The following is a 1,153,433-nucleotide window of genomic DNA, read 5'->3' on the forward strand; positions in this document are numbered from 1 at the left end:
TGCTGGGGCTCCTCAGCCGCCGGTCCCCGGGCGGTGGGGGCCCCGGGGCCAGGGGAAGAGCCGCACCCTCACGGCCTGCTGCGGGAGGAAGGCTCTGGCTTGCGTGTGGGTTTCCAGCAGTTGCGGTGCCAGAGCACGTCTCAGAGGAACGCAAGCCCAGCCCGTGACTGGAAGAGAAACGGGAGCTTCAACGAAGCTGTTCTCACATGACGTTCCCTCGAGCGCCAACAGGGCTCCTCTCAGACCGGCAGTCGGGGCCTGTGTCGCATTATTTTTGTGAAGACTGCTGGCTGGTGAGGGAAGGTGTTGTTTTAAATTTAGTAACGCGGGCTCTCGCGTCTGCCAGCGGGCGTGGCGGCTACCGCGGCTTCAGAAAACCCAGGCCATGTCGGATTTTAAGCGGCTCTAGTCCTCCCGCCCGAGCTGAGCCGAGCCGAGTCGAGTCGAGTCGAGCCGAGCCAAGCCGAGTAGAGCCAAGCAGAGCCGAGCGGAGTCGAGCCGAGTCAAGCCGAGCCGAGCCGAGCCGAGTCGAGTCGAGCTCAGCCCAGCCGAACCGAGTCGAGCCGAGCTGAGCCGAGCCGAGCCGAGTCGAGCCGAGCCGAGCTGAGCCGAGCCCAGTCGAGCCGAGCCGAGCCGAGTCGCGCCGAGCCCAGCCGAACCGAGCCTAGCCCAGCCGCTCCCTCCCGAGCAAGAGCCCCTGAAGCGGATGCAGGCGTGAGGCCGCCACAGGCACGCGTCCCCTCCTCCCGCGGGCGGCGAGCCCGCCCCATTGGCTGCGCCTCGTTGCCAGGACTCCGTTGCTAGGATCTCGCTGCCTCCAGCCCTGGCAGGAAACATGCCATGAATTATGGATGCTTGATTTTCTCGGAGAGGCCTGATCTGTGATGCAGATGAGCTCCGAGTTACCCCCTTTCTTCTGGCTTCTTAAGGGGGAAAAAAAAATCAGAGTTTTAAATCAGAAGCTGGCATTTACGAAGTCCCAGTTGCCACTAGAGGGGCTGGGCCGCCGGCGTTAATTCTTATGCAAAGAGAGGGCCAGGGGTCAGTGCCTGTTATTTGTTCTGGAAAAGCTTGTAGGATTTTTCACTGAACCCTGTGACCCTTTGGGGGCATCCTTTTTGTGTGTGTGTGATCAGAGACAAAATGGGATAGAAACACTAGAAGTGGCATTTTCTGCATTTGAGACACTCTTCCTCCGGGCCCGCGGGGCCGGGAGCCGGGCGGGGTCGTGTCCTTAGCTGGCGGATCAGCGAGGACCCGTCTCCCACCTGCCGCTTCGGCTCCCTCAGCCTCCACCCCAGAGGCAAAGAAACGATTACCGACAGCCTCCCTCGCCTTTCTTCCGTCCCTGGAGCGTGGACCACCGAGGCCGCGGTCATGGCGCCCTCCCTCCCTGATGCGGGAGAGCGGCCTGGCCCCGTTTCCGGGGCCCTCCCGCCCATGGCGGCTTGTGTTTCTGGGCCGGCCTCCACACGGTGGTGTCTGCTGCCCTCTGGGCGCAGCGGGGACAGAGGGCCAGGCACCCCGGCCCCACCTTGTCGCCGCCCCCGCACTGGGCTCAGAGCAGGCCAGCTGGGCAGCGTCTGAGGGCCCAGAGCTCGGTTAGCAGCGCAGGAGCTCGTTCCGCAGGGAAGGCCTGGGGATTAGAGCCCCCCTTGAGGGCCCGTCCTGCCCGCGGAGGGGAGTTGGCTGTGCGCCCTGGCTTTGGGCTCCCCCGTTCCACCCACGTCCCCGCAGCTCCCCTAACCCCAGACCTTGCCCTGGAGGCAGGACTTGAGGCTCCTGAGGACAGACGGGACTCACAGACGTGGCCTCCGCGAGAGAGGAGGTGACCTATGCCCAGCACTCAACACAAGAAGCCTGTTCTCTGGAAAAGCCGCGAAAATACCTGTCATTACCTGCCCAGACCAGCAGGCCGTCTCTCACCACCCGGAGCCCCACGACTCCTACGCGGAAGAAAGAGGAGAGAGAGAACTTTATTTCAAAGAGGCAGAGGCTTTATTCCAGAGGGACGGAGAAGTGGTTTAGGTGAAAATTACATTTGTCACCCCCGCATCACAGCATTTATTGAGCGATGCCCGGTTCAGCCCAGGAATTTCTAAGCATCACAAGACCCCAAAGATGAGAGGAACAATCAACCGAACTTCCTTCCAGGACATTGAGTCTGCGTCTGAAGTCTGAGCCTTTCCATCTTTTTGTTGCAGGGATGGTGGGGGTGTGTTGTTTTCAGAATCGCAGGGACAGTTTTCATGAAGAGCCATGGGTTACCCACTCTTTCCAGGGTCACCGGGAGACAGTCACTGTCTAAGAATCATCGATTGTGTAAGAATTTAAAAGCAGCGAAACAGAAGAGCTGGGAGTCCCTGGCTTTCTCCCGCATCCACCCGCAGAGGTGGCGGGCAGACAAAGGTGGTCAGTTGGAAGAAGGCGGCAGAGTCCGGGTGCTGGATGCAAGCGTGCAAGTGGCTCGGTCCTTCCTGCCCGAGGCCTCCGGTCTCGTCACTTCCCGTGGCGTATGCGGCCGGCCTGGGCACCCTGCGGGGAGGTGAAGACGGGGCACCCGGACAGTCACCAGGGCTCCTGTAGCTGGTGGAACTCGGGTGACGGGCTGACGGCACCCACGCTGGAGGCCCATGAAGGGCTCCTTTTGGGAGCGTCTGAGGCAGGGTCACAAAGGGTCAGACACGCCTAGGGCAGCCGAGCACGGACGCTGTGCAGACAGGCTCGGAGGAAAATGGTGTCTGAAAGGGATGTTTGGTTTTATCCAGTTTCTTGTCATGAAAACAGTGAGACAAACCAACACCGAGGAGAATCCATCCAGGATTCAGTCTGCGAGCCAAGAGGTGACACCTCAGCTGAAATAGAACAAAACCAGGCGTCCCTCCGTTTCTGTGCTAGGCAAAATCTACGCCAGTTCCAGGACTAGTGACTGTTATTGAAACACGGCCTGTCTGGTTGAACAGCTCGGAGTGACTGTTGGCGCACGGTTAGTTCTGTGGGCCCTCCGACATGTCAGGCGCAAGCAGCAGGGTAACTGCTGGGAGGACAGATGGGTCAGGATGAGCATCGCATCCCACGTCACCGCCCACGGGAGACGCACGGAGTGCGAGGACAGGCTGGGAACGGCGGGCTTGGGCCGTGGACCAGACGGCTGAGTGTGGCTTTAGCAGAGTGGATGAGACGCAGGTCAGAAAGGGAGGCGATGCTGGCCGGCCCAGGGGAGCCTGTGTCCGGGCCACTCCTGGTTGAACTGAGGAAGCTAAACCTCCCGGTGACGATCAGGGGCCGGCCAGCTACCCCCACGGGGTTCACGGGGACCCCTGCCCAGCTGGGGATGCGCGGTGCCTGAGCCTGTTCGGGTGTTTCACGTCGAGGAAGTAAGGTTTCTGAGGGTGGAGGGTGTGGGGGGAGGTCACGGTGCCTGGGTCTTGTCCAGGGAGACCAGGTGGAGGCCTGTGTGGTTGGCACCTGTGCTTTGCACCTGGAGAAGAAGCTCACCTGGCCGCCTCTGGCCGCACAGAGCATGGGCTCTTGGCCGGAGGTGAGGCGTGGACGCCACGGAGAGTGGGGAGGACGGTTCCTGCCCGAGTGCCCACAGGGGGCCGATGCCTCTCCACGGAGCTTCAGGAGCCTGCATCGGACCCAGTGGGTGAAGGTCCCGAGATGCTGTGGGCGTCTTACAGGATGTGGGCTGCTGTCTGACTGCGGTGGGTCCAGCCCAGTGCCCTGGGGGTATGGCCCCGAGACACGGGTCAGGATCACAGGAGCCGTGGGGGTCCACACAAGGGGCCACATGGGCCAGTCCTGTGAGTCTGAAGACAGGCCCCTACTGATGGCGCGGGGGGCACCCCGCTGGGGGCAGGGGCGGCCCTGCTGCTGGAGCAGGCGAGGGCACCCAGCCTGCGGTCCCCACGCTGGACAAGCCAGTGGAGGGGTGCGGTTCGGACGGAGGGGTGAAAGCGCGTGTCTGGGCAGACAGGGTCCCTCCTGTGTCCTTCTCCCCAGTGGAGAGTGGATGTGGTCGGCCTCTCCTGCCTCTTTAAGACCCGCTCCCCGTCTCTGGTCTCATGTGTGTCACTATCTTACTGTCTCCTGGGAACTTCCCTGCTCCCCCTCTGCTTCTGCACTTTTTGGGGGACTGGAAAACACGTGTCCTAAACTTGGGGTTCTTATGCTGGTCTTCGCTGCTCGGCACGCGCCTGGTTTAGTTTTTGCATTTCTTTTGTTTTTTTCAAACCATTTCATTTTAGACATGTTCTTCTCAACTGTATATATTTTTCAAGCTCCAATTGGAGATTCTATTTTAACCGATAATTAAATTCAGTTGCATTTCTTGTGAAAGTGGATGACTTGGGATTTCTCGCTACAAACCCATTTTGTGTTATTTCTCAGTTTCCTGTCATTGCTCCTCCCCCTCCTGCATGGTTTGCTGTTGGATCCATCAGGTTCCCTTCTTCTCTTCATCCCTGCAGGATCCCGTTCTCGTGGGACGACCTTCACGGAAATAGGACGCCCGATCCCCACATGAGCAGGTGTCCTCTGAACACACTGACCTTGGGTGGCTTCACCTGATGGCTCCACCCTTCTCCCGTGTGATTTCCATCTGGCATTTTAATTCCATTTTGTTTACAATCCTACCCTAACATTAGCTATTTTTTAAAAAATGTATCATTTATTTATTTTTGGCCGTGGGGTTTATTTTGGCCAGGTCTTCGTAGCTGCGCGCGGGCTTTCTCTAGTTGGGGCAGGGGACTGCTTTCTAGCTGCGGTCTGCGGGCTTCTCACTGGCTTCTCTTTGCCGTGGTGCACGGGCTTCATTACCCTGAGGCATGTGGAATCTTCCTGGACCAGGAATTGAGCCATGTTTCCTGCCTTGGCAGGCGATTCTCAGCCACTGGACCACCAGAGAAGTCCCCCAGACGAGTTACCCTGATCATCGCTTCTTATAGCCAAGTCTTTCTGAGATACACTCAGGCCTTTACGACGGTTCCCATGGCTTTGGCTTCGGCTTTTCACCATCTTCCACCAACATGCGTCTTTCCTTTGTGTTTTTCCCCCACGTTAGATTGTGCTTATTTGCTTGTCTTCTTTCTTCCCGTTTTTAAATCTGGAAACACTGCAACCCCCCCGGGATGGTGCCCAGTAGCACCGCGACCACCTGCGTGACCGCCCCCTGACCCACTCCTTCAGGTTCACATCTCTCTGTTCTCTCTCTTCTTAGTGTGTGTGTTGACTGACAGGGGCACAGTTTTTTAAACATTGTAAATGATGCACTTTATTATTTTTATGCTCAACTCTCATTTATCTTTATTTTAAAAAATTTTTATTGAAGTATAGTTGATTTAAAATGTGTTAGTTTCTGCTGTATGGCAAAGTGAACCAGTTATTAGTCACCCAGTCGTGTCCGACTCTGTGTGACCCCACGGACTGTAGCCCACCAGGTTCCTCTGTCCGTGGGATTCTCCAGGCCAGAATACTGGAGTGGGTTGCCATGCTTTCCTCCAGGGGATCTTTCCAACCCAGGGATCATACCCATATCTCCTGCATCTCCTGCATTGCAGGCAGATTCTTTACCCCAAGCGCCACCTGGGAAGCAGGGAAGCCCTCACATGTTGGAAAGAAACAGCTACTCTTGGTTCCTGCCCAACAGCCGTCAGTTACCAGCGTGGGGGATCTGGCAGTTCACATGCAGTAGGTCCAGAGCTCTACACATGCCAAGCTGAGAGTGACGTGAATTGATGTCACATGCGTCCTCAGCGGCTACGCACAACCACTGCATACACCAGCTCAGGGTTCATACGTCATGCCCTCTGCAACTGCAGACTGGAGCAGAGAGGGCAAGAGCAAGACTGTGGGTCTGCTGGAAACCTCCTCCGAGACTAGCACACCCCTGCTGTCTTGAAGGGAAGCTCTGGCAGGAAATAGTCCCGGGTCGTGCTCAGGGCCCCCATCCCTTCCCTTGCCAGGCGGTACCCGGTGCAGCTGGAGTTAGCCCCGTGGGGGGCAGTGTGGGACCCGCATGGGCCCAGTGGCCTCCCCGTCCTCGCTGTCTGCAGCCCTTCCCACCTCATGCCAGGCCCCCGGATGGAGATAGTGCTCCGCATACCCTTTCCCCTTGGTTCAGCCTTAGTTTCACTTTTAGGGCCCTTCCCTCAGCTGTTTCTTCCAAACATTCTATTAAAATTTTTATTTCTCCTGTCACAGGAGTTCTTTTAGATTCTTTGTTCTGTTCTGTTTTAAATAGCATCTTGCTTTCCCCCCCGTGGCTGCAATATCTTCTCTCATCTCTCTGAACATTCTAATTATATTTTCTATGAAGTTTTCCTCTCCCTGTAGCTTTTGTTCCATAAATAAAGCCCTTGGGCGTGGGCGTCTCCGGGTGTGCAGGGATCTGAGTCAGGCTCTCGCAGCTGGCTCAGTGGCCTGCGGCCCTCTCCCCATGGGGCCCGTCCACCGCTGCCTCCTCAGGAGGCCACAGCCTTGCTCAGCGTGTGAGCCTTGCTGCTGGTGTCTATGTGTCCCCGTGTGCCCACTGTCCGGGTGTCCCCATGTGCCCACCGTCCGGGTGTCCCTGTGTACCCAGTGTTAGGATAGCCCCGTGTGCCCACTGTCTGGGTGTCCCCATGTGCCCACCGTCCGGGTGTCCCTGTGTACCCAGTGTTAGGATATCCCCGTGTGCCCACTGTCTGGGTGTCTCTGTGTACCCAGTATTAGGATATCCCCATGTGCCCACTGTCTGGATGTCCCCATGTGCCCACCGTCCGGGTGTCCCTGTGTACCCAGTGTTAGGATAGCCCCGTGTGCCCACTGTCTGGGTGTCCCCATGTACCCACCGTCCAGGTGTCCCTGTGTACCCAGTGTTAGCATATCCCCGTGTGCCCGCTGTCCGGGTGTCCCTGTGTACCCAGTGTTAGGATATCCCCGTGTGCCCACTGTCCGGGTGTCCCCGTGTGCCCACTGTCTGGGTGTCCCTGTGTACCCAGTGTTAGGATATCCCCGTGTGCCCGCTGTCCGGGTGTCCTCGTGTGCCCGCTGTCTGGGTGTCCCCATGTGCCCACCGTCCGGGTGTCCCTGTGTACCCAGTGTTAGGATATCCCCGTGTGCCCGCTGTCCGGGTGTCCTCGTGTGCCCGCTGTCTGGGTGTCCCCGTGTGCCCACTGTCTGGGTGTCCCTGTGTACCCAGTGTTAGGATATCCCCGTGTGCCCGCTGTCCGGGTGTCCCCGTGTGCCCACCGTCCGGGTGTCCCTGAGTACTCAGTGTTAGGATATCCCCGTGTGCCCGCTGTCCGGGTGTCCCCGTGTGCCCACCGTCCGGGTGTCCCTGAGTACCCAGTGTTAGGATATCCCCGTGTGCCCGCTGTCCGGGTGTCCCCGTGTGCCCACTGTCCGGGTGTCCCTGTGTACCCAGTGTTAGGATATCCCCGTGTGCCCACTGTCCGGGTGTCCCCGTGTGCCCGCTGTCTGGGTGTCCCTGTGTACCCAGTGTTAGGATATCCCCGTGTGCCCGCTGTCCGGGTGTCCCCGTGTGCCCACCGTCCGGGTGTCCCTGTGTAACCAGTGTTAGGATATCCCCGTGTGCCCACTGTCCGGGTGTCCCCGTGTGCCCGCTGTCTGGGTGTCCCTGTGTACCCAGTGTTAGGATATCCCCGTGTGCCCACTGTCCGGGTGTCCCCGTGTGCCCGCTGTCTGGGTGTCCCCGTGTGCCCACCGTCCGGGTGTCCCTGTGTACCCAGTGTTAGGATATCCCCGTGTGCCCGCTGTCTGGGTGTCCCCGTGTGCCCGCTGTCTATGTGTCCCCATGTGCCCACTGTCCGGGTGTCCCCGTGTGCCCGCTGTCTGGGTGTCCCTGTGTACCCAGTGTTAGGATATCCCCGTGTGCCCGCTGTCTGGGTGTCCCTGTGTACCCAGTGTTAGGATATCCCCATGTGCCCGCTGTCTGGGTGTCTCTGTGTGCCCGCTGTCTGGGTGTCCCCGTGTGCCTGCTGTCCGGGTGTCCCTGTGTACCCAGTGTTAGGATATCCCCGTGTGCCCGCTGTCTGGGTGTCCCCGTGTGCCCGCTGTCTATGTGTCCCCATGTGCCCGCTGTCTGGGTGTCTCTGTGTGCCCGCTGTCTGGGTGTCCCCGTGTGCCCGCTGTCTGGGTGTCCCCGTGTACCCAGTGTTAGGATATCCCCGTGTGCCCACTGTCCGGGTGTCCCCGTGTGCCCGCTGTCTGGGTGTCCCTGTGTACCCAGTGTTAGGATATCCCCGTGTGCCCACTGTCCGGGTGTCCCCGTGTGCCCGCTGTCTGGGTGTCCCCGTGTGCCCGCTGTCTGGGTGTCCCTGTGTACCCAGTGTTAGGATATCTCCGTGTGCCCACTGTCCGGGTGCCCCGTGTGCCCGCTGTCTGGGTGTCCCTGTGTACCCAGTGTTAGGATATCCCCATGTGCCCGCTGTCTGGGTGTCCCCGTGTGCCCGCTGTCCGGGTGTCCCTGTGTACCCAGTGTTAGGATATCCCCGTGTGCCCACTGTCCGGGTGTCCCCCTGTGCCTGCTGTCTGGGTGTCCCTGTGTACCCAGTGTTAGGATATCCCCGTGTGCCCGCTGTCTGGGTGTCCCCGTGTGCCCGCTGTCTGGGTGTCCCTGTGTACCCAGTGTTAGGATATCCCCGTGTGCCCGCTGTCTGGGTGTCCCCGTGTGCCCGCTGTCTGTGTGTCCCCGTGTGCCCGCCGTCTGGGTGTCTCCGTGTGCCTGCCGTCTGGGTGTCCCCGTGTGCCCGCTGTCTGGGTGTCCCCGTGTGCCCGCTGTCTATGTGTCCCTGTGTGCCCGCTGTCTGGGTGTCTCCGTGTGCCCGCTGTCTGGGTGTCCCCGTGTGCCCGCTGTCCGGGTGTCCCCGTGTGCCCGCTGTCTATGTGTCCCCGTGTGCCCGCTGTCTGGGTGTCCCCGTGTGCCCGCTGTCTATGTGTCCCCGTGTGCCCGCTGTCTGGGTGTCCCCGTGTGCCCGCTGTCTATGTGTCCCCGTGTGCCCGCTGTCTGGGTGTCTCTGTGTGCCTGCTGTCTGGGTGTCCCCGTGTGCCCGCTGTCTATGTGTCCCCGTGTGCCCGCTGTCTGGGTGTCTCTGTGTGCCCGCTGTCTGGGTGTCCCCGTGTGCCCGCTGTCTGGGTGTCCCCATGTGCCCGCTGTCTGGGTGTCTCTGTGTGCCCGCTGTCTATGTGTCCCCGTGTGCCCGCTGTCTATGTGTCCCCATGTGCCCGCTGTCTGGGTGTCTCTGTGTGCCCGCTGTCTATGTGTCCCCGTGTGCCCGCTGTCTATGTGTCCCCATGTGCCCGCTGTCTGGGTGTCTCTGTGTGCCCGCTGTCTGGGTGTCCCCGTGTGCCTGCCCTCTGGGTGTCTCCGTGTGCCCGCTGTCTGGGTGTCCCCGTGTGCCCGCTGTCTATGTGTCCCCGTGTGCCCGCTGTCCGGGTGTCTCCGTGTGCCCGCTCTCTGGGTGTCCCCGTGTGCCTGCTGTCTATGTGTCCCCGTGTGCCCGCTGTCTGGGTGTCTCCGTGTGCCCGCTGTCTGGGTGTCTGCATGTGCAGACTTTGGCATATGGCCCCCTTCAGTGTGGCTGGCCTCTGCCCTCAGTTGGTCCTGGGGTCTCGGTCCAGAGACCTCCCCTGTTGCCCTCCCTAGGGTGAGGCTGTCTTGAGCTGGGTTGGGCAGGGTGGCCTCTTAGCTGGGCAGCAGGGGTGGGGGGTGCAGGGACCCCCTCCCGAGTGGAGGGCCTGCTGCAAGTGGTTGGAAGGGCTGGGGGAGGCAGGCCTCTACCAGCCCTTCTGGAACAGTCCCAGCTGAGACGGAGGCTCCTCGGGGCCACATCTGTGCGTGTGCATGTGTGCGTGTGCACATGTGTGAGCACGTGCATGTGTGTGTCTGTGTACATGCGTGAGCATGTGAGCATGTGAGCATGTGTGTATGTGTATGCGCATGTGTGAGCACGTGAGCATGTGCACGTGTCTCTCTGTGCACATGTGTGAGCATGCTACGTGTATGCATGCGTGTGAGCATGTGCACGTGTGTCTGTTTGAGCATGTGTGCACGTGTGTCCATGTGTGTGAGCATGTGCACATGTGCGTGCGCGTGTGCGCACGTGTGTGAGCATGTGTGCACGTGTGTTTGTGTGTGCACGTGTGTGTACATGGGTATGCAGCCCCATCCTTGGGCTCAGCCTGTCAGTTCTGAAGGGCGCTTCAGTTCCACTGTGCACTGCTGGGCTGGCAGGGGCTCCAGTGAGACCACATGCGACCACCCCCTTGCCCCCAGAGCCTCTGGTCCCACGGTCACCCCAATGCATGTCCTGCTGGCTCAGCTCGATCTCGGAGTTGGCTCCCCGGGTAATCCAGTGGGCAGCTCTCCCACACTCCCACCCCACTATCCAGCCCTTCCCCCAGCCTTCCATCTCGAGATGTCCAGGGTCTGTGGTTTGAAAACAACCACAGTACACCCATGCACCCACTGTAGACCTTGGCACCCCAGTATAGACCATATGTCCCCATACAGACCACAGCACCCCTTGTAGACCACAACACCTCACTATAGACAACACCCACTATCGACCACAGTACCCCACTAAAAACCATGACACCCCACTATAGACCATGACACCCCACTATAGATCATGACACCCCACTATAGACCATGGCACCCCATTAAAGAACCATGGCACCCCACTATAGACCATGGCACCCCACTATAGACCATGGCACCCCACTAAAGACCATGGCACCCCACTATAGACCATGGCACCCCACTATAGACCATGGCACCCCACTATAGACCATGGCACCCCACTGCAGACCGTGACACTGTACCCTGAGCTGTGAGTTCAGATGGTTTCAGCGTGAGCCGCCGGTGGATGTCGGGGTTGGTGCACGAGTGTGGGCCCGGCACAGGGGGTTTGACACGGGGCCCCTTTGGTTCTGAACATGGGCAGTGTGCTCGGAAGTCGCCCCGCGGGGCTCATCTCCCCTGCTCCTGCTTGTCCTGTCAGCTCCCGCCGCCCTGCTGAGAGGGAAGGGCGGCCCTGGTCACCTCCTCGGGGCTTCCTCTACTTAAGCCGAACGTCTGGAGGCTTGTATGCAGCACTGGACACCTTTCCTGGGCACCCGACACCCGGCCTCCAGCGCCCAGGCCAGTCCCCTTGTGGTCGTCTGGGGTGGGGTGAGGATTAGGGTCATCTCAGCCTCTCTGCTGCGCCTTGCACTCCACTGATGAGTCTGATTTAACAGGCATCATTGCAACGATAGCTCAGCTGGTAAAGAATCGCCTGCAATACAGGAGACCCTGGTTTCATTCCTGGGTCGGGAAGATCCGCTGGAGAAGGGATAGGGTACCCACTGCAGTATTGGGCTTCACTGGTGACTCAGCTGGTAAAGAATTCACCTGCAATGCGGGAGACCTGAGTTTGATCCCTGGGTCGGGAAGACCTCCTGGAGGAGTGGATGGCAACCTATTCCAGTATCCTGGCCTGGAGAATCCCATGGACAGAGCAACCTGGCCAGATACAGTCTTTGAGGTCACAGCTAGCTGGACACGACTGAGCAACTGAGCTCTGCACAGCACGGTTGAACGTGGACAGGAGAGGAATGGTGGCTTCTGCCCCGAGACGCAGCGTGGATCCGGGCTCATGCCCGAGGGGCGCCTGGGGAGGGGGCCGCGTGAGGGGCTCGAGGGGAAGGAGTCACACGGGGTCAGGGAGGAGTCCCAGGGAGGGGCTTACACGGGTCATGAGGGGTCACGGGGGGCACAGCGGAGTCCAGCGTCTCTGGATGGCCCACCCCGGGCTGGAACCTGGACTCACCTGGACCCTCTGCCGCCCAGCAGTGGAGGCAGGCCTGCCCTTCCCCAGGCTGGCATGCGTGTGGGCGGGACGGCTGCTGCTGCAGGACCACGTCAGCCCGGGGTTGAGGTGTGGGGGGCGTGACCGCTTCCTCGGGCCAGGCCAGACCCGAGCTGCCACGTGTGCACCGCCCCACCCTGTCACGCGCTCTTGGACTTAGCGGTCAGCTTTTAAGAAGGCGTCCACATTTCCACTAAATTCTGTCCTGTTCTTTAGGGTTTAAATGGCAGTGTTTTCTTTTTCATGAATCGAGAGCCAAGTCCGGGAGGCTGGTGTGTCCCCCTGCCCCCTTCTTTGGGCAGATTTTCAGATCAGATGAGTCTGATGACAGATGATTGGCCCACATCCTAGGAGATGCGGGTGGACCTGACTTCACCCCCTTTTAAGCCAAGGTTGCAGGTGTCCCAGGTGGGCGCCCTTCGGGACGGAGCCCCCTGTGTGCCCGGGCAGCAGAGTCACCATCCGGGCCAGCTCAGGGGCCTTCTCTCCTCGGCTTCTCATCTCCTACTTCCTTCCTCGGAGAGTGACTGTGGCCACCACTCCACACTGGGTCTGGGAGGAGTCAGGAGGGCAGGCGCCAAACACGGAGCCCGGAGCGCACAGCCCCTCCGATGGGGGTGGGGGTTGAGGTCACGCACCGTGTGGACCCCAGTACTCTCTGTAACATCACGGCTGAGAAAGCCCCACACAGTTTCAGGGGCTGCAATGGGCAGACACACAACGGAAAAAAAAATAGGAATTTTTTAGGTGAGAATGTACAACTCAGTTTTGCAGACAACACACCTTGGGCTTCCCTGGTGGTTCAGATGGTGAAAAATCTGCCTGCAATGTGGGAGACCTGGGTTCGATCCCTGGGTCAGGAAGATCCCCTGCAGGAGGAAATGGCAACCTACTCCAGTATTCTTCCCTGGGGAATTTCACGGACAGAGGAGCCTGGTGGGCTACAGTCCATGGGATCAAGGAGAGTCAGAACGGAAGCGACGGAGCACGCATACGCACACATTCAAAAGCAGGGAGAGCTTGGGCTTGTATGGATTCGCTCGTTAATCACAGGTGAAGTCAGGGTTCCCCAAAGCACTCTCTGAACAACAGCTGTGGGTGTCATGCGTGCCCCGGGGGCCGAGCGACTGGCAGGCGGTCGCCCGCGGGCAGGATGGGAGCCTCCCGCAGCCGTGTTCATGTCTCAGCCTGACGTGGTCTGAGCGGGTGCAGAGCAGCAGGCGGACAGCGGATGTGATAACGGGGTTAGAACACGGGGGACACATCTGCCTAATGAAGCAAATTTCAGCCCTGGCCTGAAACGGGTGCGATCGGACGTAAAATCACACTTCCGTCTGCGCACAACCTTGTCCTGGTGGGAGGGCGGCTGCCGGCAGAAAAGCCCAGAGCAAGCTCTGCTCCCTCTTCTCTGCTGTGATGGTCGCACACCCGAGGCACTCGGGGCGTTCTGGGTGGCTCTGTCGGCAGGTGATGGCAGCCTTTTGTGTTTTGTGCAAGGCTGGCTGTGGTGTGTGTGCGTGCGTGTGTGTCCCCCTGTAAGATTTTTTTGAGGCAGGCTGCTGTTTCTCTGAATTCAAATAATAGCCTAATTAATTTTAATATTCGCCTGACTGTGCATCTAAGTCAGTTGCAGGATGTGTCACAGGAGGAAAATACTAATAGGAATGTGCCAATTTGCAGCTGAAGTAGGGCCGCCTCTAATAGGAGCTGAAGGGCTTTGTATTAACCCCCGACAATGGGGCGAATCAGCCCACACGCTGATTACTTAGGCAACCCCCAGACGCAGTCACGGGCCTATTGAAATTCCAATCACTCCCTCCCACTCTTCCCACCTATGTAATTGTCAACTGGCCCTTATCATCATTTATTATGCAAAATTGAATTTTTTTGAAGCGTGGAGAATGAAGTAATTTCGTATGCAAACAGTTAAAACTCTCATGTGTATTCTGATTCCATACATGTTGATAAATTCACTTATGATGAGTGACAGTGTGAGATTTTGGGGTCGGGCCGGTCAATCCGTGGAAGACACTGATGAAAATGATAAAGTAAATGCCAGAAGTGTCCCCGACGCGTCTTGGGATGAAATGTGCAAAATGTCAGTCTCGCCGACGTCTATTAATAACTAAATATGATTGTGCGTGATGAGCAGAGATTTCCATGGTGATTGAAGGAGAGTGTCTTCTGCTCCTTCCAGCTGTCGTTGTTAGAAATTCCTATTGCTTTTCTACTGATAAATGCATAATGACCTTTAAAACCCTTTCACCGTTAAAGCCCCTGTTGTTCGTGATTCTGGAGTTGAGCTGGGGTCTGTCTTCCCCTCGCGTTTGGGGCAACATCCAGCCTTTGTTACGAGTCCCTCTTCCCCATTTTCCCCGCCGCACTCTCCTGGCTGGGCTCCAGGGTGGATGGCCTCGGCGGCCGGCTCCTCCTGTCCCCTGGGACCAGCTGCTCTCAGGGCGCCTTGGGATGCCACGGGAGGGAGGCCCAAGCTGGACTCTCCCGGGGGCAACCCCAAGGTGACCGCCCAGAGGGCTGGGGCTGAAGAAGCACCGGTCCTGGGGGAGGGAAGCCGGTGGGAGCTGTCAATCAGAGCATCTCCGTGGTTACAGGCCAGGCGCTCTGTTATCATCACTCCATGCTTGTGAGCTTTTAGTCCACAGATGTCCTCATGGAGCCTCTAAAAATGTTCCCAGTGTGTGCTGGGGGCGCAAGGGTGAAGATGAGTCAGACAGCCCCCGCCCCCGCCCCCCTCCAGGACAGCACAGGAGGAGAACAAAGGAGGGCTCGGGGGAGGCGCCGCCTCTACTGAAGCCCTTCCCAGAGGGTTGGTGGAGCAGGGCCGGGCGGGGGCTGCCTCTCTTTGTTCTGACCTGCAAGTCCGGGCAGCACCGCTCCTGTCCAAACGGCGGAGATCCTGATGTCATGCGGCTCTGGCCGCTGCGGGAGGGACAGAGTCTTCCCTCCACATTTGTTGTTGGTCAGTTGCTCAGTCATGTCTGACTCTTTGTGACCCCATGGACTGCAGCACGCCAGGCCTCCCTGTCCTTCACCATCTCCCGGAGCTTGCTCAAACTCATGTCTATCGAATCAGTGATGCCATCCAACCATCTCAGCCTCCGTCTTCCCCTTCTCCTCCTGCCTTCAATCTTTCCCAGCATCAGGGTCTTTTCCAGTGATGCTCTTTTTTCCTGATACTCTTTGCATCAGGTGGCCAAAGTGTTGGGGCTTCAGCTTCAGCATCAGTCCTTCCAATGAATATTCAGGATTGATTTCCTTTAGGATGGACTGGTTGGATCTTAGGATGGTGCTTAACTCTTGAAACACCTTTCCTAGGGTGCATTCCCAGTCCAAGTTCTGATGACAGAAAGTAGGGAGTAGATCCGTCAAGACTGTGGGTGATGCTCGATGCTTTTACAGTGAACATTGTTTAACAAAAAAAGAAAAACTCAAAAAGTCAAACACAAAGAAATCCACGCAGGCAAAGCGAATGAGCCAGGACACGGCAGGACCGCAGGCCGGTGGATGGACGGGTGCTTCTTGGTGACACGACCTCCTGCCCTCTGGTGTCCCCCAGGCCCAAGGAAGAGAGGTCAGTAAAGCATGTGCTAGAGGCAAGTCCCTGTGGCTGGTTGAGGGTAGGATGTTGGCTTCCCTCTCACTAAGCTATATTAAGTATTGACCCCGTACTTGGAGCTGGGTCTCTGCAGTTATCATTGAGAGGAGGGCACCCTGGAGGAGGTGGCCAGCCCAGCACAGGCGTCCAGAGGGGAGAGGGAGGTGCAGACACGCAGGGAAGGCCCTGGCAATGGAGTTGGGGGCTGGGCTGATGCTCTGAGAGCCTGGGAGACCCGCGGTGCCATAGGTACATGGGCTGGAGGTGTGAGAGCCTCCCCTCCGGGGGCCACAGAGGGAGCCCAGCCCGCCCACCCGGAGGCAGACTTCTGGGCTCCAGAGCCGTGTGGGGTTCAGCGTGCCCCAATACGACCCTTGTTACAGCAGCTTCTTAACTTCTACGAGGAAGAGGGCTGGTATTCTGATGTGAAACGGGGTGATCTGCCCTCAGCCTGGGGAATGCTCCATCTTCCATGAACATGGGATGTCCTTCCATTCTTTCAGATCTTCATTTCTCACAACAACACTTTGTAGTTTTCAGAGTGTACATTTTATGTTTCACTTGTTAAGTTTATTCCTAAACAGTTCATTCTTTCAGATATTATCTTGAATGTAACTGTTTCCATAATTTCACATTTTAGTTTGTTCATTGCAAGAGGATAGAAATATAATTGCTTTTATATCCTGACCTGATCATACTATTTTGCTGAACTGGTTTATTAGTTGTGAGAGTTTTTCAGCGGCTCCCTTAGGATTTGGCACACACTGCATCATGTCGCCTGTAACTGAGGACAGTTCTGCTTATTCCTTTCCCACTTGGATGTCTTTTATTTCCTGTTCCTGCTTCGCTGCCCAGGGGGGAGCCCACAGCAGGTTTATGGATGGCTGGGTGAGACTGGACATCTGTCTTCATGATCCTACAGGGAAATAAGCCATCAGCCTTTCACAGTGAAGTGTGACATTGGCTGTGGGTTTTCCTTCAGCTGCCCTTTGTCAGGTTGAGAAATTTCCCTTCTTTTCCTAGTTTGCTGAGTGTTGTTACCACGAAAAGATCATGGATTTGTCAAAGGCTGCTTCTGCATGTGTTGAAATGGTCATGTGGTTTTTTTGTTTTTTATTATATCGATTTGATATATCCCTTTATTGATCTTCAGATTTAAATGATTTGTGTTCCTGCGATAAATCCCACCCAGTCCTCATGTATCACTCTTGCACGTTGCTGGATTCAGTATGCTGGGGTTTGTTCAGGGTTTCAGTTCAGTTCAGTCGCTCAGTCGTGTCTGAGTCTTTGCGACCCCATGGACTGCAGCACGCCAGGCCTCCCTGTCCATCACCAACTCCCAGAGCTTGCTCAAACTCATGTCCATTGAGCTGGTGATGCCATCCAACCATCTCATCCTCTGTCGTCCCCTTCTCCTCCAGGCTTCAATCTTTCCCCGCATCAGGGTCTTTTCTAATGAGTCAGCTTTTTGCATCAGGTAGCTGAGGTACAAAGTGCTTTAGGATTTTGCTAATGGTCGACTTGAAATTTGCTGGTATTGCTATTGCTAAATCTCCAGTCCTGGGACCAGGGGCAGGAGATGTGCCAAAACGTGCCCTTGAGTTGTGTTAGACACCACTCAGCTGGCATCTCATTGGACCATGGGCCCCCCAGCCTCTGCTCTCGAGGTGGCCCTGGGCCCGCGGGGGCGGGTGCTGTCCCGCACGGCGCTCGTGTCCACAGCTCCCCTGTTTCTGTCCTGTCACGGCTGGTCCCACGTGGGTTCCCTTCCAGAGGCCAGCACTTCACTGTTCAGAGGAGGCAGAGTGACTGCAGGGGCACTTGGGGTCAGAGCCTCAGGGGTCCTGATGGCAGATGAGGAGGAGCTATCGGAGTGGGGACAAAGCCGACTGGTCCCCCCGACCTCAAATGGGGGCAGGAGGGCCCGACTGGTCCCTCCTGACCTCGGATGGGGGTGGGAAGGAAAAACTTGTCCCCTCCGACCTTGGATGGGGGCAGGCAGGACTGGCCAGCTGGTCCCCCCGACCTCAGATGGGGGACAGGAAGGACTGGCTGGCTGGTCCCCGCTGACCTTGGTGTCTCGTCTGCTGTCCCCCGTGCTCTGCTCACTGGCCTCAGTGGGAGGATGTGGCCACCCAGCACCACTGTTGCCTGATTTCTTCTCCAGGGCAGGTCCTGCAGAGAGCGGAGAAATGGGGAACATGGGCCGAGCAGATTGCAGTGGGAGAAAGAGCCTGGGAGGCCCTCCGCCTCTGAGAAGAGTGGCCTCTCGGCTGCTCTGGGCCAGCCTCGGGCCAGCACCCCCTGCCTGCCCGCCGGCAGCTCCTCGGTCAGGGTAGTCCCAGGTCCCAGCTCCCACGCCGTGCCCTCTGGGGCCGCCCCCTGCTCCCAGCCCCATTGCAGCACTGGGTGTGAGCACGCGTGCGTCCTCGGTCTGCACGGCTGTCCATCTCCCAGGTGGGCTGGACCTCAGCCTTCCTCGCCCTCCGTGGCTCCGACCTCCCCGCGGGCTTTGTGCCCCCTCGGCCTCGCTGGAGCTGCACTGTGACTGTCCACTGCCCGCCCCCGAGTGTGACATGGCGGGGCTTTGCGCGCCATGCTCACCCCCGGTGCAGACGGCATCTTGCGGGTGAGTATCCAGTACGTGCTGGATGAGTGGACGGAGCAAAGTCTGCCTGCAGTTTGCCTCAGCCCCCGCCCTGGAGTCCCCCGCATGCGGATCTCTTTGCAGAGGCCATGTCCCTCTCTCTCAGTGGGTTTTCCTTCAGAGAGACCCCCTCCGGTGGAGCAGAGAATCAAAACCTCCTAGTTCCCGACACGGAAGGGCTCTGAGGGACCCCGTCTAGCCCCCCTTTACGGGGGTGAACCTGAGACTGGATGCAGCTGGGGATGGTTCCCAGGACCCTGCATCCCTCCTGCCCAGCTGGTGTTCCTGACCCCTCTGTGGGAGCCAGCCGCCTGGGTGGACCAGCTCCTCAGAAACGTGCTCACGTTCGAGGTGGGGGGCCCAGAACTAGTGTCTTCTGCAGCTCTTTTTCAAAGAATGGATTAGCGACTTCTCACTGCCTTCCCCAGGATCATGTACAAACCACAGGCAGATTTGGTTTCTATCCAAACCTCCAGAATCAAGAGGAAAATCTGGCTTCCGAGAACGTCCAGGGTGGACTTGGACCTGGGACTGAATCACTGCTGCACTTTGAGCTGAACACGTACTTCTGGGTCGAATGAATAGATTTATCATTAGGATCCCAGGAAACCAGTCTTTGTGAAATTTTGATCAAAGCATCCTTCAATCCCTTTGGAATGAGGCAGAACAGAAATAATACCTGTGAAGATGGTGGATGTCAGCGCTGGGGGAGGGAAGGAGTTCGTGGTTTCCATGTCCAGCAGACGTCCACTGGCTGCCTGACCTGTGCAAGGCTCGGAGGGTGCCAGGAAGAAAAGAGAACCCTTCCAGGAGAGGGCTCATGGGGTGGGCAGCATAAGGAGACTCCGGGACAGCGCTGTGGTGAGGGAGGCATGAGTGGTCTGCTGGGGAGTGTCACAGCCCCTCTGCTGCGATGTCCCAAACCTGGCCCATCTTTAAGGACTAGCAAGGGTTTCCTGGAGGGACCAGAGAGGATGCTGCTGTCATGGGAACAGCCCTGGAAGAAGGTGGGACCCTGGGCTGCAGGAGTGGAGCGTGACCAGAGTGCAGTGTGCACTGGGGGGTGGGGGCAGGTGGGAGGTTGTGAAGGGCCTTGAAAGCATCTTATCCTGGGATGGAGAGCTGCTGACGTCTGGAGTGATGCCATCAGATTTGCTGTCGGAAGGATGGAGCCCTGGAGGTGGGCGTGGATTAGGGGCCAGCCTAGAGGGAGACAGTGGCGGGGAGGGGTCTGGCAAGCACAGGAAAAGCTGCGCAAAGGTGGCCCCTGGGGACGGTGCAGACAGAGGGAGGGGTCTGGAGGAATAGAGGAGGAGGGACGGAGAGGAAGCTTCAGGAAGCCCCTCCCTGGGCTTGGGGGTGCTTTGGAGGCACGCAGGGCGGAGGCCTGGGGGGAGGTGCTCAGTTTTGCCACTCAGATCCGGGGTGTTCCCGGTGGAGAAGCCACGTGTAGCTGCAGGTCGGGGGGGGGGACAGACTCGGACCTCGTGTGTGCAGGGTCGGCGGCTGACGAGGACTCCTTCCTGGGAAACATGGCCGATTTGGAAATGGGGCTGCGGGGGATGCCTGCCGCCGTTCCCAGACCCTCCATCCGTGTCCCAGCACCCCGCAGATGCAGGTACCCCTGTTCAGCTTCATGGGTTCCCGCACACGGTGTTTTATTTGTCCTGGTGACACGGGCAGCAGATGTTAGATGTCTTTCCCAGAGTGGGACCCGCCCACCTTCCACCAGCCTGTGCTGTGAAAGGGCCATGCTCGACAGGACTCCTCATGAGAAAGAGCAAGGTGGGTCTCCCTGCCTGACCCCTGGGAGCTTTCCCGAGACGGGACCACTCTTCTGGGAGCCAGGGGTGGACACTGCTGTGAGTCTGGGAGCAGCGTTTGTCAGTGAAGTAATTTAATCTGTGCCGGCCCGGCCAATACTGCAGCGGAGGGGCTGACTCGGTTGCCATCAAGGGGGTCCCAGGCGGGGCGGAACATGCCATGGCCTTGGGGCATCGGTGGCTCAGAAGGAAGACAGCGAGGAGGGAACCGCCCTTCCTGGGTGGGGGGCTCCGGCTCTCGGGAGGGACACACCAGCCCTGCTGCTGTGGCCACCCATGTCGCCTCTTCTTTGCAGGATGGCTCAGCCCAGTGAGGCCTCTTTGCTGCGTCGGTGGTCTCTGGCTAGACCCCTTAACAGCTCCCGATAGCTCCAGGAGAATTTCTAAGTTGTCAGCCTGACGCCAACCCTGGGAAAGGGTTCAAGCTCCCATCCTGGCCTGCCGCCTGTTGGAGCTGGCGCCCTGCCCTGACCTGCGGGTCTGCCCATGTTCCCGGGGTCCGCGCTGCTGGAACAGCGGCACAGGTCTCTCTGTCCAGGGGCCACCCCTGCGACTGGCCTCCTGTGCCTCTGGCCGTTTCCTGCCCACCCCCTGCCTTGGTTTTCAGGGCACCTTTGGTCTCTGCTGTAAGCTGCTGAAGGGCAGTTGCCGTGTTCTCACGCCACTCAGACAGGCTCCTTGGAGCCTCTCGCCTGCCGTGAGTGGAAAAGGAAAGACACTTTCGTTGCCTGGACGCTTTTCTCTGCTGGAATGAGATGTGTCTTAAGGGGAACCGGCCTGAGGGTGGGCTTGCTGCTACAGACGGTCTCACCGGGAGGAACGCGGACGGTCACCAGCAGCGGGGCCGCTGGCGCGTCCTCAGTGGGCTGTGGTCACTGGAGAGTGGCCGGCAGGTTTGTCCCGGGGCAGCCTCAGCGGGTTCCCCTGCTGCTGGGCCATTGCGGTGATGGGTGCGCCTCCTGTGGCTCCCAGAGGGGAGGAAAATGGAGAGAGACCCCCAGATGGAGGCAGATGGGCTGAGCTCGAGGGTGACGTGTGAGGGGCTGGTGCACCCTCTCCTTGGGTTTAGCGAGGTGTGAGTGTCTGAGGGGCCATGGGAGGAGAGGAGGGTGGAAGGAGAAGGACCCAGTCTGGCAAGGCAGGCCTGTACCACCCCGGGAGACACAGGGTGTGCTCAGCACACCTGCCTGGCTGGGGAGGGAGCCCAGGGGGCGAGCCCCGCTGGGCGGGGGCGGGAACTCCCGGCTGAAGGCTTATTAGCAGCATCAATCACTGAGGTGTCATTTCCAAACGCCCTCTCCTCACCTAATTTGCTAAACCTAATTCTTGATCACACCCAGAAGCTGGATGAGAGATGGGAAGGCTAATGAGTGCTGGCTGGAGGCTCCCGGCGGGCGGGGGCGGGGCTGGGGAGGGGGGTCCTCCAGCTGGGAGAGCCCCACCCCCGCCGTCTGCACCCCTCAGTGCAGCCTGAGCAAGCCAGGGGTTCCTGCCTCTCCAGGGACCTGGCTTCCAGGCTCCTGCTTGGAAAGCAGCTTTGCAGCTCGGGACACGCCGGCATCCGGTCCCTGCTCACTCTTAATCCCACCACCAAGGCTCTCTTTACCCTCTTGCAGAAGTCCAGGGGTTGGGGGTGACTGGAGTGGAAGGGGGAGCCCTCGTCCACTATCGACTCACCATCTTGACCTGTGAGTGGTCAGCGCCCATGTGGCCCTGAGACATCCCGTGAGATGGGCAGACCAGTGAGATGGGACAGACCATGGAGATGGGACAGACCAGCCATCCCTGAACCCCATCCCCTGTGGTTCCCCTGCGGGGGACCGAGACCCAGGGAGCGTACAGGCCCCCCTTGCAGCCTTGCCCACCCCGGCTCGGCCCCAGCCCTGCCCTGCCCAACATCCGAGCAGAGCTGCAGCAGGAACGAAACAACCGGCCTGGAGCATGAGCAGTCGTGGGGGTCCTGGGCTCAGCTGGAGGGACCCCCAGAGTCCACGGGGGCGCCTGGCAGCGGTGAGGCTCAGCAGGTCGGAGTCTGTGCCAGGCAGAGGGAAGACACGGCCTTGGTGCGCCTGGAAACAGAGGTGCAGCTCGTGGTGCTGGGGTCCCTAGCTTTCTTTTCAGCAGAGGAGCAGGTGTGGTCAGCCTGCCGGTCAGACTCCCTGTGTCCCAGGACAGCAGAAGCCTCAGGCCCTCGCAAGTTTGATTCTGCACAAGAGCAGGCCGGGCCCTGTGAGGACAGGAGCATGTGTGAGCTTCCCTGGGAGGTGGGCTGGGGCCACAGCCTGCCCAGGTCGGCCTATGCAGCTGTCGTCTCCGGCTCTGTCTGCAAAGCCTGGGAGTGCGCTGAGTAAGACCGCTTCTGCCGCGCCAGCACGCATGTGTGGGGCCAGCTGTTAGTGTGGCTCGTGCAGACGTGCTGGGGTGGCCGGTGAGCCACCGGATCTCTGCCCTCCTTGGTGCCCACGCCTCCGGCATCAGGGCACCCAAGGGCGGCCGGCTCAGTCTCTGGCGTGGACGCATCTGGGCCCGGCTTGAGGGCCGGGCTTGGCCGCCTCCGTGACGCGGCACGTGTGCGCCTGCCTGTCTGAGCCCCCACCCGGTGCAGCCTGGGAGAAGCTCAGGGCCTCCTGCATGGCGGGCCCCATGCGTGCGGACTAGGGCGGCCTCTTAGCATCTGGTGGACGGCTTGGACTCTCCTGAGCACGGCCGGCCCCCGGGGCCGTGGGGGACCGCGGACGGGGAAGCCGTGGGGCCGGGTTCCCCCTGCCGGCTCGCCCACGTGGCTGCTCTTGCTGCGGGGTCGGCAGTTGACTCTTCTCTGCGGCCACTTTGACGGCAGGCAAGCCCTGCCCCCGGGGAGCCTCTGCTCTGGGAAAGGGCTCCAGGACAAGTAGGAAGTCGTCACACGTGGTCCCCGCGTACAGGTTCTAATGTGTTTCTAGAAACTCCCTCCCTCTCTGCCCAGATGCTGCCTGTGTTCTGACTCAGGAAGTCAGGCCGTGGCTTTGGGCCCTGCGTCCTCGGGTATGTGACGTGTGTGCACAGGCATCGTGGTGTGTGTGTGTGTGTGTGTGTGTGTGTGTGCGCCTGTGCGTGCTCACTGCTCAGTTGCTCAGTCATGTCCAACTCTTTGTGACCTCACGGAGTGTACATGCCCGGCTCCTCTGTCCATGGGATTCTCCAGGCAAGAATACTGCAGTGGGTTGCCATTCCCTTCTCCAGGGATTGTCCTGACTCAGGGATTGAACCGGCATCTCCTGCATTGCAGGTAGGTTCTTTACCCCTCAGTCACCAGGGAAGCCCTAAATCAACTATACAATTTAAAAAACCACAATAATAGTGAACTATTGTTCCTACAGTGTCTGTGGGTGAGCAGTTTACCCCGGGCATGCGGGGAAGCCTTGTCTGTCTCGTGGTGTCTGGCGCTTCACCAGGAGGACGGCGTCCGTTTGCACCTGAGATGCCTTCCCCACAGTCTGGCCGGCAGTGAGGGCTGCGGGCCGGGGCCCAGGGGGCGATTGGCAGGTCACGCACATACGGGCTCCCGCAGCCTGCACACGGCGGCTGGGTCTGTGGGTGACCACGTGAGGCAGAGGAGCAGGATCGTGCAGTGTGACCCCCGCTGCCTCCTCTTGGTGGAGGACCCGCCAGTCCAGACAAGACTCTGGAGGGAGTGTCCCTGTGCGTTTGTTTCCGTAGCAGCCCAGGGCCGAGCTCAGACTGCAAACCGTCCTCGAGGGATGGGCCAGCCCCAGTTCAGGTTTATCCTCGGGGAGCGAGGCTCCGCTCCAGTTCAGGTGGTCGTCCTTGGAGCCTGCTCGGAACCCTGTGCCTGCTTCTGGAGGGCTGGCGGGGGTTGGGGCGGTGGTCAAAGGCCCCCCGTTGGGATTCCTCCCATGCTTCTCAGAGGCTGTGGGTGCCCTGGATGCCGGGGCCTGCCCTTCGGTAGCGCCGGCTGCGCTGCGGCCCCAGCTCCAGGCTGCCTGAGGGTGACACCAGGCGCTCCCCCGTGCTGCGCTCCTGCTCAGGGTCGGCCTCTCCAGAGTTCTGCCTGCTGAGCTTCACTCTCCCTGCCGTGGGGTAGATCTGATCGCCCCCAGCGTCTGCAGTCACGTCTAGGGAAGCGTCCATGTGGTGGGGACTCACGTGGCCTCAACAGAGGCAGAGTCCAGCGTCTTTGTCTGAAGACGAGGCCCCTGGAGCCCTGGCTCCCTCCCCAGGCTCCCTCGCAGTCACGCCTCCCTGCAGGCTCCCTGCCATCCCGAGTCCCGAGGCCTGGTCACACGCAGGGCCGCCCAGTCGCCCAGCTCAGGGATTGTGCAGTGCACGACCCGCACCGCCGTCTGGGCGGCCCTGCCCTGTGTTGCCGGCCTCCTGAAACTCCCTCCTGCCTCCTTTCCCCCTGAGGCCGACACCGACTTCTGGCCAGTTGGGGGTGTCATCCGTCTCCACTTCTGGGCTGGGGCCTTTCACACGGCTTTAAGCCCCCCACCCCGTCCTTACTCCTCTGGAAGTGCTCACTGTCTGACCGCCGAGCAGCAGCACCGTGTGTCCTGAGCCCGGCGGCCTGCATACCTGTCCCACCAGCTGGCCGTGTGCCCTCAGGCAGGCCCCCTGTCTGGGGGTCCCCATCCGTGACCTGCCTGGAGGCCGGTCCGGCAGAGCCCCCTGCACAGCGGCCCCCCGCCACCTGTGCCCGGCGTCCACGGCTCCTGTTCCCGCCAGTCCTCCTCGCCTGACCCCCACCCCAGCCGTCATCCCCCTGAGAGACAGGCCTCCTCCCACGCAGCATCCGTGTCTCCAGGGCCTGCAGCTGCCCTGGCCCAGCCGAGGAGGATGTGAGCTGGGGGCACTGCCCAGGGCCCCGGGCCGCTCGCTGTCCATGCCCTTGAGGGGCCTGGGGCCGGGACGGAGCTGGGCCTCCCGCTGCTGTCTGAGGGCCCAGCCTGGACACACAGAGGCCCTTCCCACGTGTCCCAGAGAGCCGGCGACACACGGGCAAAGCCTCATGGAGCCTGTGCACAAGCAGGACGAGTGTTTTCTTCTAATAAAGCGGAATACCTACCGCATAGCCCGCATGGAAAACTACGGAGTCCAAAAATGTCTGCTGAGCAGGGTGTAATTTTAGCCGACAGTTCTAAACCACTTACGAAAGGCAACTTGTTCCCAAGCCAAGAGGACACCTTCTCTTTCAGATAAAAAGAGAGATTGCCCTGGACTGATGGGTCCAGAGCCGACCACCTCCTGGTTGGAGGTTCTCCAGCGGTGTCCCCGCGCGTCCCCAGACCAGGCAGGGAGCCAGGGCCCTTCACCGTTCGGGCCACCGATGCTTCAGCTTGCTGCCCGTGGGGCCCTGGGGCACACGGGCCACTGGGAGTTCTGGGGAGAAAACCAGAAGTGCACATGCGTGTGTGTGTGTGTGTGCGTGCATGCGTGTGTGTGTGTGAGACAGAGACACTCACAGGGGCCCTGGTCTGTCCCCCCCTGGGGCCCTGGCGGGTGACAGAGGCATCCTGGGCATCCCAGCACAGCAGTCACCTGACCACGGCCCCACGAGAGACCCCAGTGATTCCTGTAGTTGAGTCTGCTCAGCGCCAGAATCATGACAAATAATCAAGTGGCAGTCGTCTGAAGCCAGGGAGCCGGGGACGCTTGTTACACAGTGATGCCTGACGGGTGCAGAGGTGCTGGTGGGAAGAAGCCCGCGGGCAGGTCTGGGAGGTGGGGCTTGGCCCGTGGCCCGGAGCTTGGCCACTCCACCTTCCTCTGCTCACTGTCCCTCCCAGCCCTCCCGGCCCAGCTGGGGAGCCCTCTTGCTTCTCTGTCTGGACCCCAGACTCCGGGACCACCCGCAGGGCCCCTCTCCCTCCTGGCGAGGCCAGGGCAAGCCTCAGGGTAGGGGCTGCAGACCACAGACCCGAGCGTCTTCACACACACGGGCCCTCCCTCCATCCCCGTCACCCCCACACCCTCCTCGGCCGTCTCCAGGCCCAGGGCTCTGGTGCAGGCTGCACACGCTGCGTTGTAGCCACACGCGTGTTCTGTGTGTGTCCCGGCGCCCGGCCGAGCGTGCCCAGGACCCGCTGGTCATCCTGGGGCTGGCAGGGACGAAGGGAGGAGGGCGGGGTGGGGCTGGTCGCTGTCTCGGTCCAGCAAGGCTCCGACCACAGGTGCAGCTTCTGACCAAACGTTAAAATAAAAGCCAGTCCACCCTGGGACAGAAGCCAAATGTCCCCCTCACAGGAAGTGCTTCGGACCAGTAATTGCACAGACACAATTTTATTATTAGAAAGCAAATTAAATTTAAGGAGTTTGTGTAGCAAAGCTCGTACTTCTAAGCACGCCAGCGGCTGGCCCTGCGTTCCGCGTTGCGTCTGTGATGAGAGGACGCCTCTGACGCGGTCGGTGGGACGCAGGACACATTCGGTCCCTTACATACTCTTCTTGTCCTCATACACGCTCTGTTTTCACACTTGAATCAAAGTGACGTGTCCACAGATGAACTTTTTCCTACCTGGAAATAAGTGGATGTCCATGTGGACTTTTTTCCTATTTGTGAAATTTGTGAATTTCCTATTTGTGAAGTTAACATTCAGCTTTTCATTCATTCTCAAAAGCGGAAAAGTATTCTCAAGTCAGAATTGTTCTTGACTTTCTAAATATAGGCAAATCACTGAAAATTCTCAAGCATGATTTAGTTTCATTTTTTGCTTGTACACCAAATGATTTTATAAAGCTTGTAAACATGACATAACGTGGTCTCAAGTTTTCTGCCTCATGCTACCAGTCACATTGGTATATGTATTTTTTTGACGCCCCAAAGTGTAACACCTCGGTGAAGTTCCCCTGCCTCTCTGACCGTCCACAGTGTCGGCAGTGCTGGCCCGTGTTGGCGGGAGCTGCAGCCCCCTGTGGGACGGTCTGTGTGGCCCTGGGTCCCCGCCGGCTCCTCCCCGCTGGTGGCTGAGCTGCGACCCGCATCTCCCTGGGCGGGACGGGTGTGCGGACCGGGAGGCGGGGCGGCCAGCGGAAGACGGGCGTCTCCCAACCTTGCTAAAGTTTATGGACTCAGCCTTTACTTCAGATCAAAGAATATGGTTTTGATTTCATATTTTTGGTAAAACTAAATCTGAAGCTACTTCTGTCTCCTACTGCAAATATGCTGTGGCTGAAATCGAAGTTTAGTAAGCCGTGAGGAAGGACACAATCGTTTCTGGCTTTGGCCGAACACTCACTAGGCAGGCAAAGCTTCTCTTACCGCCCAATTTGATTTCCCTTTGCTTGGTTTCTGAGTCTTTCAGAGCCCATGATAATGGCTTCCCTATGCTTACGGGAGCCTGGAAACCTTACTTTGGCCACCTGATGCAAAAAACTGACTCACTGGAAAAAACCCTGATGCTGGGAAGTTGAGGGCAGGAGGAGAAGGGGACGGCAGAGGATGAGATGGTTGGATGGCATCACCGACTCAATGGACATGAGTTTGGGCAAGCTCCAGGAGCTGGTGACGGACAGGGGGAAACCTGGCATACTGCAGTCCATGGGGTCGCAGAGTCGGACACTAGTGAGCGACTGAACTGAACTGAATTTAAAAGGACCTGCGTCTGTCTGACATTTACCCTCCACTTCTTGCCCTGGTTTGGGGACAGGACTGGGATGCAGGGTCAACTCTGGGCAAAGAAGCCACTTAGGACGACTGGCGGACTTGGCGTGGGGCGGGCAGACCAGGTGGCCTCTGGGCAGAAGCTCTCCAGGTGACGGGGGTTGCCGCTAAGTGTCGTTTCTGTCTTCTGTCTTGTTCCACAATAGAACCGGCAGTGGTTTGCAAAGATGAACAGGTGGAGGGGATGACGGGGAGCAGAGTGCAGCCCAGGGGTGTGCCCTGTCTCTGTCGCTGTCTGCCCCATGTTCCTGCCAAGCCTGAGGTTGGGTGTCTCTCTGGACGTGGACCCTGATGCTCCTGCAACGCTTGTTACAAACCCAGGTGCCCAGCTTCTCTCAGTGAGCTGGGCCCTGGACTCTGCCCTTGGCTTCCCCACGGCCCCCATGGCTAGATGGGACCCCATGTCCTGAGCCTGGGCAGCTGGCGGGACTTGGCGCCACCAGCTCGTGGCCGCCTTCCTGCGCCCATCCACCTGCTGCTCAGCCTCGTGTGCAGCAGGCCAGCTACCCTGGCTTTCCACCACCCGAGTGCAGTTGGGTATGTTGTGCACTGCACAAAGACCCTCAGCTGAGGGGACCAGCTGGGGCTGAAACCCAGCCCTGGCCTGTGGGCCAAGGCAGCACACATGGACGCAGGGCCAGCAGCTGCTCTGGTGCCCACCGGCCGTCTGGGCCTCAGTGACACCTCCTCCCAGGTGACCACGCCGCCGGGGACTGACTGACCACGCAGCCTTGCCAGCCCTGAGCACAGGCAGCCCCAGCTGCGGTCCACAGGGCCAATTCCACCTGCTCTGTGACTCACCCCTCAGCTCTGCGCCCCGACTTTCTCTGGCGCCTCCCCCACCCTCCCCATCACTGCCCCACGGCCTCGCCACCCGCCTCTCCTGCTGCTTCTCCACCTCCTCATGCTGACACACGGGCACACACACGAGCACACACGCTCATGTATACGAGCACACACATGAGGAATGTGTACACGGGCACACATGCACACATGAGCACACCCACGGGCACACACACATGAGCACACACGCACACACACGTGCACCCCCTCTGCTGACCGCACGCCCGCCCCCTCCCACCTGCCAGCACTGTCTCTCTGTGTCCCCCTGTCCACAGCAGAAGGTCTTCTGTGAGGTCAGCCTCTTAACAGGGGTCTTGCAGCCCCTCCGGCAGCCCTCGTTGGGGTGTCCTCACCTCTGCAGAGCCAGCCTCCAGTCCTGGGCCTTCCAGATGCTAAGCCCCCCAAGTCTGGAGGGGCCAGGATCCTCGGGCTTCCACTGGGTCCCATTTGCTATGAGACTGGGAATTCTCTGTAAATCTTGACTTTAGGATTTTGGAGTTGACCAAAACAGCCTTGTTTCTCGGTATTCTGAAAATTTTCATTGCTTTTTAGTGAGAATGTGTTCCGATAATAAATATACACTTGAACATACAAAACTAATTATCAAATGAGATTATACAAGGCATTGGCTGCCGACATGGCGAGAGGGAGGGGACCACGCCCGCCACCCGCCCTCCTGGCTGCGGCTCCCGCTCGGGGCCCGGCACACGGTGGGCATGGTGGGGCACCGTCTGCCTGCAGGAGGCGGGCGCAGGGGAGCCCTGGCAAGGCCCCGGGGACCCTGCTCAGGGGTGGCCTGTTCCTCCTCTGCAGGGGCTGACCAGTCTGACTGCTCCTGGATCGATTTTTCTAATTTCCATGAAAAGGGAAAGAAAATGAGTGTGTGAAGCCCTCAGAGCACCACAGGGAAGCAGGCTGGCCGCAGACAAGCAGAGGGGGGCTTCTCCAGGTGGCTGCATGGCAGGCAGGGCCCAGTGGCCCCGGAGGAAGCAGCCGGGGCTGATCCCAAGCTCGTGTGGCCGAGGCGGGTGAGGGCTGGCCTGCCCGGGGCTGGGCAGGAGACGCGGCTGGGCCCCCTTCCATGCTGGTGGGGACTGTGTCCCTCTTCTTCTAAACCTGGGGACAAACCGAGGGCTCAGGGCTCAGGGCAGAGGCCGGGCGTGAGCACACCAGAGGCTGTGGCCTCGCGAGGGTGCTTCCTCTCCTGGGATCGTTTACAGGAGTCAAGAGAAAGAACCCCAAACATCCCGCCACCAGGCATATGGCAAAGTCGGTCTGACGGACTCGGGCCTGATGAAACAGTGTCTGTGGACGAGAGAAGCTATCTTCAATGACCTGATAAATTATCACTATATTGTAACTATGATTGTGTCAGGAAATGAAGTAGAGACGGGAGAAAATGTTCAAGAAAGATGGGTTTTAATTAGACGTTGAGCTAGTCCGAATCCCGAGACATGTGTGTCAGCTGCTCTTTCAAAGCAGACGCCCCAGCAGGGAGGAGAGAGACAGACAGACAGGCAGAGGACAGACTAGCCGAGAGAGAGTCGGCAGCGGGGCTGGACACGAGGCAGGGTGAGCAGAGGAGGGCGAGCCCAGGGCGGCGTGGAAGTCAGGTTCGGCCGCGGAGGCGCCTGTCGCCTCCTTCCATCCTGAGAAGCGGCCCCCTCGCAGGCGGCCTCTCTGGGGACTCGGGTTCTCTCAGAGGCGGAAGCAAACCCGCCAGCCCGCGGCGCCCCGGTGTGTGCGGGACGGACTCTGGAAGCCCGGGTTCCGGACAAGAGCGGCCCGCGGGGCGCGGCGGTCACGGCCCGGAGGAAGCGCACAGCCCCGGCTTCCGAGAGCGCTGTCCCCGGCCGCGGCATCCATCGGCGGCGCTCAGCCAGACAGACAGACGACACGCGCCGGGTGGTTCCTCTAAGAAACGAGCGGCCTAGACGGCGAAGACCAGTCTCTGAACAAATACCCCGAACAACATGAAAACCAGCCACTGTCGAGGAACAAAGGTGTAATCAAATTCTAATTTTCTATTCCAATAAACATCTTTGAATTACTGCCTGTTCCGCTAATTATGAAGGTTTTCTATTAGCGCTCTACTTGATTAATAAACACACAACACAGCCGACACAGAATACCGCTGTCACTCCCCCGCGGGATGAGAGCGGGGAGGCGCGGGGAGCAGAGGTGAGCAGACCGGCTCTGAAAGGCGCGGGTGTCACTTTTGTAAGAAAAAAGTAAAGCTTCCTGAACGTGCCCTCTCTGCGTGCACTACCCAATAAATCAGATCAACAGCACCGACTCTCGGGCCAGTCCTGGCCAGGGTTGGGCAGAGGTTTGTGGGGACCATTTTCAGCCACGACCCTGCAGAGGAAGCGCTGCTCCCAGCCACGGAGACGAGCAGCCTGGACATGGGGTGGACCTGGGTGACCCAGCTGCAGGACCTCGGCGGTGCCAGGCCGAGGTGGCCAATGGGCTTGGTGTGGGTGGAGAGGGGGATGCTGACCCCCGTGACCTGGGTGTCTCAGGGGAGGATGGAGAATTATGTACAAGCACTGACCTCGAGGGCAGGTTGGGGTGCCTGAAGACACTGTGGTTAGTTTTGGGGGTGGGGCTTGAGAGTGACACCGGGGGAGGGGCGTCAGGCTGTGGGCTGCTCCAGGGACCCCACGTCCTCACGTGAGGGCTCAGGGCTCCCAGGGGAGGCGGGCATTTTTAACAAGGCTGGATCTGCCAGCTGGTGTGTGGCTGTCCCCCCCCGCCCCCTCACATCTTCCGGGAATTCCAGCGAGCCCGCCCCCGCCCCTGACACAGACCCCGGGGCCGCTGTCTGGAGAAGCGCTGGGCACGCCGTGGATGGCCTAGTTTATGGCCCTCGATAGGCGGGCTGTTCGCTTTCTCTTTGCCAGATCGCATCTAATAGCTTGTGAAAGGCACCATCATCTCAGGCAGCAGTGACGGTTCAGCCCCAAGGTATCGCAGAGGTGAGCAGTGAGACGCCCGCTGTGGCATGCTCTGTGCCCAGGGAGACGTGGGGGCGTTGGCAAGTGTCAGGACGAATTCAGAGCCTGTGTTGTCCCAGGTGTGCTCTGAGAGCTGCCGAGCCCGTGAAGGGGGCTGGCTCACCCCCCAAGCCCCTCCTCATGGGGCCCTGGGGAGCACTGGGGTCCAAGGCAGCATCGCATGCTGCTCTGTGGCCCCCCCAGGTGCCCGTGTTTCCTGGTGGATCTTGAAGACCAGGGACTGAACCTCCCACCGCATGGCCCACCCCCAGCAGGGTATGCATGTGGCACACACTAATTGCTGGGTATTGTCGGGGAAGAGCGCCCTCCTCGTGGTTGGGAGACTCATAACCTGGGTCCCTGGCGCCAATAAAGAAGGAAGGCTCAGTTCAGTTCAGTCGCTCAGTCGTGTCCAGCTTTTTGTGACCCCATGGACTGCAGCACGCCAGGCCTCCCTGTCCATCACCAACTCCAGGAGCTTGCTCAAACTCATGTCCATTGAGTTGGTGATGCCATCCAACCACCTCATCCTCTTTCGTCCCCTTCTCTTGTCTTCAATCTTTCCCAGCATCAGGGTCTTTCCAAATGAGTCAGTTCTTTGCATCAGGTGGCCAAAGTATTGGAGCTTCAGGTTTAGCATCAGTCCTTCCAATGAATATTCAGGACTGATTTTCTTTAGGATGGACTGGTTGGATCTCCTTGCAGTCCAAGGGACTCTCAAGAGTCTTCTCCACCTTGATAATAAAACTTCACACATTGCCGCTACCGGCTCTGAGCTGGAGCCGGGCGTGGGCAGGGTGCTGAGGGCCCGGCTCTCCCAGCTGAGACGGGGAACGGAATGTGGGCTCTGATGCAGCCTCGGCGTCTGCCCTGGAGGAGGCCGCCACTCCTGCAAGCCTCGGCACCCTCTTCCGGCCCTGGTTCAGGGCATGCATCCTGCCCGCTGCGACCTGCATGCGGTCACGTTGTCGCACACTCACTGTGTGTTTCCAGCTCCATCCTCTAGTCCACAGCTCTGGCTTTAGCTGCTGCCTCCCTTCTCTCTCGTCTGGACTGCCTGTAAAATGAGAGCTGGCCCTCTCTGGTTTCTGAACAACTGCTCCCCTTGGGTTTCCTTCCAGAGCTTGGTTGGGTTCTTTTCCTTTCTCCTTCCAGTCTCATAAGCTATAATTTACATACACACGGGGTAAGTAAGGCATGTAGCAGAATGACCGGACACATACATCATGAAATGATGACCACAGTAATTATGGTGAACACCTGCCATTTCAAACAGATGCAAAATTAAAGAAACAGAATTTTTTCCTTGTGATGAGAACTCTTAGAATTTACTCTAACAACTTTCTTATATAACACAGTGTTGATTATATCAATCACGCTGTAAATCACATCACTGGTACTTACTTATCTTACAACTGGAAGCTTGTACCTTTGACGGCCTTCATCCACTTCCGCTTCCTCCCACCTCCCGCCTCTGGTAACCACAAACCTCATCTCTTTTTCCACAAGCTTGTTGGTTTTTGAAGTAGCATTTACCTTCAACGCTATGTAAGATCTTGTCACACAACATAGTGGTTCAATATTTCTGCACATTTCAGAACCGTCGCCGGGATGTCTGGCTACCACGTGGCACCGCGCGAAGATGGTAGGTAGTTGCTGACTTCACTTCATCCCGAGACTCATCCTTCGTGCCTGGCAGCCGCCCCTCCCAGCCTCCCGCACGCATCTCTGCCTCCCCCTCTGGCAGCCTGTCCTGTTTCTCGGATGCTGCTTCTGCCTCGTTGGTTTGTTGGTTCTTTCTCAGAGCCCCTTGCTCTTTGCTTTGTTCTGGTCTTCCTCACTGCCGTTTATGGTGTTTCAACCTACGATTGTCTTCCCGGGTCGCGTCACCGCGCGTCATCACAGCGGTGACCTTGGCCTCCCGGGCTCGGTGACGGTTCATCCGGAGCTGAGCGCCACGGGGACGTCTCCTCTGGGGCTTGCATGTGGTCCATCTGAGTCGTTGTCCCTCCATGAGCTGGAGACCTCAGGGCTTCTTCTGTGTCTCATTGGATTTTCATCCTGTTTATGTCAAGGACTCCCTGAGCCCTGTGGGCGTGGGGAACAAGCTCCAGCCTCTCAGACAGGGTGCCCACCTTCTTCGGGCTGAATGGTGGGGCCGGCCTTTCTCCAGACTTCTCCATGGTCTCGAGGCAGAGGCGTACCACAGCCGGCGCGTGTGGACTTGCAGTAGCAGACTGTTAAATTTTGGGGAGTGCTACAAGCTGGTTGTTAAATATAGCCACGATTAAAATCAAATTATGTTAACTGACACATTAGATGAAGACATAGGTAATAAACACTCAAAACGTGTCCCTTCCTGTTTGGAAGGCAGTTCCCTCTTGCGACTCCAGGAACTGTCTTCGCAGCTTACCAAGTGAGCCGGCATTAACACCATTCCTGGCGGGTGTGTTTGTGGCCCAGAAATCAGCAAGTCTGGCCAATCAAAGCTTTACTGTTGTCTGGGGGATTGCCTAGACCTTAACCACGGGCAGGGAAGACACTGCTAACGCGGATTAAATGTAAACGCGTGTGGCGTCTGCAAGTGAGAATCTGAAGAGCACGTAGACACGTGGACATGGCCGTCCAGGCCCCGAGACCATGACCCAGCTCCACAGAGGAGTCGCCAGCAAGTGGATGAGCATGTTCCCGCTGCCCTGCCGGGCCGGGTGAGTGGCCGCCAGTGTGCACGGGGTCGCCGCCGACGTGGGACTCCCCGGGCACAGAAGTCAGCTCCTGCGAGTCCATCAGCTAGGGGGCGACGACGGCAGGAGGCTGGCTGTGTGCAGCCCCAGCCCCTCCTGTGCTGGTCCTGCGTGGACTCGTGGACGCGGCCCCCCAGCCCGAGGGTCCGCCCTCCCTCCGCATCCCGTCTGTCTTCAGAGCTGGCTCCGCAGGACACTTTCAAAGTTCATTTTGTGCAAATCAAAACCACAATGAGGTACCATTACACGCCAGTCAGGATGGCTGCTATCCAAAAGTATACAAGCAGTAAATGCTGGAGAGGGTGTGGAGAAAAGGGAACCCTCTTACACTGTTGGTGAGAGTGCAAACTAGTACAGCTGCTATGGAGAACAGTGTGGAGATTTCTTAAAAAACTGGAAATAGAACTGCCATATGACCCAGCAATCCCACTCCTGGGCATACACACCGAGAAAACAAGATCTGAAAGAGACACGTGCACCCCAATGCTCATCGCAGCACTGTTTATAATAGCCAGGACATGGAAGCAGCCTAGATGCCCATCAGCAGACGAAAGGATAAGGAAGCTGTGGTACATATACACCATGGAATATTACTCAGCCGTTAAAAAGAATTCATTTGAATCAGCTCTAATGAGATGGATGAAACTGGAGCCCATTATACAGAGTGAAGTAAGCCAGAAAGATAAAGACCATTACAGCATACCAACGCATATATATGGGATTTAGAAAGATGGTAACGATAACCCTATATGCAAAACAGAAAAAGAGACACGGAAGTACAGAACAGACTTTTGGAGTCTGTGGGAGAAGGTGAGGGTGGGATGATCTGAGAGAACAGCATCGAAACATGTGTATTATCAAGGGTGAAACAGATCACCAGCCCAGGCTGGATGCATGAGACAAGTGCTCGGGCCTGGTGCACTGGGAAGACCCAGAGGAATCGGGTGGAGAGGGAGGTGGCGGGGGGGGATCGGGATGGGGAATACCTGTAAATCCATGGCTGATTCATGTCAATGTATGACAAAACCCACTGCAATATTGTAAAGTAATTAGCCTCCTACTAATAAAAATAAATGAAAAAACAAAAAAAAACAAAAACAAAGCTCATTTTGCTCAGCACCCCTGAGCGCCCTGGTCGGAGGGGCCTCTTGAGGCCCACGCAGACTCTCACACGCGTGTGTCTCGAGACGTGTCACCCGTTGTCAAGTGCGCGGGTATGAATGACAGCAACTCCCAGCACACGGACAGCAGAAGTGAGCTGGACCCCGGGCGGGACCCTGATGAGAAGCAAGCTCTGGGAAGGAGGGCCCGCAGGGGTGGAGCCAAGACGCAGCGCAGGTGAAACGGGGCGGGGCTGGGGCTGACTTCCCAGAAGCAAACCCCCGCGTCTGCTCTGGACCCCCGCGTCTCACCACCGCCCGCGGACACAGACCGCACAGGGGAGAGCGGGGCAGCGGGTCACGGCGGCAGGGCCCCCGGGCTGAGAGGCTGCTGGGGCGGCTCATGTCTCTGTGAGATGCGGGAGACCCCCACCCCTGTGGGCGGCAGGACGGGCCACCGCTCCCGGGCGCTCCCTGGGCAGACGCGCGCAGCCAAGCGGTGGCAGGGACACCGGGGCGCACCGCGCCCCAACGCTCGCCCGGGGCTGTTCCATCACTTTTTAGTGAATGGACGCAGCCACACTTGGCACTCTGGCGCCCTGTACACACCCCGCTCTTTAAATAAAACTGGAGCTCAGTATGGAGCTCCATGGATGTACACACTTTGTTCTGGCATCTAGAGGCCCACACCTTCAGGAAACAGGATGGATGGGACAAACAAACAAAACAAAACTGCTCTCTCATCCAAATAAAGACCATTCAAATGTGAAATCAGAAGTTTAATCAGACACAATTAAATATATTTGTATATCTCACACTGAAGAAACATACAATGTTAGAAATTACAAGTAGGTATATGATCCTATGTTCAGATAAACTCGTTTCCATTAATTGTTTGGATTCCAGGTAGAGAGAAACAGCTTTGGGAAGGAAATGATAGGTATGTTAAAGCAGATACACACAACAACACCGTTTAAGGACACAAAGAGTATTTTGGCATCTTTCTCCCCATTCGGTCGGCCACCTTCCCTATTCCCTTTTTTTGAGACGTGGAATCTATTTAAGATGAAAGAACGGTGTCCCACACGGGAAGCAGAGGGCCCAGGGTCGCTGGGAGCATTTTACTCCCTAAAGCGAGGCCAAGGACACACAGAACAGTCTGCACACCTCCCTAGGCATTTAACTGTCCTCGGTTCAGTGAAGTGCATTCTTGTGTTTTGGGGTGTGGGTGGTAACTTTGGTGCCCAAGTGCCATTTTGGCAAATGTGAAGGATCGCTAGATGCGTGTCTGTGTGACATCAGACGGGATCCGCCCGAGAGGCCAGGAACCTGAGCCCCGGGAGGGGCCTGGCTGCCACTGTGCCCCAGATGCCTGGATCCCACGCAGGCAAGAAGCAAGAAGCCGCGGGTCTCCTGGCACATCCCCCATGGTGAGGGCACTCCTGGTCCTCTCTGGAGGCCAGCAGGCCCCAAGCCTTCCTGGGGAGGGGACCACACAGGCCTGCCCCCCATTTTTGTTACCCCTCAGGGAAGTGTTTAGCTGCATCTGGGTGAACTCCCGTATTCTTGCCTGGGCAATCCCATGGACAGAGGAGCCTGGCCGGCTACAGTCAACGGGATCATAAAGTCAGACCCAACTGAAGTGATTAGCACACACGTATAAGACCCTCTTTGTAGTTAAAAGCCATGTCTGGAGGTTGGGGCTCCGCCAGAGCCTTGCCAAGTGTCCCTGGGCTGCTGGCCTGGAAGGAGGCACTCTGGGTGGGGAAAGCGTTTGCCCCTGGGCCCCTGGCTGTCCTGGGGGAGTGGAAGTTTGGGAGGGGCTGTCACTGTCCCCTAACAGTGCTTGGGGGAGGGTGTGCAGCAGCCTAGATCGGACGAGGAGTTGCACAATCGTCTTTTATGATCCACCCCAAAACTGCAGAATGTCACCATCACGTCCACCTAACTCCTGAAGAAGCCGGCGGTTTCTCCCGGTGGTACACAGCCAAATGTGTCTTCTACTGGGGGTGGCCCGGTGGCCCCTCTGGGCTCCACCCCACATGGCTGACCCTCCTTCAGAAAGTGACAGATCACACACCAATCCTCTTCTGGGGACCTCACTGACGGTACCGTCCACACCACATGATTGGCAATTAAGAACATGGATGTGCGTGTTAAGGAAAAATAAAGTTTTTTCAAGAAATCGAAAATAGAAGAACTGATTGCCCCTCATCATTGCATCTGCCCATAGATCTCCCTTTATCATTATTCGGCTGAACAAAAACACACATTTCCACTGCTGAGCTGCACCGACTGCAGGAGAGTCCTAAGGACTAGATCATCAGGCATTTGCACTAGAGATGCAGTCATGTCGTCGTGGTCGCCGACGGGGCCCCCGGCCACGGGCGCCTCCGGCTTCACTGGGGAAAGGCTTTGAGGATGGCGTTCACCTCCTCGGCCACGGCTGTCAGGGCAAACTCGAACTGCTCCTGGAGGGACAGAGGAGGCAGACGTGAGCGGGGCCCCTTCTGCTCCAGCCGTGGGCTCCCGTGTGCCACCCTGCTGAGAGACGCTCTTTAGGGAGGAAAGGGACGAGCTGCGGACTTCCGAGGGAGGCGGGCAGGGTGCGGGTTTGCGGGACGAGACCCGGTGCAGACAGGCTGCGCGTCTCGTGTTCATCTCCGCTTCTGTCGCTGGAGAAGCTGGGGTGGATGTGTGCGTGGGACAGCAGCTGCCACAGGCTCCGTGTGCCCCCTCCCCCAGCTCCTTCTGACCGCAGCCCCAGCGGGGCCCCCGAGGGGCGGGGCTGGACTCAGCCTCCCGTCCTTCTGAGACTCACTGGAAACGGTCACAGTCACGACCCCTCGGGGTTCCCTGGCCTCAGAATGGAAAGGATGGTACTCACGCTCTGAAAATCCCACCCACCATCCGGCTCAATCCGACTCACTTGTTTGCCAAGAAACCTCGTCTCACCCTCAACCGTGCCAGCTTAAGCACACGTGTGCCCACAGACACCAGTGCACTCGGGATGGGACATGCTTCTCGTGCAGGCGGAACCTGCAGGACTGCCGAGTAGTAACTGGGGCCGAGTCCCGGGTGTCGGAACCGTCTGCTCCTCCAGAAATGGGCCTCAGCAGACAGGGGACAAGTCCACCTGGCCTGCAGGCTCCCCGGGTCCACAACCTGCTCCCAGCTTGGCATGAAACACTCAGAGCAGTGTACCCAGTACTTCCCCATCACACCAGAGAAATGACAAAAGAATAAACTATGCAAACGCTCCCTGAACAGCAGTTAAGGATTTTTGATGGAGGAGAGCCCTATCAATGGCTTAGATACTTGATAACTCCAGTCATCGACAGACTTGAGTCCAATGCCAAAAAGAATGATAAGTTTCCACTTCGAACGACCAGCGTATGATAGAAACGTATGTGCTGTTCTGTGCTTTGTCGCTCAGTCGTGTCCAACTCTTTGCGGCCCCAGGGACTGTAGCCCGCCAGGCTCCTCTGTCCATGGGATTCTCCAGGGAAGGATACTGGAGTGGGTAAACATTCCCTTCTCCAGGGGATCTTCCTGATCCAGGAATCAAACCTGAACTGCCAGACCCAGGGAAGCTGCCTCCCGCCACCGTCTCTCAAGCCAGCGGTCAGCCAGAGGGCATGGTGTGTGCAGGACACCGCCCCAGACACGGGCGCAGCCTCCCTGGACGCCTCCTCCGGCACGGCGGCCTGCTGACGGCAGGCTGCAGTCTTGCGAAGACACAGAAACGGGACAGGACGCAGGGCAGCTCTTTGGGCCCTGCTGCTTAGTAAAGTGACAAAAGCGGGGCAGACCTGCCCTGTGCCCCGACCGCGATCATTAAACCCTCTCTGCTCATTGACCATGTGGTGGACGGGGCCTGGGGCCAAGCAGGGCCATTCACAGCGCTGCCGAGGTGCCGGCCGGCCGGGAGGGCAGGCCGCAGGCCTCAGAGCCCGGGGCTCGCGGGACCAGGAGGCGGTGCACGAGCCAGAGACAACCTGCTTCTCCCTCCTGGGCAAGAGCTGTCCCTGCCCTCAGCCCCGGTTCTGGGCCGCGTGGAGCTGTGAGGCTGCTGGTGCACGCGGGGCCAGACCCTCCCGGACAGTGAGCCGACCCTGGATTTCTGGATGAGCAGGCCACCACCCGTGGCACGGGCAGTCCTGCAGGACGGCCCCGCCAGGGGCACTGGACCCATGGGCTGCCTGTCACTGGGATGGCAGACGGCGTGGGCAGGGTCCAGCTCTCCCCAGGGCCCCGCCAACCGCCAGCGGAGAATGGTGGCGGCCGCAGAGATCCGACTGCCAGGCGAGCCCTCTGGTTCTGCCTGGAACAGTTTCCTGGCTCTACATGGAGGAACTGAGTTGGTTTTGCCTCCATGCTTGGGACTGACTTTGACAACGTGGAGCCAGCCAAAGGGGCCCTCGAAGGTGTTCTGAGAAATGACCTTTGGGGGTCAAAGTGTGCTCGCCCAAGCTTATGGGGCTCTGGGCTCCTTCCCTCCCAACAGAGCAGGCGGAGTGAGGACTGTGCTTCCTCCCCCAAGGCTCAGATGCTGCCCGTCCCGTCTGTGGCACGGAGCAGGGCCCAGGAGCTGCTTATGCCCTGTGGGGATAGTAAGACCCTGAGCTGGGACAACGGGGGTCCCAGAGCCTCACTACTCAGCTCTGGAGCACAACGCGGCCTGGTCTCCCGGGAGAGCTTTTATAACTTTTATGACTGAAGTCCTTTGCAAGGGCGGCTTTAGTGGAGGCGCTGACAGCACCCGGAGAGTCCGGGCCACACCAGAAGGAGAGGGTCCTGTGTTTATGACTGCAGGACGTGCGTGCGGGGTGTCTGTGGCTAGACACGGACACTTCTCCAACACTAAGGGGACGGGCCATCACGTGGACCTTGGTTCCAGCTCCAGTGAACCCAAGGCTATCCAGGGATCTTTCGTCTCTGCTCCTTTTGCTGCAAACTTAGCCTTTTCAATAAGCTACTCAGGGTGCTCAGGGGCCCAGCACGGCCCGGGGACACTCTGGTGACCGCTGTCCTGATAACCTCAGAGCAGAGCTGTGGCTGTGGGCTTGGGTGGGCAGAACATTCTAGCCACGTTGCTGGCCTCTGACGGGGAGAGCGCGCTGCTCTCCCGCTCCCCTGTCTGGCACATGGGGGTCCCGGGCCCTGAGGTCTGACCGCATCTGCTCAGGCTGGAACATGGGGGCTGCGGCTGGAGCCGCCCCAACCTCCTGGGATGGACAGCCCACGTCCAGTCCTGAGCGGAGCTGGCGTGGGAGGCAGCTGGCCAGCCTGCCCCGCGCTCCTCTTGAGAAAACCGCCCCCCACGAGCCCCGAGCCCCAGGCCCGGCCGCGTGTACCTTGGTCTGGACCATGCCCGGCCGCTGGTCCCTCAGGTGCTCCAGGGTGGCGGCGATGTCGATCTCCTTGGCGCCTGCAACAGACACACACCCGGCTCAGACAGGCGCAGTGCACGCTGGTGCGCCTCACCCGCTGCCAGGGCCTCCGGGCTCAGCGGCCAGATGACGGTGACCGTCATCCTGCGGCCGCCTGGCCGGGAGGGGCATTTCCGGTTCACACAGGAACACAGGGCAAGGCGGCTTTCGTTTGTGTTGGCTCAGGAAAGCTGGGCTGAAGCTTGCTACCAGAGGCAGATACACACACCCACGGCGAGCCGTGGCCAGGACAGACTAGGGCTTTGCTCGGCTTTATCTGGTGGCATCTTAAGACTTTCGTGTTTTTTTGGCTGTGACACCTGCAAGATCTCTGTTCCCTGATCAGGGACTGAACCCTGGCCAGGGTGGTGAATGCTCTGAGCCCCAACCACGAGGCCAGCAGGAAGGCCCCAGGAGGTTTTCCGTCAGAGAACGGAGCACATAAGCTCTACCTTCTCTTGCATAGGATTTTCACTTAGAGAAATGGAAAGGTAGACTAACCTTGTCCACCTTATACCCCTAACGCTGGCTTCTAAAGAGCTGCCTCAAGGAGCGAGTGTTCTGAACACTAAGGAAGGCTGAGGCGCCCGTGTGCTCACAGGGGGGTTGGCGCTGTGGCCCAGCGCCCCTCAGACGTGCCCGCACCCCACCCCCCCACCGGCTCCAGGTGCCTCGGGGGCCGCAGAAACAATACTATTCTAGTTAAAAATGCAATCTCATGAATTATGAATCCCACATATACTCTCACCTTCCTGTCTTGCCAGGACCTCTGGGAGGTGAACAGTGAACTGGGCTGGGTCCCCAGCGCCCGAGCCTCCTACAGGTCAGAGGTGAGCGTTTGCAGTGCGATCTTGCCAGATGCGGGGGCTGGGCGGACGGCACAGTGGGGTTGGCTGGGGCCCATCCACCAGCCCCCCAGTGGGTAGGTGTCCTGTCAACACTTCCTCTCATGCATCAGGCCGGTTACCACCCCCCATTCAGAGGAAATCAAGGTGGACCCAGACGTGGAAGAGACCCCGGGCCGGGTGCCCCCCGGGGCAGCCCAGCCCCACATCCGTCACACCTGTGTGCGTGCGGTGTGGATTCGTCAAAGGGAGACGAGCCTAGTCCTTTACAATGAATGCCTCGGGGGCCCAGGAGGTCCAGACCTAACCCCTCTCTTCTCTCTTAAGTTTGCTTAGGTGCATCTTTGCGCCTTGAAACTGGTTTGAAATACTCTTCCAACAGCTGTTTGTCCCCGAAAGGCTAGTCTGAGCAGGAGACCCGGCATGCAGTCTCGGACCCCCGTCAGTCGGTCGCCCTGAGACGACTCCCTGCAAGGCTCCACGTGGGGCCACGGGAGGTCCCCTCCCCAGGCAGCGTCTGCATGACCCTCCGATCAGCTGCCATGGACAAAATCTCTCTGAATTTACTGCAGTGATGCCGGGCGAGGAAGCGACAAAGCGGACAGAGAAAGTGTCATTAGGTTTTCCCTGGACAGGGTCTTTAAAATGTGAAACGCCAGGGCATGATGTCTCAGAATCATGCTTAGACTGAACCCAAAACTCAGCAGTGGAGGAAATAAAAGGAATGCTTAGAAATGTGCAGCTGGAAACAGAGATGGAATGGATTTATCAGGTGGGTCAGCGCTGTCTCCCTGCACATTAGGACTGGAGTGATTAGTCACCTGAGGCGTGCAGGGAGACGTTTTAAGAGCACACCCATGCAGGACCTCTTCTGAGGGGTAGGGAGGCGTGGCCCTGAGCATCCTGGTGATCTGTGGTGCGGGAGTGGCACAGGCTGCCTCGGGGCAGGCAGGGTGGGCGGTGTGTGTCCTTCTAGCAGGCTTCACCGAAGGTGAGAGTATTTACTTAAATCCCTCAAGCACATAGGAAGCTCCCTTGAGTGCATTTAGATGGAGTTCTCTCTACGAATCCCATTCTACCGACCACACATTAGAGTCCAGGCGAACGGATACACGCGGTGCGCTGCCCAGGTCGAAAGGCAGGTGAAGAGTGACTCTGTGACCCCACAGACTGCAGCACGCCAGCCTCCTCTGTCCTTCACCATCTCCTGGAGCTTGCTCAAACTCATGTCCATTGACTCAGTGATGCCGTCCAACCATCTCATCCTCCGTCGTCCCCTTCTCCTCCTGCCTTCAATCTTTCCCAGCAGCAGGATATTTTCCAATGAGTTGGCTCTTTGCATCAGGTGGCCAAATTATTAGAGCTTCAGCATCAGTCCTTCTGATGAATATCCAGGTTGATTTCCTTTAGTATTCACTGGTGTGACCTCCTTGCAGTCCAAGGGACTCTCAAGAGTCTTCTCCAGCACCACAGTTTGAAAGCATCAACTCTCCAGGGTTCAGCCTTCACAGATGCAAATAAAACTCCGACAGAAGATGGGCTAACAACCAATACAGGGGAGCGTCGGTGTGGTTCGGGGGACAGGCTTCCAGTATCTTCTACTGGAGAGGCGTCACCACTGTTCAGACGCGAGAGGAATGTATGTAAGTCGTTCTGTGGTCAGTTTAAGCTGCTGACTCCACGAATGTGCAACCGAGGCGGAGGCAGCCTGTGGGCGTGGACGCAGCAACATAGGAGGTGGTTGTCCAGCCTGACCCATCTCTCCCGGTGCCCACGATCCCACGGGCTCGCTGCAGGCTCCAGGCACACGGGCTGGCAGGCTGGGTCCTGAGAGAGGCTGGCCTGCTGCCATTCCGGCACCGCTCCGTACAACAGCTGGGGCTTCGGCTTCCTAACACCAGGGGCCGTCGGCTCTGGAGCTCATACATGGTTAAATGCGCTTTTGGGACAACAGAGGGTTTTTGAGCTTTAGCTAGAAGTAGCAGCCATTATACGAGGGGCATTAAAAGAGCAGTAGTATTAAAGATATTAAAGCCGCTGTTTTTTATGACGAGAGAATCAATTCCAAGTGGGGGAAAGCCGCGCACAGAGGCCACCGGCGCCTCGTTCCCAGGCCCGCGCTGACTTCTCCCGGAGCTGGCCGCGGCGCGGGGAGGCGTGGGACTCGCGATCCTGGCCGCGCCACCTCCTCCCACGGGACCGGGGCCGCGGCGCGCGGTCTGCAGGCACCCTCGTCTCTCCCTTCGGCAGCGCGTCCGCGCGTCCTCGGCGACGTCACGTCAGACACAGAAATACCTTTTGGTCCGGCTTCTACCCAGAAGGCTCTGCGAACCGCACTGCAGGGCTGCGATGCATCCTTCCCTCTTCAGCATAAAAGACATTACGTGGCGAGTGCGCAAGAGAGAACGCTCTGAATTTTGCAAGGAGCAAACTGTCTCAACCCCACCCTCTGGGAGGGCCCAGGAAACGCCAGATACGCCTGAAGGGACCAGGGCCAGGGCGGAGCTGTCCGTGCGCTGAGCTGGGCCCCAGGGTCTGTGCTCGCTGGCTGACCTCCGTTTTGGAAGGAAGGGCTCCCATACGCTCCCCGGGGTGCGCGCATACACATATGCACACGCGCGCGTGCGCACACACAGGAGCGCATGCTCTGTCCTGAGGCTTCCGTGCCAAGCAGTTTCTACTTCATGTTTCCGGATGCTCTGAATCGATGGAAGATTTGTTAAAATTACAACTAGGACGATTTTTTGCAGGCTCTCTAGATTAACTGTAATCTCCCTTTCATGAGGTTTCGCTGGGATGAAGGAGACAAATAAGCATCTTGTTCACTGATAATCAGGGACCTCAGAACCAAACAGCCCAGGTACTTCTCAAGCTTTTAGAAACTAACTCGAAAACACCTTTTTCAGGAGAAACTGGGATGCCTCCAAGTCTTCATAAAAAACACAAGTAGGACTGTGTGTGTATCGCCCCAGTAAGGTCACCACCACGTAACACGCCGGGAGGCACTGGAACCACGCGACGTGTCCGGCGATGCTCCGTCAGGGCCGCCTGTGAGCGGTACCACCCCCGGGATCAACACCCAGACCTGGAGCCCGCGGGCCCGCGAGCACTCGGCGGCTGCAGACGCAGGGCATCAGGAAGGGGAGACGGTTCAACTGGTAGAGGAAGGGTGGGCGGGAAGGCCAGGAGAAGCTGAGAGGCCCGAGTCGTCAGACGCTCGCTCCCTGCTTGCATCACCCCAACCCTGTCCCCTGATCACATCCCTAACCCCATCCCCTGATCACCCCTAGCCCGCCCCAAACACCCTAACCCCGCCCCCTGACCACTCCAACTCCGCCCCCTGATCACTCTAGCCCCGCCCTCTGATCACCCTAACCCGCCCCAAACACAACCCTAACCCCGCCCCCTGACCACTCCAACTCCGCCCCCTGATCACTCTAGCCCTGCCCCCTGATCACACCCCCAACCCTGCCCCCTGGTCGCACCTCAATCCTGCCCCCTGAGAAGCCCCCTAACCCCACCCTCTGATCACCCTAGCCCCGCCCCAATCACAACCCTAACCTCCCCCCCTGACCACTCCAACTCCGCCCCCTGATCACTCTAGCCCCGCCCCCTGATCACCCCAACCCCGCCCTCTGATCACCCTAGCCCCGCTCCCTGATCACACCCCCAACCCTGCCCCCTGATCACAACCCTAACCCTGCCCCCTGACCACTCCAACTCCGCCCCCGATCACTCTAGCCCCGCCCCCGATCACCCTAATCCGCCCCAATCACAACCCTAACCCCGCCCCCTGACCACTCCAACTCCGCCCCCGATCACTCTAGCCCCGCCCCCGATCACCCTAATCCGCCCCAAACACAACCCTAACCCCGCCCCATGACCACCCCAACCCCGCCCTCTGATCACCCTAGCCCCGCTCCCTGATCACACCCCCAACCCTGCCCCCTGATCACACCTCAACCCTGCCCCGATAAGTCCCCTAACCCCATCCCCTGATCACCCCTAACCCCGCCCCTGACCACCTTCTAACCCCGCCCCTGACCACCCTAGCCCCACCCCCTGACAAGCCCCCTAACCCCACCTCCAGATCACCCCTAACCCCGCCCCTGACCACCCTAACCCTGGCGCCTGCCTCCTCTCCTGGTGAAAGGAGACGCAGGGGCCCAGGGAGGCCCCAGGGACACTGTGAGCTCGTGAGGGCAGCACGGACGTCAGCACTTTTCACAGAATGTTCTACAGGAGTTTTTTTGGGGGGTCGCTAATGCAAAGTGACAGAGGCCTGGTCCCTGACCCCACTGCCTGCCCAAAGCACAGGCCTCAGAGTCCTTCCTAACAGAGCGTTTGGACCACCTCTCTCCAGTGACTGGGTGGTTGTGCTCTGGGGTTTCCTATCACCCGCACGGGACAAGAGGTCCTCGGCAGGAGCAGGGACAGACTCTCACCGCCTGGTGAGGCGTTGTGAACTACTGCTGAAAGGGGCTGGGGCGTGGCAGCCTTCCTGGGCCTCAGAGGCCTCCAGAGAGACGGTGCATGGGGTGGGGGAGGCAGCCGGGAGCAGAGTGGCCACACGGCTCTGCGGGGCACCTGTGCGGCAGGAGGGCTCTCGCGGCCTCTGAGCTGAAGTGATGCCACTAAGCGTGGAGAGCCAGGCCTGCCAGGGCCAGCAGGACAGGCAGGGATGACACTCTCGGGGACGGGGACAGTCTGGGTTTGGGGACGACTGAGAGGAGGACCCAGAGGACAGGCTGGCTGCTGCCTGTCCAGGAGAAGGGGGTGCTCCGGGAGGGACGGCCCTGAACCGGCGGCAGAGGGGGTCCAGCCAGGTCTCCTGGTTTCTCTTTGGGTGAGTGAGGAGGGAGGAGAAGCCTGGGGGCTGCATGAGCGGGTCTGACCCCCGAGAGTCATGGGGCGGGGGTGGCCACTCTGGTCAGGAGCCCCTGCTGTGGTCCGAGGGGCACAGGGCCCCTGTCCACTTGTTGGCAGGTGGGAGAGAGGGAAGAACCGTCAGTTGTACCTGCCCAGGCGTGATCCACAGGTTGGAGACCATTTAGGAGGCAAATTGTGGGATACAGTTCACAAAACTATCCAGATCAGATGATGGGCTTGTCAGGAACTTTTCCAGGAACATTTGGTTCCATTTGTCTCATTTCTGTCCAATTAATTCACATTGTGTATCATGTCACCCAGACCTGGGTCACACCCCCAGCCATGCAGCTCCTGGACCCCTACCCCCACCTGAGTCTCAGCTCCAAATGGAGAGAAGGACAAAGGAAGAGGTGGGCACGTGTCACCTCCCGGGACACAAGTTCTCCAAGCAAAAGGAAGACTCTCTTCTCCCCGGTTCTGAACACTCCTCTCAGACTGAAACTCCAACGAGCTGAAGACAGGGCGTTACCACCTTGAAGCCACGCAGAAGGCAGACCGGTCTATAGAATCCGTTTTCTGCTGGGTCTTTGTGCTTCAGCCAAACATAAAAGTGAGCCGTTTCCCCCGACGTACCCTGTTCTTTGCAGCCTGCCTCTCCCAATCAGTCCTGCCCGTGAAAGGGTCATCCGTGTGTGCATCCACAGCCGAGGTCAGCTCAGCCCTCCCTGCAGAGCCCCGTGGGTACAGACCCTGGGGTCCTTCCCCCTCAGCCCTCTTGGCCAGTGGCGCCAAGTCAGTCCTGCCGGGACCAGCTCTATGTGCTCCTTATCCGTGGAGTCAGGCGGACCTGAATCAGCGAGCTGGCAGTTCCAGGGCTCCATCGTCCGATCTCCATCTCTCCTCCCTGGCAGAGTTTCTGCTGTGGCTGTAACGGACCAGCTGCCCGCTCCACCCTGTCCCTGGCCCACGCAGCCTGGCGGCATCTCTGCTGTGCTGACCACACCCGCCTCAGTCGCTGGGGTTTGACCAGTTTGCAGCAAGGCCGGGGCTCAGCATTGCCCGGCCAGCTGGGTGCTTCCTAGCAAGCCCCCAAACCTTGGAGATATACTTTCTCAGTTTGCAACCAGGCGTCAGAATCGGTGAGCCCTCAGGGTCCTCGGTGCTGTGAGGATGGGCTACAGACGCACGCAGGGCTCTGTGATGAGGGCGGGGGGCAAAGGAGACCCCAGCCCTGCGCCCCGGGGCCTCGACGGCGCTCAGCAGCCCGCTGAGCTGCGGACACAGCCCGTTTCTCTCTGCCGAGTGCAGACCCAGGAGGATGGGCTCGCCTCCCGTCTTGCTCGCCGTGGAGTCCTGGGGCTCAGGTAAGAGCAGGTAGGAAGGCACTTCCGTGGTCCAGCCTAATATCTGCCGGGATGGTATGGAATAGGATGGTAGTGGTGGCCGAGAGGAGCAGAAGGACCCATGAGAGGGCAAAGGGGCTGGGGAGGGCGCCTACCCCACAGTCCGGGGCCGGGACCTGGGTCCTGCAGGAAAGAGTCGGCATGGCCCCAGAAGACCCCTCTCTTGGGGTCTTACATCCCACCGACCACCATGAGCAGAAGAGACCAGTCAAGGGGGTCACAGAAGGGGAGACGCAGGGCCAGGGACCCAGGGAGACAGAGAGATGGCGGTCTGGACACGTGTGCACACACGACTACCCTCGGCACGTTCCCTGGAGCAGAGCCACCGCACGGGGCTTCCTGCCTAGGAGGCCTTCTCTGCACCGTCCGTGTGGCAGGCCCTGGGCACCTGTGCTATTGGGGCGCTCAGCACGTGGTCCGTGTTTTAATCTCACCACGTAAGCTGCCACATGTAGCTGGCGGCTGCTGACTCAGCAGTGCAGCTCTGGAGGAGTGCTGGGTTTTAAAGTTCAAGGAGAAATGATATTTCTCCCAGAATGGGAGGAAGTATTTGCACCACCACATTTCTGATAAGGGGTTGATATCCTCAATATATAAAGAACACCCACAACACAATAACAACCAAACAACCCAGTTAAAAGATGGAAAAAAAGAATTTGAATGTCATTTCCCCAAAGAAAATATCCAAAGGGTCGACAGACACATGAAAAGATGCTTGACATTTCTCATCTTCAGGAAAATGCAAAGCAAAACCGCAGTGAGACCTCTCGGCCACGAGGATGGCTATTGTCAAAACCCCGGAAAACGACAGTGTTCACGCGGGTGTGGGGAAGCCAACCACAGTCCTTCCTTGTGCGCTGCTGCTGGGACTGGAAAACGGTGCAGCTGCTGCGGAAAACAGAAATGGAGCTCCTCGGGAAATCAAGTAACAAGGCCACATGACCCAGCAATTGCACTCTGGGTATTTAACCCCAAAGAACTGAGAGCAGAAGCCAAACAGATATTTGCACACCATGATTGGAGTAGTATTGACCCAACAGCTGAAAGGTGCAGGGAACCCGTGTCCCCGGATGGATGGTGAACAAGGTAAGTGTAGTCCATCCCGGGAGGGGATGCTGCTCCGCCTCAACCAGGGAGGTGATCCCGACACCTGCTGCAGCCCACCTGAACCCCAGGGCGTGATGCTCAGAGGGAAGGCAGACTCAGAGGGACACGCCCTGTGTGCTTCCACCACTCGAGGTCCCTGGAGACGTCGGAGCCACAGAGACAGGAGGCACAGGGGAGGTGATACACCCCCCTTGGACGAGGAGATGTTCACCGAAGCCACAGTGTGACAGGGAAACAGGAAATAGGTGAGCTTGCTGAGGACGGAGACCGGGGGCTGGACAGATGGCCACGCAGGCGCTGGACATCGCCATTCACGTTCCATGCTGAGACCATCTAGAACCAACTCCCAGCCGACGCGAGCTTCCAGGGCGTCTCCGGGCGCACCTGTGGACTTGGGCCCACGCTCCGCATCGTGCGATGAAATCCCAGTCCTGCAGCTCCCGCCAAACAAAAGGGACGGGCTCCCAGGCTGGCCCGGGCCCGCGGACACCCCAGTGGTTGGGGCTCAGGCGGCACGGCCGGCTTCCCAGAGGCGGGGCTCCTGCTTAGCGGCCCCCAGCCAGCGAGGCTGCCGCCTCCCGGCAACCCAGTCAATGCGATCCTTGGGAAGCCCCTCCATCTGTCTGGTGCTCTCCATTTATTTAAGAAATTGTGGTGAAATATGAAAAACCCTGGGCAAAGAGAAGTCTCGGACGAAAATGTAAAAGGCACGGCCTGGAAAGCACTTTAGCAGCAAAACCAGTGTTGCTGCATTTTCGTCCATGAGAGAGGAACATCACCAAACCCTGATTCTACCGAAAATGTTAACCCCGAGTTAGAAATTTGCGGCCTGTATTTGCGGCCACAGGAGAAACATGCAGAAGGATTTCCCAGGGTCTCCTGCTTTCCCACCACCTGGCGGAGCAGCAGCTCCCCATTCAGATGCCGAATCGCCCCCCCAGTCCACGCACTAACAGCCCAGGCCCCGGGTGGTGGCCCAGTCCGGCCGTTGAGCGTCCCCCGCGGGCCTTGGGGCCCAGGGCTGTCGCAGGGGCCCGGCTGCAGGAGAGGCCTTCTCTGGTCCTCGTGCAATTCATCCCTTTTAAGAAAAGGAGACGGGAAGAAAGCCTTCATGTCCAGGCCTGCGGCCTTTGATCATTTGATGAACACAGGCGGGCAGTTGGGCCTCCGGCTTCTCAGGCCAGACAAAGGCGCCCCCACCGCCCGGGCCCCGCAGCCGGGCCCAGGACAAAACCCTGGTGGCCGCTCGCTGGGGCGGCCCGGGAAAGGGCCCCTCGCCGGCTGAGGGGCCGGCCTGCCCTTTGATCTGCCTGGGACCGCGGCCGGGCCCCGGGTCAGGGGATGGCTCAGCGTGGGCCCCTAGGGCAGAGGGGAGCAGGTCAGGAGCAGAGTGAGGGGTGACTGATCTCAGAAAGGGCCCAGCGCCCGCCCTCCCGGGCCAGTTCCACACGGCTGGGCTCACATTGTTGCCGCCAGTCTGCACTTCCAGTGAAATCTGACAGGACGCGGCAGGCAGGACTGGCCGGTGAATGCGGGGTCGGGGGTCGGGGCCAGCTGGGAAGGGGAGTCGCTGCCCCTGCCCTGGGCTGTGGTTCTGCTCAGTGCCCGGTGACATCACACCAGCGAACCGGACACCGACCCCCTCCAACGCTGCTGGGGCCCGCTCCTTGGGGGGAGCCGGACTCCACGTGGCGGTGTGTGCCCGTGAGGCCACGTGCCACCTGCCTGCTCACACAGACGTCTCCTCAAATGTTCGAGATGACCCACATTCCCAAAAGGTGTTTGGTTTAGCAGGTGGAAGCACTCTGGGCCTGACGGTGGGGGGTGGGGGGGCAAGGGTGGAGAGGAGGCAGGAGTCCCGTGGAGACTCTGGGTTTGCAGAAACCATGTGCTTGCAAATAAAGAGCCAGACCCTGTCGATGAGATACAGAGGCACAAACGACCTTCCCACTAGAGTTAGCTTTGTGGATCTAAGACCAAGTCACGTAATTAAGAGCATCATCTGAACGGTGTGTTTGCATCGGGCCTGCTGCTGCTTTGTCTGCATGTCTCAGCACCGCGCTGCCTCGGGTGTGAGAGACGGCCTCTGGTGTGCGTGCTGGCCCGCTGTCCCCGCCCCCCCGCAACCGGCAGGAAGCTTGTGGCACCCACGGGGTGGGGGGCTGCCTGGGCCCCGGCTGGTCCTCTGGTTCCCAGGGTAGGGCTCGGAACCTGCCCATGCTCTCTACTCCTGCGTGTAACATGATGGCCATCCTTTCATCTTCACGCAACCATATCCTTGGGCTAGAGGTGTGTTCTGCTTTTCTGCTTTTCTTTTAACCGGGAGAAGATGGAGTAAGAAAGACGCCTATTTCAGAGTTGCTGGCACTTGTCTGACGATGTATAGAAACCCACTTCTGCAACAGGTGTCTGCGCTTATTGCCAGGCACAGGGTGACAGGTGGGCTCCTGGAAGCTAGGCACCCTAGCTAAAGACACACGTGTGCGTGTGTGCACAGGTGTGTGTCCATGTAGAGGAGACAGTGTTTCCTCTGGAGGGAAGGAGACCATGAGACGGCACCATCCCAGGGCTTCCTTCCCAAGTCCCCAGAGGCTGAGGACAAGGAGGGACCTCCGCAGGTCAGGCTGGGGTCTCCCCGCTGACATGTGCCTGGTTCCCCTAGAGGTGGGTCCGAGGGAATCTCCCACTTGGCTCTGGAGAGCACCGGCCTCTCAGGGGACGCCTCACAGGTCTGGCAGGTGAAGCACACTGGGGAGCCGCCAGCCCCCTCAGTCCCTGCGCTCTCAGGGACTAAACCCCACCCAAGCCACGAGCTCACCCAGGGTCCGTGCTCAGATCACAGTCCTCCGAGCCCAAGTGCCCAGACGCTGTTACACGCGGGGCGTCTGAAGGGGGCTACTGCAGAGACAGTCTCCGCCAGAGAGTCTAGGCTCTGAATTTTGCAAATACAGCTCTAACAACAGGGAGGGTTTGTTTAAGGCTCTTCTGAGCCACCGCAGCCCTGGAAGATCAAGATGGCCTTCTCCCCACTTGTGATGTTAACACAGGACGCGGATCGCCCACTGCGCCCTAAGCCCGCCGTGCGACCCCGGGTGGAGGTAGCGACAAAGAAGGACCCTCAGAAATGAACGTGCTTGCTGCAAACAGCTTCCCTGCGATTCAGAAAAGGGACAACAGGCTAATTTCCCCACGGCTCTCTGTGACTGCGGCACCGAGGTTGCCATGGCAACACCATCGGCTGGCGCCTCGCAGAGCAGCCGGCTCCGAGTCTTACCTTTGGCCATCTTATTGAGAACCATGTCGATCAGGACGTAGGTGCCACTCCTGCCCGCACCGTCGCTGCCAACAGAAGGAGAGAGATGAGGACGCGACAGGCTGTGCTGCCCCTGCTCCCCAAGTGCCCACGACAGCCTGCGCCCTCTGCGATCAGGGGGCCCACGGGAGGAGGGGAGGGTGGGGGACCGGAGAGGAAGAGACACAGAGTGGGGCATGGGGGGGTGGGAGGGGAGGAGGAGGGAGGAGGAGGGAGGAGATGGGGAGGAAGAGGAGGGGGAGGGGAGGAAGGTGAGGGGGGAGGGGGAGGAAGGGGAGGGGAGGGAGGTGAGGGGGGAGGGGGAGGGAGGGGAGAAAGGGGAAAGGGAGGGGGAGGGGGGAAGAGGAGGGAGGGGGTCGGAGGAAGGTGAGTGGGAGGGGAGGGAGGAGGGGGAGGAGGGGGAGGGAGAGGGGAGGGGGAGGGGAGGGAAGAGGGGGAGGAGGGGGAGGGAGAGGGGAGGAGGAGGGGAGGGGGAGGGGAGGAAGAGGAGGGAGGGGAGGGGGAGGGAGGAGGGGGAGGGGAGGGAGGGGAGGGGAGAAGGGGGAGGAGGAAGGTGGGGGAGGGGAGGAGGAGGAGGGGGAGGGGAGGAAGGAGAGGAGGAGGCGGCGCAGCTTCTTTGGCCATGCTAGATGCAGCTCGGATCGGCCATTGTGCCTGTGTTGGTTTGTTCCTTTCTTCCCCTTTTCTCCCCTCTTTGGTCAAAGATTCAGCAAATTTTGTCAGGGAAAAAGGAAATAAAGAACTGGCTGGCAGTGTCAGAGCTGATGGCACTTGTATTCAGAGTCTGCAGGGGGCTGGCTGCAGGGGAGGAAGGCTGGGTGCAGGCCTCGGCAGGCCCACCCCGTGGAGGCCGGTCCTCCGTCCCGTCTGCCCCCATCTCCTCCTCCAGCCTCCTTGCAGCCTCCCTCGGCCCCAGTGGAACGTCCTCCTCAGGACAAGGGTTGTGAGAGTGTTCCAAGCCGTGGCTCGGCAGCAGGTGGCAAGGGGAAAGGAAGGTGGCCTTTTGGGGGGCGGCCCGGCGTCTCTGCTCCCCCGTGCAGTGCCCTGAGCAGGCTGTCGGTCAGCAGGCAGACCCCAGCCCACCGGCGCCTGCAGCGGGCGGAGGCGCCAATACGCTCGCTCCTGGCAGAACCCGCTGACTTGGGAGGGAAGCGTCTCTGTTTCAGGCCCCGGGGACCTGCGTGGCCACCGTGTCTGCTCTGTCTCAGACCTGCCGGCTGGCTGCTAACCCGGAAGTCTGTCGGTTGTCCTTTCACAGCAAAGAGTCACTGGTTTTGGTGTCAACGTATTTCTCAAAGAGCAGAAAAAGCCTCAGGTGGAAAGAGAACCACCCTGCATAGCGCAGTGGGGTGGGGACACAGCCACGCTGAGGTCTCTGGGGCTCCGGTGACGCGCCAGCCCCCGAAGGCTCCTCCCAGACCTGCCTTGGAACCAATGCCGACTGGAGCTGCTCCTCGGGTGGGTCAAGGGTGTTCTGGTCCACTTCCCGGGGACCCAAACCATACTCTGTACTCCTCCTCCCTCAGGGACACACACGACACACACACCGATGCAAATGTAGACACACGACACTCATGTTCGGACACATGCAGTCTCACACACATGCACACAGACAGGTGCATGCACTCACACATACTCAGACACACACTCACATACACACCCACACAGATGCACACTCAGGTGTGTGTATGCACTTACATACACAGACACATTCTCACACACATGCAGATGCACACACACACTGAGACACACGCTCAGATGGGTGCACACACTCAGAAATGCACAGACACATGCAGACACACACTGCATGCATGGGTGCATGCACTCACACGCACACTCAGACACACACACACACACACTCAGACACACACACTCAAACACACACACACACACTCAGACACACACACTCAGACACACACACACATACACACTCAGACACACACACACTCACATACACACTCACACACACACAGACACACACACATACACACTCAGACACACACACACACTCACATACACACTCACATACCCACACACTCACACACACACTCAGACACATGCAGTCTCACACACATGCACACAGACAGGTGCATGCACACACACTCAGACACACACACTCAGATACACACTCACACACACACTCAGACACACACACACTCACACACACACTCAGACACACACCCACACGCTCAGACACACGCACACTCACATACACACACAGATGCACATTCAGGTGTGTGTATGCACTTACATACACACTCAGACACATTCTCACACACATGCAGATGCACACACACACTGAGACACACACTCAGATGGGTGCACACACTCAGAAATGCACACCCAGACACATGCAGACGCACACTGTCTGCATGCATGGGTGTGTGCACTCACATGCACACTCATGCAGATGCATACACAGACACACACTTGGGTGCATGCACTCACACACACACTCAGGCACACACAGAACACATGTAGACTTGTGCATGCAGACACACACTCACATACACTCACGCAGGTGCATACACAGACACACCCCCAGACACATGCACACCCAGACACACACACTTAGAACACACCCAGCCTAGTGCACGCACACACACACATGCACACACTCTTGACGGAATGGGCAGACTTGGTGTTTGGTCTTTGGAGGCCTAGTTCTTCTTTGTCCCAGACAGAGGGAACAGTCTGTGATACGTTCTGGAAGACAGAGCACACTTCGTCACTGATGCAGGCAGGTGTGGAGCCCACCCTTGGAGATAGCTCTCTTCCAGGGAATCTCTCTTCCACGCTGGGTGTAACCTTCTCAAGGACATGAGCCACTGAACCTTCACCCAGAGGCCACTCCTTTGATTGCAGGTTCTGTCCCGTCCACCGGTAGCCCCGAGTGCTTGGCACAGTCCCACATGTCTGCAAAGGGTGTGGGGCTGGGACCCAACCACACAACACACACACCATCTCACGGTGCTCGCGTAGCGGCCCCAGGAGGTTTAACACAAAATAAGCTATTATCCTGTTTCCTTAAGAAGCAGCAGTGAGATATGTTACTAAGCAATTAGGAAGCTGAGCCCCTATGCTTAGCAGTGTTTACTTTCGAGGCAGCGGACGCGTGTTACCCAGGGTGGAGCTGTACTTGCCTGCAGTGGACAGTTATTGGACAAGAACGGCCCCTGTAGCACTTGTTTACTTTTCTGAAACAGAGAGAGACACAGGAGTTACGACTGCGTGCCAGGCTCCGCCCCACAGAAGAGCTCTATGCCAGGCGCCGTGGCAGCCACCAAGCAGCCCGCAGCCAGAGCAAGCAGGCCGTCTCGTGGACATCGTTCTGTAATGGCCTGTTTTGACAAAGAAAATCAAAATTACACACACATTTTCCAAGGTTTATTTTTCTTTCCAATATTACATTATTAGACAGAGCTTTGAAAACAATTCTTACATTTGTGCACTTTGCTTTATCCCTTAATAAGCATGAACTCTGGCCTCGGGTCAGCCGGTCCATTGACCTGGGCCACCCCTCTGGTCCCCCTGCCCTTTCCTCCTGTTGCTCTAGTTAATTTGACTTTTGCTGTGGCATGTCTAGACTCCTCACTGAAATTTTTGAGTTTCGCACTTTACGCTCTAAATTTCTTACAGTCTAGACATCATACTAGAATGTATTATTACCGTGACATCTCAAAACAGCATCTTAAAGATATTTCTTGATCTGTCAGTTTTGTAAGGACATGTAAATTTTGGAGAAACCTCAACTATGTCCAAGACAAATTTTTCCATTTTTGTAAACCTGATTTTATGTAAAACAACTCTGTTGTGCAGACTTTAGATCAGAGTTTACGAAAATTAACAAGAAGCATAGATTAGGATTTTGTACCCAAGTCCTAAATCAAAACAGAGTATGGTTTAAAATTCACTGTGTAAGCTCGAAATTTTTTGTAATTCAATGAAAGAAGTAAACATGTTTACAAAGTACATCCAAGTTCTCAGGAAAATCTTCCTAAATGAAGAAAAGCAAACACAGTTTTGGTTAATTGGAAGGAAAAGTGTGTGAGTGGGTGTGTAAGATGGGCTGTGAGTGTGAATCTACACAATTTAAGGCGGAAAATAAAATTTTGAAAAGGATGACAGTGGAGAAAAACCTCTTACTTCATGCCGGAAATGGGAAAATGTCACGTTTCTCTGCTAAGGTTTGCCCGCTCAGCGCGGAGATAGCTGAACGTGGACATTCAATCAGCGGGTCCTTTTGCCAGGAAAGCCTGAGAGGGTGTGGGGCTGGGAGGAAGCCCAGGGTGGAGTCTGACGGAGGAGCTGAGGGGTATTCCAGCATCATGTACAATGACGCTAATGCCCAGATATTGGAGCCGGGCTGAGCTCCCACTTCCACTGTGGACCGAATAGAACAGGTGCCTCTAAGGGAGACTCCACCCTGCTGACCAGCATGAGGGCGGCGGGCCTGGCCGTGCAGTCCCACTAAGACGGGCCCGGGGTGGCCACGCCTGGGCCCAGCCCTCCCGCTTGGGGTGAGGACCTGGTCCCATAGGCTGCTCCCCGAGGCCGTGTCATCACCGCTCGGGCTGGCAGCTGGGCCAAGGCTTGGGGCAGAGGGAATGCGGATGGCTCAGAGCTGAGGGTGCAGGGGCGTGGGGTCCCTGGAAAGTGCTCTGCCTTCTGAGGATGAAAGAGATTGGAAAATAGACCCGCCCGCTCCTCCTTCTAAACCTCCCTTTCCCGACTCAGGTTGTCAAGGCAACGGGAGCTTCAGCTCCGACAAAACAGATGCCAGACCCTGAGGACGTGCCTCAAGTGTGAGTGGTGGGGAGCCCGCCAGGCCCATACAGGTCGTGTGCACAGGCGTGCGTCCAGGCGTGATGCACGCACTGTGTGTGTGTGTGCAGAGCCGGGAGCTGGGGCGGCTTGCTGCTACAGGCCCGGCGCCTTCAGAGGGCAAGTCATGCTGGACACTTGTCCGTCTCTGCACCTTTAATGTGTGGACCACCTCGGCGTGGCCCCTCCAGTTCTATTTCCTGCCTGAAGGTCCTGCCCATGTTTCTAAAGGCTAAAGCCAACTTTTGGTCAGTCACCCAGTTTTGCTCATTTTTTTTTCTGATGGGACCAAGCACAAACGGGTCCATTGAAAAAGAAATAAATGTAACAACCACAGGGTGTTCTCTAAACTGTGTGGGTCCGGCCAAGGACACTGTAAGGGATCGGCAGACCAGCGGAGCCCCCTGTACGGCTGGTCAGGCTGCCCTTTGGCAGAACGCAGTGAGCATCACCTCCCTGGCTAAGAAACGTCACTGAGAAGCGGGTTCCTGCCTGCACGGACTTCCCCGTGCCGGTCTCCCCTGTGGGACCTGTCTAAAGTGTTACTCTTGCACGCGCGTCGTGACCAGCTGCCTGGGGGCGGTGGGTGCCCAGGGAGGTCTCGCTGCAATTTGACATCCACGCCAGCCCCGCCCTGTGCTAACCCTACTTGTTGACAGCCGTGAGCAACTGAGGAGGTGGGCAGTGAGGTCCGGGGTGCTGCTGCGGTGGAGAAGTTTATCACAGAGAACCGGGCACTTGTGTTGTTACCACACAGAACATCACAAGGGGCAAAGCAGAAGCAGCACAGAGTCCACACAGCATCCATCTGGTCGACCCGAGACAGAGACGCGGGTTATTCATGGAGAGGAGCAAGTTTACTGGAACAAATTGTCAGTCAGCAAGAGGCCAAACATTGAGAAAAGTGGCTACCGCGCATACTGCAACAGGAGGAATTCGCCGAGAGAGAACGGTTAGTGATACAAACCAACCGCCATGCAACCAGCAGCAAGCAAAGGTCAGAGTCGTGAGAGGCTCGGAAAGGGGGCTCCCACACTGTCCCTGCAGTACAGTCACAGTTTCCAATGATCACTTTTGTGACTATGCAACTGGGCTCATATTACTAGCTGCAACATCACAAAAATGACACTGGCCACCGCTAATTAGCTGGCAGAGTAAGGGCTGTCCGTGTTTACAGAGAGCGGCGTCAGTGTATGGCACTGCACACGGCCACGAGAGAGAGACAGACAGAGACAGAGTTCCTCTAGAGCACGCCCTCCATGTGATGCTAATTATCTCTTAGCTTAGCAGTTTCTCTTAGAAGTGTAAATGTGCTCCCTCTGGGCGCCAGAAATATTTAATTACACATCTCGGTCTCTGACGAACGCGCTGGGCCAGAGAGGGAAGGAGCTGGGTCTATTGTTCAGAGGGGGCCGCGCGGCCCGCTGCCCTGCAGTGACCAGCGTCTTCCCAGCCGTCAGGGTCACAGAGCAGCGACTGGCCACGTCTGAGCACCATGCGCCCTGAGGATGTGACGGGACCAAGGCCCGGGGCCGCATGAGCAGCCCCGACCGTCGCTGAGGGCGGGATGGCCTTCTCCAGCGAGATGGGCCCTCGGGCCGTGGGCCTCTCACTTCCCGAAACCTCCTCGGGCCCTGTCTCCTGGGACTCTGGAGAGAGGGAAGCGGGGAATCGGATCTGTCTTCCTGACGGACTGCACACACAGAGGGTGGGTTATGGACTGTCTGATCCCATACACGGATGTGGAGCTAGAAGCACGCCTGTGTGCACACATGAGCAAGAACGCCGGCCGGAGTGCGGGGATGGCCGTCTGGCAGCTGCACCGTGCTGCCAGTGATGACTGCTTGTTGAAGATTCTATGAGGAAACAGGCCCTAAGCAAGGCTTTTAGAAATAAATTTGTATTAAGAAAATGTGAAAAATGACCAGGCAGTTGGGATGGGTGGGGGCGGGGGGCTCGTCGGGGTGTGTCTGCGCCGCCGGCCTCTCTGGGGACAGTGAGGGTGACGGGTGTGACGCCAAGCAAGTGTCTCTCCTGGAGCTGTTTCACCTGCTATTTGATACAAAGGATTATCCAGTAAAAATAGAAAACAAACCCGGATTTGCTTTTCCAAAGTGGACTAAAAGGAAAAGAAGTAGTATCAAAATAACCTTCAGAATCTGGACCCCAAATTCAAGAAACCCAGCTTTATGCTCGAAACCCCGCCTTTATGACAACAACGCTTGCCATTCTGACTTCCCAGGAGTTACGTGTCTGTGAACTGTTCAGACACAAGTTGGTTTCTGATCACGTGCAATTCAAGTGGGTTAAAGCCTGTTTTGTCTTAACTCTCCAATTCCTTGTTTTGAAGATTTACTGGACTTCCAATCAGTTACATGTAAGGGAGGTTCTCGGGAGTGTAGAGTATGGTTCTGGGTAGCCCTCAACACCTTCATTTTCTTTCTAGATGTTTAAAACAGTCAGTTTTGAAGTTGTACCACAGATAGAGGGTTATGTGTGACCCCCAAGCCAGGCGTTTTTCCAAGGTCACCCATTAGCTAGTCATCTGGGCCTCATTCTCACCACCATCTCTAACCAGCTGAGTAGCCAAAACTCTGGGCTGTATTCATCCATACCCGTGAAACACGAACCCCAGGAATTCTCCCCCACGTGAAGAATCTTACTGATAACCATGACCACATTTCCACAATTCTAAGATACACAGCCCCCCTCACGTCCAACACCTCTAAAGCTAAAGACGTCTTACAACCAACATGTGAGTTACCACAATCTCCCGCCTTTCCACTGTAGCTAACACGGGTATACCTGTGGCGTACAAGCATAAGACAGACGGCACGTCTTACAGCAAACAGCCCCTGGGACCCAGATGTCCCCTCTCTCTGATGGCAACCGGAGTGCGGTTACCCCGCTGGCGGGCCGTGGGTCTTACCTGCGGAAGTCCAGGAGGGACCTGGTGGAGGAAGGCACGCCCTGGTCATACCAGCTCAGGAAGTGGAACTGTGTCACCGTGCGCGTCTCGTTGGTCTGCAGGTTCTTCAGGTAGAAGCTCCTCACGAGGAAATCCTCGCACCAGATGTGCTCAGAGACCAGATGTACCTGGCGGGGGGAGTGCACAGGGCGGGGCAGGGCAGAGAGAGCGTCGGCTGGGGGCCCGGCCCCCCAAACGTGGAGCCACTTTGTCAGAGACGGCTGGGCACCCTGAGGGCCGACCGTGCGTGGCAGGCGGGTGGCCTGTCCAGCTTTCCAAGTTCAACACGGTTTTCATAAAAGGTTACTTCGTGCTTTTTTTTTTACATGTCACTCAGGGGCAAAATAGTCAAATTATTGTAAAAAATGTGTCACAATCCAAACGAGTCCTGTTTCTGTCTTTTCTAAGCCATATAAACCTCCAAGAAAAATCACCAGAAAAAAATTATACTTTTGGACAAAAACTCAAACGGGGTTCTATTCTCACTGGCATTTCATAAGAGAGGCCCCACCCAGTTGCAGAAAGATGAAACTGAAAGGTTTGTATAGACGCTGCCAGGCCCTGAGCACTGGAAGCCCAGGGCGGGGACCCCAAAACCATGACCAGCTTAGAGGGGAACATCCAGGCATCTGAGGTGAGCCCTCCTGAGGGCCTCTGGTGTTCTGACGAATTTTAATGGGAAATAAAGTCAAAGGGTACACTCTGGTATTGGGATAATTGCCCAAGGTTATTTACTTCCTTCTTGATGTGGGCAAAAGTCCAGCCAAGGAAATGAGTTTGCCAGTAGGGGACCCCGGAGTCAAAAGGCTGAGTGGGTGCTACGGACGCAGAGCCCAGAAAGCAGCGGGAGCCGGGTGCAGGTGAGCCCTGAAGAATTAGGGTCAACGGGGGCTTCTTCCTGAAAACAGACCACCCAGTGAGGTCCTTTCTTGGGTGCTTTCTGTCCAAATTTGGATTCATAGAATTTAAAAATGGAAACCACGCCATTTCTGGCAGAGTTCCTGTGGCACGGCTGTCTGGAGGGCCTGCTGACCGCAGGGCTGGGCAAACCTCCTGTGGACTTGCAGGGACAGCGGCCCAGTGTCTGCCCAGGACGGGCCCTCACCCGCAGCTGCCACGGCCCCCTGCCCACGGCCCAGCGGGCGCCCTGGAAGTACCTCGTAGATGTGGTAGAGGTTGGAGCCCTCATCGGGCCAGTAGTGGTAGCACTGCCGGACGCCGTTCTCCGAGAGGGGGGTCAGCATGACGATGACCACGCAGCCGCTCTCCCACACCATCTGCGGACCGAGAGGCGGGTGAGGCGCTGAGCCCCGCGACGTGCGGAGTCAGCGCCCCAGGCACACGGCTCATGTGTGCTCCGTCCCCAGGAAACTGGTTCCTTAGGCGGCGAGCTCTGCCTTTGCAGCTGAGAACTCGGGCCCACAGTCTGCACGTTCCAGGAGACATTACAAACAGAATCCAGTAAACCCATTCCACGCCTTGACACCCACTGGGTTCTCTGCTCCGCTCAGCCACGGCTCCTCACTGCTGGTCTCCGACGCGCCACAAACAGGTGACTGGGTGTTGGGTGCTTGGCCCCAGGTAGGCAGCCTGCCAGCTCGGATACACCACTGTTCCGAGGGACATGGGCGGAAATCACGGGCACGTTTGTGTTCCAGGGCTCGTCACCATCGTGGGACCAGAGAAGCAGTCTCCTTTGCGGAGCTGCCATCCCACCCGAAGCCGACTCTGGAAGGTTCCTCCCCATGTGCATTACAGAGAGTGAGTGCCCACTTCTACCAAAATACAGCAACTCTGCCCACAGGAGAGGGCACCCTGAACGGACAGTCATCGACCGCAGCCCCTAAACCCGCTCCGGGACATGCAAGCAAATGGACCCACACTTGAACCCCAGACCCGGCGAAGACACAAAGGCACTCGGACTTGACTCTTCAGACACGTGTCACAGCCAGCGGCCGTGGACTTGGAGCCCAGTCGCTCAACTCACTGATTCTAAGGGACTGCTGAGTGGCCTGGACACTCGCTGGCACGGTAAATACACTGACGACGTCTCCGCATTCCTTGCACTGGGTTATGTTAACTCCTCAGAAGTCTTTACAAACAACTGCATCTAGATGTGAAGTTTGTATCACAGCTTCTGTTTCTTTAAAACGTAGATTTAACAATCTGATTAAGATCTTGTAGTTTATAAAATCCTCATAACTCAGATAGAAAATGCTTTCTCTTCATGTTCTTGTTACTAAATTCCCCTTTAAATTATATTCTGAAAATCACATGTGTGCACAGTATTTTCTCTTTTAATGTTGGTTCACCCCCCACCCCTGTGATAGAAACAGCTAATATTCTTAAGGCCCCTCATGGTGTATCATTTGCGGTGGAATTTAATGGGACTTGCTACAATGTTTACAAAAAAGCCCACACAAATATGAATTACACTCAAGCCCACACGCTTCCCTCTTCTTCAGTGCAAATGCAACAATTCAAGGCGGGCGCCCTGCTCTAAGCTTTGCTGGCTCCCAGGCTGGCCCTAATCCGTCCTTCTCGCACGCAGTGGTTTAATGTGCCTGGAGAAGGTGCAGAAGCTCATTGAAGCCATTAGGAAAATGAGGAGAAACACAGGTTTTATGAGTGTAATAAAAATACAATGATCCGGGCCATAAACTAATCACCGAGGCTCTGCCGAACCCCCGAGTGTGGCATCCGGAAGCCCTCCCCACCGAGGTTCCTTCCGCCCGGGGACCCTCCGGGCTCTCTGAAGGTGTGGTTGAGAGTGAATCCAAATGAAACAATTTAGACCAACAACTCCAAAAGCACCCCAGGGGATAATACTTCTTTTCAGGTCACCGTGTGGAAGCAGAGAGGGGCTGACTAAATTGAAGCTGTCTCACCCGCTTGGGCACCCACTCCCTGCCCACCTCCCACCGCGGTGCCCTGCTCACAGGGCTGGGCTCGAGCGCGCACCAGGGAATCCACGGTGGGTCTTGGAGGGAACACAGGGTCTGGTGAAAGTCCCGGTCAAGTCGGGTCTGTTTCTGAACGGGAGAGCGCACTCTTTCCTGGCTGAGATTCACAGGGTCGTGCCCGGCACAAGAAGGGCACCACTTCTATGCCCAGCCTTTGAGATACCTCTGGCGCTCTCTCCAAGGACGCAGACAGCAGCCTGGAGTCCTCCCTGATCCTGCTGTGGTCCCCTGCAGCGGCGGCTTTGCTGAGCCCAAGAGTGGATGGTTGATACCAGAAACGGCACCTTCTACACTTCCCGTTTGGCTGGGGCTCAGAGAGCAGCGTCGTGTCCCGGAGCACGCGGCACGTTTACTGGGCGCCTAACGCAGGTCAGGACACCAGAGGCCGCGATGGGGGAGAGGGTCGGGCCGGAACGTCTCTCACTGGCAAAAAGTGGGCTCCTTCTCCCCAACAGGAGGCAGGCGCTGCCGGTCCTGGGTCGGACGGAACATGATCTCGGGTGGGGATCCCAAGGACAGGTCCCGGCGCTGCGCTTGGAGAGCAACCAGAAATGCCCCCTTCTCCTGAGTGTGTCTTCAGATGCACAGCACCAACCGTGGAAGGCCACCCTGAATGCACGCCATCACCTGGCACACAGAGGCGGGGCGCGACGGGGCCCCGGTGGTGACAGTCACTGCTTCACCCGTGGGTATGTCGTGGGAGTCGGGGTGGCAGCTCAGGGGTCCTGGGCTGCGCTCAGGTGCTCGGTCGGGTCCGACTCTGTGCGACTCCATGGGCTGTAGCCCGCCGGGCTCCTCTGTCCATGGGATTCTCCAGGCAAGAATACTGGAGTGGGCTGCCATGCCCTCCTCCGGGGGATCTTCCTGACCCAGGGATTGAACCCACAGCTCTTAGGTCTCCTGCACTTGCAGGCAGATTCTTAACCTCAGGGGTCCTGGGCTGTCATAAAGCATACCAGCGACAACCTACAGCCCCAGCCCCTCTGCGGCACTCAGAGGCCACCCAGAGAAGGGACACGTGAGGGCAACACAGCGGACACAGCTGAGCATGGGGGCCTGTTCACGGTCATCAGACCTGGGCGAGTGGAAAGGCTAACACGCAGCAGTTCACACCGTGGGCTCGAGTGACGCGGAATACATACTTTGGTGACTGTTTGAGCCAAAGGAGTAAGTTTCCCAGGTGGGTCAGTGGTAAAGAGTCTGCCGGCACTGCAGGAGACGCAGGACAGGTGGGTGCAATTCCTGGGTTGGGAAGGCCCCCTGAAGGAGGAAATGGTGACCCACTCCAGGATTCTTGCCTGGAGACTCCCATGGACAGAGGGGCCTGGTGAGCCACAGTCCATGGGGTCACAGAGTCAGACTCGACTGAGCAACTAAACAATAACAGCAAGTTTACCAACTGCTTAAAAAAGAAACACCATGCTGGTCTGGGCTATGGGCTGGACTTTGTCCCTGAAATGACATGCTGACGTCTTAACCCCCGCCACCGGTGACTGCCGCCTGATTTGCAAAGAGGGTCTCTGCAGATGTCGCCGAGACAAGACGAGGTTCCGATGCATCAGGGTGGGGCCTAATTGAACACAAAGAAGGGAGATGCCAGGTGAATGCAAGGACGGTGCTACGGAGATGCTGCCGTAACACGGGGACCCTGCGGGCAGGAAGGAGCCTCATCTCGGTGCTTTGGGGGCGGGGGAGTGGCCCTGCCAGCAGCAGGGCTGGACTCGGCCTCTGGAACTGAGAGGGAGCACGCTTCTGCAGCTTTCGGCTGCCCCGTTTGTGCAAATCTGTCACAGCAGCGCAGGAAACGAACACACTCACCAAGGCCCAGCCTCTGTGCCAGCCCCCGAATCATCCACAGGAGTTGGTACATGTCCATTCGAGGCTTCTTTTATTCATCGAACTAAACCAAATGGAAGGAAACTGTAGAGTCTCTTCACCCGAAGTCGTTCTTGAGTACTAAGTGTTCAGTGAAAAAACTTCGGAGTGCACTGAGGCCTGATTAAAGGCAGATGGTCCACGTGGACAGGTCAAGTCCGGGCCTCCTGCTCGGTAAGGTGCTCTGGTCCCTCCGGGGGGGCGCATCCCCTCTCCTTCCCCGCATCTGCTGTGAAGCCCCCCTCCACCTTGTTCTGCTCTCGTCTGTGTGGGCACGGCTTTCTTCCACCAGACTGTCAGCTCCTTGAAGACGGCAGACCGTCTGGCTGCCAGCTCTACCTCCAAGGCATCTGGCGCCAGGCTTTATTATAGTTGATGCTTAGTTGAAAACAATACCTATTTTAAAAAGAGACCATTTGACTGCCTCTCTGAAAACAGAACTCAAAGAAAACGCTATCAAAGGCTCGCCTGGCAGAAGTCCTCCCAGGACCTGTTCGGTGCAGAGACACGTGCCTCTTGAAAGCCCATGTGCTGCTGCACGCCCACTGCAGCAGTCGCTACGTGAAGTGGAGACAGCTTTTCTCCAGAGCAGGCCGAGCGCGCCCCTCCATCCCTGATGCATGATTCATTTCCGCTGCCAATTCCTCTTCATAGGTGGAGGAGAGATCAGCTTAAGCCTGGCAGTGAGGATGCTGACAAAGAGGTGTGAGAACACATTTTATGTCAATCAGCTGGAACCACGCACTCTGAAGTCGATGAAAGAAGAGCAAACAGCAGTGTCTGAGCACCTTCTGCAGAGCAGCCCCAGCCCCGTTTCTGCCCCGTCCAGAGGGCGGTCCTTAGGAGCGCGCCCTGAGGTCTCCCCACCTTCTTGTCTGTTTTGGCCTAGTCACTGGCCCTGAGTCAAGCTGTGAGTGAGGTGGGTGGCGATCTGGCTAAATGTGGACGAAGGTGATGAAATCTTCATTACGTCTTAATGCAGGACTCATAACACAAACCCACCTGGTTTGTTTCTCTGTAAACAAAGCCGTCAGCATGGGCCTACTTCGCAGATAAAACCCCGAAGTAACGGGAGCAAAGCCAATACTTAATCCTGACCCCCAGGAAGGGCTGAGCAGGGAGGAAGGAGTCTTGCAGATAATAAGATTGGACCCAGGGCCTCCCTGGTGGTCCAGGGGTTAACAGTCGGCCTGCCAATCCAGGGGACGCGGGTTCAACCCCTGGTCCAGAGGCTCCCACATACCACGGAGCCAGTAAGCTCGGGCACTACAGCTAATGAGTCTGTGCTCTGCGACAAGGGAGGTCTCCACGGTGACGAGCCCGCGCACCGGAACTAGAGGAGTCCTTGCTCGTCTGAACCAGAGAAGGCCTGAGTGAGGCAACGAAGACCCGGAGCATCCAGAAACAGATAAGCAAATGAATCTCAAAAAAGAATCTGACCTGAGCTCGAGTCAGCCCCGATGCTGACAAACTGCAGTAGGCCCCTCTGGGTGTTTTCCCACCAGCAGGGTTTGTGCCCAGGCAGGAAGGAGAGCCATCTACACAGAAACACTTGCCCACTCACTGGACTCCAGCAAGCGTCCTCTTGCAAAGACAGAACAGCCTGCTTCCCTTTGAGCAGAGGCGAGGTGGCTCGTGTGTGCCATTCAGGCACTTCCACGGCGAGGCCACACGCAAACCAAGCTGCCTGTTCGTCCGAACGACATGCAGCTGCCGCGGAGGTATTTCTGTCAGGTACTTGACTGTGTGGGAAGTCCCTGAGCCGCGGTGTGTTGTCACTTAGAAGCACTTACAGCTCCTGGGCTGTGTTCACGTTTCACATTTAACACACACGTCGACTTCTTTAGGTAAAAGCGCCACTCAGGCTGTCATCGTTTCAAAACCAGGCCTGACGTAGATGCATCAGACCCACTTGTGACCCAAGAGAAGAAGGAGGAGAAAAAAGAAGAAAAAGTCAAAGAATGAATGAAAAAAGAGTGAAAGAAAGAAGAAAGGAAAGGCAGACGAGGGAACCGATATCACACATGAGAGCAGGGTGTTTTCGGCTGAGGGCCATAAAAATCAGTTAAGAAGGAAACCTGTGTTTCTGTGTTTCTCGCCCTGAGCCTGAGCTCTGACCCGCGTGCCTGGTGGCAGACACACACATATCCGGGTGCCAGGCTCGCCACGCCCGACCACACACAGGGCACGTCCCAAATCCCACCTTGACGTAAGATGATCTGACAAAAGTTTCCTTTTATCTGTAAAGATTTGTGAATTCATGTGCAGAAAATTCAATCAGAATAAATGTTTGAAGAAAAATGTCCTGGAAAATCAAGGGCCTGCGGTTAAAATGCTTCTGAACTCACAGAAACAAAAGATCAGGTTTTTCTTAGGAAACTCACTGTCCTCAATTCCTGTATTCCTTTAATTTAATTAGATAATCCTGCTTGTTTAACTTATATGCAGAGAACATCATTTGAAATGCCGGGCTGGATGAAGCACAAGCTGGAATCAAGATAGCTGGGAGAAATATCAATAATCTTGGATACACAGATGACATCACCCTTATGGCAGAAAGTGAAGAAGAATTAAAGAGCCTCTCAATGAAACTGAAAGAGGAGAGTGAAAAATTTGGCTTAAAGTTCAACATTCAGAAAACAAAGATCATGGCATCCGGTACCATCACTTCATGGCAAATAGATGGGGAAACAATGGAAACAGTGACAGATTTTCTGTTCTTGGGCTCCAAAATCACTGCAGATGGTGACTACAGCCATGAAATTAAAAGATGCTTGCTCCTTGGAAGAAAACCTATAACAAACCTAAACAGCATATTAAAGAACAGAGACATTACTTTGCTGACAAAAGTCTGTATAGTCAAAGCTGTGGTTTTTGTGTCTGGATGTGAGACCTGGACCATAAAGAAGGTTGGGACTCAAAGAATGGATGCTTTCAAACTGTGGTGCTCGAGAAGACTCTTGAGAGTCCCTTGGACTACAAGGAGATCCAACCAGTCAATCCTAAAGGAGATCAGTCCTGAATATTCATTGGACGGACTGAGGTTAAAGCTGAAGCTCCAATACTTTGGCCACCTGATGCGAAGAGCTGACTCATTGGAAAAGACCCTGATGCTGGGAAAGACTGAAGGCAGGAGGAGAAGGGGATGACAGAGGATGAGACGGTTGGATGGCATCACCGACTCAACGGATATGAGTTTGAACAAACTCTGGGAGATGGTGAAGGACAGGCAAGCCTGCCGTGCTGTAGTCCATGGGGTCGCAGAGATTTGGACACGACTGAGCAACTGGACAACCAATCAGATAATGTGCTCTAGAAACAACCAATCTGTAAGTTAACAGGGCCCCTGAGTACACTGTTCCATCCGCAGCCTCTTAACATTCCAGAGCCAGTACCTCTCCAAGCCCTCCTCTCCCATCACTAGCTGCCCAGAGCTTGTGTAGGATGAACAGTGGAAGTGACTGTGGGCATCACGGGGGGACTGGGGACCTCCTCCTACTCTGTGTCCTGCCTCTTAGGACCTCCAGAAATCGCGAGCCCTGATGTGACGTGGCCTCTGAGCCAGTGGGTATGACTTGACTGGGTGTCCTGCAGACTGGGGGGTGCTGGGTGTCTGCAAGGGTCACCTCTGGCTTCTCCAGGCTCAGCTCCTTGGGCCTTGGTGGTCCTAGCTATAAAGGGGTCGCCCTTAGCTGACCTGCCAGAGGTGGGGGTGGGGGCTGCCGCCTTCCGGCTCCACGTCTGCTGGACCCACCACCGCCTGGGTGCACCGCTCAATCGTGGAGCTCATCACTGCTGTTCTCATCATAAGTTCCTGGAGGAAAACCCTTAGGTTCCTTGGACCTCCTACAGCCCTCCACTTGCGTCTCTCCTTGTCCATCCTAAGAGTGGTGACTGATGGGTGCTGAGGAGCTTAAGCTCTTTAGTAAACCAAGCCCCACTGCTCGGAAAAGAAAGTACATTGCCCCAGTGAAGACTTCATAGCAGAATATACTTTCAGAAAGTGGGAAATAGAAAGCAACATAGGCTTTTTTCTCGGTAAGATGTTAATAATAAGTGTCCGTACTAATTGGGCATCAGCTGAATTCCAGCTGCCTTCAGCGCCTCGACCTGGGGGTCGGCCCAGCTCCCCAGCCTCTGATTGCATCATCTGAAAATTACCAAAAAGTCTGTCAAGCAGAGAGCGCAAGGCTGGAAATTCTAGAGTGTCTTCCCTGCCCCTCAGCTCCCATTGAGCAGGGCCGGCCACCAGTCCCGGCGCCGGAGAGGCCCCGGGCTGAGCTCAGGTACTGCTCGACCGACTGCAGGGGCCACGTCCGCAGAGAGTACTCAAATGCTGAACCAGCTGACTGCGCTGCCTGCACTTCTGCTTGGTCCGAAAATACAGGGGGGACGGCAGACAGCCCCTGCCCATGCAGAGAGGGCTCCTTGGATGGTGGCGAGGGGGCTGGTGGACTGGGGGCCGGAGCAGCACTAGTTGGATGGGTGAAGCCTGACCGGGCGGCTCAGCACCAGCAGCCTGTGCCCGGGACTCGTCTTCCCTGCTCACAGCCCCGCTGTTCTCTGAGAAAGCTGTCCCCGTGCCCCCGAGTTGCCTGGTGCTCACGTGTGAGCCTGGCCCCTGGCAGGTGACAGACCTGCCCCCCGCCCTGTGTGGAAACCACGGCCTCCTGAGAAGCCTTCACCCCGATCTAGCCTGGCTCTAGCCTTGCACACGTGCACACACATGCACACCTGGAGAGGAGGCACCCCGAGGTCCTCACAGCAGGGGGCTGGCCCTGAACACAATGTCCCCATCGCCGATGGCCTCTCTCTCCTCTTTGCAGAGACACGCCTGCCCACTCACCGCCCCCTCACTTCACAGCCTGTGGGCGGCAAGAAGCGCTGTGGGCCACACGGTGGGGTCTGATCACGCGGTCAAGTCTGATCACAGGCTCAAGTCTGATCACAGGATCAGGCCTGATCATGGGGGTGGGGTCTGATCTCAGGGTCGGGTCTGATCACGGGATCAAGTCTGATCACAGGGTCAGAACTGATCATGGGGGTGGGGTCTGATCTCAGGGTCGGGTCTGATCACGGGGTCAAGTCTGATCACAGGGTCAGGTCTGATCATGGGGGTGGGGTCTGATCATGGGGTCAAGTCTGATCACAGGGTCAGAACTGATCATGGGGGTGGGGTCTGATCTCAGGGTCGGGTCTGATCACGGGGTCAAGTCTGATCACAGGGTCAGGCCTGATCATGGGGGTGGGGTCTGATCTCGGGGGTTGGGTCTGATTACGGGGTCAGGTCTGACACCTGTGCAGCTGCTGTGGGGATCGGGGGTGTCGTGTGGAGCCCTGGGCCTCAGTGATCTGCTGGATCGGGATCCTGACTTTCTTTTATTATAGTAAAGTATACGTAACGTAAAAATACCTTCCTAATGGGTTTTGATGCTGTGAAAGTGCTGCACTCAATATGTCAGCAAATTTGGAAAACTCAGCAGTGGCTACAGGACTGAAAAAGGTCAGTTTTCATTCCAATCCCAAAGAAAGGAAATGCCAAAGAATGCTCAAACTACCGGACAGTTGTACTCATGTCACACACTAGTAAAGTAATGCTCAAAATTCTCCAAGCCAGGCTTCAACAGTACCTGAACCATGAACTTCCAGATGTTCAATCTGGTTTTAGAAAAGGCAGAGGAACCAGAGATCAAACCAACATCTGCTGGATCATCAAGAAAGCAAGAGAGTTCCAGAAAAACATCTATTTCTGCTTTATTGACTAGCCAAAGCCTTTGACTGTGTGGATCACAATAAATTGTGGGAACTTCTGAAGGAGATGGGAATACCAGACCACTTGACCTGCCTCTTGAGAAACCTGTGTGCAGGTCAGGAAGCAACAGTTAGAACTGGACATGGAACAACAGACTGGTTCCAAATAGGAAAAGGAGTACATCAAGGCTGTATATTGTCACCCTGCTTATTTAACTTATATGCAGAGTACATCCTGAGAAACGCTGGGCTGGAAGAAGCACAAGCTGGAATCAAGATTGCCGGGAGAAATATCAATAACCTCAGATATGCAGATGATACCACCCTTATAGCAGAAAGTGAAGAAGAACTAAAGAGCCTCTTGATGAAAGTGAAAGAGGAAAGTGAAAAAGTTGGCTTAAAGCTCAACATTCAGAAAACTAAGGTCATGGCATTTGGTCCCATCACTTCATGGCAAATAGATGGAGAAACCGTGGAAATAGTGGCTGACTTTATTTTTTGGGGCTCCACAATCACTGCAGATGGTGATTGCAGCCATGAAATTAAAAGATGCTTACTCCTTGGAATGAAAGTTATGACCAATCTAGACAGCATATTAAAAAGCAGAGACATTACTTTGTCCACAAAGGTCTGTCTAGTTAAGGCTATGGTTTTTCCAGTAGTCATGTATGGCTGTGAGAGTTGGACTATAAAGAAAGCTGAGCACCGAAGAATTGATGCTTTTGAACTGTGGTGTTGGAGAAGACTCTTGAGAGTCCCTTGGACTGCAAGATCCAACCAGTCCATCCTAAAGGAGATCAGCCCTGGGTGTTCACTGGAAGGACTGATGCTGAAGCTGAAACTCCAATACTTTGGTCACCTGATGGGAAGAGCTGATTCATTGGAAAAGACCCCGATGCTGGGGAAGATTGAAGGCAGGAGGAGAAGGGGACGACAGAGGATAAGATGGTTGGATGGCATCAGTGACTCGGTGGACATGAGTTTGGGTGGACTTCAGGAGTTGGTGATGGATAGGGAGGCCTGGTGTGCTGCAATTCATGGGGTTGCAAAGAACCGGACATGACTGAGTGACTGAACTGAACTTCATGGGTTTTGAGTTCAGGGGCATTGAGGACATTCACCAACCCCCCCAGAGCCTTCGCATCTCGCCAGACTGAGCCTCTGCACCATCAAACACCGCTCCCTGACCCCCCCCCCCCCGACCCCCAGCCACCTCCTCTCTGGCAGGACTGCGTCTGGGGATCACGCACTCGTGATAGCTTCACCCCAGGTCATCAGGTGAGGTCACGTCCCCTGTGCCTGCCCAGGGTCCAGCATACAGTAAGTGCTCAATAACTGTTGCCTCCCCTCTGTGGACTTGGATGCTGGCTGACTTCTCTCAGAGCAGGCACGTCAGGCCCAGGAATACCTGAGTGGCCATCACAGGTCAGAATACATTTCTATAGGAAGGTTGTGGGTCTTATGTGCATTTGGTTTTGGAATCACATTCTTAGAACATGAGGTGTGAATTCAGAGAAAGAATTCTAATCGCAGAGCCCGAGGGGGTGCAGGGTCGGGAGGGAGGGCCTGGCTGGGGCAGGAGACACCAGCTTGAGGTGACCGCGGTGCAGACTGCCGCTGCGTCACACCCACGATGGAATGTTCTGGAAGCGCCAGGCTTGCGTGGAGACAGAGCCTCCCCCAACCTTGCCTCTGAGCGTCGCCCCTCACCCTGAGCCCGTGGGGCCCACCTCGTGCGCCCCCTGCCAACGGCTCGGGCGTCTCTGCTCCGCCGGCCTCCTCCATCCGCCCGCCCACTCTGCCGTCTGTGTCCAGTCTCCTGGTCACGACGGTGCCACCCTGGGGCTCCGGGTCTGTCTTCCTCCTTGGCATCCTATTGTGTGGAATAATGTCCCCCAGGTTCAGGTCCACGGCGCCTGTGAACGCGGCCTCGTTTGGAAGCCGGTGGAGGAGCTCCCCGCTGTGCTCCACTCCTGGCCTGGGCTCTGTGCTGCCCACACCACCCACTCGCCAGGGCCTCTCCTGAGGGACCCTGCTCACACGGACAAGCCCCATGAGCTCCTCGGGGGAGGCGCCCAGGGCAGCCCCCAGGGCTCAAGTGAAAGGAAGATGCTTCGATATTTTCTGTTATGTGTGCTGGGTTCCTGTGTCCAAACTTGTCAGAGGCTGTGTGTACTGTGCTTAGGTGCTCAGTCATGTCCGATAATTGGCAACACACTGGACTCTAGCCCACCAGGCTCCTCTGTCCCTGGGATTCTCCAGGCAAGAATCCCGGACTGGGTGCTACTTCCTCCTCCACGGGATCTTCCCGACCACAGCTCAAACCACGTCTCCTGTGTCTCATGCGTTGTAGGCAGACTCTTTACCTGCTGAACTATTGGGGAAGCCATAAATCCAGACGTGAACTCTCACTCAGAACGTATTGTCTTTCCAACAGAAAACTTCTTATGCTTCAAAGCAGGTTTTATTCTTAAAGGAACTTCCACTTCACCGTGGTTTTTGAGAGGCTCTGTCTTCTGCAAGAAGTTTAAAGGCAGGCATTGTCTCCCCCACGCACTTTTTGTAGAGCCCAAGGCAGTGAAGGGAACCTGGAATTTTGAGCCTGTGACCTTGGGTGGTTAATAAGGAGCCGTACTTGCTAGATGCCATTTCTAGAATATATAATCTAGAGGCCAATCCAGCCAGTGTGACTGTGCTAAGAAGCAGATGCTAAGATACCCTCTGTCCAAGGCCAGCACCCCTCCACTGTGTTCTTCCTGCCACTGGACCCTGAGGCTTGGTGTGGAGACCACGCATCTGGCTCAAGGGCACCTGGGGAGACACAGTCAGGCAAGTCTTTTTGCTGCAGGGGGTCTCAGAGGCTGTGATGAGCTGACGAGCCTGAGATGGCCTGGGAGGGCGGCCTACTGGCCAGAGTGTCCACTCCCGCCTCGAGGGATGCCAGTGTGTCCCGGAGGTTTGGTAAGTGCTGACAGAGGTGTCTCTCAAAGTATCTCGCACTTCAGCTCACTTGAATATTTTTCTCTAGTGGTGTCATTTAGAGATGTTTTTCCATTTCAAGAATGCTCCTTGATATCAGACCTCCATAAATGCTCTAGGACATCCTGTGGTTTACAAACGCTGGCACAAAGAATTGCCCCCAACAATGGCAATTACTCAGAACAAGCAGTAAGAAAAATATACCAGCGGCCCCGTGTACTAACCACGTGAACCGGGGCAGAGTATGAACCACGAGTCTCGTAGAACACAAAGTCTAGGGGTCAAAATATACAGACCCCAACACAGGGCCGGCCACAGGGTATGCGGTCCATGGATGCAAGCGATGACTGTGTGTGTCGACACGACCTCAGGAACTTGTGCTTCTGTTGGCAAGAGATGCTTTGCCCACAAGCAGTTACGAGCGGGACCTGAAGCTGGTAAAAATGAAACCACCCCTCTTTGAGGCACTCCGACATAAACGTGCACGTTGGTATGACGGGTTGAGGCTGACCGGAAGACGTGGTGACGGTGGAATTCTGCTGGTCCCTTATTCCGCCACACGACTCGGGGTTTTCTGTATTCTTTCTGTCTGACCACGAGGAGCCTGGGGGGCAGCAGGCAGGTGACCGAGCAAACCCTCCATGGAATTCCAGCAGCCTCCGTAGGCAAGCCGGGATGGGTGGGCTCACGGCTCAGGGGGACAGCTCTGCATGGGGTGCCTGGTCCTCCCAGGCTGCACGACCTCTCGGCAGGTGTAACGAGGAGGAGAGTCAGCCCTCGGGGCGGCGGGACCCGCTGGTCCAGCCTGACGGCTCGAGGCCGCGATCACGGGGCTCAGCCTGGTCTTTCCTGCCCAGAGTGTGAAGCAGCACGCAAGGGCAGGGCCACGTGGACGTGTCCCATCTGGGCTCCTGCCTGCAGGTCCGGGTGAGTCGCGTGGTTTCACTGACGCGTGCCCATCTTGCCCGTGAAGAACCGAGGTGCTGATGCCGGTGCATGAACACGCTTACAAGGCAAGAGCGGATCCCAGGTCCCTTCCTGACTCCCGGAAGCCCGCAGAGACTCAGGGTTGGTAGGAGTGCGGGCCTCCTGGGGCGGAGCCAGGACAGGGCTGTCTGGAGAGTTGGAGATGGGGCACAGGGAGCAGGGAATGTGGACTCTGCCAACTTCAGCGGGTCCCTCTGGGTTAGAGATGGCGTGGCCACCGGACCCCGACAGCTTGGCCCTGTGGCCCACACGCTGCTCCCGCCTACCACCTGCGGACCCAGAGGCCGCGTCTCCCTCATCACGTCCTCAGGGCGCACTCTGCCAGTCCTGGGACGCCCGGGGCCCGACACACAGGAGGGCTTTGCTTCAACTGCCAAGCAGTGGCGTGACAGCGTGTGCACACCCCTCGGTGCCGCCTTCCCAAGGCCAGGCCCCCGGAGCTCTGCCACTTGGTGGACAGTGGGCAGGGAGACGGGGCGGGGAGGGGAGGCCTCGCTGGCCTCCTGGCTCTCCTCTTACTGGCCAGTGTCCCCAGCGCCTGAGCCTGATCTGAGTGTGCAGTATTTGCTGGATGAAAAGAGACCAGCCTGGCTTCTCAAATGCATTATTACAGAGAATCCACAAGGAGAGAGGCTATAATCTGAGCACAATTTTTAACCTTCTAACCTTTTAACCATTTCTAACCTTCATAAGATTAAAACTATCTATAAGAGACACATCTGACTAAAACACAATAATTTACGCATGTGTTATTTCATTATATTTCATAAGATAAAGTGACTGAAACAGCTTAAAAAGTAAAAGTCTTTAAAGGTTTAGTATCTCAAAGGGAATTTTTCATACTCAAGTTTTGGGAAAGATGGTTGATCATAAAAAATATGAACAAGCTCATGCAAATTCTGAAATCAAGGAACATGTGATGAACACCTGTAAACAAACCTGAATTGACTTAATTGAATCCAAGGCATTACTCAGGATCAATTTATTAAGCTGTTAGACTCAGAACAAAATTTAATTTAAAAAGAGTCACCTGCCAGAAGTCAGCCACGGTCGAGGGCAGGGGTCCTTGGGTGGCGATGTACGCGGGCTTCCTGGGGTCGTGGTCCATCTGCGGAGACAAGACCAGGGGAGGAAGATGAGCTCGGGAAGGGCACGGCGGTTGAGGGCCTGGGGCCGTGAGTCCCGTGCTGACCGCCCCCAGGCCCGACACGCAGCACCTCTGTGGCGGTGGAAACCCGGCGCCCCTGCCTGACCTAACCCCCTAGATTTTAGGAGGGCCTGGGGGCCTGGTGCCTGGATTTTAGGGGGGCCTGGGGGCCTGGTGTCTGGATTTTAGGGGGCCTGGGGACCCCGTGCCTGGAGCCTGGCGATGGGGCTCAATGTTCTTCTGACACCTGGAATGGCGGTAACTGAGCAGCATCAGTAGAAATGGAGGTGAGTGAGCCAGAGACCGGATGCCAGAGCACCAACCACATAGGGGACGTGTGAAGCGGGGCCGTGGGGAGGGAGGGAAGGCGCCCGGGTCACCCACATGGTGACAGGTCCATGGACGAGCGGGACCGCGGAGCTGTTCAGCTGGTGTGCGTGGCCTCCACGGCTGCCATTGGCCACACACAGGGCTCAAGAGTAATGCGGCTAAGGTTGGCACTGCGGGCGCTGGGCTGGGCAGAGGGCGGGCAGCGCGCGGACCTGGAGGGGCCCAGCAACAGTGCCTCCTGCCTCCCAGGATGCGGTAAATCCCCTCCCGGGCTGCTGCACCCCGAAAGGGCCCAGCCGAGCCACTGGGGTCCGAGATCCAGCCCAGGCTTCCAGCAGCTCATTTCATATTCTCTTTCCACCTCACCAGACAAGGACTGAAAACAAACAAACAAAGGAGAATGCAGCGCTGAGCTTCCTGGCTGTCGGTTTGCCTGAACGCGGCCTGCTGGCTCCGAGAGAGGAAGTCTGGCTTAAAAGACCTTCATTAGAACAGCTAATTCCAAGACTGACTAAGCAGAAAAAAACCATGAGAACAAAGCCTGGAGCAGCAAATCGGATTAAATCAGACGGTGTTCTGCCTCTCACGCTGGTGTCCCAAGAGGGCACGGGAGGGACCAGGCGAGGTGTCAGCTGGACGTCCTCACTGTCCCCCCCTGGGGACCAGAGACCCCCCCCTCCAGAAGAGATCAGGCGGGTCTCCCCTGGGTGTCAGGCGACCGCTCACTTATCAGACATACAGTCTCCTTTACTCTTTCCATCCAGCACTGGTTTCTACTCTTTTGACACCAGGGTTTGACGAAAGATTTAAAACGCTCCGAATTTAAAGGTACTTGTTAAGGACTCATTTCCCAACATGGTGAAAAACAAGAAAGGTGTAACCATGCACGATTCAATGGTGACACGTGAGGATGTCGGCTGGAAGCCCCCGGGTCACCTGAAGGCCCCCGCTGAGTCTGGGTTTGAGAAGGGCTCGTGTCCTCTTTAACGTGAATCCGGTGTCGCCTGCCCATCAGCACTTTCAGAGCTCACGGCTGTCAGCCTGAAAGGACGCCCCCAGTGCACCTTATAATTATGTGCACTGAGAGAGCGGGAAAGAGCGCAGGAGAGCAGATGTAAGTCACTCCATCAGCGCAGCAATGTGACGCTAGCTAACGGGTGGGGGGGGGCAGGAAAAAACGCTTTCTGTGCATCTAATTTAGTGATTCGTAATTAAAACTGGAAATTCACAACAACACACAATACAGGTAAAATTACGTTACTCTTGCTGAAAGCCCCAATTAAAATGTTTCAGTGGGAACGTGCTTGGCAGAAATAAGGAGTTTTGATGTTTAAAATATGCATTTGTTGGGGGTGACAGCTATTTACAGGGACTCTGTCTCATTCTTGCAAATAGTTCTGCATGAAAAGTATAACCCCACCTCCTTTTCAAATGTGCTTTTTTGCCCAAAGCAATTCGGAGAGCAACGCATTTTAAAATCCTTCGTATGTACAACCCAGCACATTTAGCTGCTTTCACAGTGAGAAATATGTGATTGAAAGCAAAAACTGGATCAGGGTTTCGGGAGGTAAATAAGGCCCCCTGAGGGGAGAGGGCTCCATGTCACTGCGTTTCCGTCAACCTGAGTTGGAGATGGGAGGACGTGGGGTTCGGGGTAGGGGGTGTGTGATGGCCCGTGTCACTCCCCTCCCCCTTGACTGTATCACGTGGCTGCTGCTTGGAAGGCAGTAAATGATCACAGAGCGGCGACCTGTGCCACCAGCTTAACAGTCGCTCGGAAGACAAGCACCATCACCTCACCCGCTCACGTTCTGTGCGTGTAGCAAAGATGAGGCCTTGCTCATACACGGCAGCCTCTGCCCAGTTTTGTGCATCTGTGACTGAACCAAAGTAAAGCAAACGTTTAACTGAACAACAGTAGTCTCAGCACACTTGAGACTTGCAGGCCGGGATAGGCGTGGTTATTAGAGGAAATTGTCAGTTTCTGCGAACACGACTCCTCGTGCAGCCATGTTGGCTGCCGCCCCAGCGGGTGGGTGAGGATGTCTCCGCTGGCACTCCTGGTGAGATGATCGTCGGCTTCTGCTGATGTCAAGGCTGATCGTCCCCCTCTTCCTCACTTCTTTATAGTGCACTTTCATCTGTATGTCTGTTGTGGTCACACAAAGCTCCAGGATCGTGGGCAAAGTCAGGCTCTCTGGCTTCCGTCTCAGTGTCTGTGAAACGCGGTGGGAGGGGCTGGAGAAGAGGGACGTGGTCTCTACAGGTCATTTAGCTTTGGGATTCTGGGATTTTTTTCAGAAAAAGTAGACTCCCAAAGTTTGTGTTGAGTCTACTGTCCATGTGGCTTACTGACTCTCATGAAGACGCCGCTTGGATAACCAACAAGGACCTACTGTGTAGCACAAGGAACTCTGCTCAGTACTCTGTAATAACCTAAATGGGAAAAGAATTTGAAAAAGAATAGATAGAGACATTACTTTGCTGACAAAGGTCCATCTAGTCAAAGCTATGGTTTTTCCAGTGGTCATGTATGGATGTGAAAGTTGGACCATAAAGATAGCTGAGCACCGAAGAATTGATGATTTGAACTGTGGTGTCGGAGAAGACTCTTGAGAGTCCCTTGGACTGCAAGGAGATCCAACCAGTCCATCCTAAAGGAGATCAGTCCTGAATATTCATTGGAAGGACTGATGCTGAAGCTGAAACTCCAATACTTTGGCCACCTTTACTTCTTCTTTGCAAAGAACTGACTCACTGGAAAAGACCCTCATGCTGGGAAAGATTGAAGGCGAGAGGAGAAGTGGACGACAGAGGATGAGATAGCTGGATGTCATCACCAATGCGATGGACATGAGTTTCAGTAAGCTCCAGGAGCTGGTGATGGACAGGGAGGCCTGGTGTGCTGCAGTTCATGGGGTTGCAAAGAGTCGGACACGACTGCGTGACTGAACTGAACTGAGATACATGTATATGCTTAACTGAATCACTTTGCCATACACCTTAAGCTGTCACAGCATTATTAATCAACTATTGGCCAATGTGAAAAAAAGACACAACCTGAACCAGGGTGCCTGCAAGGTGTATCCCTAGGGATTTGGTTCAAGCTGTAGAAGGAGAGTTAGAATAGAGTGACTAGCTCTAATCTGCATCAGAAAATGTACCAATACTTCCCCGATGTTCCAAACAAAACTCATCTTAAAAGTTAAGACTTCTGCATATTAAGACCAGGGCGCCCATGTTCTGAAGCCTTGAAGAGTGACTTGGGGGAGGCTGCGGGCTGGTGTGCAGGTGAAGGCAAGGTTGGTTCTGCCCCTGGACCACTTACACTTGCTTTTCAAATATGCAAAACAAATTTCACACATGGTTTTTAAAAACAAGACCCTATCAAGCAGAGTTTTCAAGTCACTTTTCCAGACACAAAGTCTTACTGTGCGACTTTGCTGGAAAACTGTAGTAAAATCAGTGGGAGAGAGTGTGGCTTATGAACTTATTTTCATATTCTTATGAGTTGAGATTTAAGAAAAATATTGGATATAAACTATAATTGGGCTTCCTAGGTGGCGCTAGTGGTGAAGAACCCACCTGCCAATGCAGGAGATGTAAGAGATGTGGGTTTGATCCCTGGGTCGGGAGGGCATGGCAACCTGCTCCAGTATTCTTGCCTGGAGAATCCCATGGACGGAGGAGTCTGCTGGGCTATAGTCCATAGGGTCGCAAAGAGTTGGACACGACTGAAGTAACTTAGCATGTACGCATCCCGACTATAAATACATGGATATTCGCTTATAAATCTGAAAACCAAGGAATTGTTCCCCCTATTTGGAAAATTTCTTGTGATGTTCAGTGCATCTGAGCAGTTATCATTTTCTGAAGAGTCAATTTGTACTACTTAAATTTGTTAAATGCACTGAGTTTAAAAATTAAACAATTCTCCCCCTTTATTAATAAATAAAGTGAAGAGTAAGTTTAATTTCAAGTGTCACTGAGATGTTCAGACCTGCCCCTGGGGGGGAACTTGTGTGCTGTTGTGGTAACACCACCCCTAGTCCACGCCCAATAGTGACCAAGCTCCAGTGTGACTGACGGTTTCTCTCACAGAATTCCCATAGACTCTGGTGACCAAGCTCCCGCATGGCTGACGGGTTTCTCTCACAGAATTCCCATAGACTCTGGCGACCAAGCTTCCATGTGGCTGGCAGGTTTCTCTCACAGAATTCCCATAGACTTCGGTGACCAAGCTCCCGCATGGCTGACGGGTTTTTTCTCACAGAATTCCCATAGACTCTGGCGACCAAGCTCCCGCGTGGCTGACGGTTTCTCTCACAGAATTCCCATAGACTTTGGTGACCAAGCTCCTGCATGGCTGATGGTTTCTCTCACAGAATTCCCATAGACTCTGGTGACCAAACTCCCGCGTGGCTGACGGATTTCTCTCACAGAATTCCCATAGACTCTGGCGACCAAGCTTCCATGTGGCTGGCAGGTTTCTCTCACAGAATTCCCATAGACTTCGGTGACCAAGCTCCCGCATGGCTGACGGGTTTTTTCTCACAGAATTCCCATAGACTCTGGTGACCAAGCTCCCGCGTGACTGATGGTTTCTCTCACAGAATTCCCATAGACTCTGGTGACCAAACTCCCGCGTGGCTGACGGGTTTCTCTCACAGAATTCCCATAGACTTTGGTGACCAAGCTCCTGCATGGCTGACGGTTTCTCTCACAGAATTCCCATAGACTCTGGCGACCAAGCTTCCATGTGGCTGGCAGGTTTCTCTCACAGAATTCCCATAGACTCTGGCGACCAAGCTCCCGCATAGCTGACGGGTTTCTCTCACAGAATTCCCATAGACTCTGGCGACCAAGCTTCCATGTGGCTGGCAGGTTTCTCTCACAGAATTCCCATAGACTTCGGTGACCAAGCTCCCGCATGGCTGACGGGTTTTTTCTCACAGAATTCCCATAGACTCTGGCGACCAAGCTCCCGCGTGGCTGACGGTTTCTCTCACAGAATTCCCATAGACTTTGGTGACCAAGCTCCTGCATGGCTGATGGTTTCTCTCACAGAATTCCCATAGACTCTGGTGACCAAACTCCCGCGTGGCTGACGGATTTCTCTCACAGAATTCCCATAGACTCTGGCGACCAAGCTTCCATGTGGCTGGCAGGTTTCTCTCACAGAATTCCCATAGACTTCGGTGACCAAGCTCCCGCATGGCTGACGGGTTTTTTCTCACAGAATTCCCATAGACTCTGGTGACCAAGCTCCCGCGTGACTGATGGTTTCTCTCACAGAATTCCCATAGACTCTGGTGACCAAACTCCCGCGTGGCTGACGGGTTTCTCTCACAGAATTCCCATAGACTTTGGTGACCAAGCTCCTGCATGGCTGACGGTTTCTCTCACAGAATTCCCATAGACTCTGGTGACCAAGCTCCAGTGTGGCTGACGGGTTTCTCTCACAGAATTCCCATAGACTCTGGCGACCAAGTTCCCGCGTGGCTGACGGTTTCTCTCACAGAATTCCCATAGACTCTGGTGACCAAGCTCCTGCGTGGCTGACGGGTTTTTTCTCACAGAATTCCCATAGACTCTGGTGACCAAGCTCCCGCATGGCTGACGGGTTTTTTCTCACAGAATTCCCATAGACTCTGGTGACCAAGCTTCTGCGTGACTGATGGTTTCTCTCACAGAATTCCCATAGACTCTGGCGACCAAGCTCCCGCATGGCTGATGGTTTCTCTCTCAGAATTCCCGTAGACTTTGGTCACCTCTGATTTCAAAGCAGAGATGGCACATTATTAAGGACTGATGGCTTCCCTGAACTTTAATGAGGACTAAGTACAAATATGATGGGTGTAATTACTGTAGTATTGTTCTGCACAGCTGGGGCTTCTTGGGCTCTAATCGTAAGCTTCTCATTCAGCTCTGCCAGGAAGCTTGTTGTCACAGGACCGTCAGTCATTTCAGGGAGAAGAGGAGTTGAGGAGTTCTTCTAATTCATATGTACACCCCAAATTTGAACAAAAAGAATTGTGGGGTGAAATAAAAGGAAAACATAAAAAGAGTGAAAAATCATGTCTCTCTCCTGGCCTCACCTTCTGACCCAGGCCCCTGCCCTGTCGTTGGGTCTGGGAGGCTGTTCTAAATCTCTGCCAACAGGAGAAAGACGGGGAGGGTGCAGGAGTGGGGAGTTGGGCAGCTCGGAGAGGAGGGGGCGGCGATGTGGCCTCCAGCCCCTTGTCCTCCCCTGGTCCTAACTAGCCTGAAGTGGCCCAGACGTCGGGAAGCTGGAAGCCATTCAAAGGGGAGAGTCGGGCACCCCCTACACAACTCCCGTCCCTCAGACTTGAAGGGATTTCTCTGGTGTGTCACGTGTTCATTCCAGGAAAGGAGCCCAATAGGACAAAGGCTGCTCCCCGCTTCTGCAGCCCACCATCAAGACCTGGCGGGCACAAACCCCAGCCTCACCCGAGGAGACGCGGGGAAATCAGACGAGATCGGGCGCGTTCAGGGTGGTATGGCCGTAGACGGCGCGGGGAAATCAATGGGGCTTTCGCTTGGCTTTTTGGATTAGAATTGATGGAGAAATACCAAACTCACCAAGACTGTTTACCGGGAAGACTGACTGAAGGGCTCAATGAGGCCTCTGCCCACATGGAGCCAGCATTTGACGCCTACGCTGCCGGAAACAAAGGGGTGACTCCTTAAAAACATCCGCAGAAACGCGGGCCTGGGCCTGGGCTTGGGCAGGTGAGGGGGTGCTCACTGCAAGTCCCCTTCTCACAGCGACTGCGTTACACGGAGCTCCCGCCATATGGTTGTGAAGTGTCAGGAAGTGGGACTGACCCGCGCTGCACCGGCGTCATGATGATAAGGTTTATACAACAGCTGCACTGAAATAAACCACCATGAGGACAGTGGTTTATGGTCGGCGGTCCTGCTCGTGGCAGATGGTGAGCTGTCCCACCAGGTTCACCACCGAGGACAGCGGGGACTGTGGCTTGTGGCTCGCATAAGGCTCCGTCAGGAATCAGAGACAATCCCGCCCCCTCGGCCACCGACACTCCCATAACCTCAGTCATCAGAGCCCCAGAACGTGCTGCATCTGGCACGCCTGTCTTTAGCCAACTTGAGAACTTAGTGAGGTGGCCGGACCCTCCCCGACCAGCGCCGAGACCAAGGGGACACTGCCCACACCCACTCCCCATGCTCTGCTGCGGGTCCAGGTGGTGCCAACCCGGCGCTCTGAGTGTGGATAGCAGGTTCATCTTACCACTTGCCAGCTACACTCACTCCAGCCCTCTGGCCCACCTTCCAGCCCCTCATCCCCCTGTGTTGGGGGGCCGCTCCAGGGTTTCCTCCTAAGCCCCTCCCCATCGGGTGCAGGGCAGGAAGCAGTGGGAATAGTGGCTGTGGCCAGGGCCAGGGGGGCTCTCCAGAAGCCAGGAATGCCTGCTGGCCACAGGGTCTCCAGGACAGAGACCCTCCCCCAGCCCCCCATCTGATACCAGCTGCCCAGGGAGGCATGGCTGCGGCCCCTCCACCCAAGGAAGTGAAGACCCTGCCCGCTGGAAAAACCAGAAGAAACCAACCTAGCTTCCACCCACCTCCAGGCCATCCATCACTTCAACACGCACCAGGTTTGGGTCTGTTTTTTCCCGTTTCCCCCAAGTAGGGAATAAAGACTTCCCCAAAGCCATGGGTTCCAGCAGCAGCTTCTCAGGACGCTGTTGCTATGGGGTGACCAGGCCCTGCGCCCTGCACTGTGATCCCTCTGCCCTGGACGCTGGGGACAAGGGCCATGGAGAGCAGGCAGGGGCAGTGCACCAGCCTTGGTACCTGATAGGGACCAGTAACCTGGTGGAGGTTGGTTACAGGGTGGAGGCTAGTTATCAGGTGGGGACTAGTCACCAGCGGAGGCTAGTTATCAGGTAGAGACTAATTTCAGGGTGGATGCTAGTTACCAGGTGGATGCTAGTTACAGGGTGGATGCTAGTCACTGAGTGGAGGCTAGGTATAGTGTGGAGTCTGGTAACTTGGTGGAGGCATTACTGGGGGGAGACTAGTAACAAGATGGAGGCTAGTTACCAGGTGGAGACTAGTTACAGTGTGGAGGTTGGTAACCTGGTGGAGGCTAGTTGCAGGGTGGAGGCTAGTTACAAGGTGGATGTTTACCAGGTGGAGGTTAGTTACCTGGTGGAGGTTAGTTACCTCATGGAGACTAGTTATCAGGTGGAGACTAGTTACCAGGCAGAGGGTAGTTATCAGGTAGAGACTAGTTTCAGGGTGGATGCTACTTACCAGGTGGAGGCTAGTTACCTGGTAGAGGCTAGTTACCAGGTAGAGACTAGTTACAGGGTGGATGCTAGTTACTGAGTGGAGGCTATAGTGTGGAGTCTGGTAACTTGGTGGAGGCTAATTACCAGGGGAGACTAGTTACAAGGTGGAGGCTAGTTACCAGGCAGAGACTAGTTAACAGTGTGGAGGCTAGTTGCAAGGAGGACGCTAGTTACAAGGTGGATGTTAGTTACCAGGTGGAGGTTAGTTACCTGGTGGAGGCCAGTTACCTGGTGGAGGCTAGTTACCAGGTGGAGACTAGTTACAGACTGGAGGCTATTTAAAGAGGGGAGACTAGTTACCAGGTGGAGGTTAGTTATCAGGTAGAGGCTAGTTTCAGGGTGAATGCTAGTTACCAGGTGGAGGCTAGTTACCAGGTAGAGACTACTTACAGGGTGGATGCTAGTTCTTGGGTGGAGGCTAGTTACAGCATGGAGACTAGTTACCTGGTGGAGGCTAGTTATGGGGTGGAGGCTAGTTACCAGCTAGAGACTAGTTACAGAGTAGATGTTAGTTACCAGGTGGAGACTAGTTACAGGGTGGATGTTAGTTATCAGGTGGAGATTAGTTACAGAGTGGGGGCTGGTAACCTGGAGGAGGCTAGTTACAAGGTGGATGTTAGTTACCAGGTGGAGGTTAGTTACCTGGTGGAGGCCAGTTACCTGGTGGAGGCTAGTTACCAGGTGGAGACTAGTTACAGACTGGAGGCTATTTAATGAGGGGAGACTAGTTACCAGGTGGAGGTTAGTTATCAGGTAGAGGCTAGTTTCAGGGTGAATGCTAGTTACCAGGTGGAGGCTAGTTACCAGGTAGAGACTACTTACAGGGTGGATGCTAGTTCTTGGGTGGAGGCTAGTTACAGTGTGGAGACTAGTTACCTGGTGGAGGCTAGTTATGGGGTGGAGGCTAGTAACCAGGTAGAGACTAGTTACAGAGTAGATGTTAGTTACCAGGTGGAGACTAGTTACAGAGTGGGGGCTGGTAACCTGGAGGAGGCTAGTTACAAGGTGGATGGTAGTTACCAGGTATAAACTAGTTACAGAGTGGATGTTACCAGGTGGAGGCTAGTTATATTGTGGAGGCTAGTAACCTGGAGGAGGTTAGTTACCAGGTGGAAACTAGTTTCAGACTGGAGGCTACTTACCCGGGGGGAGACTAGTTCCTGTGTGGAGGCTAGTTACCTGGTAGAGAAGAGTTACTGGGTGGAGGCTAGTTACTGGGTGGAGAGTTACCTGGTGGAGACTAATTACCAGATGGAAGTAGTTACCTGGTGGAGACTAGTTACCTTGTCGAGATTGGCTATCAGCTCGTGACCCAGGGCCGGGCTGGCCTACTCCTCCCCCCAGTCTTGGCAGATGGCAGGGTTGGTACTCACGATGGGGCTGGCGTTGATGTAGTCAGAGCTGCTGTGGCTGTTCTCTGATTTCAGCCGGATCCGGGAGTGGTCATCTGCAAACCCAAGAGCAGAGCGTTAACCCATGTGGTGCATCTCCAGGGCCACCGCTCGCCACCCCCCGGCTGCTCCCAGTCTTGCCTCCTCCCATCATCCCCCACTGGGGTCCTTCAGTCCACCAGCAGAGCATCAGGGTGTATGGGCACCCAGCGTTGCTCTTGGGTCAAGGTCAATGTCAAAGCTGGCTATCACTCAGTTGTGTCTGACTCTTTGCGACCCCATGGATTGTAGCCCACCAGGATCCTCTGTTCATGGAATTTTCCAGGCAAGAATATGGGAATGGGTTGCCATTTCCTTCTCTACGGAGTCTTCCAGGCCCAGGGTTTGAACCTGGGTCTCTTGCATTGCAGGCAGATTCTTTACCTTCTAAGCTAAAGATAATCAATTCCCCGGCAATAGCTCATGCAGTGTTTGCTTTTAAATGACACATATTCAGTAACATAGAGAAAATAAATACCAACATAGATATTAAGCTATTAGCCCACCATTCAATACACCCAGTTTTGTGGTCTAGAAATGACAAGATACTCGTGTTTAGAAGAACGTAGATTTAAAAGGGGAAGAAGGGCAAAAGAAAATGAGGTTGAAGAGGGAGCCAGGAGCCACATGGGGACTCATTGACATGAAAATGTGCTTTCAATGGGCACAATACCTTGACCGATGCTGAAATCAGACACTTGGGTGGGGAGTAAGGACATGCTCCATCATAGCTTGATGTGTCTGATCCGTGAATCATCCCTAATTTTGGTTCTGGAACAAGCACTCCCCTGCTTTCAGTGATGACTCTTTGCCCATTTGCAGAGACTTTGCAGCGAGCAGGGCACCCTGAGGGGCCCCGAGGCTCCCACCTTCCTCCTCTCCCTCAGCAAGGCGCGACTGTGAAAGCGGAAAGCGCTGAGCTCTGCTGTCAGCCCGTGCTACAGCGGGGCCCGAGGGCCCCACCCTGCTTCTTCTGCCAAGAAGACAGAGCCCCACTGCAGCCCCAGAGGCCTGCATTTCCATGGCGGCGAGCAAGTCACCCCAAGTCCGAGGCCGGATTCCTGGCCCTTCAGTCTCTCCCCACTTCCTGCCCCCAGCCCTGGGAGCAGCTTGGGCAGTGGGGGCAGCAGAGCTCGGGAGCTTTGCTGTGGTGACGTCTTTCATTTCTCTGGGAGACTTTATTCACTTATTTCTTGTTTTAGACAGTTCTGGGGGTCAGGAAACTTGGCGAGGCCTATAGCTGACTGAACTTGGAAGGTACCGTCTACTGGAGACCGGATACCCTCCAGTGCATCTTATTGAGGTATTAATGGTGGCCGTCTCCCAGCAGAAATAAGACAGGTAAGAACCATCTAGATATCAGAAAGGAGTTCACACTTGGTATGTTTACCTGAGCACACCCTGCGGAATGTTCTGAAGGTGTTTACGACGGCAGCTGCCAAGCCTCCTGCTAAGACGCCACCAATTCTAAAGTCCCCTGGACCCAATGACTTTGGGTCCTGCACAGACTTTTCTTGAGAGACTGTGAAACGGCTGCAGCAGAAAGTTGAAATAAAACTTACAAGAAAAGTCTGTCAACTCTGACATTCCAATGCGCTACAAACACCAACCCTTAAATGCACATCAACAGCCCAGTGTCTCGGTGTGCTGGGGGAGGGGGGCGTTCAGACACCTCAAAGCCAGAGATTGGGCGAGCCGCTCAGAAGCCGGGCCGCTCTCTGAATGGAGGCTGTGCTTGCTGCAGCCACACAGGGGTCTGGACGCGCAGGGTAGGGCTGCCAGCACCTTCCAGAGGGTTCCTGAGGGTCTCACTGCATGCATTATCCACGAGTCACTGTGGGCTCTGCTGATAGTGGCAGTCAGCCGCTCCCAGGGTCTGAGAACCCAGGACCCAGGGCAGGGCTGCTGCCGATCGCAAGGGAGTGGGGCCCGGAGCTTCAGAGGGCGCCCATCCCACCCGGAGCAGAGTGGCCCCCATGCAGCACTGAACTGGCACAGCCTTGGGGGGCTCTTGGGCCCCCTTCATCTCCACGGAGCCCCACGAGCAACCAGGCACAGTGAACAAGCACCAGCTGGTTTTTCTAGCAGGAGGATGTAGAAAGCGCATCCTAAGTTCTGGCGTCCCGGTGAGCTTGGCTCTTTGATGGCTGACGGGACAGAATGAGCAGGGCCGGAGCCCGAGCGTGTCTGTGAGGACAGCTTGCAGCCTCCGCACCTGCACCAGCCTCCTGCGGGCACTGGCCCGGCCACCTCTGTCCCTGCAAGGCGCCCTTTCCGAGACGCCCCTGAGTCTGGGGCAAAGGCTTCCAAAGCTCAGAGTTCCGCTTCCTTCCCATCACGTATCTGACTCGGCGGCAACATGCTCATTTTAAAATTGAGAGTGAACTTGACTTTTTTAGCGTGGCACCATCTTGACCTCCCTCGGAGACACTGAGGGCCACCCCGGAAGGGCCAGAGTCCAGTGAAGGGCGGTTGCGTGTAGCAGGGATGGTCCAGGGGACATTTCACTCGGCTGGGTACGCCTTATATTTTGTGGCTCGCAGTTCCTGTTTTGAGGGCGGCTGCAAGTTTTCTTCATGATGTGAAAGGCAGAGAGAGTGCCTGGAGGATCACCAGCTTGCTCCCGGTTGGCAGGGGCGGTGGAGCTGACGCCAGGGCCGGGGTGAGCAAGCCCCTGCCCCTCCCCCGGATGATTCCTTCGTCTTCCTCGGATGAACACACACGCCTTTCTTGGAAGCAAACTCAACACAACGACACCAACCACAGAGCAAGACATTTCACAGCCGCAGCGCTGGTGTCTGAATGAAGAGGTGGGTGTGTCCTCAAGGTGTTCGTCTGAGACGCCCTCGGAAGCCAGGACACGAGGAAATTTGGGTCGCATCTCCCTGCTGCACCTGGCTCCATCACTGGGCCATTCTCCTCTCATGAGATCCGCAGTGGTAACTTCAGCCAAGAAGGGAAGGAGGAGAACCCCTCTCAAGAAGTTGGCTGAACTAGTCCTCTGTGAATGTCCCTTTCCTGAATCCCTGAAGAATTATTGGTGCTACTCCCGTGTTCAAGAGCAGTGCTTGAATTCCTCTCGTGTTCTATCCACTACCTGTCCTAGTGTTTCACACTCATCACCTTCTTCTTCCTGGAACACTGTGCAGGGGCCATTTTCCAATTTCAGGTTGAAGGCTAAAGAAACTAAAGACCTTTAGACTGAAGAAACTAAGGCTCTAAAAGATCAAGTAACTGACATGGCCAAGGCCACAGAGCTAAGGGCTCGACCCAGTCCGGCCTCCTGCTAGCCACAAGATATCCGATAAACGGTTCAGCATCTTTAAGTGTCAGATTTATCAGTTGAAGTGTAAGGCGATGATGTCCAACTCACAGGGCCATTGTGCTGAATGGCTTCCGTAAGGTGCCACGTGAGGCCTGGCAGACGGAAGGGATTCAGAAACAAGGTCAGGATGACAGACGAACACACACCTGATGGATGAAGGGTCGGCTGGGCTGGCGAAGCTCTCTGTGTGGCTGTGACGAGTCATCAGTGACCTCAGGAAGGTTTTCAGAAACGCCAGGGAGGAACAGGTTCTCGAACTGCTTGGCTACGAGGGCAGAGGAACCTTGAAGCGGCAGACTCTGGAGGTCACTGAGCTTCGCCATCCAGGCTTCCTTCCAGCCTGGACCACGGTGTAGACCCTCACCCGCATGGTGGGACCCAGCTACGGACAGTGTGGAGGCCCCCGCCACTGTGATCTCCTCACATGGATCCCTCAGGATGCGGCTTTCCTGGGCTCCCCAGTCATGTCACTGACACTGCCGAGTGTGTGGATACGTGGGTGGGTCAACGGTCTTCAGTTCCCTCGAGGCTGTGAATCATCGACGCTGCTGAGGTAACGTGAGCCGGGGGTCTGTAGAACCCGCTGGTTGACAGGGGCTCCAGCCGAGCGGACTGCTGCCTCTGGATGGTCTGCCAGTGTTGCTTCAGGGCCCTTGAGCTTCTCAATTTGTTGTTAAGACCGAGAGGGGACCATCACGCTGGCTGACAGCAGTTTCTCCACTTGGAGGGCGTGGCAGGGCTGTCTGAGATGGGCCAGCACTGTCCAGAGGGCTCCGAGTCCTCCACAGAGACCCCGCATCGGGCCAAGCTGGGGAGTGACCCGGCGGTCACCAGTTCCTTCCTGAACTTTGTGGGTTTCCCGATGGGTGAGCAAACCGCCAGCATCACCGGGGCTTCCTGCAGGAGGGCTGCCCAGCTCGGCAGATGAGTGGCCAGGAAGGTGGGTCACAGGGGCTGGAGCGTGGGGACCCCCTTTTCTAACTAGGCATGGACCTCGCACTCAGCGTCCATGAGGGGAAGGCCCCTCAGGGCTCGGCCTGTGTGCCGGGCAGGAACGGACTCCACAGGCTTCAGGTTGTGGCCCAGGCTGTCCTGGGGCTCCTGGGGTCAAAGGTTAAATGTCCCCCAGGACCTTGGGCTGTGGCCTTGATGGGGAGCTGGGTCTGTGCAGAGGGGGTGGGCACAGCGAGCTCACAGGCACGGGTGGGCCTCACCCCACACGTCTGGGGCCCGGAGAGAAGCAGGGGGTCCGGACTCAGACCCAGGCAGACAGAAACAGGCATGCAGACGTGAAGACCGAGGAGACGGCCTGGGACGGACGCCCTCCAGAGCCCCGAGCGGGCAGCGTCACCCTGGGCCCGGCCTGCAGCCCGTGAGGACACAGCTCCGCGGCCCGGGCACGCCCGCCCCCGGGGCTGGCCTGTGTCTGGGCCTGGCTTCCTTAGGACGCACCCACCTGTGTGTCCTGCTCCTACGTCTCAGCTCTTCCGGGTCCCACACCTTCAGTGACCGACAGCGGGAGTTTCCTACCAGCTGAAAAAAGTGAGTTTCCTCTGAGGAAAGCAGGGGGCAGGTGCGAGGTGGGCCCTCAGGAGCCTGCAGGAAGGGGACGGGAGCTCTGCCTAGGGGTCCCAGCGGCCCCGGGACCGCGGGAGGCTGCGGGCCCGGCCCTGGGCGGGCGCAGTGCAGACACCAGGGCCCCCTCCTCGTGCTCGGAGGCAGGGTGGCGGGGAGCACGGTGTGTGCGTTTGCTGCAGCAATCGTGTGGCACACACACAAGAACAACTGCGGAAACAGGAGCACAGGCCCCGACCAAGGAAACCGCGCCGTCCGCGCCGTCTGCGCCGCCCACGCCATCCGTGCCGCCCCACCCGGAGACCGTCACTCGGCGCGCCCCGGTCACCCGCTTCTCCGAGCGAGGCACCCCGCCCCGGCTGAGTGGAGACTCCGGTCAGACGGCGAGGGGCGCGGCCTCCAAGGGCCTGGGTGGGGGGCAGCTCAGCCATGCTTACACGAAGTGGGAAACCCTGGTCTGCTGAGCACAGGGCGGTCAGCAGGAAGCAAGCGGCCTCCTCTGGGCTGACTGAGGGTCGCCGGACGGTGACCCCGGGGTCACCTTTAGCTGACAGCCTCAGCATCAACAGGGACCCAGGCGGAGGTGTGACCCGAGCCTTTGGGACGGGGTCTGAGAACAAGATGAAACCCCTCCACTCCCAGGCCTTGCCAACAAGGATGCCTGGGGAAGGAAGGGGAGCAAGTCTGGCAGGAACTCAGTTACCTTAACCAGAGAAGGCAATGGCAACCCACTGCAGTGTTCTTGCCTGGAGAATCCCAGGGACGCGGGAGCCTGGTGGGCCGTCTGTGGGGTCGCACAGAGTCGGACACGACTGAAGCGACTTAGCAGCAGCAGAAGTCACCTTAACAGAGACGCACCTGCGACGGCAGGTGGGGAGAGGGGCCCAGAGGACACTCAGGACCGAGGCTGATGTGGCAGGAAGGGGGCCGGGGCGGGGGAGGCCCGCGGGGTCTGCGGACGGAGTCACAGGGACACGGGGTGGAGCAGCACGTCTGGCTCCGCTGCACCTGTGACCCGGCAGGGGAGTGGCCGCCCGCAGCCCCGCCCCGCACGGAAGCCTGGCCTCTGTGTGTGGCGCAGGAGAGGACAGCATGGGAGGGTGGATCTTACAGGAAAGAAGAGCCCTCGGGAGGGGCGGGGGCCAGGGCCCAGGGAAGCCGGGGGAGCGCGGGGCTGGGGTTTAGGTCGAGACTTGAAGGAGCTCGGGCATGGGGGGGACATGGCCCAGAAGCCCCCGAGGCCCCCAGCGCTTGATGCTGCTGCCGCAGATAATCTGTCCTCCTGGGTGTGCGAGTCGCTCAGTCGTATCCGTCTCTTTGTGATCCCATGGACGGCAGCACGCCAGGCCTCCCTGTCCATCACCAACTCCCAGAGTTTACTCAAACTCATGTCCATGGAGTCAGTGATGCCATCCAACCATCCCATCCTCTGTTGTCCCCTTCTCTTCCCGCCTTCAATCTTTCCCAGCATCAGGGTCTTTTCCAATGAGTCAGTTCTTCGCATCAGGTGGCCAAAGTATTGGAGTTTCAGCTTCAGCATCAGTCCTCCCAATGAACACCCAGGACTGATCTCCTTTAGGATGGACTGGTTGGATCTCCTTGCAGTCCAAGGGACTCTCAAGAGTCTTCTCCAACACCACAGTTCAAATGCATCAATTCTTCAGCACTCAGCTTTCTTTATGGCCCAACTCTCACATCCATACATGACCACTGGAAAAACCATAGCCTTAACTAGACGGACCTTTGTTGGCAAAGTAATGTCTCTGCTTTTTAATGTGTTGTCTAGGTTGGTCATAACTTTCCTTCCAAGGAGTAAGTGTCTTTTAATTTCATGGCTGCCGTTACCATCTGCAGGTAACCACTACTGCCAGTTATAATGATGGGGTCATAGTTACATAGGAGAAGGTCTTTACTTTTAAGAGACACAGGCTAAGCCATTTAGACACATAAAACCCACTTTGAAATAGTTCAGCCAACAATGAAGTAAAGCAGATGGATCACACAAAAAAGGCAAAATAGTGAGTGGCAGCCATGTGGAGTCTGGCCCGTGTGGATGCAGGCAATCGTCAATTTATCACTTCAACCTGAGGGTCTGAAAACTTGTGCAATAAAAAGTGTGGGAGAAATGGTGCCCAGCCGGCTTTCTTTGCCAAGCACCCCTGGGACTGGGCGGCCAGGAGGCCCCGGGGTCAGGAGGACGGGGGACGACCCTCGTCACCCCCTGACGCCCTGGCTCGCCTCTGGCTCCAGGTTCTCGGGTGGACGTTGCACACGTGGCCTTTCCTCTGTGCAGGCGTGTCCGGGCTGCAGGGGCCGCAGCAGGCGGGCCGGGGTCAGGCAGGGAGCAGCCGCGGGCATGCCCCTCTGGGTCCGTGCCTTGGGAGGCAGCGCCCTGCGTTCATCTCCTTGAATACGATCTCATCAGTGACTCGAAAGCCTCTGAAACACGTTTATAAACTGTGCGGACGGCAAAGGCTGCCAAGGAGGCCCTGTGGTGAGCAGGTGTCAAACTCCCCTAGACTTTGAACAAGGATGCGTCTGTCGCAGGTGAATGCACAGTCCAGTGCCAAGTTAGGATGGATGGGGGCTGGGTCCTGTGAGGAGCCCATCACGTAATGAACGGACACTGGGAACATCTGGACGGGGCAAACACAGCCCGGCGAGGCCCTCTGAAGCCTGTGAGCGGCTGCTCGGGGCACAGGAGCCAGCACGGGTCCAGGAGAGGGGCCCAGCCCTGGCCCCCACCCCCGAGTCCCCCCAAAGCTGAGGCCCTGTGCACCCTCGGCTGTGAGGTGAGACGCACGGACCCCAGGTCACAGGAGGTCGGACATCTTACGTGTCCAGTGGTCCAGCTTCCAGGAAGGGAGGGAACTGGAGGCAGAAGCTGGACCCCAGTGGCTGAACTGTGTAGACAGCCGGCGCAGCCCCCAGCCCACCAGGCAGCCCCTCCGCTCTGGGGGGCTCTGGGGTGTTGTGCCCACAGCCTCGGGCTCTGATCCCAGAGGCTCTGGACCTGCAGGGCTCAGCCCCATGAGGAGGCCTGGGAGTATCTGGAACACGGCCTTTGCCTCTTCTCTGCTTCCCTTAGAAACTCTTCAGCCCCAGGCAGCCCAGCCTCTGCGAAGGAAGAAGCCCGCATGCATGCGGCTGTAGGATTTCCTTTTTGGCACCAACATGTCCACGGCCTCCGCCGTCTGGAGGCAGTCACTCAACTCGTTCTGAGGCTGTGCAAGGTGGGTGAGGAAAAGATAGCGGATCAGGAACTTCTCTGGACATGTCGCTTTCTGGGGCAGCTGCCTCACACGAGATGAGAAGAAATCCGGCTCGCTGTCAGATTCAGGAGAATTTCCCACGCCTGATCGCTACAGGCAAAGCCAGTCACTCAGATGTGACCACAACAGGATGTTCACTGCGGAGATTCTGCTCAGAGTGGGGAAAAGCGTCAACCAAAGGTTTGCTTGGAAAGAAATTTCCTGTGTGTTTTGAGGGAAGTGGGGCTTTGTCAAGGACGGCGGCTGTGGGTGTGTTTTAGACGTTCAGTCCATGGAAGTGTGAAGTCTTTGCTCACTTTCCTGACACGAGAGTCTCAGGTGAGTCCACAGAAACGCGCTGGGTGTTCTGTCATCACAGGGGATACAGACAGACTCGAATCCCAGCCCCTTCATCTGTCAGGTGGAGGAGGCCCGGGAGGGGCGGGGGCAGGCCCGGGAGCTTGGGGGTGGCACGCGACATGCTCAGCCAGCCACTGTCCTTTTCGTCACACGCGGCAGAAGCTGGGGCCGTGGGTGATGCGGCTCCCGGGAAGAGCCGGGCGGGAGTCGCTCAGAGCTTCCCCAACCCTGTCTGCCAGGTAAGGCCGTGGACGCGGCTGTGAGGTGTCAGCAGCAACACCCTAAGGGCCACACCTCGAGACCCGGCTTCAAGGATCCTTCTCTCCGTCCTCTGTGTCTGCGTCCTCAACTTGACCTTCTCTCCAGTTTCATCGCTAAGTACCCTGTACCTCCGTGTCTCTCTCTTGCTATTGTAAGTCAGAATCACAGACTTTGTTTAAGATGGCACACCACCATAGCATCATATTCCTGTCCTTAGCTTGTAAAGAACAGGAATATGAGGGAATATTCTTTTAAAAATGCAAAAAAAAAAAATTAGAAAGCATTTTAAATTCTTTAAACTTCTGAGCTATATAACTAGACCCGGCACAGCACCAGCCAACATCTTGTAAATCTGCCTTCTTCTTTGAAAGACAATTTGTTTGCAGCTAGAACCTCCGGACTGTCAGGGATGGGAAAATCGCTGGTCCGGCCACTTTGAACCTCCCACCAACCTGCTGATGGGGACACAGGGGGTGTCCCTGCCTCAGCTGAACCGGCCCCAGTGTGGGCGGGGCGTGGGGCGTGGGGAGATGTTTCAGGCAGGTGGCGGACCAGCAGAGATGTGGACGGGTGGAGGGGCGGAGCCGGCACGCTGCCCGGGGGGTCCAGGTGGGTGTCCTGGCCGTGCCCATCAGGGAGCATGGCGGATGTCCAGCAGCACTCCTGTCTCTGGGGCATAGGGCCGACGTGGGCGCTGGGGGAGCCTGTCTGACACATGACGCTGTAGTGAGCGCCCCGACACCCATGTGGCGTCAACATTGACTTCAGGGACCAGGGTGCGTGGAGGCCCACCCTGTCTACATGCTCTGCTCCATCACGGACATCGCTGCATGTGCAGAGGGAACAGTCGGACAACATGAAGCAGGTCTCGGGAAGCGGCCGTTCTTCCTGGTGGAATCTGGTGAGACCACCTGGAGTTAGGGCCACGCCACCTAGGGTCCTGCACTAGGACCTGATCACAGGGTCTCTTTCTGCAAGCTGAGAAGGCGGGAGCGTGGAGGACCAAGCCAGAGATGTACGTGCAGGACCAGACCCACGCACCCGGGGACGCTCCGTCCGCCCGCCTGTCTCTGCAGGCTGGGCTCTGTGACGGCCACACGGTCAGAAATGGCAGCTTCTGTCTCGTGCCCCGTGCCAGAGTCTGGCCGAGAAAGCACTTCCGTGTGGAGCCCTGGCTCCAGGCCACGAGCGGGCGATAGGCCCAAGGCTCTGGTCCGAGGGCTCCCAGGGCCCTGGTCCCCTCGGGGCTGGACCCCCGCCCCCGCTGGAGGCGGAAGACAGGCTGTCCTACGTCCCTGAGGCCCTGGGCTGTGGACCCACTGGCTGCAGGGCGTGTGGCCTGGAACGTGTCGCATTCTGGTTGGCGCTGCAGGACGGCACTTGAGGAAGAGCCTTTGAACTTGAGTGTTTATCGTGCCCGACAACCAAGCAAACCAGAGGTTCCCACATAGGCTGACCATCTGCCCCATACGGCTACTCATCTGGGGTGCAATTGGAATCCCTCACTCAGATCCTCTCTGAGGACACGGGCTGAGCTTGTTGACTGGACGCCCCCGTGTCAGTCAGCAGTCCTTGGTGCTCAGTTCAGTTCAGTTGCTCAGTTGTGTCTGACTCTTTGTGACCCCACGTACTTCAGCATGCCAGGCCTCCCTGTCCATCACCAACTCCCAGAGTAATGTCTCTGCTATTTAATATGCTGTCTGGGTTGGTTGTAACTTCTCTTCCAAGGAGCAAGCATCTTTTAATTTCATGGCTGCAGTCACTATCTGCAGTGGTTTTGGAGCCCCAAAAGATAATGTCTGTCACTGTTTCCACTATTTCCCCATCTGTTTGCCATGAAGTGATAGGACCGGATGCCGTGATCTTAGTTTTCTGAATGTTGAGCTTTAAGCCAACTTTCTCACTCTCCTCTTTCACTTCCATCAAGAGGCTCTCTAGTTCCTCTTCGCTTTCTGCCATTAGGGTGGTGTCATCTGCATGTCTGAGGTTACTGATATATTGATATTTCTTGGCGCACAGCAGGCACTTAAATTTTTATCTGTTTGTGATTGGCTTTCCTTCTAAATATAAAACATAAATTGCAACGGCTCCTATTTTTGGAGCTCTTTAGGGACAAGCCCTTCAGACATCACAGAATTGGTCTGAACACCAACTAAACTGTTAGAAAAAGCTGACACCTAGAAGCGTGTTCAGATTTTACAGCAGCGTGTCATTCCTGGGCTCGGGTCCAAAGCCACACGGGCGTGTGTCTTGGCTCTTCCTGTCCTGTGAGCAGGGAGTGAGTCGCTGCCATTGCCCAGGAGCCAGAGTGTTGGCCACTGCTTCCTCCGGCAGACGGGCAGCAGGGGCTGGGCTCCTGCCTTTGGGTGGCACCGTCTGGCCCCCTGGCTCCCAGCGCAGGATGGAGGCTGTGTCCCCGCGAGGGTGCCGGCCTTCCCTCTGAGACCTGAGTAGCTTTGCTGAGCTCTTGGACACGGCAGCCCACAAAATATGTGTTGTCACGTCTGAAGTCTGCCTGAATCCCTCCCGCCCTCTGCCACAAACTCACTCCATGTGCACAAGTCACTCATCACGTGAAGCTGGCGCTTACATCAGACACTGTGCTCACAAACACACGTCAGACTCCCGCCCCCACAGGGGGTGTGTATTAATCACAGACACCCCCCCCCCCCCAGCCTGGAATCTGCTGGAACATGGGAGGCTGGAGTATCTCCAGACACTGACGGAAGGCAGGAACGGCCGCGTGGGAAGACACACATTCAGCCCGCGCATCCCTTCACGCCCCCAGGGGCCTCTGCCCCTGCAGTCTCCTGTCGGCTCACACGACGTCAGGGAGACGGAGGGCTGGCATCTCCCCGTGTCCCCTCTCTTGGCAGCGACTCCTGGCCAGGCAGCAGGTGCCCAGCGATGCTGGGGACACTCGTCTGCTCCTCCCATAGCCTGCCCGGCCTGCAGGACTGCCTCACTGACCCCACAGCTCTGAGAGTCCAAGGGCGACGGTGTGACCCCCAGGACAGGGGGAGGACGAGGCTCCAGGCGTTCAAACCTGAGTCCAGAGCAATAGCAGCGGCAGAGCCTGAGCCCACCCCCACCGCCGCGCCACCAGGACCGGTGCGGCTTGCAGGGCTCGGAATCTAAAATCGACACAAGTGAACTTATTTACAAAACAGGGAGGGACACAGAGACACAGAAAACAAACTGACGGTTCACAAAGGGGAGGCGGGGAAGGGGTGACAGGAGTTTGGGACCCACACACACGCTTCTGCAGCAAGCTCCTGCGCGCTGCACGGGGAACTATGCTCGGTATTCTGCAATCACCGCAAGTGGAAAGAATCTGAAAGAGAACCTGTGTGTGTCACGGAACCACTGCGCCGTACACCCCGAAGTAACACAACAATGTAAATCATTCTGCGTCAGAAAAGGAAACCAAGAGACATGGCCGTTTGCCGGCAGAGGGGTAGATGCGGGGGAGGGAGGGCTCTGCAGCCGCTGAGCCAGAGGAGACCCCGGAGCCGGGCGGGCGCGGCCCCTCCCCGGCCCCGCCACCCCACCCCGGCGCCGGGCGGTACCTACAGGTGAGCACCGCCGGGCAGCGGTTCTTCGGCAGGTTCTCCTCCCTCTGGGCCACGAGCGAGCTGTTGGGCTCGGCCTGGTAGGCACACAGCGCCTCCCACTCCTTCTCCAGGCGGTTCTTGTTCTTCAGATGGTCCTCCATGTAGGCCTGGAACAGAGAGCGAGCGTCGGCAGGGCCGCCTCGGGGGCGTGGGCCCGGGGCGGCCCCAGGCGGAGCCCCGCTTCACCTGCGCGCACGGGCGCGCACGGGCTGGCACCGCGGCCGGGAGGGGCGCTGAGCACGAAGCAGACGTGGGGGCGTGTGTCCCACGTCCCAGCGCAGGGAGCCCGCGCGAGCCCGCGCTGGGGCTGCTGACCCTGCCCCCACCTCTGTTTGCCCAGGAGTCGTTTTCCTTAGAACTGGCCGGCGTCTCTGAACCCACCAGGGGGATGCAGTCTGCTCTGATGCGCGCAGTGTTAAAAAACAAAACCCCAAACACAAACCAAATATCTGACCCTCTTCTGCCCTGATCTTAATTTTTCCAGGCGCCTGCCTCTGGGCAGTGACACAGGAGAGGTGGACGGGGAAACTGGCCTCAGGAACATTCCCTCCACAGACTCTGGAGCCAGTCTTGTTCACTTGCCTTGCTGATCTGTTTAGCCCAGAGATGACCGCGGTTTTAAGGAAAAGAATTTCAAAGGACCGACCCAGGTGGTGTTATTGGGCCCAAAGGAAGTAGTCTCATCTTCTAACGTCTTGCTTGTGGGTTTCCTCAAATATGTCCACACAGCAAAATGAAACACACACGCGCGTACATTCACATGTGCACACACAGACCCAGGTCTCCAGCGGTCAGGCACTCCAGTCTCCGGCCAAGGTTTACACCTCTTCCACGCCCACCCCGACCCCTCTGTCGGCCCCTTCCTCTGCTCAGTCCAGCGACCACCACTGCCCTTGGCTGCCCTGGCTCTTTGGCACCCACCCCCAGGGGGCAGATGGGCGCGTGAAGAGGAAGGAAGCCCACCAGATGGTCGTGCTGATCTCACATCTCCCAGTAAAACGCGGAGCACAGCTGATCTGAACAAACACCGACTCCGTCCACGTCGGGCCACCGGCGTGTGTATGAGTGTGCACGCGCTGAACCAGGGCGTGGAGGCCGGGTGCCTGAGGGCGCTGCTCCAGGGGAGGGGTCACGCTCCAGGTTGCCCGGCCCAGCCGAGGTGCCCCTGACCTGTGGCCCCGGGAGGGCCATTGAGAAGGCCCCGGGGGATTATCACATGTCCCTTGATCCCGTGCTACAGCCGCTTAGGGGACCAGCAGATGGCCTTGCGTGCCGATGACTGAGAACTGTGCCTATGAGCCCCTTTTCAGGGACAGACCGTGAACCTCAGTAGCTCACCCTCATGAGGAAGAGAACCATCACAGCAGTTCTAAGCCCACCCCCCGACACAGCCCTTGGGTTTCAGGAAAAGAATTTCAAAGGACCAACCCAGGTGGTTTTATTGGGCCCAAAGTAAACAGTCTCATCTTCCAACATCTTGCTTGTGGGTTTTCAAATATGACCACACAGCAAAATGAAGCATCTTTAAAGAAGGAACTTTAGGGAACAGTCCAGGAAATGTAAGCCACAGACTGCTTTCTTTTGGGACAATCGCCATGGAGCATCACATACATATTTTTTGTACCAAAGTTACTCTAATAAGGATGACATTTTTGCATGATACAGCACTTAAATCTGTGGAAATACTGACCAGCTTATCATCTAGCCTAAATATGGTGTGTACAGAGGTCCCAGGAAGGAGGGGTGGTTCTGGGTAAGTGTATACTCTCAGTTCTTCTGGGGTTACTTTTCCCAAGACCGGTTAATGTACAGCCTTACACATGGACATAAAACGGTTCCTGGCAAAATGATTCGGGATCCTCAGTTTTCTTGGGAAAATGCTCTGTTCACAAAATCCATCAAGGAAGAATGAGCTTCTTTCTGAGAACTGTTGTTTTCTAGAAGTAAGCTATATGGAGAACTGTTGGATCTCTCCTGTAACAGTAAGTCTCAGTTGTGTCTGACTCTGTGTGACCCCATGGACTGTACGTAGCCCACCAGGCTCCTCTGTCCATGGGATTCTCCAGGCAACAATAGTGGAATGGGCTGCCATTTCCTTCTCTGGGGGATCTTCCTGACCCCGGGATCCAACCAGACTCTCCTGCATTGCAGGCAGATTCTTCACTGCTTGAGCAATCGGGGAAGCCCCGGTTGCTTTCAATAAAACATGATGGATTCTAAAATGATGAGCCTTGGAAGGTTTAATCCAATTTAAATGTTGTCTGCAAAAGGGGCATCGTACTCTAGAGCCTGCGAGCTGCAACCACTGCGCCGTGGGCCCTCGAGCCTGTGCTCTGCCAGAGAAGCCACCGTGGTGAGGGGCCCCGACTCCTGCAACTGGAGAGAGCCTGAAAATAAATATTTTTGGTGCAGCCAAAAATAAAAATAAGCAAAAGAAAAGCAAACACCGGGGTAAAGTGTCCACCCTCTCGGCGCGCACTGCCGCAGTCCTCTGTGTCTGTCCTGCTCCGGTCATCTCAGTGTGAGCTGTTCTGTGCTTCTCTGTTAGCGTCTTTACAAAGCGTCGTTCGCCGTAATAAACGCATATAATTCCCATCCACATCTGAGGAGCCTTTCCTCCTTACACTTGTGGATTACCTGCTGTTCTAAGAGACATGGGAGTGGGTTTCACATTGTCTGTGGGGAAGCTAGGCTTTGGTCGTAAAAGAAAGTTTTATACAAAACCAAAACCTGCTACCATGACTTAATACCACGAGGCCCCTTCTTTTCAAGGAAGTGAGGACAGGTGGAGGGGTCCTCCCCAGACACAGTTGCCTCCTGGAATAACTAGGTAAGTGAACATGAAATTTAAACACTCTGCGTGCTCCTCCCCCAGACCGTAGGTGTTCTAAAAGCTGACGCTTAAAATACGTTCATTTCATGTACGTGTCTGCGTGTGTGTGCAGGCATGTGTGTGTGTGTGGGGGGGTAGTGGGAATGGCAGGAGGGCTTAGTTTAAAAAAAGGTACCTATTTATTCCATCAACAGCACAAGTAGAAGAGGATAGACAATGAAGGGAAGCAGAGTGAAAACAGAAGCCGCTGATAACTCCCCCACCCGGAGCGAAGCCGCAAGACTGCGGTAAACACCACCGTTCTTGGCACATGCATGAGCTGCTTTCTGTTGTTGCTATTGTTTTTCCGTCCTGACAGCTGTTGCCCAGGCCTTGGATGACATCAATACTACAGGGTTTTCTCACTTAAGCCGAAAAGATGCTAAGACAAGGGTCTTCCAGATGCACCATCCTGCTGCCTCCTCTCTGCTTCCTCCCTCAGGCCCCCTCCGGTTCCTTCACAGGCTGGGGCTGTGGTCACAATACCACCTGCTCCAAACGCCGCCACTGGTACCCCGACAGCGTGTGCTTTGTCCAGACTTCATGTCACCAGCCTGCCAGGCTGGCCCAGTAACACTTCCCCGTTTGAACTCTTCCCCCATCACCATCATTCTCAACACTTCACGCCGATTCTTCTGCCATGGATCCACCCAGACGCCCAGGTCAGTGCAGATGCCACCTCCTCCTTCAGGCCCGTCCCCGCCCTGACCTTCCTTTCCCACAACCCACTCCCCACATCAGATACTCACTATTGTAAAACCTGTGTCTCTGTGACATGAATCCCTTTTTGCTTTGTGGGCGCCAGGCCCTCCATCCTCTCGTGAGGTCACCTGTTCCAGGCTGGAGCTAATGTTGCCTGCACTTAGCACAGAGTCGATATTTGTTGAATGACGGACATAACTTGGAAACCCTGTATGTTGTTTTCCAGTTGCTAAGTCACGTCCAAGTTTTTGTGACCCCGTGGACTGCAGCATGTCAGGCTTCCCTGTGCCTCACCATCTCCCAGAGTTTGCTCACTCATGTCCATTGAGTCAGTGATACTATCTAACTGTCTCATCTTCTGCCTCCCTCTTCTCCTCCCGCCTTCAACCTTTCCCCAAATCAGAGTCTTTTCCAACGAGTCAGCTCTTTGCATCAGGTGGCCAAAGTATTGGAGCTTTAGGTTCAGCATAAGTCCTTCCAATGAATATGCAGGGTTGCCTTCCTTTAGGATTGATTGGTTTGATCTCTCTGCACCGATCCATGGACTGGTGCAAGTGACCCTCAAGAGTCGTCTCCAGCACCACAAATTGAAGTAATTTGTATTACCTCAATTGTCTATTGTTTATTGACAACTGGCATTCCAAAATTTTTGCCATCAAATCTAAAACTTGGAAGAACTGCCCCCAAAAGTACCATAAGGACTTTGGAATGTTCCATCGAGTATTTCCTGCTGCCTTCTTCCTTTCTGAGTTACCCAAGGAATATCCATACAATTCATGTCGAATGTTCCTATGACAATCTCAAGGTCTCACAGGTTTGAAGGCGCGGCCAGAGTTCAAGAAGCTCTTCTGCCAGTCTCCCCCACTGTTTGATCTTAACGCCCTTCAGCGTCCAGGTCTGTGTTGTCTCTGCGGGTCACTTCTGTGGACCCTGTGCCCTGGGTGAGCAGCCGCGTTCGGGATATGCTGTGCGCTGTCCCAGTGTAAGGAGCCTGTCTTCCCCACGGGTTGTGAGCTCCCGGGGCGTAGGGACCTGTCCTACACCAGCACCATCACCCGCACAGGGGAAGCGCTGGGTACACAGGACAGAGCTGAGTCACCAGCACTGCAGGGGGGCTGGCCAAGTGAGGGAGACCCCCGCATCACCTGGAAGACCCCAGTCAAGCGCAGTCAGGGCTCCACTTGAAGAGCTTAGATAGTTGAGTTAAGACAGCTACCGTAGTTCATAAGGGACCTTTGGAAGCAAGTCTTTAATCCTGAAGAGTTGCTCAGTACGCTCCCCTGGACATGGGTTATGGTGGGCTCTGGGCTTACGGGCATTGTGTTTCTGTAAGCCTGGGGTCCATCAGAGGAACTTCACTTGGGCTGATTTTAGGTAAGTCCTGAGTGTGAATGTTTCGAAAATCTTCTTGAATTGCAGTACTTTCCAAGAGCTTAGGTTTGATGTACTTGCATAGAAGATAATCCCCAGACCAAACCATTCATGGAAAAAAGTTTTGAGCTTTCAGAATATGGGTTTTCTACATTTGCAGTCAACCTGGCTGACACTAACCTTGAGCCTTGACCACATGACGTTACCATGAGGATGGCATCAGCTTTCACAGGACCTAGTACATGAGATACTGACTCAGTCTAAGGTGTTCCTCTTTAATCTTTCTCGTATTTCTGACTTTTAACCTTCCAGTTCCTGAGCTCGCATGCCCTTTTCTGGCCCACATGATTAGACTGTTTGGGTAGGAAAATGACCAACAGTTTCTGGGCCACAAGGACCACATGCCACAAGATGACTTTTCAGGAAATGTTCTCCATATGTTGGGCAAACCAACTGGCTTCCACATTTAATAGAATCAATCTACACAGAATCCTGAATCTTTGGGACAAAAGTGTTACTGCATTATAACATGGAGACATATGTCCACAATTTGTTAATATTGCCCCAGTATTTTTTGCATAGTTTCCTGATCAAATTGTCAACACCTTCAGGTCAAGAAAGTGATTCCTAGGAATATCGAGTGTTTGGGATGCTCTGGAGTATAAAAGAGTTTTGTTAATAATCACAGACACATATTAAAAAAATAATCACAGGCACAATTTTGTATCTTTGGGAAGTTAATTTTACATCACTCTCAGAGCCTTTGTGAATGCCTAAGGGAGTTTTTCAATAGGAAGGCAACTTTAATAAAATGGAGAAGGCACTGAGCTTGATTTCAAAAAACTTCTTAATGATGTAAGAATAAACAAAAAGGTTTGGTCCCTACACAGAGACTTTTTGGGCAAACCATCTAATTTTACTTACCCTTAATATACTACACAAAAACGGGAATTCTAGTACATATTTCTAAGGTAGTTCTGGGGCTTGACCGAGTTAATATATGAATTATACTCTGTGACTATAAACTATATACAGATGGAGAAGATGGTGTCTCTCATTAGAGAATCTCTTAATGTCTCTTCCATATTCTGTGATTACAGTGTTCTGGGGACAGTACCAACATCTAATGAAATACAATATGTTAAGTCTCCACAGACAGCAGCTGCCAGCTGTGGCCTGAGCATAGGAGTGGGGATCACAGTAGAGCTGTTACTATGAACCCGCCTTGTCTGTGGCCAACCCTCCCTGACAGCATTAAAGAGATGAGAAGCAGCATCACTGAGTACATTGTTCATGGTTTCAACGCTGCTTCCCATTCACCAGGGACGGTGGTCCTTCTAACAACCCCACCGCCTCCGCACAGCATGGATCAGGGTGGATCCTGGACTCCTCCCCACTGTGTGCTTCTCATCACTGGTTCCAGACGGAGGTGTTGTGGGCCAGTCTCGAGGTGCCACTGGAAATGCCAGATTAGAGGCATGAAGATGAGCTGCCGATTTCTGGGTGGAAAGATCTGGTGATGCCCTGTGGGGCTGTGACCTGGCACCTCAGATCATGTCAGGAACTGAACTGTTTCACCGGCCCTGTTTTACCAGCATCGACATCAAGGATCAGTGTCCAGGGTCACAAGGAAAGAATCCCAGTTACTAAAATCATCTACTTCACCACATGCAACAAGCCAGCACTTTCCTCATGAAACAGAATATCCATTGGAAGGACTGATGCTGAAACTGAAGCTGCAATATTTTGGCCACCTGATGCAAAGAGCCAACTCACTGGAAAAGACCCTGATGCTGGGAAAGGTTGAAGGGAGGAGGAGAAGGGGACGACAGAGGACGAGATGGTTGGATGGCATCACTGACTCAATGGACATGATTTTGAGCAAGCTCTGGGAGAGTGAAGGACAGGGAAGCCTGGTGTGCTTCTGTCCATGGGTCACACAAACAGTTGGTCATGGCTTAGCAACTGAACAACAGTAGAACAAGCCGGCACCTGTGGTCTCAAGGGCTTTGGGCTGTGGCTGCTCCCGGGAGAGCCGAGGGCACCCGGGTCCCTGGACCCCAGGTCGTCCTCTCTGCTGCAGCAGTGGTGCTGCCCACCTGTGAATGCTGGGAGGACGGGTCTGGAGACCTGTGGAGCTGGTCTGAATCCAGCCCACAGAGCTGGGGTCCTGGCAGATCCCGCCTGCCAAAGCGCTCGGCCAGACTCACGTGGAGTGGCCACAAGAGCCTGGGCGAACAGTGCAGTTTCAGTTCTGTTAAAAGTCACAGAAATGATGTTATATTGGCGTTTCTTACCACTAGCAATGGGGCTTCCCAGGTGGTCCAGAGGTAAAGAATCCATTTGCCAATGCAGAGGTTGCAGGAGACATGGCTTTGATCCTGGGGTTGATTCTTTACCATCTGAGCTGCCAGGGAAGCACTGATCCTGGGGTTGAGAAGATCTCCTGGAGAAGGGAATGGCTACCCACTCCAGTATTCTTGCCTGGAGAATCCCACGGACAGGGGAACCTGGCAGGCGACAGTCCATGGGGTCGCAAAGAGTCAGACATGACTGAGCAACTGGGCATGCATGCTTGCACCACTAGCAACAAGAGGGTAACATCCTAAGAGGGGCAAGATGACTTAATAAAGGGAATAATGAAAATAAGCTTTTAACACAAAATTTGGAAGCTTTTAACACAAAAACTAGAACTCATAAGGAGGGCAGACCATTGCTAAAACCTAGCAAACTCTAAGATCCGGTTGGCTTTATGTCACAATGACCAGTACAGATGGAAACCACTCATGTCGGCATAGAACCATGTCTGCACAGATCTCTGGAGACTTCTGTGGCTCTGTGGGTCTTCAGACACAAAACCAGTACAGACTGTCCCAGTGAATGTCCAATTCACAGTGACATTGCCAGAAACAAGCTTCTGTCACAGGAGAGGGTGTCATAAAGGAGGCTGGCTTTTGGAAGATCCAGTTATTACTAGGAAAGCTTTGTCTCTATCCTCTACTCTATATGGGCACTTAAGCTGTTCTGCATGCATGCACGCTCGGTCATGCCCGACTTTCTGTGACCCCCGGGACTGTAGCCCACCAGGCTCCTCTGTCCTTGGGATTCTCCAGGCAAGAATACTGGAGTGGGTTGCCATCTCCTTCCTCAGGGTATCTTCCTGATCCAGGGATTGAACCCACATCTCCTGCATTGGCAGGCGGACTCTTTACCACGGGGCCACCTGGGAAGCTGGTATGGGTGCCCATGACAGCAATCAGACCGTTTGTTAATAAGAATACATTCTTTACGTTTTCTTTCCTTGTGAGAGGGCCCGAAGTTTGGTGCTTTAAAATCAGATGGAATCAGATACAGGCTTTTAACAGCAAGAAGGGAGCTGCTTCTGCTGCCATTTGGGGAGATGATGACCTTTCTCCCTTAAAAATAAACATGGTCACCTGTCTTTATTAATGCATTAAGGGAAGATGTGTATGCTAAACGTTTGAATTCCAAAAGTAAGACATTTAAGTTATGAACAAAGATACATGGAAAGATGAAAGGAGAAACGAGGTGGGGTCAATTGTCTGGGCTCAGCCCATATGGACACAGATGCGGGCACAGTAAACTGCTGGACTAGGAGGGTATTTTGTCTGTCATAGATTGATGCATCTGGTATATTTTAAATGGTATTTGTTAATATTATGCATCAGGCAGGCTAAGATAATTGGAATTAGAAATTCAAAGTAGTCTGTTCAAACTCAAGGAAGGGCAGATATGGTTAGGTGATCAGAGGGTAGTTTTGTTGTTTCTTAACTTAGGAAAGATTTGCTTGAAATGGGAATCACAAACCGTACAATCAAGCGTATTCACATTGTCATCTGACTCCAGTGACAATAACCACTGGAACCTCCGGACACGGCCGGCACCCTCCTCCCAGCAAGTTCACACCTGCCCCGCCCGCCCAGCCTCACCTGCCGAGGGACGGAGGGTCCCACCCGATAGTTAAACATGTGCTGTCTTACCTCCTTCATGCCGGAAACTTAAAGTGCAGAGTAGCTACACACGCATCACGTTAGAGAAAAGGAACACGCGGGGCCAGACCAGGCGGCTCAGTGCGTGGCCCTGTGTTGGCAGCGGGCACTCGCTTGGGAAAAGTCAGCCTGCCTTGGAATCCAGCCCCCGGGCTGCGTGTGCAAGGCCTGAGGGAGCCCAATCGGGAGAGAGGAATTAGGAAGAAGGAACAAAAGCCCGTTCACGCGGCCTTTCCTCTTTCTATTACACTTTCAGCATCGCCGCCGAGGAAACCCGTTTTTGAGGAGGGGACGTTCGCACATGAACTCGCAGAGGGTAGTTCGGCTCCCTTATCCTGGCGAATTGGGAAGAGGACGAGAGCCTGACACGGACCAGCGAAAGCATCGGGCATGCTCAGCAGAGGTGGCCTCACCAACACGTGTGAATCAAGGCCGTTTCCCCCCGTCACCCCCTGGAAGCTCTGTTTCTCAGGCCGAGCTGTTCTGAAGATGGAATGGAATCTCGGCAGGCCCAGTGACCCCTGAAAGCTGTTCTCAGGCTGTGTCAGCGAGAGTTAGGATCGAGCCCCCCTTTCTGGTGTGGTGACCGACCTGACTGTGTGGTGGTAGAGACGCTAAGCTGTTAAAAGAGTGCTGAGAAGCTCACATGCCTCCAAATGCAAACCCTTTAAGAGGGAGTCCCAGCTGACGCTCACACAGGCGGAGACGGCGAGTAAGTGGCAGTCCCGGGCAGAGAGGCAGCAAGGGAGAAACGGAAGACGCTGCGCTGGGCTGCGGGCCGTGAGCCCTGGACTCTCTGTTTGGTCTAAAGTTCTTTTTGTACTTGAAAAAACAAACTACATGGAAGAACAAGAAAACAAAGAAACAAAAGCTTTAAAGAAAACCACGTGCTTTTTCGAAGTCCTGCTGGGAAAGCCTCCCCGGGATGAGTTCTTTGCCCCTACGTGGCCCCGAGAAGGGCCGTGCTTTTGGAAGAGAAGGAAAAGGCAACCGGTCGCAAAGCAGGGGGTTGAGAGCACACGAAAACTAGTTAAACCTCAATTTTGCAGAGCTTAACTGATTGGAGGCTTTAATTAATATATTTTTATTACAATTCTGAGTTTTGGTATTCTAACTCTAGAAGAGTCCTTAATTGCGGGGAGGTTTACTGATAACATAGGATTCCCTCATAGCTCAGCTGGTAAAGACTCCGCCTGCAATGTGGGAGACCTGGGTTCAATCCCTGGGTGGGGAAGATCCCCTGGAGAAGGCTACCCACTCCAGTATTCTGACCTGGAGAATTCCATGGACTGTATAGTTTATGGGGTCGCAAAGAGTCGGACACGACTGAGCGACCTTCACTGTTACTTACTGATAACAGGAATTTCCTGAATTCTGCAGGGTCAGGCTCAGGAAGCCTCCAGCTTCATAGCCGGGTCGTCCCCCTGGAGGGCTGAGGGGGTGGGAGATGCCCTCAGAGACCCTCCCACGCTAACTGATGTGCCCATCAAACCTGCAGTGACCTGAGCTCACCTCGCTTTATAGATTCACGGAAAAGGAAAATCACAATTTTATGAAGACTTAAACTGAAACCCTGGTGGAAAATGTTAATAAGGGACACACTCTGTTCCAGAAGTGTTCTAATCAGTAAACTTTAAAAAATAAATATTTTGTCCTCACCACTTCCTCTTAATAAACAGCAGAAAGTCTTGCTCTTTTCCACAACCGAGTTTGTTACATGCTGGGCACTTTAGTGACATGTAATTTTGGGTGTATGCGTAGGAGAGAGTGACAAAGGTCTTCTGCAGTGAGGCTTAGGGAGGACCATGTGGTAACAGTAACAACAACAATAACTTCACCTGCATTTCAGGGCTTGACATGTTCAAGAAGCTCAAAGAATTTTAAATGAACAATTGTTTGAACCTTATTATCTTATTTAACATCTTAACAATTAAGGTTATATGAACATAGGCAAAATACAAAGGTGAATACTTATAAGCAGTGGAAAATAATTAAGAGAATTACACCATATTTCCATAAATGTACAGCTATTTATATCTAAACTGAAGGCAAAAAAGCTTTGCCTGGCGTTATGAGTGAAACATGGATTCTGCCTCTAATTGTGGAAGAGGAAGCTAAGAATTGCAGTATTATTTCAGATTCTTGCTCATGTGTTGGTGGGTTCAGCCATTTATTTGTTCATTCAACTAGCTTTATTAAAAGCATTGTAGGAGCTGGGGTGTCGTATTCTGGGGACCCAGCAGGTCAAACACTCTGTCCTCAGGGTGCTGGGGTTTTAGCTGGAGAAAGACCACACACAGTAGGTCAGCACCGTCTAGAAGATAGCTTCAGACAACAGCGGAGGGTGAGGGGACTAAAACGGGCGACTGGGCGGTGAGGAGCCCGGGGGGGAGGCCCCTCCTGAGAGATGGCGAGGCTGCAGAGGATGGCGGGGTGTCACTGGAGGGAGGGCATCCCGGGCGGGAATGGGCCCCGCAGTTCCAGAACCAGGGAGGAGGCTGGGGCAGGGCCCAGGAGGGGGGCATCAGGGGCCAGGGCTGGGGGCTTGAAAACTGCAGGTGGGGGGCGGGAGACGAGGCTTACTTGAGAGCGACGAGGGCCAGCCGGGAGCCTTACGCAGAGAGGCGCAAGATGACAAAGATGCCCCGCTCTGTGCCAGCCCCGGGCAGGGCCGAGGACACCAGCCAGGCGTCCCGAGAGGAGTCAGGGACTGGACTAGCAGCGGCAGTGCAGGCAGAGCTGCCAGGATTTGCTGACAGAACTAAGCAAGGCTTTCGGTCGAGTTAATACAGATTCTGCTCATTTCATTCTCCTGTCTGCTCTTCCTCACCCTCCTAAATGTCTGCAAATCCTGACCCCTCACACGACTGGTGAAGACAGGTCTGGTCTCAGAATCAAAGCTGCGGCCTAGATCCACTTGAAGTCAAAAACCTGGGTAGAAATCTGAACAACAACAATCTCAACAACCCTGACACTTCTCACAACCCTCATGCTTTGTTACCCAGACAGAATCTTCAGATAGTTGATGACACTAATTTTTATCTTAGCTTTGTTCTACAACATCTCATTGAAGATCAGTTCCCCCAACAGAAAACAAACAGTCAATACTTAACCCCAACTTAATATGCAAAGTCAATCTAATAACTAAACCAACTTGATACACTTGGATGTGCCGTGCTAAGCTGCTTCAGTTGGGTCCAGCTCTGTGGGACCCTAGGAACTGTAGCCTGCCAGGCTCCTCTGTCCATGGGATACCTTCATATACTTCCACAAACAAGGCAACTCCTGAAATACAGACAAGGGTGTGTGGGCATGCATGCATCTCCAAACACAAGAACAGCCCTGAGGAAGCACGTGGTAGCCGGTCACGGCCCCAGGGAGCAAATTCTCCTGGTGGCACAGAAATACTGATAGGCTCTTCAGGTCACCTGGGTCCAGGAGTTCAATCACCAAGCTGATTGTGATTGGTCCCCAGATAACACGAAAACATCCTGAGAGATTTGCACCCTGGAGTAGCCAACAGGCCCAGCGTGCTCGAATACACTTGAGTGAAACCAAGGTGACCCCAGGCTTTGAGAGAGCGAGAGCTTCTAAGAAAGGACCAGAGCACACACCAGTACCAGGTGTCCTTGCCGGGTCACCATTTTCGGGCCCCACGTGGGAAGGGGGCCAGGACTCCTAGGGAACCACTCAGAGCCCGGGCCCAGCTGCCTCCTCCAGCCCGTGGGGCTTCAGGACCATCCCAGAGCGCCCAGAACGCTCGTGGGGTCTGCCACAGGCCCTAGAAGCCACGGCCCCCGCCCAGACCAACCTTCCCACGCTTCAGGAAATCCCAGCGAGGCCTTCCTCCTGTTCTCAGGACACCAGGCTCTAACCAGGTGATGCCATAAACTGGCTATCGATTCAGTGGGAGAAACCAGTGCAGAGAAATGAAAAGTGCGTTTTCAGGCTGGTCGCTTTACTCCTCACCGCCCCAGTGCCTGGCGTGGAGCCCAGCACGGCCTAGGTGGTCAGTAAACACTTGATGAACGAGGGGGGTGCACCCACCCGCCGAGCCCCATCTGGAGAAGGGGCCCCAGCTCCATGGCCTCCGATGCAGCCTCGGCCCCAAGGCCAGAGCCGCACAGTGGACACGGGGGTCCCCCTGAGAGACAGTGAGCTGTGCCGGCCTCAACAATGAAAGCCCTTTGGAAGAATGGGTCTCAGTGCTTCATTCTGCAGTTTTCTCCACAATATTTACTGTCTTAAATGAGCACTCAGCTGAGGGAAGGACAGACTTCTATGCTATGAAACAAATTTTAATTTCTTGCAGAATATTCTCATACATTTTATTTTTTTACATCTCGCTTTTTTTCTCTGCCTAGCTTACCAACGCTCTCACCTTCGTTGGGATATTTGGGAATATTGCATAATCTATTCCTGGGATGCATGAGCAGCTCTGGAGCTTATAAAATATTCATTCACTTTCAAAAGTATTTGCACCCTGCTGTCAAACGTGGACAGATTCATACAGAGTATCGGAAAATGGCTATTTTAATGGCAAATGCTTTCCTCAAACCTCTCTTTCCACTAAAACATTTTCTTCAAAATTATTTTCATAAGATGAACAATTTCAACATTAGCAGCTAATCCCCTTTCATTTAAAACTCTGCTGATAAAATTCTTTGCTTGTCATTCAAATAGTAAGTAATAATTATAGACTGGAGGCTCCCATCTCTGGATTCATTAATGGTAAATTGCATGGAAGTCTGAAGCATAAGGCGGCTTTGATACATCTCAAAATGCAATTTCCATAGCTTCCCTTGGCTATGTACAATTAATTATACAGTTAATAAGGGAAATATGTTAATGAAAGAAACATTATTCATCCGGACCACCTGCCTTCACCAAATATCTTTTGTGAGCTTCTCTTCTTTTTGTACTTTTGGTCTACAGACAGTAAAAAAAAAAAAAAAGACCTCACAATTGACAATGTGGTGATTTTAAACATCAGTCTCCCAGGCTGCAGCTACTTCCATTAACACAAGTCTAAAGAAAAATTAATTCAACTTTATTATATTTCTACTAATTTCTGCCTTTTAAAAGCTTAAGATGTCTACCCATGGCATTTTAAATGCCTGAAACAGCTGTTTAGCAAACAAAAAATTACTATTTAGCTGTCTTATTTCTACCAACGATACACTCATCTTCACAGATAAATGGAAAGCCCTGGAAAACTGAGCAGAAACTGCAAGAAAGATGAAGACAGAAGCCCCAACCATTCTGAACAGATTAAACTCTCCTAAGTCGTTCTTATCCATGGCAAACCCCCGTGTTTAACAATAATTAAACCCTCTCATTCTTTGGATATCCAGAGTTTGTCTGTAGATGGTTTAGTGCAGAAGTCAATGTTAACCTTTACGAAGACAGGTAATGTTTCTGAGGCTTTGATGTGGAAGAGAAATCAGAATGGCTTAATTAAAAAGTAAACTGTCTAGCTGTAGCTACCTCTCTGATTACTTTTTATAAATTACTTGGACAATAGGAAAGAATGCATTTGCAAATATTAGTCTTAAACAAATTTTTATTGATTTAGATTAATAAAGTCTTTGTTAAATGAGATAATAAGCATTTGATTTCAGCCTCAATCATGTCTTTTAGATATATGAAAAACACTTTCAACCATGAGTTATTCAGAAATTCCATTAATGTTCAAGATGCAGTTGGAAACCAACCTTGGATTCCAGAGCTGATAGGCAATAAGAGGAAAAAAAAGAATCATGACAATGCAGTTTTAAGATAACCAACCTTCAGAGATCTTCTAATGAAGAAACTAATTCTGGGAGACAACACTCTCCCAAAGAACACCCCTGCCATCTCCAGCATGGGGTGGGGGTGGGGCCTGACGGGCGACGTCATACAAGAAGGTGAGCGATGAAGAAATCTCTGCGTTTTCACTGTCATTCGGCGACTCAGGCAGTGCTGCCTTAAGATCGTCTTGAAAAGCAGTTGCGAATAATGTTTCTATGTGTGCACCAGCAGGTCCATATGTTTAAAGGGCCATCCAGCCACACCTCCCCAAGCAGATGGCCACCTACAAAATCAAGTGGCCAATCTCAAATCACAATGGTAAGAGAAGATTCTAAGACCCAACACCTTCACCATCACCTAGCTGACACGAAAAAGCTGAGAGGAGGCAATTTTCACTCGAAAGATGACGGCAACCGCTTAACAGGGAAACCTCTCAGGAAGAGGAAGGGGGGGGGATGGTTGCCTAGCAACACACAGACAGTATCCCGCGCATCATCAAGCAGCAGGGCTTTTCTTAGCAGCAGTCTTTTCTGTTCTGTACCAGTGATGTACTCATTACAATTTTTCTGATGAAGTTTTTAGGAATAATAAAGAATTCCAGCGGGTGCAGTAAAGGTTAGCTAGGAAAGCAACATACACATGAATGTCCTCTCCCATATCCAGATGGGAAAGGCTGGACTCTACAGAATATTATTAGGGGATATTTGCAGATGATCTAAAAGTGCTATTTGGAAGTACAGTGTCTGGTTTTTAATTTTCTGAAATCAACAGGCCACACGCTCGTTGGCAATAATATGAGAACAGGGGAACAGAAGTGACACCAAGACAGGAAAAGCTAATATAAGACACAAATATTTATCCTCATCTTTTCACCAACCAAACTTGCTGAGAGGGAATGAAGCCTAGACATCTGTCTCCTGTCTTCCCCAAGACCTTCCAACCAGCAGCGAAACTGCTAAAATACAGCAAAGAAAAAAGGAAAAATGAAGATTTAATCGTCAGCCACAATAACCAAGAGTTGCTTGACAAGTGTTCATTGTTCAGTTGCTTTCAAATGGGGAGTTCAAGGTGGAAGAGAGAAGAGAGCTGATCTATCAAAACCCATTTTCACTTTTTAGGGTGAAAAGTTGGAGAGAGGACTACCCCATGCGTTGTGCATCTCTCCCCAGCTCAGCGGCCATCACACCATGTGCTGCCTGAATGACACGCCCATGCGCTCTCGAGGTTTGGTGGGTGAAGCGGAGGACTATCAGGTGTCAGTCTTCCTGCTCCTCCTGCACAACCCGACTGCGAACCAGCCCAGGCCCCACCCAACAGCACCCTCGACTGTCATGGCAACACACGCATCACTGGCATTTCCCCGTGGCCACCAGACGGGAGCACCCAGGGTCCACTCACCTGCCCAGCTGCCTGCTGACCAAGGCATCTGTCCACGCACGTTGACAGCCAGCCTACGCTGCACACACAGCTATGAAGGCACTTCCTGAAGTGAGGTGATCCCTTTCAGTTCAGTCCCTCAGTTGTGTCCGACTCTGCGACCCCATGGACTGCAGCACGCCAGGCCTCTCTGTCCATCACCAACTCCCAGAGCTTGCTCAAACTCATGTCCATCATGTCAGTGATGCCATCCAACCATCTCGTCCTCTGTCGTCCCCTTCTCCTCCTGCCCTCAGTCTTTCCCAGCATCAAGGTCTTTTCCAGTGAGTCAGTTCTTTGAATCAGGTGGCCAAAGTGTTGGAGTTTCAGCTTCAGCATCAGTCCTTCCAATGAATATTCAGGACTGATCTCCTTTAGGATGGACTGGTTGGATCTCCCTGTAGTCCTAGGGACTCTCAAGAGTCTTCTCCAACACCACAGTTCAAAAGCATCAATTCTTCGGTGCTCAGCTTTCTTTATAGTGCAACTCTCACATTCATACCTGACTACTGCAAAAATCATAGCTTTGACTAGACAGATCTTTGTCAGCAAAGTAATGTCTCTGCTTTTTAAAATGCTGTTTAGGTTGGTCATAGCTTTTCTTTCAAGGAGCAAGCATCTTTTAACTTCATGGCTGCAGCACCATCTGCAGTGATTTTGGAGCCCAAGAAAAGAAAGTCTGTCACTCTTTCCAATGTTTCCCCATCTATTTGCCATGAAGTGATGGGACCGAATGCCATGATCTTAGTTTTATGAATGTTGAGTTTTAAGTCAGCTTTTTCACTCTCCTCTTTCCCTTTTATCAAGAGGCTCTTCATTGTCTCTTCACTTTCTGCCATAAGGGTGGTGTCCTCTGTGTATCTGAGGTTATTGATGTTTCTCCCAGAGATCTTGATTCCAGCTTGTGCTTCATCCAGCCTGGCATTTCGCGTGATGTACACTGTATATAAGTTAAATAAGCAGGGTGACAATATACAGCCTTGATGTACTCCTTTCCCAATTTGAACCCAGCCTGTTGTTCCATGTCTGGTTCTAACTGTTGCTTCTTACCTGCATACGGATTTCTCAGGAGGCAGGTAAGGTGGTTTGGTATTCCCATCTCTTGAAGAATTTTCCACAGTTTATTGTGATCTAGACAGTCAAAGGCTTTGGCATAATCAATAAAGCAGAAGGAGATGTTTTTCTGGAATTCTCTTGCTTTTTCTATGATCCAACAGATGTTGGCAATTTGATCTCTGGTTCTTCTGCCTTTTCTAAATCCGGCTTGAATATCTGGAAGTTCACAGTTCACATACTGTTGAAACCTGGCTTGGAGAATTGTGAGCATTACTTTGCTAGGGTGTGAGATGAGTGCACTGTGCTGTAGTTTGAACATTCTTTGGCATTGCCCCTCTTTGGGACTGGTGACCCCTTTGCCCGTGTACAAAAAGGCAGTGTGGGAACTGGCCTGAATGAGGTGTCTCGTCAATCTTTAGAATATGGGAGCACCTTGCGGTGTCTCATTTACTATGTAGAACATAAAGTTGGGCCTTAGATGTGATTCTGAAAGTGACATGAAATCAACTGGAAGCGGCCATCTACACTGTGTTTAACTTGCAATGAGTCTCATGTTCCTGAAGACGAGAACAAATAACCTGAAAGGCCTCCTCTATGAGAACCTGGAGATGCTGGGTGGACGGCACAGTCTGCCTTTCACAACATAAAGGGAAGTTCCAGGTGCTGGGCTTCCACTGTCCACATGAGACCTTTGGGCACCCAGACATGTAGGAGGCAGGGTGCTGGGTGTGACACCTCCTCCCCCAAACCAGGACGCTCAGAGACCACACTGTCAGTGAAAGCATTTGCTCAGGCCACAAGGAGTTTACCTGTCTCCCTACAGACTCAAAATGGGAAAACATTTGGACCTGGGGCCTCATCTAGGATTGAGGGTCAAATTCACAACACGTACTTCACCTGGGAATCTCTGGGTAGGGAGCTGATGTAAAGATGGTCCTGGTTTCATGAAAGCCAGGAGTGGCTGGTATATCAATCTCAAAACCTGTCCTTTGACGTCAACACTGTCAGCATGGGCTACATAAAATTCTGAGAGATAAAGCCCCACTGATGAGGAGCTTATAATCTGAAATTCCAGAATCCAACAGATGGCAAACATACCCAAGAGTGAGTTTAGTTCATAGGAACCTAGATAATAGAAGTATTAATATTACATGGAACCAGTCAAATGCTACATTTAAAATAACTGTCAAAGGAGGTTCAACAATATAGGACAAGTACAATACAGCAGGCAGACTTGGAAAAGAGTATCAGAACAACTGCAAATGAAAAATACACTCCTGGAGACTACAGACACAAAGGATGTGTTACATGGTGAACCAGACCCTGCTGAAGGCGCATCCAAGGCACACTGGATGGGAGGGTGGGGGAAATTCCCTGGAATGAAAGGCCGAGGGACAAAGAGAGAAAACACGGACGAGGGTGTGAGAACACCCTACAGTCAAGATGTAAACTGGAAATGGCTTTTCATCTTCTAAAATCGGTTGCAGATAGGAATTCTGATTTCAGGAATCGTAGTAAGTCTGGAGCAAAAGAAAAATATATAATAAAGTAGGTCCACACAAAGACAGGGCACAAGGAAGATCCTGACACAGAGCTGTAGACTTCAGGAAGAAAGTGAGATACATCACGAAAATACAGCCTCCGCACCCGCAACAGACAGCCTGGCAACAGCATCGAAGGCAAGAAAATAGTGCTGCTAAAGTAACGGGGGAAAAGTAACTAGGATTTGATCCTTGTCTCATCTATCATGCAAGTGGGAGGATTCAATAAAGACATTTTCAGACAAAAATGGGAAGGCTTTCCTACTAGAGGACTGAAAGAAGAGTATGTTTTAGGACAAGAGGAGATTTTACCCAAAACAAAGAACTGAGAAAGAGTGATGTTGATGGGGAAAAAAATGAGTCAATCTGAATAAGGACTATGAAAATCAGTAACTAAAAAACGGTTAGTTTAAGGGTATAAACATACAGTGAGACTAAAATACTGGATAATGACAATACATGTCTCAGAGGGAGATATCAGGGTCAGAGTCAGCGTCCCCGAGGTTATCGGGGAGGGGGCAGAGATGTGCCTGGTAAAATCACCCGGACAGTAATTAAATTACAACTGCTGAGCCTGCGGGCGGTGGGGAGAGGGCCTCACGGCAGCCAGGCCTCGCAGAGGGAGCGAGGGGACGACGCCCCGGCACGCGGGCGCGGGCGGCCCGCCCCACACCTGTGTGCACGGAGGCCTGGGCAGCCCGCACAGGCGGAGCGGCGCGGCCCCTCACGGGGCTCCGTGAGCCGCCCTGTTCCGCGGGTGCGGAGACCGAGCCGATATTCCTGAGCGGCCCCACGGGTCACCCTGGGAGGCAGCCTCTGGATTTGGGACCACCTTCCTTCAGCGCGTCTGCCCTCTGACTCCGGAAGAGAAACCGTCAGAGGGCAGAGGTCGCGACCCCTCGGGTCCCGCTGGTTGGTCACGCCCTCACCTCCGGCAGACGCGCTGAAGGAGCAACGGGAGAGCTGGACTTCCCCTGCTCAGGGAGCCGCAGGGGCTGCGTGCGGACGGAGCGCAGCCCCCCACGCTGGCCAGGGCCACGGCCGTTCACGGCTGTGTGCACGCCCGCCTCTCCCGAGCACGCTCACCCTGGGCGCGGGAGCGGGGTTCCCGGGGGAGCTGCGGCCTCTCCTGCCGTCTCCGGCCCACCGGGACAGTGGCCCCTCCCTGCCCAGGCTCCCAGGACAGAGGGTCTCCCAGCACTCGGCTGCATCCAACCTGCCCAGCCGCACCCGTCTCACCGCAAGCGGACTGGAGCCTCCTCGGGGCAACACTGGCCGACTGCTTCACTCAGGCACTCAGGAGCGCTGCTCTGCCCTGGACCGTGCCACATGCAGGGATGGAGGATGAGCACACGTGCTTCACCGATGGACTACTGGCGGGGTGCAATTTCAGAAAGTACATGCTATACAGAGAAGCGGCGGCAAGCCTGGACTGCACGTTCAGAAGCAGAGACATTACTTCCCCACAGAAGTCTGCACAGTCAAAGCCACGGCTTGTCCAGCAGTCACGTATGGATGTGAGCGTTGGACTGTGAAGAAAGCTGAGCGCCGAAGACTTGATGCATTTGAACTGTGGTGTTGGAGAAGACTCTTGAGGGTCTCTTGGACTGCAAGGAGATCCAACCAGTCCATCCTAAAGGAGATCAGTCCTGGGTGTTCATTGGAAGGACTGATGCTGAAGCTTAAGCTCCAATAATTTGGTCACCTTATGTGAAGAGCTGACTCACTGGAAAAGATCTGGATGCTGGGAAAGATTGAAGGCAGGAGGAGAAACGGATGACAGAGGATGAGATGGCTGGATGGCATCACTGACATGATGGACATGAGTTTGAGCAAGCTCCAGGAGATAGTGAAGGACAGGAAGCCTGGTGTGCTGCAGCCCATGGGGTCACAAAGTCAGACACAACTAGGAGACTTAATAACAACACGTTATATCTTCTGATTTTACACATAGTTCCGCCCTGGGCCTGGACTCACACTGCCGTGACTCAGTTTGCTGAACGTTTCTAAACCTGCCAGACTCCAGAGGCGCTCTTTGGGCTGGAAGAACATGGCCTCTTTTCTGGGCAACACGTCAGGTTTCGCTGAGGGAGGTGGTCAGGCTCACGGGATCGTTTCGTGTCTGTTCATGTGAACAGACACTTTCCAAGTGCTATCTGGACACCAGTTTCCATTTTTACCCCTCGGAAACGTTAACTCACGGACTTACTACCAGATTGTGTTTGAGCATTCAATCTAATTCAATAAATACTAACTGAGCGCTTGATCCCACTCTATCTTACACAACTCACTCTCAATAGAAGTATGACAAGCAAGGAAGTCATTCTGGCATCATACTAGCACTTTAAACGATAAATCAGATGTTTAATAATCACAAGACGAGTTGCACCCCACCAAACATGTAGCGTTAGTTCAGTGCCCCCTAGCACTGGGCAGGGGAGACGGCACCCTGCCGTCAAACGGCACGAGCACTGAACGGTGAGGAGCCATCAACATCACAGGACCTCCCCGGCGGTACAGTGGTTAAGACTTCGTGCTTCCAGTGCAGGGGGTGCAGCTTCAACTCCTGGTTGGGGAACTAAGATTCCACATGCTTCGAGGCGCGGCCAAAAAAAGAAGGCACTGACCTCGAAGCGCCAGAGAAGCCCTGTGCAGAGGGCTGGCCGAGTGGGTGGCACGGCCAGCAGGGGCCGCAGGTCGGCTCTACAGAAGCCCAGGGCCCAGGCCCGTGTGTCTGAGTGCTGGCCCCACCTTCCCGCACCTTCAATGCCCCACTGAGAGGTGGTCCCCGCCCCAGCTCCTGGTGAGAAGCTGACTGCCCAAAATGGTTCCTGCCACATGCTGTTGTTTCCTGGGCTAACACCTTCCTTTCCTGAGGACCCTCCTGGAGGTGCGCCTTCTCCCAGAGGAAGGGGAGGGGTGGGGTCACTGCGCCCGGGGGGGAGGGGTGGGGTCACTGCGCCAAGGGGGGCAGGGGTGGGGTCACTGCACTCGGGGGGTTCACTGTGCCCCGGGGGGGTCCACTGCACCCAGAGGTGGGGAGACAGCCTCCATCCACCAGCCTCCCCCCCAGCCCCCTCACCGTAGGTTGGGGCTGCAGAGCAGACGCCCCCGGAGCCTGGGCAGCTGGCTGCCTTCCGGCAGCGTCAGCCCATCGCCTCCAGCACAGTGCGTGCCAGAGGGCTGGGGCAGAAAGGAGTCGGGCCTCTCCCGGCCTTCACATGAGCAGCAGACAAGCGCGGTTCAGGCCTCAGGCCTCATCACGTGCTAACCGTGTGTCCCAAACCCACAGGAGGACGTCCAGCTCCCGAGACCTCGGGTGTGAGTTTGTCTGGAGGTGGAGCCTCGAAAGAGGTGATTACATGGTGGGTGGGCCGTGGTCCACCGTGACTGGGGTCCTTATAAGAAGAGATCAGGACCCACAAACAGAGGGATGGACGTGTGAGGACGCAGGGGGAAGACCGCGTCCACGTGGCAGAGAGAGACCCAATAAATGAAAACTTTCCACACCCTGACCTCGGGCTTCCAGCCTCCAGGACTAGAGACAGTCCCGGAGGCAGATTCCATTGAGAATCTGAGGCAGATTCTGTTGTCTGAGCTACCCCGTCTAGGGTGCTGACCACTGAGCTGACTAAGGCCACGTGAGGGCCACAGACCCACAGCAGCTGGACACTCATGCCTCCGGGGCTAGGAACACAGGTGCCAAATTTAAAGACCAAGAAGCTGGGGCTGCCCACCCCCTCCTCCGACAGACCAGGCCTTGGGGAAGAGACCCAGCTTCCGGCTTGAGCCTCTGACTTCTGCCATCGGGGCGCACAGAAGTGTGAACACAAGCTGAGGAGCCTGGGGGGCAGGAGACCACACCAGCACTTGCAGGCCCTGCAGTCAGGTGCAAAGGAGGTCCGGAGAGCCCCGCCACATGGCCGGCCGTGAGGGCCGAGCGGCTGACCTCTCTGTGGACACAGCACGTCCTCCGCCCGTGTAGCCCGTCACCAAACACCCCGGCTCCGTCCGTAAGGGTCCTCCCTTCGCCGATGAGGGGCGGCCTTGGTCACCGTCTGTAGTGTGGTAGCCTCCCAGTTTCCAGGGGCTTACTTTACTGCCCTCGGTTTTACGGTCTTCATCTGTGAAACGGGCTCAACCCAGGTCCTACCTCACGGTTTCTCGGGACAGCGCTGCTGCTCACACGCTCAGGGGTGCTCACACCTGCTGTATTTTCCAGGAGTGAAGGGGATGCAAAGATCCAGTCCAGACCCCGACCTTCAACTTGAAGATGTGGCCACTCTGTCTACACGGCCCCGGGTGTGAGCTCCTCCGACGCCAGGCCCTGGGGACCCCCACCTGCTCTCAGCACCGCCCCAAAGCCACATGCTGACAAGTCAGCCTCTGAAGACGAGCGTGGTCTACAAACAGGCCTTTTGGAAGGGTAAATTCAAAGGTGACCCTTTAGCTTTCCAAAGGGTGGATGGCGGTCTGAAGAAGCCGTGCCCGTCACGTGTGTAAACGACGGCGCTGATGGCAGCCCCATGCAGTCCCTGGCCCGAGGCTTCCGTCTCCAGAGCGCTGTCCTGAGCTGGATCAGATCTGGTCACGTTGCCTTGGAAACGCGTCTTCAGAAGCCAGCTCGGTTCACCGCCGAGGGCGTTTCCTCCCCATCTCCCCTCGTGGTGACGTTGGGGCCCCCACCTCGGCCCAGGCCTGTGTGCCGTGTGGTCAGGCCCCCCTTCCTGGGCTCGCAAAGGCCCCCAAAGCACCATCACCTGCACCCAGGGCTGTGGTGTCCCGGGTACCGGACATCTCCCTGTGGAGAAGGCCCTTGTTTCCTCAGCTTCATCGGAGGAACATCGTTCCCATTTTGGCCTTAATCCTTCCCGGCTTACTCGTCACAGCTGCAGGCCCACAGGCCCGGCGTCTCTCCCTCCCTGGTTTAACCCTCACGGGGAACTCGTAGGGGGTGCTACCCCTGAGCCCGTGTTGGGTATGGGGAAGCAGAGGTCAGCGGGTTCATCAGGGACTCGGGGCCAGAAGCTTCCTAGGTTCTCCCACTTTTGGGGGCCTGGCGCCCTCGCCGCCCTCAGGGTGTCCGTCTTCAGGTTGAGCCCCGGGCTCGGCAGCCCTGAGGCTGTGCCTGGCCCTGTGGGGGAGGTGACTCTGGGGGCAGCAGGCTCCTGATGGCCGGCCTGCCCTGCCCACGTGCCCACGGGGCGGCCGCCAGGACTCCCCTTCCGTTCCTGGCTGCCTGGGACCTCGCCCTCTGAGCCTGCACCAACAGCCGCCTCCCTGGCCCACTTCTCTGGGTCTTGTCCCCCTGCCCGGGAGCCCCGGCACACTGGGAAGGCCGTCCCTGCAGATGAGCTGGCTTGGCCTCCTCCATCACGGAGATCGCCCAGGTCACGAGGGCCGCCGGCAGTGGCTGTGTCATTGGCACGGCAGCCTGTGACCGCGTGCACTTCTCCCGTGGAGCCGCCTGCCTCCTCTGGGGGAAGGGCTGATGGCTCCTTCTCACGCCCAGGAGGACTGGTGCTGAGGGCTCGGTACGGCAGCCCCCAGCCTGGGGCCTCGGTGCAGAACCGACGACATGCCGCATGGACGGGGTGGCCGCGGTGTGGGGCTCAGGGCAGAGGGCTCCCCCCAGGTCAGCCCCCGGCCGCCCTCCGGCGACAGCAAGCTGGCTCAGCTGCGGCATGCTCCTCAGTCCTTCAGAGGCTCGGCCTCTGCCGATGGGTACGTTCCGTCCTGCACCCTGGGGGCGAGGGCGCCTCCCAGCAGGTTCCCAGCTGGCTCCTGGGGTCTGCTTGGACTTCGGCACGGCCGTCCTCGTGACCCCTGCACCGTCAGCCTGTGGTCCCTGGGGCCGGCTGTCTGATACTGGGAGCGGTCCTGATGGAGGGCCAGGAGGCCCAGGCACCACACGCGCGTCTCCCAGCGGCCTTGATGGGTCAGCAGGTCGGCGGGTCAGGTCCTGAGGTTCAGCTGCTCCGCAGCCCATGAGGATGCGGGGTCAGCGTCTATGCACCGCTGACAAGACCACCCAGCCCGGGGTGGCCCTGTGAGACAGGGCCGCAGTTCCAGAGCGTAAGAGACGAGCCGTGTCACCTGCCTTCGTGGGTGAGAAGGTGTAAAAGGCCACGGGGACTTGCTTCTGCCCGTCTCCACGTCTTGATGCCCTGTGCGGGGGATGACGACCACGGCGGGCTGGGAGAACCCTCTGTGCGGTGGCTCGGGCCGTGCCCAGTGGGGTCCTCGTGGCCCCATCAGCCCCTCTCCATGGGGTTCGTTCTCCGCTCCGAGTTGGGAAGAGCAGCTGGTGACCCCCATTCAAACAAAGGCAGTTAATGAGAGGGAGCCTTGAGTCTGGGGCCGGCCCAGGGCACGCAGGTGTCTGGATTGCATGGTGGTGGATGGGGGTCGCTGCCGTTACTGGGGGTCACCCCATGTTAGGGGGGCCGCAGGCGGCCAGGGGATGGCAGGTCAGCTCTCTGGGGTAGGGACTCACCCAGAGACTACTACCAGGCTTGCTCTCACACCTGCCGCCACACACGGGAACCGAGAGACACAATTTTCTATGGAAAACACAATACACTCACCTCCCATTTGGAGGTGAGATACATCAAGTTGTAACTTGAAGGTCCTGAAATATGGAAACATCACAACGTGATGAAGACTCTCAACACACGTTTCCCAGGGGGCACTTGCCAGAGAGACACCCCTTGCTGGCATGCCGGCCCCAATACTGAATCTCATTAGAAATCTGGACTTTCGAATAAATTTCCTTTTCTAAAAGGGACATGTTCTCTAAAAAATCAGCTCTGAAGTAATATAACCACAGTTATTTATCCACAGAGAACTTCCTGGTGGCTCCGTCTGTAAAGAATCCACCTGCAATGCAGGGGACCCGGGTTCGATCCCTGGGTGGGGACGATCCCCTGGAGAAGCAAATGGTACCCCACTCCAGTATCCTTGCCTGGGGGATCCCATGGACAGAGGAGCCTGGGGGCTGCAGTCCACGGGGTCGCAGAGTCAGAGACGACGGAGCGCCTGAGCCGCAATGCACAGGAGAGGCGCTCCCCAGGTGCTGGCAGTGGGCGCAGCAGGGCGGCACGTCTGAGACCCGAGGGTGAACCGTCTCCCCCGGAAACTGCAGACCTGGGACTCAGGATGCCCCACAACCACACGGAGCCCAGGGAGTGTCGTGCGGCCTGAGCCCCGGGCGGAGCCGGAGCAGAGCTGAGCTCCCGGACTTCGGCTTCCTCCTATCCCGTGGCCTCAGCTGTGTCCATCAGCCCGTGAGGCACCCGTGTCTCCTGCCCTGGGACCCGCACGTCTGGGAGGGAGGCCTCTGCCCACCAAGGTCACCGGGGGCGACCCCAGGCCTCTCCTTCAGCTGCCCACCGAAGCTCTTTAGCGAACACGTGGTCTCTGGGCTGCTCTGGGGCGAACGTCTGTGTCCCCCACATTCCCTGGAATCCTGGCCCCCAAGGTGACGAGGTCAGAGGTGGGGCCCTTGCGCTGGGATCAGGGCCCTCACGAGACCCCAGAGCTCCCTGCCCCCTCCCCACGGAGGACACACCAGAGGCTGCCATCTGAGAGACAGGATGCGCACTCCCACCAAACCCCACGTCTGCCGGCCTTGTCTCAGCTCCTGCCTCCAGACTGAGGGACTCCAGTATCTGCTAAGCCACCCATCTGTGCTGGTCTCCATACCCAGGCTCTACCCAGGGTCCTCTGAAGCCCGTCCCCAGAAGGAGGGGCCGGCCAGCGAGACGGTACTGATCAGGGAACGCCCCGGAGGGCAGGGGCCACGGCCGTCAGGACCCATCCACACGGTGCAAGGGGCTGAGCTATGAACGGGCGCCTCTTATAAACCCTGGACAGCAATTATGCATCAGGTACCATGGGCTCCAGGACAGGCGGGGGGCTTCCTATGGGGAGGCTTCTCTGCTGGGCAGGCAGCTGACCCTTCCCACGAGAAGCAGCACGGGGTGGGGGGGACATTTATTCACCCAGACGCTGCTGCTCGGAAAGCCTCGCGTACAGTCGGCACTCAACTGTACGCATTCAGTTGGCGCTCACCTGTGCGCATTCCCAGGGCAAACCCCACAGCTGCTCAGTGGGGTCAGCGTTCTGTGTAGAGTGGGGACAACCCTCCCTTGGGGAGGCCTCGAGGGGAGGCTGGACGTCGGGGTGCCCTCCCCTCGCCGCCTTGCCAGTGTGCTGGGCAGTTGGGGATCCTCCCCCACCAAGCCCACCTCTCCCAGGCGCTCCCCTGGAGGGCGGGGCGCAGGCTGGGCAGTTGGGGACCCTCCCCCACCAAGCCCACCTCTCCCAGGCGCTCCCCTGGAGGGCGGGCTGTAGCTGGGCAGTCTGGGACCGCCCCCCAGCCTCTCCCGGCCACTCCACGGGGCAGGGCCCGGGCCTTACCAGGACCATGTGGCCGGTGGAGATGTCCATGTTGGGCTGCACGGGCTCTTCCGACCAGGATGAGGTGCTGCTCCGCGCGGAGGGGCTTGGCATGGGCCCGTCACTGAACTGGGAGGACACACTGCTGACGCGGGATGTGTGCGTGGCCTCGGGGCGCTCCGTCGTGCGCACGGCCATGCGCTGACGGCACAGCTCCTGCAAGACAGCGGGCCGGTCAGCGCCTCCCACCTGCGTCCCGGGCCGGGGGGGTGGGGGCTGGGGGGACAGGGCTCACCCGTGACCATGCACACCCTACAGGTATGCACACAGACACGCACAGACACGCACAGGGTAGACACGCTACAGAGAGACAGGCATACTGACACAGACACAGACAGACAGACAGACAGACAGACAAGGAGAGGCTCTAGCGGGGCCGCCCTGGGCCCGGTGTGGACAGACTTCAGGCGCCCCCCCCCCCCCTCAGAACGTGGGCTCTGGTGGGGGCGGGGGTGACCCTGTGAGCTGAAATACAGACACTTGTAGCGCCGTCACGGTATTTACAGGAAAAAACCCTCTTTTTGGTTATTGTTCCCAAAGCATCACTCACGGGGGGAAGCGCCCGCGGGACAGAGTCAGCAGAAGCGCGCGTGGGGGAACATGCAGGGTGGATGGGATGGGCCTGCCAGGTGACACAGACGCGCTCTCTGGGCCCGGCAGAGCCCGGTTCGGTCACCGTGGAGCCTCAGGGCCCCGGCACAGGGGTGTGTGACCAGCCTGGCGGGGGAGGCCCGGCCGTGCCCGCAGCCGCCAGACTCAGGGCTCGGTGGTCACGCGGCCCTCAGGAGACCCAGCCAGATGCTCCCCCCTTCTGACCCACAGAAGTGCCTTTGGGGGGATCCCATCAGCCAGGCTACGGTGACTCCCAGCCCTGCCCGGCGAACACTGTCAGCAGAGCCGTCCAGCAAAAGGACGTGAAGAGAGAGTTTACAAGAGGATCCAGGCCCACACTGAGAACTGCTCGGGGCAAAGGGGCAGTGTGGAGACCCCAGAGCCCTCCCCTTCACTGGTGCGCACGGGGGCAGCTCCCCAAACGCCCGACTCCGGGCAAGGAGGTCCCCGCGCCGTGTCCTCTCGCCCGGCCGCCCGTCTCTGGGACTGAAGCTCGTCCTGAGCTGCTGAGGACTCGCTTTCCCCGGGGACGCTGTGCTGACCCTTCCCTGGGTCAGAGGATGGCTCAGGGGCGCTGTGAGGGGGACTGCCTGGCCGAGAGCCCCCAGCCCTGTCAGAGCATCTGTGGGGAGCGGGCTGGGCCCTGCAGAAGCCGGCGGAAGGGACCACCAGGAAGGAAGGGCGGTGGTGAGGGGCGGGGGCCCTGCCGCTCTCCCCCAAGGTCAGGAGTTGCCCATGGCTCCCAGACACCGAATCTGCTCGAAACCCCCCCTCGTCTTTTCACGGAATCTTAGAAGCAACGAGGAGCCCAGGCACGGCGGGTGGGCTCAGTCGTGTCCACAGGCTGCCTGTGGGCCGCCGGCCAGGCCCCTCTGTCCTCGGGAGTCTCCAGGCACGCATACCGGAGGGGGTTGCCACGCCCTCCTCCAGGGCATCTTCCCGAGTCAGGGACTGAACCCGCACCTGCGGCGTCTCCTGCACTGCGGGTGCGTCCTTTACCACCGTGCCACCGGGGAAGCCTGCGCGGCAGGCGGCTGCCGATGCTGAGGAAGATGGCCCCAGGTGCCGAGTCCACGTCCCACTGGTTCCCACCGCGGCATGGGAAGGCTTTTCTGATTTTGAGAAAAGCACCCCAAGAACTTTCTGCGGCAGCTTCTGAGGTTTCACATCATTCACCCAGAAGAACAAAAAACGTCCTCCAAGAATAGTTCCTCTCGGGAAGAGGATCTGAGAAGCTGGCGGTTCACCCCCCGAACAGTAGAACATCAGGGCAGCTCCTGTCTGCCCTGGAGGCGCCGGCATGAAGGGCGACGGCCACTCTGGGTTCCATCCCGCCTCGTCCCCGTGGAGAGGGCGCGCCCTGGGAGGGCCCCTGCCTGGCCAGACTCCGAGAGACCTCGGGTGAGGCATTCAGGCCCCCGGTCCAAGTGCTTTCATCCTGGGCCGGAAGGAACAGGAGAGCACAGAAGACTGAAGCGTTCCAGTGTGCGAAATGCCAGTGTGGCCCCGGCCACGAGGTCCCATCACAGACCAGTGGTCAGTGCAGGCGGTCAGGTCACTGTGGGTGCAGGAGTGGAAGGCGTCCCGTCATTCTGGGTGCAGGAGTGGAGGGCGTCCCGTCACTGTGGGTGCAGGAGCGGAGGGCGGCCCGTCACTGTGGGTGCAGGAGTGGAGGGGGTCCCATCACTGTGGGTGCAGGAGCGGAGGGCGTCCCGTCACTGTCAGGCAGGAGCGGAGGACGTCCCGTCACTGTGGGTGCAGGAGTGGAGGGCGGCCCGTCACTGTGGGTGCAGGAGCGGAGGGCGGCCCGTCATTCTGGGTGCAGGAGCGGAGGGCGTCCCGTCACTGTCAGGCAGGAGTGGAGGGCATCCCGTCACTGTGGGTGCAGGAGCGGAGGGCGTCCCGTCACTGTCAGGCAGGAGTGGAGGGCATCCCGTCACTGTGGGTGCAGGAGCGGAGGGCTTCCCATCAGTGTGGGTGCAGGAGCGGAGGGCATCCCGTCACTGTGGGTGCAGGAGCGGAGGGCATCCCGTCACTGTGGGTGCAGGAGCGGAGGGCGGCCCGTCACTGTGGGTGCAGGAGTGGAGGGCGGCCCGTCACTGTGGGTGCAGGAGTGGAGGGCGGCCCGTCACCAGTGCAGGAGCGGAGGGCGGCCCGTCACAATGGGTGCAGGAGTGGAGGGCGTCCTGTCACTGTGGGTGCAGGAGTGGAGGGCGGCCCGTCACACTGGGTGCAGGAGTGGAGGACATCCCATCACTGACAGTGCAGGAGTGGGTGTTGGTACAATGAAGACAGAACCGTTCTCTAAACCAGATCAGTTCTTGGTGGTCTGGCGAGTCAGAAACTTCTCAGGGAAGCAGGAATTTTAGAAGTAGGGGTGCCCCAGATCACCCCATGGCCTCCTCATGAGTCACTGGTGATCAGGACTGACTTGGAGAACCGGCCAAGCTCACACAGGTGCCTGTGGCTCCCCGGGACTGGCCCTGCGTCTCAGGCCCAGCACTTGCCAGGCTGCTACTGAGAGTAGATTCTCCTTGTGGGTTTTGTGTTTTAAATAAAAGCTGCGGCAAAGATCCAAGAAAAGGCATCACCCCACATCCAAGAGCACCAACACTGACCACGGAGGCCCTAGACTGGAGAGGAGGCCCCTCACCTGCACAGGCCTCTTTCACCTGCAGATAAAAGTGGGTGCACCCGCTAAGGGGGGACGCTTGACCTCAAACTGATCATAGTCCAGCTTCTATGTGATAAATGACGAGGCAGGAGGACCTGAGAAGTGGAGCCAGGGAAGGGTCAGGCAGAGATGAGATGCCCGGGAGCCGGAGCCACTGCTCCTGGGGCCCTGGGAGGGCCTGGCCTGGAGCCAATGGACAGGTTGGGGGGAGGTGAAACGCCCAGGGCCCAGCAGCTGCCTCGCCCCAGCTCCGGCAAGTCACCAGAGGAGGCAAGTCCCGAGGGCCCCGAGCAGACACTGGGCCCCGCCTCTGCAGAGCCGCCCCTCCAGACAGCAGGCCTGGCTGCCCTGGCTGAGCACAGACCCCCTGGAGCCTGGGCACCTGCACCTGCTGCTCTAGGGGCTGCGACGGCACCGGCAGCATCCCCCACGCTGACTCTCTCCTGGCTCCGGGAAGCGCCCAGCCACTTGCATTTGGAGTTGTGGTGCTGACGCTGAGTCCCAGGGGCGGCAGTCGCTGGCTGTGTGACCTTGAGCAAATCGGTGAGCCTCTCTGCGCCCCCACCTCCTCCTCTGAAACGGGGACACGGGCAAAGCTCCCTGGAGGCCCGCGTGGGAGACCGGACTCAGGCGGAGTGTTTGGGAACAGGCCTGGGCTCCTGGGTGACCATCAGCGTAGTCACGAACCTCCCCAGCAAGCTGCCCACCTGACACTGGACGCCGGGAACCCCGGGGGGGGGGGTGTGTGCAGCCAGGCCCCCGTCCTGGCTGGCAGGCCGGCAGAGTTGAGCAGCGACAAGGGGCCTCGAGGGGTCAGGATGGGAGCCCCACGGGCGGACGACGCAGATGTGGAGGCCAGGAGGCGGGCAGCGAGGGCGAGGGCGGGAGGCCCATGTGGCTGGAAGAGCCCCCCAGGAGGGGGCCTTAAGGTGGGGGAGCAGGGGTCCAGGACTGCCGCGTCACCACCGGGGAGAGCAATGCTGGGCTCCCATCACACACCCTTGCTTGGCCCCCGTGGGGGGACCTGGGTCCAGAAGCAAGAAGTGGGGAGGTCTCTGCACCCGGCATGGCTGGGGCAGTGAGGGTCAGGGCCAAGCTCTCCGGGTCCCCCCAACCTGCAGCTCGGTTCCCCTGGGGGTCTGCCTGCTGCAGTCCTCAAGGCTGGGGTCCCAGCCTCGCTCTCTGGACCTGAGACATGTGGACGAGCCGGGTCCGGCTCAGATTAGCAGGCCGTGGCACCGTCAGAAGCTGTGGGGCCAGAGCCGCGCTTGCTGCAGGACGACAGAGCTGAGCGCCACGCCGCGCACACACCAGGCCTGCAAGCAGGCGAGTCCCACCGCCGCCGCGGCTCCTGACCTGACCCGAGAGGGCCAGACTGGTCCATCCACAGAAAAAAGGGGGGCTCACCCCAAAGTGGTTCAGTCTGACGGTGACCACACCCCCTGCAGGGGACACGCGGGTCCCGGTGTCCGAGGAAGGGGACCCAGCGAACCTTCAGTCCTGGGTCCTTCCACCCGGTGCCAGGCAGAATCCCGCACAGTCACTGCGGCCACCTCCCCGACCGGCAGCCACATCACCCCCCACACTGTCGCAGGACGCTCCGGGTGAACCCAGAGAGGCAGACGGTCACAGAAAGATGCAGAAATCCCTGGGGATCATCGTGCAGTCTTTACGTAACGTAAGTTAGTCCTTTACGTTGATTATAACTTGTAAGTTAATAACAGGATCTCTATATTTTGTCCATGCTCTGAGCTATTGCTTGAAAATTAAGCATTTCTAAGGAAAAATGAACTTTTTAGAACATTACTACCCGCCTTAGTCATGGTCTGGCCAGGAGACTAACTGGGTGGCATTTTCATTGCCCGGGTGTGTGGTTTTGTGGGAAGGTCCCAGTCTTTGCTCTGTGGGTCTCGCAGCAAGGCCGCCTGGTGTGGTGAGTTCACCAGGCTGCCTGCCCCCGACAGACGGGGACCCTGCAGATAGAGCCTCATTCTTCATTTAAAAGGACCACGTCTCCCTAAAAAGGCATCCGCAGTCCACACGGCAACAGTGAAGGCGTGAACCCGCTGACTCCTCAGGCAACAACAGAGCGCACCAGCTGGGCTTAACCACGGGTTTTAAATGTAACGTGAGCTCCCATCACAAGGAGCTGCGACCAGGCCAGCGCGCGTCCCCGAGTTCACTGCCTGCGTTTACGACCAGGAAGGGCCACGCGGCATCATCCAGGCCACTCGCGCCATCGAGTGAGCAGCCCTGCAGTTGCCGAGACCAATCTCCTGTAGGTAGCAGCCTGTGATGGGGGTGAGCCTGCAGAGCTACGAGCTACGGTCAGCCGGGGAAGGCGCCCCACTTGAGCGAATGGAAACTGACCACGCTGAACGAACTCCACAGCCGGCTCTGAAAGAAACCCAGAGACAAGCCCACTCACGTTCGAAACTTTTCCTCATTCATAACCCCGGCAGCCAGCAGACAGGGCAGAGTCCACACTGAGCGCTGAGTCCCTGGCTGAGGTCACGGAAACCCCAGGATGAAAACTGTGGGGCGCAGCCCATCGAGGTACGAAGTACCGCGTGTATATCAGTCACTCGGTCGCGTCCAACTCTCGCGACCCCGTGGACTGTAGCCCGCCCGGCTCCTCTGCCCGTGGCATTTCCCAGGCAGGAATACTGCAGTGGGTTCCATTTTCTTCCCCAGGGGATCTTCCCGACCCAGGGAACTCGCATCTCCTGCGCTGGCGTTCTTCGCCCCTGAGCCACAGGGAAGCCCGCGGACTTGTAGCAAATCACAGTCCTCTTCAGCTTCACAGATGTGGCCACGTCCTGAGCGCAGACGAGGCTCTGGCAAATAGCCTGTGCTCGGCTGACGGCACCTTCCCGCCCCTCCACTGAACAAGAGATCTTTAAGGAGTTTAAGATCCAGACTAACTCTCTTTTGATTAAAAACGGACTCTGCTCATGATCTAGGACATGCTACTCTCATAAGAATGATCCTGAGCATTTAGCAGGATGCCCTTGAGTGGATAAAGGCAATTACCATCCTCGGGTCCCGATTCACGTGACTCAACAACCAAGAGGCAATCCATTACGAAGAGAAAGATGGGCAGATTCAGCCACAGGCGCCTCTTGGTCGCAGACCTACACACGGGGTCTACCAGCCATCCGCAGGCTCCCTCCAAACGGCTCTGGGCTCGGGGCGCCCCTTGTCCATCCCTGCAGAGGGGGCGCCTGCACAGAGCCGGAGCCCCCAGGACTGCACCCTCAGACGGGGGGCTCCCTTCTCCACGAGCGCTCTCTGCGGCTGTGACCAGAGCCCCGACTCAGGGGACACTCTCACTAGGAGTCTGGCTGGATCTGTTTCTCCTCACAGTGCCTGCGCTCTAGCTGGAGAAAAGACGGTGCGTGTGAAGGAAAAGACAGACTTTTCCGACAGCGAAGAGGAGACCGCCTGTTTGGGGCCCTCTGCTGTAGTTTCCAGGACGCTGTCTGGGGAGCGGACGCTTCTCTGCGCGGCTGTGTGTCTTCGGTTTCCAGACCCTGGCAGATCTGGGGACAGTCACGGAGAGGCCAGGTGCAGTGTCCCGAGCTCCTGGGGGGCGGTGGCACACACAGCCACGCGGCAATGGGGCCGTTGGGCCGGCGAGCCCGCAGCAGCACCGCTGGCGTCAAGGGGCCTCGCCTCTTGGGAAGGAGGGGCTCCCGAGCCATCAGCACCTCAGGAGCCAGCCCGGGGAGAAGACGGACCCAGCAGGGCAGAGCGCTCGCCCGAGACAGACCCCCTCCTTGGGTCAAGGGGGTCGGGGGACAGGGCTCGGCCCGAGACAGACCCCCTCCTTGGGTCAAGGGGGTCGGGGGACAGGGCTCGACCCGAGACAGACCCCCTCCTTGGGTCAAGGGGGTCGGGGGACAGGGCTCGGCCCGAGACAGACCCCCTCCTTGGGTCAAGGGGGACGGGGGACGGGGCTCGGCCCGAGACAGACCCCCTCCTTGGGTCAAGGGGGACGGGGGACGGGGCTCGGCCCGAGACAGACCCCCTCCTTGGGTCAAGGGGGACGGGGCTCGGCCCAAGACAGACCCCATCCTTGGGTCAAGGGGGACGGGGCTCGGCCCGAGACAGACCCCATCCTTGGGTCAAGGGGGTCGGGGGACAGGGCTCGGCCCGAGACAGACCCCCTCCTTGGGTCAAGGGGGTCGGGGGACAGGGCTCGGCCCGAGACAGACCCCCTCCTTGGGTCAAGGGGGTCGGGGGACGGGGCTCGGCCCGAGACAGACCCCATCCTTGGGTCAAGGGGGACGGGGCTCGGCCCAAGACAGACCCCATCCTTGGGTCAAGGGGGACGGGGCTCGGCCCGAGACAGACCCCATCCTTGGGTCAAGGGGGTCGGGGGACAGGGCTCGGCCCGAGACAGACCCCCTCCTTGGGTCAAGGGGGACGGGGCTCGGCCCGAGACAGACCCCATCCTTGGGTCAAGGGGGTCGGGGGACAGGGCTCGGCCCGAGACAGACCCCATCCTTGGGTCAAGGGGGACAGGGCTCGGCCCGAGACAGACCCCCTCCTTGGGTCAAGGGGGTCGGGGGACAGGGCTCGGCCCGAGACAGACTCCATCCACGCCAGGCATTTCGGGTTGAGGGTGTCCAGGCAACGACTCCCACCCAGAAACCCCGGGCCTGAGTCCCAGCTCAGCCGCTCAGCAGCTGTGAGGCTTTGGACAAGCGGCCTGTGTCTGGACGTCAGCCCCCTGGCCTGTGGAGGTGGGGATGGTGGTAGGAGGGCTGCACGGGGCTGCAGGGGGCATTCCAAGAGCGAAGAGGTAAAGAGCTAACACAGGGCTGGGGCGTGAGGCGAGTGTGCAGCCGCCATCCATGCCTTCCTTCTGCCGGACACGGGCGCCCCGACCAGCTTCCTGGATCACGCACGGGTGTGCGGGAGGGGGTCAGGACGCCCGGTCAGGTCCTGCTCCCAGGACACCGCAACTGAGAGGCGGGGTTCCACGCGCACTGTGCCCCTGCTGGGGAGGGCACGGGCCGTGTGGAACCCAGTTTGCCGACCGACCACTGTCTGCAGCGGGAAGGTTCTCTCCCCTCCCTTCCTGGGGAAACCAGAGTTCAGAAGTTTCTAAAGAGGAAAGAACAGCATTTTCAGTCCCCCTAAAATCAAATACTCCATCACAGAATCATCAAACATGTGACGCACGTGTCCCAACACTTTAAAATGTCCGAACGCGTCCTCGTTGGTCAAGAGAGGCGAGATGGGGCATGAACTTCCCATCGAGCCAACACAGGCCCCCCCTGTTGGCGCCATGCAGGGCGCCCCTCAGTCCATCCAGCCCTGCTGGCCGCCTGAGTGGGCAGGTCCAGAGAAGAGTCAGCACAGCATCCGCTGAAGCTCTGAAGCCTCCCACTCCAGGGGTCCTCAGGGTGCAGGGTGTGGGTGTGCGGGGGTGCAGGGATGAAGGCTCAGAAGCCAGGCGCACACAGAATGTTCGGGTCGTTGTCTGTGAAGCCACCTGCTTCCCTGCGACCTACGGCCGCAGCCCTGGGATGCATTTGCAGAGTGTCCAGCGTCCCTGTGCTGTAGCACAATCTGCAAAGTGAGTCGAACAGGACTCTGGCGGCGAAGGCCACCCTCACACGTAACCGCCTCCTCTCTGGAATCTTATCTCATGGGGAACCTGGGCCGAGTGGGGCTTGCTCTGAGAGAAAAGGCCTCATCCCCAGGTTCTGCCCCAGGAAAGACAGGACTCCCCGGGCTTGAGAACAGCCTCTTTGTACCGCTCACGGGGCAGCGGGAACAAAGCCGCGGACGCTGAGTGTGCACACAAAGGCGCCGGGTCTGTGGGGCTCTTTGGGATCGTAATTAGTGTAGCAGGGCAGAGCTGAGGAGGGATGCACAAAGCTGGGAGAAAGCAAAAGGGGTTCATTAGGTGCCTGGTGGGGGGGGGGTGGGGGGCAATTACTCTCCGGGAGGATGAAAACGCTGAAAAGGAGCGGCTGCCCTGGGAGGGCCTCAGCCCAGCTCGGAAGGCACTGCGGACCCCACCACACGGTGACAACAAGCGGCACAGGGGACCCCAGAGTGGCATTCGGGGGGGAGGCCATGGAGACGTGATGACAGGGAGGGCGCCACAAACACGCTCGGAGGTGGCGTGACCGCAAGCCCCACGGCACACAGCCCGTGGGCAGTAGGGGAGCCCTGGGTCGGGCCCTCAGGGTGAGGCCCACGCAGGTCTTCTCTTCCCGCTTACTTTGCTCATTCGTAGTTGACTGATCAGGCTTCACTTTTCTAATAAAAACCCACACAAGGTATGTCTAACACACAGCAACTTCTACATTCAAAATGAATAAACGAGTGAGATGTCTGACCTGGACACTCCGGGTCCAGGAATGTCTCATCGAGAAGGAGCACAGGAAGAAAAGTGAAGCCTCGCCTGGGAGCCAGGCTGTCCCCCAGCAGCTGTGATGCGTGACTAGTGTGACCTGGGAGGAACGGCCTCGAGGCCGGGGGTGGCCGTGAGCACAGACTCACGCTGAGTGAGGGTGGGGTTTGACGGGAGCCCTCTCACTGAGAGTAGCTCATCTGCTCAGCATTGCCCTGGGACGGGGACACAGGTGCGTGCTCCGTGCACAGCAGGACGGCTCTCCCCAGCGTCTTCGTAAGGCATCGGGTGCCCCAGCTGTATCCGGGTAGGAAGCAGAGGACCCCAGGGAGGTTAGAGCCGCAGCAGGTGCACTGGGCGGGGTCCCCGATCCAGGCTGCCTCCTACTTCCTGCACAAGAGCTGGGGCTCGGCCTGTCTCTCCAGCCCTGGCGTATGTCACGGGGTCCCCACCACTCATCCTGGACCCTCTTCACTGCATCCACCAGCTGCTCGGTGATGCCCAGATCACGTTTACACTCCCTTGGCAGAATAGCATGCTCACACGTTCACACACCATGTGCACGCACGTGTACACGCATGCACGCACACATGCACACAGCGCACACACTGTGTACACACTCGTGCATACATGCATGCACACGCGAATGTGCACACACAGGAATGCACACATGTACACACCATGCACACATGTGTACACACACACGCGTGCACACACATGGATGCACACACATGCACACACAATCCACGCACATGCCCATGCAGGGGAGAAGCACGTCTCCGAGTGAATCCTGAGCTGGCCTGAGAGTCTCCACAAGGCAGTGCTCATTCTGACCTTTAACTCGTGCCCCACCAGCACCCCAATACCCTGAGGACAGCTGTGACCACAGACCCGGGCTCCTCTGGCCAGACTGCAGCCGCCTTAAGTGCCGGCTCCCGTGGCATCAGTCAACTGTCCAGGACAGCCCCCGGTCAGCAGTGTTTACGGAGCAATACTGAGTCACGGCTCCCATTTTGTAAATGTTTTCTCTAAGTGAAAGGTAAAGACACAGACACATTTCAGCCGACAGAGGCGAGAAGGGTGCTCCACTCGCTTCTCCGTCTGGAGCAGCCTGCAGTCAGAGACGCGCGGCCGGGACAGTGACCCTGTCTGCTGTCCAGTCACTGCCACACGGATGGTCCTCGCCTGCCAAACTGAAGGCAGCGGTCACTTTCCTGCTCTCTGTCTCCCTCGGTGTCCAGCACAGATCAACGAGGCTCTCTGGATGCCTGCTCATCAGGAGTACCGCCTGCAGCCAGCAGCCCCTAGGGCCCAGGCCCCCCACCCTGGGCAGTGGCCGAGACGCTGGGGGAAGGGCCACCCCCACGAGAGGCTGTGGGGGGCGGGGCTGCCTGGAGGCTGGACTCAGACCCTCGGGTGGGGCTGGTGAGCCCCGCAGGTGACAGCTCAAGACCGTTCTCATTTTCCATGGGTCTATGGTGCAGGAGATGAAATCACAAAATTACGGCTGGCCTGATGCTTAAAGGGCCCAGAAGACACATTACTAAGCTCCTCCCTGGTGTGTCTGACTTGTCTACTGTCTACAAGGTCCTGCCCCAAGCCTGAGTGTCCTTTCAGACCTGGGACACACTCCACCTGCTCTGTTTCCGATCACCATCAGGGTGAAATCACGGAAGAGCCATGACAAGGAAAACATAGGAAGGAAACACGTAATGCCATGGAGCATCTTCTTTCTCTCCTAACCCACAGTTACCATGGTTTCCGCTATGATCTCTGATGCTTCGACTGAAAGCTGGAATTCATCGAGATGCAGGAGAGAGTGTGTCTGACCCACAACCCTGGCAAGACCCAGAAGCCCTCACAGGAGGGTTCCAGTCCAGTTAGAAGCCCCCCAGCGGGGCCACCATCGTCAAGACAAATAAAATAGTAAACACACACCCTGAACCTCTTGGACTCCTGTAGCTGACAGCTCACTGGGTCCTGAATGTCAGACACCTCACCGCTCACGTTCACCTTGGCCTCTGTGAGTGAAGGTGGTCTGGGGTGGCCCCACCTGTGTGCACGGGCGTTTCAGCTTCATATTTCATATTCGGACAATGAAAAACAGCCAAGTCAAGTGGAAACAAACTGCCCACCTCTTCAGGGAACCCTGGTCCTAACGTGGATGGGGACGAGCAGCCGTTTCCTACCAGAAACTTTTGCGCCTTCCTAATTTTCTCTTTGCTCAGCAGATACTGAATCCCCATGGTCTGTCACCACCGCCATCACGTCCGTCCACATGTGGAGCTCAACACGCACCTGGCGCTGTGTGTTGGGCGCTGCTCTGGACACTGGAGGTCAAGGGTGATGTCCTTGCAAGAGTTCTAAACACACCCCCCGACCAGCTCCTCTCACAATGATACCTTAGACCCACCTACCGATCAGGTTTTACTGGCACTGAGAGGTCCCTGCTGGGGCTGAGCGTTCATTGCACGGATCCTCACCTTCTTTTCAGAGGACACACCGGGGAAGGAACAAGCTGAGTTCTGGTCTGGCTCAGCCTGGGGCCAAAGCCCCTCCGGAAGTGAAGGGCATTCCAAGGTGCTGGGAAGGGTCCTCAGAGGGGGCTGCGCTGGGTGGGCGAGGGGTATGTGATCCGGCTGGGGGACAGATGGGATGCTCGGGGTGGGGTACAGCTGGGGGAGGTCTTTCAGAGTGAACGTCGCAGCCCGCACAAAGGTTCCAGGACAGAGGAGCGCGAGGGAGGGTCCAAGGCCAACACGGAGCCAAGCAGGGGCACAAAAGGCCTGCAGGCTCCCCATCCCGCCCGCAGCCTCATTAAGGCAGAGGGCAGGGCCACGGGTGGGGACAGGCAGCTGCCTCAGCCTCAGAGACAAACTCACAGCATCCTTCGGGGACCCAGTTAGGCCGCCGAAGCTGCTGTGAACGGCGACGTGGCCCCCCAACGCTGACGAGCGGGGTGATGGGGGCACGTCACCATCAGTCCGTTTGGTCTCTCTCAGCTGTGAGATGAGGGTGCTGACCTCCGAGGCCAGCAGGAACGTCTCAGGCTGTCAGCGCCAGGAAGGCACAGGTGCCCAGCTTCCACAGCAGGTTCGAGCTGGCCGCGGCCCTGGAGGAAAGCCCCAGGAGGGGCGGCTGGGAGAGGGCCCGAGAGCAAGCAGACGCGTGGGGCCCTGCTGGCCTGGGCATGGGGCCGTGAGTTGCAGGGTGCTGGAGCCAGCGTGAGGTCTGCGCGCCCCAGACCCGCCCCAGGGGTCTGTCTCTGGAAGCGGGGGGCCACAAGGACGGGGGGATCAGAGTTAAAACGCACCACTTCACAGCTATCACCCAGGAAACACAGGGTCTGAAGCCAGAAGAGAAAGTTCGAAAGCAAACAACAGGAGAACTAAGATTTTTTTTTTCCCTTGGTTTTCCCCTTCACGTTTCAATGTCAAATTCTGTGGTCGCTGAACTGAGTATTTCCCTTCTCCTCGGATGTGGGAGAGGAAGGGGAAGCCGGGGTGGGGATGACTGGGGGCAGGTAAACCAGCTGAAACCGCCCTCCCAGCTGACGGCTGCTGTGCACAAACAGCTTTCCTCCCACCCAAGACCACCGTGGGCTCTACCTAAAGAGCATGGTGTTCAGGATTATGAAGGATGTAATCTAAAGAACATTGCTTTCACTGGTTATTCTTCTGCTTCACTGCCTATAAAACATGAAAATGATAAAATGCTTACATATAAAAGAAATCCAAAAATTTTAACTTTAGAGGATATACATCTAGTTCCATATTGACACTAACACCCTGGGCAGTGTTAATAACCCCAGCGTCTGTCACACAGACTCTTCTAGTTTATTTGCGATGAAACATCACAAACCTGTGCTTCCTATCCGTCACTCTCACACACTGTACACAACCGAGCATCTTAAAGCATCTGGCCTTCCTTGCTGATACAACCATTTGTGAGTTTTCCTTTTTTTCGTTCTCCAAATAGTCAGACACATGCAAACACACACCCAGACACCTAACTTTGCTGGTTGCATTATTTTTTATATTAAAGAACCTTGAAACAATACTTTCTCCTGACTGTAGCCTTCCTAATCAGAAGTCACCTTTATGAATACCTTGCCCTTGCTAATAAATAACCCACCACAATTCCATTCTTAATTATCAGCAAGTCTTCTAAAGCAGGAAGGCTATCCCTCATAGCTCAGTTGGTAAAGAATCCATCTGCAGTGCATACCCTGGTTTGATTCCTGGGTGGGGAAGGGATAGGCTACCCACTCCAGTATTCTTGGGCTTCCCTTGTGGCTCAGCTGGTAAAGATCCACCCACAATGTGGGAGACCTGGGTTCAATCCCTGGGTTGGGAAGATCCCCTGGAGAAGGGAAAGGCTACCCACTCCAGTATTCTGGCCTGGAGAATTCTATCCATAGGGTCGCAAAGAGTCAGACATGACTGAGCAACTTTCACTTCCAAAGCAGAAAACCCCAATGGAGACTCAAATATTTTGAGCCACAAAGTTTAAGAGCAGTTGATTAGATGGAGAAGAGAAACACTGTTATGGAGCTTCTCCCCCGTCACAGGCATCCCTCCGGCGACGTCTCCCGAGGAAGGGATTCAGGTGCAGCACAGACACACCCTTCCTGGCTCCTGGAACTCCCGCCTCCGACTGTCCAAGACTCTCTCAGATCTAGGCTCGACCGCCTCCAAAGGCCTCTCTCTCCTCAGTGTAAGCGTCAGCTCCAAGGAGACGCCTCTGTCCACTGCCCAGACTTCGGCTCCCTCTTCTCCCGGCTACCTTGCCTCTTGTCTATCCTTCCAAGCCCCCTCGCTCACCTCCTCTGGGAAGCCCCCCGACCACCCCAGGCTCCCAGGGGCCCCTCTCAGAGCTCCTTGTCTCAGGCACGTGCCTAACGCAGCGTGAACAGGTCCTCCCCGTAAACTCTGCTTCGGAACAGAGTTCTCTTCTGCTCCTGCCACTTTAGAAATTGTGACGTCATCATTGGAAGAAGTGGATTCTGGAAAAAACTTTCTGGAAGAGTCCTATTTTGCTCGAGGCACGCGGTCTTCTCAAGGCTCCCTGAGGCGTCCCTCCCCCAGGGTGACCCGCAGGCCTGCAGGGACCCAGACACACAGGCCGTGCAGCCGCTGGCCAGGGGTGGGGGCAGGGCCCAGCACCGAGGCACGCAGACTCCAAGCCAAAGGGGCCTCAGGAGGCAGTGGTGTGGAAGTTCAGCTGCCCCGGCGGGTCAGCGGGCCGCCGTGCGTCGGGGCCCGCACAGGGCGTCTTCCCTGCACGGGCCTCTGACGTTTGGAAACCGCTGTGCCCTGCCCGAGACCCCGGGATGGGTTGTGCAGCTGCTCTTTCAGAAACATTTTCCCCTCGTAAACACACACTCTGGCCTCCGACGGTCTGAGCGACAGCCCTCGGCTTTCCCCTACGTGAGTTCTGCCCTCTGTTTTGCTGGGCCTGTGTCGAATTAAAAGCTGGGCTTGGCCGCCTCTGACGGGCAGGCACATGTCACCGTGCATGGCACGGGGGGTCCCCGGGGGCACAGTGCCCATCGGGCCGGCAGGGGCTCGGGAGCGGGCCGGGCAGTGCTAAGGGGCTCTGCCCACGGCTGCCTGTGCCAGGCCGTCCCTGCAGATCCGGGGGACAGACAGCAAGCCCTGCTTATAGCCGCCTGTGCGAGGCCGTCCCTGCAGATCCGGAGGACAGACAGCAGGCTCTGCTTACGGCCGCCCGTGCCAGGCCGTCCCTGCAGATCCGGGGGACAGACAGCGGGCTCTGCTTATGGCCGCCCGTGCTAGGCCATCCCTGCAGATCCGGAGGACAGACAGCGGGCTCTGCTTACGGCCGCCCGTGCCAGGCCGTCCCTGCAGATCCGGAGGACAGACAGCTGGCTCTGCGGGCACAGGCCTGTGTGGAGCCCCCCGTACCTTCACAGGGACGCAGGCCCCCCCTGGGGCTGGGCCAGCAGGAGCCGGAGAGCGGGTGACAGGCCCTGGAAGGGGAGGCGGGTCGCGGGCCTGTTGCTGGGCTTCGCGGGACCGCCTTGCTCACTCACGAGGACCCTCGGACTCTAATTACCTGCCTTTTGGCATTCCCTCCCGCCCTCCTGCCGTGTGGGTCTAAATCCCCGTTGAATCCATTTTCACACTTCCCTGCACTCTCGCAGGTTTCTCCTCCCAGCGCCCACCTTTCAGGAGAGCTCGGCATCGCCTGAGAAGCCCACGGGGGTCTCCCGGGACACCGGGCCGCACATGGGCTCTGCCGCCTGCTGAGGGGTACCCGCGGCCGGGCAGGGGGTCCCTCCAGCAGGGCCGGGGAGCAGACCCACTCGACTGCGGGTGCCCCTGACCCACGCACACAAGTCCACCTCCCTCCAGATGGTGGAGGACGGCTGCGCTGACTTCTCGCCCTGGACAGACGGGGAGCAGCGCCCCACGGACGCCGCGACCGCTGTCCCCACAGCTCGCCCCACTCAGCGCCCTCCCCACAGCGTCCTGGACTCCCCAGGACACTCAGGCCTCGGGTTTCTCTCTGGCTTCTCCCAGAAGCACACTGCTATCCATGCAGACCGTATGTGCTAGGCTGTGGTCCAGGAAATGTGCCGGCATCTCTGGATCAGGGTCTAAAGGAGAGAGAACAGCCCTCGCAGGGTGAGAAGTCAGAAACGTTCACCTGGGCTGGGGGGGGCTCGAGCTGCGCCTCCAGAGGAACCGACACCCAACAGCAGCCAAGCACCACGGTCCGCACACACGCGCGGTCGGCACACACACACGCCGCGGTCGGCACACACACACGCCGCAGTCAGCACACGTACACGCCGCAGTCAGCACACACACGCCACGGTCAGCACACACACACGCGCGGTCGGCACACACACACGCGCGGTCAGCACACACACACACGCCGCGGTCAGCACACACACGCCGCGGTCAGCACACACACACACACGCGCGGTCGGCACACACACACGCGCGCGGTCGGCACACACACACGCGCGCGGTCGGCACACACACACACGCGGTCGGCACACACACACGCCGCGGTCGGCACACACACACGCGCGGTCGGCACACACACACGCCGCGGTCGGCACACACACACGCCGCGGTCGGCACACACACACGAGCGGTCAACACACGCCGCGGTCAGCACACACACGCCACGGTCAGCACACACACACGCGCGCGGTCGGCACACACACACGCGCGCGGTCGGCACACACACACGCGCGCGGTCGGCACACACACACGCGCGGTCGGCACACACACACGCCGCGGTCGGCACACACACACGCGCGCGGTCGGCACACACACACGCGCGCGGTCGGCACACACACACACGCGGTCGGCACACACACACGCCGCGGTCGGCACACACACACGCGCGGTCGGCACACACACACGCCGCGGTCGGCACACACACACACGCCGCGGTCCGCACACACACACGCCGCGGTCGGCACACACACACGCCGCGGTCGGCACACACACACGCCGCGGTCGGCACACACACACGCCGCGGTCGGCACACACACACACGCCGCGGTCGGCACACACACACACGCGGTCGGCACACACACACGCCGCGGTCGGCACACACACACGCCGCGGTCGGCACACACACACACGCCGCGGTCGGCACACACACACGCCGCGGTCGGCACACACACACACGCCGCGGTCGGCACACACACGCCGCGGTCAGCACACACACGCCGCGGTCAGCACACACACACACGCCACGGTCAGCACACACACGCCGCGGTCAGCACACACACACGCCACGGTCGGCACACACACACGCCGCGGTCGGCACACACACACGCCGCGGTCGGCACACACACGCCGCGGTCGGCACACACACACACGCCGCGGTCGGCACACACACACACACGCGGTCGGCACACACACACACGCGGTCGGCACACACACACGCCGCGGTCGGCACACACACACGCCGCGGTCGGCACACACACACGCCGCGGTCGGCACACACACACACGCCGCGGTCGGCACACACACACGCCGCGGTCGGCACACACACACACGCCGCGGTCGGCACACACACACGCGCGGTCGGCACACACACACACGCGGTCGGCACACACACACGCGTGGTCGGCACACACACACGCCACGGTCGGCACACACACACGCGCGGTCGGCACACACACACACGCCGCGGTCGGCACACACACACGCCGCGGTCGGCACACACACACACGCGCGGTCGGCACACACACACACACGCGGTCGGCACACACACACGCGTGGTCGGCACACACACACGCGCGGTCGGCACACACACACACGCCGCGGTCAGCACACACACGCCGCGGTCAGCACACACACACACGCCGCGGTCAGCACACACACACACACGCGGTCGGCACACACACACGCGTGGTCAGCACACACACACGCCGCGGTCAGCACACACACACACGCCGCGGTCAGCACACACACGCCGCGGTCAGCACACACACACACGCCGCGGTCAGCACACACACACACACGCCGCGGTCGGCACACACACACGCCGCGGTCAGCACACACACACACACGCCGCAGTCAGCACACACACGCCGCGGTCAGCACACACACACACGCCGCGGTCAGCACACACACACACACGCCGCGGTCGGCACACACACACGCCGCGGTCAGCACACACACACACACGCCGCAGTCAGCACACACACGCCGCGGTCAGCACACACACACACGCCGCGGTCAGCACACACACGCCGCGGTCAGCACACACACACACGCCGCGGTCAGCACACACACACACACGCCGCGGTCGGCACACACACACGCGCGGTCAGCACACACACACACGCCGCGGTCAGCACACACACACACGCCGCGGTCGGCACACACACACACGCCGCGGTCGGCACACACACACACACCGCGGTCGGCACACACACGCCGCGGTCAGCACACACACACACGCCGCGGTCAGCACACACACACACGCCGCGGTCAGCACACACACGCCGCGGTCAGCACACACACACACGCCGGGGTCAGCACACACACACGCCGCGGTCAGCACACACACGCCGCGGTCAGCACACACACACACGCCGCGGTCAGCACACACACACACGCCGCGGTCGGCACACACACACACGCCGCGGTCAGCACACACACGCCGCGGTCAGCACACACACACACGCCGCGGTCAGCACACACACACACGCCGCGGTCGGCACACACACACACGCCGCGGTCAGCACACACACGCCGCGGTCAGCACACACACACGCCGGGGTCAGCACACACACACGCCGCGGTCAGCACACACACGCCGCGGTCAGCACACACACACACGCCGCGGTCAGCACACACACACACGCCGCGGTCAGCACACACACACACGCCGCGGTCACCACACACACACTGCGGTCAGCACACACAGCTGCTCCCTGGACAGAACACAGAGGCAAGGTGCCCGGGCACCTCTGTGACCTTCCTGGACCTTCCAGAGCCCAGGGGCCAGCTCGACGCGCGCCCCTTTGCATGCTGTGGGTGAGGAACGCGACGCCCACCTCCCCGGTGTCCCCCGGGCGTCCCCACCTCGCGGAGGAAGGCGGCGCAGGGGCCGTCAGGCCTGGGGGTGGGAGCCCTGTCCAGCGCGCGTCCCTGCCGCCTGCCTGCCCCCTGTGGCCAGTTCAGCTCTGCTGCCCGCCACCTGGGGTCCGGGACCAGTCACGCCCACCCCATGCCTGCTTCCTGCATGCATACGCTGGGCTCTGCCGCCTGGAGTGGCCTCGCGGCATGGACCAGGGCCAGAGCACGCTTTCCCAGCGTGTCTACGGGCACCGCTCACGGGAGCCAGAGGCTGGGGGCAGAGGGTGGGGCTCTCGGAGGGTCTTCCAGGCCCTGAGCTCCGATGGGGGCACTGCTCGGGCCTCTGGGAGGTGGAAGTGAGCACCCTTGCTAACAGAGGGGCAGGCGGTCGCGAACACCCCCGCCAGAATCAGAGTCAATTAAAGTGACGCACTTTCCCTCTCCGCCTGCCCCAAACCGTGCCGCCTGGACCTCCCTCTCACGGGACAACCCGAGACCCGGGAAAGCAGCCTGACCCAGAGGAGGTACAGTGAGTCCCCTTCCGCTCCCATGCCCCGGGCCGCCTGGGGTAAACCCCAGGTCCACAGACACACCGCCAAGAGAACTGACCACAGTTGTAACACGGGATCCCGGGGGAGCCACAGCGGCCAGGCCCCAGCATCCTTCGTATTAGACGGCCCGATCGGCCACTTCCCAGATGCCTCACTGACGGCTCTTCGCTGTTTAATACGTCTGGTCTAACGGTCACTGTCTGATCAGGGCAGCGGCTGCTATATCGGGACGGCAGCACGCTTTCCAGGCATGCGTAGCTGTCTCTTTGGCCATCTTTCCAGACTCCAGCCTCCCCAAGAAGACATTTCCAAATCTCAGGGGCTATTTCCGAGGGAATGCGTTACACAGGAACCAGGGAATGCGCGTGCAGTCGCTGCTTTTGGAAATGGCACGTTTGAAAATTTAAGATTTATGAGAAAAATACGCTACCAACTCAGGTCTTCCAGAGACACGTTCAGACCCGTAGTGGAGAGGTATCAGGAAGGTCTGACGGAGCATGCAGGTCAGAGCTGGTCAGCCCTGAGCCGGATCCCCTGACACCAAAAACACAGGCAAAAACCAGGTCCTGGAAACGGGCCCCTTTGCTCTCGCAAAAAGTGAGCACGTTTTCCTGGGGTTCTCACAAGGCTGCAGGCAGGGAAGCTGCGCTGACTCATAGCGGGGCCCAGGCCTGCCTGGGGGTCACCGGCCTTGCCCTCAGCATCCTGGTTGCTGCCTGACAACCCACGCCCTTGCCATATGACCAGAATTTGGGAAGTTTTGACAGAATTCTGCCTGCGGTGGTTGGTACTGACGGCCACTTCTGCAGAGGCAAAGCCTGAAAGACTCCAGTCCTCAGGCCTGACTAGGTCATCACAGAAAGAAATGTTCTTTTAATAGTATTTCAGGGCACCCTTCCAGTTTTAAAGCAGAATAGATTTTGCTTATTGGAATTTGCACACAGAGTTATTTCAACCTGAGAATTTAAACATAAAGCCACGCCAAGCTGCTAAAAGATACGCAGTGGACTGAAGTGGGAAGGGCTAGTTTAGAAGCTGGATCAGGTAAACCCCAGGAATTCACTGTTTTCCACCTCGAGGGGGGACGGTTTCTGTTTTGAGAGCTATAGCAAGTGAGAAGGGGAGACCCATCGGGGAGAAGGCCCCTGAGTCAAAGGTCAGGAGAAGAGCCAGCTGGGGCCTCCCTCTCCCTGAGCCAGGCTCTCCTCATTCCAGGGCGGAGGTCAGGGGGCCTCTGGGCTCCTGGAGCCGCTGTTACCCCCAGCCCGACCCCGCCTCTCCTCTGAGTCTGGCTCCAAGGCCCCAAACACCCTGGGGCCCGTGGGCACTGGGAGACAGACCATCAGAGGAGGCCTCCTCGCCGGAGAGTCTGCAGAGCTGCGCCTCGCAAGGGGAAGGGGAGCGGCCGCTGCTCTGAGATGATCAAAGCCTGGAAGACGCAGAGCAGCGTTCAAAGAGACTCAGGGCGGGGGGGCGGGGAGAGCTCTGATCATCCAGCCGCTTGTTTCTGCCCAGTCTTGCCCAATCCCCTTCCACGGAAGTAGGACACCGACGTGACAAAACTCATTGATGGGCTGTGACTTCGTCCCACACCCGGGGGTTGCCCTCAGTGAGCACGTGCGTGCAAATACACGCTCGCGTATGCATACAATGTGCGTGTCATGTGATGTGCCAATCGGGGGAAAATAGGAATAAAAGCAAAGAAATTGGCCTTTTAGATCAAAAATACAGATTTAATCCAAGTATCTTATGCTTATCTACTTAGAGGACAAAAATAACATTTACGAAAACAATGGAGAAAGTTTAATTGCAGAATCCCATTAAAACATGACCTTTAAAGATGGATTTCAGTTCTTTTAAAAGTTAATACACCCAATTCTTTCAAGTCCAAGCAAATTAAACTTCAACAGATTACCTGGTGAAATTGATATCTTGTTACGTGTTAGAATGTGAGTCTATCGAGAAAGACGTGAGTTTTTCAATAGGAAAAGCAAAAGAAAATACCACACTCTGACACATACGTAAGAGTCTTTAAAATGCTGACTCTTGCCTATAAAATAGTTCTATTTTAAGAGACAAGAGAAACAAATGTTTAAACGTACTTGCACTGGAAGCTAATAATGCAAATTACTCGCTGTTTGGAAGCAAGTTTTAAAAAAAAAACCCACTCAGAACTCAGGGACATTCTGGAACCCGGAATCCCGAACCCCAAAGCATGGATTACGAGCAGGCGGGGCCTGGCATAGAGCACCAGGGAGGCCCAGGGACAGACTTTAGCAGACGAAGAGCAGGGCTTCATGAAGGGTCAGCCACACGAGGGCCGTCCCGCGAGAAGGGTCTGACCGCGGCGCCCTTGCCGCGTGGCCTCTCTGCCCGGGAAGGAGGCAGACGCCCAGGTGCCCCGGGCCCTCCTCAGAGCCTCCACTCCCCACCCCCAAGGCCTGCAGGAGACTCTCAGCCTCTCCTTTGCAGGGTGACCTCCTCCTACTCTGAGCCCAGTAAAACTGACCACACTGCCGCCTACCACTCCCTCACTCCCAGGTCACCCGCTTCGCCCCGAACGTGCACACTGCTCATTTTCTCCTGCAGAAACTTCATAAAAGGAATGGGACATTCCCTGATGACCCATGAAAGAAAGCTCCATATTAAGTCATTCCGTCTTCTCTGTAACCCCAGGATAAGGGTTACCTGGACGGTACCCGTAACCTCGAGTGTAGGGTAGAACTAGCAAAGTGCGCAAGTCCAGTGATTTGAAAACGAAGCACGGAAGCCAACAAGATACCGTCTGAAAATGACTGTATTGGGTTAGAAACACTTTAAAAAACTTTTTCAGGTGGATTTTTAAACTCGAACGGGTCTCCATGGCAGTTACAGAAAACCCTAATGAAGTATGGGTCCATGAATGGATGAATACCAGCCCCGTTTACAGATACAAACTCCTCCATGTATAACTGCCCCCCCCCCCCCAGTCCTTAATACATGACTCAGCAAATGCAGAGCTAAGAATCAGGACAGCCTCACCCCACTTGCTGAGTGTGCTCTGCTAAAAACAAGCCCAAACAAGACGACAGCCCAGTGCCAGCATATTCTGAGCAGTGAACAGGCCACTTCGAGGGAGCAAACCTCCACATTTAATCAAAGTAACTCCCACAAGGGTGTTCTGTAGCAATCTCAAAACCAAGCCCACCAGAAAATCTCCACAATACTTTCATTTCCAAATTTTCCTAGACCCTATTTTTAAAGTTTTTTCTGTGTTCTTTCCTTTTTTTTTTTTTTTTATTAATCTGGATTGAAGAAAAGCACACATTTCATTTATTGTCTGGATTACAGATTCTTATTAAACAAACCAGAGCTCATTATAAAATCAATATCAACTTAACCACCATGCCCCCAGGAGGAACCACATAAAGGTCACTCCAAGAAATTCAAACAATTTTCCTGCTGGAAGGGCATGATTTTAATTACAGATACTATTAATTAGAGCTGTCACTGGGAAGCTTTTTTTTCCTGTTAATTATCACAAACTCGGTCCTAAGTATGCATTTGCAACCTGCACTTTTGTCAGAATGAGTCACTTCTGCATGCAAGCCCAACCTTTCCATTCTATCAATATTTCATATTCGAATTTCAAAGCGTATCAAAGGATGCCATGCTTTCTAAAACCCTCCGCCCGTGTGATCTCCCGTCTCTCACACACGGAACAGAACCGGTGTGATAATTTATTTATGTCCTGGCACAGGCCTGGCCCAGCAGACCCGGCTGCCTATACTGGCCTTGCTCAATAGAATTTCTGGATAAAGTCTTACTAGTTGGTGTGACATTTTCCCCCAAGCTTCTCCTTCAAACGTGCTTTTTCTTTTGCTTTGAAGCAAAGCTAGCTCTGCTCTTGAAATGCCATCTCCCACACATCTGAAGTTGCTGCTTCTTTAATAAGAAAAGACTGCACCGACCGGGCTTTTGACCCCCTCCAGAAAACCAGAGGTTCTCTTCATTCAACAACACCACCAAGAGTTTTGAAATGGGGAAGAAGGCTGTCTTCTGGTCTCTTTTAAGCAGAGCGATTTTATAAACTCATCCCAGTGCCTTATGTGAGATAGGGTCAGGGTGTCTCTCAGACAAGTTCCTGGGGGCGGGTGGTTCTGGAAAGAGCTTGAGCAGACTCCAACAGTGCAACTGTGATGACAGAATGATAATATTTATAGATGTGACTGTAAAATAGGATGCATTATTTACATGACATATTCCATATCACAGTCATGTGACCTGAGAAAACAAAGACTCTGCTCCAATCCAATGGGAGAAAGTCTTTTACAAAATAGACTGATTGAATTTTAAAGAAGATGACTGAGTAAATTACTTTCCCAGGTGGAAAAAATACTTAGAGTTACATTATATTTTCTGTTAAAAGCAATCAAGTACCCTGACTGGCATATATTCCGGGCTTGCACGGCTGTTAAAACTGGAGGTGTGTTTTCCTTACAGAGCACTATTAAATCTGGAGTGTGTGCTCCAGAACCCCCAAACATTCTGTGAAATTTTTTCCTGGCCAATTTGGTCTAGACCTGCCTCCCCTCACTCCCATTGGCCCCCATTTGTTTCCAGGTATGTTGGGGCTGTTTCAGTAAACCCCTCCCCACGTACACCCCGCCCCGCATGGCTCTCCTAAAGATGGCTTGCTGTGCTTTCCAGCCATCAGCCTGAGATTCCACGTCACATCCAAGTCACAGCAAAGGTGGCAACAGGCAGGGTCAGAGAGTCTTTTCATCTGAGACCCCGAGGAAGTCAATGATTTAAGAGACATCTTCATACATCTATACAACCAATTTATCTTGCAACTCTGGTGTTTTTCTTTTTATTACTAGTGGCCAAACTAAGAAAGATAACAGATAATACATAATTCATGTATTGTACATTCTCCACATTTCTAATTAGCAGCCTGCTTTCACAGCTAACGTGAGACCATCCCAGAACAGCGTAAGATTAATTTAGAGCAGGAAAACCAGGGTTGCAAGGTATTTACATGAATGCTAATGAGAAGTTTCAAATCGTCATCACAGAAGAACCCAAACTACGAACAACTGCTGGGCATGGGGAGGGCCTGTTCTAAGGGTGAGCGGAACGGACACGGCACCGAGAAGAGTGTCTCTTTACCTGGTAGGCGTTGGTGGCGTCTGGGCCCGGGTCGCCCACCAGTCCCGAGAGCTTCTCCTTCAGCCTGTAGTGAGAGCTGTGTCGCAGGCAGTAGATGACGCCGGACGCCAGCAAGACCCCCACGATGGCCACGACGGAGACCAGGGTGAGCACCACGAACTTGGTGGAGTCTTCCCGCGCTGCCTGGTGAGGCAGAGGCCTGACTCTGCTTCTCTGCAAACAGGAGAGGGGGCAGGTGAGTACCCAGCTCCCGAAGACCGTCCTTTCCACACACACCCTCAAGTGTAAAGCTCCGGGCTGGCACCGGACCGACCCAAGGGCGTCCAGCAGTGCAGTCCCAGCCCAGCGGCCAGGGTTCTCTGGACACAGCGCACCTGGGTCAGCAGGGTTTTCAACAGGAAGGTCAGCAGCAGCATCGCTCAGACTCAACAACAGAAAGTATCTGGCAGTTAACTCACTGCCTTAAGTAAAACAAAGCCTTTCTCCCTTCTCAACGGGTAAGAGGCATTTAGGGCCACCGCCGAGGTATCCGGTGGGGCTGGGCGGGTAGAAGCCGCAGCAGAGGTCAGACCAGTGGCTGAGCTGTGAAGGCACGCGGCTACCCCTGGCTCCACTGCAGGCGGAGGCCAGTGCAGAAGCCCTTCTGCTCTCCTTCCCAGGCGCACCCCCAGGTGCAGACCTCCGAGGGGTGGGGTGGGGCGCTTGCACCCGCGCAGACCCCCACGTCGCGCACGTGGGCGCTTTTCCTTGAAAGCGGCTGCAAGACAGGGTCTCGCCGTGGTCGAGGAGTTCAGTTCTCGGCGGTGAAAGGTAAGAGGGCCCAGGTCCACCAGCGTCTCAGGCGTGATGGGGGTGGGTGGTGGGGGGCGGAGCGCCCAAAGCTGTACAGTGCTCGCCCTCATTAGCTTCATTATAAGGAATATTAGCAACAATTAAAAACGCCAGGGGGACGATGCACCGGCTCCGGCCAGCACGCCGTCCACAATTACCCGGGAAATGAATAGAGACGCGCCCGCCTCAGTGCGGGTCGCTACGGGATGAGCACAATTAGCAAACTCCTTTCCACCACCTAATTTCGCGTGGTAACAAAATGGATTTTTCCCCATGAATGCCTGGCCGGCCTATTCATTATCTCCCTTCTATTAGTGATTTTCCGCGCCGCGCTCGGCCTCCAGCTCCTCACTTCCTCCGGCGCCCCGTGTACACAGGGCCTCTTATGTCAGGCCGGGCCGTTTTTATCTTGTAATCATAAAGGCCACCAAAGCAATTATCGCCAGTCTTGACTGGAAAAGCTGGTCATTAATTAGCCTCCTTTGCCTTCCGTGCGGCGGATTAGCTGATGCCAGGACTGGGTTAATGGAAACGCGGGCGAAATGAGAAAAGACGCCGGATTTTCTTGCCTGGATGCTCGGCTCCGAGGAGAGCGGCAGGTCCGCCCGCGGCGGGAGGAACGGAGGCGCGAGGACGCGGCGGGGGGAGGCGCGGAGGGAGGGGTCGGGGGAGGGACCCGGGCGCCCGGCGGCGCGAGGAGTCCGCGCCGGGGCGGCGGGCCAGCCGGGCCCTCCGCGTGGACCGAGCGCCGGGCGGGAGACCCTCCCCGCCTCTCCCGCCCCTCCCCTCGCTCCTCCCCCGGCCCACCCCGCTGCTTCCAGAACAGGCACCCCCGAGGCTGTGGGCTGCCTCCCCCTCTCCCCCCGCCCCGCGCCCAGAAACAGATCGGGGTGAGGGTGCCCATCCGCGGCGCCGGACCCCCGGGCTGGCCCGGAGGGCGCCCGACACCCCTGCGCCTCCCACGTGAGCCCAGTTCCTCGCCCGCGCGCGGTGCCCGTGGTTGGCGCCCGTCGGGCCGCGGCCGGTTAACTGGGAGGTGCGCCCCTTTCCACGCTCTCCGGCCTGGGACGCTCCTCTGAGAGGCCGGCGAGGCTCGGCCGCGCAGGTTCCCGCTCCGCCGCTGCCCCCGATCCCCGCAAGTGCCGTCCCCCTGCTCCCGGATAGGCCCGGGTCCTCCACACCCGGCGACGCGCCGCGCCGAGTCTTCGCAGACCAGCCGGGACAACAACAAAGAAGGGGGCGCGGCCGGAGGAGGGGGCGTCCCGCTGCCCCCCACCCCGGCCCTCCCGGCATCACGGCGCCCGCACCCCGCCCAGGCACAGACGACCGGCGGCCCCCGCGCCCCGCCTAGGGGCTCCTGCCCGGCCTCGGAAGACCCCGCGCCCACGTGACCGCGCCCCGCACCGGGGCTTCCCGAAGCTTCTCGGCCCGCGACGGGACGCGCACACGCGCGCAGTGACCAGCCTGGCTCCGAGGGGACGCGCGGCGCCTCGGCGGGTGGCCCACAGCGACGGGCGGTCGCAGCGCGCTGGGGACAGAGGCCTGCGCGGGGCTGCTCCGGGGCGGCGCACGCCTGACGGCCGGACGTAAGGGGCGCAAACGCTGCTCGCTGGCCTCTCGGTTCCAGGCGGGAGGCCGTGAGCGCGCAGGAGCCCCGGGAGGAGGCTGGCGGCGGCCTACACGTTACCCTGGCCCAGGTCTGGGGCGGCAGGAGCGGTCCCGGCGGGGCGCGCCCCCTACCCCCGGAGGCCCAGGCGGCCTAAGCATCCTTGATCCCAGAACCCGACAGTCGCCGGGACCGGCGATGCACTTGGCCCGGGGAGCGGAAAGGAGACTGCCTGCTGCCCCTGGCGCCGCGCTTGGAATTGGCTCAGAGGTCAAAGAACAGCGCCCAGGAGCGGGATTGCGGGTCCCTCTTCCTGGGCCCGCTGCCCAGTCCCCGCGGGGGCCCAGGTGCCTCCGAACGGTGTAGGACCGGACCCACGCCCACGGAGTCCCCTCTTCTACGTTCCTGCCCGGCTCCCCGCTTCCCCGGGCCGGAGCTGCCCCCCTCCCGCCACCCCGGGGAAGGGATGGCCGGGTCGGCAGGCTGGGCGGACCGGGAGAGGTGTGGTGAGGCTGAGGATCCGACGCGGCTGCCGGGATGCGGGGCTCGGAGAGGCGGGAGACCCGGTTCCGACCACTGTGGTGTGAGGCCGCAGGAGCTTAGCGGCCTACTGGGCAGCCTGCCTCCCGCTGGCGCCGGGCACCTCAGCCGGAACCTAGCAAGTCCCGCTTCTGGAGGGCCCCTCAGTGACTCCACGGCCTACAGAGTCCCGCCGGGAGGGTGCGGAGGCGGGGACTGTAGACTGCAAGTCCGGTCTTAGGAATCTTGGAAGAAACAAAAATTTATATTCATTTAAAAAAAAATTAAAGAGCATAAACTCACTCCTTGTCACAGTGATTGTGTTGAAATAATTTAGGATTATTTTATCTCCTTTCCTTTTTGTAGAGTTAAAAAAAATCTCAGGAGCCCTGCTAACCAAGAGAGGTGAGAGAAGGACACGTGTGCTTTCGCTTAGAGGCGAGTCTGACCCTCCCTCCTTCCGGGAGTAACCGGGGACCCGGGTCCCCCTGCGGAGCGCCTGCGACTACAGGTGCTTTCCTGCCATCTCAACCTGGGGCTGAGCCCTGCCGAGAGCCCTCCACTAATTAGAGGCATCTTGTCAGTCTTGACTTGGAATTGAAAGAAAATAATGTTTAAATATTTATGACTTTGACATTTACAGTCAGGCGTCTTTTAAAAGCGGACCGCCTCCTTCTGTACAGTGGCAGCTCTCTTCCCTCCCCGAAAGTTTGGAGCAGGAAGGAGGGGGGTTGGCGGAAGCAGTCCCCAGCAGCCTGGGCACACAGGGAGCGTGGGGTGTCGGGTTCCCTAGGATGTAGGGGACACATATACAACTAGCACTCATTACTGAGTTTCAGAAGTAGAAAAAGTGTGCTATTTAAAAATATTCAGGAAGAGTTAAGTCAACTTTATATCAGGTTAGATGCATCTTGAGAGTACTGTACTGAAGTACAGTAGTTCATATTTTTCCCACTCAGCCATCTCCACCTGCAGCTCCTTGAGTTTATAATATACAATATTTCAGAAGCCGTGATTTGAGATACACATGTGACCACAGAGGCAATCAGCGGAACTGCCCTCAGCACCCACAGACCTGGTCCTGACCCAGTTAAACTATTTTGATCTGTGCTTACAAGTGGAGGTGCATGGGGCTTCCTTTATGTTGTCTTCTGAGCCATTTCTGGCAAAATATCTTCAGAACTTTTTTTTTAGCAGTCCATGTGGTAATCTTAAAAGAAGAGAGGAGAAAAAAGAACACTCTATACCCAAACTTGGTTGGGAATAGAGGCAGGCACACAAATATAAAACTTTATGGTAAAAATATTTGTTGACAGGTAGAAAAATTTAGTTTTCTAAGACTGTGCTCTGTAACCAGTTAGACTAATTCATTACCTAAGTCATTGACTTCAGTTTTAAAACACACTTGTACCCAAAAACTTAAGGCACTGGCATGTAGCAGCTTCATTGATACTAAAGTTCTAATACTGTGTTTTCATTTGTATCATTTCTAAAGAATTTGATTTGCAAGCCCAGCCTTATCCTGTGTTCCTCTGTACTTTTATGTTACTAAAATGGTAAAGATTTTTCTCTGTAAAATTTAGAAATTAATTTTGGGGACTACTAATGAGCTGCTAAAACAAGTCTGTCTTTGGTTTCCCAGATGAGTCATCTTAGAATTACTTGGGAATTTCATGCTAAGTTTACTAAAACATATTTGCTAAGATACAGTAACTATCACCTTCAAGCTGATCAAAAAATTTTTAACATTTTTCAGGTCATGGAAATGACCAAACTTAAAAATATAGGAGGGAGGTGTCTTAAAATATTTCAAAAGTATTTTTAAAAGCTGTTAACTGAACTATTTTTAATTTGGACCCCGCCACAGAATTCTAATAAATGAGAGAAGTCAGGCGGAAATAATCATGTATTAATTCTCTGCATTACAAAATCTTTTCAGAAGCTATTATCAGAGCAAGAGGCATTGCGGTCTGAATTCAGGGTGGGAGAAATCCTTTGTGCAGCTGAAGGCTATTGTTCGTCTGTGCAGATGAAATTGTACTTGCAAATCTGCCATTCAAGTAGCCAAAAAAAAAAAAAAAAAGCCTATAAGGGCAAAAGAAAACAATCTCCAAGAAACAATTATTGTTAAATATAAACTTTAATGAAAATAAAATGGGGATACGCTGTTTTAAAATCGGCTATTTGTGAGGTGTTTTTCAGGAATAGGCATAAAAATAAATACATAAAAGATGATAAATTGTCTATTTGCATCTTTAAGCACTCCTGGAAGATCAGTTTTGGGGAAACACTTTGTTTTCAGGTGTCAGGGAAGATTTACGACATTTATGTTTAAAGTGGGAGAAACACTCCCCTGTGAACTAATTTTTAGCAGAGCTTCATAAGCACCAAATTGTCTGGGGTGGGGGGAGTGGGGCCGGGGCGGGGGTGGGGGGCGGACCGCAGCGCTCGGCCGCGGGACGGGCGCGCCTCGGCCGGGCCAGCGCTCAGACTCCGCGGCGGGTTTGCTGCACTCGAACTCCGGCTCCGCCAATCAACTCGGAGCGCGGCCGGGGGCCCGCGCGGCCGGCGCGCACCGTCTGCCCGCCGCCTGCCTGGACCCGGGCGCGCCCCCGGGGTCGGCGGTCCGCTGGCTCGCCCCTGATCTCCAAGGAGCTTTCCCTCGGCAAGGACCCAGCCCTTCTCAGCGCTGGTCTTTCCGCTTCGGCTCCTTCGCGGAGTCTGAGAAGCCGCCGCCTGGAGACTCGCCTGGAATCGCGCGGGTCAGGCCCGGCTGCGGCGCCGCTCGGAGCGGGGTTCCCGGGGGCGCACGGCCGCTTTCGGCCCCTCCCCTTTCGACAGGCCCGGGCTTTCTCCCTCCTCCTTCCCAGTCCCTCCCCCCTTCCTATTTAGGCGATCCGCACCGAGGTCAGAAAGATCTGACCGCGGCGCTGGACACAAAGGGTTCAGGGTTCCTGGGCGCCGCCGGTATTCACGGCATCGAGGGGTCCCCAGGCGGCCTCAGCACGTTTCCCGGGGACAATGGGGGGGGGCCTAACCTCCCCCTCCACAAAGCGCGCGGCCCGCGGAGCACGGATTGATGCCCACCCGCCTCACCTCGCCACCCCTCTCGAGAGCCAAGCAGGGGACCCTTGGCTGCGTGGGGTGCGAGGGAGGGATAAAGAGAGGTTCCGATGCCTCCTGCATACAGACCTCCACCTTCTCACAGTTCGGTTCGAGTTAAATTCAGAGAAGGTGGGTTTGCCCTGCAGCGCGCTTGACCCCAGGCGGGGAGGCTCCCTGGTGCAGGCCCGGGGCCGCTGTCTGCGCACTTCGCTCAGCCACCGGGTCGCAGGGCCGAAGCGCGCGGGGCCAGGGCGGGCCCGTGACGCTGGGCAGCCGGCCGGAGCGCGGTGAGCATTGCGGCCCAAGCGGTGGGGGCTCCCGGCCCCTCACTCCCTGGCTGTGCGTTTGGGGGGTGCATGGGCAGTAGTGACGGTGACGACAGCCACAGCCGTCCAACGTGGAGCAACCTCCGAGCAGTGATAACGCCAAAGAGCGGGAGTCCATCTCCGGCTCAGAAAGGCCTCTTCGGCTGAGGTTCCCACCCCTCGGTCGGGGTCTGCCCGATTGCCCCGAGCGACGCTGCTGGAAAACCCGAAGCAAGTCCCAGCTCAGAACCACACCGGGAGTGCTGAAGGAAGGAAATTAAGTCCCTCATTCAAACAGCTCCGCGTCAGAAGTTTCTCTGGCTAGCGCGCGCCCGCCCCGCCGGGGAGGGGGCCGAGAAGGCGCAGGTTCCTTTCGGGGGAGGGGAGGCGGCCGCGCCGAGGCGTTTCTCCACCCGGCGGGGAGGTCCAGGGGCCACTGCCCTCTCTCAGGCCGCCCTCCCCCGCGGCCCCCGCGCTCTCCCCTCCGGCGCAGGACGGCTCAGAGGCGCGCTCCGGCCCCAAGGAGGAGAGCGAAGAGCGCCCCAAAATGGGCTGGGAGGAAAATGCCCGCACACTGGTTCCTTCCAACCTGGCTGCGCATCATGTCCTTCACCTTTTCCCACCGCCCTGCCTGTCTGCGCCCCGCGCCCCTTCCTTCCCCCCCTCACCCCCCCCCCGCTCCCCCCGCTCCCCCAGCTCCCCCGCTCTCCTGCGGGTCTGAACTGCCCGGAGGGGCCGGCGATGCGAACAGAGAGTCCGAGAAGCAGCGGCCACAGCCCGGCCCGGGGGTCTCCGCCGGTGCCGTGCGGCGGGACGGCGGTCACCCCCTCTCAGTCTTCCCGCTCAGGACGAGCTGCCACCAGGCGGGTCACCAGGGGATGTCCACCCCTGAACCACTCGGGGGATGACCTCAGAAGCAGACCTCCTCAGCCAAACAGAGCCTTTGGCAGGCAGCCTGCTGCGAGTCAGAGTTAGCCCCTGGACTGGGCTCTCCAAAGCCCGGGTCGCCCCCCCCCCCCGACCCCCTTCTCCCCCGCCCCATGCAGTCTCCATCCTTCCCCAGCTCGGGTTCCTCTCCGCACCACCTACACGCCTGGCAGGTGCCTCCTCCAGTGGGTCTCGCCCGATCCGTCTCGCCCCCGACCCAGCCCCTGTCCCTTCTCCGATGGCCCCACCAGAGCCCACGCCCCGGCCCGGCGTCCCTGGTTACCTGCAGCGGGGCGGGCGCGGGCGCCCAAGCCGGAGGAGAAGGGGGACGTGTGACCGGCCAAACGGCCTCGGGGCGCGGCGGCCGCGGGTAGCGGCGGCGCCATCACCACTGCCAGCCTTTTCCCGGCGCCGGAGCCACAGACAAGCGGGGCCATCCTGTTCCTGACCACAAACTTCTCGGGCAGCCGGCGGAGACAAAGGTGCCGCGCGCCGCAGCTCCCCCGGCCGTGGCAGCGGCGGTACCAGCTCAGAGCCCGCGGGAGCCCGCTGCTCCGCTCGGTCGCTCAGCCGGGCTCTGTGGGCTCCGCCAGGGACCGGGCCCGAGGCCAGGCGCTCGGGTCACGGTGCGACGAGGGCTGGCGCCCGGCTGGGCGCGGGACGGTCCCCGCAGGGCCCCCGGCCGCGCGCGCAGCTCCATCCAGCGCGGCCGCCGCGCCCCGCCTTATATCCGGCCCGGCGCGCACCCGGCCGGCGGCGGCGCGGCTCGCGGCCCAGCCACCGGTTGCTATAGCGATGTCCCCCCCACCCCCCACATGTTGCTGACAGCAATTGGCTAAGGGGCCGCGGCTCTCCGCGCACCCTCTCCCGCCCGAGACCATGAATGGACATCGGCTTTGTCAGTCATTCGCACAGCGCAGCACCCGGGCCCTCGCCTTTTCTTTCTTTTCAGGCTTTCTCCCTTTCATCGGCCGAGTCGCACTTCAGACTGGGCAAGTTCAGGGTGGCACCCGGGGGAGCGGGCACTCGGCAAGAAATGTCAACCTGCGCGGCTCTACTGTGACCTCTGCCAAGGGGGGGGGGGGGGGTGAGGGGGAGGGGGCGGGCGTCCAAGCTCTTGGCAGGAGAAAATCTCAGGACAAATCCTTCTTCCGAGGTAGTTTGAACACTTTTGCCCCGGGGGCCTTCCACTCCCTTTCCGAATAGAAGCCGGCTCAGGACCACCTGCCAGTCGGCGCGTAAATACCGCCCCCGCCCCCGCCCCGACTCCCGCCTTCGCCTGGGCGGACGCAGGAACTACCGAGAACTTTTGCCATCTTTTGGTCCAGGCCGGCCGCGGGGCCGTCTGCCCAAGACGTCGGGCCGAGATGGCGGGGAGACGAAGGCGTCGAGCCGCCCGGGTCACAGGCTCGCCCTGGCCCGCCAGCCGGCGGGAGGCGCAGAGCGGGTCATAGGGCCCAGGGCGCGAGGCAGCGGCGCCCCGGATCAAACAGGGGCCTGGGGGGAGGCCAGATCCGCTCGGGCCCGCGTGCGGCCTCTCCAGGGCTCCCCAGGCCCCTCTCCCACATTCTCCGCCTCCGCGCCCTGAACGCGTGGTCGCAGCCACAGGTCGGGGCCGCCCGGTGCGCGGCGCCCCCGCCGAGCAGCCGGGAGCGAGAGAAGAAACCCAACATCTGTGTGTACAATGCGCTCTCGGGCCCACAGCTGCAGGCACAGGGGGAAGAAAGGCAGGAAGGAGGGGGAGACCTTGTCACAGGCGATGACAGTCTGCGGAGGGCTCTTTCGTGTCTCCTTTTCTGGAGACCCCGGCGCCCTCCTCCCCGGCCCCCTCTCCCGCCGCCTCCCCATTGTTCCCGCGCTCAGGACAGCTGGAGACAGCGGCCCGCGCTAGCAGGGCGGCCCCTCCTCACCGACGCCCCTCCTGCCCGCTCCCGGCGGCCCGGCCGAGGCCCCTATGCTCCTCGCTGGCCAGCGCCCCCTCCCCCCCTCCCCTCTGGCGCGCTGTCCCCAGACCCGGCCCGCGCCGAGGGCCCCCTCAGGGACACAGAAATGCCTCAACCCTCTGCCCAGGGCTCAGGGCTCGAGGGCCTGCGAAGGGCCTGCCTCCGGCTAAAGTGTCCCAAGGACGCCTTCCTCTGACCGAAGGCTTAAGCAGAGAACTACCTGTGTTTGGAGCTTCCCTGATGGCTTAGATAGTGAAGACTCTGCCTGCAGTGTAGGAGACCCAGGTTCGAACCCTGGGTCGGGAAGATTCCCTGGAGAACCGGAATAGCAACCCGCTCCAGTATTCTCGCCTGGAGAGTTTTGTGGACAGAGGAGCCTGGTGGGCTACAGTCCACGGGGTCGCAAAGCGTCGGAGAGAACTGAGCGACTAACACTGGAGGGGTCGAGAGTGGAGCGCTTCAGCGAACCCGGGCTCGCTAGGCCTGGGAAGGCCCCAGCTCGTAGGGGCTGGAGGTCTGCGGGCCGCTTCGCCCAGATGCCAGAAGCTCGAGCGGAAACTCGGTTCGGGGTGGGGGGCAAAGGGGAACCAGGCCCCGCTCCAGCGGCGCACCCCAGCCCCAGACAGCCGGCAGGACAGGAGGGGGGCCATCCCGAACCTCGCGTCCTCGCGCGGGGGTACGGCGTGCAGACCCCCTCCCGGCCGCCCTCCGCGGGGCCCGGGTACCTCCTGGAAAGAGGAGGGGAAAAGGAGGAGGCGGGAGGGCCCCAGAGAGCCGGGGAGGCCTGCTGGAGGGGACCTGCGGCCCTCAGCCTGGCTGGGAACCGGCCTCTCCATAGCAACCGCCTGTGCGCGCGCGCGCGCGCGTGTCTGTGTGCGCGCTCGTTTGTGTGCGGGGGAGTGGGCTCGCGGGCCTCCTTGGCCGGGTGCGGGGATCTCCGAGCCCTGGGGGCGGGGCACAGGGAAGTTCTCTCCGGAACAGGACCGGCCTTTTCGGAGGTGCTGGGGACTCTGGGATCTGGGCACGCGGCGGAGGCACCGGCCGAGCAGCGGGGATGAGCCCGGGCCCCGCACTGGGCCGTAGGGGCACCGAGGCGCCCGGCCCCGGCCGTCCGGCCGCCTGCCGCGGTCACGGGGACCTGGGGCTTGGCGGGCTGAGCGCAGGCGGTGGTCTTCACCTAGACCCAGCGAGGTGCCGCGCGGGGCTGCGGCGGGGAGGGCGGAGGCCCCGCGGTCGCGGTGGCCGCGCCCGCCTCCCGGCCCGCGAGGGGTCCGCTGGGCGCACCTGCGGTCGGCGCTCGGGGCGGAGGGGCTCGCGTGGCTGAGAAGCGCACGGAGGGGACCCTGCCCCGGCCCCCAGCGATGCGCGAGGGGTTCGGCTGCACCCTCCCCGCCGGCGCAGCGGCTCATCCCTATGGCTTTCCTCGCGCTCCACTCGATGGCGGGGAGCCACCACCAGGTGTGAGGACCCCCTCGGGCGGGCTGGGGAGTGGCCCGGGGGAGGCCCGATCCTGTGCCTCGGTCACCAAGGTGGCGCGGCCCCCACGCGGCCCCCGGCCCTACGGATGCGCGAGCAGGACCGTGGCGGCGTGGTCCAGGGCCCCTGGGGTGGGGGTCAGAGGCGACCCCGGAGAGGACGTGCAGCTCAGAGCCAGATACTGTCCTGCTTTCCACAGACACCATACAAAATGTTAAATAAGTAAATAATACATTCATTTTATTCTGCTAGTTCTCCCATTGTCCCAAAGGGTTTCAGTGCCGACATCAAAGCCGCTCATACCGTTTCCTCTGAATTGAAAGCCGCGTCTTTTCAGTGCTTTCAGAAAGGGCGGGAGGCGCCCTGGAGGCGCAGTTGGTTTGCCCGTGGTCACTTTACCGTATAGTTAGAGGGCCTTAAACGCTGAATGCAGGTTTTCACAAGCAGAAAAGTCTTTTCTCACCCCACACCACATGGTATGTTCTTTGTGGAGTCCTGACTTGCCAAGTTCTCCTACCCCTTCCTCTCCGACATTCTCCTATCCCCCCCTCTTGGACATCCCCCCCACACCCCCCACCCACCCCAGGACACCACCCCTGACTCCAGCACTCCCTCTCAGAGCTTAAAGATAAACGGATTGCCTAGGAAATTCATTAAAGAAGGTATTTGTATTTTAGGTTCTGATCCTTTTAGTCTGTTTCAGAAGCTGATAAATTAATCCACCAGATTTTCATTCTATTTCCCTTTATTTTAAAATCCTTTCTTATATCCAGGGCAAGGAAAAATGTATCTATCTTTTAATTCTTGAAAATACTTCAGTAGGAAAGTGTTTTGACAATAATGTAAGACTAGGTTCAGCTTATAAGTTGGAGAATGTTAGGATTTTGGGTTTTGTCCTGAGAGCTTAGACTTCATTTAATAATAAATTCCAATTTACAGTTTCAATGACACTTTCAGAGAAAGGCTTAAAACATGATGCAGAGTGTTTTTGAGAGGCATGTTGACTGAAATTATTTATATATGATGAGTATATTATTCATAAAAGTTAGGATTGTTTAGGTAATGAATAAAAAGACTAGCATATGTGAAATTCTACTAAGTATCTAAACCATATAAATAGTTTAAAATGACATGTTGATTTTGCTAAGACTTCTTTTAAAGTGAAGCTCACATTTGTTATGTGTAAAACCTAATGTTCTGTGTTAAAAACCTCATTTTCAATTTAGGGAACACCAAACTGTTATAGATCACATATTTAGCTGATTAGAATAAAGTCCCAATGAACCAAATTATCAAAGAAAATGTATTTTAAAACAATATAGAGAAAGACAATCATGGGAAACATTATTATAAAGCAAAACAATACCTATTTCAGAAAATTTCAATATTATGATAAGATAGAAAATGGCAAAAACACCCTCTGAAATACTTACCTGATTTCACAAAATCTGACTCAGTTTTGTTTAAAATATAGAATAATGGCACATGAATTATATTTAAAATACTTTTGATTTATAAATCTATACAGATGACTTTAAATTATAAAAATGAAATTTGATTCTTTTGAATGTTGTAGCTATGTATATATTGTATTTTCATACATATAGAATGTTACATAATGTAACATTTTATATCAGTGAATGAATTTTGGAAAGTAGGATGCTTTAATTGGTCAGCCTTCTAGTGAAACAGTAACTGGCACAGATAATTTTCTAAAAAGGATGCTTGTACAGGTCAGTACAGACGACTCAAAATTGAACTGCATTAGTTGTAAATGGCAGTATTTTCAAGGACGACATTTGGAAGAGCTTTAGACGCTAATGACAAATCCGTCCTCGTGGAGACAGGACAAGTCCATTGCAATGTCTGAGTACAGTTCTCATCAGTCTCCTTTGCATACCAGAGCAGGACTATCAAATTTACAAACAGGGGCGATTCTTCAGCAACTTTAACACATTGCTGCAAAACCTTTAAAACTGAGAGGAATGGGAAAACAATAAAATTATTGGTTCAGGTATTTTACTTTATTTCAAGAAAAATGTAAATTCTTTACTCAAAGAAAGTGTTTTGTTTTGGTTTTTTAAAAATTACCAACATAATTCAGCTTTTATTATTAATTCTCATTTGGCTCATATTCAGATTGATCTAGAGTTTCCCTGGGGGCTCAGTGGTAAAGAAGCTGCGTGCCAAGGCAGGAGACTTGGGTTTGATCCCTGGGCCGGGAAGATCCCCTGGAGGAGAAAACGGAAACCCGCTGCAGTATCCTCGCCTGGAGAATCCCATGGACAGAGGCGCCAGGTGGGCTACAGTCCATGGGGTCGCAAAGAGTCAGATATGACTGAGTGCACACTCACACACACACACACGCACAGATTGATCTAGAATTTTTGAAATACGAAAATAGGAACTCTATTATGAAGCAAAGTCACTATTCCCTCCAATGGCTTAACGTGAGCACACAAAAGGATCATATTAAAACCAAAAACTGTATTTCAGCGAGAATCTGTGCTTGAAGGACTGATTAACAAATATGTAGGAATTTTAGACTTTTTCAAACTTTGAAATTACAGTTCCTGTAAGGACAGGAAAAGTTTCAAAGCCTGATGATTATTATTATCAGTCTGTCCATTGAAAGTAGCATTCTGAAAAACTTCCTAGGGACAGAGGTTTATAAATAGAGCAGTCTCGCTACAGGTTGATTTGGTGTTTATTCGCTAGCTGCTAGCCTAGAAATATATTGTTTTCAAGTTACCTCTTTGTAGAGATCTTTATTATTTACAAAACAATGCTGTAAAATACATATTTAACAATCGACGTCCAGTATAGTAAATATACTGTATGCTCATACTAGATTTCATTCTTCTTCATAAAACTGACCTGACATTCTGTACAGTGCAACGAATACTGGCAAGAAAGACTCATTACCATTGACTGAGCACCTGAGATTTTTGAGTGTGTGCGTCAGGTCGCTGGGTTCGGATGAAGCACAGAAGTGCTGTGAAGACTGTGTGGCTTCTCTCTCCTTTGAGGCCAGAGGCGCCTCCACATGCTTTCTCATACATGTCACTCGTACATTACATGTGCACGTCCACTACAGTTGTTTGCAAGTAGTTTTCTTTTTTTCCTGAAATTGCTTTGGAATTAAAGGAAGAGCGATAATTCACGTAAATGTTTATTTCATAATTATGCATTTCAGCTTCCTACTGTCCGCATATACTTTTTTAGGAAGGCACGGATGGGTGCATGGAGTTACAGTCCCGTTAACTGTAAAACCGTCACAGCCTGACAAGCGGGCTTAGTACCTGGAGTCCGCAGACGAGGACTCAGTATAAAGTGGTCTTTTCTGCTTTTACGTGGCAAACATGTGTACAAGTGTTGAGACCTAATGGGCACGGAGCTACTGGAAGCAGCCAGTGGCTTGTCATTCTGACACAACATGCAGCAGTCCCAGGGGACTCAGGGCTAGCTGTCACTCCGAGAAATCCAGTAATGGCCCTCCAGGATTCCGTACGAATCCACCCGGAGCTGCCAGATAGCCGAGTGAATAAAGAACAGCGGAGTCTTCTCTGTGGATGTGCACAATGCACGTTCACATTTAGTGAGTCGGAGACCAGGTCAACCAGCGTGCGGGCGTGCACAGGGGCTGCGGTGGACGGAGGCACCCACCCCATGTATGCACGTACTTACGATCCCCTGAGGTCTTTCGATCCAAACACTTTAGGAAATTACATACTTCCTTCGACCTTTCTCCGTCACGTTTGAAATTCCCGTTCAGAATTACCTGGGGATGTGCTCAAACAAAACTCGGAATCTGGTTTTATCTTTTCTAAACATTTTGGATTTCTCATTCCCCCAAGACCCTATAATTTACCCTGATCACTGTCTAGTTCACTCTCCTTATCGCCAAATGGCTTCTTGAGTATTTTCAAAAATAAAATAAACCTTTAAGGAAAGATTCCTTTTGACCGCTAAGAATACTTTTTAAAAGGCCATTTACACGGGCAGTACCCCAATGTGGCAGCCACTGGTGTGCTGGGGCGTGGGGCTTCGCGGGTGAGGCCCCTGAGGGCTCAGTGTGGCCAGAGCAGGTGCGCGTCCTTCTCTTCTGTTGGGTGTCCCGGTTTCCATGACAACGGCCTCTCTGTCCTCAACGTCCTTCTGAGGGTGAGACTTGAAGCTTTCTCATCCTCCACCCCCCTGAGGTCAGGTGTGTTCCTTCCTGCAGACCACGGCGGGCTCTGACCTCCTACCGTGGTCCCCGCCCGAGCCAGCGCAGGGCGGCCGCGTCCCGTGTCTGCAGGCAGTGCCCTCGGGCCTCAGGGTCCTCCCCCTCCATCTGACCCCTTCCCTTCTCGTTGTGACCTGCGCCAGCTCGTCCCCTGGTCATGGGACCCTCTCCTCCCACCACCCAAGCTACAGGCACACACTCCACCTCACCAGGTCACACACCCTCTACAGCATGCGTCAGCCATGTCACACACGTACAACCCTCTCACACGCATGTGCACACGTCACTCACCTACAGGCACACACACAGTCTCACCAGGTCACACACCGTCTACAACATGCATCAGCCATGTCACACGTACAACCCTCTCACACGCATGTGCACACGTCACTCACCTACAGGCACACACACTGCTTCACCAGGTCACACACCCTCTACAACATGCGTCAGCCATGTCACACGTGTAGAACCCTCTCACACGCATGTGCACACGTCACTCACCTACAGGCACACACACTGCTTCACCAGGTCACACACCATCTACAACATGCGTCAGCCATGTCACACGTGTAGAACCCTCTCACACGCATGTGCACATGACACTCACCTACAGGCACACACACAGTCTCACCAGGTCACACACCCTCTACAACATGCGTCAGCCATGTCACACGTGTAGAACCCTCTCACACGCATGTGCACACGTCACTCACCTACAGGCACACACACTGCTTCACCAGGTCACACACCCTCTACAACATGCGTCAGCCATGTCACACGTGTAGAACCCTCTCACACGCATGTGCACATGACACTCACCTACAGGCACACACACAGTCTCACCAGGTCACACACCCTCTACAACATGCGTCAGCCATGTCACACGTGTAGAACCCTCTCACACGCATGTGCACACGTCACTCACCTACAGGCACACACACAGTCTCACCAGGTCACACACCCTCTACAACATGCGTCAGCCATGTCACACACGTACAACCCTCTCACACGCATGTGCACACGTCACTCACCTACAGGCACACACACTGCTTCACCAGGTCACACACCGTCTACAACATGCATCAGCCATGTCACACGTGTAGAACCCTCTCACACGCATGTGCACATGACACTCACCTACAGGCACACACACAGTCTCACCAGGTCACACACCATCTACAACATGCGTCAGCCATGTCACACACGTACAACCCTCTCACACGCATGTGCACACGTCACTCACCTACAGGCACACACACTGCTTCACCAGGTCACACACCAGCTACAACATGCGTCAGCCATGTCACACGTGTAGAACCCTCTCACACGCATGTGCACACGTCACCTACAGGCACACACACTGCTTCACCAGGTCACACACCATCTACAACATGCGTCAGCCATGTCACACGTGTAGAACCCTCTCACACGCATGTGCACACGTCACTCACCTACAGGCACACACACTGCTTCACCAGGTCACACACCATCTACAACATGCGTCTGCCATGTCACACGTGTAGAACCCTCTCACACGCATGTGCACATGTCACTCACCTACAGGCACACACACTGCTTCACCAGGTCACACACCATCTACAACATGCGTCAGCCATGTCACACACGTACAACCCTCTCACACGCATGTGCACACGTCACTCACCTACAGGCACACACTCCGCCTCACCAGGTCACACACCATCTACAACATGCGTCAGCCATGTCACACATGTAGAACCCTCTCACACGCATGTGCACACGTCACTCACCTACAGGCACACACACAGTCTCACCAGGTGACACACCATCTACAACATGCGTCAGCCATGTCACACGTGTAGAACCCTCTCACACGCATGTGCACACGTCACTCACCTACAGGCACACACACAGTCTCACCAGGTCACACACCAGCTACAACATGCGTCAGCCATGTCACACACATACAACCCTCTCACACGCATGTGCACATGTCACTCACCTACAGGCACACACACTGCTTCACCAGGTCACACACCATCTACAACATGCGTCTGCCATGTCACACACGTACAACCCTCTCACACGCATGTGCACACGTCACCTCTCATGTGAACATGCATCCTCTCATACACTCTGTAATATTGGTGCAGTCGAGTGCAGCAACCATTCCCGACTCAGCATCACAATGGGGCCAGGTTCCTCTGAAGCTCTCAAACCTGGTGTCCAGCTAAATAGCTGCGATTACTTTCCAACCAGACTTCCTGCTTGGGATTAAGATGCCTACTGAGAAACTCCTGTTCTGCTCACATTACTGGGGGCCCCGGGGCCACCCAGACTTCCCAGGTGGCGCTAGTGGTAAAGAATCCACCTGCCAACGCAGGAGACATAAGAGATCCAGGCTCAATCCCTGGGTTGGGAAGACCCCCTGGAGAAGGGAATGGCACCCTCCCCAGCAGTCTCGCCTGGAGAATCCTATGGACAGAGGCGCCTGGAGGCTTACGTCCACGGGGTCGGAGAGAGTCAGACATGTCTGAAGTGACTTAGCACGCCCACACAGGGGCAACCTAGTGAGGGGGTTTAGAGAAAGGATGCCCACCCGGCTTCTGCCACTTCCTGACTCTGGCCTGAGCGAGCCGCTCCACTCTGTGCCTCTGGAAATGGAGATGAGGGGGGATGGCCTGGTGGGCGTGTTGGAAGGGTCACAACAGAGGTCCGGCCTCGGAGGAGGGTGGAGGGCAGTGCTGGGGGCTCTTGCTGCCCGTTGATAGCGTTTTCTCCGCCTGGTGGGCACCACCATCATTTCCATGGAGGCACACGGAGATCCTGTGTCCAGACAAATGCTGACGCTGTGACTTAAGGTGACACAGCTCAGCAGTGGAAGTGCAAAGAGGAAGAAGTGTTTGCAACCGAGGCAGGAGGCCCCGAGCGTCTGAGAGCAAGCCCCCAGTCCTGACCCCTCATGGACTGCAGCTTCTCTGCAGGGCCATCAGAGGGAGGGTGGGGGTCTCAGGTCGGTCCACTTGCTCCTCCTGGGAGAGCACGTGGATGGCAGACCCTGGAGGCTCGGGCCCAGAGATGGGTGCATCTATGCATGCTCGTCGCCCTCGTCACATTCAGACCTAAATACCTGCCACCTAAGGGCAGCCCTCTCCCTCCAGCACTGCCTGGGCAACGCTTGTGAGCCACGAGATCTGTGCTGATGTCCCAGCTCGTGGGAGTCACTCAAGGCACCTTCCCTAAAACCGACGACGATCCTGTGGGGTTGGAACCGTTACCACCTCTGTTTTCCAGACGAGGACAGGGAAGGGCCCCTCGGCCTCACAGAAGTGCCGCGAGCAGGATCCAGGGGAGGGCTTGGGCGCTAGTGCTTCTCGGGGTCACTTGTGGCTGGAGACGGGACCCTGAGCAGAAATTCGGGTCTCCCCAGATCTGGGGCCGGGCTGCAGGCCCAGGGCAGGTCACGGTGGGAGCACGTCTGACCCGCCCCGATGGCCCCCTGCGGTGGCAGCGATGATGGTTAACAATCGTGCTTGAATAGAATCCCTGAGGTGCCAGCCCCTCCATGTCGGTGAAGGCTGAAGGGATCTTCCTTCCGACATCATCCGACCCAGCGCTCCTCACGCGACTTCAGGACAGAGTGCCCTGAGAGATCTGGTGCTTCTGGTTTTCATCCTCAAAGGAAAATCCCCGCGGTTATCCTGTTATCCGATTTCAGCAAACAGCACCAAACCGCGGGGGTTCGACGGTCCCGAGCACTCTGACGTTCACGCTGTAGACGCCAAGGGGAAAGTGGGTGAGCGGTCCTGGGTCTCTGCGGCCGGAGTTGGGGGGGCCGTGGTCGTCCACAGGCGCTCGTCCCCGAGAGCCAGGCCTTCCTCCCTGGGGCCGTGCTCCGTCATCTCCGTGGCTTCCCTTCCGCTCACGCCTCCCTTCTCCGTCGTGCAGGACTCCCTGCCCTTCCCATTGAGAGCGCCGTCTAGGTGTTGAGCACCCTGTCCACCCTAGCCGTGCCCCTCCTGCCTGCCCATGAGGGTCATTGGGACGGCTCATCAGGGCCAGCCCTCAAGCCCCGGGGGGCGCTCCCAGCGGGGCCTGGGCTGTCGCTGTCTCTGGTTCCATCTGAAATGCCCATCCTTGGGGGGCCTCTCCCGCGAGACTGCGGCAGCGCGCCCAGAAATGAGCGCCCTGCCTGTAGAAGCTCTAAAGCCACGCACGACTTGACGCCTCACGTTAGCCACGAAGGTGCCTTGTCATGGGGAATTCTCTCTGTGGGACTGAGAGGTTCATAAGCCAACGAATGCAATGTAATCACCCAGAGGTACATAATATCTTTAACCTTTCTATCAGACATATGATGGGTCATAGGCACAATTTAATAACAAATCAAGTGGGGCTCAATAAAGATTATCACGAAGAACTGGAAACATTCTTCCATTAATTTTCTCTGCCGAATCTGACTCTCGCACAGGGTCCTGAGCAGAGATCAATCGTCACCTGAGAGCGGGCACCGGTTCCGGGATGATGAGAGGCTGCCCAGGGCCGATGCTGAGTGAGCCTGGGAGGGTCCCTGCAGCCCCCATCCTCTGATGGAGGGAGGCCACGAGCCACAGGGAGACGCTGCCCGGGGCAGAGTTGGGCTGCGGACGGAGCCAGGCCTGTTTGCTGGGGCTGCCTGATGTGACCCGGCACTCTGCGTGGGAGAAGTGGGCACACATCTGTACAAAAGCTCCTAACCACTCAGGTCCGGACGGAGCTGCTGAATTTTATTTCCCAGAAGATGACGATGATGATTTTGACCTCTGACTGCTGTTTTAGCTCCTCCCTTCTTCAAGGAACTGAAAGAGTGTGTGAGGCATGGAAGGCACGTGTGCTGGGTGTGAAAACCCTCGCACAGACTTGCCGGCTGAATTTCCTAGGTCTAGGAGACATGGGGGGCCTGGACCCTCTCTCCCAGTGTCCAGCCTCTGCGTCCTTCGGGGCCTCACCCACAGTGGGGCAGCCACAAGGATATGGCGCTTAGGGGTTCACAGCCTGCTCCCGGAGCTCAGAGGCCCCTCCTCTGTGCAGATGCCCCCTGATTGCTCGGGCTCCAGAGGTCCCAGTTGGCAGAACACAGGCCGGTCCCTGATTAGGCGGGGGCCTCCTGGGAGTTAGAGTTCAAGCAGGGGCCATGAAAACCCAGAAGAGAAAACCTCGCGAAGTGAACAGAAAGACGCCCGGAGGGGCCCGCTCACCGGGAGGTGAGGCCATGGGCCAGGGCTCCAGGCGACCTCTCCAGCGGGGAGCCCAGGTTGAACCCCTGGCAAAGGAGGCTGGGCGAGGTGCCCTCCCTCTGACCTCCCCAGACATCGGTTCTAGCCGTGCTTTCTGGAATGTTCGGAACAAACATAACCCCCGTCTCTCCCTGTCTGGCCTTACAAACATGTGAAGACGTGGTTATGTGCTCATCAAAACTTAGTTTTCCCCAAAATTCTGATGCCAGATTAGCACCTGAATTAAGGCAGTGGCCAAAGGGACAGTGAGGAAGAGAAGAAACAGATTTAGGCACCCAAATGGACCTGTTACAGAAATGATATATCAGAGGTGGGGCGTTTCCAGTTTCCGGCTTGAGAGAGACTAGTGAAAGGAGATGAACGTGCAGCACCGTTGGACCTCTGCCCTTGGCCCAGGAAGACCTGCTGCCTCCCGGCGGCGTCAGGGGCACGCAGGCGGTGGGGGGACGGGTGTCCCTGCCCGCACGGCCGCTCCCCCAGGAGGCTTCCTTCCGTTTCTTGACCCCACAGCCCCAGAGGACCTCAGGGTCCTCCTCCAGGCCCTTTCTAGCCACTGGCCAAACCCTGAGGAGACCTTCGGGGTCCCTCACGGGACAACAAGCTCATTTCTTTGGGGCTTCCCTGGTGGTTCAGATGGTAAAGAATCCGCCTGCAGTGTGGAAGACCCAAGTTCGATCCCTGGGTCAGGAAGATCCCCTGGAGAAGGGGATGGCAACCCACTCCAGTATTCTTACGTGGAGAATCCCATGGACAGAGGAGCCTGGCGGGCTACAGTCCACGGGCTCGCAAAGAGTCGGACACGACTGAGCGACTCACACACACCCAGACACACACACACACACACACACACACACACACACACACACACACACACACACGGCGTTGGGAAGCGGGTCATGGACCCTGGGAGGTGTAGGCTCTAGGGGCCAAGAGGAGGGGAGGGTAGACTGGGCGTAAGACACACAAGTGCATGAGGAGGAGGCCTGGGGTGAGCACGGAGTCCAGCTCTGGGAGGAGCCCACGTCAGGCCCAGTCGGGCCCAGAGCCTGAGCCTCCAGCAGACACGCCCAAGTCTCTGGGAAGTCAGGTTCCCAGCAAAGAGGAGAAGACCGCTGACCCCCCTAGGAGAACCGAGCCCTGCCCTGTGGCTGAACCTCTTAGCCTGGGGGCAGGGAGGGGCTCCCATTTCTAAGCGGGGGGCAGGGAGGGGCTCCCATTTCCAGCAGCATGATGCAGCTGGCAAGATGGGGTTCAAGGTGAAGCCTGCTTCAGGAGCGGCGAGGCGGTCCGTCCACAGCCCCTAGAAGGCAGACCCGGGGTGCTCTATGCTGCTCGGTCTCATCTTGAGTCCGAGCTGTGCGCTGACACTTTCTTCAGCGTTTGTCTCGGGCAAAAAAATGCGCAGGCATGTTGGGCATAGCCAGCAGCTCCAGCGCTGACCGCTTTCTGTCTGTCTCCCTCCGGATGAAAGGCGGGGGCCCCGGGTCAGACACCCCAGTGAGGCCACGTCGCAGGCAGGGCCTGGGGTCCGAACATGGCCGGGCTTGACCCCTGAGTCCCCGAGTCCTTTCATCCGGATCCCAGCACTGCACTTACCCGGGAGGGCCGGGTCCTCTCAAGCCAGCACGGGCAGAGCCGTGGGTCGTGTGTGCGCACGTGTGATGGCGTGATTTGCGCACCTCCGTCCTGTCCAGCGACCTGGCATCTGCCGCCTGAATGCAGTTTCGGCTGCACAGCGGGAGGGGAGGTGTCCCCGGCTCGCTGGAGGGAGGGGGTCCCCACCTCAGATGCCAGCGTGAGATGGACTCCCACTCACCTTCTTTCTTCCTACTGCCTTCCTGCCCCGGGTCATTCACACCTTTAATAAACCCAACTGGACATCTTTATCAGGCTTCTCAGGCGGTGCAGTGGTAAAGAACCCGCCTGCCAATGCAGGAGACGTAAGAGGTGTGGGTTTGGTCCTCGGGTCGGGAGGATCCCCTGGAGGAGGGCAGCAGCCCACTCCAGTCTTCTTGCCTGGAGAATCCCATGGACAGAGGCGTCGGGCGGGCTGCAGTCCATGGGGTCGCAGAGTCGACACGGCGAGCGACGGAGTGTGCACGCACGCACAGATGTCCTTCAGCGAGGCTCCTGACGAAGCTCTGAAGGAGGTCAGGGACACCCCGCGCGGCCCCCCCGGGGCCCCCTCTCGCGTACTCGGCTTTCCTCACTGTGTTTACCCAACAGCCCGTGAGAAGAGGCTGCTTTACTCAGCGAGACGTTTATCTGAAGGCGCTTTCATTCTCCCTCCCTAGGTTTGCTTTTGAAGATTCTGTTTAAAAGAAATCCCTGGAATCTATATTCTTGGTCAACAGCAGTTCCTTGACTCCCCAGAGAGACACCTTCAAGGAAGAGACCAGCAACCCCTGACCCCCCGAAGTGCCGGGAGCCACGGGTTCGAGGTAGGTCCAGGATTTTACAAGACCAGGTGGGCGCCTTGGCCAGTGTTCCCTGCGCCTGCCCTGAGCCCTCATGACCTCGCACCCGATTCTGCCACCCGCCGGCCCCGCTCCCTACGGACCTGTCACGGTCGACTTGGAGCCTGACCCAGCTCCCTCTGATCTCCGAGACAGGACTCGCTGAGTGAGACGCAGACCAGACTCGCAAACCAGTGAGTCCCCCCGGCCACGGGGCTCTGTCCCCCGTGAAGGAGCTGCCAAGCACTCATCACTCAAAGACGCATCGTCACCCCTGGCTACCGACATGACTGTGTCTTAGAGAGATTCCGTGAGTGATTATGACCAACCTAGAGAGCATATTAAAAAGCAGAGACACTACTTTGCCAACAAAGGTCCGTCTAGTCAAAGCTATGGCTTTTCCAGTGGTCATGTATGGATGTGAGAGTTGGAACATATGAAAGCTGAGTGCCAAAGAATTGATGCTTTTGAACTGTGATGTTGGAGAAGACTTTTGAGAGTCCCTTGGACTGCAAGGAGATCCAACCAGTCCATCCTAAAGGAGATCAATCCTGAATATTCATTGGAAGGATTGATGCTGAATCTGAAACTCCAATCCTTTGGCCACCTGATACGAAGAGCTGACTCATTGAAAAAGATGCTAGGAAAGATTGAAGGCGGGAGGAGAAGGGGACGACAGAGGACGAGATGATTGGATGGCATCACGGACTCGATGGACATGGGTTTGAGCAAACTCTGGGAGTTGGTGTTGGACAGAGAGGCCTGGCATGCTGCGGTTCATGGGGACGCAAAGAGTCGGACACAACTGAACTGACTGACTGCTACTGTGTAGAGTGTTCAAACTAATTTTCTCCCCAGAAAATCAACATGCTGACACCTCAGAAAAGCCAGCATTGGCCGTCATGGGGTCAGGTGGGGTGGGGGGGTGGACACGGAAAGTGCGTCCCATGGGAACACACCACCCGGCCTGGGACACACCACAGGTCCCGCTTCCAAATGCCTGTTCGGGGCCTTTTGTGTCACCTTCATCCTGATGAGTGAGCCTGCTCACGAGGGTCTCTCTTAAGAGCCGTCTTGTGCAGGCTGGGAGACACGTCTGGTGACGCCGGAGGCGGGGTGGCGGGCCTGCGGGGGTGCTCTCTTGGGGACGCGGATGCCTGTGGGTGCTGGGGTGGGTCAGGGTCGGAGCCTGGTGAGGACAGGGCTGCACAGGCCGGCACCCAGATGAGCCTCGAGGCCCTCGGGACATGGGTCCTCCTCCTGCGGTGTGGCCCCAGACAGGCCGAGGAGGGGTCAGGTTGGGAGAAGGGATGGGGCGGGGGCCCAGGATCCGGTGATACGCAACCTTGTACTCATTGGCTCTGGGCTCTGCTGACCCCGGCTGTGACCCGAATGCTGACCCACCCTTCCTCTTGGCTGTCCTGACTTTCGGCCACTCTAGGAACCATCAGCCCAGGACACTGACAACAGAGACTCCAGTAAATCCGCCCGGAGCTGGAACCACCGAGGGGAGCATGGGCTTGGAGGACGTGGCCCTGCCGTCCTGGGCGGGGGTCCTACCTTCCCAGCAGCTCCTGGACCAAGGGGGCCTTGTGTAAGACCCCCGTGGGTGAAGCAGCGAGTGACCCATGGTGACACGCAGAGGCTTTGAGGACTCTGGGGTCAAATCTCAGATTAGCTAAGTTTTTTGGTTCAACCCAAACCTAACTGAGACCCCAACTGCCTGCAAAACAAGGGACGAAGACCACAACCCCAGGAGCCAGAAGAGACTGAACAGCCCAGTAAAGGTGGGTTCCCTGGGCTAGGGTGACCGGCAGAGACCCCAGGGGGAACCTGAGACCCCTCACGAGGAAGCAGTTGATGGAGGAGGCGTGGGTCACCCCGCCCAGCTCTCAACACCACTCACCTACCCGAATGCAGCCCAGGTCCTCCTCGGCGTCGGCAGAAATGGCGTGTGTGTGCAAGGGCATGCATACCTGCATATTCGGGTGTGCACACGTGTGTGTGGGAGCACAGCGTCAGGGTCCCCGCCCATCAGCAGTGCTAAGCCGCTCCTGGGGAGCCACCCGCGTGGGCACAGCCGCGCCCCTGTCCTGGCCTCGTGGGCTGCGGAGCAGTGGTGGCCTGGCCCAGGTTCTCGGCCTTGTGTCCATGGGGACTGGCAACTGGCCTCTCTGCTCAGCCCTGGAGGACCCGGTCACTGCATGTGGTCAGAGCAGCCCGGCCTTCCTGTGGGCACCGCCCCGGCCCCTCACCTGGACCCGAATCTCTCGCTGTGACGCCGGCAAGGAGCCCCCGGGAGCCAGAGTGGCCGGAGGAGAACCAGGGGCTCTGACCCCCGTGTGGCTTCCAGGAGCTGACGGAATGCATCCATCAGTGACTGAGACACACACGCCAGGCCCTTCCCTCTCCACGTCCTCACTCGCCTCCCCCAAGCCCACGCCCGCCTCTGGCGAGAGGCCTCCCTGCCTGACCTTGTGGGGTGACTGCTCTTTCTTAACCCCTAATAAATGACCTTTGTAATCACTTCTGGGCCGTCACACAGAGGGAGCTGGCAGCCAAGAGGAAACAAACCTGCAATAAACATGGGGGGTGGGACCAACGGTAAAGATCAGAACCATTTGAATGAACGCATCAAACAACTGTAGGGTTTTGAGCTATCGGCTCATTAGGAAAGGAGATTGTTTTTACAAACAACGTGTTGTCTCCACCTTCACGTGCGCTGCGGACAGAAGGGCTGAGAGCACCCCTCCTGCGCTGACCTCCCCGAGCGAGGGGACAGGCCGGGCCGGAAACCTTACGGTCACTCAAAGCACTGTGCAGGGCGCGAGCTTTCTCCGCACCTCGGGGCCTCCTCAGGGCTCTGTTGCTCCACCCTGGGCGCCTCCTGGGCGGCAGAACACCGTCGCGGTCCTCGGGGACAGTGAAACGTGGTCTGCCCTGTCTCAGCGTGGTCAGCGGTCCCCGATGCGGGCTCTCTGCGCCCACCCGGCCCTCCAGCTTCCTCCTCCAGGCAGGCAACCCTCCTTCCTCTGCTGGCTCTGACCCCTGGTGGGGCTCGCTGGGCCTCCCGTGGGATATCCTAAGTCTCGGGGTCCCAAGGAGGGGTCCCCAGCACGCTTACGTGGTTCCTCTCCCCTGATGGCCGTCCACCTCTAAACCCACCCGCTTGGTTCTGCAGCCAAGTCCAAGCCCCAAATCCTTTCTGATGGAGGTGCCTTCAAGCAGGAACCCCGCCACCAAGTGGACTCCTGTAGATCTGGGTCCTGGGTCCCCTGGGTTTGCGGGAGTGCTCTGACCCCTTGCCCACCGGCTCCATGCGGTCCAGGCCAGTTCTCTGCAGGCCCATGTATCCCAGTCTCCACTCCAGCCTGGGGGGCAGGCCCTCCGGGGGACCCCAGGGCCCCCTTTAGTTTTGGGGATGGGGGCCTCACCAACGGAGTGGGAGGAAAACTCCGGCCCCTCCCTCCCGGGGCCCCAGAAAGGGGCTTCCCTCTCTCCTGCAGCCCCCATGCCCCGACCACCCCCCGGAAGCCCCTGGGCGCCGACCTGCCCCGGCCCCGGAGGTGGGCTCACGGCTCCCTTCCCGTGGGCTTCTCAGTGCTGGGGAGCCTCAGGGAAACGATGCGGAACCCAGAGCACACGGAAGCCTGGGGGCCACAGGGATGAGTCTCCCCAGGAGAGCAGGGTGAGACCCCGGGCCGGGCCGGGCAGAGAGGGAGCTGGCCATCTGCATGGGACCAGGGCCGGCAGGGTTCCCGGAGGGTCAGTGAGGGCGTCTTCAGAATGAGAATTTAGGACACTCATCAACTATTCAGGCTTATTCTCTATTTTTGTCCCTCTCTCTCATGCTGGACAGCGGTGGGACCGCCGGCACGAACCTCTCCTCCAGTCTGAGAGGCAGACGCGCCGAGGTGTGAGTGCACCCTGACACGGGAGGCAGCCTCCTCCCGGCTCCTCTGCTGACGGGGCTTTGCGTGTTGGTGCCTTGGGCAGGGAGCCGGGGATCCTGCTCCAGAACCTCCTCTCCTGAGGAATTCTTCTTCAACCTCTGGCCTCCTGGAACCTCCCACCCGTCCCCGCACGTCTCAGACGCCTCGCTAATCTACTGTCTACCTGGACCAAGAGATACGTTAGACCTACTCCCAAGGAGGCCGCCCGTCAGGCTGTTAACCCACTCATGTCTGTTCATCAAGTGTCTTTGTGTCCTTGTGAGTCCAGCGCGCTCCATCGAGCCATCGGGCCGTGAACACGAGAGACGCGGTTCCCTTTTTAAGGGAGGCGGGCAGGCAGCCGTCCACACGAATGACCGCGGCAGGGGAACACGCAGGCAGCGCTGTAACAGGTGAGCTGGGTTCCGGGCGCTTAGCGGCGAGGACGGGGTCTGCCTGGGCTCAGACTCATCCACAGCACTCATCGCTCACCAGCCCCTCGCCGCTGCAGGCGCTTCTCCTGTCACAGGCAGCTCCAGACACGGACGCCGTCCAGTGGGCCACGCACGTCACCTTCCTGTGTCCTTGGCTACCTCCCAGCTGGGTCTCCTTAGACCAGAGTGAGGTTGGGGGTGTGGGGAGGGCAGGGCTGGTGAGTGGCTGGCGGCTTCCCTTCCCGCCCGTCTGAGAACAATGCACAAACACCAGCGTGCCCGAGCGAAGGTCTGTCTCATGGGGAAGCACACGGCACCCCAGGCAGAGTCAGGGCTCAGCTCTGTCGCCTCCAGAGCAAGAAATGCTGGCGCCCCAGCCCCAAGTCTGTGTCCCCCCACACGCGTCTTGTGAAATCCCCACTCCTGCGAAGGTGTTTGCAGGTGGTGCCTTTGGGAGGTGATGGGGTCAGTGCCCTGAAGGAGGAGACCCCGAGAGTTCCCTCACTCTTCCCCACTGAGGAGATAGCGAGAAGACAGCCAGCTGTGAACCATGAAGCCAGCCCCGGCCAGCCATCAAATCTGCTAGCAACTAGATCTCAGACTTCTGGCCTCCAGAACTGTGAGAAATGAACGTTTGATGTTTAAACCACGTAGTCTATTTTGTCATTGTTGTTGCAGCAACCGGGATGGAGCAAGACCTACCAGCGCCTTAGAATGTGGCCTTTTAGGAATGGAGATTGTTGCAAATGTACCCAGTTAGGGTCAGGTCAAACAGTGGCCCTAATCCAATATGACTGCTGTTCTTACAAGAAGGTGCATGTTTGAAGACAGACACAGTGTTGACGGAGGCAGAGGACAGAGGGGCTCACCAAGGATGGTCAGGAGCACCTAAAACCGCAGAGATGAGCAAGGAGCCTGCTGAACAGACACGGCTCCAAAGGAAACGCATAGATGGCCCATAGGATCCTCCCCACCGCCAGTCACCAGGGAAATTCAGATCAAACCGCCAGGAGGAAGCACCTCCACCTGCCAGAATGGCTGTTATCCTAATGATATGAAGTAGCAAGTGCCGGCGAGGATGTGGGGAAAACGGAGCCTCCTGCTTGGCTGTGGGGACGTGAGGAGGCGCAGCCTCTACGGAGGACAGGATAGATTCCTTAAGGAGCGAGAAATAGGGCCACACGTGAACCAGCAACTCCACTCACGGGTACACATTCGAGGGAAAGAAAAAAGCTAATTTGAAAAGATACACACACCCCTGGGCTTCCCTGGGGCCTCAGTGGTAAAGAACGTGCCTGCAATACAGGAGAGTCATGTTCAATCTCTGGGTCGGGAAGATGCCCTGAAGGAGGGCATGAGAACCCACTCCAGCGGTCTTGCCTGGAGACCTCATGGATCAAGGAACCTGGTCCATAGGGTCACACAGTCGGGCACACGCACACACACACACACATCCCTATGTTCCTTGTAGTACTATTCACCATAGCCGCGATGTGGAGGCAACTTAAGTGTCCATCCACAGAGGAATGAATCAAGAAGATGCACACACACACACACACACACACACACAAAGTGGAATATTACTCAGCCATAAAAAAGAAGGAAATTATGCCATTTGCAACAACACAGATAGACTTTGAGGGCATTACTGGAAGTGAAATAAGTCAAAGACAGCTACCATAGGATCACTTTTATGTGCAGAATCTAAAAAATAAAGAAAAAACCTCAGAGAAACAGTACCGTGGCTGTTGAAGGTGGGGGTGGGGAGTGGCAGCTGCCTGTCGATAGGGATGAATTTGAGTTACCAGATGATTAAGTTCTGAGAACTAATGTACAGCCTGGTAAAGTTAATAACACAATTAAAAACCTGAAATTTGCCAAGAGAGTAGGCCTTAAGTGTTCTCACCATGAAAACACACAAACACACAAACAGCCCCAGACAGTCATCTTCTAGAGCTTTTAGCGCCAGCCTGGCCCGGCTGACACCTGCCCCCCGCCCCCAGGACTGTGAGAGAAGCAGGATCTGCTTTTGTTTAAGTCACCTGGCCTGTGCACTTTGTTACAGGATCTCTGGGAAACAGACAGAGAAAGAAAACTCTCCAGCACGTGGCTGTTTACTGAGTGATTTTGTGATGCACACAGCCAGCTGAAAATCCACAGTCAGAGTCAACCAGAATTCCTAAAGTGACATTAGTGCTGGGATTCCTAAATGAAAATGGTTTACTTAGTTATTTAAAATTTAAACCTTCTAATATGCAGCTCCCTCTCACCCCAAGAAATGTCCTTGGTTTGAAAAGCCCACAGAAGAAAATTAAGTAAGAAAAGATGACCAAAACCAGGAACTATTCTGTTAGACTTTTCAGAATACCAACTCCCATGACTCATGGTGCATGAACCCAGTGTGACCCTCAGGGGCAAGGTTTGGGATCAGAGAACATGGGTGAAGGTGGCCAAGACTCAGCTTTGCGGGGTGATGCACCAGGATCCCCTGAGGCCCTCGGGGCACAGACGTCCACTGGGGTCTGGGTCCCACCCAGGACCCCTCCCCAGGGCTGCATCCCAGGTGAGGACAAGCTTTCTGGAGCAGATGCCTGGGACCATGGCCATCTGCACCATCCTGAGTCTGGCCGATCCCCATGGCTCTATGTCTCTCAAGAGGCCGGCCCGTGCTGGGGGCTCGTATCACAGGCCCCCCACTTCTGCCAGGGCCCCCCATGGGCTGGTCTCCAACGGCCACAGCTCCTGGGCCCACGTCTTGGGCCCCATGGGCGCAGGGAGCTCTCTCTGGGGGGGCCCTCACTCCCGTCAGGTCCATGCACACGTAGAACAGCTCAGCCCCAAGGCCCAGGAGAGCAGGGGGAGACCCCGGGCAGGCGGACCCCACTGCAGGGTCAGCCTCACCCCCAGCTTCGCGCCGGCTGCGGAGGGCGCCGTCTGCCCGCGGGCCCGAGGGCCCCAGAGGACCCGCCTGCGGCTACTCCTCCTGCCCCTCCTGGGTCACGCGCACGCACACCAACTCCCTTCTTCTTGAAGTCCAGGGAGTTTTGGCTCAAGGAGGCCGTGAGGTGAGGGCTCTGGGCACCAGGGCCCCGCTCTGCCTGTCCTTGGAGGGCTGCCAGCATGGGGTCCTCAAGGAGGCTGAGACGGGCAGCGTCTGTGGCCTCCGAGCTTGGAGTGACCCCCAGCCGGGCCCTCAGCAGAGGAACGGGAAGGCATCCCTCACCAGGGGGGTCCGGGGAGCTAATGTGCAGAGCCCCCCCAGCTGCTGGCATCTGGGGCCTCAGGACACAGCCGTGGGAAGGGACGGGTCGGACTGGACGAGATGTGGGAGCAGAGACATGGATGCTGGCTCTGCAGGAGAGGGCGCAGGGGGACCCATGGCCCTCCCATCGCACACAGAGGGGCAGCCCGGGGACCCCGGGCGCTGAGAGAGGAAGCCGGGGGCAGGTCAGCTCCAATGACTGGTCATGCGGATTACTGGTCCGGCTTTTTGCAGGATGTACGCCTGCGACCCTGTGAGGGGGCCTTTGGGGTCAGCTGCTTCTGATGGGGGTCACCCCCAGGAGTCCGTGTGCTTGTCCCACGAGGAGAGGCAGGAACCGGCAGTGGGCAGGGGCGCCTGTGTGGGGCCAGTGCTCGGGGAGCAGCCGCAAACACGCACGCCCTCTGCTTCCACCTGTCAGCCGCATCGCCGGACACGGGGAGTGACACTGTCTACGCTGCAGGGAGCGCCGCCTCGAGCTGCCGTGTGAGGCAGACGGTCCCTGAGTCGTGTTAACGGGGGAAGAAGCTCAGGAGGGAGTGGGCAGGGCTCAGGGAGGCTCCCTGACGGAGGGTTCACTGGATCCGGCTGGGGAGGGGGCGCCGCGCGGTGCCTGGACTGGGCCCCCGTCAGCGGGCAGAGCCCTGGCTCCGTCCCTGACCTCCAGCAGCTGAGCGCCCGGAGCCCTGCCTCCAGCTCTGGCCTCGGTCTACGCTGGTCAACGTCTCCCCTGGAGTCCTGGGCCGGGCCCAAGGAGCTCAGGCGCCCCCACCCAGGCCCTGGGTCCACGGCACGAGTCCCAGACGGCACCCTGACTCTGCCCTCCTAGCCCGCATCCATCCTGCCACTCACGTGCCCAAGCCCTCCGTCCGTCCGCTGCTGCCGCCTGGCTCCCTGGCCCTGGCCCCAGCAGACGCCATCCTGCCCCGGGCATCCTGGCTCGGACAGCCCACCTCAGCCTTGACCGCTGCAGCAGCATGGAAGGTCCACGTGGTGTGCGCTCTAAGCTTTCGGCTTGTCTGCTGAGGGGCCTGCAGGGCTGGCGGGGGCAGGCCCTGGGGAGACAGTTCTGAGCCAGCCAGGGGATGGCCAACTCCTGAGGGCCCCCCTCCCGTCGCACCCCGAACTCCAGAGTCAGGGTCAGAGCTGAGGCTCCCGGGGAGGGAAAGAATTTAGACCACTCACAACTGAAATGTGTTTATTTACAAAGGCTTGCTTACCAATAGTGGCCTGAAACTTCATTTTAAAAACTGAAGTTATAAAAATAAACCATTTTTAACTGAAAAAGAATGGTCAAATGTCAGGTCATTAAAGTATTATTTTGTCTATTATCATCATAACACCTATTTAAATTTTAATTTACATTTTAAGTATGTATTTGGTTCCCAAACTAAGCATGATATATTATTGTTAAGTTTACTTTCACAAATTGTGCATTTTTACATAATTAATTTAAAGCCAATTGAAAAGTATGCAGCATGTGTTAAGTAGGGTAGTCAAAGTTTAGTTTCATATATATTATCAATATTTAAAGGATAATAGTAAATAAATCTTCTAATTTTTTAAACATGTACCAACCTGAACTGTATCAAACTCTTTTACCTAAAAGTTACTTGTTTTTTCCATATATTATACAGAAACAAACTGACTTTTCAAAACCCTTTTTTCTTTTTCTTTTAGGATTCCAAACAAAACAATGTTTTACTGCTGTTTAGTCACTAAGTGATGTCTGACTCTTTGCGACCCCATGGATTGTAGCCAGCCAGGTTCCTCTGTCCATGAAATTTCCCAGGCAATGATACTGGAGTGGGTTGCCATTTCCTTCTCCAGGAGATCTTCCTGACGTAGGGATGGAACCTGAGTCCATCCTGCATTGCAGTCAGATTCTTTACCGCTGACCTACCAGGGAAGCCCAATCAGAGTGACGATTCCAGAGAAAATCAGGTTTTACTGCTGTTGCTGTTGTTCCATTGCTCAATCATGTCCATTCTTTGCAGCCCTGTGGACTGTGGCCCACCAGGCTCTGTCCATGGGATTTTCCCGGCAACAATACTGAAGTGGGTTGCCATTTCCTTCTCCATAAAAATCCTCTGAGGGAATTTTCTCTAGAAAATTTCTCTAGAAAATAGAGAAGAAAATTTCTTCTCTAGAAAGTGTGTTGGAAAGCTGGACACCTACATGCAAAAGAACCAGGCTGGACCCTCATGTTGTACCAGATACAACAGTTAACTAAGGTAAGAGGAAAAACTACAAAACAGAAGAAAACATGAGGAAGACTCTTCATGACACCGGATTTCCTGCATATGACACCAAAAGCCGAGGATAAAACACAGGATACAACCAAGGATAAAAACAGATAAATCTGACTTCATCAAACAAAAACTTTAGTGCGTCAAAGAACACCCTTACAAGAGTGAAGACACCCCAGGGAACGGGTGAACATAACTGCAAGTCACGTTTCTAACAGGGGTTAGTATCCAGAATGAAGAACTACAACTCAACTACAATGTTAAATAGAGAACTCTGCTCCAGAGTAGACAGAACTGAAGGGGCCTTTCTCCAGAAGGATGCACGGACGGCCAATGAACACATGCAAAGGTGCACTGAGGTCAATGATCCTCAGGAAAATGCAAACCAAAGCCACAAGGAGACACCATCTCACCTGTTAGAACGGCTACTAGAAAGCAAAACAAAACATAATAAAATGCAGGGAGGATGCGGAGAAATTAGAATCTCCATGCATTGCTAGTAGAAATGCAAACTGGTGCAACCACTGTGGAAAACAGTTTGGTGATTCTCCAGAAAGCCAAACATGGAATTACCGTGTTTGTGTGTTAGTCGCTCAGTCGTGCCTGACTCTTTGCAACCCCGCGGACTGTGGCCCACCAGGCTCCTCTGTCCATGGGATTCTCCAGGCAAGAATACTGGGGTGGGTAGCCATTCCCTTATCCAGGGGAACTTTCTGACCCAGGGATCGAAACCGAGTCTCCTGCATTGCAGGCAAATTCTTTACCATCTGAGCCACCAGGGAAGCCGTGGAATTACCATATGTTCCAGCGATTCCACCCCCATTATATACCGTGGACAACTGAAACAAGGGCCCAGACAGACCCAAGGACCTGTGTTCACAGCAATGGGAAGATGGAAGCAGGTCAAGGGTCCATCTGCAGAGGATGGAGACACAGACCACAGCATATTTGCTGTCACTGCGGTTCAGTCACTAAGTCGTGTCTGACTATTTTTGACCCCATGGACCACAGCACACCAGGCTTCCCTGTCCTTCACCACCTCTTGGAGTTTGCTCAGATTCATGTCCACTGAGTCGGTGATGCCATCCAACCATCTCACCCTCTGCTGCCCTCTTCTCCTCCCACCTTCAATCTTTCCCAGCATCAGGGTCTTTTCCAGTGAGTCAGCTTCATGGAATACTACTGAGTCTTAAAAATGAAGGCAATTCTGTCACCTGCCACACCATGGATGAACCTTGAGGACATTATGCTCAGTGAAATGAGCCCATCACAAAAGGACAAATATTGAATGATTCTATTCATAGGCGGAGCTTTGGAAGGGTGGGGGCCAGGGGCTGGGGAGGTCATGGAGAGTCAGTGATCCATGGAACAGAGCTACAGTTCTGAAAGGCGGAGAATTCTGGAGGTGATGCCGGCAATGCCCAGCAATGTGAATGTCCTTGACACCACTGAGCTGTAGCTGAAAATGGTAAAAATGGTAACTTTTAGGTTATATATATTTTGTTACAATTTAGAGAAAAAGGACATGATCAGTTCAGTTCAGTTCAGTTCAGTCACTCAGTCCTGTCTGACTCTTTGCGACCCCATGAATTGAAGCACGCCAGGCCTCCCTGCCCATCACCAACTCCTGGAGTTACTCAAACTCATGTCCATTGAGTCGGTGATGCCATCCAGCCATCTCATTCTCTGTTATCCCCTTCTCCTCCTGCCTTCAATCTTTCCCGCATCAGGCTCTTTTCTAATGAGTCAGCTCTTCCCATCAGGTGGCCAAATATTGGAGCTTCAACTTCAGCATCAGTCCTTCTAATGAACACTCAGGACTGATCTCCTTTAGGATGGACTGGTTGGATCTCCTTGCAGTCCAAGGGACTCTCAAGAGTCTTCTCCAACACCACAGTTCAAAGGCATCAATTCTTCAGCGCTCAGCTTTCTTTATAGTCCAACTCTCACACCCACATGACCACTGGAAAAGCCATAGCCTTGACCAGACGGACCTTTGTTGGCAAAGTAATGTCTCTGCTTTTTAATATGCTGTCTAAGTTTGTCATAACTTTCCTTGATAGTGGGAAACAAAATCTAACCTATTGAGCTTCTAGGAATGCTACACTCCTGAAGATGTCTTGAGGGGCGGGTGAACAAGCGTGAAGCTGGGGTGCTGTGCTGGGGCTGCCAGGGTGGGCTCAGTGCCTGGCCTCTGCCTCGTCCAGCCCAGCAAAGCCCTGGATCAGACCCCGCACCCTCGGGGCTGCATCCTGGGTTTCTGGGATCGGCTGTGCCTGCAGGACTGTCTTGCTGCCAGAGCTGGGGCCTCTGCCCAGCTGAGCTCTGACCTGTCTTGCCCCATGGGCCTCACTCTCTACACATGAGCCTCACACCAGCTCCTGCAAGGTGCCCGGGAGTGAACCCTGGTGAAGTTCTGTGAGGTACCGGTGGCCGGGGCCCCCGGGGGCCAGGCGAGGATGCACAGAGCCAACCTCCCTGAGGAGCGAGGGTGCAGGTCTGCACCCGCCTGTCTGTGTCTAGTGACCTTCTGACGATGCCAAGGTCGGCCTAGGCGTGTCTGAGAGCCGGGCGGCTATGATGTTGTCAGAGTCCTCAAGCCCCAGGGAGGGACGCTTAGCGGAGTCTCTGCTGAAAAGAGACAAGGGCTGCCACTTTCTGAAGTCGTGACACTTGCCTCTGGTTGGTCTTCCTGGTGTGTCCTGGCGGGGTCAGCGGGGGACGGAGGCCGTGCTGTGCCGTCACAAGGGGTCTCTCGGTTCAGCCGGCAAAACGACTTTAAGGTTCAAGGCTAACTCAAATTGGATTTTAGAAACACAGAGTCTTAAACATTTGTACCAAACTAAGGGATTACACTCTTATCTTATCCTCAGAGAAGCCTTTGAAGACGTCGTGGGGGAAGGGAGCTCAGATTTTAAACTGGGCCCCAAAATGTTCTGGTCTGCGGTCCCCCCTCGGGCGGGCTGCCTGTTATCAAAAGGTAAAAAGCCTAACACTATTGAAAAGAGGATTTGCATAAATTGCTTTCACCTGCTTCTCATATGCGGTTAATGAAATGCGAACAAAGGGGGATGAATTCCCACAGCCCGGGACCCCAGCCCAGAGACCTCCTTCCCCTGGAGCTGGGAGCTGTGCAGTCTGGGTCGCTGCTCTGCCCCGGGGACTTTCTCAGGAGGTCAGCTCGGCCTGGCGGGGCCTGGGCAGCCAGCATAGCCGCCACGGGAGTCCGGGCTCCGACGCGCAGAGCTGCCCTGGCACGCGGATGTAGACTCTTGGCTAGCCTCAGCCTTGGAGATCCAGGCAGAAATGCCGGGAAATGAAAATAAAGAACGAGGAGACGACGTCAAAGGTGGGAGGTCATAGTCACCGGGATTCTCAGGGCTTTCGGTGTAGAAGCTTCATTAAACATAATACTTGTTGTTGCTCAGTCGCTCAGTTGTGTCCGACTCTTTGCGACCCCATGGACTGCAGCACGCCAGGCCTCCTTGTCCATCACCAAATCCCAGAGTTTACCCAAACTCATGTCCACTGAGTCAGTGATGCCATCCAACCATCTCATCCTCTGTCGTCCCCTTCTTCTCCTGCCTTCAATCTTTCCCAGTATCAGGGTCTTTTCCAATGAGTTTTAAGTAGAATGGGTTCCTAATTTACCTGCATTATCAAAATGATTTAAAAGTAATATAAAAAGTCATTGCTCCAACTTCAGATATATAATATAGAGTACTGTATTTTTCATCTTCCCCTCTATCCATCTTTGAATTTCCATGCATTGCAGAAGCTGAAGGTGCTAGGCTCCTGGTGCAGACTGGTTTAGGTGCACCGTCTTCTGGATCCATGGCTGCAGAGGGCATGCTGCCCAGGGCTCGGGGCTGGACGCCTGCCTGGACCCTCACTCCACCGTGCACTGGAATTCCTAGAAAACGTCTCTCTGAAGAAAGGTTTCCGCTGCTGAAACTTGTGTGAACACTGCTGTTGGCTCTAGGGGCAGGCGTGGGAGACACGAGAGCAGACATGACCGCGTCACCTGGGTCCCCAGGGACCACGATGGGTGAGGATGGACGTGGCGTCTTCTTTGGCCCATGGGCTGCAACAGCAGGGTGGGACCACCCCAGGAGGGCGGGCCAGGGCTTCCCTGTGCTCAGCCGGGCCCAAGGGGGTCCAGGGGCCCCGGGGGATGTGCCGGAAGGGCTGAGGGCTCAGGGGTCCCAGGCTCCCTCCTCTCTGTCTCCATCTCTCCCCCTTTGTCTTTCAGGAGAAAACAAAATATCCGCATTACAGGGACTGTGTGTCTCCCAGACGCATTTGCAGCTTCAAGACACGCATGTGCATCCCCTTCGAGGGTCGTCTTCCTGGAATATTGGGGGAAGTTATCTTCACAGGACAAGCCAGAGAGGCCCCAGCGTGCAGGGAGCGCGCAGTGCACACGGCACCCCTGCCAGGCCGGGGCAGCGTCCTGCAGCCCTGGGTCCTTGTCCACAGCCTCCTCGGGACCGAGCCCTGCCCTGCGCCCCTGCCTTCCAGCCATGATCAGGGGCTGTGGCCCCCGCGGAGGCCTCACCCCAGGCCCCGGTCACCCATGTCGTCGCTGCAGCAGGGCTGACCTCCTCTCACAGAACCAGCTCAGGACAGCTCCCGTGAAGTATCAGGACTGTCACGGATGGCGAACTGAACTGGCTGCATGCGGAGCGTGTGACCGGGCCAGACTGAGCTCGGCCGAGGCCACAGCCGTGTTCAGGGGACAGCGAGCTGAAGACAACATCCACCCCCCACCCCACCCACAGCGACCCCCTTCCTGGGGCTTCAGCCCCTCGCTGCCTCCTCTGAGACACTGAGGTCCCTCCGGGGTGAAGGGTGCGCCCGTGTGGGGTGGGGACGTGATCGGGGGTCTCTGAGTCCGAGCGTGTGTGCACCACCTGGCCTGGAAGCCAGCACTGCCCAGAGGCGGACGCCCGCCCGCCAGGCCCAGGTCGGGGCCCCTAGGCTTTTCCGCACCGTGAGCCGAGCAGCTGCGGGCAGCATCTGGCATGGAACAGAAGCCCAAGAGGACTCCCTGGGGAGCAGTGAGCTAGCTCCTTGGGCACAGGGGCGCCGCCGCTCACCTCTATGTCTGAGGCACTCGGTGCGGTATGCCACGGGTGTGCGGGGAAGGCGCCGTAAACACAGCACAGTCCTTAACGAGGATCCACAGCCAGCCTGAGTAAGGGGTGCGCTGCAGGGAGAGTGGTTCCCCTTGCAGCGACTCTCGGGTCCTTGGGTTTGCAGCAGAGAGGAAGGCAGAGATGACATTTCAGCATCTTCCAGGCCGAGACGTATAAATATTTTAGCAACATCCGATGACTAAGCTGTGACTCAGCCAACACGGCCTGAGTAAACAGCTCTCCACTCTCATCTGCACCATCTCCCCGACAGTCACCGGGCTTACGCCTGGGACACGGCCGCTCTCATGTAGCTTGGCAATGACACGGCCAAGGCCTCACGATCGCCGGGAAGCACCAGGGCCACCCCCACCAGTCGCTCAGTCCCACCCACGCGTCACGGACGGAGATGCAGGAGGTGGGGTCGGCCAGGGCGAGGCAAAGCCACGTCGGGTCCCCCGGGCTCTGACCAGGACTGCCCTCACGGCAGGAGATGAGTGTGTGAGACCCGGGATCAGCCCCTGGCAGCCACCGTGGGGGCTCCTGCGCCGACCAGCCGTGGTCCCGACACGTGTGGGTGGGCCCGCCTGTCTCAGGCGAGTCTCAGGTGAGTCGGCCTCACTGGGCTGGGATGGGGCTGAGTGCACAGAACACATTCCCATATCACAGAATCTCCCACCAACCGCCATTCACCCGCATGCCTGGATGGGCAGGTTTGACCAAACAGACAAGCTGGATGAGCCTTGAGTGGTTTGGCCGAGCCCCGCCCCGAGCCGCGGCTACTGGGTGGCTGAGTCGGTGGGAAAGAGCATCCCTTTGGCCATTGGGCAGGGGGCAGGCAGGCTCTCTGTGCTGCCGGTCCAGGGCCTCGTGTATCCAAGAGGTTGGAGTGCATCCACCTTTGCTGGCAACCTGCCTCCTACCAGGGCCCCTCCCACCCGAGGCACGGGGCCTGTGGATTGGCTCTGAGAAGCAGTTCGAACCCGCCCCTCGGAAGTGAGCTCAAAGTGCAAAAGCGGCGGGGGCTCGAATACAGAGGCGTGTACCCCGGGACCTGGGACATCCAGCCTCAGGACGGCACGACGGCCACGCCTGTGGCAGTCGTTACTCAGCAGCCTGGGCTGAGGCAGGCCGAGGGCGCGAGGCCTCGGGCAGCCCTGGGAAGGCAGGGCCCGTCTCTGGGTGAAACGGGCATCTGGCAGCCTCCTGGGGGCCACCGGAGCCTCGCGCCGCAGCACCCCGTTCCCCGCTTTCACGCAGAGCGTGCTGTTCACCCACGTTCCGTGCAGCTGCCGCCACTTAGAGGGACAAAGATAAAAACGGGCACCGTTGCTCCCAGCCAGGCTGGACACACGCCGGCCTTGGAGCCGAGGGCCAGCTCTGCCCTCCCCTGCTCCGTGCTGGCGGTGTGTGTGTGTGTGTGCGTGCGGGTGACATTTCTAAAGGGGAGAATAAATCTGCTCCAGCTTTGGCTGCCCTTTCCAGAGGCGCCGGCGCCCCTGGGGGAGGCATGTCCTCGCGAGGGGGAGCCTGGCAGATGCCCACAGGCCCGTGGAGAGACACGCATGGCGGGGCCTGGGTGTGCGCGAGCCACTCTCGTTACAGGGTGGCTGCGCAGGCACCTCGTGCAGCCGTGGCACTCTCTGAAGCGGCCCGTGGCTTCTCCGTGGCCTGTCTGCCCTTCACCGGATGCCGGGCAAGGCTTCTCCCAGCTGCAGCGGGGCCAGGGTCCCCGCGGGACCAGCCCGTGAGCTGGTGGCCGCAGCTCCTGCACTCGGCGCGCACGCCGGCACCAGCTCACAGAGGATGCTCCCGTCCCCAAGCCCTGTCCCCGAGAGGCTCTGGCTCCAGGGGCCCTGGGCCGCCAGCTCCTGTGAAGCAGGAGCCCCAGGGGGAGGTTCCAGGCCCCTGGCCCCCTCCCAGGGTTGGTATTCCCATTCCGGTTCCATGGTCCCAGGTCAGAGACGACGGGAAGGAGCCAGGGCTTCCCCAGCAAGACCGGAGTGCTCGTCGACATCAACACATCGATGTCCCGGCTGAAGGAGTGCCCGCAGTCTCCAGAACAGAACACATGGGCCCTGCGTCGCCTGCTGCAAAGTCTGGAGAGATCCGCTCATGACTCAGGACACCGCATGTCAGACCACATGCACCCCCCACTGACGGGGCGCGTCCGCGTCCAGGGCTAGTGACGCGGAGGCTCCCGCTGGCCCGGCGGACTCGGGGCTGGGGCACAAGTGGACTCGCCAGCCAGAGGAGAGGCTCCACCACCACCGTCTTCCCCCGGGCCCACGGGCCGGCTCACAGGGGCCTCTGGGAGGCAGCTGCAGAGGCCTCGTCTCTGCCTCTCCTCCCCAAGTTCCCGAAGGGCCTCTCTGCTCGGGACTGCCATCTAAAGCTTTTACTTTGTCCCGAGCACTTTCACTTGTAAACAATATTAAGTCCTCCTGGGGGCTTCCCGGGTGGCGCTAGTGGCAAAGAACCCGCCTAACAGTGAAGGAGACCCGGGTTTGATCCCTGGGTGGGGAAGATCCCCTGGAGGAGGGCATGGCAACCCACTCCAGTGTTCTTGCCTGGAGAGTCCCAAGGACAGGGGAGACTGACGGGCTACAGTCCATGGGGTCAAGAGGCAGGTAGAGGATGAGAGGGCTGAAGGGCATCACTGACTCAATGGACATGAGTTTGAGTAGGCTCCAGGAGCTGGTGATGGACAGGGAGGCCTGGCGTGCTGCGGTCCATGGGGTCGCAGAGAGTCAGACACGGCTGAGCGACTGAACAGCGACAACAAGTCCTCTCGGTACTATATTTCTTTAAAATATCCATTTATTGATTGTTTATTGATTAGAATAAGTCTGTCACATGCAGCTAGTTAGGAACCAGTAACCCACACATCAGCCACGGACAGCCCCTGCCTGGCCTTGGGGGGCAAATGCCGCGCGGTCACCGCCTGCGGCCCCTCAGATGGGAAGGGACCACCTGGAGCAGGAGGGGGTCGGGGCTGCAGCTTTGCCAGCAGAGGCCACGCAGACGTGGGTCTGGGGGCCCAGACGTCCTGTGGTCTGGAAGCCCTCGGGGCCCCGGGGGCACGGCCTCTGCTGAGTCCAACCCAGGTGGACCGGCTCCAGCCGCAGCCCCCAGCTTGTCCCCACTCTGGCCGCCCCCTCCCTGCAGGCAGCCCCAGCGCGCCTGGAGCGCACGTGGTTATTTTAAGTGAGGTCACCCGGGGGCCGATGCTTTAAGAGTCAGAGTCATCCTCACAGGAAGAACTCTTTCCCGCCTCTAGACCCTGTTTCATGGTTTTGTGCTGTCATTCTAACAACACGAAGAGGAAGGGGGACCAGATTTTTAGGTGTTCCCAAGTCACAACAGGCTGGTCCAGCCGCCGGCCACCAATAGCACTGGAGGAAGGTCACAAGGAGTTACGAGCAGAGGAAAGGATGCCCTTCAACCGTTTGAGCATGACATTAATTCTGTATCAAGTTATCTCTCATCGGTACCTCCAACTAAGACAGAGTCCTCCTTCCAGGGAGCGCTGAGCACTTTGAACGCCAGAGTTCACTTCTTGCCCCCAGGTCCCTGTGACGTGGGGGAATGTCTCCCTTTATAGAGCATGGTGGAGAAGAAGCCGTGAAACCCAGTGAGGGATGCGACCTGCTGGGGTCACAGGGGACCTGCGATCTTGGGCTCAGCCTGGCCTCCCTCCTCTCCCTCGCCAGAATCACAGTGGCCGGGAAGCCGCCTGCGGCCCCAGGGGCAGTCACAGCGTGGGGCCAGGGACGGTCACAGCCTGTGTGCGTGGCGTTGCGCCCCGCCTCCTGGCCCGTCCCGACTTCCTTCCTGCCTCCCGAGACCTGGAGGCCTCTGGGGAGGGGTCTGAGTTGAGTCCTTCATCGGGGGAGGGGGGTGGTCCTCACGTCACCCCCAGGAGGCCTGCACCCCGCCCTCCTCTCTCCGTAGAGGGGAAGACACTAGCTCCTGCTAAAGGGCCACACCAGCAGCTGGAAGCTTCGGGGCACATTCAAAGCGGGGACGGACCCTCCGCGTCCCACCGCCGCCGCAGTGGGCTCAGTGCCCACCCCGGGCCTCGGCCGGCGCAGCCTCTCCCCCGCGTGCCCACCCACACGGCCGCTGTCGAGTCTGACAGCGATCAGTGAGGAGGCTCACTCCAGTCTCTGCCGGCCCTCCCCGGAGGCACCCTGGCCTGTGTGTGCCCAGCTCTCTCACTGGAGGGCGGGGGCAGCTCAGAGGTGCTGACGCGGGGCCGAGCTCATTCACACACGCCCGTCTCTGCACAGCGGTCTGGGGCGGTGCCCCCTGGGGAGGGGTGCCCGCCGGCGGACTCCAGCCAGAGACCGCAGAGCTCCCGGCGGCACCTTCCTCCTCTCGAGCGGGGTGGAGCTGGGCCCTGTGCCCACCTGCGTGCACGCCTGCGTCTTGCACAGCTGGGGTTTCCTCTGTCGGCTTCTTAGCTCCGAGTTTGTTCAGACACATGTGCTTTTCTGTTGGCCCACAGCGCCCCCCTTCTTCCACAGACATTCCAGCCCTAACCCTTCAGGTTAACCACGTTGCACCCAGACTCGCTTTTCTTCCCATGGTGAGCTACCCTAGTGCCCCTCCTGGGAGGGGTCTACTGCAGCTGACACATGTCCTCACTGACATCTGTGCTGAGAGAGCGGGTTCTCTTGGTGCACGAGACACAGACCTACAGGCTCACCGTCAGGGACCCGGCCACAAGCAGGCCGCCGGGCGGCCCTCAGAGCCACTCCTGCAGCCGGGGCGCCAGGCGTTTCTAAACCCACCCCACTGCCCACGACGTGGTGAGGGTCTCAGCCCAGCAATCTGCCCCGTGGCCACCAGGTGGGGGGTGGCTAGGCACCCAGGTGGGTGCCTGGGGAAAACGAAAAATGCAAGTCAACGAAAACCTCACCCTCCTTCTACTCTGCTGAGGAGGTGCTGTGTCCAGAGAGGCTGATGGGGCCTGGAGCGTGACTGAGGGCTGTGCCTCCCACCCCCCGGGCATCGGGAGGGGACGGTCCACACTGCTCTGCCTCCATCACCTGCCCTTCTCACGCTGAGATGAAATGACTGTTTCTGGTTGGCCGAGTGAGTTTCCAGCAAGGCCCCGGCAAGGATGCTAAGGAGATGCTAACCCGCTTTCCTGCACCCGCAGGGGCCGTGAGCTCTGGCCACACTGCGTGTCCATGTGCCCCTGGAGGAGCATCGATGGGCAAGTCAGGCAGCGGCTCCGCGTGGCTGTTTTCTGTGCTATGACTCAACCGCTGGGAGAGCTGGTATCTGACACTGTCCGGACACTTTCTGTTTTCTATTTTGAGCAGAATCTTTAATTCAGCACGTGTTCACCGCACAGCTGCTGCGTGTCAGTGAGAGTGTGGTGGAGGCACGAACACCCACGAGTGACTGGGAGACGGACGGCCCAGGTGGACGGGCAGACAGACGGCGAGGTGACGGAGGCTGGCTGGGGCGTCCCCTGGCGTGGGGGCTCATGAACCCCCCTAGCACGGGGGCTCCTAGACACTGAGTTGAATCAAAAAGTTTAGAATTCAAAGAAATGGAAGATACGGAAGCATCCACCTACATGCAGGTGACTGGGGCCCCCGGTCTGGTGTTCCATGGCACCTGACCCCCACTCTTACATCCAGGCCCTGAGGAGGGGCTACGGCAGCAGCAGGGCCCACCCTGGGATAGTGAAAGGTGCTTCTGCAAACACGCCCAGAATCCCGTTTAGTATTAAAATATTACAAGGCACTCTCTATTTAAAACAAGTGGGCCTGTGATACTGCAGCCATCTCAGTTAGGATGTGAGGCTGGACTGCTTTTGAACTTCAGGAAATACTGACGTCTGCTCTCTGCAAGTGCCAATGTGTGAGGCAGCTGAGAACGTGGTCCAGGGGAGAGGAGATGCGGCTGGCTGGCCCAGCCTGCACGGACTCTGCGGGGGCGTCCTGGGACGAGCCTGGCTGAGCTCCGCCCTCACTAAGGCCATGCCATCCCTGTGGGGACTCCCCATGTGTCTGGTCCCCAAGGACGCACCGTGAGCCATGGTGCCCCCAGCCTCTTGTCCAGGCAATCCCGGGCTTGCCTCGGGAGCCCAGCTCCCAGGTGTGGGCCCCTCCCAGCTGCTGACCACGGTCTCCTCGAGCCCTGCCGCCCACCAGCAAGGGGAGGGCGAGGGGCCAAGAGGAAGCGGGGGCAGGCCCTGGGCCCCGTCCCCTCCCCGGCAATGATTGGGGCCTGTCTCCAGTTCTTTGAAAACAGGTCTTGGCAGCCAAACAAATGTCTCTGGCCTCGAGCGTGTCCCCTCCCAGGCTCTGTGGCCAAGACACGCCCTAACTGCTAAGAGGGGCCTGCATAACTGTGCCGGGGGGTGGGAGACTCCTCAGTCAGCTTAGAAGCGGCCAGGATGCCGGGATCCTGAGACCACCAGAGCGAGCGGGAGCTGACCTGCAGAGACTCTGCTTGCTGGTGGCCCAGGCATGGCCTCTGGGGGTGCAGGCATCGGCTTGTCGTGCTGAGCAGGAGCCCTGGACCTCAGCGTCTGCATGGAACGGGTTACTGGACCGGAGCTCCCCGCAGACACGGCTACCAGTGAGCGCCCTCCCTGTCCTGTGTCAGCCCGGCAGCGGCCGTCTGATCGTGAAGGTGCGAGGGGGAAGGTCTTCCAGACGCCCACTAATGGCCCGGGGGCTACACGCAGGGGCCATCTGGGGAATTGATTTCTTTCTCGGTTACAAATTGCAAATGGAGACATCCTGCCAGGCGAAGGGAAGCCCGGGGTGGGGGGTGCGGGGGCCACGTCTGGAGTAGAGGCTGCTGACTGCGGTGTGTGTGCCCGACACGGTGAGGCCGGGTCAGCGAGGAGGGCGGCGGAGAGAAAGGGATCCATCCCGGGAGCAGCCCGGCTGCGGCAGCGGGCTTTACTTCTGAATGAGAGCTCCGTGCATTTAAATTAAATGTCAGATATAATTTCGCAGGGAGGCATCACCGGCCGTGGGCGTGCGCGGGCCGACAGCTCTCCTGAGTGGTTAATTGCCGCACCTCCTCTTGCGCCCTCTCCGAGACCTCGGGTGGGGGCGAGCTTTCCCTCTCCTTTCGGGGGGAGGGCCTCTGCCGAGGTGCAGAGGAGCCGCAGCCGCTGGAGCGGGTGAGGCCGGGTCTGGAGGGCCCTGCCCTCTTTCTGCCCCATCGCCCTGGGGGCGCGGCTGTCAAGGCGGGTGGAGCTGAGTCTCATGGTAACAACCCTCTGCTCTCTGTACACCCCCAAAACAAGGGGACCCCTTCCTTTGGGGAAAGCGCCCCTCCAACAGCTTCCTGCCCCTGAAGGAGGTGGGAGGAGGGGAAGGGAGAGAGAACCAGAAGGAGCAGGGAGGAGGGGGCTGGGGGTCCAGGTGAAAGGAGCACCCCCCACACACGCCTCTGCTTCTTGACGTGGACGGCCTCGGCCTGGGCAGCCACGGGGCCTGAACCTGCCTTGGAGAACGTGGCCTGGGAGGTTTCCTGACCCTCGAGGGTCAGAGGTGCTAGGACTACATCCGGCTTCCAGGGCCTGAGCCTCAGAGCCTGGGTCCCTGCACGGCTTCTGTGTAGCACCTGCTCTGCGAGGCCACCTCATTTCTGGGGCAGACACCCCAAAACGGCAGGTCCAGAGGGACAAGGAGAAGCTGGGTGTCCCCAGCGAGGGGGCGGTGCTGGAGGGACCCCAGGCCCTGCTGCAGCACCGCGGGTGCTCCAGTAAATCTAACCCTGCAGCCGGCTGTTCCTGCCCCTCCAGGCCCGGCCGGGGAGACGGCTGGCTACCACTCAGGAGCCCTGGGCCTCGGCTTGTGCCCTGACCATCGTGGAGGAAGTCCAGCTAGGGACACGGCCCCAGACGGCTTCCGAGGGGTCGGCGGGTCTGGAAACAGAGGCGGCCCGGGCGGGGTGCCAGCCGCGGTGTGGTTCTCTGGTTCCAGGAGGAGACGGCCCGGTCAGGGCGAGGCTGACCCTAACCCCGCAGAGGCCCAGCCGTGCCGGCGGGGACACGCGGGGCCCTCGGGACACAGGCTCCCTGGGGCGCTACCACGGGAGCTGCAGCCACGACCTTCAAGTGAGCTGATGCTGCGTGGACCCTCGTGATAAGAGCGCTGCAGACGCGTCTTCAGAGGCCCTTTGCTCAGGGACGCTTCCGCAGACGACTGAAGCACTGCTCACTGCAGAGCCGTTTGTTTCTCGGCCCGTGTCTCCCCGGCCGTCAGCACACGGCCCCAGAAGACGCCCCTGCAGACGTGACCAGCGCCCCAGCTCTCCCTGCTCCACAGAAGTCAGGTGGATGCCACGTGGCTCTGCCCTCCCTGCCCTCCCCGTCCCCGCACTCACACGTCCACTGGCTGAGCACTTGCTCCAGCCAGCTGGGTCCCCAGCCGAGGGCTCAGCACCAGTGGACCCCAACCCTTGGACAGTCCCGTCCTGCAGGCCCCATGCCCACCACGTCTGTGAGCGGGTGCTGGGCGAGGGGACGATGGCCACGCCAGGGGAGCTGACATCCGGGGGTCGGGCAGACGGGGAGGACCACACAGGCCCACTCAGTCGACACCCTCCAGGCGGGAAGAGTGAAGCCTGGTGGGCGGCCCGTTCTCCAGCCCCCCGAGGTCAGGCCTGTCCCGGACGCACTGCTGCCGTCTGCCAAGGACCCCTGCCCGGGTTGTGGGGGGCGGAAAACAGCCGTACAACGTGGACCACTGCAGATAGAAACTGGAGGGAACACTGAGGCTGTGCTGAAATTAAGGTCTGTGACGGAAAGACTGTGGTACGGTCTGCCTCAGTGAAAATTAGGTTTAATATGTTGCTTTACTTTAAATTACTCTTTGTGGAAAACACAAACATGGAAACTTTAGATTAAGCATGCTGGAAAGACACCCAAGAAACGGATACCTTCTAAATGTTCAGAAAACCAGAGACATTGTAATTTAAAGCATGGACTTCTAATGAATTTTGTTATTTTTAAAAGATCATGTGGTACTAGGGTGCCAATGAGGATTACAGAGGATATTTCTTTCAAAGGTTCATCAAACTTGAGAGCTTTGTATTTACGTCTTTGGGCTCGTGGGTGAGTTTTGTACAGTTGAATCATCTCCATCTGGCATAAAAATGGGACAATTTTCTATTGTCAAATGTTCTTCCCACAGTCGTGTCCTGGACCCCAGGACAGTACAGGCGTGAACTTCATGGGCAGAAAACTGAGTGGCACTTGGTGGCTGACGGTTCTGACAGTTTATGGGCAGGATTTGTGCAACCACAGGAGAATAGTTTTAAGCAAAATACACACATGAAAATGGTACAGAGTGTAGTGACAGGATAGGTCTTAATTATAAAGTAGCAGTGTGTGTGTGTGTGCAGGTACATGCGTGTGTATATGTATGTGTGTATGTGCATGGATGTGTTATGTTTGTGTGCAGGTATAAGTGCATGCATGCGTATATATATACCTGTGTATCTGTGTATCTGTATGCACGTGTGGTTGTGTTTGTGTGTGTGCATATATGTGTATATGTGTTTTTTGTGCGTGTCTCTATGTACGTGTGTGCATGTGTGTGCGTGTATGTGGTTTTTGGTGTGTTATCTCTGTGTGCATGTGTGTGTGGGTATGTGTGTTGTATGTTTCTGTGCATGTATATGCATGTGCGTATACGTGTGTATATGTACACACGTTTATGTGTGTGCATATGCGTGCATATATGCGGGTTTTGTGTATGTGTGTCTGTGTGCACGTGTGTATGCATGTGTACATGTATGTGCATGTATGCGCACACATGTGTATGTATATGCATGTGCGTGTGTGCGCATATGTGGTTTCTTGTGTGTGTATGTATGTGTGTGTGCATGTATGTGATGTATGTGGGTGCATGTGTGGAGGTGGAATTCCCTGAAAAAGTGGTATATCCAGAAAGGATTTTTTGTCGACAGGTACGATGTTGGCCTCGGTGGTTGGCTGGGCTCTGGTTAGGGTCTCAGTTCTGTCCTGTTTGCGGCGAAGGCAGGAACAGTGACAACATCGCTGTCACGTGAGGACCGCAAAGCCCTCTCAGCAAGGAGTCCAGAAAAGCCTGGGAAGTGGTGAGCACAGCTGGCCACGCTTCGGTTTACAGCAGGCTCGGGGGGGTCAGGAGAAGGGAGGGAGGCTGGCCTGCTCCTGACGGATGAGAACCCACTCAAGAGAAAGAAGAAATAGCTTTTCCACTCCATTATTCTCCTGCCAATGTGGAATGGATTGAGCCGCCAGTCGATAATCCGGGAGGAGGAGGCAGCCTCTGAGAGGCCTGGGAGCCCGCGTGGGCGACGCCGCTCCAAGGCCGTCAGACAGTCCAGGGAGGGACGGGGAGGAACTGCGCGGGACCCCAGCAGGCAGGCGGGCTGCGGGCTCCTGGCAGGAAGTGGGGAGATGCCAGGGAGCGCAGGCAAGAGACCCCAAGGGCGGCTAGATACAAGCTCCCCCTCCCGGGGCTGTGCGGGCACCCACGGCAGAAGCAGCCTTGCTACGAGGGACCCGTGCTCCCCCAGGCCCCAGGCAGGAGCGCTCAGCATCCCCAGGTGACTGCTGGCACCCACGAGGGGCAGGCTATTTGGGGGCAGGCTGAGCTCCCCACAAGCTCCAGGCCAACTGGCAACCAGGAGAGGGATGGGCAGACACAAAGCTGCGACTTCCGGGTGCTGGCCGGTTCTGGGACCGTCCTGCTTCAGGGCAGGTGTCGTCCACGTCTTCTTAAAGTGAAATCGCTCAGTCACGTCTGACTCTTTGCAACCCCGTGGACTGTAGCCCACCAGGCTCCTCCATCCGTGGGATTCTCCAGGCAAGAGTACTGGAGTGGGTTGCCATTTCCTTCTCCAACGTCTTCTTAAGCTGGTTTCATTTGTCCACTAGTTAGCAGTAAAGAACCCGCCTGCCAATGCAGGAGATGTAAGAGATGTGGGTTCCATCCCTGGGTCGGGAAGATCCCCTGGAGAAGGGAATGGCAGCCCACTCCAGTGTTCTTGCCTGGGGAATCTCATGAAGGAGCCTGGCGGGCTATGGTTCATGGGGTCACAAAGAGTCGGACACGACTGAGCTACTTAGCCTGCCTTTGTCCACCAAGGAAAGTCCAGACACTGGGTATTTCACTCATTCATTACATTGTTTTCTAAATAAATGTGTGTTTTTTTTCAAAGAACCTCCCTCATCTCTATATTATGTTACATAAAAAAACTAAACTGTCACTGTCCTCAGGTCAGACAGGGAGAGGAGGCAGGCCACTCCTGCCTCCAGCACTTCCTGCTGGCCGCCTGCCCCGTGGACCTGCAGGGGCTTGAGACCCCCGGGCCGCAGCTGTTGCCCACCCTGCCTGGACCCTGACGACCGGTCAGTGGCTCTGCTCCAACCGCTGAACTTCCTGCTTCCCGCCAGGCTCCCCTGAGTCACAGAGAGAGGCCCTGGTGGAGAAAGTGAAGGAAGGAACCGTTCTGGAATTTCTACACTTAGAATTCACGTCGCACGTTCAAAGTTACCCAAGTCACACCTGGACTGATTTTGACGATCCCCTTGGGTCTGAAAAATCAGGCACCCGGAAGCCTTTGAGAACAACTGGAGTGGACACTGCATGTTCTCTGCTGCACTTCGGTGAGGCCTGCCTTCTCCCGTCCACCTCTCAGAGACGGGTGCAGCGCCTGTTCTGGGTGAATCTAGGTCAGAGGGAACTTCCTTCTGCAGCTGTCTCTTTAATTCGTGGACAAATTCAGCTCTTGGTGGAGAACCAATTCCAGCCCTTCAAGAAAGCAGCCCAGACACAACAGACCCCCAAACCTGGCCACGCCTGCCCGATGCAGGGAGCAGACTCGTGATGCTGGCGAGAACCACACCACAGCTGTGGGCGCAGGGGGCCCCTGCCTGGCCCACACGGAGCAGGCGGTCAGTGTCTGCACGGAACGGACTCTGCACGGTCAGGGGGCGGCCTTACCAGCTGCAATCCCTGGGCCTTACATTCTACTCGACACACACCACCCCAAACTTCCCTTTGCTCAGGATGTAGACAAAGTCACCGCAAGACTGGCTCTGAACTGACCGTCATCTGGCCCCAGGCAGACGCGTGACACAGCTGTGAAGGGGAAAACGAGTGATGACTGGCCCGCCGCGTCCTCCTTGGACCGTGGACAGCCTCCCCCTGTGGCCGCTCTGGCGGGCAGTCGGGTCCCGGGGCATCCTGGGATACCAGCTTTTTATCAAGGCGTCTGGAACTAGGGAAAATACTTAAGAGCCAAAGTGAGGGGTGAGGGCCAGGAAGTGGACAGAAGGGACAGGATGGAGCCCCTCTGAGAGGGGACCCTATGCTGTCATGTTGCTCTGGGGCCGGCCCTTCTCGGGGCCCAGGGCCCGGGGCACAGTGGGTGGGGTGCCCACCCCTCCTCGGGGCCTGGGGCACAGTGGGTGGGGTGCCCGCCCCTCCTTGGGGCTTGGTGCAGTGGACAGCATGCCAGGGGAGAAGCTGAAGGGGCCGTCCCCCCTCATCTGTCCCTCCCTCAGGTTTCCCAGCAATGGGCACCCGCCGCGGGCACAGGGCCGCCGTGACGCCCAGAGCTGGGCTCTCGTGGCTGGAGAGGAGGTGAGCAGCAGCCAGTCTTCGTGGCGGTGGCCCCGGAGCACACGGGTCGGCTGGGCCGGCGGCCTGGGTGGCAGCCCTTCCCGCGGCCCCAGGCCTCCCTGCAGGACTGGCGGGCTGCCCTGAGCGGGGGCAGAGGCCCCGCGGCCTGGCCCTCAGACCAGCACCCGCCCCTCGGCGAAGACACTGTGCTACAGATGAAAGTCCACTTCAGGGCTGAGCGCTTCACCGGCCGATTCCTCCCTCGTTAGGAGCTAATTTCTCTCTCACTCGGATGGCGCTGGCTGGGGGCGTGTCCTCTCCTGACACGTGGAGCCACGGAGGGCGGAGAGGTGGGGCACCCCCGGGGGACAGACAGACCGGCCTTGGGACACACCGCCTGCTGGGCAGGGCCTCGCCCTGGGCGGCCAGCCCGGGTGGGCGTTCGGTCTCCTTGGGGCAGGACAGAGGCGCTGCTTAGTGGGGACTGTGGGGGCGCAGGGCGGGCTGCACCCTGGCTCCCTGCTCCCAGAACAGGGTCCCGACAGTCCCCTCCTCACCAAGGAGTGGACACAGGCCTCCAGGGTTCCCTCAACCACGGGGGAGAAGGTGGGCTGCTCTGAACCAACCAGTGTAGTATGGGAGGCCGTCCACACGCTCCTGGCTGTGGAAAGCCCACCCCAGTCTGCAGTCCAGGGAGCCGGGCAACGCCCCAGAGGCAGCGCCATTTGGCACAGACGGGCTACTTATCCTCCGTGTACCCATCCATCCATCCATCCATCCAGTCAGCAAACATCCACCGCACATACAAGAGCAGAATAAGGCCCGTGCTCAGGGGAGCGTCTGCTGGGGGGGACTTGTTGTCCCTCAGAACTTGTGGGCTGGACCCTGTGCTGTCCCCACCCCAGTCCACAGCACAGGTGGAGCTGAGAGCTGCGTGCTTGGGGCCCAGCGACACACAGGGCTTTGCCTCTGGACCCCCAACGCCCCCGGGCCCCCCAGCCGCCTCCGCCTCTTCACCAAGACCCTCCCGGCCGCCACAGTGATGCAGCAGTCGCTCCGTGCCTCCGACTCACCTCTCAACCTGCGCAGGGGCTCGCGGCATGAGAGCTGCCCTTCCGGGTTCTTGGGGCTCCCCCCAGCAGCAGCCCTGAAGTGAGTGCAGACGTGTGGTTCTGGGGGGGTGCAGTGAGGCGCAGGGAGATGTAGGTGGTGAGAACCCCACCTCCCTGGGAGACGAGTGTTTCGGGTCAGGGGTGCACCTCCCTTGTCTACAGAACAGGAACGCGGGGCTCTGTCTGCTCGGCGGTTCCAACGCCAGGAGCCCGAGGTGGCGCGGTGAGCATCCCCACCGTCAGCTTACACATCGCTGGCACACACACTCACCCTCTGACCTCACACCCACAACAGGGACGCCGAGGGTGGGGCAAGCAGGGAGCGCCCCCCGCCTTCCTGGAGTTCTCTTTGTATCGTTAGCCTGACCGTCCACGGCACCCAGGCCGGACATGCAGGCCTGGAGTCCACGGCGGTTCTCACACATTTATAAACACAGCCGGGAAGCGACCGGCGGTCAGGACTTGGCACCGCCAGGCGCAGTGAGGGCCGCAGGAGGAGAGGCAGGAGGACCTGATGGGGCTCGGCTTGGGCATCCAGGACTCGAGGGCGCCGTGATGGGAGCGTGGTCTCCCTGCAGCCCCGCTGCTCAAGGTAAGCCGTGGACAGAGAGGCGCTCCAGCCAGTCACAGAGGCCAGTGTGGGCCAGGCATCGTGCTCCCAGATCCTCCCACTGCAGATGCCTCCCGCCACCCTGGGGGCCCCCAGATACTCTCACAGCAGATGCCACCCCCCACCCCCGGGGGCTCCCAGACACTCCCAGAGCAGACGCCACTCCCCCACGAGCCCAGCTACAAGCCACAAGCAGAGGACGTGGTGAAGGAGGCACAGCCTCTGGTTGTGCATCTCTGGGAAATCCCTACACGGGCAGGACTTCAGGTCCTCCCAGGAGACGCTCAGAGCACCGTCCTGCAGGTCCACCTCGCAGTGGGTGAATGACGCTCCGCTCCTGTGAGCGGCTCTTCTGCACGCGTTGGTGCCCTCTGAGCCCATCTAGGAAGCAGGCAGCGCAGCGCAGGGAATGAGCCCCGCCCAGGCGCAGCATGGCCCACCGGATGCGGGGCTGAGAATGGAGGCCGACAAGGCGGCCCCAGCCTGCAGCAGTCCAGCCGAAAGGTTTCCGTCCAGAGAACAGTACTTCAATAAAAAACAAAAAAACGTCACCCCACAGGAAAAGTAATTTGAAAATAATACTGGTTTCCATAGAATTTTTAAAAAACATTTTAATTTATCCTGGCCTCCTAGGTTCTGCTGAGGGGAGCAGTTTTCGCTTTAATCACTCTGCCTTTTCTTTCGTAAACAACGGAAAGTGATTAGAGGCGTATTTCGGAAGCCGAGGCCACGGGGAGGGTCGGGGAAGAAGGGCTCCGGGGGAGGGCGCTCAGCGCCTCCGGCCGCGCTGCTGGCCCGACTGCCCGCCCGCTCCCCCAGGCCTGCGAGCGGGGGCCGCCGCCATCGTCATGGCAACGCCTGGCGACCCCGCGCGGGTCCGCTCGAGGGGAGCCGCTCGGGTCCGCATTAGGCCGCCCCGCCCGAGCCGGGACGCGGCGCGCGCCGCTGATTTACTCCCGCGGCCGCCCCTGACAGCCTGGCATGGAGTCTGGGCTCGCGGCCGGCTGATTTCACAGTTTAATTACTGCTAATCTGAGGGGGGCGTGCTAACGAGCCGCCGGCGGCCCGCGCGCCGCCCCTGTGCGCCTGGGAGCCAGCGGCACACCCCTGGGGGCGAGGGGGAGGTCCCTGCCCGGCCCGGGCTCGTGGACGCGGGCTCGCGGCGCCCCGGCCTCCCCGGGGCCCAGTGCTCACCCCGACGCTCCACGGGGGCCTCGGACTCCGGCCAGCAGAGCGGACCCCAGGGCCACCTCCACGCGGGGCCCCCCAGGATCTCCCAGACGCCCGCCTTCCGTCCTAAACTCGGAGCCCCGAGCCAGCCCAGCCGCCCGCGGGACCGCCACAGCTCCCCTTCCGCCCCAGTCTGTTCTTCCCCGACCCGCCCCAGATTGCGCTGCCCACCCCTCCGGCTAAGCTTTCGGAGGCTCACCGCTGCTTTTAGGTGCAGGCCCCCAGCCCTCCGCTCGCCCCGCAGAGTCCACACTGGGCCTGCGAGGGCTCTCGCGGCTCCGCGCCCCACGGTGTGGGGGCTACGACCCGGCCCTGCACCGGGAAGGGCGTGTGTCCCTCCGCCGGGGCCTCTGCCATCTCGCGCCCCGCGCCCCTTCCCCACTCTTCCTTCCCCCTGCTTTCCATGCGTCTAGGCCGGGGCGCCTGGTCCGACAGTGAAGACTGTCCCCTCCGCTAGATGCAGGGCATCGTCACCCACGTGGCGTCGACACACAGTAATTATTCGTTGAATGAGTAAGCAGAAAGTATGCTCTGCACACCGCATTCATTTCACCTCCACATACCAGAATATTAAAGGTATAATGTATATCTGGGCTTCCCTCATAGCTCAGTTGGTAAAGAATCCCCCTGCAATGCAGGAGACCCCAGTTCGATTCCTGGGTGGGGAGGATCCTCTAGAGAAGGGATAGGCTAACCTACTCCAGTGATCTTGGGCTTCCCTTGTGGCTCAGCCGGTAAAGAATCCACCTGCAATGCAGGAGACCTGGGTTTGATCCCTGGGTTGGGAAGATCCCCTGGAAAAAGGAAAGGCTACCCACTCCAGTGTTCTGGCCTGGAGAATTCCATGGACTGTATAGTCCATGGGGTCAAAATGAGTCAGACATGAATCTTGACTTCACTAAAATGTGTATCTAATATACCAGCATTTTATATTTTAACTTATTTATCTATTTGCACATTAAAATTTATTTATATCTCTTCTATTCCACAGGAGACAAAAATACATACAATAAAATGGAAAATATGTGAATAAAAACAATCAGATGGTCCAGTGTTTTAGACTCTGCACTTCTGAAACAAGGGACCTGGGTTCCATCCCTGATCAGGGAACTCGATCCCACCTGCTGCAACTCAGAGTTCACATGCCTCAACTAAGACCTCACGCAGCCAAATAAACAAACAAATACCAAAAGAAAAAAAAAAAAGAAAAAAAGAAACCAGGTCCAGGGTAAACACTAACAGAGACAAGAAAAGAGCAAATCCCGGTATGAAGCTGGGTGTCAGGCCTGCAGGCGGCACGCCTACTCTGAGCCACGGAGTCGACCCCTGAGTTTCTCAGAGGCCAGCGCGAAACCTGAGTCAGCCCGGTGCTCCAGTGTCTGCAAGGACAACCCCCGTGAGGCGAGGCGGTTCCACGCGAAGGCCGGCGCTGGTGACGCAGGCCGGTTCTGTAGGTTGATCCCGAAGGTCCCTCAATAAACGTCAAGGAAGGCTGGGGGAGGTTCACGTGCCATCTGACCCGACGCCCCGGCCAGGGGCCTGGCTCCCCTCAGAGCTCCCCAGCGAAGACACTGCTGCCAGCGACGTGCCATGCAGCTCACGGCTTCATTTGGGGCGGGGGCGGGTGCAGCCACCCAGGAGCGAGGCCTCTCATTAGCTTCCGTGCACGAGGTGCGGCTGAGACACAAAATCCTGCTGCCCTCACTTCCGTTCTTTAATCCAGTGATTTAATTTCGGCAACGTGTCAGGATGGAGCTCAGCTCCAGAGCAGGGTTCATGGAGACAGAGTAACTGGTTTACACGCGTCTGTCACAGAGCCCGTGATGTCACCGCGACAAACGACCCTGCTTCATGATGACGCTAATTAAGTATTCCTAACAGGACCCGGAGAGGAACCGCGTTTTCAACGAGGCGCTTCCGTGCGGGAGGCCGGGGCGGCCTTCCTGTCTTCACGCTTCGTGTGGGGGCTCCCGTGGCCACCGGGCTGGTTGTTCGCTTCCCTTCGGGGGTCTGTGCACCCCCCCAGGCACTTGCCCCTGGGGGAGGGGTGATCCAGGAGCGCTCTGCAGCCGCGGGGGTGGGAGGCGGGGGGGACGGACCCAGGAGAGCCTGCATTCTCGCAGACACTGGTCACCCGACCTGCTCCTCAGGGCAGAGGCGCAGGGCCATCTCAGCCCGGGCACAGCCACGGGCACTCGCTGGGGGACGAAGGCGGCCGAACCTTGACACCCGAGCCAGCAGAGGGGCCTCTGTGTCCCCCGAGCGGCCCCGCACCTGCAGGGTCAGCAGACGCGGCAGCAGTGACACCCCAGTGCCTGGCCTCCCCGCCCAGGCTCGAGGCCCGTCCCCCGGGACCCTCCCCACCACGCTGGGGGGAAGCCCAGGCCCCCTGGGGAGGATCTGAGACCACTGGGCGGCGGCCTGGTACCGCTCCTGGCTGACCGTCAGCCCCCACCTGCCAGCCGTGTGATCACAGCGTCTCGGGAGTGACCCCTCCATCCCTGGCTGAGGGCACCCGGGAGGAGGGTGGGGCTGGGGGGCATGGTGCCCAGGGGGCGTCCCCGTAGTGCCCGGTGTCCCCAGCACGGAGCAGAGCCTGTGGGTCCTGGGCTGGGCCGGCGCACCGGCCCCCAGGCTGTACTTCCCCGAGGCGCTCCGGTCCCTGGCACCACCTGAGGTTACTGAGCTGCACCTCCTGGATCGTTCGAGCAGTTCCAGTTTATAACCTGTCGCAGCTGCTGCCTTCCATGGCCTGCCCCGCGGAGGCGAGGCGACCACCCTGATGAACCAGAGGCGCAGGGGCCGGGGCGCCCGGGGCAGGAGGGGGCGAGGCTGGGGACAAAGACCGCGGCCACGGATGGGTGGCTTCCTGGTTCCTGGCCCTCGTAGGGCGGCCGAGCCGTGGACTGAAGGGGACCCGAGGCCAGGGCATGACCCCAGAGGAAGGCTCCCCAGAGGCCAGGCCAGGCACCCTCCGCTCCTCCCGGAGGGTGGCGATGCCTCCTTGTGTTTAAGCAGAATTCTCACAGACCCGATGGCTGGGGAGGCTGAGGCCGGACTCTCTCTGCAGTCCTGAGCCCCCAGATCCCCCTCCCCCAGGGACAGCCATCAGGACTCGCCCCTGCGCGGCTCTCAGCTGGGGGACGTCTCTCCCACAAGCTAGAACGTGGGCCATGCAAGGCCTCCGGTCCTCCCACGGGGCCCGTCCCACACGGCCACCAGGGCCTGATTCACCCTCGCCTGTAGAAAGGAATTGCAGGGGAGAATGCCGACGCCACTTCCCAGGGGTGAAACCAAAGGTCGGGGTGGGTCCCAGGGCCACTGGGCCTGATGCCCTGAGAGTCCGGCCGGGCCAAGCCTCGGACCTGGGCTCCCAGCTGTCAGGTGGGGTGGCCACTGCCCATCCTCTGCCCGTCTCCTGCTGCTGTGGTCCTTAACAAAAGTTTGTTCTGCTTCCTTAGCCGACAGCTAGGTTTCCAATTCCAGGCCTAGTCTGCAACGAAGTCTGCTCATCGGGCTAAACAGACTTTTCTACAGTGAAGAGAGACTGGTGTTCTTGGCGGGTGTTTCCTGGGTCCAGCCCCCTCTCTGCAGAGCTGAGGCCCCTCTCGCTCTGGGCTCCCCCATGGGACCTCCATCTCTTGTCCCAAACCAGCCCTTTCCGCCCAAGCCCCCCGCCGTCTCGGTCAGGACACTGTCCCCGCAGCCTCAGTCGGGAGGCGCTGTGGTCAGCGGAGCCTGCTTCCAGGGCTTCGAGGGGAATGCTGCTCGCGTGTACTGAGAAGGCCTTTCTGTCGGGGTCGGCAGGTCAGGCCAATGTGACGCTAACCACGGGAGAACCTCCCCACATTTAAACTGCACGCTCACAAAAACTCCCCACAGAAGAAGGCAGACGGAAGTGGGGACAGTGGTCGGGGAGGGTCACGGCTTCAGAGCATGAGCCCTGCTTTTGCAAGTCTGCCCAGGGTCGAGGCTCGCTCCTGAAGTGCTTTGGGAAATGGCCCCCTGGCACGCAGTGACCAGCCTGCTGGCCCCACAATGCCCGGGAGGGAGCCCTGGAGGCCGGGCCGCCTGGTCTATCCGGCTCGACCCCGTCCCTGGCACACCCTCCATGGGGGCGGGGTGAGGGGGGCAATGAGATGCCTTGTCTCTGAGCCCCCGGGGACCTGGCCCCTGAGAGGGGGCCCCTTCACACACAGGGTCCTGCACCAGGGCAGCCTCAAGGCCCAGAATTCTGAGTTTCCTGGCATCAGCTCCCTTTACTGAAGTGAGACAGAGGCCGCCTGCCTCCCGGGATCTAAGTGCAGGACGGCAGGCAGGAGGCTGGCCGCACCCCCAAACCACCTGCCTGCGGATCCGCCCTGGTCGAGGCGCTTCTCCAGCGTCACCGAGGACGCCCACCGGCATCAGCACCCCTGCCCTCTGCACACTGTGGGCTGAAGGGGACTGACTGATTACAAGCAAGGGGGGAGGGGGTTCGTCTTATTACTATTTCTCCAGGCCCACGAGGGCGCCTCCGGGACTGTTGACAGAGCAGCTCCTGGTTGGGGGGGCAGCCTGGGCTTGGGGCCACACAGCAAGCTGTCTTCCTGGGCACCTCCCACCCCGAGAGGGCCCGACCCCCCACGTGGAGCTGGAGACAGACCCCTGTGCAGCAGTGGCGGGTGGAGTTCTCAGAGATGAGTGGGGGGCAGTGTGGGAGACCCCGACCATAGGTGAGCAGGCGTCTGCGTAGTTTGGCTCGAGCTTTATTTCAGCCAAAGCCCATTTCCTTCACTTCTCACCACGGAGCATCCTTCCCCGTCTAGGTCAGCCGGGCTACCATTTAGCAACCACTCCTGGGCATGTCAGTGGCAGCTCCCGCCCGTCTCCGCCCCTTCAGGACACAGGACCGACCTGGTCAACGCCCAGAGCGAGTATGCTTGCACGTTCGCTCTAGCAGTGTGTAAGCAGAGACGCCTCTCCACGAGCCGAGTGCTGACTGCTTGCTGAGGCTTGGAGGGCCGGAGGGCTTGGGGATGGTTTTGCTGGAAGAGCCTGAACAAAGGCAGCGCTTTCCCAGGAAGGGGCAACCGCGCGGGGAGGAGGTGGGATGCGGGAGGACCCGCCCAGGGCTCAGCAGGTGAGACCTACGCTTGCCCAGCTGCTGGGATCCACACACAAGGAAGGAAAAACTGAACACGGCTCTAAAAACCAGCTCTTTCTTTCTGATTGAAAAAGAAAAACTGAAAAGATACAGAAAGATATAAGGAAAATAAACTAATTGTGATCACTGTGGATATTTTTGTGTATTTCTTTCTAGGTATTTTTTTCTATTTACACACACATACATCCCCCCTGAATGGAGGGGGACCACTTCAAGGATGTTTGTGAAGATTGTTAGCGGTCATTTGGAGTCTTCACTCTCCTGCTTCTGGAATTTTCTATGAGCTTCCTGAGCTGGTCCTTCTTGTCCTGTGGAAAGCAGGCCGGAAGGGGCCCAGGACCCCCACCCCACCTCTGCCGTCCGCCCCAGGGCACCTAGGAAAGTCTCCATATACTGTCCTGTGAGATCAGTCACTAGGGTTTGCCTACGAGTTTCCTCACCACCAAAAACGTTCAAGAGAAAGGGGGGAGAGGGGCTGTGTGGTCAGACTTTGAGGGGACTCTCAGGCCCAGGGCAGAAGTGGGGGAGGGTGCGTGGCTCCCCGGGGATCTGACAGTCTGCTCCTTGGACGCAGAGGAAGGGACGAGGGCCACCTCCCTCCTGGCACCCGGAGGACCCGCCGTCTGCCTTCTTTCAAGAGCAAGCAGATACATGGGTCCTCTTTGCAGACGGCAGGAAGCGCGGGATTTCCTTCTCAAGGCTCCCAGGGAAGTCACACCCCAAACAGATGCTTCGGGACAGTGAGGCTGGACGCCCAGCTGGCCCTGTCCCCCAGAAAGCCCTGGCAGGCGCCTCCCTCAGTGACCAGGCCACGGCCCACACCTCCGGAGTGAAAACAGCATCCTTCCCTGCGTTCCCGCCCCAGCGAGTGGTGAGTCTGCCTCTTCCCAGGACACGACTGCCTGCGCTTCCCACCCAGTGTGGACGGAGCCTCACTTACAAGGGACGGTAATCTCTGATAATCTGGACATGACACCCAGAATCAGACCTTGAAACATATGTGGAAATATGCTTATTGTTGTTTACTTTCCCTTTAACCATGGATGTAAAGGAGAAACAGAACAGTATGTCTACCTGAAAGTTAGTTCTTCTCAACCACCGAGGAAGCGCTCTGATCAATAATACTGAAACACGATTGGTGACAGTGTTAAAGCACCTTTAGACGAATCAGCACAGCACAAAATGCCCAAATTCAAAGCAAATTAGTGTAAAAATCAGCTCAGACAAGAACCTCCAAAGGAATGAAGTCACAGAACAGAAGCTTAAAGGGAACAGAGCAAACTCTGGTGAAAACCGGAGCGTCCAGGGGTGACCATGTCCTGAGGACCCTGTGGAGGACGTGGCTCAAGGATGGCAGTCAGGACCTGGGCTGGAAGATGGGCTCAGATGCCCCCCAGGAGCCAGGGCTCAGGCCTGCTTCCTGGGCTGGAACGTGGGCTCAGACACCCCCCAGAGCCAGGGCTCAGGCCTGCTTCCTGGGCTGGAACGTGGGCTCAGACTCCCCCCAGGACCCTGTACTCAGGCCTCCATTCTTCTACCGCTGCTTGTCTCTAAACCATCATCACAAAAACAGCCACTGACCAGCTTCCATTCCGCCTGCTCCGCACAACTCGCACCTCACCAGAAACAGAATCTCTCACACAAAGCTCCGGCTTAAGTGACGCTCAAGGAAAACCTCCATCTGCCTCACCAGGACCTCGGACGATCCCTCCCTGGGGTCTGGGGCCCCTCAAGCAAACGGCACTTGAATGGAACACTTTTCCCAGTCACCAGGATGCAAGCCTTAAATGTAATCATGGCTCCAACTTGAGTAGGACACCTCTTGAGTTTAGGTGGCAACACTATGTTGAAAATGCCAGAATACTGTTCTCAGGAGATTGGTGATGTGGGAAGTCGAGCCCTGGGGCCTAGCTCCTGCTGACCAGGGCCCGCGGGGCATTCAGTGGGCCCGTGCGCTCAGCGGCAGCCCTAGTGTCCACACAAGGCGCTGGTCCTCATTGGCCCAGGCCAGGGGGACCAGTTTTCCTCGGGGGCCTGCAGGCTGCCCGAATAACCCTCCTCACTGCCCTGCCATGTGCCAGGCATGGCCCCCCCGACCAGGCAGGGGGACCACCCTGACGAGGACCCGCCTTCACTGCCATTAGGCTGGGGTTGGGGGCACAAGATGTCCCAAGGGTTTGCTCCCCCAGGCCGGGGGTGTGGGGTGGGCAGGAGACTGTCCCGGGGTCTTCTCCCCCAGGCCCGTGGATGGGGTGGGCAGGAGACTGTCCTGCGGGTCTTCTCCCCCAGGCCCGCGGATGGGGTGGGCAGAAGACTGTTCCGGGGGTCAGTTCCCTCAGGCCCAGGAGGTGGGGGTGGGCAGGAGACTGTCCCGGGGTCTTCTCCCCCGCACCCGCGGATGGGGTGGGCAGGAGACTGTCTGGAAGCCTGCTCCTCCAACAGCCCTCACGTGCTCGCAGCTCCGCTCCTGGGTCTCAGGGTCCAAAGACGAGCCTTTGACGCTGAACAGGAGGTGGGGGTCAGGAAGCTGGCCAGGTGTATGTCCTGATGCTCAGTATTTCCTGGATCGCAGCAGTTGACGGCCTTGGCCTCACCGTCCGAGCCACTGGGCCACCTGAATGCACGACTGAGATGGACCTGCCTATGGTCGTTAACTTGCTGCTCTAATTCTCCATGGCTGTTAGAAGTGAGCAGTGTACCTCTTAAGCGAGGCTCTTGAAGGTTACTGGTATGCATCCTGATGTGGTCACTCTGACTCGCCCCAGCGAAGGGCCTGGGGGTGAGAGCAGGAGTGTGCACCCAGGTGATGGGGGTCTGGCTCTGGTCACTCTGGTCCCCGCCCGGCACGGTGGCCGGGGTGCTGAGTCGGGGGCTGGGCTCTGCGTCTGCTTCCTGAGCTTCGCAGTGAGAGGAGAGGTGTGGGGCAGAGGCAGCAGATGGATCCGGGTTCCTTGGTCCCAGAAATTCTCCTCGGGCAAAAGCTATTAATAGTCACCATGCCTCTTGCCCGCTGAGAACAGAGGGAGACCGGGTGATTAGTGAAGAGCAGCTTTGCTGAAATTATTATTAATTAAAATGATCAATATCATGCCTAATGGTAGCTTTCAAGGGACAAAGTCACTCTCTGGCTGCTATGTGCGTCAGGGGCCAGCGGCTCACGATGCCCGCAGGGAGTGGGGTTTGTAGGCTCATTGGTGAGCTGCTGAGCGCAGGACGCACCCCTGGGCGTGTCTGGAGCCTGGACTGGGAAAGATGGAGTGAATCAGGAGGAAGCGGAAACAGCCGCAGCACCTGCTCTGCGGGAATGCGGATGCCCATGCACGGGTCTGCCAGGGGTGCCCCATCCAGGGGTGTTGTCTGTGGTCTCGACAGACCCAGCAAAGACCAGCTACACACTCGTGTGTGTGCAAGGACCTCCTGCTCCGGGGTCCCTCCCAGAGGAAGCCAGCATGTGCCCTTGAAGATGAAATGGACAATGATGATCACACGACTTCCCCTCACAAGTGTCCGGTGCAGAGCGAGGAATCAGGAGAGCAGACGACAGAGGCTTGTCTCCTGTCCTTAAAGAGAAGAGGCATCAGGTGGGGGAACCGGTTGGCTCTAGCCCTGAGGTACAGCTCTGTGCCCAGCGCTGTCCGCCTGCGATGGAGCCATGGGAGCATGTGGTTCCCTGAATAGGTTGCTATGATGAGCAGCGACAGGAGCTCCCAAGACCCGGGAAACCCTCCCAGCACCCTCCATGAGGAGGATCGTCACATGCCTGGCAGCTGGGTGTTTCACCTCTGAATACCTCACCGTGTTCACATAACAGAGTAGTCTTGTGAGCAGGAAATGCACTCATCCAGAGCTTACAGGATCCACCAGGTCCACAGTGGAGCCGACTGGCCCGACCTGTGACGAGTCACCGTCCTCAGTGAGATTCCAGGACAAGCAGGACGACCTCGCGGCTTGATGCTCACACTGCGCGTGCAGCCTTGGCTCAGACTGCAGCTTCCACCCCACTTCCCACCTGGACCAGCTTTCTTGCGGTTATCGGACGACGCTGGGAGGTTCTGCTTTTGGGCAATGGTCCTTGGGGTCTGCTGACATCTGGTCCTGGCTCCAGGCCCAGCAGGAAGTGGAGGCAAGGAGAGAAGCATCTCCCAGGGTGGGGGGTGCCGCGGGCAGACGTGATGTCAGGCAGCTGGGGCAGCTACTCCCTCACTCTCTGGGCCCCCCACCTCACCGGCACCCCACTCATGACGGTGCCCACCCCCATGGCTAATGCTTGCCCTAGTCCCCGGGCCTGAACGGTCCTGCCGCTCATTATTAAAGGGGAACATCGCCCAGGGGTGACGGCTAACCGGAGGGCTGGAGTGGCTGCCGGTTTCCCTAGGAACTGCCGTCAGCTGCCCCGAGGAGCTGAGGTGGCTGCCACCTCTTGCCTGCCGTCTGCCGTCCACTGCGTGGGGCTGGGGGAGGCGGTGTCACTCCTGGACACCTGGCCCCTGACGTGTGGGCTGCTCTGTCCAGCAGCCCGCCAGGGTCCCTGCTGGTGGGTCCTTTCATGAGTCTCAAGGCAACAGCAGGGCGCGCAGGCTCGCAGGGAGCTGCCGTCGGGCAGAGCTGCGGGCGCGTCCGTCCCTCCGTCCCTGCCCCGGGCGCATCCTCGGTGTGGGGGAGCCCTCCCCGAGCAGAGGTGAAGCTTCAGAGCCTCCGTGGGGGAGTCCCGCCTCTGGAGGGAAAAGAATCCTCCATATTGCTATGGATGAGAGAGGCGTCCTGCGGCCAGCTTCCCAGCAGGCGTGGACGGAGCAGCCCCTGGAGTCCGGGGCCAGGGGGCCAGGTCCAGAGATGTGAGAACCCTCTCCTTCCTCGGAGCCTAAGAGATACACGCCCAGGTGCCCGCTGGGTTTCTCCTTTTGTTGGTTTTTAATAGGACAATATAACTTTAATAAGGAAGCTCAACTAGGGTGGGAGAGCTCTGGGGACAGCGGTGACCCCACGTGAGGGTCTGCTTCTCCTCTGGGAGCCAAACCCTGCACCCTGGAGGTGGGAGCGGGCTGAGACCCAGCACCCCCACCGCCCGAGGAGCGGGAGCGGAACGTGAGCGGCTCAGAGAGCAGGTCGCGGGGCCGGGTCTGGGCTCCTGGAGGGCCACGTCCCACTCCAGACCCTGTGGTCAGTGGGTGGGCCCCGGTGTGCGCCTCCCTCCCTCAGGCCCGGCTCCAGCCCGCGAGGCCAAGACTGGAGCCCCGGGAGGGCCTGACGGGCGAGGCTGGCTGAGACCGCAGGACACAACTCACGGCCCAGAGACACCAGCACCCGGGGGCTGGCGTGGGGGGCACTGGTGTGGGGGGAGCCGGCCTGGGGGGGACGCTGACGTGGGGGCACTGGGGTGGGGGGGAGCCGGCGTGGGGGGACGCTGACGTGGGGGCACTGGGGTGGGGGGAGCCGGCCTGGGGGGAACGCTGACATGGGGGCACTGGGGTGGGGGGGACGCCGGCCTGGGGGGAACGCTGACGTCGGGGGGGGATGCCGGCCTGGGGGGAACGCTGACGTGGGGGGGGGGATGCCGGCCTGGGGGGAACGCTGACGTGGGGGCACTGAGGTGGGGGGGACGCCGGCCTGGGGGGAACGCTGAAGTGGGGGGGGATGCCGGCCTGGGGGGAACGCTGACGTCGGGGGGGATGCCGGCCTGGGGGGAACGCTGACGTGGGGGGGGGGATGCCGGCCTGGGGGGAACGCTGACGTGGGGGCACTGAGGTGGGGGGGACGCCGGCCTGGGGGGAACGCTGAAGTGGGGGGGGATGCCGGCCTGGGGGGAACGCTGACGTGGGGGCACTGGTGTGGGGGGGGACGCCGGCCTGGGGGGAACGCTGACGTGGGGGGGGATGCTGGCCTGGGGGGAACGCTGACGTGGGGGGGGGGGATGCCGGCCTGGGGGGAACGCTGACGTGGGGGCACTGAGGTGGGGGGGACGCCGGCCTGGGGGGAACGCTGAAGTGGGGGGGGATGCCGGCCTGGGGGGGACGCTGACGTGGGGGCACTGGGGTGGGGGGGACGCCAGCCTGGGGGTGACGCTGACGTGGGGAGGGGTGATGCCGGCCTGGGGGGGACGCTGACGTGGGGGCACTGGGGTGGGGGGGACGCCGGCCTGGGGGGGACGCTGACGTGGGGGCACTGGTGTGGGGGGGACGCTGGCCTGGGGGGACGCTGACGTGGGGGCACTGGTGTGGGGGGGACGCCGGCCTGGGGGGGACGCTGACGTGGGGGCACTGGTGTGGGGGGGACGCCGGCCTGGGGGGGACGCTGACGTGTGGGCACTGGGGTGGGGGTACGCCGGCCTGGGGGGAACGCTGACATGGGGGCACTGGGGTGGGGGGGACGCCAGCCTGGGGGGGACGCTGACGTGTGGGCACTGGGGTGGGGGGGACGCCGGCCTGGGGGGAACGCTGACATGGGGGCACTGGGGTGGGGGGGACGCCAGCCTGGGGGGGACGCTGACGTGGGGGCACTGGGATGGGGGGACGCCGGCCTGGGGGGGACGCTGACGTGGGGCACTGGGGTGGGGGGGACGCTGGCCTGGGGGGGACGCTGACGTGGGGAGGGGTGATGCCGGCCTGGGGGGGACGCTGATGTGGGGGGGGGGGACGCCGGCCTGGGGGGGACGCTGACGTGGGGGGGGGGGACGCCGGCCTGGGCAGAACGCTGATGTGGGGGGGGGGACGCCGGCCTGGGGGGACGCTGACGTGGGGGGGGGGATGCCGGCCTGGGGGAACGCTGACGTGGGGGGGGACGCCGGCCTGGGGGGACGCTGACGTGGGGGCACTGGTGTGGGGGGGAGCCGGCCTGGGGGGACGCTGACGTGGGGGGGGGACGCCGGCCTGGGGGAACGCTGACGTGGGGGGGGGGGACGCCGGCCTGGGGGTCGCTGACGTGGGGGGGGGATGACGGCCTGGGGGAACGCTGACGTGGGGGGGGGGATGCCGGCCTGGGGGAACGCTGACGTGGGGGCACTGTTGGGGGGGACGCCGGCCTGGGGGGGACGCTGACGTGGGGGGGGGATGACGGCCTGGGGGAACGCTGACGTGGGGGGGGGGACGCCGGCCTGGGGGTCGCTGACGTGGGGGGGGGATGACGGCCTGGGGGAACGCTGACGTGGGGGGGGGGATGCCGGCCTGGGGGAACGCTGACGTGCGGGCACTGTTGGGGGGGACGCCGGCCTGGGGGGGACGCTGACGTGGGGGGGGGACGCCGGCCTGGGGGAACGCTGACGTGGGGGCACTGGTGTGGGGGGGATGCCGGCCTGGGGGGACGTTGACGTGGGGGGGGAGCCGGCCTGGGGAGACGCTGACGTGGGGGGGGATGCCGGCCTGGGGGGACGCTGACGTGGGGGGGAGCCGGCCTGGGGGCGACGCTGACGTGGGCACACTGGCGTGGGAGCCCTGTCGGGGTGATGCTGGCCACCTCGGAGCACGACCCAGGCGCAGGGGAGCACTTAACACCTGGGACACCGCTGGTTCCGTGTTGTTACCGCGATTCTGCGCACAGCCCCGGTCAGAAGGCTGTGACGTCAGTTGCGTCCGCGCCCCGTCCCGCCCCACGTCTCAGCCCCGCTTCCAGCGCCCGAGTCGTTTCCTCCGGACTCAGGCGTCTGATCGATACGAAATCCGGCCGAGTTGTGATGGGTTCCTCCTCACCGCCAGTTTTCAATTACCTCCCGACCCCTCCCGCCCTGCACCCTGACCTGTCTGTCCACCCTTTTGGACCCACAGCAGGTGCGGAGGCAGAGCAGGGGCGGCACACCCCAGGGGGACGCACCTCTCTCCGAGGGAGCTGCGCTGGGGTCCTGAGGTCCTGGGGGCAGCCCCTGCCTGTTCCGGCGGTGGACACAGGAGGCGCCCAGGTTTCTCTAATGGGCCCCGGGACGGTACCGCGGGGAGCACCCCGAGCCCCTTCCTCTCTACCAAATGCAAACCACGTTCAGGCAGGAGCAGAAGGGCGACGCAGAGGCGGGCTGGCGCTGTAACCTCCCAGCACCAGGCCTGGAGGAGGGCTCCATCCTCTCCGTCCTCCAGAACTGGTGTGGTTCAGAAAGGAGCCTAGCGGGCCTGGCCCCGGAGCTGCTGAAGCTCTGAAGGTCCTGCCATGGACCTTCACACAGGGGCTGCTGCTGCACCTGCCCTCACTCAACAAGAGAAGAACCCTCTCCCTTCTCAGAGATGCACAGCCGATGGCGGCATGTCATGTGAGGCCCTCTGCGTTCCCGCCTGTTTCCCCAGCTTTCTCACCCAAAGGAGTCACAGCAAGAGCCAACACATGTGTGGAAATCATGGGATTTAGGGAAATTGTTGAACCTGCCAAGTGTGATAAAAATTCTAGGTCAGCACCATTTTCTGACTAACTGATCCTTTTTGGTGAGATCATTAAGTCAGATGTCCTGGGACTAATTTTATCACCTCCAAATGACCCCTTTACAATGACAGGAGCGGCCACGAGGCCTAGCTGTCCACAGCTCCAGGCACGGCTGCCCTCCTGGGAGGCGAGCCACCGAAGTTCCCCCAAGCCCACAGCCACCAGGCTCCACTGGCAGTGGGGAGGGAGGTCGGTGGACGGCGCTGAGGCAGGAGGGTCTGCTTCTCTGGTCCTCGCCTTGGCCCAAGGAGGCTGGACAAGGCGATCGTGCCATCTGGGTTGCCTTCTGCCGTCAGGACGGCTGGCGCACTGGTGGCAGAATTCAGGACCCGGACACTCTGGGATGACAGGCTGAAGCGGAGATCACGGAACCAGCAGGACCGGGCCACTCACTGGTTGGGCCCTTGCTGCATGGTGACACTCACGTGAACATCGAAAGCTACGAAGTGACTACCTGGGGAGACTGTGCATCCCAGGCAAGAATACTGGAGGGGGTTGCCATGTCCCCCTCCAGGGGATCTTTCCCACCCAGGGAGGGAACCCGCATCTCCTGTGCATCTCCTGCTTTGCAGGTGGATGCTTTAGCATGAAGCCACTAGGGGAGACCCACTGTGCATCCAGGGAGCCCCAAAGGCTCCACCAGCCATGCCGGTGCTGGCGGGAACCAGCAGGGCAGGCGCGCGGTGGGACGTGCCGTCCAGGGCATCTCTGCTCTGCTCTGCTCCGGAGGCCTCGGAGCAGGGACAGCCGTGAGCGCACTCGATTGGAGAGGTGGGGGGTCTGTGGAGGAGACACAGAGCGCCACCTAAACACTTGAAGCAAGTCCTTCAGAAACAAATTAATTACACTTCTGGCGGAAAGGCTCGCAGAAGTGTGGAGCCAGTTGTTACAAAGTAACGTGTGATCTGCACATTCCTGATGAGAACTCGACCAGGTGAGTCTCCTGGGTTGAGTGTGACTTGATGACCTGGCTCTGAAGGTCACTGGGGTTCAGGTCCCAGAAGAATAAATATTCAGGAGCAGCTAAGAAACTGGGGCAGAGAACAAATAACTGGCTTTGCAGACATTAAGATACATCATCAAACACCGAGGAGGCGTCGTGTGGGCACGGAAGCCAGCATCTGGAACAAAATGGATCATCTGGAAGCACAGCAGGTGACACCTGGGACTCTAGTGATGAAAGTAGCATTTCGCACCACGGGTAATGAAGGAGCTTTCCAAGAAACACATATCTGTTCGTAAGAAAATCAAATGAGATTCCTACCACATTCCACACGGAAGATTAGATGGCTTAAATCCACACATTAAACAAAACAATGAACTACAAAGCAATTAGAAACAAAGTGTAAAATACTTGATTGTCACAAAACCTAAGCTGTTCTTAAAAATCCGTGCATCTTAAAAGATTAATATTTCCAATGTGTAAATGGCTCCTACCAACCAGTATAGAAAACAATAAGAGAAAAAACAAGCATAGACTATGATCAGGTAAGTTGCCGAGGACGTGAAGGGGATGTTCACCTTTGTAATAATTACAAAATAAAAACTAAACCATATTTTGCCTATTGCACTGGCAAAAGTTAAAAAGCTTGATAATATCTTTTCCCTGTATACTTCTATTATATGTATAAATTGGTAAAGCCCTTTTGGAGGGTAATTTGGCAATAAAAATGCACATACTCTATGAGCAAAAAAAATTCCATTTCTTGTAATCTGATTTACAAAAATTATAGCATAAATGCATATACTTGTACAAGAATAGTAACTCCAGCATTGCCTGCAATAGCAAATAAACAAATAGGAGACGAGCCATCAGTGAGGATCTTTAACTATTTTGTTCTTAAAAAGAATGTACCTCTAGGTTCTCCCTGGGAAAGATATCCATAGCTGGCTGTTACATCTTTTAAGCAAATCATGCAACAATAGTCAACATCCAGTTTTACTTCTGAAAATAAAACAATAGAAAGCTAACAAGAAACAGTAACCCTGGCCTGCGTGTCTGAGTGCTGCGTGCCTGGGGAACCCAGGCGCCTCACGGGCTCGTTCCTGGGGCCGCTGGGTGGGCCGTGAGCTGAGGCCCGCAGTGCTCACACTCTCCTCAGACGTCACCCTGGGGCAGGTGGAGGCTGTGTTTGTCTTCTGCTGCTGCTTGTGCTTTTTGGTATTTTTTGGGCAAGGGAAAGGCTTACAAGGACGACTGCCCACCCAGCCCAGGCACATGGGTGGCTGGGACGGTGTTGACGGCGGGTCCCTCTGTGGGGGTGACAGTGTGTGGAGGGACACCGCCTGTCTTCACGGGAGACCCAGGTGGCACCGAGCGTGGCTTTAAGGCCAGGTTTCACGTGGATGGACGCGGTGGTCTGCGGGACGCTGGCCCCAAGTGCGTGCTGGGTCCCTCCTGTGGCAGACAGCCTCGGGCCCCAGGCGTCCACCTGGGCTCAGGGCCTGAGTCTCTACCGACGCCACTTTCTCCTCCCTCCAAACCTGAGTCTCACACTGGCCCCAACCCACAGCCCCCGGGCTTTATTTACTTTCCTACAACAGCCTTTCAGCCAAGACCTTCTGGCTTTTAGGTTATTTTGGCCACAGAGTCCCAGCTGTATCCCTGCTCAGAACCTCAAGGATCCCCGCTTTTGCTGAACACCCAGATTGTTAGTCTGGGAGCTTTCTGTTGCCAGGTTGTCTTTCTCAGAGACCTGACCTTTGAACACGCTGGGCACCCAAGAGTCCCCATCCCCGGCCAACCCCCGCCTCACTCCATGCTCTATGGTCAAAGCAGGCAAGTGCCCCCCACCGCCCCACACCAGGCCCCGGAGGGAGGGGTTCCTGCAGGCCGCCCGCCTGACACCATGGCCCCCGCCTCCACTGCGCCCCCCACCGCCGCCCGATGTCATGGGGCCCCCTCCCCCCACCGCGCCCCCCTCCCCCCACCGCGCCCGGCGCCACAACCAGCAGAAGACCCACATCCGCTGTTTTCCTGAGGTTCATGGTAGAGCACAAGTGTGGAGCGAGAGGCTCCAGGGTACTTCGCGGGGGGACTGGGTCACCGTCCCAGGCCAACCCCCAACCAGTCCCCTGACCTCCCCTATAGGGTGTCCCCTGACCTGCTATAGACTGTCCCCCGACCCCCCTATAGACTGTCCCCGACCCCCCTATAGACTGTCCCCTGACCCCTCATAGACTGTCCCCCGACGCCCCATAGGCTGTTCCCCGACCCCCCATAGGCTGTCCCCCGACCCCCCACAGATTGTCCCCTGACCTCCCCTGTAGAGTGTCCCCTGACCTCCCCTGCAGAGTGTCCCCTGACCCCCTGTAGATTGCCCCCTGACCTCCCCTGCAGAGTGTCCCCTGACCCCCTGCAGAGTGTCCCCTGACCCCCTGTAGAGTGTCCCCTGACCCCCTGCATATTGTCCCCTGACCTCCCCTGTAGAGTGTCCCCTGACCTCCCCTGCAGAGTGTCCCCTGACCTCCCTGCAGAGTGTCCCCTGACCCCCTGCAGAGTGTCCCCTGACCCCCTGCAGAGTGTCCCCTGACCTCCCTGCAGAGTGTCCCCTGACCCCCTGCAGAGTGTCCCCTGACCTCCCTGTAGATTGTCCCCTGACCTCCCTGCAGAGTGTCCCCTGACCTCCCTGTAGAGTGTCCCCTGACCCCCTGCAGAGTGTCCCCTGACGCCCTGCAGAGTGTCCCCTGACCTCCCTGTAGAGTGTCCCCTGACCCCCTGTAGAGTGTCCCCTGACCCCCTGCAGAGTGTCCCCTGACCTCCCTGTAGATTGTCCCCTGACCTCCCTGCAGAGTGTCCCCTGACCTCCCTGCAGAGTGTCCCCTGACCCCCTGCAGAGTGTCCCCTGACCTCCCCTGCAGAGTGTCCCCTGACCCCCTGCAGAGTGTCCCCTGACCCCCTGTAGAGTGTCCCCTGACCTCCCTGCAGAGTGTCCCCTGACCTCCCTGCAGAGTGTCCCCTGACCCCCTGCAGAGTGTCCCCTGACCCCCTGTAGAGTGTCCCCTGACCCCCTGTAGAGTGTCCCCTGACCCCCTGCAGAGTGTCCCCTGACCCCCTGTAGAGTGTCCCCTGACCTCCCCTGCAGAGTGTCCCCTGACCTCCCTGCAGTGTCCCCTGACCCCCTGCAGAGTGTCCCCTGACCTCCCTGTAGAGTGTCCCCTGACCTCCCCTGCAGAGTGTCCCCTGACCTCCCTGCAGTGTCCCCTGACCCCCTGCAGAGTGTCCCCTGACCTCCCTGTAAGAGTGTCCCCTGACCTCCCTGCAGAGTGTCCCCTGACCTCCCTGTAGAGTGTCCCCTGACCCCCTGCAGAGTGTCCCCTGACGCCCTGCAGAGTGTCCCCTGACCTCCCTGTAGAGTGTCCCCTGACCCCCTGTAGAGTGTCCCCTGACCCCCTGCAGAGTGTCCCCTGACCTCCCTGTAGATTGTCCCCTGACCTCCCTGCAGAGTGTCCCCTGACCTCCCTGCAGAGTGTCCCCTGACCCCCTGCAGAGTGTCCCCTGACCCCCTGCAGAGTGTCCCCTGACCTCCCCTGCAGAGTGTCCCCTGACCCCCTGCAGAGTGTCCCCTGACCCCCTGTAGAGTGTCCCCTGACCTCCCTGCAGAGTGTCCCCTGACCTCCCTGCAGAGTGTCCCCTGACCCCCTGCAGAGTGTCCCCTGACCCCCTGTAGAGTGTCCCCTGACCTCCTGTAGAGTGTCCCCTGACCCCCTGCAGAGTGTCCCCTGACCCCCTGTAGAGTGTCCCCTGACCTCCCCTGCAGAGTGTCCCCTGACCTCCCTGCAGTGTCCCCTGACCCCCTGCAGAGTGTCCCCTGACCCCCTGTAGAGTGTCCCCTGACCTCCCCTGCAGAGTGTCCCCTGACCTCCCTGCAGTGTCCCCTGACCCCCTGCAGAGTGTCCCCTGACCTCCCTGTAGAGTGTCCCCTGACCCCCTGCAGAGTGTCCCCTGACCTCCCTGTAGAGTGTCCCCTGACCTCCCCTGCAGAGTGTCCCCTGACCCCCTGCAGAGTGTCCCCTGACTCCCTGCAGAGTGTCCCCTGACCCCCTGTAGAGTGTCCCCTGACCTCCCTGCAGAGTGTCCCCTGACCCCCTGCAGAGTGTCCCCTGACTCCCTGTAGAGTGTCCCCTGACCCCCTGCAGACTGTCCCCTGACCTCCCTGTAGATTGCCCCCTGACCTCCCTGTAGAGTGCCCCCTGACCCCCTGTAGAGTGTCCCCTGACCTCCCTGTAGAGTGTCCCCTGACCCCCTGTAGAGTGTCCCCTGACCCCCTGCAGACTGTCCCCTGACCTCCCTGTAGATTGCCCCCTGACCTCCCTGTAGAGTGCCCCCTGACCCCCTGTAGAGTGTCCCCTGACCTCCCTGTAGAGTGTCCCCTGACCCCCTGTAGAGTGCCCCCGACCCCCTGTAGAGTGTCCCCTGACCTCCCTGCAGAGTGTCCCCTGACCCCCTGTAGAGTGTCCCCTGACCTCCCTGTAGAGTGTCCCCTGACCCCCTGTAGAGTGCCCCCTGACCTCCCTGCAGAGTGTCCCCTGACCTCCCTGCAGAGTGTCCCCTGACCCCCTGCAGAGTGTCCCCTGACCTCCCTGTAGACTGTCCCCTGACCTCCCTGTAGATTGCCCCCTGACCTCCCTGTAGAGTGCCCCCTGACCCCCTGTAGAGTGTCCCCTGACCCCCTGCAGAGTGTCCCCTGACCTCCCTGTAGACTGTCCCCTGACCTCCCTGTAGATTGCCCCCTGACCTCCCTGTAGAGTGCCCCCTGACCCCCTGTAGAGTGTCCCCTGACCCCCTGTAGAGTGTCCCCTGACCTCCCTGTAGAGTGTCCCCTGACCTCCCTGTAGAGTGCCCCCTGACCTCCCTGCAGAGTGTCCCCTGACCTCCCTGTAGACTGTCCCCTGACCTCCCTGTAGATTGCCCCCTGACCTCCCTGTAGAGTGCCCCCTGACCCCCTGTAGAGTGTCCCCTGACCTCCCTGTAGATTGCCCCCTGACCTCCCTGCAGAGTGTCCCCTGACCTCCCTGCAGAGTGTCCCCTGACCTCCCTGCAGTGTCCCCTGACCTCCCCAGAGGCCGTCCCCTCTCCTGGGTGTCTGTGGCTGGGGAGGGACAGAGGGCTGCAGGCTGACCAGGGGCAGACCTCCAGCTCGGTGCAAGTCAGGCCTGAACTTCAGCCCAGGGTTTCCCGGGTCTGGAGAAAGGTCTGGCCGGGGCACAGCCCCCAGCACATGCAGAGGGTCTGTGCGGTTACTGCGCTCCTGCGGACACCCCAGCCCGCTGGGAGGACCCGGGAATGCCAGGTGCTGGCAGAGCCGGGTTTCAGTGACCAGAGAACCCGCTCCTCTGCCCGCCGGGCCACCAGGCTCCCTCGCTGCTCCGGCCCAGGGACGCGAGGCCTCCGATGCGCGGGCCCCGGGGGGTGCGACATCCCAGGACGTGGGGAGCAGGGGTCAGACTCTCACCCTGGCCGGGGCCTGGGGAACCCGCGCTTCTCAATGACTGCAGGAGCTCGGGCACTTCTTATCCTCGGGCTTTACATTTGAAAGCGGCGCTGGTGATTTAACACAAGAAATCAATGCGCACTCCGCTTTGACCGCACAGCTCGCCGGGCGGATCAATTTCTCTGTCATGCTCGCGCGGCCACCGACGCGGGTTTAAAGCCCATTGCTTCTCTCTAAAGCGGAGCCTCGGGACTTCGGTTTGGGATTAATCAACAGTGATGAGCTTAAATAAACGAGATGAATTTTCTATATATCTTGCAGGGTTTCTTTTGCCCAAATTCATGGAGCCCCTGTGTGCCGCGAGGGTGGGGGTGGGGTGCCCGGGAGCATCCTCCAAGGCCGGGGATGGCGCCCAGCTGCACACCCGCCGTTACATTTGCACAGCAAAGCGCTGTGTTTACTGAAAGTGAATGTCACACATTAATAAAACGCAAGGCTTGCTGGAGTCGTTTAATTGGTGCCTTATGTGACATTACAGACCTCAGCGTCCACATCAGAGGCGATGGGGTGAAGCTTTAATGCAGGGGCTCCCTGTCGCACTGTCCCTGCAGACACTTGTGTGTCCAGGGGTAGAATTTCACTCTCGAATCGTTCAGATGGGTGAATATCACAAAATCACAGTAACTGGGGCAGGAGGGGCTTAGGGTCCAGTCTGCCACCCCAGTGTTGTGTTTCTCCTCGGGGATGAGGGGTGCGCATGGAGTTGGGTCCACGTGAGAGTCCCTTGAGCCCCCCGTCCAGCTGAGAGGGGCAAGGGACCGCTGTCCTGCTCGGAGCCTGAACTGGGGCTCCCGAGGGGCGACACGTGCCATCAGCCGCCCCAGCCTGGAGGATGTGCCCACACCAAGGAGTTGAAAGGCCCTGGTGTCTGAACCCAGCCTGGATGGCAGGTGGGCCTCCCACTGCCCTATGGAGGCCAGAGGCCCACCGCCCTGTGAGGCGGCCTCCATGGGACACCTGAGCCCACCCAGGTGTCTGAGGACACAGGAGCACAGACGCTGTTGCCCAATGCCCTATGCTGGGCGTGCTCAGCCCCGCTGACTTCTCTGGGCTCTTTGTGAATTTGCGTGCTGTTCATTCCAGACCCCTGAGGGGCCCCGGTGGGCCAGGAGCACCGTGGGGGCAGGGACGAGTGTGGTACCCTGGCCTCCATCTGAGCTGGGCTGTGGAGGGCAGGGCTTTGGCAATGGCTTGGTCCCCGAAGGCCCGTGAAGGCCTTGGGCAGAGGGGCTGGTGGCTGACGTCGGGGTCGGGCAGACCTGGTGTCAGCACGTCTCCCTGTCTAATCTTTAGACACCTACGTAATCTCTGGGGCCTGGGCGTCCTCACCTGGACCTGAGGGTGGCTGGACCTATTCGCAGAGTGGCGTGGAGGGCAGAGGGTACCACCGTGAAGCCTCTGCCATGGGGGGGGGGGGGTTCCAGTCCCTCATCCCCCCTCCCCTCCCTGCTTGGGGAGGACGCAGGCCCTCCGCCCCCGCTGCAGAGGGGACAGTTGGCCTGCCTCTGTTGGTCGGTCATCCGCACCCTTGCTGCACGGAACCAGGCCCACAGCCAAGGCTCTGGGTTTTCCCTGATGTCCTCCAGGCCCGGGGTCCCCACAGCTGGCAGGACAGAGCCAGGCAGGGGGGCATAGGCTGCAACAGGCCCACGGGTGCAGCGCCCCCACACCCGGGGCCAGGACTTGGTTGTGGGGAGCTCGGGCGGCGTCTCAGGACTGTCCTGGGTCTCTGGGTCCCGGCTTCCATGAAGAAAGCAGCTTGAACCACCCTGCTCTCAGACCCCTCTCCTTCTGTCCCGGCCCTGCCCGGCACCAGCTTCTCAGGCTGCACACAGGGCCTGGGCATTAGTGTGGTGAGCTGTGTCCCCGCGGAGCTGGCTCGCCTTGGGGTGATGAGGCACCCAGGGTCCTGCCCCCCTCCCCGCCATGAGGGACAGAGTGGGGGCGGACACCCCAGGACCCTTGTCCAGCTCTCTCTGCTCCATCCAGGTGCTGGGATTCCGTTTCTCCATGGCTGGTATTCATGTGAACCCACAGGGAAACCAGTAAAGGGGAGATTGGCCCCGGATGCATTTCGGCATCTTTTATTGCCATTTCCTGCCAAGGAGCCCAGGAAACCTGGAACACGCCTGCTGAGGGTGTGCGAGCGGCTCGCCGGCAGAGAGCACCTGCTTTCTTCCCAGGAGCCTCCCAGCGAAACCCCTCTGAGACACATGCACAGAGCCTGCCTCACCAGCACTCGTCGGCTCTGCCTGTCCGATCTCTGTCCTGCCAAGACCTAGGCCCACCATCTCCCTGAAGGTCTGCAGGCTGGACACGCCAGTGCATCCTTGACTGAGGGGCTGAGTTTCACCAGGCCACCCCTGGCCGCCCAGGCACCCATCAGGGCGGGGCCAGGTTCCCTGCAAACCGCTTGGTGACCGTCCAGGGGCCAGGGCTGGACACGGTCCCCCCTTCTCCTGAGCCGCATGGCCCCTCCTGCCTCTGCCCTGGTGCCCGGCCGGCACCCGGGCTCACCTCCCAGCTCCTCCTGCATCATGCCCAACTGAGAGGAGTTTCCAAAAGAAGTGTGGGGCGTCCCTGCGGGGGCTTGTAGGCAGGTGAAGGGGCTCACCTGATTCGGGTGAGGCCCACCTGCCCGGCTCCCAAGACTGACGACAGAAGACGGGACCCAAAGTGGGTCCACCTCCTGGTTCAGGGAGACGAGCCCGCCCGACCGCGCGGGACGCCACACGGAGCGGGTGTCGGGGGCCGACGCGTGAGTGAAAAGGCCCGGATTTAGACGACACTGCATTCAACCGCCCGAGCCTGCAGGCCTGACGACTTGGCTGTGTTCCGGCTGCTGAGGCCACGGCCGAGGGGCTGCGCCGACCAGCCTGGCTCATCAAGCCCTGCCTAGAGCTTTCTACTGCCCCCGCGTCTTCCTCCGGCCCCGCTTGCTCCCCGCTGCACTGACATCCTGTTCAGGACACGGCTCTGAGACCAGCTGGACCTGCAGGGCCGCCTCGGCGTCCACACTGGGGGCCCGAAGCCTGCCCCCTGCCCTGCTCTCAAGAGCGGCCTTGCCTCCCGGGTGGGACACGGCCTCCGAGACAGACCCGGGGACTGTCACCTCCCGAGCTGCCAGGGCGCCTTCCTGTCGTCCCCGGGCCTGGATGCCTCGTCACCAGGCTGGGCCCCTCGTCCCCACGGGGAGCAGGGCAGCCGCCGCTTCCGTGTGCCCGTGCGGTCCTGGCGGTGTCTCCTGCACACACGTGCACACTCATGCACGCACATGCACACACACGCATGCACGCACTTGCCCACACGCCTGCACATGCATGTGCACACACAGAGACGCACACACACTCATCAATTGCATTTGAGGATCTCTTTCCCCTTTCTACTCCTTGAATAGGTTACTTCCTTCTGCTTATCACAAGCCCATCTCTCCTCTTAATGATGCTGATGGGAGAAATTTACACCCTGTAATTAGGACTTCATGTTCGTTTTATTAATTACCTCTTCTCTGCCTGTTGATACGAAGAACTCTGAGGCTGTGAGGTATGACAGACGCTTGTCTGCTTGGCTCTCGCAGTCCCCGTGAGGGGGTGGGGGCGGCCTGGGCTCCACACAGCCAAGTGAACACCTTTCAATTTCAGTGCCAGCCTCCGAGACGGTCACTGCCGCTCCCTCCTGCTGCGTGGTCACCTGGCCACCCACCGTGCCGCTCCTGCCCTCTAGGCTGGTCACAGGGTCAGCCTGCGACCCTGCATATCCTACATTCCGTCCCCAAGGGGGAATCGCACTGATCTCCTGAAACTGTAAGATTTAAACCACATCCCTCTGCTAACTGACCTCCTCCTGGCTCTGGTCCTGTTGGGACAGAGTCCAAACAGGGTGCCCATCAGTGCCGGGCAAGCCTGGCGACTGCAGCTGCCCCTCCCCCAGCTGCCTGCCTCCGGGTCCCCGCTGCGTCTGGTCAGAGACACGTGGTCTCCACAGGTGTCATCCTCACTCTCCTCTGGATCTGGGGGCCACTTCTCACCCCGCTCAGGGTCTCCTGCTGCCGGCAGCATCATCTCCTCCCTGGTCTGTCATCTTTGAATTGCTCAGCATCTGAGATAACCCCGTGCACCTGCTGGTTTAGAACCTGGGCTCCAGGACCCGGCGGCCTCTCCAGGGGTATCTCTATTGACCCGTGAAGGTGTCGGTGCCTGGCGGGCGGGACGGTCCTCCCTGAAGCAGAACCACGTCCCTGCTTCCCTGGGCTCACTTTCAATTGAATCAAGGCCCTGTTAGAGAGAGGACCTGTAAAAACTTTAAAATGTGAATATCTGAGTCACAGTTCACCCTGAACCATGTCTGGTGCAGGCAGTGGTGACTCCGAACCAGGGACTGAAGGATGCCCGGAGCATCACGGTTCCGCCAGGACCCCCCTGCCCCCCAGAACCCTCCTGGCATCAGCCTCCTGGGTCTTCCATTTGGAGCAAAAATAGTAAATCAGAATAAATGCCGCCACTGAGTCAGCATTGCTTCCTTGTGTCCAGAAAGGGCTGCGGTGACTCACTCATCAGGCTCCGGGGGATGAGCGGGTCAAGAGCGTGACTCATGAACCCACTGGAGGGTGAGGCTAGCCTGCCGGGGCAGGGGCGTCGGGGGGGGGCAGCCGCACAGAGTTTTCATGTCAGACCCCACACGCACATGGCAAACAGCACAGATCCCCATTTCTGCCCCACCGGGCTGAGAGGGCTGTGGGTGACAGGCTGGAATAAAAAGCGCATATTTTTCAGTCTGCTTGAAAGCAAATATTATCTTGGAAGAAGGAAGGAGTCAATGCTCTGAGGGTACTCTAGGGAGGATGGGTGGCCGTGATGCTCTGACTGCAAACGGTTTCTTGAGGAAGACGCACGGGGGAGGAAGGGCTGGTGATGCCTCGGGGCAGGGTGGGCATCACTGTCACCCGGACAGAAAGGCACAGAGACTGCAGCCTCACCCTCGGCTCCACGGTTCTCCTCCAGAGCCCCAAGCCTTCGGGGAGACTCGCATGCTTTCTCACTCTCTGCCCGCACCTGCCTTGGAGGCCAGATGTCCCAAACAGCTTCAGGGGTTTGGGATCATGGACTGGTCTCACTGTATCAGTTTCCATGTTCCCTGCCCCTCAGCCCCTCAAAGCCGGCACCTGGCTGTCCTCTGACCCTGCCCCCTTCCGGAGCCTCTCCCAGGCCGGCCTCTGTCTGCTGGGCACCTCTCAAGGGCTGCTGGCCACAGGTGCAGGTGGGCAGCAGGCCTCCACAACTGGGGTTTCACGGCGCGGACTGGGAACTGCAGTGTCTCCTCCAGCTCCAGCACGGCCAGTCCGCCCTCTGCTCCCGGGAGTCTGGCCCGCTCGGCTTTTTCACGGGAGCAGATCAGGGGTGTCTGTCCCACGACTGCCTCGCTCACTCAGCATCTCGCCTGCCAGGTCCACCCTGGGGTCGCCCATCCCAGGACGGCCTGCTTGCAAAGGCTGAATCACAGTCACTGAGGGCAAACCAGGTTCTCTTTCCTGTTCATCTGCGAGGAACACTTGGATTGTTCCCACAGTTGGGCTTTTGTGAACATGATGCACTGGGGTGCAGATGTCTCTACAAGGTCCAGATTTCACTTCTTTTGGATAAATACCCAGATGTGAATAAATACCCAGACAAAGACTGCTCAATCTTATGGCAGTTCTCTTTTGTGGCTTTCTGAAGAAGCTACACATTTCACAACATTTTACACCATTTTGCGTTCCCACCAACAGTGCATAAGAGTTCCAGTTCCTCCATATTCTTGCCAACACTTGTCATCTCTTGTTATTTTGAAGAGAGCCACCCTAATAGGTGATTTTAATTGCATTTCCTAATTATTGGTAATGTTGACCATCTTTTCACATTCCTGTTGGCCATTACTATGTTTTCTTTGGAGAAAGATCTATTCAAGTCCTTTGCTCACCTCAGAATCAGATTAATGTTACTATTTTTCCACTGAATTATAGGAGCTCCTTACGTATTTTGGATATTAACCCCTTATCAGAGAAATAATAATATTCACTCCCACTCAGTAGGTTGCCTTTTCACTCTGCTGACTGTTTCCTTTGCTGTGCAGATGCGTTTTAGTTTGATGCAGTCCCATCTATTGTTTGCTTTTGTTACTTCAGCTTTTGGTGTCATATGCAGGACATCACTGTCAAGCCAAATATCACGAAGCTCTTCTCTGCTTTTTTTCTAGGAGTTTCACAGTTTTATGTCTTATGCTGAAATCTTTAACCCATCCTGAGTTGTTGTTTATGTAAGGGTCCAGTTTCATTATTTTGTATGTGGTTGTTCAGTTTTCCCGACAGCATTTATTGAAGAGCCTGTCCTTTCCCCTTGGTGGAGTCTTAGCGGTCTTGTAGCAGCTGAGTCACCCATACACGTGTGGGTTCATCGTCAGGCTCTCTTCTCTGCTCCACGGACCCACATTGTTGTCGTCCAGTCGTCTCCGACTCTTTGTGACCCCATGGACCGCAGCACGCCAGGCTTCCCTGGCCTTCACCATCTGCCAGAGTTTGGTCAAATTCATGCCCATTGAGTCAGTGATGCCATCCAACCACCTCATCCTCTGTCATCCCCTTCTCCTCCCGCCTTCCATCTTTCCCAGCATCAGGGTCTTTTCTAACCAGTCGGCTCTTTGCATCCTGTGGCCAAAGTACCCGAGCTTCAGCTTCAGCACCAGTCCTCCCATGAATATTCAGGATTGATTTCCTTTAGGATTGCCTGGTTTGATCTCTTTGCAGTCCAAGGGACTCTCAAGAGTCTTCTTCAACACCACAGTTGAAAAGCATCAGTTCTTTGGTGCTCTCAGCCTTCTTTATAGTCGAGCTCTCACATCATACATGACTACTGTACTGTCAAACTATAGCTTTGACTAGATGGACCTCTGTCGGCAAAGTAATGGCTCTGCTTTTTGAATACACTGGCTAGGTTTGTCACAGCTTTCCTTCCAAGGAGCAGGTGTCTTGTAATTTCATGGCCCATTGACCTATGGGTCTGTTTTGGTGCCAGTGCTACACTGTTCAAACGGCCAGAGCTCCGTGATGTGTTCTGAGATCAGGAGCTGTTGCAGGATCTCTGATTGCCCTCTGGGCAGGTTTATCACGACAGCACAGCATGCCAACTACTCCATTTGGCATGATTTTTTCATTGCCAACTCACATTTTCCTTTGACAGTGAAATAAACATTTTCTAAGAGCCCCTTCAGAGGAGCTAGTGAAAATATCTGGAATAAATAGGTGAAGAGTGGGTAATAGTGATGTACCCTTAACTGACCAAGAGTTGAAATAAAAGACCTCATTCTGTGGAATTTAGAAATTGTACCATCCAGGATTCCCTAAGAAACAGGCGCAAACCCTCTGTTTCCAGCAGCACACGGATCTCGGTTGTGTACGGAACGGTTCCACTAGAAGGTTCTACAATGTCATCACTCAATCGTGCCCAGCTACCCAGGTTGGGGAGAAGAATTTCCTAGTTCAGGAAACAAGCTGACTCGCTTGGGAGTTGCTCTGAGAGGGAGTTTCTGTTTCCAGCTACACAGCTCTTGACAAGACCACGGCACGTACAGGTGAGAACCCAGGTGTGTACACAAGCGTGCGCGTGCACACACACACACACACCTCCCTGCACCTCCCTCTGGCCCTCCTGACCCTAGCAAGTGACCAGCAGGTGATTAAGGAGACCACCAGCCTGTCTTCCAGACAGAACTTGGGACCAGACCCTTGCGGTGGTGATTTTGTCAAGAGCTCTGAAGTCACCTCCCTCCCCAGTCACACCTGCAGCCCCAAGTGGGCGCCTCATCCAGGTGAGGGTTCGTGTCCTCCTGCTGCTGTTACTGTGGTTCATGCAGCCTGTCCTCATTTTACCGCAGTGCAAGGGGCTCGTGCAGCGCTGTCGACAAAGACCCCTCCCTTCAGCTCTTGAAAACAAACACAAAACCACAGGCTCCTGACACCAACATGCCAACACGCTCAGATGCCTTCTCTAGAAAGCCAGAAAACTGCAAATTCCAGTAAGAATTCAGGACCAGCTCTCTCCTCTAATGATGATTATTAACTTCCTTCCCACTTGTGGATGATCTTTTAAAGACTAGTTGTTTTCTTGAGAAAGAGAGAGAAAATATATAAAATAGCAGCAATTGAAGGCTTAAAGAAAAGGAAAAGGATGTCAGCTTATTAAGAAGGAAAGCTGACTTCTGCTCCTACATCCTAGTTAAAAGTTCAAAGCACATTTTTCTTATAAATTAGGCAAGTGTAAAATTCCGGGAGATGGCAAAAGAAGAAATAAGATTTTAAAACATGTGAAGAATTTCAATGGGTAGCAGGAAGGAAAATTGGAGGCAGGCGACGTGCATCCAACACACGACTAACATGGCCAACGGACGGTTCCTGGCATCACTCACGGGGCAGGGGGCAGGCCAGGATTTGGCTAATATTTAAGGCTAATATTTGGCTAATATTAAATATTAATATTTAATTAATTAGCTTGACAATGTAACTTTAGTAAAAAAAGCATATTTTGCAAAATGGAACAGAAGCAATGAAACCAGAAGGGAAACAGCAACGGTTAGAGGCGATCCCAGGGAGTGAGTGCACTTGGAGGTGGGTCTTTAAAGAGGTGATTAAGGTAAAATAAGGTCACGGGTGGGCCTGGATCCAGTGTAACCCGTGTCCTTATAGGAAGAGGTGACCAGGACACAGGCCCAGAAGAACGGCATGAGGACAGGATGCTATTACCGCGATGCTGTCGCTACCCTGTAGAGTGCAGATTCAGAGAACCGCCCTCGTCAGGCACCAGCAAACCCGCCCTGAGACCTCGTCCCCCGCCCTCAGCCCAGGCTTCAGCACCCTCAGATCCTGGGTCTCGGGTCTCAGAGCCTGCTCTTCCCCTCAGGGCTCTGTCTCCTCGTCGGCCTGTCCCCAGGCCTCCCGCCGGCACTCTGCCTGGACACCAGGTCCCCGTGGACGCTGACACATGTCTCAGGGTGAGCCTGGCTGAGCCTCTGCTCCTGGCCCGCCCCGTTCCCGCTCTTGGTCCCCTGACCCTCCCTCTGCTCATCCAGGCCCCATCGCGCAGGGCCGGGGGAGCAGGGGCAGTTCCCGGTTACCATGGAGACCAGTGGCCTCCATCCCCACACCGCTCTGGGACCCTGACAGGTGGGCTGTCCGTCCCCTCAATTTGCTGGGAACAGAGCTTCTTTGCGGGTGGACGAGCATGTCTGGCTAAGCTTGGCGCCTGTGCTCAGAAGCACCCACGCCGGGGGGGTGGGGGGGGTGGGGGGAGGGGCTCCAGGGCGGCGGTTCTACAGCCCGAAGCGGCGGGGATTTTCAAAAGCAGTTCATCTAGAGGGGCGGCTGGCCGCGGTGCCCTCGGGCATCCAGAGGGGCCGGGCGAGACCCCTGGGCTGGTGACCAGGTGCTCTGGGCGCAGCATCTGTCAGAGCCGAGCCGCGCTTTGCTCAAGAGCCCAGATGGGCCGGCCGTGGGCCCCAAATGTGGGGGTAGAGCCCGGATGAGGGCCCCCGGGGGCCCAGGTGCGGGAGGCGGACACTTGGGGGTCTCTGCTGAAGGATGTGGACTGACACTCCCCCCAGCCTCCCCGACCCCTGCCCCTGGCAGACGCAGGCGGCTTCACTGCGCTTCTCTGTGAAGGAGGAAGACCCCGGCACCTCCCCTGGCTCCTGGAGCAGCAGCACGCGCCCCCAGGGGTCCGTCCACACAAGGCAGCCGTGTGTGGGGAGCAGATGCCCCCAAGACGGGAGCCCCGGTCCAGGGGACTCGCGCACCCCGAGCAGTGGGAAGAGCGCTTTCCTTGCGCTTGCGCACACTGCACTGACGCTCTGCCGACGGAAATGAAGGGCATTTTCGCAATTCTAAGGGGAGAAAAGGCCAGAGCAAACGGGGCTGTGTTTTGGTGGGAAACTGGCCCAAGAAGAGATGAGAGATGCCTGCAGTCCTCCACGGTCACCCCACGGTGACCAGGTATTCAGCCAATTTCCATTTAATTTATAGCCAGAGAGGCCTGTAATCTCATCCATCTGACCTACAACCGGAGAGAGACAGGGGTGCGTGGGAACAGAGATTGAGTTCGTGGAGAAGGGACCCAAGGCTTTTTACCGTCATCTTCTCCCTGTGTTGAGACTCCAGTCAGGGACCAATATTGTGCAAATTGGCAGCAAAATGTGGATGATTTTCCCCCAGCCCCTATCCAGGAGACCTTCGCCTTTCACTTAGAAGTCGCACATTCCTGTTCACAGTCCAGCCTCCTCTCAGCTGACCATGTGAATCAGGCTCGCCTCTAAACAGGTGTCTGTGGTTTCAGAGAGAACTGGGACCCGAAGGGGAGGTGAGGGATTTCAGCAGCATCTCTGGCACCACCGTGTGCCGGGCACATGTCAAGAGCCTTGTTTACATGGGTGACACACCACATACATGATCTAACACATATGTGATACACACACATATAGATAACATACATGATATTAACCTTCCACCTAGGCAACAACCCTGTAAACACATGCTTCGGTCCGAGGGGGCTCCTACAAGGCGGGATGGGCCCTGGTCACTCGCTGGCTGTAAAAGGTGGGGCTCCTGCCAGGGCGACCAATGTGGGGGGGGGTGGCCTGGGCCCAGAAGAGGGGACAATCTGAGGGTCTGAGAGCAGGTCCACGTAACAGCTTGGGACGTGGGAATGGTCTGCTACATCTAAAAGCTCAGGACACAAAACCTGCCGGTCCCACTTCTGCACAAAAGGAAGTTCAGTCTTGTAGAAAAAAGTCCAGTGAAATGCCCTGGGAAGGAGGCAGGGTACAGGGGACTTTCCTTGTCCTCTGTGGTCCGCAGGACTTTCCGAACATCCCATGGGTGTCCTGCATTACTTAGTGGTCAGACAGGGTTAGATGGCAGCTCCAGGGGCAGGTGGGTATAGGTGGGGGGCAGGTGGGGCATGTGGGGCACCCAGGAGTGAGGAGGCAGAGGAGGGGTCTGCATTCTTCATGCGTCTGCACCCCGTCTCAGCACCAGCTTTGGGGCCCCCCCCGGGAGCGGTCAGCTCAGCACAGCCCACCCAGCACTCCTGCACGGATATCTGTTTTATTTCCTTCTTCGGGAAAAGCTCAGCCCGGGCAAGCAGCCTCTGCAGGACACTCTCTGCAGGAGCCTGGAGATGGCGGCTTCCCACTCAGGGGCCCTGAACACAGGCCTGGGAGAAAGTGGACGGGGTCCGGACCCGGCACACATCAGCGCGGGGGCTCCGCTCTCACCTGAGGACCGCACGGCCTTTCCGAGGTGCCCGCTTGCGATGGTGCCTGTGGCTCGGCCCACTCCCCCACCCACACCGCATGCCGTCCGTCCCCCAGCCACACCGCACGCTGTCCGTCCCCCCAGGCCCGCCGCCCACACCGCACCCCCGGGACCCCGCCCACACCACACGCTGTCTGTCCCCTGGCCAGAGTGGTAGGCACTTCGGGATGGACTGGGAACGGCACCTTAGTAAATACTGAGTAGTCTTGTGAAAATTCCAACCGAAGGCCTCTGAATTTCTAGGGGCCCCTGCGTCATGGGGGTGTAGGAGCAGAACTTGTGGTAGCAACTCTGGAGCAACTACAATCAACACATGCAAATCAGCGGCCAGCAAGTCAGACTAGGCTTTAAAGGCGCTGGTCCTCGCTCTCGGAACAAGTCCACTGTGCTCGTTTGCAAAGAGAGGAGCCCCCACAGCGAGCTCAGCACCGTTTGTTTTGGTTCACTCCAGTGAAGAAGGGACGAGGCAGCGAGGAGCCGCGGCTCGGAATCAGGGTGTGCGGGGCCCTGAGGCCAGGCTCTGGGCCAGGCCGTGGTCTCCCGACACAGGGAGCAGTTGATGGGACGCGTCTCGGGGCTGTGGGTGCGACATCACACACTCAGGGTGCAGAGCAGGACGGAGCGTGTGGCTCAGGCCCGGCTCCCCTCTCAAGGAGAGAGCTGACCCTGCGCAGAGCCAAGGGCATTCCTACCGTACCCACTGTGACAGTGAAACCACCCCGGGGGGCTGGAGGCTAAGCCAGGAGACTCCGCAGAGGCGGCTCCTGGGGGCAGGACAGCTGAGGGGGTCTGCTGGAAGTCGGGGGGCACCTGGGTGGGCACAGGAAAGGGGAGATGGCTGTGGGGGGACGGGTCGGCAGGTGGGAGGGGGCAGAACTTGGCTCCCTCGCAGGGGGGCCAGTCCCCAGGGGCCACCCGGGGCTCGGCATCTCGCAGTCCTCTCGAGCCCCTCCCGCGCTCCCTGCTGGCCACCCCCTGCCCTGGAGCTGTCTCCTGGGGGGCTGTCTACACGGCGGGCACCCCTTACCCGGCGGTTCTCAAACCTGATCACGCGTCAGAATCACTGGGGACCTGCCCCGCTCCTGCCCTCAGAGGTGCTGAGCCCTGGGTCTGGCGTGGGCCTGACACTCAGCGTTTCCCAGGTTCCTGCTTCTCCGAGGACCTACTTGGAGATCCACTGCCGTGGACCACAGCGTCCAGAGGCCGCTGCTCTGTGTGGGTGAGGCCCTTGGTTCTGTCCTGCCTAACGAGGTGGGCTGACCACCAGCCACACCTGTGTCCCCAGATGAGGCCCAGCACACAGCCGGCGGGCCCCCAGGGGTGGCTTGGCCCACAAAGCTGTGGCTGGAGAGCTCCCTGCCCGGCGACCTTCTTAGGAACCCCCCCCACCAGGCTTCCCCTCCTTCCGGCAGGGCCCTATTCCTCCCCTCGCCCTCTGCTTACTCCCAGAGCAACTCCTCATGCAGCTCAGGTTGCATTCGTCCAAGGGAAGGCAGTTGGGGTGCTGATGGCCCTGAATTAATACCAAGCTTACAGGATGTGCTGTGGCAACCTCCTGAGGGTTTGATGGGAGGATGGAGGGGTGATGGTGCAGACGGTACCCCGGCAGGGAGGTGAGGGTCAGGGACTCGGACCAAGTCCGGGTCTCAGTCCAGAGGCCCTGCCTCCATCACCATTGTCACCCCAGGACCCCCAGCCCCACACCAGCAGGAATTCCATTATTCAAAAACTGAAGAATGAAAAGAGTGCAAACGTCTTTCAGTCTCTGAACTGGCTTTGGTCATAAAACAGTGCGAGGCGGCACTTGATTCCCTGAAGAATTGGCAGAAAGAAAGCTCTTTCCTGAACTTTAAACATCTCTTTCACTCAGCCCGAATGCTCACATGCAAATCAATGATCACACGCAAATCCTCACTATTAGCATCTATACTTGGCGTGCCCTCAGGCCCTGGAGAACCGGGGAGATGAGCCCCTCTTCCTGATTTGGAAGGTGGAGATGAGCCCCCCAGCTCTGGCCCCTGTGCGTCTGGCAGCCTGGTTTCACCCCCAGCCCCTCTGCTCTGAGGTCGTCCACAGGCATGTTCGGTGTGAGGCTGGGCTCTGAGGTCCCGGATGCAGGGTGGGTCCGGGCCTGGCCCTTTCCACCATCAGGCTGCGATTCTCCTGGCCCATCGCCCGCCGTGACCTGGGCAGGGACGTGAGCTCTGTCCATGGAAATCGAAGGGCACAGCGATGGCGCCATTGCTGTCTTAGTGTTTGTGGAACAACTTGGAGAAGAACTGTCAGCAAGGTGCAGAGGCCATCACCAGTGGGTGTCATGGGCTACACTGTGTCCCCTCGAGAGATGTGGCCGTTGTAACCCGCAGTGACTGTGGGAGGTGGGCCTCTGCAGATGATGGGGTCACGACGGGCTCGCCCGGGGGGCCCCATCGAGCGTCACTAGGGTCCTTGTTACGAGGGAGTCTGGAGAGAGACGGCCACACCAAGGGACTTGGTGTGATACAGGGAGGCGGCATCGCCCAACGTGCACATGTATGACACACACGTGTTCTTTCACAACCCTGCTCACCGTGAGGCTCCCCCACCCACCATGAGCTCCTAGGGGCCAGCTGCCTGCATGGCGGCCACCTCCTTCCAGGGCTGCGGCTGCCAGGGTGGACTCCAGCCCCTGGCTAGTCAGCCCCTGACCCCCTCCTCCACTGCATACCTCACCCCTTCCCACTTGTCCTTCCGTATTTCTTCTACTTGGGAAAACCACACCAGGGGCCCTCATCCCCTCTATCTCATGCACCCGCCAACCTAGTTATCCATGTGCCTCTTCATCTGTCCATCTGTCCATCATCCACCCAGCTTACATCTGTCCTTCCATCCATCCTTCCCTCCATCCACCTTCCCATGCATGCACACCTCTGAACTACTGTGAGCACATGTTGCACAAAAGATAGCTAATATCTATATCAGTTCAGTCAGTTCAGTCTCTCAGTAGTATCTGACTCTTTGCGACCCCAGGGACTGCAGCATGCCAGCCTTTCTGGTCCATCATCAACCTCCGGAGCTTATTCAGACTCATGTCCATCGAGTCGGTGATGCCATCCAACTATCTCATCCTCTGTCGTCCCATTCTCCTCCTGCCTTCAATCTTTCCCAGCATCAGGGTCTTTTCAAATGAGTCAGCTCTTCACATCAGGCAGCCAAAGTATTGGAGCTTCAGCATCAATCCTTCCAATGAATATTTAGGACTAATTTCCTTTAGGATGGACTGGTTGGATCTCCTTGCTGTCCAAGGGTCTCTCAAGAACCTTCTCCAGCACCACAGTTTGAAAGCATCAGTTTTCTGGCACTCAGCTTTCCTTATAGTCCAACTCTCACATCCATACTTGACTACTGGAAAAATCATAACTTTGACTATATGGACCTTTCTCGACAAAGTAATGTCTCTGCTTTTAAATATTTATATAAAATACTTAATAAAACCTAAAATATTATGACTACTTAGAATATAAAACCCTGGAAAAATAAATTATTAGCAGAATGAAATGGAGAACTCTTAATTAACATTTACAAGGTTATCGTCGGTCTCGAGAGACTCCCCGTCTCAGGCGCAGAGTCCGGTCTCCTGACATCGAGCGTGGGTCCCGGCGCTGGGCCCGCCAGCCGCTGCTGCAGGTCAGGCGCTCCCTTGTGCCGGGGGCCGCACCCACTTTCGCTCCTGATGGGAGACCCATCTGGAGCTGGACCCCCGGCACCCTGGCGTCTGCGTCCTCTGGGGCACGGTTTGGAAGCTGGGTCTCCGAGGCGCCGTCAGCCAAGGTCACCGGGTGGGTGGTCAGGCTCCCTTTCAGTCACTGGCGGGCTTCCTGTAAAGCCTGCTGTCCAGTCCCCTTAAAAGGCGGAGCTCAGGTCCTGCAGCTTGATTCCCATCGTGTCAGACTCGTCCTTGACGATGAAGATGCCCCAATAACACAGAAACCTGGTGGGCGTGGCTCCTAGTGGGTCTGGGTGCAGGCTGTGTGCCTCAGCTGCTCTGGGGCGGGGCCTGTGGCCTGGGCGGGGCCTCGGCAGAGCCTGGGCGGGGCCTGGGACCTGGGCGGGGCCTCGGCGGAGCCTGGGTGGGGCCTGGGGCCTGGGCGGGGCCTCGGCAGAGCCTGGGCGGGGCCTGGGGCCTGGGCGGGCCTTAGCAGAGCCTGGGCGGGGCCTCAGCAGAGCCTGGGCGGGGCCTGGAGCCAGGAGGAGGCCCTGGGCCGGCAGCTCGCTGGCCCCAGGGAGAAACCAGTGCATTTCCTGTCTCCCCAGGGGTGGGAGGGTGGACTGGCTGAAAAGTTTTCTCCTGAGTGAGCAGATTCCAGGCCTCAGAAAAGCAGCAGGTGAGCCGCCGTAGGTAGCATGGCCTGGGACCTTGAGGGCCTGGGCAGGGTCACCAGAGCACCACTGAAGCCAGGTTTTCATGCTCTGCCTGTTACTCCTCCTTGATTTCCTGGAGCCCCGGGCCTCTAAGGCTGGACCCACGCCTGCCAGAACAAAGCTACCTGCTGGCCACTCTCGCGGTGAGGCCACTGCTTCCTCCGGGTGGTGTCCCCTGGCATGTGCTTTCCGCAGGCACTGATGTTGGGATGTGGGCTGATGGCAGGAGGTGGGCAGCCACCTTGGGCCGTGAGGAGGGAGCCACAGAGGGGAAGCGCCTCTGTCACCTCAGACATCAGGTGGTTCCTGGATTGCCTGACTCTGGACTTCTTCTTCTCCAAGAAATGAAAATAAGTTTCTAGTTGTTTAAGCTGCTATTATTTTGGATTTTCTGTCACAGTCAGTCACACTAATCCTGAATAATGCACATGCGTTTGCCAGTAAACGGATTATCCTCTCAAACGTGCGAGAACACCAAGTCAGCCTCTGAATCACGCTTTTGGATGAGGGAGGCTTCACATCCAGCCTGGGAGGCCAAGGGAAGGCTGCGAGGGCAGGCGGACAGGGCACGGGGGGGCCCCATGTGCCCCACAACTCCCCTGGGCTGGGGCCCAGGCCGTGGGGGCAGCGCTGGGGAGGCAAGGCTGTCCCCGGGCCTTCTGCCCTCCTGCTCCTGGGTGCAGGGCTCCCGGCCGAGGCTGGGCAGGGGTGGACGCCGGCAGCCGGGGCTCGTCTGCGCACTCGGCACACAGCTTTCCCTGGAGGAGCTCAGCGCCCCTTGCTGCGCACTTTCCGCTTCCTCGCCTGTGTGTTCAAGGGTGAACGTGGCCCAGCCTTGGGGACGCAGGCTGGGGACGAGGACACCCTGGCTGGTGAGGGGGACGGGCCTGGAGCCGGGCACCTTTCACAAGGCGAGGCCTCGCTTGTCCCCTCTTCCAAGTGAGGACCCCAGGCGGAAGGCCCTGCGGGGAGCCAGGAGCCGTGGGGATGGAGCCTGATCTCAGCCAGGCAGTGATGGGGTATCCAGCCTGGTGGGAGCACCTGGAGGTGGACCTCGGAGCAAAGCCAGTGCTCAGGGAGCCAGGCAGCCCCGGCGCCCTGCAGATGAGTCACTGCACCTGATCTAGAACCTGCGTTACCCCAGGCAGCTCCGGGCATGGGAGCCACCAGTGTCTGAGAGAGACGTGCGTGTCTCAGTGATTCTGCCAACCGGCATCTCCCCAGATGGACGGCGTGGTCTGAAAGCGGCGCTGCCCTTGGTCTGAGGGTGCCGTCTGAGCAGGCAGGCTGGCTCTGAGTTTTTATCTGTAAGCATCATCCCTGCACCACTGTGTTTAAAATATGAACCTCCCTCCCCTCAGCAGCGTTCAGGGAGCCCACGGGTTTCTGGAATCACCTTTCCCAGGAGACTGTCAGGAATGCCTCCGTGTGCTCGCCTAGACCTGATTCTGCCTTGCAGTGCCGAGGGACTGGGCCTCCCCTTGGATGAAGCAGAAGAAGCCGGGCTCACTTTCAACAGGACCAGGAAGGAGCTCAGATCTGGGCCGAGCCCAGGGTGGGCCGGGGGCCCTGACAAGGCCTGGGGTTGAGTCTTTCCCACAGAGGTCAGGTTGTCCTTGGGACTTGTAGGGCGGGAATGATGCTGCATCCCAGGGCAACCTTCCCCCTGGCATGGGGGCTCAGATGGTAAAGAATCTGCCTGCAATGCAGGAGATGTGGGTTCAATTCTTGGGTCGGGAAGATCTCCTGGAGAAGGGCAAGGCAACCCACTCCAGTGTTCTTGCCTGGAGAATTCCATGGACAGAGGAGCCTGGCGGGCTAGTCCGTGGGAGAGCAAGCGTGGGACATGGCTGAACGACCAGCACTCTCACTTTCATTGGTCTTCCTCCTGACTCGTGGGACCTGGGCCAAGGCCACACAGCCTGCCACTGTGGTCTGGTTAACTGCTTCCTCAGGATGACTTCAGAAGAACCCCATGTTCAGACGGCCCTGGGGGAGACACTCCATGTTTGGATGGCTCAGGAACCCACTTAGCGTGATACCAACAGCCCCAGGGATAAGAAGTGCGGTAAGACATTCTGGGAGGAAGCGGCAGAGACTGTCTGGGTTGAGCTGACAGTTGCTGTTTGGGCCAGGAAGCATCTAGACCTTGTTTCTTCTCCTGCTGAGCCCATTTCAGGGTGAGACTTGGGACCACAGCAGGACCCTGTTCGTATTATTCAGACAGGAAGCGAGAAAAGAAACCACCACGGAAGTAAAATCAGATCGGGTGATTCCTCGCAGCCAGGCGCCCCCTCCAAGCACGTGGGGCTGGTCTTTCCTTCCCTGGATTAATTTCCCCAAGATTCAGACAAGAGCTGGGACCAGCCTGGTTTTCTGAGTCAGAAAAAAACTCAGCAACTAATCACAGCGTCTCACACACACCGAGGCGGCGGCCGTCCTTCCTGTGCGCAGTGCTGTCGAGCTCCAGGCCCAGCAGGATCGGGCAGGGGGAGGAGAGAAGGGGCCTCCCGCCCCAGACGTGGTCCTGCAGCCTCACTCAGGGCTGATGGGAGAGACGGGCAGGCTCACAGGGGTGTAATCCAGCTGAAGAAAACCAGGTCCGGTCTGCTCCTGCCACTAGGAGCCCCCGGGTGAAGGTGGCGGAAGCGTTCCCCTGCTGAGGGACCTGAAGTGGCAGCCGGCTTCTCTAAGCCTCAGGCTCCACCCCCGAGAGGCGGGCACAGGCTCACGGGCTTCGCTGTCTACTCCAGCGCTGCCAAGGGTTCCCCGGGTGAGCTGCCCAGAGCGCGGCAGCTGGTCGGAGCCAGAGACCTTGGTGTCAGAGGCGGGGGTGGAGGACCAGGGGTCAGCTGCCTCACCCAGAAGATTTTGGCAAGTTTCCTGAACCATCAGCCAGACGTTCGGACCCTGAGCAGTGTGAACGGCAGACTCTGCGGGGGAGAGTCGTGGAGAATTCCAGCAGAGGGAGGGCAGGACGCGGCTCCAGAGAGCCTGCTGCTCCCCTCGGCTTCGGGGCCGACGGCGCACCTTTGGACGAGTCGATAACCTGTTTAGGGCTTTCCCCACACATAAAGCCGTTGTGAAGAGCCTGCGCATCCATCCTCCTCACTCTCCTTCCTCAGCCGTAGTTCAAGCTCTGATCTCAGGGCCCCCTGTGCAGACCAGGCGGCCGGGCCCTGACCCGGGCAGTTGCCGTCTAGGGGACATGCCGTGAGCCCTGGGTAGGCTGTGGGCACCATCGCCGCTCCCCTGGACCCCCAGTGCTGACTCCCCCGGGATGAGGCCTCTTAACAGACCCCTCCCCATGCCAGCCTCCCTTCGTGACCTGTCTGGATCCTGGGGGGTCTTCTCTCTGCCTCAGAGTGCATCTGCATGTGGACGCATCCGTGTCCCAGGGGTGCACAGCAGAGGTTGAGCGGCTCAAGGAGCCGGTGCATGAAGCAAGGGAGCCGTCGGGTAGGAGATGTCTGTGCCCGCCGCCCCCCACCTGGCAGCCCCAGCAGCGCCCAGAGGGTGAAGCGGAGGGAAGTGGGCAGACACGGGCCAGTCGGGGGAGGCTGGACGGGGCCTCTGATCACTGTAGACGTGAAACCTGAGTCAACACTGTGCCGACGGGAACTTAAAACCAGGCAAACTCCAATCGACGGCCAGTACCGCTTCCTGCAGAACAGCCGGCAGGGGATGGGGGAAGCTCCCGGGCCGCTGACGCAGCTCTCGAGGCCGCTGTGAACGTCACTTCCGGGGCAGGTGTCCGGAGTCGTGAATTCAAGCAAGACAGCGTCATCGTGTCTTCAAACCACGTTTCTCTCTGCATCTCAGTTTCCGTAATTTTCTAAGGAAAATTGATTATGTCCCCACCTTAAAAGTAAACACTATTTTAATTTCACACCCGCCTGGAGCACTTCCTCTCCTGCTCTGCTGATGCGTGAGGCACAACCAACCCGGCATCCCAGTGAGCTGCTTAGTTTTGAAACAATGTAAGAGATTTTTAGAGAGGACAGCTAGATTTGTCACCTTACAAGCGCATTTTAAACTGCCCTCTCTAAAGAGAAACTATTTAAAGTCAAAAACAGACATGCAAAGCCTCCTTCCCAAAGCAATTGTCTGGAGAGGTGCTACCCACATGCCAAATTTGTGGACACAGTAAAGAGTCACCAGATTTTATGGCGATTTGCAAAGTTGGTTGGTTAGCAGATGTCTGTGAAAATGACTAACAGAGGTTTTCTGTATCAATCAGGCCTTGATCTGGGGGCCCTTCTGGGGTCGCCCTGCTCTAAGGCCACACGTGACCACGAGTGCCTTTGCAGACCTCACGTGACGGGGAGCGAGGACCACCCGAGGTTGGGGCTGTGCCCCCTGGGGGCGTCCCCACAGGAGGTCTGGAGCTCCATTGTTCTTCGGAAAGGTTGAAGGCAAGAGGAGAAGAGGAAGACAGAGGATGAGATGGCTGGATGGCATCACCGCCTCAAGGGACAGGAGTCTGAGCAAGCTCCGGGAGACGGTGATGGACAGGGAGGCCTGGCGTGCTGCAGTCCATGGGGTCGCAAAGAGTCGGACACGACTGAGCGACTGAACAACAGCCAGGAGAAAGGGTCCCTTCCTAGAGGAGTCACGTGCTGGGCCCCACCCTCGGGGGGGCCCACCCTCAGCGGGGGCCCCACTCTCAGCACGGGTCCTCACCCTCAGCGGGGGGCCCCACCCTCAGCGGGGGGGCCTCACCCTCAGCGGGGGGCCCCACCCTCAGCGGGGGCCCACCCTCAGCGGGGCCCCACCCTCAGTGGGGGGGCCCCACCCTCAGCGGGGGGGCCCACTCTCAGTGGGGGGGCCTCACCCTCAGCGGGGGCCCACCCTCAGCGGGGCCCCACCCTCAGTGGGGGCCCCACCCTCAGCGGGGGCCCCACCCTCAGCGGGGGGGCCTCACCCTCAGCGGGGGACCATCCACCTCCTGAGGTGACGCCCAGGAGTTGTACACAGACCCGTGTGTGCGGTATTCCTCCCCAGACCTTTCGTCTGAACCTGGCCCAGGGGGAACAACAGACAAACCCCAATCAAGACGTACTCCATGGGACGACTGGCCCAGTGTCTTTTAAAACTGCAATATTAGGGAAGGCCAATAATAAACTAGAATCAAAAGGCAGGAAGAGAGTTCCAGCATAAAGACAGTTAAGGAGACGTGACCACAAGGGCAGTAGCGCTCCCTGACTGCAGTCTGGATCAAAAATGAGATAGCAGCTGTGAAGAGCGTTCCTGGGACAAGGGGGAGATCTGAGCACAAGTTGTGATAAATGACATCCAAGCTGTGCTCGGGGCATGCTGTCAGAGAACACACACGTTTAAAAACACACTTCACGTGGAGTTTCCTGTCTGCAGCTTACTTTCAGCGGCTTCATCAGGTGGTGGATGAGTGACAGGGGACACTGCTGGCCACTGCTGAATCCAGAGGAAGGGTCGTGGGCATTGACTGTTCTTTCAGCTTGCTTGCAAGTTTGAAATTTGCAAAAGAAAATCGAGGGTAAGAGGAGACATGAAGAAAGTCTCCTTTCTGCCACAAGCTCGGCCATGGGGCGAGGAGGCGCTGGGCATGGCCTTGCAACCTATGACCACGGGGAGAAGCTTGGGACAGAAGCCACCACGGGGAGCACGGCTGGATTCACTCGCCTCAGACCCCCTGCCTCCTGCTCCGGCCTCCTCTGCAGGCCCAGCCTTCTCTCCCTGGGGCCCCAAGGGTTGGAGCCGCCGTCATCAGCCAGACGTGGGCGGACACTCGACCCTCCGGAAGCCGACGCACAGACATGTTCTCCTGAGTTCCTCTGGGCTTTGGGGCTGGGACGAGACCCAGGAGGCCTTGTGGGCAGCCCCCGGGTTAGAGTCCCCATAAGGGTGTCCCCCAAGGCAGCTGCTGACGCTCCTTGAAGGGAGCAGTTTGCAGAGCAGGCATCGAACCTGAAACACAGCGTGGGCTGGAGATTCGATGCCGCGGAGCCCTGAAGGAGTGTGGATGCGTGCCCTCTGGATGGCTGGGCCTGCTCACCAGGGGGAGAAGTTCCCCATCCTGCTCCCATCTGCGGGGACTCGTGGGCCAGCGGGACGCCAGTGGTGTGCAGTGTCTGGTGCTGCTGCTGACTCCTGAGCATGGAAACCGCTCCCACGGCCACGGGATTAACTCTCCAGTCACCCCAGAAAGGGAACAGCCGAGGCTGCCAGGCGACTCGATGCCTGGCCGGCCCCCAGGCGCCCAGGCTTGGGCGCCACTTGAAAACCATGTTACCAGTGTAATTGGCGTCGGGCTCAGCGCCGCATCCTATGTTCTGTTTTATAAACAGGAGGATTATTTCAGATTGATCAGAGGCGACTGCCTTTTGCAAATTACCTTGTGCGGTGACTGTCTCACACTTTGCTAAGTGCCTCCGCCGAGGCAGCGGCTCTAATCCATTTGGGCTGTTAAGGATGGCTGCGTTTGTGTAAACTGGAGATGGGAGACTTTTGCTTTTGCTTTAAATATGAATCTGAGGAGCAGGTGGGAGGCAGGACAGCTCAGCGGCTCAGCTGAGGGGACAGACACGCCCCACGACAGTCTGACCCTGAGCTGTGCCCAGCGGGTGGAGCACCCGAGCTCCCCCGAGACCCAGAGTCATCACTGAAAAAGGAACAAAGAAGCCGCCAAACTCGAAGGAGAGGAGCAGTGTGGAGGATGGAGGCGGGAGAAGGAAGCACGCGCCATCTCCTGCAGTTTTTCAGAAGCGTGTCCTGAGCAGGAATCTGGGCTGTTTAGGAGGCTCTTCCATCGCTGGAGGCCCGGCTCAGTATTTCTGCTCTTCCAACCTCTCCCCTCCTTCTTGCGGTGAAAGCAGCCAAGGAGAGCAGGATGTCTGGGTTGAATCCAGACGCGGCAGCGAGCAAATTTACCGAAGTGCTCCCAGAGTCCCCAGGAGGAACGCTGTCCTGAGGCTGAACGTGGTGGTGCCCGGGATCCAGGTGCAGGCTGAAGCCCGCCAGCTGTGGGCACTCTTAGCTGACACACCCGGACCTCCTTCCAGAGAGAAACTAGCACTTTGCATTTTCCTGGTCAAACTCTTCCTTAAGGAAATGGCAGGACTAAGGAGTCGCCAGCCCCATCAAGCAGTGGGCCATCACGAGCCACGTCAGGACCGCGGGTCCCCCTGTCGCTGTCCCTGGGGACGCCTGGGGCCGTGACGGGGACACGGCCGCCCCGCCCGGAGCCCTAGTGGCGGAGGTCCGCTCCCGCCCGGGTCCTTGGCCTCCCGGTCCTCCACACGCACTGGACTGATGGTGGGCCGGGCCCTGCACTGAGCTCCTTGAGGGCAGGCAGGTGCGGAGGGATGGGGTTGAGGATGTAGATGCTCTGGAGGATGGAGACCCCGCTGTGGGGAAGCTGCAGACGAGACCCTTGCTAACGGCGAGGACCCATCTGGGAGGGAAGAGCCACTGAGACGAGCCCGGCCCGTCCTCCTGATCCAGGGTGACTTGTAAACATGTCACGAACCTGGTTAACAGCCCAGAAGGGGTGCTGACACTGAGTCCTGTGTAGATAAGGTCTCGTGGCCTCGCTGGCCGCCCCCAGCCAAGGGCTGGCTGGCCCCCGGGGATTCAGGGTCTCGTCTCCCTGGGCTGGGGGAGCTGGGGCCTTGGGGTGTTGTGTGGAAGCGGGGGGAGGTTCCTGCATATTCCTCTGGCCTAGACTCGGAAGCCCAGCCTGGGAGCGGGTCTGTTGGCCCCACGGGGAGAGGCTGCTCTTAGAAGACCCGGGTGGGTGGCCCTGCCCCCTCACCCCCTTCTCCCCGCTGGCCTGAAGAGCTTAGGAGAGTGGCCAGCACCGGCCCCATGAAAACCCCAGAAACAAAGATCGGATCCGCACTCTCCCACCTTTACGAAATTCTAGAACAGGCAGGGCCAGAGTGAAAGAAAGCAAATGGGTGTTGGCCAGAGTCGGGGTGAGCGGGGTAGGGCGGGATGGGCCCAGGGTTATGGGGAGGGTGGGGAGAGCCTGGGGAGGGGGGGAATAGGGTGAGGGGCGAGAAGGGTCCTGGGGTGGGGGAGGGAACCGGAGGGGCTGGGGGAGGTTCTGGGCTGGGGTCAGGGTGGCTGCAAAGCTGTACCGCTGTCAGAACTCATCAGGCTGGTGGGCTTTAACGTAAGTAAATCACGCCCAGGAGAGCTGACCAGACCTGCCTTGGAAGCGGGGGACTTCCTGCTGGACGTGACCAGAGGGCAGCCAGGATCGCTGGCAGGACTCGCGCTGGAGGTAGAGTCTCCAGGACTGAGATGAGAGGACGCTGGGGTGAGGACAGAAGGACTCACAGGGGGATTCAACACAGATCTGTCCACCTGCAGCCTTGTTTCAGGTGCAGCTGATGACACAGCTGAAGGAAACACTGCCCGTGATGCTACCCAACAAACGAGGGTGGTACCTGGGGCGAGTCCACATTCATGCCTCGATGCACAGCACAAGACAACAGTAGCCCAGAATGGGCCAGGTAAATTAAAAGCGTAAGCGGGACAACATGAACCAAAGAAAAACTAAAGAGAAAAACTGCTATTGAACTGACCACAGAATGATCAGGGGCCCTCTGAGTGTGAGAGCAATGGTGAAATCTGAAAGGAAGTGACGATGTGCTTGACGCACCAAATACACCCTGAATCCAAACTCTTCTGGCAGGGACACTGAGGTGCAGAGACCGCAGGACAGGAGACGAGAGACCAGGAGCAGAGAAGACAAAAGTTCTTGAGCAGGGCACTCCCAGAAGCGGAGCGATTCACAACCACACCTTAGGGAGTACCTACGCTTCACAAGACTTCAAACCCACAGAGTGACGCAATGAAAAGATGCCGTGATTTGCCTTAACGAATGCCCCAAACAGGGCTTCCCTAGTGGCTCAGAGGTAAAGAGCTTGCCTGCCAAAGACAAGGCATGGGTTCAATCCCTGGTCTGGGAAGATTCCACATGCCGAGGGCAACTAAGCGCCCATGCCGCAGTTACTGAGCCTGTGCTCTGGAGCCCAGGATCCACAACGACGGAGTCTGCGTGCTCTAGGGCCCGTGGGTCACAGTGAGAGAAGCCACCGCAGCCAGAAGTCTGTGCACCTCAACTGGAGAGTAGCCCCTGCTCCCCACAACCAGAGCAAGCTCACACAGCAAGGAAGACCCAGCACAGCCATAAATAAATTAATAAAACTGCATATTTAAAAAGAATGCTGAAACACAAGCTGAATGGACATCTCCTTGTTGCCAAGAGCCTGTCAGGCACCCTCCTTCCCAAACCCTCTGGGACCTGGGGAGACAGTGGCTTCCCTGGGTAATAAGAACCAAGAGACCAAGAAGAGTCTGCACCTTTTGACATAGGAGTTATACTTCTAGGGATGTGATCTAGAGAAGAAAGTCACAAAGACCAAACCTACATATAATTGCAGCAAGATTTGTAAAAGTGAAGACCTTGAAACAGCCTAAATGTTCAGCACTAGCAGATTGCTTATTTAATAATAGACAAATTATGGTTCCTTAAAGTGACACTGGATGCAAAGAGCCTCATTGGAAGATACCTTAATTCTGGGAAAGACTGAGGGCAGGAAGAGAAGGGGACAACGGAGGATAAGATGGTTAGAAAGCATCCCTAACTCAATGGACATGAATCTGAGCAAACTCTGGGAGATGGTGAAGGACAGGGAAGCCTGGGGTGCTGCAGTCCATGGGGTCACAAGGAGTCAGACAAGACTTAGCAACTGAACAACAACCACAATAGAGTAACATTCTAAAGACCATCTGGCAAGGCCAATCACACAAAGTAAAAAGCTAGATGAAACTCCGTGTACTGTGTATTATATACGTAGCCTGTATAGTGTGTACCATGCACATAGTCTAAAAGAAATACCAATGAATGAGAAAATTTGAGTTTAAATATGCAGAATTACTAGTGATTTTATTGTTTTATTGTAACTTTATTGTTTTATTGCATTTTCTGGCTCAAAATTGGGAAAGGAGTATGTCAAGGCTGTTTATTGTAACCCTGCTTATTTAACTTATAGGCAGAGTACATCATGCAAAATGCCAGGCTGGATGACTCACAAGCTAGAATTAAGATTGCCAGGAGAAATATCAACAACCTCAGATATGCAGATGACACCACTCTAATGGCAGAAAGCAAAGAGGAACTGAAGAGCCTCTTGATGAAAGTGAAAGAGGAGAGTGAAAAAGTTGACTTAAAACTCAACATTCAGAAAAATAAGATCATGGCATCTGGTCCCATCCCTTCATGGGAAATAGACGGGGAAACAACGGAAACAGTGACTGACTTTATTTTCTTGGGCTCCAAAATCACTGCAGATGGTGACTGCAGCCATGAAATTAAAAGATGCTTGCTCCTTGGAAGAAAAGCTATGACCGACCTAAAGTAAAGTCGCTCAATCATGTCTGACTCTTTGTGACCCCATGGACTGTAGCCTACCAGGCTCCTCTGTCCATGGGATTTTTCAGGCAAGAGTACTGGAGTGGGCTGCCATTTCCTTCTCCAACCTAGACAGCATGTTAAAAAGCAGAGACATTACTTTGCCAACAAAGGTCCATACAGCCAAAGCTATGATTTTTTCCAGCAGTCATGTATGGATATGAGAGTTGGACCATAAAGAAGGCTGAGTGCTGGAGAACTGATGCTTTTGAGTTGTGGTGCTGGAGAAGACTCTTGAGAGTCCCCTGGACTGTGAGAAGATCAGAACAGTTAATCCTAAAGGAAATCAATCCTGAATATTCATTGGAAGAACCAATGCTGAAGCTGAAGCTTCAATAATTTGGTCATCTGATGCGAAGAGCTGACTGATTGGAAAAGACCCTGATGCTGGGAAAGATTGAAGGCGGGAGGAGAAGGGGGCGACAGAGGATGTGATGGTGGATGGCATCACCGACTCAATGGACATGAGTTTGAGCAAGCTACAGGAGATGGTGAAGGACAGTGAAACCTGTCATGCTGAAGTCCATGGGGTCACAAAGAGTCAGACACGACTGAGTGACTGAACAACAAATTGCATTTTTTAAAATTTTCCATCAAGTGGTGGTGGTGGTTTTAGTTGCTAAATCGTGTCCAACTCTTGGGATCCTACAGACTCTAGCCTGCTACTCTCCTCTGTCCATGGGATTCTCCAGGCAAGAATACTGGAGTGGGTTGCCATTTCCTTCTCCAGGGAATCTTCCCAACTCAGGAATCGAACCCAGGTCTCCTGCACTGCAGGCAGATTCTTTACTGACTGAGCTACAAGGGAAGTAGTCATCAAGTAGTCAATAAAATAAAACAAGTGTTTTAACAAGCACATGCATTTCCTGTCTTTGAAAAGGAAGAACACTGCCTATGAGCCACGTTCTGACACGATGTACTGGTCTGGACCATTTTTATCTTGCCACATTCACCCTCCTCACGCTCCCCATGGCCTGGGGGAGCTGGGCAGACAGCTGCCGACTCAGGACAAAGCCCAGCCAGGTGCCACCACGGGACACGGCCCTGCGCATGGCCAGCTGACAGGACGGTCCTCTTTCCTGGTAGGTTTTCCTCGACTTATAATACTGTACATAACTGTGTAATGTAATATTGTATTTGTGTTTCAATGAAACCTGGGGGAAGGCTCCCCCTTCCCATGACACTCCACACAGAGGCTTTTTCAAGCCCTAAAGAAACCCCGAATTATCCTGAGAGAGAGTCGGAGATACGGGGGAGTGACCGGGGAGGGGGCCTGTGCCATGAACCCCGCGCCCAGGGGACCTTTGTGGCTTGGGGCTGACCGAGTCTGGCTCATACATTATTCAGGGCCGTACATGAAGCTGGCGTTCAAAAGAGAGAAAGTTTGGTTTAAAAGGGAAGCGGGAAGTAAATAAAGATTACTCAAGAAATCGAACTATTTCCCCTACATTTGAGGACATACTGCAGCCTGGAGGCTCGGGCGCCTCCCTCTCCGACAGGCATCTTCCATCCCGCACTCTCTTGGCGGGCTTGAGGCCCTGGTGGGGGTCCCTCCCTTCCCCCACCGCAGTGCAGGGCTTTGTCAGCTAATGCTTCAAGGATCAACATCAAAATTGGAACTTTCTCTCTCTGCAGCCGCATCCAATTAAAAGTCCCTGGACCTCCAGCAGCCTCCCTGCCGGGCGGCCTGGCTGTCAGAGGCGGGAACCACACAGACACTCTCAACCGAGGCGCCGGCCCCCAGCCCACACACGGCATTGTAAAGGGCGTGATTCATCGGCCCTTTGTGCTGGGCTGTGAATCGATGCTGCTCAATCACAGGGCCGGTCTCCCTCCCGCACGCCCGCTCGCGGAGTCATTTCAGTGCGTCCAATTAGGCGGCTCTTCCCGTGACCGGCTGTTGATTACAGATCTATTTGCACTTATTTTCCTGTGGGAAGGGGGAGAGTTTGGAGCGGAATGGATGGTCGAAGGCCACCTTGCAAGCAGCTGCAGGAGCCTGGCTGGTCCGCTTTCTCCTTGACCTCGTGGGAGCGCGCTCGTGGGTGCCTCTGCTAGGCCCCTGCTGGGTGTGGCCCCCTGGGCCTGCCCGGGGCGGGGCGGGCACCCAGTGCCGACAGGGGCGGCCCACCACGTGGCTCTGGGGCCTTCGGGAGCAGCAGAGCCAGCCCATGCGGGTGCAAGAGGCAGGGGAACAGTGACCGAAGCCTCGGTCAGGGAAGGGGCGTAGCGGCAGACGTGGGAGCCTCGTACTGGCCCTGAATCACGCTCTGTGAACATCGTTGTGACAGTGAAAAACAAGATTTCTCCCCTGTAAAATTAAATGTCACTCCCGATAGCATAATACCTGAAACATCATCTTTCCAAGTCCGCACCAATACTTTGTACAGAAAATTAAACTCTCCCTGTTTATTGAGTGGATAATGTAGCCTTCCAACGTGTGAGATCCCCCGCTAGGTGAGAAATTAAAAAAGCTGCACTATAAACCCTAATGGCATGTATGAAATACAAAAAAAAGGTAACTTAATTGGTAATCAGAAGAAATCATAAAACTAATCATGCAATTAATGTCTTCAAAAGCAAGCGTGTGAGGTGGGTGTAATTACAAGGAAACAATGCAGGCTGGCTCGGGCGCTAATGAATTAATCATCCCTAGGGGTCGGTGTGCCGCCCCGGTTCACGCACCGCTTCCTGGGTTTGCGTCCACCTGCCTCTACCTGGGTCACCTTCCTGCAGCACCACCTTCCCCCGGCACTGGAGGCTGAGTCCCTGTGGGTGGGAGAGGCCAGGCTGAGAAGAAGGAGGTGTTGGAGGCTGCTCGCTGGGTGAGTTATTAACACAGTGGGCGCCCTCAGGCTCGTCTCTAAATGCGCCCCAACAGGCTTGCACCCAGCTCCTCACTTCCTTCCTCCGTGCTGCTCACCCACTGCTAGGTCTGCACATGAATGCGGGTTTTCTGATGAGGAGGAGAAGTGCCGGAGAGGCGGGCAGTGCAGCACCCCCCAGATCCGGGTCACAGCATCTCCGTGTTGGGTCCCTTTGATGCCGTGGGCAGGGCTGCCAGTCAAAGGGTGAAGGGACGGGGGTAGGGGGTGAGGGGAGAGCCTTGACCCCCAAGTGCAGACGCTGAGCTCAGGCCCCCAGGGTGGGGAGCAGGGCTGGGCCAGGATGGGTCACCCCAAACTCCTGCTGGTGGCCATGCCCCCCTCAGAACATGTTCCTTCTGTTTCACTACTGTTATCATGTTCCGTTTCACTACTGTTACCGTGTTCTCGTGGGCTCCGACTGAGGCCCAGTGGGAGGTCTGGCAGCCTGCTTTCCTGACCAGAGAGCGACACTGGGTGCCCTTCAGGGGTCTGGAGCCCACGGGATCAGACAGACAGGCAAGAGGCGGGGCCCAGAGCCCAGGGCATCTCCATCAAGAAAGACAGAGAAGGACCAAGAAATTCGCTCTCCGCTTTCACAAGCGGACGCTGCTCCACCTGGAGAGCATGCTCAGCCAGCAGGGTGAGGAGGCAGACGCGCGGAGCCCGGCCTGCGGCTCCCATGGCCCACACCACACAGACGGCTGATCTGGTATGGATACTGCTGAAATCCCTGTGTTTTTGAGGCTTCTCTCCCCAGACACATGCAACTATATGTCACATGTGCTCACAGTCACAGGCCACGGACACGGAGACAACCCGATGGCCAAGACAGGGACCCGCCCTCCTGCCCGGGACTCGGTGTCCAGCAATAGGACCGCACGTGGGCGCCGCAGAGAGGGGTGGAGGGGGGCCCAGGCATGCGAGGATGCCGCGGTGGCGTCAGGGCCACTTGGGAAGGAAGGAGGATCGGCTGGACCCATGTTCCTCAACACGTGCGAGCCAGCCCTGGGCAGGTGAACACGGAATTGTAAACGCTTCGAAAGAAAATATCCAAACACCATTCTGAATGCAGGGGGTGCGAATCACCAAGGGAAAGAGGATAAAATGTGGTCAGAGTCAAAGGAGAGTCTCCTGGGCCTTTCAGGACTTTCTGGATGGCAGGGACAGGGCAGCTAGGAACCTGAGGCACCGAAGCAGAACGAGCAGCCCTGTCACCTGTGCCTGGGCAGCCAGGGCCCGGAGAGGAGGGCCTGCTGGTATCTTCAGAAGACCAAGCTGAAATCACAGAATTGGGTCTTTAGAAGCTCCTGGCTGTGACTCCAGTTTGCATCCGAGGAAATTAGAAAAGTGGGCACTGACCTAGGGACTTCCTGGTTGTCCAGGGGTTAAGAGAGTTGGACCATAAAGAAAGCTGAGCACCGAAGAATTGATGCTTTTGAACTGTGATGTTGGAGAAGTCTCTTGAGAGTCCCTTGGACTGCAAGGAGATCCAACCAGTCCATCCTAAAGGAGATCAGTCCTGAGTGTTCATTGGAAGGATTGATGCTGAAGCTGAAACTCCAATACTTTGGCCACCTGATGCGAAGAGCTGACTCATTGGAAAAGACCCTGATGCTGGGAGAGGTTGAGGGCAGGAGGGGAGGGAGATGACAGAGGATGAGATGGTTGGATGGCATCACCAACTGGATGGATGTAAGTTTGAGTAAACTCCAGGAGTTGGTGATGCACAAGGAAGCCTGGCATCCATGGGGTCACAAAGAGTCGGACACGACTGAGTGACTGAAGGGTTAAGGATTGCCTTGTAATGCAGGGGGCACAGGTTCGATCCCTGACCGGGGAACCAAGATCCCAAATGATGCTGCAACTCCTGGGCCCACGCACAACTAGAGCCCGCATGTTGCACAGAAGAATCCCGTGTGCCACAACTAAGCCCCGACACAGGAGATAAATGGAAACACAAACCAGGATACTGACCCTGAAAACCAAGAGCCGCTTAATTTGACTGTGAGGACAGTTGGGTTCTTATGGACCCTAAACTCCCATGTCTCCTTCGGCGGGGGCACAGAAGGTAGTCTGGGGGCCTTGAAGAGAAAGCTGAAGGGCAGAGAGCAGGGGGCTCCCAAGACACAAGGCCCTCGCCTTTTCTGGTGGCAGAGTGAGCAGGTGGGGCCCCAACAGTGGGGGAGCCCCTCCCCTGGTCAGTGAGATGCATGAGCCAGCCTGGGGCCAGCAGTGCCAAGATGGTCACCATAACAACACCAGGGGTCAGCCCCCAGGACCGAGGGGACGTTCATGCGGCTCCCGTGAGTGGGGCCCTGCCCTGAGGGTGAGACCCGATCACCCACGTCCGGGTGAGGAGACAGTCCTGACCCTCCAGGAGCTCCAAACAGCAGGAGATGGCAGTTCTCAGGTCCCCATGCAGTCCCCCTCCCACGGCCACCCCCAGGCCACCAGCCCCCTGCTGATGGCGGAGCACAGGCTGGCCCAGGAGGCAGGGGTGCGTGCCTGTGGCTGTGGTGCTGGGCTGGGACCAGGGTCTCTCATGGGGGGAGGACAGAATGTGGGGGGCTCCCCTGCACCTTGGACTGCCCTCCAGGAACTGACGCATTTAAACCCTCTTGTTTGTTTACACCGGCTTCTACTCAAACGCCCTTGTCATCGCCCTTGTTGTTTAGTTGCTAAGTCATGTCTTTGCGACCCCATGGACTGCAGCACGCCAGGCCTCCCTGTCCTTCACCATCTCAAGGAGCTTGCTCAAACCCACGTCCATCAAGTCAGTGATGCCATCCAACCATCTCATCCTCTGTCGTCCCCTGCTCCTGCCTTCAGTCTTTCCCAGGATTAAGGGCTTCTCCAGTGAGTCAGCTCTTCACATCAGGTGGCCAAAATATTGGAGCTTCAGCTTCAGCATTGGTCCTTCCAATGAATATTCAGGACTGATTTCCTTTAGGATGGACTGGTTGGATCTCTTTGCAGTCCAAGGGACTCTCAAGAGTTTTCTCCAGCACCACAGCTTGGATAAAATAGGCTTGGAAATATTTTGTGCGGGTGATGCAGCAGGGGCTAGGTTTCCTGTGTCGGGGCCTGCATCCGGCCTCGGGGGTCCTGGTGTTCCACAGGAGCTGTGCTTCTGGAGGAAGTTGGGAGAAGGAGAGGGAGAGGGAGAGACACAGAGGCAGGGAGGGAAGGATGGAGAGAGGACGACAGGCCGCCCTGCTCGGCTTCCAGAGCCTCCTGCTCAAACCGCCTGCTCTGCCTTCAGTCCCCTCAGGGGGGCCACGGTGGGGACGGGGAGGCCCAGACCCCCAGTGTCTCCAGAGACAACAAGGTCTAGACGCCAGTCTGGGGGTGGTGGGACGTCTCTGTACCTGCAGGTGGAGACTGAGTGCAATTCCGCATCGTGTCCAAGTGGAAAATGCTTCTCTTTCAGCAAAATGAATGACAGTCTCCGAAATGCTTTAGGAATGCGGGTTTTCAGAGCTTCACTCTTCCTGATTTGCCCAAAGCACAGTGCCTTCACGCGGGATGAGGGGGGTTGGACCCCAGAGCCGAGGACGAGGACCAACTGAGGGCGCAGGTGCCCTTCTGCCTCAGCGATCACGGCCATGACCCCAGCAGAGGCGTCTTTACCAGGGCCTTGGAATCCTCCCTCTAACAGGGCCATTTTGGACCTCGCCCCCACAGGGTAGCAGGTGACGCTCAATAAGCACGTGTGCTGGTTAAGTCTTAGTGTCAGCCGAGGACCTAAACTGTCCCTTAACTTCTCAGATTGATCGTAACACCCATTCGAAAATTCACGTAAATGCAGCTTGTGAATAAAAATGTGCTTCTGTTTTCTGACCACAAATCTGCACGAACAGGAGTTTCCAGACCCCACCTCTGGGCGTCCTTGGCCCTGATCCGGGCCCTGAGAGCAGCTCTTCTAGTTCCTCTGTCCAGGGGCGTCCTGTCCAGGGTCGCTCCGGCTAGGCTGGGCCAAGAACACGAGCCCGTCCTGGGGACAGGCTGGCCCGCGGGGTCACACCGGGCGGCACGCACCTCCCTGCCAGCTGTGGGCAGCAGCGGAAACTGCCACCCTGCAGGCCGGGGTGCCGGCCACCATAGCCACTCTCCACAAGGACCAGACCAGAACCGGGGGCAGTCAGGCCCCGGGGACGCACGGGACCTCTCGGGAAGCACCCACGTGTCCACGGATCCTCTGACGCACGGGGTTCTCTTTCATACGAGAAGCAAGACACGCGTGTGCAAGCCCCATGGCCTGCGTGTGTGTTTGAGCAAAGTCTTTTCCCCTGGAGCTGCGGCAGCACACACTTGCCCCTGACTCGCTCGAGACAGCTCACACCTGCCCACAGCCTCAGCCACAGCACACATTCCCCCAGAGACGGGAAGAGGACGCACAGTCAGAATTACATTCTACACGTGATGCTTCCCTGCCTGGTGAAGACAAACATGAAAACAAGACAAGAACAATAACCTCCATGTGGAGTTTTTTTCTGCTAAAAACGCTACCACAGTGTTACCAGGCTCTAGGGTCAAGTTTGCTTAAAATGGTGCCCACCTTTTTATCTAGCTTTTTAAAATATGTTAAAAACAACCCAGTGTCACAGTGATAGAACCAAGGAAAATTGTATTTCTATAGAGATTATTTTGTTTTAAAAGTCCAAATATTAGCACATTCTTTGCCCAATTAAACATGCTTTCAGTAAGAGACACCAATGCATTTCTTTAAAAAGTTAATTTGTACATCTCTGTTGAAAACAATTAGGAAAACAAGTATTAAGCAACTCATTACTTTACAAAGTGCAGGGAGGTCCGCTCACACTGAGACGAATTTATTAACAACGTTCAGGTGACGAGGCCATAACAAGACATGTTAATCTTATGACTGCCACAACAGGTCGCCTTCCCTCCAAAATGGTTGTTTTAAAGTTAGGTGCCTAAATAACTTCATCTTAGAAAACCTAGCCTGCCTGCGGGGTGGGTCAGAGCTCACGAAGGATGGGCGAATTTTTCAGATCTCGGGGAGGGATGTGGATCTTGTTAGTGACCCAGCAAACCATCCGAGCGTGAGGCTCAGAGTGGCTCCTGCTAGCCCACAGCTCTGGAGGGCGCTCACTGTCCGGGCCATGGGAACGGTCCTTACATTGGAAGGAAGGGGTCCCCCTGGTTGGGGGCCTCAGGGGCGGGCAGCAGGCTTCCTGCCCAGGGTCCACCCACTGCCCGTCGCCCACCTGCCGGGCGCTCACAGAGGGGCTTGTCCAAAAGATCGAGACGAGGGCTGACCGGGGCAGGGGGCCCGGCTCTCATGGGGGTAGTTAATTCCCCAGCAAGCGGCAGGGTGGGCACAGACCCGGGCCCAGCGGCCCTGGTGCCGAGCACGGGCGGGAAGGAGGCACGTTTTCTGTAAGATCCGCGAGGAAGGAAGGAGCGTGGGGACCCCCTAATCCAGGGCCGGCGCTTTGTCTGTGCCCCCCCACCCGGCACCTCGCTCAGCTCCTTTGTGTCTGACTCTGTGTAAATGTGAAGTGGAAATCCTCCCGGTCAACACCCTAAGCCCTTCCTCCCGGGGGCAGGCGGCCCTTTGTCACGGCCCCGTCTCCTTGGTGACGCCTCAGCAGAAAGGCCTGGAAGATCAGACAGAGGAGGCGGAGCTGGACCTCTGCCAGGGAGTTCTTCCCGAGGGGACCAGCGGGCGTTTCTATCGACAGGGAGAGGGTTCCATCCTCTGGTGTGTGCGGGAAGTTGGACTGGGAGAGGAGACACCACTTCCCTCAGGTTAGGGCTGAGCTGTGCCCCCAACTCACATGCCGAATGCCAACCCCAGGTCCCCCAGACCTGGGGCAGGTCTGTACAGAGGCAAGGGGGTGGCCCTAACCCTGACCCCACAGGACTGTGTCCTGTAAGAAGGGATCAGGACACAGACACGCACGCAGGGATGGCCGTGTGAGAACTCGGGGGGCGACAGCCTCTGCACCTGAGGAGACAGGCCTCAGGAGGACCTGGCCCTGGGAACCCTGGACCTGGGGTTCTAGCCTCCGGATGCGAGGCATGTCTGAGCCGGAGAGAACCGGGATCCCATGCCCCATGCCCCATGCCCGCCTTAGCCAGACCACGGCCACAGCCACATCTCCTGCTTCATGTCCTGAGCTTCGGGCCCCGCAGGAGGACGGGGGGGTCTCCTGAGCACGAGGGAAGGGGGCTCCAGCGTCCAGGCCTGGCTGCTTCCAGGTCTGAGCCGGGGGCCTGTGGGCCAGGGCTCTGTGGTGCAAGTGCACTTGACCTGAGGCCCCTCCACCTGGACTGAGCGATACGGTCTGTCCAGGGTCCAAGCGTGGCCGCCCCGGGCTGGGGGACAGGAGAGGCCCTGCTGGGGACACAGGACGCCATGCAGATGGCCCCTGGGCTGCGCTGAGGAGAGAGGGCGCCTGGCCTGGGGAGCTTGGGCGGAGGGACAGGCCAGCGGGACCACAGCAGAAGCCGACCTTTGTCCTTGGGGATCTAGGTCGGAGGTCAGGATCACAAAGGTCAGCATTTTGGGAGAAACAGCAGAGATACAGACATGAATGAGAAAAAAAAGTCAATGTCCAAATCAGCATCAGTCATCGGGCTCCACCCTAAAATGTTCTCGTTCTGTAGCTTTTGAGCACCAGCTGGTAGTCACTGATTTATGGTGATGTACCTGTCTCCTGCGGTCCCGACACACAGGGGATTCTGTAGTGAGTGCTGAGTCGCTGCAGTCCTGCCCGACTCTGTGTGATCCGATGGACTGCAGCCCGTCAGGCCCTTCTGTGCGTGAGGCTCCAGGCAACAACACTAGAGTCGTGGCCGTTTCCTTCTGCAGGGGATCTTCCCGACCCAGGGATTGAACGTAGGTCTCTTACGTCTACCTGCATTGGCAGGTGGGTTATTTACCACTAGTACCGCCTGGGAAGCCGTATTTTGTAGAGCATCTATGAAATAACTTTTAAAGCACGAGAAAAAGATGAAATAAACAGCATTTAAAAGTAACTCCCTATATTACATGATCACACGAAGATCATTTTGCTCTCAAATATACTTCAGTGATAACCACTTTCAAACATATGGTTGCATCAGTTCAGTTCAGTTCAGTTCAGTAGCTCAGTCATGTCCGACTCTTTGCGACTCTATAGACTAGGCTTCATTATTTTTGCTGAGATTGGATTTATACCTTGTCCTAAAGACATCTGAAGGTCTGAATCTAAGCCGTGTGTTATTTTGATCCTTGTTCTAATGGTCTTGAAGCTGTAAGGTCTCACACTATCCAGCTATTCAGTTCAGTCGCTCAGTCGTGTCTGACTCTGTGACCCCATGGACCGCAGCACGCCAGGCCTCCCCGTCCATCACCACCTCCCTGAGCTTACTCAGACTCATGTCCACTGAGTCGGTGATGCCATCCAACCATCTCATCCTCTGTCGTCCCCTTCTCCTCCTGCCTTCAGTCTTTCCCAACTTTGGGGTCTTTTCAAATGAGTTGGCTCTTCACATCAGGTGGCCAAAGTATTGGAGCTTCAGCTTCAACATCAGTCCTTCCAATGAACACCCAGGACTGAGCTCCTTCAGGATGGACTGGTTGGACCGCTTTGCAGTTCAAGGGACTCTCAAGAGTCTTCTCCAACACCACAGTTCAAAAGCATCAATTCTTCAGCGCTCAGCCTTCTTTATGGTCCAACTCTCACATCCATACATGAATACTGGAAAAACTATAGCTTTGTGTTGGCAAAGTAATATCTCTGCTTTTTAATATGCTGTCTGGGTTGGTCATAGCTTTTCTTCCAAGGAGCAAGTGTCTTTTAATTTCACGGCTGCAGTCAGCACATGCAGTGATTTTGGAGCCCAAGAAAATAAAATCTGTCATTGTTCCCATTGTTTCCCCATCTATTTGCCATGAAGAGATGGGACCGGATGCCATGATCTTTGTTTTTGAATGTTGAGTTATAAGCAAGTCTTTTCACTCTCCTCTTTCACTTTCATCAAGAGGCTCTTTAGTTCCTCTTCACTTTCTGCCATAAGGGTGGTGTCATCTTCATATCTGAAGTTATTGATATTTCTCCCGGAAATCTTGATTCCGGCTTATGCTTCCTCCAGCCCAGCGTTTCTCATAATGTACTCTGCATATAAGTTAAATAAGCAGGGTGACAATATACAGCCTTGACATACTCCTTTCTCAATTTGGAACCAGTCAGTTGCTCCATTTCCGGTTTTAACTGTTGCTTCTTGACCTGCATACAGATTTCTCAGGAGGTAGATAAGGTGGTCTAGTATTCCCATCTCAAAGGCTTTAGCATAGTTAGTGAAGCAGAAGTAGATGTTTTCTGAAATTCTGTTGCTTTTTCTATGATCCAATGGATGTTAGCAATTTGATATCTGGTTCCTCCGCCTTTTCTAATTCCAGCCTGAGTATCTGGAAGTTCTTGGTTCACGTACTATTGGAATCTAGCTTGGAGAATTTTGAGCATTACTTTACTAGCGTGGAGATGAGTGCAATTGTGCGGTAGTTTAAGCATTCTTTGGGATTGCCTTTCTTTGGGATTGGAATGAAAACTGACCTCTTCCAGTCCTGTGGCCACCGCTGAGTTTTCCAAATTTGCTGGCATATTGAGTGCAGCACTTTCACTGAGGTATTTCAAATCCTAAAAGGTCTCACACAGAAAGAGAAATATCTCCAAATGTCTCCTTTGCTCTGAAGGTTCATTTTATCTGCAAACATTTTCTGGGAAGTCTCCAATCCATCTGTCTGTCCATCCATCTGGACGCTGTTAACACGGGTCCACACAGCCCTTCAGTTCTTTTGAAATATTTCACCACATAATCAGCCAACCCCTGTGTGAAACACATTTTCTGGTTTGTCCCTATTTTAGTACAAAATTTATGACAAAGGTTGTATGACAGTCTTGTATTAATAAAATAAAAATAAAAGAATAAAAAAAATTTTTAAGAATGGCAGAGATCAATGGTTTGGATGCAGTCATGAATTTTAATCTGTTCTCCCGTGTGGATTTTCCAGGATGGGGCTGCATCCCCAGCAAATGCATTTCTGGTTTGGAATTAGACATCTATGCAAATCTCATTTCTGTGTTTTAACGATGCTTTTAATATCTAATCTTCTGTTTTAATATCTTGGTCACTAACCGTGTGGAGATAATTAAGTGATAGAGCCAGACAATTACTCAGTAGGCAGAGAGGAGACCGTCCCTTACGTTTATATAAATGCACCAGCTTTAAATAAAACAACTGAATGCATTCGGAGCCCCATCTAAAGCAGGCGACTTGAGAAACCGTTTGATCGCACGGTCGATTCAATCAGCAACTGGCTGGCTGGGTTCATTTTTATTTTTATTTTTTCATGGGACTGACCAGGCAATTCAGTCAATAGTTGTCAAAATTGGAGTCCAGAACAGGCACAGCTGGACCAGCCTAAAGTTAATTAAAAATCAAGAGGAGGATAAATGAAACGCAGCTCCTTCGAGGGAGCCTGGAGGTGGAGGGGGGTATCTTTTCTCTCTTAAAGGGGCCCGAGAGCAGCCACCACAGGAAGCAGGCGGTTTTCCTGATGGACAGTTCGCCCCTGTGAGGCCCGAGTGCTGAGTTCCGGTGTTCTTTAGGTGGGAAATGTGTAAAACTAGCCTACGGTCTGGATCCCGTCGTCGGGTGTGGTGGGGGTCTGCAGGCGGCCAGGAGCCCAGCATTCTGCCTGGAGCGGCGTGGGTATGCTGGTGGCCATCGGGGGCCCAGGCCTCCCCACCCATGTGCATCCATTGGTCGGGCCAGCGATCAGTCTGGAGCCCGGCACCACCCCGTCAGAGCGGCCACACCCCCACCGCCCCCCTGGACCAGCGCGTGGCTCCTGCCTGGCTTCCCCACCGGGGACCTCATCCGCTCTGAGCCCCGGCCGCTGTCCGCCCCGTCTCTGCCCAGACGGCTCACATCGTACTGACGTCCAGCTGCTCCAGGCCCCCGGGTGGCCACCACTAGTCACCGCACCCCAAGTGCCCAGAGCAGCGGACACTTAGTCTCCCAGAGTCCGGAGGCCGAGGCCTGAGGTCAGGCGTGGGGGCCCCCACGCAGGTCCCGGGGACGGGCGCCCTGCCCTTGGCACCCAGGCCCCGCGGCCTCTGCCCTGTCCCACGCTGTGCCCTCGCTAAGGGCACGGCTGCAAGGGGTTACGGGCCCACCTGCCCCAGCAAGCCCTCATCTCAACTATAGTGACATGAGCCACCCTGGCTCCAAAGAAGGGGACATGCAGGGCCCTGGACGGGACCGGACGTCCACAGCAGCCTAAGCACTTTCTCTGTCCCACGCTCCCTGGGGACTGGAGCCCTCGGCCACCAGAGTCTTTTCTGAATACAGGGAGTTTCTTGTTTATTTCCATACGCTAACTGATCATCCACTGCTGACCTGTCTTCACATTTCTCTCACTAGATTATAAGGCAATGGAGGGCAGGATCTGTGAATTTTCATCTTTAAATTCACCTTGATTTCAGCCCAGAAATTAGCACCCTGATGCCTTGGAAAGCCTTGAGAATGAAGCCTCCGGAGTGCGTGGTTCCAGAGCCGAGTGTGGACCCTGAGGTTAACAAAATGCTTCTGGAATGAAACAAGGAAACTTTAATACACACACACATACACACACACACACACACACACACACAGTCAGGGCCTCTTATCCAACATGAGATGCTGTGTGAGAAGGACCCACACAGCTGGTATTTGGCATGTACACTGTTGACACGCAGAGGGACAGCTGGATCGTCCTCGGGGTGGACGGATAAACTGAGACTAGGGTTTAAATTGAAGCCTGATGCCGGGGCCAGAAGGCGGGATGGATACCCGTCCATCAGCCTTGGTGGACCTCAGAGACAAGCAGAGGAAAGGCTGGCCAGGCCTGTACACTGCCTGGGGCTCGAGAAGACGGGCCAGGGGAGCCGGCCCCACAGACCCCCGGGAGCCCTGTCCCCTTCTTCACGCTTGCGCCCGAGGGCTGGTGCATGTCTCAGCTTGAAGCTCAGTGGCCAGAGCCAAGGGCCATGAGGGACAGAGCCGACTGGTGCCCAGTCTCTGAGGATGCAGAGTTCAAGGACACCAAGGCCACCGGCTCCTGGGACCAGCTGGGACAATAGCCGGGAGCCGCTGGGAGGGAGCTGAGGGCTGGTACAGCGGCCCGGGAGACGGACGGGCCACCCCCGTGGGCCGGGCACAGAGCTGGTCCACCGGCTGGCGGCCTCTCCAAGGCCGTCCCCCCACTTCCTGCCTCTGTGGCCAGGCAGTGGCTGGGGGTCCACAACTCCCGGGTTCTGGGAAGCAAGGGGAGACCCAGCCAGCAAGGTCGCCACCACCTGGCCACTTTCAGGGCAGGCTCTGGGAGGACTCAGGATTCACACAGGCTTTGAAGTCAAGGTCACGGACTTCCCAGCACCCTCGAAGCCTTACCACATGCAGGATGAGAGCTTCAGGACGAGGGTAAAGAGGTCAGCATGGTGATTCCCACCTCGATGCCAAAATATTCAGATGTTTTACTGAAATACCAGGTTGTTTCTACAAACGTTTCCAGGGGCCTCCAGTTTGCCAGGGCCAGAATGAGCACTTGGTGGGCCTGCTGGGCACCGAGGCGGCCCGTGGACGCCCAGGAGGTCTGCAAAGGTCACGCGATGGGGACAGCTCACCTGGGCTCCACGGTGCCCAGAACGTCCCCCACCGGGCCCTCCCAGCACGAATGGAGTCGGGGGGCTCTTACATGCCACTTGGCTGCACAGGATGTGCCTCGGGAGGAAGCTGGGCTTCCTAGCCCTGAGGGTCACTGTGAGGGGCCCGATGCCCCTCTCGCCTCGCCTGCTGAGACCTGGGCCTCTGGGGAGCCCTGCTTCCCGACCTTCGGCCTTCGGAGGAGCACACTCCCGGGGGCCTGGCCCCGACCCCTGAACCCCAGGCGGATGTGAGCGTGCTGAGCCAGCGCCCCTGACAGTGAGCACCACCTCTGGGGGCCCCGGGGCGCTCAGCCGGGAGGCGCCCGGAGTGTCTGCTCCAGCCCGCGGCCAGCAGCCCTGCTTCACCCGCAGGCCTGCCTACCCGTCCCGGCTACGAAGTCCTCCGCTCCTCTGTTATTTACCGAGGGAAGGTTTCCTAGGGAGTGAGGATGTCACGGTTAAAGTTCCTGCAAACACACGCCTGCACCCGTGTACATGCACGCACACACACACGTGAGGACCGCGCTGTCCTGTCTGCGGTGTGTCCTGGGCTGGACCGGGGTGACACACGTCCCACCGCCAGGCTGACTGTCGGCTTGAGGATGGGACGAGTGCCCCCAGCGAACTGCCACCAGGCGCGCGTCCTGCCGGCTCCCCGTGAGTGGCCGGGAGCGGGGAAGGCGGCGGGGGGGTGGGAGGCGCTGCCGGCCCTTTCCTGCGCCCAGGCGCTCAGTCAGCCCCGGGAGGGCCACGTGCTCCCAGCCGCGACCTTCTCTGTGATTCTGGTCTGTAGAGGAGGCTCAGATGGAGCCGGAAACCCACTGAGGGGGAGGCCCTTCCGGCCACAGGGCTGCCCGCCCGCCTCTTCTCCTCGGCTCCTAGATTCTTCCCTGATTCACACCTGGTCACCCACCCACCTCAAAGTCCAGACTTCCACAGAACCTGAGAGTCCCTGGCAGCCTGGGTCCAGTCCTGGGGTGCTGGGGGCAGAACTAGGCCCTCCCACCACCAACCCACCACATGCGCGTCTGGCCAGGTGGGGTAGGGCCGCCCTGCACCGCACCCCCCAGTCCCCGAGATACCCCCGGGCTTCCTGTTCCTCCGCCCCCTCCAGGCCCAACTGGACAGGCAGCTGCCCACCCAGTGCCCGCCACCCTCCCCGTTGTTGCCGACACAGCAGCCCCTCGCCTGGAGCCAAGGCCCCTGCCTTCCAGCCCGCTTCTGACAACCACAGCCCTTCCATCCAGATGCCAACCCGAGGGCTGAGTCCCACAGCCCTGCCCCCACAGACTGGACCGCAGGGATTCCTGGACACTGGTCTTTCCCCAAGAACAGAGTGTGGACGGGTCCTCCTGCCTGTCCCTGCTGCCCCCCTCGACCGCCGCCTGCCCGCTCCGAGATCCTGCGGTGTCAGCTCGGCGCCTGGAGCCGCCCTCCCCTCAGGCCCATGACTCTGAGACACAAGGGGAGGCCAGGAGACGCCAGTCCTGCTTCTCCCGAGGACGGGGCCTTGGCCACGGCTGCAGGGAAGGAAGCTGGTCCTCGTCTGGGGAGATGTCTGCGAGGGCTGCTTCCCACAAGGTCAGGGTCGAGACCCGACTTCCGTGTGCTCACCCACTTCCCTCCTGCGTGCGCCTCGTGGCTGGGCCTGCTTCCTTCACGGGGAAGTGTGGATGACGGAGCCAGTGAGCAAGTGCCATGACTTCACCAGGAAGTCCTGTGGCCCCTCCTGTCGCGGGGGACACTCGCTAACTATTCTGCACCCCCTCCCACCCTGGCTCCGGGACCGACTCTGACGCAAGTGTCCTCTGGGCCATAATCCTGCAGACATCCCAGCACCGCGGAGACCGAACCGAGGAGCAGCAGTCTCGGGTGAGCTGGGTCACCAGAGTGCGTCTAAATCCTAACACTGTGTTTATAATTCTTGCTGCGGCAAATTATCCCTCGCACACACCATACACACCCACACACATGCACACAGGCACACACATGCACACACATGCACACGTGCACACATGCACAGACATGTACACACATGCACACCACGTGTGTACACAATGCTCACACACATGCACACACATGTACACAAGAGTACACACACGTGTGTACACACATACCCACACATCACACATGTAACACATCACAGTTCACATAATGCTTACACATGCACACACATGCACACACACCACACATGCTCACACATACTCAAACATACACATAAACCCACACATCACACATATACATATGCTCACACACATGCACACTCACATGTACACACATCACACATGCACACACATGTACACACATCACACGTACTAGGTAAACGCACTCCCTTGAAAGAACAGACTCGACACTGGCACCACCACAAAGGATCCCAGTTATGGACAAGCCCCCTTTGGAGGACCACGGTCATCGGAGCTTCCCCTTCTCCCCCAGCCCCATCCTGCTGCTGCTCCTCCTGGCCCAGGCCCCTGGGCTGTGTGGATCCGCTCGGCCCACCAGGAGCAGGGACATGGGGCAGCTGCGACGGTGAGTCTTCACCTCCGGGGAAGGATGAGCCTGGAAGTCACAGGACACTGTCCCCCCTAATCCATGAGGATGACACTCCAGGTCACACGGCAGCGAAACCCACCTGGAGGAAGCTCAGCGTGAGACGCGATACTAACCCCGCCCCCCGAGCCCCAAGCCCTCAGGAGAAGCAAGCGGGCGGAGGAAGGAGGCTTTGCCGGCTGCCTGGGTGGAGACCACTTTCTCCCTTCCATGGACACTGGTGATCCGGGGTCTTGGCTCAGACGTGGGTTGGGATGTGCCCCGTGGATCCCCCAGGTCCCAGGCCCTCGGGATCAACCGGAACTTACAGCACTGACTGCCCTGGGCCTCCGGCCGGCAGGCAGCGGACTGCAGCCTCAGGACGGCCGTGCAGGTGCTCGTCACAAGGTGTCTCTCTTTACCCCTGGGGGCTGGCCTGGCTGACACAGGGTTGCGACTGCTGGCCCAGCACTGGGGGGTGCTGCTCGCCACTCACCCATTGCATGCACAGACCACACCACGTGGCTCTGACCGCCGCGCTGGCGGCAGCTCCCGCCGGCAGGTGGGGGCAGGTCGGGGTGCACGGCGCAGGGCCGCCCGTGGAGACGTGTCAGGAGGAGTTGGGTGAGGCTGTGGGGGCCCCGAGGGCCCCAGAGGAGGCTCATGGCCTGGAGGGGCACACCCAAACCTGACCTAGGAGGAGGGTCTCCTGAAAACACGAGACGGCCGACTCCATCTGCACAGGAAGGGGACTCGGGCGCCAGGCGGGGGTGGGGCGCGGCCCAGCTGAGAGACCTCAGCCCGTGGGAGCCCCGTCCTGGGTCACGTGCCTCTCCTCAGCATGCAGCCCCCCCCAGGCTGGGGACTGAGACGTCCCGGGACAGGCCCTGAGGGTGTGTGGCGGGCGCGGGGGACAGGCGGGGACAGGACGGGAAGATAGACAGGGTGTCAGAGTCAGACAGTCTGAGCGCAGAAACCGCAGCCCCCTGCCCGCCCCTGCGGGGAGCACCGGGGGGCCCCTGCAGGGGCCACATGTCCACGTGTCTCCAGATGACCAGACCACCCCGAGACCGCTCCACTTGAGTCAGGGGGTAAAGTGAACGGGAAGGGCACGTCGGGTCATAATTTAGCATACACATCCGTGTCAACATCCTGCTTCGACTGAGATCGGTCGTGACGCTGAGCGAGTCCTGTCCAGCTGGGTGGGGGCCGCCCTGACGGGCGCGAGGCTCCGGGCCGTCCCATTGCCGGCTGAGGGCCGTGCCTGCTGCTTGGCTGAGGCTGAAGCCACCAGCTCTATCCTGACTGCTTGGGTTTAGGAGTGTGAGCTAGCAAAGGCTCTGCTTTCCTGGTGGCCCGAGTCTGCGGGGCCCAAGCACGGGGGTCCACCCTTAGAGGCCTGGACGCCCCTATGTGGGAAGGCCGGGCACGTCGAGGGGCCAGCGCCCCCGTGTGGCCCGCCGTGCCGGCGCTCACTGACCAGAGGCTGGCCCACGCGGCGTTCTCACAGCTGCTGACGGGTCGGGACGGTCACGGGACACACACGCACAGGGTCCTGCGGTCACCATCTTTTCTCTTTAAAATCATACATATTTCATTAAGCTTCATGCACAGTGTCTTCTGATTTATGTTAATTGTCAACGAAAGCAAAGACACAATTTTAACCCTGCAGAAGCTGAGAGTTAACTGGCACGAGATTATGTAGTTTCTCCTTAAAAAAAAAAGGAGGGAGGGCCCAGCGTGCCCCCCCCACAATGCAGAGGATGCCGGGTCAGTGAGCCGTCCCATTGCTGAGGCCCGCCGCGCAGGGAGAGCTGTTCTCCAGGGGCCACACCTGACCCGGCAGACACCCCATCCCTGAGCCCCGAGTGCTCAGGCCTGGGAGACTCCAGTGAGAGGAATTTCCATATCAAACCCAATTTAGATGAAAAGTCTTGGTTTAAAAAAAAAACCCAGTGCATCAATAGTCCCTTGATTAGATTTTCATCTCCTGAGCAGACAAATATGAATATTTATTACCATGGATGCAGACTTTCCTCCTTCCATTGCTCTGTTCTTGAATATTATCCACCACTAATTTTTATGAAAATTTGGGCAACATAATGTTTTCACATAAACTGACAGTTCTTGAGATAATCCCGTTATCGTCTGGTTGAAAATGACAGCTTCTGCTTATTCATGTGTTAACGAGGGATTAAATATTGTTTTTAGTCCTATAATCTAAGATGGACTGGAAATTAAAAATTGAACATTGTACATTAGCAGGGCTTTGTTTGCATTTACTTAGAGAAGATCCATAAATTAGCAGTTTAACAAGCAGGCCGTTTAATGTTGCTGCCGAAGGCAACATCACGGATATTTCTAAGTAAATCCTAAAATAAATGGTCGTCTACCTGCTGTACACCCAGAGGAAAGCAAGTCAAAGAAAGACGCCCTTCACCAGAGAAATAAAATGGCAACACAGCAGAAACCGTCTCAGTGTCAGGGATCACTCCGCCTCCCTCCTCTCCCCAGGAAGGGAATGTTGTGTCTTCCTCACTCCCGGGTCCTCACATCCTGAGACATGCTTGCCCTGCAAAATTGGGGGGGGAAGGGACCCGGTCAGTGGTGAGCATGGCCAGTCCTCCCCACTGAACACCCGTGGATGGTCGTTTATTTGCACCAGAGGGTTCAGTCAGTTCAGTCACTCAGTCGTGTCCGACTCTTTGTGACCCCGTGGACTCCAGCACACCAGGCCTCCCAGTTCATCACCAACTCCCGGAGCTTGCTCAAACTCATGTCCATTGAGTCGGTGATGCCATCCAACCATTTCATCCTCTGTCAACCCCTTCTCCTCCTGCCCTCAATCCTTCCCAGCATCAGGGTCTTTTTTAATGAGCCAGTTTTTTTCCATCAGGTGGCCAAAGTATTGGAGTTTCAGCTTCAGCATCAGTCCTTCCAACGAACATTCAGGACCAATTTTCTTTAGGATTGACTGGTTGGATCTCCTTGCAATCCAAGGGACTCTCAAGAGTCTTCTCCAACACCACAGTTCAAAAGCATCAATTCTTCAGCACTCACCTTTCTTTATAGTCCAACTCTCACATTCATACATGACCACTGGAAAAATCATAGCTCTGACTATTTGAAACTTTGCCAGTAATATAATGTCTCTGCTTTTAAATATGCTGTCTAGGTTTGTCATAAATTTTCTTTCAAGGAGCAAGCATCTTTTTAATTTCATGGCTACAGTCAGAATGTGCAGTGATTTTGGAGCCCAAGAAAATAAAGTTTGTCACTGTTCCCATTGTTTCCCCATCTATTTGCCATGAAGTGATGGGACCGATGCCATGATCTTCATTTTTTGAATGCTGAGTTATAAGCCAGCTATTTCACTCTCTTCTTTCACTTTCATCAAGAGGCTTTTCAGTTCCTTCCTCTTCGCTTTCTGTCATAAGAGTGGTGTCATCTGCATATCTGAGGTTATTGTTCTTCCTCCCAGCAATCTTGATTCCAGCTTGTGCTTCATCCAGCCCAGCATTCTGCATGATGTACTCTGGATATAAGTTAAATAAGCAGGGTGACAATACACAACCTTGATGTACTCCTTTCCCAATTTGGAACCAATCCGTTGTTCCATGTCTGGTTCTAACTGTTTCTTCTTGACCTGCATACAGATTTCTCAGGAGGCAGGTTAGGTGGTCTGGTATTCCCATCTCTTTAAGAATTTTCCCAAGTTTGTTGTGATCCACACAGGCTTTGGTGCAGTCAATAAAGCAGAAGCAGATGTTTTCCTGGAATTTTCTTGCTTTTTCTATGATTCAACAGATGTTGGCAATTTGATCTCTGGTTCCTCTGCCTTTTCTAAATCCAGCTTGAATATCTGGAAGTTTTCAGTTCACATACTGTTGAAGCCTGGCTTGGAGAATTGTGAGCATTACTTTGCTAGAATGTGAGATGAGAGCAACTGTGAGGTAGTTTGAGCATTCTTTGGCATTGCTCTTCTCTGGGACTGGAATGAAAACTGACCTTTTCCAGTCCTGTGGCCACTGCTGTTTTCAAAATTTGCTGGCATATTGAGTGCAGCACTTTCACAGCATCATCTTTTAGGATTTGAAATAGCTCAACTGGAATTCCATCACGTCCACTACCTTTATTCATAGCAGTGCTTCTTAAGGCTCACTTGACTTTGGACTCCAGGATGTCTGACTCTAGGTGAGTGATCACACTATCATGGTTATCCAGGTCATTAAGATCTTTTTTGTATAGTTCTTCTGTGTATTGTTGCCACCTCTTCTTAATATCTTCTGCTTCTGTTAGGTCCATACCATTTCTGCCCTTTATTGAGCCCATCTTTGCATGAGATGTTCCCTTGGTATCTCTAACTTTCTTGAAGAGATCTCTAATATTTCCCATTCTATTGTTTTCCTCTATTTCTTTGCATTGATCACTGAGGAAGGCTTTCTTATCTCTCCTGGCTATTCTTTGGAACTCTGCATTCAGATGGATATCTTTTCTTTTCTCCTTTGCCTTTAGCTTCTCTTCTTAGCTATTTGTAAGGCCTCATCAGACAACCATTTTGCCTTTTTGCATTTCTTTTTCTTGGGGATGGTTTTGATCACCGCCTCCTGTACAATGTTACAAACTTCCTTCCATAGTTCTTCAGATCTAATCCCTTGAATCTATTTGTCACTTCCACTGTATAATTGTAACGGATTTGATTTAAGTCATGCCTGAATGGTCTAGTGCTTTTCCCCACTTTCTCAATTTAAGTCTGAATTTTGCAATATGGAGTTCATGATCTGATTCACCGTCAACTCCTGGTCTTGTTTTTGCTGACTGTACTAGCTTCTCCATTTGCGGCTGCAAAGAATATAATCAATCTGATTTTGGTATTGACTATGTGGTGATGTCCAAGTGTGAAGTCAACTCTTGTGCTGTTGGAAGAGGGTGTTTGCTATGATCAGTGAGGTCTCTTGGCAAAACTCTGTCAGTCTTTGCTCTTCTTCATTTTTGTACTCCAATAAGGCAGCTGTTGGGCTTCCCTGGTGGCTCAGGAGGTAAAAAATCTGCCTACAATGCAGGAGACCCAGGCTCAATCCCTGGGCCAGGAAGATCCCCTGGAGAAGGTAATGGCAACCCACTCCAGGATTTTTGCCTGGAGAATCTGATGGACAGAGGAGCCTGGTGGATCCGCTCCATGGGGTCGCAAAGAGTTGTACAGGGCTGAGTAACTAAAGCTTGCAAGCTGCCTTGTTGTGACGACTGGGGTCCCAGATCAAACCACGGATCTGGAGGAGCTCTGGGCAAGACCGTCCCACGTGCTTCTCGCCACCCACAGTGCATTGTATTGGTCTGTGCTTGTCTCCGTGACTGGCACGTAGACGTCTTCACCTTCTCATTTACTGTCTGGCGTGGTGTAGGGCATCAGACAGGGACATTTCTTAGAAGCCGACTCGTCCGGACAATACTGAGCCTAATGAGACGCCCGTAGGACAGAGTTGGCTACGGGTCAGTGTCGGGGGCTGAGTCCTGACCCCCGGACCCGAGGGTCTGACTGCATTTGGAGATGAGACTTTAAGGAGAGAACTAAGGTAAAATGAGGGCCTATGGGTGGGTTACGATCTAGTGTGACTGGGGTCCTTATAAGAGGAAGCGATTATGACACAGCCACGCATGGGGCATGACCGTGTGAGGACATGGGGGCAGCAGTGTCCACGTGTCAAGGAGGGAGACCGTGGGAAGGACGACTGGGCGTCAGACCCCAGCTCCCGGGACCCCTCGAGGCAGCCCCAGGAAACCAGTGCGTCAGCGTGGAGACACTCACCCCGGCCACCCTTCCCCTCTGCAGGCAGTGTCGCCCCAGGGACAGAAGAGTTAGAAGTGTTTACTGCTGGGTGAAGCCGAGTGCTTGTCAAGGGAAGGAGACCTCTTATAATAAAATTTCTCTTTGCTTTATGCCTCGTTCAAAACCAGAGCTGTGGCTGAGTTTACAGTCGCAGAAGCCTGACTCACCTCTGAAAACATCCTTCCTTCCTCATGAACAAGAGGTGAGGTCTGTGCAGACAACTGATTGAGAGTCTGGTGCCCCCCCCCAAGTGACTGGGTGCCATTACCCCAGGGAGGGGCTCTCTCAACACCTGCTGTCCTGGGGACTCCCAAAGAGTGACCATGAGTAAGAGGCAGACAGGAAGGGCCGTCCCGGTGTCAGCAGGACGGCCCCGAGGCTCTGGTCCAGGTGCATCCGGGGGGCCCTGTGGGTGGCAAGACCAGCGCCTCATTCTAGGAGCCAAGCTCGGTCCCTGCCCACCCCCACCCCCACCCCATAGCTTATCCTGAAGTTGGGAAGTTCAGGTTTTACACTTTTCTCCCTTGGACAGCAAGGAGATCAAACCCGTCACTCCTAAAGGAAATCAACCCTGAATGTTCACTGGAAGGACTGATCCTGAAGCTGAAACTCCAATACTTAAGCCCCTGATGCGAAGAGCCAACTCACTGGAAAAGACCCTGATGCCGGGAAAGACTGAAGGCAAGAGGAGAAGGGGAGCACAGAGGATGGGATGGTTGGATGGCATCACCGACTCGATGGACATGAGTCAGAGCACATTCCGGGAGATGGTGAAGGACAGGGAAGTCTGGTGTGCTGCAGCCCATGGGGTCACAGACTCAGACATGACTTAGCAACTGAACAACAACAACAACTTGTCTCATGACCTCTGCAGCTAAAAATTTTATATGTGCAGTTAACCTCGCTTTAAAATACATCCTATTTATGGAGTGCAGCGGGTGTCCTGTGCCTCAAGAAGTACGTCAGGGATTTCAACTTTCAAGAATCTTGAGAAAAAGATACCATGACAAGACAGCGAGAATTAACTAATTTAATGACAAGTAACAAATGAGACTCTTTGCGTTTCATGTTTTCTCTGAAGCGTGCAATTATCAGAAAGGTCTATAAGTGAACATTTCCATGCGCTTCTCAGGACAGGTGAGATCAATCACAGCTCCAACCCTGGGGATAGACAGCCGTCCAGTCCAGTTCTCCAGCCCTGGTTCATCCACCATAGTTCACACCGGTCAGACGGGGCAGTGGGGGGCGGGGAGCTGGGGAGCATGAGTGTGCATGTGTGTGCATGTGTGCACATGCGTGTGCTTGTGTGTGAGTGCACAGGGCCTGGGGAGCAGGGGACCCAGTGTAGCCCGAGGTCCATTCACTCACACTTGACCCTGAATCGGCTGGAGAGGTGAACTCCATCTACCAGCCAGGTGAGCAAGGCACCTTAACCCTGAAAGGAGAGAGATTCAGTTGTGGGGTCAGCGGACAGTCACTCCCGGTGCTTGGATGATGTCTGTGATTTTCGGGTGTTGAGGGCAAACTGTCTCCCTGAAAGCTGTGTGCATCTCCTCTGCCCCGGTCCTGGGAGGGAGCCTCCCAGGCCATGGGGTCTTTGTGGGGGTGATCCAGGGAAGCGCGGGCACTCGGGGACAGGGTGGCCCTAGTCCTCCTAAGAGGAGACCCCCGGGGAGGCCATGAGGCGGTGGGGCAGAGGCTGGAGGAGGCAGCCGAGGACTGGACAGCCCCAGGCGCGGGACAAGGCGGGAAGCAGCCTCTCTGGGAGCCCCCAGGGCGTGCAGCCCCGCACGGTCTGGGCTCAGCCCTGGGCTCAGAGCCGGGAGAGGACAGTGTCTGCAGCCCCGGCCTGCAGAGCTTTGTTACCACTTCAGCCCTGGGACCCGACGCCGGGTCAGAGGTGCCCACGGTCTGGGAGAGAGACTGCGGGCAGCAGGAGGTGCCCACCAGCCGGGGAGGCCCCGGATGGGGCAGGTCGGGAGGCCGGTCCCGCAGAGGGACGAGACGGGATCTGGGCACTGGGGCCTGTTGACAGGGCCCCCCGTGGGGGTGCAGGGGCGTCAGAGCACCTGTGGCCCCGGCGAGGGCGGGTTTGTGGGTGAGCTCGGGGCCTGGGTGGAGGCGCGCGGGGAGCGGCCCTGTGCCTGGGGCTCTGGGGCCAGGTAAAGGGAGGGGGGTCCCCCTGGGCCCACAGGACCTCTGGCCTCCCTGGATGCTTTCGGGACCGCGCCCTGGCCTGGGGCTGTGGCTCCAGCAGCAGCTGCCCTTCTGCTCAGACGTGGGTCCACACGTGATGGCTGGGAAACAGCCTTCTGGGCCCGGACACACCGAGGAAGGGGCCCGGTCCCGGCGGACGCCCGCGTGGGGGTCCCTCCCTCACTGCAGGGGCGCCGCGGGCCACCTCGACAGAGCAGGCCCACGCGGTGGTCGCCAGCGTGGCGCTGGCTGCATTTCTGTTTTGACGTGAGATTGTTTTAAATTTGGTGTTTGATTATATTTAGTGTTCCATTGGTTACTAATTACTTCATATGGGTGAACACAGCCTTTTTTTTTGAACTCACGGATAAAGCAGAGGGGAAGTATTCAAATCAGCAATTAAGGGCTGCACGTCCGTCGCCATGGAGACGCGGCCTGGGATGTTCACAGTTAAAGACCGAATGTGCCCAGGCGGGCGTCCACCTGCTGCCCGGAGCTCGCGGTCACTCTGCCCTGACCAGGGGTGACTGAGCTGCCGCGGAGGATCAGACCACAAGCTGGAGGCACTGGGCAGTGAGCTCGCAGAAGATGGGGGACCGGCTTGAGCTCACGTGACCCAGCACAGCCTGGGGAGCGCCCTGGAGGGGGCGGGTCCCCCAGGGCGGAGCAGCCATCCACTCAGAGCAGCTCCCCGCCACCCCCAACCCTGGGGTCCCTGGGGAGGGAGGCTGTGAAAGCACTGATCTGGGGTGGGGGCAGCAGAAGGCAAGCACCACCAGCCCGCCTCGGGGGGAACCTGCCCGCCCAGGATGGACAGAGCGGGGTCCGGACTCCCAGGACTTCGGGACGCAACCTTTACCGAGGAGTGCAGTTCAGGGAGGTCATCAGGGTCGGCCTGAGCCCAGGTTCCCCACCGAGTGATGCCCTCAGGACTCGTCTCCCCCACGGCGTTTCGGGTGGGGACTCTGGGGGCAGCGGGAGTGGGGGCCCCCGGAGGACCCGCGTCTGTGGGCGGGAGACTGGAAGCCAGCCCTGGGGCTGACCCTTCAGCGGACACATTTCCAAGCCATGGGAGCCTCAGAGGCCCTTCACCTAAAAGGCGGAGCTCAGGACATTTCTAATTTCAAGGCAAGGCTGGATTCAGGGACCAAGGCTCGGCCTCTGGAGGTGATGCCTGGAGGGGCGCTTCCGACCTCAATCCCCCACGCCAGGCTCCCCACCTGGGGGTTGCCTGCCTCTGCCCAGCAGGGTGGGTGTCTGGGCACCAGGGACACTCGTCTCCTGGGGGCTGAGCCCGGCCACATGGCCGCTGGCCCGAACGAGGCTGGGGTGCTCTGCGAGGCCCCCTTCAGTGGTCTTCACTCTCTCAGCAACTCCAAGTCCTGGGGCTGAGGATCGAAAGCGGGCTTCTGGAATACTGAGTTCCGGGGGCTCTTCCGAGTGTCTGCAGAGCTCAGCTTGACATGAACACTGCCTTCTGACCCAGGCTGCCCGGCTCCAGGGAGGGGGACCGGAAGCAGCTCACAGACCGCCGAGACACGCCTGCTCCCGCGTCCCAGGGGGACGGCCGCCCGGCCCCAGCTGGACCACAGCGCGGCCCGGCAGGGAGACATGCGCCAGGCACTTTCTATAGCAACGCGGCTGACATGTCGGACCAGGATGGTGGGGGTGCCACAGGCAGACCCTACGCACTCCATCTCACGTGACTGCTCACCCTGACGCTGCATCAAAACTGAATGTGTTACCATGGCAACTGCCTCATCACCAGCACCTCGCCTGCTTTAAACCCCGGAAAGTACTGAAAAGACCCTGTGGGCCCATGTGACGGCGACTTCATACAGCACCTCGGAGGGAAAGGATGCCGTTTCACACGAAACTCATATTTGCCACCATGTCAACTGCAGTTAATCACATTGAACATATTTTAGTCTGATTCTCGTCACTTTTGAGAAATAAGAAATTAGTGTGAGGAGCCCTGGTTAAGGCTGCGTGTGGGACGCTGTGCTGAGCTCCGAGGGGCCCAGCCAGCAGAGCTGGGGACCCGTCATCGTGGAGGGGACCACGCAGCCGCCCCTGAGCTCTGACCTCTGACACCGACCCCTCAGCCCAGCACGGGAGTTCTCAGGGCAGCCTGGACAGACCGTGGCAAATGTTTTGATGCAATTTTATGCAGATTTTCTTTTTCAAACATAAATAGGAATATTTACAAATCTAAAGAAGCCTTTCTTGGGATAATGCACATTCTATACTTTGAGGAAAAAAAATCAACTTTCTCCGCTCAGAAACACAGATTAGAATAAAAAATGAGTGACAGGCACAAGAATATAATCTGAGGAACCAGAGCCCACAAGGACGGGCACAGGGCAGGGACCCTAGCAGCCCAGGACGCCCGAGCCCCCGGGTGGCTGCCAGGGTCCACCTTCCAGTCTCTGGTTGCAGCCGGACAGGGTGGGGGAGCCGTGGGGGTGAGAGCGGCCCCGCCAAACAGCCCTGAAGTCTTCAGGGTCAAGTGGCAGCCTTCCAACACCCAGCATCGCCTCAAACTCAGCTCACAGTCTTTACCCAAGGCAGCCTGCCGGCTCCAAGCATCCGTCTGATTTATCGTGTCACCAGTCATCCTCAAATGTGACCAGCTTCTGCTGCATGCACTCTGGAGCCGGCAGCTCCTCCTGTCTCACAAGACCCACCCCCCAGTGCCTATCACGGCTCCCCACCTGCCTGGGCCCAGGTGCGGTCCCTGCAGGCCGCTCCGCCCTCTGCCGTCCACACACACGGTGCTTCCCCTTGAATTTGCAAACAGGGGCCTCAGTCTAAACCCGGGGCATTTGTGACCACTTACCACGTCCTGCCTGGGCGTCTGTGTTAACACACGGCACCACAGATACGAGTGTGCGAGGACTCGAGTTACCTGGAATGCCCTCCTCAGCAACCTGGGAGCCACGCCCAGCGCACACGCGGTATTTCCTCTTGCGTCCTCGCTTATTTAAAAGCGAACATGTACTCAGTTCCTTCCGTCGTGAGCTTTTTCTTTACTAGAACTTTAAGAAATGGTATCAAAGACAAAACGACAAACACCGACACACACATTGCACCGATGCCCATCTCCTGGTTCGACTCTCATCCTGTAATGACGTGGGTGCAGCCACCGCGGTGTGGGGACCCGGGAAGTATACACGGTATCTCTGTGCCCTCAGCGCAACCTACCTCCTGTGAATCTACAATGATGGTAAAATAAGAATAAAACCCATGAATGGTGCTGACGGAGGTTTTGGAAAAGGAGAGATTGACGTGTGATCCCACCATTCCAGGGGTGACGTCATGCCTGCACGCGCTCCCCCAGCCCAAGTCCACGGGCACAGTTTCCACAGCCGCACTGAGGTTCAGAGCTGCCGCGACAGTTTTCATGAAATAATATGACATAATTAATGACCTTCCTGGGGTTTTATACTTAGGTCAGTTTTGGTATTTCCAAAGCTCTGCGTTTTCATTTTTCTTAGTGAAAGTCGCTCAGTTGTGTCTGATTCTTTGCGACCCCGTGGACTATACAGTCCATGGAATTCTCCAGGCCAGAATACTGGAGTGGGTAGCCTTTCCCTTCTCCAGGGGACCTTCCCGACTGAGGGACTGAACCCAGGTCTCCCATGTTGCCGGCGGATCCTTTACCAGCTGAGCCACCAGGGAAGCCCTTCATGGTCTTGCCTGGTGCATTATCCCCGTAAGACAAGTTTCTGGGGGTGTGATGCCCTGAGAGTGAGGACCTTCTTAAAGTGTCAGGTCCCCACGTCCTGCAGCTTCCTGAGTCGAGTGGGACTCTTAGTGCTTCTGATCTCTATTAGAGATCTGAGACTAGGGCCCACCAGCTACCTCTGTAACCACGCCCAAGGAGGAGGCTTCAGATCAGCGCTGGGACGGCCCCAGCGCGTCTGCAGGCTCCGCACTCCAGGGTCCTCTGCCGTGTCCCCCACTCCTCCTGCTGCCACGGGGTTTCCTGCATCACCACGAAGTTACTCCTGTGGAGAGCTGGTCCCCGGGCAGCACAGCCACGAGGCATGTCTGTGATGAGCACCTTGCAACTGTGAGTACCGAGCATGCACCTGTGGGTACTGCCAGCACACCGTGGGTACTGACTGCACACCTCTGGGTACTGACTGCACACTGTGGCTACTGACTGCACCCCTGTGGGTACTGACTGTACAAGTGTGGGTACTGACTGCACACTGTGGGTACTGACTGCACACCATGGGTACTGACTCCACACCGTGGGTACTGACTGCACCCTTGTGGGTACTGACTGCACACCGTGGGTACTGACTGCACACTGTGGGTACTGACTGCACGCCCGAGGGTACTGACTGCACACCGCGGGTACTGACTGCACACTGTGGGTACTGACTGCACACCCGTGGGTACTGACTGCACACCGTGGGTACTGACTGCACCCCTGTGGGTACTGACTGCACACTGTGGGTACTGACTGCACGCCTGAGGGTACTGACTCTACACCTGTGGGTACTGACTGCACACTGTGGGTACTGACTGCACCCCTGTGGGTACTGACTGCATACCGTGGGTACTGACTGCACACCGCGGGTACTGACTGCACACCGTGGGTACTGACTGCACCCCTGTGGGTACTGACTGCACCCCTGTGGGTACTGACTGCACACCTGAGGGTACTGACTCCACACCCATGGGTACTGACTGCACACCGTGGGTACTGACTGCACCCCTGTGGGTACTGACTGCACACCGTGGGTACTGACTGCACCCCTGTGGGTACTGACTGCACACTGTGGGTACTGACTGCACACTGTGGGTACTGACTGCACGCCCGAGGGTACTGACTGCACACCGCGGGTACTGACTGCACACCGTGGGTACTGACTGCACACCGTGGGTACTGACTGCACACCGTGGGTACTGACTGCACCCCTGTGGGTACTGACTGCACGCCTGAGGGTACTGACTCCACACCCGTGGGTACTGACTGCACACTGTGGGTACTGACTGCACCCCTGTGGGTACTGACTGCACACCGCGGGTACTGACTGCACACCGTGGGTACTGACTGCACCCCTGTGGGTACTGACTGCACACTGTGGGTACTGACTGCACACCTGTGGGTACTGACTGCACACCGTGGGTACTGACTGCACACCGTGGGTACTGACTGCACACTGTGGGTACTGACTGCACCCTGTGGGTACTGATTGCACACCATGCCTGTGGGTACCGCCTGCACACTGTGGGTACTGACTGAACACGTGTGGGTACTGACTGCAAGCCCGAGGGTACTGACTGCAAGGGTGTTTACTAAGCATGATGAAGGCGGGCGCCACCCCATCCACACGTGAAAAGTGACCCCTGGGGGTGACAGCTTCCCCGTGGCCTGAGGCCCATACGTGGCTCTGCCCCATCGTCTTCTCAGGGCAGGGGGTTGGTACCACGTGCCTTCTTCGCACCTTGGCAAAGGGCCTCAACATCAATCCATCCCCAAGTCCAAGCGGACTGGCCACAGGGTCCCTGGGGACTTGGCTCAACACTACCCTCCCCCCCCCCCCCCCCGAGGATCCCCGTGACCTGGGCTGGCCCGGCTGCAATTCTCTGGCCGCTGAGCGATACCAGTCCAGGCCGTGAGACCTGCCCAGTTCCTCTCAGGGGTCCCCTGAACCCTGGGCTTTCATAACAGCTGCTGAAACAGCCACATCCTTCCACAGATGGCAACGCTGGGGGCGCTTCTGGGGGAAACTACGCTGTTTCCTCAAAGGACCGTGGAGTGTCCCCCTGCTGCCCGCTCGGTCTCCCATGATGATGGTGGGCAGCCGCACACAGCTGAGTCACGGTAAGGCATCGGGGAGGAGCAGACCACAGGCTCACAGCCTCTCAGGGACTGTGCGGACCCACACGAGTTTGGCCGCAAAGACCTTTCTCTGGACAAAAATCGTACCCAGGAGCCGGAATGGTGACTGACGGGAGGGAAGTGCAACTGGGCTGAACCGGGGGGTGGACGGCCACCTGCCCGCCCCGCAGAGCTCCCCGAGCCCAGGGACCAGGGCATGCTCCCCGACACACCCCCGGGGCCGAGGGCGGCTCCAGTCCTGCCCACCCTTCTCCCTGAGGCGGGCCCAGCCCCTCCTGGAGAGACGCCCTCGGCGGAGACCCCCCAACCCCCCATGCCCCCGCCCCCCTCTGCCCCAGAAGGCAGCTGGTCTCCCCATGAATGTGCGCTTCTCTCCCTAGGCCCTGGGAGGCTCAGATCAGTGAACCTCCAGCTTAGCTCCTGCATGCCTGTCTTTGCCAGTTTAACTTTCAGGGCGGGGGGCCCTCAGGGGGTGCAGGAGAACCCCTCCTCCTTTCCCCACAACCTGCGAGAAGGCAACTCTCCCTCCTGTCTGGCTCGGCTGTGAGGCCGCCGTCCGAGGCTACGCCAGGGCGCCTGTGCCGGGGCCCCACTGAAATACAGGCAGGTACATGCTAATCGTATTGCATTTACAACACTCTAGAGAACTAGGAGGCCGCGGTTTATTTCAGATACACCACGGAAGCCACTCTCACGGAAGTGATGATCTGGGGACAATCATCTACATGATTTTTCTTCCAAATGTTTGAGTTTTTTTCTTGATAATATCATAATTTTCCCTTGGGAAAAAAAAAACATGACTTTATTCACTTGAAAAAATGTGAAGACGTTCAAGACATCAGAAACTAGATTTTGAAAAATGTCAAAATACCACCAATCTATCAGGAATGTGTGCATCCCCTCTAATCTGTTCATTGCCTTTAAATTTTGTTTTGAGATATTTCCATTTGGCTTAAAAGGCTTTAATTCCGCTATCTGTCATCGCACGTTGAGTCAGCATCGCTGGGGAGACATCCCGTAAATGCTGGCAGATTTCTAGGAATCAAGACTCTGCTCCACTTTCCAGAGTCAGGAATTAGCAGAGACATTCATATCAAATACATTTCAAGGAAAATCAGAAGCGTCAAAATCAGGCTCAACACTGCATGAGGCAATTAAAATTAGAAAAAGAAACGCTAGCTTCTTACACGTATCTCCACTTGCCCCTCCTGCGCCCGTTTCCACGATCCAGGGCCCACCCCACGTACGCACACGCCCCTCCCTCTATCGGGCAGAGCTACATGGGACCTGGGTTCTGGGCCTGAGAACCCATCAGAGCGACCTCAGACAGCCGCAAAGGCGACAGCAGCACTGACTCTGCAGATGAAACAGGACGGGGCCTGGGAGAGCTTTAGGTCCTTGTTTCACCCAGGCGTGGAGACCCCTTGCTGGTTTCCAAGGACAGAAAGTTAGGGCTGGTGTCTGGGCGCGCCTGGAGTGTGGAGAACGGGCCAGTGGGGTCATCGTCACTGGATGACGTAGAGGTCGTGACCCCCGGGGACTCACAGACCCCACACAAAGACCCCTCGGCGCAGCTGGCTCCAGAAGGAGGCCAGGAGGACCAGAGGCCACGCTCAGGACAGTGACCACTGCCGTGACCGCTGAGCTCCCGGGGCCGTGGCCGGGGACCACCCAGGGGACGCTGGGGGCTGGGCCGGGCTGGGTGTCAGGAGTGAGCAGGTGCTGACCTGCTGGTGCGAGGTGTCCAGACGCCTCTGCACATTTGGGGGTGGTTTCGGGAAGGAGGAGGCAGCGAGCGGCAGGGAGGCGAGAGGGCCAGTGTGCTGAGAGACTGGTGTCCGGGGGCTTTCATTGTACGAGCTGGACAGGCCGGTGCACGTGCTTGTGCCGACAGGAGGAGCCAGGGAGCAATGACCATGCGGGGGAGCGCGAGGGCAGGACGGGGCATGGGGTCCCGGTGCTCACGGGCGCCAGGCGCCAGGGGGCAGGGCGGGTCTCCGAGCTGTAACACGGGCGTCAGATCACAGACAGGTGGCCCTGCGTGCAAGCTGGGTGTGTGCCCGGCCAGACCAGGAGTAGGGGGCGATGGTCAGCACCCTCCTCCGAGACCTGTCCCTGCGACCTCTACTCAGGAGTCTGCAAAGTCGCAACACCCCCACCCCCGGCCCTGTGCCGGGAACCACAGCGGCCCGGCTCCACACCCCCACCTGGACCCTGCTTCCCCCGTCCATTCCAGGGCAGTCTGCCACCTCCAAGGAACACGCTCCGCCCACCACACAGGACGGAGGGGCCCAGCGCCTGAGCGCCCTCTGACAGCCGACGCCCAGGGCCCTCGCCCGAGTCGGTCTGGGTCCGCCCACCACCGGGCACCAGGCATGTCCTGCAGGAAGGACATCCTGCAGAAGCTGGGAGCCGCGGATCAGAACCGTCCATCTGGGCTCGGATCCTCCGAACCCTCTGCCTTCCCGCCAGTGGTCACTGCACCCCCGAGGGTTACGGGTGGTGTGGGGGCCAACAGACCCCCGGCATCCCCTCCCCGTCACTGATCGCCAAGGTTGGGGACGCAGGGACTTCGAGGCAGGCCCCCAGTCTGTGGAGCACAGAGCCTGCCTCTGTGCCGAAGCAGCCGCTAAATACGTTCTTATTTCAAGAGCCAGGGCTCCGACCGGCCTTGGAGTGGCCACGTGGAGGCATCTTGCCCTGAGCCAGGAGCGCGTAAGTAAGCGCCCTTAACGGTTAATTACTGTCGCTGCGGGCGTGAAATCAGGGATTTCAGATGCGAGCGCACAGACTGGCTCCGCGCCCGCTGACTCACGAGCAGGACAGCTACCCCAGGGCGGTGCGTCCGCGGTGCACAGCGCACGTTTCATTAATTGCCGGCGACCGGCCCTGCCGGCGCCAGGGCCGTGGGGCTGAGTGCCCGATGGAGGGCTCGGTCGAGTGCCTGCTTCTGAGGCCGGCGCGGCGACGGACGGCAGGCGTTACATCAACCCGCAGGCCCCTTGCTCTCTCCGCCCCGCCCCACGGGGCCTGCAATTAGGGAGACGGAAGGGCCCCTCCCACGGGAAGAGAACACCCTTCCCGCGGCAGGCCTCACACCTGAGCCCCTGGAGGAAGGGAGGTCGCACTCCCAGAGGCTCTGGTGTTTTCTCAGCAAGACATCGAGCACAATTTCGAAGGCAACCCAACAGCGTCACACAAGCCGGGCACCACGCGTGAGCACCCCGCCCCCACCGGAGGGCCAGCCCACCGGCCCGCCGGCCTCTGCTGCGCCCCGCACGGCGGGCTGACCCGCCCGAGCCTGCCAGGTGCCCGGCCACGCAATCACTCACCGAGCCGACTCCGGCCTGAAGAACTCTCAGCCCAGACATGGTCTGCAGTTTGTCTTTGTTGTCAGCTGCGGGAGAGATGGAGAGGTGAGAGGTCAGTGAGGAGAGGAGAGCGCTCTCCAGACACCTGAGCACCACCCCCCGCCGCCCAGGTGAGCTGTGGACGAGCCTGGGGTGGAGACCGGGCCGGGGGCTCCCCACCGAGGGCAGGCTGTGGGTCCCTCCCATAAAACGTCGTGGTAGGAAATTCACAGCATCCTTATGGAGCCTGGACCAGAGATGGGAGGCAGGCCTGCCGCCCGGAGTCTTGGTTTGAACGACAGGCTGGTTGCAGGTGTGTAATGACTGGGAAGTAGGTTCTGGTCACGCGGCTTGTGTTCACAGACAGACTCGCCAGCTGGGGGGCCTGGCTCTGCCTTCCTCACCTGCTCCGGGAGCTGTCCACCCCCTCCGGCTCCTGCCCCTGGCAGATCCTCCTGTAAGGAGCCACCTCCAGCACTGCCCTCGTCCTAGTTTGCTGGTGACTCAGAGTGAGCAAGACTCTCAGAGAATGAATTACCCTCCGTATCAGACCAAGTGGAGTGGGCCCTGGAAACAATTAGCCGCCAGAGACGAAGCCCAGTTAATCCCGCGGCAGGCGCGCGGTCCCCACCTCCTGGAGAGGAAGTATGTCACAAGGCAATTGACCTTGGCTTACGATTCTGCGGGAATGTTCTTTCGGATAAAGCCCATGTCATTTTGGAAATGAAAACCAGAAGAAATAGAATTTTACTGCAAGCCCTAAGAAGGGAGAGTGCATTGCAATTGTGATTAATGCAGAATGAGATAGCAAGAAAACAGCAATTACTTTCAGTCTTATTGTGAAACACATCATAGGTGATGGAATTCTATCTTTCCGAGGGATACACACAGTGCCTGCCACAGCCACCTCCCCAGCCTCCGGGGCCCTCCCCTTGTCTGGCAGAAAGTTTTCCTTTGAACAAATGAATGTTATTTCTTACATTTAGGTAATTAAGAGGCGCTGGGGGAGGCAGATGCAAACCCGGGGGTTACTGCACCAGCACTTTAAGAGGCTTTCAGCTGGGGAGGGGGCGGCAGGGCAGGGAGGGGGCAGCGGCTCAAAGGTAAGCCGTGAATGGAGGATATTCTTTAAGAGACAGGGTATAAAGCAATTGATTTTAATGTTCTCTTGCGAACAAAGGAGGCATTTTACTGAATGACAGGCTACTTTGGGGGGATAATAGTGAGTCTTCAATAGGCTGAGGACACAAAGCACTAAAGATGGAATTAAACGTGCGCCACTGTCGCTGCAGAGAAGGGACAGGCATTCCAGGCACAGGGCGAAAAGCCAGTCGGGCAGGAAGGCTGCAAGTAGTACCCAGCCAGGGGTCCGCACACCTGCCAGGAAGGGCTAGGCGGAGACACCTGAGGCTCAGCTGCCAAGGATCGCTTGCCATCCTCAAGTGTGCCCACAGAGGGCTCCCCCAGCTGACCGCCTCTCCGGGGTCCAGCCAGGGAGCCTGGGGACTCAGCCTCGTGCTGACAAGGGGCTGCTTCTGCTAAAGGATTTTCACTGGGAACTGACACAGCACTCAGGGGGGCTGTCCCTGAAAAACCAAACAGGCGGGACAGACAAAATGCTGGGGCTGGTGCGTCCTGCAGGCCGTTGGAGCATCCAGGGTCTGCTGGGAGGGGCTGAACGTGGCCTGGTCCCACCAGCATCGGCTGGAGGGATCCCTGTCTCCCCAGACATTCCATTACCACCCACAGAAGCCCCAGGCGCATCCCCTGCTCTGCAGGGGTGATGGGTCAGCAGGGCAGGGGGCTGGTCCCTGCCTCCCAGGTCAGGACGCACATCTGCCCCTGTTCTCTTCCGATTTGCATAGTCTGCCCCATCCTTTGATCCTACTGTGGTCCTCAGATGCTGCAGGGTGTTAACACCCCTCCGTAAGTGGGCCTTGTCCAAATAACCGCATGTGCGCACACACACACACACACACACTCACGTGCACACAGGACCAGGGCATATCCTGGAGCGGCACCCTGCGGGGAGGACCAGCCACCTTCGCTCAGCTTCACATTAACCCACAGACTCTGTTCTATGGTCGCCATGGCTCAGCAAGTGCTGAGTCTGCCCCAAACACCCCGCACTGTCCACTTTTGTCGTGTTGCCAAGAACAGCACGAGCTGCCAGTGTCCCCTGAAGGCTGCCCGCCCACCCAGACAGGCTCTTTCTCGACAGACATGTAGCGCCTTTGCCGGGATGCTCACGGGGGCCTCCGGAGGCCACGGACACCTTCTCCTAACAACTTGAGTTAGAGTCACAAATCATGCTGCCTTGCGTTCGACTTCGGGTCCACCTCCCGTCCACCTCCATCCTCAGTCAGAGAGCAACAGTGCCCCGAGGCGCCGCCTGGAGCGGGGGTCCTCCGAGAGCCCCCCAGGGCCGCTGTCTTCCCGCTTTCAGCCGAGAAGCCTCCCAGGAGACAGTCAGTGCGGCTTCCGGCCACAAGCGTGTGCCCGCGGCGGTGGAACGTGTGTGTCTGTGGGACCTAAACGCTCCTCTCCAAGTCTCAGGCTCTTCTGTGACCTTCTCGGTCTTGGGCATCAAGTCCTTTTCAACAAAGCCCGTCTCCCTTTTGAAATTTCTCACCGGTGGGGATGGCAGCTGCACACACACTCCGGGATGGTACCTGTCTTCCAGCCCGTGTGCACGGTACAGTTTTTATTTAGCTGGGCCCTTTTGTGGTTGTTTATTTACAACCACTTATTTTAGCTCACATTGACCTAAAAGGACGAGCAGCCTGCGAGTCTTCAGCATGCTCTGTAAGTCTCAGCCATTCTGAATCCTCCCCATGTTGTTCTTAGACAGTCAGCACTGTGTCCATTTGCTCAGAGGCTTCCTGGCCCAGCTGCATGGACTTCGTCTCATGCATCCCTTCTGCCGAGTGGAGGGGATCTCGCGTGTTCATACATCGTGTCCCTCACCCGGACGTGTGCACTGAGCTCCGTCAGGCGTCCAAACCTGGCTCCCATGCACCGACCCCTGTGTGCCCCCCGCCCACCACCCCCTGGAGACACAAGGGAGACGAGCTTCACCCTCCACGGGGCGTGGAGCTCACTGCCACTCCCAAGCATGGCTGAAGCCTTTCGAGGGGACAGAGGAGCCTTGCTGGGCCTGGATGTTCTGCTGGACGTCAGCTCCCAGTTACTTTTATGGCCAAATGTGCACCCTGATCTGGTGGGCATGCGTGAGCGCCAGCAGGCCAGGACGCAGAGACTCTGAGAGAAGCTGCTTTAATAAAGGCGAGAACAATGCATAAAGCCCATTCTTATCTTCACAGGAGACAAAAAGGGTTTCCAAACACAAAAAGAAGTCCTTTAAAATTAAATTCGCTAGATGAAGGATATGCAAATTACCTGGAGGAGCAGAACCGCACAATGTTCTCAAAACTCCGCAATAGCCTATTTAATTAGTATTTTAATTTATCAGAATAATTCTTCGCACTTGACAATTTATGCAGCATTCCATATAATTAAGCACGTAGCTACAGTGGAATAATTTTGCCTCCTTCTTTATCCTCGTGATTTTAATCTGAAAGGATGTGCAGAAGTCTCTTCTGTGATCTAAATTGCTACAGGGACAACTTAATGGCCGTGCCCATTAGAAAGCGGAAGGGCGGGAGCGGGGCTGGGCGGCGGGCGGACACCGGGGACCCGCCGCTTCAGGAAGGCGTGGAGCCGGCTTCTGGCAGAGACAGAGGGGCTGCTCCTGTCCGCACCCCTGTGCTCGTCCGCCTGAGGAGACATGCGTCCACTCTGCGCCGGCTCCCACCAGTGACCTCTGCAGAAGTGAACGGCCCAGAGCATCTGTGACACGGACCGGACCCATTGGTCTGGGACCAGCCTTGCTGAAGTCGGCAGGGCCTCTGGTCAGCAGCCCAGGGAGGGGCCAGACCTTTCCTCAGAGATGCCGGCTGCTCAGAACTTACCGGGTGAAGCTAGGCCTGGGAAGGGAAGCGGGTTGGAAGGAAAGTTGATGCCAAAGTTCTGGGAGCCTGGCCCCCCCCAGCTCTGAGCAGGGGGCTCAGGTGAGTAGTGGTCCCCCCAGGACCCAGGGAAGCTGTGAGTCTCCTGCCCGAGGCCGCGCGGAGGCCCGGCCCTGGGGGGGCCCCTCCTCGGTCGGCAGCGAGACCACCTGCAGACCCCAGGGCGAGGGGCGGGGCCCCGCAGGGCCCGAGCACAGGTGCCGGCGTCCGCCCAAGCCTCAGGCCCGGGGGGAGCCACACTCTGCTCGTCCTGTCTGCTCACCCTTATCCCACGAGCCTTTGAGCTGGGGAGGGTCTGCACGTCAAGAGAGAGAGCCGGGGGGAGAAGACACCAATTAATTAACTTGTCCAGCCTGCCTCTCAGCCAGAAGGCAAAGGGTTCCCGCCTGTGTGTCTGAGCCCGCTCTCCCGTTTCCCAGCATCTTGGTCTGTGGTTCTGCAAGTTCTGCAGGTCCCGAGACCATCAGGCAGTCTGCGCGGCTGAGCAGCGTTTTGCAACCAGAAGGACACTTATCAGTTTCTCTGTTGGTCAGTCTGGGTGGAATGTCACACATCATGCCCCTGGCTCATCATTCTGGCAACTAGATGAATACTGAAGCTGAACTGCACACACTTTATTTTTATAAAAATGACTACAATTCGATTACAGTTTCAAAAACAGGATAAACATTTAGCTTTATTTAAACATTTTAGATTTAAAGCTTTGTTACTTATTAATTTTATTTTATAACTAATAGTTCATTTTAACTATTTAATATATCTTTGAAGGGATATAATTTTAATTTGCAATTTTACATGTAACATATTTTTCATGAAAATAGTTTCACATTTTACACTTGATCTTAGCCTAAAGGCCGAGAAGCGATAGTTTCACATTTTATACAGTGTGTGCAATTAGAGCTGGATTATTTCTGTCGAAATGCACAGATTTTTTAAAAATGAGTTTTGCCATTTCTCACTTATTTGGCTGCAACAGGTCTTAGTTGTGACATGGGAACTCTTTAGTTGTGGCACGTGAGATCTGGTTCCCCAGCAGGGACTGAACCCAGGGCCCCTGCACTGGGAGCATGGAGTCTTAGTCGCTGGACCACTTGGGAAGTGCATAGATTTTGTGAAAGTCTTTTTAAAACAATGGTATCAGTGATTTTGTGAAACAAAGGTAAGAAAGTACATTCATAAATAAATATGATATAATTTAGGAAGTGTGTGTCTTTAAATCATCACACAAAGTTATGTATAGTTGAAGCTATGACTTTTCCAGTAGCCAAGTACAGATGTGAGAGTTGGCCCATAAAGAAGGCTGAGCACCAAAGAATTGATGTTTTTGAATTGTGGTGCTGGAGAAGACTCTTGAGAGTCCCTTGGACAGCAGGAAGATCAAACCAGTCAACTCTAAATGAAATCAACCCTGAATATTCATTGGAAGGACTGATGCTGAAGCTGAAGCACCAATACTTTGGCCACCTGATGGGAAGAGCTGACTCACTGGAAAAGACCCTGATGCTGGGAAAGATTGAAGGCAGGAGGAGAAGGGGACAACAGAGGGTGAGATGGTTAGAAAGCATAACTGACTCAATGGACATGAGTTTGAGCAAACTCCAGGAGACAGTGGAAGGACAGAGGAATCAAGATTGCTGGGAGAAACGTCAGCCTCAGATATGCAGATGACACCACCCTAATGGCAGAAATCGAAGAGGAACTAAAGAGTTTCTTGATGAGGGTGAAAGAGGAGAGTGGAAAAGCAGGCTTGAAACTCAACATTCAAAAAATGAGATCATGGCATACAATCCCATCACCTCATGGCAAATGGAAAGGGAAAAACTGGTTACAGATTTTCTTTTCTTGGGCTCCAAAATTACTGTGGATGGTGACTGCAGTCATGAAATTAAGACTCCTTGGAAGGAAAGCTATGACAAACCTAGATAGCATATTAAAAAGCAGAGACATCACATTGCCAACAAAGGTCTGTCTAGTCAAAGCTGTGGTTTTTCCAGTAGTCATGTATCTATGTGAGATTTTAACCATAAAGAAGGCTGAGCACCAAAGAATTGATGCTTTTGAATTGTGCTGCAGAAGACTCTTGAGAGTCCCTTGGACTGCAAGGAGATCAAACCAGTCCATCCTAAAGGAAATCAACCCTGAATATTCACTGGAAGGACTGATGCTGATGCTGAAGCTCTAATACTTTGGCCACGTGATGTGAAGAACTGACTCATTGGAAAAGACCCTGATGCTGGGAAAGGTTGAAAGCAAACGGAGAAAGGGACGGCAGAGGATGAGATGGTTAGACAGCATCAGTGACTCAACGAACATGAATTTGAGCAAACTTCAGGACATAGTGGAGGACAGAGGAGCCTGGTGTGCTGCTGTCCACAGGGTCGCTAAGAGTCAGACATGCCTTAGCAACTGAACAAGAACAATCCTGTAACCAAAGAAGAGGTTAAGTTAGTAGGTAAACATCTTGATTCCAACTTGTGATTCATCCAGACGGGCATTTTGCATGGTGTACTCTGCATATTAAGTTAAATACGCAGGGTGACAATACACAGCCTTTCTATTTATTCATTTTGGTCATGGTATCTAAATTTTTGAATAAACAGTCACAACACTGTTCACCCTCTTGCTAACCTTTTATACAGTAAAGCATCTGTAGTTACATTCCATTTTTGACTCCCAATATGAAGTTGAATGCTGAAAGTGAAAATCGCTCAGTCGTGTCTGACTCTTCGTGACCCTATGGACCATACAGTCCATGGAATGCTCCAGGCCAGAATACTGGAGTGGGTAGCCTATCCCTTCTCCAGGGAATCTTCCCCACCCAGGGATCGAACCCAGGTCTCCCGCACTGCAGGCGGATTCTTCACCAGCTGAGCCACCAGGGAAGCCTCCCAATATAGTTTTTGCTTGCTTTCTTTTATCTTGACCATCTACAATAGAGATTTTATCAGTTTTTTTCCCAAAAAGAAATACTTCTGCTTTTTATAATTTTTTTTTATATTTTATATCCCCGTTTATATATTTGTTCTCTGTTTCAGTCATTTCTGCTTCTATCTTTGCTATTTCCTTCCTTCCACTTTACTTGGGTTTATTCTGTTCTTTTTTCTCACTTCTTAAATTAAAAATTCAGTTATTTAATTCTTCTTTCTTTTCTAACACAGTTAAAACAATAAACTTCCCTCAGCTTGCAGATTTAAATGCAAACTCCCAGGTATTAAAATATACTTTGGTATTTCTATTATGCATTATTAAGAATTATAGCTTTAAAATTTTTATTTTGATATATATTATTTCTCTCTCTTTCTTGCTGTATTTATTATTGTTGTTGTTATTTAGTTGCTAAGACGTGTCTGACTCTTTGTCACCCCATGGCTCACCAAGCTCCTCTGTCCATGGAATTCTCCAGGCCAGAATACTGGAGTGGGTAGCCTATCCCTTCTCCAGGGGATCTTCCCCACCCAGGGATCGAACCCAGGTCTCCTGCGTTGCAGGTGGATTCTTTACTGTCTGAGCCACCAGGGAAGCCTGTTATCGGTAAAGAAAGTGAAAAGTGAAAGTCCCTCAGTTGTGTACGACTCTTTGCAACCCCATGGAATATATAGTTCATGGAATTCTCCAGGCCAGAATACTGGAGTGGGTAGCCTTTCCGTTCTCCAGGGGATCTTCCCAACCCAGGGATTGAATCCAGGTCTCCCACCTTGCAGGCGGATTCTTTACCAACTGAGCCACCAGGGAAGCCCCGTACAATTCTAGGTGGACAGCAATTTCCCTTCGGCAATATGAAGACATTACACTTTTGTCATGCGGTTTCCTTTCAGCTGCTGAGAAATTAGCCACAAACTGAATTCTCTTTCCTCCCTGCATGGCTTGCCTTTCTCCTTGACTACTGATCAGACTTTCTCTTTGTCTCAGATGTCCTGCAGTTTCTCTGTTATGAATCTGCACGTGGAATTGTTTTTCACTCCAATAGACTTCTTGAATCTGAGGACTGGTGTTTTCCATCAGTGATGAGATTCTTTAGCCATTATATCTTCAAACACTGAAGCTTGATCACTTTCTCCTCTCTCTGCTACTCCTGGTAAGTATATAAAAGAGTTTCTTCTAAGAAGACTTACCTTTTTCTTTTCTTTAGATGTTTTCCATTTCTTTCCCTCTCTCTAGGCTGCATTCTGAATAATTCAGTCAGTTCTATCTTTTAGTTTACTAATCCCCTCTTCAATTAGATTTAATCTGTCATTAAACTCACCTCCTGTGTTTAAAATTTCTGTAATTGTATTTTTCATTTAAAAAAGTATCGTTGGTCATTGTTAAGACTCTTGATCTTCAGGTTGTATTAACTTCCTTTTGCATTCCTCTAAACGGACTAAGATCCATGGGTTCACTAAAAATTCTCCTAGTCAGCGTCCGAGGTTTCATTCTGACTGTGCTTGCAGGCAACCTTTCTCGTGGAGTCTTATTCTCCAGCATGTTCTGAAGTTCCTATTTCTGGGGGCTTTAAATATGGGACTGCTTTGAGGACAGAGAAAAAGCAGTGTTCCTCCAGAGGATTTGCACTTCCTTCTTCCAGGCTTCTGGAAGCCCATCCAGTTGGGGCCCCAGTGTAAACCGAGATGCCTGCTTTGGGTGTGGGGCCAGCAGGGGGCATGCAGGCGGACGGCTGGGCGTGGGCCGTGCTGTCCTCACACCTGGTGACGACACGGGGAACAGGCAGCGCCCACCCTTCGGCTCAAACGAAGCGGACGGGGGCACCGTCGTCCGTGTGGCTGAGGTGGTCCCGGCTGCCTGCGTAGGTCCTCGCCACCCTTCTCGGTTCGTCCCACCCTGGGTCTTCCTCCTGCCCGCCACAGTCTCCAGGGTCATGAAGGCTGAAGTTCAAGCGCATCCTGGCCTGGAAACTCTTCTCAAGATGAAGGTCAGCATCGCTGTCCCTCACACCGCAGGTTCCTGTTCTCACTCAGTTTGGGATCTATAAGAATTTCAATGCTGTCAGATCGCTAATGTGTTTACAATCGTCCTTGTGTGTTGATATGTTGGAATTTTTGGTTGCTTTCTGAACGAGGATTAGTCCCAGGACCTGGTTCTCCTGGTGCAACAATGAAGCAGAGAAACTCGGGAGGCCGCCACCCCGTCACTGACAGCTCCAGGTGAACGGGCTTTGAGCAAAGTGGCGGGAACGAGAGATACGAGGTGTGTCACTGCAGGTAACGAGCAACGCTGGGCCCGCCAGACTCCTCTGTCCAAGGAATTTTCCAGGCAAGAATACCGGAGCAGCTTGCCTTCTCATCCTCCAGGGATCTTCCCGACCCAGGTTATGTTATACTAAGCGTAATTACAGGTAAACGTGTATATGGTCGGATTCTTCAACGTCTGGTGTGGCCTGCAGCAGGAATGCCTGTGTGGATTGCGAGGCGGGACCTCAGTAGCCGCTGGGCTCCATGTCGTGTGCAGAGTCTGGACAAGGTCCTGCCACCCAACCGGCGGGTTCCCGAGTCTCTGCCTTCTACACCTCAGGGAGCAGCCTGGGCCTGAGCCACCCCGGAGCAGCCTGCGCAGAGACAGGCGGAGTCATCCCAGGCTCTCAGTGAGGCCGCGGGCACTCAGCCAGGCCGTCCTGACCCCTGAACATCACTTCCTGCCTTTCCCTCAGTGAGGCCGAGGGCACTCAGCCAGGCCATCCTGACCCCTGGACGTCACCCCCTCCATTTCTCTCACTAAGACTGCGGGCACCCAGCCAGGCCGTCCTGACCCCTGGACGTCACCCCCTCCGTTTCTCTCACTAAGGCCGTGGGCACTCAGCCAGGCCGTCCTGACCCCTGGACGTCACCCCCTCCGTTTCTCTCACTAAGGCCGTGGGCACTCAGCCAGGCCGTCCTGACCCCTGGACATCACCCCCTCTGTTTCTCTCACTAAGGCCGCGGGCGCTCAGCCAGGCCGTCCTGACCCCTGGACGTCACCCCCTCCATTTCCCTCAGTGAGGCCGTGGGCACTCAGCCAGGCCGTCCTGACCCCTGGATGTCACCTCCTCCTTTTCCCTCAGTGAGGCCGTGGGCACTCAGCAAGGCCGTCCTGACCCCTGGACGTCACCCCCTCCCTTTCCCTCAGTGAGGCCGAGGGCACCCAGCCAGGCCGTCCTGACCCCTGGACATCACCCCCTCCATTTCTCTCACTAAGGCCGAGGGCACTCAGCCAGGCCATCCTGACCGCTGGACGTCACCCCCTCCTTTTCCCTCAGTGAGGCCGTGGGCACTCAGCCAGGCCGTCCTGACCCCTGGACGTCACCCCCTCCTTTTCCCTCAGTGAGGCCGTGGGCACTCAGCCAGGCCGTCCTGACCCCTGGACGTCACCCCCTCCTTTTCCCTCAGTGAGGCCGTGGGCACCCAGCCAGGCCGTCCTGACCCCTGGACGTCACCCCCTCCTTTTCCCTCAGTGAGGCCGTGGGCACTCAGCCAGGCCGTCCTGACCCCTGGACGTCACCCCCTCCATTTCTCTCACTAAGGCCATGGGCACCCAGCCAGGCCATCCTGACCCCTGGACGTCACCCCTTCCATTTCTCTCACTAAGGCCGTGGGCACCCAGCCAGGCCGTCCTGACCCCTGGACGTCACTCCCTCCATTTCTCTCACTAAGGCGGTGGGCACTCAGCCAGGCCGTCCTGACCCCTGGACGTCACCCCCTCCATTTCTCTCACTAAGGCCGTGGGCACTCAGCTAGGCCGTCCTGACCGCTGGACGTCACCCCCTCCATTTCTCTCACTAAGGCCGTGGGCACCCAGCCAGGCCGTCCTGACCCCTGGACGTCACCCCCTCCCTTTCCCTCAGTGAGGCCGAGGGCACCCAGCCAGGCCGTCCTGATCCCTGGGTTCACCCCCTCCATTTCTCTCACTAAGGCCGCGGGCGCTCAGCCAGGCCGTCCTGACCCCTGGACGTCACCCCCTCCATTTCTCTCACTACGGCTGTGGGCACCCAGCCAGGCCGTCCTGACCCCTGGACGTCTCTGGCCTCAGCACGACTGAGACCAGGAAGAAGCGCGTGCTCCAGCACAGCAAACGGCTCCCATGCCGTCACCTTTTTCTCACAAGTGGACATGCAGACAGTTCCCAAGCAGCTGTTCGAGGGGCATGAATATCACCAGGTGCTGCCCTGTCCTCATGCAGGCAGCGGCCGTGGCAGCCTGCCCACGGGACGCCCCCAGCTCCTGGAGAGTGCCGGGCGCCCCTGAGCCTGCTCGCAGGGTCCCTGTGTCTCAGAGCTCAGGCTCGAGTCCGCAGTCCAGACCTGCCCTCCTCTGCCTGCCGCCCCGCGGGAAGCAGAGCGCTGAGCACATTCAGTCTCAAGTGCAAAGTGCGCCTCCGAGAGCCCTCCTCCCTTGGAGACGAGAGGCTGATGTCAGGCCCTGCCGTGGGGTCCCATGGAAGGTCCTCCTGGCCTGCCTTCCAGCCCCGACTGTGTAAGTAAAAAGGCTCTTATCTGCTGGGTGTCCCAGGAGGTCTCCCAGGAGAAGCTGGGCTTCGGTGGACGGAGCTTCATCGCACGGTGACAACAATGACAAGCTGGTAAAAGCTATGTCAGCTTCAATTTCCAACTCATTTTTCAAATTATTTTAATTAGATATTGTTTCAATCTCACTTACATTAATTTAATATCTGATATCAACATTTCAGTTTTCAATTTGTTCAAATGATTTTTTCCAGTCTGCCTGGTTGCCTGGAGTAATTTAAAATACAATGTTTATCTTCAGCAATTTTCCATGCGTGGGTTCTGGCAAACTGCGAGTTCAATAAAAGTGACGAGGGAGGAGGGACCTGGTGTTCAGGAGAGATGGAGGCTTGCCTTCTTACCGTTCATCTCTAGACATTAAAGCAGGTAGAGCAAGGGCTATGAGCTCATAATAATAAGATTTTCCACCAATTTCACTGTGTAATTGGCTTTCCCAAAGCAAATTTCAGTGAAATCTGACAAAGGTGTTTTTATTAAAAGGTATCTAAACAGCCACATTCCCTCATCAGCACATCTTTCTGATCGATTCTCAGCCATCAGGCCTTTAACCTGCCCCCACAAGAGCCTTCCCCCCAGAGACACCGTTGGAGCTTTCTTGTACTTTTCACTGTATTTTTGTTTGCTGGTGCCCAGACACTAGTAAAGACACGCTTTTGATAAGGTGAACATGAAGTTAAATCAGGCACATCGTAAAATGTGGGAGTCAGAGGTCCTCAAGTGCCTTCCTAAGAGGAGAGAATTAGCTAAATTCCTGAAGTTGATAATTAGAAACATGCAGATCAAAATGGTTTTTGAGAAGTCTAGAAAACATAAGAGTGACTATCATCTCCAACTCACTTGAGAACAATATGAAACCAATACAGTCTACATGGAAGAAGACAATAAAAGAGACGGGAAGGAAGCGTAGAAAGTAGAAAGCGCAAAACAAAATTATATATATATATATAATTATGACAATCAATGTAAATAGGTTAAATTACACAAGGACAAATTCTGTCACTCAGGCCTAACTATATGTTATCTACAGAAAACCCATATACAACACAGCAGTTCAGAAACAGTAAGAAAAATGAGGTAAATATAAACAAATGAAGGAGTGGTCATGGCATTAACATCAAGGTCATGTATAATTTTTTACATGAAATAAATAAGGTTATCTCCTGTTAATGTTCCAACAAGTCCAGAATGAAGGTAGAGTATTCATGAACCAGCATGTGCCAAGAAATACAACAAAGCGCTGAAATAATAAAGAACAGACTCGCCGCTCAGACTCAGAGACGGAAGCTCCGACTGATGGCTCTCGAGGCCCCGGATGCTGAGTCCAGAGCTCTGGTCACACAGCCCCTGGGGCGGGCACCATCCGCTGGCCCTGGGCAAAGAGCGGCCAGACTCGAAAGTGGTCTCCCTAGCCCACGGCGGGCACGGAGAGTCTTAATAACCCAGTGAATAAAGATAGCTCAGGAGCAGTTGGCAGACTCCCTGGAATAAAAACAAAAGTCATAACTGATCAGATATTGGGCCTCAGAGGAGGCCTTCATGGTACCAAAGAGTAAAAATTATACAACTTGCATCTCTAACCATAACCTAATAAAATTAGAAATTAACAACAACAGGAAATAATCTCTCTCATCAGCTGGGCACTGAAAAGTACACTCCTCAATAACTCTTAGGTTAGAGAATAAATCGAAGCTGTGATGACTGGACACACATAAAACAGTGATGGTGAGACCCCTACAAATCTGAACTGCGGAGGTGCCACAGTGGGTGTGGACCGCCCACGCCTTCATTGTCACGTAAGAAATAAAGAGCAGAACAAACTGGGCATCCGAATTAAGGAGTCAAAAGTGAGATGACTGAAACTTGAGGCAGAAACAGAAATAAGCAAAAAATTACAGATGAATAAATTATACAAGGGAAACAGCACTGATGAATGAATCCAAGAACTTGATTTTAGGGGGGAAAACACAAAAACTCTCACTAGAAGTCTAATATGGCAGTGTAAGATATCCCTAACCCCAAAATTACTAAAAATTGATAATGAAAATAAAACATAACCACAGATACAGTGGAAATTTGAGAGTTGTAAGCTAATGATATTACTTAGTGTATAAAAAAATCAGAATTCATAAGGAATCGAACTATGAAGAAAGAAAATATAAATTACTAAACTGGTAAAGTGTGAAGACAGAAACTATGAAGAAATAGAAAAGACTGTCAAGGAAATTCCTCCAGGATAAGCATGAGGCCCAGACTGAGGAAGCAGAGCGGCTCTGAAGCTGAGCAGGACCCTATCTATGGGGTCTCCCGGGACGGACGACCCACCCCGAGTCCTCCATCCGCCTTGTCTGCAGGAAAACCTCAGTCAACGAATAAACCTAAGGGAAGTGGGAAACTGCAGAAAGAAAGGAAAACAGTCAAACAAGACAAAATACGAGTAGCTTAGCCACCGAGCAAAGCCAAGGACCTTGAGTTCCTCCTCAAGGGCTGTAGACAATATTCCCAGCCGTGTCCTCTGAGCTATTTTGCAGCTACCAACATCCCCACCAGGTGGAAGAAGTTAACGACGTGCTGCCCGTAAGCACTAGACCCCAGGCGGGGTGGAAGCAGAGGTCTGGGAGCGCTGACCCCCGGTTACGTCACCACCAGTCAGAAGGATGCCCACAACCCTCTCCCACACCTTGTGTTAAAGAATCTTTCCCGGAGGCCTTCAGGCCTTTTAAGCACAAGCTGCCCGTTCTCCTTGCCGGGCCCTGCAACCGCGCCGCCCTTTCCTTCACCATCGCCCGGGGGGGTGGGTTGGCTTCACTGGGCTGGGTGAGCAGACCCAGGTCTGGGTCAGTAACAGCTCTGGACACTGGAGTGAAGGACCCTGCTCAGCTCCCTTCAGGGCTGCAGCCGGCGTGGGAGCCCGCAGAGCGAGCGGTCGGGGCTGGAGCCTCTGCCGGCCGAGGGCAGCCTGGGGACTGGCCCCATGGCCCCATGGCCCGTGGGCTGACGGCCCGGCTGACCTCTGCTGGTTTCAGCGTGACACTGCGGACAGACAGGGCCTGTGGGGACACTCCAGGACTGTCCCTCCCATCTCTGCACGGATAGGTCCGAGCTGCAAAGGAGGGGATGACTGACCTCAGACAAAGGGGGCAGGGCAGCTCATGGGGGAGGGCTGACCCCTGGCTGGGGGTGCAGGGGCCCCACACCTCTTACAAAAGTTAATCCAGTGATAGACGAAAATATAAATTGTAAAACTAAATAACTCCTAGCAGATAACAGAGGGAAGACCTAGGTGACCTGGGGCTCAGTGATGACTTCTTAGACACAACACGAATGGCATAATCTATAAGTGGGACTTCGTTACAATAAGAAACTTCTGCAAGAGACACTGAAGAGAATGGAAAGAAAAGCTAGAAAACATTTCAAAAGTCATATCTGACAAAGGATGTATGTATATACAAAATACATACAAGTACCTTAAAAATGTATGCAGAGAATTCTTAAAACTCAATAGTAAGGAGACAACCTAATTAAAAGTGTACAAATGACCTGAACAGACACCTCAACAAAGCAGATAGATGGTAAATAAGCACCTATGAAAAGATGCTCCATGTCACATGTCATCAGGTAAATGCAAAATAAAACCGTGAGACACCACCACACACCCATCAGAAAGGCCAAATGTGAACCTGGCAACAGCAAACGCTGACAAGGACGTGGAGTAACAGGAGCTCTCACTGCTGGTGGAAATGCAAAACGGCACAGCCACTTCTGAAGAAGATGGCAACCCACTCCAGTATTCTTGCCTGGACAATCCATGGACAGAGGAGCCTTGCGGGCTACAGTCCGTGGTTTTGCAAAGAGTCGGACATGCCTGAAGTGACTCGGCACAAACGCACAGCCAATTTGGAAGACAGTTTTTCAGTCAATTACAAAACTGAATGTAATCTTATCAGACAATCCGGCAATCCCACTCCTTGATATCCACCCAAAGGAGCTGAACACTATATCCACGCAGGGACTGCTCTGGATGTTGATGGTGGCTTTATTCACAACTGATGCTAAAACTTGGAAGCAACCAAGATGTGCTTCAGAAGGTGAAGGAACGAATAAACTGTGGTCCATCCAGACAACAGAACATTATTCAGCACTAAAATCTAATGAGCTATCAAGCCATGAAAAGATATGGAGGAAACTTAAATGCCTATTATTAAGTAAAAGAAACCAGTCTGAAAAAGCTACACACTGTATGATCCCAACTATATGACATTCTGGAAAAAACAAAACTATGGAGACAAAAGACAAAACTATGGAGCAAAAAGACCAGTGGTTGTCGGGTTGGGGTGGGGGATGAACCGCAGAGCACAGAGCTCCACAGGGCAGTGAACCTACCCCACAGGACCCCAGAATGCGGGAGACATGGCATCGGACACTTCTCAAACACACAGGACGTTTGGCACGAGGAGTGACCCCTGCTGCAAACTGGCTTCAATCAATAATCAGGTGTCAGTAGCGGCTCCTCGGGGGCGACCGCGTACCAGCCAGAGCCGGGTGTTCACAACGGGGATGCTGACGGAGCGGGGACAACCAGCCTGAAAGCACAATGTGGGGTCAGCTGTTGGTGTGTGAAGTGCAGACAGCCCTGGGCAGATGCTCCAAGGTCTGAAGGACTTTAGGAAAAGGGCGTCCTCTCAGAAAAAGATGATCAACGCAGAGGAACATTTGGGGGAATCTTGAAGAGTGGTTATTATTTTTCCACCCCAACTGACTGCTGTTTGGTGTCTAACATCTCAAATACAAGATTGTTAATTTTTTAAAACCAGGTGATGGGGCAGCGGGGAGGCTCCCTGCAGAGGCTGAGCTCCCCTGACTCTTTGCCCCATGCCCCGGGGCCCTTGCACATTCTGACCTGCAGCAAAGATGAAAACAGACCTCTGGGCCACGGTCCTGCCACATGAGAGGCCAGGGGTGGGCGGCGTCCAGTCGCCCCTGGGAAATGGAGGTTGCAGAGGAAATTACCAGCAGAGCCCAAGAAGACCCTCGCGCACGGCCAGGTGCTGACTTCAATGTGACCCTCTTCTGCTGGAGATGGTTGCCCAGATGCCCACTCGGGCACCCCCCTCTCTGGGCAGGGAGCAGCATCAGCATTAGGGCTACATCCTTCCCTCCAAACCTCGGAGGCTGTGCAAGGGGACCGATGTCCTGTGTGTGCCATGCTGGCATCAGCTGAGTGGGGAAACATTTTCAATATTTCAGCTGACTGCTTCCCCAAGTCCAAACAACATGGCTCATCTGCAGGTCCCTCGCTCACAAACATCTGTCTGCTCTGCTTCAGAGCAGAGTGAAAACACCCGTTATAAGTGATGCCACCAGAACTGGTGCTCTGGGCCCAGCCGACCCGCGATCTCCCATCACTGGCAGTTAAAACCCCTCTCCACAAAGCGATGCTAATAAAGACCCCGGAGACTGTTGACTCAGATGGACACGCGTATTTGTCACCAGGGCCTCACGTGAAATGTAGCCTAAACGGTGTGTGTTTCAATGCGGGTCTATAAATAAAACATCACTCTGGGTTTTTCATCTTTATTCCAACACGCTGCAGAGCTCAATATTAGAGCAGTTCCACTGGGAAATTCTTTAACCCCAAGCTATAAAAATCAGATAAGCCACTGGGAACCTTCCTATGAGCTGGCGTGGGTGTAGCGGGAGCAGCTGGCGCTTCGATACTGCCTGAGACCAAGGAAAGAGCAGCAGGGTGTGTCCAGGCTGGGAGCTGGCGAGGTTGGGGGGGCGGGCAAGGCAAGATGCGGGCTGGACCTGGGGGAGGCCCGCGGTTCTGCGGAGGGCCGGGGGTGCAGGACCTGCCCCCGACCCAGCTGGAACCACCGAGAACATCACATCTTCCCTGTGGTCTGAGGGCCAGACTGAGGCCACGACCCAGCTCCGAAGCATCTGAGCCCAGTGTTTGGGGCAGAGCCAGACCTCGGAGGGCCTGACTCTCAGCCCCTCAATCACGGACAAAACGCAGAAACTTGGAGAGGCGGTCACTCCTGCACAGGGCCCTGACACGTGGACGTGCTGGGCTCCTGGCCAGTGAGAAGGGAAGTCAGAGGACAGGCGAGGCCACCGCCTCTCAGTTAAGGCGAATCATCTGAATATGGATCTGGTTCCAACGGCATATCTTAAGGCCCCCGTGGCCCGTGGGGGGAAACCCTGTCATAAAGGTCACGCTGGAAAGAGGGGGTGGGGGGCTCAGAGCACCCCCAGTCTCGGCAGGGACCCTCCTCACCAGGGGCAGGACCAGAGCGCACAGAGGGTCGGGGAAGCTGGGGGTCACCCTCCCATCGCTCCTTTTCCCCGACAGGAGGAGCTCTCAAACGAAGCATCGTAAGGATGAATCCCGGGTTCGGAGCAGAGGTGTGCTCCTCGATTGAAGCTGTGAGGTGAGCGGCCCCGCAGCGGCAGCGGCTCCACCACGACCGTGGCTCTGATCCCGGGACCCCCATCCCAGGAGGGCTCCCCCAGCCCCACTCAGGGACCTGCTTGTGGAGGCCCCGGGTGTGGTCCCGAGTCGCAGCCGACAGAGGCGTCCCTGCCCCATGACGGCCATTTCCGTTCCTGAGCCCAAAAGAAGACCAGTGTGGCTCTCCCAGGCTTGGAGAGGGGCCCTGGCTGTCCTGGGATGGCACCAGGGTGAGAAGCCCCGCGTCAGGACGCCGAGCTGCACTCCCCGCCCTCCGGCTAGTCCAGCTGCAATGAACGAGGATCCATGGGCCTCACCCCCTCCAGGTGACAAGAACACCGCAGCTGAGGCTCGAAAGGGCATGCGCCGACGTTCATGAGCCATCGGGGGCCAGACCTCACTGCAGTGGTTAGACCTCCTCCAGAACCTTCTGGACCCGGCATGTCTAGATGCCTGTGTCTGCTGTCAGAGCTCCGTGACTGGCTCTGCTCCCCATGGTCCCTGCACATCCTGGCCCGTCTGGGCTTGGCTCAGAGCTGCTGGACGGACCCGGCTCTGTGCTGCCCCCTGGGGGGCGTGTGGGGACGGCGGGTCGCCCTGGACGGGCTTCTTGAGCTGTGGGCTGCAGAGGTCAGCTGTGATCTGCTCAGAACGCAGACTCTGACGCAGGAGAGCCTGCATTCCTGGCAGCTCCAGGTCGAGGCCTCAAGAAAGGAGCGCCTAATCGCCCCACCCGAACCTAAAAAAGTCAGGGCAAAATGAAGTGATGTTTTTAAAAAGGGGAAGGAAAATGGGCAGCTATTCGAAGCGTTCTTCATCAGATTTCCCATATTCTGAGTAATTATAAACCCCTCCTCCCAGAGATGAGAGAGTTATTTCCCTACAAAATGTACTTTGCACTTTTGTCATAATTTTCAATATATGCCCAATAATTAAGGCATACAAGATAGGCTTTGCTAAGCTCTTGAGTACTTCTGTGACACACGAGTGGATTTGATACATATTTATTTACTGTATCTGTCTTTGCATTTACGTGACTACCGTTATCATCTACGGGCCCATTTACCGGGCACCTCTCCATCCATCGGCCTGTCGGTCCTCATGGTCAGAGGAAGACACAGCTAGGTGTTCTCAGGTCAGTCTCCCCAGAGCATCCCAGCATGTGAAGCAGGAGGAAGTGATGCACCACGGCCACTTAGAGACAGGAGAACTGAGACTCGGGACGCAGTGACCAGTTGGAGACCCCCAGCGAGGAAGAGCCTTCTTCAGCCCAGGCCTCCTCCGGCACCCCGACAGCCCACAGCCAGGCGCCTCGGCTCCACTCACTCCTGCTTCTCTGACAGGGACCTCCTCATGGGGGGACCCTGGATGGGTTCAGGAGACCCAAAGGCCAAGCCGAGGGGACCCCCGATCCCTGAGGACAAATGTCCTAATGGCTCTGGGCCTCACCAGCTCCTCTGATGTCGAGGGCCTGGAGGGTTTCCTAAGCTCAAATGCAAGGAGCTGCCGCTGCTGGAACCCAGGCCCGTCTCTTTTCCCCTGGAACGCCCCTTCCCCCATCCCCCACTTGTAGTCACCCACCCTCATTAAACACATTTATTCACAACCCTTGGACCTCTCTTCCCAAGGAGCTGTCCTTGCCCCCACACATGTAGAAACAAACCAGACACAAGCTTCCTCAGAGGGTCTGGATGCAGGCATCCCCCGGACCTGTATCCTAGGGGCCCACCATCACCCTCATGTCCACCTGGGCCAGGGAAGAGCACCCCACCCCCACCCAAGCGGCCAGGCCCGAGTCCAGGCTCAGAGGCTCAGCCCAGGGGCCGCGGCCACAAACAAGGGCTAATGCACACGGCTCCCATGCCCCGCGCCTCCAGGAGCCTCGGGGAGAACCAAGGACTCACTCTAGAGTTGCAGCCCCTGGCTCAGCCCGGATGAATCCAGACGGCCCCGCGGAGGGAGCCGCGGGGGCCAGAGAGGGATGCGCGGCCTGGCCCGTGGCCCACATGGTGGGGTCTGCATTTCCTCAAAAACACTTCCACAAGCCCCACTTGACCACAATTCTAAAATATTCATGGTGTACAGGGTGGCAAATGGCAGCAGTTAAAGCGGGCCTGATGTATTAGTATTTGATCACGAAGGCAGCAGTACCCAGGGCCGTAGAGGCTCTCAGGGTGTCGTTGCTTTCCCGCAGGGGCCCTGCTCGGCCGCCCCCTCACGGCCAGACCTCCCCGGGGCGGAGCGTCCACTGGGAGGCCACATCCACGGAAGTGAGCGAGATGGAGAAGGAGCATGTGTCTCCTGGGACTGCACGCCGACTGGGCTCCTTGTAGATGAGATGTCTGTGCTTGTGGGAACGTGAGGGCTCTGTCATCCACATCTCTGCTGCCTCCCTGTGTCTGGAGACTTCTTCCGGCAAAAGGCAGACCAGCTCCCTGCACATGAGTCGGGATGCTAACCCTGACCTCGGCTTCCTCCCCCTCTCCATGGCCCCGCCCTCTGTCCTGCTGGACCAGGGCCGGGAGCGGAGGAACCAGGACCTCGTGTGGCTGAGGGGCCTGCAAGAGGGGGTCTCTAGATCCTCAGGTGCGAACGTCAGCGCCCATGGCACCAGAACACGGCCCCAGTGCCTCCAGGCGGTGGGGCCTGGTTCCAGCTCTCCAGGTGGGTCTCTGGGCTGACCGACACCTTTCAGAGTGGACTCGGCAGCTCACACCAGGCTCTTGTGCTGACTGCAAGAATTCTGATCGCTGCAAGATGCTGGGGGCCAGCAAAGGACTGGGTCTCCAGAGGCTTGTTGTCGTTTCATTGCTGTCATGTCCGACCCTTCATGATCCCACGGACTGCAGCCCACCCTGCTCCCCTGCCCTCCACGATCTCCCAGAGTTCTCCAGTGGGTGAAAAAGGCAGGTCCAGGAGAGAAACCGTGATGCTGAGGAGGGCGTACAAGCTTGGGGCCTGAGCAGAAGCACCAGGGATCAGGTGACTCTTCTCTGCTCCCAGATACACGTGGAACAGACAGTTAGAGAAACGCAGTTAAACAGGGGCTGCACTGCACTTCCCCCTGTTCACAGGGGCCTAGGCATCTGCTTGGGGTGAAAGCGCTTATTCTAACACTGAACCCACCGCCCCAGGGGCAGCTTCATGGGCATCTCAATGGGTCATGAATGAACCAAAAACTGCAAATAACTTTCAAAATGTGTATGACTAATTCCACATAATCTCACTTTTACATATGACTAAGGGCTCTTTACAGTCCATTGTTAGGTTAGCCTTGGTGAACCAACCTCAGTGAATGACTGGACTTTTATCACTGACTCTGACTCTGTGCTTCGCAACCCGCCAGGGCTTCTACTGTATACAGTCTGCCCTCTGTACCTGTGGGCTCCACATCTGCAGATTTAACCAACCGAGGATCAAAAATGCTTGAAAAAAAATTCCAGAAATATCCAAAAAGCTAACTTGAATTTGTCATGCATGAGCAGCTAGAGACCTAGGGCTTACACTGTATTAGGTGTTACAAGTGACCTGGGGGGGATTTCAGGTGTGTGTGAGGACATGCCCAGGCTGTACACAAACACCACCCCATCTATACCAGGGACGGGAGACCGGTGGATTGTGGAATCAGCCAGGGGTGGAACCAGCCTCCTGGGGATGCCGATGGCCACCTGTAGAAGCAGTGCCTAAATCACCGGTGGATACTGGTAAGGGCGGCCCTGGTTTTCTGTTGCTTCTTGTTATTTGACAGGTGTCAGATATTCACAGAAAAGTTGTAAGAATATCATGCTAGAATGCTGAAAGTCCTTCACCCAGATTCCTCCAATATTTTATCCCACTGTACCCCTCTTGCCAACTCTAAATTTATATTTTAATATCCTTAACCAATTGAGAGACAGACACGATATCCCTTTAGCCCTAAAAGCATAGGTGTGTATTTTCCAAAAGCAAAGGCATTCTCCCACATACTCATAGTACAATTATCAAGATCAGTACCATGTGCCCGTTAGCTGTTTTACCCTGCGTCCCTCTATTCAAGTCTGTGTGAGACGCAGGCCTTGCATTTCAGCAAGAGCACCGTGGAAGGGCATGTGTCAAGGGGCAGGGGTGTTGCCGCCCCCAGCACTTTGGCTGCCGTGCTAGCGTCTTGTCAGCCGGATGTCTCCATGGAAACGTCACCACATTCCCGCTGGAGTTAATGCCTGTGATGAGGTCCACCCTGTTATCCCTCAGAATGGCACCCAGTCATCTTCACAGGCATTCATGATACCGGTCAGAATCAAATACTATCAAGATGTATTTGATTTTACTGTAAAGAGTATCCATTTTTAAGCACTAAAGGAGGAGGTTTTAAGCATTAATGCTATTGAGGGTGAATGTGGGAATCATTCCTTCCATGGAATGACGAGGGAGGAGGGTCTGAGCAGACAAGCCCTCTGCACCTCCTGTTGTCTGCACAGGACAGATGGACAGACGGCTGCCTGCCATCTCCTGTCCTCCGCCCCACCGCACAGCCTCCCTTGGCCCATGGCCTCTTCCCGGGAAAGCAGACGAGTGTGGGACCCCTCTGGCTCCACTGTAGGCTCATATCGCTCTCCTGCCCCCTCGTCCCGAGCCCCGCTCTGCCCCTGGGTCCCTGAGAACCACCACTTCCTGCGGTGGTGAGTCTCCACCTGCTGACTCCTCCCTTGGTGGAAGAGTGTCCCTCGACATTTGGAGAGTCACAGTCCATGCCTGCAGATTCTCTCATGCTGAGCTGATGCGAAAATGCCTTACTTCACCCTATTTGGGAGGATGTTTTTGATGGATGTATAACTCTAGGCTGACTTTTTACCCCCCTCGCAGAACTTTTAAGATGCTAAGTTGTCTCCTGGCGTCTATTGTTTCCAGTGTGAAGTGAAGTCACCTGTCAGCCTTGTCACCCCTCTTCAGAGAGCAACGTTGCTCTCTTCCCGGGGTTTCTAAGATTTCCTGGCTTTGACGTCTGAGCAGTTGGAGTGTGCTGTTCTTAGGCTGCTTCTGTTTCTGCTCATTCTACGTGGAGCTCACTGAGCTGCTTTTTCACAGATCTGGGGGGAGTGTACGCTGCTCTTCTTTCGCGTGCCGTTCTGGCTCTTCTTCTGGGATTCCGCTTCGGTGTCTGTTAGACGACTTGATGTTGTCCTACATATCACCTAGGCTCTGTGTATTGTTTTCACTGTGTCTCTCTGTCTTCAGATTGAATATTTTCTACTGGTCTTTCTTCATGTTTGCCAATCCTTTATTCTGCAGTCTCAAATCTGCAGTTCAGCCCACCCAGTGACTTTTAAAATTTTTTCACGTACTTTTCTGAAATTTCTGTGTGGTGTTCTGTATGGTCCTCATTTTTCTGCTGAGTTTCTCCATGTCTCCAATCACCATAAGCATATTTTGGTTTAAGTTTTTGTACGTATTTGTGATGGTTGTTTTAAAGTCCCCACCTGGTTCACCTTGGGTTTGGGTCTACTGACTGCTTTCTTCTTTCATTACTGGTCCTGCTGTCCTGCTTTGCCACAGTTTAGTAATTACTGATTGTATGCTAGATATTGTGAATGGACATCACGGGAATCTAGTTACACCTCATTAACTGCTTCAGAAATAAATGTGAGTTACTAGTATCACATCTGTTAGTATATGTTTTCCTCTCTGTAGAGCTGTTTAGTGATCCCTGGAACGTGCACCAGCGGTATTCTGACATGTACACTTGGTAATCCCGAAGTGAACTAATCATGTATCTATACAGAATTGATGCTTTGAACTGTGGTGTTGGAGAAGACTCTTGAGAGTCCCTTGGACTGCAAGGAGATCCAACCAGTCCATTCTAAAGATCAGTCCTGGGTGTTCATTGGAAGGACTGATGCTGAAGCTGAAACTCCAGTACTTTGGCTTCCTCATTCGAAGAGTTGACTCATTGGAAAAGACCTGCTGGGAGGGATTGGGGGCAGGAGGAGAAGGGGACGACAGAGGATGAGATGGCTGGATTGCATCATTGACTCGATGGACATGAGTTTGAGGAAGCTCCGGGAGTTGGTGATGGACAGGGAGGCCTGGCGTGCTGCGATTCATGGGGTCGCAAAGAGTCGGACACGACTGAGCGACTGAACTGCACTGGACTGATTACTACAGTGAATACAAACATGTTAGCTTTAACTTATTACCCCAATGTCTTGCATGAGGATGCTTAACTACCACTGAATTTTACTACTACCATGACACTATTATGTGGAAGTCTGAAAAGGTGTTTTGCCTCAAGTTATTTAAAAAAAGAGAGCCTGCGATTCACTGGGCTGAGCTCTCTAGTGCTCCTGGGGAGATAACACCGAGATCCTCGGCTCCGTGGGCACAGCCGCCTCCACATGTTGACCCAGCTGCAGCCTCTGGAGCTGGTCCCTGGCCCTGCTCTGCACACCGGCTCACTCTACCAGATCCTGTGGAGCTTCTGCTAATCGCTCTCTGGTGGACCCTGTCTCCTCCCCGCCTTCTGGTCACCAGGAAGGTGACTCTGCCTTCCTGGATCATCACGCAGACTCCTTACTGCTCCAACACCAGCAGTTCTAACTCCCAACACCTCTTCTGCTCTGAAGTCAGAGTGGGAGCTCTAAGTTGCAAGTCTGATCACAAAAGACCCGGCACAGGGCTCATCAAAGGCCTCTCGCTCCCTTCTGAGAATTCCCGAGTCCTTGGGTAGCATCAGAAGCACCTTCCTGCTGGACAAGTCTCTCAGGCTCATCCCCGCCATGATCCTGCCCTCCCATAGCCCACCACGAGCCAGGGCTGCCTCTTCCCAATGGACCGGGAGGAGGGGGGACTCAGGAGGCTGCTCGCCACACACTGTGCCAAGGCATGACCCGGACCCCGCCTGGCCCGCACCACACATCAGCGTGGCCAGTATGAGGCCTCCCACGGCGGCACATGAAGCGGTACATATCTAGGTGGTGTCAAAGTCAAATGCTAAAGATCTATTCCATGTCAGAGACACATCATCTTCCCGATCCACTGAACATGGTCACCTTTTCATGAAAACAACCACGCCTTGGGGGCCTCAGCACTTATGCAGGACAATCTAACGTCTAATAGTGAGACAGAGAGTTTTAAAATCTACTGGTTTGGCCCACAAGGAGCAACGTCACTGTCACAATGGGCACGTGGGCACTACAGCAAATGAGCTGGGTCCTCAGGCCCATGAGAGCCCCCCGCCCCGACCCCGCACAACCAGGAGCCACAGGCTGCAATCACCTGGGACCAAATGAGATGCAGAGTTAAAGTCCTCAGTCACACCAGCAGCACCCCACGTGCTCATCCGCCTCGCCAGCACCGCCTCCCCGACAGCAAATCCATATCCCCGGCATCCTGGGACTTCCAGGCCAGCACTGCCCTGGGACTGGCCACTGCACCCTGCAAGTGCGTGTGTCTGGGCGGAGCTCACCAACAGGTAGATGCTTCTCTGCGGGGAGGGCACGCCAGCAGAACCAGCCCCCGGCCTGGCCTTGGTGCCCATCGTCAGAAGGTTGAGCTCACGGCCTCACGGGTCCTGCTGCCCGGCTCCCTCTGAACCCACAGGATGGCCTGAGCAAGGCCTGAGGGGGGCCCGAAGCCCTGGGGCTCTGTGGGTCAGCCTCCTGCCTTCCTTCTTTCCCAGCGTCAAAGAAGTCAGTTCTTCCCATCAGGTGGCCAAAGTATTGGAGCTCCAGCTTCAGCATCAGTCCTTCCAATGAACACTCAGGACTGATTTCCTTTAGGATGGACTGGTTGGATCTCCTTGCAGTCCAAGGGACTCTCAAGAGTCTTCTCCAACACCACAGTTCAAAAGCATCAATTCTTCAGTGCTCAGCTTTCTTCACAGTCCAACTCTCACATCCATACATGACCACCGGAAAAACCATAGCCTTCACTAGATGGACCTTTGTCAGCAAAGTAACGTCTCTGCTTTTTAAGACCCTGTCCAGGTTTGCCATAGCTTTTCTTCCAAGGAGCAAGTGTCTTTTAATTTCATGGCTGCACTCACCATCTGCAGTGATTTTGGAGCCCTAGAAAATAACAGTCTGTCACTGTTTCCATTGTTTCCCCATCTATTTGCCATGAAGTGATGGGACCGGATGCCATAATTTTAGTTTTTTGAATGTTGAGTTTTAAGCCAACTTTTTCACTCTCCTCTTTCACTTTCATCAAGAGGCTCTTTAGTTCCTCTTCACTTTCTGCCATTAGGGTGGTGTTATCTGCATATCTGAGGTTGTTGATATTTCTCCCAGTAATCTTAATTCCAGCTTGTGCTTCATTCAGCCCAGCATTTCGCATGATGTACTCTGCATATAAGTTAAATAAACAGGGTGACAATATACAGAATTGATATATTCCTTTCCCTATTTAGAATCAGTCTGTTGTTCCATGTCTGGTTCTAACTGTTCTTCCTGACCTGCATACAGATTTCTCAGGAGGCAGGTAAGGTGGTCTGGTAGTCTCATCTCTTTAAGAATTTTCCACAGTTTGTTGTGATCCACACAAAGGCTTTGGCATAGTTAATGAAGCAGAAGTAGATGTTTTTCTGGAATTCTCTTATTTTCTCTATGATCCAGTGGATGTTGGCAATTTGATCTCTTGTTCCTCTGCCTTTTCTAAATCCAGCTTGTATATCTGAAAGTTCTTGGTTCACGTACTGTTGAAGCCTCAGTTGAAGGATTCTGAGCATTACCTTGCTAGCGTGTGAGGGGAATGGAACTGTATAGTACTTTGAACATCCTTGGCATGGCCTTTCTTTGGGATTGGAATGAAAACTGACCTTTTCCAGTCCTGTAGCCACTGCTGAGTTTTCCAAAATTGCTGACATGTTGAGCACAGCACTCTGGAGGGCCGCTTTATTGAGAGTAACCTTCCTAAACTGCTTCCTGCGAATCGAGCCGCTCCTGATGTCAGCCTGCTCCGCCCACCTCGCCTGTGGCCCCAGACGGCCGAGCGCGGGCTGGAGGACGACTGGCTGGAGGAGCCCTAGCACCCCCAGCAACCCTGCCTCCTGCCTGGACCCCGCGTGGACAGGGCTTTCAGGGGCTGCCCAGCGACCTCCACGCTCTTGGAGGCGCCACAGTGATCTCTGAGCTCTTGGGTGCTCCCATCGAGAAGATACATCACAAGCCACCGGCCTCTGTCAGATGACGGCTGAGCTGCCCACGGCCCGAGCTGCTGGGGGAGAACCAGCCAGAACCAGCCTTCAGAGGGCCCCCCGCAGCCCAGGGCTCTGACTGGGGCTGTGGCGGGCGTGGCGCGGGACGCCTGTCAGCAGAGCAGAGCGCAAGGTGGGGGCCGCGCCCTGGGGCCCCTGAGTGGGTTAAGCCCCCTGTTCTGCCCCAGGTCAACCTGGCACATCACCAGGCACCGTTCCGTTTGGCCCGCGTGTTGCGGCTACTGTGTCCGCAGTTGGGAAGAGCACCAGAAAAGGGTATGACTGCAGACAGGCTGTGTCCCCTCCTGACCTCGGCCCTGACCACGCCCGCCGTCCCCCGCTCCCGGGGCGCAAGCTAACAGTGCCCAGGGCGGGCTGCAGCCCCAGGGCGACAGGAGAACCAGGACACGCTCCCCGCTGGAGCTGGCCACCGCCTTCCGAGCAAGGGGATGGAGCCAGGGGAACATGAGAGAGAAATCGCTCAGCTGTTTCTCAGAACCAGAGACTGAACAGTTAGCTCGTCCCAACCTCAGTCGAGGAAAAGTGGAGAAAAAATCACCAACTTTTGGCTCTTGTAAAATAACCAAACCAGCTTTCTGAACCCTCATCTGCCAGCTCATGCCTCATGAGAGCTTTTATAGATCTTTCTGCTAAGAAGACACTAAAAAAAAAAAAAAAAAGGTAGGATCCTGTTAGTCCTTAGAGAGAAGGGTTTCCATGTCTGGGAAATTCAGCTGGGACACCTCGCTCATGCGCTGAGTGAGTTCACAGGGACCAGAAACGCTGCAAACCACTTTTTCCACACTGTTTCCCACGTGCCTATTCTTGTCCCAAGGCAAGGGTGCTGCACTCCACCACGGTGACACGTCTGTACACAAATGAGGAGCTTCTCAGTACTCACGTGTGACCCAGATGGTCAGCCAGCAGCGGGGGTCATGCCCGTGAGCGGTGGACATGGCCCCGGGCACAGTACCCCTGCCCCCGCCGGTTCCTGCTGCTGAGCGGGCGCTAAGGCTGACCCCGAGCTGCGGGCACGGCCATGGCGTGAAACACTTGAGAGGCTGTTGCTTTCACAACAACAGACCCTGAATAAGGATGCGGGAACATGTAACCGCCGGGCTGGTGATCCCAGGAGACAGCTGAGGTGGCGAGACCAGGAGGGGAGGAGGGCGGTGAAGGCGGGTCAGCGCCCCGGAGGGGCGGGTCTGGGGGCCGTGGGATGCGCCCCAGCATCTCTGCGGGGCTGAGAAGCGGGTGTGGGCCCATCAGCTCCACCCTCAGCCCCTGACGGTCTCCGAGGAATAGCCCCCTCACAGCCCTGACCCACCTCGGACCTGGACCAAACGTGCTTGTCCCGCTGGAGGGAGGCAGGGCTTAGGGCCCCACACTGCCCGCAGACAGGGGCTGCCCCGCAGGGCTGCAGGGGGGCTTGGCTGACGCACACGCCATGCCCAGCGGTGTGTGGCTGAGAGAGAGGAGAGAGGACCCCTGGCACCACTCAGCTGTCCACTCTGAGGGGGGCCGACTTACGCCGTGTGAAATTAAGCTCAGATTTTAGGGCGCCATCAGTTTGGCAGTCTTGTCCTCATTTGCTTCCCATTTATTCACTCTGTGAGTGCCGGGTGTGTTAGGAGCGTGGACGGGGCCGGCTTCTCATCTATGATGTCACCAGCTCCAGGCCTTTTGGCAGCATTAGTGAGCATGGTGACCTCACAGAGTGACCTCAGGGTGACCACAAGGAGTGACCTCACAGAGCGACCTCAGGGTGACCACAGGAGTGACCTCACAGAGTGATCTCACAGAGTGACCTCACAAAGCGACCTCAGGGTGACCACGAGGAGTGACCTCACAGAGCGACCTCAGGGTGACCACAGGAGTGACCCCACAGAGTGACCTCACAGAGTGACCTCAGGAGTGACCTCACAGAGTGACCTCAGGGTGACCACAGGAGTGACCCCACAGAGCGACCTCACAGAGCGACCTCAGGTGACCACGAGGAGTGACCCCACAGAGTGACCTCAGGGTGACCACAGGAGTGACCCCACAGAGCGACCTCACAGAGTGACCTCACAGAAAGACCTCAGGGTGACCACAGGAGTGACCTCACAGAGTGACCTCAGGGTGACCACAGGAGTGACCTCACTGAGTGACCTCAGGGTGACCACAGGAGTGACCTCACAGAGTGACCTCAGGGTGACCACAGGAGTGACCCCACAGAGTGACCTCAGGGTGACCACAAGGAGTGACCTCACAGAGTGACCTCAGGGTGACTATGAGGAGTGACCCCACAGAGTGACCTCACAGAGCGACCTCACAGAGTGACCTCAGGGTGACCACAGGAATGACCTCACAGAGCGACCTCACAGAGTGACCTCAGGGTGACCACAGGAGTGACCTCACAGAGTGACCTCAGGGTGACCACGAGGAGTGACCTCACAGAGCGACCTCAGGGTGACCACAGGAATGACCTCACAGAGCGACCTCACAGAGTGACCTCAGGGTGACCACAGGAGTGACCTCACAGAGTGACCTCAGGTGACCACAGGAGGGACGCCACAGAGCGACCTCACTGAGTGACCTCAGGGTAACCACAGGAGTGACCTCACAGAGTGACCCCAGGGTGACCACAGGAGTGACCTCACAGAGCGACCTCACAGAGTGACCTCAGGGTGACCACAGGAGTGACCTCACAGAGCGACCTCACAGAGTGACCTCAGGGTGACCACAGGAGTGACCTCACAGAGTGACCTCAGGGTGACCACAGGAGTGACCTCACAGAGCGACCTCAGGGTGGCCACAGGAGTGACCTCACTGAGTGACCACAGGAGTGACCTCACAGAGCGAACTCACAGAGCGACCTAAGGGTCACCACAGAAGTGACCTCACAGAGCGACCTCAGGGTGGCCACAGGAGTGACCTCACAGAGCGACCTCAGGGTGGCCACAGGAGTGACCTCACAGAGCGACCTCAGGGTGACCACAGGAGTGACCTCACAGAGCGACCCCACAGAGTGACCATGAGCAGTGATCTCCCTGAGTGGCCATGCAGAGTGACCTCACTGGTGGCCCAGGCAGGCCCACGTCATGCCCTCCAGCGGCACCTCCAGCTGCAGGAGGGGTGGTGGCCCCCGCCCGCCCCTCCAGCTCAGAGAGTATCGGCCCCGCCTCGTCTCTGTGCAGATTCATTCACTGTGTGAGGAGTTTCTGGAAGGGCTGCCCTCACACACCCCTGCCCCGACAAGCTTTGCCGCCTGCACCGTCCGAAGACGGGCCAGGCCGCAGGCCCCCGGTAACGCCTGTGGCAGGGCCGAGGGACAGAGGTGCTGGGAGCCCCATTCACACACCCGTCCCTGAGCAGCAGCCGCTGGATCTCCCGCCCTGGGGACCGATACTGCTGGTGAAAGATCAGCGGCTCTGCCATCCCTGAAGGCAGGCAGGCCCTTCTCAGAAACGCATCCTCACGCCAGGGAGGGCTCGGGAAACCTGGAGGCCAAGTCCTATTTGTCCAGTTCCTGCAAATCATGTTCCTTTGATGGTTTCCTTCCCTAGAAGTCAACATGCTTGGAAGCTACAGAGACGGAGGAAGAGGGTTATATTCAAAACGTTCAGTTTCTCTCCTAAAGACATTTCCTTACAGATACCTAAGACGCAGCACAGCCTGTGAAGTCCTACATGTGAGCATAAGATGATGACCGGCCCGGTTCCTACAGCTACACGGGGCGTGGGGCATGTTCGATGGGTTTCTGACGAGACGGGGGCCCATGTCCACCCTCCCCAAGCCCCCTGCCCAAGGTCCACGCCCCTCAGCACCCTCAGCCGCCGGCTTCACAGGAGAAATGGGCAAAAGCTCTGATCTCACAGTGGTGCCATCCTAGCAGGGGAGGCCGAGAATAACAACAAACTCGCGATGGAGGTGAGGGAGGCGGTCAGGGGAGGGGGCGCCACCCCGGGTCGGGCGTCCGGGGAGGCTGGCTGAGACCATGAGACACGGGCCCATGGGCCCTGGGGTGGGGGGAGCCCACAAACACACAGTTGCCAGAGGAGGGGCCAGCAAGCGAGCGTAAGGCGGGTGCTGGGCTGGCTGTTTCCACTGCAGCTGGGGAGGCAGAGGGGGTCCAAGAGGATGCACGGAGGGTCTGCACGGAAGTGAAGGACGTGTGGCAGGCCCCTCTCCCCTCAGGCGGCAACCTCAGAGGTGCAGTGCCCGGGGCAGACCCGCTCTCGCGGTCCAGGCCTGCTGAGCAGCCAGGCAGACAGGCGCCTCAGTCCATGAGCCAGGGGCCCCTGCCCCTGCTCGGCCGGCCACTCCATCCTGCCACGAGCTCCTCTCTCCGCAGCCCGGGAAGCCGCTGGCATTTGCAGGAGGAGAGGGGGCGTGACGTGTGCTTTTCTGCTCGTCCACGTCGGACACTGGATCGCGAGTCTGCTACAGGGGGTGACCGTCCAGTTTAAATAAGGCTCTGTGAGTCCATGGTCAGCAGCCCCTCGAGGCTTTCCTCCTTCCCAGCTGGCCACCCACTCCCGCGCACAGGGAGGCAGTGTGGGGACCTCGGGCGCCAGCGTGGGGACCCCGGGCACCAGTGTGGGGCGCATACCTGCTGGCCCAGCTGGAGAGCCGGCCTGGGGGCTCAGGGGGCCCGTCTACCTTTGTGCTCCCAGACCCCCGAGGTGAGTGTCTCTCCCTGCACCTGGGCTCCTGTGGGGTCTGCCATCACTGCCTTCCATTGGCCCTTCAGGGTGCCCCAGGCCCTGCTGTGGGGCCCAGGGTCCAGCCTGGGCCGCCCCCTGTGGGGCCCAGGGTCCAGCCTGGGCCGCCCCCTCGGCGGGGCGCAGGCACGAGCAGAAGGAGCGTCTGAGTGTCTGAAGACGCAGCTCCCCCGTGACACCACCCGCCACAGCCACGTCTTCTCATGGGTGGGACTTGTCCGGCTGCACCAGAGCTTCGGCTCTCCCCAACCAGCCCTGATCCATTCTTGCAGGAGCGAGTGGTCCGTCTCCCGTTCACAGCCGGCCCTCGGGAGGTCTGCGGGCTGCACGCCGCGCCGTGGTTGGCCGCCAGGCGGGAATGGGGCTCGCGGACACAGGGCCGCCCCAGAGAGGACGCCTGCAGAGGGACAGAGGGAGAGGGGTCTGGGTGCACCGTGAGGGGGTGACCGGCAGCAACGCTGGGAAACAGCATCAGCATAGGAAGGAGAAGGTGCAGTGCGGATGTCCCCTCCTCTTTCTGAGCCAAAGACGCTCCCCTTTGAAGATGCCTGCTCGCGGGAGCAGCTTGGCCCAGAGGACGAGCTTAAAAGGCAGTTCAAAGAGCTCGTAGTTTTTCAAAATGTCACATTAGTGGAGGTTCCAGCAATAGCGAACCAGTTTCAGGTTCTGCACTAAAAAGTGAATGCTACGCATTTGATCTTAAATTGTTATTTCGCTCCTAATTGCCTGAAGGACCTTTAGATGGTGGGGGGCAGGGGGAGGCCAGTGATGCTAGACTCAGAAGTGAGGAGCCCTGGGGAGGGCAGGGGGGCTCTCGGTGTCCCTGGGGTCTGGCAGGTCACCCCCCGGGGGTGAGGGTCACTCTCTGAGTCTCCGCGGAGACTTGGCCACTTCCTCCTGAATCTCTGGAACCAAGTTAGGTGATGCGGTTAAGTATCCCACATGCTTCACAGTAATCATGTCTATTCCCAATAATCCGTCTTTTAAAATAAATAAGAATAATACATCAAAATAATAGATGTAAAATATTAAAACTGGGGTGCTTCTGACATTCTCCTTGAACTTGACAAAGCTCTGCTTCTTTTGTTCATTTCACACTCTGCCCAGGGATAGAGCAGAGTGCCGCTGGGTGGGCGTAAATAAATCTCTTTTTTCTGCGAGAGGAACACCCCTCCAACCCATATTCCAGGAGTATCGATTCTCTGAGGCCACTCCTGGGCCTTGGAACAGCACACCCATACGTGAGTTTTGAGTGAAGCCTGGAATTTTCTGTTTCAGCGTAGGCCTTCTCTGCCGATTAGGTAGCCTTCTTTGGGGCAATAAATATCTTGAATTTATGCCAGATCATAAGTACTTTGGGGGAGAAAAGCAATTCTAAGTGCTGTAGCCAAAAGAACCGTCATGTTTGTGATAGTTGAAATTCCCTGCAGCTGGAAACCCATCACGGAGAGGAGACAGGCTCTCACGCCCTCCCTGCGGGGGGCTATTTCTAGATCTAATCAGTGGACAGGGAGGCCCTGACAGCAATCTTCAAACCACATCAACTTCTCTGAAGGCAAAGCCCGGAAAGCATCACCTTCTCTGGTCCCTCAGGAAGGCAGCTCCCGCCCCTGACTGCCCCCCAGTTTTGCACCGGCGTCTGCGTCTTGGCACCCCGGGAGGGGAGACAGGGTCCCCGGTTCGCATCCCTGCTTCGGACACTTCCCGTCCTGCTTTTCAGGGTCAGGGTGCAACTTAGGGGAGGAGACAGGAAGCGTAAGGTCCACCTGGCGGCGCGGCGCAGGGGCTGACCGAGGCCCGAGGGAGGCGCCGCCCCGGCCCCCGCGCGTCCGGGGCGCGGTCAGCACCAGCATGTGGCTGGCTCTCGGCTCCCGAGACACTGGCCAGAGGCTCCCAAACATCACCTCCGAGAAAGCCCCCGAACCAGTACCGTTGTCGGCAATGAAAAGCGGCCTCTGCGTATTTCCAAGGAGAGTCGGGTCAGCAGGGACCCGGGAAGACAGGAAGGAAACACGCAAACGGTGCCGGGCGCGTCCTCGGTCTCATCCCAGGCTCAGCCGCGTGCACGCCGCGCGCCCGGCGCCTCGAAGCGCTGGTGCGGTTTGTCGGACGCCGTATCCCTCCCGCACCCTGGCAGCTGGCACGCGGCCGCGGACGCCGGATTTGTGAGTCGCGAGGGAACCGCGGGGTTTTACGCTTTCCCGGGGCGCCTCTGCACCTCGGTGCGGGACAGCGAGGGGTCAGAGCAACGGCGGCCCCCGCCCGTGGACACACGTGACCTGGAAGAGGCGCGGCGGGGTCTGCGGGCGGCGGCGGGGGCAGCGATGGCTCCGACCACAGCCTGGCTCACAGGAGGTCAGCGCGGTGCCCATGAGAGAGTCTGCGTGAGCCGCAGGGACACGCTGATCCTCCGTGTCGGTCAGCGAGGCTAGGACAGGCGGGGCCCTGGCTTGAGAAGCACCGGGCAATCCTCGGGCACCGCTGAGCTGCGGAGCTGTGAGACGGGCACCCGTGTGAACACTGGGCCCTCGGGGCTCAGCCCGTCCTGGGCGCCGGCCTTCAGCCTTCAGGAAACGAAGGAATAAAGTAGGAGATGGTGCAGCTCTTCGGAGCCCCGGGGGGTGAGGAACGCCCACAAGGGTCGGAGACCACGGACGGGGGACCACAGAGGTGGCCTGGGGCCTCGGTCACTCCTTCAGTTCTTCATAAGAAGCTTACCTTCCCAGAGGATGCATTCTTACTACAGAGCCTGCTGTGTCTTGGGGGCTAGGTCTGAGAGTTGGAGTTAATCCGAGTGACTTATTCACTAGAAATTCACAAGAAGCGTTTGTTCATTGCCACAGAGAAAAGGGAGGACTTCAATGTGCATCCTGGCTAGAACTCCTGAGCGGAGCCATTAACACCTGCGCCTGAGTGCCTTCTGGTTTTCACCAAGGCCCCTCGAGAGGAACAGGGTGGACGATGACAGGGGGCACCCGACCCGAGGGGAGAGGAGGGCAGCCCCCCAGAACACGCGTGTCTACCCTGACTGCAGGGAGGCAGGAAGGCTGGCCGAGGTGGCCAACAGTCCGGGCTTGCGCTCTCTCCCTCCCAGCACGCTCGGCCGCAGGGGCCCACGCTCACTGCTGTGCCCTCCCGGGGGGCGGGGCCGCGCTCACTGCTGTGCCCTCCTGGGGGTGGGGCCCTCGCTCACTGCTCTCCCCTTCCGGGGGCGGGGCCCACGCTCACTGCTCTCCCCTCCCGGGGGCGGGGCCCGCGCTCACTGCTCTCCCCTTCCGGGGGGCGGGGCCGCGCTCACTGCTGTGCCCTCCTGGGGGTGGGGCCCTCGCTCACTGCTCTCCCCTCCCGGGGGGCGGGGCCCGCGCTCACTGCTCTCCCCTCCCGGGGGGCGGGGCCCGCGCTCACTGCTCTCCCCTCCCGGGGGGCGGGGCCCGCGCTCACTGCTCTCCCCTCCCGGGGGGCGGTGCCCTCACTCACAGCTCTCCCCTCCCGGGGGGCGGGGCCCTCACTCACAGCTCTCCCCTCCCGGGGGGCGGGGCCCTCACTCACAGCTCTCCCCTCCCGGGGGGCGGGGCCCTCACTCACTGCTGTGCCCTCCCGGGGGCGGGGCCCTCACTCACAGCTCTCCCCTCCCGGGGGGCGGGGCCCTCACTCACTGCTCTCCCCTCCCGGGGGGCGGGGACCACACTCACTGCTCTCCCCTCCCGGGGGGGCGGGGACCACGCTCACTGCTCTCCCCTCCCGGGGGCGGGGCCCTCACTCACTGCTCTCCCCTCCTGGGGGCGGGGCCCTCGCTCACTGCTCTCCCCTCCCGGGGGCGGGGCCCTCACTCACTGCTCTCCCCTCCCGGGGGCGGGGCCCGCGCTCACTGCTCTCCCCTCCCGGGGGCGGGGCCCTCACTCACTGCTCTCCCCTCCCGGGGGCGGTGCCCTCACTCACTGCTCTCCCCTCCCGGGGGCGGGGCCCTCACTCACTGCTCTCCCCTCCTGGGGGCGGGGCCCTCGCTCACTGCTCTCCCCTCCCGGGGGGCGGGGACCACGCTCACTGCTCTCCCCTCCCGGGGGGGCGGGGACCACGCTCACTGCTCTCCCCTCCCGGGGGCGGGGCCCTCACTCACTGCTCTCCCCTCCCGGGGGCCGGGGCCCTCACTCACTGCTCTCCCCTCCCGGGGGCGGGGCCCTCACTCACAGCTCTCCCCTCCCGGGGGGCGGGGCCCTCACTCACTGCTCTCCCCTCCCGGGGGCGGGGCCCTCACTCACTGCTCTCCCCTCCTGGGGGCGGGGCCCTCGCTCACTGCTCTCCCCTCCCGGGGGGCGGGGACCTCGCTCACTGCTCTCCCCTCCCGGGGGCGGGGCCCTCACTCACAGCTCTCCCCTCCCGGGGGGCGGGGCCCTCACTCACTGCTCTCCCCTCCCGGGGGGCGGGGCCCTCGCTCACTGCTCTCCCCTCCCGGGGGGCGGGGACCTCGCTCACTGCTCTCCCCTCCCGGGGGCGGGGCCCTCACTCACTGCTCTCCCCTCCCGGGGGCGGGGCCCTCACTCACTGCTGTGCCCTCCCGGGGGGCGGGGACCTCGCTCACTGCTCTCCCCTCCCGGGGGGCGGGGCCCTCGCTCACTGCTCTCCCCTCCCGGGGGGCGGGGACCTCGCTCACTGCTCTCCCCTCCCGGGGGGCGGGGCCCTCACTCACTGCTCTCCCCTCCCGGGGGCGGTGCCCTCACTCCAGCGCCTGCTCCCTCCACGCAGCATAACAGCATCCCAGCTTGCACACGTGGCATGTCCGTGTCCCCTTTTGGGGCTTGAGCATTAGGCCATATGAAGGAATCCCACACCCTAAAGACTCATCAGGGTAAGTGACCATAACAGAAGTATGTTTATAGAACTAAGTAAGAATCAGAGCGTGGTGAAACAACCTCTACAGAAAAATATTTGTAATACAAATGGATAAAAGATGAAAACGTCAAGTCATGCTTTTATACAGTAACATTTGACGCTTCCAAAGTATGCTCTGCAATATAAAGTATTACAAGAGACAACTACAAACAAGTATTTGCCAACAGATTGGATAATGAAGTCACAAATTCCTGGGCAAACAACCTACCAAGACTAAATCATGAAGAGACAGAAAATATGAACAGATACACAGCTAGAAAAAATACTAACTCAGTCATCTGAAACCTCTCAACAAATAAAAGCCTTGGATCAGATTTAAACATCCAAAGAAGAATTAATGGCAAAGTCTTCCAAACTCTTCCAAAAAACTAGAAAGGAAGGAACACTCTCTTAACTCATTCTATGAGATCAACATTATCCTCATACCAAAGCCAAATAATGACACTGCAAGAAAAAAACACAGACCCTTAAAAATATTGATGTACAAATCCTCAACAACATGCTAGCAAACATAATTCAGCAGGATATTAAAAGAATTATACACTATGACCAAGAGGGATTTATTCCTGGAATGCAAGGATGATTCTACATACAAAAATAGAGTAATGTTATACACTTTGAGAAAATGAAGAGGAAAAAAAATCACATGATTGTCTCAGTTACTGCAAAAAAATAAAAACATTTGACAAAATTCAACATCTTTCCGTGATTAACAAACACTCAACAAACTAGAAGTAAACTACAACAACAAAATAAATGGTAAACATGAAAACCCACAGCAAACATCATATTCAACGATAAAAGACTGAAAGCTTCTCCCTAGGACCAAGAAAAAAATACGAACACTTTTTTTTTTTTTTTTTTTACCACTTCTATTCAATATAGTACTGGATATTCTGGCCAGAGCAATCAGCTAAGAAAAAGAAGTCAAAGGCATATAAATCCACAAGCATTAAGTAAGATTAGCTGTGTTTGCAGGTGATAGGATCCTCTATATAGAGAAACCTTAAAATGCCACAAAGGTTGTTAGAACTAATACACGAACTTGACAAAGTTGAAGTATACAAAATCAACATACAAAAGTCAGTTGTGTTTCTACACACTAAAAAGAAAAAAAACTGAAAAGTTAATTTAAAAAATGATTCCAATGATTGTACAACAGCAACAAAAAATAAAATACTTAAGAATAAGCTTAATTAAAGAGGTGAAAGATTGTACAGTGAAAACTATAAAACATTGCTGAAAGAAATTTTAAAAGACACAAATAAACGGAAAGCCATTCAATGTTCATGGGCTGTGATACTTATGGTGTTAAGATGTCAGTACTCCCCAAAGCAAGAGTCAACACACGCCCTGTTGAAATCCCAATCTTTCCAGTGCCCCCATGTTTTGCAGTGTTTCATTTAGGAAAAATCCACCCCAAGGTTTATATGGACTTTCAGAACTCTCAGATAGCCAAAACTAACCTGGACAAGAATAACAAACTGGAGGACTCAGACTTCCTGGCTTCAAAAGCCAGTAATCAAAGCAACGTGATCCTGAAGTAAAGACAGAAACACAGAACAATGGAATAAAATAGAGAGCCCAGAATTAAACTCTCTCATGTAGGATCAGACAACTTTTGACAAGTGTGCCAAGACCATCATTCATCGGAGAAAGAACAGTCTTTTCAACAAATGGTGCTGGGACAACTTGATATCCACCATGCAACAGGATAAAGCTGAACCTGTTTCTCACATAATCTACAAAGTGGGATCAAAATGGGCCAAAGACCCAGCTACAAGAGGAAAATCCGCAAAGCTCTTGAAAGGAAACACAGGAGGAGATCTTCTTGACACTGGACTTTGCAATGGTTTCTTGGATATGCATCAAAAAGCACAGGTAACAAGAGAATAAAAGAGTAAACTGGACTTCACCAAAATTACAATTTTTGTGCATCAAAGGACATCATCAAGAAAGTGAAAAGGCAACCCACAGAATGGGAGAAATATTCCAAATCACCTATTTTGTAAGGGATTAATCCATATGGAATATATAAAGAACTCTCAGCCTCAATATAGAATAATTAAAAACAAGTAATCTCTATATACCAACATGAATCGTCCACAGGCGCACAACGTTCCCTCCCTCTAGAACCTCCCTCCCGTCTCCCACCCCATCCCACCCCTCTAGGTGTCACACTGCACCAGAACTTAGTGCCCCCGAATCAAGCAGAAAGCCCCCACTGGCCACTTAGTCTGCACGTGGCAACTGTATGTGCTCCAATGCTGCTCTCTCCGTTGGCACACCCGCTCCTCCTCCCGTGTCCACAAGGCTGTTCTCCATCGTCTGCATCTGCACGGCTGCCCTGCAGACAGATCCATCAGCACCACCTTTCTAGACTCCACATATATGCGTTAATGTATGGTACATGTTTTTCTCTTCCTGTCTTCCTTCACTCTGTATAATAGGCTCTAGGTTCATCCACCTCATTAGAACTGAGTCACATGTGTTCCTTTTTATAGCTGAGTAATATTCCATTGTGCATGTGTATCCTACCTTCTTATCCATTCATCTGTAGATGGACATCTAGGGTACACTGTATACTGTACACTGGGCTTCATGTGTCTTTCCAATTCTGCTTTTCTCAGGGTATGTGCCCAGTAGTGGGATTGTTTGGTCATATGGTGGTTTTATTCATAGTTTCTTTTTTTTTTTTTTTTTAAGGAATCTCCATGTGTTCTCCCTAGTGGCTGTATCAATTTCCATTCCCACCAACAGTGCAAGCAGTTTCCCTTTTCTCCACATCCTCTCCAGTAGAAACCAACACAATATTATAAACCAATTATCCTTCAATTAAAAGTAAACTAGATAATTTAAAAATGGAAAAAAGATTTGAATAGATATTTCTCCCAAGAAAATATAAAAAATGGTCATCGCTTCCACTGCAAGGGGAGTGGTTTCGAGCCTTGGTCAGGGAAATTAGATTCCGCATGCCTCATGGTGTTGCCAAAAAGAAAAAAGGCCATTAAACATGAAGAGAAGCTCAGCATCACCAGTCATTGAAAGTGAAAGTGGTATTTGCTCTTTACAACCCCATGAACTTCTGTCGCTCACCAGGCTCCTCTGTCCATGGAACTCTGCAGGCAAGAATACTGGAAAGTGAAAGTGAAAGTCACTCAGTTGTGTCCAACTCTTTGTGACCCCATGGACTGTATAGTCCCTGGGATTCTCCAAGCCAGAATACTGGAGTGGGTAGCATTTCCCTTCTCCAGGGGATCTTCCCAACCCAGGGATCGAACCTGGGTCTCCTGCATGGCAGGTGAATTCTCTACCATCTGAGCCACCAGGAAAGCCCAATCACCAATCATTAGGAAAATGCAAACCAGAACCACAACGCGCTATCACCTTACACCCCCTCACAATTACTATTATCCAAAAAGCCCAGAAAATAATGAGTTGGGAAAGTGAAAGTGTTAGTCACTCAGTTGTGTCTGACTTTGTGGTCCCATGGGTTGTAGCCCACCAGGTTCCTCTGTCCACGGGGTTATCCAGACAAGAATACTGGAGTGGGTGGCCATTTCCTTCTCCAGGGGATCTTCCTAACCCAGGGATCAAACCTGGATCTCCCAGATGGCAGGTGGATTCTTTACCATCTGAGCCACCTGGGAAGCCCAGAGTGGGGAAAGCTGTGGAAAAATGAAAGCCCTTGCTCATGGGAACATAAACACATGCAGCCACGATGTAAAATAGTTCCTCAAAAAGTACTGAAATAGTTGAAATTACTGAATCACCACTTGAACACTGTTAGTGAATCACCGTAAGACCCAGTGTTCAAGGTTCTGAAGAACTGAAAGCCCTCTGTCATCTGTGCTGTCTGGAGTCCTGCCCAGGGCGGGAGCTCGATGACATCCGTGATGGGAAGAGGACCCTCCGGGAGGAGATGCGAATCAACCTCCGGAGGAGCATGGTTCCTGACCTCTGCTCCTGCAACAGCTGTTTAGTTGCTCAGTCGTGTCCGACTCTTTTCGACCCCGTGGACTGCAGCACGCCAGGCTTCCCTGTCCATCACCAACTCCCAGAGCTTGCTCAAACTGATGTCCATGAGTCGGTGATGCCGTCCAACCATCTCACCCTCTGTCGTTCCCTTCTCCTCCTGCCCTCAATCTTTCCCAGCATCAGGGGCTTTTCAAATGAGTCAGCTCTTCACATCAGGTGGCCAAAGTACTGGAGCTTCATATTCAGCGTCAGTCCTTCCAGTGAATGAATGCTACAGAGCCAAGGTTGGAAAGTTCAGCTGTCCCAGCTTCGGCCTCTGGGGACTCATGGAGGTCATCTGAGGCTCCCTGTTTCAGGAGAGTTGTAGTTGTCCGGCCTGGGGACCGTCTGCTGCATGGACCATGGGGGCGGTGAACCATGCGTGATGGTGACCCAACACCAGCAGGCAGTGTGAGGTGGACGGGCAGGCAGGTTCCAGCCTCTGTCTGCAAAGTGAGGGTGATGCGCCCTCCCAGGATGACAGACAGGAGCATGGTCTCCACCGCGGCTGGGGGCCTGGGGCAGTGGATAGAGCAGAAGCGGGCAGGTCTACACCCAGAAAAGTGAACGTGAGACCCAGAACCCACCTCCCTCAGACACAAGGCTCTGAGCGACCTGTGTACCTCGCTTATTGAAAGCATCTTCCTGTTCTCAGGCTAAAACAATTGAGAATTGATTCAGCTTTATTATTGCTCTTTAAGCACTGTGGCTGTGGTTAAGATTCAGTTCTTAAAAAGAATTACACGGGATGCATGTTAAAGACATCAGTTCAGCTGCTAAATAGCCCATTAGCTTGGATTTAATTACTTCACATTTTCTCTGGGAATGCGCTCCATAAACATAAAGAATCTCCTCACCACCTCGCCTGCGAACAGCTCCGTCCTGGGGCACAAGTCCTGGTGCCTGATCTTTGATCAGCTTCTCATGCTCACAACCGAAGCCTTTGACAGCTGAGCTCACTCAGCACCAGCAGAGAAAGTCCACGAAGAAGAGGACAAATGGGTATTAATTCTAGTCACTCAGGGATTCCGTGTACCTTTCCAGCTTGACAGCAGGGGCAGCTACATCGATGAAATGTGATTTCTATGATTGAATCCTATTTATATGCTGTTTGTCCTGGTTAAGTTCAAACAATATATACGTTTTAACGAGGACTATGCTTAAGAGATTTTGCAATTAAGACCAATACAGTATACTAACACATATATATGGAATTTAGAAAGATGGTAACGATAACCCTATATGCAAAACAGAAAAAGAGACACAGATGTACAGAACAGACTTTTGGACTCTGTGGGAGAAGGCGAGGGTGGGATGTTTCGAGAGAACAGCATCGAAACATGTATATTGTCTAGGGTGAAACAGATCACCAGCCCAGGCTGGATGCATGAGACAAGTGCTCCAGCCTGGTGCACTGGGAAGACCCAGAGGGATCGGGTGGAGAGGGAGGTGGGAGGGGAGATCGGGATGGGGAATACATGTAAATCCATGGCTGATTCATGTCAATGTATGGCAAAAACCACTACAATATTGTAAAGTAATTAGCGTCCAACTAATAAAAATGAATGGAAAAAAATAGAAATAAAAATATTAAAAAAAAAAAGAGAGAGAGAGATTTTGCTCCTTGCCTGTAAGGTGCAGTTAGGGAACCGTCATTTGCGGGCAATCCACCCTCGCCTGGCCTTCCCTCGCCTGCCCCCTAGCACAGGGTGGGGAGCGCCCAGTGCTGTGCTGGGACCCCCCCCCAGACTCAGGGCCAGTGTCCTCTGCACCCTCGTTCCGTGAGGACACAGACCAGCCCGGGTCCTGGCCTGTGTGCACAGGGGATCTCATGAGGGATCTGGGTGCAGAAGTTGGGCCCCACTGCCTGCAGCTGATTCACGAGTCTGGGGTCTGGACATCAGTGTTTAAACAACCTTCCCCAGCTGGACAGCATGTGTAAGTCCATGAAGTTAGAATACCCCCTGACACCAGACAAGAAAACAAAGTCCAACTGGCTTAAAGACCCAAATATGAGACGCAACAGCGTAAAACGCCCAAAAGAGGACATAGGCAAAGCGCTCTTTGACATTAACTGTACCAGCGTCTTCTTAGCTCAGTCTCCCAGTGTGGTCAGAATAAAAGTAAAAATAAACAAACGGGACCGGATCACTTATAAGCTTTTGCACAGCAGAGGAAACCATAAACAAAACGAAACGACAACCTATAGACTGGGAGAAAGTATCTGCAAAAGATGTGGCCAACAAGGGGTTAATGTCCAAAATATACAAACAGCTCATACAACTAAAAAACAAATCAACAACAACAAAAACCCCAATCCCACAAAAAGGCAGAAGACCTAGAGAGACACTTCTCCAAAGAAAGCATGCAGATGGCCAATACGGACATGAAAAGATGTTGAATATCACTCATCATCAGAGAAACGCAATCAAAAATCACAATGAGGTATCACTTCACATCAGGCAGAATGGTCATCATTTTTTAAAAAGACAACAAATAATAAATGCTGGAGAGGGTGTGGACAAGAGGGAACCTCTTGCATTGTTGGGAATGTAAATTGGTGCAGCCACTATAGAGAACAGTATGGGGGTTCCTTAAAATACTGAAAACAAAACTGCGATAAGATCCTGCATCCCCGCTCCTCAGCATATATCCAGAGAAAGCTCTAACTTGAAGAAATATGTACACCCCTATGTTCACGCACTATTCACAATAGGCAAGACACGGAAGCAACTTGCATGTCTATGAACAGATGAATGGATAAGGCTGTGGCTTATACACACAATGGGGCATTACTCAGCCATGAAAAAGAACGAAATAAGGCCACTGCAGCAACATAGGTGGGCCTAGAGATGATCAGACCAAGTGAGGGAAGTCAGGCAGACACAGACAAATAGCATTACAGTATCTCTTACATGTGAAATCTGAAAAAAAGATATAAATGAACTTATTTACAAAATAAAAACAGGCTCACAGACATAGAAAACAAATGTACGGTTACCAAAGGTGAAGGGAAAGGGGTTGGGATGAATCAGGAGTTTGGGACTAAGATAAACACACTACTATATGTGAAACAGACAACCAACAAACAGCACAAAGAACTATATTCAATATTCTGTAAAAACCTATAATAGAAAATAACATGAAAAAGAATATATTTGTGCATAGATGAATCACTTTCTGTATAGCAGAAATTAACACAGCATTGTAAGTCAACTATACTCCAATTAAGTAAATAAATAAAAAGAAACAAATGAAAAAATTATAAATCTTCCGAGATGATTCCTAAGGGCAGCAAGAAGTGGGACTCTGGATCGGACAGCCATTGAGACGATTGCTTGTTCTGGCCACTACAAAAACGAAAGGGTCACTTGAACTACTCAGGACAGGAAAGCTTGAGGACAGCTTGGATTTGAGAGGAATTAATTGAGTTACTTTGCCGACAAAGGTCCTTCTAGTCAAAACTATGGCTTTTCCAGTAGTCATGTGTGGATGTGAGAGTTGGTCTATAAAGAAAACTGAGAGCTGAAGAATTGATGCTTTTGAACTGTGGTGTTAGAGAAGACTCTTGAGACTGAGTTCCTTGGGCTGCAAGGAGATCCAACCAGTCCATCCTAAAGGAAACCAGTCCTGAATATTCATTGGATGGACTGATGCTGAAGCTGAAACTCCAATACTTTGGCCACCTGATGCAAAGAACTGACTCATTTGAAAAGACCCTGATGCTGGGAAAGACTGAAGGCGGAGGAGAAGGGGACACAGAGGATGAGATGGCTGGATGGCATCACCGACTTGATGGACATGAGTTTGAGCAAGCTCCGGGAATTGGTGATGGACAGGGAGGCCTGGTGTGCTGCAGTCCATGGGGTCGCAAAGAGTTGGACACGACTGAGCGACTGATCAGAACAGAATTCAGAGTTAAGCCGACTGCATTTGAAGTGTTCCACTCTGGTGATCAGCTAGCTGGTCAAATGGTCCAGTCAGTGACCCTGGGCAGGTCAGTGGTGTTGGGGACATCTCGCACCCTCCAAGTCCAGAGCTGACCACCTTCCCCATGGGAATCTGCTTCAGTTCTGACCAGCCTGAGTCTTGGTCACCAGGCTGGCTGAACCCCACAGCCCTTTCCTCCGCAGGACCCATGTCCCACCCCCCTTCAGCTGCCCAACCCCACCAGCCCCTGGTGGCCTGTCACCATACGCGGGGCTTGCTACTGCGTGGACGGTGGCTCCTCCAGCTGTGAGACAGTCCGGGGTTAGGCTCACAGTACGGGGGTGACGACCCCCAGGAGCCTGCGCACTCTCCCCCATGATCTCCAAACGCACCGCGCACCTTCAGGGCCATGGGGGGCATGGCAGCCACCCCAGACAGGGGGCAGGGGAACCCCTTCTCGGGACTGCCCCCATCCCTGTAGCGGGAACTGCAGTGTGTCTGAGTCTCTCCTGTCGCTTGGACCCTTACAGGGCGGAGGAGCGGCTGGAACTGGCCACTGGGCAGTGGGGCCGAGGCACCGGAGTGGACAGGGGGCAGGGTGCCGGCCGCCCCCAGCTGAGCAGATGGGCCAGGGGACACCCGCCTCGTACTGAGTCGGTTACGGCCTCAAAGCTGCTGGGCGCAGAGAGGAAGCAAGCAGAAAGGAAAGGGGACAGAAGCGGAGAACAGCAGCAGGCAGCCTCCTGTGCGGAAGACAAGTTCCCCTTGGGCTGAATTCTCAGGAGAGATGAAGGCAAACGTAAACAGGAATGGGCGCACACCGCCTTCTCCACGGAAGCACTGAACTTCAGACTCGCCCCTTCTCCAAGTTCCCACAGATGACGCGGAGCTGCGGAGTGAGATTGAACAGGAGGGGGGGGGGACTCGGACGCCGGGGTCCAGGCCTGAGCTGCCGGCTGGGCCGTTCGGTGCCATCCAGGGCGGATGGACACCAATTGCCTGACCGGCCGTGGTTCCCCAAGTACCTCTCCCTTCTCCAGAGAATCTTCCCGACCCAGGGATCTGACCCCAGTCTCCTGCACTGCAGGCAGATTCTTCACCATCAGAGCCTCCGGGAAGCCGCTCACTCACACCACTGATTTCAAATTAGCCACGAGAGGCCGGCATTCCAGCCCCAGCCCTCATCTTCACGGCCCCTAACACTGGGACTCAGAAGGTCCCGAGAGGCACGGTTCTGCTCATGATCAGGCCGGCTGGCCGGCCGGGGTCTCAGCCACACCCCAGAGGCTGGCGCCCACTGTCCTGCAGGGAAACAGACCCAGCTGGGGGCTGTGGTCAGCACGGAACTCACACCAGTTCAGGGCGCATGCTGCCAGGCGGGCCCTGAGGAAACGTGTGGCTTCCTGGGGCTTCTGGGGTGGACGAGCAGGGGGGCAGCTGCACGGGAGGGCTGGGGCGGGGCCAGCTCATCGCATTTCTGGGGGTGTCCCCGGGCCGCGAGCCAGGGCTTATCCAAGCTGACCGTGATTTGGGGGTCAGGCAATCAGCGCCCCGGGAGGCATCCCATGCTCAGAAAATGGGGTCAACTTTCGACCTCCGTTTCTCCTTTCCTGGAGGATGGAGGCTGGCCCAGGCCCCACGGTGGGCTCTCAGCTCTGGGAGCAGTATGGAGGACCTGGGCCGCGCAGTATAGTCAGGAATTGCTTTGTTTGTGAAAGGGAATTTCTGATGTGACCTTGCTCATTTTGTTTCCACGCCCGTTGTGAAGAAGGAGCATGCGAAGTGGGGGGAGGGCCCCCAGCGCACGCCCGTCACACCCCACGGGGCTGCCCTCCCGGGCTTGAGGAAGCTGCAGAGAGGAGCGAGAGGCCGCCCGCTCCCGCAAACCACACAGGAGTGTTTCCCTTTTAAATCTGCTCCTGTTTAATCTTTTAATCCAGCCTAAATGACGAGCCTCCCCCCTCCCCCAAGAAGAGGTGCGTGGGGGGTGCACGCCCCCAACTCCGCCAGGTCCCACTCTGCAGCCTGGGCCTGTCTGGGGCCCGAAGTGGAGTCGCAGCAGGAAGGCCTGCCTGAGCAGGACCGCGGCTTCATCGGAGGGACCCCAGGGACCCGGCGGTCACCATGGAAACGAGGGAGCCTGAACAGAGGCGAGAGGCCTGGAAGGAGCTTTGAGAATGTGGGTTGAGTCTTGGGCGCGGAAGGGAGGGGTGGGGCGGGGTCGGGAGCGGCCCCCGGTGGTCTGGGTCCAGGTTGGTGGAGCAGACGGCAAGGCGGCCCCGAGGGCATGGGTCACAAACGGCCCAGAGCTCGAAGGCAGCGAGGGGCTGGAGGCCCAGGTCTGGAGGGCAGTGACTGCGGCCCTGGGAGGGGCGGGGGCCGGAGGGAGCGGGCCGGGGAGGGACACAGGAGAGGCCGAGGAGGAGGACGCGGGCGGGGCGGGAACGCAGGACCGCTCAGTGGGGATCCGGTCTCCAAGCAAGCTCCAGTGTGCTCACCGGCTCCGCCCTCCGCCTCCGAGGGCTGAACACACTCGGGAACGGCAGAGCAGGGACACCCGTCAGGCCAGCTCCGGACCCCCGGGCCAGGGTCCCATCCAACCACCCGGAGGAGAAGGGCACCCGGGCTTGGGGCGGGGGGGGGGGGGGGGGGGGGGGTCCCGTCTCCAGTTCCGTCCAAGGCCGCGATGTCAGGAGGAGGAGGAGGAGGAGGGCCAAGCTCCGGGAGGGCTGGGCCAGCAAGCGGGTGGGGTCACCGTCCTGCAGCCCCCCAGTTCCTGGCAGAGCCCTGTCACCCAGGCCGGGGCCGGGCTGCCCCTGCCTCCGCCCACCCAGCGGGTTCAGACGCTGCTCACATCCCAGGCCAGCCTCCTCGGAGCCCTCTGGCCGAGGCAGCGCACAGTGGGGCAGCCCTCAGTGCTCCTAGTACCCGCCCCGCGGTTTCTGCCCCGACTCACAGGGCCTATGGCTCGGTGCCTGCGGCGGCCACACCGCCTCCGCACACCAGGACCCTGTGTCCGCCCGGCCGCTCTGCTGTGCTGGGTCCTTCCCAGGCCTCACCCAGTCCTCCTTCCGGAAGGCACCAGACTGCAGGCCCCGGGGCTCCTCCACCTGGTGACCCCGCCACCTGGGGTCCGGAGGAGTTCCTTCTGTCCTGGAGGCCTGGAGACGGCGCCGGGGATACCCCGGCTCCGTCCCCGGGGGTCACCCCAGCACCCCTTCCCCGGGATCACCCCGGCCCCCCTCCCGGGGGTCACCCCCGCCCCCTCCCTGAGGATCACCCCGGCCCCCTCCCAGGGGTCAGTGTGGCCCCCCTCCCCGGGGGTCACCCCAGCCCCCCTCCCTGGGTGCATCCATCTCGGCCTCTGCACCACGCAGTCCTCCATTATCTGTGTGTGCAGCGTTTCCTCCCTGGTCCCCAGGAAAAGGGGCCACGTCACGTTCAATTCTGCCTCCCCCGAATACCTAACGCGGGGCCTCGTGCGCAGTAAATGCTTATATTGGTACTTCATATGTTTGGAAATGAGTAAGCGAATTTTTGAAGCATTAACCCCTCAAAACACTTCAGGTCCTTCTTCTGACCCATCACGGCCTCCAATCTGAATCCTTCTGGAAGAAACAGGAACAGCGAGCGCCGGCGGGCAGGTCTGGGGGCTGGCTGCTCTCGAGCTCCGCGCTCAGCGAGGACACTCAGCAGACACTCAGGCTGGTGGGTCTTCCGGAAGCGCTTGTGGTAATGAGTGAAGATCTCTGAGTTTCCAGCACCACTTGGAAGTAATGGCCTAATCATTATTAATTTTGGTATTTCCTACGATAACACTAATCACAGCAGACTCGCCTGCTGTAAATGGAGCCCACAGGCACTCCCGCCACGCCCCGCACCACCCCGCGTCAACTAACCGGAGCGGCTGGTCACTGTCCTCGCGCCTCCAGAGCGAGCGCGCCTCCCGCACACACTGAGACGCAGATCTGAGCCGGTGGAGGAGGACATCGGGGAGCAGAGCAGCGCAGGCCTCCCCCCGCCTTCACCGCGGCGGCCACGCTGACCGCTGGACCGAACCCCCGGGGGCGGCGGCTGCAGACGGAAAGACCTCCTCCTGGACTCTAACGTATTAACTGCCTACGAGGCACAGAAGCGGTTTTAAAATGTGCATTAAATACTCCAGTGAAATACAAGAGTCTGATTCGCAAAGAGCCAGTATACGTGCATGACATATGGGAAGGCAGAGATTTACATGCAGACTTAGATTGAGGTACAGAAAAAAACCTTCTTTGCCACTTCAGGTTAAGTTTTCAATTTCCAGGGGATAAAGTGAGGCCGCCGCATGCGGGAGCACAGCGTTCGCTGTGATGGGCGTCTGGCCGTCGGGTGGTGGGAGGGGCGCGGCGGGTGCAGAGGTGTGGTTAGCGGAGGGTCCCGCAAACGGATACCACCGGCCTCGGGAGAGCCGCGTCGGAAGTCAGGCCCGTCTGCCACTCTCCCTGCGGGTTCACACGCCTGTCTCTCTAGGGCCCACAGGTACGCTCGGAGGCTCCAGGCCGAGCCAAGCATGCCTCAGCTCTTAGAGGCTGAGCCCAGAGCCCACGGGCAGAGCCGCAGGCCAGCGCGTGCCCAGGCTCTTCCCCCACACCCCCGCCCCGCCCTGGCGGGAGGCCTGCAGTCCCTGAGCCTGCCGCCTCCTCCCTCGTCCCGTGTCTCCCAGCGGCTTCCTTCTCTGCTCCCAGGTCGGACAGTCCCGGCCGGGAGTCTGTGTCCAGTGCTGGGGGCCCCTCCCCGAGCCGCTACACACCCTGCCCTCTCCCGGCTCCACCATGCACGGCCACCTACAGAGCCCAAGGAGCCCTGTCCCCGGCAGCTTCCTCCTCTCCGAGTCTTCCAGACCATCTGGTAAAGCCCTGTACACGTCCCTGCGGGTTCTTTACACTAGCGCCACCCGGGAGCCCATATGTGACTCAAGTCCCTCATAAAAGTGTATTGAGTTGAACTAAATACCCTTACACCAGACAATTAAGACAGTATGTTTAAGACGTAATTCATAATAACTCTTAATATTTTGTTTTAGAGGTATCTAAACCCATTTTGGAGAAGGAAATGGTAACCCACTCCAGTGTCCTTGCCTGCAGAATCCCAGGGACGGGGGAGCCTGGTGGGCTGCCGTCTGTGGGGTCGCACAGAGTCGGGACACGACTGAAGTGACTTAGTGGCAGCAGCAGCAAACCCATCTTACCTGGTTTATATTAAGTTGCGTGGTGTTGGGGAGCGTTTTGCAAAGTCACTAGACAACATAAATGCCTTTGTTGAAGCCCCAGAATCACCTGAACCAGATTTCAGATAAGTGAGTTGACGTGTATTAGAGGTCATTGACAAAGGTCACCGACACATCATAAACTGTTACAGCTTTCGCCAAATTTCAAAGGTATATGTGATGACTAACAGTAACGGTTTCAATCAAAACTATTAGTGGTTATGGAAAACGAAATGGACTCCAGGACATGAGCCAGAGGCAGCAGCCCTGGTGTCTAATTAATCAGTGAACTAATTAATGCAGCCGCATGGATTAAGCACAGCCCAGGAGGGATGCTGCTCTGGGTGCCGGGTCCCAGCGTGGACCCTGCGGCAGGTGGCACGGAGCTCCTCACAGCAGCGTCTCCGGTCGTCAGAGCAGTAACTCTGCAATAACGGAACAAGATTATTTCTGACGGTGACATGGTTCTGGGATGAGTAAGAGTGTAGATGAGCAGGTGTGTCTGAGACACACGAACCAGGACAGGCCGGCCGAGGGGCGCTGCGGCTGAGCCATCAGTGGCCGGGTTCGGGGCCCTGGGGGCAGCGAGAGGGCGGAGGGGAGGGTGCAGGCAGGAGTGGGGTGTTGGGGGTGGGGCCAGGCCGCGTCTTGGGGGGACACGGTGGCCACGGGAGCAGCGGAAACACCCAACCGCTGATGCAGCTGTGATGAGCAGGTGGCCAGCAGGGCAACTCAGACACAGGGAGGCCCACGCGGTCACCCACAGGTTCAATTCCAGACAGATTTTTACACAGAGGTGACGATGGTCGGGTGAGTCTTTGCTGCTCACACTTTTGGGGATGATGGGGCGGGCGGGCTGCCCGGAGCCTCCCTGCCAAGGGCTCCATGCCTCTCCCTCCTGCTCCTCAAACATCTCAGCTGGGACAGGCTGGCGGGGTCGGTCCGTGTCAGGGGTGCACGATACAGTGACTAGTCATACTCATTGCGTTTGCTTGATCCTCCTGTTCAGGGCCAAGCCTCTCCCCCCAGACAATGCAGATCAAAATGCCACCCCCCAGCAAAGGGGAGTCAGGCCCGTGGGAATGCTGACTGCACCCCCGAGAAGGCTCCGAGCGCCAGCACGTCTATTTTGGGCCAGGCAGTCGTCCCTTTGGGCCCACAGTGATAACGTTTGTGGGACTAACAGAAAGGTATCAATTTTGGCAACTTGAACCAACCCCTGAAAGTCACAAATCCAGGAAGAAAGAAACCAGAGCTAAACTTCTCTCAAGGCTGAGAACTGACTGCACTAGCCACATTTTCAAGGACTGACACTTTACAGGGCCAGAGAGGGTTCTTCAGCCTCCCCAGATCCCCTTTGGAACCAGACATGCCTTGATTCTTTTCTCAGATGTGCCCTCCTGCTTCTCTTGGGGTGTGAGGCAGCGTTTCATCCTCGGGGAGGTCGGCGCTCACGTCACTGGATGCCTGCATGCTTCCTTCTGGCCCCTGCCGCCTGGCCACCACGGACAGAGCCCAGCACGGGCCTGACCCTGTGCCCTGAGCCATGGCCCGATCTTCACGAGTGCCCTGTGAAGCTGGAAGCTTCGGCTGTTACAGGCAGGGGGCCTGGTCGTTGGGGAGGCACAGTGGCTTGCTCAAGCTTATTCAGCCAGGATGCTGCTACAGCCAGAAAATGGACCACGTGTGCCTGGGGCCACCCCACCCGGACACCCTAGTGCAGCCCCACTGCCAGGCTTACGTGTTTATCACCCCATGGCCCTGGGAGTACCCAGGCAGAAGAAACCATTTCTCTTTCTTTGTACACTCAGAATCAACCAGAGGACTCCGTACACAGTAGGTGGTTAATGAATATGTGTTGAATGGATAACAAAAAGAAAAAAATTTAAATATTTGAAATACTCAGAGGAGATGAAGGGCTATTGTTTTAACATGTCTTTCTATTGGGAATTTAGCAGGGAAAAAATTCCCAATAGAAAGATATGTTAACTATATAGTATAGTTTAAAAAATACTATCCTTATTCCATGGATTTCTCTGGAAAAACCACCACTCTAGAATTTTAAACATCAGAGAAAACACTTTGCATGACTGTGGCTGAAGCAGTAATAACAAAGGATATAGTACTGCTGATGCTGGCGAGAGTGGTGGGGGTGATGATGTTGATTATGATGGTGATATAGGTGATTATGACAGTGATGATGGTGATGATGACTGATGGCGATGATGAAAGTGATTGATGACGGTGATGGTGGTGATGATAATCATGGTGATGATGATGGTAGTGATGACGGTGATGATGACTGTGATGGTGATGGTGACAGTGATTGATGATGGTGATGGTGACGATGGTGATGATGACTGTGATGGTGATGGTGACAGTGATTGATGATGGTGATGGTGACGATGGTGATGATGACTGTGATAGTGATGGTGACAGTGATTGATGATGGTGATGGTGGTGATGATAATCATGGTGATGATGATAATAGTGATGATGGTGATGATGACTGTGATGGTGATGGTGACAGTGATTGATGATGGTGATGGTGGTGATGATAATCATGGTGATGATGATAATAGTGATGATGGTGATAATGACTGTGATGGTGATGGTGACAGTGATTGGTGATGGTGATGGTGATGATGACTGTGATGGTGATGGTGATGATGACTGTGATGGTGACGGTGACAGTGATTGATGATGGTGATGGTGGTGATGATAATCATGGTGATGATAATAGTGATGATGGTGATGATGACTGTGATGGTGATGGTGACAGTGATTGGTGATGGTGATGATGACTGTGATGGTGATGGTGATGATGACTGTGATGGTGACAGTGACAGTGACTAATGATAGTGATGATGGTGATGATGGTGATGATGGCTGTGATGGTGATGATGACAGTGACTGATGATGGTGATGGTGGTGATGATGACTGTGATGGTGATGGTGACAGTGATTGGTGATGGCGATGATGATGATGACTGTGATGGTGATGGTGACAGTGATTGGTGATGGTGGTGATGATGACTGTGATGGTGATGGTGATAGTGATTGGTGATGATGGTGATGATGACTGTGATGGTGATGGTGACAGTGATTGGTGATGGTGATGATGACTGTGATGGTGATGGTGACAGTGATTGGTGATGGTGATGATGACTGTGATGGTGATGGTGACAGTGATTGGTGATGGTGATGATGACTGTGATGGTGATGGTGACAGTGACTGATGATGGTGATGATGGTGATGATGACTGTGATGGTGATGGTGGTGATAGTGTGATGATCATGGTGAAGATGGCAGTGATGGTGATGATGACAGTGATGTGATCATGGATGGTAGTGATGACGATGTCAGTAGCAACACTGTCCTGTGGACTGTTTGCTATGTACTAATCATTACCTTTTTGCATCATATTTCACTCATCAGAATCCTGTGAAGGAGGTACTATTATAACTGCGTTCTGTAGGTGGAGAAACTGAGGAAGCCTGTCTAAGGTTACTCACTCACCACATAGAAAAGCTGGCATCCTCTCCCAGGTAGCTGCCTGCAGAGGAGTGCTATGTTTTCAGTTCCTGGATTTATTATCAGTATGTGTGGTGTTTCTATGATGTCCACAGATTGCTCAATGCTGCTCCCTTCAAGAGGAGGAGCCAAACTCCCCTCTTGTGGAATGTGACCTGGGCCTAAAATCCATGTCCAGTGAATAGAATAAAATGGACAAGACGAGGTCTCCAAGGTGCTGTGGCTTCCTGCTGGCTCTTTATGCCCGGGATCACTTGCTCTGGGGGCAGCCAGCGTCCTGCCATGGACATCCCTCTGAGAGGTTTGTGCAGTAAGGAACTGAGGCCTTCAGCCAACAGGTGTGTGAAGGTGTCACTTCAGAAGTAGCCCTAGTCAAGCCCTCGGGCGCAGCTTGACTCCTAAGCAACTCTGAGCTAGAACCATCCGGCTTAGCAGATCTTTGGTTCCACTCAGGGTCAGCACTGAGCCCGCAGTGGCCCCAGGAGTTGGGTAGGTTCCCTTCTATGGAGGAGCTGAGAGCAAGGCAATGACACGACCAGCCAGAATCTGCTCTCCTGAGATCAACAAATTAGCTAAGACGTTTTAAACACGCAAAATTCTGACTCCAGTCATAGATAAAATAGCAGATGTTTTTAAAAACAGTAATTTCTACCCTGGGCTTTTGGGTTGAAATGAGAGAGTGAAGGTGTTCTCTTCTCTCTGAGTTTGTACAAATAACACAGACGAAGACGTTCTAATGACTAGAGTTGACCCAAGAGTCAGGAAAAGATATGCTGAGGTCCTCGGGGTCACAGAGGGCCACTCAGCCCCAGGTCCCATGCACGCCCCTGACCCCCAGCCTCCCCACGCCACAGTCCTCAGGCAAAATGTCTGGATTATGAACATGCAGAAAACACGTGCCAGGGTCCACTGTATAAACAGACTTTACCCAAGGGGTGGCCTCATGTCCTGCAAGAGCCCCACGGAGATTCCAAGGAGGCCCTGCAAACAGAGATGTGACGGGCGCCTCTGAGGCCACCCTGTGCTGGTGGAAAGTGGGTGGTAGAACTCTATTCCATTATAGATGGAACTCACTGGAATAAACTCAGCTTGCAAACTTTAACACAGAAAGAAATCTGACTCCAATCATGGATAAAAGAGAAGATTTTTAAAAAACATAATTACTTTCTAAAAAATAATCATTTTCTTTGTTTTTAAAGGAGTTTTTCCCTTTGACTTACCCAGGAAGTCCTTCTATTTCTTTATTTTTTAATAATTCAGTTTTAAAATTAGACAAAATCAGTACACCAAAGGACTTAACAATCCAGTGTTCTGAAGTCCTTCTGGTGCGTAACTTCTCAGCACCTATATCCGTTGCATCAGCAGGGTTTGCTCCAGAACTGCCTTGGGTATCACAGGTGGCCCGAGGCCAAGCTGATTAAAGGACAACACTTTCAGAACGGCACAGTTATGACATGAAGACCTCAAGTTAAGGTGATTGTTGCTCCCTGATCAAGTGAAGCAGTTCTTTATAGGTTTCTTAAAGCAGAGGTATTCCGAGTATGGCCTCTAAACAGGCATCACCTGGGAACAGTTAGAAACGCAAACTGGGGCCTCACCCAGACCTGCAAGTCACACTCAGGAGACAGGAGCGCAAGCAGAGTTCTCACGAACTTGACACAGGAGAGCCTGAAACGTGGTTTCAAAGGATGTGCCCGTTCACGCACGCGCCACCTTCCACCTAGCAGACGGCCTTCAGTCACGGCCACGCAGGCCCCCGTGGGCCTGCGTCCAGCAAGGGCAGCAGCCAGTGTGTGTGCATGTGCACGTGTACATGGGCATATGTGTGTCCGTGCACGTGTGTGCACATGTGTGTGTGCAGGGGCGAGAAGGCCACGTTTGTGAGTGTCTGCAGACAGACCTGGCTGGCCGCTGCCCTGATCACCTCCGTGTGGCTCTGGCCCCTGACAGGGGCTGTTTACACGGTGAGGATGAGACGTGTCCCGGGTTGTGAGAGTGGCCGGGAGCTCAGCAGGTGCTGCCTGGCCCTGGGGATTAGACCTCAGCTCTGGTTTACAGGCACCTGCGTGCCGAGCACAAACAAGGGGGCCCGCGGAGCCGGCGTCCGCAGCGGCGTCCGAGGACAGCCCGTGCTCCCTCGTCACCCTGCACGTGGCGTCCAGGTGAGGGAGGAAGCAGAGGGGTCCCCCTGACACCTTCTCCGTGACTCTGGCCTCCGAGCAGCCCCTCCAGAGGCCGGTGCCCCCACCCTCGAGTGGTGTCACGCGTCCCACACGCCTGCCGCAGAGTGTGGCAGGTACAGCACTCGTGTCTGCCGGGGCAACTCTCACGCCTGGGCAACGCTCGGCCCCAGGCACACCCCACCTTCCCAGCTCGAGCCCCTGGGACCTGCCGTGGCTCCTCACGGTCCCCACCCCCGGCCCTGCGTCCTGCTCGGTCCTGGCCCACAGCACCCTCTGCCCTGCGCCCTGGTGGAAGGCCCGCACTGCTCCCTCCCCAAATCCTGCCCACCTCCCAGGTCCCCACGGCGTCCTTCTGTCCCTCCCAGACCCCCATGCCGACTACAGTTCTTGCCAGAATTCTGGAAGCATGGTATATGCTCCTAAAAACTCCCTCTTAAAAAATTAATAAGATGTTCTGGGCCCAATTGACATTTAAACCACTCAGTACATCTTGCCTAAGAAGCCTGCGTCTAAAGGACACTAAATAACTTCATCACAACCAATCACTCTTTCCTTTCGATGAAAGCAGAAGCTGTCTCATTACAGACCAATTTACACTCTAAACTGGAGAGGCCAAAGCAAGCCATTTGTATCTTGCGAGTTTTACCATATCTGCCTGTCGACACCCACACTTATGTAGAGGAAGTTATTCTGAGCACGTGGGGTGCTTCACAAATAATTTCTATGGAAAACAGCAGTCAGACAGTAATACAGGCCCAAGGTGACCTCATTACCAGAATTTGTTCTAGTTGTCATTAGACATATCACACTGTGTCACTCAAAATGGGAAAGAAATAAAAGATACTGACATATAGCACTAGTGATTAGAGACGAGAAATGCCGTGATGCTATGGAAGGCCTTGGCCGGAGAGGAATATGCATAGTATTGAAGACTCAATCACCGTCAGAGCCATCACTGTGGTCTCGAAGGCTCCATCCTTCTTCTGCTCTTTTTAATCATTCCTTCTGTGTGGGACACAGCAAGTATGTCTTCTACTTGTTGCAAGCCAGCTTCCCTCCTGAGCAAAGTCCCGGGAGACATGTAAGTAACAGGCCCTGAGCCTAGATACTGGGAGCAGAAGCTCCAGCCGGCCGTCCCACCGGGTCCCTCAGTGAGGGCGACTCCTGAGCCCCCGTGGATGAGGCCCCTCCCGGAAATGTGGCCATGGACTCCAGCACTCACAAGAGAGGCGAACATACCTGCGTGTGAGAGGCGCATATGAGGAGCTATGAGATGACCTCACCCACAGCCAGGAGCCATCGTGCTGGGGCGGCTGAACCACTTGACTCGTTATCACCTGTTGAGCAGCTTCTACCACGAGGCCTCGGGCAGAACTGGAACATCGCTAGCTTTAGAGTCTTTAAAATCATGGGACTCTGGAGCAGATAAAGACCCAAGCGGCCAGCATCCAATCCCTTCATTCTACGAACGCAGAGACTGAAGCCCACAGAGGTGCCTGTGGTCACAGCACACTGACCCGGCACGCGGGAGACTCCAGGTGGGGGTTTAGAATAAACAGAATAAACCTGTGGGTCCTGCTCCCCCGGTCTCTCGCCCACCCGCGAGCTACTCTGCCCATGATGTCTTCTAAGTCTCTTTTTCATTGAATAAATTAGTACTATAGGAAAAGTACATACCACTATTCATGAAAACCAGCATCACTGCTGCAAGAAAGCAATCCTAAAGATGAGAACAATGAAAATAAAACACAGTGTTAGGTTACATTAAAGAAAAACAGTAAAGTCCTGGGGAAGGACCCTCCTTCAACACGAAGAGAGCGGGTTGTGCTAAGGAGTAAGCAGGGTCTGGAGCTGATCCTGAATGTTGGCCCACGTGGGCTGTGGAGGCAGGAATTGCAGGGGCAGTTTGGGTGGGATGCTGAGTTGTCCAGCAGAGGCAGGATGCGGGTCCACCAGGACAACCTCACAGCCCGGTGTCCACTCAGTCCTGGTGAAGTCATGGTTCACACTGTGAGGTTCTCCACACACATTAAATAACACACAGAAGCTAAAATAAAAGCCAGACTCGACTTCCCCTGGAAGACACCTGTGGAGGCAGGCTCAGCTCTCATCCCAGCCGTGCTCAGGGGAGGGGGAGGGGGAGGGGGAGGGGGAGGGGGAGGGTGGGCCCAGGGCAGAGGCCAGAGACGGAGGCCAAGCTACACCAGGGGCCCACGGGGTCACGGCAGATCGGTGTCCTGTGGCTTCCAAACAATCGTGCAGGTATCTCCAGAGTCTAGACTTGATGACTGCAAACACCTAAGTGTTAGGAATGAACACCAAATAAAACGACCCCAGGACGTCTTCATTTAGGAGGCACTGGAAAGCCGTTTCTGTATCTGCCACACAGGCTCCTTGAAGGAGATAAACAGACAAGGAGTCGGCAGCTCCCGGTGGAGAAGCCACAGCGCCCAGGAGGGCAGGGCGCCCTCCCACGAGCTGCGGGGCCGGATCTCGGCCCCTCCTCACCCAGCTCCCCGCTCTGACCCCGATCACTGATCGTCGCGATGCGCTTCCAGCGGGCCGTGTTTATCACAGGGACCATTTTCCGACGGCCAACGCACTCATTTTCCCACAATGTATTACAGGCGGCTCGCAAGATTTTCCATCACACTTGAATAGATTCAGATTTCTCTGAAGAGCAGGTTTCCCATATCAGTGCAGCAGTCCAGGTTAAGTCCAAGGACGCAGAGGAAAATAGATTTTTTTCTAGGTGGTACGACTTGACATTAAAAAATATTAGCATCTGAGCAGCCACCAGACCCACAAGGCGGCCCGGCGCTCGCGTAGAGCTGACATGCTCACTGCGGGTGTCAATTTTCTTTTCCTTTCAGAAAAGTAATTTCCATGTTGTACCCACCCAGGACTCAGGACTGCGAAAGAGACAGCGCAGCAGGAAACCTCCAGGCTCCGGAAATGCTCAACAAAGAGGGCCGATGCCATTTCAATCACCTGCCCGCCTAGAGGCTCACAGCTTCCAGCCAAGAAGAGCGGTCCCTTCCCAATCCGACCGGCACACATGAGGGGGCGGGGCCAGGGAGTCCTGGGGGAGGGGCCAGGGAGCCCCCGGGGAGCCCTGGGGGCAGGGCCTGGGGAGACCCCGGGGAGTCCTGGGGGCAGGGCCTGGGGAGGGCCAGGGCGTTCTGGAGGCGGGGCCTGAGGAGACCCCGTGGAGTTATGGGAGGCGGGGCCTGAGGAGACCCCGGGAAGTCCTGGGAGGCGGGGCCTGAGGAGACCCCGGGGAGTCCTGGGAGGTGGGGCCTGAGGAGGCGCCAGGGAGTCCTGGGAGGCGGGGCCTGAGGAGACCCCGGGGAGTCATGGGAGGCGGGGCCTGAGGAGACCCCGGGGAGTCCTGGGAGGCGGGGCCTGAGGAGGCGCCAGGGAGTCCTGGGAGGCGGGGCCTGAGGAGACCCCGGGGAGTCCTGGGAGGCGGGGCCTGAGGAGGCGCCAGGGCGTCCTGGGAGGCCGACCCACCACCAGCCCAGGCCCCGGGGGTTGGTCAACCCTGACTGAAATCCCATTTCCAGGGCAGACGAACGCTGTCCATTAAGGGAATGGAAGGACGTGGGAGTGGGCATGGCTTTCTAGAGCCAGAGTACCATTCCCCAAGGTACCTAGGGCCATCAGGGAACGAAAATAAGGTGGTCTTGGTGACGTGCCACGCATCACCACACGCAGAAGTGGTGACTGCCCCACGTCCACGTTGTTGCCAATCGCTCAGTCGTGTCCGACTCAGCGCCCCCACGGACTGCAGCACCAGGCTTCACTCTCTGCAGGAGCTTGCTCAAACTCCTGTCCCCTGAGCTGGTGATGCCGTCTTCACGTTCCCTTGCACAGCTGCAATCCACACAAGAAACACGACCTGAATGTTCATTGTCAGGGTCATAGTACTGCTGGAGGCACCTCAGGTGTTCCTCAGAAACCAGCTGGGCAGCCCTCCTGCCCCTCAGACACAATCCTCTGTAAGCGTTTTCAGCACAGCAGCGCCCTGCTGGCCACCAACGGCCTTCTGCTCCTGGAGGCCAAGTGGTCACACAGCTTCGGGCAGCAGCCCCTCTGACCACACAGCCAGCGTCACTGGGGGCAGTGCCATCCTCCCCAGCTTTTCCTTCTCATTCACTCCAGTAAGAATCATGGAGTTGTCTAAGATGTCTGTCCTTAAAACTGACGAAACATAAACAAACCAACAGAAGACAACATGCAGGCCCAGGAGGGGGATGGGGCACGGGAGCCAGCCCGGCCTCTGCCCACAGCGGTCACGAGCCCCAAAGATCAGGCTCCCCTCTGAGAAACGCCTAGTCATGCTCTACGGTTTCGGTCCCGTTTTATTCCCGTCCGACTGTCCTGGGGCCTGCCTGTCACTTGGAGGCTATTTGGCCAATACGGCCTCATGTGGAAGATAAAGACACAAATCTGCAAAGTGATAATTGTCCATCTCAACTCAACTAGCACTCATTAAACACACCCAACGGCCTGGAACCATGACCCCTGTAGGGCAAGGACTCCAAAGTTCCAGGAGTCCAGAAGCATGATCTGACCCTGACCCTGACCCGCGGGCTCTGGGCCCACCCTGCGCACAGGGCTCCGCACCTGAGAGGAGGAGGGGGTCTGCCTGCTCCACCCTCGCTGCCCAAAGTCTCCCTTTATGGTTAAGATTAATAACGACCTCATCAGATGGCTCTGGTGAGGGTCCCCATTGCTGACGCATATACTGCTGTGTGTGCACAGATGTGTGTTCTCACTGTCTGGGTCCTCCCCTCCCCCGGCCACCCTGAACCCCAGACAGAACCACAGGAGAGGCCTGACCTTCCAGTGCCCGCCACGCCCTCGGGCTCCACGCCAGGTCCCCAGTGCCTGCGGCAGCCCCGATGCCCCACTCACTCCCGTGTCCCTGGGCAGGACCTGCCCCTCGACTCAGCCCGCTCCCCGGGGCTCGCCCTGCTCTCCTGAAGGGTCTGGCAGCTCAGGCCCAAGGGCCAGCAGAGGCCCCCGCAGCCCCTCCTGCTCTGAGGAAGGACCGCCGTGGCCCAGACCGGGCTCTTTCCTCACAAAACACACTCTCACAGTTTGGGGGGCGGGGGTGATTCCAAACATCCACGCCTTCCAGCCCCTCTTTCTAGGCGAGCGGCTCTGCCTGGCTGTCAGCCACAGTCAGTTCCATCAGAGTCAAGGGGAAAGGCCATCAGTGGAGCGTCCCGCCCCAGACTAGAACCTCAGCCTCTCCACAGGGACCTGCCGTCTGTGTGAGGACCCCCACCGTGATCTTCTCAGCCCCAGCGTCCCAGGGACTGGCCTCAGCAGTCATGGCTTTTGTCCTCACTACGAGGATCGGCCGGTGGCCCTGCGAAGCGTCCACATGTCTCCCTCTCACTCTTGACTGTCCTGCCTCAATAATTAGTGACCAGTGGGGGGAGACTCCCCCTACTGTTTAGAGGGGAGATGGGTGGTCAGGAGCTGTCTGGAGCTGGGGCCCCCTCAAGGAAGGCTGGAAGGAGGGCCAGGCGGTCTTCGGGGTGGGGGTGGTGGTGAGTGGATGTGAGAGGCCCTTGCCTCCCTGGCCAAAGGCAGGGCCGGCAGGCCCGTGGGCTCCCCTCTCCACGTCACAGCTTCCCAGAGCCCAGCCTGGAATCCCCGTGATCCTGGGCCAGCCTGGGTGTTGGTGCGCTGAGGCTCTGGTCACAAACTCCAAGTGGCTTCGCAGCCTGAGCAGAGCCCTCCAGTGAAGCGAGGGCATCAGAGACGACAGCACTCACATGGCTCTGGTCGGTCAGAGCATGCCACGGGCCCCTTATCCGAGGGAGCCGGGTCTCCAGCTCGCAGAGCTGTCCCATGGCTTGGTGCTCTGCCTTGCGCGTGGGGAGGCAAGGCGCTCAGCCTCCATCCGCATGTGAGGCGGCCAGCGTTTCCACCAGACGCTTTGTCCTTGGTCTCAGGTGAAGCTGAGCACTGCTGAGGGAAGGGGTCACCTGGGTGCCCAACAGGGACTGACTAGACAACATTATTAAAGTATGGGCCACTGGGAGAGAAAAATGATTACATCTTTTCTCTCAAAAGTCGCTGACCTGCTTCAACAATGTGCCCGACCCCAAGGACCCAGCATCTTCAAGGCTCCACTCCCATGAGGGGATGAGGGGTTCTGACGGAAACCATCCAAGTCTGTGCTGCTTGGAGTGGTGAATGACCCGTGGGGACTGGGGAGTGGCTACTTCAGCTTCTGTTTTGATTCATCATTTGTTCATCTGATTGAGAGCCTGGTGATGAATCCACCAAAAAGGATCCCAGCAGGACTGGAAAAGGTCAGTTTTCATTCCAATCCCAAAGAAAGGCAATCCCAAAGAATGCTTAAACTACTGCACAATTGCACTCATCTCCCACGCTAGCAAAGTAATGCTCAAAATTCTCCAAGCCAGGCTTTAGCAATACGTGAACCATGAACTTCCAGATGTTCAAGCTACTTTTAGAAAAGGCAGAGGAACCAGAGATCAAATTGCCAACATCCACTGGATCATCGAAAAAGCAAGAGAGTTCCAGAAAAACATCTATTTCTGCTTTATTGACTATGCCAAAGCCTTTGACTGTGTGGATCACAATAAACTATGGAAAATTCTTAAAGAGATGGGAATACCAGACCACCTCACCTGCCTCCTGAGAAATCTGTATGCAGGTCAGGAAGCAACAGTTAGAACTAGACATGGACCAACAGACTGGTTCCATATAGAAAAAGGAGTATGTCAAGGCTGTATATTGTCACCCTACTTATTTAACTTATATGCAGAGTACATCATGAGTAATGCTGGGCTGGATAAAGCACAAGCTGGAATCAAGATTGCCGGGAGAAATATCAATAACCTCAGATATGCAGATGACACCACCCTTATGGCAGAAAGTGAAGAAGAACTAAAGAGCCTCTCGGTGAAAGTGAAAGAGGAGAGTGAAAAAGTTGGCTTAAAGCTCAACATTCAGAAAACTAAGATCATGGCAATTGGTCCCATCACTTCATGGGAAATAGATAGGGAAACAGTGGAAGCAGTGGCTGACTTTATTTTTTTGGGCTCCAAAATCACTGCAGATGGTGATTGCAACCATGAAATTAAAAGACGCTTACTCCTTGGAAGGAAAGTTATGACCAACCTAGACAGCATATTAAAAAGCAGAGACATTACTTTGCCAACAAAGGTCCATCTAGTCAAGGCTATGATTTTTCCAGTGATCATGTATGGATGTGAGAGTTGGACTATAAAGAAAGCTGAGTGCTGAAGAATTGGTGCTTTTGAACTGTGGTGTTGGAGAAGACTCTTGAGAGTCCCTGGGACTGCAAGGAGATCCAACCAGTCCATCCTAAAGGAGATCAGTCCTGGGTGTTCATTGGAAGGACTGATGTTGAAGCTGAAACTCCAATACTTTGGCCACCTTATGTGAAGAGTTGACTCATTGGAAAATACCCTGATGTTGGGAGGGATTGGGGGCAGGAGGAGAAGGGGACGACAGAGGATGAGATGGTTGGATGGCATCACCGACTCGATGGACTTATGAGTTTGAGTAAACTCCAAGAGTTGGTGATGGACAGGGAGGCCTGGCGTGCTGTGCTTCATGGGGTTGCAAAGAGTCAGACACGACTGAGCAACTGAACTGAACTGAACTGAATTCAGAAAACCCGTCTTCTTCTTGGGTGAAACTGCTTCCAGTTCTGAGATGAGGGTTTTCCCCTTGGACCTCGGAAGACATGCAGGCTTCACCATCAAACATCAGAACAGCAACAACAGTGGAGACAAGGAGGCCCTGGGGAGTCCTGGGCCCTGCACGCCGTCTGTGGGCCACTCACTCCCTGGGTGTAGGTCGTGTGTGGAGCGCCTGGCGTGACGCCCACACTGCACAGGGCCTGGCGCAGGGCCCCTCCTCCCCTCACCCCTTCCGCAGGACAGGGAGAGCAAACGGGGAAGTCGACGGCCCGTGGCTGCAGGGTGGTGGACGGTGAAGCTCTAACGCTTTCTGTCCATGGTCTTGGCTCCAAACACTGCACTCTATTAAACTGAGCCCATGGGGCCAGAGATGCAGGGCCTGTGCTATTCGATCGGGAGCGACAACCCCCATGTGGCTATTTAAATGTAAAGTGAAAATTCAGTCCCTTGACTCGACCACCCACATGGCCAGGGCCTCGGACAACCTGTGTCGAGAAGCGTCCACTGGGGGTGCAGCCCGCCAGAAGTTCTCCTGGACAGCGCCAAGGACGCCCAGCAGCTCCCTGGGCAGTGGGAAGCTCGGCTTTTCAGGTGGTGGGGTGATGAGACGCAGGCACGGTTAGACGACTGGAGTAGAAAGTGGGGCAGATGAGGAGGAAGTGCGTGATGCGTGCACGGAGCACTGCGTGTCCGCTGAGGGGGCCAGGCTCCTCCCACCCCGTCTCCTCCATTCTCCCTGTTGGCCCAGCAGTCCATCTGTGCTCCTCTTAAGGACGGAAAAAGGACCTCGGGGTTGTCTCAGAATGGGAGCACCCGCTCTGTGGGTCAGATCGCCCAGGCTCCAGCCGCTGGCAGAGGTCTCCGTCTGCCCGAGTCAACGTCACTCCAGCCTTTGGGGTTTAGTCTGTCTGTCCATCTTCATCCTCCTTCAGATAAACAGCAAACCATTTTCACAGCTTGTCTCCCAAATGGAACTGGGTCCATGTCAAGTGCTGGCTCCCTGGTCTCTCAACAACTCCAAGGCCACCAAGCGCAGAGGAGCCGCAGTGGAGACTCTGGAGCAGCCTCCGCCGCCACAGGGACGATGGCAGGGGTGGGCTGGAAGGGGGTCTGCGCTCAGCCGGTGATGCGTGAGGGTCTGAAGCTCAGACACCTTCAGGACTTGCCTCAGCTCTTGCTACAACCAGAGCCAGAACTTGGAATCCTGGCAGCAGAAGCCAGGACTTTTCCTAGGGAACAGAGGGTGGCAGGGCTGACCCCCACGCCTACTGGGAGCTGGATGATGCAAAGAGACGTAGGCGGTGCTGTAACAGGTGGAACACGAGCTGTGAAAGCATGGATGTGAGTTCGGCCACTTCCGTGATGCAATACTCAAGCGATTCTAAAGGTGCACCACTGCCGTAAAACACAGGTAAGACTGTTCACGTGTCTAGAGATCTGGTCTGTCTTGTTCACTGCGGGGTCTCACCCAGAACCAGATCTGTCTGAAGGAGACCACTGGGTTATGGCAACACTTCTGAGACAGTCCGAACACAAACGTCCTGGCCCCTCAGAGTCAGAAAACAGAGGAGCACTATAAACGAGATAAACTATCTCCACTACCAGGATGGGGTTTATAAATAAAGACATGGCTGTCTTGAGATTTACACCAAGAAACATCCAATGCCGTTTCTCTCTGAGTAAGATCGGCAGCCACAGAGCACACGCGGCAGCCCCACCAGCACCGCGGGGTGAGGTGGAGCCTCGGCCTCCTCACATGCCCCTGTGAGGAGCAGCCTGGAAACTGCCAGGCTGCCGGCCACCCAAACAGGAGTGGTCCCGGCCAGCACTGACCACAGGGGGACCCCATTCAGGGATGCAGCGTCGGGCTCCTGCAAGCTCCCTGCTGGTGCCGTCACGCATTCACTCACTCACTCATCACTCACTCACTCATTAACTCATCCACTCATTCATCACTCACTCACTCATCCACTCACTCATCACTCACTCACTCATTCACTTACTCACTCATCACTCACTCACTCATCACTCACACACTCATCACTCATCCACTCACTCATCACTCACTCACTCACTCACCACTCACTCACTCATCCACTCACTCTCATCGACTCACTCACTCATCACTCACTCACTCATTCACTTACTCATCCACTCACTCATCACTCACTCACTCATTCACTCATCCACTCATTCACTCATCACTCACTCACGCACTCACTCATCACTCACTCACTCATCACTCATCCACTCACTCATCACTCACTCACTCACTCACTCATCCACTCACTCTCATCGACTCACTCACTCATCCACTCACTCTCATCGACTCACTCATTCACTCATCACTCACCCACTCATTCACTCATCCACTCACTCATCACTCACTCACTCATCCACTCACTCACTCATCACTCATTCATTCATCACTCACTCTCATTCACTCATCCACTCACTCATCACTCATTCACTCATCCACTCATTCATCACTCACTTACTCAGTCACTCACTCACTCATTCATCACTCACACACTCACTCATCACTCACTCACTCATCACTCACTCACTCACTCGTCACTCACTCACTCATCACTCACTCATCCACTCACTCATCACTCATTCACTCACTCACTCATCCACTCACTCACTCATCACTCACTCATCACTCACTCACTCATCACTCACTCATCACTCACTCACTCATCACTCATCCACTCACTCATCACTCACTCACTCACCACTCACTCACTCACTCATCCACTCACTCTCATCTACTCACTCATTCACTCATCACTCACCCACTCATTCACTCATCCACTCACTCATCACTCACTCACTCATCCACTCACTCACTCATCACTCATTCATTCATCACTCACTCTCATTCACTCATCCACTCATTCATCACTCACTTAGTCACTCACTCACTCATTCATCACTCACACACTCACTCATCACTCACTCACTCATCCACTCATCACTCACTCATCACTCACTCATTAACTCATCCACTCATTCATCACTCACTCACTCACCACTCACTCACTCATCCACTCATCACTCACTCATCACTCATTCATCCACTTACTCATCACTCACTCACTCATCACTTACTCATTCATCACTCACTTACTCACTCACTCACTCATTCATCACTCACTCATTCATTACTCACTCACTCTCACTTGCTCACTCATTCATTACTCACTCTTTCACTTGCTCACTCATTTACTCATTCATTCATCCATTACTCATTCACTCACTCTTTCACTTGCTCACTCACTTATTCACTCACTCACTCATTCATTATTCATTCATTCACTCACTCATTCATTACTCATTCATTCACTCACTCATTACTCATTCTTTCATTCACTCATTCATTCATTCATTCTTCATTCACTCACTTTCACTTGCTCACTCATTTACTCACTCATTCAGTCATTCACTACTCATTCATGCATGCATTCATTCATTCAGTTACTCATTACTGATTCATTCACTGATTGCTCACTCAGCATTCATTCATTCATTCATTCACTCATTCATTACTCACTCACTTTCACTTGCTCACTTATTCATTCACTCTTTCATTACTCATTCATTCACTCATCCATGCATGCATTCATTCATTCACTTACCCATTACTCATTTATTCAGATTGCTCACTCATCACTCATTCACTCACTCACTCATTCACTTATTCACTACTCATTCACTCATTTTCACTTGCTCACTCATTCATGCATTCATTCATACTCATTCATGCATGCATGCATTCATTCACTTATTCATTCATTCACTCACTCGGGGGCAGCTGTCCTCAGTGCTGGCTCACTTGAGGATAGAAGGTGCAGGACTCAGCCCCTGGGGAGGGCGAGGGCACCAGGGTCCGTGTGCCTGGTTAAGAGGCTGTGTTAGATGGTGAGGAGGAGAATGCTGGACGCTGCAGCCTCTTGCTGGATGACCACTCTGGGCCCTGATGCTTCGCACAGCAGGCAGCACCCAGAAAGCTTAAGGGTGCCAAAGGAACGAGGTGGATGAAGAGCCGCTGAAGTCCCCACACAGTGAGTGAGGCCTAGACAAAGCGCACAGCCGAGGAGGATGTAGGAAGGGGATCTCCTTGCCCAGCCCCTCCAGGAGCACAAGTCTATTGAGGAGCAGAGGGCCAGGCGCTCAAGGCCTGGTGGTCATTCACAGAAACGCCTCTGGGCCGTGGGGTCTGGCCTGTAGGGAGTGAGAGGAAGGGGTGGGGAGGGACAGCGCTGGCTGGGGCGGGGCCCGGAAGGCCTCTGACAGATGCTGGGCCGCAGCGATGATCCCACCCAGGTATGGGGCCGGGTCGGGGCGCCCTCCCTTCACTGGTCATGGATGGGGGCAGAGGTCTGAAGGTGCCTGGGGACCAGCAGGCTGCCCTCTTGGGACCGTGGGCTCCATCGGGGCAGCTGACCAACACAGGATGCATTCCTCGGTCTTTGCGACCAAGCATGGCTTGGAACCCTTGCAGGAGGCAGCGGCCTCCCCTCTGGGCTCATCAGCCCTTCCCTCCCCCGGTGTCTGAGGTCACTGACAAAACAGAATAAAGTTTTCCAGGCTATCTCCTGTTTAAAGAATTGCCTGCTTGCCTAATTACTTCAAGTGTATCTATTAATTTCATCACTGCTGCTGACTTAATCAGAACTTCATTTACAATTTTATAAACTGCAAAACTCATTTGCTACCTACTGTCACGTATTATGGCAAACTTGTCAGCACCTTGTTCCCCATCTGATGTTTCTCATTTCCCTGAGTTCCGGAAAATTTATACTGAGCTAAAATAAACTGGTCCAAATAGAAGCTGTGTTTTAGCTCCTCATTTAAAATGCTTTGTGTCCCAGAGATGTGGAAAAGGCACACAATCGCTCTGTTAATGCTTCCAGTATCCAATTTTGGGGAAAAGAATGAATATTATCACCTGAAAGAGACTAATGTGATGTCAGCCTGGGAAAAGCATGCAGGGTTTCGGCCATCTCTGTGTGTCTCCTGGACACGTCCGCTCGCCCCATCCCACCCCAGGAGAACTCCCACGCCCTTGAGACAAGCTCTGATCGCAACCAAGAGACCTCCATCCCACCCCACACTGACCCGCCTCAGCCTCCACCAGCGGGCTGCTGCTCGTACCAGCAAATGTCACTTTAACCAAGGTGCTCTTAAAGGACTGGACGCGTTCCTCTGCTGTCATCAATGCCTCACCTTTCACACAGGAAGGGATTAAAAATAAAGCCTGAGTTTTACCACGGTTTTGCTGCTTGTTTACATTATATTTCTCTGGGGTAATAGAATCGGGCAAATTGTATCATCTGCCAACAGTTTAATTTCAGGACTGTGTAACATGACATGTGTGTGTGAGAATGTTTATCCCCTTGCTTTCAACGCTCCCTAAATTTTGTTTCCATTTTTAAAAATTTGTGACAATATATTATTCCTGAAGGTTTTATAAACCATGTCCTTCAAGCAAATAAATGTAAATTTCACTCTGACTCTGAGTTCATTTTCAAAGAATGGCTTGAAAAGTGCTACATCCACTTCACCAAATTTTATGTCTAAAATGCTTATTTCCGTTTTTCACTCAACAATAGAGATACCCACGATGAAGATTTTAGAGCCTCTAGGAGCGTAAGACATGCTGCAGAAATGCTAATAGCCTCGTAAACAAGATGTGAGACAATCAATTTCCCTTCTGCCTGGAAGCTGCAGGATCACCTGCTCGAGAGGCGAGGAGAGGCGTCCAGCGTCCAGGCCGCCACGAGTGCCAGGCCTCTTCTTAAGGTCACTACAGCTTATGGTAATGAGCACAGAAAGGTTACTATAGTTGTCTTTGTTGATTTCTTCTAGAAAATGCAGAGGAGAGAAAGGTCACCAAACCTTGTCTGGAATCCACTGATCCATCCAACACTGACAGAAACATGGAGCCGCTAACAGGGCCACTTCAGTGGCATCATTTGCAAATCCAATCAGTTATACACACATCTTTTCTGAACTTGAAAAAGTAAGAATCCCAAGATCAGTGGTTACAGTGGGGAATGAAGCCAATTCCATTTCACAGTGACCCCATGCATGCAGTTAACAAGCAATGGGAGAATCTTGCAAATACTGACAACTAGAGATAAGTTCTAGCTCTGGTGGCTCAGCTGGTAAAGAATCCACCTGCAATGCGGGAGACCCTGGTTCAATTCCTAGGTCAGGAAGATCCCCTGGAGAAGGGACAGGCTACCCACTCCAGTATTCTGGCCTGTAGAATTCCATGGACTGTATAGTCTATGGGGTTGCAAAGAGTCAGACATGACTGAGCAATTTTCACTTTCAGAGGAAAGTTCAGTTTTAGAGATGGTACAGTAGCATCTCATTCATTTAGCATAAATTAGGTAAAAGTTATTCCAAAAAATGTATTTCCAGGGTAACTTAAGCATACATACATAGTTTAAGAGACCTTAAATTAAAGTCTTTTGTGAAAGGACTGCTTATCTCTCTGATGCCTTGAGCCTGCAGAATGAATAGACACTCATTCACGCTTGACAACTCAGAGGCCTCATTTCACATACCAGCACAGGGCTTTTGGTCACACCCAAGGCCTGAGATGCGGTGGGACAGGAGGCTGCTGCCTCCATTCCAATGGTCCCGTTTGGCTGTGGAAGGGAAGGAACATCCCCACTTTAACAGCATCTTTCTGCTTTGAATAAAACCCACTTCTACACACAGAAGATTTTAGAAGTTCACCAGTTTATGAACACAGATGGGCTCATGGAACGTGACAGTCAAGTCATCTTTGAGAATGACTGAAGATGTTCATCATGGAATCTCCATGGTGTCTTCACCAACACAAGATCCTGTCTGCATGCCATTGCTAAAGAAGATGGAATGGCCTCTGTGACACTGAAAATGACTCACAGTGGCCTCTGCTTCCTCGTGATGCCTACAGATGGGTTTTACAAAAAGAACAGAACCGTAGTCTCTATCTCGCAATTAACATTAAGAGCTGGTAGAAGCTCTTCTCTGTTATCTTCATTTTTGAAACCCCTTATTGAACAGCTTTTAAAAGTACCAACACCCTCAATCACAGGTGCACATGTGCTTGGCTCCCCTCCAATTCAAAGGTTCCACCCAGCCAGAAGAGGGAGCACGTGCTTAAACGAGCCCAGAGCAATCAGTCATCATCACAAGCAGAATAACAGCCATCTGGTAATACAGAACTACAGACTGGGCTACGCACATATGATGATGCCTGGGTTCATAAGAAGATGCGGCCCAGAGAAATAAGATAAGAACACAGCACAAACGCACAGAATCTACAGGATGCAGCAAAAGCAGTTTTTAGAGGAAAGTTCATAGGAATACAGGTCTTCTTCAAAAAAATTAAGAAAAATCTGAAATAAACAACCTAACATAACACCTAAAAGAATTAGCAGAAAAAAAGAACAAACAAAACGTAAAGTCAGAAGAAGAAAGGAAGTAAGAAAGATCAGAGATGAAATAAATAAAACAGAGATTAAGAAACAAAAGTAAAAATCAATAAAACCAAGAGCTAGTTCACTGAAAAGGTAAACAAAATCGACAAACTTCTGGCCAGGCTCCCTAAAAAGCAAAGAGAGACCATCAAAATAAATAAGATAAAAGCTGAAAGAGGAGAAGGGACATTTCTGTACTGCAGAAATACACCCCCCCCAAAAAAAAAGAACCATAAGAAAATACTATGGACAATTATATGCCAACAAACTGCACAACCTAGAAGAAATATAAAAGTTTCTAGAAACATATAGCCCACCAAAACTGAATCAAGAAAAAAATAGATAATTTGAACAGACTGGTCACTAGAAGTGAAACACAACCTGTAATTTAAAAAAAAGCCAAAACTCTCTGAACACAGAAGTCCAGAACGAGATGGCTTCACAGATTAACTCTACAAAATATACGAATAATTCATACAAATCCTTTTCAGAATCTTCCAAAAGACTGAAGAGGAAGGAACACTCCCAGAGTCGTTCAATAAAGCCACCATCACGCTGATACCAAAAGCAGACAAAGACACTACCAATAAAGAAAATTATGGGCCAGTATCTTTGATGAATATAGATGCAAAAATTCTCAACAAAATATTAGCCAACCAAATCCAGTAAAAGATCATACACCACGATCAAGTTGGATTCATTCCATAGTCACAAGGATGGTCCAACATACACAAATCAATCAATGTGATACACCACATGAACAAGAGAAAACACAAAAATCACATGATCATTTCAATAAATGCAGAAGAAGACATTTGATAAAATTCAACGTCCAGTCATGATAAAAAACTCTGACCAAAGTGGGTATAAAAGACAGATTTCAACATAATAAAAGCTATTTATGACAAACCCATAGACAATATAATACATAATAGTGAAAAGCAGAAAGATTTGTCACTAAAATCTGAAACAAGACAAGGATGCCCACTCTTACCATTTCTATTCACCATGCTATTGGAAATCCTAGTCACAGCAATCAGGTAAGAAAAAGAAATAAACACTGTCCAAATTGGAAGAGAAGAGGTAAAACTGTCATTATTTGTAGACAACATGATACTATATATAGAAAACCTTAAAGGCTTCACAAAAAAACTACTAGAACTAATAAAAGAATTCTGCAAGGTAGCAGGATACAAGATTAACATGCAGAAATTGGTTGCATTTCTTTACAGTAAAAAAGAAATATAAAAAAGGGAAAGTAAAAGAACCATCCCTTTTAAAATTGCATCAAAAAAAATAATAAAATACTTAGGAATAAACTTGACCAAGGAGGTAAAGGACTTAAATGCTGAGAAATAAAAAACACTGATAAAGGAAATTGAAGATGTTTCAAAGAATGGAAAAGTATCCAAAGCTCTTGGAGTAGAAGAATTAATATTGTCAAAATGGCCATACTACTCAAAGCAATACACAGATTTAACGTTATCCTTACCATATAGGGTTTCCCTGGTGGTTCGGGAGTAAAGAACCCGTCTGCCAAGGCAGCAGATGTGGATTCCGTCTCTAAGTCGGGAATATCCCCTGGATAGAGAAATGGCAACCCACTCCTGTCTTTTGCCTGGAGAATTCCATGGACAGAGGAGCCTGGGGGGCTACAGTCCACGGGGTCACAAAAAAGATATGACTTGGCAACAATAACAACAAACAACAACTACCCAATTACCCATGACATTTTCCACCAATGGAACAAATAACCCTAAAATTCATATGTAACCACAAAAGACTCAGAACTGCCAAAGCAATCCTTAAGGAAAAGAACAAAGCTAGAGGCATACCCGTCCCAGACTTCAGACAATATTACCAAGCTACAGTGATCAAGACAGCCTGATACTGGCACAAAAACAGACATATGGATCAACGAAACAGAATGGACAGCCTAGAAATAACCCCACACGACTATGGTCAACTCATCTTCAGCAAAGGAGACAAGAATACACAACAGAAAACACAGTCTCTTCAGCAAGTGGTTCTGGGAAAACTGGACGGCTGCACAGAAACTAATGAAGCTAGAACACTGTCTCACACTATACGCAAGAATAAACTCAAAATGGCTTAAGTACCTAAATATAAGACAGGACACTAGGAAACTCCTAGAAGAGAACACAGGCAAAACATTCTCGGATGGAAATCATACCAATGTTTTCTTAGGTCAGTTTATCAAGGCAACAGAAATAAAAGCAAAGATAAACAAGGGGTAACTAATCAAACTAATAAGCTTTTGCACAGGGAAGGAAACCATAAACAAAACCAACAGTCAGCCTACAGACTAGGAGAAAATATTTGCAAATCATGTGACCAACAAGTGCTTAATTTCCAAAATATACAAACAGGATATGCACCTCAGTAACAGTGAAACAGACAACCCAACTTTAAAAATGGGCAGAAGACCTAAACAGCTATTTCTCCAGAGAAGTCACACAGATGGTCAACAGACACATGAAAAGATGCTCACCATCACTAATTTCTGTCATTATTGCTCAGTTGCTAAGACATGTCTGACTCTTTGTGACCCCTGTGGACTGCAGCATGCCAGGCTTCTGTCCTCCACTACCTCCCAGAGTTTGCTCAAACTCACATACATGGAGCTGGTGAAGCCATCCAACCATCTCATCCTCTGTTGTCCCCTTCTCCTCCTGCCTTCTTTCTTTTTCAGCATCAGGGTTTTTTTCTCAATAAGTCAACTCCTCACATCAGGTGGCCAAAGTACTGGAGCTTCACCATCAGTCCTTCCAATGAATGTGCCGTCCTTAGTTGCTCAGTCGTGTCTGACTCTTTGCAACCCCATAAACTGTAGTCTGCCAGGATCCTCTGTCCATGGGGATTCTCTTGGCAAGAATACTGGAGTGGGTTGCCATGCCCTCCTTCAGGGCATCTTTCCAACCTAGCGATCAAACCCAGGTTTTTCCCGCATTGCAGGCTGTTTCTTTATCATCTGAGTCACCAGGGAAGCCCAAGAATGCTGGAAAAGGTGGCCTATCCCTTCTCCAGGGGATCTTCCCAACTCAGTAATCAAACCAGGGTATTCTGCGTTACAGGCAGATTCTTTACCAGCTGAGTTACCATTCAGGGTTGATTTCCTTTAGGACTGACTGGTTTGATCTCCTTGAAGTCCAAGGGACTCTCAAGAGTCTTCTCCAGCCTCACAGTTTGACAGCATCAATTCTTCAGCACTCAGCTTTCTTTATAGTCCAACTCTCACATCCATACAAGACTAATGAAAAAACCACAGCTTTGACTATATGGACCTTTGTCGGCAAAGTGATGTCTCTGCTTGTTAATATGCTGTCTAGATTTGTCATAGCTTTTCTTCCAAGGAGCAAGCATCTTTTAATATCATGGCTGAAGTCACTATCCTCAGTGATTTTGAAGCCCAAGAAAATAAAGTCTGTCACTGTTTTGTTTCCCCACCTATTTGCCATGAAATGATGGGACCAGATGCCATGATCTTCGTTTTCTGAATGTTGAGATTTAAGCCAGCCTTTTCACTCTTCTCTTTCACTTTTATCAAGAGGCTCTTTAGTTCCTCTTTACCTTCTGCCATTAGAGTGGTCTGCATAGAAGTTAAATAATCAGAGTGACAATACACAGCCTTGTTGTACTCCTTTCCCAATTTTGAAGCAGTTGTTCTATATTCAGTTCTGTTGCTTCTTGACCTGCATACAGGTTTCTCAGGAGAGAGGTAAGGTGGTCTGGTATTCCCATCTCTTTACAAATTTTCCAATCTGTTGTAATCCACAGAGTCAAATGCTTTAGCATAGTCAACGAAGCAGAAGCAGATGTTTTCCTGAAATTCCTTTGCTTTCTCCATGATCCAATGAATGTTGGCAATTTGACCTCTGAGGTTCCTCTCCTTTTTCTAAACCCAGCTTGTTCATCTGGAAATTCTCAGTTCACAGGCTGCTGAAGCTGAGCCTGAAGGATTTTGAGCATTGCCTTGCTAGCATCTGAAATGAGCATCACTGTACAGCAGTTTGAACATTCTTGGGCATTGCCCTTATTTGGGGTTGGAAGGAAAACTGACCTTTTCCAGTCCGTGGCCGCTACTGAGTTTTCCAAATTTGCTGACACATTGAGTGCAGCACTTTAATAGCATCAACTTTTAGGATTTGAAATAGCTCAGCTGGAATTCTGTCACCCCCACTAGCACTGTTTGTACTAATGCTTCCTAAGGCCCACTTGACTTCACACTTCAGGATGTCTGTCTCTAGGTGAGTGACCACACCACTGCAGTTATCTGGGTCATTAGGACTTTTTTTGTACAGTTCTTCTGTGTGTCCTTATCACCTCTTCTTTTTTTTTAAGCTTTAAATGTTTTATTTTGTATTGGAGCATAACTGATTAACAATGTTTTGGTAGTTTAAGGTGAACAGTGAAGGGAGTCAGCTATGCATGTGTCCGTTCCCCCAAGCCCCACTCCCATCGAGGCTGGCACGCTACACTGAGCAGAGTCCCCTGCGCTATACGACAGGTCCTTGTTAGTGTCCAGGTTAGGTTCAGCAGTTCGTACATGACCTTCCCGAACTCCCTCACTGTCCCGTCCCCCGGCAACCATATATTTGTTTTCTAAGTATGCCTTTCTGTTTTGCAAGTAAGTTCGATTGTATCGTTTCCTTGCAGATTCCTCATTTAAGGGATGTCATACAATACTTTACCTTCTCTGACTTACTTCACTCAGTCTGACCCTCTCCAGGCCCATCCATGTCTTGCCGCCTCTTCTTAATCTCTTCTGCTCCTGTTAGGTCCTTACAGCTTCTGACCTTTATTGTGCTCACCCCTGCATGAAATGTTCCCTTGATCTCACCAATCTTTCTTGAGATCTCTAGTCTTTCCCATTCTACTGTTTTCCTCTATTTCATTGTTCATTGAAGAAGGCCTTCTCTCCTTGCTATTCTTTGGAACTCTGTCAGATTTTTCTTTCCCTTTCTCCTTTTCCTTTCACTTCTTCTCTCAGCTTTTTGTAAAGCCTCCTCAGGCAACCATTTGGCCTTCCTGCATTTCTTTTTCTTCGGGATGGTTTTGGTCAATGCCTCATGTGCAATGTTATGAATTTCTGTCCATAGTTCTTCAGTCACTCTGTCTATCAGATCTAATTCCTTGAATCTATTTGTCACCTCCATAAGGGTGACATCAAATCATAAGGGATTTGATTTAGGTCATACCTGAATGGCCTAGTGGTTTTCCCTGCTTCCTTCAATTTAAGCTTGAATTTTCAATAAGGAGCTGATGATCTGAGCCACAGTCAGCTACAGTTTGTTCTTGCAAACTGTATAGAACGTCTCCAGCTTTGACTGCAAAGAACATAACCAATCTGCTTTCAGTATTGACCATCTGGCGATTTCCATGTGCAGAGTCACCTCTTATGCTGCTGGAAAAGGGTGCTTGCTGTGACCAGCGCATTCTCTTGACAAAACTCTGTCAGCCTTTGCCCTGATCCCTTTCGCACTCCAAGGTCAAACTTGCCTGTTATCCTGGGTATCCCTTGACTTCCTACTTTTGCATTCCAATCTCCTATGATGAAAAGGACATCTTTTTTTGGTGCTAGTTCTAGAACGTCTTGTAGGTCTTCTTACAGCTGATCAACCTCAGCTTTTTTGGCATCAGCGATTGCAGTATAGACTTGGATTACTGTGATGTTGAGTGGTTTGCCTTGAAAACGAACTGAGATCATTGTCATTTATGAGACTGCACCCAAGTACTGCATTTCAGCAAATTCCAGGAGATAGTGAAGGACAGGGAAGCCTGGCGTGCTGGAGTCCACAGAGTCGCAAAGAGTGAGACCGAACTTAGTGACTGAACAACAGCAACTGCATTTCAGACTCTTGTTGACTGAGGCCTACTCCTTTTCGTCTAAGGGATTCTTGCCTGCAGCAGTAGATATAATGGTCATCTGAGTTAAGTTGCCCCTTCCCGTCCATCTTAGTCCACTGATTCCTAAGATGCTCATGTTCAACCTTGCCATCTCCTGCTTAACCACATCCAATTTCCCTTGATCCACGGACCTGACGTTCCAGGTTCCTACGCAGTGCTGCTCCTCACAGCATCGGACTGTCCTTTCACCACGAGACACACCCACAACAGCGTCACTCCCGCTTCGGCCCGGCTGCTTCTTTCCTCCTGGCGCTGTTAACAACCGCTCTCTGCTCTTCCCTGGGAGCACAGTGGACACCGTCCGACGCGGGGGCTCGTCGTCCAGTGTCGCTTTCTGCCTTCTCATGCTTGCTTGGGGTTCTCAAGCAACGCTGGAGTGGTTTGCTGTTTCCTCCTCCAGGGGACAACGTTGTCAGAGCTCTTCACTACGACCTGTCTGTCTTGGGTGGCCCAGCACAGCACGGCTCACAGCTCCATCGAGTCACACAAGTCCTCTTGCCCAGACAGAGCTGTCGTCCATGAAGGGGCGCTAATCAGTAGAGAAAGCAAATCAAAACTACAACTTCACATGGTCCAGAATGGCCATTATCAAAAAATCTATAAATACCAGATACTACAGAGGGTGTGGAGAAAGGAGAATGCTCCTGTACTATTGGTGGGGATGTAAACTGGTGCAAGTAATATGAAGAATCATATGGAGGTTTCTTAAAAAGCTAAAAATAGAATTCTCATAGGATCCAGCAGTCCCACTCCTGGGCATAAATCCAGAGAAAACTCTAATTTGAAAAGATACATGCAGTCCTGTGTTCACTGCCGCACTGTTTACAATAGCCAGGAACTGGAAACGACCTTAATGTCCACGGACAGAGGAACAGATAAGGAAGATGTGATCCGTTTATATAGTGGAATCCTACTTAGCCATGAAAAAGAATGAAAAATGCCATTTACAGAAACAGATGGATCTAGAAATTATCATACCAAGTGAAGTAAGCCAGACAGAGAAAGGCAAGTATCATATGATATTTATATGTGGAATCTAAAATTTGACTTTAGTGAACTTACTATACAAAACAGACTCACAGACATAGAAAACAAGCTATGGCTACCAGCGGGGGCTGGGGGTGGGGGGAGCAACTGGGCCCACACGCAGACGACGAGGCCCTGCTCCCGGGCGCAGGGGCAGACGCAGCAGGCGGAAGTGAGCCGCCGTGGGGAGGGCACGAGAAAGAATGCATACACGAACCACTGAGCCGCTTCACTATGCAGCAGCACCTACGCACCATTGTAAGCCAACCGTATTCCATAAAAATAGAACGCAAAGCAAGATGGAAGGAGGAGCGCAGCCCTGCGTTCTGCCCGCCCTGCTGCTCGCAGACGCTGGGGTCCAGACCAGAGGCCGCGACTCGAGGCGGCCGGGGACGGCGGCGCGAGCCGGCCAGCGCACCGCGAGACGCGCCGGCCAGCGACGAGCGGAAAGACGCGGTGTGCAGACCGCTCTCACTTCTTAGCAAGAGCGCAAGGGCGATCTGCTTCCGGTTTTACCGTGAGAAGGACGTGGAGAGAAGGGAACCGCTGCGCGCCAGTGAAAGGGACGGAAGCTGGTGCGGCCCCGTGGAAACAGTACGAGGGTTCCGCAGACAATTAAACACGGACTGCCAGCAGCTGTCCTTCCGGGTGAACGTCCTAAGGAAACAGTCACATCTGCAGGGGCCTCTGCTCGCCCTGCTCATCACAGAAGCTCACAGCAGCTAAGATGTGGAAGCCACCCAACTGTGTGTCAGTGGACGAACAGATAAAGGAGTTACGTGTATCCGTACGGTCGAATGTTATTCAGCCTAGAAAAGAAAGAGATCCTGACACTGTGGGAACACAGATGAGCTTGGGGGACACAACACTAGGTGAAAGAATAATGTCATTAGTTTTTCAGTCCAGCCGGCTTGGTCGGTCATAGGAAATTATTAATATTTTATAACAAGGCACCTTTTCCAGCTCTTTCTCAGTCCACTCATAGTGTAGAGTTCTTTTCCTTTCCTTTTCCTCCTTTCTTTCATTTTTTCAGAAAACTATAACAATAAGATATCAAAATAACCATTTCATAACTTGGCAAGAATTTCAGGCTCAACCCAGGACAAAGAATAGAAGCCGTTTACTGCATGTGGGTGACTTCAAGGCTGTTTTGAAAGTTACTCCAATTTCTGCTTTGTAGAAGTCATTTATTGTATAATTATTAGATATCTGTTTCCTTTAGAATCTTTCCTAACAGGTTGTAGGAGCCCAGAGGGCAGGGCCTGTGGCTCATCCATTTGTGTGTTTTTCACTGTGCTTGATACACACTGTTTACCGAGAGGATGTTTGAAAACATCTGCCTGGTGTGAGTGGATGAGTGGTGGGAGACGAGAGAAAGGCCTGGACTGAGTGTCACAGCCAGAGGACGTAAAGTGAGGCACGGTGAAGCAGACGCAAGCAAGCCGCAGAGCTTAGGCCACAACATCTCAAAGAAGAAGCCCTATGGTGTTTAGTAAACCAGAGTGGAAAAGTTCTGAAGTGAGGGATAACAAATCTCCATGGAAGAAAAACCAGAATTCACAAGGAGTAGAAGGGAGACTTTTAAAGATGGATCACGCTATCAGCGTGGGGCGGGGTGGGTGGGTTCCACGTGCAGTCAGGGTCTGCCGCTGTTGACTTTGGCTGTGTGTGACAGGGATGGCCCAGATCTGTCTCTTATGTAAACTGGGGACTTGGCAATTCAGGGCTAAGACAGGGACTGGACCTCGTGAGTCCTCCTTTCCTCTCTCGCTCTCTGCTATGCGGCCTCAACTCCCAAGTCACCTCATGGACCACGGTGTGGCGGCAGTTCCAGCCATCACATCTATACTCTGGAAGCAGGAATGAGACAGAGGAAGTGAGGGAGGAGCGAGAATGTGGGCAGGACTTAGTCAAGCAGCCCGCCTGCAATGACCTGAAGGGAACGCCCGTCTGGAGGGCGTACCGCTCACAACCACCTGCACGTTCAGCCCACGTTGCTCACAGTGGAGACCTGGGTTTGTCCTCACTCGATGGAGAGCTGCTCTGCTGGACGGGAGGAAATGCACGGGGCTGCCAGAAACTTAACCAAAAAGAAAAATTCACATCACCACTCATGCTCCAGCTCACTAAGGTTCCCATCGCCTTAATGGCATGCTTCTAGAAGAAAAAGTCTTCCCTGAATTCCACTTCAGAGTCACAGCCCAGTGTCTTCTCTCTCAGCCTGGCAGCTCCTGAGCAGATTAGGCAAGTTGCCAAGTTACCAATCCATTAGGCACAGTTTCCAGGGGGATTAGCCCCTGTTGAATACTCTCATTCCTTCTGCCATCTTCCATCCATTCATCTATCCGCCTAGCATCCATTCACTCATCCATCCATCCACCATCCATCCATCATTCATCCATCCATCCATCACCCATCCATCCACCCACCCAACCATTCATCATCCATCCACCCATCCACTATCCATCCATCTATTCATCATCCATCCACCCATCCACAATCCATCATCCATCCACCCATCGATCATCCATCCATCATCTATCCATCCACCTACCCATCCATCCATCATCTATCCATTCATCAATCCATCCATCCATCTACCCATCCATCCACCTACCTATCCATCCATCAATGCATCCACCCACCCACTCATCCATTCACCCATCATCCATCTATCCATCCATCCATCCATTGTATACTTCTATGATATTCATCTATCTTTCCCTTTGTTCTGAAAAAGATAAGCTAAGGGTACTGTTTTTCATGAAAACTCTTTTTTAAATTAAAAAACTTATTTTCATTTCCTAATTTTTAATATAATAAAACTTTTCAAATTTTTCCTCTTCTACTCTTTTTTTCATCTCTTTTATCTTGCAAATTCCACAGAGAAAAGTGGATAGCTGAAATTGGAGGTTGGGACAGAGCAAAAGAAAATATTCTAGCTCCAAATGCCCAGGGAGCCTGGCACATAGCTGGACTGTTTGTACAAGCAGGGCCTAGTACCAGTGTGGCCCCATCTGTCTTGGTGTTGGATCCAGTGACTGGACTGTCTTATCTTCGAGCTTCTCTAAACCATAACAGCTTCAGTTACCTTTTCTCCATTTGTCCTCATTTGCTCATTTGGCTTGTAACCTAAAATACTAAAATGAGTGAATTCCTAGTCTACTAATAAAGAAGCAAAGTATTTTAGAAAAGTTGTGACAAATGAGAGAGAGGACAGGCTGGGAGCATGAGCTGCGTCTCTGGAAGAGATGGGGTGAGGCACGACCTTCAACCGTTGATGGGGAGCATGGGCGCTGGAGACCCTGTGTGCTCGGTCTGGATCCTTCCTGGTTCTGCCTCCTTGCACTGTGACCCCATCTCACACTTCCTTCCACTCTCACCTGCCCACAGCAGGGACAGCATCGGCTTCCACCGCCCATCCCCCCCCTCACTCCCCATCCACATGTTAGAATCCACTTCCAAAGGAAGCTGAATATATGGGGTCTTTCTTCCTTGTTTTCTGCGATGAAGCAAAAAAGGTATTTATATGAATTCAAAGCAAACAACAAATATGTCTATTACAATTGTCTGACAGTCCTCAGGGTAAACCGTCAGGGAAAACATCTCTTCCTTAGATCCTGGCAATTAAGACAGAGCAGCACAGAGTCTAGGGTCTACAAGGGGGGAGGGGGAGGAGCCACAGCAAGGCATGGGGCGGGAAGGAGGGCAGGACAGCAGAGAAGACAAGAGTCTAACTTTAAGGCCAGCGGATTCTCCCATCACCAGGCACTGCTGAATGCCTCGGGGCTGCAGGGAATGACCCTGAGTGCACATTCGCCACAGCCGCTCAGGCCCCATGAACCTCCGCGGAAGACACAGCACACATGTCCCACAGGCTGGCCTCCACTCGAGGAATTAAGAACTGCTTTCAAGACCTGGCCCATTCTGGCCAACCATCGGCATTTCTCTGCGAGAAGGAAAACACACACGTATCTCCACGGCGCCATCTGACGCCGTGAAAGCTCACAGGAGGGACATGGAGAGGAGGGGACAGCAGGCGACGGTCCTGCAGAGGGAACCACGTCTCTGTGTGGATGGATGTGTCTCCACTGCAGCGCTGCTGCCTGGGGTCATGCGTGGGCAGACTGGCCGTGCACTCCCGGGCTGAGCTGGGGCAGAGAGGACGCCTCTGGGAGACACACAGGGGTCCCGGGTCCTCCCTCAGCGGCCAAGGGCAGGGGGCCCTCAGAGCCAACTTCCTCTCTGAAGGTCATTGGGGACCAATCCCAGTAAACACACACACCCCCATCAGATTAGCAGACAAAATGGTCTCCATGGCAACGGCTGGACAAGTGTTGCCTGTATTCGGCATTAATTTAAAATACTTTCCCCCAGTCTCCTTGGAGTCGGTTCTGTGAAACACAAGTGCTCGCGAGCTCTCTCATCTGCAGCAGCCTTTGAAATTCCATCCAGTGTGTGTTGAAGCTGAGCCAATTAACGTGAAGAGAATTGGGTGGATTGCAGAGAAGCTGGCAAGACTGTGTTTACCAATTAGTTTTTTTTATGATGCAAATGTTGCACAGCACGCAGCAGAAATAAAAGCTGGCTAAGCTGAATATGAAACTGTTAATTGCATTTTCGGAGACACAGCTACAAGGTGAAACTAATCATACAAATGATAAGTGAGTTTCACCACCTACAGAGCTTTGCTATTGCACTTGGACTAATCTGTGTTAAAACAGCCCCGTACATCGTTGCGGGAAAGGAAAACATAGCATTTGGTATAACCTCCCAATTTTAAAGGGAAAAATGTGCATATGTGGGAAGCAATATAAAGGATAATTTTCACTTAAATCAGATTAATAATGTTAACAAACACCAAGGCAAAGGGCGGGATGGTGTCTCTTGAAATGCATTTTCCGTCTCAGAATTACAGAAAGGTGCATTTGCAGATGAACGCCAGAGTCTCCTGACAAGTCTGGCTTAAACTTGTTAGAGAAGAAAGGTCGTGATAATTATCCACTGTTGATTTTCCCAACAAGGAACATCAGACAGAGAGGCCATCCTCGAGTTAGGGAGAGGGAAGGTCCTGAGAGCCAGCTAAGTCAGCGCCCAGCAGCCAGGCTGGGGATGGGGTGGACGTCTGGCTGGGTAAAGACCCAGACCCGGGACACAGAGAGGTCTCCTGGCCGCACTGGCACTGCTCCAGGGCTTTCAAACGGCGAGTCCAGGTCCGAGGAGAAGCCATCCTGGAGGGGTGGCCACGTCTGGGTTAGGTCTGGTTTTGAAGTGCCTCAGAAGGATTTACGCTCTTTTTCTCATTTCTCAAATTACTGGCCCCAATGCTGCCCAAGTTCATGTTACAGTGTATGGGCGGTGATTGAGGAGCCAGTCAGGAACCAAGAAAGGGGCAGGGTGGGGGCAGTTACCCTCGCTTCTGGATCTGGACAGCAGGTCCTTGTGGAAGCCCTCCCGGGGGTCAGCGGGGCCCCATCCTAGGAGTGAGTGGCTGGGTGTTCTGCAGATGCAGTGCAGACTGGTTAACCACACTGAGTCATGACCTTGAAAAGGGCTAACAAGAGAGTAGCCTGCCAAGCATTCTCACCAAGAAAAGTGTGGGAGGTAACGATGTGAGGTGATGGAAGTGCTAATTAACTTCATTTGGAAAACAGTTTCACAATGCATACATATGTCAAACCATCATATATTTTAATGCTGTTTGTCAATGATTTCCTAATAAAGCCAAGAAAAAAGCAGGGCATGGAGGTGGATGGGGAAGCAAGGTGGGAGGGACAGAGCCCCATGGTCCCTCCCACTCGAGTGCCAGCAATCTGACCTCACACAGAAGGTCCCTGAGGCACACATGCACCATGTCCGCCCCATGTACGAACATACCATCTTTCCTAACTGAAACGCAAGCAGCCGATTGGCCAGGCAACCCGACTCAGAGACGGCAGACAAACGTGACGCATTTGTGCCAACAAACGATCTCTCAGTAAGTTGCTTTCCTCTCTGTTTCCTCTCATTGCAGAAGCAGCACTGTGAAGACAGGAGTCAAGTGGATTCAAGCCCAAGCGATGGCACATCCTCCCCAGCATCCCTGCAATGTGGGCTCTTGGGTGCCCATGGAAGGTGTGGCCATCACTGGCCCAGAGTCCTTGGAGGGTTCCTGCAAAGTTCCGATTATCTGGTCAAGACAGAGACTTTCACACCAGACTTTCACAGCAGGCGGTGAAGACAGGAGGTCAGAAACAGAAATAATGCCATATACACAGAGGAAAGGACCAGCTGAAGTGGAGACAGGCCTCCCACCTGATAAAGAGCTCAGGGTAAAATCGAGATTACCAAGGAACTCGGGAGAAGAATAGATGCACAAAGTGAGAAGTCAGATGTTCTTAACAAAGAGTTAGAAAATATAAAGCACAGAGATGAAGAATACAATAACCGAAATGAAAAATACACTAGAAGGAGTCAGTAGTAGACTAAGTTATTTAGAAGAAGGGATTAGTGAACTGGAAGACAGAGTAGTGGAAATCACTGCTGCTGAAGAGACAAAAAGATAAAGAATGAGAAGAAATGAGGACAATTTAAGAGACTTTGGGGCAACATCATGCATATTAATATTCACATTATAGAGGTCCCAGAAGGAGAAGACAGAGAGAAAAGGGCTGCGAACATATTAGGAGACATAACAGCTGGAAAACTTCCCCAACCTGGGAAAGGAAACAGTCATCCAAGTCCAGGAAGCAGAGAGAGTCCCAAACAGGATTAGGCCAAACAGGAATACACCGAGAAACACAGTATTTTAAATGACAAAAGCTAAAGATAAAAAGGAGCAAGAGAAAAGCTACCGATAACATACAAGGGAACTGCCTTGTAGTCAACGGACTATCGGCTGACTATGAAGCAGAAACTCTGCAGACCAGAAGCGTGTGGCACATATATTTAAAATGATGAAAAGGAAAAATCTACAATCAACAATACTCTACTTGGCAAGGTTCTCATTCAGATTTGATGGAGAGATTAAAAATTTTACAGACAAGAAAAAGCTAAAATATTCAGCATCACTAAACCAGCTTTATAATAAATGATAAAGGGACTTCTCTAAATGAAAAAGAAAAGGTCACAATTAGAAATACAATAATTATGAAAGGAAAAGTTCATTGATTAGGACAAATATACAGTAAAGGTAATAAATCATCCACACAAAGAGCTACTAGGAAGGTTAATGACAAAAGTAGTAAGATCATTTATATCCACAACAAGTAGTTAAGGGGTAAACAAAATAAATAGATGAAAAATATGACATAAAAAACAGTCCCTATGAGGGGAAGAGAGCAGAAATGCAGGATTGGTAAACGTATTTGAAATTAAGAAGTGGCAACTTGAGACAATCACATATGTAAATAGCTGGCTATATATAAACCTCGTGATAACCACAAACCAAAAATCTGTAATAGGTACATATATGTTCAAAATAGGTACAAAAAGAGAAAGGAATCCAAACATAATACTAAAAATCATCATCAAATCACAAGAGAACTGAAGAAGAAAGGAACAAAAACGAACTACAACAACACCCCAAAACAATTATCAACATGGCGATAAAAACATACATATTAACAATTACTTTAAATGAGACTGGACTAAATGCTCCAACCAAAAGCGCAGACTGGCTGAATGGCTATAAAAGCAAGGCCCATATATAAGCTGTCAACAAGAGACCACTTCAAACTTAAAGACACACAGGGACTGAAAGTGAGGGGATGGGAAAGGTATTCCATGCAAACAGAAATAAAAAGAAAACCAGGTTGACAACATTTATATCTGACAAAATGGTCTTTAAACCAGACTGTTCCAAGTGACAAAGGAGGACACTACAAAATGATCAAATGACCAAAATCCAAGAAGATAAAACAGCTGCAAATATATAAGCAACCAACATAGGAGTGCCCAAATACATAAAGGGAAAGTTAACTGACATAAAGGCAAAAATGGAGAGTAGCACAATAGTAGCAGGGGACTTCAGCATCCACTTACATCCAAAGACAGAACATCCAGACAGAAAATCAATGAGGACACACAGCCCTTAAACGACATGTTAGACCAAATGAGATTAACTGATACATAAAGAACATTATATCCCAAAGCAGCCAACCCATATCCTTTTCAATGGCATATGAAACATTCTCTAGGACAGATAACATGCTAGGCCATAAAACAAGTCTCCATGAATTTAAAAAGATTAAAATCATATCTGACATCTTTTCTGACAATGCTGTGAGACTAGAAATCAACCATAAGAAAAAAACTTCAAAAAACTCAAACACATGGGGACTAAATAATGTGCTACAAAACAACCAATGAATCACTGAAGGAATCATAGAGAAAATAAAAAATACCTAGAGACAAATGAAAACAAAAACATAATGATCCAAAATCTATGAGATATAGTAAAAGCAATTCTAAAAGGGAAGTCTAGAGTGATAAAGCTGGTCTCAGGAAACAAGAAAAATCTCAAATAAACAACACAGCATTATACCTAAAAGAACTAGAAAAAGAAGAATGAATAATTAAATCAGAAATAGAAAAGCAGAAGTTACAATCTACACCATAGATACACAGAGGATCATAAGAGACTACTACAAACAACTATATGCTAATAAAAGGAACAGTCTAGAAGAAATGGAAAAATTCTGAGAAATGTACAATCTTCCAAAACTGAACCAGGAAGAATAGAAAGTATGAACAGACCAATTACCAGTAATGAAACTGAATCAGTTCTTTTAAAAACTCCAAACAAACAAAAATCCAGGACCAGATAGTTTCATAGGTGAATTCTACCCAACAGATGAGTTAGTGCCTCTCCTTAAACTATTCTACAAAATTACAGAGGGAAGAATGTTTCCAAACTCATTCTGGGATAAGCATCAACCTGATATCAAAACCAGACAAAGATATACAAAAAAGAAAATTACAGGCCCATATCAATGATGAATTCAGATGCAAATATCATCAACAAAATCTTAGCAAACCAAATCCAACAATACATTTAAAAAATCATATACCATCGTCAAGTGGGATTTATACTAGAAATATGAGGATTTTTCAGTAGCTCCAAATCAATCCATGTTAACAAACTGAAGATTAAAAGCCATACGATAATCTCAATAGATGCAGATAAAGCTTCTGGCAAAATTCAATATTTACATCTATTTATGATTAAAAAAAAAAAAACTTTCCCAAATGTGAGCATAAGGGGAATATATCTCACATAATCAAGGCCATTTAAGATAATCACTAATATCATACTGAAGGATGAAAAACTAAGCATTTCCTCTAAGATCAGGAACAAGACAAGGATACCCACTCTCACCACTTTTATTCAACACAGTTTTGGAAGTCCTAGCCATAGCAATCAGACAACACTAACAATTTTAAAAAATCCAAATTGGCAAGGAAGATGTAAAACTGTCAGTGTTTGCAGATAACATGATACTGTACACAGACAATTCTAACGATGCCACCAAAAAAAAAAAAAAAAAAAAATACTAGGGCTCATCAGTGAATTCAGTAAAGTTGCAGATACAAAATTAATATACAGAAATCGGCTCCATTTCTGTCTACAATGAACTAACAGAAAGAGAAATCAAGGAAACATCCCATTTACAACCACATCCAAAAAATAAATTACCTGGGGAAAAGCTTACCTAAGGATATACAAGATCTTACTCAGGAAACTTTTAAGACATTGACGAAAGAAGCTGAAGACAACAGAAGCAGATGGAAAGATACACTGTGCTCATGAATTGGAAGAATTAATATTGTCTAAATGACCACAATACCCAAGACAATCTACAGATTCAATGTAATCCCTAACAAAATACCAATAGTATTTTTCACAAAACTAGTACAAAAAATTCCAAAATTTATATAGAAACACAAAAGACCCTGAATAGCCAGAGCAACCTTGATAAGGAAGAACAGAGTTGGTAGTACCATGCTCCCTAACTCCAGACTACACCACAAAGCTACAGTAATCAAAGCAGCGTGGTACCGGCCCAACCCAGACACACAGGTCAGTGGGACAGGACAGAAAGCCCAGAAATAAACTCAGATACTTTGGTCAATTAATCTGTGACCCAGGAGGCAAGAATCCACCATGGACAAACGACAGTCTCTTCTGCAAGTGGGGTCGGGAACACTGGACAGCTTCATGTAAAAGAAGGAAATTAGAACACTGTCTAATACCATTTGCAAAAGAAACTCAAAATGGGTCAAATACTTAGGTGTGAGACCAGAAGCCATAAAACTTCAGAAGAAAATAGGCACAACACTCTTTGACATAAACCATGGCAGTATTTTTTGGATCTGTCTCCTAAGGCAAAGGAAATAAAAGCAAAAATAAACAAATGGGGTCTAATTAAACTTAAAAGCTTCTGTTAAAGTAAATCATTAACAAAACAAAAAGAAAACCTACTTAATGGGAGAAAACATTTGCAAATGATATAAACAATAACGGGTTAATATCCCAAATATATAAGCAAATCACATAACTTAGTGTCAAAATAGCAAGCAACTCAATTAAAAAGTGAGCAGAAGATCTGAATAGCCATTTTTCCAAAGAAGCCACACAGATGGACAGCAAGCACAGGAAAGATGCCCAACATATTCAGAGAAAAACAATTCAAAACCACAATGAGATACAACCTCATCCGTGTCAGAATGGCAGTCTGAAAAAAAAAAGCCAACAAGTATCAAATGTGGGAGAGAGTGTGGAGAAGGAGCCCTCCTACACGCTGTGGGAACAGATGTTGGCTCAGCCACTGTGGAAAACAGTACAGAGGTTCCTCAAACAAATAAAAATAGAGTAATATATGATTCAGCAATTCTGCTTCTGGGTATCTGCCTGAAGAAAATGAAAACTACTTAGAAAAGACACACGCACCCCAGCATTCACTGCAACGTTCTTTACAGTCGCCAAGACGCAGGAGTGTACTAACTGTCACAGACAGGTAAACGGATAAAGTGTGGGGTGTGTACGGTATAAGGCATGGAATATTACCCAGGTATTGGAAGGATAAAACTGTGCCATGTACAGCATGGATGGACGTGGAGAACGTGATGCCCAGTGAAATAAATCAGAAAAGAGAAGCACTGCACGGAACCCCTTACATGTGAAATCTAAAAAACAAAACAGACCTGTGGGAGACGGAGCCAAAGCGAAAACAATGCCCAGCTGTGGACGTGACTGATGACGGAGGGAAAGTCCGATGCGGTAAAGAACAACATTGCCTAGGAACCTGGGACGTTAGGTCCATGAAACAAGGTAAATTGGAAGTGGTCAAACAGGAGATGAACAGAGTGAACACTGACATTTAGGAATGAACATTTAGGAATCAGTGAACTAGAATGGACTGAAATGGGCAAATTTAATTCAGATGACCATTATATCTACTACTGTGGGCAAGAATCCCTTAGAAGAAATGGAGTAGCTCTCACAGTCAACAAAAGAGTCTGAAATGCAGTTCTTGGGTGCAATCTCAAACATGACAGAATGATCTCTGTTCATTTCCAAGGCAAACCATTTAATATCACAATAATCTAAGTCTATGCCCCAATCATTAATGTCAAGGAAGCTGAAGTTAAACGGTTCTATGATGACCTACAAGACCTTCTAGAACTAACTTCAAAAAAAAGATGTCCTTTCATCACAGGGGATTGGAATGCAAAAGTAGAAATTCAAGAGATACCTGGAGTAAAGTTTCCCTTGGAGTACAAAATGAAGCAGGGCAAAGGCTAACAGAGTTTTGCCAAGAGAACGCACTGCTCATAGCAAACACCCTCTTCCAAAAACACAAGAGAAGACTCTACACATGGACATCACCAGATTGTCAATACTGAAATTAGACTGATTATATTCTTTGCAGACAAAGATGGAAAAGCTCTATACAGTCAGCAAAAACAAGACCAGGAGCTGACTATGGCTCAGATCATGAATTCCTTATTGCAAACTTCAGACTTAAATTGAAGAAAGTAGGGAAAACCACTAGACCATTCAGGTATGACCTAAATCAAATCCCTTACAATTATACTGTGGAAGTAACAAATAGATTCAAGGGATTAGATCTGATAGACAGAGTGCCTGAAGAAGTATGAACAGATGTTCATGACACCATACAGGAGGCGGTGGTCAAGAACATCCCCAAGAAAAAGAAATGCAAAAGGGCAAATGGTTGTCTCAGGAGGTCTTACAAATATCTGAGAAAAGAAGAGACATGAAAGGCAAAGGAGAAAAGGAAAGATATACCTATCTGAAGAATGCAGAGTTCCAAAGAACAGCAAGGAGAGAGAAGAAAGCCTTCCTCAGTGATCAATGCAAAGAAATAGAGGAAAACAATAGAATGGGAAAGACTAGAGATCTCTTCAAGGATATTAGAGATACCAAGGGAACATTTCACGCAACGATGGGCACAATAAAGGACAGAAATGGTATGGACCTAACAGAAGCAGAAAATATTAAGAAGAGGTGGCAAGAATACACAGAAGAACTAAACAAAAAAGACCTTAACTACGCAGATAACCATGATGCTGTGATCACTCACCTACAGCCAGACATCCTGGAGTCCAAAGTCAAGGGGGCCTTAGCAAGCGTCACTATGAACAAAGCTAGTGGAGGTGGTGGAATTCCAGCTGAGCGATTTCAGGTCCTACAAGATGATGCTGTGAAAGTGCTGCACTCAATATACCAGCAAATCTGGAAAACTCAGCAGTGGCCACAGGACTGGAAAAGGTCAGGCTTCATCCCAATCCCAAAGAAAGGCAATGCCAAAGAATGCTCTAACTACCACACACTTGTACTCATCTCATATGCTAGCAAAGTAATGCTCAAAATTCTCCAAGCCAGGCTTTAACACTGCGTGAACTGTGAACTTCCAGATGTTCAAGCTGGATTGAGAAAAGGCAGAAGAACCAGAGATCAAATTGCCAACATACACTGAATCATAGAAAAAGTAAGAGAGTTCAAGAAAAGCAGCTACTTCTGCTTTATTGACTATGCCAAAGCCTTTGACTGTGTGGATCACAACAAACTGTGGAAAATTCTTAAAGAAATGGGAATACCAGACCACCTGATCTGCCTCTTGAGAAACCTGTATGCAGGTCAGGAAGCAACAGTTAGAACTGGACATGAAACAACAGACTGGTTCCAAATAGGAAAAGGAGTGCATCAAGGCTGTATATTGTCACCCTGCTTATTTAACTTATATGCAGAGCACATCATGCAAAATGCCAGGCTGGAGGATGCACAAGCTGGAATCAAGATTGCCGGGAGAAATATCAATAACCTCAGATAATGCAGATGACACCAGCCTTATGGCAGAAAGTGAAAAACTAAAGAGCCTCTTGATGAAAGTGAAAAGAAGAGATGAAAAAGTTGGCTTAAAGCTCAACATTCAAAAAACTAAGATCATGGCATCCAGTCCCAGCACTTCATGGCAAACAGATGGGGAAACAGTGGAAACAGTGAGAGACTTTCTCTTCTTGGGCTCCAAAATCACTGCAGATGGTGACTACAGCCATGAAATCATAAGACACTTCCTCCTTGGAAAAAAAAAACTATGACCAACCTAGACAGCATATTAAAAAACAAAGACATTACTTTACCCACCAATGTCCATCCAGTCAATGCTACAGTTTTTCCAATAGTTCCATATGGATGTGAGAGTTGGATCGTAAAGAAAGTTGAGTGCCAAAGAAATGATGCTTTTGAACTGTGGTGTTAAGAGAAGACTCTTGAGAGCCCCCTGGACTGCAAGGAGATCCAACCAGTCCATCCGAAAGGAAATCAGTTCTGAATGTTTATTGGAAGGACTGATGCTGAAGCTGAAATTCCAATACTCCGGCCACGTGATGCGAAGAACTGACTCACTGGAAGATACCCTGATGCTGGGAAAGGTTGAAGGCGGGAGGAGAAGGGGACAACAGAGGATGAGATGGTTGGATGGCATCACTGACATGATGGACATGAGTTTGAGTAAACTCCGGGAGTTGGTGATGGACAGGGAGGCCTGGCGTGCTGCAGTCCATGGGTCACAAAGAGTCGGACACGACTGAGTGACTGAACTGAACTGAACTGACTATCACAAGGCAGAAGCAGACTCACAGACATAGAGAACAAACTAGTGGGTAACAGTCGGGGTGGGAAGGAGGAGGGACCAGACAGGAGTAGGAAATAAGAGGCACAAACTACTATGTATAAAATAAATAAGCTATGCGGATATATCATATAGGATAGGGAATATAGCCTATATTTGATAATAACTATAAATGGAGTGTAATCTTTAAAAATTGTGAAATGCTATGCTGTACATCTGAAACATTGTACATCAACTATACCTCAATTCATAAAGTTACATAAATTTTTAAAAATGTTTTAAAGAATATAAGAAATGTATAAATCCAGTTAAATTACTTCACTAAAATTGGGAAGTATAACATGTTACAACCTGAGTGTGATCACCTGCAACAGGGTGATGGAAGTGGTTCTGGATCCTTCTGAGCTGCGGGGAGAAACACCGAGAGGGCCTCGGGCCACTGTCCACCCACCGAGTGGTTCCCAGGAAGGACCTCGAGGGCAAAGGTCATCCTGACCTGCAGACAAGATGCCATATGCATCCCAGACTCAGGGCATGCCTTCCTGATTTCAGTGCCATCTGTGGTCTAACAACGGTTATTTTGTGTCGAGTATTCTCCGTGTACAAATATTTATAAATTAGCAAGCACTGTAAATAAACAGCATAGGGACTGGACACAGCTAAGGGAAGCAGGGAGACGGTGAGTGTTTGAAGCCCCGCTCCTCTGGGAGTGGGCACAGGAAGATGGGTGAAGACACACGGGAGGGTGGGACGGTCCCTGCGGACGGGCCCTGCTTACGGGCAGGATGCCAGAGAGCAGTGAGCCTGCAGGATCTACTGGCTGAGTGATTGCATTTATGAGGCTTCTTTCCTTCCTTGCTCTCTTTTCGCTGAAGAATTCCAAGGATGAGATGGGGAGCTTACATAACATTAGCAGAGAAACTAGAGTCTCCTGAGAGCAGCGCATGCAAAAGACTCGTAGGCCGCGGACCACCTGGCGAGTGCATGACACACATTTGACGGGAAGGCGGTCTCATCGGCTCCCCCCACAGTCCCATTAAACACCTTCGCCGGCCGGGTCAGCGGAGGCTGACCGCGGACGAGGAGCCCCCAGGAGTCAGGCCGGTCCGGTGCAGGACCTCCGCTGCTCCCGCCCTCCCCTCGGCCTCCCCAGACCCTCCTGTGCAGGTCGGACCCTGACCCTCCTGCCCAGGCCATGGCCCAGGGTCGCTAGGAATTCCAGCGCTGTGCTGACCGGGGACTGCTGTGTCACAGCCCTCCTCCCAGAGGGCCCAGGCTGGGCCCACGCTTGCTCGGGGCTATGTGGACCGAGTGGCGTCCCTGAGAGCCCAGCACCGCCCTCTCCTGCCCGTGACATCCTGCTGTTACTACCACGGGCCAGTGCGACCCTGTTTCCACATCCTGACTCCTCCCTGGGGGTAATGCCGCAGAGCGAGGGGCCCACGGCGGCCACCTCTGACGTGCCCCGGGGTCTGGGGAGGCCTTCCTGCCCTGCCCACACTGAGCTTCCGACACCCTCACGGGCTCCCCCGGGGGTGGGCGAGGGTAGGGGGTGGATTCCAGGCAGGAGACGAGTCGAAGCCTGGAGGAGCGACGTAGCACGTGGGGCTGTTGGAGCTTGGGAAGGGACGCGGGAGGCAGCGGGGACCCTGGGGCTCCATCTGCGTCCAGCGGCCCCCGGGGGCTCTGCGCTGCTGCGAGCTGGCCAAAACTGGGTGGTGCACGCGGTATTGGGTCGGGCGCTAAGAGGCTTGCACAGGGTCCTCCTGCAGGGGAATGCCGGCGTGGCCGTGCTGACGCCGGCGTGGCCGTGCTGACGCCGGCGTGGCCGTGCTGACGCCGGCGTGGCCGTGCTGACGCCGGCGTGGCCGTGCTGACGCCGGCGTGGCCGTGCTGACGCCGGCGTGGCCGTGCTGACGCCGGCGTGGCCGTGCTGACGCCGGCGTGGCCGTGCTGACGGCACCAACCACGCCTTGACAGCGCTCCCAGGACCATGGCAAAAATGGTCCTCACAGGGAACGAGGGCAGAGCGGGGAGAAGCCACGTCCGGGGGGCGGGTGAGGCCCAAGGCACGTGCTCTGCTGGAGGCGAAGGCACAGGACCCCTCTGACCTGAGGAGCCGGGCGGGTGGGCACACTCACTAAGGCCGTCACCCCTGACCCGACTTCACTTCCCGCTGCTCCGGGCTCACCCCACGCCCCCTGCCCTCCGCCGGGCCCACCTTCACAGAAGACCTCCCTCCACGCACCCCTCCTCTCTCGGTCACGAAAAGCCCTCTGCAGCCCCAAGAGCCGTCTCTCTCTGCGTCGTCACACTCAGCACTCCCCGCGGCATTTCTGCTGCCAAGGCAGACACAGTCGACTCCTTTACAGCTTCCTCACAGGTCAACCTTCCAGCCTCTTAACCATTTCTGTGTTTTACTCTGGATTCCCTCCACTTCGCCGACATCCTTTTCGGCTTCTCTGGTTTTAAATGGTTGTATTTACTTGTTAGGACACAGCAGGTGTTAGCAAGAAGCTGGATGAGATTCAAGCCACAGTAATCATAGGAAACCAAGTTCAAAAGCTTTGAATGAAACCAAGTAAAAGGGAGAGAAGAAGAAATAACAATAATGACCAACAGACAACACCTTTGCTAATTCAGGACAGGCTTCCCTGTTCTGTGTTCAAACACTGGTCCTAGGCAGTGACAGGTTCCACATCCTCTTACCAGGGAGGTGGCTAAGTTTTCATGTGAACTTTAAAAGGAATTGGGGTTGGCTTCAACCAAAGTTTTGGAAAAAATAGTTTTGAACTGCAAGCTTAGGAAGAAGGCCCTGCATTTTTTTTTTTTTTTGGAAACACTGACCCACGGGCTGTTCTCCCCCCAGACCTATGCGTCCTGCCCCAGGGTCACCACCTTCGAGGGGCGGGTGGGCAGCGGGGATCGGGGACTAAACCAGCACTCTCGGGAAGGAATCACGATCCCTGGAAGGGGAGCAGCTCACAGCAGCATGGAGGGAGCCAGACCCCCTTCCCGAGCAGGAGAAAGGACCCTGAAGCAAGTGAGGACCACCTGGGTGAAGATCCATCAACCCCGTGAAACCAGCTGTCTTAACACCCGATCAGAACATCCTGCTCAGGCCAGTCATCCACTGGGAGCTCAGACTGGGCTCAGACCAGTCATCCACTGGGAGCAAAGTGCCCCAGCAACTGGGTGGAAAGGCCAGACTGTTCCAGACCAGCCACAGACGTCTTGTCTGTCCATCCTGCCTGCAGCCCTCCCTCCACCTCTAGGAGGGCAAGTCCTTGGCCCCCTTGTCTTGTCTGGCCAGTGCCTCCCTCAACAGAGAGGCGGTCCCGTGACCTTCCTCCCCCAGCACCACCCCCGACCCCGGGGGAAGCAGCCTTGCGTGCATCTCAGCACCAGCCCTCCTGAAACCCGAAGCTGCCTGAGGGGAGGATACTGGTCCATGCCCCCATCTCCAGACACAAGCTCCTAACACCCCCACGTTTCCTGAGGGACAAGGATGACGGCACCTCTGCTCTAACGCGGCGACTCTTGAGGCCCCGGGGGGCTTCAGGACAGGCTGGTCACCAGAGAGAGCAAAACTTGATGGGAAGCCTGAGCTCTCAGCTACGGTCTCCGCGTCCGGGGGTGGGGGAGAGGGTGGACAGCGAGCTCAGCGCCAACAGCCAGGGGCCCGGCCGTCACGCAGCCGGTCAACCACAGGCCCTGCACGGGAGCCCGCGACGCCCCAACCGCAGGGCTGGTGAGCTTCCGAGCTGGTGGGCGGTGGGGATGGGGGCTGGAGCCCCGTCCCTGCCCCAGCCCCTGCCCCTCCTTCTGCATTTCCCTGAGTTGTGTCCTTTAGAGCATGGGATATAATGGGGACGAAGCTCGGTTGGTCTGAGAAGAGGAGGGGGCCAAGCACACGGCCTGTGTGAGCCACCCGCACCCGCCTCCAGCACAGCCCAGCCGGCCGTGAGCTCCAACCACACCTGTGGGGAGCGCTGGGCACCTCGGCCCCCAGGTCAACAGTCAGGCACCTGACAGAACTGGGAGGACGTGATGCGCGTACACCATCCTTCACGAACCAATTTCAGATATAACCAAAGACACAGAGGCGGGAGGACCGACGCGGCTCCCCGACCACCCCACCTATACCCAGGGCCTCCTCCCGGCCCACAGCTGCTCCCTTCCAGGGTCTCGCTTTACTTTCCACCCTGTGGTTGTCAGGGATTTCCCCGTGGCTCAGCAGGTGAAGAATCGGCCTGCAATGCAGAAGACCCCCTGAAATGCAGGAGACCCAGGTTCAGTCCCTGGGTAGGCTCAGGAAGATTCCCTTGGAGAAGGAAATGGTAACCCACTCCAGTATTCTTGCCTATGAAATTCCAAGTTGGAAGCAGAATTACATTAAATAATGTCATTGAGTATTTTGCAATATATGCCCAAGATCCGAGGTAATGCGTTTAATCAGCGAGCCGTGGGTGGAGAATGGAAAACAACAGGGCTTGCTTACTGAACCACTGCTTTCTTTAATATTTCCCTGTCTGCCCGGCTTTACTAAAATTCAGAAGCAAAACCAAACATCTGTTCTAGAAGACTCTGTGATCTGACAGCTGCCTTGATCCTGCAATGACACAAACATCAACGCCAGCACAATAAATCTTATATCACACCTTCCTGAGTTTTCTTGCATTTCTGCACTCAGAGGTTCCCATGTCTGACATCTGAGGTCTATTAAATATTTTGTTTTCAAGGAAGGATGGGTCTTGCCAAGGGTACAACAGCAGACAGCAAAGCCACAGAAATGTCCTTAATTATAATAAGAAACTCACCTTTAAGCAGTGTGTTTGCATGAAATACCACTGGTTTGAGATAAAATGTTGTCCACAAATGAAAGTGTGAAAAAGCTGCTTTATGTTTTAAATGAAAAGTTAGACTAGCAAGGCACATTCAGGAATTGGGAAATTAATGCTGCTTCTGACTTGAGAGAAAATAAGGGAAGGGGAGGCAGAGGCTATTTGTAGGAACAGCATCCTCACACCTTCAAAAGGCGCTTGAGTCCTCCATGGTTGTTACTATTCACGTTTTTTAAAAAAGGGAAAGGAAGCAAGGTCAGGAGTCACCAAATAACACAACAGGAGCTCCGTAAACCGTGCAGAGACGGGGGCTGGCTCGTGTGGGCCGGGCTGTCTTCACGCAGCAGGACGCCGACCCTGTTAAGCACTGTCACGGCCCCAAGAGCTGGGGGCACCGCCCACAGACACCCTTCATGTTCCTCGGTTTCCTCTGCTTCATGATCTGGAGCATCTGAGCTGGCGGGTATCTCCGTTTTCTGTAATCACTGCCTCTCCTGGGGCGTGAGATGCTCTTGGATCGGGAGGGCGGAGCCAGTGGTGGGGGGCTCCGATATAGGTCCACGGCCCCTGAGAGCATCCTGCCAGGAGTGTGGGGTGATGTCCAAGAGGACACGTCCTCCTTGGGCTGAGAGGGGCCCGGAGGGAGCCCAGGACACGCGTGCGGCCACCACCCTGCTCTCCGCCAGCTGCACTAGACACGCCCCAAACTCAGGCATGAAGTCCCAGCTTACCTACAATTAAATGATGAGGCCACGGAACATGCAGCTAGCTTGGCCCCAGGAGGACACAGTGCCAGGCGGAAGCTTGAGCTTACCATTAACTTAATGCACACAAAATACAGCTCTACGAATCAATCACCCCAAAGTGTGCTTTTTAAACAAGTCCTTGAGTGTCTGTGGCTTAAATATTTATCACAATAATCACAGAGCAAGACACAAGGGTCTCGGACAAGCAGGGCCTGTGCTGCCCTTCACGACGGTGCCAAACTTGTGGCCCTGCTCCCCGGAAGCACCAGAAACGCAGCCAAACACTGGAGCAACTTACGAGTCAGCACGAGGGGCTCCGGGCGCCGACGGCGGGGCTCTGACAGCAGGGGATGCAGATGTGGGTCCTTGCACCTACACAAAGCTGGGTGATGATCTCGGGGGCACCAGGCAAGGGCGGAACCAGACCTCCACACAAGTGGGTCAGAACAGCCTGCCCTTGCCAGGCTGGGGGCAGCTTGTCTTCAGGCTCTGGATAGAAGCAGGAATCTTTTAGGCGGGAAAGAGCCCCAGAGTGTGCACCACACAGCTATCTCGTCCTAACACAGTAGGACTCTCGTGTACGTAACACTCCAGCTGGAATCACTCTCCTTAAAACAACTTGGAGGAACATTTCCAACAGTGAGGGGTTTGGGGGCTACCAAACGATTCTCCCAAGAAGGGAAACATCAAAGGTAAGTTCACAGTGAAAATTATAAGCCACATAGAACATGAACCATAAAGAGATATCAGCCAAATTCAAAAGAAACGGCAAACAGGACAATTAACACCGTAAACCTGAGACAACGCCATCATCTGAAAGAGACTCTAACAGTAGAAATTAACGAAAAGGTAAACAATAGAGAACACTGACAGAAACCCAGAAGCTGGTCGACTGAAAAGTCTGGGAAACTCAGAAGACATCCAGTCAAGATTGTCAGGAGAGAAGAGAAAGCAAAAACAAGCACCATCAGGAACAAAGAAAGGCGTGGCAGCAGACACCGCAGAGACCCACAAAGTCACAAGAGGACACTGGAAATAACGCAAAAGAAACATAAAGGGAATGAATCGTTTTCAGGAAAAAATACAAAGTTCCAACGAAGTGAGGAGACCAGAACCTGACCGCTGTCACACCGAACAGCTCCCGGGGCCCGGCACCCCAGCACCGGCTGTTCCCTGCCTGTCTCGGGTCTTCCCACAGTCAGGAGACACCTTGACAGTAAAACTGGACAACAAAAACATGAGAAAGAAAAATAAGTGAACCTCACTCCTCAAAAAATACTAGCAACTGAATCCAACAAAAGTTCATAACCAAAGCGTCTGACCCAGAATTGCAAAAATGCTCCTAGAGCACGAAGTCTGTCGATGTCATTCATTTTATTAAGAGATGAAGAGAGGAAAGATCCAATAACGTTTCAGAGATCAAGAATATGCATTTCATCCATTCAAAATTTTAAAAATTTTAAGAAACTAGGAATACGACTTCCTTAATTCAATAAAGGTTTTCAGCAAACCTCATTCCTTTGTAAAACAAAACACTGAAAAAGTAATGGGTGAGTAGAGTCCTTTTATTTAACAGAGGATCCTACAAGACTTAAAGTAAGAAAAATTACAAGACCAAACCAGTTGATCCTAAAGGAAATCAATCTTGAATATTCATTGGAAGGGCTGATGCTGAAGCTGAAGCTCCAGTACTTTGGCCACCTGATGTGAAGAGCTGACTCCCTGGGAAAGACCCTGATGCTGGTAAAGATTGAAGGCAGGAGGAGAAGGGGACCACAGAAGATGAGATGGCTGGATGGCATCACCAACTCGAAGGACATGAGTTTCAGTAAGCTCCGGGGGTCGGTGATAGACAGGGAGGCCTGGCGTGCTGCGGTCCATGGGGCCACAAAGAGTCAGACACAACTGAGCGACTAAACTGAACTGAATGTTTACTATTTTCCCAGCTTTATTAAGATATAATTGACAAGTAACATTGTGTAAGTTTGAGGTGTACAATGTGGGGATGTGATGCACAATCACACTGTGAAATGGTGACCACAATAAGATTAGTTAACATGCCATCACCTCACGTTGTCACTGTGCGTGTGTGTGTGTGTGTGAGCGTGTGTGTGTGGTGGAGCACGTGAGGCCTGCTGTCGGCACACTCATGTCTGTAACACGACCCTGCAGCTATGCTCACCAGGCTGACTCAAGGTCTCCAGCACTTACTGATCTTCCAGATGAAACCGTGAGCCTCTGACTGTCTCCCTGCTCTGCCCCCCTGCCCTGGTAAACACCAGTCTACACTTGGTTTATAGACAGATAGTCTGATGAACTATGGACGGAGGTTCGTGACATTGTACAGGAGACAGGGATCAAGACCATCCCCGTGGAAAAGAAATGCAAAAAGGCAAAATGGCTCTCTGAGAAGGCCTTACAAATAGCTGTGAAAAGAAGAGAAGCGAAAAGCGAAGGAGAAAAGGAAAGATATTCCCATCTGAATGCAGAGTTCCAAAGAATAGCAAGGAGAGATAAGAAAGCCTTCCTCGGTGATCAGTGCAAAGAAATAGAGAAAAACAATAGAATGGGAAAGACTAGAGATCTCTTCAAGAAAATTAAAGATACCAAGGGAACATTTCATGCAAAGATGGGTTTGATAAAGGACAGAAATGGTATGGACCTAACAGAGCAGAAGATATTAAGAAGAGATGGCAAGAATACACAGAAGAACTGTACAGAAAAGATTTTCATGACCCAGATAATCAAGATGGTGCAATCACTCACCTAGAGCCAGACATCCTGGAATGTGAAGTCAAGTGGGCCTTAGAAAGCAACACTATGAACAAAGCTAGTGGAGGTGATGGAATTTCAGTTGAGCTGTTTCAAATCCTGAAAGATGATGCTGTGAAAGTGCTGCACTCAATATGCCAGCAAATTTGGAAAACTCAGCAGTGGCCACAGGACTGGAAAAGGTCAGTTTTCATTCCAATCCCAAAGAATGTTCAAACTACCACACAATTGCACTCATCTCACATGCTAGTAAAGTAATGCTCAAAATTCTCCAAGCCAGGCTTCAGCAATACATGAACCGTAAACTTTCAGATGTTCAAGCTGGTTTTAGAAAAGGCAGAGGAACCAGAGATAAACTGCCAAGATCCGCTGGATCATCGAAAAAGCAAGAGAGTTCCAGAAAAACATCTATTTCTACTTTATTGACTATGCCAAAGCCTTTGTGTGGATCACAATAAACTGTGGAAAATTCTGAAAGAGATGGGAATACCAGACCACCTGACCTGCCTCTTGAGAAACCTATATGCAGATCAGGAAGCAATAGTTAGAAATGGACATGGACGAACAGACTGGTTCCAAATAGGAAAAGGAGTATGTCAAGGCTGTATATTGTCACCCTGCTTATTTAACTTATATGCAGAGTACATCATGAGAAACGCTGGGCTGGAAGAAGCACAAGCTGGAATCAAGATTGCTGGGAGAAATATCAATAACCTCAGATATGCAGATGACACCAGCCTTATGGCAGAAAGTGAAGAGGAACTAAAAAGCCTCTTGATGAAAGTGAAAGAGGAGAGTGAAAAAGTTGGCTTAAAGCTCAACATTCAGAAAACTAAGATCATGGCATCTGGTCCCATCACTTCATGGGAAATAGATGGGGAAACAGTGGAAACAGTGGCAGATTTTATTTTTTTGGGCTCCAAAATCACTGCAGGTGGTGACTGCAGCCATGAAATTAAAAGACGCTCACTCCTTGGAAGGAAAGTGATGACCAACCTAGATAGCATATTAAAAAGCAGAGACATTACTTTGCCAACAAAGGTCCCTCTGGTCAAGGCTATGGTTTTTCCAGTGGTCATGTATGGATGTGAGAGTTGAACTGTGAAGAAAGTTGAGTGCTGAATAATCAATGCTTTTGAACTGTGGTACTGGAGAAGACTCTTGAGAGTCCCTTGGACTGCAAGGAGATCCAACCAGTCCATCCTAAAGGAGATCAGTCCTGGGTGTTCATTGGAAGGACTGATGTTGAAGTTGAAAATCCAGTACTTTGGCCACCTGATATGAAGAGTTGACTCAGTGGAAAAGACCCTGATGCTGGGAGGGGTTGGGGGCAGGAGGAGAAGGGGACAACAGAGGATGAGATGGCTGGATGGCATCACCGACTCGATGGACATGGGTGTGAGTGAACTCCAGGAGTTGGTGATGGACAGGGAGGCCTGGCTGCTGAGATTCATGGGGTCGCAAAGAGTCAGACACGACTGAGCGACTGAACTGAATGCTCGGTTTCTGCAGGTTTGGTGTTCTGGAAATGACAAGGAGGAGCTTTAGTTGTATTTTTTCTGCCTGACTATTTCACTTACAGTAATACCCTCAAACTTCATTATATTGTTGCCAATGGCAGGGTTTCCTTATTTTTATGGCTGAATAATATTCCATGTATATACCTAAAGTAAAACATCATAAAGAAAAATACTGATAGACTTGATGAGATTAACTTTCAAATTCTATCCAGTAAGAAGATACCATATAAATAGATAAAAATTAAGCTGTATCTTTATCTTTGTAACATATATAATGAACTGCAAACAATTAGTATTCATATATGACAGTTCTTTATGGTTATATAACAAAGTATTATACTATATACAATATATAGTATATGTAAAAGTACATAACATTTGTATATAAGTCCTTGTATTTACATATTTTAATAAAATACAGCTGACCCTTGAACAACACAGGCTTGAACTGCATGGGTTTTCGGTAGTGACTGCCACAGGACGGTGGCTGGCTCAGCCATAGAAGGGGACCTGCAGATACGATGGACTAACTGTAAAGCCACCTGCGGAGCTTCCCCCGTGGGAGCACTGGCACCATGGCTCCCACACTATTCAAGGGTGAGCTGCATGTGTTCATGTAAAACGTATATAGTATTTATAATGCATACATCGTATAATATGCAGTACACTGCAAATACTACGTGTGCACCACGTATAAGACATCGAGTGTGCCTACGTGCTCCACTTCCAGCCCCTCCAGCCTCCGTGCCTCCCTGCAGGGGCAGAAGCAGTGAGCAGCGTGCGTGAGGCGCACAGCCCAGGCTCACTGAAGGCTGAGACTCACCCTCAGACCAGCGCCTGGGCTCCGCCCGCCCACATCACAGGGAATTAAGGTAAGGAAGTGTGCATGTCTGGCTCCGTTAAAGAAGAATCCCCTACGGAAACCCAAAGAAAACAGAGGAAGCAAAACGAAGACACTAGAAAACGATCAGCCTCTGACACCCGTGGCCACATCGATAGTAAACTCAGCCTAACGTGCATACAGAGAGACACAGCCTCCCGCAGAAGGCGTATTTACCCTGGTATATTTTGCCCCATAGTGTGGCTTCCAGGGCTTCCTCGGTGGCTCCAGTGGTGAAGAACCTGGCTGCCAATGCAGGAGACGTAAGGGACACAGGGTCAATCCCTGGGGCTAGAAGATCCCCTGGAGGAGGGCGTGGCGATCCACTCCGGTACTCTTGCCTGGAGAATCCCATGGACAGAGGAGCCTGGCGGGCTACAGTCCATGGGGTTGCACAGAGTCAGTCACGACTGAAGGGACTTAGCATGCACACACGCATGCACACCTGGCTTCCAACAACAACAAATAAATTACAAAGCATATCAAATGGCAAACAAAACAAAACAGAAACAAAAAAATCCCAGTCTGAAAACACAAAGTGAGATCAGAACCGGACTCAGACAGGACAGAGACTGGGATGATCAGGTCAGATATTTCAAATCACTATCATCAATTTGTTGAGGTTGCTAATGGAGAAAGTGATAGCACGTAACAACCGCTGGACAAAGCAGAGAAAGGCAGATGCTCAAGAAGAACCAAAAAGAAATGCTAGAAACTCGAGCACTGTAGTAGAGACGGCGAACGCCTGGGCTGGACAGGGCTGCGTGAAGACATCGTGAAGCTGCTCTGCAGAGAGAGAGAAAGACAGTGAGGAACCCAGGACCTGGGGGCGGCTGCAAGAGGTGCACCTCAGAGGGGGAGAGGACGCCACAGCAGACAGGACGGCTGCAGAGGTTCACAGTGAGCGAGCCTGCCGAACCACACCCAGGGGCTCAGGAACACCCAGCAGGACACGATCCCTCAAAGTCGCATGTCACGTTCAAACTGCACAGCATCCAAGACAGAAAAAAGCAGCTATCAGGGGAACAGGGAGAGACCTGCACCACGTGAGCGAGAGGAGAACGGAGTTAAGCATTAAATGAACTAAAGAAAAAGCACCCGCACCATCCGAGCAATTCTGTACCCTTCAGAAACAAAGGAGAAACGAAGACTCAGACATGAGAAATGAGCAAACTTGTCAACAGCTGAGCCGCCTCGAAAGAAACGCTGAATGAAGCTCCTTAGAGAGAAGGGAAGCGATGTAGGTGAGAAACTTAAAGTGAAAGTCAAGTCAAGTCACTCAGTCATGTCCGACTCTTTGCAACCCCATGGACTGTGGCCCACCAGACTCCTCTGTCCGTGGGATTCTCCAGACGAGGATCCTGGAGTGGGTTGCCATTTCCTTTTCCAGGAATCTTCCTGACCCAGGGAGTGAACTCAGGTCTTCCCTGCTGAGCCACCAGGGAAGCCCATTTCTCTACCAAGTAGGTGAGAAACTTGAAACTCCGCAAAGAAATGCAAGTATCAGGGAGGTACCTGCAGGGGCCCAGGGAGCCTGCCGGGACCATCCAAGGAGAACCTGGAAGCTGAAATGCACCTACTCATTATTAAGGGACGAGGAAAGTAAGGATAAAAATACATTACCCGCCTAAAATTTGTTGACTGCTTTTTCCTTAAGTAGTTCTTAATACCATTAATATGAAGAGACAATCGAAAGCTACAAATAGTCAATACTTATTCTCTGGGACAGCCTCTGGCCAGACAGAGACCTGAGTACTTGGGTCCGAAAAAAGGAATCAAGTTTCTGTGGATTTGGCTCCTGTAAGGCCAGCTCTCAGCCCTTCCTGAGTCTTTCTCACGAGGCTTTTCCCAATGACGCCCTTTCCTGACGATGACTAAGCTCGTGTTTGAGAAGGTGGCTCAGACAGTAAGAATATGCCTGCAGTGCAGGAGACAGGTGTTCAACCCCCGGGTCAGGAAGATCCCCCGGAGAAGGAAATGGCTACCCACGCCAGCATCCTTGCCTGGAGAATCCCATGGACAGAGGAGCCTGGTGGGCTACAGGCCACGGGGTCACAAAGAGTCGGACACGACTGAGTGACTGACAGACTCCTACTAGCTCCTTTATTAATGCTTCCATCTTGCAAAGCTCTCACTCATCACACGGTTTGGGGGCTTCCTGTATAGATAGCACTTGTTAGAAGCCTCCTGGAAAGTCAAGTCAACAGAAGCAAGTCTAAAGGAAATCAGTCCTGAATATTCATTGGAAGGACTGATTCTGAAGCCGAAACTCCAATACTGTGGCCACCTGATGGGATAGATGACTCATTGGAAAAGACCCTGATGCAGGGAAAGGTTGAAGACGGGAGGAGAAGGGGACGACAGAGGATGAGATGGTTGGATGGCATCACTGACTCGATGGACATGAGTTTGAGTAAACTCTAGGAGTTGGCGAAGGACAGGGAAGCCTGGCGTGCTGCAGTCCATGGAGTTACACAGAGTCAGACACAACTGAGAGATTAAACTGAACGGAAAGAAAGATGCAATTAAAGACGCCAAGAGATCCTGAAGCTGGGCACGTGAGCTGAGAAGACCCGTGCCCCCAGCAGAACGCACGGCAGGCCAGCGCAGCCTCCGTGGAACCTACGAGGTTAACTTACTTCTTTCACTGGAAGGTTCGCCAAGCACCTGGGGGAGAGGGAACGGGGCAGGGCTGGGCAGGGGGGGAGGACTCGGGACGGGGACAGACCGGCCACCAGCACCGCGCCTGCACTGCTGTCCTGCACCACCACGCACACAGTTTCCATGCAGTTAACTAACCCCCAAAGCACCCTACGGGATCCTTAAAATCAGAAAATGTTCAAAACACTTTATCTCTGTTACAAGGTTTTATAAACCAACAGCTCGTGAAATGTCCAAAGCAGTCTTCGGTTAAATAAAAAGTGATTGAGTGGCACAGGAAACAGGAGAGGAGTGATGAAGCTGATGCATCTAGGGAGCACTTTGCAGGATGAAGCATGAAGCACAGAATGGGGGGCGGGGCTGGGAGCTCCCGTGACCCTTTCATCCGTGTCTGCCCTCAGCCCGCCCCCAGACACCGCACCTCTGCAGACACTGGAAAACAGAAAGCAAAGAGGTCTCCAACTCTGGGTCTCTCCAGTTCCCGCTAACCAGGGGCCGGGTTTAAATCACTCGCAGCCCCAAGGGGAGAACAGACACCAGGGGCCGGGAGGAGGGCTCAGCCAGCGCCGAGGATGACCCTGTGTGAGGACTCGGGGCTGAGTGAGTGGCAGCCGCTCGGTCACGTCTGACTCTTTGCGACCCCACGGACTACACAGTCCAGGGAATTCTCCAGCCCAGAATACTGCGGTGGGTAGCCTAACCCTTCTCCAGCGGATCTTCCTGACCCAGGAATGAAACCAGGGTCTCCTGTATTGCAGGCGATTCTTTACCAGTTGAGCTATCGTTGCAATGATGCCTGTTAAATCAGACTCATCAGTGGAGTGCAAGGCGCAGCAGAGAGGCTGAGATGACCCTAATCCTCACCCCACCCCAGACGACCACAAGGGGACTGGCCTGGGCGCTGGAGGCCGGGTGTCGGGTGCCCAGGAAAGGTGTCCAGTGCTGCATACAAGCCTCCAGACGTTCGGCTTAAGTAGAGGAAGCCCTGAGGAGGTGACCGGGGCCGCACTTCCCTCTCAGCAGGGCGGCGGGAGCTGACAGGACAAGCAGGAGCAGGGGAGATGAGCCCCGCGGGGCGACTTCCGAGCACACCGCCCATGTTCAGAACCAAAGGGGCCCCGTGTCAAACCCCCTGTGCCGGGCCCACACTCGTGCACCAACCCCGACATCCACCGGCGGCTCACGCTGAAACCATCTGAACTCACAGCTCGGGGTGCAGACCCGCCCAGGCAAGAGGCTTTCTGGAAGCCTGGACTGCAGCACCAGTGTCTAATTCTGGTGAAGACGCGGAGAAAAAGGGAAGCTGAGCCAGCCTCCGTGTCAGGCGGCTCCAAGTGGCTGCAGAAATAATTGCTCTTATCTTTAAAAAAAGGAAACTGGAAAGATGTTTACATTCTTCAGATTTCCACTCTTCCACCTTCCAATGGTAAAGGCCGTGGCTGTGCAGACAAACGCTGGGGAGGCACCCCGAACCCCAGTGGGGCCGGCCTGGGTCAGCCGTGCGGACACTCACGAGAGAGAGAGAGAGAGAGAGAGAGAGAGAGAGAGAGAGAGAGGCCCGAGGCGCGCGGACCGCCAGGGAGGCCAGGGAGGCAGAGCAGACTGCGGACGTGCCTGGGAGGCGAGCCTCCTCCCGTCGGAAGGGGTTCCAGGGGTTGCCTAGCAGAGCCCCCCAATTCTGTCACTCGGGGCTGGAGGGACCTGTGGGGCGAGCAGTCCTGATCACTGCACAACTAGTTGGCGATGCTGACAGGGCCAGTTAAGCTCAGACCCGGGGCAGAACCCAACCCCACGGTCCTGACGCTGCCTCTCCTCCTGACCGCCCTTCTGGTCGCTGAGTCCACCTGGAACTCCCCGGGAGGCGCACTCCCCCACTGTCCCTGCGGTAACGACAGCACGCCCGCCGACACCGCGCACCCGGACGCGGCGGGGAGCGGCAGCGCCCACCTCGACGGCCCCTGCGCCTGGGCTCCTCGCCGCGTCCCGGTGCACCCTGTCCTCCTCGGGCGTGGGAGAAGACGGTCTCCACCCAGCGAGGCGTGGTTCTACCTTAACCTCAACCCTCCTGAGTCAGCAGAGGGGCGGGCGATCCGCCTGCATCCAGGCTGGTGCCGGCCGGGGTGGGACCCCCAGACACATCGCTGACAACACAGAACAAGGGCTCTGCACCCGCTCCATGCTCCAGACACCCACCAAGCTCTCTGCGCAGTGTCAGAAGGACCCCGGGGCCGCGCTCCCCAGAACCTGCACGGTGAACTGCGGCAGATGGGTGGCTTCCTTCCCTCCCAGGAGGCCTTCCATCTGGGAGGAGGACCAGGGATACAGGTGATGACCAGACACGTCGCCGCAGCCTCGGGGAAGGGGCTGGAGCGTCCCGCCTGCCAGCGCCCAGCATGGGGACTCCAGCCCACTGTGAGGGCAGTATTGGGAAGCCCTGGGGATGGAGGCAGAGCCAGAAGGGGAGCCGGGATGAGGGGCGAAGCTACGGACAGCGGGACTCCGCAGGACACCAGGCGCCTAGACACCCCTGAGCCACAGCGAACAAGGGAGGCTGCGCTGGGGGTCGGGGTGGATGAAGCAGGCAGGGCGGGTGCCCAGCCACCATGCCCTCTTTCCAGGGCCCCAACATCCTGCTGGCCCACCACCAGGCCCCCCTCCACCGCCCTACCCGGGGCCCGGCCGCTCCCAGGACTGGTGCCGCCTGCCCACCTCTTCATCCTCAGCCTGCCGCCCCCGCCGCCTCCCGGCCACTGTCTCAGCTGCCGTGGCCCTCGGCCTCCCTGGTGGACACTGGCCCATCTCCGTGCCTGCTCACGGAGGCCCTCAGACAGCTGCACCGGCAGGCCTGGTGCTCAACCTGCAGCTGAGCCCTGAGCGCCCGGGCTCAGGCTTCCCCGCACAGCCCGGCGGCTCCTGGCTTCCGGGCAGACTCTTGGTGCTCAGGCACCGCTGGGGCCCAGGAGTTAGCGCGCCGAGGACACGGGCCCCTGTGAATGCCCCAGCAAATGCCCAGACCTGGAGCAAGAGCGTCCCTGGGAAGAGTGTCCACGCAAACCACGGCTTAAATGGCCTGAGAAGAGTCACACTGAAAGCTGCACAGGATCACTGAAGAGCAGAACCGCCCAGAAGGCAGGTTTTCATGAGTCACGCACATTTTGCAGCAACCATGCTTCTATGTCTATCGTCTTCGAATGAAAGAAAAACCACAAGTCATGGAGCAGAGCCCTGCTCCACACCCCACGGTCACCGCCCGGGGCACCACTGCACACACGTGTCCTCCCGCTCAACCAGCGAAAGGAATCGGGCAGCAGCCCCGACCTGCCTGCACGACTCACCCCGTGGGGCCCGGAGCCGACCACTCTGGAAGCTCCTGCCGCTCTGCGTCCTCTGGGGACGGTGAACTGGCCCCCAGGCCTTCTCCCCGGGTGCCCACAGCCCCAGCGCCCACAGGCCTTTTCCCCAGGCGCCCCGAGGCCTTCTCCCCGGGCGCCCCCAGGCCTTCTCCCCGGGCGCCCACAGCGCCCCCAGGCCAGGCATCTGCATCCTGGCCTCCTGCTCTCCCCCCCGCACACCCCGCTGGTCTCTGCAGCCAGGCTGGGCTCCCTCCCTCACAGAGTTCAGCGCATCCCCGGTGGGGGAATGGCCGGGGCCCCATCCCACCCTGACCCCCCACCGTCCTGCCTGCCTGTTCCTGGCTTGGTGAGTCTGTGTGATAAGTCCCTGCCCGCCAAAGAGGAAAGGCCTACTCATCGCTCACGCACCCCTGCTCCTGCAAAAAGACACTCAACACAGCGGAGGCCCCGCTGACCCGGCTCCACCCAGCCACGCCGTGTGCCGCGGCTTCGCAGGGTAGGTTTCACCCTGCCTGCTGCTGCAGGGGACAGCGCGGGAAGCCCCCACCTGTGATCGTGTGCGGGGGGCTAGTGAGGACGGGAGGGTGGGACCCGGAGACGCTGCCCCTGCGGGGCACCCAGGCCTAGGGGCTGCAGCCTCCCTCTGCCCGTGCTAAGGGTCGCGAGCCAGATGTGATGGCAAGCAGGGTGCCCCTGGTGGTCCGGGAGGGCGTGCTGGGAGAGGAAGGGCGGCCACCGTCACCCCCGAGCTGGATTCAAGAGGACCACCGCGGCCCCTGTGCCGGGCCCCCTGAGCATGCTACGTGCGTGGCGGGCGGGAGGCCCGTGTGAGCCAGGGGGACGCTGGGACAGGCGGGGACACCCCTCCCGCCCACTTCTGCGGGCCTGCACCCTGCTCGCACGCTCGCACACGCCTGCACTTGTGTTTGCACGCTCATGCCCACGCTCCGCACGGTGTCTCAGGCTGTGCTCACACACGCACTCCATCATGGACTCCTGGGTCTCCGGGGTGTCAGGCGCCCCGGGGCTCCTAGACTCAGCACCGCGGACAGCAGCACGGCCCCCGGGATGGCCCGCCGCGTGTTCGCCTTGAGGCAGGAACAGGCCTGAACCGGCGGCTGAGGCCCCACACGGGCCTGGCGCCTTGGCCTTCTCGCACTTCGATGACGCACTGCACTGGTTACAAAGTGTCTCAGCTGGCGATGCGTTCCCTTCATTTTTCTTCAAATGCATGTCTCATTCAGTCCACAGATGAATCCAATTAGCATGTCACTGTGACTGATTAAATATGCCTCGCGTGAATTTACATGTCAAAGCACACACTGAACTTGGACACGGCTTCCAGGCCTCCCTAAACAGCTCCGGGGCACAGCCAGCTCCAAACACAAAGGCTGAAGTTTGCTTCTGCTGGGAGTGCCTGGCCCGGAGCTGGCATCCCTCGTGCAAAGGGGAGCCGTGAACACACACGCAAGTCTCTCTCCATCTCTGACAGGAGGGTCCCCACCTGCATCAGAGGCTGTCGCCTCGGACAGGCCCGGCGGGGGTGGACGCTCGGCCTCTGATCCGAGGGTCCTGGGCAGAGAAGTCGAGGGGCTGGTTCACAGGAGGGACATTCTCGCAGACAGCGGCATTAACACAGGAATGACGCCGAGGAGCAGATCTCCTTGCCGGGCAGGTGCTAACGCTTTTCATGGGCAGCGTCTTCTAATGTAAGTGATCTCTGACCTCCTGGTCACTTGTCCCCTGGTTTCTGACTTTCTTTTCAGAAGGGAGAAAAAACGGAGTCTGGAAATTGGGTTTTGAAAGTTAAGGACGAACAGACAGCCCTCACTAGATTCCTCCAAAATCAGTGACCAAGGGGTCTGTGAGTGATTTAGGGGGAGATTCTTAAAAGTATGAAATGGTTCAGCCATTCCTTCACCACACAGACCTGGGGGAAAACTGGTCCTGTCCTCCTGGGAGCGGCTGTCCTCACCCCCCAGGGGCTCTGTCCTCCTGAGAGTGGCTGTCCTCACCCCCCAGGGGCTCTGTCCTCCTGGGAGCGGCTGTCCTCACCCCCCAGGGGCTCTGTCCTCCTGGGAGCGGCTGTCCTCACCCCCCAGGGGCTCTGTCCTCCTGGGAGCGGCTGTCCTCACCCCCCAGGGGCTCTGTCCTCCTGGGAGCGGCTGTCCTCACCCCCCAGGGGCTCTGCCCACCTGGGAGCGGCTGTCCTCACCCCCCAGGGGCTCCAATCTCTGTCGGGGACCTGCCGCAGAAGAACACCCAGCCGGTGGCCTGGTCTTCCCCCCAAGTCCAGGGTCCCGGCTATTGCTGGATGGGGAGCGAGGTGTGGGGGGCTGTTAACCCCGCTCCGCTCCTACCCACTCAGGACCTGACAGAGCCGTGCCCATGGGCTCAGGGCCAGCACTGTGGCGGCTCTGAGGGTCCCCACAGGAGAGGGGGCAGCAGGGGGCCTGTGACGCTGCATGGCTTCTGGGGGAAGGTCGCTAGAGAGTGGGACAGAGGAAAAGAGAGCATTCGAAAGGGAGAGGAAAGAACGAATCTTCTACCCAAGTGGGCTTTCAGAGGGCGAGGGGCACTGTGCCCAGGTGGACACACTGCCCCGTGTGCTGTCTCACAAACAGCCAAAGGGGCTTCCCTGGCGGCTCAGTGGTGAAGAGTCTGCCTGCAGTGCAGGAGACCCGGGCTCCATTCCTGGGTGGGGAAGACCCCCTGGAGGAGGGCATGGCAACCCGCTCCAGTATTCTTGCCTGGAGAATCCCAAGGACAGAGAAGCCTGCAAGAGTTGGACACGACTTAGTGACTAAACTGCCACCAAAGGGGTTAAATCTGTTTAATGTGGTCAAAGAAAAACACTCATATGGAACGGAGGTGTGATCCGGAGGCCGCCGTAAGGAAGGTTTTCTTCATGTAAAGCGTGTGTGAGCCCAGCAGAGGATTTAAGGAACCCCCATTGCGAGTGTGCGGCCCTAGGGGGGACGCCGGCTGGAAGGGGGCTTCGATGGGGGTCCTTGGATGGGGAGTGCCTGGGGAGAAGCCCCTGCCCCACGGGCACCCGTGCCCCACGGGGACCCCCGCCTCACGGGGACCCCTGCCCCACAGGCCCCCTGCCCCACGGGGACCCCGCCCCATGGGGACCCCCGCCTCACGGGGACCCCCGCCCCACGGGGACCCCCGCCCCACGGGGCCCGCCTGCCCCACGGGGATCCCCGCCCCACGGGGACCCCTGCCCCACGGGGACCCCTGACCCTCGGGGCCCGCCTGCTCGGTGCCACTGCGGCCAGTCCACACCCTGAGAACCAGGAGGAAACCTGCGACCCGAGCAGGGACGGCTCGGGGGAGCGGACCTGCCATGGGGCCGTGGGGGCTCGCATCTGCTCCTCCCACTGCATCCCGTCTTATAGACGCGAAATCACTGAGACGCAGTCGTGAGCTGATAGACGTTTCTGAACACCACCGCCTCCTGCGGTTGGCGGGAGAGGCCCGTCGGGCAGCCCAGCTTTCCACAGCCAGAGACCGCGGGGGCCCACGGTGGGCGGCACCCCGGACTGACACCCCGCCCCAGATGCACCCGCAGACAAAGCTGGGAGCCTGCGGGCCGTTCGCCCTGACGTTTCTGCCCCTCCGTCCAGCCCGCCAGGCCCCCCGGGCTCACCAACTGCCCATGTCTGTGCTCTGTGTCCCGGGTGCCGGTCCAGGCAGAGGCCTGAGGTCCACACCTGTGTCTGCTCAGCGGGCCCACGGTGGTCAGCGGTCAGGGGGACGCTTCCAACTGACCCAAGGAGGGAGGCCCCGTCCAGCTCTGCCTCCCCGGCAGCCTCGTTTCGGCCACCTGCCTCCGCGGGCCCCTGCGGCCGGGGCCACGTCTCTGCACAGGCCTGCTCCGCGCTGCCTACCCTCTGTCCGGCTGCCCCGGGGAGAACAGGCCGCAGACGTGGTCGAGTGGCTCCGGGGGAGCAGGGAGGGCTGGCAGGGGTGTCCCAGTGAACGGGGGCAGGACAGTGGGCGCCTGCCCAGGCAGAGCCCACGAGCAGGTGGCCCCCTGGCAGGGGCGCTGGGCCCCACCCTTTCACCCCGGGACGTTCAGGGGAAGGAAACAAGGAGGCCGGGGAACAGCGGCTGTGCGTGTCAGCCGCAGCCTGCTCCCTCGCCGAGGGCCCTAAGGCCACGGAGGGCCCGCACCGGTGCCCTGCTCCAGGCTCTCCGGCCAAGAGAGGGAGCCAGCGCCCCCTGGAAGGCTCGCAGACGGCGCCGCTGCCCACGTCCAGGCCCAGGGTCCAGGGGGTCAGCACGCCTGGGCGAGCCCCTGCAGGACGAGGCTGGCCAGTGGCGGGGACAGCCACACTTCTCACCACCACTGGGCTTCCTCCGACAAGGGGCAGCTTGAGCTACCTCCCCGAGGACAAGGATCGGGTGGCGACATTGGCAAGAGCTTACCTATACTGTGTCATCCTGTGGGAGGAAACCCTATCACTGCTTTTGCTGAAGACTTTTCATTTTGAATTGATTTTTTCTGACTCTGCAATTGTAATAAGATGAGGTGTTGACAGACAGCAAACCGTCTTTGAAGTAGAAAGTATCAGCGTACAAGCACCTGGATCAGCACCAGGTCTCCAACTCCGCAGGACTGCTTCCTGGCGCTTCCGCGGGCGGCCGCCCTCACCCTGCGGGCCACGGGCGACTCGTGAAATCTGCGTCTCATGCCGTCACCCCACGAGTGTGGCCCCATCACCCAAATGCCTTGCAAGTGTTTCCCGTCCCCCTGCCAGGCCACCCCACCGAATGTCCCTCGTGCGGAAGCCGGGAGCTCCCTGAAGTCTTGGGTACCGCAGTTAACACCACAGGTCCCACCCCACCACTCCCCGTGAAGCCCCAGCACTCCCTCCTCGGGCTGCCTTCTCCAGGAAGCCCTCCCTGCCTCATCAGGATGTCTGGGCCCAAACGTGTCTTTGCAGGCCCAGTGAGGACAAGAGCGGTTCTGCCTGGTTCTCTGTGGCCCATGGCACTCAGCACGGAGCCAGAAAGAGAAGGAAGGTGAGGGGCCGATAAAGACGAGACTACAAAACCCACCTGGACACCACAGATGGCTCCGGGAGGGGCTGGGTGCCACGCTGCTGGCTCCCAGACCCAGGCCCGGCCACCGATGCAGACGCCCGGTCGCGCGTCCCTGGAGGCCCAACCCCCGGCACGGTGAGACCCCGGCCCGCCCGACCTGGCCTCCCCGAGCAGCGCAGCCCCAGCCTCTGTCCCACGGCCACACCGCCTCGTCTGGCCACCGTCTGTTCAGGTCCCACTGTGCCCTGCTTTCTTTCCAGAACCCTCTCTGTTTCCTGACATGATGCGATGAACGCCTCGGGAGAGTGCAGGGTACCGCGCCTCACTACAGTATACTGCCACGCCCCGCGCCACGCAGTGCCCCGGGCCGCGCTTTGCACGGGTCACAGCATGTCGGGCGGCGCCGTGCGTCACGGAGCAGCGTTACCGCGTACTACGGTACTGCCGCGCCCCGCGCCGCGCCGTGCCCCGGGCCGCGCTTTGCACGGGTCACAGCATGTCGGGCGGCGCCGTGCGTCACGGAGCAGCGTTACCGCGTACTACGGTACTGCCGCGCCCCGCGCCACGCCGTGCCCCGGGCCGCGCTTTGCACGGGTCACAGCATGTCGGGCGGCGCCGTGCGTCACGGAGCAGCGTTACCGCGTACTACGGTACTGCCGCGCCCCGCGCCGCGCCGTGCCCCGGGCCGCGCTTTGCACGGTCACCGCATGTCGGGCAGCGCCGTGCGTCACGGAGCAATGTTCCTACATTACGTGATGTTACACGCGATGCTCCCTTGCATACCTGATACCCGCCGATCACACGCAGCGCACGTTGCGTCACCAGCCACACCACGCCGCATTATGCGCCATATTGCCCCTCCTCGCGTCCCGCGGGGCTGCACCTTCACCAGAGCTGAGCCTCTGTTTGGTCAGACCGCAGCACACCCCGGTCCACACAGGGCCTGGGGCGGCCGAACCACACTGGTACCGACCAATGACCACTAAGGGTGGCTGGCCTTGACTGAAAGCATCTCCAGGAGACGCCTGGGCCCTCAGAGACACAGGCTCAGCGTCCTCACTGTGGACACCCTGAAGCTCAGGCAGCCCCTCTCTACGCCCTGGTTCTGCACTCACACATGACTGGGGCTGGGGCGGGCCAGCCGGGGTCCGAGTGCTGGTGGCGCTGTAGCTCCTAGGACCTGCGTGGGCCTGGCCTCCAGGACCTCAGGCTCTGGTCTCCATTGCTGTCCCCGACTCGATCTCCCCCTCCACAGCGTCACCTGTGTCGGCATCTGCTCCAGAGCGATGGGGCCCATGAACAGCCCTCAGCCCTGACAGCATCCAACACCTGACCAGGATTCCAGGAGGAAAGTGTGGCCCCAGCCATGAACGCCCCCCGTCCCCCTCACACCCGCTCTGGGGGGGCTCCTGCAGGGGCCCCCGTCCCCCTCCCACCCGCTCTGTGGAGGCTCCTGCAGGGACGAAGACACGAACAAGAAGTCCCAAATACCTTCCTGGGGCCAAGGATGAGACAGGAGGTTTGTTATAGAAACATCTTCAAGTATTTCAAAACAGAAGCAAATTTCTTCATCGTGTAAGTATGAACAGGGAGCAGCCCCACACATCATCACGGGAGGCCTCCTCTGCCCGGGACAACAGGCATGCCCGCAGGGCGGAGGGGGCCAAACTGACTCTGCAGTTTGGTATTTCAGTAACTGTAGTCACAGACTCATTCTCTGTAGTCCTCTCTCTTACAGCATCACGTACATTGAAAACATCATGAAAGTACTTATAAAAGGAACTATGTTTTTAAATGGTGGGCGCACGCTGCCCATTCCGCAGAAGCACAACCTGCAGCAGGCACGGCGGCTGGCGCCCCCACGCTGGTTCCCGGACACGCCGGGGCAACCTGGAAACCTGAGCGTAGGGGCTGTGACTTGACGCTCAGGCTGCGGGCGCCGTTCCCCCTCCACGCATGACACGGACACATGAGCCAAAAACCAAGACACCAGGTTTCAAGTAATCAACCTCACTTCCCCCAGAGAGCAACAAAATAAATGAAAGACCACTGTCACAAGTATGTGGTCACAAATCTAAAAAGATAAGGCTTCATTTCATTTCATTCCATTCATATTGTCCTCAAGTTCCAACAAATCAAGTCCTGAAAGTGTTATTTCCCAGCACTGGGACAAGTTGCCGCTGACGGAACGATTAGTGCATATCTGGGTGAAACACCGGTACCTGTTTTGGTCTTAAGTATATTCAGTAACCTCTTGTACTGAGGAAGGAGGAGCATGAAACCAGTCCATGCAGTGAGGGGGCCCGTGCCACTCGGGCACAGAGAGTTCAGACCGGCGTCTGTTGCCTCCTTCCCCAGGACCCACTCTGCCGGACGGGGAGACTGCCTGGCCGGGTCGGCTCCACCCCGAGCCCCAGCCCTGCAGTGGAATGAAGCCTGGGAGCAGGCTCAGTCTCCACAGGCAGATCTGTCAGATTTTTACAGGAACTGGTACAACTGTGCAAGGCATTCTTCTTTAACCAACAGTTCTTGTCCTCAAAATCATTGTGCTAATAAGTTGCTTCAGTCGTGTCCGACTCTTTGCAACTCTGTGGATTGTAGCCCGCCAGGCTCCTCTGTCCGTGGGATTCTCCAGGCAAGAGTACTGGAGTGGGCTACCATTTCCTTCTCCAGGGATCATCCTGACCCAGGGATCGAACCCACATCTCTTATGTCTCCTGCATTGGCAGGTGGGATGTGTACCACTAACGCCAACTGGGAGGCCCCAACATCATTACTTTGAACAAATAAGCATCAGTAAGGGCACCAAAATCCACTGCAAGTAAAAGCCAACAGCAACCAAGACCAAGAAGACCTAGGTTTGTTCCACTAAAGGGGGCGTTACCACTATTTCTGTGCCCGCTTACTGTCAGTGGATAAAGAAACTTTAAGTTAACAGACACAATACGACGACGCCTCAGCTGCCAAGAACTGTCTCTCAGGCACCCAGACACGCGCTGCACTGCGCCCCGGGAGGAAGTCTCAATCCTGTTACAGCAGTTCATATGCTTAGCGACGTGCAGGACTGGCTAAGGCTGGCTGAGGCGGTCACTCTGTGCTACGTCTGGGCATCTGCGCCCAGCACGGCGCTTGCAGAAACAGCCTTACCTGCCGCCTTCGCCGCGGCCGCCGCTGTCACATTCCGGGCGTTGGCACGTACCCTGAAGGTCACCGCTGGCCCCTCGACCCTGGAAGAGACCGTTTAGGAGGCATCAGGACTGCTCAGGGTGCCCCACACACCCCAGGGCCACCATGGGTCCCAGGGACTGCCCACCGGCTCAGCTACCCTAAAAATACACGTGGCAGGGCTCTTACAAAAAAATTCAAATCAAACCCAATAAACCGACAGTAACCAGCAGACACTCCTGCATGGAAAAAGAAAATTGTTATGGAAACAGGTTTTAGTAGTCAGTTCCCCAGGGAGCCACAGGAGCCAAGCACAGACGGGAAAGAGACAAGTATTTTTAAAATTCTCTTGAAAACTTATTGAAATCTTTAAGAACTACTCAGTATAAAAATAACTGGCAGGGGACTGCTTGCCAGGAGTTATCAAAACTGTTCAAAGCATTTTAAATACTTTGTTGAACATGACTTTGAAAATCGCATCCATTTTTAAACAACTGATCTGTCTGAGGGGGACGGGGAGCTGTTTCCATCAGGACTCCCCAAGCTCTGCATCTCCTGGCCCGTCACCCCCTGGACACCCCACTGGGGCTGGTGTCCCAAGAGTGGGAATGGCGCAGGTGGCCTTTCCCACCAGGAGAGCCCGCTGGACAGCGCTCTTCCTGGTGACCAGTGAGGTGACATCTCTACTCTAATTACATCTGGAGAGTCCTGGTAAGTAGGGCCCCCCAAACCTAACCTTCCCTTGGGTGCTGAGAGTGTTCTCTGAAGATCACGTGGATGCTCCTCGTTTCCGAAAGACAGAGCACGCGGTTCACTCACGTGTCCCCACCTGCAGCACCATGGCCCGCCCTCCTTCCTTCCTTCCAGGACACCACGTGCAATTCCCGGGACGTGCACACACGTAACCCTGGGATGCTGCACACGCGACCTTAGTGAGCCTGGGATGGCCCAGTGTGGAAAGCACTCTGTGAACGGAGGTTCCGTGTCTCTGACCACCCAGCCTCATGTGGCCAAGCTCTGCCCTGGCGCCAGGAAGAAAGGGTCCCCAGCCGCGCGAGGCGGATCTGACCTCCCGGCTGACCTCAGCGTGAGTTCGGGGCTGTCTCCCCAGCACCTGCTCTTTCAGGCGGGCACGCGGAGTCTCTGCAGAGATCTCTGCATGTCTGTGTCCCAGGTCACCACCTGTCACCCTGCTGAGCCTTTTAAGCTCTGAGGCCTCCGGCGGGCTCAGCTATAAAATGGGAGATGGTTCAAGTCGCCAGGGAGACAAGAAGGGGCAAATAAGAACAAACTCCACTGGGGGAAACTTAAACACTACTTCGGGGGCACCCTGCTGGCCTGCTGCGGACTGGAGGAGGGGGTTCAGGCTGAGGCAGCACCGGCTGCCCGGGCTGGCCTTGGGCTCAGCTGAAGGCCCGGGCTGGGGGCCCAGAGCGCCGGCGGCCTCCTGTCTGCCCGCCCGGCGAGAGCCCGGAGCAGCGCATGCATCAGTGCCGCCGACAGCCGGGACTCGATTATAAAATCATAACCGCGCTGGCCGGGCGTCTGTCGGCGCAATTACAGCGGCACGCCAATGCCGTCTTAATGGCCTCTAATGATGTAGTAAGAAATAATGGAATTTACTTGACAGCTACAGAGCCATTAACAAAACATATTAAGCATAGCTAGTCCCTCCACAGAAACACACACCGCCCTGGAAGAGCGCTCCGAGCGGCGGCCTCCGCGCCTCTCCAGGAGCGACGATCTGCCGCGCCAGCACCGCGACGCGCAGACCCCCTGCGGCCATGCGGTCGTCCCCTCCAGACCCCTGCCCGGGTCACCCCGCAGGCGCTGTGGACCCGCACCTGCCGGGGTCTGGGGGCGACACACAGGACTCGTATGTACCGCCTGGGACGCCACACGCACCCCACACGGGTGCAGCATTAAAGACCCAGAGCTGCCAGCCCCGCATCGACTGGGCAGCACCCGGGCTCCCGAGGCACAGACGTGCGGGCTGGTTCGAGGCTCCAGGGCCGGCCGAGGCCTTGGGGTGGGACTCGGTCACGAGAGCCATGGCCAAGACTGACAGAGGCTGAAAGAGGGCGGTGGCGTCGTTGTGGCCCCCAGGGGAGGCAGGAGGCCCCGCGCACCAAGCAGGAAAGAGATTGCAGCAAGTGATATTTACAAAAGAGCTGGTCTCACGATCAGCCCACCTCTGGAGGCGGGAAAGCCCCCAGGACCCCCAGACCTGGAGATGGTGTGTCTGGGAGGGACTGAGCCAAGGAGTGAGGAGCAGAACGAGGTGACGGGCAGAGAGGGGTCACCAGGTCAGGACCGCATCTCCTTAAGCCCCGGGACCCCGCCCCTCCCTCTGGAAACCCCCAGACCCCGCCCCCTCTCCCTGGAGACCCCCGGGACTCCGCCCCTCCTCTCCCACCAGAGCCCCGGGCCCCGCCCCTCCCACTGGAGACCCCGGGGACCCCGCCCCTCCCCTCCCACCAGAGCCCCCGGGCCCCGCCCCTCCCACCGGAAGCCCGGGTGGTAGCGTTTCCGACTGCCCCGCACGCTCTTCCCAGCCTCAGGGTTCCATCAGAAAACAAGGGTGGGTCCCGGACCCACGCACCTGCCGCGTGTCAGCCCTGGACTCCGTGTCACCAGCTCTCTCTAAAACCCAGCCCACTGAGGACGAGACGGGCTGGGGCACTCGGGGACCTCAGGCCTCTCCTCGGGGCGTGCACACTGCGGGCCCCAGCCCCAGGCCCTTGCTCACCTGCGGCGGGGCCGCCCGGCTGTCCAGAGCCCCCGGGGGTTCCGGGTCAGCGGGGCCCTCTCGGGGTCACCGTCCTGCTGACACTCGGGTTTCTGCTGCGCTTACAGAGCTAACCGGACCCCCTGGATGCTCCCCCTCTTCCTCCCGCACCAGCCTCTGTGACACAGTGAACACGCCCCACGGGGAACCTGCTGGAGGGACGCTCAGAAGGAGGAGCCGCCCGAGCCCCACCCGCACTCACTCGACGTCCGTGAAGACGCCCGCCGGCACCTCCAGGAGCCGCGCCACGTCCTCCAGCGCCTGCGTGCCCTTGTCCAGGCTCAGGGAGCTGTGGGGAGACGGCAGGGTTACCGGGCAGGCTTCTCGCTGCGAGGAATGGGGCCCGTGACCCCTACGCCCCATCACTGCAAGGAACGGGGACCCCGGACCCCACCTCCTCACTGCAAGGAACGGCGTCCCGCAGCCCCCTCCGCCCCTCACCATGAGGACCGAGGCCCCGCGCCCCCTGGGACCCCGCACCCCCACCCCGCCCTGATCCAAGAGCTGCTCTGCCTGTATTTCCATTATGCGGCCTGGGTAGGGGGCGGGGGCGGCTGGGAGCAGGTGTCTCCCCAGCCGTGATGAATCACCCCACTTTAAACCAGTAAGAGGAGCAACACGGTGCGAATGGGGGTGCTGGGGAGCGAGATGGGCCCAGGGAGCAGCAGGCTGGCCCCTGCTCTGCAATGGGGGCTGCCCCCCACCCCCACCATCCCGCTTCCTGAGACAGTGAGAAGCCCTCGGGGCTGGGAACCCACGCCTCAGGGATGGATGAGACCCCAAACCTCCCGGACGCTCTCCACAGACTTTTATGTCATCAGGTTTTAAAATAAAGTTTTTGAAGTGGTGCATCTGCATGTGCAGCTACCCCGGAGTCCTCCCACCTGCTGCCCTGGGGACAGAACCACAGCTGCAGCCCTGGGCTGAGCCCAGAAGGCAACTGAGGAGAGCCACGCACGCACCCGGTGTGCACACAGCCCCCAGACACGGACACGCCCCAGGAGTGCACACACACACCCCTGAGGACACAGACACTCCCTGGTGTGCACACACACCCCGGCAGACACAGACACTCCCTGGTGTGCACACACACACCCCGGCAGACACAGACATTCCCTGGGTGTACACAGACATTCCCTGGGTGTGCACACACACACCCCGGCAGACACAGACATGCCCCAGGAGTGCACACACACCCCTGCGGACACAGACACTCCCTAGGAACACACACACACACACACACACACACACCCCTGCAGACACAGACATGCCCCAGGAGTGCACACACACCCCTGCGGACACAGACACTCCCTAGGAACACACACACACACACACACACACACCCCTGCAGACACAGACATGCCCCAGGAGTGCACACACACCCCTAAGGACACAGACACTCCCTGGTGTGCACACACACACACCCCTGAGGACACAGACACTCCCTGGTGTGCACACACACACACCCCGGCAGACACAGACACTCCCTGGTGTGCACACACACACCCCAGCAGACACAGACATGCCCCAGGAGTGCACACACACCCCTGAGGACACAGACACTCCCTGGGTGTGCACACACACACACCGGCAGACACAGACACTCCCCAGCTGTGCACACACACCCCTGCGGACACAGACATTCCCTGGGTGTGCACACACACACCCCGGCAGACACAGATACTCCCCAGCTGTGCACACACACCCCTGTGGACACAGACATTCCCTGGGTGTGCACACACACACCCCGGCAGACACAGACACTCCCTGGTGTGCACACACACACCCCAGCAGACACAGACATGCCCCAGGAGTGCACACACACCCCTGCGGACACAGACACTCCCCAGCCTTGCACACACACCCCTGCGGACACAGACACTCCCTAGGAACACACACACACACACACACACACCCCTGCAGACACAGACATGCCCCAGGAGTGCACACACACCCCTGAGGACACAGACACTCCCTGGTGTGCACACACACCCCTGAGGACACAGACACTCCCTGGTGTGCACACACATACCCCGGCAGACACAGACACTCCCTAGGAACACACACACACACACACACACCCCTGCAGACACAGACATGCCCCAGGAGTGCACACACACCCCTGAGGACACAGACACTCCCCAGCTGTGCACACACACCCCTGCGGACACAGACACTCCCTAGGAACACACACACACACACACACACACACACACACACCTGCAGACACAGACATGCCCCAGGAGTGCACACACACCCCTGAGGACACAGACACTTCCCAGCTGTGCACACACACACACACACACACACACCCCTGCGGACACAGACACTCCCCAGGAATACACACACACCCCTGCAGACAAACACGCCCCAGGAGTGCACACACACGCCTGTGGGCACAGACACTCCCCAGGAGCCTCAGGGGGACACCTCAGCCCCTCCTGCTGCACTGTCAGGGCAGGCAGGGCAAATGGCTCGTAACAACAGTGGCCCCATTCTAGCTCAAGTCAGACAAATGAGAGGCTGTCGACTGTACTCAAACCCAGCACGCAATTATTTCTCTTTTGTTTTTAAACTACGTGGCCATCAGCTGTCATTTCATGGTCTGAACTTCCTTAGAAAGCAGTTGGAGTTAATCTCAAAAATCACTGGACGCACATAGCACTTGCAATTTCACGGGCCGACTGTGACACCTGCCTCTGGGTCTCCCGGATACCCGCCGCCAGGAAGAGAGATGGCGTGCTTCTAGCAGCCAGAGGTCAGAGCGGGAGTGGCGGCGGGTGCTCTGCCTGCCTCGCCGTCAGGGCAGGAAGGGTCACCGTCAAGAGCTGGCAGGGCCTCCCCTCTGAGGCACTTACTTCCTGAGACAGAGTGCTCGTTAAGCGAGGTGTGTGCTGGGGAGTCTGTAAATCAGCAAAACGGGAAAAGGGCCCCGTGATCCAGGTCAGGAAGCTTGCCGAGAGGGGCCACACCCCAATCTCAAGGCAGCCGCCCCACCCACGCACAGCCTAGGTTCACCACTGGGTCAAAATGAGAAAATCTAAGTCTGTCAGGGGAGCGTTGAGGCCACTCTCAAAACAAAGACTAGGGACAAGCTGAGGGTCAGAAACATTCAATTCAGTCGCTCAGTGGTGTCCGACTCTGTGACCCCATGGACCGCAGCACGCCATGCCTCCCTGTCCATCACCACCTCCCGGAGCGTGCTCAGACTCATGTCCACTGAGTCGGTGATGCCATCCAGCCATCTCATCCTCTATCGTCCCCTTCTGCTTTCAGTCTTTCCCAGCATCAGGGTCTTTTCAGAAACATTGAGACCAGTGAGATCTTAAAGGCAAACTCTTCGCCCTCAACCACAAGAGATTCTATGGAAATTATCTCGTTAACTGCTCACAACAAACCTGGAGGTTTTAACCTCCAGAAAGAGGTGGAAACTGAAACTCCAGAAATTAAATTCAGTGCCGAAGATCACACTACCAGTAAATCCGCAAAGAAAGACAAACGGAAAGGTTTCTGTGCACCCTGGGGTGGCAGCTTCACGACTGTGCGGCAAGCCCTCACCCTGACGGCACGCCCTCACCCGACCATGCCCTCACCCTGACCACGTCCTCACCCGACCACGCCCTCACCCTGACCACGCCCCCATCCGACCACGCCCTCACCCTGACCACGCCCTCACCCTGACGGCAAGCCCTCACCCTGATGGCACATGCCCTCACCCGACCACGCCCTCACCCTGACCACGTCCTCCTCTGACCACGCCCCCACCCGACCACGCCCCCACCCTGACCACGTCCTCCTCTGACCACGCCCCCACCCGACCATGCCCCCACCCTGACCACGCCCTCACCCTGATGGCACACGCCCTCACCCGACCACGCCCTCACCCTAACCACGTCCTCCTCTGACCACGCCCCCACCCGACCATGCCCCCACCCTGACCACGCCCTCACCCTGACGGCACACGCCGTCACCCGACCACGCCCTCACCTGACCACGCCCTCACCCTGACCACGCCCTCACCTGACCACGTCCTCCTCTGACCACGCCCCCACCCGACCACGCCCTCACCCTGACCACGCCCTCACCTTGACCACGCCCTCACCTGACCACGCCCTCACCCGACCACGCCCTCACCCTGACCACGCCCCCACCCGACCACGCCCTCACCCTGACCACGCCCTCACCCTGATGGCACACGCCCCCACCCGACCACGCCCTCACCCTGATGGCACACGCCCTCACCCTGACCACGCCCTCACCCTGATGGCACATGCCCTCACCCGACCACGCCCTCACCCTGACCACGCCCTCACCCTGATGGCACATGCCCTCACCCGACCACGCCCTCACCCTGACCGCAGGCCCTCACCTGACCACGCCCCCACCTCCATGGCTCCCCCATCCCAACCGCTGCACCTCTGCCCGAGTTTAACCCCAAGCAGACAGAACGCTGTCTGCTCCCACGGTCCCTAAGGTCTTCTTTTCCTAGTGTCACCGCCTCTTCTGAGACAGACGAGATCCAGCGCCAAGCGGGCTGTCACTCCTGCCCGCAGACGTCCACCTCAGGGGCGCTGCATCCCAGAGCTGGCGGGGCTTCGGGTACCTCACCTCCCAGTTGTGAACATGTCACTGCTTATTAAAAAATTCTCCAAAGGTCGGGAACCAACTGAGTGATGGCTCACAAAATGAAAACGGGTCAACCTTGATACCAACGTTTTTGCTGAGATACTTGAAATCAGTCAATAAAATGAGACTTTCATGGGATTCACGAATTGTTCTATAAAAATCATGATGTTTAGCTTTTAAAATAATCTTCCAAGGTAGTTAACATCTTTGCTAACCCACAGGAATTCTCCCTAGTGCAGACGAGTGATGCTTCTGACGAGGACAGGGACGCAGGCGGAGGCCACTGATAATTCAGAATTCCAGCTCCAGGGTGCACCATCTCCTTCCCTGCAGAAGTCTAACAAAGACCCCACTTCTCAGAGCGGGGGTGAGTGAGCCCATGATAAACTGTGAGCTGAACTGAACTCCTGTGAGGACTGGACACAGGCAGATCCACCTGAGTCTCTAACAGTCCTGAATAACTCAGTAAACTAGCCTTAAAAGACTGCTAACAACCACCAACTCTTCAGAGATTTAGAAAAAAAAAAATGGAAAAAAAAAAAACCTGCTGTTTTCCAACATCATTTTTTAACATCAAGATGAGACTGTGCTTCTTAACATAAATTTATTCAAAATTTTAGTAAATATGTTCTCCATAGGACATTTGAATAAACATATTCTCCACAAACATAGTCTCCATAACAATTTTACTCTCCAGGGGAAAAAAATCTGCCAAAAGCTTAATACAAATATAAGTACAAAATGTCTTAGAGTCACCTTTATAAAAAGTGCATGGAAAGGGAGTAATGCAAAAATGTAAGGCTTTTGCATGCATTCAGAGTTAAGTTGCTATCCACCTAAACAGACCTGTAACTATAAGATGCTTTATGTAAGCCTCACGGTAAGCACAGAGCCAACGTCAACAGCACAATCTCAGAAAGCTTTCGGCCCTTCCCCACTGGGCGTGGTCCTTCCTGCGGGCTTGTCGTATGCAGCCATTACTGTGTTGAGGATGTTCCCTCTACACCTGCTCTGTTAGGAGTTTGTGTCACGAAAGGAAGTTGAACTTTTTCTTATTGAGAGGGTCACTCTCACCTGCTTCCATGACACGATGCGATCCAGACACGCCGTGTGTCCCAGACTATGGACCACGTCAGGGAACACCTGACGCCCCTCCCCAGCCTTCTCCTGACCAGAGAGGGTCAGGGTCACATGGGGCCTTTGTACGCTTCTCCACCCATCTGTGTCTCCCGACCCCAAGGGGGCCCGTCCAGCATTGGAAGCTTGAACTGATCCTGATGTGATCATCGGCCAGCACATCCAGTGGAACACTTGCCACCTCAGTTCAGTTCAGTTCAGTTCAGTGCAGTCGCTCAGTCGTGTCCAACTCTTTGTGACCCCATGAATCACAGCACACCAGGCCTCCCTGTCCATCACCAACTCCCGGAGTTTACTCAAACTCATGCCCATTGAGTTGGTGATGCCATCCAGCTATCTCATCCTCTGTCGTCCCCTTCTCCTCCTACCCCCAATCCCTCCCAGCATCAGGGTCTTTTCTAATGAGTCAACTCTTCACATGAGGTGGCCAAAGTACTAGAGATTCAGCTTCAGCATCAGTCCTTCCAATGAACACCCAGGACTGATCTCCTTCAGGATGGACTGGTTGGATCTCCTTGCAGTCCAAGGGACTCTCAAGAGTCTTCTCCAACACCACAGTTCAAAAGAATCAATTCTTCAGCACTCAGCTTTCTTTATAGTCCAACTCTCACATCCATACATGACCACTGGAAAAACCATAGCCTTGACCAGACAGACCTTGGCAAAGTAATGTCTCTGCTTTTTAATATGCCACCTCAGGACACAGTTTTTTCCATTTTTCCTTTTCCTTCTGGCTTCATTATTCATTTGCAGACTTACTACTATTTTGACAGCAAAGAAAATCTCATCTTTTCATATTTCCTCCCTCTTTCCTACTCCTTTGTATGTAGAAGTGAAATTTAAACTTCTTAACTTTGACAGATTTAGTCTCAGTCCATTTATAATGCAGACGACACTTTGCAAAAAATCAGTTGCAGGGGTGAGGGGTGAGGGTCTGTGAGGATTACTGTGGACTCTCAGGGCACCGCTGAAGATGAAAAGCTAAATTTCCCCGATGATTATGGAAATCCAACAGCAAAGCCAATGGCTGGGTAGATAGATGTGGATGTGGATGTAGATGACACAGAGGTTGGTGTATATATATGCAAGTGTGGATGCAGAGATGATACAGATGTGTGTGCAGACATAACAGGTGTGTGTGTAGACATAACAGATGTGTGTGTAGACATACAGATGTGCGTGTAGACAAACAGACTGAGGTGCAGGTGTATATGCAGATAGAGATGATACAGATGTGCGTGTAGACATACAGATGTGTATAAACATACAGATGTGTGTGCAGACTTACAGATGTGCATGTAGACATACAGATGTGTGTGCAGTCATACAAGTATACATGTAGACATACAGATGTGCGTATAGACAAACAGACTGAGGTGCAGGTGTATATGCAGATAGAGATGATACAGATGTGTATAAACATACAGATGTGTGTGCAGACTTACAGATGTGCATGTAGACATACAGATGTGTATACAGACATACAGGTGTGTGTGTAGACATACAGATATGTATAAACATACAGATGTGCATGTAGACTTACAGATGTGTGTAAACATACAGGAGTGCGTGTAGACATACAGATGTGTATGCAGACATACAGGTGTTCGTGTAGACAGACAGATGTGTGTGTAGACATACAGATATGTATTAACATACAGATGTGCGTGCAGACATACAGATGTGCATGCAGACATACAGGTGTGCGTGTAGACATACAGATGTGTGTGCAGACATATAGATATGTACAAATATACAGATATGCATGTAGGCTTACAGATGTGCATGCAGACATACAGGTGTGTGTGTAGACAGATGTGTGTGTAGACATACAGGTGTGTGTGTAGATAGACAAATGTGTGTGCAGACATACAGATGTGCATGCAGACATACAGGTGTGTGTGTAGACATACAGGTGTGTGTGTAGACAGACAGATGTGTGTGCAGACATACAGATATGCATGCAGACAAACAGGCTGAGGTGCAGGTGTATATGCAGATAGGGATGATACAAATGCATGTGCAGACATACACATGTGTGTGTAGATATAACAGATGTGTGTGTAGACATACAGATGTGCATGTAGACAAACAAGTGTGTGTGGACATATAGATGTGCATGTAGATATACAGATGTGCATGGAGACATACAGATATGTATAAACATACAGATGTGCATGTAGACATACAGATGTGTATGCAGACATACAGGTGTGCGTGTAGACATACCGATGTGTATGCATACAGACGTGCATGTAGACTTACAGATGTGTGTGTAAACATACAAGTGTGTGTGGACATACAGGTGTGTGTGTAGACAAACTGAGGTGCAGGTGTATATGCAGATAGACATAGATGACACATATGTGTGTATAGACATACAGATATGTATGCAGACATACAGGTGTGTGTGTAGACATACAGGTGTGCATGTAGACTTACAGGTGTGTGTGAACATACACGTGTGTGTGGGCATACAGGTGTGTGTGGGCATACAGGTGTGCATGTAGACACACAGGTGTGGTGTAGACGCAGCTACAGGCATGAGTGGAGGTGCAGATGTAGACGCAGACATGTAGGCACCTCCAGACAGATCAGTGATGTGGACACATAGGTCAGACGATACAGGCTAAGCAGACGACACAGATGCGGATGTACAGACATGGGTACCAGTGCATGTACCCTGGAGACAACAGATAGAGGTACAAGGATCTACTGTGACCTCCTTTCTTCCACCACACGTCAGCACAGCTCTAAGAGAACAGGGTTTCCACTTTGCCAGAAACTTCTAAGAGCCTGCTCCGTCTCGCACTCCCAGGCTGAGCTGCAGAGCCGCTGGCGGAGTCAGCCTGGGGACCACGCACAGAGAGAGGGTGAGGCCAGGCTCAGGCCTGGTTGGCGGGTCAGGCCAGGCTTCCTTCCCCTCCCCACCCCACCCCAATGACAGACCTTTGCTGCAGTAGAAGGATCCCAGGGGGTGGGGGCCCACGGTCAGAGACCATAAGAGCCCCTGATACCACCATTCCTTCTGGCAGCCAGACGTGACCAAGCTGACCTGGGAAGCTTTCATCCCAAGGGACACTGTCATATCTGCACTTTAATGGCATTTTCTCACTTTCCCGACCACAATGGTTAGAGCCTAGACAACGTGAAATATCCTCCAGTTGTTTCTAGAATTCCAGCTGACGGCAGGCTGCAAAGCCCAGCCTGGCTCTAGAACCCCGCGAACATCACCCTGCAGCTCCTGGGCCACCGCAGAGCAAAGAGCCACCGACAAGGGGCCCCTCCTCTGCCTCCCAGGCCACCCAGCAGACACACAAGTTCTGGACACAGACATGGGAACCGGGTATACATGTGATAATAGAATGGGATCTGGGCTCCTTTCCAGGTGTGATGTGGCATCACGGCATGCTGGGAAGAAAGAATCCTGCTATTTTAGAGATACTTCGTGACACGCTCCTAAGACACCGTAGCTGGGATTTCTGTCAGAGCAGCAGGGGAGCGGGGAGTGGGTGGGGTGACTGGCCGGGTCGCTGGGCCTAGGTCAACATCCTCCTCATGTACATGTTTCAAGTCTGCATGAGGAAGAGGAACGCAAAACTGCTGCCCCTTCTAGTCTGTCGGACAGGGACCCGTGACTCTGTCCCGTTACACGGGGCCCCCGAGTCCTTGAGCCCAGGCTGTGGGGATGCCTCCCGGGCCCCCGAAGTGCAGCCACAGGAGGGCTGCTGGGCTCACAGGGTCCACACCCCGGTTTCCTCGTCCACAAACCACTCCAGGTGGGCAGGACCTCTGCACACGCTCCCGGCCGTGGGTTCACTTCCCCAAACTCAGGCTCCACAGCTGGGACGACCCCTGTGCAGGATCGGGGGTCCCTGCAGGACTCGACCCGGCCGGCACCCCCGGCACCTGCTTACCTGCTATAAAGGTGGGCTCTGCTCTGTCTTACACACACTGTCCACATGGTCTTCTGCTGTCAATCTGACTTGAAATAACTTTTAAATCATCCTGGGAAGACCAGGGATGACTACCCTGCCCTTGACACATCTTGAATCCATCCAGTTTGTGAAAAGTATGAAAACGTAAATGGTGAAGGATCAGACTCCTGCCTGCCCATCAGCAAATGTACGAGTGAGGCAGTGTGAGGTCAGCTGCGTGGTCCCTGCAAACCTCAGGGAGAACGCCAAGCTGCCGCCACGTTCCTTCTCCTTTTGTGAAAACCAAACTTACAAAGTTCTTTTCTACTTAAAAAAATAAAAAAGAATGGTGTCGGATTCTTGTCAGTTAATAGCCGATCCATTAAGGCTTAAGCTGAGACCTGGTGAAATCCTGCCCCAGAGAACCTCGAATCCCCAGTAATCTGACAACAGAGGGGAGACTCCATGTGTCTGTGAGCATCCCACTCGGGGCAGACAGAATTACGGACACAGAGCTCTTGTTTGCACCACAGACCTTCCAGCTGGCGGAAGAAGTCAAGATAAAACAATGGTCTTTCTCTTTAGCCTGTGCTCAGAGCAGGTACGTGCTCAGGTCCAGAGGTGCAGTCAAGGAAAGCCCTCCAGGAAATGGGCTCGGGATGCAGAGAAGAGACCCTCTGACAGCGGCTCCCTCTTACAGGAAAGTCAGCGAGAGCAAGAGGCGAGCCCGATGCGAGGGTCTCCCTGTGTCCTGGTGCCAGCTGCTCACGCTGGACGTCCTGTGATGTGGAGGACACTCGGCCTGGAGGGTCCCACCCTGAAGTCCACCGTCCTCTGTGCTCTACGGTTCACAGAGACTCAGAGTCTTCCCGAGGTTGGAACCCTCTCCAGCACTTTCACGAGTCACACTTGTGCCTGAGACAGGAGCAACCCCGCACCCATGGTGGAGACCAGTCCTCCAGCATCAGGACATCCCCGGGGGAGGAAAGGCGCTCAGAGCAGCGGAGGGTGGTCCCCCAGTGACCATGCACACACACAACACACGACACACAGGGACACGTACACACGCACACACGCACCCACGTACACAAACGCACGTACTCACATACACATAGAAACATGCACACAAACAGGGACACACACAGCGCACACACCCATGTGCCCAGGTACAAATGCTCACACGCACAAATACAGACCTGGAAACACGCATGTGACACAGAGACACGGGGACACACACACAGCACACACACATGTAATCACACACACACACACAGAAATACAGACATGGAAACATGCATGTGACAGACACACGGGGACACACACACAGCACACACACATGTAATCACACACACAGACACAGAAATATAGACATGGAAATACGCATGTGATAGACACATGGGGACACACACACAGCACACACACATGTAATCACACACACAGCCACAGAAATATAGACATGGAAACACGCATGTGACACAGACACACGGGGACACACACACAGCACACACACATGTAATCACACACACACACTCAGAAATATAGACCTGGAAACATGCATGTGACGGACACACGGGGACACACACACAGCACACACACATGTAACCACACACACACACACACACGCACAAATGCAGACCTGGAAACATGCATGTGACACAGACACACGGGGACACACACACATGTAACCACACACACAGAAATATAGACATGGAGACACGCATGTGATAGACACACAGGGACACACACACAGGACACACACATGTAACCACACAGAGAGAAATATAGACATGGAGACATGCATGTGACACACACAGGGACACACACACAGCACACACACACATGTAACCACACACACAAACACACAGAGAAATATCGACATGGAAGCACGCATGTGATAGACACACAGGGACACACACACTACACACACATATGTACCCATGTACACAAATACATAAACACATACAAGATACAGACATGGAAACACGCATATGACAGGCACACAGGGACACATACACAGCACACATGCACACACATGCACCCATGTACACAAATACATACTCACATACACAAACACAGACATGGAGACGTGCACACGACCAGGGACACGGACAGATATGCACCACACACACACGGCAGCGGTGTTTGCCATGAAGCGGAAAACCCCCAGCACAGGTCCGACCGGGCAGCAGGAAGGGTCTGACCCAACAGCCAGAGCTGCACCCTCGGCAGAACCACCATCCAGGCCCCGTGTGTCTGGGTCACACAAGATTCTGACACACTCAGCAGGAGCTAACGGTTCTGAGCAGAGAAACTGGAGGCAGAGAGCGCGACCTCGGTCTGGAGGTGACGAGACCAGGATGGGCAGGCGGGTCTTCAAAAAAAGCCTGGAGAGATGCCAGCCTGAGGATGCCTCCAAACCTGGGTGAGACCAGCACCTTCAGTTCCGTTTGGCTCTGACATGGGCTGGGTTTGCTGCGTGTGGTGCAGTGAGAGGAGACACGTATGGGGGCAAGAGCGCAGAGGCCATGGCGGAATCAGGAGAGGGTGGCAGCTCCAACACAGCCCCTTCCACAGGGGTCAGCACGGAAGGATGCTCGACCCCTGACCCAATGCACACTATGGTGCAAAATCAAAACTGTGAGGTGGGGCTGTGTGCACACTTGCACACACATCTGTATACACACCTGCACGCACACCTGTACACACACCTACATGCACACCTGTATACACACACCTGTATACATACCTACACACACCTGTATACACACCTGTACACACACCTGTACACACACCTACACACACCTGTATACACACCTACACACACATCTGTATACACATCTGCATGCACACCTGTATACACACCTACATGCACACCTGTATACACACACCTGTATACACACCTACACACATCTGTATACACACCTACACACACCTGTATACATGCACACCTGTATATACACCTTCACACACCTGCATGCACACCTGTATACACACACCTGTATACACACACCTGTATACACACCTACACACACATCTGTATACACACCTACACACACCTATATACATGCACACCTGTATATACACCTTCACACACCTGCATGCACACCTGTATACACACACCTGTATACACACCTGCACGCATACCTGTATACACACCTACATGCACACCTGTATACACACACCTGTACACATACCTACACACACCTGTATACACACCTGCACACACACCTGTACACACACCTACACACACCTATATACATGCACACCTGTATACACACCTACATGCACACCTGTATACACACACCTGTACACACACCTACACACATCTGTATACACACCTACACACACCTGTATACATGCACACCTGTATACACACCTTCACACACCTGCATGCACACCTGCACACACACCTGCACATGTAACTGCACACACCTGTACACACACCTCAACACGTACCTGCACACACACACGCCTGTGCACGCAGACAGACATGCTTCCCCTTGGACACACTGCCTCTGTTCCTTAAAGAAAACACTCAGTTACAAAGCGCAGTGTCCACGTCAGACTCCTCAGCGACCCCTGCTGCTCACTGGGCACGCGATGCTGCACCCTGTCCCGCGGCAGGCTCCCGTCAGAACTCAGGTGAGGACAGGACATCAATGCCGTGAGGCACGTCTTTCCCCTGAAGGGCGCCGCATACCCTGGGATGTGGTCAGTGTAAAGCTTCTGGAGCTTCCTGGGTGTGGAGTCAGCGTTTGCACAGCCCCCACCCTGCCCGCTGCCCTGGCACTCCAGGCCCACCCACCCTGCTGGGCTTCCGGCCCCAAGGGCGCCCCGTGCTCTGAGCCTTGGGGGTGGGGGGCGGGCAGGACCAGGGAGCCGCAGGGCTTTGTCTGGGCTGGTTAGTGGAGGACTGACCTCAAGTTCGGGGTCCCCTCCCAGAACACGGGTCCGGGGGATGGGCTGACTGCCGATTGTTCTCCCGCACTGCAGGAGCGGGGTCGCCTCCAGGTGAGGACAGAAAAGCGAAGGCATGTCCCTGGCCTGCAGCGCCAGATCGTGCCCACGAGATGGAACTGCCCACTCACTCATTTTCCATCACGATGTAGCCATACTCCTCCTCGGGGGGCTGGACTTGCAGCCGTAGGCCTGGGCTGGGGGGTCCCTGTGCGCCGGCCCCGAGATGCAGGTCCTCCTGCGGGGCAGCAGGAGTCCAGAGCGGCATGGCCCCTGGCCCGCCCTGCCCGGGCCTCGCGTGTGGCGGCCTCTGCAGCAGCTCCTTGGAGTAGGTCTGGCTCCGCACGTTCTCCACGCCCGCATGCTCCTCCTCGGAAGACAGCGAGGCCTCAGCATCATCCCCCTTCTTGCTCTCTGTCTTGAAGGGCTCGGTGAGACGGGGGCCTCCAGGCAGGAACGGAGACCCAGGGTCCTGCAGGAGGTCCCCCAGTTGGACGCCCAGACGGTTCACCTGGCAGAAAGGAAACCAGCTTGAGGACGTGCCCTAAGGCACAGAGAGACCGTCCGTCTTGGATGCTCGGGAATGGGGCACCGGTGTATGTGGGCCTGGGGGCCATGGGGGCAGAATTAGGGTCTGGCCATGTGTATCTCGTCTGGAGACTCCAAGCTCCGCTGGCCTGGTCCCCTGCATCTGGAATTAGGAACTGTGTCCCCCGAACCCACGCCTCCCTCCACAGCTCTGACAGCTGACCCCCCACGTTGTATTTCTGATGGACATTTAGAACAATCATCGGTGTTTTCTTCTCCCTTGCGCTCAGGCCCTGAGCTGGGAACCACTAACATGACCTGCAGAGAAGCTAACCAGACGGCCTTCTTTCCCACCCACAGAACAGAGTGTCTAGAACCGCAGCACTGCCCTTGCTTATCCACAGCTTTACTGCGTCCTTAAGATGCCGACAGGCCAGCAAAGGCTCTCAGCAGGAGGACAGGCCCCTCAGGGGGTCGGTGCCCTCCACGTCCAGCCTTTCCCAGACCCTCCTGACCAGCACTGTCGTGGAAACCTGGACACGATGGAAGCCCCCCCCACCCCGCCTACCAGGAGCTGCACTGCTGGGAACTGAGTTTTTATTTACTTAATTTTAATGGATTCGGGTCCAGGCAGCCCCGTGTGCCTGGTGGCGGCCACCAGGGGGACAGGACAGGTCTGAAGGACCCAGAGGCTGCTGACGTCCACTAGCGGGGCCTCGGTGACCGGCACCTGCGGGACGGCCTTGCCGACACAAAGCCGGCATGCGGAGCTATCACGAGACGCGACCACCCCGTTTCCTGCCTGGGGAAGTTCTAAGGGATGCTCACGTGTTCCCTGTATTGACCATTTTTCATGCTCTTACCATGGACACATATCAGGATCTAATCTGAAAGCAGACAACAGTGTATATTGAAATACATAATTTTGTGTGTACTCTTCATGATTTTTCTCAATTTTGAGATGATGAGGGTTTTTCTATCTTTTTCCTAAAAGTTGTTATATTTCACCTCTGTTCCTAAAGCACGGACGAGATGACAGGCGACACAGCTCACGCTGCACGGGGCCTGAACACACGCTCACCTCCTGGTGAAGTCCCCCGTCGCGGTCTCGCACTCTGCTCTCTGTGGGAGACATAAGCACAAAGTCACCGTACGCCCGGGCGGACGCCAGAGCCCTTCTGTGGCGTGAGGACCCCCGCCTGATGCCGCCGACAGGCCAGGGACGGCGCGCCCTCCGAGAGCGCCACGGCACAGGTGTGGCCGCTGAGGGGCCGGGACCCCAGGTCCAGGGAAACCGCGTTTCTCCTTCACGGCCGCTCAGGGTGGGGAGAGCCGCCGGGCCGGGGCACAGAGCAGTCACAGGAGGGAGGCGGAGGGGCTCAGTCGTGTCAGCTCGAGGCAGCTTCAGTCGGGCTACTTTTCTGCGGTGGCCGTTTCTCTAAGGACACAGCAGCGGGGAGACCCCAGCCCAGCACAGGGATGTTGCCCAAGACCCCCTCCTCCAGATGGTGAGGGGCACCCTCTCCTGCGCCAGCCGAGCCCGCCCCCACGGGAGGGGGCCCGTGCGCTCCCCGGCTCCTCCCGGGGCCCACTGTGGGCAGGGTCCTGCCCAGGCGTCAGGGCCGCTGCCTGACCCCGGGAACAGACCAGACAGGCAGGCGAGCCTGCCCGGCTCAGCCCTCCTCCCCAAGGGCCCGGCCGCTGTGTGTGAGTGAGTGTGAGTGAGCGTGAGCGCGGGAGTGTGTGTGTGCATGTGCGTGAGCTGCCCGTGTGTATGCGTCTGTGTGTGTGAGTGTGTGAGACTGTGTGTGTGAGACTGTGGGTGAGTGTGTGCGTCTGTGTGTGCATGTGGCTGTGTGTGCGTATACCTGTATATGAGTGTGTGTGACGTGGGCTCTGTGAGTGTGTGTATGGTGGGTGTGTCTGTGTGAGTCTGTGACTGTATGTGGCTGAGTGTGTCCGTGTGTGGGGGTGAGTTTCTGTGTGTGTGACATGGGATATGTGAGCGTGGGAGGAGAGTGTGTGCGCGCTGGGGTGTGAGGGTCTCTGCGCTCTCGCTGGAGCCCCCTGGAGGCGGTGTGAGCCTCGCACGAACCCTCTCCCTTGACCACTGGAGTATCTGACTCTCACTCACTCACAAACCCCACACAAAGCGCTTCCATCAGCCCTGCCCCTGCACCGGGGCGCCTCCTCTCCGTGCTCAGAGCGCAGCCCACCCTCCAACACGCTCAGCCCGTAGGAGAGCGTCCAGAGGCAGAGTCACGCGGACCACGTCGTCACTGCAGACCCATCTCCCGGCAGCGAGCGGGCAGCATCCTGCGGCGAGCCTGCGGCCGCGTGCCCGGCTGCACGCGCGTGTGAGCTCACCTGGCCCGCGGTCTCCGTCCGCCTCCGCTCCGCGTCCGCCGCCCCTCCCGGCCGCGCCCCCGCCCGGCACTGCGCTCGCCAGGGCGCGCGCCACCTCGTCCACGTCCAGGGCACTCAGACCCTCCACGCCGGCCGGGCGCTTCCGAAGGTCCTTCAGCAGCGTCTGAACACGAGCTTCTAGGCAGACACGCAAAAGGGACAGACACACGGAGGCAAGCGCAGCATTAGGGCGAGGAGGCGAGGGCGGCCGAGGAGCTGCCCGCGCCGGGCAGGCGGAGGACAGCGCGCGCGGCCTGGAGCGGGAGCCCCGGAGCGGGAGCTCTGCGGGGGCGGAGCAGGGCGGCGGGACCCCAGAGCTCCCCGGACAGGCCCGCCCGCAGACTGGTGGGGAACAAGGGCGGTGGGTCTGTGGGCAGACCCCGGGATGGACTGGGATCGGCAGGACAGACAGGTCCCTGGAGCCCGGGCACGGCGTCGGGTAGCAGAGGTGAGACAGGACCTGAGAGGGAGGGGCAGAGGAAGGGAAACCCCACAGACCCCCAGGACCAGCGACCAGCGTCAACCCCACAGACCCCCGGGACCAGCGTCAACCCCACAGACCACCAGGACCAGCAACCAGCATCAACCCCACAGACCCCCGGGACCAGCGTCAACCCCACAGACCCCCGGGACCAGAAACCAGCGTCAACCCCACAGACCCCCAGGACCAGCGTCAACCCCACAGACCCCTGGGATCAGCGACCAGCGTCAACCCCACAGACCCCCAGGACCAGCGACCAGCGTCAATCCCACAGACCCCCGGGATCAGCGACCAGCGTCAACCCCACAGACCCCCAGGACCAGCGACCAGCGTCAATCCCACAGAGCCCCAGGACCAGCGTCAACCCCACAGACCCCTGGGACCAGCGTCAACCCCACAGACCACCAGGACCAGCAACCAGCATCAACCCCACAGACCCCCGGGACCAGCGTCAACCCCACAGACCCCCGGGACCAGAAACCAGCGTCAACCCCACAGACCCCCAGGACCAGCGTCAACCCCACAGACCCCTGGGATCAGCGACCAGCGTCAACCCCACAGACCCCCAGGACCAGCGACCAGCGTCAACCCCACAGAACCCCGGGACCAGCGTCAACCCCACAGACCACCAGGACCAGCAACCAGCATCAACCCCACAGACCCCCGGGACCAGCGTCAACCCCACAGACCCCCGGGACCAGAAACCAGCGTCAACCCCACAGACCCCCAGGACCAGCGTCAACCCCACAGACCCCTGGGATCAGCGACCAGCGTCAACCCCACAGACCCCCAGGACCAGCGACCAGCGTCAATCCCACAGACCCCCGGGATCAGCGACCAGCGTCAACCCCACAGACCCCCAGGACCAGCGACCAGCGTCAATCCCACAGAGCCCCAGGACCAGCGTCAACCCCACAGACCCCTGGGACCAGCGTCAACCCCACAGACCACCAGGACCAGCAACCAGCATCAACCCCACAGACCCCCGGGACCAGCGTCAACCCCACAGACCCCCGGGACCAGAAACCAGCGTCAACCCCACAGACCCCCAGGACCAGCGTCAACCCCACAGACCCCTGGGATCAGCGACCAGCGTCAACCCCACAGACCCCCAGGACCAGCGACCAGCGTCAACCCCACAGACCCCCGGGATCAGCGACCAGCGTCAACCCCACAGACCCCCAGGACCAGCGACCAGCGTCAACCCCACAGACCCCCAGGACCAGCGACCAGCGTCAATCCCACAGAGCCCCAGGACCAGCGGCCAGCATTGAGTCCGAGGCTCACAGCACTCGCTCAGCTCCAGGAAGAGAAACAAATAGCAGCACACGGCCAGGCTACCTCACAGAAAACCAGGAGGATGAGACGTGACACCGCCCAGCCCGGGGCCAGGACACGCCGCTGCCCTGGAAGTGATGCGATGCATAATCACACACTGGGCCTTTTACTCATGAGGGACGCATCTGAAGCACTGAAAGGAAAGGTGTCTAAATTCAGAAGTCTAGATTACCCAGGGAAAATATTAACGCAAGAGTGGAAGAAAGACATTCGCTTTCACAATATTGAAAAAGAGACTTGGGCCCCACCCACCCTGGGCTGCCGGCCCTTCTGATCGCCCAGCCCAGGTCCCGGCAGCCGGGGCCGCCCTCTGCCCCAGAGCCCCGGCCTCACTCTCACCTGCCGGACCTGCGCCCCCGACCCTGCCTGCCTCACCCACTTCCTGCGAAACCACCGCGGGGCCCCGCCCCAGGTCCCTGCCTCCACCCGCCAGCACCTGCCTCTAGGAAAACGATCTTTCCATCAAAACCCTCTCCCGACCTGCTGGTCTCACCACGCCTGAACAGTAATAAAACCTGCGCTTCGAGACAGCTGCCCCTGGAGGGCAGTGAGTCGGACGCCTTCCGGGTGCTGCTGCCCCAGGGTCCAGGCCCCAGACCCTGGGGAGGCACCGCCCCCGCAGCCCCACAGATGCCCCCGAACGTTCAGGGACCAAACGCTTGCTCAGAAATAACTTCCAGCGGTGAACTCGGGAAAACACTTCTCACTTCCTCACAAACACAAACTCTGCAAAAATACAGAGAAGCGTGCCTGACACACCAGCGCAGCAGGCTCAGGCTTGCACTACCCCGCGCACCGCACACAACAGTGTCAGGATTCCTGCTCTTCTGGACTGACGAAGGGCCCATGTGGTTGTATAGAAAAGAGAAAAACTAAGGCAGAGTGAAAAGCAAGAACACCACTCAGCAGTTTCTAAAGCCTCCTACCGTACAAACATGTCAACCTTCACTGGTCACAGTCAGCGTGAAGAGGGGAGGAGACACACGGCCTGGGGTCGGCGCCGTCCCCACCAGGGGCCAGAGTGCGCCGGACCCACCACGGCATCCTGGACACTGACCCCGGCAGGAAATGGATCAGTCCACGTGCAAGAGGTCTTGACAAGTATTGGATCCAACGTGTGTTTCTGCTGAGCACAAACTTAACCAGGAAAGGCGGCCCAGGATGATGCTCTATTCCTGAGCCCCGGGGCTCACCGGGGATCTGCTCCGGGTCTCCACGGGGCCACCCGAGGCACAGGGATGGGTCCATCCTAGTGAGGGTACAAAAGGCGGACCCCTGCCTCAGCTGTGCCCCGGGAGGACGTCTCCCGGCCAAGTTAAGCCCCTGAGCCGTGCTGATGGCTGCTTTCAAGGCGTCTAGAACAATTCCTTCTCAGCTTTCTCTCAGCCTCCCCACCCTCAGCGGTCCTCAACCTTCTTGGCACCAGCGGCCAGTTTCATGCAGAGAGTTTTTCCACGGACGGGGTGGGGGCACGGCTCAGGCGGTGATGTGAGTGATGGGGAGCGATGGGGAGCAGCAGATGGAGCTGGGCCCACTGCCCGCCGCTCCCCTCCTGACAGACTGTGGACCAGCCCCCATCCACGGCCCGGGGACTGGGGACCCCCGCCCCACCTCCACACCTGGGGCACGGGCGGGTGGGGTGACCGTGCTAGAACCGTAAGGAGAACGGAGCACACGAGGTCAGGGCAACAGCTCAGACTCTGGGCTGCAGTGAACTGGCCACGGAGGAAACCGCAGCTGAGGCATCGCAGTCTCGCGGGCACGTCCGGCGGGCGGGTGGCAACGCCCACGTCCCCTGTCCCCCTGGTGCCCACCTCCGTGGAGGCGGCCGGGGTCTGCCAGCTCCCCGTGCAGCAGACCCTCCATCCCTTCTGCCCGCACGTGCCCCTCCACCAGGCTCTCAGGGTGCCAGAGGCCAGGTCACAAGGGAGGCTGGCGACCACGAGCCCCAGGCCTCCCAGGGGTCTCAACCTAAGCCGTGGCGCTCAGGAGCAGGGCCCCATCCGCCCTCCCCTCTCCTTCCCTCCACGAATGCCTGTGTGCATTTTCTGTGCCCAGCAGGCTGTCAAGAAGCAGGAGCAGTCAGCAAAGCCCCTGCTTCCATGGAGCGTTCGTCCATCGTAGGAGAGAGAAGCAAACACCAGCACGCACGTCTCGTGGTGCTGCGCCGCGCTGCGCTCAGTCGCTCAGGCGTGTCTGACTCCCTGAGCCCCCACAGACTGCAGACCGCCAGGCTCCTCTGTCCATGGGATTCTCCAGGTGAGAATAGTAGAGTGGGTTGCCATGCCCTCCTCCAGGGGACCTTTCCAACCCAGGGATCAAACCCAGGTCTCCCACACTGCAGGCGGATTCTTCACCGTCTGAGCCACCAGGGAAGCCCGAGAATACTGAAGTGGGTAGCCTATCCCTTCTCTAGGGAATCTTTTCAACCCAGGAATCGAACCAGGGTCTCCGGCATTGCAGGGGGATTCTTTACCAGCTGAGACTCCAGGGAGGCCCAGGTGGTGATGGGGCTGTGGAAATGATGAGCCAGAGCTGGAGGCCGGGGCGATGGGAAGGGCAGATGCTCTGTCGACAGGACTGTCGGAGAAAAGCTCACAGAGACCCGGGGAGGGGGTCCTGAGCCCAGGGACCACCCGGGGGGCATGTTCTGTGGGCAGAGGAGATGAGCGCAAAGCCCTGGGCAGAGGGGCTGGAAGGACGGGGGACGGCCAGAGGGTGACCTGGAGCAGCGGAGGGGCAGCACAGGGGGCTCACAGGCTCTCAGACCGTGACAAGCACCCGGGATTCTGCTGAGCGGGACGAGAAGCCCCTGCTGGGTTTGAGCAGTGAGCCGTCAACTGATTTACAACGTCACGAGGCCCGCAGGCTTGAGGCAGGGCAGAGCAGCGCGGCCGCACGGGGCTCCCACAGGAACCCGCAGGATGGCGTGGGGCAGGCGGAGCTGCTGGGGGTCTGCGTGTGCTTCTATGGCAGGGCTGGGCACGCCGGACGTGGGCACAGGGGTTGGCGACAAGCCCAGCAGGCAGTGACCGACGGCGAGGCTGGGGCTTATGAGGTCAGCTCCCAGCGTCCGGGAACCTGGGGCCCTCGACAGCCCCTCAAAGCGTCCCACCGGGTGGTGGTACGTCTTATGCAGTCCACGCAGGGCAAGTGAGACCAGAAGCCCTAGAAGACCCACCACAGACGAGGGCCACGATCGCGTAAGGAGACAGTCCTCTGCAGAGAGCCCCTCCAGTCTCGGGGCCTGCCTGCACAGACGAGGCAGGGGTTTCCGCTGGAAGGGGTTACTGGGAACACAGAATCAAATGTGCAGACTGTCGACCATATCCAACAAGCAGAGCGAAGAGGGAAGGGTGCCCTCCTCCAACGACCTGTCCTGATGGCTAATAGCTCGGGAAACCCTCCCTAAGGTCACCACATGTCTTCCCTTTGACGTCCCTCAGCTCTTGTCTCCTCATCTAGAGGGAAGCGCAGCATGAAAAAGCTCGTGCTCTTTAAGTTAAAGGCTCGCGAACGGGAGGGACTTTCCACGGGCCTCTATGACTACAGTAAGCCTGGTGGAGGGGCACGTTCGGGCAGAAGGGATGGAGGGTCTGCTGCACAGGGAGCTGTGACTACCACCTTCAAAGTAGAATAATAAAATAAATCCCTAACACTGTCTCTTCTCATGCAAAAGGGAGGCTTTTCAGATTGCCTTGAGTGAAAAACAGCCATGAAACCCTTAGGTATACAATGCGAGATGCTGAGCGGCGGACCGTTAGGAGGAGCATGATCAACGCGTCAGTGATCACCCACCATGAGAGTGCCGTCAACCGCACTGAGTCAGCACAAAGGTGTCTGCTGTCAGCCTCTGAAGATGAGCAGCGGCGAGGAGACCCTCTTTAAAGAGTCCAGCCGGTCCTGTGGACTGAGGAGGAACCGCAGTGCAATCAAATGCCACACGCATCAAAGTGGAACACTCTGTTCCGTCAGCCACACCATGTAGTTCCGGGATCCGGCCGGCTTATAATGACATTTTAAGTAGCTTTCAACGTGCCAAGTGGGCTCTAGCAGAGCAATTACACGAAGTGTCAGGGCATCAAGTATGGGAGGCCTGGAGTAGGAGATCAGCTCCCTGCACAACTGCTACAGGCCTGACCCCCGGGAGTTATGTCTGAATAGGGCCCCCTGACACACGCCACAGCTCCAGAGGATAAGCAGCAGTGAGCAGTTAACCTCACCACAAAACACTGTCACAGAGGGTGTGACTCAGGCACGAGAAATTCTACTCCTGAGCGCCTTTGTCACCAAGTGAACACGAGAGTTTACCATTTAGGCAGGTCCACACATACATCATCATCATCACCACCATCACCATCATCACCTTCATCACCAGTCACCATCACCATCATCACCGTCACCTTCATCACCAGTCACCATCACCATCACCTTCATCACTATCACCTTCATCACCAGTCACCATCACCATCATCACCATCACCTTCATCACCAGTCACCATCACCATCATCACCATCACCTTCATCACCAGTCACCATCACCATCATCACCATCATCACCAGTCACCATCACCATCATCACCATCACCTTCATCACCAGTCACCATCACCATCATCACCATCATCACCTTCATCACCAGTCACCATCACCATCATCACCATCACCTTCATCACCAGTCACCATCACCATCATCACCATCATCACCTTCATCACCAGTCACCATCACCATCACCTTCATCACCATCACCTTCATCACCAGTCACCATCACCATCATCACCATCACCTTCATCACCAATCACCATCACCATCATCACCATCACCTTCATCACCATGACCATCACCTTCATCATCAATCACCTTCACCACGATTATCATCATCACCATCACCTTCATCACCAGTCACCTTCACCATCATCACCATCACCATCATCACAATCACCTTCACCATCATTGTCACCACCAGCACCATCATTGTCATCATTATTAACACCATCATCACCACCATCACCCACATTATCACCATCATTACACAACCACCATCACCATGATTATCACCAGCACCACCATCGCCATCATTATTAACACCATCATCACCACCACCACCACCATCACCACCACCACTATCACCGTAAAGACCATCACCCTCATAATCACCATCACTACCACCATCATCATCAGGAGGAATTTCCTGGACTCCTTTTAGTTAGAAAGTATACAATTCATTTAATTGCTAGAGTCCATCTCTGGTATTTTGCAAAGGATTTAGACAGATTCCGTGAGAGGTTATTATTTTATTCTGATCTCACTTGGGCCTCCACCCAGGAGATTCGGGCATAATCGTCATGCGTTGGCTGCCTATCTATTTTCACTGAAAGCAGTACAAGTGAATTGCATTTCCTCCCAACCTGGGGCCTGTGGCTTCCCAGCCCCGTGGCACGCATCACTCAAGCTGAATGAAAACCCCGGCCTATAGCCGGGATAAAGCACCCAGCACCCACGCAGGCCATGGCGTTCACACTCACAGACTGCAGACACCGATCTCTCTCTATTACACATAATAGTGAGTCAAAGCACAAAAAATCAAATCAGCTTTGGCCTTACTCACGTGATTCAGTTGGTAGTGGGGCTGGAAGTCTAAGTGTTGTTAAGGGATGGTTCCTTTAGATTCACATGAGGCTGAGCCCTCAGGGGAACAGTCTAGACACGTGCTGGGTAGCAAACACAGCCTGGAGCAGAAAACGCCGCGGGAAGGGCCGGTCGGGACCAGGCCCTGAAACCTGTCTGTCAGCTCAGTGGGCTGAGCCCACGAGGCACCTGGATCCCACTCACAGGATCCGCTCTGGGTGTGAGAGCTGTGAACTCTCTCCCAGCGAAGGCTGGATGGCAGGCGCCCAGGCGTGCCGCTCCACACGGCCGTTCTGCAGCTGAGAGCCGCATCTGCGACCAGAGCCGGTGTGCGCTCGCTCACCTAGGCTTTTACAGACAGAGAGTGGACGGGTGGTTTTCATCATCTAAGGGTGCCCGAGGTCTGTGAGCCTCGCCTGAATTTTCACCTAGAGCTGGAGGAAGCGGGGAGCAGCGGGCCGTGCCGCCCCGGGTGGGGAGTGAGGCCTCGCAAACACGCCCGGGCACCAGCGCGGACACCCAGCACGCGCGGCGCTGACCCAGGGCGGCGAGCTCAGAGGCGACCTGCTCTCTGCCCTCTGCACACGGATGACTCTGGGTCTGTCCCTAACCATTCACTGCTTTCACAGCTGGTTAAAAGCACAGCAAACAGTCTTCACAGGCTCTGGTTCCCGTGCAGAGCCGAGGACAGAATCCGAGAACAGCGCTCGGTGAGGTGCGTTCCCAGCTGCCCAACCGGGGCTCAGTCCTGACAGCAGAGGCGGGGCCGGTGGCTGAACCCCACCCCGCGCCCCAGCAGACGCCCTTCCCGGGGTCCTACTGCGCGCAGGGCTTTTAATGTTATGTGAATTAAAGCTTTTTCACAGGGACAAGGTGTAAATAGTGAATAACCAAAGGAAGAGGGTCTCTTTTCTAAGTTTTTACCAAACGCACACTCCCCACACACCTGAAGTCTGCAGTCAGACTGACGTATTTGGGAGCGGGGATGGGTTCTCCTGAGCCATGACGGCCACGAATCGGACTCGACCGTCCTGCAGGGGGGCCTGCCCTGAGTGCCTCTCATCTGTGCTCCAGCCCTCTGGGTGCCCAGCACAGCCGCAGAGGGAGGGCATCCACTCACTGAGCTTGAAGCACCTGCTGGAGGACCAAGACCACTTGGGCTGCTCCCCAGGGACTGAGACCCTGCGGGCGCCAGCGCAGAAATCTGCCACCAAAACCCTTAGCCCCGTGCCGAGAGGAGGGCCACCCGAGCATCTCACGGGGGTCTCAGCCACTCAGGCGGCAATGCTGCCCACCAGCGTCCCGCCACAACCCTGACCCCAGCATGACACCCCTTGAGCCCTGGCTCTGGGAGCAAGTAGGATTGTACCTCTGAGCCCCCAAGACGCCTCTTACAAAGAGCCTCTCCTTCAAGACTGGGGAGGTGGCTGATACACCTAACAACACAGAAACAGGCACAGAGAAATTAGGTCAAAAAAATGAGGAGACAGAGGAATATGGTCCAATGAAAAGAACAAGAGAAAATCTCTGAAGAAGAACTCAGTAAGACAGAGATAAGCAACCCACCTGGAAGAGTGTGAAATAATAAAGACGCTCACTGAATCCAGGAGAAGAACGGATGAACACAACCAGAAATTAACAAAGGGGGAGAAATTATAAGAAAGTACCAAATAGAAGCTATAATTGAACAGAAAAATGTCCTAGAAGGGTTCATCGGCAGACTGGATGAGGCAGAACAGGAATCAGCAGCTGGAAGACAAAGCAGTGGAACTCACCCAGACAGAGCAGCAAAATGAAAGAGAACCTAAAAAGTGAAGATACCCCAAAGGGTCTTTAGGACAACATCCAGTGAAAGAATGTCTGCTTTATGGGGACTTCAGGAGGCAATGAGAGGAGAGAGAGAAAGGGCCAGAAAAATTACTAGAAGAAATGGTGATAAAAACTTCCCTGGGGAAGGAAACAGATATCAAGGAAACAATGCAGGAGGCTCAGGAGTTATCAGTTTGATCCCTGGGTCAGGAAGATCCCCTGGAGGAGGAAATGGCAACCCACTCTAGGACTCTTGCCTGGAGAATTCCATGGACAGAGGAGCCTGGAGGTCACCAGTCCACAGGGATCCCAAAGAGTTGGACACGATATGCAGGTCCTGGAAGCCCCTAGAGTTCTGAAGAAGATGAACCCAAAGAGACACACCAAGACATCAGTTCAGTTGTTCAGTCGTGTCCAACTCTTGGCGACCCCATGGACTGCAGCACACCAGGCCTCCCTGTCCATCATCAGCTCCCAGGGCTTACTCAAACTCATGTCCATTGAGTCGCTGATGCCATCCAACAATCTCATTCTCTGTTGTCCCCTTCTCCTCCTGCCTTCAATCTTTCCCAGCATCAGGGTCTTTTCCAATGAGTCAGTTCTTCCCATCAAATGACCAAAGTATTGGAGTTTCAGCTTCAGCATCAGTTCTTCCAATGAATATTCAGAAATGATGGACTGATTTCCTTTAGGATTGACTGGTTTGATCTCCTTGCAGTCCAAGGGACTCTCAAGAGTCTTCTCCAACACCACAGTTCAAAAGCATCAATTCTTCGGTGCCCAGCTTTCTTTATAGTCCCACTCTTAATATCTATACGTGATCACTGGAAAAACCATAGCCTTGACTAGACGGACGTTTGTTGGCAAAGTAATGTCTGTGCTTTTTAATATGCTGTCTAGGCTGATCATAACTTTTCTTCCAAGGAGTAAGCATCTTTTAATTTTATGGCTGCAGTCACCATCTGCAGTGATTTTGGAGCCCAAAAAAATAAAGTCTGCCACTGTTTCCACTGTTTCCCCATCTGTTTGCCATGAAGTGATGGGACCGGATGCCATGATCTTAGTTTTCTGAATGCTGAGCTTTAAACCAACTTTTTCACTCTCCTCTTTCACTTTCACCAAGAGGCTCTTTAGTTCTTCACTTTCTGCCATAGAGTGGTGTCATCTGCATATCTGAGGTTGTTGATATTTCTCCCAGCTATCTTGATTCCAGCTTGTGCTTCATCCAGCCCTGCATTTCGCAAGATGTACTCTGCATATAAGTTAAACAAGCAGGGTGACAATATACAGCCTTGTACTCCTTTCCTAATTTAGAACCAGTCCATGGTTCCATCACCTCCACTAACACCAATGCATATTATAACTAAAACAGTAAAAGTTAAGGATAAAGAGAAAATCCTAAAAGCAGCAAGAGAAAAACAATTTTTTATATGCAAGGGAACCCCCATGAGGTTGTCAGCAGGTTTTTTAGCAGAAACTTTGCAGGCCAGAATGGAATGGCATGACATATTCAAAGTGCTGAAAGGAAACAACGTCCAACCAAGAATTCTCTAGCAGGCAAGGTGATCATTCCTTGTGCATGCATCAGAAGAATTAATCTTGTTAAAATGTTCATACCACCCCAAGGGGTTTTCAAGGTGGCTTAGTGGTTAAAGAAACTGCCTGCCAATGCAGGAGGCTCAGGAGATGTCAGTTTGATCCCTGGGATGGGAAGATCCCCGGAAGGAGGAAATTGCAACCCACTCCAGGATTCTTGCCTAGAGAATTCCATCGGCAGAGGAGCCCCAGTCCCCAGACACGACTGACCACACATGCAGGCACAGTTATAAAACGGCGTGGTATTGGCGCAAAAACAGACACACAGATCAATGGACAAAACTGAGAGTTTCTACGGTCAATTAATCTACAGTAAAGGAGCTAAAAATACATAATGGAGAAAAGACAGTCTCTCCAGTAAATGGTGTCAGGAAAACTGAACAGCCACATGTAAAAGAATACTACAGCCTTACACCACACACAAAAATGAACTTCAAATGGATTAAAGACTTGAATGTGAGACCTGAAACCCTGCAAGTCCTAGAAGAAAACATGCACAGTAACTTCAAGACATCCTAGAGATATTTTCGTGGATCTGACACCAAAGGCAAGGGAAACAAATGCAAAAAAATAAACGGAACAATGTCAAACTAAAAATCTTCTGCACAACAAAGAATACCATTATGAAAATGCAAATGCACCCTCCTGAAAGGGAAAAGAGATCTGAAAATCATATGACAATAAAGGGTTAATACCCAAAATATAAAAAGAACTCATACAACTCAACAGCAACAACAAGAAACTCCAAACAACCTGATTTTTAAAAATGGGTTGAGGATCTGAATAGTCATTTTTCCAAGGAAGATGTACAGATGACCAACAAGCAGATGAAAAGAAGCTTGGCATCACCAATCATCAGAGAAATGGAAATCAAAGCCAGACTGGGGTGGCACCTCATGCCTGTTAGAATAGCTGTTATTGAAAAGAAAAGAAAAATAAAGATTGGGCAGAATGTGGAGAGCAGGAAACCCTCGTGGGCTACTGGTGGGAATGTCAATCAATGCAGCCACTTTAGTAAAGAGTATGGAGGCTCCTCAAGAAACTAAAGAAAGAGACTACCATATAACCCAGCAATCCCACACTTAGGTATTTATCCCACAGCAAGCAAAAACACTAAATCAAAAACCATATATAACATGCAGCCCATGTTCAGCATTGCTTACAACAGCCGAGATGTGGAAGCAACGAAAGTATCTATCAACAGATGAATGGATAAAGATAAGACGAGGTGTGTGTATGCCACAGCACATCTTTATCCATTATCTATATAATGGAATATTACTCAGTCACAAAAAAAGAATGAAATCCTGCCATTTGCTGCAACATGGATGGACCTAGAGGGTGTTAAGGTGGTAAAACAAGTTGGGCAGAAATAGGATTTCACTCATATGTGTAACCCAAAACAAACAAAATTAAACAAAAACTCGTAGGTACACCGAACAGACCAGTGACTACCAGAGGAGAAGGGGTGGGGGGCACGAAATGAGTCCAGAGGTGAGCTGCATGCCGATGGATGGCAATTAGGCCTCTGGGGGCGATGACTCTGCCGTGCACACAGGTTTCAAGCTAAAATGTTGTGCGCCTGAAACTTTCAGATATTTAAAAAAAAAAAAAAATGATGGAAGGGGAGAAAGGAGGGAGGAGGAAGCTTCTGTAGTTTAAAAGTGGCTTAACAGGTACATCCACCTATTCAATGAGCCTTCTTCAGATCTGACTTCAAAGAACCAACTGTAAAGAAAATTTTCAACTGAAACATTTACGCACGGATTAGCTGTTTGGTGATATGAAGACAGAGCATCAACTTTAGCACGAGATAAAGCTACTCGGGAGGTCTATTCGAGGGCCGCGTCTCTGGGCAATGCAGTGCGGAGCGTGGCAGCCGAGCCCGAGGCGGGCGTGCGCGGGAGGGGGTCACAGCAGCAGCAGAGGAGCCGGAGCGGCTCGTCGGGCCCAGCGGCGCGTGCGGGGCCGCCCGTCCTGCAAGGCGCTCTGCTTGCTCGGTGACTGACAGGTTAGTGACGCACGGGGCGGCCGGGGAGACGACAGATAGCCGACACTGCAGCTTAGCACGGGAAAAACCACAACCCACGGACGCCGTCAGCAAGGGTCGCGGGAGAGAGGAGAAGCACCTCCGCGGGTGCTCCGCAAGCCCCGCACCTCGCGGCGTGCGGAGCGGGGAGGGGCCGGGGATCGGGGACGGAGCTGGCCCGGGGCGGGGGCGCTACAGACTCGGGGCCGGCCACCTGCCGCGAGGCGCTGTTTCCCTCTTCCCGGTTCCCACATGGGGCAGACGCAGCCGGCACGCCGGATTTGCGTTAAGCTGGGGGCGGTGAGGGAGGAGCCAGAGAAGGGGCGCCCAGACGCCACCCGCGGCGGCGGGTGGGCACACGCGGCAGGGACGTGGCAGCGGCACCACGGAGAGGGGCAGGGCTCCGCACACAGGCCTCCGCCTGCCCGTCGCGGGGCCGGGCGGGCGTCGGCAGCGGGCGGACGGCGGTGATGGGTGCAGAGCGGGCCGGGTCAGGAAGCACAGCGGCCGCGGGGACCGCCGACGGCTGGGTAACGACGGGCAGCGGGAGGCAGCAAGGCCGGCCAGAGGGGCTCTGGGGGAGTCTGTGGTTTAGAGCGGGCGCAGCCCCGGGGAGCGGACGCGCAGGCCGCCCGCCGGGGCCACCTGAGCCCGGTGCGCCTTCCTCCCCAAGACGGGAGCAGCGCAAGGCCACCCACCCTTCCCCGCAGTCACAGCTCTGCACCCCCTCCGGCTGCAGCCCCACAGCGGCCGTCTGGACAAAGCGGGGCTGAGGAGCGAGCCACCAGCTGGAGGGCACAACGTGGGCAACGGGGGAAGCACCGCGGCTTCGGTCACGGCGCTGCTCACAGGCGGAGCGCTAACCGGAACAGGTTGGCAGTCCCTGTTTTTTTTAATCTGCTACCTGCTTGATGTTGTGATTTGCATATCTTCAAAGGAGAAGTCAGATTGATCACAATCTCACTTTACATTTTACAGTCTCAGGGTAAGGCTGCTAGAAGAGATGAGGGCCCTGGGCCTGGCCAGCGGGCATCCGACCCCCGAGCGATGACCACCGCAGGGCTGATCACACCAGGGAGCTGGGGTGTGGCTTGGGGGCCAGCCACTTCACAGGCCCAAGTTCCCTCACAGCAACTGGGAGGACACTCATTTTAGGCTGGGGTCTCCTGGGGACCCGCAGTTCTCACAGACGAAGGAGCTGGACGTGAGCTTGCCCACGGGAGTGGGGATGCGTGTGGAACTGTGAAGCCCCTTCATAGTCAACTCTGCAGACTCCAAGTGGGCCCGATGGGCCTGTGACCCGCCCCCAGCATCTTCATCAACAAGGCCAGGAAACAGTGAGGCTGTCCCGGCAGGGGAGCTAAACACAGAGCCCGCCCCCCAGTCCGACACCCCTTCCCCACAGGACCAGCCTGGCCACTTCCCCACACCCGACCCCTCTCTAAGGGGGAGCCGGGGGAAGGGGAAGAGACCCTCGAAGGTCCAGCCCAGGCAGGTGCCAGAGAAAGACTGGAGCCTCTGAAAAGAACCAGGGTGCTTACCATCATCTGTGACCGGGGCGTCCCTGGGGTCCGCAGGCGAAGGCCATCTCTGGGGGGCCGCCGGCGCCGACAGGACCCGCGCCGCTCTCCAAGGTGCGCGCACAAAGCCGCGGGGCTCGGGGTCGCCGTCCCTGGCGGGCGCGGCGGCCTTCCGGGCTGCGTAGGCGCCCAGTGCAGCTACCAGACGCTGCCTGTCCACCCCGCCGGCCACTTTGGGGCTAAGCTCGTCGGGCTGGAGCCGGTGGAGCGTGCGCAGGGGGCGGCCCCCCGCGAAGTCGGCGCGCGCCGCGGGAGCGTAGGTCAGAGCGGACGTCTGGGCCACGAAGGTCAGCACGCTGTCGGCCAGGGGGTCCTCACCCTGCAGGGGCGGGGGACAAACAGCGAGTGAGCGCCCATCGCCAGCCACGCCCCGAAGTGGCCCCCGGGTCTGGGTCGCAGGCACGTCCCAACACCAGGCACCCCAAGGCCCAGCCGGAGCACGCCCAGGTTCGCCTCCACCGACGGGCGGGCGCCTCCGCGTTCCTCCCGCAGTCTTTCCACGGCAGGTTTACTGAAGCGCAGCCCGCACGCCGCGAGCCTCGGCCATCTGTGCTCAGTGCCCCCACCGAGCGCGCGGACACACCCGTCTGCCGCCGGACACCTGCACCCGTCCCGGTTCCCCTCCCGCGGGAGCGGCTCATCCGCGTCCTTCTCCCGCTGTGCCTGTTCCTTCCGACGCTTCCTGCAGGGCAGCCCCGCGCAGCACTGGGTGTCTGCCTCTTGCAAGGAGCGGGGTTCCCTGGTGGCTCAGCTGGTAAAGAATCCGCCTGAAATGCGGGAGACCTGGGTTCCATCCCTGGGTTGGGAAGATCCCCTGGAGAAGGCAAGGGCCACCCTCTCCAGTACTCTGGCCTGGAGAATTTCATGAACTGTGTAGTCCGTGGGGTTGCAGAGAGCCGGACACGACTGAGCGACTGTCACTTCACTTCACTTCTCGCCCCGAGCATGCCGACACCAAGGTGTGTCACCAGGCAGCGGTAGGGGCCGCGCTCCCTTGTACCCCTGAAGTCGCTCTAAGGACAGAGGACGCGCTTGTGTTTTTGTTCATCAGCTGGGGAACCTTTGGGTTCTTTCCGCTTTGGGGCCGCTGTGAGGAACGCTGCTGTGAACAGCCGTGGACAAGCCTCTGTGGGCTTTCCTTCCTCCTGGCTGGGAGTGGGGCTAGCCGGTGGGCGGCCCTGTGCTAACCGTGCGTGTCCCCATGGCGGGGGCACTCACCGCCTTCTACTCCAGTGACCGCTGTCTGCTTCGGTGCCGCTCTGAGCGGTGAGGAGGCTCCTGCCGGTTGGGTCTGCGTTTCCCGCCGCGGAGCGATGCTGACCCCTTCTCCGGCGCCGTGTTCCTCGGGGAAGGTCTGCCTTCACCTACCCCTGCCCCGGCGTTTGCTGTGGCTCTGCAGAGGGGCTCCCCAGGGCTGCAGCGCCCCGGGTCTGCCGTCTGTTTGCCCGCAGCTCCCTTCACTGGTCACTGAAACCCTGTTTGAATCTGATCCTGTTGACAGTGCTGTCCAGCCGGCGACGCTGCTGGGCCCCTGGTTTCACACACAGCGTGGACCCAGGCCTTTCCCTGGCCTCCCCGCCTTCCCTCCTATCTCAGGACACTCTCCCAGGGGGATGTGGTCTTGTCACACTCTGATTTGCCCACAAAACAAGGCCCAGTTTCCTCACCTTGAGGACGCCTGTAAAAACGTTAGAAGTCTGTTTCTGCCTCTGACACGGCGCCATCAAAATTTCATGGACAAACAGTAATTTCCCACCAGGACCTGACTCGGAGCTGCCTTCACGGTGTGCTCTGGGTGGGGTGCCGGGGCCGAAAGCTCTCAGAATCTCGGGGTTCCCATTTTCTTTTTTGGGGGGTTCCCATTTTTTACGTGCCTCTCTCTCAGGTCACAGTATCGGGCCAGGGGTACATGCCTGGGGACCTAGCTGAGACGTGCAGCCACCACTGAACTTACGACGGTGGTTCAGACTCCCAAGGCTGCTGTCTGTTCCTATTAATGACAGGGGTTCAGCCTGCAGCACAGATTGGGGTGGCGAGCCTGGATCAGGAGCCTGGGAGCTCTGCATGCTGCTTTCCTTTCTCACACATGAACTTGGGCCAGTCGCTTGATCTTCTGACGCTCGGTTCTGCTCTGCTACAGGAGATTGACCATTATCTGTAACATTGCTTTTATGTCTAAAATGATGTAACTGTGCTGTCCTTAGTCACTCAGTCATGTCTGACTCTTTGTGAGTCCGTGGACTGTAGCCCGCAAGGCTCCTCTGTCCATGGGGATTCTCCAGGCAAGAATACTGGAGGGGGTTGCCCTCCTCCAGGGGATCTTCCTGACTCAGGGATCGAGCCCAGGTCTCCCGCATTGCAGGCGGATTCTTTACTGTCTGAGCCACTGGGGATATAATTGTAGTTATCATCAAAATGTTTAATTTCGTCCAAGCACTGGCTGAAATCAACTGCTTTCCCTTTAGAAGAAGATTCACAAGGGAGAGGAGGAAGGGAGGAAACAAGAGGCCTCCACAGCAAACAGCCCTCCAGCACTTCTGCACAATCTGGGTGCAAGGCTCAATCTCAAGTTCAGCTAAACTCCCGCTGAGCAAGGCTGCCTAGGGGCACCTGGGGTCCCAGCGCGGGGTTGGACAGCCTCTGAGAGGCTCATCAACCTGCCAGAAGCACCGGCCCTCTATGTACAAAGGCAGCTTCTGCTCGAAGGGCTTCCGTTACGGTCAGTGGAGAGGGGGGTGGAGGCCCCGCAGGCCCTCCGTGAGTGACCGTCGGCCCTGAGAGCTCTGGACGGATGGACCAGGATGAACAGCCTGTGGGGTCCCTGTGTGCTCTGAGCCAAGTTAAGGTGAAGAGGGAGAGGCTTTCACAGAAACGTCAGCTCTCCCAAGTCAGGCCGGGTCCCGTGAGAGACGGCAGGGGCCCTGGTGCTGGGGATCGTGCACCCCGCCCCCCGGGTGCCCAGGCCAGTGTCGTCACGGTCACCCCGTCTGCAGCTTCACGTCCTGACGAGCGAGCAGAGGGTGCTGGCCCCTGGCTCGGACCCCGCTTCTGCTCTCGGTGACCTTTGCCCTAATGGGCCAACTAAGTCCAAGTGCAGTGGGGGTGGCCACGGCACCCCGCACAGACGTGGAGGGGCTCCCGCTTCCTCACGGCTCGTTCACGCCAGTGATGCAGCTGTTCACCACCTCACACCTGCGCCTCCTGTAAGACTCGGACCCGGGCGCAGCCCTGGGGCAGCCACCGTGGACTCTGTCCACTTGCAGCTCTGCGTCAATAAGATCCTGGGACCATTCTCAAAGCCCTGATTTGAAGGTGTTTTATGACCTCAGATTTCCTAAGATAACACTGACGACTTGCTAAGACGGCAGTTGCCCAAATCTGGAGATTAGTGACGGAAAATCGTGAGAGCTGGCCAGCTTCCAGCACCTGGCACTTAACCCTTCACACCACGAGTCAGGTCAGTCTGACCTGGGCCTCGCGGGTGCGGTGCAGGCCGTGTGTGTGCTACAGCCGGGAACGGCAGTCAGCACGGCTGAAATGGACTCTTGAGACGCTACTCAGCCCACCGTGGTCCACACGAGACACGCAGACAGCTCCCCACACACCCCTCAAGGGTCTGCGGAGTGACCCGGGGACAGAGGCGTGCTGGGGAAGCCAGCCCAGTCCTGTCAGCACGGTTCTGCGTGGTCTGCATAACTTCCTAGCCTCTGTGAGCCCTGCTTTTACCACTTGCAAAATTGTGGGGAGGGGAGGCCCAGAATCCTTTTTTTCTTAAAGCAGTGTATTAGGGAGAGTGTAGGTGCCCAGCTCAGCATATGGCTCAGAGGAGGCAGTAGGTAGATGGTGGCCGCCAGCAGCATCTCCACCGTCACCCGCATCACGGCCCCACCGTTGCTGTGCGCTAAGCTCCGGACCACGTTCTCCATTCTGGGCGAAGAATGCCTCAAACACGGGCCTGCTTTCAAACAGCTGGCTGACTGCAGCGGGAGTCAAATCACAGACCTTAGTAACTATAGTGGAAAGAGTATCAAAGCGGTTTGGTGACAGGCAGTTTGGAAGGCAGTAGTCATCCTGAGCTGGGGAAACCAGGGCTGCTTCCTGCAGCCACAGTGCGCATCGCAGCCCTGCCTGGCCATCTACCCTTGGCCCGAGCCGTGCTGGGGCTGGGGTCCTGGACCCGAAAGTCGGGCGCCTTCCTCCCACGGAAGTCCGCCGGCCCCAGTCCCAGATCGCTCAATTACGAGTTCAGCCTGCCAGAGCCTGCAGGCTCTGAGATGCCACATGCCAGCAGACGCTGAGCGAAGGAGATTTTTGTGTATACGCTGGTCACTCACGCTCGTCAGATATTCTCTTGTGCCAAGCATCCAAAACAAATTAGGAAGCCCAAATTGGGCCATCTTTTGACCACATAACAAACATTTCCTCCAGTTTGTCTCACAGCCTGAAGGCAGCGTTGACAAGCACGCTGATCAAGACACACTTGCTGCAGGCGTGACAAAGCGCGGAGCGGCGGGCTGTCCACAGGCTGACTAACGAGGCGGCCCCACAGAGCCACGGGCGGCGGCCTCGGAAACCCCACTTCCAGAGCACTCGTGACAGCTGGGGTGCGTCGTGCTTGTGCTGCGGCCCTAGGGGGCGGTGCTGGCCAGGCGTTCCCAGCCTCTTTCTTACACAGCGGGAGGGCTGTCACTGCTCCATGCGCTTCAGGCTCCAAGTGCCCCGGCCACTTCCCGCGCTGGTAGCTTGCAGGTGTCATTCTTACTGACAGCGCTGTCACCAGGACGGGCGTCCCTACGTTCGGAGCAGCCTCATGCTGGCCTGTGACCTCTGCTGCGGTCTGTGCTATCCGTCTCTAGAGCTCACGAAGTCTGAGGTTGAAGGGGTGTTAATTCCAAACCACAGGGGCGATGATTTCTGCAGGACGTTTACGGCAATGCAAAGCCTGGGTGTTCAAGTCTGGACGTCTGCCCGTGATGCTCCATTAGGTAGCTTGGAACTGGTCTCGGAGACCACGGAGGACAGGAAGCGTGTGCGGTCTCCCGCCCCTGCCCTCCCTCACCTCCACTGTAGCGCACCCTCCTCCCGCTCCATCCTCCACCGCGGCGGCACCCACAGCCTCACGCCTGCGGTCAGAAGGCCCAGGGGGTGCTCTGAGGCAGGGAGCGTGCGAGGCAGGCGGCAGGCGCGCTGCCTGCAGGGTCCGCCCGGAGGACTCGGGACGACAGTCACAGCGTGGATGGCATTTTCCGAGCGCCAGGGCCAGGCTGGGCTTTGACTTGACGTGTTTCCCTTCTTTCTGACCCTCTCAGCCACCCTTGCGTAGAGACACGACTACCTTCATTTCCTGGATTAGGAGACAAGCTCTCCAGGGAGGAGGGCCCGAGCTGGGATCCGGCCCCAGGCCTGACTTCGGGCAGAGCCCCAGGGAAGCGGGCGCGACCTGCAGGCTGCCTGGTGGAAAATGCAGAACTGCCCTCAGCTGGGTCTAGAGGAGGCTACTTGGGGACTTTGCTTTGGCTTAAAAAATAAACATGTGAAAGCGGAACAATACCTTCAGGGCCCCGAGTTTCTGCACTTTCCACCTAATTACAGTCCTCCTCCCGACGCTTGGTGCTCTTGCCATCATGTATTTTTCTTCCACATAAGCTAAAAACATCACAGTACGTTTTAATTGTTTTGCCTTAAATATCCAATTGTTTTTCTCCAGACACTACATATGTTATGTGGGCTTCTCATTTGTGGTTACTTGCCAATTTACCATTTCTGGCTCTTTTCTTCCCCTTAGTAGATATTGGCGTCTCCACATCAATTTCCTTTAAGCTAAAGAATGTCTTTTAGCATGTCTGAGGCATGAGTCTTCCAGACACCCATCCTTCCTGCTCGCCCTGCAGTTGTGAACAGTGTAGAATTCAAGCTGACAGGGGTTCGTCCCCTTTCTAGTGGTTCCACTGCTTTCTCGTCTGCTAACGAGACGGGAACATCGTCCTTATAAGCAGCCCCCCAGATGCAAGGCAGCTTTGTACCTGAGGATGCCTTTCAGATTTTCTCTTTATCTTAAGTTTTCCCCCAATATGATATGCCTAGATTTTGTTTTCTCTGTATTTATCCTGCTTGAGGCTCAGTAAGTTTCCTGCATCTATGTTTTGATTAGTTTTATCAATTTTTGGGAAAACACCAGCCACCATTTCTTTAAATACTTCTGCTTCCTTCTCTTGCTCTCTTTCCCATCTAGGATTCCGATCACACATGTCAGAGCGCATGACATCGCGCCCTGTGTCTCGCGTGCTGTGTTCCATTCTGTGCTCTTTCTCTGTACTTTTTCTTTTACTTTTGACCATGTCTACTGGCCTGACTTGAGATTCACTGATTCTTCTCTCTACTGGGGCCAGTCTATCATTAAGCTCCTCCAATGAGTTCTTCACTTCTGATCTTCTTTTAATTTCTAGCATTTCCACTGGGTTCTTTTTTACTGTTTCCATCTCTCTGCTGCAATTTTCCATTTGTTCATTTATGCTTTTTCACCTTTCCCACTCAATCCTTTAACATACTTACCTTACTTATGAAGATGTCCTTTTCTAGTAATTCCAACACCTGAGTCATATCTGGGTCTCTTCCTATCAACTCTTTACTCTCTTGACCAGAGTAACGTTTTGTTGTTCCTTCACGCATCTCCCAACTTTTGATTGTATGTTGGATCAGTCATACATAATTGGGATTGTATGTTTGATTGTTGCATGAATGAGCAATGGAGACCAAAGCAAATGATATTTAACCCTTCTTCTCTCCGTCCGAGTCCATGGAATCTGTCACTGAAATGGGCATGGATTTTGTTGCAGAGTCAGTCAGATTCAGTCAGACACTGAGGGCAGGCTCAGGGCTCAGGCCAAGCGGGAGTCAGCCTGGAGTGTTCCCTCATGCTTTGCAGACAGCCGCCAGCTTTGTGAACCTGGAGCTCTCTCTGATTCACAGCCCCACACGACATGTGCAAGAAACTTCTTTTCCTGAATTTCTGCACCCTACACATCAATCTTTCTCCACCACGCTGCCTCATCCCAAGCCTTCAAGGGCTGAGGTGTGCTCAGCAAGTCTTGGCGCTTCTTGGAAGGACGTCTCTCAGCGCCTGCCCCTTCTCCCAGCTCCCAGCTCCTGTCTCGGGCACCCGGTGTTCCGTGCAGCCTGACTCCGGACTCTCCCCTCATGCTATAGTCTCCACTGCAAACGGCTCCTTAAAAACCTCGGCTGCATTCTGCCCCGCTTCCCGCCATGGTCCCTGCCTCCAGGGAAGTCTCTGCATCTCTTCTCCCCTGGAAGGATCGTCTCCCTTTCTGAATGTAGTTCACTCAGGGCTCTTTGTATTCTCAGTTCCCTGGGTTTTTTCCTTTAAGGCTATGGTTCAGTAGCTCACCTGACTTGTTCCTATTGTCAGTGTGGACTGGGGTGGTCTCTTGACATTCTGCCCTTTGAGATAATCCAAACATCTTCAACTGCTGACTTCCAGTTGTTCGTCCAGCACCCATCCTCTGGGAAGCCCCTGACCCCACGTGCCCATCCGGCTCAAGTTCAGCCAGTCATTAGTACTAAACAACACAATAAAACACAATAAATTCACAGCACTTCTCTGACGATCATGACAGCTAGATGTCTGATGACACATACACAGAAAAGATGATTCACAAAGTAATCCGCTGGGCATTGGTTGCATCATCAGTGTAGAAGGCTAACGCTTCCAACTGAGATACATCATCAGCTGACGGGGGAGGGGAGATCGGCCCGCGCTTGCCCAAAGCCCTGGCCGGGTCTGCATGAACGCTTCTCACACCCGAGTCCACGGCAGCTCATCAGAGATGACGAGGGCTTTCTCCTCAGTTAAGCCTTGGACAGAGAGGGTAATTTCTAGACTTTTGGGCCTTTTTTACATATTGAGAAGCCTCCATCTCAGACAGAATAAAAATTCCTGAGTCATAAACCAGTGTTGAGAAGCATCTGTCTCACACAGAAAAAAAATTCCTGAGCCCTGAGCCCTGAGTGCTCATCCTCTGAGCCATCCTTGCGACCATCGTGCTCAAACAGCCGTGTGGTGAGAAGACCACGGAATCCGTCACTCACACTGGGCGTTTCTGAGAGGGGAAGGGCTCGCTGGTCACTGCGAGGAGCAGCAGCAGGACCCCAGGAGCAGGACCCCAGGAACAGTCATCCCTGCGTGGGAGTTTCAAAGACCGCAGAAGCCAGACCTGCTGGCTGGTGGCAGCTGCTGAAGGCGGCTGGACAGGACCGCGGTGTGTCCGCACCCCGTGTCCTGAGACGGAGAGCGGCCTGGGGCACAGGCATCCTCTCACGGGCAGCCCAGGGCGCAGCCTCAGGAGGAACAACCGGGCCCAGCAGAGAGCGGCGGCTCCCCCTCGATGGGGCAGGTGCCGGAGTGTGCCTGGGGCTGGGCCGCCGTGTGTGGGGCGGGCGCTGAGGCTCTGCGGGAATCCCAGGGTCAGAGCCTGGGCCCCACAGGCAGGCAGAGCTGAGCCCGCCCGCGCTCCTGGGCGTTGCCACGACCCCTTGCAGAGGACCAAGGCCCCACCTCCCATAGCCCGCCGTGGCCGCCGTCACCCCAACCCCCGGACTCCCAGGCGCCCACGGCTCAGTGCCCTCCAGGTGATGGCCAGCCACCCGGGGCCCAGGGGGCAAGGCTGCCCACGTGTGTCTCTAGTTCTGCTGCCAGAGCTCATGCCATAGAGCGGCCAAAACCGAACGAGAAATGGGCCAACGGGCTCGGGACTGACCGCCACGGACCGCCGTCACCGCCCAGCTGAGCGGGCCGCCGCGCCCACCCGGGACCTGGGCTGAAGACTTCATTCAGCGCCACCGCCACCTCAGCAGGAAGGCCCGTCCAACTGCTTCGGGGGAAACTTCACTGTAACGCCTTCCGCTCAGACTTCTCCGGCGCCTATCGCCGATGGAGCACCGCGTCCCCGCCCTCCCGTTGTGGGAGCTCCACGTGGGTCGCTCATTACTGACGGCTCGCGCCCACAGCCCAGGCACCCGCCCCGGGGGTCCCCACGACGGAGTCCGGACACCCATGGCCGGAGCCGAGGCCGGGTTGGTAGCCTCGCCAGGCCACTGGAGGGAGCCCCAAACGATTTCTGTTTTATGTCCTCAAATCCCCCACATTGAGAGCGCGAGGAGTGAGGCTGGCTTTCTGCTGTGACAGGAGACAGGGTCCGTCCCGGGCCGGCGGTGTGGCCTCGCCCCTGGGTGCTGGGCAGGCACAGACCAGATTTTCTTCGTGAGCAGGCTGCGCCCCTGTGAGCCTCTCATGGAATCAGGCACGCCTCTGAGCACCCAGCAGATGGCTTTCAGACTTGACCTGGCTTCCGTTTTGCCTCTGAAGCAGGGATGACTACTTCTAGACGCTACGGTGAACTGAGCCCTGGGCTGAGAGCTTCCTGTCTCCGTGCTTCATCCTCCCGCTGACGTCCCGACCATCACTGCCCAGCGTCACGGCAGGACCCTGGAGGGCTGAGAGGGGAGCGGCCTCCAAAAGCCGCACAGTGCCGGCGGAGGAGCCACGGCGTCGAAACCTCGGCCACCTCGTGGGCTGCCCTCCGCCAGCCCCCAGGACAGGGTCGTGCGTCGATGCAGCCCCTCATCGACGGGCGTCTGCTTCACAGAAAATGCAGGATGGACGGCCTGAGTTTACCACTAAAGCGCACAGTGTGGCGCCTGCTTCAGCAGCACGTACGCCGAGACAGACAGTGTCAGGGCAGCCGGGTCCGCGGGGCTCACGGCCTGCGCCTGCACCCAGGAGCCTGCAGACGGCCGCGGGAGAGCCTTTAAGCCCCGCTCAGGTGGCTCCCCCAGGAGCAGCGGCCGCGGGCTGGAGTGGGGGTGCTGCCTTCCCTCGTCATGTGATTCCCCTCCCGCCCAGCGCACGGCCGCCCTGCACCCTACAGGCCGCCCTGCTCTCCCCCCACACAGCCACCCCACACGGGCCTGATGCAGGGGTCTGAGAACCGGGCTATTGCAGGCCGCTTGGGCTGCGGTACCCAGGGGAACCGAGGCAGCGCCCCTCCTCTGGAGCTACCAACAGGGAAGAGCCATGATCCTGAGGCTGCGGAAGGGGCGTGTTTGCCACCAACACCCAGCAGAGCTGGTCAGAGGGTCACAGCATGGGGGGAGCGGCCCAACCCACCCCCATGTCCCGGGTGCGAGGCCTGGGGAGGGGTCGGGGGAGTGATGGGACCAAAGCTCGGGGTGTTCACCCGCTCTCTGGGCGGCCCTGGGTGAGATCCAAGGCCAAGTTCTGCAGGCGGAGGGAGTGCGGCTGTCACACACCCCACCCTCCCGAGCACGCGGACCTGGGTGCTCCCCCGAGTCCCTCCTCCGGACGCCACCTCTAGGCCCTGCTCCCCCAGGCAAGTCAACAGCTAGCAATGCCTCTTTTCCCGTCTAGAAGGTTACGAGACTGCTCGTTGCTTCTGTAAACTGTTCTTTTCCGTGGGCTTCGAGTCCCGGAGGGCTCCGGAGCAGAGTGGCCCCGCTGCAGGAGGAACTCCCAACCAAGGCCCTGACAGCTGGTGCAGACGGACAGTTGTCAGGGGACGCGGGAGGATGGGGTGCACACAGGTCCTCCGGGGGCGGGGAGGCGCCCTGTTCCCCCACCCCGCCCCCCACTCGCCCGGGACACAGCGGGAGAGCCCAGAGGGTCCACAGGCATGGGAAACGTCCCCTGTGTGCGCCCGGAGGACGAAACACCCGACCACAGGGCAGTGAGGGTCACCGCCCCGCCCGGGGGCCGCGAGGGTCACCGCCCCACCTGAGGGCTGAGAGGCTCACCTGGGCGGGCGGCCTGTCCGGCTCTGGCACCGGGAGCGCGTCGGCGGCGGCGGCCTGGGACAGGGCCTCCAGGTAGGGCAGGTAGCGCTGCAGGGCCTCGGCCAGCACGCCGCCCTCCAGGCTGAGGCTCCGCTCGTCTGGGACGCTCTGCTTCGAGCTCCTGTGAAGGAGAGGGAGGCGTCAGCCGGTCCTCGGGCATGGCGCCGGCTCTGACCACGGGGCCCATGGTAGGTAGGGGGGCAGCAGGCTCAGTGTGGGCACGCAGGCGCCAGGCGAGGCGGCGAGGGCCCGACCTGCCGCTCACACTGCCCACAGCGGGGCCCTCTCTGCACCCCGAGCCTGGTGCCGGGACACGGGGGGACCTGGTGAGTGAATCCCAACTTAACATTCTCAACAGCCGCCCCAGCACTGCGGACAGAGACAAGCCAGAATGTGGGAGTCAGCCAGGACTTACTAAGTCCAAAGACAACCTCAGCGGCAGAGAGGTTTCCCGGGCGGGAAGGGGAGACTGGCGAGCCCTGGGTCCGCTGCCCACCTACTCTGGAAGCCCGTCTCAGTCAGCGGCCTCCCCTCCCCTCCCCTCCCCGCTGGGTGCCGAGGAGCAGGCACACGGGGTGAGAGGGTTGTGCTCGGACCGCACGTCCCGTCTCCCGGAAGCTGTGACCACAGCAGTCCTGGGCATCGGCTTGCTAGTCAGCTGAGCCTAAAGTGGGGACATGACCCTGGGCCCTCCTGGCGCCCCAGTGTGACCACAAAAGGCAGGCAGCAGTCCCGGGAGGCTGGCTGGAGGAAGGGACCTTGTTCTTGTGGGGATTTTTTGCTCATCGCTCTCCCTAGAATCTGCATGGGGCCTCGGCCGCAGTCAGCACTGAAAACAACATCCTCTGAACGAATGAGGCTGGAAACACACAGCAGACTCAGGTAATGCTGAGTGAGCGCAGAACCCGTGTCCCCACCGCCGACCTCGCAGACGGCACCTCTCCAACGTCAGGAAGGGCGGCCCTGTGACCAGACTCCGCTGTCACTGGGGGTGAGTTAGGACAACCACTGCCTGCGGTGATTGGCAGTGATGCAGGTCATGAACTTACTTGGAAAACAGAATGCCCTGTTTGCTTTTTCTTTAATGAAAATGCATTTTAAAATCATGTAAAACACAGTTTTCAGTCCCTGTTGGACTCGGACAACTGCAGAGGCCGTCTGTGGGCAAAGGAGTGGACAGGCCCCCGAGGTGACCGCACACGGCTCACCGCATGCTCTGCAGGCGCTCGGCAGGCGGGTGGCGATCGCGAGCCACAAACTGCAGACGGTGGCCCTGGCGGTCTCTCTCAGCTCCTGAGTGCGCTTGACACTCACACAACCAAACACTGGGTTTCACCTGTGCCTGCTTTCACATGAGTTGTCGGAAGTGCCCTAGACGCTGGAGGAGGCTAGCTCGGCCCCCAGCAGAGGCAGCGCTCCCAGCCGGGCCGAGGGTGAGTGTGCGTCCACTGGCTGCCTTGTTGCTCCCGTCCTTCCGCTGGTGTCTGTGTTTGTAGAGACGCAACTTTTCAGGAATAGCTGGATTTTCACGTTTACTTACAAATGCATCAAGTATGGTAAAACTCATGATGCCTGCAGGGAAGGGCGGGCAGAAACGGGACTTCTGCACTCCCAGCCAGGCAGGGAGGGAGGTGAGGCATGTGGGAAGGCCATGGGCACAGCCAGGGACAGAGAATGGGCTGCCTCTGTGCGCCTCGCTCTGCGGCCGGAAGGCGGCCTATAGCCTGTGTGCAGAGGGGACTGCCCACCTGCCTTGGTCTCCTGCAGGAGACCCACGCCAGCCCCAGAGGGTCAGGGCTCTGGAGCCTATTATCACCGCCGCCCCCTTCTCCGAGCTCCCTGGAACCAGAGCCTGCACAGCTCAGACCCGACCGAAGGGAGGTCCCTGGGCGCCTGGGGCAGGATCTCGCTGGGCTCGAGGGCCCAGCCCCCTCCCCCACGGCCTGGTGTCTTCTCAGACAACGACCCGAAGAGGAGGGGTCCTCTAGCCATCACCCAGGTGAGAGGGCAAGGCCTCGCGCATCACTGGGTCTCGCGATGATGCTGGCTCTGGTTGAGCCTGGAAGCCGCAGTCAAAGCCGAGCTTCCTCTAAGGGTGCATCTCCGACGTGTGTATCTAGACGCCTGTGTCTCTGTGAGTCTGTGTGTGCCCGAGTATGTACCGTATGTATGTGCGTGTCTGTGTGTCCCTAAGTGTGCATGTGTGTGTATCTAAGTGTGTGTCTGTGTGTTTTGTAGGTGTTGGGTAAGGCTGTGTTACTAAAAACCATATCCACTTTCAGTGACCAGGGAACAATGTTTTAAGTACTTTACTCCAAACACGTCTGTTACCTATATGTGGTAACAGTCATATCTGTTACCGACATGTGGGTCTTTACTGTGGTTTAGACACACTCTAGGAATGTTCCCTGGTGGCTGAGATGATAAAGAATCTGCCTGAAGTGCAGGAGACCTGGGTTCCATCCCTGGATCGGGAAGATCCCCTGGAGAAAGGAATGGCTACCCACTCCAGTATTCTTGGCTTGAAAATCCCATGCACAGAGGGGCCTGGCGGGCTGCAGTCCATGGGGTCACAAGAGTCGCACACGACTGAGTGACTAACCCTTTAGCATGGGGTGCAGGTGGGTGTGGACCTCACTGTTGATTTACCACTCGGGGTAACGGAGAACAGGCTCCCGGCCGGTGTTTTCACACGGAAAGCTGATTCTCAAGGACACGTCACTAATGTTAGGGGTTTGATGCCTGTATGTATTTCATGCAAGCTGGACTTACAGAAAATCTTCACATTCGAGCTTAATTATCACAATTGATAAAACTGTCCTGTTATTATTTCTGAAGCCTTTTCAAGTTCCATTGGCTCACACTTAATAGGATGTAAGTGATCAGGAGCCACATGGTTCTTTGCATCTCAAATCATGGCTATAGCTTACCTGACCATTTTTTAATGGATGAAATTTCATGTTCTGCATTGTCAGAGTAATTTAACTGAAGTCAATTTACGTTTCTGGTACTTTGTCTATTTTTCTCAGTAATTGCTAATCAATGCAAATGGAACCACCTCATAAATGTGCCTTTAAATTGTCTTATTCGTCTTCCCAGTGTCTGCTGGAGGACTGTTTGCGACTGCAACATGTAACGGCAGCGGGCACGGCCATCACCTGCTGTGAGAGGCTGCCGGAACCAGCCTGCAGCCCGACTTCTGCCCTGCCCTTCCCTTGAAGCGGGTCGGAACTTTGCAAGAGTCCGTCTTCTGCCCTGGAAGACCCAGCGTGCCGTCTCCACTGCTCACTTTCCCACTCCCTGCACTGACCTTCGGGCTGCTGATACGGGCTGCTTTATGTTGTCCCCCAGTTTGCTGGAGGAAAAACCCCAAATTATAAGTCGAATCATTGCAAAGAGCACACAGCGGCCTGGTTCTCACTCCTTGTCCACAATCCTAACCCCATTTAACCATCACTGACTTTTGGAAACGGTTATTTCTAACCATTTCGTTTTTCACGGAGGCAGAGTTCACAGCTCAGTCACGTCCTCCGTGGAACGAAGGGCAAGCGGGAGCCCCGGTCACTGCGGCGGCTCCTTAGGAACCACGAGGCCTTTCAGCTGCTCCTTCCTTCTCGAGCCCACAGCTCTGGGCGCCCACACAGCCCACGCCGGGTGCCAGGGGTGCGCCGGGAAGGAGGCGGGGGACCCAAAGGTGGATTCCTCCGTCAAAGTGACTCAGACCTGTCCTTCAAAAACTACCTGGAGGGCCTAAAGGTGACGGCCACAGACTGAATGTGAAGTAAAAGACCCGGTCACTGACACTAAAGGTGATGGGGGCAGGGTCATGGTCACGGGGGGAGAAGGGGCAGAGAAGCTAGGGGCCTCACGGAGATGCCCCAGGGGCTCTGCACTGTTTATAAAAGCCACCGCAAATCAGAGCATCCAAAGGGCAGGATTTCAGAGGATTAACTAGGCAGCAGAACCCAGAGGGCACAGGAGTGGCAATACCAATGGTAGAAAAGCAGGATCAAGACAAAGAGCAATAAAGACGACAGAGGCTCCATCTAAGCCAGCAGGTGTGATGTCCACAGTGAGCAGGAGATGCCAGGAGCCGGACTGGAGGTCAGAACCCCGAGTGTGTGAGGAAAAAGACACTAAAAACGGAAAGCAATCTACGGAAACAAGGTTTTTGCCTGAGACATTTCAATAAATCAAAATATAAATAAAGACTTTTATTCTGAATAATTTATACATAATTATAAATTTTATGTCTAATTTAACCATATATAAAAAAGTGTACTCTTAAATAGTGGATAGAAGATTTTTAAGTATCCGCTGAAAATTAATAAATATGTGGTATACACTAGGCCACAAAGAAATCCCAAATTTCTAAAAAGAGAAAGCTGAACATGTCACATTCTCTGATGAAAATGCAGTAAAAGTAGACACTAATTTAAAGTATAAAGAATACATGAGTAGGATGAATGAAAGCCTACACTTACTGCTCCCAAAGGATATACAACTACAATGACAGATAATTGACACAAAAGCAAATGGGCCTGTCGACATTACAGGATGAGGCCAAAACCATGCTCACAGGCGGATGCATAGCCTTAAGTGACGAAAAAATAACAAAACTTTCAGCTCAAGGAGTTTCATTAAAAAAAAACAAAACAGTAAATCTAATGATAGTAGAAAGACGAAAATCCAAGAGATCATTCTCTTTATAAACTGTGTTAAAGGGTAAAGACAGACGTCAATGGCAAGGTGTAATAACCACACATGCAATGAGCAAGTTTTAAGTGATAACACAGTACTGCAATCACACTAAGTCAACACATTTGGGAATCCCCATGAAAAGGATGAGAGTGCTCTGCAGAAATGTGAACGCTCCAAATTCACACTGTAAGAACTGTGAGCATATTTCATCAATAATCTGAGAAGACAAAGGAAGTGCTATGGGATTTAACCACATAGAAAGATCATTTAAAATATATACTGGGCAGCAGACAATTCAACACTAAAGAAAATTTTGCAGAAGGTTTTTGAAAAGAAGGAACATTATTCCATGTGTATTCGTGTGCATTTTTCCGTGGGTATGTTTGTTTCCTGACAAACATCAAGGAAGAAGAGTGTGGGCAGCCAGGATTCCCGTTCCGGCTGCTGAGTCACCAGCAGACGCCCGACACGGCATCTCCAACAAGGAAGCTGCTTGCAAAGACACAGCAGGACCAGAAGAACCACAAGCTTACGGCAGAGAACAGCCAGGTCTAGGGAGAGAGGGCTTGAAGAGGCAGAGTGGGGTCCCAGTGGCCGTGGTCTTGGCAGAAAGGTGGGTGTGCTGTCAGCCCTGCCCCCGAGCCAGGGGTGAGTCTGCCCAAACTGGGGCCAATGGCCTGCTGCTGCTGCCAGGAAGCCCGTCTCCTGGGGTGGAACACGGTGGGGCGGCTACTGGGGAGCAACCCGGCGTGCCCCCCGAACAAGGCTCTCCCTTTAGAGCCAGATGATCGGTTTATTCGAGTTCAACACCCTCGAGAAAGACATGACCCATCCAGCCCAGGAGGCTGTAAGCCCAGTTCCACTAGCGACCACACCTCGTTCACACGCAGAACAGACCACAAATCTGCTTCTCCAGAACGGGGCACGTGAAGAGCTACCAGCCTTACACGGAAGATTCTATGCGGAGAGAAACGGCACAGGAACATAAACACTCCCATACGGACAAAGATCGCGCACAGGACGTTCATATAGAAAACTCCAACCTCTTCATATGTGTATTTTTAAACTTTTCATCTCACTTGTAATCTAAAAAAGCCGCATTATTTTTCATAGCAAACGGGCAGTTGTTTTAAATGACAGCATCAGCCCTGGTGAGAATGTGGCGACCTGGGTGTTGTCCTGTCTGACTTCTCAGGCCATTCTCTCTGGAAACACTTTCTGTGATGGCGGCCTGGCCTTCCCCACGCTCAGCGCCTGTCCAGCCAGGGAAGCTGGCCCTGCTCTGCGTCCCGGTGCTCCCGACCCCCTGCCCGTGGCCTCCTCGGTGGAGTCTGAGGTTGCCTGGGACAGCGCACCCCGCTCAGGAGCCTCGTCACCCCGCAGGAAGGCGCCGTGGGCTGTGTGAAGCGCCCACGTGTTGCTGAAAGACCAGCGCCAAGAGTGTGAGCGCGCCCGGATGAAAACGGACAGCCTGACTGGTTTCTGAGTGTTATTTTCACAGAACAGACTCCAGAGGCAGGTTCTCGCTGATGAAGCTCACCAGGCCGGCAGGGATGGCAAGGCGGAGCTCCTACCCTCAAGACGCGCATGGCCTGGCCAGGGAGGGCCGCTCGGTGAGCGTGCTCTCACGTCTGGGCGTTTACTCCGCGGGACCCGGCGGCCTGGCTGCCCCTTTGCTGGACGGACTGAGCAGGAAGGCGGAGGCCGGATGTTTCTGCACTGGGATGACTCTACCCGAGGCTGCGGACGGTCAGCGGCTTGAGGAAAACTAGGCTTCCCAGCTAAGCCGAGGGGGCGGCCCCTTCCCTGCTGTCTGACCTTGAGGAGTGGCTGCCAGTCAGCTCTGGGACGGCAGCCGGCTGCCGAACGCTGCCCGTGGGCCACGCCCCCCCTCCCCAGGCCTGGGTCCTCCCGCACGCCGCGTGTGGGCGTGCACGCCTCCCCTCCCCGGGCCTGGGTCCTCCCGCAAGCCGCCTGTGGGCGTGCACGCCCCCCCTCCCCGGGCCTGGGTCCTCCCGCAAGCCGCCTGTGGGCGTGCACGCCTCCCCTCCCTGGGCCTGGGTTCTCTTGCACGAGTGGGCAAAGCGTCCACACCCCCCGCACGTGCGCGGAGACGACGAGGTGGGACAAATCCAGCTCTCACAGGCTGCTGTGCTGGGGGCCCGACGTGGCTTCTGTGGTTTAATTTGCTTTTTGTACTAAACTGAACATTTCTTACTGGGAAATGAGAATTCTGGACTTTCCTGCTTTAACCAAGGCTCTGGAGACACAGACTCTCCAAGGGTCCTGGGAAAGGAGGGGGACCCTTGGGCATGTCCATCGGTGAGATCAGCCCCTTGTGGGAGGGTCCCCCTCACACCCTCCCCAGGACCAGGACCCCGTGGTGGGGGGTGGGACGGAGTCCCGTCTGCCCCTTCCCCACATCCCAACTTCCCGGAGCATCTGCACCAGGAAGAGGGGGCTCTTCGCTCCCTGAAGCAAGGAGCGGGCTGGAGGGTACTGGCCAGTGACGAGACACGCACAGGTCCGCTTTACCTGGCGGGGCTGGACGCCTCGGGGTGGCGCGGGTAGGTCTGGGGAAGGCTGGCGAGTTCCTGGGCCATCACGCGCTGGGTGTAGTCATCCTGCCACGTGAGACCTGGAGAGAGAGTGGTGGGTACCGCATTAGCATGGAGGCCGAGCCAGAGACCCTGCTTGAGTCCCCGAGTCCCTGCTGCTATTCTGGGTGCTTTCCCGCAACCTCACCAATCAGCCAAGTCCCTCTCTGAGGTTTCTTACGAGCTCTTCTCCTGATCAAACCCCAGTCCCCCGCCCTAGACCAGGAACGTGGTGGGCGCTTTGCTATACGAAGAACACAGGCGGGGCAGGGCCGGGCTGGACAGGTGGTACGCCGGTGGTCTGCAGACAGACTCTGGCCACGGGGAAGGCGCGGCCCTTCCGCCTGGGGAGGCATGGCCACAGGAGGTGCTCCTCACCCAACAGCGCGCCAGTGGCCAGCGCTCAGCGCCACTCTGCCTGCTCACGGCCGCCACGTCCTGGCCGCGTGCTCCTCACAACCCTGACCTGCTTAAGAGCCACACGTTGGAAATGAAATAAAGGTTATTGTTACTATGAAAGCAATTATCATGGGGCTTAATGTACTGTATCTGGGAGCCAATTACATTATATTTAACACTCAAATGTTATGACAAAGAGCTTTATAACAAGGGCGAAGTAGTTATGAAGGCAAAATCCATGTGCTTATGCATTAATTACATGCACTGCAGATCACATGATAATTATGCTCAGAATTACCAAATAACTCCCAAGAATAATTATTATGCAATTTGTACATTTTAGATCTTATGGTAACACTTTAGCACTTAGAACTACCCCATGCAATTATCCATAATTATCTAATCACTAAATATCATGTAATTACAGAGATATATTTTTATGCCCTGTACAAAAACACATTACCAAAAGTCTTCGCATCAGGACGCCTGTGCCTGTTTGCGTGTGTGCGTGAGCGCGGAGCAAGGCCCACAGCTCGCTGAGAACACTTATTCTGGGCAGAATTAGAACGTTTTGCACAGAAGCTGCCTCATGAACACACTTCAGTATTTTTCAAATGCAGATCTAATATTTTTTAAAATTTACAAACGGCGAGATTCAAACAGCTGGATCACGTCTATGTCTCAGAAGCCTGAGGCCTTATCCTGAGCGGGAGCTGCAGGAAGTGCAGCCGCAGGCAGCTCGGCTTCTACCCTGACAACTCGGGGGAGGCCGCTGCAGGGAGACCAGCAGCCCCGCAGGCACCACCGCCCTTGCTCCAGTTACACTTACTGTCGGCACGCATGCTCCACGTGACAGGCACGGCGAGAAAGCACCCACATGCAATGTGCTGGTGTGGCTGTCACTAGCCCATTCCCAGAAGACCCACAATCAGAGCACACTTGCAACATGAGCGTCATACCTAGCACCTCGGACCCAGAAAACAGGCCTGGTTTTATTCCCCAGAGTCTGGTCTTCGTGTTAATATCCACCAGGAAACAGAAAGAGTCAAGAGCACAAACAGAACTTTCAGTGGAAAAAAAGTTCATTTTTAAAATTTAAATAACAGAACTTCAACAATATTTTTATCTGAAGAGCACAAAAGCCTGAGTCATGCCAACTCTGGGGTCTGTATGGGCCGTGAGAAGAATGCTCAACCCCTAGCCCAGCCGCTCAGCTGTCCTGGGAGTGGGCAGAAATGGCACTTGGGTAGAAAGTCAGAGGAAGGCGCAGCTCCAGGGGCTGGGTGTCCCGGGAAAGGAGGTGAGTCCCCAGGAGAGACGGCCCCCGTCTGGAAGACGGTGAGGCACGCGGGCCGCGCTCGCCCCTGCAGGACAGCCGGTCCCTGGAAAGCACACGTGGGCGGCTGAGAGCACGGAAGGCAGACGGACAGGGCCAAGAGACAGGTGCTGGGCCCCCGGGGCCTCCCTGGCTTGTGATCTCAGACTTGGAGCTGAGTCACCAGCAGCCCAGGTGCCGGCCAGGCCCCAGCGAAGCTGCCTCGCTCCAGTGAGAGGGTCAGGAGGGGAGCCCCTGAGCAGCTGCAGACAGAAGAGCTCCACTCCCGCCAAGCACCGCAGAGGCCCACAGGGGGCCTGGGGTCCTCCTCCTGAGGCCACAGGGACCCTGCCGGTGTCAGCAGAGCAGCTGACGGGGAGGGGTCTTCCCTCCCCCTGGGGGTCGCACCTCCGCGGGCCCCAGCGGAGACCAAGCGGGGACTCAGACTCCCACCGACCCCACTGCCCAGCAGTGAGGACAGGAGCCATCCCTCAGGGGTCCGCAGAGCTCCGGGGGGCACCTGGGCTTCTACCTCCACCGTCAGCAACAGAGCCCCCACCCACCTTGGCAGAGCAGTGCCAGGAAAGGCAGCCAGGCACAAGTTTAAATGAAATCTGGAGTCTCAGAATATAATACCAAAACGCCCAGGTTTCCACAGAAAACCACGCTTGTCAAAACCAAGGAAACCTCAAACTGAAAAAAAGACATTCCGCCGACACCAACACTGAGATGTTGGCCTCATCTGACAAAGATCTAACACAGCCGTGATGCAAATGCTTCAGGGAACAGTCACGAGCATTCTAGGAAACAAGTGAAAAGTGGGAACTCTCAGTAAAGAAATAAATACAAAAAGGGCCAAGTGAAAATGTTACAATAACCAAACTATACAGCTCACTGGATTTACTTCGTAGAAGGATGGAGGGGACAGAGACGAATCAGGGACCTGGAAGAGAGGACTATAAAAAGTCACCCAATTCCAGCAACAGAGAGAAGACAGTCTGGAAAAAAAGGACAGAGCCTCTGCTTGTGGGCAGAGCACCCCCTGAGCAGGCCCCCACCCGACTCCCCCAGAGAGCCCACCTGGGAAACCCGATCTCAGCCTCGCCAAGGTCCAGCGACAGAGGCAGGAGATGGTCGGGATGCCGCCTCCCCACGCCCCAAGTCTGCAGGACGCTGCCTCTGCGGTGCGCAGACCGTGCAGGGTCAGGACGCGGCGCAAGTGGACAGCGCGGGCGAGGCTCAGGCGCAGATGGACGGCTTTATGTATTAGCCGTGTTTAAAACCACTCATCCTGCCTCTGGTACCTGGAGTGAGCAAAAGTCGCTCAGTCGTGTCCGACTCTTTGTGACCCCATGGACTGTAGCCCACTCTTCTGTCCATGTGATTCTCCAGGCCAGAACACTGGAGTGGGTTGCCATTTCCTTCTCCAGGGTGTCTTCCTGATGCAGGGATCGAACCCAGGGCTCCCGCACTGGTACATGGAGCACAATACAGATACCCACAGAAGTTAAAGTCCGCACTTACGGGAAGGGGCTCGGGCACCAGCGTGCGGAGACGACAGTGTGCCTGGGCTCTGGGGATGGCCGCGTGGAGGCCCAGTGCAGCGGGGGTCTCCTTAGGGTGAGCGATGAAGTGAAACAGGAGGAGTCGTGGGCTGCGGGCTTGTGACCCCAAGTCCGCGTGCTAAAGCCCAGCCCTGGGGGAGGGGCTGAGGGTTCCGCCAGGCCTCGCGGAGGCCGCCTGGTGGGACCAGTGCCCGTAGCAGCAGAGGACCACGCCCCCTGCCGGCTTATCAGGACGGAGGGAAGGCGCGGTCTGCAAAACAAAACTTGGCTCCGCGTGAAGGATGAAGCGGGGCGCCCTGACCTTGGACCTCTGGCCCCCAGAATGTGAGCAGCTTCCGCCCCATCTGGGGCCCCACTCAGAGTGAAATGAGGCAGAATATGGTCAGTGAGCAAGGTGAGCATGTGGGGCCCGGGCCTGATCACACTCCCGAGGATGGTGTGAGCTGCGGGCACTGGTCCGGGGCAGGTGGCCGAGGATCACATCCACCCCAGGGCCACGACTCCGTGGTCTGGGTTCCCGGGCACCTCGCAGGACCCCTGTGCCCCATATGAGAGGAGGCTTGAGTCCAAGGTCCTGTCACCTGCCTGAGCCGGCGTCTCTGTTGCCATGACAACCCCAGCAGTCTAGCCCCTAGGCGGGGCTCTGCAGCCTGGACCCCACAGCCCACCAGCTCCAGCACATCCACCTCACGGCCGTGTCCACTGCAGAGTCTGGGCCAGGGCAGGGGTCGGGCTGGCCCCCTGGCACCAATGACAGCCCTTCCCCCACATCTCTGGGTGGGCCAGTCGGTGGGAACAGACAGCTCCGCGCAGGTGGACTGGCCTTTGTTGCTCCTCACTTACTTGCGCACAGTTCCTGGAGCCCCGCAGGGCAGAGCTGCCCCCCACCCTCACCTCCACACGGGTTACAGCAGCAAACGACGCTTCCGCCCCCAACCATCTCGAGGGACGCAAGCCCTGCGCCCAGCCCCAGCCATGGGCCCTGGGCAGGCTACAGAGGACAGGAGGGATCAGGGTGTGGTCACAGCTGAGCCTGAAATCCAGGGATGCTGGGCAGTTGATCCAGGGAAGCGTTGGCCGGGAAACAGCACAAACTCCCTAAACAAGGTGGGTGATGCAGACCCAAGATGGGCTTCTGCCTGCCCCAAACCTGCCCTCCCATGGCGCTGCCCAGACAGGAGACAGACAAACCCGCTGGCTGGATGGACGCCGTACCCTCAGGGAGGCCTGCCCTTCTTCCCCGAACTGAGGTGCTCTGGGTAGGGGTCCGTTTGACCCAGCATCCCTCACCTCCCCCTCACGACCCAAGAACCAGAGAGAAGGTGAGGGCACAGCTCCCCTGCACGGAATGAACTTGTGCAGAAGCGTCCTTTGCTTTATTCCAAGCCCTTCAAATACACATCGAGCGCTAATGCCGGTAGAATTTAACAGAACTTATGATCTTTGCTCCCATCAACTGCCCTCCTCGGTCAGGCCTGTCACGTCTAGGCATCTGAACCCGGGCGAACACAGGCGCCCAGGCTGAGCCAGTACCCAGAGCGGGCCTGGTCATCGGCCACCAGTGAGCTCGCTAGCTGCTCAGCTGTGAGGCTGTCGCTCCACAGGACTCTTAAAAAGGGGGGCGGGAGGAGTCGCACACAGCGCCCGCCCCGCTCCCTGGCGGCTCCCACGATCCCAGGCACACCTGTTGCTTCTACAAAGAGCCCTGCACAGACCAGGACGTCCTGAGACTGCCCCTGGGGCAGGCTGACCCCCGCGCGTGGCGCCCGGCCCGGTCCGCACAGCACGGCTTGCCTGCTGGCCCTGCTCCCGCCCGCGGCGGCTGACGGGTCCAAGGCTAGGATCTGCGAATACCCCTGGTCAGTGCTGAAGATGCTTCGAAAGGAGGCGGACACCGAGAAAACGGCTCAAGGGGGCTGGGCCAGCTGCAAACACGTCACCGCAGGTTCACACCCCACCCCCACCCCCGCCGGGGAGGACTCGTCCCAAGGCCGAGCACCACAGGGGGCTTCAGAGGAGCACAGACTCGCCGCTTCCCGAAGGCACGGACGCCCCCGAACCCCACGTTAGGGACGGAGAGGGTGTGGGTTTAGCTCCCCAAAGGGCAGAGGGGGCGACCTCAGTCACCGTTGCTCCTGGAAAACCAAGTACTTCAACTTCATTGAGCCCCGACACTTATTTCACAGACAAACCTACTTTGTCTAGGAAAACAGACCCCAAAACAAGTAAGAAGCAGGAACTGTTGAATGAGAGGGAAACCCCTGAGGTGTGGGCTCCTGCCAGGAAAACCTGAGGAGGACTAAACCCAGTGCTCAGGCTGTTTCCTGCGTGTCCCTGCTCACCACCCTGCAGCCTCCTTCCTCGGGGCCCTGTCCATTCCCGACGCCCAGTGTCGGAGTATCCAGCTCCTCACACGGGAGCCCAGGCAGGCCTGATGTGACACACATGTGCACACGCATGTACACACGGCACACGTGCATGACACGTGAACCGCATGTACATGCACACGTGCATATACACGGCACGCATGCACACACAGCACACACAAACACGCGGCACGTGCACACGCATGCACACACAGAGAGCTCGCGCAAGGCTGTGACCCCCCACCAGAAGAACACCAAGAGCGGGGTCCGCCGGAGCACGTGTGGGAGAAACACTGGGGCCTGTGTGACCCTCCCCCCAGCGTCCCGCAGGTCCGAGCACAGAAGAAGCGCAGACACGCGGACCTGCGCTGTCTGAATGTGCTCAGCGCCCGGGGAGCCGAGCTCCGGGAGAAAAAGAGGGTCCACACTCAGGGCAGCCTCGAGAGGAGCCCACCTCAGGACAGGGAGGTCCTCCCGGATCAGAAGCTCATCAACCAGCACCACAAGGGGCTGCAGACAGGCGAATTCAGCTGGCTCCACCCGGGGCAGCAGAGGGGAGAGCGCGCAGGGCCTGGCGAGCCGCCGCTGCCTGTGGGCCCACGTCCCTCGCCGCCTGGACATCCAGCCCGTCCTCCCGATGGCCCCGGGCCTGCCCGGCCCCCGCCCTGGTCTCCTCCTCAGGCAGTCCTCAGAGTCACCGCCTCAGGTCACCGCCTGGACCCAGACGCTCTGGACCAGCCACGGCAGGGCCGTCCTGGGCGGCCCATCGGCGGCGTCTCCTCTCACCCAGGGGCCTGGGCCCTGAGCCGCTCTGGGGGGGTGGTGAGGGCAGGGTGAGGGGGCAGGGGCTACTGGGGAGCCCGGCAGAGGAGGGGCGGGCAGGGGGGCACGGGGGGCCCTGCCAGCCTGCTGGGGGCAGGAGGGACGAGTAGCCTGCTGCGGGGCGCAGCGGTCCTCTGAACAGCACCCTGGCAGGAGCGCCAGCTGCCACAAACCCTTGGGTCGTCTCAGCTCTGGCCACAAGCGCACCCAGAACCGCATGCTCACGGGCCCACTGCAGGACATGCAGGGACACTGGTCCAAAGGCACGTGAGCTTGTAAAGAAGTGACAATGACAGCCTCTCCTCCCAGAAAGCGTGAGATTTAAATTCCCACCAGCCTCGTGTGAGGTCACGTCTCTCCACCTCTCCCGGCACTGGGCCCCAGCGAGAGCCTCACTGAGTGGGGGTCTGGGCGTCGATTTGCCCATTTCTCTAAACGCGCTGAGGCTGGGGGCTCACGGCTGCGGCCGGCTCGCACGCCTGCTTCTGCAGGTCTCCTGCTCAGGCCTGGGCCATTCTGTCCGCTGGTTTGCTCCCTTTGCACCCACGTATATGAGGTGTAACATACACAGAAGCTTAGCTCTTGCCAGTCACATGTCTTAAGACTTTTCTTATGATATTTTTTCCATCCAATTTTTTAAAGTTTTATAAAGTTAAATTTATTACTCCTTCTATTTATGGCTGCTTAAGATTTGCATCCAGAGAAGGCAATGGCAACCCTCTAGTGCTCTTGCCTGGGAAATCGCATGGATGGAGGAGCCTGGTGGGCTACAGTCCATGGGGTTGCTAACAGTCGGACTGAGCGACTTCACTTTCACTTTTCACTTTCCTGCACTGGAGAAGGAAATGGCAGCCCACTCCAGTGTTCTTGCCTGGAGAACCCCAGGGACGGGAGCCTGGTGGGCTGGCATCTATGGGGTCGCACAGAGTCGGACACGACTGAGCGACTTAGCAGCAGCAGCTGCAAGATTTGCATGACAATTTAAAAGGGGCTTCATGATACAAATGAAGTTCACCACACTTTCTTCTACAGCAATTTTTATCACTTTCATTTAAGTTATTGATCCTTTCCAAATTTGTTTTTATTGAAAGAAATAAGAATTCAAATACTTTTTCCCAAAAAATTAGAACACAGTTTATTGAACAATTTGTCTTCTTCTTGTTGATTTAAAAACCTATCTTTATCCAATACTTTGGCTACCTGATGTGAAGAACCAAGTCATTGGGAAAGACCCTGAAGCTGGGAAAGACTGAGGGCAGGAGGAGAAGGGGACAACAGAGGATGAGACAGTTGGATGGCACCACCGACTCAGTGGATATGAGTTTGAGCAAGCTCCGGGAGTTGGCGATGGACCGGGAGGCCTGGCGTGCTGCAGTCTATGGGGTCGAAAAGAGCTAGACACGACTGAGTGAACTGAACTGACTTGTTTTAAAAACCTATCTTCATCAGACTCAAAGTCCATACATATTTTAGTCTATTTCTGGACTCTGCTCTGTTTCTCTAAGAAGTTACTCTGGAATAGTTCACATAGCCCTGAAACTGTCCATTTCTTGAAGATCTGAAGTGATGTGCCTGTGAAACCACCTAGCCTGGCCCTTGGTGAGGGGGTGGGGCTGGCTGTGTAACTGGCTGGTCTCCCACTAGCAGTGACCTGTTCAGGTAGCCCCCACCTTCTGTGATCAGATTTAATAGCGTTTTTATTTTGCTCAGCTGTTAAATGTGTCTGTATGCTTCTACAAAGCACTCACTTTCTGTTGTAATCATCTATCTTTTTGCACCTAATTCTGTATATCTCTGTTCTCTCTCTTTTTTCCTGATCAGCCAGCACTTATTTTCTTGTTCTTCTTTTTTCCCAAAGAACTGACTCTTAACGTTATTCGTCAATTTTTACTGGCTTTCTGTATTTAACCCATTGATTTCTGCTTTGTCCTCTTTGTCTTTGTTTACCTCTTATCTTTCCTGAGCGTGTCTCCTTTCTCTAACTTCTTAACAAATGCTTCCCTCATTTTCCCAGCCTTTCTGCTTCAGGCATCGTGAGGACACTTGTGCAGTCGACCTGGGCCTCGCTTACTACTCCCATCAAGGCTAGAAGAACTGACCACGCACCTGGGGGTCAGAGGTGACCAGTTCTGACCACTGGAAAAGATGGGAGTCCACCCAGGGATGGTGTGCTGGGCTGGGGTGGAAATTAGTTCCTTGGCTGTGAAAGGAAGGAGCCACTCAAGGAAAATTCCTTTTGTCTCTGGTCCTCCCTCTTTCGTTACAGATGTGATGCCTGGACTGCAGGAGGCATCTGGGGTCTTTAGGTAACAAGGATAGGGTGAGAAGGTGGAGAAAGAAGAACTGACATGCTGAGAACTCTGGAGGAGTTCTGAATGAGGAGTCTGGGTCGGAACCAATATCATGGCCTGGTTAACAGACGTTTACTCCCAGCCTCCTTGTGAGGGGAGACCAGAACTTCCTGCACTGCAGCCCAGCACTGGATTTCCTTCCACTCGCCTGGAAGCGCTCCTGCCTGCAGAGCAACGTGGGCGGTGAGGGCTACGCCTCTTCCTCTGAGCGCGGCCTTAGCCAGACCCCAGCGGTGCTGAACATCATGCATTTTTATTATGGCTACTTTCCACTCGCTCTTTCCCACCTGAGTCATTTATGTGGAAACTTTTACTTTCCAAGTGGAGCACTAACCCTGCTTCCAGAAACCAGCCACTTGTTGAGAGACCCCACACATAATTCGCCTTAAAGTAGGTTTATCAAGAATCAAGGCCCTGATTCTTTCTCATTTGATGTTCCTTGTGCGACTTTGCCAGATGTCCCACTCAGCATCTTCTCCACTCTCTCTGCCTTAGTGCCTGATCCCAAACCCACCCGAGCCCAAAGTTTCAGAAATGCCACCCAGCGGCTCCCTCCCCCACCGTTATGGCCCACACCTCCCCGCAGCCCCTCCTCTAAATGCAGACGGTGGGGGATCCTCACTGGGAGGAGCGTGATGCACCCCTTCAACCTCTGCCAGGGAGCAGACACAGCTGTGTGGGAGTGTCTGCATGCGTGTATGTGCATGTGTGTATGTGTGTGTTTGCATGTGTATGTGCATGTGTGTTTGCATGTGTGTGTGCGTGTGTTTGCACGTGTGTGTATGTGTGTGTTTGCACGTGTGTATGCGTGTGTTTGCACGTGTGTGTATGTGTGTGTTTGCATGTGTGTATGTGTGTTTGCACGTGTGTGTATGCGTGTGTTTGCACGTGTGTTTGCACGTGTGTATGCGTGTGTTTGCACATGTGTGTATGTGTGTTTGCACGTGTGTGTATGCGTGTGTTTGCACGTGTGTGTATGCGTGTGTTTGCATGTGTATGTGCATGTGTGTTTGCATGTGTGTGTGTGTGCGTTTGCACGTGTGTGTATGCGTGTGTTTGCATGTGTATGTGCATGTGTGTTTGCATGTGTGTGTGCGTGTGTTTGCACGTGTGTGTATGCGTGTGTTTGCACGTGTGTGTATGTGTGTGTTTGCACGTGTGCATGTGTGTTTGCACGTGTGTGTATGCGTGTGTTTGCACGTGTGTGTATGCGTGTGTTTGCATGTGTATGTGCATGTGTGTTTGCATGTGTGTGTGCGTGTGTTTGCACGTGTGTGTATGCGTGTGTTTGCATGTGTATGTGCATGTGTGTTTGCATGTGTGTGCGTGTGTTTGCACGTGTGTGTATGCGTGTGTTTGCACGTGTGTGTATGCGTGTGTTTGCATGTGTATGTGCATGTGTGTTTGCATGTGTGTGTGCGTGTGTTTGCACGTGTGTGTATGCGTGTGTTTGCACGTGTGTGTATGTGTGTGTTTGCACGTGTGCATGTGTGTTTGCACGTGTGTGTATGCGTGTGTTTGCACGTGTGTGTATGCGTGTGTTTGCATGTGTATGTGCATGTGTGTTTGCATGTGTGTGTGCGTGTGTTTGCACGTGTGTGTATGCGTGTGTTTGCATGTGTATGTGCATGTGTGTTTGCATGTGTGTGTGCGTGTGTTTGCACGTGTGTGTATGCGTGTGTTTGCACGTGTGTGTATGCGTGTGTTTGCATGTGTATGTGCATGTGTGTTTGCATGTGTGTGTGCGTGTGTTTGCACGTGTGTGTATGCGTGTGTTTGCATGTGTATGTGCATGTGTGTTTGCATGTGTGTGTGCGTGTGTTTGCACGTGTGTGTATGCGTGTGTTTGCATGTGTATGTGCATGTGTGTTTGCATGTGTGTGTGCGTGTGTTTGCACGTGTGTGTATGCGTGTGTTTGCACGTGTGTGTATGCGTGTGTTTGCATGTGTATGTGCATGTGTGTTTGCACGTGTGTGTATGTGTGTTTGCACGTGTGTGTATGCGTGTGTTTGCACGTGTGTTTGCACGTGTGTATGTGTGTTTGCACGTGTGTGTATGCGTGTGTTTGCACGTGTGTGTATGTGTGTGTGCACGTGTGTGTATGCGTGTGTTTGCACGTGTGTTTGCACGTGTGTGTATGCGTGTGTTTGCACGTGTTTGCACGTGTGTATGCGTGTGTTTGCACGTGTGTGTATGTGTGTGTTTGCACGTGTGTATGTGTGCTTGCACGTGTGTATGTGTGTGTTTGCATGTGTGTATGTGTGTGTGCACGTGTGTGTATGCGTGTGTTTGCACGTGTTTGCACGTGTGTATGCGTGTGTTTGCACGTGTGTATGTGTGTGTTTGCACGTGTGTATGTGTGCTTGCACGTGTGTATGTGTGTGTTTGCATGTGTGTATGTGTGTGTGCACGTGTGTGTATGCATGTGTTTGCACGTGTGTGTATGCGTGTGTTTGCATGTGTATGTGCATGTGTGTTTGCATGTGTGTGTGCGTGTGTTTGCACGTGTGTGTATGCGTGTGTTTGCACGTGTGTGTATGCGTGTGTTTGCATGTGTATGTGCATGTGTGTTTGCACGTGTGTGTATGTGTGTTTGCACGTGTGTGTATGCGTGTGTTTGCACGTGTGTTTGCACGTGTGTATGTGTGTTTGCACGTGTGTGTATGCGTGTGTTTGCACGTGTGTGTATGTGTGTGTGCACGTGTGTGTATGCGTGTGTTTGCACGTGTGTTTGCACGTGTGTGTATGCGTGTGTTTGCACGTGTTTGCACGTGTGTATGCGTGTGTTTGCACGTGTGTGTATGTGTGTGTTTGCACGTGTGTATGTGTGCTTGCACGTGTGTATGTGTGTGTTTGCATGTGTGTATGTGTGTGTGCACGTGTGTGTATGCGTGTGTTTGCATGTGTGTGTATATGCATGTGTGCCTGCGTGTGTCTGTGTGCACTTTTGTCTGTGTGTGCACACATTTGTGTTTGTGTGTGTGCATGTGCACACACGTGTTGGGGATTAGAGTCTGCAGGTGGAAACAGAACACCTATATGCCTGATGGACAGGATGCCTGTCTGTCCATCCATGAGGCTTGGAGGCGCACATGTGTGCACCCACCAGACATTCTAAGCCCAGCAAAGTCGAGCGAATACCAACAGGGCCAGGATGCTGCCTTCCCCTGTCCACCGTACCACTGCCTGAAGACTGCCTCCTCAGCACTGCTCAAATTTTATTAGATAATTCCACAGGGAAATAAGATTTTATACACAAAATTTTGCTTTATAAGTATTTTGTCAGTAACACAGAGTGATGCGAGCACTCGTACATTGTGGTAGAGAAACCATGCGTCCAGCCGGGTATGACTTCTCCTGAGGACCAGAGAGACCAGCGTCTGGATGGACAGAGCCCAGAGGGGGGCAACTCCAGAGGGTGGCTCCCACAGGCCCCGGAAAACACCACGACCGAGCGGCCTGTGGCCCAGAAGCACTCTCACCCGCAGGCACAGCAGCTGCTGCCATGCCGCTGGCGGGCCTGTCGACAGCAAGGCCTCCGACCGGCCACCCCTGCGCTCCTCGGCAGAGGAGGAGCAGGAGAAGCAGCCGGGGAAGTCCTCGGGCCAGCATGCCCGGGCAGGGGACAGGGAGCCAGGAACACAGTTCCGCCCGCATGAGCCGGGACCGCAGCTCCTCCGGGTCAGCTGGGCGGTCCAGCGCCCTCGGGGTGAACGGGAGTAAGTCCTCTGAGCCGCTTCCTTCCAGCGGGAACCTGGGCATCTGGGCAGGGAGCCACCAGTCAAGCTAGACAGCTCACGCTTCTGTAAGCTGCAGAGGGGGTGGCCCAGAGGGACAGGTGGGCCCCTCCTGGAGGACGCAGCGCAAGGGGCGGAGCAGCCCGGAGGACAGGAGCGATCTGGGCTGGTGAGCAAGCCGCAGAGGGAGGCTGGCTGCAGGGGGGCCCATGTAGGGCCTGAGGGAGCCCCCGCGACTAGGGAGACGTCATGCAGCAAAGAGGAGCAGCGTGCAGAACGGAGAGACACTTCCCACCCCGCAGTGAGTCCCTGTGGAGGCCCGGGCACACTCGCGGAGCGCTGGGCCAAGCCCAGGGACGAGGGGCGGAAGGCAGAGAGGCTGGGGCCCCGCAGCCTGGCCGAGCGGAGCCTGAAGTGGGACAGACAGAGCGGCGGAACGGGCCGGACTCGGGCCGTTCCCCAGCGCTCCCGCGGACCAGGACCCAGGAAAGGTTTCAGATCCGGCCCCAGGCTGTCCTCTGCCTTTTGAATATTCTGTGGGTTTTCCACTGTTTAAGGAAAACCCTGTTCCACATAAAGCACTCAGGACTTTTGCAGCACACACCACCTCAAACTCAAACCCACCGCAGTTCACCCCCGACCCCCAGGAGTCCCGGGCTCCCTGCTCCCAGGCATGCGGCACTGAGGGCCCAGCATCTCAGAGCCCGAGCCCTGCAGGCTGACGGCGGGGGCGGGGGCTGTCTCCTCAGGCCCAACAGCTGACGTGACCACCACAGGGCCCCCGGGCTCCCACCTCCCCACCCTGCTCTCCTGACCGACAGACACACTCGCAGGCGTGCACACACCCCTGTGCACACACAAAGGTGCACATACAGATGCACACACAAACACACAGATGCACACAGCTGTATACACACAGGTGCACAGACACACCAGTGCACACACACAGATGCACACACTGGTACACACAGCCATAGCACACGTGGCTCCCCTTCCCTGGCTGGGACCCTGCCGTCCAGCTGGGAGCCTCTCCCACACCAGGTGTGGTCACACTGATTCCACAAATGCTCAGAAACATGTGAGTACAGCTGACCCGATGCCAAGGTTCCCCAGCAGGTCCTACAGCTGTTCACTCGGCTAACAGGGACTGGCAACCCACTGACCAGCTGACCGATGCTGGCTTCCCTCCCTGGAGTCAGACCAGGTCTGGCCTCTGCACACTCACCCTCCGACCCTCACGTTTTACATCCTGGGGAGGGAGAAGCGGAAGGAGGCTAGACGCTGCAGAGGTGACTCTGTCCCAATTTCTGGCCCCCTGCCATCGCTGCCCCCATCAATAACGTGTCACCATGTACAGGCACAGTCATCTTCTCAGAGGGCACCACCTCCCACGCGGGGAATAAAATCACCCAACTCAGCAGAGGAAGTAAAGCACACATCGCATTTTATGATCATTTCGATGGGAATGAATAAACGGTGCAGAAGCCAGATGTGCAGAGCTCCTGCGCGAGCTGCTGACACTCGCGTGTGAAGTCGCGTTGCGCTCCAGGAGTGCCCGCTTGTTGGGCTCTTACTGCACACGGTGCACGCAGAGGCCACACCTGGCACTGGATGCTCATGATCCCCGGGACACCAGGGCCTCCCTGGGCCCGCTCAGGGCAGGAAGGCTGCCCAGCGCGTCCTGTGCAGACTCGGCAGGCGAGGGCGGCAGGAGGTGACTTCAGGGGCAACTGTAACAGTCCAGATGAGAGGCCGCCTCCGGATGGGGTCGGGACAGGTTGGGGGTGGGGGGAAGTCCTCTCCCCAGGACTCCTGCCCGCGCCAGAGCTCCAATCCCTTCTTCAACTGCAGACTGCCAATTTCTGAAGGCGGCTTGTGCCACGTGCCTTCCAGGTAGGCAGCCCTTGAACGGTGCCCAGCACACCCTCCGCAGCCTGACCTCCACCCGACCAGGGCCCCGGCCACTCTGGGCGCTTCCCTCACAGCACTGGGGGGCTGGTGGGTCCCACACCTGCTTCTCTCCTGCTTCTCCCTGTGTGGACAGCCCCGTCCCCCACCCTCTCACCGCGGGCAGACGAGAAGCTGCCTCCACTTCAGCTCCCCTGGCAAACCTCGGGCTCTCTGCCCGGCACACCCCTGGGCCAAGGCCACTCCTCCCAGCGGAGCAGCCTTCTGTCCCCGGAGCGCTGCCTCTGACAGCAGGGGCCACTATGTGGCGGCTCCTCAGAGGCCAGTGGGTGGTGGTCTCGGCTGTGACCCGGGGCCCTGGCTCCAGGCCCCACTGGCTGTTCTGCAGGGGAAGCTCCCTGCAGCCCCGGGGCCGGCATGGAGCACTGTCTTCTGGCCTTGGCTGAGGCTTCCCACCCTCCGGGCGGCCCGGGGTCCTGCCAGGCATGCGGGGTGGGGGGGGTCACATGGGCACACGTGGCCTTGGACAGGCGGCACGGGCAGCATCGGGCAGGCACTCCCACACGGCGGGTGCCAGGAGCTCTGGCGGTCAGGGGTATGGACAGCGGGTGGTGGTTCAGACGCGTCTCCAGGAGGCACGCAGCCGGCGCGTCCTGGGCCTCGGGCACCTTCCCGGCTCAGCGGCGTTTGGCAGGAGGGAACCGGCTGTCGGGGTAAGCGTGGTCAGCGCCTAACTCTGCGTAGTGAAGGGCTCCGAGGGGCCCTCGCAGGTTCGGCCAGGGACGGCGCACTCGCGTCAGAGCGGCGGTGACGCTGTTACCTGCGAAGGCTGAACTCACAGCGCAGGGGCTCTAAGCGTCACCATAAACAGCAACATTCAAAGGTGGAGCCGAAGATGTCAGATTTTAAAAGATCTCATTCATCAGCCACACCAAAGGGAAGGAGAACAGGCCCCAACTGTCACAGGGAGTGGTGGCCGTAACCCGCTGTGAACCAGGAGAGGGCCTGCCCTCGCCGCCGCTGGCCTGCCCGCCCGCACCCCACGTCCTCCCATCTCCCCGGCTGCTGAGGGTGGAAGCGCCGCAGCAAAGCTGCCTTGCTCGCTCCCATGCTTCCTTCTGACGGTTCACACGGGACACACCCCACCCGCCGCAGTCTCCGCCTGCCCTCACCCAGGAAGCCCCTTCACTGACAAGCTTCAGAAATGCCGGCGTCTCGCCTAGAGCTCGCCACACACTCCGCCCGCCGGCAGGAGCCACGGGGACCTAGGAGGGCGGCGCCGGCCTCTGGCTGGGCTCACACTGCAGAGCTCCGGGACCTGCGGCAGAGGCACTTGGAAGCAGGACCTCAGTCCCGCCCAACACCCCAGAAGGGCTCACGCGCCCCCATGTCTTCAGGCAGGCCGGCGAGTGTGTGCACAGAGGCCACGGCCTCCAGGCCACAGAGCTCCAGGTGCCAGGAGCGCCCCACCCTCTGACGCAGAGAGTCTAAGAGGAGGTGGGGAGTCCATCGGGACCGCTCAGGCTGTACGCGTGAGGCTGGATCCCCAAGGGCAGCCCATCTCAGAGCGGACAACGGCGCACTGGGGGCAGCTCTGGGCAGAGCGCGGCCCTAACTGCCCTCCCTGGACGCAGACACCCGGTCCCACAGTCCTTTCCCCCTTCCCTTGCTCTGTCCTGCCAAAAGTTAAGGTCGCACCGACGCCGTTGCTCTAACGACTTCATCACATGCATTTCTCAGTGCTCAGCACTGCACACGACCCGGGGCAGCAAGGGAAGCCCGGCGAGGTACCCACCATCTCTGCAGCAAACCTTGGGCTCTGGTTCATGCTGTTGGCGGGGCCCCTGCTGCAGAATTACTTCCTGCTCCTGACCGCCGCCTCCTCTGCGGAAAAGTCACAGGAAAGCTGGTGCAACGGACTCCACCAGCAGGACCCTTAAACATCTATGGGGCAGGACATCAAGTGCATCCAATCTGACTGACTTTGGAAGTGTCACTCGGCAGAAGTGGGGAGGGACCCCAAGTCACAGATCCTGCGTGCGGGCCTGGTCACCAAGACACTCAGCAGGTTTGCTGGAAGACAGAGCCCCGCTCCCCAGGTCAGGCCATCCTTCCCCACCCCCACCATGGCCCCCACTCCGGCACGCAGTCACACCTCCATGGCACAATCCAGGGGACGTGACACACGGTGCACGAGGCTTGCATAGCCACACCAGGGGTGAAACCCGAGCTCTGACTGCCGGGCGCTGGGAACCTGAAGTCGCTGCTGTGGGCCAGGGGGCCCTTTGCAATGAGACCTGCCTTCATGAGCTGCGACGTGATGCTCACAAGTGCCCAGAAGGCCGTCCTGGGCACTGGTGGGTGTGATGGTGCGTGCTAACTGGAAAAGCGTGGAGCAGAGTCAGGACGAGTGACAGAGGACCCGATGCATCACCGCTGGTCACTCTGCTGGCCACCCCGCTGTCACCTCACTTGTCAGCCTGCTGGTCACCCCCGAGGACCCCCTGCTGTCACCTGCAGCCCTCCCCTCCCTCTAGTCATGTCTGCAGGGAGGGGATCCCACCACCCTTGCTTCCCTCACGCCAGCTGCTCTGCCTGAGGCGATGCCAGCAGGTGTCCCCTGGGAAAGACCAGCTGACATGAGCTGAAAACACGGCTGACACGGCTCTCAGTGACCCAGGAAACGGGCGGGCGCCAGGGCCTCTCCGTGTCCTGGAGGCCTCGTGCTGGTGTGAACACGATGCCCTCGCTGGTAAACCCGGCCTCTGCCAGCCTCCAGGGAACAGCCCATGCTGCCGGGCACTGCGTCTCCGGCATCAGGCCCGAGGGCAGACGGCCAGTGGGAGAAGACCTGGGGGCCGGCCTCCACCCACAGGAAGCTCGGCCTCCCCGAGGCCCTCCCAGGACACCCTGCCTCAGCTCTCAGGCGTCCCTGAGTTGCCAGGAGGCAGACCCACCCTGTCTGCTCCCTGGGGTCCTGGTCGCCCTCTGCAGATTCGGGCAGGACTGCGACCTGCAGAACGCAGTGTCGGTCTCTCCTCCTCACTCTGGGGCCCCGTCACAACTCAGACTCCGGGCTGCACCCCCGGCCCCCAGAGGAGCACGCTGGCCCAGAGGTCAGTACCAGGCGCCCTCCCCCACCCCTGGCCCCGCTGGGTGCAGGCACGCACAGATCCAAGCCCGTGTTGCTTCACCGTCACTCGGTTTTCCCCTGCCTGTCCTCTATATCACAGTAGTTCACTGTTTTAAATTCTTGTGTGATGGGGTGCTATTATTAATTTTATTTCAGGGTAGTAAAGGGAGTATTACAAAATACTTGTTACAAAGAGGGCCGGGATCTGGTTGAAGCTTGAACCCCACTGCTTGAGCCAGGCAAGACCCACCGTGACTTCCTGCAGCGGCTGTGAACTTGGACTTGAGGGTCTCCAGGGAGCGGGGGCTTGTGGGTTCGGCAAAGGAATCTGAATGACCAGAGGAAGACGTGGTGGGAAGCCTGGACATGCTGGGGTGGCGGGGGCGCCAGCATCTGCGTGGGGGGGCAGTGGCCCTGAGCCCAGGGCGCTGCTGGTCCCGTGAACAGGGTGGCTGTACAGGAGAGCAGGGGTCACCCTGGCCCCGGGTTTGCTTGGGAGAAAGAAACATGTGTAACCATGGGTGCCCTTCATCTCTGGTCTCTGGAGGCTGGTCCCACCCATCTACAGAAAATAAACCCGGGTGGGCAGGAACCACACTCACGTTTCAACCTCCACCCGGGACACAGGCATCATCTCGGTTAAAATGATCAGATCGCAAGGTTTCCAGAGGAACCCAAGTCATTTCATTTCCGAAGACTTTACTCGGAATGTTTATCTGCCACATGTCAAAGGAGGGGCAGAGTTCACTGGGGACAAGGTCCCCTCTCGGTCGACAGAGGTGGTCTCCTGCCTGCCATCCACATGCAGACCACCTCAAGGAGGCTGACTTGGTGAGACTGGAGTCTCCTGCCCTCACTGGCCCAGCTCTCCCCACACCACAGAGCAGGGGGTTCGGTTCGGAAAGTGAAGGCAGAAGATGGCAAGGAGACCTGGCCCCTTGGGTTGCCCAGCTCCAGTCTGCCATCCAGAGGGCCAGAGGCCACCCTGGCCTGCATCCTGGGACCCAGTGAGCGGGTGCTCCAAGGGCCACTCTGGGCTCCTCAGTAGACCAAGCTCCATAAGTGACTCTGCACAAACCAAGAGGGGGTCTCCATGGGGGACCCTGTGTTCAGTTCAGTTCCATCGCTCAGTCGTGTCTGACTCTGCAAACCCATGAACCTCAGCACGCGAGGTCTCCCCATCCATCACCAGCTCCCAGAGTTCACCCAAACCCATGTCCATTGAGTTGGTGATGCCATCCAACCATCTCATCCTCTGTCTTCCCTTCTCCTCCTGCCTTCAATCTTTCCCAGCCATCAGGGTCTTTCCAATGAGTCAGCTCTTTGCATCAGGTGGCCAAAGTATTGTAGCTTCAGCTTCAGCATCAGTCCTTCTAATGAATATTTAGGACTAATATCCTATAGGATGGGCTGGTTGGATCTCCTTGCAGTCCAAGGGAGTCTCAAGAGTCTTCTCCAGCACCACAGTTCAAAAGCATCAATTCTTCAGCACTCAATTTTCTTTATAGCCCAACTCTCACATTCATACGAAAAACCATAGCTTTGACAAGATGGACCTTTGTTGTCCTGTGTTGGCCAGGGTCAACCCTTTGTTCCTACTTCCTCTCCCAGACCACGGTTACTTAGTTCCCCCAAATACCCAACCCGGCAAATTTACTGAACAAAGTGCCTAGAGAAAAGACCCAGCAATGCAACTCAGAGGCACCCCTGGAAAAAAGCATCACCCAAAAATGCACTAAATTAGGACTTAATTGCTAGAAACCACTTTCAATTACTAAAAATTACCACAAATTACTTGTTGAATAGACACATTCTTTCACCACCATTAATAATTTAAAATAGCTAATTACATGTAATTGGGAGTAATTTTTATTCTTCGGGGAGAGGCAAGGTGCTGTGTTCTGCTTCCTGGCCAGGCTGGGCCTCCCTCAAGGCACCTCTGTGTGTGGTGCCCCCACGCCGGATCTCCCAGGAGAGAAGGCAGCCAGCAGGGCCAGGTGGCCACCGCCTCCCCCTCCATGAGGGTGTTGTCTGTCCAGAGAAACGTGTGGGATTCAGAGCTCCCGGGGCAGCCAGCCTGCTCCTCCAGCCTCACCATGGATGCCTCCAGCAGGACAGGGCTCCTTCCCACATTCAACTGTTCACCGATGAAGCCGTAGGAACCAGATGCCTCCCACAGGTTGCCTCCCCCCAGAAGAAAGGGGTTCAAGGTCAAGGGTCACCACTGAATCAGTGGCTGTGATTGAGGAGACCACCACCTCCCGCTCTGACTAAACCCAAGCCAGCGGGACCACCCTGTGTACATGAAGCTGGGGGGCGCTGGTGGAATTCCAGTCCCACGGAACATCAGGCTCTGATGTGTCTGTGCAGACGTGGCCTCTGGGTTCTTCCACTCCTGATTCACAGTCCTGGGTCCACAGCCCTGGTTCACAGCCTCCCCAACCAGCGGCCTGAGCAGAAGCTGAAGCTCAGAGAAGCCGTGCTTTCTCCTCAATGTGCCAAGTGGCAGCTGAAGACGCCCTGCCCACCCGGGGAGGCCCTGTGAGGGACAGGACAGGTCCCACGGGCCTGCAGGGCTCCACCACGCTGCTGGGGGAGGCAGGGGGTTGGGGAGTCTCCCCGGCTTCCATGCTTCACCTGCAAATTCCAGACACTCTCATGACCCCAAAGACTCCAGCCTCCACCACAAACCATTTTCATGTATTTAATTGGCTCTCTCTGGGGGATGTTTTTGAAACTAGCTCTTTGAAGACGTTTCATTGTGGTGCTGAGATAAAGCTCGAAAGAGCAGGGGTTTATCGAGAGAGGAAAGAGCAGATAAAATGAGAAGCAGGAGATGAAAGGAGGAACAGATGACAAAAGCAGGCACGTGAGGACGTGGCGCGGGCCAGACGCGGCCCCGGGCTCTCCAGCCCCGATCTCAGAGCCACTTCGTTAACTCAACCAGAGGACAGTGTAGCCCTCTTTCCTTCAAGGGCTGTATTATCAATTTTAAATTTTCCCAAACGCGGAACAATGGGCGTGTTTTCTGCAGAGAGCATTTAAGAAATGAAAAGCCAAGCCTAAGAGGAGGGGCATGAAGTGGGGGGCAGCGGCAGGAGGAGCCCCAGAACCGCTGGCCGCGTGGGGTCCCGACGCTGGAGCAGCACGCGGCTCCCACCTGAGGGCACGTGCTCCAGCTCACTGTCCTCCCCGGGAAATGGGGTCACCAGCCAACCCCGAGGCTGGGCAGGAACCATCACCACAAAGCACCATCCTGCCAACCGAGATGGGAGCCCGAGCCCCTGATCTGACACACGCGGGTGGCATGGGGGGAGCCGGCCTGGAGCCGGGTGCTGACCCCAGAGGACTGGCTCTCCTCCACACACACCCCCGAAGGTCACAGGAATCTGCCTGGGAATCCAAGCCCTTCGGGGCCACCGCCGAGGGCAAACACAGCCCTCCTTGCAAGCTGGTGAGTCAGTAACAGATAAACCAGGAGAAATCCTGATCGTTCGAGGGTCTGAGGTGCCTGACCCCACACAGTGCATCTCAGTTAACGGGACACAACGCCTGGCCACTGCCTCCGAGCTGCTGCCTCCCAGGCTCTGTAGCCTGGTGGACACGCTCAGCCGTCCAGAGTGAGCAGATGCTGCCGTCTGCAGGCGGGCCCCGGCCTCGGGCTAGTGAGGGCCCCAGAGCCTGCCCTGAAAGGTCTTCATGTGGTCAGGTCGTGCCTGTTGACAGAGGGCCTGCGGTTCACGATCTGGCTGCCCCCGCACGGCTCCTTCTTGCAGCAACGAATCAGAGGGCGCTAGGTGCCTGCCCAGGAAAGCCTCCAGACACCTTTCCGCTGTTTCTGCAGATTCCTACCAGCGCAGCCGCACATGACCGGAAAAACGACACCTGAGGCCCCTGCCTTTTCCTGTCATCTGGGAAAGTGACTGAGCAACAGCAGACGGAGGAGCACATTTTGCTTCTGAAACCTACCGTGAGGCAGATGGCCTGGGAACGCAGCGTGCCTCTTCAGTGTGAACACGACGCAGTGATTACCCTGCACAGAGCACGGGGCGGCGGAGCCGGGGTTCGTGGCCCCAGCCTGGCCAGGGAGGGGTCTCCACTGTCCCCACAGGGCCTCCCCCGCCCTGTGCTCCCCCAGGGACTCGCACCCACTCCCACCCGGGGGTCTTCACGACTCTCTGCTGGGGGTCCCACCATGTTACTCAGGCTATTGACCACATCTGACCATCCAGACGCTTTTGATGGTTCTGGACAGAGTCGTGGGACAGACTGGACACATCTGTAGGTCTGGGAGAGAATGGAGATTTCATTCATGTGGGTGTTTATTGTCATTTTATTTTGTTTTTCAGTCTAAGGCCCGGGACCCTCCAGCTCTCCCACTTTCAGTTCAGTTCAGTCGCTCAGTCATGTCCGACTCTTTGTGACCCCATGAATCGCAGCACGCCAGGCCTCCCTGTCCATCACCAACTCCCGGAGTCTACCCAAACCCACGTCCATTGAGTCTGTGATGCCATCCAGCCATCTCATCCTCTGCCGTCCCCTTCTCCTCCTGCCCTCAATCTTTCCCAGCATCAGGGTCTTCTCCAGTGAGTCAGCTCTTCGCATGAGGTGGCCAAAGTACTGGAGTTTCATCTTCAGCATCAGTCCTTCCAATGAACACCCAGGACTGATCCCATTTTGCTTTGGTGAATAAACTAGATTTTGGTTGGTTTCTAGTGCTTTACAAAAGGAGTTTGTCCACCTCTTTCTGTCTTGAAACTTGAGATCTGACAGGGTGACTAAGAGAGTCCTGTGTCAGGAACTCAGCCCGGAGCCACCGTGACGGGCCCTGCCAGCACCTCTGCAGCTGGGCTTACTGCTTCCGGCCTGTAAGGAGCCTTCAGAGGCTGAACCCAGGGTTAGAAGGAAGTCTCTGCCTGCACCCCTGTTCCTGCGCTTTGGAGTTCCGTTCCCGCGTTCAAATAAAAGTGACTTCATACGGCTTTGGAATCCACTCATGTGGCCGGCTAACACCCCCAGAACCCTACGAGACCACAGTGTTCAACTGGAGAAGAGAGATGAGAGGGAGAGGAAGAAGAGGAGGGCAAATGAGAGGTGCAGAAATCAATTTGTAATCATCTGCCCACGCAAGTCTAAAGGGTTTCATTTGATAAGGCAAGTAACACACAAGCCTGTAATGTAAATTATTTCAAAGAATAAAAGCCTGATTGTCTCCATGACTCATACTGCTTTTAGTGAGGCTTAAGACAAAATTACATTCCATACAGCCCATAGATGGGTCACCGCTCTCAGAAATGCAGGGTTTTCGGCACCATCTGGGAAGCGTCCAGGTTTCCGGGGGTCTCCGCTGCCACCTCTGCTGTGACATCCAGTTCTCTCGAGGGTGAAGACTCTGTTATGTCGGGCAGAAAGACCCCACTCCAGGGTGTTCAAAGGTAGATGGCTGCCTGCCTGCCTCCTCATTTGTCACTTCCATTAATCCTCAGCCACACCCTGAACCAAGCCTTCACTCAGCTTGTTAAATTTTAGTGCAGATGAAGTCTACCTGACCTCATACGACAAAATTAAAAGCAAAAAATCCCTAACTTGCCTCAGAAGAAAATGCAAGCTTTTACAGTGTTCAAAGTTAAGAAATCTAGCTTTAATCATAACAACAGTATAGTTTGTCAATATTTCTTGAACCTATTGGGATACCTAGGCATCTCCTAAGAGACAAAAATTTGCCTCTCAAATATGTATATTAATAAATAAGAATGACTTTGGTTTGCCCCCAGAGTGGTGACACTTCTGGGAGGCTTTCGTCTGCATTTCCGGGTCTTTCGTGTGACCTCAAGCTTCGCCTAGGGGTCACCTCTGGTGACAAGGCACCTTTCCAGCCATGAAGGTACATCATGTGATCACGGCCGTCCGCCCTGGAGAGACCTCAGAAATGTGTCCGCGTCACCTCCGATGGTTGGAGGGATCCCCGGGCCCGTGGCAGGACAGGACGGGGGGTGAGCCAGAGCAGAGAGCCTGGTGAGGACGGGTGATGGAGGAAGATCCTGGGGGGGACCCCAGGGCACACGCCTGCGGGGCGCCCTCTCTGGCTGAGACCTGAGGTGCGGTGTCCACGACTGGCCTTGTCGGCACCTTCCTGTATTGCCATGGCAACCGGCCTGTTCGCAGGCAGCTGGCGCCAATTACAAGTCACACTGTCGACTCCCAGATACAGGACCAGGGGGCGGAGGGTGAGTCTGTGCTGATGACCCCGAGCCCCCTCGGCCCCTCCCCTCACGATCCATGTCCATCTTTCTGCGGCATCTGATGGGGCAGAACCCGGGTCTGTGGCCCCTGTGCCCCAGCCTGGTGGCCCCCCGACAGACGTGCTGCTGAATCCCCCAGAGGCCAGGCCGGGGGCCTGGAGAAGCCCATGCAGACGGCAACACACTGGGAGTCCTCAAATGTCACAGAAAACTCGCGCTCCCCACCAGAGACACACGGCCTCCTGGTTACCCTGCTCCTTCGGGGGAAACGCTGAGAATGCAACGTGCAAAGCAAGCTGACTCTCAGAACCACGCCCCGGAGGAGCAGGGGCGCGACGTGCACCGTTTCTGGAATCATGGCTCTAAGGGGCGGGAGAGGGAGCTTCAGAAACCAGTCATGTTTCTGTTCTAACCACAGGGCTGCTCTCTCTCCTTTTCAGGCCGGTAACATTTAGCTGCGAGCTCTCTGGTGTTCACATGTCTGCCCTGGGGTCAGGATCTGAAATGTTCCAAGGGTGCGTCGCTCAAAGGGAAGCTGCAGAGAATACTTTGAGAAGCCCCCTTTGCAACGTCGATGAGGTCACCAAGGTGTTCGGTTGGGACACTGCCTTGCCTTTCGGTTCAGCAAACCTCCGCCCAGGACACAGCGAGCTCCTTCGACCATTCTTTCTACTTCTTTAGAGACAGAGAGCTGTTTGTCTTGGAAGGGTCTTCACTGAATTAAGGCTCTCGTTGCAAAACCCGCCAACAAGCAGGGGTTCTTTAGAGCCAATAAGGAAATGTTACAAGTAAATACGGACCTAGAAAAATATGAGATTCAGGGCTTTCTTGCCAAACAGGAGACGATGGCCATTGCTCAGTATCACAAAGGCTTCTGCAGAGTTCAGCTTTCCACGTGCGTGCCCCATGGCTAGGCTGGAATGACCTGCAGCGGCCGCGCATCACCTCCGGGAGCCGGGCCCAGGTTTCGGGAGTCACTACAACAGCGCAGTTTGGGGACTGCATGCATTTCCCACTGCGAGTGCAGACAGCGCTCACGGAATCCTCAAAAACAACTTTCTGAAAATTTAGGTTTGTGAGTTTTTAACAATTATAAGCTTATTCAAAAGTGACCTTTTTGAATCACTTTTATTGGTTTACAGTTTTTTAAATCACTTTTTCACATTTCTCAGAACAACTCTTCATAGTTTCCTCTTGAGATTTTTTTTTTCCTCTTGCGATTTTTAAACTCAGCTCACCTAGAGTGATGCCCCCTTTCCCCCAATAATTGCGTATGTATGCCCTTTAGTTACTATTGTTGGTCGAGCAGAGGTCTGTTTTATGTGTTTCTTCAAAGAACTAGGTTTTCTGTTTGTCTGTTTCCTTGATGTTTGCCTTTCCATCTATTTCTTATTTTCTGCTCTTTTCTTCTTTATGTCCCTCTTTCTAAAGTCTTTTCCGTGCTCTTTTGACCTTTTTCTCTTTATTATGAAATGCTTCAGGGGGTCACAGAGGAATAATGTGACCTATGAAAGAGCCCAGCACATCACTGACTTGTGGAAGAAATGAAACATTGCTGAGGATGCCTGTCTCTTCTCCTCCCCTGGAGCTGACGCTGTCCGGCTTCCACACTCCACGTCCCCCACGCTGGTGACTGCCTGTGTGGGCGAGCTCTCCTAAACAGCACCCGGAGCGGCAGCCCTTGACCTCATACACACCCGCTCTGTGCTAGCGTCTCCCCAGCCCTGAGACGAGTCGAGCGGGCAGCAGGGCCTCCCGGCGGCACTGGTGCTGAATTCCTCTCTGCTTGAGGGGCGTCGAGGGCACTCCCGTTTGGCTGCTGTTGGACGGACGTGGCACTGACCGTTACGGACAGGCTTTTCCTAGGGCCCAGAACACAGCTGGGAACACCTGCGCATGGAGAGCTTGAGGGCGGACTTGCACACAATCACTGCTTTTGTTGTTGCCAAAACAGCATCCAAACGGTTTTATCAGCGGCGTCTAAGAACTTCCAACTTGCCCTGGATTCTGGCCCACACTTGCGGGTCTGAACACTAACCCTAACCTTGTGATTTCAGCCTCACCTTCCGGGACCTCCGGCGAGCCTGCGCGGCCTCCATTTCCTCCTGGCTGGTGTGTTCTTCAGGGCTGGGCGCCGACGTTGGAGGGGCGCACGTCAAGGGGTGCGCGTCCGCCCACACCCTCCTCCATGCTGCCCTCCTGCGGCGCCCCCACAAACGTGCTGTCTCGATGCTCCGGTCTCTTCCAGCCCTACTCCTCCTGGTTTGAACCTCAGCATCTTCTCTGGGGCCCGCGCCACTCCTGAGATAAATGCTTTAGACGCGCCTCTGGTTTGTTAGTGGGGAATTCAGTTTCCATCTGTCATTTCCCCCTTTGCTCTTTGCTACATCTTCAGGGGACATACAGTTCCCGGCGAGAGTCAGCTCTCGGAGTCTGGAGGGACTCCGCGCTGCTCCCGCCGTCCTTGCTGCTGGTATTGAGGCGCGGCCTGAATGTCATCCTTTCCCACACGGTCTCTCTTCTCTTGGACCTTGGTCTCCTGCTGGCCCACTACGACATCTCCAACCTTGACTGGAACAACCTGCTGGGAACCCATGACTTCCAGCAACACAGCCTGGCACCTCCTTGCCCGTCTGGGGTCTCTGCCGCCACTCCTACCTCCCCCGCACCCTCCACCCCTTCTGCAACTCACACATGACGCCACCTGGACCGTCCATCCTTCCCCAGCCCCGCACGTGGAGAAGGACGAGCATCCTTCTCCACTGTTGCTCTGGATGCCGCACTTGGGATCATCTCTCCAGACCCACCCTGCACCTCGATAACCCCCTCTTTATGGGCATCTGAGCAGCTGTCTGATCCATCCACACAGTTTCTAGCTTCCAGGCCCACATTTTCTGTTTCCGTAAGTTCTGGTAATTTTGTTTTAAACTCTCATTCCATGTTCATTCTACTGCATTTTTAATTACTGCTTGCATTTTCCTTAATTATTTCAAACACTGAATAGCCAGTCTCTTTCAGCCTACTGCATGATTTCTGTTCTATCTGATTCTTTTATCTGCTGCTGCTTCTGACTCATCCTATTGGGTTATTTCTTCCTGTGATCTTTACTTTCTGATAATTTAAATCAGGATTTCCAGCTCATCCCAGATCCAAGGTCAGGAAGGGTGGCCTCCACTTGCCTCTGAGACCTCAGCAGTTTGAAAACTGTCCAATAAACAGAGTCGTCTGAGAAGGACCACACAAACACGTAGGCAGACATACCAACCTTCAGAGCAACCTCAGAGGCTTTCTTCAGGAATTGTCTTCATAATTACGTGTAAATAGTCCATATTCTTTATTGTATAATGTTGTTTCTCACCGAAAGGCTTCCTGATTATTTTACTTAACTCCAAGGCACATTTAGAGGTCTTAAAATCACCATATATTTTTCCACACATAAACTGTTCTGCCTTCAATGAACATTTAAGTAGGCACACTGATCTCTGCACACATATTCAAGCGCAGCCTCCACAGTGCCATGAGCAGAGGTAGCTCAGCTGGGAATAAGCATGAGATAGCCTCTCAGGAACCGCCCCGGAGTTGACCATTCTCCAGTGTTCAACATCTGGATCACTCCGAGGGCATCACTAGTTTTGAAACCAAAGTGAGAAGGCTCGTTAATAGAGGAAACTAATGTTCACCACCATCTCCAGAAGAAGCCAGACTAAAACACGGAATTGTTCTGCTCTGTCTTGACTCATTTAATGGAAAGTTAAGTTTTCAAGAGAACTCACATTGATCTAGAGTGAGCCATGTAACCTAAGGACACCTGATAGACCGCTGGCTAATTTCTGAAATGCTTCCCTGGCCTCTGTGATTTCAGGCCATGCACAGTGGCTCTGGGCCAAGCTCTCAGCCATGCCGGAGAGCGTCAGGGGCAGGTGGACCACCAACCCCTCTGACAGGGCCCCATCGCCTACACGTGGGGGCCTTCTGCGGTGGCCGCCCACTCCTGCTGGCCACATGTGTGAAACTCACAAAGCCAGGGACCTCTTTCCAGCTCAGAGGGCCTAAGGCCTGTGCCCACTCCCGTCCTCTGGCAGTGGCCTTGACCCGGCACTTAGCCTCCTCCCCACATGCTTCAGACCAGGGTGCTCTTATAGGCAAGGGGCAAAGCCCTGAAAAGAAGGCCCTTCTGGCCCACGGCCACGCCCCCCCGTGCGCCGCACCAGACACCCTCAGCCCCGCGTCCTGCCCCCCACCCCCAACCTGTGCCCCAGGCTGCCCGGGCTCAGCCCCAGCGGTGCACCCCGCCCCCACGCCGCCCGCATGGAGCTCGTGGTGAGCGCACCAGGGGATGCGCATCCCCTCCCACGCTCACGGCCTCCCCCACCTCACGCCCCCTCCTCCAGTTAGAACCGCGCGAGTTCTGCAGACGCCGCTCCCAGAGTCAGCCCCAAGGGGCTGGTGCGGTCAGGTGAACGGCACAAGGCCCCATTCCTCCGGGAAGTACATCTTCCCACCGGCAGGGAGTCAAGGGCTCTGTTCTAAGAGAAACCTGGGCCGCTTTCGCAGCAAGCAACTGATGTCCCTCTGAGCTACAGAGGCTGCCTCTGAAATCAGGAGATGGGCCCGGGCAGAAGCAAGCGTTCCTAGGGACGCACGCTCAGTGACTTTTCTTGGGGGGTGGGGGGATACCCCATCTGTGTGCCCACTGTCCTTCTTGGTCCGCTCACACTGTGGACTCGAAGACACCCCCAACTCAGAACCCAGGGGGCTCCCAGAGACCAGCTCTCTACCGCCCATAATCGCTTCCCACGCGTAAAGCAAGCAGCGGTGTTCTGAGAAACACAGACCACCCAGGGCTCCATCTCTGATTCCTGCTACTTCCCTGATTCCCGCCCTTGATGCTGAGTGAGGACCTGGAAGGAGGGGCCGGAGGGGCCCACAGTCCCGCCGCCCTCGCGCCCATCGGGTGCCCAGAGTGAGCCTGGTGGGGATGTAGGCAAATCAGGAAGTGATACAGAACAGCGTCTTCACCATCTAACGTCTCGGAGCATGCACGCACATCGGAGCCGTAAATTGGAGTTAGATCATTGTGGTGATTTTGCGTGTGGATTATATGCTCTTATGTTTGTACTCATTCGCTCAATCGCGTCCGACTCTTTGCATCCCCATGGACGGTAACCCGCCAGGCTCCTCTGTCCATGGGACTCTCCAGGCAAGAATACTGGAGTGGGTTGCCATGCCCTCCTCCAGGAGGTCTTCGGACTCAGGGATCAAACCTGTGTCTCCTGCACTGCAGGCAGATTCTTAACCAGTGTGCCCCCCACTTGCATTTAAAACCAGAATTGCACAATATGAAGATGAATGATGAAAATCTATGTTAATAAATTTTGACTCAGAATGACGCTGAAGAGCAAGTATTAACAGCAGAGCAGGTGGAGGGGACACATGACGCCTCGGTTCCTGCGGGGCCCCTCCTCTGCTTTCCCCGACTGCTCGCCCCAGCGCTAGGCCCTCGGAGCTGGCGCCGACCGAGCATGCGCAGACTCCCCCGCCCTTCCCCGGCGCGGGGCTTTCGGAGGCGCAGACCGAGCATGCGCAGACTGCCCTGCTTGCCCTAGCGCTAGGCCCTCGGAGCTGGCGCCGGCCGAGCATGCGCAGACTCCGCTGCTCTTCCCCGGCGCGGGGCCTTCGGAGGCGCAGACCGAGCATGCGCAGACTGCCCCGCTTGCTCTGGGCGCGGGGCTTTCGGAGGCGCAGACCGAGCATGCGCAGACTCCGCTGCCCTTCCCCGGCGCGGGGCCTTCGGAGGCGCCAAGTTTGCGCAGACTCCCCTGCCCGTCCCCGGCCGAGCATGCGCAGACTCCCCTGCCCTTCCCCGGCGCGGGGCCCTCGGAGGCGCAGACCGAGCATGCGCAGACTCCCCTGCCCGTCCCCGGCCGAGCATGCGCAGACTCCCCTGCCCGTCCCCGGCCGAGCATGCGCAGACGTTAGTGCTGCCCCGCGCTGCTTCTGGGCTGGGTGTTGAGATGGTCTGCGCTGAGATCCTCTGCGCGGAGACGCCCCGCACGCCTACCTTCCTTTAACGACCTGCTTGTGCTAGTTTGCGCCCAGTTATAAAAAAGTGAACAAATGTATTCATTCAGAATCACAAGCAGCTAACCAGAGTTCCCAATTCTGGATTATCGTTTTAGCTCCTGAGACACTGAGCAGAACGCCCTAGACTCATTAACTGGCCCACGAAATGGTCACGCCAGCCAGCAGTCTTGGGCTGAGGACAGGCAGTGTTGCCCAGGCCGCCCGCTCACGCCCGCGCGGAAGGGCGCTTCCTGAGTGTGTAGAGAATAGCACCGCCTGACTAAGGAGCAACTCCCTGAGACGCCATCACTGCATTTCATCCAAGATAAGCAACCGTCGGTTTTGAGACAGTCCATCGTTCCAGTCTTACTATGAAAAAGCCAAAATGCTGCAAGTTAAACGACGGCGCGCTGTTGATGTAAGATGCACGCTGATTTCAGGGGTGTTATCGTGGGGACACGAAGTGCATCTGAGAAAGGCGGGATCACCCTGTGGTGGCTGTCGGGTTCGTGCTGCACAGGACCCCCTCCCCCCAAACCCAGCTCGGACCCTAGCGGCCCGCAGCTCTCAGCCCCGGCTCGGAACTGCCCCTCCCCAAGGCCCAGCCCGCGCCTCCTCCTGGGCAGAGCCCCCTGGGGCACAGAGGCCCAGCCGCCTGCCTTCCCGGGGGCGCCTCCAGACCTGGCGCTCTCGCTGGGCGCGCCCTCTCTCTCCCCTCTGCCCAGGCTGACTCCTGCCGCCTGCGCAGGCGTGATGCCCCGAGCACGCCCAGTGGCCCGCCCTCCGTGCGCTCCATCTTAGCCTCGGCCCGGGTCAGACCACAGGGGTGCGGGGCCGCCCCTGTTTCACGGGCAGAGGAACCAGGAGAGCTCGCGCCCTGCCAGGACGTGTGTGCCGAGCGGACAGGGCCCACTGTGGGCACAGCTGGAGCGGACGCTTCCTCCTGACTCCAGACCCACACACTTTGATCTACAGCGGTTCTCAAAGTGCGACCTGAGGGCCTCCGTGGGTCCCTCGGGCTCTAATGCGGGAAACAGGTCAAAATTATTGTCATAAAATACTAAGGCTCTACTTCCTCCTCGCTGCATTTTCAGTTACACTTGAGCTTTCCAGGGCTGTGTGGGTGGGACTGCCTGGCATGAGCGCAGAAGCAGACAGGCGGACCCAGCTGTTTCCTCTTAAGACAAACCATAAGGAAATATGCAAAAATGAGTAACAAAGCATCGCACCACTTTAATATTTTGGAAGACAGAGCTATTGTGGTTATTATGTATCACGTTTATTATGACTATTTTAATTTTTAAATGGATTAAAATGTAGCTTTTTAATTTTTTTCAGTTTTTAAATTTCTAAGACAGTAAATGTAGATAACACTAACCCACAAAAAGCAGAAGCTCTTTAGGGTCTTCAATAATTTTTAATAGTATGAAGGAGTCCTGAGGTCAGAATTCTGAAAATTATTGTTCTACACCCTGCTGTTGGGAGTTCTAGCCCCAACAATGCTCCAACTATATGGCATTGGGAACATCCTTTAATCACTTTGCACCTGTTTTTTTTTTTTTTTTTAATCTTCTAAATAAAAAGGTATATTCTTCTTACAGCAAAAAGGAAGCTTGCGCTGAATACTGAAGTTGTAACTATCTAAAAATTATACTCTACTAAGTATTGCTCTTCTCCATTATTCTATGAAAATTATAATAAAATATACCATATTAATGTACCTTATAGGATTAAAATGTCATTAAACGTGCAACTTGAAAATCTTACAACATTCAGATAAAAAAATGTAAGATACGAATAGGTAAAAAGTGATTTGTAGGTTTGTATTTAAATAAGTTCTAGGTAATTCAGAGACTGTTAGTCCCATTTTATATGAAAAAAGAGATATTAAGACATCAGAATCACCAGGGGAATTTTTAAGAGCTGCTGAAGATAGGCCCGTTAGGAAAGTATTCAGGTTAGGCTCTTTGGGGTAAGGCCCAGACATTCTCTTTTTTGAGGCCTCCTGAGTTATGCTGTGTGAGGCCTGGGCTGAGACATGCTCTGGAGACAGAATGGATCAGTTCCTGCATGCAGAGTGATGCAGTGGGTACTCCCACCAAGAAAAGGGCCATGGATTAAACATGCATTCGTGTCCATGTTGGGCAACTGAGAGAGGACACATATTCTCTCATATACATGGGGGGAGGGGGAGATAGAAATCAGTTCAGTGATCAATTAATTCTGGGAAGATGAATGTGGCCATGGCAGCAATGTTTTAGATAATCCCCAATTGCCACATAGAAGTAGAGACAGGGACTAGGTAGTGAGCAAAATCTAGGAGCATAGTTAAATCAAATCTAAGTGAAGTCATCTCCAAGGGCAGGTAACCCCAAGACAATGTCCAGAAAAAGGGCTGGAGATGAGAAACCTCAAGAAGCCGGTTCTGGGCATAGTAAAAATGGCAGTCTTTCATAAAATAAAACGATGAGAAAACCATCAAAGATGGTCAGAATCAACCTTTTCAAAACTCTAGAAATCAAAGGCTGGCAGGAATCAGTAGGGGGGCAGCATTTACTCAAGAAATAGGCTGATTCTCAGTACAAGTCGTCAACTGACTGGCTTTGTAACCTGTTTCCACCACCCTCCCCAGCTCCACCGTGGCAGGGCAGTGAACAGCCACCACCACGGCAGAGGCAGGAGGCTGGCGGCCGAGGGACAGGGCAGGCTGGGCTGGAGCTCCTTCCCAGCCGCGCTGCCGGGACACTGTCACTGCTCGACCTGCCCGTGGTCCCCTAGATGGCCGGTGTGTCTTTATTAAGTCTGACTCACAGCTCACCACGCGTGAAAGCCTCATCCTCAGGGCAGCTGCTGAAAACACGTGGAGGTGTCCTGCGCTGCTCAGCAGCTGAGGGCAGGGGTGACAGTTGGGGCAAAGAACAGACTAAGCAGACGCTGTAAAGAGAGACTCAGGAGCGAGACACCCAAGGGGTTTGTGGCGGTCTCCCACAGTCCTGGGGATCAGCATGGCCACAAGCATGCGCAGGGCTGACCGCATGCGCAGGACCGGGCATGCGCTCAGGAAAGACGTGAGACAGTCACCTCTGCATGACCTTCAGGCTCTGAGCCAGTAGGAAGTGAAGGCCAAGGCAGAGTTCTCCACTACCTGGCTGAGTAATGAGGGCTTCCCCAGAACACACAGAACTGCAAGGCCTAGAGACTTAGTGGTTTCAGGTGTTCAAGGGAACTGGTCCCATCATTGCTGATCACTAAGCTAGCTGGGCAGAGACTTCAGTGGCCACACACGACACAGAGTACAGGCTTTATGGCACTGGTTTACCAGAGTCACTAAACAAATGGTAACACCAACAACAAACCTTAAGTAGGGGAAAAAGCTGATTTCAAGGGTTACCAGGCTGTATCATTTAAAATATCCAGTTTTTAATGAAAATTTGGGGGGCATGCAAAGAAATAAGAAAGTACACTTCACACATAGAGGGGAAAAACAATAATAAAAACTGTCCCTAAGGAACTGGATGTTGAGCTTACTAGACCTCAGAGAGCTTAAAGGAGTTATTTTAAATATGTCCAAAAAGACAAAAGATACCATGTCTAAAGAATTCATGAAAAGAATGAGTCATCAAATAGAAAATATCAATAAAGAGACAAAAATAATACTAAAAAACAATAAAATTCTTCAGTTAAAAATTATAAAAAATGAAAAGTTCTCCAGAAGAGCTGAACAGTGGATCAGAGCAGGCAGAGTAAGAATCAGTAATCCTGAGGATAGTCATTGGAAGGACTGATGTTGAAGCTGAAACTCCAATACTTTGGCCACCTGATGCACCTGATGCAAAGAGCTGACTCATTTGAAAAGACCCTGATGCTGGGAAAGATTGAAGGCAGGAGAAGAAGGGGACGACAGAGGATGAGATAGTTGGATGGCATCACCAACTCGATGGACATGAGTTTGGGAAGCTCCAGGATTTGGTGATGGACAGGGAAGCCTGGCGTGCTGCAGTCCATAGGGTTGGAAAGAGTTGGACATGACTGAGTGACTGAACTGAACTGAACTGTGGATAGTCAGTTGAGATTATCCAGCTTAAGGAGCAGAAAGAAAATGAGAATGATGAAAAATGAACAGAGCCGGTGAGGCATCATCCAACGTACCAATATACACACAACAGCAGTATCGGAGGAGAGAGAGAGGGGGAAGAAAGAATATTTAAACAAATAATGACCCAAACTCCCCAAATTTGATAAGAACTATAAATCCAGACATCCATAAGCTTGAGAAATTCCAAGTAGGACAAACTCAAAGAGAGCCTCATCAGTATCAAACTGACAAGAGCCAAGGTGAGAATCCTGGAAGCACAAGAGAGAAGCAATTTATCCCATATAATATTAACAACTAATTTTCATCAAACTGGAGACCACAGGCAGCGAGATGACATATTCAAAGTCCTGAAAGAAAGACTGTCAATCAAGAATTCTGCACCCAGCAAAACTATCTTTCAAAATTAAGACAAACAAAAACAGAGACTCCACTGCTTTTAGATGTTCCCTAAAGTAAATATTAAAGGGAGAGCTTCAGACAAAAACACAAGGAGACCAGACACCAAATCATCCCAGTGAAGAAGTCACGAGCACAGTAAAAGCGATGCAAATGACAGAATATGTATATTTTCTGTATCTAACGTCTTTTGCTCCCAAATTAAAAGCAACTATACAAGACAATAATTATGAACCTGTTTTGAAAGATAGATATTGTATAAAAATATAATTTGTGTGACAACAGCAGCACAAAGGACGGGAAACGGGAGGAACCAACATGTGAATGAAGTTGCTGTGTACCACTGAAATCAAGCTGGTATTAATATAAACTAGATGTTATAAATTAAGATGCTAATTTTAATCCCTAGGGCAGGCACTATAAAACTTGCAAAAAAATTAATATAATGACAAAGAATTTTAAATGACACACTACAAAATGCCTACTAAAAAATGAAGAAAGTAATGGCTATAAAAACCAAATGAAAAAAAGGTAGAGAACAAATAGCAAAACAGAAGACATTGCTGTTCACTCATTCAGTCCTGTCCAACTCTTTGTGACCCCCTGGACTGCAGCACACCAGGCTTCCCTGTCCTTCACCATCTCCCAGGGGTTGCTCAAACTCATGTCCATTGAGTTGGTGATGCCATCCAACCATCTCATCCTCAGTCACCCCCTTCTCCTCCTGCCTTCAATCTTTCCCAGCATCAGGGTCTTTTCCAATGAGTCAGTTCTTCACATCAGGTGGTCAAAGTATTGAAGCTTCACCTTCAACATCAGTCCTTCCAAAGAATATTTAGGATTGATTTCCTTTAGAATTGACTGGTTTGATCTCCTTGCAGTCCAAGGGACTCTCAAGAGTCTTCTCAAACACCACAGTTCAAAAGCATCAATTCTTTGGTGCTCAGTTTTCTTTATGGTCCAACTCTCATATCCATACATGACTACTGGAAAAACCAAAGCTTTAATTAGATGTACCTTTGTTGGCAAAGTAATGTCTCTGCTTTTCAATATGCTGTCTAGGTTGGTTATAGCTTTTTTCCCAAGCAGCAAGAGTCTTTTAATTTCATGGCTGCAGTCACCATCTGCAGTGATTTTGGAGCCCAAGAAGATAAAGTCTGTCACTGTTTCCATTGTTTCCTCATTTATTTACGATGAAGTGATGGGACTGGATGTCATAATCTTAGTTTTTTGAATGTTGAGCTTTAAGCCAGCTTTTTCACTCTCATCTTTCAAATTCATCAAGAGGCTCTTTAGTTCCTCTTCACTTTCTGCCAGATAGGGTGGTATCATCTGCATATCTGAAGCTATTGATATTTCTCCTGGCAATCTCGATTTCAGCTTGTGCTTCATCTAGCTTGGCATTTCATACAATGTACTGTGCATGTAACTTAGATAAGCAGGCTGACAATATAGAGACTTGAAGTACTCCTTTCCTAGTTTGGAAGCAGTCTGTTGTTCCATGTCCAGTTCTAACTGTTGCTTCTTGATTAGCATACAGATTTCTTAGGAGGCAGGTAAGGTGTCTAGTATTCCCATCTCTTTAAGAATTGTCCATGGTTTGTTGTGATCCACACAGTCAAAGGCTTTAGCGTCATCAATGAAGCAGAAGTAGATGTTTTTTTCTGGAATTCTCTTGCTTTTTCTATGATCCAATGGATGTTGGCAATTTGATCTCTAGTTCCTCTGCATTTTAAAATCCAGCTTGAACATCTGTGAGTTCTTGGTTCACATACTGTTAAAGCCTAGCCTGGAGAACTTTGAGCATTACTTTGCTAGCATGTGAAATAAGTGCAGTTGTGTGACAGTTTGAACATTCTTGGACATTGCCCTTCTTTGGAACTGGAGATAGAAGACATATATCCTATCTAATCAGTAATTGCATTAATGTAAATGAGCTAAAAATTCCAAGTAGAAGTCAGAGCTTCTTAGAATAGACTTAAAAAGCATGATTCAAAAATATGCTATGGGAAACATATTTTATCTTTAAAGGCAAAAACAGCTGAAATTAAAAGGATTTAAAAGAGAAATGTCATTAAATAGTAACCAATAATAAAAAAAAAGAACAGGAATGTGTAACTAACATTAGATGCAATCAACTTTAAGATGACAGCTATTACTAGAGACCAGTGGGCAATCTACCAAAAATGTGCAACAGTTATAAATATATATGCACCTAAAAATGAAACACCTGTATACAAAAAAGAAGACCTATCAGAATTGAAAGGAAGAATAGACAATGATAGTTGGAGATTTCAATACATACTTTCAGTAATGGATAGAAAAACTGAAGAAAAGATGAACAAGAAAACAGAGGACTTGGACAATATTGCAACCCAACTAGACTTAACAGACATTACAGAACATGCCACACAACACAGCAGATTACACTTTCTTTACAAATGCCCAGGAAGATTCTCACAGACAGACTAACTTTTAGGCCATAAAACAAGTATAAAGCTACTATATATGACCCAGAAGTCCCACGCCAGGTATACACAAAAGAATTGAAAACTTATGTTGCCACAAAGACGTGTACTGAGGATTCACAACAATATTGTTCATCATGGCCAAAAGTGGAACAATCAAAAGTCTGCCAAATGATATATCAGTTCTGTTCAGTTCAGTTGCTTAGTCATGTCTGACTCTTTGCGAAAGCATGGACTGCAGCATTCAAGGCTTCCCTGTCCATCACCAGCTCCCAAATCTTGCTCAAACTCGTCCATGGAGTCGGTGATGCCATCCAACTATCTCATCCTCGGTCACCCCTTCTCTTCCTGCCTTCAATCTTTCCCATCATCAGAGTCTTTTCCAATGAGTCAGTTCTTTGCATCAAGTGGCCAAAGTATTGGGGTTTCAGCTTCAGCATCCATGCTTCCAATAATGAATATTCAGGACTGATTTCCTTTAGGATTGACTGGTTGGATCTCCTTGCAGTCCAAGGGAGTCTCAAGAGTCTTCTCCAACACCACAGTTCAAAAGCATCAATTCTTTGGTGCTCAGCTTTCTTTATAGTCCAACTCTCACATCTGTACATGACTACTGGAAAAACTAGCTTTGTCTAGACAGACCTTTGTTGGCCAAGTAATGTCTCTGCTTTTTAATATGCTGTCTAGGTTGGTCATAGTTTTTCTTCCAAGGAGCAAATGTCTTTTAATTTCATGGCTGCAGTTACCATCTTCCGTGATTTTGGAGCCCAAGAAAATAAAGTCTGTCACTGTTTCCATTGTTTCCCCATCTATTTGCCATGAAGTGATAGGACTGGATGCCATGATTTTAGTTTTCTGAATGCTGAGTTTTAAGCCAAATTTTTCACTCTCATCTTTCACTTTCATCAAGAGGCTCTTTAGTTCTTCTTTGTTTCTGCCATAAGGGTAGTGTTATCTGCATATCTGAAATTATTGTTATTTCTCCCGGCAATCTTGATTCCAGCTTGTGCTTCATCCAACCCAGCATTTTCACATGATGTACTCTGCATGTAAGTTAAATAATCAGGGTGACAATATGCAGCCTTAATGTACTCCTTTCTCAGTTAGGAACCAGTCCGTCGTTCCATCTCCGGTTCTAACTGTTGCTTCTTGATTAGCATACAGATTTCTGAGGAGGCAGGTAAGGTGGTGTAGTATTCCTGTCTATTTAAGAATTTTCCATGGTTTGCTGTGATCCACACAGTCAAAGGCTTTGGTGTAATCAATAAAGCAGAAGTAGATGTTTTCCTGGAATTTTCTTGCTTTTTCTATGATCCAAAGGATGTTGGCAAATTGATCTTTGGTTCCTCTGCCTTTTCTAAATCCAACCTGTACATTTGGAAGTTCTCAGTTCACATACTGTTGAAGCCTCATTTGGAGAATTTTGAGCATTACTTTGCTAGCGTGAGATGAGTGCAATTGTGTGGTAGTTTGAATCTTCTTTGGCATTGCCGTTCTTTGGTATTGGAATGAAAACTGACCTTTTCCAGTCCTGTGGCCACTGCTGAGTTTTCCAAATTTGCTGGCATATTGAGTGCAGCACTTTAACAGCTGATGAATGGATAAACAAAATACAGTATATCCAGGCAACAGAATATTATTCGGACTTAAAAGTGAGTGCAGAACTGATACATACCACAGAATGCACACAGCCTGAAGACATGATGCGAGGGGAAGAAGCCAGGCACGAAACGGTCATGTTTGTATGGATTCATCTGCATGAAATGTCAAAATAGTCAAGGCCATTAAGCGAGAAGCTAGGTCAGGGTGGACAGGCGCACCGGGGCAGGGAGATGGAGTGAGGACTGAGTCATCACTGAGGTTCAGTTTCTGATACTGGACAGTGGTGTGATCATCTGAACACACTAAAAACTACTAAACTATACGCCTCCAAAGGGTTCATTGTGGCATGTCAAGTCTATCATGATAATAAAAAGAAGTAACCTGCCACGTGCACAAAAAAAAGAAAAAAGAAAAAAAACGCAGAAAGGACAGCTCCCCAGAGTTAGAAACGCTTTAGGAGTCCAGCCTCTTTCTACATGTTCAGGGAAACTATGTTCACATTCTTTAAAAGGGCAATAAAAGAGGCGGTAGGCATCAAATCCCATAAAAAGTTGCCAGGAGGCAAGAAAAAGAAGAAACAGTGACGTCACTGCCAGGGCCGGGAAAGCAGGCCGCAGCGGAGCGACCGTGAGCAGCGCCGAGGCTGCTGCGGGCTCGGCGTTCAGCCAGGGTCCTGGGGAGACTGCAGCTCAGACGCACCGGGAGGCCGGGCAGGCGGGTGACAGACACAACCGTGCGCGCAAGTGGGACGCCAGGCGCGCCAGTGCAGAGCGCGGGACCCAGGCTGCGGGGGCTGTTCTCGGCTGCAGCAGCGGGGAGCTGCCAATCAGGGGTCACAGCTCAGCCCGGCCGCGCAGGACCGCCTCTGCCGCCCATGCTGCCTTCCTGCGTTCCGCTGCCGTTCATTAGGGGATTTCTTCTCATTCTCTTTTAAGGAAATGTGACATTGTGTTAGATTTTTTATTTTTGCGTTTTTGTTTCTTGCTTTCGACATACAGCTCAATATATCAGGAGATTCTTGCCAGGAAGTAAATCCAAAGTTGTTTTTATGACAGCAAATTACGTGCCAACGAGTGACATTTACATGCTGAATTCTAATGAAGTGTCAGAAGTGAAATGCATTTTTAAAAAATTTAATACATGAGAGAACAATGTATCCACTCATGAAACAATGTTGCCAGCAGGAGACAAGAATAGTAAATAAAAGTGAACATCTTCTGTTCTTTAATGCATGTATTTATGTTACACAATTAAACCCCGTTTTCCCTTCTTCAAAAGGAGGCTCCTGACAGCCCTGACAGCCGCCACCCTCGCCGGGACCGGCCTGTGCTTCTGGGCGCGGCCGTGAAGCGGCGGGGCAGGGGAGACGCACCGCCCACGCTGCCCGCCGCGGCCGAGCCCACCGATGGCAGGGAGGTTGGATCCTGAGGTTTCCCACGCAAGAGGCTGAAAACACGACACCACCAACCCCCGGCAGAGAGAAGGATGACTTTCCCCGGGAACCAGCACGCACAGTGCAAGAACTGCAGGTCTGACCTGCAGCAGCCGAGCCTCACACCCAAGGGCGATGGGAGTCTGGACGGGAATCTGCCCCTAAGGCCTGGGGCGGCCGCCTCCAGCGGGCTGGCCCGGGAGGGGAGAGGCAGGGAGGGCGCAGAGAGCTGCAGCCTTAGCGGGCAGACCGGTCCAGGAAGAAACACAAGATCATTTCCAGAACGTGCTAGGATATGCAGTTTAGGAGCCCACAAGTATCCCCACGATGTTGCTTTTCAACTGAGCCTATAAAATTTTATTTCACGTCTACACCGCCGGGCTCACCGTGTCTCCAGTGCCTTGGAGACACGAGGAAACGCGATTTGCCGCCAGGTACTGCAGCTGGGCCCATCCAGGCACTCCAGCACGCCCTCTGGTGGCCCAGCAGCAGAAGCCGAAATGCTGTCCCCGCCAGGACCCCAAGCCCAGAACTGCTCCCTTCTGTGGGAGGCGCCCACGTGGCACCCAGGGCACTGAACGCGACCTGCTCAGGACTGGCAGGTGGGAGCTAACTTAGAAACAGGGTGCTCTCTGCTTTACTGAAAATGCATAACCAACCAGGGCCTACCGTGAAGCACAGGGAACTCTGCTCAGTGTTACGTGTCAGTCTGGATGGAAGGAGGTTTCATGGAGGATGGATCATGTATATGTCTGGCTGAGTCCCTTTGCCATTTACCTGAAATTGTTACAACATTGGTAATCGGCTATACCTCAACACAAAATTGTTGCTTAGTCGTTCAGTCGTGTCTGACTCTTTGTGACCCCACTGACTGCAGCACGCCAGGCTTCCCTGTCCTTCATTATCTCCCAGGGATTGCTCAGACTCATGTCCATTGAGCCAGTGATACCATCCAACCATCTCGGCCTCTGTCGTCCCCTTCTTCTCCCGCCTTCAATCTTTCCCAGGGTCTTTTCCAATGAGTCGGCTCTTCGCATCAGATGGCCAAAGTATTGGAGCTTCAGCTTCAATATCAGTCCTTCCAAAGACTATTCAGGATTGATTTCCTTTAGGACTGACTGGTTGGATCACCATGCAGTCCAAGGGACTCTCAAGAGTCTTCTCCAACACCACAGTTCAAAAGCACCAATTCTTCACTGCTCAACTTTCTTTGTAGTCCAACTCTCACATCCATGCATGACCACTGGAAAAACCATAGCTTTGACTAGACAGACCTTTGTCGGCAAAGTAATGTCTCTGCTTTTTAATATGCTGCCTAGGTTTGTCATAGCTTTTCTTCCAAGGAGCAAGCGTCTTTTAATTTCATGGCTGCAATCACCATCTGCAGTGATTTTGGAGCCCAAGAAACTGGAAAGTTTAAAAAAAAACAGGTATGTTCTTGGGGAGAGAGAGGAGTTCCACAGAAGGAATGGGTGTCCAAGGAGGGCTGAGTTGGGCTCAGGGAAGAAGGTGGATTCTGTTCCAGGCCCCGAGGGTGCATCCTGTCTGTCCCGTCACTGGTGGTCACAGGGAGCCTCTAGACAGGCTCCTTTGAGGCACGGCCATCCTCATCTGTCAGTGAGTCGACCTGCATCATCATCGTCACCACCACTGATGTAAGGAAAGAACTAGAACATACCTGTATCCTGTGAGAAATGGTTGCTCTTCTGGCATTAGAGTTGATGTACAGAGCTAACCAACTTAGCAGAAACTTTGTAATAGTTCCCACTAGAAAAAAAAAGGTGGGTATGAACTGGTTGATTCATGCATGCTAAGTCACTTCAGCCGTGTCCAACTCTTTGTGACAGTATGGACTGTAGCCCACCAGGCTCCTCTGTCCTTGGAATTTTCCAGGCAAGAATACTGGAGTGAGTTGGCATGCCCTCCTCCAGGCTATCTTCCTGACCTAGGGATCGAACCTGCGTCTCCTACATTGGCAGTGGGGATCCCCTGGAGAAGGGACAGGCTACCCACTCCAGTATTCTTAGGCTTCCCTGGTGATGGTAAAGAATCTGCCTGCAATGCAGAGACCTGGGTTTGATCCGTAGGTGGGGAGGATCCCCTGGAGAAAGGAATAGACCCACTCCAGTATTCTTAGGCTTCCCTGGTGATGGTAAAGCATCTGCCTGCAATGTGGAGACCTGGGTTTGATCCCTAGGTTGGGAGGATCCCCTGGAGAAGGGAACAGACGCACTCCAGTGTTCCTGCCTGGAGAATCCCATGGACAGAGGGGCCTGGCAGGTTAGTCCACTGGGTCACAGCCGGGCACAGCTGGGCGACTGCCACTCACCCTGCCACTCACTCCCTCTTTGCCACTAGTGCCACCTGGGAGGCCTGTGAACTGGGTAAGAGCTCCATAAATTGGAAAGTGAAGTGAAGTCGCTCAGTCGTGTCTGACTCTTCACGACCCCAAGGACAGTAGCCTGCACCAGGCTCCTCTGTCCATGGGATTTTCTAGGCAAGAGTACTGGAGTGGGTTGCCATTTCCTTCTCCAGCAGAGTATCAAATAAATAATAGTTAACATTTGGAAATACTTTTACATTTATAAACTGGTTTAAAATATTTTACTTGATGTCATGGTGTGACCATCACGATGGCCCTGTTTGATGTCCACATTCACCCGATGAAGAAACTGCACCTCTAGGAGCTTTAGTAACTCCCCACCGACCCTAGCCTCACCAGCCACACCTGCTGCTCGGGGACAGTCAATTACAAAGCTAAATGTCCTCTTACTGTAAGATCTGATATTTATCCAAAGGAGTTGAAAAGTGTTGTCCGCACAAAACCCTGCGCACAGACGTTTATAGCAGCTTTATTCACCATTGCCAGTGGTTGGGAGCAGTCAAGATGTCTTTCAGTGGGTCAGCTGAAAAACTGGTCCATTCAGACAACTGAATGTCATTCAGTGCTAAAAATAAGTGAGCTATCAAGCCATGAAAAGTAATTGGAGGAACTTCAGAGCACAGGCCTAGGTGAAGGAAGCCAGTCTGAAAAGGTTACATACTGCTTGATCCCAGCTATGTGACGTTCTGGAAGCAGCAGAGGGGGGAGTGTCTTCCAGGATGGGGGGGTGGGGGGATGGGTGCAGGGGAGTGATGACCAGGTGGGCACGGGGCCCCTTACGGCAGCGAGCTTTCCCCACCCAGACCCGTAGGGCGCTGCATGACATCACACGTCCTGCACACAACACGCAGGACAAAGTTAAGCCTAAAGTGAGCTGCGGGTGCTCACGGATCTTAACACAGCAATACCAATCCAGATGCCGCCCCACGGCCAGAGGACCTTTCCAGGGGGGGCAGGTATGCAAACTCCACGCATTCTGCCCAACCTTTCTGTAAATCTAAAACTGCTCTCAACAAGGACAGCAGGCATTTAAACACGTACGTCCCTGCCTGTCTGCCTCCTCCATGAAGCACCCTCCGTGTGCCTCAGATTCCCTCTGGGAGGAGTCCAGAGTGTGAGCCCGCGATCAGACTGCTTGCACACCGGGCCCTGGGTTAGTGCTCGGGAGGTGCTGGACGCGGGTGTGGACACACCCTGACCCGGCCAAGGCACGGAGCCCTCCAGCCTGCTCTGCAGGGAAGGCACCCGTCCTCTCCTGAGGAACCTTGACCCCAGGTGGTGGTCCTGGGACCCTCCCTGCCGGGGACACAGCGTCTCGCCCGCGTCTGGACGGTCGCGACGGCCCTGAGAGCGGAGCGGGCGGAAGAACTGTGTGTGGGCCCCTCTGCGGCAGCAGGAACACCGGTGGGCGTGCAGCTGGGGCCAGAGAGAAGCAGGACAAATGGAACGGGGCCAGGCTGGGCCTACCAACCGGGCCCAGAGCGCGGCCGGCAGCCGGCAGCCCCGACACTCTGCGCCGCTGGCCCACAGAGTCAGGGACACCGAGCCTCCATGAAGTGAGGTGGACACGCCGCACCTCCTCATGCGACAGGCTCACAGTAGGCCTGCCAAGGACCCCGGGGGCCAGGGTCACGAGCAGCCTCCCACGAGAGCTCAGCGAGGCTCTGCAGGTCAGGGAGGCACTGGGCGCGGTGTGCCCCATCCGGGCCCCGGGTGCGCTTGGGGGAGGCGTGGCCAGGGGGGTCACTCAGCACTGAGGGGAAGCATGTGGCCGCCTCGGAGTGCTGGCCACGAGAGGGGGTACGCAGACCTGGGGCTTCGTAGCCGCTGCAGTGTTCCCCGAGTGGGCAGGACGGCCTTCCGCCAGCGCCCAGGGCCTGCCCGGCAGGAGAGCCCTGCGTCCACCAAGTCAGCAGAACAGTCACGGCCCCTTCTGCACTTTCCAGATGGAGGAATTCCACCTCATGCATCAGAGCCCGGGAATGGCGGGGCGGGGACTGGGGAATAGCAGGTCAGTGTGGGTGATGGGGGCCCTGGAGGAAAGGCCCTGCTACACAAGCCGATCCCATCCTTCCGTCTGCCCCCAGGCCCCCCGGAGGACCTGAGGCCTCTGACCAGGAAAGGACATCAGCAGACTCCAGTGACCACTGCTCCGGCCCTCAGCTGACACTAACGCCGGGGCACCCCGGACGTCACAGCGTCCACCAGACGCCCTGGGGCTTACGGGGCCATGGTCAGGGTCGTCCTGGGCTTGCTCCCGGTCCAGAACGCTCGCGCTCAGCGGCTGCCAGGGCGCCCCCTGTTCCCTGACCTGTGGGGTGAGGGTCGTCGAGGTGGAAGGGCACCCAAACTGCCCCACTCAACACCACCCGCCACGACGTCCACGGACAAACTCGCTGACCAGAGGCAGCACCTATCCGAAGGGGGTTGGCAGGGGTGGGTGCTGCCACCACGGAGGGCTGATGATCCCCCAGCACAACGCCGTCTGCAGACGGCGGGCCCTGGAGGTCAGCGGCTGGAGCTCCAGGACGGGACCCACCTGAGGCCCGGCTGCTGCCGCCTGGAGGTTTCTCTGCCGAGAGGAGCGATGACCAGAGGCGACCCGCTCTCCCCTCGCCAGGCCAGTGACTAACTCCTACCAGCACTCCAGCCCCTGGCATCCTCTGGGGCTCAGGGGCTCTCACCCCGTTTCCTCCCTCGAGACTCATGCAGGGGACATGGGGACACCGAGGACATGGGGCTGGAGGCAGCCACGGGCGCATCTCCACAGATCTACACGGGTACACGGGCACAGTCCACAGCCCTGGGCCCACACCCACAAGTAAGGCGCCTGTGTCCAGAGGGTCAGCAGCAGATAGGACAGCCTGGGCGGCCACGGCAGGTGAACCCATGGTGCAGACCCTTGCGGTCTGCGCGTGGACGCACGACACCTTCTGGAGAAGACTCCCCTCCGCTGTAGGAGCTGCTCTCGGCCTGCTCCTGGGCCTCAGCTGAGACCACGCGCGCCTGACCACTGGCTCTGAGGAGCCAGGCGCCTGGGCTGGGACACAGGGACTGGGGTTTCGGCAGTGCGGTCATCTTCTGGGGCACATGGCCAGCCGTCCACCCTCACTGACCCGCAGCACCGGCCACAGCTGCCAGGACGGCCCCCAGCCCAGGAGGGACCCAGGCCGCCTGCCCCTTGCCCGTCCCTGGCTGGCGGACCCGCCCTTTTCCTCCCGCCTCAGCACCCGGGAGGACGCGGATGGCCGGGCCCGCCCACCTGTGCGGGAGAGCTTCTGCAGGGTGGCCGTCAGGTGCTGCAGAACCCCCGGCGACACTTCATAGCGGAGCACATCCACGGCCGGAAACTCCTGACACCGTCCGAACACTCCGTCTGCGAGAAGGGAGGCAGAGAAGAGAGACTGTGAGGGGGGAGACGGGACAGACGGGCGGACAGCCCCGGCCGAGCCCGAGGCACAGCTCCGAGCAGCTGCCAGGATCAGAAGCCCTTGGAATGGAATGAGTGTGTGGTGTGTTAGCCGCTCAGTCATGTCCAACTCTTTGTGACCCCATGGGATGTTTCCCACCAGGCCCCTCCATCCGTGTGATTTTCTGGGCAAGGATGCTGGAGTGCATTGCTATTCCCTCCTCCAGGGGATCTTCCTGACCCAGGGATCAAACCTGGGTCTCCTGCATTGCAGGCGGATTCTTTACCATCTGGGCCACGAGGGAAGCCTAATGGAAAGGATGGCTTTAAACAAAAAGCAGCTCATCATGAAAACCACAAACACAAAGGTGAGTCCAGTGTGGCGTGGCTTCCAGGCTGCCTTCCAGCTCTCCCTCCCACCCCTACCCCCCGCCTTCCTGTCATCTTGCGCCTGAGACCGTCACACTTGTGATGTGAAGCTTTGCTTCTCACTGTCCGGTGACCACAAAGTCGACATCACTCAGGGCTGGTTTCCAGGGGAGAAACAGGACCCCCAGGGGCAGAAGCACTGGTTTGCAGGAGGTGCTGGCGGTGGGGCCACTAGGCAGTGGGGCTACTTCAGGGGCCTCCTGAGAACGCGGAGGGGAAGGGTGGCTTCGGGAAGAGTGAGATGTTAGTGGGGCCCCATTTATCCTGCTCTGTCCCGTTTGTCTCAAATGGCAGACTCTGCTCCTCAACATCTTTTCAAACCGCACCTTCTAATTAATTTAGGCCCTAATTAGCCCTTATTTGGGAATTGTTCACTTTGAGACGAGCTTCCTGTGGGGGTTCAAACGTTCAAATCGCGGCCTCGGGTGCGAAAGGCTGATTCAGGGCCCAGGCCTCACACGGGGTGCGTCTGCGCCGGCTGCGGGCCAAGGCCCCCCCATTGTTCGCAGTCTCACTGCGGAGCGCAGCAGAGGACAGCCTTTCACATGCAGCCCGTCTAATTACCAGGAGCACGCTGCCAGGCCGGACTGGCGCGTGAGTGCTGGCCGGGCGCTACGTGTGCTTACGCCGAGATGCCCCACAGGAGCGGCAGAACGTCAACTGAAGTATTGCAAGCGTCCCCTGGATTTCTGGGGCCTCTGCGAAGCCCGGAGGATCCAGGCGGCAACCTGCCCAGCTGCCCGACAGGCCGCGGAGCTCAACCTTCTGCCTCCACCCTGGGACCGGGGGCACTGCCCCTCTTCTGAGCACTGCTAAAAGCAGCCCGCCTGCCACCAGTGGCTGGGGGCCCTGCTGTCCCTGAGGGAGGGCCTCGCCCCCACTGTCGCCCAGCGGCATGGACAGTCTGTGCGGCTGGACCTCAGCACGTGTCCACGTTCTCTGCTCTGTTCCCTGCAAAGAACCCCACTCGGTGCCTGGGGTGGCGCTGGGGAGAAGTGAGAACTCCAGAACACACACAACTTCATTTCACTCTCTGAACCCAAATACCCTGAAGCAGGGAGTGGAAGGAGCGTTAGGATGCATCTGCCCCACTCCTTACAGAGGAGAAAGGCAACTGTTGGCCTGAAGCGCGGGGAGGGGTCGGCAGTCAGCCGCCAGCAGCTAAGACCCTGGGTTGCCATGCCTCCAAGGCCCGCCTGAGGCCCACAGGAAGCACCCCACCACTCAGGCTGGCAAGGAGGAAAACACGCAAAGACATTTCCCATATGCTTTGGAACAACCCTTGTAAGTCACTTCCGGTCTGCAGTGTAATGGAACCATTCTTTAAATTTGGTCTGTGGCAGACAGTGTTGTAAACATATCCTAAGAAAAACATTAATTAGATTTCCTTGAAACGTTTCTTTTAAATTTATATTTAGAATCGAGAGCCAGACATCCTGGAATGTGTAGTCAAGTGGGCCTTAGGAAGCATCACTACGAACAAACCTAGTGGAGGTGATGGAATTCCGGTTGAGCTATTTCAAATCCTGAAACATGATGCTGTGAAAGTGCTGCACTCAATATGCCAGCAAATTTGGAAAACTCAGCAGTGGCCACAGGACTGGAAAAGGTCAATTTTCATTCCAGTCCCTAAGAAAGGCAGTGCCAAAGAATGCTCAAACTACCGCACAATTGCACTCATCTCACACGCTAGCAAAGTAATGCTCAAAATTATCCAAGCCAGGCTTCAGCAATACATGAACCGTGAACTTCCAGATGTTCAAGCTAGTTTTAGAAAAGGCAGAGGAACCAGAGACCAAATTGCCAACATCTGCTGGATCATCGAAAAAGCAAGAGAGTTCCAGAAAAACATCTATTTCCGCTTTATTGACCACACCAAAGCCTTCGACTGTATGGATCACAATAAACTGTGGGAAATTCTTAAAGAGATGGGAATACCAGACCACCTGACCTGCCTCTTGAGAAATCTATATGCAGGTCAGGAAGCAACAGTTAGAACTGGACATGGAACAACAGACTGGTTCCAAATAGGAAAAGGAGTACGTCAAGGCTGTATATTATCACCCTGCTTATTTAACTTATATGCAGAGAACATCAAGAGAAACACTGGACTGGAAGAAGCACAAGCTGGAATCAAGATTGCTGGGAGAAACATCAATAACCTCAGACATGCAGACGACACCACCCTTATGGCAGAAAGTGAAGAGGAACTAAAAAGCCTCTTGATGAAAGTGAAAGAGGAGAGTGAAAAAGTTGGCTTAAAGCTCAACATTCAGAAAACTAAGATCATGGCATCTGGTCCCATCACCTCATGGGAAATAGATGGGGAGACAGTGGAAACAGTGTCAGACTTTATTTTTGGGGGGTTCCAAAATCACTGCAGATGGTGACTGCAGCCATGAGATTAAAAGACGCTTACTCCTTGGAAGGAAAGTTATGAACCTAGACAGCATATTAAAGAGCAGAGACATTACTTTGCTGACAAAGGTCCATCTGGTCAAGGCTGTGGTTTTTCCAGTGCTCAAGTATGGATATGAGAGTTGGACTGTGAGGAAAGCTGAGTGCTGAAGATTTGATGCTTTTGAACTGTGGTGTTGAAGAAGACTCTTGAGAGTCCCTTGGACTGCAAGGAGATCCAACCAGTCCATCCTAAAGATCAGTTCTGAGTGTTCACTGGAAGGACTGATGCTGAAGCTGAAACTCCAATACTTTGGTCACCTGATGTGAAGAGCTGACTCATTGGAAAAGACCCTGATGCTGGGAGGGATTGGGGGCAGGAGGAGAAGGGGACGACAGAGGATGAGATGGCTGGATGGCATCACTGATTCGATGAACTTGAGTTTGAGTAAACTCCGGGTGTTGGTGATGGACAGGGAGGCCTGGCATGCTGTGATTCATGGGGTCAGACACGACTGAGCGACTGAACTGAACAGAACATAATATGTAATACGGTTTGTGCTTTTAGAATTACTTTTAGCTAAAAACTGAATTGTTTGAAAGTCAACCGTAGATTCTCTTTGCCGCTAGACTATAGCCATGCTGATGAGGTAGAGACACTGTCCCCCAGTGGATCGTCTTAATCAGTGAACTTTATTTCTCAGAGCAGTCTGGGTTCTCAGCAAAATTAGGAGGAGGGTACACAGCTTTCCCGTCAACCTCCTGCCCCCATGCAGGCACAGCCTACTCCCTTTCAGCCTTCCTATCAAACAGAACCTTTGTTATGACCGATGAACCCCCACACGTCGCTGTGTACAGAGCCACGGGGTGTGTGAGGGTTTGCTCTCGGCACTGACCAGGCCTCGGGCCTGGACACAGGTGGAGTGGCGTGTGACTGCACAGCTCCACACAGTAGCCCCGCTGCCTTCTGCGTCCTCTGATTCCCACTATTCACCCCCGCGCTTCCCTCGCCCCGGCAACCAGTGATTTTCCACTGTCTCTGTAAGCTTGCCTTTCCCAGAGCGTCACGTGGCTGGGATCACACAGTGCTTGGTCTTTCCGGGCTGGCTCCTCCCACTCAGTAATATTCACGTGCGTTTCCTCCACGTCTGCTCGAGGACTGACAGCTCGTTTCTCATTAGCGCTGAACAATATCGCATCATCTGGATGGACCAGCGCCTGTTCCCTCCGTCACCTACCAGAGGGCCTCTCGGTTGTGGCACAGCCTGGGTGGTTATGAACACAGCTGCCTGAAGCGTCCGTGTGCAGGTTTCGTGTGGACACGCCGTCAGGCCCTTGGGGTGAGTGCCAAGGCGCGCAGCTGCTGACCACGCCATACGAGCATCTTTGGTTCCGTAATCAGTCACCAAACCTTCGCGCAAAGTGGCCTTGCCACTTTGCACCTCCGCCAGCAAGCCTGAGCAGTCCCGTGGCTCCGCACCCCTCAGCGTTCCGAGTCGTCACTGTCTGGCTTCGGGCTGTCCTACTAGGCGCGCAGCGCTGCGTCATTGCTGTCTCACCCGGTGCATTTTCAATGACGAAATCCATCTTTATCACCATATTTAAAGGTAAATGTGTATGTGCATGTGTATGCGTGTTGTATGTCTACATGTGTGTTTATGCATATATGTGTATATGCATACGTGTGTAGGTGTATGTATGTGAGTTTGTGTATATGTATATACGTATTGTGTGTGTGTATATGTCTACCTAATGTATGTATGTGTATATACGTGTCTACTGTGTGTGCATATTTTATGAGTATGTGTATAATGTGTGTCATCAATATAAATATCAATAACATCAATAACCTCAGATGTGCAGATGTGCAGATGACACCACCCTTATGGCAGAAAATGAAGTACTAAAGAACCTCTTGATGAAAGTGAAAGACGAGGTGAAAAAGCTGACTTAAAACTCAACATTCAAAAAACTAAGATCATGGCATCCAGTCCCATCACTTCATGGCAAATAGTTGGGGAAACAATGGAAACAGCGACAGACTTTATTTTCTTGGGCTCCAAAATCACTGTAGATGGTGACTGTAGCCATGAAATTTAAAAATGCTTGTTCCTTGGAAGAAAAGTTATGACAAAGCTAGACAGCACATTAAAAAGCAGAGACATTACTTTGCCAACAAAGGTCTGTCTAGTCAAGGCTATGGTTTTTCCAGTGGTCATGTATGGATGTGAGAGTTGGACTATAAAGAAAGTTGAGCACCAAAGAATTGATGCTTTTGAACTGTGTAAAATTGTAAAAATTGAACTGTGGTGTTGGAGAAGACTCTTGAGAGTCCCTTGAACTGCAAGGAGGCCAAACAGGTCAATCCTAAAGAAATCGACACTGAAAATCCACTGGAAGCACTGATGATGTAGCTGAACGTCCAATACTCTGGCCTCCTGATATGAAGAGCTGACTCGTTGGAAAAGACCCTGGTGCTGGGAAGGACTGAGGGCCAGAGAAGGGGACGACAGAGGGTGCGATCAGCGGCATCACAGAGTCAGTGGACACTAACTTGCACAAACTCTGGGAGATGGTGAGGGACAGGGAAGCCTGGCGTGCTGCAGTCCACGGGGTCACGGAGTCAGACTTGACTTGGTGACTGAACTACATCATGTGCGTGCACGTGTCTCCATGTGAATGTGTGTGTACATATATACACACACACAGCCTCCATCTTTTTATCTGCCAGAATCAGCAATAGAACAAGGAAGCTGCTTTTCCAACCTCTACACTCATCCCAGAAACAGAAGGCATGAACACGTCCGTCCCAGACACCTGGCCGCCCCCCACTCACTCCTCAACAAAGAGCCTCGGCACGCTCTTGCCCAGCTCCGCGGACGTGCGGGCTGCGCTCTCTGCAGCACGGCCGGCCTGTGTCCACGGCGAGTCTGTGAGGCCCTCCTGCTCTCACAGCGGACTCGTCCCATTCACACTGCCCTGCACTGCCCTGACCCCGGGATACAGCCTCGCCCTAATGCCCCGCTGGACAAACAGGCAGAAGAGCCACAGGACCGGCGCTCGGGGCAAAAGGACGGCACAGGCTCTCCTCTCGGGGCCTCTGGACTCAGGGGCACCCCTCCCACGAGAAGCACCCACCTCTAACTGGGATGTGGGAGACGGAGGATGAGCCTCGAGGACAGCACAGAGGGGCATCAGCTCCTCCACCCACAGGAGGCGGAGGGCCGGGGGATGGCACCCTCCACCCACGGGAGGCAGAGGGCCGGGGGATGGCACCCTCCACCCACGGGAGGCGGAGGGCCGGGGGATGGCACCCTCCACCCACGGGAGGCGGAGGACCGGGGGATGGCAGCTACAGAACAGGGCTGCCGGGGCCATGCAGGCTGGGGAGCGGGATGGACGGTCACTGGGGCCTGGGGCCAAGAGGGCAGAGCTCCGAGGGCAGAGTGAGCGGCGGGTCAGGTGGACGCGAGGGTGTGCGTGGAGTCTGGGGGGGGAGTTGGCTGTCCTCCAGGGGCGCAGGAGGCCCTGAGCTGGGGCCGCTTCATGCCAGGAGCCATGGGGCCGAAGGGAGCTGCCCGTGGGGGGTGGGGGGCTCAGCCGGGGTGGGGCAGTGGAGACGGAAGAGCTGGACAGACCCACCGCCTCTTCAGAGGTGAGCCCGCATCTACAGGGTGGGGGGCGTGCGGCCCAGAGAGGCTCTGGGGTCCAGCGCGTCTTCTGGGAGGAGGGGTCGCAGAGCACAGAGCGCGGGCACTGCCCAGGGGCTCCAGGGGAGCAAGGCTGCACCCCTCCAATGGGACCTCCCTGCAGAGTGACCACAACAACCACAGGTGCGGGCAAGGACTGCAGACCCCAAAGCTTGGGGAGCTCAGCGGAATTCTGAGGCCCTGCCCCCAGTCCGCTTTCCCTGCAGAGCAGCAGACTGGGCGCTGAGAGCAGGCGGGTCTACAGACAGGACCGGGAGGGACACTGAGGCCCCAGGGGCGAGGCGGCTGCCTCCCAGCTGGCCATGCACGCTGCCAGCGGTTCTCAGTGGCCAGGGCTCGTTTGGAGAGTCTGTCTAGCACTTGTCTAGAATGGGAGGCTGATCTCTTCCTCTGGAAAGGGAAGCATTGATAATTTTTTGCTGAATTTTTGACTGGAGCTGCGGGCCCCCTCACCGGGTGGCACAACTGTGTCTGTGCCCCCCACGCCGTGTCCTGAGCCCCACTAAAGGGCGAGGAGACAACGGCAGGAGCCAGGCCCCCACCTGGCCTTTCCGCCAGCCTGCTGGACAGCCCTGGGTGCATGGCCTCCCTTCTCTGTGCGCCAGTTCCTGAAACACAACTGCCAGATCAGACCTTTCGTAAGGTCTCTTCAGCTTGAGGGCTCTGGGCCCCAGTGCACACCCCGGGGCATGGGTGAGCCTCCAGCTGTTCTGAGAGCAGGACCTGCCCTGCTTCACCCCTTCCGAGTGGCAGCTCGCCCTGCCAGCACCCACTCATCCTGCACCGGGCCTTTCGCCCCACAGAGAGCCCAAGGCGGCACAGCAAGGCCTGTACGGGGCCGCCTTCCAGCAGCTGGCAGCCGCCTGCTTCCCCCCGCTCTGCAGGGAGGACGTCACATTTCAGCTCGGATGCACCAGGCTCCCGCAGCTCCGTGCTGCCCCTTCACTGTTGTCATTAGAGCAAAGCAGAACATAATCAAACACCATCACAGGAAACTCCCATCTGAAAGGCGACCAGAGTTCCAGTTCCCGCAGGCAGGCCTCGGAGGAAGCAGAGTCAGAAGTCAGACTCTGGACCTGCACCAGCCGTGCAGAGCAGTAAATGCAGCGATGGAGGCGGAGTTCCCCTCGTGTCTGAGCAGCCGGGTATCATACTAAGAAAGCTAAAGAACGGTTTCTCGCGGCCAAATTGCCTTTGCCTTTCCTACGTGGAATCCGATGGAATGACCAGGACAGAACGTTCCCGTGGACCAGCGGAAACACGCGGTGGTCATTCATGCTTGCAGTGCCGGCCAGGGGCCTGGCCTGGAGGAGCATCGCCGGTCCTCGGGGGTCTGGGGTTTGGATTTTGTTTGTTTCTGAAAATAACAGAAGAGAACCAAATGATGTGAACCTCTCCCACTCCTAAAATTCCACGATCTTGTACAAATGACCAGCAGACAAAAGGCAAGATTCAAGGGCAGAGGAGAGTGGAATGGACATGGGCCCCGTGGGCAGGGAGGCAGCTTCCTGATGCAGCAGCCAGCAGGTCTCATCCACACGAAAGGTGTTTACTGGAAGAAAGACAATGAAGAAGCGGGAACCAAACCACCGACCGCACCGGATCATCAAGCCTGGCTGCCCGCTCTCAGGGTCCTGATGGGGCCGAGTCTGTCCCCGGCCCGCCCTGCCGCTGTCTCTACCCGGCCTGGCTGACGTGTGGCCAGGCTGTGGGGTGTCAATGGTGCTCCCCCTGCAGGTCCCAGGAAGCCAGGCTCCTCCTGGCGGGGGCACCTGCCAAAGGCTGGCTCAAGGGCACGCAGCAAGCTTCCTTTGGGAGCTCAGGCCCCACCCAAGGCTCTGGGGCTGCCGGGTTTGTGGGTGTGCCGCGGGCCACAGAGAAGCAGCGGGGAAGGGAGGCGGTTTATCGCAGCAGCTGATCTTCCCATCAGCAGCCCTCCGCTCCAGCCCGTTGCCAGGTAACCAGGGCTCCTCTTATCAGCCTGGACCCTTCCATTGACTATTCCGACGAGAATAGAAAGGCCTGGTGCGGCGGGCCGTCAGCAGCGCCAAGCTGAAGGAGAACGGCACGTTGTGTGGGATCCCGGGAGCAGCAGCTGTCAGCTTCATCTTATCGGGACGCTGACAGTCACTCAGAAGCAGCCGTCCATCACCTGCTCTGCACCCACTCTTATTCCACCTCCCAGGGAGGGGGGAGGGAGGGGAGAGGGGTGATGGGAGGGGTAAGGGGACCTGTTCACACCAGCCTTATCGTCAGGGCCCCTCAGCTGGAGAGGGGGAGGGGAGGAGAGGGGTACGGGGGAGGGGAGGGGGAGGGGAGGGGAGAGTGGGGAGGGGGAGGGGAGAGTGGGGAGGGGGAGTGGAGGGGGAGGGTATGGGGGTGGGGGGGTGGGAGGGGGTGGGGACTTGTCCACAACCAGGCTTGTTGTCAGGCCCCTCAGCTGGGGGGGAGCGGGAGGAGAGGAAGGGGAGAGGAGGGGGGAGGGGGAGGCGAGGGGCCGAAACCCATCCACACCAGCCTTGTCGTCAGGGCCCTCCTCTCTTCTCTCCTCCCCCTCCCCTCTCCCCCCTCCCGGCCCCTCCATTCTCACAGGATGAGCGCAGCTCCTCAGAATGGCGGGCCCCGCCCGCTGAGTCACCCACAGCTGTGCCTTCGAGCCCAGGTGGGCCAGCTGAGCGCCGAGCAGCAGCCACGCGTGCTGACGATGACCGACTCCGAGCCTCCTGCCATGAAGTGCAGGGTCGGGGCCCCGCGGCCCTCTGCTCTGGCCCTCCATCGCTCGGCGAGCTCAGCGGGCGGCCGTGTGGGGGGCCCCACCCCTGCTCACTCACGTCCACCCAGCAGTCCAGGGCCTCTCTGCCCCGGAGCCCAGTCTGGGCCCCCGGATCTCTCTCCCAGGACCCCCTCTCCTGCCGCTCCCGGTGCCCAGTGAGTCCTACATTCCGGAACCATCCTTACCCATCTGTCCCCCTGCAGTACGGAAGGTGCGTCCTGCTCACCAGGATGCTTGGCCCGTGAAAGCTACTTAAGGAGAGCGCACCAACGTCTAACGCACGGCCTCAAGGAGATATCCGTACCTCCGTGGTCACCGCAGCCAGGAGGCCACTCAAGGGCCCACTGATGGCTGGGCATGTAAACGAAATGTCCACTCACGACCCAGCCTGAAAAAGGAAGGACACCCGACCCCTGCTACAACACGACTGAACCCCGAGGCCGTCAGGCTGAGCGACGTGAGCCGCACGCAGCGGGCGAGCACCGCGAGATGCCCCTTCCGCCAGCACCTTGCTGCGGCTCAGTCGCTGAGTCGTGTCTCAGTCTCTGTGACCCCTCGGCCTGCAGCACGCAGGCTCCTCTGCCCCCCACTACTTCCCGGAGTTTGCTCAGACTCATGTCCCCACGTCTCCTGCATCTCCTGCGTTGGCAGGCGGATTCTTTACCACTGTGCCATCTGAGAAGCACCTACAATGATCAAACTCACACAAGCCGAGCGGAGATGTGGTTCCCAGCGGCTGGGGTGGATGTCTCTGTGATGAGGAGAAAGGCTCTGTTTGGGAAGGTGAAGTGCTCTGGAGACCACGGTGGTGAAGGCTGCACAATAGTGCGAACGTGCTGAGGGCCACAGAACCATGCACCCAGGTTAAAACAAATGTAAGTTGTAAGTGCGCGTGCTATTTATGCGCGTGGATTTTTGCTATGTTAATGATACTGTACTGTGCATCTCATTTTTGTCACTAAACATCCTGCTTTCTTTTTTAATCTCTCGGCCGTGCTGTACGGCACGCGGGATCTTAGTTCCCAACCAGAGAACTGAACACATGCCCCCCACACTGGAAGCCCTGGAAATGCAGCGTCTTAACCACTGGGCTAAGAGGGAATCCTGGTAAATTTATGTCATGTATGTTTTACAATGATTTTTAAAGAGTGATAAATACTTGGCCAAAGAATGAGGAATGATGGACAGAGACGCTCTCCACGTGGAGACAGGCGATGCGGATGGGCCTGGAGACTCACCAGGCTGTGAACTGCAGATGGCAAGAAGTGACGGCGGGAGAGCTGCCCGGAGATCAGGAAGAAGCCTCGCTGGCCCAAGGCCGACAAGCCAGAGCCCAGGGCCCAGCGCCGTCCACGTGTGGGTCGGAACTTGTCAACTAAGCCCAAGAGCTCATAGAGACAAGGAAACAGCGCAGGACCCCAGGACTCAACTCGAAGCTGTCTTGGTTTCAATTTGGACAAAATGAGCTTTGGGGAGGGGGAGGGGTGCGTTTTTTTAAACTGTAGATTTTTAAAAACAACTTCATTTGGTTTCCTGTTGGCAAAGAGATGTCCAGTGAGGCTGACTGCTGGTCTGGCCCCTGCCAGCCCCTGGATGAACCTGATGGAGAGCCAGCGAGACGCAGGGGCCTCATCCTGACACAGTCAATAACAGTCACTGTCCTCACACGGCCTTCACGGTTTCCATCAGAAGGACCGGTTTCAGCAACTCTCTATGATGTTTTCTCAAAGAGTAAAAATAATAATCCCTGTAAGCCAACAAGCATGGTCCTTACTGACTGCACCGCCGCCATGGCCACTGAGAATCGAGCGCTCAGAGGAGCTGACAAACGCTAATAGGCAGGGGCGCACACATGTACGGCAAATGGAAGGATAATGAAAGTAATTTATCTGAAAATTAAAATATGATTAAGAATGGCAGTCCCTGCAAGAGCCCAGGTGCCTGAGGAGAGGGGTGTGCAGCCAGCCTCATTAGCTCAGGTCTGGAGGAAACCACCTTCCTCTCTGACAGCTTCAATGCCAAGGCCCGCACTCACAGACGTCCTCTGGAAACCGACACGTGGGGCAGACGCAGAGGCGGGGCCTCACTAACAGAGTCGCCCAGACGGGGGCCCGGGCCCCAGCGTCCACCACACCCAGGACGCCCTGGGCACCGCTGACCGAGCCTTCACCAAGTGTGGGCTTAGTTTTCAGCCTCTGAGACCACGGGAGCCACGGGGGACACACAGCAGGCTCTTGAGACGCTGCAACGTGGAGCCGCGGGATCTCAGCACCGGCTCTGCAGCCAGCCGGAGCCGGCCGGGGGAGTCGACCAGCTGACCTTCCGGGTGGGCCCCACGGTGGGCGTGGATGTGAAGGACCCTGTGTCCCCAGTGGCCCCACGGATGAGCCCACACGGGCCTTGGGAAGGTGGCGCCCAGGCCTGCCCTGCCCACGGCCACTCACCCGGGGCTCTGGGCAGGCTCGGGCCTCCCGGGTGTCTTGACGGCTGTGCCCGGCGTGGCGGAGGCGGAGGTGCAGAGCACTCCCGGCTGGTCTGTGCGGCCGCCTGGCCTCCTGAGCGTCGCCCCGCAGGAATGCCGATCTCACTCCCGGCTCCCCCTCGCCCACGGCTGCTTTCTCTCCTCGCGCGTCCTGTGCGCCGTCTGAGCCTGACCTTTCCTCTGATGCAACCAAGACCCAGCCTCAGAGTGGAGAGCTGACAACATCTCCACCTGCCATCACCAAGCGTCAGAGCACCGTGCGGCCAGGCCGCGGGGCCAGACGGCCAGAGGAGGACTGGCACGGAGAGCACACACACACACACACTCAACTAACACACACTCGCATATACACTCACATATACACACACACATGCACGCACACACATATACATACACTCACGTAGAATCACACACACTCACAGATACATACACACATGCACACACACTCAGCTCACACACTCACATATACATACACACATGTGCGCACACACACAAACTCACACTCACATATACATACACACATGCACACACACATACACCCCCACACACATATATACTCACATATACATACACACATGTACATGCACACACTCAACTCACACTCTCATATACACTCACATATACATATACACATGCACACACACATATACACACATATACACTCACACATAGAATCACATGCACTCACATATACATACACACATGTGCACACACACTCACATATACATACACATATACACTGACACACATATACACTCACACATACACACACAACTCACACACACTCATGTATACACTCACATATACATACACACATGCACACACACACACATACACTCACACACACTCACATATACACTCATATATGTGCACACACACATATGCACTCACATACATACCCACACACACTCACACATGTACACACGCGCATGCACACATATACACCCACACACACATACACACACATATACACTCACATGTGGACTCATACACTCACACATATACATACACACATGCACACATACACACACATATACACCCACACACACATACATACATATACACTCACACAGACACATATACACATAACACACTCACACACACACACACACATATACATACACACATACACACACACTCACACATATACACCCACACTCATACACTCACTCACATGCACACTCACACACATTCACACATACACATACACACACAGACACATATACACATAACACACACTCACACACATACACACACACATACACTCACACACATACCCACACACTCAGACATGTACACACATGTACACACATACTCTCACACATATACACACATACACTCACAGTTACCCATACATACAGATATACTGACACATACACACACACACTCACATGTACACACAGACACAGAAACTTTTTTCTTGGCCTGTAATGAAGGAGGCACAAATGACAGCAAAGACAGGCTTTGCCCAAAGGGCTGGCAAAGGCTTTGAGGGCTGACAGTCTGGCTCCTGGCATGTGGTAAGTGTGACAGGTTTGTCAAGTTCAAAACTAATGTGGGAAGCGTGTAGATGGGACACACCCGTTTTGAATTACAATTTTGTCAAAAAGTTATAAACTGCTGACAGCGCTCTCTAAGGTGCCCGGCGTCCTCAGAGAGCTGATCTTGCCAAACACCCGCAGGCACGTGCTGTGTCTGGGGGGCCCCTGCTGACTCCAGGGCAGCGCGGCCACAACCAGGCTCCGCAGTTAACCCGCGGGTGAGTTGGGAACAGAACCCCAGCTTCTCCCCTGCTTGTCACTACGTCATGGCCAAAGCAACAGGGCAAGAACCGGTACTTCTGATCAATTTTTCTAAACTCCTGAAGTCTAAAAGAATATTTAAATTATCATATTGTGACTGCATGAGATATTCAGGGGCTCAGTGCGTAGAGAATATTCAGTTAGTTAAGAAAAAATCCTTTTAATTCTATAGAAAAATAATACACATTTGCAAAATGCGAGACGTTGTTTTTGCATTCCTGCCCTAATTTTCTACAGAAAGTATTTGTATTTTTTTTAATGTTCACAGAAATGAAAGGAATAAATTTCCATAGCCTGGGTCTACACAGTTTTTTGTGCGTGAAAAAGCCGTGGACTGTCTTCCTCCGACCACAAGCGGCGTGGTATTTACTCTCCAGGGTAGTGGTGCGGAGTGAAGCGTGCAGTGGGGGGAGGGGGGCCGCCAGAAGCCCGTGCCCGTCCAGGGCCCCGGCGTGGACCCCGGCGTGCGGCCTGGCGTGCGGCCCCGGCGTGCGCCCCGGCGTGGGCCCCGGCGTGCGCCCTGGCGTGGGCCACACATGCCCACGAGCACAAGCACGACAGGAAGCGGCAGGACACACGTGAACCACCGCGCGCGCAGCTCTCCCGGCGGGTCGGCGGTAATGGGAGGTCGCCATGGCAACCTGAACAGGAGCAGCACCTCCGGCGTTCCCCGCGCAGCACCAGAGCCAGAGCAGAGGCTTGGCGACTGGCACTCAATGCTGTTTGAAGGACGGGAGGCCACACGGTTACGGGCAGCTCTCTTGCCCCGTTTGGGGGCCTGGCTCAAGGAATGCTACCGCTAAATCAATCATCACTCCCAGCTGGGCGGCGGCCGGCTCCGAGGTTTGTCCCATTACCTCCCCATAGATCCGAACCTGCTGCTGCCTAACTAATTTCTGCCTTCAGGGTTTGCGGGTGGAAAAAACCCTGAAGATAACTAAGGACTTGCAAAGAGAGGAGGGTGAAGTCATCCCTCTCCCAGCCTCTGGTGGATGGTCCTGCTGCAGCGGTGCAAACCCACCAAGGCTGCAAAGACCTGTCCTCTTCCCTCGGACTTGAAAAGGTTCACACAGGGGTCGGGGAACCGACTCCGCTCAGAAAGGCAAGTTCATCCAGAAGGTGGGGAGGAGCCCGTGCAGAGGCCGTGGGGAACTCAGGTCTGGTTTCTCTGCCCCAGGGTCCATGTGAGAATGATGATTTTAGAACAAAAACGCATGGGACAAAGGTGAAGAAAGGGGAGGTGGGTTGTGAGCGCTACTTTACAACCCAGCATCCGAGAACCAAGCCCTCAACACCTGGCCAGCAGGCAGGGGGCAGGAGCAGGATGGAAGAGTTTCCTAAACCCCACATTACAGTCCTTACATGCAACTTTTTTGAATTACAAAGAATCAAATGAACTATTAAAATTAAAGAGTCTTGATAAAGCATGCCATTGTAAGACAAAAGTTAAAAATATACACTATATGTAACTATGCTTAAAAACTGAAAATCTGGGCAAATCATTATTTTCTTGGTAAACAAATACCGGATTTGACTCAGAAAGCAGTTGAAAAATTCCTGAAACATATTCCTTATAAATTCCTTAAAAATTCCTGAAAAATTCCTTATAAACATATAAGCATGGAAGAAAATTTTTTTAAGTTAAAAATATATAAGGAATTGCCATTTCAGAAATGTCATGGGAAAAATGTACAGCTGGATTTACAAAAGGCAGAGCGACCAGAGATCAAACTGCCAACATCTGTTGGATCACAGAAAAAAAGCAAGGGAACTCCAGAAAAACATCTACTTCTGATTCCTTCACCCTGGTGGCTCAGATGGAAAAGAATCCGCCTGCAATGCAGGAGAACTGGGGTTCAATCCCTGAGTTGGGAAGATCTCAGGAGGAAGGAATGGCTACTCACCCCAGCATTCTTGCCTGGAGAATTCCATGGACAGAGGAGCCTGGCGGGCTGCAGTCCATGGGGTCGCAAACAGTCACACCCTACTGAATGAGTAACACACACCAAAGCCTTTGGCTGTGTGGATCAAAAGGAACTGGAAAATTCCTCAAGATATGGAAATACTGTACCTGTCTCTGAGAAACCTGTATGCAGGTCAAGAAGCAACAGTTAGAACCAGACATGGAACAACCATCTGGTTCAAAACTGGGAAAGGAGTATGTCAAGGCTGCTTGTTTATTTAACTTCTATGCAGAGTACATCATGTGAAATGCTGGACTCGGTGAATCACAAGCTGGAATCAAGATTGCCGGGAAAAATATCAACAACCTCAGATATGCAGATGATACCACTTTATTGGCAGAAAGTGAAGAGGAACTAAAGAGCCTCTTGATGAAGGTGAAAGAGAAGAGTGAAAAAGTGGGGTTAAAACTCAACATTCAGAAAACTAAGATCATGGCATCTGATCCCATCACTTCATGCAAATAGATGGGGGAAAAGTGGAAACAGTGACAGACTTTATTTTTTTGGGCTCCACAATCACTGTGGATGGTGACTGCAGCCATGAAATTAAAAGACACTTGCTTTTTGGAAGAAAAGTTATGACACAGCAGGCATATAAATAACATCACTCCTACCAACAAAACAGAAACCTGAGGTTTAAATACAAGCATCTTGCGAAGCCCACTCCCAGCCGTGCAGAGCGCCCAGGATGACACAGGGAGGCTGGGCCCAGTGCGTGCTCTAGTTCTTCTTAATTACACAGACTTAGAGACACTGACCATCCTGCAGGAGATTCAAGAGACGACTTTAAACCTGTCAGAGTGTCAGAACGTTAAGTTGAAGTTCAAAAGCCAAGGTAACACTCCAGAGTCATCAAGGCAGAAGGCAGGGGAAGACGGAATCGACAGCCAGAAGCCAGAGCCTGAGCCCGGGGAAGGGGCAGTGAGGGGCCCGGGCGGCAGGCCAGGCCGAGGCGGGCACAGGGCTCACCAGCCCGGGTCCCCGCTGCCGGGAACGTGCAGAGGCCCTGACAAGAGTGGGCAGTAACGCTTCCTCAGTGCTTTGACGTAGGAGAGATACCGTGACCCAGAAGGGCTGAGCACAAAGACGGAACCGTCCTGGCCAGAAGCCCTCATCTGCAAAGGCTCCCTACTTTGCGCTGTGCCTTTTCACTAAGGACTTTGAACACTTTGGGAGAAAGAACGTTTTGAATTGAGAATGTCTGTGCTCTTACAATAACAGACCTCGCAGACACTGCGCTCTGAGCACTCCCTCGCGGGACCCTGTGTCCCCAGCACTGACCAGCCTCAAATGTCCCACACGGTGGCCAGGGGCGCCGCCTGCCTCGCCGCCTGCTCTCCTCACCCACCCCCGTGGGACACGCCTGTGTGCACTGACAGCCCCCAGGGCGGCGTGGCAGGCGGAGGAGGAAGACCACGAAGGTCTGCATCATCACGCCTTCCACAGCGAGCAGTCCGCGGCTTCGGAGGGCCCCAGGCCACCGGGAGCAGGAAGGGCCTCCCGGCCGCACGCACTGGAGATGGTGCTGGGAGGGGCCCGGCTGCAGGGCCCCTCAGACACCATCAGGGCCCCACAGACACCATCAGGGCCCCTCAGACACCATCAGGGCCCCTCAGACACCATCAGGGTCCGCTGCCCGGGGTCCGCTGCCCAGGGTCCGCTGCCCAGGGTCCGCTCAGATGTGTCCTTGAGATGGCGCTGGGAGGGGCCCGACTGCAGGACCCGCGGGCAGCAGAGACCGCGACTCCGGAAGCAGCAGCAGCGGTGCCACCTCAAGGCTGCCCCCAAGCTGTAGTCTGCGGGGCGGGGGGGCTCCGGCATGCGGAGGTTTCTCCCCTGAGACCGAGAAGCTCACCCACAGGCTCTGGGTCTCAGAGGCCGCCCCCGAGGGGCCGTCAGCCCCCGAGGGCTCCTGGGCAAAGAGAACAACCTCCACCTCGTCCAAAATCACCGCAAACTCTGTAGGTTTAAAAGACGTTTCACTTAAAGAAAAATGATGATATTCAACTCAGGCACGTGCCTGCATGCACGAGGCATCAAAGGCACAGCCCTGAAGCGACGGTCCTCGGGGGACAAGCGACGAGCCGTTCAGGCCCGAGCAGAGCTCACGGGAAGGCCCCACCGGACTCGGGCGCCCGCATGGGCGAACCTCCTCCGAGCTTCCTGTCCGTAGTCCCAGTGCCCTGGGGACGCTGAGTGGTAACGAGCAGATGACTCGTCCCTTCTGGCAGCACGGACCGGAACCTGAACCCCCTCTTGGAGGCCTCCACTCTTCGAGTCCCGTGTAACAAAAGTCACTTTGATGTCAGGTCCTGGGAGCAACTCAGGAGACTAGAACTCCAGCCAGTTCTGTTTCATCCGTTATAATTAAAACAAGAGGCCCAGGGAAATCTTCTTAATTGTGGTCATGAAAATTTGCTCTGATGGAAGTTCAGCTTTGAAGGGATTTAAAAGTTAACACAAAACTACCACAGTAGCATTGACTTTGTTTTTATTTCTTGTGGCGTCACAGCCAACAAGAGCTGTTTGCAGTAATCAAATTCAAAGACCCAAATTCACCTGGGCAAACATACAGCATTCTAGTTAGCTGAAAGTCAGATAACTGAGACCATAACATCATTTTTCTCAGTGATTAGAATGCCAATCACTTCCTCTTTAGATTCCAAGTTTGGGAAAACATTCTTTTTGATTCAGGCCACGCTGAGCAAACCGAGAGTGGTCCCCACGGTGCTGGGGTGACGCCGAGATCCCCAGCTCCCCTGGAGGCCTGTCAGCCTGCCCCCCTTCCTCGTGCTTGTGCCCAAGACAGGCAGGCGCGGGGTTATGGCTCCTCTTAATTGAAGAAAACTTGAGGCCGTTCTCCTGAAAACCCAAATCACTTGTTCCTGTCAAAGTCTGTTCCCAAAGTCCAGTGCACTTTGAGCGGTCCAGGTCGTGAGCCTCTGCCCCCGGACTGGACGGAGGCTCTGCCTGCACTTGCCGGGTGGGGCGGCGGGCCCTGCTCCGAGGGGTCTGGGCCTGCATGGCTCTCTGTTCCCAGGGCAACCCCTCCTTCCAGCTCATCCTTTCCCATCTGGTGGGACAACCACCCAGGGCCCCTCAGACACCATCAGGGTCCACTGCCGAGGATCCACTGCCCAGAGTCTGCTCAGATGTGTCCTTGAGATGCAGTCTAGCCTGGGCCCTGGAGCAAACGCTCCCTCGGGCTCAGGACTTACCGTCACCTCCTGCCCAGGATCCAGGAGGTGGTGCCCGTCCACCCCGGGGGCTGAGCCTCAGGCGGTGGGAACCACACGTGCAGCCGCTGCCAGGTCTCCACAGCAGGATGTGCTTCAGGGGGGTGTGCTTCAGGGGGTGTGTTTCACGGGGATTACACACACGCGACTGGTAGAGCCAGAGGCCAGCCTGGAGACCAGATGCTCCAGGTCTCCACAGCAGGATGTGCTTCAGGGGGGTGTGCTTCAGGGGGACTACACACACGCGACTGGTAGAGCCAGAGGCCAGCCTGGAGACCAGATGCTCGCAACGTGCTGTTCTGGGCTCCCTCATCTGCAGCCCCTACGTCCCCCCAGCTGGCTGACACTTCATTACGGTTTTACGAGTGTGTTTTATTCCCCCCCAACAATATCCAGTACTAAACCGATCACAAAAATCCCATAATGGGTTCTTCCGGGACGGCCACCTCCACCCTGGCCCTGCCCTCCTCCCGGGTGTTGGTGTCGGCCTGCGTGCACAGAGAACGCGGCTCCCACGTGTTCGTCATGCTCCCCCAAGCCAAGCAGGTGGGGATCGTGTCCATCGGTGAGCAGTCTGCGCTTCACACACACAAGCAAGTCCACGTCTTCATTCCTGGCAAGAAGCACGGCCTGAGGCTCCCCCGACGCCTGGTCCCCCGACACTCGACACAGACCGGCTGGCCTAGGACGTAACCCACATCTGACACTCACTCTGGAGTCAGGGCAGACCCCCAGGTCACAGCTCTGCCCCACGAGGCCGCGCGGCTTCAGGTGCCAGCCCCAGTCCCAGCTACAAAGCAGGGTCCCCACAACCCCCTCTGACCCCCACCCCTGCCACAGGGTTGGTAACTTGCCCACACGGCCCATGGACTCAGGAGCACTCTGCTCACGGTCGTTAGTGGTTTTATCATAAAGGACACAACTCGGAGACCACTGGGGGAGGGGGGCGCAGCAGGTGTGGGGAGGGGCGGGGGTCCGCGCCCTCCGTGCCCAGCTCCCAGCCCTGCTCGTGGCCTAAAGGTCTCTGAGTCGCAGTCCTTTGTGTGGTTTATGGAGGTTCCATCACAGAGGTGTGACTGTGATCAACTCACCGGCCATCGGCAGCCCCTCTGCTCCCTGGGGGCCCCGGCGGGTGGGGGGCACTGAGTCCCAGCCCTCAGTCCATGCCTGGTCTTTCTGGGGAGCAGCCCCACCCTGCCCCCATCCCGGGCCCCAGACATCAGCGCACAAGAGCTCTTACTGGTCCCTTGGAGACTCCCGGGTTTCAGGAGCCGCGAGCTGGGGACCAGGGGTAAGACAGACACCCTGCAGCCCGGGGCCCACATGGGGTCTCACCCTGATCTTCACTCCGGTTCTGACAAACCACGATGCGCGTCCGCACAGACGCGCTTGGTAACACTTGCTTTGGTAAAAGCAGACTACAGCTCGCAAGATCCTGCCAAACTCAGCATCACTCCAACCCCGGCGCTGGGCTCGGCCGCGGTGGGTCCCCACGGAGAGGTGGCCCAGGGGACACAGAGCCTGAGGGCAGGGCCTCAATCCAACAGGAGAAGAAACAGCTGACGGTGACGCCGCCCACACACGGGCCAGAAACTGCCGGAACACAAAGGGACTGCAGGCAATGCCGGCCTGGCCCACGCTCAGTTAGCGACGCCTAACGAGTAAAACCCAGCAGACGACTTTTCATGAGGTTGTTTCTAGAATCAGTGCACACACGAGGAGACTTGTGGATGACACATGGCTGCATTCATTGACCACGAGAAGTGAAACCTGAGCCCTTGGCTACAGAACTCCGCTTCTTGGACTTGAAGCTCCTCGGCGCAAGTCCGTCAGGAGAGAGACTGGGGGGCGGTCTCTGTCACTGAGCGGGGAAGGGCGGCCCGCGGCCCCACCAGACGCGGGAGCAAACGTGAACAACCGCAGCGCTGCTTCTGAACCGGTGAACAAACACTCCGCTCGGCGAGTAAGTTCAAAATAACAGGCCCTGTGACACGGATACTGGGGAAAACCCACTGAAAATGAAGAGACGCTGTCTTCACAAACCCAGCTGGTCTGGCTGCAGAGCAGGGCCCTGGCCTCCCCGTGGGCCTGAAGGACGTGCTGGTCTGTCTCTCCATCAGATGCCTTACAGCCCCTGAGGCAGAGACCGCCGGGTGGAAACCCATCCTTCCCACTTTCTCCCCTGCCTCCTCACCACGTCCTCTTCATTTTCACAAACGGGGGCCACCAGGGAGAAAACAGGTACAAATCAGGGGTCTTCAGGCAAGGTTCAAGTTTTCACAGATACAGCCCAAACACAGGAAGACCTGTGCCGGACTTTGGTCAAAGCAGCGCAGCCTGGAGACCAGCCCACCTCCCGCAGGAGTGGAGCGCGGCTTGCCATTCCAGGGGCTGGGAAACGAAGCTACATATTTACACTCATGGTCTCTTCCCAAGACCAGATGGCGCCTAAGAGGGTCGTAACTCTCAAACCATTCAAGTCTCAGCCACTTCCACTCAGACCCATCGTCATCACAGCCCTGGCAGCCAACTGGCACCCACCTGCCAGACGCACTGAGACGTGTGCAAACACAGCTCCACCTGGGGACCAGGGCATCGCTCACCCCAAGCCTCTCCCCGCTCCTCTGACGGGCCCCACAGCTCAGCTCAGCCCGCTGAGGGCTCGCAGCTCTGCAGAAACAGGAACGTGTCCTCCCTGAGAAGCTACTCGGAGGCAGGGAACAAGGAAAAGTCAAATCAAACTAATCTGCTTTATGGAAAATGGACTCTCCTTCAAAAAAAAGTGCAAAGTGGAACCAACAGCTGGACGGGCTGGAGGGTGAAAGCAAGGAGGAACTCCTCCCCGTGGAGTGGGATGGGGACCCTGGACTGCTGGGCCTTCCTCCCTGGCCCTGCGCAACATGACTCAGATGAACTGAGACTCCGTGCTCGGAGTCGCGGCCCAGCCGCCCCATCTGAGGCAGGACTCTGCCGAGCAGGAGCGTCCTCGGGGCCGGCACGCCCTTGGCCGGGTGCAGCCGGCGGCCTCTGCAGCTGCGGACGCGCCCTGCTTCTTTCCACGGGAGGGCCTGTCCCCCTCGCCACCCCATACCTGCTGTGTCCCAGACACCCTCACGGCGGCCCCGGGGCCAACAGGGAACATGCACGAGGAAGGCGAGACTGCAGAACAGCAGAGGAAGGCAGCCGGAAAGCCGTGGTGTCGCCTCGCTGCCTACATCACACACTTCCCCAGGCCTCCACGCACGTGGTGCAGAGCACTGATCACAAGCACGAAGTGCGAGGGGGTGAAATGCTCCAACAGCAGACTAGCTGCCACTCCCACGTTAGAAGGCTTTGAGCGCGGCCACGGTTCTCTAAAGCTCAGATGCAACACCGCCAGTTACAAGCTGAAACAAACACTTCTTATTCCAAGGGCCTGACCCATCGCTGCTGCTCCTCGAAGAACAGAGGCACACCCAGGTGTCAACTCCTGCTCCTGAGAAGCTCCTGGGCGGGGTGCCGCTGCAGGAAAGCCAGGTGTGCCCCCATGTCAGAGCTGTCGCGCTGACTTGCCTTTCGTAGCTTCCGTTACCACAATCACACCGAATGGCCTGCCTCAGAGAATCCTGCCCTCGGCCTGACTGCACCTCTGTTCAGAACCCTGTCCCCCTGTCGATGGCGCGAAGGAAGAAATTAACACAGCCCCTGCCTGCGCCTTGCCATCCCAGCAGATGCTTGCAAGATTAGCGGTGCTTTCACTGTTTCCTCAGCTCCCCGCATCTCTGATCTATGAAAGATCCTGGCATCCAGGCCCCAGTAAGACGGTCATTTTGAGACATCAGTCTGCCGTCTCCCCAGTCGGCCGGCGCGTGTGCATCGCCTAAGGCCCTCATCTCTCAGGCTCGCCGACCCACTGGGTACGGGACAGACCAGCTGGGACTGGTGCACCAGGGCCTGCGGTTTCTGAGACGCCCCTCCCCTGGCTGTTCTCGCTGCTCCTGGAAACCAGGTCCTGCTCCCATCTCTGAGCCAAAGGCCCCCCTTCCAGGACGCTGGCTGTCAGGGCCCCACCAGGGGGTGGCCCAGCTCTGCGAAGGGCCCCCACCCAAGCAGGACACCCCCTGCTCTTCCTGTAACAGAGGTCACCAAACTAGGGCACAAGTTGGCTCACCATATGACCAGAAGCCCGTAGCCCCCACAGGACACGGGCCTTCTGACATGCACGCTTGGTGCCGATGCTCCTGAGGCCCCCCACGAGGGCAGAGAGTCCCCGGGATGCGTGGGTGGACGAGAGGGGTGGGTGGAGGGGAGGCCTCTCTGAGGGGGTGCCTGCCCCGGGCTGTCCAGGAGCCCCAGCGGTCAGCGAGGGCGCGGAGCTGCAGCCCAGGCGAAGCCAGCCTCGTGAACAGGGACATCTTGAGACAGTGCCCTCACGCCAGCCTGGACGCACAGACAGACGGCAATCCCCACTTGGGCAGTTAACGAGGGTTTCAGAGGATGACATCCCAGGGCCACGTGGGTGTGGGATAGCGTCTCGGGGACAATGCCCCACCAGAGGGCGGTGAGGGGCCAGGGAGGGGACAAGCCCCGGGAGGCTTGGTGTGGAGGGGCTTCTGACCAAGGGCGGCAGCCTGGCTGGTGCACCCACGGGGGTCAGAACTGGAGGACAGACACTGGGGGCTACGTGGGGGCACCCTGAGGGCACCACCGAGGGCGCTGGACCTGGGAGGCTGAGGCAGGAAGGAACCAAGGCTCGCCCTGGGAAGAGCAGACGAGAACTGGGCAAATGACCGACTCTGCCTGCACATTAGCCCGGCAGACGCGGGCGGCAGGAAGCGGCCCCTCGCCACCCCACCCCCAGTGTCCCGCCCCACTGGACTCGCTCCTGACGTGAGGAGGGCCTTCCACTGCTGGGCCCGGCTGTCGGGTCAGGGACCCAGGGCGCAGCCTACGTGGGGTGGGGCGGGGCTGCCCCAACGCCCACCGAGCGGCCCAGGAGCACGTGCCCCTGCGGTCAAGCCAGCTCAGGCGCCAGACGCCACCACGGGGCGAGGACGTGTAAATGGAGGATTCCTGCAGGATGTGAAGCTGAGCCCTGAGCCCCACCTCATCCCCGATCCCGACCCTCCCCGCCCTCCCCCACCACCGCCTCCAGCAGGAACCCACACACTGGCCTCCACACCCATCTCCCACCAAGTTCCCAGGCCTCGTCTCAGGCCCAGGTCGCCCCCATGCAGCCCCTGGGGGCAACTGGGAAGTAACTCCTTTGTTGGGGTGGGGCGGGGGCGGTGATCAGGGCACAGAGGGCAGCCTGTCCACCTTTCTGACCGTCCCATGTCCCCTGACGTGGGGCAGAAGCCCCCGCCCTCCAGGAGGGAGGGGTCACCAGACAGCGTCCACAGTACTGCCTCCCTCTCTCCACCCCTGAAAAGATGGGGGGACCACTCCTGGCAGGGCCCCTGTACGCAGCAGGAGCCATGGTCCGACTCTGATTTTGGCCAGAAAGCAGAGGGGCAGGCGGGCGCAGGGCCGGGGTGCGGCAGAGACTAAACGCGAGGCTGACCGCAGCCACGCCCGCCTCCCTCTCACGGTCTGCTTTCAGCCCAAACGCCCAACTTCGAAAACCCTGCAGACACTCGAGACACCTAACTGGCTATAAATTCAGAACGATGCAGGTGCCCCAACTCCCACCTGGGAGACCGCAGGGCAGCCCGGCCTCTCAGACACGCCCACCGGGGCACCCGGGGCAACCCGCCCACGAGCACTACCGCGCTAGGTCCGCGCTCAGCCCTGGGGGCGGCAAGGCGGGAAACAGTCAGGGCTGAAGCAGGGGCTGAAGCATTTCTCTAGACAACACGAGGGCGCCCCATTTGGGGCCTGCTGGGGTAAACGTCACTCTGGATTTCTTTCTTTGGCGAATTGGCATCTTAGAATAGAAATTCTTCAAAGGTAATTTTCATCAGATAAAGTTTCTTGTTTTTCAAAGCAATTTCTCATGGCTTACTGGGTGAGCCTTCCAAACGGTGTAATTACTCTAATGGTGTTCATTATAACCTAATTACCTAATACTGAAAAAGGTGGAATTATGAAGTGTAATTGCAACGTGCAGCAGTGAAGCTCCTCATGACGGAATATCATTTACCGGCTTCTTGGAAAAGGCATGAGGTGCCTTCCACGGCCTGCCTGCTCCCCTGCCCACCACACAGCACTGGCAGACACCGGCTGTGGCCTGTGCCCGGGGCCTGGGTGGTGCCAGCTCTGGGAGGGCTGGCCCGGGGCGGGCGTGTCCCACCCTGCTGGGCAGAGACGCAGTCGCTTCAGTGAGGGAGCCCCGGGGACACAGGATTCAGAAGAGGGAGACAGGAGCAGGTGAGAGAAGGCCTGGAGCAATCTTCCAGGATTCCAGAATCTTCCCGGTGCAGGGGGCAGGAGAGCCCCGCAGGCAGAGGCGCTTGTGTGCGGGCTGACGTGGCGGCCGCTCCCCACAGGACGGGCTGGGCTGGGAGCACGGCTGCCCAGGACCTGTTGGCCCCCTGAGCCCCCACCGAGGCACCGCTGAGCACCCACCGCGGGGCCCCCAGAGCAAGGGAGGAGGTAAGTCACAGGGTGAGCTGAGCGGACAGAGAACTTCCCTTCTGGCGGGAGAAAAATAAACATCAGAGCTTCTAATTCTCTGGGCTGGGCAGCAAAGGCTGTAGCTTGCAGACACAGCCGGAAGGCGCTGGGGGAGCGTCGGCAGCAAGCGCAGCCCCCGGGCGGGTGCACAGACCTGGGGACGCAGCCGGGACCCCGGGGCAGCCCTGACGCCCCTAACGGCACAGCAGACGCCTGCCTGCAGCCGCCTGCCACCTCCCCCAGCCACCAGGGCTCCCACACCGCGGGCCTGTTCTTTACCATCTGAGCGCCAGGGAGGCCGCTAGCGTGGAATTAATTCCACCCACCTGTGCGGTTCTGGCTTGCTCAGGTGGTGCTAGTGGTAAGGAACCCGCCTGCCAGTGCAGGAGACATGAGAGCCTCGGGTTCAGTCCCGGGGTCGGGCAGATCCCCTGGAGGAGGGCACGGCAACCCACTGCGGTGTCCATGCCTGGGGAATCCCACGGACAGGGGAGCCTGGCGGGCGGCAAGTCAGACGTGACTGAGCGACAGCACGGGCGCCCGGCTGGGGTAAGAGGGTTGCAATACCGGGAAGCGGCCACAAGATGGCCCCCAGAAGGGGCCTTCCCCGAATCCCAGGCAGGCCGCCTACCTGCTACCGGAGGCGCTGGGGGGCCTCGCGGGCCCGGGGGAGCCTGCCCGTCAGGGCCCTGCCTCCGGAGGCAGGAGCTGCTTCCCCGGGCTGCAGGGAGACGGGGATTCAGCTCCTCCCTCACGGCTTTCACAGGGTGAAGGCAGGGCCCGCGGACCACGCAGACCCCCTGGAGGAGGGCCCAGGAGAGGGCGGTTTCAAGCTACCCCGGCGGGTCCAGCGAGTCCAAGGTGGGCAAGGGGGTGGGTCACTCCCTCCCAAGCGGCTTTCATGCTCAGGCTGGCCCCAGCCTCCCTGCACCGCGACCAAGCTCCCAAGTTCTCAGGCCGAAGAGGAGGCTGGATTCGGATCCCGGACTGCTCTGGGACAGCTCAGGGCCACGGGACATAGAACCGAGGGCCCCTCTTCCAGTGTAGACACTGTTCCCCACTAAGGCTGCTGCTTCCACTTTCAGTATCAAATAACTTCTGAGCATTTTTACTAAAAAAAAAACAAAAAACAACAACAACAAAAAACAAGCAGCAGCTATTTGAAACAGGATAAAAGTATTGTGTGGGGGTAATGTGAGTGCATGTGTGCTAAGCTGCTTCACGCGCGTCCGACCCTTTGGGCCCCCGTGGAGGTGGGCAGCACAGCCTGCTCTGACGGGCCCTGGGCGCCCCCGCGGACCTGCGCTTGCAGCGCGGCCGGGGCAGCCGGGCGAAGGCGAGGGCCGCTGCCCAGGTCTCTCACGTCCTGGGACCCCGCCTGCCCTTCCAGGGAAACAGCTCCCGCTGCCCCGCCTCTGACGGGACGCAAGCAGGCCGGGGAGCTGGGGGCCGGGGGCCCCGCACCGAGCCCCTCACGTCCTAGCGGTTTGCTGGGCCTCCCAGGAGGAGGCTCCGGGAAGAGAAGGATGGATATCCCATGCTGGTCCCGGGCTGCCCGTGGGCCCAGTCCTCGCGCTAACGGGCCAGTCGCCGCCCCTCTGAGGCTCTGCTCGGGCTGCTCCCCGAGGCCTTGTGAGGTATTTGCAACCAAAAAGAAACAAGAAACAAACAGAATAAAAGCACAACCACAGAGTAAAAGCAGCTACTGGAATATATAGACACGCGCGCAAAGCAGACGGCACGAAGCGCCCCCGGAGACTCGCGGCAGCCTGTGCCATCCGGACCGGAGCGGCGCGTGCCCGCGAGCGTGACGCGGCTGCTCGCGGCGCGCGCGGGGCGGGGGAGCCGTCTCGTGCGCTGTCCACCGTGGAGCCCGCCTGCAGGGAAGCCGAGACACTTGGAAAGGAGAAGCTGGTCGCTGTGCACCAGGGCCTGGGGAAGCACCGCGCTGGGGACAGAGGCGCTGGGAAGGCGGCACAGCCTCAGTCCGCACGCGATCGGGGAACCGGGCGCGTGCAGGAACCCGAGTCCCGCGGCGGGGCGGTCATGATGACGGTGCCCACCTCGGGGCCATGACCGCAGGCTCAAGGCCTGGCTCCCGTTTTCTGTGCGGGGAGCCACATAGCTCAGTGCCGCCGCGCACGTCTGTTCAGCTGGGAGGGTGGCCCCCACAGTCAGAGGGCTCCGGGGCGCTCGGGAGCAGGCAGCGGTGCCGTGGGTCTGTGCCAACACAGCCCTGTCCTTCATGCAGGCGAGCGCATGCCAGACAGAACCCCGTCCCGGCGGGCACACACGTGACGCCACAGCACTGCTCCTCCTGACCGGCGTGCAGGGCTCAGCCCACGGCTGCGGGAGGGACGTGGACCCGCCCCCACTGCATGGGATCGATCCGTCTGCGCCCCTCCTAAGGCTGACGCCCTGGGCAGCCTTGCTGCTCCTCCCGGGAAAGGGAGGGGGTCTTGGCTGAGGATCTGCTATCGTCCCCACATGACCACCCATGCGTGGGTTCAGGGTGACCACACTGTCGTGCAGCCTCACCACCATCATCTCCAGAACTTCTTCACCTTCAGAAACTGAAATTATCCCCATTGAGCACTAAATGCCGCCCCCCCCCTCCCCCCCGCCCCCGGCCCAGACCCTGGCCCCCACCATCCTGCTTTCCATGTCTGAATGGGGGTCCTCCAGGGACCCCTCCGCGTCTGTCCTTTGGGACTGGTTTAGCTCACTGAGCACAGTGTCCTCAAGGTTCACCCGTGTTGCATCACATCATGGAATTTCCTTCCTTTTTAAGGTTGAGTAACAGGCCGCTGTATCGGTGCCCCCACAGTTAGCTATCGTAAGTCAGAGCTGCATGAACGTAGGGATGCAGAGAACTTCTGGGTCACTGGTAGCTCTACGTTAGCTTTTTGAGAACCTCAAGACTGTGCCCCACGATGGCAGCACAGTTTACGTCCCCACCACGAGTGCACCAGGGCCCCAGGCTCCTCACATCCTCACCAGCACTTGCTGTTTCCTGTTTTCTATAGCAGCTTTCGGCCTTGTGCCTTTTCATTCTCTCATCTCTTTGGGTCTCTGGATCTCAAGTGAGTCTCTTGATGACAGCACACAGTGGGACGGTGCACTTTTATCCATTCAGTCCACCTCTGTCTTTCGGAACATTTAGTCCGTTTACATTTAAAGGACAGACTTACTTCTATCTTTTTGCTCTTTGCTTTCTATGCACCCCACAGCTCTTGTCCCTCATTTCCTGCATCCCCGTCTTCTTCTGTGTTTAACTGATTTTTTGCAGTGAAATGTTGCAGTGTCTTCCTGATTTCCTTTTGTGTGCATTCATAGAGATTCTTTTGCGTTTACTATGTGGATTATATTTAGCATCCTACAGTTTTAACACTGTAATTTGAACGTATAGCAACGTAACTTGAACAACGTACAAAAACTCTGCTCCTTTACAGCTCCATCTCCACACCTTTCATTGTCGCAAAATTACATCTTTATATACTGTGTGCCCCCAAACACAAACTAATAATTACTTTAAATGCATCAATCCACTAAACTATGTAGGAAGTAGATTTAGATTTACAAACCAAAGTTACAGTAATACTGGCTTTGGCACTACCTTTTTTTCCCTTTAAATGCACTAGTCTCTTAAGTCATGGACAAAATGAAGAGTGCAGATACACCCCAGGTTACAGTAGCCTGCTTCTGTAACAGCCCGTGTCTCTGCCTCAGCTGAGACCCTCACTCTGCACCCGGCTTAGAGGTACCGCGGGTGCTGCTTGGCTCCCCTGCAGGGCTCTCCTCAGCATTTCTTGAAGAGCAGGTCTAGTGGTCATGAGATCCCTCAGCCTTTGTTTATCTGGGAATGTCTTGATGTATTCTTCACTTTTTAAGCACATTTTTGCAGATACAGAATTCTTGGTTAATACTTTTTCTTTGAGCACTTCTAATATGTCAGCTCCCTGCTTTCAGACCTCCAGAATTTCTGATGAGAAATCTGCTGATGATATTATTCAGACCATTATATGTGATGATTCACATCTCACTTGCTGCTTTTAGGTTTTAATCTTTGTCTTTGGCTTCTGAAAGCCTGATTATAGTGAGTCTGGATGTGGGACTCTTTGAGTTGACCTTATTGGAGTCCACTGAACTCCGTGGACACATGTCTTTCCATACACTGGGGACATTTTCAGCCACTGTTTCTTCACATATCCTCCCCAACCCCCTCTCTCTCCTCCTGGGAACCCCACACCATGCATCTTCCTCTAACAACTGACAGTATCCCCGGGACACAGGCTCTGTCCACTTCTTCTCAACTTTTCTTTTTGTTCCTCAGACCCAGTCTCCATTGTCCTTTCTCCAAATTCACTGATCCTCTTTTCTGCCCACTCAAATCTTCATTTGGATCCCTCTACTTATTTTTCACTTGAGTTACTGTACTTTTCAGCTCTGGAATTTATTTTTTAACTGAGGTAGCGGCAGTTTATAACATTATATAGGCTCCGTGGACAGCGTTGCATTTCTGCTTCTGCATGCTCACCCACACGTCTGACGCATACAGCTCGCCCCCTTTACAGTTCCCGTCCCGTCACCACCCCTTCCCCTCTGGTGCCCTCTACTCTGTCCTTTGGGTCCACACGTTCATTCCTGTTTGATCTGGTTTGTTCATTCACTTCTGCATTTTTTATCCCACTTATGGCTGAGAGCACGTGGTGCTAGTCCTTCTCCTTCTGACGCCTCACTTAGCAGAACACCCTTAAAGCCCTCATGCTGGTGCAAACAGCAAGTCATGTTCTTCCTAGAATTCCTTTTTGATTTCTTTTTAGGTTTCTATCTCTTTATCAATATTCCCATTTTGTTCATATATTATTTCCTTGACTTTCCCCACATCATTCCTTAGTTCGGTAACCATCTCTGAGACAGCTGTTTCACAGCCTTTGCTATTAGGTTTGCTTTCAGGAAAGATTCTGTGGGTCTGTCCCTCAACTAGGCCGTGTTTCCTGCTTCTCTGAATGCCCTGTGACTTGCTGGTGTCTAGTAACGTGCTACGTCTGGAAACCAGATTCTCCCCTTCCCAGGTTTGCGTTCCTGGGACTGGCAGGCTGGCTCTGCGCCGAGGGTCAGTCTGAGCTGTGACCTTAATGTCTCCTGCAGCCTTTCTTTGGGTGTACACAGTCACTTCCTAATTTTCCCATATATGTGGGTGTTTTTAATGCCCTAGTCTTCAACATCTAGCTCCCAAAGGGGGGAATGAAAAACGAATAAAAGGATGCTGACTCTTTAAATGCCCGGGAAGTCACTTCAGCCAGAGGGCACGGGCCGTGTGACAGCAGGGGAGGTGCACCCATGTGGGCACCTGTGCGGAGAGCAGAGCTCAGGCCCTGCACCTGGAGGATGGGCCCCCGTTTCCCTGCCACAGTCCATGCAGGCGGCTCCGGGAGCACACACAGGGAGCACCACGCGGCCGGGGGGTGGGTTGGCGTGGGGAGCAGGTAACTGCTACTGTGCCATTCATCCAGGGCTTCTCCCGGAGGTCGCCAGCCTTCCCGAGACTGCCGAGTCCCCAGACAGCGCCATCCGGGAGGTTCCGCCGGCTCAGCGTGGTCCAGTGAAGACAGACTCCGCTGCCTCCTGCTTCACCACTTCCTCGGAATCCTCCTGCTTTGTTTCTTGTTCTCAGTGAAACGTATCCCTCAGTTGCACTTGCAGCTCTGCACGGATCCTGGACCTGAGTTACTGCCCTAGACAGTCTGTATGTGATTAAGTAGCCTCCAGCTGGGTCTTCTGGGCAGAAACATCACATTAGCACCTCTCAGTCAGTCCTGTAATAACTCTAATCTATCTACTCTGACTGAACCACGGCTCCCTCGGCATGACCAATGGGCTCCCAGGAAATAACAACGTGCCTGAGCTTTCCTGAGCTTGTGCCTTTGCATCAACATTTTGCAAACAGGTCCACAAACATTATCAGAATTTTCACATCTCATAATTGCAGATATAACTAAAGCACAGGGTGCTTCCTGAGAGAGCAAGTAGTCGCCCTTCACAAAAGCCTGCTGCCATCAGCACCATTCCCTATAACACACCTTGGTCCCTGAGGCCAAAGTCAGGGTAGCTGGTAACCTGTGCAAAACAGAAGAGAAGCTTCCCTCCTGAAGCCTGTCCTGAGGCGCAGTCAGCTGATGGCCTCCACCCGACGCCTGGCCAGCATCCCGGAGGCTGTCTGTGTGGACGGGCGCTGAGTCCCTGTCTTCCTCCCTCCACTCCACGCACGGGAGCAGGTCTACACCTCCACATCCTTTCCCATCACAAGCAGGGACCAGGTCCTCCGCCACAGCCTGGTCACCGAGCCATGGCCTCCACCCCACTGGCCCTCCCGGGGGGTTATGTGACGGTGTCTGTTCATTTCAGTCCACCTCAGCCCTCCAAATGCCACGTGCATAGCTGGCACGAGGCACCGTCCAATGCAGAAAGACAGCTCCAGGGAACTTGGAACTCTGTCGCAACCGCCACCTGCACCCCAGGCCCCTGGACATGTGAAGCTAGAAGTGCTCTCTCATGAATTACGGTGGGCCACTGGCATCTCCTCTTAATGGCGGCACATCCTGGGCTAATTTCAGGGTTTGCAGCAATTGAGCAGAAGAGAGACTTGGGAATCTGCAGCAGGCAGGAAGCAGTCACAGGGAGGGAGCGCTTCCCAAGGCCCGGCCTTGCAGGGGTCGTCCTTGGCCTTCTCCCTGGCACCCGTAGTGGGGGCTTCAGTGCTTCACCGGACAGACCTGAGGGTGAGTGAGGACACAGGTGGTGGCCGCTCGTCCTGGCATCTCCTGAGATACAAGCCAGCCTTCCCCACCCCGCTTCTCGAGACCACGAGACCTCAGCCACAGAGAGTCCAGGGCCAGTCAGCTGGCTCATCTGCTGCATGCCTTCCTCCCAAAGCACGTGACTCTATCTGCATGTGTTTAAAAATACTCTGAGGTTGGACTGAAAACCAGCTCCCATCAAACCAGAATGGATATGGCAACCTTGTCAAGACATTATTTTTACTCCCAAGAAAAGTTCACAGGCTCTCCCTGTTCCTGTCACTCAAGAGAGGCTGAACTGACTTTCAGGAGAAAAAAAGAGGCTACTTTTGGGCAAAGACCAAATGAGCTTTTTTTTTCCATCTGGCGCACAAATGGGAAGTTGAGATTTTTGGTTTTAGGGGCAGGAAGGCTGAGAACTGAGTGAGAGGAAAAGATGCGCGTCCAGAGTCAGAGACGTGAAGGCCGCCGAGGCGGCTTATGCACCCTGGAGAAGCTAGATGACACCCCAGAACAGGACGGACCTGAGTCCCAGCTGAGGGGGCGGGGAGCGGCCGTAGCTGAGGCCAAAGACCAGGGGGCTCAGAGAGCAGAGTCGCACGTCCCAACTCCTGGAGACCGGCCCTCAGGGGCCTCTCCCCTTGGTCGTCTCTTCCCCGTGTGCTCAGATGGCCGGCCCTCCTCTCTCACACCCTGTCACACGGGAGGAGGGCCACTCCAACGACTCACCTCAACGCATCACACTTGCCACAAGCCTCCTTCCAAGTAGCAGTCACGTTCTGCAGGTCCCGGGGTTAGGGCATCAACAGGGAACTCGGGGCACAGCTCAGCTGGGACGGGACGAGCAGCAGGTGCGTCTTCAATGTCTCCAGACCTCACGCGTCCCTCCAAGCTTGGGGGGCCTTGGAGACCTCCAGCCCTCTGTCCCCACACAGCCCACCTCACGGGATGGACGTGCTGCCTCTTCCTGGTAAGATGGCTCAGGAGTTTCGGTGAGATGCCCAGGAAGACGTCACGGTGCATTTCTCCATGTGCCCACAGGAGGCGAAGCATGTTCATTCAGCCACGTGATGGGACAGACCTGCCCCAGCAAAGGCTCAAATGGCAGAACTGGGGGTCACGGGGCTCCATTAACAGAAATCCACCAAAGGGCCTCTAAGCTAAAGAAGCCAATGACACCAAACCAGGGATTTCCTTTCTTGTATAATTAAAAAAAAAATAATCACGGGCTGTGACCTAGAGCAGTCCTCCTCCATCCTGACGGGATGTGGGAATCCACCAAGAATATCCGTAGGGGTGTGCAGGCTGGTTAGACCAGGCCCTGGGCGTTGAACCCAGGCTGCCAGCCGGTTCCCCAGGGCAGCAGGTTTGAGAACCAGGGGCCAATAGTAAAATCTGTGCACGTGAGGCCCCGACTCCAGAACGGGCATCCATGTGCCACCAAGAGTCCACTTATATGGACCAGCTGGGTGGGGGTGCCATGGCAGGCTGGGGTCAGGCTGGCCGCCACTGCTCAGAGGAGGCCCTCCCACCAGTCCTGAGATCCGACTCCATTGGATTCCCTGGAGTTCTGAAGCTCGTTATAGGATAACACACTTTGGAAAAATCAACAGCTGTGGAAAGGGAGGAAATGGATATTTGCTGTACCTCTTAGGTTAATGTAAAAGTTCACCCAATCAAGGTAATAAAATGTACAGTGGTCAGTGAAAGTGGCTCAGTCGTGTCCGACTCTTTGCGACCCCACAGACTATGCAGTCCATAGAATTATCCAGGCCAGAATATTGCAGCAGGTTGCCTTTCCCTTCTCCAGGGGATCTTCCCAACACAGGGATCAAGCCCAGGTCTCCCGCAATGCAGGCAGATTCTTTACCAACCGAGCTAGGAGGGAAGCCAATTTCCAGTGCAGATTAACAGACACAAATTACACGATGACCTCATCTCTAGGAACACTCAGGCACGTCCCACAGAGAAGACAGGACACACAGATGCAGGGACAGAACACTGCAGCGACCCAGACCTTCTTGTTGATCACTTGTGCCCTCCAAACTTTCTAGGCTAAAAGGCATCACCATGACAATAAGAAAAACTAACTCTATAAAAATTACTCAGAATGCACTGACACCCCCCAGTTTTAACGTCAGCTTTAGTGACTCCAAATGTGGTGCCCGATGCTTGGCAAGGAGGGCGGTGGGCATCAAGCGCTGGATGCCAGAGCCAAGGCTGCGTGTGGCCGTGGAGGTTTCGCAGGCTCTGGCTGTGAAGCACGGCTTGGTCCCAACTCTGAAGTCCTAATTAAAACCTGCGCAGAGCTGGCCTGTCCAGCACAGGGCTCTGGAGGAAACGCTTGCTCAGCACGTGCTCCACAGGGACACAACAGGAGCTGCAGGCAGCTGGCTGTGGGAATCGGCAGGTAACAAGCCGCACGCTGCAGGAGTCCCTAATGCACAGCTTGCCCTGCACAGCTCTCCCGGCCGCAGAACTCGACTTGCCCCAGTCTTCTCCTGGGCGTGCAGAGTTCACTTCTCTGAACTCCACCGAGTCTGTACTCTGTCCATGCTTGAAAAAGTGACCTCCTCTGTGGGGCCTCGCCATGGAGAGCCTGGAAACCTTTCCAATAGCAAAGCAGGGAGGCCGTGTCCCGCGGTCGAAGATGCCAAGGCTCCTGAGACGTTCGGCTGACGGAGATGGGAGGGCGGCCTCTGACGGGGGGAGGCTGGTACCCTGAGGGCTGGACCCCCCCCGTGGCCCCAGGGCAGCCCCCATGGAGGCTGGGCTGCCACCCCCGTCTGTACCCCTCAGTTGCCTGATGGCCTCCCGCGGGAGCCTGGACTCATCGCCCAGCTCCCGTCCTGCCCCAGCGTCACGAGCCCACTGTCTCACCCGCCGTCCTGCTGAACGAGCAGCCACCATCTTCCACACTCAGCCTCCGTGAAAACCTTCTGGACTCAAACGCCCCTGCCCTGGGGTGTCTTTGAAGTCTGCGCTTCAGCTAGTTTTGTTTCTCTCCCTGACATCAAACAGAGCCAAGGCTCCGAACCAGACAGACCAGTGCCTTCAGGCAAATCACTTCACTCCCTCAACTGTGGAACGTGGACAGAAAGTCATAAACGTGCAGTGGGCAGAGCACACCCCACACAGGGCCTGGCCCGTGGGACACACCTCCCACAGCGGAGCACCCTCTGGCTGTAAGCGAGGGCCCTGGAGCCATAACTCCTGGGGGGTCTGCCTCTGAGGAGGTCAGAGCTCAGACAAAGACCTCCAGACCCAGACGGAACCAGCTCTCGTGGCCTGGGAAGCCGTGCAGCTGAGACAGAGCAGCCCAACTGGAAACTCATCGGGGGCAACAGCAACACTTCACGACTCAAGCCGTCCTTGCGGGGCTGCAGGCAGGTTCCTCAAAGCCCCCCGATTTCAGGTCAGGGGAGACCCCTGACAGAAGCCCCAGGGCCGCCCTGAGACTCTGCCCGTTAAGTTACGCTGACAACTGACGGTGTCTCACTCTGTAACCTAAACGTGTCCATAATCAAAGCGCACCTTCACGCCTTCTCTGTGATTGAAAACAAGCACCACCAGAGGCAGCAGAAAATGTTCATAAAATAAAGAAGAAATTGTTAGGAACACATCCGTATATCATTTTTATTTGAATAAACCTGTTCCTGGGCCGCAGCTTAACAGCCTAACTGGAACGGCTCTGCGCTCAGTGGGACTTTTTAAACAGAATTAAACAAGAAGATGCGGAGGAGGAAATCTGTCCCGTGGGCGCCAGCCAGGAGGCCTGTCTCCTCTGGGAGAGCTGCGAACACAGACGCTGAACACCCAGGAGCATCTCACAGAAGTTCCTGACAGTCTTCTGTTGTAAAATTAGGAGAAAGTGAACATTCACCACTTATCTCTGCAAAGGTGACCTTGACTATCGCGTGTGTCAAGAGCAAACTAATAAAATGGGTAATGCAAAGGACCCAGGAAAGTCCCAATCATGGGAAGAGGTACTTTCATGGTATACGTGTTTCCCCTGAGTTTGTGGAAATGCATTCAAACAGTCACGCACCCTCTCAGTCTGACTGTGGTGGTGACTGTGAACCATGGAGAAGATGGGAGTTTGGATCAAAATTCCAACTTTGACCAAAGGCCAAGCGCGTCTCTGTAAAATACTGCTAACACAGACACCGGGCGCCCCGGTGGTGTCTGTCTGTCTGCTTGTCTGCACTGAAAATGTTACTTTAAAAGATACAAAGTTAATCCCCACACTTGCCACCCATTCTAGCAATCACTTTATCCTCTTTAATTAAAAAAAAAAAGCATCAAAGGCTGACCATCCATGCCGCCCTCACCAAGCCGGGTCTCATCTAATGTTCGTTGCACCCAGGAGTGACACCTTCTCATGAACGACTCCTGTCTCACAGATGAACCAGCGGCATCTCCAGGTGTGGACGGCACCCACCGCGGGCTTGCATTCCAGCCTGGGACATTCTCGGCTCCCAGATGTGGGGGGGTGGCTGGGGTCTGGCCCACGTGTCTCCCGCCCACACTCCAAATGCTCCTCCCCCCAGGCAACACCCACTCCCACAGGGAGGAGCCCCAGCGGGCCCTTCTCCCGCCCACCCGAACCCCTGGGTGCAGCCAGGCCCTGGATGTTTGCGCTGCGGCGGCTTCTGAAGAGACGAGCAGGCCACACGGTGAGAAGGGAAAGCCCGTGACCTGGACAGCCATGAGGTCTGAGGAGGGGCCCGGGCCTGCCCCTCGTGGGTGGTCAGGACACTGCTGTCGCAGGTCTGCAGCGGGGTCCTGCCTGCCCCCCCGCAAGTGGGGCTCTGCTTCTGAGCTGGCTCCACCAAGACTCAGCCGCAGGCGGGCAGCCACATCCCTCTGAGGAGGAGGGGCCGGTGGGGGGGGCCGGGGCGAGGCCGGTCAGCGCGTCCCCTCGGCCTCTGCACTGCAGCCGCCGCCGGCACGCTGACCGGACAGGGACCCCCTTCCTCGGGACCCAGGCTCGTCCGCCAGCGAGTGGACCACCATCACACGCGGGACACGCCCGGGGCGGACAGCGGCTCTGGCCCCGAGGAGGCTCGGGGAGCGAACCCTGAGCAGCTGACGATGGCAAGGGCGTCCCTGGAGGTCCCGAGGGCACGGAGCTGCTGGCTGGCTCCAGCCTCAGCCGCTGAGGCTGGGGAGGGCAGTTCTTGCAAAGGTGCCAACATTCTGGACACTTCCTGCAGGAGCTGAGGAGCCTTCCAGGACCAAGGTGCGGAGCTCAGACATGTGCGCGGACATCGCCCACGCAGAGACACAGCAGCAGAGAGCAAGCCGGTGCCTCCCGGAGCGGACACCCCATGCAGCTGCTTAAGAAACAGGCAGGCCACATCCACAGGGCCCACCTCCCGGCACACACCCATGTCCCAGCACACACCCACGTCCTGGCACACGCCCACTTCCGGCACACGCCCACGTCCCGGCACACGCCCACCTCCGGGCACAGACCCACGTCCCGGAACATGCCCACCTCTGGGCACACGCCCATCTCCGGGCACAGACCCACGTCCCAGCACACGCCCACTTCCGGCACACGCCCACCTCCGGCACACGCCCACCTCCGGGCACACGCTCACCTGAGCTGTTCTTTCTGCAGCCCCGCCCCCCCACAGAGCAGCAGCCTCATCAGGGGCACCGGGGACACGCGTGTCTCTCCCTGGGGCAGGCAGCTTGGGAGGAGAGCTGATGGCCAGGACGGCAGGGACCGCTGCTGTCCTGCCAGGCTACAGCTGACCCCAAACTTCTCCAGGAGGAAGGACATGAAGTGGGCACTCTCTGAGTTGACCTCCAGCTCCCACCAATGTCCTTCCTGCTAAAGCCAGTGACTCTGAGGCCCTCTGGGCACCAGACGGCAGAGGCTCCCAGGTGTCCCAAACCAGCTGAAGCCTTTGAGCAAGACCAGCCTCTCGGAGCATCCGTTTCCTGGGCCCGAAAGAGCAAAGATGTCCGTGGCTCTCCACCCCTTTGAGAATAGGGTCCTGCAAAGGGCTGAAGAGTCCTCACAAGATTCACGTCCACCTGGAATGCAACCATACTTGGAAATGGGGTCTCTGCAGGATTGAGGATCTCCAGATGAGGCCGTCCTAGTTTAGGCTGGGACGGGAACCCACTGACTGGGTCCTTCCAAAAGAAGTCACGGGGAGCATGGGGAGGCCAGGGTGGGGCATCTCCGGACACCGTCTCCCCCTCGGGGCGGGCTCCCCAAGACAAGAGAGTCCCCACCTGGGGCTCACCCTCCCACAAAGCAGGCACCTGGCGGGCGCACAGCAGGTCCCGGGGATCGATCCCCTGCGTCTGTGAGCATGCCCGGGGGCCTGGCCCTTCTCACCCCTCGGGTGGGTGTGCACAGCCCTGGGCCTCCGCCCCAAGGCACCGACTGCCTCTCCCTGAAGAGGCTCTTCCTTCCACCCGACTCATCCCACAGGGGTCCCTACACCCTCCCACACAGCGCACGGGGCCACAGGAAGTCCTGCGTCCCAGCAGCTGGTCCTGCCATCAGGGGGTCGGGGCAGACTTCACGCCACAGTCCTCAGCATCTGCAGAAACTAGCTCAGTTGGGGTCCCTCAGAGCCCCTCCAGGCTTGGGTTTGAAGGTCACATGTCCTCGGTCTCCCCAAGCGGGGAGGGACGCAGCTCAGCGACAGCCTTGAAGGAAGTGGCTCCCTGCCCCCTCGGCCTCGGCCTCAGCCTGCGCATCTGTCGGCACTTCCCGGCAGACCTGCCCCAGGAGGCGGGACAGTCCCGTCCCTGATCTCTGACCTGTGCCGAGCCTCAGGGAGGCGCCAGCAGGAGAGGTGCCCAGCCCGAAGCCTGCTCTGCGGCCGCACAGCACCTCTGAGATCAGGTCCAGCCTTCAGGCCGAGAGCTCGGCGCCCACCAGTGTCCACCCGTCAGCAAGGTCTCCTGTGCAGGCGGGAAGCTCACTGCTTTGCCGACTGCAGAGTCTGTTTCTCTCCCAGGCTGGTGGGCGGTGGGCGGAGGCAGCCCCACGTTGGCAGGGCTCAGCGCCTGGGAGCTTCCCACTGTCCCCGTCAGGCACCAGGAGCCCCCACCATCACCCCAGTCTGTCCCGGGATGCGCCCCTCTGGTCCCTGGGCGGCAAGCCCCCTGCACACGGCAGAGGCCGGCAGGACCACCGGCACTGAGGCCCCTCCCCACTCTATTCAAGGCATCTTCTGTTCGGCTGGGATGTGTGGCCACCAGTGGACCCACTGCAGTCCACGGGGCAGGGACTGCCCCACCCAGGCTCACGTTGCCCACTTGGGTTCTCAGCCAGGAGCCCCCCATGGAAGTCAGGGCTGCCCGGAGTTCCAGCCCCCAACCCGTAGTAGGCGGACGTCACCCGAGGTGAGACCCCCCACTGGAGGGCTGTGGACCCTGGGCAGCAGGGAGCTGCCCCCTCGGGCTCTGTCTGTGACCAGGGTGGACCCCATCCCCATCCCGTGAGCACGAGGAGGGGGGGCCCGGCTGGCCGACGCCCCACACGCCTCCCCTCCATGACCCCCCAGTTTCTCTCTCCACAGTGCAGACCTCAGCCTTTCAATTCCAACCTAACAGAGGTCAACTGGCTAAAGGCCCACGACGACAAAATCTGAACTCAGGTTCAGTTCAGGAGCAAAGTAATCCTCTGTATTGGATTTGTAACCAGCTGAAGGGAGTTATGAAAAAAACCAATTTCTAGCAAATGTGCAAATTTCCTGTACGGTTCACTTGGTGCCTGAACCCAAACGGAGGCCCAGATAGGACACCGTCAGACACTCCCTTTAGCAAGCACCATGCTGACCTCTGCCGTCGGCCGCCGCCGCCCCTCCCACCCACCTTCTCAACTGGAAGCTGGCAGGCAGCAGGGCCCGGCCCGGACACAGCACAGTGGGCGGCTCCCAGCTGCCCCGCAGTGATGGCCGTCTTCTCAGAGAAAGCACCCGGGAGACAGACCTCCGGTCAGGGACGGGTCACAGCCCAGGCACCGCCTGCAGTCCCTGAGCCTGAGTCTCAGCCCCCGTGAGCCCGGGGTCTTCCTGTGTGGCTGGCAGGCTCTGGGGGGGCACCCAGCACATGGGGACAGCCACTCCTGACCCGTCCAGCCTGAATGAGGTCGGGCCCGCCGGCGGGTCTAGTCAGGCAGGGGGGAGCCAGGGACCCACGAGTCCAGCAGACTGGACCAGAGAGCTCCCAGACGCCCGGGCCAGTGTGGAGTGAGCACCCCTCATCCCACCCCTGAGGACGGCGGGCTCCCAGCCCACCCAAGGAGGGTGCGCTGAAGCAGGGACTGAGACGGGGTGCTGTCCAGAGCGGCCGCCAGGCGGCTGAGGGCAGACTCAGGAGCTGGGGCACTGGGCCCCGAGGGCAGGCCGGGAGGGCAGCGGGTGTCAGCCACGGCTGAGAGGCTTCCCTCTGGAGGGAAGGCACCCCCCAGACCGAAGTTCACCACGTCCCCCCGAGGCGTGTCTCCCTGCAGCAGGTGCGTCTGTGAGAGTGGGGCACGGGGGAGTGGGCGTCTTGGGCTCAGGGGGGAGCAGGCATCTCGGGCTCAGGGGGGAGTGGGCGTCTCCTCTCGGGCTCAGGGGGAAGTGGGCATCTCGTCTGGGGCTCAGGGGGAAGCGGGCGTCTCAGGCTCAGGGGGGAGCGGGCGTCTCGGGCTCAGGGGGGAGCGGGCATCTCAGGCTCAGGGGGGAGCAGGCATCTCAGGCTCAAGGGGGAGCGGGCGTCTCGTCTCGGGCTCAGGGGGAAGTGGGCGTCTCAGGCTCAGGGGGGAGCAGGCGTCTCGTCTCGGGCTCAGGGGGGAGCAGGCATCTCAGGCTCAGGGGGAAGTGGGCGTCTCAGGCTCAGGGGGGAGCGGGTGTCCTGACTGACGGGGGGCCACAGGCTGCAGCTGCGGCTTCTCGCCTCCGGACTCGCTTCTCCTCTCCAGCCTCTGCTCTGAGATCGCTCGTCTGTGCGAAGCGGCCCCTCCACCAGCTGCTCGAGCCAGAGGCCGGCCCCTCCCGGCCCGCGGCCCCTGGGCCTGCCCGCTGCCCCACCAACCTCCGCGCCCAGGCGGCACCCAGCAGGCACCGGGGCCCTGGGGATTCAGGGCCTGGGTCCGGCTCTGCTGGGACTGGGGGGCGGGGGGCAGCCTCGCTGACTCCAGCACAGATGCCCCGGGGACTCTACAAGCCTTAGAACCGCGCGCTGAGTCCACAGCCACCAACCAGACTACGGCGCCCTCCTCAGAATGGGGTCTGCCGACTTCCTCCCTGCCCCCGGCCGCCCTCCTGCCGTGACTCATCACGCACACACGGAGACCATCAGCAGAGACCCCTTCAAGGCTCCTCGGCCAAGCCGCGTCAGCCTGTGTGATAAATGAGAAGCATCTTAAGGCAGAGTCGATGACTCGGTGACGCAGCCGAGTCTCAGTCACCAGCACGGCCTCCAGAGCCCTTCCTGAAGCCACGGCTGCCAGCATCTTCCGTGGGAGCACACCAGGGGCCTGCATGGTCCCCTCGGAAGCCCTGCAGCTGTGAGGCGGGGCCCCGGGGCTGCCCCAGGCCTCCCCTACACCCTGTCCCTGCCCCGTCTGTGAGGTCGCCCCGCGGCACCCCCAGAGCGCGCCTGGCCTGTGTCTGGCCACGCCTGGCTGCGGACAGCGACCCCATCTGCGAGCATCCCACCCGGCACTATGTCGGCGCTGCCCTGACAGCGTCTACACGCTGCACAGACTCTACACCTGGAGTCCATTGTCACTCAGGTCTCAGGTCCAGCCCTGCTGTCCGCGATGACGGTGGCGGCCCGGCCCCGCCTGCCCCAGGCAGGCAGCTAGGTTACACGGCGCTGCCCACACACATTTGCATCTGGTTTCCGTGACGATGACGGTGCCCGAAGGACAGAGTGCTGCCAGGTCCTCCACCCACAAATCACCGCGTCTGTAGCGGATCTCACGGTGCTGGGCACCACGAGCAGTTCCTCTCCAGGGCCCGCCAGAGAAGCGGGGTGTGTGCTGACACCCGGCTGCCCAGGACAAACCGCAGAACAGCTCCCAGAAGCGGGTCATCGGAACAGAGGCTAACCCCGCAGGACGGGAGCGCAGCACAGAGATGAACGGTGTTAAGGCCGCAGGGAAGCTTGAGTGGTGGAGCAGACTGCTGACCAGGGTAGCGTGCCCACGGCCGCCCTCCGAGACACTCTAGACACTCGGCCCCAGGAGGGCCGTGAGGATGACTCACCACGTCAACAAGGGACGCGGTTTCGAGGAAAAACTGAAGTAGAGGAGGTGATGTCAGCAGAAATACTCGCGCCGGGAACTCTGGACACGGATCGCGCAGAGGATAGCACGGTGGAAGCTGGCCAGAGGCAGAAAGGTGCAGGATGACGCCCCGAATCACAGGGAGGGGCTCCTCCTCGCAGGCTGTGACCCAAGGGGGTGGGCGTCGCTGGGGCTGGACTTTAGACGACTGGCCCTCAGGGCGTCTCATGCTTTAAGTTACAGGCACTAAATCAATATCGGGGTTTCTGTTTCCACTTGTACACACAGAACCAGCATTAAGAGACTTTTAATTTTTTTACAAACTGTTTTAAAGGCCCTGGGATTACCGCAATTTCCCCACGGATGGTTGAGGCTCACGGAGTCTCGGGGTGGCCGGGCCAGGCCTCAGGGTGAGGGCCTCAGGCACTGGCCCCGTGAAGGCCCTCCGTGCGCAGACGCCTTGTTTGGCACACAGCCGCGCGCCAAGCATTGGGGGAGACGTGCAGCCTGCAGGCCCGTGGCTGGCCGCACGAGCACCCCCACCTCCCCAGGATGCTCTGGGAGGGTGGCACGGGCCTGCTAGGCTGTTCTGAACAGGATGTCCTTTTGGCTCAGAAGGCCCCGCTTTAGGAAACGGCTGTTTTGCCAGACATTACACACAGTACAACAGGATCCCTTTGCTGCTTTAACTACTAATCACAGACTTAGGAAGTCTATGTCAAGTGCACTGGGGAGCCTTTGAGACTCGCGAAAATGCACAGCTTCACAAAAACACTGTTAAAGTGGAAAGTCAGACGAGCGTCAGCTCTTCGCATCCCAATCATGAGTCCTCCAGGGTTGATGCCAATCTGTGCAGACCCTCTTCCACTTCACGCCAGCAGGCCAGTCAGCAGTGTGCCGCCGGCTGGAACTAAAATGATGCATGCAGGTAAAGAGCCCAGTTAACAAGCCCAGGTTCCCTTCCCACGCCAGCACTCACCACCAAGAGATCTCCAAGCTGCTGAGAAGGATGCTTCAGTGTCTTCAGATCTCCAAGCTACTGAGAAGTATGCTTCAACGTCTTCAGATCTCCAAGCTGCTGGGAAGGAATTCTTCAATGTCTTCAGATCCCCAGGCTGCTGAGAAGTAATGCTTCAATGTCTTCAGATCTGTCAGCTGCTTAGAAGGAATGCTTCAGTGTCTTCAGATCTCCAAGCTGCTGAGAAGGAATGCTTCACCGTCTCAGGATGCTCAGCATTCCATCCTTCCCCACCTCTAAGTGCAGAGGCAAGTGGAGGTCTCTGTCCTGAAGGTGCGCCTGGGGGAGGCCACCAGCGCTGAGCCAGAAGCCGCCAGGCAGAGCCTGCCTGGTGGTGAGACGTCGCCCACCTCCGTCCTTCATTTGGGAAGCAGGGTCTGTCTGTGCACACGATTTCACCCATCCCGGCCAAGCCCAAGTTGGAACAAGCCACACAGCAGTGATTTCTGCCAGGTGGGGTCCTGCACTTGGTAAGAGAGCAGAGGACATGGAGAGCCACCTCTCTCCCAACAAGCTACTGTCCACCTTCCTTCCCAGAGCAGGCCCGCGGCGCACACCATAGCCATGGCCTGGCTGGGGCTCAGGCGCAGACACCAAAGGAGCCAAGGCTGACTGAGGCCTCCAGGAGGGTTTCGAGCAGGACCATGCCTCCCACGGCGCCCCGGACCTTCCCGCCTCCTTTCTGAGCACAGCCCTCAGGCCGCCCTCCCGAGGGTGCAGCCCAGGACCACCCCCAGCAGAGGGGCCCGCAACCCCTGCACGGCAAAGGAGAGCAGCACAGCTGCAAAGCGGCTTCTGCTCCCAACTCAGGAGGCGTTTCCGGGAAGTAGAGGCATCGTCAGTGGTACACAATCATCCACACGCGGAGGTGTTACTTCTGAGTTCTCCTTCCCCCAAAGATGGGGCTGTCACGGATGTAGATCAGGAAAGCAGTGTCTTCACTCTAAACCAAACAGCTTCCAGAAAAACCTATTCTGTCGCTTGTCCCGCTTCCTGTTCTAAAACCTGTCACACCGCATGGACGCTGTGGCCAAAGACTCGCGTCCTCCCCGTCCGTGTTAGCAAGTCACAGAGCGGGAAACCGCGGGGGCTGCAGCCGGGGAACAGAGAGCCCACCCTCACCCTCCTGCGGTTTCTGAAGCCGGTGCGCTTTTCAGAAAGCAGCCCTGGGCCCCGTTTCACCATGGTCGTGTGATGGCACGAATGAGTCTCACGCTAATTTCTGGAGAGATGACTCCCACACTTCCTGAAGCCCCTGGGACCCAGATCTTCATTTCAGGCTTCAGAATAAACATAGTCCAGTTCTACCTGCTTACTGGGTACATGACCAATTACAGATACATTAGCTTAGACGTTACACACTAACTCCCATGTAGCCTCAAGTCTTCAAATAGAAATTTCAACAGAACCACATTTAAAAGGAAGAACTGAACCTGTTGCACATTATTGAGACCCACCCCATTTTGAAACATAAATATAAGATTTGCTGGTTTTATTGAGACTTCAAATTTATTTTTAAGTTGAGGTAATAGCACTGAGGTTTTGAATCCTAACTAGACTATAGCTGAATTATTTATGCAAAAATGCATTGATAAAATGATACCTAAAGTTTCTGACATATTTTCCTTTTTGTAACTTTTCCAAGTGAGATATGTCGAGAAGCAGCTTTCCTGCGATGTGCCTCAAAAATAAATGCAGAGAAAGAAGCATACCAGATGGCTTGGATTAAATCTGAACAGCGACGAGTAATGACTTCTAGGACAGCTGGGTAATGTACTCTTTGCTCAACAACATGTTTGATCTGAAACACAGAAACAATCTATGGTTTCCATGAAAGTGAAAGAAAAATGAAGCTGAATGTGGAGCAAGGCGCTGCTTTTCTCTCCAATATGCTCCGTGCTGCTTTGAGAGCCATATGGTCTGTTTGATATAAATGGGCTATAGCTGAAATTTAAACCTTTTACATTTAGAAGTAGTGATCAAACATTTATGTCACATATTCAGCAGCGGCTGTGAGGGAATAAAGAATTACTATTGGGGATAAAAAATAAAGTTTGTCTTCACTCTAAACAGCTAGGTCTCTCCTTCACTGTGAGATCTGTGCAGTCTCTCCAGAGGGGCTGAGACGGAGGCCACACTGCTGCTAAAGCGGAGGTTTGTCATTAGCAGTCGAGCTTCATCACCGAGAAACTTCAGTAAAAAGCCACTGTTCAAAGAATACCTACAAAAACCTGTCATGAAAACGCAAATTTGCTGCAATCCCTACTTCACAAGTTACTGAATCTCACCTCCGAGATGGAAACCGTGTCAGAGCCGGCAGGGTTGAGGTTAAGGTTCCACGGAGACCCAGTCACGACACTGAAACATGAAGGGGCCCAGGGCCAGGCGGGCTCTGGGCTGCACAGACACCCCCGGCAGTGGAGATGGGCCCCGGGCTCAGGGAGACTCAGGGCACAGGCGGGCCCCCCCCCCCCCCCCGCCCCGATTCCTGAGACACAGATCTGGACGCGGGCTCAAGCAGGACCGCTCCCAGTGCCAGCAGGTCCCAAGTCACAGACACACACGTACTCTTGCACATCTCAAAGAGGATAAAACAGAGGTAGGATGGAAATAGGAAAAAAGAAGAAAAACAACTGCCCGCTGCACCCGGAGCAGCAGACACCCCATGAAAGGCCATGACCGATGGAGACTCCGGCTCCAGGTGACACTTTCGGGCTGGTCGCTGGGCTCCAGAGATCGGCGGGGCTGACCAGTCCCCCAACGCCCACTGCGCGGGGAAACAGAGACAGGACAGGTCCTGACGGTCCCCAAAGAAAACTGAGCGAGACGGGGAAGCACAGACCATCCCCCACCCCATGCGGGTGTGGTCGGATCCCGCCTGAATCTGAGGCCACAGGCTCCAGCTCTGCTCATCCACCCAAAGCAACAAGGAGCGGAGACAGGAGGCAAGGGCCCCTCGCCTGAAAACGTGTCTCAAAACCGTCCGTTTTCAAGGTAACAAAGGACAGGCTGGGCGGTGTCGGATGGATGGCATAAGCCTTTGGGGAAACACTCAGGTGAGAGGCCCAGGGCTGAGGGCAGGGGAGCCTCGGCCACCCTCCTCGTCTGGGCTTCAGGCTGGCAGGACCTCAGCAAAGCGCAGGTGGCCGGCATCAGGCAGCCCGGTCCTGGGGGCCTCCCTGCAGCCTCAAGGCCCGGCTGTCCAGCTGTGGCCCCACACAGCCTGTCTTCACTGAGACCAGGACTTCCCAGGGCTCCTATGACGGGCCTGACCGGTTCCTCCTATTCCAGATGCAGACAAAGGGAAGCAGAGAGCCGGCGGAAGAGCAGGGCCAACCGGACCTTCAGCAGACGGCAGCTGGGGGCATGGAGCCTGCGCCCTGTATCCGGCTAGCGTTGCGCAGCCCTCCCAGCCCACCGGTCCAGCATGTTCCCTGGGGAGGTGCGCACACACATGTGGTCCACGGCCGAGCGTGTTCCCGGGGGAGGCGTGCACACGCACGTGGCCCATGGCCAATTGTGTTTCCAGGGGAGGTGCACACACAACACGCACGTGGTCCACGACCGAGCGCGTTCCGGGGCCGGGGCGGGGCCGGAGGAGCACATCCGCAGGTGGCCCGCGGGGCCCAGCGCCCCACAGGGGCCCCCCGCACACAAGAAGCCTGCAGCCTGGGCAGCAGGGTGAGCAGCCCCGCACCCCTCCTCACGGGGGCCACTCTCTGCTCGGCTAGATGAAGCCGAAGGAACAGGGGTGAACCCCGCCGCACTAACCCCGCTCGGCTGTAAAGGCTGCGGTCCGGGGTGAGGGGGGCACCCCTGTCAGGAACCCCCCCGCAAAGCACGTGCTGCCCGAGTCTGTGATGAGAACTCGGCTCCGAGCGCCCGGGGACGCTCCCTTCACGGGAGCGGGGACGTGGTGACCCTCCCGGCTCCCTTCCGGACAGGCCTCTGGCCAAGTTTAAGCACATTCTGAGCACAGGGCAGATGCACGCGTCCTCCAGCGCGGCTGACGCCAGGGGCGCCCTCCAGCCGGAGCCGTCCTCGGAGCAGGCCGGGCGCCCGGCCTGTTCGTCGGGAAGGGCGGGGCGCCAGCGGGGCTCCATGCTGCCCTGTGGGTGGGCAGGCGGTTTCCCGGCTGTGACGGTGCCCTGTGGCGGGACTGCCAGCCGTCATCAGTGACTGCAGGTAAAGCGCGCGCCCTCCACGGGCTCGCCTCAGCCACTCACCCAAAGGCCAGAGGAGCAAAGACTGGGGCTCCCCTCGGAGGAGGAGCTCTGCCCAGGGCGGCAGCCGCATCTCCTGCCGGAGTTTGCAACCTCAGGCCGACAATATAGCAGGCGGGGAGGGGGGTGAGGAGGGAGAAAAACGTGTGAATCCGTCCTTACAACAGCATGTCATGAGACAGGCATTGACCTAGAGGTTTACACAAGCACGCAGGGTGCAGAGGAGACGCACCAGGCTTGGTCAGTGTGAACCTGGGGTCAGAGAGATGCTCGTGGGAGGTGGGCTGGACCGCCACCTGGAGAGGTAGCCACGTGCAGACAGCGGGGCGCGGGGGGTGCAGGCAGAGCCGGTGCCCCGGAGGGGGCCGGGGCGTGGTGGGGGCGTGCTGCCCTGCTGCTGGAGGCAGAGGGGAGAGCACTGTGGAGGGCAGCTGCCACCCGCGGAGCCTGCAGCCAAGAGCCGGGACTGATACGCCGGAGGCGCTGCCTGATTGGCTACCAGGAGCGAGGCTGATGCCTCATGTCTAATTCTGCCCAGACCCAAAATTCTGCTGAGTCTCCAAATTGAGTGGTTCTCTTAACCTATAACCAAGTGTTCAAAGAAGGTGTCACGAAACCCAACAAACCCATCTCCAACCTGGGCTGCACATGAAACTGACTCCTGCAAGAGGAACGCAGCACTGGGCACTTTGCTTCCGGCCAAAAGGAAAGAAACTCATCTTTCCAACAGGCAGCGTGCCTGGTGAGTGCATGTAAGATTCAGGGTGATTCAGAGAGCATCTGAAATCCCTGTGGCTCAGAAACAGGCGGGTGACGAGAGCCTTCAGGAAGACTTCTCTAAAAGTCCTGTCAAAGGCTGCCTTTTTAAAGAATTTTTGTTCACACACAGAAAACTGTACAGAAGGAAACCAAAAGCACTCACAACCCCGCCAATCTGAGGGACTGCTGTTAACATCTGGGACAGTTCCCTCCCTTTCCATTCAGGCTCCCTTCACATAGTGGAGGTGATGCTATTTGCACAACCGTGGTTTCCTTTTTCACTTAACGTTGTGCCTCAAGAAGCGTTTTTGTCCTTAGAAAACGTTCATTTTGTTTTTCATTGAATGGCAGTAGCAGCCATCACCTGCCACGCCGCTCTGCCGTGCTTCTCTTCTGCATGTGTGTGTGCTGTGGGTGCTCAGTCGCGTCCGACTCTGTGACCCTGTAGACCGTAGCCCACCAGGCTCCTCTGTCCGTGGGTTTCTCCAGGCAGGAATACTGGAGCAGGTGGCCATGCCCTCCTCCAGAGGGTCTTCCCGACCCAGGGACCTAACCTGCATCTCTTGGGTCTCCTGCAGTGGCAGGCGGGTTCTCACCACTAGTACCCTCTTCTGCATAGGAAGGTCATTTCCAATCAGCAAATGTCCTCTGAGTGGACTGCGGCAGATTCTCAGGGCTGAGCAACAAACAAAATCCAACGGGGAGGGAGTTACAATTTGATTACAGCTATCACCCCAGATTTTGCTCAGAAAGTTCCACCCATGTATTTATATTTTATTTAGTCACTTCTTCCAGAATTATTTCCAATAAAGACAGTCATTTTTTATAGCAATGGGAATTTACAGTAAAAAATAAACTATTATGGGAAACCATAATCAATTTGATAAATTAGGATTGATTAAACAAGTCAGTCCCAAAAGAAATCAGTCCTGAACATTCACTGGAAGGACTGATGCTGAAGCTGAAGCTCCAATACTTTGGCCACCAGATGGGAAGAGCTGACTCATTGGGAAAGACCCTGATGCTGGGAGGAATTGGGGGCAAAGGAGAAGGGGGCGACAGAGGATGAGAGGGCTGGATGGCATCACCAACTCGATGGACATGAGTCTGAGTGAGCTCAGGAGTTGGTGACGCACAGGGAGGCCTGCTGTGCTGCGGTCCGTGGGGTCACAATCCGACACGCCTGAGCGACTGAACAGATTACGGGAAAACAAGCTGGCCTGCTCTCATCGCCCCCTGGTGTCAGCACCCCCTCACTGCAGGCCGGGAGTGAGCGCGCGAACAAACCCTAGGCCTCCAGCTCCCTCCCGGCACTCAGGGCGTTGGCAACAAAGCCTGGGTCTGGCTCCCAGCGGCGGCCACTTCAGCTGCTAACTCACAGCAGTCTCCTCACTGCTCTGCTCCGGAGAACACCGTCTGTGGGTAATGGACGCCTGAGTGGCTGTCCCTGGTCCCAGGCACCCGGGACCGTGAGCCCCCAGAGCACCCAGATCTGGGTTTCACACTCCTCTCCACAGCAGGGCTCCTCGGAGTCGCCCAGGAGAGCACGTTTCCGTCAGAACCATGGCACCCTAGCCGATCCATGAAGACCAGAAACCCCAGGGGCGGCCGAGCAGCAGCGGGTGAACCCGGCACGGAGACCGAGGACGCCCCCAACCAGCCCTGGTGGGCGCACTCATTAAGACCACACGGGGCACAAGCCCTACTGTGCAGCCTGGGGTTTTCACAAACAACACTTTGTAAGGGCTCCGTCAGGGCAAGAGAATCCACCTGAATCGTACTTCCCCAGGAGCCAGCTCCTCAGCCTTGCTACGGCGCAGCGGGGCCCCCACGGCAGGAGGGGCAGTGTCTGGGCCTGCGCTCCTGGTGGGATGGCTGCAGCAAGCAGGCCCGCGGGGGCCACACTGTCCGCACACCGCTCCACACACCGAGACCCCCGCACTGGAGGGCCTGCGCCTCGAGCCTCAGCGGCGGGCACCGTGCAGGGGAAAGGGGCCTTGGGCCGGGGAAAACACAAGCTCAGATTCTGGTCTCTGCTGTGTTAGCAGAGGCGTTAGGCTCTTGAGAGTCCTGTGGACTGCAAGGAGATCCAACCAGTCCATCCTAAAGGAAATCAATCCCCAATATCCATTGGAAGGACTGGTGTTGAAGCTGAAAGTCCAGTACTTTGGCCACCTAATGCGAAGAGTTGACTCATTTGAAAAGACCCTGATGCTGGGAAAGATTGAGGGCAGGAGGAGAAGGGGACGACAGAGGATGAGATGGTTGGATGGCATCACCAACTCGATGGACATGAGTTTGTGCAAACTCCAGGAAATGGTGAAGGACAGGGAGGCCTGGCGTGCTGCAGTCCATGGGGTCACAGAGAGTCAGACATGACTGACAGACTCAACAACAACAATTTGTTAGCAAAACAAATTTTGAACAAATCAGAAGCAATGAAAACTTCCGTCTCTGTATCAATTAAGACACTTTCATTGTGAACCAGAGAAAATATAACTGAAACTGGTTAAAATCAGGGAATGTGTTGGTTCACGTGACTAACGCACCCAGAAGACAGTGCCGATCTTGGGGAGTGGCAGACCTGGTCGCTCTGTGCCCCTCTCTGATCGCCCCCCGGCTCAGGCTCACCTGCGGGTTCCCGCCTCTGGGTGAGGACGGCTGCACGCCCACACCTGCGGTCTGTCCCCCTGAGCACCCGCGGGGAGTCCTAGGGTTCACCCCGATTGGGTAGTGGGGTCACGCGGCCCCTCCTGCCCCATCACTGCGGCCAGGACCATGGAGAGCTCCCCAGACTCCCAGCCAGGTGAGACCCTCACAAAACGTGAGGGAGAGGAGAAAGGTACCGTGCCTGCAGCAATAAGGGGAGGGCCTGCCGGTGCAGGGTGCGGTGTGCACGCCGGTGACGCGGACTGGCGAGACGCAATAGGGGCAGGGCAGACAGCAGCCTGCGGAACGGGCTCCCCCGCCCCGCCTGGCAGAGGGCCTGGGTACCGAGGCCGGGGACGCCGTGCAGGGGGCCTGCAGCCAAGCTTCACACCAGCTCTGCCGGACGTGCTGGGCCTCTCCTGCCCCTCTAACCGACCGTCCCTTCCCTAGAGAGACCCAGGCTGTGGTTGCCCCCCGTCCACCCGAGCCGGCCCCGCTGGAGGTCTGACTGCTGCACGGGACCTCCTCTGAGCCTGACTGCGACCGCTTGACAGCCACACGCCCTGGACGGACGTCAGCATGCCTGCTGACCGCTGCCGCCTGCACCTCGGACAGAAAGCCGCCCCCAGCTTCCCCGGCCCTGGGAACGGGAGGCTGCCTCGATCATGAAGCAGGGACGCACATATAGAGCTGGTGGCCACCGACAGAGGCTGGCAGGGGCACCGCCCGTCGAGCAGGACTGAACCGAGGGGTTTCAGGTGGCGGCGGTGAAAGCACTGAGGGCTTAGACTTTTGCTCGCTCCGACCTGAGGTCACACACATCCCCGGCTCCATGGTAAAGGGGACCAGGATGGAGCTGAAAGCTTTGTCCCCTGCGTTCAGCAGCCTGAGGACTGCAGCTGGAGCATCTTAATGAAACTGTTAACAAGTCACGCTGTTTTCAGCAGTCATCTAACTGGTTGTGGCCTTTCACTCATTTCTGTAATCAAGTAACCCTTTCTGATTTTCCCAGTGAACAGAAATATCAATCCTAAACCTCTTTTTATTCCTAAAGTAGTTGCTTCTCACAATCACATTATACTTGGTATTAAAATGAAGCCAGCGGAGCCAGATCCAACCTCAAACCTCGCCTTAATAGACACAGGAAATTGGGCGCAGACACTGTGCTCACATGCACACCCCGCACCCTCGCTGCCCCTACAGACGCACAGACAGATGGACGCTCTCCCTGCGCCTCCACGGAGACCCGGGCCAGCGTCTGCACTTCCTCCTGCGCTCACTCACTGCAGGCCCATCCATCAGCTTCGTCCAAGCCACTCTGTACAAACTCAGCATTTGTTAGGCTAAATCGCTGCTCACACAGCAGGGAGGATCCGACCTGTCCTTACCCGGGAAAGAGCTCACCCGGTGGGCCTGCTGCTGGTCCGAGGGAGCGGCCCAACCCCCAGGACTGCAGTCTCCCCTCCCTGTCTCCCCCATCCAGCACTGGACCCGCACGTCTTGCTACAGGAAAGACACCGTGTGATGAAGTGATGCTGGCTGCCATGTCCTCTGGTCTTAAACACACTCACACGTCTAGGTGGAGGCAGGGAGGCGGCAGAAGGCACAGGGTGCCCCAGCCTGGGAGACATCCTCGGGTGGCTGTGCCCCGTGGAGAGTCCTGGAGCTGGGCTCTGGGGGGATTGTTCCTGGATGCACATCTGTCATGAGTCAGACTCGGGTGGGGGTGGAGGGGGTGCGCTGTCCACATAATCACCTGAAAAAAGGCAGTTCACACCTGAGCACGTTTTCTCTAGGGGGTTGAAGAGACAGTGGCACCAGGAAGCCAGCCTTGGGGTTCACTTGCAATAGACTTCAGGGGCGTGAGAGGAAAACTTGAGCCAATTCATTCACGTTGCACCTGCTTCCGGAGCACCTACCCTTCCTGGTCTTCTGTTGTTCTTGTTATTGCTATTCACTCTGTCCTGTCCAACTCTTGCGACCCCATGGACTGCAGCACACCAGGCTTCCCTGTCCTTCATCACCTCCCAGACTTTGCTCAAACTCATGTCCATCGAGTCAGTGATGCCATTCAACCATCTCATCCTCTGTCGTCCCCTTCTCCTCCTGCCCTCAATCTTTCCCAGCATCAGGGTCTTTTCTAATGAATTAGTGCTTCACATCAGGTGGCCAAAATATTGGAGTTTCAGCTTCAGCATCAGTCCTTCCAATGAATATTTAGGACTGATTTCCTTTAGGATGGACTGGTTGGATCTCCTTGCAGTCCAAGGGACTTTCAAGTCTTCTCTGGCAGCAGAGTTCAAAAGCATCAATTCTTTGATGCTCAGCTTTCTTTATAGTCCAACTCTCACATCTATACATGACTATTGAAAAAGCATAGTTTTGAATAGATGGGCCTTTGTCAGCAAAGTCATGTCTCTGCTTTTTAATATGTTGTCTAGGTTGGTCATAGCTTTTCTTCCAAGGAGCAAGTGTCTTTTAATTTCATGGCTTCAGTCACCATCTGCAGTGATTTTGGAGCCCAGGAAAATAAAGTCTGTTGCTGTTTCCATTGTTTCCCATCTATTTGCCATGAAGTGATGGGACCAGATACCATGATCTTAGTTTTCTGAATCTTGAGATTTAAGCCAACTTTTTCACTCTCCTCTTTCACTTTCATCAAGAGGCTCTTTAGTTCTTCTTCACTTTCTGCCATAAGGGTGGTGTCATCTGCATATCTGAGGTTATTGATATTTCTGCTGGCAATCTTGATTCCAGCTTGTGTTTCATCCAGCCCAGCATCTCGAATGATGAACTCTGCATATGAGTAAAATAAGCAGGGTGACAATATACAGCCTTGATGTACTCCTTTCCCAATTTGGAACCAGTCCATTGTTCCATGTCCGGTTCTAACTGTTGCTTCCTGACCTGCATACAGATTTCTCAGGAGGGAGGTCCGGTGGTCTGGTATTCCCATCTCTTTCAGAATTTTCCACAGTTCGTTCTGATCCACACAGTCAAAGGCTTTGGCGTAGTCAATCAAGCAGAAGTAGCTGTTTTTCTGGAACTCTCTTGCTTTCTCTTTCTATGATCCAACAGATGTTGGCAATTTGATCTCTGGTTCCTCCACCTTTTCTAAATCCAGCTTGAACATCTGAAAGTTCTCAGTTCATGGACTGTTGAAGCCTGGCTTGGAGAATTTTGAGCATTACTTTGCTAGTGTGTGAGATGAGTGCAATTGTGCGGTAGTTTGAGCATTCTTTGGCATTGCCTTTCTTAGGAATTGAAATGAAAACTGACCTTTTCCAGTCCTGTGGCCACTGCTGAGTTTTCCAAATTTGCTGGCATATTGAGTGCAGCACTTTCACAGCACCATCTTTAGGATTTGAAATAGCTCAACTGGAATTCCATCACCTCCACTAGTTTCGTTTGTAGTGATGCTTCCTAAGACCCTCTTGACTTCACACTCCAGGATGTCTGGCTCTAGGTGAGTGATCACACCATCGTGGTTATCTGGGTCAATAGATCTTTTTTGTATAGTTCTTCTGTGTATTCTTGCCACTTCTTAATATCTTCTGCTCCTCTAGGTCCAAACTGTTTCTCTCCTTTATTAAGCCCATCTTTGCATGAAGAGTTCCCTTGGTATCTCTAATGTTCTTGAAGAGATCTCTAGTCTCTCCCAGTCTGTTGTTTTCCTCTATTTCTTTGCATTGATCACTGAGGAAGGCTTTCTTAGCTCTCCTTGCTATTCTTTGGAACTCTGCATTCAGATGGGTACATCTTTCCTTTTCTCCTTTGTCTTTCACTTCTTTTCTCAGTTATTTGTAAGGCCTCCTAAGACAACCATTTTGCCTTTTTGCATTGCTTTTTCTTGGGGATGGTCTTGCTCACTGCCTCCTGTACAATGTCACAAACCTCCATCCATAGTTCTTCAGGCACTATATCAGATCTAATCCCTTGAATTTATTTGACACTTCCACTGTATAATTGTAAGGGATTTGATTTAGGTCATACCTGAAAGGTCGAGTGAATTTCCCTACTTTTTTCAATTTAAGTCTGAATTTGGCAATAAGGAATTCATGATCTGAGCCACAGTCCACTCCTGGTCTTGTTTTTACTGACTGTATAGAACTGCATTGGTTAAACTCAATAGGTTTTCATTCTTGCATTCTTTGAGTCTTCTTGTGAAAGGTAACGAACACAGAGAAGTGTGCACAAAACTTCATAGTATAACACACAATTATCAAGTATAACACACAATTATCAAGTATAACACACAACTGTGCATAGACTCACTCCCCCAGTCAAGAAATATCATGCAGCCGGAAGCCTCCAGGCCAAGCACACCTGTCGCGCAGGCCACCGCTGTGTCTAGTTCTCCAGCCTTCCCCTCGTAGGACTAGACGCATGTGGCCTGGACTCCCATGTGCCTCCTTTCCTTCACTCGGCTTTATACGTGATCCGAGTCACCATGGTTTGTTCAGTCTCACCACTGTGGAATGTTTTTACTGTGTGAATGTAAGGAATGCACAATATATTCAGTTTATACTCATAAACGTGAAGAACATTCATACAATATACAAAATGCATAAATTCCATCATATGAAATATTCATTTTGTGTCTCCTGCCCCTTAAGTGCATTTGGGGATTACCTGACTGGCAAGCTTAGGAACAAGGCTACTTGTGAGCGTCGTCTGGGGGTGTCCGTGGTGCGCGGGGCGCTGCAGCTGCCGTCCACAGGGCGCCTGGGTTCGGGCAGACTTTACTCCACCACCAGCCCACACTCCCCTGCTCTGCATTCTCAGCAGCACCCGGAACTGGCGGACTTGTAGTTTCCACCCATCCAGTGGGTGATCCGCCACGTGTCATGTGGCTTCCGTTTCACTTCCCTGATTCAACAACTAGGTTGAACACCATCTTATTCATTTCAGTCATTTGCACTTCCACCTCAGAAATTCCCGTGCCAGTGTTTAACCGATTTCTTCTTGGGTGTCTGTCTTTTCCTTAAAGATTTACGGGGAGTCTCTATGTCACTGACCATTAGGCCTTTCCTGGGTGCACATACTTCACCTTCTCCCACGACTGCCCCTTGTCTTAAGACTGTTTTTATTAAGAGACGTTCTTGATTTTAACATAGCTGAAATTCCCAGTCTTTTACTTCATGGACACGACTAAGCGACTGAACAGCAACTCCGTGATTAGTGTGTTTTTAGTCCTTTTTCACACATCTCTGTCTACTCTGAGGTCATGAAAATGTATGTTCTCATCTAAATTCTTTACAGTTTTCACTTAAGTATATAGGAGTTGGTCTATATAAAGAAATTAGGTCCAGTTTCATTTTTTTCCAATATGGATCCCAGATGTTCTACAGCTTCGTTTTTTCATTCAAAATATCTTGAGGTCTTTCTGTATCTGCACATACACAGTTCTATCTTGAGGATAAACCATAATTTGAAGAGTAATTAGGATATTCATGTGGTTTTCTATTCCAGTGTTTCAAAGACTCATTTTACATTTGATTCTTTACACACATATTTCAGCATATTCATCATGGATTTCTCAGGCGTAGGCCTGCAGAGTTAAAAGCAAAGGCATTTTACATTTTCTTAGATATTGGGTTTTCTGTCTTGCTTTAAAAAATTAATTCTGTCAAAATTATTAAAAATTCCACTAAGTTTTCTTCTAGTGTTTATGACGTCCCGTTATACTCTTCCCTTTGAGCCATCTGGATTTTATTTTGGGGGAAGAAGTTTGGGAGGGAGCCAGCTGTATATTTTCCACATGTCTGGCCAGTGGTCCCGAAATCATTATTGAATAATACATCTTTTCCCACTGATTTTAAATGTCATCACTATCATATACTAAATACTCACATGCACGGGGGCTATTTCGAGGCTTGCCATTCCCCCCCTTCAATCCGACTGTTTGCGATCGCCGCCACTCGGGTGTAAGGCCTCCATCGTCTCGGAGCACTGGGTGTGGGACAGCGGCCCCCACACGGCCCCCCTGCTTCACAACCTTCCCATTATGTCTCAGTGTGAACTTTAAAACTAGCTTGCTCGGCTTCAAAAGAAATTCTGTTAGTGTTTTGTCGTGCTCAGTGAAACACCAAGGTTAACTCAGAGAACACCGATATACTACAGCGTTGACGCCTCCCACCCGAAGCACTGTCTGCGGACATCTCGCTCCTTCGAAGTCTGAGAGCGCGTCCCGTCTCGCCGTGTGTGTGTGTGTGTGTGTCTGTGTGTCTGTGTGCGTGCGCATGTGTCTCTGTGTCTGCGTGTGTGTCTGTGTGTGTGTGCACTCAGATGTGTGTGTGTGAGTGTGTGTGTGTGTGCGTGCACGCCTTTCCGTTCTCTCCAGGCCCTTCTCCCATGGCTGCTGTCTGGGGTCACAGGCTTTCTGCCTGAAGACCTCCTGCTGGTTGTTCCTAGTCAGGGCAGCTAGCAATAAATTTTGTTTATTTGATGGCCTGAAAATGTCATAATTTCCCTCTCCCTTTAGAAAGATCCTTTCTCTGGGACAGACGTTCAGGTTGGTGGCTGTTTTCTTTCAGTTCTTTAAAAACATCACTCCATTATCTTCTAGCCACCCCCAACTCCACGGAAGCTGCTGTCAATGGCGTAAGAAACCACCCACAAAACCCATGGCTGAAAATAACAAGCAGTGCAATCCTGCATGAGTCTGCGAGTGAGCAGGGGCCAGCTCGGGGCTGTGCTCCTGTGACTCTCCTCCTGGGGGTCTGGGTGTAACAACGTCAGAGGAGCAGCATCAGGACCTCATCCTTCTGTCCTCATCTGATGGTCAAGGGAGTCACAGCTGAGGCCAGAATCAGGCAGCGGGGAGGAAGCTCCACCTGCGATCCAGGCTTGCCTGGCAGAGGGCATGCGTGCAGGAAGGGGGAAGACCTGGGGCTTACTGCCATCTTGCCCGTGGTCTTCTTAGAACCTTTGAAGTTAGACGTGTTTTCTCTGGCTGTGATGGCTTTTTAAAATTTGTATTTTCAACAATCTCACTATACTGCTCCCAGGGGGTGTGTGTGTGTGTGTGTGCGCGCGCACGCCTATTCTTGGGGTTCGTGGTACTTCTTGAGCTTTTGCTTGATGTCTCTCCCATGTTTTGGAAACCTGCTAGTCTTCATCTCCTCAAACGTTCTGCCCCTTCTCCATCTGCTCCCCTGTGGACTGTGATTCACAGTAAGCTCCCTCCTTGCTCATGGCTCTCTCCCTCTCTATATATTTTCCCTCCTTTTTTCTCTCTGGATATTGTCTTCTTTTTAAGATTTTTTTGATGTAATCCATTTTTTAAGCCTTTATTGAATTTGTTACAATATCGCTTCTGTTTTATGTTTTGGTTTTTTGGCCATGAGGCATGTGGGATCTGAGCTCCCTGACCAGGGACAAAACCTGCACGCTCTGCCCTGGAAAGCGAAGTCTTCACCACTGGACCACCAGGGAAGTCCCTGGATATGGTCTACTGACCTATGTCCCTCATCCCCACTGCCAAGGTCTCATCTGCTACTAGACCCATCGACTGCACTTCTAAATTCAGTACGTGCATTTTACAGGGCTATGTGGTTCTTCTCTACAGACTGTAGAAAATCTAACAATTCTCTGAAACTCTCCACTTATCAACCAGTGTTTCAAACAGCTGAACCATCAGTTCAGCATCAGAGGCTGATGACTTCAACACCTGCACCACTTTGCACCTGCCTCTACCATCCACCCGTCTCCTCTCACCCTGTCACCTGACACGCAAGGCGGTCCTGACCCAATGCCGACACAGCGTGTGACCCGTGGAACAGGACCTAGCCGGGATCCCAACCGCACACAGGGCTTCTGCTCAGCTCCCGGCAGCCAGAGGCGCAGGGCGATGGCCACGCACCCTTCCTCCTGCCGCACTCGCAGCCTTTCACGGTCCGACCGAAAGCCTAGCTAGTCCACCGGGGTCCTCACGCCTCGGCAGGCCCTGGCCCAGCGCACGCCCGCAGCAGCCCTGGGCCTGCCCTCTCTCAGCCTCCCTCCGAGGGCCTCATGACTGACCGGCCTGAACCCGCCCTCGCCCTGCGCTCCTGGCACCTCAGCTCCTGGCCGTCATCGGAGTTCCATGCGTCTTCTAGCGGAAGTTTTCTCTACTTTCTCCAGTTTTTCTATTTGCTTTGAGGTAAAATTTTTCTGCTGCAAACTGGCCATCACACCCAGAAGCAGAAATGTCCTCAGCAAAATTCAAGGGGGTTTTCATAAATGATCCACGCATTGTTCAGATTACTCCAGGATGGCTTATACTCCTTACATCCTATTTTCTTCCCGTGTCTTCTGTTGGTTGTTGGTATTTAGGAAAACCCTTCGTCTCTACATTAAGCATGTAACTAACACTGTCAGTAGTTCTTCAGTGGGTGCATTGAGGTTTTCCAAGTAAATAATCACATCATCTGAAAATGAAGATCATGCCTCTTCCCTTTGGTTTTATACCTCTTATGTTTTTCACATTTGTTTGATGAGCTGATACAGCAGTCTCACCCTGGAAATCCTGATTCTATTGACCTGGGGCAGCATGAAGTCCCCAGGTGACCCCGACGGAGGGCAAGGCTGCGGACCCCAGGCTGAGGCTCAAGGCTGTGCTCAGTGACAGGCTGTCAGTCATAAGAATACACGCCGGGAAGCTGGGCTTCGACACTCAGTCTATCCACCTATGTGTCTCATCATCTTAAGGAACAGAGTGTGAATTCCGTCTGTTTGGCGCTCTACAAATAAATGCGTGCACGTCCCGCTCTAACCGACCCCTGTGTGAGTCACATGACCGCCTCACGGTTGGGTCCCCCTCACTCTCCGGACAGGCTCCCTCAGCGTGCCACGGGAGTAAGCTGGTAATGCTGCACTTCAGGTTTGTCTCAGAATGTTGAGCGGCACAGTGCTACGACTCTGCTGACGGGGCGGCCTCCTTTTGGGCCACACGGGGTCTCCTCCCTGGTTGTGGAGGGGCTCCTCTCCAGACGCGGCGTGCAGGCTGCTCACGGCAGAGGCGTCTCTCCCCACGGAGCAGGGGCTCCAGAGCTTCCCGTCTCCACCGTGGCGGCGCCCGGGCTCAGCTGCCCGCCGCGCGTGGGCCCTTCCTGGAACAGGGCTGGCACCCGAGCCCCTGCCCTGGCTGCAGACCCTCAGCACTGGCCCCAGGGCCGTCCCGCAGGCCTCGCAGTTTCTGAATCAGCGCTGTGTCTGTGACAGAATCTGAAGGCTGTGTGTCGTGTCACCACTGGTTTACCAATTCTTTGGAAGCGGATAGAAAGACGGCATTTTAATGAACCCTGTCGCTGCAGCAACTTGCTCTCTGCAGTTCACTTCTTCTAAGACGGACTTAGGCACAGCACCCCCGCACACACACACAGGGCGGGTGGCCACAGCGCCCCACAGCCCTGCCGGCATTCAGGTCTACCCGGACAACAGCTGAGTCCGCTGAGAGCCGCCCGGCTCCCCTGCTGCGTCAGTGAGGGGGACCAGCGCAGTCCAAGGGGCCACACATGGACGCCCGCACAGGTCACCGGTCTCGGATGCCACAAAGCCTCCATCCCCCGGGGAGGAAAACGGATACAAGCAACCGTCACCAAAGGTCAGGGAGCATCCAGAGAAGCCTCGTGTAGACCAGCGGTGGACATTTAGTAACTCCTGCCCACAGCGCTTCTCTCTGTCCTCAAAGCTCCTCTTCCTTAAGCCCCTGGGCCTTGGCCACCCCCTCCCCACATGGGGTGGGGTTAGAGGCGCCACCCCTGGGTGGGGAGGGTTTCCCAATCATGGTTCAGCGCTCTGCCTCCCCACACGCCTATGCCTGGGTGGGGGTGCTAAACCCCAGCTCCAACCAGTGCCTGCCACTGACACTCAACCGGAAGTCTCCACAAAATGAGTGAATGAATGAAGAAAGGAACAAATGGATTTTCTAGGCAAGAAAGAGGGATCATGATTTTGACATTAATTTTATTATCTCAAACTATTACTCTTTTAAAGGTTATATTTAGGAAGAGAGTGAATTAGATGGGAAAATATGTATTTTATAAATTCAAAAGAAAATTATAATAATATCTGTTTATAGATGCATAAAACATGTCCAAATGCAAGAAGGACACAGAAAAAAAGAGATCGAAACAAAGTTGTCTCCGGTGACTGGACCATGGGCTAATCTTTTCCCTGCTCTCCTGCATGTCCTAACTTTTCTTTAATGATGAATACTGCTTTTAGAACGGAAAATAAATAAAGCCCCCATAAAACTCTGGGCTTTGGGCCACACCAGTCAGCACCTCTTGCTTAAAATAAGCACTGCCTATGGACCACTGGGGGCTTCCCGTGTGGCACTAGTGGTACCGCTTGCCAATACCGGAGACTCAGGGGACTCAGGGAGACCCCGGAGGAGGGCACGGCAGCCCACCCCAGGACTCCTGCCTGGAGGACCCCACGGACAGAGGAGCCTGGCAGGCCACTGGGACTCTGCACGCCTCCTGCCCAGCCTGCTCGGGCCCAGGGAGCAAGGCCGTTCACCCCACAGGACAGACTGACCACCTCTCCCCACGCCTGGAGAGGAGCCTGTCTCAGGAGAGAGGAAATAAGCAAGTAAACCAAAGTACACGTTTTAAAAACTTTGATCTTAAGGGAATCAGATAAAGTTGAGAACAGAATTGAATAGGAAAAAAGATCACTCTTGAATGACTTTTAATAACTATTAATCTGTGGTACGCATTTTTACCTACTTCTGCCCAAAGGAATATCTGTGGAGATTTTTAATAGTTTGATTGGATCTCATCTCCACTCAAGTACCCAGGCTTCTTCCAGGCTACCCTCTCTGTCGATGACAACGTTTGGGAGACAATGAGGAGCTATAAGGCGCTCAGACCTCGGATGACGCTGCACCCCCACTCAGGGTCCTCCGCGCCCAGATAAACCCGGAACTAGGTGCACTAGTGTGTGGGTGTCAGAGTGCTCAGCTGTATCTCCCCAGGACTCCTTGCAGTCTGGAGCAGGGACATCTCACGCCTGCTCAGCTCAGTGGGCAGGGAGGGTCACCCCGTCACTCTCGGGGCTCCCACAAGCGGTCCCCACAGCAGCTGGCCTTCTCCATGGGCTGCATGGAGGTTGGTGCTTGCCCCCTGCCCACCCCCGGAGGAGTCTCTGAGATCCAGCACTGGGGCAGGCCGAGGGTTTGGGGGACACTCTGCTGTCTGGAACTCGGGCAGCAGGCAAAGTGGGCGTGAGGCCCCTTGCCTGCCTCGGACCCTAAGAAACAGTTCGCAGACTGTCAGACCCCAAGCACTTCCCACCAGGGGCCGTGTACACACCAGGAGCAGAGCGAGGGGCCCACGTGTGTCCGGCCCGGCCTGGTGCTCTGGGCGCGGGAAGCCCCGAGGCAGGACTCTGCAGCGGGCACCGCACCACTGGAGACTCTCCCACACGGCCTGAGCTCCACAGAGCTGAGCCTAACATTGAGACGCCCCACCCACAGCCCCCTAGGAACCAGGAAGGAGTTAAAACAGGAGCCTCCCTCCTTCGAAGGGGGAGACACTTCTGCAGCTCACCCCCACCTAACCGGACCACCTGCAGCCGGTCTGCACCCCGCGCTCCCGAGAGCCCTCTCGCCACCCCAACCCCTCTGCTGGGAAACAGGCAGCTCTTGAAGGGCCCATGTCTTGAAATTGGTGGTGGTCTGACCAGCGTCATCTTGATTGTTTTAAGTACAGTCAGTCTCCAGTTGCAGGGCTGGTTTGTTCCTATTTCCTTGATGCCAGCTCTCCAAACTGTGCCAGCTTACGTCACGGCTGCAGTCTGCTCATCATGTAGCTAACTTCTGCCCTGTGGGGGTTTGGCATGTACAAATCAGCCCAAAGGACATGGCTCAGAATACTACCTACAGCCCTTGAGGAGGACTAAAGCTCCTTGACTCCTTAATGGCTAAACTATTACTATTTCAGCATTCAAAAAATTCAACATTCAAGAAACTAAGATCATGGTACCTGGTACCATCACTTCATGGCAAATAGATGGGGAAACAATGGAAACAGTGATAGACTTTATTTTCTTGGGCTCTAAAACCATCACAAACAGTGACTGCAACCAGGAAATTAAAAGACTCTTGCTCCTTGGAAGAAAAGCTATGACAAACCTAGACAACATATTAAAAACCAGACATCACTTTGCTGACAAAGGTCCATATAGTCAAAGGTATGGTTTTTCCAGTAGTCATGTATGGATGTGAGAGTTGGACCATAAAGAAGGTTGAGCATGGAAAAATGGATGCTTTCGAATTGTGGTGCTAGAAGAAACTCTTGAGAGTCTCTTGGACTGCAAGGAGATCAAATAGTCAATCCTAAAAGAAATCAGTCCTGAATATTCATTGGAAAAACTGATGCTGAAGCTGAAACTCCAATACTTTGGCCACCTGATGGAAAGAGCTGACTCATTGGAAAAGACCCTGATGCTGGGCAAGATTGAGGGCAGGAGGAGAAGGGGACGAGAGGATGAGATGGTTGGATGGCATCACCGACCCAATGGACATGAGTCTGAGCAAACTCCGGGAGACAGTGAAGGACAGGGAAGCCTGGCGTGCTACAGTCTATGGGGTTGCAAAAAGTCAGACATGACTGAGTGACTGAACAACATTATTATTTCATTTTCACTGTTTCCTTTTGTTTCTGCATTTTCTGACTTCTCTGAGTAAATTTATTCTTAAAAGTTTTTCTGCAGACAAAATGCAGAGGCCCGGGACAGGGGGTGCAGAGTCTGTTCTGGGAAGGCCCCACAGGGTCCTGCTCTGTTATATCAGGAGCAAGCAGAGGACCAGGGGACCCCGGCGGCCACGGGCGGAAGCGCACAACATGAATACACAGTGGTCACCAGGCCAACCGGACAGCCAGGTGGTGCTCGCGGGTGGGCGGCCTGGGCAGGCAGGCAGAGTGTTCTGATTTTATTCCAACCTCATGTCAACTGACTATTTAAAGCCACGCATATGCATCACTTTGATAAAGTTAACTGAGGAAAAGTTTAAAGCGCCACGTCCCATAAACAAGAAATAAACTGGCATCTGCTGTGAGCAGCTCTGCCACGGCACTGCTGTAGACGCCCAGAAAGATCAATTAGCCGGACAGTCAGGACCCTGCCCGTCGGCTCACACTCTAGGGGCAGACAGGCCGGGAGCCACACACACAGCGGGCCCAGACTGGTGACAGGCCCTGTGCAGACACCGCCCTGAGCCCCTGGTCTCCAGCGGGCGCCCGCTGAGGGCTGGCCCACGCGGCACCTGCCGCACGTGAGCACCGGGGGCTGGGCAGAGGGCCTCTGACCTCCTGAGGCTCCCGCACGGAGCTCCCAGCTCACACTGCAAGGCTGCCCGCTTGGGGACCTACTGTCAGACCCGGACGCGGGTCCCCTGCCCCCTCCCCAGGGGGCTCTCTGTTGGACGGGGCTTCAGACTTTGACCCAGGTCCCCTGCCCCCTCCCCAGGGGGCTCTCTGTTGGACGGGGCTTCAGACCTTGAACCCAGGTCCCCTGCCCCCTCCCCAGGGGGCTCTCTGTTGGACGGGGCTTCGTGCAGCGACAGGGAGGACGCACATACACTTAGCACGGCACTCCCTCCCTCCCTCACTTTCCACGGCACACGTTTAAGTCACGGGCCTCCAGAACTTAGGTAACTCTATTGCCAAAGACCCGCTAGCCCCGCACCAGGTCTGGCCTTGCCGGGGTGGGTCGGGTCATACTGAGCTGTGCCAACTGTTTACATCCCTGTTCTGCCAGGCACCCCAATCTGTCTCGACCTGCGCAAAGAGCCGGACCAGCAGCCAGTCTAGGGTGTGACTGGTATTGTGAGTCCCAAGTGAAATAAAGTGTATGAAATCTCCCATAAATTATAAAACACTGTGCAGGTATTAATAATATTTATAGCTATTTACAGTCTTCTGTGTTTTAGGCAAATATCCTAAATAACGACGTATAGAGTGCTGTCAACTACTTGGACTAGGGTTATTGACCTAAGATACTTTTGCGTTGAAATCTGCAGTTTCTTAAATCATCGTGTGCACTGATTTTCATGTCCACAGAGAACTATCTTCTATGCTAATGATGCTCTTGCTAACAAATCATATAAGTAATACTGAGGACACTGAACTCCCCCTCCATGCGTTTGGCTTTGTTGCTCAAAGCACAGCCGGCGTTTCAGTGTAGATGTCGAGGAATTTTCAGGGTTGGAAGGTTTTCTTAGGAATCATCTGGCCCAGTGGTTCTGAGTTATGGCTGTGCATTAGAACCACTTCAGGGAGCTTTAAAAGAGGAGAGGAAAGAGCTGATGCCAATCCCCTCTCCCTCACCCTGGCAATGCCTAGCCATCAGTTGTTTAAAAGCCTCAATGCACAGCCATGGTTGGCAACCCCTGATGGAGCTACACACTGTGACGTAGTCAAACACCTCATTTTACAGGTAAGAAAATGGGCCTCTTTTCAAGGAGGAGAAAGCTCCTTCCATGAAGAATTCACTTACATAGCAATGCAAGGAAAGGCTGGCGGCAGAGCTTAGATTGGCCCTAAGTGTGGACTTTCAGTCCATTCTGTCTCTGCCTCAGAAATCAGGACAGTGGTGTGTGCATGAAGGTGCATATGCACACACAGACCAGATGAATTAACTGCATTGGGCCTTCAGAGTGAGAAGACAAAAACATTAATCCACAGCGACCAGACCCAACACAGGCAGATCGGGGTCCAGAAGGATGTGTGCATGTCTGCGTATGGCTGAGTCCCTCCGCTGTTCAGCTGAATCGACAACCACGATGTTAATCGGGTTGCTAATCGGCGTGCGAGCTGCACGTGTGCGTGCTCAGTCGCTACACCCCAGCACAGTGTAAAAAGTGCTTTTAAAGTTTGGGTCTAGTTGCTTTGGTTGTGATTCCGTTCATAGAGCAGAGAAACCAAACGCAAGGTGCTGACGCATCTATGTCTGTGACAGGGAAGAGCCGGCCAGCCTGCGGACACGGGCCGTCGGCAGCCTGGGCCCCTGACCACAGCCACTGGGCAGACGGAGACACGTGATGTGGAGGCCGGTGGCCCGTCGGTCAGACCAGAGGTGCGGCTGACGCCCTGGGCTCGGGCGTGTGAACTGACACCTGCTGCCCTGTCCCCAGGACCCTCAGAGGTCTGGGTAACGCTTGAGCACATTTCTCTTCCCTGAAACAGATGAGAACAACTAAGTCCTGCGAGTCATCAGAGCTGCCTTCAGAGCATTTGTTCAGTGCACTAGGTAAGTGAGGGAGAGACCCTGGCTGGTGCAGAGCAAAAGGCATGGGGGTTTTCCTCCCACCCGAACAAGGTCTGACACTGGAAAATGGTAAAGTAGACGTGGAAGAATTCCATCTGGACACAGGTTATAATCAAGCAAGGTCACAGTGTTCTGTTCCAACAGCTGGGAACATAAAGTGCATTCTGCTTTGCTGAAGAGCTAAGACTGCCCAATATGCAAACCTGTGGCGGGTTTCCCAGCTGGGTGTTTCCCCAGCGGCCTGTGGGATAATCTGCCCTTTCTTTCCGACATTTCTGTGTCTTAGCAGAATCTCCAGTAACTTGACTCAAGGGACCTTCCCAGGTAGGCAGCCCCAGAGAAGCCCCGCCTTCTCCTCTAGGAGGTCAGCAAGCCCCCAAAGGCCCATGCGGGGTATCCGCAGGGGCCCTCCTACCACAGACAAACACTGAAAACCACCCAGAAACGGCCCACGCACCCACAGAACAGGGCTCAGCAAGACAGCAGGAGGCGCGGGCCGGGGACGGCCAGGGGACGGCCGGTGCCGATGACCAGGTGGGCAGGAAGCTCAGGACCACAGTCACCGCAGGAGGAAGCTCACGCAGTCACTGCAGGAGGAAGCCCGAGACCCCCGTCAGAACAGGGCTCAGCAACAGAGCAGGAGGCGCGGGCCGGGGACGGCCAGGGGACGGCCGGTGCCGATGACCAGGCGGGCAGGAAGCTCAGGACCTGGGGAGGGTCACATACAGACAGAACCCTGAGCGTGAGGCTCTGTGGATTTTTACCTCCGGTAGAATTGGGTGCCTGCTGCTGGGTGAGCAGAGAAGGTGTGGGGGTGGGAAGGGTTTGCTCCGTCCCAGGTGAGCCCACCCAGGCAGCCAGAGGCTCCCTGAAGACCGGGCAATACTGTGGGAAGGGGCCGGGACCCCCCAGGTGTCCAGACTGCCCTCATTCTGTTGGACTGGCTGCTCGAGGACATAAAACCCCGGTCATCAGTCTTGATAAAGCCAGTCCGTGTCTGGACCACAGCCTGGGTAATCGCTATTTTAATGCATCCATTAATCTTGTACTACTTCCACTCTCTTCACCGCGTCACAATGTTTAAAAGTCTGGACACTTGACCTTGGGCTGGCCTAACTTCCACGGACCCAGAGCAGGGTGGGGGGGCGGGGTCAGGGGAGCCTGGGGTCTGTGCAGACCGGCCCCAGCACCGAGAGGCCTTCAGGTCATCATGCTTTCCCCCTCTTTCTCTCCAAGTATTCTCAGGGGATCAGTTCTATTCTAAGCAAAATTCAGAGCTGTTATTTTTTTTTTCCAAAAATGAGGAAACAACAGGAAAGTAAACTGTCCCCTGTCAGACCTCACAGCGGGCAGCTGAGGAAGAGCCTCCTCCCTGGAAGATGACGGAGCCGGTGAGCCCTGTCGAGGAGGCCTGCACGGGGCCGGCCCTCCTGCCAAAGCCCCAGGCTGGCCGCAGGCTGTGTCCACAGGGCCTCCCCCACCCACAGGATCACCTGGCTTCCAGTCTCTGGGATTTCTTCCAATTCTGAAAACAAGTTTAAAACCCATTAACAAAACCGATTTCAAGCCAAATGAATAAAGGGGAGGCCCTTCCACAGGCGGCTTCCTCTGATTAATATTTATGAGGGCAAAAGCAGCCGAGACCCCGGGCAATGCGTGCCCCAGCCCAGGATCTCTCCGGGATTTGGGTGGGCATGAGGCTCTCGGCTCATTCCATCACCGGAATCTGCCTTCAGGGAGAAAGATGCCACCGGCTGGCAGCTCGCCCAGCTGGTGCTTCCAGCCAGGCCCTGAACCCTTGAGAAGCTGCTTGTAGCACGGTCATTCCTGCCTCACATCCACCTCCCACAGACGGCCATGTCCTCGCCGCAGCAGCATCTGCAGATTCACAAGTGGCAAACCCACAACACTGACCCCAACACCCCCCGCGCCGCCATGAGAAGCAAGCACAGCTCAGTTGGAGGGACGGTGGGTCGGCCCTGGTTCTAGATCCGATTCTGACCCGTTCACCCAAACTCAACATCAAAGAGATCAGGTCTGCCATCCTCAAAAAGATGACAAAATTATCTGAGGAGGAAAGAATCTCTCCGGGATGTTGCAATAATCCAAGGGGCTCTGTGTGTAAAACACTCAGGAAAGCACAGAGCCTCCTGCCAGCTCACCATTACCAGGTAAGGCTGTTTCAGTTGCAGAAACGATGTGAGGGGCGCAAATCCCCTCGGACTCCCTCACAGGCTCTGAGCCAGGGAGCCGACCAGCGCACATTCCAAAACAGCCCCACCGAGCTCGGCTGGGGGGGGTCACTCCTGAGTCGGGGGTGGCAGAGCCCCCTGCCATTACCCAGCTGCCAGCTGACCCTCTGCAGACGCGCCCTGTGACAGCCGTGCATCCCGTGTCCCAGGCGGGCGAGGCCCTGAGGGGGCGGCCCCGGCTCCTGCCGGTGTCTCCCCAGCTACCCCAGGGTGGAGCCGCGCTGACTGGAAATCAGCCCAGTGGCCAAGTTTAGGCCACAGAAAGTGACTGCAAATCAACACAGCTCGCCCAGAGCTAGCTGCTGACCACTGACCAACATAGCACTGGCCAAACCACTGAAGCCAGGCCCCACGCGGTTACCCACAGGCCAAAAAAAAAGCATTTTAAAAATACCAATATATAATCTCTAGGACTCCAGTTTAGTATAAACTTTTGCGTTAGCCATACAGACTTCTGTGCTTTTCACAGTGGCATGACTGTGGGCACATTCCAGCCTCTGGTCATGGCTAAAAACATCGATAGCTCATGACCCCCGTGCCAGTCCCGGTCTCCTCCAACTCCTCCGGCAAAACAAACCAAAACTGAACGAGGACTTAGCACATTTCTCTCAAGATCGCAGCAATTCTAGACTCAAAGTCCTACGGGCGGAGAAGGAGCAGCCATGAAAATATGTTAAAACTTTAACACCCTCCCTGCTGCAAACCCACAGCCCTCCTCAAGAGCGACAAGCAACTGTCTCCATGAGGAACTGCTTCAGGGTGTGAGTGTGGGCAGGGTGGGTAAGCAGCAGCCCACGCCTGGGACAGCTCCAAGGAGGCAGGCTGATGTCACACAGAGCTGGGAGGGCGCACGAGCCCATGTCCTCTGCGCTCGGCAGGGGAGAAGACACACCTGCAGCCTGGACCACGCCACAGTCCTGCACCCAACGTGACGTCTTATAATCACTGTGGCAACTGGGTGGGGCAGGGGCTGGGGTGAGGAAAGGATTCCCAACTCTGAGCAGTGGATGCTTCCTAAGGTGCAGAAACGCAGACACGGGGCTCCTGAGACAGACATGGCCGCAGCCTCAGAAAACCTAGATTCATTTGAAAAGAGCTAATTAAAACTCCAATCTTGGCTTTGAGAGACAGCTCAGATTATCCAACCATCTAACAGTTGACAATAACAAACTGAAGAAAAAAATGTCGTTTTAAATATTAATGCAGGAGAAAAAAAAAACAGGTTGCCATAAGTATCTTAAAAACCAAATTTTTAAGCATTTGAAAGGAAAAGAAAAAAACTGCAAAGCAGGTACCACTTCAATAAACAGCTCAAACAGGGCAGCGTCTTGGCCCTGACAAAGTCTGCTGGGCTTAACTTGCTCCACCCAGGCCCCCGACACACCTGCCCAGCATAACAGCTCTCTTCTGTACATCGGTGACGTTCTTATGCAGACACCAAGACCTAGTACTTATACGACCAAAAGCAAAACCAGACAGTCGGTGAGCAGAGACGCACCAGAAAGGAAGCCCTGGCGGGCGTGGGGGTGGGCCTCACGCCCTCACCCGGCTACACGGAGCTCCGCACCGTGGCCCACTGGACTGATCATCACCACAGCAAACCCTGACCCAAGGGAAAGAGCCACAGTGCCTCGGAACTCCACAGCCTGCATCCACCAAGAAGCAGCACACGCTGAGATCCCGGGCGGACCATGGACCCTGGGCCTTGTAGGAGACGCTTTCCGTAACTGGCACTTCAAGTTAACTTTCCCCACAGAACGCTGTAAACAGCCCTGGTTTGGACACAGTGGAAAACATGCAAGTAGGTTTCACCTACTAGACAATTCATTATCGTCTCCTATCTTTATAATTAAAGACTTTGAACAGTTAATTGGACTACCTGGTAAGTCAATCTAGAAACTGGTACAGAAGGAAGAAATAATATTTCAAGAGCATTTTAAGACACACACACACCCCAAGCAGGGTGCTCCCCTCAAAGTTGGCATCCAGCTGGGAAACAGCAACGCCGCCTCCCATCTTCGCATCTTGATCCTCCATGGGGAGGACCCCTGGGTGGGGGACATCCCCAGCAGGCGACAGCTGAGGATGGGTAGGCAGGCGGGCAGTGGGCGCTGGGAAAGGGTGGGCTGCTGGGCTGGGGAGTGTGTCCAGCCGGGGGCGTGTCCCGTGGAGGGCATGTCCCGACAAGAGAGTGTGCCTGCTGGAGGGCATGTACCTGGAGAGGCCTGGGCAGGGGAAGGCCCCAGAGGGACCATCTAACTGCCCCCTGCGACGAGCACTGATGGACAGCCAGGAGCGGCAGCAGCTGCCTGTGTGCCCTGGGAGCAGGGGACGCCGCAGGGACCTCGGACAGCACCCCAAATCACCAAGCACACAGATGCACTCAGCGGGGCCGACGGAGTCCAGCAGTGGCGGCGGCACAGGCTAGGCAAGGCTGATCGGCAGTTTGCCGGGGAGTCTGGGATCAGGGCACTCACAACCGCCCTATGCAGCGTGGACCCTCAGGGGCTTGCCTCCTTAGACCCCCGACCACACTTTTACGCACGGTATGTGCGTCCTCTCGCTGTTTCCTCAGGACAGTAAAACACCCCCGTCCCCTCCGGGACTGGTTACTGTGGTGACAAAAACACACCCGATCCGACACGAGGGTCACCCCGGACGCGCTGTGAACCGCCCCGTGAGACGCAGAGAAGCGAGTCCTCAACCTCGGACACAGGGACATCTCTAGTCCCCAGAAACGCCCGCCAGGAGCAGTAAGAGGCGGCCCAGTGGCTCCCTGGGAATTCAGGGCCCAGGCCGCTAAGGGGAGGGGAACGCAAGCCTGCCTCCTGCAAGGTGGCCCGGCAGCCACCCCAGAGGAGGAGACGGAGGACAGCAGGGCACTCCCAGGGGCAGCTTCCTGGCTCCTGAGCTGAGATGCCAGGGTAGCCAGGGAAGCAGGAGTGAGAAGCCGGTCTGCCCCGCCTGGCTCCCCTGCAGGAGCCGAGCCCGAGGGACAGCCGCAAAGGGCCCCTCAGAGCCCAGGGCGCCTGCGGGCACGCCTGCCGCGTGCGCGAGTGCGTGCGCGTGGCAACCGCTCAAATGGAGCTGCATCGATTGTAACTCATCTCCAGTCATTCATGTGAGGTTCAAAATTGCATTTTTTTTCCTGTTAACATGCCAAATTAAACTCTGTTTCACACCGTTTAACTCAGTAATTAATCCCCATTCATTTCCCCTGAGTTGTAATTAACTGGGATCTGGAAGGTGAAGGAGCCTCCCAGCCACACACCTCTGGGCAGCTGTAGCTGGAGCCAGGTCCTGCCCGCAGAGCCTCGGACCCACACCATCCCCGCAGGAGACAGGTGAGGCCATTCCGTGTGCTCCGTGCTAGATCTTCCTCATGGGGAAACGCCTGGCTGCGGTGACAACATTCCCACAGTGTGCCCCGAGCCAGCTCAGGCTCTCTGCAAACCTGCGGTGGGGGCCGCGCTCTCCCTCTGGGCCCGGGCGGCTGAGGCAAAAGCAGTCACATCCCTACTCAGGGCTCATATCCCCACGCCGCCAAGGAGGGGCGCTTGTCCACCTGACGCTCTCCTTGGCCAGGGCACAGCCTCTTCCCGGAGCCCCTCCTCTGCAGAAAGAGCAGGACACCATCGAGGACCCAGGACACAGCGAAGTGAGGAGATGAGACTGAAAGGCCGAGGACACGGCAGGAGAACGTGCTTCCTTAGAGGAATCGCTTCTCTGACGCAGGCAGATGGACTGGTGGAAACTCCCCCAGGTTACAAATGCCACCCCTCCATCTGGGCAAACTGCAGACAGAGGCACACAACTTCTCTCCCGTGATTCAGGAACTTCTCAAGGAAAACCCCTCTCAGAGGATGAGAGCAGCATGGATCAGAGACAGCAGCCGGGCTGCCCCAAACTGACAGACTTCCGAATATTCAGACCCTGCACTTCCTCCTGGTCCCTGGGGGCACGTGACTGGTCTCATCTGCCGCCTCCACCACAGTAAGCTCAGTCAGTGCTTCGTGGGGAGGTGGGCGGAGGAGGGGGCTGGCCTCCAGTCATCGTCTCCCAGCACAGGGGTCTCCTCAGATGCACCCTAGCATCTCACAAAGGCTGCTGCAGGAGCTGGACTCGCCTGAGCCGAGCGTGAGGATGGCCCACTGGTGAGGGTCAGACCCACAGGTTGGCCCCTACATCCTGCTGACAGAACAGTCCTTGAAAGGCCACATCCTCAACATCCCTAACCAAGCCTTGCAGCGCCATGAACTTGAGATGCATCCAGGCAAGTTATCATCAAACTCTACCTCCTTGGAGTCTAGAAGCCCAGTCAGGGTATTATCACCAAGTGAAAAACCTGTAAGCCAACCGTTTCTCAGCACTGCATTTATTACCTCAACAGCAAAAGCCAAAACGGGAGCGTGACCTTCCTGAAAGAAGGTGGGAATGGTTCTCACAAAGCAGATTTTGTGAACCCATTCCATGGGAATCCCATCAAGCTTCAAAGTCAGCCTTCAGAGCTGGTGGCTGGGGAACACCAGGCAACCCCTCCGCACGCTGCTCTGCCCAGAGCCGGCAGCCACCAGGGCCGAGTCCCGAGCCTCCGCCCGCAGCCTGGGGTGTCTGGACCACACGGCCTTGCCAGGCTCCTGGGTGGCCCATGATTCAGACCACATCGATTTTGTTGTTCCAACTTGATCTGTTTTTCAGACTGTCTGTACTTTTTCATAGTCTCCAAGTTGTCAAATTAAAGCTCCTTACTATTCTGGTTTTCTAGTGCAATAGAACAGAATAGCCCCGTTCATCACACTTGCTGAGACATGCTGGGTGCACAGCAGGTCACAGCAGCAGCTGACAAACTGCACCTGTAGTCACCAAACATTAACATGGAAAAAAGTGTTCTGAGAGCTTCCAACAAAGTTACTGATTTAGTCTGCTTCCTTTGAGAAAGCTTCAGCAGGAAACGAAGAAAGTGGGGATAGAGGGAGGAAGAATGATCCTTCACAGACCTGGGGGTCTGTGCCCTGAGGACCGGAGGCCGCATATCCAAGACCCTGGAAAGGCCGACTCGAGAAGAAGGCAGGTGGCCTGAGAGCTGCCCCAGGCTCCTCCCGGCTTGGAGGCCCTGCCAGCCGGGCCCATGAACAGCTGCCATGGGATGGACGCTGTTCCGTGAGCCGGGCGGCTGTCCCGGAGGCGCCTCCCAGTCCCGGCCTCTGCTGCTCCTCTCCTGGGCCCTGCAGCTCATAACCAGAGTTGGGGAGCTGTTCCCTGCCCAGGTTCTTGTCCCGTTACCACCCCAGTGCCAGCCCCAACTGAAGACAGTCTGTCCTCCTGCCCACCCACCTCACACACCCCGCACACTTCTGCCGAGAAGATCCTCCCTGCGGCCAGAACAGGATCTGTGGCTCCCTGAGGCCTGCCCTGACTGGGAGCTGGGGACTGGGCCTCTCAGAATCAGCTCAGCAGATGCTGCAACGTCTTTATTAGACGAGTCTTATTATAAAAGTAACACAGGACTGCTTTAATAAATGAAGGGATGCCAAGGGACTTCAATGTCCGTTGATGCCCCCCCACACACACCCCTGACCAGGCTGAGCCCCGCAGCCCCCGCCCCGGGGCCAGAGAGCCAGGCCAGCACCTTCCATCCTTGCTCGCTGCTGTCCCCTCGCTCGGCCAGGCCTCAGCGGGCCCTCAGCTGGACCAGAGGGATATCAAACACCGGCTGTCTCCACAAGTCAAGGCCTGCGTTTACACTTGAATTGCGTTCCGTTTCCACATAACTCAGCTATTCCGTTACATAACGTTAGTGTCCTTCACGCCAGGGAGGTGAGCGGAGGTTAGGGGGAAGGAAGGTGACAGCTGCAGGCCTGCTCCCCGCTGGGGACAGGGGGGAGCCACAGAGCTGCAGCTTTCATGCTGCCGGTCCACCCAAGCCTCCAATCAATCTAACACACACACCTGTTTCTTTTAGAATCCAACTTCACCAAGTCAGGGCAGATGACATGTTTTTTTAAAGAAATTATTTTTTGAAAAGCTGCCTCCAGATAAAAACTTCACGAGGTATAAGCACGAGGAGCCGCGCTGGGGCCCAGCGACAGGCCCGCCCGTGTGGCTGTGGTGAGGAGGCGCTCAGGTCGGCAAACGCGCGATGGCCCGACCCGGGAGACCTCCCATCACACAGCTGCCGCAGCACTTCCTCCAACGCAGGTCACCTCTCGCCACAGTCTGCACAGTTCAGTTCAGTCCCTCAGTCGTGTCTGACTCTCTGCGACCCCATGAATCTCAGCACACCAGGCCTCCCTGTCCACCACCAATGCCCAGAGTTTACTCAAACTCATGTCCACAGATTCGGTGATGTCATCCAGCCATCTCATCCTCTGTCATCCCCTTCTCCTCCTGCCTTCAATCTTTCCCAGCCTCAGGGTATTTTCAAATGAGTCAGCTCTTCGCATCAGGTGCCCAAAGTACTGGAGTTTCAACTTCAGCGTCAGTCCCTCCAATGAACATCCAGGACTTATCTCCTTCAGGATGGACTGGTTGGATCTCCTTGCAGTCCAAGGGACTCTCAAGAGTCTTCTCCAACACCACAGTTCAAAAGCATCAATTCTTTGGCACTCAGCTTTCTTTCTAGTCCAGCTCTCACATCCATACATGACCACTGGAAAAACTATAGCCTTGACTAGACAGACCTTTGTTGGCAAAGTAATGTCTCTGCTTTTTAATATGCTATCTAGGTTGGTCATAACTTTCCTTCCAAGGAGTAAGCATCTTTTAATTTCATGGCTGCAGTCACCATCTGCAGTGATTTTGGAGCCCAAAAAAATAAAGTCTGCCACTGTTTCCACTGTTTCCCCATCTGTTTGCCATGAAGTGATGGGACCGGATGCCATGATCTTAGTTTTCTGAATGCTGAGCTTTAAACCAACTTGTTCACTCTCCTCTTTCACTTTCACCAAGAGGCTCTTCAGTTCCTCTTCACTTTCTGCCATAAGGGTGGTGTCATCTGCATATCTGAGATTATTGATATTTCTGCTGGCAATCTTGATTCCAGCTTGTGCTTCCTCCAGCCCAGCATTTCTCATGACGTACTCTGCATATAAATTAAATAAGCAGGGTGACAATATACAGCCTTGACATACTCCTTTTCCTATTTGGAACCAGTCTGTTGCTCCATGTCCAGTTCTAACTGTTGCTTCCTGACCTGTATATGGGTTTCTCAAGAGGCAGGTCAGGTGGTCTGGTATTCCCATCTCTTTCAGAATTTTCCACAGTTTATTGTGATCCACACAGTCAAAGGCTTTGGCATAGTCAATCAAGCAGAAGTAGCTGTTTTTCTGGAACTCTCTTGCTTTCTTGATGATGACTGGTGATAGAAGCAAGGTCCGATGTTGTAAAGATTGCATAGGAACCTGGAGTGTTAGGTCCATGAATCAAGGCAAATTAGAAGTGGTCAAACAGGAGATGGCAAGAGTGAACATCGACATTCTAGGAATCAGCAAACTAAAATGGACTGGAATGGGTGAATTTAATTCAGATGACCATTATATCTACTACTGTGGGCAGGAATCCCTTAGAAGAAATGGAGTAGCCATCATGGTCAACAGAAGAGTCTGAAATGCAGTACTTGGATGCAATCTCAAAAATGACAGAATGATCTCTGTTCGTTTCCAAGGCAAACCATTCAAAATTACAGTAATCTAAGCCTATGCCCCAACCAGTAACGCTTAAGAAGCTGAAGTCGAATGGTTCTATGAAGACCTACAAGACCTTTTAGAACTAACACCCAAAAAAGATGTCCTTTTCATTACAGGGGACTGGAAGGCAAAAGTAGGAAGTCAAGAAACACCTGGTGTAACAGGCAAATTTGGCCTTGGAGTATGGAATGAAGCAGGGCAGAGGCTAATAGAGTTTTGCCAAGAGAACGCACTGGTCATAGCAAACACCCTCTTCCAACAACACAAGAGAAGACTCTACGCATGGACGTCACCAGATGGTCAACACCGAAATCAGACTGATTATACTGTTTGCAGCCAAAGATGGAGAAGCTCTATACAGTCAGCAAAAACAAGACCAGGAGTTGACTGTGGCTCACATCATGAACTCCTTATTGCCAAATTCAGACTTAAATTGAAGAAATTAGGGAAAACCACTAGACCATTCAGGTATGACCTAAATCTGCACAGAGTCCCCCCAAAAAAGAACGAACATAAAACAGAGCCATCCAGCACGTCGGCGTGGTCCCCAGGACACGTTCGCTGCGGGGACGCACACATAGCTGTCCCAGACCTGCATCCACAGGCTCCGAGCAGGACTTTCTCGCCAGGACGCTGGCCTAGCCGCCCCTGGACCTAGGCCTGCAGGCCCTCGACAGCGCGCTGGGGTGCCCAGGAGACACAAGCCAGCTCGGAGGCGGCAGGGCAGAGGCTGGACTGGACCAAAGGGTCCCGGGGGCACGTCCCACTCGTGGGCTCCGCCTGCAGGCCCCTGGTGGCACAGAGAGCTGGGTGGGGCCAGGACGCCCGCGCCAGATGGGGAGGACACGGCGGGAGGCAGGCAGGGACAGAGCCCACCCTGCAAACACTCACGGTGGGGGAGAGGCGACCCCCCTCACACCAGGTCTGGGGCCCCGCGTGCAGAGGGCTGGGCGGGTGCTCTGGCCTAAGCCCCGTCAGTGCCTGAGGTGCCGAGGCCAATGCACGCGCTCAGAAGAGTCAAACATGAGCCCACCCGGGACCCCGCTCCACATATAAAGCCAGCCTTGGGGTCACCGTGGGCTGGCACTTACCGTTCACACAGGTTTCAGCGGGTCTGCAGAGGCCATCCTCAAACAAGCAGCCTGGGAGGAAAAACAGAGGAGAAAGAGTCAGAGCCTCAGTGCGCCATGGGCCGCGCCCCTGCTGGCCCCGGAGTCCATGGGCCGCATGACGCTGGGGGCCTGCTTCAGTGAGAGGACGCTGGGCATTTGGAAGCCAGGCCACTCGCCCCTGGCTCGAGTCGGGGGGAGGGAATGAAGCAGGGCTGGCTCTCCCCGGGAGGACGACCAGTCATCCTGTCCCCCCCCCCCTGCTGGGAGGCAGCGGTGAGCCCGTCGGGGGCACCTCCACGGCAAGCTCCTCACGGGGCCAGGCCCACGGTGCTCTGCACGCAACATCACCCACGTAGCACCTCTGGGTCCTCTGTCAAACCCCCGTGCCTAACGCCCACGGCGTCACCGAGGCATCACCAGGGCAGACGGACCCCAGAGGTGGACAGAGGTAGGCCCGCGTGCTCCGTAAAGAGACGAGACGGGAGGCGAGGAAAGCGCTTACCCACAAGCGGGGCAGGGGAAGGGCACGGAGGGTGATGCCCTGCATCCAGGGACACCTGAAATGCACCCTCGGTGCCTGCTGTGGCCAGTCAGGAGGATGTGAACAATGGGAACAGCACTCAGAGCGGTCCCTAGGGTGCCCCAGGCATAGTCACACCTGCTCCAGCAGGAGACAACTGAAGCCAGATGGTTCCTGGGTGTACACATCCCTTCAGAAGCATAAGGCCTGTGCTCCCGTGTCTCCAGCTGACAAATCCTACTCAGCCACAAGACCCAAGTCCACAGTCGCCCAGGGAGACCCCCTTGACTAGGCCGGTCAGTTGTTCAGTCCAGGCGTCCACTGCAGGACCCTCCACATTGTGCTGTAATGTCAACCCAAGGGCAAAACGTCTCTGAACATGAGACTCAAGGTGAGGAACCGCAGAGATGTATCTTCTCATCCTCACCGTTGCCGGAGCAGCCAGCAAACAGCAGATGCTCGAGAGCTAACGGAAGGGTGACCGAGGAGGACGAGGAGAAGGCAGCTACTAGTTACAGGGAGACCCACGCCGGGGGCCTGTAAAGTCTGCGGGCATTATTTCCTCACAAGGGAATCGCTCTGAAATCCCACAGCTGGAGCACTCATTCCCCTGACAGATGTGGTCTGAGGAAGGCCCAGATCTGCAGAGGAGGCAAAGCGTGGTCCCAGGACCAAGGGCGCGAGCCTCACAGAGGGCGGAACTACCCACACTCACAAGAATAAAGGAGCCCCACCTCCCTGTGACAACTTTACACGCCCGCTCTTACAGGCCCTCTGCCGCAGAGGAGAAGCTTTCGGAGGGAGACCCTGGGCACAGACGCGCAGTGAGCCGGATGCTGCCCGGGGCCCCAGCTCCAAGCAGAGCTCCACCCTCCTGAAATACCAAACCTCATTAGAAACAGCATTTCCTTCTCAGTCCAGTCTCAGCACATGCCTTCACCGCCTCCCTCATCCATGCACAGACCCCCGCGCCCAGTCCCCTCTTCTCAGAGCTCCTCTCTCCCTGCAGAGCCCAGCCAAGCAGAGGAGAGGATACCCTGTGAGGAAGCCAGTGAACGCCTCCACCTGCCCAGAGGCAGCGGGCACGGGGAAGCGTAGGAGACTGACTCTGCTCTGCTTTCCCCCAAAGTAGTGACCCTGAGGAGGTCCCTCGGCTCCTCTGGTCTTGGCACTGTGAGCAGTGAAATCAGGCCAGGGTAGCTGACCTCCACCCCATGGCCAAGGACACCGGAGGAGCCACAAAGAGACCGCAGGAGGGGCACAATCACATTAAAAGTCAAATCCCACACCCGCCAGGTGGGCGACCCACAAACTGAAGACCAGTAATATCAAAGGAGTTCTCACACTGTTGCAAAGGTCCTACACCCCTCATCAGACTCCTCAAGCTGCGGATCCAGCCAGGGGACTGGGAAGACCCAGGGAATCTGACTTGGAAGAATAGTGGCATTTGATTACAGAACTTCCACAGGACTGGGGGAAACAGAGACTCTTGGAACAAACAAAACCAAATGCACACCAGGACCCAGGGGGAAAGAGCAGTGACCGCACAAGAGACTGCCGCGGGCCTGCCTGTGAGCGTGCGAGGTCCCCCGCAGAGGCACAGGCCGACGCTGGCCTGCCGCAGGGCAGGGGCACTGGCGGCCTCCGTCCTGGGAGGTGCGTGTTGACGCAAGTCCTTCAGGAGGCCGCCACTGAGCCCCACCACAGAGCTGTGGGCTCCAGGACTGGGCTGCCTCGAGCCAAACAACAGGGAGAGCCCCACCAATCAGCAGACACGTGGAATAAAGATTTACGGAGCGTGGCCCTGCCAATCAGAATAAGAGTTTTCCCCGCAGCCAGTCCCTCCCATCAGGAAACCTGCATAAGCCATTAATCCTCATCCATCAGACGGCAGACAGAAGAGGCAAGAACTGCAATCCCACAGCCTCCAGAATGAAAACCACCATCAGAAAGCTGAGCAGAATGATCACGCGGACACAGCTTTGTGCATCTCAATGAGGTTGTGAGCCATGCTGTGCGGGGACACCCAAGACACTCGGGTCACGGCGGAGTTTCCACTGGAGGAGGGGATGCAAACCACCCCCATATTCCTGCTTCAAGAACCCCAGAAATAGTATGAAAAGGCAAAGAGACAGGACATCAGAGGTGAGCCCCTCAGGTCAGTTGGTGTGCAACAGGCTGGTGGGGAGAGCAGAGAAATAGCTCTGGAAAGAATGAAGGGGCTGGCCCAAAGCAGAAACAATGCTCAGTTGTCTGGTGGTTAAAGTCCAATGTTATAAAGAGCAATATTGCACAGGAACCTGGAATGTTAGGATCATGAACCAAGATAAACTGGACATGGTCCAGCAGGGGATGACAAGAGTGAACATCAATATCTTAGGAATCAGTGAACTAAAATCGACGGGAATGAGCGATTTTAATTCAGATGACCATTATATCTACTACTGTCGGCAAGAATCCCTTGGAGTAGTCCTCATAGGCAACAAGAGAGTCCAAAATGCAGCATTTGGGCAGAATCTCAAAAACAACAGAATGATCTCTGTTCATTTCCAAGGCAAACCATTCAGCATCACAGTGATCCAACTCTATGCCCCAATCACTGATGTCAAAGAAGCTAAAGTTGACCAGTTTTATGAAGACCTACAACACTTTCTAGAACTAACAAAAAAGATGTCCTTTTCATCACAGGGGACTGGAAGGCAGAAGCAGGAAGTCAGAGAGAGCTGGAGTAACAGACAAGTCCTGCTGGCTCAGACGGCCAAGAGTCCGCCTGCAATGTGGGAGACCCGGGTTCAATCCCTGGGTCGGGAAGATCCCTTGCAGAAGGAAATAGCAACCCACTCCAGTATTCTTGCCTGGAAAATCCCATGGATGGAGGAGCCTGACAGGCTACAGTCCATGGGACTGCAAAGAGTTGGACAAAACTGAGTGACTTCACCTTGGCCTTGGAGTACAAAATGCAGCAGGGCCAAGGCTAACAGTTTTGCCAAGAGAACACACCGGTCATGGCACACACCCTCTCCCAACAACACAAGAGGCTACACGTGGACATCACCAGACGGTCAGCACCAAGATCAGACTGATCATGTTCTTTGCAGCCGAAGACACAGAAGCTCTATACAGTCAGCAAAAACAAGACCGGGAGCGGACTGTGGCTCAGATCAGCAGCTCCTTATTGCAAAATTCAGACCACAATGGAAGAAAGCAGGGAAAAGCACTAGGCCATTCAGGAATGACCTATCAAAACCCTTACCATTATATAGTGGAAATGAGAGTTAGATTTAAGGGATTATATCTGGTAGACAAGGTGCCTGAAGAACTATGGGCAGAGGTTCATAACACTACACATTCAGTTCAGCTCAGTCGCTCAGTCGTGTCTGACTCTTTGCGACCCCATGAACCGCAGCACGCCAGGCCCCCCTGTCCATCTCCCAACTACTGGAGTTTACTCAAACTCATGGCCATCAAGTTGGTGATGCCATCCAGCCATCTCACCCTCTGTCTCCTTCTCCTCCTGCCCCCCAACCCCTCCCAGCATCAGGGTCTTTTCCAATGAGTCAGCTCTTCACATCATGTGGCCAAAGTATTGAAGTTTCAGCTTCAGCATCAGTCCTTCCAATGAACACCCAGGACTGATCTCTTTTAGGATGGACTGGTTGGATCTCCTTGCAATCCAAGGGACTCTCAAGAGTCCTCCAACACCACAGTTCAAAAGCATCAATTCTTTGGCACTCAGCTTTCTTTATAGTCCAACTCTCACATCCATACATGACCACTGGAGAAACCATAGCCTGACTAGATGGACCTCTGTTGGCAAAGTAATGTCTCTGCTTTTCAATATGCTGTCTAGGTTGGTCATAACTTTCCTCCCAAGGAGTGAGCGTCTTTTAATTTCATGGCTGCAATCACCATCTGCAGTGATTTTGGAAGGGCAGTGACCAAAACCATCCCAAAAGGAAAAAAAATGCAAAAAGGCAAAGTGGTTGTCTGAGGAGGCCTTACAAATAGCTGAGAAAAGAAGAGAAGTGAAAGGCAAAGGAGAAAAGGAAAGATACACTCAACTGAATGCAGAGTTCCAGAGAATATCAAGGAGAGATAAGAAAGTCTTCTTAAGTGAACAATGCAAAGAAATAGAAAATAATAGAATGGAAAAGACTAGAGATCTCTTCAAGAAAAGATACCAAGGGAACATTTCATGCAAAGATGGGCACAATAAAGGACAGAAATGGTACGAACCTAACAGAAGTAGAAAATATTAAGAAGAGGTGGCAAGAATACACATAAAAACTATACAAAAAAGATCTTCATGACCCAGATAATCACGATGATGTGATCACTCACCTAGAGCCAGACACCCTGGAATGCGAAGTCAAGTGGGCCTTAGGAAGCATCACTACAAACAAAGCTAGTTGAAGTGATGGAATTCTACTGAGCTATTCCAAATCCTAAAAGATGATGCTGTGAAAGTGCTGCACTCAATACGCCAGCAAATTTGGAAACCTCAGCAGTAGCCACAGGAATGGAAAAAGTCATTTAATCCCAAAGAAACAATGCCAAAGAATGTTCAAACTACCGCACAATTGCACTCCTCTCACACGCTAGCAAAGTAATGCTCAAAATTCTCCAAGCGAGGCTTCAACGGTACGTAAACCAAGAACTTCCAGACATTCAATCTGGATTTAGAAAAGGCAGAGGAACCAGAGATCAAATTGCCAACATCCATTGGATCGTAGAAAAATCAAGGGAATTCCAAAAAAGCATCTACTTCGGCTTCATTGACTATGGTAAATCATTTGACTGTGTGGATCACAACAAACTGAAAAATGTTTAAAGAGCTGGGAATATCAGGCCACCTGACCTGCTTCCTAAGAAATCTGTATGTAGGTCAAGAAGCAGCAGTTAGAATCAGACATGGAACAACAGACTGGTTCATAACTGGCAAAGGAGTGTGACGAGGCTGTGGGCTTCCCCAGTGGCTCAGCAGTAAAGAACCTGCCTACAACGCAGAAGCTGCAGGAGACCTGGGTTCGATCCCTGGGTCAGGAAGATCACTTGGAGGAGAGCACAGCAAACCACTCCAGTATTCTTGCCTGGAGAATTCCATGGACAGAGGAGCCTGGCGGGCTACACGCAAACGGTCACAGAGGTGAACACGACTGAAGCAACTTGGCACAGCAAGATAAGGCTGTATATTGTCACCCTGCTTACTTAACTCACATGCAGAGTACATCATGCAAAATGCTGGCCTGGATGAACCACAAGCTGGAATCAAGATTGCTGGGAGAAATATCAACAACCTCAGATATGCAGATGATACCACACTAACGGCACAAAGTGAAGAGGAATTAAAGAGCCTCTTGAAGAGGGTGAAAAAGGAGAGTGAGAAAGCTGGCTTAAAACTCAACATTCAAAAAACTAAGATCATGGCATCCAGTCCCATCATTTCATGGCAAATAGATTGGGAAACAATGGAAACAGTGACAGATTTTCTTTTCTTGGGCTCCAAAATCACTGCGGATGGTGACTGCAGCCATGAAATTAAAAGATGCTTGCTCCTTGGAAGGAAAGCTATGACAAACATAGACAGCGTGTTAAAAAGCAGAGACGTTATTTTGCCAACAAATGTCCATAGAGTCAAAGCTATGGTTTTTCCAGTAGTCATGTATGGACATGAGAGTTGGACCATAAAGAAGGTTGAGTGCTGAAGACCTGATGCTTTTGATTTGTGGTATTGGAGAAGACTCTTGAGAGTCCCTTGAACTGCAAGGAGGTCCAACCAGTCCATCCTAAAAGACATCAACCGTGAATGTTCATTGGAAGGGCTGATGCTGAAGCTGAAACTCCAATACTTTGGCCATCTGATGCAAAGAGCTGACTCCTTGGAAAAGACCCTGAAGCTGGGAAAGATTGAGGGCAGGACGAGAAGGGGACAACAGAAGATAAGATGGTTGGATGGCATCACTGACTCAATGGACATGAGTTTGAGCAAAATCTGGGAGATAGTGAAGGACAGGGAAGCCTGGTGAGCTGCAGTCCATGGGTCGCAAAGAGTCGGACATGACTTGGTGTCTGAACAACAGTGAAGGCTTGCTCGATCACCCAGAGGGAGAACCACTCAGCTGACAACCAGGCGCAGCTGCCAAGGGCCTTGTGAGTTTCCTGGGGCTTGGGCCGCTGTGCCCACTGCCCAGCCCTTGGGGTAGACCCTCCTTGTTACTGACTGGGATGATGGCAGTGCGTTTCCTGTGCCCACAGAAGACCTCAAGAAAGTCAGGATGCAGGGGCGAGGGCAGACGCCCGCTTGGGCCACGGAGTCGCTCACAGCGAGAACTCAGTGTGTGTCACGTGTGAGTGGCAGGTGAGGCTGCTGGAAAAGACAGCAGGGAGACGCTTTATTCACCCCCCTCCTGCTGGGCTCCTGCTGACCGCCAGGTGCGCCCTGAATAGGACGCGGCTCGCAGTTCACTGCTGATCGCCAGCCCCGGAAGGAAGACCTGCTCAGTGTTCCCCTGGCTGGGTGCATCCCAGGGGGCTGGAGAGAACGCGCGGCAGAGAGCTCAGCGCTTCCTGGTTTCCACAGCAGAGCACATGTTTCCCGGCCAGGACACTCGTTGATTGGACCGCTAACTCGCCTGTGCTGTTACCTGGGCTGAAATCAGGGAAGACCAAGCTTCATTTTAAATATAAGCCATAGATCGTCAGGAGAGAAAGAGATGTTTGTCTGCCGGAGCTTGGCTCAGACCCACTCCTGGCCCAGGCCCACACACCCCCCGGCCCCCCACTCACCACTGTTCAAGCCGCAGCCTCGGGTCCAGTGCAAGGATGGCCTTGGGGCCGGGGCTCACCCTGAAGGCAGAGTTAAATCTGGGAAGAAAGCCCGGGCTGGCTCACTGGAAGGGTGTGGGCCACCTTGTCCCTGAAGGCCGGTGGTGTGTGCACAGCCCCCTGACCCCCGACATCCGCAGGTCTCCCTTGGCTTCAGAGCACACACGCAGATGCGGATGCAGGAGCCACACTCACAAACACAACAGACACGCGCACACACGCTGACCTTCGGTGTAACGTCTTCCCTTCGCTCCCTCTGAACTCTGAGCAGGGTCTCGTGACCATCCTGCTGTGCCTTCTCCTGCTCTCGTCAGAACTGCAGTCAACCTGCTCTCCCGGGCGGGGCCCACCCGGCCCTGCCTCTCACAGCCCCTCACTCCCACAAGGCATTTGGGAAGGGTTTTGTCCTGTGTGTGGTGGCAACAGTCCGTGTGAGCTGGACCCCATCGCCCGGCTGGCTGGGGACTCGGCCCCATCCGACCCGACCTGTCCTCTCCACTGCAGTGCCCCCACCCCAGCGGGCCCCGCTAGGGGAGCCTGTGGGCCCGGCCCCCAACCCAGCACCTCTGCTCCAGCCCGTCACCTCCAGACCTGGCCTTCTCGCACAGCCCAAATCACTCACCTCACCCAGAGCTTCTAAAAGTGCCGAGATGGGCAGAAACACACACTGACACAACACAGAGGCTTTACGACCGAAAAATATAAGAAGAAATGAATGTAAAGCAAATCATCTCACCAGAAGGAAAACAGCTTCCCTCTCACACGGAACAAGAATGGAAGCAGTGATAATGGATCGTCTACCGGGCAACAGGAAGAGGCTCAGAAACCAAGATATTCGCACCCAATTTTGTTAAGCTGAGAACTGATCACGCTCCTCAGCCAAGAACGGTTTCTATCGGAGCCAAAGAAAACTACAGTGACATCACCTGGCACAGGGCAACGCGGTGCGTGCTGACAACAAGTATGTCATGGTTTCCCAGCGGCAGTTTTCCTCAGAACATCTCCTCACACGTGGGTCTTTCATTTCTCCTTCCCCTGTCCCTTCTCCTGGGTGAACGATATATTATGTGGCCCTCCCGATACCTTGTACAGCTTATTCCCAAGCTGCTGTCCGACGAGTGCCATGACCCGGCCCCGCGTCGGATGAGCGCTGTGACCCAGCCCGTCGGATGAGCACTGTGACCTAGTCCCACATCAGATAAACACTGATGACCTGGTCCTACAATAACCCTGCACTGCGCCGTTCCTGTTTTACAGATGAGGAAGCCAGGACTCAAAAAGAATAATCACCCACGTCCAGAAGCCCAGTTTGTCTCTGCCCCAAACATGCTGTTCCCCATGACCCCACGCCATTCCAGGGAAGAGGGTGTGTGCTCACCACAGCTCCCGGAGCAAGCGAGGCCATGGGACTTTCACTGGTGTAGGCAGGTCCAGACCTCAGCCGGACTCCTCAAGCCACCCCCACCCTGCGGCCCTTCTCTCCCGTGTGCAGGGGGCAGACCTGGGGGAGGAGAGCAGCCTGCATGTTATTCCACCGGTGACCGGCCACCTGAGGGGGTAGAGGGCCGGAGGGTGGGCAGGAGGGATGCAGAAGGCGGGCGGGCAGACACCCTGGGGTCCCTCTGCCGCACCCCCATGGTGATGCCCCTGCAGCGGCTCCGCCCCCAGCCCAGGGCCCCGGGAGCAGCTCCCAATCTGGCAGGGGGGAGGCAGGTCACTTGGAGAGGGCCGCTGGTGTGCCTGGATTCGGGGCCACCAGCACCCTGGAGACCAGGGAAGGCACGGCAAAGCCCACCCGTGCACCGTGAAGGCCTGGCTGAGGGACGTCTCAGAGCAGACGCGAGGAAACCACAGGGAACAAGAGGATGCCAGCTGGGAGCAGGGCCACCCGGGGCACCAGGATGCCCAGCCGGTGGGCAGACAGCTGCTTGGGCTGGGGGTTTGGTCGGTGTTTTTTAGGTTTTGGTGTTGATGTTGACTGGCAAGTCCTTCACTTGTTCTCTGCTCGTCTGGGCCATTTCTCTTTTCCAGGAGCTGCTCCTTGACTGTAAACATCTAAACAGCAGCAACCTAGAAGCGGAACATGTGTGCGGCCTCTGTATACGACGTTTCGTGCCTAAATCAAACTGAGCAACTGAACCCCAGTGGCGAGCAGGCGGGTGCCCCCAGCACAGTGCTCGCAGGCTGGGGGACCCTCAGGATGGGTGCTGAGGGCTCCCCTGGAGCCCCTGGGGCAGAGCTGGGCACAGGTCCCCAGACTGTCATGATGCCCACACAGGTGGCCTGTGGTCCAGGCCTTCCCAGGGGCAGGGCAGGCGCTGGGTAAACCAGCCGAGCTGGTGTGTGAGGAGCGTTCCCCAGCTCATGAAGGAGCTGGACAAGAACTCTCCAAGGCCTCCTCCTGGACCCGAGGTGTCCACACTCGGCCGAGGCTCAGCGGCCCGGTGACTCCCTTTATTCAGAGACGGGGCACCGACACAGCGGCACAAGAGATTCAGTGCAGCACGTCCCCCCTCCTTCCATGAGCGTCCACCCTGCTCCAGAGGCAGGACGCCCCGGTGCCTGACCAGCCACTGGGCAGTGGGAGGGGCCCTTCCTGAGGGGCAGAGGTCCAGGGCAGGGCCTGGTGGGCTGGGCGTCGACGGTCCCCCTCTCTCTGTGGCTGCTGGGCTCGCGGTGCAGGGGCTGCCCCTGGAGAGCCGAGGGGCGGATGCGCTGGGCCTGTGTGGTGGGCGCGTCCTTCACCGCCGCAGGGGAGGTCCAGCCTCACTCCCGGCCCGAGAGACAGCCTCAGGGACCACAGGCGGCTGTGGACCAGTGGTAACTCACCTTGTAGACGCCTGTCAAGCCTGGCGGAATGGAGCTCACGGCTGACACAGGAAGCGGCCGTCAGCCAGGGGGCAGCAGAGCTGTCACCTGAACACCGGCCCCAGGCCTGCCTTCCTCAAGGCCCGCAGCAGCTGCCTGCACTCACGCTCGCGCCCTCCGCTGAGCAGTTACCCCCGGCCCCCAGGTGGAGGACGGGACCCGGTGCAGCCCTGGTGCTCACACGGGGCCCAAGAGCTGAGTCCTGTGAGCGCGGACGCCGGCCTCTCGGGACAGACACCCAACCCCTCTCAGTCACAGCATCTAAGGAGGTGTTCTCACCACGGCTATAGCGGCCCTGGCGGGGGAATGTGGCAGACACGACAGCCTACACACTCTAGGACTGCAGGATAGAAACCTATCTGTCCCTCACTTGCAGAGGCCCCGGCACGGTGACCCTGCTCCGACTCGGTCCCAGCCCCCTGCCCACAGCCCCGCCCTCAGGGCACGGCCACGCCCCCGGCAAAGCCCCGCCCCCAGGGCACAGCCCCGCCCCCAGGGTACAGCCACGCCCCCGGGCACACGGCCACGCCCCGGCACATCACCACTCCCCCTGCCCACAGCCATGCCCCCGGCACAGCCACGCCCCCATGGGCAAGCCACGCCCCCAGCACAGCCACGCCCCCGGGCACACGGCCACGCCCCGGCACATCACCATACCCCCTGCCCACAGCCCCGCCCTCAGGGCACAGCCACGCCCCCGGGCACACGGCCACGCCCTGGCACATCACCACTCCCCCCTGCCCACAGCCATGCCCCCGGCACAGCCACGCCCCCATGGGCAAGCCACGCCCCCAGCACAGCCACGCCCCCGGGCACACGGCCACGCCCCGGCACATCACCACACCCCCTGCCCACAGCCCCGCCCCCAGGGCACAGCCACGCCCCCGGGCACACGGCCACGCCCCGGCACATCACCATACCCCCTGCCCACAGCCCCGCCCCCAGGGCACAGCCACGCCCCCGGGCACACGGCCACGCCCCGGCAGCGATGCTGCGGCCGCCGGGTCCCCCTAACCCTCAGGAGTCCACGCACCCTGGGTAGCAGCCTCCTTATCAACGTGGCTTCAACGCCAGAGCCTAAACGCCACTTTCTCGCCGTGCCTCTCGTGGAAACACTAAGGGCTTGAAGCCCTGAAGTTCTGTGAATCACCCTGCATTCTTTTCTAGGAACCCCATCGACAGAGAAGGTGTGAGGATGAAGAGACGCCCTCTCGGAAGCAGTCTTCATCCGCAATATTTCAAGGGGAAGCGCGAGGCCAGCTCCGCCCCATCTCCTCCCCTCCCTCAACCCCAGGCACAGACCCCACACAGGCGCCCCCGCACCCACTGCGCTGCTTCTGGATGCTTCCGTCAGATCAAAAGCAAAAGTGTGTTTCAGGGCAGGGTATCCAGGCAGGAAAAACCGCTTCCATGTAAGAACCCTCTTGTCTTGGAACAAGACTCTGAAAAGCAAGCAAGAGATTAAAGAGCTGCAGCCCAGAGCGCACAGCCCCCAAATGGTGTTCACCTGGGCGGCAAGGGCACCCAGACCTCAGATCAAAGCCAGAGCGGAAGCTTCAGAGACCAGGGGGAGGGTGGGAGGGGAAGGGGAGACCAAAGGAGGAGTGGGAGGGGAAGGGGAGATGGGGGGCCGGGCTGCTGCCCACGACAGTCCAGGAGTGGTGGCGACAGGCCTGCTCCCACGGCCTGCACGCCCTTGCCCCTCACCTGTGCACCCGCTCCTTCCCCTCTGGGGCTTCAGGCCAGGCTCTGTGGCTCCACACGGGCCTCTCTCTGCGGCAGACCTGGGTGGCTGGCTGCATGGCGGGCAAAGCACACCTGGGGCACTAAGGTCAGCCCCACACGCCCGCTTCCCTGGGAGGAGGCGGGTTCTGAGTGGCACTGTGAGTGTCTCCTAGCTCTCTGTCCTCAGACAGGCTCTCTGGAACACAGTAGTACCTTCCAACAAATGGATATTTGCTGAGTTGTTCTTTTGGATTTAGAGAGCATTTCTAGGCTTGTTTCCATAGATACAAAAGTAAAGCAAAACTTTGAAAAAAAATATTTAAGAAGGAGCCTTGAATGTCAGATGCTGAGGGTACAAATAGCTGCTGCGTTAGGAGAAAGAACTGGAACCCAGAGACCCCCGGCTCGCAGTCATGAGCCAGGCCAAGTGTAGCAGCTCCACGTGAAGCAGCAGCGTGGAAGCGAGAGCAGCTGACAGGGACAGATAGCAGGCGGAGCGTCACAGGGCGCGGGGCCGGCCCTGCAGGGCCGCGGGGTGCAGGCCGGTCATGCTTCAGCTCTGGTGAGAGGGGAAAGACCAGGCCATCGATTCAGCGCTTCCTCACGTTCGGGACCCAGTGCAGTCCTGTAAAACCCCAGGACCCTCCCTAGGAAATCTATCTTATTTTGTCATTGTCGCATAATAGAACACATGGTCTCAACCTCGGTGCCTGCGAATCATCCAGGGTCCTGGTAAAATGTCATGCTGACTCCAGAGGCCACGGGCGGATCCCAAGTTTCTTCATTTCCAACAAGAAGCAATGGCATCGCATGTACAAATGATTTTATTTTAAAATTTTGAATCAGGATACTATTTTTTTAAACTTATCTATTTTTAATCCGAGGATAATGGTGTTACAGTGTTGTGTTGGTCTCTGCCATACGTCAACATGAATCAGCCACAGGCATTACATGTCCCCACACCCTGAACCTCCCCCGGCACCCCACCCCACCTTCCAGAGCCCCAGGCTTCTCACAGAGCTCCCTGGACCACACAGCGACTTCCCATCAGCTACCTACACTACAGGTGGTGATGGATGTTTTTATGATAAGGAGCACCTCGTGTTGGGCCACCTCCAACTATTTCGGCATTCTATCCTGCGGAGTGTAATTTTATCTGCTGGGTGCTTCCCTTACTGACGTTGCGATTCTGAGCATTACACAGAGCAAAGCTTCTCTCTTAAAACAAGACAACTGTGCAACTGGCCCCTCCTGTCGACCACACCGGTCAGGGCCCGGGGTCAGAGAGGAGCGCTGCAGGCTCCCCGGTGCGCGCAGGCCATGGCCACGGGCCACTGCAGGCCAGATGCTCTTGGGACTGGCCCACCCGCCTGCTCCCGCCTCCTGTGGCCGCGCCACCCACAGCAGCTAAGAGCAACACCTGTGACAGACGCTGCAGCCTGAACGTGTAAAAGCCGCTCAGTTGGGTCCGACTCTGCGACCCCATGGACTATACAGTCCATGGAGTTCTCCAGCCCAGAATATTGGGTGGGTAGCTGTTCCCTTCTTCAGGGGATCTTCCCAACCCAGGGATCGAACTCAGGTCTCCTGCATTGCAGGCGGATTCTTTACCAGCTGAGCCACAAGAGAAGCCCAAGAATACTGGAGTGGGTAGTCTATCCCTTTTCCAGTAGATCTTCCCAACCCAAGGATTGATCCAGGGTCTCCTGCATTGCAGGCGGATTCTTTACCAACTGAGCTATGCAGTTATTTACAGAAAACTCAGGTGGCCCGGTCCCTTAGAAGGGAAGTAGGCTGCTCTAGGACCAAAAGGAGCTTAGAAGTTGGGCTTAAAAGAATGGGCAGGAACCAGGATAAGACACCTCCAGGACCCACCCAGGGATGCAACCAACCAAGGGGGCTCCTTGGGGCCTCCCTTCCCACCGCCCTGCTCAGGGTGGGAGGGGGCACCGGCTGGCCTTGTGTCCCCAGCACAGTCCACACCGGGCAGCCCCACGCCCCCAAACCTGGACACCGTCGCCCAGGAACGCTGGGCCGTTCTGGGGGCGCTGACACTGTGGGCTCCCAGCTCGCTGAGAACACGAGCCGTTTTCTTTTCACGTTCGCAGCTGAGCCAGCCAGCCTGGCCCATCCTGTACCGTTCCCACCACTGGCCTTGGACCCAGGAACCAACTCTGTCCCCATTCGCGTGGAAATTCAGTCTTGCCGAAGCTGCAGCCTAAGTCTGGAGTCTACCTGTGCAATTCCAGCCTTTCTCCAGCCCTCCCAGCTGGGAATCCTATACAGATTTAGTAAGGGCTGGTCCTCCCCAGCTGTATCTACGCCTTAGACAGGCAGGGTGAAGCCACGCCCTGCATGGGCCGTGGGGCCGTGTCCAGAGCGGGCCAACCACCAGCGCCTTTGGTGAAAAGCTGCCCCAAATACCCCCCCAAGTCTTCTGCACTTGCCGCAGCTCTTTGACCCCGGGAGCAGGACCACAGACTCTTCCTCCAGAGGAGGGGGAAGACCATAGGCAACAGCCACCGTGCCCCAAGCTCCACCCCATGGGAGACGCAGGAACCGAGAGTCAGTGCTGTGATTCAGGTCAAGAACCCGGCATCCTCGCCATTTCCCCCTTCTACCGACCGGAGTTAACAGATCAAGGGGGGCTTCCCTGGCAGTGCAGCGGTTAAACCTCCACGCTCCCAACGCGGGGGACACAGGTTTGATCCCTCATCAGGGAAGAATCCGCATGCTGCGTGGCACGGCCAAAAAAACGTCGAGGTGACACAGAACCAGAGTTGAGCGTCACCGCAGAGAGCAGGATCAGAGCTGTGCGCCTTCCCGCACGGAATCAGGAGGAATCGACTCTCAAGACTTCTCTGCCCCACGTCGGTCCCCACAGCCTCGCTGACATCTCTGTTACGGGTTCTGCTAACAACACTCCAGGAGAGGGCAAGCCACCAGCCGGCATCCCCCAGGCAGGAGCTCACGGGCAGCGCGCGGGCCCTGCCTCTGTCCGGCGCCGGCAGGCTGGCCGGAGGCCGCGGCGGGCACAGGCGGTGAGAACACCTCTGCCTGCAGGTCTGCAGGGGGGAAGCGCGGGCTGACGGAACAACCGCTTTGCTCCACGCCTCGCAGAGGGCCGTGAGCAGCTCGGGCCGTCTCGAACTGCAGTTCTACTCAGCAAGCACTCATTCAAGGTCCTTTATGGGCCTTAAATTAAAAAGCACAGACAAACACGAGTGAAATACAGAGGCTCGCCCCCAGGAGCCACTGGGGGAAGCGTGCTGCAAACCTCGCTTCGGGGATGGTGACCCCCCGGGGAATGTTTCAGGGCCTCTGTACCGCAAAGTGTCAAGGACAGGCTGGAAAATGCACCGTGTCTTGTGAACACTCGGGGACACCCCTCTGGGCCTGGCTCTCAGAGGGAACACTTGATGCTCCCAGCGTTATGGCCCTGCAGCTCCTGGCCTCTCCCTCTCAGGTCCCTCGTGGCCCAAAGACAGAGAGTAGCCTCGACGTCCCGGGGCGCACTTAACCCGCAGCAGAGGCTCAGCAGCGAGTAACTAAACGCCCGTGTGAGTGAGGGGGCCACTTCTCAAATTCTCACCCGGAGAAAACCTCACTCCCTCAACCCCGCTTCTCATTCTCGCAAGTGCAGAAGAAGCCTATTTTATCTTTTCAAAGATTTCATCACAGAAAGAAAGCTCTGCCCTTCTTCACATTCACTGCCCCCCCTGCTAACCCGGGCTCTCTCTTTCCTACTGTGACAGTAAAGCAGCTCACGGACTTCAGAAATTCTCCCATTTGACAAAAAACTAGAATTCCCTGTGGGAGAAGCAACCATGTTCTCAGGAAAATGAGGACAGAGGAGAAGGAGAGGCAGCTGTGAGGAGGTCAGAGGTGAGTGAGAGGGGCCGCCAGAAAAGGCAGGAAGAAGGCTCGGAGCGGGCAAGCGCAACCCCAGAGGCGCCGACCTGACGAGGGGGCCGGTCCGCTCCGGGCGCAAGGCGGCCTTGAGGCCTAGAACCCGGCTCTGCCGTCTGACAGCCCCTCCCACAGCCTTCCGCTCTCAGATGCGCGACCATCTGTGGCTCGGAGAGAATCTCACCAGTGCAGCGTCTGCAACTGATGCACTATTTTCAATGTTTTTTTTTTTTTTTCTGGAATCAAAAGGCTGAGAAGAGTTGGCTGGGACTCGGGGCCAGGAAAAATGCCAGGTTAACGTTCCTCCTGACAGTTACAACTCTCCACCCTCTTCCGCGGGGCAAATCGCCGTGGAACCCCCTCCCTCATCAGAGAGGCGGTGGGGAGAACGATGTGTCTGGAGAGGACTGGCAAGACGATGGCGGGACCCGTCCCCAGGCTGGCGTCCCCAACCTCGCCCTGTCCCTAGAGAGCAGCACTGGGTTTGCGATTCCACTTGAGCGACTGGACGCAGGCGACCCGCCGAGGCATGTGCGTGGCGATTACAGCAACTGACGCAGCACTCAGAAGGTAAGGGATCCACCGACCGCAGAGCTGTTGCTCCCTCCAGTTCTTCCAGACTGTGCGCACCGTGGGGCCGCAGGAAAGACCCTCCAGACGGGCGGGCGCCCCTGTCCCCTGGACACAGCCCAGCAGACAGTCCACAGGCCTTGCTGAAGAGAAGGGAAAACTCCTACAGCTCTGCCCTGCGGGTAACACACGGATTCCGCTGCACGTTTCCGCTCAGGCATCCCGTCCCTGTGGCCCCAGAGGGCCAGCACAAGCGTGTGGGCCGGAGCCCCTGCACTGCGCCCCCGAGTGGCCCAGGGTTGTCACTGCAGCAGTGAAAGAGAAATCACCCGTGAGTGAGAGTCTGGGACGTCTGGAAAAGGCAAGACTATAGAGACAGGGAAAAAACCAGTGGTTGCCAGGGGTCCAGGGAGGAAGGGCTGAGTAGCTGCAGCACAGAGTAATTTTAGAGCACTGAGACTTCTCTGTACACTGTGAAATTGTGCACGCCTGACTCTCCATGGCCTGAGGTCCACCGGATAAGAATTGCCCTGCCAACGCAGGAGACACAGGTTTGCTCCCCGGTCTGAGATGACCCCACATGGCTCGGGGAGACTAAGCCTATGTGCCACACCTGCGGAGCCCACACACAGCAGCGGCCGAGGCGTGAGTCCAGGGCCCTGACCCGCAGCAGGAGCCGCCTGCACCCCGCAAGAGAGCAGCCCCGCCCGCCCAGCACAGCAACAGAGACCCACCACGGCCAGAAATTAATACATAAATAAGTACATTTATTTTTAAAAGCCATGTAGATGGGAGTATTCAGATAGAGCCAACGGAAAGAGCTCCCAATGACCAAAGCTAGAAATTTTTAGCAGAAAAAATATAATACAAGATTATTAACCAAACTATAAAAGGAATTAGTGAGTAAATAAACAATGAAAAGAGATAAATCTCCTGTGCAAAATTCCAAATAAAGTGCAACATAACCCCAGCCATTAGATATGAACCGTACATAGTGACTTCCTTCCAAAGGGAACAGTGAAGAAGCCGAGGAAAGAGTCACCTTACACGCAGACGCCTAGCAGACACAGCTCAGCCAGGAGAGCAAGGTCAGCATCAACAGGGAAAAGTCATCTCGCTCATGTGCACCCTTGATGCGATGTGACGAGACAAGAACAGTGTGGTCCTCCTTCCAGAAACTCATAACCCAGTGTAATCATGAAGAAAATATCAGCAAAGCCAAACTGAGGGATCTTCTACAAAATACCTGACCAGCACTCCTCAAAACTGTCAAGGTCACCAAAAACCAAGGAGTTCTCAGGAAAGGTCATGGCCAAGACACCCTCAGGAGCCATGATGACTGAGGTACCTGGAGCCTGGACGGCCTCCCGGAGCACAAAGAGGACACAAGAAAAACTAAGGACATCTAAATAAAATGTGAAGTTCCCCTAACAGTAATGTATCAATATCGGGCTTCCCAGGGGGCCCTACTGGTGAACAACCCACCTGCCAATGGAGGAGACACAAGAGACGCAGGTTTGATCCCTGGGTCAGGAAGATCCGCTGGAGGAGGGCGTGGCTACCCACTCCAGTATTCTTGCCTGGAGAATCCCATGCACAGAGGAGCCTGGAGGGCTACAGTCCACGGGGTCACAGAGTCAGACAGGACTGAAGCGACCACACATGCCCGCACGTACGTACCAACACTGGTTCATTAATTACAACAAATATGTGTACTCATATAAGATGTTAATAAGAGAAGAAGCCAGGCGTGGCTTATATGGGAATTCTCTGTATTATCGTCACCATTTTTTGCAAATCTTAAATTGTTCCTTTAAAAAGTTGTTTTAAAATAAATAAATATATATGCATTTATATGGGCTTCCCCTGTGGCTCAGTGGTAAAGAATCCACCTACAATGCAGGAGATGGGTTTGATCCCTGGGTTGGGAAGATGCCCTGGACGAAGAAATGGCAACCCACTCCAGTGTTCTTGCCTGGAGAATCCCATGGACAGAGGAGCCTGGTGGGCTGCAGCCCACAGGGTCACACAGAGTCAGACACAGCTGAAGCGACTGAGCACACGTGCACACACATATATGACATTATGGACCATCCTGAGTGAACTCTGGCCAACCCAGTGTGTATACTCATATGTAGTATAGTCACACAATGGAATACATGAAACCAAACATTCCCTAAGTCAGTGCTTCTATAATACAGTAATAAGCCTATGCTACATTAAGTTCTGAAAAGCTTGCTAAAAATACCAAGAATATAAAAAGCAGCACTGAAATCTGCAGTGGCCTTCTATATCGAGCAGGAGGAATATATTGCCATTTTATTTTCTTCCTCTTTTGTGAATCTGTGTTTTTAAACATGCTATTGTCTTTGTAGTATGAAAAATTCTACAGGTTACCAGTTACTGGATTTATAACTCATTGGATAAGAGAAGCTGAGGACAGGGTCTTGATTTCTTCAGTTTGAAAGTGGTTTTGGCTGTTCACTTGCTCAGCCCATCACCCCAAGAAAACCACGAGGTCTGCTTGATGTTTAAATGCCCAGCAGCTGGTATCGACAGATCCCAAACTGAGAAGCTGTAACCACATGACCTTCCCGATGCTCTGTCCAAGACTGATTCCAAGAAGGGTGACTCAGCAGGTCTCAGCCTTGTCTTTTGTCTTTGAGGGCTTCCTGTTCACACCCAGGAATATCAGGGGTTCTGGGCTGAGGTCTCCTGACCACCCGCCAATGGTCTGGGACGAAGGCACACACACAGTTGGCGGGGACGAGCCTGTGATAACAGGCAGGAGCCGATCAGAAGCAATGCTCACAGCTAGTGAAATAATTTAGCCCACATGACCCAAAACAGGACAATCTCAGCTTTGGGTGTGCTGGAAGTGGACACCCCTAGCTTTGGGTGTGCCTGAGGGCATAACATACCCCACAGTCCAGGACGAGAAGACGGCTCCCACTGGCAGAAGAGGCGTCATTTCAGCGGCAAGAGCTCACACGTGCATGTCAGCAACCCCTCCTCTGTGCCCAGAGCACAGTCAACGGAACCGGTAAGAAGCAGGCACGCTTTCCCGACATATCATCCTCCAACATGCAAACACATCGCCAGATGAACTGCATTCAACAGGAACCCCCGACCATGGGCTAGTCTCTTGTATAAAAGCCACAGGGCTCTTCTGTGGGTCCCAGCCCTTGCCTGAGCTCTAGGCAGCTGCCTCCACCCTGCTTTTGCACGCACTATTCCGGGGGTCTGGGAAGCTCCTCTTCCGAGTGGACCCCAAGGAAAGCTCCCACTCTAGACCTCAGCTCACTCACCCTCTCCCAGTGAGCTTGGCCCCTGAGCCCCTTGTGGGTTTGGAAAAGAAAGAGGAAAAGGAATCTCAGACACGCAGGCTGAACCTCCTCCTGACCGAGCTCTGCTGCCCTGCAGCCACTGGGCCAGGGGTGGGGGCATCTCTGCAGAAGCAGCCGCGGGCCACCTCCCGGCCACCCTGGGCCCAGGCTGAGGTTCTCTGGAAGTGACGCTTCCCGCTCCCCTGTCCCTCCTGAGAGAAGCCTCAGCTACAGCTCCCCAGGGACATGAGGGTAACAGGTGAATTGCTTAATTATTATTAGGTGTAATTAAATGTATGACAGGAATTTCAGCGCTCCCCTTGCTCATGAGCTCAGATTCGCCTGAGGCGCCCCGGGAGCAGGCTGGCCCTCCCTCTCCCGTGGTCTCAGGGGACCCCTGCTGACCGCTCCCGCCAGGCCCGAGCGCCAGCTGCTGCCTCCCTGTCTGGAGAGGGAGAGGCCACGGCTCATCGAAGGCCTCACGGGCCAACACCCAGGCTCACGCCAGGGCACACCCCTCCACCGTGAAAGCCACAGCCTCAGGGCCTAGCAGGAGGAGCCCCCCAAGGCTCCCGTGTGAACCGCAGGCCCCCAGCCCAGCCCACTCAGGACCCACCGCCCTGCAAACGCACAGGGCCGCCCCTGGCACCCAGCTGCCATGGGATTCTGCAGAAACGAGCATGCCCTTGAACCCCTGAGGGGGTCACAACTTCCGGAAACTTCTGAAAGGGGCCCCAGACACACAGTGCAGAGACATGACTTCCCTGAACAGAAGTCGGCACGGCCCTGCTGGCACAGGCGCACAGCATCCGCTGTGTTTCGGGGGTTAGGGTGGGGGGTCCCGGGCAGCATTCACGGGACCCAGAGGGGCTTTCGCGAGAGACACTCGGGTGTGAACCGTGAGACCTGTGCTCCTGAGCCCACCTGCGGGGCCCGGACAGAGTCCCCGTCCTGCTGCAGCTGACAGGCTGTGAACCCCGGCTCTGGCCTCACCTCTCCTCTGCCTCCCAGCTCTCCACCTCCAGAGGGTCCGCCAGGGCTCAGAAAGCCCTCGTTACCTGGGTGTGGGTGCGCTGGGCTGAGCTGGGTCACCCCAAATTCATACAGAAGCCCTGGCCCAGGACCTTGGGGTGGCTGCATTTGGAGACGGGGAGCTGTGAAGACGTGGTCGAGTCAGAGCCCCCAGTCACGAGCAGGTCCTGATCCCGTGTGACCCGCGTCCTCACGCGGAGACCAGGACACAGACACACAGGGGAGCCGGCCCTGCGCCCACCTTGACCCGCCCACAGCAGGCAAGCAGGACAAGGGAAGAGGCCCCGGGGAAGCCCGGTCCGAACACGGCCCCCGCTTGGATAATGCACAGACGATCAGAGATGACGCTGGGGTAGGCATGGTGTTCCCAGGACCGCACTCGGACACAACTGCAAATTCACATCTCCTAAGGGACAACGGTCTTCTGCACCTCTGAGTCCTCCTGGTCAGGCTTGTGTGTGTTTTGGATGAAAGAAGACAGACGGGCGGAAGGAGAGTGGGAAGCCGCACAGCGGGCAGTGTGAGGAGACAGGGACATGGGGGGCCCCCGATTCAGCCCCCCACCCACTCAGGGTGCACAGTGAACAGTGTGAGGAGATGGGGCCATGGGGGGCCCCCGCCTCACCCCCCTGCTCACTTGGGGTGCATGGTGAACAGTGTGAGGAGGTAGGGCCGTGGGGGGCCCCCGGCTCACCCCCCCACCCACTCAGGGTGCTCAGTGAACAGTGTGAGGAAACGGGGCCATGGGGGGCCCCCGACTCACCCCCCTGCTCACTCGGGGTGCACGGTGAACAGTGTGAGGAGACGGGGCCGTGGGGGGGCCCCGGCTCACCCCCCCGCCCACTCGGGGTGTCCATGGAAGCCAGACCATTTGGCATGAGGGGACCAAGGGGGCAGGTAAGCAGTTGAGCAGAAACGTGGCATGAGCTCTCTCACACCTCCACCCCTGCACAGACATGTGCTCACACGTATGCACACACACACACACGCACACACATGCACGCACACCCCTGGCTCACACTCCAGCCCTGGGTTTCTGCTGCAACCAAGACAGAAGCAGAACACAGAGACATACTGAGTCTGAGAACAGACTCCCCATTCAAGTTGGGTCAGATATTTGGAACTCGGAATTAGTGGTTTGAATTAGTCAGCCCACAAAGCCTATTTAATACAAAATACACTTTAAGTATTACATATCTGCAATAAAAAGTAATCGAGAACACACTCTATGCAACGATAATTAACCAAAAATAATCGAACTGAAGTCCCAGTAAATTTTTATCCTGAGTGCTAACTCAATGACCTCCGGGAGCCAGCCGAGCGAGCACGGGCCGCAGACCTGGAAGCGATTCAGAGGTCCCAGGACCCTGCCAGGCGAGGCCGGGTCCTCCAGCGCGGCCCTGGCTCATCCCCTGCCCGCATCCCTCCTGTCTGACTGCTTCCCCTCAGGACTGCTCACACGGTTCCCTGCGCAGTGAGGAGGGTGTGAGATACGGGTGTGAGCCGAGGGCACAGGGCCACCCTGGGCCAGCAGGAGAGAAAGACGGGGACACAGCCACAGGCGCGTGTGCAGTGAGTATGCATGGCTGTGTGAACATGCGCGTGCACTGTGCAGGGAGGGTGTGCGCGCAGGCTTACACAAGTGCATGGAAAAGCAGAGCGGGGCTGGAACTTCCCACCATGCTGGGGGACGGGAAGTGCACAAGGAGCATGCCTTCAGGTGCACACGCGCGTCTCTGTGGCTTAAGCACCGCTGTTTCCTTGAGGGACACAAGCAGAACCCAGGAGTGGAAGAACGTTCTATATTTCAGGACATTTTTTATTTAAAAAGGGGGAAAAGTCAAGGAAAAACGTACAAGCAACTTTAGAGTTACAGACAGAGCCCATTTTTCCTCAAAGAAAAGTCAGCATTACCGCCTGGTGAAAGTCCACTGTGGAACTCACGCGAACGTGAGTCACCACCAAAAGGCCAACAACAAAGTAAAACAAAACCAAAACCAAGGCTGTTCCGAGCCAGAGACGCCGGGCAGCGGCGTGGCCAGGGACAGGGCGGCGCGGGCCCCTGTGGAGCCTCAGGGCCCCTGGTGGGAGCGAGCAAGTCAGCAGCCCTGGGTCCCGCCCCAGGCTGCCTGCTGCCCAGCCCGGTTGCCTTCCCCATGTCACCCCGTGGAGTGGCCGCGTCGCACCCACTGGCTGTGACCACCCCATGAACGGTCGTGGGAGCCAGGAGCAGGCATGAAGCCATCCAGACGCAGGTCGTGAGCCGAGGCCGAAGCTCGGCCCAGGGACAGTGACGAGCCTGCCCGCAGCTCTCACCGAGGCCCGGGGCGCTGCAGTGGTGAGTGAACACGCGCTTCACAGACAGCCTCCTGGAAAGGGCAGGTGAAAGTGACCTGTCCTGGCCAAGAGGGGCACAGCCTTCAGGGAGTTCAGCAAAGAATAAAACCAAAGAGCTGTTTAAGCACCACCCGTGGAGAAATAACGTAAAGACGCATATCCCACGAAAACGATGCTCTGACCCCCGCCCCAGGCCCCCCACTCTAGCGCCCAGCCCTGGGGTAGAGAGGAGACGAGACCGTCCGTCCAGCTTTCTACAACACACGCCCACTCACACACAGGCACCGAGCAACGCCAGCCCCACCCCTGCAGAGCCACCTGGAAGCCTGAGCTCCATGCAAACTGCCGCGCGTCCTCTCACCTGGGGCTGAGGGCCCAGGTGCCCGGGCCAGCTGTCCACAGGAGCACGGGCGCAAACAGCCCGTCTGCGTGCTCCTCTACCGATAATAAATCATGCTTACTTTGTTTTTAGAACAGGGTTTTGCTGCATTAAAACTACAAACAGAAGCAGAGAGAAAAAGGGATGCGCTCACCCCAGCCCAGCTGCTCCCCACCCTGCAGGCACACAGGGGCAGTGAGGTTCACAGGCCTTTGAGCCATGGGGAACCAGCCAATGCCCATGGGCCACAAATGCTCCCAGCTCCAGCGGGGGCTGTTTTCCCCACACAAAGCCTGACCAAGCTCTCCAAGGGGCACTGGTGGGCTCTCCACAGCGTCCCAGGGACCCCCTCTCAAGAGGCCCAGGCGGAGAGAACAGAACAGATGAGAGCACCCTCAGCGACGCTCACCCCCTGGCTGCAGACTGGCCTGCCCTCGCCCGCCCTGACAGCCCTGCTGGAGGGACGCATCACCCAGAGACGCCTGGAGGCTGCGCCCCAGCCCGACCCAAATGCCTAGTACCTGGCATGGGGTCACAGCTGCCCCAGCCCTGGACACTGGTCAGGAACCGCTCTGTGCTGCGCTGGGCACTCTGGACCCACCACTGGACTTCTGAAAGGGGGCTCAGCCCGTCCTGCCTCCGCAGCACTCCTGGCACCCCGGGAGGCCCAGAGGGTCACAGCTCAGGCTGGCCACCCAGCCCCTCTCTGCACAGCCGTGTCTGCCGAACAGGCCAAGGCTCAGTGATGTCCCTCACTGTCGCCTCCCCAGCACGTATCTGACCTCGGCTCTGGAGACACGCAGCCCTCCCAGGAAGCTTCCCAATGAAGACGCTTTGCTGCACCACAGAGGCAGCGCCCAGCGTCCCCGCTCCGCACTGAGGCGGATGGGCACGGCTCAGGCACGCCTGCACGGGAGCCACAGAAGGCGGCAGTGCCGGCAAGCGAGGCGTCAGCCTGGACCTGCAACTGCCGCAGAGCCCCACCCCACACACCAGCCCAGGGCCTGAGACACAGATGGATCCTGACCCCCAAGGTCAAGTCTCCAGGGGGCTGGGGCTTTTACATAATCCGAGGAAGGTTTTACACTCCAAGCTACCCTCTAGAAAAGGCAATTTATGTTCCTTCCACAATCTTGTCAAAGAAAACTGTGGCTTTGGTCTCCAATACTCTTGGCAACACAGGGCAGTGGGGAGCCAGGGGCTTCGGCCAAATGCACCTGATTTAAATCCGCACCGCATCCCTTCCAGCTGAGAGACCCAGGCAGGTTGTTTCCACTGACTGTGCCTCCGTGTTCTTCTCTGTGCAATGGGAACTGGATGGTCCAGTTCGTGAGCACCAGGGGCTGGGAGCCTGCAGGCAGTGCCGGCTTCACTCTCTCCATGTACACGGCTGTGTCTGAAGTCCTGCCTTCAGCGACTGAACTGCTGTCAGATGCACATTTGAAAAAAGAGGCAGAGAAAAAGCCAGATGGGTGATCAGGGCTTCCCTGGGGACCAGATCGTGGCAAAGGTGACTCCCGCTCACAGCGCTCAGGTGGTTCCTCATTCAAAACACATGAAAACACTAAGGAGGCAATCATTAAAAAGGTCACAAAGAGGTTTTAAATTCCTTGGTAACTCGTTTACACAATGCAAAGTGAAAAAAACAGGGTACAAACTGTACATCAAGTATGTCCACAACCATGAATTTTTTTTCAACCACTCATTAAAAAACAAAGGGAAAGAAGTATAGCAAATCTTAAAACAGGGGCTGTACTTAGCAGTATCAGTTTTCTCTTCATTCTTTACAGAATGTCTAAATTTTCTACCATGAGCCTGTGTTATTTTTATTTCACAAAAATACTTCAAAAATGAATCATCTAAAAGGCTAAATCCTAGATAAGATGCACAGGGAAAATAAGATTTTGGTTTACAGTCAAAGGTTAAGACTTCCTAAAGCAACTGTACATGCAGTCCAGTCCCCAATCAGTTTTTATTGTGGCTGCTGGTGATACAGTGCCCAAATGTCATTGATCAATCAATTAGAATAATACATTTGACAACACAAAAATTAAAACGAGAAGGTCTGAAATGCTCTTTCAGCTTGGCTGAATCTTCACTCCCGTCCAGGGTCCAGATAGGGATGGGACATCTTTCCAAGTGAAACTGAAGATTTTAGGTTTGAGGCTTTACAGGTTGATGACACTTTCAAGAAAAACAAACAATAAGAAGTAACTGAGTAAGTGAGCCCGCTTGAGCGACGTCTGAATTCTGTACCCGGTAGGTAAGAGACCCTCTGGGCTGGGCTGGGCTGGTGGGCGTGCAGCTCCACCACGGCTGAGCCAGAACCCGGGAGAGGCTGGAGAGGACGCCCTCTGAGTCAGGGGGCGGCGAGGAGGCCGGGCTGTGGACGGTATGGCTCCTCCCCAGATTCACGCTGAGACCCTGGCCCCAAGGTGACGCTGCGGGTGGGTGCCCGGGCAGGGCCTCGTGGGGGAGCAGTGCGCTGGTAGGAGGAGACGTGAGTGCGCTTCCTGACGACACGGCAGGAGGGCGGCCGTCTGCGGGCCCCGGGGAGAGCGCTCCGCACACGGGGCTCCGCAGCACTGCACCCGGGCGTGGACTCCAGCCTGCAGAGCCGCGAGGAACAAACGTCTGCTGCGTGAGCTGCCGAGTCCGCGGTATCTTACCGCAGGAGTCCAAAGGGGCTAAGACAGAGGGCTCAGCCAAGTTACAATCACAGGGAGCGGGCTTAACAGAGGGACCACTTACTAGGTTGTGTGGAGGGTTCTGCAGGAGCTCCGGGCTGGCACCCGGGGAGGAAGACGCTGTGGGGGCAGTGACCCAAGGCCCAGGACAGGGCCGACGAGGAGGACTCTGAGGAGGAGAACCCGGACACCCCTGCTCCTCTCAGTGTCTGCCGGGGTCCCGCTGCCCAGGGACCCGGAGCTGCTGGCAACAGAGTCACCAGGACCGCACCCCAGCCGGGGCTCGAGTGGACAGGAGAGGGAGCACCCCAGAGGGACTCGAGTGGACAGGAGCACCCCAGAGGGACTCGAGTGGACAGGAGGGGGAGCACCCCAGAGGGACTCGAGTGGACAGGAGGGGGAGCACTCCAGAGGGACTCGAGTGGACAGGAGGGGGAGCCCCCCAGAGGGGCTCGAGTGGACAGGAGCCCTCCAGAGGGACTTGAGTGGACAGGAGGGGGAGCACCCCAGAGGGACTCGAGTGGACAGGAGCACTCCAGAGGGACTCGAGTGGACAGGAGGGGGAGCACCCCAGAGGGACTGGAGTGGACAGGAGGGGGAGTACCCCGGAGGGACTCGAGTGGACAGGAGGGGGAGCACCCCAGAGGGGCTCGAGTGGACAGGAGGGGGAGCACCCCAGAGGGACTCGAGTGGACAGGAGGGGGAGCACCCAGAGGGACTCGAGTGGACAGGAGGGGGAGCACCCCGGAGGGGCTCGAGGGGGCAGGAGGGGGAGCACCCTGGAGGGACTCGAGTGGACAGGAGGGGGAGCACCCCAGAGGGGCTCGAGTGGACAGGAGGGGGAGCCCCCCAGAGGGGCTCGAGTGGACAGGAGAGGGAGCACCCCAGAGGGACTCGAGTGGACAGGAGGGGGAGCACCCCAGAGGGACTTGAGTGGACAGGAGGGGGAGCACCCCAGAGGGACTCGAGTGGACAGGAGCACCCCAGAGGGACTCGAGTGGACAGGAGGGGGAGCACCCCAGAGGGACTCGAGTGGACAGGAGGGGGAGCACCCCAGAGGGACTCGAGTGGACAGGAGGGGGAGCCCCCCAGAGGGGCTCGAGTGGACAGGAGCCCTCCAGAGGGACTTGAGTGGACAGGAGGGGGAGCACCCCAGAGGGACTCGAGTGGACAGGAGCACCCAGAGGGACTCGAGTGGACAGGAGGGGGAGCACCCCAGAGGGACTCGAGTGGACAGGAGGGGGAGTACCCCGGAGGGACTCGAGTGGACAGGAGGGGGAGTACCCCGGAGGGACTTGAGTGGACAGGAGGGGGAGCACCCCAGAGGGGCTCGAGTGGACAGGAGGGGGAGCACCCCAGAGGGACTCGAGTGGACAGGAGGGGGAGTACCCCGGAGGGACTCGAGTGGACAGGAGGGGGAGTACCCCGGAGGGACTTGAGTGGACAGGAGGGGGAGCACCCCAGAGGGACTCGAGTGGACAGGAGCACCCCAGAGGGACTCGAGTGGACAGGAGGGGGAGCACCCCAGAGGGACTCGAGTGGACAGGAGGGGGAGCACCCCAGAGGGACTCGAGTGGACAGGAGGGGGAGCCCCCCAGAGGGGCTCGAGTGGACAGGAGCCCTCCAGAGGGACTTGAGTGGACAGGAGGGGGAGCACCCCAGAGGGACTCGAGTGGACAGGAGCACCCAGAGGGACTCGAGTGGACAGGAGGGGGAGCACCCCAGAGGGACTCGAGTGGACAGGAGGGGGAGTACCCCGGAGGGACTCGAGTGGACAGGAGGGGGAGCACCCCAGAGGGGCTCGAGTGGACAGGAGGGGGAGCACCCCAGGGGGACTCGAGTGGACAGGAGGGGGAGTACCCCGGAGGGACTTGAGTGGACAGGAGGGGGAGCACCCCAGAGGGGCTCGAGTGGACAGGAGGGGGAGCACTCCAGAGGGGCTCGAGTGGACAGGAGGGGGAGCACCCCAGAGGGACTCGAGTGGACAGGAGGGGGAGCACCCCGAAGGGACTCGAGTGGACAGGAGGGGGAGCACCCCAGAGGGGCTCGAGTGGACAGGAGGGGGAGCACCCCAGAGGGGCTCGAGTGGACAGGAGGGGGAGCACCCCAGAGGGGCTCGAGTGGACAGGAGGGGGAGCACCCCAGAGGGACTCGAGTGGACAGGAGGGGGAGCACCCCAGAGGGACTCGAGTGGACAGGAGCACCCCAGAGGGACTCGAGTGGACAGGAGCACCCCAGAGGGACTCGAGTGGACAGGAGGGGGAGCACCCCAGAGGGGCTCGAGTGGACAGGAGGGGGAGCACCCCAGAGGGGCTCGAGTGGACAGGAGGGGGAGCACCCCAGAGGGACTCGAGCGGACAGGAGGGGGGGCACCCCAGAGGGGCTCGAGGGGGCAGGAGGGGGAGTACCCCGGAGGGACTCGAGTGGACAGGAGGGGGAGCACCCCAGAGGGACTCGAGTGGACAGGAGGGGGAGCACCCCAGAGGGACTCGAGTGGACAGGAGGGGGAGCACCCAGAGGGACTCGAGTGGACAGGAGGGGGAGCACCCCAGAGGCGTGCCCTGGCCTCCTCTGCCAAACTCTTATTTCTTGCATAAAAATCTGAATGTTGGGCTAAATTACCCTTACACGAACAGTTTCGCTTGATAGCACTCTCAGCTTATTTGTTATTTAGCTCTCTAATAAATGACTTTCTCTTCTTCATTTTTATTTATGAATGTTCGTTTCCTTGTTATATTTGCTAGTTTCACTTTGACCTCATAAATTTAATTTGTTGTTTCAAATTCTAGCAGCAGAATTGCTTTTTAAAATGCCGGAAAGCCGTCATTTTAGAGGGTTTGCTCATAATTTATTTCTTCTAGTTCTGGAAGCAAAACGCTGGCTTTCCAAGTGCTGCAGTGAGTAGAACGCCAGGGAATTTCATGCTCCCCCTGGGGTGGTGCGGGAGCTCTGCTCTGGACAGTGACTAAACACCAGGGCACAGGCGGCTCTGGATCAGTGTCAAGCTTTTAGGGAGCCCCGTGGGCTGCTTTATTCTCACGCTTCACAAAGCAAATGGCCAGGGCTGGGACCCGACTCTCACTCTGAAACCATTTTCCAAGGCTCTCCTGTTCGCCACGTAATTAATGAGCACATTTATAAGCTGTTATTTCCCGTGGTTTCCCTCCAAGCCACTCACTCTGCTCTGGTGTTGAAGACGTCCATGGAATCCCGCTAGTGGACGCCTCACGACTGAGTGCCCCGTGTGCCCACACCAGCCAGGGCTCAGCTCGAGCTCCCAGAAGACACGCATGTCCCAGGCGTCCAACGCGGCTCACACAGGGGCTTCAGTAACAGAGGGGACGACCCCCGAGCCCCACAGTGCTCCGGAGCCCCGGGAGCAGGGCCCTACCCGGCAGCAGAGGCGGAGCCGGTCCCTCTGCAGCTCCGAACCTGCTGGCGCGCCCTGCTCCAGAAAGAAATGTGGCCCCAACAGGAGGGTGCAGGGAGACGGCCGGCTGGGCCTGAGAGGAACGGCTGCTGATGTCCGCAGACACAGGCTGCGTGCGGGCACTCGGCCCAGCGCTCTGCCCTCTCACCTGGTCATTCAATCGCAGACTCAGCATCCTACTCTCATCTTAGAGGTGAGCAGACACAGGGGCGGCAGGCTGGCTGCCCTGCACCCTGAGGTCTCCCCCCCAAGCCCATGCCCTCACTCTTTCCAGACCCAGCAGGGTGACGGCCCCTTTCCTTCCAAAAGCTCTGGAGGGAACGAAAGCACAGATCCAAGGAAAATCGTGTTCCTGGCTGTTAGCTGTAACTCTCCACAGTCAGACACTGCAAAGATTTACACTGATAACAAACTAGGAAACTGGCACATTTTCCCACGAAATATTTCTCCAAATTGCATCTAAAAATATGACTACGAATTCAAACGAGCCTGAGAATCTTTTGAAATTTAAATTCAAATGTACTGAGATGTGGATTTACTATTATCTTATTCACATTTTCTATGCTTTAAGCCACAACTAATAGTAATATTGGTTGTCTGCATTTAACTTACGGAGATTTACCCCAAAATTGGCAAGGTGGTTGTCTTTTAAACACCCTAGGTCCTTTACAAGAGATGTTTCATTTCCACAGAGAAGTAACCCTGAGCAGCTCAGCACCGCAGCTGGGAAGGCGGAACCTGGCCAACACTGCCCCCACCTGAGTGCACAGAGCAAACCCTGACGGCAGGAGGGCGGCAGGAGGGCGCTGGGCCCCTGCCCCTGCGCGGGGAGGAGGTGTCTGAAGGGCCGCCCCTGGGGGGATGCCTGCGGTGCTGGCCAGGGCGGGCCTGGGCCGTCTCCGCACGTCTGCTCTGGACTTGGGCCCCGGGCCACGGAGCGTCCGTTGGAGCCGGCGTGCAGGACCTCACCGCGTGGAGCTGCACGCGCAGCGCCGTGCCCGCCGCCATCAGGAAGGCGCTCGGCCCGGCTGCGGCCGCACGTCGCTCCCACCACCCAGGTCTGTGCTTCCTGGCCCGGCTGCGGCCGCACGTCGCTCCCACCACCCAGGTCTGTGCTTCCTGCCCGTCATGCTGCGGGGTCCACTTCAGGGTCACTGCCATCTCCCTACAGAGGGCCTCTGATGCCTAAGTCACTGCCCTCTGCCCCACAGAAGACTCCAGCTTTGAGTCACTTTCCTGGGGCTGCAAGACATCCTCTCTTGGAGGAATTCCTAGGCCTACCCTAATGTCCAGTAGATCTCAGGAGAGTCAGGCCTGACCCCTCACCACCACCTGGGAGAGCCCTCCACAAACTGGACAGCGACACAGCCAGAGGCTCAGTCCAGCCTGCGTCACGGTCTAGGGGGCTCTGGGATGCCAACGGGGCATGGGGACAGTAAGTGGGGAGTCTGGGGTCGGGGTGTGTCCTCCTGGGAGCGAGCAAGAAAGCAGCAGGAATCACGGCGATGGACACACTCTCCTGACTCAGGGGCACAGAGGACTCAGCTTCAGCTCCACGTAGAAGGACGGGCCAGCATCTTGAGATTCCCACTCGCCCGCCCCAGGATTGGGGGTTCCTGAGCCACAGTCTCTGAGCACAGCTTTGGGCCTTCCACAAGTCGCTGCTGGCAATGTGCACACAGCCTGGAGGCCATCCACTGGCTGCCCTCCAAGGTCACTCTCTGAAAGCATGTGCTCCCTGGACAGAAGAAGCCTCTGTCCCTGAGAAACAACTGAAATACGTCTGCGGTGCTCAGAGGGCCAATGTGGAGGAAGGAGACTGGCCAGCATGACCTTCCATAGGAGCCTGACTGTCAGCCCCACCTGGTGCCGCCTGTGCCAGCAGCCAGGAGGGCGCGGGCCGAGAAGGGCGCCTGCGTCTGCGTTTGCGTCAGGTCAGAGGTCACACCTACCCCCCCAGGGCGCGTGCGCGGTGAGTGGCTCCTGCTGGGCAGGGCAGCCACGTGCGTCCAGTGCCCTTTCGCGGAGCAAGGTCCGGAGCAGGTGGAGAGGGCAGGCGGTCGAGCAGCCGGAAGCTCACAGAGCTGCGCTCCGCTCTGAGACCTCTGTCCGCCAGCCCGCTCAGCGCACACCAGCGACCCTATGGCACTGGCTTCTCTGCAGGGAGAACTGACTTTCCTCATGGTGGGTTATTCTTGCTTCCTGCTCTGGAAGACCCAAACCCCCTCAGAATGGTCTTCAGGTGGGTCAGACAGCCCATCTCCCTTGGAAACGGAGGACCCTTAACGCAGAGTCCTGGAAGCACAGAGTTCACGGCAGCAGCCAGCATTCCCCGAATGCCTTCGGAGCTGCCAGCCTAAGACCACCGCAGCGCCGCCCGCCCACGGTGCTGTGTAGACACTTACCAGGGCTGCACTTGGCCCCATGCGCCAGTTTATAGCAACAAGCATAAGGGCTCATCGAGCCCCAGCAAAGCTGTGGTCCCTGGCTACAAGCCTCATTTTACCCCCTGCGCCCTCGGAAGGCAGAGACAGCTACCACTGTGCTCCTCCCCTGGGGTTTCCTGTCTGGATCCAGTTCCTCCTTGAATAATGCAAGGGCAGTGGATCCACAAAGGCCAGCAGAGCTGGAGTCCAGGGCAGGAACCCAGAGGGCACAAGACACGGCCTGACATCAGTTACGACGCAGCACCGAGCCAAAGGCGAGTCCCAGGTGGGCCGGGCAGCTCCGTCCCGCCAGCCACCCAGAGCAGCCCTGCTGGGTGCCCCTGTGCTGGCCCAGGGGGCCCGCCACCGCGCCCCCCAAAGCCACACGGAGCTCGGCTGCGGCATTCCGACGAGAGCACGGGCCACGGTGGTGAGGGAGCAGGCATCCTCCTTAGGCCTCAGACACAGCCCCCTGCAGGGACCGCCCCCCAGAGGCCCCTCTGGCAGCCGCGGACCTGACCCCCCTACCCCACCCCAGCAGTCGTGCCGGCCCTGCCTCTCGGGCCCGCGCGGCCTCTGGCAGGAGCCGGGAAATCCCCGGGGTTGCCCCCGGACGCGGCTCTTGCTAAGGACCTGCCCTCGGGGCGGAGCTGCGCAGCCGCGCTGAGATCCTTGCTGCCGCGCCTCTCGCGCCCAGGAGCGCCTGATTAGGAAGACACACTACTCCGAGACCCCAGCCTAGGCACGGGCTTTGGGAACCAGGGCTTGCCCCTGGGCCCCGGTCCTCGCCTGCTGTCTGTAAAGTGGAGGTTGAGTCCTTTCAAGGACACGCAGGGCAGAAGCGGAGCTGCTCTGCCTGGCGCTGCCTGGGGTGGGCTATCACCCGGCGCGCCCGCCCAGGCTGCCCACGGTCTGCCAGCCCCCCGAGGCGGCCCTGCAGCCTGAAGGCCGCCGCAAAGCCGGCAGGAACATCCCGGCGTGTGTCGGTACCAGGAGGAAGCCTAGAAGCCTCGGTCTTGTAGGTGAGAACGGAACTTGGGAGGAAGACGCAGAGGACCCGAGCGCTCCCGGGAGGCCCAGGGGCGAAGGCGGCGCCTGAAGCACGGACTACCTGGGCCGCGGGCGCCCGGGGACACGCTTCGGCCCCAACAGTCACCGCCCGCGAAGGTTCGTGAGGACGGCTGTTCTGTCACGCGGAGGAGTAAAACAGCCTCAACACACTCGCGGGTGACACGGGGCTGTGGCCCCAGGTGAAGGGGCGACCCTGTCGGAGCAGCCCGCCGCCTCCCCGCACTGGGGACAGCAGGGAGGGGCGCGAGCTGCCGCTGCAGGCGGCGGCGGCCCGGGGCCCGGGGAGCAGGGCTCCGCGGACACCAAGCGGCGACCCGCTTCAAAACCCAACCCTCCTTGCGCTTCTCTTCCCATTTATCCATTTTAACATTTTCAATGTGATAAAAAGCACATTTCACATAATTTACCACCTTAATCATTTTTAAGTGTTAAGTATTTGCACATTTTGTGCAACAGACTTAATCCAGCTTTCTCATCTTACAAATCTGGAACTGTGTCCCCATGGAACACTAACTCTCCACCCTAGTCCCTGGCCCCACCATCCTGCTTTCTGTCCACAAGTCTGACGGGCTCCAGGGCCCTCATACAAGTGAGTCACAGCGCTTGTCCTTGGGGGACTGGCTCCTTTCCCTGCACATAATGTCCTCCAAGTTCAGATCAATGCTGACTAATACTGCCCTGTGTGGATGGACCACTCATCCCTCAATGGTACTTGGGTCACTTCTACAGTCTGCCTCTTGTGAATAATGCTGGTGTGAACATTCAAGGATCTCTCTGAAGCCCTGCTTTCGGTTATTCTGGATATAAGAAGGGGGCATATGTTCACATTTGCATTACATGATTTCTGATGAGGTGACAGAGTCATAAGTAAATGTTTTGACCCAGTCAGGGGGAAAATACAGGGTTGCTTTTAGTTTGTCATCAGGGGAAAGTGGAACTGGTACTGACCGAGCGCCAACTAGGGGCCAAGCTCTCGGGGCGCTCCGTGAGTAGGCACAGCAGGGCCTGCCCTCTGCGCACCCGGGACCAGGCACCGCATTGAGTCCCGAGTGACCGTGGCTGCACTGCAGCCGCCCGCCCCACCGTCAGGAAACCCCCAACACGCCACCAAAGAGGACGCGGCTCTTCCCGCCTGGGACAGAAGCTGACCAGCACAAACTCTCCAAGTGTGGCCCTAGAAATGCAGAACCGCAGCTCCAAACCTGCAACCACATTCTAAGGCGTCCCCCAACAACTCGATCACCTCTCAGGTGAAGAAGCTCTGTGGAGACAGAGGCTGCTTGCCGGGTGGGCGTCCCTGTGGCGACCGTGCCACTCCTGAGATCACACGGGATTCCTCAGCGGGGACTCCACAATTTGGGTGAGTGTGGGCACTGAGAAAGCAACGTGAAGGCCGTGCAGAGACGAAAGTCTCTGGACATCTCAACAGTGAGACCTGCACGCGTAGGTCAGGGCCACGGGAGCCAGCACGCAGGCCGACGGACACGCGTCCTCCTGAGACCACCTGACCCCCATCCCCATCTTCTGAGACGGAGAGAGGGGCATGAGCCCTGTCTCCACCTATCTTCACTCAAAAGGGACCAGTAAACCAAGTCCAAATGCACACGGCTGCACCCAGAGCCTGTCTGCGTGAGGGCCCCCCTCCGCCTTCCAGAGACAGAGACAGCGCTTGAGGGGCATTTCCTGTCACCCTCGGGCGTTCAAGGCTGACAGCACCTGCTGGCGCTTGCCTGGGAGGCCTGGGGAAGGACCACGACGGCTGAGCAGCACCATGAGCAGGGGGCATTTCAGTCCGCAGCGGCTCAGTAACTCACAGAGCCTGTCCTCTGCTGCACCATCACCCCCTCTTCCGCGGGGCTGGAAGGCCTGCAGCAGGAATCCAGGATGGAGCACATGAGGAGGGTGCAGGGCCGCGCCAGGATGTGACGGGAGCCAGTTCTGTGGGCCGAGCAGGTTAGCACCAACCAGAGACGTAAACGCCGTCCTCACTCTGAGCACCGTCTCACAGACTCACAGCTGAAGTCTAGGGGGGCCGGGGGGAGGACCACAGACTCACAGCTGAAGTCTAAGGGGGCCAGGGGGAGGACCACAGACTCACAGCTGAAGTCTAGGGGAGCCAGGGGGAGGACCACAGAATCACAGCTGAAGTCTAGGGGGGCCAGGGGGAGGACCACAGACTCACAGCTGAAGTCTAGGGGGGCCGGGGGGAGGACCACAGACTCACAGCTGAAGTCTAGGGGGGCCAGGGGGAGGACCACAGACTCACAGCTGAAGTCTAGGGGGGCCAGGGGGAGGACCACAGACTCACAGCTGAAGTCTAGGGGGGCCAGGGGGAGGACCACAGACTCACTGCTGAAGTCTAGGGGGGTCAGGGGGAGGACCACAAACTCACAGGTGAAGTCTGGGAGGTGGGGGGGAGGACCACAGACTCACAGCTGAAGTCCAGGGGGGTTGAGGAGAGGACCACAGACTCACAGCTGAAGTCTAGGGGGGTCGGGGGGACGACCACAGACTCACAGCTGAAGTCTGGGAGGTGATGGTGGGGGAGGACCACAGACTCACAGCTGATGTCTGATGGTGGGGGAGGACCACAGACTCATAGCTGAAGTCTGGGAGGTGGTGGGGGGGAGGATCACAGACTCACAGCTGAAGTCTTGGGGTCGGGAGCGGTGTTTCCTGAAGTTGCTTCTTGAAAAAGGCTGAATCACCAACGGATCATCCAGCATTAACTACTCACCAATGCCCTTTCTTTGAAGTTGGACACCGGAAGGATTCAAATGTAATGGACACAGGGTGCTTCAGGAAGAACCAGAAGCATAATGAATGCAAGTCATATTCATACAGCAGTTTGCAAATTGGCCATGATGTTTCATAATTTGAAGTCTGGGGGAGGCAGTGCCAACACCCAGCTGGTGCAAGCTGGAAAAACAACTGGGCTGCAAAACCTTGGAAATATGCCTTGATTACAGCGAACGCCTCTCCCAAATGGAGCTAATCATGCCGCATTCAGCTGCTCCCGGCAGCTCGAACAGGAGCGCCGGACACGCGTTACTGCCTTTGACGTTCGGGCATCCTTGTCAGCTTGGACCCACAGCCTTCAGCAAGCCCCACAGCCTGGAGCAGGCCCAGCCTGGCAGGACAAGGGGAAAGGGGCCCGGGACCCCAGAGGGCTCCATAGGCCCGCCTCACTTGGCTTCATCCTGTTCCCCAGTGAACTTTGAAAAGATTCCCATCTTTTAATGAACAATCTTTTCTACTTACAGGCAGCACGTATGTATATTTAGAACCTGCCAGTGGGGTGCTTCTTCACACCTGACATTTACTGTCTGAGTTAAGAGCTGAAGCCTGAGTGTGTCTATGGGGCACCTGTCAGAGGAGCCCCCGGCACAGGGCGGTAGCGAGGATTACAGCAGGCCGCGAGGACAATGGGCAGGGTGGCGCAGGCCCACGGCAAGCTCTCCACGGGCTAACTTTTCTCCAAGGATCATTCACCACACCTCCAAAGACTCATCCACCCCATTCTTTCCAACAGCTGCAGATTCTGCCGTATGAATACAGCACGCATTCAACCAGGCTCTTATTATTATGAAAAAGGAAGTTGTTTCCAGGACCATTTTGTAACAGAAAAATGCAGCTGTGAAGATGTGTGCATGTGAAGATCTGTGCAGAAGCTGAGGCGACCCCACTCCCACCAGGAGTGAAGAGGGAGGGGCACCCTCACACCCCCGCCGGTCACCCCCGTGCTCTGCAAGGCGTGGAGACTGAGCAAGAACGTGAGTGGCCCCCGAGTCCAGGGTGACACGCAAGCAGGGAGCCAGCCTGGGAGCGGCTGCCCCGTCCTGGCGACAGACGCCTTGGGGGCACCTCCCCGCTGCCCTCACCCCGCCTGTGTCCCCACCGCCGTTTAGATCCATTCTGCTTCACCTTCACCTGCGTGTGTTTACTTACAGGGCAGCTGAGGCCCAGCCCAGCGGCAGATCAGTCCTTCACCCCAGAACAGGCTCTGTGGCCTAGTCAGCCAGAAACTCAAAGGAGGACGAGTGAGCGTCTTAGTGAGCAGACAGAAGCACACGCAAGCCCGAGAAGAACTGTGCGGGGGGCCAGCAGGGCCACACCGCCCCTCCATGCCAGCTCCCGCTTCTCTACGGGGTCTGCATCTGGGAGAAGCCACTGGAGACCAGGTCCAGGCCCTGGGACAGGCAGCAGCCCTGGGATGTGCCATACAGAGGGAGAGAGGCAAGGGCAGACCAAACAGGCAGCAGGCTTCCCCCTTCTGAATCGTTAGGGGCCCACAAGCGAAGGTGTCCCACACTGCGTCGGGTCCAAGGAACAGGATCTGAATGTACTTGCAGCAAGGGTTACCTTTTAACTGCACATATGCGGTATTTGTGACAGCAAGACACAGACCGTCAAAACAGAGCTAAATAAGCACCTTCCCAGCACCGCCATCCACAAGGGGAGCTTTGAGGTCGGCAGAGTCCCACCTGGAGGAGAGAGAGCCACCTCCACCGGCCGGTCACCTCCAGCCCAGGGGCCACCAGGCTCCGTCCCGCCCAGCCCTAGGTGGCCATGCCCACAGGAGTGCAGCTTCCCTGGGAAACCCAGGATGGTGAGGGCTCCTGACTGCATGTGCGACTTGCCCAGCCTCAGCCAAGCGTCCAAGTGGAGCCCCTGGAGCAGACACACCCTGCTGCGTCACGACTCCGCATGACAAACAGGAACAATCCGACTCCAGCCTCTGTGCAAAGCGCCCCTTCCAGGACCCAGGGTGAGGCACGGAGGGGCCTGCCTCCCCTCATCTGAGCCCAAGCCCACTCAGCGACCACAGCGGCACCCCAGGAGGTCTCTGTCTGAGCCATTTCCTCCTCCGGGAAACCTCTCCTGGAAATTACAAACTGGTCCGAAGACACTGAAGCCCAACCAGAGCAGGCAGGAAGTCCCGCTAGCTCCTGAACACGGCGCACCAAGCCCATCAGACGGAGGCTCAGTGCCCACTGTAGACCCTCCAGGCCAGCCCGCGTCCCCATGGCCTGCCTCCCTGCCCTCGCCCAGTGGTCACCCACAGGGAAGCCCGCATCCAACCCAGGGTGCTGACGTCCCTGTGCTTGTGACTTCAAAGGTGGGGGCCCTGGACTGGCAAAATCGGGGTCCTCTCTGGGCTTCCAGGCTTCCTCCCTTCGAACATCTCCAGAGGAGAAAAGGACTTTCATCCTCACGGTGCTCTCCCGCGGGGAGTGGGGCACGGCTCCTCAGTCTTTGCAGGCGACCAACAGTCCTGTCCGTGGTGGGTCCGTGAGGAAGCACTAAAACTGCAGAAGTGATCCAGCGGTAACGGAGGCCAAAAGGCCTTCATCCAGCTGAACGAATGAAACACGTCTTCCACTGCACGCCTCTGGATGTGTGTGGGGCTTCTTCCGAGCTTCTCTGGGCTCCCGACAGGCTGTCCTGTCACTGTGGCAGCCAGGCTGGCTGAGGCTGCGGTGCCTGCGATTGCACTTCCACCCTCCGAACAGAAACGATCAGACATTACCCAGGCAGCGTGTATTTTAGGAAGGCTTTTCATTATGGCAATGTAAAATGTCAAGGCTGACTCCGTGGGCTCCCTCCAGACCTCCAGGCTCACTCGTTATCTGACATACACATGTTCCTGACCTGTGCTGGGCGGCCTGGCCCACCCCTAAAGGCAGGCAACCCAACATTCAAGTTAATTAAAGGTTGGAAATGCTGGAGGAAGGACAGCCTCCAGGACGGAGGGGAGAGGCAGGCGCCTCCTCCGGCGAGTGCCCGGGGAGGAGGAGCAGAGATGAAGGACTCTAGGAGGGGAGGCGCCCAGCCCCGAGGCGCAGGATGGACAGCAGGCTGTCCCGGACGCAGCGACCTGCACACTGCCGGCTACTTCAGCTGAGACAGCACAAAGGGAGGCAACTTCTTTATGTATTGGAAACTAGGGCTACACATGGACGTCGCCGAATGGCCAACACCAAAATCAAACTGATTACGTTCTTTGTAGCCAAAGGTGGAAAAGCTGTATACAGTCAGCAAAAACAAGACCTGGAGCTGACTGTGGCTCAGATCATCAGCTTCTCATGGCAAAATTCAGGCTTAAACTAAAGAAAGCAGGGAAAACCACTAGGCCAGCCAGAAACGACTTAAATCAAATCCCCTATGAATATGCAGCGGAGGTAATGAAATAGTTTCAAGGGATTATATCTAGTAAACAGGATGTCTGAAGAACTATGGATGGAAGTCTATGATATTGTACAGGAGGCAGCGAACAAAACCATTCCAAAGAAAAAGAAAAACAAGAAGGCAAAGTGATTATCTGAGGAGACTTAAAAACAGCTGACCAACTTAGACAGCATATTAAAAAGCAGCGACATTACTTGGCCAACAAAGGTCCGTCTAGTCAAAGCTATGGTTTTTCCAGTAGTCATGTAGGGATGTGAGAGGTGGACTTTAAAGAAAGCTGAGCACCGAAGAATTGATGCTTTTAAACTGTGGTGTTGGAGAAGACTCTTGAGAGTCCCTTAGACTGCAAGGAGATCCAGCCAGTCCATCCTAAAAGAAATCAGTCTTGAATAGTCATTGGAAGGGCTGATGCTGAAACTGAAACTCCAATACTTTGGTCATCTGATGTGAAGAACTGACTGATTGGTAAAGACCCTGATGCTGGGAAAGACTGAAGGCAGGAGGAGAAGGGGACGACAGAGGATGAGATGGTTGGATGGCATCATCAACTCCATGGACATGAGTTTGAGTAGACTCCAGGAGTTGATGATGGACAGGGAGACCTGGCGTGCTGCAATCCATGGGGTCATAAACAGTCAGACATGACTGAGCGACTGAACTAATCTGAAAAATAGCTGAAGAATGAAGAGAAGCGAAAAGCAAGGGAGAAACGGAAAGGTACATCCAAATAAATGAAGATTTCCAGAGAATAAAAAGGAGAGACAAGAAGGCCTTCTTCAATGAACAGTGCATAAAACTAGAAGAAAAAAAAAACAACAAAAGCGGAAAGACTAGAGATCTCTTCAGGAAAATGGAAAATATCAAGGGAACATTTCGCCCAAAGATGGGCATAATAAAGGACAGAAATGGTAGAGATCTATTAGACACTAAAGAGATCAAGAAGAGATGGAAAGAATACATGGAAGCACTGTACAAAAAAGAGCTTAATGAACTGGATTACTACAAAGGTGTGGTCAGCCACCCAGAGCCAGACATTCTGGACTGTGATGTTAGGTAGGCCTTAGGAAGCACTGCTGTTAGTAAAGCTAGTGGATGTGATGGAATTCCAGTAGAGATACTGAAAGCCCTAAAGGATGATGCTATCAAGGTGTTACATTCACTATGTCAGCAAATCTGGAAGACCCAGTATTGGCCACAGGACTGGAAGAGGTTAATCCTCATCCCAATTCCCAAGAAGGGTAGTACTACAGAACCTTCTAACCATTGGACAATTGCACCCATCTCCCATGCTAGTAAGGTCATGCTGAAATCTTGCATGCTAGGCACTATGCAAACCAGGAACTTCCAGATGTTCTAAACCCCCAAACGTGGGTTTAGAAAAGGCAGAGGAACCAGAGATCAAATTGCCAACATTCACTGGATCATAAAGAAAGCAAGAGAATTCCAGAAAAACATCTACCTCTGTTTCACAAAACTACATTAAAGCCTTTGACTGTGAATCATAACAAACTGTGGAAAGCCCTTAAAGAGATGGGAATACCAGACCATCTTACCTGTCTCCTGAGAAACCTGTAAGCAGGTCAAGAAGCAACAGTTAAAACCCCGTACAGAACAACTGGTTCAAGATTGAGCAAAGAGTACGACAGGGTTGCGGCTGTCATCCTATTTGTTTAACTATACACTGAGCATGTCATGGGAAATGCCAGGCTGGATGAGTTCAAGCAGGAATCAAGATAGGCAGGGGAAACATCAACGACCTCAGATAGGTGGATGATACCACTCCAATGGCAGAAAGGAAGGGGAACTAAAGAGACTCTTGCTGAGGGTGAAGGAGGAGAGTAAAGAGCCGGTTTAAAACTAAATATTAAAAAAACTAAGATCATGGCATCTGGCCTCATTACTTCATGGCAAGTAGAAGGGGAAAAGGTGGAAGTAGTGACAGATTTCCTCTTCTTGGGTTCCAAAATCACCATGGGTGGTGACTGCAGTCATGAAATCAGAACACAACTGCTTCTTGGCAGGAAAGCTACGACAAACCTAGATGGTGTGTTGAAAAGTAGAAACATTACTCTGCCAACAAAGGTCTGTTTAGTCAAGGCTATGGTCTTCCCAGTGGTCACGTACAGCTGGGAGAGCTGGACCGTAAAGGAGAGCACCAAAGAATCGATGCCTTCAAACTGCAGTGCTGGAGAAGACTTCTGAGAGTCCCTTGACAGCAAGGAGGTCAAACCAGTCAATATTAAGGGGAATCACCCTGGACACTCATTGGAATGCTCAAGCTGAAGCTCTAGTATTTCGGTCATCTGATGTGAAGAGCCAGCTCATTGGAAAACTCCCTGATGCTGGGAAAAACTGAGAGCAGAAGAAAAGGGCGTCAGAGGATGAGAAGGCCGGATGGCATCACTGCTGCGATGGACACGAACTGGGCAAACTCCAGGAGATGGTGAGGTCTGGGAGGCCTGGCGCGCTGCAGTCCAAGGGGTCACAGATGGTCAGACACAACTGGGAGACTGAACGAGTGTTTACAAACTGTATACCTATCAATACATCTAGTTCAACTTCCTTATTAGACAGACAGGGAAGCTGAGGTCCCCAGAGAGTAGAGAATTCGTTCACTCATGATATCATGAAACCCCTTCCTTTTTTTCTGTTACTCACAGCCATGATAGAGGTATTAAATCATTCCTTCTGGAGTCCTTGGTCTGGGAGGAAAAACAGCAACTTTTAGACTAGATTTCCTTTTTCTGACATACGAGGGAATCTGCAGGGAAAGGAGGTCTTCAAATATTGCTGTCAGTCACACATCTGATGTACACACCACACCCACTGTGATACTTACCACAGATGCCCTGAGAAGTTCCTGGGGCAGCCCATCCATCCGTCACACTCACTGAAACACTGCATCAGTGCTGACTGCAGCGGGTGCTTCATGCAGTGCATTTGGAAGTCGTTGAGAGAGTAGATCTTAAAAGTTCTCATCACAAGATAAAAAACTTTGTTTCCTTTTTCTTTGTTATCTACATGGTGGATGTTAGTTAACTAGACTTACTGTAATCACTTCACGATAAATGGAAGTCAAGTCATAACGCTGTACACCTCGAACTTACACAGTGCTGTATGTCCACTGTATCACAATAAAACAAATTTAAAACCTAACTATTCCTTAAAATAGCAGGCTGCATTTTTTTAATCCCACAAACTAGTAACCATTCTTTTCAAATTGGGAGAACCAATACAAAGTTGCCAAATCTTTACATTTCCAATTTAAAATGCTTAAAGAAAAAAACCCTACCAGATGCTATCACAGTCAGGTCCTAGAAAAATCACAAGCATCAAAAAAAGAGAGAACAGGACTTCCCTTTCGGCTCAGGGGTAAAGAGTCTGCCCAGCAGTGCAGGAAACACGGGTCCGAGCCCTGATCCAGAAAGACTCCACAGGCGCGGAGCACCGAGGCCCGCGCGCCCCGCGACTGCTGAGCTCTGCAGCCCGCGCTGCACGAGAGACGCCACCAGACGCGGAGGCCCCGCACTGTAGGGAGTAGCAACCCGCACTCGCCGCAGCAAGAAAAAACCCACGCAGCAACGAAGACCCAGCACAGCCAAACATAAATTCACTGATCAAATCGCACACTTAAAAAGAGAACATACTTTTTAAGTCTTTCAAGGCGAACAGATCTGACTGATGCAAACAGTCACTCGCCCCTTCCCATCGGGCCGTGAGGTCTGTGCGCCATCTCTGGGGAGCAGCCCCACCCTGGGGCGGCCCCGGGGAAACCATCCACACCTGTCACTGCCTGGGGCACATGTTCCCCACCCCTCCCAGTGCTACGCTTACCTGTGGGCTACAAACCGGGCTTTGTACGGAGTGTGGACTGAGTTCCTGGAATTGATTCATCACTGAACAGCCTAGCAAGAAATCGAGTTGGGCCTTCCCAAAACAGAGGGCGCATCCCAGCCCACAGTGCTGACACGCAGTGACCTGATGCGACGCTGACCACAGAAGCCAGAGTGCCAGGCGAGGGTGGTCTGGTGAGTCAGGGGCGCTGGGTGGAGTGGGGGTGAGCACCCACCTCAGCACCGCCCACAGAGGGGGCACCCGGCCACCGACAGTAACAGGAGGAGAACCAGCGTCGGCAGGAGGGCTGGAGGGGCCGCGAAGCAGCTGCACCCCTTTCTCCTGTGGAGGGGCCGCCCTCTCAAGAGACTGAGAGACCACGGAGGCCGCAGCGAGCCGCCTGTCCTTCCACCAGCCACGACCGCACGGCCCCTTCCTTCCAGCGGCAAGCACACTCACCAGTCTGAATTCTAACCCGCCAGGGCCACCAGGCACTCACCCCGTCAGGAAAGGCAGGAAGCCCGGACAGGCACGGACGGAAAGCTCACCTCAGTCGGTCAGAGGCCCCTGCTCAGTCCCGTCTCCTTCCTGCCCGGGTGCCAAGCCTAAACCCCAGGCCTCCGCCTGGCACAAAGCAGGAGGCCGCCTCTTCTCCAACCCCTGCCGCGGTCTCTGGCTTCAGGACCTCCAGGTCTCAAGGCCGGAGCTGCTCTGCCAGGTCTTACTCGGGTGCTGCCCCGACCCCTGGAACCCCAATACAGAAATGGGGGAGCCTCTGAGGCGATGAACGTGGGAGCTCTGAGGCAAACTGAAGCCGCCAGAGAGAGCAAACTCGCAGCTCTGAGCACAAACCTACCAAAGATTCCGATGCTGTCCACTCCCAGCCCGGGCCATGGGCCCGGAAGGTCACGACTGGCCATGTCACACACAGTCTGCACGCTCACGCCCCTGCCTGCACCACCAAGTATGCAAATCTAGGCAAGGGTCCTTCCTCCTCACTCCCGTTTCCTTTCCACAAACACTTCACTTCCAGTTTCTCCTGGTTGTTAATTTAGGACACAGCCCAGAAAAGAAGCCGAAGGTCAATTCCAAACACGAGCCACGCAGAGCACAGAGCAGAGAAATAGAGAACACCCTTACAGGCCCTTGAGCAGTCAGCAAGGCACCTACAGACTGGGGGTCTCCTCTGAGCCACGCAGTGCTGATACATGAGCACGTCATAAACTGCTGGATCGAGGTCAACGGTGGTCCGTGGCTACGGAAACAATTCACAGCACAGAGTTGAGGCGCTTCTATCTTCTTAGGGACAGCGCCTCGGTTAGGGGTTCACAGAAGGGCTTTCCTCTCTCACCCCAGCAGCTACCCCACGCCAAGCCCCAGAGGACCCAAACAACAAACAACCGAGGCTGTGGAGGAGGAGGCGGGGAGCGAGGCCTGCCTCCCCAGCGCCTGCTTCCCCAGGGCCACCACATTCACACAGAAGCGTTTTGAAAGGTGTGCTCTCAAACTGGACCTGAAGCTCTGCCTGCTGAGTCCCCAGGTTCAAACTGGGGCCATATTTTATTTTATTCTGCAGGGTCTGGGATTTTTGTTTGTTTTACCATGCTTTTATTTTTTAATAAAGCCTGTGTTCATCAGCACAGCTAATGAGAAACATCTATTCCTTCAGCGTCCCAAAAGGTAAAAGTCAACTTCACAAGTGTTACTTGCATTTCCTGGCAAGAATTAGGAAGCACAACAAAATAACTATCCACAGAAAGAAAAGCACAGTACCTACACATGAAAGTCTTGTCACATGGGAAAATTTCATTATACGACAAGCACTAGGATTGCACGGCAAAGAGGCCCTGGTGAGCTTCTGGAGGGCAGGGAAGGTTCTGCAGGCAGGGAAGGTTCTGCAGGTAAGGAAGGTTCTAGAGGGCAGGGAAGGTTCTCCAGGCAGGGAATGTTCTGCAGGCAGGGAAGGTTCTGGAGGGCAGAGAAGGTTCTAGAGGGCAGGGAAGGTTCTCCAGACAGGAAATGTTCTGCAGGCAGGGAAGGTTCTGCAGGCAGGGAAGGTTCTGGAGGGCAGGGAAGGTTCTGCAGGCAGGGAAGATTCTGCAGGCAGGGAAGGTTCTGCAGGCAGAGAAGGTTCTGCAGGCAGGGAAGGTTCTGTAGGCAGGGAAGGTTCTGCAGGCAGGGAAGTTGCTCAGAGGCAGGGGAGGTCAGAGGCAGAGACACTGACGTGTGTGCATGTCAGTGCTGGTGCAGGGCCTGGCACTCAGCGAGTGATCGGCGCGTTATGACTATTGCACAGCTCAAGGGAAAATTGACACTGCTTGTTCATAATGAGAATAGAGAAACCGGACGAAGGATAAATATCTGAATTTTCCTCAAGACATACTGTTGTCTGTTGGTATACATGGGGTTAGTCCCAGGACCCACCATGGACACCAGATCCATGGATGCTACAGTCCCACATCTGGACCTCTCTGTCTGTGGTTCTTCATCCATGGATTCAGCCAACCTCAGACTGTAGTATAATGTATCAGTGGAAAAACATGGATAGGTAAGTGGATGTGTGCAGTTCGAACCTGTGCCATTCACGGGTGGATTGTCGTGTCCTGGGCACAGACGTGAACTTGGAGCTCCCTCTAATCTCTAGGGATGTCACCTTCCTCAGAGTAGCCTGGCTCCTGCTTCTGCCTGTGGCAAAGGCAAGGCCCCCACAGCCTTATCCGACCAGGATGAGATGGCTCGCACTGGGCCTCTGACGGTGCGAGGCCTGTCCTCTCTCCCCTGAGCCACTTCTCATCCACAACCCACTCGGGTCCCCAGCAGCACCTCAGAGGCACTCTGAGGAGCCCTGCCTGGGAAGTGGGGAGCCCTCCCCAGAACTGGCTGATGCTCTGATCCACCTTCTCCTACAGTTCCCCCAGCCCTTCACTCTGATTCTTCTTGTCTCCCACCCTGGTCCAGACTCTCTCGTGTTCTAGTGGGTTAGTCAAATGCCTCCGCCCACCACTAATGGGAACGGAACTGCCTCTGGGATCCTTGGCATTGAAATAGCTTTAGATTTTGTTCTTTAGTAGAAAGCGCTTAAGCTGACATAAAAATGGTGATTTCTAAATGAAAATGAGACCATGATATGGGTCATTCAGCCCACTGACAGGTGCTAATAGAGTAAGGTCCCAAATAATAGTTTATATTTTCTGAATGTTTACATTTTATTCTAAGTGAATAAGTAAACCTCACTTCCTGACATTTTCTAAGGTAAAGACGAGCCATTCATTCATTTTGAAATGTTCTTAGAATGAGAATCTAGATTTTATTAAGTGTTCTGGAGGAGTGACGCATGAAGAACAGTAGCAAGAAAATCTGATTGATATCAGATATTCTTCCCTCATCCCACTTTTACAAAAATACTTGATAGGACTTAGTCATCTGATCATCAGTAGTCCTCTGTAATTCACTGACATTTTATACCAACCCAGAGAAACGAGGCAGGGAATAAGAAAGGGACTCTGCTTCCCAGAAACACACAAAACATGCTGATGTGGCCAGAAGAGATGTTCAGGTAGTCAAGAAATTTTCAAAATAAGACAATGCATATTTGTGGGAAAGTATCATCCTTTACTATCACTTCTGAAAATAAAGAGTCCCAATCCAGAATAACTGGAAGGATTCTGGAAGAATAACTGGGCCTGCATCCCGACCTGCGCAAGGCTCACCCACACTGCATGGGCACATCTATAAACTTCCTTGAAGGCTTTCAGACCAAGAGAACCCCATGTCTCTCCTCAGTGTGTCTGTGGGTCAGTCTGGGAGGCTTTGTGAGCACCACATCCTCAGGCCTGCGTCTCCGTACCTGGAGGTTATAAACTGGGCTCCCTGGTGCCTCGGACAGTAAGGAGCCTGCCTGCACTAAGGGAGACCTGGTTCCATCCCCGAGTTGGGAGGAGACCCTGGAGGAGGGCATGGAAGCCACCCCAGTACTCTTGTCTAGAGAGTCTCATGGGCAAAGGAGCCTGGCGGGCTACAGTCCGTGGGGCTGCAAGGAGCCGACACAACTGAGACCAACACGACCAACACTGGCGAAACTGGGCCCGGGAGTCTTCCAGCCCCGAAGGTCCATATCTGCTCATCCATTCATCAGCACAAATGGTTGGATGTGCATACTATTTAGTTTAGTTGCTAAGTCATATCTGACTCTTTCCAAGCCCGTGCACTGTAGCCTGCCAGGCTCCTCTGTCCACTCACCACTACACCAACTCAAGCTAAGGGCTCACTCTGCAGCCTTACTAGGTCCGTGGCAAAGAGGCCCGTGAGTCCTGGTGAAGGAAGGGGTAAGGGTAGACCACCTTCCACCACTGGTTCTCTCAATGTGCGGTCGCTCATGTGTGCCCAGTGATGTGATTTATGATCAATTTTAACTAAACACAATGAGTCAGCTTTGAAGGATTTTTGCAAAGAAATCATAGATTGTTAATGATGACACTAACATAGAAAATGGGATGAGCTGATACTTGTCCTAGTGGGAACTGTTCAGACACGAGACCAAAGGAATAGCAATTTAATCAGACCCAACAAGAAAGCAGTCAAGAAGACTAAAAATCATCCTTCAGACATTTTCAAATATGGATTTATATATATTATCATTAATAGTAGACATTGTTCTAACTGCATATTATGCCTTGATACAGTAGATGATTATACCCTGAAACCACTGAGATTGAAAAAACATTTCAAAACTAAGCATCTGAAACAATATTAATATTAATAAGTACAAAAGTTTTTTTACTTTCAACAACAATAATTAATAATTGGCAATGTTATCTTAAAGAGATAGAATTACCATACCACCTTACTTACCTCCTGAGAAACCTGTATGCAGGTCAAGAAGCAACAGTTAGAACTGGACATGGAATCACGGACTGGTTCAAAATTGGGAAAGGAGTTCATCAAGGCCGTATGTTGTCACCCTGCTTATTTAACTTACATGCAGAGTGTGTGCTGTACGTGCTAAATTGTTTCAGTCACGCCCAGCTCTTCGTGACCCCATGGACCACAGCCCGCCAGACTCCTCTGCCTGGGACTCTCCAGGCAAGAATATTGGAGCTGGTGGCAATGCCCTTCTCCAGGGGACCCTCCCAACCCAGGGACTGAACCCACATTTCTTACGTCTCCTCCATTGGCAAGAGGGTTCTTTACCATTAGCGCCACCTGGGAAGCAGGTGTGCATCATGCAGAATACATCACAAGAGATGCTGGGTTGGATAAATCACAAGCTGGAAGCAAGATTGTTGGATGACACCACCCCATTCACGTATGACCTAAATCAAATCCCTTCCAATTAAAAATCAAATCCCTTCCAATTAAAAATCAAATCCCTTACAATTAAACAGTGGAACTGACAAACAGATTCAAGGGATTAGATTTGATAGACAGAGTACCGGAAGAACTATGAATGGAAGTTCATAACACTGTGCAGGAGGCAGTGATCAAAACCATCTCCAAGGAAAAGAAATGCAAAAAGGACAAACGGTTGTCTGAGGAGGCCTTACAGACAGCTGAGAAAAGAAGAGAGGTGAAAGGCAAAGGAGAAAAGGAAAGATATATTCATTTGAATGCAGAATTCCAAAGAATAGCAAGGAAAGACAAGAAAGCCTTCCTTAGTGATCAGTGCAAAGAAATAGAGAAAAACAATAGAATGGGAAAGACTAGAGATCTCTTCAAGAAAATTGTGCAAAGATGGGCACAATAAAGGACAGAAACAGTATGAACCTAACAGAAGCAGAAGATACTAAGAAGAGGTGGCAAGAGTACACAGAAGAAATCTGCAGAAAAGATCTTAGTGACCCAGATAACCACAATGGTGTGATCGCTCACCTAGAGCCAGACATCTTGGACTGCAAAATCAAGTTGGCCTTAGGAAGCATCACTATGAACAAAGCTAGTGGAGGTGATGGAATTCCAGTTGAGCTATTTCAAATCCTAAATGATGATGCTGTGAAAGTGCTGCACTCAACATGCCAGGAAATTTGGAAAACTCAGCAGTGGCCACAGGCCTGGAAAAGGTCAGTTTTCATTCCAATCTCAAAGAAAGGCATTGCCAAAGGATGTTCAAACTACCGCACAATTGCACTCATCTCACACGCTAGTAAAGTAATGCTCAAAATTCTCCAAGCCAGGCTTCAATAGTACATGAACCGAGAACTTCCAGATGTTCAAGCTGGATTTAGAAAAGGCAGAGGAACCAGAGATCAAAATGCCAACATCCACTAGATCATAGAAAAAGCAAGAGAATTCCAGAAAAACATCCACTTTTAAATCCTTTGACTGTGTGGATCACAACAAACAGGAAAATTCTTAAAGATAAAGGCATACCAGATCACCTTACCTGCCTCCTGAGAAACCTGTATTCAGGTCAAGAAGCAAAAGTTAGAACTAAACATGGAACAATGAACTGGTTCAAATTGGGGAAGGAGTACATCAAGTCTGTATATTGTTACCCCATTTATTTAACTTATACGCAGAGTATATCATGTGAAATGTCAGGCTGCAAATGAAGCACAAGCTGGAATCAAGATTGCCAGGAGAAATATCAATAATTTCAGATATGCAGATAACACCACCCTTATGGCAGAAAGTGAAGAGGAACCTCTTGAAGAAGGTTAAAGAGGAGAATGAAAAAGCTGGCTCAAAATTCAACATTCAAAAAACTAAGATCATGGCATCTGGTCCCATCACTTCATGGCAAATAGATGGAGAAACAATGGGAACAGTGACAGACTTTTTTCCTTGGACTCCAAAATCACTTCAGATGGTAACTGCAGTCATTAAATTAAAAGACTCTTGCTCCTTGGAAAAAAAGTTATGACAAGCCTAGATAGCATATTAAAAAGCAGAGATGTCACTTTGCCAACAAAGGTTAGTATAGTCAAAGCTATGGTTTTTCCAGTAGTCATGTACGGATGTGAGAGTTTGACCATTAAGAAGGCTGAGTGCCAGAAAACTGATGTTTTCGAACTGTGGTTTGGAGAAGACTCTTGAGAGTCCCTTGGACTGCAAGGAGATCAAACCAATCAATCCTAATGGAAATCAACCCTATTCGAATATTCATTGGAAGGACTGATGCTAAAGCTGAAGTTCCAATACTTCGGCCACTTGATGCGAAGAGGTGATTCATTAGAAAAGACCCTGATGCTGGGAAAGATAGAAGGCAGGAGGAGATGACGACGACAGAGGATGAGATGGCTGGATGGCATCACCGACTTGATGGACATGAGTTTGAGCCAGCTCCAGGAGGTGGTGAAGGACAGGGAAGCCGGACGTGCTGCAGTCCATAGAGTCACAAAAAGTCAGACACAACTTAGTGACTGAACAACAACGTTATCTCATCCTTTCTAAATTTATTTTTAATTTTATAATAAGCATTAGTTCAGTAGAGCATATCTGATTTGCAAATACATGGACACATATATGTATACTGATATGTGTACACATCCACATGGTGCAGGCCACGTCCATGCAGTGAGGTTTCCCGCAGAACAGTTACAGAGTCGGATTCGAGGGTGGTCCGTGGTCACCCCCCACAACTAAAGGGCCGTGGGGAGAAGGCAAGCTTCATTCTGTTACAGCTGTCCTGCCACCCTATCAGCCCGCCTCTCCCCAGCCTGTGAGCACACAGCCAGCAGCTCCTCCCAAGCCCCTTCTGCATCAGAGCTCCTCAGGGGGTCTGGCCAGTTCTCTGAGGTGGGGGCACCCCGTGCACTGTAGGCTATCCAACATCCCAACCCCTTCTCTGGATGCAGCACACCTCCCACCCGAGCTGAGACAACCAAAAATGTCCCCAAAGCAGAGACCCCAGTGGAGGACCACTGGGCTAGTAAAGGAGCTACACACCTCGTTCTCAAGGGGACGCTTAAAACAACCCTCAACCTTGTCTTCAGAAGGCATCCTCCTCCTCCATTATTCATTTATTTTACACAGCAAAGCAGCATCTCGTGATATCCTGGAGGAACTATTACAGCACTTGAAACACATATACCCATACTTAGATGGAAACTTTCAAGTTAAGGCTTTGATTTGGGAGTTAGTATCCATTTAATCTCCTACGATCATTGTGAAACGTCTTATTTCCTGTAAGATCTCCTCTAACAATCTGGATCACTCTTTTTTCCTAGTGTTTGACTTTAAACATACCATGGATATCTGATGTTCTTTCAGAGTTCCTAAGGAAAACATTTAATCATTAAACAAATGCAAGATATTCTTCAACAGCATCCATTCAGATCGAATATATCACTTTGTAACGTCGCCAACAGACTTCTTAGTTACCGTGCTGGTATGTCAATAACGTAGCCTCCTGGAACCCTAAGATTAGTTTGACATCTGTATTTCACTCCCTCAGAATCTTCCGAAGGACTTCCCTTAGGGTCCAGGGGTTAAGAATCCACCTTGCCATGCAGGGGACATGGGTTTGATCCCTGGTCAGGGAACTGGGATCCCCGTGGCGTGGAGCAACTAACAAGCCCACATGCTGCAGCCCGCGGGCCTGGGAGCCACAGAGTCCGTGCTGCGACGGAAGATCCGCGGTGAAGGTCCAAAGTTAAGACCCGAGGCAGCCACATAAATAAATACATATTAAAAATAGACAAAACCACCTATGGAGAACAAGAATAGGCACATCTATATAAATATCCAAGTTTTCTGCCTTTAACAGATTGCACATTTTTATCTTCCCAGAATTGATAAATCAAGATATTCTTTGAGAACTGCTTCTCCTCAGATAAAACAAATGTAAGTAAGCAGAACCTAGCCTCACTGCTGAGCACTGATGCTCTTTATCCCGTACCCACGTGCAGTATTCTTTACCAATAAAGCTTCCCTTCCTAGGCTGTTCTTTTGACATCACATCAGTCCATTCCTCTAGACACGTAGTTGTCCGATGAATTCCACACAATGGTTTTCAGCACACTGGCAGTATCCTCTACATGTCCTGGTTATAGATCTGTATGTATGCACCTGTATTCTCTATGTTGAGGGTAAATTAAAATTTAAGTTCATTATGATGTTATGATGTTATGATCATTAGAAATGATCACAGATATCAGGAAATAAGTGATACTGCTTCTTAGCAGAGTGAGAATCTAATTTTTATTCTGAAAAATATTCTTTTCATTTAAAGGTTTCTTTACCCAAGTTGTCAAAATACTTATTTCTGGTTAAACTCCCAGCAATGACAAACTCATGTAAGAGAGCGATCTCTGGGGTTTCAGCATCTGTACCTGACGCGCCCTTTGGAGTGCTTGCGCCAAACAAGACCAAAGCAAACGGGAGACCCTGGCCTGACGGGGCTGCTTCCAGGGAGACAGTGCAGAGCCGGGCACTAGGCCGCCCTGCCAGAGAGACATCCAGCCCACCTCTGGCACTGCAAGGGACGGGCGCCTCGGCTTCTGACGCCGCCGTCTCTGCCCTCCACCCGCACTCTGCCTAAAGCCCTTTAAAAGCATATTCCAGGCCCCAGGTGCAGAGCAGACAGCGAGGCTGAGAGATTGCAGTCCTGCTGCTCAAGCCCCGGCGCGTGCTCCACGGGAGGGAGGCCGTGCACAGGGCCCCAGGCTCCCGTCCGCTCCCGTGGGGCAGCCCCCGCACCTCTGCCTCCCCCCCCCCCCACATCTGCTGCAGAAGCCTGCGAGCACAGGGCTGGGGTGCGGCCAGGGAGGCGGGAGGGACCAGCCGCCGAGCGAGAGTCAGAGCCGCCCTGGCGGGACGGGTTGGGGGGTAGGACAGCCTCACGTACTCGCGCTCACCCACACAGCACGGAGCACGGCCCTGACAGACAGGCGGGCAGGGGGAAGGAAACCATCTCGGCTCCTGACCCCCACCGCCTCCCGGGGACCTGAGGAAACCGGGAGCGAGGAAGGCTGCAGGGAAGGATGGGGAACGCGGGGCACACGCCACGGGGAAGGGGCACTGACTGGAGCCCAGTGGGGCTCCCAGCAGGAACCCAGCGGCCCAAGGAGCGGGCAGGCCTGTCAACACGGGACACGAATCACCCCTCAAACTGCAGTTAAAGGGCAGGCAACCGGCAACGGTTGCTAGCTCCCTCCTGGAGTCACACAGACAGGCCCAAGGGACAGACTGCAGTGCCCACTGGACCCAGAGGGGGCTGGCGCCAGGCCCAAGCACCCTGGGTCGGAAATCAAGGTGTGAGCCCGGGGCCCAGGGAGAGACGCTGTGGTGCTCAGACCTGGGGGCAGGGAGCCTCCACACCCTGCACCCACCATCACAACCATCTTCGCCAGCGGGACGGGGGCGTCCTCACACCTGCCCAGGTGAGTGGTGCAAACCACAGTGGCCTCGGAAGCCCCACGTGGGTGCCAAGTGCTGGTGTGACTCCTCCAATGCTTCCACAAGACATGTGAGGGCTTTGGTCTCTATCATCAAATACTGTTTATGCTTTGGAGACAAGACAAAAATACAGGCACTTAAAAACAGTGCAAACTAGACAAGTCAAATATACCCCCAAAGGTGCTCTGATTTTTGCATTTATCAAATGTCAGTCAAATAGTTAAATATTATTTAAAAGAAACTGTTGACTGCTTGAAAAAGAGAAGGTACTATCTCTTTTTAGTGCACTTTACACTCACATGTGTAAAAATCTGTGTGACTATTATCTAAGCCCTCTTTCTTTTATTCAGAGGCCTCATGCTCTTTGAAGGGATGGCATAAGCTACAGATGTGTTATCACCACTACTTGTTCTCATTCTTACAACATAATCAAGCCTGCATTCTACTTAGTTGAACTAGTGACAATTTTTTAAATATGTTTATTAGAAAACATAAATAATATTGCTTTTTTTTTTTTTTTGCTTGCACTACACGGCTTGTGGGATCTTAGTTCCCTGACCAGGGATCAAACCCAGGCCCTTAGAAGCAAACGTACAGAATCCTAACCAGGGAATTTCTGATATTACTATTTTAAATGGTAATTTTTTTAAAAAAAAACCCTCAGTAGTCAATTCAGCTGAGACTTGGACTCAGCAAAGTAACACTGTCTTTAATAATAACAGTATTCCACTGTGTCAGGCCACCAAGCTGGAGAAACCTACAGCTTCTAAAAACAACGAGGGTTACAACTAGGACTGCCATTATCAACAGTTCTCCCACCAGCTCATAAAATTCTTTCAAAAACACAAAAAAAAATTGGTGTTTTGCTCATGGTATAAATTCAGAGAGATTCAGGTGAAGTCCTCCATTTCTCTTGACTCCCACTGTGAGTGCAGACGGAAAGATGAGGCAGCTTCTTAGTCTATCAACATTCCCTCAACCCTGAAATGACAACCTTTCTCATGTGATCTGTGTCCTGGGCCCATATCCACTCAGCCCCACCACGTGTTTGGAAACTGTTAGAATCCTCCCTGGTTTCCACGGTGACCGTGCCCTGGAGTCAAGGACCAGAACACCCTGGTAAGGCAAGTACAAGGCGGGGGGAGGCTCAGTCACAAGGGTGGGCCCTGGTCTCCCAGAACGGACCCTGGCACTGCTTCGTGTTTTGCTCAGACAGCACTTAACTCAGATGCAAGTATGGTGATCTGAACCCCGGCCTATTTTCAGGCAAAAGCAGAAAAGGAGATTCAAGAAGACCCGAAGTATTGACAAAGCAAACGTGCCTTTCCGGGATGGAAGACGCCTCGAGGCGGGAAGGCTGGTGGGCCATGGCTCAGGCTGCTTCTTCACCCATGTCCCTGTTCCCACCCACCACGGAGAGACTGTGCTTCCTCTCACTGGTCTGCCACCCGGGGCCATTAAAATACCAGCTATTTCAGAGAACATGCACATCGCTAAACTGGCTTCCAGCCGTATCTCAGGTTAATTACTGCTCTGAGCTGGATTAAAGCCACAGCCCCAGATAGAAAAGGCATCAGCCTCCCAGGGTCAACTTCAGGGGCTGCTCTGTCCATTTACGAGTTGACTATATTTCACTGTTGAAGTCAGAATTGACTTGCACCATTAATGTAAAGTCCTTTCCCCTTTGGAGACCAGGTCAGTTTTTCTTCTGAAAATTCCTTCCCCCAAACAAACTTCCAAACACATCCTTTGTACTGTACATTAGGACACTGCAAAATGGGCTTTGAGAACCACCTGGGACACAGACTGCCCATATCACACAAGGGAAACTTTGTTCTTTCACCTCCTCAGGCAAGAATAAGGAACGCTCAGAAGGCACCCTTCCTTACCTGTCTGCTACTCTAAATGTCAAGTTAGATGGAACCACTCTTAACTTTTTCTTATGAAAGTAACCCCTCCTTCTTCCCTTACTCTAAATCAGACTATTTGCTGTGACAAGTCTCAAGCAAAAGCTAGCATCTTCAGCGTTTGTATTGCTACATTCAAAAAATCTGATCGAAGCAGAGAGGCATCTGATCAGAGGGCGTGAACACAGGAATCTGTGAATGCTATCGTGGCATTGCACTCCTGCCATCTCGGGAAGGCTAGGTGTCCAAAAACAAGTTGTCCATTTCTAAACATCAAAATGCCCTCTGAGAGGCCAACCAGATGATTGAATCCGACAGCCAGAACAAACCCCAGTTTGGAACATAACTGCCCTCCTACAGACGTCCTGTTCTTGGGAACGGGAGGGACAGGTTCTGCCGGCACACAGGATCATCTGCCGGGACCTGCACCCTCAGGGCTGGCCTGCCCCATCCTGGGGTCAGCGGCTGGAGGAGGCCGGAGCCCAGGACCCAATCCCAACACTGGGTGTCCTACAGCGTGCTTCTCAGCCACTCTGGGCCTCAGTCTTCCCACCCGTGGAACGCAGACAGAAACGCGCGCCAAGTAAGCACACACAGGGCGCTCCAGGCGTTGCCGAGGGAAGGCATGGGGCAGAGCCGGGGTTACTAAGGGACGGTCCTACCTCCTGTCACTGGAATCTGTACACAGAACACACACCAAAAGAGAAACTCGATTTCACGTGTGATAATTTTTAATTGAATAGAGAGAGAAATCACCCCAATCTGTTTTATAACTATTAGCTCATTTCCTCCAGCCCATCACTCTCTTGAACTGCCCTCACAGGAACCATTACTAGTCACATGAGGTAAGAGGGCATGTCCTTGTGTTTTCTGAATTGCAGCCGATACTCTGGCAAAATAAGTGAACCAATCGCTCTCTTATCCACCTCCATACAGGAGAGTTGACACCAAGCGATCACTGAAAACCCTCAAGGCTTTCTTTTCTTCACATCGCACATGAAGGCCATGTTAGAGACAGATGGACCCTGATGTTTCACACCTCAGCGCTTCAAGTCCAAAGTCCAGTTTCTTAGACTAATATGGGAGTCACTCACTTATCAGCTTAGAAGCTAACAAACAAAAATGTTACTTAATATGTGAACATAAGTGTTTCCAGGAGAACCGCACCTCTTTTCACTTCCTGCCCTAGATACTTAAAAAGTGGTTGTGGCCAAGCTGTTAGAGAAGGCATGAGTTAAAAGAAAAAATTTCCTTCGTCCTTCTACAAACTCTGTTTCCAGCCAGCAGAAAAGAGCATTGACTGTTTTCTACTTCTCCGGTTTTCGGGCCTCCTATCAGCCAAGATGTGAAAAATAAGTCCAGCTGGGCCTACATTTATGAAGGTCAGTTTAGACTAAGGTGAAAACAGCTGCCAGGTGCTTTTATACAGCATAGAGGGTTATCTGTCGTGAAGTCAACTGTTTGCTTTCTCGGGAAATGGAACGTCTAGTCAGAAGAGATAAGATAGGTTCTTAGCTAGCTGAGCCTCACCAGGCCTGCATCTACCAACACACATCTAGATGAAAGCCTTGCCCACTCCTTAAGCTTTTTTTCTGCCTCTCCACAAATGAAACATCCTTAAACTAGCAATATTTGCATATATCTAGGCATATCTTAAATATCTGCCACCCAAAGCCTGAGGGTTCTTTTCAGTTTGGGTCCCATTTAATTACAAACATGCTTTCATTTAAAAATCTTGAAATTCTAAGGTATTGCTCACAGAGGTGTGGTAATAGAAACCCTTCTTAATAAGACCATGTGTAATGACAGCTCAGCTGACCCCATCTCTCCATACTTCACTACCTCACTCCATATTCCTAACTTCCAAAAATTCTAAGAAAAGGGGTGAATAACTGCATTTGCAAGTTAGGTAGTACTACATGTAAAACACAGAACAAAATAAACTCAGAATGCAGAAATTATTATCATGTAAAAGAACCAATGATTGCCACAGAACTCATCAAACCACGTGCCCCGGGACGATGAGCCTGGGGCTGCACCCTGCCCGAGCTGTGGGCCCCCTGCTGCCCTTCTTCAGGGGAAGCCGGGGCTCCAGCAAGCCTGCACTTTTCACGGCATTCAGAAATTGTCAGTGGGGGCCAGCACCACCACCGAGGAAAGGAGAAGGAAGACTATGATGAATTGACCACACCCCCACACCTCCCTGGCGCACTCACAGAGGATGATCTTGGTAACCAGGTGCGAAACCAGATGAGCGTTTAAAAGGAGAGATGCGAGACGCCGAGATGCACAGCTGAGGTTCGCACAGAGAGGAAGCCATCTGAGCACTGCATTCATTCCCTGCACATTCCTCCTGAGCCTGATACATTTAACTGCCATCTCTGGATGAGGGAGACAGCCACACCATCATCCCACCCAACGCCCCTGCATCTGTGGGGGCGCCCATTGTCGGCACCTCCCTCTCCCAGAAGCCTGGGGTTCTCCTTGCACCCCAGGCCCGCTGCACAAGGACACCAATCAGCACCGGGGGAGCAGGGCCAGAGCAGCAGGAGGAGGAAACCACCAGCAGAGAAAGGCTCACAGCTGGAGAGAAGGCGGCGGGCAGCGGGGCTCTCACTCAGGGAGGGGCAGGCTGCTCACCACCACACAAGAGGCAAAACCAACAGCTCCGGACCCCAAGAAGCAAAGATGGATTTGTGCTTTTGTGGCAGGAAGAATGCTTTGATTTAAAAATAAACATCATGCCATCTAGGTGACAAAGCACGCCGACTGCTCCTGGCAGCTCTCTCCTCAGCTCTGTGTGGGCTCACTGGTGAATGAAAAATACGTGTGGGCAAATCGAGAGGCAAAAACAAAGGAGAAAAAGAAACAGGCGCCCATCTTCAAGGCCAGGTAGGTCTGACTCTGGATTCTCCAAGCTACATTTGCACAAAAGGTGGATTCTGTCCTGTAGCAAATGAAACTTGTGTTTCTTTAGCAAAAGAGGAAGATCTTTAATATGTATGACTGCCTTTAAATGTGGGGGCTGCCAGAGCAGGTTCACAAACTAGCTTCCCTATAACTGAAGAATGATTTAAAGACAAAAGGCTCAAGTTCACAGCAGCATAATGGAAAAAGTACTGATCACCCGAACAAAAGGATGTCCTAAAATCACAGAGAACGGCAGAGAGAGGAAGAAAGAAAACCCAAAAACAAGAGAATCGCTAAGCTGCCCAGGACAGAGCTACCTGACAGCAATGGTGTTCTGGCCACAAGCAGAGTTGAGTCAGATCCTTGAGAAGGGGTGCCTTATTCCTGCCCCATGCGCCTCTGATAACCATGTCGTAAATAATAGGCCACCATATGCCATAAGAGAGTCTTCTGCACCAGAAGGACATGGGCAGAATAGGTGCTGAAGGTCAGGAGGCTAATGTGATTAAGGGGGAGAGGGCGTCCTTGAGGAAAGGGCGAGGTGAGATGCCCCCTGTCACTGAGATGCTGCCAACAGTTGCTGTGGACTGTGGCACGTGGCTCAGAGCAATGAACATACACTCACACATGGTAGTTTTGTCAATCTGGGGTTTCAACAAGCGCTCCTTCACTGTCTAAATGTGAAAAGGCCCCTAATTCAAGGCAAGGCATCCTGTGCAGAAACAGCTGGCCTCAGGTCTTGGTGACATTTGACCCCTGATTCTAACCTGTAACTCTAGGACTCAACTTACAAGGAAAAATGTGTATCACCTTGAACCATGTGTTCTATAGACCTTAACTTGAAGTTGAGTGTTAACAGTTAAATAAATAAATAGGTATAAGTGACATGGTTGGGACCAGATCTATGGTCTCTGGGTATGTCTTTCCTTGTCCATCATTATTTGGAATACTGCAGTTGCTATCACCATTATTTACAAGATCCAGACGGCTGAGAAAGAGAAAAATGGCAGCACATGCCTTTCATGGGTGACCATGGGTCCCCCTGCACCATCTGAAGACTGTGCATGTGAACCCTGAGGACACAGCAGCATCCCCTGGGTGAGGACGGTGCAGGGATAGAAGGCTGAGTGCACAGGACCTCGGGAGTGGATGTGGGTAGGCTATGGCTACATGCAGCCCCAGGCTGGGTCCCCCAGTGGTTAGACAACACTTCCATCTGGCTATCTGTGCACCCCGCCATGGTAGCGTCCAATCATCCCGGAATCCAGCAGGCTACACCTATCAGCTGGAGTCCCTGAGACAGTTCAAAAAGGTCTGGGTCCCTAAGGTCAACCCACACCAAGACTGCATTCAGGAGGCTCCCTAGAAGCACATCAAGAACAGAGGGGGAATAAGGGTTCCCTTAATGATACAAGTCAACTTTGCTGGTAACCAGAACACCCCTGCCATGTCGAGCCGCGCTGTCCTGGGCAGCTTAGCGATTCCCTTCTCTTCACTTATGTCTGCCTTGGCTTTTCTTGTGCTCCCTCCCTGAGTCACTGCCTCCTTCCTCCTTTCTCTACCATTTCTGAAAGTCATAGAGATTTTCAGCTTGCGATGATCGGGCAGTTACAATGGAAAGAGAATAGTCGAGGACCAGCTTCGCCTTCATCCCATGGAAACTGCCCTGCCTGGAACACCAAGTGGCCAGAGTCAGCTGACCCTTGTTCTCCCTGAACGTGTGTGTGGAGGGCGGTGTCTGGAGAGCTGAGCAAACAGCTCTCACAGGAGGTGACATGCCAGTTCCGGCCAGATGAAGGAAGGAGCACAGCCCAGCGAAAGCTGACCAGCACAGCCAGGCCTCTGTGGCAGCTCTGGGGCAAGGTCCTGGAGGTCAAGGCAGAGTGAGCCGGCCCCGAGCCTCCCTGGTGGGGCTCAGCGGGGCAGGTCCAGCAGGGCCCGGGGTGGCTCGGGGGAAAGTGGCTGGACGACGGGACGCCAGGTGCGGGGACCAGACGCGCTGTTCCCCCCAGGACCTCCCCGGGCAGGCGAGGACCTCCTCCTGGGTGGCGCTGGACTTCCCCGCGCTCGCTGTCCGCAGGCCGGGGCTGCGTGCGCGCCCAGAAAAGCCAGGGCGGCGCTCGGGCCCGGGAGCTGGGACGGCCGAGCCCACCTGTGTCGGCAGTCCCCGGTCTCTGGGACAGCATCCCGGGGGCGGCAGGGCGAGGCCCGGGCCGGCTCTGCCCGCAGCCCCGCGGCAGGCGCTCCTCAGGGGCCAGGGGCCGGGGGCCGGCGCCCGCGACCCGCCTCAACCGACCCTCCTCAACCGACCCTCCTCTACCGACTCTCCTCAACAGCAAGGCAGGCGCGCGTCGCAGGCCGCATGGCGGCGGCCCGGCCCTCCCCGCGCCCCGCCGCCCCCCACTCCCCTCGGGGCGGGGGGACGCCCGCGCGACCGCGAGGCTCGGGGGAGGCCGCGCGGGAGGGACACGCGGCGCGGACACGCGGGGGCGCCCCCGCAGAGCGCGCGCCCGCCGCCGCGCCCGCGACCCCGCGCCGCGCGCTGGGCGCCCCCTCGCCCCCACACCTCTTCTCCACCCCTCCCCACCCCCTCTCTCTAGAAGCGCGCCCGCGCCCACTCAGGCGCCCCTCCCCCGCTCCCCTCAGCCACACGGCGCCCCTCCCCCACCGCGACCCCGACCCCGACCCCACTCACCGAGCAGCCCCGGGAGCGGCCGGGCGCGGGGCGCGGGCGCGGGGGCGGCGGGCGGGGCGCGCGGCAGCAGCAGCAGCAGCAGGAGCGCGAGCGGCGGCCCCATGTCGGCGGCGCTCAGTCCATGGCGGCCGCTCCTCCCCGCGCTCCCGGCGCTGCCGCGGCTTCAGCACCGGACAGCGCCGCCAGCCCCGCCCCCGGCACGCCCGGCCACGCCCCTCCGTGCTTTGTCCCGCCCCCGACACGCCCGGGCCCGCCCCTCCGCGCCCGGCCCCGCCCCCGGCACGCCCGATCCCGCCCCTCCGCACCTGGTCCCGCCCCCTCGCGCCCAGTCCCGCCCCTCCGTGCTTGGTCCCGCCCCCGACACGCCTGGTCCCGCCCCGACGCGCACGGCCCCGCCCCGCGCCCGCCCGCCGCCTGCGCTCCCAGACCCCCGCTAGAGAAGCGGTCCCTGAGGCTAGCTCCGAGCTCTGGGCCGCCTGTGCCTCCTCGCTGCGTCTCCGGGCCTGCAGGCGCCCCCGTCCCCCTCATACCCCACGCTGGGGCCTGCGTCGGAGCTCCTGCAGCGCGGGCAGCGCAGGCCTGCCCGAAAAGGGGAGGGGCGCCGTGTAGGGGTTGTGGGGGTCCTCATCCTGGGACTGAGAGGCCATGGGAGCCTAACCTGGGGGTCAGCGGGGACGGGCCCGCAGACCCGGAAGCCACTCTGTCCCTGAGCGCCGGTCCGCCAGGTCGGGATTCCACAGCAGGAACCCGGACCGAGGTGAAGTCTCCGGAGGCCCTTCCCTCCTCCCTGCAGCCTGCCCTCCATTGGCCGCTGTCGGGGTCTGGACGGGGCGCTGGGGACCGTGTGTTCCTCCCCAGGAGACTTTTTCTCTCTAAAGACCTGGGCACCGCATGTGGGGATCCTTCAGCGGATGGGGGCTGGGTGTGTATGTGTGTGATTGTGTGTGTCACAGAGAAGTGAGGTGTGTGCGAGTGTGTGTGTGTCAGAGAGAAGTGAGTTGTGTGCCTGTGTGTATGAGAGAGAGGTGGGCTGTGTGTATTCATGTGTGTGTGTGAGAGAAAGGTGGACTGTGTGTGTGTGTCAGAGAGGTTGGCTTTGAGCGTGCATATGTGTGTGTGAGAGAAGTGGCCTGTGTGCATGCATGTGTGTGTTTGTGTAAGAGAGAAGTGGGCTGTGTGAGTGCATGTGTCTGTGTGTCAGAGAAGTGAGGTGTGTGCGTGCGTGAGTGTACGTGTGTGTTTGTGTGAGAGAGGTGAGCTGTGTGCGTGTCTTTGTGTGTTAGAAGTGAGGTGTGTGTGTATGTGTGTGTCTGTGTGTCAGGAGTGAGGTGTGTGTGTGCATATGTGCCTGTGTGTGTCAGAAGTGACGTGTGTGCATTACGTGCGTGTCTGTGTGTCAGAAGTGAAATGTGTGTGTACATGTGTGTCTGTGTCAGAAGTGAGGTGTGTGCATGCATGTGTCTGTGTCAGAAGTGAGGTGTGTGTGTATGTGCATGTCTGTGTGTGTCAGAAGTGAGTGTGTGTGTCTGTATGTGTCAGAAGTCAGGTGTGTGCATATGTGTGTGCCTATGTGTGTCAGAAGTGAGGTGTGTCTGTGTGTGTCAAAAATGAGCTGTGTGTGTGTCTGCGTGTGTGTGTCTGAGTGAGAAGCGAGGTGTGTGCATGCATATGTGTGTCAGAAGTGAGGTATGTGCATGTGTGTCTGTGTGTGTGTGTGAGAGAGGTGGGCTGTGTGCATGCGCGTGTGACAGGTGGGCTGTGTACAAGCGTGTGTGTGTGTCAGAGAAGTGTGCATGTGTGTGAGAGGTAGGTGGGCTGTATGCGTGTGTCTGTCATCAGTGAGGTGTGTGCATGCGTGTCTGTGTGTTATCAGAGGTGTGTGCGTGCGTGTCTGTGTAATCAGTGAGGTGTGTGCATGGTTGTGTGTGTGTGTGCCTGTGACTGACTGTGTGTCCTCACACGCTGCCCCCTCAGCCCTCAGCGTCCTAGGCTCCCTGGCTTGGCCCTGGGTCCACTGTGCCTGTGGCCCTCCCCCCAGCCTCCCTGCCCAAACGAGGTGGGGCTGTGCAGGCACTGGGGTGGCCGACGGCTGGACTGGACCCGTGGACGGGGTTGAGTGCAGGGCCTGTCCGCCTCCTGCAGCCCCACGCCTGTGCCCAGTGCCAGCGCCTCTGTCCCCCAGGCCCAGCAGGCTCGGCCTAAGTCCCATCCTGTCTTTGACCCGGCGGCCTCGGGGTGGCCCCCTGAGAGTACTGTGCGCCCGCCGGGGTGCCCGCCCCCCGCAGGACAAGTCCACTGTGTTCCCAGCACCGTTCCCTCCTCCCATGCGTCCCCCAAAGGCAGCCCAGCAGCTGGAGAGCGTGGAGAGTGGGCTTCTCGGGGCGGCAGTTCCCTCGCAATCCTCTGCAGCTGGGCCTGCGTTAGCCCTGTGCGCCCTTCCCCGCTGGACGCACCCCTGGGGTGAAAGGCTCGAGGGGGCCATCCCTCAGCCCTGCAGAGCACCCCAGCACCGCCAGGGGCCGGGGGCCAGGGGCCAGGGGCACACCTGTCCTGACGTCCGGAGAGCCGGCTGTGACACACTCGCTGACGGAAACACGGAGAAGGCAAGAGTAAGACCAGGGCGGGTAGAAGTTAGAGCGTGTTGGTGACAGGCGGGGAGTGGTTCTGAAGCCTGAGTGAGAGCTGCGCTGTCTTGTCCGGTTCTTCGCGGCCCCGTGGACTGTGGGACTCTCCAGGCAGGAACAATGAAGTGGGGAGCCTTTCCCGTCTCCAGGGGATCTTCCCAACCCAGGGATCGAACCCAGCTCTCCCGCACTGCAGGCGGAGTCTTTACCGCTCAAACTGTCCAGTAACGTCCTCGAGACACCAAGGGGCCTAGGTCCACCTGTCCCGTGGACAGGTCTCCGTCAGCAGCAAATCCGAGGGCATGTGTGGGCGGGCCGTGGTGAAGGACCCAGGGGAGCCGGGCGCTCTGAGCCCACACCCTGCGGGGCTGTTGGCGTCTGGGGCTGTGGCACTCCCCTCCGTGTGGCTACACGGGCTCCAGTGAGGGCCCGGAACTGTTCCTTCCTGCCTTGTTTGCCTGGATGCTGCGAACGGTGGTTTCCAGAAACAGGCCCTGCTTCATCCCAGGGCCAGCTCTAGGACTGACAGTCTCAGCAACAGTCAGAGAGCAAGGCCCCCGAAATGGAGCGGGGGACCAGAGGCAAAGGAGGGACCGCAGGGAAGCTGGTCACAGCCCACAGGGAGAGGCGCGAAACCACAGTGGTGCGGGGATCTGAGCAGGGCAGACCGTGCCAGGCCCTGCTTCTCCGGGCACCCGGCTGCACTCTGCCACCGGGAGCAGGACAGGGGAAACTCCCGGGGCAGAAGGGGCCCTGAGGCAGGAGGGGGAAAGGAAACCTCATGTGGGAAGGACAGGGCCAGCCCCGAGGCAGCCCGACTTCCCACGAGTGGGATGGCTGCGCTCAGCCCTTTCTGGGGTGCCGCTGGGGAGGTGGTCATGATAGGAAGCCCGTGCCCTGACACGTGGGGGCAAGTGTGCACACAGGACCATGGACGCGTGTGGGTGCAGTCGAGGACACGTGTGTGTGAGCAAACGTCAGTGCTGTCGGCGGCACACACGCGCAATCTGTCCAGTGTGTGCTGCGCACACCCAAACGTGTGCTCGCTTCCTGAGCCGCTCGGGTGAGGTGGGGGTCTCCCACGCGGACCCAGTCTTGTGCCGTTCCCGCTGACACACCTGCGGGGCCTGTGTGTGATCCAGCCCCGCGCTGCACAGTTAGAACACAGTTGCAGACACGGGTCAAGGAATGACTCCCCCAACATTTTCAAGGCCCATGAGCCAGGTGTCCCTTCGGGGTCTCCTGCCCACCCGAGGAGGAAGCAGAGGGGGACTTCCCCCATGAGTGGGGCTCAGACCCTGGCCCCGCAGCCCTGGCACTGCTGCGTGGAGACAGAGGAGACGGCTGGCAAGTCCGTCAGTCAGCGCTCTGGACTTGCTTGGAGCTGACCAGCCTAACCATGATGCCTTACTGGGTCCAGACAGCTGTCAGGATGGGGAGCTGGGCCTCCCGTTCTCTGTGCTGAAAACATGGCCGCTGCAGGGGATGCACCAGGATGGCAGCGTGGGAGCCTCTGGGAGGCGGGCTCCTTCGTGGACCCCAGGTCCTCAGCCGATGGGGTCTTCCCTCGTGTCAGCAGCTGCCCAGTGCACTAGGGTGGGATGCCCGCTGGGTTGCTTCTAGACCAGGACCCGCTCTCCAAAGCAACAGCTGTGGAGCAGGCTTCCAGGGAGCAGACAACCCATGTGTTGGTAGGTGCCTGAAACGGGAGTGACAGACAACGCAAGTTACTTGTCTTAGTTTGGCCCTCACTCTCCTCAGCCGTGATGAAATTCAAACTGTTGACTGATCCCATCAGAACTGCCATCGGCCACTTTCAGCTGACCTGTTTTTATCGCACAAACACAGGGTCTGTCTGAACCATGAACCCACTGTGAGTCATCAGATGGTCCTGGTTCCACCAGGAGGGAAGGTGGGCTGCCAGACCCCCAGGAGAGACGCCTCTAAGAGGCCCACGGCTGCCAGCCTGTGACCTCCTCAGAGCCCCTTGAGGCGGGGGGAGTGCTCCCCATGCCACGCTGCAGAGGCTGCCCAGCTCAGCTCAGAACGGGCCACCACTGCCTGCCCCGAGTGCGCCCTCGTCCTGCCCAGGGGACGGCTGAGTCCCAGAGTGCTGCCGGCACCAGGGAACAGCCCAGAGTGGGGAGGCAGGAGCTGCACCCCAAGGCTCAGAGCAATTGGGGTGAGCACGAGAGGGCTGGGCACTCAGAGGATTCCGGGGCTCCGGACGTGGGTGCAGCAAGAAGGGCCTCACAACTGGGAGTGGCAATGCCCCCATGAAGGGGCCTGCCTTTACTGAAACTGTGATGACGCTTCCGACGCCTTCTGTGAGTGGGCGGGCGGGAAACGAGCAGGGTTGACCGGCAGGAAGTGTCTTCATCCCCGACGTGTTCACCCACATACTGTCACATGTGAGTGCAGTGTTCAGTGATCTCGTCCTGTTCACCGACATACTGTCACTCGTGAGCGTAGTGTTCAGTATTCCCATCCTGTTCACCAACATACTGTCACACGTGAGTGCAGTGTTCAGTATTCCCATCCTGTTCACCCACATACTGTCACACGTGAGTGCAGTGTTCAGTGTGCTCGTCCTGTTCACCCACACACTGTCACACGTGAGTGCAGTGCTCAGTGTTCTCGTCCTGTTCACCCACATTCTGTCACTCGTGAGCGTAGTGTTCAGTATTCCCGTCCTGTTCACCCACATACTGTCACACGTGAGCGCAGTGTTCAGTGTGCTCGTCCTGTTCACCCACACACTGTCACACGTGAGTGCAGTGTTCAGTGTTCCCGTCCTGTGCACCCACATTCTGTCATTCGTGAGTGCAGTGCTCAGTGTTCTCGTCCTGTTCACCCACATACTGTCACTCGTGAGCGCAGTGTTCAGTGATCTGGTCCTGTTCACCCACATACTGTCACTCGTGAGTGCAGTGCTCAGTGTTCTCGTCCTGTTCACCCACATCCTGTCACTCGTGAGTGCAGTGTTCAGTGTTCTCGCCATGTTCACCCACATACTGTCACTTGTGAGTGCAGTGTTCAGTGTTCTCGTCCTGTTCACCCACATTCTGTCACTCGTGAGCGTAGTGTTCAGTATTCCCATCCTGTTCACCCACATACTGTCACTCGTGAGCGCAGTGTTCAGTGTTCTCGTCCTGTTCACCCACATACTGTCACTCGTGAGCGCAGTGTTCAGTGTTCTCGTCCTGTTCACCCACATACTGTCACTCGTGAGCGCAGTGTTCAGTGTTCCCGTCCTGTTCACCCACATACTGTCACTCGTGAGTGCAGTGCTCAGTGTTCTCGTCCTGTTCACCCACATACTGTCACACATGAGTGCAGTGTTCAGTGTTCTCGTCCATGTTCACCCACATACTGTCACTCGTGAGCGCAGTGTTCAGTGTTCCCGTCCTGTTCACCCACATACTGTCACACGTGAGTGCAGTGCTCAGTGTTCCCGTCCTGTTCACCCACATACTGTCACACGTGAGTGCAGTGTTCAGTGTTCTCGTCCATGTTCACCCACATACTGTCACTCGTGAGTGCAGTGTTCAGTGATCTGGTCCTGTTCACCCACATACTGTCACTCGTGAGCGCAGTGTTCAGTGTTCTCGTCCTGTTCACCCACATTCTGTCATTCGTGAGTGCAGTGCTCAGTGTTCTCGTCCTGTTCACCCACATTCTGTCACTCGTGAGCGTAGTGTTCAGTATTCCCGTCCTGTTCACCCACATACTGTCACTCGTGAGCGTAGTGTTCAGTATTCCCGTCCTGTTCACCCACATTCTGTCACTCGTGAGTGCAGTGCTCAGTGTTCTCGTCCTGTTCACCCACATACTGTCACTCGTGAGCGCAGTGTTCAGTGTTCTCGCCATGTTCACCCACATACTGTCACTCGTGAGCGCAGTGTTCAGTGTTCTCGTCCTGTTCACCCACATACTGTCACTCGTGAGCGCAGTGTTCAGTGTTCTCGTCCTGTTCACCCACATACTGTCACTCGTGAGCGCAGTGTTCAGTGTTCTCGTCCTGTTCACCCACATACTGTCACTCGTGAGTGCAGTGTTCAGTGTTTTCGTCCTGTTCACCCACATACTGTCACTCGTGAGCGCAGTGTTCAGTGTTCTCGTCGTTTTCACCCACATACTGTCACTCGTGAGCGCAGTGTTCAGTGTTCACGTCCTGTTCACCCACAAACTGTCACTCGTGAGCGCAGTGTTCAGTGTTCTCGCCATGTTCACCCACATACTGTCACTCGTGAGCGCAGTGTTCAGAGTTCTCGTCCTGTTCACCCACATACTGTCACTCGTGAGCGCAGTGTTCAGTGTTCTCGTCCTGTTCACCGACATACTGTCACTCGTAGCGCAGTGTTCAGTGTTCTCGCCCTATTCACCCACATACTGTCACTCGTGAGCGCAGTGTTCAGTGTTCCTGTCCTGTTCACCCACATACTGTCACTCGTGAGTGCAGTGTTCAGTGTTCACGTCCTGTTCACCCACAAACTGTCACTCGTGAGCGCAGTGTTCAGTGTTCTCGCCATGTTCACCCACATACTGTCACTCGTGAGCGCAGTGTTCAGTGTTCCTGTCCTGTTCACCCACATACTGTCACTCGAGAGCGCAGTGTTCAGTGATCTGGTCCTGTTCACCCACATACTGTCACTCGTGAGTGCAGTGTTCAGTGTTCCCGTCCTGTTCACCGACATACTGTCACTCGTGAGTGCAGTGTTCAGTGTTCCCATCCTGTTCACCCACATACTGTCACTCGTGAGCGCAGTGTTCATTGTTCTCGTCCTGTTCACCCACATACTGTCACTCGTGAGTGCAGTCTCAGTGTTCTCGTCCTGTTCAGCGACATACTGTCACTCGTGAGTGCAGTGTTCAGTGTTCTCGTCCTTTTCACCTACATACTGTCACTCGTGAGTGCAGTGTTCAGTGTTCTCGTCCTGTTCACCCACATACTGTCACTCGTGAGTGCAGTGTTCAGTGTTCTCGTCCTGTTCACCCACATACTGTCACACGTGAGTGCAGTGCTCAGTGTTCTCGTCCTGTTCACCGACATACTGTCACTCGTTAGCGCAGTGTTCAGTGATCTGGTCCTGTTCACCCACATACTGTCACTCGTGAGCGCAATGTTCAGTGTTCTCGTCCTGTTCACCCACATACTGTCACTCGTGAGCGCAGTGTTCAGTGTTTTCGTCCTGTTCACCCACATACTGTCACTCGTGAGTGCAGTGTTCAGTGTTCTCGTCCTTTTCACCCACATACTGTCACTCGTGAGTGCAGTGTTCAGTGTTCTCGTCCTGTTCACCCACATACTGTCACTCGTGAGCGCAGTGTTCAGTGTTCTCGTCCTGTTCACCCACATACTGTCACTCGTGAGCGCAGTGTTCAGTGTTCTCGTCCTGTTCACCCACATACTGTCACTCGTGAGCGCAGTGTTCAGTGTTCTCGTCCTGTTCACCCACATACTGTCACTCGTGAGCGCAGTGTTCAGTGTTCTCGTCCTGTTCACCCACATACTGTCACTCGTGAGCGCAGTGTTCAGTGTTCTCGTCCTGTTCACCCACATACTGTCACTCGTGAGCGCAGTGTTCAGTGTTCTCGTCCTGTTCACCCACATACTGTCACTCGTGAGCGCAGTGTTCAGTGTTCTCGTCCTGTTCACCGACATACTGTCACTCGTGAGCGCAGTGTTCAGTGTTCTCGTCCTGTTCACCGACATACTGTCACTCGTGAGCGCAGTGTTCAGTGTTCTCGTCCTGTTCACCCACATACTGTCACTCGTGAGCGCAGTGTTCAGTGTTCCCGTCCTGTTCACCGACATACTGTCACTCGTGAGCGCAGTGTTCAGTGTTCTCGTCCTGTTCACCCACATACTGTCACTCGTGAGCGCAGTGTTCAGTGTTCTCGTCCTGTTCACCCACATACTGTCACTCGTGAGTGCAGTGTTCAGTGTTCCCGTCCTGTTCACCGGCATACTGTCACTCGTGAGTGCAGTGTTCAGTGTTCCCGTCCTGTTCACCGACATACTGTCACTCGTGAGCGCAGTGTTCAGTGTTCTCGTCCTGTTCACCCACATATTGTCACTCGTGAGTGCAGTGTTCAGTGTTCTCGTCCTGTTCACCCACATACTGTCATTCGTGAGCGCAGTGTTCAGTGTTCTCGCCCTGTTCACCCACATACTCTCACTCGTGAGCGCAGTGTTCAGTGTTCCCGTCCTGTTCACCCACATACTGTCACTCGTGAGCGCAGTGGTCAGTGATCTGGTCCTGATCACCCACATACTGTCACTTGTGAGTGCAGGGTTCAGTGTTCCCGTCCTGTTCACCGACATATTGTCACTCGTGAGTGCAGTGTTCAGTATTCCCGTCCTGTTCACCCACACACAGTCACTCGTGAGCGCAGTGTTCAGTGTTCTCGTCCTGTTCACCCACATACTGTCACTCGTGAGCGCAGTGTTCAGTGTTCTCGTCCTGTTCACCCACATACTGTCACTCGTGAGCGCAGTGTTCAGTGTTCCGTCCTGTTCACCCACATACTGTCACTCGTGAGCGCAGAGCTCAGTGATCTGGTCCTGTTCACCCACATACTGTCACTCGTGAGCGCAGTGTTCAGTGTTCTCGTCCTATTCACCCACATACTGTCACTCGTGAGTGCAGTGTTCAGTGTTCTCGTCCTGTTCACCCACATACTGTCACTGGTGAGCGCAGTGTTCAGTGATCTGGTCCTGTTCACCAACATACTGTCACTCGTGAACGCAGTGTTCAGTGTTCCCGTCCTGTGCACCCACATACTGTCACTCGTGAGCGCAGTGTTCAGTGTTCTCGTCCTGTTCACCCACATACTGTCACTCGTGAGCACAGTGTTCAGTGTTCTCGTCCTGTTCACCCACATACTGTCACTCGTGAGTGCAGTGTTCAGTATTCCCGTCCTGTTCACCCACATACTGTCACTCGTGAGCGCAGTGTTCAGTATTCCCGTCCTGTTCACCCACATACTGTCACACGTGAGCGCACTGCTGTGTTCTCGTCCTGTTCACCCACATACTGTCACTCGTGAGCGCAGTGTTCAGTATTCTCGTCCTGTTCACCCACATTCTGTCACACGTGAGTGCAGTGCTCAGTGTTCTCGTCCTGTTCAACGACATACTGTCACTCGTGAGTGCAGTGTTCAGTGTTCTCGTCCTGTTCACCCACATACTGTCACTCGTGAGTGCAGTGCTCAGTGATCTGGTCCTGTTCACCCACATACTGTCACTCGTGAGTGCAGTGCTCAGTGTGTTCGTCCTGTTCACCAACATACTGTCACTCGTGAGCGCAGTGTTCAGTGTTCTCGTCCTGTTCACCCACATCCTGTCACTCGTGAGTGCAGTGTTCAGTGTTCTCGTCCTGTTCACCGACATACTGTCACTCGTGAGCGCAGTGTTCAGTGTTCCCGTCCTGTTCACCCACATACTGTCACACGTGAGTGCAGTGTTCAGTGTTCTCGTCCATGTTCACCCACATACTGTCACTCGTGAGCGCAGTGTTCAGTGTTCCCGTCCTGTTCACCCACATACTGTCACACGTGAGTGCAGTGCTCAGTGTTCCCGTCCTGTTCACCCACATACTGTCACACGTGAGTGCAGTGTTCAGTGTTCTCGTCCATGTTCACCCACATACTGTCACTCGTGAGTGCAGTGTTCAGTGATCTGGTCCTGTTCACCCACATACTGTCACTCGTGAGCGCAGTGTTCAGTGTTCTCGTCCTGTTCACCCACATTCTGTCATTCGTGAGTGCAGTGCTCAGTGTTCTCGTCCTGTTCACCCACATTCTGTCACTCGTGAGCGTAGTGTTCAGTATTCCCGTCCTGTTCACCCACATACTGTCACTCGTGAGCGTAGTGTTCAGTATTCCCGTCCTGTTCACCCACATTCTGTCACTCGTGAGTGCAGTGCTCAGTGTTCTCGTCCTGTTCACCCACATACTGTCACTCGTGAGCGCAGTGTTCAGTGTTCTCGCCATGTTCACCCACATACTGTCACTCGTGAGCGCAGTGTTCAGTGTTCTCGTCCTGTTCACCCACATACTGTCACTCGTGAGCGCAGTGTTCAGTGTTCTCGTCCTGTTCACCCACATACTGTCACTCGTGAGCGCAGTGTTCAGTGTTCTCGTCCTGTTCACCCACATACTGTCACTCGTGAGTGCAGTGTTCAGTGTTTTCGTCCTGTTCACCCACATACTGTCACTCGTGAGCGCAGTGTTCAGTGTTCTCGTCGTTTTCACCCACATACTGTCACTCGTGAGCGCAGTGTTCAGTGTTCACGTCCTGTTCACCCACAAACTGTCACTCGTGAGCGCAGTGTTCAGTGTTCTCGCCATGTTCACCCACATACTGTCACTCGTGAGCGCAGTGTTCAGAGTTCTCGTCCTGTTCACCCACATACTGTCACTCGTGAGCGCAGTGTTCAGTGTTCTCGTCCTGTTCACCGACATACTGTCACTCGTAGCGCAGTGTTCAGTGTTCTCGCCCTATTCACCCACATACTGTCACTCGTGAGCGCAGTGTTCAGTGTTCCTGTCCTGTTCACCCACATACTGTCACTCGTGAGTGCAGTGTTCAGTGTTCACGTCCTGTTCACCCACAAACTGTCACTCGTGAGCGCAGTGTTCAGTGTTCTCGCCATGTTCACCCACATACTGTCACTCGTGAGCGCAGTGTTCAGTGTTCCTGTCCTGTTCACCCACATACTGTCACTCGAGAGCGCAGTGTTCAGTGATCTGGTCCTGTTCACCCACATACTGTCACTCGTGAGTGCAGTGTTCAGTGTTCCCGTCCTGTTCACCGACATACTGTCACTCGTGAGTGCAGTGTTCAGTGTTCCCATCCTGTTCACCCACATACTGTCACTCGTGAGCGCAGTGTTCATTGTTCTCGTCCTGTTCACCCACATACTGTCACTCGTGAGTGCAGTCTCAGTGTTCTCGTCCTGTTCAGCGACATACTGTCACTCGTGAGTGCAGTGTTCAGTGTTCTCGTCCTTTTCACCTACATACTGTCACTCGTGAGTGCAGTGTTCAGTGTTCTCGTCCTGTTCACCCACATACTGTCACTCGTGAGTGCAGTGTTCAGTGTTCTCGTCCTGTTCACCCACATACTGTCACACGTGAGTGCAGTGCTCAGTGTTCTCGTCCTGTTCACCGACATACTGTCACTCGTTAGCGCAGTGTTCAGTGATCTGGTCCTGTTCACCCACATACTGTCACTCGTGAGCGCAATGTTCAGTGTTCTCGTCCTGTTCACCCACATACTGTCACTCGTGAGCGCAGTGTTCAGTGTTTTCGTCCTGTTCACCCACATACTGTCACTCGTGAGTGCAGTGTTCAGTGTTCTCGTCCTTTTCACCCACATACTGTCACTCGTGAGTGCAGTGTTCAGTGTTCTCGTCCTGTTCACCCACATACTGTCACTCGTGAGCGCAGTGTTCAGTGTTCTCGTCCTGTTCACCCACATACTGTCACTCGTGAGCGCAGTGTTCAGTGTTCTCGTCCTGTTCACCCACATACTGTCACTCGTGAGCGCAGTGTTCAGTGTTCTCGTCCTGTTCACCCACATACTGTCACTCGTGAGCGCAGTGTTCAGTGTTCTCGTCCTGTTCACCCACATACTGTCACTCGTGAGCGCAGTGTTCAGTGTTCTCGTCCTGTTCACCCACATACTGTCACTCGTGAGCGCAGTGTTCAGTGTTCTCGTCCTGTTCACCCACATACTGTCACTCGTGAGCGCAGTGTTCAGTGTTCTCGTCCTGTTCACCGACATACTGTCACTCGTGAGCGCAGTGTTCAGTGTTCTCGTCCTGTTCACCGACATACTGTCACTCGTGAGCGCAGTGTTCAGTGTTCTCGTCCTGTTCACCCACATACTGTCACTCGTGAGCGCAGTGTTCAGTGTTCCCGTCCTGTTCACCGACATACTGTCACTCGTGAGCGCAGTGTTCAGTGTTCTCGTCCTGTTCACCCACATACTGTCACTCGTGAGCGCAGTGTTCAGTGTTCTCGTCCTGTTCACCCACATACTGTCACTCGTGAGTGCAGTGTTCAGTGTTCCCGTCCTGTTCACCGGCATACTGTCACTCGTGAGTGCAGTGTTCAGTGTTCCCGTCCTGTTCACCGACATACTGTCACTCGTGAGCGCAGTGTTCAGTGTTCTCGTCCTGTTCACCCACATATTGTCACTCGTGAGTGCAGTGTTCAGTGTTCTCGTCCTGTTCACCCACATACTGTCATTCGTGAGCGCAGTGTTCAGTGTTCTCGCCCTGTTCACCCACATACTCTCACTCGTGAGCGCAGTGTTCAGTGTTCCCGTCCTGTTCACCCACATACTGTCACTCGTGAGCGCAGTGGTCAGTGATCTGGTCCTGATCACCCACATACTGTCACTTGTGAGTGCAGGGTTCAGTGTTCCCGTCCTGTTCACCGACATATTGTCACTCGTGAGTGCAGTGTTCAGTATTCCCGTCCTGTTCACCCACACACAGTCACTCGTGAGCGCAGTGTTCAGTGTTCTCGTCCTGTTCACCCACATACTGTCACTCGTGAGCGCAGTGTTCAGTGTTCTCGTCCTGTTCACCCACATACTGTCACTCGTGAGCGCAGTGTTCAGTGTTCCGTCCTGTTCACCCACATACTGTCACTCGTGAGCGCAGAGCTCAGTGATCTGGTCCTGTTCACCCACATACTGTCACTCGTGAGCGCAGTGTTCAGTGTTCTCGTCCTATTCACCCACATACTGTCACTCGTGAGTGCAGTGTTCAGTGTTCTCGTCCTGTTCACCCACATACTGTCACTGGTGAGCGCAGTGTTCAGTGATCTGGTCCTGTTCACCAACATACTGTCACTCGTGAACGCAGTGTTCAGTGTTCCCGTCCTGTGCACCCACATACTGTCACTCGTGAGCGCAGTGTTCAGTGTTCTCGTCCTGTTCACCCACATACTGTCACTCGTGAGCACAGTGTTCAGTGTTCTCGTCCTGTTCACCCACATACTGTCACTCGTGAGTGCAGTGTTCAGTATTCCCGTCCTGTTCACCCACATACTGTCACTCGTGAGCGCAGTGTTCAGTATTCCCGTCCTGTTCACCCACATACTGTCACACGTGAGCGCACTGCTGTGTTCTCGTCCTGTTCACCCACATACTGTCACTCGTGAGCGCAGTGTTCAGTATTCTCGTCCTGTTCACCCACATTCTGTCACACGTGAGTGCAGTGCTCAGTGTTCTCGTCCTGTTCAACGACATACTGTCACTCGTGAGTGCAGTGTTCAGTGTTCTCGTCCTGTTCACCCACATACTGTCACTCGTGAGTGCAGTGCTCAGTGATCTGGTCCTGTTCACCCACATACTGTCACTCGTGAGTGCAGTGCTCAGTGTGTTCGTCCTGTTCACCAACATACTGTCACTCGTGAGCGCAGTGTTCAGTGTTCTCGTCCTGTTCACCCACATCCTGTCACTCGTGAGTGCAGTGTTCAGTGTTCTCGTCCTGTTCACCGACATACTGTCACTCGTGAGCGCAGTGTTCAGTGTTCTCGTCCTGTTCACCCACATTCTGTCACTCGTGAGCGCAGTGTTCAGTATTCCCATCCTGTTCACCCACATTCTGTCACTCGTGAGCGCAGTGTTCAGTGTTCCCGTCCTGTTCACCCACATACTGTCACTCGTGAGTGCAGTGCTCAGTGCTCTCGTCCTGTTCACCCACATACTGTCACTCGTGAGCGCAGTGTTCAGTGTTCTTGTCCTGTTCACCCACATACTGTCACTCGTGAGCGCAGTGTTCAGTGTTCTCGTCCTGTTCACCCACATACTGTCACTCGTGAGCGCAGTGTTCAGTGTTCTCGTCCTGTTCACCCACATACTGTCACTCGTGAGCGCAGTGTTCAGTGTTTTCGTCCTGTTCACCCACATACTGTCACTCGTGAGCGCAGTGTTCAGTGTTCTCGTCCGGTTCACCCACATACTGTCACTCGTGAGCGCAGTGTTCAGTGTTCTCGTCCTTTTCACCCACATACTGTCACTCGTGAGTGCAGTGTTGTGTTCTCGTCCTGTTCACCCACATACTGTCACTCGTGAGCGCAGTGTTCAGTGTTCTCGTCCTGTTCACCCACATACTGTCACTCGTGAGCGCAGTGTTCAGTGTTCTCGTCCTGTTCACCCACATACTGTCACTCGTGAGCGCAGTGTTCAGTGTTCTCGTCCTGTTCACCCACATACTGTCACTCGTGAGCGCAGTGTTCAGTGTTCCCGTCCTGTTCACCCACATACTGTCACTCGTGAGTGCAGTGCTCAGTGCTCTCGTCCTGTTCACCCACATATTGTCACTCGTGAGTGCAGTGTTCAGTATTCCCGTCCTGTTCACCCACACACTGTCACTCGTGAGCGCAGTGTTCAGTGTTCTCGTCCTGTTCACCCACATACTGTCACTCGTGAGCGCAGTGTTCAGTGTTCTCGTCCTGTTCACCCACATACTGTCACTCGTGAGCGCAGTGTTCAGTGTTCCGTCCTGTTCACCCACATACTGTCACTCGTGAGCGCAGAGCTCAGTGATCTGGTCCTGTTCACCCACATACTGTCACTCGTGAGCGCAGTGTTCAGTGTTCTCGTCCTATTCACCCACATACTGTCACTCGTGAGTGCAGTGTTCAGTGTTCTCGTCCTGTTCACCCACATACTGTCACTGGTGAGCGCAGTGTTCAGTGATCTGGTCCTGTTCACCAACATACTGTCACTCGTGAACGCAGTGTTCAGTGTTCCCGTCCTGTGCACCCACATACTGTCACTCGTGAGCGCAGTGTTCAGTGTTCTCGTCCTGTTCACCCACATACTGTCACTCGTGAGCACAGTGTTCAGTGTTCTCGTCCTGTTCACCCACATACTGTCACTCGTGAGTGCAGTGTTCAGTATTCCCGTCCTGTTCACCCACATACTGTCACTCGTGAGCGCAGTGTTCAGTATTCCCGTCCTGTTCACCCACATACTGTCACACGTGAGCGCACTGCTGTGTTCTCGTCCTGTTCACCCACATACTGTCACTCGTGAGCGCAGTGTTCAGTATTCTCGTCCTGTTCACCCACATTCTGTCACACGTGAGTGCAGTGCTCAGTGTTCTCGTCCTGTTCAACGACATACTGTCACTCGTGAGTGCAGTGTTCAGTGTTCTCGTCCTGTTCACCCACATACTGTCACTCGTGAGTGCAGTGCTCAGTGATCTGGTCCTGTTCACCCACATACTGTCACTCGTGAGTGCAGTGCTCAGTGTGTTCGTCCTGTTCACCAACATACTGTCACTCGTGAGCGCAGTGTTCAGTGTTCTCGTCCTGTTCACCCACATCCTGTCACTCGTGAGTGCAGTGTTCAGTGTTCTCGTCCTGTTCACCGACATACTGTCACTCGTGAGCGCAGTGTTCAGTGTTCTCGTCCTGTTCACCCACATTCTGTCACTCGTGAGCGCAGTGTTCAGTATTCCCATCCTGTTCACCCACATTCTGTCACTCGTGAGCGCAGTGTTCAGTGTTCCCGTCCTGTTCACCCACATACTGTCACTCGTGAGTGCAGTGCTCAGTGCTCTCGTCCTGTTCACCCACATACTGTCACTCGTGAGCGCAGTGTTCAGTGCTCTCGTCCTGTTCACCCACATACTGTCACTCGTGAGCGCAGTGTTCAGTGTTCTCGTCCTGTTCACCCACATACTGTCACTCGTGAGCGCAGTGTTCAGTGTTCTCGTCCTGTTCACCCACATACTGTCACTCGTGAGCGCAGTGTTCAGTGTTCTCGTCCTGTTCACCCACATACTGTCACTCGTGAGCGCAGTGTTCAGTGTTCTCGTCCGGTTCACCCACATACTGTCACTCGTGAGCGCAGTGTTCAGTGTTCTCGTCCTTTTCACCCACATACTGTCACTCGTGAGTGCAGTGTTGTGTTCTCGTCCTGTTCACCCACATACTGTCACTCGTGAGCGCAGTGTTCAGTGTTCCCATCCTGTTCACCCACATACTGTCACTCGTGAGTGCAGTGTTCAGTGTTCTCGTCCTGTTCACCCACATACTGTCACTCGTGAGTGCAGTGTTCAGTGATCTGGTCCTGTTCACCCACATACTGTCACTCGTGAGCGCAGTGTTCAGTGTTCCCGTCCTGTTCACCCACATACTGTCACTCGTGAGCGCAGTGTTCAGTGTTCCGTCCTGTTCACCCACATACTGTCACTCGAGAGCGCAGTGTTCAGTGATCTGGTCCTGTTCACCCACATACTGTCACTCGTGAGTGCAGTGTTCAGTGTTCTCGTCCTGTTCACCCACATACTGTCACACGTGAGTGCAGTGCTCAGTGTTCTCGTCCTGTTCACCGACATAGTGTCACTCGTGAGTGCAGTGTTCAGTGATCTGGTCCTGTTCACCCACATACTGTCACTCGTGAGCGCAGTGTTCAGTGTTCCCGTCCTGTTCACCCACATACTGTCACTCGTGAGTGCAGTGTTCAGTGTTCTCGTCCTGTTCACCCACATACTGTCACACGTGAGTGCAGTGCTCAGTGTTCTCGTCCTGTTCACCGACATAGTGTCACTCGTGAGTGCAGTGTTCAGTGATCTGGTCCTGTTCACCCACATACTGTCACTCGTGAGCGCAGTGTTCAGTGTTCCCGTCCTGTTCACCCACATGTCACTCGTGAGCGCAGTGTTCAGTGTTCTCGTCCTGTTCACACACATCCTGTCACTCGTGAGCGCAGTGTTCAGTGTTCTCGTCCTGTTCACCCACATACTGTCACACGTGAGTGCAGTGCTCAGTGTTCTCGTCCTGTTCAACGACATACTGTCACTCGTGAGTGCAGTGCTCAGTGTTCCCGTCCTGTTCACCCACATACTGTCACTCGTGAGCGCAGTGTTCAGTGTTCTCGTCCATGTTCACCCACATACTGTCACTCGTGAGCGCAGTGTTCAGTGTTCTCGTCCTGTTCACCCACATACTGACACTCGTGAGTGCAGTGTTCAGTTTCTCGTCCTGTTCACCCACATACTGTCACTCGTGAGCGCAGTGTTCAGTGTTCCCGTCCTGTTCACCCACATACTGTCACTCGTGAGTGCAGTGTTCAGTGTTCTCGTCCTGTTCACCCACATACTGTCACACGTGAGTGCAGTGCTCAGTGTTGTCGTCCTGTTCACCGACATAGTGTCACTCGTGAGTGCAATGTTCAGTGTTCTCGTCCTGTTCACCCACATACTGTCACTCGTGAGTGCAGTGTTCAGTGATCTGGTCCTGTTCACCCACATACTGTCACTCGTGAGCGCAGTGTTCAGTGTTCCCGTCCTGTTCACCCACATACTGTCACTCGTGAGTGCAGTGTTCAGTGATCTGGTCCTGTTCACCCACATACTGTCATTCGTGAGTGCAGTGTTCAGTGTTCTCGTCCTGTTCACCCACATACTTTCGTCACACGTGAGTGCAGTGTTCAGTGTTCTCGTCCTGTCGTGCACATACTGGTGTTCAGTGTTCTTGTCCTGCTCACCCACACAGTGTCGTCACACATGAGTACAGTGTGCACTACGTGTAGGATCCCACGTTCAGAGTTAGCTGCGACAAGCAGCCCGCCGCAGTCGCAGACGCCCCGCCCTGAGGCCTCCCTCAGGGCTGTGGCTGCAGTGTAGGCCGTTCTTGGAGGGGCAGAGGCCCTGCGACATCGGCACTGCTTCCCTTCCTGCTGGGACTGAGACCGAACGTGTGTGCATAATGCAGCACCCAGGATGAAGGCGCCGGCCTTGCTTGGAGCCAGCACTTTCGGGACCTGAGCACGGAGGCCCTGGGCACAGGGGCGCTGAGATGAAGTCAGTGGGGCGGCTCTCGGGAAGCAAAGGGGGCTCGGCCTTGGGCTGGATTACTGGGTCTGCGCGCTGTGTGCACAGCCTCAGGACCCAGTTGACACCTAGGGGTAGGGGGCGTGGCTGCAGCAGGTCCCCAAGTGGCCTTCTCCCCACACCCACTCAGCCCCGCCGGGGGTCTCACAGCTGCCCCTGGCGGAGACCCAGGCCCGGTTCTTGTCGCTGGAGGGGAAAACGCGCACTTGTATTTATGAATCAAGTACACAAACAGGTGTTGTCACCACTTTGCTACTCATCGTTTCCAAGCAATATTATATATAAAAGTCATTTTTATAACAATCAGGTTTGCTAGAAAACATTTTTTCCATGCACTGTGGGTTTCTGCACCATTGACACCTAGAGCCTGGTACATTAAATGTATCCTTTGTGCAGGCACGCCACAAAAAGGTTAAGCATTTTTGAGTTTTCTACTCACACGCACCCCAAAAGAAGCCCTACCTCTTCTCTATTATATGGGTTATTAACATTAAAAAACTAGAAAAATACACATTCATCTCACTTTCTGTAAAGTCCTTTTCCTCTGTTTTTATATGACCAAGATGTTGGCTTGGTTATGAATTCAAAAGTGCTCCCAAAGTTCTTGATGATGATTCATAGAGAAACCTGAAACACAGAGAGACAGAGTTAGCTACAGAAAAGTGACCAAACTGCACAAATTTACACTTCCACAAAGTAACTGTAAAATGTTTTGCAACGGAACAAGGAGAGAACTAAAGTAGCCGCTGTCCCTCACGTAAGTGGAGTAAGAGCCGTGTCACAGAGACTCAGGGCGACGTGGCGCCAGGACAGGGCCGCCGGCCGGGAGCCGCCCCGCCCCAGGACAGACGGACGGACAGAGCACCCTCACAGGGCCTGCACTCGCCCCAGGACAGACAGACAGAGCACCCTCACGGGGCCCGCGCTCGCCCCAAGACAGACAGAGAACCCTCACAGGGCCCGCGCTTGCCCCAGGACAGACAGACAGAGCACCCTCACGGGGCCCGCGCTCGCCCCAGAACAGAGTACCCTCACAGGCCCGCGCTCACCCCAGGACAGACAGACGGACAGAGCACCCTCACAGGGCCCGCGCTCGTCCCAGGACAGACAGACAGAGCACCCTCACAGGGCCCACGCTCGCCCCAGGACAGACGGACAGAGCACCCTCACAGGCCCGTGCTCGCCCCAGGACAGACAGACAGACAGAGTACCCTCACGGGCCCGTGCTCACCCCAGGACAGACGGACAGACAGAATACCCTCACGGGGCCGCACTCACCCCAGGACAGAGTACCCTTGTGGACCCGCGGTCACCCCAGGACAGACAGACAGACAGAGCACCCTCACGAGCCCACGCTCGCCCCAGGACAGACAGACAGAATACCCTCATGGGGCCCACGCTTGCCCCAGGACAGACAGACAGAGCACCCTCACGGGGCCCGACTTTGCCCCAGGACAGACAGACAGACAGTACCCTCGCGGGTCCGTGCTCACCCCAGGACAGATGGACAGACAGAGTACCCTTGTGGGCCCGCACTCACCCCAGGACAGACAGACAGAGCACCCTCGCAGGCCCATGCTTGCCGGTGCACTGCCTCCTTCTGGCACGAGGCCGTGCCCTGGCCCCAGGAGGACCTGCTCACGATGCAGACAGGCTCAGGGAGCGGTGCGGTCTGTGTGCCCCTCCCACAGCCATGGTCAGCGGCCCACTGAGCGCCGTAAACGAGGCCCGCTTCCCTGACAGCGCATGACACGCACCACGTCCTCAATCGCCCACGACCTGCACACCCCTCACTTCCCACCCCTGCACCTGTCCCCAGTGACGCTTGCTGGGGGCTCACAGATGCGAGGCAGCTTGTCAGCCCCTCCCCTTGCTTCTCCCTCCCCCAAGCTTCTTCAGAGGGTGTGGGCCAGCCAATCTCTGCATTCCTGCTGAGACAAGGTGCGATCCAGGCCCCACATGGCCTCTCAGCTTATTCCCTCTTCAGCCCGGAGCCGTCACAGGCACTCGGGCCTGCCCGAGTCCTGCCCTGTCTAGTATCAACACATGCTCAGGGTAACTGGACACTTTCTAGTAGCCACGTTCAGAGAGATCAAGAGAAATCAGGTGGCCCTTGAACAATGCAGGGGTTTGGGATGCCAACCCTTGGCGAAGTGGAAAATCTGGGTATAACTTAGCCCTCTGAGAACGTGGCTCCCCACATCCACAGATTCAGCCAGCCAGGACAGTGCAGTCCCAGAGCACTCACCACTGGACACACCTGCGCGCACGTGGACTCACAGATCAGGCCTGTGCCGTCCAACGGCCAACAGTGCAGGGTATCTAACTCCACGCACTGAAGGAAGTCGGCCTGGAGCCAACACACGGAGTCGCCGACGCAGCTCAGAGTCCCCTGCCCACAAGCAGCGGAGCCTGTGCCTTCCCACAGCGGGGCCACGTGTCCCAGTTTTCACGAGGGGCCACGTAGAGGCCAACACAGAAAAGTTTTTAAGATGTTTCTTTGTCTCAAAATTCAGAAATTCTGCTCAGACTTAGGTGTGATATTGTGGCGGAGCTCCGCCCTTGGCACAAGGTCACTGCTGTGTGTCATTACCACCGCCAACACCAGGCAACTCAGCACGCGACCACTGGTGGTCCCACTCAGCCACTAGTCAGCGCCGCGGTGGCTTGCCCACAGCAATCAACTGTCAGTGACCACCTGTGGGCGGTCCTGCTCAGCCACTGGCTGGCACCGCAGTGATTCCGTTAAGGGACCACCTGTCCGTGAGTGACCATTAGTACCAATTCAGCCAGCTGTTGATGGTGGCTGTCGGGTGGCAAGTGAGGTGAGCGGTGAGCCCCGGCCTTCTCCCTGGTGCCCCCGGCTCACTCCGCCTTGGGCCAGCAGGTTATCTGGGGCCCAGTGCTATTGCAGGGCTCCAGAGCCCTCACCAAGGCCGCCTGCTGGCCGTGGCCCAGACCTTAACGCAGTGGTGAGCCTCACCCCACGCCTGTGTCTGCACCTCAATGGTGGTGGTGGTCCACATGGACACAGTCTGCAGGAACTGCCCCCCCCGCCCCGTTTCTGCCCCCTGAGGAGTCCGTGTGTCAGTTGGGTCCCAGGAGCCTGGCTCTCTCGGGGATGAGGGCTGAGCAGGGTCTGGAGATGGCCTGGCCCTGAGGGAGCCACCAGCTGAGCCCTGCTCCTCAGCCAGGACTGCGACCTCAGAGAGTGACCTGTGTGTCCTGAGACCGTGCCCTTTCTTGTCAGAGCAGAAAAGAACATTCGTGTGGTGGAGATTTACAGGAACCTTGTTACCTGCCCATGACCCGACCTCAAGGACAAAGGATCTGACACCAAGAAGTCTGCCACAACCAACCACACCCCCCCTCACCTTTCCTAGAAAAGGGCTTTGCTGAAAGGTTGTGAGGAGTTTGGGATTTTTAAGGCATGAGCCACCCATCTCCTTGCGTGGCCCTGCAGTAATCCTTTCTCTGCTCTATACTCTGACATTTCAGTATTGCTTGGCCTCACTGTGTATTGGGAATGTGGACTTGTGTTAAGGTCATTTTTTCACCAGTCCCATCTAAAGTTTAGTTACAGAAACAACAACAAAAAAAGAATCTTTACAAGTGCATATATCTTTAGCCTGCCATGAAAATTCTCTCCCAACGGTGGTCACACGGCTGCCTCGCCTAGGACCCTCCTCCGCAGCGGTGTCTGTCCTGCTCCGCGTTGCCCTGCATGGAGGCCATTTGGACCCCCGAGGAGCTGAGGCTCTGGTTCATCAGCTGTGTTTCCAATGAAGGGCTTTTAGTTCGGGCAACAGCTGATCTTTTCTTTAAAGACTCCTATGGGTGTCTGGCTGGCCCAGTACTGCTGCCTCACCGATGGCTGCCTGCCTGTTTCTCTCACTGCCCCGCCACCGCACACGCGCTGTCACGTCCGTCTGCGCTCCGGGGACACCGCGGGGGTGGAGACAGCAGGTGGTGGGCTGCACGGAGCCCACGGAAACCGGGGCACAGCAGCACACAGGCGTCTGCTCCCAGGACACATGGGCGCCTCGGGCGTCCCTTCTGCCTGGCTCTCCCGGTAGGTGAGGCTCGGAAAGTGCAATGAGACAGCACCCGATGGGCCAGTCAACAAAACACTGACCCTCCTGCAGAGATGGCCGGTGTGTCTGCTCAGAAAACACTCATTTCCAATCAACACCCCACTGCCTTACATTCTAACTGGACCAAAGGGCTCCTAGAGCCTTGAAGGTAATGTCTCTATGCTGACAAAAATAAATAATATTTTAAAATATAGTCTTAAATCTTAATTGCATATCTTCCATTAGATTGATCTTTATGTTTCAGTTTTTAGGTTCTTCTTTTCCCTTAAACACTGGTTTTCCTACAGTCTGCTTCTTGAATATTTAAGAAGGAAGCCAGTATTTCAGTCTCTACCTATTTGCTTTTTTAGGATGTTTCCTCCTTAAAGGGAAGAATTCTTTCTTGCCATCTGTGTATCAGCTCAGCAGAGGAAACTGCATGTAGTTCTAGAAACAACGAATAAACAAAACATTACACTGTGTTGTTTAGTCACTGAGTTCAACTGATTCCAGACTTAACACTCATGATTCTTGTCAAGGGCGCAGTCATTAGCCCTCCAAATATTACATGCCTGTTTTTAAATTCTATGAATATTCTTTTCTTTTCCATAGAGTAAGTTCTGAACTTCCAGGGCCTTTTTTCTGTCAATATTAACTAGTAACACAATTCAAGTACTCACCTTGAACCCCTGTGCAAGTGCAAAAGTCCCTCAGAGCAGTTCATACCAAACTATTCCAAAAAACTCTCCTCACAGATGGTATTTCTAACAAAGAAATCTTGTAAGATGCTTGCATTTCTGAAGTTATGACTATGTCCTGCGACAATTACTTATCATTATCTGGTTTGTAATTCTGACAACCTTGTTGGATATTCACACTGCCCAGTTGTCGACAGCCATACCACCCTGAATGCGCCTGAGTCTGATCTCGGAAGCTAAGCAGGCTCGGGCCTGGTTAGTACTCGGATGGGAGATCAGCTGGGAATAGTGGGTGCTGTAGGCTTTTTGCCTCCCTCTCCTGGCTTCCCAGGCTGCTCAGTGGTAAAGAATCTGTCTGCCAATGCAAGAGAGATGGGTTTGAACCCTGGGTCAGCAAAATCCCCTGGAGAAGGAAACGGCAACCCACTCCAGTATTCTTACCCGGGAAATCCCACGGACAGAGGCGCCTGCTGGGCTACAGTCCACAGGGTCACAAAGGAGTCAGACACAAGTTAGCAACTAAATGGCGGCAGTGTTTTCAGAAACACACACACTCCTCAGTTTCCTCCAGATCAGAAGCTCACCTTCCTCTTCTCCACAGACGCAGAAATAAAACAGGTTAATAAAACCTAGAGTCTGCTGGTTTCTCCCTCCAAGATCCTTCTTAAACTTCACAGGAAACAGTCAACAGTCTCCAGCATAAAGCATGTAGCTGAACGCGTGTGCTTGGCTCATGACCAACGACGCTGAAGCCCCCCCCCGGCCAGTGCCCGGCTGCTGTCACCAAGCCATGGTGCCAAGCGGGTCAGCAGGGCCACTGGAGGGCTGCCCACAAGGCCCCGCCTTTGCCGGAAGGCCGGACAGAATAGCAGAGGCGGCGCTGCGGGCCCCAGCCCTCCACAGCGGCTGCTGACCCGCTGGGCTCACGGACGCAGCAAGGCTTGCTTGGCTTGGCAGCTCACAGCACCGCCGTGTGCACGAGGCCCCTGAGCTCCCAGGGACTAAGTGGGCAGCGGCCCCCCAGGAGGCCTCAGGACCGCTCCCTCCCGGGGCTGAGGGTCAGCCTCAGGCTGTGAGTCCTCCCCAGTGGGAGCACGGCGCTCACACTTCAGAGTTCACTACAACCCTCACCAGCCCCCACCCATATACCAACACCTGACAGGAACTTGACCTGGCGCTCAGGCTGTCCTGTCACTGGGGTTTCTGCCTCCAGACTAAAACACCACTAACACTGAATATGCTCACCAAAGGAGGCTGGGGAGCCATCTTAATACCTAACAAAATGGATTCTATGGAGAAAAGCATTGCTAGAGAAACAGATGGACCTCTCATAGAAGTAAAAGGGTCAATTCATCAAGAAGATATAGTAGTTCTAAATTCATATGCTCCTAATAGCAGGATAACAAAATATATAAAGCAAAACCCCTCTATCAAAAACAGACAGACAGATCCAGCATCAGTAAAGACAGAGATGAACTCACCACCATCAACCAACAGGATATAACTGCCATTTAGACATGCCTTCACCCAACAACAGTAAAACACACGTTCTTCTCAAGTGCATATGGAACATTCACCAAGACAGATCACACATTAGGTCATAAAACACAGCTTAATAAAGTTAAAAGAATAAAAATCCATACAGTGTCTTCTCTCAGATAACACGGAATTAAACTAGAGATCAACAATAGAAAAATAGCTGGAAAATTGAAAGATTAAATAATACACTTCTAAAGAACACATAGGGCAAAGAAGAAATTTCAAGAGAAATTTAAAAATATTTTTAACTAAGTGAAAATGTAACATAGAAATTTTTGGGAAAAAAAAAAAATTTGTGCCATGCAGCAAAAGTAATGCTTAATGCTAATAATGATTTATAGCACTGACTGAATATATTAGAAAAGAAAGAACATCCAAAATCAGTAATTAGGCTTCTACCTTAGGAAGCCAGGAAAAAAAGACCAAATTAAATCCAAAGTAGGCAAAAGAAAAGAAATAATAAAAATTAGGACAGAAAGCAAAAAAATTTTAAAAAAGAAATCAATAGAGGACATCAAAGAAACTAAAATCTGGTTCTTTGGAAGCTCAATACAATCAATAACCCTCTTTGTTATTGTTTAGTGGCTAAGCTATGTCTGACTCTTTTGTGACCCCATGGTCTGAAGCCCACCAGGCTCCTCTGTCCATGGGATTTCCCAGGCAAGAATACTGGAGTAGGTGGCCATTCCCTTCCCCAGGGGACCTTCCCCACCCAGGATGGAACCCAGGTCTCCTGCTTGGCAGAAAGATTTTTTACCACTGAGCCACCCGGAAAGCCCAACAAGCCTCTAGTCAGGCTGGGAAAAAAAAAAAGAGGACACAAATTACTAATGTCAGAAATGAAAGAGGGGACATCACTACAGATCCCATGGACATTATAAAAGATAATTAAGGAATACTATGCCCACAAAGTTGACAGAATAGATGAGATGGACCAAATTCCTGAAAGGCACAGTCTGCCAAAACCATTTCAAGAAGAAACAGACAATCTGAACAGAAAGTAAAAGTGAAAGTCACTCAGTCGTGTCCGACTCTTTGCTTGACTCTTTGCTACAGTCCATGGAATTCTCCAGGCCAGAATACTCGAGCGGGTAGACATTCCCTTCTCCAGGGATCTTCTCAGCCCAGGGATTGAACCCAGGGCTCCCACATTGCAGGTAGATTCTTTACCAGCTGAGTCATCAGGGAAACCCAAGAATACTGGAGTGGGTAGCCAATCCCTTCTCCAGTGGACCTTCCTGATCCAGGAATCAGACCAGGGTCTTAAAAAATTGAATAAATAATTAATAACCTTCCAAAGCATCAGACCCAGATGGATTCACTGATGAATTAATTTTACCAAATGTGTGAGGAAGAATTTTACCAATTATTTACAGTCTCTTTCAGAAGAAAGAAGGAAAGGAATACTTTCTAACTCATTCTATGAGGCTAGCATTTCCCTAGTAGCAAAGCCAGACAAAGACAAGGAAAGATAACTACAAAATAATCTCTCTCATGAGCATAGATGCAAAAAGTGAAAGTTGCTCAGTCGTATCCAACTCTTTGCAACCCCATGAACTATACAGTCCATGGAATTTTCCAGGCCAGAATACTGGAATGGGTAGCCTTTCCCTTCTCCAGGGGATCATCCCAACTCAGGGATCAAACCCAGGTCTCCGGCATTGTAGGTGGATTCTTTACCAGATGAGCCACAGGGAAGCCCAAGAATACTGGAGTGGGTAGCCTATCCCTTCTCCAGGGGATCTTCCCGACCCAGGACTCGAACTGGGGTCTCCTGCATTGCAGGCAGATTCTTTACCAACTGAGCTATCAGGGAAACCCCACAGATGCAAAAACACTCAGTAAAACATAAACTCAATAGTATATTAAAAAATTATGTACCATGACCAACTGGGATTTATCCCAGGTATGCAAAGCTGGTTTAGTATCTGGAAATCAACTACTGTAACTGTCACATCAACAGGCTCAAGAAGAAAAATGATATGATCTTGTAAGTAGATACAGAAAAGATCCAACACCCACTATGATGAGAACTATTTGTAAATTGGGAACAGACGGGATCATCCTCAACTTGATAAAGAATGTCTACAGCTAACATTGTGCTTAATGATGAGAAACAGGAAGCTTTCCCACTAAGACCTTGAATAAGACAAGTAGGTCCTTTCACCACTCCCTTTCAATACTGTAGTGGAAGCCCAAGCTAATGCCGTAAGGTAGGAAAAGTAAAGAAAGGTCTACAGATTGGCAAGAAGAAGAAAAGACTATCTTTGTTAAGAGTTAGCAATTTAGGATTTTGAAAGCCTTTCTTCTAACGAGAAAGTAGACCTGGAAAGTGGCTTATCTCCCAGGCTTATATAAAGCTAGTTACCTGGTTCAGAGCCCTGTAACCCTAACCATGTGGTGTTCAGAGTACAGCAGGCAAGCGCTGCTTCTGCGGCTGGTCTGAGAGTCAGACACAGCTCAGAAAAGGGTCTACAGGAGCCTGCATAGCATGTCAGAGACAGTGCCTAGCGACAGAGACACCTGGGAAACACAGAGCAACGAGCACGCTCTTAGACAGTGGGCCATGTGGCAGCAACGGGCCATCCAGACCGTGGAAAACAATGCACATTTCTTCAGTCTCTGGAGGGGTCTTTCCCATTCCCAACATGCATACTTGTAAGCAGGTAATTATAGACTATGAATATCCATGGTTTCTTAAATACAGCAAACCACCAAATATAATCTGCTTAGGTTTAAAACCATAAAGTGAGTTTGTATGCCCTTACTTTTCTAGGGCAGAATCTCACAAATAACAGTTTTGTTTTTGTTTTTAAAGACAGAATGGGGAAGCAATTAAAACAAGCTCAAGGGATCTTGCCAACAGAAACATTTCTGTCCCTTCAATCCCAGTTCTCTACCTGGCTGCAACTAGCAGAAATGAAAGCGAGATCTAATACATGTTAAGGGATACCTAGTAAGAGTTCATATAATCACAGTTGGTGTATATCTAATGCTTTACCTTTCCAAGCTATCCTCCTCCAAAGTAATTTCCATGAATGCCTTTAGTTTTCTGTCAATAGTAGCTGCAACATCCTTCACTTTTGAACTCTTATGTTTACCTGTTAAACACAGAAAAATATTGAACACAACCAATCAAAAAGCACACGTACTTTTTCAATACAGGTACAATTTTAGTTAAGACAAAATCCTATCCTCGCCTAAGTTAGTGCATCACTGACCAATGGAACAGAAATAATTCCTCTAAAGGGATGTTAGAAGATCCAGTGAGGGGTTACAAAAACACTTCCTCACATCTGAGGTATTTCCCAAAGGCATGATCCCCATCAGACCTGATCATCAGCACCTTCAACAGCAATGAAACTAACACATTTCAGAATCATCATCTGCTTGGCAAATGTTTAAGCACCTATTAAGTACTAGGTGCTCATTCACTTGTCAACCGCCATCCTCACACCCTCCACATGGAGAACATCCCTCACCTTGCTGATTGGCCCCCAGGAGACACGCCCTCAGGCAAGTCTTTCCAGATGCCCGGCTGGGGTCACACTAGCTACAAATTCCTGTCACAAATCTGCAGCCATACTATGCATTCATGCTTATGGGGATAACTTGTTTTGTCAGGAGTCCCCTAGGCATAATACCTTAGAAAATAATTTCAACGTTAGTTCAGTTGCTCAGTCGTGTCCGACTCTTTGTGACACCATGAACCGAAGCACACCAGGCCTCCCTGTCCATCAACAACTCCCTGAGTACACCCAAACCCATGTCCATCGAGTCGGTGATGCCATCCAACCATCTCATCCTCTGTCGTCCCCTTCTCCTCCTGCTCTCAATCCCTCCCAGCATCAGGGTCTTTTCCAATGAGTCAGCTCTTCACATCAGGTGGCCAAAGTATTGGAGTTTCAGCTTTAGCATCAGTCCTTCCAATGAACACCCAGGACTGATCTCCTTTAGGATGGACTGGCTGGATCTCCTTGCAGTCCAAGGGACTCTCAAGAGTCTTCTCCAACACCACAGTTCAAAAGCATCAATTCTTCTGCGCTCAGCTTTCTTTAAAGTCCAACTCTCACATCCATGCATGACTACTGGAAAAACCATAGCTTTGACTACACGGACCTTTGTTGGCAAAGTAATGTCTCTGCTTTTTAATATGTTCTCTAGGTTGGTCATAACTTTTCTTCCAAGGTGTAAGTGTCTTTTAATTTCATGGCTGCAATCACCATCTGCAGTGATTCTGGAGCCCCCAAAAATAAAGACAGCCACTGTTTCCACTGTTTCCCCATCTATTTGCCATGAAGTGAGAGGACTGCATGCCATGATCTTAGTTTTCTGAATGTTGAGCTTTAAGCCAACTTTTTCACTCTCCTCTTTCACTTTCATCAAGAGGCTCTTTAGTTCTTCTTCACTTTCTGCCATAAGGATGGTGCCATCTGCATATCTGAAGTTATTGATATTTCTCCCAGCTATCTTGATTCCAGCTTGTGCTTCCTCTAGCCCAGCGTTTCTCACAATGTACTGTGCATATAAGTTAAATAGGCAGGGTGACAATATACAGCCTTGACGTACTCCTTTTCCTATTTGGAACCAGTCTGTTGTTCCATGTCCAGTTCTAACTGTTGCTTCCTGACCTGCATACAGGTTTCTCAAGAGTCAGGTCAGGTGGTCTGGTAAAACTTGTCAAAAAATGTAGAAACACAACAGTAGTCACTGCAAGGTTATTACTGTTATTTTACACTTTGCTAAGTATCTCAGAGGCATCTCTGATTATTTTTCCAATACTATTTCAGCTGGCTGGGATACTCAGAACACACACAGTTAAAACTAAGCAAACCACAGATACGCTAAATATTAATGCCAAAACACAGTATCATTGGCAAAATGATTCTGATTTTTAAACATACATGACAAAGGCAATAAATGACAAATGAATAGAAATTCGGCGCAGAGGAGACACCATGGGTCCCGGGAAGAGTGGACAGGAGCTGAGCTAGGAAGCCTCTGAGGTCCATGCTGGCACAGGGCAGCCACACAGCAGACCCCCAGGCAGACAACGCGTGTGGAATGTGGGAGCTGGGAGAGGGCGCCTCGAGAGCCTGACTGGCAGGGTACTCATTCCCAAACATCCCAAAACGGATCTATGTAAGAGACACGCAGCAGCATCCCAAACAACACAAGAGGAAACTTAACCAACCTTTATTAATAACCAAGATAATGTGCAAAACAGCTGTGAGACAAACGATGCCTTCAATATCCTCAGAAATGACACATGCCTTCAATTCATCTAAAAATGACCTGCAAAAAAGTAAAAAACAACTGCAGTTACTCAATAATGTATCTTAATACTTTATAGAAAAACAAATAATAGCCAAGATTCATCAACCACCATGAATTCCAGTTTTCAGGGAATGGGAAATACCACGTTTCAGTAACATGGGAAATTGATTAAACTCTCCCCACACTCTTCACTGTAAGCATGCCAAATCATACAGGTGAGACAACAAAATCAGATGATGCTGCTAGAAAGAGAACAGGGATGTTCTGGTCAGTGATGAAGCCCTCTGCATACTCATAATATCACAGAAAAGATTTAATGTGCTATTGAAAGATAGTTCACAGCTGTTGAAATGATGCTTTTGAACTCTGCAGCAAACATATCTACTACTGAAGTTCCACAGGTATCAGACATCTGCAGGACTCTCCCTCCCGTGGCGTGTCAGTGTTGCCTGTACCACAAGACACCCTGGAATCAGGTCGGGTGATACATGCGTGGAGAAATGAGCGTGTGCCTAATGAGAACCACACGAAGCTTAACCAAGTATCCACTGTCAGAGGCACTGCAGTGCACAGTAACCCTTTAAATGTGTCCCTCTAAATGAACTGGAGTTACAATAAGCATAACCAGAGACTATCTGGATGAACGCATCTCTCAGAAAGTTACAGTTTCTCTTTGTATAAGTATAATGCTAATATCTGAGAGTAAAAGGAAGAGAGCTAAAGCTACTGAGAGCTTACAGCCACAGGAGTAAGAAGACAGCAAAGAGAAAAGGATTACCTGACCACATTCGGAGATTTTATTATTATTCCTATTAGACACCTTGAAAATGGTGGAAGGGCTGAAAGACCCTCTGGTGGGGTAAGCTCTTCCATATCAGAAACCTAAAAAAAGTCAAGTTAGTAACACGAGTTAAGACTGAGACTGGGCTAATCGCTCATTTTATACTTCTCTGAACTTTCTTCCAAACTTGTGAAAGGCCTTCCAGAAGCTCAAAATAATGATTTCTGTTAACTTTTGCAAGGCCTACCATTATTATGATTCATCCATTAGTGTACACAGTGGGGTCAATCAATTGGACAGAAGAAAAAAGACACATGTCACTTGATAAGCCCTCTGTCAAACACCCTTTGATTATCTTCTTTTATCAACAATGTATTTCTACACTAAGCAAATTTAACTGTTATTCTTATTAGTTGAGTTTCTCAACTCAAACTTTTCCTGTAAAGCAGTAAAATAGTAAATATTAAATAGTAAACATTTTCAACTTTGTGGGCAAAATGATCTCAGCCACAACTACTCAATTCTACTGTTAAGGCACAAAGCAGCCAGAGGAAAAAAATGTGAATAAATGGGCCACAGTGGCCCGCCAGCCACTGACGGACTCACAGTCGTCAGCTATGTAACGCACAGGCCTGAGTAACTTCCAGGTTTTAGGCTGTGTATAGGCCAGGAATCACACTCCTAAACCAAAATGATCTCCCTTCAAGCTTTCAGGAGGGCCTGAAATTCTATTAATGTCTTATAATTTTATCAACTTCTTTTACATTTGTGATTTCATAATACAAAATTGGTACAAACTTTATGTCTGCATTTGTGTATTTCAGTGATATTTACTGCCAGATCTCACCTTTCCCAACTGAGAGGAAACGTCGCTGCTCGCTGCCCTCGCACACTGGCCTCAGGCTCCTGCCAAACCCCACGCTCCTGATTGTGGCCTGAGTTACATCCTGATTACGTCAGCCTTGAGCCAAGCAGACTAATCATACGAAACAAGCGCCTGCCAGGCAACGGCCAGTCCTTCATGGACTAGGAGCAAACTACCTGTCTAAACTGATACTACAGGTTCAAACTTCCTGTGCTTAAAAGAGAAAGTAAGGTTTCTGTATCACACAGCGGTCAGAGGCGTGAGCTACTCCAGAAACAGCGCAAGGGCACTCACACATCCTGCTCACCGCTGCGCACAGCCGCTTCCGCCTGCCAGGAGAGGGCAGCTTAAGAAACGGATCAACTCACGGAAATCTCTAACACACGGCAAAAACAAGGAAGGACCAGCGTGATTTTAATAAAGACTGACAATGTCCTTCGCACGTTCTGCCCCCCATGGTCACATGACTGAACACAAACCAGCCACGGAACCGTGAGGTGCAGCTATGGGAGAGGCAGACCTCCCGTGGTACCTGAGCCCTGAAAAATACCTAGAAAAAGGCAAAAATGTGCTGCCAGCAGAAGACAGCCTCTTCAGTAGTCAAAATGAGACACAGCAGTTTTGGGACAACGCACCTTCCGGAGCTGGTGGCTTATCTCAACCACAGACGCAGCGATCAGGGTGGAGAACACGCCGTGGTGAACAGGCGTGTCCACGTGCCAGCATTGCACTGTGCCGATGAATTCGTGCAGAGGAGTCTGAACAGAGTAAAGGAGCTACAAGGAACACATTGCTCACCGTTAGTCCTTAAAAGTCACCATCAGGAACGCGGCCGCCTCCTGTCTCCCCGGGTCAAGGCCCGTCCCACCTGACGCCCCTGCTGCCCACGCCCTCCTCTCTGCTGCTGAAGACAACACACAGCCCGAAGTCCCTGGGTAGTACCTTGAACACACTCTACCCCAGAGCAGAGAAAAACCCTGAGAACAGGAGCATCAGCAACATTACTAATAAAGTTCTCAAAACGGAAGATGAAGAAATATCACTGACATTATGGGAAGACCCCCACTATGAGGCCTCATGTTCTGAACAAAGCTACACAGACAATAGTGAGGAAAAAAAATTCTGGCACAAATTACATGAACAGACACCTGAACTGACTCATCAAAAATAGGACTTTTTCAAATTAACTCAAATATGAGCTAAGCTACAGAAAATATGGTCAATGACTGTCAATTACCTCTACAAGCTAAAGGTAGAATAAAATGGAAAGTTGCAATAATTCATAAACATCCTCCCAATGAAGCATTTTTAAAATCTTCACTCCTAGAAGCTGAGTACTCACAAGCTACTGCAATTAGTTCTCTGCTTCTGTCCTGCCAGGCCCACTGACCCGAACCGCCAACACAGTCCCCAAACCAGGGCTCAGAGGTGGGCTCTTGGCCCCCTGGCCTCCCTCCCCGGAGCACGCCGCCCCAGGGAGAGGGGCAGCACCGGTGGGAAGGGGCCCTTGGCAGCCGCCTCCTGCTGCGTGGCACCTCCCCGGCAATGCCGACGGCCTGGCTCCACACCCTGGGCCGCCACCTGGGCGCTGCCCCTCCAGTTCTGACCCTGCTGAGGAAGGCGCCCACACCTGCAAGCCCTCTTCAGGCTGCTTCTTGAAGCTCCGCGCCATGCACTCCAGCATCCGCTGAAATACTTTCTGGACCATGTCAAATACCGCGGCGACTTCTTCCTCTGAGTCTGTTTTCCGTTTCAAGGAACTTCCAGTTATCTCTTTCAGAATGCCGAGAAGCAATGAAACATAAAAGAATCCCTTCACTGGAAACAAAGTTGGGAAAATTTGTTGTTTAATCACAAAATTTGGTTGAAATTATTACATTTTTCACTTAAGACACATACTACAGTAACTTAGAGGAGTATAACTGGTGAGCCAGTACCAAGTTGATCAGATTAATATAAAATCTAACATCCATACACTTGCTCCTTTTATTAGACACGAAGCCACTGTCCTCAAAGACAGGGCGTGCACACTGGGCTCCCATGGACAGCGCGGTTCCCGCAGCACCGGGGGCAGGACGTGTGTGCGTTCTCACATGATGGCGGCACTGATGACGCGTCTGACAGGCAAGGCCCACGAGCTTCATGACCAGAGACCTATTTCTATCTGTAACAAAACTCTAAAAGAATGAGCTCACAGCACATTCTCTCTTGGGAAATGCTGATTATTAAAATATCTAAATACAAAAATCATTTTAGCTTGGTTCAAGATAAGGTTAGCAGCTTAGGGCCTTCTACTTGAGGGGAACAGACAACTTGTAATAAACCCACCTACATTTGAGATATAAAAATTTCCAAGGAGCTAATTAGAATTTTAGAAGTGTTAAAAATAGATTCAATTCTTGTGTGCTGCTAAGTCACGTCAGTTGTGTCTGACTTTGTGACCCCCTGGACTGTAGCCTGCAGGCTTCTCTATTCATGGGATTCTTTAGGCAACAATACTAAAGTGGGTTGCCATGCCCTCCTCAAGGGGATCTTCCCAACCCAGGGATCAAACCTGCATCTCTTACGTCTCCTGTACTGGCAGGAGGGTTCTTTACCACCAGTGCCACCTGGGAAGCCCAGATGCAATCCTTAGGGGAAAATCATTACTAGATGATAAACTGAGTTACCCAAATGCAAATCATTTTTAATGTTTCAACACTTAGGCTTAGGTTTATTTATTTTAAAATATTTGTTTGTTCATTTGGCTGTGCTGGGTCTTTGCTGTGGCGTGTGGTACCTAGTTCCCTGGCCAGGGACTGAACCTGGGCTCCCTACATTGGCAGCATGGAGTCAGCCACTGGACCACCAGGAAGATCCTAAATTTAAGATGAAAGTGAGACTTATAATGAATTAAACAAAGCAATAAGTTAGATCTTAAAACAAAAAAATTTCTTCTATTTAATATTTAGCCTCTGTGGGTATTTTAAACAAATAATGTATTAATTCTGCTGAAGCCCCTTTAGTTACAGAAAAGGAAATGTATAATCAAGGCAGCAGAGCAAAGTTACTGCCACCCAGCTCCGCTGCAGACCAGCCCCCAACCGCAGGGACAGCAGTACGGGGAGGAAGAAGCTGTGGGGTCTGAGGCCAAGTCATCTCTGAGGTCTGCACGACGATGCTCAAGACCACACAAGGCCCCAGAAGACTAATGCAAACTTACTGTTGGATTTGCTAAATGGTAATACCATTTTCAGTCTCTTCTAGCAAATATCTGAGTTGGAGCCCTTTGAACCCTCCTTCCCAAGCCTCTCTGGCTCTCAGAAGGAGCATGAGCAGCCCCAGCTGAGGAGTAAGGGCCACGTGGCAGCAGCCGGCGAGGCGGCAGGGTGGGGCTTACAGCAGCGCAGCTCTCAGCCAGAGCCTGGCCCTAGGCCGAGGGGACGGCCTGGGCCCCACATTCCTCCCGCCACTGGACGAGGGGCTGCAAGAACCCGCTCGGATCCCGGGGGCTCCAGATAACCCTCTGCCCGGATGGCCTGAGGGCAGCCAACTCCCCACGCACTCTCTCAGCACACACCACCTGGCACCTCCTCCAAGGCAGGTGTGGACACCACGGTGTCACCAGGGCCACATTGTCAGCCCACCCTCAGGGTGACAGCAACCTCCCAGGGGTCCCAGGGTGGGGGGCCTTGAACAACTCCTGACGCATAGGCAGACGGCGAGCACGCTTCTGTGAGCGCTGCCCACGGACGCCTGACGGGTGACCATGCAGCTCAGTCGTTCACAACCACAGAGCCGCCAGAGGAGAAGCCTAAGACCCCGCCAGAAACGCTGCACTCGTCACGTCCAGAACCAAAAGCACCGCGAACTTCCTGGTTGCCTCGGCCTGCTAGTTCCTTTTTTGACGTAAACTAGTTTGTGTTACATGTCTGTCACTTAAAAGCGAGAGTCCAGCGAAGGGAGGGACTGCTTCTTATTGTGAGTCGCTCGTAACTAGTCCTTTGACAAACCAGGTACCTGTTTGCATGATTCCAAGGCTCCACTGTAGAAGCCGCGTCTGAAACTTGCGGTCGCCAAGGCCAACCATGATGACATCCTTACACACAGTCAGGTAGGTCTGGAAGAGAGAGACGCGCTACTGTGACCTCACAGAGGCCAGAGGGGCCGCACGCAGCTGGCACAGCTCCTAATACCTAGGGGCTGCCAGAATCACAGAGAAGGTGTTCACAGAGGGGTTTCCATAAAGACGCATCAATTCTCATTTCTCTTTCCATAGGAAATCTAGAAACATATTTTCTGTAATTCCAAAAACAGCACTGAATACCTGTTACCTGTACAGTGTAAAATTACATCAAAATTACACAGTTTGTGCTTCACAAAAGATAAACTTTGGACACTCAGATGCTAGTGTAGGTGCTCTTAGCATTACTGACTGAAGTCATAGTTCAGACCGGAAATGAGATACGGAAGGGCCTCACAAAGTGGAGCAGGGTCTCCACGTCCCGGACGCCTAACCTGGATGATCTGCTGATAAGCCACCCTGTGAAGCTTCAGGTATTCTTCGTCTTGATCGCGAATGAAAGATAAGACTTTGCTTTCTAACCAAGAGCCAGTGTCTTCCAAAGTGGACAGGTAAAGTTTGCCTTCTGAGCAGAACTGCCCAAAAACAAGAGGAGACAGGTCAGCCTTGGAGCCCCGGACCTGCTGACCCCGCGTCCCGCCCCAAGCCGCACACACCTTGTGCTGAAGATGGATGCTCAGCCGACAGTAGAGGCTGAAGGCCCGCAGGGCGGCGCCCTCACTCAGGCGCGGAGGGCTGCCATCCGACAACTGCAGAATGGACTCCAGATCCCCCTGCCGAACAGGACTCCTCAGGCCGACTCCAACCGAGCAGCCCGCAAGGGAGGCGAGGACACCGTGGCCCAGAGTGTCGGGCAGGTACAACGCCGCAGGGCGTCCTGAGAAGCCCGTGCCACCTCCCTCTGCCAGGCCTCCCGCAAAGCAGGAGACAGCTCTTCACGGGCACTGCCCCCGGAGCCCTGGACCCCCAGACTGAGCTCTGCTGTCTCGTGCCTCTCACACCTCGGCCCGCCCCGCCCGCTGTTGGCGCATGGGGGCCTCCGGCATGACAGAACCGGGCAGCAGCAGCCGGGGCTGGCCGGAGGAGAGAGTCGAGATGGGGAATGAACCCACAGGACTGCACCAAAGAGCCTGGGACACCCTGCCCCAAACTCGGGGGGCTGGAGCCCCCACGGCTGTGAGCAGGAGAATGAGGGTGATGGGCAACCTACTGCCCATGGCCCGTTCGGGCAGGCAGGCTCACCCGCAGAGGCAGACGGGACACTGGGCTCTGAACACACTTGGTAGAAAAAGCAGGGCCCAGAAATGGGCACCTGGTCCCCTCCCACCTCAGGTGAAAGATGACAGTGTAACCATGGAAAACTTGCATCTGACTTCATCAGTCAACTTCCACGGTGCCCGTGTTTGTTCTACAAAATTACCTTGGATGCTTCAAGTGCTTTCAAAAGACAGTTCAGCTTCTTCTGGGGCACAGAGAGGAGGCACTCGCGGTTCTTGGGGTGGGTTAGCAAATACTCCACATAGACCAGTGCCAGCCCAGGTTTGACCGGACAGGGGTCCTGGACCCTCACTCTCCGCCTGGAGGCCGAGGTACCCTGAGGGGCAGGGAGAGAGAGCGGGAGGAGAGCTGTGAGCCCGGCACGCCGCCCCGGGGGAGCGCAGCGTGAAGGCCCGCACCTTGCTCTGAGGCGGCTCCTCGGGCAGCCAGTCGCAGACGAGCTCCAGGACGTGCCCCACGTGGCCCCAGGCACAGAGGCAGTCCAGCAGGATGCAGTAGGTCCGGTCAGCGGCCCCCTCCTCCTGGTTCCTCAGGGTGGACACCACACCGCAGCTGAAAGGGCCACACAGACAAAGTCACGCCTGTATCCTGGAACGACCGTCCACTTTCCTAAAAGGTGGGGAAGACGGAGAAGCTACAAGCCGAGGGACACAAACCCTTCCTGTCACGGGAGCACGCAGACCCTCTCCACTGCAGGAAAAAGCCACTGTTTCCCACGATCACTCGCAGGGCAAGTTATAGGACAAAAGGGCGGCTCCCAGCAGCGTCGGGGACCCACGCCCACGCAGCGTGGCGTGAGGCGCCAGGCACCCGTGCCACACACAAACCCTTGCCTTTTGTTCCTGGGCTGCCTCTGCCGGACTGTAAAGATTCCTCATTTCGGGGAAATAATTTGTTTAGCATCAAAACATTCATTTTTGAATACATATGAATTAAAAATGAGTAATTTTTACTGAGTTAATAACAAACACTTTAAAGCAACACTGCCCAAAAAAAAATATAACTTGAGCCACAAAAACAGGCCAGCATGTCATTTTAAAGGCTCTAATGGCCATATCTAAAAGGAAGACGACTTCAATAACACATTGGCCCAGCCCGCCCACAACACTGCCTGAGATGCGACGTAGAGAACCGCGGAGGGACACATCACGGCGCTCCTCCCACACCAGACCCAGAGCCAGTGTGCCCCCTGTGCTCCCAGCTCCCCCCGCTCAGCGCTGCGTCCAGGCGCTCAGAGCCCCGGGTGGCCGCAGCTCCGCGGCGGCTCAGTTCAGCTCAGACCTCGCGTCCCCACCTGCACTTGGATGAGTCCAGGCGCTCAGCGCCCCGGGCCCTGGAAGCCTGCCCTGCCCTCCCTCCTGGGGGCGGCAGCGGGGAGCGCTGGGGAGACCAGAGGGTGGGGGGGTGTGGGGAGGCACCTGAAGACGGGCACGGCTGAGGCGGGCATCAGGGACGCCAGTAAGCACAGAGGGGTCCTGCAGCGGTCGTCCTGAGGACAGGAAGAGACAGAGACGGGAACGTGAGCACTGCGGCCCCAGGGCCCCCTGCCCCCAGGAACCCGCTTCAGAGTTGCTGGGTAGGAACGGCACACAACAGGACCTAACCCCGCGAGGCTCCAGATGTGTGCCGGGTCTTCTCAGAATATCACAGGAGGGTTCAGTACTTTCTGTGACGTGTCACTTGGGCAAATACTTACTAAACACCCACTTGGTACCAGGAGACCTGGGGACAGAGTACTGGCCAGAACAGACGACATTCCTTGCTGTCAAGGCACTGACTTGTATTCTAGAAAGAACACTGATGAAAGGAAAAAAACAACAACCCTACACACTTGGTGTGTCCTGAGTATAAAACTCAAGAAAATGAAGCTAGTCAGAAAAGTTCTTAATCGGAATACCTTCGGAAGGCAGGGCAGTGCAACGGAGCTACCTGGCCAAGGCCAAGTCCCATCAGAGCCCACCCAGCAGGGACCAGCAGGGAGAAGGGCTGCTCGCTGGGTGGGGTTGGCAGGAACCCCATGAGGAAACCACGGGGGCCCCCCGGCAGCACTTCACACATGGCAGCCACCTCACCACAGCCGTCCCTGTCACAGTAACAGGGCCAGCAGGCCAGACGCCACCCAGATCACTAGTAAGAAATACCCTTAGATGGCGACACAACCAAAGATGGATCCTAAAAGGAAAAGAAACAACAGTTTTCCTGAAAATTAAACAGGAGCAAACTCACAGTTCCATCTGTAACTAATCTGCATTCAGGCAGAGGGAACCCACTCTCACCCCCAACTCCCAATACACAAAGTGTCTTCTTAATGTCACAACAGACAGCTGATCGCTCCTCCCGATTCCGCTCTAGGCGTGGCTCACAGACAGTTTACCCACTGACAGGAAGACCACAAGGATCTCAGAGGGGCTGGGGGCAGAGACACTCTCTGGCCAGAATCACTTGGGACTAAAACACTTAATGAACCACCTGCCTTCTCCCAGACACACCCAGGGCACACTGATCTTCCATCATCTCATCCACGATCCGACCGCCTCCATTCTCAGCCCAGTGTGACTGTCTGAGCCTTTCAATGTCCTAGTGATGGGGCAGCCTTCATCCTTCACCTTCACAGACAGGTCCCATTGGCATTTCAGGGGCAGAATGGAGCTTGGAGACCTAACAGTCACAGAAATACAGCTCCAAAAGCTAAAAGGTCTAAGGTCACATACGCAGTTGTAGAAGAAATAAAGGAAACTTTACCAAGAGTAGAATGATTCCTAAGACCTATGACCGTTCTATATTTAAGTCATGCTTTCTCTGTAATTGGAAACAAACCTGCATTTTTATAGAGTAGTTTTATTTCCATTACTTCTGAAATACGGCCTTTGTCCAGAGGAGGTTTCCTTCACTTAAGCAGAAGATACACACATGGTCTGTCTGCCCTAGTAACACAGACACAACTCCGAGGCTTCAGAAACAGGTGCTTACAGGGTGCCGTCAGAGGCCCCCACACCAGGCTGCCGTGCATCCTGGATGTCCACAAACTCCTCTCTCAGTTCCCCGCAAATCAAACTAGATTCTAAAACCAGGTCACAGGCCATTAGCAACAGAAGACCAGAGCGGCCTGGACACGCACTGGGGCAGAGGCTGGAGGCCACCCGGCCCCACCACGCGGGGCGAGCACCGAGGGTCCCAGGGCAGCTGGCTCAGGCCTACGCACGGGGCTGCTCCGCTCCTCGTAGCGGCCGTCTTACCGTGAACACGCGCATGTACTGTGGCAGCACCGAGGCAAACTTGTCGACGGTGTACACTCGGGCCTCCTTGTTATTCTCCAGGCTCCTGTGAATGCTCCTCCAGAGAATCACCACGATCTCCAGCAGCCCCGCCATGGACGCAGCATCGCTCACTGACAGCGTCTGGTCCAGAGCCTAAGACACAAATCACTGCACTGTGAAATAATGAACCACAGCGACTATTAAAACAACAGCACTGTCTTCAAAAGCACATCTCAGAATTCCAGCCCTAAAGCAGAAATGCAAAGGACAGGCAGGCAGAATCCCCAAGACTGTGGTGCGATGTCTGAGGGGACCCGCCCCCCTCAACCAGGGCTGCTCTAGCTTGGTTTCAAGTAGCAGAACTATAAGCACCTTCCAAGCTCGGCGGGCAGGGATGACAGCACCGCTATGTCCTGAGGGTTTCTAGTGAATCCTCCCTGTTTGTGCAGGGTGGGGGCCCACACCCCATCACCACATTGAACTGCAAAGGATGATTCATTTCAAGTGCTGGGATTTTTGTGCAAATGGAATGGGAAAAGATACAGGGAGCAAATAAACTAAACTAAAGAGGGTGTCTTTTCATTACTGTTCACGGGGTTCTCCAGACAAGAAAGCTGAATTGCCATTCCTTTCTTCAGTGGACCATGCTTTGTCAGCCATGAAATTAAAAGATGCTTGCTCCTTGGAAGAAATGCTATGACAAACTGTGACGGTATATTAAAATGCAGAGACATTACTTTGCCAACAAAGCTCCATCTAGTCAAAGCCATGGTTTTCCCAGTAGTCATATACGGATGTGAGAGTTGGACTATAAAGAAGGCTGAGCACCAAAGAATTAATACTTTTGAACTGTGGTGTTGGAGAAGACTCTTGAGAGTCCCTTGGACTGCAAGGAGATCCAGCCAGTCAATCCTAAAGGAGATCAGTCCTGAATATTCCTTGGAAGTACTGATGCTCAAGCTGAAGCTCCAATACTTTTGACACCTGATGCAAAGAGGTGACTCATCGGAAAAGACCCTGATGCTGGGAAAGACTGAAGGCAGAAGGCGGCGGCAGAAGATGAGATGGTTGGATGGCACCACTGACTCAATGGATGTGAGTCTGGGTGAGCTCCACGAGATGGTGAAGGACAGGGAAGACTGGCATGCTGCAGTCCATGGAGTCACAAAGAGTCGGACACGGCTGAGTGACTGAACAACAAAAAAGGGTATACAGAAAAAACAAGAACAGTTGCTATGCAAAAGTAGATTTTTCAATAGGCTCTTAATACTTGAAACGACTTATGGCTAAATTTACAAAACAGTGAAACTATTAAAGGGTTAGAAAATACTATGTGAATGACAAAAATAACAAATTAACAAAATTTCAATCTGTATTTTAGTTTTTACATTCTAACATTAGGCATAGCAATCTTTCATTAAAGTTCCTTGAGAAAGGCACCACTTATCCTTTACAAAAATATGCTAAGTTGCTAAGATTTCATTAAATAGAAATTTAGCAGAGATTTTCAGTAGATAGTAATGGGAAAAAAATTAAAGAATAAACTCAGAAACTTTTGCTTTCAGCCACCATATATTCTTACAATGACAACATCCAGATGGCAAATTATATTTCTTTTCTACTACCAGTTACAATCAGTTCAGTTCAGTTCAGTCAGTCGTGTCCTACTCTTTGCAACCCCATGGACTGCAGCACGCCAGGCCTCCCTGTCCATCACCAACTCCCGGAGCTTGCTCAAACTCATGGCCATCAAGTCGGGGATGCCATCCAACCATCTCATCCTCTGTCGTCTCCTTCTCCTCCTGCCTTCGATATTTCCCAGCATCAAGGTCTTTTCCAATGAGTCAGTTCTTCACATCAAGTGCCAAAGTATTGGAGCTCCAGCTTCAACATCAGTCCTTCCAATGAACACCCAGGACTGATCTCCTTTAGGATGGACTGGTTGGATCTCCTTGCAGTCCAAGGGACTCTCAAGAGTCTTCTCCAACAACACAGTTCAGAAGCATCAATTTTTCGGTGCTTTATGGTGTCTCAGCTTTCTTTATGGTCCAACTCTCACATCCATACATGATCACTGGAAAAACCATAGCTTTGACTTAGACGGACCTTTGTTGGCAAAGTAATGTCCTGCTTTTTAATATGCTGTCTAGGTTGGTCAGAGCTTTCCTTCCAAGGAGCAAGCATCTTTTAATTTCATGACTGCAGTCACCATCTGCAGTGATTTTGGAGCCCAAGAAAATAAAGTCTGTCACTGTTTTCATTGTTTCCCCATCTATTTGCCATGAAGTGATGGGACCGGATGCCATGATCTTAGTTTTCTGAATGTTGAGTTTTAAGCCAGCTTGTCACTCTACTCTTTCACTTTCATCAAGAGGCTCTTTAGTTCTTCGCTTTCTGCCATAGGGTGGTGTCGTATGTGTATCTGAGGTTATTGGTATTTCTCCCGGCAATCTTGATTCCAGCTTGTGCTTCATCCAGCCCAGCGTTTCACATGATAGACTCTGCATATAAGTTAAATAAGCAGGGTGACAATATACAGCCTTGATGTACTCCTTTCCCCAATTTGGAAGCAGTCTATTCCCTGTTCGGTTCTAACTGCTGCTTCTTGACCTAGATACAGATTTCTCAGGAGGCAGGTAAGGTGGTCTGGTATTCCCATCTCTTTAAAAATTTTCCAGTTTGCTGTGATCCACACAGTCAAAGGCTTTGGTGTAGTCAATAAAGCAAAAGGAGCTGTTTTTCTTTAACTCTCTTGATTTTTCTATGATCCAACGAGGTTGGAAATTTGATCTCTGGTTCCTCTGACTTTTCTAAATGCAGCTTGAACATCTGGAAGTTCTCGGTTCACGTACTGTTGAAGCCTCGCTTGGAGAATTTTGAGCATTACTTTACTAGTGTGTGAGAGGAGTGCAATTGTACAGTAGTAGTTTGAACATTCTTTGGCATTGCCTTTCTTTGGGATTGGAATGAAAACTGATCTTTTCCCATCCTGTGGCCACCGCTGAGTTTTCCAAATTTGCTGGCATATTGAGTGCAGCACTTTCACAGCATCATCTTTTAGGAACTGAAATAGCTCAACTGGAATTCCATCACCTCCACTAGCTTTGTTTGCAGTGATGCTTCCTAAGGCCCACTTCTAACATCCTATCTTTATGAAGCAGGGTTTTCCAGTGACAGCAACCAAAATGGGATTATGGAGTAGACTGGACATGTTCAAACTACTGTACAATTGCACTCCTCTCACACGCTATCAAAGTAATGCTCAAAATTCTCCAAGTGAGGCTTCAACAGTATGTGAACCAAGAAAGACAACCCGGCTCAGTCTTTTTCAGAATCTCTGCTAATGTCAAAAACCCAAGTGCTCACTCACGGCCCTCACAGTTTGTTAGCCTTTGAATATAGCCACTTTATCTTCTGACTGGAGCACAGCTGCCGTTCTCCCTGAAGCGAGAGATTGAGTTCACTGAGCATGCTGACTACGTCACAAAAGGAAGCAAGTTTTGCGACCCATTCTGCGTCGCTAAAATGTGCTGCCAGCCATGACTATTTTTCTAAAAGAAATCTCTGGAGCAGCTCTTATAACTCAAAAACTCTGGCCAGAGATCTACCTTTCGAAAGCCATCTCACTTCTGTGTATAAGAGAAGACATGTGTGCTCTGCATCCATTTCCTCACAAACCTGTGCAGATGTGAGTTAAAAGCATGGACTTAAATGTGGTTGGTAATTTTAATCATGCCTTGCAACGTGAAGCTCAGGTGCCATTTCTCAGCTGGCCAGCATTTCTCTATGGATGACATCGTGCGCAAACACACTCAAAAGCGACCTCTCTGACCCAAGCAGTGAAACCAGAAGGCCGCCCAGTCTTGGCAGCTGTTCCATCCATATATACGCCCACACAAAATGACCAGTTCAATTTCCCTGGCATGTAGTCATTCAAAGACTTGAATAGTTCTGCAGCTGTGGTGTTGGTTGGCAACAGAAGAGTACATGGCCTCATGCACATCATCCTGAAAAAGGTCACGGAAAACAAGCACTGCTGCCTTACTGACGTCAGCAGGCTCATCAACCTAGACTGCACACCACGGTGATTGAATCCTCTCTAATGCTGTGCCTCACTATCCTGTTTCATCCTTCATCTAGTTATGGTGCTAGCCAAAAGAGGACCACATGCCACCTTCTGAACTACAGTGTCTCCTAAAGTTCACAACAAATGGCCTTAGCAGAGAGCAAGATCAACTCTTCACCAATAGTAAAGGGCATCTTAAGCTTAGCAATGCAGTTAGCCAGTAAGAATGATACTCTCAGTGCAGACACATTTGATCAAGTGGTAGCCCTTCAGTAACTGCTTCTGTTCTTCATGTTCACGTTTTTTCCTTTTGAAAAACTTCAAAAGCTTGTCTTTAATGCAGGGTGCTTGTTCTCCATGTGGTGAGGCAGTTTTGATGGTTTCCTGGCTTCATTGGATAGCTGGTCGCCACATATTATACAAAGCAGGCTTGGAAAATGTGAATCACCTGTTGCTGTGAACTCGTGACTTAAGTAGGACTCGGTATGTTCTTTTAAAGGCACATTTCCTTTTGTTGGCAGTCTTAGAGCCTTCTGCTCTCTCACCATGGGGCCTTTCCCCATTTTCACAGCAGCTCTGTGACATTTGGCTTTGTACTCATTTTGGCTGGAGTAAGCTTATGGGCTTACCAAAACTGGGCACAACGAGAAAGAGGCACGGACAGAAGTGGTGAGTAAAATAATGGGCAGGCCAGGCATGGACTAAAATAAGTGTGCGATTCTGACTTAAAGCCTGCCACCAGATGCAGCTTAACTGTCACTTGCCACTCACTTGATGAGGTTTTGACATGCGTCTGCAAGCAGTTGTTCACTATGGTCTCTGTGCAGCCAAACGCCAGCTACTGACACCGAATCTGCAGCTGTCCCCCAGCGCTAGCATCACAGCCTCGGCCGCAGCTCATCAGGCGTCAGATTCTCCTGAGGAGCGAGCAACCTGGGGCCCTCGCACGCACACGTCAGTCGGGCTCACACTCCGATTAAGAGTCTCGTGCCGCTGATGAGCTGCAGGACGGGGCACTCAGGCAGTGATGCCAGCAATGGGGAGCACATGTAAGCACCCGACGCCCACTTCCCGCCGTGCAGCCTGGCTGGCTCCTTACACGCCACAGACAGGCCAGTCTGGCCGGGGACCCTGCTTTAGAGGTACATAAGCATGACAGTTTATTTATAAGCTTAAGATACTGTTTGTAAGTAATAAGCATCTAAGTCTTAAATGTTCCTTTTTTAATGATATAATTGATAACTTCAGATTCTGAAGAAATATCAGTTACACAGTCTCCTGGATAAATTACTTTAAACAATTCTCAATAAAGCTTGTATCCTGAAATTTAACCTGACCACGTTTCTAGTGGAATCTTAGGGCAGGAGCAGTGAACAAACCCTTAGGGGCCCCACCACCCATCTAGCGTAAAACACGGTGACTAACAGGCCCATCCAGGTGTGCCACCCCCGTCTCATTAAAATACACACACGCCTATGGTAAAGAAAACTGGGAAAAGGGTGTGACCAGTCATAATGTTTCCTTTGTATTAGATCCTACTTAGACTCCACAGTGAGCTACAAAGAACACACAGGAAGTTGCTCCAAAAAATTACTTGTGATTCTCTAAAATAATTAGTTGGTGTATCAGAACTAAAGGAATAAGTGAAAAATAAAACACTGCCAAGGTAACATTTCGTGGAAGCAGCGCCTCCGCCTTGCCACCCGTCCCACTAAGCATGGGGAGCCGCCCGCCTGGGCTGCACCCCGAGCAGGCGCCGGGTGCCCGCGTCAGACTCACGCTGGAGTTCTCCTTCCCTGGCTCCTCCGCGTCCTCCCTGCAGGCAGTCAGGGCTCTCCGGATGCAGGCGTTCAGGCAATGGCGGATCACGTGGATCAGTTTTGCTAAAATGCATAAGACAATCACATGTGTTTCTTTAACAAAATTTTCTAACAGTGAAATTATAACCCCAAATAATTACAGTGTTATTTTATGGGACCTCATTAAGAACTGCACTGGTATGTGTGTGTACACTGTATGTTCTCAGTCATGGCCCAAACTGCGCTGGGCGTGAGGCGAACACGTGGGGCAGGCGGGAACCGGACGAGGCGCTGGGGTGAGGGGCCGGGCACGGCGGGGCGGGAGCACTGGACCTTGGGGGGGTGTGTGTGGGGGGCGCCTGGGGGCATAGGGGCAGGGGCACAGGGTGTGGGGGAGGGCAGGGTGTGGGGGTGTTTGGGCACACAGTATGGGGTATACACGGCGTGGGGTGTGGGGGTGGGGCATAGGGGGCGATGTGGGATGGGGCCTGGGGGTGCAGGCTGTGGGGGTGCGGGGTGTGGGGGAATGGGGTGCGGCCTGGGGTGTGGGGGCAAGGATGCAGGGGGTGGGGGTCCTGGGGCGTGGGGGCGGGGCGCAGGGCAGGGCCGCGCGTACCTATGTTGGTGCAGGCCGTGTGCTCGTGCGCGTACTGGTAGAACCTGCGCGCGGCCGCGTGATTCATCTGCAGCAGCGCCACGCAGCGCTCGCACCACACGGCCTCGGGCTGGTTCACCGGCAGGAAGGAGTTGAAGATGAGACCCACCAGGCGCCGGCACACCGGTCGGGAGTCCGACTCCAGACGGGCCAGAATGTGCTCCATGGGGCATATTTTCCAAAACTGTGTACACGGCACACGTGCAAAAGAAAAGCAAGATCACAATCAAAAAGGAGCTAATTTTCATATTCTAGAAAACTCATTTCAAATGACTCCACCAGGACCTGGGACTCTTCTGCAGAGAAATCAAGCCCATGTCTGAAGGAGACTGACATGCATGGCAGCTAAGCATGAGACTGCCGGGCCTGATTGTAATCCAACAGGGCGGCAGTGGACTCCCAAATGACAGTTATGATTATCAGCCTAATAATTTTAAAGTTTCCTGAAACAACACAACTTTGGGGCCATTAACGTGAAACGTGGATTCAAACATGTGCACCAGGTTTGGCACAGAAAGCTAAGCGAGCACCTGGTCTCCCGCCTCAGACACAGGCAGCCCGCGGGCAACCCCTCCTGCTGTCTCCCGAGTGCTGACCGGGTGGCCACGTGCCTCCTCCACCACCTACAGCTGCTGCACACACACGCACACAGAACTGCCTGCTGCCCTCAGCTCAAAAGCATCAAAGTTGTCCACCGCCCACAGAAAAGGGCCAAACTCCTCGACAAGCAGTTTAAAACAACGGGAAACCCCGCAGAATAATAGACATAAGACAGAGTTGGATGGGAAGTGGGCATGGCGGCGGTCAGAGCCCGTCTGTCACTTGTGCAGGCACACTCATCTGTGTAACGGGAGCAGCATAGAGACACGGACGATTCTCAAGGACCTGGCTCCCATGACAGTCCCCTTTCCAGGACTTTCGGTGAATCTTCCTCATCAGCACGTATCTTCAGGTCGTTTCCAAGCCATAAACACAAAGGCCCCTCTCCAGGGGCCGGCTTCCACGCGCTGCCTGCCCAGTGCTTCCACACTCCCGCAACACCTCAGTGCATCCTGCAGGCCCGAGGACCCTGCACTTCCAGACGGACACACTCCACCTCCCCTGGAGGGGATGTCTGAGCATCAACCCTACCACCACTCCCCACACGCCCCTGGGGTACTTCCATGCACACACTTGGTATTTCTGAAAGTTACTGCAGGAAAGACAGGAGCTGCCCGACAGCCACGCCATCAGCAGAGTGTCAACCCAGAGCAGCTGGCACAGCACCAGATGCGAAGAGGGAAGCCGGGTGCTCGGGAGAGCAGGGCCCTTCAGCCTCAGGACCGCAGAGTTCACCCAGACCTGCTGAAACCAACCAAGACACCCAGGAAACCCTGACCACGGGGCAGCGCTGAAAAGAGAGGGTCTTCACACTGAAAGGGCTGGTTCCTGCACACTCGTGGAGACCAGACCACCTTGAACGGACACAAGCAGCTGGCACAAACACCGAATGCCAAGGTTCCAGGGCTGGGTGATTCTTGCAACAAACAGTCCCTGCAAATCTGCCTTTCCAGAAAAGCCCCATTTTAACCTATTTTTCTTTGATTTACTTTTCCTGAAATAAAACAGAACAATTCGGATTAATTCAAGGTTCTTCACTTACCTGAGGTTTTATTTTTATCCAAACATATTACCCACAGGTGACATTAACAGCAGACAAGAGTGTAAACAAAATTGCTAACCGGTGTTTTATTTCTAAAGTTAAAAATAATTGCATATTAAGAAATCCCAAATTGGTTTTTTAATAAAGATATTTCAATATTAGTATACTGTTGATTTGGCCTAAATCTCAGGTATACAACATAAAAACTGCAGAATTTCAAAACAAACAGTAAACAACTTGAAATCACCAGCCCTGAGGATGGAAAACACAGACAGAAGCCTAATTAACTAAGCGGTGACTGCCTGGGGCCTCAGGACCTGACAGTCTAATCAGCGTTAATTACCCACCACCTTTCAGCGTCTGTGCCCAGAGCCTCTGCCTGGCCCTCCGGGGCAGCCCCTCCAGGGCTCACGGGCCGTGAAGGCAGGACGCCCCTCACTGTACACAGGGCCAGGGCGGCATGCTGACAGCACGGGCCCTGCCTGTGTCGCCTGTGCACGTGCGCTCCAACTGGGCCGACGGACACCCACCCGCTCCTCCTAGGTACCTCTCCACCGGCCTGTCCATCTGTGACTTGAATTTTCAGAGAACTGGCTTGTGTGCCCGTAACAAAACCTTCCAGAGGTCTGACAGCAAAATCACCCTCCGCCTTGCTTGGGCAAGCTAAACATTAAGATACAAGAAGCGTCTCACTAAAGCATTATGCTTCCTCCTCTGCTCCTCCTCCTTCCCCAGACCCCAGACTCTCTGGGCAGAGACATGTTGTCCAGGCCTCACCTGGCCCCTCCCCTGCTCTCCTGGGGGCTCAGGACATCTCTGCCGTCTCACCAGCCGTCCCCTCAGTGGTCCTTTGCAAACGGATGTTCACTTCAAACAAAACACTATACCACAACTCCCACTTCAGACTCAGAACCACACTTTCAATAGGCTGTTACAACAATCCAGTTGACACTGCAGACAGCCTTTCTGTTGAACCAACAACCTGATCCTAGACTCCATACACAAATACAAAAGCCCAGAGCACCAGGAACTCTGAAGGAAGAGCCGGAGGGCACACACACCAGGACGGTCCGCAGATCTGCAGGAGCTCGGGCTGTGGCCCTGGCCGAGGATGGACAGGCACAGTCCGGAAACAGACCACACACCAAGGCAGTGAGACCACGGAAGCCACACAAAATAGCCCTTTCTCATTAAAAAAACTCAGTTCAGAATTCGAAAAGCATAAAATAATGTGCATCCTTGGGAGGGGCAAGTCCTCCCCAGCACCCCATCTCCAGACACCCAATCCCCTCCCCTCGCCTCAGAAACGGGTGTCCACTTCCTGTTTTCCTCCAGGGATATATGTGAAGCGGCTCTAAGCAAATACACAGGCGTGTCCCTGTTCTCAGAGCCGGCAGCACCCCACGACTCATCTGCACTCCCTCTGTCTAACTGAGTGGCCTTTGCCCTCGTCATGGCCACGTGGCAGCAGTTCACGGCATGCACACGCCCCAGGGCTGGGCACTCACCCCCAACCGACAGACGTGTCAGCTTGGTCCCAAACCCCGAGCCCCGACAAAAGACCACCTTAAAGTACACTTCAGAGAATTCTTGTGCAGGGGAAGAAAACTCTGTTACCAAATAGTAATGCAGTTAGCAACATCGTAAGTGACATTTGTAGCCAAAAGCTGAACAGAACTAGACTTAAGAGAAAATACTCTCACCTCAGGGGTTTACACCAAAATGCACACAAATCAACACTCCTTCCTTCTGTAAGATGTCAGAGGATGGGGATCTCATATTCTACATGCTCAAGTAATATTTTAAGTGCTTACTGTGTGCCAAGCATTTAAATATTGTGACAAAAATTTTCAGGTATATGATAAAACTATAATTTAAGGTGGGGATTGCTTACATTAATGTCTTTCAAAAAGAAAGCACACAGTGACAAAACAAATTATATTTTATGACACAACTGGTAGAATATCCCAGACATCAGTTTAAAATGTGGTCACTGAAACTCTTGGAACCAAAACTGCTTTGTCCTTTTGTTGATAAAAATAAATAAACTTATTTATTTCATGTACTAAATAACAAACCTCTAGTCACCTTACCTTAGCAGCCCTCACAGCCTTAACTTTCAGCAGCATATCAACAAAAGCCACCCTCACTTTCTCCGAATTGTCATGGAGACAGTATTTTAATGCTGGCAAAAGCTGTTCTAATAACGGGTGGCTCAATTTATTATCCAAAATTATCGGCAGACACTACGAGAAACAAGAAAGACAAACAGTTCAAAATTGGAACATAAACAAGGAAAAGTTCAGGTAAGAAAAATTCCGTTCTCTCTTTACTAAAATCATCAGTAAAACAAATATACCCACAGAAAATAATACTTTTGCCAACACAATTTCATAGAAAAACATTCACTGAATGAATTAATCTGGTTTCAGTGCTTGATAGTCAATTCATCCATTGCTTCATTCAACCAAGACTGAAGCAGTTATGAAATAATTTCCAGAGCTTTCCAAGCTAAACGTTAAAGGGTTTTACTGGAGTTGAAAGAAACAGGTGGCTCTGGTGGGAGGTCCCAAAGCCAGAGTCCGAGTCCTTCCAGTCCTCCTCACAGCCCACTGCTCCCCTGTATGTCCTGACTCAATGCTGCACGGAAACGGGGGGCACAGCGCCCCCCATATGTCAGACCCGTGCTCCCCCACGGCCGTCCCCACACCTCAGACAGGCATCTGAGGGAGCGGCCCAGGCTCAGACCAGACACATGTCTGGAATGCTGACACGCTGCACCACGTTCTCTTTCCAGTTTTTAGGAAAAAGATGTGTATTTTTAAGAGACTTTATTTTTTATTTATTTTTTTGGCTGTTCGCACAGCATGTGGGATCTTACTTCCCGAACCCGGGATGAAACCCGCACCCCCTGCAGTGAAAGCACAGAGTCTTAAGCACAGAACTTACCAAAGTGAAAATGACGTCACTCAGTCATGTCCGACTCTTTGCGATCCCATGGACTGTAACCTGCCAGGATCCTCTGTCCATGGGATTTTCCAGGCAAGAATACTGGAGTGGGTTGCTATTTCCTTCTCCAGGAGGACCTACCAAGGACATTGCTAAAAGACTATGTATTTTAAACATCACACTGAAATGATTACAGATAAGCTGATAAATGTCCCGGGTTTGCTTCAAAGTAACTGTGTGTGAGAGATGACAAAAACAGCTACAATGAAACAAGTGTGGATGTGTTCTGAGAACTGCTGAAATGGGTGATGGACAAAGAATGTTCTTGTAGGTTCTTGTGCAAAGTACGTACAGTATACAAAAAATTCATTCTGATATATAATAACATTACAAAATTTTAAATACATGCAGCTCCTGTTCTAAAACACTATGCCCCCTCCGCTAACATACATGACAAACTAGTATTATTTCAAGTAGACTTCTTTTTTGGGTAGCCCTTTTATTCTGTTTTCTTCACAAGTGACTTTGGATATACAACAAAAATGTGAATAATGCTATACTTATGGAGTAGGGCTTGGGTGATTTTTAAATTTTTCTTTCTCTATAAGTTAGAACTATTCTATAATAAACAGATACTCCTTATATAATTTAAAAGCTTACCTTAAAGACAGAACAGCGCACATCAGCAGAGCTCAAATCAAATGCCAGCTCCTCGGTTACCTTCTTGAGGAGATCAATAAGAATGGTCGGAGGCATCATCTCCCAGTATTTGGAGGTTATTTTACAAACACCAAGGATCCCTGCGGAACGGACCATCGGGTAAGGATCTTCTAAAAGGCTCTATAAGTAAAAAGGGAAAAAGGCTGAATTATCTTAAATTAGTTCACTTTTTTCCACATTGGTTTTACTTGTAGGCACAATGACAGTCACAACCCAACAGCCATGTCAAGTCCAGAGACACGCAGACCTGGGGACCTCCAGTCACATGTCATTCCCACAGTCACACACACACACCCGGGGACCTCCAGTCACGTGCCATTTCTGTAGTCACACACAAACACCCAGGGACCTCCAGTCACAAGCCATTCCTGCACAGTCACACAGGCAAACCCAGGGACCTCCAGTCACATGTCGTTTCTGCAGTCACACACACACACCCGGGGACCTCCAGTCACGTGCCATTCCCACAGTCACACACACACACCCGGGGACCTACAGTCACAAGCCATTCCTGCACAGTCACACAGGCAAACCCAGGGACCTCCAGTCACGTGCCATTCCCAGAGTCACACAGGCAAACCCAGGGACCTCCAGTCATGTGTCATTCCCGCAGTCACACACACACACCTGGGGACCTCCAGTCACGTGTGCTTCCTGTAGTCGAGTGTTTACAGAAAACCATCTAGACAGGAATACATCAAGACTGTATACTGTCACCCTGCTTATTTAACTTATATGCAGAGTACATCATGAGAAATGCTGGACTGGATGAAGCACAAGCTGGAATCAAGATTGCCGGGAGAAAAATCCATAAACTCAGATATACAGATGACACAACCATTATGGAAGAAAGTGAAGAGGAACAAAAGAGCCTCTTGATGAAGGTGAAAGTGAAACAGGAAAGTGAAAAAGCTGGCTCAAAACTCAACATTCAAAAAACTAACATCATGGTATCCAGTCCCATCACTTAACGCCGAATAGATGGGGAAACAACGGTAACAGTGACAGACTTTATTTTCTTAAGCTCCAAAATCATGGGAGATGGTGACTGCAGCCATGAAATTAAAAGACACTTGCTCCTTGAAAGAAAAGTTATGACAAACCTAGACAGAATATTAAAAAGCAAAGACATTACTTTACCAACAAGGTTCTATCTCGTCAAAGCTATAGTTTTTCAAGTAGTCATGTATGGATTTGGACCATAAAAATAGCTGAGCACCAAAGAATTGATGCTTTTGAACTATGGTGTTGGAGGAGACTCTTAAGAGTCCCTTGGACTGCAAGGAGATCCAACCAGTCCATCCTAAGGAAATCAGTTCTGAATATTCATTGGAAGGACTGATGCTGAAGCTGAAGCTCCAATACTGTGGCCACCTGATGCAAAGAACTGATTCACTAGAAAAGACCCTGATGCTGGGAAAGATTGAGGGCAGGAGGAGAAGGGGATGACAGAGGATGAGGTGGTTGGAAGGCATCACCAACTCAATGGATGTGAGTTTGAGCAAGCTCTGGGAGCTGGTGATGGACAGGGAGGCCTGGCGTGCTGCAGTCCATGTGGTGGCAAACAGTCGGACACGACCAAGTGACTGAACTGAACTGATCGAGACACATGTGGTGCCTTGCATGCCAACCCTGCCTGTGACTCTGCTGATTGCAGGGCCTCCAACACCACACTGCCCACAGAGGGACACACAGGGACTTTGGTAATTCTTGAGAAACACAGAGTATTAACCACTCTCACGAACTTCCACAATGCCGTAACACACTAAGCCCAGAAAACAGTGAACCCCCTTGTGATCAACTGTCCAAGCAGTGGGCAAGGTGGCGGCCAACAACATAGGTGGGGACCGGAGGTTATGCACCCCTGATCCACATACATGGACCCCACCGAGCACCTAACAGAGGAGGCATGACCCTAACCTACTCCATATTTAACCAACTTACAGGAAATTTAAAGGCAGAGGAACATATGAATGACAAGTAGGACAGGTTATATGGGAAATGAGAAAATAGCTGTGTTTCCTCAACAACAGAAGCCAGCAAAAAAGAAGAAAAACAAAGAGAGAGGGAGACGGCGTGACTGCTGGAGCAGAAGCTGGTTGTCCAAGAGATGAACACACCAGCCAGTCACAATGTAGGTTTCGCCCGGACACGGATTCAAACAAAACTGGGGGAAAAAATCACTGAAATGTCGTTGAAAAACAATGCCTTGAATATCTGATCAAATCAAGGAATCACAATTCATCTTACTTGAGTTGTGCCAACGGTAGGATTATGTTTTTAAAAAAAGAGACCCTGTCTTTTAAGGACACCTACTGAAGTAAAGTGGCTTCCCTGGTGGCTCAGATGGTAAAGAATCTGCCTGCAGTGCAGGAGACCTGGGTTCAATCCCTGAGTCAGGAAGATCCCCTGGAGAAGATAATGGCTACCCACTCCAGTACTCTTGCCTGGAGAATCCCATGGACAGAGGAGATTAGTGGGCTACAGTCCATGGGGTTGAGAGAGCTAATCTTAGGCAGGTTGATAAGGAATCCAGGGCCCTCAAGGAGGAAGGGGTCCAGGGCCCTGGAGGAGGAGAAAGGGATCTGGGGCTCTCAAGGAGGAGAAAAGGACAAACTTTCGTCTTTGTGCTTTGTCTCTGTCACGTAAGAGCTAATGATCACACAACAAAGCAACTCATCTTAAGCTCTGTAGTAAGCATTCGGTCAGTTCAGTTGTTCAGTTGTGTCTGACTCTTTGCGACCCTATGGACTGCAGCATGCCTGGCTTCCCTGTCCTTCACTGTCTCCCAGAGCTTGCTCAAACTCATGTCCATCGAGTCGGGGATGCCATCCAACCATCTCATCCTCTGTCGTCCCCTTTTCCTGCCTTCAGTCTTTCCCAGCATCAGGGTCTTGTCTGATGACTCAGTTCTTCACATCAGGTGGCCAAAGTTTTGGAGTTTCAGCTTCAGCATCAGTCCTTCAAATGAATTCAGGACTGATTTCCTTTAGGATGGACTGGTTGGATCTCCTTGCAGTCCAAGGGACTCTCAAGAGTCTTCTCCAACACCACAGTTCAAAAGCATCAGTTCTTCGGCACTCAGCTTTCCTTATAGTCCGACTCTCAGATCCATACATGACTTGGAAAAACCATAGCCTTGACTAGACAGACCTTTGTTGGCCAAGAAATGTCACTGCTTTTTAATATGCTGTCTAGGTTGGTCATAACTTTCCTTCCAAAGAGTAAGCGTCTTTTAATATTATGGCTGCAGTCACCATCTGCAGTGATTTTGGAGCCCAGAAAAATAAAGTCAGCCACTGTTTCCATTGTTTCCCCATCTATTTGCCATGAAGTGATGGAGCCCTTATATACTAAGGATTATGTAACAACAATGTATCTTGTTTGAGGACATGCTTCTCCTTTTTAACAAGAACCTTCTGACTAATCTTGTTATCTTAAGACTTGTGGGAGTGGATCTGGTAAGACCTTTGTATTGTTAATTCTAATCTTGTTAATTTAAGATGTAGTTATGGGAGTGGGTCTGGTTAGAGTATGTGAGGCCTTGCTTAGACTAGCTCGAGGGGCACTCTCGGTCCCCCTTCTGATATTTGTGTCAGAGGCTTTCTCTGCCCTTTTTCACTCTAATAAAATTCTGCTACACAAATGCTCTTGAGTGATCAAGTCTGCTCCCTGTTCGCAAAGTTAAATCTTTGGAGATCACGACCCAACATCATTCACCAGAAGCTATTAGAGTCGAAAATAGTTGGACATGACTGAGTAACAAACATTCACTGAAGTACTTAAGAGCTGAAATGCTTTGTGGCTCAGATCTGCGTAAAACCGGAGAAGAAACCAAGTGGGCCGGGTCAGCACCGCCAGCACCATCTGAGGGCACAGGGGTCCCCTGCACAAGGCCCTCTACTGCTATATGCAGAACTCTCCACTCCAAAGTTTAAAAGCAAAAATAATCCTCACTGCATAATTAGACCAGAAAAAGGCTGAACTCGGATGAGTAAGCACTTCCTTCCTCCTCTCCTCCCGGATGACGAGAGCCAGAGCAGGCAGTGCTGCAAACACGAGGGCGGGGGTGGGGGTGGGAGGAGTCCGCTCCCCCAGAGCAGGGCTGTGAGCGGGCAGCACTGTGCCCACAGAGCTCAGACCAGCCGAGCCGGGGCCAGGCCTTGGCAGACACCGCGGGGCGGGCGGCGTGGGAGTGAACAAGCTGCTGGGAAGAGTGGAGACCGACGCTGAGGGAGCAGGCACACGGAGAGCAGGCAGAAGCTCTGCAAGCTGCACAGGCAGCAAGAGCGGAGCGCGTGCGGCAGGACACCCTCCACCCCTGCCCGGGGGGCCAGCCTGCCTGCTGCCCACGCTGAGGCCGCGGGGACTCCACCAGCGCCCAGCCCATCCACTGATGCAGAAGCACGACCAGCGCAGCAGGCAGGGAAGACGCCCACGGAGGACGGCGCCACACCACCAGAGAAACCCCAAGGCGGCCGCCTCCTCCAGCCAACCCTTTCTTCACAGCAAGGATGGAAAGTGAAGACGATAGGTCACTTGAGAAAAACAAACAGCAAGGAAGAGAGACAAAATGAAAAACAGAAAGGAACATCAGGAACTCACAAGGTTCACAGCTTTTGTTCTGTATGGATTACTAACAGCATTACGCTTCAACAATAATTCCAGGTAATCACCTTATGGCACACAGCCCACAACAGGGACTCAGTCAGCCACCAGGACGACAGCACTTAACAGGCAATGCGGCTTCTACAGAGAGAACCACTGCCCTTCAGGGACCACAGACACGCACAGGGGCCTCCTCTGTCATCTTCATCAAGCCCTCCCTCACCTCCTAGACCCCCCTCCCCCCGACTCAGGCCCTGATCCAGAGGGTCATGAGCTCACCGCTGACCCAGCAGGCCAGAGAGGCCCATGCCTGTCTCTGCGTGGCCCACAGGACATGACAATGGTTTTTTACTTCCAAGTGGTTGGAAAAAATGAATAATATTCTGCAACATGTAAATATCACATTGAATTCACATATCAGTATCTGTAGGTCAGTTTCATTGGAATAAACCAATCGGCTGCCTTCCTGCCAAGCGGCAGGTGGAGTGGCTGGACCACGTGGCCACAGCCTAAAACCACTATTGTCTCGTCCTCCACAGAAAGAACTCCTGCTCTTAACCAGCTCTGTTATTAACTTAACCATGACACTGCACTGCTTCCTAAAAGGAGTTAGGAACAAATGGACATTGGAAAGAAGAAAAGAAAAAGATTATTAAGAAAATTTCCTTTGTCTAACATGCAACCAACACACTGAGTATCATGTTATAGTGGTAGAAAAAAAAATCAAAAGATAAAGAAAAGAAAATCATCCTTAAAACTTCAGAAGCCCTCAATGCTAGAAAACATACAAAATATTTTGGCAGTCCTGGAATAAAATGATTTTGAATACAAAATTCTCTGGCTGACCTATAAACTGTCACAGAAAAATAAAGGACATTTTAGGATTTGGTCAGAGGCACCTGCCTCCCCAAGGACATCCACAGCAAAGCAAGGCCCACAGAGACTCAGCTATCACGGCCTCTGTTCACAACCACCTCCCCCGATGCGCTCACTTCACTCCCAAAAGGGATCTGAGGCCATCACAGGGTACTCAGCTCACACACAAGCCTGTCCCTATCCATTTTCATCCCAAACAAGATTCCATTATTGCCAATTTTAATTTTCAAAGATCTCTAAAATATCTGTTTTGACAGTGACATCTCATTTCTATAAGACTGTTGACCAAGTTTTGCTACTTGAAAAACATAAACCCATCTCCACTAAGAAAAAAACATAGGACTTCCCTGGTAGCTCAGCTGGTAAAGAATCCACCTGCAATGCATGAGACCCCGATTTGATTCCTGGGTTGGGAAGATCTACTGAAGAAGATCTTTACTACTACCCACTCCAGCATTCGTGGGCTTCCATGAAGCCAGACATGCCTTTGAGTATTTGTTTCCTGCAGAGGCATGGGTCTGCAGTGGTCTGCTGAGGGGTCAGGGGCTCTGACTGCAGCAGACCTGGGAGGCATGGCATGTGGCATAAATCCACATGCAGGAGGTCACCATTAGCCCCGCCATACAGCCATGGGGCATACGACCCAAAAACTGGAGAACAATTATATCAAAGAAGTTCTTGCACTGCTACAAGAGTTCTAGGGCCCACAACAGATTCCCCAACCTGGGGATTGGGCAAAGGAACTGACAACCCCCAGGGAATTTGACTTGGAAGGCCAGTGGGATTTGACTCCAGAACTTCCACAGGACTGGGGAAACAGACTCTCAGAGGGCACAAACAAAACCTTGTATGCATTAGGACCCAGGAGAATGGAGTGGTGACCCCACAAGAGAATGAGCAACACTTGCCTGTGAGTGTCCAGGAGCCTCCGACGGAGGCATGGGTCAACAGTGGCCTGCCATGGGGTCAGTATAGTTCAGTCGCTCAGTCGTGTCCAACTCTTTGCGATCCCATGGACTGCAGCACACCAGGCTTCCCTATCCATCACCATCTCCCAGAGCTTGCATAAGCTCATGTCCATTGAGTCGGTGATGCCCTCCAACCGTCTCATCCTCTGTTGTCTCCTTCTCCTCCTGCCTTCAGTCTTTCCCAGAATCAGGGTCTTTTCCAATGAGTCAGTTCTGCCTATCACGTAGCCAAAGTATTGGAGCTTCAACTGCAGCATCAGTCCTTCCAACGAATATTCAGGACTGATTTCCTTTAGGACTGACTGGTTTTATCTCCTTGCAGTGCAAGGGTCTCTGAAGAGTCTTTTCCAACACCACAGGGGCACTGAACACAACCGTCCTGGAAGCCCCAGGACATGCTGGCATAAGTCCTTTTGAAGGAGGTCACCACTACCCTTACCATAGTTTGGCCTCAGGACAAACTACAGGGAGGGAACACAGCCCCACCCATCAACAGAAAATTGGATTAAAGACTTACTGAGCATGGCCATCAGAGTAAGACCCAGATTGCCCACAGCTAGTCCCTCCCATCAGGAAGCTTTCAAAGCCTCTTCAACTTATCCATTAAAGGGCAGACAGAATGAAAAACACAATCACAGAAAATGATCCAAACTGATCACATGGATCACAGCCTTGTCTAACTCAATGAAACTATGAGCCATACGAGGTAGGGCCACCCGAGATGGATGGCTCATGGTAGAGAGTTCTGATAAAATGTGGTCCACTGGAGAAGGGAATGGCAAACCACTTCAGCATTCTTGCCTTGAGAACACCATGAACAGTATGAAAAGGCAAAAAGATAGGACACTGAAAGATGGACTCCCCAGGTCAGTAGGTGCCCAATATGCTACTGGAGATCAGTGGAGAAATAACTCCAGAAAGAACAGAGACGGAGCCAAAGCAAAAACAACACCCAGTTGTGGATGTGACTGGTGATGGAAGTAAAGTCCGATGCTGTAAAGAGCAATATTGCATAGGAACCTGGAATGTTAGGTCCCTGAATCAAGGTAAATTGGAAGTGGTCCAACAAGAGATGACAAGACTGAACATTGACATTTTAGGAATCAGTGAACTAAAATAGACCAGAATGGGTGAATTTAACTCAGATGACCATTATATCTACTACTGTGGGCAGGAATCCCTTAGAAGAAATGAAGTAGCCTTCATAGTCAACAAAAGAGTCCGAAATGCAGTACTTGGGTGCAGACTCAAAATCGACAGAATGATCTCTGTTCATTTCCAAGGCAAACCATTCAATATCACAGTAATCCAAGTCTATGTCCTAACCACTAATGTCAAAGAAGCTGAAGCTGAATGCAAAGATGAGCACAATAAAGGACAGAAATGGTATGGATCTAACAGAAGCAGTAGGTTCTATGAAGACCTACAAGACCTTCTAGAACTACCACCCCAAAAAGATGTCCTTTTCATCACAGGTGACTGGAATGCAAAAGTAGGAAGTCAAGAGATACCTGGAGTAACAGGCAAGTTTGGTGTTGGAGTACAAAATGAAGCAGGGCAAAGGCTAACAGAGTTTTGCCAAGAGATTGCACTAGTCATAGCAAACACTCTCTTCCAACAACATAAGAGACAGCTCTATACATCGACATCACTAGTCGGTCAATACCAAAATCAGATTGATTATATTCTTTGCAGAGGAAGATGGAGAACTCTATACAGTCAGCAAAAACAAGTCACATGATCTGACTGTGGCTCAGATCATGAACTCCTTATTGCCAAATTCAGACTTAAATTCAAGACAGTAGGGAAAAACCACTAGATCATTCAGGTATGACCTAAATCAAATCCCTTATGATTTTACAGTAGAAGTGACAAATAGATTCAAGGGGTTGGATCTGATAGACAGAGTGCCAGAAGAACTATGCACAGAGGTTTATGACATTGTATGAAGGCTGTGATCAAAACCATCTCCAAGAAAAAGAAATGCAAAAAGGCAAAATGGTTGTCTGAGGAGGCCTTACAAATAGCTGAGAAAACAAGAGAAGCTAAAGACAAGGAGCAAAGGAAACATATACCCATCTGATGGAGAGTTTCAGAGAATAGCAAGGAGAGATAAGAAAGCCTTCGTAAGTGAACAATGCAAAGAAATAGAGAAAAACAATAGAATGGGAATGATTAGATATATCATCAAGAAAATTAGGGATACCAAGGGAATGTTTCATGCAAAGATGAGCACAATAAAGGACAGAAATGGTATGGATCTAACAGAAGCAGAAGATATTAAGAAGAGGTGGCAAGAATACACAGAACTCTAGAAAAAAGATCTTCACGACCCAGATAATCACAATGCTGTGATCACTCACCTAGAACCAGATATCATGGAGTGTGAAGTCAAGTGGGCCTTAGGAAGCATCACTACCAACAAAGCTTGTGGGGGTGTTGGAATTCCAGTAAAGCTATTTCAAATCCTAAAAGATGATGCTGTGAAAGAGCTGCACTCACTATGCCAGCAAATTTGGAAAACTCAGCAGTGGTCACAGGACTGGATAAGGTCAGTTTTCATTCCAATCCTAAAGAAAGGCAATGCCAAAGAATGCTCAAACTACCACACAATTGCACTCCTTTCACATGCTAACAAAGTAATGCTCAAAATTCTCCAGGCCAGGCTTCAACAGTACATGAACCGAGAACTTCCAGATGTTCAAGCTGGATTTAGAAAAGGGAGAGGAACCAGACATCAAATTGCCAATATTTGTTGGATCACAGAAAAAGCAAGAGAGTTCCAGAAAAACATCTACTTCTGCCTTATTGACTACACTAAAGCCTTTGACTCTGTGGAGCACAACAAACTGTGTAAAATTCTTCAAGAGATGGGAATACCAGACCACCTTACCTGCCTCCTGAGAAATCTGTATGCAGGCAAAGAAGCAACAGTTAAAACTGGACATGGAACAACAGACTGTTTCCAAAGTGGGAAAGGAGTACTTCAAGGTTGTATATTGTCACCCTGTTTAGTTAATTTACATGCAGATCACATCATGTGAAATGCCAGGCTGGTTGAAGTACAAGCTGGAATCAAGATTGCTAGGAGAAATATCAATAACCTCAGATATGCAGATGACACTACCCTATGGCAGAAAGTGAAGAACTAAAGAATCTCTTGATGAAAGTGAAAGAACAGAGTGAAAAAGCTGGCTTAAAACTCAGCATTCAAGAAATTAAGATCATGGCATTCACTCCCATCACTTCATGGCAAATAGATGGGGAAACAAGGGAAATAGTGACAGACTTTATTTTCCTGGGCTCCAAAATCACTGCAGATGGTGACTGCAGCCATGAAAGTTTAAAAAAAAAAAAAAAAAAAGGTGCTTCCTCCTTGGAAGAAAAGCTATGATCAACCTAGACAGCATATTACAAAACAGAGACATTACTTTGCTGACAAAGGTCCACGTAGTCAAAGCTATGGTTTTTCCAGTAGTCATGTATGGATGTGAAAGTTGGACCATCAAGAAAGCTAAGCACTGAAGAGCTGATGCTTTTGAACTGTGGTGCTGGAGAAGACTCTTGAGAGTCCCTTGGACTGAAAGGAGATCCAACCAGTCCATCCTAAAGGAGATCAGTCCTGAATATTCACTGGAAGAACTGATGCTGAAGCTGAAGCTCCAATACTTTGGCCACCTGATGGGAAGAACTGACTCATTGGAAAAGACCCTGATGCTGGGAAAGATTGAAGGCGGGAGGAGAAGGGGACAACAGAGGATGAGATGGTTGGATGGCATCACCGACTCAATGGTGTTGACCGTCAACCTCAGCCATCCACCCTGAGCAAGCTCTGGGACATGCTGATGCACAGGGTAGCCTCGCAAGCTGCCGTCCATGGCGTCTCAAAGAGTCGGAGACGACTAAGTAACTGAACTAAACTGAAAAAAAAAAATAAACGTAAAAATCAGTGTTGTTTACAATCTAGTTTTTTTTGAAACTTAAAGGAGTTATTTAGAATTTAATACTTATAGTTCTGAAAAAACAAATTTAACTGACTTGAAATTCCTTTAATGTTTTTCCTTCCTTAAATTCGAACAAAATAGGAAGTATTAATTTTTACTTTTTAAATAGTTAATAAAGCAAATACAAAACTCATAATGATTAACCTGAATACAGACTGTCTGATACAGGGGCACTACGTTAAGCTCTGGGAGTTGGTGATGGACAGGAAAACCCGATGTGCTGCAGTCCATGGGGTCACAAAGAGTCAGACACTGCCGAGCAACTGAACTGAACTGATGTTACAGTGGACTCTGTGGGACGGTTACATCACTTTACAGATTGTAATGTCCTTTGGGACAGTTATAACCACTGTCACCTTAGTGCTAGGGATTGAGCTAAATGCTTTATATACAATTTTTCATTGGAACCTTTTCACAATCTGATAAAATATTTTCTCCAGTATTAAAGAAGAAACAGGACTTCAAAGAGATTAATTTGAGAAAAATCAGATGTTAATTGGGAACTGGGATTCAAACAAATTGCCTGACTCCACACTCTAAACAACCACGCAAACTGCCTCCCCATCTGTGGGCTGGGACGACACCTTCCTCATCAACGGTCAGGCCCATCGCCGGGGCCAAGCACCTGCGGCAGATTCCATGTAAGAGGGGTGGTGCTAGACCTCCAGCACACACTCCATCTCTGCATTCAAGTGTAGAGTCTTCAATGCTTCAGGTAGACACAAGTGCTTCACAGACTGGACACCTGAGCTAAAAAGAGCATAAGTTTTTCATGGTCTTATGGCTAAAAGCTTCCAAAATCTAGTTGTGGTTTGCCCAGCAACATTTGTCCACAAAATTAACCATGATCCCCAAAGGGACTTTTAAATAAACACACGTGTGGATGAGGCACACCTGGCAAAACACTGTCGATGGTTCACTTCAGGGGGGTGAGTGTCTTTGCGTGTGCGCGTGGCATCCATGGGTGAGATGTGAGTGCATGAGTGAGTAAATGTGAAGAGGTTAAGCAAGACATCATAATTATACTATTTCAACTTTCTGCATGTCTGATATTTTTTTAAGTGGGTCAGAAAACAAACCAAAGCAAGTATCTTAGGACAGCTATGGGTAACCTTCACTGACATTTTGCTATCCCTTCCTAAAATGTTATTCTACTAACTAGGACAATAAGTAGTATCTCTTAGCTTGTGTCAGGAGACCCTGCAAATGCCAGGGGCTGTAGAGAAATCAGCAGAGGCTCACACTGTCCTACCAGGTGAAAGATCGGAGATTACCCCTCAGAAACAAATGTCGCATCCTGATGTCCTAACATCTCACTAGATCGGGAAAAACCCACTGCCATAGGCATTACTTGCCTTAAAAGCTAACTAATTGTGTGTGCGTTCACGACACTGCCCCACTTTACACAGGTGCTACCGCCACGCCCGCCACCCAGATGAAGACAGAAGAGTCAGTACCCAACTTGCCCAAGACACACAGCTATCAGACAGAGGGACCAGCCCAGGCTCTGCCCGACCACGGTGACACGGCCTCTCTGCTGGGGCAACACATAGGACACTTCAAACTACACACAGTAAACGTCGGCAGGTTCCAAGAGACGAGAGGAAGAGGAAAACAGACCCTGCGAGTCCTCGCTGCCACAGGAGGCACCGGGAAAGGCCAGGTTCCTGGAAGAACGTCAGGATCTGGAAAGACTGCCCTCTGGAGGCCACACGGGGCAGCCACAGGGACACCCAGGCCCAGACTTGCAGGCTGGGAGCCCGGCCACATGAATACATACGTAGAGTTCTTCGAACTGTTTCTGAATCTCGCTGTCCATCTCAATGGCATTAAATCCTGGATGCCGAATAGGAAACGCTTCAACAAACAGCAGTGCAGCGTTGGACCGGACTTCCGAGTTTCTGGCCTGGAATGGCGAGAGGAGTTTCAGAATCCAAAGAGCTGACAGCACAGAATCCCTCAAGCAATGCTTATAGTGTCTCAACACAGACATATTCCTATTTACATATTAAAGACAACTGCAACATTTAAACTAATCGAACTTGTGAGACCTTCCTTAAATGAAACCAAACTTCCAGCTCCATGTCGACAGGGGCGTTTCCCTACCTAAGTCCACTGTGTCATGAAGAATCAGTGGCCGTCATGTCCTGCCCTCAGAGCAGTCACCTACGTTGAAATGACCCGCATGCTCGTCCGACCGCCCCCCCCCCCCACATGCGGTCCCCAGGCACCGGCAGGAGGTCCTCAGGGCCAGGAGGGCTCAGCCCAGCTCTGCACACACCACCCCTGCTGGTTTACTGAGCGTGACGACCCTCCTTCCAGCTGTGCATCCAGCACTAAATACATTCAGATTCCCAGTTTAAGAAATGCTTTCAATAAAAGCATCAAGTATTCATTCAGAGTCTCACGCAGGCCCAGCCTCGAGTCTTATTTTACTACAACTCTGAATCAGAAGATGCTAAGCCCCACGGCACACTCAGCATCCTGAACACGGACAGTTGGAGGCACACCTTTAATCCTCTCCAAAGGATGGGCTTGTAGAGCTTGTAAAGCATCTCTTCCACTCCCTGCCGAACTTCCTTTTGATGGTGAAAGTAACTGAGCACCTAAGAGCCAAGAAAAGAAGAAGGGAGCAGTAACGCTGGTGTTTCCAAAATCACTTACGATCCTACCTTGAGGAAACAACAGGGAGCACAGGCGGCCCCTGCATTCACAGTTGGATGCACAGTGCTTCCTAACAGGAACCACAGCAAAAAGACATGCTGCCAGCACGGAACGCGGCAAGCTCACAGAGGCACCTGTGGGGGAAAGACAGACCCAGGGCCTTGGGCCGTACAGAGGCTCGGGTTCCAACTCCTACTCTTCCCCCAGTAGCCACAAAACCTCGTAAGAAGGCACACCTCTGATCTTCAGGGTCAAATGGAAGAGGAGCCAGCCTGATTGCTCCTACAGCCCATTCTGGCTCTAAAGGGCACTGGCTACAACTGTCTTGTTCTGAGAACCTCTTTCGGGCATTCAGAACGGCACGTAGAGTCAGCCCTTCACGTCCACGGGTTCTGCATCTGCAGATTCCACCAAGCGTAGATAGAAAGTATCTGAGGGAAAAAAATTCCAGAAGTTTCAAAGCAAAGCTTGAAATTGTCATTTGCTGGCAACTGTGTATGTAATAAGCACATCAGATTTACAGCCTCTTACAAGCACTTACACTGCACTGGGAATAAGCCATTCAGAGATGATGGAAAGTGTTCAGAGAGGCCCTGGAGCATCCATGGGTTTGCTGCCCGATTGCCCGTGAGGGGCGACTGCATCTCAAAGGGGTGTCACTGCCCAGTGATCCTTCCCAGGAGAAACCTGGATGTCAGGTCCATCCCCCAGAGTCATAGGTAATCAGAAAACGCACTGCTTTAACCAGCCAGGACCTTCTGCAACTCTTCAGATTCCTGTCCCCAACAACAATCAGCGCTGCCTTTTGTCCTTAATTCACAACTCTGAGCCAAAGTTATGTTAGTGAAAAACAGAAATTTTTTATAAATTAGGCTATAAAACAACAGACTTTAAGTGAATGTCAACCAACTTTACCCTAAAAGAACTACAAATCACCAACTCAATGGACATGAGTTTGAGCAAACTCCGGGAGGTAATAAAGGACAGGGAAGCCCGCAGAACTGGAGTTCATGGAGTTGCAGAGTCAGACACAGCTTAGTGACTGAACAACAACAACAATAGAACTACAATCTAGGGATTTTCTTTTTCTGGCTGTTAATTTTTCATTTAGGAGATTTCTATCTGTCATTTGTTTTCTGTGTACAATGCTAATTTGGTATTAATGGTATACTTGCTTCATAGAGTTTTTAAACAACTGTATTGAGATGCAACTCACAGACCACAAGTCACCCTTACAAAGTGTGTAATTCAGGGGGTTTTGGTACACAGAGCTGTGCAACCATTACTACTACCTAATTTCAGAAGATCTTCATCAACAATATGGGGGTTTCTTACTGTCGAGTAACTTCTAAGGTATTTTCTGAAGCTTCTTTCAACATATCAATAAAGTGATTTATCAGGTAAATTTGGTGTTTATCAAAAACAGAATTCAAGGAAAAAGCTATAACATGTTATAAGCAGTAAGAACAATGACTTGGAGTCCAAGAACACACTTCACTTGAGCAGTGAGATCTAACAGTCTGCCTTTCAATCCTTGCTGTGCATTTTCCCACAGATCTAACAAACAGCGATGTCCATACTTATCGTCACTACTTACTATCACAACAGAAAACCAGGCATGAGAAAGTCTTCAGTTATTTGGTAGCAACAGTGAAGCAACCACATCACAAATATGTACAGCTTAACATGACACCATTCCTTACAATCAAGCAGAATCTGAACATTAAATCATACATGGGAAACAAATGACCCAAACTATCTACAACTTACAAAGTGCCAGGGACTGTGTGTGCTGGGTGGGGTGGGGGGTAGAACAAGCACATGGATGTATTTTCATCTCTGGTTCTTTATTCTTGGATAATACAAACTAAAACATCAATAATAAGAAACGTTTTATCCATTCAAACTTAATATAAATAGAATATGCACGCCTACAAATAATGAGTCCACTATACAAACAGTAGCAGGCACCTCATCTTTATTCCTCTAGCTTCCTGACACGCAGTTGCCCAAACCAGCAGAGAGCACAGAGGCCTCGCCCAGGGTTAGACACAGCCCCACATAGCCGACCAGAGCTTCCAAGTCCTCCTGCAGGAACTCTGCTTATCAGAGTCCTGTCAGGACAACAACCACACCAACAGCAGAGACTTATTCAGTCAGATCATCTACAACATGAGGATAAAACCCATACCCAAATTCTGAGACTACCTTTTAAAAACAAAATTGTATCAAGAGAAACTATCAAAACATTTATTCAATATGGTTTGCAGACTACAAAGTGGAAATGTAATATATGAAAGTAAACAATAAAAATAATCTCAAATAGTCTCTTCTTTGAAAACAGCAGTAGTGGCAGTAAGAAAGTGATGGTCCTAGACATTTTTATGCCCAAGAATGTAGTTAAAGGTTGTCTGAATAAAGTTCCGATGTCTTAACAACAGATGTTTGCTTTCCTAATCAAAATTTTGGTGTCAAGGTAGATCTCCCAGAATTCCAAATGTCAAGATTCTGAAAAATTCCTTTAACTGATGCCTGTGAAAGCTTAACAAAATTTCACAGAAACAACTCTCTAAAAACAAAACTACGAGACACAATTTTCAAAAGTGCTGCAAGAGTGAGGCTCACCTTACGCACTCTGGGGTGCACTGGAGACCTCCGAGGAAGGTGGACGCCGTGGTACATGAAGTCCTGGATGCAGTCGTTCTCGATGGCCTGAAACAGCCGGGCGGGAGAGCACGGGTGAGCGCGTCCCAGCGGAAGAGCAGGACAGGTGGAGGAGGAGTCACCCCGCAAGAGGACAGTCTGATCAGCTCATCTTCCCATTCATGAGGGGAAAGAGTCCTGTCATCAGAGCTTTTCCACTTTGGTTACGCCTCTTAGAATGCACATAACAGAAAGAACTTTTCTTTTATCTTATGTGAAGAAATATCACATTTGCGCCAAATTGCATGGCACTCGAGCCTGGATCAAGCCAGACAGGGCTCAGAGACAAAGGAGGGCCTGGGAGCACCCCTCCTGACTCATCTGATAATCTCAGAAAACTGGATCTCTTCCAAGAGCTTACCCCACCCCCCAACCAAGAACTCACACTGAACTACCTCTAGGGTGGGGGCCAGGATTCCAAATTGACAGAAACAGATGTCTTGGAGGTACCCCAGTGAGGGGCGGTACAGGCAGTTCCCAGGACTCCATGGCAGTAGGGAAAGACATGAGGGAGACTCGTTACTAACATTCACCTCGTCTCCATTAACTGAGAATGCTCCCTGAAGCTACCCCTCGGTCTCAGCGTGACTCCCATGGGAACCACGCTGCCTGACCTGTGATCACACAGGAGGTTCACGGCACCAACAGCCAGGCGTCTGGGCCACAGAAGTTGACCCTTGGGAGCTAACCACCAGAACACGGGCATTCTGCAACTGACCAGGTTTGCCAACATGTCAACAGCAGAGATTTTTTCAAAGAGAAAGTGAAGTCACTCAGTTGTATCCGACTCTTTGCGACCCCGTGGACTATAGCCCACCAGGCTCCTCCGTCCACGGGAGTCTCCAGGCAAGAATATTGGAGTGGGTTGCCATTTCAGAAGAAGGCTTTAAATGATGTAACAAGCAAATGCCACTGGGAGACTTGTTGAATCCTGGCTTCCAAATGAAGACATTTTTTAAACAAAGCAGAGAAGTTTAAATATTAGTATGGGGCTTCCCTGGTGGCTCAGATGGTAAAGAATCTGCCCACAATGCAGGAGACCTGGCTTCGATCCCTGGGTCAGGAAGATCCCCTGGAGAAGGAAATGGCAACCCACTCCAGTAATCTTGCCTGGAGAATCCCATGGACAGGGGAGCCTGGCGGACCATTGGCCCATAGGGGTCACAAAGTAAGCATGATGATGGCACTATATAACCTGACCTTTACAAGAGTGAGGTGTCACATCTGGAATTTGCTTTAAAAACTTGAAGGGACAGAGGGAAGGGAGTGAAACTGAGCACAAATTTCTGATACTAATTTGGTGCAGATCTAGACAATTACATTTTAAATCACAAACTCCTATGTTTTAAATCACTGCTAGAGAAAAGGGGAACAATATAAATTGTTCCTTCCTATGAACAGTTTCATGGAGTATAGAGCAATGCAAAAAATTCGTAAGAACATCCTGGTTCTGCCACTTCCCCAAAAATTATACACTGAAAAACTATTGTAGAAGTTGTCTACAGGAGAACAGGAATGGTAAGTTTTTGTTTCCTAGAAGCAGACATCAGTGATAACTCACAGCATATTTAACTGAAGCTCAAGCTGGGTAAGAGAGCAGAGTGAACAGAAATAAACTACAAACATCGGGTGGTTAGCCTCTCCTCTGCCCCGACACCAATCCGGGGCCTGCTCCCCCAGGAGAAAAGACCCCTTTATGACTCAGAGTAAAAATTTTGCTCTCAGAAGGAAAAAAACACATCTAAGAACCTAGTATGAAAAAGACATAAGGGATATCAGACATTTTCTTTTTTTTCCAAAAGAGCCTATGAACGTTAAATTGTGAATTACACAGCCAGAAGGTAGGTGCTAGTCATACAAGGTTCTAAGCCTGATTCAAACAAACGTCTTTAAATTCTCAAATTATGTTGCTGAAGAGATGGCCTGAGTCTCCCAAGGAGCACTGGCCAACAGAAACACATCAGCCACAAATGCAATTTTAAACTTTCCAGTGGTCACACTAAAAACGGGGAAAAAAAGGCAAACTTACTTTAATAATATATTTTGTTTAGCCCAATTACCCAATTCAGTATCATTTCAACATGCAATCAGTATTCTTTTTAAAATATCCATGAGACACTTTGCATTCGTCTTTTTCCAGACGGTCTAGTTTCTTACATTTACAGCCTATCTCAGTTTGGACTGGCCACGTTCTAACGGCCCAGCAGATATACGTGGTCGGACACTGCAGGCCCAGAGCTGCCAAAATGGGCAAAAGCATTGGTTCCACTCAAACCGCACGTCGTGGTGAGTGAGGGACATCGTGAGGCGGTGCCCGGTGCGGACGTGACCTGAGTAGGTGTGGACGACACCACGCCTCTGTCGTGTGGACGCTCACTGTGAGCTTTGGCTTGACAGACAGGCACAAACAAGGGTTTCAAACAGACCTATTGTGGCTACTTACTTAGTAACCAGAACACAATAAAAATGTGCTAACATTTCATAAAACAGAAAGGAAATACCTCCATTATTTTCCCTGAAGCCTTTTTCCAAGCTCTGAAATAAATTTCTGCAATGTGTACCATCAAAGATCTGGGGAAAAAAAAAATTTAATGCAAGTTTGAAGAGTTATATTTTTCACATGTATCATTTCAGGTACTCTCAAAGATCTGAAAAAAAAAAATTAATGCCAGTTTGAAGAGTTACATTTTTCACATGTACCGTTTCAGGTACTCTCCTCTCCCAGGGAAGAAGACACTGCTTTACAATGGCGCTTTGCAAAGTAGACACAGGTTGTCCGCCTGGAGCAGGAAGCAGAAACTAGTCGGAGGAGGACTGAAATGTCAAACAACTTCTTCCTTCTCAGTCACTGCTTCCCCAGAACTTTACTATTTTCTGCAAAACTACGACACATACACCGAGAACCAAATTCTTAAGTAAAAAATTTTAAAGATAAACTTATTTCTAATAAAAACTATAGATATAAAAAGTTGAAATATAAATACACTTTAACTTGGAGTCACTCGAGACTAATTAGCTCAGGTACAGGGAATCCTAAAATACCAGGGATGACTTATAGACTCATAATGAGGAAAATCTGCTGATTCAACCCAAATATTGTGCAAATGAGGGGAGAGGAGGCAGCATTCCAGAGATCCAGCATGGAGTCCCAACTCAGTTCTCACACAGCCACCTGACGGGATAGATTTGAAAATTCTAGAGCAGGTTAATGACTTGACCTCGAATGCGGCAAACAGCTCCAAACGCTGCCAGGGCCCAGAGGCTGGGGAATGGGCAGAGAGCCCCTCCTCAAGGGCTCCTCCACCACCACACAGCTCCGCCTTCGAGAGACTGCAGTGTGCACACGCATCCAAAGGATCAGACGTGCTAGTCACATGAACTTTACTACAACTGAGGCTGAGATGGAACTGGTGAACAGTCTAGGTAAAGAACTACCACAAAGTAAAGTCTTAATTTCCATGTCACTACTGAAAAAGAATGGTTTCCTATAGCAAGGAAAATAAGTATTCAGTAATACAATAGTACATAATAAATAATAACTTAAGAGATAATTTCTAAAGCTTCTAATCATCATCATTGTCATGTTAGTCACTCAGTCATGTGTGACTCTGTGATCCCATAGACTATAGCCCAGCAGGCTCCTCTATCCATGGGACTCTCCAGGCAAGAATACTGGAGAGTGTAGTCATTCCCTTCTCCAGGGGATCTTCCCGACACAGGGATCGAACCCAGGTCGCCTGCACCGCAGGCGGATTCTTTATCATCTGAGATACCAGGGAAGCCCCTAAAAGTTGACCTGACCAAAGTCTGGTCAAATAGAAACTTTCAAAACCAGACTAAGCACAAAATATTAATTGTTTTTAATACTTACTTTGGTAATCCCTGTAACTGGTTTTTAATGGTTCCATGAATCATTTTAATGAAATTTATATTCCAACTGAAGAGAGAACTAAGAAATCTTCTTCCCTATAAATTAAAAATAGGATGTAATGTTAAAATTGCAACCAAATAAAAAGTTCCCAGTAACTGAAAACAAACAGCTCTTTGAAAGTGTAGTAACTAGTACCGAAGTTCCCTACTCCCGACAAAGGAAGTGCCCATACTTCTAACTTGGCACCTCCTCACTGAGCCGGGGCGGGCGCGGCAGGTCAAGGGGAGTCCTGTGTGGGGACAGCGGGGGACCTGGGAGTGACCAAGCTGGGCAGCAGGAGAGGCAGGGGCCACACACTCTGAAGCAAATGGCAGGGCCATCACGCTTTGACAGGCAAGTTTTTTAAAAAGTATTTACTGGAAATAAGTTGCCAGTAGAATCCAGAAGAGGTTTATCATTTACCTAGAATGACTGGAAACTGACCTGACCAAATTAATAACTGATTAGGAAACTAAGTTCAGCTATCTTAAATTCAAAAGAGAACACCAATTCTAAAAAGAGGGAGTTTTAACACACATATATATTTATGTCTAAGTGCTCATTCGCTCAATCATGTCCAAGTCTTTGCAACTCCACAGACTAGAGCCCGCCAGGCTGCTCTGTCCATGGGACTTCCCACAGAAAAATACTGGAATGGCTGCTATTTCCTTCTCCAGGAGATCTTTCCATCCCAGGGATAGAACCCACATCTCTTGCAGGCAGATTCTTTACCACTTGAGGCACCTCGGAAAGACCATTTACATCTGTATTTGCATGTATGTGTGTGCGTGTGTGTGTTAAACAAGTGCAATTTACCCACTGCTATGTATATTTCCATGGACAGAGGAGCCCAGCGGGCTACAGTCCATGGGGTTGCAAAGAGGTGAACACAACTGAGCGACTAACACACACATGTATAAGTCAACATAAAGGGTGCCTGAATCCACTCTATACTTTACTCTCCCAAACTTCACACCCACCCTGGACGCCCAGGGCAGAGGCCCAGTGACCCTCCAACAACGACAACGTCAGAGCAGCAACAGCAGTCAGCGTATCTCCTGTCAGGCGGGCGCTGAGGGCCCTGTGAAAGGCCCCGTGTGCCCCCAAGGGGGCCCTGGGAGACAGCGGCCGCTGCTCCTGCGCTACAGAAGGAGCTGAGGCTGAACGGCATAAGATCAAAGCGACCTGCCACCTGTTCAGTGGACACCAGGGTCTGAACACAGCCTTTCTGACCCCCAGAGCTGCAGGTTTCAGCCAGTGTGGGCAGCAATCAGGTCCAGCCCTTCGGTGTCACCAGTGAGAGGGTGCATGGGGAGCAGGCACGCTGGGGTCAAACCGTGCCGTGACCCACTGTGAGTGTGAGGCCTGAGCAAGTTCCTCAGGGGGCCCTCCTCCTCTGGGAAGTTCTTCCCCACACCTCCTTCAGGGACAGGTGACCGCTGCCCCCTTTTGCCTCAAATCATGTCTGCCAGGCCACAAGCAGTCAGAAACAGGGCTATATTTTATATCAAAAACAATGTGCTTTGCATTCCAACATGGAAATACAGTCAATCTAAAAAGACTACCAGTCAATCTTAAAGGAATAACCCTGAATATTCATTGGGAGGACAGATGCTGAAGATGCCATACTTCGGCCACCTAATGCGGACCTAATTCCAACTCACTGGAAAAGACCCTGATGCTGGGAAAGATTGAGGGCAGGAGGAGAAGGGGGTGACAGAGGATGAGATGAGATGGTTAGATGGTATCACTGACTCAATGGACCTAAGTTTGAGCAAACTCTGGGAGACATTGAAGGACACGGAAGCCTGGTGTGCTGCAGTCCGTGGGTCGCAAGGGGTCAGATGTGACTGAGTGACAAAACAATGAACAAAAAGACCACAGAGGGGATTCCCTGGGGGCCCAGTGGTAACGAACCTGGCTGCCAGTGTGTGAGGCACAGCCTGATCCCTGGTCCAGGAAGACCCCATGCCATGGGGCAACCAAGCCCGTGCACCGCAACCTCTGAGCCTGTGCCCCAGAGCCCACGCTCTGCAGTAGGAGCAGCCGCCGCAGCGACAGTCCTGTGAGCCGACACTGGGGAGCAGCCCCACCCGCCGCAACCAGAGAGAGTCCGAGCAGCAACAGGGCCAGGGGAACCAAAACAAATACATAATAATTCTTTTCTACATCTAAAACTCTACCCAAAATTACAACAAATTATTGAGAGGCTCATGTTCTCAGCACTTCTTAAAAAAATAAAGAAATAAAACAAGTACAGGAAACTCTAAAGATAACAGATGAGCATGTCCAAGACAGCTAGGCAAGCCACTCTGTAATTTTAATTCTCTAATAGCCACATTAATAAAAGTAAAAAAGATTAAATTAACTTTAATAATGTATTTATGTAATCTAACATATCCAAAGTGTCATTTAAATATGTAATAAACACACAAAAATTATTAATGTGATATTTAACAATCTTTTTCCATATCAAGTTTCAAATGTCTATGTATTTTACATTTAAGGTCACAGCGGGATTGGCCACATTTCATGTGCTCAGTAGCCAAGTGTGGGAGTGACCACTGCTGGCCAGTGGAGCACTGGGCCAGGAACCTCGCTTTGGATTTACCGGATGGGTATGAAAAAACCAAGAATCCTGTGATGAGAGCTCTGAGTTATATGCCAATTAACCTGGAATTAGGGCAGAGGGTCATATCTGATCCATGGGGAAGTGCCTTCTCAACCTTATTTTTAGTTATTTTTAATTTAAAATGCAATCATGATTCCCCCAGGATTCACACAGCCACCTGTTACCATCTCCTTTAATGATGAAATACACAATGACTTGTAAAATGTTTGCTTAACACTGCCATGCAGTAAATATGAATTGCAACAAATATAATAGCTCCTGACAGTTAAGCTGATTCTTATATTAAAACACTGAGCACGATGCAAACAGCAAACTCACAAACTTAGGAAAAACTTCCATCAAAAAGCAGTTCACAGGACTTTCCTGGTGCTCCAATGGTTAAGGATCCGCCTACCAACACAGGGAACACGGGTTCGATCCCTGCTCCAGGAAAACCCCACATGCTGCACACCAACTTAGACCATGATCCACAATAAGGGAAGCTCTGAGAAACCCACACATTGCAATGAAGAACAACCCCTGCATGCAGCCACGAAGACTCAGCACAGTGAGAAAATAAATTAGTTTTTTAAAAAGCAGTTCACAAACACACCAAGATGAAAAACCACTTGCCTCTTCTTTTTTGATGTAATTGACATTTATGAAGCACTCAAGCAGCATGTCTTTAATTTCTCTACTTTCTTCCAAATGATAATCAAAGCAATATAAAGCCTGATGGATACGCCACAGCCGACATATGTCTGCACCCTGGGGATGACAGGAAAAGAAAATCAACTTTTTTTTTTTTAATAATGGGTAAGGTCACATTTCAAATTAACTATGATACTATTTTATGTCATCAAAAAAAAAAAATATGACAAAAGAAAACATTTTAAAATTTGCAAACAAAGCTCCAGAGAGCATTATCCTAAAACCTAGGCAAAAGCAAGCAGAGATGCTGATAGCCAGCACTGCGAACCGTTTTGTGCACCAACGAGGAGGTGAACCTGCACTGAACGTGCAGAGCCTGAGCCACACCAGGCTACGAGGTGACCACTACAGGACTGTGCCGCCAGGAAACAGACCTTTAACGTTCTTAACTGGAAATATAATCAGCCGTGTGGCTGGTGGCTACTGTGGTAAACGGCACAAGTGTAGACATCTAAATAAAGTCTTGATTTTAAAGGTGAACAAGAATGACAGGGAAAATGGATTTTAAAAAGGCAAACCAAGGCTTTGGATAAGTTCTGACACAAACAATTTTTCAATCACTCCTGCGGCCAGCAGGGAGTCAGAGTGCGAGCTGAGGATGCAGTCAAAAAGATTCTTTTCTGCCGTGAAATTGACTGCTCCTTGGAGGCCACCGTGGGACAGTCTGTCCCACAGGAGCTAAGAACGGGATCAGTTGCAAGGTACGTAGAAAGCTGCTGGCAATCTGTACCGAGAGTTCCAAGTTCAAATCCACTGACCTACAAATTTCACTTGTAGGAGTCTGTGACAAGTCAGCAAAGGTGTAGGGGGAGGGCAAAAAGAAACCCCCAAAGATCCCTCAATTCACAAGGGTCACCTTGGCAGTGGAATCACTGATGATTTTTGTTTTTTTTCCCATTTTCCCTTTTCTTCATTTGCCCAGTTTTCTAAGATGAACATAAATATCTGCTGTTGTTTGATCAGGGGAGAAAGCTGTTCTTTTTCTGGATCTCTGAGTTGCATGCCAAAGACTGAAAGATGCGTTATATCCTGCGCTCACCTTGCTTCCTATTGGCCCACCGAAGCTTCTGCAAGCCTGGGCCGCCCTCCTGCCCACCAACTTGGGTCAGCAGGCTCTCCCTGACACCCCGCCCCCTTGGTTCTCCCTGGAGCAGTTCCCATCGAGGGGACAGCCTTCCACAGGCCACACACCAAGGAAGACGGGGACAGAGTCTGTGCACAATGCACGTACGTGGAGCTCTGCCCACCCTAATCGCCCACCTCTGAGAACCACCCTGTGAAAAACCCCAACTAGGAGCCACTGGGCCAGGCCTCTCGCAAGCAGACCTCACTCCTTACTGGTATAAACGCGTGTACTTTTCAGCAAAGCACAGCGTGTACTTCAGAAAGGGAACGCACTGTTTTCGTCCTGAGACTCCTTCTCAGCAGCATGACGAAGGCAGTCTTGCCCATGTTCTCTTTGGCGAGCAGGCCTCTCTCCCACCACTTCACGCACAAGTCCTGGATGGAGTCCTGCAGCGCTCGCTCACCCTCTGGCAGCGCGTACAAAATTCCTGCAACAGAGCAGGCCCTGCACAGTGAGTGCGTGCAGTGAACCGGGGCCAGGCCAGACCCAACCTGGGAGAGCGTGCAGCTCACAAGGTGCGCCCAGCAGACATCAGCCTAACTCACCAGGACGTCCACACATTATTTACACCATACAAGCAATGTTGGCTGGGAACTGTTCCACCACTATCGTAAAAGCAGCCCAAGAGAACAGGGGATTTCAGAAGACCAACAGGTTCGAATGACGAGAGGCTCCAAACCCGAGTGCAGGGATGCCCGTGGCAACGCTCAACAGCTGAGCCAGGGCAGGCCGAGTGACCAGCTACCCCACAACTACCCTCAGCTTGCTGGCCTCAAGTTCTGGTTCATTGGTGAAAAACAGTAAAAGCAACTATTATAATGAATAGAAAAGCTATAGTGCTGTTATTAACAAAAGACCTCAAGAACTAAATTAAAATACTGACAGTGTGCTCGTAACTGTAATCCAGACATCTGACAGCCATTAATCTAAAGTAAAATTCCTGAATTAATGGGGAATTTTATAAAGCATGTTTAGAGACTGAGGATGAACTGGTGGTAACACCCACAAGCGTCTGGGAGCTCCTTTCATACTGACTGGGTAATCTTAATAAGACAGTAATTCAACTCAAGAATTCTGAATAAAAGAGCATACTAAACCAATATATAAACCAAGTGGCTCTGATTAGGGAACTAATCAGATTCACACAGTGGGAGGTGAGGGGACCTGTAAGATTTTTCTTAAAAAGAAAAAAAAATCACTCAAAGTTACCTTTGCATTTCTTATAGCTATAATTTTATTCAAATATTATATGATCAGATCTTCTCATAAATTCAGACTAGTGTTCCTACTAAATTAATAGCTATCACTTCACAGTTTAGTTAAAATTTGAAGAGTACCAACTTAGGAATATTCGAGTAGGAGGAGTCAACAACTATTCCCCAGGTCATATCCATGATACAATTAAAGGGAAAAAGGCAGTGTCACTGGGCTACCTTGAACTGTCGGGCAGTAAATCACCAGCTGAGGAATTTGAAATGACTGCTTCCCCTTTATCAGCTCTTATTGGTGCTGAAGGTTCAAATAAGACACTTCTAAAAAACCTCTAAGTAGCAGTCAGTTGTCCAGTAATGCACATTTTCAGCATGTGAAACATTTTTGTGTGGCTCACATGAAATAATTACACAGGACAGCCCATAAAAGAGTGCCCCTTGGTCGTCTTTTCCAGCTGAAGTACAAGGGCTCTGCTTCTCACTGCCGGGGCTTCCCCTTACCGAGTGTCACTCAGACACACGAATTCACACCCCGTGTCACTGCCCACTGCCGGGGCTTCCTCTTACCGAGCGTCACTCAGACACACACCGTTCACACCCCACATCACTGCCCACTGCCAGGGGCTTCCTCTTACCGAGTGTCACTAAGACACACACGCTCACACCCCACATTACTGCCCACTGCCAGGGGCTTCCTCTTACCGAGCGTCACTCAGACACACACGCTCACACCCCACATTACTGCCCACTGCCAGGGGCTTCCTCTTACCAAGCGTCACTCAGACACACACCGTTCACACCCCACATTACTGCCCACTGCCAGGGGCTTCCTCTTACCGAGCGTCACTCAGACACACACACACTCACACCCCACATTACTGCCCACTGCCGGGGCTTCCCCTTACCGAGCGTCACTCAGACACACACCGTTCACACCCCACATTACTGCCCACTGCCAGGGGCTTCCTCTTACCGAGCGTCACTCAGACACACACACGCTCACACCCCACATTACTGCCCACTGCCGGGGCTTCCTCTTACCGAGCGTCACTCAGACACACACGCTCACACCCCACATTACTGCCCACTGCCGGGGCTTCCCCTTACCGAGCGTCACTCAGACACACACCGTTCACACCCCACATTACTGCCCACTGCCAGGGGCTTCCTCTTACCGAGCGTCACTCAGACACACACACGCTCACACCCCACATTACTGCCCACTGCCGGGGCTTCCTCTTACCGAGCGTCACTCAGACACACACGCTCACACCCCACATTACTGCCCACTGCCGGGGCTTCCCCTTACCGAGCGTCACTCAGACACACACCGTTCACACCCCACATTACTGCCCACTGCCAGGGGCTTCCCCTTACCGAGTGTCACTCAGACACACACACGCTCACACCCCACATTACTGCCCACTGCCGGGGCTTCCTCTTACCGAGTGTCACTCAGACACACACCGTTCACACCCCACATTACTGCCCACTGCCAGGGGCTTCCTCTTACCGAGTGTCACTCAGACACACACCGTTCACACCCCACATCACTGCCCACTGCCAGGGGCTTCCTCTTACCGAGCGTCACTCAGACACACACGCTCACACCCCACATTACTGCCCACTGCCAGGGGCTTCCTCTTACCGAGTGTCACTCAGACACACACGCTCACACCCCACATTACTGCCCACTGCCAGGGGCTTCCTCTTACCGAGCGTCACTCAGGCACACATGCTCACACCCCACATTTCTGCCCACTGCCAGGGGCTTCCTCTTACCGAGTGTCACTCAGACACACACCGTTCACACCCCACATTACTGCCCACTGCCAGGGGCTTCCTCTTACCGAGTGTCACTCAGACACACACGCTCACACCCCGCGTCACTGCCCACTGCCAGGGGCTTCCTCTTACCGAGCGTCACTCAGACACACACCGTTCACACCCCACATTACTGCCCACTGCCAGGGGCCTCCTCTTACCGAGTGTCACTCAGACACACACGCTCACACCCCGCGTCACTGCCCACTGCCAGGGGCTTCCTCTTACCGAGCGTCACTCAGACACACACACGCTCACACCCCACATTACTGCCCACTGCCAGGGGCTTCCCCTTACCGAGCTTCACTCAGACACACACCGTTCACACCCCACATCACTGCCCACTGCCAGGGGCTTCCTCTTACCGAGCGTCACTCAGACACACACCGTTCACACCCCACATTACTGCCCACTGCCAGGGGCCTCCTCTTACCGAGTGTCACTCAGACACAGGCATTCACACCCCGTGTCACTGCCCGCTGCCGGGGCTTCCCCTTACCGAGCGTCACTCAGACACACACCGTTCACACCCCACATCACTGCCCACTGCCAGGGGCTTCCTCTTACCGAGTGTCACTCAGACACACACGCTCACACCCCACATTACTGCCCACTGCCAGGGGCTTCCTCTTACCGAGCGTCACTCAGACACACACGCTCACACCCCACATTACTGCCCACTGCCAGGGGCTTCCTCTTACCGAGCGTCACTCAGACACACACCGTTCACACCCCACATTACTGCCCACTGCCAGGGGCTTCCACTTACCGAGCGTCACTCAGACACACACGCTCACACCCCACATTACTGCCCACTGCCAGGGGCTTCCTCTTACCGAGTGTCACTCAGACACAGGCATTCACACCCCGTGTCACTGCCCGCTGCCGGGGCTTCCTCTTACCGAGCGTCACTCAGACACACACCGTTCACACCCCACATCACTGCCCACTGCCAGGGGCTTCCTCTTACCGAGCGTCACTCAGACACACACCGTTCACACCCCACATTACTGCCCACTGCCAGGGGCTTCCTCTTACCGAGTGTCACTCAGACACACACCGTTCACACCCCACATTACTGCCCACTGCCAGGGGCTTCCTCTTACCGAGCGTCACTCAGACACACACCGTTCACACCCCACATTACTGCCCACTGCCAGGGGCTTCCTCTTACCGAGCGTCACTCAGACACACACACACTCACACCCCACATTACTGCCCACTGCCGGGGCTTCCCCTTACCGAGCGTCACTCAGACACACACCGTTCACACCCCACATCACTGCCCACTGCCAGGGGCTTCCTCTTACCGAGCGTCACTCAGACACACACCGTTCACACCCCACATTACTGCCCACTGCCAGGGGCTTCCTCTTACCGAGCGTCACTCAGACACACACCGTTCACACCCCACATCACTGCCCACTGCCAGGGGCTTCCCCTTACCGAGCGTCACTCAGACACACACCGTTCACACCCCACATTACTGCCCACTGCCAGGGGCTTCCCCTTACCGAGCGTCACTCAGACACACACGCTCACACCCCACATTACTGCCCACTGCCAGGGGCTTCCTCTTACCGAGCGTCACTCAGACACACACCGTTCACACCCCACATTACTGCCCACTGCCAGGGGCTTCCTCTTACCGAGCGTCACTCAGACACACACCGTTCACACCCCACATCACTGCCCACTGCCAGGGGCTTCCTCTTACCGAGCGTCACTCAGACACACACCGTTCACACCCCACATCACTGCCCACTGCCAGGGGCTTCCTCTTACCGAGCGTCACTCAGACACACACCGTTCACACCCCACATCACTGCCCACTGCCAAGGGCTTCCTCTTACCGAGCGTCACTCAGACACACACCGTTCACACCCCACATTACTGCCCACTGCCAGGGGCCTCCTCTTACCGAGTGTCACTCAGACACAGGCTTTCACACCCCGTGTCACTGCCCGCTGCCGGGGCTTCCTCTTACCGAGTGTCACTCAGACACACGCGCTCACACCCCGAGTCACTGCCCGCTGCCGGGGCTTCCTCTTACCGAGTGTCACTCAGACACACACGCTCACACCCCGCGTCACTGCCCGCTGCCGGGGCTTCCTCTTACCGAGCGTCACTCAGACACACGCGCTCACACCCCGCGTCACTGCCCATTGCCGGGGCTTCCTCTTACCGAGCGTCACTCAGACACACACCGTTCACACCCCACATTACTGCCCACTGCCAGGGGCTTCCTCTTACCGAGCGTCACTCAGACACACACGCTCACACCCCGCGTCACTGCCCATTGCCGGGGCTTCCTCTTACCGAGCGTCACTCAGACACACGCGCTCACACCCCGTGTCACTGCCCACTGCCGGGGCTTCCTCTTACCGAGCGTCACTCAGACACACCGCTCACACCCCGCGTCACTGCCCGCCAGCTTACCGTTTAGAATAACAGCGCACTCCAGCAAGGCCTCATAGTTCTCTCTTTCACTCATCACCGACACAGACGCAAGAATCACAGTCGTAACTGCATGGATTATTTCTACGTTTCCATGCTATAAATTTTAAAAAAAAATCAAAGCACAACTAAGTTAAAATCAACTTAAAATTTAATTTTAAAAGTAAAACTTACTAAATTTATGAAAATAAAGCCACACTTGACACTTATTCTAAAAAGTTAATTAAAGCTGAACACAGGTCAGCATTTTGAAGAGAGCAACCCTGAATACCACGTAGATAATGGCAGGACTGAAAAAGGTATAACTACATTAAATAGGCTTCTGGTACTCCAGTGTTCTAACTTTAATTTTAACAACATAAAGTTCAATTATACACAATAAACAATTACTTTTTTAATAAGAAAAAGGAAATTTATTGTTGAAGGACGAGGGTTACCATCTTTGAACCCTGCTCTACTTTCACACTGTCTTCACTGGAGGCTTTTGCTGTCTGCCACCCCTCCACCGGGCTCTCCAGCAACACGTCTACTAGCAAATCCTTGAGTCTTTGCCATAGTTCTTCTTTCTGCTTCCTGGATAATTCATCTATCAACTCATTTAGGTTGAACGGGTCAGAAGTATCCTTCTGCAAAATAAACAGCAACTGTCACATTTCAAATACAAGAAAACAGTTTTATCTTCTTTATAATGGCATCAGAAGAAGTTTAAGTGCTAATAGCTACGTTTCAAATTCGAGAGTCAGGCTGTAGGTTTTGAAATCCAGTCCTAAGAGGCAAAGGACAGGAATGATCAGACAGAAAGCAGCAGATCCTCCACCCCAATCAGTCCTGGTATACTCCTCTTCACCCCCTAGCAAAACTGCCCCTGACATCAGTACCCCACCCCGACATCCTCCGTCTCCAGGCCTGAAATCTGGTCACAAGTGCATGCCAGAGCTCAAGTAACAGAAAGAGCCACAACAGTAATATACAGCCATGCCAAGGACTGCAAGCTGAGCTTCTGGTCTCCAACCAGTCTTGGGCCCTGACTTTGTCCCTGTATTCAAACTGGTACAACCTGAGCACAACAGCCACAGTAAGGGATTATAACTCTGAATAAAATAAAAACCAGTAAGACCATACTGATAATAAATAGTAGCCAATAAGTGGGCATCCCCAACGGCTCAGCAATAAAGAATCCGCATACAGTGCCGGAGATGCAGGCGACATGGGTTCGATCCCAGGGTCAGGAAGATTCCCTGGAGGAGGGCATTACAACCCACTCCAGTATTCTTGCCTGGAGAATCCCATGGACAGAGAAGCCTGGCAGGCTACAGTTCACAGCATCACAAAAAGTCAGACACAACTGAAGCAACTGCGCATGCACACACAGTCATAACTAATCAATAATTGACTAATGGCACTGGCATGCTATTAATAGCAGTAAATAAACATAGTAGCAATTTGGGACTGGAAAACCACAGTTTTGTAGTGATCACAGTAATAACTGATTCAGGCAGGAAACACCAACTGTCAGTGTATTTTAGATACTGTGACACACACAGACGGAAACGCGCACCAAGTGTGACTGCAGCTAAACCAAGCCGCGTGTCTGCACCACCCTCCAGGGCAGCCTCCCCCCCCAGCTCCCTTAGCATCTACGGGAATTACTGCCTCGCTCTTCTTGATAACTTCACCACCATCTGCACCCCTAAGCCATGCCCTGTAAACAGACCTATTTTCCACTGGGTAGAGAATTGGATCACAAGGTCTCTGCCCTTTCATATCTTGCTTCTCTTGCCCAACAGTATCTACGGATGCTCATCCATACACTGCATGTCATGATAGTTCGTTTAGTTTCATTTCATTTCCATACAGTTTTGTTTTAACTTCTGTAGAGTTTTTCATTGCATAAACATAACAAAATACATTTATCCATTCTTCTGTTGATCACTATTTAGTTATTTCTGGGTTTTGGCTATTTCACAAAAACACTGCCAAGAACATTGTTTCACATGGCTCTTATTTAAGGACTAAATAAAAAATGGATTGCCAACTGAAGAGTCTGTATACATTCAACATTATCAGTTGAATATATATTTATTACTCTAAATGGTGTAGCAGTTTCCACATCCCCAGCAGTGATGAAATTTTCAAATATTCCACATCTCCCCAACACATAGTATTTTCAGTCTGGTGGGAGACAGTGGTATTTCATCCTCTCGTTTTCTTCCAATGGGCAGAAGTTGGATGAGCAGAAAAGAATTTACCTAGTCTCAATCTACTTACCCCTAGCATGTGTGCATAGTCAGTCGCTTAGTGTTTGGGACCCCATAGATAGCAGCCCACCAAGCTCCTCTGTCTAGGGGATTTCCCAGGCAAGAATACTGGAGTGGGTTGTCATTTCCTCCTCAAGGGGATCTTCCCAACCCAGGGATCGAGCCCACGTCTCCTGTGTCTCCTGCACTGGCAGGTGGGTTCTTTACCGCTGTGCCACCTGGGAAGCCCATTTACCCATAGACCACGTGTTAATTATAAAAGTGGGAATACTAATGCACCAGCAATGACACAAATCAACACCACGTGCCTCACAAAGGCGGTCATGACACCACTTACACACGCAGCCCCTCCATACGCACAAACGTGCAAACTAGGGCAAGGGAAGGACAGGCCGCAGAGTAGCTGCCTGCAGCTTCCAGATTGTCAGTCACGGCGGGCAGGGGTGGGGAGGGGGGGCGCCACGGAACTCTGGAGCAAAGAGACTCGCAAGGCAGGACAGCGGAGCAAGGCCACCTCTCCACCCCAGCCCACCAACCTCCTCTCCGCAGGACCCATCCGAGTGGTCCAGGGGTCTTTGTCTTTCCCACTACTTTTGTCCAGAATTCTCTCCCACAATCTCCATGCAATTCTTAGCTGTCACTACTTTGATTTTCACTGCATGATCAGAACAAGTGAGGTATGTGTCATGTGCCCCGAGGTCATAGTACTTTAGAGTCGGACCCTAAAGCTGGGGTCTTCCAAAGTCAGTCTTAGGCCTTTCTCATATTATACTGCGTAGATGATACCACGCATCCCAGCCAGAGTTGACGCCCCACGCCTGCCTCCAGCCCAGAGCTGCTCCTGGCTCCAGGCCTGCCTCTCCACCTCCTCCTGCATGCCTTTCACGTGTGTGTCCTGGAGCCTCTCAGCACGTCCCACATGAGCCATCTCCTCCCTCAAGCCTGCCCTCTTCCTACTTAGGACCTCGCTGAACAGACGTGGACTCAGGAACCCGGGCTCCTCTCCGGCCCACACCCAGTCACTGGCAGTGCACCTGGGCTGACGCCCTCCCACGTCCATGCCCAGACTCGACCTGTGTCTCTCCCTCACTCTCCAGCATCCAGCTCCCTTCAATCTATTCTTCGTGTTCAAAGGAATATTCCCAAAAGGCAAGTCCTCTTTCTGTCTTTCTCTCCCTCTTTCATCCTTTTGCACACAGGTCACTACTGCTTAAAAGTCCCTGTTCCTCTCAGGACAGCCTCAACCCCTGAGTGGGCGAGGCCTCATTCCAGGTGTCACCTCTTGCCTTCTTCCTCAGCTGGTGTTTTCACACCAGGCATGTCCAAGTTCAAGCACAAGGTACTTCTCCAGTCTTCAGAATTAACGCTGTTGGTTAGAGCAGTCCTTCTCCATACCCCTGTCTGACTGCTTAACTCATTTCACCTTTTAGATCTTTGACTCCACAGCCTTTTCATTGGGATGGGGAACATCCCACGTCTAACTTTGGGTCCGTCTACACCTCTGCCCCAGTTTAGCCCTTCAGCTCAGCTCAGTTCAGTCGCTCAGTCGTGTCTGACTCTTCGAGACCCCAAGAATCGCAGCGCGCCAGGCCCCCCTGACCCTGCTGTATTTACACACCTGGATGCGTCACAGCACTGTAAATAGTCTAAGGATAAAAAGGATATCTTCCTCACAATGCCAGGCACAGAACAAGAGATCAATAAATATTTAAGTAAGCAATTAGAAACATCTTGTGTTATGCCACTTAGCATCCTCACAACAGCCCTCTTAAAGCAAACAGGAAATATTATTTGTGAGTAGCTGCCCATCTATTTGTGCATAGTTTTGCTTTGCTTTTTTAAATACACCTTGGTCCGTACGGATTCACTGAAATGACTATATTTCACTTGTGGATATAATGATTTTAGCAAAACGTCTTATATTAACAGTCAAAATCACAATAAAGCTAAATATAAAACTTACATCAAGTTGAATGAATTGCAAAAATTTTCCAATCAGCTCCTTAGACACTGCTTGTATGAATGTCTCACGTTTTTCCATAGCAGATCAAACTGTTTTTCATATGGCATTTATTCTGCAACACTAGTAAAACACACAATCATAGTTAGTATCCAAAACTGCAAGAAAATCCATACACTACCTGTGATAGACAGTTTCTAACAATATTCTGACGTAAACAAGCTATAACATCTAAAAAATAACTTTGTTACCAAGGAGGAAAGGGATTGACATATACACACTACTTTATAAAAAAAGGTAACTAGTAAGAGTCTAATTATAGCACTGGGGGTTCTACTCAACACTCTGTAATGATATACTTGGGAAAGAATCTAAAAGAGTGGATAAAAAAATAAAAAATAAAAGAGTGGATAAGTGTACAATTGATTCTGTACAGCAGAAACTAACACAACATTGTAAATCAACTATACTTCAATAAAAAATGATTAAAAATAAATAAAAATAACTTCCTTCTTTTCTTCACTGAGAACAGTATCAATATAACATCATGTTTTCATTGATTGCTAATGAAGTTACCAACTAAGGAAAGAGAAATCCAACAGCTCTCGAAGGCTCACCTTCTCTCCCTTTTTAGGACCTTCACAAGATGCTCCTTCAGGTTTGAGGCAGCTCAGCGAAGAACAGACTGAGCCCAGCTGCTAACAGTGAGGACTCCCCTTCCTCAAGCACCAGTCCTGCATTAAGAGAACCCGTCAGCCGCCTTGCTGTGCAGTGTGGCTGTGGGCCCCTGGTGGCTTGTTAGTGTGCGCAGCAGGTGCAGCCCTCCCAGCCCCGCGGGACGAGAGCTCAGGGGCTCTGTCTCCTTTAAAAATCCTATTTTCCATTTACACCGCCTAGTGCTTGCAGCACCTGATTCGAAAGACATCATGAAGCAACTGCAAAATGATGAAACATACATGTAGCAGGACACTTACCTTAAAAATAAATGAAAACCTCCTGCAGTCACAAGTAGAGCAACATTGAAAATTACTGGTACCGATGGCAACAATTACCAGGACAGAGTCATCTTAAATGCAGAACCCCAAGATCTTAGCATTTAAATCAAACAACAAGAACAGGAAATAACTTCTCCACATAAGTGACACTAAAGTGTGGCCGCCTCAGCCCTGAACTCAGATGGCTGAGAGATGGGCCTGACTTCTGACCTGCCAAGCAGGCAGGAGAGCCGCCAGCAACAAGCTTAATGCACGATGATGACTAGCTTCAGTTCAAGAGTTTAAATGAACAATATTCCAAAAAAGGTTAAAATGGAGACCTTGCTTATTTGTGATTCCAGTAGCTTTTCTGGTTTGCTTTATTTCCAAGTGCAATTTCCACAGTAATCCACTTCCAGTAGACGACCAGATTCACTGACATAGCCCCCATTTGCTCTCTGGCACTGTCATTGTAGTTCTTTAAGGGTAATTAATTTTCCAACTTCTCTCAGTCTCTCTCAAAGCGACCACTACTATGTGCACAAGGCCTCACCCCTCCAACCAGAGCTACCTTCTAGGAGAGATCACCTCGACATGCAACTACCGTCCCAACGGCAGGGTGCTCTGTACACAGGAGGTCTGGCACTGAATTAAGATGAGCATTTAAGAAAGACTCCTGTCACGTTGTCACCGCAGAAAACCCCTGTCACCTGGAGCCAACCATTCATCTCAGAACTAGGAGAGACACCTGAGGACAGTTTTCCCAGGGCATAAGGCTCAGAGAACTGATCTCTGAGATCAGTCTCTGGTCCAGGGCTCAGGGGCCCTGCCCGGGATCAGCCCCCGGTCCGGGGCTCAGGGGACCGTCCCCAGTGTGAGCCCCCGGTGCGGGCTCAGGGGACCCTGCCCGGGATCAGCCCCCGGTCCGGGCTCAGGGGCTTCTGCCCGGGGTCAGCCCGGCCCAGGTTGCGGGGCCTCTGAACTCAGTCCCGGGGGAACAGGCGCGGAGTGTGGCGAGCTCCAAGCCCGGCGCCCGCCTTCCCGGCCACCTCAGAGCCCCTGCCGGGCCGCGGGCTCAGATCGCGGCCCACGCGGAGGCTGCGGTGCTAGGGAGCCGACCCGACCGAGCCCGCCGTCTCCCGGTCCCCCGCCCCCAGCCCTCCGCCGGCCGACCCCGCAGCACTCACCTCGTCCCGGGGACTCACCGTTTCCCGCGTTCTGACCAGATTCAAACCCGCCCGCCGACTCCCCCGACGCGCCGCGCCCTCCGGCGCGTCAGCACGCGCCGCTCTCGCGATAACTGGGCGTGGGCGGGACCGCCGGAGGGCGCGCGCCCGCCCCGCCCCGCCCACCTCAGGCACCGCCCCCATGGCTCCGCCTCCAAGGCAGCTCGAGCCGCTACGCCGGCCACGCCTGTCCACAAGAGCTCGGATTGTGACGTTTCTTAGCTTGACATCAAAATTTGTCTTGGCTTAAGTGATTGAAACAGATACAACTTCTGACATAAAGACTGACTCAGAATAAAGCTGTGACATCACCCTTTATATACATCCAGTGACGTCTGAACACTAGGAACTGACCTCCGGGTCTGGTGAACGCTACGTTTCCTTAATGCAGTACCAGTTTCTGCCATGCAATTTCTATGGACCATGTGTCCAGCAATATATATTTATAAATAAATGTATACACATACACTTACTATCTTGTGATCAAAATCCTCTAGATTTACAAACATATTAATTGGAACACAAATATATCGAAGAATGAAAGTGAAAGTGTTAGTAGTTCAGTGTGTCCAACACTCTGTGACCCCATGGACTGTAGCCCGCCAGGCTCCTCTGTCGGTGGGATTCTTCAGGCAAGAATACTGCAGTGGGTAGCCATGCCCTTCTCCAGGGTGTCTTCCCTACCCAGGGATGGAACCTGGGTCTCCTGAATTGTAGGCAGATTCTTTATCATCTGAGCCACCAGGGAAGCCTACAAATATATCAAAATCATATATAAATTGATTGTAAATGTGGTATTACATATAAGACTAAACTTTTGTTGAAACACACTTCTTAATACTATCTTTCAGTTAAGTTCAGTCGCTCAGTTGTGTCCGACACTTTGCAACCCCATGAATCGCAGCATACCAGGCCTCCCTGTCCATCACCAACTCCCGGAGTTTACCCAACTCACGTCCATCTAGTCAGTGATGCCATCCAGCCATCTCATCCTCTGTCGTCCCCTTCTCCTCCTGCCCCCCAATCCCTCCCAGCATCAGGGTCTTTTCCAATGAGTCAGCTCTTCCCATCAGGTGGCCAAAGTATTGGAGTTTCAGCTTCAGCATCAGTCCTTCCAATGAACACCCAGGACTGATCTCCTTTAGGATGGACTGGTTGGATCTCCTTGCAGTCCAGGGGACTCTCCAGAGTCTTCTCCAACACCACAGTTCAAAAGCATCAATTCCTCAGCGCTCACCTTTCTTCACAGTCCAACTCTCACATCCATACATGACTATTGGAAAAATCATAGCCTTGACTAGACAGACCTTTGTTGGCAAAGTAATGTCTTTGTTTTTTAACATGCTATCTAGGTTGGTCATAACTTTCCTTCCAAAGAGTAAGCGTGTTTTAATTTCATGGCTGCAGTCACCATTTGCAGTGATTTTGGAGCCCAAAATAATAAAGTTTGACACTGTTTCCATTGTTTCCCCATCTATTTGCCATGAAGTGATGGGACCAGATGCCATGATCTTAGTTTTCTGAATGTTGAGCTTTAAGCCAACCTTTTCACTCTCCTCTTTCACTTTCATCAAGAGGCTTTTTAGTTCCTCTTCACTTTCTGCCATAAGGGTGGTGTCATCTGCATATCTGAGGTTATTGATATTTCTGCTGGCAAACTCGATGCCAGCTTGTGTTTCCTCCTGCCCATCGTTTCTCATGATGCACTCTGCATATAAGTTAAATAAGCAGGGTGACAATATACAGCCTTGACGTACTCCTTTTCACATTTGGAACCAGTCTGTTGCTCCATGTCCAGTTCTAACTGTTGCTTCCTGACCTGCATATAGGTTTCTCAAGAGGCAGGTCAGGTGGTCTGGTATTCCCATTTCTTTCAGAATTCTCTACAGTTTATTGTGATCCTCACAGTCAAAGGATTTGGCATAGTCAATAAAGCAGAAATAGATGTTTTTCTGGAACTCTCTTGCTTTTTCGAGGATCCAGCAGATGTTGGCAATTTGATCTCTGATTCCTCTGCCTTTTATTAAACCAGCTTGAACATCTGGAAGTTCACGGTTCACGTATTGCTGAAGCCTGGCTTCAAGAATTTTGAGCATTACTTTACTAACGTGTGAGGTGAGTGCAATTGTGCGGTAGTTTAAGCATTCTTTGGGATTGCCTTTCTTTGGGATTGGAATGAAAACTGACCTTTTCCAGTCCTGTGATCACTGCTGAGTTTTCCAAATTTGCTGACATATTGAGTTCAGCACTGTCACAGCATCATCTTTCAGGATGATGGGAATGGCACACCACTTCAGTATTCTCGCCTCGGGAACCCCATGAACAGTATGAAGAGGCAAAATGATAGGATACTGAAAGATGAACTCCTCAGGTCAGTAGGTGCCCAATATGCTACTGGAGATTGTGAAGCAAGCAGAAGTAACGCCATGGCAGGCAGCTTAGATTAGGAGCAGGCCTTCCTACTTCTGGGTGGTAAGATTATCAGGCCACCTGGATACAACCAATCAGCTTTCGCTTAAACACTGACCGCTGTTTGCCAACTAGGAAATTAGGAACGGGGCGGAAACCCCCCCCCGGGAAAGTCCCACGTGCGCGCGCGCGTGTGTGAAAGTTTTGACCAATGAAATTGCTTTGCAAACTTGTAACCAATCCGCTTAAACCAACTACCAACGGCGTGTGCTCACCCTATAAATTTGTGTAACAGCTTGTGCTCAGGGCTCTCTGACCCGCACCACTGTGTTGGATAAGGTGGGAGCCCTGACTCGAGTCAGCAATAAACTTCCCTTTTTGCGAGCTGCATTGTCTTGAAAGCCTTCTCTATTCCCGCTCGGGGATTCGGACATCGGGCATAACAGAGATCAGTGGAGAAATAACTCCAGAAAGAATGAAAGGATGGAGCCAAAGCAAAAACAACACCCAGTTGTGGATGTGACTGGTGATAGAAGCAAGGTCCGATGCTGTAAAGAGCAATATTGCATAGGAACCTGAATGTTAGGTCCATGAATCAAGGAAAATTGGAAGTGGTCAAACAGGAGATGACAAGAGTGAACATTGACATTCTAGGAATCAGCGAACTAAAATGGACTGGAATGGGTGAATTTAACTCAGATGACCATTATATCTACTACTGTGGGCAGGAATCCCTTAGAAGAAATGGAGTAGCCATCATGGTCAACAAAAGAGTCTGAAATGTAGTACTTGGATGCAATCTCAAAAACGACAGAATGATCTCTGATCATTTCCAAGGCAAACCATTCAATATCACAGTAATCCAAGTCTATGTCCTAACCACTAATGTCAAAGAAGCTGAAGTCGAATGGTTCTATGAAGACCTACAAGACCTTTTAGAACTAATAACCAAAAACGATGTCCTTTTCATTATAGGGGACTGGAATGCAAAAGTAGGAAGTCAGGAAACACCTGGTGTAACAGGCAAATTTGGCCTTGGAGTACAGAATGAAGCAGGGCAAAGGCTAATAGAGTTTTGCCAAGAGAACACACTGGTCATAGCAAACACCCTCTTCCAACAACACAAGAGAAGACTCTATACATGGACATCACCAGATGGTCAACACCAAAATCAGATTGATTATATTTTTGCAGCCAAAGATGGGGAAGCTCTATACAGTCAGCAGAAACAAGACCGGGAGCTGACTGTGGCTCACATCATGAACTCCTTATTGCCAAATTCAGACTTAAATTGAAGAAAGTAGGGAAAACCACTAGACCATTCAGGTATAACCTAAATCAAATGCTATGGTTAGGACTTTTCTAATAAGTTGTATTCTGATTACTTATATTTACAGCTATAAATACTGAGAAAACATTTTTACACTAAAAAAAAAAAGAGAGAAATGAAACACCAATGGATAGCAATGTACCGTAGTTCAATACAATAGCATTTAACTAAAATATGTTCATACCCTAGCAATGAACATATTTTACTTAAATGCCAAAAATCACATACTGATCTATCATCAATTTCTTTTAATTTAACTTGTATCAGCTAACAATTTGATTGGACTTTCCTTCAATTTTCATTGGAAGACTTGGAAACCGTCTGTATTTCAAAAGAATTTGAACCCAGTCACTTGAAATTATTTGTTTACCAGTTTCCAAAAAACCTTAACCCAGATACATTGAATTACTATTAATTATATCAGCTACTCTATTTGAAGGCACTTTTGCCAATACAGTTTTCTGGATAAAAGCTTCTTTTGCTTGCTTTATATGTTTTTCCCACACCTTGGGGATCTGCAGATTTCACTCACTCACTCCTCAGCCAGATGAGATTGAACACTGAGAAGGTCTGAGGAACTGTTCTCAAACTGCTGAGGAACAAAGAATGCGTCTCTAAGATCCTGGCCGTGGGCCCACTGAGACCACCAGGACAAAGGAATAAAGCCCCCCTGGACTCACCCCAGGCCTGTCCTCCACCTGGAATCAAGACCTGGAGGAGGCCCGTCCCCAGGGCTCCAGCATGAGCCCACCCTTTGTGTCCTGAGGCTTCGGGCCTTGCTGTGAGGGCCCATCCGTGGTGCGGGTGCTCTGAGCCCCCTGCGCCCCCTGCCCAGTCCCAGCGGTCACCACACCAAGCGGCACCCCAAACGCCAGCCCCTGTCCCGCGAGGCCCTGGACGCACCCCAAACGCCAGCCTGTCCCGCGAGGCCCTGGACTAGCCCTTCCCGCACCCACCCCGCCGTCTGAAGTCCTTTCACTGCGCCTGTGAGGACAGGCCTGCAGCTGCCACTCCTCAGGCTGAACCGTCCGGAGCAGACCCTGGACTAACTGGCCATCTGGGGAGGCAGCGGGAGGTCCTGGTCTGTCAAGAAGCTTGTGAGGAGCTCACTGGAGGCCCGGGCAGTCCGGGTGGTCCCCAGGGGTGGGCGCGGCCCCTCCCACTTCTCCTCGGGAGCAGCCCCACCCCCGCCTCCCGCTTTCCGCTCCGCCCCCGCCCCGGAAGTCCCCGGATGCCGCGCCCAGTCACACGGCTCCTCACCCAAAGGGGGCTGCGCCCACCTCCTACCGCAGCAGCCTCGGGGCTGTGGGCCCTTTGGGCCGCCCTGCTCCGCACACCCACACACCCCACACCCCCACACAACACCCGCACACACAACCCACACACACCCGACACCCACACGCCTCACACCCCCACACACCCCACACCCCCACACACACCTCACCCACGCCCACACCCGCACACACACACACCTCACACCCCACACCCAGACACTTCACACTCCCCCACACACCTCACACCTCACCCCCACACACCCACATACCTCACACCCCACACACCCCACACCCACACACCTCAAACCCCACACACCCTACACACACCCACACACACACCCACACACTCCACACCCACACACCTCCCACACACCCCCACAACACCCGCACACACAACCCACACACACCCGACACCCCCACACACACCTCACCCACGCCCACACCCGCACACACACACACCTCACACCCCCACACACCCCACACTCCCCCACACAACCCCCACACCCCCACACCCCACATACACCCCACGCATGCACACCTCACACCCCTAACCCCACACACACCTCACCCACACCCACACCCGCACACACACACACCTCACACCCCACCCAGACACTTCACACTCCCCCACACCTGCACATACACAACCCCCACACACCTCACACCTCACCCCCACACACCCCACACACCCCACACCCACACACCTCACACCGCACACACGCTACACACACCCACACACACACCCACACACTCCACACTCACACACCTCACACCCCCCCACACACCCCCACACCACATATATCTCCCACACACTCCACACACCCACACCCCTCACACACACCCACACTCCTCACACACACCCACACACTCCACACACCCACACACTTCACACGTCACACACACACACCCCCACACACACCCACACATACCCTACACATCCCTCACATCCCCACACACACCCCCACACAACCCCTACACCCCCACACACCTCACGCACCCCCCCACACACACACCCACACACACACCCACACACACACCCACATACCCACTCCCCAAATCCCACACATCCCCCCACACACGATACATACACACACACCCCACACACTCCACATCCCCACACACTCCACATCCCCACACACTCCACATCCCCACACACACCCCCACACATGCACACAACCCACACAAACCCACCTCACACACACACACACCCCACACCCACACATCCCACACACACCCCACACCCACCCCCACACACATACCCACACACCCCCCTCTCTGCCCCACGTGGAACCCTGCTCCGCTTCCTCCCTCTTTCCATCCCAGTCCACTCTCCCGGTAGGGGGTGCTCAGTCCCTAGGGCAGAAAGTGATCAAAGGAGGTGGTTCTGGAGCCACGCCCACCACCTGGGGAGGTGGCCCTGCAGAAACCTGTCCTCCTTTTTGTGGTCTGACACTCTACTTTCTGGGCAGTAAAAGTCTGAACTTGGGAAACGTGCATGGGGGTGGATTCAACAACAATGAAAGGTAAAGCAGAAGTAACTGGAAGCTCAAGGACCATCCTTGCTCTGTCTGGGGACTGCACCCAAGATTGGAGGACAACAATCTTGGCAACACCGGGGGCGGGGGGGGGGGGAAACACCGGGGGCGGAGGGGGGGGAAGTGTGAAGACAGGGGCACCTTTGCAGGTGCCACCACTCCTAGACATAAGACTCTCCCAGATGGTCCCCAAAGGTATCTGCACACGCATCTGCCTCTCAAGATGGCAGAGTAGAAGGATGTGGGCTCATTTTCTCCTATGAGAACTCCAAACTTGAAACTAATCACTGAACAACCATCGACAGGAGAATGTTGGATCCCACCAAAAAAAAAAAAAAAAAAAAAAAAATACCCCTGTCAAGGGCAAAGGAGAAGCCCCAATAAGATAGTAAGAGGGGCAAAATCATGTTTAGAAAGAAACTTCAGATAAATATCAGTAACTTCAGAGAGGCAGATGACACCACCCATGTGGCAAAAAGTGAAGAGGAACTGAAGAGCCTCTTAATCAGAGTGATAGAGGAGAGTGAAAAAGTTGACTTAAAACTCAACATTCAGAAAACTAAGATCATGGCATCTGGTCCCATCACTTCATGGCAAATAGATGGGGAAACAATGGAAACAGTGACAGATTTTATTTTCTTGGGCTCCAAAATCACTGCAGATGGTGACTGCAGCCATGAAATTAAAAGACACTTGCTTCTTGGGAGAAAAACCATGACCAACCTAGACAGCATATTGAAAACCAGAAACATTAATTGCCGACAAATGTCTGTGTAGTCAAAGCTATGGTTTTTCCAGTAGTCATGTATGGATGTTGAGAGTTGGACCATAAAGAAAGCGGAACACTGAAGAGTTGATGCTTTTCAGCTGTGGTGTCGAAGAAAACTCTGAGAGTCCCTTGGACTGCAAAGAGATCTTTTCTTATTAAAGAAAATCAGTCCTGAATATTTATTGGAAGAAATGATGCTGAAGCTGAAGGTCCAATACTTTGGCAACTTGATGGGAAGAAGTGACACATTAGAAAACACACTGATTCTGGGAAAGATTGAAGGCAGAGGAGAAGGGGATGACAGAGGTTGAGATGGTTGGATGGCATCACCGACTCAATGGACATGAGTTTGAGCAAGGTCCAGGAGGTGGTGATGGACAGGGAGGCCTGGCGTGCTGCAGTCCATGGGTCAAAAAGAGCCAGACACAACTGAGTGACTGAAGTGAACTGAACAGAACCTTCTATGATGACCTTGGAACAAGATGGGAAAGGGGAGTGATCTGCCTTCATCTTCCTTAGGGCTCCTGGGGCCGGGGCAGCTCCTCCCAGGAAAGCCCTGCTGAGCTCCGTGGAGTGTGAGATATATGCCCAGAGCAAATCACCCTTAGCCACACTGCAGGTTAGAATTTCCTGAACTGCTGATGAGAACATGAACCTATACCTGTGCAGACCAATGAACTCAGACAATGGGAGGGAGGCCCAGTGAAGACTCGTGTGTTTAACTAGTGTCAGAATCCCCAGGTGATCCTAATGGGTAGAAGTTGCTGGCAGAAAAGATGGGGAAAGAGGCAATTTGAGTGGCACAAGCGTAGAACCTATAGTGCCGAGCCCACCGTGAGCGAGCATCGCCCAGGGGGTGCTGACCCCTGTCCGAATCCTCCCAAACCAGACTTCTGATCCCTGTCGTGATCACTGCCCTGTCAGAGAGCACCAGCAGGATGAAACAGGACACAAGCCGACGTCCTCCAGCGACAAACAGGCGAACACGGAGGCCTGTCCGTGCGGCAGCACACTCCTCAGCCCTAGAGAGAGCGGGGCTCTCACTCAGGCTGTAATGTGCACGAGCTTGAAGACACGATGCCCAGTGAGAAAAGCGGACACAAGAGACACACCCTGTGTGATTCCACTGATATGAACTGTCCACAACAGGCAGATCCACAGGCAGAGGTAGCTTAGGGGATGGCAGAGGCTGACAGTGACTGCAGGGTACCTTTCATGTGATGAAAACCATCTGGAATAGGTTGTAATGTATTCACAGCCTTGTGAACATACTGAAGACCACTGAACTGTATACTTTAAAAGGGTAAACTTTACAGTTATGAATTATATGTTAATAAAGCTGTTATAAACAAATCTCAGCAGGCTGAGTACCAACACAGACGCACCTAGCTGGGCATTCATATCCGAGTTAAGTGGGGTGGGAGCGCAGGGCTGGCGTGGAAGCATCTATCGGGCCCACACTCCTGGGCAGTGCTCACAGGCAGTGGGGTGCGCAGGAAGCTTCCGGAAAGCCGCTGCACTCAGCAACAGGAGCGCTCACCGCGAGACACACCAGGGTCACCCAGGAGTCCTTACCGCCCAGCCCGGGCCTCCTCAGACCGACCCGGTCAGGCTCTCTGGAGGTGGGAACAGGTCTCTTGGGGGCCCTGTGTGCACGTGGTCCCAGGGGAGCTTGTTGGGAAGACAGGAACGGGCGCTGGCACAGCACCCTGTGGATCTGTCTGTTCTGGACCTTTCCTAGGAATCCCATGCGACGCAGCCTTTAGTGTCTGCTCCTCACACAGGGCAGCAGACAGAGCAAGAGGCGGTTCCCGGGATGTAGGAAAGGGGCCCCTGTGCACAGCGGCTCCTGCGGGGACTTCTTTCTGCCATCACTCACACATGGCCAGCAGTATCTATGAAATATGCGGTCTGGACCTCCTAGTCAGGAGGGGGCCCTCAACACTTTTCTGTGTGCAGGAAAGTGAGGCTTGCCTTTCACAGCCTTTTTCAGGAATATACATGCTGACTACCTACAGTACACAGCTCAGAGGTTAGTCTTGTCTTGTTCAAATTAACATCAACTGTCTATCATGTTAAGTCACTTTACACCATAAACTTTATCTTACATGTAGTGGATATTTTCCTGTAAGTCCATTCGTGAAAGAGTAAGGAAACTATAATTATTGGCTGTTACTGAATAATTAAATTCAAGACATGAATTAAATTTAATTCAATAATTAAATTACTGAATAATTAAATTCAAAGGTTTTTGTGATATTGAGATGGTTGAATAAAATAATAACTGACCATCAACTCATCTAATCTCATAAGAATGACTTCATTGTAAGTATTTTGTTGTATTCAGATTTGGCAGTATCTCTACTTTAGAAGGAGATTCCTTGTTGGGCAAGTTTGCCATCCCGAGACACCTGTAAAACATGCTGGCTGGACGTACTCGGTTCTTGTAATTAACAAGATCTCGGGCAAATCATTTTCTTTGAGAGCCTGTCTCTTCACTTGGAAAATGGAAGGCAGAGTTGTCACAATTACCAGCTCCTTCTGTCTCTAAAACACACGGAGAAATGAATGAAACAGCTCCTTCCTGAACCTTCGAAAGCCGCAAGGTATCGCCCTGACCACAGCGCCACCTGGTGGGACCACGGCTCCTGACGGTGAGGAGGTGTCACCAGCCCCGACTGTCTCAGGACGATGAAGACGTGAGGACTCGGCCAGGGTGACGAGGATGCGTGCTCTGCTCACTGCTCCTGCCCCAGCCGCTGCAGGAGACAGGACACAAACGGAGGAGACCAAAAATGCACCCTGCACCCGTGGAGCAAGATTGGAATGGGAATGCAGAAGGAGGTCCCGGGGCCACGGGTGCGCAGGCCCTCCTTTTTCATACGCTGTCTGGGTTGGTCATAGCTTTCCTTCCAAGGAGCAAGAGTCTTTTAATTTCATGGCTGCAGTCACTGCCCGCACTCATTTGGAGCCCAAGAAAATAAAATCTGTCACTCTTCCCACTTTCTTCCCCTTCTATTTGCCATCAAGTGGGCTGGGCGTGCCCCATGGAGGACTGATACCAGGTCTGGGCCCTCTGCTTGCAGCCAAGTGCCAGGCAAACCCACCTGCCCAGGAAAAGAAGCGAAAAGGTTCAAAAGCTGGTGCTTCTGGTGCAGCAACCCCGGACCCAGACCCTGACCAGCAGCCGCCTCAAGGCCCCTCTCACTTGATCGCAGGAGCTGCTATCTCAAGATCCTAGCTCTTCTCAAGGAGTGGGTCTCAGAATCTCCTTTAAGTTCTGCCCTGGACCAGGGGCCAGGAGGCAAAGATGAGGATGGGGAGATGAGCTCAACTCCCCCCCAAAGAATCAACATTGTGGAGACATCTATTCTGTTGTTCAGTCACCAAGCCGTGTCCGCTTGTGACCCATGGACTGCAGCACAGCACGTCCTCCACTATCTCCTAAGGTTTGCTCAGATTCGTGTCCATTGAGTCGGTGATGCCATCCAACCATCTCATCCTCTGCCTCCCCCTTCTCCTTTTCCCTCAGTCTTTCCCAGCATCAGGGTCTTTTCCAGTGAGTCGCGTCTTCCCATCAGGTGGTCAAAATATTGGAGCTTCAGCTTCAGTATATCTGAGGTTGTTGATATTTCTCTAAATAGTCTTGACTCCTCTGTCCTTCCTGGAGTTTCCTCAAATTCATGTCCATTGAGGCAGTAATGTTTTCTAACCACCTCATCCTCTGTCACCCCCTTCTCCTCTTCCTCTCTGTCTTTCTCAGCATCAGGGTCTTTTCCAGTGTCTCAGCTCTTCACATCAGGTTGCCAAAGTATTGGAGTTTCAGCTTCAGCATCAGTCCTTCCAATGAATATTCAGGACTCATTTCCTTTAGGATTGACTGGTTTGATCCCCTTGTTGTCCAAGGAACTCTCAAGAGTCTTCTCCAACACCACAGCTCAAAGGCATCAATTCTTCAGCACTCAGCCTTCTTTATGGTCCAACACTCACATCCACACATGATTACTGGAAAAACCATAGCTTTGACTATAGAGACCTCTGTTGGCAAAGTTATGTTTCTGCTTTTTAATACACTGTCCAGGTTTGTCATAGCTTTTCTTCTAAGGAGCAAGAATCTTTTAATTTCATGACTGCAGTCACCATTTGCAGTAACTCTGGAGCCCAAGAAATAAAATCCATTTTTTCCTCCTCCTATTTGCTTTGAAGTGATGGGACCAGATACCATGATCTTAATTTTTTGAATGTTGAGTTTCAAGCCAGTTTTTTCACTCTCCTTTTTCCCCCTCAAGAGGTTCTTTAGTTTCTCTTCACTTTCCACCATTAGAGTGTTATCATCTGCATATCTGAGGTTGTTGATATTTCTCCCTGCAGTCTTGATTCCACCTTGTGATTCATCCAGTCTAGCATTTCCCATGATGTTCTCTGAATAGAAGTTAAGTAAAAAGGGTGACAATATACAGCCTTGTTGTACTTCTTTCCAAATTTTGAACCAATCAGTTGTTTCATGTAAGATTCTAACTATTGCTTCTTGACCCACATACAGGTTTCTCAGGAGGCAGATAAGGTGGTCTGGTATTCCCATCTCTTCAAGAATTTTCCACAGTTTGTTGTGATCCACACAGTCAAAGGCTTTAGTGTAGTCAATGAAGCAGAAATAGATATATTTCTGAAATTCCTTTGCTTTCTCTAAATCCAACAAATGTTGGCAATCTGATCCTTGGTTCCCCTGTCTTTTCTAAATCTAGCTAGTACATCTGAAAGTTCTTGGCTCACCTACTGTTGAAACCTGACTTGAAGGATTTTGAGCATTACCTTGTTAGCATGTAAAATGAGCGCAATTGTCAAGTAGTCTGAACATTCTTTGGCATTGCCTTTCTTTGGGATTGGAATGAAAACTGACCTTTTCTACTCCTGTGGCCACTGCTGACTTTTCCAAATTTGCTGGCATATTGAGTGCAGCACTTTCATAGCATCATCTTTTAGGATTTGAAACAGCTCAACTGGAATTCCATCACCTCCACTAGCTTTGCTCGTAGTGATGCTTCCTAAGGGCCACTTAACTTCACACTCCAGGCTGTCCGGCTCTAGGTGAGTGATCACACCATTGTGGTTCATTGCATCATTAAGACCTTTTCCGTACAGTTCTTCTGTGTATTCTTGCCATCTTTGCTTAATCTCTTCTACTTCTGTTATGTCTATGCTGTTTCTTTATTTATTGTGCCCATCCTTGCATGAAATTTTCCCTTGATATCTCCAATTTTCTTGAAGAGATCTCTAGTCTTTCCCATTCTATGTTTTCCTCTATTTCTTTGCATCATTCATTTAAGAAGGCCTTCTTATCTCTCCTTGCTATTCTTTGGACCTCTGCATTTAGATGGGTATATCTTTCCCTTTCTCCTTTGCCTTTTGCTTCTCTTCTTTTCTCAGCTATTTGTAAGACCTCTTCGGACAACCACTTTGCCTTCTTGCATTTGTTTTTTTGGGGGATGGCTTTGGTCACCACCTCCTGTACAATGTTACAGACCTCTGTCCATAGTTCTTCAGGCACACTGTCTACCAGATCTAATTCCTTGAATCTATTTGTTCCCTCCACTGTATAATCATAAGCGACTTGATTTAGGTCATATGTGAATGGTCCAGGGATTTTCCCTACTTTATTCAATTTAAGTCTGAATTTTGCAATAAGGAACTAGTAATCTGAGTCAGAGTCAGCTCCAGGTCTTATTTCTGCTGACTACATAGAGTTTCTCCATCATTGACTGCAAAGAATATAATCAATCTGATTTTGGTGTTGACCATCTGGTGATGTCCATGTGTAGAGTCATCTCTTGTGTCGTCAGAAGAGGGTGTTTGCCATGACTGGTGTGTTCTCTTGACAAAACTGTTAGCCTCTGCCCTGCTGTATTTTGTATTCCAAGGCCAAACTTGTCTGTTATTCCAGGTATCTCTTGACTTTCTTCTTTTGCATTCCAGTCCCCTGTGATGAAAAGGACATCTTTTTTTGGTGTCAATCCTAGAAGGTCTTATAGGTCTTCATAGAACTGGTCAATTTCAGCTTCTTCAGTATTAGTGGTTGGGGCATAGACTTGAATTTCTGTGATGCTGAATGGTTTGCGTTGGAAATCAATCAAGATCATTCTGTCATTTTTGCAGCCAAGTACTAGATTTCAGACTCTTTGGTTGACTATGAAGGCTACTTCATTTCTTGTAAGGTTTATTGCCCATAGTAGTGGTTATAATGGTAATCCTGATTAAAATTGTCCATTCCTGTCTATTGTAGGTCATTGATTCTAAGATGTTGATGTTCATTTGCTCTTGCCATCTTCTGCTTGACCATGTCCTGTTTACCTTGACTCATGGGTCTAACATTCCAGGCTCCTATGCAATGTTGTTCCTTACAGCTTCAGACTGTACTTTCACCACCAGACACACCCACGACTGGGCGTCATTTCCACTTTGGCCCAGGCTCTTCATTCTTTCTGGAGCTATTAGCAACCACCTTCCACTCTTCCCAAGTAGCATATGGACAGCTTCCAACCTGAGGGGCTTATCTTCCAGTGTTACATCTTTTTATACTGTTCATGGGGTTCTTGAGGCAAGAATACTGGAGTGGTTTGCCATTACCTCCTCCAGTGGAGCACATTTTGTCAGAACTCTTCACTATGACCCGTCCATCTTGGGTAGCCCTGCACGGCATGGCTGATAGCTTCATTGAGTTACCCAAGCCTGTTTACCACGACAAGGCAGTGATTCATGAAGAGGATCTTCTCTGACATCAGTGCAATTAAATTCATAACCAGAACCAGAAGGTGGGGGAAGCATGCTTGGAAACTTAAAAAATGTTCTGTGTAACTCAAGGAATAAAGAGTAAATCTCAGTGGAAGTTAGAAAACATCTAGATCTAGATGAAAGCATGTGTTTAGCCAAACTGGGGGTGGGGGGAAGCAGAGCAGTATGTAGGGTAAAACTTCTAGCATTAGATGAATTTAATTGTCTTAAAAGAAGGATGGAAAATAAGTTTGATGTTCAACTCTGTAAACCAAGGTAGACAGAAGGGAGGCAAGAGCAGAATTTAATATAAAGAAAACAATTGACATAATAAAATAATATCTTTACAAAGCTAATCTGCTTCCTTGGTGGCTCAGATGGTGAATAATCCATCTGTAATGCAGGAGACCCAGGCTCGATCCCTGGGTCAGTAAGACCCCCTGGAGAAAGAAATGCTACCCAGTCCAGTATCCTTGCCTGGAGAATCCCATGAACCGAAGAGCCTGGGTGGGCTACAGTCCATGGGGTTGCAAAGAGTCAGACACAACTGAGGGATTAACACTTTTACTTTCTTATTTTCTTCTTCACAAAACTAATAAGATAAATGGATTTCTAGCAATTCTAATCAAGAAAAAAGTAGAAGGTACACAGAAACAATATTAGGAAATTAAAAGGAACTGCAACTACAAACATGACAGAGATTCAAAAGAAATTGTTTTCCAATAAATTGGAAAGCATGAGGTAGATAGTCTGCAAAACTGATTTGATGAGAAATTGAAAATAAACTAATACCAAACGTTAAAATGAATGGTAATCCAATTCTTCCTGAAAGGCATCAGGCTCAGAAATTTTTATAGGCAAATTTCACCAAAGTTTTAAGAAACAGGTGACTACTCTCTCATGCAAACTTATCTTTTCAGAGACCAGAAGAAAAGGGAAGTCTCGCTCTCAGCCCCACATTACCAAACAACCACACGCACACGGGTCTTGCCTTAGGCTCTGCTCTCAAGAGGATCCAGACTGAAACCCTGGGTTTGAGGAGAATGTCCTGGAAGAGCCAAACATGCTCATGCACACACCATACACACATGCAACACAAGCATATACTTGCATGCACACACGTGTAAACACATGAGGCAGGTGTGTGCACAGTCAACATGCACACACAACACACACATGTCCACTCGTGCGTGCATTGGCAATTCCCACGTGCTCATGCATGCAGACACAGGCAGACATGCACATCTGCTCCCTCACGGCCCCGCATGCTGCCTTGTGTGCAGTGGACTGATTAAATGTTATTAGGCGGTGGGTAGCACTATAAGCAGTTGGCCTTCTACATTTGGAAAAAGTCAACGAGATACTTCAGAGGTTTACACTTTCAAAGAAGAGTAATATGGGTATACAACCAAATTTCCCCAAAGCCATTTTCTGCACTCTTTAAAGAACAGATAGATCTGGCTCCTTGTGTTGGGGGCATTCACACATTTGGAAGGGCGTGAGGGACAATCCGGGCAAGATTTTGGAAAAACTGTTGCATAAAAAATGATCTAAGAAGCTCTTGGTGTTATGCTAAAGTGTTCACCAATAAAAAGCTCAGCCTCTCAAGCTGAATTGAAGCAGCTTGCAAAATCGCAGACAAGTGAAAGGAAATCTTGGGTTATTTGATATGAAATATTAGCGTGAAAAGAAAGAGTCCAACAAAAGAAAACCCATCTCCATCACATGGAGGCGGGCTTGCACAAAGAACAGAGGGCTTCACCTTTACTTTTCTGCTTAGTAAGAAAACTGCTGTGAACAGCTTGCTTTTTACCTTGGGGACAAACCCAGTCCTGCAGTTGGCAGCAGTGAAATGACCCAGAACCTGTGAGGACCAGCCTCCCCCACAATGTTGTATTGTAGAGAAGCTTCTAGAAAAGCATATGTCCCGTGTGCGAGTGTCCCGCGTGGGACTGGGGGCCGGGACCAGCCTGGAGCCTGCGCGCGGAGATGTGTGGCCTGCAACCGCGTCCTCCCGGCTGGCGCAGGAAACCCTCCTGGGGTTGCCGTGGTGCTGCCGGCCTGGCCCGCGGGTCCTCGTCGCAGTTACTTCCGGTAGAATCCACCAGGCCTCAGAAGGCAGGCAGTGCCCGGGGCGTGTGGCCCAGGGCATGCAGGGAGCTCGTGGAGGGCCCGCGGGCCAGGGGTTCCCGGGGGCAAGGGACCCGGAGTGCCCCCACCCCGCTGCAGGCCTGGCCCTCGGGCGCCTCGGTGGCGGGGCCGTGACCCCTGCTCCTTGGCGCGGCCGTGACAAAGTCCGCGACGACCGGGCAGCAGTCCCCGCCGCAGCCGCCGCAGCCGCCGCCTACTCTCCCCCCACCGACTCGAGAGACGGCACGTGGTCTGCTGCGAGCGCCACGTCGCCCGGAAGAAGCCAGGCAGTCGCGGAGCGCAGGGTCTGACAGGCCCCTCCGCAGGGCGCGCGTGGGGCGGCGCTGCGGGAGGGTGGGGGGCGCTGAAGGGCGCCTGGGGGCACGTGGGCGCTGCTGGTCACCACGTGTGGGCCCACGGCAGCCAGTCTGAAAATTCAGGGCACAGCCGTTACGGCTTCTGCACAGTTCTCTCCCTTACACCGCGATGAACGAAAGCAGCAGTTACAAACCATGGCCTGCCTGTGCCGCAGGGAGCAGTCTCCGCCTCTCAGCCAGGCCGGCCGGGGCCGCGGGGGGCGCGGCCCTCGGGCCTAGGCAGGCCGCGGGCCGCAGATGGCGCCCGTGGGGCCGCTGCGCGGGGGCCTGCCGCCGGCGCAGAGCTGGGGACGCGGCGGCTGCCCCCCCGCCCGCGCACGCCAGGCGCCTTCCCACGGACCGCGCGACTCGGCCTGCGTCCTGCTCGCTCCCCAGTCACGGCTGCAGCCGCTCCTGCCCCCTGGGTCCGCTCAGCCGACGGCGGGACGCGTGCGGGGCCGCGCGGGCCCGTCTAACTGGGGCTCCGCTCCCGGCCCGGCCACTCCCGGTCGGGGACTGACTCGAGGGGATGGCGGGAGCAGACGTCCGTGCTCGGCTGGCCCTTGCAGCGCAGGCGTATCGGTGAGAAGACTCTGGGGACACGCCCCGCTCCCTTCCTTCCCTGCTTACGGCTCGGCTCAGCGGCGCCTGCTGGGGCCTGTGACTTTCTCCTAGGGAGGTTTGCCGAGCTTCTTTAATGTGCGACGTTTCCAGCAAACCCGGGCGTGTTTCCCCATCATCTCGTTCAGTGTTCTTCCCGGTCCCCTTCCTCCCTCCCCTCTGGGGCTTCACTGAGTGGCCTCTTCGTGCTCCATCCTGCTTTGTGCTCAGAGGAGAGGAGATGGTCTGCGACTCAGCCTCAAGTTCCTGACTCTTCTGTGAACTCAAGTCTGTCGCTGAACTTCAGCGACATTTACATTTCAAGTACTGTATTTTATACGCCAGAACTGTTATTTCATTCTTTTGATAATTTCTCTTTCCTGCTATTCTCTATTTTGCGGAAAACCACACTTCACTTTCTGTGAATTCTTTGGATAGTTTTCTTTGAACATACTTACCTAATATCTGATTTAAGGTCTGTGTCTGCTTACCTGGGCTTCCTGGGGGACACATTTGATGACTGTTTTTTCCCGTGTGTGGCTTATAGTATCCTGTTTCTCGGTATGTCTGCTGCTGTTGTTGAAAATTTGAAATAATACAGTGTGGCCACGTTGTTTAAGTAAGAGGCCTCCCCTAGACTCAGGTATTTTTCACTTAGTAGCCTTCTTGGATAAATTCTCTAGAAGCCATATTCTTTGTCACATGCTGCCTCTTAAGTCTGCACTCAGTTAGCCAATTTGGGCAGGCTTCTTTAATGCTTCGGACTCCTGTCCCAGTATTCTTGGGCTTCCCTGATAGCTCAGCTGGTGAAGAATCCGCCCGCAATGCGGGAGAGCTGGGTTCGATCCCTGGGTGGGGAGGATTCCCTGGAGAAGGGAACGGCTACCCACTCCAGTGTTCTGGCCTGGAGAATCCCATGGACTGTGTAGTCCGTGGGGTCGCAGAGGCACGACTGAGCGACGTTCACTTTCCGGGTGCTTGGTAAGAGCTGGTGTGTGCCCCATCACGGGGTCCTGCTCGGCCCTCACCGCCGCTGACGGAGCCTCAGCACAGCTGGAGGTGACCGGCCTAGCCTCACTCATGCGCCTGCGCACGAGCACGCCTTCCTAGACACCCAGGGACGGGAGAGGTTTCCCAAGCCCTCTTTTACATCTGTCTCCCAGGTTTTAAGATTTTTCTGTCAGTCTCCTGTTGGTCTCAACTGGCCTCACCACCCCGGGGAGCTGCAGCGTCGGAGAGCCGCCACTGACTGTTTTCGGCACGGCCCCGCAGGACCCCGGAGCGGCAGTGCTCCGGGGCGGGTTCCGGGGAGTGGAGCCCAACTGCGCCCGCTCCTCATCGGGAGCAGGTCTCACCTCTAGTGTGGCGCCAGGCCTGCTGTCGGATGTTTTACATTCTGTTTTCTAGTACCTATTTTTGTATAAGACACAGACGTTTCTATGTTTTTATAACTGGTCCTTTATGAAATACTTGTTCAAGAGTTTTCATACGACTTGCTTAGGTTTTTCACGTTGACAATCTCATATTTGAAAACGACCTTCTTTCCCAAGACAAAATTTATAACCTTTTTCTGTCCTTGTTGTATTGCCCAGGATTTCCAGATTAACACAAAAACAGACAGACTTTCTGGTTCAATTACTTCTCAGACAATTATACTATTGGCTTTTGTCTCAACAATATTCTTTATTGTGTCCATCCGTCTTTCTCTTTAGCCATAATTGAGAACTGTCAATTGCTATCTTTTTTTAAATGGAAACTTGTTAGGATAAGTTCATGTTACTGTTATTTAAGGTCTGCCAAGTTTATACATCCTTTATTCAACAGATACTTTTCATCTACTGTGTGCCAGGAACAGGGCTAAAGTGACTTTGTTTAGCTCAATGGGAGATAACTTGCCCCCTGCCCCCAACCTGTGAATGACTGTGACATTCTAGGGAGTGGTACCTGCTCAAAATTCACGTTTGGGGTCTGAAATGACAGATTGCTAACCCTTGTTAGCTCATCCTTGTTTATTGATATGGCAGGAACTATTCCTTTTCACACCACCTGTGAAATGGCTGTAAGGAAATGAAACTAACCCTTCCCCCATCTGAGGCTTGCGATTCTAGGAGCTATTCACAAAAATTAAATGGTCTTTTTACTTTGTTTCTCACCTCACCGTGTCTGATACGTAACAGAACCTGGCATCCAAGCCTGGTCCCGATGATTATTTTGAGACGTTAGCCTGCCACCTTCTAGGTCAGCCAACTCTCTGAATAAAGTCGATACAGTCGTATTCCTGGCCTCAACGCGTTATCTTCCGGATTCTGGCCCATCCAGTGGTGAGCAGAGTGAGCCTGGACTCAGTCACACTGCCTCTACCGGTTTCACTTTTGTTCAGATCAGACCCTCTTCACAACTCCTCAGCGCTCTGGTTTTAAAGACTTGTTTTTTTTCTATTCATGATTATCTTTCAGAAGAGCTATTTTCAAAACTCAAGAGTCAGAGAGGCAGAGAAGAGTCAAATTAAGATGGAAGCTAAGGAGTAATATCAGTGATCTGATACAGTTTTGAAAACAAAAGAATTCACAAGTAACAAATGCAAGTACTATGCTGCACACACTTTTCAGATCGCCTGGCTCCACACTGGGAATCTGACTTTAAAAGACAGAGAAAGGATAAATCACAAGCAAGATAACACAGACAGTTTTATTGAATAAACACACGCACTGCCATGTAAAATTAGCTGAGGAAAAAGGGCATTTTACAATAAAAAACAAAACCAAAAAACCCTCTGCTGTGTTCCATCTGCAGGGGGTGGTCCAGCTAGAAAGGCATTAAAGCAACAACCACTATTTGCATTTGGCTTCAGTTCCTGACAAAGGAGGGCTGACCCTTGATGAGGAATAAACTGTGGTGAACTCGGCTGCGAGGCGTCTTCTATTTTAACCTGAAGCCACGCCTCACACTTCATACTTTAAGGCACAGGATAAGCAATAAAGTAACAATTCAAATTAAGCAACATTAATTTTCCCTCCATTGGCTTGGGTCAAGGTAGAAAAGTTGAAGTTCCCTTTTCCCAGATGAAGCAGTTATTAAAAACTGGCGATGAAGGTTCTGAGAACTGACTGTCCATCACTAGGATCATGGAGCCCGGGGTCTGGCCTAAAGCCGACTCTCAGCTGCCTCACCGGACACAAGAGCTTTCCTCTGAACACCCGTCGGCCATAAAGGCAGAGTCCCGGCCTTAGAGCCATCCCTTCCCTTTGCAAAGAACAGTGCTGGATGCTGGGTCTGTCCAGGCCCCACTGTCCACACAAAGGTGGGCATCGTGCTGCTAACTGGCCTTTTTTGGGTTTTGTACCTTTCGTGTGATTTATTTTGCCTAATTGCTTACATAAAGCATTCCATCAAGTAAAACATGTTGAATAGGTGAAGTACATGGCTACAAAACCCAAATACTGGGGATGTTGGCAGAAATCACGGGTGTAATAAATTTCAGTGTGTGTTTCCCTTCTTTTACACATTATGCCAGAAGCCCTTCAAAAAACTGATTTTGGCGGGGAGCAGCGGGTACCTCATGGCGTGTGGGATCTCAGTTCCTGACCAGAGGTTAAACCCAGGTCCCTGGCAGTGAAAGCATCCGGTTCTTACCATTGGACCGCCAGGGAACTCCCACAACAAACCCAACCCTTAAAAAGTCTCCAATAAACCTAAAACCATGGGCAGGCCGTGGATTTAGTGATGACCTGTTCTCCTGCTGCTGAAGCACCAGTCAGTTTCCTGTGCGTGCCACCAGGTTTGCAGCGCCTCCCGCGCTGATGGAGGAGGTGGTCTCTGCTGGGGCTTTGCAGCTTTACGGCCCAGGAAGCTGCGAGGGCACCGGGTCTGTACGGCTGCGAGAAACGTGCTGCGAGGCTCCGGGCTCCAGCCCCCCACCCCCCGCCCCCCGGGGTCAGAGTATGACCCGCCTGAGCTGAGCCCCGAGGGCGGGAGAGGCAGTGGCCGCAGGCACTTGGGCAGTCAGGCCGCGCGAGCGTCCAGGAATCACGCGGGACGCACGGTGAGGTCTCTAAGCGCAGAGCCGCATTTCCCCCGGTATTCACACGGGGCTGGAGGATGTCCTCATGGCTAAGGAAGTCATCCGCATCCCGCAGCTTAGAATATTTAAAGCTTTCTGCACACGGCACCGTGCTCAGGGCACGCACAGCTGCTGCAGGGCTATGGGATCTCACCTCCCAGCAGGCTTGGGACCTTTACATACATGGATATAGAACATGCTTTTCCTAATCCAAGAAAAAATACTCCCAAATAAAAGTTGCGTAACAACTTCCCAATTCTGAGGTCAGTCGCGGCACGAGGTGAAGAAACCCGGTAGGAGGTTACTGACAGCCTGCCGCCGCCGTGCCCAGACCCCCGGGTCCCCGCGGTGGAGGCGCCGGCTCCGCCCCGCGCGCGTCACGGCAACACGCGTGCGCCAGCCCCGCGCGCGTGACACCGACACGTGTGTGCCAGCGGCGGCTCCCACCTCACGTCCTGGCTGCTCACCCCGACCTGTCTCACAGCCTCTGCAGAGACAACCTGAGTTAAGTCTTTCTTTTGCAGCTGAGAAAACACTGAAAATTCCACAACAGACTAACTGCTAACATTGAAGTATTGTATTTCAGGAAAAGGATTCTGTATCTGTACTGTTTCATGAATAAGTTATAACAAGCAACTAAAAATAAACTTAAGACATTCTACTTTATGTGAGAAATTTCAGATTAGTGCACTATGAACCGTGACAATTCTTGTGATATTTTATATTGCTCAGTTATACAACATTTTTCCTTATAAGCACTATAACTGACTCCTTATAATACATCTTTATATTTATGAAAGTGTAAATATTTTGCATACATTCTTTTACCATTCATAATGAGCAGAAATATACTAGCATTTACTAATCTTTCAGCTTTTCTTTTTAAAAAGAAACACCACAAAATAGGTCACTGAGAACTTTTTCCTGCAAAGACAAAAATGATTATTTGTAATAAGAATTTAATAAGTTTTAGAAGAAAAAAAAATATATATTTCCTTGATCCATTTTCTCTGAATTTGAAACCAGCATGTAGAGATCATAAAAAATAGTCTCTTTATATAGCATAGTACACCTCAGTGATATACAAAACAAGGCAATAATAAGCAGGTCCATACACCGGCTTCCTAGGAGAGACAGCCGACATACAGCTTTACACACACAACAGCTGGCCGCTATGCTACACACGCCGTAACAACTGGTGAAATACTAGAGGAAATTTAAACATACAAAACTTAATACTAATATTGGCGAAATACGCCTAAAATATCAACATTTTATAAAACCGTCAGGGGGCCGGTAACCAAGTACTGAAATTATAAAAAGAGCGCGGGTGCGCCTGCGGAGGTGTGTCGGTGCGGGGCAGCGTGGGTGTGTCTGCGGGGGGGTGTGTGTGTGTAGGGTGTCGGGGCAGGGCGGGCAGGTGCAGCCAGGGCTTCCTGACGGTGCGGCCTACGTCGCCACGTGGGGCCTCGTCCCATCTTCGGTGAGGTCGTACCTGAGACACAGGAAGACAGCAGACAAGCGATCATGGGGGCCGTGCTCCTGAGTGGACTCACAGGCTCTGTGTCTGTCTGTGGGGGACACTCACCACTGGGTCCAGCCTTTGGCGAGTTCTTCAGATGCTAGGCCAACCAGTACCTGTGGGTTAGAAAACACCCATAGAAGTGGGTTCTGGCAACTTGCATTTTGGGTGTCTGGCTTTTCAATTTTTCTACCCTTAAGATCCACCCATGACCTATAGTCGATTATACCCAAGAGGCCCTTCCTGTAGCCAACCAGCCTTGATGGCAGCTTATCATGCAGTGTCAGTGGAGATAATTCACATCGATACTGACTCACAAACCACTCACGGCAGCTTAGCTGACATTGATTATCCATGTACATAAATCCAGTCTAACATATGCACTCTGGGTCAAGTGTTTAATTTTTACAAAACGCAGAACTTTTTTAACCTACTTTGCCAAGAAGCCCTTTGTCTTTGGACAGGAAGCCACCGCTGTTCTTCACGGCCACATCCAAGGTTCTTCTCTGCACGTCTGGCAGTGAGACGCTGAAATCAAAGCTGAAGTGGAAAAAGAGGATCATCCTACACTTCTCCATAATTTTGCTGTTTTATTGTAACTAAAAAATGACATTTCTGTTTATGAGTCCACTCCAAACATGATCTTTGTTTGTTGTAGAAGTGATCTCTTTGGCTAGATGTTTAGACCTGGCCCTTCAGGAAGACTCAGTCCCCCCCCCCCCCCATTATTTCCCAAACACAACAGGAGAGTGGAACCCTAAACATGCGAAGCTGACTCTGTGGCTCCCCGGTGTGTACACAACGCCTGATTCCTGGGGAAAAACCTGGGCTGTGGTGTGAGACACCTGGGCAGTCCAGGCCAGTCTGTCACCTGCAGACCAAGGAGTGAGAGCTCACAGCCCTGAGTGAAGGAAGACCAGCGTCCTCAAGGCAGCCTCGTGGAGGAGGCATCTGCAGGCAGCTCTTGGCGGCTGAGGCCAGAGGCTCCTAGAGGCTCGCAGGCTGGCAAAGCAGAGGACAAGGTCGGCGGCCTCGCAGGGACACGTGGATAGGCCGGTCTTCCCAGGGCGAGCAGCCTGAACCTCAGGTTTGCAGGTGGGTCCCCAAACTTGTAGAGGCTGTGGCTGACCAAGATTGGTGCTTAGTTCATTGGTTTCTGGCCTCAATTTAAATGAAGTCACTGGTCGGAAAGCACAGTAAGCAACTAGTACCTTTAACGATGGAATGTAAGCTGAATCAGTGGACATCAACACCATTCAGCTTGTCATTTCCCCAGATGTCGGTGGTGTCTGAGCCACGAGGACTGGGGTCCAGCCACATGAGTGGAGGCCAAGGCTGTTGGGGTGTGGCCTGGGGATCCATGTGATACTCAAATCTATCAGAAAGCCCCTGACTGCTCACAGGAAGGTGTTTTTCGCTCATAGTCTCCCCACAGGCACCACCAGGCCTTCCTCAAAGGGCGGTGTGGACCGTACCTCTGATCAAACACGGGATTCAGCGTTTTCTTTGACACGTGTGTTTTCCTCCTTCCCGACCTCCTCTTGTCTGGTAACAAATACAGGCGGACGTAGGGATCGGAGCCATCCTCAGAGAAGGCGATGAGATTTCTTGTAACACAGACCAGAGAACACTGGGTTAGGGTCTAAAGCCATGCCTGTGAGCACCACACGAGAACCTTCCCCCACTTTTGCATTTATCCTGGTGCTAAGAGCTCAGGGAGGCAGCTGCCCTCTCCTGTGCTCACGGCCTCCAGTGGCCGCGAAGGTGGCCTCGACCCCACCTCCTCAGCCCAGAGTCCAGGGTACGCTCTGACTCCCTGCTCTGCTGCCAACAGGGAAACCACGGCATCGCCCTCCACACCGCTTCACCGGCCCTCCCAGGGAGGGATGCAGCCGGCCTCCCGGGAGGCCCCGGAGAGGGAGGGACAGTCAGCCTCCCAGCAGTCCTCAGGACCGCTCCCTGGCCTCTGCTCAGGCCGAGGACGCCCTCCTCTGCCCTCTGTTCCACTGAACCCTTCCGTCACAGACACATGCCCACCTCCTCCTCGCTGCTCTTGTCCCAACAACTGGGCCAAACACACCTAGTATTTAATTACAGCTGATCTTGAACTACACGGAGGTTAAGGACCTATGTGGTTCTGTATCTGCGGAGTCAGCCAACGGCAAGTGGTGTAGGGTGGTGATATTTAGCACTGAAAAAAAATCTCCCATGTCGGTGTAGCCACACTGCTCAAACCTAGTGTCCCAGGCTCAACTGTCCGTGCAGCCACTTCCAACTGCTCACTCATCTCGAGGAGCCTGGAAGCCCAGAGGAGGGTCCTCTGGCCAGCCTGCTGTTCTGGAAGCTCTCCCAGGAAGCGCCTCAGCAGCAGGAACATAGGAGGTGCTCAGTAAATAAACACGTTTTGAACTGACCTACACATTCACATAATCATGTTTCTAAACATTACTGATTTTTCTTCCCTGTTTCCAACACTTTTTTAGAACATCCAAATTTTTATATTACCTATTTACATCAGAGCTACTAGTGAGACCGACAAGTCACATGTATCAGTCAGCTCTACACCATCCTCACTAATGACCGAACACAAGCTGCAGCAGCCCTGCCGTCTCGTGCCGGGCTCACTGAGCGAGGACTCGCCGCCCTGCTCTGGTCTGCTCTTCCTGAAAGACTGCAGCTGCTCCTGCCATGATCCCACAGACCTGCCTGGATCTTCTGGACTGTCACCTACTATGGAAACTGAATCCCCAAAGACACTTCAAAAACAGAAAAATACGCCCGTTATTGTGTTATAAAGGCTCAGTAACAGGAAACGTTTTACCAACTACAACATGGCAGTTTAAGGGAGTATTAGAGCAAACAAAATGGTTGTGAACAGAAAATGTTATGAAAATCAGGATCACGGTCCCTACTCAGAGCCCCGCCTGCCTGCTCTGCTCCGTGAGCACGCTCACCTGCAGGAGTGCACGACCACCACCAGCTTGTTCCTCTGCGAGCTGTGCCGGATGGTCAGCTGGATCTGCCCCAGGGGTGACTGTCCCAGGGTGGTTCCACTGGGGAAACATCGGAGAGTGAGCTCTGCAGGCGGCTCAGAGCCTGTGAGCATGTCCCCTCCCTCGCACAAGTGGGAGCACTGTCTGAGCTTCTGGGCACAAACAGACCAGCAGGGTTCACATTCCACTCAAGGTTTCGGTATAGCCCAACTCCTAAAAACTGGGGCCCGAAGTAAAATCAAGACAGGGGCTCTCCTTACAGGCATCAACTCTCTGTCCTTCTGAGGCTCCGCCTACCCGGGCACTGCCCCAATCCCTACCCGGGCACTGCCCCAATCTGCGCTCCTTTCTTGGAGCCCCCGGCCCCAGCCTCGAGGGTCGTCTGATGAGGTCACAGCCCCGGCCCGTCTCAGGCTGAAGCAGAGAGCACTCTGCACTGCCTGCCCCACCTCACACTGAGCACGGCGGGGCAGCAGAGGAAGCTGCTTCAAAGGGCAAGTCTCTCCTCCCGCCGAGAGGAAAAGGCTCACATCTGAGGCTCAGGGTGACTGCAGACCCTGTCCTTATCTAAGGGAGCCATGGACACACCTGTGATGCACTGGCGTGAGTGAGGAATCCACACAAACATCCCCAGACAAAGCGCTGGGTGGTGTGGCGGGTGTGGACCCAGCATGAAAGAGCAGGACTGTTCTCAAACAACAAACACGCCCCACTGCCACCAGGCCTTTCCATGACCCGGGCTAAGGTCCAACAGGTCCACTCTAGAAGCTTCCTTCCTGACCTGAGGATCACCCCACTGTTCTTAAGCTTTAAGTTAGCCAAACACTAGGCACCAGAAAATAGCAGATTTACTCTGAAAGCCAGAGGCTCAGGGAGCGAAAGGGGCACACTGCCTGAAACCGCCTGCTTAAGACTGCATTCCCTGCCCACAGCCTGTGGGCCCCGCGCCGGTGTCACAAGAGTGCGGGCATGTCTAGTTACTTCTCAAGCTGTCGCAGCCTCTGCCGCAGCTCCTGTGTGGCAATGGGCAGCGAGATGTCCGAGGCGATGCTTGGGGTGGGCTCCTTGACGGAGACGTGGCTGGGGGAGCCGGCGGGGCCTGCCTGGAGGCTGGAGGAGCTCCGGCCGAGGTCCCTCGGGCCCTGCAGGCCGGCCTCCGAGGGCGGGCCTCGCTCCTCCACGCCAGGCCTCTCGCCGCTCCCGGCGACCGGCGTGGACGGGGCCGTGCCGCTGTCCCCCGAGCCCGGCGACGCAGACATCTGAGGCCTGACGGAGACTTTCCTCCCCTCCTTGGACACAGAGGGCCGTTTTACTTGAGCCGAGTGCTGGTGGTCTGGAGGCCTCTCCTGCTTCTCAAGGTGGAGCACCTTGGGGTGAAAACAGACCCGGGATGAAAACCGCTGACGCTGGTCACAGGCTCACGTGTGAACAGCTTTAGGGATCCTCATTTGCAAAGTTTCTTTAAACCCTGGCACAAAACATTCAAAGCAGTCTACCTATTTAGGTATCCTACCACATCACGGAAAGTGTAAAACAAGAGTGTGCAGGTCACCCAACAGTGCAACACGCTCTGGCCTCTGCTGGCGGCCACTTGGCACGGTGGGAGCAGCTTCGTGGAGGAACAGCCAGGTCATAAACTCCTCCTCCACCAACCCCCATCCTGCCATCTCACCAGCGATCACGGAAGGAGAGGCTGCCGGACTGCGAGAGTCAACGTGCAAGCAGCCCCGCCCCGCGTGCTCCTTCCACACCTGCTCTGCATGTGCACACGTCTGCTGCACAGCCTACACGTGAACGCCCGGCATCGGGGGTCATACCGACAGCCGGTCCCCACCGTTACCAAGTGAAGCTGCAGCTGTGGCAATGGGCAGTGCTGTGCTGCTCCAGGAGTCGGGCTTCCAGAGGAAGAGCTCTATGATTTACCACTGGAGACACTGTGGTCCCACCTGGAAAGGCTGTGACCAGGCCCGAGGAGACTGTTTCTACCACGCCCTCCACAGACTACTGAATTTTCTAAGAAGCTGGTTCTTCATTTTAATTTGCATTTTAAAAATTAGAGAGTTTTAGCACTTTCCCATATGTTTGCCAGTTTTATTTTCAGCATTTCCTTAGGTACTCACAAATGAATCATTGTCTATTTTGGACAAAATTTATTTTTCCTGTAATTTCTACCATCTTGCAGAGTTTTATTAAATTCTCCCTTCTGAATGACTTTTGAAAATTTAACAGTAGCAGAAAACTTTATTGATCCAGAAAGCAATACTTTCTGGGCCAAAGGATCAAAAAAACAAACAAACAAAAAGACTGGTTGGATTCATCTGAAAGTGTGAGGAACAGTTCCGGCCTGCTCAACAGCTTGGAAACACTGCTGCCGCCGCCGGCGTCTGAGCAGCAGCCTTGCTCGGTGCTCCCCTGAGCTACACAGCCACCCGGGACCCCCCCCAGCCACTCTGGAGCCTCAGTACCCTGAGGGCGAGCTTCATCTTCAGCGAGCTGTTGGGACCCGAGTTGCTGAGCTGGAACCGCTGGTTCAGGGTCATGTCCTCGCGGGCGAGCAGCTGGCTGAGAGGGATCCTGAGGTTCCCCAGGGAACACTGGTGCTGCTCATCTCTCACCTGCCAAACACACAGACGGCTCAGCGCGGGACAGAGACAGAAAATGCAGGAGGCCCAAAACCCGGGTGTCAAAAACACATCTCAGCCGCCCCCTTTCAGTCATGTGTCCATAAATGAGGCAGGAGGAGAGCTCCTCAGGGAGACATAGCACTGTAACAAGTGGTGTCACAGGGCCGGTCATCTCCTCGTCACAGTCATAATGAGAATAAAAGACGGAAAGTCTTGTCCAAAGAATCCACTACAAGAACCCTGAGCTAGAGGCAGCAGTCCACACAAATCTGAACATTACAAAGAAATGTCTTAAATCCTGTGAAAATGGTGGCAATACACATTCCTGGTGTTGTGCCAAGTTTCTACTGGATAAAGATAAACACTTGCTTATGGGGAAGACACATTTCTAAGTTTCTTTTAAGCTTTCTATTCAAAATCTACAGTACCTGCTCTAAAGGCATGGCAATATCTGGCTGCTGAATAATAGCTTTCAGCTCTACCTCTACAACAGGAATTATTCCTGTTAGATTGTCATGCTACAGATTGTTTAAACAAAAAGAGTAACAACGTTGATGGTTTCATAGACTATACAAAAATGATCAAATAACTACACATGAAAACCTAAAAGCCTGATTGCTTATTTTTTAAACGGTAAACACAAAAGCATTTTTAAATGAAATAACTAAGTTTACAGAACTTTAAAAGTTACTGTTGTAAATTCAAGGTCCAGTTACTATAGATTATGAGTGGGCTTCCCATGTGGCTCAGTGGGTAAAGAATCTTTCTGGAATGCAAGAGACACAGGTTCAATCCCTGGGTTGTAGTGCAAAAATTATCTTTTAAAATTATTATCCCATCTTATTCTTTTCTTAAAATTGAAGTATAGTTTATACATTATCTTCAGGTGTACAAAAGTGGTTCAATAATTTTATAGACTAGACTCCATTTAAAGTTATTACAAAATAATGGCTCTATTTGTCTGTGTTGCACAACACACCTTTATTCTTATTTATGATGCAAAAATTCTTAGTACAATTTTAGCAAGTTAAATTGAGTATGTAAAAAGGATACTATATCATAAGTAAGCAGGGTTATTCCCCAAAAAAAGTTTGCTTGCAAGGCTTTCTAATGTTAAATCTTGAAAATCAATATAGGTTTACAAAATTTAAGATTTCAAAATCAGTACTGCATTTCACCATATTTACAAACTTCAAAAGGAAAAACCACAAGATCATCTCAAACATCATAGAAGTCTTTGACAATGTTCGACATCCACTCATGACAAAAACCTAGAAAGAAACTCCCTCCAGCATCAGACTCAGCAGCAGGGAAACATGAAGGCTGTGCCTCGGGACCTGAAGGAGGCAAAAGTGCCCACTGAGGCCGAGGCCGGGCGGGCAGTGAGGCACGGGGGGAGGGAAGTGCCCTGGCTGGGAGCAGCCAGCACGCAGCAGTGCCCGGGACGTCCACAGAGAAGCTACAGAGCAAGCACGCACAGCAAGGCTGACAGTGACGCCAACATACAGATGCCAACTGCAGTTCTAGACACCAGGAACAATCAGCCAAAAGCTGAAAATTAAAAACCAACTCCTCCTGCCCTGCTGCTAACACTTGCAACAGCAACATGTCTGGTTGGTGGGCCCATGGTGGCAGTTCTCTGTGTGCTGTGTGATGTGGAGATATAAACACATCTATGTCAGCATGCAAATAAATTACCTCTACTTCGAGCTCCTGGCGCTTGGGATTGTGAATGAAGAAGGTGAAATTTTCCTCCCATACAGGTTCGTTGGTTTTGTACCGAATCTGAAAGCGATATCCTGAATCAGTTCTGAGATGTTTCTGTGGACGAGTGCTGCTAGCACGGCGTGTGGAAGCGGAGACGACACCTGTTTTCTGGGCTGTGCTGTGTTCAGTCGTCTCCGACTCTTTGCGACCCCATGGACTGCAGCCCGCCAGGCTCCCCTGTCCTGGGATTCTTCAGGCAAGAACACTGGAGTGGGCAGCCTACCCTTCTCCAGCTGGGCTGTGCTACTAGACATCAACTATGCCAGCCCCCGTGTGTCGGGAGAGGACTGCCAGCAGCCCCCAGCCCAGGCCCTGGCCCCGCCGCAGCGTGTCACCTGCACGGACAGCCCCCACTCCCCTGGCTGTCGGGTGCTGCTCGTCAGGAAGTTTCGTAAATTAATGGTTAGCAGTCAAAAAAAGGAGGAATTCCCAAAATGTTTCCTGAAAGCAGCACATGTTACAGCAACAGCAATGTCTTCTATTCAATTCACATTTCTAGAATTTTAAGTACACCGTTGCCTTTTAAACAAAATATTAATAGTGCATTCAAAAGAAACTTAGAAATTTGTCCCATGTCATCTACCCATGAAATCAAACAAAAGCATAATTAACATATTCATGTCTTTTTCATGTTATTTTTAAGTGAATATATTTTATTCCAAATTAAGTAGCTCATTATCAAATGACTGATTTGAGAATACAAAACAAAGACATGGAAGTCAACAGTCTCCACACCTGCACCCTCCCCCTCCTCAACGGGCGCCTGTGGCCACACGGTCACAGGGGCCAGTCAGAGTCGCCACCTTACCTTGCTCTCCTGGGCCTTGTGACCAACTGACATTTGGACAAGAGGATTCGGGTTGCTGTTTATTTTCTTCCCAGACTATCCAAAAAGAAAAAAAAGATAAAATCAATAAACATGTCTTAAAATAGGGATTACTAAAAATGGAATTACTGCTTCTATTAACAGTCATTTCTATTTACTTCTGATACTTCAGCTACAGGGAGTATCTAGACACGATTTAAGTGGAAAACAATTAATTGCTAAGCACACCCCAAAGCCATAATTGTATCTACATAAATCAATGAAACTTGTATTTGCAAACAATTTTAAAATGTTAAGGTCTTTTACGTTTAAAGCAAGCAACCCTGGAAAAATGGAATCTTCTGAAAATCTTTCATGTTAATTCCAGCTCTGAAAACTCAGGTAACAAACCGAATAAAGTGAAACAAATGGAAAGAGAACAACACAGGAAGGACAAATGTGAGAGCATGTGATTCAGGACAATTTTTTTGGTTGGAATCTTAAAAACACTAATGTGTCAGAGGCATGTTTTTACATTTTTAATTTAGTATCTTCTGTTTGAACATGTAGCAATCATCAAATCTTGCTTACCAGCTGCTAAATAATTTTGACTGGAAGAATAGATATCAATCTAAATTGCATTTAAGCAGATACAAATGCAATGAGAAAAATTCAGGAGTAAGTTAAAATGGTAAGAAGCATACTTTAGTACAGACAGCTGATAGAAGAATACAGGGTAAAAAGCAACATATATGAGGTTTATTTATAACTTAGCCCCACAAGAAGATGCAGTTAAATATTTGTGTTAGTGAAAATTAATTAGAATAAAGTCATAAAATGTTTTTAAGTTAAATAATTTTAGAGTCAATCCTCAACACTGCAGCAATGACAGAGGTATCAAATTTATGATTATTGGAATAAAATATCACTAGCCCAAACCTACTGTGATAATCTAGTTTCTGGTTCATCTTTTTGATGTGAATTAATTCTGCAAAACGAAATAAACAGTTAAAAAAAAAACCAAGGTGACAGACTACTGCAGGAGAATACGAATTTCCCCCTGAATCCACGTCTTCGTCCCTTAACATGAGCGCCCTGGGGCTGCAGCTGAGCACACATCCTGTGTGACATGGATTCTGTTTCTGAACCTCCTTTCGGGTAGGTGTGGCCCAGTAATGGTCTAGGGGTCTTGCTTTTGCTGTGTGCCCCTTTGGCTGGAGGTATGGAGCACCACAAAGCCACAAGTCAGCATTCTGTGACATCCAAGGGAAATACACTTCTGTCTTACTTAAGCTACTGCTACTTTTGCATCTTTGATGCAGAAGCTAACTTTATACACTTAATCTCTGAAAAAGTAGCCATTCATTCCTAGTTACTGTAGCTTATCAATTTAAATACATACCCCCAGTCCCTTGTCTAAACTTTCTAACATCTCTGAAAACAAAATGAAATTTACAATGGATGACTTTAAGTGTCTGCTTTGGGGCAGACTATAGCAGAATGGTAGCTATCACTGCCTTCCCCAATTTATTTTGCTTTAATTTTCCTTTTGGGTGTGTGTGAATGGCATCCTAAAAAACGTTTATCCTAAGTCTAAAAATTCTTTCAGTAAGTGTAAAATAAATGCTATCACACCTTAACTGGCACCTTATATTCTTTCTTTGTTGTTGCTTTTATCTAGTTACCAAGTCGTGTCCGACTCATTTGCAACCCCATGGACTGTAGCCTGACAGTCTCCTCTGTCCATGGGATTTTCCAGGCAGGAATACAGGAATGGGTTGCCATTTCCTTCTCCAGGGGATCTTCCTGACCCAGGGAATGAAACTACAGTCTCCTGTATTGGCAAGTGGGTTTTTACCACTGGGCCAGCAGGAAAGACCATGTTTTCTTTCTCAGTCGTATATAAAATAATGGTATAGAGTCATCCTTCAGTATCTGCTGGGGGGTTGGTTCCAAGACCCCGTCAGGATGCCAAATTCAAAGATGCTCAAATTTCACTTATAAAATGACCTAGTATTATCCTCTGTATAATTTACGTCATCTCCAGATTATATACAATACCTAATAAAGTGTGTAAACACTATGTAAATAGCTGTGAACACAATGTAAATTCTGCTATTTGGAGCTTTCTGTAGATTTTTCCAGGGTATTTTCGATCCTAGATTGGTTGAACTCATGGATACAAAATCGGCGGACACTGAGGGCTGACTGTTCTGAAATGGATGATATTCTGGATGCTATGAAACAAGGTTAAATCAGTGACTAAGTCTTCTATCAGGAGGCAACACTCAAAATGCTTCAGCACAAGACAGACACATGGGGTATAATGAAAATAGGAGCTTTTAAGGTCAGACTGTCTTGAATTTAAATCTTAGCTTTTCTCTGGTTGATTACTAAGATCTATGTGTATTTCACTTATTTGAACCTCAGTTTTCATGGGCGTAAGACCACTTCCAGAACCGAGCTGTTAGGCTTAAATAAGATAAAACACAATAGCAATTAAAAATATACTTATTCTGCTAGCTACACTGGGCACTTTAAATGCACGATCTCAGTTAACAAACTCAGCACTCCCACAGGGACGAGAACGTCACCTCCGCTCTGAGGAACAAAGCAGGGAGGACTCTGCTGCCTACTGCAGGGCCCACTGACGCGCGGCTGGCTGGGCAGCCCACGTAGTCTAGTCTAACTGGAGAGCCTTCATTTTAGCCATCACCCTCTGCAGGTCAATAATCTTCCCTTACCAAAGAAGTGGTGGGCCAAGGCTGTGGGGATGTTCCCTCCCAGCGTTCTGGTGAGGAACTACCCTGCTAACCAACTAGTACTCCAAAGGAGATCCACCTCCCCTCCTCAGAGTGGGGTGTGCTAAGGGCTTTCTAAATCCTGTATCAAAGCAGAATGCTAGTCTTCCTCTTTTGAAGTTTAACTTATTCTTCTGTGAAACTGATCAAAGCCCACTGTCGATTCCTTTGCATAGAATTAAAACAACTACACCGAACTCCTCACGCATCCCCCTAAATAGTTAAGCTTAAAATAAGGCCTCAAAGAAATCAGAAAAAAAGTAATAAAACACTTTTAATTTATCCAGAAAATACATGCTCATGTTGTCTTAAGTGGAGCTTAGTTTTCAATACACCTCATTTAATGAAATTTAAAGCTTCTCGAAAGATCTGTCACCCAAACGAGCAGCGCCAAAAGCCCGAGGTCACCGACTCAGAGATGGCCCTGATGCAGCATATTGGAAGAGGTGATTTTTTAATGGAAGGTCACAATGCACTGGGCACACATTATAATCATAATCTAGAAATTGGTTATGATTTTAAACAGAACTTCTATTTCACCATTTCACAAACTCAAATCGAATTAAAGTAAAGGTGATTTAAAAGCACCTTAGATACTGCTGTCTAAGGCCAACAGTACAGAAGTCTAATTTACCACATTGATACCTTACAAGTTTATCATCAAAGTTGACTTAAATTCTTCTAACTAGTAAATTCTTTAACAATGAAAGTAGCCTCTTTTCAACTAAACAAGTAATTATGACTCTATTACTTTGTGAAGAATCTGTCAATAAACCTATATGGGTTAAAGCATCATCTCTTTCAATACGTTTTCATCAACTTTTGAAGGGAAAACTATTAGTTTACCTTTAAAGCTTTCTGAATTGCAGCCTTCTTCAAGACATCAGGGTTAAATTCTAATGGGTTACTCTTTCAAGTCAGAAGAAAATGAATATACCAAGGGTTAATAAACATGCAATGAGGAGTTTATGTTAAGGTTAATGACATGAAAACTTATGAGAACAAAAATTTTTTTAAACAAAACCCACCAAGAATTACACAAAGAAATTACACAAAGTAAATATTAGCTGTAAAAGTATCCTTTATGCCCAAGATTTTCTTAGACTAAACCTTTAATCTGTAAATATCAAAACAGATCAGCCTCTATATCACTGTTCTTTTACTCCCATCCCTCTTTTTTGGGATTTGAAAAATCCAAAAATGACACCTGAGGAAAGGGTTCTGTTTACTATCCTTAGCTTGAACAAACCCTAGGATTTGTCCCTTGAAAAAAAATCATAAAATTTCAACCATAATTAAACTTAAGGTTTCATCTAAAGTACAAATCAATGGGCCAGAGACGCCCCAACTGCTCTCAAACCAGTCATATCCTAGAACAGCAAATGCTACCTTTCTTCCTTCTGAACTTTATCTTCTCATGGAAAAAAAATCACAGCAAAGATGGGACCTGATCTACCTCGTTCCCGACTCTTCTATAAGCATACAATGCAGAAGCTGATCAGATCATCTCAAAAGCTCCCCCTCACTTTAAAGTTCTACTATTCTATTATTATTATTATGGGTTTTATGTCTTATTTTTACTGATTTTAAAAACTCATTACTTTATTGCCCTCAAAAAGGCAAGATAGAGTTGTTTTGCAAGATCTTTTGAGAATTAACAATTAAGATGAAAGATTTTATCACCTGAGTTGGAATTAACTTCAAATTCAGTGTTATTCTTTATGAAGCACCCTGGAACAGTGGGTCCAGCAGATCCCCTCGGGGTGGGGCTGGGCCCGGCTGGGAACTGCAGCCCTGAGGTTGAGGAGAGCTGACTGCAGACATCACGAACCCGCCCTGCAGCCAGCTCCCTCTATACAGACGTGACCTTACTGCGTGCGTGTTACTGCAGCGTGCATCAGCTGACATGATGCAAGGAGAGAGGCTGTGGTGTGGGTTAAGTGAGCAAGAGGAGCCACATGAGGGCGTGGGAGGCTGCCCAGGCCTGGAGTGTGATAGAGCAGGTGGACAGAGCTCGGTGGGGGCCCAGCGTGAAGCCCCTGGACATCACTGCACTGCCGGCACTGGGGTGACTCACCAAATAGTCACCTGCGCTGTTTTCAAGTGAGAGCTGAAATCACGTTTAACAGAGTGCCGAGGAGCACCGCAGTCAGCATCTCTATGGATGAATGGACATCAGTGCAAACACCGCCCTCTCAGATAAACGCCATGTGTAGCACTATGAACTCAGACTTAATGAAGTGGTGACAGTTCACTTTATTCGACGATGGAATAGACAGGAGGTGGAGAATGTGGGCTCTGGGTCACACGGCTGAGTTCAGATCATCCTGGCTCTGTGGCTTCCTAGAGGCATCCCTCGTCTCTACTCTCAGCACCTCATCTGAGAAGGGATCCCACTGGCCTGAGACGCAATGAGCTCTGCACGCAGAGCCCTTGGAAAGTGCTCAGGAGATGCATGTGGTCACGGAGGCCTCTGGGGGTCAGAAAACACCCTCTTGTTCCTCTGGCCAGAGGAGGAGGTCCAAGTGCTGAGGCCACAGGATAAAAAGGCCCTTCCCAGCTCGGAAGCAAGGCCTGTGTGCTGAGGTTTCCCGACGGGACCAGGGGTGGCAGCACACTCACGGGGCTGAACAGGAGGAGCATTTCGAGCAGCAGAAGGTACCAGAGTGTGGGGCTGGCAGCCACCCAAAACCTCCACTGGAAATAGCAACAGGCTCAGCCTTTGGGGACAGCTGACAAAGGGACAGATCTACAACATACTGAAAACCAGAGTGGGGAAGTGATCAATCTATCCAGATTTGTTTTGCAGAACTTTTTGGTGACACCTATATTTGAATCATCAAGCAGAGTATGTGGTTTTGATAACTCAGGAGGAAAGTTAGTTTGGGTAAATCAACACCTTAGCTAAATATAACAAAGCAAATAAAAAAATCCCGACACGAGGTCAGAAGCCTTTCCTACTAAAGGAGCAGTTACAGAAAACAGCAACTGTGCAGCCAGCTGGGCCGGCGCGGGCAGCAGGTTCCAGCACAGGCCCCTCTAGGACACTCCTGGCAGTGACCGGAAGCAGCAGCCAGAGGCCCAAACACCTCCTCCTGACCCCCCAGCAGCTGGTCAGGGGCCGGGGGCTGCGAGGAGACAGCAGCTCACCCACCCTTCAGGGGTTTGGCTTGACTGTCTTCATCCATCAAATGGGACAAAATGCCACTTCTTTCAGTTTTGCTCCCCGCCCCTTCTTTTTAAAAATAAGAATAAACTGAGTATGCATGCTGAAATAAAAATGAAAACAAATGAAAATGAAACAAATGAGCTTTAAGAATCTTACTAGTTATTGAACTAAATCAATAATTAGTTTCTAGACTAAGGACTAAGCCATCGGCTTTCTCTGAGCCCGAAGCAAGTGAAAATAACTCTGCTAAAAGGACCAAAACAGTGCCAGGAATCTAGGCTCCAGAGCACGGACTCAGAAAACACAGGGGATGAAAACCACTTCCCAGATAAAGGTCAGAATGCTCAACTACCCACCCCAGGAATTCTTGAAGCTCCTTAAAAGCAGCGAATTGCAAAGTCAATATACACTTCTTCCCCCCAGGAGCTCCGGGTACACGGGGGAGAAGGCACGTCTTCAGGCAGCAGTGAGTTTCTGTCTCACCCACTGTTCCCAGGGCCACGGGGACTTTACGGAAAGCCAAGCTCTGATACCCCTTGTGTCTGGTCAGGAGGAGAAAGCAGATTTAAGGAAGATTTCTGAAAGCTTGCAAAGAAATATTCATATCTCACATTGAGATGAACCGTAAGAAAATCCATTTTAATCATTATGGCTTCACTGTTTCCTCAGATGATTTTTTAAAAAAAATTTCCAGGGCCAGGAGCAGCGTCGGAGCCCAAGGCTCCTCCACGGCTCATCGGGTTGGTCCACCTCGGTATCAGATGCAGTCACCAATGCTAGTTACAGCAGAGTTACGTTTCACAAAACAGGCACGAGAGCAACACTCACAGAACTGAAATCATGCAAAACTGAAAGGCATGCACGTCATTCCGGCACTGCGCAGACGGCATTAATCTCCAGTCCACATTCTAGCAGTCTCCACCAAACACAAGAAGGAAGAACGCTGAGAACTCACAAATAGTGCTCTATAGACTGAGGCAGTATTTTCACAAAACACTAGTCCCGACGCTCGCCTCTCTTTTAAGTAGCCACACCCAAAGTTTCCCTCGTAGATACTCTTGGGAAAGTGGAAATGGGAGGAGAAAGCAAAGAATGGTGGATTGTGGTCAATGGAGGCACAGAAGCACTAAACCCAGGATGCAAGAGGCAGAGTCAGAGAACCGCACGGAGATGCGGGGACGCCGCACACTCCCGTACAAACAGGCCCACAGGGCGGCGGTCTGCTCAAGATCCTCTGCCTCTGATGGCCAGAGCACACTTCATGCACAAAGTGCCCTTTTAATAGCAGGTTAATACATTCACTTTTCTGTCTCTTGCTTATGTGACATTATTTCATTTTAATTTAATGTGACAAAACACACAGTTCTAAAGAGAAGCCAATTCAGCACTACTTCCCTCTATTCTAAAATATACAACAAATTCACTCCCATCAGGCATTATAAAAGACTTTAAAACTTAAATTGTGGTTAAAAATAAAAAGTTCTACCGTACAAGTAATTCTGCAGAAAGGTTAAATCTTCACTGAAAGAAAGGGTACAATTATATACGTTCATAAACACAGTTCAGTTAACATCTTTGCAAAATGAAAAAAACAGGTGATCAATCAGATTTTAATTGTTAAAAATTTTAAATAAAATACATTGCTTTGCTTTTGAGCAAAGCCCAAGCAATGCACCATTTAAACCCTGGAGAGGTGCTGAACAGAATCAGGGTGTGCATTTCAAAAGCTAAAGGTACAGGGTGGTGTGAGCGTGGTCAGGTGGGATACCTAGGCACCCACCCACAGCAACAAAGCACCCGGGGGCACGCATGGGGCTCTCAGGTGACTGGGCACTGATTATCACATCTCAGGAGGAAACACCCTGTCTCTGGAGACAGCAGTCTTTCTTTCAACAAAACTGCCTCCAACATGATGAAATGGAGCAGACAGGCCATCTGTTGAACAGGTAGACGGGCTCTAAAACATGCTGTCGACACAGTGAACTCTGATGACAAGGCAATGCCCTCAGCGTGGAGGCCACACCACCGCAGGGCTGGCACGCCGCCTCCTCTCCTTGCGCTGGTCACCATCTATGAAACTGTTCTCCACAGTGTTTCTAAGGGCTGAATACTGCCAGCCGCAATGAGCGGTGCGTGCCCGGGGCTAGAAGCTGTGTGCAGGGCATCCCTGCTGCCATGCGGCCCCTCACCCTGCCGTGCCACGGCTGGGGCGATGCCAAAGGGATTTGATTTTCATCTGCAGGCACGAATTTCAGTAATTAGCACTTCTCCACAGGGTGTTTTCTTTCCTAACTACTAAGTGTATTCTTTTCCTGTGTACTGAAACACGTCAGCTAATTCTGACCACCCTGGGTAAGCTAGTAAGATGGAGACGTAACACTACGTTCATGAAGGGAATGCACCTGCATCCCTCTCCACCGCTGCTCTCCTGGGCCGCGGGGAAGGGAAAGCACAGCAACGAGCACAGAGCACATGGCTAAACCCAGCAGGAGCTGCTGCCAGGAAACCAGCACCTACCGGAAGGTTCCGGGCCGAGTCCAAGTACAAGATGAGCAGCGAGGAGGACAGCCCGTCATTGGCTTGGTCTTTGTCAGCTCTGATGTCTGTCAGCACCTACAGCGAAAGGGAAAAGCCCCAGCAGGTGGGTTTCCAAGCTTCCTGTTTCTATCTAGTTATGTCTATACTGCTCAAGAAAACAAAGAAGATGGAGAAACAAGCACCCCATATACACAGTATAGAGAATGAACACAGGATTCCATTCAGACCAAAGTGCTCAGGTGACCCGAGGCTCCCCAAGCCCCTGAAGGGCACCCGAGCACAAGGCCTGAGGCCTCGGCGCCTGTGGACGCCTGTAAGCTCCCGCTGCTCGCATCTGCGCCTGCGCCGCCGCAGTGACTCAGCACAGCCTCTGGCTGCTGCTGTGAGCTTGCAAAGTGAGCAGCAGCACAGTCTCAGGCACTCATCTCAGGGCCCAGGGCTACGGGCTGCTGTGGGGCCCCTCCAGCACCTGCTCGAGGTTCGACGCATCAGGCATGAGCGTGAGCCACTCCAGCTTCAAGTGCAGCTTCCCTCTGGGCACCTCATCCAGGGTGAACCACTGTGGAGAAAGTCAAACTGGTCAGCCAAAGCCCTCCTGGATCGGACACACGAGCTGAGCAGTCTTTACAAACCTGAAAGGCCCAAGTCCTGCCACTTTTAGCTCCAGGCCTGAGAACGAGCTGCTGGCCCCAGAGGCCGACAGCGGGGGCCGCTCTGTGTGTTCCTCACTGACTCCCAACGCCATCCCTGTCTGACATGCAAGGACTCCAATGTCCTCTCATACCACCCAGCACTACCAGGAGTCTATGTATGGATATCCATACAATTTAGGGGCCAAGAAAAAATATAACATTGATCCCAAGTACTGAATTTCATTATCAGACATGCTAACAAGTGTGCTTTTCCTCATGACTACATCACAATAACTAGCTTACACTTGTTTCAGCTTAAAAGCCATCAGGCTGTTAACTGAGGACGGTCACCAACACTCGGCGTTAGAAGGGACGTCCGAGCGCAGGGCGTGTGTGCTGGGCCGGGCGCACAGGACAGCAGGCCGACTGCAGACGCCTGTCCAGCGCGTGCGCGTGCGGCTGACACAGCGCTCAGCGGAGCTTCGGCCAACTGCGCCTGCTCATCCAAATCTTACCCATCTTTCAGCAGCCGTCACAAACTTCCTCTTTATTCTGAGAGCAGCATCTTGCTTGAAGCAGCGTCTGTCTGTCAGTTCATGATGCGTTTGCGGGTGTCTTTCCTGGGACAATGTCTCATCAACTGCACTGCGTCGCTCTGCTATGCCTCCCAACTACCTTTTAATGCCCGATTCTCGGGAGCTTCTACCAGACTCTGCCCTGACTCCGAAGCAGACCATGCCTGCCTGAAACAAAGTGGGTGTGTGTTTGGCTACTTGGGAATTTTGTGTTTCTGGCAGGTGCTGATTTATTTTCACTTTGCTGGTACTGGAAGGCCTAAGTTCTCAACGTCTGTGAGCGGCTGTTAAGTTCTCAGACCATCCGGGATGGCGGCAGCGGGCACTCGGCATCAACACTCACGAAATGGAACAGTACTCAAAGGAAACTTACTTCATCTAAAAGGCGCTCCTTTTCAACTTCAATAAGATCAATCATAAGACTATAGAAATAACAATACAACAACTTTAGAACACAGAAAACCACTTCTGAAAACTGAAATAAACTTAAGTATTACTCTATGAAAAAGTACTCCAGAAAAGCAACAGAACGCTATAGTTTATCAAGAAACAAGCTTCGTCCTCCAAGCTTCCTCAAGCTTCCACCCGGGTGTGAAGTGAGCAGGGAACACGCAGCGCGGCACGGCCGAGGTTAGGGCTGGGAACGCTGGGTCTCCCCACAGCGCCCCGGACAAGCGGGCATGTCTGCTGGGAAACCCGGGTGGCGGGGCGTGTCTACAGGGGAGAGCCGGGGGCGGGCGTTGTCTACAGGGGAGCCTGGGGCATGCGCATTCGACCAGGGTGGGTGGGACGGGCTCTCTCTGAGCGACGACCCGCCACTCCGGCTCGGGCTCCTTCGCTGTGAGCTAAATCAGGCGCTGACTGCCTTTCCAGCCCCGCTTCCTCACCTCTGACCGGCACCTCCAGGGCCTCTGCCTCGTGCCTAGCATGATCCCAACAGCCCGTCCCCTTTCCCTCAATAGTCCTGCTCTGTTGGGAAGCGTGAGGCAGCCCAGAGCCAGAGACGAGTGGAGCGGGGCGGGACGATCGCACGCCCGTCCTCCGCAGCCCCTCCTCTCTGTCCCTGCGCGCTGCCCGCACGGCCCGCGTTCCCTGCTCCGTTACAGATGCCCGGGGCCCAGACAGCCCGCAGTCTCAGCTGCTGACGCCCAAGTCTAACAGAGGCTTTAGTGCAAATCTCATCTGTTCGTTGCCTTGCTTACAACCTTTTGGTTGCTCTTAGATAAACGGTCTCACAAATGAATTCTGAGGTCGCAGCCTAACACACATGCCATCCTTGATGAAACCAGACCTGTTCAGTGTCATTTACCCTTGTATCTTTTTTGCAACAAGAAATTCAGTTATATAGTAAGATTAGGCTAAAGTGTGTTTTTTTGATAGTTCATAGTTTTTCAGCAGTACACGTTGTTCAATTTAAGTAAACAAATAAGTATTTTTCCAATACATAGGCACAATGTAAATTACAATCTCTCCCCACCCCCACAGGCCAATAACAAATAGGAAGTTCACAAACCCATTTCTAGAGCCTGGAGCCCAGCAGCCTGCTGGGCGCGAGGCTGGGGAGCTGGGCTGCATGGAGGCTGCAGCTGGTGGCTGAATGCTTAAATGCGGCAGCGCAGCCAAGAACGTGAATTTCAAGTTCTGTTTAACTTAGCTCTCCTTTTCTTACTTAAATGTAAAACTTGTTTTAGGAACAAAACGTGTTTTAAGAGGTCTAAGGTGAAACAAACCTAACATCGAAAAGCCATTTTAATACACATATAACGTGTAATAAACCTGCTCTGATGTTAAACATTTAAGAGTGACGATCAAAGAGGAAGAGTCCACACTCCTGGTCACGGAGGACTTACCTTCCGAGGAAGTCATCCTTGTCTGGGTCTTCGTCAAAGAGCTCGATCTCCAATTCCTGTCCGGGATGTTCATAGACCAGAGCCTGGAAGGTACCAGTGCACGGCTGTCTCACCCTCACGAGCGTCTGTTCTGAGTCGTAATCGCAGCTGACACTGGCTCCAGCAGCTGCTCCACATCCAGACCCCACCATCAGACCTGATAGACGGCTGATGGCGAGAGCCCCTGGGAACTCCCTCGCACGTGGCACTGTGCTTGCTCCCAGTTATCGGGGTTACCGGCGTGGACATCTCTCCACTCCTGCAGTAGCCCCGGTCAGGGCTGGCCCCTCACCACCATTCAGAAGTTGGGATCCGGCAACAGACAGGGCAGGGAGGACCAGAAGCTGGTGGGGTAAAGGCCGTACCCTCTTCCAGTTCTTTCCAAGCCGCATGCCCTGTGATGCACTCGTTCACTCTGAGGGGCATTCTCTGGGGGCACCTTGGCCAAGTTCACTAAATGTGGCCCCACTATACTCAAAAGGCACTGATTACAGTGCTGAGCCCAAAGGCCAGGTCCCTCGTGTAGACATGAGGGCGTCGTCTCGCCTGAGTGGCTGTGCTTGGGACATGAAGAAGTGTCCAGATGCACTAAATGAAAACTAAAATACAGTATACAACTAACCTCATCGTGGAGTATGTTTGTGTGTTAGTGGCCGCTTATTTACTGAGATAGCTTAAAGTGATTAAGGTTTAAAATTGTGTGTGAGGAACGGATACAAGGTGAAGTATTTTTAAAGACGGAAAATCAAAGCGAAGAGCTTTGCACTGAACTAAGCACTTGCCACAGGGTGGGGGCAGGAGCAGAGCCTGGGGAAATATGCACCACACCCACCCCCCTCACCTCATACACCTCGTTCCACTTCGGACTGAGGTTCTCCTTGATGACCTTGCTTTGGAAGATCTGGTTGCCAACTCGAATCACTCCGTAGGGGTCTGACTTCCCCTTGACAAGTCCCTTAAGGTAAGTGTCTTTTCCCTGAAGATCCTGAGCTTCAATAAAGTGTATTCTCAGGACACCCTAGAAAGAAGGACGACAGAGCAGACTATTCACCGGTTCACCCGCAGACCTGGAGCAGAGGCTGGCTTGGGGACAAGACAGATCCGCTCCCCTAAGCAAAGAAGGTAAACACGAGTGCCTCAGGGGCAACACCACGGGCCCCAAGGGTCTGACCAGAGGCCAGAGACGGAGGAGCTGGCGTGAGCTGCTGACCCTCCTGGGAGGGAGGGGTCCCAGAGCCACTCTGTGCCCCAGGGCCCCGGCTTGGGCAGGGCAGAGGGGGGCAGGAGGCAGGCAGGCAGACAACACAGGGCCTCGTGGCCAGAACAGCGCTGAGTCCTGGTAGGACCAGGGCAGTACCTACACTGGAAACCAGCACCCTGGGATGCAGGAGACTCTTCCTGAGTCCTTCACACGCACCAGGGACTGCGCTGCATTTTTAGAAAAATCCTATGAAATACTGTCAATAAACCTATTTTATGGATAGGAGACTGAAACTCTGAGATACATACACTTACAGACAACATAGTTCTCTTTCCCTAAAATGTTACTTAATTGATAAAAAATATCCATCCATATTTCTTTCAAGGTAAACACAAGTGGTAAGGTTACCTTTTGAGAAGGCAGCATTCTATACCATAAACACTTTATAAAAAGTTACCAGGTACTGTTCCTCAACCAATTAGCATAGGAAGACATACTTTTACAGATAAATATACTTTTGAAAATTGTTACCAAACAAAAAACAAAAAACACATAACCAACCTCCCGTTTACGTTTTCACAGATTTAATGCTTAGACACTGTGGCCACATATTTGAGCAGCATGGAGGGTGGACCCGGGCAGGCTCAGACGGTTCCCAGTGCTCAGAGAACAGAGCCCAGGGCCCAGGAGCACAAGGACTCCTATGTGCAAAGGCAGCCCGTGTTCCCGGAGCTGAGGATGCTAAGTGAAGGAAGAAAGACATCCCCACCTCAGCTGTGTCCCATCACACCTGCTGAATGCCGGCAATATGACTAACTGGGAGGTGAGGACGGGGCTGCTGTTACCTTGACAACAGTAGGACTGCCCATGAATGCTTGCTGGTCTGCGCACTCTTACCAGATCGAGCTTCCTAGAAGGGTGACAGGCAGGGGGAAAGGCTGGCTACTTCTACTTCATGAAACAAACTCTCAACTGAGACCAGACACCACGTGACAGGCTGCCCACTCCACCTCTGGAGCCCACGGTCGGTAAGACCACACAGGCGGGACGCAAACCAGTAGGAGTTGCCCTCCGAGAACGTGCTCTGGGCCTGGGACGGGATTCCACACCCGTGGCTGGCAGGCTCTTGTGGTCTCGGGCTGAAGCTGTTTAGTTTACTCAGATGAAGGTGCCTCCAAGATGTGTGGCCACCTCTGTGTGTGAGGCGCCAACCCAACCTACAGATGAAGACACTGAGGAATGCGCTGCCAGAGTGAAGCTGCCGCCAACCCCCAGACCTTGACTCAGCCCAGCCCTGCCCGCTCACTCCGTCTGGGGGTGCTTAACACCCACGGTGCGCCTGCCGCGTCCGCCCCTGGAGGACTCCACAGACGACCGCTCCTCACACCTGATGGGAACCTGGCACAAGGTGTCTGCTCAGGCTAAAATGTACATCGTATACACAAGCAGAAAATGCTTTCTGAGGCAGTGAACAAGTTGTCACCACTGTCCTTTACAACTTGCAGTGACATCTGCAGAATTAAATCCCTGTGAGTACCTCTGAGGTGTAAGAACTGCCCTAAGTCTCTGAAAGCTTTAGGCCAGATGGCCCTTACCCAACCTCCTAAGGACAGGCAGGACAGACCACTTTTACAGCATCACGATGCACATGGCAAGGTCGTTGTTAGGAGAAATACAGGAAGTCACAGCACCCAGGTGCGTGAAAAGTTACTTCAGTCTGTTTTAAGTGTTGATGAACACATGCTTACCTTTGGTACAGGAAACCGCAGCTGAGCTATTTGAACTTCGCTGACAAGAGGGACTGTGATTCGATTGGGAAGCACCAGATAGTTTGATATTATATCCAAAATGATAGTATCTGATAAACCACTGTTAGGTGGGAGGTTAAAAAAAAACAATGATTAGACACTTCATGTTAGTTACCACCTGAACAGTGAACTTGGCACAAACACGATACAATATCCTACCAACAGGTCAGAGCTAGTTCCCCTAACACAGTATTTATGCTGCTATGGTGACAATTATGTGGGATTTATTCTGAGAACACAAGGTAATATTCTGGCTACATTTCTCAACGTCCTAAATCACCCTCATACATTTCCACATAACTTTATCATTGACTTAACACTGAATATACATTTAATTAATTTCTTATTTTAACAAAAAATATTTCAAATACACATAAAAGTGCAGAGAATATGAAAAAAAGCATTTACTTATTTCACATTTATTACATTAAATTCATCTTTCTTATTATATATGCAGAGCTCCCAATGAAGTAAAAGAATTTACAGTTCATTCTTCTTTACACTTTATTAGGTACTGAATACTGTAATCAATTTGAAATAGTATATGCCACTGCACAGAGAATTCAGTAGCAGGAATAAAGTTGTGGGGGCTAAAGAAACTAATGTACTTTTCTTTTTTTTTTTCCCTTTATTTTTATTAGTTGGAGGCTAATTGCTTTACAATATTGTAGTGGTTTTCGCCAAACATTGACATGAATCAGCCATGGATTTACATGTGTTCCCCATCCCGATCCCCCCTCCCACCTCCCTCTCCACCCGATCCCTCTGGGTCTTCCCAGTGCACCAGCCCTGAGCACTTGTCTCAGGCATCCAACCTGGGCTGGTGATTAAAGTACTTTCAATATACTTTTTGACTGTTCTTTGTAAATATGTGTAAATGGAGTCAAGAGTCTCTGCAACCCCACTTCTGAGGGCACAGAACCTGAGCTGCATGGCTATGCACGAGCACCTTTAGCCAGAACTGCAGAGTCCTAGAAGAACCTTACTTCCTGCCAGTACGTTTTAGATGTCAGCATTACGCACATGACAGACGTAAACGAACCACAGCCGGAACATCCCCTGGGACACAGGGACAGTCCTACTACACCCTGAGAGATGACTGAGCCTCACTGCAGGCTGGGGTCCAAATGCCAACCAAGATGTGGAGGCTCAGCGCCAGCCCTCTCAGTTCAACATGGGAACCACATTCCCCAGATAGCTCTGCTCTTCTGAAGAGGCCAGTTAACCAGTGTCTACACTCCAGAGGGACTCGGAGGATGTAAGCTGGCAGACACTGGATCGGTGCTCACCAAGCTGATGACAAAGTGGCCCCTCAAAGCTTTAGCACCCAGCACACCCTTGCTTCAGGCAATCTCCCTGCAGAAGCATGAGTTTTGTTTATATCGAAAAAACTCCTGAGACAGAAGGCCCCTCACTGCTGACGTAAGTGCTTCAGGAACCTGTTAGCCACCCTGGTGGTGGGCGGCACCTCACCTCCCGCTGATGCCTGTGCCGCCAGTAGAAGGCCCAGCTGGCACCTCCACCGACGGCTCCCGAGCGGGGCTGCACATCCCCGAGCTGCTGCTCCCCCCCGTCCTGACTGCGGCAGGGCTCAGCACACAGCACAGCTTCCTCATGCCTTCCGCCCTCCCGGTCTTCCTGACCAAGCCCTGCGCATCACCTACAGTCTTCACCCCTCACACTTGGGTTAGGGCTCATCACTGAACAGTGGCAGGGAGTGTGAACACACGAGGTAAGGTGGAATGGCTCAGGCGTCCTGCTACCTTCTCACACCTTGGCTTCTGGTCCGCAGTCAATGCAGGGAGCAGGCAGATGTTCATTTAGTAAAGCTTGGGGCAAGATTTCATTATGCTAGGTTCAAAGTTATTAAATATTTACTTTTACAAGATAAGGTCTGCCACAGCTGTTACTTGATAAAATCTTCACAAAACAGTGGCCCAAGTTTTATGTTAAGTACACAGGCATATATTTTATCACATGAAATTTACATAATTATATATAAGTTATATGTCATATATAAATATATATAATTTTAAAGGATTATTTTACTATATTTCTTTTATACCATGGCCTCATTTTTGCATGGTGTTTATTTCCACCTGCATTTCTAATATATATGCATATATATTCTTAACAATATATGCAATCCTATATATACCTATATGTGACTATGTTTTATATGTGTATAAAAATCTATGTATAAAACAATAGCTAGAAGGTATACCACACAGGGTCTGTCTTCATATAAAACCACAAAATGAAACGAAGCTGTATCTGCATGTGTGCATCTGTGTGTCCTTGTGTTCGTGCGCTTCTCCCTTCCCAGTGGTTTGGGACGACTCCAGAGCTGCGGGCTCACAGGCAGCAGCCGCCCACCGGCTCTCTGCCACAGCGCTACCTGCAGAGCAGATGCCTGACAAGCACGGGTCACGGTGTTGAGGGGAGGGAAGCAGAACGCACATTCTGTTCTGCACTGAAGGACAGCAGGGACTTGCTGCTTTCGCCACTGACCAGCACCCTTTCCTCCAACTCCTGGAGTCCCTCCTTTGGGGGACTTCCTGTCCTTCACTGCAACTTTTTCAAGCAATTCTCTGCCTCCTCTCAGGGTGGGCACGAGACCCAGACCTGATCAGAACCAGAAGAATTTGTACAAGGAAAGGTGGACAAACAGAGGTCAACTCTGGAACTTTTGCTGGAACTAGAGGGACATTTGCTGGAATCTTCTACTGAGGTTGCTAAGCGTGCATGCAGAATAGAAGCTAGAAGCTGCTGCTTCACGGCAAGAGCCTGCCTGACAACAAAGCCACACACAGCAAAGCCGGGTCAGGAGCCGTCCTTTGGACATCAGCACCTGGTCCCGTCTCGCCGCCTGACAGGGCTGCAGGCCACACCCAGCACCCAGAGCAGGCGCTCCCCACCCGCTTGTTGGATGAATGGACTGTCTCTTATAAACTTTACTTGCTTAATGAAGACCAAGTGAGCTGGGTTTGTTCTTGAAAGCAAGAATACTAACCAAGCCTTTTACACAAATTCTTTTAAAGCTGTCCTTTCAAAGAATCTTTTAAAGGTAATGGTACTTTTCTATATCCAATAAACCACAGTGCCTAGAAGAGACTTATTATTACAACTATGCCTCAGCTTATTAAAATCTTCATTTTTTCCTGATAATGAAACAAAATAAAATTCTTTCTAATGGCCACTTCAAGGACATAATAAATACAAAGGAATAGAAAAAAAAAAAGGCAGACTGAACCAAGGCTTTCATAACTCAATTTTCTAAGCTATCTTAGGGAAAAGAACCCCGCAGATTAACGAAGTATGCACGAGGAACACATGTAACTGTCACCAACACTTAAGGCACTCTGACCTTCAAGTGCAGTGGGGAGACCAGGAGAAGCAGCTTTCCTGCTCGGTGGTGAGTCACGGTCTGCCGCTGTCGCCTTCCGTCTTGGAGGACAGACGACCTGCAGCCTGACTAGGAAGCCTTACCGCCCTCACAGGAGGGACGTGCGCCAAAGGCTCCACAGCTCATCTGGAAGGAGTCCTCAGGGTTCAGACACTGGAGCACACGGAACGGCGAAGACTCCCAGTGGCACCCGCAGCCCCGCAGCCGCAGGCCCGGGCTGACTCCCCCCCCCAGGGGGACTGCGTCAAGGCAGGGAAGGCAGGAAGGGGCAGCGCAGCGCAGCTTGAACGCAGCCAGAAAGGGCTTGTCTTGAAACATATCAGTTTGAAAACTTTTTAAAGTTTTCTTTATTTTTCTGGGATATTAAAACACCAAAACTGGAAAGACGCCTCCTGACAAATGAAACAGCTCCATCTGGTCCTGACAGCTGCAGCCCAGAGCCTGAGACGCAGCTCGGGCTGGAGCTGGAGCCCGAGTGCGCTGCCCGGAAGGCACGGACGCTGGCTGGGAGACGGCACTCAGCCGCTGGGCTGTCCCATGACGCTGCCGACACACATGCTATCAGCTAGCTAGCCACAGGGCACAACAGAGTACTTACTTCAATCCAGGAATGTCGAGAAGATTAGTCAGTCCTGTCCAGTTAATTTCTAAAAGCTGTTTTTAAAAAAGGGCAAAGACAGTAAGTATGCAAACTACTTCTAATTATCATTATTAAATTATACAAGTCTGTTTCTTTATAAATGAAATGGGTTACTCAGTACATAATGCTGTCCTATACCTTGATTTTCACTGTATAAAATATCAAAGCTGTTGTCCCTTATTGGTACCAATACCTTGCCTGTTCTTATGTTTTTTGATGTCATAATTTCCTCCAGTAAAATCATAATTATTTATATACCCACCATCCTATTGATGAGCACTTAGAATATTTGCAATTTCTCTTTTATTGTAAGTAATAGTCATAGCATACATCCTCTTCCAGCAACACAAGATATGACTCTACACATCTACCTAACCAGATAGTCAATACCAAAATCAGATTGATTATATTCTTTGCAGCCAAAGATGGAGCAGTTCTAAACAGTCAGCAAAAACAAGACTGGTAGCTAACTGTCGCTCAGATCATGAGCTCCTTACTGCAAAATTCAGGCTCAAACTGAAGAAAGTAGGGAAAACCACTAGGCCATTCAGGTATGACCTAAATCAAATCCTTTATGATTATACAGTGGAAGTGACAAATAGATTCAAGGGACTAGACCTAGTAGAGAGAGTGCCTGAAGAACTATAGACGGAGGTTCATGACACTGTACAGGAAGTTATAACCAAAACCACCCCCAAGAAAAAGAAAGGCAAGAAGGCAAAGTGGTTGTCTGAGCAGACCTTACAAATAGCTGAGAAAAGAAGAGAAGCAAAAGGCAAAGGAGAAAGGGAAAGATATACCCAACTGAATGCATAGCTCCAGAGAACAGCTAGGAGAGATAAGAAAGCCTTCTTAGTGATCAATGCAAAGAAATAGAGGAAAACAATAGAATGGAAAAGGCTAGAGATCTCTATAAAACTGGGGATACCAAGGGAACATTTTATGCAAAGATGGGCACAATAAAGGGCAAAGATGGGCACAATAAAGGACAAAAATGGCAAGGATCTAACAGAAGCAGAAGAGATTAAGAAGAGGTGGCAAGAATACACAGGAGAACTATACCAAAAAGCTCTTAATGGCTCGGAAAACCACGATGGTGTGATCACTCACCTAGAGCCAGACATCCTGAGTGGGCCTTAGGAAGCACTACTATGAAAAAAGCTAGTGGAGGTGATGGAATTCCAGCTGAGCTATTTCAAATCCTAAAAGATGATGCTGTTAAAATGCTGCATTCATTATACCAGCAAATTTGGAAAACTCAGCAGTGGCCACAGGACTCGAAAAGGTCAGTTTTCACTTCAATCCCAAAGAAAGGCAATGCCAAAGAATGTTCAAATTACTGTACAATTGCATTCATTTCTCACACTAGCATGATTATGTACAAAATCCTTCAAGCTAGGCTTCAGCAGTACATGAACCGAGAACTTCCAGATGTACAAGCTGGATTTAGAAAAGGAAGAGGAACCAGAGATCAAATCACCAACATATGCTGGATCATAGAAAAAGCAAAGGAATTCTAAAAAAACATTTACTTCTGCTTCATTGAGTATACTAAAGCCTTTGGCTGTGTGGATAACAACAAACTGTGGAATATTCTTAAAGAGATGGGAATACCAGACCACCTCACCTGTTTCATGAGAAACCTGTATAAGAGTACGTCAAAGCTGTATATTGTCACCCTGCTTATTTAACTTATACGCAGAGTACATCATGGGAAATGCCAGGCTGGATGAATCACAAGCTGGAATCAAGACTGCAAGGAGAAATATCAACAATCTCAGATATGCAGATGACACCACCTTAATGGCAGAATGTGAAGGGGGACTAAAGAGCCTCTTGATGAAGGTGAAAGAGGAGACTGAAAAAGCTGACTTAAAACTCAACATTCAGAAAACTAAGATCATGGCATCTGGTCCCATACTTCATGGCAAATAGATGGGGAAAAAGTGGAAACAGTGTCAGATTTCATTTTCTTGGGTTCCAAAATCAATGCGGACGGTGACTACAGCCATGAAATTAAAAGACACTTGCTCCTTGGAAGAATAGCTATGACAAACCTAGACAACATATTAAAAAGCAGAGATATCACTTTGCCAACAAAGGTCTGTATATGCAAAGCTATGGTTTTTTCAGTAGTCATGTATGGATGTGAGAGTTGGACCATAAAGCAGGCTGAGGATCAAAGAATTGATGCTTTTGAACTATGGTGTTGGAGAAGACTCTTGAGAGTCCCTTGGACTGCAAGGAGATCCAACCAGTCCATCCTAAAGGAAATCAACTCTCAATATTCATTGGAAGGACTGATGCTGAAGCTGAAGCTCCGATATTTCGGCCACGTGATGTGAAGAGCTGATTCACTGAAAAAGACCCTGATGCTGGAAAAGTTTGAGAGGGCAGGAGGAGAAGGGGGTGACAGAGGATGAAATGTTGGATGGCATCATCAACTCAATGGACATGAGTTTGAGCCAGCTCAGGGAGATAGTGAGGGACAGGGAAGCCTGCTGTGCTGCAGTTCATAGGATTGCAGAGTCAGACATGACAGCAACTGAAGAACAACAACAACAAAATGATTCAGTGAATATCTTTTTACACACGTTCTTACAGAGACTAGCATTCAAAAAGGGGAAGCTCTTGTCAAAAATATATGTTCACTTCTTTATGCTGATATACACTACCTTGTTGTTCAGTTGCTAAGTCACGTCACTACCTAATTGCTCTAATATTGTACCAATTTACAGTTCCATCAAAATTGTATAAAATGTACTTTCTTTACAGCCACACCAAACACAGATGTTAAAAATCAGTCTATTTGGCAGTTAAAGAATGGTTATTCTATCACTATTTCAAACAACATTTTCCTGATTTTGAAGAAGGGAATGGCTACCCATGCCAGTATTCTGGCCTGCAGCATTCCCTGGACTGGACAGTCCATGGGGTCGCAAAGAGTTGGACATGACTGAGCGACTTTCACTTTCACTTTTTTCCTGATATTAGTGGGACATGTTCCATCCATTTTGTTGACTTTTGTATTTTTTTGCTCATTTTTCTAGTGGGTGTTTATCTTAGAATAATTTCTATAAAGTTGGCTGAGATTCCATTAAACAGATGTGGACAGGTAAAAAGTACTGATTAAAACACTGCTTCTCATGTCAAGATGGATACTGCACATACTGCAATTACTTGTGCTTCATACTGTAGAAGATGTTAAGTGAAAGTGTATGACCTCTATTACTTACATACACTGGAGTGACAGAGCTCGGGAGTGAGTAGTTTTAAGTATGAACTGAAAGGTCAAGATTCCTTTGGACAAACCCAAACTCAAAAGCAACAACTTTAATAAAGTCCTGAGAAACTAACCTCCATCGGACTCGCTGGTGGTTTAGTTGCTCAGTCATGCCCGACTCTTGCAACACCACAGGCTGTAGCCCGCCAGTCTCCTCTGTCCTTGGCATTCTCCAGGCAAGAATACTGGAGTGGGTAGCCATGCCCTCCTCCAGGGGATCTTCCCAACCCAGGAATCAAACCCAGGTGTCCTGTCTTGCAAGCAGATTCTTTACTGACTGAGCTAAGAGGGAAGCCCCATGGACGCCCTAGACCACGACTGTGATCTCTAGATGCTTCTTCCACTAAAGGGAACAGGAGACTTTGAAGAAACGGCTGATTTTGGGTCTGGGGCAAAAACTGTTAACATGAACGTGGCGCATCTTGCTGAATCAGAAGGTCAAAAAAAACTCTCAATGGTCCTCCCAAAGGGTAATCACCTTTAGGGACTAAAACTAGATTGTAAACTCGGGAGTAACAGAGCACCTACTCGCAGGACACTTGTCAAAATGATGTGAGGTACCTGAATGCTACCCAAGTTCACAGAAACAGAATAATACTAGGGGGACGGGGACAGAATTCACAGAAGGACAGACTCAGATGAGTTTGAAGAGATATGAATGCAAGAAGGAAGGCTTCAGGCACGCTTGTTCAAGGCCCTGAAGGGGGAGCTGGCCTGTCCCTGAGCACAAGGGAGGCCAGAGGACATGAGAGCCAAGCTGGAGGGCTGTGGCGGGAGAGGAGTGTGAGTGACTCTGTGCTTGAGGATGAGACTGAGAGTGTGTGAGTGAACAGGTATCCAGGTATGTGAGAGAGAAAAGTCCAGCTGGCCGTAGGGGCAGATTGAGGAAAGCAACGAAAATTAGTGCCCTCCGCATCAGCCCCCAGTCTGGATGGATCTCCTTTTGGGCTGAGGAGTAGAAGTGAGGGAGAGGGGCGGGACGGGGCTCGGAGGGAGACCCCCCTGCACCTGGAGACCCAGCAGCCTGAGCAGGTACAGGAGCAGGGCAGCCTCAGTCGGGCCTCCCCTGAGCGCCCTCTGAGGGCCTGTGGGTCCAGCAGAATCCGAACCCATAGACACTGCTCATTTCAGCGCTGACTGCATGCCAGCCTCCTACACAGGAAGTTTGTTACAGACAGACTGGTGGCTCCGCCCTTCCCCAGAGCTTTTGAATTTGCTGATCTGGGCTGGTGATAAAGGTCACGAATGTTTTTCTTATGCTTTAAGAGCCCTGAGACTTCCAGCTTCCACTTGGGATGAAGCACACTGGGAAGAGTGTCACTCCTGAATGCACAGACAGCTGAGGGGACAAGGGCCACCCTGGGCAGGAGAGCCAGAGCAAGACCTGTGAGAGCCGGAGACAGAAAAGGACAGGAAAGGCAGCCCCCGCAGCAGCGGCCAGGACAGAACTCCCTCTGCACCACACAGGTGCAGGGCGCCGAGAGCACGTCAGACCCTTCCAGGGCACCCTGGTGGTGCGGAAGTAGCTCCAAAATAATGCAGGATACCAACCCCCCTCCAAGAAACTCACAGAACATCTGGCAGGATGAATACCCCCAAACTCCCCAGGGGCCCCATTCTGGGCCCTCCTCACTGCAACAGGCTCCGAGGACCTGCCTGCCAGTTTCTGCCTCATCACCTTGCTGCTGCCTCTCGCAGAGGGTGGCAGGATCAGCCCACGGGACCTTCCTTCAAACGCTGTGTCCTCCCCACTCCTGGTCTCAGGGCCAAGGACCTGTGCCTGACGCAGCTAGAAGGGGGCAGGCCAGGACAAAGGGAGAGGGGGAGGCTCGCTCCTCCTCGGGGCCATGGCAGCTGGGACTCCGGCCTGTGGCCTGAAGGACCAGAGGTCACGGTCTCGGGGAGAGAGAATGAAGGAGGCAGAACAGGCCCGAGAGAGGACAGCAGCCACAGTGGTCACGTGCCACAGTCATCCTGTTTCTGGTCCTTGGATGCAGCCCCGGCATGGGTTCCACGAGACAGCAGGACATGCTCACTCTGTTTTTAAAGTCCCCCCTTCCTCCTCCTTCTTTGCTTAATGTACCTCAACTGCTTGCTCCTTGGAAGAAAAGCTATGACAAATGTAGACAGCGTACTAAAAAGCAGCGACATCACTTTGCTGACAAAGGTCCATCTAGTCAAAACTATGGTTTTTCCAATGGTCATGTATTGATGTGAGTTGGACCATAAAGAAGGCAGAGCACCGAAGTTTTTGAACTGTGGTGTTGGAGAAGACTCTTAAGAGTCCCTTGGATTGCAGGGAGATCCAACCAGTCCATCCTAAAGGAAATTAGTCCTGAATATTCATTGCAAGGACTGATGCTGAAGTTGAAGCTCCAATACTCTAGCCCCTGATGCGAAGAGCTGACTCATTTGAAAAGACCCTGATGCTGGGAAAGATTGAGGGCAGGAGGAGAAGGGGACGACAGAGGATGAGACGGTTGGAGGGCATCACTGGCTCGATGGCCATGAGTTTGAGCAAGCTCTGGGAGTTGGTGATGGACAGGGAGGCCTGGCGTGCTGCAGTCCATGGGGTCACAAAGAGCCGGACCCGACTGAGCAACTGAACAATAACAACCTCAACTGCTGGAGCCCTAGCTAGATGGATTCGATTTCTTTTCACAATCACTCTTAAAGGAAGATATTAATTCCATTTTATAGATGAAGAAACAGTCTGTGGATCACAGACTCAGAAGACATGTGCTTTGCTACTGGGGAGGATCCCTTGGATAAACACATGCAGAGTGAGCCCAGACCACCTCCTGGAGAAGTTCTAGAAAAGGCCTCCTGATTCAGTCTAGTCTAATCCACGCTCCTGAGACGAACCTAAATGTGACCTAAGGATTCTGAAACACCCTCAAGAGTACACCCCAGAGGCAATGCCAACAATACCAAGTCAGCACGAGTGGGCGGCCGCCAATCTCTGGGACATGTCCAACGGCAGAGAGTGGGTCTCCCTGGCTCTTCCCAGAACCTCATCCAAACTTACCAAACCTTGAGCTCTGCTGTCAGGACCCCATCAGAATGCTAAACCTACATGTAGGAAAGTATTTGATTTCTTAAACACTTGAAGACTTCTGTATGCCAGGTAATATACTGAGTGTTTTTATCCACTGACATTTAGTTGTCACATCTAATCTTTTAAGGGAGGTATTACCATACTCTACATGTTACTGATGGGGAAACTGAGGCTTACAGAAATCAAAAACAGTTGGGCCTCAGTGTCCAAGGGTTCCAGCTCTGTCTCCTCAGATTTAACCAATCATGGATCAAAAGTATTCAGAAAGAAAAAATATTCCAGAAAGTTCCAAAAAGCAAAACTTGAATCTGCTGCACTAAGGCAACCATTTATATATCATTTACATTGCAACTATTTACACAGAAGTTACACTGTATTAGGTGTTACTACTGATGTGGAGATGATTTAAAGGATGCTAGAGGCTGTGCAGAGGTTATGAGCAAACACTGCACCATTTACTAAGGAACCTGAGCATCTGTTCCTTGGTTGTGGGAGTCCTGGGACCAACCCCTGTGGAGACCAGTCCAGAACACAGTCCAGAGAACAGGAGGAACCGAGAGTGGGCAGTGAGGCTGGGAGGCCTGCGTCCATCACTGAACCTGAAATGGGACAGTACATCCGTCCTGCCTCCGTGTGCTCCACGAGGGCAGCACTTCAGAAACTTGCAGTTTTGTTTTTTTAAAGCAAGTGGCACATTATCAAAACTAATCTAAACAAACCAACAAGCAAAACAGCGTACAAAAGTTTCACATTCTCAAGATTTCCATGTATCTAAATCATCCAGTCAAAATCCCAAAATCTTTGTTTTTCACTGGGGTGGGGAAGGACTTGGCAGATGGCAGGAAACTGTGCTCTCATATGTTCCAGATGAAAGTGACCGAAAAAGTCCCTTTTCTCTGAAGAGTGTGCTTAGGGGTTGTAATTCACCATATAAAGGTACCAGTGATTCTCAACCTCTCACAGCCACATCCTGCTTTCCTGAGTACTAAAATCTCATTTGGAAATTAATATTATAACACTATTTTTATTTTTTGACTGTGTGGCATGCAGGATCTAGCTCTCTGAACAGGTATAAAACCCTCATCCCCTGCAGTGGAAGTATTGAGTCTTAACCACTGGACCACCAGGAAATTCCCAAACATATTAGTTTTATAATGAGGAAAAAGTGGTCTATCAAGAGATGTTAAAGCATAAGAGATGAAAACATACAGGATTCATGCCTCAAAGGGAGTAAAGTGAGATAAGCTCTTTTTCTTCACTCTGTTCTTTGGTATGTACGCACTCTTGTCAGTGAATGGGAAGAAGAGAATGAAATAAACCTTGACTTACTGGCTTCCTAAGGAAGAAGATAGACAAAGCTCCTACTAGGGGCATATCTCCAATCAATGGTTCCAGGATCACCCGCATTGTACCATGAATCTAAATTCAAATGGGAAAACAAAACATTAATGGAAATAATTTCACAGGCTCTTACTGACTCAAAAGGAGGATGCAAGATCCTGACAGTGATTCCTGAGCATATGACTTCAGGCTTCTCTCTTTAACTTCAAAGAAATTCTGAGTTAATGAAAACTTCACAATTTTCTTTCTGAATAGAGCACAGAGAATCTGAAAAGAAAATGAAACTTAAAAAAACCTTACCTGTATACTCTGCACACCAGCTCTACAAAAATATCGCTTGATCTCCAGATCGATCTCACAATTCCCTACAAAACTAGCAAAGAAAAAGTTCTGATTACATTCTTTTCATCACCACAGACCCCAGCTACAGAATCTGAAGACAGTGCTGGCAAAGTCACCAAAACCGGACTGCAGGCAAGCTGCAACCTGCAGGCCGGCTGGGCCAGAGTCCCAGGACCTGGGCTACAGCAGCCACGGCCACCAGAATCAGCACCGCCACGTGGCGGGTGAGGCTGGCTGCCTGGCCAGTGGTCTTGGTACAAATGTCACTTCTCAAAGGGCAGCTTCTGGAGCAGTCTCTTGATGGAGTATAGTTTTCACTTGTCTCATAAATAACTGTTTGTTTAAAACATATACAATGCTTAGATCATATTTCACCACAAATAAATGTACCCATGCTCCCCCACTGTGAGAAACCAGCAGTGCTCAGGCCCTCAGAGATGTTACACCTGTTTGAGGCATCAATTTTACTCAGCGACTGTCACTTCAATCGTTAATGTGAACACCCATTAACACTGTGTGACGTTGCATGTAAGGCTTCACCTATCTTTATAAAAATGTGGCAGGCCTACAATGTTTTTGTGGAACCTGAATGGTTTAATGCCTACCCTTGATTCTGGAAGTGGGTCATCTTGCTCCTGCCCTGGAGCATCGGGAGGAATGTGATAACCACAACAGAGAGTGTCCAAGCACATGAGCAAAATATCAACAGAAGGCATCTGGGATGAAAGTCTGCCAACAGTCACACTCCTGCCGTAAAAGCCACTACCTATATTTTGGTGAAGGAGGTGCACGCAATCAAGGACACATTTTGGCAGAAGGTTGCTAGTAGTCACAAGGAGCAGACATCTTCGTTAATGATTGTAGAGCTTTTCTAGCTATGAGAAGATGAAAGAAACTGGGCTCATAAAATCATCTCTTGAAAATATAGAATTGCCTGAAAGACAGTTCTGCCAGTTTTCCCAGAGCACAGAGGGCCTCGTTCCTGGTCTCTGCCCTGAACTCCTTTCAAGGGTGTGGAAGGGCAGCGACCACAATGGCTGGTGACCTCATCCTTGTAGAGGCAGATGGCGAATGACAAGTTTTCTCCACATACCCTAAGATGTGATCATTTTATGTTCTATTCTCTCTCAATTACTCCTTCCCCAACTCTACAGGCAGTAATCTAGTTACAGTTCTTGTCTGGAACATAGGAAAAAGTAGAATGCAGACTGTTTCAGAGACGTAAATATCTGAGCTGCGTAACTTGCATATGCTGCTATGTCTGCTGAAACCACAAAAGCCAGACTGTAGTCTTCAAAATGGCATCAGGTAACAGACTCATTTCAGTGTCTGTTTAACAAACGTGTATGAAGGGCTCTGTCAGTGCTGGAATAAGAGAAGAAGGTTCCCACCCACGGAAGCTCACCCTCGGCCTGTGGACAGCCTTGGCAGGCACAGTGACCCCAAGACAAACACGGGGCCACCTCTCACTCCACTCAAGACAGCGGTATCTGCAGTGGTGCCAGAGTTTTCCCATATTACGCCATCATAACACTCTATGCTGCTTTCTAAAATAATGGCAATTGGTACGGACTCTGTTCATTTACTACATTAATACACTTTAGAAACTCAAAGACGACACGATAAAAAAAATGACCCCTAATCAAAATAAAACCAACCCTGCTGGGTGTGTCAGTCAGTAGCTGGCACACAGCTGGGAAGGGGCCTCATGAAGCCATGAGCAGGTTCTTGAAGGACAAAGACAAGAGCCAGAGAAGCCCTTTACCACCAGGGAAGGCACTTGGCAGATCCCTAATCAATTTTTTCCCAATTATTTTTTATCGTGGTAAAACATACATAGCAACCATCTCACTCTTTCTGAAGTGCATGGCGGTGGCATTAAGCACATTCAGACTGCTGTGCAACCATCACCACCATCATTTCCAGACTCTCTTCATCCTGCAAAACTGAAACTCTACGCCCATCACCCAGGGACTTCCATCCTCCTCCCCTCCTCCCCAGCAGCCTGCATCCTGCTCTGTGTCTCTGTGGATCTACTCCTTGAGGTCTCACATGGGGGGAGTCACACACAGTCTGTCTCTTTGCGACTGTCCTACTTCATCTAGCATGATGTCCCCACGGTCCGTCCATCCCACCGTAGCTGGCTGGGCGCTGCCCACTGCGGGATTCCTTCTCTGTACAGCCTGAACGACGCTCCCCTGTGTGCACATAATACGCCTTCTTACCTGTCCAACAGTCAGTGAAGACCTGGGGCGCTTCCATATTTTAGCTATCGTGAAGAAAGCTGCTATGAACTGGAGTATACAATTATCGCTTTGGGATTTTGTTTTCAATTCTTCTGGGCATGTACCCAGAAGTGGAAGTGCTGGGTCATTCAGTTATTATTTTTTTTAAGGAGGTACTGTTCTGTTTCTATAGCAACCATACCTTTTGTATTCCCACCATCAGTGTACAGGGGTTCTGATCTCTGCACATTCTCACTAATCCGTTCTGGTGTTAACGGCTGCTACCCTGACGGGTGTGAGGCCATGTCTCACGGTGGTTTCAGCAGAGACGCTGAGCACCCTTTCATGTGCCTTTGTCCTCTAGTCTGTCTTCTCTGGAGAAATGTCCACTCAAGTCAAGTCCCTCACTCATTTCTGATCAGGTTATTTGTTTTTTGTTGTTGTTTTTGAGTTGTAGCAGTTCTTTATATATTCTGGATCTCAATCCTTTATCATATATATGATTATATGCATATATCTGATTGCACTGATTCTGTAGATTACTTTTAGTGCTGGCTTTTAATGATATTAAGTCTTCTAAACCACAAACATGGGCTGCATCTCTAAGTATTTACGTCTTCTTTAATTTTTTACATCAGTGTTATGTAGTGTTCATTGTACAAGTCTTTCACTGCTTGAGTTAATTTCTAAGTATTTTATTCTTCTTGTTTTAAATGAAATTTTCTTAATTTCATTTTTGGACTTGTTTATTGTTAATGTATAGAATGCAACTATACATTTTTTTGGCATCGATTTTGTATCCTTCTACTTTACTACTACTTCCTTTCCAACAATGTATGTGTTTTGTTTTTTTCATACCCAATTGCTCTGAAAGAACTTCCAGGACCGTGCTGAACAACAGCGGTGAAAGTGGTGTCCTTGTCAAGTTCCTGATCTCAGAGGACAGGTTTCAGTTTTTCACCACTGAGCATGCTGCTTGCTGGGAATACATGCCAAGTATTCCAAGTCCAATAAACAAGTCCATCATGCTGACATTGCTTCTGTCTGTGCCTTAAGTGTTTTTATCATGAAAGTGTTGAATTTCAACAAATGCTTTTTTGGCATCAACTGAGATGATTAGGTGATTTTCCCCTTCACTCTTGTTAATGTGGAGTATTACATTGATCACTTACAATGAACCATCCTTATATTCTGGAAATAAATCCTTCTTGGTCATGGTGTATAATCCTTTCACTATGTTGCTGAAGTCCGTTTGTGAGCATTTTCTTGAGGATTATGGCATCAATGTTCACAAGTGATATGGGCCTGCAGTTATCTTGTAGTGCCTTAAATTTCTTTTAACATGTTCTACGAACGGCAGTTATCTAAGCTATCAGGAACTAAAAACCAGAAGTAGCTAAGTTTAGGTCCTCAACAAGAAGCTAGTCCAGTTCCATCAAATAGCAGTAAGATATGTGCTCATTATATTCTCTACTTTACGGGCAGAGCTAAGTGACATCACACATCATTAACTATGACAAACACACAAACTTACCTAATCTGAAGGTCCAAAATAATCTGCCTTTTGTCGACATTTTCAGTATACACCTTAACACCATTGATCCTGAGGGGCTGAAACAAGAATTGGCTTCTTCAAAACATAGGAAGGGTAAAGAACACCAACCCTGTGACCCAGGAGCTGAGAAAACGAGCCTGGATCCCAGGCTCGGGCAGGGACACTCTGCTTCATGACGCTGTCGTCTCACCCCCAGTGTGCCGCGGGGCCTCTGGCCCTGAGCACCCTCATCTGTAAGACACCCAGGAGGGCCCTGCAGGCTGAGAGCGGCCCACAGGACGCGGGACCAGCGGGTCACGGAGCACTGCCTAGCTCAGCAGGGGCTCGGGGCCGGGACCCGGCTTCACTCCCGCCCAAGAACCCTCAGTCCTTGCCTCCTCCAGGAGACTCTGGCCCATTCCCTCTAGTCCACCCTTAGTGCCCTGGCTAAAACAGAAGTTCTTCTCGTTTTATCTTTATGTCACAACTTTCTATTTTTTAATATTCTCATAAAAATGGGACTTTTTGAGTGAATCAAAAATATTAACTATATTTTCACAGATAATACAGGCAACACGGTGAGAATCAAATGACTATAAAAAGAAAAGGCAGACAATAATAAATATTATATTTCAACATCATTTCAGAATCTTTTCCCAATTTACTGATTTGAGACCCCTTCTAAGAAAGTTCTCAGCATGGCAGCTGGACATGAAACACTCAGGCTGAAGCACCCCTGGGCCCCCACGCTCACTCTGACGCTGCAGCTGTCCTGAAGTCTGACCCCCCAGCTGGCCGCAGAAGCAGACTCCAGGCCCATGCTGCCACCATCCCAGGTCGCAGGGTCTCCGCTCAGGCTCCCAAGCCCGCTCCGGCCCCTGCATCAGACGCCTGGGTCCCCTATTCCTACGAGAAGTCCAAGCGCCCTGTGACACTGAGCTCTCCGACCAAACCTGCACTGCTCTCAACATTCCTACCCATCGTCAGCACTACAAGTTCAAAGCACACACACAAACATGAAAGTAATTCTTCCCGAGACAAACTCGGCTGGAGCAAGAATTCCAAATTTACAAATGAACGTGAGCTTACCTGACTGCGGGCTAAGAGACACAGCCTGCGGGCTAAGAGAGACTGCTATTTTAAAGGGCTGGAAAAGAAGGGGGCAGGGCAGGAGGAGGACATGCCTCTGAAACCGTATGTAGGCATCAATACATATGCTATTCACCATCTGCCCTTCACAGAAAACCTTGGAACCCCCACTTCATATTCACGTGGCATTCTGGCTTCTAAGTGTGCATTCCCACTTGTCGTGTTCCTTTTAGGGGACTGAGGTAAAGTGGAAATGAGAGGCAGTGTCCCACGGAGTCCTGCGCTGGCCCCATGAGCTGAACAGGGACCGCACCCAAAATGGTAGCGTGCTGCAGATTCATAGTCAAGAGAACAAACAGCCTGCACGATACAGCTGGGCAGGACACACACACCTGCGTCTCTGCACAAAGATGGACGTCGACGAGGAACAGCATCGACACCTGGGAGTGTCAGAGCCTGGGGCAGGGGCACAGCCGGCATGAGGTCCTCGGCCCCACCCCCTGAAGCACCACCGGCATCAGGACTCAGCGTGCGAGTGGGGAAGGTGGTCGTCTGGCTCTGCAGCCGCTGACCCCTGGCTGGCGAGCTAGGATCCTGCAGGGTCACAGTGCGGCCAAAAAATAAACTAAAAAAAAAGTACTGTTGAACTCTGAAGTCTTATTAGGCATAAAAACAATGTTACCTTGAAATTAATATAACCTCATGTGTCAATTATGCCTCAATAGAAAAAATGCTACCTTCAACTGTTGCTAGTTATTGTAAACACTGACTTAAAAAAATAAAAAGGGAAAGTTGCTGTTACGGTGGCCCTGAGGCTTCCAGCAGTGCTGGAATTAGTGACGGTCCTCTGTATGTAACTCGATGCCAAGAACAAAGCCCACCCTTCCCACCACCTGTGTCACTAACGCGGTGCTGCGAGCCCAGCACTGGAGCCCCGAGGTGCTGCTTTTAAACATGGGGGTGGGATGGGGGCGCCTTCCAGCTTGTGTCAATCATTAGTGAGTTTCCACAGCAAACCCCCGCTCTAGCACGACAGATGGTGGGAACTGTACAAAGGTAACTGTGGTGGGAGAACGTGTGGCTGAGGGGCCCACAGATGGACCTGGACTGGCAGAGACTCCACAGTGGACAGAGGCGGAGAGACCCCGAGACAGGAGACCCGGGGAGGGCCTGCGCACACAGCCAGCCTTCCAGAACACAGCTTGGCTAGAAAACAATGTGACGCAGCGTAACATTCTCTCCAGCGGTGCACAGGTAAGAAAGCTTGAGGAGAAACAAACCTGCTGCCCCATGTCCACCCTCGTGAAGCTGAAGGTGCTGAGGTGGGTGTGTGCACCCCGCACGGCCGGCTCTATGGTTTCTCGAAACAACTTCTCTATAAACTGGCAAATAAAAGGCCACATGTGTTTTACAGTCTGGAAAAGAGAAGAAGCTCAGGTTAAACATGACTCAGCTGGTAAAGAATCTGCCTGCAATGTGGGAGACCTGGGTTCGATCCCTGGGTTGGGAAGATCCCCTGCAGAAGGGAAAGGCTACCCATTCCAGTATTCTGGCCTGGAGAATGCCATGGACTGTGTAGTCTGGGGGGTCACAAATACTCGGACATGACTGAGCGACTTTCACTCACTCAAGCAAATAGTACAGTACCTAAATCATCATGAAAAATCATGCTTATACAGTTTACCAGAATTTTTGAAAGGCAAAAGTGGGTGGCGTCCTTTTTTGTTATGCAAAAACAGCATCTAAAATTTAAAAATGTGTTATAATAATAAATTATTGATTAACCAACCAGTATGTTGCAGGAATTAGTTATTCTAGTTAAATATTTTGTTTATGCATATCATCACATTTAATCATTACTAAAAAGTCAGAAAGGGGCTTCCCCAGTGGCTCATCAGTAAACAATCTGCCTTCAATGCAGGAGCCACAGGAGACGAGGGTTCGATCCTTCGGTCGGGAAGATCCCCTTTAGTAGGGCATGGCGACCCACTCAAATATTCTTGCCTGGAGAATCCCATGGACAGAGGAGCCTGGTGGGTTACAGTCCATAGGGTCAAAGAGTTGGACATGACTGAAGCTACTTGGTATGTACAAACAGTCAGACAATCCTGTAGTTTCAACTCAGTGCTAAAAACTTTCTAAAACTGTGTTGTTCTTAACAAACATTAATGAGTGTCTTTAAGGATGGACTAATTTCCAGTGATTATATTACGGGTAATCATTACCTACATTAGTTTTTACTATACAATTCTAAGAATATATAAAATACAGAGATAAAAGAGATCTAAGTATGATTTAAAAACATAACCTTTTAAAAAAGGCTAGATTTCTTGGGAGTTATTCCCCTCTTCATAAGAATGCTCTATAATTTTCACTTACAACTATCATCAAAGTGAGGAGACACAGGGCCGAACGTCCGGCTATGAGACCATCACCAGCTTCCTGTGACAAAGGCACAGTTTGCACGGCAATGTCCCAGCTGATTAGAGAGCAGAGGCCACCCGCGCGGCCTCGACGCGCTCACATATCGCCCACACCCAAATCCCCAACTATGGAGAGGCTGCATCTCACCCACCAGTTCCCACTGATATCTGGTGTTTCATGTACTCTTCTCTTACCTTATTTAGCCATTCTGCTCTCTCAGTGTCTGGAAAATGAACCTAAGAGAAAAACACACACACGACTTAGTGACTCCTGACGACTCTAAGTAAAATGTCACAAAAGCCAGTTAGTATTCTTACTGTATATCTGCTCTGTCTGCGGCTCTCTCACCCCATGCTGGGGAACCTTCCACGGAAGCGTGTGGCCCAAGCCCTCACGTTCTGAGGACACTCTGAAACCCCTGCCCACCTCCCCGCTGGCCTCAGGAGTGCCCACAGAGCCCGAAACCTCAAGCTCATCCCTTAGCGCCCTCACACTCCGTAGGCCTCCAGGCTCGGAGCCTCAGAAGCCCTCTTTTCTCTTCCCCTTTTGGCCCAAAGGAGCCAGCACACAATGTTCCTTAATTGGCCCCTCTCCACAGAGTCTCCCAAAGGAGGATTATAATTACAGTTCTCCATGATGGGGCCTGTATACTGAAGAAAATAAGTGGAGAGGTAGGAAAAAAAAAAAACCCTACTTAGAAATATCTGAGAGTTTTCTTTGTCATTAAAACAACCCCTGCAGAGAAAAGGCTAAAGCAGTTTTGAGCAGGGAATTCTCTTGAGAAATGCTTCCACGCCCCTCCAAGAAAGAAGAACACACTGACCACATAAACACTCTGAAACCTGCTCTGGGGCCCAAAGACAGACTGGAGTACAGACTGGAGTAGGGCAGTTCTGTCCTGGGGGCTGGAGGCGGGGGCGGGGGTGGGGGTGGGGGAGGGACCAACACGGCCACACCAACTTCTCTCAGCAACACACTAAGAGCCAAGCCCCATCCCTCCTCTGGCTGAGAGCAGCTGCTCAGGAAACATGACTCTGGGCTGTGTGCCCAAGAAGATGCTTCCTTGAGGACCAATCCCACCGCTCAGGCTTGGTCCCTGAGCACAAACCAGGGCACGGGGCCGTGAGCAGCCAGATTCTGGCTGGTGAGACCACCGTCTCCACATCTGACACGGCCACACAGCTCCACCTTCCCCGCGCCCACACGCCCAAGAAGGCTTGCCCCTTCACGCCGCAGGATGGGAAACCTTTAATCTGCGTGAATCCCAAGGGTGGGCTGGCGTGCCTGCAGCAAGTTTTTCTAAATTAAGTTTTAGCTTGAACCTATTCTGGAACAAAACCAAATAGATGGCAACCTTTCAGAATTAAGGAAGAGGCTCAAGAGTTGAGAAAGATGATGCTCCAGAAGCAGAGATTTAGGAAAGAATGCTGCTCGTGTCTGGAGGTCATGTCGCTGCAGGGGAGCCATTTCTACCCGAGGGGTACCGGAGCACCAGAAGGCCTGACCTCCCCCAGAGGCAGGACACGTGGGGGCTGGGGAGAGCTGAGGGCTCGCCAGACCAGCCAGGCTAGGTTGCAAGAGACTCAGACCTGGCATGAGAGAAGGGGGCTTGGGGGGCAGTGGGGCAAGGTCTCTTCAAGGTCTTCCAGGTGAGAGATTCGGAGGGGCAGAAAGTGAGGAAAGGCAGAGGCTGAGGGCTGGCGGTGCACATGCCATAAACCTCCCCTGAACGGGGTCCTGGAGGCCCGAGGAGGACAACGCGACTCAACCATAAACTATTCTTGTGTGTTGTTGCTGTGCAGTCGCTCAGTCAGGTCCAACTCTGTGACCTCATGGGCTGCAACAGAGATTCAGGCTTCCCTGTCCTTTACCATCTCCCGGAGTTTGCTCAAACTCATGTCCACTGAGTCAGTGATGGGATCCAACCATTTTTGTATAAAATGATACGAGTAACTACCATTTGGGCTCCCCAGGTGGTGCTAGTGGTAAAGAATCTGCCTGCCAATGCACGTGATGGAAGAGTTGGGGGTTCGATCCCTCGGTCGGGAAGATCCCCTGGAGGTGGGCATGGCAACCCAGTCCAGTATTCTTGCCTAGAGAATTCCATGGACAGAGAAGCCTGGCGGGCTACAGTCTATGGGTCACAAAGAGTCGGACACGACTGAGCTACTGAGCACCAGACTGAACTAGACTGAACTACCATTTGCTGACTATAAACTGCTATCTATGCAGCAGGAGCTGCGCTAAGTTAGTCAGACATATTCCCTGAGTTAATTCTTACAACACATCTACAAACTGGGACTATTACTATCCCAAATTTACAAGACAGCTACCAGTGACAGAATGGGGATGAAAACCCAGACTGTCTGCTTGTGCTCTTGGTCACTCTGCTACCAAGGGAAGTGGCAAGTGCATAGAGATCACCATTCATAGAGCCCGCCGAACCCTCAGGAGAACACACCCCCATCAAAGAGCAGAACCTGAAAGTCTGATTTCATGCCTTAAAATGTACGAGATCCTGAGTGGTAGCCAGAAGTAGAAAATGTGTGTTTAATGGCGATTTATCTAGAGTTGGACCATAAAGGCTGAATGCCAAAGAACTGATGCTTTCAAACTGTGGTGTTGGAGAAGACTCTTGAAGAGTCCCTTGGACAGCAAGGAGATCCAACCAGTCCATCCTAAAGGCGGTCAATCCTGAATATTCATTGGAAGGACTGATGCTGAAGCTGCAGCTCCAATATTTTGCCCACCTGATGCAAAGAGGTGACTCATTGGAAAAGACCTTGACACTGGGAAAGACTGAAGGCTGGAGGAGAAGAGGTTGGCAAAGGATGAGATGGTTGGATGGCATCACTGACTCCATGGACTTGAGTTTGAGCAAACTCTGGGAGATGGTGAAGGACAGGAAAGTGTGGCGTGCTGCAGTCCATGGAGTGGCAAAGAGTCAGACATGACTGAGTGACCGAACAACGAGAATCTACACACCAGAGGTTGTACAAATCTTGAAACAGCTGATGGCAAAGTTCAGAAAACCAGACAGCAGTTCACAATAAAACACTATTACCAGACCTAGTGTTCCACCCAAGACTCAGACAGAGCAATTTGAGACTGGTTTTACTTAACATTCAGGCTTGCCACAGGAAAGAGCTAGTGTTCATGAACACAAAATAATAAGGAAGTAGTAATGACAAAATTCCATGTGCATCCATCCACCCTGTGAACCGGCAATCCCATTTCTCAGGATCTGGCCTAGGAAAACAATGCATGTGCGGCATGCCTGGAGCAGCCACCACCGCCCCGAGTGGCCGGGTGGGACAGACGGGCCCACACACGGGGGCTGCAGGGCTACGGGAGCGAGGAGCGGTGCAGGTGGGGGCTGCCAGAGCCCTGGAGTAATTCTGTGGGGTAACTCCCAACATTTGTTTTCAGTGAAAATACACAGAAAAGCAGGCACAACTGGCTGCCATTCATTCAGGGGGGTGGGGTGGAGGGAGGAGGTGTATATAACAAAGTTTTAATGTATAAAGTTTTAAAATAAAAACCAACAAAAACTTAAAAACACTGTTCCCAAGGAAGGGGACAAGAGAGGAGAGACAAGCGCAGGAGAAGAGCTCAAGGTGGAAGTGAGCTGTCCCGTCTGCGCCCACCCGGCCCTGCTCCCGTCTGGGGCCCGGCCAGCTGTCCCACAGCCGCCACAGTCACCGCACGACAGGCCTTGAGGTTCACCAGCAGGGGCGGGGCAGAGCCACAGCTCCTGCCTCCACGTCCAACTCTTCAAATCCTCAAGACACTTACATGGCTCCTTTCTACTTTCCCAGCATCAGAGAACTCCTTCACAGACCAAATGAGGGACTTCATTCACCAACTGGGCCCTTGTCAGCCCCTCTGTCTTCCAGTCAGTTCAGTTCAGTCACTCAGTCGTGTCCGACTCTTTGCGATCCCGTGGACTGCAGCATGCCAGGCCTCCCTGTTATTCATCACCAACTCCTGGAACTTGCTCAACTCCATGTGCATTGAGTCGGGGATGCCATCCAACCATCTCACCCTCTGTCGTCCCCTTCTCCTCCACCTTCAATCTTTCCCAGCATCAGGGTCTTTTCCAATGAGTCAGTTTTTCGAATCAGGTGGCCAAAGTATTGGAGTTTCAGCTTCAGCATCAGTCCTTCCAATGAATATTCAGGACTGATCTCCTTTAGGATGGACTGGTTGGATCTCCTTGCTGTCCAGGGAATTCTCAAGAGTCTTCTCCAACACCACAGTTCAAAAGCATCAATTCTTCGGCATTCAGCTTTCTTTTATAGTCCAACTCTCACATTCATACATGACTAGTGGAAAAACCATAGCCTTGACTAGATGGACCTTTGTTGGCAAAGTCATGTCTCTGCTTTTTAATACACTGTCTAGGTTGGTCAGTTTTTCTTCCAAGGAGCAAGTCAGTACAGTGGACCAAATTCACCTGTGCACATGTCATTCAGTGAACCTGTACTTTCAATGAAAGCATTACAAGAACTTACTATGTTTGGTAATAAAGCATTGCCAAACTTTCCAATTAATGAAAATGTAGTAACTAGAGGCCATATATTCTTAAAAACACTGGTAAGTTTGTCTGTGTACATATAAACATGTACTTTTATATATGTTGCACATGTTTGTAAGTGTACAGAAAAATTTTGCAAAAATACACATCAAAACTAGTATAACAAGGAGCAGAATAAGACTTTTACATTTTCCTCTGTTTCTATACATTTGAACTGCTTGTAAGAAGCATAAACTACTTTTCTAGTTATTAGCTTAACTTAAGATTAAAACCAAGAATTTTCTAACACAGAAAGTAGTACTTTCTATAATAAGTAACTGTGTCACATACTCAAACTGTGTGACAAGAGTTTTTGTAAATTGATTTTGAACTTATTGATTATATCAGCGAGAATACTTAGAAACAAGACTTTCTTATAACACAAGTAACCTACTCTAAATCTGATTTGAAAAAAAAATTTTCTGAATCCTCAAGTTTTAAAGCTAAAGTGTAATTCTGCTGAAACAAAAACCTTAATGACCAAATACGATAACTCCTGCAAAACTATTCAAAAATAAAACATCTGCCTTCTCTAACATAATGTGATTTCTTCAAGTTCACTGATATGCCTCAAGCCTTCCTGCTAACAACCCAGCAACTCCTCTGTATCCTATCACACACCTCAGGCAAAACACGCCAATCCCCTGAGTCACCTAATAAGAGAATTCTCTACTCACCACCATGCACAGGAAGGAGTACAGTTCGCCTGGTGTAAATTCTGATTCTGTTACTGCATCTCATCACTGTGCTAGTCCTTAATCTACCGCAAATATACAGGCTGTTCTTTTAGAAAAACAGGCTGAAGAAGCCACTTTTCAGTTAGTTGAATCTGGTGCTGTGTCCAGGGCCAGGGACATAATGCAGAATTGGGTGTGGTCGTGTCCTTGGGAGGCTCACATTGGCGAGGACAGGTGTGACCGCCAGCCTAGGAGGGAAGGACAGTGCGGGGCTGGGGAGAGTTTGATGCTGCCTCTAAGAGTCCATGAGAAATTAAGGAACATAGTGTGTGACATGGGTTTGATGGGATTAGCTGGGGTCTGCCATGCAAAAGAAAGAGAGCATTCTAAGCAAAAATAATGGAGTATATAATTTACTCTGGCAGGACCGAGAGAAGGAAAGAACGGTGGGTGCTGAGGCTGGAAAATCAGGGCAGGACCAGCCCAGTGTGCCTTCTGTGCCCCACAAAGGAGTGTGGATTTTGTTCTACTGGCAATGGGTCAACCTGCGAGTTTTCAAGAGAAAAATTACATAAGATTAATATTTGAGGAACTCTATTCTAGTGCTACCAGAGGAGAGGGCAGAGAAACCATCTGCACAAGTAAGCTTTCAAGGCAAGAGAACTGACTTACATCACCAAAGTTTATATAAGAAGAATTTGAAAATCAAGCCATCTCTTGGTAGAGAATCCCAAGACACTCAACAATTCTGTGGTTTTTAATTTATAAGAGATTGTTTCAAAGTGCCAAAGAAAAAGAATATTTCAAAATTGAAGAAAATAAACCTGTTACCACATTTTCATTGTTTACTAAGTAAAAAATCTGCTTCTCACTAATACATACTCACAGACATTTGTTTATGTTCCACAGAACAATTTAAAGTAGCAAAAATCTCACAGAGATAGGTAAAGATGTACAGGGAAAATAGAAAATGTGTCCCCAAAGCCTAGAGGAATAATGAAACACATGTCATTTGGTTCTAAACCATTTAAGAAAACCCAAAGAACAAGAAGAAAATCCACTCAAATCTCTATACATCTAATTATGAAACATGTTTTCATATTTATTATTCATAGTATCTTTACAAACTAGAAATAACCATTGTAGGAGCATTGAAATTTTGACTTTACTTAGGAGTTGACACTAAGAAATCTCTAGTCTTTTCTTCAAAAAGAACAAAGGCATATTTTCAATTCTAATATGAAGTTGATATTATCAAAGCTGCTTGCTTAGGAAAAATAAATCTAATACACAAAGACACAGCACTGACTGTATGGCAGAACCCTACAAACAATGCCTTTTTTTAACCCTCACAATTTTGTCAGCAGTCCATGCACCACCTAACAGATGAGGAAACACAGTCTCTCCAAGGATAATCTGTTCAAAGTCCCAGGGGAACAAGTGAGTTAGAGGGAAGAGGCCCAGACCTCGATGACTGTAAAGTCCTCTCTGAAGCATGAAGGATGGAACCAATTTACACACAGCTAATGTCTTCTACTTAAATCCTATTTCCCCCATTTCGGAACATGAGATAATGTTTGGAACTGAAGCTAAACAGAGAACTCTCTTCCGGGAGATCCTGCTGATGGTCGGCACTTGTGGAGACATCTCTGCTCAGCCCAAGACAGCTACACACAGTGCAGCAGTCGCCTCCTGGGGCTGCCGGGAACCCTGCTGAAACTCCGCTAGCACCATGAGCACTGAAACCGCGGTGGGAAGTAACTCACGCCTTTATTTTAAACACCTAAAAGAAGGCAGTCAATGTCTGGGAAATCCAAGTAAAGACAGCCTATCTACTACACCAAAGCATTACTGATTTAACATCTTTAAGTAAAATACAAAAGATAATGGATAAAATGATCAATTTAGAAATGAAATGTCATTAAACTTCAAACAGTAAACTGGTCGATCAAGCCAGGACTGCCTGGAGAAGCCAGGATCTGGGATATGCTATCAATGATGGGGAAAGATGAACACCAGTCCAAGAGAAGGTCAGAAACCGTTCTCCCTCTCTGGACCCCGGGTCAATCAGACACCTACAGGTCTCTACACCAGTGCTTTCCAATCAGGACAGGCTCAGAAAACCACATGTGACTGGCCTGCTGCGATGATGCCCTGGGAGCATCTGTGTGCAGCCTGGAGAAAAGTCCCTCAAAATCTCTTTATGCTATGTAATTATGATGTGAAAAAAGCATCAGAGACGCTAACAAATACTGACACTGGAGAGAACTTCCAAATAAGAGGGTCTGAACAAAGTTTAAATGGCACCAGCATCTTGCAGGCCCATGCCAGCTCTTCCCAGTACTGCAGAGGGGGACTCTGAGCATCCTCAAGACTGGCTGGTAAGCATGTCAGGAGAAAATGACTCAAACACAAACTGGCATCAGCTAAATGTGTGGCCTCTAATTTTTTTATATTAAAACTTCTTTATCCATTTTGCACATGGGTTATTAAACCATCTCTGTCTTTAAAGCCTCACAACTCCCAGTTCCAATCTGCTGCCTCCCATCTTCTCCAGAGATTCAGTGTGCATGGAAATTGGAAAAATAGGGTCAAGAAATCTTAATGATATTTTTTTCTAAAATAACGGGACACCTTTTCCTAATAGCTACTTCCATAAAGAATAAAGTATTCAAGGTTAAATATGCGGGGGAGGAATGTCTCTCAGAACCTCTGTCAAATGGTAGCAGCAGGGCCAAATTACTACTTTGGAGGGTAAAAAAATAATTCGGTTCATCTATGTCTAGTGCACAGAAAAGCAGGCAATCAATCATACAGCTACACAGTAAATACAGCAGTTAATATTTTTTAACATCCACAATTACAATTTTCTTGGTGGTTTGATCAGCCTTATGAAAACTTTGATTACTGACCACTACTTATTTTTGCAGATCAGTAAACAGTAAAATAAAAATTAAAAAGCTTGGCCTGGGGAATTTCCCAGTGGTCCAGTGGTTAGGACTCCGTGCTTCCACTTCAGGGGCCACGGGTTCAATCCCTGGTCAGGGAACTAAAATCCCATGTGCCACATGGCATGGCCAAAAGAAAAAGAAAGCTAGGTTTATACCAGCATGGTTTCTATAATTAAGAAAGCTGTCCAAATTATGTTAAAATTAATTCTTACTTCTAATTCACTAAAGAGAATGTTACTATGAGGCTTCCTATAATTTCATGTATCTGCTATGGTAGATACACTATTTATCTATCCATTTATTTTTGAAGGGGACTTAAATTTCAGTGCATGCATAGAGTGACTAAGAGGATTTAAACCAGGACTCAGAATCAATGGCTGAGTCAAAATAGGGATACAAGAAAACAAGCAAAAGCAAAACAAAACAAAACAAAACAGGGATGCATCGTAACTTCCACCCAGGAGAACAATCAGACATACCCCTTCATCAAAATACTAATGCCAAGAGGTTTAATGCCTTACATATAGAGGCATGTTTGTGATATTTTTCAAAGACTTGAAGCATATTTTAATAAAATTCTAAAGTCACTTACATATTCTTTCTGTAACTAAAAAGAAAAAGAAACCTTACACAAGGAAATGACTTGACAACCTTGGTTTAAAGTTGAGGTTTTGGCGTGAGATATATCTCACAAATTAGAATGAGTCCAACAGCAGGAAACATGTCTTCTCATCTCCTTTGTTAAACACATAAGACAATATGGTTGCTTTTTATTTTAAATTCAAATCGAAAGCTACCATTCAAATTTACAAGCTTACGTCTTGACTGGAATGGACAAGAAGATAGATAGGTAATTACTGTGCTGAATTAACTGGACACATTCTTTGTACTAAGTAGAATCAACCCAGCTTTATTCTGTTATAAAAATGAAAAGGAAAGGAAAAGGGAAAGAAGGGAGGGAAGGAGGAAGGGAAGAAAGAACCTATGAGAATATGATGCTGTGACGTTGGGTTTAAATTTACAGATTACAGAATGGACAGGGATACCAAACATCTACATGGAATCAGATAAGTCACCTTATGTTTGAAATTTTACTATAAATTTTTCATTTTCAAGAAATAGGCTTAGTACTATGTAATATTTATTAAATTTTTAAATACTCTTCTAAGGAGAAAAAACAACCCTGTAATTAAACATTAACATAGAGTGACTTTCAGTAGTATTTCAAATCTGTAGATATTTACACAATTATCTTGGGGGAAAACTACCATTGTAATAAGTGTAGCAAAATCTTAGAGCTGTGAGAAATTATACTGGAAAAACATGTGGGAGTTTTTGGGGGGAGAGGTGTTTGTTTTGGTTTTGTTTTTTCAAAAGCAAATTCAGAAAAGCCATGAATAAGTCTTTTATTTTACAGTAAAAAAATATACTTATATGATATTTCTGAAAGCTTAATTTTATTCTCTCACACTGACACAAATATCTCAAAAGTTATGATAATAAAGTCAGAGAAATTTATGAACCTAAAATCTTATTGTTTTCTCCTTTTATTCCTTTATTTGTATGCAACTGAAAAACAATAGAGAATCAGGCACCTAAAAACACTCAGAGACTTTTTCCTGAATATAATCATTTATCGTTATTGGATGTTTGAGACCAAAGTTCCAGTACGTCCCTCAGTGCTTGTCTGTAATTAACCGTGATCATGCAATACAGAAATACCTAAAAACAAAAATAAAAAAGAAACCCTTCAGTTTTGGTGTTACAGTCATAACCCAGGGAGAAATCCTATAGCTTACCTTATCATTCTTTGCTTTCCATACAAGAATCTCAGGGAAAAAAATAACACTAACAAGAAATCTCAGGAAAAACAACTACAAAAATTTTTATATATCTCTTGATCAAATCCCAAACTCTCTCCAATTTTCCCTAGAAAAACCCACTAGTTCACTATAAATGCATAATTATATAGAAACCAATAACTATGACCCACCTCCCAGAATATTGGAATTAAAAGCAAAAATAAACAAATGGGACCTAATGAAAATTAAAAGCTTTTGCACAACAAAGGAAACTATAAGTAAGGTGAAAAGACAGCCCTCAGATTGGGAGAAAATAATAACAAATGAGGAAACAGACAAAGGATTAATCTCAAAAATATACAAGCAACTCCTGAAGCTCAATTCCAGAAAAATAAATGACCCAATCAAAAAATGGGCCAAAGAACTAAACAGACATTTCTCCAAAGAAGACATACAGATGGCTAACAAACACATGAAAAGATGCTCAACATCACTCATCATCAGAGAAATGCAAATCAAAACCACAATGAGGTACCATTACACGCCAGTCAGGATGGCTGCTATCCAAAAGTCTACAAGCAATAAATGCTGGAGAGGGTGTGGAGAAAAGGGAACCCTCTTACACTGTTGGTGGGAATGCAAACTAGTACAGCCACTATGGAAAACAGTATGGAGATTTCTTAAAGAACTGGAAATAGAACTGCCATATGACCCAGCAATACCACTTCTAGGCATACACACTGAGGAATCCAGATCTGAAAGAGACACGTGCACCCCAATGTTCATTGCAGCACTGTTTATAATAGCCAGGACATGGAAGCAACCCAGATGCCCATCAGCAGATGAATGGATAAGGAAGCTGTGGTACATATACACCATGGAATATTACTCAGCCGTTAAAAAGAATTCATTTGAATCAGTTCTAATGAGATGGATGAAACTGGAGCCCATTATACAGAGTGAAGTAAGCCAGAAAGATAAAGACCATTACAGTATACTAACACATATATACGGAATTTAGATAGATGGTGGTGATAACCCTATATGCAAAACAGAAAAAGAGACACAGAAGTACAGAACAGACTTTTGAACTCTGGGGGAGAACGTGAGGGTGGGATGTTTTGAAAGAACAGCATGTATATTATCTATGGTGAAACGGACCACCAGCCCAGGTGGGATACATGAGTCAGGTGCTCGGGCCTGGTGCACTGGGAGGACCCTGAGGAGTCGGGTGGGGAGGGAGGTGGGAGGGGGGATCGGGATGGGGAATACATGTAACTATATGGCTGATTCATGTCAATGTATGACAAAACCCACTGAAATGTTGTAAAGTGATTGGCCTCCAACTAATAAAATAATATTAAAAAAAATAAAAAATAAAAAATAAATAAGGGGAAAAAAAAAAAAAAAAGAAACCAATAACTAGATCATAAGATCACTCTCAAAAGTTTTTTCTTTTGAAATAATTACAGATATTGCAAAAGAGCAACATTACAAAAGAAAGCCCCTGTGTGCACTTCACCCAGACCTCCCCAGTGGTTACATATTATACAACTAGAGCATATCACCACAAGAGGGAATGGATGGGTATCTCTGTTTATCTCCGTTTATCTATCAACCCATCAGCATCGTATCTATCAATCATGTCACCTCTCTCATTTTCTATCACCTATCTACCAATCTCTATCATCTATCACATGGGTTGTCAAAGCCACAAAGACCACACACTGTCTGATTCCACAAGCATGGGACCTCCAGAAAAGGGAAGCCTTGAGGCAGAAGGGAGACTAGCGGTTGCCTGAGGCTGGCATAAGGAATGCAGAGGGAATGGAGAGTGAGTGCCAGTGCTTGTGGACAAAAACATTCTAAAATTAGATTTTGATGAGGGTTACACAATCTTGTGAATATAACAAAAAAAACTGGACCGCATACAGCTGACTCCTGAACAACTTAGGGGTTAGAGGAGCTGACCCTCTGCCCAGCCAAAAATCTGCATATAATTTACAGTCAGTCAGTAATTTACAGTATCCTCAGTTCCAACTGACCGTGGATCACGCAGTATTGTGTACTCATGTGGATCAAATATTTCCCCAAATAATAACAAAACCAAATAAGTGACTGCAGAGTCCCAAGGCAAACCAGTAGCTTGACTCAGAGCTGTCAGTGGATTAACCAACAAATGAGGACACACTGGTGATGTTTTGGCCTTAAAGGACACCTGGTCCACTCACTGGTGAAGGAAGAGCAGAGTCCTGCCACTGGGCCCCCAAATGATTCCTGAAGTTAAAAACCTGTTTATACACCAGAAGCAAAATACTTCCTGAGGCCATAAAACTATCAGAATAACCTGCCCTGTCATAGGATTCACTGTGTATATGACAACCAACTCTCACACTCCCTGATGGACAGCTGCTCCTTCCCTCAGCACTTCTCGCCGCCGCCTCAGGTAACGCCCGCTGCCCACCCGAGAGCAGCCTCTGCCCTCATCTGCACTGCCTGCTCGCCGCTGCCCCTCCCTGCAGGCCCGACTCCTGGCTCCTTCGCTGTTGTATCTCTAAGGCTGTGAAGGAACCTGACGATGAATCGCTGTGCTTCCTCCCCACAGGCGAAGACGCCGAGTCCCAGACGTGGGCACTAGCCAGAGGCCACGGAGCACAGGTGGGCATGCCAAGGCTGGCCTCCGACGCAGCTCCAGCGCCAGGCCGGGTCCTGCGGTCCCCAGGCAGTGCTGGGCCAAGCTGTTCCGGGGGGCCAGGTTCCCGGCCCCTCCTTACACAGGAGGGGCTGTAGTGAAAAGTTCTAAAATCCATTTTTCAAAACTCTTTTCTCCGCCATTTAGAATACTCCCCGTGTTATCAGGCTGTCTTTGTCCTGAAGCTACAAAGTATAAAATGTATGAGACAGGACTCACCACTCATAAAGATATAAGTTCACTAAATGGTCAAGCTAAACAGGTATTTCCAAGAGTTTCCCAGACCTGCTAGGTGGCATTTCACAAGTAAAACAAGTGAAGCTCTGAATGGAATTTTTCTACAGCTGTTTATGTCAAGCCTCACTGCTTAAAATTTACCTCACACCTTGTGCAGTATTTTCCTGAAAATAACAATTACAACAAACTCCCAAAACCATGAAACCCACCTGAATTTAAAATATTACCCAGAGAAATATTTTGAAACAAACTACACACTTAAAACTCAACCTCTGTCCTCTTTCTTCTAAACCTATCTCCCAACAGAAAGTGTCTGTTCTCCCAACTTTCACGTGGAAATATACTAGAGTTCACATCTATTTCTTCCCTAAAAATAACACTGGCTTCCAGATGTGATGATCAGAGCACCTTGCAGCAACACATCTGCTGAGAACACGAGAAAACCCAGAAGAGAGCCGACTCACGCCTAGCTGAGGACACAGGGCCCTCGAGGCGTGCAGGCTGAGAACACGGCAGAAGGCCCGCAGGGCGGTGAGGCGGCACTCTGCGGTGGCTGTCCCCCGCCGCCGTGGGACCAGAGGTTGACAAACCCAGAGGAGGCAGCTGAGAAGCCAGAGGAGCTGACAGAAACCTCACGGGACCAGGGAGACAGGAAGTGGAGTCCAGGTCGGCTGAGCGACACTCTGAGGGCCCAGACCCGGTGGGGAGGTGGGGGGGGCGGGTGGAGGAGAGGCCACCTGAGTCTCCCTTCAGGCATCTGCCAAATTCCTGAGCTGCTGAGGGCCAGAAGCCAGCCTGTAAAAAGCAAACGAGCGCTTCTGGCCGGTGTCCTGCACTGAGAAAGCACAGCCTGGACCCTTGAGAGGGACTGGGAGGGACCCGCTCAGCAGGGCAGGTCTTCTGTTACAGGCCCCGGAACAACCTCCACTGTACGGAACCCGGAGTGCAGGTGGGTCCAGATCAGAGAACACTCTTCCCTGCCACCCGCCCTCAGGCCAACTCAAACCTGCTGGGCTAAGGCGGTCTGTCCCCTTGGCCTTTAGCAGTTGGGGTGCAGATCTCCGGAGGAGGGGAACGAAGACTGCTCGGAGCAGCGGCAGGGCACGGGTTCACAGCCAGTTCCTGGGACTGCCGACCGCCGGGGCACACCGTCCCACCACGGCCGTTTCACATTAGGGGACAATCTCACCACGTGCAGCTGGGAGGAAGTGCGCATGGGAAGGTGACATCAGTCACCAGAGAATGCGGATTTACCCACAGTGACACCCCAGTTCACACACTATGATGACTTGCAATCAAAAACAGAAAATAATACGTGTTTGCAGGCAGGCGCAGTAATCGGAACCTTACTGCATTGCTGATGAGACTATAAAATATTCCCACCGTTATGGAAAGCAGTTTAGCAGTTCCTCCAAAAGTTAAACCCATCAATTTCACTTCTAGGTATATACCCTCTAAAACTGAACACAAGTATTCAAACAAAAATGTGAACATCAATGTTCAGAACACAACTCATTAATAGCCAAAAGACAGAAAGAACCCAAAAAGTTCTTCAAAGGATGAAAGGATAAACAAAGTGGGGCATACCTGTACAGTGGAACATTATTCAGCCATAAAATAAGAAGTATGCTATAGCGTAAGATCTTAAAAATGTTACGCTAAGTGAAAGATACAAAAGTTCACATATTGTATGATTCTACTTATATGAAACATTAAGAAAAGGTAAAATTATAAAGACAGAAATATATGTGATGGCACAGCCACGGGGAGGGTGAAATGCAGCATGATTGCTAAGGGGTATAGGCTTTCTTTTGGGGTGATGAAAACTTGGGGAACCAGATAGAGGTGATGGTTGCACAACACTGTGAAGGTATTAAATGACCCTGAATAACTTTATGTTACTTGAAACCTACCGCAATAAGAGTAAAAGAAATGAACTATCAAGGAAAAAATAAGAAGAAATCTTAAACACATGTCGCTAAGAGAGAGAGACGCCAAAGTGAAAACACTACACAGTGTATGATTCCAACTCCCTGATGTACTGGAAAAGGTAAAAAGATAAGCGGCCACCAAGAAGTTCAGGGATGGGGAGGAAGGAAGACTAGAGTAGAGCCTCCTAATATAAACTAGGGACTTTACTTAATAATGTATCACACTGTTTCAATAATTGCAACAAATGTAGCACACTAATACAAGATGCTAACTCAAGAAACTGCCTGCAGGGGGGACATGGGAACTGTATCACTTGATTTTTCTCAAGTAAGTTGAGAAAACCTGTTGCTGTCCAACTTGCATTAAAAGAAGTATTAATGTGAATTTTTCAGGTAGAAAGAAAATGATCCCACACAAAAACGTGGAAATGGAAGAAGGTATCTTCTTCCATTTATAGAAGAAGTCACAATTATAGAGACTAAAAATGCTCCAAGTCTATCCTGCTACTTAAGACAACCGTCAGGAGACTAATGCTGCATAAAGCAGTGAGCCGGGCCCCAGTGCAATGAGGGTGCTCTCTGGGCCAAGGGGGAGTGCAGAGGGTGTGGTTGCAGGAACATAGCCTCTCATTCTTGTGAGACTGTGGTGACAGCTGAACCCCCAGGCCTGAGTCTCCTCCTCTTTGAAAAGTAGACATTTTTAACATCGAAATGACTAGATTGTTGTTGTTCAGTTGCTAACTCATGTCTGACTTTTCCGACTCCATGGACTGCATTACATCAGGCTTCCCTGTCTTTCACTAACTCCCAGAGTTTGCTCAGATTCATGTCCATTGAGTGAGTGTTGCTATCTAACCGTCTCATCCTCTGTCGCCCTCTTCTCCTTTGCCTTCAATCTTTCTTAGCATCAGGGTCTTTTCCAATGAGTCGGCTCTTCACGTTATGTGGCCAAAGTATCAGAGCTTCAGCATCAATCTTTCCAATGAATATTCAGGACTGATTTCCTTTAGGATTGACTGGTTTGGTATCAATGCAACCCAAGGGACTCTCAAGAGTCTTCTCCAATATCACAATTTGAAAGCATCAGTTCTTCAGTGCTCAACCTTCCTTATTGTCCAACTCTCACATCCATACATGACTACTAGAAAAACCATTGCTTTGACTAGATGGACCTTTGTTGGCAAAGTGATGTCTCTGCTTTTCAATATGCTCTCTAGGTATGTCACAGCTTTTCTTCCAAGGAGCAAGTTTCTTTTAATTTCATGGGTGCAGTAACCATTCACAGTGATTTTGGAGCCCAAGAAAATAAAAGTCTGTCACTGCTTCCATGTTTTCCCCATTATTTGCCATGAAGTGATGGGACCAGATGCCATGATCTTACCTTTCTGAACGTTGAATTTTAAGCCAACTTTTTCACTCTCCTTTTTCACCCTCAAGACGCTCTTCAGTTCCTCTTCCTTTCTGTCATTTAGAGTGGTAACATCTGCATACCTGAGACTTGATATTTCTCCTGGCAATCTTGACTCCAGCTTGTGATTCAGCTAGGCTTTCATTTCCCATGATGTACTTTGCATAGACATTAAATTAGCAAGGTGACAATATACAGCCTTGATGTACTCATTTCCTAATTTGGAACCAGTCTGTTGTTCCATGTCCAGTTCTAACTGTTGCTTCTTGACCTGTTGCTACAGGTTTCTCAGGAGACAGGTAATGTGGTCTGGTATTCCCATCTCTTGAAGAATTTACCAGTTTATCATGATCCACATAGTCAAAGGCTTCAGCTTAGTCAATGAATCAGATTTTTTTTTCTGGAATTCCCATGCTTTCTCTATGACCTGGGCTTCCCTCATGGCTCAACTGGTAAAGAATCTGCCTGCAATTCAGGAGACCCTGGCTCGATTCCTGGGTTGGGAAGATTCACTGGAGAAGGGAAAGGCTACCCACTCCAGTATTCTTGGACTCTATGATCCAAAGAATGCTGGCAATTTGATCTCTGGTTCCTTTGCCTTTTCTAAAGCCAGCTTGTACATGTGGGGGTTCTTGGTTCACACACTGCTGACGTCTAGCTTGACGGATTTTGAGCACAACTTCACCTGCATGTGAAATGAGCACGACTGTGCGGTGGGGCACTGCCCTCCTTTGAGATTAGAATGAAAACTGACCTCTTCCAGTCCTGTGGCGACTGGCGTCTTTCAAATGTGCCAACATGTTGAATACAGAACTTTAACAGCATCATCCTTTAGGATTTGAAATAGCTCAGTGAAAATCCCATGACCTCCACTAGCCTTGTTTGTAGTAATGTTTCCTAAGGCACACTTGACTTCAGACTCAACGATGTCTGGCTCTAGGTGAATGACCACACCATTGTGGCTATCCAGGTCATTAAGACCTCTTTTTTATAGTTCTGTGTATTCTTGCCACCTCTTTTTTAACCTCTTCTGTTTCTATTAGGTCCTTACAGATCATGCCCACCCTTGTATGAAATGTTCCCTTGATATTTCCAATATTCTTGAAGAGATCTCTAGTCTTTCCCATCCTATTTCTTTGTCTTACTTACTTAAAAAGGATTTCTTCTCTCTTCTTGCTATTCTTTGGAAGTCTGCATTCAGTTAGGTGTTCTTTCCCTTTATCCCTTGCTTTTTGCTGCTCTTCCTTCCTCAGCTATTTGTAAAGCTTCCTCAGACAACTACTTTGCCTTCTTGCATTTCTTTTTCTTCAGGACAGTTGCAGAGAAGAGCCAATTCTGCCTCCATGTTGGAACTGTTTCTGTGACTTGCCTTTAGTAGCTTCTGTTACTATCACCATACAGAATGACCTGCCGCAGAGAATCTCGCCCCTCTGCCTACTAAACTGAAGCGCCCCATTCAGAACCCTGTCCACCTGCAGACGGCACAAAGGAAGAGATCAACACGTTCTCTGCCTGAGGTGTGCCATTCTAGAAGATGTCTGCAAGACTAAAGGCCTTTTTATTTTGCTTCCTTACCTTCCCCCATCTCTGATCTATAATAGAACCTGGCATCCAGACCTGATAAAATGGTTATTTCGAGGCGCTAGCCTGTCATCTTCTTGGTCAGCAGGCTCTCTGAATAAAGTCTCTTCCTTGCCTCAGTCCCTTGTCTCTTAGATTCATTGGCCTGTCGTGCAGTGAGCAGAGTGAGCCTGTACTCAGTAACAGGATTGTTTTGGTCACTGACTCCTATACAACATTATGAACCTCTGTCCATGGTTCTTCAGGCACTCTGTCTACCAAATCTAATCCCTTGAATCTATTTGTCACCTCCACTGTCACCACCAACTCCAAGGGATTTGATTTAGGCCTAGTGGTTTTCCCTACTGTCTTCAATCTTAGCCTGAATATTGCAATAAGGAGCTCATGATCTGAACCACAGTCAGTTCCAGCTCTTGCTTTTGCTGACTATATAGAGCTTCTCCATCTTCGGCTGCAAAAAATACAGTCTGATTTCGGTACTGACCATCTGGTGATGTCCATGTGTAGAGTCATCTCTTGTGTTGTTGGAAAATGGTGTTTGCTATGACCAGTGTGTTCTCTTGGCAAAACTCTGTTAGCCTTTGCTCTGCTTCATTCTGTGCTCCAAGGCCAAATTTAGCCTGTTACTCCAGGTGTCTCTTGACTTCCTACTTTGCATTCCAGTCCCCTATGATGAAAAGGACCTCTTTCTTTGTTGTCAGATCTAGGTCTTAGAATTGATCAACTTCAGCTTCTTTGGCATTGGTGGTCGCAGCACAGACTTGGATCACTGTGATGCTGAGTGGTTTGCCTTGGAAATGAACCATGATCATTCTGTTGTTTTTGAGACTGCATCCAAGTACTGCACTTTGGACTCTTTTGTTGACTATGAAGGCTACTCCATTTCTTCCAAGGAATTCTTGCCCACATTAGTAAATGACTAGATGATGTGACGTCTAATCCCATTTCTTCTTCACCACCATCAAGAGAGGTCAGAGAACTCACAGACCTCCCAGTTCAAAGTCTGTCGCAGACCCAATGTAAGCGCCAGTGTGGCCTGTCCCCTCATCCTTACGATGGAAACAGGTGCACTGTGGGCCCTAACTGGCTTCCCCCATGCAGAGTGCCTGGAAGAGAAGCTGCACACAGCGAGCACTGATGGATGGACCACATCTCGCCTTGTTTTGGCCATGCTGCGTGGCTTGTGCCATCTCAGCTCCCTGAGCCGGGACTGGGCCTGGGCCATGGCAGTGGAACGACCGGACGGCCAGGGAATTCCCTTTCCTCACCTTTCACCTCCCGATTTCCTCTGGGGCGCAAAGGCCTGTCCTGGGCCCTCTGGTCTTTTTACGCTGTCTACACTCACTTCCTCCATTTCTCCACTTCAAGCATGATCTCAGGCACCCAGCGCCTGCGAACTGAGGTATCCGGCTATGCTCCCAGGTCTCCCTTACCAGCCACTGGCTGCTGTTGGACAGCTCCTCTAAGAACTCCTTTAGGGTTCTTAAACTCAACGTTTACAAGACAAGATTAACCATATCCAAGCCTTATTCCTAGGCTTCCAAACTCCTGTTCCTACTGAATGGTTACTGGCGAGGGCCATCATGCGTCCTCCCCCACGGGCTCAGCTGGAGCCACCTTCCCTCTGCCAGCCCAGCCCTGTATCCCTCCCTCCACTGAGCCGTCAGGGCCAGGTGCTCCTTCCTTCCTCAGGCTTGGAGCTGGTCCCCACTCTGTCCCCTCAATCTCCTTGGACATTACTGCCAGGTTTATCTTGCTACACATCCAGTTTTCAAATTGGGACATGCCACTGCTTTAAATGTTTCAGTGTTTTCCTGGCATCATTCAGATCTGGCCCAAACGCCAGCAGCGGGAGGCCCTGCTCTGCTCCTCAGCTCCCGATGCAAACACCGTGGCCCACCTGGGCCGCGCTGCATCCAAGCACTTAGCGCCTCTCCCCCGCCTGCCCCCACAAGGCCACATGTAATTCTCAGGCACCAGGGGAATGGCAGCAAAGGGAATAGTCACAGCACTGAACCCAACACATGACATGAATCTGGACCGAGAGGTCCAGTGGAGGGAAAGGCCTTTGAGAACAGATGAGACAACGCTGAGCCATCGCCACTGCACTCAGCTACCCTCCTCCTGAGTATCCAAGACAGAGGGGTGCTGGTGGCCCTGCAGGAGATGGCCACATTTCACTCCTTACAACTCGTGCTTTCTTATAAGACAAAAAAAAAAAAAAAAAGATTTAGCAGATGTGATAAGTTAAGGCTCTTGAGTTGAGGAGCTGTCCTGCATCCTGTGTGGGCCATGATGCAATCACACACGTCCTCTCAGGTGGGAGCAGAGGCGGAACAGACACAGACAGAAAACAGAAAGTATGTGATGATTGGAGCAGCTGCCGGCGGTGAGGGTGAGGAGCAACACACCCAGGAACGCCAGCTCCAGAAGCTGGGAAGGGCCTGCAGAGGGAGCATGGCCCTGTCGATCCCCTGGTTTCAGCTGTTGGGAACTGCTTCCAGACTTTTGGCCCCCAGAACTGTAAATGATAAATCTGTGCTGTTTTAAGTCACCAGTTTGCAGAGCTTTCCTCCAGTGGCCCCAGTCCCGGCAGCAAGCCAACGGGACTGCTCCCTTCCCCTCGTGCCCATCCATGATGAAACAGTCCCCAGGTAAGTCCCGCTAAGACCATCCCTCACACACACACAGCAGTGGTCACACTTTCATTTCCCCAGTGTAAAACCACAATCAGATTCAAGCTATTAAGTAAAATCAACACTTTCTAACAGCTCTGAATAGATTTCAAAATCTATGTATATGAAAAAAAACAATTAAAAATTATTTTCATTTTTGTTACATATTATATTTGACTTTTTGGTTTTAAAAATCTGGTACTCACATTAATTTAGCATTAATAGATCTTATGTGTTCACTTGCTATGCATTCAAATGTTTATAGCACAAATGAAATAAATTAATGATCTCAGTGGGCAGCTCACCGCAAATACGTATATTGGCAACATAGGCATTACACAACAATTTATAATTGAGTGTAGAGAGTCCTCGTAAAACAAGCAATAGTTCACTGTTTCAACCACTCACTAGGTTTTCTGTACAAACTCCTTGCAAACTACTGGCTGCTACAGCAGACAAAAAGTCCCTGTCTTCAAACTCCTGATCCTACACACAATTACAAGACTAAGCACACTTAACTGAATGGTTTAACAAATATGAAGCAGTTCTGTGATAAAACAGAAAGTAAGAGCATCGCCCAGATGAGTAACTTTGATCTGATGCTGGTATCTCAGAATATGAGTGGCAGACTCATAAACCCAGTATCTCACACGCGTTCCAGGGTAGAATTTATGCCACAAAGCAAGCTGGAAGATGTTGTCTTTCCACATCACTGGATTTATCTTCTGCAGATCCGCTGTACTCTAAGCAGCCCAAAACATAACCCACCGGATGGAAGCAGAAGGAAGCAACCCTACACCCAAAACAGGTTAAATTAAACTACTACAGCTGACCCAAAACTTTGCTGTTGTTGTTCAGCTCAGTTGTGTCCAACTCTTTGTGACCCCATGGACTGCAACACGCCAGGCTTCCTTGTCTTTCACCATCTCCTGGAGCTTGCTCAAACTCATTCATTGACTCAGTGATGCCATCCAACCATCTCATCCTCTGTCATCCCCTTCTCCTTCTGCCTTCAATCTTTCCCAGCAGCAGGGTCTTTTCCAATGAGTTGGCTCTTTGCATCAGGTAGTCTAAGTACTGGAGTTTCAGCTTCAGCAGCAGTCCTTCCAATGAACACCCAGGACTGATCTCCTTTAGGATGGATTGGTTGGATCTCCTTGCAGTCCAAGGAACTCTCAAGAGTCTTCTCCAACACCACAGTTCAAAAGCATCAATTCTTCAGCACTCTGCCTTCTTTATGGTCAAACTCTTACCTCCACACATGACTACTGGAAAAACCATAGCTTTGACTGGATGGACCTTTGTCAGCAAAGGTCTCAGACATCTCTTTGCTTTTTAATACACTGTCTAGGTTTGTCATAGCTTTTTTTCCAAACAGCAAGCATCTTTTAATTTCATGGCTGCAGTCACTGTCCATAGTGATTTTGGAACACAAGAAAATAAAGTCTGTCACAGTTTTCATTTTTTCCCCATCTATTTGCCACGAACTGACAGGACCAGATGTCATGATCTTAGTTTTTTGAATGTTGAGTTTTAAGCCAGTTTTATCACTCTCTTCTTTCATCTTCATCAAGTTCCTCTTCACTTTCTGCCATCAGGGTGGTGTCATCTGCGTATCTGAGGTTATTGATATGCAATTTCAAACCCACACTTTAGTCCCCAACCAACACTTATTCACAAGAGGAAGGAAATGAGTACATGAACTTAAAAATTTTACATGATAGTCTCCTATTGGAACTAGCTAAGGTTATCTACTATGTCAGGGCAGCTGCTGCAAGCAAAGCGAAAGTAACCACAACCTCAGGCAGAAGGAGACGGGGACGAGAGAGGACAAGATGGTTGGAGGCATCACCAACTCAATGGAATGAGTCTGAGAAAACTCCAGGAGATGGTGAAGGACAGGGAAGCCTGGCATTCTGCAGTGTTCATGGGGTCGAAAAGAGCTGGACATGACTGAGGGACTGAACAGCAGTAGGACAGAATTTGTTTTAAGGAAGAGGCAGTGAGGATGAGGGGTAATAACACAGGCTCCTTGGATATTACTTTAGGACGTTCAGAGAAAAAAGAGAAAGAAAACACAAGGAATATTTTCAAGTGCGACTCACAACAAAGTATTATGGTAGATAAACTCTTAGCAACAACACAAACAAATACAGTGAAACAGAAACAGAGAGGAGCTCTGTCATTTGCCTACTCCAGAAAGGTGAGAGAAGCGCCTCAGGCAGCACAAAGCTGGTGGTTAACAGCTGACAGTTCAAAGGCGGCATCAGCACAGGATCCCTAACCCCAGGGGACCTCCAGCCACCCTGCCAGCCCTGGGTTTTCCTTATTCTAGCCTCATGATCAAACACACAAGCCAGGGCTGTGTCAGTGCCCACCTAATGATGAGGAAACTAAGGTTCTGAAAGGTGTGCTGACTTGTCAGAGAGCACAGAGCCGGTAGTGGGTGGGTCGTGGATAGGAACCCACATGGGTCAAACCGAGCCTGCTTCTCGAGAGTGTGCGCAAGCAGCAATGCCATCGCGTGTGATACAGGTCCCTGAGGGTGACCCACAACACTCAGTGCCCAAGGGCTGCCAGGTAACACTGACAACGCCAGTCACACAGCTGGTTATTTTCAGACAAGATCAAGGACAATGCAGTTAGCCCTCTCAGCCATTTCCAAACAACCATCCCTACACGGTGCTACAAAAAGCAATGACTTGGCTTACCCAACTCTCACTTGCCAACACAGCACAGGGGAAGAAAAGCCCTTCGAAGAGTGACTGCGTGGGCGCACTCTCTTCTTCTAAAGGTTATTTACATAAGAGGGGATCTGGATAAATCTACTGTGCTTATTTTAACATCACACCATTCAAAAACAAACACTGCCCTCTAAAGCTAGACTTCTGCTTATAAAATTACTATGCTACTCTTAGGAGTTCAAAAATAGTTCATATATCCTGGACAGATTAGATGAATGGCTCATGCAAACCATCTTTCGCAACTTGAAAAGGTAGAAAATGAAATATCTCAAACTCTAGCTTTACCTTTTCTTAACCGTCAATAACAATCCCATTTTTGGAATCTGTACATGAGACATAATTTAAATAAAGCATGGCACTCCCATAAACAAGACACTACTGCAAAAACCAGTCATGTTTCTGAAGAATAATGACATGTTCACAGCATAATGCTTAATGAAGGCAAATACAACACACACACACATCCATGTACCTCCAATCACGTCAATACTAAAGATTCAGAAAATCACCAAAACATTAATAATGGCTATCACTGGTTAGTAAGACGGTAGGTAACTCTTTTCTTTTTATTCTTCTCCGAAGTTTGAAATGTTCTACAATGAGTATGTGTTCTCACACAGAAAAAACATGTTTTCAAAACTTGTCTAGCAATGGCACCCCACTCCAGTACTCTTGCCTGGAAAATCCCATAGAAGGAGGAGCCTGGTGGGCTGCAGTCCATGGGGTCGCCAAGAGTTGAACACAACTGAGTGACTTCACTTTCACTTTTCACTTTCATGCATTGGAGAAGGAAATGGCAACCCACTTGTGTTCTTGCCTGGAGAATCCCAGGGACGGGGGAGCCTGGTGGGCTGCAGTCTATGGGGTTGCATAGAGTCGGACACGACTGAAGCGACTTAGCAGCAGCAGCAATAGCCATAATATAAAGAGCTTCCCTGATGGCTTAGTGGTAAAGAATCTGCCTGCCAATGCAAGAGACACAAGAGACACAGGTTTGATCCCTGGGTCAGGAAGATCCCCTGGAGGAGGAAAGGGCAGCCCACTTCAGTACTCTTGCCTGGGAAATCCCATGGACAGAGAAGCCTGGCAAGCTACAGTCCATGGGGTCACAAAGAGTCAGGCACGACTGAGTCACTGAGCACCCAGCCATAATATAAGAAATACAAGATTGCATATTCATTAAAAGTAGAAAAATAAAGTTCACTAAGTGACTGAACAAAGAAACGAACTTCAAGCTCAACTTCAATGACATTTTTGCAAATAATAAAAAAGAAAGCATAATAAACACTTTCATATTAGTATTTCCACATCTGCCATTTGTGCGGTTATCACCAATTCTCAAGTATAGTCACCAGGTACAACGACGTTCTTTAAAAAATGAAGTCACTGCTGCTGACAGTGCTGTCACTCTGATGTTTTCCTCTGCACATCCTGCTGTAATCCATTTAATACACACAGATATCGAACTATGGGTCTCAGAGGTGTCCACTATGAGTAATCACAAGACTGCCTTTCCCAAAATAGGCAAAGGCAGGACAACATAAAATTGAAGTTATATGCACAGCTAGCTACTTCTACAAACCCTAGAAAAAAGGGTTTAATCCTTATCAATAAAATCTTTTACAATACACTGATTTAAAGAAATGGGTTATTACTTAAACAAAAGGACAAAATGCTCTAAGAAGCAGAGCATTTTAAAAAATGAACATATCATTTCAACAACTGAAAGACCTAATACAGGTTTGCCTTTCTTTTTCCATATGAATAATGTTTTAATATACTTTTCTGATACAAGAAAAATAAATATGTATTAATTTTATTTAAAAAAAACTACCAGTGCATACTATAACTAAAATTAGGATTATTTCTAGATTTGTGTTATTACTAGCTATAAATTTCTGAGTTTAAGGCCTTGTCTTACTTATCACCTAGCACAGTACATGGAACATAGCAAAGGTTTAATAAATACTGGCTTAGTGAACAGGTGAATCAATAAAAGCTCATTGTTGATTTCTGTACTTAAGCTAGGCTTGTTACTTAAAATATCATCTACTCTAGGAAAAATTCACCAAAATAGATGATTTCCTTTTAAAAAGTTTGACTTTTTTTAAAAACAGTTAAGCAGGGAAAAAAATGAAGCAAAACCACTGAAAGGGAGAAAGACCATGAGAAAACTTGTGAATTAAACATGTTAAATGGAAAAAGATTCCATGCAAGACAACTACGGACACTATTTATACAAGAACTATGCCCCACCCAGTTCCAGAAGAACACAAGGTGACTCAGTGTTTACAGCACAATAAGATCCTTAAGAGTAAAAGAGAACAGTGTTTGAGGGAAGGTGGACGGGCACCTCCAGAGCCCTCCAAGTGCTGAGCAACCCAGCAGCAGTGCAGCGCTAGGCATTCTGCAGCCAGGGCAGGCGATCTCCGGCACTGCGCAGGGTTCCCTGTTCTGACCTCACAAGCCTGGCTCTGAACACATCGCCCAGTCTCCCTGAGACACGGGAGTGCTGCCCTGACAGGTGGCCCAGGCCCCAGTTTGAGCACCTCCGCTCCTCACCCCTGGGCCCAGCTGACAATTCCCACCTTACTTACAACTCCCCCCAGCCTCCACCAAGGAAGAGCCCAGGTATCCACTGTGCTGTCCTACTAGGCTCTGACACTTGCCACCTCCACCCTGAGACACACCCGATTTTGCTGTTCCCACTTATTCTTTAGTGTCCTTTAGGGTGTCTATACGCACATCCTCTGACTAACCACTTTGTGACCTACTAGGGCACTCTTCAGCCATCACACCCCATCTCGTAGCTACCTGGAAGTAAGTACACACAGGAAGGGAAGGTGACCTCTAACACGACTGTAGATAGTGGGTGCTTAGATCTTTAAATGAAGAAGGAAAATTCATCTGACGCAGGGTTGTCATGGAAACCAAAAAAGATAATAAATTAATAAAACATAACAAAATGCAAGAGTCTACAAATAGTACATTCACTCTAAAATCATGATATAAGTAATTCCCTAGTGGTCCAGTGGTTAAGACTTCACATTTCCAGGACTTCTCTGGTGGCTCAGTTGTAAAGAATCCACCTGCCAATGCAGGACACAGGGGTTAGATCCCTGGTCCAGGAAGATCCCACATGCTGTGGAGCAACTAAGCCCCTGTACCCCAACTATTGAGCCTGTGCTCTAGAGCCCTCGAACTGCAACTACTGAGCCCTCACGCTGCCAACTACTAAAGCCCAAGTGCCCTAGAACACATGATCAGCAAGAGAAGCCACCACGATAAGAAGGGAGAGCACTGCAACTAGAGAGCTGTCCTTGCTCGCTGCAACAGGAGAAAAGCCCATGCAACAATGAAGACCCAACACAGCCAAATAATAAATTAAATAAACATAAAAATTATATGTATACAAAAACTTCTCACTTCCACTGTTAGAGAAACTAAGATACTGCATGCCACATGGTGGTGGCCCAAATAAATAATTAAAATTTATAAAAATAGTGGGCCTTAAAAAAATAAAATCATGCTATGATAGAATAAGTGTTAGTTGCTCAGGTATGTCTGACTCTTTGCCATCCCATGGGCTGTATCCCGCCAGGCTCCTCCATCCATGGGATTTCCCAGGCAAGAATACTGGAGTGGGTTGATATTTCCTTCCCCAGGGAATCCTCCCAACCCAGGGATTGAACCTGGGTCTCCTGCACTGCAGACAAATTCTTTACAGTCTGAGCCACCAGGGAAGCCCTATGATAGAATATATCTTATAGAAAACAAACCAATTTATCAGCTAAATTTCTCAAACACACATTGTAATTACGTATCATTACCTTGAATTAAAGTTAAGAGTTTAAAATAACTCACACACAACCCCCCCCACACACAAACATATTTAGGCTATTTATATCTTTGAAGCAAAATCTCTATTTGATCGTTTAGCCAATGTAGCATCAACGCTTAAAGTAACATCTGTTGTTGTTTAGTTGTGTCAGATTCTCTGTCCATGGGCAAGAATACTGGAGTGGGTTGCCATTTCTTTCTCCAGAGGATCTTTAAGAACCAGGGCTCAAACCCATATCCCTGTATTGGCAGGAGGATTCTTTACCACTGAGCCATAAGGAGTCGAAAAGTAACATTAGGTTTAAGGTAAAAATATTTATGGAGTTACTTTTTTCATTCACAAGCCCTCCCCTTTCATTAAATATTCTTTATAAATTACTCCAAATTTACATTGAAACAATAATTTTTAAAAGTTGTAAGAGCTTTAGCTGGAATTCCATAAGCAAGGCGGTTTATGTGGCTTACTCTGTACTATAACTAATCACCTGTTTCACTTATTTTTAAGAAATTTAAAGTCTATAATATTTTTCAATAGCACTATTGACAAGTAATTCACATACCATAAAATTCACTCATTTAACATCTACAGTTGAGTTGTTTTTAATGTATTTTCAATATGTGATATCATTCAAAGTTAAATGCTGCAACCAATGTAGAAATCAGGAAAACTCAAAGAATACACTAAGAGGTTCACCAGGCCTAAGGAGAACACTAAGTCACTAGTCAGTTGTTCGTAACTGTTTCTTCATAGGACCAAGATCTATATTTTACACACATATTTAATATAACAACATAACATATATTAAATATAATTTAATATAAATATATTACATATATTTTCAATTCCTGTATCTGTTTAAATTATTTATAGTTTAGTCCTAGCTCTACATTCTCCAATCTTGAAATATAAAGTGAGGCTAATATTCACCTGAAGCAGAAAAACCAGAGCACACAGCCTGATGTATGCATAGATCCTGAATTTAAATCCATTTGTCAGCTTGAACTAAAAAACAGGTATTTACTACTTTATGTCCGGCAACCGTGGGGCCTTCTGCTCTAACTTCATGAAGCACTTAGATAGCATAACAGTCAGGTGAGGGTGACTATAGCAGTAGCAGGCGCATAAAAGAAACCCAAAGAGTAACCATATCTCTTTCACAGCTTTGAGGAGGTTCTAACATTTTCTTCAAGCATTTAACTGGCCTAGGATCTAAAATTGCAACTGCAGTTTAAAATGGATCAACTCTGGGTCCTGATGTAGTTACAAGCCTGTTAGGAGTCTTCACAAAATTTTTTAATAGTATAAGTCAATGATTAACACTGAGAATAAAAGTATTTGCCCTTCCTTTACATAAGACCAAAGTGTATTCTTTTCTTTTGCTTATCTGGTTTTTAGTCTACATAATAAATTTTGGCTAGACTTAAAATTCTCCTGAACTTCCCAAAGAACCACGGGAAGAAAGCTTTCCCTAAAGAAAAGCTAGTGCATATAGTAAAAACAGCAGAACACATAAGCTGACTATGCTTTAAATCTCAATCATCAAGGTTTAAGAAGAATAGAAGACCCACTGTCATTTATGGCAGGTTTGGGTTTCTACTTATTTGCAGCCATAAAATCAACATTAATTGGCAGCAGTGAAAACAGAAAAAGGGCAGACTTCACACCAAGTTCTAAGTTTTCAAATAAAAATCGTAGTGGAAAACCATCTTTATGCATCTCTATTAAAAACTCCTCAAGATAGAACTGCCATATGACCCAGCAATCCCACTCCTGGGCATACACACCGAGGAAGCCAGATCTGAAAGAGACAAGTGCACCCCAATGTTCATCGCAGCACTGTTTATAACAGCCAGGACATGGAAGCAACCTAGATGCCCATCAGCAGACGAATGGATAAGGAAGCTGTGGTACATATACACCATGGAATATTACTCAGCCATTAAAAAGAATTCATTTGAATCAGTTCTAATGAGATGGATGAAATTGTAGCCCATTATACAGAGTGAAGTGAGCCAGAAAGATAAAGACCAATACAGTATACTAACGCATATATATGGAATTTAAAAAGATGGTAACGATAACCCTATATGCAAAACAGAAAAAGAGACACAGATGTACAAAACAGACTTTTAGACTCTGTGGGAGAAGGCGAGGGTGGGATGTTCAGAAAGAACAGCATTGAAACAAGTATATTATCAAGGGTGAAACAGATGACCAGCCCAAGTTGGATGCATGAGACAAGTGCTCAGGGCTGGTGCACTGGGAAGACCCAGCGGGATGGGATGGAGAGGGAGGAGGGAGGGGGGATCGGGATGGGGAACACATGTAAATCCATGGCTGATTCATGTCAATGTATGGCAAAAACCACTACAATATTGTAAAGTAATTAGCCTCCAACTAATAAAAATAAATGGAAAAAAAAAAAAAAACTCCTCAAGAATTTTCTTCACCCATAGTCTAATTTTACAGGGCTCATTAACAAGGGACGACCACAGAGACAACAAAAAGGCCAGTCCTCAATCTGTCAACTCAGACTTATCAGGTGATTTCCCTGTTGATGGGAAAAAAAGAGTAAAGAAATGAATAGTACTGTGGTTCACATTAAAGCTCTAGTCTTACAGAATTGCCACATGTTAAATGAGAGCCATTTTTCATATCCTCCTAATAGCCTTTATTTGAAATAGTATATATATATGTTTTCTCAAAGTATTAATATTTGTTTATCATTTCATTTTACAATCAGCATAAATTTTTACTTTACTAAATAAAAAGAAGAAAAATTGTGAGTAAACATATTCAAAAGTAAAGCTAGGAAGTGAGTACCACATTACTTCATGTTTTCCTCTGCTTCTACCCTACTGTGAATCACAGCTGTCAATGACACACTATGAAATCTGCACAAACACATCTTGTTCAAAGCAAAATACCAACCCGAAGAACCTAAGTTTGTACAGTAAAAATCAAAGAACTACTAATACAGAAACCTTAACTCTTCTTATACATGAACGATTTCTATTGCTGATTTGTTCTCCAACTGTAACAGAACAGCAGGTCCACTTCTAGGCAGTGTAATTCACTGGCTTTATTAGGAAAATAACACATGGGTATTACAACAAAAAAGGCATTAAAACATCTTCCTCAAACTTCAGACTCCTAGGCTTTTCTTGGATATGATCACGATCAAGTTTTGTGTGAATTCTCACAGCAGTTTTCTAAGCAATACAGGTGTGTTTAAGTGTATATATGTGTAATGTGAGCACAAATACAAATTTGATGAACAAGTGAAAAGCTGTGTGAAAAACAGAAATTCCATACTGTATGAGATGAACACCAAGGTTCATCAGTTTTAATCACACAGAGGAAAATCCAAGAAAGGAATCTTTGGCTAATTATCCTTTTCTTCTGGTAGAAAAAAAAAATATTTGTCATGTCCTTCAATATGGTAACAAACATACGTTAATTAATTGTTAAAATAGCATGCATTTCACAACTTTCATAAGCAAATTTTATGTTAGCCAACTGCTCCATAACCAAGTATCTATGAATGTCAACACCCCCAATTCCTGTGACTCTCGACCTTGATTATGTCTGCTGTTTGGGTAATGTCCCTACTCACTGTTTTTGGTTACTTTCTGTAATCATTTAATTCGGTGTAACAGAAGACACAAGATGCCACTTGAAAGTCCTTCTGCCTTGCCAACAAGTGTACCTCTGTTCTTGGCTTTTCATATCTGGTGTCTACACTTCACTCCTCTTTTCTGCTTCTGGCGAAAAGCTACACCACACTACTTATTCTGATTCTTCCAAATACTACTGTGCACACATCCACCATGTATTGATAGAATTTTAAATTCCCAAAGTCCCTGACTGTGAGATTCTTATTACAATTGCTCTTTGTTGTTACAGGTAGTCGCCATTAGGTTAGGTGTCTCCCGACCCTGGGCATTCCAGCTCTCCAACCAGTCTGCCTGTGTCACGTACTCCATGACAAACGTCTTATGACTGGAAATAGGGATCACACTCCAAGTCCTTTTCTCCTCTAAGAGAAAACGACCCTTTTCAAAGTCACTGGCTGGTCATTTCCCCATGAAGTTTTACATCAAGCCTAACATGAGCATCATTTATCTTAAAATAAGCACTATTTCCTGTTGCCTGAAACTGTGACACCAACTTATGGTTAAACCAGAAAGCAGGAGGGAGCCAACTCCATTAGTTTTCACATTGCATAAATAAATTATGAGGAGAATTGCTGGATGTAAAAATAATCAGTACCAGGGCTCTTTCCATTAGTGCAACTCTTCCAAAACTTCCTGCCCCCACCCACCTAAAATTCACCTCGGATTCAAGTCTACCCTACATAAAAGTTACTCAGCTTATAACGTTAATTCCAAAGAAGTGAAACAAACCTTCAATTAACCTAACATCAGAGGATCTTTGGGAGGACCCCCACTGCTCAACTGTGTCAGAAACAAAAAAGAAATGGCTGAGGCGTCTCAGGGGAGGAGGAAACCGCCCTTCCCCGCTCACCGCTGGCCGCCTTCTCCGCAGCGGAGAAGGGAGCGGCGTCCAGGCCCGCGGAGCGCACCAGGCGCCCGGAGCTCACATTCCAGCGGCGGGAGTTGCGGCACCGCGCGGGGAGGACTGGAGACGTGGCCGCGGGAGGAGCGCGCGGGGCTCGCCTCACCTGTGCTCGGGACCCGCCCGCGCGGAAAGGTGAAGGCGCCCACCCGCGGGGTCTGCGGGCAGACAGTGGGCCGGCGGGGTGGGGGCCCGGCGACAGCGTTGGAGACCCCCGATTTACACGGCTCGAACAGACGCCGGCGCCCGGGGCTCAGAACGCCCCACGTGGGCGGGGTCGGGGAGTGAGGGGACCCAAGACCCTGGAGGGGCGGGGACGAGCCCGGACTTCTGACCCAACAGGCGACCCGGATCAGGGCGAGGGTCGCGGCGAGCAGGTACCCCGACTCGGGCGGGGTGAGGACAGGTAGGAACCCCTCACCCGGCGGGCGGGCGGGGTCAGGGCCGGGGTCGCGGCGGGCAGGGACCACGACTCGGGCGGGGTCCAGTCGGGTGGGGCGAGGACAGGCAGGAACCCCTGACGGGGCGGGTGGGAACCCCTGACCCAGCGGGCAGGCGGGGTCAGGGCGGGTGGGGACCCGACCCGGGCCAGGTAGGGGCGGGTCGGCACTCCCGAGCGGGCAGGCGGGGTCAGGGCCAGGACCGTGGCGGGCGGGCATCCCTGGTCTGACCTGGGCCAGAGTCGAGGTAAGCGAGGACCTCCCAGACCGAGTGGGAAGGCGGGGTCAGAGCGGGCCCGGGGCCCCTGACCCTGATCGGCACAGGCGGGAGGGCGGGTCTGGGCCGGGGGCGGGCAGGGGTCTGCGGCGCCCACTCACCCAGGCCGGCAGGTCGCAGGCGCGCACCCCGAGGCGCACGGCGCGCTCCTCGTCCTCCAGTAGCGCCAGCGCGCGGCACAGGCGGGTGGCCTTAAGGCCGCGGCTCCTGCGGCACCACACGAGCAGCCCGAGAGCCAGCAGCACCCAGCTGAAGCTCAGGCCCAGGTAGCCCAGCGCGTACACCGGCAGCAACAGCGCGAAGCTGCGCGCCAGCTGTGCCAGCAGCCCTGCCACGTCCACGCTCAGCGCCGCGCCGGGGGACTCTGCCCCGGAGGCGCCCGCCTCGGGGCCCGGAGCCCTGGAGCCGCTCATGGCCCCGCCGCGTAGCGTTCCCCTCGGCTCCCGGCCGAGGCGCCTCAGCCCGCGCTGCAGCGCCCCTCTGAGGGGCCGGCGCAGCCGCCCGGCCCGCCCGCGCTTCCGCTCGCGGCGCCGTGTGACGTCAGCACGCAGGGCGGGGCGGTGGTGGAGGCGGCGAGGAGCCGAGGTGTTCCACTGCGGCAGCCGGGCGTGGTCCCCGGGCCTGGGTGCGCCCCAACGCGGGGTGGGCCCGGCTCGCGTGGGACGTCATCCCACAGGGCCCGCCAGCGCCGCGGTGGTGGGGGTGGGCGGGGCTGGCTGGTGTGTGGCTTCATCGCACGGGCGGGCGGGGCGTCTCTGACACGGGGTGGCCGGGCCCGGCGTGGATGTCCCTTCACAGGCTTGAGAGAGCGCCTCTGAGGCGGAGTGGGCGGTGCTTTCTGACGTCATCGCGAACTGGCGGGGCGCCTCTGACGCGGAGTGGCCGGGCCGGGCGTGGGTGTCGCCTCACAGGCTTGAGAGAGTGCGACTGAGGCCGAGTGGGCGATGCTTTGTGACGCCATCACGGACGGGCGAGGCGACCCTTAAGTGTGGCGGTCGGGTTTTGAGTGAAAGTTGGTGCGCGGAACGGTCTGTCAGCGGGCTTCCGTGTTCGCCGAGGGGGCTCCGCTCGCCCAGTCACCTGGGTCGCGCTTCGTGCTGGGATACTGCGGGAGGAGAAGCACACGCTCCTGAGTTTGCGGATACTGACCGTCCACAGCCGACGGACGACTTCCTAACGGAATTCTCTCCGCGGCCCTGGAGGCGCGGGAGCTCAGATAGGCCGCTGTGTGCGCGAGGGCGGGACTTACCTCGCCCGCGAGGCCGCGGGGACTTGGCACCCGCCCTCAGCAGGATGTCCGACGGGCGCCCGCGGTTCCTGAATCCGTTCTCTAGAAGGACAAACCGCTCTTGATTGCTGTTTCCCCTTAACTCAACCAGGGTAATTATTTTTGCACTCTAGTCTCCTTAAAGCCGAACAGTTGCAGAGGACAGCCTAAGTAAAATTTTAAAGCATATCCAGTGGGTTCGAAGGATGTTTTAATTCAATTACTGGCAGCCTTGAAGGGCCTATTGGAGAGAAATAGATCATGCTTACATGTTTTGAAGTTCTTGGTGGGTGTGTTCATATTACATGGCCCTACCCTACTATATTTTAGCGATTCTGGAGTATTGAAAACTATGCAGTATTTGGGAGAGGGAGGGGGGCAGAAGCCCATTTTCAGGACAAAACAGTGATGCTCCACAGACCACTTTGCTGTGCACACAGGTAAGTAAAAGCCTGTAAAATGAAGACCACCAGCTGAAGACACCTGCAGTTCCAGCCCTATAAAATGAAACCAGTGAAAGATTTGCTGCTCACATGAACTTTTTAGGGGGATGGGATAGGAAGCACTTGCGCGATATGGTAGCTGTGACAAAGTCTCATCAATGATTCAACTAGACTTTAAATTCCAGTTGAGCTATTTCAAATCCTAAAAGATGATGCAGTGAAAGTGGTGCACTCAATTTGCCAGCAAATTTGGAAAAGTCAGCTGTGGCCACAGGACTGGAAAAGATCAGTTTTCATTCTATTCCCAGAGAAAGGCAATGCCAAAGAATGCTCACACTATGGCACAATTGCATTCATCTCACACACTAGCAAAGTAATGCTCAAACTTCTCCAAGCCAGCGTTCAATAGTATGTGAACTGTGAGCTTCCAGATGTTCAATCTGGATTTAGAAAAGGCAGAGGAATCAGAGATCAAATTGCCAACATCCATTGGATCATCAAAAAAGCGAGAGAGTTCTAGGAAAACATGTACTTCTGCTTTATTGACTATGCCAAAGCCTTTGACTGTGTGGACCACAATAAACTGTGGAAAATTCTTAAAGACATGGGAATACCAGACTACCTTACCTGCCTCCTGAGAAATCTGTATGCAGGTCAAGAAGCCACAGTTAGAACCAGACATGGAACAACAGACTGGTTCCAAATCAGGAAAGGAGTATGTCAGGGCTGTATATTGTCACCCTGCTTATTTAACGTATATGCAGAGTATATCATGAGAAACGCTGGGCTGGATGAAGCACAAGCTGGAGCCAAGGCTGCCGGGAGAAATAGCAATAGCCTCAGATATGCAGAAGACACCACCCTTATGGCAGAAAGTGAAGAACTAAAGAGTCTCTTGGTGAAAGAGGAAAGTGAAAAAGTTGGCTTAAAACTCAACATACAGAAAACTAAGATCATGGTATCTGGTCCTTTCACTTCATGGGGAAATAATGGATGGGGAAACAATGGAAACAGTGACAGACTTTATTTTGGGGGACTCCAAAATCACTGCAGGTGGTGACTGCAGCCATGAAATTAAAAGATGCTTGCTCCTTGGAAGAAAAGCTCTGACCAACCTAGATAGCACATTAAAAAGCAGAGACATTACTTTGCCAACAAAGGTCCATCTAGTCAAAGCTTTGGTTTTTCCAGTAGTCATGCTTGGATGTGAGAGTTGGACTGTAAAGAAAGCTAAGTGCTGAAGTATTGATGTTTTTGAACTGTGTGTGTCGAGAGTCCCTTGGACTGCAAGGAGATCCAACCAGTCCACATCCTAAAGGAATATTCATTGGAAGGACTGATGCTGAAGCTGAAACTCCAATACTTTGGCCACTGATGTGAAGAACTGACTCATTTGAAAAGACCCTGATGCTGGGAAAGATTGAAGGTGGGAGCAGAAGGGGCTGACAGAGGATGAGATGGTTGGATGGCATCACTGACTCAATGGACATGAGTTTGAGTAAACGGGAGTTGGTGATGGACAGGGAAGCCTGGTGAACTGCAGTCCATGAGGTCGCAGAGAGTCGGACACGACTGAGTGAACTGAACTGAACTGAGATGGTAACAAAACTTTAAGACGGTAAGGGCAGGAACCATATTTATTATGTTGATAATCATATCTTCAGGCTAGTACAGTACTTGGCACAGCAGTTCCTGAGTGAATAAAGGATACCCCCTACCCTCATCTGTGAGTCTGTATGTAATAGGTATACATAAGTGTGTGTGTGTGTGGCTATGGAGATATATGTAAATATATAATCTCATAACATTGCTCTAGGGTCTTGAACACACAACATTAAGCAAGGGCACTAAACCACAAGTGAGGGAAGGAGTGGTTTTTTCTTTCTCTTCCCCAGATTACATCATGTGAGTTGTAGATACATGAAAGGGTGAGTCTCATCCCTTTTTCTAGGCAGCAGCTTAAAGCTGGAAGGCCACCTGTCACTGAAGGCAAAGTTACAACCTCAAAACAAGTAATTACCTTGTTAACCTAGAAAGAAGCATGAGCCTTTCTGTCTTGTGGTATTTCCTCTAAGAAGCTATAGAATCATATCCTATAGATAAAAATTTGGATGAACATTATCTACATGAGAAATCCTGCATGTCTGTGATAAAGCCTTTGACCTGGAGGCCTTGTTGTTGTTGTTGAGTCTCTCAGTTGTGTCTGACTCTTTGTGACCCCATGAACTGCAGCATGCCAGGCTTCCCTGTCCTTCACCATCTCCTGGAGCTTGCTCAAACTCATGTCTGTTGAGTCGATGATGCCATCCAACCATCTCATCCTCTGTCATCCCCTTCTCCTCCTGCCCTCAGTCTTTCCCAGCATCAGTCTTTTCTGATGAGTCGACTCTTTGAAACAGGTGACCAAAATATTGGACTTCAGCATCAGTCCTTCCAATAAGTATTCAGGACTGGTTTCCTTTAGGGTTGTCTGGTTTGATCTCCTTGCTCTCCAAGGGACTCTCAAGAGTCTTCTCCAACACCACAGTTCAAAAGCATCGATTCCTTGGTGCTCAGCCTTCTTTATGGTTCAACTGTCACATCTATACATAACTACTGGAAAAACCATAGCTTTGACTATGTAGACCTTTGTTACAAAGTAATATCTCTGCTTTTTAGTATGCTGTGTAGGTTTGTCATACACTTTTTTCAAGGAGCAAGCATCTTTTAATTTCATGACTTGCAGTCACCATCTGTAGTGATTCTGGAGCCCAAGAAAATAAAATCTGTCACTGTTTCCATTGTTTCCCCATCTATTTGCCATGAAGTTTTGGGACCTGATGCAATGATCTTAGCTTTTTGAATGTTGAGTTTTAAGCCAGCTTTTTCACTCTCCTCTTTCACTTTCATCAAGAGGCTCTTTAGTTCCTCTTCACTTTCTGCCATAAGGGTGGTGTCTTCTGCATATCTGAGGTTATTGGTATTTCTCCTGGCATTCTTGATTACAGTTTGTAATTCAGCTAGCCCAGCATTTTGCATGATGTACTCTGCATATAAGTTAAATAGGCAGGGTGACAATATACAACCTTGACAACTCCTTTCCCAATTTAGAACCAGTCCATTGTCCCTTGTCCAGTTCTAACTGCTGCTTCTTGACCTGTGTAGGTTTCTCAGGAGGCAGGTAAGGTAGTCTGGTATTCCCATGTCTTTAAGAATTTCCCACTGTTTATTGTGATCCACAGTAAGGTGTACCTTCTTTAACACTGCCCTTCTTTGAGATTAGAATGAAAACTGACCTTTTCCAGTCCTGTGACCACTTCTGAATTTTCCAAATTTGCTGGCATATTGAGTGCAGCACTTTCACAGCATCATCTTTTAGGATTTGAGATAGCTCAATGGGAATTCCATCACCTCCACTAGCTTTGTTCATGGTAGTGCTTCCTAAGGCCCACTTGACTTCATACTCCAGGATGTCTGGGTCTAGGGTGAGTGATCACACCATCATGGTTATCTTTGTCATGAAGATGTTTTTTGTAGAGTTCTTCTATGTATTCTTGCCAGCTCTTCTTAATATCATCTGCTTTTTTTAGGTCTGTACTATTTCATTTATTATGCCCGTTTTTGCATGAAATGTTTCCTTCATATCTCTAAAGACATGGGAATACCAGACCACCTTACCTGCCTCCTGAGAAATCTGTATACAGGTCAAGAAGCAACAGTTAGAACTGGACACAGGACAATGGACTAGTTCCAAATTGGGAAAGGAGTTCGTCAAGGTTGTGTATTACTTAAAGAGATCTCTAGTCTTTCCCATTCTACTGTTTTCCTCTATTTGCATTGATCACTTAGGAAGGGTTTCTCATCTCTCCTTGCTATTTTTTGGAACTCTGCATTCAGTTGGGGATATTTTTTGTTTTCTCCTTTGCCTTTTGCCTCTCTTCTCAGCTACATGTTAGGCCTCCTCAGACAACCATTTTGCCTTTTTGCATTTCTTTTTCTTGATTATGGTCTTGATCACTGCCTCCTGTCGCAAACCTCTGTCCATAGTTCTTCAGGGACTCTGGCTATCAGATCTAGTCCCTTGAATCTGTCACTTCCACTGTATAATCCTAAGGGATTTGATTTAGGTCATACCTGAATGGCTATGGCTGCTGGTGCTTTTCCCTGCTTTCCTCAATTTAAGCCTGAATTTGGCAATAAGGAGTTCATGATCTGAGCCACAGTCAGCTCCCAGTCTTGTTTTTGCTGTCTGTATAGAGCTTCTCCATCTTCAGCTGCAAAGAATATAATCAGTCTGATTTCAGTACTTTCCATCTGGTGATGTCCATGTGTAGAGTCGTCTCTTGTGTTGTTGCAAGAGGGTGTTTGCTATTGAAAGGTTGAATCACACAAAGACACCGGGGTTCTTGGCCTCCGGAGGAGAAGAATTCAATCCGGGGCCAGAGACGAGGCTGGATCGCTCAGAGCTTTTGTGCAATAAAGTTTTATTAAAGTATAAAGGAGATAGAGGACGCTTCTGACATAGACATCAGAAGGGGGTAGAAAGAGTACCCCCTTGCTAGTGTTAGCAATGGAGTCATATACTCTCCAATGAATCCAAAGAATGTCTGGAGGTTGTAACCTCCAGACCTACTCCCATAAATTACATTTTAAAATAACAGAGTTGGCCAGAAGGTTTAATCCAAAGACTGTCCTCAGGCAGGATACATTATTGTTATATAATCCTAAGGAATGTAGAGGAAAAAAGTAAAAAGTTTGTCTTTTCTTCCTCCTTGAATATTCCAGACCTCTCTCTCCTTAGGGACCCCTAGACTTCTTATCAACCTGCCTAGGAAATGACTCTCTCACTATGACCAGTGTGTTCTCTTGGCCTTTACACTACTTCATTTTGTACTCCAAGGCCAAACTTGCCTGCTACTCCAGGTATCTCTTGACTTCCACTTTTGCATTCCAGTCCCATATGATGAAAAGAACATCTTTTGGGGTGTTAGTTTTAGAAGGTCTTGTAGGTCTTCATAGAACTTTTCAACTTCAGCTTCTTTAGCATCAGTGATTGGGACATAGTCTTGGATTACTATGATACTGAATGATTCTCCTTGGAAATGAACAGAGATCATTCTGTCATTTTTTGAGATTGTACCCAACTACTGCATTTCAGACTGTTTTGTTGACTGAGAGATACTCCATTTCTTCTAAGGGATTCTTGCCAACAGTAGTAGATAATAATGATCATCTGAATAAATTTGCCCATTCCAGTCCATTTTAAATCACTAATTTCTAAAATTTGAATGTTCACTCTTGCCATCTCCTGTTTGACCACTTCCAATTTACCTTGATTCATGGACCTAACATTCCAGGTTCGTATGCAATATTCTTCTTTACAGCATCAGACTTTACTTCCATCACCAGTCACATCCACAACTGGGCATTGTTTCTGATTTGGCTCTGCTTCATCATTCCTTCAGGAGCTATTTCTCCGCTCTTCTCCAGTAGCATATGGGGCACCTACCGACCTGGGGAGTTCATCTTTCAGTGTCCTGTCTTTTTGCCTTTTCATACTATTCATGGAGTTCTCAAGGCAAGAATGCTGAAGTGGATTTCCATTCCTTTCTCCAGAGGACTACATTTTGTCAAAACTCTACACCATTACCGGTCCATTTTGGGTGGCCTTACATGACATGACTCATAGTTTCATTGAGTTAGACAAGGCTGTGATCCATGTGATCAGTTTGGTTAGTTTTCTGTGATTGTGATTTTCATTCTTTCTGCCCTCTGATAGATGAGGATAAGAGGCTTGCAGAAGCTTCCTGGGGGCCTAGGAATGTATTAAGTTGGTGCAAAAGTAATTGCAGTTTTGTATTGTTGAACTTTGCTGTTTGATACTGGAGTACATTCTTAAATGTGGTTATGTTATACACATTTTAATGTGAATTTCTTGCTTTTATATTTTTCACTAAAGACTTCTTACTGTATATTTTATATTTATTTAAAACTCACAAAATGATATTAAACAAAAAGCAAATTTGAGCAATTTTATTATTCAAATTCAAAATAGGTTGTGAAGCAGCAGAGACAACTTGCAACATCAATGCATTTGGCTCAGGAATTGCTAATGAATGTTCAGTGCAGTGGTGGTTCAAGAAGTTTTGCAAAGGAGATAAGAGCCTTGATGAGGAGTGTAGTGGCCTGCCATCAGAAGTTGACAGTGACCAGTTGAGAGGATCATTGATGCTGATCCTCTTACAACTACACAAGAAGTTGCTGAAGAACTCAGCATTGACCATTCTACAATTGTTGGACATTTGAAGTAAATTGGAAAGGTGAAAAGGCTCTGTAAGTGGGTGCCTCATGAGCTGACCGAAAATTTTAAAAAAATTGTTGTTTTGAACTGTCATCTTCTCTTATTCTGTGCAAAAACAATGAACCATTTCTCAATTGGACTGTGACATGTGACGAAAAGTAGATTTTATACAACTGACGATGACCAGCTCAGTGGTTGGACTGAGAGGAGGCTCCAAAGTACTTTCCAAAGTCAAACTTGCACCAATAAAAGATCGTGGTCACTGTTTGGTGCTCTGCTGCCCATCTGATCCACTACAGCTTTGTGAATTCCAGTGAAACCATTACATCTGAGAAGAATGCTCAACAAATCGATGACATACACTGAAAACTGCAGCACTGGCATTGGTCAATAGACAGGGCCCAATTCTCTGCAACGATGCCCAACTACATGTTGTACAACTAAGCAAAGTTGATTGAATTAGGCTATGAAGTTCTGCCTCATCTGCCATATTCACCTGACTCTCGCCAACCAACTACCAATTCTTGAAGCATCTTGAAAACTTTTTGCAGGGAAAATGCTTCCACAACCAGCAGGAGGCAGAAAATGCTTTCCAAGAGTTCGTCAAATCCCAAAGCATAGATTTTTATGCGAGAGGAATAAGCAAACTTATTTCTCATTGGGAAAGATGTGTTGATTGTAATGGTTCCTATTTTGCTTAATAAAGATGTGTTTGAGCCTAGTTATGATTTAAAACTCATGACCTGAAACTGAAATTATGTTTGCACCAACCTAATAAAATACTCTGTGCACCAATCAATCTCCAGCCTCTCTGCTGTCTTTGTGACCCCACTGAACTTCTGACCCCTTCCCAGCAAGCTGGAACCATCTCCTTCTGCACTGAGCCTGTCAGCAAATCTAGCCCAGTTCTTAGGTCTTTGATAGCATGTTACTCTACACCCCAGTCTCCTGTAATCTCTTCATGGTGCCCCTTTCCTTACCTTCGGGGCAGACAGTTTTCAGAGGAAAGACGAGTCTGATCGTGAGTGTTCCAGTGCAGAACTGTAGAAGTTCAGCCTCTGCATTCATCCTGTCTAGTTTCAGAGCAAAGTGCTGCCTTCTCTATAAGTTCAATCCGTTCTGCTTTGTTTTAGGCCCCCTCTGGTGGAGGACTGGCCTTACTGAACCTTTCCCTGTTTTGTGTTCTAGCTCATTCCCTGCGCCTCTACACCAGCTTCACTGCAGGGGGAGGGACATGGTCGGCCTCCCTGTCAGGCTGTCAACTGAATAAATACACACAGTGAGACTTGTGAGTGAAGTTTTATTTGGGGCAAAATGAGGACCATAGTTCAGAAGACAGCCTGTCAGATAGTTCTGAGGAATTGTTCCAAAGAGCTTGTTGGGGTCAGGGCTGGGGTGTAGTATATGTGTGATTTTGGTGAAGGAGGTGCATGAAATCAGGGACATGTTTTGGCATAGGGTTGCTACTGGTCACAAGGAGCAGACATCTTTGTTAACGATCGTAGTGCTTTTCTAAGCTATGAAAGGATGCAAGAAATTGAGCTCATAAAATCTTCTCCTGAACATATCAAACTGCCTGAAAGCCTGTTCTGCCAGTTTTCCCAGAGCACAGAGGGCCTCCCTCATTCCTGATCTCTGCCCTGAACTCCTTTCAGGGGTGTGGAAGGGCAGCGACTGCAGTGGCTGGTGACCTCATCCTTGTAGAGGCAGATAGCGGACAACAAGTTTTAGATGAGCCTACCAACCAGACTCGTTTTACCCAAACTATTCAAAACTGCTATTCCTGTGTCTCTGAGATGCTTCTCTGGTGACGCAATCATGCATTTCTTTATCTGAGTCACCAAGTTGATCTCTTTGCTGTGCAACTAGAGGAATCAGAAAAAGCTTGGTCCTCGCTGCCTTACCTAGATTATTACAACAGTGTCTTGACTGGTTGATATCCCTTTAATCTTTCTCTCTTTAAAAACTCTCTAGAGGCCTCTGCTCCCCAGCACAGAAGGGACAGTGGTAGGCCTAGCACTAGTGACTAGTCAGCCTGGATATACTGGCGAAGAGACACATACATTGGATATTACATGCCATGGATATTTCTTGCTGTTGGAGATCATATAAGCATGGAAAAGGGGGACACTGGAAAGAGCCCTGAGGTGTTGGATTGGCATTGGAGGGAGTATGATGTGTACAGATCATATGCTTAGTTCCCAGATCTTGCTCCTAAATACCATTCTCCAGTTAAAGGAACTAGGGATCTTTGAGAAATAGTTGACTTCAGGGCTGGAGAAGTGAAAATACAACATGAGCCTGAAATACTTCATTGTGCCAAAAAGTAAGAAAATTATCAAATTGAGTGGTGTCAAAGGACACATGACAACACATGACAACATATGGCAACATATGACAACATAAGGCAACAGGAACAACAACCCCTGATTAAATCTGGGTAATTTGGCAAATAGATGGGGAAACAGTGGAAACAGTGACTGACTTTATTTTGGGGGGCTCCAAAATCACTGTGGGTGATTTTGTGACTGCAGCCATGAAATTAAAAGATGCTTGCTCCTTGGAAGAAAAGTTATGACCAACCTAGACAGCCTATTAAAAAGCAGAGACATTACTTTGCCAACAAAGATCCTCTAGTCAAAGCTATAGTTTTTCCAGTAGTCATGTATGGATGTGACAGTTGGACTGAAAAGATAGCTGAGCACTGAAGAATTGATGCTTTTGAACTGTGGTGTTGGAGAAGACTCTTGAGAGTCCCTTGGACTGCAAGGAGATTCAACCAGTCCATCCTAAAGAAAATCAGCCCTGAATGTTCATTGGATGTGGAAGCCAAAACTCCAATACTTTGGCCACCAGATGCGAAGAACTGACTCATTTGAAAAGATCCTGATGCTGGGAAAGATTGAAGGTAGGAGGAAAAGGGGACGACAGAGGATGAGATGGGTTGGATGGCATCACCGACTCAATGGACTTAAGTTTGAGTAAGCTCCAGGAGTTGGTGATGGACAGGGAGGCCTGGCGTGCTGCAGCCCATGGGGTCGCAAAGAGTCGGACACAAATGAGCAACTGAACTGAGCTGAATTTGAGCAGCAAAGTCAAGAATGATGTTGACAGATTACTATCCAGTGAGTAAAACCCATGAGTCTATGCCGAGGTAGGTAGACAAGCGAGTGTTGAATGTGTAGAAATAAATAATTGGGAGTGATGAAAACTGAAAAATCACCATTTAGCAGTCATAGTGGGGCTAGAGTAAGTGATCAGTGGAGGCCAAGGATGGTAGGTGGAGGCTTTAATACATGTCACAAGGTACTCTTCAATCTCAAAGGGAAAAGTTTTTGACAGATGTGACCCAGTGCAGGTGGGGCCAGGGTGGAATTTTGCATCCTGACTCCACAAGAGAGGAGCAGAGCAGCATGCCTGGGGCATTTCTGCCAGAAAGCTTAGTCCCAGTGTGGCCTGGGAGCTCACCAGACAGATGGGATGTTCAGGTGCCCTTTTTCATACTGAGAAACTAATTATCTCAGATCCCAGGAGACTGAAAAGGCACAACTGCATGCAGTGTATGCTCCAGAGTGGGACCTGGGCCACAAAGGAAATACTCCAGGGACAGCCTGTGGATTAGATAGTAGAGCTGTATCAGTCTTTACTTCTTGAGTGAGAGGACTGCGGGGCAGAGGTTGTCCTTATTTTGGGGAAATAGGCAATGGAGTATTTCAGGGTGATGAGCAGTCATATCTGAAACCCTTTGTCAGATGACTCAGAAAAAGACTAATGATGATGGGTAAGCTCAGCTGGTAAAGAATCCGCCTGCAATGCAGGAGACCTTGGTTCGATTCCTGGGTCTGGAAGTTCCCCTGGAGAGAGGATAGGCTGTCCACTCCACTACTCTTGGGCTTCCCTTGTGGCTTAGATGGTAAAGAATATGTGTGCAATGTGGGAGACCTGGGTTTGATCCCTGGGTCTGGAGGATCCCCTGGAGGAGGGCATGGCAGCCCACTCCAGTATTCTTGCCTGGAGAATCCCCCTGCATAAAGGATCCTGGTGGGCTACAGTCGATGGGGTCACAAAGAGTCAGACACAACTTAGTAACTAAGCACAAGTGTGTGTGTGTGTGTGTGTGTAGAGAGATGCTAAATGAGAGATGGGGTCAGACGAGGAGAGCACATGCTGTTGAGGTTCACAGTAGGGATCTGGTGGTGGAGACTTTTGTGCTCAAATATTTCCTCCAAATTTGAAATTATTTCAAAAATTATTTTTGAAAGTCCCTGTTTCTATCAAATGGCCAATTTTAGTGCAAGTTTGATTGAATATCGCCCCTGCTTATAAACTGTTTCCTTTTCTTCCCCTGTGAAGTTAAAGACTTTCTTCAGAGCAAGCAGAGCTCTTCAGAGATCTTCAGAGTGCAAGTTTGATTGAATATCGCCCCTGCTTATAAACTGTTTCCTTTTCTTCCCCTGTGAAGTTAAAGACTTTCTGCAGAGCAAGCAGAGCTCTTCAGAGTCTGAGCTGCGTCTCGTCTTACCCCCTTACCCAGGGTCTGCACCCTGCATGCTCACATTGCTCCCCACTTGCTCTCGCCAAACCTCACTGTTGTGTCTCTGTCTCTCCACGCCTTTGCACCTGCACTGCTGTCCTCTGTGTCTGGACTTTTTCCTTCTGTCTTTATGCAAAACTCCCATGCATCTTTCAAAACCTGATTTGTATGTCTCCACCTCTGAGAAGCCTTTTGTTGTAGTGAGTTAATCTTGTTTATACTTTATGCTTGTCTCCATGATGAAACTTATCTACTGAATACAGCTCGGCCCTCAGGAGCCCTGAGGCAGCTCTGTGCCTTTGAGGGGAGCCCTGGTGTTCATGGGGAAGTCTGAATTAGGCAGTACACTTTAGAGCTCCCAACTGAACCATGTATTGAGTCACAAGCCCTCTTTCAGTGTTTACCAGTAATGAAGATGGGTTTGCATGACCTCTCTGGGCCCTCTGCTCAGGTGTAGGAAGGCAAGTGAAGTGTTAGCTGAGTCCTCTTGGAGGGCCTTACCTGAGATCCTCTCCAAGTTCATTGCGGCTCTAGGACGCAGGTCCTGATTTGTGGGGCTGACAGTCAGGGCCCTCCCCATGTGGCAGCTCGCTTTATCTTCTCAGGACAGCAGGAGTGTCTCTCTGAAGTGTCACCTCCTTTGCTGTTAGACCCACTCAGGGCAGTCTCCTTTTTGACTTAGCTGTTTAGTAAGTTAGCTTTGGGTGTGAAATCCCTTCACATTCTCAAGGAGAGGGGACCGTGGAGTCGAGGGGCATTTGGGTTTCTGCCTCTATGGTCTCTTTGTGGACTGAGAGAAGAAAGGGGTGCTGATGGGCCATCTGAAATTGCAAAAGGGGATCCAAGTATGGTTTCATATGTTTGCTGCTGTTCAGTCGTGTCCAACTCTCTGTGACCCCATGGACTGCAGCCCGCCAGGCTCCTCTGTCCATGGGCTTCTCCAGGCAAGAATACTGGAGTGGGTTGCCATTTCCTTCTCCAGGGATCTTCCCAGACCATGGATCAAACCTGAGTCTCCTGGATTGGCAGGCATATCCTTTACCACTGAACCAGCAGGGAAGCCTGGTTTCCCATGGTAGCAGATGATTTATGAATTTACAAAGGAAGGCTATAATTTTGGTACTGCACCCATTTTTATTTCTAAATGCTTATAGTTTAGGCACTAGTCTATAAGAGCAATAATACCTTGGAAAAGGAAATGGCAACCCACGCCAACATTTTTGCCTGGAAAATCCTATGGACAGAGAAGCCTGGTGGGCTACAGTCCATGGGGTCACAAAAGAGTCACAGGACTTAGCAACTAAACAACAACAGAGCCTCAGTTCAGTTCAGTAGCTCAGTCGTGTCCGGCTCTCTGTGACCCCATGGACTGCAGCACGCCAGGCTTCCCTGTCCATCACCAGCTCCCGTAGCATGCCCAAACTCATGTCCATCGAGTCGGTGATGATGATAGAGCCTCGTGGTGCTCATTTTCCAGGGTGTCTGGCCTTGCAATTACAAAAGCCCATCACAGTGACAAAGATGAATGGAAAGGTTACAAGGTTTCTTTCTTGTCCAAGACACAACTGCTGGCATCACTAAGTCTCTGGAGCTCAGGGAGGTAAGTAAGAATTAGTAGGTGGAAGGATGCAGCTTAGAGAGCCCAGAGTGCAAAACTTGAATTGGGAGACAACAGACAGGGATGTCCAAACTGCTCTGATAATCCTTGTATAGCCTCAGCCCTGATCCTCAGCCTGTGGGGTTTGACTTTTGCTGCTGGCCACTCCAGATGACATCACCCTTATGGCAGAAAGTGAAGAAGAATTAAAGAGCCTCTTGATGAAAGTGAAAGAGGAGAGTGAAAAAGTTGGCTTAAAGCTCAACATTCAGAAAACTAAGATCATGGAATCTGGTCCCATCACTTTATGGCAAATAGATTGAGGAAACAGTGGAAACAGTGGCTGACTTTATTGTTCTGGGCTCCAAAATCACTGCAGATGGTGATTGCAGCCATGAAATTAAAAGATGCTTACTCCTTGGAAGGAAAGGTATGACCAACCTAGACAGCATATTAAAAAGCAGGACATTACTTTGCCAACAAAGGTCCGTGTAGTCAAGGCTATGGTTTTTCCAGTGGTCATATATGGATGTGAGAGTTGGACTGTAAAGAAAGCTGAGCACCGAAGAATTGATGCTTTTAAACTGTGGTGTTGGAGAAGACTCTTGAGAGTCCCTTGGATTGCAAGGAGATCCATTCCATCCTAAAGGAGATCAGTCCTGGGTGTTCACTAGAAGGACTGATGTTGAAGCTAAAACTTCAATACTTTGGCCACCTGATGCGAAGAGCTGACTCATTTGAAAAGACCCTGATGCTGGGAAAGATTGAAGGTAGGAGGAGAAGGGGATGACAGAGGATGAGATGGTTGGATGGCATCACCGACTTGATGGACATAGATTTGGGTGAACTCCAGGAGTTGGTGATGGACAGAGAGGCCTGGCATGCTGTGGTTCATGGGTTTGCAAAGAGTCGGACACGACTGAGCAACTGAATTGAACTGAACTCTGCTTCCTAACATGCTGCAGTCCACGGGGTTGCAAAGGGTTGGACTTGACTTGGCGACTGAACAACAACTCTGCTTCCTGCAGTGAACCTGCCTCTCTCATTAACTTCCAGGTTGGAAAAAAAATTAAATCAAAATTTCCAGTCAAATAAACTAGATTGAACAACAACAACAAAACCAAAAAAGAGTGGCAATAATAAAAATGTCAATAACTGACATTTATTGACTGCTCAGTTTTGCAGGTACAGATGCTCAGTACTATATAGAATTACTCGTTCAGCCCTCATGATCCCTGCAGAGTAGGTGCCCTGTGATCCCGCTTCTATGCAGGTGGTAAAACACCCTGCTAGTGACTTGAGCTCAGACTTCTCACCTGCCCTTAGTTAACACCGCAGGCAAGTTTCACATTCACACACCTCAGTGACACTATTGTGATGTGAATTCTGTAACAAAGTTATTACTGTGGGGAAAAAAGTTTTGTTTTTACCACAACCTGCCAGAGTTGAACATACATTCCTATTTTTATTTATTTTTTGGCTGCACTGAGTGGCATGAAGGATCTTAGTTCCCACACCCCCCTACAGTTGAAGCTCTGAGCCTTAACCACTGGACTGCCAGGGGAGTCCAGAACATACATTTTTAAATTACAGGGACGAGGACATGGGGGACTGTGGCAGAAGAAGCAGACAGAGATGGAGCAGAGGCGGCACTGGGGGAAGCAGCGGTGAAGCTGCAGATCCAGGCAGAGAAGCGGCCTGTGCGAAGGCCGCCAAACCCCACCTGGTCTCGTGCTCCACTGGCCCAGGCTTCAGCTGCAGCTTTCTCTTCCCGTGTTAAGCACTGGTCACTGCCCAATCTAATGCTTTCCATCTTTGCATCAAACCTTCCAAGGCCCTGGACAAATTCCACCCCCGCCCCCCCGCACCCCAGGCTCACCTGCCATCCACCCATGGCATGTCCCCGGCCCCTACTCACACACCCTGTGCTCCAGACATGCACTGCCTGGAGTGGAAGCCACTGGCCACCTGGGGCTGGGAGCCCAGGAAATGGGGCCAGTCTGAACCAAGGTGTTGTGTCAGTATAAAAAACACACTGCATTTCAAGGACAGTATAAAAAAAGTATAGAACAACTCAATATTTTAAATATATATTCTATGACAAAATGGTAACACTTGGTATATACTTGGTTAAATACTAGATTTAATTATATTTGATTTCATCTGTTTTTCACTTTGTAAAATGTGGCTACTAGATAATTTATAATGACTCTGTGGCTCATATTTCTATTGGATAGCTCTGCTTTAGATAAGTTATTACATTTCCTAAACCCTCCAAAGCCTTCCCTCCCTTCCTCTGCACTTGCACCCACATTTGTTTTTGCCTAAGATGTTCTCTGTGGGTCTCTGCCTGTAGGTTGTTTGTGCTTCAGGGTCCACCTAAAGGAGGCCCTTCCCAAACTCATTCCTTTCCTCCAGGAAGACTTTGTCACCTCTTCAGTCACTGTGTTTTTATGAGTAGTTGTTACACTTTCATGTTGTTTAATTATTGTTTGCAGTTATGAGCAACTGGAGGTTCAGGCAGCGTTTTTTAAGAAACATTTATTTGGATTGCCAGGTCCTAATTGTGGTGTGCAGGATCTTTGATCTTGTTACATGTGAGATCCAGGTCCCTGATGAAACCCAGGCCCCCTCCATTGGGAGTGCAGAGTCTTAGCCTCTGAACCACCAGGGACGTCTCCCAGGCAGTGTTTTATTTATCTGTCTTCAGCAGTCTGAGTTCCCATGTCATCAAATGAACTAGAGTGTCATCTAGTGAATAAAGTGATAGAAGAACTATCACAAGATAAAGTGTGATTGGCAAATGAATTGTTTAGGAAAGAATTCTTCTAAGAGGTCCAAGGAGATAAAAACTGTTAACTTCCTCTATGGACATTTATTTGGCACATATGGTGGGGAAGGTGAGAGACGGGAGATCGCATTTGCAAAGACCTGTGAATATGGTGCATCTGAGGAACCCTAAGTCAGTCTGCTTGATGACAAAGAGTGCAACTGGGTGAGAGCCAGATGGAGTCAGCAGCAGGGGGCTGAAGTGCATCACCTGTTGGGTTGCTGGCTGCAATGGACGATGGATTGGTCAGAGCTGGAGAGGGAAAGGATGAGGAAGAGAGTTAAGACACAATGATCGTGACAGGAGTGTATGACTACTCTCAAGAGGGGAGAGAGGAGTGCCAGGGCCAGGCCAGGTCATTCATGCAGTGGGCGTGTCCATGACTTCATCTAACGCTGTAGCTGACCGCCTTATCCTCAAGGCTGAAGCCTTTCCAGTATCAGCTGTTTTCTCAGCTGACAAAGACAGATCCAGTGGTTAAGAGAATTAACTTTGCTGTCAGATCATCCCCCAGCCTAGCTTCGAGCTCAGGCAACTAAATTAATCTTTCTGGCCCTCAGGCTCATTCTCTGAAAAACAGTAACATGCCTGTCTCACAGGAACACTAGGAGAATTAAATGAATTATCAAGGGGAAAATTTTCAGTTTGGTGCCTCCTTTGGAGCAGTCCCTAAGTAAATCATAGCTATCACTGAAATTACCTTTCCTATTCTTGTTTCCTGTTTGGGTCTTCCTAAATGCTGTAGTGAAAATGAAAAAGGTAGTACTGGAAAGTTCAAAACCAGAGAACAATTAAATATAAAAGGCTGATTGGATCTGATACTAATTCCTTCGGCAAGCAGCCAAGAAAACGGCTTTTATATCTGAAGGGAAGTAGATCCATAAACCATAACAGTATGTGACTCAAAAACACAACGTCTGCAAAATTGCATATCTACAGCAAAACCATGACATCAAAATTGTTCAGTTAAGTCACGTCCAACTCTCTGTGATCCCATGACTGCAGCACACCAGGCTTCCCTGTCCTTCACTCTCTATCAGAGTTTGCTCAAATTCAAGTCCATGGAGTTGGTGATACCATCCATCCATCTCATCCTCTGCCACACTCTTCTTTTGCCTTCAGTCTTTCCCAGCATCAGGGTCTTTTCCAATGAGTTGGCTCTTCCCATCAGGTGGTCAAAGTACTGGAGCTTCAGCATCAGTCCTTCCAATGTATTCAGGGTTCATTTCTTTAGGATTGACTGGTTTGATCTCCTTGCAGTCCAAGGGACTCTCGAGTCTTCTCCAACACCACAGTTGAAAAACATCAATTATTTGGTCTTCAGCCCTCATTATGGTCCCTTCATGGATCACAGCCTTGTCCTGGGGAAGGGGCTTAGGCAATTCAACAAAGTTATAAGCCATGCTGTGCAAGGCCAACCAAGATGGATGGGTCATAGTAAAAAGTTCTGACAACACAAAACATGGTCCGCCAGAGGAGGGAATGGCAAACCACTCCAGTATTCTTGTCCTGAGAACCTCATGAACAGTATGAAAAGGGAAAAAAAACATCAAAAGTACAGGCCCCCTAATAACACGCTCACGGATGCGCTCCTTAGCACAAGATTTGAGTCCTCTCTTTCTCTCTACCGGTAAGTGAAATCCTTTCTAAGTAACACTTGCAGGCTAAACTGACGCGAAACACTTCGCAGAATCAGAGCTAAATGTCAGTTACAATGTGCCTCACGGGAGTAGGACCCATTCCTCTCTAGTCTTGCATGCTTAAGGTTGGCTTTTATGTTAACCTTAAAATAATTGTGATACAATATTATAAACGTGAGGTGCAGACTAGTGCCTTCATATCTCATTCCCCTTGTCGCCCGTTTTGTGTAAAAGTTGAGTCTTTCAACAAATACTTTTTCAGACACTTGTGATCCCGCCCAGTAGCAAAGGGCAATCACGGGCAGAGGAACTCGAGCAGTGCGAGCCTCCGCGGAAGGAGAGCGCCCTCCGCCGCCCGTCCGGACCGAGGCTGGGTTCCGCTCCACTTCAAAAGGCGGGTTTGCCCGTTTCCCTGCAGCAGCTCCCGTTCTGCTCGGCTGCGTTCCCGCCAGAGAGCCGCTGGGCCGAGCTCCGGCCGCGCTCAGCCCTGCTCCGCACTCCTTACCCCTCCTCGGGCCCCACGGGAATAACGGCCCGGCTGTCGCTCAGGGCTTTCCGGGCCCGCCGGTCAGTTGCTAGGAGACAGGAGGGCGCAGGCGCGCTGGGGCGGCCGCGGGGCACGCCCGGCCGGCGGTCTCTCGGTGCTCTACTGCCCAGTCTGTCGGTTGCTAGGAGGTAGGGCGGCGCAAGCGCGTTAGGGGAGGCCGCGCAGCTGCGCCGTCTACCAGTTGCTAGGAGGAGGGGAAGCGCAGGCGCGCTGGGGGCGGCCGCGGGGCACGCTGGGCCGGCGGTCGCTCGGTGCTCAGCTGCCCCGCCTGCAGGTTGCTAGGAGGCGGGACGCCGGCTGGGGGTGCGGGAGCCAGAGAGTCTCTTCTCCGGCCTGGCCGGCAGGAGGGCAGCGCGGCCTCTGGGGCCTGCGCGCGGCGATGGAGCCCGGGAAGGTGGGTGCGGACGCCACGCCGGAAAGCCCGTGCCCGCCGGGGCCGCCCCCTCCTCGGGGGCGGGAGGCGCCCCGGAGCTGCGCTGTTTGACTGTAGGAAACTTACCGACGTGTCTTATTTCCCAACGGATACATCGGGGCAGTACGAGTAGGGCTGGATGAGGTTCTAGACGTTAAAGTGCTCAGGACGGTGTTACTAGCTCAGTAAATGAGCTATCTCGTTCTGCTTGTGTGTGGATTCCCGTAAAAGATGAGTTAGTTTTCATGCATTTCCCTCCTTTTTTTTTTTTTTTTTTTGTCTTCTGTCATTCACTTTTATCGTGTTAGTAGTATCGATTAGGAGTTAGCGCATCAACTTCCTGACTTCTGTCATCTTCTGCCCGGGTTCTTTACATTTTCATAAGTTATTCTGTAACCTTTTTCCTCTGATTTGTTTATAGGAAGTTTTAAAAGTTGTGTTAACCAAACTGTAGAAAAGGAGACTTGATTGAGGTTAAAACATGTCTATTTGGCCTATGTTACTACTGCAGCTTGGGAGATACAGATTCAAGCTCTTGAACTGTGTTCCCTGATTGCAAAGTGGGAGAGGGTTATAAAGGCAAGAATTTACAATGTTACATTTAGCTGCTTGAGTTGCTTGTCAGGAATTATCACTGGAGCTGGGAGGAGATGAGGGCTTGCTTGGGGTCCTTGCAGCTGGTAAGTGCTGTTCTGATCGCTGTTGGTGATCTTAGGTGTGGTGCTGTTCAGAGAAAGTTCAATTTCTCAATGCTGCGGGGTAGGGTCTGAGGCCCGATCCTCAATGGTCACCCCTTTTGTTTGCCTGAACTGGGGGGTCACTCCATTATAATGTCTGTTTGTCATTGGTTGTCATATCGTGATTGTATAAGCAGAGTTCACACAGAGTCCACTGCGGAGCTAGGTTGTGTGATTGGACCAAGGGAAGAAGTGCACTTTTGCTGCTCAAAGAGCGATGTGGGCATGTATATACCTATATATATGTAAGCAGGACAGGTTCGTTTGTATATAAGTTACACTTGGATAAGGAGGTTGGAAGTTCTGCTGTTCAGGCATCTCTTATGGGGTTTTCCTTTGTCTTCAGGGTGCGGTTTATTCCTCTCGAGGGGGAAAAACACTGCCTCTCTACTTTATTTGCCTTTATCTGCCTCATGGGATGGGCTGAGCAGAGGGCAGGAGGCAGGGGCTCCTGGTCTGAAGCCAGTGGCCAAGCATATGCAGGGTGACACCTGGGGTTGTGATGGGCATGAGGAGCTGTGTGTCATTTTACAGTTTAAAGCATTTAAACGAGAAATTTAAAAAGGAAAGGAAGAAAAGCATCAGGATGAAGTAAGGCCCGAAGCCAGGTTTTTGTTGATGAAAATGAAAGAGGCAGCTGGAAAATCCTGGGGTCTCTGTTGATCTGTTGCCTTGTTCTTTTTTTTTTTTTTAACTTTATTGGCGTAAGTAATATAATTACAACCATTAAGAGCCCTGATCCAGTGGGTTTTCCACACTGGATCACATTTCTGCAGGTGCCTCCCGTGGGTAGAGGTCTTGGACCCCACTGCCTGCTCCAGCAGCAGTGCACACTCTCTGTCGGCTTTGGGCCATTTGTTTGGAAATGATCATGTATTAAACCTCTCTAAAGAGCAGTTAACTTGAGAGAAAATGTTTTTAAGTTCAGCAGCTGCAGGTTGTAGTGATGCTAACAGTTGCTCACCATCCTCACCATGTCTTATTGTGCACTCCTTTTGTTAAATCCACCGATTTCTCAGAAAAGAGTGCCTGTCCCACTAAGAGCAGAGAAGGATGCCCTTTCTGCTTGTGCTTTGGCAGATTCTTGACCTTGTTGCTTTTTATTTCTCCTTAGAGTGTTATGAACTGTTGTGAATTTTTCCCCTGCTTTCTTCATTTACACATCACCAGGATGTTTTTGGTGGCTGATCCATGAATGTGTTTTTGTTTTTTATTTGCACTCCATTTGCTTTAAATTTGAAACACACCAGGTCCTCCTGTATTTATGCTCTTAAGGCAGAGTTTCTCAAAGGCCAATGATGTCGTTGGGATAGGCTTATCTTGTTCTCTATAGGAAACCATCCTTGACTGGTTTCTGTCGTGGGTCTGCCTGGGGAGGTGGGGCTGGGTGTCTGCACTGGGCGCGAACCTCGGAGCAGCAAGAATACAGGGTAGCCTGTGATCATTTACGGGTAACTGAAAAAAAAAAATCTGTTTATGATACCTTTTATTCTTATAGACAGACAATAATTTCTGGCATATCAAGGATTGCCATTGACTAAAATGGCCTAATGAAAAAGCAGCTCACTGGAGTATAAAAAATTAGATGTTTTAAACTCTAAAATTAAATTCTAACTCTATACTTTTCTTTTTAGAGAAGAACCAAAGATGATACTTGGAAAGCAGATGACCTCCGAAAACACCTTTGGGTAGTATATTTTAAAGATTTGGGGAAAGAAATTTTGAGTTTGGGTCTGTGTGGACCCTGGATGGTAATCTTGGATAGCGTTACCTGGTTCTCAGCTCTGCACGGCTTTGCTCACATATGGCTCATTTCAGAGGCATTTTGACGCAGAGATAAAGCCACGTGGTTAGTTGCTCAGGAACTGTCCTGTCTGGGGTTTTCTGGCCCATTTCAGCTCAGCATTCCACCAGTGGGGTTCCTGTTGGGGTTCATAACTCGGGCCTTGTGTATGTGTGTGTGTGGGGGCGTCTGTGTGCATATATGTGGGGAGCTGAAGCGTTGCAATCAAGACCTTCTGAGAAGGGACTTACCTGGTGGTCCAGCTGTTAAGACTCTACACTTCCACTGCAGGGGGCATGTGTTCCATCCCTGGTCGGGGAACTAAGATCCCGCATGCCATACTTCAAGGTCACACACAGAGGAAACACCTCCTGAGAGTTTTTGGTGATGGTCCTTGTTCTCTGAGGGGGACCCCGGCAGCCAGTGTCCTGAGACTTTCGGGCACAGCCTCAAGCTCCCTTCCTTTCTTTCGGATTCACGTGGCCTTTCAGGTTTGAGTTGCTGGCACCCTCGGATGTCCCTGGAAGTGAGCGCCTGGCTGGTCCCGGGGCTGCCAGCTGACTGCCTGCCCGGCCTGCGGGACCGACAACGGTTTAAGCCAGTGCTTCCTAGGGCCCTTCGGGGGGCGTGGCCCCGGGGCGCAGACCTCCACTCTCCTTCCCTCGTGCAGGCGGCTCAGTCCTCTGGTCCCAAGGAGGAGAAGAAGCACAGAGACCGGAAACCGAAACCGCTGCGGGAGTCGGAAGCGGACCTGGCAGACGGCAAAGAGCACCGGCCTGGGGACCCCGACCGCGAGGCCACGCACCGAGAGCGAGAGCGGGCCGCCGAGCGGGACGGCCACGCCGCCCGGGAGTACCCGCGCGGGGACAGGCATCGGGAGCGGCGGAAGGACAGGGACCGGCCGAAGGAGAGGCACCGGGAGCTGGACGCGGAGAAGCCGCACGGCCGGGGGAAGGAGCGCGAGCGGGACCAGGAGCACCGGGCGCGCCGAGAGGAGCTGAGGCAGGCGGCCGCGCACCACAACCTGCCGGCCCGGGACCGCGACCGCGACCGGGACCGGGACCAGGACAGGCCGGAGCGCCGGCGGGCAGGTCTGTGTCTCCAGGGAGGCGACCCCGCCCCCGGGTCTTCTCCTGTGGGTTTCGTAAAGGCTTTGGCTGTGAGATCAGACGCCTGCGGTGCACCTGTGTGCGCACTTTGCACTGCTTTCTTTGGTTGTCTCTAGTGAACAGGAAGAGCAGCAGCTTAATTATTGGCTGGAGTTCTTCTACTGAAATATACTTTAGATTTATTCCCTCCATAATTCACAGCCCCTGTTTTAAATTAAAAAATAATGCTCTTTGATAAAAGAATTTCTCCAAAGTATCAGATTTATTTTAGCCATATTTAAATATCTGTTCAAATTCCTAGAAATTCTAAGGTAGAAGTATGTACTTTTTTCTTCCCAAATGGAAAAAAGTATCTTCATTATTTTTTATTATACAAATGGTATCTTCTTCCTATAAAAAGGCAAACTAGCCAACATACACTAAAAAGGAATAGTTAGAAGGGCGTATCGTGGCTCCAGCATCCTCAGGCTGTGACCGTCATGGAAGCAGGACCTCAGCTCACAGTCTGGTGGCCTGTGTTGCCCTGCGCAGGGGCTCGGGCCCGGGGACCCGAGCTTCGGGCAGGGTGAGGTTAAGTGGGCTGTCTCTACTCGAGTTCAGCAGTGACTCCCGTGCCACCCATTGGCTGTTTTCAGGATTACCATTTTGATGTTCTCGGTATTTTTTAAATAGTGACGTCCTTTTTGTTTTCCGGTCATTCTGGTCTCCCTGCTCTTGTCTTCTCGGTGCAGCGCCGCTCTGGTTGTTCAGGAGTCTGTGCAGAGTCTGTGCAGCCTGACTCTGACGGCCCTTCCTCCTCCCATGGTCATTTGCTTGCCCCTTCCCTCGTCTCCTCTGTGTCTCCCCAGGTCCCCAGACCCTCTCTTCCTTCCTTAAGTTGCAAACCCTGGGAATCCCCCTGACCCCACTCTCTCTCTCAGAGCCTGGCCCTTCTCTGCACTCCTTCACCCCCACCAGGGGACCCCACTGTGTGTTTTGATCTCTTACGTGTGTGCTTAGTCGCTCAGTCGTGTCCAACTCTTTGTGACCCTGTGGACTGTAGCCCGCCAGGCTCCTCTGTCCATGGAATTCTCCAGGCACGAACACTGGAGTGGGTTGCCATGCCCTCCTCTAGGGTACCTTCCCAACCCAGGGATCAAACCCAGGTCTCCCACGTTGCAGGCACATTCTTTACCATCTGAGCCACCAGGGAAGCCCTTGATCTCGTATGCCCAAGGCTTTTAGAAAGTGGTCAGGTTTGGTGAATACTTCTGTGGTGAATGAAATTTGTTTCAGTTATCTCTGTATGTTGAGTTTTGTCCTCACCTTTACAAATGTGGGTTTTTGTAGTTTTAAGCCTAATAAGTATTGTGCAGATTCAAAAGTGGAAGTCTGGTTTTTCGCTCCTGGACGGGGCTGCGGGCGTCACCAGTGATTGAGGTGGTTGTGTTGGGTCCTCGTGGCAGGGAGAGATCACGGGGTGGGGTGGGGGCACTCCAACTTTCACCTAAGGCCTGGGGAGTGGGCCGTCCTTGCCCTCTGCATCACCCGATCTCCTGCACCAGTGCGCCCTGGGTGGCGGGGCTCTAGGGGACCTGGGGGCAGGAGGGAGCAGTCTCCCAGTTTGTCCGAGGCGACTTTTCCCTTGGCTGAGCATGGGGGAGGGAATGCCTGCCCAGCTGGACTGGACTTTGCTTCCCTGAGTCTCTGGCAGCAACCGGAGCTCTGAAGCCCTGTGTTTGGGCTGGTGACCGTCTCGGGCTCCTCTGACATGCTTTCCAGGTTTCCTTCTCCTTTATTCCATTTTAAGTTCAGATTCTAGAACTTTCCACACTTGAGACTGGAGAATGTGTCTTAAAGAACATGTTTACACATGTGATACTGTGTAATGTGTCCTGTAGACACTGCTGTAGGACATTAAAGTTTGGGAATGTTAAATACCTGTTTTATTTTTGTAGGAAGTAAAGCAAGAATTGAAGAGAGGGAGCAGAGAGATGAAGACTCTGAGCGAGGAGATGAGGATCGGGAGAGAAGGTACCGAGAGAGAAAGGTATGAAGGGAGTGGCCCCGGGCCCCAGCTGCAGGGCCCAGGATACCCAGGCGGGCACTCTGGGAGCTTTTCTGGTGAAGCGCGTAAAACAGAGTCCAAGACCCAAGACTCTGCTCAGGCATTGAGATCCTTTAGGCAAGTGTGTTTCTCCAATTCCAAGAGTCAACATTGGCTATTCTGGAAAATTTACAAAATGCAAATAAATAAGAAGAAGAAAATAAAAGGTAGGTGCTTAGCTAGAGATAATCATTAATAATGTTTAGGTATATGTCCTGTAGGTTTATACATTCATATATTTGTATATGTTTGGATATATACATGGAAGCTTCATTTTAAGTTGGATTTTTACTGTTTTATAGCTGCTTAAACTGAACACATTTTGAGCATTTTTTCTAAGCTATCACATGTCTGTAGTATTTTAATGGCTACATAATACATTCTTCAGTGATATCAACACACCCATAGTTTTCTTGACACATCTGCTTCCTTGGATACTTACTTTGATTCTAAACTTTTTTATTAGGACATCCGAGGTGTAGACTTTTTGCGCTTATTCATAATTATTTCCTAATGATTAATTTCTGGAAGTGGACCAGCTGGATCACATTGTCTCATCTCACCAAGTCACTTCTCACCCAGCGTAGTTGTTCCCTTTATTCGAGTATGATTCCCCCGAGCGAAGCAGCGGATGTTTGCTCATTTGATTCACACGCGAAAGGCATTCTGTGAAAGGGTCTATGGCCCTTTTATTTGTTACTCCTTTGCGTGTCTGCCTCCTGGTCTGGCGCGGGGCATAAGGGTGCTTTGAGGATGAACTGTCTGATGGTTATGTATGTCAGTGCTGGGAGCAGAGTGAGTGGGGGCAGTGGGATCGTCCCCAGAGCGGTGGCGCCGGGAGGGAGGCGGCCCTGAGTGAAGGGAAAGGACGCACTCCGGGTTCTGTTGCGATGTTCTGGTGATGCTCACGACCTGCTATGTGAGTCTGCAGCCGCTCACTGCCTGGTGGTACCCGCCCCCGGGTCACCGGGCACCCCGGGGCTTGCGGGACCCAAGGGTGGGGGCGGATGCGAGCTGGGAGGAGGGGCGCCCTGTGCCGCCCCGGACGCGGGCGTCCCCCTGACCGCCTCATACGGCGCCCTCGGGGGCCTGGCAGGCTGGGTGCGGACGCGGGGCGTCGGGGCGGGGACAGCAGCCGGGTCCGGAGGGCTCGCCCCGCCGAGGAACGGGGGCGGTGAGTGTGCGCGCTGGTGGGCCGCCCCTGCCGCCTCCTGACCCGGCTGCCACGCGCGTCTGGGAGGGTGGCCGCGCCGGAGCCCTGCCTCTCCACCTCTGCGGGGTGTGACCGCGCGCCGCTGGCGACGCTTCCGTGTCTGCCCCGTCTCATCCGCAGCTGCACTATGGCGACAGCAAGGACCACCCCCTCAAGTACTGGCTGTACAGAGAGGAGGGCGAGAGGCGACACAGGAGGCAGAAGGAGCCAGAGCGGGAGAAGCAGCACCATGAGAAGAGCGGCCCGCGGGAGCGGAGAGAGAAGAGTTCCAAGGAGAAGGGCAGTTCCTTCTCCGACAGGGACGGGGAGCAGAGGCACAGAGACAGGCGCCGTAAGGAGGGCGTCCCCGCGGGCGAGGAGAGGCCGCGAGGCCACGCGGAGAGGAAGGCGCGGTCTCGCGGGGAGGAGCACAGCAGGAGGGAGGCGAAGGTACCGCCGCGCCCACCGCCCCGCCCCGTCCCCCGGCCCTTGCACCGCGCCGCCGCCGCTGGGGCCCGCTCCCACAGGGAGAGGCTGCTTCCCAAACCGTGACCTCGCTGTAGACGGGAGTCAGGCAGTGTCGCGTGACCACGTGCGCGCAGGGCTGATCTCCCAGCAGAGGCGAAGTGCAATCAACTTTTACCATGTATTCATAAATTTATCATAACATTTTGAAATTTAACGTTAAAAAGGAAGCTGATTTTTTAAAAAAAATGTATTTTAAATTAGTTTATTTATTTAAATTAGAGGCTAATTGCTTTACAATATTGTGGTGGGTTTTGCCATACATTGACATGAATCAGCCATGGGTGTACATGTGTCCCCCATCCTGACCCGCTCCCACCTCCCTCCCCATCCCAGCCCTCAGGGTCATCCCAGCACAGCAGCTTTGGGTGCCCTGCTTCGAGCTTTCACTGGTCCTCTGTCTCATATATGGTAATATACTTGTTTCAATGCTATTCTCTCAAATCATCCCACCCTGGCCTTCTCCCACAGAGTCCAAAAGTCTATTCTTTACATCTGTGTCTCTTTTGCTGTCTCACATATAGGGTCATTGTTACTGTCTTTCTAAATTTCATATATATGCATTAATATTCTGCATTGGTGTTTTTCTTTCAGACTTACTTCACTGTATAATAGACTGCAGTTTCATCCACCTCATTAGAACTGATTCAAATGCATTCTTTTTAATAGCTGAATAATATTTCATTGTGTATATGTACCACAGCTTCCTTGTTGATTCATCTGCCGATGGAAGTTTATGTTGCATCCATGTCCTAGCTCTTGTAAACAGTGCTGCAGTGAACATTGGGGTGCACGTGTCTCTTTCAATTGTGATTTCTTCAGGGTGTATGCCCAGCAATGGGATTGCTGGGTCATATGGGAGTTCTATTTCCAGTTTTTTAAGGAATCTCCACACTGTTCTCCATAGCGGCTGTACTAGTTTGCATTCCCACCAACAGTGTAAGAGGGTTCCCTTTTCTCCACACCCTCTCCAGCATTTATTGCTTGTAGACTTTTGGATAGCAGCCATCCTGACGTGTAATGGTACCTCATTGCGGTTTTGATTTGCATTTCTCTGATAATGAGTGATGTTGAGCATCTTTTCATATGTTCGTGAGCCATCTGTATGTCTTCTTTGGAGAAATGTCTGTTTAGTTCTTTGGCCTATTTTTTGATTGGGTCATTTATTTTTCTGGTATTGAGCTCCAGGAGCTGCTTGTATATTTTTGAGATTAATTCTTTGTCAGTTGCTTCCTTTGCTATTATTTTCTCCCATACTGAAGGCTGCCTTTTCACCTTGCTTAGAATTTCCTTCTTTGTGCAAAAGCTTTTAAGTTTAATTAGGTCCCATTTGTTTATTTTTGTTTTTATATCCATTTCTCTGGGAGGGTCATAGAGGATCCTGCTCTGATTTATGTCGAGAGTGTTCTACCTACGTTTTCCTGTAAGAGTTTTATAGTTCCTGATCTTATGTTTAGATCTTTAATCCATTTTGAGTTTATTTTTGTATATGGTGTTAGAAAGTGTTATAGTTTCTTTCTTTTACAAGTGGTTGACCAGTTTTCCCAACACCACTTTTTAAAGAGATTGTCTTTTCTCCATTGTATAATCTTGTCTCCTTTGTCAAAGATAAGGTTTCCATAGGTGCATGGATTTATCACTGGGCTTTCTATTTTGTTCCATTGATCTATATTTCTGTCTTTGTGCCAGTACCATACTGTCTTGATGACTGTAGCTTTGTAGTATAGTCTGAAGTCAGACAGGTTGATTCCTCCAGCTGCATTCTTCTTTCCCAAGATTGCTTTGACTGTTGAAGGTTTTTTGTGTTTCCATCAGTTCAGTTCAGTCACTCAGTTGTGTCTGACTCTTTGCAACCCCATGGACTGTAGCATGCCAGGCCTCCCTGTTCATCACCAACTCCCAGAGTTTGCTCAGACTCATGTCCATCGAGTCAGTGATGCCATCCAACCATCTCATCCTCTGTTGTCCCCTTCTCCTCCTGTCTTCAGTCTTTCCCGGCATCAGGGTCTTTTCAGATGAGTCAGTTCTTTGCATCAGATGGCCGAAGTATTGGAGATTCAGCTTCAGCATCAGCATCAGTTCTTCCAATGAATATTCAGGACTTATTTCCTTGAGAATTCTTTATACCTAGATAGCCATTGAATCATAATGTTTTTCTACCTAGCACTACTGATTTCATTCTGTTTCTTCTGTTCCAATCTATTTTATAGACTGATGCCAGACTGTTGTTCCTGTTAAACATGTTAATTATGCCTTTTCTAATTGATTTTGGAAAGATTTTTAGATTAGGAAGAATAAGACAACAGTTATCTGTGATCCAAGACTTGGAGCGAATCCATTTTGTAATATATATCTGGAGAAGGAAATGGCAGCCCGCTCTAGCATTCTTGCCTGGAAAATCCCATGGCTTGAGGAGCAGGGTGGGCTATGGTTCATGGGGTCGCAAAGAGTCAGACACGACTGAGCGACTGAACAGCAGCAACAGCATGTATTTACTTGCAGTCCTGTTTCTACATAATGAGTGCCGGGGTCCAGCCTCAGCAGGATCCAGGGGTACCCTCAGGATGAACGGTGTTGGTGAGAGAGAGAGAGAGAGAGAGAGAGAGAGACCGAGACCAGACTGGAGGTGTGCAGCAGAGCCTGGCAAATCTTTATTTTTTACCGTAGCTTTTATATTCTAAGTTAGTACATTTTTAAGGGGAAGATAGTTTAATATCACATCAGTTTATCCTTCACGAAGCCAGGGTGTTTTCTACATACTTCTTTGTGAGAGTCTTGTACATTATCTTCTGGCCTGGGGCCTGTTGACATTTTATGACCTAGGTGAATGCAAAACTGTTTTCCATGATCTATTTTTTAATGAACACAAAGGTCAGTCCTTTTGCAAAGTTATTAGTTAAATTTATCTAAAAGGTTTACCACACAAAGACTCTGCAGCTCAGGTGAGGCAGCCCCTGTTTAGCATTCCTGGTTAAAATGAACGATTCTAAACTCTTATTTTTCTAAATTTTTAACTATAACCGCTTTTAGAATAATATTTTTGTGTTCTCTAATAGGGCTTCCTCACCCCCCAACGGGCTCTGTGCCTATTAGGGCCTTTTGTGTGATCAGGTTCTTTATGCTGTTTGTGATTAAGGTGTTGTGAGCAGTCATGTGCATTAGTACGCTTTTGCAAAGCAGGGTAGAATGCCGGCAAAGGGGTCTAAATTGAAACACTCTTTTCATCTGGATAATCTTATAGGATACTGCCGTTCGGGGGGACATATTGATTAAAGTTCTAAGTTGATTCTGTTTGGAGAGAGATTGGGGAAGGCTTTCTACCTATGTCACAGAAATTAGGAAGTAGTCTAATATAGCAAGCATCAGAAAGACAGAGATCATCTTTAAGGGGAGTGCTGGGGCAGCTTTTCGAAATCCCTGAAGTCCTGATCTGCCTTGCTTGTCAGGTCTTCTCCTCACGACCTTGTCATGGGTGGGATCTTGTGTGCTGGCTCCCGGCACATGACCTTAAATGAGCTTTCTAAAAATGCAAAATTGGAATTGTGCTGTTTTTTTAATTTTTAATTCTGAGAATTGCTTTTTTAACACTGTGACATTAAATAGCTGTCTGTCATGGTCATAACCTCATTTATTTACAAGCAGCCTAATATTGAACATGGAGGTCAGTAGAGTTTATTGGTCAGAGACAGTGTATGAGTAGTGTGAGCTTCTACTAGGCGTTTGCTACTTGCTGTGCTTTGCCCTGCATGCCAAGCTTCCTTCTGCTCGGTGCTTTTTCTGGATGTCGCCTCCCACCCCCGCCCTTGCCCCGCAGGTCTGGAGCCCCTTGTCTGGGAGGCGTGGCCCCTCTGCCCCAGGCCCTCCTCAGGGAACGGCCTGACGCCCCTCCTTCCCTGCGTGCCTCCGGGCGGTGCCCACTCAACAGATGGCTCTCCTTTTAGACAGCCTACCTTCGTGTGTTGGTTTATATTCTGTTTTTAAAAATTCAGTTAATGTAAGAGAAGAGCGTTTAAATTTTTTCCATAGGTGAATGGATTTATGAAACAGCCACATTGCATATGTTTGAAAGTTTTATCGCTTTAAACGGCATGAGGATCTAGTCAGGTTTTCTGAAAATTAGGTGGAATTGGTAAGTATAAGTTTCCTTTCTTAGGTAACATTACGGAGATGATGGATAACCGCCTTCTAGTGTCCCGTGTTCATCTCCCTTACGTCAGGCACCTTTCACTAAGACAGGCGGTAAAAGCAGCCATTTTAAGAGGGGCCTGTAGCACAGACGCGGTTGTTAGATTCTGGGCCCGTGACCTCCTTTTCAGAGCCTACTAACTGTGGTGAATTGGCTATGCTGTACTCATTAACGGTTGTCGGATTCTCTGACAGGATGGGGAGCACAGACATCGTGGTTCGAGTCTGAGGAGAGACGGCACGGGCAGCCAGTGAGTGAAATGTGTCCTTCTGCTGATTGCTGTGTCTGTAGCTCAGTTCTCCCAGAACGCGTCAAACGGACTTTCCCTCTTGGGCCTGATTATGGCCAGGAGAGGAGAGTACACTGCAGACAGACTTCAGGTTCTCCAGACAGGAGCCCTCCAAGCTGTGTCTTCGGGGTCCTGCAGGACCTGGGAGCTTGTTATGGGTTATGAGTCCTGCTTGGCCTTTTGCACACTGCTGGTGCGGCCTCAGGACGTCAGCCCTCCCGAGCACCAGTCTCCGGGAGTCTCCACTCTGCGGGGAAGGGCACCTGCGGGTGGCTCTGGGCGTCTGGTTCACGACCCCAGGATGCTGAGCACAGACGTGCCCAGCAGACCCGCTGCCCCGTGTTTGCAGGTCGGGCAAGGCGTGGGTGCTGCCCACCGCTGCGTCCACCCTTCCTGGGGGCGGCTGGCCCTTCAGAGCCTGTCTTTACTGTGAAGCTCGGACGAGGCCAATTTTGTGGGTTTAATGAAGATTAAGGTTAGAGTTTGCATGTAAATCCTCATTTTGTATGTGAGCTCCAAATTATAATTTGTTCTTTGCAGCAACAATATTTGGTGATTCTTTTCCACAGATTAGGGAGATTCAGGTTAAATGCCTTGCCCTAAATCTTACAAGTTTGCACAAAGTTATGCTTAAGCCTGGGGTGCAGATTCCTAGACTTTGTATTGCATGTCTGCTAGAAATGCAGTGAAGCTTTTGCTTGATTCTGTATGATTTTAAACATATAGTGTGTTGAATTGGTATGAATGTTAAGTTCCAAATATTGAGAATCAGGTTGTAGTTTTGAAAACCTTAATTTTACATCCAAAGTAAACATACAAATTATGAAATGGAGCATAATTCAAGATAAATCTTTTGGAAATATAAATATTATATTAAACCTAAAGCATTTGGGATTGATTCTCTAATAAAATTATAGAAATTTTCTAGAACTCTTAAAGGACATAGATTTATACATAAACACAAGTTTGTTAAAATGCATAATTTCTTCTCTCTACTGAAGATATTTCCTATCTTGTACTATGGCTAAGACAGTAAAAATAGTTTTAAAAAGTTTAAACTATAGTTTAAAAAATAGTTTTAAAAAGGCCTTAATTCTAATAAAGTTCTAATAATAGTTCTAATAAAGTGTGCTTTGCAAATATGCCAACCTACAGGCATTCTTAATCATATCAAATACTGACAACAGCCTTCACTGAGATCAAAATGCTTTAATTTTCAAGTCTTTGTTTAAAATTAATTTGACTTTGATCATACTTGCTTTCTAGGCATGTGGAGAACTCAGTGAGGAGTGACGGGAAGGACAGAGACTCGAGAAGGAAGGTGAGACCCTTCCTGGGGGTTCTGTGGTGGGTTCAGCGACTCTGAGGGCAGAGCCTGGCAGGCTTTTTTTCAGGTGGTTTCCTTGAGTGATGATTCCAGGAGGCACATAGGAGATACATTTTAGATTAAAAGACTCAAATGGATTGAAGTGAAAAGATGGACAAGGTGGCCACCAAACAACACTTATACTGGAGCTTGGGTGGCTCGACCAGATGCCCGAGAACACATCATAGGAATAAGACAGGTCACTTGCAAGGAAGACATGACAAGCGTAAAGGAACACGCCACTCAGAAGAGAGCCCCAGAATGCCAGAAATAGAGGCAGACAGAATCAGAGGGAGAAGCAGAAAATTCAATAGCAAATGGGACTTTAGCTCCCACTTTCACGAATAGAATGCCAGCATTTCCTGCTAACAGATTAGATGATTTAGATGAAAGGGAAATTACCGGAAGATCGACGTTAGTGATGTTGCCACGAGAAGAAATAGAAACTCTGAGTGTGTGTGTGTGTGTATATATATATATATATATATATATATATACTGTCACTCAGTCATGTCCTACTCCTTGCAACCTGTGGACTATAGCCCATGAGGCTCCCCTGTTCGTAGAATTCTCCAGGCAAGAATCCTGGAGTGGGTAGTCATTTCCTCCTCCAGGAGATCTTCCCAACCCAGGGATCGAACTCAGATCTCCTGCATTGCAGGCAGATTCTTTACCAACTGAGTGACCAAGTTAGAAAAAAGTTGTGTTAGTGTTAAAAATCTTTCCACAGAGCAGCGGAGGCTCGGGTGACCTCACTGGCAACTTCTATCAGGCGTTTGTTGTTAACACTGACACCCTCATGGCCCCACTCCTTTCACAGTTACTTCATATCCAGGATTAAGTGTGTGCACGTGTGTGTATGTGTACACGAGAAGCATATGCAAGTTATAAGGTGTAGTAGTTCTTTCACGTTCTGGATTATCCATGCATGTGTACACGTGAGAAGCACATGTCAGTGATATGCTATCATTCAGACAGCACAATCTTGGTCTTCATTTTTTATGCCATCTTCATAATGATTATTTAAGATCTCTAGAATCGTATACAGTGGTGTTAAAATTATTACTGTACCATTTCCTAGGTTTTTGTTCTGTTGTAGGTAATGTGGCAAGCAGATTTTAGCTTTTGTTGTTGTTGTTCAGTCACTAAGTTATGTCTGACTCTTTGTGACCCCATGAACTGCAGCACACCAGGCTTCCCTGTCCTTCATTATCTCCCAGAGTTTGCTTAAACTCATGTCAGTTGAGTCGGTGATGCCATCCAACCATCTCGTCCTCTGTCGTCCCCTTCTCCTCTTCCCTTCAATCTTTCCCAGCATCAGGGTCTTTTCCAGTGAGTTGGCTCTTTGCATCAGGTGGCCAAAATATTGGAGCTTCAGTTTCAGCACCAGTCCTTTCAATGAATAATCAGGGTTGATTTTCTTTGGGATGGACTGGTTTGATCTTGCAGTCCAAGGGGCTCTCAAGAGTCCTCTCCAACACCACAGTTCAAAAGCATCAATTCTTCGGTGCTCAGCTTTCTTTACAGTCCAACTCTCCCATCCATACATGACTACTAGAAAAACCAGAGCTTTGACTAGATGGACCTTTGTCAGCAAAGTGATATCTCTGCTTTTTAATACACTGTCTAGGTTTGTCACAGCTGTTCTTCTAAGGAGCAAGCGTCTTTTAATTTCGTGGCTGCAGTCATTGCCTGCAGTGATTTTGTAGCCCAAGAAAATGAAATCTCACACTGTTTCCTCTTTTCCCCCTTCCATTTGCCATGAAGTGATGGAACTAGATGCCATGATCTTCATTTTTTGAATGTTGAGTTTTAAGCCAGCTTTTTCACTCTCCTCTTTCACACTTACCAAGAGGCTCTTTAGTTCCTCTTCACTTTCTGCCATTAAAGTGGTATTATCTACATATCTGAGGTTGTTGATATTTCTCCTAGCAATCTTGATTCCAGCTTGTGCTTCATGCAACCCGGCATTTCACCTGATGTACTCTGCATGTAAGTTAAATGAGTTGGGTGACAATATACAACCTTGACGTACTCCTTTCTCAATTTGGAACCAGTTCCATGTCCAGTTCTAACTGTTGCTTTTTGTCCTGCATACAGGTTTCTCAGGAGGCAGGTAATGTGATCTGGTATTGCCATCTCATTAAGAATTTTCCACAGTTTGTTGTGATCCACAGAAAGGTTTTAGTGTAGTCAATGAAGCAAAAGTAGATTTTTTTTTTGGAGTTCCCTTACTTTTTCTATGATCCAGCATATGTTGGCAATTTGATCTCTAGTTCTTCTGCTTTTTCTAAATTTGGCTTGTACATCTGGAAGTTCTTGGTTCACATATGGCTGAAGCCTGGCTTGGAAAATTTTGAGCATTACTTTACTAGCATGTGAGATGAGTGCAATTGTACAGTAATTTGAACATTCTTGGGGATTGCCTTTCTTTGGGATTGGAATGAAAACTGGCTTTTTCCAGTCCTGTGGTCACTGCTGAGTTTTCCAAATTTGCTGGCATATTGAGTGCAGCACTTTCACAGCATCATCTTTTAGGATTTGAAATAGCTCAACTGGAATTCCATCACCTCCACTAGCTTTGTTCATAGTATGCTTCCTAAGGCCCACTTGACTTCATACTCCAGGATGTCTGGCTCTAGGTGAGTGATCACACCATCACGGTTATCTGGGTCATGAAGAGCTTTTTTGTATAGATCTTCTGTGTACTCTTGCCACCTCTTCTTAATATCTTTTGCTTCTGTTAGGCCCATACCATTTTTGTCCATTGTTGTGCCCATCTTTGCATGAAATGTTCCCTTGGTATCTCCCATTTTCTTAAAGAAATCTCTAGTCTTTCCCATTCTTTTGTTTTCCTCTATTTCTTTGCATTGCTCACTTAAGAAGGCTTTCTTATCTCTCCTAGCTGTTCTCTGGAGCTATGCATTCAGTTCAGAATATCTTCCCCTTTCTCCTTTGCCTTTTGCTTCTCTTCTTTTCTCAGCTATTTGTAAGGCCTCCTCAGACAACCACTTTGCTTTCTTGCATTTCTTTTTCTTTGGGATGGTTTTGGTTATCACCTCCTGTACAGTTTTATGAGCCTTTGTCCATAGTTCTTCAGGCTCTCTGTTTACCAGATCTAGTCCCTTGAATCTATTTGTCACCTCCTGTGTATAATTATAAAGGATTTGATTTAGGTCATAGCTCAATGGCCTGATGGTTTAACCTGCTTCCTTCTGTTTCCTGGGGAGAATGGTCTGTTCCTTTCTCTGATAGCCATCTGAAACACTGGACTGTGGGAGAGCTGTCTTGAGCGTTTGGTGCCGCGTTTTTATGGGTCTTTACTCCATGAGCACACACAGAAGCCTAGTCCTTTCTGATGAGTCAGGTCGTGCAGCTGTGTTGGTTGATGTGAGGATGTTTTGTTCAGTCTGGGCAGTGGTTGGATTCCTCCCTGCCCAGGTATAGCCACACCTTAGTAAAAGTGAGCCTTATAGGTAATTCTTGCCACGTAGTCTTTTCTGTATAACCTTTGACTGTGCTGTTTTGATGTCTGTGTTGGGGGGCTCGATGCCTTTTTTCTGTCTTGCTCACACCTGCAGCATGTGCAGTTTGTCCTGATTCTGTGGAAACCCCTCTAGCTATAATGATTCAGATCTCCCTCCTACTTCTCATGAGTAAGTTTCTTGAACTGGAATTATTGAATGGAAATACCAGTTTTTAATATTTTCTTTCTGTCTCTCAATTTTTTAGCAAGGGTTAGCTTTGTTCACTAGAATTACAAGGTGAGCCACATTTGTAATTTTAATTTTTTTGGTAGTCACCTTAAAAAAGGAACAAAATTAATTTTAATAACATCTAATCCAACGTTTCTGAAGTCGTCTTTCAACATGTAGCCAATGTACAAAATTAGACATCGTACATTCTTTTTTTCACCAAAGTAGCAAAACATGAGAGGTGTTTTTCCCCTGAGAGAGCCCAGAAGTGATCCTGAAGATAGCTGGCAGCCCGTTTGGCTTATGACTGGCCATGTGTTTTATAGCATCAGCCCTGAGTTACCTTGGTGCAGTTGCTCAGCATTTACATGGAGACCCCACACTATGCCAGATTAAGCTTCCGGGAGGAAAGCTGTTCCCCTTCCTGCTGGGGGCGTCATGCTATCCCCACACCTTTGCATCGAATGGTTGCTGGCGGTGACGTCTGAGAGCCGTGCCTTCCAGGGGCCATGGCCCCAGTGGGACAGCCAGGTGCCCTGCCTCACCAGCACCTGGAGGAAGGTTCAGGCTCCCGCTTCTCGGAGGAGGACACTGAGGCCCGGAGAGGTCGAGTTCCCTGTGACGCTGCTCAGCGGTGCCCCCCACGTGGTCCCTGGCCCCCACGGGAGGAGGCTGGGTCCCGGGCCTCTCCTCCGCCCTCCGGCTGACCCGCTGTGCTCTGTCCCCCAGCACGGCCGCGAGGAGGGCCCCTCGGTGTGGAAGCTGGAGCAGAGGCAGGGGAGCGAAGAGGCCACGGTGAGGGGAGGAGGCGTCCATCTGCGCCGTCGGTCAGCCTGCGCCCAGAGGACGCTGGGCCGGAGGGGCTGCTGCGCGTTGGCCCTGCGTCCCCCGTGTGCGCTCCCAGGAGCTTGGGCTGGACGCGCCCCCAGCCTTCGCGCTGTTTCTCTGCCTTGAAAGTCAGTAGGTTTGGGGAGAATGCAAGGAAGTGAACAGAGGCCTCACAAAGACACGATCCGGGTGTTGTCAGTGAGGAACGGGTCAGGGAGCAGAAAGTTTGCAGAAATAAACGCCGAGCCAGCGGTGGAGGAGCAGCCCGCTCCTGCCGGAGTGGCTGGTGGCGCTGGGGCGTTCTTTCCGAACCGGGGCGGAGCGGGGGCCCTGGCAGGCCAGGGACGCTCTCCTGTCCCTGTCCGCCCGTCTGTCCCTGGCAGGCACCCCGGGTGGCTGGGGGGCCCGTGGCCCATTTGCTGAGCAATGAGTTGTTGAGACGTGGAGGGCCTGTGATGCTGGGTCTCTGGTTTATTTGTTCAGTAACCAGAGACCCACTTTTTTCTTTGGCCATCAGAATTTAGAGTTTTCTCAAAAAGAATATGATTGATAACTGTTTTCTCTTTCTGGTCATACTTATAAGTCAGGGTATTTAAGAGTTGCGATTAGGTTATGTTAATTTTATAAATATTTGAATTTCTAAATTAACAACCTGAAGTGAATCTCAGAAAACATGTATTTTATAGCCTATTTGCAAGAATCAACCTGAGATTGAATATTTTAGTTATATGTTTGATTTCTGCCTGTAGGAAATCGAAAAGGAAGAGGTTGATTTAGAAAATGTTGGAACGGATGAGTATACAGCCATTTTTGAAGATGATTTTGAGGTAGGTATTTAAAATTTTCTCATCTTAAGGATAGTTTGTTCTAAAATCAGAAACTTAATTGTTTTTTCATCTCCTCTTATTGCTCTCAGTACTCCGTATCTATTTTATTTAGATCTGGTACCTATAAAAAGTTTGCTGTACATCTACCATTGCTGACCAGTATGGTGTAATTAAATGATTTTTCAATTTAGCCTGCCGATAGTGCACTACTGTCAAACGTGTGTGCGTGCACACGTGTGTGCATTATGTGTGTGCCTGTGTGTGTGTCTACATGAAGTACACATGGATACACATGTCTCCGTGTGCTCACGCGCCCACTGTCGGCACAGGTGCGTGTGCACTGTGTTGTTCACCCAGAGCTCTCAGAGTGCACAGTTCTGTCGGGGGTATGCTGACGCGGAGGAGCAAGCGCAGCAGTTTGCACACAAACCTGTGAGCTGCAGGGCGCCCAGGCACACGGGGCCTGTCTGTGCGTCCTGCCGGCTGCCTGCCCCCTCCGCGAGCCTGTCTGCTCTGCGTGCAGGACTATGAGGATGACTTCGAGGTCTGTGACGGGGCTGACGACTGCGGGGCGGACGAGCCCAGAGAGGGCGAGGCAGCGGAGGAGCTGCCTCCTGCCCGGAGGAGGGAGATCCAGGAGATCCAGAAGGCCATCCTCGCGGAGAACCAGCGGGTCGGCGAGCTGTCCTCGAAGCTGCCCGAGAAGCATGGGTGCCCGGAGCGCGCTGGGGGGCCGGGCCCAGGTACGTGAGTGGCCAGTGCCCCGCCCGCGGGGCGCGTGTTGAGTCCCTGCTTGGGGAGGGCGCTGCGGCGGGGCCATGCCGTTTGCTCAGTTGGCGTCCAAGGCCCCTGCTGCGTTTGCTTTGAGGAAGGAAGTGACGGCGTCGGCAGGAGGCTGGCCGTGGTGGGGCAGCCGTGGCAACTTTCTCTATGAAACTGGGAATGCGTTTTGCTCCGAAGCTCTTGGCACCTGGGTGAGATTACTTGTCAGGACAGGGGAGCGCTCTCCACGAACGCTCCTGACAGCCCGGAGTGACGGCGCTTTGAGGCAGGAGAAACAGGAGGTGCTCGGTCACCGCCTTCTCGCGGCCTCTCAGGCTGCAAGACGGCAGGACAGGCACGCTCTTTGCCTGAGTCCAAACACACATCCAAGGGCAATGGGAAGATAGGGTGAGAATAAGTGCATAGCGAAATATGCGGGTCTGTCTGCACGCTGAGTGCAGGGGTCCCTGGGGCTGAGGCCCAGGAGGTGGACCCCGTGGGGGGGGTGGCGCGGTCTGTCCCGTGGAGGCTTCTGCTGGTCCATGGCCTGTCACCAGACCAACCAGCCTGCCCGCTGTGACCTGACGGACCGCCGCGCGTGTCTGCCCGTCTCCTGCTCCCTGCCACAGTGAGCAGCTTGTCCAGCCTGCACCAGCCTCCGTGTGTTTCCCGGCTGCTCTGCGTGTTCACACCTCAGCTCCCTCATCCAAGAAGAGGGGTTTGGAGCGGGCAGGGGAAAGTGGGCTGGGAGTGGAGGACTGACCACTCTTATATGTGTTCTTAAATATTTCTGGAAGTAGTGGGATTGGCACAGGTGTAGGAAATTTTGCTTTGTTGCAGGTTTTAGATGAAATGAACAGAAGTGGTTCCTAAGTGCACATAGAAGACATTTGTCATTAGTTGAGTGAACATAATTGGTTTACGTGTCTAATTGGTTTACTCTTGATTTCTTTTGCTTGAAAGAAATATTTCAGTTTCACAAAAATACCTTTTTTTTAATGTGCAGATGCAAACAGCTCCCCTTCCAAAATGCCCCTATGTGGAATTTTCATGGATTTTGCCACAGCCTCACACCGTCAAAAGAATCGGACTCAGGCCCTTAAGCAAAAGTAGGTGTACTGGGAAAATTGCAGATGGAATTAGGAGTTTCTGTGCCTCCCTGCAACGGACGTTTAAATATCAGCATTTGTTTTGTGGTCACTGCTGGTGTTCACGCCCATGGCTTCATTTGTGCTATGTCCCATGTCCTGGGCTGTGTTCCTGGTGTGGTGCTGTAGGCCAGCTCGGCCCGGCATCTGTGTCAGTTCTGGGGGGGCCCGGGAGCTCCGCGTCACGGCCGGGCTGCGGCACAGGCGCTCTGGAGGCGGGCGGCAGGACCGAGAGCAGAGGGCGGGGCGGTCTGCCGGTGCCCCGTGCCTCCCACCACCGTGTGGGCTGCGCGCTCCCAGCCGGCACCCCTTGTCTCAGGCGGGGGAGTCGGAGAGTCACAGCGGAGAGCCTCACGTGGGCCAGCCATCTCGTGTCCCAGGCACTGAGCCCCCATGGGCTGCAGGCCGCCTGTGCAGGCCTGGGTCAGCCCAGCGAGGGTGCAGATGAGGGTGAAGAGCCAGGGCCAGTGGGGTCAGAGTCCAGACTGCTGTGAACCCAGAAGCTCAGGAAAGTGAAGGACAGACTCTCAGCCCACGTCTGCGGTACCGAGCCCAGTGCAGTCTGGGGAAGATGTCGGAGTCCACCGGGTTGGGCTGGACACAGTGGACTTAGGGAGAGTGTCCAGTCAGCCAGGGAGCCATGCTGGCAGGAAGCAGCCTTCACCCCACCTCCCCCGAGAGCGCCCGCCCTCTGCAGCAGAGGAAGCCAGGGTGAGGTTGGCAGGGGCTCGCCCGGCTGGACGCACCCCTGAAGTGGGGGGGCATCGACAGCAGTGGGAGCTGGGGGTTCGGCCCTGCAGCCTCGCTGTCCACGGGGGCCGAGCGTGGTGACTGTGAGCGTGGACGACCTGCTGCTCCCGGGCCCGGCCTCCGTCCTGCTCTTCCCTCCAGGACGCGCAGCGCAAAGCTGCTGCGGCTCATCGACATGGACTTCTCCTTCACCTTCTCCCTGCTCGACCTCCCGCCCGTGAACGAGTACGACATGTACATTCGGAACTTCGGGAAGAAGAACACCAAGCAGGTTAGCTTGTGCGGTGGCACGGCCTGAGGTGTGACGCGGGGGCGGCAGGACACTCATCACCTGGAGCCTGTGCTCTGGGGGCGCCTGGGCACGGGCGTGGCTCACTCTCAGGCTCTGAGGACAGCCCGGGACGGGAGGCTTTGTTGAAAGTCACCGGGTGTCACCTGGGGTCACCTGCTCCCATCCCTGTGGGCCTGCAGCGTCTTGCGTGTGTGACCCTAGGTGCAGAGGCTCCAAGATTTGGGCTGGAGTGCCCCCCTACCCACCTCCCCCCGAGCTCCCAAGGTTCTGGACTTGCCTCGGGGTCCCTCCTGCCTGTTCCGTTCCACTCACCCTTACTTGGGAAATGCGGCCCTGGCCAGGCCCTCTGGTATATGCCCCTGGGCCCCCCTCACCTGCCCCTGCAGCCCCCTTGCAAGCCCCTTGGTCGTCTGCCTGTCCTGCTCTGTTACCTGGCCTATGCTGTCCCTACCTCGTCCCTTATTTGTCTTCCTGTCTCTCTGTGTCCATGGCCTGTCCTCCAGGTGAACTAGGTGATCCATCCCTGCGTGCCCTCTGACCCCCGTGTTGCTGCAGTCCGTCCCCTTCTCCTGCCACTTTCAATCTTTCCCAGCATCAGGTTCTTTTCCAATGAGTCGGCTCTTCACATCAGGTGGCCACAGTATTGGAGATTCAGTTTCAGCATCAGTCCTTCCAATTAATATTCAGGATTGATTTCCTTTAGGATGGACTGGTTTGATCTCCTTGCAGTCCAAGGGGCTCTCAAGAGTCGTCTTTAACAGCACAGTTTGAAAGCAATAATTTTTCAAAGCTTTTAGTTAATATCAAAACTGAAGCATGTACCTTTTTGAAATAAATTTGTGCCTGGTTTAGCAAAGCTGGTATGTTGTAAGAGACTAGGGTATTGGCGGACTAGATCATGAGATTTTTTTAAAGATTTTGTTTACTTATTTATCTTTGACTGCACTGGGTCCTAGCTGCGGTGTGTGACTCCTCTCTAGTTGGGGTGCGTGGGCTTCAGAGTGCCTGGGCTCAGTAGTTGGGCCCAGCAGATGCAGTGTGCAGGCTTGGTTGTCCTGAGGCAGGTGGGATCACAGTTCCTTGACCAGGGATAGAACACACATCCCTTGCAGTGAAAGGTAAATTCCCAACCTCTGGACCATGAGGGAAGTCTCTAGGTCATAGTATTCTCAAACTGGAGCCAGACTGTTTGATATGACTTTTGAGAATACTTTTGAAATTTAGGCCCATGTTTTTCAAATGTTTAAGACAAAAGCAGTCTTTGCATGATTGTTATTCATGCCACGATGCTTAATTTTGTCAGAAGCAAAAACAGTGTCATCCTTAACTTAAAAAACTTAGTTGTTTTCTTTTCAGCAATGAGAAATGGATCAGAAGTGGAGACCCAGAGCTAACCCGGCCTGCCTTCCTTCTCAGGCCTACATTCAGTGTAATGAAGACAGTGTGGACCGGGACATCCAGACCGAGGAAGTGGAGACTCGGGAAGTGTGGACCCAGCACCCGGGGGAAGGCGCCGCTGTGTCTGGGGGTAACGGCCTCTGCCCTAGGCCTCGGCGGTTGTGTTCATCCCCTTTCTTGTTCTTTCCTTGGTCTCGTATGTGCTTGCGTGTGTGTGCTGACTGTGGAAATAGCAGTGAGTTTGCAGACACCACCACAGCCTGGATGCCTGGCCTGGGCCCTGACTGAGGCTCGTGACACTCGTTCTTGAACAGAGGAGAGAGCCCAACTGCAAACCAGCACCTGCAGAGGTGCTGCTCAGAGACCCTGTGCTCTAAGAGCGTTTTCTTCCCTGAGTACATTCTCCAGCTGTGTCACATCGAGACAGGTGGAGGGCCCTGGACGGTGCGGAGTTCTGCGCCTGCTGGTTCTTCTCAGTTACTTACGTGCTAACTGTTACTTCACTGGATGATTGTTTACTCTGAGGAATTACCTGTGTCACTCCCGTTCCTCAGGGAAGCTTTGTCCTCAGAAGTAACAAACCTAAACATTGTTGTTCAGTTGCTTAATCATGTCTGGCTCTTTGTGACCCCGTAGCCTGCAGCACGCAGGCCTCCCTGTCCTTCATTATCTCCTGGAGTATGCCCAAACTCAAGTCCACTGAGTCAGTGATGCCATTCAACCATCTCATCCTCTGTCATTCTTCTCCTCCCGCCTTCAATCTTTCTCAGCATCAGGGTCTTTTCAAATGAGTCAGTTCTTCACATCAGGTGGCTGAAATATTGGAGTTTCAGCTTCAGCATCAGTCCTTCCAATTAATATTCAGGGTTGATTTCCTTTAGGTTGACTGGTTTGATCTCCTTGCAGTCCAAGGGACTCTCAAGGGTCTTCTCCAGCACCACAGCTCAAAAGCATCAATTCTTTGGTGCTTAGCCTTCTTTATGGTCCAACTCTCACATCCATATATGACTGCTGGAAAAACCATGGCTTTGACTATACAAATTTTTGTCAGCAAAGTAATGCCTCTGCTTTTTTATACACTGTCTAGGTTTGTCATAGCTTTCCTTCCAAAGAGCAAGTGTCTTTTATTTTCATGACTGAAGTCACCGTCCACAGTGATTTTGGAGCCCCTTTGAGAAAGTCTGTCATTGTTTCCCCTTCTATTTGTCATGAAGTGATTTGCCTGGATGTCATGATCTTAGTTTTTTGAATATTGAGTTTTACGCCAGCTTTTTCACTGTCCTCTTTCACACATATCAAGAGGCTCTTTTGTTCGTCTTCACTTTCTACCATTAGAGCGGCATCATCTTCGTATCTGAGACTGTTGATGTTTCTTACAGCAACCTTGATCCCAGCTTGGGCTTCATCCAGCCTGGCTTTCACGTGATGCACTCTGCGTGTAAGTTAAACAAGCAGGTGACAATATACAGCCGTGACGTACGCCTTTTCACATTTGGAACCAGTCTGTTGTTCCATGTCCAGTTCTAACTGTTGCTTTTTGTCCTGCATACAGGTTTCTCAGGAGATGGGTAAAGTGGTCTGGTATTCTCATCTCTTTAAGAATTTTCCACAGCTTGCTGTGATCCGCACAGTCAAAGGCTTTCGTGTAGTCAGTGAAACATGTTTTTTTGGAATTTCCTTGCTTTCTCTCTGATCCAGTGAGTGTTTGTAATATGATTACTGGTTCTTCTGCCTTTTCTAAATCCAGTTTATACATCTGGAAGTTCTTGGTTCACGTACTGCTGAAGCCTAGCTTGAAGGATTCTGAGCATAATCTTGCTAGCAGTTTGAACATTCCTTGGCATTGCCTTTCTTAGGAATTGGAATCAAAACTGACCTTTTCCAGTCCTGTGGCCACTGCTTAGTTTTCCAAATTTGCTGGCATATTGAATGTAGCACTTCGGCCACAGCATCTTTTACGATTTTAAGTAGTTCAACTGCAATTCCATCACCTCCGCTAGCTTTGTTCGTAGTGATACTTCCCAAGACCCACTTGACTTCACATTCCCAGATGTCTGGCTCTAGGGGAGTGATAACACCATCATGGTTATTCTGGTCATTAAGAGCGTTTTTGTATAGATCTTTTGTGTATTCTTTCCACCTCTTAATCTCTTCTGCTTCTGTTAGGTCCTTACCGTTTCTGTTTTTTTTATCATGCCTATCCTGGCATGAAATATTCCCTTGAGTATCTCCAATTTTCTTGAAGCAGTCTCTAGTCTTTCCCATTCTATTGGTTTCCTGTATTTCTTTTCTTTCTTTTTTTTTTTTTTGGTTTAAAACTGTTATTGATCAAAAAAGTGGAACTGATAAAATTTTTGCATAGGAAAAATATGCTAGTAATTTAAAAACAGGCTAAATAATAAGGAAAGTTTACATATGTTAACAGGTGGAAGGCTGAGAAGAATCTTTTTTTTTTAAATATTCTTACACCATAAGATTTATTGTTTTTATTTGAGATGTTGCCAAGACTTTTTTTAAGAGTATTTTAAAAGTTTCATTATTTTATTTTATTTTTTATTTTAAAAACATTTATTTTAATTGGAGGCTAATTACTTTACAATATTGTAGTGATTTTTGCCATGCATTGACATGAATCAATCATGGGTGCACATGTGTCCCCCATCCTGAACCCCCCTCCCACCTCCCTCCCCTTCCCATCCCTCAGGGTCATCCCAGTGCACCAGCCCTGAGCACCTTGTCTCATGCATCGAACCTGGACTGGCGATCTGTTTCACATATGGTAATACACATGTTTCAGTGCTATTCTCTCAAATCATCCCACCCTTGCCTTCTCCCACAGAATCCAAAAGTCTGTTCTTTATCTCTGTGTCTCTTTTGCTGTCTCGCATATAGGATCATCATTACCATCTTTCTAAATTCCATATATATGCGTTAGTATACTGTATTGGTGTTTTTCTTTCTGACTTACTTCATTCTGTATAATAGGCTCCAGTTTCATCCACCTCATTAGAACTGATTCAAATGCATTCTTTATAATGGCTGAGTAATATTTTGTTGTGTATATGTGCAACAGCTTCCTTATCCATTCATCTGCTGATGGGCATCTAGGCTGCTTCCATGTCCTGGCTATTATAAACAGTGCTGTGATGAACATTGGGGTACACATGTCTCTTTCAGATCTGGTTTCCTCGGTGTGTATGCCCAGGACTGGGATTGCTGGGTCATATGGCAGTTCTATTTCCAGTTTTTTAAGGGAGCTCCACACTGTTTTCCACAGTGGCTGTACTAGTTTGCATCCCCACCAACAGTGTAAGAGGGCTCCCTTTTCTCCACACCCTCTTCAGCACTTATTGCTTGTAGACTTTTGGATAGCAGCCATTCTGACTGGCGTGAGATGGTTCCTCATTGTGGTTTTGATTTGCATTTCTCTGATAATGAGTAATGTTGAGCATCTTTTCATGTGTTTGTTAGCCATCTATATGTCTTCTTTGGAGAAATGTCTGTTTAGTTCTTTGGCCCATTTTTTGATTGGGTCGTTTATTTTTCTGGAATTGCTGCATGAGCTGCTTGTGTATTTGTGGGATTAATTCTTTGTCAGTTGCTTCGTTTGCTATTATTTTCTCCCATTCTGAAGGCTGTCGTTTCACCTTGCTTATAGTTTTCTTCGTTATGCAAAAGCTTTTAAGTTTAATTAGGTCCCATTTGTTTACTTTTGTATTTCTTTCCATTACTCTGGGAAGTGGATCATAGAGGATCCTGCTGTGATATATGTTAGAGAGTGTTTTGCCTATGTTCTCCTCTAGGAGTTTTATAGTTTCTGGTTTTACATTTAGATCTTTAATCCATTTTGAGGTTATTTTTGTGTATGGTGTTAGAAAGTGTTCTAGTTTCATTCTTTTACAAGTGGTTGACCAGTTTTCCCAGCACCACTTGTTAAAGAGATTGTCTTTACTCCATTGTATATTCTTGCCTCTTTTGTCAAAGATAAGGTGTCCATAGGTACATGGATTTATCTCTAGGCTTTCTATTCTGTTCCATTGGTCTATATTTCTGTCTTTGTGCCAGTACCATACTGTCTTGATTACTGTAGCTTTGTAGTATAGTCTGAAGTCAGGCAGGGTGATTTCTCCAGTTCCGTTCTTCTTTCTCAAGATTGCTTTGGCTATTCGAGGTTTTTTTGTATTTCCATACAAATTGTAAAATTATTTGTTGTAGTGCTCTGAAAAATACCATTGGTAGCTTGATAGGGATTACATTGAATCTATAGATTCCTTTGGGTAATATACTCATTTTCACTATATTGATTCTTCCAATCCATGAACATGGTATATTTCTCCATCTATTTGTGTCATCTTTGATTTCTTTCATCAGTGTTTTATAGTTTTCAATTTATAGGTCTTTTGTTTCTTTAGGTAGATTTATTCCTATGTATTTTATTCTTTTCGTTGCAATGGTGAATGGAATTGTTTCCTTAATTTCTCTTTCTGTTTTCTCATTGTTAGTTATAGGAATGCAAGGGATTTCTGTGTGTTAATTTTATATCCTACAACTTTACTATATTCATTGATTAGCTCTAGTAATTTTCTGATGGTGTCTTTAGGGTTTTCTATGTAGAGAATCATGTCATTTGGAAACAGTGAGAGTTTTACTTCTTCTTTTCCAATCTGGATTCCTTTTATTTCTTTTTCTTCTCTGATTTCTGTGGCTAAAACTTCCAAAACTATGTTGAATAGTAGTGGTGAGAGTGGGCACCCTTGTCCTGTTCCTGACTTTAGGGGAAATGCTTTCAATTTTTCACCATTTGAGGTTAATGCTTACTGTGACTTTATCATATATGGCTTTTCTTATGTTGAGGTATGTTCCTTCTATGCCTGCGTTCTGGAGACTTTTTAATCATAAATGGATGTTGAATTTTGTCAAAGGCTTTCTCTGCATCTATTGAGATAATCATATGGTTTTTATTTTTCAATTTGTTAACGTGGTGTATTATGTTGATTGATTTGTGGATATTGAAGAATCCTTGCATCCCTGGGATAAAGCCCACTTGGTCATGATTTATGATCTTTTTAATATGTTGTTGGATTCTGTTTGCTAGAATTTTGTTAAGGCTTTTTGAATCTATGTTCATCAGTGATATTGGCCTGTAGCTTTCTTTTTTTGTGGCATCTTTGTCTGGTTTTGGAATTAGGGTGATGGTGGCCTCATAGAGTGAGTGTGGAAGTTACCTTACTCTGCAATTTTCTGGAACAGTTTGAGTAGGATAGGTGTTAGCTCTTCTCTAAATTTTTGGTAGAATTCACCTGGGAAGCCATCTGGTCCTGGGCTTTTGTTTTTTGGAAGATTTTTGATTATGGTTTTGATTTCCTTGCTTGTGATGATCTCTTAAGATTTTCTATTTCTTACTGGTTCAGTTTTGGAAGGTTATACTTTTCTAAGAATTTGTCCATTTCTTCCAAGTTGTCCATTTTATTGGCATATAGTTGCTGACAGTCTCTTAAGATCCTTTGTATTTCTGTGTTGTCTGTTGTGATTTCTCCATTTTCATTTCTAATTTTGTTGATTTGATTCTTCTCCCTTTTTTTCTTGATGTGTCTGGCTAATGGTTTCTCTCTTTTATGTATCTTCTGAAAGAACCAGCTTTTAGTTTTGTTGATTTTTGCTATAGTCTCCATTGTTTCTTTTTCATTTATTTCTGCCCTAATTTTTATGATTTCTTTCCTTCTACTAACCTTGAGATTATTCATTTCTTCTTTTTCTAGTTGCTTTAGGTATAAAGTTAGATTATTTATTTGATTTTTCTCTTGTTTCTTGAGGTAAGCTTGTATTGATATGAACCTTCTGCTTAGCACTGCTTTTACTGAATCCCATAGGTTTTGGGTTGTTTTGTTTTCATTTTCATTCATTTCTATGCATATTTTGATTTCTTCTGTGATTTGTTGGTTATTCAGAAGCGTATTGTTTAGCCTCTATATGTTTGTATTTTTAATAGTTTTTTTTTCCCATAGTTGACATCCAGTCTTACCACATTGTGATCAGAAAAGATGCTTGAAATGATTTCATTTTTTTTTTAATTTACCAAGGCTAGATTTATGGCCCAGAATGTGATCTGTCCTGGAGAAGGTTCCGTGTGCACTTGAGAAGAAGGTGAAATTCATTGTTTTGGGGTGAAATGTCCTATAGATATCATTTAGGTCTAACTGGTGCATTCTGTCATTTAGAGCTCGTGCTTCCTTGCTAATTTTCTGTTTAGTTGATCTATCCATAGGTGTGAGTGGGGTATTAAAGTCTCCCACTATTATTGTGTTATTGTTGATTTCCCCTTTCATACTCGTTAGCGTTTGCCATACATATTGCGGTGCTCCTATGTTGGGTGCATATATATTTATAATTGTTATATCTTCTTCTTGGATTGATCCTTTGATCGTTATGTAGTGTCCTTCTTTGTCTCTTTTCACAGCCTTTATTTCAAAGTCTATTTTATCTGATATGAGTATTGGTACTCCTGCTTTCTTTTGGTCTCTATTTGCATGAAATATCTTTTTCCAGCCCTTCACTTTCAGTCTGTATGTGTCCCTTGTTTTGAGGTGGGTCTCTTGTAGACAGCATATATAGGGGTCTTGTTTTTGTATCCATCCAGCCAGTCTTTGTCTTTTGGTTGGGGCATTCAACCCATTTACATTTAAGGTAATTATTGATAGGTATGGTCCTGTTGCCATTTACTTTGTTGTTTTGGGTTCAAGTTTATAAACCTTTTCTGTGTTTCCTGTCTAGAGAAGATCCTTTAGCATTTGTTGAAGAGCTGGTTTGGTGGTGCTGAACTGTTTTCCTCTGTTTCTTTGCATTGTTTGCTTAAGAAGGCCTTGTTGCCTATTTGTGCTATTCTCTGGAACTCTGCATTCAAACGGGTGTATCTTTCCTTTTCTCCTTTGCCTTTTGCTTCTCTTCTTTTCTCAGCTATTTGTAAGGCCTCCTCAGACAGCCATTTTGCCTTGTTGCATTTCTCTTTCTTAGGGATCGTTTTGGTTACCGCCTCCTGCGCAGTGTTAAAAACCTCCGTCCATAGCTCTTCAGGCACTCTGTCTACCAGATCTAGTCCCTTGAATCTGTTGGTCACCTCCGCTGTATAATCGTAAGGGATTTGATTTAGGTCATACCTGAATGGCCTAGTGGTTTTCCCTACTTTCTTCAATGTAAGTCTGAATTTTGTAATAAGGAGCTCATGATCTGAGCCACAGTTAGTGCCAGTCTTGTTTTTGCTGACTGTATAGGTCTTCTCCATCTTTGGCTGCAAAGAGTATAATTGGTCTGATTTCGGTATTGACCATCTGGTGATGTCCATGTGTAGAATGTTCTCTTCTGTTGTTGGAAGAGGGTGTTTGCTATGACCAGTGTGTTCTCTTGGCAAAACTCTATTAGCCTTTGCCCTGCTTCATTCTGTACTCCAAGGCCAAATTTGCCTGTTACTCCAGGTATCTCTTGACTTCCTCATTTTTCATTCCAGTCCCCTATCATGAAAAGGACATCTTTTTTTGGTGTTAGCTCTAGAAGGTGTTGCAGCTGTCATAGAACTGGTCAACGTGGCATTGGTGGTTGGGGCATTGACTTGGATTACTGTGATGTTGAATGGTTTGCCTTGGGAATGAACCAAGATCCTAAGTGTAACCCATGCACAGTAAAATGATGCTCTGCGTAGGACTCTGCTTACAGACTTTCTGTGAACAGTTTCCTGTGAGGAATGAGGAGGAGCTGAGCTCTGGAGGATGGGGCATGACCTCCTGGCTTCTCCTTCTGGGGTCTTGGCTCGCTGACATGCCCTTCCAGGTGTGCAGTCTTGACTGGGAGCCCACCTGGCGGGTCTCCCCTCAGCAGGGGTTGATGTGAGCTGTTTTTCAGGGAGTGAGCAGAGCGGCCCTGGAGATACTGCCATCGTCCCGAAGGTCGACACGCCCCGTCTGTCCAGCTTCCTGCGGGCAGCCTGCCAGGTGCGCTCTGCTGGGGGCGGGGACCCCGTGCTGCCCGCTGCTTGGATTCTGAACAGCAGCACTGATCGCTTGCATTTTAGAGTAAATTAGACAGGAGAACAGGCATAACTGAATTGGCAAGGCGAGCACACGTCTAGGGTTTTTAAAACTCGTAAACTCATGACTTTGAAGAGTGGTTATGGGAATTTTCAAAGCCCAGACAAAGGTCAGAGGGTCCCCGTGTCCACTACCTTCCGCTCCCCGTGGCTGTCCTGAGTGTGACCCCGCACCCACAAGGGCAGTGGCAGGACCTGGTGTCACGCTGGCCTGCACCGCAGCCCAGGCGGGCAGGCCGTGTTGCTGTGGGTAACGCGTTTGTGCCCCGTTTCCTCTCGAGGAGCTGAGGGCCCCGCCCCCATCCTGGGTCTCTGCCGTGACAGTCGGGATCGGTGTTGCATCATGGCTCTGGAGTTTGCAGAGGGGAGCTTTACTTGGTAGTCTGTACTGCTCTGCGGAAGGGACAGTATAACTTCTTCTGGTCGTTTCTATGAGTCTGGGGCTCAGTTAACTTACGGGACGGGTAGGTTCAGGTAGTGCTCTGCGGTTTTTGCTTTTCTTCACAAACGAGTCCATCTGCGAGTGCTGATGAAGGCCTGCTCACGCGTCTGTTGCAGGTGATGGCGGTTCTGCTTGAAGAGGACCGGGCAGCGGCCGAGCCGGGCTGGATGTCCCAGGCGCAGGACTGCACCCTGCCTTTCAGCGACAGCTGCGCGCAGCTAGACACCAGCCTGCCCTTCCTGCAGGGTAAGCAGCCCTCAGGGTGGATGTGGACCCCACGGCGGTGATCCTCACTGGGCCTCCTGGAAAGGGCTTCGTTGACCAGAGCAGAGGTTCGGCTTCTGCAGCCTTGAGTGTGTGTGCCACAGTCCTCACCAGAGGGATGCGCAGTGATTTAAGGGAAAGTTTGGTTTCAGTCCTGCGTCTCTTAATTTCTTTCGGTTTCTTGGGTGGAGGAGCAGGGGGAGCCGCGAGCAGTCCAGGTGGGAGTCGTGTGGTGAGATTTGAGCTCATCCGTGGTCACAGCACAAACGCTGCCCCAGTGAAGCCTGTGTCTTCACACGTGGCGTGTAGCTGCCTGTGATCAGAAGCTGAACAAGCTTCGTGTGTTCAGTTCTTCAGTGAGTCTCTGCCTTGCCAGCTGGTGGGGGCTTGGGTGGGGCCGGGGTCGTGGTCTGAGGACAGGAGGGTGGGCAGTGCTTGGCCCTGCGGTCGGCTTTCCAGGGTGCCTCTGGGCCAGCAGGACCTGGTGCGTGCCTGCCGCTTGTTCTAGAAGTTTCTGTGGAGATTCAGAGTCACATCCAGCCCTCTGCACTGACCGTTAGCACCAGTGGCATGAAGTTAACAAGCACGTGTTATTTGAGCACGTTTTTGTTTTTAAAAGTTGAGTTATCCTATTAGAAAAATGATAAATTGTAGCATTGAAGACACAGAAGCCCACAAATCCACCTCCCTCTCCACCCCAGGAAACAGGAGTTTAAGACGCGCTTTCCTCTGATCCCTGGACTGGGGCAGGGACTGGGGGGGTGCCGCCCAGTGTGGGGGGTGGGGGGTGGGGAGGCCGCACTCCCACAGAACCCTTCCTCAGAGAAGGACGACGCAGGTGTGTTGTCCGGGACTTGCCCCTTAGTTCCACCGGTGGGCAGAGCGGAGGTTTTTCTTGTGTCTGTTTTAGTAAAGTGAGCTTTAAGGTGACAGAGGGAAGTGGGGACTCAGGTGCCCATGACCGGAGCCCCCTGAGCTTGGAGGGAGCGGTGGGCCCTGCTCAGCGTCAGCGGCCGTCCAGTGCTGGCTGCGCAGCCTTCCTCCTGAGGGCCCCGCAGATACCCGGGCATGCGGACGTGTGGGCGGGCCCTGGGCCTCGGAGCCCCAGTGGACAGACAGAAGCCCCGCATCCCGGAGGAACAAGGGTGCTGGACAGTGTCTGAGGGCAGGTGTCAGGAGGAGGCCGTCGAGGGCCCCGCTGCAGGCAGACAAGCACTGACTGGGCAGACACGATGCCCCCCACCCCCTGCTCCCCAGGTCCCCTCCGCACCCCCGGCCCGTGGGAGTAGATGGTGGATGGTGGGGTCCTGGGCCATGCTGAGCTGCGTGTGGAGGAGGCTGGCTTCTTTCCACTGAGGCCACCTGGACGTTTTCGAGTTGAGCTTGGCCACTCATCAAAACCCTGGTTTCGGGCGAGGGCATCTTTGAAAGACCATGTCTTCTTCACTAAGCTGAAACACACTGGAGTAACCTTGTGTGTTAATGTAATGTGGGTTCTGGAGCATTTTTCTTGTCTTGTCCTCAGACCGGAGAGTGTCCTGCCTGCACGCGTGTCAGGCTCAGCGGCGCACGCTGGTGTCTGTGCACGGGCTGCCGGGGAAGGCCTTGGCGCCCCTGCTGGACCACAGACACGTGCTCTGTGTGTGGGACGTCCGGCAGCCGTCAGGGCCCCAGAAGGTCCTGGTGTGCGAGTCGAAGGTACAGCTTGGGCGGGCCGAGGGTGTGACTTGAGGGCATGGGCCCCAGGGAGGGGCGTCCAGGGTCACTGGCTTTCCGTCCCGTCGCCGTGTGTGGGGTGGGGGCGCAGGAGCTCTTAACACGAAGCACCGGTTCCACTGAGGGGCCACGTGGCCACAGTCCCCAGGGCCCTGAGGGTGGGCATCCGCCCGGCTCTGGGTTAGAGGAAGCACCAGCCTGGTGTCCTTGGGGTCGTGGAAGCGAGCTTCCTGGCTTGCTCCGTGTGGGTCACAGGTGCTTTAGAGGTTTTTTCCCATGCCTGGAATTCTCTTGAGTCCTTAGCGCGTGTGTTTCCCAGCCCCTGGTGAGTGGGGCTCTGGAATGGCGACTGCACGGGTGCAGAGCGGAGTTCTGTTTCTAGTCCTGTGGCTCTGGACTTCAGAACCACCTGGTTTCCATTCCACTGCTCGTCGGTGCTGGGGGCTTGAACAGAGCTTACTATGCTGCAGGGTAAAGTGACGGGCGGCTCAGCTGTGCCGGACACCCTGCGGCCGCCACCCCGTGTCCCGAAGAGGGCACCCTCAGAGGGGCCAGCTGCTTGCTGCGTTTCCCCGTGTCCAGATGGAGAGTCCCTGCGGGCCGGCGGTCCCTGTCCCCAGCCCCGCCTCCACCCGGCCCGCCTCCCCATCCCTGCACCCCGACCTGGCCCCGCCCCCCAGCGGCCCGGCCTCCGCCCCCCCTCCTCAGCCCTGCCCTCTGTGGCTCTCTAGGTCACATGCTGCTGCCTCAGCCCTGTGAAAGCCTTCCTGCTGTTCGCGGGGACCGTGCACGGCTCGGTGGTCGTGTGGGACCTGAGGGAGGACCCCAGGATCCACCTCCGCGTGACGCTGAGCGGGTGCTCCTGGACGTTCAGGACCCCCACCTTCTCCACCGGTCAGTGATGCTGCCCACCGGCTCGGGTCCCCGGGAGCAGCTGCAAGGCCCCTTTGCGTCCTCCACGCAGGTTGCCCCAGAGGATGCCCTGACCTCGAGGCGCAGGAGGCCTGCACCAACCGGGGGAGCAGCATCTTTCTGGGTGGTTGGGGTGGTGACAGCAGTGATGGGCTGCTTGTCCTGTCAGCTCTGGGGCTCCAGGTCCTCAGCGAAGGGGCGCCAGGATTGCCTCAGCCTGAGATCATTGGTTTGTGTGCACCCATGGCCCAGGCTGGAGGAGAGGAGAGGTAGTGACTCCTCGCGGTGGGAAGGACCCAGAGCCACTGGGCCTGTCAGGACCCCGAGTTAGACTCGTGTGCATACTTCATGCCAGGCAGCTGCTGCCACAACCAACCACAGCCACAACCACGACCGCGACCACAGTTACAACAGTAGCCGGTCACAGCCACAGCCAGTTACAGCCACAGCCGACTGCAACCTAAGCCCAAACACGGTTGCAATCACAACCGAAACCACAACCTCAGACAAGGACTGTGTTCTGGGTTTTTGCCCATGCTGTGTGGGCGTGTCCCACGCAGGCCGTCCGGGCCCCTCCCGGTGCTCAGGGAGGTGGGAGGCTTATCTGTGGTCACACTGGCCACGCAGAGGCCAGCACCCAGGTGGTCTCCAGTCCTTTCACGTTCCTGCCCAGGAACGTCACTCTCCCCCCCCGCCCCCAGCTGACTTTGGGTCCCCCCGCCCTCAGCATCCCCACGAGGTTTTGCCTCTGTTTTGTCCCACGGTGAGGGCTGAGATCCTGTAGCACCCCGACCTTGGAGTCAGCTTTCCTCCTCTTAGCGAGAAGTGCCCACAGGTCATGGTGTGCGGGGTCAGGACGTCACTCCTCTGCCGGGCAGGCCCCCGTGGGCGCCATGTGGCTTTACCCGCCCAGCGGTCAGCTGCTTCTGCTCAGTTCCCTCTGTCGATGGTCAGGACGGGCGTCTGCACCGCAGGCGTGGCGGCCGCAGGTCCTGGCGCGGGTGGCAGCCTTTCTGCTCCAGCCGGCGTCCCTGAGAACGCAGGGTGCTGAGTGTCTGTCTTCCGCAGGGCGTCTGTGCAGGCCTTCTGCACGCGAGTGAGTCAGCATGCTGCTTCTGACTGTTGTGCTTTAAGGGTTGTGTGTTTTCAGTACCGTCCTGCGTAGACTTGTCTGGGTTGTCTGCAGCCCTTAACCAGGCCAGCCCTCAACGTTCTGTTCCTGGCCCCCTCTGGGGAACCCCACGCAGGTCCTGCATGCCTGTTTACGTACTGTGAGTTTGTCTGTGTTTAAGGACAGTGTTTCTTTTGCCTCCCAACAACCAGTTTTTCCCCCTTTGGGGGTGAAATTGCCACTGTTGAGATGTGACAGTTTAAGGTGCCTTGTGGATCTGTTGCTACTGGAAAAGGTATCTCTAACTGGTGCTTGAATTCACCACCAAACGCTGAAGTGCTCAGGATTTGAAACTTAATATTCTATTAAAATGCTTCCTTCATTTTTTTTTCTTTTTTTGCTATGTAAACATTGTCACTAAAACCTTCAAAGTTCCAGTAACTTTGAGTCGGAGAACAACCCTCCTCAGTGGGCCTCCAGTTCATTGAGTCTGAAATCTGTCATTCTCCATCCCAGAGAGCATTTTGTCCTTTTCTTCAATTTCACCCCTAACTCTTATTTTCTTTCTGATGTTTTAAAATCCATTTTTGTTCTAGGTTTCTGATTCCAAGTGTTTTTCTTTATTTGTTAGATGTATTTCCAGGTGCTTTTTGAAAACCTGTGATGTCGTTTGGGAGTTGGGTTTTGGTCTGCTGTTTCATGCTCGTTTCTGGAAGGAGAATTTTCATGGGTTGAAATGCTTTCATTTGCATTTTCTATCTAGTTTCTGTGGCAGTGTTGTGTGGCGTTTGTCTTCCTCTGCTAGGGGGCATTTTGCAGGTGGGTTTGCCAGGTCAGAAGAGCTCTGTTCTGTTGCGCTGTGAGGGTGCTTCTGTTCTGGCCGCGAGCCTCTGTCTCCTCCCGAAGCCAAAAGCAGTTTCCGCTGTCTCTGGGACCCCCTCTTGCTGTGGAGAGTGCCCGCGCCCCCCAGCCTGTCCTCGCACCTGCAGCTGTGCAGACACGACGCTTGGGGGACTCCGCTCGCCTTCTCCTCCCAGGCGGATGTGGTCTGTGGCCTCTGCTCCTCGGCCGTGCCGAGAGCCATGGCACGTGCACTTCCACAGTGATGCGCGTGGCTGGGCGCCTGGGGACACGTGCGTGCCCCCCACAGGCGGCTGTGCTCCGTGACCCACCGCATGCACACACTGCCTGTACTCTGCCCCCAGACGGCGTCCTGATGTCCGTGAACCACCGCAGCCCCCTCCAGGCAATAGAGCCCATCACGGGGTCTGTCTGCAAGAGGCAGAGCTGTGTGCTTTCACCCTTTTCTACTCAAGAAGGTATGTGACCTTCACTTCTGTAAATCTGAGCTCCAGTGTGGGACGTGGTTTCTGGTTACGAGCCGGTCCTTCCCCACTTGTGCCCTCACCAGAGACGGCAGGCCTGTCCTTCCACGTTGCTTCCTTGGACGAAAGCGGGCTCCTCAACGTGTGGGTGAGTCGGGCACATGGTCAGTGGTGGGGCCAGGCGGTGATGTGTGCGGGCATGGGGGAAGGGCCGGGGGCGACAGGTATGTGAGAGGCGGCAGAGCGCTCAGCCAGGAACCAGGACGGGGCAGCTTGCAGGGAACTCCCAGGGGAACAAGGGACGGAAGGGGGCAGCTTCAGGGCCTCTCCCGGGAGGGAAGAAGAAGGTCAAAGTCGGGGATTTATAGCATTTAGACATTAGTCTTCCTTCTGGAGGAGCTGTGTCCTTAGCATGTCGCGTGGCGTGCTGTCTTGATCAGAGCTGTGCTTTGCTTAGACTGCTTCCCGCTTATCCTGTGTGCTGACCCTCGTCCCTGATGGTCTGTTTCAGGTGGTGGTTGAATTACAGAAGGCAGATGCTGCAGGTTCAATAAGTGACTTAGGTAACTAAAAATAAAAAACTAATTTTAGGCAGCGTTTGCTAGAATCACTAAAGATTAGGGGTACCCAGAATCACTTTGAAGAATCAGCTACTCGCTGCATGGAAAATGGAGACTAAAGTCGTCTGTGTTATAAGCCGCCGGCCGCTGCACAGGCCTGACGCCCTTTGTGTCCTGTGTGGCGTCAGGACGCGTGTCCTCTGTGCCTGGGTGGCGTCTGCTTCTCATCCCCTGGGCCGTCCCTGTGACTCATGTCTGAGGAGCCCTTGCTGTGACCCCTGAGGTCTCTGACCATAGCCCTACCCCTGCGTGGGGGAGAGGGGGTTGGCTGGCAGTTTGCTGTCCTGATGCCCAGGGCTCGGCACCAAGGAGCCCCAGCCTGCACTTCTCAGAGCCCCAGTGGTTGTTCAGTGACCAGGCTGGAGGCGCTGCCATAGATCTGGCCAAAAAATAGGACCAGAGCCACTCTGGCTGTCCCTGACTTCTTGAAATGAAGGAGGGGCATCTCCTGCAAGCAGGGCCCATGCTGGGAGCCTGGTGCTGCTGTGGGGCCTTGCGGGGGTCCCTCCTGAGAGGGTAACAAGCCAGGGAGGCCAGGGGTCTCCAAACGGAGGAAATAGGCTGCAAGTGGCAGACGTTTTTTATCTCTCTCTTAAGTGGCAGGAGGAAGCTAGTGTTATATTTTTCCCCTTCTTTATACAGATTTAAAAAGAGGCTTCTGTTAAAATTCTGTGTCGCCATAATGACACCTGGTTCCACCTGAACTTCGCTTGTCTCAGACTTTGAGCTAACCAGTGCATTTTTCTTATGGAAATGTTTGTCTTAAGCTATGTTAATGGACTGTGTATTTACCCTAGACTCTTTGTCTTTCTTCGAGTCGGTTCCTCCTAAGACTCAGAATCGACTTGACAAACCAGTATGTTTTACTCACGCAAATGTTCTCCTAAACTGTGTTTTAAGGAGACTGTGTCTTTGCTTGGAAACCTGCCTTTCTTCAAGATTAATGTCACTGGTTTTATGGCGGGGACGACTCACCTGGTGCCAGCGTTATCTCAGAACGCCTGTCGTGGTTGAGGGGCCTGGTGCCCTCTGAGTTGTGAGACATCCTTCTCTACTTAGCAGCCTGCTGATAGGAATATAACCTACTGCTGAAGGCCAGCAGGGGGCACTCTCCTGCCCCCTTCTGATGTCTGTGTCAGAAGCTGTCTGTCTCTTTTATACTTTAATAAATGTTTATCACACAAAAGCTCTGAGTGATCAAGCCTCCTCTCTGACCCTGGATTGAATTCCTCTCCTCCGGAGGCCAAGAATCCCGGCGTCTTTCATGGCTCAGTAGCAGCCTTTCACTCCCAAGGGGCCGTTTTTTCCGCCTCTCTTGCAGTCGGCTCTGTTCCCTGGGCTGCGAGCAGGGCTGCGTGGGGGATGTCGGGGCGGGATGGGGCTGGAGGGACGTCCCCGCCAGCACAGGTAACCCAGACCAGTGGGAGGAGATTTCCAGAGGAGGGTTTCTGTGGGGAACTGGAGGACTGTTGAATATTCACTTTTTGCTTTTAGAAGTATATTTCCATTTTAAAATCAAATCTAAAAATGGAAAGGCTTTTGATTCCAGCAGCCCTCTTCCCTCCAGGCCCTTAGCTGCCAGCTCCTAATTCATCCGAGGCACCTGCAGGGCCCTCCTCTACACAAGGGTGGGTGGGGCAGCCCTCACCGTCCTACTTTTGATGTTCCTCCCAGCCCAGGCCTTAAACAGTGAAAAGGAATTCCAGATGGTTGGGTTTTGGTATAACTTGTACCAAGAGGTGCCTTTATTCCTGGTTACTCTGTAGGTTTAATACCTGGAGGACGGATAAAACTGGTACACAGCGCTGCGATCCAGCTGAGTGACAGGTGAGTCTATGCCCATTAAGCCCTGTTTCCCACAGGAGGAAACAGCCTTAGATAATAAGTTATGGTCAGACTGGTGCTGGAGAATCCTGACTTCTGGCATTGTTTTTTTGCTAAGTAGTTTATTTGGTAACTGGTTTGCTGTTAATGAGTCAGTGTAACAAATGCAATTGCCAGGTGTTACAGCTAACATTTTTTCTTGGATTAAAATACTTTCTATCATATGAATTGGTACTATTTGACTCTTTTTCCTCCAGTTTTAATACAGCCCTGAAATTAAACAGATGAGGTTCAGAAACTGAAAACATTGACATGAACGTTTTATTCAGAAATTAGTTTTCTGTTTTTACTTAAATAACTTACTGTGATGTAAAAACCTTACTAGCTATATGAATATTGTGTATATTTATGTGTCTCATGTTAGGTTATTTCCCAAAGCTATCTCTTCCTGTCACTCACTGCAGCTGGGCTGGCTCCCAGCCTGCGACTGGCCTGGAGAGCCCTGATACTAGCCTCCCTGCTGTTCGTCAGTTGGAGCACCCCAGGGTTGTGTTAATGAGTCCATGCATGCTTTCGGTTAGACATTACCTGCCGTTCCTTTCAGTATAAGTACAACAGGGAATCTGTTAATGTTTGCAAAAGCCCACCTAATAAACTGCAGACTCCACCCTGGGCAATCCCAGCCCCTCGTGGAATTTCCGTGAGACTCTTCTCATCTCCATTACGGCCTTGTCACTTCATGCCTCGCATTGCGTTGGTCTTCACCTGCTTTAAAGGCAGTGTCACCTGGAGCTGATGTTGGGTCTCCCCCACAGAACGCCTAGCGTGCCCAGCCCCCTCGGGCTGCAGCAGGCATCCACTCAGACCTCGCCCACACGCTGGCCACACGGAGTGTGCTCTGTCAGCCGCTTTGTGGGGCCTTTCCCTTAGGGGCCCCCAAGTGCAGACCAGCAGCCCGTGGCTACTGCGGCCCACAGGGTTGGCCTCTGGCGGGGGGACGGGGAGCTGCCCGGCCCCGGAGCTCAGAGCCACCTCGCCAGCCTCAGCCCCCTCCCTCGGCCCCTGAACGTGGGTGTCCCTGGGGCGGGGGGAACCCTGGGACTGCGAGGCCTCCGCTGAGGGGGTCCTGGTGGCCCGTCCCCTTGTCCCTGTGGCACGGGACACACGGAGGGGGCACGTGGAGTGTGGGCGAGTGAGTGAGGGAGTGACGGGATGGGTGAGGGGACTGTCCGGAGCCCAGAAAATGGAACTGGAGACGTGTCCAGTGGCCGATGACAGGTACTGGTGTCACCTTTGCCCTGACAGTTTCAAGACTGCCCATCTATTCATCTTTGCTGTTTTTTTCCAGCCTTTCTCATAAGGGTTATGAATCCTGGGGGTCCGTGCAGACACTGAACGTTAAATTTCTGCCTGCAGACCCTAATCACTTTGTTGTCGGCACAGACGTGGTGAGTAACCGTCTAGACCTCTTTCTATAACTACAGTGGCTTAGTAAGTATCTCCATTGGAGCTTAGCTTCCTGTTTGCGCTAATCAGAATGTTGTTTAAATAGCCTCACCCCACCTGGTTCCCCCCCCACTCCCCCCACAGGGCCTCGTCAGCCACGGCAGCAGACGGGACGTCAGAGTGTCTCCCAGGCTGTTCCGGCCCCAGCAGCAGGGCCCGAGGCCCGTGAAGGTGACCGTGATTGACTTCTCACCATTTGAGGAGCCCGTATTCCTGGTGAGGACGCCTGTTTGTAAGCGCTGACGCCTTGGCAGCGTCTGCTGCAACCTCCAGTACTTGGTTCTGTGTGCGTTGGCTCCTGGCTTCCTGAGGTCCCATCTGCGTGGTCAGCACAGTTGGTTCCACTGTGCTGTCTAGTGGATCTTCTTTGCACCTTTTATTCTGACCTAATGTACGTTTGTAGAGAAGTTACGAGGATGGCGCATAGGACTCCCCGTCCGCCCTGAGTGTGCGGTGGCCCGCGTGTGGCCAGGGTGCTCCACCCCAGGGGCTGATGCGCGTTCGCCTCCTGTGGCTGCGGGCCGGTCCACCAGTCCTGCTGTCTGCAGGCCCGACTGCGGCCCCGGGGCTGTCCCACCAGTGTCCGCTGTGAGCGGGATCGTGGCCCAGGTCAGGAGTCCTGTCCACTACTGTGTCCCGTCCTCGCTGCCCTCACCTGGGACAGACTCAGCACCCCACAGAGGGCCTGGGCACCTGATGCCCCGAGTTGAGTCAGGGGTGTCTCCTCGTGGTTAGAGACAGGCCTTGTCCTGACTGTGGGCTCCTCTTTCCCTGTCTGGTCAGTCAGGGCCGGGCGGGGAATGTGTGGGCTGAGCTCCTGCTCCCAGGGGGATCTGTCCCCAGGGAGGTTCTGCAAGGAGGTTCTGTCCCCAGGGAGGTTCTGTCCCCAGGGAGGTTCTGTCCCAGGGAGGTTCTGTCCCTAGGGAGGTTCTGTCCCAGGGAGGTTCTGTCCTAAGGGAGGTTCTGTCCCAGGGAGGTTCTGTCCCCAGGGAGGTTCTGTCCCCAGGGAGGTTCTATCCTAAGGGAGGTTCTGTCCCAGGGAGGTTCTGTCCCCAGGGAGGTTCTGTCCCAGGGAGGTTCTGTCCCCAGGGAGGTTCTGTCCCAGGGAGGTTCTGTCCCCAGCTGCAGGGAGCTTCTGTCCCAGGGAGGTTCTGTCCCCAGGGAGGTTCTGTCCCAGGGAGGTTCTGTCCCCAGGGAGATTCTGTCCCCAGGGAGGTTCTGTCCTAAGGGAGGTTCTGCAGGGAGGTTCTGTCTTAAGGGAGGTTCTGTCCCAGGGCGGTTCTGTCCTAAGGGAGGTTCTGTCCCCAGGGAGGTTCTGTCCTAAGGGAGGTTCTGCAGGGAGGTTCTGTCTTAAGGGAAGTTCTATCCCAGGGCGGATCTGTCCCAGGGCGGTTCTGCAAGGTGGTTCTGTCCCAGGGCGGATCTGCCCCAGGGGGGTTCTGTCCTAGGGCAATTCTGCCCCAGGGCGGTTCTGTCACCCTGTTGCTTACTCTGGGAGCCACCCTGATGGGAAGAACTCCTCTCCCCTGTGTGTCTTTCCTTCCTAATGTGGACACGGCTCTTCGGCACCCTCAGTGGGTTCAGACTCACTGCCTCTGTATCCTCTGCTCTCAGATGGTCCCCCCAGGGCAGGGGCACTGGGTCCGTGAGCGCCTCTCACTTTCTGGTGCAGGGACCCTTGGGATCAGCCATCCCTCCAAGGAGTCTTGGCTCCTGTTAGGAGAAAGACACCTAGATACCAGGCCTGGGCAGTCAGAGTGCGCGTTGTCCAGGACATTGTCACGGTGTCCTCTTATGCCATGCCCCAGTCCCAGGCTGGGCTCCTCCCCTGCCCTCCCCCCAGTGCGAACCCAGCTCCTGTTATCTGTAATAAGTCTGTTCCCTCTATTTTGGGATTCACAGACCCTTTTGTGATTGCTGTCTCTTGCCTCTGGTTTTTTGGAAAGGTTAAATATGTGAATAATTAAATATATTGAGTAAAAAGGAATTAATTTTAGTAGGCTAAAAATTTATCCTTTTACTAGACCAGCTAAGTTTTGTTTTATGGGAAATTCAATTGAAAAGGAATATAAAACCGTATTATTGGTACAAATGTATGTGGGGTTTTTTTTTAAGTCAGTCTTTCCAGTCTTGATGTCCTATGTTTGAATCAATGATATTCAGCTTTGTTAAAAAATAAACACCTATTTATATATTCACTGATTATCAGCCCTCTTTGGAGGGGAGGAGGTACGGAGTGTGTCAGGATCTCCAAATGCCCACCTTTGTAATTTGTGAGAACAGGATGGAATGTTATGATTTGATGTTTGGGAAGCAAAAGAATAAACCAAATGTTTTTGCTGTGTAAGTGTGAAAGCTAATGTTCTGAGAATTTCCCTTGGCTGCTGAGTTTGAGTGAAAGAGAGGGAAGAACTGTGATGCCCTTTCCCCGCCTCCCCCAGGCCGGCTGTTCTGATGGCAGCATCCGGCTGCACCGCCTGACCGCAGAGCGCCCGCTCCTGCAGTGGGACCACAGCACCCACGGCCGCGCCATCGCCAGCCTGCAGTGGTCCCTGACGAGGCCGGCCGTGTTTCTGGTGCAGGACGACACGTCCTGTGTGTACGTGTGGGACCTCCTGGAGAGCGATCTGGGGCCTGTGGCCCGGCAGCCCATCTGTCCAGACAGGTGAGTCTGGGAAAGCCCAGGGTGATGCCACAGGTGACTTTCTGCAGACCCATCACTGATGGTCTTCTGTCTTGGTTTATATAAGGCCACCATACTTGATTGTTGTGTTAATCTCTCAGTCCTGTCTGACTCTGCAGCCCCGTGGACTGTAGCACGCCAGGCTCCTCTGTCCATGGGATTCTCCAGGCAAGAATCCTGGAGTAGGTTGCTGTTTCCTTCTCCAAGTTTATATTCACTTATATTTATATATTTAAATTTAAATATTATTTTTATATTTAAGTTCTGAAAAAGTCATTTTAAAATGGGTTTATTTCATAATAGCCCCAAATAGTCTCAGGATTAAAGAAGTATTATCTATTGTTTTTTGTTTATATTGAGGTATAATTGATGTAAAATATGCTAGTTTCAAGTGTACAATATAATAATTTGATATTTGCATACATTATCAGAGGATTACATGTTACCTTACATAGTTTCAGATCTCTTCTTGTGATGAGAACTTTCAATGTTTACTCTTTTAGCAACTTTCAGATTTGCAAGAGTATCACTAAGTACATTTGTCACGTACACTACTTCCCACGGCTTGCTGTTCTATGACTAGAAGCTTGTGCGCCTTCACCCATTTGGCCCACCCCACCCCTTCATTTGGCCACCAGTCAGTTCTCTGTGTGTGCGCTGAGCTTGTTTTAGATGGGGGAGCTCACGTGTGAGTGAGATCACACAGGATCTGTCCTCTGGCTGACTTCACTTTGAGTGATGCCCTCAGGGTCCATCCGTGTTGTCACCAGTGGCTGACAGAGAAGCTGAAGGAGCCAGACCCCTTCCCGTGGCCGCACACTGACTCACAACTGAGCCTTGTTGGTTTTGGGCCCAGAGTTGGTGCTGAGGATGCTGTGGCCTGTGTGAGGGAGACTTTTCCCAGTGTGACTCGTCCTGTGCCCGTGGGATTGCCCCAACACTCAGGTTGTTTCTGTGTTCTGCTGTTGTGAGCAGTGCTGCAGTGGACGTGGGGATGTCCCACACCTGACACTTAGGTACTTTCCACGTCCTGCTGTTGTGAGCAGTGCTGCAGTGGACGTGGGTATGTCCCACACCTGACACTTAGGTAGTTTCCACGTCCTGGCTGTTGTGAGCAGTGCTGCAGTGGACGTGGGCATGTGGATATCTCTTTGAGATACTGACTTCATTTTCTTTGGATAAATACCCAGGAGTGGAATTGCTGGATCTATGTTAGTTCTATTTTTAAATCTTGAGAAGCCTCCATACTGTTTTTCATTGTGTCTTCACCAGTTGACGTTCCCATCTACAGTGCCCGAGGGCTCCCCTCTCTCTGTGTCCTCACCAATGTTTGTTATTTCATGTCTTTTTGATGATGGCCATTCTGATGTTGATATCTCAGTGTTGTGAGTTGATATCTCAGTGTAGTTTTTATTTGTATTTCCCTGTTGATTAGTGATGTTCAGCATCTTTTCACATGTCTGTCTGCCATCTGTGTGTCTTTTTTAGAAAAATGTCTGTTCAGGTCTTCTGCCCATTTTGTAACTGGATTACTTGTGTTTTTTGCTGTTTAGTTGTATGAGTCTTTGTATAGTTTAGATGTTAACTCTTTAACAGACACAGGATTGGCAAACGTCTTCTCCACCTCTGGGTGGCCCTTCCTGTTTGTTTCTGCCTTCTTCTACCTTCTTAGTCATCCTGCCTGTTTGCTTTTGGAGTCAGATCCAGAAAACCATCCCCAGACTGCTGTCAGAGAGCTGCCCGCTCTGTCTTCAGCATTCCTCTCCCTCCTGCTGCCCCCGGGGAGGCGGGTAATCAGGTGGCTCAGGGTCACACCGCATGTGATTCTTGATTTCAGGCTGGTGGCCATGACCGTTGTGGGGGAAGCAGAGAAAACCCGCGGTGGCTTCCTGGCCCTGGTGCTGGCCAGAGCCTCTGGGAGTGTGGACGTCCAGTACCTGCGGCGGGAGTGGGTAACCCCGGCCAGTGACGAACTGCAGAGGCTGCGGCTGCTGCTGCGGGAAGCCCCGTAGGTGGCGGGACCCTGAGATGAAGTCGTGAGGTGGCTCCAAGCTTACATCGGATGCATGTACATTTGTATAGATAGAAGGCGTGTGTCTGTACAGAATTCATTTTTCAAAACTATCACTTCAATACACCATAAATAAATCACTATTTTTGAATGGAAACAGCAAACCTCTTAGTGTATACGAAACTCCAAAGACATGGGACACTGTTTTCCAGGGATATTTCTACTCGTTTTCAAAACAGCTTTGTAAAATTTATTATGAGATTTTTAAACACTCCAAATGAAAATATATTTTAATGAACAGTTTTCTTGGTCTTATATAAAATGACATATTCACTGGTTTAAATTAAAGACCTGACTCCAGTGAAATGACCTCCCACTGTGTTTTCTTAGGACTTTCTTGCGCTTCTTCTACTGGAAATAGAACGTCTACTGAGGCACGTTTGCTTTGTGCTTTAGTGTTAGCAGTTAGCTTTGTGTAAGGATGATGTGAGTACATAAGTTCTCTATGGTAACTGTACAGTTACCATTAGCAGTTTAGGGGCAGAACCCTGGGCTGACGGCCTCTGCCCACACCCAGTATCACTGGCGTGGTGACAGGTGAGTGGTCAGCGGGGGGAGGGGTTTGTTCTTCTTTCTGGGCCACAAGCAGCTGCTGCTTCGTGCCAGCGACAGCAGGGCTAAACCCGGAACTGGGAGCCGGCAGAGAGCACCAGGCTCCCAGGGCCCCGCGTTTCTCGTCAACGCCTCCGCTGCCCGTGGTCCTCTTAGAGCCCTGTGCCCTGGTGCGCCTGCTGGCACGGCCCTTGCTGTGGCTGGCTCAGAGCCACTTCCTCCCCGAGGCCTCCCCGGTGCTGTCTCTGGAAGTCTCCTGCTGCTGTTCCGTCCCTCAGTCGTCTCTGACCCTCTGCGACCCCGTGGACCACAGCACGCCAGGCCTCCCTGTCCTTCACCACCTCCTGGAGCGTGCTCAGACTCAGGTCAGTCGAGTTGGTGATGCCATCCAGCCATGTCATCCTCTGTTGTCCCCTTCTCCTCCCGCCTTCAGTCGTTCCCAGCATCAGGGTCTTTTCCCGTGAGTTGGCTCTTCACATCAGGTGGCCGCAGTGTTGGAAGTTCAGCCTCAGTTGCCCTCTGGCTGCTCCGTAAGTGCCAGCCTCGGGGTCTCTGCCCTCTGTTGGGTGAGCTCCAGGGAGTGTGAGTGCGCTTGTCCCATTGGTGGTCAGAGCCCCAGAGTCTGCCTCAGCCCGGCTCCAGCTCCACGAGGGTTTCCCGGAGGAGGGGCAGAGGAATCTCTTACAGGGAGGACTTTATCAGCATCACTGCCTCAGTGTGAAGACTTCACTTTGAAAGTGTTCAGCCCTCCATTCGTCTTCTTTTCCTGAATGGACTAAAGAACCTGAAGGTAATTTGGCTTCTGTATCTAGCTATGTGTAATCTTGTGTTGCTTTTTTACATTTAACAGAGATTTGAGGATAAGCAATCAAGACAGGAAACCGTAAACAGGACTGGTCCGGGGTCTGGTCTGTGGGTTTGAGCTCTGTCCTCTGGACACTCGCCTGCCTCTGCCGAGGGTTTTGCTCCTTCCGTGTGATGGGTCCAGGGAAACAGCGTGTTGTGTGGTGTGGTGTCGATACCTGGGAACCGACAGGTCTGAAACAACAGAGCAAAGCAGAGGGCAGAGCTGCTCAGAGCGCTGCGTCTGCCCCCCACCCTCCGCCGACCCGGTTCCGCCCCTCCCTGCGCGGGGAGCCCCGCTCTGCCCCCCACCCTCTACCGACACGGGTCGGTCCCGCCCCTCCTTGCATGGGGAGCCCCGCGCCTGCCCCCCACCCTCCGCCCAGCATCTGCAGACGTTGGCGGAACCGCCCCTTGCGCCGCCCTGAGCCTTGGAGTGGCTCCGCCTGCTGGGTCCGCAGCCGCCTCCCAGCACAGCCAGGTCCTCAGGGCTTTGTGAGCAGCGCCGAGCTGAAGCTCTAAATCTGTCAGGAGTCTTTAATTTGTGTACAGTGAGAAGAGAAGACTTCTCTTAAATACGGCGGTATCATCTTATAGTTGTTGCAGGGAGGAAGCCAGTTCTGACTTCATGTTGGAACCTGTTTCTTTGGCTTCTTATTATTACAATCATACTCAGCGGCTTGCCTGCAGGACCCTGCCCCTCTGCTCACTGTAAACTAAAGTGCCTTGTTCAGCTCAAGGAGAGACAGTTTGTCCCTGCCCGCCTGTGAATAGAAGAGGTTAGCAGACCCCTTCCGAAGGCTGGACAGTCCCTTGGAGATGTTTTGCAAGACTAAAGACCCTTTGGCCACCTGATGCGAAGCACTGACTCATTTGAAAAGACGCTGATGCTGGGAAAGATTGAAGGTGGGAAGAGAAGGGGGTGACAGAGGATGAGATGGTTGGATGGTGTCATTGAATCAGTGGACATGAGTCTGAGTAACTTCTGTGAGTTGGTGATCGACAGGGAAGCCTGCTGTCCTGCAGTCCGTGGTCACAACAAGTCGGACATGACTGAGCGACTGAACTGAACTGAAAGACCCTTTTACTTTACTTCCCCACTGCACCTCCCTCTCTATTCTGCCTTTTGACTTTAGTTCCTCATTGCTCCTTTTTCTCTGGCCTATAAAAGAACCTGGCGTCCAGACTCCAGTAAGATGGTTATTTTCAGGCACTAGCCTGCCATCCTCTTGGTCTGCCAGCTCCCCGACTAAAGTCTCTTCCTTGTCTCAACACCTCGTCTCTCAGATTCATGGCCTGTCATGCAGTGAGCAGAGTGAGCTTGGACTCAACACAATGATACAGTATTACTGGTTCTTGCTCATGTGAGGCTGTGCCATGACAGGCAGCCTAGATTAGGAGTAGGCTTGGTTTTCCAGGGTAGCATGATTATCAGGCCACTTGGAGCCAGCCAATCAACATGCGCCTAGCAAGAAAAAGGAAACCTATCAGGGGAAAGCTGAAAAGCCTGCCAACGCCCAAGTTTGAAAAAAGCCCGCGAAGGTTTGGGCCAATAAGATTACTTTGCAAACATGTAACCAATCCGCTTAAGCCAGCTACCAACTGCTTATGTTCACCCTATACATTTATGTAACAGCTGGGGCTCGGGGCCCTATCTGACCCTGCACCACTGCGTTGGTTGCGGCAGAAAGCCCTGACTCAAGTCAGTAATAAACTTCCCTTTTTGCGAATTGCATTGTCTTGGAAGCCTTCTCTCTTCCTGCTCGGGGATTCAGACATCGGGCATAACATTTGGGGGCTTGTCCGGGATCCCTTGACCGGGGAAAGAGAACACTTCCAGGACAGACGGGAAGGATAAATAATAGCACCGGTGCTCAGGCAGGACAGGAAAGTCCAGTGTAAATCCGAGGCCCTGCTGAGAAGCAGGAAGGTATCTGGCACAGGAGAAAGCTTTCTATGAAGGGGGAACGGATTGGGCGTTCCAGCCGGTGCAAGACCGAGGCTAGCGAGCGTGCTGGAAGGCTGCTGGCTCTGCGGGAAGGAGAGTTCCTCTCCTGATCCCGAGTCTGGTGAACAGTGGACGCCATTCGGTAAGATAAACCTTGTACCGGGGGGCAAGAAAATTCAGGGGGCCCGAAAACCCAGCGCTGTGTTGTTGGCCAACGTTTGTCTGTCCGTGTGTTTGTCTTCGGCTCTCCGTGTTTGTGTGTGTGCCGGCATTGTCTCTGGTCTCCCTTCTCTGGAAGCCCAGGGAAAAGTCCCGTAACGCCTGGGTGTCTGCAGGTGGCAGGAGACGTCTGTAAGGCCACCCCTTTTGCCCCCCTTTCCTGCCTCCTTCTCCTTCTTTCAACCTGGCTTCCTTTCCTCCTTTTGAAATCTTTGAAGACATCTGAAGTTCTGTGTCTCTATAGAAGGTTTTCTGAGAGACTGCATTCTTGTATTTAAGGGAGTGTCTGATGAGGACTGCCAAGTTTATATGTGTGTTTTAATTCTGTTCTGTGTTGTGATTTGTCGCGACCATTTTGCTTTGTCTGGCCACCATTTAGACCTGCCGCCGTTTTGTTAAAACTTGATTTTCTTTCCCTGTGCCTCGAGACCAGGGCTCTCAAGAACACTCATCTAGACCATCTCTAACTCCTGAGACTGAAAAGAAAAGGGAAAAAAGAAGCCTTTAAAAATGTTATTTATTTAAATTTTATATTGTAATATCTAATTCATGACCAAGCTTAGAAAATGAAGATAGATCTTGCACTGTATCTGTCTAAATATGTTTTGGTATGTCTTTGTCTCTGGAAAATATTTTTAGGTTAATTTGTAAATGAGCTCTATTTAATTGGCTTAAGAAGGGGTAAGCGCTTACAAATCAAATAATTCTAAATTAAACAATAAATTCCAGGTTTAGGTGAACTGGGAAATATTCAGTATTAAATACCTGATATTAATGTTTGTTTGTTGACCTATCTAATGTAGACATGTCTTAGAGTAATTAACATTAAGTGAAATGTTTTCATTGTGCCTAGGTTTAATATAAGTTAAATATTATGCCTGTTACAGGTTTGTCGACAAAGAAATTACCTCGAGTAAAAAAAAACTTCTAAAAAATGTAAATGAGGTATGAGTTTGTATATAAACTCTATTAAAAATAATTATTCTTTAAAAATATCTGTTTAAAATAGTCTCTCCAGATTGGTGTAACTTGAATTTCTAAGGCTTGTGCTAAACTAAGTATTGAAAGTCTATTAAATAATTAGGTCATTTTCAAATAAAATAAAATTTTGAAACATTTACTACTAAACAGTGATTTCCTTTTACAGAAAAACTAAAGAGATTTGGGACTATAAATGAATAATGTTTGATGCCATCCTAAAATGTTTTAAGAAAACAAGGGTTTTAAAAATTATCACTGGTATTTATGGTCACCAATCTATAAAATGCTAATATAAAAGTTTGCTCTTGGTTGCTAAGAAAAAGTATGAAAAAATACTAAAAAGAGTTATGCATGATCAAGATTTTCTAAAATTAGATTACAATTAGTTAAATAAATGGATTTTGTTAAAAATGACACGGTCATAAGAAAAGTGCTTAGAGCCAATTAGGTCCAAGATGCGGAGCTGACTTTCACTAGACCTTGAGCCTTGGTGTTTGCGCCCACTGTGACGTATCAACAAGCTAAATGATACAGCCATCAACATTGACTGAATCTGACCAAATGTTCTAAACGCTTTTAATTCACCTATTCGATAAAACTTCCTGAATCGAATTCTTTTAAAGTTCCTTTGACCTCTAGCTAACTTTGGGGTGTTTCAGAGGGCCCCTGAAACATCCCAAAGAGGGATATTAAACTGTTTATTTGGTTGGTTAAATTACATGAAAAAGATTATCAAATGAGTAATAAATCTGCTCATGTTATAATGTATGAAAAATTACTAATACAGATATCCTAAAAATTATATGGAGTTCTTAACATTCTGATACGTCTTGGTGTTCTAATGAAAAACCTGATGGCTTTACAAAAGTTAACAAAGGGCTGAATGAACCAGCGAATATGCTCATAACTTTTATGGTTTCTATCTGAGAAATTACAGGTTTAAATCGTGTGTTTTCCAGGAGTAAGGAAAACCTTCCTCTTAAACTAATTATAAAAATAATTTGGTAAAATTACACGTTATAAACAAAACAATTATATTTTCTCTCTATCTGACTCCTCCAGAAATTTGAAACTCTTAAGTTTCCAGTAAGTTTATCAAATGAGCTAAAAAGTTTATCTCACTAACAGGTACAAAAATCTCAAGGAATTTTTGAGACCTTAAAACAAAAAAAAGTTCACCTAGATTTGTTAGGCAAAATCTGTGATAAGCCTCTGGTGTGAGTTTCCCAGCCCTGTTTCATATTAAAAGTTCCGTCTGAGATCCTATAAGTGTTTCAGCAAAATACAAAGTCTATGATAAATTATGGTTATATAAATCATCAGACCAAAATTAGTGAGAACAGACCTATTTTGCAAGCAAACTAGCCTTAATTTGGTTGTATTTGATAAAAATGAGGGTAACTTTAGGGGAAAAAAAAGATATTTCAAAAAAAAAAATGTTAAATCCCAGTTTGTTCATGGAGGTCTGCATGTAGTAAGACTCATTCCTCAGATAGTTCTTTGCTGTTATGGGATATTAATGCAAAATTTAATTGAATTCTTAAAGAACACCCTAAGTTTGTTTCTGAAGCTTACCTCAGTAATCTATCTTTGGATGAAGATCAGATGCCTCATGACCTGCAACCAGGACTGGAAAAAGACATAATTTAAGGGACTGTCTCCAACCTGGATGGAAGGACTTTTTATCAGGTACCCTTAACTAGCTCGTGCACAATGAAACTGAAGGGAAATTAACTCTTAGATTAATTCCCACTTCCAAAGGCCCCCACACTGGATTGGTCTATAGAGAAGACAGCTGACCTGATCTCACCTTAAAATGATGCTCAAATAGGAGAAACTACAGTACACCAGGATGAGAAGACAACAACATCAGAGGTAGACAGCTTGTCCAAGATGCTGGACCTGGTTCCTATGATCATTTATAATGTTTCCTTGACTTCTTAGACCTTTGCATAGAAATCAAATGCTTTTCTATCATAGGCCTGATCCTATGCTAGTTTTAAAAATCAGTCCAGTTGTTGGGTTTGTGGCCAATTACCTGTATCTAGTTCTGGATTACCTTGGTAATTTTCTCTACTACAAGACTTTAATTGGTTGGCCCTGAGGAAATTTACTTGAAAAAATTATAGTCATATTCAGGTCACTGTGATACTACCAGATGGGATTCCCTCACTGGGCCAATTAATAATGCCTACTCTGACTCTGGCCATAAATTTGAGCCTTTTTCGATTCCTCAAGCTCAATCAGAGCAACAAAAAGTTTTAGCAAAAGAAAAAAGAAATCTCCCACAATTATGAGATAGATTTATATAGATAACACCAGGCTATGGTAATTTAGGTTTAAAGTCTCCTCAGTGTTAAAAACAATTAAATCATACTAAGGATAATCAGTCTAGTAACACTAGAAAACTGGGCTATGTGCCTTATAGATGGTGGTGCCAATGTATAATTTCCGTGAAAGATAAAGATTCGTACAGAGTAGACTAAGTCAGATGACCTGAGATATACTGGGCTACATCCAATGGAAGCTGTTAAGTCTTACTCGTGACTTTACTAATACTGCTGGCTATATTCTTTGTATTTCACCTGTTTTACAAAATTGCTATTTCTTACAGTGCCAAATGTGTGACTGAGGCCTCTGATAAAATAATATATAGTTCCCTATGAGATCGATGATGATGACAGTGTAACTCTAGATATGAGAAAAAGCAACAAGAGGGAATGTTTTCCTGGACCAAGAGGCTAGTAAGACAGGTGGTCCAGAGAATTTTAGATACTGTTTCATGGCCTAGTCCAGTAACAGCACGTTGAGTGGCCGGTCGACAAAATCTTTGCCAAACCTGAGAATGGACATTCTCAGCACCATGAGATAAAATGGTCATGAAATGCCCCCCTCAAAGTCGTGGTCAAGTTTGTGAGCAAAAAGGGACTCTGCCAACTGAAGATTGACACTTGCCATCTACATCTACAGCGATTATATCATGGCCACTGCAACTGCTGACTTTCAACGGCCCTGAAAGGAGTTCAGGGTGAAGATCAAGAATGAGGAGTTCCGTGCTCTGGGAAAAACTGGCAGAACAACCTTCAGATAGTTAGATCTTTTCAGGAGATTTTATGAGTCCCAATTCTTGCATCTTCTCATACCTAGAGAAACACTGACATCATTAATGGTGACATCTGCTTTGGCTGTTAAAGAAAATTTTACAATTAAAAGTCAAAATAGAGTACTCAGCTATGGTTCAGACATCCTGAAAAATAACCAGGTGTTACTATGGGTATAATTTCAGATTAGACATTGTATTGCTAAACACTTGAGTTTTCTGAGTCGTGTCAGGCTTAGATGCCACCATTCTCAAAACAATGTTTGCTGGAAGCTAGTAACTTCTACCTTACTTTTTATAAAACTAGGCAACTGGCCACCTGGCTACAAGTCTCCCTGAAGTGCCAGGTCCAGACTGAGTTTCAGGCCTGTTCTTCTAAAAGAAAGAGAAAATGAACAATCATGGTTTGAGTCTTGGTTTCAAAGCTCCCCTTGGCTGACCACCTTAGTTTCCACCCTCTTGGGTTCACTTATAGTACTGTTATTGACACTAACGTTTGGACCTCGCATTTTAAACTGGTTAATGTCTTTTATTAAAGAACGTCTCAATACCATTCAGATTATGGTATTGAGGCAACAATATCAGATGGTAGCCCAGGATGAAGAGAAAGATTCCTTTACAGAAACAACAAGACAGAGGGGAATGTGAGGCTGCGCCATGACAGGCAGCCTAGATTAGGAGTAGGCTTGGTTTTCCAGGATAACATTATCAGGCCACCTGGAGCCAGCCAGTCAACATGCGCCTAGCAAGAAAAAGGGAACCTATCAGGGGAAAGCTGAAAAGCCTGCTAACGCCCAAGTTTGAAAAAAGCCCGTGAAGGTTTGGGCCAATAAGATTACTTTGCAAACATGTAACCAATCTGCTTAAGCCAGCTACCAACTGCTTATGTTCACCCTATACATTTATGTAACAGCTGGGGCTAAGGGCTTTTTCTGACCCTGCACCACTGCGTTGGTTGCGGCAGAAAGCCCTGACTCGAGTCAGTAATAAACTTCCCTTTTTGCGAATTGCATTGTCTTGGAAGCCTTCTCTCTTCCCGCTCAGGGATTCGGACATCGGGCATAACAGCTCACAGTTTTACTTGGATAAAGATATAACCTATCACACTTCAAAGACTCACCAAGAGCTGGAGATATATACCCAGTTTTTCAACAAATAATCTCACACTGTATTCTGTGGTTAAAAAAATAATAAAGATTTACAAAGAAACTAAATAAGTAAATAAGAAAAAGATAATTGTATTTGGACCATCCAGGGGCAAATACCTTTAGTTTTACTGGGTTTCTTTCCTGTGTCTTTTTTTCTCACTGTTTAAGCAACTTTACTGAGATACAATTCACATATAATACAGTTTACCCATTTACAGTGAGCAGTTCAACGGCTTTGGTGTTAAAACCACAGGGTTGGGACTTGCCTGGTGGTCCAGTGTTGAAACTCCAGCTTCCAGTGCAGGGGAGGAGGGTGCCATCCCCCATCTGAGAACTGAGGCCCCACACGCCACAGAGGTACTGAGGCCACCCTCCACAGGTAGAGAGTCCGTGCACCGCAAGAAGATCCCGTGTGCCGCAGACCCAACACAGCCGAGTAAACCCAGCTTTAGAACATTTCTGTATCTGCAGAAAGAAATCTCGTGTCAATAGCAGTCTCGCCCCATGGTCCCCAGTCCCACCAACCCAGGATGGACACTGACCTACTTCATGTCTCTGTAGATTTGTCCACTCTGGATATTTCATACAAATGGAATCACATATAATATGTGGCCTTTTATGACTGGATTCTTTCACTTACATAATGCTGTTCACAAGATTCTTCTATGTATCAGTACTCCATTTCTTTTTATTCAATTGTATGGCTGTACCACGTTTTGTTTATTCGTCATCTGGACACTTGAATTGTTTCTGGTTTGGGGCTACTGTGCTACTGGGAGTATTTGTGTACTAGTTTTTGTGTGTCTTCATTTTACTTGGGTACGCACCTCAGAGCGGAATCCTTGCCAACACGCACCATCTGACATTCTGATCATAACCTGTGTGTGCGTCGGTGTCTCACTGTGGTTTTGATCTGCGTTTCCCTAGAGATCAGTGACGTTGAGCATTTTCTCACGTGCTTATCGGCCGTTCATACATATCGGCCCTTCACAGAAAAGTGGATTCAGATTGCTTTACCATTTTTAAACTGGGCAATTTATCTTTGAAATTGTTGACTAGTGTTTTTCGTTTATTTTTAGATATGTCTCTTATCAAATATATGATTTACAAATATTTCCTCTAATTTTGTTGGTTGTCTTTTCACTTTCTTGATGGTTTACTTTGTAACACAATTTTCCAATCTTGATGATATCCAGTTTTTTTTTTTCTTTTGTTGCTTGTGCTTTTGGTGTTATGTGTAAGAGGCTTTGCCTAACGAGAAATTGCAGACTTACTGTATGCTTTTTAGGTATATTCTAGTTTTAGCTCTTAAATTTAGTTCTTTGATCCATTCTGGGTTAGTGTTTGTACATAGTGTGAAGTAGATAGGGGCCCAATATCATTCTTTGCATGTGACTATACCATTGTCTTTTTAATGAGATATTTATATGCAGTCAGGATGAAAATCCCGCCCCTTGCTCCTCTTCCTTGTTGTCCTTTAAGACATGTGTGGTCCATCCATGAAGAAGGTCAGCCTCCTCAGTGGCGCCGAGCCTGGCCACCCTTTCCTGCAAGGCCCAGAGAGAGCGCCTGCCTTCCTCCCATATTTTTGGGCCGCACTCTGCTCTCTGCAAGAACTAAGAACTAGGTTACTAGCTCTGTGTTGCACCAAGGGCTGCATTCTAGTGGACACTGAGTTCTTCTTGGTGGGTGCTTTGGGGTGATTTTAGAAGGTAGCTGTGAGGATGCAAAGTTTGTTACATGCAAAGATGTTTCCAAAGGTCTGGGTTTTTTAACTAGTCACAAAGGGGTATATTGAAATCACACTTCTCTTATTTTCATAAGAAATAGAGCATCAGATAATCTAGGGGCAGCGTTAAGGCTTAGTGAAGCATAATTATTCTTAAATAAAATCAAGAATATGACCCGTCCCATAATGCTCAACCCTATCATTTATAAAAGAAAGTCCTGGCCCATTCTCTGCACTATCTGCCCTTTGAGCTGTTTTCCAGAAGCTCTGGTGGGTTGCACAAATCTGTTTGCCCTGATCCAGCCTGTGCTTTGCAGGCCAGCTGGCTCTTTGCTAAGATTTCAGTCTGCAGCCAAGAAACAGAGCCACTAACAACTGGCTAATCCGTCCAGATGCAGGGCAGCGTTCCCGTAGCTCCCACAGGAGCGCCCGCGCCGTCCGTACTGGTAGGGCACGCTCAGGAGTGTGCTGTGCCCTCGGGGAAGCCAGAAGCGTGCCTGCTGCGGGTCAGGGACGGCCTGTCCCTGTGCACGGAGGCACGGCCCTGCTGGGACCTTCAGCGCAGCCAGCGGACCACTCTCGGCATCAGGAGACGCGCACGTCCCACCTGCTTCCTCAGCCTCAGTGCACACTGCAGACGAGGGGCTGGGAAGGGGAATGGTGGGGCTGGGAAGAGCTGGGTGCCGGCTTTCCCTGCCGTTTGGCCATCAGCGCACAGTCAGTGGTATGCCCACTAACTTTTTATTTTAATGCTTCAGACTGAAGAAGTTTTGAAACTATTTGAAGTCATAATTAGGGACTGAAACTGAAATTATGGTCTCGCTGTGTGTGGTATGACAGAAGCAGGGAGCTGTAGCCCGCTAGGCCACGGGGCCGGGCTGGGAGTGTGCGCGCATGTCTGCTTGATTTCCTCTGGTGGTGGTTCCGAGATGCACCTTGATTGCAGAAACATCACCACACAGCAAGTGCTGTGGCTTGGGCACATCTGTGCCTGTCCTCTGAGAACCCAGTGGCATCACCTCACCTCGTGCCAACGGGAGACCCAGACATAGGCGTCCTTCCCTGCTCACTGGGGCTCCAGGACCCCTGGTCAGAGTCCTGCTCCTGCCTCCAGTGGCTGCTGGCGTCTGGGTCACCGTGTTGCTCAGACGCAGCCACACGGCTTGTCTGGTCCCATCAGCTCCTTGGCCTAACCCGCTCAGAAAGTGCGGGATAATCGGGTGGGTGACACGTACGTATCCAAATCCCAGCCCCCAAAGCCTGTTCAGTAACCACTTCCAGCCCCATAGGTCCCCTCACCTCTTGTGAAAACATTTACCCATAAAATGTGTAAGCATACAAATGTTTACCCATAAAATGTGTAAGCATACAAACGTTTACACATGAAGTGTGTAAAGTGTGGCAGCTCTTGCCACACCGAGGCCCGCTTACACTTCCTCTGGGCTGGTCCTGGTCACCGGAGACTTCCCTGCTGACTCCTGTGGGCCTGGCCTTCAGCGACTGTCCCCGTATGAAATCCGAGACACTGAACGCAGTGCAGAGGAGTGGAGCTTCCTTCTGACTCTGAGAGCCTGTGTTACGACTCACAAGACCAGCGTCCTGTGGGTCCAGGACAAGCTGAGTGCTGCGTGACGCTCAGATTTGAGGGAGGCTTGCTGTAAGGTGAGCTCAACCCTTTCCCCGAGGGAAGTCCAGCCAGGCTCCTCCACGCAGGACCACAGGCCGCCCTGGGCAGAGGCCGGGGGCCCCCCAGGGAGGGACCAGTCCCGCCAGGCGGGGAGCCAGGCCTCTCCTGGTATGAGCACGGCGCCCCGGGCCTCACAAGGGGCCTCTCACTGGACCTGCACACGCATGGTGCCTCTTTCCTTCCCGTAACCTAAAGGAGGGGCTCCGGCAAGCTCACCACAGCTGTGCCCCACGGAGGCTAACGGGAGAATTCACGCACAGGTGACTCAGGCTCCGATTAGGACCTGTCTGTCCGCTGGGGTGGCCGCGGTTCCCCCAGACCCAGCTAGTCCAGAGACCGGCCGAAGTGGCCAGTGCACGTCCCCTGTCACCCCAGGTCTGGCAGCTGCCCCAGCTCCGTATCAATAGCCCGAGATGGAGCATGACTCACCGAGAGGCCTTAGATTCGGGGCACTTTTCACAAACACCCTGAAGAGGGCATCAGAGGAAAAGCAAAAGTTAGAGGAGGTTGCCTCCAGGAAAGGGTGGAACCTGACCTGCAGGCTCTTCCCCAAACCCTGTTCACCAGCCCCGCAGGGGGAAACTTCTGTGCTTAGATTGCCTCAATTTGTGTGCAAAGCAGCACTGAGCTGACTGCAGGGTCCCAAGCGTTGAATCTGTGAGGACCTCACCCGCGCTCTTGAGAGTGGGAAGGGGGAGCAGGGAGGGAAAACGCCTGCCTTTCCCACTGAAGGTGGGAGTAGGGGTCAAGGGCATCTCTGCTGCTGTCTTTCCGGTTAGGCAGCACGCCTCTCCCGTTGTTTTGCACGCACGCCTATCCCGCTGTTTTGCAGCAATGTGTGTGGGAGTTCATACTCTCTCCCCTGCAGGGTTTATAGAGGCGCTGGTCTCTGATCCGTGGTCTCAGAGGGGGCCGCCCTGGGAATTCCCAAAAGTCTGGGTGACAGTTTCTCGGAAAGAGTGATCTCTGAGGTCACTCGGCTCTATTAACGACTGTTTCTCAGAAGCTGGTCTTCCTCACTTTCCTTCTTGGTGTTACAGGACAACCTTTTCTCATCACAGGCTCATCACAGACTCGGCTTCCGCGTCTTCTCAAAGCGTCTTCTACATTGTCTGCCCTATTCTAGGTAATTGGGTGACCGAAGTTTTCTTTATCTATCAATATTGGAACCTCTTTTCTTCTGAATTAATTGGGCATTTATTTATATGCAAATAATCTGGGATTTATGAACGGATATTATTCTAAACCTCCTTTATACTTGTTGTTTGGGAGGTCAAATCCACTTCTTCGGCACTGTAAGGGGCGATTATTTTACTTCAATCCAGCCCCTCCTGTTACGTAAAGGATGGAGAAGCAACCATCTCACAGAGAGGTTCCCGTGGGGCTCCAGCTGGGTGTGGGTGGAGCAGTCACCTGCAGAAACCAGGATGTGGGAGGAAGGGCTTGGCGGGGGTGGGGGTGGGGGGTGGAGGGTTTCTTGGAGCCGACTTGCCCCGAGCTCGTCCCTCCACGGCCTCTCAGGCCTGTTGATCCCTGAAGCCACCTTTCCTCCTGATTTCAGCCACTGACCCTTTCCACGGGGCCCTCTTTGTCCCCCAGGGGAGGCATCTCCCAGGTCCACTCACCACAGGTGGGGTGGGCACAGCCTTTCCTCACACTCTCAAACCCTAGAAGTTTTGCTTATTTGTTCGAGTTTTAGAAACAGCCTGAAACACAGAAGGAATGGAAAAGAGACAGGAAGCCGAGGGAGTAGGTTCCCAGAAGGCCCCGGGGGCTCCTTAGGCGTCCTCTCCGAGGTCAGATGTTGGTCGGGGCCCGGAGTTGTGTGTCTGTGATGGGGCGTCTCGCGTGACTCCCCACAGAACACATCGCACAGTGGCCCCTGACCCCAGCCCGTGTTTCTTTCTCTCTGACACCACTGGACGCACTAACTGCCCCTGTCGCCTTCCTAAAGGGAAGCAGGCCTGGGGAGTGTGGTGCATGGTTGCTTCGGCCTGGTTTCTGTCTTGCTCCAGCGTTCAGGTTTTGCAGGAAGGACGGATTTAGACGGTGTTTAGACCAGGGGCCCCTCCTGGGCTGGTTGGGCTCCTCCCACTTGGCACAGAGGCTGTGATGATGTCCCTGCATAGAGGGCCGACAGGTTTAATGCATTTATTTACCTTCCACGTGGGGCGTTTAGCACAGTTCCTGGCACAGGGTAAGAGTGGAATACGTGTGAGCCTTGTTCTGAGTCAGTTCTGAAGGACAGCTGGGTGCATGGCTGAGTGACAGGTAAGTAACTCAGGTAAGTGATGGCCGAGTACAGTGACTCACTGTGGGAAAATAGAAGAGAGGATCCTCTGGTGAGTCCTGACTTGGGGTCGTGCACGAGAGATCTGCTTATTAGACAAAAGGAATCCAGAGTTTGGGTGTTGTCACAGCAGCAGAATAGCAAACAGTGACCCAGAAATGGGGGAGACTCTAAGATAAAGATGCCCTTTAAAGGGACCTCTGCTGGCCTCCTGGGCAGGGGGAGCTGTCCACTGGAGAGGGTCCTTTTTCGCTCCTCTGGGCAGACCCTTACCATCTTTAGCAAGTTTCATTAAATATCCTTTTTTCACCACTTGTTTTAAGTAATTTTTATGGGCCACCCTTCTCTTGCTCTGGGACTCCAATTGCATGTCTGTAAACTATGTGATATTGTCCATAGGTCATTTGGGTTTTCTTCACTTTTTAATAAATCTTTTTTTTTAATTGACCTGTTTTCAAATTCACAAATATTTTATTTTGATGTGTTTAATCTAATGTTGATCCCAATCAATGAATTTTTTAACTTTAAATACTATATTTTCATGTCTAGAATATCTTTCTAGAAAAGTTTCTAAAGCTCTTCTGAAAGTTCCTGCTCCTCGTGTGTATCCTCTACCTACAGACTCTTTAGCACGTGTTCATAGCTATTCTAACGCCCCTTACTGGCTAGGCGCCGACTCATCGGTGGGTCTCCTCCTATGGACTGGCCTTTAGCTGAGACTCAGTGTTCCTGTTTCTGCTGCGTCTCTGGCCTTGTGAGGAACACCTCCTGGAGCTGGCTTCCCCCAACGCCCTCGGAAGTTCTGGGCTGTGTGCTGGAGGGCCTTGAGCTCATGGAGGCTGGCTTCACTGCCTGTTGGGACGGATCTATTTCAGTTTCCCCTTGGCTCTTGGCTGTGAGTCATGTTTCTTCCAGGATCTCAGTGGAGAGTCAGCCCCCAGCCTTGAGCCTGGAGAAACTCAGACACCACAGTCCGGGGTCCAGGGCGGAGGCCATCCGCTCAGCTCTTCAGTCTCCAGGACCCCTCCTCCTCTGCCCTTGGACTCCCCCAGGGGAGTTCAGGGCAGTTCAGGGCTCACCAAGGGGCTGAGGAGCTAGACTCAGGTCTGGGGTCTCCTCAAGCTGTTCTGCCTCTAGGCCCCTTGACCGGCCTTCAGATGTGGTGCCTTTCACTCTGGCTCTCACGGCTTGCCCAGGCCTCCAATGTCTGACCGCTCGGAGCCCTGAGACCACAGCGAAGCGCCCTGAGCGCACCTCCTCCAGGCGGCCCAGCAGACGCACGAGGGAGCACGGTCTGTGACCAGCCATCTCCACGGGCCGCCCCTGTTGGTGGCTGAGAGAAGGGCCCTGGGGCGGGCAAGGGAGTCCCCCACTGAGCCCACAGTGTAGACGGTGGAGTCTGAGCAAATAATCTGGACTGTTCACACCGCTGACTCTTGGGGGCGTGCCTGGTGGCTGCAGGTAGCCGATGTGCCTGGAGAGGGATCAGAGGTCAACAGGCCCTAATATGCTCATTAGAACATCATAACATTTTTAGAGTCGCAATGCTTCCTGGACATGTGACAGTGAAAGTCGCTCAGTCGTGTCCGACTCTTTGTGATCGTGGACTATACGCCCATAGGATTCTCCAGGCCAGAATACTGGAGTGGGTAGCCTTTCCCTTCTCCAGGGGATCTTCCCAACCCAGGGATCAAACCCAGGTCTCCTGCATTGCAGGTGGATTCTTTACCAGCTGAGCCACCAGGGCTCTGAGCAAACTCTGGGAGATGGTGCAGGACAGGGAGGCCTGGGCTGCTGAAGTCTGTCGGGTCGTAAAGAACCGGACACAACTTGGCGACTGAACATCACACAACAACGTCTTGTAACGCATAGCCATGGTGGCGTATTTTACTTAACGGTGCTTATTTCTTCTCTTTTACTTCCTTGGTACGCAAACTGGTTTTACGTTTTCAGTCAATGGCTACTTAGAGTCAATTGAATACAGAGCATTTGGAAAAACTGGGCTGAAAACAAAGAGCTTGTTGACTTTGGGCTTCCCGAGAGTGACTGTGGAGGGTGAGTTTCTAGCAGGGAGTCGAGGAATAAACAAGGAAGCAACACGGAGCTGTGTGCACACCGGCGTATAGGACACAAGTGTGAGGGCCCGTTAATAAGACACAAGGGAAAATTCCTTGAACCACAGGACCCCGCCCCTCCCCGTCACTGCCCCCTCAGGCCACCTCTGACATCTCAGAGATGCAGCATTTGGGGACTCAGTTCAGGAAGCTGGGGTCTACACCCTTCTCAAGGATGACCAGTCAATTACACTGGCCAGAAACGTCAGAGAGTTTACTCTGAAAGCATAATAGTGTGGGCGGAAAAGGGGGGAAATGAAATGGGATTTGAAAGAGGAAGTCAGGGCCTTCTTTAGGGGCCAAGACAACTGCCACAAATCTCGAAGAGAAAATGTTCATGTTGGTGATTTTGTTGTTGCTATTTGAAGTATGCTCTTTTCTATTAAGAATAGTAGAAACCTCTGTATTAAAAATGACTCCAAATGTTTACATCAGCTCTGGTCCCTCCTGGCTCTGAGGTGAAGCTTCCTGTCAGCTGGTATAAACATAAACTGTCTCCATGGGGAAGCGTTCACTCTAACAGCTATTCTAAAATTAGCTGCTGGAAGAGAAATCCCAAATTAAAGGCATTTCTATCCTAGATTAACAACAAATGTTAAAAACTGATGTCCCCAGTTAATTTTTCCATCGCCCAGAAATGATAATCCTAATTTGCACAGTAGTGTTTTATAAGGATCATGGAGTTTTCTGATTATGGGAAATCAAGTATTTTTGGATTTCAGAATATTAACATTGGAAGGGGAATCTCTTGCACAAAAGCCCCAACTGACTTTTTTGGCGAGAAACCTACCATTTGATTATATAACCAGACTTCTTTATGAAGCTGATTTTTTCTTGATGACTGTAACTTATTTTAAAAATGGTTTACTGTTTTCTGTTATAAAAGTAATTCATGCTCATAAATACGGAAGGTTTAGGGTGGCGGAGCGAAGAGAAGAGGCCTCGGGAGGTAGGGCCTGAAGGCGTTGGGCTCGCAGCCGGGCGGGGTGTCTGGCCGTGTCCAGCACAGCCACCCCCGCCGTCGCCTCAGGTCAGCTGCCCTGTGCAGCTGAGAAGGTTAACAGGCTCGGAAGGGAGGCCACAGGTCCCCAAGAGGCAGGAGGAAATAAATTCCAAGTGGCAGACTTTTTTTTCTTCCCTGCACAAAATTAAAGGAGTCAGTTTTAATCCTGTGTTGTCATGACGACACCTGGTTCCACCTGAACTAACCTTATCTCAAACCCTGAGCTAACCAATGCACTTTTCTTACGGAAATATTTTCTTAAGCTGTGTCAATGAAACTGTGTATTTGCTTGGAAAACTGCCTTTCTTCAATACTCATGTCAATTGTTTTCTGACTGCAGGTGGCTCCCCTTCTGCCCTTCCATCTCTAACGCCTGCTGCGGGAGAGGAGCCAGGTGCCACTCTCTCAGTCTTGAGGTGTTTCTTTTATCTGACTGGCAGTTTGCTAACAGGTATGAAACGCCTTCCTAAAAACTAGCAAGGGGCCACTCTTTCTGTCCCCTTCTGATGCCTCTGTCAGAAGCTTTCTCTATCTCTTTTGCAGTTTAATAAAACTCTGCTATGCAAACCTCCTAGTCATCAAGCCTCCTCTCTGGCCCTGGATTGAATTTCTCTCCCCTGGAGGCCTTGAATCCCAGCATAGTTCACGGCTCGCAGCCGCAACCTCTTATGCTCCCGTGTACTGACCTGTCCTCATACAACAGCAGAGCTCCGTTTCCCGCTCCCTACAGGGCAGCTCTGGACATTAGCGGCTCTACACACAGCTCTGCATGCCACGGGCTGAAGGCCTGTGACCCCCCAGATTCACCTGCTGAAACCAAACCTCAAGGGATGGCGTCTGGAGGCGGGCCTCTGGGAGGTGATGGGGTTGGGAGGGTGGAGCCCCCACACTGAGGCCAGTGCTCCTCTGTAAAGGTTCAGACAGCCTCCCCCTGGCCCCCCAACTCCTCCATGAGGTCACGTCTGTGAACCAGAAGGAACTCCCCCCGGACACGGAGCCTGCTGGGCCTTCCAGCCTCCAGCCTCGCGGGGATCTCTCACCGGCGTCCCGAGCAGACGCAGGTGGGTCCCGTGGTGGCTTGGAAGTCCCCCTGCAGGTGGTCATTTCCTCAGCCATCGGACATCATCTTGTTCACATTTAAGGGCGACGGTGGCTGTTCTGCCATGAGTTCTGAACTGCGGTCTCATCACTGAAGCAGCTTGTATCGCATGCAGCACGCTGTGTCCCCGGGTCCCCTTCAGAGTCACAGGGCTGAGTCAGTTGAGGTGAAGGTGGATGGTGGCAGGACAGGCTTATTGGAAACGGCTTTTTCTTAAGGCTCTCGCCTGAGACAGCAGCTCCCACGTGCAGCGTGGCACTGGCACTGCTTAAATGCGAGCGGGTCACTTTACTCAGTGGCTCGGCTCCTGGCGGGACGGCTGGAGGTGGGGGCAGGGGTCCCCCAAACACACACTCCCCTGGCCTGGCCAAGCCCTGAGCTGCCCCTGGGGAGCTGGAGGGAGGTGTGGTTGGCACCGTGTGCTTCCCAGGCCGTCTGCAAGTCCCTGAAAGTTTAGAGAAGTTCCTTGTAAAGTGTTGTAGAGGGGGTAGGGTAAGGGAATTAGAGAAAGCGAGGTTTGGAGAAAGAGGAGTTTACAGGAACAGATCCCTTTTAATGAGGCGAGAAGGGGCAGCAGCCAGATTAGTGAGGATATAGAGGCGTAGATGCGGAAAGCTACTGTCTTAAGAGGGACTGTTCTTCTCCAAGGTTGTTTGGAGTCATCTTTTAAATGACTGGGGCAAGGAATTCCGGAGATCGCCAGGGGCTGGGACCGGCTGGGAGCTGGGAGTAGTCAACTTTAATGTCCATTCTTTTCTTTGGGTGAGAGGGTTCTTTGTTTTCTATAGAATGACATATTTGCAAATATCGTGGATGCTGTGGGCTCTTGACAGGTGCTGGTGGAAGGGACGTGGAAGGGCCTGGCATGGAAGTGGGGTCAGAGCCTGGGGGCTTGAGGTGCAGGCCTGGGAGGCTGGAGCCTGGGGCTCTGGGGCTGACCTGGTCCGAGCGGGGCGGCTTGGGCTCTGCCTGCGGGGGAGGTTGACTGAGGTCTGCGGTGTCCCCACCGAGCCACTTCCAGGCTACAGCACGCTGCCCTGACTTCGGGGCCGGAGGGGAGCGTGGGGACTCAGCGTCAGCACCGGACTCTCTCAGCAAGAAAAGCACCATTTATTATGTAACCAGGCTTCTCTACGGAGCTGGCTTGTTTTCTTTCATTGGAGCAGTACCGCTGTGAACTTAAGTGCCTCTCTTTGATTTTCCACCTGCTTTGTCTTCAAACTGGAGCAGCATCTGTTTCTTTCCATACCATTGTTCCGGCAGGTGAGGCTCAGATTTGTTTCGTCCAGCCCCAGGAAGGGTGGCACCCGTCCGGCCTTTTGTTTGGAATCACGCTCTTGAATTTGTTAGGTTCCACTTGACATCTTTAAATCGTAGAGTCTACTCAGCTGGGAGTGTTCTCCATCTTTTCTTCTGTTGCTCAGTTAAATTACGTCTTTTTTATTAACTGCTTCTGGGCCAGAGGGCCCAAGGCAGATGGGGGCTCCTGTAGGCAAACTGAGAAGTTGCCCCAGAACCGCATGGACACGGAAGCGCCAGGCCAACCCCTCACTCCTCCGGGCCAGGGCCTCCTGACGCCCCCACCCTGGCCCCTTCAAGCCCCTTGACTTTGGAGTGAGAGATGGAGACCGAGAAAGAGCAGGAGGGACCGGGGTCTCCGGGCGTGGCTCGCTCCCTGACACGTGGACTCCAGGCTGCACCCGCGGCTGCCGTCCGGTCCCCGGGCTGGACCCACCTCCCTGACCCGCTTCCCTCCTGCCTGCCCCAAACCGGGTGACATCGTGGTCCCGAGCCCGTCGTGCACACAACATAGAATCACCACCTCAACCAGTGTCAAAGGCACAGCCCGGGGCATTCAGCGCATTGGTGGGCAACCCTTACACCATCCTCCCCAGAACTCTCTCATCGGCCCAAACAGAAACCTTGTCCCCCCCAAACTAGCTCCCCTCTCCCCTCCCCCAGCCTCCTCCTGTCTCTGTGAGTCTGACTCCTCCAGGGACCCTCCCATGGACAGAAGCACACGGTGTTTGTCTTTTTGTGTCTGGCTTATCTCACTGAGCGTAACGTCCGCAAGCTTCGTTTGTGCTGTAGCGGGTGTCAGGATCTGCTCCCCCTCACAGGCCAGATGAGATTCCATTGTGTGTCAGGATCATGTTTTGATGACCCACCATCTGTGCTGTACGCTTGCGTTGCTCCTTATGTTTTAGTTACGATGAGTGATGCGTGATGCTGCTGTGAGCATGAGTGTATAAATGTCTCTATGAGACCCTGCTTTTAATTATTCTGGGTAGTTTTGCATTTACTTTTAGAGAAACCAGCACAGCGTGTCCCGTAGGAGGGCTGCACCGTTTTACACTCCCAACAGCAGTGCACCAGGGTTGTAGTCTTTCCACATCCTTCCCAACACTTGTTATTTTCTGTTTTTTCCTGGACAAGGGTCACCCTGATGGGTGTGAGGTGGTGTCTCATTGTGGTTTAGATTTGTGTTTCTCTAGTGACTGACCTTGAGACTCTTTCCATGTGCCCATTGGCTGTCTGTTTACCTTATTTGAAGAAATGTCTACTTAAGGCTTTTGCTGTTTTTGAATTGTACCATTTTTGAATTTAGGGCTTCCCTGGTAGCTCAGCTGGTAAAGAATCCACCTGCAATGCAGGAGACCCTGGTTCAATTCCTGGGTCAGGAAGATCCCCTGGAGAAGGGCTTGGCAACCCACTCCAGTGTTCTTGCCTGGAGAATGCCATGGGCCGAGGAGCCTGGCGGGCCCCAGTCCGGGGGTCACAAAGAGTCGGACACAACTGAGTGACTAGGTGCACAGTGCACATGTTTTATTTTGGTTGTTGAGCTGCAGGAGTACCTTACATATGCCTGAAGGCTTACATTTATGGTCCAGTGTGTCTCTCTGCTGCTGGGCACCAAAGAGCCAGATGCTGCTGTTTCTGGTATGGTCGCAGCAAGGGTCCCCACTTGACGGCTTAACCAGCACCTTGAGGTTCACTAACTTGAATTCATCTTTGATAATGACAGAACATTGATAACAGACGATTGTAAAACTGGCTTCAGTGTTTCTGGGGCCAAGTACCACATGGAGAAACACGTTCTCGCACGGTGGGGACCCTTGGACATACTAAAGCGCCTGTGAAGGGCGACCCCAGGCGATGGCAGGATAGTGCCGTGGATGGCAACATGGTGTGGTCTGGTTGATAATCCAGTGGACATTTGTAGAAGCCAGGAGAACCCCACAGCGAGAAAGACAAATGATTTTCATCGGAGTGACGGCTGTTCACTGAAGAATTAGGCCCCATTGGCAAAGGGTCAGCATGTGGCCGCTCTCAGGACAAAGGGCTGATGAGGCAGGAGGGCGGCGAGAAGGGCAGGCCACCCCAGGTGCACGGGAAGACCCAGTTCCAGCGCGCTGAGGCCTGGCCCCCTCCATGGGGCTCCCACAGCGCGGGGAGTGAAGGGCGTGCCTTTCCCAGGGCCCTGCGGGGGCCTTCTCTGCACAGCACCCCTGCCCCCCACCTCAGCCCCCAGGACCAACTCGGGGTCCAACTCTCAGATCACACTGTGCAGAACTCTTCTGAAAGGGCTGCTGGGTGCCAAACACCAGAAAGAACAATTGTGTTTACTTCCAATTACCTCTTACATGCTCATTTGGACATCGTTCAGGGATGACGCCACAGAAGTGTTTGCAAGTGCAGATGGAAACCGTGAGGGGGAGTATTTTGCCAGGACCTTCCTTCCAGAATCCTTATCGAGCTTCTAAGCGAAAGGGCGCCAAGTGGGAAGCTGATGAGCCCAAGGGGAGAGCCAACAGCTATGCAGCTGCCCCAGATTAGGCTAATTCCTGCTCCCAAAGTTCCACACCAGGATACTGATGGCTTTCTTGTTTACACTAATGGAAAGCTGTGAAGAATCTGAGAGTCCGCCTACTAAGGGCTGAATAAAATAAATTCTCCTGGGATCCTCCCGGGGCATGAGGCAGGCACTGCGACCGACCCTGCAGACTCTTCAAGGATGAAGGTCCTTTCGTTTGTCTGTTTAGTGAAACATCCTGAGAGATGCTCAGGATGGACCGCAGATGATGGTGATGTCTCTGCACGAAGAATCTTGTTGAGGACCCAAACCTGAAGTTGCAAAAATAAAAGGGACCGACATGGGGGGTGTGCAGTGCCCCTCCTGTTGCAGGTCCTCGGCCTCAGTCCCTAAATTGTCACATCACTCTCCTGGAATTGGGGGCCAGGGAGGGGCCCTCGGAGGCTGGCACCCCCGGAGGGAGCTGGCTTCCTCTCTCAAGCTTGTCCCACCAGCTTCTGTGCCCTGGGACACGTGACTGACCCAAGCCCGTTCAGCTGTAGGCCTCAGATGGCCAGGTCTTCCCACGGATCCAGGAGGAGGAAAAATGCACAGTGTCCGGATTTGCCAACATGGTCTCCGCACCCCAGAGCCCCCCGACCCCAGGAAGAGGCTCACTGCCCAGCATCTGCTTTGATGTATTTTCCTCTGTGGGGTAGCTCTTGCAGCACTGTTAACTCTGTCTCATCAAGACGCTGACCCTGGAGCTAAAAACTGTGAGCACAGTGTTTGGCCCCAAACAGAAGACAGGCTTGTGCAGGAAACTGGGAAGCGCTGGCCTCTCCCGGAGTGGCTCCGGGTCCCAGGCAGGAGGCGGTTCTCCTCGCTTCCCTGTTGGCAGCCCCTCTCCCAGGATGTCCTGCCCCCCCGTCCATCACGGCAGCACTCAGACTGTGCATCCTCTGAAGTGGACTCTGGGCTTCAACGACTCAGGGCGTAAGTCCACACGGACGCCCAGGCGGCTGCAACCTCCATGTGCTCCCTAGTTAAACGTGAGTGCTGTGACTTTAACTGTGCTCATAATGAACGCGCAATTAGAAAAGTTCTTAAAGCATTTGCTCAAAATTTCACGCTCTGGTACAACCAGCTTTCCCTCCGAGAGATTGTAAAACAGGTTATTCAGAGTTTAGGGCCACATTTAACGTTTTTTTATTTGCCAGTCAATGGCTTCAGCTGTTTCAGAAAGTACATCTTGATATTTGTTCATCAAATATTTATTGAGTTTAGTGACATCATTTCTCAAGAAGAAATATAATTGTACTTGAGCGATGATCTTTGTTAAGTGGTTTAACTAAGTATAAACATAGAAGAAGGCAGGTCAAAATTGTTTGACTGCTAGTAATATTTTGAAAAATTATTTGGATCATGATTGGGGAAAGCTGCCTTTGGTGTAAAAGGCAGCTTAGAAATATGATTAGTGGACTTCCATAGAGGAAAGAAACAGGAGGATTATTTTATCCACCATCCGTCCATCATCCATTCATCCACAATCCACCTATCTTTCCTTCCGTACATCCATCTACCATCCAGTCCCTTTTTATTATGACTGATTCAAGGGACTCATCCAATACCTCCTGCCCTATCCACCTATTAGGGAGAGATTTCCTAGAAAGATTTCCTAGAAGCTTATAAAGTTCACCTTTCCGTCTCTCCAAAGGAGGAAATATTTTTACATCTCCAAGGAGACCCTAAACCTCAAGATTCTCCAGGAGACGCATCTATCGCCATTCCACTTTTTGGATCCTAACCCTCGATGGTTGAGCCTAGCCCTCTTTTAGACGCCATCCCTGATAAACCTAGGTCTACGAATCGCATCCACTCCGCACCAGGCATGAAGATTCAGCTGGGTAAAAGAAAACCTTTGCCCAGTGTTCACTAGTATCCACTGAAATCAGAGGCTGTTCAAGGAATCCAGCCTGTAATTGGAGAATTGTTAAACAAGCTGATTGTTCCCTGTAAAACCCCTGCAGTACTCCGCGCGCCCTCTTTGGAAACCACTTGGAAGAGGTTGGAGCTTTGTCCAAGCCTTGAGAGCCATCAGCAACATCAGTGCACCCTGGCACCCAGCTGGGCCGAAGGCCCCTGCGCCTCTCTGAGCCATACCCCTGAGGGCCCACCCTCCACTGTGGTCGACTCTGCGGTGTCTTCTTCGGCACCCCTCCTGACCTGAGAGTCAAAGTGCGTTTGCCTCCATCTGGGAAATCAGCAGTTCACGGGGACTGGTATGCCTCGGGGCTACACTGAAAGCCCCGCGTGTTTTTTTTTTTTTTTCTTTGCAGAATTTAAAGATTGAAGTCCCCTTCCCTCCAGATTCTTCCCTTCCACAGCCTGTGGATGATATTCACCGCCCTCCTTGGGCAGAAGCAGTCTTGGAGGGTACCCTCCATTTTCTCTGAGAACTTGCAGAACGGGGACATGAGGTGTCAAAGAGAAAAACTCCAGTTTTGTAAACCTAAAGTCAGATGTTTAGGCCACTTAGTTACTGAACATGGCCGCTGTTGGAGCCATATAAAACTGAGGATCTCCTAACATTTCCTCACCCCAAAGCAAACAGCCAACTGAGAGTTTCTCAGATGGCCAGGGTTCTGCGGAATCTGGGCCCAGATTTTTCTGCCATGGCCCAGCTCCGTACTCCCTCCTGAAGGCTGATCAGACCAAACCTAGTATTTGGACAAAAGAAACTCAAGAAGCTTCAGCCCTGATTGAAGGCTGTCTTCCTCATCACCCTGCCTTCAGTCACCCTGGTTCTAAACTACCCTTTTCCTTCTGAAAGAGAAGGCAGTGCCTGTGGTACTGACTCAGTGCCGTGGGGCCAACCGCTCAGAACACACAGGGCCTTACAGCCGACGACTAGATCGGGAACAGACCCCTCCTCCTCGGCGAGGCGCTGTGGCCGCTGCCCGGTGATTAGGACACAGGAGGGCTGCTTTCCGACCTCTGACCACCTGAGCGCCCTGTCCCGGGGCTTCATCCTCAGCACACCGAGCACCCCTCCCAGCACCCTGACCTCCGGCTGGGCCTTCTAACAGGGCTCCTTCCTGCTCTAACACGGCGCTGCTACCCTCCTGCGCTCACCGGCTGATGACGTCCTCTGGACTCTGGACCGTCTGACGCTGACTGACCAACTCTCAACCCTTGGAATGATCTGCGGGATTCCCCTCCCGAAACCCTGACCTGGTCTGGTTTGCTGATGGATCCTATTTGATAGCACCGAGTCCTGAGCCCTAGACCACCAGGAAGTGTCAGATGGATCCCAGCTGAGGATGAGTCTGGGCTTTAACTGAAGGCCAGGGGCCACTGTCATCCCAGAAGCCACTTTTGCTCAGCAGGTAGAACATCTCGTGTTATCTGGAGCCTGCTTAATGGCAAAGGAGAAAGCCATTAATATAAACACCTGCAGAAGATAAAATTGTTGGTGTTGCTCATGATTTTGTCATGCTTTGGAAGGGTTTTTAGCATTTTCAGGACAGAAAATCAAGCAGTTGTTAAGTGCTGGGACCCTTAGATGCCACGCAACTGCATAGATCCTTGGCAACAATGAAAAGTTCTGGACATTCAGCAGCAGACAAGGAAGAAAGTGGAAGGAACCATTTGGCTGATGCGGCAGCTCAGGCAGCAGCCCTCCAGAAGCCCAAAGTGATACTAGAAGGGCCCTGCCTGCCCGTGAAGTCAGAGTCTGAGCTAATTACTTTAGAAGCACAGCCGCTCTCTGCTTGGGGAGATCTAAAAAGCTGTGTCAAACAAGGCTGTGTACATGACCCTAAGAGACACCTGTGGTTAGGGCCAAAGGGTGGGCTTGACCTCCCTGAACTGAACATGAATTCATATCCAGCTTGTCCTTGAATATGAATCGGCCTGCAACGCAGGAGACCTGGGTCGATCTCTGGGTCGGGAAGATCGCCTGGAGAAGGGAATGGAACCCACCCCAGTATTCCTACCTGGAGAATCCCATGGACAGAGGAGCCTGGTTGGCTACAGTCCACGGGGTTGCAAAGAGTGGGACATGACTGAGCGACTAGCACTCTCACTCCCAGTTTCATCCTTGGGGGTACACTTGACCTGACTCATGGGACAAGTTATTTCAATGGGGAAACCATATTGTAAAAAACCATCTCCTAAAATGGCTCAACGTATTCCTAAGATGTCCAGTTTGTCCTAAACATAGCCCAGGAAAGACAACCTGTCCATACTCCATGAGTCACTTTCCCTTGCCCTGGGCTGGTTGCTGCCTTCTCAGGGATATAAATGTGTGTTGGTAGTGACTTGCGTGCCTCTCATTAGGGAAGACTTGCTTGTCACAGAACCTTGACCATGGCAGTAGGTAAAGTTGAAAAAATTATTCCCACTTTGGGAAAACCCTTTGACTCCTAGTGAGGGTGACAGAAGTTGGGAATGGGCACAGTGACAGACACTCCCGTTTTACTGGGGAGTGACCCAATCCGTTTGTAAAATTTGGCTGGTTTTACAGCACTTCCGTTGTGCCTTCATCCCCAGGCGTCAGGACTGGTGGAATGTACTAATGGAGCCATAAAGATCTGGTAACTAAATTTGCTGAATCTTTTAGGTGGCCTTGACCTAGAGCACTGCCTTTAACCTGAGATCTACTCCCTTTGGGAAAACAGGCTGTCACCATTCAAAATCCTGACTGGCAGAGCGTCAGATCAGATGAATGCGTCTGTGAACCCGCTCTATTAAAGAAGCATCTAAACCTGCTATAAGGAGCTTACCAGGACCTTCAAGGCAAACTCAAGAGCAGCCTTCCCACAGTGCAGTCCTGGGGGATGAAAGCACGCAACATGGTGATGCTCTCCAACCGGAGACTGTGTCCACTGGAAACGACACCGTCACAAAGGCGCCCTCCAGCCTTGTTGGGGCCATTGTTGTTCAGTCACTAAGTCGTGTCTGACTCTTTGAGACCTCATAGACTGCGGCACGCCAGGCTGCCCTGTCCTTCACCATCTCCTGGAGTTCGCTCAAATTCATGTCCCTTGAGTCATCACATCCTCTGTCGTCCCCTTCTCCTCCTGCCCTCAATCTTTCTGAGCATCGGGGTCTTTTCCACTGAGTCAGCTCTTTGCATCAGGTGACCAGAGTATTGTAACTTCAGCTTCAGCATCAGTCCTTCCAATGAATATTCAGGGTTGATCTCCTATACGTATTTCTAACTAACCTCTGTGCTGCTAAACTTAAAGACATCATCGCGTGGATTCATTTTTCTCATTTAAAGAAGATACCACCTCCTACTTGGACTTCACAACTATCTGGAGACTTAAAACTAAAATTAACCAGACAAAAGGTAGGAAAATGAAACAGACAACATCCGTTGTGGACAACTGTCCCAAGATTCAGGGCCAGGCCTGTATAATCTTAATTTTTATTTGCTTTTTTCCACCTTTCAATGCTTTTTCTTCTATGATGACAATCATATGCTCATTTTAAAAAGTAAATCAAATTGCTGAATTTGTAGACAACTGCCCCACTCCAGTGCTTCTGGATTACCTGATGTATACCCCCATTATAGGGGTCTTACTGGTTAGCTTAGGAGCTTTTATTTTTGAGGGGAGTCACAGTAGTACTCTATATTTCCTTTGTCCATGGAGTTCTCCAGGCAAGATTATGGAGTGGGTAACCACTCCCTCCCCCAGGGGATCTTCCCATCCCAGGGATCAAACCCGTGTCTCCTGCATTGCAGGCAGATTCTTTGCCACGTGAGCTACCAGGGAAGCTCCTCTAGCGACAGCAGATTTCACTAATTGGAGCCCACATGAATAGCCCATCAACCAAACCTTAAATGACACCACAATTTTTTTTCCTCTCTCTTCTTCTTAGTGCTACCAAGGTCCAATCTCAGGAAAGAGCTAGACCAGAACTTAAAAATTTCACCTCCCATCTTTTAGGGGATACCATAGCCCAGTTATCAGCTTCTGGTTGAAGCTGAAACTCCAATCCACCAGAGTTTGGATATCTAAACAGCAAGACCCCTGTCTGCTGGGGGCAGCGTAATCATACGGAAAAGAAGTCACCAACAGATGTCAGCCCGACATCTTGGATAGGCACCACGTGATTCCTGAGCTGCAACTGTCTCTTTAAAGGCTGGTTTGGAACTGATTGGGACAGTTGACCTAGTGTTTATTGGGCAACCCCAAATGGAACCCAACGGCTTTGTAGAACTAACTTCTGGCTTGACTCCCTCCTGAGTAGACAGGATGTTATTCCTTAGGATTCCTCCAAATTCAAGGGAATATTCACACAACTCTCAACATGGCCCCTGCGAATTACCGCATGTTAAAAGCAAAATGGATTAGGGCAGTCTTCCATGGTGTGATCATTGTGATCATAGCTGCAAAAGTGTCAGCTATTTTTGCTCCCTCACTCAGACTATGTCAAACCTAGACAGCATGTTAAAAAGCAGTGACATCACTTTGCCAACAAAGGTTAATATAGTCAAAGCTTTGGTTTTCCCAGTAGTCATGTTTGGATGTAAGAGTTGGACCATAAAGAAAGCTGAGCGCCAAAAAATTGATGCTTTTGAACTGTGGCACTAGAGAACACTCTTGAGAGTCCCTTGGACTGCAAGGAAATCAAACCAGTCAATCCTACAGGAAATCAACCCTGAATATTCATTGGAAGGACTGATGCTGAAGCTGAAACTCCAATACTTTGACCATGTGAAGAACTGACTCATTGGGAAAAACCCTGATGCTGGGAAAGATTGAAGGCAGGAGGAGAATGGGGTGACAGATGATGTGATGGTTGGATGGCATCACCGACTCGATGGACATGAGTTTGAGCAAACTCTGGGAGATGGTGATGGGCAGGGAAGCCTGGCATGCTGTAGTCCATGGGGTCACAAAGATTTCAACATGACTGAGTGGCCGAACAATAACAACAAACTTAGAATAACTCACGCCTCCTTTAGGACAACTGTTTCCTGACTCACATCAATCACAATTATTGACAGGCAACTTTTAATAACTTTCTGGCTTTTTGCTTTTATAAGCTCCTGACTCTCTCTTCCCCAGAACTCTCACTTGGGTTCACCTGCATCTGTGTCTCTTGAAGTGCAAATCATACGACTCCAAATAAACTCTTCTTATTTGCGGGTTCATACATTATGTTTTGGTTGATGCACTACACTTAGTGAGGAGGAAATCTAACAGCTGTGAACTTGCTGTGTTTCTGTGAAAAGGGAAGTTAGGACAATGTGGCAGTTGCCACTTCTGAGAATCATGGCCCTCCTATCCTTTGGATCCACACTTCACTTTGATTCTTCTTGTTAGTGGCTCTCTTGGCATTACAAGGGAGTGCTAGGGTGAAGATCAGTTGCCTTGAACTTTGATCCAGGGCTTCCCTGGAGGCTCAGACAGTAAAGAATCTGCCTCCAATGTGGGAGACACAAGTTCGATCACTGGATCGGGAAGATCCCCTGGAGAAGGGCATGGCAACCCACTCCAGTATTCTTTCCTGGAGAATCCCATGGACAGAGGAGCCTGGCTACAGTCCATGGAGTCGCAAAGAGTCAGACATGACTGAGCGACTAACACTTTCTGCCCAAACGCAGGATGTCATTTTTGGCAGTTGGTTAACCTTCCTGGTCAATTTCTATGTTGTAAAAAGAGAAGCAGAACAGATGTGCTGGTTTCAAACTGCTTTCTGAGCTTCCCTATTGGCAGGGGCTGGGAACAGGCCAAGCCTGTGGTTTGTTGGCCGATGGACTCGCTACCCCTCCATCAACCAGAATCAACAAATCCATTAATAAATTGGGATCCTTCATTCCATCTTATTTGAACAAAATGTTCTGCCAGCTTGAAAACCATTAAGGAGGTCATTAAGGACCATGCAGCTCTGCCTCTGATTTAAAACTTGCTGTCCTTCCAGTTACTGGTGTTTCTTCTTCCCAGTTTTGGCTGCTCAGCTTCTGGACCTTTTTTTTTTTTTTTTTTTTTTTTAGCTTTTTATGGGTCTCCTAAGAGGACAGGCAGGTAGGGCCAGTGTCAGGAAGGATAGCTCAAGCAGTGCTCCGATGACTACAGTCAGACCCTGGAAAGAAGGAAGAGGATGAAACCGTAGACCACAATGACGGCTTTGGGACCTGGGCAGACACCTGCAGTGTGATGTCCCTGCAGCCCCTCCCTCAGGGCCCCACCCGGCTCCCGTGCAGAGGGCAGTTTGTCTGAAGGGCTCCTGCCCCGCACTGTCCCTTCCCCAGGGGCTGCTCTGCCAACTTGTTTCAGACTTGCATGGCTGATTTCTGTGGCTCATGGCGCATGTGTGTGTGGCGGAGAAGGTGGGCGGCCCAGGTTTCTGCATAGCAGCAACCTCAGCTCACGGGCCAGAGCGGCTGGGTGCTCACGGGGGGCACTCACAGCTGGGCACTCACGGGTGGGCACTTGTGGGGGGCACTCACGGGTAGGCACTCGTGGGTGGGCACTTGTGGGGGGCACTCGTGAGTGGGCGCTCACAGGTGGGCACTTGTGGGGGGCACTCATTGGGGGGCACTCACGGGTAGGCACTCGTGGGTGGGCGCTCATGGGTGGGCACTCACGGGCGGCACAAAGCTTTGGACAGGGGTGGGCCAACTGTGATGCAAACACAGGTGCGGGATGATGGCTGCAGAAAGAGCAGCTCGGGCCCACATGGAGTTTTCTAGGGAATGGGGGTGGGGGTGGTTATCGGCCAGGCTGGTGGATGGGAGGTGGGTGGGCTGGCATTTCAAAGTCAGGGAGCCAAGGAGACGCATGTGGCTGTAAAAATAAAGATGGCTGTTGGAGAATTTCTTGGTTTATTTTTTTAACTAGGCAAGTCTTCAAGTGTGGAAAACTAGACATTTGTTTCACATATCGTAAGAGTAGGAATCCAGTTCAGGCAAGATCTGTGTCATCTAGCAAAAACGAAAAGATCCAGGTCTTCAGCATGAAGTTCCCACACAATATTACAATCTACTGGGCACCGTCTCTTCCCCATAAATTGTCCCTCACAAGTAGGTTTAATTGGCAAACCACTTTTTATTTAGTGAAAAATATTTGTATTTTCATGTGGTGGAAGACCCTGCGGATTCGGAAGAGGAATCCTGAAATCAGATGGTTTTGGGGCCCCGGTCTGCACCAGGCTCCCAGGAGGAGGTGAGTGCATGAGGGTCAAGGACAGCAGCGCCCTGACCTGGGCCGAAGGGCTCCCCGAGCCTCGCGCTCCCCGACCGCAGCCCCGCAGCCGGTGGGGAAGGGGGGCTCTCTGCTTCTGCTCCTGACGCCCCTTCCCAGACACCCTCAGTCCGCCCCCCACGGCCCTTTGCTGCTGTCTCCGCTGATGCTAAGAGCTGCAGGGCAGCGCTCAAGCTTGAAAGGGTGGAGAGACTAGTGTCAGGTCTCATCTGAAACCACTGTAATGACACTCCAGGGCTTCCTGCTTTGCTCGTATGTGACGAGACTCTTTGATGGGTAGAGCCTGTTATCTGCTTGGTCTTTGCAAACCAGGAAAACTCAGAAAATGTCAAGTCTCTAAATGTCGGTGGGTAAAGTGTCATAAGTGTGATATGTCAGGATATCTGCTGCTTTATTCGAAAGGTTAGGCTTCATAGGAAAACAATAAAGAAGTTCCCCAAAGCCAAAAATTCTTTTCAGAAAGTACCAGTTACTACTTAAAAATATCAAGCCAATACTGCAGAAATAATTCGTGACAGAGCCAGGACCAAATATTTCCTAGCCAAGAAGGTGACCCCTGGAAGCCTTCCTGGGGAGAGATGAAGGGCAGCTTTTATTCCAGTGACTGTACAGTTTGGCTTTGGTCTCATGTGGACATCATCCCACTTAATTACAGAGAAAGCCAACATCCTCACTCTTAGAGAATGGCTGCAAGAAAGTTCTGTCTGATCATCAGCCTTCTGATTGCTATATTCATTAATAACTCACTAACTGGGGCAGACAATCACAGTTTTCCTTAAAGAACTTTTCTTTAAAAATCCATTTTCCAGAAGAGAAATTACTTTTCTCTTTGACTCAAGTCAACATTTTCACAAAACGAACTCAAGGTTAGCCCTTTAACACTGTTGGTTCTTAAAAGCTGTGCCCAACATGCAGGATCTCGGTACATATCGAATGAATGAGAGCCGTAGTCTCCGTGATTTGCTTCCAGTTTCCTTATCTTCTTTGCCTCCCCTCTAAGACGGTGATCTTGCCGCAGGTGGTGAGTTCTCTCCAAACGCTCAGCACTCCCGCTCCTGACGGACGTCTGACAGCTTGATAAGGAGTTGGACTCTGGTGGGGCTGGACTGGTCGGAGAGGAGCCCGGGTGTCTTCGGATGCAGAGCGACGTGCACAGAGAGAAATCGGCAGAGCAGAACCTGGCGCCCAAAGGAAGGAGCGTTTGGAGTCGGTGCCGGACCAGGAGCAGCTGCCCCGGGCAGTGAGCCTGGACTGGAAAGCGGAGAGACGAGGGGGCTGCGGGCACTTGCTCTGCCCCGTGAAATAACCCGCACCTTTAAAGGCACTTCAGCCACTACCCACAGTCATGGTTCCAACAGCGGACACCTTTAGCCGGACGGTTCCAGTGAAAACCGAGGCTGCTGCCTGGAAACAGCCCTCATGGGGCGCTGGGTGTCCTTCCACCTGCAGGACGTGGAATGCTTCTCACACAGCGAAGCGTCACTGTTGCCACCACTTGTGAGCGTCTAGATGAAATAGAGAAAAATCTGTTGCTGCAATTTGTGAGGCAGCACACTTCTGTTACTTTTGGTTTTGTGTAGAAAATCAGATGGCGCCATCAGCCTGATTCTAGGGGCACACACGGTAATAGACGTAGAAGGTTTGCAATGAACCCAGTTTGTGCTCTGACTACCCCCACCAGGACCCGTTACTCTGGGACTGACCACGGTCAAGCTTGACCTCTTGACCAGAGTTACTGCTCGTAGACCCCAGATGTCAGAGGAGCTCACCTCCCAGCACTGATGTCACAAAGAGGTTTACTCTGGAACTTGTTGGACTTGCTTTTTTGTTTTGGTTTTTTTTTTAAACAAACTTTCCTTTATTTCAAAGACAAACTTCTGCCTTGACCTGTTTCTGTGTTCATCATTTCCACGTTAGTACAGAATCCAAAATCACAAGGGTTATGCGCCATAGGAATATAAAGGAATTAGCAGAAAGTTACCTCAACATAATAAAGGCTATGTATGACACGCCAACAGCTAACATCATATTCAGTGATGACAACCGAAAGCGCTGTCTCTAAGAACAAGAGCAAAACAAGACTGTCCACTTGCCGGGCAATCAGGCAAGAAAAAGAAATGAAAAGCATCCAGATGGGAAAGGAAAAAGTAAAATGATCTGTTTGCAGTTGACATGGTTTATATGTAGAAGACCCCAAAGTCCCATTAAAAAAAACCTGTTAGATTTAATAAATGAATTCAGTAAAGTTGCAGGATACAAAAATCAGTTGTATTTCTATACACTAACATGAATCATTTGAAAAAGAAATTGATCAAATTATCTCATTTACATAGCATCAGAAATAATAAAATATTTAGGAGTTAACTAAGGAGACGAAAGTCTTATTTCTGAAAACTACAAAACATTAAAAAAAGAAAATAGAGGAGGCAAAAATCATGGAAAGACACCACACGTTTGTGGATTGGAAGACTCAGTGTTACTCAGAGCTGGTGTTTATCCCCATCAAAATCCCAACAGCAGTCTTTACAGAAATAGAGAATAGTTAAAAGTTAAGGTTAATGAGTACCCAGAAAGAAGAGCCAAAGCAATCTTGATAAAGAACAAAGCTGGAGACATTACACCCCTGATATCAGAATATATCACAAAGGTGTACTAAGACACAGCAGTTTAATCGAAGGAGCTCATGACCTGTATGGATGGTGCCTTTTGTGGAAGGAAATCCACTGTCCTCAAGTGTACATCGCCTGGGTGACAGCCATCCTATGTTCTCTATGCCCCAGATCTTCCTAACGCTTGATTCAGGACCTGCTCATCTTGTGGATTTCCGAGAGTTTACATGTTTGCCGTGGTTACAGCCTCTGCAAGGCTTGAAGGACGGAGCACAGCCTGGCCTCCTTTGTAGCCCAGCCAGCACTTCAGGGAAAGAGTGGCGCGCACTTGGGTCTCTGGCCCCCCCGCAGTTAGGTGCTGGGCGAGCTCCTAACTCATCCTCACGAGAGGCTGACGTGGCTGCGAGTCTGCCCTGCAGTCTGCGTGGCGCCTCTCCGGGCACCCGCTCCCAGACGGCGTGGTGCTCCCCGCCCGTGGCTCTGGGCTTCTCCAGGCTCGTGTCATGGGGGTTTGGGGTCAGAATCACCCCATCTCCCTGTGTTATCATCTACTGTAGGCCTGCGTGCTCTGGAAAAGGGAATCCCCGGGACCACTGGGTGGAGAGGGGCAAGTGGACTCCTGGGTCAGCAGCAGGTGGTCAGGTCCGTGTCCAGGGATGTTCTCACTTAAGGAAGGGAAGTCCAGGAGGTCAGTGACCTTTGCCTGCACGCTGGGGAAGCGACTCTCAGCAACGGAGACTGTGCTGCTCGGAACACTGCCCACCTGGCAGCTCAGAAAGCGGTCCATGAGATACAGGGCCAACACAGGGCCTCTCTCTGCTGCTTGATTACGCTAAGTAAAGTCCTCCCAGCTTTGGGCCAGAGCTTCTACTTCCTCAGTCTGTCTTTGAATTCTGGACCCTCGACTGAGGACTGTGTCCCTGCATGTGGCCGCAGGAGGTGGGAGTTGGTCTCTTTGCTCCACATTTGATGGTCTTTTTCACTCCAAGCATGCTTGGGTGGTTTCCAGCAGCTGAGGAGTGTGGCTGGCTGCAGTCTCCCCGAGCTCCTGCCTCATCTCATGTCCGTGAGGAGGTGCCCTGTCCACGTCCCGTCTGATGTGGGCACTTTTCCGACGTTTGTGCCCAGGAGCTGTTGCTGCCTCTCTGGGACAGAGACAGGCTTACAGCAGAATTCTCCAGTCCTGATGAGCAGAAGTGTCTTCAACAGAGTGTCCTTTATCTTTAAAATTTTATGTTTTTTGTCATGTTAATGGCAAAAGATGGTCACTTCTGTTTTGAGTCCTTACTGGCCAAAACTTAAAGCAGGCAAGCCTCTGATGTCACCTAGCCATTACTACTCTTCCTGGTCCAGACGTCTGGAGTTGGGAGCCAGGCCCCCCAAGTAGACTTCCTGGACTAGTCTCCGGGCGGGATTCCGCAAGCTAACATGTGGCTGGTGGTGTCTGTGCGTGGGGGCCCTCTTGAACATTTTGTGCTCAGCCAACAGCCCACGTGCAGATGTGTAATATACACGACCTGAGAAGGCGCTTTGCTTTGTTTCAAAGCAGAGATGAGCCTTAGACTTTTTGTTGTAGGAGCTGCCAATAGGAGGTGACTGAAACACGTTTAAACAATGCTGTTGTTCTGTTTAAGTCTTTACCCCAAACTTGGACTAAAAACTCAGCGGGTCAGGTTGACAGCAGCTACGCGTCCATGATTTTTTCAGTCGGCAGCCGGTGAAAGCGGAGCAGATGGGGCTGTGCAGTAAGGGATAGCAGTGCCAAGTCCCCCAGAGTTTGCAGCTTTTGGGGGGCGGGATGGTGGTGTGTCGGGGTGGGGGTCCCCCGGAGAGGGGGAGGCCCTCTGGAGTTCCACTGGTCCTTAGGCTCTGAGGCCAGATCCCTGCCCGGCCAGCAGACTCTCTTAAGAGTGAGTGTCTGTGCTGGCTGGCCAAGCTATCTCGGGACCTTAGGTTTTATTTTATAGAGTATTTCTTGAGATGGCTCCACTTCAAATTTCTTCACCCAGAGAAGGCGTTAAGGAAGCTGACATCACAACCCTCTCTGCCTGGGGACTGGGCCCTGAGGAAGAGGAGAGCTGGCCCCCGGCTTCTGGTGTCCTGCACAGCCAGGGGACACATGCCCTGTCTGACATCCCTCGGGGCTCAGGTGATCCTTAACAGGCCCCTGCCTGTGCATGAGGGACCCCGTCACAGGAGGATGATCTGGGCCCCATGCAGACCAGGCCCCAGAGCCAGCCTGCTATCCTCCTCCCTCCCCCGGGTTTGCTCCTGTGTGTCTGGCTCCTGGTCCACGGTGGCTCAGACATTTGGCTCTTGACACACCGCCGTCTGGCAAAGTTAGGCAACTCCCTTCATTGCGCTCTCTTCGCCCTGTCTTTGCAGTGCAGATAGGACTTGAAGTTTAACAATGACTCTGTATTTCAGATATGCTCATATATTCCAGGTTGACTAAGTAGGTGGGAAGGTAAAACAATCCCATTTCACAGGTTGGTAAAGTGAGTCCGATTTGATGATTTGCTCAGGGTCAGGGCCACAACTCTGGCTTTAGGGGCCAAACTTCCCAACCAAGCAACAGGACCTCAGATTTTGAAGGAAAAGTATTTTCGTGCTCTTTGTTTATTGAAAAAAGTTCACTGTGCTTGTAGACAATCTCACATGGTCATGGCTTTCATTAGCTGCTTTATGAAGACATAAAGGTGTTTGGCTTTAGCCCAGGATTTTCTCTGTGCTGCTGAGGAGTCCACGGAGTGAGGTCATATTGGTGGTTGCCGTTCCTGAAGAGGGAGGCTGTCGAGTGTCCAGGTGGCTGGGATGTCTCCACCAGCGGGTCTGTCCAACCTGCCGCCACTGAAGGCTCTTTGGGAGGCCAGCCCCTCCCTCCTCTGGGGGCCCTCACAGTACCAGCCTCTTCCCCTCCCTGCCCCCTTTCACAGGGGGAGCCAGCCACATACACGTGAGGTTAGTCCAGCCATTCAGTTACTGAGGGCTGATGTTCACGTCTACACCTTTTTCTGGGCGTTTTCGAGGTGGGAGCTCCCGTTTGCCGTCCTCGCTTGCCCCCTTCCCTGCCGCTCCGTGTCCCACTTCCCCTCTCGCCCCCGCCCCCCACCCACGCCCCCTCGGCCCCTGTAATCCACACCCAGAGCTTGGCTGGGTGAGCTGCCTGCAAGGATATGGTCCTTTCATTTAGCTGGGCCTTCTCGCATTCCGTTTCCCTGAAGGCCCTCTTCCTGTAGAAAATGCCATACGTCCTGTAAGATTAAAAACCAATTAGCTACGACAGTGAACAGGCAAAGCTGTCTGCATGAAGTCTCACTGTACGGGAAGAGCCTCTTGCAGCAGCTGAAGTATTTTGGGGGCCAATTTTGGTTTCATTTGAAACGACGTTGTAGTCACAACTTGCTGGCCCCAAATGTGTGATACTTACTTGTGTTGAGTGAAGAACTGCCTTTTGATTTAATTACAAGAGGCGTGCATCTTGGAAAATCCAGTTCAGTTCTGTTCAGTTGTTTAGTGTCCGACTCTTTGCGACCCCGTGGACTGCAGCACGGCAGGCTTCCCTGTCCATCACCAACTCCTAGAGCTTGCTCAAACTCATGTTCATTGAGTCTGTGATGCCATCCAACCTCTCATCCTCTGTCTATAAGATTAGGACGACCATTCATCCCAAATTCCTGCCCTGCAGGGACTGGCAAGCAGGCCAGTAAGGCACCTGCAGCGGGCTGACCCAGCGAATCAGCCATGATGCCTTGGGTGCCAGCTCCTGGGGCCCAGGGCTGTGGACAGACAGCCAGGCCAGAGCACCCAGGTCTGCTGACCCCCAGCGTTGCAGCCTGGCTGCTGTGGCTCTCACTGGCAGAGGGGCCAGGCCCCCTGTGGCTCCCAGGGGTGCAGGCTCAGCTTTCAGCTGCCCGTTGCTAGGTTTATTCTTCTACAGAGAAGTAACCTATGAATGATATCAGGTTAGTCCCTCAGTGGTGTCCGACTCTTTGTGACACTTTGGACTGTAGCCCACCAGGCTCCTCTGTCCATGGGATTCTCCAGGCAGCAATACTGGAGTGGGCTGCCACTTCCTTCTCCACGGCGTCTTCCCAACCCAGGGATCGAACCTGGGTCTCCTGCATCGCTGGCAGGTTCTGTAACATTTGAGCCACCAGGGAAGCCTGGGGATGATTTAAAATCATATCTAATTTAAATACCGTTTCCTCAGTTTAACAGGCTTGCATGCAGCTTCTTCCTTTTGTTACTGGACCTGTTTTTCTTCAGTTTTCTCTATGTTTTACAAGCAATATGCACTATATTCAGTGCTAACTAGTGATTATTTTTAGTTCTTAGTGGCATTCTTCAGCCATATTTCCCTAATTAGTAGAGTCACTGGTGTTGATTTAAAAAAGATGCATAACTTGAGAGCTGTGAGTTAAGTTTCATTTGGGGCAAAATGAGGACTGCAGCCTGGGAGGCAGCCCCTCAGGTAGCTCTGAGAGACTGCTCCAAAGCGGCAATATATGAGGTTTCGGTGAGGGGGGAGTTCAATGCCACGAAGCGCTCAATTTATAAAAGGTTTTTTGCTAGTCACGAGGATCTGATGTCACCATGAAGGGATTTAGTGCTTCTCCAGATGCAAGGAGATGCAAGGATTGAGGTCATAACATCAGTTCCTGAGAACATCCAACTGTCTGTAGACCTGTCACCAGATTCCCTGGAGCACAGAGGGCCTCACTCCAGCCTGAACCCCCTCAGGGGGTGTCAAGGGTCGCCAGCTATAGCAGCACGGGGTTCAGTCTCTGCAGAGGCAGACGGCAAACGCCTCTGTTGTTGAGTTGTTGGCAATGCGCTTGGTAAGTGCCAGTTGGTAGGTGACTAGTGACGTGCTCTGTTTTGAGTCTCCTTCTGCTGAAGATGTGTTTGTAGAGCCTTCACCTCTTCACACACGTGCTGTACGTATGTCCACTGCTCAGGATGGGAGGAAATATCTACCTTTTTAAGTGACTATTGCAGTTATTTTATATAATCTTATGCGTGTAATTCAATATTGAGATTTCTTTTTACATTTTCATTTCATTTTAAAAGTAGTTTAATTATTTAGATCATCTCTACTTAGACTGATTCAGGGCTAGCAGGTTTTATAATACCATCACTTTCTCATCCTCAAAAATTTTCATTTTCTCTATTTGTTGAACTGTTGACGTGCAACGTAGTTAAAAAAAAAATTGGAGTTCCTGGGTGGCGTCTGAGTTCTATGTTTTCTGAGCATTTACATCTTTTCCTGCCTTTACACATGAAGAGATCTGGCTGGGTATAAATCTGATGTCTAGGTTTGTAGAGAAATTTGACAGCTGCTTGATTTTCAGCCTTTATTTGTTTCAGTGTTTGTAGAAGATTTTTTAAATAACAAAAAAGAAAAATATAACTTAGAAGAATAATTTGAAGTTCAATTACTACTGCCACACATACCTCCCACATACTTTCAATCTGAATTATCACAAAATCCACTTAATGGAAATCTTAGTTACATTATGGAGGCTTAGCTCTTTAGTTAATGAGCTTCACAGGGGCCTCAGTGGTAAAGAATCTGCCTGCAATTCAGGAGATGCGGGAGACACAGGTTCAATCCCTGGGTTGGGAAGATCCCCTGGAGAAGGAAATAGCAACCTATCCCAGCTTTCTTGCCTGAAGAGTCCAATGGACAGAGGAGCCTGGTGGCCACAGTCCATGGGGTCACAAGAGTCGGACACATGTACGCACGTACTCACTTAGGTCTTTCAGTTCAGTTCAGTCGCTCAGTCGTGTCCAACTCTTTGCGACCCCATGGACTGCAGCACGCCAGGCCTCCCTGCCCATCACCAATTTCCGGAGTTTGCTCAAACTCATGTCCATTGAGTTGGTGATGCCATCCAACCATCTCATCCTCTGTCATCCCCTTCTCCTACTGCCTTCAATCTTTCCCAACATCAGGGTCTTTTCAAATAAGTCAGCTCTTCACAACAGGTGGCCAAAATATTGGAGTTTCAGCTTCATCATCAGTCCTTCCAATGAACACCCAGGACTGATTTCCTTTAGGATGGACTGGTTGGACCTCCGTGCAGTCCAAGGGACTCTCAAGAGTCTTCTCTAACACCCAGCTCAAAAGCATCAAATCTTCTGTGCTCAGCTTTCTGTATGGTCCAACTCTCACATCCATACATGATCACTGGAAAAACCATAGCCTAAAGACTTAGGTCTTTAGGTAACAGAATAAGATGCTTTCCTCTTTTAAAGACATGTGCCCACAATTCTACATGAAATTTAATATAAACAAAGTGTTGCAAATAAAAAGCAGAAGTAGATATAGACATCATTGTTTCTAAAGTCTGTGGAGAGCTTGTCCCTCTTTCCCCACTGAGCCTCTGCTGTGCGGGGCTCCCTTTATGCCAGGAGAAGGCCTTACAGCCAGGGCAGGAGGAGGGTGCCTGGGACCCTGAGGCTCAGACAGAGCGGCTGGTCCTGGCGAGGGTGGGGGACGCGGCCCGGGGAGGAATGTGCGGTTCTGTTAAAAAGCCAGCGCCTGGGCTGGAGCGCAGAGTTCTGATGAATAAACTGTCCTAAGCCTCTGTGTGTGTTGTGTCTGACTGCTGGAGCTGCGTCTCAGGATGGCATGCTGACCTCAAAGGGCAGAGGCCCGCAGCACCTGGCAGGAGCGTGCTTAAGCGAGAAGGAACTGCCCGCAAGCCAGGCTTGTGGGATCTCTGCTTCCACTGTTTCCTTCTCATCATAGCAGTGTCTGGGCACCTCCCTCTTCCCCGCCCCCCCTCCCCCGGATGCTCCTGACCCCGACACTGTGCAGAGAGTGTGCGAGGCATGAGGGACCGTCCATCTTCCTGACTGGAGCGCCAGTCCCAGGAAGGCAGGGGTCCGGTCCATCCAATCATGTTTCCAGAGCTCCAAAGCCCAGCCTGGTGGGTGCAGGGCACGTCACACATGCCGGTGATGGGAAGGAAGGAAGAGCTGATGAGAACGAGTGACTAGTGCCCCTGGGAGTCACCACTTTAATATTTTGTATTTTTGATGTCTATATATGAATTAAGGGCAGCAGGAGAAGGGGGCAACAGAGGATGAGATGGTTGGATGACACCACTGACTCAACAGACACGAGTTTAAGTAAAGTCCAGGAGCCCATGAAGGACAGAGGAGCCTGGCGGGCTTCAGTTCATGGGGTCACAAAGAGTCGGACATGACTTAGCGACTGAGCAACAATAACAATATGAATTGAGGCTTCTACATACAGTTTAAGGATTCCGTTTCCTCCTAGCCTCCTAAGCACTGCCTTTCATCATTTTATCACCTGTATCCAGTGGTCAAATTAAACCCCAGTGAACGGGCACGCTGCTATCTAGTCACGGCCTCCTGTTACCCGTTCTTGTCCTGTGTGCATCTTTCTGCACAAACAGCTGCTTAGGGTAGATTCTTGTGAATAAGCATCCGCCTTTATTTGGGCGCCCGGGTCTCAGTGGTGCCACACAGGACCTTTGTTGCCGGTGCGGGGTTTAGTTCCCTGACCAGGGGTTGAACTTGGGCCTCCTGCGTTGGAGCGGAGAGTCCCAGCCTCAGGACCACTAGGTGAGTCCCCCAGCATAGATTCTTAAGAAGTTAAGCTATCAAAGTTTGCCAACATCTTTAAAGCTACTGCTGTATGTACCAAATTGTTGTCTAGCACTTTTTGGCCAATTTAATCCTATCACTCACATTCCAGGTCCTGCCTCACATGGTCAGAGTTGAACCTTATTTGTTTCACAAGTTATTTTAAGTGTCAGGAAATAAAAATGCGTCATTTCACTCACTTGTGAGACTGAAGAAGTTCCGTACATTTATTAGTCATTTTCATTCATACTTGGCTTTTTATGCAACCTGCCTACATATTTCTTGGAGTCTTGGCAGGTTTCTTACTGATTGAACCTTAGGAATGCTAACTCCTTTTCATAGTTCTTATAAATGTTTTCATTTGTGTTTTAATTTAGTTTTCGGCTTTTTTTTTTTTTTTTTTGATGTGCAGAACTTTAAAATGTTTATGTGGTAAAATGGAGCACATTTCCTTGAATTTAGGAAGAGTTTTCTCAAAAAGTGATAAAAAATTCACCCATATATTCTTTTTTAATGAACCTATATATTCTTGTACTATCTTTTGGTTTTGATTTTTAATATATTATTAACTGTTTTATCTATCCGAGGTTCATATTCATCCATAACGCGAAGTACTAGCGTGTGTTTGTCTTTTCTGGTTTTAAAATGAGCTTTGATTTTTTTTTTCTGAAAGGGCCCTTGAGAACCCCTGGTCAGGTGAGGCGTCTCTAGCTCCTGGGGTTTTGGTGGGACGTGTGTGGCTCGCGAGGAACCCACGGGCACCTGGGCCTCCCGGGTCGCTCAGACTTGCCCTCACAGAACTGCGGATGGGCAGGGCTGTTGGTGGGCCTGGCCCAGACCCCGGCCAGCACGATGCCAGCCCAGGTCTCCCGCCTGGGCCCTGCTCGTGACCCCGGGGAGAGCAAGCACGTTCTCAGCACAGGGCGGCCGGGCTGCTGCAGGGAGACATGGTCCGACCGTGAGGCTGGGAAACCTTTGCTTCATCGACCTTGGCGCCAAACCAGGTCCATCTGCTATTTGAGAACAGAACTGTCTTAATGAAAAGATCCTATCAAAACAAAACAAAAAATTTTCTGAGGAAGAAGTCTGAAATTTCTGGATTGGTTATTTCTCATTCTGCGCTCGTTGCTATGACAACAAGTATCTTTTGCTAAGGCAGATAGCCGGAGACAAAGTCACTACTTGAGAAAATGAGTTACTTTATTTTAATTTTTTTTTTCCTCAGAGAAATAAATGCTGTTAAATGTAGTCCCAAGAAAACAAAGCCAAGGCTCACACAGTCCTGGTCTCATCAGGTGTGGGCTCCCCGCTGCTGGCAGGCCAGGCCGTGGGAGGGTTGGTCGCTGGGACGGCCGTGTTCTCCCAGGCGCCTCAGCCCCACAGGCACCCTCCAGCCCTCCTGGGGCCACCTGCGACCTATCCTATCACCAGGGAGAATCTTAAGGAAGACTTGAATTGCTCAGAGACCTATTTCTTCTTGGGTTGATATATGTGTAGTCACCATGCCTGAGGCGTGCCCGAGGGCTCCACGCTCTTTCTGCAGCTCCCCGGCTGCCTGCCTGGAGGAAGGGCCGTGCTTCATCAGGGTCCCCGGGTCCTGGGGCAGGGTCCTCGGGGCCCGAGTGGAGGGCGTCCTTCTGTTTCAGGGGCTGCCGCCCAGCGCCTGACCACAGGTGCTGGGACCACGTCCTGCGGCCCCGGGCGCGCGTCTTCAGCTGCCTCCTCTACTCACCCCCATGGGCAGACCAGAAGTGGCAGGTGCGCCTCGGCTTGACGGATCCGTAAGGAGCTGCCTTGAGGGTCACCTGGATCTTTCCTCCCTGGAGACACCTAATGCAGTAGCTCTCCAGGAATTCCGTTTCTAAGCTGAGGTTTTCTGCTTCCAAGCATGGAGGAAAGTCAGCATGGCAACGTCTAAGCAGCCTTTGGACGTTGTTCTCCTTTGGAAGCAGAGGAGACACTCTGCCCATTTGATTCTTTGTGTCTAGAAAATCTGCCTCCTGAGTTCATAAGTCCCAGGGATATGGGCCAGAGGAACGACTTCTACCCTGGGCCAGATCCCTGCAAGGAACACCTCTGTAGGCAGCATGCCTGCCTCGGCCACCACCATTAATGCGGAGCGAGTGAACAAGACCTGCTTTCTGCAAGACGCCTCAGTCCCGGGGGGCAGAGGCGACCAAGACACTCTTTGTCCCAGGAGACTTAGAGTCCAGGTGAGAAGCGGGACGAGAGTGTTCACAGTGAGGCTGGTGCCAAGGGAAGGCGGTGGCTCAGACCCCTGGGGGAGTCCTCACCTCAGCTACAGACGGCCGCCTGCCACCCACCTCGGTGAGGGCTGAACCAGGCGCCACTGCAGCCGCCGACCCTCAACACCCCCTGAAAGGTGTTGAGCCCAGGGTGGAGACAGGAACGAGGCACTCTGTGCTCCAGGAAAAAGTGGCAGAACAGGTCGTCAGGTAGGTATTTTAGGAGCTGATTTTATGAGCCCAGTTCTTCTATCTCCTCATATCTAGAACACTAAAATCCTTCATGGTGCTGACCCCTCTTGACTAGCAGAAACCTTCTGCAAAAACTCTGTGCCTGATTGTATGTACGCCCCCTTCACTGAAATCGTATGTATACTGACCTTCCCTCCTGCTTCTTACGAGCACTTTCTCAGAACTATTGGAAATGCTGTCTCTGGGCTATAGTCCTCATTTTGCCCCCAGTAAAACTTAACCCGCAACTGTGCATTTTTGATTAGCCCAGCCTGCCGGCAGGGAGTGTGACCGTTTTGTGAGGTTGGCTGAGAACCTGGGGTCACGGTAGTGAGGGTCCCCCAGAGCAGTGTGACCCGAAGGGCACATCAGGGAGGCCGTCCTGTGGATGATTTGGGGAGAACTTGGGGGAGCAGCAGCACAAGAGCCCAGCTAAGAAGCTGTTGGTTGATTGACACCCACAAAACGAGGTCACAGAGCAGGGCTGGGGGCGGCCCCTGCCTTCCTCCGGCTCCTCCAGCACAAAGCCCTCAGCCTGTCTGATGAGGAGCGACCCTCCTCAGAGGGACGGGAGAGGAAGATGCTTAGCCAAGGCCCCGGGGGGTGCGGCTGGGGGTGCCTGCCGGGAAATACCCCCGGTCCGGCATTCAGAACTGTGTTTTGGGCACACACACACACACACACACACAGAACCTGGAACTGTGCTTCCAGAGATGTGCTTTCTACAGGGCCAAGAACAGAGTACGGGGTTTCAGAGCGGGCTGACAGTTTTGGGAAAATGCACCGACCCGAGCACGGGGAAGTCTGCAGGGTGACGAGTCACCTTATCACGAGGTCTCGGTATATTGTGCGATTTAAACCTGAAAGGGTTGCGATCGTATGAAGGTCAGAAAATCACAAATTTTGCATATTCTGGGGGCATGATTGTGACGATTAAAGCCACGGGCTTGTATCCTTCAGGTGTCGTGAATTTACCACTGCTTCTCATACTTTGTCACCTATAGCATCCAGCACACAAGGATTTGTAAAACCCTAAATCTCCAAAGGAGAGATTGGAGCTACTCGGCCTCATTTTTTCTGATTGTATTCCAATAGTTTGCGTCCCCTGAGGTGCAGTGTCAGTGGGTGAATACAAGCAGCTTTAACATCGGTCCCAGCGACAGCTTTGGGTCAGTGTTGGCGCTGAGGCCTGCTCCCGCCAGGATGCCCTGGGAGGTGGGACCGTTGTCAGGAACAAGGGGACCTCCCGCCACCTCTGCCCACTCCCCTGTCCTCAGTAAAGCTTTAGAGAGGAGAAGAAGTGATAAGCTCTTTTCCTTCCATCTACCAAAGAGCACACTTCTGTATAAAAGATGCCCTAAATCCTTTGTGAGGTCCACAAGCCGAGTGCGCCTCTCCGAGAGCTCGAAGGCCGGTGATGCAAACAGGCGACGGAGACGCACACTGTCCTTGGCCTCTGCTGAGTCTCCCCCCCCCGTTTCCGAGAATAAACGCGTTAATCTGTAAACTTTCAGCAGGGCCTGTGTCAGGTAGGAAGGCCGCCTGGAGCGGCGGCCGCCTCCCTGATGCCTGTGTCAGTGGGTCGGGCTGAGGCTCAGGACCAAAGGAAAAGCTTTCCATAAAGAGGAGACGCTCACCGTCCTCCAGACTGAAGACAGGCAGATTGGGGTCAAGAGAGAAGGGAGCCCCAGCGATGTGTCAACCGCAGCTCGGCCAGAGGGGCACTGGCTGCCTCTTTCTGGGCCAGGCCTGCTCAGAGCCCAGCGCGCACGCCCAGGGCCCCCACTTCAGGGCCGGGTCTGCGGGACTGCTTGCGCAGACACAGAAGCGCTCAGACGCTCATCAGCGAATGGGGGTGGTGGAATAAACCCAGCACGTGTGCCACGGAGAATCGCGCAGCTGTTAGGGGTAAACCACGTCTGTGTGCAGACAGGCCAGACCCACATACGTCTATCCCAATGGAAAGGCCAGTTGCAGAAATGTCTGTACAATATGACCTACTCTCCACGAAGGCAGACTGGGAGAGGAGAGAAGCTTGCAGGGACCCAGTAGAAAATGTTGGGGAAATACCACGCACTTATGATAGTAATATTGACTTCCTGAGAGGTGAGAGGCAGGTGGCGGATGGAATGCAGAGCTTTTTCACTTTTTAGCTAATATCTGCCTCTAATGTTTGAGCTTTGGTAACTCCTCTGAATAGTTTCTCTAGCCTGAAAATGGCACCACTGGAAAAAACTGTCGTTCTTGATAAGAAAGGAAGGGTATGGCTATTTCCGTCTGTAGAGGTGGCGTCTTCTGCAAAGCAGCCCCTGGGCACACACCCATCACCACGTCGTGTGTTCACGTCTCTTCCCCAAGTCTGGAACAGACCTGATCCAAGTCCCCACGAAGCTCTTTCCACCAGCAGACAGCTGACAGTGTCCTGTCTCCCGGAGCCTGGGGCTCTTGGAAACCACCAGAGGCTGGTCTCCACTCTTTTCTAAGTCATCCATAGCTCAGCCTCTGGAGAAGGCACGGTGCCATGCCTTGGCAGTGTGCGATATGCCCCTTGGAATGAGGCAGTCTGACTGAGCATGGGGTTCACCAGAGATAGGTTTTATCTGTCGGTGGCACAAATGCCACGGTTCGGAGTTCGCCCCCAGAAGGCATGCACACACACACACACACGAGAGCCCGTGTGTGCTTAGCCCGGCCCTGGTGAGCAGGTTCCCAGCTTCCGTGGAGCGGGCTGTGTGTTGGGACCTCCAGAAGTGCTGGGAGCCCCGCCTGGACCCCCCACTGACCAGGCCTCTAAGGAGCAGTCCCGACCGGTGCCAGTGCCGGGGAGGCGACGGCGTCCAGAGGCCCCGAGCTGCCGCCCGCCTGCCCCCAATGGCCCACCCTCTGCCCGAGTTCCTCTTCACAGGCGGGAGGCTTCCTGCGAACGTCCTCAGGACACTGATGCTGTCAGAGTCAGCCAGCAAACAGACACAAAATGGGTTTTATTCAAGTGGTCTCGCGCGGCGGCTGGGGCACATTCCACGCGCACACATTTACAGCACTTTGCAGTGACACGTCGGGCGCTTCGGTCACCTCTGTCCTGCTATCGGGGAGTGACAGGCAGTCTCCCCTCTGCTCCCGTCGGGCCGGACCACCAGGCGCCGGCGGCTGACAGACCCCCAGTGCGCAGCCAGCACCCGCGCCAGACGGCGGCCCGAGACACTGGGCCGGCTCTCTGGGCGCGCCGGGCGTGCGCTCGCTCGCTGAGCTGGGGCTCCGCTGCCGGGCCCCTGGTGGCTGTCCCATGCTCTTGGGCCAGGCTCCCCTCACCGGGGGCCGGGCACACCCCCCAGAGGGACCATGCCGGGTGACAAGTCTCCCAGTCGTGCCCCGGCCGTCCGGCCCACTCCTCAGCCCAGCCCTGCCCCCTGGCCCCGCTGCCCAGCGCCGGCCGTCCTGACGACAGGCACCCACGCTCAGCTCCATGATGCCCCGAGACGAAGGCTCCATGGCCTTGTTGGTAAGGGGGGGCCGGTGTCACGGAGCAGCCAGAGAACTAAGTGCAGCGGCAGAGGCTAGAGTCCGGATGCGGTGTGAGCAGGCGGGGCCCTGGGTGCCCGGGGGGTGCGGAGGCGAGGGGCCCTGCTGCGCGTGTGGGAGGCCCCGTGGAGGCCCTCGGGAAGGTCCATGTGTCCTGCTCACAGTGGGCTGGACGGCCCATGACTGGCGGTGGGAAGGCAGTGGTGCAGGTCACTCAGAAGCGGTGACCACGTCCCCGAGGACCAGCGCCCCAGCCCAGGCCTGCGCCCCCTGAGAACTGGCGCTGAGATCAGAAAACCCCGTGTTTCTTCCACAGTCGCTGACACCAAGTCCTGGGTTCTGCCACCTCGGTCTTTCCTAGTCTTTTAGAAAATGGGTCTGTCTGCATGGCCAAACAATATGAACAGCAAAGCGCCTGACTTCTGGACTTTGACAACCATGAGCTTTAAGCCCCAGGCGGTTTCGAGGTCACCCAGTCCCCCAGAGGATCAGCCAGGCCCGGCTCTGGGTGGCCAGCGCCGAGTCCGCTTGTGCCCCCCTCGCGGGGGCCAGGGCCACACTGGGGCCCCTAGATGACCGAGGTCTCTGTCTGCAGGAGGGACGGGGCGCGGGAGCCGCGGGGGCCCTGCAGGGCGCCGTCCGAGCCGGTCCTGGAGATGGACAGGCTGTGCAGCCGGCGGTCCCGGGCGGAGGGCCGGCTGGGCCACAGGCCACGCCACGTGCGTCTCAGCTCGCTCTGCACCTGGAGCGGGGCACGGCTGCACAGGCTCAGCGGGCGGGAGCTGGGGGGCCCCCGGCCCCGGAGCAAATCTCCCCCCGTGGCCCCCTTCTGGGTGTGGAAGCTGTGATATCCGTGGACGGGGTCAGGCAGGCTTGGGAACCAGGAGAGGACGGGGACATGGGAGGCGCCAAGAGAAGAGGGCTCCGCCCAGTAGCCAGGAGGCGGCTGAGACGCACAGGAGGGCTGAGTTGAGAGTTGTGGGAGCTGGCAGCGGCGGTGACCCCGGCTGAGTGATCCCCAGAAGGTAGACCTGCTCCAGATCTTTTGAAGTGAAGTTGCTCAGCTGTGTCCAACTCTTTTGTGACCCCATGGACTGTAGCCCACCAGGCTCCTCCGTCCATGGATTTCCCAGGCAAGAATACTGGAGTGGGTTGCCATGGCCTTCTCCAGGGGATCTTCCTAACCCAAGGATCGAACCCAGGTCTCCCACATTGCAGGTGGGCTCTTTACTGTCTGAGCCCCCAGGGAAGCAGGTCATTTAGGGGTGTTTTAAGGAAGCCCCCACGAGCCGGGAGCCTGCGCTCCCCCGGGAGGCCAGAGGACTCACCTCGCTGTTCAGGAAGCAGTAGAGAACCGCCACCACCAGGCCCTGAAAGGGAGAAGATGCTGGTCAGAGGCCCCCTGCGCCCCGGCCCCCCACGCCCGGGACGCGCAGCCCGGCCCGCCGCACCTGAAAGGATCCGAGGCACAACTCGAACAGAATCTGGTATTTGGAGGAGATGCCGATGGGAAACACTGCGAACACCACGTAGTGGACGCCAAACAGAGGGATGAGTAGCAGGGTGGACTTGGCCAGTCTCCTGCAGTGGAGAGAGGGGTCACGCTCTGGCCAGCCAAGGGCCTCCCTACGCAGCCACACCTCTGCCCGTCCCGGGAGAGCGTGCAAACGCAGGGGCGAGCCCCACTCTGCCCTGCAGAGCAGCAAAGCCCGCACGGGAATCATGGCCGGTCGGAAAGAGTGGCACTGGTTTGAGCAGGTCAGACAGCCCTGTGCGTCCCTGGTTTTATCAGCGGAGACCATCCCCAGCATCCAGAGGATGGGGCGAGTTTTAGTTTCAGATCCAAAGAGCAGGTGCTGCAGGGCTGCTCCTGGGCAAAAGCGAGATGGTGTTCCCCTGACGGCCGTGGACAGGTCCTGCAGGCGACCCTGCTGTGGGGCTCAGAAGTCTCAGGAATGGGAGAGCCTGCACCGGATCTCATTTCCCTGCCGGGGAGCTCTTACCCTCCTAACCAAAGAGCAGACTTTCTTCTCACTGCAGTGGTGTTGAAAGCAAGACAGCTGAACTCAGTCCTACCTGCCCCAAGCCCGTCCCACGCCCCAACCAGGTACCCGTCATCTCCGCCAGGTCAGCGCTCCCCAGGCGCCAGCACCAGCCCTGGCACCACCCAAGGCCACGCTGAAGCAGGCCACCTGTGACTCAGCATCAGCCTCAGCCCGAGAAGCTGCTTCAGATGCAGAGAGGCCTGCAGCTGCTGAGCGAAACCCCCTTGGAGAACCTGCGATGAGCTAGGGCCTCTCACAGCTGCACACGAGAGTCATCAGGGGGCTTTTCAGACCTGGAATCCAAGCTGCACCCCCCCGCCCAGATACATAAGGTCTGCGGGTGGACTGGCCTCTTCTCGGGGGAGTCCCTGTGGCTGTATCTGATGCAGTGATCCCACCATGTCTGATGGTCAGGAGCCCTGGGGTCACCTGGGGGCCAGGCAGGCAGGCAGGGGCTGGGCCCCCTGCAACCCCAGCTACCAGCCACCGCCCCGATGACCAGCCTCATCCTGGCCACGTGGAGGGAACCGAGGGAGGGGTGCCTCCGGATCCTCCCCACCTGCTCTGCTAGGTTGGTGCCACCCAGCACTTGGGAAAGACCCTGATGCTGGGAGAGACTGAAGGCAGGAGGAGAAGGGGAGGATGGAGGATGAGATGGTTGGATGGCATCCCCGACTCAATGGACATGAGTTTGAGCAAGCTCCGGGAGTTGGTGATGGACAGGGAGGCCTGGCGTGCCGCAGTCCATGGGGTCGCAAAGAATTGGACATGACTGAGCGACTGAACTGAACTGAACTGAACACTTAGAAGTCACCACTTTGTCTACATATTTTGAGACACCCGCAGAGTTCACAAGAAGGGGCTTCCTCTTATTGGGTGATCTGCACAAACTCTGCCCCACCTGTGTGCGTGACCGGGGCGTCGCTGGGCAGGGGAGGCCTCAGGACCCCTCGCCGTCACGTGCAGACCTGACCGTCTGACTGCAGCGCACAGCGGTCTCGCGGCCTTCAGCACTGTGGCCGGTGTCTGCCCAGTAGTGAGGCTGGAGTTCTGCAGGGAGGGGCCCGTTAGGCAGACGTCAGAGAGACCTGCCTGGAGTCCTGTGGTTGAGACTGGTCTCTAGAAAGGGGGCTTAGAGGCGGGACCCCGGGGCCCTGTGCCTGGGGATCTGTCACTTCTGTTATGAGATGGAGACAGAAAACATGCCAAATACAGGAAGGCGAGCATCACAGATGTGCTCTGCCTGTGTTACTCGGGAAAAAGAGTAGATTCTATTATCCCCACTTAATTTTGTTTCCAAAACAAAAGCATCCCTCTCTATAATCCACTTACGATCGCACCCCAGAGTCCAAAGGAAAGGTCAAGGTGGCAGCGAGCGAGATCTGCAGAACGGGGGAGTGCCGGTGAGGGCTGGCTGGAGCTGTAGCTGCAGCTCGGGTGGGTCCAGGGGCAGCCAGGCAGGGACAGCGCGGGTGGATGCCTGCGATCTGTGGCCTGACCCCCACCGAGGGCCAAGCAGAGCCTGCCGAAGCCTGGGGTCCGGTCACGTGTGTGCTCACACACCCATCACGGCACTTACTGAGGCCAGGCTGGTCACGTGTGTGCTTACACACCCAATCACGGCACTCACTGGGGCCAGGCCTGGTCACGTGTGTGCTTACACACCCAATCACGGCACTTACTGGGGCGAGGCTGGTCACGTGTGTGCTCTCACACCCCATCACGGCACTTACTGAGGCCAGGCTGGTCACGTGTGTGGTCACACACACCATCACGGCACTTACTGGGGCCAGGCTGGTCACGTTTGTACTTACACACCCCATCACGGCACTTACTGGGGCGAGGCTGGTCACGTGTGTGCTCTCACACCCCATCACGGCACTTACTGGGGCCAGGCTGGTCACGTGTGTGGTCACACACACCATCACGGCACTTACTGGGGCCAGGCTGGTCACATGTGAGCTCACACACCCAATCACGGAACTTACTGGGGCCAGGCCTGTCACGTGTGTGCTCTCACACCCCATCACGGCACTTACTGGGCCAGGCCTGTCACGTGTGTGCTCACACACCCCATCACGGCACTTACTGGGCCAGGCCTGTCAGGTGTGTGCTCTCACACCCCATCACGGCACTTACTGGGGCCAGGCCGGTCACGTGTGTGCTCACACCCCATCACGGCACTTACTGGGGCCAGGCCGGTCACGTGTGTGCTCACACCCCATCACGGCACTTACTGGGGCCATGCTGGTCACGTGTGTTCTCATACACCCCATCACGGCACTTACTGGGGCCAGGCCGGTCACGTGTGTGCTCACACACCCCATCACGGCACTTACTGGGGCCAGGCCGACACGTGTGTGCTCACACCCCATCACGGCACTTACTGGGGCCAGGCGGGTCACATGTGAGCTCACACACCCAATCACGGCACTTACTGGGGCCAGGCCAGTCACGTGTGTGCTCACACCCCTTCACGGCACTTACTGGGGCCAGGCCTGTCACGTGTGTGCTCTCACACCCCATCACGGCACTTACTGGGGCCAGGCGGGTCATGTGTGTGCTCACACACCCAATCACGGCACTTACTGGGGCCAGGCCGACACGTGTGTGCTTACACACCCCATCACGGCACTTACTGGGGCCAGGCGGGTCACGTGTGTGCTCACACACCCCATCACGGCATTTACTGGGCCAGGCCGGTCACGTGTGTGCTCACACACCCCATCACGGCACTTACTGGGCCAGGCGGGTCATGTGTGTGCTCACACACCCAATCACGGCACTTACTGGGGCCAGGCCGACACGTGTGTGCTTACACACCCCATCACGGCACTTACTGGGGCCAGGCGGGTCACGTGTGTGCTTTCACACCCCATCACGGCACTTACTGGGGCCAGGCGGGTCACGTGTGTGCTCACACACCCCATCACGGCACTTACTGGGCCAGGCCGGTCACGTGTGTGCTTACACACCCCATCACGGCACTTACTGGGGCCAGGCGGGTCACGTGTGTGCTTTCACACCCCATCACGGCACTTACTGGGGCCAGGCGGGTCACGTGTGTGCTCACACACCCCATCACGGCACTTACTGGGCCAGGCCGGTCACGTGTGTGCTTACACACCCCATCACGGCACTTACTGGGGCCAGGCGGGTCACGTGTGTGCTCACACACCCCATCACGGCACTTACTGGGGCCCGGTCACGTGTGTGCTTACACACACACCCCATCACGGCACTTACTGGGGCCAAGCTGGTCACGTGTGTGCTCACACACGCCATCACGGCACTTAATGGGGCCATGCTGGTCACGTGTGTGCTCACATACTCATCACGGCACTTACTGGGGCCAGGCGGGTCATGTGTGTGCTCACACACCCAATCACGGCACTTACTGGGGCCAGGCCGACACGTGTGTGCTTACACACCCCATCACGGCACTTACTGGGCCAGGCCTGGTCACGTGTGTGCTCACACCCCATCACGGCACTTACTGGGGCCAGGGCGGTCACGTGTGTGCTCTCACACCCCATGACGGCACTTACTGGGGCCAGGCCGACACGTGTGTGCTTACACACCCCATCACGGCACTTACTGGGGCCAGGCCCGTCACGTGTGTGCTTACACACCCCATCACGGCACTTACTGGAGCCGGGCACTAAGAATGAAGACCCCCTCTATCAGCGCTCACAGCCTCAGTGGCTGTTCTTACTACCAGCATCTCCACAGGAGAGGAAGCAGGCGGGCTGCAGAGCAGGAACCCCCTCGGGCCTCCAACTGGTGCAGAATATGCACTGGGCTGCCCACCTTGGGGGAGGCCACGTGAATGTCCCCCCAGGTCACCCTGCATCTCAAGGAGGGACGGGACGGACGCAGTGAAGGGCCCATTGTCCTGGGCTGGGCGGGTAGCCTCCTGGGGCCACACAGCTTCGGGGGCTGCAATTCCAGTCCCCGTTTGCCTGAACCCAAGACTGGACCAGCTGGACCAGCGCCTCCACACTGGGCTAGTTTTAGTTTACGCCCGAGTCGCAGGCTCTATTTGTTCTTTATGAATTCTTGATAGAGATTTACAGAATCTTCCAGTTCCTTTACAGAGTTCTCAGTCCTTGTTAATTAGCTGGATGACGGTGGGTGATTACTTAAACCCTACTCTCTTTCCCATGAGGGAGACTATGATAACCATCTTCTTGTTATTATTCAGGCAACAAACATCAACTGAGTCATTATTAAGTACAAGGCCCACAAGAGGTGTTACCTGGACCATGTCATCCGATAGGGAAGACAGAATCAAATATAAATGTGGCCACGGAGAAAAGGTCAGGATACAAAACAGGAGAGTGAATAGAACACTTCAATTCCCAGCTCTCTAGAGGAGGTCCACACTGGAGGGAAGGGAAGGACTCAGCCTGAATAATTGCCATGGTGATGCTAGCCCTTGGACAGTCACTCCATGTCCAGGGATCCCCCTAAATTGGCCAAAGGCACGCTCCTGTGACTAAAGGAGAAGATGTGGGGTCATGTGTGGGTCCCTGAGCCCCAGTTTCTCTGCTCTCCACACAGGTCCTCCAAGTTATCAGGCTGCATGAGGCTGGGGAGGGTGATTCCGAGCTGGCTCTAAACACATACTCACTTGTACTGTGACTGGTCGTTGCTGCCGACATCTGGGGACGTCAACTTCTGCCGTAAAATTCGTATAATACTAACGAAAAACATGAAATTGACCTGCACAAAAGGAGATGACATTTCAGGGTGTGAAGTCCCCCTGCAAGGGAGGCGGCGAGGCCCAGATGTCTGCGGCTCAGCCCCACCGGCTCAGGAGCACCAGCGCCCTGCCCAGCTGGGGTCTGCTCTGTGGCGTCCCCGATGTGTTGACCCCAGGCTGCGGCAGTTAAGTTGAGAACATTCATTTTAAGGCGTGCACTCCACAGATGGAAATCCAGTTCAGATAGGAGGTTGCACACTTGGGGGAGCTGACCGTGACCCCCCGCATCTCCCTCTAGCCCTCCCCTTCCTCCTGACGGTGGCCGAGCCCCCCGTGGAAGAGCTCGGCCTGGGATTCTTGTCTCGGGAGACTGAGCAGAACAGGGCCATCTGCATTCGCCACAGGGCTCTCTGCCCAAGGGCAACCTGGTGGTAACTCAGGTTTCCACGCAGAAGTCACTTACTATAATAGAAATTAAAATCGGTGTTCGTATAACCCACCAAGGAACACTGTGGTCACTGGTATCCCAGCAACTATTGAAGAAAGAGAAGGAAAATCACATTATCACGGATTCCATCTACAAACCAAGCACAGGAGGACAGCACGCGCCTGTGGCCGCGCCCCTCACGCGGGGCTTGGCAAACAAGCCGCCCGCACCGCCCACGACGAGCCCCCGACCCACAGGTTTGTTAGGTGGTCCCTCCTGACTGCTGTGCGCTGTGTCCAGGAGGGAGCTGGGACAGCAGACTCGTACAATGCTCCCCGATTCCCTGTGACCCACACCCCTCCCAGCAGAGCAGACCCACCCTCGTCCTGGAGCCTGGCTGGTTCCGACAGGAGGGCGTGCATTCCGTGGGGCTCAGTGTGGCCCGTCTAGACCCACAGCCCCGGCCTCCCTGCAGGGAGGTACCCACGGCGAGTGAGTGAGCGAGAGTGAGTGGGAAAGCTGCCCAGAGCCCGGCACAGAGGCGCACCGGGGACTGGACCTGTGTCAGCGCCAAGCTTGGGGCGTTTGTCACTGACAGGGGACGACTTGGGGGGCGGCTGGTGGACCTGGGCCTGCACGAGGCAGAGCAGGGGCTGGGCTCCACGGTGGGAGCTGGGGCTGCCTCAGGCTGGGCGCAGCAGAAGCCTCTGGGCCTGGCCCTGCCGCAGGGCCTCAGAGGGCTGAGCCTGGATGTCCTCCCGCTGGGCTCTGGGCCGCAGCGGTCTCCCTAAGACGCGGCTCCATCTCTGCTTGGTGGACCCCAGGCCCCGCTCCGCGGCCAGACCTGGTTCAGCCCCACCTGCTCCACGGCCCCTCTCTGAGCTCCCCTGCCCTGAGTCCTCCCCCCACCCCCGAGCGTCCAGAGGCTGCCTTCTACCCAGAAACAAAGGTGCCCTCCAGCTCCCCAGGACCTCTGTCAGCGGCGCCCCCCTCAGCCACAGGCACAGCACTCACCCCGTGTCCTCCAGCAAGAGCCGGGCCGCAACCCACGCACCCGTGCTGATGGTGGGGATGCCTGCAGAGAGATGCCCGGTCACTCCAGCCCGGCACTGGCCACCTGGACCAGCCCGATGGGGAAGCACACGGGAGCCTTCGTGAGCCCCCACCAGCGGCGACAAGGGTTTTCTGATGGACAGATTAATGGGAACTCCTCATAAATACACACAGGCTTACCCTCACACCTTACTAAGCAACCAATATCATTAAATACGTGTTTGAAGGCTTCATAGGCCTGAAACGCGTGTGTTTCTGGCTGTTGGTACCAATGTGCTGGAGACGCTGTGTCCCAACTTGGCAGAGACCCGAAGGGGTGCCCCTCACTGAGAAGGTGGGGGGTCTGCAGCTTCACCCCTTTTCTGATTCCAGCTCAGGCAGAGCCCCGCTGATGAGCACGTTAGCGGGACCTCACTGGGGACGGTCTCCCTGCTCCTTCTCCCAGGCCCCTTCTTTCTGATTCTGCCCCACCACGTCCCGATTGGGGCTCACCCCAGGAACGAGAGTCACAATGGTTTTAACCAGGTTTCAGGGCTTCCCTGGTGGCTCAGCTGGTAAAGAATCTGCCCATCTGCAATGTGGGAGACCTGGGTTCAATCCCTGGGTCGGGAAGATCCCCTGGAGAAGGGAAAGGCTACCCACTTCAGTAAGAATACTTAGAATTCCAAGGACTGTGTAGTCCATGGGGCTGCAATGAGTCAGACATGACTGAACTACTTTCACTTACAATTTCTGGCTCCCAAAACATTAAGGTGTTGACTCTCTTCCTCCAAGAGCAGCCCAGTGTTTTTCTGAGCGGAGAGAGTCTCCGGGGGTAGGTCCGAGGGGCCGGGAATCAGGCACCTGGCAGGCAGGGGGAGTCCTTACCCCATCCGATCAGGAGGTAGGCCAGGAAGCGCCGGCCGGGGGCGAAGATGACCACGAGCAGGGTGTGGAGGTAAAGCCCCTCCACCAGCAGCCAGTAGAAGTTGGCCATGATGCAGTACTGGAAGAAGACCAGGCTCAGCTTGCAGGCCACCTGCATGGGAAGGGGCCGCGTGAGCGCACGCGCCGTCACAGGCCGCCGCTGGATCCCCAGGTGGCCCGTGCGCGCGAGGAGCGCGGAGGTCCCGCCCCAGACCAGGCTCAGCTTGCAGGCCACCTGCATGGGAAGGGGCCGCGTGAGCGCACGCGCCGTCACAGGCCGCCGCTCCGGATCCCCAGGTGGCCTGTGCGCGCGAGGAGCGCGGAGGTCCCGCCCCAGATCAGGCTCAGCTTGCAGCCCACCTGGACTAGGCGAGGGGCGCGCGAGCGTGCGCGGAGGGAGACCCGGGCCGAGCAGACGCACCCCACGCCCGAGGGGATGGTTGCCCTGAGTGGCCGCGTGGGGCCCGGCCCCCCTCCTCCTGCCGCCTCGTCTCCACTAACCCTCCGCTCAGTCCCACTCCGTCCTCTCTCCGTCCTCACTGTGTACTCTTAACAAGAGAGGAGAAGTAAAGGAAAAAAGAAGAGAAACCCACCAAACACATTATTTCCTCCCGCGTTCAGAAAAGGGAAATGTAGGCTTCAGATCACTAAGGTTATATAAATGCACCGTGAACAACCCCCCAGCACTTTGTTGCTATCATTCTATATCTTTACAGCCTGCTCCCCAAATGCATATTTGTGGACAGACAGGGTGAATACACTAATACTGAGTGGACAGACCCACACACGTGCACTGGTGGCCAGGCAAGAAACGCATGGCGGCCTTTCAGGCGGGCGCCGGGCTGTGGGGACCTCTGACCCCGCGGCTCCCGTTTCCTGGCACCAGGCTTCTCCTGCTGTTTCCTTCTAAGGCGGTTAAGGTTTACTGATGCCGAGTGTGGGGCGGGGTTTCCAGCATGTGGAGGACACCAGGGCTGGGTCCGGTAAGTGGAAAGAGGCGCGTAAGAGCCCAGCGGTGAGACCCTGGGGCTGGCGCCCCTTGTTGGAACAGTGACACAGGCAGGTCCGGGTGTCGGGGAGCAGGACCCCACGCCCGTGGGTGGAGGAGCCCACAGGGAGCCCTGCTGGCTGGAGCAGGAACGTCCTGCACGTGCGGCGCCCACGGCGACCAGCTCTGCCTGTTACAGCTTAAATACACGTGCCCTTCGCTGCCTCCGGACTCTCTCAAGTCTCCCCTGACCGAGTGGTGGCAGAAAACATAAACCAAGGTGTGTCTGTTACTGGCGGAACGGTCACACAGACTACATCACACCTTCCAGATTCAAAGGACTCAGAGTTTCCAAGATAAACTGTAGAAGGAGGAAAAAGCACAAAGCGTCTTTAAGATGATTCCAATTCCTTCTTCTTGGTAAAATGTTTAAAATGCCATGTCTACACTTCTTCCCCAAGGCTCATCTGCCATCAACACACTCCAAGGGCAGAGGCTCCGGGGTGAGGGGCTGTCTGCTGACCTTCAATCGTGGGAAGGCTGAGCGGCCAGCGGCCAGGACTGCATCCTGCCTGGTGCCCAGCGGGCCCTCGGCCAGTCCTGTCCCGTCTGGGAGCCTCTACCACCCACGGCAGCCGGGCGTGCAGGGCGCTGAGCCCCAGGGTCCGCAGGAGCTCCTGCTGAAGGTCAGCTTCAGGTGGCCCTTGGGTCGCTTGTTCACTGCAGCGCAGTTTCCACAGTTTAGATGAAACCCAAACCAAGAAGTGCGGAGAAGGAGGCGTCCGTGTGAGTGTGGGCTGGCCTCGGTAGGGATGGGAGCCGGGCTCTGTCTCTAGGCCCACTTTACGAGCCAATAAAGCTGGCTTCTTTGAGGCCCACCCCCTCGAAAAGGACAAGAAAACTGCACCCACGTCCACGACTGTCAAAGCCACTGTCAGGGGTCACACCTGGAAAGGCCTGCCTCTCGGGCGCTATGGGGACAGAAGGCATTTCCCTACGGTGCTGGGGAGACTCATAGCGTCCACAGGTGCTAAGAGCAAGCAAACAGGAGATCTTACTTAAACGTGTGGAAGCGATGGCTGCAGGGCTGGGGAAGGAGGCTTTGTCACCTCTATGGGCCTGGAGCCCGGAGCCCTCACTGCTTAGCGAGTGGCAGAGGTGAGGGCCGCGGCCACTTGTGTGGTTTCCGGTGTCCTGTGTGCCAGCTGCTCCACACTCGCGGATGTGGGCTCCCCCAGTGCCACTCAAAGCCCCTGTCTTCAGAGCTGTCCTTCCAGGGTTGGAGCCAAACTTCCTCGATGGGACAGACTGTGAAGAGTGTGTGTGCCAGGGTGTGTTTCTGCCTACACATGGACACGTGTTTGTGTTGACGGGCTCTGCTAACTTCCCGTCCTCCTGCTCCCTCTCCCTGCTTCGCCTCCCCCATACTAACCTGGACTGTGGAGCCCAGGACCCTCAGCAAGGTCAGGCCCCCAGCCCAGCCTCCTGCCTGGGAGTACCTCCTCTCTGGGAGTACCCCTCTTCAGATGTTTCAGACCTCTGAGTTTGCCCCCAATGCCCCAGGCTGGTGGGACTCGGGGCAGGGACATCCAAGTTCCTGGCATCCCCCACCCCATCCCGCCCCCCACCTCCCTCAGCCGGGAGCCAGCCAGGTCCTCTGTCTACACAGCATGAGAGCATTCTGCTTGGGTCAAGGGCCTGCTGTCTGTGGGTCCGTCAGGTTCACTACGGCCTTTAATGAAGGAGGAGCTCAGTAAGGAGGGCTCCTTGGAGCAGAGCTCTGAGTAAGGCGGGAAAGTCACCCAAGGTTTCTCAGTGGGAGGAGAACCGGGTTTCCCCATTCCTGGCCTCTGGGGGACCCCTATCTGTGCAGAGGAGATTCCATCCCGGGACAAAAGCCCAGGGCTCCCCTTCCACCTGGGTGGGACGTCCGGGTGCAGGGCCATGCTGCTGATTTTACTGTTGCATTCAGTCCCCACGCCTCACAGCGGGACTGTCCCCAGGGGTATATTAACCTGTGGCTGGGAAGCGGCTGAAGCTAGGGTGCGAAAGGCTTTATGGTCTTAGAAAGACCCTGACTCAGACCTCTTCAGTCCAGAGGAGCAGAGTCAGCAGATGGGTCCATCCATGTGGGGTGTGGGCGGAGAGCCAGGTCTGGCTCCGCGTGGAAGAGCTGATATCCGATCTGACCGGGCGCCGTGAGCAACCCGGGAGGAGAGGCGCACTGGCCCGAGGCGCGCTCAATGAACGTGCCAAACTGAGCTTCGTCCTAAAGGCCCGCTAGGTCCACCGCAGAAACCACCGCGCGACCCCCTCGCGCCCGGGTCACCGCACTGCGCCCGGCAGGGGCCGGGCCGCGCTCCCCCGGGTGGTACCCGCCCGGCCAGCTGGAAGCAGCCACCGCTCAGAAGCCTGGACACGGCATCGCGCGTGCCCACCTGTGTCCCCTTCTCCCAGCCCGCAGCTGCTGCTGCTCCCCAGCAGCGAGTCCGGCTCTGCGCCGCTCAGCGCTCGGCCGTGAGCTGCCAGAGGGCAGCGCCTGTGCCCCCACTCGCGGCGCCCGCCGCCCCGAGATGCTCTGAGCGCCGGCCGGACACCCCCGCCCGCCACCCCAACCGCGGCCACAGTGAAGCCGGCTCTGAACCTCATCCCAGACGGAGGCTGGTGGCGGGGCGGGCGCTCACAACGCCGCCTGGAGGCCCCGGCCCCGTAAGCCTTACCCAGGAGAACGGCAGGCCCGGGCAGTGCAGCCTCCCGGAGCTGGAGTACAGCACGTCGTCCTTGACCAGCACCGAGACGGCCCGCAGGATGAAGGACAGGAACAGGTTCAGGTGGATGTAGTTCCGGGTGCAGTGCAGCTTCCTGCCCAGGTGGGGGCGGGGAATGGGGGTCATGGAAGAGGGACGAGGCGGAGAGTTAAACACTGCGGCAGACGCCCGTGTGGCTTTAACCTTAAACCTTCTTTTTAACGGAAGTGAACAATGTTGGAGAAGACTCTTGAGAGCCCCTTGGACTGCAAGGAGATCCCACCAGTCCATCCTAAACGAAATCAGTCCTGGGTGTTCACTGGAAGGACTGATGCTGAAGCTGAAGCTCCAATACTTTGGCCACCTCATGTGAAGAGCTGACTCATTAGAAAAGACCCTGATGCTGGGAAAGATTGAGGGCAGGAGGAGAAGGGGACGACAGAGGATGGGATGGTTGGATGGCATCACCCACTCAATAGACATGAGCTTGGGTGGACTCCGGGAGTTGGTGATGGGCAAGGAGGCCTGGCGTGCTTCAGTTCATGGGGTTGCAAAGAATCAGACACAATTGAGCGACTGAACTGAACAATTAAGTATTCCTTGCATATTTAAGATGTTTTCAGCTTTGCGTTATGGTACACATTTTTGTGTATCAATATTGCCCTTTATTTCTGACTTTGTGCCTTAGAGTAAAGTCCTAGAAACAGGATTTTGGGATAAATGTATACAGCACAGCCACGGTGCGTCTGAGCCTGCAGAAGGACGCCTCACTTCACAGATGTGAACACCATGCGTCTCTGCAGCAAACTTCCTGCAAGACCCACCTCAAACAACCTGTCTTTGAACTTAACTTTATGTGATATTTACTTCTCTAAAACATGTTAAGAACGTTTTGTTTATAATCATTTTACAACACTTAAATTCTGCTTTGGAGAAGACTTAATTAGATATTTGATTTAACTCTGACTTTTAATTGTTTGGAGACAAGCTGTTCCTCACAAATGTACTTCCAAGATCATTAAACCATTAACTCCTTAAGTTAAAGTAGAGTTTACAAATTTCAAGGGTATTAACAAATATATTCTAAGCAGCCTTCCACCTGTGGCTCCAAAGAGAAACTTACCTGACCTCCCTCGCATGTCAACTGTGATTTAAAAAGTTGTCTATGGAGCTCTGGAGGACAGCTGCGGCGGCTGGGACCTAAAGGACTGGGGCCCTGGTGAGGAGGGAGCATGGGCACTGCAGCCTCCTCTCACCTCCTGGCTGAGGGTTAATCCAGGTTTCAGGGCACAGCGCTGATTAGAGAGCAGAGGCCCAGAGCTTGTGACAGTGTCACTGGACGGAACGGACAGCAAAAGACGTTAAGGGCTTTCAAGGCAACAGAGTGGAGAGAAGGAAGCCACAGGGAGCCTCAGGCAGTATGAGGTTTCCTTCTCTTTCTTCCATTTCCCAAGGTGTTCATGTGTTGGGCGGGTAGAAGGATTCCTAGGTTTTCATCTTAAACCCCTAAAGGGCTGTGACTTAGGAATCATGACAAACCAGCCTTCAGAGAGCCTGAAATGTGGCCTTAGATTGACTCAATCCCTGCCCGGCTCAGGCTTGTCTGCCCATCTTGCTAGAAAGAGTAAATCCTCTCTATGGTAAGATATCATCTAAAGCCTCTATGATTTAATTATATGTAACTTCAATAATCAATTAATAAATATGCCAGAAATAGTACCAAATGATCAAATGCAGTTAAAAACGGAAAAACAAAAATAAACCAGAGACTAGAAAGAGACCCAGATATTGGCATTTTAAGACATGACTATAAAATGGCTCTGATAAATATATCCAAGAAAATTAGAGGATGGTGACCTAATAAATATTTCCCTTTACTTCTGACTTAGTGCCGAAGAACTGATGCTTTTGAACTGTGGTGTTGGAGAAGACTCTTGACAGTCCCTTGCACTGCAAGATCAAACCAATCAATCCTAAAGAAAATCAGTCCTGAATATTCATTGGAAGGACTGATGCTGGACCTGAAACTCCAATACACTGGCCACCTGATGTGAAGAACTGACTCACTGGAAAAGACCCTGATGCTGGGAAAGACTGAAGTCAGGAGAAGGGAAAGACAGAGGATGAGATGGTTGGACAGCATCACCAACTTGATGGACATGAGTTTGAGCAAGCTCCGGAAGTTGGTGATGGACAGGGAAGCCTCGTGTGCTGCAAAGAGTCAGACACAACTAAGTGACTGAAATGATACTGATTAGAGGATGGAATTAATTGTAAAAATCAAATGGAAAATTCAAAATTTAAAAAAACCCATGAAATTAAGAATTAAATAGCTGGGTTTAAATATTATATAAGACACAGCAAAATAATAGAGGATTATTATAAGTTGGAAAACAGATTGGTAGACTATGTCTCAAGTCCTGCATGCATGTGTACTCAATCGTGTCTGACTTGCAACCCTATGGACTGCAGCCTGCCACGCTCGTCTGTCGATGGGATTTTCCAGGCAGGAATACTGAGCAGTTGCCATTTCCTCCACCAACAGATCTTTCCAACCCAGGGATCAAACCTGTGCTTCTTGTGTCTCCTGCTCTTTACCACTGAGCCACCTAGGAAACCCATGTCTAAAGTAGAGAGAAACAAATTAATGGAAAATATAAAGAAACAAGAGGAAATGTACAGGAAATGTTGAAAATATTTATCATGTGAAAATGGTGTTTCAGAAGGAAAAGAGAGGCAGAACAAGGTAGAAGAAATATTTGAAGAGCTGCTGGCCAAGAATTTTTGAAACTGATAAAGTATAATAACAGATTAAAGGAATTCCACTAACCCCAAGAAGGAGGATTACAAAGAAAACCACACTAAAGCCCATGACAGCAAAACTGCTAAAAACCAAAGACAAAGAAAAAAATCTTCGAAGGACCCAGAGAAAAAGACTCATCCTTCAGCAGCATTATGGTGAGACTGGCAGCTGACTTTTTCAAAAGAAATAATGATGTACATCTTTAATGTGATGAAAGAAAGTAACTGCCAACAAAGAATTCAGTACTCTCAAAAATATTCTCAAAAGTGAAGGCAAAATTAAGATGATCTCAGGCAATCAACAACCATGAGAATTCATTGCTGGGAGGCCTGGTCTCCTAAAAGGAGATCTTCAGGGAGGAGGAAGATGACCTAGATGGAAACATGAAGATGCAGGAAGGAAAGACAGACAGATGGGCAATTCTAAACAAACTCTGCCTTTGAAAATAACAAAAATAGTGATCATGCGTGTGGCATTTAAAATATGTGCCCAATTAGAATACATAACAATGGCACAGAAGTCATAAGGGCAAAGGGAAGGCTTGAGCTGCTGGGAAGAGATGGAAATAGTAACTGGAGGCTAGTGCCCATGAGACACGGATGCACTTTGTTAACATGAGGTGAAAACCAGAGGAAGAATCACTGAATATACGACCAACAATCCCAAAGGGAAACACTGGAATAATAAAAATACCTGACAACTTAAAAACAAACACGAACAGAGTGCAGGGGCCACGAAACAGCCGAGACAACAGCGAAGAGATGGAAGCAGAGTGAAACTCCAGCTTGTCGGCAAGTGGTTGGGATGTGAGTGTAAGATGCTGTGTGTGCAATTAAAAACAGACGGAAGTAAACAGCAAGTCTCAGTTACATGGAGCTTATAGAACACTCAAATGTAAAACAGGGATATATCTTGCAGATATCAAATAGAAGAAAGCGGACATAACTACACTAATATAAAAGTAGATTTATTTTTAAGGCAAGGCACATTACTAAACACGGACAGCTTATAGGAAGATAAAACATGAAATGGGTGTGCCCCTAATAACATAACCTTGAAATATATAAAGCAAATAGTGAAATAAATAGATGGAGATATAGTTAAGTCCACAATTATAGTTGAAGATTTTAATACACGTCTCTCAGTAACTGGCAGAACAAGTGAAAGTGAGTTGTTCAGTTGTGTCAGACACTTTGTGACTCCATGGGCCATAGCCACAGGGGAAGTAGTTATGCAAAATAGTAAAATTTAGAATATTTAAATAACATGATTGATAAATGATGTAAATGATACATGTAGCACACAAACCAATAACTGTAGAATTTGCATTGTCTTAAAATGAAAATGAAACTTTGACTAATTTCAGAGGATTTAATTCATGTGGTACGCTCTCTGATTATGAGTTAAGCCAAAAATCATTAGCAAGCTGAATAGAAAACTAATAACAGATTGGACATTAAACTATAAACTTTAATAGGTTAAAAGATAATCAAAAGAAGAGTTTAGAAAAACTAGGACTAAATGATAATGAAAAACACATCTTTAAACTTGAAAGATGGGAATGAAGCAGGTCTGAGAGGGAAATTTGTAGATATAAATAATAGCAGTTTAAACAAAGGAAGGCTGAACATCTAACTTAACAAGCTAGAAAAAGAACACCAAATCGAAACTAGAGAACACAACAGGAAGGAAATAATAAAGATAAGAAGGCATGTCAGTAAGTTAATAGATAAGCATACAAGAGAAAAAAGTCAAAAGCTCGTTCTTGGAAAAATACTGATAAAACTGATAAAACTTTATACAGTATGATTCATCAAGATACAAAGAAGGAAAATAAAAATGACCAATGTTGTTCAGTTGCTAAGTGATGTCTGACTCTTTGCGACCCCATGAACTGCAGAACACCAGGCTGCCCTGTTCTTCACTATCTCCTGGAGTTTGCTCAAACTCATGTCTGTTGAGTCGATGATGCCATCCAACCATCTCATCCTCTTCACCTCTTCTCCTCCTGCCCTCAATCTTTCTGAGCATCAGGGTGTTTTATAATGAGTCAGCTGTTGTCATCAAGTGGCCAAAGTATTCGAGCATCAGCTTCAGCATCAGTCCTTCCAAAGAATATTCAGTGTTATTTCCTTTAGGGTTGACTGGTTTGATCTCCTTGCAGTCCAAAGGACTCTCAAGAGTCTTCTCTAATACCACAGCTCAAAAGCATCAATTCTTTGGTGCTCAGCTTTCTCTATAGTCTAACTCTTGTATCCATACATGACTACTGGAAAATCATAGCTTTGACTATACCGACCTTTGTCAGCAAAATAACGTCTCTGCTTTTTAATGTGCCATTTAGGTTTGTCATAGCTTTTCTTTCAAGCAGCAAACGTCTTTTAATTTCATGGTTTGCAGTCACCAACCACAGTGATTCTGGAGTCCAAGAAAAGAAAACCTGTCACTGTTTCCATTGTTTCCCCATCTATTTGCCATGAAGTGATGGGACCAGATGCCATGATCTTAGTTTTTTGAATGTTGAGTTTTAAGCCAGCTTTTTCACTTTCCTCTTTCACCTTCATCAAGAGGCTCTTTAGTTCCTCTTCATTTTTTGCCATTAGAGTGGTATCATCTGCATATCTGAGGTTGTTGATACTTCTCCTGGCAATCTTGATTCCAGCTTATGATTCATTCAGCCCAGCATTTTGCATGATGTACTCTGCATATAAGTTAAATAAGCAGGGTGACAATCTACAGCCTTGATGTACTCCTTTCCCAATTTTGAACCAGCCTGTCATTCCATGTGCAGTTTTAACTGTTGCTTCTTGACCTGCATACAGGTTTCTCAGGAGGCAGGTAAGGTGGTATGGTATTCCCATCTCTTTAAGAATATTGCAGAGTTTGTTTTGGTCCACATAGTCAAAAGCTTTATCATAGTCAATGAAGCAGATGTTTTTCTGGAATTCTCTTGCTTTTTCTATGACCCAACAGATGTTGGCAATTTGATCTCTAGTTCCTCTGCCTTTTCTAAATCCAGCTTATACATCTGGAAGTTCTTGGTTCATGTACTGTTAAAGCCTCATTTGAAGGATTTTGAACATTACCTTGCTAGCATGTGAAATGAGCACAGTTGTGCAGTAGTTTGAACATTCTTTGAGATTGGAATGAAAACTGACCTTTTCCAGTCTTATGGCCATTATTGAATTTTCCAAATTTGCTGGCATGTTGATTGCAGCACTTTAAAAGTATCATCTTTTATGATTTTAAATAGTTCCACTGGAATTCCATCACCTCCACTAGCTTTGTTTGTAGTATTGCCTCCCATGGCTCACTCGACTTCACATTCCAGGAAACAACTCTACACATGGACATCATCAGATTGTCAACACCAAAATCAGATTGATTATAATCTTTGCAGCTGAAGATGGAAAAGCTCTATACAGTCAGCAAAAACAAGACCTGGAGTTGACTCTGGCTCAGATCATGAGCTCTTTATTGCAAAATTCATGCTTAAATTGAAGAAAGTAGGGAAAACCACTAAGCCATTCAGGTATGACGTAAATCAAATCCCTTATGATTATACAGTGGAGGTGACAAATAGATTCAAGGGATTAGATATGGTAGAGAGAGTGCCTGAAGAACTACGGATGGAGGTTTGTGACACTGTAAAGGAGGGGGTGATCAAAACCATCCCTAAGAAACAGAAATGCAAGAAGGCAAAATGGTCGTCTGACGAGGCCTTACAAATAGCTGAAAGAATAAGAGAAGTGAAAGGCAAGGGAGAAAGGGAATGAAATACCCAACTGAATGCAGAGTTAAAGCCTTCTTAAGTGAGCAATGCAAAGAAATAGAGGAAAACAATAGAATTGGAAGGACTAGAGATCTCTTCAAGAAAACTGGAGACACCAAGGGAACATTTCATGCAAAGATGGGCACAATATAGGACAGAAACGGCAAGGAGCTAACAGAAGCAGACGGGATTAAGAAGAGATGGCAAGAACACACAGAACTATACAAAAAGGTCTTAATGACCCAGATAACCATGATGGTGCGGTTACTCACCTACAGCCAGACATCCTGGAGTATAAAATCGAGTGGGCCTTAGGAAGCATTACTACAAACTAAGATGACCAATACCAGGAATGAAAAAGGAGATATAGTATAGCTCTTACACACATGAAAATATGATAAGAGATATAAAGATATAGATGAAATGAACAGATTCCTTGAAAAATACAGCTTATAATTAACATAAAGAGAAACAGAATTTGAATTATCCTATGTCTGTTTTTAAAAACTTGAACCTAAAAATAAAACCTTCCCACATGACAATTCTCCCCCCAGATGGCTTTCCTGGTGAATTCCACAAACACTACAGAGGAAACAGGGCCTTATTCAACCTTCAGTATTTCACAGAATAGGAAATAGGGCCACTTGCTCATTCACTTGTGGACCAGCATAACTGTCATAGCAAAGCCTGATTTTATAAAAAAGGAAATTATAGATAAATTCATGAATGTAGACATAAAAATCTTAAACAAGATATTAGTAAATTAAACCCAGCTACATAGTAAAAGGATAGTACATAGAACAACCAAATAGGGTTTATTTTAGGAATGAAAGGGAGATTTAATATCAGAAAATCTCCCTATATAATTTTTCATATTAAACGAACTTATGAGAAAAATCACCTACTTATGTCAATATATGCAGAAAAATTATCACAAAATTCATGACCTATTCATGATTAAAAACTCAGAAAACTGGAAATTGAAAGGAGTGTTCTTAATCTGATAAAGAGTATCATCAAATATATCTGGAGTGAGTTTCATGCTTTACAGTGAAATATCTAAAACCTCCACTCTGAGCTCAGAAATAATGAAAGGTGGTCTGCTACCATCACTTTTAGTCACCTTACTTCACCAAAACATGAGTTGCACATAGAAGAATCCAGGTGAATTTACATAATAATTATAAAATTTATAAATTAAGCAAGGCTGCTGAAGCAAGATTAATATACAGAAATCAATTCCTTTTCCAGAAAGTTAATACACAAATATATACAATAGCATAAACAAGGACTTTGACATGACTATCAAAAGATGTCCAAGATATTCGCTCATAAGACCACAGAACAGTATTGAAAGAAATAAAGAAAGTCCAAACCAATGGAAGGAGCTACTAAAATCACTGGTTGGGTGATTTCAAACGGTGAAGATGTCCAGTCTGTCCAAGCTGATCTACAGATTCAATACGATCCAAAATGCAATCCCATCAGTTTTTTTGTTTTTAATGGCTACTGACAAACTGATTGATTAAGATTCACATGAACATGCAGATGACCAATCTCTTCGTAAGGAGAAAGAAGAGTTGACAGGCTTACATTGCTGGAAATCAGGACTTATTCCAAAGGCACAGAGGCTACAACAATGCAAAAATGGCAGGTGACAGATGAAGGGGCAGACGGGACACAACAGAGAACCCAGCCCCTCAATGCACAGTCCTAAGGACGCCTCTGCGGTGCGCTGGCACAGGCTGGCTTTCCAGCTAATGGTCTTGGAGAAACTGAATACACGCACGGAGAAAACACATGGATCTCAACCCCTATCTCACACCATTCACAAAAATAAACCTCCCATGGATCATAAACCCAAACACAAGAAGTTAAAATAATAAAATTTCTACATCGTAACAGGCTCAGGAAGCTCTGACCGTAAAGACAAACAGTCAACAGACTTCATTAAAATGAAGAACTTTCACTGATCAAAAACCTCATCAGGGGAGTATAAAGTTGAACCACAGTGCTGGAGATAAAATCTGTAATCCCCAGAGCTGACAAAAGGCTGCACTTCAGAACTCCTAAAAATTAACTTAAAAAAAAAAGAGAGACAGCTGAACAGAAAAATGAGCAGACACTTGAAATGGTACTGCAAAAAAAAAAAAAAAAAGAAAAGAAAAGTTTCCAAACATATTATATCATGATCCACCAAGGAAATGCAAATTAAAAACACAATTCTATATTATACAGACCCAACTACACGGCAACATCTTTTAAAACTGGGATAACAAATGGTGGTGGGAGATGGAGTAGAAGGAATCTTCACACAGCAGGTATGAGTGTGCAGCACCCAGAGAGACACAGTGTGTGCATGGCTATGATCAGGAAAGATGTATAACTATAAAAGAGATGGGAATACCAGGGGAGGCGTGCACACACACATCTGAAGAAGTGTGTACACGTGTGCAGGAGACGACACATGAATGTTCACAGCAGCACTGCCTATTGTCAGTTACCCCGGCTCCACGGACACTGAATGAATAAGTCAGCTGTGTTATCTTCACACAGGATAACCACAGCAACGACGTGGGTCAAGCTCGCTGCAAACGCTGAGTGAGGACCCCAGAGACTGGGCATTCCTCCCGTAAGTGCTAAGAGAGGCAAAATCAGCATGTGCAGGCAGAGCTCTGACTAGCAGTCACCTGCTGGGAAGTGGGAGCTGACGGGTGTGTGGGGTCCCGAGCCCGGCTCCTGGCGCTGCCCCTGCTGGACCGCGGCCTGGGTGCTGTGCTCGCGGGGAGACGGATCTCAGCGCGGGGAGACGGATCTCAGCGCGGGGAGACGGATCTCAGCGCGGGGAGCCCTACCCAGGCCCCTGATGCGGGCTTCACTCAGGGAAGGCTGTTCTCTGTAACAGACCACAGGGCCTCAGTCATGAAGTCTGTTCCGTGTGTAACACGCCCGCAGAGTCTCAGCAGTGAAGTCTGTTCTGTGTGCAACACGCCCGCAGGGCCTCAGAAGTGAGGTGGGTTCCGTGTGTAACACGCCCGCAGGACCTCAGCAGTGAAGTCTGTTCCGTGTGTAACACGCCTGCAGGGCCTCAGCAGTGAGGTGGGTTCCGTGTGTAACACGCCCGCAGGGCCTCAGCAGTGAGGTGGGTTCCGTGTGTAACACGCCCGCAGGCCCTCAGCAGTGAAGTCTGTTCCGTGTGTAACACGCCCGCAGGGCCTCAGCAGTGAGGTGGGTTCCGTGTGTAACACGCCCGCAGGCCCTCAGCAGTGAAGTCTGTTCCGTGTGTAACACGCCCGCAGAGCCTCAGCAGTGAAGTCTGTTCCGTGTGTAACACGCCCGCAGAGCCTCAGCAGTGAAGGGGGTTCCATGTGTAACACGCCTGCAGGGCCTCAGCAGTGAAGTCTGTTCTGTGTGTAACACGCCCGCAGGGCCTCAGCAGTGACGTGGGTTCCGTGTGTAACACGCCTGCAGGGCCTCAGCAGTGAGGTGGGTTCCGTGTGTAACACGCCCGCAGGGCCTCAGCAGTGAAGTCTGTTCTGTGTGTAACACGCCCGCAGGGCCTCAGCAGTGAAGGGGGTTCCGTGTGTAACATGCCCGCAGGGCCTCAGCAGTGAAGTGTGCTCTGTGTGTGTAACACGCCCGCAGGGCCTCAGTCACAAAGTCTGTTCTGTGTGTAACATGCCCTGTGGCTGCGTGAACGGATTCCTGAAGGTGAATGGATCAGACCCCGCCGTCCCCGTTCAGCAGCAGGCCCTCCTTTTTGAGTTGCTACAACTGGGACCAAGAGTGCTCTCCTGGTGGAGGTGTTCTAAGGGCCAAATTCTTAATAATGACCCTGACGAAATGCACAGCACAGGCTGGAGCAATCACCGCAGCTACTCCTGGGCCTGTGAGCACATGCCTGGACCCCGGGACGCGGTCCGGAACACAGCGACTGACCGCCCACGACTCCCGCGCAGAGCTAGGCCCTGTGCCGGCACCCAAGTCTGCATGCCCTTGGACGAACGAGATGCTCCCTCTCTGTCTGTAAAGTAAGGTCGTGGTGGCTTGGTCCTTTCTTAGCCTCTGGGCTGTTTCGGAGAATAAATGTTTGGTGACTGCAAAGAAGTCTGTTTCTTGGGTGTAATGACCAAGACAATGGGGCGTGTTGTTTTTATAACGTGGATTTTAGAATCAGCTCAGTCTCACAGCTCTCCGGGGGTGGCGTGAGCAGGCAGAAGGTGGAGCCCAGCCTGCAGTCGTTACACGCAGAGCCAGTGGTGCAGTGACCGTCACTGCAGGTGTGTGCTGCCCGTGACCGAGAAGTGTCACCTTCAGGGGACGAACGGCGACAGTGTTTGATACGCATAAAACCCCTGAGAGTCTCCTCATGGGCCACGACTGTACTTGCAATAGTTAAACAGGCCATGAAGTACAAGTCGGAGGGAAACTGTTGATGTCAATGTCGGTTGCTCAGTTGTGTCGGACTCTTGGCGACCCCATGGACTGTAGACTGCCAGGCGCCTCTGTCCATGGAATTCTCCAGGCAAGAGAATAAGAGTGGGCAATGTTCCTGACCCAGGGATCGAACCTGGGTCGCCTGCATTGCAGGCAGAATTTTTTACCAGCTGAGCTACCGGGGAAGCCCTACACTGATGTCAAGTATATGGACTGCTTGAGATAGGAGCTCTTCAAAAACAAGGTGAGTGTTATCTCATTCAAATTATCCTGTGCCAGCTAACCTCCTTAAATTGTTTTTTTTCCTGTATTAACAATTTCAAGATTTTAAAATGTACAGTAAAATATAGAAGATGCAGAGCAAATAGTAATAATATTATATCAGTTTTTAAAAGAGTTTTTTAATCATATAAAATGACAGGTCTTTCCTACATTTTTCAAAGTGCAGTTCTAGATTAAAGGCACTGCCTCATACTTCCTGAGAATTACCAGCCGCCTGTCACATCTGACATGCCTGAACCATGAGAAGCACAGCCTAACAGCTGCTAGGATCTCATCTACACACTCCATTGCCTTTACTCACTCATTTTTCTTCCAAGAATGGGTCTCCTAATGCTTTAAAACACTCCATTTGCTATGTCACTGATGTTATCTGAACACTGACCAACCTGCGAACTACATTTTAGCAAAGAGAAAGAAGATATGTAGTGCCTGGAGGAAAAGGAAATGGTGGGACTCTTGCCAAGAGAGTGCCTCCCCCACGCAGGACTGGAGGCCTGGAGAAGGTGGGCTGCCCATGTCTCGGCCGATGGAATCAGCTCTGACCACCTGCTGTCCTGACGAAGGTGCCCAGACGGTTTCGGTGTCCCCGAAACTCAGGTGCATGTAGGACCCCCAACCCTGAACTACTCGTCATAGTCTGCGCCTTGAGGACAGTATTTCCCTCTGCGTCAGGGCCAGTCCCAATTCCTGCCAGATGTCTTTAACAACCCGTGACTTGTGCCTTTACCAGCCTCTGACTGCTTCTCTTCCCTGGAACCCTCTCAGTTTTACCCGAATCTGTGTCTCCCAAGTTGCAATTCCTAAGACCCCCAAATAAAGCTCTCTGTTGTCTACAGATTATTTTTTGACAGGTGATCAAAACCCATTAAAATAAGCTGGATATCACCCATTTTACTAAGGCTAGTGATGCATAAGACATGGATTTAACCTAAAAGTAAAAGCTTTTCTCGGGTGGAAGCGTCTATACCTCCTTCAGACCCCACCACCAGCCGTAAAGCGTCTGGTGCTAGCTCCATAGGTAACGAGGGCCCGGGCGCCCGGGAGCAGCGGGCTGTGTTGACGGAGCGCCTCCTACACGTGGCCCCGTCCGCCGGCGCGCTTCACAGACGCGCAGAGAGAAGGCAGTCTGCTCCGCGGCACACGGCCACTACGAGACCGCCCCGGATTTGAACCTGCCCTCTGCTCCTGAACACGGGGCACCGTCTCTCAGCAGAGCGCCGTTGGGAGGCTTCCACCGGGGCGTTTCTGAGTGGGGAGGGGAGGCCCAGGCTGCGTCTGTGTTTTCAAAGCATGACATCGCTATGGGGCTTCCCTGGCGGCTCAGCTGGTAAAAAATTCTGCCTGCAATGCAGGTGACCCAGCTTCCACCTCTGGGTCAGGAACATTGCCCTGGAGAAGGGCATGGTTACCCACTCTGATTTTCTTGCCTGGAAAATTCTAGCACTTGAACGGCATTCTTATCCCCCGTCAGCGTTGTCTCCTCAAATGAGACATGCAAACGTCAGCGTCAGCATTGTACTGTACCTTCTGAGGGAGTCTGGCTGGGTCGGCAAAGAGGAGGGCCGGGGAGTGGTCTCTGCCCCCCTCACGGGCTGAGACAGCTTAAAGGGGTGATTTCCCATCTCCTGTTTTTGGCAGAATCACTCATTTCTGCTACTTACCTGAAGAGGCAAAAAATTATGCTTCCTGTTGTAAGGGAGATCAGAGAGACGCTGTAGCCCAGGGTGTAAACAGCCTTCACCCGGATATAGAACGTGATCTGAAAGAGAAGGGGACGCGTCTGTGAGCCACAGCGGGGCCCTCCTCCTCGGGGTGGGCTGGGGGGCTGCTGCTGCTGCTGGGTCCTGGAGTTCCATCTCTGCCCCGAGCCAGAAACGACCCTCAACGCCCACCTGCTCCCTTCCAAGGCACCGTGAATGACTTGGCCTGGTCTCCATAAGGCAAACCTGTCTGGAGGGTGTGAGCGGGGGAACCTCAGGAAGCCAGGACGGTGGGTGGCACATTTGGAGGGGCCTCCAGGCCTGCCCAGAGCCGGGGGACCGGATGCGGTCAGCCTTCCAGACGCAGGGACCCATCTCTGCAGCTCGTCCTCGCCTCTGGGGGGAGAAGCGCACCCAGGTGGGTGCTGGGCCCAGCTCGTGGTCTTCCCTCAGGTCACCCTGCCCACGGAAATGGCCACTTTCAAGCAGAACCACGCAGGTCTGACCCAGGAAGACCAGGCTGAGGCAGGATCCTGCCTTCCGTGGCGCGTGGCTCCCGGCTCCCTCTGCGGACCCCTGGTGTGATCGGGGTCTTAAGTGCATGGAGATGGCAGAGCTAAGAGTGAGCGAAACAGCAGATCCTGCCTCCGGTGACCCCGAGGCTCACAGGTCAGCGTGTGTGGGACGTGTCGCTTTCTGTGGCCTCGAGCCTGCGAGGGAGGAAGCAGGGACACACTGGGGCTCGGCAGCATCCTTGGAAACCCGGATTGGAGGGTCTGTCCCGCCTTGTCGCCCTGACGCGGGGCCACAGGCAGGACGGGCATGTTTGGGGCAGCTGCCGCCGTGGCACCCGCAGTAGAGTTCAGGTTGGACAGTTGGGAAAGGACCTATTTCACACCCGCGGAAAGCACAGGAAGCTATGTGATGAGCACACACGCCTGCAAACAGGCCCCAGGAGCGGAGCCACAGCTGAGTAAGCGGGGGGCGCCTGGGGACCCTGCCCAGGCCCGATGCCCTCGGACCCTCCCCAGGCCTGATGCCTGCGGTGTGTTTTCAGCACACGGGTCCGCTCCCAGGTCTTGGTGGAGTCGCGGTGGTCTCCTCTCCTGCAACTGCGTTTTCCCTTCTCGACCTTTTTCCTCACGTTTCCTGATTCTCAGGGCCCCCTCTGCTTTCTGCATGCCTCGGAAGCACACTCCTCAGGCTCGTCTGATGGGTCTGCGGCCGTGGACCCATCAGGCTTGTTTTCTGGACCGCCTCTTCCCCCTGTGTTTCTGAGCGCACCCTGTGCTGGATCCCGAGAGCCCCAGGCGTGGGAGGAGCCCGCGTCCGTGCGGTCTGCCGGGGGCAGCCTGTCTCAGACTCTCAGCGGCTGGGTGCTTTCTGGGCTCACCGCAGCTGCCTGGCTGGGGCTGGCCCTCTGTCCACGGTGCCTGGGCGGCCGGGGTCTGACTCTCCTGCCAGGGCTGTGCTCACAGTGACACCGCCCCCTCATCCAGGGGACCCTCCACGGCCTGCCCCCTCACCCCTCTGCCGTCCCGGCAGTTTCTTCGGACTTATCTTCCCCTTTCCAGAAATTTCTTTCCATCTGTATCTGATTTTGCTTTTTGATGAATCTATGTGACTTTCATTTTAAAAGCGAAGTGTAATTGATTCACAATGTTGTGTTAGTTTCAGATGGACAGCACAGTGATTCAGTTACACACACATATTCGTTTCCTTTATAGGTTATTACAAAATATTGGGCATACTTCCCCTTGTTGTTTATCTGTTTTACAGATAGTAGCGTGTGGATCTTAGTTTCAAACTCCTAATTTATACCTTCCCCCGTCTGCTTTTTTTAACCATAAGTTTGTCTTCTGTGTCTATAAGTCTGTTTCTGTTTTGTAAATAACTTCATCTATATCATATTTTACATTTCACATACAATTAATACCATATGACATTTGTCTTTTCTTAGTTCACTTAGTATGATAATCTCTAGGTGCATCGATGTTGCTACAAATGGCATTATTTCACTCTTTCTAAGGCTGAGTGGCATTCTATTGTACGAATGCTCCACCTCTTTATCCGTTCACCTAGTGATGGACAAACCCTGTTTCCATGCCCTGGTTACTGCAAACAGTGCTGTGATGGACATTGAGATGAATGTTTCTTTCCTAATCAGAATTTTCTCCAGGTACATTCCCCGGGGTGGGGTTGCTGGATCCTATGGGAGCTCCATTTTGGTTTTTAGAGGAACCTCCATTCTGTTCTCCATCGCGGCTGCACCAGCTTACACTCCCACCAACAGGGCGGGAGGGCTCCTTTTTCTCCACACTCTCTCCAGCATTTATCATTTGTAGACTTTTTAATGATGGCCATTCTGAGCAGAGTGAAGTGATACCTCTTTGTACTTTTGATTTCCATTTCCTAATTATCGATGTTGAGTGTGTTTTTACGTGCCTGTTGACCATCTCTATGTCTTCTTTGCAGAAATGTCTAGGTCTCCTGCTCATTTTTTTATTGGGTTGTTTGTCTTACTGTTTTTGGGTTGCATGAAGTATTTGTATATTTTGGAAAGTAAGCCTATGTCAGTCTCATCATTTGCAAATATTTTCTCACAGTCCGTAAGTTGCCTTTTCATTTTGTTTATGCTTTCATTCACTGTGCAAAAGCTTATAAGCTTAAGTCCCACTTGTTTATTTTTGCTTTTATTTCTATTGCCTTGGAAGACTGATCTAAGAAAACACTGCAATGATTTATGTCAAAATGTTTTGCCTATGTTCACTTCTAGGAGTTTCATAGCATCCTGCCTCATATTTAAGTCTTTAAGTCATTTTGAGTTTATTCTTGTATATAGTGTGAAGCAGTATTCTAACTTAATTGATTTATATGCAGCTGTCCAGTTTTCCCAATACCACTTGCTGAAGAGACTGTTTTTTCTCTATTGTGTATTTTTGTCTCCTTTGTTGAAGATTAATTGGTCATAGATGTGTGGGTTTATTTTTAAACTCTCTGCTCTGTTTCATTGATCCATAGTTTTGTTTTTGTGCCAATACCATGCTGTTTTGATTACTGTAACTTTGTGGTATTGTCTGAAGTCTGGGATGGTTATGCCTCAAGCTTTGTTCTTTTTCTTCCGTATTGCTTTGGCAATTCTGGGCCACTCACGGTTCTACGTAATTATTAGGGTTATTTGTTCTAGTTCTGTGGAAAATGTCATGGGTAATTTAATACGGATTGCATTGAATCTGTATATTGCTTTGGGCAGTATGGTCGCTTAATGATAGTTTTTCCAGTCCAAGAGCATGTGGTTTCTTTCCATTTGTAAAATAATTTTCAATTTCCTTTATTAGTATTTTATAGTTTTCAGCATATAAGACTTTCACCTTCTTGGTCAGTTTTTGTGGTTGTTGTTCAGGCTCTAAGTCATGAATGACTCTCTGCGACCCCATGGACTGCAGCACACCAGGCTTCCCTGTCCTTCACTATCTCCCAGAGTTTGTTCAAAGTCATGTCCATTAAGTCAGTGATGCCATCCAACCATCTCATCCTCTGTCCTCCCCTTTTCCTACTGCCTTCCATCTTTCCCAGCATCAGGGCCTTTTCCAATGAGTCAGCTCTTTGTATCAGGTGGCCAAAGTATTGGAGCTTCAGCTTTACAACCAGTCCTTCCAGTGAATATTCAGGGTTGATTTCCTTTAGTATTGATGGGTTTAACTCCTTGCAGTCCAAGGGACTCTCAAGAGTCTTCTCCAACACCACAGTTTGAAAGCATCAATTCTTTCGTGTTCCACCTTCTTTGTAGTCGAACTCTCACATTCATACACAACTACTGGAAAAACCATGGCTTTGAATACACTGTGTAGGTTTGCCATAGCTTTTCTTCCAAGGAGCAAGCATCTTTTCATTTCATGGCCGCAGTCAATTCCTGCAGTGATTCTGGAGCCCAAGAAAAGAAAATCTGTCACTGTTTCCATTGTTTCCTGTCTATTTGCGATGAAGCAATGGGACTGGACGCCATGGTCTGAGTTTTAATGCTGAGCTTTAAGCCAGCTTCTTCACTCTCCTCTTTTACCCTCCTCAGGAGGCTCTTTAGTTCCTCTTCACTTTCTGACGTTAGAGTGGTGTCATCTGCATACCTGAGTTGCTGATATTTCTCCTGGAAATCTTGATTCCAGCTTGTGATTTATCCAGCACAGCATTTTGCATGATGTACTCTGCAGAGAAGTTAAATGATCAGAGTGACAATACACAACCTTGACATACTCCTTTCCCAATTTTGAACCAGTCAGTCGTTCCATGTCCAGTTCTAACTGTTGCTTCTTGACCTGCACACAGGTTTCTCAAGAGGCAGGTAACATGGTCTGGTATTCCCATCTCTTTAAGAATACTCCACAGTTTGCTGTGATCCTCAGAGTCAAAGGCTTTAGTGTAGTCAATGAAGCAGATTTTTTTAAAAGAATTCCCTTGCTTTTTCTATGATCCAGCATATGTTTGCAATTTGATCTTTGGTTCCTCTGCCTTTTCTAAATCCAGTTATACATCTGGAAGCAGTTTACACACTGCTGGTCAGTCTTATTCCTCAATATTTTGTTTTTCTTATTCAATTTTTAAAGAGGTCATTAAAAAAATTCCTCTTTCTGATATCAATATTTCCTTGTTAGCATAAAGAAATGCAACAGATCTGTATATTTTGCTTTTCATTATTTTAGGTCTATTTTTTCCCCCTCAGAGCAGGTCCTTTTTGGAATATCTTGTCTTTGGTTATTTTCAATTTCCTCCTTTAAAAAAAACATTTTAAATGCACTTATTTGTATTCTGTGCTTGCCGAGTCCATTGTCTCCAGTTGTGGGGATATGGTTTCACTGTGATCTGCTGACTGGTTCACAGTGCTTTCTTGTGTGTGTGCGTGCTAAGTCACCCAGCTGTGTCCGCCTCTGTGCAACCCTATGAACTGTAGCTGCCAACTCCTCTGTCCATGGGGTTTCCCAGGCGAGAATACGGGGGTGGGTTATCATGCTTTCTTCGAGGGGATCTTGCCAATCCAGGGATGGGACCTGCGTCTCTTGTCTCCTGCATTGGCAGGTGGGTTCTTTGTGTGGTTTGTACATTTAGGCCTGAGCTCACCTTTGGGGTTGGTTTACGGGAATTTGGGAGGCCTGGACAAGGATTTCCTTCCGGGAGAACCTGTGTTTGCATCTGCCAGGCCCCCCAGTGCTGCCCAGTCAGGAGTGCTCTGCCTGCATGTCTCAGCTCAGAGCCTCCGTAGTGAGCAGCATAACAAGAAACTGATTTGCAGGAAGGCACAGCTGGGGTGACAGATCCCGGGGAAGAGGCGGCCGGGAAGGAGGACAGCCCAGCAGGGAAGCTGGCAAAGGAATCCTATGGGGAGCCCGAGTCCACTGGGATCAACCAAGTACAGTGAAAATAATACTATAATGCTTTTTGTTTACAAAATTGGTGATAATTGAAAGAATAGGAAACTGCTGGGGTGTTAGCTAACTCACATCCATTCCCAGTGAAAACACACGTCAGCACATTTCAGGGAAAGCTGCTTGACAACAGAATTAAAAACATTGAAAATACCCTCTTCATGCTTCATGTCCTCTAACCAGGAATCTGAGATTGGCACACAGATTTGTTTGGTTAAAATAAGAAGATACTAGAAACAACCTAAGCTATGAACGGCTGAGTGAACTCAGCACATTTATAAACAGAACATCACACTCCCTTAACAATGCTGTTTTTGAAGGATGTTGGCTGACTTCAGAAAATGTTCATGATACATGATACTTTGTAAAACAGAAGAAGCAGGGTGTACATTACGAACAATGGTAACTTTGAAGTAAACACATGAGCGCAGGGGAGGGACCAGGTAGTTACTGCCCAGGCCTTCCTCCTGGAGGGCCCCACCCTGATCACACTGCTGCAGGTGTAGTCAGAGGAGCAGAAATAGGAACCAGTTACTCATAAACCACGCACCAGAACAGGCTGCACAGAAGTCGGTGACGGGCCTTCAGTCTTCAGTTCCCTGCAAAGCTACTGTTAAGTTCCTAAGGGAGAAAATACCCATTTTCTGTCATCTGTAACACCCATAATCTGCACCACAAACCTCACGAAACAGAGCTGAAGGCGCAAATACTTGGGGGAAATGCAAGGAGTCCAGTGCTCACCCCCCTTCTAACTCCTCTGAAATTAGAAGGCATTGCTCCCCTTCAGGGTGATGGATTTATCTAAACGCTCCTTTGTAATAATTTCTTGATACACAAAAGATTCATTCCACATGACTGGCTGAATTTAATATTCATTTGTGACCCAGTCAGGATAATACGACGACATCCCCAAACTCATTCTTATGAACTTTATGAATTTATAGAAGTCTTAGAACTAGACATCTAGTCTAGTGACGTATGAAAAGGATGTTTTTAATATTTTTAAATATATTGTCAGTAAGGACTTGTTTTCCTGAAGCCAACGAAAGGTGATCAGAGAACATGTAGGATACTCTGCAATTCTCAACTCCTTTGTTTGTAAGCCCTTTGGGCACCCACTAAGGTGTGGTCTGTGAAAAGTTAGCTCAGAGAATACACTACTTACTTGATGTTTGATTGCATGGAGTTTGGAGTCAGATAGGCTGTGTCTGGCTACACTGTTGATGAGCCCGACAGTCTCTGCCAGCCTCTGTCTGCACACACGGCCTTTGCAGACCCTTGCAAGTGTTCAGAATTGTCCATCACCCTAACTTGTGTACTGAACATGTTTGGACCCCCGTGGTGTCATGGGCAAAAAAATCACAGAGGGTATCTGTTGCAGATTTTGCTGCTTTCCCGGCAGTCCCAGAAAGTTTTTCACTGTCATTTACCAGAAAGCCTTTACGTGCGCCCTGCAATGGTGTGGTCCTCAAGTTTATGTAATTGGGTTTCAGACTTGACATCACACCCCCAAATCCTGACCGGGGCATCTTAGGCTGGAAGGTGACCTCTGGGACTTTCCCTGAGGCTTCACCGAGGGGTGTTCACCGAGGATTACATTGGGGTGAACGGAGAAAACTCGTTAAAAACAGCAGAGGAGCCACGCACACAAGAGCCATGGCCTGAGCCGTCCTCTGAAGCGACCGCTCTGTTCCCCCCTGTGGGGAGACGTCTGCACTGCCCTGGGCGTCTCTCCGGGGGCCGGTGAGGGGGCGGGCTGGCCGGGCTGTGGTTCTGCTACTGACGGTGTCCAGCGCGGGGCCCCCTAGCGAGGCGGGACCGTTGTCGGCCAGCATGTGGGTCAGAGGCCACTTTACTCTGAACTGTTAAAACCCCGTCCTCCCAAAACAAGGGCGCAAACTAAAAACCCAGTCAGGCGGCTCATTCAGCCGCAGCCCTGGGTCAAGCGGCCGCTCCGCTTTGCTTTCCCGACGCTGAATGGATGCCGCGCACACGCTCTTCTGAAACAAGGGGAGGCAGGAGTTCTGGCTGCCAGTACGTCCTGGAACAAAGCGACCTCGCCTGGCACAGAGCCGGCGCCATGGGCCGGGTACCCCGGCGTCTCCGCCAGCGACGTGACTCAGCCCAGGGAGCCCAGCAGGGCGGGCGGGTCCCTGCTGGGGCAGAGCCAGAGCCCCTCGCGAGGCAGGGCCCCAGTCCCTGCGTCTCCGTCTGAGTGCACAGACGTCTGCGAGGCCTCGGCGTATCCCATTCATAGTCAATGCTGTATTCTTGCTCTCCCAGAGCCCTGAGATCCTCTAAGCTTGAGGCCTGCGGGATGATTCCTGGGGGAGGGGGCGGGGGGCTCTGCTGGGGGCGCCTGCTCTTGAGCGGCTGAAGCTGCAAAGGTGACTCTCAGGGGACAGAACGGTGTCCCGGTGGGGCCGAGGAGCCCCCCAGTGGGACTCCCCAGGGCGGGGGTGGGGGGCGTTCCCAGGGCCCCAGCACGGGCCGCCCGGCAATACACGCGGCAGCGCACGACTCCTCCAGGGGAGAGGTTGTCACGGTCGCATGTCTCCGTCACGGGTTTGGACTTCGATTTACTTGGGAAGACGCTCTACAGGGTGTTCCCGTCATCGCGTCGTGAGGCAGCGGGGAAACCCGCCGCGGAGCTTCCCCTTCTGGAAGCTTCGGGGCCTGGGGGCGGGGCGCGCGGTGGACGCCGGGAAGGGACCCTGCGCGCTGAGCCGCTGAGGCTGCCGGGAGGAGGCGCCGCCCTCCCCGGCCCCTGCCTGCGCAGTGTGTGGGGCCGGCGGCGAGCGCGTCCCCCGCAGACCCAGCAGTCCACGCGCCTCCGCCGCCCGGAGCTGCCGCCCGGAGCTGCCGCCCGAGCCTCCCCAAGGCGCCCCGCGGCCTGGCCTGTGTGTGCGAACGCCGAGTCATAACGAGGCGCCGGAGCCTCCACGCGGCCTGCCAGGCCTGCTGCGCGTCTGTCTTCCCGGGGACTATTAATAGCTCCCGTTCTCTCCGGAGAGGCCAGGTTTGGCCGATATTTTATACAGCCACCCTATTTATAACCCAGTAGTGGGTTATGCAATCAATTCCGAAGGTGACAACCAACGCTTAACAGAAGGTAGCACGGAAAATGTGGCTTTATGAAGTGTTCGTGTTGGCTCACACTGTGAAACGCATTTCTAACTGTGGATTTCAATCAGGAGTTGAAAGCCCCTTGGCTGGACCAGAGACTTGATCCGGGAAACCTCTGATTACAGCCTGGCCCGGCCCATCGCCTCACCCCGCAGCTGAGGCACAAACACCCTGACTTACTCTCTTCTGAACCCGCGGAAGCCCCATGCTTTGTAACAAAAGCTAATTCATTCTCCCAGACCTTTTGGTAATGATTAACCTGAGTACCTGGGGCCCTGGGGATGCAAAGGAAACCGCCGTTGATACGCAGTGTCTGTCTCCGATGGGAACCACTCGATTAAAAGGCAGGCCCCTGTCTCTGGGGCACACACAACGTCCTGTTGGGTGAACAAGACTAACACAAACTCTGAAAAGTGGACGAGTAAGCACTGACCTGCGCTTCTAACTGCAAACTCAGAGCCGGTGGCTGGCGGCAGCAAGGATGGGTGGGGGACTGGGGGGCGCGTGGGGCGCTGGGGACACCGGGATGTCTCTGGGCGGGGGGCGGGGCCGTCCCGGCTCCACCGGAGGCATCAGTAGCGCACGATACTCACTTCGCTTGGCACCTGCTCCAAACACACCGGTCCTGCTGGGTCTCCCAGCTACTCCGAGAAGGCACCGCAGGGACCCACGCACGCTGTCCTGTGGGGCGGCAGGCGGAGGGTGCAGCGGGCAGGGTTTGCTGCCCACGGCAGGACGCAGAGTGGGCTGGCCAGACCGGGGCCTTTCCTCGTGGTGGCTTTGGCGCGGGGGACAGGATCTTGGAGCCTGTGGACCAGCAGCAGGGCCAGGAGGCAGCCACTGCCTCCCGTGCAAGGAGGCTCCTGTTCTCACCTCAAAGATGGAAGCTGGGGGCCTCTTCATTTTAGGGGCTGCCAGAAACGGCAGCCCCGCCCGTCTTCAGGGCCTCTGGGCCAGGCTCAGGTTCGCGGTGAGGCTCACTGTCATGCTGGTAACAATCTTACCGTCGAGTTTTTCTTCCTGAAGGTCGTTGGCAAGTATTTTTTAAGACCCACCCATTCTGATTGCAGGATTCTAACTATAATCTAATCGTGATGGTGCTTTGCAATTTACAGAATGTAACACAAAAGTTAATTCATTTTCTTCTTCCAGTGGCCTATGAAGGAGCAGACATATTCTTGCCACACTTCTCTTATACAGATGGGACCCGAGTCTGGGGAACAGTCCTAAAACACGGGGCCACCGAGGTGCAGGGTTGACTCCACCCAGACCCTAGTGTCTTCTCCTTTCAGAGGCCCTTGCCTGAGGGCAAGTTACCCATCTGTTTCAGCTTTTTCCTTTAAGAGGAACTGGTCAGTTCTGCAGATAAGGACGTGGACACTCTATCTGAACAAAGAGTCCATTGGAAGTTAACAGCTCTCCTTGGTCCACAAGAGAAGGGAGGACATAGGACAGACAGCTGTCCCAAGACCGGGGGAGACCAGGCAGAGGCAGGAGCTGGGGCTTCCCGGAACAGAACCGCGAGACTGCCTGCTAAGCTGCAGGAATCAGACACTGGTGCAGCGTAAAGGACAGAAAAGGACGTCAGCGAGCAGGACAAAACAGTCTAGAAACAGACCCACGTGATAGTAACTGGTCTTTGACAAAAGACTACAGGCAATACAGTGGGGCAAAGACAGCCTTTCCAACAAATGTTGCTGGGACAACTGGACATCTACATGCAAAAAAATGAACCTAGACACACCCTTATACTTTCACAAAAATTAACTTAAAACGGGCTATAGCCCTAAAGAAAGTAGGAAGTTGCTCAGTCGTGTGACTCTTTGTGACCCTATGGGCCATAGTCCACCTGGCTCCTCTGTCCATGGGATTCTCCAGGTAAGAATACTGGAGAGGGTTGCCATTTCCTCCTCCAGGGCATCTTCCTGACCCAGGGATCAAACCCAGGTCTACTGCATTGCAGACAGATTCTTTACCGTCTGAGCTATTAGGGAAGCTCCTATAGATGTAAAGGTAAAGTGCAGAACTATAACTGTTAGAAAATAACATAGGAGAAAACCTAGATCCCCTTGGGTTGTGATGCTTTTTAAAATACAATGCCTATATGTATACCTATGGCTGATTCATGTTGAGGTTTGACAGAGAACAACAAAATTCTGTAAAGCAATTATCTTTCAATAAAAAATAAATTAAAATAAATAGAATGCCAAAGGCACCCTTCATGAAAGAAATCATTGATATGCTGGACTTAAATAAAATTTAAAAATTCTACCCTGTGAAAGAATTTCAGAGAATGAGAAGACCTGCCACAGACAGGGAGAAAATATTTGCAAAAGCATCTGATAAGGATTGTTATTCAAGACATATAAAGAAGTCTTAATACTCAATAGTGAGAAAACACACAACCCAATAAAAAATGGGACAGAGACCTTAACAGGTGCCTCTCCAAAGAACGGATCCAGGTGGCAAACAGGCAAATGACAAGATGCTCCCAGAAAGCACAGATCAGGGCGTCTGGGCGGACAGACGCCCCGAGAGCAGCGCCCACGGCGAGCAAGCGCGTGCGGACCCTGCACTCACTGGGGACCCCGGGGGTGAGCGTCCCTTCGCTGTGAAGCGGTGATTAAAGGCAGAGCTCTCCCTCGTGGGCTTGTCGGGGGATTCAATGAGCCAATCCATGCGAGAGCTGTAAACACTCCCAGTAAATGTCCGAGACATGATTTTTGGCGCTTGGTTTGATTTTATAATGAAGACCGTTTTTATGAAAAAAGAGGTCCTCGAGGTTGTTCATCTGCGCCCGGAGTCCTCCTCGGTCAGGTTCCGTCTGCGCTCGCTCTGCTTCACCGAGCGCCTCGAGTCTCAGCCGCTGCCTCCCCACGGGCAGCGTGGTCCCGCCTCCCTCACGGCCGCCAGCATCGTGCCGGGGGGACTGGGGGGACGGGGTGACGGGCGCGCTCCTGCTGACCACAGCTCCTCCTCCCGTCTGCGGGGCTCAGAGGTGCCCCGGAGCCGAAGGGGAGACGCAGGCTTTGCGCTGGGCCCCTGCGGTCTCTGCTGCAGCCTTCAGGGCCTCTGACGAACTGAACCTGAGCCCAGCTGGGCACCCCGACAGCACTGTCCCGGGGGGAAGTGATCAGGCTCCCGCGCGGCAAGTCGGGGTCACCTGGCGACGGCACTCACGGGACCCCGAGGTCACTGTCCTCCCGAGGACGAGCCGAGGCTTCAAGAAGGAACAGGAGACGGGGGTCCAGACAGTCCCCATGACTGACGCCCCCTCAGCACAGGCTGACTCCCCGTGGAGACCGCACCCCTGAGCGGCGGGCAGCCTGGCCGCAGGCCGCGGGTGACCCTCCAGAGGCAGGGGTCCTGGGGTCCAGGGGCCCCGCCCCTGTCTGCGCGGCCCCCTGTTTTCAGTCACCGCAGGGACCGCGCCTTTGTTGGTATGGACGGGTTAGAGGAAAATGGATTTTCTTTTAAAACCCAAAGGTGACATTTCTGAGATTAAAAAGAAAGCAGTAGATATTTTGGAATGTTTTCTCCCACTGAGACCTATTTCGAGCACAGGGTTTATGATAAAGAAAAGGCGACAGAAAAAGAGGTCGGAGCCTGTGCTTTGCCATCGAGCATCCTGATCCTAGAAACACCAGGCAAACCCACAGGGAGCCGGGCTTTGGGGCGAGGGAAAGACAGAGAAAGGCTGGGGGCGGGAGAGGCTGGGCCACTCCACCAGAGCCGCCCTGGCTCCTCGGAGGGATGCGCCCTGGGCAGGGGCCCAGACAGCAGTCAGAGAGCAGCTTCGCAAGACGTCCGGAGCTGGGTTACACCAGGGCTGCTCACACCTGAGGCGGTCCGTTTGTGTGTGTGTGTGTGTGTGTGGCCCGGGGCCTGCTGCTCTCCTTCCCCCAAGCTCAGAGGCTGCAGGACAACCAGCGGCCGGGTTCCCTGAACCACTCCTGCAAGAAAGTCGCCTCCAAACAGGCTTCAGGAAATGCTCGACAGCAGGAAATTTGACGGTTGAGTCTCCCCATTGTCCTGACAGAGTCTGGGTGGATGCAAATGTCGCTGAGAGATGATTTGTCAAACAGCAGAAATTTGTATTTGGGAGACTTAAAACTATTTGAATATAGAAGTAATGTATTTGCTGACTTTTGAAGTAGAAAAATATAACCAAACCACTAAAGGGAACATGCGGCTTCACTGTTTCCTGTCCTTCCTCTGCATGTTTCCAGGCGTGCAGTCTCTCGCTGTCCTTGTCCAGCCCGAAATGCCCACCTCCCACCCCCGTGATGGGTGGTACCACCCAACAGAGGGGAGGGGAGCTTCTCCCAAAGCCTGTCCTCTCTTTCTAGGTCTGTAACAGATCGCAAACACCCAGTAAAACAAACATTGCTAATTTCCATATTTTCTTCAATTATCTCTTTGGACTACGGACTTTCAGTCCTGAAATGTGCATGTCACGTGGAGAAATGGACAGGATTATCCAGCGAATGTCCTGGTTGTCCCCATCCTACCCTGGAGCAGCGCCTCCCTTCCTGACGGCCTGGGGGGTGTGGCTGGGGCTGGTGGGCACCCAGCTCTGCTGGCAGGGCTCCCCGTCCTGAACCCCCAGCTGTTACCCCGCCTGCCTCACCTCCCCGACGCAGTGCCGCCCTCTCATCTTATGAGCAGTCCACGCTCTGAGCGTGCTCTCGCGTGCCCTGAAGAAACCCCGGGACGCTTCCTCCCGCCACTCGATGCAAAGTGAGACAAAGACACCACCCTTGGTGCTTGTTTGGAGGCAGAATGGGGCCGGCCGTGGTAAGAGAGCTGAGTGTGGGCCCACCTGCACCCTTAGGGCTCCAATCCGGGCCTCCGCCGGCCGCGGGCCATCCCTGTGGAACCCCCAGCCCCACCCGACTCGGGGACATCGTGGTCCTGATGGACCTGGGGGTGAGAGGTGGAAGGCATCTGACGCAGAAGGACCGCACACATTAGGGACGGGGACCCTGGGGGAGGTGCCACTAGCGGTCAGTGTGAGAGTTCCTGCAGTGGTCTGAAAGCTGAGAGGAGGCCGCAGAAATATTTTTAGGAATATGGCATAACATGGAAGAAATGTGTCTGCTTAAAGCATGGGAAGGTTGAAATGCCAAACAGTTCTCTTGGCTATATTTAGCAGAAGTGCTCTTTATTTAAGACCTATGTTAGCAAATATATAATGTGGGAGATGTATGGAGTGCCTGGCCTGGCGTGTCCACCCAGCGCAGGACGCCAGCCTGTCGCTGGGACCGCTGTCCTTGGGAGGGGCTGTGGGCCAGGCGTGGATCCATGGGCAGTGACTGAGTCACACCTGGTGGCTGAGCGGGGTACAGTCCTGGGGTCCTTCACCTGGCTCTCGATAACAGGGGAAAGGAGTCCTCCTGGGCCCACAGAGACTCATCATGGCTCCTGACTTCGAGCTGTTGGATGTTTTGCCAGCTCTTGGCTGGGGCTGCTGGGCAGGAGGTGAGAACTGGAGGCAGGGAGGCTGGCCAGGACACTCTGACCAGGAGCCTCCAGATGGCTGTTGGCGGAGGAGGGAAGTCAGGAGGACAGGGTCTGCCTGACGTGCTGTGGGGGAGCCCCTGGGCCAGGAGAACCCCTGGGCCTGGGACAGGATGGGTCGGGGGCCTGGGGGGCGGGTGGGCAGGCAGATGACATGGGGTGGAGCACCCGTTTCTGGCTGGTCCCACCTGAGGCCGAGGCCATCATGCAGGATGAGCTCCTTGACTCTGGAGACCCTCAGCTCTCAGTGGAGAAACCCTGGGCTCCCATGATAAGGGCGGGGCTTCCTTAAACATCCGCTGGATCATCGAAAAAGCAAGAAAGTTCCAGAAAAACATCTATTTCTGCTTTATTGACTATGCCAAAGCCTTTGACTGTGTGGATCACAATAAACTCTGGAAAATTCTGAAAGAGATGGGAATACCAGACCACCTGACCTGCCTCTTGAGAAACCTGTATGCAGGTCAGGAAGCAACAGTTAGGACTGGACATGGAAAAACAGACTGGTTCCAAGTAGGAAAAGGAGTACTTCAAGGCTGTATATTGTCACCCTGCTTATTTAACTTTTGTGCAGAGTACATCATGAGAAACACTGGGCTGGAAGAAGCACAAGCTGGAATCAAGATTGCTGGGAGAAATATCAATAACCTCAGATATGCAGATGACACCACCCTTATGGCAGAAAGTGAAGAAGAACTAAAGAGCCTCTTGATGAAAGTGAAAGAGGAGAGTGAAAAAGTTGGCTTAAAGCTCAACATTCAGAAAACTAAGATCATGGCATCTGGTCCCATCACTTCATGGGAAATAGATGGGGAGGCAGTGGAAACAGTGTCAGACTTTATTTTTTTTGGCTCCAAAATCACTGCAGATGGTGATTGCAGCCATGAAATTAAAAGATGCTTACTCCTTGGAAGGAAAGTTATGACCAACCTAGAGAACATATTAAAAAGCAGAGACATTACTTTGCCATCAAAAGTCCGTCTGGTCAAGGCTATGGTTTTTCCAGTGGTCATATATGGATGTGAGAGTTGGACTGTGAAGAAAGCTGAACGCCGAAGAATTGATGCTTTTGAACTGTGGTATTGGAGAAGACTCTTGAGAGTCCCTTGGACTGCAAGGAGATCCAACCAGTCCATCCTAAAGGAGATCAGTCCTGGGTGTTCATTGGAAGGACTGATGCTGAAGCTGAAACTCCAATACTTTGGCCACCTGATACGAAGAGCTGACTCATTGGAAAAGACCCTGATGCTGGGAGGGATTGGGGGCAGGAGGAGAAGGGGACGACAGAGGATGAGATGGCTGATGGCATCACCGACTCGATGGACATGGGTTTGAGTAAGCTCTGGAAGTTGGTGATGGACAGGGAGGCCTGGCGTGTTGTGATTCATGGGGTCGCTAAGAGTCGGACACGACTGAGCGACTGAACTGAACCGAACTCCTTAAACCTTCTTAGTGGTATTAAGTCCTTTATCCAAGGGTTAAAAGAGAAGAGGCTTAAGATGAAGATAGGCAGGCCAGAGGCAGCTTTTGCTGGGAGAGGAACACAGACGGAGGAGACCTTGTCTGTGGAAGCTGAGGTGCAGTGATAGGGCATCCCAAGCTGAGCGGGGCTAGGTCAGGGTTTCATGGCACCAGGAATGCAGGCTTAGACCACTGAGCGCCCCCAGCCCCTCGCAGCTTCACAGTCACGGCTCCCGCCGTCATCCGAGGGGTCCTCTGGGGTCTTCAAGCCCGTGTCTCCTTCTCAGGGCTCCTGCTCTCTGTTACTTTACCTCCTGATTCCCTCACCGTATGTGGTTTATGTGGAGGCTGTTTTTCCCCTTGAATTTAATTAACTTTGAAACCAACAGAGGTTGCACACACAGCACCCGGTGTGGAGTTTGGCTGCGTGACAGCAGGAAATCCAATTATAATTTTAGAGCTGGGGAGAAAGATGGGCTGATGAGACGCGGAGTGATGCATTGGCAGGAGCCCCCGGAGGGTCGGTGGGCTGAGGCTCTCGCTCCCCACCCGGGAGGGCCCGTCCTGGCCTGGCTCAGGCGGCCCCACGCCCTGAGGCTCTCGTCGTCACGGACTCCCTACACAAGCAGGCATCCAAAGCATGCGAGCGTGGGAGCTGCAACCAGGCAGAGAGTTACTCATCTTGGCTTCGTGCCATTATTTCCTTCCCTTTCTCATATTAAAATATTTTGAGTTTCTAATCCATTAGCAGGAGATATGCACTCGTGATCCTTGCAGAGTGTCTGAAATGTTTAACTGAGAACAAAAATAGCTCTTCTCGCTGGATAGGAAAGCATCGGGAAGTCACAGGCACTCCATCCTCAAGGGGTCTGAGCAGACACGGTTCCCACAGGGTGTCTTTTATAGCCATGTCAGTGCTTTGTTGCCTGAAGACAGAGGGGTACGCCGGGCTTCCCGGAACGTTCACGTGTGACGTGAGCATGGGGGCCCTTGGACACGCTGCTCCCCCCGACGGGGTGTCGAGGCCTGGGAGGTCCACATGCTGGGCTGGCTGCGACAGCAGGCGGGAGCTGTGGGCAATGGTAGGTGGGTGTCGGAGCCCCACCTGCCCTCCACGCCCAGGAGGCCAGGCGCTCTCTAGCTGTGCCCCGGCCCGTCTGGGAGGACGTGTGAGGTGACAGGGGCCGGGCTGTCGTGGGGCTGTCCTTGCTCCTGGTCAGAACAGGGTCATCAGAACAGGGCTGGGACGCTCGTCTCTACAGGGACAGTCCTCAAACTGGGGTTAACGCTACACAGTTTAAGGCTCACTCGTAGAACGTCGACGGGACGGTCCCCAGTTTGGACACCCTTATATCGTGGAACAGCAGTTTGGAACCTGAGACGGCTCACAGGCCCGTGAGATGTGGCTGGCTCTGATTCCGTCCGCGGTCTCTGACCTGCCTGGGGGCCAGGCCACCAGCGAGCCCGCGGGCCATGGCACTCAGCCTGTCCTGGGGGATGGGGCCAATGGTGGAGGTGGTGAACACCACTCAAGCCGCAGGCTCAGCACCGGGGCCCCCCCTTCTCTGTGCTGCAGCCATGGGGGCTGCGGGGGGCCTCCCGGCCGCCCCTTCTCTGTGGGGCCCCTGCAGAGCGCCCCAGGGCGCAGGTCCAGGTGGGGTCTGTGGACGGGTCAGCAGCTCTGGCCTGGCTGCCCAGGTGGGTCCCAGCGCATCTGGGCGGCTGCCCCCCATGCGGGGAGCGGGGGGCTCGGGAACTGCCCCTGAGGAGGGCTCAGATGGACTGACTGTTGTCAGAATGCCGGGGGCCCTGGCCACACCACATCGTTCCTCCGAACCTCAGTTTCTCCGTCTATAAAGTGGGCCATCCCCTGGTAAATGAGGTGAGGGGTCGGCAAGGGTCACTGAGCACAAACCTGCAGTGGTCAGAGGGGTGGGCGCGGGGCCTCCCCAAGGCGCATGGAGCCTGTGAGGGGCTGCGGACCCCGCGCCTGGCGCAAGCAGGGGAACCTCACATGTGTCAGCGAGGCGCGCCCGGCACAGGCGCCCAGCCGCACCCCAGCCACCCTCCCCGGCCGCCAGCCTCGGCTCAGCAGGCTGACCTCCCAGGTAGAGGGGTACACGCGAAAGTACAAGTACAAGGTGCTTCTTTTCCGGGATTCCTGGTCCCACAGGAGAGGAGCCGGCTTCAGATTACAGACCTTGGTGAGGCGCGCAAAGGAAGCCCCTCGGTCAGCCAGGGAAGTGGCGGGCAGCAAGGTCCCCGTGGGTCTCACTTGGTGGCAGCAGGGGTGAGACTGACATGGGGGGCTGCGGGCTGAGGGGCAGCTGGCGGGAGGTGGGCTCAGCCCACAGACAGGCTTCTGCCAAGGTTCTTTGGGCTCCTGCTTGGGCGACAGACAGCCCCCAAGCTCTTTAAATGAGCCCCACACCCAACGTGTGGACTGTGTGGATCACAACAAATTGTGGAAAATTCTTCAAGAGATGTGAATACCAGACCACCTGACCTGCCTCTTGAGAACTCTGTATGCAGGTCAGGAAGCAACAGTTAGAACTGGACATGGAACAACAGACTGGTTCCAAACTGGGAAAGGAGTATGTCAAGGCTGTATATTGTCACCCTGCTTATTTAACTTATGTGCAGACTACATCATGAGAAATGCTGGCCTGGATGAAGCACAAGCTGGAATCAAGATTGCCAGAAGATATATCAATAACCTCAGATGAGCAGATGACACCACCCTTATGGCAGAAAGTGAAGAAGAACTAAAGAGCCTCTTGATGAAAGTGAAAGAGGAGAGTGAAAAAGTTGGCTTAAAGCTCAACATTCAAAAAACAAAGATCATGGCATCTGGTCCCATCACTTCATGGCAAATAGATGGGGAAACAGTGGAAACAGTAGCTGACTTTATTTTTTTTGGCTCCAAAATCACTGCAGATGGTGACTGCAGCCATGAAATTAACAGACGTTTGCTCTTTGGAAGAAAACCTATGACCAACCTAGACAGCATATTTGAAAGCAGAGACATTATTTTACCAACAAAGGTCCCTCTAGTCAAGGGTATGGTTTTTCCAGTAGTCATGTATGGATCTGAGAGTTGGACTATAAAGAAAGCTGAGCACTGAAGAACTGATACTTTTAAACTGTGGTGTTGGACAAGACTCTTGAGAGTCCCTTGGACTGCAAGGAGATCCAACCAGTCCATCTTAAAGGAGATCAGTCCTGGGTGTTCATTGGAAGGACTGATGCTGGAGCTGAAACTCCAATCCTTTGGCCACCTGATACAAAGAACTGCCTCACTGGAGAAGATCCTGATGCTGGGAAAAATTGAAGGCGAGAGGAGAAGGAGATGACAGAGGATGAGATGGTTGGATGGCATCACCGATCCGACGGACAGGAGTTTGTGTAAACTCTGGGAGTTGGTGATGGAGAGGGAGGCCTGCCGTGCTGCAGTCCATGGGGTCACAAAGAGTCGGACACGACTGAGTGACTGATTTGAACAGAATACCCAAAGCTGGCAGGGAGCACACGTCTGAACCAGCCCCGACCTGGGGCTCCTAAGGCTCTTCCCTGTCCACACAAGGGCATAGCACTAGTGATGGGGCCCAAGGGGAAACGGTGGGCTGGTTTTCTGGCGGTAAAGAAAATATCCCCCCATCATGAGCCAGAGCCAGGTGAGCGTGCTGGCGCTGGGGAGTTCACAGAAGGCCCAGGGCAGGCTTTAGCGGAGCTGCAGTCGTTCCTGAAGGAGGGGCTCTTCTCGCCCCTCGCCTTCCCCGGGCCAAGTCTGGACCTGGCCTGAGCATCACAGCAGGTGCTGAGCTGGGGCAGTCCCGGCCAGGCACACCGGCTCTACGTCTGCAGAGATGCTCCAAGCTTGGTCTCATCCCTGCTGTTGGCTCAAGGCTAAGAAAACCTCCTCACAGCTTCTCGAGAGCCTGTATTGTCGCAACATCTCCAAGGGAACCAGAAACCCTCGCGGCAGAAAGGACACGCGTTACAGCTGGGCTCAGCAGGCACTGCCACTCTGGGTTCACCTTCCAGACACAGCAGGCTGGCGAGGTCTCCCCACCCCAACCTTACAGAACCATCATGATTCCTAAGCCCAGGCAGCTGAGCTGAAATAGGGGCCTGGCTGGATTTGACAGGAAGTGGAAGGAGACGTGAACAAGCTGCCCCGCGGGGAGCCGGCAGGAGGGGAGGCCAGGCGCTTACCTTGCTCTCATCCTCAAGGTCGCTGTAGCCACACACGTCCATGAGATCCGGGAATGTCTCTGACCACCCGTCACTGGTGCAGTTCTTGCTTATGTTTCCTGGAAAGTGAACGCCACGGGTCTGATCTGCGTGTCCAGGGCCTGCACCTGCTCCTCGGGGCCTCTCTCTGCCTCGGGCCGGTGAGGGTTGGGGCCTGGACCAGGGCGCCCGCTGCTCAGGGCCTCCTGAGCCCTGGAACCCGGGCAGTGGTCCTGCAGTTCGGGGGCCTCACTGGCTGGAGGGGGCAGGCTCTCTGACAAAGCACAGGCACGTGATGGCGTTCCCGTGGGATGAAGTTAACAGTGTGCTCTGATGGCCACAGAGCAGAGTGGCAGTAAACGGCTTGCATCCTGTTGAGTGAGAAGTGTCTGCAGCCAGACCCCGATCACCCTGTCCTGCTCCCCAGACCCCGATCACCCTGTCCTGCTCCCCAGACCCCGATCACCCTGTCCTGCTCCCCAGACCCCGATCACCCTGTCCTGCTCCCCAGACCCCGATCACCCTGTCCTGCTCCCCAGACCCCGATCACCCTGTCCTGCTCTCCAGACCTCGATCACCCTGTCCTGCTCCCCAGACCCCGATCACCCTGTCCTGCTCCCCAGACCCCGATCACCCTGTCCTGCTCCCCAGACCCCGATCACCCTGTCCTGCTCCCCAGACCCCGATCACCCTGTCCTGCTCTCCAGACCTCGATCACCCTGTCCTGCTCCCCAGACCCCGATCACCCTGTCCTGCTCTCCAGACCTCGATCACCCTGTCCTGCTCCCCAGACCCCGATCACCCTGTCCTGCTCTCCAGACCTCGATCACCCTGTCCTGCTCCCCAGACCCCGATCACCCTGTCCTGCTGGCTGGAGTCGGGAACAGAGAAGAGCGTTGGCAGAGCAGGGCGCGGGGCTCTTTGTAACTCCTGCAACCCTGATGTCTCATGACGAGGCTCTGCGACGATCCCCCATTGTGGACGAGAAACCTGATGCTTAACGAAGGTGGCCCACTGGCCCAAAGCTCCACAGCCGACAGCAAGCGACCCTTTTCAGGCCTGGGCAGTCACCTGCTCAAGTGCACAGCACGCTTGTGGCCCACTTCCCCTTGGGACCGTACCCTGAGCTCTGGACGGCCCGGGGGCGGGGCGGTGAGGAGGGGCGGGGCAGCGAGGGGCGGGGCCACGAGTGGGGGCGGGGCCATGAGTGGAGGGGCGGGGCCGCGTGAAGCGAAGCGGGCACAGTTAGAGCGTCTCCCCACCCGGGTCTATGAGAACCTTGCTCTCGGGTCCTCACTCGCTGTGGGACCTCCCGCCGCTGCGGGGCCCCGTATCTCCAGGCCGCTCCCTACTCTGGCCGTGCTGAGTTGCGGTTCATGGCGGTCTCAGCACAGTGGTGCCAGGTACCCCCACTCAGCCCCCCAAAGCTGACTGCACACCCTTCATGGCTCAGAGGGCAAAGAGTCCGCCTGCTGTGCAAACACGGGCTCGGTCCCTGGGCCAGGATGGTCCCCGGGAGGAGGGCATGCCAGCCCGCTCCAGCATTCTTGCCTGGCGAACCCCAAGGACAGAGGAGCCTGGGGGTCAGTACAGTCCTTAGGGTCTCAAGGAGTCAGACATGACTGAGCGGCTAGCACTCTCCCCACACTTTTCCTTGCCGCTGGGTGCATGGTTGATCGTGACCGTCCCGTAGGGGCTGTGGTCACAGTGTCTGGTCCTGAGCACTGACAGCTGGGCTCAGACCCTGCTCTGGAGGGTCCTGGCTCAGGGGTTAGGCTGGAACGGTGGCGGGCTCAGTGAGGCACCAGCCCCTGGGAAGAGCTCCCAACCTGGGTCCTGTTCAGGCTTGGAGTCAGAGGCAGGTCAGAACCCTGCAGCCCCGTGAGGACCAGCCCGGCAGCTTCTAGAGAGAGGTGGGCAGGACGCAGGGCTGGGCCCTCTTGCTGCTGCACGCACAGCGCAGCACCCTCCCCCCACGGGGGAGACCCCCGAGGACCTTCGTCCATTCATCAGAACAGATTCAGAGTCCTTGAACCTGGCCCTCCTGCACCTGGAGGTTTGACACCGCACCTTTCAAAGACCTGCCTTGGAGCGACACCCAGCCCGGCTCCCCGCCCAGAGGCAGAGCCTCTCGTGGCCCATTCCCACGCCCATCCCAGCCCTGCTTGGGGGACCTCCCATGGGCCCCAAGGCCCACTGGCTTGGGGACAGTGCAGCAATGTGCTCCTTGCCATGACAGCGTGCACCAACGTCTGCAGAGACTCCCCAGTTTTCCACCTACGACTTGTTTTTAAAATGAAAAACAGGTGTATTTCTCAATCACCTGGGTTTTCAGGTTCTGTGTGCAGAGCAAGCCCCGGGAGGAGGCAGCCCCCAGCCCCATGAGTACCTCCTGCAGGTGTTCAGGGGCTGAGAACCCAGACTCGGTCCAGGAAGGGAGATGCTTCCTGAGAGAGAGAGTGTGTGTTCCAGGCCAGCAAGGGACACCCTGGAGGACACGCTCTGAGGGCCACAGGTCCCCAGGTGAGACAGGTGTTCCTGTTCTCCTCCTGCCTGCTGCCCGTGGCCCCTCATCTGCCCTGGGCACCGTGTGTCAGGCTCCTGCTCGGGGTCTCCCGTCTGAGCCCTCTGCGTGTGCTGTGGGTGGATGGCCTGGTGGCAGGCATTCTGTCCTCCCAAGCTATAAGGGAAGGTCAGCACAGCTGCCTCCTGACCCACTGGGTCATGGACACCAAAGCCCTGCTTCTTGTGCCTCCATGGAGAAGTCGGTCCCTGTGACCAAACCCCCCAAAAAGCTCAAAGATGGCAGCACGGACAGTACCTGGTTTGCTGTAAATATTGCTGAACAGTTTTGGACAGGGCACCGTGACGGTCTCGCCAACATCCGCGGGGCGCCAGCAAGTAATGTTGTCCCAGACGCCACTGCAGGCTGGAGGGGAGACATGGGTGAGCAAGGCCCACTGCCCACCTCGGGCAGCTCCCTCGGGCCGCATGCGCCCCTGAGCGGTGGGGCCAGATCTGCCCTGAAGCTTTGCAAATAGAAAGCCTATCAATTAGATAATTATACTGCAAGTCATTCTCCTGTGAAACAAACTCGCACCACGATATTATTGAGAACATGCTTGGCACGGGTTCACTGTGATCAGCTTTGCAGACGTGAGTGAGTGCGAAGGGAAGAATCTGAGGCACCTGGTGTGTGCTATGCACTTTTGAATTTCAGCAGAATCGGTACTTTTTCCCGATGATGTGCTCATCCCTGTGACAAGTGGGTGCCACCCGGCATCTGTGTAAGTCTCAAAGGTGAGGGTCCCCCGAGGCACACACACTTTTATGGACTCTGCTTTTATGGACTCTGACTTCAAGGACAATTTGCAAATTTAAATATTTGATAATATTTAGTTGATTGCAGCAGTCAAGATGATGTATTGGCAATGAAATTTTAGGCTACCTTAGTGGAGTTATCTAATAACTTAATTAGCACAATGTTAAAGAGTAAAACATTTTTCAGATCTCTTATTTTGAGTAATAACCACCCCATGAGGGTAATTCATACAAGTATTGCATTAATCATCTCACCAACAAACAGCGCTGAGGTTCAAACACTGCAAGGACCTCTCAATGTCAAACAAACAGAAAATGAATCCCTGAACCCAGGGGTTTTTTTACTACAAGTTGAAGGTACTTCTACTATATTTTGTGACCTCTAAAATTTTACATTTCAGTTAAACTTCAGTATTGAAGGAGCAGTGTGCCGGCTTCAGTTAAGACAAAGAAATAACAGTTCTGCTCTCTGACATGCCATCCATACCTGTACGATAACCGTGATGTAGTTTTGGTTTGACCACAAGAATGTTTTACTTCTATGAAAACAGATAATGAAAAGTTGGCTGCAAAGCAAGTTTTGCAAAAAAGTTAAAAATATCCTTCTAAAGGTTTTTACAAATGAAATGAAAATGTGTGTGCTTAGTCACTCAGTCTTGTCCGATTCTTTGCAACCTAATGAACTGTAGCTCACCAGGCTCCTCTGTTCGTGAGATTCTCCAGGCAAGAATACTGGAGTGGGTCGCCATTTCCTACCCCAGGGGATCTTCTTGACCCTGGGATCGACCCCGGGTCTCCTGCATTGCAGGACGATTCTTTACCATCTGAGCCACCAGGGAAGCCCCAAAATGAAAACACACTCATCCTACAAACTGAATTACACACCAAAGATTGAGTACATAAATTCATACTACAGTAGCTTACATGTTTAAAGAAAATGTTGCTTTCTGAAAAATTACTTAGAACAAGTCATCAAGGACAAAGATGTCAGTAGAAACCCTTGCCCAGTGGGTGGACAGTGCGGCCTGTGGGCCTGGGGCCGTGTGGGTGAGCAGGGGACAGTGGTGGGGGTTTACCTGGCAGTGAGTCTGAGCGCAGACGACAGATAACGGGGAACATGCGTGCCGCTCTCTCCACCTTCCAAACCTCATGAAAATGACAGTTGAGAGATCAGAAAGGGCAGTTCCTAGAGCCCATAAAACTTTGAAGACAGACAGCACGTGTGTCTTAAAGACTCAGGCAGAGCCAAGGGGGCGCAGAAGAGCCCGCAGGAGGAGGAAAGTGGGCAGTGCCCTTGAAGGGCCCTGGGCCCCAGGACACGGGGCTCGGCGGACTAAATTTGCAAGAATCACACTGAGTGTGAATTCTGAACTCTGGGAGCCCAGCCTCCCGCAGCCTGCCAAGTGTTTCTGGAAGCGCTGCTTAGGCCACCTGCTGGAGCAGTGCCCAGGGGAGGTCCCAGGCAACCAGGCCACGTGAGACAGGTGGAGTCGCTCTGAGAACTGCAGTTGGGGACCACCCAGTGTTAGCTTGTCCCGAGAGAAGCTTCTCTTGTTCTGGTGCAAAGTCTGATGCTAATTGTTGAGAGATATGGGGCTTCCCAGGTGGCGCTAGTGGTAAAGAGCCCGCTTGCCGATGCAGGAGACGCAGGAGACGTAAGAGATGCGGGTTTGCACCCTGGGTTGGGAAGATCCCCTGGAGAAGGGCATGGCAACCCCCTGCAGTATTCTTGCCTGGAGAACCCCGTGGAGAGAGGAGCCTGGCAAAGCCAGATTTCCAGACATTCCCAGCCGTCATTCTCACCTCTAACTCTGTGGCTGCTTAGCAACTCACTTTCCTAGTTTTTCCAAAGCACGTGAATTGGTTTTCCCAGAAACAAGTGCCTTTTGGTATCTGTCAGCTTACATACTGTTTACCTAAGCAGTTGGTTGAGTAGCAGATGTGGGCGGTGACGATACATTGTAAGCTCGGCAAAGTGGTCCCAGTGGTTGCAGGGAGGAGGTGGCGGGGAGTTGTGAGCAAAGAGCCTCCCGCCAGGGTCACTGGAAAAGAGAGCATAGGAGCCTAGCGGACCCTGGTGCTGGGGGCTTCCTAAGCTCCTCTTGGGAGGGCAGCTTAGTGCTCTGAAAACAACCTTCTATGACCAAGTGGTTCAGGAAAACTGACCCTATGCAGGGTGCAGCATCCAGACATCCCCGAAACTTCACGGCATCTCATACAGAAAATACGCGAGACAATGATGAATCGCATTGGAAGGGCTGTGGTCAGAACACGTGCCTATAAATATGCCGGAGCTCCAAGGAGACAGCGGCAATTCACCCGCCAGACAAGAATCTTAAGCAGGGGGGACCCACCACCATGGAGAGAACCCTAATCCCCTTGTTCCCAAAAGCCAACTTTCTCCCAGGCTCTCTGTGGGCAAGTCACACACCCACAGATGAGGGTCTCTGTGTTGTTTTGAGCCCTGGATTTATCTTCTCATTATTTCAATGACATAAACATCACTTTCCAGAAAACCACGTGAGTGTCACTACCCAGGTCTCGCAGTTTCTCTCGGCAGAGCTTTCACAGGTACTGTGTTTCCTGCTCCCGGGTGCACACGGGGAGGTCAGGGCCAGAACCCTGTCGGCCCCACCGCCCTGACCCCTGAAGGCCACGTCCCCACTGGTGGCTTGGTGGGGGCCCTGGACACAGAGCCAGAGGCGCGTCTGAGCCCGGGTGAGTGTGTGGACAGAGGACGGCCCTGGGCACTGACCCGGGCGCTGAGGGCTGAAGTCTAAGGCAGGCCCTGACTGCACGGACACGGCTGCCTACCCTCTCTGGGTGAGGCTCCAGGGGCGTCCCCAGCAGAGGCCGGGCTCTGCTCCATCCTTGTCACTGGGAGAGGAATCCAGTCCCCAGCCAACACCAAGGCAGAGACAGACAGCACAGCAGCGGGACTGCGGGTACCCAGGGACCCCAGCAGACTGGAGGTACCTATGCAGCAGGGAGGTGCCTGGTGGGCATGGGGTGATGGAGGAGGGTCCCACCCCCACCAGGAAAGCCAGGGAGGGACTCCACTCCACAGCCTGGCAGACCCGCAGGGGGCAAAGGGGCCAGCACCTCCGGTCACCTCGCTCCAGATGGGGTGTGGGGAAGGGGCTGCAGCACCAGGGATGTGGGAAAGGAAAACGAAATATGCCTGTTTCCGGCACTAAGGTGCGAGGTCTGGCAGGAGCTAAGGCCACCAGTACCACCCTCCATTCATAGGTTTAGTTTAAATTTGAAGTCACCAGCGGCCGGAATCAGACGCTGCAGGCACGTGCTAGAAGTGCCCCTGGACTCTGAGACGAACTGAACTGAACCCAGCCCACGGATGGCAGGACCCATGAGGCCCGGGGCGTCCCCTCAATGGGCTGGCCTTGCTCAGGACAAGCCAGAGAAACAGCACTTCTTGCTCTCTGCCCAGACCTTGCGTGGAATGTACACACACCTTGCGTGGAATGTACTGTGGCCAGAATGACAAGGCCTCTAAGGCTCGCCTGATAGATCAGAGAGGAGGCCGGAGCTCTGGGACTGCCCTGCGTCTGCCCGTGGATGACACCATCAGAGGGCAGGTCTCCCCTCAGTCCAGGCTGGTGGTGGGGCGGCCAAGGGGCAGTGGACAGCATGCCACGTCCTTCCCACCCCCCACCCCAGGACCCGCCGTTAATGCCCACACCCAGAGTCCTGCTTTGATTCTCCCTCTGGCGCGGCTCAATTTTTAAGGTTCCTGGAGGTTCTCACGTGCACCCAGGACTCAGACCCACTGTCTTGCAGGGGAGGCGCCAGAAGGGACCTTGAGGTCACGAGTGCAGGTGTTGGTGAGGGTCCCGGGGCTGCTGCCCCTGGGAACTTGCCAAAAAGTTCCTGGGTCCCATCCCAGGCCACCAAGCCAGAGACCCAGGGTGGCCCCACAGCCCCGAGATGGTGCTGAGCAGTTCAGGGGCTGATGCAGCCCCATCCCCGCCCAGCACAGGAAGGGAGGTGGGCGTGGAACTCCTGCAGCTCAGCAAGCCTGGTTTCCCCTGTAAACTGGGCGTGGGGGAGTGCCAGAGGCCTACGTGGCAGGTACCAGGGTCCGCGTGGCCCAGGGAGCCCAGAGTGGCCGTGGGGCACCTCCTGGTGTGATAGCAACACGGATTCCCAACACCTCTGCAGACCTGGGGGGCTGTGCTTGATGCCCACCCCATCACGTGAGCCCGCTGGGGAAAGGGCTGCCCAGGAGGAGTTCTGAGAGCAACAGGGGGCAGCATGCCACGCCCGGGGGCCGGCTCTGCCCTCAGAAGCTCATCTCATCCCCAGACCCAGGGATCTGGGCGGGGGTGGCTCCCCAGTCTCAGCTCATGGATGTGTATGTGGAGGCCAACATCCACTGGATCATCGAAAAAGTGAGAGAATTCCAGAAAAACATGTACTTCTACTTTACTGACTATACCAAAGTCTTTGACTGTGTGGATCACAACAAATTGTGGAAAATTCTTCAAAAGATGGAAATACCTCACCTGCCTCCTGAGAAACCTGTATGCAGGTCAGGAAGCAACAGTTAGAACTGAACATGGAACAACAGACTGGTTCCAAATCGGGAAAGGAGTACATCAAGGCTGTATATTGTTACCCTGCAGGGCTCCAGAATCACTGCAGATGGTGATTGCAGTCACAAAATTAAAAAAGACGCTTGCTCCTTGGAAGAAAAGTTATGACCAATCTAGACAGCATATTAAAAAGCAGAAGCATTACTTTGTCAACAAAGGTCCATCTAGTTAAAACTTTGGTTTTCCCAGTAGTCATGTATGGATGTGAGAATTGGACTATAAAGAAAGCTGAGCATCGAAGAATTGATGCTTTTGAACTGTGGTGTTGGACAAGACTCTTGAGAGTCCCTTGGACTGCAAGGAGATCCAACCAGTCCATCCTAAAGGAGATCAGTCCTGGGTGTTCATTGGAAGGACTGACGTTGAAGCTGAAACTCCAATCCTTTGGCCACCTGATACGAAGAGCTGACTCATTGGAAAAGACCCTGATGCTGGGATAGATTGAAGGCAGGAGGAGAAGGGGACGACAGAGGATGGGATGGTTGGATGGTATCACCAACTCAGTGGACATGGGTTTGAGTAAGCTCTGGGAGTTGGTGATGCACAGGGAGGCCTGGCGTGCTGCGGTCCATAGGTGCAGAGATTTGGACATGACTGAATGACATGGCGGGGCCCGCACTGCTGGAGCCCCCCGGCCCCGCCTGCAGCGCCTCTGCGTGACCTGTCTGGGGCAGGGCAGGGTAGCCACCCAGCGTGCGCCCAGCCCGGCAAGGCTGTTTTTGCCCTGGCCATCAGTGGCAGCGCGAGGTTGGTAGACTTGGCCTGGGCCAGATGGAGTGTCGCTGACCCACCTGGGCCTCCTGGGTGGCTAGTGGCCCCCAGGGCCCCCGACCCTGGTGCTCCTGTGGGGCCACCCCCGTGAGGGCCACAAGCCCACTGCCGGGCCGAGGACGGGAGACCTGCTGGCTGATCGGAGCCGCGGGACAGCTCTGATGCCGGGGCCGCTCTCGTCCCCTGAGTTCCGGTCTGGGGTGATTCGGGCCACACTAGTTACTAGACGTCTCCCAGCGGGAACAGAGCACGTTAAGAATGACGGTCACGTTTCCTCGCTGCATCTGTCCTTCTCCTCGTGAGCCTTTGAAAACAAGTGCTAGGGCTCTGGCTGGAGAAAAAGGACTGTGGGGCAGGGCCAGGTGGGGCTCACTAAAAGGACTGGAGAATGTCAGAGCCGGGAGGACCCGCTGACCCCTCGAGGCACTCTGCCTCATACACGGGGGCCCACAGCTAGAGAGCCTCAGGAGTCTTAAGGCCCCTGGGACTAGGCCGCTTCCTGCAACACCAGCCTCTGTCCACTCAGAACGTCTCAGCCCTTCGTGGAGATGCCCTTACAATCCTACAAAACCTTCCAGGTGTGCGATCTTAAACTACGAGCGCTGTACACACCCTTGGTGTGTGTTTGCATATGGACATTAGTCCAGATGCGGGGAGATGTGCATGGTGCTGGGAGCCCGTGCCTGCTCCGTTTAGTCCTGTCTGATGGCATGTCATGCCGCGGGTGGAGCGGGCCCCCATGGCCCCTGCTCCAAGGTGCAGCCTGGTTCCTAGTGAACGCGCCTCCCTGACCCCAGTTTATTTCAGGCTGGTGGGGAGCCAAGGGCAGACTGGGGCCGCCCTGCTGGTGGTGGTCTTCTAGGCTCCTCACAGAATCCAGCACCTCCACTTCCCATGGCCCAGGGGCTCCTCACCCCAAGCATTGGCCCTGACCCTCCTGGGCCCTGCTCTGGTGGCCGTCCTCCCAGACGAAGGACAGTTACAGACCCAGCAGACTTCCTGCCATCTGCACGGGGGTGGCTGCCAGCCACTTCTCATCCCTGCATCCCCTGGGATGCGGGGTGGGGGGGGCCTCCCTGCCCTCCACAGGGGGGCAGAAGTCACAGGGTATTCCACGGACTCTCCCCAAAGACACCTGCTCCCCAAACAGTGCTGCCCCTTTGCTTCCATGCTGTGAGTGTTGGGGAAACACCCCTCTGAGTGGCCTCCTCCTGGCTGCTCATGGGCACCTGGTTCCTGCTCTCTTCAGGGCCTGAGAACATCCTATACATCGGCCTATACATCCTACACAATATCCTACACAACATCCTATACACCCTATACAACAAACATCCTACACAATATCCCACATAATATCCTACACAACATCCTATACAACATCCACAACATCCACAACACCTTACACATCTTATACAACATCTTATGTAGCGTCCTATACAACACCCTACACATCATCCTATACTCTGTGGGCCATGGACACAGAGACGTGATGTGCTTTCCTTTCAGAAAAACAGGATGTCCCGTGTGCTGTGTTCTTTGCTTTCTCAACAATATACGTCTCATACTTTTCCTGTATTTTCTGCAGTGTGCCACATTTTTAATGGCTGCCTAATATTCCAACATCCACTTACTTGTGATACAAACAAGGAGTGATGACATAACTGTCTGATTAGCTCTAGTTACTAAGTCCTTACTTGTGATACAAACAAGGAGTGATGACATAACTGTCTGATTAGCTCTAGTTACTAAGTCCTTACTTGTGATACAAACAAGGAGTGATGACATAACTGTCTGATTAGCTCTAGTTACTAAGTCCTTAGTACGTACCCCTCAGGTAATTGGACTTGTTTCCTGTTCTTCTAGAAGGAACTGCACTTCTTTCCCGAATGATGAGGAGAAATGCTAATTGGTATGGGCAAAGAATGGTTAGAACTTTAAAAGCTGACATTTTGGACCCTGAGACAGACTGGTTCAAGTGTGAATCAGGAACAGGATGGGGGAAAGGCTGGGAAAGATGAGCAGCTCCAAAGACCACCAGCCAACTTCAGGGAAAAATAACTTGGCGTTCAAGATCTGGAGGCCACTTAAACCCAAGCGGCTAGACAGCGTAATGGGATACTGAGGGACATATCCGTCACCAGTGTGGGGACCCCACGAGCACACACGTCACGTGCGTCCACTCTTCCCAGAGGGTCTGATCTGAGTCTCCTCAAGCCTTCACGTCCAAGCTGCTGTAAGGAGACAGGGGTTGGAAGGACGCACCGAAACGCACCGGAATGTGGGACTCTGTGAGGTGACGGATCTGCTGCTTAATGTCTGGGGGCGCAGGCAGAAGGGCCCCAGGGTCAGGGCCTGCAGCTCTGTGGCCATGTCCACGGAACGTGTCCTTTACGAGCCGGCACAGCAAGTGCAGAAGTGCTGACGCGTGCTGGACACCTAGCGCCTCCTTTGCAACACCCCCACACGGGTGTTCAGTCACACAGAAGGGCAGCCTCGCTGCTGGAAAACTGCTCACGAAGACAGTAGGGAGAGTCACAGTCCCCTGGCCTGCAGAGCCCGCTCTGGCTCTGGAGTAGCTGGGGCAATGTGGGGTCCTGGGCCCTGGCTGGAGAGAGGCAGCCAGGGTCCCCGGGGGGCGAGGCCGTGCCCCAGGCCTCGTGCACCTGCCGCTGAGCCCAGAGCAGAGTGCACAGGGGCAGAGGAAGCTGTACACCAGGAGAGGCCTCGGGCTGCTCTCACGGGACCCGCCTCAGAGCCTGAAAGTGCGGCCCGCTCTTGTGTAGCTTACTTATTTTTATTCCTTGAAGGTGAGGACTCTGCATTCCCGCAGGAAAAGAGAAGCTGCCAGACAAACACTGCTGGGGCGGCAGCACAGATATGGTCACGGCCCAGCCGGCGGTGAAACCACCCTCATTACAGTAGGACCCCAGCCGCCCTGTGCAGACTCAGCTTGGCAGCCCCCACGCAGGGGCTGTGCCAACCCAGGAGTTTTGCCAGGGGTCCTCCGCGCTCTGAAACTCTGATTGAACAGTTTTAAAGAAAGGAGTTATCTTCATTTTAGCCCTCAGAGCCACTGATCTGCTTCGGGCTTCCAGTGACCCCCGTCTACTATCAATGTAAATAACTGAAAGCTGATGGAGTGTCTCATCAACTGAAGCTGGGAAAAAGCCTTTTTAAATTGGATTGGCCAAAAAGTTCATTCAGCTGCCCGCCCCCTGCCCCTCGGCCAGGTTTAACTGGAACGAAACTCTTGGTCAACCCAAGTAAAAGGGTTTGTGCTTCTCTGAGAACCTGCTCACCTGTTCTGACCCGATTCACCGAACAGGCCGCTTCCCACCTGCCTGCCAACTGAGGGCCCCGCTCCGGGTGCATGGTGAGCACGTGATTTGCCACTTTCTGCAGGTGAATCCAGGCCAGCCTTCAAGACCTCCGGGGTTGGGACAACTCTGCCCAAAAGGCTTCCCCAGGTCAATAGGCACCTGGGATTCGAAAGAGGCCACAGAGGCAACTGGGGCGGCCCAGACCCTCCCACCTCTCCCAGGGTGCGGAGAACGGTGCGGCCAGAGGTGGCCATCTGCAGGGCCTCTGTCTCCGGTCAAACTTGCTGTATGCCTGCGGCCAAAGCGGGGCTCCGCGGAGGCTCCATCCTCAGCCCCGTCGAGCCCGGCCCCTTCACAGGGTGGCTGTGCTCACGATCAGCGGAAACCTCCCCACATCCTCACTGCCACCTCACCTTGACTGCCTGCTGAGACCACGTCTCAGAACGCTCCCACCCTGCACTCTCAGGTCACACAGCACAGGAAGTCTGCCTCCTTCCCCGGGACTTGCAAGGCTGAGACGCAGAAGGTACCCCCGGAGAAGCGGCCCAGAATGCCCCACGTTTCAGCCCCTGCGCCCGGCGGTCTTGGCGTGCACCAAGGGAGTGGATGTGATGCTGAGTGAGTTCAGACCCCCAGCCCCGCAGATGGTGACGTGATCCCTGGGGACCCCTGCACTGGACATGGAGACTCTGAGACGCCAGCCTGCCAGCCTCTCCTTCAGATTCGGATTTGCCCTGGGCATCTTCGGTGCGGCCTGTCCAGGTGTCCAACTACAAACGCCCTGTTTCCTGATGTCCTGCAGAGAACCCAGTTAACCTGAACAATAACAACGATGATCTAACTCTCCCGGATGGAGGCCTCCTTCTGTTGTTCTAAGGATACATATTTACACCCTTTGCTATCAAATACTTGCAGTGGTGTAAGGAGCGCTGTTTCCACGCATTCCCTCAGCTGGACATGGAGCCAAATGTCTTTTCAGAAATGCCGTGATCGGCGATGACAATAGCACTTGCCAAGGGCAGAAGCAGAGAGGGAAGGAGACTTCTGAGAGGACAGCCCCCCAGAACTAGTAACAGCCCATGTCGGGAGGTGCACTTCTAGAGATGTCAGTGCAGGTGAAATCAGCCACGTGCTGGGAGCGGGCTGCTCCAATCAGGACTTGGTAGGCACTCACAGAACAGGCTCAGGGCGAGGTGAGATGACAACCTCTGCCCGTGCAGACGGAGACGGAGCACTCATCTTCCACAAATGGACTGGACCTTCTTCATGACTCAGCACAGCTCTGGGACCAGCTACAGCCTCGGACTCTTCACACCTGCAGTGATGAGCGTTCATGTCTCCAAAAAAAAAACTTCGCTGAGCATCACTGGTCCTGAGGCTGCCCGAGGGGCCTGATGGAGGCACTGGGCCAGGAGGGTCTCTCCAGGTCTTCCTGAAGCAGGAACAGCACAAATTCACAAGTCTACAAAGGCACCAGCTTGGGGCTGGCTCTTCCGAGTCCACACTGCAGGCCAAGGCTTCAGGCCAGAGAGAAACAACCCGGTGGGTGTGGACCATGACCCAGAGCCACACTGCTTCCTAGGACACCTGTGCAGAAGCCTGGACTTTATACAGGAGTGAAGCCAGGCTCCACAACAGTGCTCCAGCTCTAAATGCATTTGGAGGGCTACAAGGAATGTTTTACAGGGACCTAATTCTTCAGACACCTCCTGGATATCCCAATATTCAGTCTAATTAGGGTGCTAAAATGACCTTGGTAAGTTGGAGGCAAGGTCTGTGAACCAAGGTCTGGGAAATGCCATTTTGGGGGACAAGGCCACCAGTGGTGTCTTGATCGGATCACTTTGGAATTTCAAATATGGAAGTGGCAAAGTTTCATTTCAGTTCAGGTGAATTCCATAGTTGGGAGTCATATTCTGGGACCTGAACTAATGCTAAACAAAGACTCTAAACGCAGAACTAACCAAAGCTGTTAACTGAACAAAAGGATTTTTTTTTTTAAAGAAATGCACAGGAGTCCACTTTGAAGCTATTTAACAAGTATGCAGAATCTAATCAACCCCAAACATCAAAACGTCCCCCATGCTGAGCTGAGCAAATGCGCGCTTGTGGCAGGTCCCGGCAGGCCTGCCTGCCTGAGGGCTGAGTGGAAATCCGCCTGAGCCGGCGTCTCCTTCCACAGCACCAGGACCAGACCATGAGGAGGCCAGCGAGGCCCCGCAGCAGGTCAGCCCAGGAGGACTGGCAGAGAGCTGAGCTTGTGCAGATGCCGCACCGTCACCCGCCGTCCTCTGTGCAAATCCTCAACAACCTTCCCTCCGATGTCTGAGCCCTTGGGCTGTTATTGGTGCCGCACAAGCTCCCGGGTGGGCAGAGCCAAGCCGCGTCCCACGGGAGGCCGGACTCAGCTGATGGGCTGCGGCTGGAGCATGGGGAGTCCTGCCATGTTGCTCCCAGGGCGATCTTCCGTGGATTTACGAGCAGCACTTGGGCGCCATCCCGGGATGGTCCCGGGACATCCATCTAGCAGTGTTATGACAAGACATCCTCACACGGCCCGGCAGCAGCTCAGCCGGGCGTGCCCCCGGGACTGGACCCTGGGCTGCTCAGAGCAGCCTCCCGTGGGGCCGCCCTCCTGGGAGGTGGGCATGGATGCGGGCATGGCCGGGGCCGGGGCGGGCTGCCCAGGGACACATCCTGCTGACCTCGCAGCCCAGGACCCTCCTCTCCCTGCCCGCCTTCTTCTGGGCCACACCCTTCGGGCCGGCCCTCGGTCACTCCTCCGGCCTCCGGGGCCCACGGCCCCGCACGGTCCCACCTGGCGGGCGGCCTCCTGCCTTCCTCCCGGCCCTTCCTCTCGCTCTGCCCGGCCTCCGGGGTCCCCGCTGCCCCCCCGGGAGGGGCTGGATCCTCTCACCTCACCCGTCTGCAGCTTCAGGCCTTGGGGCACCTCTGCCCTCCCCCCTCCACCCGCCCACTCCACTCGCTCCACGGCCGGCCATGTCCCCAGCCAAGTGGCCTCTTCCATGGCCTGCCCAGCTCTCCGAGCTCGGGAACAAGCCTGAACCCCCCCACCTGCCCGCCACCTGCCCGGCGGCCTTCGGTGCTTCGCACAGGGCGGGTCACGAGCAGAGGGGCCGCAGGGGGCGCGTGCTGTCCTTGTCACTGGGGCAGTGGCCCGGGCGGCCTGGCCTCACCCTCCGCATCTGCTCAGACCGGCCTCAGTCCTTTCCTCGCAGGGAAGGAAGGAGCTGTAAGAAGCCACAGATGACTTGAGAAGTGGGAGCAGCCCTTCCCTGGGGTGGAGAAGAGGCGACTTGTCAGGGTCAGTTCTCGGGCTGCGGGAGCCCCTCACAGTTCACAGCCAGGGTGGCGTCCAGGGGCAGGTGTCTGGGGCGCCCTGGGCCCCGGTTCAGCGGCTGCACTGTGGGGTCTCTGCCTGCAGCTGAACCCCAGCGGCCTCCGATGGCCCCTGTGGACACGCAGAGAACTGGGCGTGTAGTGAGGACAGCCAGCCAGGAAGGACTCACCAAAGCCACACGCTGCTCCCAAACCCCCGCAGGGCGACGTCACTGTGAGTGGCCAGGGAGGGTCCTCATCCCAAGGGGGCGCCTGAACAGAGGTGCAGATGACAGATGAACAGAGGCAGCTGTGGGGGTTCAGGGGAAGGCCCGTCAGCTTTGAAGCAGGCTTGGGAGGGAAGAAAACCCTGGTCTGAAGCACACCTCTCTCACTGAGGTGCCAAGTACAGTTTTACGAAGAGCGCTGGGCTCAGGGTCCAGGGAGCCGGGCCTGCCACCAACTTGGGGGAGAGACTGGGGGTCCTCTCCTGTGTCCTCACTTCGGGGAGGTGGCTGAGGGGCCCTGCAAGCATCAAGACTGGGATGCCCTGTGCCTGCTAGGTGGACGTCGCCTCCCTTGTCCAGAGAGAGGACCCTCAGGGCCTTCCGTCTGCCCACCAGCTGGGGCCTGCACACCTGCTTCTGGGTCAGCAGATGGGACGGCCCCGTGGCAGGCATCTTGGTGCTGGGAAGCTGGCGAGTGCAGAGGGAGCCCGGCCCGGAACACCACAGGGCGCGCCTGGCCAGCCCCAGGAGGGCGGCAACACCACGTGCCGGGCAGGACCTGTGGCCGCAGGGACAGTGGACCGCGCGGCAGAGGGGCCAGCAGCACACGCGGGAGCCGCTGCCCGAGGCCGCGGACGGCCACCCTGCAGGGACTCGGCCCTGAACTGGGCACACAGCGTGGATGCGCCTCGGGAGGGGCGTGGACAGCCTTGCTCTAGACCCTCCCTGAGGACGAGTGCGGGGCAGAGGGCTTGGCAGACGGTGCGGGGCCCTGGGGCTGATCGCCGTAACCAGAGGGCGTCCTCTGTGGGGCGGAGGGCGGGCGGGCACACCTGCATCTCCTGTGACCCTGGGGTCCCTCAGCTCACGCTCCTCAGGCAGGACACACCGCCCGGGCCTTCCTCTGCAGCTCGTGGGGCTCAGGATACAGGGCACCCATGGGAGTGAGAGCACGTCACCCACAGCCCGCTCTGCCTGGAGCAGCCGCCTCCAACAGCCAACCTGCCAGGGCCTGCGCCCTCTGCAGGTGCCCAGGATGGGCCAGGACCGCCCGTGAGCTCGAAGGGGCGCAAACCCAAACCCGCCATGACTCTCGACGAGTGAATCAAAATCAACCCTTTGTTTAGAGAAGTCAAAAGCGGGAAGCTTGCTAGTCCAGCCCCACCTGGGGCCCTGGTTTAAGCTACTGCTTGTCATCAAAGCCTCCACAGCCATGAACCGTCAAGAGAAGGCTCAGACCGTGGAGCTGCCCCATCCCCCCTCCCAAAATGAGGGCAAAAATGATGCAAAGTCACAGGGAAGGTCCCAGGAGACGCAGGCACGGGCGGGGACGCGGGCAGAGAGGAGCGTTGACTCAGGGCCGCCCCCCACGGTTGGCGGTGCTGGCGGGGACAGAGCGGCCGTGGGCTTTTTCCCAGGCATCTGTGGCCTGAGCCTCATGGGCAGGACTAGGTCAGTCTTCGTGCTGAATCAGTATTAAGTCACAAAGCTCTAAATACCTCCTAAACTTCTATTTTTTACAAAGTGAATCCGTTAAAGAGGTTTAGAACCGAAATTGGTTTTTGTCTACATTTCTGTGTTGGTTTGTTTGTGTTTGCTTTAGATCCAACATGTAATAAAAGGGATTCCTTCTTAGACTTACACAAATTACTTCACCAGAATTGAAAACCAGTTTTTTTTTGCCATTCCGGGTGCTGTCTCACGCCACTTTCTTGCAGCTTCTACAGACCCTGTGTCTGTTCACTGTGGATACTGGAGTCCGTCTCATCCCACTCGGAGAGGAGGCCTTCGCTCAGCTCCCAGTTTACCTCGTCTGTAGTATCTTTATTCTGGTAACTCATTACTATTTATATCCTTGGTATTCGAGCTACACACATTTCAAAGAGCAACAAGGAAAAGATGGGAATTCAGAACACAAGCTGCTTCTCTCTGCAGAAAGCGGGAGTGCCAGGCAGGCTACCTGGCTGGCCTCCCTCCTCTGGGGGCAGAGCGCTGCCCGCAGGCTCTTCCCGTGAGTCAGGGTGAAAGCGCTCTGGCAGGTGTTTTTGCTCTCGAGCTAACAGTGAAATGAGAGCCTTTGATAAAGAAAACACGGAAGGACTAACGCTTGTCATTGCAGAAAGACCGAGTGACACCTTCCCCCGACTCCAAATGGGAGGGCCCTCCTCTACCTCGCCCACGTCCTCTCTGCTCAAGCCGACACCAAGTCTGCACAGGCCGAGCCGTCCACATTCCCAGCAGCACGTCCAGTGGGCCCCGTGAGGTCCCTCTGAGGAACGCGGAGCCAGACAGCAGAGCCTGTGAGGGCTGAGCCCCAAGGAGTGCGTTAAACACCCTGGCCCATCTCCCCACCATGAGCAGCTCTCCGAGCAGGGCCGGCCTGTCCCGTGGTCCCTGCAGAGCAGCCTGGCAGCTCAGGCAGCATCCGCACAGCAGGTCTGCCTGCTCCCACAGAATGTTCTAAAAAGCACTCATTGCAAACTTTTAAGAATTCGAATATTTTCACCGACTCAATGGGTGTGAGTTTGAGTAAATTCCAGGAGATGGTGAAGGACAGGGAGGCCTGGTGCGCTGCAGTCCATGGGGTCTCAAAGAGTCGGACACCACTGAGTGACTGAATGACAGGGACCTCAGGTTTGTGTTTCTGAGGTTTGGTGCCTGCGTTTCTTCACAGTAACAAGCAGGGGGTGAGGGACGTTCCCAAGGCCCCGTGGCCAAATGTTACCCCACTCAGCTGCACAGCCCCGGCTCACACTCATGAGCTGTCGGCCAGGGACCAGGGACAGGCTCGAGCCTTTGGAACGAGAAGCGCTAAAGGACAAGGCTTCGCACTGCTTAAGGCCACGCTCCATCCACCTGGGCCAAGCAGAGGTGAAGTCTTTTTATTTATGAAAGAGAGCTGGCTGAGGGCCACGCCTCCTGCCTCACCCTGCTCTCCTGGGCCCGAGTCCGTCAGGGTGAGTCGTGGGCACAGGCCTGCGGGCACCCCTCGCGATGCCCAATAACCCTGGCCAGCGGGGCGGGGTCTCCATGCGGGAAAGCCACGGCCAAAGCCCGTCTCCCAGGAGTGCATGCTCCCTGCCTCCTGCTGGGCCAGCTCCGTCTCCTTAGCAGCACGCTCTTGGTGAGTGTGGGAGATGAGGCATGTTCAGGAGGAAACACTAGCCGGTGTTTCAGGAGCCACCCCCAAACAGAGCAGACGGCGCGGGGCGGGAGGGGGGGCCGCCCCGGTGACTGCGAGGCGGGAGGGGCCGAGGGTTTATCTGCGGTGATAAACTGGCTCCAATTCAGTCTGCCCCTGTGTCAGGGGTCACGTCCCCCCCGGTTCCCGTGCCGGGAGTGCCTGCTGGTGACCACATTGAGAGCCTGTGGTTGGGGCCTGGCAGCGTACCCGGTGAGGGCTGCGGGACCTGGAGGCATTCGGCCTGCCCTCTGAATGCTGGCCGATGCCCCGTGAGAAGAAGGGGTTCTGTTCACAGCTGCCCCCAGTCAATGCCAGGGGGTGGACGCCAGATGTGAGCAGCCTCAGAGTCCAGCAACCTGACAGTGCAGTGATGATGGCGTGAGGGGCAGAGGCCGAGGGTCACCCCTGCAGATGCGGTGGACGGAACCCGCCCACGCTCTCCACGAGGGAGGCCTGGACCGTGTGCTGCGCTGACCAGACCTGCTCCCCGCCGTGACTAGATGCTTCTAGGGTTTCAGCATGTCTCCTCTCAGTGTTTAGCTCCCCTGAGTCTCTTAATTTTCACCGAAAGAACAGACCCCAGTGGCTGTCTTGTCCTGAAGCTGACCTGACTGGCAAGACCCAGCTTCACGGATTTTGGTAGCTGGCTAGCGATCACACGAGGCTTTTACAGGACAGCTCCTGAGTCCGTGTTTGAGCCACCGGTTTTGCCTTCCTCTGGACAGTACAACCAGACCTTTTGGAAGAATGGCTCTCAGGATGCTGTGTGCACTGCACAGCCACAGATCTCAAAGGCTGGAAGGAGCCCTTGGGCCAGAGTCCTCGTTTTTTCAGCTGACAAAGAGGAGGGTCCAGGAAGTCAGGAAGGGGCCCAGGAGAGCTATTTTAGAACCGGTTTAGAACCCCTCTGGGTGCAGACCACCTGTGAATACCTGAAATGTATGGTCCAAATTGTGATGCACTCTAAGTGCGACATGAATATTGGGTTTCCAAGACAATATACAAAAAGAGCAGAATCTCTCATCAATATTTTCTATTGATTTACAAGTTGGAAAAATAATGATTTGGATATATTTGGATAAATAAAACCATTGTCAAAGTCCTAAGTTTCTTGTCACTTATTTTAACATGGCCACTAGAAAACTCAAGCTGCCCATAAGGCTTGCATCCTGCTTCTACTGGGCAGTACTGGTCTAGAACAACACCCACACCTGGGACTTCCCACTGGTGGCCCTCTGCAAGACACCAGACTCTTAACACATGGCTGTACTTTGATTTTAATTTCTCTCTTGAAGAGAATAAAATGATGAGACAGAACAAAGAAAAAGAAAGCTGAAGGACAAGAGGTTTTTGCCACTGCTTATGATCTGGGTGTTATCCCAGAACCTTCAGAGTTTACAAATAGGAGACGGTACCCAGGGCCGGAGTGCATCATCCCAGCTTTTACTTCTGGGAGAAATAAAGTCAGTAAACTCACTGTACTCATAACTGGTCTGTTCTTCAAGAAAGCAAAAGTCTCAATTCCCTGTTTGATTTCTGATAAATTCCCACCATTCATAACTGGATCTAAATCACCTGTGATGTAACTAAGGATTTAAAATGCAAGAAATCAGATAAATAGTCATTCCACGGGAAAAGCAGTTGCCTTTGCAAAGCGTAACAACCGTCATAAATTATTTTATAACTGTTGCTATTGTCTCAAACCATGGAAACTATTACGTTAAAGGGTTTATGTGAAGGACCCCTTCCCCTCTGCCCTTCCCAACACACATACCCCACTGCCCATTATGCACAATGCTATAGGAGTTTTGCCAGCAGTTCACTGAAAAACAGTGGAAGCAGACTTAAAAAAAAAAAGACACAAGTGACTGTAAACACCAGTTTTCTGAGCGAGGTGCAAGCTGCTTGCAAGTCTGCCTGTCCACCCCAGGGAGAGCCTCACCAAGCATCTATCTGCCTTACCTTTGTGTTTTTCTGTTTGAGTCCTTAGAAGCTCTGCACATCTCATTTCTTCCTCCTGAATTTCCAGATGAAACCGGCATTCTGGGTGAATACTGCTCACCTGGTCATGGTTACAAGAGAGGGAAAATTCCACTGTAATAGGAAAGGCAAGCAAAACTCTACATAAAAGCCCCTAAACCTCACAGTTCTAAACTGCTTCCAAACTAACACTTATTTAAAAGCAATAGCCTGCATATTTTGGCATGGTTATTTTTTTTTAAAAGCTTCACTATTTACTTTGTAAAGGAATTAATAAACAAATAAGAAACTTGATATAATTTTTTTTCTGGGCAGGAAAGCAAACTGACTAACGCAATACATCGTATGTTGTCAGTACTAATTTGGTGGCAATAAAGCTCTTTAATCCAATAATCTTTCAATATTCGAGTCCTCCATTTCATAGCCCTTGATTTAATCAAAGTAAATACATGTTTACTCATCAGCCCATTCTTAATGGCTGCACACAACCCCAGACGCCAGCGTGCTTCATCTAAGGCCAGCCTCCGCATTCACTGGAAAGCCCTAATAGAATAACTTTATTTTTAGAGGCTGCAGGTCACATTCAAAACTGAACTTTGGAATCTGGTATGAACGAACTTTTCAAAAAGACGAGTGGTGAGCAGGGAGAGGCCTGGGGCAGTCACAGCCCCGAGGCGGCGGGGACTTCGCATCAGGGTTGGTGATGGAAACGAAGATATGATTAACACTGTCTGTCAATGTGTGCAAAAGACAAAGCTGAATACGCTTGAGTCTTGGAAGGTAATATTCTCTGGTCTATATTTTCACAAAGGCCCAGCATTCTCTTTTCTTTATTACCATCTCCAACCCCTGATAAGTACTCACATGGTAGGCTGGAGCTGTGTCCCCCACTCTCATGTCTGAACAAAACTTTGTTTTTACTGAAAAGAATCATGCTCTTGAATATATTATGACCATCTATATTTAATCGGGCTTCCCTGGTGGCTGAGGAGTAAAGACTCTGCCTGCAATGCAGGAGGCAGGTTTGGTCTCTGGGTCGGGAAGATCCTCTGGAGGAGGGTATGGCAACCCACTCCAGTATTCTTGCCTGGAGAATCCCCATGGACAGAGGAGCCTGGCGGGCTACAGTCCAAAGGGCTGCAGAGTCAGACACGACTGAACGACTTAGCATACATGCTCACATGTTTAGTTATCTTACCACTGAAATAAGTCAATAGAATTCTAACCAGAGATAACATTTCCCAACAGTGTTAAGGGGCTTCCCGGGTGGCTCAGTGGCAAAGAATCTGCCTGCCCAGGCAGGAGGTGAGGGGCTCGGGTTCCATCCCTGGGTTTGGAAGATCCCCTGAAGGAGGAAGCGGCAACCCACTCCCATCCCAGGGCTCCAAGAATGCCCGGGAAACCCCAGGGACAGAGGAGCCTGGTGATCTAGAGTCCACACAGAACCACAAAGAGTGGGACACAGCTGAGCATGTACACAACAGTGTTAAGAGCAGAAACTTAATGCTGAATGCTTTTGCCACATTTGCCCTCATTAAAAAAAAAAGATGTGAAGTTTGGTCTTTTTCTTTTTTCTCCCATGGCTCATCACAGGGCAACCACCACTGTACATACAAGCTCCTGGTTTCTAGCAGCTTGTATTTTTCATACATTAACAAGTCAATAACTTAAATGTCAGAATTAGGAAAATTGTATTGACTTAAAAAATGGATTTTTGATAAAGTACTAACAGACATCATAATACCAGACATTCTTGGAATATGCACAGTGATGCCTAATTTTGGGATACCCCATAAGTTAAAGCAGCGTTAAGCTTAACAATTCCTGTAGGTCTTTCACGCTCTGAAATTAGCAGGCAGGCTCTCATCCCCACCGCATGCCTCTGAGGGAGGAAAGTACAGTTCGTCTTCACTCTCAGGAGGGGCTGGCGCCACTGAGGGGTGGGCTAGGTGCACAGGGGAAACACCTTCAGCACGGACGACTTCCCCTAAGTAGCTCCATCCCTGGCTTCGCAACCTTAAGAGGGGCTATGAGTCAACAAGACGGTGATCTGGCCGCGGTGTAAAGTGCGTAAGCGCGCACACCCAAACTGGCTCCAGGCTGCGGGAGGGAAGCAGGAAACCGGGCTTACGGTTTAAGGGTCTTCACATAAGAGGAAGAACTGTCGAGAGTTAAATAATCTATAAATGCATTCATTCAACAAACTTCCACTCAGCATATGACCTCCTCCGGTGCGCTAAAGCAGGCTATTTCCAAAAGGAAACTTTGTTTAGCCACATCACGTCTCCCTGACACACACTAAAACAAACAAAAAACGTGACCGGAACTAGCAGGTGGAAAGGGAAGTATTTAATAAGGCAAACTCCAATTTCCCTCTGAAAGGAGAAGCCTGCGCAGGTGAGCGCAGCCCAGTCCCCAACTCCAGAGGGGGCGTCGCGGCCCCGGACCTGCTCCGCCAGGAAGGACGTCGAGCAAGGCACTAGGTTCTGTTCCCAGCAAACCCGGGACGGCGGAGCAGACCGAGCGAACGCATCTTCCCGGCCGGGTCTTACACCGGGCCGGGCTGGGGCTTCGGTTCTTCGCGCTCTGCGGGTGAGTCCAGAGTCCCCGGCAGGCCTGCTGCGTCCAGTGAGCTCGGAGGGCGGGTGGAGCCCCGGGACCAGCCCCGATCCCCGCGCCCCGGGACCAGCCCAGATCCTCGCGCCTCGGCCCAGCCCCGCGCGGGACCCGGAGGCGCAGTAAAGCCGGGAGCCCGGGGCGCTCCCTCCAGGGAGGGTCGGCGCCGCGGGTCGTGAGGGCGCGGGTCCGAGCACACTCACCGGGGCGAGCAGCCAGCCGCAGCAGGTCAGCAGCGCGGGCGGCAGCAGCGCGGGCGCCCTCATCCCGGCTCCGCTGCGCGGACATGGGCCGGGCCGCCCGTGCGCAGCGACGCGGCCCCGGGGTCGGCTCCCAGCTCCGAGTCGGTGCTAGCAGCCCGGCTGCCGTCTCCGGGTCGGCGGTCGGCGGAGGTTGAGCGCTGCGCCCCGGCTCCGCCCCCGCGCCCTCCCCAGACTCCGTCTCCACCCCGCGCCCCCCGCCCCCGCCTCGCCGTCTCTTCCCTCCCCTCTCGCTGGCTTCGCCGCCTGGGTCTCCGCCCCACGTCCCGCAACTGCCCCCCGCCACCATCACTCCCTTCGGCGGTCCGCCCCCAGCCGCGTGTACCCGCTTCCCCGCGCCCCTGGCCCCTCCCTGGCGGCCCCCATCCTGCGCTCCCTCCCCCGCCTCCAAGCCGCGGGTGACGGGTGCGCACAAGTGGGCGCCCTGCGCGGCCCAGCTGCCAGCGGGGACTAGGGGAGAGCGACTCTGGAGCGACCCACCTTGTCGGAGACCCGGGCTCCCGGCCTTTGCACCTGCTGTGTCCTCCGTGTTAAACTAAAGACCCCGGGAAATGGGCAGAAAGGGCAGTGGGTCGGTTGGGGCAACTGAAAAACCCGAAGGCACTTGGAGGGCGTCCCGATGGGGGCAGACCCGCGTCAAGCTGGGCAGGTCATTGTCTCCCCCCACACCGGGCAGCTGCTCCGGGCTGCAGAGCTGGGCGCTGGGCAGGGTCTGCCCGGACCTGAGACCCCGCACCTGCCTCAGAACTTCGCAAGGAGCAGCCGGGACTAAGAGCTGGTTGTTACTCAGCAAATGGAAGAGAGCTAGAAATGAAAAATGAAGCCGGGAATTTTCATCTGTATTTCTGCCCTAAGCCTATCATCTATGGATCTATCAGTCTGTCGTCCGATGCTCATTATCACCTACAGTCTGTTCTTCTGTCTGGGGGGATCAGTAGTAGAGACAGGCTCTGGACTCGGGGTATGCAGCTTGGGATCTGGAAACGTAACCATTCTGGATCCAATTTGACAGACATTTCTTTTACTCACTATTTGAAGCTGGACAAGCCGTGAACTTTGGGTCAAGTGCCCTTGTAAATGAGAAAGCTGACACCTGCCCCTCACCTGGAGGGTTGCCGAGAATGTAGACCATTTATCCGAATGTAAATACCATGCTGTAAACATTAGCTGCCTCAGGTGCAGGCAAGACAGTGTCTCCCTCTGTAGGAGTTTGTGGCCCAGAGACCGGGGAATGTGATGTGGAGAAAAACTGTGATAAGCACAAGATGCAGACAAATGGGAGGAGGAGGGGCCCAGAGATGGGAATGTGTAAATGAAAGAGCGAGAGAGACAGGACGGCAGGGCAGGCATCTCCACTGGAGCGCCTGGGCAGAAGCCTGAGGGCCAGGGCTGTGTAAGGAAGAGGGCCACCGTGGGAGGCCTGAGGGCCTGAAGAACAGTCTTCACTCCTGATTCACACAGGACTGAAAATGTTAACACATTGCGAATGCACAGCACAAGTTTCTTTTTATTCTGACTGGCTGTTATTAAAAATTGATGTTGGGATGGGTGGTACTTACATGTGTCAGTTGAAGGTTACTCTGTTTCTTCTGGGTGAATGTCCCTTCTTTCAGGAATTTTTCCACTTCCCCTTGCAGGGAGGGTCTGTGTGTCCTCAGGGCTGGTGGAGAGAGGGGCTCCTCTGTGGGTGTCTGATGCGGTGGGGCAGGTGGTCCCGGCTCTAGAGCCCTGGCACTGGCGCCCCGAGGCGTAGCAGCCCCCCGGCGCAGTCGTGCTGATGCCTGCGGAAGCCTGGGTCCCTGCTCCAGCCCTGGTCTCCAGGACCTAACCCACACCTCCCGCTCCTGGGCTTCTCCCAACCGGGATCACGTGGGCCCTGGCACCTGCTTGCCTGAGTTCCGAGGCCACAGGAGGAGCCGAGCTGGTGAGACACTTTTCAGTTTCCTTCCCCGCCCTCCTGCCTCCCTGCCTGTCACCACTCCCACTCTGCTGCATCCCTGGGTGTCCAGGCTGAGCTTTGTCCATTGGTGGAAGCTGGCTGGCTCCTGGTGTGCTGGCCCTACATGCCAGAAGCCTGGAAACCTATTTATTCAGTGAGGGAAGCTGCAGGCCTTTGCAATCAGGAGCAAGTGAAATTGCTTCAGAAATACGTGCCCTGCTGTTATCTTACACTTTGTTCAAAGGGGGATAGGAGCTTTGCAACCACGTGACTCTGAGGCCACCCGGTCCTTCTGTTTTCTCTAGATCTGCCTGGGGGGACGGGACATGCCCCCACGCCCAGGTGCACGTTTAATTCGAACCTACAAAGAAACGTAGTGGTCACCTGTGTCCCTCATTTTGCGTCCTTTGAAAGCTGGGAGACTAGACTTCAGTAAAAAGTTTACTTCTTCCTCCTGCTAAAAAAGCCCGGGGAGTCAAAGATGCTGTCACTGGAAGTCTCTGTGACTGGGGGATTGAGGTGGCAGGGAGCACCCTCCGAAGCTCGGACCCTGGCGCATGCCTCCTGGTTTCCTGGAAGCAGGTTCCTGTAGGTGCAGGGCATCCTGGCCCCTGGGTGCCACAGCACCCTGACTGCCCTGCGGCACAGAGTGGGTGCCCCACATGTGCTTCTAACGTCAGATTGAGCTAGATTCCCAGGCTTTGTGGTGGAATTCCTAATATGTGCTCAGCCTACTTCTGAAAATGATGGTGAGGATAAAACCAAACACCAGCCCTGGAAAGCCTTCACAGACATTTTTCAAGTATACAGACGTGACGTGCTGCCTTGGGGGAGTGCCCCTGCGACCCCACTCTGGGCTCTGTGCCGCCCAGGCCAACGTGGGCAGTCTGCGCTTGGGCCTCAGGACAGGTCAGGGACCTGCTTGACCTGCTCATTTGCCCCGGGTGGTTTCCAGCCTCTCCTGTTTTCAACCATAAGTGACCTGCCCCATGAGGGGGATGAAGTAGGGCAAAGCTGCCTTAACTGCAGCCCTGCCCACGGCCGGCAGTCCCGGGCCTTCTGCTGGTGATGCTCTCCTTTCCAGCTATGAACAAGTCCCGTAGTCGGATGGCAAAGCGCCCCACTTCCCTTAGGTTCAAAGGCCTCTCCCGCAGCCCCGAGCCTGAGGTTGGGCGGCAGGGAGGGTGAGTCCGAGGAGGGCCCGACTGCAGACAGAGCGCTGGGCGGCAGTGGCGGGCCGGGGTGTCTTTCCTTTCCGGCTTCACCTCTGCCCCTTTCGAGGCTTGGGGGTCCCCCAGGCTCAGAGGGCGGGTGGGGGGTCCGGCAGTCCCACTTCCTGGCAGAGCTGAAGCCCCTCCTGACCGGCGCCCCCCTCGGCACGGAGGGAGCCTCTCAGGACGCCTGCTGCTCCCAGAGGCGGTCCTTTGGATGGGATCGGCCTCCGTCCCCAGACTGTCCTCGCGGGGAGGAGACTCTCAGATGGTCCTCCCCAGGCTAACGAGGACACAAGCCCATCCTGCGCTTTGCCAGCGGGGAAGCAGCGGCTGCCAGGTCAGCGTCCCCGGGACTCTGCGGGCGGGCGGGCGGCCGGGCTCAGAGCCGGCCTGCCCCTGCGGAGGGCGCGGGCTGAGCTCCGCGGTTTGCGGTGCGGAAGCGCTCCCGCTCCGCCCCGGAGAAGTGAGTGCGGAGACCCGGCCCCTCGCCCTGAGAATGCCTCCCCCGGGCCCTACTGCGACTCAGCCCGCAGGCGGGCCCGGAGCTGGGACCTACGGGCCTCGGGTCACACACTCTGTGGGTGTCCAGCCCCTCAGTTTAAACACGGGGACTTGATCACAGCTGTGTTGGTCTTCGGGCTCACACACCGACGCGATGAGCTGCGCTGCCTCCGTGGTCTGACATCGCTCTCGGTCCTGCCGCCAGGGGGCCTTCAGAAACGTCTGCGGAGACACCTGCCGTCAGGGCTTCCGAGAGGAGAGGAAGGGAGGTGGGCTGTGCAGGACCCCCTGCAGGCTTGTGGTCTGGTAAAGACACTTCGTTTTTCAGAGCAGTGCGTGTTCATAGGAAAGCTGAGTGGGACATACAGAGGTGCCCTATCCGTCACCCCTCCGCACACACTTCCCTGTAGTAACATCTTGGTCCCCAGTGGCACATTGCTAACACCGATGAGCCAACGTTATTATTCGCTGAGCTGCATGGTTCACTGTCGCCATAGTTTCGCCTTTCCCAGAATGGCATGAAGTTGACTCAGATGGTTTTCAGCCTCTTCAGATTGGCTACTTTCACTTAAAAACAGGCACCTAAGGTTCCTCCCTGTCTTTTGGAGGCTTGACAGCTCATTTATTTTTAGAGCTGAATAATTTCCCAGTATCTGTATGTACCACAGTTTATTTCTCCACTTACCTACTGAAGGACATCCAAGTTTCTTCCCATGGTGAATAAAGCTGCTAAAACAACACAGTCCTACTGTGTAGCACAGGAAACTATAATCAATATCTTGTAATAAATTATAATGAGAAAGATATGAAAAATAATATATATATGTATGTATAACTGAATCATTTTGCTGAACACCAGAAACTAATACAACAATGTAATTAACTATACTGCAATAAAAAATAGAGTAAAACTGCTAAAAACGTTGCTGAGCATGTTTTTATGTGGACATAAGTTTTCCCCTGATTTTGATAACTTCTGAGAGGGGTGGCTGCTGAATTGTATGGTAAACTCTATATTTGCTTCTATAAGAAGTGACTGCACCACGTTGCATCCTTGCCAGCAGTGAACGAGAGTTTCTGCTGCTTCACGTCCTCCCCAACATTCAGTGAGGCCAGTGCTCTGGATTTTGGACATTCGAACGTTTGAATGGGCTTCCCAAATGGCTCAGAGGTAAAGAATCTGCCTACTTATGCAGAAGATGTACGTTTGATCCCCGGGTTGGGAAGATCCCCTGGAGAAGGAAATGGCTACCCACTCCAGTATTCTTGCCTGGAAAACCCTGTGGACAAAAAAGAGACACAGATGTACAGAACAGACTTTTAGACTCTGTGGGAGAAGGCAAGGGTGGGATGTTCTGAGATAACAGCATTGAAACAAGTATACTATCAAGGGTGAAACAGATCACCAGCCCAGGTTGGATGCATGAGATGGGTGCTCAGGGCTGGTGCACTGGGAAGACCTAGAGGGATGGGATGGAGAGGGAGGTGGGAGTGGGGATCGGGATGGGGAACACATGTAAATCCATGACTGATTCATGTCAATGTATGGCAAAAACCACTACAATATTGTAAAGTAATTAGCCTCCAACAAATAAAAAACAAACCCTGTGGACAGAGGAGCGTGGTGGGCTACAGTCTATCAGGTCACTAGAGTCAGGCACAGTGATTAAACAACAACAATGTTTATATAGTAGTATCTCATTTTTTTTAAATGAACAAAGCTAGTGGAGGTGATGGATTTTCAGCTGAGCTATTTAAAATCCTAAAAGATGGTGCTGTTGAAGTGCTGCACTCAACATGACAGCAAATTTGGAAAGCTCAGCAGTGGCCACAGGACAGGAAAAGGTCAGTTTTTATTCCAGTCCCAAAGAACAATATTAAAGAATGTTGAAACTACCATATGATTGCACTCATTTCACATGCTCATAAGGTTATGTTCAAAGTCCTTCAAGCTAGGTTTTAGCAGTATGTGAACTGAGAACTTCTAGATGTACAAATTGGATTTAAAAAGGGAGAAGAACCAGAGATCAAATTACCAACATTCGTGGAACATAGAGAAAGCAAGGTAATTCCAGAGAAACACCTACTTCTGCTTCATTGACTATGCTAAAGCCTTTGACTGTGTAGATCACAACAAACTGTGGAAAATTCTCAAAGAGATGCAAATACCAGGCCACGTTACCTGCCTCCTGAGAAATCTATATGCAGGTCAAGAAGCAACAGTTAGAACATGGAACAACTGACTGGTTCAAAATTGGGAAAGAAATAAAACAAAGCTGTATATTGTCACCCTGCTTATTTAACTTCTATACAGGGTACACCATGTGACATGCTGGGCTGGATGAATCACAAGCTGGAATCAAGATTGCCAGGAGAAATATCAACAGCTTCAGATATGCAGATGATACCACTCTAATGGCAGAAAGTGAAGAGGAACTAAAGAGCTTCTTGATTAAATCAGGGTGAAGAAGGAGAATGAAAAAGTTGGCTTGAAACTCAACATTAAAAAAAACTAAGATCATGATATCTGGTCCCATCACTTCCTGGCAAATGGAAGGAGAAAAAGTGGAAACAGTGGCAGATTTTATCTTCTTGGGCTTCAAAATCACTGCAGGTGGTGACTGCAGCCACAAAATTAAAAGACTGCTTGCTCCTGGAAGAAAAGTTATGACAAACCTAGACAGTGCATTAAAAAGCAGGGACATCACTTTGCTGACAAAGGTCCATATCGTCAAAGCTGTGGTTTTTCCATGTATGGATATGAGAGTTGGACCATAAAGAAGGCTGAGTACTAAATAATTGATACTTTCAAACTGTGGTGCTGGATAAGACTCTTGAGAGTCCCATGGACTGCAAGAAGATCAAACCAGTCAATCCTACAGAAAATCAACCCTGAATATTCATTGGAAGGACTGATGCTGAAGCTGAAGCTCCAATACGTTGGCCACCTGGTGTGAAGAGATGACTCATTGGGAAAGACCTTGATACTGGGAAAGTTTGAGGGCAGGAGGAGAAGGGGGTAGGGGAGTATGAGATGGTGACATAGCATTACTAACTCCATGGACATGAATCTGAGCAAACTCTGGGAGATAGCAGAGGGCAGGGGAGCCTGGTGTAGTGCAGTCCATGGGGTTGCAGAAGGTCTCTGACACGACTTAGAGGCTGAACAGCAGTAATCTCGTCCTTTTAATTTGCATTTCCCTGGTGACGTAAGAGGTGAAATATTTTTTCACATGCTTATTTGTTATCTGTCTAATTAAACTCGGTGATGTGCTTATTCTGACCTTTTATTGCTCTTTAAAATTTGCTTCATTTGTTTTCTTATGGTGAACTTTAAGATTCTAGTCTTTTATCAGATAAGTGGTTTGCAAGTATTGTCTCCCAGTCTTCTCATTTTCCTATCTTCTCATTTTCTTAACAGTGTCTTTCTCAGAGCAGAAGTTTCTAATTTTAATAAAGATTCACTTATCAAAATTTTCCTTTCTTGACTTATGCTTTTGGTGTTATGTCTAAACTGAAGGTTACCAAGATTTTCTCCTATTTATTTCTTAGGAGTTTTATAGTTTTGCATTTTTCATTTATGTCTATGATCCATTTTGAGTTAATTTTTGTGAAAGGTGTAAGATTAGTGTCCAGACTCACTTGTGGATATTCAGTTGTCTCAGCAACATTTGTTGAAAAGACTAATATGATTTGCTTTTGCTCCTCAACTGTCAAAGATCAGTTGACTATATAAGAGTTTATTTCCGGGTTCTCTATTTTGTTTCACTGATCTATTAGTCTGTTTCTTTGCCAATATCATGTGGTCTTGATTACTGTAGATCTCTAGTAAGTTGTGAAGTCTGGTGGTGTTAGTTCTCTAATCTGGTTCTTCTCTTTCAATATTGTATTGGCTATTCTGAGTCTTTTGTTTCTCCATATATAGATCTTAGAATCAATTTGTCCACATCCAGATAATAATTTGCTGGGATTTAAATTGGGATCGCAGTGAATCCATAGATTCATTGGGAAAGAACTGACATCTTGACTTTATCAAGTTTTCTTATCCATGGACATAGGAGATCTCTCCATTTATTTAGTTCTCCTTTGGTTTCATTCATCAGAAATCAGTAGCTTTCCTCATACAGGTCTTGTACATATTTTGTTTTGATTTATAGATTTACATCTAGTAGTTCATGGCTTTTTTGTGCTAATGTTAGCGGTATTTTGTGTTTTCATTTTTCAGTCTCAATTGTTTGTTACTGGTATATAAGAAAACAGTTGAGTTTTGTATACTAAGCTTGCTTCCTGTAACTTTGTTGTAATCACTTATTGGTTTCAAGAGATCTTTTGTTGTTGTTGATTCTTTGGGGTTTTCTACATAGGCAATGATGTCATTTGTGAAAAAGACAGCTTCATTTCTTCATTCTGAATCTGTATTCCTTTTCTTCCCTTGTCTTGTCGCATTAGCTAGGACTTTCAGTGTGATGTTAAATAGGAGTGGTGAGAACTGGCATCCTTACCTTGTTTCTGATCTTAGCAGGAACATATCTAGTTTCTGACCATTAAGTATAATACTGGCTGTAGGTTTCTTCCCCCCTAGGTTTTCTTTATCAAATTAGGAAGGCCTCCTACATTCCTCCTTTGTTGAGAGTTTTTATCATGAATGGAGCTGGGTTTTATTAAATACCTTTTCTGCGTCTACTTTATGTGAGAATGTAATTTTTCTCCTTCAGCCTGTGGATGTGATTTGCTGTTATTGTTTAGTTGCTTAGTTGTGTCCGAATCTTCTGTGACTCCGTGGGCTGTAGGCCGCCAGGCTCCTCTGTCCATGGAGTTTCCCAGGCAAGAGTGCTAGAGTGGGTTTGCCATTCCCTTCTCCAGGGGATCTTCCCCACCCAGGGCCTGAACCCACGTCTCCTGCACAACAGGTGGACTTTTGCCGCTGAGTCACCGGGGAAGCCCCTTGATGTGATAAGTTATATTAACTGATTTTCAAATGTTGAACAAGCTTTGCATACCTGGAATAAATCTCACTTTTTTGAAGTGCATAATCTTTTTATATACTGTTGACTTTCATTTGCTAATATTTTGTTGAATATTTCTACATCTGTGTTCATGAGTGATCTTAGTCTAATTTTCTTTACTTACAGTGTCTTTATCTAGTTTTGGTATTAAGGAAATAAATGAGTTAGGAATATTTACTTCTATTTTTCTGGAAGAGATTGTAGAGAATTTGTACACTTTCTTTCTTAAATGATAGAATTTATCAGGCAACCCATTTGGACCTGGTACTTTTTTGTATTAGAAGAGTATTAATTATTGATTCAGTTTATTTAACAGATATAGGCCTATTTAGATTATATGTTTCCCTTTATGTGAGTTTTGATAGATTGTGTTTCAAGAAATTGGTTCATCTCATCTAAGCTATCAGACTTGTGGGCACAGAATTGCTCCTAGTGTTTGTTATCCTTTTAATGTCCATGAAATTAATAGTGATGTCCCCTCTTTCACTTCTGATATTAGTAATTTGTGTTTTCTCTTAGTTAAGTCTGAGAGTTAACTTGCCCTGAAGTGTATCAATTTTATTGACTTTTGCAAAAAAACAGCTTTGGGGTTTCTTTAATTTTTCTTTTTTTATTAATTTCTTATTTTCCATTTCACTGATTTTTGCTCTAATTTTTAAAAATTAATTTTTATTGAAGGATAATTGCTTTACAGAATTTTGCTGTTTTCTGTCACACCTCAGCATGAATCAGCCATTTAGATATACATAGATCCCCTCCTTTTTGACCCTCCCTCCCTTCTCCCTCCCATCCCACCCCTCCCGGTTGATACAGAGCCCTTGTTTGAGTTTCCTGAGCCATATGACAAATTCCCGTTAGCTATCTATTTTACATACAGTAATGTAAGTTTCCATGGTACTCTTTCCATACATCTCACCCTCTCCTCCCCTCTCCCCATGTCCATAGTCTATTCTCTATGTCTGTTTCTTCATTGTTGCCCTGGAAATAAATTCTTCAGTACCATTTTTTCTAGATTCCATATATATGCATTAGAATACAAGATTTATCTTTCTCTTTCTGACTCACTTCACTCTGCAGAATAGGTTCTAGGTTCATCCACCTCATCAGAACTGACTCAAATGTGTTCTTTTTTATGGCTGAGTAATATTCCATTGTGTATATGTACCACCACTTCTTTATCCATTCATCTGTTGATGGACATCTAGGTTGCTTCCATGTTCTAGCCATTGTAAATAGTGCTGCAATGAACAATGGGATACATGTGTTTCTTTCAAATTTGGTTTCCTCAGGGTATATGCCTAGGAGTGGGATTGCTGGGTCATATGGGGGTTTTATTCCTAGTTTTTAAAGGAATCTCCATACCGTCTTCCATAGTGGCTGTATCAGTTTACATTCCCACCAACAGTGCAAGAGTGTTCCCTTTTCTCCACACCCTCTCCAGCATTTATTATTTGTAGACTTTTTGATGAGGGCCATTCTGACTGGTGTAAAATGATATCTCATTGTAGTTTTGATTTGCATTTCTCTAATAATGAGTGATGTTGAGCATCTTTTCATGTGTTTGTTAGCCATCTGTATGTCTTCTTCTTCTTTTTTAAAATTTATTTTTATTAGTTGGAGGCTAACTACTTTACAATATTGTAGTGGTTTTTGCCATACATTGACATGAATCAGCCATGGATTTACATGTGTTCCCCATCCTGAACCCCCCTCCCACCTCCCTCCCCATCCCATCCCTCTGGGTCATCTCAGTGCACCAGCCATGAGCACTTGTCTCATGCATCCAACCTGGGCTGGTGATCTGTTTCACACTTGATAATATACATGTTTTGATGCTATTCTCTCAGATCATCCCACCCTCGTTTTCTCCCATAGAGTCCAAAAGTCTGTTCTATACCTATGTGTCTCTTTTTCTGACTTGCATAGAGGGTTATCATTACCATCTTTCTAAATTTCATATATATGTGTTAGTATACTGTATTGGTGTTTATCTTTCTGGCTTACTTCACTCTGTATAATGGGCTCCAGTTTTATCCATCTCATTAGAACTGATTCAAATGTATTCTTTTTAATGTATGTCTTCTTTGGAGAAATGTCTGTTTAGGTCTTTCCCCCGTTTTCTGATTGGGTTGTTTGTTTTTCTATTGAGTTGTATGAGTTGCTTGTATATTTTGGAAATTAATCCTTTGTCAGTTGTTTCATTTGCTGTTATTTTCTCCCATTCTGAGGGTTGTCTTTACACCTTGCTTATAGTTTCCTTTGCTGTGCAAAAGCTTTTAAATTTAACCAGGTCCCACTTGTTTACTTGTTTTTATTTTCATTACTCTAGGAGGTGGATTATCTTTATAATCCACTTTGATTATCTTTATAATCCACTTTGATTATCTATAATCTTACTTTGATTTATGTCATCAAGTGTTCTGCCTATGTTTTCCTTTAAGAGTTTTATAGTTTCTAGTTTTACATTTAGGTCTTTAAACCACTTTGAATTTATCTTTGTGAATGGTGTTAGGAAGTGTTCTAATTTCATTCTTTTACATGTAGCTATCCAGTTTTCCTAGCACCATTTATTGAAAAGGCTGTCTTTGCCCCATTGTATATTTTTGCCTCCTTTGTCAAAAATAAGATAGCCATAGTTGCATGGGTTTATTTCTGGGCTTTCTATCTTGTCCCATTGGTCTATATTTCTGGTTTTATTTCTTGATGACTGTAGCTTTGTGGTATAATCTGAAGTCAGGAAGGTTGATTCCTCCAGCTCCATTCTTCTTTTCTCATAGCTTTGGCTATTTGGGATCTTTTGTGTTTCCATATGAATTGTGAAATTTATTGTTCTAGTTCTGTGAAAAATGCCATTGGTAATTTGATAGGGATCACATTAAATCTGTAGATTGCACTTGGTAGTATAGTCATTTTCACAGTATTGTTTCTTCCTACCCAGGAATATGGAATATCTCTCCATCTGCTTATGTTTTGATTTCTTTCACAGCACACATATAAGGAGAAATTGATAGTAACACAATAATAGTAGGAGACTTTAACACCCCACTCACACCAATGGACAGACCATCAAGATGGAAAATTAGTAAGGAAACACATGTCTTAAATGATACATTAGATGAGATGGATCTCATTGATATCTTCAGGACATTCCATCCAAATGCAGAAGAATACACCTTCTTCTCAAATGCACAAGGAACATTCTTCAGGATAGACCACGTCTTGGGTCACAAATCAAGCCTCAGAAAATTTAAGAAAATTGAAATCATATCAAGCATCTTCTCTGACCACAATGCTATGAGACTAGGTATCAATTACAAGAAAAAAAAACTGTAAGAAACACAAACACATGGAGACCAAACAAGCTGTTTCTAAATAACCAACAGGTTACTGAAAAAATCAAAAGGAAAATCGAAAAATTTTTAGAAACAAATGACAATGAACACATGACAACTCAAAACCTATGGGATGCAGCAAAAGCAGTTCTAAGAGGGAAGTTTATAGCAATACAATCCTACCTCAAAAAACAATAAAAACATTGAATAGACAACCTAACTTTACACCTAACACAACTAGAAAAAGAACACCCCCCCCCCAAATTAGTAGAAGGAAAGAAATCATAAAGATCCAAGCAGAAATTAATGAAAAAGAAATGAAAGAAACAATAGTAAAGATTAATAAAACTAAAACTTGGTTCTTTGAGAAGATAAACAAAATTGACAAAGCTTTAGCCAGACTCATCAAGAAAAAAAGAGAGAAGAATCAAATCAACAAAATTAGAAATGAAAAAGGAGAGATTACCATAGACAATGCAGAAATACAAAGGATTATGAGACTATCATGAACAGCTATATGGCAATAAAGTAGATAACCTGGAAGAAATGGACAGATTTTTAGAAAAGCTCAATCTTCCAAGACTGAACTAGGAAGAAATAGAAAATTATGAGCAACCCAATTACAAGCACTGAAATTGAAGCTGTGATTAAAAAAAAAAATCTCCCCCCCCCAAAAAAAACCAAAAGCCCAGGACCAGATGGCTTCACAGGAGAATTCTATCAACCATTTAGAGAAGAGCCAATGCCTATCCTTCTAAAACTCTTCCAAAAAATTGCAGAGGAAGGAACACTTCCAAATTCATTCTACAAGGCCACCATCACCCTGATATCAAAACCAGACAAAGAAAACACAAAAAAAGAAAGCTACAGACCAATATCACTGATGAACATAGATGCAAAAGTCCTCAACAAAATTTTAGCAAACAGAATTCAGCAACACATCAAAAAGCTCATACACCATGATCATGTTGGGTTTATTCCAGGGATTCAAGGATTCTTCAATGTACACAAATCAATCACATGATACACCATATTAACACATTGAAAGATAAAAACCATATGATAATAGAAGCAGAAAAAGGCTTTGACAAAATTCAACACCCATTTATGATTAAAACTCTTCCAAAAAATGAGCATAGAAGGAACCTGCCTCAACATAGTAAAGACCTTATATGATAAGCCTTCAGCAAACATTATTCTCAGTGGCAAAAACCTGAAAGCATTCCCCCTAAGATCAGGAACAAGACAAGGGTGTCCACTTTCACCCTTATTAGTCAACATAGTTCTAGAAGTCCTAGCTACAGCAATCAGAGAAGAAAAAGAAATAAAAGGAATCCAGATCAGAAAAGAAGAAGTAAAGTTCTCAGTGTTTGCAGATGACATGACACTGTACACAGAAAATCCTAAAGATAGTATCAGAAAATTACTAGAGTTAATCAGTGAATTTAGCAAAGTTGCAGGATACAAAATCAATACACAGAAATCACTTGCATTTCTGTATACTAACAATGAAAAATCAGTAAGAGAAATTAAGGAATCAATCCCATTCACCATTGCAACAAAAAGAATTAAATATCTAGGAATAAACTTACCTAAGGAGACAAAAGAACTGTACACAGAAGATTTTTGCTCTAATGTTTATATTTTTTTCTTGGGCTTATTTTGGATTTAACTTGCTCTTCTTTTTCTAGTTTCCTAAGTGGAAGCTTGGATGACTGGTTTCAGATCTTTCTTCTTTTCTAATGTATGCATTCAATGCTATAAATTTCCCTTAAGTACCATTTCCCCTCTATCTTGAAAATTTGTTTAGTTGGATTTTATGTTGATTTAGGTAAAAATATTTTTAAATTTCTCACAAGACTTCTGTTAGACCCACACGCTATTTAGAATCATGTTGTTTAGTCTCCCAGGATTTGGGGGTTTTCCAACTACCTTCTTGTTACAGATCTCTAGTTTGCTTTCCCTGTGAGTTGAGGGCACACGATGTATGATTTCCATTATTTTAAATCTGTTAGAGTGTGTTTCATGGCCCAGAATGTGATCTGTCTTGGTGAATGTTCCTGGTAAGCCTGAGAAGGATGTGTATTCTGATGTTGTTGAATGGCACAGTCTATAAATGTCAATTAGATCCAGTTGATGGATAGTGCTATTCAGCTCAGGGGTGTCTACTAATTACCTGCCTGGTAGATCTGCCAACTGCTCATTGAGGAGTGTTGAAGTCCAACAGAAATAGCAGATTCAGGCTATTTCTCCTTGCAGTTCTGTCAGCTTTTGCCTGATGCATTTTGGGGCGTTGCTGCTATGCACATACATAGTCATGATTGTTATATAGTTTTGAGAATGTGCCATTTAATTATTATGCAGTGCCCCTCTTTATTCTTGATAATTTTCCATGTTATAAAGTCTGCATTGTCTGAAAAAAACTAAGTACTCAAACTTTCTCTTGATTCCTGTTAGCATGACATATCTTTCTTCTTTCCTTCACCTTTAATCTAGCCGTGTCTTTATAAGGTGAGTTTCTTGTAGACATCATATAGCTAGGCCTCGACAGTCTTTGGCTATACCTGGTGTATATTAAGATCATTGATATTTAAAATAGTTACTGATATAATTGGATTAATCTACAGTTTTTGTTACTGTTTTCTATTCATTGCCCTTTATGTGTATTTTTTTTTTTTTTTTGGTTTGATTTTTCATCTTCCAGGCTTGTCTTTTTTTTCTGGTTTTAGTTTATCTTTTTATGTGATTAATTTCATCATCTCTAAGCATAGTAATTGTACTTATTTAAAATAACTTTTCTTAGTGGTAGCCCTTGACTTTGTAATATACATTTAAGACTAATTCATGTCCACTTTCAAAGGACACCTCCCTGCATAGATGTACCCACAAGACAGGCAGGACACAAGGAAAAAGAAAGCAATGAAGCCAAGAGCTCTGGGCTTGCGTCCAAACTGAAGACTGACATTCCTGGGTCCCTTCTGCTCAGGCCTTGGCATCTTAATCTGTAAAATGGGAAAGCTGGCTGAGACAGCCTCTCAAGCCTGACTCTTTTTCTAACACTGAAATTTTAACAAGTCTTTAGGGGAATATGTTGAAGTATAAAAGTGTCCTTTTGAGTAAGTTTTATTTTGCAAAGTTAAAAAAAAAATAACAAAACCAACACTAAACCACTAGTAACACAAGTACCTTATGCCAGAGTACCCTAAATAAATCCTAATGGTCTTTATGTCATTCAATTTATTCATCCATCAGCTATAAAAAATGTACCATTTCTTTTACTATTTTGAGCAAAATGTCATGTGTTAGATCAGTTAGAAATAAAAATAAAAGACTTTATTTTACCTTCAGTTATACCTTCCTTAACACTCTTCTTTATAGAGATTCAGATTTCTAACCTATGGCGTATTTTTCTTTTCTGAAGAATTTATTTTAACATTTCTTGCAAGGCAGAACTATTTGCAACAAATGCCCCCAGTTTTACTTGTCTGAGAAAGCCTTGGATATTGGATGCTAAAATTTCTCGTGTTCTTGGTGTTCCCTCCTCTATTGTCTCTGGTTTTCTCTAGAGATGACTTCTTTTTCTTCTTTAAAGCTTTGAGGTGTGCAGGCCTTTCAGTTTATTTCCCTGTTGTGTCCAGGAGCCCTGCTGATGCGGCAGAGGGGTGTGGGGAGGGGGTTGATAACCTGTAAGAGGGCTCAGCCTTGAGGCCCATGTCCTTGGACTGAACTTTCCAAGTGCTTCCCAGTTTCTTCTTCCCCTCAAGCAGACGGATGGCTGGGGGTGCTGGAGTTGAGTATTTCCCTGCCCCCAGTAGGTCAGGCGACTGTTAATCAGCTCCCCCAGAGGCAGGCCTTAATAGGAACAGAGCACTCTGGAGTGTTTAAAAATGACTTTTTTCTCTCCACCCCTGCTGGAAGTACAAAGGGATTTTCACTATGAGAACCTGGTCACTACTGGAGGTAAAAGTCATGAAAATATGAATACCTCTGGGTCCCCCTTGGAGTTTTTAACCCTTGAATTTGTCCACAATGAACCACCGTCAATTAATAATTACAAATTAGGTTTTCTAGCCCTAGGCCTGGTTCCCAAAATGGTCTCAGCTCCTGGTCTTTTGTCTGGAAAGCTGTGGTTCTCTGCAACAATTGTCTGTCTCTCCAGTTTGGGGGCAATGGTTTGCCCTCTGAGCTCAATTTTCTGATATGTCTAAGTGAGTTTTTGATCTCCAGATTGTTCAGCTTTTTCTTGCTGTGAAGACAAGACTGATGGCTTCCAAGCTCCCCATGTCCTGAATTAGTAACTGGATGCCTAAGGGAAGTCAGGGGGTGGGGTAGAATAACTTGATACTTCTGTAAATATACTGGATTACTTTTTAAAGGACTTGTCAGAGTATAAATCAGATAGACTCCAACATTTACTCAATGTTTGGTAAAGTCCAGGGAAAACAGAACAAATGATTAACCGATCAGCAGATAAGTGATAAAACAGGATTTTCTGTACTTTTTGAAGATCAGGAAAGCCCTGTAGTTGTAGCTTTAATGTTTCACATGGCAGGCTGACTTTCCAGAGATGATAAACTCGAAGCACAAAGCTGGAGATTATCAGCCTGGAGAGTGTAATGACCTTGATGGAATGGGTTGAATCCTCATTCCAAAAAGAGGGGAAGGGGGAGAACAGAGCAAACCGTCCAACACACCTAACTCTGTTTGGCTCCCCAACCTGTGCTCTGCAATCTGACATGCGCTACTTGCCTCTTTGAAACCATCCCTGCACGGTGGGTGCTGTGATTGCCCCCTGCAGACACCTGCATGGCCCGAGCTGACACCAGGCTGGGGAGCCTCCAGCAGGAGCCTGGGAGCTCAGAAGGCCTTTCCTGCTCTGGCCTCCCAGGTCACGGCCACACAAAGCAGCTGCTTCCCCGCTGGGCTAGAATCTCCTCAGCTTTTCTTTCAAAAACCTCACCAGTAACATCGAGTGTTTTTGATGCCCAAGTCACAGGTATTCCTGTTTCTGTGACTGAGCACACGCACACACACACACACACACACACACACACACAAAGGTACAAAACCAGCCAGCCAGGATTCAGGGCTGCTTCTGCTCAGGATGCCGGGTCCAGGGGGCAGGACCAGCCTTTGGGATGCTGATGTCCTTACAGGTAGAACTTGTCCTGCACACCTGCCCTTCCTGGACACTCTCCCCACCTCCAGCTCAAGGGTTCACCCGGGAGGCAGACTCTGCTTCCTACTGGCTGCCTCCATCACCAACTGACTGAGTGTGGGGGGCGTGAAACAGGCCCCAGACCACCAGCTGTCTCAGGTGGAGCCATCCCTCCCGGGGTTTGTGGAGCAGGGGAAGGGGCTTGTGAGCATCAGTGAGGCCAGCTGCACAGCATCCCAAGATGTAGGCAGCTGTTCCTCATCATAAAGATCTGCCCTCCAGACCTGTCAACAAAGCCACCGGAGAGGCACAGCCTTAGGTGCAACCTCACAATCAGCTTAGAAATATGAGATCCAGTCACATGAGGATTTTCCTCGACACCATTGTGAGATGTAGGGGACTGACGCTGTGGCCTGAGGAAGGCATCATGCAGGGTACACCAGTGGTCAGGGGCATGAACAGGAGTGTGGAATGAGCCCAAAGTCCCTGCAGAACTCAAGGACAGCCCTGATGATGAGTTTCTTGCAGTGACAGAGGTGGAGGGTCGGGGGATGTCACAGATACAGGTTCTGCTGAACAACCACCAAACCCACTTTTAAAATGCAGTGACTATGACACCTCTCTGCCAAGAGCCCTCCTATAGCTGCCATTTATACGCCTTTCAGCATCACACTGAGTCTGCCATCTGCTTCACCCACCACCCCAGCATGGCTATCACCAGTGCCCCTTGCATTCCACCTGCAATGCAGGTTACCCCAGTTCCATTCCTAGGTTGGGAAGATCCCCTGGAGAAGGGATGGGCTACCCACTCCAGTGTTCTTGGGCTTTCCTGGTGGCTCAGCTGGTAAAGAACCCGCCTGCAATGTGGGAGACCTGAGTTTGATCCCTGGGTTGGGTAGATCCCTTGGAGAAGGGAAAGGATACCCACTCCAGTATTCTGGAGAATTCCATGAACTGTATAGTCCATGGGGTGGCAAAGAGTCAGACACAACTGAGCAACTTTCACTTTCACTTGCATTCTCAGACCTGTCCTGGTTTGGAACTATTCCATGGTCACCCTACACTTGAGGCCACAGGTGATCTGACCCCTCCTATCCCTTCTCTCACCACTTGCCTGGGTCTGCAGTGAGCAAAACTTGCTGTCGCTCCCAACTGGACAGCTCGAGGTTCTACAAGCCCAGGGTGGACACTCTCACCTTCAGCCCATCTCGGGAAGCATCTTGTTTTCCTTGCTGAGGGAAACATGGAGCCCCTCCACCCATCTAAGCAGAGTTTAGTGCCAAGTCAGGCAGGGGTTCTCACCCAACAGAGCCAGGAGCTGGGCGTGAGGAGGCCCCGGGGAGAGCAGCCCGGGGGCCAGGGCTCCCTCTCCAGGCCAGGCGGAACCAGCAGAAACAAAGCCAGCAGCTCTCAGCAGGAGAAGCTGGTCTTCTAAACCAGGCCCCGGCTTTGGGGTGCAGGTGACAGGTGTTAAATCATGCACGTTTAACACGAACTGGTAACTCAGATCCTTCATCTTTGAGAAAAGCCTGGGCAGAGCGTGTCCTGTGGTGGGCCTGGGGAGGAGGGGCAGTGGGGAAGGAGGGAGGTGGGGTAGGATGCTTCTTGCTGTCTCAGGTCCTCCTCCAAAGTAGATCCAGTCTTGTGGTTGTCATGCCCCCAGTTCTTGCAAGACCAGGGTTCTTCCCTCAGAGCTGGCTGGCAGGGGAGGCAGGCTGAGGTGCCCAGAGGACACTGAGGGGGTGACCGGTCCAGAGAGGAGGAGAAGCGGGGGTGGGGGGAAGAATGAAGTGAGCCAGAGGACAGAGATGCAGAGGCCTTGGGGCTGGGGCTGGGCCTGAACCCCCTGGTGGAGCATGGGGCAGGGATGGGGGAGTGATGTGGAGGGCCCAGGGCGGAGGGACGGCATCTGCTGAGCCCCACTGCCGGTTTTGAGAAGGGTCCCATCTGGCGTTTCTGTCACAAGGCAGCCCTGACCAGTGGCATCAGACACCACACGCAGAGGCTCTGAAAGAGGTGCTGCCTTTTCAATGTCTTGTTCCCGTTATTATTATTATTTTTTTTTAGGGAGAAGAGAAGAAAATGAACAAGCTTAAAGTAAAACAAAATAAAGAACTGTTTTAAACCACATGTTCAGCGGTCCAACACGGTTAGTCACCAGTCAGCATCCAGGGCGTGGGGGGCAGTGCTGGGCCTTTGAGGCCCAGAGACTTGCCCCGGCCTCCAGAGTTCACCGCCCGCAGGGAGACCGCCTCGGCGACGACAGGAAAAGCTGAGCTGTCATCAGTGCTTTGTTCTGGTAAACTCAGCTGGCTGATCACAGAGAACTCACAGAAATAAACACGCATGAAATAAGCAGCGAGCTTTCGCTCAAACGCCTTTATGAGTCAACATAAAGTGAACACGTGGAGTTGGACGCGATGTGACTGCAAAGAGGAAGCTCCCTCAGGCCACGTGCATCCTGAGCCTCTGCCTGGTTGTAACCGAGAGCACTTCGCTGACACCTTTACGGTGCTCATCTCCCAAACACTCACTTCCTGCTTGCATTCTCTGCGCGGGCAGCTCTCCCTGCAGCTTGTAAAACAGGAGACTCGAGGAGCCGGAACCGGAATAGGAGTGGGAGAGGAAACCGGAAGAGGAAACGGAGGCTCGGCCTGGGCAGCGTGGTCAGCCTGCCGGCCTCCGCACAGGGTTGGGGTCGGCGATGTACGTGGGCGGCTGTGGCCAGAACGCGTGGGCGGGCAGGTGTCATGACGTCTGATGCCCTCACCTGGGCGCGGTCCCTGGGAATCTGCAGCTCCACCAGGTGCTTGCCCCACCAGCTGCTTGCAGCCCCACTCTGCACCTCAGGCAGGGTTCACATTTTCTTCCCTTTGAATAATATAAAAAATGTTCCTTTTAATTTTCCCATTTTCCTTACAGTTCTTTTTATGAAATGCTTTTTTGAAAATGCAATTTTAATGCCATCTTCTTAGAATTTAATTCCTAAAAAGATAGAAAAATAAAGTGCTGCATCTCCGGTTGGAGACCAAGACTGGGGACTCAGGAGATGGGTGTGGTGAAGACGAAGCAACAGGGGCCGGGGAGCCCTGCTGGCTCTTCCTCAGGTGTTTACTCAAAGAAGCGTCCCTCAGCGCCAAGAGCTGCCTTCTTTTCTCTTCTCCTAGCTTCTCCACCAAACTGCACGTTTTTGTTGCCTCCCCAAATAAAAGTAGTGTATTCCCACAACTCTCTGGAGACATTTCCCATACTGGAATTCCTTCCTCACTGTCCCTTCCTTAGTAATACTCAAGACCACCCCATCATGAACAAGCCCACCTGGCAGTCACTTCTGCTCTTGTCCCAGACACCGATAGCCCAGAGAAGTGACCATTAAGCTAGGTCTGAATGAGCTTGGTAAAGCTCCATGAAATAAGAAATAATTTAGCAGTAAATTTAGAAACCAATGAAATTGTAACTTATTTTTGAAGTTAAAGTTCATGACACAGTTATAAGATGGCAGAGTAGAAGTACGTATGCTCATCTTCTGCAAGAACTCCAAAACTGCAGCTCGCTGCTGAACATACATCGACAGGAGAATCTTGGATCCCACCAAAAAAAGGTACTTCACACCCAAGGGCAAAGGAGAAGCCCCAACGAGACAGTAGGAGGGGCAAAGCTGCATTTAGGATCAAACCCCATACCCACCAGAGACGCTTGGAGGACTCAAATAAAACCTTGTGCACACCAGGACCCAGAGACCCCACAAGAGACTATGCCAGACCTGCCTTTGAGTGTTTGAGTGCCTCCTGTGGAGGCACAGATCAGCTGTCATCTGCTGCAGGGACAGTGGCTCTGGCTGCAGCAGACCTGGGAACTGTGTCATATGGCATAAACCCTCTTGGAGAAGGTCGCCATTAGCCCCACCATAGAACAACCAAGCAGCCAACCCACAAGCTGGAGAACAATGATATCGAAGAAATTCTTACACTGTTGCAAATGTCTAGGGCCCACAACAGATTCCCCAACTTGGGAATTGGCAGAGGGGCTGAGACTCCCCAGGGAATTTGACTTTGAAGGTCAGTGGGATTTGATTACAGAATTTCCATAGGACTGGGGAAACAGACTCTTGGAGGTACAAACAAAACCATGTGTGAACTAGACCCAGGAGAAAGGAGCCATGACCCCACAAGAGACTGAGCCAGACTTGCCTGTGAGTGTCCAGGAGACTCTGGCAGAGGCATGGGTCAATAGTGGCCTGCCGCGGTGGCCTATAGCAGTCCTGGGCGCCACGGGGCATGCTGGCATAAGTCCTTTTGAAGGATGTCGCCATTACCACCATTACCCCTACCATAGTTTGGCCTGAGGCCAAACTACAGGAAAGGAACACAGCCCCACCCTTCAACAGAAAATTGGATTAAAGATTTACTAAGCATGGCCCCACCAATCAGAGCAAGACCCAGATTCCCCTACAGCCAGTCCCTCAGGAAGTTTCCACAAGCCTCTTTTTCTTATCCATCAGAGGGCAGACAGAATGAAAAACACAGTCACAGAAAACTAACCAAACTGATCATGTGGATCACAGCCTTGTCTAACTCAATGAAACTATGAGCCAGGTCATGTAGGGCCACCCAAGGTGGATGGGTCATTGTGGAGAGTTCTACCAAATCATGGTCCACTGCAGAAGGGAATGGCAAACCACTTCAGTACTCCTGCCTTGAGAACACCATGAACAGTATGAAAAGGCAAGATATGATGCTGAAAGATGAACTTCCCAAGTCAGTAGGTGCCAATATGCTACTGGAGAAGAGTGGAGAAATAGCTCCAGAAAGAATGAAGAGACAGAGCCGAAGAGAAAACAATGCCCAGTCATGAACATGACTGGTGATGGAAGTAAAGTCCTATGCTGTAAAGAGCAATATTGCATAGGAACCTGGAATGGTAGGTCCATGAATCAAGGCAAATTGAAAGTGTTCAAACAGGAGATGGCAAGAATGAACATTGACATTTTAGGAATCAGTGAACTAAAATGGACCAGAATTGGCGAAATTAAATCGGATGACCATTATATCTACTACTGTGGGCAAGAATCCCTTAGAAGAAATAGAGTAGCCTTCATAGTCAACAAAAGAGTCCAAAATGCAGTACTTCTGTGCAATCTCAAAAATGACAGAATGATCTCTGTTTGTTATCAAGGCAAACCATTCAATACCACAGTAATCCAAATCTATGCCCCAACCAACCACTAATGCAGAAAAGGTTGAAGTTGAATGGTTCTATGAAGACCTACAACACTTTCTAGAACTAACACCAAAAAAGACGTCCTCTTCATCATAGGGAACTGAAATGAAAAAGTAGGAAGATGAGATACATGGAGTAACAAACAAGTTTGGCCTTGGAGTACAAAATGAAGCAGGGCAAAGCCTAACAGAATTTTGCCGAGAGAATGTACTGGCATAGCTAACACCCGCTTCCAACAATACTAAAGACAACTCTACACATGGACATCATCAGATGATCAACACCAAAATCAGATTGATTATATTCTTTGTAGTCAAAGATGGAGAAACTCTACACAGTCAGCAAAACAAGACCAGGAGCTGACTCTGGCTCAGATCTTGAACTCCTTATTGCAAAATTCAGACTTATATTGAAGAAAGTAGAGAAAACCACTAGACCATTCAGCCATGACCTAAATCAAATCCCTTATGATTATACAGTGGAAGTGACAAATAGACTCAAGGGATTAGATCTGATAAATAGAGTGCCTGAAGAACCATGAATGAAAGTTCATAACATTGTACAGGAGGCCATGATCAAAACCACCCCTGAGAAAAAGAAACACAAAAAGGCAAAATGGCTGCCTGAGGAGGCCTTACAAATAGCTGAGAAAGTAAGAGAAGTGAAAGACAAAGGAGAAAAGGAAATACACATCCATCTGAATGCCAAGTTCCAACGAATAGCAAGGAGAGATAAGACAGATTTTATAACTGATCAATGAAAAGAAATAGGGGAAAATAATAGCATGGGAAAGACTAGGGATCTCTTCAAGAAAATTAGAGATACCAAGGGAACTTTTCATGCAAATATGGGCACAATGAAGGACAGAAATGGTATGAACCTAACAGAAGCAGAAGAGGTGGCAAGAATACACAGAAGAGCTGTACAAAAAAAGCTTTTCATGACCCAGATAACCACGATGGTGTGATCACTCACCTAGAGCCAGACATCCTGGAATGTTAAGTCAAGTGGGCCTTAGGAAGCATCACTATGAACAAAGCTACTGGATGTGATGGAATTCCCACTGAGCTATTTAAAATCCTAAAAGATGATGCTGTGACAGTGTTGCACTCAATATGCCAGCAAATTTGGAAAATTCAGCAGTGGCCATAGGACTGGAAAAGGTCAGTTTTCTTTCAAATCCCCAAAAAAGGCAATGCCAAAGAATGCTCAAACTACCACACAATTGCACTCATCTCACACACTAGCAAAATAATCCTGAAAATTCTCCAGGCTAGGCTTCAACAGTATGTGAACCGAGAACTTCCAGATGTTCAAGCTGGATTTAGAAAAGGCAGAGGAGCAAAAGATCAAATTACCAACATCTGTTGGAGCATAGAAAAAGCAAGAGTGTTCCAGAAAAATATTTACTTCTGCTTCATTGACTACACTAAACTCTTTAACTGTGTGGATCACAACAAACTGTGGAAAATTCTTCAAGAGATGGGAATAAAAGACCGCTTTACCTGCCTCCTGAGAAATCTGCATGCAGGTCAAGAAGCAACAGTTAGAACTGGACATGGAACAATGGACTGGTTCCACATTGGGAAAGGAGTACGTCAAGGCTGTATATTCTCACCCTGCTTATTTAACTTCTATGCAGAGTACATCGTGTGAAATCCCAGACTGGGTGAAGCACAAGCTGGAATCAAGACTGGAAATATCAATAACCTCAGATACGCAGATGACACCACCCTTATGTCAGACAGTGAAGAGGAACTGACGAGCCTCTTGGTGAAAGTGAAAGAAGAGAGTGAAAAAGCAGGCTTAAAACTCAACATTCAAAAAACTAAGATCATGGCATCTGGTCCGATCACTTCATGGCAAATAGATGGGGAAACAATGAAAATAGTGACAGACTTTATTTTTGGGGGCTCTAAAATCATTGCAGATGGTGGTTGTAGCCATGAAATTAGAAGTTGCTTGCTCCTTGGAATAAAAGCTATGACCAAACTAGACAGCATGTTGAAAAGCAGAGACGTTGCTTTACCAACAAAGGTCTGGCTACTTAAAGCTCCGCTTTTTCCAGTGGTCGTGTATGGGTGTGAGAGCTGGACCATAAAGAAAACTGAGTGCCAAAGAATTGATGCCTTTGAGCTGTGATGTTGGAGGAGACTCTTGAGAGTTCCTTGGACTGCAAGGAGATCAAACTAGTCTATCCTAAAGGAAATCAGTCCTGAATATTCATCGGAAGAACTGATGCTAATGCTGAAGTTCTAATACTGATGTGGCAACATGATGTGAAGAGCTGACTCATGTGAAAAGACCCTGATGCTGGGAAAGATTGAAGGCAGGAGGAGAAGAGGATGACAGAGGATGAGACAGTTGTAGGGCATCACCGACTCAATGGACATGGGTTTGAGTAAACTCTGGGAGTGTATGATGGACACTCCTGAGGCTTATGTCACGTATCACCGAAGGAGCCCAGACAGCAGGGAAGTCTGGTGTGCTGCAGTCCATGGGGTCGCAAAAAGTCAGACACAACTGAGCGACTGAACTGAATGGAAAGTTCATGTAATAATTTTGCTCTTTAAATTTTTATTCACTATATTTTTATATCATCTGCCAATTTGTCCTTAAAAGTCAAATGTGACTTTTTTTTTTTTTTTTTTACTGTTTAAGATCTGGGTTACTATGGTTTCCACCTGGTTCTCCTGGGACACTCCGTTGGGGAACCAGCGAGGGAGGCCATGTGAGGAGTTATCCTGAGCCATCTGCAATGATTTGGGCCTCTGTTCCACATCCAGAGAAACCCCAGGAGTAAGCTCCCACCATGGGTATCTGGCTCCAGGGCCTGTTGGTGGCCAAAGTTGGCCTTCTCTGCCCACTGAATGAGAATGAAAAATACGGAGACCGAGTTTGGAGGAAATAGAAAGGTGGCTTTAGTTCTCAGCGGACCAAGAGGGGAACCCAGCAGGCTCGTGCCTCAAGAACTGTGCCCTGCCATGAGGAGTCCAGGGGCTTAGAGAAGGCAGGGCTCGCAGGCAGGAGTCAGTGATGAGGAACAAAGGGGATAGTATCTTTATTTCTTCCTCTTGCATTGTTTCAAAGACAGTCATAAACTGCCAGTAGTAGCCCAGTAACTGAGTCAGTAAGCCAGTAATTGAGTCTGGCAGTTTGGTGGCTCTGCAACCTTCTTTCTGATGTGGAACTACAAGGGGAAGAGTGTTGTAAGGGTAAACACCAGATAGGGGATGTACTTAGCATAGAGTCAAAGGAAAACAGGTGCGAAGTGTTGCTCCTGCAGAGTTAGGTGGCAGAAAAGCAAATTTAGTTATAGACATGCAGAGTTAGGAGCAGTTAGAGTAAAAAAAGTAGGAGTGTTCAGGCCTACTCACTGTTCTCTTTATATTCTTTGTTCTCGGGAAAGGGAAAAGAAAAGCTCATTCCTTTTTTTTCCTTTTCATTGTGACGGGCCCTCAAACAACTGTGGCCTCAGCTGCCAATGGAGCATAAATACATTAAAGACCCTAAGTGAGAGGTGCACAGCCATGTTCCTACCAAATTCGTGCCCCTCGGTTTTGTGTAAAAGCAACATCAAGTGCTTGTTTGAAGTCCCTAAGGTTTGAAGTAATTCCTTCTGCAAAAGTAGCTAAATCTTAGTGATGTTGAATATCTTGCAGCTGCAAAGAAACTTGACAGATGATGCTTTTCCTCCCCCGACCTTCAGGGAGGAGTCCTGCTAGGGCCACAAACACAGAGCCTGCAGGTGAGCAGGGAGCACAACCCAGCACCTCCATCAGGTCAGCCTCTGATCCAGATGCAGCCCCGAAGATGTCACCCTCATGCCTCAAGCTAGAAATCGTTAAAAAGAAGGCTCGCCTGTAACTAGAGCCATTGGTTGCCAGGGTGTCATTGATCAAGGCCTTCACTGCACCCGTGTATCATGGTCTCTAAGAGGGGAGCTGAGAACCTCGGTCTTTGCTTTGCTGGAGGAACTGACGGAGCCCACAGCTCTCCGACTGGAGGCCCCGCTCAGCTCCCACAATGCCCACTCCTGAGGCTTATGTCACTTATCACAGGAGGAGTGCAGATGGCGGGATGTCACTGAGCCCAGGCAGAGATCTTAATGCCTCTTCTGAGATGAAACCAGTGGTTAGGTGTCTGTTCCCTGCCATATTCTGCACTCAGAAAAGCATGTGGGTGGACAGCGCCCCACCCCACCAGAGCGTGTTCTGGTTACTTACTGCTCTGTAACAAACTGCCACAAAAGGTAGGGCATTAACACAGCTGTTTTCTCTTGCACATGGCTCCGGGTCAGACGTGCAGGAAGGACAAGGCTGCTGTCCGACCCTCTTGGCCAAGGCCAGAGGAGCCACCACTAACACGGCTTCTCACCCGAGTGTCCGGCCTCTCTGTCTCTCTTGGGGTCTCTCCTGCCCACGGCCTCTTCAAGCCCCTGAGCTGGGGGGTGGGCGGTGCTGAGAGTCTTGCCCAGAGGAATGGGTCCACTGGTGCTGCCTGGGGCGGAGAGGAGGGAGGCCAAGATGCTTCCCCCGCAGAAGCTGCTGGCGTTAGATTTGCGTGGGCCTTTCTACAGCCCATCAGGCATGCCCCACAGGTTCATGTCGGCCAGGAGCCTGCTCTTCATTTCTCTTTGCTTCACCAAGGGGATAATCCATGTCAGGCTTGGCACCAGTCCCAGAGGTCACCGCGGGAATATGCTGGGTCACAGGGAGGTTGTGTTTGGACAGCAAGGTGCTCTGGAAATTGGGACAGAAGCTGTTTTCTGAGAGACAGGTGAGGTGAGAGGGAAGCAGAGGCCCCGTGTCTATAAGTCAAGTGCGGTAGCCACGAGCTGTGAACTCCTACACACAGAGACTCTGCGCCCAGCACGCCCATGTGATCTGCCACAGTCACACGCCGACAGGACCACAGATGACCGGGGCAGACGCTCTGTGCTGTCAGACCAGGCTGGGCTGTTTCCAAGCAAGCTCTCAAGGGTGGGTTTCAGCGGTTCAGCATTTATGATCATTTGGACACAGGACGGCTCATTGTCAGCTTATTACCTTAAGAATTTTCAGGGTGACATTCTTGAGCAAGGAAATTCATTTTTGAAACTTTCAGGTAATTTTTGAAAATGAGATGTGTTTGACATCTATTATTTTTCATAGACCATTTTTGTTGAAGGCATAATGATACCACTTTAAAGGCAGAACGTGAAGAGGAACTAAAGAGTCTGTTGAAGGTGAAAGAGGAGAGTGGAAAAACTGGCTTAAAACTCAACATCCAAAAAACTAAGACCATGCCATCCAGTCCCATCACTTCATGGCAAATAGATGGGGAAAAAATGGAAATGGTGTCAGATTTCATTTTCTTGGACTTTAAAATCAATGCAGACAGTGACTGCAGCCATGAAATTAAAAGATGCTTGCTTCTCAGAAGAAAAGCTTTGACAAACCTAGACTACTGGAAAAACCATATCTTTGTTGGCAAAGTGATGCTTCTGCTTTTTAAAGCACTGTGTAGTTTGTCATAGCTTTTCTTCCAAGAAGCAAGCAGCTTTTAATTTCGTGATGTGATCTGAGACAAGATGGACATGAGTTTGAGCAAAATCTGGGAGATGGTAAAGGACATGCAAGCCTGGCCTGCCACAGTCCATGGGGTCACAAAGAGTCAGACGTGACTTAGTGACTGAACAACAGCTTAATGTTATATGACACTATTTTATTTAGAATTAAAACCATGTGTTCTTCACTTGCTTTCAAAAGAGGATACCTAAGTGGCTAATGAGCATATGGAAGTGTGATAAAATTACTTACTCATTATTATTTACCAAAGAAAAGTTCTGTATACTCAAAGAAATGGCTGAAATTAAAAACACCAACAGAACTGAGTCTTAGCAAGGAGGTGGGGTAGGGAACTCACATTGTTTGTTGGTAAGAGCGTAAGTTGGTACAAGCCCTTTGGAAAACCATTTGGAGTAGCTACCGAAGACCAAACCTATGTCTGTGGGTAACCCACTGGCTCCATCCATGGTGACACCCGAGATGAATGTGTGTGTGTGTGCGTGTGTGTGTGTGTGTGTGTGTGTGTGTCCACTGCAGCACATATACAATACTCTTGGTGGTCTTTTAATAGCATCCCTAAATTAAAAGCAATCTCATACTCATCAATAATAGGAGAGATAGGTAACCTGTGCAATTGTTGTGCCCTGGGATAATCTACAGCAACAAAGAGAACTGACATACATGATGTGACAAACGGGGAGGAAAGCAGACCCAAGACTGTCCAGGAAGGATGAGCCTGGAGGCACCAGGCATGAAAACAGACAATGCTCACTGTGGTGACAGAGGTCAGAGTCGAGATCCTTTGAGGGTCGGGGATGTCAGAAAGGTTCTGTGTGCTGATCTGGTAGTTGGATCCAGGGGGATATGTGTGTGTAAAATTCATTGAGTCATGTACTTAAGATTCGCTCAACTTATGTGCATCAGTGTTTCCCGATAAGTTTGAAGTAGGGATTTTTTTTTTATTGCCACACAAAACTGGCTTCATCTCCCAGACCATGGGGTCCACTCAAGGCCACCTGGAGAAGGACTGAGAACTCTAACATTTAACTTTTGGAACACTTTTCAGTCAGTTAATTGGATTTTACATGTGTATGTTTTATATATTCTTTTTAAAAATTTTTTTATTTTTTTCATTTATTTTTATTAGTTGGAGGCTAATTGCTTTACAATATTGTAGTGGTTATTGTCATACATCAACATGAATTAGCCATGGATTTACATGTATTCCCCATCCCGATCCCCCCTCCCACCTCCCTCTCCATCCCATCCCTCTGGGTCTTCCCAGTGCACCAGGCCAGAGCACTTGTCTCATGCATCCAACCTGGGCTGGTGATCTGTTTCACCCTAGATAATATACACATTTCGATGCTGTTCTCTTGAAACATCCCACCCTCACCTTCTCCCACAGAGTCCAAAAGTCTGTTCTGTACATCTGTGTCTCTTTTTCTGTTTTGCACATAGGGTTATCATTACCATCTTTCTAAATTCCATATATATATATGTGTTAGTATACTGTAATAGTCTTTATCTTTCTGGCTTACTTCACTCTGTATAATGGGCTCCAGTTTCATCCATCTCATTAGAACTGATTCAAATGAATTCTTTTTAATGACTGAGTAATATTCCATGGTGTATATGTGCCACAGCTTCCTTATCCATTCGTCTGCTGATGGGCATCTAGGTTGCTTCCATGTCCTGGCTATTATAAACAGTGCTGCAATGAACATTGGGGGGCACGTGTCTCTTTCAGATCTGGTTTCCTCGGTGTGTATGCCCAGAAGTGGGGTTGCTGGGTCATATGGCAGTTCTAATTCCAGTTTTTAAAGGAATCTCCACACTGTTCTCCATAGCGGTTGTACTAGTTTGCATTCCCACCAACAATGTAAGAGGGTTCCCTTTTCTCCACACCCTTTCCAGCATTTACTACTTGTAGACTTTTGGATAGCAGCCATCCTGACTGGCGTGTAATGGTACCTCATTGTGGTTTTGATTTGCATTTCTCTGATAATGAGTGATGCTGAGCATCTTTTCATGTGTTTGTTAGCCATCTGTATGTCTTCTTTGGAGAAATGTCTGTTCAGGTCTTTGGCTCATTTTTTGATTGGGTCATTTATTTTTCTGGAATTGAGCTGCAGGAGTTGCTTGTATATTTTTGAGATTAATCCTTTGTCTGTTGCTTCGTGTGCTATTATTTTCTCCCAACCTGAGGGCTGTCTTTTCACCTTGCTTATAGTTTCCTTTGTTGTGCAAAAGCTTTTAAGTTTCATTAGGTCCTATTTGTTTATTTTTGCTTTTATTTCCAATATTCTGGGAGGTGGGTCATAGAGGATCTTGCTGTGATTTATGTCAGAGAGTGTTTTGCCTATGTTCTCCTCTAGGAGTTTTATAGTTTCTGGTCTTACATTTAGATCTTTAATCCATTTTGAGTTTATTTTTGTGTATGGTGTTAGAAAGTGTTCTAGTTTCATTCTTTTACAAGTGGTTGACCAGTTTTCCCAGCACCACTTGTTGAAGAGGTTGTCTTTTTTCCATTGTATATCCTTGCCTCCTTTGTCAAAGATAAGCTGTCCACAGGTTCGTGGATTTATCTCTGGGCTTTCTATTCTGTTCCATTGATCTATATTTCTGTCTTTGTGCCAGTACCATACTGTCTTGATGACTGTGGCTTTGTAGTATAGTCTGAAGTCAGGCAGGTTGATTCCTCTAGTTCCATTCTTCTTTCTCAAGATTGCTTTGGCTATTCAAGGTTTTTTGTATTTCCATACAAATTGTGAAATTATTTGTTCTAGTTTTGTGAAAAATACCATTGGTAGCTTGATAGGGATTGCATTGAATCTATAGATTGCTTTGGGTAGTATAGCCATTTTGACAATATTGATTCTTCCAATCCATGAACACGGTATATTTCTCCATCTATTTGTGTCCTCTTTGATTTCTTTCATCAGTGTTTTATAGTTTTCTATATATAGGTCTTTTGTTTCTTTAGGTAGATATACTCCTAAGTATTTTATTCTTTTTGTTGCAATGGTGAATGGTATTGTTTCCTTAATTTCTGTTTCTGTTTTCTCATTGTTAGTGTATAGGAATGCAAGGGATTTCTGTGTGTTAATTTTATATCCTGCAAATTTACTATATTTGTTGATTAGCTCTAGTAATTTTCTGGTAGAGTCTTTAGGGTTTTCTATGTAGAAGATCATGTCATCTGCAAACAGTGAGGGTTTTGCTTCTTCTTTTCCTATCTGGATTCCTTTTACTTCTTTTTCTGCTCTGATTGCTGTGGCCAACACTTCCAAAACTATGTTGAATAGTAGTGGTGAGAGTGGGCACCCTTGTCTTGTTCCTGATTTCAGGGGAAATGTTTCAATTTTTCACCATTGAGGGTAATGCTTGCTGTGGGTTTTTTATATATAGCTTTATTATGTTGAGGTATGTTCCTTCTATTCCTGCTTTCTGGAGAGTTTTAATAGTAAATGAGTGTTGAATTTTGTCAAAGGCTTTTTCTGCATCTATTGAGATAACCATATGGTTTTTATCTTTCAATTTGTTAATGTGGTGTATTACATTGATTGATTTGTGGGTATTAAAGAATCCTTGCATTCCTGAGATAAAGCCCACTTGGTCATGGTGTATGATTTTTTTAATATGTTGTTGGATTCTGTTTGCTAGAATTTTGTTAAGGATTTTTGCATCTATGTTCATCAGTGATATTGGCCTGTAGTTTTCTTTTTTTGTGGCATCTTTGTCTGGTTTTGGAATTAGGGTGATGGTGGCCTCATAGAATGAGTTTGGAAGTTTCCCTTCTGCAATTTTCTGGAAGAGTTTGAGTAAGATAGGTGTTAGCTCTTCTCTAAATTTTTGGTAGAATTCAGCTGTGAAGCCATCTGGTCCTGGGCTTTTGTTTCCTGGAAGATTTCTGATTACAGTTTCGATTTCCTCGCTTGTGATGGGTCTGTTAAGATCTTCTATTTCTTTCTGGTTAAGTTTTGGAAAGTTATACTTTTCTAAGAATTTGTCCATTTCTTCCAAGTTGTCCATTTTATTGGCATAGAGCTGCTGGTAGTAGTCTCTTATGATCCTTTGTATTTCAGTGTTGTCTGTTGTGATCTCTCCATTTTCATTTCTAATTTTGTTAATTTGGTTCTTCTCCCTTTGTTTCTTAATGAGTCTTGCTAATGGTTTGTCAATTTTGTTTATTTTCTTCAAAAAACCAGCTTTTAGCTTTGTTGATTTTTGCTATGGTCTCTTTAGTTTCTTTTGCATTTATTTCTGCCCTAATTTTTAAGATTTCTTTCCTTCTACTAACCCTGGAATTCTTCATTTCTTCCTTCTCTAGTAGCTTTAGATGTAGAGTTAGGTTATTTATTTGACTTTTTTTCTTGTTCCTTGAGGTAAGCCTGTAATGCTATGAACCTTCCCCTTAGCACTGCTTTTACAGTGTCCCATAGGTTTTGGGTTGTTGTGTTTTCATTCTCATTCGTTTCTATGCATATTATGATTTCTTTTTTGATTTCTTCTATGATTTGTTGGTTATTCAGAAGCGTGTTATTTAGCCTACATATGTTTGAATTTTTAATAATTTTTTTCCTGTAATTGAGATCTAATCTTACTGCACTGTGGTCAGGAAAGATGACTGGAATGATTTCAATTTTTTTGAATTTACCAAGACTAGATTTATGACCCAGAATGTGATCTATTCTGGAGAAGGTTCCGTGTGCACTTGAGAAAAAGGTGAAGTTGATTGTTTTGGGGTGAAATGTCCTATAGATATCCATTAGGTCTAGCTGGTCCATTGTGTCTTTTAAAGTTTGTGTTTCCTTGTTAATTTTCTGTTTAGTTGATCTGTCCATAGTTGTGAGTGGGGTATTAAAGTCTCCCACTATTATTGTGTTACTATTAATTTCCTCTTTCATACTCGTTAGCATTTGCCTTACATATTGCAGTGCTCCTATGTTGGGTGCATATATATTTATAATTGTTATATCTTCTTCTTGGATTGATCCTTTGATCATTATGTAGTGTCCTTCTTTGTCTCTTTTTACAGCTTTTATTTGAAAGTCTATTTTGTCTGATATGAGTATTGCAACTCCTGCTTTCTTTTGGTCTCCATTTGCATGAAATATTTTTTTCCAGTCCTTCACTTTTAGTCTGTATGTGTCCCTTGTTTTGAGGTGGGCCTCCTGTAGACAGCATATATAGGGGTCTTGTTTTTGTATCCATTCAGCCAGTCTTTGTCTTTTGGTTGGGGCATTCAACCCATTTACATTTAAAGTAATTATTGATAGGTATGGTCCCGTTGTCATTTACTTCATTGTTTTGGGTTCACGTTTATACAGCCTTTCTGTGTTTCCTGTCTAGAGAAGATCCTTTAGCATTTGTTGAAGAGCTGGTTTGGTGGTGCTGAATTCTCTCAACTTTTGCTTGTCTGTAAAGCTTTTGAATTCTCCTTCATATCTGAATGAGATCCTTGCTGGGTACAGTAATCTAGGTTGTAGATTATTTTCTTTCATTACTTTCATTATGTCCTGCCATTCCCTTCTGGCCTGGAGGGTTTCTATTGATAGATCAGCTGTTATCCTTATGGGAATCCCTTTGTGTGTTATTTGTTGTTTCCCCCTTGTTGCTTTTAATATTTGTTCTTTGTGTTTGATCTTTGTTAATTTGATTAATATGTGTCTTGGGGTGTTTCACCTTGGATTTATCCTGTTTGGGACTCTCTGGGTTTCTTGGACTTGGGTGGCTATTTCCTTCCCCATTTTAGGGAAGTTTTCAGCTATTATCTCCTTGAATATCTTCTCATGGCCTTTCTTTTTGTTTTCTTCTTCTGGGACTCCTATGATTCGAATGTTGGGGCATTTCACATTGTCCCAGAGGTCCCTGAGGTTGTCCTCATTTCTTTTGATTCTTTTTTCTTTTTTCCTCTCTGCTTCATTTATTTCCACCATTTTATCTTCTACCTCACTTATCCTATCTTCTGTCTCCATTATTCTACTCTTGGTTCCCTCTAGAGTGTTTTTGATCTCATTTATTGCATTATTCATTTTTAATTGACTCTTTTTTATTTCTTCTAGGTCCTTATTAAACATTTCTTGCATCTTCTCAATCTTTGTCTCCAGGCTATTTATCTGTAACTCCATTTTGTTTTCAAGATTTTGGGTCATTTTTACTATCATTATTCTGAATTCTTTTTCAGGTAGATTCCCTATCTCTTCCTCTTTTGTTTGACTTGTTGGGCGTTTTTCATGTTCCTTTACCTGTTAGGTATTTCTCTGCCTTTTCACCTTGTTTAGATTGCTGTGTCTGGAGTGGGCTTTCTGTATTCTGGAGGTCTGTGGTTCCTTTTTATTGTGGAGGTTTCACCCAGTGGGTGGGGTTGGACGATTGGCTTGTCAAGTTTTCCTGGTTAGGGAAGCTTGCGTCGGTGTTCTGGTGCGTGGAACTGGATTTCTTCTCTGGAGTGCAATGGAGTGTCCAGTAATGAGTTTTGAGATGGGTCTATGTGTTAGGTGTGACTTTGGGCAGCCTGTATGTTGACGCAGGTCTATGTTCCTGTGTTGCTAAAGAATTTGCGTGGTATTTCTTGCCCTGGAACTTATTGGCTCTTGGGTGGTGGTTGGTTTCAGTGTAGGCATGGAGGCTTTTGGACGGTCTCTTATTACTTAATGTTCCATGTAGTCAGGAGTTTTCTGGTGTTCTCAGGTTTTGGGCTTAAGTCTCTTGCCTCTGGATTTCAGTTTTAATCTTCCAGTAGTCTCAAGACATCTCCAACTATACAGCACTGATAATAAAACTTCTAGGTTAATGGTGAAAAGATTCTCCACCGTGAGGGACACCCAGAGAGGTTCACAGAGTTACATGTAAAAGAGGAGAGGGAGGAGGGAGATAGAGATGAGCAGGAGGAGAAAAAGGGGGACTCAAGAGGAGAGAGATAGATCTGCACAGTTCTCTGTTCCCAAAGTGTCCTCCGTAGCCTAGACACCCACAAAGATTCACAGAATTGGATTGGGAAGAGAAGGGGAAAGGAGGAAACAGAGGTGTTCTGAGGTAGAAAATGGACAATCAAAAGTGGGAGAGAGTAATCAACACACTCCTGAATAAAAATGGGAACTGAATACTGGATTCTTAAATGTCCAAAATTTATATCACGTACTGAAAAACAAAGATTAAAAATCTAAAGTAGAGGTTAGACTCTTAAAAATGCAATATTAAAAGCAAAAACAAAAACACAAAAATTTTTAGAAATATATATGAAGTTTGGTTTAAAAATAGGGCTTCTTTTTTTTTTTGCAAGGTTATAGTGAAATGAAAATGAAAATTAAGGAGTAGCAGAGGAGTAATAGAGGTCTTTAAAAGAAAATAAGAGAAAAAACAAGAAAAAAATTTTTTTCCCTAATTAAAAAAATTGTAAACATATATGAAAATGAAAGTTAAGGAGTAATGGGGGAGTAATAGGGAATTTTAAAAGAAAATAAAAGAGAAAAAATAAAAAAGAAAAGAAAAGAAAAAAATTTTTTTTTAATTAAAAAAAAGGTAAAAATATATCTAGGAGTTTCTCTGGAGCTGTTGCGGTCAGTGTGGGTTCGGTTCAGTTTCAGATAGCTCCTCGGTCCAGCTTACACTTCTCGAAATCTATAGGCCCCTTCCGGTGTGGTCGGTGTCACCTACCTGGATTTTAACCTGTTGCACCTGTCCCTTCTGAAGCGGTTCCCTTTGTTTATTTGGTTTGTGTTTGCCATCTCTTCGGTGTCTAGTTTCCGCCCTGACACAGGCGGGCGGAGGTGGTCTCTTGTTCAGGTTCGCTGGTTCAGTCCTGCTGCGGGGAGGGCGGAGCACTGCAGGCAGATACCGCTGTGTGTGGGGAGCACTCACCGTGTTCCGGCCACACTGGGTGTGCCCCGCTCACGGGTGTGTGCTCTCCCCGTCTACACTGCTCAGGCTCCCGGCTGCTCTATATGGAGCGGGCCCTGAGTGCGTGCGGTTCCGGTACTCCACAAAAGCGCGGACTCGGTAGCGCCTGCGTTTTGTGCCTTCCCCGGCCCTAGCAGCTCAGGCAGCCAGGAGCTTGATGGGCGCACTCTCCCTGGGTGTGGTGCGCTTTCTCCTCTCCGCGGCCCCAGCCTCAGTTTCCTCCCGCGCCTGTCGGGTGCCTGCGCCCTGTGTCTCGCCGCGACCCTCCCGGGGAATGTCGACCATCCAGAATCTCAGGAAGTCTTTGGATAGAAACTGGAGGCCTGTTTGCAGTGTGGTAGGGGATGCCGTCTCTGGGGCTGAGCCTGCCCCTTTCCCCTCCCCCCTGCCTCCTGCCTCTGGCTAGGATGGGCCGGTCCGCCGCAGGCTAGCTCTTCTCTGGAGTTTCTCAGTCCCTTTGTTCTGAACAGCCGGCAGTGTGTTCGGCCGTTTAACTTTCTCTCTCTCTTCTACTATCCCACAGTTTAAGCTGCTATCTCACGAGAGCTCCCTCCGATTGCCCCCTGGGCACTCAGGCCTGGTCCTTACCCTAAGCAATGCCGCCCGCTCCTCTCCGTTCCGCCCCCACTTGCTGGTGGCGGATGCAGGCGTCTGGGGTACTTTTCTGCTGGGAGTTGCTTTTAGTCATGTAATCTGTGGGTTTTATTTATTTTTCCTCCCAGTTAGGTTGCCCTCTGAGATTCGAAAACTTCCCCCGGACCCGCCAGTGCAAGGGTTTCCTGGTGTTTGGAAACTTCCTCTATTAAGACTCCCTTCCCGGGACGGATCTCCGTCCCTAGCTCTTTTGTCTCTCTTTTTATCTTTTATATTTTGTCCTGCCTCCTTTCGAAGACAATGGGCTGCTTTTCTGGGCGCCTGATGTCCTCTGCTAGCGGTCAGAAGTTGTTTTGTGAAGCTTGCTCTGGGTTCAATCGTTCTTTTGATGAATTTGTAGGGGAAAAAGTGGTCTCCCCGTCCTACTCCTCTGCCATCTTGGCTCCTCCCCCCTGTTTTATATATTCTTATATCGTCACGTGGCCTTGAGTGACAGTGAAAATGCTACAAAAGCCGATCAATCCAGTCGGTACTGATGAAGCTCTTTGTAGGGCAGGAATAGAGACACGGGCATAGAGCGCAGACTGGCAGGAGGAGAGGGAGGGCCGCACTGCCAGAGTGGCCCTGACATCTACACACGCCCATGTGTGAAATACACAGCCGGCGGAGGCTGCTCCAGGGACACAGAAGCCAAGTGCTCTGTGGCAGCCTAGAGGCGTGAAGATGGGGAGGCTCAAAAGGGAGGCGACATACATACTCACGGCTCACTCACGTTGTGTATGGCAGAAGCCAACACAGTCTTGTAGAGCAATTATCCTCCAATTAAAAATAAGTTTTTTAAAAATTAAAAGCTTTGCGTTAAAAAAAAAACAAAACCCAAAGAACAGTCTTTGAAGAAAATAGCAGGCACTGTTTCTTAACAACACCCTTCTTGCTTCCATCAGGAGGAAATTACAACTTTTTCTCTCTGTCACAAATAACTGCAGCTAACTCTGAGCAGCCAGTTTGTTTGGGAGGTGGCCCCGGAGTTGATGGGGTCATGGGGAGGAGAAACGGGGAAGAGAAGGTCATTAATAAGCAGATCATTGCGGTGAACACCTGGAGTGTGCCCCAGAATTGCCCCGTCCCAGGGGCATGAACGCCAAGGCCTTCATCCTTCAGTTCTCCTGTGCCACCGGAGCTGCCTTGAGGTCCCAGGTGGAGGCTTGGAGTTGCCTGGGGGCAGGGGGCAGCGTATCCAGGGAGAGGTGCTGAGGTCACAGGAGCGCTTCCGATGCACCTGTGTTCAGACACCAGCTGATCATCCAGATTGACCCCTTTCTCTTCATCACTTTTTCTTTAGTCACAGATTAGGTGTTTGAAACTGAAATGAAGTAGAGATAGTTATTCAGATATTTCAGGCAATATTTCTCTACCCCTGATGTAAAAAAGAAAGAGAGTTTGGAGCAAATGCAGTCCTTTCCTGGACATCTCACTTACTGGGGGCAGTGGGGTGTCCGCCTCTTCTCCCCACTCCGGGCCTCCCTTCCACTCAGAGTTCCCAGGGCCTCGTCCAGCAAAGTGAAACCATTAGGACTCAGTGAAGACCTTCTCCCAGGCTCAAGTTTTATTTACTTCCAGGAGAGGGAAACATTTTGAAAATTAAAAAGAATTTTTATTCTGTTTGCTCTTACAACCAGAACTCAGTTCAGGCTGCGTGTACCTGCCATGTGTAGAACATGGCCCCCACTGCAGAAGGTCTGGCAGGACCTGGGCCAAGGGCAATGGCCAAAGTACAAGCCGCTGCTCAAGTTTATCTCTCAGGCCAGTTTCCAGAAGATGTCTGCATGGCTGGAAACTGCAGCAATGCAGCTGTTGGCACTGCTGCCTGTTCCCAAACTGACATCGTCGCGTCCTGGGGTAAACTTAGAGGCAGCACATAAAGCTCCCTTCCATCCACTAAAATGAAACCAAGGATCTGATGCTAACCCTGGTACTTAAGTCTATTTTTCTAGCAATGGAGATGGATTTGCACATGGCCTTTCTTATGGCATTGGCTGTGACTTTCAGTGTCATTGAGAGTCATTTATAAAGATTTTCCCCTGGGAGACAATAGTCTGAAGAGTTGACATTGGGGAGAATCATTGCGTTTGCCTGCTTTGGCAACGGAGTGGAGCATGCCTTTTGGCCCAGAACATAACCTGAGTTTATCCAACACTATCTGGTCCCTGTGTGTTGCCATGTACAAGGCAGTGGTCCTGGGCTGCAAAATGAAAGACAGTAATAATATCATTGACATAGGCTGCTGTGAAGGTCAAATAAAATGAAGCCTAAGTAAGAACGGTCCAGGCACAGAGCAAGGACCGGAGGGAGTCAGCAGTTGCAGACAGGGGTCTAGCTTCTGCTAATAGCCCTGCTCTGTTTCCCCACCTGCATCCTCCCCATCTGCTCCAGGACTTCTGCCTGGATCTTCCTTACGCTGAGCCTTTCCCAAACATCCCTCAACTGGACAAGCTTCAGTCCAACAAAATCTTCAACATCAAGCTCTTAATGGTGGTCACAGTTTAATACCAGCTTCCAAGGCTTTAACCTAGAGCTGCTGCTGCTGCTGCTAAGTCGCTTCAGTCATGTCCGACTCTATGCAACCCCATAGATGGCAGCCCACCAGGCTCCCCCGTCCCTGGGATTCTCCAGGCAAGAACACTGGAGTGGGTTGCTGTTTCCTTCTCCAGTGCATGAAAGTGAAAAGGGAAAGTGAAGTCGCTGAGTTGTGTCTGACTCTTTGCTACCCCATGGACTGCAGCCCACCAGGCTTCTCTGTCCATGGGATTTTCCAGGCAAGAGCACTGGAGTGGGCTGCCATTGCCTTCTCCATAACCTAGAGCAGTGTGTTTTAAAACTTAAAGCCAGAAGAGGAAAGTACGGTAGTCTTGCTCATGTGTTAATCTTCAGGATCTCCCTCCGATCTTGGAAAACTTCCTCCCTACCAGTCCGGCTGAGTCCGAAACAGTCTTTGCTGCAGGGCAGCTTTCTCAGCTTTCAGGCCTGTCGGCCCAGTTGTGCTTGTGGGACGCTGTGCCCTCTGACTCCTTGTCTGTCAGACAAAATGAACAGAGCTGGAACTGGCCCACACATCTGGAGGATGACAGCAAATTATTTCACCTCCCTGGGCCTCATCAACAGAGCAACGGGCTTGGGCCCTGCTGGTTTCCATCTTCCCTGAAAAGCAGTGGATTTCTGGAAGCCTCGTCTAAGCCAGAAACCACTACACACCAAGCCAAAGAAAGTGCTTCTGAACTTCCTTTGGGTGGACTGACACACAGCCAGGATTTATGATTTTATTTTCCAGACAGAAGAAATTCTAGCTTCACCACATTTGTGGATTTTTCATCCAAGAAAGCAGGAGACTCTTGATGTATTGGAGCCAGTCATGGGCACAATTCTGAGCAGGTCATCATGACTTCTGGCTCTTGAGCCTTTCTTCTCAAAGCTTCCCAGGACCCCTGTGCAGGCTGAACTGCCTGCAGCCTTAGGGTGTCCCCACCTGCCCTGAATGTTCCCTCTCATCTCTTGGGGTCCATCACAACTCTCTCCTGCTTAGGAAATTGAGGAGATGGGAACTAGACTATTAAAAGTGAAAGCAAAATCGCTCAGTCGTGTCTGACTCTGTGGCCCCAGGTACTGTAGCCTGTGAGGTTCCTCCATCCATGGAATTTTCCAGGCAACAGTGCTGAAGTGGGTTACTGTTTTCTTCTCCAGGGATCTTCCTGACCCAGGGATTGAACCCTGGTCTCCAGTATTGCAAGCAGATGATTTTACCGTCTGAGCCACCAGGGAAGCTCCTGGTGAGGAAACTGAGGAAATTGAGACTAGTCTACTAAAGCTCTGCAAAAACACTCATTGTTGAGATTTAAGTGTCTGTAGTGACTTACTATCATGGTTTCTGATTGAGCCTCAATGGGCATTGGCCAGAGTGACTTACAGTTTCTCTGCCCGCTTCTTACCATGTTAACATAAGGACATTTGAACCATGACCAGGCAGATCACTCTCGGCCCCCAGGTCTGTCTTGCAGAGGCTGCATCCTTGGCAGGTGCAGCCGAGCACACAGGCGCCCTCCCCCCAGGTCTCAGGCAGGGCTGTGTTTTCCTCCCGGGAGGACGAGTTGTCCTCACCCAGCATCCTCCTCCTGCTCCACGTCACAGAAGCCTCTCCCCCCTTGGCGCCCACCTGGAGGAGGGAAGCCTTCCCCGGCACGGCAGGCTGACCCCGGGGTCCGCACCCCAGCTCCCTCGTTCCCCTCCAGGCTCCCACTTGCAGAGCATGGGTGTTGCTGCAGGAAGAGAAGTCCCCTCTCCGCCCCTGCGCTGGTGCAGCGGGACTGGAGGAAGGCAGAGTACGATGTGGGGGAGTCCTGCCCGTGGGGAACAGGAGCCTGGAGGGCCCCTTGTCAAAGGCGGAGTCAGTAACTATGGGGGTCTGGACAGGGGGAAGCTACCGCGGGGCTGGTAGCTCCTCGGTGTGAGCAAGGTGGCAGAGCTGCCAGAAGCTTCTCAGATGACTCGGAGGGAAGGGGCGAGGCTGGATGTGGCCGAGCCTGGCACGTGTCGTGAGCAGCAGACGTGAAAGCGTTTCCCGGCCACACACAGACCATCACCAGGGCAGGATCACACTGGGACGAGGGTCTTGTGACCAAAACTGACTAAGTTGCTCTGACCCAGGGCAACTCCTAGGGAGCCGGGATTGTGAAGAACGGCAAGCCAGGCCTGGTGGCCTGGAAGCCTATTCATGCCTCCCACTGTGTTCCTCAGGAGAGGTCAGCAAGGAAAAGCACAGGCTGCTGCTCTCTGGATGAACAGGAGGCAGAGAAGGTGAACTTAGTGAACTGCATTAGCTGCCTCCAAGGCCCAGTCATGCAGCATGTTAAAGGGTGAAAAATGTCACTGACTTAAACACAGCCATCAACCAAAAAGTGACCTGGGCTGACCCAGAGGCGAAACTTCCGTAGCCAGACTAGAAGATGGCAGAAATCTGGTTGGAGCTGCTAGTGGCTGCGCTCGATGTTCGGGGGCAAGCTGGTGGGGAGACGGACTTGAGAGAGCTGGTTCACCAAGAACAAGAAAACAGCCAAGCAAACACCACCAGGGGTGAGTCAGTATTCAGAGCTGCTACAGTAGATTATCTGAAATCCTGTTTTCAACCAAAAATTCTGAGATGTGCAACGAATGGGAAAGTGTGGTCCATACACAGGGCAAGAGAAGAAAAGCAGGCAAGGGAAACTGCCTCTGAGGGGCCCAGAGTGTAGACTTAGAGACTTCAATGAAGCTGCAATAAAGATGTTCAAAGAACCAAATGGAACCCTGCCTAAGAAACTCAAGCAGGATGACAATGTCTCATTAAACAGAGAATCTGATTCAAGAGAAATCATTGTAAAGAATAAAGTGAAAATGTTGGCGATGAAAATGATAATAACCAAACGAGAATGTCCCTAGAGGCTCATCAGTAGGTCTGTGCTGGCAGAAGGAAGACCAGGAGCGATCACGCAGACAGGGGATGAAGAGATATTTGAGGCTTGATCAGGTGCATAGCAAATGTGCAGTGGAACCAATAGAGGAGAAGAGAAAGAAAGTGAGATAAGTGTTCAGAGAGATAGTGACAACTTCCCAAACATGATCAAAAATATTGATCTACCCATCAGAAAAATTAAAGGAAAAGAAAGGATAAAAACCAAGAAATCCACATGTAGTTATATCACAGCAAAATGTTGGCAGCCCAAGACAGCCTCAAACTTGAAAGCAGCTTGAGAAATTCTACTCACCCTAAAACATTCAGATACTGCTAACATCTCTTCAGAAACAGTCGAGGCCAGAGGAGGCAAAGTGACACATTCAAAGTGTGGAAACTAAAAATAGTTCAGCAAAGCCAGCTTTAAAATGAAGTCAGGATATAGACCTTGTTAGATAAAGAAAAATAGGCAAAAGACCTGAATAAGACTTTTCTCCAAAAGAACATACAGATGGCCAATAGGCGCATGAAAAGAAGTTCAACCTTGCTAGTTGTTAGAGAAATGCAGAACAAAACTACACTGAGATATCACCTCACACCGGTCAGAAGGGCTATCATCAAAAAAAAATCCACAAACAACAAATGCTGGAGAGGGTATGTAGAGAAGGAAACCCTCCCACACGGTTGGTGAGAATGCACATTGGTACAGCCACTCTGGAGAATGGTGTGGGAATATAAAGGTTGCTACTTTCTCAAGGGGACTGCTCTGTCTTCCCCTTTCCTTATCTACCCTTTCTCATGCTCTTAAGATAGATACCTTGGCTGATACGTCAGCCTCAGCAGATGTTCTGCGTACGGAACAAGCTCCCTTATCTTCAAAGCTTTCCTGCTGCTTTGCTGAGCTCTGCTGCCGAATGCCAGATAAGTTCTCAATGAGCGTGCGCTCAGCGTTTCCCAGGGAGTTGCTCTTGCATGAGTTCTCCCTGTGCTGTCTCTCATGATGCTGTGTGTTTGTGAGAATTAAGTCAGGGTGACATGGCCACACAACAGTATAGAGATTCCTTAAAAAGCTAACAGTGGAGCTACCACATGACCCTATAATTCAACTTCTGGGCATCTATCTGGAGAAAAACATGATCCGAAAGGATACCTGCACCCCAATGTTCATTGCAGCACTGTTTACAGTAGCCAAGGCATGGAAGCCACCTAGATGTTCATCAACAGAGGACTGGATAAAGAAGATGTGGTGTATATACATGATCGAATATTACTCAGCCATTAACAAGGATGAAATAATTTCATTTGCAGCAACATGGATGGACGCAGAGAGTGTCATACTGACTGAAGTAAGTCAGATAGAGGACAAATATTGTCTGACATCCCTTATATACCGAGTCTAAGAAAAATGATACAAATGAACTTACTTATAAAACAGAAAGTCGCAAAGACTTAGAAAATGAACTTATGATTGCTGAGGGGAAGAGACAGTTAGAAAGTTTGGGAAGGTCATGTACACATTGCTATATTTAAAATGGATAACCAACAAGGACCCATTGTGTAGCACATGGAGCTCTACTCAATGTTATGTGCCAGCCTGGATGGGAGCGGGATTTGAGGGAGGCTGGATACATATATGTGTATGGCTGAGTCCCTTTGATGTTCACCTGAAGCTACCACAACAACGCTAATCGGCTATTGTTATTGTTGTTCAGTTGTTATCATGTCTGAGTCTTTGCAGCTCCATGGCCTGCAGCACATCAGGCTTCCCTGTCCTTCACCATCTCTCAGAGTTTGTTCAAACTCATGCCCATTGAGTCTGTGATGCCATCCAACCATCTCATCCTCTGTTGTCCCCTTCTCCTCCTGCCCTCAATCTTTCTCAACATCAAGTTCTTTTCCAGTGAGTCAGCTCTTCACATCAGTTCTGCGCTGCAGTTCAGACTTCTCATGGGGCGGCAGAACGAACCCTCCGCTGCTCAGCAGAGAGGTGACGTGTGTGTGGCGAGACTGACCTCAGAGCCCGTGTTCAGGTTGCAGTTCTGTGAGGACCCACCCCCCACCTCAGTTCTGAGCTGAATTCGGGGTGTAAGAGCAGCGGGTGGGGCAGGGCTGTGATGCTGAAGGACGCGGAGCACTCAGAGCGGAGCCTGCAGGGACCAGCTGGCGTGGGCACCTGGTGTTACTCTGATTCTCCCTGGGATGTCTCAGCCCCAACTCATCCAAGGCCGAGTCCTCACCTGCGCTCTGGGCACCAGGACCCCATCCTGCCCAGCCCGTCTCCCATCACGCACAAGGGTTGCCAGTCCCGCCTCTCTGCCCTCACGGTCTCAGCCTTGCCACAGGGACCCTCGACTTGTCTCCCTGGACTCAGAGCAGAGCTCCCTGCCTGGTTTTCAGGTTCTAAGCCACCCCCACTCTGGATGTGCTTCCCAAAGCAAATCTCTTGTTCTCCGTCTCCTCCGCTTAAATCCTACAGCAACTTTAATCACCTGCAGGGTAAAATCCAAACTCAGCGCCACATGGGAGGACCCTGCCTTTCTCTGAGCCCCAGTCTTAGCTGAGCCCAGGATTCACAACTTACACAACAGGAATGGGCTCCTCGCCTGCCAAGCAAACACCTCCTCATCCTTCAAAATCTATATACTAAGGCCTACAATCTGAGAAGGGGTCCATGAGCTCACCCCACCCAAGACAGACTAGATCACTCCTCTCCTTGAACTGTTCTTTCCTTGGAATGAACCATCTTCATCACGGTTTTGAGGTCAGATTTGTAGAGAAATCATCTTTTTATATTCAGTGTTCAACATCAGACCTCGAACAGCAGCCCCCAACCTCTGGGACCTAATGCCCGATGGTCTGAGTTGGAGCTGACGTAATAATAACAGAAATAAAGTGCATAATAAGTGCAATGGCCTTAAACCATCCTGCAGCCACCCCTACCAACCCAGTTTGTGGAAAAATTGTCTTCCTCAAAACCAGTTCCTGGTGCCAAAAATGTTGGGGGCCACTGACCTAGAGCATAGCAGGTACTTACAACTGAGAAAAATGATTATGAAAATAACTAAAATTAGCACTTCTCAGTAACTGAAGCCATTTTCTACTGTGTTAGGCCTGATCTAGCCCTCCTCTGTATTTCCGTCTCCAGGCTCTCCCCTATTATGACTCTGGAAACTCCCATGTATCTAGGGAAAAGGCTACAGCTTCTGCAGGGTGGGCTCTGGGTTAAGCCCAGGGCCTCCTTCCAAGAGGGGTGGGGGGAGTCCTGCTCCGACCCACACACTAAGCTCCCAGGGCCCCAGAGCCTGGAAGGACTAATGGCAGTTAAGTGAGGCAGGGCTCAGAGGGGGAAGCCTGGAGCCTTTGTTCCCACAGCCGCTGGACTAGCTGCCCCGGGCGGTGGGGCGGGGCGGACGAAGCCCCCCAGGACCAGGCGTCTGCATCACCTCTGCTCACTCGCACCAGCCAGCGGCCCTCCAACAGCCCCAGCTGAGTGTGCAGGCTCTCCCGCAGCTGCATGCTCAGTTAAACTCTGGAGCAAGAGAAGGGGAGGGTTCTGGTGGAAATGGGCTCTGTCTCAAGTTACTTTGGCTGGAGTTACTGAAGAAGTTGACAGTAAATTTAAGATGGGGTATTCACGTTTACCTACAAATGCAGTGCTTTTCATAACAAAGTTCAAAATTACATTCACTTCATCACCCAAGTGAGCATTTTCCTATTTTTGTATACTTGTCAGAAATTCCATGAAAATAACTGTTGTGTCTGTTCTGTTCCTTCACACAAATACCATGACACACAAACCCTGCAGGTCTGTATGTATAACCAGTCATAAGGCAGTCTCGGAGGAGAAAGAGGAAAAGCTAACTAGCTGAGATGATAGCATTGTCTGTGTGGTGATAATTTCCAAAATAGGCCATTTCACACATACCAAGCTCTTTTCATATTTTTTATGACAACAAACATTCCACTTTTTCCTACTCAATTTTTTTAAGTGTCTGCAAGAAACATTTCTGTGGATAAGTTTCAGCATATTTTATATGGAGAGCTGGCTTTCTTCTGGCCCTGTTTTCACAGTTACCTCTAGTAATGGGAGATTATGCTTCAAAGTAAAATTTATAAGCAAAACTTTTTGTGCCTGCATCTCTCAAGCCAGGTTTCCCTTCATGAAATTTCCTTCTTGGAAAAAATGTGAACTTTTGTAACAAATACTTTTCCCATCTGGCAATGTAATGATAAAACCTGTTGGAAGGGTTGAAAAAATGTTTAAATCATCATAATTTTCCTCTGCATCAAACACTTTGGTTTGGTTTCTGACTCTCCAATGGCAAAGATTCCACTGACTGCTTTCCTTGTTGTTTTCCAGTTCTGAGGGATTTTTTGAGTGGTTTTCCACAGCATGATCTGGAAATCCTTCATCTCAGTTCTCAAACTCTTGACAAGTGTGTTAATGCAGAGCACGCCAGAATAAGGTGACTCAGGTGGTAACTCATGGCTTGGACCAGTCCTTGGATGACTTCAATTATCAGAATAATTAAATATTTATCATTCTTTGTAGGGTATTCTCTGATAGCTCAGTTGGTAAAGAATCTGCCTGCAATGTAGGAGACCCTGGTTCTATTCCTGGGTCAGGAAGTTCCGCTGGAGAAGGGATAGGCTAGCCACTCCAGTATTCTCAGGATTCCCTTGTGGCTCAGCTGGTAAAGAATCCACCTGCAATGTGGGAGACCTGGGTTTGATTCCTGGGTTAGGGAGATCCCTTGCAGAAGGGAAAGGCTACCCACTCAATTATCGGACTTCAATTATCAGAATAATTAAATATTTATCAGGTTCATTCTTTGTAAGTTTTCAGCAAATAGAATCCAATCATTTTGCCTTGTTTTCAAGGGCCTGTTCAATCACACACCAACCAAGTCTTCCAGCCACATTCCCCCACTGGTCCTCAACTAGAATCCTGCTGCTTGTTCTACCAGTGTGTTCAGCTATCTGGTCATAAATATGTCTTTAATCTGCTCATTGCTTCGTTCCCTTTTTTTTTTGCATATGTAAATCCTATCACTCATTCAAGGTGAAGCTGAAATTCTTCATCTCTCACTAAAACTTCAAGTAACTCACAGGCCCCTAATTACTTCCTGTGAGTTTTAATATTACTTATGATTTAATGTCACTTATTTGGTAGTCACCAAGTCCCATCTTTTGTTAGGTATTCTTTTAATTAATGCATGTAGATAACCTCCCTGGGGGCATTTTAGGCACAAGTTACAGAAAGCAAGAGAGGTTTAAGTAAGACAGGTCTTTACTGCTCTGCAACACCCTAGAAGTCCAGAAGCAGTCAACTGAACGTTGGCACGATGGTCTACAGGGGCACAGAGCCAGGCTCCTCTCATTCTGCTGTGTTGTCCTGAAGGACTTCCACTGCCAAGGTCACTCCAGTGTCCAAGGTGGCTGAAAGGAGCTCCAGCCATTGCGCCTCTGTTCTAGATAGTAGCATGGGAGAAGCAATGGAAAAGTGTGTGTCCTTTCCTTTCAGGACACTGCCTGGAAATCACACATACATCCCATTGACTAAAGACTACTCAAGCACACCTACCTCTGAGAAAGACTTGAAAAATTAGGTTATATTTTAGGTGGCTGTATACCCATCAAAAGAGACAGATGTTCTATTCATGGAAATTAAAGGGCAAGTGAATATTTATTGTCTCTGTCCCAAAGGGCAAAAATTGTATTTTTTCAGCACTGCAATGTGGCTAATGCAGAATCTTATAACTAATACAATCACCATGCAATACATTTGGAAGTTTCCCAAGTTACATTTAAAAGTTATTTTGGGGGAATTCCACTTTTGTTAGTGGTAGGCTAGGTAATAAGAAAAAGCCTCCTGACAACAACTAGAAAAGCTGGACAAAGATAAAAAATACTTGCTTGAAAGCCTCAGAGAGCCAAAGACATGGGGCCAAGACTGGGAAAAAGGAGGTAATCCAATGATGTTTTTCTATAGGAACACTTTCCTGATTCTGAGACTGCAAAGGCAAATGAAAGACTTCGAAGCTTAGCAGAGCCTTTAAGGGAAAGAGGGGTGAAAATTGGAATATAGTGTCTGCCAAGAAGATGAGAGAAAAAGGGCTGAAGACAGAGTCAAATCCTCTCAATCCTTAGAAATACCTTAGTTAAGGTGCTCTGGAATTGTTACAGCTCTTAATCTAGCTGACTGCTAAAAATAAAGAAAAATTCTCTCAAGAAACATTTCATCCTAGGCCTTAAGCATTCTGGTTTTTTCCCATATAAAGTACACATCCATAAAAATAAACTTGTCTCAAAAAAAAAAAAAATCTTGTCTTAAGGAGACAAATATGTGATTAAAAAAATAAAAGAGGTAATATACAATAACTAGAGACTCATGACTTTAAAATAGCTACGTCATAATAAAATGATAATTAAAGATAAGGTTGATATTTTGGCAGAGAAATGGAAATAAGACTTAACCAAATGGAAATTCTAGAATTAAAAAGTACTATAACCCAAACTAAGAAATTAATGGATGAGATTGTTAATAATCAAAACAGGGCTAAAGAGACAATTACTGGAATTGAAAGATAATTTAGAAAAAATAAAAGAATGAAGAAACAAAAATATGGAATATAGAAAAAAGAGATTAAGAGTCATAAGGAAAATAACAACAACAATAAAAATATAGCATGGCTACAACTGTAATTGTGGAAAGAGAGTGGAGAGAGAATGAGGCAAAAAGAGAACCTAAAAAATATTGCTAAGAATTTTCAAAATATGTTCAGTTCAATTTAGTTCAGTCTCTCAGTCGTGACCAAGTCTTTGTGACCTCATGGACTGCAGCATGCCAGGCCTCCCTGTTCATCACCAACTCTCAGAGCTTACTCAAACTCATGTCCCTTGAGTCAGTGATGCCATCCAATCATCTCATCCTCTGTCGTCCCCTTCTCCTCCCACCTTAAATATTTCCCAGCATCAGGTTCTTTTCAAATGAGTCAGTTCCTCGAATCAGGTGCCCAAAGTATTGGAGGTTTAGCTTCAGCATCAGTCCTTCCAATGAACCCCCAGGTCTGATTTCCTTTAGGATGGACTGGTTGGATTTCCTTGCAGTTGGATTTCTTGAGAGTCCAAGGGACTCTCAAGAGTCTTCTCCAACACTACAGTTCAAAAGCATCAATTCTTCAGTGCTCAGCTTTCTTTATGGTCCAACTCTCACATCCATACCTGACTACTGGAAAAACCATAGCTTTGACTAGTTGAACCTTTGTTGGCAAAGTAATGTCTCTGCTTTTCAATATGCTGCCTAGGTTGCTCATAACTTTTCTTCCAAAGAGCAAGCATCTTTTAATTTCAAGGCTGCAGTCCCCATATGCAGTGATTTTGGAGCCCCCAAAAGAAAGTCTGCCACTGTCTCCACTGTCTCGCCATCTATTTGCCATGAAGTGATCAGACCAGATGCCATGATCTTAGTTTTCTGAATGTTGAGCTTTAAGCCAACTTTTTCACTCTCTTCTTTCACTTTCATCAAGAGGCTCTTTAGTTCTTCACTTTCTGCCATAAGGGTGGTGTCATCTGCATATCTGAGGTTAGTGATATTTCTCCTGGCAATCTTGATTCCAGCTTGTGCTTCCTCCAGCCCAGTGTTTCTCATGATGTACTCTGCATATAAGTTAAATAAGCAGGGTGACAATATACAGCCTTGACTTACTCCTTTTCCTATTTGGAGCCAGTCTGTTGTTCCATGTCCAGTTCTAACTGTTGCTTCCTTATCTGCATACAGATTTCTCAGGAGGAAGGTCAGGTGGCCAGGTATTCCCATCTCTTTCAGAATTTTCCACAGGTTGTTGTGATACAGTCAAAGGCTTTGGCATAGTCAATTAAGCAGAAATAGATGTTTTTCTGGAACTCTCTTGCTTTATCGATGATCCAACGGATGTTGAGAATTTGGTCTCTGCTTCCTCTGCCTTTTCTAAATCCAGCTTGAACATCTGGAAGTTAACGGTTCATGTATTGTTGAAGCCTAGCTTGAAGAATTTTGAGCATTACTTTACTAGCAGGTGAGATGAGTGCAATTTGTCGTAGTTTGAGCATTCTTTGGCATTGCCTTTCTTTGGGATTGGAATGAAAGCTGACATTTTCCAGTCCTGTGGCCACTGCTGAGTTTTCCAAATTTGCTGGCATAGTGAGTGCAGCACTTTCACAGCATCATCTCTTAGGATTTGAAATAGCTCAGCTGGAATTCCATCACCTCCACTAGCTTTGTTCATAGTGATGCTTCCTAAGGCCCACTTGACTTCACACTCCAAGATGTCTGGCTCTAGGTGAGTGATCACACCATTGTGATTATCTGGGTAGTGAAGATCTTTTTGTACAGTTCTGTGTATCCTTGCCACCTCTTCTTATTATCTTCTACTTTTGTTAGGTCCATACCATTTCTGTCCTTTATTGAGCCCATCTTTGCATGAAATTTTCCCTTGGTATCTCTAATTTTCTTGAGGAGATCTCCAGTCTTTTCCATTTTATTTTTTCCTCTATTTCTTTGCATTGATCTCTGAGGAAGTCTTTCTTATCTCTCCTTGCTATTCTTTGGAACTCTGCATTCAAATGAATATATTTTTCCTTTTTGCTTTGCTTTTGACCTCTCTTCTTTTCTCAGCTATTTGTAAGGCCTCCTCAGACAGCCATTTTGCTTTTTTGCATTCCTTTTTCTTGGGGATAGTCTTGATTCCTGTCTCCTGTACACTGTCATAAACCTCCATCCATAGTTCATCAGGCACTCTGTCTATCAGATCTAGTCCCTTGAATCTATTTGTCACTTCCACTGTATAATTCTAAGGGATTTGATTTAGGTCAAACCTGAATGGTCTAGTGGTTTCCCCTACTTTCTTCAATTTAAGTATGAACTTGGCAATAAGGAGTTCATGATTTGAGCGAGTCAGCTCCCGGTCTTGTTTTTGCTGACTGTATAGAGCTTCCCCATCTTTGGCTGCAAAAAGTATAATCAATCTGATTTCGGTGTTGACCATCTGGTGATGTCCATGTGCAGAGTCTTCTCTTGTGTTGTTGGAAGAGGGTGTTTGCTATGACCAGTGTGTTCTCTTGGCAAAACTCTATGTTAAACATATTTTAACAAAATATGTTAAAAGACATGAAATCTTAAATTTGATTCACTATAAATCCCAAGCAAAATCATATTTACACATATTATAGTAAAACTTGTCAAAACTAATGTTAAGAAGAAACCCTCCAGTATTCTTGCCTTGAAAATTTCATAGACAGATGAGCCTGCCAGCTGCAGTCCTTGGGGGTCACATGACTGAGCACACATGCAGGAGGGAGATGAAGGGAGGTGGGTTGGTAGCAGTGAACAGAGGTAGAACAACAACAAAAGAGTCTTTCAAGCAGTAAACTATTGAGACAATATTAAATGGGATGATAATTAGAAGATACTCTACCTCTCAGGAAAGAAAAGTCCAGAGCAAAATTGAGTGCTATTGCTAAGTGCAAAAAGAAATAAAAATTTTATATTCCGTAAAATATTATTTAATAATAAAGAAAATTAAAATTTAAATTATAAATCTAATTTTAAATTTATTTAATTTAAAATAAAAATTAAATATTAAAACTTTGACAAACAAATTTGAGAGATTTTTTATAAGAAGATCTAATTCTCGAAAGGAAATATATACAATCTGTTTAAATATTTTAAGTACAAGTACAGTGATACTAGATAATAGCATCTCAGAAATTCAGGGAGGAATAAAGAATAGTGAAAAAGAGTGTATATGAATGGTAAATCTGCATGAAGATAATTTTAAAAATAACAACAACAGCAATAATGTATGTAGAGTCTCAAAAAAATATATGATATGAACAGCATTTGATTTGTGACGTGGCAAATGAAGTAAAATTATTTAAAGTTCCTTCAAATTTTAAGAGGAAATATACTAATTTAAATTTGAATTTTGTAACTAAAAGATGCTGGTGGTACTCTCAAGTATAATCAGAAAGAGAATAGTAATAGAATTATAATTACTAATAGTTAAAAGGATAAAAGAAAAGAACAAAAAAATAATCAATCTTATGGAACATGAATAGAGAAATAGAGGAATATAAATCATATGTGACAAGTTGAAAGCAATTAATAAGTTGGCAGATTTCAAATAAAATATATCAATAATTACATTACATGTAAATAGAACAAATATTTAATTATAAAATAAAGTTAAAATCCAAAACTTACATGCTTCTTCCAAGAGACATATGTAAAATGTAAAAATAATGCAGGTTGAAAGTAACAGGCTGGGAAAGAATTCGATGCAAGCCTAAACCAAAAGAAAGATTATATAGCTGTATATCAAAGCGGACTTTATGGAAAAATGGGTTACTTGAGATAAAGAGAGGGACTTCTTTTTCTAATCATTTTATTTGTCTGTTCATTTCTTCACTTGCGGCTCTGCTGGGTCTTCGTTGCTACAACAGGCTTTTCTCGGGTAGCAGTGAGCTGGGTGCTCCTCACCGTGGTGCTCGGGCTTCGCGTCTGGTGGATTCCCTTGCAGCGGAGCACGGGGCTCCAGGGCCCACGAGTTTCAGGCGCTGCGGCTCCAGGGCTCCGGAGCGCAGGTTCAGCACCCGTGGCCATGGGCTCAGTTGCTCCGTGGCATGTGGGACATTCCTGGATCTGGGACGGAGCGCATGTCTCCAACCCTGGCAGGTGGGCTCTTTACCACGGAGCCACCAGCGAAGCCCTAGACGTCTTAGTCAAAGTACAGTTCACTGGTTCACTCTGGTAATTACAAATATGAATGCCCCAAATAACATAGATTCAAAATATATAAGGAAAAACCATAGAACTACAAAAGAAAAAGCCCTGAAACCTGTAATAATGTTGGGAAGTTCTCAAATACCTCTCTCAGTTCCTGATAGAAGAAGCAACCTAAAAATAATAGAATATAGTTTAATAAACTAAACCTAATTAACATATGTTAATTAGAAAATATTTCAGACTAAATGAAAATAAAAATAAGACATGTAAAAACTTAAGGGATCTGGCTAAACTGATTGCTAGAGGGAAAATTTCTAGCGTTAAATATCTATATATATATTTAATATCTTATTAGAAAAATAGAAAAAAATCCACCTAGGAAAAGAGAACTTAAAGCACAAAGGAAGACAAAGGAAAAAATATCAAAGCAAAAATCAGTAATATTGAAAACAAAAACAATACAGAAAATCACTGAACTCAAAAAGCTTATACTTTGCAAAAGGTCATTGCAATAGATAAACCTCTAACTGGACTGTTCCACAAATAACAAGAAAAGACACAGATTATCATGATCAAAACTTAATAAAATGATATTACTAAAGAACCTAAAGACATTAAAAGGAAAATAAGGGACTACTATAGACATCTCTATGCCCATAAATTTGACAATTAGGCTAAATAGACCAGTTTATTAAAAGGTACAAACTACCAAAGCTCATTCAAGAAACAGCAGGTAGTCTGTCAACTTGTACTGCCACGTTCAATAGTCCAAAGTATTTGCATTGTTCATCCTTCCCTCCTGAACGGTTACCTCCGTAACCGGCTGAAGCTCCTTTGAGGCAAGGACTAAGGAAATCAGATCCGCGTTCTCTTGCGACAATGTATCCGATTCCTTCCAGCTGGAGGACTGGTGACTCCTTCAGATAATGGGGTTTGGGGTCCCCAAACTGCGGTTCATAAGTGTTCACTGGGGTCATGGACATCCTTGATTTGAGCTCACTATGCCTTTGCTTAGCGCTTCTGTTGACTGTCCGTCTACCTGGTACATGGGGACCCTTCTCTGCCACAAGCCCCTGCAACGTCTGTGAGTCAGGCTCCCCATGATTGCCCCCCAGCTCGCAGGTCCCGAGCACGGCCCTCCGCTCCTAAGGGTGGTATGAAGCCACTTTTGGTGAGAGAGTCAACTCCAAGGCAGGTTGATAAGAAGTCCGGGGGTCCCCAAGGAGAGAGGAGTCTGGAATTCTCAAGGAGGGGGGAGGACAAACTTTTTGTCCTCCACATCCCTTAGGATTATGTAACAATAATGTGTCCTGCCTGAGGAGTTTCTGGAGAAAACCTTCGGGCTCATCCTGTTATCTTGAAATGTAAATTACGGGAGTGGGTCTAGTGAGGTCTTTACAACCTCCAGACATTCTTTTGATTCTCTGTAATAGCTAATTGAAAAGTGTATAACTCCGTCGCTAACACCAGCAGGGGGACACGCTTTCTGCCTCCTTCTGATGTCTTGGTCAGAAGCTTTCTCTGCCTCTTTTATACTTTAATAAAACTTTATTACACAAAAGCTCTGGGCGATAAACCTTGTCTCTGGCCCCGGATTGAACTCTTCTCCTCCGGAGGCCAAGAATCCTGGCATCCTTCATGGTTCAGCAACAACCTTTCACTGGCCTGCACCGTTCAGGGTCCTGTGACCCCACTTCTGCCAGAGCCCAGTTCAGTTGCACCTCTGCTCCCGTCAGCCCCGCCTGCTCAGACGGCCACCACTCTTCCTTCTGCCGGCGGATTCTGCTGTACTTTGGCCGGTGGGGTGCCCTCTGGGCGCCTGTCCGTTGAGCAAGCCCACCTCTCCGAGTCCACCCATCCCTCCTTCACCATCTCTAAGGCAGTTACGGTGTTTGCATCTCCCCTACGACAGAAACGGGCAGAGGGCAATCTGAACTGGGACACAGTCTCAAGAGGCCTCAGCTGATCACACAGAAGATGCTGAGGCTGGGATGGCCCTTTGCAGCGGCCCCTCGTGAGAGACTTTTACCCCCATCTGGATCCATCAGGACTTGTGAGGTGCCCCGGGTGTGCCAGGCCAGCCCTGCACAGATGATGGCTGTGGGCCCTCTGCCAACAGCACTCCCAGTGGCTGGGAGAATCAAAGCAGGAAGGACATCTGAGTGGATCATCACAGCAGACGCTGGTCAAGCCAGCCAATAAGCCAGACCTAAAGGAATGCACGGTGTCCGTCCCACAAGCTTAGAAGCCAGGCAACGCTGGACTGGTGCTCTTGGACCGGGGAGCAGCTGCCTTGTGGGAACAGGGCTGGGGCCGTGTGGGGGCAAGGATCAGGCAACCACCTGGTTTCCACGTGGGTGATACTTCCCTGGACTGCACATCTGTGTTTTGTACATTTTCCCATTTGTGTTCTACTTCAAACAACGTGAAATTATTTGGGAGAGGAGGAGTGTTTCTGAGATCTGGCAAGCACGGTTGTTTGAACTGCGGCTTACCTCTTGTGGATATAGACACAACCTGGAATTTCCTGGGTTGCTGGTTGAGGAATACTTTTCCCAGGTGCAACACATCTGTTCTCACTTTCCGCTCAATGAATTTGGGTGATTCAGATGTTAAATTGGACTCTCTTCCTTTATTTATTTATTTTCTGGTTGACATGAGTAAAGCAATGTGTGGTTGTTTTTAGAATGGAAAGCTTTGGCTAACTGAAACCAAAATTATTCCTTTCAAATCACAGGGCAAGTTGCCTGCATGCTGTAATAAACTTACTAATAAAGTTTGGGTGTGCATCTATGTAGAGTAATTTTGTCTTGGGATGAATCAACATAATGCCTTGTTTCTGATATTTTAGAAAGCTTTTCATAGCAAGAAGGAACTTAATGACTTTGGAACACTAGCAGTGAGTGTAGGATGGTTCAAAATCTTTCAGTTTTGGTAATTCTAAGAATAAGGTTTCTAGTACAAGGGAAACAAAGCCCATGTCAAGTGTTCCCAAGACACCAAGAGAGCCTGAGTTCCCGTGCATTTCAAGGATGTCCATTCTAAGGGTCTGTCTCATTCCTCAAGCAGGCAGAAGAGCATTGCGAGGAGCCCCTTGACACACAGTCTCACCCTAGACTTGATACCTCAAACCACACGATCTGATCCAGACCTTTCATTCCACACCGAGGAAAAATGCTTTAAAAGCCAGTGAACTTGGCAAAGCTAACATGGCAGTTGCTTCTGTGCACAACTTGAAAAATCACAGAAATTGTGCATGTGATGGTACTGTTCAGTTCTATGGAAGAAGTGAAAAAGCAGGGTGACACCAGTAGAAAATATAGATGAGTATCTTCCAGACCTGGACATCTGAAAATGTCATCCTGGACATCCAGCAAAAGAGTTCTTAAATAATCCTAAAGGTATTGTTGATAATAGCAACTCAAGTTACCTTAAGGAAATTGAAAACATCACAGAATGGGAGCAGATATGTGGATCATATAATCAACAAAGGATTAGTATGCAGAATTCCAAGAACCACTTTTTTTTCTTTCATTTTATCCTCTCCCTTCTCTTGTGAGTTTTCTCACTAGCAAAGAGCAGAACTCTGAGAGGCCATACCTTGGAACTGCATCCACACCCAGAGAGGGAGTGACTTTCCTCAGAAATGGAAATCCAGTGGCCCCAAGAACTGTTTTAAATCAATAAGAAAAGGACTAGTTATGTCCAAAAACAGCAGCACTTCATAGAAATGTACACAAAAGACATGAAGGGGAATGCTTAATGTGATAGCAAAAATCTGGAATGACCACCAACAGGAGAAAAGGTAAATTGTCATACATCCAAACAGTGAATTATTTTTAGCACCCCAAATTAGGCAAAATGCTGGGCTGGATGAAGCACAAGCTGGAATCAAGATTGCGGGGAGAAATATCAATAACCTCAGATACAGAGATGACACCACCCTAATGGCAGAAAGTGAAGAGAAACTGAAGAGCCTCTTGATGAAAGTGAAGGAGAGTGAAAAAGTTGGCTTAAAGCTCAACATTCAAAAAACAAAGATCATGGCCTCTGGTCCTATCACTTCATGACAAATAGATGGGGAAACAATGGAAACAGTGACAGACTTTGTTTTCTTGGGCTCCAAAATCACTGAAGATAGTGACTGCCACCATGAAATTAAAAGGTGCTTACTCCTTGGAAGAAATGCTATAACAAATCTAGACAGCATATTAAAAAGCAGAGACATTACTTTGCCAACAAAGGTCCGTCCATCTGATCAAAGCTATGGTTTTTCCAGTTTTCATGTATGGTTATGAGAGTTGGACTATAAAAAAAGCTGAGTGCTGAAGAATTGATGCTTTTGAGCTGTGGTGTTGGAGAAGACTCTTGAGAGTCCCTTGGACAGCAAGGAGATCAAACCAGTCAATTCTAAAGATCTATCCTGAATATTCATTGGAAGGACTGATGCTGAAGCTGAAGCTCCAATCTTTTGACCTCATGATATGAAGAACTGACTCACTTAAAAAGTCCCTGATGCTGGAAAAGATTGAAGGTGGGAGGAGAATGGGATGACAGAGGATGAGATGGTTGGATGGCATCACCTACTCGATGGATATGAGTTTGAGCAAGCTCTGGGAGTTGGTGATGGACAGGGAAGCCTGGCATGCTGCAGTCCATGGGGTTGGAAAGAGTTGGACACAACTGAGTGATTGAACTGAACTGAAATTAGGAACCACAGATCTATGCAAGCAGATGTATGAATTTCAGCAATTTGGTTTTGAGTGCTAAATGAAAATCCCCAAAGAATTAAAAACAAGTAAAACCAAAGTGAAGTGAAGTTGCTCAGTCATGTCTGACTCTTTGCGACTCCATGGACTGTAGCCTACCAGGCTCCTCTGTCCATGAGATTTTCTAGGCAAGAGTACTGGAGTGGGTTGCCATTTCCTTCTCCAAGTAAAGCCACATGCATATAGGCTAGAAACACATGGACAGAAAGGCAAGTAGCACAAGATAACATCTAAGGGGAGGAGTGGATTGGGGGCTGTTAAGGCAGAGGTAGTAGTTTTATAAGGTCGTCATTTTTATTTTGGGTAGTACTTCTCTGGATGTTTGCTAAATTATTTAAGTAAATTAATTTTAAAAAGTAGGCATTGCATAAGCAATAATGAGAATACGTTAGAAACTGAAGTTTCAATTAGAAGGAAAAAAGTAACAGGAAAAGATGACCATGGGATTGAAGTAGTCAAGCAGGGGAAAGTTCATTAATAAGTGGGAAAACAGTGAAAAACAGAAAAGTGTAAGCAGGACAGTGTGAGGTGAGTATAAACTTGGCTCTGATGTTTTGCTGAGGACCAGCCCTGAGACATATGCTCACTCTGGTCAAATTCCAGAGAAGCTATTTTTCTAAACAACTTTGTCTGCTTTTGGGAGCACTTAAAGTTGCAGGTTCCCCTGCAGAGACATGTGCTCCCTGCCTTGCACCTTGGGGTGCAGGTGGCTATGAAATCCTTGAAGAGGTTAAGGTTTTCATCTTGGCTGCTTGCCCAGGACTCCCTTTAACGGGACTAGGAAATGACACTTTCACAGTGTATTTTCTGGAAACTTTCATAAGGTCATAAAATCACTAGAAAAATTCCCACAGCCTGCTCCCTCATAGCCCTTTTGATATAGACATGGGTTTCCATTAATACTTCATGTGAAAATTTTAGTCTAAACATGACACTCTCAAGTACTCTTCAGAGAAATGACCTCTGTCACTAGTGGTGGTGATTTAGGCTCTAAGTCGCGTGGACAGAGGAAGGCAGAAGCCGGGCGAAGCCTTCAGAGCCCGCGGCCGCGGCCCCCCGGCCCTACCCAGGGGCAGTCAGCCCGCCTGCTTGGCCGGGCGGGGACTGGCCGGGACACACAGCTCTGAGTGGCAGGGCCTCAACTCGCCCCGGCCCGTGGCCTCTCAGCTCATTTGGACCGTGTGGAGAGTGGCAGGTTTGCAGAGGGTGTGGCCGCCGCTGCTGCTGAGGGGCCTCTTTGCTGCGGGTAGGTTAGAAGGAACAGCCTAGGCTGGCTGGGGCAATCTGTGTCTCTTCCCGCACCACCAGCACCCCTGTCAGACAGCTCAACTGTTTCTAAAGGCCAAGCTCGACGGCATTTAGGGTGTTCATTTCCCGCGTTCGTGTCCTGTCATCCTCCGTGCTTAGGTCAGATTAACAAGGCAAGAAGCCTTTTTATTCACGTCAAAGGCTTTAAATGCTGGTGATTGCAGCATCCTTTCCAAGCATGTTCATGGACAATTGCTTTTTCATAAATCTTTGTTTAGCTCTGGTTGTAGAATGACAGAGTTATATGTGTTTAAGTATGTCCACTTTGCAATGGACTACTTGTATATTTTTGGTAGCTTGTCTACACTATACTTTCTCTGATTAGATTGATTGAAGTATTACTTTATGCCTCTTCTAGCTATTAAAAACCTGGACTTGATTTTGTTTTTTCTGATAATTTGTTTTCATTGTCTTTTATAAGAGTGTTGGTCTGAATGGCTTGGAAACTGGGAATATAGTCAAGTCTCCCAGAGGTAGGTTGGGAAGCACTTTGGGGTCCCCACAGTGAGCCCTGAGCCCTGAGCACATATCTGGGTCAACAGTCCTGTGAGGTGAGCAGGTTCACAATCTGAACCTCTTGATGCAAGACTTAAGAACTTGGAAAATATCCTTTGGGTGCCCATAAGGGAGCCAGGCCTATCTAGCAATTTAGCTATAAGACAATTCAGGAAACTTCAGCTTATGAGTCCAACCACACAGAACTTTCTTTTAAAGGAATGGGGCTTACCTGACTTTCAAGAGAGAGGCAGATGACATGAAAATAAACTGCTCACCGAGAATGACCAGAGATGTAAGAAGAAGAGTTTAGGCACCTGACTTACACTGACTGACTGGAGACTTGCTAAAACACTTCACGGCATATTTCTTGACAGGCCAGAGGCTAGAGGACTCAGCCGGGGTGGCCACAGCCCCCTCAGGGTCAGCAGGAGAGGCCTGACTGGGGATGTGGGCCGAGGTTGCAGCGCTCAGGTCTCTGGTGGAGAGGGGGCAGGCGAGAGTGGTGAAGGGGACCCAGAGTGGCTGCAGAGAGCCTGTGCCACAGAGGAGTGGCTGGGCCAGGCGGGGCGGGGGGGACGAAGGTGGCCCGAGAGGGCAGTGAGAGAGGGGGAGAAGCCCCTTCGCCATTGATGTAAATTCTACACGAATTTCAAGTTCACACCACTGTGTACATTATACAGTCAGTTCAGTCGCCCAGTCATGTAGCAAAGTCATGTCTTTGCAACCCTATGGACTGCAGCATGCCAGGCCTCCCTGTCTGTCACCAACTCCCGGAGATCACCCAGACTCATGTCCATTGAGTCGGTGACGCCATCCAACCATCTCATCCTCTGTCATCCCCTTCTCCTCCTGCCTTCAATCTTTCCCAGCACCAGGGTCTTTTCCAATGAGTCGGCTCTTCACATCAGGTGACCTAAGTATTGGAGCTTCAGTTTCAGCATCAGTCCTTCCAATGAATAGTCAGGACTGATTTCCTTTAGGATGGACTGGTTGGATCTTACTGTTCAAGGGACCTTCAAGAGTCTTCTCCAACACCACAGTTCAAAAGCATCAATTCTTTGATGCTCAGCTTTCTTTATAGTCCAACTTTCACATTCATTCATGACTACCGGAAAAACCATAGACTTGACTAGACGGACCTTTGTCAGCAAAGTGATGTCTCTGCTTTTTAATATGCTGTCTAAGTTTGTCATAGCTTTTCTTCCAAGGAGCAACCATTTTTTAATTTCATGGCTGCAATCACCATCTGCAGAGATTTTGGAGCCCAAGAAAATAAAGTCTGTCACTGTTTCCATTGTTTCCCCATCTATTTACCATGAAGTGATGGGACTGGATGCCATGATCTTAGTTTTATGAATGCTGAGTTTTAAGCCAACTTTTTCACTCTCCTCTTTCACTTTCATCAAGAGGCTCTTTAGTTCTTCTTCACTTTCTGCCATAAGGGTGGTGTCATCTTTGTACAAGCATTAAGTAATATTATTCATAAATCTGACCTTTGAGAGAACTGGCAATCATTTAGTCCTGCAAACAAGCTCATCAAATACAATAGAAGGAAACACAGAAGCATCTGTGCTGAAGACGGGGGCAGCTACAGTTGCAACACAAGGTTAAGAACTCCTGTAACTCCTCGTTGTGCCCTGGAGACTGGCTTCATATCCTCCTTCCAACACACCCCGGAAGAAAGCCTGGGAGGCTGGAGGGAGCTGGGACAATCTGAGGGTTATTTTATCCCTCCTAAATGCTTGTTTTGCAGTGAACTACAAAACTGGAACAAGAATCTGTAATTAGACCTTCAGTAATGTCAGGATTTGGATCTGGCTTTTATGTGTATTCGAAGGAGACAGGCAAGAAGGAAGGTAAAGAAGCACATTTGATGTAAGAGTTTTAAAAGAATGGTTCTAGAATTCCAGTGTATGGAAGGCGGGAAAGACTGCCTCTTTTTTTAGAGCTGGGAGGCACCCTGGTGAGAGCAAGCCTCCTCCTTACACAGATTTGGGGCACAGAGAGGCTGAGAAACTTTCTAATGTCACACAGATTGTCTCAAAGCAGGGGCCAGCAGCCAGGCCAGCATTTTCTCCATTGAACTGCTTTGGTTTAGATGTCTCGTTTTTAAAAATTTCAGCTTGAAAGCAGCCCCCACACCCATTCCAGCAAGTTTATGAATGTCTCTTCTTTGAGTGCCCCTTCTTGTAAAGAGCTCGGCCAGCAGCAGGCTTCTCCTTGGATGTCCTTGGGAACCAGGGCCGGGGACAAGTGTCTGGTGTGCATCCTCATCCACCCACAGGCTGGGAAACGTGTACCGTGCTCACAGCCGCTAACGGGGAGGCCACGGGGGCTTCCAGCTCTCAGGACCGTGAGCCACGTGTGACCGCTCCACCGATAGCAGACGGTGGAGATAGCCACATTCGCACACAAAGACCTCAAGGCACTTGCGGAGGCTCGCCTGTCCAGCCAGGGATGCTGGCATCCCCGGCCTGTTTTACAGAAAGACGATGCAAAGTGAAGGCTCCAGGGAGCTGGGCACGGGCCACTGCTCCTGTGGGTTCATGATAAATTTTCTCTCCTTAAGGGACTTGCTTAAGGCACTTCTGGCCAGATCATCATCTCAGAGGGCCCACTTTACCAAAGACTTTGGGTTCAATTCCAAGGTCTGTTTTCTTACTAATTTCTTTCTTTAAGGGTTACGGGGATTCTGACATGCACTGACTTGAGGGAATCCAGAGTAAAAGATTTGTGCTCCCAGGCCTTTCAGTGTTGCCTGGAGTCCTGCAGGTGCTGCCGGCCACCCAGACATCATCTGATGGTCTGTGTATCTGGATGGAACAAGGACGGAGCCACACAGACGTGCACTTGCCCAAGGCCACATCAGACAATTACAAACATTTGTGTTTTTCCCATATTTGATCCCCGAAGAGCCTCCGAAACTTGAATTTATACTACAAGTTCTGTCATGAGAATACAGGCACCAGCTAAATCCTCAAAGGGCTTGCAGTTTATCAAGGAGGATAAATAGCAAACTCAGCACCTGGGTCTGGGGAAGGCCTTCTAGAAGAGCCAGCATTAAACTGAGACCCAAGCGACGATAGGGACTTAGACAAGATTATTGCAGACAGCAGAAGGACCCTGCTGCAGCCCAGAGTAGGAAGGGGGATCTGAGAGCTGCAAGCAGCCATGATGCTGGGACGTGGGTGAGGAGGAGAAGACGGGAGGGGCCTGTGGGCAAGACTGAGAATGTGGATTCTGTGCAGGAAATAGGGGCCCTGGGGGAGGGGTACCAGACGGGACCACGCAGCCGTCCTGGTGAGAAGATGGTGCCGTCAGGGGTGGGAAGAAACAGCTAGGTGAGGGAAGCATCAGGGGTTGCATACAGCAGAAGGTGGCGACTGACTGCCATTCTGGGGACCAGTGAGGGGGCTCTGTCACTGGAGTGGGGTCAGGAAAGAGGCCGGGCAGTGCTGCTTGAGGCGGCGTTTCTCCCAGGGTCCTGCATTCCTGATGCCTGGACCCCTTGGGATGCTGGTGAAGATGCTGGTCTTTCTGCTCTAAAGGGTGAAGAGGTGACAGTGAAGACCCCGAGTCCTGGTCAGGCAAGTGGTGAGCCCAGCAGCAGTGTGTGGGGCTGTGGAAGCTGCCAGGAGTTCATTTAGCCCGGGGACCGAGGTGTGTCCACTGGATCTGCCAGCGTGAAACCGTTCTCCCCGACCCTGGCGAGGTCGGACTCAAAGGAGGGGTGCAAGCACAGGCCAGGCCGACTGGTCCGGGAGGTGCATTCCGGATGCTATAATGCACAATGAGTCTGGAGGATGTTCCGTGACCCTTGGTGGGAGTGTCAGCAGCTGGAGGAGATGCGAGGCCTGAGCAACATCAGGGTTTGGGTTTCTGTTTGTTTTTAGCGTGAGAGAAACTTGAATCGTGGTGGGAAGGAGCTCATAGAGAAACAGATTGGAGCTGGTTGGCCAAGTAAGTCCTTTAGAAGGACAGGATCCCCCACACAGGGGGAGAGCAGCCTCACACAGCAGAGGAATCAGAATTGCTCAGTGCTCATCCAGGTTCTTCTTGAACACTTCTGTGCTGAGAAATACCTGATGCGTTTCAACCAAAGGCGACCCAGGCTAGCTTTGATAGCTCTCAGTGAGCCAAAATTCCTTCTTGCATTTTCTCTTCATGGTCCTAACTTAACCCTGGGTCTTCTAGAATAGACACAGTCCTTCTTCCACATTACGAAAATTCAAATACCACATTTCCCTGCATCTTCCCTTTAATGCCCTAAATCCCTTTATTGGTGGCCATTCTGTGCCCTCACTGGGCACCCAGAGCTCAACGTCCTGCCGAGTCTCACTGGCTTCTTCACCCTGAAGCTAACACTCCCAACCTCTATCTGGAGATGTGTGTTGTTTCTGCTTCTGGAAGTGTAACTCCAAATGTTATTTAATATTTGATTACTATAAAATATAATGAAAAGGAAGGAAAATTAGGGCCTCCGCTCCTCATTTAATACTTGATTACTATAAAATAATGAACAAAAGGAAGGAAAATTAGGGCCTCCACTCCAAAATTTGAATGGTATTAAGAGAACTCAGTGACTCTGGACTCACTCAGAATAAATTTTCCAAGCTTGTTTCCTTATTTTTTCAGATTTATGAAAAAAAATACCCATAGATACTATAGCTTGTTGTACAAACAAAAATTTTAAAAACATTAGAGTACTGTATAAACCAGTATTAAAAGTCATTAGGTCATTAGCTTTGTGTATAATCCTGAATGTAAGTGATATTAAGATAAACTGTATACTATGATTTGGCAGCAAAGCATTGTTGATAGAAAAATCTTTGTTCTAAGTACGTGTTTTAAAAGACATCAAAAGGGGCTACAGGTGAACTTTTAACAGTCCACCTTTCCAGTTTTTGCATGTTTCCAGATGTTAATTCCAGAAGAAAAGGTTAATTAATTTGGCCCCGAGAAAGTTTGACTAGTTTGGTTTAAATCTCTTTTACAGATGGGCCTGGGTGGAAAAACCAGAGGGCTGGAAGAGACAAGAAACTGGGGCGGGTTGTCATGAGGCTTCACCCTCTGCCTCCAGTCTATAGGAGACCACTGAAGAACAGTTATCTCCCTCTTCTCTGAAATCCTCAACACCCTCTAGACCTTAAGCATGTGGTTCTTTGCCTGAGGCCTGAGCTGACACCACTGGTAACTGTATTCGCCACAGGGACCACTTTTCCTGTTGTGGGCATTCTCTGATTTTTGACTGACCAGCATCCATCCCTTTCAAGGGTGTCAGACCCTGACTGTCTTTGGGAAAACATCTATTCTCTGCATTTTCCAGGAGTGAGGGGACCCAGCTCTTGCCATTCAAGAGTTGCATCCCCCTGGCTGCGGGCATGTGGTGCTCGGGGACCCGGGAGACCTCCCTCCTGGCTCTGTCACAGCCCACAGGCCAGGGGACACTCCTAGTTTCTGCCACAAGTGTTCAGAGAACGTATGTGAGCCTGAGCTGAGGGCGGAGCTAAGACAGTAGAAGAGAAAGGGAGACAAACTGAGACTGAGTCTTGATTTCGTCGTCACCCACAATCTCTCACGCTGCCAGACTGGTCACTCTGTGCCTCTCAAGCTCAGTTCTGGTCAACTGGATTTAGCTTGATCACTATCATCTGCTGCAGAAGCGTCTGGACTGTGTGTTCTGCTCTGCACTCATGCCGTGGGTCTGGGCTCCAACCTCCCCCACTCAGACGTCCCGCGGCCCCTGGACGTGATGGCTGGCGATGCTCTTCTGAGGTCAACCTTGGCTACTCCTCAGCCTACAGCTTGTATCCCTGTTGGCCTCCGTCTAACTCCGGCTGCTCTGGGTAATGATCAACATGATCCAAGTTTAGCTGGTGTTACTGCTCTGTCGCCCAGGGAACTACAGGCAGACAGAGAAAGTTCACAGCTGCCTTGAGCAAAGTATTCTCATGTCTCTCAGAACCAAAAGAAGTTCTTCTTAATTTCTTAACTAAAACAATCATGGATGGAGACATGCAGTCATCAGTTAAAGGCAGCTTTTCTAAGAAGCGTTTTCTAACATAACACGCTGACCATGTTCTCGTTGTGCGTCAGCCTCTCTTAGTTCTGGCCTCTGAATTTGCCATCCCAGGCCCTCGGCTCCAGTCTAGTTAAGTCAGGGCTCAGTGCTGCATGGTTGAAAAGTCAAGAATTATTCTATCTGCATGCCACACTCCTGCTCAAGAACTCTGAATGTGCCCAATAATGACCAAATTGAGCTGAGGTTCTGCTGAGTTAGGAGGTTATGCCTGGGTTCATAGGTTCTGCCTGGGGTCAGAGGTCCTGCTGGACTTGAAGGTCCTTCACACCTGCCTCCATCCCCAGTTTCCATGTTTTTTGTTGGATGGTCTCCCCCACTATTTTCACCTCTCACCCCCAACCACACCCTTGAAAACTGGGTAAAACTTGTTTCTTCCCATTCACTCAAATGAAGCTGGAACCGACATGAGCCTTGAAGAATAGACCCTAAAATCCTTGTGCTGAACATCATTGCCTAGTTTTAAGAATTAGAAATAGGGGTGCAGAAAGGAGAAGCAGTGACTCCAGATGGTGGGGCTGGAGACCCCCTTCCTCAGGAAGATTGGAGGGGACCCTCCAGGAGCCAGTGAACTTACCTGCCCAGAGGGAGCCACGTGGCAGTGGGCCACACTTCATGGGACCTTGAATCAACAGGGTGCAGATAAAAAGTGGTTTCAACACAGGATTTGTATCAGTTTGTGACATAATTACTATCTGCAAGGGCATGTGCCATGTGGGACTCAGATCCACCATAAGCTTAATATTTAATATATGACTTAAATTGCCATTTTGTCCCCAGGGGTCTGTTTTCAGTCTAAAGATTAGGTTGACCTTGAGACTCTTTCTTGAACCAGTTAACAGAAAGCAAGAAAGATGGTTTGACCTTGAAGTATGACTTTTCTTCTCTGTATTCAGTATCTTTGCTTCAAAGGAAGCTGAGTGTAGCTATCAATGGTTAAGACATTAACAATCTTTTTCAGAGATTTAAAAGATGTGGTCTTCCTTGGATTCAGTAGTCCTTAGTGAGGTAGACCTGGGTACACAACTTAGGAGCAATAATTGCACAAGAACTCAGAAGTGTTTTCTATTATTAATACTAAGTTGATGTATGTCTCAGGATAGGCTCAATTCAAAGTCAATCTAGACTCAAAAAGCTAATAGCTGGCATCTTTGGAGGACATTCTTACTCTTGAACTGGCCAATGGTAGAATTATTCTCTCTGAAGAACAAAAAAGGAAAACTATTATCCCTGCATCATGACTAATTTTAACTGGGGAGATTGGCTTTTTGCAGAACTATTATCCATGGAGAGTTGAATGTCCGTGTAAATGAAAGACCTAAATATAACATCATAAGGTCTTCAGGTGTGGCACTGGTCTTTTCATCTTTGAAGTGAGCAGGGGTGAAATGCAGGCTGCATTTTCCAAACCTGCAAGCCTGCACTTTCTGAGGAGTGGTTCCTGTCTGCATGCGCAGTGGTACCGATGGACCAGCAGTTAAGAGAGTGTCCCTGGTCCAAAATGCAAAGGTAGGAGTGTCTGCAGAAGTCTAACTGTTGATGAAGGAAGGCTCTGTCACTCAAGGTGGTATCAGGCCTGTGTTATCCTGGAATCCCCAAACTGGTTTGGGCTGTTGCTATTGGAATAGTCCTGTGCTGGGGGACAAGTAGGCTTCTTTAGTCATGGATAGCTGTGTGTGGACCCTTGGCCTGTCCCTGATTCACCCTTCTTTGGAGAAGATGAGGACCTGAAAGCCCATGACGTCTACATCCTATTTTCTATTTAATCATCAAGACATTCCTGGAGATCAATGGTTTTAAACCTTAGAAAAAGTTCATGATCCGTGGTCCATTTGAAGTCAGTCTGCCAGGCATGTGATATTGCTGGTGGCTAACAGCACTGGGAAACCTGCTGATTGTTCTGGAGGGACCACAAGCAAGCCATCATCTGTGCTCTCAGGAGGCTGGTTGGGGGCCCGCAGGCCCTCAAAGAGCGTGTGCTCCACGCGCCCAACCCCACCACCTGGGGGTTGGGAAAGCCCGAGAAGTGGGGGCCCCTCTGAGGTGAGCACGTGTTTCAGGGGGTTGGGGCTTCAGGTTCTCTGTGACCAGGGCCTCTGTCTCTGATTCCAATTCCAGGGTGAAAAGAATCTCCTGGAAGTCTTCAGAGAGGTGCATTTCCCACGATCATCTGTCAGCTGTGGGAGTTTTAAATCGTCTCTTTCTCTTCACCTCCAGCCCCAACAAAACTGAGCCCTCTTTCTGCAGACGCAGAGGTGCTGAATGGCCTCTGCACGTGGGAGAAGTGCGGGATGCTGTGCCCGTGACTTCTCGATGAGAAAGTCAATTTTTACATCATTTTACCCTCTTACACCTCAGTCAAGAGGGTAGCTCACATCATATTTTGAGCTGGAGGGTAAAGGCAACCACATTAAAGTAGGATGACAGAAGATGGCGGAGGAGTAGGACGGAGAGACCACTTTCTCTCCTAGAAATTCATCAAAAAAATAACTGAACGCAGAGCAAACTTCACAAAACAACTTCTGATCGCTAGCTGAGGTCATCAGGCGCCCAGAAAAGCAGCCCATTGTCTTCGAAAGGAGGTAGGACAAAATATAAAAGATAAAAAGCGAAACAAAAGAGCTAAGGACTGAGATCCGTCCCGGGAAGGGACTTAATAGAGGACGTTCCCAGACACCGGGAAACCCTCGCACTGGCGGGCCTGGGGGAAGTGTTGGAATCTCAAGAGTTTGAATCTGACTGGGAGGGATAGAATAAATAAAACCCACAGATTACGAGCCTAAAAGCAACTCCCAGCAGAAAAGTACCCCAGACGCCCGCATCCGCCACCAGCAAGTGGGGGCGGAACAGAGAGGGGCGGGCGGCATTACTTGGGGCAGGGTCCGGGCCTGAGCGCCCTGAGGACAATCGGAGGGAGCTTTTGTGAGTTGCCAGCTTGAACTGTGGGACAGCAAAAGAGAGAAAATTAACCCGCCCGAACACACTGCCGGCCGTTCGCAGAACAAAGGGACCGAGATTCTGGGCGGCCGAAGTCCGCCGGGAGGGTCGCGGCGAGACTGAGGGCGCGGGCGCCCGACCGGCGCGGGCGGGAACTGGGGCTGGGGACGCGGAGGGCAGAGGGCGCGCACGCCCGACTGGCGCCGGCGGGGACTGAGACTGGGACCGCGCAGGGCAGAAGACGCGCCGCACCCGGGGAGAGAGCGCCCGTCAGGCGCCTGGCTGCCTGGGCCGCTCGGGCGGCGTGGGGCCGGAGCGCGGGCCCAGCTTTGTGTGCCGCGCTTTTGTGAATCGCCCGAGGGCTGGAGCCGCGCGCAGCGTGGCGCGCGCTTCAGACAGAAGAGCCTGGAGCCTGAGCAGCGCAGACCGAGAAAAGAGCGCAAGCCTCTCCCGGGAGAGCCGGCCCCTCCCCACACAGCCCCTCCCCGCACAGCCCCTCCCCGCACGGCCCCTCCCCGCACGGCCCCTCCCCGCACAGCCCCTCCCCGCACGGCCCCTCCCCGCACAGCCCCTCCCCGCACAGCCCCTCCCCGCAGCGCGACGGAACTAGCTACCTGAATAAGAATCCACCTCCGCCCCCTGTGTCAGGGCGGAAATTAGGCCCGGAAGAGAGACCGGCAACAGAACCCAAATAAAGGGAACCGCTTCAGAAGGGACCGGTGCAACAGATTAAAATCCCTGAAGAAACCACCGACTGACTACACCGGAAGGGCCTGTAGATATCGAGAAGTGTAAGCTGGAACGAGGAGCTATCTGAAGCTGAGCCGAACCCACACTGACCGCAACAGCTCCAGAGAAATTCCTAGATATATTTTTTCTTTTTCTTTTCTTTTTTTTTTTTTTTAAGTAAGGAAAAAAAAAAAAATTTTTTTTTTCTTTTTTCTTGGTTCTCTTTTATTTTCCTTTAAAAATTCCTTATTACTCCCCCATTACTCCTTAACTTTCATAGATTTTTACGATTTTTTTTAATTAGGCAAAACAATTTTTTTTCTCTTTCTTTTTCCTTTTTCTTCTTTTTCTTCTTTTTTTCTGTTCTTTTTTCTTCTTCTCTTCTATTTTCTTTTTCTTTTTCTCTTATTTCTTTTAAAGCCCTCTAGCACTCCTTTTACTGCGCCTTAATTTTCATTTTCAATCCACTATAACCTTACAGAAGAAAGGGAAAAAAAAAAAAAAAAAAAAAGAAGAGAATCCCTATTTTTATACCAAACTTCATATATATTTCTAAAATTTCTTTTGTGTGTTTTGGTTTTTGTTTTTAATATAGTATTTTTAAGAGTCTAACCTCTACTCTAGATTTTTAATTTTTGTTTTTCAGTATATGATATAAATTGTGAACATTTAAGAATCCAATATTCAGCTCCCATTTTTATTCACGAATGTGTTGATTATTCTCTCCCAATCTTGACTCTGTTTTCTACCTCAGAACACCTCTATTTCCTCCTTTCCCCTTCTCTTCCCAATCCAATTCTGTGAATCTTTGTGGGTGTCTGGGCTACGGAGAACACTCTGGGATCAGACAACTTCGTAGATCTGTCTCTCTCCTCTTGAGTCCCCCTCTTTCTCCTCCTGCCCATCTCTATCTCCCTCCTCCCTCTCCTCTTCTCCATGTAACTCGGTGAACCTCTCTGGGTATCCCTAACGGGGGAGAAACTTTCCACCATTAACATAGAAGTTTTATTATCAGTGCTGTATAGTTGGAGAAGTCCTGAGACTACAGGAAGAATAAAACTGAAATCCAGAAGCAGGAGACTTAAGCCCAAAACCTGAGAACACCAGAAAACTCCTGACTACATGGATCTTTAAGTAATAAGTGACCGTACAAAAGCCTCCATACCTGCACCGAAACCAACCACCACCCAAGAGCCAATAAGTTTTAGAGCACGACATACCACGCAAATTCTCCAGCAACGCAGGAACATTGCCCTGAACGTCAACATACAGACAGCCCAAGGTCACACCTAACACATAGACCCATCTCAAAACTCATTACTGGGCACTCCATTGCTATCCAAAGAGAAGAAATCAAGATCCGCACACCAGAACACTGACGCAAGCTTCGCTAATCAGGAAACCTTGACAAGCCAATCGTCTAACCCCACCCACTGGGTAAAACCTCCACAATAAAAGGAACCACAGACCTGCAGAATACAGAAAGCCCACTCCAGACACAGCAATCTAAACAAGATGAAAAGGCAGAGAAATACCCAACAGGTAAAGGAACATGAAAAAAGCCCACCAAGTCAAACAAAAGAGGAGGAGATAGGGAATCTACCTGAAAAAGAATTTAGAATAATGATAATAAAAATGATCCAAAATCTTGAAAGCAAAATAGAGGTACAGATAAATAGCCTGGAGACAAAGATTGAAAAGATGCAAGAAGTGTTTAATAAAGATCTAGAAGAAATAAAAAAGAGTCAATTAAAAATGAATAATGCAATGAATGAGATCAAAAACACTCTGGAGGGAACCAAGAGTAGAATAACGGAGACAGAAGATAGGATAAGTGAGGTAGAAGATAAAATGGTGGAAATAAATGAAGCAGAGAGGAAAAAAGAAAAAAGGATCAAAAGAAATGAGGACAACCTCAGGGACCTCTGGGACAATGTGAAACGCCCCAACATTCGAATCATAGGAGTCCCAGAAGAAGAAGACAAAAAGAAAGGCCATGAGAAAATACTCGAGGAGATAATAGCTGAGAACTTCCCTAAAATGGGGAAGGAAATAGCCACCCAAGTCCAAGAAACCCAGAGAGTCCCAAACAGGATAAACCCAAGGCGAAACACCCCAAGACACATATTAATCAAATTAACAAAGATCAAACACAAAGAACAAATACTAAAAGCAGCAAGGGAGAAACAACAAATAACACACAAAGGGATTCCCATAAGGATAACAGCTGATCTATCAATAGAAACCCTCCAGGCCAGAAGGGAATGGCAGGACATACTGAAAGTAATGAAAGAGAATAACCTACAACCTAGATTACTGTACCCAGCAAGGATCTCATTCAGATATGAAGGAGAATTCAAAAGCTTTACAGACAAGCAAAAGTTGAGAGAATTCAGCACCACCAAACCAGCTCTTCAACAAATGCTAAAGGATCTTCTCTAGACAGGAAATGCAGAAAGGTTGTATAAACGTGAATCCAAAACAACAAAGTAAATGACAACGGGACCACACCTATCAATAATTACCTTAAATGTAAATGGGTTGAATGCCCCAACCAAAAGACAAAGATTGGCTGAATGGATACAAAAACAAGACCCCTATATATGCTGTCTACAAGAGACCCACCTCAAAACAAGGGACACATACAGACTGAAAGTGAAGGGCTGGAAAAAAATATTTCACGCAAACGGAGACCAAAAGAAAGCAGGAGTCGCAATACTCATATCAGATAAAATAGACTTCCAAATAAAGGATGTGAAAAGAGACAAAGAAGGACACTACATAATGATCAAAGGATCAATCCAAGAAGAAGATATAACAATTATAAATATATATGCACCCAACATAGAAGCACCGCAATATGTACGGCAAACACTAACGAGTATGAAAGAGGAAATTAATAGTAACACAATAATAGTGGGAGACTTTAATACCCCACTCACAACCATGGATAGATCAACTAAACAGAAAATCAACAAGGAAACACAAACCTTAAATGATACAATGGACCAGCTAGACCTAATTGATATCTATAGGACATTTCACCCCAAAACAATCAACTTCACCTTTTTCTCAAGTGCACACGGAACCTTCTCCAGAATAGATCACATCCTGGGCCATAAATCTGGTCTTGGAAAATTCAAAAAAATTGAAATCATTCCAGTCATCTTTTCTGACCACAGTGCAGTAAGATTAGATCTCAATTACAGGAAAAAAATTGTTAAAAATTCTAACATATGGAGGCTAAATAACACGCTTCTGAATAACCAACAAATCATAGAAGAAATCAAAAAAGAAATCAAAGTATGTATAGAAATAAATGAAAATGAAAACACAACAACCCAAAACCTATGGGACACTGTAAAAGCAGTGCTAAGGGGAAGGTTCATAGCATTACAGGCACACATCAAGAAACAAGAAAAAAGCCAAATAAATAACCTAACTCTACACCTAAAGCAATTAGAGAAGGAAGAAATGAAGAACCCCAGGGTTAGCAGAAGGAAAGAAATCTTAAAAATTAGGGCAGAAATAAATGCGAAAGAAACTAAAGAGACCATAGCAAAAATCAACAAAGCTAAAAGCTGGTTTTTTGAAAAAATAAACAAAATTGACAAACCATTAGCAAGACTCATTAAGAAACAAAGAGAGAAGAACCAAATTAACAAAATAAGAAATGAAAAGGGTGAGATCACAACAGACAACACTGAAATACAAAGGATCATAAGAGACTACTACCAGCAGCTCTATGCCAATAAAATGGACAACTTGGATGAAATGGACAAATTCTTAGAAAAGTATAACTTTCCAAAACTGAACCAGGAAGAAATAGAAGATCTTAACAGAGTCATCACAAGCAAGGAAATCGAAACTGTAATCAGAAATCTTCCAGCAAACAAAAGCCCAGGACCAGATGGCTTCACAGCTGAATTCTACCAAAAATTTAGAGAAGAGCTAACACCTATCTTACTCAAACTCTTCCAGAAAATTGCAGAAGAAGGTAAACTTCCAAACTCATTCTATGAGGCCACCATCACCCTAATTCCAAAACCAGACAAAGATGCCACAAAAAAAGAAAACTACAGGCCAATATCACTGATGAACATAGATGCAAAAATCCTTAACAAAGTTCTAGCAAACAGAATCCAACAACATATTAAAAAAATCATACACCATGACCAAGTGGGCTTTATCCCAGGAATGCAAGGATTCTTTAATATCCGCAAATCAATCAACGTAATACACCACATTAACAAATTGAAAGATAAAAACCATATGATTATCTCAATAGATGCAGAGAAAGCCTTTGACAAAATTCAACACTCATTTATGATTAAAACTCTCCAGAAAGCAGGAATAGAAGGAACATACCTCAACATAATAAAAGCTATATATGACAAACCCACAGCAAGCATCACCCTCAATGGTGAAAAATTGAAAGCATTTCCTCTGAAATCAGGAACAAGACAAGGATGCCCACTCTCACCACTACTATTCAACATAGTGTTGGAAGTTTTGGCCACAGCAATCAGAGCAGAAAAAGACATAAAAGGAATCCAGATAGGAAAAGAAGAAGTGAAACTCTCGCTCTTTGCAGATGACATGATCCTCTACATAGAAAACCCTAAAGACTCTTCCAGAAAATTACTAGAGCTAATCAATGAATATAGTAAAGTTGCAGGATATAAAATTAACACACAGAAATCCCTTGCATTCCTATACACTAACAATGAAAAAACAGAAAGAGAAATTAAGGAAACAATACCATTCACCATTGCAACAAAAAGAATAAAATACTTAGGAGTATATCTACCTAAAGAAACAAAAGACCTATACATAGAAAACTATAAAACACTGATGAAAGAAATCAAAGAGGACACAAACAGATGGAGAAACATACCGTGTTCATGGATTGGAAGAATCAATATTGTCAAAATGGCTATTCTACCCAAAGCAATCTATAGATTCAATGCAATCCCTATCAAGCTACCAACGGTATTTTTCACAGAACTAGAACAAATAATTTCACAATTTGTATGGAAATACAAAAAACCTCGAATAGCCAAAGTAATCTTGAGAAAGAAGAAAGGAACTGGAGGAATCAACCTGCCTGACTTCAGACTCTACTACAAAGCCACAGTCATCAAGACAGTATGGTACTGGCACAAAGACAGAAATATAGATCAATGGAACAGAATAGAAAGCCCAGAGATAAATCCACGAACCTATGGACACCTCATCTTTGACAAAGGAGGCAAGGATATACAATGGAAAAAAGACAATCTCTTTAACAAGTGGTGCTGGGAAAACTGGTCAACCACTTGTAAAAGAATGAAACTAGAATACTTTCTAACACCATACACAAAAATAAACTCAAAATGGATTAAAGATCTAAATGTAAGACCAGAAACTATAAAACTCCTAGAGGAGAACATAGGCAAAACACTCTCCGACATAAATCACAGCAAGATCTTCTATGACCCACCTCCCAGAATATTGGAAATAAAAGCAAAAATAAACAAATGGGACCTAATGAAAATTAAAAGCTTTTGCACAACAAAGGAAACTATAAGTAAGGTGAAAAGACAGCCCTCAGATTGGGAGAAAATAATAACAAATGAGGAAACAGACAAAGGATTAATCTCAAAAATATACAAGCAACTCCTGAAGCTCAATTCCAGAAAAATAAACGACCCAATCAAAAAATGGGCCAAAGAACTAAACAGACATTTCTCCAAAGAAGACATACAGATGGCTAACAAACACATGAAAAGATGCTCAACATCACTCATCATCAGAGAAATGCAAATCAAAACCACAATGAGGTACCATTACACGCCAGTCAGGATGGCTGCTATCCAAAAGTCTACAAGCAATAAATGCTGGAGAGGGTGTGGAGAAAAGGGAACCCTCTTACACTGTTGGTGGGAATGCAAACTAGTACAGCCACTATGGAAAACAGTGTGGAGATTTCTTAAAAAACTGGAAATAGAACTGCCATATGACCCAGCAATACCACTTCTAGGCATACACACTGAGGAATCCAGATCTGAAAGAGACACGTGCACCCCAATGTTCATCGCAGCACTGTTTATAATAGCCAGGACATGGAAGCAACCCAGATGCCCATCAGCAGATGAATGGATAAGGAAGCTGTGGTACATATACACCATGGAATATTACTCAGCCGTTAAAAAGAATTCATTTGAATCAGTTCTAATGAGATGGATGAAACTGGAGCCCATTATACAGAGTGAAGTAAGCCAGAAAGATAAAGAACATTACAGTATACTAACACATATATACGGAATTTAGATAGATGGTGGCGATAACCCTATATGCAAAACAGAAAAAGAGACACAGAAGTACAGAACAGACTTTTGAACTCTGGGGGAGAACGTGAGGGTGGGATGTTTTGAAAGAACAGCATGTATACTATCTATGGTGAAACGGACCACCAGCCCAGGTGGGATGCATGAGTCAGGTGCTCTTGCCTGGTGCACTGGGAGGACCCAGAGGAGTCGGGTGGGGAGGGAGGTGGGAGGGGGGATCGGGATGGGGAATACGTGTAACTATATGGCTGATTCATGTCAATGTATGACAAAACCCACTGAAATGTTATAAAGTGATTGGCCTCCAACTAATAAAATAATATTAAAAAAATAAATAAATAAATAAATAAATAAAAAAAAAAAAAAAAAAAATAAAGTAGGATGACAAAGAGACTGGTAATATACCAGTGTTGGTACAATTTCACACCTCTGAAATCACCAGACTCCTGATAGGGAGATAATGCATTTCAGTTTTCATGTTTTCCCAAAACAAATTCTGTTTTTAAATGCACCGTTAGCTATGACATCTCAAACAAACAAAGCTAGTAAACATTTCCAACAGGAGGTGCTGCTCCCCACACCTCTGGCGCCGGTTGCAGGTGGGCCTCGGCAGTGTATCGTCCACACCTGGCTCGCATCTTGGAACTTGCTTACAACGTGAGTGATGAGTCTCGGCTTGGGGAGCGGGCGTTTGTCTAGTCGATAGCTTCTTTGCTTTCCTCCTTCTTCAGGACTTCTGCTTTTGCTACTTCTCTGCCAGTTTAGAGGTCCTAACTACACACATTGTAGTAGTTAACCACTTTTCACTAGGTAAGTATGCATTATTTTAAAATTTACATGTGTGGATTAAACAATGCTCCCAGAATGGTGGAGTAAAGGCCTTGAAAATCTGTTCTTCCATAAAAACAATGAGAATACTGGCAAAATTATCAAAATAAACTTTTTCAATAGTTTAGAAATTAACCAGAGCCTTGCAACAATGCAAGGAATTTTTTAAAATTAAAAATTTCTTTTAATTGGAAGTGAATTACTTTACAATATTGTAGTGGCTTTTGCCATACATTGACATGAGTCAGCCTTGGGTGCCCATGTGTTCCCCATCCCGAACCCCCTCCCACACCTCCCTCCCCATCCCCTCCCTCTGGGTCATCCCAGTGCACCAACAAGGAATGTTTTTTCAAGAAAAATGGCTGTGTCTTGGTGAGATCTCTGCGGCGCTGTAACTTTCCCCGTTCTGGCCCTCCTGCCCCAGCTTGGCCATGACGTTGAAACCTCCAGCCTCACAGTGAGGGCAGCTGTGTAGGTACCAGAGGGCCCAGAAGTCTTTGAAGCTCCCCAGACCCTGGGCCCAGATCAGAGCACTCTTTGGCAAGTCTGGCAGTTCTCTGGAAACCTCCACTCAAGGACTTGTCTTTATTTGACCTGGCTCAGAGCTTACTCAGTGTAAACAGTCCTTCCCTGGGGTGTTTGTTGGAAAAAGTCAGTGGCAATTACTTAATATAACAGCCACACGGAGCAGCAATAGCATTTGGGGCAAACAGGAAAATGACCAAAACAACAGCAGGGAAGTCTAAGGAATAATGTGTCCAGAGGGACTTTGGAAAGCTCAACACATCCTGGGACTAAAGCACGTCACCCACACAACGCCCAGGAAAGGCCTGGGAAGGCCCAGTTCCCTCACTGCTTGTCCTCCTCCTCCGCGAGCAGGAGGCGATGGGTGAACCCGTGTTGTAATCGACACAGCACACACACGGCCCACGGCAAAGGCCGGGAGACCTGCTGCCCGAGGCTGTCAGGGCGATTTCAGCTCTGTCATCAGCAGCAACCAAGGCAAGTGACCAGAGGTGTCGGTGCACACGTGTGCCAGAGAACACAGACTTACGTGATGAATTTGAAAGTGAAAGCGAAAGTCGCTTGGTCGTGTCTGACTCTGCGACGCCGTGGACTGTAGCCTGCCAGGCTTCTTTGTCCAGGGGCTTCTCCAGGCCAGAATGCTGCAGACGGTAGCCGTTCCCTTCAGCAGGGGATCTTCCCAACTCAGGGATGGAACTCAGGTCACCCATATTGCAGACAGATTCTTCACCAGCTGAGCCACAAGGGAAGCCCACACGGACGAATTTAGGAAAGTCAAAAACAGCAGTAACAACAAACAAAACAAGGACTCCCTTGGAGCAGTGGAATGGTCTCACTTCCAGAACTGCCATGTTTTATGCTTAGGAAAAAAAGCAACCAAAACAGTTTTCAACAAAAATTTTGGGATATCCAAAAACAGGAAAGTTTGGCCCATACCACAAAAGAATTGCCAATATAAATTCCCTGTGAGTAATCTGAGACATTAAATTTAACAGGCAAAGACATTAAATTAGTTATAGTGACTATGTCTAGGAACTAATATTATGCCTGGTTTGGAGTCTAAAGAACTAAGGAAGAGCATGAGAGTGATGTTATACCAAATAGATAGTATTAATAACAGATGATAGTTCTAAAATAGTACCAAAGAGAACTTCTAAAGTTGAGAAATAGGACTAAAATGGAAAACTTCCATGCAGGAGCTCAGCAACAGTTTGGGCTGGTGGAAGAAAGAGACAGAGAACTTGAAGATAAGTCAAGTGAGACGATCTAGTCTCACTTACTCAAGTGAGAAAAAAAAAAGAAACAGAAAGAAAGAAAAATAAACCCCAACATACACATGGTAGAAGCCTCAAAGAGAGGAGAAACAGAAAGAGGTAGAGATAAAATTTAAGGAAGTAATGTCCCAAACTTCCCAAATTTGATGAAAAGCATTAATCTACACATCTATAAAGCACAAATAAATTCCAAGAAAGAAAAATTCAAAGTGATTTACACCTAAAAACGTAAAACTATCAAAAGTCACAGAGAATCTTGGAAGCAGCAGGAGAGAAGAGACTCATTGTGAACAATGTATCTGCAATAATAGTAAAGCTGATTTTTCATCAGAAACCACATTGATCACAAAACAGTGGGATGACATATTCAAAGCACTGACAGATACACTCTGAAGAGTCAAAAACAGGCATTCAGACAAGGATTTGCACCAGTGTGTTCATTATAGCTCTTTGTGTTCAGCTGCTTCTGTTGTGTCCAGCTGTTTGCAACATGATGGACTGTAGCCCACCAGGCTCCTCTGCCCATGGCATCTTCCAGGCAAGAATACCAGAGTGGGTTGCCACTTCCTCCTGCAGGGAATCCTCCTGACCCAGGCACGGAACCCATGTCTCTTTCATCTCCAGTGTTAGTAGGCAGGTTCTTTACCACTGGTGTCACCTGGGAAGCCTTATAGCTCTATAAGTGAAAGTGAAAGCTGCTGGTCCGCCTCTTTGTGACCCCATGGACTGGAATTCTCCAGGCCAGAACACTGGAGTGCGTAGCCTTTCCCTTCTCCAGGGGATCTTACACAACTGCCAAAATGTAAAAACAACTCAAATTTCCATCAAGAGATGAATGGATAAACAAAATGCAGTCTATTCATATAATGGAATTTTTATAGGGCTAGACAAAAGAAGGAAGTCCTGACATACTACACAGACAAACCGTGAAAACTTTATGCTGAGAAGTCAGACACGAAGGACTGCATATTCTGTGATTCCATTTTCCTTGTCCAGAAAAGGCAGATCCACAGAGATAGAAAGCAGAACAGCGGTGCCAGGAGCTGGGGGATGGGGAGGGAGTGGAGAGTGTGTGCTGAGGGTTAGGAATCTCTCTTAGGGTGGGCATGAAAACCTGCCTGATTAGAAGTGCTGATGGTTAGAAAACCATGCAAACACACCAAAGCTGATTGAACCGTACACTTTAAAATTGTGAATTTTAGATTTTAAGAATAGAATTAAGTCTGGAAAGTATATCTGACCTGAGATTCTATAATTCAAAGGAGACACAAATATTGTCTTTCTCTATAAACTCTGTAGAAAACCAAGAACAATTTATCTAAATTCTTGACCGAAACTTCAACTATACAGAACACAGCTGAGAGCCAAGTGAAAAAAGGCCAAACTACAGCATTCAGTATGCTCACTCAAGCTCACAGACTTGGCTCATCAGGTGTGCTTGCAGTCCTCACTTCTACTCTGCATAACATTTAACAAGTCTGGGGATCTCGTTTCCTAGCAATAAGAAAATTTAGGATAATAAATAAAATAGTAAGTGTTATATGATAATTACATCTCGATAAACAAGAATGTGCAGTTTATCTTCCATGCTATTGTTGTTCAGTTGCTCAGTTGTGTTTGACTCTTTGCAACCCCACAGACTGCAGTAGGACAGGCTTCCCTATCCTTCACTATCTCCTGGAGTTTGTTCAGACCCATGTGCATCCAACCATCTCATCTTCTGTCATCCCCTTCTCCTCCTGCCTTCAATCTTTCCCAACATCAGGGTCTTTTTGAATGAGTCAGTTCTTCGCATCAGGTGACCAAAGTATTGGAGCTTTGGCTTCAGCATCAGTCATTTCAATGAATATACAGGGTTGATTTCCTTTAAGATTGACTGGTTTGAGCTCTTTGCTGTCCAAGGCACTCTCAAGAGTCTTCTGCAACACCACAGTTTGAAAGTGTCAGTTCTTTGGTGCTCAGCCTTCTTTATGGCCCAAGTCTCACATCTGTACATGACTACTGGAAAAGCCACAGCTTTGACTAGACTGAACTTTGGTGGCAAAATAATGTCTCTGCTTTTTAATACACTGTCTAGGTTTGTCACAGTCTTTCTTCCAAGGAGCAAGTGTTTTTTAATTTCATGCCTGAAATCAGTGTCCATAGTGATTTTGGAGCCCAAGAAAATGAAGTCTGCCACTGTTTCCATTGTTTCCCCATCTATTTGCCATGAAGTGATGGGATCGGATACTATGATCTTAGTTTTTTGAATGTTGAGCTTTAAGACAACTTTTTCACTCTCCTCTTTCACTTTCATGAAGAGGCTCTTTAGTTCCCCTTTGTTTTCTGCCATTAGTGTGGTGTCATCTGCATATCTGAGGTTACTGACATCTTCCATAATGACTATCAATGTAAAATATACACCCCATTAATAGAGCACCTATTTAATCAGATCACCATCAGCTCTGGGTATTGTCTTACTCTTTAGTCTTTGCCAATCTGAAAGTTATAAAATAATATATTATTAGCTCAAATGCAACTTATTTGATTGAAATAAAGTGGCACATTTTTTCACATTCACTGGTCAATGTTTCTTTTTCTAATTATTCATTCATATTTGCTGCCATTTTTATGTTATTCATCATATTGTTTTACTCATTTGTAAAGGTTTTTCTTAAATTATTAATTTTACCTCTTTGACTGTCATTTAGGCTGCACTTTTCCTCATATTTTTCTTGTATCAAGTGCAAATCACTAGTTTCTTTGTCATATTTATTAGTTTTTCCATTATAACTTGATCTTGGTATAATATTTAGACTTATCATTTTTAAAGATTGTAAGACATTCTCCTCTACATTCCTTTCATAGATTTTTGAATTTAAGAATTACCTGTCCCCTCTGAATCTGAAAGAACTACAGAATTATGAGTCTTGTTGGTAGGGGATGGAGACATTATAGATATCTGGCAACTTTTCCTCCTAGTTCAGCTGATGCACAACATGTAATTTTAGTTTTAATTCTGACACTTTTTAAGTCTGACAACTGCATAACAGTCAATGCCTGCTATTTTTTAATTTAAACAAAGAAATCCTATCAAAGAGAAGTTGTCACAGCTACAAAAAGGCTACTTATTATAAGCTTTAATAGTTTTAGCACAATATTCAAATATGTAGTGAATTATTGCTTGCACATAATCAGGTAAATTTATGTGCAGATAAGCCAGAACCTTGGAGATTCAAGAAGCACATTTACTATTGTTACTGTCCAGTCACTCAGTCGTGTCCGACTCTTTGTGACCCCATGAACCGCAGTACACTAGACTTCCCTGTCCATCACCAACTCCCAGAGCTTGCTCAAACTCATGTCCATTGAGTTGGTGATGCCAGCCAGCCATCTCATCCTCTCATTCCTTTCTCCTCCTGCCCTCAATCTTTCCCAGAATCGAGGTCTTTTGCAATGAGTCAGCTCTTCACATCAGGTGGTCAAAGTATTGGAGCTTCAGCTTCAGCATCAGTCCTTCCAATGAACACTCAGGACTGATCTCCTTTAGGATGGACTGGTTGGATCTCCTTGCAGTCCAAGGGACTCTGAAGAGTCTTCTCCAGCACCACAGTTCAAAAGCATCTGTTCTTTGGTGTTCAGCCTTCTGAATGGTTCGACTCTCACATCCATACATGGTGGTGGTGGTGGTTTAGTTGCTAAGTTGTGTTTGACTCTTGCAACCCCATAGACTGTAGTCAGCCAGGCTTCTCTGTCCATGGGATTCTCCAGGTAAGAATACTGGAATGGGTTGCCATTTCCTCCTCCATATGTGACTCCATACATCCATACATGACTACTGGAAAAACCGTAGCTTTGATATGGACCTTTGTTGACAAAGCAATGTCTCTGCTTTTTAAGACACCATCTAGGTTTGTCACAGCTTTTCTTCCAAGGGGCTTTCTATGCACTTCTGATACAGAATCATATATAAATGATATAGAGACTTTCAATTTTATGTAAGAGTTGAACATAACTTGATATATCTTAATTTATATGATAGTCATCACAAATTCTCTCTCCACAATAATGGGTGTAAGTTGTAAAATCTATTTCTCTTTCTGTTGGGTACCTGAGCTACCAAATGGGACGAGTTTCCTCTTTGCTGTAGTTACATGTTAAAATCTGTTAATGTAAAAAGAATGTATCACATCAAAATACAACTTAAGAGTTCATTTGGTTTTTATGAATACACACTTATGAGATTTACTCTTTATATTCGGAGTGCTATATGTGACTAAACTATAATAAAGTCCCCTAGGATTCAGTCTCTACTTGTACTTTTTATTGCTGAAAAATAATGGGAACACTTTTTACATGTCAGTTTCAAAATGCTAATAGTATATTCTGAATAGTCATAACTTTGAATAAGAAATTAAAAAGTTACAAATCTATTCATATCTTTATTGAAATTATATTTTTATATTTAAAATCTCTTATTAGTAAGAAATATTGTAGATTTACTAAGTTTGTGTACAAAAAATATTTTCCTTACAACTACCTACTTTGAATTTTAATACCTTCATCTTCTTCCTGTAAATATTTATTTTTGGAAAGAATATTCAGTCAAAATGCATGCTGGGTTTCTTTTAAAACTTCATAGGTCATCAACATTAAATTTGTTGCACATAGCCTGGATGGCTCTGCTCATCTGGTCATCTCTCAACAGGTTTAAACATTTCAATTTACATTTTCTCTCAACCATTATTAACCAACCATCTGATTATAAGATATTCATTCATTTAACAAATACTTAGAGTGTCAGACAGTGCGATAGGCCTTAAACACATAGATGCATAGACCAAAGTCTTCGTTCAATGAACTGTCACATGCTTACATCACCTAATATGCTACTAACAAGGTATGGTTCTGATAATTGAATTAAATAGTTTACATTCTGAGAAGAGAAAGTCTAAAGCACCTGTATTAGTCAGGGTTCTCCAGAGGAAGAAACCTAAGATAGACAGGTGATAGACAGACAGATAGGGAAGAATCTGGCTGTCAAGTCTGATACTGCAGGTCAGGTCACACTGGCAGGCCGGAGAGTCTGGGAAGAGCTGGAGCTGCAGTTAGTCTCAAGTCTGTCTGGAGGCAGAATTTCTTCCTAGGAGAATCTGAGTATCTTTCTCTTAAGACTTTCAGCTGAGTGAGTGAGACCACCCACATTCTGGGGGCCATCTACTTGACTTAAAGTCTGCCGATTCAAATGTCAATCTCACCTAAAAATCCCTTCAGAGCAGCATCTGTGCTGATGTTTGCCCACATTTGCGGTTACTGTGGCTGAGCCACATTGACACATGAAACTAACGACACACCTGAAAGAACAGTGAGTAACATGGCTATTGTTGTCCAGTCTCAGTCCTCTCCAACTCTCTGCGACCCCGTGGACTGCAGCACACCAGGCTTCCCCTTCCCTCACCACCTCCCGGAGCTTGCTCAAACTCATGTTCGTCAAGTCGGTGATGCCGTCCAACCATCTCATCCTCTGTCACCCCTTTCTCCTCCTGCTGTCTATCTTCTCCAGCATCAGGGTCTTGTCCAGTGAGTTGGCCCTTTGCATCAGGTGGCAAAAGTATTTGCATTTCAGCTCCAACATCAGTCCTTCCAAAGAATATTCAGGGTTGAGTTCTTTTAAGATTGACTGGTTTTATTTCCTTGAAGTACAGGGACTCTCAAGCATCTTCTCCAACATCACAGTTCAAAAGCATCAATTCTTCAGTGCTCAGCTTTCTTTATGGTCCAACTCTCACATCCATACATGACCACTGGAAAAACCATAGCTTTGACTAGACTGACCTTTATTGGCAAAGTAATGTCTCTGCTTTTTAATATGCTGTCTAGTTTGGTCATAACTTTTCTTCCAAGGAGCAAGCGTCTTCTAATTTCATGGCTGCAGTCACCATCTGCATTGATTTTGGAGCTCAAGAAAATAAAGTCTGTCACTGTTTCTACTATTTTCCCCTCTATTTGCCATGAAATGATGGGACTGGATGCCATGATCTTAGTTTTTGGAATGTTGCATTTTGAGCCAGCTTTTTCACTCTCCTCTTTCACTTTCATCAAGAGGCTCTTTAGCTCTTTTTAGCTTTTAAGGGTGGTGTTCAGCATATCTGAGGTTACTGATATTTCTCCTAGAAATCTTGATTCCAGCTTGTGCTTCATCCAGCCTGGCATTTCGCATGTTGTATTCTGCATATAAGTTAAATAAGCAGGGTGACAATATACAGCTTTGATGTACTCCTTTCCCAATTTGGAAACAGTTTGTTGTTCCATGTCTGATTCTAACTGCCGCTTCTTAGTCTGTGTACAGATTTCTCAGGAGGAAGGTCAGGTGGTCTGGTATTCTGACTTCTTTAAGAATTTTCCAGTTTGTTATGATCCACACAGTCAAAGGCTTTGGCGTAGTCAATAAAGCAGAAGTAGATGTTTTTGTGGAACTCTCGTGCTTTTTCGATGATCCAATGGATGTTAAGAATTTGATCTCTGGTTCCTCTGCCTTTTCTAAATCCAACTTGAACATCTGGAAGCTCACAGTTCATATATTGCTAAAGCCTGGCTTGGAGAATTTTGAGCATTACTTTGCTAACATGTGAGATGAGTACAATCGTGTGATAGTTTGGACATTCTTTGGTATTGCCTTTCTTTGGGATTGGAAAGAAAACGAACCTTTTCCAGTTCTGTGGCCACTGCAAAGTTTTCCAAATTTGCTGGCATAGTGAGTGCAGCACTTTCACAGCATCATTTTTTAGGATTTGAAATAGCTCAGCTGGAATTCCATCACCTCCACTAGCTTTGCTCACAGTGATGCTTTCTAAAGCCCACCTGACTTCACATTCCAGGATGTCTGGCTCTAGGTGAGTGATCACACCATTGTGATTATCTGGGTCATGAAGATCTTTTTTGTATAGTTCTTCTGTGTATTCTTGCCACCTCTTCTTGATATCTTCTGCTTCTGTTAGGCCCATACCATTTCTGTCCTTTATTGTGCCCATCTTTGCATGAAATATTCCATACTTTGTATGAAATGTTCTCTACAAGGCTCTACTCATCAGCAAAGCCCTCTGGGTCAGGGTCTTCTACAGGTTGATCTGGCTGATCCTGAATCAGTGTAGATGTCAGATTCATTATAGATTCCACCTGGTCTTGAGAGACAATTTTGGTGTTATAATCCAGAACATTACTAAGCACATAACAACTCATGCTTTTTCTGGACTCATTGTCAAAATTCTCAAAGAGTGGGTGAAAATATTTTAACTTCAAGACTGTTAAAATATTGTTGTGTCAATGGGTATCTTCAAAAGTCTGGTGAGTTTATGGTGAAACTGCACTACTGGTAGCAATATATTCATGGCTGAGTTTATTAAATATTTCCACTGTTGCTTCTAGAACTTTATCAACATAGTCCACAAGATCAGGGTAACACTTCATATTGAGATGAATGAGAGAGACTTGTAAAGATGCAACATCCTCTGAAGGCAAGTCTTGTCTAGACTGTATTACTGTAGCCACCTACTGTGAATATATGTCAAGAATTTTAATATCTGTTGGGATTCCAGGTCCATCTTCATGGTGAGCAAATAAAGCTAATCTAGCAATTAAAGAAATGATTATTTTTTCACATTTACATACTGGTGTAACTCAGCACAAGCCCAAAGAAAAGGATTCAAAGTTTGAAGGTGGAATTCTTCGGGGAAAAACCTGAATAATGCACTCCATAAGATATTCCTGAGCCAAAGCATCTCTGCAGTTCACCACTTGCTCCAATATGCTGGTCAAAACAATCTGTAAAGTTCCACATGTATGCCTTCCGGCTGACTAAGGTACACCGAATTTCTTCCTGCTAAAATTCTCAATTCTTGTCTTTCTTGTTCTCTTTTTTCTTTTTCTCAGATCTGTCACTGATGCTGCTTTCAAATCCAGAGCTTGTTCATTTCTGCAAAGCTGAGTAGTACAAAATCCATGGAATCACTGATATTACCAGTTGCTGCTTCAGCTGTCGGCTGTCTTTCTTCAGGTAAGACACCTGTGGTACACTGAAGTAGATAATAGGCATGGCAACTCCCCTAAGCCTGCAGCAAGCAGCACCCATGTGGATCCTCCCACTGTCCTATATTTCTTAAAGGGGCTAGACAAGGTGGTAAAAGTCAGGGCATCAACAATTGCAGTATTTTGAACATACAGTTATTTTTCAGAAGTCACGTTTCAAAAAAATAATTTACTACACATGTTGAACAAAACTCTTATTTCCTAATCATACTTATGTATATATAATAGGCACTGAGACTTTCGTTCCCCAAGTGGAATTGTCCTGATTAATAGAGATATAATATATGATTCCTACAATTTACCAAGTTAAATATTAATGGTTACAAAAGGCCCTTTCATCCTATCTGGGTCTCAAAAATGAGAGGAGACTCCTGCTTCTCGACAAGATGAAATAACAGAGATTATATTTACCATTAAGTCTGAAACAACTGAAAAGCAACCAAAATGTATGAAATAATAATTTTAAGACCCTGGAATCAAGCACTGAAGGACCGTGACCACTGAAAGACGAGAAACAAACATAAGTTGCCCCAGCTCACCCACCAGGGAGGTGGGAGGGGAAACCCAGGCAGAAGCAGGGCATCCCCCGGGGTTCAGGAGATGGAGCTGACTGCTCACCTTAGTGAGTAGATAAACTAGCCATACGGAGCGAGAGAAAAGACAGCAGATACAAACTACCAGCATCAGGAATGAGAGAGGCGACGTTACTACGGATTGTACTGGTAATAAAAGGAAAATAAGGGAGCATTTTGGATTACTTTATCCCAATAAATTGTACATCTTAGATAAAAGGGACAAATTTCCCCCCAAAGTGTGAATTCTTTGGATGACAAAAAAGTAGATTACCTGAACAGCCCTGAATAATGTACCTACTGATGAAACTGAATTTTTAGTGATCAAGCAAACAAAACCTTCTCACAATGGAACCACCCAGCTCAGATGGTATTTTTGGTGATTTCTATCAAATATTTCAGGAAGAAATATTATTTTAAACCTTTTAAAGTAAATAACTTCTAGAAAAAAATAAACAAAAGATCTTGTTTGACCTAAGGTTCTTAGGTATGATATCAAAAGCACGGCCCATTAAAGAAAAAAGTGGATAAATTTAAGCTAATTAACATAAAACATTGATACTGTTTGAAAGACTATTAGGAGAATAAAAACAGAAGCCAGGGAGAAATTATTTGCAAGTCATAAACTTGTACCTAGGCTATATAATGACCATTCAAAGCTCAATAATAAAAAAAAACAAAACAACCAATTACAAAATGGATGAAAGATTTGAACCACAGAAGAAATAAGAGTGGCAAGTAAACACATGAAAGTACTTTCAATACCCTTATTTATTGGTTAAACACAAAGTTAAACCATGGAAGGTTGGCTACAGGTAAAAAGACCAACTGAAACTCTCACTTGGGGGGTGTGCAGGAGGAAGGGGAGGGCAAAATGGTACAGCTGCTTTGGAAGACAATTTGCAGAGTTTCTAAAAGATGAGCTCACAACTTCAGTGTGTTCAATCATTCTACACCTAGGTGTTTACTAGGTAAAATAAAAGCATATGTCAACACAAAGTCATACATGAATGCTCAGGGCAGCTTTATATGTCATAGCCAGAATTGGAAGCACACACGTGTCTATCTATAAGTGAATGGATAACCTGTGATACAGTCCCACAATGGGACGCTACTCAGCAATAAAGAGGAAAGAGGTGCTGACACATGCTGGTAAAATGATGTCTTGATATAATCAGGCTGATGAAACAATCCAGAGAAAAAGTGTACACATTGGATGATTCAACTGATATAAAATTCTAGAAAATGAATGCTACTCAATTGTGACGAAAATGGGGAGGGGAGGCCCACAGGGGAGAGATTAAAAACCAGCAGGAAGAAACTTTTGGAAATGATGGACACATTTATTATCATAATGAGTGGTGGTTTTCTGAGTGAATACAGATGTCAAAATATTAAATTGTACATACTTAATATGTGTATTCATTTTATGTCAATTATGGGGCTTCTGTGGTGGCTCAGACGGTAAAGATTCAGCCTGCAGTGCAGGATGCTTGGGTTGGATCCCTGGGTCGGGAAGATCCTCGGAAGAAGGGAATGGCTACCCGCTCCACTATCTTGCCTGGAGAATTCCATGGACAGAGGAGCCTGGTTGGCTACAGTCCATGGGATGGCAGAGTTAGACACAACAGAGCAACTTACGTTTTCACTTTCACTTTCTTATACCTCTGTAAAACTGCTCAAAACAAACAAACAAACAAACAAAAAATGAATGTGGCTCTATAGCCCTTTCTCTCAGTATCTTGTAAAAACTAGGGTTTGGAGAATAGGATCACAGTCTGTCGTATTGTTGAATGAAACTCAAAATCATGAAATCTTATGTTGGAATAAACCCAAGGACTTTGGTAGATCAATTTCCCAGTCAAACAGAAATTCTTTCTATATCATCTTAGGTTACAGGCTATCTAGTATTTCCTCAGTCTGTTTAACTCCAGAGCATTCATTATTTCATTGTTATTTGTTTGAAAACCTATATTTTGTGAAGAAATCTGCTTCTTCCTGACTTTTCTTTACAGGATATTGTGTTTAATGCCTACTGAGTACATGGTATTTAGTGGTAGGAAAATAATAACTTGATCCCTTGGACAATTTATTTTTATTTTTTGCTAGAAAGGGAACTTATAAACCACTTGCTTTGCCCTTTATTTTACCTGCAGAAAAACTAACACTTGAAAGTGTACACAGCAGGCCCAGTTCTGCCAAGTCAAGGGCTTGGCCCCAGTCCTCCTGTCAGTGTATCCCCAACAACTCTGTGCAGAACCTGCTTGTGTCATGGGAAAAGATAACTTGACCAACACAGTCTAAACAGATGCTCTGTCATAAATGCAGTCCATTCCAACCCCCTATTGTGGAAATGGAGTCACTCCGAGGTAGTCTTTATTCCATCCAGGAATATCTGACACCATGGTGCCTGACTTGCTTTCTTTTAAAATAATTTGTATATATGGAATCTTAGCAGTCATTTCATTATTGTTATATAATGAACTTAATGTTCTTCATTATTTAGAAATAATTTGCATCAGTTCAGTTCAGTCGCTCAGCCATGTCCAACTCTGTCACCCCTTGCACTGCAGCATGCCAGGATTCCCTGTGCATCACCGACTCCTGGAATTCACCCAAACTCAAGTCCCTTGAGTCAGTGATGCCATCCAACCATCTCATCCCTTGTCATCCCCTTCTCCTCCTACCTTCAATGTTTTCCAGCATCAGGGTCTTTCCAAATGAGTCAGCTCTTAACATCAGGTGGCAAAAGTATTGGAGTTTCAGCTTCAGCATCAGTCCTTCCAACGAATATTGGGGACTGATTTCCTTCAGGATGGACTGGTTGGATCTCCTTGCAGTCCAAAGGACTCTCAAGAGTCTTCTCCAACACCACAGTTCAAAAGCATCAATTCTTCAGCACTCAGCTTTCTTTATAGTCCAACTCTCACATCCATACATGACCACTGGAAAAATCATAGCCTTGACTAGATGGACCTTTGTTGGCAAAGTAATGTCTCTGCTTTTTAATATGCTGTCTAGGTTGGTCATAACTTTCCTTCCAAAGAGCAAGCGTCTTTTAATTTCATGGCTGCAATCACCACCTCCAGTGATTTTGAAGCCCAGAGAAATAAAGTCAGCCACTGTTTACACTGTTTCCCCATCTTCCCCATCTATTTGCCATGAAGTGATGGGACTGAATGCCATGATCTTAGTTCTCTGAATATTGAGCTTTAAGTCAACCTTTTCACTCTCCTCTTTCACTTTCATCAAGAGGCTCTTTAGTTCTTTGCTTTCTGCCATAAGGGTGGTGTCATCTGCATATCTGAGGTTATTGATGTTTCTCCCGGCAATCTTGATTCCAGCTTGTGCTTCCTCCAGCCCAGCGTTTCTCATGATGTACTCTGCATATAAGTTAAATAAGCAGGGTGACAATATACAGCTTTGACATACTCCTTTCCTATTTGGAGCCAGTCTGTTGTTCCATGTCCAGTTCTAACTGTTTCTTCCTGACTTGCATACACGTTTCTCAAGATGCAGGTCAGGTGGTCTGGTATTCCCATCTCTTTCAGAATTTTCCACAGTTTATTGTGATCCACATTGTCAAAGGCTTTGGCATAGTCAATAAAGCAGAAATAGATGTTGGCAATTTGATCTCTGGTTCCTCTGTCTTTTCTAAAACCAGCTTGAACATCTGGAAGTTCATGGTTCTGTAATTTGCATAGAAATAATTATAAAACTTACTGTAAACAGAGCATTGTTATGAAAGTAGCTTTCCAAGGCCCCAACTACCAATCCCATCACTGAATTGCACACTTGAATGTTTTACTCCTTTCAAAATATTCTGAACAAACATTGGGGCTTCCCCTGTTATTCCAAGTTAAAATTGTGATTTCCCTTAGCCAGGGACCCATCAAGTATCTATAGCATCACAGTGTCCTTGTGGATGGAAACACTGCCTCACATTTGCATGGTGTCTGTAAAGTGACAACTTTACTTTGTGCACATTATGACTAGTTTTTGGCACCCAGACTAAAAGCATTTCTGAATGGTTTTAGAAGAAGCGTCAGGCCATTGTGACAGAAGGGCTATAAGACATTAAAGAAGAGATCTCACATAATGTCATGAAAAGTTATCTGCTACTAAATGCTCACTAAATTCTATTTTAATAGAAATACAATTTATAATTCTTAGGAGCTTAACTTGCAAAACAATAAGAATTGTCTAAGTCTCTGTCAGTTCTGTCATTAACTAACTTTTCAGGTGTGTTTACTATTTCATGAGATGCAGTAGATGAACTCTCTTACAAATCAGATTTGCAGCATCCCATTACCATGGTGACATCCAACCCATTCAGGACTGTCCAAGGCATCAGATGAGGCCTAAGTTCACTTGCACTGATTGACTCTTCCCAAGTATTTGGATAGAACTTGGCCTCCACATGAGAGTTATATAGTGTTCTTTCCCATTAAAAATTCTGCCATTTTATGTTGTTTAGGCATGCCCAGTGACCTAGGAAAAGTGAATGTAATATACTCCGTAACTAGCCAATTTAGCAGGAATGCTCTTTCAAAGAAATCACTCATGTCCAAAACTAAACTAATTTCCAAGATCTTTCATTTTGATAATCCAACCAAGCTCACTGGAGGCCTCAGCACATGGGGAGGAAGGGAAAGGCAAATGCACTCACGGCAGGACCCTGTTTGTTCTCACTGATCCCACCGCGGGTGACCACTGGCCCTTTCCGAAGGAAGACTCTGAGGATCCTCAGTCCGCCAGGGCAGACGTCACCCCGGGAGGAAAGGAGGGCACCTGCTCCCGGACGCGGAGTCTCAGTCACGTCTCCGGGCAGAGGAGAGGGTCTTCCCTGCCCGCCTTGGCCTTCTCCTGTGTTTCTCTTTAATATCTCTGCGGGGATCCTTCCCAGCTTCCGACGTTTCTCTCAGATATGCAGTGAGGAAGTGATACAGGGTGGGACTGCAATGCTGGCAACAGCGTCGATTCCTCCCGGGTTTCAGGTGTAAACAATATCGAACACTGTCGAAGCAAATTTTAAAAAATTCTGAATGTGTCTCTCCCTGTTTCTTTCCACGATTAGCACATTATGCTCAACTGTGAGCCTACCTGGTAAATTACATGAAGCATGTTCTGCTTCCACTCAGGACTTCTGAAACTTTTTGAAGATTATAAACGTAGTTAATACTCTGACATAACCAAAAATGTTTCTCAAGTTTTGTCTTTAAACAGTGATCATTGCAGTGTTAAATTGTGTAATCCTGTGTACCTGTGTTGAAGAGTATGTCTTTCAGCCCTAAGATCTTCCATACCCAGACCAAAAACTTCAAATCCAAAGCAAGATCCAGTCTAACTGATATTTTGCTGGGACCACAAATGGTAGGCAGTCCAGGAAGCAAGTATTTTTCAACCTGAAAGTCACATTCAAATCAGTCAAAAGAAAAGTCTTGAAGGGCCTTTAATATTTTTAGGGACATTTTCAAATTTGGAAATTCTTCTCTGGTATTGAAGTAAGCATTAAGGTAAATACAGCATTAGAAATTAAATTTTGAAATACATGATGGATTATGATTAGTAAACAACTAGAAAAATTCTAGTAAGCTAGCATTTTCATATGCACTAGAGAATGCATTGTTATTCTAGGAAACTCTGAACTGAAAAAATAAATTCTGTATGTATTATTTATAAATATTTATGATGATTTATGAGTATTATCTTTTCTGGTGGCTCAGTTGGTAAAGAATCTGCCTGCAATGCCTGAGACCCAGGTTCAGTCCCTGGGTCGGGAAGGTCCCCTGGAGAAGGAAGTGGCAGCCCACTCCAGTGTTCTTGCCTGGAGAATCCCATGGACAGAGGAGCCTGGTGGGCTACAGTCCCTGGGGTGGCAAAGGGTCAGACACGACTGAGCATCTGAGCATATGGTTATTTATGTTACATGTGTGTGCGTTCCAAGTCGTTTCAGTTGTGTCTGACTCTTGTGACCCTATAGACTGTAGCCCACCAGGCTCCTCTGATACGTGTGTATGTGCAAATAGAAGATTCGCCCACAACAGTAATATCTTTATTTCATTATTTCATTATAGGCATACAAACAGCAGATGAATGCTGTATTTTATAAAATCTCAAATAATATAAGGGCGACATCTCCCTTGATGAGGGAAAACTGCCTTGTTTGTTTTTGTCTGTGCCATGTGGCTCATGGGATCTGAATTTCTTGACCAGGGATCGATCCCAGGTGACAGGGGTGAAAGTGCCAAGTCCTAACCACTGGACTGCCAGGGAATTTTCCAAAATTGCTTTTTATGACCATAAACTTTTGCATTTGCTGAACCTATCTTCCCATCAGCTCCGCTTTCTCCTGCCTTCATGTCCAGGGGCTGAGGTGTCCTGGGGGGTGGATTTAGGTGCCCACCAGCAGCCAAGGGTGACTCTGGGGGAACTAGGGTCCCTGAGCCCTTGCTTCTTGCTTGTGGAGTCACTCTGCCCCTGTTTCCTGGGAGTTGGCTTCTGCCTAAGGACTTTTGACATGCCCATGTGCAGGTGCGGAGACAGTGAGAGGATTGGCTAAAGTGTATTTAGAAAACCATCCCCGGGCCCTTCTCCAAACACATACACTGCTGATTCACATTCTGAAATTACACCTCTAATTATTTAAGTACCTATGTAGTTAAACTATGTAGCACATTTCACATTGTAAATTACATAAGTCTGGGAAAGACTGAGGGCAAGAGGAGAAGAGGAGAAGAGGGCAAGATGAGATGGTTGGACGGCATCACTGACTCAATGGACTGAGTTTGAGCAAACTCCAGGAGATGGTGAAGGACAGGGAAGCCAGGACTGAGTGCTACAGCTTGTGGGGTCACAAAGAGTTGGACAAGACCTAGAGACTGGACAGCAATAGCATACACAAGTGTAAAATAATATATAGAACTATGTGCACGTGTACATATAAGTATGTGAATATGTAACTACGTTTGCACAAAATGGTAAAATGTGACCAGTGTCTGTGCTTATCCTGCTGTCTAGACTATGAGCTGCATATGTGGAGATCACACCTCTTCTCTTCCGTAGTGTATCTCTGAGTCTACAACAGTGCAGCAGGTGCTCAGCGAGCAGTTGTTGAATGGATTGTTTAGTGAGTGGATGAGAGGCTGCCCAGTGGTGCGCAGCCTTCTTATGCACAGGCTGCACCTCAACTGTTGTGAAGTCTGATATTAGAAAGTCCTTCCTTGCTCCAGGATTCTGTTGGTGGGATTCTTCCATGTGACGGTCCTTCATATTTGTAATGATGGCTGCCCTCTGAGCCCCAGCTATCCCAGCAAACAGAATGAAGGACATACCACATGGGGTTTCCTGCTTCTAACCATGGTGGGGGTGGATTAAGTTGCTGATAGTATTTGGATCAAATTATTTGATGCTGACTTTTCAAGGCTGGGAAATGTACACATTGAGTGATTCTGTATGGTTTTGTTGGAAGAGGGTGTTTGCTATGACCATTGCGTTCTCTTGGCAAAACTCTATTAGCCTTTGCCCTGCTTCATTCGCTACTCCAAAGTCAAATTTGCCTGTTACTCCAGGTGTTTCCTGACTTCCTACTTTTGCATTCCAGTCCCCTATAATGAAAAGGACATCTTTTTTGGGTGTTAATTCTAAAAGGTCTTGTAGGTCTTCATAGAACCGTTCAACGCCAGCTTCTTCAGCATTACTGGTTGGGGCATAGGCTTGGATTACCGTGATATTGAATGGTTTGCCTTGGAAACAAACAGAGATCATTCTGTCATTTTTGAGATTGCATCCAAGTACTGCATTTCAGACTCTTTTGTTGACCATGATGGCTACTCCATTTCTTCTAAGGGATTCCTGCCCACAGTAGTAGATATAATGGTCATTTGAGTTAAATTCACCCATTGAGTCCATTTTAGTTCGCTGATTCCTAGAATGTTGATGTTCACTCTTGTCATCTCCTATTTGACCACTTCCAATTTGCCTTGATTCATGGACCTAACGTTCCAGGTTCCTATGCAACATTGCTCTTTACAGCATCGGACCTTGCTTCTATCACCAGTCACATCCACAACTGGGTATTGTTTTTGCTTTGGCTCCATCCTTTCATTCTTTCTGGAGTTATTTCTCCTCTGATCTCCAGTAGCATATTGGGAACCTACCGACCTGGGGAATTCATCTTTCAGTATCCTATCTTTTTGCTTTTTCATACTGTTCATGGGGCTCTCAAGGCAAGAACACTGAAGTGGTTTGCCATTCCCTTCTCCAGTGGACCACACTCTGTCAGACCTCTCCACCATGACCCGTCCGTCTTGGGTGGCCCCACATGGCATGGCTTAGTTTCACTGAGTTAGACAAGGCGTGGTCTGTGTGATCAGATTGGCTAGTTTTCTGTGACTGTGGTTTCAGTCTGTCTGCCCTCTGATGCCCTCTTGCAACACCTACCATCTTACTTGGGTTTCTCTTACCTTGGTCGTGGGGTATCTCATCACGGCTGCTCCAGCAAAGTGCAGCTGCTACTCCTTACCATGGATGAGGGGTATCTCCTCACAGTCGCCCCTCCTGACCTTGAACGTGGAGTAGCTCCTCTCGGCCCTCCTGTGCCCTCACAGCCTCCGCTCCTCAGGTGTGGGGTAGATCCTCTTGGCTGCTGCCCCTGAGCTTGGGCGTGGGACAACACAAGAGAAGACTCTACACAAGGACATCACCAGATGGTCAACACTTAAATCAGATTGATTATATTCTTTGCAGCTAAAGATGGAGAAGCTCTATACAGTCAGCAAAAACAAGACCAGGAGCTGACTGTGGCTCAGATCATGAACTCCTTATTGCCAAATTCAGACTTAAATTGAAGAAAGTAGGGAAAACCACTGAACCATTCAGGTATGACCTAAATCAAATCTCATACAGTAGAAGTGAGAAATAGACTTAAGGGACTAGATCTGATGAACTATGAGTGCCTGATGAACCATGGATGGAGGTTCATGACATTGTACAGGAGACAGGGATTAAGACCATCCCCATGGAAAAGAAATGCAAAAAAGCAAAATGGCTGTCTATGGAGGCCATACAAATAGCTATGAAAAGAAGAGAAGTGAAAAGCAAAGGAGAAAAAGAAAGATATTCCCATCTGAATGCAGAGTTCCAAAGAATAGCAAGGAGAGATTAAAAAAAAAAAAAAAAAGGCTTCCTCAGTGATCAGTGCAAAGAAATAGAGGAAAACAGCAGAATGGGAAAGACTAGAGATCTCTTCAAGAAAATTAGAGATAACAAGGGAACATTTCATGCAAAGATGGGCTCAATAAAGGACAGAAATGGTATGAACCTAACAGAAGCAGAAGATACTAAGAAGAAGTGGTAAGAATACATAGAAGAACTGTACAAAAAATATCTTCATGACCCAGATAATCACGATGGTGTGATCACTCACTTAGAGCCAGACATCCTGGAATGTGAAGTCAAGTGGGCCTTAGGAAGCATCACTATGAACAAAGCTAGTGGGGGTGACAGAATTCCAGTTGAGCTATTTTAAATCCTGAAAGATGATGCTGTGAATCATCATTATTTGCTGGCACTCAATATGCCAGCAAATTTGAAAAACTCAGCAGTGGCCACAGGACTGGAAAATGTCAGCTTTCATTCCAATCCCAAAGAAAGGCAATGCCAAAGAATGCTCAAACTATCACACAACTGCACTCATCTCAATAACAATTGCACACAATTGCTAGTAAAGTATTGCTGAAAATTCTCCAAGCCAGGCTTCAGTGATACATGAACTGTGAACTTCCAGATGTTCAAGCTGGTTTTAGAAAAGGCAGAGGAACCAGAGATCAAGTTGCCAATATCTGCTGGATCATTGAAAAAGCAAAAGAGTTCCAGAAAAACATATATTTCTGCTTTATTGACTACGCCAAAGCCTTTGACTGTGTGGATCACAATAAACTGTGGAAAATTCTTAAAGAGATGGGAATACCAAACCATCTGACCTGTCTCTTGAGAAACCTGTATGCAGGTCAGGAAACAACAGTTAGAACTGGACATGGAACAACAGATTAGTTCCAAATAGGAAAAGGAGTACGTCAAGGCTGTATATTGTCACCCTGCTTATTTAACTTATATGCAGAGTACATCATGAGAAATGCTGGGCTGGAAGAAGCACAAGCTGGAATCAAGATTGCCTGGAGAATTATCAATGACCTCAGATATGCAGATGACACCACCCTTATGGCAGAAAGTGAAGAAGAACTAAAGAGCCTCTTGATGAAAGTGAAGGAGGAGAGTGAAAAAGTTGGCTTAAAGCTCAACATTCAGAAAACTAAGATCATGGCATCTGGGCAAATAGATGGGGAGACAGTGGAAACAGTGTCAGACTTTATTTTTGGGGGCTCCAAAATCACTGCAGATGGTGATTGCAGCCATGAAATTAAAAGACGCTTACTCCTTGGAAGGAAAGTTATGATCAACCTGGATAATATATTTAAAAGCAGAGACATTACTTTGCCAACAAAGGTCCATCTAGAGAAGGCTATGGTTTTTCCAGTGGTCATGTATGGATGTGAGAGTTGGACTCTAAAGAAAGCTGAGCGCCAAAGAATTGATGCTTTTGAACTGTGGTATTGGAGAAGACTCTTGAGTCTCTTGGACTGCAAGAAGATACAATCAGTCCATCCTAAAGGAGATCAGTCCTGGGTGTTCATTGGAAGGACTGATGTTGAAGCTGAAACTACAATACTTTTGCCACCTCATGAGAAGAGTTGACTCATTGGAAAAGACCCTGATGCTGGGAGGGATTGGGGGCAGGAGGAGAAGGGGATGACAGAGGATGAGATGGCTGGATGGCATCACTGACTCAATGGACATGGGTTTGGGTGGACTCCGGGAGTTGGTGATGGACAGGGAGGCCTGGCGTGCTGCGATTTATGGGGTCACAAAGAGTCAGACATGACTGAGCGACTGAACTGAACTATGGTTTTCTGTGATGCTCTTTCTTGTGGTGACATTTTTAGCCTTAGGAGGCATTTGTCTTGACTGCATTGGGTCTTCTGTTCCTTCATATACATTTTAGAACTGACTTACTAAAGACCACCAAAAAAGAAAAAATGCTCTCAGGATTATGATTGGTATTGAACTAATCTTATAATTTATTTTTATGGAAAATTTAATGATTTTGCCTTCCTACCCTTGAACATAATGCATTTTTGGGTCCTTTGAACATAATGCAGTTTTGGATCCTTTTAATGAATTTTGATTAAATGATATCATTTTCTCCATAAGAATTTTACACATAATTTGTTAGATTTATTTCTAGATAGCTCATAGTTTTATTGCAATTATATATGTAGCTCTTAGAAATTACATTTAACTGTTGTTGGTATTTACAGCAGCAGTAAGTTCTATAAGATGTTGAGTGTAAGCCTGAGGTGTTTCTGAAAATCTTTGTTAGGGTTCTAGTCTTTCTATGAAAGACCGCCTCCACCTGTTCCTCTGCCTCTTAAGTAAGCACTAAAAATATCTCTTGGAATCAAAGTTAAAGAGTGGGTACATGTTTTGAACTTAAAAACAATGAAACTAATTTATGACCATGGCTATCAAATCTGAGAAAGTAGTCGAAATATGGAACTAGGAAAAACATCTGGAGTTGTGCATGTGTTCAAAGGCTGTGTTCTGGAATATAGCAGGGCCCTTGGGAATAGCACAAGGAAAACCTCTACTATTTTTCAGTGACTGTCTCAGTTCCAAGTCACTTAAACTCACAGTAGCATCTTATTTATTGGCATAATTGCAGCAAATTTAGAAAACAAAGACAAAGAAGAAAACAGTCTTCAGTAACTGGGCAAACTCTGGAGAACCACTGATAACTTACATGCTTTTCTATCAGTTAGCAACTGGTGTTTGAAACAGAAACGTTCACTTCCTGTAGCATATTATTGACTGAAAGTCAATAGATTTTGGCTGTTCAGTGGGTTCAGAGTTACAGGTGGGTCCAGCTAGGCTCTAGCTATCTCTTGACCCGCCGTGAGCTGGCTGGGTCAACACTTCCCCTGCAATGACAGAAGCCTGGACGACAAGCCCCACATCAAGCCTCTGGTACCATCATCTCTGCTGCAGTCCTACTGGCCAGCAGGAGGCACTGACCAAGGCCAACAGCCATGTGGAGAAAGTGCACCTGCCTCTAACGTAAGGAGCTGCAAAGTCCCCTGGCAGAGAGTGCGCATACAGAAGGAGGTGGCGGTTTGGAGCCACAGTTCAATCTACCACAGTGTATTTGTGATTTCTAGTCCAACAGTAGAATGCTATCATACAGTAATGTTGGTTTGAACGCATATAGTCTCACCATTTCAGTGTTCTACTGATGGATGGGGCAGGAACACGGGTACATTTTTAAATTCCATTTGGTTGACTGATGTACCTGTATATTTGCCTGTAGATTGGGCCGACTCCTCAAGTCCTGTGGAGGCTCCATAAATGATTTTACTTGCTGTTTGTCGAGTGAAAATAACCGTCTACTTGTATATCTGAGCACTTTTTGCAGATGTAAGATTTCTCACCAAGTGCACCATCTGATATGCTGTCTGAAATCCCATCCATTCTGGCCTCATTATTTTGGATCTTAAGCATTTCTAGATACTGCAAGTCTTTAGGTCCTAAGCTGCTGACACCCTGATGATGAGAAGTGGCTTTGGAGGAGCTGACGGCAGCCCCAGGGAGGCTGGGCTTCCTACTCTGTCTCATGCTGGGCGGGCTTGTCCCATTTCATCTTGAAGAAGCACACCTTTCTCCGGAGAGCTGCTCTCTGTTGTGTGTACAAATCAGTAGGCCAATATGAAGAATTGGGGTTTAAAAAATAATTGTGGATTCTTAATTGGAACAAGTGCTAGAAGGTGACAAGGTCACTCAGCTGGGAAACGCGGAGCGGATCCCGCTGCAGAGAAGTTGCAGGATTCGTCCTGCCCAAGCGCTAGTCTGAGCTGAATCATCGTGTCATCCTTCCCATGACTTCGCCACTCTCTGATGATGATAAAGGAAGCAGGATGGTTTGAAATACCAGCAGCACTAATGAGGCATCCCTGACATGAACAAGATAATACCGTCTCAAAATCACCGCGGAGGGGAATTAATAGAAGTCAGATGACTTCGTGTGGGCTGCGTCCAAGCTGATTGGGACAACCGAGTCCTTCCAGATGTCAAGTGATTAATAAATAAAGCAAGGCTGACGGAGTCCAGGCTGTGACTGAGGAACTGGTAATCTGGCAGAGAGTCTGGTCTCACATGATCGCTTACGGATGTGATTTTTAAGTGACCCCGGGAAACACTTAGGAGTTAAGCAACGGTTTATGCGCTGGAAGCTTCTGCGCTGTTCTCAGCCCCGAAAGGGCGGGCGCGGGCAGGAGGCGGCGCTGGGCCGCGAGGGGAGGGGACGGGAAGCCGCAGATCCGCAGAGCAGCACGTTCAACAGGAAGAGCTCTCTGTTTTAACAAATCCACATCACATTATATTTGAAACCATCTTCTCAGCAGATTGTGTAATTGTAAACTCGTTTGCTCTGCTCAGGATCGTGTCCCGGAGGCCGGCAGGGCTCCGGGGGTCAGCCGCGACCCGCACCAAGGCCAGGCGCAAGCGGCTGCCGTGGGCGCGCGGGGCGCAGGGGGCGGCTTCACGGCCTCTCGGGTCCCTTTCAGCTCGGTCTTGCCTGAAGGGGCAGTGGGCTGGGACGAATAGCCATAAAATAAAACAAAGCGATAAAATAAAAACAAAAATAAGCGAGGAGATTGCTTCGGTCTGCGCGGACAGGAGCGGAGGTCTGGAAGCGGGGAACCAGCGGGGCTGCTCGTCTGTTCCAGGCTCACGGTCACACACGTGCCCTCCCACCCCAAGTGATGAGCCCTCTGACCTCTTATTTACTCACGGGGCCGTCACCCTTCACTCCCCGGATCACCCAGGCACCCAGGTTACAGCGCACGATGGCAAAGTTACCCCTGTAATCCAAGTCAGCGGGAATTTGAAGGAGTTCTTGTTTTAACTCAGGGAACCCAGAAAGTTTTTTGCAGTCCAACCAAAAATCTTAAAAAGTTTACCTGATTGCTTCTCTGCCTTACTTTTAAAAGTATAACACATTTGAATTGTATTTTATTTTTGAGAAATAGTTTTATTCACTAAAGAGAATGCTTATGTGTTTTAGCAAAAGAACATTTACACAAAACACAAATCCTGACTGTATTACTCAAACTTATAAAAAAAATGTGTCACTGACAAATGCCACAGCTTATGAGCTTTCTTAATGATGTTTTACATTTCCAAACAAACAACATAACTAAAAACCAACCAAAGCAGGAAACAAAGCAACTCATTTCCCCCCAAACATTCTCTCTTACTCCTTTGAGAAGTCTGCATTGCATGATTTGACCCGGAGCAAACCTGTGAAGTAGCTGAAGCTCTATTTCCATCTTTCAGCTGAGCCACAAGGGAAGCCCCATTTCCATCTTTCAGAAGAAGAGCAGGAACAAATTTCTAGAACCGACCAAAGACTCGCCACTGAGGCTCTGCATGGGAGTAGGACCCTGGTTTTAAATTCCTGGTCCAGCCTACTGTGGTTTCTAATAATTGAAGTTGAAAGTTATGGGGTTGAATGAATTCCTCTCACTAAAATGCGAGGTCAATAGTGAGATGTCTCCTGGAAACATCTCTTTACTTTTAAAACAAAGAATTCCTACAGTGATTTTTTTCTTACAGTCATTATTTCTAATTCAGGTTAATGAAAGAACTTGAGTATCTACATTTTTGACTGTGTACATTTAAGAACTTTTTTTTTTTTTTAAATAAAGGGATCTTTTGTGTTCATAGCTAGCAATCAAGCTAAGCCTAGAGAGTAATATGAGAGCCAGTTACCTTAAAGAAGTGACTTTTTGTTTCCTTAAATGATGATTAGGAACATAGAGAAAAATTGTAAACAAAATCATTTACGCAGGCCAAGTAGCTGAAACTCATGACGATGAGCACACATGTGGAGAGCAGCCCAGAGTCCCCACGAGAGGCTATCAGTGTCCCTTCTTAGAGGGCTATCTTGAAAGAATCTACAGCCTCCTGCTAAATAGCAGAGTCAGTCCTTTCACTGCTTGTGGGGCCTCTGTATTCTGCTTCTGCAGGTGTGAACTGACTCTTCCCCGGGGCTGCTGTGGGCCCCACTTCTCAGCGTTGAGTTAATCCCAGCACACAATGTCCTGAGTGAGCAGTTCTAGAGTTGTCTGAGACAAAATGCAAACATGTTGAGTGAGGGGAAGGAGAAGGAAAAGGTGGGCCAAAAGGTGAGGAAATACATTGATTGAGAAAAATATGGAGTTAAGAGTAGAACCAAATTTTTCAACACTTACTTGGAAGTGTCAGAGGAGAGGAAACTTCTCTTTCAGCTTTTCTGCTACCATCTCTAATTGCATAGCCTCTCAAAGAGACCTTCTTAGAAAATCCCACTTCACAGAGAAATTAGCATCTCCATGACTTATCCCATTGTTTATATGAAGAAGAGTAATGAATATTGTTGAATAATAATACAAAAGTGATGGGTAATATTTACTGAGCACTTATCATGTGCAAGATACTATGCCAGATAGTTCTCTTGCACCATCTGTATCATTTAATTCCTACAATAATTATAAGAGGTAGACATCATCATCCCCACATCAGGGACAGAATAAATAGAATTCTGGAATTCAGACCATGGCTGATCTGGCTCCAAAGGTTGCTATTTTCTCTATATATGAATGCTGCCCAAACTGTTGGGTAAGGGCCAGGGGTGAACAATGATGTACAGGGGCTGTGCATTAAGGCAGGTACATCTTGAAAGGGCAATTCTCTTGAAGGATTTGGTGAAAAGGTTTTGAATTTTTGAGCTCTTCAAGTACAACCTAGACAGCACATTAAAAAACAGAGACATTACTTTGCCAACAAAGGTCCATCTAGTCAAGGTTATGGTTTTTCCAGTAGTCATGTATGGATGTGAGAGTTGGACTGTGAAGAAAGCTGAGCACCAAAGAATTGATGCTTTTGAACTGTGGTGTTGGAGAAGACTCTTGAGAGTCTCTTGGACTTAAAGGAGATCCAACCAATCCATCCTAAAGGAGATCAGTCCTGGGTGTTCATTGGAAGGACTGATGCTGAAGCTGAAACTCAAATACTTTGGGCACCTGATGCAAGAGCTGACTCATTTGAAAAGACCCTCATTTGAGAAAACCCTGACCCTGAAAAGATTGAAGGCAGGAGGAGAAGGGGATGACAGAGGATGAGATAGTTGGATAGCATCACCAACTCAATGGACATGAGTTTGAGCAAGCTCCGGCAGTTGGTGGTGGTCAGGGAAGCCTGGCATGCTGCAGTCCATGGGGTTGCAAAGAGTCAGACATGACTGAGCAACTGAACTGAACTGAACTGAAAGTGCAAGTGTTGCAAGTGTTAGTCGCTCAGTCATACCCGACTCTTTATGACTCCGTGGACTGCAGCCCACCAGGCTCCTCTGTCCATGGGACTTTCCAGGCATGGATACTGGAGTGGGTTGCCATTTCCTTCTCCAGGGGATCTTCCTGACCCAGGGATTGAAGCCAGGTCTTCTTCACTGCAGGCAGATTCTTTACCATCTGAGCTATGAGGGAAGCCTTGAGCTCTTAAAAAAGTTGTCAAATAAGTTGAAAACAAAATCACAAGTCTTGCCTTGACAGGTGGCTGAACACATTTTGTCTAATAAGACTCAGGGGATTGAAAATTTTATGTTCAGCAGTCACAAAATTGGCTTTTCCAGTTTGTTAATTTGGTAGTAGCTGTGGTAAGAGCATGTTCAAGAGGTTAGAAAGACTTGTTGACTAGTCAGTCCACTGAAATACATGAGCATAAACTGAAATCCTTGGCAAATTTGGCCAAAATTAAGTGTTTATTTTCTCAAAAGTGTCGAGTTTTCCTTTTGCAAAAGAGTGGGACTTTCTTCTTTTATTAAACATTGGTTCCCAATGGAATATAATCTCCCTGAGAGCACAAACTTGTCTGTTTTGTTTCACTACTCTATCCTCAGAACATTTTCCAGAGTGCACCACATGTTTGATAGACATATGCTGAATGAATTAAATGGATTAAAATTACACGAAATGTTAGCAGTTCAACTTCCTGCCACAGCTGTGTTCCACCAAATAATTTGTTTGTAAACAGATACTATATCTAATTTTACTTCTGTTTGCAAGGAGTTTCCTGATACCAAAAGACAAAAAATATGGGGTAGGAACTCTACAGTCTGTTTTCATTTACCTCATCTAGTTGAACTTTAAACTGGAAAAATGGATCAGTGTTTGAAGGCAGGAAATTTGAATGTGAGAAATTGGTGAAAATATACAACATAATAAGAAACGTTCAGAAGATTCTAACAACACAGGAAGTGAAGATATAAATATATAGATATAACAATTTCCCTTGGATTCTCCACAATGAACCCCCACACCCTAACTTTAACTAGCTATCAAGGTCGTGAGCAGCATTAGTTAATCCAAAACTGTGTGACGTATCAACACAGGAGGATGGGGAAATTACTGTTTTTGAATCATGAGCTGTTCAACCAGAGTGCCAAGACCATTCAATTGGGAATGTTCTTTCAACAAATCGTGTTGGGAAGACCTGATACACACATGCAAAAAAAAATGAAGCTTGACCCCTACAGGATACAACAGAAAAAAATTAACTCAGAATGGATCAGAATATTAAACATAAGTACCAAAACTATAAAGCTCTCAGAGGAAAACATAGGGAGAAAGATTCACGACAATTGATTTGACAATGATTCTTTGGACAGCAAAGGCACAGGCAACCTAAGAAAAATAGACAAGGTGGACTCCATCAAAATTAAAAACTTATATACAGCAAAGGATATGATCAGCAGAGTAAAATGGCAACCCATAGCAAGGGAGAAAATATTTGCAAATTATTTTTCTAAAAAGGAATTGATATCCAAAATATATAAAGAAGTTGTACAACAAAATGTTTAAAAACAGGCAAAGGATTTGAATAAAAATTTCTCCAGAGAAGGTATATCAATGGCCACTAAGTAGGTAAAAAGATATTCAACATCACTTGTCTCTGGGGAAATGCAAGTCAAAACCTCAATGAGACAACACGTTACACCATTTGGCTAGGTATTATCAAAAACCAGAAAATGCAAGTGTTGGGAAGGATGAGGAGAAATCCAAAATCTGGGGCATTACTGTGACAATGCAGAATGGTGCAGCTGCTGTGAAAAATGATATGCATGCACGTGTGTTCAGTCGTGTCTAACTCTGCAACCCCATGGACTGCAGGCCACTAGGCTCCTCTGTCCATGGGATTATCCAGGCAAGACTACTGGAGTGGGTTGATATTTCTTACTCCAGGGGATCTTTCTGACCCGGGGATCAAACACACATCTTTTGCATCTCCTGCACTGGCAGATGGATTCTTTACCACCTGGGAAACCCCCATGTAAAGTGATATGGCAATTCCTCAAATAATTCAACATAGAATTATTGATCTATGATATGAGCATAGCAATTGATCATATATGATCCAGCAATTCCCATCCTGCGGTTATAGCCCAAAGAAATGAAAGCAGAGACCAGAACAGCTATTTGAACACCTATGTTCATAAGCAACATTATTCACAGTAGCCAAAATGTGGAAGCAACTCATGTGCCCATCAGTTGGATGACAGATAAGCAACATGTAGGACATACATACCAAGGAACATTATACTATGAATAAATGATGTGAGATTCAAACAAGTCTTGTTGTGGATATAGGTTTTGAATTCTCTTTCTTCAGTACCAGGAGGGGAATACCTAAATCATTGGATAAGTTATGTTTTTAATTTTATAAGAAACTGCTGCCCTTCTCCTAAAACTGACCTCAGAATTTTGTACTTCATGAGCAATGTATGAAAGAACTAGAAGCCTCACTTCTCAATGCAAGGGCATGCTTGATTTTTAGATTATTGCCTATTTTTATGGGTGTGAAGTGATACTGCATTGTGATTTTTGATTGTCTTCAATGACTAATGGTGACAAGCAAGTTGTTATATGCTTACTGGCCATTCATATATCTTATGTTGTGAAATGTCTGCTCCAATTTTTACTCATTTTAGTCCAATTGTTTGTCTTTTTGTTACAGATTGATTGCAGTTTCTTATATATTTTAGAGTACTTTGTTAGCTATATGCATTGTAAATATTTTCTTCCAGTCTGTTTTATCTTTACATTCTCTTAAAGTGCATTTTTATGAACAGAAGTTGTTGACTTTGATGAACTTGAGTTTATCACATTTCATTTTGTGGTTGATAGATTTTTTTTTATTGTTGCTTCGTTTTTGTTTCATGTCTAGAGACATTTTTGCCTACCTCAAGTTCAGAAAGATATATTTTCTATGTTTTCTTCTAGAAGATTTAGAGCTTTATGGTTTTATGTTTAGGTGTAAAATCTATCTTGTATGACCATAAGACTTGGGTAAGGAATCAGAAGACAGAAAGCACAGAACACAGGTGAGGAGTCACAAAACTGAGTGATGGGCGGTTTGCAAAGTTTTCTGGGTTACTCAGGCTCCTTCCGAAGTCCTTATAATGGGTTAGTGAGAGGAATGAAGACAGGGGTGGGGGTCAGCTTCTCAGGCTTTTGGAAGACAGTGATTACCAGTCCCCATCGCAGAGGGTCCCCATCCTTACTGCCTGTGGAAGTGGTCCCAGTTTTAAAAACAGCCGTGAACACCCCAGAGGCTGGGACACAAATGGCACGGCGGGTGGTGCACGACCTCCCCCTTCTTGTGGGCTCGGGGGTGTGGAGCGGGCGCCGCTAAGGAGGGACAGGCGAGAATCTGAGGCCTCAGTCTGCAGGCCAGAGCCGGCAGAGTGACCTCGCCCTCGGGACTGTAGACGAGGAAAAATCTTCCCAGGGGAGGGCTTCCTGGCTGGGGAAGCAGGCTCTGAGCCTGAGAACCGCGTGGAGGGGCGGAGAGAGGGTACCGGCCGCCACCACGGGCTTTAGGGCTTCCCTGGAGGCAGCGGCAGCCCTCGTGGTCTTCGGGTGGGCCCAGGGCCGGGGCTGTGGCCTCGATTCCAGGGCGGTAACGGCCCGACCCAAAGTCAGTGGGGCTGCTCCACACCACCTTTAGATCCAGCCTCTGGATTTGACTCGACCAGCCAGAATGTTTCCAAAATTTGTCTGTGCCCCCAAATAGGGGAATGTCCACCCCGACGAAGCACCAAATAAACAAACTGCAGGATGTCAGCTGGACTTTGTTTACTGCCGTGACTTCTACTGGGCGGAGTGGGGAGCACGAAATGCTCTGTTTCTGCGGAGTTTGAGCCTAAGGAGGATTTCAGTCTTGAGTGTTACGTAACAGCCTGGAAGCTAGTCCCGGAAAGAGCTGGCGCCCTGTCCCAGGCAGCTCAGCGTCCGAGCATCGCTCTGTTTAGCCTCAGACCTGGACATTCCAAAGGGGGGCCGCTTTACTCATCTTTGCACTCCTCCTGCCTGGCACGTTCTCAAACTCGGTAGATATTTGAGCTCATTAATCAAAGGATGACTAAACAGTCAGGTGACTGCCAGACTTGCGTGCTAATTAAGAATGTGCTTTGAGACCTTTCAGAGTCTTCTTTCTTTAGAAGTTATTACATGAGGAAAGTCTCTCCAGATCCCCCTGACCCTGGGGACCATTAGTTGGCTTTTGAGAAGAGCTGACCACCTCTCAGTGAGCACACAAGTTCATCCTGGTCCTCTTTTCTTGGACTGTGACCATAAATGCTTTGCAGACTGTGACCTCATTTGGAAAGATGCTAATTTTAGAAATAAATCTATTTCTCCATAAACTTGAGTTTTGGTTCTGGAGGATGTTTTGGCCAAAATCTCCATTTGCTTAGGCACTTTTTTGGCTATAGCTTTTTGGCTTTGGTGATTCAGTAATGAGACATGAGATGCTGGGGACAGACCTGCATTCAGACTTGGCAGACATGGGAGAACTGCTTTGTCTGAGTGATAAACAGGGAGAAGGAGACTCATTCCGACTCTTGAGTTTGGACATCTCAAAGCATAAACATTCAGCACTATCCCTGGCAGGCCCTAGGCCTGGGGCATGAGAAGTCTGTAAACAAGTCTGCAATGGAGAGAGACAGCTCACCGCTCCCGTGATGCTGACAACCGCCACACGGCTCACAGGCCTCTGCCTCCAGACGGCGTGTGGCCGCCCTCAGCACTTCGCAGGGCACGGGGCAGTGGGCTGGGGCTCTCCCAGAATCACCCAGGATCCTGACTGAGCCCAGACCTGACTCGGGCAAGAGGCAAATCCACTCTCAATGTTTTCTCTCCACTTTCACTTCTCCAAAGAATTGTTAATATTACACCACCTTATATTTTTTGCAAGCTTTATAATTTATTTAGCACTGTCACATGTTGCACATTAATATTTTGAAACTATTAAACTGATGGTCCTTTTAAAACCTCTTCTCTTCCACAAAGACTGTCCTCCAGATGTCATTCTGTTTTCATGGAATCAGGTAAGGGAGGTACGCAAATGCTTTGGGGAGGAGATAGCAGAGAAATGCCGCTCTGCATGAGAGAACGCGAGCAGGGCCTCTGGCCGGGACGGAGGAGGAGGAGGAGCATGAAGTCAGCCAGCATCTTGGCTTCTGTTTCTCACTCAGTTCGAGTTGAAATGCCAGAAGCTAGGGGAGGGGATTAGAGAGGTTGTGGATAAAGCCAGATGCTTCAGGATGTGTGCTCCAACCCTCCTCAGGACTCTGAGAGTATTCATTCCCCTTGTTGGCAGGCCCCAGCCAGTGTGAGTGACCTCCAGCAGGAAGAGCTGGGGTAGTCGGCACTTACCTCCTATGGCCATTGTGTGCTATAGAAAGAACCAGAAACAGGCACACAGCCTTGGGGACACAGAAAGTAACTGAGCTAGAATGCAGTGGGCTTCCAGTGCAGAGACAGTCATAGACCTCAACCGGCACTCTTTCTTCCGTGGTTGTGCCGTGGCAGAAGCTGCCCAACATGGGCACTCTGAGAACAGGAAGGATATGTGCCTTGGATGCCCTTGGTCTGGCCAAGTGAGCTATGGCCAAATATGGAAGCAAATATGGAAGCAAATATGGAAGGAATAGCCTTCACTACTCTCAGGCGCTCCCCAGGAGAACCTCCCACCTGTGGGGCTCCATGTTCTTTTTTCTTCTAATGGGAAAATGTCAACACTATGAGCAAAGTTGGAAGCCAAGTGTTAAAGGAGATGAGGTGACAGAGTGCCCATCGGTCAGTCTTTGAGCTGATTATTCACATGATTAACTGCATGTTAAATGTTAGAGCACATCATGGGACATGCCAGGCTGGACTAAGCACAAGCTGGAATCAAGATTGCGGGAGAAATATCAACAACCTCAGACACACAAGTGACACCACCCTTATGGCAGAAAGCAAAGAAGATCTAAAGAGACTCTTGATGAAAGTGAAAGAGGAGAGTGAAAAAGTTGGCTTAAAACTCAACATTCAGAAAACTAAGATCATGTCATCCGGTCCCATCACTTCCTGGCAAATAGACGGGGAAACAATGAGACTATTTTTAGGGGCTCCAAAATCACTGCAAATGGTGACTGCAGCCATGAAATTAAAAGACGCTTGCTCCTTGGAAGAAAAACTATGACCAACCTAGACAGTTTATTAAAAGGCAGAGGCATTACTTTGTCAACAAAAGTCCATCTAGTCCTATGGTTTTTCCAGTAGTCATGTATGGACATGATAGTTGGATAAAGAAGATTGAGCACCGAAGAATTGATGCTTTTGAACTGTGGTGTTGGAGAAGACTCTTCAGAGCTCTTTGGACTGCAAGGAGATCAAACTAGTCAATCCTAAAGGAAATCAGCCCTGAATATTCACTGGAAGGACTGATGCTGAAGCTGAAACTCCAATACTTTGGCCACCCAATGCGAAGAACTGACTCACTGGAAAAGACCCTGATACTGGGAAAGATTGAAGGCAGAATGAGAAGGGGACGACAGAGGATGAGATGGTTGGATGGCATCACTGACTCAAGGGGCATCAGTTTGAGTAAGCTCTGAGAGTTGGGGATGGTCAGGGAGGCCTGGCGTGCTTCAGTCCATGGGGTGGCAAAAAGTCATACACAATTGAGTGACTGAACTGCATGTTAAAGACACCCTTTTCCTGATGGCCAGGGACCCACTTAGTTATCTGTTAATTTCAGTTAAAAATAAAATTTCATTGTTTTAAAGTGCTGGCATTTTGTGGTTTATTTGTGATAGTACCCAGCATTACCTTAACTAATACAACCAGGCACTAATCATGCCTTTTGGTTTCAAAGATTAACAAATAGCAGAGCTACGCTCAAAGAACACAGCCTAATGAGGAGGACAAGCAGATAAGTAAACAGCTTTTTCTATAGTGCGTCAAGTATAGTGAAACAACTGTGAAGAGGGTGGTGGCAGGTTGCCCAAGAGGGAAATCTAACAGAACTGGGAGTTGCCAGCCTGGGAAGAAGCACAGAGACTGGTGGAGGAGGTCTAAAGCATGCATGGGAATTCAGCACGAAGCACCCAGGGCACAAACAACATGGAAAAGGTTTAGATGCTCCGCTCTAGATGAAAGAAGTCAGATTAAGGCTCAGTTTTCTATAACTCTTCTAATATGACACCTGCAGTAGGCAAATTGCCAAATAGAGACAGATAAATTTTGACCAGGGTCTAGGGATACAGGAAGGTGTTGACTACAAAGGACCATGAAGGAATTTTGGAAATGTTCCTACAAATGTTGATGGAAATGTTCTACATCTGTTATTGATAGTGGTTACATGTCAGTATGTACTTGTCAAAGTTCATAGAAATGTATACTTAAATGGGTGAATTTAAATTATTATAACTCAATTTTTAAAATGCTCTGCAAAAAGGAAAATTTCATGTCTTTTTTTAAAATAAAAAAGTAAAAATTATACCATGCAAACACTAATCAAAAGCAATCTGAATCAGCAATTTTAATATCAAAATAGACCTCAGAAAAGAAAACACTATCAGGTAAAAAGTGAGATATTTCATAATGACAAATAAGATCATTTCATATAGAATATCCAGCCTAGATAAGTGTTCATGAAACAAAGCTTCAGAATATGTGCAGCAAAATCTAAAAGAGCTTAATGACAAATAAATGTCGTCAAAAATAACTCTCCAACCATGAGAAACTTAAAAAGTAAGAGAAATTAAACACACACTAATCAGAGAAAGAAAAAATTAAAATAGCAGAAATCAGTGAAGTAGAAATAAAACAAAAGAGAAAGTTAAAATAAGAAATTTGACTCTTTGAAATGAGCAATAAAGTAATAAACCTCTAGCCACATGGGTAAGGAAAAGCAACCAAAAAGCAGATTACCCACTGGGGAACAGACGGGACAACACTGCAGATGCTATATATATAAAAGATTAACAAGGGACACTGTGAATGCTCATCAATTTGAAAGCAAGTGGACAAACTCTTTGAAAAACATAAATTACTAAAATTTGCTCAATGTATGACTTTGATATCCAACTATCTATTAAAATTGGAGAAAATTGAATTCATGGTAAAAATACTATAAAAAAGAAAAACCCCATCCCAGTCCCTAGTAAACTCTACCAAACAGTGAAAAAAAACATAAAAACCCTTCTACACAACCCCTTCCAGAAAAGGGAAGAGGAAAGAACACTTAACTACTGCTTTGTGAGAACAGCATTATCCTAACACCAAAAGCAAATTGAAACATCACTATAAAACTATAGAAAACAATATCTCTCATGAACATAGATAGAAAAGTCCTCATCAAAATATAAGCAAAGTGAATAAGCAGTACATAAAAGGGAAAATTTGCTATGACTAACTAGAGTCTTCCCAAGTTATGCAAGCTTGTTTTAACAGTCAAAACTCAGGGAATGTAGTTCACCATATTGAGAGACTAAAAAGAAAAAAAACAAACCAAAACTCACAATAGAATGAAAAGGCACAGATAACATTTTTTTCTTCCCACAAAATTCAACATCAGTGCAATGTAGCTAATCATAAATTGAAGGAAATTTTGGAAACACCTACAGCTAACACTCTACTGAACAGTGATAGGTAATTATTTCCCCTTTAAGGTCAGGACTAAGGCAATTTAGTCACCTTTGTCACCACTTCTCTTCAGTATTGCGTGACGGCCCTTTCCAGAGCATTAAGGGGGGAAAAAATTAACCCATACGGATTCAAAAGAAATTAGTAGAACTGACTTTTTTCACAAACAACGTTAACTGTCTATCCATTGTTGTTATTCACTCACCAAGTTGTGTCTGATTCTTCGTGACCCCATGGACTGCAGCACACCAGGCTTTCCTGTCCTTCACCATCTCCCAGAGTTTGCCCAAGTTCATGTCCATTCAAGCAGTGATGCCATCCAACCATCTCATCCTCTGTTGTCCCCTTCTCCTGCCTTCAACCTTTCCCAGCATCAGGGTCTTTTCCAACGAGCTGGTTCTTCTCATCAGGTGGCCAGAGTATTTGATCTTCAGCTTCAGCATCAGTCCTTCCAAAGAGTATTCAGGGTTGATCTTTAAGATGGACTGGTTTGATTTCTTTGCTTTCCAAGGGACTCTTAGGAGTCTTCTCCAGCACCACAGTACAAAAGCATCAATTCTTCAGCACTCTGCCTTCTCTATTGTCCAGTTCTCACATCTGTATATGACTACTGGGAAGACCATAGCTTTAATTATACAGACCTTTGTCGGCAAAGTGATGTCTTTGCTTTTTAACACTCTGTCTAGATTTATAATAGCTTTTCTTCCAAGGAGCAATTGTATTCTAATTTCATGACTGCAGTCACCATCTGCAGTGATTTTAAGAGCCAAGATAAGGAAATCTGTCACCACACCCACCTTCCCCCTTCTATTTGCCATGAAGTCATGGGACTGGATACCATGATCTTAGTGTTTTTTTAATATTGAATTTTAAGCTTTTTTTTTTTTTTTCCCACTCTCCTCCTTTACCCTAAATAAGAGGCTCTTTAGTTCCTCTTCACTTTCTGCCATTAGAGTGGTATCATCTGCATTATCTAAGGTTGCTGATATTTCTCCCAACAATCTTGATTTCAGCTTGTAATTCATCCAGCCCAACATTTTGCATGATGTGCCCTGCATTGTGGTGAAGGGGCTTGCATAACTCAGTGAAGCTATGAACCATGCCATGTAGGGCCACTCAAGACAGACGGGTCATAATGGAGAGTTCTGACAAAATGTGATCCACTGGAATGGCAAACCACTCCAGTAGAGTAGCCATGAGGACCCCATGTACTATATATAAAAAATAAAAACTATCTATCTAGTGTATCTTAAAAAATCAATTTTAAAAGTTAATATAATTAAAAAGTAAGCTTAGGAATATCTTAGGGTTAGTTAGTTAGTTAGTTCATTCACTCAGTCGTGTTCGACTCTTTGCGACCCCATGAATCGCAGCACGCCAGGCCTTTCTGTCCATCACCTACTCCCGGAGTCCACCCAAATCCATGTCCATTGAGTCAGTGATGCCATTCAGCCATCTCATTCTCTGTCATCCCCTTCTCCTCCTGCCCCCAATCCTTCCCAGCATCAGGGTCTTTTCCAATGAGTCAACTCTTCGTTCGCATGAGGTGGCCAAAGTGTTGGAGCTTCAGCTTCAACGTCAGTCCTTCCACTGAACACCCAGGACTGATCTCCTTGAGTTTGGACTGGTTGGATCTCCTTGCAGTCCAAGGGACTCCAAAGAGTCTTCTCCAACACCACAGTTCAAAAGCATCAATTCTTTGGCGCTCAGCTTTCTTCACCATCCAACTCTCACATCCATACATGACCACTGGAAAAACCATAGCCTTCACTAGACGGACCTTTGTTGGCAAAGTAATGTCTCTGTTTTTTAATATGCTGTCTAGGTTGGTTATAACTTTCCTCCCAAGGAGTAAGTATCTTTTAATTTCATGGCTGCAATCACCAACTGCAGTGATTTTGGAGCCCCCCAAAATAAAGTCTGACACTGTTTCCACTGTTTCCCCATCTATTTGCCATGAAGTGATGGGACCAGATGCCATGATCTTAGTTTTCTGAATGTTGAACTTTAAGCCAACTTTTTCACTCTCCTCCTTCACTTTCATCAAGAGGCTTTTTAGTTCCTCTTCACTTTCTGCCATAAGGGTGGTGTCGTCTGCATATCTGAGGTTATTGATATTTCTCCTGGCAATCTTGGGGTACAAGGTCAATATTAAAAAATCAATTGTGTATTTACATACTAAAAATAAACAATTGGAAATTAAAATAGAAATGATAACATCAAATGTAATAGCATAGTAAAACATAAACTACACAAGGACAGATTTAATGAAGTATCACAACATCTATACACTGAAAACAGCAGACATTACTGAAAGAATTTAAAGAAGACTTAAATAAATAGATACCATGTCAATTCATTGAAAGTCTTATTGTGAAAAAGTCAGTTATTTTCAAAGCGGTTTTGAGATTCAATAAGATTCCAATCAAAATTCCAAGAGAGTATTTTGTATAATTTTATAAACTGATTATAAAATTTCACATTAGTTTAAAAGGTATAGACAGCCAAAACAATTTTGACAAATTTAAAATTTGAAGAATTTAAAATACATGACTTAAAAATGCATAATAAAATTATACTAATCAAGACAATGAGATTTTACTATAAGGATAGCTATACAGACCAATATGGAGTCCAGAAGTAAATCCACATAATTTATTTTGACAAAGGAGCTAAGGTAATTTTACAGAGAAAAGATTATCTTTTTGACATATATTATAAAAAATATTGAGTGTCTATATGGATAAAAACAATATTTACCCTTATTTCACACCATATAGTAAAAAATTTAACTGGAAATGCATCATAGAAGTAAACTTTAACATAAAGCTATAAAACTTCTGCACAAAAAGTAGGAGTAAATCTTTGTGACCTTGGTGGGAAAGATAAACAAGATATTATACCAAAAGAACAAATCATAACAGAAATAATTGATAGTTGGGCATTCTTCAAAATTAAAATACTTTACCCTTTCAAAGATACTCTTTAAAAATACTGAAAAGGCAAGGTTCAGACTGGGAGAAAAATATATCTGATAAAGCACTTGTATCCAGACTATGTAAAGAACTCTCAAAAGTCTTTAATAAGACATGCAATCTGATTTAAAATATTTGTGGAAGATTTGAACAGGCACTTTAACATAAAAAGATATTTGCATTAGAAAAATGAATATGAAAATGAAAAACAGAAGCAGAAACAATTACCTAAATAATAGAATACCTAAAATGGAAAAGACTGGTAGAACTGAGTATTGAAGAGGATATGAATAAATGGAAATTTGCATATTTTGCTGTTGGGAATGCACAATGGTGCATTTAAAAAAATAGTTTAAGAATTTCTTACAAAACTGAAAGCACACTTACCATTTAACTCAGCAATTCTACTCCAGGTTTTTACAAAGTCCTGTGTAAAAATTTCACAATAGCTTTTTTCACAATTGCCAAACCTGGAAACAGTTAAATGTCTTTCACTTGGTAAATGAATAAGCAAAATATGGTATATCTGTATAATGTTATATGATTAAGCAATAAAAGGGAGTGAACTCAAAATAGATTAAGGATCTAAATGTAAGACCAGAAACTATAAAACTCTTAGAGGAAAACATAGGCAGAACAGTATCTGAATAAATCACAGCAAGATCCTCTATGACCCACCTCCCAAAGTAATGGAAATAAAAACAAAAATAAGCAAATGGGACATAATTAAACTTAAAAGCTTTTGCACAATTAAAGAAACTATAAGTAAGGTGAAGAGGCAGCCTTCAGAATGGGAGAAAATAATAGCAAATGAAGCACTGACAAAGAATTAATCTCCAAAATATACAAGCAGCTCATGCAGCTCAATATCAGAAAAATAAAGGACCCAAGCAAAAAGTGGGCCAAAGAACTAAACAGACATTTCTCCAAAGAAGACATACAGATGGCTCACAAACACATGAAAAATGCTCAACATAAGCCATTATCAGAAAAATGCAAATCAAAACCAACAATGAGGTACCATCTCACACTGGTCAGAATACCTGCCATCAAAAAGTCTACAAACAATAAATGCTGGAGAGGGTGTGGAGGAAAGGGAACCCTCCCACACTTGATATCCATTTGGAAAGAAACTTTTTTTTTTTTTTTAACATAGCAAAGTTAACTCCAAACAGATGAGAGATATAAATGCAAAGAATCAAACCATATAAATATCAGATGAAAACATGGATACATTTTCTTATAGTCTAGAACTGAGGAAAGCCTTTGTAACTCTGTCTCTGAATCCAGAAACAAAGACATGTGACTATATATAAAAACAGATAAATGTCACATGGCAAACAAAACAAAGCACCATAAACAACATAAGATAAATGACAAACTGGAAGAATATATTTACAACTCACACCACAGATAAAGGGCCCATCTTTGCAAAATGTAAAGAACTCTTTACATAGACCCACTAATCGCACTTGTAGGACAGGTCCTAAAGATGTTGTTGGTGGGTGCTCACTAAGCTGTGTCTGACTCTTTGTGACCCTGTGGACTGTGACTTGCCAGGTTCCTTTGTCCATGGGCTTCCCAAACAAGAATACTTGAGTGGGTTGCCATTCTGTCTCCAAAAATAAAAAGAAGGATAAGCAAAAAAGAAAAGAAAAACATAAAGAGATACAATTACCTAAATAATAGAATACCTAAAGTGGAAAAGAGTGGCAAAACTGAGTATTGAAGACGATATGAACAAATGGGAACTTGCATATTTTGCTGCTGGGAATGCAAAATGGTGCAGTCACTTTGAAAAACAGTTTAGGAATTTCTTACAAAATTGAAAGTACACTTACCATTTAACCCAGCAATTCTACTCCAGGTTTTTACAACGTCTTGTGTAAAAATTTCATAGTAGCTTTTCTGATAATTGCCAAACTTGGAAACAGCTAAAAGTCTTTCACTTGGTAAATGAATAAGCAGAATATGGTATATCTGTATAATGTTATATGATGAAGCAATAAAAGGGAGTGAACTCATAAACACAGCAGTGTGAACGAATGAGTCTCAAAAGTACGTGTTACATGAAGAAGAAAAAACAAAGACTACTTAATGTATGATCCCAGTAACATGGCATTCTAGAAAAGGCAAAATTAGATCAGGAAGCAGGCCTGTGGCTGCCTGAAGAAGGTATGATGGTGAAAAGCAAGGACAGGTTTGAGAGGTGGTGGACATGGGCTCTATCTTGATGGTGCCAGTGTTGACACGACTGCATACAGTTTGCAAAACTCATTGAATCTCATACTTCAAATAAGTGAATTTTATTGTGTTCACACTAAAGAGCAATGCAACAGGTTATAAAAGAAAGAACATACACTCCTGTAGGAAACAAGAGTATATATTTGCTTCTCTTAAATGAAAATAATCTGAAAAAATTTCTAACAATTTGATGCATAATCTTCTGGATTGCCAACGAAGGTCTGAAAGGTTGTTGCTGAATGATAAGACGCCAGGATTCTTGGCCTCCGGAAGAGACGATTTCAATCCAGGGCCAGAGACGAGGCTGGATCGCTCAGAGCTTTTGTGTAATCAAGTTTTATTAAAGTATAAAGGAGATAGAGAAAGCTTCTGACATAGGCATCAGAAGGGGGCAAAGAGTACCCCCCTCCTAGTCTTTAGCTGTATGTTATAGAGTCACTCACAGTCTATTAATGAAAAGAAAGGAATGCCATAAAATTTAGAATGGCACCAGATAATTCATCCCTGGCCACAAAATGATTGACTTGAATCTTGTAGAAGGGCAGAATACCAACAAATAGCTTCATTTACATAGACTAGGGAATAATATCTGAGTAAGTAAGTTAGGCAGTTTGGCGGAACCAACTAGAAGATGGAGTCTGGGGTATATTAACATAGCTTAAGGCAACATTTCCATAAGAAAAAGAAATGTATTGGTTAACTCAAGGTTTGAGAGTAGTTAGCTTCAGGTGAAACCAGGTGTCATGGCAACACCACACTTTAAGAGAAACCTCCTTTTAAATTTGTATAGAGAAGGAAAAACATATCGCTGGTTTGTTTCTTCCTGCCGCTTAAGAGAGATAAAAATGTCTGGCACTTGCAGCCTCTTTCCTCCATTTGGAGACCCCTGGCCTTCCTGCCTTTTACTTTCTCAGGTCCATCTAGTCAAAGCCATGGTCTTTCCAGTAGTCATGTACGGATATGAGAGTTGGACCATGAAGAAGGCTGAGCGCTGTAGAATTGATGCTTTTGAACTGTGGTGTTGGAGAAGACTCTTGAGAGTCCCTTGGACTGCAAGGAGATCAAACCAGTCCATCCTAAAGGAAATCAATCCTGAATTGGAAATATTGATGAGCTGAAGCTCCAGTACTTTGGCTATCCGATGCAAAGAACCAACTCATTGGGAAAGACCCTGATGCTGGGAAAAATTGAAGGCAGGAGGAGAAGGGGATGACAGAGGATGGGATGGTTGTGTCATGCGAGTGTATGCTCCTCGGTTCTTTGTCTCGTCACAACAAAAATTTGGAGTGACGGACATTAAAGCCCCTTGGCGGGTCACAGCTCTAGGAGGACAGACCGTATTATAGCTCTCAGGTCTCGAACGGGCCGTGTTATAGCTCTTAAATAAATCAGTGCTATAGCTCAGTGTTACAGCTCTATTTATTTAGATAATAACAGGAAAATCCATCTTCGAGGCATGAGGGCACGTCGATCCAAAGACGCGAAGAGAAGATCGCCTCATCGCGCGGTGGGGGGGGGGGGGAGAGAGAGAGAGAGAGAGAGAGAGAGAGAGAGAGAGAGAGAGAGAAAGAGGCGAAGAGGGCTTTGGCTCCTCTTTTTATATGTTTCTCTGTCCCTGGGCCTGTCTTATGTAAATTGGGCCAGCCAGGAGTGTTGTTTGTTTTACCTGAGGTTCTCACTCCGGTGCTCAGACCTTCCCTTGTTCTATTTTCGCGGGCTTTCCCTTCCAGGTCTTTTAGCCACCACCATTTTGGACTCTTTTTCCCTATTCTAACTACCTAACATTCCCCCCCACCCCCAGAAGATGGGAGGCCCAATTCTTTGGGAATAGGGGCGTCGAGGTCTCTCTGGCTACTTCCTGCTGAACTGGGACGGCGTGGGGCATTGGGCCTCCCCCTCTTGCTAGTCTCAGGCTTCAGAGTCCTTATAGCAGTGTCCATCTAAGGGTGACTGATGTTTTCTGTGGTTGGCTGTAGTTTTATCTTTGTTAAACTGGCGCTGCATGTCATAGCTTAACTTGGGCAGAGACAAGACAGGTTAGATAATTGACAGTACATGGAACAATCATTAGCAGCATCAGTATGGCATAACAAGGACTAGTAGGGGTATTAGCCAATTTTAAATTCACATCGCCAGGATAGCTCAAGTCCCTCCTTGTTCAGGGATCAGAATATCTATCTCCTGTCTGTTTTGGAGTACAATCTCTGCCAAGCTGTGTTGGCTCTTTAGAGCTATCTTGAGAAATCTTATCCTCAGAGGCCAGATTTGGGGGTTGTTTATTAGAAGGGCACTCATTTGTAGTTCTGAATAGGTATCTGAGATCTCCCAGGGGCTCACAGGTGTATTGAGTGTCCTCTTCTGTTTTCTTCTGTTAGGGGAAGTACACTGACTGAAACCGCCCACCCTGGCCAGGCACCACAGTAACCATTTGCATGAGTTGTTTTATGACAGGAGATCCTGACAAGGAATACGGAACTAATAAGCCACCACCAACCAGAAGAGCTCGGGAAAGGTCTAAAGGAGACACCGCGTGTCCATCCACTTCCCAGAATCCCTCTTGCTAGCATCCATCTTGGCTGAGGGATGCGTGCGCCACTAGAAAAGACTCTGAATTAGAATGATTGGCCAAAGACTACCCGGAAACTAATCCCATCACCATAAAACCCAAGACTTCGAGCCACGCGGCAGAGCAGTTCTCCTGGGTTCCCTTAACCTCCTGCTCTCCACCCGGGTGCCCTTTCCCAATAAAATCTCTTGCTTTGTCAGCATGTGTCTCCTCGGACAATTCATTTCCGAGTGTTAGACAAGAACCCAGTTTCGGGCCCTGGAAGGGGTCCCCCTTCCTGCAACACTTCCATGACTTGACTCGTAAGTAGTGAATCCAGGAGTCATGTCCTGGCACCTTGACCACTGTGGGAGTAGAAAGTATTACAGGGTAGGGGCCCTTCCATGTGGGCTGGAGTTGAGCCTTTGGGGACCCATCTTTCCAGACCTTAATTAGGGCTGGAGTCCCTGGAGCATATAGTGGCGAGTCTTTAGAGTCTTTTGGGTCCTGGTTTATACCCCACAAGCGTATATGCTGTTGGGATTGCCCATTGGCCATGGTATAAGACTGGAGGGTCTGAACCTCTGGATCTAGGAAGAGATCATTGACATAAACAAAAGGTCTCCCATATAGCATATCATAAGGACTGAAACCAACCTGTTCATTAGGGGCAATACGGGTACAGAGGAGAGCTATTGGTAAAGCCTCCTTCCATCCCAGGGAGGTCTCCTGGGTTATCTTTTTTAATGCTGATTTTAAGAATTGGTTGGCTCTTTCTACTTTTCCTGAAGACTGAGACCTCCAGGCACAATGGAGATAATAAGTAATGCCCAATGATTTAGAGGTTCCTTGGGTGATCTTAGAAGTAAATGATGTCCCATTGTCACTTTGTAATGACCTGGGCAGACCAAACCTTGGAATGATTTCATGGAGCAGTCTTTTTATTACCTCCTCAGCCTTCTCAGTCCGGGTGGGAAAGCCTTCAATCCATCCTGTGAATGTATCTATCATGACTAATAGGTATTTATACCCTTGAGAAGCTGGCATCTGGGTGAAGTCCATCTGCCAGTCTTCTCCTGGATAAGCCCCACGTCGCTGGACGGGCTGGGCCAGCTGGGATCTTTGAGCTCCTTGGGGGTTGTTTAATTGGCAGGTGGAACAAGAGGAGACCACTTGTCTTATAGTTGTTTGGAAGCCTGTTCCTCTGAAAGAGCTTTCTAGTAATCTTTGGAGGGCCTTTTTTCCTAAATGAGTGGTGGCATGTAAGGAGTTAACCAACTTCCATTGGAGGTTCCCAGGCAGAAAAAGGAGCTCCTCCTTTTGGAACCACCCCATATGATCTTCTTGAAATCCCTTACTCTTAGCTTTAAGAGTTTCACCTTCAGTATATGAAGGAATTTCTGGCAAGTTAGTCTGTGGAACTAAGGTGGCAACCCCTATTAGGTCATGGTTCTGTAACGCTGCTCTCTTTGCTGCCTGATCGGCTGCTTGGTTCCCTCGTGCCACTTCCGTGCTCCCTTTTTGGTGTCCTTTACAGTGGGAGACTGAAACCTCAGTGAGCAGATGGACTGCCTCCAAGAGTCTAAGGATTTGATCACCATATTTGATTGGGGACCCTCGGGTGGTCAAATGGCCCCTTTCTTTCCAAATAGCTGCATGTGCATGTAGCAACAGAAAGGCATACTTGAAGTCAATATAAATGGCTATTCTTTTTCCTTTTCCCAGCTCTAAAGCTTGAGTCAGAGCTATGAGCTCAGCTAATTGGGCTGAAGTACCTGGTGGCAAAGGCTTAGCCTCTATGATCTCAAAATTGGAGACTACTGCATATCCGGCTCTTCTTTTTCCATCCAAGACAAAACTGCTTCCATCAGTGTACCAGATTTCTTCAGGATTGATCAGAGGATCTTCTGACAACCCCTCTCGGGGTTTTGTCCAGTGGTCCAAGGTTTCTATACAGGAGTGAAAGGGGAGAGAGCCCTCGAAGGTAGGCAGGAGGGTGGCTGGGTTAAGAACCTCACAAGGGGATATAGTGAGGCCTGGATTTTCCATCAATATTACTTGATATCTGAGGATTCTTTGATCAGACATCCATAAATGGTCTCTCCCATTTAGGAGTTATTTTACTTGGTGGCTGGTAAAAATAGTTTGCCCCCAAAGGAGAGTTTTAAAGCCTCTTCTATCATGATTGCAATAGCTGCAATTTTCGAAGGCAGGGGGGCCAGCCTTGGGCGGTTGGATCAAGTCTCTTGGATAAGTAAGCTACAGGCTGGGGCTCAGATCCCAACCTTTGAGTTAACACTCCCAAGGCTATTCCCTCTCTTTCATGGACATAAAGTTGAAATGCTTTTTTTGGATCTGGCAACATCAAGGCAGGTGCCTGAGTTAAGGCCTGTTTTAGTGTAGCCTCCGCCTTCTTTTGAGGAGTTCCCCACACTAGTGGGGTTGAATCATCTCGTCCCTTTAAGCTTTTATATAAGGGCTGGGCAATTAGACCATAGTTGGGTATCCAGATTCTACAGTACCCAGTTAGCCCCAGGAAAGCTCACAATTGTTTTCAAGTCATGGGGGAGGGCAACTGGAGGATTCCTTGTACCTGATCAGAGGGCAGCCTCCTGGACCCATGTGTAATCTGAGCTCCCAGGTAAGTGACGTTTGTCTCGACCATTTGTGCCTTAGCACGGGATTTATATCCCCTTTCTGCCAAAAAGCTTAGAACCTGAATTGCATGTTGTTGGGCACTTTTTTCATCTGGAGAGCAGATTAGTAGGTCATCTGCATGACCTATATTGTAATATTCTCCCATTAGGTCGCAGGTCCAGATCAAGGACATCCCGGCTAAGGGCCTGTCCAAACAAGTGGGGGCTGTCTCTGAACCCATGAGATAATACTGTTCAAGTCATCTGTTGGTGTTTTTCTCCTGGGGCCTCCCACTCAAAGGCAAAAAGATATTGGGATTCTTTAGTCAGTGGTATGCAAAAAAATGCATCTTTGAGATCCAAGACTGTAAACCACTTGGCACTGGGTGGGATTTCTCCCAAGATTACATAGGGACTGGGTACTGTGGGATGGAGGGGGACTACAGCTTCATTTATGATCTGGAGATCTTGACCATCCGCCAGGTTCCATCCTTTTTCTTTACTGAGAGGATTGGAGTGTTACATGGCGAACTGGTGGGGACCAATAGCCCACAAGCAAGGAATTTATTTATTAAAGGCTGTAGTCCCTCCAGAGCCTCTCTTTTGAGAGGATATTGTTTCCAGTTAGGAAACCGAGTGGGATCTCGGAGAACAATGATGACCGGTTCGGCTTGGTGGGCTCGCCCAGGAATCCCCTGGTCCCACACCTGGGGTTAATTTTGTCCTCCCATAGTCTTTGCTCTCTCTCTATTGGAGAAGGTATGATGGGTTCCTCAGTAGTAACCAGAAGCTGTAGGGCCCTAGGGGCTAAGGGTGGTCCCCAGTTTAGTGAGTATGTCTCTTCGCATTAAGGGAGTAGGACACTCAGGGACCACCAGAAACTGGTGTGAGAGTATCTCTCCATCCCAGCAATAAAGAAGTGCTTGGGTGAATCTTTTGGTAGTTGCTTTTCCTGTAGCACCCAAAATGGTACAGGTTTGGGAGAAGAAGGCTCCGGAGAAGGAGATCAAGACAGAGTAGGTAGCCCCTGTGTCAACCAAGGACCTACCTGCCACATCCAGTTGAACCCTTGGCTCCAGCCCTGTGATGGTTATCTGTGACAGGCGGGCTGGCTGAAGCGGGCCGCTTCAGTCCTTTTGAACCATCGTGAGGGAAGGCTTGGCATTTGACCTTGAGGCTCTTGGGTCCCGAGGGCAGAGTGCCGCCCAATGTCCCAGTTGATGGCGTTTGTGGCAAGCTGTTCTAGGAGACTTGTCACGGTTAGGACACTCTTTGGCCCAATGCCCCGCGTGTCTACAGATTAGGCATTTGCCTCATGCCTTGTCATTCAAGGGCTCGGGGTGTGCCATAGGGCTTCCCTGGAGGGCGGCCAGCATCTGGGCATGCCTTTCTCTACCTCTCCTGGGCCTTGGCCTCTTTCTCCTGTTCTCTGTTATAAAAGGTATTGGTGGCTGTCTGGATCATCTCATCTAGAGAGGCAGCAGAGTCCTGCTGCTGTAGCTGTTGTAACTTAATTGTGATATCTGATGCACATTGGGACAGGAATTTGTCCCTTAAAATCACCTGTCCTTCGTCAGAGTCTAAGTCCAAATTGGTAAACTTTTGGAGGGCCTCTTTTAGCCTTTCCAGAAAGGCAATGGGGTTCTCATTGGACTCCTGAGTTATTGCTGAGACCCGGGCATAGCTGATTACTTTTTGCTGGGCTGCTTTCAGTCCTGCCTTTATACAGATTAGAAAATGATCTCTTTCCCAGATGTGCTCAGGGTCATTATAATTCCAGTTAGAATCGGAGGAGGGGACTGCAGTTTCCCCTACTCGGTATCTATCGCTTGACATGTGAAACCCTGTTGCGTACCTCCGGGCTTCCTTTAAGGCCCTAGTATGTTCAGGGTCATCTAGTTATCAAGGATGCATCTCAAGGGCGTCTGCCGGGAAGTGGATTGGTTATTTCCCATCTGAAAAACAGTCATGTTAGGGAGGAAAAGGAAAAGAAAAAGCGAATAGGCTTTTTGAAGATTATCCTACCCAATACTGTCACAACCCCGGGTCAGGTCAGGATGCAGCTCTCCAGGCAGGCTGAGGCGTGACAGCCTCCTAGAGATTGAATTCCTGGGCAGGTCGAGGCGTGACGACCTCCTGGGACCCTTGGGACTAGAGAGAGCATCCCCGAAAGGCTGAGGCGTGACAACCTTTCAAGGACCAGATCCCTAGACAGGTCAAGGCGTGATGACCTCCTGGGACCCCCGGACTGGAGTTTGGGCGTCCCCAAGATCTCCAGTGTGACCAATACTAGATAGGACTAAGGGGTTGGATATTACACAGTTCTTTCCTCCCAAGGCCAGCTATTTTCTGGTTATCCCTCTAGTAGATTGTAGAGGCAACATTGTGGGCCCAGATGGGGCTGAGGAAAGGAGCATGAAACAGGAAGGAAGTGGGGCAGAGCACAACCTTTGGAAGAATGACATAGCACCAGAGCATAACGTAAATGGATTAAAGTCAATTGGGTCCAATCAAGCAAACTTTAATCCCCATTCTGTAAGCCAATGGCTGGGATGGTCCTCCCACTCATTAGCATATGAATTCACCCCCTCGCAAAACTCGGTTAGGCCACATTCCAGGGCCGGTACCCTGTAGAATGGGCGCTTCTCTCCGAATCCTAGCAAATCCACCTCCCGCTCATCGCTGTGTCTCTCACTGAATGTTTGCAACAAGACCTCAGAGCCTGAGCCGGGCATCCTGGGTTATGGTTGGGCTTGCGTCCCGGGAGAAAGAGCTGAAGGAAAAGAGGGAAAAACCGTGGGAAAAACGTGCTAAGGAATCCCCTTCATAGCCTACTGGAAAATTTGCTAGATATCTGACCGGTGCTCACAGTTTTTATTGGCCTGATTTTTGGCACAAAGAGTAAGGACAGGAGAACCCCCACCGGCTTAGGTAACTGCTACTGGGGCTCAGCAGTAGTGCCTTTGGGACATACTGAAGAATAGCCTCTCCAGAGTCCCTCTGGCGCCCACTGCAGCCTGCCTGTTCTCGGGGGTGGTTCAAGGAAACGAGAAATGAGAGATTGTAATTGTTAGGCATGTCCTTCCAGCCATAGGAGCGAAGACCTCCTACCTTAACTGGAGGTCTTCTGGAATCTGAGGCTGAGAAGATCGCCCCATCGCGCGGGGGGAGAGAGAGAGAGAGAGAGAGAGAGAGAGAGAGAGAAAGGAGCGAAGAGGGCTTTGGCTCCTCTCTTTATATGTTTCTCTGTCCCTGGGCCTGTCTTATGTAAATTGGGCCAGCCAGGAGTGTTGTTTGTTTTACCTGAGGTTCTCACTCAGGTCCTTGGACCTTCCTTTGTTCTATTTTCGCCGGCTTTCCCTTCCAGGTTTTTAGCCACCGCCATTTTGGACTCTTTTTCCCTATTCTAACTACCTGACAGTTGGATGGCATCACCGACTCAGTGGACATGAGTTTGAGTAAGCTCTGGGAGTTGGTGATGGACAGGGAGGCCTGCAGTGCTGCAGTCCATGGGGTCACAAAGAGCCGGACCCGACTGAGCAACTGAACAACAAAAACAACAACAGCAAGCTTCTGGATTGCTATTTATCGACATGTACTAAGTATATTTCTTCATAAACTTTTTCATATGATTGCAGATTGTGAACATCTTTATATGTCAATAAATGCTTCCTGTACTATCTTTTTAAAGTTCATTTTGTAAACAAGTATTTAACAAATCACCCATGTTTGGATAATTGAGTAATTTTTCATTTTTCAGTGTTAAAGACTATGTTATAGTTTCAAATACTCTGATTTTAGTGCAGTAATTTTGGTCAGATTTAGCTTACAGTTTCGTGAGCTTGATAATGGCTATGAAAAGTTTGGCAGAGGAATGGTGAAAGTCCTGTTTGGGTCATGGGGCTGACTCATGGATTTCAAAGTGAGATTACAGACAACTATGGTTGTCAATGGAAGACACATTCTTGGTTAATGAAGATTTTTATATTCTTCTATAGACCAATGTGTAGAAGTGACCACTTCAACCCTGGCTTGTGAAGGCAACTCTAACAGAGAGAGACCTTACTACCAGTTGACATTTGAATATAAGCCAGTCTTGCTGGGAGATGAAGGTCCATAGAGTTACAAGTCCTCATCTTCAGCCCCACCCTTTACAACTAGAAGATCACATTGTGATAAAGGAACCAGGTTTTCAGCAGTGATGTTCAGGAGATTCTGAGTTTTATTCCTCTGTCTCTGGTCATTAGATGGTAACAACACCTGACATCCCTATGCCCGAGTTCACTAAGGACTTTTGTGTCCATCAATTCCTCCACTACTTGTTACAACCAACCCATGAACAAATGAGGAACCCAAAGCAGAAGCGAATGAGACTCATGCTCAGGTCACTAGCTCATGGATGAAGGAGCCAGGGTGAGCACTGCAGATTTCTTATGTCAGACTGATAGTCCTGATTGTAAGCATTCCCGGTGAGCATGATTGCCTGTGGGTAGAATTTACCACCGTTCACTGTGAGGCAATGGTTACATGAATCTGCACTTTGGATAAAAGGACTTTGGGCGGTATACATACGTGCCTGTGCCCATTGTCCTGGCTTTGACATTTGCTACAACACACAGGACCTCTCTGTACCCTCTGTGCAACTGCTTATGAATCTAAAGTTATTTAAAATTTTTTTCAAAATCAGTAGCAAGTAGAATTACTATGAAATGAAGAATAAATAAAAAACAATTCTTTAAAAATATCCAGCCATTCTATACCCAATTCAGGTTTCCCAGGTGGCTCAGTGGTAGAGAATATGCCTTCCAATGCAGGAGTCCCAGGAGACGTAGGTTTGATCCCTCAGTTGGGAAGATGTCCTGGAGGAGGAAATGGTAACCCACTCTAGTGTTCTTGTCTGGATAATCCCTTGGACAAAGGAGTCTGGCCGGTTACAGTCCATGGGGTCACAGAGAGTCAGATACAACCGATACAACTGAGCATGTACACACAGACACACGCCCAATTCAGGGGCCCAGAAACTCGAATCACTGCTCTTAGTTTCGTTGAAACTGTTAAAACTGAAAGCAGTTCTATTTAAGTGAAAACCTTTATGGGTCACCGTTTTGTTTCAAGATGGTCAATTTACTCACATGATGCTTTTAGATACATTTATCTGCCTTTTATTCCAATTTAAGTTCAAGGAGTTTGTTTAAGATTTGGAATGAGGAGAGTATATCATCGCATCTACCCTTGTGATAACCCCAAGATGTACTCCAATCTTACTACCAGATTACAGGTGGATAAACTACTCATTTAAGGAAAAATTTCCACACTATTCCAGTTTTTACACAAATCTGGGGTGGTATTCTAGCGATTTCAATCTAATTTTATTCAAAGCCCATATTGTCTTTCAAGGAACCAACTCAGGCAATTTCAGTACTGGTGGCTCAGAGGAACAAAACGTTTATTTTGGACTTGTATTGTCCTGAAGGCTTGGCATGCCAGATCACATGCACGCATTTGAAACAGCAGTGCAATCATCAGTGGGGATCCGCTCCTCCTTCCCAGGGAAGGGGCAGCTCAAAGCTTGCCCTTGAGTAGAAGAGTGGATGGCAGTAAAGGTGAGCTTAGATCATTTTGTTCAACAAATTTGAGGAGTCATGGCCTTTCTGGCTGCCAGGCAGGGACAGATGGGAAATTTGCACATAAACCTACAATTCAGTCAACTTCTCAGAGGACAGAAGAGGAAACTTTTGGGCAGCCAACCCAAGATTCTGAGGCATTAGTGCTGACCCCAAATCCTGGCTGTTCGTTGTTCTTGTCACAGGAGACAGAGCAGTTGGCCCACAGAAGCGAAGTTCCTTCCCACAGACCTGTAGCCTGCTTTGCCTGGGAGAACTTCAGACAAGATCCCATTTTCCCCAAGAGGTTCACTGTCTGCTTTGTCCTGTGGTTGCCCTGTAAAATAAATCACAAAACATGATTGTTCCATAGGATTCTCACATCTTGCATATTTATGAATCATCTAGACAGCAAATCTGAAGGGAACCTGGAGTGGGTAGCCAGATACAGGCTCTACATTTACTTATTGAAAATAAAAAGGAAAAAGTCAGCTTACGTTTACAACAGAGAAGAACCATGAAAAAACTTTTTTACTTGTTGAGTTTGCAAATGTCTTTATTGTAGTCTTTTCCTTTGACAAGAGGAATTAGCACTCAAATGTTAGCTGAGCCTCACTTCTGATAAAAGAAAAAAGCAAAAGCCATAAACTAGGCAAATCAAATTATGTTTTAATCTATCAAAACCAGAACTTTACTGAAACAAGTGATTGCATTTGGCAATAAGATGTAAAATCAAAAATGATTGATTTTTTCCTTAACTTACTGCTTTAGTCATTGATTTTCAACTGCAAGTTTTGATTCTCATCATATAAACAATGAGAAAAAAGTCTTCCAGAAAAACTGTGAAAAAAACAAAGCTAGAAGTAAACTCTCTCTTTTGTTCACTCAACTGCAAGCACACATTCAAACACAATAAACCAATATGACATTCCCTCTATGAGTTTGAAGTTCATGATTTAGAGATATCCATTGTAACTCAGACCGGAAATGAAACAGAATCTACTCTGGAAAAACAATGGTTCTCCTGAGATAATCATTTACTCTGCAGAGAGTGCAAAGTCAGATAAAAGACTCCCTTTCTGGAAAGGCTACGGTGAGTTAAGTGAAACTCTGGCAGCCTGATTTGAGAAAGAATGCTCTGTTTTCATTCTGGAGAGAGAACTAGAGCACCCTTGCTTGTAAGCTATAGAATGTCTTAGTTTTCAAACACATCAGCTCCATTTCTGCTTAAATAGCCTGAACAAAACTTCCAGTGTACCTCAAGGTATCTTTTGGGCTCCAAGTATTTATGACTGGCACAAGTAAGATTGGGTGATGACTGACCTTAAAAATATTTAAAGACATAATAATGGTAGGGCTGCAAGAAACTTTTCCAAGTAAATCAACTTGAACTTCATTGACCACATTTAATTTATTTTGTCTCTGTGTATTCATGGCTAGGAAACTGAATACTCATGGAATACTTGTTTCTATTTCATTTTTCCATGAGATCCTATTGTTTGCCACATTGTTTTCCCATATAGCCATAATTTGTGTAGGTGCTACACCGTGAATAATTGGTCATGGGTTAGGAATAATGCATAAACTGTGTTTAGACTTGGATGATGAAAGAATCAATGTATAACATTTGAACCATGCATATGTGTTTTGTCTATACAAATCTAAGTGTTATTACCAGTATGTTTTGGTAAATTATACTTCCTGTTTAAAAATTAAATAGTAAAAACAAAAGTGAGTTGGTGTGTTCTAAAGTTCAAATAGTATATCCTTCTTATTATGAAACATGCTAAGCCCTACCTAGCTAAACTTTTCTCTAACACTTGGCTTCAGCTCCATCTCTTTGTATTATTCCTGGATGTCCATATGATTTGCCAACCAGTTTTTTTTTCTCCAGGTCTATGGCTGGCTTGTCTTCTTAATCCTTACCACATTTCTGAATTTCCACTCTCAAAATAGAGACACACAATGCTCTCAATCTGCTAGTTTCTCGTGATTCATCTGGAACCTCTTTCTCCTAGGAAATTGAGCATCCGTTTTATTGCTCTGTCTCTTTAAGGAGCTAGACCATTTTCTCCTAAATATTCTAAGCAACCCAACATAACACAACAGTTTATAAATAGGATTAGTGGCCTCTTTGTATGAATGTGATATTATTATTTGCAGACTTTATGCCCCAAGTTTTTGTCCCACTCTATTACCAACGGTGGACACCCCACCTGACTCCTGTAGGTTTGTGTCCAGTCATTGAACTGACTCTTGTCAATGTTATCCTTTTGCTAAATCATGCTAAATAATGACCCCCCTTTTGCTAAATCCACTAGTCACCTCCTTGTCTCCAGCTGTTACTCAGCCTCTCAGCAAGGTTCAACACCATTGGCCACTCTGTCCTTTTATATTTTCTCTCCACTTAAAGCATTTTCTTCTTAACAACACGATCTTTGGGGACTTCCTCTGGCCTCACTGGCTGTGCCATCGCAGTATCCTTGCCTAGATTCTTCTCCTCCATAGCGGTTAGAGAGCACCAGAGCGTGTCATGTGCACCCACCTCTGTCTTCCCTGCCTGCAGGGTCTCTCCAGAAATTCTCATCCAAGGGTGTGATATCAAGTGACACGGAAGTGTTTATTAAATCTGTGCCTCCACCTCGTCTGAGAGCCTAGGCTTGACCACCAGATGTGTATCAGATTCCCAGTGTGGCCCGTCCTAGGGAGAATGCTCACTCCCTCCACAGCCTGCTCTTCTCCCTGGCCCCCTGGTGATTCTTGGTGCCAGCACCCTCTAAGCTCCTTGACCTAGAAATATGGAAATTACCCTTGGTTCTTATTCCCATCCTACGTGGCATCCAACCTTGCAGCAAATTCCATCATCTCCACTGGCAGACACACCCCTGGTCCTTCCACTCACCTCCCCTCCCCTCCTGGCCTGGGCCATGACCCCTTAGCTCACCTTGATCATTCAAAGTCTTCAAGCTGTCTTCCTATAAACAAACAAACCTATGTTTGCTACTTAATCCTGTTTTCTACAGTACAAAGTGACCTTTTGAAAACACAAGATAGCAGTCACAACAACTTGATTCTCTGTTCCCTAACCCAAACAACGCCCTAAGTGAGCCGTTTACCTGTGTCTGCTCTGGGAACACAAGTGACTCCCATCGCCTGACACAGACCTCTGGGCTTTGCTTGTTCTTTTCAGCCATTTTGGCCACTTTGCTATAAAGTTTGGTACCACCACCTGGTCCCTGCCATTCTGGAACCCTGTACTCTTAAATGATACAAGAAAACCCAATTCAGCTTCATCTCATACTGTCAACCCCAGACTTCAGTATTCACACCACATTACCATATGATGCCAGCATCTCTTTATCAATAGACTTGTTAGCCTTATGGAAGGGGATGCTCTCCATTGTGTCTCAAAGGAGTATATTGGTATCACGTGATAAATCTCCTTTAATATTCCTGTCTCTCCAAAACTATGGTCTTTCCTCAACACTTGAGCAAGGTCGATCTGCCATCTCTGCTCTTTCCTGGAGGCTGTCAGTGCTCTGGGAGCCACCCTCACAACCCTCAAGAACCAGCCACAGGGGTTCTTGGCTGGGTTGCTAATTCCTAGGCCAATCACTTTCTGTTTTTCAAGTTTCCCAAGCAGTTGACATAAGCCAAGCCCTGTCCATGATCATTTCCCTTATGTTATTCCTAAATTGTCTAACTCCCAGAGCCCAATAAGGCCTGTGTTTCAACTGCTTCCATTCCACTTACCAAGGAAGAGTCCTAGTAGGGATGCGAGTGCATGGCCTCTGCTAACAGCTCAGCTGGTAAAGAATCCGCCTGCAGTGCAGGAGACCCCGGTTTGATTCCTGGGTTGGGAAGATCCCCTGAAGAAGGGAACAGCTACCCACTCCAGTATTCTTGGGCTTCCCTGGTGGTTCAGCTGGTAAAGAATCCTCCTACAATGCAGGAGACCTGGGTTCGACCCCTGGAGAAGGGGAAGACCACCCACTCCAGTATTCTGGCCTGGAGAATCCCACGGATTGTGTAGTCTGTGGGGTCGCAAAGAGTCAGACACGACTTAGCCACTTTCACTTCCCTCTGCTCGCAATGGGGTCCTCATTGCTGTTAGACCTGGCTCCAAAATCTCCCATTTTAAGGGCCCATTTTAGTCTGCGCTTTCTCAAAACAGAACCAAAGGCAAGATTTTACATGCAAACTACCTCAGAAGTGACTTTGGAAGCAGAAATGAAAGACCAAGGAAAGTGAAGCGGGAAAGCAGGGATAGTTTACACAAGAGGGCAGTATCTGTTGGCCACTAGGACCTTCTGCAGTGCATATAAAATGCCTCCCCAAATCAGCTGCTGAAGAGGTGAAGGCAAGGGGCATCAGCTCCTTCCCTGCTCGCACTGGCAGGGAGATGGCCTCCCTGCACTTACGGCTTGTGTGTGCATGAACGCAGGGCAGGCATCAAGAGGCCTCAAGGTGGAAAGTGTAGCTCAAGCCTGAGCCGAGGCACAGGCCTCAGGCGAGCAGCACTGTGGAGACGACCTAATGCTCTAAGGTGGGGCTGGGTGTGAGGTCTGTCGGCGGAACAGCCGGGCCTGGGCAAAGGCAGTCCGCCAGCAGCGGGAGGGACGTCGGATCCTTTCTGCTATGACCCTTCAGACAGTCGCTAAAGTTCCCTGGCCCTTCCTCAGCTTATTCATTTGTAAAATGTGAAATGTGGGCTAAATTTGTGGCTCCAAAACCTATCTTTAGAACAGAGCCACCTCGGGAATTCTTAAAGTCACATGAATTTGGGCCCCAGAAATCCTGTTTCAGGGAGTCCTGGCTATAGTACAAGAAATCCTGTTTCATAAGCCCCCAGAGTGATTCCAGGGTAGTTGGTCTCTATAATCACTTTTAGGGTCCCTTTTCATCCTGTGACTTGGTGGATTATTTAGCCATTAGATAAATGATGTTTGAATTTCAAGATAAATATAGCATGGTATTATTTAATTTACAGGTCTTTCATTTGGATGAGATTTACACAAAAGAGGCAATAAGTTAGTAACATAAGACAATATCCACCCAGATGTTGCAGATCACACACAACTTTCACCTGTGGAGGTAGTGTTTTTAGCAATTATCAAACTGTTATCTTCATTCTTTTTAAACCAAAGTAATAAATACTTGCTAAACACATTCTATCTAGTAGATTGTCCTGTTTGTTGATATTGATTTGGTGCTATTATAAAAAGACAAATAAGACAATGTCCTTGTCTGAAAGAAGTGTGTTACAATACGACAGATAAAGAATTAAGGCAGAATGAGATGTCATGGTCAGGGGGTGGGGTGAGATACAAAGCCTGTAGATTTTTCCAAGAAGCAAGCAATCACTTTTTACCAAATAAAGAATGCAAGACTTTTTGGCTATAGTCTATTAATTTCTCCAGCTATGTTCAGCAACCAAGGACAGCACACTACTGCTGCTGCTGCTAAGTCGCATCAGTCATGTCCAATTCTGTGCGACCCCAAGGACAGCAGCCCACCCGGCTCCTCTGTCCTTTGGATTCTCCAGGCAAGAATACTGGAGTGGGTCAAGGCCAGCATAGAAGAAAGCAGAATTTGAGGAAGATGGACATGGAAGTAAAGACAGTTTAGGGTCCTCAGGGCCGCCAAGAACATCGGTGCCCTGAGTTGGAAGCCAGTGAAGTTAGAGTCAGAGGACATGGAATGCCCTGGAGAGATGAAGAAACAAAATATCATGGTGCGGGGAAGTGAGCACAAGTCTAAGGTACAGTGAGAGACAGATTTCAACAAAGTTCTGGGTGTGAATGAGGAATTTACAGTTCGCAAGCTTGAATGGTTGGCAGCTTCAAATAATGGGTGTGGTCTGAAGGTTGCCCTAGACCATGGTCGAGGCTGCCTGAGGGGCAGGAACCATCCTACTGATGTGGACCTGACAGATGTGACTTCAGGAGGGTGCACGCTAGGCCAACCAGACGCGGGCTTCAGGAGTAAGAGGCTTCTCGTCCTCACTCTATCTTACGATACCATTAGAATGCAGGCTATGAATTGAAAGTCAAGGACAATCTCTGACACCAGGACTTAGAGGTTTCTAATTTTCAGTGGCAGAAGCATTGAGTGCAGTTCATTTGTTTGCTCCACTTAACTGAAATCCTCAGCGACCCGGCCTCTTGACCCCACACTCCCAGTGGCCCTTAGGACGCTGCCACGCCAGCAACTCTCAGCTAGGGACCTCCAGACGAGTGGGCCTGCTCACTCGTTCGGCCCCAGCTAAGGGGCAAGTGTGACCGCTGGTCTTTTGCACCCCCGCACACACCTCTCCTCCTGAGATCTGGGTTTTAGGACTGGTCAGTGCAGACTCTGCTGCAGGCATGCACACTTGGCTTCTGTTTCCAAGCACCCAGAGCAACTTGGTGACCCTGAGGGACCCAAAAAGTGTCTGTTAATTACTTGGCAGCCAGCGGCCCTGACCCTGATGAACAGCAGAGGGTGGCCAGGCTGTTCCGGGAAGCCTGGCCTCTGTTTGGAACACTGGAGATCACAAATGCTCTCCATGTGCAAGCCCTCCAGTTCACTCCATCAACTGGAGAATAACTGCCCTCAAACTGTCACTCCTCTTCCTGAATCATCAATTTTCTTGGAAAAAATAATTAGACCCATAAGAAGGAGAAAAGAAAAGAAAACAGTATGAAAGGCAAGATAAGCCAAAATGAGCAAACTATTTCCAGTCAAAGGGAAGGGAAAGTAAGGCTTGTCAGCAACTCCTCAGAAATAATATGATTATGTTTTATTGTCCCCTCCTTTTTTTCCTGGCATTTCTGTGTAAATACTTTGTATACATTAGAGATGTTGTAAAAAAAAAAAAAATTCAGAGTTCTGTAGCTTCCTACTGGGGACAATGTAAGTCTAATCTCGCCAGCAGGCAACATACAGATTACTACACATACTCCAAGCTTTCTGTGGCACTTAAACATAGTGCCACAGAGAAAGGTTTCTGAACGCTTCTTCTCAGGAACATGAGAAATGTAGAGAGGGAGGTGGGAGGGGGGATCGGGATTGGGAATAAATGTAAATCCATGGCTGATTCATGTCAATGTATGACAAAACCCACTATAATATTGTAAAGTAATTAGCCTCTAACTAATAAAAATAAATGGAAAAAAAGAGAAAGAAATGTTGAAATCATTATGTGATCATTCAAAATATAGGCTGCCATGTAATCCAAATTAATAGAATTTGCTTTGTTATTTCATTTTTAAGGTATAACCAGCATAAATATATTCTACTCTAATGACTTTGTGTTGCTATAAATAAAAGGCATAAGTAGGAATTTTGGAAACAGTGTGTTTTCACTTGGTTAAAACAAAGGAAGAGTCCCAAATGTGAAAATGAACTAAATAAAAATTGAGATTGATCTCTTCATGAAAAAAAGGATGAATATGTTTGTGAATTTAAAAATGAGCTGACAGATTATTAAAGACTTTCATATTTATCATTATCTTCTGGATAATAAGTGCAGAATTAAATTTAATTCCTATAACATACAAATTTACTGTAAAGGGAAGGCATTAATAAGAGAAATAATATCACACAGAATATCTCAGATAAACAAGTTTGATGGTTGCAGATTATAGCTTATGTTGAGGTTCTTTTGTCTTAGAAATCTGTCAGGCTTTCTCTACTCAAAAGACACTGCCGATGTGGAGAAAGCTCTAGGTACTGTGCTCTGGGAAGTATTCCATTTAAGGAATGGAGCAAGGAGCAATGGAGAAGTGGATTCCAGGAGCGGGTCTCCTGTGTGCTCTGCACATTGAGGGCTTGGGGGAAACCTGTCTGCCACAGTTCCCATCAGCAACACACACCTTTTAGACATTTTTGACAGACACCAGACACCATGTGAGAAAACCGGAAAGGACGTCTCCACAGGGCCTGGCATTCATGAATTCACCTAATGATGAAAGGCAGAACTGTCTACAGATAAAGGGATCAAGGTGTTGACAAGTGGTAGATGTGGAGAAAAGAGAGACAGAAGATTTGGGGTCAAACAGGAGGCAGGAGAAGAGCCCGGAGACAACAAAAGTTGCTGCTCTGAATCCTGTGAGCTCTGCTGGACTCAGGGACTTGGAGTCAAATGAAAGATCCGTCTGGTGAGTTTTGTTTTGAAAAGCCAGATCTAAGGTTTCAATTCCAACTCACACTGATGAATTAGATTATACATATTTTTATATTGTCCACAGTTTCAAGTAATAAAAATTAAAAAAATACTTACAGGAGCCATTGGCTGAGCACTCATTTTGCGCTTTGTATCAGCTTTAAAACCTGTTCTCCCAGCAATCACATCATCACATTTTGTACGGAGAACTGAGGGCTAAGAGAAGGAATACCTTGCCCAGTGTCGTGCGGGAATATTAATACCAAAATCGAGTTTGAACCCAGTTCTTCCTGACTCTGAAGACCACATAATTAAGTGTGACATTATGCCAAATTATTTCAGTTCACAAATTAAAAAATAATGCTATTTTTGGTCCTAAATTCAACCTGATTCAAGTCTCCAGCAATTTATTCAGAATGACTGTATTCCAGGTGTGTGCATTATACTCTCTCTCTCACACACACACATACAGAAGCCTAATTGCTCATCTTCTGATATCTGCCTACACTCTTGTAATTGAGCGAACTATCTACAATCTGATTTTTTAAAATAAAGAATATCCCACAGAAGAACAATAGTGATCATTTTCCATATAAAATTTGATAGAGTTAGGTTTACTCCATGGTGTGGTAAAGGAAGATGTCTTGTTCTTTTCGTAAATTGCTCTCCAGTGTTCAGGCATCCTGCCTGCAGCTTACCCTCAGATAACACCTCTCAGATCTTTATCTGTCACAGTATTATTATGGCACTCCTTATTTATAATCAATTAGGGGAAAATGTAGAGAATGATATGCTTCAAATGTTTTTTGAAGTAGCGCCAAATCTTCACCTATGTTCCTGGCAGATTAATCCTCTCTGCAGAAGGGTATCAGCACACGAGACTTCCCCATGTGACAAACTCAGTCCCACTCTACTTTCCTGCTAACTAAAAGAGACCAAATGACTACTTTTGGCCTCACAACTACCGAATCTACAATTGAGTGCAGAGTACCCTTATTTTCTGATGCTGCTTTCAAGAAATCGAGGGCCTTGAAGAGAGTTCACTCAAGGCTGAAAGTCTTTCTCAGCTGTGAGATGGGGCTGTCACTCATCACAGAATTGCTGTGCCCTCTCAAACTCTTGCAAGGAGTTGTGTCCCCTAAATCTGCCACCAAACTCACAGAGGCTTCATTCTTACAAAATAAAATGTAAACCGTTTGGGAAAATGATGAATCTGTTACTCCCTGAATGTGTCTTCACCATTAACACAGAAGTGTTTCCGACTCAACCATCCTAGTGCACCCTTCCTCCAAAAATGACAATTCCATTTTGGTAGGTCAACTGAGCCCAAATGGTCATTCACCAGCTACTAACAATTGTCTATGTATGTGGAAGCTATGATATCTGATAATTATTGCTGGAACTCTTGATAGAAAAATTTAAAATGCCTAGACATTTCTGAGAAAAATAGGTATCAATAAGTTCAGATATAAAAGACCTAAAGAGATGCTTCCCAAAAGTAGACACACAAATTGCAAATAGGTCTATGAGAAGATGCTAAACATCATTAGTCATCAAGGAAATGCAAATTAAATCCATGAAATTCTACTTTTACATGCTTTAAATTGGCTAAAATAAAAAAGACAATACAAATCTTGGTGAGAATATGGAGCACCTGGAACTCTCATGCACTGCTGATGTAAAATGGTGCCACTATTTAGCAAAACAGTTTAGCAGTTTCTTTAAAAGTTAACATACTCCTCAGTTCAGTTCAGTCACTCAGTCATGTCTGACTCTTTGTGACCCCATAGACTGTACCACGCCAGGCTTCCCTGTCCATCACCAACTCCCAGAGTTTACTCACACACGTGTCCATCACGTCAGTGATGCCATCCAACCATTGCATTCTCTGTTGTCCCCTTCTCTTCCCACGTTCAATCTTTCCCAGTATCATGGTCTTTTAAAATGAATTAGTTCTTCCCATCAGGTGGCCTAAGTATTGGAGCTTCAGCTTCAGCATCAGTCCTCCCAATGAACACCCAGGACTGATTTCCTTTAGGATGGACTGGTTGGATCTCTTGCAGTCCAAGGAACTCTCATGAGTCTTCTTCAACACCACAGTTCAAAAGCATCGATTCTTCAGTGCTCAGCTTTCTTTATTGTCCAACTCTCACATCCATACCTGACTACTGGAAAAACCATAGTCTTGACTAGATGGACCTTTGTCAGCAAGGTAATGTCTCTGCTTTTTAATATGCTGTCTAGGTTTGTCATAGCTTTTCTTCCAAGAAACAAGTGTCTTTTAATTTCATGGCTGCAGTCAGCATCTGCAGTGATTTTGGAGCCCAAGAAAATGAAGTCTCTGACTGTTTCCATTGTTTCCTACTATACAGCAGAAATATTCCACTCTTGGAGTTTTAATCTAATACACACACACACACACACACACACACACACACACACACACACACATATATGTCATACATGACTGCTCATTCCAGGATTTTTGTTTTTGTTTTTGGCAATAGCTTCAAACTAGAAGCAATGCAAAAGCCCATAAACAGGTGAATGGGAAGCAAATTGCTTTACTTCATACAGTGGAATGCTCTCCAGCAATAAAATGAAGTGAATCATTGATAGATGGTACCACATGGATAAATCCACAAAACCACTAAGCTGAATGAAAAAAGTGAAACAAAATGAGTACATACTGCATGGTGCACTTACAAAATATCTATAAAATGCAAATTATAACTCCCCTAGAGGATATTTGTGGAGGACAGTGTTCCTAACACTTACGCAGAACCAAGAGAATGCCCAAACACCCTAACATGTCACATGCAGAAAAGGCATTTGTTGAAATATAAGGCCCATTCATTATTTGTAAAGTATATTTTAAACAACTCCAGTTTCACCATCCCAAATATTACTCATCTTTCAAGCTCCAATCAAGCCTAGAATTCTTTTCTAACCTGTGGGGCCCCATGCGTCTGCCACTCTGAGTAAGCCAAGGGCACATGAAAACCACACAGACTTTTGGACTCCCTTCCCTGCAGCTCTGTGCTCTTCCTTCCCTAAGTCACAGCCATTTAGCACTGAGTTCCGGCCTCCATTTTTCTGTCCAGAGAGCCTGTGGTCTCCATGTGGGCTCCAACCCCTGCGCTAGAGTCTGGAAGATGCTCTCAGGGAGAAGCAAGGATGAACGTGAGGCTCTTCTCTCAGATGTGTGCTTCTTTTCTCTCAGGGACCACAGCCTGTGCTTGCTCTCAAAAGCCTGCAAAGAGCAGCTTTGCATATTTTATTTGGCTTTTTCACTTGTTAGTGGCAGGATAATAAACCCAATATCATCCATTCCATCATGGGCAGAGCATGGTGAGATTTTTTTTTATGTTGAGACTATCACACTTTAAACCTAGCTGTAGAAATAATTTGTGTCTTAGGAAGACACTGTCTTCTCTCTCAGGGGTATTTTTTTGTTTGCTCAGCCATATGTCAGGTTTCCAGGGCTGGGCTGGGTCACAGCTAGGTGGTGGTAACAATTTCAGTCAGCTAGTTACTTCCATGTCCCCTTGTTCCTGCAGGACTGATGCTGTAACCCTCTGACCCCTGGACATCAGTGTCCCCTCCAGCCCAGGGGCTCAGCCCAGGGGAAGAAAGGGCCCAGAACCTGGGCATGTCTCGGGATCCCATCCTCTCAGAGAAGTTGTGTATATCAACCTACATGTACATCAAATGTATACATCAACTCAGCTTTTCTTCTCATCTTCAACAGGGGATTGTCCAGTGATCTAGACCAAGGGTTGGTCTAGAGTGGAGTGGCCAGGTGGTGCACACGTGAGCCTGTGGACGTACTCTGCACCACTCCCCTCGGCCGTACTGCGCAGGACCAACGCAGCACAGAAATGCGTGAGTGCATCTGTGCTCCAACAGACCATCACGGGTGTTCAGGCGCGGGCCAGAGGCCAGTGTTCCCTCATCCAGGTGGTTGTTACCAAGGTCCCACTTCCTACCTCGTTTGTTGGTATGGCCTCCTCATCTGTGAATTAGTTGAGGAATGAACCCTGTTTCCTGTTTCTCTGGCATCTCCTTTAAGCTGAATTCAGGATGACACAGGCCATCTCTTATGAACACTGTTAACTGTTCAGGAAGATGGGAAGGTACAGGTGTCCAGTTGTGGTTAGAATCTAAACTGAGAAAAGTGTGTGTGATGGGAAATCAAGTTTTAAATGGTCAAGGCAAGATCTTTTTCAAGTTTTTGAAAGCTCAGGGATTAAAACTCTCAAGGAGTAATCCTGTTCTTTAGATTTGAACCAATTAAACTTCAAGAAGGAAGAGTAGGCATTAAAATGTACTCTAAAGGTTTCTTATCAGAAGGTTTGAAACACATGTAGTCATACATTTACCTTCAGTTGTTTGTAGTTTACTGGTTTAGGAGTTATCAGCTCCAATCAAATACCAATTACATTTCTAAAGACTGAAATGCTTCCAGAACTACATTATAAGTGTGAATAATGTCCGTACTTCTTTCCTTGGATAAATTCAGTGGTTAAAATACATTCAGACTACAAAATTGGATAGAAAAGATACTGTTAGTACTGCTTATAAAGTGAAAGAGGACTAATGTGCAACATTTTCAAATGGAACCCGATAAAGTGGGTAAAATTGATATATCTTTGAATCCAAAAAATGTTTACAAGATTTAAAAGCATTGAGCTAGCTTGGTATTGAAATATTTGCCTAAATAAAAAGAGCTATAATGTAGTGAAAATTCTTGAATTAATATGAATCATTTTTTCTTGTCATCATAGTGATGAGGCAGAACACAGCTTGAAACCTAAATGCATTTTCAAACTCTAAATCCTTGCTATTTATCTTAATTTGTTTTTACTTAGTTTTGCTATTTCTATTTTGTAGCTTAAAATAAGGCTATTGAAAATGTTAGAAGTGTTGGCTTTAATGTTTCTTGTTTTTGGCTATGAAAATGGAAAATATTGGAATAAAGTAATATCCAGCATTAGCGTTTGAGTGAACACTCTGACACATGGATGTAATCTTTCTGCAGAACAATTTGTTAGGGCATAGCAAAAGTCTTAAAAAAAATCGTAGGCTCTTTAACCCAAATTTATTATTTCTAGGCATATATCCTAAGGAAACATCAAGAAAATTTAATTTAAATAATAATAATTTACAACCATAAAATGAAATCATAGAGGTGTGCTTAATAACCTGAACAGACCTTGTGTGGGTTAGCTCACTCTACATCACCCTATGCTTTTATTATTAGATACAGAAATGAGAAATCAGTTAGATGTCCAGACTCCTTTGCAGCTAGGGACCCACATATAACCTAAAGTCTGCCAAGAAAGTCCACCCATCCTGAACTGGATGTAGGAGGGAGTGATGGGAAGGGACACAATGAAATGTCATCAGCGTTGACACTTGCTTGTCTCTGAATCTGTGTGGCTGGCTGACTTCATAGGCAGCTTACAGAGTATGGTCAAGATCATCTCCATTCCAACTACGGGAAACAGTGTCCATGAAACACGTGGTAATCCACATAGTCTGCAATTCTTTTGATTGAAGTCAATGCCAGATTCCAATAGCACATCGGATAACAGAATTAGACCGTTGCACCTCCGGGAAGGCTGCACCAGTGACTCAGTCAGGAGGTAGAAAGTGGATAACTGACCAGCTGTGCCCCATGGGCCTAAGTCATATGAACAGTTCCGAGTCACCAGCTGGTGACAGCTTTCTCTTCAAGTTTACAAAGTGGAGTCAAAGTTTAAACCAGAACAGGAGGAGGGTGCGGCAGTGCTCAGGAGAGGAAGAATTCATGACAGACTCTAGTCACCAGCAAGTGACCTGGCAGCTCCCCACCTGCTGCAGTACGTGATGCAAACCCTCTGCCTAGGCACCCAGCCCATGTGTGCCTGAGTGTGCGTGAGCATGCACGCGTGTGTGTGTGTGGGGGTTTGTGCACATGCACCCAGGCTCAATTTGAGAAATGGTTTTCAACACTAAACTGTTATAAATCTGGCCAGAGTTTCAGTTAATGATTTTTCTCTAGAGGGCCCTTCTGATAACTGACAATTTCTCAGAATACCACCCTCCTTACTGGGAAATGATGCAGTATGGAGGTGTTTCCTCTTCATTATGAAAACTGGATTTTTAAAAATAATAATACTGTATATAAAACAGATAGCTAGTAAGGATCTACTGTATAGCACAGGGAACTCTACTTAACATTCTGTAACAGCTTATATGGGAAAAGAATCTAAAAACTAGTGGATATGTGTATGTTGTTGTTGTTCAGTTGCTAAGTTATGCCTGACTCTTTGTGACCCCATGAATTGCAGTACTCCAGGCCTCCCTGTCCATCACCATCTCCTGGAGCTTGCTCAAACTCATGTCCATTGAGTCAGTTGATGCCATCCAACCATCTCATCCTCTGTCATCCCCTTCTCCTCCTGCCTTCAATTTTCCCAGCATCAAGGTCTTTTCTAAAGAGTCAGCTCTTTGCACCAGGTGGCCAAAGTATTGGAGCTTCAGCATCAGTCCTTCCAATGAATATTCATGATTGATTTCCTTTATGATTAATTGGTTTGATCTCCTTGCAGTCCAAGGGACTCTCAAGAGTCCTCTCCAGCACCACAGTTCAAAAGCTTCGATTTTTCAACACTCAACCTCCTTTATGGTCCAACTCTCACATCCATACATGACTACTGGAAAGACCATCACTTTGACTATACAGACCTTTGTTGGCAAAGTGATATCTGTGCTTTTTAATACACTAAGTTGGTCATAGCTTTTCTTCCAAGCAGCAAGCGTCTTTTAATTTCACAGCTGCAGTCACTGACTGCAGTGATTTTTGAGCCCAAGAAAATAAAATCTGTTATTTCTTCCACTTTTTCCCCTCCTATTTGCCATGAAGTGATGGGACTGGTTGCCATGATCATCCTTTTTTTAATGTTGAGTTTCACGCAAACTTTTTCATTCTCCTCTTCTATGCTCATCAAGATGTTCTTCAGTTTCTCTTCACTTTCTGGCATTAGGGTGATATCATCTGCATATCTGAAGTTGTTGACATTTCTTACAGTGATCTTAATTCCAGCTTGTGGTTCATCCAGTCCAATATTTTGCATGATGTACTCTGCATATAAGTTATATAAGCAGGTATACATATTATAACTGATTCACTGTTCTATACAGCAGAAAGTCACACAATATTGTGAATCAACTATACCACAATAAAAAGTTAAAATAATAATGATACTTAACAGTTATCAAATGGATCCTTTGTATCTGAAGATGTTCCAAGTGCATACCTAATAATTTCTGCAGCATTAATAACAGACTTGAAGTAAGTAGCATTATTACTCCCCTCCAGATGAGAAAGGCCCTGCCTGAGGTCCCAGGCTTACCAAAGAGCAAGGCTAGCTTCCTCCCACCTCTGGAAGGCACACTGCTCACTGTGACTATGCCCAAGCAGGACGTGAAGGAAGCCTCGCAGACCCCACATGTTCCTTGTAGAGCCGTTTCCACTCCCAAGACCCAGACAGCCTTTCTCACAAGTTCTTCCGACACATCCTGAGATCCTAATTGGAGCTGGCCCCCCTCCTCGTTTCTAGAAGGAACAGGGAGCGGCTCACCAGGCCCTCCCATCCCCAGGTCACTGGGCTCCCCTCCTCTGACTCTAGGTAACCCTGACCTGGTAGACGTCAGGCTGCAATGTGCCGAGTGGTCTCACTCCACCTCTGCCACAAACCATATGCGTTCTCCACCCCCAAGGCCACCGTCACCCCCCTTCTGCCTCAGGACTCCACCACACCCTTTCCTGGGCCAGACCCAAGCAATGCCTTACTTTTATTTCACAAATGAAACAAGAGCAATCAGACTGGAAGCTTATCTTCCAACCAAGAAATCTGCCATCTGGTTATACCCAAGCCCACATGGCCAACCTGTGTCCAGTCTCAGCGGATGAACTGTGTGTCCCTTCAAGACAGCAAGCTCCACACACCTGCTCAAGGACGTAACCACACTCCCTCCCACATCTTCTCATCATCAACCATCGACTTTTTCCTTTTGGTAATTGTGTACCCAGGTGCTCCGGCCAAAAACATTTCCCCAAATAAGGGAAAAGCAGCTCCCCTCCTGGCTCCCCATCAGGTCCTGGGGTGGTGTCTCCAGAGCCTGGTTTGGTCAGGTCACTTCTAAGCAGTTGCTTCTCTGCCTGGATTGTGGAGAAGCCTCCTCACTGTGTGTCCTGTCTCCCCCAGGGTGCCCCAAACCACCTTCTTGAAGCTGGCATCACAGCCCAGCTCTGCCCTGTCAGACCTCTAAATGCTCTCTCTGGAACACTGAGGATAAAAACACACTCTACGCTGAAGCCTGGCCCGACGTCTGGCTTCCTCCCACCCCAGCCCCTGAGGCCCTGTTCCTGGCCTTAGAACTCTCCCCAAGATCACCTTCTCACACCCAGGGTCTCCTCGGCAGTCTCAGTGATCCTGCCCGACCCAGGGTCGTTTCTCCACAGCACTTATTCTGATGTGCAATTCTACTATTTATTTCCTTCTTTGCTAGTATGTCTCCTTCACTAGAACAAAACCTTCACAGCAGGGGCCGCCCAGTCTGTCTGTTCACCACCGTGTCTTCAGTGAGCACACAGTAAGAGCTCAATAAATGCTGGTTTGAATTAGTTAATTCATCTGTTTCAGAGCTGTGTCCACTACCACTGCAGGCTTGACATGGGGAACCCTGGGAGAGAAAGTGCATTTCCCAAGAGGAGTCCATGTGCCTAGGGAGTTACTATGTGCTGAACTTCTCTGTCGTATATATTTTTGCATCAGGAGACAAGGCCAAAATTTTTTTTAAGGTATTTACAACCAATTTATCTTGAAAGTTATAAAGCTTGAAATAATGTACTTTCTCTAAATGGCAATCCACTCCAGCATTCTTGCCTGGAGAATCCCATGGATGGAGGAGCCTAGCAGGCTATTGTCCATAGGGTTGAAAAGAGTTGGACATGACCGAGCACTTTGAGACACATAGAACTAATTTTGCAGCTGATGCAGACTATGGAGGCATTTTGAAAGCAAATTATTATCCTGGAATTAGTTCTTTGTTTTTGGTTAATAAAAATTTATATTTTACATTTCCAACAAGCTTTAGATTGGAACTCCCCCAAAAGACATAAACAAATTAAATCTCACACATAACCTGGGTTCTTGAGAACCAACCCAGTATCAGAGCATGACATGCCCACCCCCAGAACATGGTTCTACGGGTGATGCTTCAAAGCAACAGTCTCCCCGGGTCTTTATTCACAGTGCCCAGCCTCATTGCATCATCTTAGGTATTTATGGTTCATTTTTCATGGACATTAAATTAGGAGTGAGTTGTTTGGGGGGAAATAGGCAGCTATATTATTGTATTATTTATGATAAGAATTTTTTGTTTAACAGCAAATTCCTCTTCTACATAAGAGAATTTTCCAAAAAACCAGAGCATATTTCCACTCATGTACATGCAAGTCTTCTCCATCAGAGAATACTGATCACACTTTGAACTTTCCTTATAGCTCACAGTCATTATAATTTAAATTTTTAATAAAGCTATAATTTTATTTTTTATAACTTTTAATTAGGCATTGAGTATTAATAAAATGCAAACTTAATTAACTCTTTAGTTTAGTTGAATGGTGAGACCCTTTCCATTGATATAGTTGCTGTAGCAAGTCTCAACTGAGAGAGAAAAGCTAGGAACAGGCAGGAGGAGCTTAGACTCTGGACATGGAGAATGAAGAGGATGTAGTGCAATCCAGGAAAATGTCACCAGCTTAAAATTTGCTTCAGGTGGGTGGGGTGAGAGGGGTTCATAAAAGAACCCAGAGAGGAGGCAGGTTGCAGATCAAGCAGTGTCACTGTCAAATTCTCCAAGGATCTAAAAGAGTTTCTGTTTCCAAGATGGGCACATTTCCCCTGAACTAGAGCCTTCATTCACTCGATGGTGCAGTTAGTTTCTTCCACGTTAGTTATTCCATGACCTGCCCATTGTTAGATATGTACAAAAAGTTACATAAAGCCAAAAAACAGGAGCTTGGGCAACAATAGTGGCATCCTATATTTAAATGGGATTTACATACTTTAAATGCATTTTAGTAAAATCATGAGCTTCCTATTTCCTAAACTCTAACTAGTAAGCATGAAAAACTGCAACATGATAGAACATCTTTGTAACTGAGAAGCTAATCACACTATCTATACTGCATAAAATGCTGTACTGTTCTAGAGTGTATGAAAATTAATGATGCAAAAAATGAAGCTCTTCCTTCAAATAGCTTGTGACTGACTTCATTGATGAAATAACAGAGAGAAGAAAGCAAAAAGGCATAATTAATAGATTAGTTTACGGTAAGTTCTGTGGGGACCGTCTTAGGATGAGCTTCCTCCAGAAGCAACCCGGAGACAAACGGGTGTGTGAGCAATGTGTTTGGAACATGTTCACAGGAACCCCAGGTGGGAGGGGCAAAGTGAAAAGTGGGCGGGAAGAAGAGCCTCTGCGGGACTTTGGGAGCTGCTACAGAGCGGCTCCCCGCTCGCAGACAAGGTGCTGCAGCTGGAGCATTCACCCTAGCTCAAGCCACTTCTGGAGCTGTGCCCAGGACTGCTGGAGGGATCCCAGAAGCCAGACAAACGCTCTGGGGACGGCGAGGACCCACAGGGTCTGCCTCCAGGTGCTCCTTAACAAAGAAAAAGTATCTCAGAGCTTGGATCATTGAGGAAGTCTTCTTGGGGACTTACACCTTAAAAAACAGTCCAGATTCTGAGCAGAAAGAAGAGCGAGGACAACAGTTTGGACCGCTGGCTGGTGAGAGCCAAAGTCGGCAGCAGCAGGCAGCATCTTACCAGGGTTTTCGTGGAGTGCAGAAGGAACTGAGGGGACCTGGAGGAACCTGAGTTCACATGTGTCTGTGGGCAACTTAAAGACTGAAAGTAGACCCCCAGCTCCTGCACTGGGACACTGGCAGAACTGCTGATATGCCTTATTCAGGGAATGAGACTACATCAGGGATTATTTTACGGTTGAGTTGTTTTCAAAATTCTCAGACTACAGGGGCTGGCAATGGGCCTTGCAGTGCTGGGTACTACCTTTTAGAGGTACTAGGCCATGAGTCTGAGAGGCCTATATGTTTTTAAAGTGCCTTTTAGTGATAGATGTATGTCTGAGGGTCTTCCCAGGTGCCACTAGTAGTAAAGAACCTGCCTGCCAATGCAGGAGACATGAGACGTGGGTTTGATCCCTGGGTCGGGAAGATCCCCTGGAGGAGGGCAGGGCAACCCACTCCAGTGGTCCTGCCTGGAGAATCCCACGGACAGAGGAGCCTGGCGGGCTACAGTCCACGGGGTCGCACAGAGTGGGACACGGCTGAAGCAACTAAGCACACACACATGTCTGAGAATTCAGGAGCACTAGGAATCTGAGTTGGAAATCTGTTTAAATACACTAGCAGAGGGCTGTCTTTAGCCTCTAGGACGAAAAGAGAAGCAGAGGCTGGGGGTAGGGAACTTTCCCAGGCTCAGCCCAACATCTCCATCCACAGCGTACCCCAGAAACAAGCAGTGACCATGACTTAAGCCTCCAGATCTGCCCCTATTTTCTTTACATTAATTTTTGTTTTTGTAGTGTTTGTTTTTTCCCTTGTAGCAACTGGATTGACTGTGGGAAGCAGTTATTTTTAGAGCATCACAAGGTTTTCTTTGGAGCCAATTCAGTGACTTGAAGTTCCCCAGTATCCAAATCAGGAGGAAAAAATCTGCTTCTCTTTGTTGGGGGCACCTGCTGAGAGGCCAGCTCCACCTCCTTGGATTATATCTCTACCATACTCTCTTCTGGCTGACTCACCCCAGAGGTGGAAGCCTCCAATCCGTATGCCTCTGGGGTCTGAGCTACTGAGGCCCTTGGCACACAGCTGAGCTAGAAGAAGGTTGCAGGGGCCCCAATCTCATTTGCCCCCTGCTGTGACCTCGGCACAGTCCCGGGCATGGTTGTCAGCCAGACTGGATGAAGCACAAGCTGGAATCAAGATTGCCGGGAGAAATATCAATAACCTCAGATACGCAGATAACACCACCCTTATGGCAGAAAGCAAAGAAGAACTAAAGAGCCTCTTGATGAAAGTGAAAAAAGAGAGTGAAAAAGTTGGCTTAAAGCTCAACATTCAGAAAACTAAGATCATGGTATCCGGTCCCATCACTTCATGGCAAATAGATGGGGAAACAAAGGAAACAGTGAGAGACTTTATTTTCTTGAGCTCCAAAATCACTGGAGATGGTGACTGCAGTCATGAAATTAAAAGATACTTCCTCCTTGGAAGAAAAGCTATGACAAACCTAGACAGCATATTAAAAAGCAGACACATTACTTTGTTGACAAAGGTCCATCTAGTCAAAGTTATGGCTTTTCCAGTAGTCATGTATGGATGTGAGAGTTGAACCATAAAGAAAGCTGAGCACTGAAGAATTGATGCTTTTGAACTGTGGTGTTGGAGAAGACTCTTGAGAGTCCCTTGGACTGCAAGGAGATCCAACCAGTCCATCCTAAAGGAAATCAGTCCTGGATAT

At 52.1% G+C, this 1,153,433-nt stretch overlaps 6 protein-coding genes and 2 pseudogenes across 15 annotated transcripts in view; 2 read left to right on the plus strand and 6 right to left on the minus strand.

The window, feature by feature from the left end:
- The window catches only part of LOC136170389 (collagen alpha-1(I) chain-like), an 18,464-nt gene extending 415 nt beyond the window's left edge, over window positions 1-18,049 (minus strand). Inside the window, exons 1-14 of the mRNA XM_065938535.1 lie at window positions 17,971-18,049; window positions 17,455-17,646; window positions 14,665-14,752; window positions 14,240-14,413; window positions 11,817-11,895; window positions 11,579-11,657; window positions 11,068-11,166; window positions 10,828-10,935; window positions 3,682-3,914; window positions 3,499-3,631; window positions 3,101-3,386; window positions 2,385-2,535; window positions 1,336-1,583; window positions 1-167 (exon numbers count right to left, since the gene is read on the minus strand). The exon at window positions 1-167 is cut by the window's left edge and continues 10 nt beyond it. Coding sequence (XP_065794607.1) covers window positions 1-167; window positions 1,336-1,583; window positions 2,385-2,535; window positions 3,101-3,386; window positions 3,499-3,631; window positions 3,682-3,914; window positions 10,828-10,935; window positions 11,068-11,166; window positions 11,579-11,657; window positions 11,817-11,895; window positions 14,240-14,413; window positions 14,665-14,752; window positions 17,455-17,646; window positions 17,971-18,049 — 2,116 coding nt within the window. The remainder of the gene's footprint in view (window positions 168-1,335; window positions 1,584-2,384; window positions 2,536-3,100; window positions 3,387-3,498; window positions 3,632-3,681; window positions 3,915-10,827; window positions 10,936-11,067; window positions 11,167-11,578; window positions 11,658-11,816; window positions 11,896-14,239; window positions 14,414-14,664; window positions 14,753-17,454; window positions 17,647-17,970) is intronic.
- An 18,026-nt stretch (window positions 18,050-36,075) lies between these two features.
- Window positions 36,076-637,282, minus strand: PTPRN2 (protein tyrosine phosphatase receptor type N2). Of its 2 annotated transcripts, XM_065938705.1 has the most exons (23): window positions 637,153-637,282; window positions 576,157-576,207; window positions 498,636-498,749; window positions 453,033-453,135; window positions 445,758-445,917; window positions 434,892-435,249; window positions 420,432-420,608; window positions 419,146-419,186; window positions 417,668-418,047; window positions 404,102-404,188; window positions 401,094-401,173; window positions 284,158-284,222; window positions 150,393-150,605; window positions 125,415-125,609; window positions 98,195-98,342; window positions 85,793-85,866; window positions 75,631-75,708; window positions 61,203-61,322; window positions 60,007-60,173; window positions 55,397-55,450; window positions 52,215-52,279; window positions 40,642-40,715; window positions 36,076-37,755 (listed from the first exon to the last, which is right to left on the minus strand). In XM_065938705.1, the coding sequence occupies exons 1-23, from the start codon at window positions 637,253-637,255 to the stop codon at window positions 37,684-37,686; spliced, it is 2,979 nt and encodes a 992-aa protein (XP_065794777.1). In that variant the 5' UTR covers window positions 637,256-637,282; the 3' UTR covers window positions 36,076-37,683. The 2 variants fall into 2 exon arrangements, with proteins under 2 accessions (XP_065794777.1, XP_065794778.1); XM_065938706.1 differs by lacking the exon at window positions 420,432-420,608.
- An 18,599-nt stretch (window positions 637,283-655,881) lies between these two features.
- NCAPG2 (non-SMC condensin II complex subunit G2) lies at window positions 655,882-725,447 on the minus strand. Of its 4 annotated transcripts, none has more exons than XM_065939629.1 (29): window positions 725,378-725,447; window positions 723,816-723,932; window positions 723,202-723,321; window positions 719,418-719,606; window positions 718,963-719,077; window positions 713,761-713,915; window positions 712,285-712,419; window positions 709,002-709,096; window positions 707,632-707,701; window positions 705,053-705,139; window positions 702,274-702,369; window positions 701,544-701,669; window positions 689,248-689,427; window positions 687,732-687,884; window positions 683,958-684,180; window positions 683,322-683,425; window positions 677,456-677,629; window positions 675,638-675,708; window positions 674,618-674,771; window positions 674,362-674,535; window positions 673,598-673,714; window positions 673,376-673,516; window positions 672,878-672,977; window positions 670,509-670,696; window positions 669,514-669,654; window positions 668,011-668,114; window positions 667,150-667,250; window positions 664,957-665,056; window positions 655,882-656,272 (listed from the first exon to the last, which is right to left on the minus strand). In XM_065939629.1, exons 3-29 carry the CDS (start codon window positions 723,277-723,279, stop codon window positions 656,221-656,223), a joined length of 3,423 nt encoding a protein of 1,140 aa, XP_065795701.1. In that variant the 5' UTR covers window positions 723,280-723,321; window positions 723,816-723,932; window positions 725,378-725,447; the 3' UTR covers window positions 655,882-656,220. The 4 variants fall into 4 exon arrangements, with proteins under 4 accessions (XP_065795701.1, XP_065795700.1, XP_065795702.1 ...); XM_065939628.1 differs by having other exon boundaries at window positions 725,360-725,435; XM_065939630.1 differs by lacking the exons at window positions 723,202-723,321; window positions 723,816-723,932; window positions 725,378-725,447 and having other exon boundaries at window positions 719,371-719,558.
- Window positions 660,606-660,720, plus strand: LOC136171319 (5S ribosomal RNA; annotated as a pseudogene).
- A 19,796-nt stretch (window positions 725,448-745,243) lies between the features above and the next one.
- ESYT2 (extended synaptotagmin 2) lies at window positions 745,244-823,225 on the minus strand. 2 transcript variants are annotated; one of them, XM_065939633.1, is made up of 23 exons: window positions 822,807-823,225; window positions 790,490-790,531; window positions 789,152-789,286; window positions 786,783-786,859; window positions 782,982-783,054; window positions 782,670-782,759; window positions 774,958-775,013; window positions 770,894-771,014; window positions 768,786-768,962; window positions 767,906-767,988; window positions 766,429-766,477; window positions 765,318-765,407; window positions 764,828-764,923; window positions 759,988-760,050; window positions 756,344-756,418; window positions 755,467-755,553; window positions 753,610-753,759; window positions 752,126-752,511; window positions 751,106-751,204; window positions 749,627-749,758; window positions 748,586-748,691; window positions 748,218-748,267; window positions 745,244-748,124 (listed from the first exon to the last, which is right to left on the minus strand). In XM_065939633.1, exons 1-23 carry the CDS (start codon window positions 823,116-823,118, stop codon window positions 748,079-748,081), a joined length of 2,595 nt encoding a protein of 864 aa, XP_065795705.1. In that variant the 5' UTR covers window positions 823,119-823,225; the 3' UTR covers window positions 745,244-748,078. The 2 variants fall into 2 exon arrangements, with proteins under 2 accessions (XP_065795705.1, XP_065795706.1); XM_065939634.1 differs by lacking the exon at window positions 759,988-760,050 and having other exon boundaries at window positions 822,807-823,224.
- Window positions 823,226-842,119: 18,894 nt separating this feature from the next.
- DYNC2I1 (dynein 2 intermediate chain 1) lies at window positions 842,120-889,379 on the plus strand. 4 transcript variants are annotated; one of them, XM_065939636.1, is made up of 25 exons: window positions 842,120-842,237; window positions 844,627-844,680; window positions 845,446-845,866; window positions 847,822-847,913; window positions 849,304-849,612; window positions 854,068-854,123; window positions 855,429-855,483; window positions 859,953-860,018; window positions 860,801-860,878; window positions 861,402-861,621; window positions 862,647-862,749; window positions 863,680-863,809; window positions 865,247-865,358; window positions 873,122-873,210; window positions 873,864-873,993; window positions 875,537-875,709; window positions 876,459-876,621; window positions 878,956-879,069; window positions 879,162-879,223; window positions 879,587-879,638; window positions 881,462-881,522; window positions 882,868-882,967; window positions 883,110-883,241; window positions 885,467-885,690; window positions 887,546-889,378. In XM_065939636.1, the coding sequence occupies exons 1-25, from the start codon at window positions 842,223-842,225 to the stop codon at window positions 887,718-887,720; spliced, it is 3,186 nt and encodes a 1,061-aa protein (XP_065795708.1). In that variant the 5' UTR covers window positions 842,120-842,222; the 3' UTR covers window positions 887,721-889,378. The 4 variants fall into 4 exon arrangements, with proteins under 4 accessions (XP_065795708.1, XP_065795712.1, XP_065795710.1 ...); XM_065939640.1 differs by lacking the exon at window positions 859,953-860,018 and having other exon boundaries at window positions 887,546-889,379; XM_065939638.1 differs by lacking the exon at window positions 844,627-844,680 and having other exon boundaries at window positions 842,150-842,237.
- Window positions 889,380-935,173: 45,794 nt separating this feature from the next.
- Window positions 935,174-1,005,130, minus strand: VIPR2 (vasoactive intestinal peptide receptor 2). 2 transcript variants are annotated; one of them, XM_065939643.1, is made up of 13 exons: window positions 1,004,928-1,005,130; window positions 1,002,091-1,002,190; window positions 984,175-984,282; window positions 981,336-981,433; window positions 961,558-961,655; window positions 948,576-948,717; window positions 944,829-944,979; window positions 943,923-943,983; window positions 942,945-943,014; window positions 942,410-942,501; window positions 937,183-937,312; window positions 937,060-937,101; window positions 935,174-936,773 (listed from the first exon to the last, which is right to left on the minus strand). In XM_065939643.1, the coding sequence occupies exons 1-13, from the start codon at window positions 1,004,988-1,004,990 to the stop codon at window positions 936,300-936,302; spliced, it is 1,629 nt and encodes a 542-aa protein (XP_065795715.1). In that variant the 5' UTR covers window positions 1,004,991-1,005,130; the 3' UTR covers window positions 935,174-936,299. The 2 variants fall into 2 exon arrangements, with proteins under 2 accessions (XP_065795715.1, XP_065795716.1); XM_065939644.1 differs by having other exon boundaries at window positions 935,174-936,473; window positions 1,004,928-1,005,129.
- Window positions 1,005,131-1,072,141: 67,011 nt separating this feature from the next.
- Window positions 1,072,142-1,100,047, minus strand: LOC136170390 (vacuolar protein sorting-associated protein 35-like; annotated as a pseudogene).
- Between the last annotated feature and the right edge of the window lie 53,386 nt (window positions 1,100,048-1,153,433).

The sequence above is a fragment of the Muntiacus reevesi genome, chromosome 6 (genome assembly GCF_963930625.1).
Source record: "Muntiacus reevesi chromosome 6, mMunRee1.1, whole genome shotgun sequence".
NCBI lineage: Eukaryota > Metazoa > Chordata > Mammalia > Artiodactyla > Cervidae > Muntiacus > Muntiacus reevesi.

Excerpts from the sequence above, each read along its gene's own strand:
- PTPRN2 (XM_065938705.1), bottom strand. The coding sequence starts at position 637,255 with ATGGGGCCGCCGCTCGCGCTCCTGCTGCTGCTGCTGCTGCCGCGCGCC. Across the intron at positions 98,343-125,414 it reads CCACCGGCCACATGGTCCTG|GCCTACATGGAGGACCATCT; the intron begins GTAAGGCCCGGG and ends TCTCTGTTCCAG. Across the intron at positions 52,280-55,396 it reads CCAATAACTGTCCACTGCAG|CGACGGTGCGGGCAGGAGTG; the intron begins GCAAGTACAGCT and ends TTCTGTTGGCAG.
- NCAPG2 (XM_065939629.1), bottom strand. The coding sequence starts at position 723,279 with ATGGAAAAACGTGAGACATTCATACAAGCAGTGTCTAAGGAGCTGATT. Across the intron at positions 675,709-677,455 it reads AGTACATGCGCGTGTTCACG|GACGACCGCTGCAGGACCCC; the intron begins GTAAGACGGCCG and ends TCCTGTCCTCAG. Across the intron at positions 670,697-672,877 it reads CCTTGGAATCATGCAAACAG|TGAAGGGATTCTTTTATGTT; the intron begins GTACCTGGTTTG and ends CTTTGTTTCCAG.
- ESYT2 (XM_065939633.1), bottom strand. The coding sequence starts at position 823,118 with ATGAGCGGCTCCAGGGCTCCGGGCCCCGAGGCGGGCGCCTCCGGGGCA. Across the intron at positions 782,760-782,981 it reads CTGGTGTGCAGAGTATACAG|ATTCATGGTACAATGCGGGT; the intron begins GTAAGGTTTTTT and ends ATTTGAATTTAG. Across the intron at positions 748,692-749,626 it reads AATCCCGTGTTTGATCAGAG|CTTTGATTTCAGCGTCTCAC; the intron begins GTACGGTCCACA and ends TTTCCACTTCAG.
- DYNC2I1 (XM_065939636.1), top strand. Across the intron at positions 860,879-861,401 it reads TTTTTGAAGATGATTTTGAG|GACTATGAGGATGACTTCGA; the intron begins GTAGGTATTTAA and ends CTCTGCGTGCAG. Across the intron at positions 863,810-865,246 it reads GGAAGAAGAACACCAAGCAG|GCCTACATTCAGTGTAATGA; the intron begins GTTAGCTTGTGC and ends CTTCCTTCTCAG.
- VIPR2 (XM_065939643.1), bottom strand. The coding sequence starts at position 1,004,990 with ATGAGGGCGCCCGCGCTGCTGCCGCCCGCGCTGCTGACCTGCTGCGGC. Across the intron at positions 1,002,191-1,004,927 it reads GCGGCTGGCTGCTCGCCCCG|GTGAGCAGTATTCACCCAGA; the intron begins GTGAGTGTGCTC and ends AACCATGACCAG. Across the intron at positions 943,015-943,922 it reads CTCTTGCTGGAGGACACGGG|TTGCTGGGATACCAGTGACC; the intron begins GTGAGTGCTGTG and ends TTTCTTCAATAG.